This window comes from Delphinus delphis, chromosome 16 (assembly GCF_949987515.2).
Source record: "Delphinus delphis chromosome 16, mDelDel1.2, whole genome shotgun sequence".
NCBI classification, from domain to species: Eukaryota; Metazoa; Chordata; class Mammalia; order Artiodactyla; family Delphinidae; genus Delphinus; species Delphinus delphis.
The window spans coordinates 58,098,565-59,211,751 of NC_082698.1; the positions used below are offsets into that span (position 1 = coordinate 58,098,565).

Sequence of the window (1,113,187 nt, forward strand, 5' to 3'; positions counted from 1 at the left end):
TACACACACACACACACACACACACACACACACATATATATATAGAGAGAGAGAGAGAGAGAGAGAGAGAGATACTTGAAACCACTCTCTCTACTCCCACAACTGTTTTAGCTACCCACTTCTGGAGTTTGTGACCTATTATTCTGCTCCATGTGGCTCACTTCAGCGGCTGATGTGACTTGGCATATCTACTGGTTGGGACTGATATCTTCCATTTTCTTTCCATTGCAATGCCACACATCGAATGATAACCTTTAGTAAATAGTCTATAATGGCTCCTGTTTTGTTTCCTGAATCACAACTGATGACCTAAAATAACAACTCCAAGTTCAATTTATTTGTAGTTTGTAGTATCTCAACCTATGGCAGAGAGATTAGTGTTCACCAAGTATTACCTATCCTCCCCTATTTTCATAGCCTTCTTTTCAGTTAGGTTAGATCATGTGGCTAGTTTCAGCCAATGGACTATTAGCAGAAGTGGTATGTACTACTTCTGGGTCAAGGAAGTTAAGAACCAGGGTGGTTGTTCTCCATTCTCTCTTTCTCTGCAGAAGCATCTCAGAAGCCATGTGTTTACAGATGAGACGCCATTGTACAATTCGGCAGAGCCATTATCAGCCTGGACCCCTGAGTGAATGAATGGAGCAGATTCCCCCAATCCCACAATTGGTTTGAATGTGTAACAGGAGAAATAAATTTTGTTGTGTTAAGCCGAAGAGATGTGTGTTGAAATTTGTCTACTACAGCAGGTAGTAGAGTTGGAGAACCTAAATTAATATATTCCCTAAATGCAGTACTTTACAAATACCTTTTTAAAATCTCAGTAACTGTGTCCTTGAGGTAAAAGCACTTCCCTCCTAATTATCCTTTTCTCCAAGCACCCCAGCTGACTGCCCATTGGCCGTGGTATATCAGATATATCACATTATGTTGGACTTCCCCCAGAATGCTTTAGTAAAACTGTTGGTGAGATGAAGAGAATTAAAAAGTGGATTAGTTTCTTCATTAAATAAAAGCTGTGGGGCTTCCCTGGTGGCGCAGTGGTTGAGAGTCCGCCTGCCGATGCAGGGGACACAGGTTCGTGCCCTGGTCCGGGAAGATCCCACATGCCGCAGAACGGCTGGGCCTGTGAGCCATGGCCGCTGAGCCTGCGCGTCCGGAACCTGTGCTCCGCAACGCGAGAGGCCACAACAGTGAGAGGCCCGCGTACTGCAAAAAAAAAAAAAAAACAAACCAAAAAAGCTGTGAAAGCCTGGGGCGGTAGTGTCATTCTCAGGCTAGAATCTACTGTGTTTCTGAACACAGTAGAAGTAAGTTGGAATCACCTTAGTGATTAGCTTTTTGGCTTCCAAATAATTAACTTTGTCACCACTGTAAGTTGAGTTTGTTGAAACTCAAAAATGGAAAAATGTCTGCTTCTTAAGGGAAAGAAATTCTGCCCCAGTCCATTCAGTGCCCTTTTTGCAGCTTCTCGGCCTACTCTTGGAGCTCTAAGAAATGACAAACGACCTAGGAGCTGATTTGCAAGGTGGCTAGGAGAAGTGCATTTTGTTCCTGTCAATTAAAGGAGTAGGGGACTCAATCGTTGGGCATGGTGTTGTGTAATTCTGTGGCTCTACTCAAAACCTCTTAGGATAAACAGTGGGGGAATAAGGGATGTTGAAGTGGACTGCGGGAGCATGTTGGCTGAGCATGGCTTTTGAGTGCTTGGCCTAACAATATTATTAATAATAGCTACCACTTATGGAGTACTTACAGGGCTAAGTGATTTCCCTGAATTGGCTCATTTGACCCTCACAAAAATCCTTTTTAAATACTGCTATTATCCCCCATTTTACAGACAAGGAAACTGTGGCCCTGAGGTATTGAGTGGTTGGCAGGAGGTCAGAATTCCCTTTCCGTGCCTGTCAGTGAGGTCTGAACTCAAAGCCCAGGGCTACAGCCACTGCCCCATGAGGGTGGTCCCGCGGGGCTGTTCAGGAGTCCAGGCAGGTACTGAGCAACCTGCCCTCCTCACACTGCCCACATGGCGCCCTCCCGCAAACCAGAAGCTACACTGCGGCACCCATGACCTCACCCAGGCACCGACGCCGGAGGCTCTTGGCCAGAGAGGAGGCTGGCTCCACCAAGGAAGGGAAGGCGCGAAGGCAGGAGGCTCGGAAGGCAAAGCGGCCTCTGAGGCAGAAGCAAAGATTCCTGGCACTCGACGGAACGGAGAAAGAGAAGGTGCTGCTGGCAGTGACAAAGAAGAACCGCCCAGGCCAGGCCTCAGGGAGGCCAGAGGCCCGACCACTTCCAGGCCGTGAGGACTCCGGAACAACCACTTTTCGGCGTGCCAAAGCCTCTCATTTAATTCCGACAAGAGTTTTTTTAGAGAGAGGAGGAAGGAGCGACGCCGCGAGCGAGGACACGAAGCTTCCGCAGACGAGTGCTGGGGCGGAGGCTCCTGGGCGCAAAGTCGCGCCCGCCGCGGCCTCACTTGGCAGCCACCGGGCGATGTTCTGTGCCTTTGTCATTCAGCGTCCCACGGTGCCAGCTAAGTCACTCAGCTGTCACCGGCAGGCCCAGAGTCGCAGGACTCAAAATAACTCCAGTGAGACCTCCCGGAGGCGGAAGGCCCCTTCTCGGCGCGAAGGAGCATCAGGGGCATCTCTGCAAGTTGCTAAATTAGCCCGGCTGCTGTTCCGTTTTTAATTTTTTGTGTGAATTCAAGACTAGGCCGCGGATGTCTTGGCAGCGTGTGAATGAGTCCCTTTCTGAAAGAATTCACCCTGCTGAAGGGCCGCTGTCAGGCGCACCAAACTTGCAGCGAGCAGCAGGCGCTGATAGGAGCCCTCCCTGTGCCCGGTGCCTCGGCCTCCCTTCCCCGCCGGGCTGCCTCGGGGAGCCCCACGCCCTGCGCCACCACCTCCCCGGGAAGGGCCAGCCCGGCAGGACCTGGGCCTGGCGTGGCCTCTGTGCCTCCGCCATCGGGGAGCCCGCGCCCAGCATTTTTCTTCCGGCTGGACATGACCCCAGTGGCCTGCACAGAAGGAAGAAAGGAAATCAGGCAGAAGGTTCTGGAAACTGGCAGGTTCCCACCTGGAGGAGCTCTGTCTGTGCTGAAAATGTGCCTGCCTCTGGGGGGTGCCAGCCAGAGCGTCATCACCAGCCTGACATCAGCCATCATGCAGAAGGAAAGATCCATTTCAGTGAGGATGACCCCAGACATTTATTGCTCTAGCAGAAAGCAATAAATACGTAGCTGGGACATTGTAGTGTGGGTTTTTTTAAGCATCACATCCAACTCCTTGCTGCCACCTTTCTCAATCTGAATGTGCCCGATTTCTCCCACGGAGGTCCCATAAACCTCCTGGATTTGGACCTCCCGTGTAAAGCCAAGGACACAGGAGCTGGAACACCAGCTTGCCTCGGCTGCCACTTTTGCCCACATGAGCCAGTGTTTTGACTGAGACTAGATAAGAATTGACATGATACATTTTAAAGAAAGTTTGATATATTTTAAATAATACATAGTCCAACATGAACAGTTAAAAAAAGAGGAAAAGTACAAATAGCTAATAAACCTATGAAAAATGTTCACAACTACTAGTTATTGAAGACATGTGAGGGGCTTCCTTGAGTGGCTCAGTGGTTAAGAATCCGCCTGCCAATGCAGGGGACACGGGTTTGATCCCTGGTCCGGGAAGATCCCACATGCCGCGGAGCAGCTGAGCCCGTGCACCACAACTACTGAAGCCCGTGCGCCTAGAGCCTGTGCTCCGCAACAAGAGAAGCCACCGCAGTGAGAAGCCCCGCGCACTGCAATGAAGAGTAGCCCCCGCTCGCCACAACTAGAGAAAGCTCGCGCACAGCAACAAAGACCCAATGCAGCCAAAAATAAACAAATAAATAAATTTATATTAAAAAAAAAGACATGTGAGACCCTATTTTTCTTCCCTTCTGTAGCAAAATGAAAATATGGAATCCCCCCACATTGGCCTGGGTGTGGCAAGCTTAGCACTCTCTCTGGGACCGTAAACTGATGCGAAGTTTCTGGAAAGTAATTTGACAACGTTTATCAAGAGCCTTAAAAATGCCCCACGCAGTTGAGCGGACTCTAAAGCTGGGGCGTGGGAGTCAAGCAGATGTGAGTCCTGATCCTCACCATTCCAGTTGTGTACCCCAGGACAAGTCACTTGGCCTCCTTTAAGCCCCTTTCCTCAAGGATGAGAAAAATGGGATGCTTCTCCCTACCTCACAGGGCTGTTGTGAGGATGAAAGGAAAAAATACAGGCTGCTTAACAAACAGGGATGGTAGCTGTAGTGGTTGTTATCATAAATTCTCTTTGAGGCAGTAATCTGGACTGTCCTAAAGAAATAATCTGAAATGTAGGCAAAGATTCATGCACAAAAGATGTCTATCCAGCATTACCTATAATCATAAAAACATGGAAACACCGCACCCAGCATTAGGGGAAAAGTTAAGAAAGTTATGGTACAGCCACGTGGTTTTAGATATAAACTCGATTGATAGTATAACAGGGAAGAGCCAAATCCGATTACATGTTGGACCTGTTTCTTTTACTTTAACCTTTGCTTTCAGCTTCTTTTGTTCACTAAAAGGATACTGTCTATACATAATGGCCTGCCTTGGGGAACTCTGCCCCTCTGCCTGAATGTTAAACCAAAGTGCCTTTGTTCAGGGAAATATCCGGACCCTGTTCCACCTGTGGATGGCTACAGAAAGAAGAAATTAACACATCCCCTCCCCAAGGCTGCCCATTCCAGGTGATATTTGCAAAACTTATGACCTTTTTACTTTACTTCCTCATCTCCTCCCCTTCTCTGTGCTATGAAAGAAACTGGCATCCAAACCCCAATAAGATGGTTTTTCAGAGACACTAGTCTGCCATCTTCTCGGTCTGCCGGCTTTCCAAATAAAGTCGTATTCCTTGCCTCCACACCTCGTCTCCAATTTATTGGCCTGTCGTGAGGGGAGCAGAGTGAGCTTGGACTTGGTAACAATAGCATATGATAATGCACGGTTCTGTACCTTGCTTTTTTCACTTAACAGTGTAACATTTCGCAAGATACATGCGTCTGCAAGATAAGTGCCTAACATTGGAATTGTTGGGTCAAAGATGTGCATTTAAAAATTTGCAGCTATGGCCAACTTGCCCCACAGAGGTTGTTCCAGTGCACACTCTGACAGAAATATCAGAGGGCTTGTTTCTGCAGCTCTCCACAACAACATTATCAACCTTCGTTTTTGGCCAAGGTGAAAGTGGTATCCTGTAGAAATTTCAATTTGCATTTCTCTTATTATGAGTGAGGTTGAACACCTTTTCATATGTTTAACAGCCATTTGTGTTTCCTTTTCATTGAATTGTCTGCTTTGGCCTCAGTTTCTATTGAGTAATAGGCCTTTTTTTTTTTTTTTTTGCATTCATTTAGCTCTTCAGTTGACACATATGCAAATCCTTTTCCTTTCGTTTATCACTTATCTTTTAATTTTTTTGTGGCTTTTGTCATTCAGCTTTAAAATAAAAAAACATATTGTCAAGGTTCTAGGTAATTGCTCTTTCTCTGCTTTGACACAGTGTATTGTCCTAACACATTGACGCTTCTCCCTCTTTCTGAGCTCCTTGAGGGCAGGGACCCTGACCACTTGAACCTCTGGCAGGCACCCAAAAGATACCTGGTTAGTGACTGTAGTTCCACTTAGTGAGTGAGTGCCAAGAACCCATGCCTCCTAGGTAAATCTGCATAGTACACAAGGGAAAAATATTCTCCTGACCTATCAGCTTCTTCCATGAAACAGTCATGGTCAACTTGTAATGAAAATGTAGTGAATTTTCAAAATATTATCCCAGCCTCAGAGGAGTAGCCTCAACGTTCAAGGTCACACTGAGAGTTGACAAGTCCACCCACAGCCTCCCACCTGGCCCAGTCCCACCCAGTCTAGCCCCAAGCAGGACAGACTCTCCCAGCCTGCGGGGGACTCACTGTGCTCTGGCTCCCTGCTGAGCGAGCTGGTGGGCAAATCTCCATCCGCAGGGCCTGGGGCAGCTTCAGAAGACCCACAACTTATCTTCTCAGGGACCTACAAGGAAAAGCAAAGTTCCTTTCCACCAGAAAAGAACAGGGTGGCCCAGATTGTGTTATGCAAATGATTAACTCCAATCTATGGAAACTTCAGAGCATTCCTGGCCTCACGGGGAAGGAACAAGAAAATGCAAGTTTAAAAAAAAGGAAAAGGAAGAGAGTACAGACAACTTTCAGCCTTTGGCAGAAGTGGGCCAGGTTAGGAATTGCTGCCAGGGTCTCACATACTGCTTGCTGTTCAGGGGCAAAATTGGGCAGAGGTACAAAGATAAACCTTGTCCCCAAAGCTGATTTCATTTTGGAGCTCAGCCATTGGTATCGTTTCTTTTCTAACAGCTGCACTCCATGAACAAGGGACATCAGAGGGCTGTGTTAGGGCATCCAATTCTGCTTTACTCGAATGGTTAGCCCCTTCTTCCCAGAAAGCATGATGGACCCAGTCTAAACAATAACCCTCCCATACCAGAGACATCTTCAGAGATGTCTCTCTAAAGACAGAGAAATTTCTTTATATCTTTACATATCTTAAAGGCTTTTTAATTTTTATTTATTGTTTTGGCCACTCTGCGTGGCTTGCAGAATCTTAATCCCCGGAGCCCTAACCACTGGACGGCCAGGCAATTCCCAAGGCTTTTTTATTTTTCACTTCTTATTTTGAAAAAAAGTCAAATTTACAGAAAAGTTGCAAAAACAATTCCGTGAACTCCCAACGCTCCTCATCTATTTTCACCAGTTGTTCTTATTATTGCTACATTTGCTTTATCACTATCTATACAATATATACTATTATTATCTTTTTAATGAACTATTTGAGAGCAAATAGTAGACTTTTACCCCTAAATATTTTCATCTTTGCTGCTAACAGTAAAGACATCCTTTTAAATAATCACAGTACAGTTATTAAATTCAGAAAATTTAACATTGTTAAATTACTGTTATCTAATCTGGAGTTCATATTCAAATTTTACTAATTGCCCCAATAAAGCCCTCAATAGCTCTTTCTTTCCCAGACAAGGATCCATTCTTGGTTGCATTTAGTTGTTTTGTCTTCTTAATTTCTTGTAATCTGGAAGAGTTCCTCAACCTAGTCTTTTTTTTTTTTACTGTAAACTATTTTTCTTTTTCTTTTTATTTATTTATTTATTTATTTTTAACATCTTTAATCAACCTAGTCTTTATGATCTTGATGTTTTCAAAGATTACCGGCCAGTTGTTTTGTAGAATTTCCTTCAGTTTGGGTTTGTCTGATGTTTCTCTAAGATTAGATTCAGGTTATACATTTTTGATAAAAATATTTTTAATTGCTCATGATTCTTGTATATTACAACCAAGTTATCAGATGAGTTGCATTTTGAAACAAGTTTTTTTTCATTATAGTTCATATTCACTTGCAGCTGACTGTCTAAAACATTATTTTCTGTGTTCTTGCACTATCTCCTTTTGGTAATCTTTAAACATGGTAAAAATTTTTTTTTTTTTGCATTTAGTGTTTATCCCTTTGAACACAGATCAGGGAGTCTCCCTTGCTGACTCATTCTCTTTTTGTCAGTTCTATTTTTTGTATCTGTTTATAATATTGGATATTGACAGGTTATTTTGAAATAGAAGTTGTTCCAAATCTCTCTTATTCTCCTTTGTATCTCTGGATCTAGCAACAATACCTGGTACCACTCAGGAAACGTCTGGGAAATGTTGGTTGACAAAGTGGATGAATTTAGTGGCTACACACTGAATTTTCTGAATTCAGGTCCTATGCAAAAAATAGTTTTGGTTGCTATTAATTATTTTACACATTGAGAAATATAGAAATTCAGGTATTACAGTTTTACAAAAGTGTCTTCTACTAATGATTTAAGTGTCTCAATCTTAAGATGAGCCCAAAGTCCATCTCTGGCTGAAACCCTGCTTGAGCCCTGGTGCATTTGAAGGGGGAAGGCTGAGGGGAAGGAGTTGGTGGTCTGAAGTCAGGCTTTTCTGGAGAAAGTCTCCTCCCAGAAATAAAGGCAGAGGCAGGCTGTGGGCTTTCAGGCTCTACTCAAGGACACCAAGTCTGAATGCAGAGAACTGGACCTCGTCACTCTTTGGTTCGAACCTTCTAACTTGTAGTATAGTCCAGCTATATCAACCTGAAGCTCAACACACCTGCCATCTAGAACCTGCCCACCTCTCTAGGCTCAGGCTCTCTCTCCCCCTTTTTCCTCTGCCAGTAACGCGCCTTCTCCATCCACCCCCTCCCAGGACTTTTTTTTTTTTGCGGTACGCGGGCCTCTCACTGTTGTGGCCTCTCCCGCTGAGGAGCACAGGCTCCGGATGTGCAGGCCCAGCGGCCACAGCTCACGGGCCCAGCCGCTCCACGGCATGTGGGATCCTCCCGGACCGGGGCACGAACCCACGTCCCCCACATCGGCAGGCGGACTCTCAACCACTGCGCCACCAGAGAAGCCCCCCCTCCCAGGAATTTTGATACTTGGTTAATAGAAGGAAAGAGGCTTAAACTCAGAATTTTAAAAATTTAAATCAAAATGAAATTGTTTAAATTTATTAGCTTGGCAAAGATGAGAAAGATTAATTATATGCAAGAATATGGCAAAATAAGTACTGTTATACACTTTTCATACATTTTACAGCATCTGTTTAAACTTAAGATGCCTTCATCTGAGGACCAAGCAATTCCACTTCTGGGACTCTTTCCTATAGAAATACTTACACAAGTGCAGAAACATGTAAAAGCATGTTCACTGTAACCTTTTTGTAATGATGAAAAGATGGAAACTGCTCTCTCAACTGTCCATCTATAGGGGCTGGTTAAATATTGGGTTGGCCAAAAATTTCATTTGGGTTTTTCCCTAAGATGTTACAGAAACAAACTTTTTTGGCCAACCTGATAGAATATGGCACAGCATATAGTATAATACAATCTGGCTGTTAAAAAGAACAAGGTGGATCTGATCTCGGGTGGCCTCAGCCTGCAGCAGCTTGAAGCAGGGTTTCAGTTCCCGGCCAGTGATAGAGGTCGGGTCGCAGTGATGAGAGCACCAAATCCTAGCCACTAGACCAGTGGTCAGTGACAAGGCCCTGGCCCTATGGCTTTGCTGAAAAAGAATTCCCACAGTAGTGAAACAAATAAAGTATTTATTAAGAGAAAAAAAGAGTACAATACGTGTGGATAGACACACGGATGGGCTCAGAGAGACAGTGTCGCCCCCTAGTGGCAGTCTGAATCACTTTTATGGGGCATTTCTTCTGGGTTTCCTTTGGTCAGTCATTTTGATTTGCCTGGTTCAAAGTCGGTATTTGGTATAGCTCAGGATTTTCCCATGTGTGCGCGTGCATCTCTTAGCCAAGATGGATTCTACCAAAGAGGCCTATGGGTAAGTGAGCATTAGCTGGAATCACTTCCCTTTTGACCTCCAAGGAGCCTTTCTGCACATGTGTAGTCGGAGAGGTCTTCTGACTTTGAGAATGAGGAATATGTGGTCTCTTATCTTCTATCTGGGCAGGGCCCAGCCGCCTCTCTTAATTGTCCTGTTATTCCAGTCTTGGAGTATCTGTCCACAAGGAACGAACTCAAACCATTTGTCCTGGGGGCCCATCTGTCTCCTGCCTCAGATCTACATGATCTAATATGGAACCTGTCCAAGATATATTATTAAAATGGAAAAACAATCTGCAAACCAGATTAAATATGGTTATTAATATTGTGAAAAATATTAACTAGTTTATATGTTAATATATTTACAGCAAAAAAAATCTGAAAAACACCTACACTAAACTATGAACAATGATTATTATCTGAGGAATGTGGGATTATGGGAGGCTTTCACATTCTTTGTTCTGTACATTTGTGATGTTTGACATTTTTATAAGAAATATTATTTGAAAATCAGGGAAGAAAACAAAGAATTAAAAAGCCCATGAATCAAAAAAATGGTAGTGTCTGGGGTCAGGGAGTCGTTGGGGTACAGATGCAGCAAGACTGACCATATGTTGACAAACGCTGAAGCTACGGGATGGGTCTACAGGGGATCCTTTGTACTCTCTACTTTTGCATATGTTAGAATATTCCATAATAAAAAGTAAAAGAAAAAAAAACACCCCAAATCCTAGGATAGGTAGGGTAAGAGGAAGCACCACCTGCTTGTCAGTTGGGAAAGGATGGAGTTCCATGGAGTCCTCTAAATATCTAAAGTTAGATTTTAGTAGGTAGAGAATGAGGCTCATTATTGATTTTGTTAAAGTATGAAAACTGATTTTAGAAAGATTACTTTGTATAATTTGGGTTGGAGCAGAGAAGGATTAGAGGTGAGGAGACAGACTAGAAACCACTTTGCTACAGGCCAGTAGCAGTAAGGTAGAAAGGAAGGATCAGTTAGAGGTGCGATGGAGGCCTCACGGAAAAGTCATGGTGACTGTTGAGGAGTGGGGAAGTGAGAGAGGAGTCCTGGGTAACATCTCAGTCCCTCTTGAGAGCCCCTGGGAGGCTGGTGGGGCCAACAGACGCAGACAGAGATCAGTTTCTTGAGCGCCAGCTTCTATCTGCTTCCCAGTCAGGGAAACCTCCCAACCTCAGCAAGGGCCTTTTAGCCGGCTCTTCCCTGGCTCAAGTGTGGCTGGAATAACTGGCCTTGAACTTGACTCCACTTTTTCCTCTCCATTCCTCCCAACACTACTTTCCATATCTTGTAGGGTTCCCTAATGGGCTACAGGAGTTAGCAGGAGGATTTGTTTTCTAATGTTCGTTTATTCATCCACTATCTAAGTAGTTACAACAAGCCCAGGCGCTGTTTGAGTACACACGATAATGAATAGAATGGACAAGGCATTGTCTCCTGGTGCCTACGGTCCATTCTTCTACCATCATATAAGTAGTTTATTTTCTCTTTTAAAAATTTATTGTTATTATTATTGTGGTAAAATACATATAACAAAATTTACCATCCTAACCACTTTTGAGTGTACTGTTCTGTGGCATTAATTACATTCATATCTTGCAAGATTGAAACTCTATACCTATTAAATAATACCTTCCTATTTCACCCTGCTCCCCAGGTCCTGGCAACCACCATTCTATTTTCCATCTTGATAAATTTGATTATGAAGTTACCTCATATAAGTGGAATTATACAGTATTTGTCTTTTTAAAATTTTTTAATTTAATTTTTTATTGAAGTATAGCTGATTTACAATGTTGTATTTGTCTTTTTGTGTCTGGTTTACTTCACTTAGCATACTGTCCTCAAGGTTCATCCATCTTGTAGCCTGTGTCAGAACTTCCCTCCTTTTAAAGGATGAATTAACATTCCATTGTAGGGATATATTATATTTTCTTGAGTTGCTTCTATTTTTTGGCTATAGTGATAATGCTGCTATGAATATGGATATACAACTATTTCTTTAAGTCCCCAGAAGTGGAATTGCTGGATCAAATGGTAATTCTATTTTTTAATTTTTTGAGGAACTGCCATACTGTTTTCCATAGCGACTACACCATTCTCACCAACAGTGCACCACAAGGGTTCCAATTTCTCCACATTCTCACCAATGCTTCTCATGTTGTTTGCAATTTATTTGTTAGTTTTTACAGTAGCCACCTCAATTGTTATGATGTGGTAGGATGGGTTTTAAAATATAAGAATTTTTGGGACTTCCCTGGTGGTGCAGTGGTTAAGAATCCACCTGCCAATGCGGGGGACACAGGTTGGAGCCCTGGTCCAGGAAGATCCCACATGCTGTGGAGCAACTAAGCCCGTGGGCCACAACTACCGAGCCTGTGCTCTAGAGCCCGCAAGCCACAACTACTGAGCCCACGCACCGCAACTTCTGAAGCCTGCATGCCTAGAGCCCATGCTCCACAACAAGAGAAGCCACCTCAATGAGAAGCCCATGCACCGCAACAAAGAACAGCCCCCACTTGACACAACTAGAGAAAACCTGTGCACGGCAACAAAGACTCAATGCAGCCAAAAATAAATAAAATATAAAAAATTTTTACAACTAATATTGTTGAAGAATATGATTTTCAATTCAAAAGGTTATTTTCCTCTCGTATTAAGCCACTCAATCAGAGACAGAAAGCTTTGAGAAGGCTGTAGCACCTTCTTTCCAGGTGTCTCATTCCACTATTCTGAAAGCAACACACGTGGAGGGTTTAATTCACTCCATATAGGGCTGTCCTTTAGCTTAGTTTCCCCATTTAGACAATGGGAATAATAATAATATCTACCTCATGGGGTTATTATGAAGATGCAATGAGTTAATTAACATAAAGCACTTAGAACAGGGCCTTACATATTGTAAGCTCTGTACGAACACCTATTAAATAAAATAATAAAAATAGTTGTCCAGTTTTGTGGCTTCTTTGGAGGTGCTGACAAAATGTAAGAATTGTCTATTACACTGGAAAGAAACATGAACTGATCAAACTTTACTGAAGGCCTGTATGTCCAGGATTGTTCTAGGCACTGGGAGGGGAAATAGGAGATGCCCCAGGACTGCCCAGGATCTGTGGCTGCCTAGTGAGAAGAGCTTCTGAACTTCAAGTTTCAGCTTCTCCAGAATTAAAAACACAATTGCTCAGTTTGCCTACCACATTCTGGGCACTGTCCTGGGCATTTTATATGCCATTTCTAATTTTTCCAACAGCCCCGTAAAGTAGGGATTATTAATACCAGTTTACAGATGATGAAATTAAGGCTCTGAGGGGTTAAGTGACTTGCCCAAGATGGGGAGCATGGGCAGAGATGAGTCTAGGAGGGAGGCAGAGCCAGCTCACCCCAGAACTTGAGACCTTCAGGGTTAATGAACATCCATCATTTACTGAGCCCTGCCACATGCCAGGCCCGGGCCAAGTCTTCATACATTGGACTCACCATTCATGGAAGAATTCTTCCAGGAAGGGACTTTTGCAAAGAGGAACCGGAGGCAGAGTGAGGCTAAGTCGTCAGCTAGCAAAAAGTGGGTTCATTTCAAAGTCTCCAGACACCTGGAAGGGTGGCTAAGCACTACCAAGGAGTTTAAAAGGATTCTGCATCAAAATCACCTGAACTGCATATCAAAAATTCAGATTCCTGGGCCCCATCCCAGGCTTATTAAATAAAAATCTGGCTAGGATTTGGAAGTTTCAATAAAGCTTTCCCTGCAGCCTGGAAATAAGGAGAATACAACTGCCCACAGAGAGTTAAACCATGAAATCAGCATTAAAGAATCCAGGCAAGATATGCAAAGTCACCTCTAAAGGGACAGATCAGTCTTCCCCTTCCCTCTTAACACTAACCAGATTGATTGTATTAACAAATATAAAGGAATAATGAATAGGAGAAAATGTTATGACCTTGGCATAGAGAAACACTTCTTATACAAGACACAAAAATCTCAAGCCTTAAAAGAAAAGGATTCAAATATTCAACCGTATAAAAATTAAAAACTTCTGTACAACAAAAGATGTCATAAAAAAAAAAGTAAAGACAAACCAGAGAAGGGGAGAATATATTTGCATTACATATAATCAACAACAGATTGTGTATAATCAACAAAAGATTAGTATCTAGAATATATTAAAAAACTTTAAAAAATCAATTTAAAAAGAGGGAGAAATACTTCTGTAGAATAGTGATCAAAGGACATGAACAGGCAATTAGAAGAAAAGCCTAAACCACAAATAAACATGTGAAAAGGTGTTCAACTATCAGGGATGGGGAAATGCAAATTAAAACCACAAAGAGATATTTCAAGAGCTGGCTAGGCTGTGCAGCAACTGAAACCTCTATATACACTGGTGCCAGTGTAAAATGGGACATGCTCTTTTCAGAGCAATCTGGCAATAGCTCATAATATTTAAGAAGCAAATACCCCACAATCTAGTAATTTCCCTCCTAGAAAAATTCTCCCACATGTGCTCTAAGGTACAAATTTTAAAATGTCTACTGTGACATTTTGTATAATAAAAAAGGAGGCAATTGAAATGTTCAATGTTAATCTAAAACAAGAAAATAGCCAGTTATTTTTTTTACCAGCAAAATGGGTTTATTCAGGAGCAGCAAAGAATTGCAATTCAGAACCTGCAACTATGGGGAACCACATGCAAGTCCAATAAAGCAAAGGAAAGGAAACTCTTTTATAGAGGAGAAAGAGAAGTTGGGAGGGGCTGTTAAAAACAAAACGTTTACTGGAGGAAACAAGAAGTTTGAGGTAGAGTGGCTTTTCATTGGCTGAGTTGTGACAGTCTCTCATTGGCTGAGTTGTTGCCAGGCAAGAAGAAAATCTTTCTTCATCATGCCAGCAGTAGTAGAGTAGTGTCACTTCCTCCTGGAGATGAAAGGTCCATCTCTTCCTGTTGGGATGTGTGTTGACTTGAGTGGTACATGTGTGAGAGCTCCCCTTCCTGACCTCCCAACTGGATAAGTACCCAGGTGGTTAATATGGTAAGCCTATTTTTTTACTTTTTGAGGAAACTCCATACTGTTTTCTATAGTGGCTGCACCAATTTACATTCCCACCAATAGTGCACAAGAGTTCCCTTTTCTCCACATCCTTGCCAACACATCTTTTTTTCTTGTCTTTTTGGCAATAGTCATTCTAACAGGTATGAGATGATATCTCATTAGGTTTTGATTTGCATTTTCCTGATGATTAGGGATGTTGAACATATTCTCCTATTGGCCATCTCTATGTCTTCTTTGGAAAAATGTCTCTTCAGATCCTCTTCCCATTTAAAACATTAGATTGTTTGTTTTTTTGCTATTGAGTTGTATGAGTTCTTCATATATTTTGGATATTAACCCCTTATCAGATACATGATTTGCAAATATTTTCCTCCATTTAGTAGGTTGCCTTTTCATTTCACTGGTGGTTTCCTTTGCTGTTCAGAAGCTTTTTATTTTGATGTGGTCTCACTTGTTGATTTTTGCTTTTGTTGCTTTTGCTTTTAGTGTCAAGTCCAAAAAAAAATCAGCACCAAGACAATGTCAAGGAGCTTATTGCCTGTTTTCCTCTAGTAGTTTTATGGTTTCTGGTCTTATATTCAAGCCTTTAATACATTTTGAGATAATTTTTGTGCATGGTGTAATAAGACAGTGGTCTGGTTTCATTCTTTTCATGTGGCTGTCTGGTTTTCATTTCTTGAAAGAGACTGTCCTTTCCCCATTGTATATTCTTGGCTCCTTTCTTGTAAATTAATTGACCATAATATGTATGTGTTTATTTCTGGGCTATTATGTTACATTGATCTATGTGGGTTTTTTTAAAACGCCAATACCATACTGTTTTGTTTGCTATAGCTTTGAACATGGTTTGAAATCAGGGAGTGTGATACCTCCAGCTTTGTTCTTCTTTCTCAAGGTTGTTCTGGCCTTTTGGGGTCTTATGTGGCTCCATACACATTTTAGAATTGTTTGTGCTGGCTCTGTGAAAAATGCCATTGGAATTTTGATACGGATTGTATTGAATCTGTAGATTGCTTTGGTAGTACAGATAATTTAACAATACTAATTGGGCTTCCCTGGTGGTGCAGAGGTTAAGAATCTGCCTGCCAATGCAGGGGACATGGGTTCAAGCCCTGGTCCAGGAAGATCCCACATGCTGCAGAACAACTAAGCCTGTGTGCCACAACTACTGAAGCCCATGCACCTAGAGCCCATGCTCTGCAACAAGAGAAGCCACCACAATGAGAAGCCTGTGCACGGCAACAAAGAGTAGCCCCTGCTCACCGAAACTAGAGAAAGCTCGCACACAGCAACGAAGACCCAACATAGCCAAAAATAAGTAAAATAAAATAAATAAATAAATAAACTAATTGTTTCAGCCCATGACTATGGAATGTCGTTTCCATTTATTTGTGTCTTCTTCAATTCCTTTCATCAATGTCTTATAGTTTATAGCTTACAGGTCTTTCATCTCCTTATATTTTTTCCTAGGTATTTTATTCTTTTTGATGCAATTGTAAATGGGATTGTTTTCTTAATTTCTCTTTCTGATTGCTCATTATTAGTGAACAGAAACACAACAGATTTCTGTAGTTTTTATTTTGTAATTTTTGGTCTTACCATGTGGCTTGCAGGATCTTAGTTCCCTGACCAGGCATCGAACCCGGCACCCCAGCAGTGGAAGTGTGGAGTCCTAACCACTGGACTGCCAGGGAATTCCCTTTTTTTTTTTTTTTTGCCACACCTTGCGCCATGTGGGATGGTATCTTAGTTCCCCGACCAAGGATTGAACCTGTGCCCCCTGCAATGGAAGCACAGAGTCTTAATCACTGGACCACTAGGGAACCCCTTTAAATTTAAATAAATAAATATATAGATTTTGATCCTCTTAATTATTGTTGAATTTGGCTTGCTGGTACTTTGCTGAGAATTTTTCCATTTATATTCATCAGAGATGTTGGCCTGTAATCTTCCTTTCTTGTAACTTTGGTTTTGGTATTTTTCTCATTTCTTAAGGTAAAAGGTTAGGTTATTAATTTGAGATCTTTCTTCTTTTTAATATAGTACTTAAGGCCATACACTTCCTCCTAAGCACTGTTTTAGTTGCATTCCATAAGTTTTGGTATGCTGGGTTTTCATTTTATTCATCTCAAAGTACTTTGTAATTTCCCCTGTGACTTTTTTGACCCACTGGTTGTTTAAGAGTGTATTGTATGTTTTCCACACATTTGTGAATTTCCTAAATTTCCTTCTGTTATAGATTTGTACTTACATTTCATTGTGATCAGAGGCATATTTGTATGATTTCAATCCTTTTAAATTTATTGAAAAAAAATTTTATGGCCTAACGTATGATCTAATACTGGAAAATATTCCATGTGCACTTGAGAAGAAAGTGTATTCTGCTATTGTTAGCGTATTTTATAGATATCTGTAAGTTGATTTATAGTGTTGTTCAATTCTTCTTTTTCCTTGTTGATTTTCTACCTAGTTATTCTTTCCATTATTGAAAATAGGATATTAAAGCCTTCAAGTATTATGATTGAGTTGTCTATTTCTCCTTTCAGTTATGACTATTTTTGCTCCATGAATTTTGGGGCTCTGATTTTTTATATATATATATATATATATATATATATATATATATATATATATATATATATATATATATATATAAATAAACCTATGTTTATAATTATTATGTCTTCTTTATATATTGGTCATGTTATACTTATATCATCTCCTTCTTTGTCTTTAGTAACAATTTTTAGTATAAAGTCCACTTTGTCTTACATTTATATGGACATTTCAGCTCTCTTTTGCTTACTGTTTTCATGGTATGTCTTTTTCCATCTCTTTCTTTCAACCTATCTGTGTCTTTGAATCTAAAATGTACCTGTTGTAGACAGTATATAGTTGTTGTTTTACCCTTTCTGAAAATCTTGGCCTATTAATTGGAATGTCTAGTCCATCTACATTGAATTACTGATAAGGTAAGATTTATACCTGTCATTTTGCTATTTGTTGGCTATATGTCTTTTTTTTCTTTTTCCTTGTGCCTACAGGTACATTATAATATTTTTTTAAATTTTTGTATTTTATTTTATTTATATTTTTATACAACAGGTTCTTATTAGTCATCAATTTTATACAAATCAGTGTATACACGTCAATCCCAATTGCCCAATTCATAACACGCCCTCCACCCCCCCACCACTTTTCTCCCTTGGTGTCCATACATTTGTTCTCTACATCTGTGTCTCAATTTCTGCCCTGCAAACAAGTTCATCTGTACCATTTTTCTAGGTTTCACATATATGCGTTAATATATATTTGTTTTTCTCTTTCTGACTTACTTCACTCTGTGTGACAGTCTCTAGATCCATCCACATCTCTACAAATGACCCAATTTCGTTCCTTTTTATGATTGAGTAATATTCCATTGTATATATGTACCACATCCTCTTTATCCATTCATCTGTCAATGGGCATTTAGGTTGCTTCCATGACCTGGCTATTGTAAATAGTGCTGCAATGAACATTGGGGTGTATGTGTCTTATTGAAATATGGTTTTGTCTGGGTATATGTCTGGTAGTGTGATTGCTGGATCATATGGTAATTTAATTTTAGTTTTTTTTTTTTTTTTGCGGTACGCAGGCCTCTCACTGTTGTGGCCTCTCCCATTGCAGAGCACAGGCTCTGGATGCGCAGGCTCAGTGGCCATGGATCATGGGCCCAGCTGCTCTGCGGCATGTGGGATCTTCCCAGACCGGGGCATGAACCTGTGTCCCCTGCATTGGCAGGTGGACTCCCAACCACTGCGCCACCAGGGAAGCCCTATTTTTAGTTTTTTAAGGAACCTCCACACTGTTCTCCATAGCGGCTGTATCAATTTACATTCCCACCAACAGTGCAAGAGGGTTCCCTTTTCTCCACACCCTCTCCAGCATTTGTTGTTTGTAGATTTTCTGATGACGCCCATTCTAACTGGTGTGAGGTACTACCTCATTGTAGTTTTCATTTGCATTTCTCTAATAATTAGTGATGTTGAGCAGCTTTTCATGTGCTTCTTGGCTATCTGTATGTCTTCTTTGGAAAAATGTCTATTTAGGTCTTTGGCCCATTTTTGGATTGGGTTGTTTGTTTTTTTAATATTGAGCTGCATGAGCTGTTTATATATTTTGGAGATTATTCCTTTGTCCATTGATTTGTTTGCGAATATTTTCTCCCATTCTGAGAGTTGTCTTTTCGTCTTGTTTATGGTTTCCTTTGCTATGCAAAAGCTTTGAAGTTTCATTAGGTCCCGTTTGTTTATTTTTGTTTTTATTTCCATCAATCTAGGAGGTGGGAAAAAAAAGATCTTGCTGTGATTTATGTCAAAGAGTGTTCTTCCTATGTTTTCCTCTAAGAGTTTTATAGTGTCTGGTCTTACATTTAGGTCTCTAATCCATTTTGAGTTTATTTTTGTGTATGGTGTTAGGGAGTGTTCTAATTTCATTCTTTTATATGTACCTGTCCAGATTTCCCAGCACCACTTATTGAAGAGACTCTCTTTTCTCCATTGTATGTCCTTGCCTCCTTTGCCACAGATTAGTTGACCATAGGTGCGTGGGTTTATCTTTGGGCTTTCTATCTTGTTCCATTGATCTATTTCTGTGTTTGTGCCAGTACCATATTGTTTTGATTACTGTAGCTTTGCAATATAGTCTGATGTCAGGGACTCTGATTCCTCCAGATCCTTTTCTTTCCCGCAAGACTGCTTTGGCTATTTGGGGTCTTTTGTGTCTCCATACAAATTTTAAGACTTTTTGTTCTAGTTCTGTAAAAAATGCCTTTGGTAATTTGAAAGTGATTGCATTGAATCTGTAGATTGCTTTGGGTAGTGTAGTCATTTTCACAATATTGATTCTTCCAATCCAAGAACATCGTATATCTCTCCATCTGTTGGTATCATCTTTAATTTCTTTCATCAGTGTCTTATAGTTTTCTGCATACAGGTCTTTTGTCTCCCTAGGTGAGTTTATTCCTAGGTATTTTATTCTTTTTGTTGCAATGGTAAATGGGGATGTTTACTTAATTTTTCCTTCAGATTTTTCATCATTAGTGTACAGGAATGCAAGAGATTTCTGTGCAAAAAAAAAAAAAGAGATTTCTGTGCATAAATTTTGTATCCTGCAACTTTACCAAATTCATTGATTAGCTCTAGTAGTTTTCTGGTGGCATCTTTAGGATTCTCTATGTATAGTATCATGTCATCTGAAAACAGTGACAGTTTTACTTCTTCTTTTCCAATTTGTATTCCGTTTATTTCTTTTTCTTCTCTGACTGCTGCAGCTAAAACATCCAAAACTATGTTGAATAACAGTGGTGAGAGTGGACATCCTTGTCTTATTCCTGATCCTAGAGGAAATGTTTTCAGTTTTTCACCATTGAGAATGATGTTTGCTGTGGGTTTCTCGTATATGGCCTTTATTATGTTGAGGTAGGTTCCCTCTATCCCCATTTTCTGGAGAGTCTTTATCATAAATGGGTGTTGAATTTTGTCAAAAGGTTTTTCTGCATCTATTGAGATGATCATATGGTTTTTATTCTTCAATTTGTTAATATGGTGTATCACATTGATTGATTTGCATATATTAAAGAATACTTGCATCCCTGGGATAAATCCCACTTAATCATGGTGTATGATCCTTTCAGTGTATTGTTGGATTCTGTTTGCTAGTATTTTGTTGAGGATTTTTGCATCTATATTCATCAGTGACATTGGTCTGTAATTTTCATTTTTTGTAGTATCTTTGTCTGGTTTTGGTATCAGGGTGATGGTGGCCTCACAGAATGAGTTTGGGAGTGTTTCTTCCTCTGCAATTTTTTGGAAGAGTTTGAGAAGGATGGGTGTTAGCTCTTCTCTAGATGTTTCATAGAATTCACCTGTGAAGCCATCTGGTCCTGGACTTTTGTTTGTTGGAAGATTTTTAATCACAGTTTCAATTTCATTACTTGTGATCGGTCTGTTTATATTTTCTGTTTCTTCCTGGTTCAGTCTTGAAAGGTTATACCTCTCTAAGAATTTGTCCATTTCTTCCAGGTTGTCTATTTTATTGGCATAGAGTTGCTTGTAGTAGTCTCTTAGGATGCTTTGCATTTCTGCCGTGTCTGTTGTAACTTTTCCTTTTTCATTTCTAATTGTATTGATTTGAGTCCTCTCCCTCTTTTTCTTGATGAGTCAGGCTAATGGTTTATCAATTTTTTTAATCTTCTCAAAGAACCAACTTTTAGTTTTATTGATCTTTGCTATTGTTTTCTTTGTTTCTATTTCATTTAATTCTGCTCTGATCTTTATGATTTCTTTCCTTCTGCTAACTTTGGGTTTTGTTTGTTCTTCTTTCTCTAGTTCCTTTAGGTGTAGGTTAGATTGTTTATTTGAGATTTTTCTTGTTTCTTGAGGTAGGCTTGTATAGCTATAAACTTCCCTCTTAGAACTGCTTTTGCTGCATCCCATAGGTTTTGGATTGTCGTGTTTTCATTGTCATTTGTCTCTAGGTATTTTTTGATTTTCTCTTTGATTTCTTCAGTGATCTCTTGGTTATTTAGTAACGTATTGTTTAGCCTCCATGTGTTTATGTTTTTCACGTTTTTCTCCTGGTAATTCATTTCTAATCTCATAGCTCTGTGGTCAGAAAAGATGCTTGGTATGATTTCAATATTCTTAAATTTACTGAGGCTTGATTTGTGACCCAAGATGTGATCTCTCCTGGAGAATGTTCTGTACGCACTTGAAAAGAAAGTGTAATCTGCTGTTTTTGGATGGAATGTCCTATAAATATCAATTAAATCTATCTGGTCTATTGTGTCATTTAAAGCTTCTGTTTCCTTATTTATTTTCATGTCGGTTGATCTGTCCATTGGTGTAAGTGAGGTGTTAAAGTCCTCCACTCTTATTGTGTTACTGTCGATTTTCTCTTTTATAGCTGTTAGCAGTTGCCTTATGTATTGAGGTGCTCCTATGTTGGGTGCATATATATTTATAATCGTTATATCTTCTTCTTGGATTGATCCCTTGATCATTATGTAGTGTCCTTCCTTGTCTCTTGTAACATTCTTTATTTTAAAGTCTATTTTATCTGATATGAGTATTGCTATTCCAACTTTCTTTTGATTTCCATTTGCATGGAATATCTTTTTCCATCCCCTCTCTTTCAGTCTGTATGTGTCCCTAGGTCTGAAGTGGGTCTCTTGTAAACAGCATATATATGGGTCTTATTTTTGTATCCACTCAGCAAGCCTTTGTCTTTTGGTTGGAGCTTTTAATCCATTCACGTTTAAGGTAATTATCGATATGTATGGTCCTATGACCATTTTCTTAATTGTTTTCAGTTTGTTTTTGTAGGTCCTTTTCTTCTCTTGTGTTTCCCAGTTAGAGAAGTTCCTTTAGCATTTGTTGTAGAGCAGGTTTGGTGGTGCCGAATTCTCTTACCTTTTGCTTGTCTGTAAAGTTTTTGATTTCTCTATCGAATCTGAATGAGATCCTTGCTGGGTAGAGTAATCTTGGTTGTAGGTTATTCCCTTTCATCACTTTAAATATATCATGCCACTCCCTTCTGGCTTGTGGAGTTTCTGCTGAGGAATCAGCTGTTAACCTTATGGGAGTTCCCTTGTATGTTACTTGTTGTTTTTCCCTTGCTGGTTTCAATAATTTTTCTTTGTCTTTAATTTTTGCCAATTTGATTACTATGTGTCTCGGCGTGTTTCTCCTTGGGTTTATCCTGTATGGGACTCGCTACGCTTCCTGGACTTGGGTGGCTCTTTCCTTCCCATGTTAGGGAAGTTTTTGACTATAATCTCTTCAAATATTTTCTCTGGTCCTTTCTCTCTCTCTTCTCCTTCTGGGACGCCTGTAATGCAAATGTTGTTACGTTTAATGTTGTCCCAGACATCTCTTAGGCTGTCTTCATTTCTTTTCATTCTTTTTTCTTTATTCTATTCCGCAGCAGTGAATTACACCATTCTGTCTTCCAGGTCACTTATCTGTTCTTCTGCCTCTGTTATTCTGCTATTGATTCCTTCTAGTGTAGTTTTCATTTCAGTTATTGTATTGTTCATCTCTGTTTGTTTGTTCTTTAATTCTTCTAGGTCTTTGTTAAACATTTCTTGCATCTTCTCGATCTTTGTCTCCATTCTTTTTCCGAAGTCCTGGATCATCTTCACTATCATTATTCTGAATTCTTTTTCTGGAAGGTTGCCTATTTCCACTTCTTTTAGTTGTTTTTCTGGGGTTTTATCTTGTTCCTTCATCTGGTACATAGCCCTCTGCCTTTTCATCTTGTCTACCTTTCTGTGAATGTGGTTTTTGTTCCACAGGCTGCAGGATTCTAGTTCTTCTTGCTTCTGCTGTCTGCCCTCTGGTGGATGAGGCTATCTAAGAGGCTTGAGCAAGTTTACTGATGGGAGGGACTGGTGGTGGGTAGAGCTGGCTGTTGCTCTGGTGGGCAGAGCTCAGTAAAACTTTAATCCACTTGTCTGCTGATGGGTGGGGCTGGGTTCCCTCCCTGTTGGTTGTTTGGCCTCAGGTGACCCAACACTGGAGCCTACCTGGGCTCTTTGCTGGAGCTAATGGTGGACTCTGGGAGGGCTCATGCCAAGGAGTACTTCCCAGAATTTCTGCCACCAGTTTCCTTGCCCTCATGGTGAGACACAGCCACCCCACACCTCTGCAGGAGACCCTCCAACACTAGCAGTAGGTCTGGTTCAGTCTCCTATGGGGTTACTGCTCCTTCCCCTGGGTCCTGATGCGCACACTTCTTTGTGTGTGCCCTCCAAGAGTGGAGTCTCTGTTTTCCCCAGTCCTGTAAAAGTCCTGCAATGAAATCCCAGTAGCCTTCAAAGTCTGATTCTCTAGGAATCACTCCTCCTGTTGCTGGACCCCCAGGTTGGGAAGCCTGACATGGGACTCAGAACCTTCACTCCAGGGTGGACTTCTGTGGTATAAGTGTTCTTCAGTTTGTGAGTCACCCACCCAGCAGTTATGGGATTTGATTTTATTGTGATTGCACCCCTCCTACCATCTCATTGTGGCTTCTCCTTTCTCTTTGTATGTGGGGTATCTTTTCTGGTGAATTCCAGTGTCTTCCTGTCAATGACTGTTCAGCAGTTAGTTGTGATTCTGGTGCTCTCACAAGAGGGAGATAGAGCACGTCCTACTCTGCCATCTTCTCTATTTGATGATACTTTTTAAAAAAATTTTATTTTATTTATATTTTTATACAGCACGTTCTTATTAGTTATCCATTTTATACATATTAGTGTATATATGTCAATCCCAATCTCCCAATTCAAAACACCACCGACCCCCCTGCCACTTCCCCCCCTTGGTGTCCATACGTTTGTTCTCTACATCTGTGTCTCAATTTCTGCCCTGAAAACCAGTTCATCTGTACCATTTTTCTAGGTTCCACATATATGCATTAATATACGACATTTGTTTTTCTCTTTTTGACTTACTTCACTCTGTGTGACAGTCTCTAGGTCCATCCACATCTCTATAATGACCCAATTTTGTTCCTTTTTATGGCTGAGTAATATTCCATTTTATATATGTACCGCTTCTTCTTTATCCATTCGTCTGTCAATGGGCATTTAGGTTGCTTCCATGACCTGGCTATTGTAAATAGTGCTGCAATGAACATTGAGGTGCATGTGTCTTTTTGAATTATGGTTTTCTCTGGGTATATGCCCAGTAGTGGGATTGCTGGGTCACATGGTAATTCTATTTCTAGTTTTTTAAGGAACCTCCATACTGTTCTCCATAGTGGCTGTATCAATTTACATTCCCACCAACAGTGCAAGAGGGTCCTCTTTTCTCCACACCCTCTCCAGCATTTGTTGTTTGTAGGTTTTCTGATGATGCCCATTCTAACTGGTGTGAGGTAATACCTCATTGTAGTTTTGATTTGCATTTCTCTAATAATTAGTGATGTTGAGCAGCTTTTCATGTGCTTCTTAGCCATCTGTAGGTCTTCTTTGGAGAAATGTCTATTGAGGTCTTCTGCCCATTTTTGGATTGGGTTGCTTTTTTAATATTGAGCTGCATGAGCTGTTTATATATTTTGGAGATTAATCCTTTGTCTGTTGATTCATTTGCAAATATTTTCTCCCATTCTGAGGGTTGTCTTTTCATCCTGTTTGTAGTTTCCTTTGCTTTGCAAAAGCTTTTGAGTTTCATTACGTCCCATTTGTTTATTTTTGTTTTTATTTCCATTACTCTAGGAGGTGGATCAAAAAAGATCTTGCTGTGATTTACGTCAAAGAGTGTTCTTCCTATGTTTTCCTCTTAGAGTTTTATAGTGTCTGGTCTTACATTTAGGTCTCTAATTGTGGATATAAATCTTTACATGTGTCACTTGATCTTTTCTTCAGAAGAAAATTCTAGATACCATATTTCCAGGTCATGTTTTTAAGGTTTTTATCTGCCTCTGCAGTATATGAAGTCCTTGCTTCCCAGTAGTTATACTATCATTATTTAAATCATTGCCAATCTGGGATGAAAAAAAAGATAACTTATGTTGATCTGCATTTCCATGTTAGTTAGTGAGGGAAACTTTCTTTTTTTCATTTGTATTCTACTTTTGTGAATTGCCTTTTGTTCATTTTTTTCTACTGGGATATATGTCTTTTTCCTTCTGCTTTGCAAGAGTGTTTTTAAAGTTAAGGATATTAAGCGTTTGTCTACATGTCATACTGCCAACATTTTTTTTTAACCCAATGGTTTGTTTGTATTTATTTATTACAAATTTAATTATTTATTTTTGGCTGCATTGAGTCTTTGTTGCTGCATGCGGGCTTTCTCTAGTTGTGGCAAGTGGGGGCTACTCTTCGTTGCGGTGCACAGGCTTCTCATTGCGGTGGCTTCTCTTGTTGCAGAGCATGGGCTCTGGGCGTGTGGGCTTCAGTAGTTTTGGCATGTGGGCTCAGTAGTTGTGGCTCATGGGCTCTAGAGCGCCCGCTCAGTAGTTGTGGCGCACAGGCTTAGGTGCTCCGAGGCATGTGGGATCTTCCCAGACCAGGGATCGAACCTGGGTCCCCTGCACTGGCAGGCAGATTCTTAACCACTGTGCCACCAGGGAAGCCCTCTTCTCTTGTTTTCTTTTTCTTTTCTTTTTTGTGGTAAGAATACTTAAGATCTACCCTCTTAGAAATTTCAAGTATAAAATACAGTATTGTTAACTACAGTCACATTGTTTTACCTGTATTTATCTTCTTTTATGTACCTTGGTAAAATCTACCTCTTTCTTTCAGGTAGATCTTCACACATTTTAAGTTTATTTATTTATTCTATTATTATTATTTTTTAAGTTATAATTTTCTTTGGCTGCATTGGGTCTTCGTTGCTGCATGCGGGCTTTCTCTAGTTGCAGCGAGCAGGGGCTACTCTTCATTGCACTACGTGGGCTTCTCATTGTGGTGGCTTCTCTTGCTGTGGTGCATGGGCTCTAGGCATGCGGGCTTCAGTAGTTGTGGCATGCGGGCTCAGTAGTTGCAGCTCGCGGGCTCTAGAGCGCAGGCTCAGTAGTTGTGATGCACGGGCTAAGTTACTCCACAGCATGTGGGAACTTCCCAGACCAGGGCTCAAACCTGTGTCCCCTGCATTGGCTGGCGGATTCTTAACCACTGTGCCACCAGGGAAGCCCTAAGTTTATTTATTTATTTATTTATTTTTTCTAAGTTTATTTTTAAACTTTACATTAAGTACTCATTTCTGGTGATATATATACACGTACATACATATACACACACAAATATATATACACACGTATATACAGGCATACCTTGGAAATACTGTACATTTAGTTCCAGACCACTGCAATAAAGTCACAATAAAGTGACTCACACGAACTATTTTGTTTTTTCCAGTGCATATAAAAGTTATGTTTACATCATACTATAGTCTATTAAGTGTACAATAGCATCATATATAAAAAATGTACATACCTTAATTAAAAACCTTATTGTTAAAAAATGCTAAATCATCTGATCCTTGATCATCTGATCCTTTTGGCTGGTGGAGGGTCTTGCCTTGATGCTGATGGCTGCTGATTAATGAGGGTGGTGGTTGCTCAAGGTTGGGGTGACTGTGGCAATTTCTTAAAATAAGACAGAAATGAAGTCTGCCACATCAATGGACTCTTCCTTTCATGAATAATTTTTCTATAGCATGTGATGCTGTTTTATAGCATTTTACCCACAGCAGAATTTCTTTCAAAATTGGAGTCAATCCTCTCAAACCCTGCTGCTGCTTTATCAAATAAGTTTATGTAATATTCTAAATCCTTTATTGTCACTTCAAGTTTTATCCATTGAAGTTTTATCATGAGGTTGCAGCCATTCAGTCACATCTTTAGGCTCTACTTCTAATTCTAGTTCTCTTACTATTTCCATCTGCAGTTACTTCCTTTACTGAAGTCTTGAACCCTTCAAAGTCATCCATAAGGGTTGGAACCAACTTCTTTGAAACTCCTGTTAATGCTAATATTTTGACCTCTTCGCATGAACTATGAATGTTCTTAATGTTATCTGAAATGGTGAATCCTTTTCAGGGTTTTCAATTGAATTTGCCCAGATCCATCAGAGGAATCACAATCTATGGCACCTATAGCCTTACAAAATGTATTTCTTAAATAATAAGACTTGAAAGTCAAAATTACCCTGTGATCCAAGGACTGCAAAATGGATGTTGTGTTAGCAGTCATGAAAACAACACTAATCTCTTTGTACATCTCCATTAGAGCTCTTGGGTGACCAGGTGCATTGTCAGTGAGCAGCAATACTGTGAAAGGAATCTTTTTTTTTCTGAGAAGTAGGTCTCAACAGTGGACTTAAAATATTCAGTAAACCATGTTGTATACAGATGTGCTGTCATCCAGGCTTTGTTTTCCACTTACAGAGCACAGGTAGAGTAGACTTAGCATCATTCCTCAAGGGCCCTAGGATTTTCAGAACGGTAAATGAGAATTGGCTTCAACTTAAAGACACCAGCTGCATTAGCTCGTAAGAAGACAGTCAGCCTGTCCTTTGAAGTTTGAAGCCAAGCATTGCTTTCTCCTCTCTAGCTATGAAAGTCCTAGATGGCATTTTCTTCCAATAGAAGGCTGTTTCACCTATATGGAAAATCTGGTGTAGCCACCTTCATGAATTGTCTTAGTTATATCTTCTGGCTAACTTGCTGCAGCTTCTACATCAGCACTTGCTGCTTCACCTTGCACTTCTATGTGATGGAGACAGCTTCTTTCCTCAAACCTCATGAACCAACCTCTCCTAACTTCAAACTTCTCTTCTGCAGCTTCTTCATCTCTCTCAGCCTCCAGAGAATTGAAGAGAGTTAGAGTCTCACTCTGGATTGGGCTTTGGCTTAAGAGAATGTTGTGTCTGGTTTGATCTTCTATGCAGACTCCTAAAACGTTCTCCATATCAGCAAGAGGCTGTTTTTCTTTCTTATCATTTGTGTGTTTTCTGGAGTAGCACTTTTAATTTCCTTCAAGAACTTTTCCTCTGCATTCACAACTTGGCTGTTTGGCTCAAGAGGCCTAGCTTTCAGCCTGTCTCAGCTTTCGACATGCCTTCCTCACTAAGCGTAATCATTTCTACCTTTGATTTAAAGTGAGAGACATATGACTCTTCCCTTCGCTTGAACAGTTAAGAGGCCATTGTAGAGTTAGTACTGGCCTAATTTCAATACTGTTGTGTCTCAGGGAATAGGGAGGCCCAAGGAGAGGGAGAGAGATGGGGGAACAGACAATTGGTGGAGCAGTCAGAACACACACAACATTTATTAATGAAGTTCAGCATCATACATGGGTGTGGTTTGTAGCACCCCTAAACAATTACAATAGTAATATTAAAGATCACTGATAACAGATCACTGTAACAAACTTAATAATAATGAAAAATTTTGAGATATTGCAAGAATCACCAAAACGTGGCACAGAGACACAAAGTGAGCAAATGCTGTTAGAAAAATGGCGTCGACAGACTTGCTTGACACAGGGTTGCCATAAACCTTCAATTTGTAAAAAAAATACCATATCTGCAAAGCACAATAAATCAAAGTGCAATAAAACAAGGCATACTTGTATACATTTTTATGTACTTATATAAAATTGCTGTAATTGTTACTTTAATGGGAGCTTCTTCTCACTTTATTTTCCAATGGATTATTGACAGTGAATATTCATTTAGTCATTCAGCAAATACTTATTGTCCACTGTGTGCCAGGCACTGTGCTAAACGGCAGGACTATGCTAGTACAAAATAGACATCATCTGTATATAGTATTTATAAATTGTAAAGTTTTGATTACCCTTGCATTTCTGGGCCAAGCCCTGCTTGGTAATGGAATGTTATTATTTTAATATATTGTACTAGTGGATTAGATTTGATAGTATTCCGCTTTGGATGTATGTTTATAAATTCCATATAAGTTGCTTAAGTGAGACTAGTCTGATTTGGATTGCATGTATGTGTGCATGTGTGTATGTTAGCTTCAAAATAAACTGAAAACCTTGCCATTATTTCTATAGTTTATATAGCACTGGAATTAAGTGTTTCATCCTTATTCCTTGACAATCACATTAAATCATAAAGTTCAAACTAGAAGACTAAAACTGAGAAAAGGCCCTGGGTTTCTTGAATCTCACACCTTTGAAAGAATTTATGGAATTGGGACAGAATAGAGATTTGAAAACAATAAGCCAGATGACAAGAAATGTGTTTCTTCATGCAGTGGAGCAACTAAGTCCGTGTGCCACAGCTACTGAGCCTGCGCTCTAGAGCCTGCGAGCCACAACTACTGAAGCCCATGCACCTAGAGCCTGTGCTCCACAACAAGAGAAGCCACTGCACTGAGAAGCCTGCGCACCACAACAAAGAGTAGCCCCCGCTCGCCGCAACTAGAGAAAGCCTGCACGCAGCAACAAAGACCCAACACAGCCAAAAAAGAATAAGTAAATAAAATAAATTTAAAAAAAGAAAAAGAAAAGAAAAGAACTCATTAAAAGAAAAGTACTATAGGAAAAAAAAATGTGTTTCTTGTTTTGGTCCTGTCCCCTCATGGGAGAACAGTGGCCTTGTATGTTCACTTCCTGAAAGGACTGGCTTTTTTTCCAGGGAGGACACCAAGTATGCCCTCATCTTAGAGCTGTTCATACTCTCGGCCAGTACAAGACTGGACTAATGCTTTGCGGCAGGTGTGACCGACTGGCTTTGTATGAGTTAAGTAGAAAACTCCAGTAATGACAAGCTGGGGGCAAAAAGCAGTAGTACCATTGTTGTTACTTTCTCAAAGAATCCCCCGACATCAGATATAAATAAGGGTCCCACTTCTTGTCTTCATTCTATGAGTCCTTCTGAATTTGTACAATGGTAGCTAAACCTATCAGGCCAGTTCCATGCCTGCTGCAGAGCTCAATATCACAGCCAACCCGTGAGCCCCAAACCCTGGTTCTGTGATACAACATAATCCTTCTCATAATGTTTTTATTTATATCTCTGAATGTGTCTTCCAATTTTTAAATTTAAGCACCTTCCCCCTTACCTTCCCTAAGAACTTTTTAAGCACATGGGGCTCCTAAACCCCCTTCCGATAGCTCTTGTATTAGTTTTCTATTGCTGTGTAACAAATTGCCAAAACATAAAACAACACCCATTTATTATCTCACTGTTCTGTAGTCAGAAGTCTGGTGGGGGGACTTCCCTGGTGGCGCAGTGGTTAAGAATCCACCTGCCAATGCAGGGGACATGGGTTCGAGCCCTGGTCTGGGAAGATCCCACATGCCGCGGAGCAAATAAGCCCGTGCGCCACAACTACTGAGCCTGTGCTCTAGAGCCCGTGAGCCACAACTACTGGGCCCGTGTGCCACAACTACTGAAGCCTGCACGCCTAGAGCCTGTGCTCTGCAACAAGAGAAGCCACCGCAATGAGAAGCCCATGCACTGCAACGAAGAGTAGCCCCCACTTGCTGCAACTAGAGAAAGCCCGCGCGCAGCAACTAAGACCCAATGCAGCCAAAAATAAATAAATAAATAAATAAATAAATAAATAAATAAATAAATAAATAAATAGGGCTTCCCTGGTGGCGCAGTGGTTGAGATTCCGCCTGCCCATGCAGGGGACATGGGTTCGCGCCCCGGTCCGGGAAGATCCCACATGCCACGAAGCGGCTGGGCCCGTGAGCCATGGCCGCTGAGCCTGCGCGTCTGGAGCCTGTGCTCCGCAACGGGAGAGGCCACGACAGTGAGAGGCCCGCGTACTGGAAAAAAATTAAAAAAAAAAAAAATTATTAAAATAAATATAAATAAATACATAAATTTATTTAAAAAAAATGTCTGGTGGGCTTGGCAAGGTACTCACCTTCAGATCTCAAAATGTCAAAATCAAGAAGTGAGCAGGGCTTTATTCCTTTCTGGAGACTCTGGGAAAGAATCCACTTATACGTTCACCTTTGCTGTTAGTGAAATACAGTTCCTTGTGGTTGTATGGCTGAGGGCTAGTTTCCTGTCTGGCTGTCAGCCTGGAGCCCCTCTCAGCTCCTTAAATTTTCCTTGTTACATTGCTTCTACATCTTCAAAGCCAGCAATGATGCACTGAGTCCTCATGCTTCGAGTCTGTCTCACTTCTCTTTCTGCCTCAGCTCTCCTGCCTCCTACTGGAGAAAGTTCTCTGTTTGTAAAGGCTCATGTGATTAGACTGGGCTCACCAGATCAAATAGAATAATCTCTATTTTAAAGTTTACAACTTTAATTACATCGGCAATGTCCCTTTTGACATGTTACATAATATGCTCATAGGTTTTAGGAATTAGGGCTTAGACATCTTTGTGTGTGGGACCATTATGTTTATCAAAGCTTTCATCTCTATTTTCTATGTGGGATATTTTAGAATCATCATTTCCTTTGAAGAAGAAGTGGAAGACAGTTCCACCCCTTTGGAAAAAATAAACTACCAGCCACCATCATGCCCCAAACTCACACAGACATCATGCTTTTAGCTTATGACCTATAAAGTTGTTTGATTCTGGCATCAAACTTAGTAAAATTCGTTTGGTGGATTTAGGATTTGATATAGCCGAATACTGACACACCATTAGGTGGCACTTGATTAGAAAACTTGCTTCTGTCTGAGTTTTTCCAAGGTAGCAATCTGCAAGATGGAAAGGAAACCCTGATGTAGATGCGGGGTGGGGGGTGGGGGGTGCGGGTAGAGTTGGGGAAAGCATCCTTAGCGATTACAGAAAAATCCTTAAAAACTATCCAAAACTTGAATGTAATTTGTATATTCAAGCCGATTTTAGAGAATTTAATTATTGCTTAGCAAATGTAAATGGAGTATTTAAAATCTTTTACACATGATAGTTTTAAAAAATCCTGGGGTCAAAAAATTACCTCTAATATATTTTTATTGCCTGCAGCATTTGTCCTATGTTAACAATGAGCAAATATTTGTAGAACACTTAACATATGCAGGGAAGGCGCATAATGAGCACCACTATGTCCTCCTATTTACCTTTGGCCCATATTTTGCACCAAGCTGTGTTTCTCTGAAACAGCACTGTCCAACAGAAATAGAATGCCAGCCATATATGTAATTTTTCACAGTTTTTTTGAGATATAATTTACATACCATAAAGTTCACATGTTAAAGCATATGATTCAATGTTTTTTTAGTATATTTATAGAGTTGTGCAATCATGTAATCTAATTTTAGAAGTTTTCATCATCCCCAACAGAAAACTTGTACCCATAAGCAGTCACTTCCCATTCTCCCCTACACTTAGGCCTAGTCCACTGCTCATCTACTTTCAATCTCTATAGAATTTCCTATTCTGGACTTTCTGTATCAATGGGGTCATATAATATGTGGTGTTCTGTGATGGCTCTTTCACTTAGCATAAATATTTTGAGGTTCATTCATGTCGTAGCATCTATCAGTATTTGATTCCTTTTTATGGCCGAATAATATTCCATTGTATGGATATAGCATATTTGTTTATCCATTGATCAGTTGATGGACATCTGAGTTGCTTCTGATTTTTGGCTATTTTGAATAATGCTGCTCTGGAGCATTCTTTGTGTGGAACGTGTTTTTATTTCTTTTGGACAGTTATGTAGAAGTGAAATTGCTGGGTTAGACGATAACTTCACGTTTAGCTTTTTTTTTTTTTTTTTTTTTTGCGGTACGCGGGTCTCTCACTGTTGTGGCCTCTCCCGTTGCAGAGCACAGGCTCTGGACGCACAGGCTCAGCGGCCACGGCTCACGGGCCCAGCCGCTCTGTGGCATGTGGGATCTTCCCGGACTGGGGCACGAACCCATGTTCCCTGCATCGGCAGGCGGACTCTCAACCACTGCGCCACCAGGGAAGCTCCACGTTTAGCTTTTTGAGCAACTGCCTGACTGTCAAAAATGGCTGTACCATTTTATAGTATCAACATATATGTAATTTAAAAAATAGCTTTATTGGGGTATAACTGATTTACAATGAAATGTACCTATGTACCTATATGAAGTATTTAATTTGATAAGTTTTGACATATATATATACCTGTAAAGCCATAACAACAATCAATATAATGATCATATCCATCACTACAAAATTTCCCTCATGCCTTTTTGAAATCCATTCTTCCCATCCCTCCCCACTCCATTACCCTATTATTCCCAAGCAAACACTGATCTGATTTCTGTCACTATGGTTTAGTTTGCATTTTATAGAATTTTACATAAATGGAATCACACAACATGTACTCCTTTTTGTCTGGCTTTTTTCAGTGAGCATACTTATTTTAAGATTCATCCATGTTGAATAGATCAATAATTTATTTATTTTTGTTGACGAGTAGTACTTATAGATATATATAAATTTGTTCATTCATTCACCTATTGATGGATATTTGGGTTGTTTCTAGTTTAGGGCTATTACAAATAAAGCTGCTATGAACATTCATGTACAAGTCTTTATATGGACATACTCTTGCATTTTGGCAGGGTAAATATCTGAATGGAGAGTCTGGATTATGTGGTAGGTATATATCCTACATTTTACGAAACTTCTAAACTCCTTTCCAAAGTGGTTGCACCATTTTTTTGCAGTATGCGGGCCTCTCACCGCTGCGGCCTCTCCCGTTGCGGAGCACAGGCTCCGGACGCGCAGGCTCAGCGGCCATGGCTCACGGGCCAAGCCGCTCCAGGGCATGTGGGATCTTCCTGGACCGGGGCACGAACCCGTGTCCCCCGCATTGGCAGGCGGACTCTCAACCACTGCACCACCAGGGAAGCCCTGATTGCACCATTTTATATTCCAACCAGCTGTGTATGAGAGTCCCAGTTCCTCCACATCTTCACGTATACTTGATATGGTCAGTTTTAAAAATTCTGTTGATTCTAGGGGCTTCCCTGGTGGCGCAGTGGTTAAGAATCCGCCTGCCAACGCAGGGAACATGGGTCCGAGCCCTGGTCCGGGAAGATCCCACATGCCACAGAGCAACTAAGCCCGTGTGCCACAACTACTGAGCTTGTGCTCTAGAGGCCGTGAACCACAACTACTCAGCCTGTGTGCCACAACTACTGAAGTCCGTGCATCTAGGGCCTGTGGTCTGCAACAAGAGAAGGCACCACAATGAGAAGCCTGTGCACCGCAACAAAGAGTAGCTCCCGCTTGCGGCAACTAGAGAAAGCCTGCGTGCAGCAACGAAGACCCAACACAGCCAAAAATAAATAAATTAAAAAAAAAAATTCTATTGATTCTAATAGGTGTAAAGAGGTATCTATTTCTGATTTTAATTTGCATTCTCTTAATTACCAGTGATGCTGAGCATCTTTTCATGTGCTTATTTGATGAAGTGCGTGTTCAGATATTTCTCTATTTATAAAAATGGCTTTTTTATTGAGCATAACAAAGAGCTTGTTATATATTCTTGGTGCAAGTCCTTTATCAGATATGTGTTTTGAAAATATATTTTTCCATTCTGGGGCTTATCTTTTCATTCTCTTAACAGTGTCCTTTGAAGAGCAGAGCTTTTTAATTTTTTTTTTAATATTTTGGCTGTGCAGCTTGTGGGATTTCAGTTCTCTAACCAGGGATCGTATATGGGCTATGGCAGTGACAGCATCAAATCTTAACCACTAGGCCACCAGGGAACTCCCAGAACTTTTAATTTTGATAAAGTCCAAATTATTGATTTTCCTTTTGGGGATTATGCTTATGGTGTCGTACCTAAATTTTTTTCTTTGTATAATTGACCACAACGATTTTCTCCTGTTTCTTTTGTAGAAGTTTCATAGTTTTAGGCTTTATATATAGGTAAATGGCAAATTTTGAGATAATTTTTGTGTACGAGATATGTAAGATATAGATTGTGAGATATGGATTGAAGGTTTTTTAATTTTTCTTTTTTGGTTTGTTTGTTTGGTTTTTTGGCATAGGACTATCTATGGTGCTACTTATTCCAGCCGCATTTGTTGAAAAAACCTATTCTTTCTCCACCAAATTGCTTTTGGACTTTTAACAAAAGTCTGTTGCCATAGAAATAAAATTTCAGAAATAAACATGTACAATTATCATCATTTGCTTTTTGACAAGGGTTACAAGATAATTTACTATTTGTTGAGAGAATAATCTTCTCAACAAATAGTGCTGCAACAACTGGATATTCATATATAAAGAATGAAGGTGAAGCCCCTACCTCACACCATACACAGAAATTAACTCAAAATAACTCATAGACCTAAATGTAAGAGCTAAAACTAAAAAAAGCTTATAAGAAAATGAAAAGTAAATATTTGTGACCTTGGGTTAGGCAATAATTTCTTAGGTATGACACCAAAAGCACAAGTGACAAAAGAAAAAAATAGATAAATTGGGCTACATCAAAATTAGAATCTTCTGGGAATTTCCTGGCAGTCCAGTGGTTAGGACTCCAAGTTTCCACTGCAGGGGCCACGGGGTTTGACCCCTGGTTGAGGAACTAAGATCTGGCAAGCCATGCAACTTGGCCCCCCAAAAAATCAAAATTAGAATCTTCTGTGCTACAAATAATGCCAACAAGAAAGTGAAAAGACAACCTACAGAATGGAAGAAAAAATGTGCAGATCATATTTCTGAAAAGGAATTCCACCCAGAATATACAAAAAAAATTAACAACTTAATAACAAGACATAAGCCAATTAAAAAATGGGCTAAAGGGCTTCCCTGGTAGCATAGTGGTTAAGAATCTGCCTGCCAATGCAGGGGACACGGGTTCAAGCCCTAGTCTGGGAAGATCCTACATGCTGCAGAGCAATTAAGCCCGTGCGCCACAACTACTGAGCCTGTGCTCTAGACCCCACGAGCCACAACTACTGAAGCCCGCATGCCACAACTGCTGAAGTCCATGAGCCTAGAGCCCGTGCTCTGCAACGACAAGCCACCACAATGAGAAGCCTGTGCACCACAACAACGAATAGCCCCTGCTCGCCCCAACTAGAGAAAACCCCTACTCAGAAACGAAGACCCAATGCAGCCATAAATAAATTAATTAATTAAAAAAATGAGCTAATGATTTGAAAATATATTCATCTAAAGAAGATTTATAAATGGTTGATAACACATGAAAAGATGCTCAACATCATTAATCATTAGGGAAATGTAAGTCAAAACCACAATGAGATACCACTTCACACCTACTAGGATGGCTATAATAATAAAAACAATACTGAAAAACAACAATAACCAGAAAATTAAAAATGTTGATGAGAATGTGGAGAGATTGGAAATCTTGCACATTGCTGCTGGGAATGTAAAATAGCTAAGCCACTGTGGAAAACAGTTTGGGGGTTTCTCAAAAAATTAAAAATACAATTACCAGATGATCCTGTAATTCTACTCCTAGGTATATATCCAAAGCAATTGAAAACAGGAACTCAAACACATTCTTATATGATAATAATTACTGTAGCATTATTCACAATATCCAAAAGGTAGAAAGAATTCAAGTGTTCATCAAGAGGTGAATGGGTAAACAAGAGGTGGTATAGACATATAGTGGAATAGTATTTAGCCATAAAAAGGAACGATAGCTAATATGTGCCATACCATGGATAAATTTTGAAAACATTATGCTAAGTGAAATAAACCAGAGATAAAAAGGCAAAAAATGTATGATTTCACTTGTATAAAATATCTAAAATGGGCAAATTAATTGCAGGAGAAAGTATATTAGAGGTTGCCAGGGGCTGGGAGCAAGGGGAATGGGATTTTATTGCCTAATGGGTACAGAGTTTCTGACTGGGGTCATGGAAAAGTTTTGGAAATAGATAGTGGTAATGGTTGCAAAACATTGTGAATGTAATTAATGCCACTAAATTGCATACTTAAAAGGGCATATTTTATGTTATATATATTTTACCACAATTAAAAAAAAGATATACCACTTCACTTTTATTACAACGGGTATAATAAAGACAAGCAATAACAAGTGTTGGCAGGATATGGAGAAACTGGAACCTTAATATAACGCTGGTGGGAATGTAAAAGTTTTTGGCTGTTTTGGGAAACAGTTTTGCAGGTCCTTTAAAAAGTGAAATATGTTCAATAATTACACCCCCTACATATAGATCCAAGAGAAATGAAAACATATGTACACAAAAATTTGTACACAAATGTCCATGGCAGCACTATTCATAGTAGCCAAAAAGTAGGAACAACCTGGTGTCCATCAACTGATGAATGAATAAAGAAAATGTGATATATCCTCATGATACAATATTATTCAGCAATCATAAAGAATGGAGTACTGATGCATGGTATAATATAGATGGACCTTGAAAAAATTATGCAAAGTGAAAGAAGACAGCCACAGAAGATCAAATATTATATGATTCTGTTTATGCCAAATGTCCAGAATAAGCAAACCTGGAGAGACGAAAGCAGATTAGTGGTTGCTTAGGGTTAAGGGGAAGGTAGCAGGGGAAATGGGGAGTGATTGCTAAGAAGTAGAGGGTTTCTTTTTCAGTGGACAAAAATGTTCCATAGATGGGAATTCCCTGGTGGTCCAATGGTTAGGACTCTGCACTACCACTGCAGGGGGCACGGGTTCAGTCCCTGGTCAGGGAACTAAGATCCTGCATGCTGTGCTGTGTGGCCAAAACAAAACAAAAAACAAAAAAAATTTCCATAGATAGCGGGGATCACTGCATAACCCTGTGAACTTACTAAAAAACAATGAACTGTACACTTTAAATGGGTGAAGAGTATGGCTTGTAAATTATATTTATAAAGCTGTTAAAGAATCACTGGTCCGTATCCATATGGTTCTATTTCTGGACTCTGCTCCATTTATCTGTCAATCTTTATGCCAATGCCACCCTGTCTTGATTACTGTGGCTTTAGAATACGTCTTGAATCAGGTAAAGTAAACCCTTTGACTTTGCTCTTCTTTTTCAAAGTTGTTTTGCCTATTCTAAGTCCTGTGTGTTTCCATACAAATTTTAGAATCAGCTTGTCAGTTTGCATAAAAAAGAGTACTGGATTTTTTATTGTGATTGAATAGCTTCTATAGGTCAACTTGGGGACAACTGATATCTTAACAGTGTTTTCTTCAAGCCATGAAGGTCTATCATTTATTTTTATTTAGGTCTTCTTTAATTTCTCTCAGCAGTGTTTTCTAGTTTCCAGTGTAAAGGACTTTCACATATTTTGTCAGATTTATCCCCAAGTATTTCACATATTTTATGTTTTAGTAAGTGACATTTTATTAATTTAAAATTCTCATTTTCACTGTTAGAATACAGAAATGCAATTTTTATATATTAATCTTGTATCCTTCAACTTCGCTAAACCCACTTATTAGTTTCAGTTGCTTTTTTTCTAATTCCATTGGATTTCTACATAGGCAATTGTATTGTCTGCAAATAGACAGTTTTACTTCTCCAACCTGGCTGCTTTCTTTTTTTCTTGCCTGACACCAGAGTGGCCAGTACCTCTAATATAATATTGAACAGAAATGGGGAGAGCATATATCCTTATCTTGTTCCTGATCTTAGGGGGAAACTATTCAGTTTTTCACCATTAAATGTGACGCTAACTTAGGGTTTCTGTAGATTCTCTTTTTCATGTTGAGGAAGTTCCTTTCTATTCCAAGTCTAATGAGAAGTCTGTTTGTTTGTTTGTTTTTAAATTTATTTCATTTATTTATTTTTGGCTGCGTTGGGTCTTCATTGCTGTGTGCGGGCTTTCTCTGGTTGCAGTGAGCGGGGGCTACTCTTTGTTGCGGTACGTGGGCTTCTCATTGCGGTGGCTTCTCTTGTTGCGAAGTATGGGCTGCAGGCACGTGGGATTCAGTAGTTGTGGCATGCGGGCTCAGTAGTTGTGGCTCACGGGCTCTAGAGCACAGGCTCAGTAGCTGTGGCACACGGGCTTCGCTGCTCCACGGCATGTGGGATCTTCCTGGACCAGGGCACGAACCCGTGTGCCCTGCATTGGCAGGCGGATTCTTAACCACTGTACCACCAGGAAAGTCCCCCAAGCTGCTTCAAGCTTTTGATTACTGTCCAGAGTTCTGAAAAAGTTGATTCTGACAGTTTTTGCCAGTTTTTAGGTGCACTTTTAGCGCAGAAGAATTTAGGTGTTCCTTACTCTGTTATTTTCACTGATGTCTCTCATCTAAGTTCTTAAAATCTGGTTTGCTTGCAACCCTACTCTTCCAATCAGTAGTCACATAATGCTAGTAGCTACCATGTTGGACAGTGCAGGTGTATAAGAAAATTTCTAAGCAGAGTTATTTAAAGGAATATAAATGAAAAATGAGGTCTTGGGGACTTCCCTGGTGGTCCAGTGGGTAAGACTCCATGCTCCCAAATTAGGCGCCCGGGTTTGATCCCTGGTCAGGGAACTAGATCCCACATGCATGCCGCAACTAAAAGCGTTCACATGTAGCAACTAAAAGTCCGCATGCCACAACTAAAAAGATCACACATGCCACAACAAAGATCCCGTGTGCTGCAAGTAAGTCCCAGTGCAGCCAAAATAAATAAATAAATTTTAAAAATATTTTTTAAAGAAAGAAAAATGAGGTCTTTAGTTGCTTTCTTATACCTTGCCATGAAATGATTTTCGTGGCAAGGTGAGGACACTATGAACCATAGATTGCAAATAATAATAGCTACCACTTCTTAAGCACTTTACTTAATGCCAGATAACATTTAAAGACTTACATGTATTAACACTTTTATTCTTTATAACAACCTAATGGAATAGGTATTATTGTACTTTAACAACACAGAAAGCAAAACATCAAGAAGTTAAGCAACTTACCCAAAGTCTCACAGCTAAAAACTGGTAGACCCAGGATTCAAACCTTGAAAGTCTGTTTTAAAGCTCATGCTGTTAACCACCGCTCCATGCTACTTAGTAGACCTTAAAGGAGGAATTCAGAGAAAAATTATTTTGGCCAAGGGAGGACAGGGTGGGGAGGAAACAGTACTATACAGAATATTAAAAAAAAAAAAAAAGTCTAAAATACATTTACAAGAAAACAAACTCACATTTTTATTGAGGGCTATATACCTGCACCTAGCACTTTACTTGATACTTAGTAAGCAGTCAGTGAATATCTGTTGAATAACTAACTACTGCATATTTATACATTGTGCTAGGTCTTTACAAATGTCTCACTCCAAGTCATTTTAAAGAAGAGACACTGAAGCTCGGAATGGTGGAATCATTTTCCCCCTCACTTGCTAGGCAGTGCAGGGATTAGACTAGAGCGCAGTCCTCAAATTCCAGGTCTCCTACACTTTAGTTTTTTCTGAGTTCAAAAAGGATCAAAGTTACAAAGGATAAAAACTTACACCAGATTACACGATCACGTTTCATTTATGTGCATGTAGATAATGTGACTGGGGAGGGGGAGAGAAGATGGTCCAACTGTGGCAACCTGGGTACTCTTTTCTCTTGCTTGCTTAGGGGACAGACTTCTAAGAATGGAGCTACATAGATAGGCAGGAAGAGTTCCAGTATGGAGAATGTGAGCAGAAGTATAACCACATAGTAACAATTATAGTTGTTCTAGCAGCTAAAATCCTTGGTGACCCTGCCATCTCTAAGTAACTCACTGAGGAGATCTGGAGAAGTGAGAAAAGCCTTCCCTGAGCAAACATTTATTGAGCATGCACTATGTGGCAGTGGATAGTTCTGCTTTAGAAGAAGACATAGACACCAATAAAAATTATGATACATTATGATTGTATAAACTACAATAAAAATATGCAATGTACTTTGAGAGAAAAAAGGTTGGAGCAGCAACTAATTGCCTGAGAGGTTTAGAGAAAACTTTTTAAAGGATTTGACTTTTGAACTGGATCTTTAAACTTGAGTAGTTACAGTATGAAAAGAGGAATCCAGATGGAGGCATGAGTGTAGTTATAAGGTACGTTTGGGCTGCAGTGAAGGGTTATGAAGAGGGATGGCAGTAGGAAGGCTGTTACAGTGGTTAAGGGGTGGATGGTCAAGGAATTTAAACAGACCAGGGAATATGACTGTGTGTCTTCTTTAGCAAGGCATGCCCCATGGTGAGGGAGGATGACTAATGAAGGGGAAGAACTAGAGTTGGGCAAATTAGTTAGACATGATAAAGGTCTAAATTACACCTGAGAGAATGAGGAGGTGAGGAAGAGATTTAGGAGAGGTAGAACTGACAGAACTTGGTGATCAATTAGATAAATGGGTGAGGAAGGGAAAAGTCGGGAAGAATTACTTCTATTAATGAAGATAGAACAAGTAGGAAGAATCGACTGGGCTGGGGAGTTCAAGAGAAGTTGAGTTCTGTTTTGATAATCAACTTGTCTGCAGAATATCCCAAGGGGTTGACCCGTAGGTTTTGAGCCTAAAGCTTGAGAGGAGATCAGGGTTAGAAACAGAGATTTGGGAGTAATTAGATGATAGGTGAATTTGTGGCAGTCAAATTGGACACCTAGGAGGAGCTGGTAGAGTGACAAAAAGCTTGTGGGGGTGGAGGCTCCTTGACACTGAAGAAAAGGACAGAGGTGTTCCTAAAGCAGGCTAAAAAGAGGCTGTAAAAGAGGCAATATAATGAGGAAAAAGTGGTTTTCTGAAAGTCAAGGGAATAAGAGGTCTCAAGAGAGTGTGGTTCTCCAAGTCAGATGCTGAGAGAAGATGAGATAGGATAAGGATTGAAAACTGGCCATTAGATTTGACAATTAGGAATTTTCTGATGATCAGGAGAAGGGATGCTTCAGAGAAGGCAGAAGCAGTTTGCAGTGGGTTTAGGAGTCTGGATGGGAAGAGGTCTGGTTGGTGTTTGCAGAGGTGAATATTCCAATTGCCAGGTGGGTTAGGGGATGAGGAGAGGGTGTTCCATACTCAGAAGAGGAGACTGGAGGTTGTGGTAGCCCCAAGAAACCCTGCAGCAGCCCAGGACTGGCTAATTTTGTCATGGAATTCATGCAAAAATTACTTTGAAGTAAATTTATATGTGGTTTTGTATCATGTGGTCTTTTATCTTCTTCATGAGATGCTGCCATCAATCAAATTGAAAAGGTTTTCAATAGCCAAGACATGGAAACAATCCAAGTGCCCCATCTGTGTATTCCATACACAATGGAATATTACTCGGCCATAAAAAAGAATGAAATATTGCCATTTGTAGCAACATGGATGGACCTAGAGAATGTTATACTTAGTGAAATAAATGAGACAGAGAAAGATGAATACTATGCGATATCACTTATATGTGGAATCTAAAAAATAATACAAATGAAATCTATATACAAAACAGAAACAGACTCACAGACACAAAGCAAATTTATGGTTATCTAAGGGGAAATGTAGGGGAGGGAAAATTAGGAATATGGGATTAACAGATACCAACTACGTAAAACAGATAAGCAACAAAGATTTACTGTATAGCACTGGGAATTATATTCGATATCTTGTAATAACCTAAAAAGGAAAATAATCTAAAAAAATAAAACTGACTCACTTTGCTGTACACCTGAAACTAATATAATATTGTAAATCAGCTATACTTCAATTTAAAAATTTTATTAGGTTTTCCTACTTAAGTACTTTATATTCTTCAAACATTAGGACAGATTTCAACCATACAGAAATATTGAAAATTATACAACAAACATCCAACTATTTACTACCTATATTACCACATATATTTACTACCTAGATTCTACAATTAACATTTTGTTGTATTTGCCTTATCACTTATCTACCCATCTTACCATCCCTCTTTCCATTCATCTTATTATTTGATGCACTTCATTGCAAGTTAAAGACATCAATACACTTCATAATCTATCAGTATGCATATCATTAACTAGACTTCAACATTAGCTTAGTTTGTGTGTGTGTGAGATTTAAAAATCATGCAACTTAAGTGGGACATTCTCTGAGTTTTGGCAAATGCATATACCTGTGTAACCCCTATGATGACATCACCATTAGCTTAGAAAGTCCTCTCATTTCCCTTCGCAGTCAGTTTCCCTTCCCTCCTCTCCCACAAAGCAGCACTTGTTCTGGTCTTTCTCACTGTAGGTTGGTTTTACCTGTTCTAGAACTTCACATACTGGGAATCTTACAGTATGCACTCTTTCGTATTTGGCTTCTTTCACCCAGTTAAAGTGTTTTTGAGATTGATTCATGTTGTATTAGCAGTAATTTCCTTCTCTTGCTGAGTATTATTCCATCGTTTGAATATACCACACTTTATATCTTTTCTCCTGCTGTTGGACAACTACCCAGTTTCTAGCTTTTGGCAACAACGAATAAAAAGACTATAAATATTCGAATTCAAGTCTTTATGTGGACATATGCTTTCACTTCTCTTGCATAAATACCAGGAGTGGAATGGCTGGAGCCAAAGAATAGGTGTGTTTAACTTTATAAGAAACTTCCATGCCTTTTCCCAAAGTGGTTGTTCCATTTTACACTCCAACTGGCAATGCTGCTTCACATCCTCTCCAACATTTGGTGTTGTCACTTAAATTTTAGTCATTCTAATGCAGTATCTCACTGAGGTTTTAATGTTCATTTCTCTCATGACTAATGATGTTGAATACTTTATCATGTGCTTATTGGCTATTCATATATTTTATTTTGTCTTTTCATTACTGAATTAGAGTTTTTTTGTTTTTGTTTTTTTTGCGGTACGCGGGCCTCTCACTGCTGTGGCCTCTCCCGTCGCGGAGCACAGGCCCTGGACGCGCAGGCTCAGCGGCCATGGCTCACGGCCCCAGCCGCTCCGCGGCATGTGGGATCCTCCCGGACCGGGGCACGAACCCGTGTCCCCTGCATCGGCAGGCGGACTCTCAACCACTGCGCTACCAGGGAAGCCCTGAATTAGAGTTTTTAATATATTCTGGATATAAGTTCTTTTTTAGACATTATATGTGTTGCAACTATTTTATCCTGGCCTGTGGCTTGTTTATTCATATTCTTAATGGTGTTTTTTAAAAAAAATTTAATCAATTAATTTAAACATCTTTATTGGAGTATAATTGCTTTACAATGTTGTGTTAGTTTCTGCTGTATAACAAAGTGAATCAGCTATATGTATACATATATCCCCATATCTCCTCCCTCTTGCGTCTCCCTCCCACCCTCCCTCTTAATGCTGTCTTCATGAACAAATAGTTAAAATTTTTTTGGAATTCGATTTATCAATATTTTTTCTTTCGTGGTTAGCGCTTTCAAAGTCCTCTCTAAGAAACTTCTGCCTACCCCCAAGATGTTAAAATAGTCTCCTGTTTTCTTCTAGGAGCATAATCATTTTCGCTTTTATGTTATGGCCGTGATCCATCTTTATTTTTTATGTATGGTATAAGGTAAGGGGCCAAAGGTTCATTTTTCCCCATAAAGATATCAAGTTGTACATGAATGGACCTAGAGATTGTCATACTGAGTGAAGTCAAACAGAGAAAGACAAATATCATGATATCGTGTATATGTGGAATCTAAGAAAAAGGGTACAAATGAACTTATCTACAAAACAGAAATAGTTACAGTTGTAGAAAACGAATTTATGGTTTCTAGGGGGTAAAGGGGTAGGGATAAAATGGGAGATTGGGATTGACATATAAACATTACTATATATAAAATAGATAACTAATAAGGACCTATCGTATAACACAGGGAACTCTACTCAATACTCTATAATGGCCTATATGGGAAAAGAATCTAAAAAAGAGTGTGGATGTATGTATGTGTATAACTGATTCACTTTGCTGTACACCTGAAACTAACATAACATTGTAAATCAACTATACTCCAATAAAAAGTAAAAATAAAATCAAGTTGTAATAGCATTGTCTATTGAAAAGATTTTCCTTTTCCCATTGGGTTGCTTTGGTGTTTTTGTAAAATATCAAACTACTTCACATTTAAATTTATTGTACTATTTAGAAAATGTTTTTACTCTCATATTCTCTTAACACTGTCTCACTGGGGGTGGATATATTTTCCTCCTTTTGAGTTGAGAAAACCAAGGCTCAGGGCAGTTCAAGAACTTGACCAAGGGGACACAAAGCGAAGGACGTGCACATAGAACTATTACTGAATCATAAAGAAATTGTTTACATTTTAAACCTACTTTATCCAGTGGAAATATTATTAAATGGACACTTTTTCTGAAGGTAATGGAGTAACAGAAATAAGTGCATATTTTTATATTTCAGCACTGGTGGTATTATCAGACTGCAAGCCAAACATATACTTTCTCTGTAGGCTTGTGTATGTCTAAGACAATCTATATTATGCATCTCTTTCTGAAAGGGTAAAGAATTACAATACTTGCTTTGCAAAATGGGTAAGAATAATAGTTTTTAGCCAAGGGTGCTTGGACTTTATTTAAGATAAAGAATGTATTTCTCTCACCCTGATCTAAAAAGAAAGTTACTCTTCTCTGATTCGAGGAAATAAAGCAGTACATAAAGGTACATATCATGTAGATATAAAAACTAGGAAGAAACTCAATAGTCACTCTTGCTCTTTTTCTTTCTCTCCTACTCTGCTATACTAATACTTGGGCATCCAGCCTGTCTCCAAATGTTTGGTACCACCTTCTTTTCCACCTCATGGAAGCAGTTTTCAAGCAAAATTGATCACTCGCTGAGACTAGGCCAACTTCAATGTTCTAACTCTCCAGACCACCTAGGCTCACCCTTGAAGTATCAGTCTCCTGTGCCCACCTGATTTACCCAACTGTAACACACAAATGAATGGCCTCAGTCTTTGTGGCTCACTCCTCTGGTAAGAACCCTCTTTTCCCACATTCAGAGAGGCAACCTTGTTAAAACCACTAGTACATATTTTAGGGATGTCATAACCAAAGCATCTACATTTTGTGAATTACACAGAATAAGAGGGTTACACAACTATTTGAAGGGAACCTGAGGTCAGAATCCATGTCTTTTTTTAAAAAATATAAATTTATTTATTTATTTTTTGCTGCATTGCATTGGGTCTTCTTTGCTGTGCGTGGGCTTTCTCTAACTGTGGTGAGCGGGGGCTACTCTTCGTTGTGGTGTGCGGGCTCCTCATTGCAGTGGCTTCTCTTGTTGAGGAACACGGGCTCTAGGTGCACAGGCTTCAGTAGCTGTGGCTTGCGGGATCTAGAGTGCAGGCTCAGTACTTGTGGCACACGGGCTTAGTTCCTCCATGGCATGTGGGATCTTCCTGGACCAGGGCTCAAACCTATGTCCCCTGCATTGTCAGGCAGATTCTTAACCACTGCACCACCAGGGAAGCCCAGAATCCATGTCTTCTTGACAACTTCATTATTCTTCCCCCATCCTATATGTCTTCCCTCAACTATCTGTTAAACCAGGATGAGATAAAGTGGAACTAGGTTAACTACTCTTCATTCCAAGATGGAAAAACTTAGGTCAGAGAGGAGATTGCCTAACAACCAATTAAAGGCAGTTTTCCTGAGACCCAGTCAGCTAGGCTAGCCATTATTTTCCCTTTGTCTTTTACCAAAACTAAAAAAGTATGCCATAAACCCAAGAACAAAATACACAACCTAATGACTTTTTTTAACACAAGAAAAGTTATGTGGGACTTCCCTGGTGGTGCAGTGGTTAAGAATCCGCCTGCCAATGCAGGGGACATGCGTTCGAGCCCTGGTCTGGGAAGATCCCACATGCCGCGGAGCAACTAAGCCCGTGCGCCACAACTACTAAGCCTGTGTTCTAGAGCCTGCGAGCCACACCTACTGTGCCTGTGCGCCACAACTACTGAAGCCCGCACGCCTAGAGCCCGTGCTTTGCAACAAGAAAAGCCACTGCAATGAAGAAGCCCATGTGCCACAAAGAAGAGTAGCCCCCGCTCGCCGCAACCAGAGAAAGCCTGCACAAAGCAATGAAGACCCAACACAGTCAAAAAAAAAAAAAAAAAGTTACATGATCTGTGTGCATGTTAATTACTACCAGTAGGCATACTTTAGAACCTGCTATAAATAGCGACTGTCATAAAAGTTTAGCTGGTGAGTGGCACTTGATCAATAGCCTTGGGGTAAGGGATTTTCTTATCAAAAAAAGAATAAGAAAGGTTTATTAGTGTCTCACCTACTGATCTAAGAGAAAGATATTCTGCAGTAGTTTTAATATGATACTCTAGCACTTAAACTAATTGTCCTTGAGAGTCAAAGTTGGAGGACTCAGACTTCCTGATTTCAAAACTCAAAGCTCCAGTAATCAAGACAGTCTGGATTGGCATAAGGATAACATACAGACATATAGACCAATGGAACAGAGTCCAGAAATAAAACCTTACATTTATGGTCAATTAATTTTTGACAAGCATACCAAGACAATTCAGTAGTGGATAAAAGTCTTTTTAATAAGGTACAGGGAGGACTTCCCTGGTGGTCCAGTGTTTAAGACTGAGCTTCCACTGCAGGGGGCACGGGTTCGATCCCTGGTCAGGGAACTAAGATCCCACATGCCACAAGGGGTGGCCAAAAAAAGTAAATTAAAAAAAAGAAAAAAAAAAAAGGTACAGGGACAACTGGATAGCCACAAGTAAAATAATTTAGACCTCCCAACTCAAATATATACGAAAATAAACTTGAAATGGATCAAACAGTTAAATGTAGGAGCAAAATCCATAAAACTCTTAAAAGAGAATATAGATGTAATTCTTCATGACCTTGGATTAGGCAATGGCTTCTTAGATATGAAGCTGAAAGTACAATTGACCAAAAAGAAAAAAAAGAAAAGAAAAAAGATAAACTGGATTTCATACAAATTAAAAACATCTGGGGAATTCCCTGAAGGTCTAGTTGTTAGGAATCCAAGCTTTGACTGCCCAGGATGTGGGTTCCATTCCTGGTTGGGGAACTAAGATCCCACAAGTTGTGCAGCATGGCCAAAACAAAAACAAAAACAAACAAAAATATCTGTGCTTCAAAGGATACCTGCAAGAAAGTGGAAACACAACCCACAGAATGGAAGAAAATATTTGTAAATCATATGACTAAAACTTATACCCAGAATATATAAAGAATGCTTACAACTCAACAACAAAAGGACAAACCACTCAATTAAAAAATGGGCAAGCAATCTGAATAGACATGTCTCCAAAGAAAAAAGTACAAATGGTCAATCAATAAACATAATATCATTAGTAAACAGGAAAATGCAAATTAAAACCACAATGAAGGGCTTCCCTGGTGGCGCAATGGTTAAGAATCCGCCTGCCAATGCAGGGGACACGGGTTTGAGCCCTGGTCTGGGAAGATCCCACATGCGGCAGAGCAACTAAGCCCATGCGCCACAACTACTGAGCCTGCGCTCTAGAGCCTACGAGCCACAACTACTGAAACCGGCGCACCTAGAGCCTGTGCTCCGCAACGGGAGAAGCCACTGCAATGAGAAGCCTGCGCACCGCAATGAAGAGTGACCCCCGCTCGCCGCAACTAGAGAAAGCCTGTGCACAACAACGAAGACCCAACGCAGCCAAAAATAAATAAATAAAATAAATATATTTAAAACCACAATGAGATAGCACTTCATACCCTCCAAGATGGCTATAATCAAACAGAGAGTATCAAATGTTGGCAAGGGTGTGAAAAAATTGAAACCCTCAAACCATGTTAGTGAGAAGGCAAGATGATGTAGTCCCTTTGGAAAAAAGTTTGGCAGTTTCTCAAAACGTTAAGCGTACGGTTACCATGTGATCCAGCAATTCTACTCCTATGTATATACCTAAAAGAACTGAAAACATACATCCACATAAAAAACCTGTATGTGATTGTTAATAGAAGCATGACTCATAATAGCCCAAAAGTGTTAACAACTGAAATGTACATCATGAATGGATAAACAAAATATGGTATATCTAAAGAAATATTATTTGACAATAAAAAGAAGTACTGAAAATGTCCTAGGGTGGGCAAACTTTGAAAACATGCTAAGTGAAAGAAGCAAGACACAAAAGAACACATGACTCCATTTTTATGAATATCAAGAATAGGCAAATCTATAGAGTCAGAAAATAGTTTAGCGGTTACCAGAGAATGGGGAGAATTGGGTTTCCTTTTGGGGTGATGCAAGTGTTCTTGATTTAGATATTGGTGACAGCTGCACAGCTTTGTGAATATACTAAAGCCCACTGTATTGTATACTTTAAAATGAAAAATTTTATGGTATATGAATTATATCTCAACAATGATAAAGATAAACAAGCATAGGAGACCTAAAAGTTTACTTAAACACAAACAAAACAAAAACCTGAATGCTTTGAATTCAGTTTATAACTATCTTTTTTTTTCTTCAACAATAATCATAATGATAACAACAGTAGGTACTTATTAGACTTGTAACAAGCAGTTTATACTTAGTATTCTCTCTCAAATTATCTCAATGACGTTGTACAGGGGTTATGATCCCATTTTACAGAAAGGAAGTTGAAGTTCAAAGAGGCTGAGTAATTTGCCCAAGGTCATATCAAGGTAATTAAGTCTGACTCCAGAGGTTCTTTTTTTTTTAGAGATTTTTTTTTTTTTTTGGCCGCATTGCACAGCATGTGGGATCTTAGTTCCCCGACCAGGGATTGAACCCGTGCCCCCTGCAGTGGAAGCACGGAGTTCTAACCACTGGACTGCCAGGGAATTTCCTGGAGGTTCTATTACACCATTTTGTCTTCCTTAAAACAGTGGCTTGGGACTTCCCTGGTGGCGCAGTGGTTGAGAGTCTGCCTGCCAATGCAGGGGACACGGGTTCGTGCCCCAGTCCGGGAAGATCCCACATGCTGTGGAGCGGCTGGGCCCGTGAGCCATGGCCGCTGAGCCTGCGCGTCTGGAGCCTGTGCTCTGCAATGGGAGAGGCCACAACAGTGAGAGGCCCAAGTACCGCAAAAACAAAAACAAAACAAAACAAAAAAACAGTGGCTTACTGGTCTCTAATACTAAGTTATTTTTCAATGTGTTATGTTGTTCTTTCTGTCTCCATCAACAAAACAGACATTATTTCAGGACCCAGGATTAAACAATGATCTTTCTTCCTTAGTTTGCAGAGCACAGGGCAAAGACAGAAAAAAAGTCCCATATGACAAGTTTTTATTTGTATCAAATTACAGAGTACCATAAGTAAATATAAGATTATGACTTGAATATTGTAATATAGCTTATAATTTGGCAAATTATTTAATTATCCAAAGTTTATTACATGTTTGAGTACACACTGAAGAAATTACTTGGCATAACTTGGCAAGATAAATATTTCTGTACCTTATTTAACCATTTATCATGTATATATGTGGTACATATATGAACATATGTGTGTATATATGTGTACACACACTTCTGAATTAAATATACTTGTATAAAAGCTAAAGATTTATATACTGATATTATCTTTAATTCCTTTAAAAAATCTATCATATTAAATTGCGTCTGCATTCAAAGCAGAAATGTAAAAAAATGATCACTTTACTAAGTACACATGAATTTACAAAGTAATAAAAATGAAACAAAATTTCTATTGAGATGTTATATTCCTGTTTAATTGACATTTAAGTGGCACTATCAAACTATGGAAATAAACCTCCGATTTTAGGTTGCTGAGAGAATAAAGATTCTAGTGTGTACTACTGTACCCTCTAAATTAAGATGAACATTATTATAGTAGGAAAGGTAGCATTTAATTTTCTTCTTTATTAATATGGGAATTCTCAGGAAGCCATCAGGGCAGCGTCTGTACTCCTGGGCTGCGGTTTCCTGCTTTTTCATCAGTGGAAGTCTGGCTTCTCAGGAAAGGTGCAGCCAGTCCGCCTAATTATGACACTTGCTGCATAGTGGCCAGCACGGATGCATTCAGTCAGGGGCTTGTCAGAGACCAGCTGAGACAGAAAACCTGGAACACAGACAAAAGGGAAATACATGAGTATTGTGTAACAGCATCAGAAATGTCATATGGGTCAGAACGAAAAATGGTCTACATACCTATGCCTTTTTTCAGTCTTGAAAGTGAAGTGTCAAACCTCTAGGGTTAGAGAGTTCTTTCCTAATATTTCTTTTAAAGAAAGAGCTCTTTTAAAGAGCTCAAGTCGGGATGTGACAACTCACCACCAAGTCAACCTAGTCTTTCTAAGCCTAAACTATCATGCTTTCCTTGATAAGGAGACTTTAACTCTGAGATTAAAAGGTTATAAGTAAGAAATACTGGCCAAATAATATTATATTGGGTCTTTACAGCTGAGAAATTATTAGTTATGCCTCTGCCTATCTCTCTGGATTCCTTCTGTATTGATGTTATTCCTAGAAAATTGCTATTTGGCAAAAATATCTGGATATCTCTCCAAGAACAAATTTGAGAGTTGAAAAGTTATGAATGACCTTATATCTCTTTCACTCCCAGAAGTAACAGCGAAATAATTTCTATAGTCAAGCACCATGGACGGGCTTGACATTAAAATAAATATGGTAAGGTAGGAAACAGGCCTTCTGCTTCTGACCAACATGAAATAAAAGGAACCAGATTTACCCTTTTTCCTGAAACAACTTTTTTATTTATTTATTTTTTTGCAGTACCCGGGTCTCTCACTGTTGTGGCCTCTCCCGTTGCGGAGCACAGGCTCCGGACGCACAGGCTCAGCAGCCATGGCTCACGGACCCAGCCACTCCGCGGCATGTGGGATCTTCCCAGACCGGGGCACGAACCCGTGTCCCCTGCATCGGCAGGCAGACTCTCAACCACTGCGCCACCAGGGAAGCCCAGAAACAACTTTAAAATAAAAACAAAGCACATGCAACAAAGTTTTTCAAATATTGTACATCAGCCACAAAAGATCCATGAAAGAAGGGAAACAAATGAGGTAAACTGCAAAAGTTACCAGGCCACAACACATGGAAGGACAGCCTAGGCAGAGCCTGACAGCTTCACTGACTTGAGAAGATGGAATTGGGAGTCAAAGTAGGATAAAATTAAACATCTACACAGACTGATCAGGAAAAAAAGAGGGGAGCTATAAATTGCCTATATTGGTAATAAGAGACATGACATCACTATAGCATCTACACATGCTAAAAGGATAATAAGGAAACATTAACAACTTTATGCCACTAGATCTGACCAGTTAAACTGGACAAACTTCTGGAGAGAGACACAAACTATCAGAGCTCACTCAGGAAGAAATAGATAACCTGAAGAGCCTTCTAGCTATTAAATATTTGATTTTATAATTAAAAAGCACATTAAAAGCACAAAAATAAAGAAAATTCCAGGTTCAGATGGTGTCACTGGTTGAGTTCTACCAAATATTTAAGGAAGAAAAATAATGTCAATGCTATACAAACTATTCAGAAAACTGAAAAGGAGAGAATACTTCACAACTCATTATTTGAGGCCAGCATTACTGATACCAAAATCAGAAAAGATGCAAATATTTTACAAATCCAATCCAGTAGTATATTTTTAAAAAGATAATAAATCATAATCAGCCAGCATTTATCCCAGAAATACAAGGTTGATTTAACATTCAAAAACCAATCAATGTAATCTACCACACTAAGTAAGAAAACCATAAGATCATCTTCACAGATGCCGAAAAAGCATCTGACAAAATCCAAGATCAGTTTCTAAAAAAAAACTTTCAGCAAACTAGGAATAGAAGGGAACTTCCTCAACCTCATAAAGGGCACTGGTGAAAAACTTGCATTTGATATTATTCTTAATGGTGGATGATGGAATGTTTTTCCCTTAGAATTGAGAACAAGGAAAGAAAGTTTGTTCTTAAACATTGTACTGGACACCCTAGCCAGTGCAATATGGCAAACAGAAGAAAGAAGAAAAAGCATCAAGACTGAAAATGAAGTAAAACTGTCTTCATTTGCAGATGGCATGACTGTCTATGTCTACGGTTCTCAACAATGCCAAATGTTCTCTGGGGGGCAAAACTGCCAATGTCTGGAGACGTTCTTGGTTGTCAAACCTGCAGCAGAGGGTGCTACTGGCAACTAGTGGGTAGAGCCCAGGGATGCTGTTAAATATCCTATGATGTCAATAATGCCGAGACTGATAAATCCTGGTCTATGTAGAAAATCCTATGGAATCTAGAAAAAAGTTACTAGAGCTACTAAGTGAGTTTAGTAAAACTGCAGGATACAAAATCACTATGCAAAAATCAATTGGATTTCTGTACTAGTAATGTGTATATATAGCAATTGTATATGCCAGCAAAATTGATATTAAAAATACTATTCACCATACCATCAAATATGTGAAATACCTAGGGCTAAATATGACAAAAGGTAAGACATTTATTTACACTGCAAATGACAAAACAGTGCTGAGAAAACAAAACAACAATGCTGAGAGAAATTTTAAAAAGCTAAGTAAATGAATAGATATAAAGTGTGCAGAGATCAGAAGATTCAATATTGTTATCAGCTCTACTGATTCAATGTAATATCAACCAAAATTCTAGCAGACTTTTCTAACAGAAACTGACAAGCTGATTCTACAATTTATGTGGAAATGCAAAGAACTTAGACTAATCAAAACACAACTTTGAAAAGAAGACTACTTGATTAAAAAACTTATTACAGAACTACAATAATTGAGACATTATGGCATAAAGATAGACAAATCAATGCAACTGAATAGACGGTCCAGAAATAAACCTACTTCTATATGGTCGATTGATTTTTACAAAGGTATTAAGTAATTCAATGAAGAAAGGGTAATCTTTTAAACAAATGTTCTTAGAAGAGCTGGATGGCCATATGTGGAAAAAAAACAAAAACAAAAGCCCCCACTTCTACTCTTCCTCACATCAACCACAAAAATTAACTTGAAATGAAACATAGGTCTAAATGTAAGAGCTAAAACCATAAAACTCTGAGAAGAAAACTTAGGAGGAAATCTTAGTGATTTTGGACTTGCCAAAGATCTCTTAAGACATAAAAAGTATAAACTTTTCTTTTTTTTTTTGCGGTACGTGGGCCTCTCACTGTTGTGGCCTCTCCCGTTGCGGAGCACAGGCTCCAGACACGCAGGCTCAGCAGCCATGGCTCCCGGGCCCAGCCGCTCCGTGGCATGTGGGATCTTCCCCGACCGGGGCATGAACCCATGCCCCGGTAGGCGGACTCTCAACCACTGCACCACCAGGGAAGCCCAAAAGTATAAACTTTTATGAGAGAAAAAATAATTTTGACTTTGCCAAATTAAACATTTTTATACTTCAATAACAAGAAACAACCCAATAAAAAATGGGCAACGGTGTTGAACAAACACTTTAGCAAAGATAAACAGATATCAAATAAGCACATGAAAAGATGTTCAACATCATTATTCATTAGAGAAACGCAAATTAAAGCCACCATTAGATACCACTGCCCACCCGCCAGAATGGCTAAAATTAAAAAGACTGACAAACCAAGTGTTGACAAGGGTACAGATCAACTGAAACTCTCATATACTGATTGTGAGACTATAAAATGATAAGCCCCCTTTTGAAAACCATTTATCTGCATCTTAAAAAGTTAAACATACACCTACTATATGACTCAGTTTTTCTATTTCTAGGTATTTAACCCAAGGTAAAGGAAAGCATTTTTCCATACCACGATTTGTAAATGAATGTTCAGAGCATCTTTACTTGGAATAGCCCGAAACTGGAAAACAATCCAAGTAGCATGGAAGCAGTAGATATGTCCATGGTGATGGTTTCATAGGTGTATACATCATTCAACATTTGTAAAACTGTACACTTTAAACATGTGCAGTTTACTGTATGTCAATTATACTGCAATAAAACTATATAAAAAATTGTTGTAGTTATAAATAAGATAGTCAAGAACAGAAGAATCTGGGGCTACTTCCCTCTTAGGAAAACCCGAGCTGCTGTAGCAGTATTCAAATACTCAGAAGAACAGATGATAATGAGAAACTGCTCCGTAGCCAGACTTTTAGGCCCTCCCATAGCCCCTGGGCAGCTGGGGGGTGAAGGTTAATTTAAAAGCTGTGGTGTAGTGACCTGTAGAGAGCATTATAAGAGATTTATGTTCTTTCTCTTCTACCATTCTGACCACACAGGCTTCTCCCTGTCAGATTTGGGGAATGCTCTGTATCCAATAAAATAAATAAGTACGCCCAACCAAAGAATAATTAATTTGGTTAATGGAGTGATGTATTTTGAAGACGTTTGCTTAGAAAGTGAAATCACTCTCTCAAGAGGTTTAGTAAGAGTATTTTATCAATGGGTTTTCAGGTAACAGTCAAAGGTCGATATTAACTTTCAGCCAAACTGTGAGACTAAACTGCTCAGCCCACACAGTGAATGGAACAGATGCCAAATTTAGTCAGATCAGCTTACAATGGAAACACGTCTATCAGAAGACTTACAAGGAACATCTGTTTTCCTCATTCCTCCTGGTATGTTTGAGAGAAAAGAAAGCTTATGTTTATGAAATATTTTTGTGAAGCCTAAATAGCAGCATCCTCTTTCTAAGAGAAGAGCAAGCTGATGATTGAAGTCCCCTGAAGAGACATTTTCTTTGACAAGTGGAAAACCTGGATGCAGAAAAAAGCTAAGACCTTTGCCCCAGGTGAATATCGATTCTTTAATAATCTATTTTAAAAAACGAACTGAGATGAACTACAGAAGTTATACAATCAATTTTAAGTGGAACCTTCATAAAGTAGCTGTTGTGAATCTTCAAAAGTTGTATAAAATAGTTTAAATAAAGAGAGCTTATATTAAAGCTCCCTTATATTATATTATATTAAAGAATCATAGGAAATCCTTTTATAATAGGAATTAAACATTCCCAAGATACATTTTTTATTGTGTAAAATATACATAATCTAAAAATTACCATTTTGACCATTTTTAAGTGTACAATTCATGGCATTAAGTACATTTTGCAATGTTGTGTAACCATCACCTCTATCGATTTCCAGAACTTTTTCATCCCTCCAACAGAAACTATACTCATTAAACACTCCATTCCCCCTACTCCTGGCCTCTGGTAACTGCTATTCTTCCTGTTTCTATGAATTTGCCTACTCTGGGTACTTCACGTCAGTAGGATCATGCAATATGTGGCCTTTTGTGTCTGGCTTATTTCACTTAGCATAATGTTTTGCAATATAATTTTTTAAGTTTAGATTTTAATTATTAGCTGGTCTAAAATGTACTTTTAAAAAACTGTATTTGGAAATAACTTCAAATTCAGAGAAAACTTGTAGGAATAAAAACAATGCAAATAGTACCCACATATCCTTTACCTGGATGCACTTATTGTCAACATTTTGTTCCTTCTGTGCACATGCTCTCTTTTTGTACAATTTTCCCCCTAACTATTTGAGAGGAAGTTGCATCTGTCATCTCCCTTTACCTTTAAATATATCTATGTGTCTTCCCTGAGAATAAGGCTATTCTCTTACATAACCATAGTCACCAACTTCAGTAACGCTGTTAGAATACTGTTATCTAATCGACTGTCCGTATTCCAGTTTTGTCAATGACCCAATAATGTCCTTTATAGCATTTTTCTTCCTTCTAGGATAGAATTTAGTCTAGGATTTGTCATATTTTTAGTCTCCTTTATCTTGAACATTTCCTCAGTCTTTCTTTGACTTTTGTGAGAAGGACATTTACAAAGAATACAGTCTTCCGCTACTCTGTATTTAATAGAGTGATTCTCATTTTGGTTTGTTTGGTATTTCCTCATGATTAATTCAGACTATGCGTTCCTGGCCAGAATACTAGAAAAATTATGTTATTCTTCTCAGGGTATCACACATTTAAGAGCATATTATGTCTGGCTGCTGTTCATTGGTGACAATTTTGATCACCTGATCAAGGTGTTGTCCTATTTCCCTTGCATCTAACAGGGAGCCTGTTGGTAGACAGTTTAATACCATGCAAATATGCTACTCCCCATCAAAAATCCCAATCCCTTCTCCCAGATTTAGTATTCACTCATGATTATTAACAGAAGCAACTTAAACTGTGATGATTTTCTAACTCCAGCACTCCTTTCACATTTACCAGTCAGCTTCTGGCATTTTACTATATGCAAGAGCTTACCTTTTCTCCCATTTATTATTTTTAATCTATTTATTTATCAATAAGGAGCACAGACTTTTTTGTTTGTTTGTTTTTGTTCGTTTGTTTTTTTGCGGTACGCGGGCCTCTTACTGTTGTGGCCTCTCCCGTTGCGGAGCACAGGCTCCAGACGTGCAGGCTCAGCGGCCATAGCTCATGGGCCCAGCCGCTCCGCGGCATGTGGGATCCTCCTGGACCGGGGCACGAACCCGCATCCCCCGCATCGGCAGGCAGAGTCTCAACCACTGTGCCACCAGCGAAGCCCAGACTTTTGTTTTTTAATCAATGGTTTATAATTCATGACAGCCTTTAATTTGGTGCTCAAAATGCCCCACTTTTTGCCAGTAGGAGCACCTTCAAGTTGGCTCAGGTGTCCTTGGACCTGCCCTCACACTATTTTTGAGCACTTCCTTACTTTCTGGCATTATGTTCTGGGCTCTTAAACCCACCCTATCCCAGCCCTGGAATCAGCCATTTTTCCAAGGATACCTATTTCCTATCAGGGTGGAATAGTATTAGAGATCAAAGTGTGGGTGGTAAGTGCATTCTTTGCTTTTGGACTCTGTCAGTGAATTGAGCTAGGAAGTATGCATGTACACACATGCACAGATATACATACTTACACACATAAATGTGTACATATGTATATACATATATACACAGAACTATTTTAGAAATTGAGTTGACACCAATATTTCCAATTCCAGTCCATCCCCACAGAGTTCTTTCTTACCTTCCCCCCTTCCATTATCATGATTTTGTACTTTCTTCTATAGTGAAAACCCTAGCTCCCAACAATATCAACACATTTATTTATTGGCTCAGTTTTTTTTTTTTTTTTAGTTTTTTTTTAATTGGAGTATAAGTTGATCCACAATTGGCTCAGTTTTGAAATAACTCTTAAAACAGCTTCAAAATTGCTTCACCACTTTATTCTACGAAAACCCAAATTTACTAAAAAGAGTTTGGAATTGGTTTGCTGTTCTCCAATGTACTCCAATACTGTGTTCAGTCTGCTCTTTAGATTGGTTCTCTTTTTTACTCCACTTTAGAATGGTTCACTTTACTTAAGACTGAAAAAAATGTTGGGCAGTTTGCTTTCAGTTTCCGTTCCCTACTTTCATCCTTGTTAATTTAATGTGTCTTTAAAAATATGTAGACTATTAACATGTTTCCAAGTAAAAACTCTAAAAAAGGTATACTCAGAGAAGTGTCACTTTCTTTTACACTGTGCCCCTCTGTGCCCGTCCCCAATGTATGTATCCAATTTCACTGTTTTCTGGTTTGTCTTCCTGTGTTTATTTTTGTAAAGGTAAGCGGATATATGTGCATTTTCTTATTTCCTCTTCTTTCTTACACAAAAGGAGGGTAGCATAGAATACATGCCCTTTTGCACTTTGCTTTTTTCACTTAAAACACCACCTGGAAATCACTGCATATTTATACATAGAGATTCTCCTCATTCTTTTTTACAGCTGCATAGCACCATATTGTATGGATATACCATAGTTTATTCACTCCATCTCCTATGTGTGAATGTTCACATAGTTTCTAATGCTTTGAAATTATAAATAATTCTGTAATGAATAACATTTTGCATACATATTTTTGTGTTGTTGGGTGTGTGTGTGTTATCTTTGGGATAAATTTCTACAAGTAGAATTTTCTGGGTTGAAGGGTAAATATATAAGCAGTTTTGTTAGATATTTCCAAATTCCCCCTCCTTGGGGTTGAACTGTTTTGCATTTCCACTAGTCATGTTTGAGGGTGTCTGCTTCCCCACAGCCTCAATAAGAGAGTATACTGCCAAGCTTCTGAATTTTTGCCAATCTGATGGGTTAGAAACAATATCTCAATGTAACTTTAATTTGCATTTTTCTTACTATGGGTGAGGCTGAACATCTTTTTATATGTGTAAAGAACAAATCTCTTTCTGTGAGTTGTTTATTCTGATCTTTTGCTTATTTTTCTATAGAATTTTTGGTCTCCTCTGCCCCCCCCCCCACCAATTTTTAAAAGTTCTCTGCATTTTTAGAATATTATTCCAATAAAGTATTTTTTAGGTAGGAAAAATACAAATAATGACAATATGCTATTAATATATACAAATTCTGTGCCAGTAAGTAAACAAAGTGCTTATTCATATTTCATTCACTGAATGTGGTGAATTATAAAAAGTGTGGTTGGCAGACACTATAGCAGATAAATACGGCTTGCAGATAAATTTAAAAAAGAATTTTGCACTCTTTTACTAAAGATTTTGGGCCTAACAAGAAGTCAAGAAGTAAAATCTTAAATAACTGACTTGGCATGTGTACTCAATATGAAAAAGCACCTTAGAAGCTCCTTTTTAGGGGCCATTAGCTTACGGTCCTTGTCAGTACATCATGCTGAAAATGAAGGGTAAGGCTCTGCATATATGCCTTTCAGCACAGCCATGAGAAGAGGAACAGGAGGCATAACACTGGAGAACAAGAAATATCAGTAGTTTTCCAAATCAAGAACTCATATACTGAGGCGATTGTTGTTACCTTTTTACTTTGGTTCATTCTCTCTGTGACCTCTAACTCCCCTCTGATCCTTTTACAGATAGGCTTATCCCAGGGCCTCTCAGACTTTCCCCAAATTTAGGCCAAGTCACGGACCTTAGGTCTCCAGCTGTTGAGGCACAGGGTAGGTGAAGGCTTCAATGACACTGAATTTGGTTCCTAGGGCTAGTATCAGCTGGCTTTGAATCCTAGAACAATCACAGACCCAGAGCTCTCAGAATAAACCTCTGTCCATTAACAACTGGTACAGCTTATTACCTTCTGGTAAATTTCATTTGGAATTTTCTTTTACTGATGTTAAAGAGAGTGATCCGCACATATGGTCACCTTATCTTTGATAAAGGAGGCAAGAATATACAATGGAGAAAAGACAGCCTCTTCAGTAAGTGGTGCTGGGAAAACTGGACAGCTACAGGTAAAAGAATGAAATTAGAACACTCCCTAACACCATACACAAAAATAAACTCAAAATGGATTAAAGACCTAAATGTAAGGCCAGACACTATCAAACTCTTAGAGGAAAACATAGGCAGAACACTCTATGACATAAATCACAGCAAGATCCTATTTGACCCACCTCCTAGAGAAATGGAAATAAAAACAAAAATAAACAAATGGGACCTAATGAAACTTAAAAGCTTTTGCACAGCAAAGGAAACCATAAACAAGACGAAAAGACAACTCTCAGAATGGGAGAAATTATTTGCTAATGAAGCAACTGACAAAGGATTAATCTCCAAAATATACAAGCAGCTCATGCAGCTCAGTATCAAAAAAACATACAACCCAATCCGAAAATGTGCAGAAGACCTAAATAGACATTTCTCCAAAGAAGATATACAGGTTGCCAACAAACACATGAAAGGATGCTCAACATCACTAATCATTAGAGAAATACAAATCCAAACTACAGTGAGGTATCACCTCACACCAGTCAGAATGGCCATCATCAAAAAATCTACAAACAATAAATGCTGGAGAAGGTGTGGAGAAAAGGGAACCCTCTTGCACTGTTGGTGGGAATGTAAATTGATACGGCCACTATGGAGAACAGCATGGAGGTTCCTTAAAAAATTAAAAATAGAACTACCATATGGCCCAGCAATCCTACTACTAGGCATATACCCTGAGAAAACCATAATTCAAGAAGAGTCATGTACCACAATGTTCACTGCAGCTCTATTTACAATAGCCAGGACATCTAAGTGGCCATCGACAGATGAATGGATAAAGAAGATGTGGCACATATATACAATGGAATATTACTCAGCCAGAAAAAGAAATTAAATTGAGTTATTTGTAGCGAGGTGGATGGACCTAGAGTCTGTCATACAGAGTGAAGTAAGTCAGAAAGAGAAAAATGAATACTGTATGCTAACATATATATATGCAATCTACAAAAAAAAAAAATTGGTTCTGAAGAACCTAAGGGCAGGACAGGAATAAAGATGCCGATGTAGAGAATGGACTTGAGGACACGGGGAGGGGGAAGGGTAAGCTGGGATGAAATGAGAGAGTAGCACTGACATACATACACTACCAAATGTAAAACAGACAGCTAGTGGGAAGCAGCTGCATCCCACAGGGAGATCAGTTTGGTGCTTTGTGACCACCTAGAGGGGTGGGAGAGGGATGGGGGGAGGGAGGGGATATGGGGATATATGTGTACATACAGCTGATTCACTCTGTTATACAGCAGAAACTAACACAACATTGTAAAGCAATTATACTCCAATAAAGATGTTAAAAAAATAATAAAGAGAGTGATCAATTTTAGTATAACTGAATCCAGTGTTGGAGACGAGGTCTGAGACATAATTTAAACTGGGCTGAGGTGCTAAGCTAGTTTTTTCCTCAAAGCACATAGAGGTGGGATGGCTGGTGCGGGCAAAAGGCAATGTGATTTCCTAACTCCCATGTTGCTTCTGTAGAAAAGATATAACATTTAGAATTTTCCTAGTGTCATTTACAGAGAACTGAGAAATATCATCAGTAGGTATGAAAGCCTTAATGAAGACACTTAAGAGCTAGGGATATTTTAAAAGGAAATGAACAAAGTCTTCAGATCATTTTTTTCTTTTCCATATAGTTCCTCCACTAATAGTTTTCATGGTGGCTGGAACTAAAAACCCAGTAGACTCCATTACTGTTCATTCAACATTCACAGTAAAAAGGATGAGTTAGCTTTTCTGATTATCATCAAATATGGTTACACGGTTTATGTTTTAAAAAACTCCAACAATTTGAAGAGAGGACTAGTTAAATCCAGGCAATGGAATAACAGAAAGCAGTTAACTAGATAGAATGAGTTAGATCTTCATGTGCTGCTAAGAAACAACCTCCAAGATATGAGTAAATGAAAAATCAAGAGATTGAACAGTAAGCCCAGTATACTTTCATTCGATGAAAACTGGGAATATGTATTCATATACAAACTTGCACAAGCACAGGATATTTCTGGGTGGATTCAACAGAAACTAGCAACCAAAGCTACCTCATGGAGGGAAATTAGTGGACTGGGGTAGGAGCAATGTTTACTTTTCATTATATATAAATACACTACTTCTATGATATATATATGTATCTACTTTTTGTGCTGTTGTATCTTCTACTGCTTACAGGTGTTAATTCTGCAATAAAAAGTAGATTAGAAACATTTTCCCATACTTTTAAATATTCTTAGAGACCATGCATTTTAAATATGGATGTAGCATAATTTACTTAATCCTATTTTTGGATAGTTTTTTTCCAATTTTGTTTTCTACCATAATTAACACTGTAGTGAATATTTTTATAACATTTTAATAACATTTATCATTGTGCACATTTAAAAATTTTAATTTCCTTAGGATAAATTTCTTTAAGGGTAATTAATTTTAAGGCTTTATATCCACATTGCCAAACTCCTTTTCAAAATAATCTTATTAATGTATATACCCAACAGCAGTCTTGCTATAAAAGAATTCTGTTTGATAATTTGAAAAGTGAAAGGCAGAATCTTGTTTTAACTTACAGTTATTTGTATATTAGGGAGGTTGAAAACTTTTTTTGTTTGTATGCCTACTGACCATTTGCATTTCTTGTTTTTATGAACTGTCTGATGACAGCTTTTACCTATTTTCCTATTGGGGTATTTCTCTTCTTTTACTGATTTGTAAGAGATATTCTCCCAGTTTGTCTACTACATACGTTGTGAATACTTCCCGTCATTTGCCTTTTATTTCTATTGTTACATCAATATATTTATCTTTTCTTTAATATTTTTTCCACTGAATTTAGGCTGAGAAAGGTCTTCCATACCATGAGGTCAAATAAATATTACCTTATATTTTCTTTTAGTTCACTTATGCTCATTTAACTTTTTTACACCATCTAGATATTGAGTATGATAATTGGGATGTGATCAACCTCCATTTTTCCCAAAGAGTTATATTTTTGTTCCACTACCATATCTTAAGCAATCCTCCCTGTTCCTATCATTTTTAAACATTTTATTTTGAAATAATTTTAGATTTAAAAAAGAGTTGCGAAGATAGTACAGAGTACTCCTGTACTCATCCTGACTTTATTAAATTCCTACATGTGTTTTCTTCCATTTTTGCTCTTTGGTCAAATCGCTGCAATGCATTTTAGAAACATGTTTATTAAAAACAGTAAAAAAGCAAAATTCTTATGTGTCTGAAAAATTATTATCATTTCCAGATTTCAGAGACGATTTTTATTTTCTGTTTATTTCCTAAATATTCTATAATAAGCAATATTACTTTTATAATCAGAAAAAAAGCCAATAAACATTATTTTAAAGAATAACATGAAGACATTTAGCTATTCAGATAAAAGATTAAGAACAACGCATTCAAGAATTTCAGCTAAGTGATATTTTATTCTGACAGTTTTCCACTCATGCTTTTAGAGTTTATTAATAATTGTAGCCACTTGGGAACAGAGCTTTCTGCAAAGTAAATCAGTATAAGCATCAGTGTTAAGTACAATGAAATTGGTCACTCTTAGAAAGATTCCTCAAAACTAAAGATCTTCACTACTTTCTGTACTCTTAGGCTTAGGGAAACACAGGCAGTGTTAGAGGAGGCATCTTAAGAGAGTTTTTGAGGGAACCTTAGCACAATCTTTCTTCCCCACATGAAGCCTTTATCTTTAGAAGGCACATGCCAAATAAACCAGTCTGCATCATTTGAAATGGAAATTCAAGGACCAATGTTTCCTTAGCAGAGATTCTGGGAGAATTCCTCACAGAATTAAGCAGAAAGGATCACTCTACTTGGACAGCATGGTCATTATGTGATATCAATAAAACAAGCTTTTTGGTAAAAATGGTGAGGTCACTGGCCATAGGACACTGGCCTTAGCATCTCAGAACACTGTAACTGATGAAGCTGGGAAACAAAAGGCACACACACAAACTGAAGATATTGGTAAAATGAGGTGGGTGGAAGAAAGGTTTTTCCATTTTGGCCTTTTTTGTTTTTTAAATTAATAGACTATTTTTCAGAGAAGTTTTAGGTTTATAGAAAAATTGAACAGAAAGTACAGGGTTCCTGTATACCCTCTCATCTTCTCATCCCTCAGTTTCCCCTATCATCAACATCTTGCATTTGTTTGGTACCTTGCTACAATTAATGAGCCAATAATGATTCACGAAAGTCCATGGTTTATGTTAGGGTTCACTCGGTGTCATTCATTCTATTTGATTTGAAACTGTATAATGATTTGTTATGCACCATTACAACACCACACAGAATAGCTTTACTGTTCAAAAAACTCCTGTACTCTACCTATTCATCCCTCTCACCCCCCCCTCAGCCCTTGACAATCACTGATATTTTTACTGTCTTCATAGTTTTCCCTTTTCAGAATGTCATATAGTTGGATTTGTACAATTTGTAGGCCTTTCAAATTGGATTCTTTCATTTAGCATGCTGTTTGAGTTTCCTCTGTGTCTTTTCATGGCTTGATAGCTTGTTGCTTTTTATGACTGAATAATATTGTATGGATATACCACAGTTTGTTTATCCAGTCACCTATTGAAGGATATCCTGGCTGTTTCTAAGTTTTGTCAATTAAGAAAAGAGTGCTATAAACATTTGTGTGCAGGTTTTTATGTGGACATAAGTCTTCAACTCATTTGGGCAACCAAGGAGCATGACTGCTGGATCATATGGTAAAACTGTGTTTTGTAAGAAACTGCTGAACTCTTTTCCAAAGTGGCTGTACCACTTTGCATTCCTATCAGCAATGAATGAAGAGTTCCTGGAGTTGCACATATTCACCCTATAGGCCACACATACGAACTCAAGATGCTGCTTAAACGATATGGGTGAAAGAATGTTTTTTCCATTAAAAAAACAATTCTTTCTGTAAAAATTTTTTTTTAATTTTTAAATTTCTATTTTTTAACATCTTTATTGGAGTGTAATTGCTTTACAATGGTGTGTTAGTTTCTGCTTTATAACAAAGTGAATCAGTTATACATATACATATATCCCCATATCTCCTCCCTCTTGCATCTCCCTCCCACTCTCCCTATCCCACCCCTTTAGGTGGTCACAAAGCACCCAACTGATCTCCCTGTGCTATACAGCTGCTTCCCACTAGCTATCTGGTTTACATTTGGTAGTGTATATATGTCCATGACCACTCTCTCACTTCGTCCCAGCTTACCCTTCCCCCTCCCTGTGTCCTAAAGTCCATTCTTACATCTGCGTCTTTATTCCTGTCCTGCCCCAAGGTTCATCATAACCATTTTTAAAAATTTTTAGATTCCATATATATGTATTAGCATACGGTATTTGTTTTTCTCTTTCTGACTTACTTCACTCTGTATGACAGACTCTAGGTCCATCCACCTCACTACAAATGACTCAATTTCATTTCTTTTTATGGCTGAGTAATATTCCCTTGTACATATGTGCCACATCTTCTTTATCCATTCATCTGTTGATGGACACTTAGGTTGCTTCCATGTCCTGGCTATTGTAAATAGAGCTGCAATGAACACTGTGGTACATGACTCTTTTTGAATTATGGTTTTCTCAGGGTATATGCCCAGTAGTGGGATTGCTGGGTCGTATGGTAGTTCTATTTTTAGTTTTTTAAGGAACCTCCATACTGTTCTCCATAGTGGCTGTATCAATTTACATTCCCACCAACAGTGCAAGAGGGTTCCCTTTTCTCCACACCCTCTCCAGCATTTATTGTTTGTAGATTTTTTGATGATGGCCATTGTGATCGGTGTGAGGTGATATCTCACTGTAGTTTGGATTTGCATTTCTCTAATGATTAGTGATGTTGAGCATCCTTTCATGTGTTTGTTGGCAATCTGTATATCTTCTTTGGAGAAATGTCTATTTAGGTCTTCTGCACATTTTCGGATTGGGTTGTATGTTTTTTTGATACTGAGCTGCATGAGCTGCTTGTATATTTTGGAGATTAATCCTTTGTCAGTTGCTTCGTTAGCAAATATTTTCTCCCATTCTGAGAGTTGTCTTTTCGTCTTGTTTATGGTTTCCTTTGCTGTGCAAAAGCTTTTAAGTTTCATTAGGTCCCATTTGTTTATTTTTGTTTTTATTTCCATTTCTCTAGGAGGTGGGTCAAATAGGATCTTGCTGTGATTTATGTCATAGAGTGTTCTGCCTATGTTTTCCTCTAAGAGTTTGATAGTGTCTGGCCTTACATTTAGGTCTTTAATCCATTTTGAGTTTATTTTTGTGTATGGTGTTAGGGAGTGTTCTAATTTCATTCTTTTACCTGTAGCTGTGCAGTTTTCCCAGCACCACTTATTCAAGAGGATTTCTTTTCTCCACTGTATATTCTTGCCTCCTTTATCAAAGATAAGGTGACCATATGTGCATGGGTTTATCTCTAGGCTTTCTATCCTGTTCCATTGATCTATATTTGTGTTAAAAAAAATTCCTAATACTTAAAAGTAAAAACCGCTCAAAACATAAAAGTATACGCCTTATATCCCATACTCACTTATCTATTTCATTGCTTGGTGAACCTACTATATTTTATGTTTGTTGTCTTCAGAAAGCTACATGATTCACTTCAGACACTTTTGGTAATCTTCACGGTTTTGGTTCAGATCCTTGAGGACTGGGTCAATGATCTAATGAACCATTTGCATTCCAGATTGCTATAATACTATGCTTTCCCTACTGTCTTCATCCCTCATCCCACCCCAACTTATTCATTTAATTTATCAATGTTCTTTATACAAGAGTAATATCGAACTACACACTGTACAGTAGTGACAAGTTAATTACATAGTTATTAAGAGATAATGTGGGAGTAGTAACATAAGTTATCATGTAATTACCTTTGTTCTCAGAGGCATTACCATGTAATTAAAGCAAACCTGATATAATATTTTACAGTAACTAAGAGTGCTGAATTCTATATTCTCCCTGTCCTTTTCCCTGTAAAAAATTTGCTGTCATTTCTGGATCAATCTGATTTTTCAGTTCTTTGTTCATTCTCCACCTTTCTTAGATATCTACACTTTAGTGATGATTTTATGGGCTGTCTTAGACTGGTCTGCTATACCTTCTAAACCAATGGTTACCAGATATATGCTGCCACACGGCACATGAGACAGTAAGTTTAAAGGCGGTACTTTTTTTTTTTTAAAAGGAATTTTGCCTTTATTTGTTTGTTTGTTTATGGCTGTGTTGGCTCTTCGTTTCTGGTGAGGGCTTTCTCTAGTTGCTACAAGTAGGGGCCACTCCTCATCGCGGTGCACGGGCCTCTCACTATCACGGCCTCTCTTGTTGCGGAGCACAGGCTCCAGACGCGCAGGTTCAGTAATTGTGGCTCACGGGGCTGTTGTGGTGCGCGGGCTTCTCATCGTGGTGACTTCTCTTGTTGTGGAGCACAGGCTCTAGGTGCGCGGGCTTCAGTAGTTGTGACACGCAGGCTCATTAGTTGTGGCTCAAGGTCCTGGAGCGCAGGCTCAGTAGTTGTGGCACATGGGCTTAGGTGCTCCGTGGCATGTGGGATCTTCCCAGACCAGGCCTCGAACCCGTGTCCCCTGCATTGGCAGGCAGATTCTCAACCACTGTGCCACCAGGGAAGCCCTGTACGTTTTTTTTAAAGCCTGTATTATTATTATTATTACCTGTGCCTACTTTAAGAGACAGAATAAGATATAAATTAAAATGCTGACTAATCTGAATCCTCAATTTACTAGACTTATGTCACTACCACTATGACACTTGTATACATATACAAATTTGTATAAGAAGCAAATGAAAATAAAGTAAAAACCTAGAACGCTATCAAAAGTATTTTGATTTATTCAATTAACCAACATTTATTGAATGCCTACCATCACTAGGTACTGTGCTAGACACCAAAGGATTCAAAGATGGATAAAACATAGTGTTAATCCTTGAGGATTTTATAGTTTTAGGAGAAAAAGCCACATAAATACTTTAAAAATAATCCTGGCAGAAGTGTGGAGCATGAATTTACTAGGAAAGAGACTGGTGGCAGAGAGATCACATAGGAGTCTACTGGAATATTCTAGAAGCATTTCTCAAAGTGTGGTCCCTGCACTAGCAGCTTTAGTGTGACCTAAGCCCCACCCTAGACCTATCGAATCAGAAACTCTGAGGATAGGACCCAGCAATTTATCTTTTAACAAGTCCTCTAGGTGATTCTGATGCATGCTCAAGTTTGAGAACCATTGTTCTAGAGTGACAGATAATAAGGATAGGATGGGGAATAAATAGTGATTTGATGTGGGTGCTGATGAAATTTAAAAAATTAAGAACAATTCTGTGGCTTAAAGCTTAGGAAACTATGTGGAAAATGAAACATGGTGTATGTCCCAGGCTCAGTTCATGTCACGTGCTCTTCACCAGAGTCTCACTGCTTTTCCTGTGAAGGAGCTACATTTTACCCCACTCCCAGTAAGAAACAGCAGTAAAGATTCTAGGTAGGACATGACAAGGGTGCTGTTATTTGAGGCACTGGACATTCCACTGGGCAAATCGAATCTAGAGATCTACTGGATAACTTCAACACGTTCTATGAAATCTTGCCAGGAGCCTCTGACCTGTATGCTATTGTCTATTAACAACAGGACCTGATGTTCAGGATTATGATCTTGAGAATCAGTTTTCATATTCATACTACAGGTATTAAGGGAAATAGATATTAAATGCTGCCTGCTTCCTTTCCTAACACGTGTTCTCTCCACATCTACCTCCATTTTAAATAACGATAAAGAAAAGGTAGCTGTGATCGGTCTGTCACTGGATTATTCACATATACATTCTAGCATAGTTTAATGTTAAGTCAAGGTGACCTGATACGAAAGTATGGCCTAACTTGCTATTTCCTGACTCACTCCCTTTCTGACAAAATCCCTCAATAACCAAGTTCTTAGATATACTGACTAGAATGGTTTCTATCTCATGGTAGGAGGTAAGTTTGTCTGTAGCTATGCATGTGATTAATTGACTTATTCATTCATACAATGAAAATTTACTATCTACTCTATGCCAGGCACTGTGGTGGGTCCTGAGGATACATTGGAGAATAAGACACATAGTGCCCCTGCTCTCTTGAAGCTTATATTTTAATGGGGGAGATTTTTAAAGAAGTAATAAGTTAGTAATTAAGATAATAAAAAAGTAAATAAGATAATTCCAGAGAATGTTAAGTCCTATTAAGGAAAATGACTGTGTGTAGCAGTACAGAATAGTGAAGGGACCCATGTTAGATAGGATGGGTAGAGAACACTTCTAAGTTTAGACTGAGGATGGGGAAGACATAGCCATGTAGAGTACGGAAGAGCATATTAGGCAAAGGGAACTCCACGTGCAAAGTGTCTAAGGCCTTAAAGAAGACCAGCATAGCCACTGCACGCAAGCAAAGATGAAAGTGGCGTGAAATACAGATTCAGAGATAGCAGATCATATAGATTCTTTTAGGCCACTATAGGAGTTTAGACTTTTAGTCTAAGTGCAACTAGAAGCCACTGAAGGGTTGTAAACCGGGGAGTGAAATAATTTGATTTCTCCTTCAAGTGAGTACTTTGGCTACTCTGTAGGAAAATGGAATAGAAAGCAAAAAAGACTGAAAGTATGGAGCTCAGTTAGGAAGCTACTGTAGTAAGTAAAAAACAGGCCTAAGTTAAAGTGGCAGAAAAGAAAAAGCAGAAAAATGGATGGATTTGAGATAAGATATGAGATATATCCTTAAAATTGAGTCAAAAGAACTCACTGAAGGTTTGGACAGAAGGAAAGGAAGGTATTAAGAATGATTCCTAGGTTTCCAGCTTAAGATATAAGCTGTTTGATGTTCCCTGTATTGTGTGATAGATGGATCATACTGTAGGGAACATTTTCAGAACTCTAAGTATGAGAAAAAGGGCAAAGACAAATGATGCAAACATACATGTGTACAGAGCCCACCCATCCATTACCCTTTTAAGAAAAACTGCCTCACCTCCAGCATTGTTGAGGGGGTCAGCTGATGTATTTGGAGCATGTAAATCAACCCTTACTGCTAACTGGACCAAGGCCAGGGCATCTGACCCCAGATGTTCTTCCAGTATCCTATTTATGAATGGCACAAAAAGTGAATTGAGCTAACCTACTGTTCTCTTTCAGGAGCCAGAATGGAAAGCAAAGAAGGACCAGAAAGACCAGGAAGGAAGAAGCAGACATGCAATGCAGCTGAGTGACATTAATGTGTAAGCAATGGAGTGAAGATCCATGAATATCTGCTGTTGAGGTCTCTAGAACTGATGGAATCTAGAACCATCATCTGGCTCCACGCTCAGTAAAAACCTGTCCAGTTTTGGTTCTTGCTTGAGATTCCTTTTATGACAGGTAACACATATGAAACCTTACTATGTGTCAGGTACTGTTCCTTTATAAACATTATTTCATTCAGCTTTTACTGTAACCCAAATGAGATAGGTATTTTATCCTCATTTTTATAGATGAGAAAACTGAGGCTCAGAGATGTCAAATAACTTGTCCATAATCACACAATGCCAGAACAAGGACTCAAATCCATGTCTTTTGACCCATTGTCTTAAGCACTGTGTTATAATGTCTCCCTTAATGCTTATGTGCTTCCTTAAAAAAAATTCCTTATTCTGAGCCAGATGAAATGGGTTTCTGTTCCTTTGACCAAAGGAATCAGATGAAATAGTGCCTTAAAGCCAAAGTATGGCTGCCCTACTAGATCCTGCACCCCTGCCCCTGCTTCCATGACAATGAGCTCCCTCACATAGTTGTCATTCTTAAGAAAACTGAATAGAACAAAATAAAGTACTGTATTGTGGGGATTTTGAAATGCACATATATAACACAGAATGATACATTATAATCATAAATCTATATTGTTTCTTTTTCCTCTGTCTTTGAATACTTCAATATAGAATAGAGATCGAAATACACTGTGAAAAACCAATTTCTTCCTCTACCTTCTGAAAAATTAAAAGAAGGAGCTCTGGTTGTGTCCACTTAGGTAACAAAATTTTACAACCTGCTACTCCAAGGCTTAAAGGCTTAACTCAGGGTAGAATTTGGCTTATAACTATGTAGCATTTCAAAGGTAAAGAAAACTCCCCATCACTTTTCACTGTCCTTTCTGATAGAGTCTGTTACTCCTAGGCTTTTGAATTGTTCATCCCTCATCATTTTTATGAGTTATTTAGGCAAGCTGGGGCAGTAGTGCAAGAAAGCATGAGTTTACTGTAAGGCACTGAATAAATGATTGTAGATATGGGAAGAAGACTAATTTTAAATATAATGGTAAAAGTTATTTTTATTAAATTTTCAGTTTTGTGTTCATCATCCTAGGTGATGTATTTCAACTGTGGTGTTTTTCTAGTCATTTGCAAGACAGCAGGTAGAGTGTTTATATGAATACCTTTCATCAAATTTAATACCTAATACAGTTTCTCTAGAAGGTAAGCAACTTCTCAATCTGACCTGTGTCTTTTCCACAGTTGTGCAATCAACTTTTACCTTTAAGATGATGACTAACTTACAGCGGGCTAGAATATTTTAGATTCTTCTCTAATGAAGGAAGGTATTAAGAAAACAGGGGTGGCATTGACAGTTTTATGTGTCTAGGTCATTTAGGTTAAACATTTAAACCTAAATGTTTAATAAAGATGCTAACTGGGTATTTTTTCCTTTATAAGATGTGTTTTAAATATTTTATAATTGCTTTATCACTTCCTTAAAATTGAGTTTTCAGAAAAACCGTGTACTTCTGCTGATATGAGTATAGATCACTGTCTCTTTACATTGTGTTCTAGTGTTAGCCTAATTACTAGAATGAGAAAAAGTCTGAAAAACCTTTAGCCATTAAATTCATATATTTAACAAGTTACAACCTTGAAATCTTGCTCTACCTGAAAGTGCCATTAAAAGTGCTTGACTATTATTACTAGAGAAAATTTTTAATAAAAGCTAATTAAGCTATGAAACTCCCAAATGGTTAACTGATTTTAGGGGCTAAATTTCTGGTACTTCTAATTATCCTCTGATGGCTTTACTTAGTGTTTCACAACCATGACAGACGACAATGAAAAACCGCAGTGAAATTCATCCACCCTGACACTGTGCTAAGCACCAGCTTCTCCCTCTCCCAGTAAAATCAATACTCTGTTTGAGTAAACACGTTTACAGCTTTATTAGGATGTCTTGCTTGTTCTGTAACAGCTACTTGAAGCTGTGGTAACAAATCGACTCAACTCAGTTAAACCTAGAGAGCTGGGTAAGAGGCCCATCGATAAGGCTGTTATAAAAATAAACTGCAGGAGATCAGAAAGCTGGAGCAAACAGTCTGGTAAATGTCAATATTTTCCCTTACAGAGGATGACAAAAACAGTGAGATTATGTGGAAAGTCTTTTTTTCCCCCTTAAAAATGTCTCTTGTTTCAACTGGATAAAGCATTTCTACTTTTTGTGTACAACTCTTCTGAATGAAATTTTTGCTTCTTAATGCCCATGTGCATCTGGAACAGGAAGCTGATGTAAATACTTGGTATTTCTCCTACCATTTCAGATTCTTTATTTTCCTTTGTATAAAGAGGCTTATTTTGGTCTTCACTGACTTTATAAAATGACCTTATTCAAGTTATCTGGAATAACCTTGGTGGCTTAGTCTTACCTTCTTTTTATTAATGAAACAAAATTTCTGTCATCCACATTTGGGAGGTCATTTCAACACAGTGTTCACTCTTGCTATAATACTGGTGAGACCTGATGTTGTACCTTCCAAATTAGGCCTTTCAAATTAATGCATTTAACAAGAGCAAACAGTGTTAGCAGCTATAGTCAGGCTACTTAACCTCCTGACGAGTGGTAGTACATAAAAATGTCTGCTACCTATTAGGAGCAAGCTTCCACAGTGGCTACAGCTCTACCAAACAAGAACTCACATACCCTCTTTTAGATGTTTACAGGTTGCTCAAAGAACTAACATATGGCAGGAAATTCCCACTTCAGTTTGGCTGGCTTAGACTACCCAGATGTGACAAAGTAATGGTTTCCCCCTGCTGAAAAAGGCTCAGATGTAAACTTTTTTTCCTTTCATCTTTTATGTAGTTTAGTTAGTAAAATTTTATTTTGTTTTGACTTCATATTGACTACCAACTAGTCATGAACTTAAGTAACAACTTGTGACTCATATGTTAGAAAACACAGATTTTTCTGGAAAAAGGAAATCAACAAACATTAAATTTTGAAATAACTTAAAAAGCTACTGTGCCCATCAGGGTAAGGTCTGACCTAGCAGGTATTTGCATAATGAAAACCAAAGCCTAAATGGTGTCAGATGGTGTAGTGACTGACATGCACAGGAAGTCAATTCAGAGCAAAGGTTCCTTCACGACAGCTAAGCACAATACATCCTCCCACACAAAGTGAGCAACTGGGTATAATATATAGGCAGTGGTCAGCGCTATAACAGTGAGGATAACTTATCTGCTCTTCCTGGTGTATGAAAATGGAAACTTGTCAAATTGTATTAACGTGGCGTGGGATATTGCATTTGAATTAAAAAAAAAAAAAATCCCAAACCAAAAAAACCTTTCTGTGCCCCTAATTCAGGAAAGAAGCTCCTGAAGAGTACTAAGCAGTATGTTTTACTTGTATGGATAAGGTGCCCTTGCACCCCAACCCCTTTCAAAATACTGCTTTAAAGATCATTCCTAGGGGCTTCCCTGGTGGCGCAGTGGTTGAGAGTCCGCCTGCCGATGTGGGGGACACAGGTTCGTGCCCCCGCGGAGCGGCTGGGACCGTGAGCCATGGCCGCTGAGCCTGCGCGTCCGGAGCCTGTGCTCCGCAACGGGAGAGGCCACAACAGTGAGAGGCCCGTGTACCGCAGGAAAAAAAAAAAAAGATCATTCCTCCTTATGGAACAAAAATGTTAGAATCTGAATTTTAAACCTAATGTGTGATCTCTTGATGTGGTTCCCAAAATAAAAGTTTAGCATATGCTTCTGTTTATTGTTAAAGTTAAACATCTTGGATACCCACATACCAAAACAACTATATCAAAGGCTTCTATCCATTTGGGGTATCAACTCTTGACCTATGTATTTCCAAAAGGCCTATATAACAGACTACTTAACTGACAATTTTCATTTGGGTTATGAACACATGTAATCACTGGATCATGAATTAATGAGCCATGAGATCTGGCTTCTAGTATTGCATATTTACAATTAACTCCCTTTCCTCATCCATCAAATGGGGGCTTTTTAATAGACCATCTTAGGTTTTCATACCTAACATCAATTCATTCAAGAGAGCTGCTTTTTATGAGCAACCAGATAAAATGCGGATAGGGTCAAATGGGGATTTGTTTAATCTCATTTCATTCTGATTCAGATAAAACCTCATTTGAACATAGTTTCACTATTGAAAGTTTGAAAACCTGAAAACCAGAAACGTGATTTTAAAAAATACTCCCTTTCAGCATTAACATTTTAAGCAATATAATTAAAAACAAAAAGACTTACCAGGACAAAGTCATAGCTGCTGGAGTGTTAGAATAAGGAGATGACAGTAAGCTTATTTATACCCTAATTCATAAGCAAGATAACTAATTTTGTTACTATTTAACTCAATTCAAAAACCTGTATTTGATCAACTGACAATTTCTCACAGCAGGGTGGTTCTAAAATTCAAAGAGCACTTGATGACAGAAACTGGTTTTAATTTTCCGTTTATTTCATGGGATAGAAATAAAACATACATATCTTAATTTTATAAAATGTCAATGTAAACTGGATAATTAAATGAAAAATAAATTAAGATCTTGTGTTCATACCCCAGGTTTGGGAACTCATATCTGAAGTGAGAATAGCTGTAAATTTAGTAATCGCATTGATAATTTTTGTTTTATTCAGACCCCTGTTTATAGTAAATAGCCATATAACATCAGAGGTTACACTTCATACAAATTTTCATACAGTTTGGGAAGTTGTTTGTAATAACTTATGCACCATTGGTTAAGACTTCTGCTAGGTCACAAGGTTGGCCAGGCTATGCATCAGTACTACCGACATGTGATTTCATTTATTTTGATTATATTAATTACAAAACCAATAAAGGCACATTGTAACAAATTCAAACATCTATGAGACAAGATTTTAAATTGAATACACTCAGCTTTACGAAAACTTACTCTATTGCTCCTACCTTTTTTTCATTTTGCTACTGACTGATGAAATCTCTGCTAAGTCATAGATTGGCCCCAGTCTACAGACTAGTGTTTAGAAAAAGCACTTAGGCTATTTTTCCTCACTTGGAGGGGAAGACAAGAGGATACTAATGGAATGGAGTATAACAAAATGATCAGAGGTAAGAACTTGGGGGTCAAACTTTGAGTTTGAATCCTGGTTTTCACTGTGACCTTGGGCAAATTACTTAATCTCTTGAACCTCTGAGACCAGAGGAACTGTCCAGTTGAGCCTAGGCCCAGCTGCCAATTCACAGATTTGTGGAGTTAAATAAATGGTTGTTGTTTTAGGTCACTAAGTTTTGAGGGTGGTGTGTTATGCAGCAAAACCTAACTGATACAATTTTACCTACCTTATCTGACAGATAAGGTAGGTAAAATTGACCAAATCCATGTAAGAGCAGCTTGGACTGCTATTGGATTCAAGTGAGTTCCATTTGACTCACAAATATCATAGGCCAGGAAACTGATATACATATATTTGTCATATCACAATTCTAACAAAATTAACTTCAGATATTTTGCTTGTGACATTTCTTCTGGCCCTCTGCTACTAAATGAAATCTTATAAATACCAACATTGTTTTCTTAGAATAAGCATTTCTTAATAATCATCAAATATAGGAGATGTAAGGTTCATATTTAAGTTTCAGGGTCTGATAGCCTCCATGGCTCAGACTGTCTCTGGATTATCCAAATCTCCAGAAGACAAAGTCCTTTGAATTCCATTATCTATTTACAATTGCTTCTAGATGGAGGCCATCCAGGATACAAGATCTTTGAGGGAACATTACTATTTGTGAAAAATTCCAGACTTTATCCTAAAATCATCCTGTATCCCATGTCAATGAAAGTTATTTCTCATTTCTGTCATGGCTCGAGGATCATCTTTACCTCTTTAGACCCACAAAGGCTTAAATAATCTTAGGCAAGACTCCTGAAATTTGGTCCTGGTCCAACGTCAACTTATCAAAATCTCTGGATGTGAAACATCAGAGTAGCATGTCATGAAGCATCCTAAGACTGTGCAAGGTGTGAATCTCTCTTCCCTTTCCCCCTATGTGAACTTGAGCTGCTGTCTCTGGTGTATTTCAAATTCTTAATGACCAAGTCAATCCCATACCTCATTTGATGGTTTTAAGGGAAACTGTTTAAGAAATCAAACACCAAAGATGTCCTGCTAGAGGTAAAAGACAGGGAAAGGGATCGCTGTTGCTGTGGGATGGGGTAGGAGTGTGCAGCAATCATCTTGGTTACCATCCACAAGTAAATCTTCTGCATACAGTGGGTCATATGAAGGTTTCATTTTTGGGTGAAGAAGTGTGAGAAATGATATATTCAACACTCACCAAGTTATTTTCTAGTCCTCTGAGTTGACAGCAAAGGAAGGGGTTGGTGCAGAAAAAAAAATCAGAAGAATTCTACACCACTTCTTTGTACAGCACAATGAAGCAGCAGTTAAGAAGAACGGGAGAGTAAGTTACAAATGTTTGGGAATAAAAAGCAAGGTGAGAATAGAAAATGTAAACATAACTTAGAGATTCCCTATGCTTCTCTGAAGTATAGACAGGTGCTACTTGAAAAGGAAGTAATATCCTTGCTCTGGTAACTTAAATCTTTTTTTTTAAACAAAAAGTCTTTTCTGAACATGAATTAGAAAGTGAAATTAATGCTCCTTTTTATTAGATGGGAAATAGGATAATTATTTATACTGTGATTGCTAAGTGGCTTTAAAAGTTATTTTCATATTGTAGGTAATATCGTTTAGGATAATACATTTTCCCTGATAAAGCTGTCATGAGAAATTTGAAAATAAAAGTATTAAAGGCAGCACAGTTACTTTACTATCATTCAAATAAACTATTCTAAGCTATATATGGCTCTTAACATTTAATGAAGCTTTTTTAAACCTAAGAATGTTGGTCCTTGGGTAAGGTCTCTAGTCTTTTTTCTGAGAGTTAGATGTACGTGCCTGGGTATAATCTGTCAAAGGTGTACTCACTTTTAGTCTAAAGATGATTTGTAGGTCTAGTTCATATTCCTATAGCTGCCATAAAACATACAACTAAATCATGTTAGATTAACACAGGCTGGTATTGACAGCCCACTGGGAACATATTGATTAGGTCCCCTTTCATGTTATTTGTTATGATTTTTCTTCTCAGTTTCATTTACTGGGAAGACACAGGGGAAGAGATTTCACAGGGAACAATGACAGTGCCTGTCACAAAATGTTCTCAATGTTTCCATTTGTTACTATGGCAGTGACAAAGAGGGTTCCAAATGAAAAGGCAGACCTGCTGTGACAAAGCACAGCAGGACAACAGGAAGAAATTTTCAACTGACCTGGGAAATTAGGAAATCATACTTAGAGATTATAGAATTGTCTCCATTTCCAAGGGTACAATCGTGGCGCTTTGGCTTTTGAGGGAGAATGTGAAAAGGGTAGTTCCATCAGGGCTGGCTAGTGACAAGTAAAGGGCAGACATTAGAAAGTGTTTAAGATCTCCAAATAGAACAAGGAGGTATACTTGTGGAGGCTAGAGGAATTTGTCACTGTTACCAAACCCTCAAGATGGAACTATGAATTTAATTTATGTTCCTTTGGGGTACTCATTTTAAAATTATACATGAAAATCTATGATGTAGTCATGTATCTCTTATGTGGCTAATGAGAACGCATGGCACTCTGGTATTGGGATATGTAATATCAGCACACGGTAGGTGAAGTCATGGTTTATCTAAGAACTTGAAATTGGGACTGGAATATAGTTATGCAAAGTCACAAAAGAAAGAGGTGCTTGTAAGCCAGCAAAACTTGAAAGTAATAGGAGGAATATATTAAGCACCTAAAGATAAAATGTGTCAATCAGAAAGGAGACACATTAATCAGGCAATCAAGCAAAGAAAAAGAAACTACATAGTAAATGCAAAAGTTGCCATCATTGCCTCTCCATTCATGATCAAGGTAGAGGAGTATACTTCAAAAGATAGAGTATTTCCAATCCTACTAGAAAGCCTTCCCCTGGTGTAGAGATGGGAGTAGGGGATTTTAGCCAATGGATTTTTGAGTATTTCCAACTAACCAGAACATCTCTATTGTAAGATGGATGTATCAGCCTAGTGCTATTAAACAGTTGATTCATATAACTCCCTGTATTCAGATTCCATGCTGACCAAGCGAGTTTATGATCTGGCTTTCTGTATCTCTGTAGTGCAATCAATTCTACTGCTTAGCAGAAACTCCTGGTTCAAACTCACCTGGGATTAAGTCCTTCGATTCTCTTCCCTTTCACTTTCTTTTCTGCAACAATCTTACCCCAGAGTCCTAAGAATCCTATTGTGTAACAAAACCTCCTGTTCAATAAATGAAGTCATCTATTCAGTCAATAGGAACATTCTCTCTGGCAAAACCAGCTTTTGTTAGTAAGGCGGGTCTGTGGTTCTGAGTCCTAATGATGAGATTTCCCTAAAAGTTTAGAGAAGCAGTACAGTTCAGACTGCCTGGGTCTGAATCCTGGCTCTGCTACTTTCTAGCTACGAGAATTTGGGAAAGTTATCTAACCCCTCTGTGTCTCAGTTTTCTCATCAGTAAAATGGGGTTAAAAATAACCTACTTCAAGGAGCTTTTATGAACATTAAACGAGTTAATATATGTAAAGTGCCTAAGATATCAATTGGCTAGTAGGTGCTGCGTAAATGTTATCTATGCTATTACTATATAGCTTGATGTACATAGACAGAATGTGCTGAACATGCCAGCATAAGTATTCCTTGTTAAAATGACATTAGAGTATTCATCTCACTGCATGACTCAGTCTTTCAGGATCTGAATATCCTGGGAACCGATGAGAGTAGGGTTAAAACGAGAAAAATGGCTACTTAATTGAGGTTTTACCAGTAAAGTTCTGCCTAGTTTCAGCTTGACTTCCACTTTCTCTATACTGATTTCAACAGTGCGTAGTGAAATCCAGGGTATGATGAAAGTGAATAAAGTGAGGAGGCTGCCAACATATTACAAAAGGGGTTGGCAAACCATAGCCTGAGAGCCAAATCCAGCCCATTCTCTGTTTTTGTACAGCTGGAGAGCGAAGAAAGGTTTTTACATTTTTAGAGTACTGCAAAAAACCAAAGACAAAACAAAAAGCAAGCAAGAAAACAAGAAGAATATGCAGTATACGGCTTGCAAAGCCTAACGTATTCACTGTCTGGTCCTTTAGGAAAAAAGGTTCGCAGATCGCTGTTCCACACTCTTTCCTTTTTACTTACCTCACTGTACCCCAAGAATAAGTATATAAATGAGTCTGGGTAACCAGAGTGAGATAAGAAAGAGGCCGAAAATCCTGTAACAAAGAGTCCAAGGGCTTTGATGATATAGTTCATTTATCACTCTAACTGTAATACAAATGGCTAGCCACCTGTTCCTATTTTAGTATCCTAAGAATGACTTCCCTCTTCCTCAAAAAGTCTATATATTCCTACCTCGTAGTGGAAGCATTATAGGTAGTTAGGGGTCTATAAAGGAATCTGTTGTTGCAAGGCCAGGAAGCCCCAGGCCTCAGGCCCAGGAGCAGTGCCTAATTAGGTCACCATCGTATCTATGACAGCCTCAGGATGTACCCAACTAAATAGCAAAGAAAGAGAATACTTACTGTTTTAAGTATTTTAAAGTGCTTAAATAACACACACACACATTATAAATTTAAAAGTTTCTGTACTAGATTCCTAGTTTAACCAATTTCTAAACAGGAAATCAATAGTGTCTCCTTAATGTATTACAGAATTTGGCCCAATTCTGCATAAGGTATTTTTAGGCTACATGGGTTTACAGCTCTGAAGCGGTATGGAATAGGAAAAACAGCTGCAAAATAATCAGTGATGAAGCCTTTCAGAGCAAAGGAATAAAAGATACGTGCGTGACAGTAAAGTAGAACATTATTTGTTGTATGTACTCTTTCCAAAAAAAGATGGCATGGGGCATGCTACCAGTCTAATGGTAAACAGCTCATTTAAGACTAGGCATGAAAAGTTTCAAAGAAGGAAACATGAAAAATTTATGCTAGTGAACATTAAAAGAATATAAATATTTTAAGTAACATTAAGTTCAAACCATTATACAACCTTAAATAAGTTTCCCATAATTCAACTTATCTTCCAAGGAAAGGAAGACAAGGGTCAGCTCCATTCGCCTTTTCTTCCTTGTCTCGCTTGATGTTATGAGAAATAAAGGTCAGGAGGGACTCTTCTGGGCTATCACTCAGGAGTCTAAAGCTTTCTAGAGATCTTAACCTAGCTTAACTACACTTGGCTAGAAGGAGTTCAGACATATGAAAAGAACTTTTGAATCCGATTTTAGATCAATCTAAGTTATCAAGCCAAAACTCTTCCAATTGTCTTGATCTTATTTTTGACTACTCACTCCAAAAATGATTTAGTTTTTATAAACTGTACCAGTTCTTATTGAACCTTAATGAGATAAAAATTTAACCCTTCCTGGTACAATAAACATCCAACTATTGTGTTAGAAACAGATGTTTTAACTAAAGGATATAATCCAAAGACATCATCCTTAGCTATTAGCGTACTATTAATATTCACAATGTGTTTTAAAGAACAACAATTTGTTAACATTTAAGCCTGAAGGGCTATGAATATACTATGTACTGTCTTGATGCAGCTTGTTTATGCAATATTCTGACAGACACAATTAATCTTGTGAAAATGACTGGGATATAGCGTAACAGTAAATTATCTTTAAGCCCAAAATACATATTTTCCTGTAGTAATATACCCTCATAACACAATGATAGTAGCATATGGAAAAAACATCAGGAATTAATTATTTAAAAGTAGAAATTAAAAGTTACTATATTCATAAATCTTGGCTATGTGGCAGAGACAGGGTTAAAGGAAATGTTTAACTTGTAAGTAAGTATGAAATAAATGAGTCCGTACCTCCAACAAATGCATCTCCAGCTCCATTGGTATCAACAATTTCTTTCTGGTCTTGATCCAAGACAGCAAAAGCGGTGACTTCACTTTCTGCAATTAGAGCCAAAGAAAGGCAGACTGACTTCTCTTTGTAAACACTCAATATACAAACTCACCCAGGAAAGCTTGAAGCTCCTACATCAGCCAAAGAGAGAGACAGAACATGAAGCCCATATTCTGTACATGAGCACTTGGGAACCAAGGTGAAAAGCCATCTGTAAGCAATGCTTTTTGGTATTTTCAGCACACAGATGTTGTATGTGTTTTGTTAACAGTTATACTTAGGTAGTTCACATTTTTGAGGAACAACTGTAAATGGTAGCAGTACCTTTTTGGACAGTAAAAATACTTGAACAGAAACTATGAGCTAAAGGAAGTATTAAGTACTAGATCATGGATCTCTAATAAAGCATCAAGCCTGGCTACATTCCTGGCAATGAAATCTTGGATATAGTTAAAGAGCTGTAAATTTAAAAACTACAAATAATGAGTCTTGAGTGTTCCTCTATAGAAAATCACAATGGCACAAAAAAAATATAACTACTATTCTGAATAATACTTGATGCCAATGTCAAGGATTACTGATATTAGTTGGCTTATTACGGATAACTTAATCTGGTTACTTTTTACAACGGAGTCACTATTTCCTCCAAACTATCAGTCAAATAACAAAAGGGAAAGCTACCACTGAATGCATGGGCAGAACAAAATGGACAGTGCAATGAGCTCTTCTCTTACAGCAGTCTGGACTTGGTTCTTTTGACTACAGAGTAACCTAATACACTACTTTAAACTTGGCACATGACAGTGGAATGGCATTACAGTAGTCTCCGTTATCCAGTTTTGCTTTTTGCAGTTTCAGTTACCCGCGGTCAGCTAAAGTCTGAAAATATTATGTGGAAAACTCCAGAAATAAACAATTCATACGTTTTAAGTTCCACACCATTCTGAATACCGTCCCAATCCATACTGCCCTGGATATGAATCATCCCTACGTATGCCGCCTGTAAGTCACTCAAGTAGCCGCCTTGGTTATCAGATTGACTGTCACTGTACTGCAGTGCTTGTGTTCAAGTAACCTTTATTTTACTTACTAATGGTCCCAAAGCACAAGAGTAGTGATGCTGGAGATTTGGATATGCCAAAGAGAGGCCATAAAGTGCTTCCTTTAAGTGAAAAGGTGCAAGTTCCTGACTTAATGAGGAAAGAAAAAAATATTATATGTTGAGGTTGCTAAGATAGATCTACAGTAAGAACGAAGCTTCTATCTGTGAAATTGTGAAGAAGGAAAAAGAAATTTGTGTTAGATTTGATGTTGCACCTTAAACTGCAAAAGTTATGGCCAGAGTACGTGACAAGTGCTTAACTAAGATGGAAAAGGCATTAAGTTTTGGGGTGGAGGACATGAACAGAAGATTTATTCCTATTGATGGCAACGTGCTGCGCCAGAAAACACTGAGCCTATAGGAACACTTCAGCCAGGGATCCCCTGAAACAAGTGACAGCCAAGCCATTTACTGTGAGTAAAGGATGGTTACAGATTCAGTAAAAGATCTGGACTGAAAAATATAAAAATTATTGGAGAGGCTGTGTCTGCTGATGAAGAAGCTACTGCCACATTTCTGGCAGTGCTGAAGGAGTTGATTAAGGAGATAGCATACCATCCAAAGCAAGTCTTCAGTGGTGATGAAACTGGGCTCTTCTGGAAGAAGATGTCCAATAGAAGCTACATTCATAAAAGTGCAAAGGAGGCACCAGGGCATAAAACATGGAAGGACAGATGAACGTTGGTACTATGTGGCAACACTGCAGGGCATATGATAAAGCCAGGCGTAGTGTTCAGGGTGAAGAACCCATGTGCTCTCAAAAACAAACCCAAAAATTATCAGAAAGCATGGGTGACAGTTATCTCATTTATGGGATGCTTCCACCAATGCTTCATCCCAGAAGTGAAAAAATATTTGGAAGAAGAAAGGGTGGAATTTGAAGTTCTATTAGTAACAGATAACGTACCTGGTCATCCTGAATTGTTACAAACGTGAAAATGTTGAGGTTGGAATTTTATCTCCAAATACAACTTCACTGCTTCACCCCTTTTACAAGGACATCATTCAGTTTGTCCAGGTCACATACACCCACCCTGTATTTGATCATATTTGATCAGCAATTGATGCAGACTCTAATCTGGACACAATGCAGTGCTAGAAATCATTCATTATTACTGACACAATAACATTCATCAAAGCTGCAGTGGATGAATTAAAACCAGAAATTGTAAAGGCCTGCAGTCATGAATTATTTTAAAGGCTTCCTGGGGATCAGTGGAGAAGTTAGGAAAATCATTCACACAGTAAGAAGGATTTGCCAACATGCTTGATGAAGAAGAACACATCAATGACCATGGAGAAATGTTAACAAATGAGAAAGTGGAAGAACTTCTTGAGTCATTTACAGAGGAAGAGAAAGATGATGAAGAAGAAAGTGGAGTAGAACCAGCAACTCGGACACTACCAAAATTTGCTGAAGTGTTTCAAATTGCACAGACTTTAAAGGACAAAATTAGGGAATAAGATCCTTGGATGGAATGCAGCATTAAAGTCACCCTTATAATCACTGAAGGATTCAACCTCTGTAGCAAAACACTGATGAGTTAAAAAGAGACAACTTCCAATTACAATGTTCTTCCAAAAGGTTTCAGTGAAACAAATAAACAAACACAAACGAAAACCCTTCAGCTATTGAGGATGCCCAACCATGGACATCATCTGCTGCTGATATCCAGCCATCGACATCATCATGGCTTGATGATTCTCCTTCTGACGTTATCATCAGAAGGTCAATGTTAGCCTAATGATACATCACAATATCTGTGTCATTCACCTCACCTCATTTCATCACACAGGCATTGTATCATATCCTATCATCATCATAAGGGTGAGTACAGTACAATAAGATAATTTGAGAGAGAGAGACCACATTCACAAATTTTTTTTTTTTTTGGCCATGCCGCGTGGTATGCAGGTTCTTATTTCCCCAACCAGGGATGGAAACCTGGTCCCCTGCGGTGGAAGCGTGGAGTCCTAACCACTGGACCGCCAGGCAATTCCCATCACATAATTTTTATTACAGTATATTATTGTAATTGTTATATTTTATTATTATTCATTGTTGTTAATCTCTTACTATGCCTAATTTATAAATTAAACTTTATCATAGGTATGTATGTACAGAAGAAAAACAACATAGTATATATAGGGTCTGGTACTATCCACAGTGTCAGGAACCCAATGGGGGTTTTGGAACGAACCCCTGCAGGTAAGGGAGACTACCGTATCTGTGATGAAATTTGGCCTAGAGGACATTTGTAAAAGACTGAATAGTGCTTTTCATTGGTGTCTGGAACTTCTGAAACTACAAATTTGCATCCTTTATGGGGACAAATGTGGCCAAAGCGCTATAAACTTCAATCTCATCTAAGATCAAGAAGGAGAGAAAAGGAAATCTTGGAAATTTTAAGGTCTTAATAAAGAACCTAAGACTCTCAAAAAGCATGTTCTGTTTGCCTTTTGCTACCTGCTACTAATGGATACTTTCAACAAGAGATAAACAAAGTGATGATAATGAAAAAAAGATCCTCCTGGAAAGATTGATATTCAAGAAGAGGACTCATTCACTTAGTGATGTCTTTTGACTGTAGATGCTAAGAAGATTCCATATTAGAAGTACCTGTTTAAACTCTTTAAGTACTACCTTTCCACACTTTGTAACACCAGACCTACATGAAGTTGACAAGATTTTGATTAATTGGAAGTTAAGGCATAAACATCCAGGATTAAATTTTCTAGGGAGTATGCAGTACAGACTGCTATGCAGGCCAAAAAAAAAAAAAAAAAGATATAAGCAGACTTTATTAGAAATAATTAGGAAAGGAAAGGGCTACAGTCTGGTTTAGGGAAAGGTCTGTACCATAAATATTTATAAAGAAATATGATTTTATTACTTCCAAGTACAAGTCATACTATAAAGGGAATTAACAACTATAAACTAAGAACAAACAGGCATTAAACAAGTAAAATGAGCTAAGTTAATGACACCATTACCATTTATAATAAGGTTATATTATGTAATAATATAACACATCTATAAAACATTTTAGGTAATATAAGAATTAATTCCTGGATTACAGATTAAAATAATCACATATAAATGATAAGTAAGCTGCAATTAGATATAATTCCTTGAGTTCTTTGTTTAAGAAAGTTATTGACTTTTGATTGGATAAATCTTTATTTATGAATAAAACCTAATTCACAATGGAAGAGTTTATCTGAATTTTGTTCTTAAGAATCATGACTTTTTGTTTAAATTAGCAAAAATTCTAAATGAATGCAGCTTTACTACACTTTTTTCTGGATATATGTGTAGATCCTTGAAATCCTTTACCCTTAGGTGTCATATGAAGTTCAATTTCCTGAAACATAAAGTAGAAATATTTTCCACTTTTTGTACTTATTAATTCAAATAAGTATATAAGAATATTAAGAATGTAAAAAGAGCTGTCATAAATTGGTACACAGTCCAGGCTCTATTATCTTTTGCATCTAGAGAGCTATATTATGAGAACTTCTTTCAAAATAATAACGCTGAAAATTTGCAAGATCTTGAATGGTGTTCCAAATCATTGAAAAGGGATTAAACAAAGTTCAATAATATTCAAGTTCACTTATATTTTTGGTACATTCTTATTTTGAAATACAATGATCTAAGCTGGTTTACAGAGTTATTAAAAAAACTCCCACAAAGTAAGTAAATGGTATTCACCAGCATGACCCATTCCATAGCCTTCTAGTCAATTTATTGTATGAACATACAAAGTACCTAACTAAATCTTAAGACACACTTATAGGCATGGGCATTATTCAGCCAATGAGGCCCAAGACACTCACATCACTGTTACTGGGATCTTGTTTTCTTGGGTGTGAAATGGGACTGGAGTAGCTGTGGGAACAAGTAGCAAAAATAGCTTTTTGCCTTAGTTATAGAAAAATGACACTTAGTTCTGATCAAGTACTTCTACTCAAGAGCTTAAGATAAGTAAGTGCCATTGTCTCTTCCCAAATTCTTTATAAAGTGAGAAGGAAAAGGATTGGGAATAATTATTATTCCTATTTTCCAGACTTCTACAACAGCACAAAATCATGAGTTTCCCCAAGCAGACAGGAAACAAACACTAACAATTCAGCTGATAACAGATTTGCTTAGTGTCATTTATTGGATAAGACCCTCACGGCATCTTCACTCAGAACAATGAAATTTAATGTACTTAAAGTACAAAATAATAAAAATCAAACAGTCTCTGGACAGTTTATACAAACAGGTAATTCACTCTTCACTCTACTGTGACATAAGCCTTACTACCCAGTCTCTTAAGAGGCCAGTCTGGCTAGAATCAACTATAATGTTAAGTCGTTTATAGTAGAGATGGTTAGTTCATACAAATGCCACAATATCTAACTGAAAAATAATAATAAAAAATCCACTCATTCAATGCCAAACAATTAGACTAAATGTTCCGGTAGCTTTACTGCTACCAAATTAACTATATATTTTAGTACTGTATACACACACAGAGTCAAGATAATTAATATCCTTAGGAAATTCTGTTCAAGGTATATTAAAGTGCCATGTGTTGTCACTGTCTTACTGATGTCACCTCTAAATTGTAGTGAAGATATAACTGAAGAAGATACAAAGCAGGATGAGAAGCAGATAGCCAAGTGTTTTTCAGCCTCAAGGTAGACTGTAGTCACCACCTCTACCACTGCCTCTGATGAGCATTACCAGCCATGGAAAAAAACAGAAAACTGATGGCAAAAACTTCACCAGAAAGTGACAAGTAGGACCGTTTAAAAGCCAGAACTCCTGGGCTTCCCTGGTGGCGCAGTGGTTGAGAGTCCGCCTGCCAATGCAGGGGACACGGGTTCGTGCCCCGGTCCGGGAAGATCCCACATGCCGCGGAGTGGCTGGGCCCGTGAGCCATGGCCGCTGAGCCTGCGCGTCCAGAGCCTGTGCTCCGCAATGGGAGAGGCCACAACAGTGAGAAGTCCGCGTATCACAAAAAAAAAAACCCCAGAACTCCTAAGATTCTGAAAAGTGGCTCCTGCACCTTGATCTCTTATAATGAGGTATTTCCAGGGTATTAATGTTTTTGTTTGCTTCTTTTTTCTTTTTTTAATTTATTTATTTTTGGCTGCATTGGGTCTTTGTTGCTGTGTGTGGGCTTTCTCTAGTTGTGGCGAGCGGGGGCTACTCTTCATTGCGGTGCACAAGCTTCTCATTGAAGTGGCTTCTCTTGTTGCAGAGCACGGGGTCCAGGCGCGCGGGCTCAGGAGTTGTGGCTCGCAGGCTCTAGAGCGCAGGCTCAGTCGTTGTGGTGCACGGGCTTAGTTGCTCCGCAGCATGAGGGATCTTCCTGGAACAGGGCTTGAACCCATATCCCCCGCATTGGCAGGCGGATTCTTAACCACTGAGCTACCAGGGAAGCCCTGCTTGTTTTTTATTAACCTTTTTTTGGGGGGATAATTTTAAACAAGCAGAAAAGTTTAAAGAAAAATACAGAGAATTCCCATATAACGTTTATCCAGATTTACCAGTTTTTCATTTTGCCATAATTTATCAGTCCTCCTGTATATACATACATATTTATTCTTTCAAGCCATTTGAGCTTAAGTTGCATATATCATGTCCTTTACTCCTTAATAATTTATTTAATTTGGTGTATTTCCTAAGAACAAACATATTCGTTTAGGTAACCATCGTATAGTTGACAAATTTAAAAACTTAATATTGTTATTTCATCTAATCTATACTCCATATTCCAATTTTGTTAATTGTCCTAATGTCTTTTATAGCAATTTTTTTCATCCAGTACAGGATGCAGTCCAGAACCACATACTGCTTTTAGTTGTGCTTGTTTTTTAAAAAAATTTAACCTTTTAACTTTTACTACAGGTAATGCATAACTATAGTCCCCAAATATAAATATGTGAAAATATATGGTACAACCACCCTTCTCTTATCTCTCCCATTCATTCAGTTTCTAGTCCCACTATTTTTCAATCTGGTTATTACTGCTATTGCTTTCCTGTATATCCTTTCACAATTTCTCTATGCACATATAAGCAAAACATTCTTACTTTTCTCCTTTTTATTTTAAACAACAAAAAAAATATCATACTATATGCATGCTGTTCTGGACGATGTTTTTTCATTTGGAGATCTTTTTATATTGGTAAACAGAGAATGTCATTGTTTTTCATGACTGTGTAATAGTCCACTGTATGGACATACTATAATTTACTTAAGTAGTCCTTTATTGATTAACTTTTAGGTTGTTTTCAATCTTCTGTTATCACAAACAATGTTTCAAAGCACTAATGCTTTTATTTTAAGTAGACTCTAAATTTAATTATTTTACTTAATAGCCAAGTTAAGAATATCATTCCTACTTTATACTGGGAACTGACACAAGGAAATTAAGTTGTTATGCAAACAGCATGAAATATGCCTGTGTCACAGAATAGGGAAAAAAAAGAGAATCCAGGAAATGCTTTTTCTTTTCATTGGATACACATATCAGGATATGAGCAAAGACACCCTGCTCAGACTGCCCTAATAAACAGGATAATGAAACAGATGACAAATTCTGCTAATAATAGAGATTTATAGAACAATCCTAATTAACAAGGACTTTTGGGGGAAATGAAGAGCTCTGGGTTAATTTAATTTTCTGGTTAACTAAAGAAAAAGCAGAAAGTCTTTTTAGTTGGAAATCTTTCTAAATGTACTAATATAATAACATACCATGACATCCTTGCTTTAATTAGTTTATTGAATTCAATGAAAATTTTCTTTGATAATAGAGAATCCTACAGCACATGTTAATGTCATTATTCTGAACATCAGTTCTTATTGTAGTTCCAAAAGTATAAGTGCTTTCATGAAAGGCAGAATAAATGGAATGATGGCAAGTAAACCGGATTAGGACTCAAAAGACCCACAGTTTGAGTCTGGTTTTTGTTCAGCTACTTTATTCAACAAATACTTATTAAGAGCTTATCATGTGTCAGGACCTCTGTCAGGGAAGGAGAATACAGATGTGAATAGGACAAACAAAAACCCTGCTCTCACAGGATCTACATTCTAGTGAGGATAGATAATATATAACTAATACAAAAATGAAGAAGATAATTTGAGATAACAATAAATGCCATGAAGGAAATAAAACAGATGATAAATTATGACTGGGGAGGAGGGTTAATTTAGATGGGTGTTACTTCCTCACTGAGGAGGTGATGTTTGAATTGAGACTTCAATAGCAAGAAGGAGCCAGCCATGTGAAGATCCAGGGGTGGAATATTCAAGTGCAGAGGACCTGGGCTAGCAACAAGCTTTGTGAGCTAGGCCTGTTCAAGGTTAAGAAGGCCACTGTAACTAGAGTACAGTGAGTATGTGGAGATCAAATTTGTGTGTGTGTGTGTGGGTGGGGTGTCGGGGGGAAGAGCTGGTAGAATTTCATTCTATTTAATAAAAAGGGAAACCACTGGACGGTTTCAAAGAGAGGAGTGACACGATCCCATTTTCAAAAGAGATTGTTCTGGCAGCCTTATAGAGAATGGACTGAATGGTGGGAGTTGGGAACGGAGTCTAAGATGCTACTTACCAAGAGACCTTATGCAAGTCACAGTGTAACTTAAACTCTATTTTGCTGCTCAGAAAATGATGATAATTCTTGCTTTAGCTATTTTCAGTGACTATTATATGGATTAAGCATAAATATTAATAAAAGCACCCTGTCAAATATAAAGCCCTATACAATTCTATAAGGTGTTTTTAGGAGCTTATTATCTTTTTTAAAATTTAATTTAATTTAATTTATTTTATTTTTGGCTGCACTGGGTCTTTGCTGCTGCACGCAGGCTTTCTCTAGTTGCAGTGAGCGGGGGCTACTCTTTGTTGCGGGTGCGGGCTTCTCATTGTGATGGCTTCTCTTGTTGCAGAGCACAGGCCCTATGCGTGCGGGCTTCAGTAGTTGCAGCACACGGGCTCAGCAGTTGTGGCTCGTGGGCTCTAGAGTGCAGGCTCAGTAGTTGTGGCACACAGGCTTAGTTGCTCCGTGGCATGTGGGATCTTCCCGGACCAGGGCTCAAACCTGTGTCCCCTGCACTGGCAGGCGGATTCTTAACCATTGCTCCACCAGGGAAGCCCAGGAGCTTATTATCTTCAATCAGGCAATAAGTACTTGTTGAACACTCACTATGAGCTCTTAATTTTCTGCTAGATCCTTTGGAAGCAGATAAAGGAGAATTATTAAGACATGGTCTGTCTTCTCAAGGAACTTAAGAATCTAGTTGGAAAGAGAAATCTAGCATATGTGGAAGAATTTGTGAAATATTAACAATGTAATATTTATAGCTGCAACAGGAGCTCAAAGGAGGAAAGGAACAATGTGAGTTTAATTAACTGGTGATGGTTTCATGGAGAAGATTGAACTTAAAGCTGGGTTTTGATGTGGATAGTGAAAAGGAGAGGAAAAGAAAGATATATATCCCAGGAGGCATAGAGAAAGAAGGATGTTTAAATGTCAGGTAAGGCCAGAAATAACGCAAGATGGGTGGGGTCCAGCCATCTCTAGGAAGGCCTTGAAAGCCCGACAAATGTTTGGACTTGATACATGAGGCAAATGGGATGCAACTGCAGTTTCTGAGCAAAAAGCGATATTCAAATACTTACTATGAGCCAGGTACTGCACCAAGTGCTCTATATACTTTATCTCATGTATTCTCACTGCAATCACATTAGTTAGGTGTTATTGACCTGATTATATAAATGAAGACATTGAAGCTCACGGAGGCTGTCAACTACCCAGGGTCCCAAAGCAAAGTAGGACTTTGGGACAAAAAGAATGAGAGAGAAGTAAAATATAATTCCAAAGCTGCCATTTGAGCAATGTTGCCACCATTTTTTCCAGAAAAAAGGTGATAATGGAAAAAAACAGATTTTGATTGAACAGTATGTAACAGTTTACTGACATTTAAATTCCCCTTTTAAGCCCTGTACTGATAACTAAATTTGACTAAATTAAGTAAATTAATACTCCATAAAGAACAGAGGCAGTATAACATTGTGCTTAAGAATATGAACAAGACTCTTGGGTTCATATTCCCGATTACTAGTAAATTCCGATTTACTAGCTCATAACCAAGTTAAACTCTCTATGCCTCAATTTGTCATGTGTAAGATGGGGGCAAAAATTGTAATTATCTCATAGAGTTTTTGCAAACATTAAGTCAGTTAATACATGTAAAGCACGTAGGACAAAGGTTGGCACGTAGTAAGCATTTAATGAATAAATGGACAAGAATATTATTAATCTTAAAATAAGACTTCTGGGTATAGGCGACCAGGTCTTACTTAAAACTGCTCCTTCTGAAGGCATGTTTTTTTTTTTTTTAATAAATTAATTAATTTATTTATTTTTGGTTGCGTTGGGTCTTTGTTGCTGTGCGTGGGCTTTCTCTAGTTGTGGTGAGCGGGGGCTACTCTTTGTTTCAGTGTGTGGGTTTCTCATTGTGGTGGCTTCTCTTGTTGTGGAGCATAGGCTCTAGGTGTGCGGGCTTCAGTATTTGTGGCCATGCAGGTTCAGTAGTTGTGGCTCGCAGGCTCTAGAGCACAGGCTCAGTAGTTGTGGCACACGGGCTTAGGTGCTCCGCGGCATGTGGGATCTTCCTGGACCAGGGCTCGAACCCATGTCTCCCGCATTGGCTGGCGGATTCTTAACCACTATGCCACCAGGGAAGCCCGTTTTTTAAAAAATTAATTAATTTTATTTAGTTATTTTTGGCTACGTTGAGTCTTCATTGTTGCATGCTGGCTTTCTCTAGTTGCGGCGAGCGGGAGCTACTCGTTGCGGTACGCAGGCTTCTCATTGAGGTGGCTTCTCTTGTGGAGCACGGGCTCTAGGTGCGCAAGCTTCAGTAGTTGCAGCATGCGGGCTCAGTAGTTGTGGCTCGCAGGTTCTAGAGCGCAGGCTCAGTAGTTGTGGCACACAGGCTTAGTTACTCTGCAGCAAAGCAGGATCTTCCTGGACCAGGGCTCAAACCCGTGTCCCCTGAACTGGCAGGCAGATTCTTATCCACTGTGCCACCAGGGAAGTCCCAACAATAAAGATTTTTAAAATGGATATGCATGTACAAAGTTGTTCTCTATTATTAAAGATTAAGCTATTGATGCCACTACTTCTAATCATGGGCTCTCTATTGGTAAGATTTCTGTTTGAATTGTTGATGGTGGCAATGGCAAATGTTATTTAGTTTACAAATGAAAAATTGCATCAGATATGAGAGGACCAATGGCTCCTTTTTTCTCATTATGGATTAGAAGTCTTAGAGCAAGAAAGCATTGCTGAAATATCACTGGTGTTTAGTGCAATCTGGTTTGCAGGGATGATAATGCCTCAAGGTAATGTCATAGGTATATGAGGAAAGAAAAAAAAATTTTAAACAGTCTATACTATACAATAAGATTAAAGTTCCCCAAAGTATGGAGTCATTTCAGAGGGACCCCTGACAAACACTGATAAAAGTTATGAGTACTATTTATTGTCTAGTAAACTAAACTGGATTAACAGATCAGTTGACTACTTGGAGTACAGTGATAAACACTAGTAAACAACCATTTTATCCAATTTAAACAGGATGCTTTTCTTTATTGAGTCATTTGCCAATCTCCCTTGCACTTAAAAGTAGATTAAAAGGTGTAAATGTATGGTTAATTACCTGTTTAAAAAAACCGCTCAATTACTCTCTCCCTCTCTCTCTCTCTCTCTCTCTCTCTATATATATATATATATATATATTTTTTTTTTTTTGTGGTACATGGGCCTCTCACTGTTGTGGCCTCTCCCATTGCGGAGCACATGCTCCGGACGCACAGGCTCAGCGGCCATGGCTCCCGGGCCCAGCCGCTCCGCGGCATGTGGGATCTTCCCGGACCGGGGCATGAACCTGTGTCCCCTGCATCGGCAGGCGGACTCTCAACCACTGCGCCACCAGGGAAGCCCCATCAATTACAATATTTTACATTGCTTTTAAAGCTTGGTTGTACTCCTCACTGTTCTTTATGAACAGAATTTGCAGCATCAGATTTTTGAAAAGTTGCAGGAATAGTTTAAGGATCACACTCATATCCATCAGTAGATTAAGAAGAATGGCACAACCCTATTAAAAAATGATGAAGATCCTGTTTCCAAATGGGCTGGTGTTTGTCATCCAATACTGTGCCAATTACTGTTAATTCCTCTCAGAACTGGTCCTACTAATAATCCCTAGTTGGTGCTTCCATTCCCCTCTCCAAAGTATCATTCTAAATGTCTACTACTCTTCTGAATCCACCAAATTACTGTTACCACGAGGGGATAGAACAGAAGCCATTATGTGTCAAATCTTTATACTTTACTAGTTATGTTGAACTAGCAAATAGTTATTCAAACGATATAAAAATCAGTATCTTTGTTTCTGAGATTGGAAGAAGATGAGAGATAATTCAATTTAAGAACACCACAGGGCTTCCCGGGTGGCGCAGTGGTTGAGAGTCCGCCTGCCGATGCAGGGGACACGGGTTTGTGCCCCGGTCCAGGAGGATCCCACGTGCCGCAGAGCGGCTGGGCCCGTGAGCCATGGCCACTGACCCTGCGTGTCCGGAGCAATTGGAGAGGCCACAACAGTGAGAGGCCCGTGTACTGCAAAAAAAAAAAAAAAAAAAAAAAAAAAAGAACACCACAAGTACAGCTTCAGAGGATACTATTTATACTCTAGTCCATGTAAATGGTACCTGCTAGACTTGGCCTGTTCATAGTCCACAATACTATTAATACTTCCTCAGATGACCCAGAGACAAGATACAAACTGGTCAGGCATAGATGTCAGTGCAGCAAGGCTGGTGTCATTAATTGTATAGCGTGTGAACTCCTGACATTGTTTACATCTGGACAGAAGAAACTTGGGCCTTGTTATTAAAAAAAAAATCTCGTTTTAATGTACTGACAAATTGCACTCGTATCCCCAAAGAAATAAAAGAAGCAACGACGGCCTCACAGGCCAGATATCAATTTGCTCATCTATTTTAATATCTTATTTTAGATCATGTAAGTAAATGTTCTATGTGAGCAACATAAGCGTCAGCAATTACCTTCTATTTTACTATAGTGGCTGCTGATAAGGAAAGGGAAAAACCCTCACGTTCTGGTTAGCACATTCTGAAAGCTTAGAATTTGAGTGTCTGCGGGTAAGGTTCACAATTTCTGATAGTAATGGCAACACCCTAAATACTTTAAGAGTGAAGGGAACATATACTGGATCATACAGGTGCCTTCTACTCCTTACATTCAGGTACCTTGGTTTTAAAGGTTGGAGATAGAAACGTCTTTTACACCTTTAGGGAAAGTCATGGGCACAAGCTTTCACATTCTTTACAGCATAAATGCAGCTAAGAAATAACATTTTATCTAGCATATTCCAAGACTAGGAAGTCACTGGAGACATCATATAAAGCTTCTTTCTTGATTATATGTTTACACATTTAGTGGGAAGAAATGGAGATAATTATTGAAACCTAGCAGAAAGCCCATTATATTAGGTATGCAGTAAATACTTGGTGATTGACAGTAGAATTTAAAAGACTTCTAAGCTAGCAAACAGGTATATTTTCTGACAAACTAATTTTTATATACTATTTTAACAAAACAGAGAAAACTTCTGTATTCCTCAAATATTTTCTTAGTGGGTAAGACAATTAACATTTTCAATATATAACAATCTAATTTGAACTGAAACCAAATTGGCTTCAACAACATACAAAACCTCTGCTTCTATATTGCTCCTTTCCCCCTTTATGTTGTTATAAATTATATCTTTATGCAGGTATGTCCATTAACATATATTTATAATTATTGTTTAATGTATTTGTCTTTTAAATCATCTATGAAATAAAAGAGGAGTTAGAAATAAAAAATACAAGAACACTGGCTATTACAATTACCTATGTAGTTACCTTTACTGGCATTATTTCTTTATATGGCTTTGAGTTACTGTCCAGCATCCTTTTCAGCCTGAAGGATTTCTTATAGGGCAGGTCTACCAGTAATGAACTCCTTTAGCTTTTGTTTAATGGGAAATGTCTTAATTTCTCCCTCATTTCTGATGAACTGATTTATCAGACATAAAGCTTCTTTATATTCAAGCCGTTTTTTCAGATGGTGAATTACAAATCTAATTACCAAAAAAGCTAACTCACCAAGTAGATTCTCCACGATTCACCATGCATTTTAATTTACTGAAGGTCCAAGAACATAAAATTGTAGTGTGGGTGGGCAAAGATCAATGTTGAGTTCAAGCTAGGAAAGCTTTTCAGAAACTGGTTGCTGATTGTACTTTGATAATTAAATATACAAACCTATGATCCTTTTACGCTCACCTAATTAGTATCAAATGAGTTTACTTAATTATAGTTGTAAATTAAATGCATAGGGTTTGCCTCATCTCAAATAATTACATGTGCATTGTAATGTGAATTATGGAACATTAATTCGCAGTTTATCGATTACTCCCTAAACAGAGACTGGGACTCATTAGGACAAAGTTATTATCATAGCAGTTTTGATAAACAGCTCCTAGAAAAGGCTCCTGAATAATGTTTGCCTATAAGTTCTTTAAAGGAAAGGTGTGCATGTGTCATAATTGGTACTGCCCATTTATGCAAAGCCCCAGCCTAGAAAAATGTTTTTCCTGAGGTATTTAAGTGAGAGGCACATATATATATATATATATGCATGTATGTATGTATGTATACAAAATATCCACTCTTATTCTGCAGAGCTAGAACTTTTTCAAGTTTACAGTAGAGGCTGTAATTACTTTTTAAAAAGTCTTTAGGCATAATGTTAAGTAATTACAGGTCAAACAATTACCTCCAACAAACCAGTTCTTGGTATCCCTCAGATGGAGGCAATGATAGATCAACTATCACGTTAAGAAAGCTTCTGCTATGTTCACTACACTCAGAACCAGCAAAAAAGGGGACAGAAACACTACATCTTCCTCTAATCTGTGGGTACCTTACTATAGTAGATTTTTTTTCTTCCTTATGTGATCTTAAAAAAAAAATCTGAGAAGGGAAGAAAAATTTGCTGCTAGAAAATGAATGGAGAATTATTAAAGGTATAAATACAGACTAATCAGGGGGAGAAAATATTCTAAATACTGAAATGTTTCAAACACAATTTCATGAACAGGCCTCAGGTTCTCCTTAAATACAAAATAAACTTAAGTAAAAATATGAGATTTTCATGTTTAAAAGACACAAACTTTTCAGACCAGCCCCTTGCCTCATCTACTTTAAATGCATCCCTTCTTTTTTACATTTTCCTACTCCTGTTTTATTATGAGACAACTCCCACTGACCACACCAATAACTGTTACTGAACTTATATTATTTCCTCTCATTATTCTTGGCTATTTTGCACTGTGTGCCAAAAGAAACTCTGCTTCCACAGAGCCTGAAGAACGCACTTGGCCGCTTGCTGCAAACACTAACATTTTGCTGGTTAGGAGTAGTGATGTTATCTGGCTTCAAAGAGCAATAAAGGCAAAGACTGAACAGATACATCAAGGCTTTCCTCTGCATTTACAATTTCTAACTTTGGCCACCATAGTTTTTTTTCAGTATACTTGTGGTTTTCTGCCATTTTCTCCCTTTAAGCATAGAAACTGAGGGGAAGACCCCAGCATAACAATTCTGTTTTAATTCAGCCCAATTTTGGCCTAAAGCAAACATCTAATTACTCGTGATTAATTCTAAAGCACATAACCTACTTTCATGTTCAATGGGTCTATGTTTGAATCTAACTAGTGGCTTCCCCTCATTTTTCACTGCCTTTCAGTCTTTTCTCTGTGTTAACTTAATCCCCAAAGTGACTGAGGAATCATAAACTGCCATTCTCTTACTGCACAAAATATCTGTATCATGCAACTCACATTTCAAAGGACTTATATTATTAGTCTTGAATCGTGTGTTCAAATTCAGATTAAATTCAGACCTCTCTGTAATAAATGACAAGATGCATGAGGGTTGCCTATGTAATCTAGGCAACCATAATTATACAATTATTGATGAAGTTCCTGTTGATAAACAATGCAAACATTAGGAAATACTATTTTGCAATTAAATGGTGAAGAAAGCTGTTTATTGCCTTCCATTCTATCCTCTGTTAATAAGATTGAAGTTGCAGATGTTCTTATATGCTGCATTGATGTTAAATGGTGCATGATGCTCTAGGTGGTTCCCATAACCTTGCTTTGTCTACTATGAACTGACTCAATTGATATGATAATAGAGAAAAGAGCTGGGCTGAACTGGCACCATTTGCATAACCTTGAAATTTGTGATTATTGGACAGCCAACTGCTCCTAAAAGTTCTTGTTCAGTTGTCACTGACAACAATGCGTCAGACAAATAATATTTTGGAATTAACCACTCAGGTGGGGGCATCAGTGATTGAAGCTTTTATCCCATCAAACAAGGTACTCATCAATGCATTTCTAAAGCTAACAAAAGGGAATTTCATGATTTTATTTGGGATCAATTACTATTAGACTTAATACAAAGAGAGGAGACATCATTCAGGGGGTCACAAAACAGTGGCAGCACTTAACAGCTTTTTGACACAGGAATTATATTTCATAAAACCTGTATTTTCATCTCACTGTTAAATAAATATTATATTTTAGAATAAGGAATAATAAAATCTTTAATGTTGCTCAATATTGTACTTTGCTCATTAAAAAAATTATATGAGATCCCATACAAATATAGTAGGAATTGCTCTGATGCATGAAAATAAAAGAACATGCTAAAGAACCTCAAACAATGAAGAAAATCCCAATACATTCCAAAAACATTTTGAACAGTAATAGGAGAACAACTAGAAAAACACCATAACTGTAAGGGAGAACTGAGAATCTCTGAATTTAGAATTTATGAGCATATATGATGAATGAAAAAATAAGAGATAGTAAATGTATCTTTGGTGGGTGGACAATGAAACAATTAGAAGAGAGAAGAAGTGCAAATAAATGAGAAGAATGTAATTTAAGGTTTTTAAAAACATGTTAAAATAAAAATCTTAGAAAAGCTAGTATAAAAAATTTAGTGCTAATGAAGGTGTAATACAAAACAGAAAACAACTGGGCTGCGAGTAATACCTAGAGGTCAATATTAAAGATTTAACTCCCCAAAGAGCAAATTCCTTTATCACTAGTGGGATAAGAGATGGGATAAAGGAATTTAGAGAAATACCAGATGAAAGAAACTGTGCATACACGGAATTAATGTTTTAAAGAAGGGCAATTTGAGTGATTTTTAAAACAAACCCAATTCTTTACCTTAATTCAAGGTTTAAGCAATAGTTTGTTTTGACTTTTTTGTTTTTAGTGGTTTAAATCCTAAATTATAATGAGACCATTAGTTTTATTTCAAGAAGACTAGAATATAAACCTGTGAAGTAAAATGGGGACGCAGGTACACTGTATCCACTGCTCCTCTTTACTGGGTTCATTCCCTCGGGAGAACTATATTCCGTTAATAAGGACTGTACTTCCTACCTGATTATTATCAGGTTTGGCCACATGACTTGCTTCAGCTAATGATATGTGAGAGGAAGTGATACAAGAGATATAAGAACTACTGTGTAGTTCTTTCATTAAGTCTTTACCCCTCGAATACAACTAGCATGCTCCTGATTAGGGCTGCCCTTCAGTGTTGGTCCTAGAAAGAAGAAAACATGGAGTAGGGCCTCACGTACAGTGAAGAAAAAGAATGCAAGAGAAAAAAATATCTATTACTGAATGTCATTAAGACTTTGAGGGTTATTTGTTAGGCTGCTGCCTTAGCCTAACCTGGGTAATAAACCCAGGTAATATAGAAAAAGGGTAGCATTGCAATCATTAATCTTAACAAAATTCAAAATTATGAGATGAAAGCTATAGAATAACTGCTTATTTGAATTTGATAATACCTCCAGTTTGTCTGAACCGAAATGCAGTATCAGACCAAACATTCAATATGTGCTCTTAAAGAGCTCCTGGATAAATGTGGTACAGATGGTAAAATGTGTCTATGAGGATGCCCTTTCAGGGTTATGCCTGCTCCCTAACAGCTTCCTAAGCAACCCAGAAAGATAGAGAAATATTAATATGAATTTAAGTAGGTTCTAGGGGCTTTGATAACAGTAGACTAAGTAATTCGTACCAACCATCTCATCAAGAACAATTAGAACGTCTAGACAAAATGTATCTTTAAAAAATGTGCTTGGGCTTCCCTGGTGGCACAGTGGTTGAGAGTCCGCCTGCCGATGCAGGGGACACAGGTTCGTGCCCTGGTCCGGGAAGATCCCACATGCCGCGGAGCGGCTGGGCCCGTGAGCCATGGCCGCTGAGCCTGCGCATCCGGAGCCTGTGCTCCGCAACGGGAGAGGCCACAACAGTGAGAGGCCCGCGTACCGCAAAAAAAACCCAAAACCAAAACAAAACAAAAAATGTGCTTGAAGGTAGTGATGGCCTAACAAAAGAATGAAGAATTACCAGGGTAGGACATAAGGGATGAGAGAGACCAGGGAGGTGAGTCTGATGTTTGATATTGCTGGGAGGACAAAATTTGGAATCTAGAGCCTGTCAAGAGAGATGGCTCTGGTAAAACCTCTTCTTCTTAAGTTTGGAACCCAAAGGATGGCAGCTAGGCTTAAGGATATACAGGGGGTAGATAAGCCTAGGCAATGAACTGTGGCTTGGCTTCCAATCATTCTAAGTTCCTGAACTTAGATCAAGATGATTCTAGTATGCTGGTGTTCCTGTGGCTGCCAAAAGAAAACATGAATCATCCTATGCCTCAAATTATTTCTACAAAGAATTTTCCAAATACAATGTCTCACACACAATAAAAAATAGTAATATATGGAGGCAAGCAAGAAATTAAAACCAGCAGAAATCATACAACAGAAAGTACCCTGAAGTGGTTCCAAATATTGAACTTATGAAACAGCAACTCTGAAATAACTATACTTACTGATCATGAGTTAAAAACTAAGCTGAGAATTTTAGTAGAGGACTATAAACTATAAAAAATAGAAACTGAAATCAAGAATTTGATAAGTTTAAATGGAAACTGAAAATAAGAATTCAATGAATATGTTTAATAGAGAATTAGATGCAGCTTAGAAAAGAATTAGTGAACTGGAAGATAGGTCAGAAGAAAGCATCCAGAAAGAGACATGGTGAAGATGGATAAGAAGGATTCTACATAGTTTCTGAAAGTGAAATTAGGACCAATGAAGAGAAGTTATAAGAAGGTAAATATCTGTTCAACAGAAGGAAAAACTTTCTAACAATTTAGGGTTTATAAAACCAAAATGAATAATCTGCTAGGCAGTGAATGTTTTAGAGAGGATTCTTGAATTGAGTTGGGAATGAGATAAGATGATCCTTATGCCCTTTTTAAGACATTAGGACTTTATAAGAATTCAGAGAGCTAACAGGGAGAAAATTTAAACTGAACTGTCTCATGAGAAAACGTCTGGAAAAGTATAGTATAATCCTATATATGTAAAATTATATACTGTGGGTATGCAAGCACTCAGTAGAAAGATGTCTGGAAGGATAAGCACTAAATTGTTAACATCTGTTCTCTGAATAGGGGAATTTCAGTGGATATTTTACGTATGGGAATATGTTGAGGGTGTTATCAGTAACCATGAGATGAGAGCATTGCAACTAAGGGTATTACATTAGGGTAGGAGTTCTCACACTTTTTGGTTCTAAGACCCCTGAAATACTTTTAAAGATTCAGGACCCCAAATTGCCTTTCTTTATGTGAGTTATATTTATATTTACTGTATTAGAAATTTAAAAAGAGAACTGAAAAATATTTACTAATAGACCTATTACATTTTAACATATTTTTATAAAAATAATAATATATTCAAAACAAAAATATTATTGAAAAAAGTGGCATTTGCATTTTTGCTAATCTCGTTAACGTCTGGTTTAATAAAAGACAGCAGGATTTTCATATCTGCTTTAGTAATCAATCTGTTGCTATGTTACATATTATGCATGCTCTGGGAAACTTCACTGAAATTGAGTCATAAAGGCAAACAATGTCTTAGTATTATTGTGAAATAGTTTTGATTTCATGGAAGAGACGCTTTGGAGAATCTTGGAGACCTCCAATTGGTCCACACTTTGAAAACTGCTGCATTAAAGTAGCGGCTATAGTTGTCCCCACGCTGGGATGGTAGAACTGCTCACTCTGGACAAGCTGTAACTGAAAGAATATGTCAGTTCTGCTCTGTTTAGTGGGATAGGCCAGTAAGGAGTTAATGCTCTAAAGCTTAGAAAGTAAAAGATCCCAAAAAGTGCTTAGATGAAAGCAAGCTGGCTAACAAGAATGTTTTAGACTTCCCTAGGCAGGTAAAGTGTCACTGTGCTGATTCCTTTATGTAATAATAGGCCTGAATTAATTAACCCAAACTACGATTGCTTTGTTGTTATAGCAAACAAAGTAAAGTTTGCTATAAATGTTCTAGACAAAGGACACTGGATGAGGCCTGAAGTGGGAGAACTAACAAAGGTCTCCAAAGTGATGACAGTCTGATCTCCATATTACAATCCTGGTAACTTAAGACCAAGACATAAGCCCAACCCAAGACAGATGGAGACCTGAAGCCTGCCTAGCATGGCAGTTGCCCTTTTCTGGAAACACACACACACACACACACACACACACACACACACACACACACACGGTCTGAAGCCCACACTACCATGAAAGGCATGATTTAGCCTATTTTATAAGAAACAAAATTAACAGGCCATTGAACTTCTCTCCTACTAGGCTCACAGTTTTGGAGACTTGAAAGAATCTAGTCACAAGTGTTGCAGACACCATTTCTTCCTTAATTGGGAATGACAGGATTCCTCTATTGCAGAGAATTTACTATAATAGTTTGGTGACAGGGTATTTTTATCCTTCTCTCCATGCTGCTAAACCCTGACTTTGAAATATCAGTTTATTTTATTTAATTAATGTATTTTTTGGCAACACTGTGAGGCTTACAGGATCTCAGTTCCCAACCAGGGATTGAACCCAGGCCACTACAGTGAAAGCCCGGAATCCTAACCACTAGGCCACCAGGGAATTCCCTGAAATATCATTTTATGTTTGACTAACCTTTAAAAGTAAAAAGTCTGAGAGAATGGTCCCTCTGAAATAAGATTTATATCATATCCCCCTAAGAATTCTTTTAATACCTCCATTACATTAATATCTAGACCAGAGGTTGTCCTACGGCTTATGGGCCAAATCTAGCTAGCCGCCTATTTTTGTAAATAAAGTTTTACTGGAACACAGCCAGACCTATTTGGTTACGTATTCTTACATATGGCTGCTTTCATACTAGAGGCAGAGCTGAACAGCTACGACTGAGATCGTATGTCCTGCAAAGCTGAAAATATTTACTATTTGGCCCTTTGCAGAAAGATTGCTGACTCCGGATCTAGACACATAGACCATTAGAACACTCTGGACATAAAGACCATCAGAACTGAAAGATACAGTAGAGATTTTCTAGTCAGCCCTTTCATTTTATAGTTGAATAAAATGAAGCCCAGGGTATCAAAAAAGCAGTACACTGAGCACACAGAAGACAGGTGGAAGCTTCCTAGTACATGGGATTCCCTCTTTGCTATTTTCTAGCCTACTCGTTCCACACTAGGAATGCTCTGCCTAAATCAAGAGTCCTGCCGAGTCTCTTAAAAGCCACATATGGTCTTGGCACAGAAATTGTTTTCTTAACACCTGGGTAACCAGGCTGTGTAGGTCCCAGGAGTACAGCAGTGCCCTTAGCCTCAGCTCTAGCCAACCCCTGAGGAGTTAGATCTGAGAGAGAGCCACTTTCAAGGCCCTGCCTCATTAGTCCCTGCTGCCACCAATCTAACTCAGAGAAAATTGATCCTTCCCCCATGCCTGCTGCACCAAGGCCAGTCTCGGGGAAAGAGGTTTTGTTCATAGAGGATTTGTTAATTAAGTCATTACTGTACTAATGAAACCCCAGAGCTTCAGCCACTAGTAGTCTATATTACTTTAGTGTAGCTAAATTTGTACACTTAATTAAAAGGCGTGTGTTCTTTTAAAAACAACTGATAATTTAAAAAATATATAAAATAAGATATGGAAAACACACAGTATTTATCATCTTACCCCCCACCCTAATCACTCTTGCTGTTTTGATTGTAGTGGCAGGCAAATTTATATTCTGATTTTTGCATACTATAGAAAAGTCCTCAAATTTTAAGTAATGAAGTTTCACAAAATGAACGAACGCTTTGCATTGGTTCATTTTTTATCTAACACAATACATAAGGATAATCTCAAATTGCTGCATTATTTTTAATGGTAGTATCCAGTAAGTAACATACTTTATCTGTCCCATAAAGGTTTCTTTTAATTTCTACTATGATACATAAAAACAACATAAATATCTTCACATATAGATGTTCCTATTTTGATTATTTAAATTCCAAGAATTGAAATTACTGTATTAAAGGATATGAATACGTTCACCTGTTTATGCTTTAGCAATATTATACAGGCATCTGACTGAACACATTCCAAGCATCAAATAACGATTCTTTTAAAAGATCCTCTTATATCACATATCCTAATTCGATCTTTTATCCAAGTCCTTATGTCTTCTAGCAAATCTGTGTTCTACCTATAGAATTAACCTTTAAAAATTAGAGTTCACATTGGTCTCAACCACAGCCAGGATGACACTGTCAGAAAGCCATTAATAGTCTGATTTATTTTTAAAGCTCATTATTAAAAGTGTACAAAGGTAAAGAAAAGTATTACTAAAAATATTTATTATGATCTGGGGCACCTGAGACATTGATCTTTCTGCATCTCTCACAAGGAAAAAATACTCAAACTAAGGTGGTACTGATATATTGTAAAATCTGCTTAAAAGCCAATTTAACATCTTTAACATTCAATCCACAGTCACCAATTCTCAAAGAAAAAAAAAAAATCATCCAGAATCAGCACAGATTCACAAATACACATACACAAATCTATATAAGTGTATTACTCTTAAGACTCTGGTTAAAAATCACTACACTCAATTCATTATAACTCAGGTAACCTAGATTTGTTCAAATTGTGTATATACATTTAAAAATGGCTAGATCTTTTTTATATGAATAATGGTGCAGGACCCAAAATATTTTATCTGACTATTCTAAGATTAAATTTATTTCTTTTAATAACAGCTATACTGAGGCATGATTTGAGACAGGCTGGGACTTGAGTCCTGGGACCCTTTACTGGAGTGTGTGTACCTGGACAAATGTCTCCCAGAGCAAAAGAATACAAAGAAACTACAAGGGACTAAAAATAACTGCACAAATGTGCAGTTGGGGCAAATTATGAACAAGATACAAAAAGGCAAAGCCCCAACTGCTACTTCTGAGGTGCCAGAGAAAAAGCAGCATACTGTACATGATCCCTGCACACAGCATCACCAAGGGGGTGGGCAGACCACCTAAGCCACCCCTCAGGCCCCACCCACCAACCTGCCCCTACTCTCACTCTATTTAAGGGACCAACTCACCCCCACATAGGGGAGTGAGCAAGGCAACTTGTTTTCATTCCCTTGTGCTGCAGTATGACTACCAATAAAGCCTTGCTTGAATTTCTCGTCTGGCCTCTTATCAATTTCTATTGATTAAAAAGTCCAAGACTTAGGTAGGTAACAGACTGACACACAACAAACTGCATATACTTAAAGTGTGTAACTTAAGTTTGTAGGATGTATACACCCATGGAGCCATCACCACAGTCAAGATAATGAACATATCCATTACTTCCAAAAATTCCCTTGTGTTTTTCTTAGTAAGCTCCTACCTTTTTCCTGCCCCCTAGTTCTCAGACAACCACTCATATGGATCTATAGTGTCAAAGTTTGATTTAGATTTCTAACCAATTACTTTGTAATAATTCAGGTAATAATGCCTGTAGTCAGTGGGTTGTGTCTCAAAAAATGGATATGTAATTTGAACAACAGAGGTTACTTCTAGGAAAATTTCTGAGCTACAGATTCATTGGACCAACAGCAGCTTCAATCATCAGCTAAGTGCCAGTCTTCTGTGGAGACTGCCAGCCTTGTCATACATTAACACATAATTATACATCTAGCATTAGCTGATAATTGGTGGTTCTTGAAACAACAGTATTTTAAAACAAATGAAAGAGGAATTAATTTGATAATTTAAAACCAAACCTTTGGAACATTCCTAACAGTTCTGTTTCTTATTCAGTTAACCTATTTCTTTTCTTCTGAGTTAAGAAAAATTCAGGTGAATTTTCTTTTATTTTACAGATTGTAATTTTGAAGAAAACTGTGCCAATGGTTAAGAATCAATTCTAGGTTGTTGACTGGCTTTAATAACCTATGATGAGCATACGATATTAAGAACTTCACTGATGAAACACATTTAGTGTTCAAACATACATTAAAAAATACCCTCTGGGTATTCCAGGGTCCACTCAGATGAAAAATATCTATAGATTATATAATTCTTAACACTGAGTTCCCATTTATTTGTATTATCGATACCATTTTTCTAGTCACTTAAATTTAAAACCTTAGGGTAATTTTTGCTTACTTATGTTGTCACTAATTTCTATTAAACCTTCTTTCATGACACCTTTTGCCTTTAGCGATGTGATCCTTCTTTATCTTTCTAGCTTCTTGTACCTATGCTTAGCTTCCATACACAGACATACTGAACCATGTCCTCAATGCCATGATGCTCTACTCTTCTTTGCCTGGCAAACTTCAAATACTCATCTAACATTTAATCTTACATAAAGCACTTCTTAGACTTTTCCATACAATTAGTTGCTCCCTCTTCTTGGGTCCTTAACACGTTATACACTCATCTACTTAAAAAAAATATATTTATTTATTTGGCTATGCCGGGTCTTAGGTGCAGTACTCGGGATCTTCGTTGCTGTGTGCAGGATCTTCGTTGCGGCATGTGGGATCTTTAGTTGTGGCATGCAAACTCTTAGTTGCGGCATGTGGGGTCTAGTTCCCTGACCAGGGATTGAACCCGGGCCCCCTGCATTGGGAACATGGAGTCGTAGCCACCGGACCAACAGAGAAGTCCCAACATTCATCCATTAAAACTTTTATTACAACAAACTGTGATTAGTTCTCTACACCTGTATTTCATATATTGTGAGTTCCTTATCCAGTGCCTGGAACACAGTAGGTTCTCAATCCCTGTATATGGAACAAATAAATTCTATTACTTTCTTTCCCATTAACTTTCCATCATTCTAGTTCAAATTCTTACTGGTGCACCTCTAAATTGCTGCTCCCAAATAAGTCTGCATAATTATAACCTCTCCCTTCTCCAGTTGATTTTATACACTAGCATGAAATTATATCTACTAAACTACTGTTCTGATCACATTATTCCTCTGCTCAAAACCCTTTAATAGCTTCTCACATCCTTTCTAATCAGACCCATTCAAATCTAACTAACATAAACTTAAGGTTTTTTTTTTATCTTCTATTAATTTTCCTTACAAAAACTTTACACTAGTCAGATAAAAAGTACTTGTATTCTCTGGAATATTCTGTAGTCTCTATTTTTGCTACATTATTCTTTAACATTATTTCTCTACTGTTTGCACCCCATTTGAAAGTAAACTTTTTACTGAGGTATAACACATACATAAAAAGGGTTTGAACTATAAGCCTCACCCTGAACATACTGATTCTAAGACTAAATGGAAAGAGAGAGAGGGTTCTAGTTATCCCTAATGAATCCAGCCTGCAGCCAACACACTAGCTGAATGTAGTCATTCAAGTGACTACTGTCACGACCAGTAGAAGAACTGCCCACCTGAGCATAGCCTTGATTGCAGAATCATGAGAAAATAAAACTGCTTTTCTTTCAAGCTACTAATTTGTGGGGTGGCATGTTATGTGGAAACATTCCCTTCCTGCAATTAATAATTCCCTCTTAAGGTAACCTGACTTCTATCTTCTTCTTCTATATATGGATTCACATAGTATGTAGTCTTTTGTTTACATAAAAATGACTTTATTCCACCTTCATCCTTGAAGAAAAATTCTGGGTTGGCAGGTTTTTTTGAGCTCTTGAAAAATGTTCCACTCTCTTTGACCTTCAGTGCTTTTGATGAGAAATCTTCAGTTATTCATATAATGTCTCCCTTGTATGTAATGTGCTATTTTGCTCTGGCAGCTTTTAATATCTTCTCTTTACCTTTTGTTTTCAGTAGTTTAATTATAATATGTTTAGCTGTGGTTTTCTTGGTATTTATTCTGTTTGTGGTACACATTGAGCTTCCCAAATTCATAATTTCATGTCTTTGATCAGAATTAGGAAACTTTCTGCCATTATTTCATCAAATATTTCTCCTGCCCCATTCTCTCTCGCCCTTCCTTCTGGGACTCCAATTACACATACATTAGGCCCTCTGATATTGTCCCACAGGTTACAGAAGCTCTATTCATTCTGTTTCAATCTTTTTTCTCTCTGTTCCCCAGACTTGATAATTTCTATAGATCTAGATTGAAGGTTGCTAGCTCTTTTATCATCTCTAACCTGCTCAAAGAGCAGCTAGTGAATTTTTCATTTCAGAAGTTGCATTTTCAGTTCTAGAATTTCTATTTTTTTAAGTTTCTATATCTCTGCAGATTTTCGAATTGTTCATTCATATAAGCATATTTTACTTTACATCTTGGAGTACACAGTTAAAACATTTCCTTTAAATCTCTTGTCTGGGGGCTTCCCTGGTGGCACAGTGGTTAAGAATCCACCTGCTAATGCAGGGGACATGGGTTTGAGCCCTGGTCCAGGAAGATCCCACATGCCGCCAAGCAACTAAGCCCATGCACCACAACTACTGAGCCTGCACTCTAGAGCCTGTGAGCCACAACTACTGAGCCCACACACCACAACTACTGAAGCCCGTGCGCCTAGAGCCCGTGCTCTGCAACAAGAGAAGCCACTGCAATGACAGAAGCCAGCGCACCACAACAAAGAGTAGCCACCACTAGTCAAAACTAGAGAAGGCCCGTGCGCAGCATTGAAGACCCAACGTAGCCAAAACAAATAAACAAAGAAAAAACAAAAAAACCTCTTGTCTGCTAATTCTATTGATATATCAGGGTTATTTCAGAGCTGGTCTCCACTGATTGCTTTGTTCTTCATATGCATGATTCTTTTTTTTTTTGGCCATACCATGCGGCATGCAGGATCTTAGTTCCCCGACCAGGGATTGAACCTGTGTCCCCTACAATGGAAGCGCAGAGCCTTAACCACTGGACCACCAGGGAAGTCCCAGTATGCATGTTTCTTTTTAAATCTTGTAATTTTAGATTATATCCTGAATATTGTGAACGAGATGTTGTGGAACAGTGGTTGGCAACCTACAACCAGAGGGCCAGTCATTTGCTTTTGTAAATAAACTTTTAGTGGAATGCACCCATGTCCATTTGTTTATGTATTGCCTATGGATGGTTTTGCATTACAATGGCATAGGTGAGTAGTTGCAACTGAGACCACAAGGCATGCAATTCTAAAATATTTACTCTTGCACCCTTTAGAAAAAAGTTGGCTGACCTCTGTTGTAGAGACTAGTCAATTGTGTACCTGTGAAGAGAATTAATTTTTTAAAAAGTAGGCAGTTAAACTTGACTAGACTCAAATTCTGAACTCCTGGCCCCAGCAATAGACAACAACAGAAATCGTCATTCAGTTCTGTTAGCCTTAGCTGGGCTGCTAGAAAACTACTTTGTATATGTGTAATTCAGGGATCATACAGAGATTTGGGCAGGGTCTTTATGCAGAGTTTCAGGCTCATTTTCTATGGTTCTCTCCTTTCAGAAATTTCTTTTCCTGAAAGAAAAATTCCTTTCAGGAATTGCTCACTTTCTACCTGATGTGGTCACCCCAAACTCTTTCTCTGCTCTTAAAGTCTATAAGACTACATGTCTTCTCTTTCAGTTTCTGCCTGATTTTCACTGTTTTCTAGTATCTCCCAGTATTTGCTTTTCTAATATTTTGCCCAGAGTTATAATTGCTACCTGAGAAAGGACTGGTTTGATAGGAGTTATTCCTACTCTGCCTAAGATGGAAGTCAGTATCCACTGTTTTGGGTCTGACTATAATGAGTAAGACCTCTGTAAAGTAATATGGAGCAACTTCCAGGTTATATTACTCAGTGAAAAAAGCAAAGTGCAAAGGAGTATTAATAATGTGCCACCTTTCAAATAAAAAGAAGGGGAAAAAAGAAAACACTGATGTATCTGTTCCTTTGGGCATAAAGAAACATAAGAATGAAATGTCCATCAACTGGTGAATGGATAAATAAAATGTGGTAAATTCATATACAAGTGGGTTGAATAGTGTCCCCCCAAAATTCACATTCACCTGGAACCTCAGACTGTAACCTTATCTGGAAATAAGGTGTTTGCAGATATAATTAATTAAAATGAGGTCATACTAGATTAGAGTACGTCCAAAATGCAATAACTGGTGTCCTTATAATAAGAGATGAGGACATAGATACATACAAGAAGTCCATGTGAAGACAGAGGCAGAGACTGGAGTGACTCAGCTACAAGCCAAGAAATGTTAGCAATGCTGAGGATTGATTGCCAGGAGCCACCTGCAGCTAGGAAGAGGCAAGAAAGGATTTTTCCCTACAGTCTTAAGTGGGAACATGGTCCCGCTAATATCTTTATTGCTCTATATGCTGATATATGGAGACTGCTATGCTTCAGAACTGTGAGAGAATAAATTTCTGTTGTTTTAAGTCATCCAGTTTGTGGTAATTTGTTATGGCAGCCCTAGGAAACTAATATGTCATAGCAATAAAAAAGAATGAAGTACTGACAGATGCTATAACATGGATGAACCTTGAAAATATTACACTAAATGAAAGAGGACCGATACAAAAGAGAGCATATTGTGTGAAAATATTATATATTGAAAACTAAATTTATTTGAAGATTTACGGAAAAATATACACGAATATATTGTGTATATCTTTCTATGTTAATAAAAACACTTTTATGACTAAGTCAATTTCTGCCATATGGATATATTAATAAATTCAAAAAACAAAAGGCATATATAGAGAGGTTAGTAGTTGCCTAGGGCTGGGAGAGGTTGGAGGAACTGAGGTAAAACGGTATCTTTTGGGGTGATGAAAACGTTCTAAAATTGATTGTAGTGATGGTTGCACAACTCTGTAAATATACCCGCAAAACTGAATTACACATTTTAAATGAGTAAACTGTATGTTATATGAATTCTATCTCATAAAGCTATTAGGAAAAAAAAGATGAAATACAGGAAGAATAAGTCAGAAACTAGTGAGTTCGGTTGCCTACAAGAGGTGGGTGGAAAAAGTATGAAAGAGAGGGAAAATGGGAACGCAGAAGAAGGAATGAGTGGAGAGTGACACTTCACTGAGTATGTATGTAGTCATGGTAACTTTTCATATACCATAAAAATGTTAACATTAACCAGGATGTGGGGGGAACTCTGTGGTGTTGGATTGGAGTAGGCAGGCAACATCAGTATGAACTCATATTTTACAAATCCATACACACAGATATAGAAATAGATATAGATAGATGTGTTTATACATTCATATATTTCCTAATCTCACCCACAGAAGTCTATAAATAAAGACAATCCAGTAGAAATGAGAATGGCCAGTGCCAATAAAAGGATCCAAGGCTTTATAGAGAAATGGCTGATTCCATGGGTAGGGCAGGGTAAGTACAAGATGATCTTGGAACATATTGTGTCAGAACATAAGGAAATAAAGACGATAGGAGCATGTCAAAAGGGCACAAGAGTCAACCTGAAGGTACTTCCAATGGCCAAATCTAGGACTATCCGAGCAACAAAAAATGACAGTAATGAATGTGCATCCATAGAACAAAATAAATCTCTGTAAGTCCTGCTGATATAAATAAGTAAATGAATCAACAAATAAATGGGGAGAAGAGTATGCTCTTTCTGATGACAGAATTCCAATTAATAAAGCATGAGGAATAATAAAAACAGAAAATCACTATCTGGCTGACACCACAGTAATAATTATTATTGATCAATCAATGGATGTTAAAACTTGAAGGCAAAAGTATATTGAGAGGGGGGGAAAAAGATGAAAGACACAATATCAAAGTGTCTCCCCACAAAATATTTTCTTCATTAAGAAGGGAAAAACACTAATTTATAATGGAGAAACGTGAGAGGTACCACCTTAACCAAGTGATCAAAGTTAATGTCATCACCAAAGAGGCAAATTGATATCGTATGCCTCCTGATATGATGCACTGAGAAAAGCAAGATATTATTTGTGATGTATTCTTGACCAAAAAGGCCTAACCTGAATTTTATCTTGAGGAAACATTAGTCAAACCCAAATTGAGAGACATTCTACAAAATAACTGGGCAGTACTTTTTTAAGAGTGTCAAAGTTACGAAAGACAAAGAAAAAAACTGAAAAACTATGCCAAACTGTAAGAGAATAAGAGGAAATGACTAATGACTAATGCAATGTGGCATCTTGGATTGTATCTTAGGCCAGAAAAAAGAACATCAGTAATAACTGGCAACATATAAATAAGGTCTGTAGCTTTATTAATAGTATATTAATATTAATTTCCTGGTTTTGATAATTGTACTTTGATTATATAAAATGTTAATGTTTAGGAAAGCTGGGTGAAGGATATATGGAAAATCTCTACTATTTTTACAACTTTGCTGCTGCAAAATGAGAAGTTTAAAAAAATTAAAAAATTAAGACCAATGCTGTTACAAACATCCTTGTGTGTAAATCTCTGTTGTATATGCTAAATTATTCCATAGAATTAATTCCTGTAAGTAAAGTTACTGAGTCAAAGTTATGCATTTTTTTTAAGGTCTGTGATATGTATTTTCAAGCTGTCTTCCAGGAAAGCTGTACAAGATTTCTCCCACCAGCAGTGGGTCACAATTATTTTTCAAATTTCTAAGATGTACCAGATGATCTCTAAGATCGTTTCTAGTTCTTATTTGCATCAAAATCTTACTGATATTCCACAAACTAGTTTACATGTCCCTTTTAGAATATATCATTTCCCTGATCACTAGAGTAAAGTGAATTCATGCTTGCATTATTTCTACAGCACATTTTTGGATAAAATTCACATAATTTTTTCTTATTCTGTTTTCTAGTGTATATCTCACCTGCCTTACTTAAGTACAAGCTCTGAAGTGAGGGCCGTACACCTTTGTTTCCAATATTACCCCAGCACAGTAGGTTACACATAGCAGTCTTCAATTTAGCATTGTAGTAGTTAAAACAAGTTGCAACTTGCTTTCTGCCATGACATGTTCAGATACCTTATCTGTTGACATTTTAAGTCCTGATTTCACTTGCATGAGCTCCTTCTTCATTTTGCCCTGCTTATATCTTTCCTAGTTCTTTATAGTTCAGGCTGCACTTGCAGAGTTGGGCACCAACTCTAAGCTAATCCTAATAAGGGCAGGATACTTACCAAGAGTAGGGCATGGAATAACTTTAGACATTCAGATGTAAGCTGTGGTGGCCCAACTGTGACCACAAAGCTTTGTTCTATCTTAATAAGTTGTATTCTGTACCAGTCAATCTTGGGAACTGGACTGAGCTTCAGTCTGGATTCCCTATCCTTAGCCCTGAGTAGTATCCTTCCTAACAGTCTAGTCTCCATCTTCTAAAACTAGACTCCTTTCACTCCAAGGTGTTTGCTAGGCATTTTAGTGCTTGCCGGCTCCTGGCAACCTTTCTTTTTATAAGACCAATACAGCTCCTTTTATATAAAAATAGACTTCTCTGAATGACACTGATTTCCTCCTGAGAAAGAGCTTTTTCCATTTTCCCACTACCACTGCTAGCTCACATAGTATCTTGGTGTGTTTATACCAGAATTCCTCAGGTTGTTGTACTCCTGTGGAGACTGTACTTAAGCTGACTTGACACCAGATTTGTTACCAACCCCTGTAACCAGGACATCCTATCTCAACATCTGCCTCATCTGGGTTAAGTTTTTTTTTTTTTTTTTTTTTTGCGGTACGTGGGCCTCTCACTGTTGTGGCCTCTCCTGTTGCGGAGCACAGGCTCTGGACGCGCAGGCTCAGCGGCCATGGCTCACGGGCCCAGCCGCTCCGCATGTGGGATCTTCCTGGACCAGGACACGAACCCGCGTCCCCTGCATCGGCAGGCGGACTCTCAACCACTGCGCCACCAGGGAAGCCCACATTATACATCTTATAAACGTAGACTCTTTAGCGATGACATAGTCCTACAGCTCTACATTTTAGATGACTCTACCATTCAGTTCTTAAAACCCTTAAACCAGGAATATCTCCTGGAAATGGAGACATTTCTCAAATGCTAGCTGCTGCTTCCATGTGGGTTTAAAAATGGGATGAATATATTTTATCTTATTTTAAACACTATTTTGAACTTCTGTACCCAACTTCCAATAATTATTATCAGAATTTCCATTATTTTATTAACAGCTACAGTATCTCCTAATTTAGTATCAACTGCAAATTTTATTAATGGGTTACTTAAATTTTCCCCTTAATTTAACGGAAAAAAATGCTTAATAAAAACCAGGCCAGCAGCAATTCTATTTGAAAGCACTTTAGTATAAACTTTCTCCATGACTGAATTCATTAGCCTTTTGCATTAGTCTCTGTTTATCATCTTTAAACCAAACCAATCTTCATTAATTTTCTAAGGCGCTTTCCCTAGTGCTTTCACCACAGTTTATACATAGCTCCTTTTCTCTACAATTTTTCTAACCCTATCAAATTTGTCTCACTCTAACCTCATGGGATTGTTCATCACTAATACTTTTTAGAGGGATTATTGCAGCTTTTATTCTTTGGCATTTAATAAAAAGAAAAACTTCACCTTTAGTATTTGTTGATCCCTCTGAAAAAGAGTTTTATAAACAAGTGTAGTATAGTTCCTTTCTTTTATTGACCACAAAATGTTTCTCAACCCAAATGATCTCGTCCTTCTCAGTATGTACTTGAAGCACTTTACTGTGCAGCACAGCATTCAAAGGCCTATTACAACTTACCATTTCATGCTCACCCACACCCCTCTCCCCTATATGTGACTTTCTTTGTGATACATCATACCCTTTCAGGCTTCTTTGCCTTTCGATCTTATTATTCCGTTAACTTACATTCTTTTGTAATCTCAACTTGCCAAAATTGTAAGTATTCTTCAAAGCCTAATTCAAACATCACTTCCTTTGTGAAACTTTCCCCAACTTCTTCTTCCTTCTGTTATCCTATATAAATTAGTTCATAAAAATTGTATACCACTTCTCATACTGTATTAGTGGGTTATGTCTCTCCTAGATTTTAAGAAAAGGAGTTTTTGTCTTACATAACTACAATTTTCGACATATAGAAGGCACTCAATAAAACCACACTGACTTGAATTCATTCGTACTGTTACTTTATGTTTTTTTTTTTTTTTGCGGTACGCAGGCCCCTCACCGTTGTGGCCTCTCCCGTTGCGGAGCACAGGCTCCAGACACGCAGGCTCAGCGGCCATGGCTCACGGGCCCAGCCGCTCCGCAGCATGTGGGATCTTCCCGGACCGGGGCACGAACCCGCGTCCCCTGCATCGGCAGGCGGACTCCCAACCACCGCGCCACCAGGGAAGCCCTACTTTATGTTTTATCTATTGGTGTCTTGCTTCTCCAACTTGTCCTGCCTGCACTTATAGATTCGCAGGCTTAAGTTCTATATTATCTGGCATATTCTTAGCACATGATCAAAAATCTGTGAGTTGGAAGAAATGTTAGAAATTAACACAGTTCAAAATGTCAACCAATGCAATAATTCATTTTACTAAATACCTTTGTTTAAATATCTATAATGACTCCCATGACCACATAGACTGGTTTGCCCACGATAGTCCTATTACAATTAATAGCAACCTCTTTCACTTCCAAAAGTATCTACGTTTTGATGACAAGTTGTATGGTTACCATAATAATGAATAACTGCCTATTTCCTCACAAGTACTGGACAGCTGAACAGCCCTAATTATTGTACTTTTTGAATTCTGAACCATGTGAATGTATTGCTTATTCAAAAAACATTTTAAAAAATTTCCCCTTTGTTATAGGTGAGTATGGGTGGAATTCTAGGACTAAAGGAAATCATTAAGAGTATATGCTAAATTTATTACGATGAGTAAATTAAATAGACGGCTAAGTGTGAAATAATTAATTTGACAAAAGAACTAGGCCATTTTCTTGAGACTTGATTGTTTATTGAGCCAGAAAAGCTCTAGACATAAGAACTTAAAATAGTTTAGTAGAGGCAGAGAAAATCTAAATAAACGTTATGGACCAAGATTAAACAAAGGGGGAAGTCCTCAGGAATGCTGGCTTCTACAGGGCTACTTAAAAAATGAATAAATCAAAAATGATGTGAGCTTCTAAAGAAGTTTAATTGGGATAAACTGTCTTTATCCTAATAAAAGGAATAAGGCAATATTTAAGTCTTCATTTAAGTAGCTTTTCATATTCAATGTGCAAACAATTTATTCCTTTTAACTAAGGAAAATTTTAGCTGTTCAATTATCTGAATCATACTTATCTGCTACACCTCCAAAGATTTTTATCTGAACCAAAAACTTGCATGCAGTGATTCAGCCAAAATAAAATTTTGCCACCAAGTTGTAATGCTCTGAAAAATGAATTTTGGTGTCTAACTGAATTTCAGAAAAATCACTCACTGGATACAAACAATAATTATTCTGAAAAATATTTGGTAATATACCTCTTAGATAAATATCCATTTGTATATTTTTAAGAGCTTTCAATTATAGAAATTGATTATATGGAGTTTTAAAACATGATGGATACATTCTCTAAGAACCATTAAAGCTAATGTCTGTCTGTCTATCTAACTATAAATGTGTAGGTAAACACAGCTATCATCTAGATACCCATTCACATATACAAGATGAATTTATGATATGTATACCCACCTCTTCATCATAATGTTTTCCAGCTCTTATGATATTCTACTTAAACAGAAGTCTTAGAATTGGAGATTATTTGGAAGAAGTTCTAAAAACACAGTTAACCAAGTATGGACTAGATCATACATGGATGCTTTCTTCGATCAAGGGGCCCCTGGATGTATTCCTACAAGAAGATTTATCCTACTAAAGTCTATTGGTATTGATCTTATGGTTAAATGTGTAATGGGGAAGTAGACAGTGATCCTTTAAATATACGTTCTGAGGTACACTGTAAGCCAGGGGTTTTCCAATCTTGATGCTATTTATATTTTGGATCAGATGATTCTTTGTTGTGAGTGACTGTCCTGTGCATTATAGGATGTGTAGTGTCATCTCTGGCCTCTATCCATTAGATGCTAGTGGAATTCCCCCACCCTCCACCACCTATCCCATTGTGACAACCAAAAGTGAGGAGAAAAACTGTTCCTAGTTGAGAACCACTGCTGTAAACAAATGAGGCAGCATGGTATAGAACAGATTAGACTAGACTGAGATTCAAGAGGCTGGGTTCTAATCCAGCTGTTTTTGTCTCTACCTAATCTGGCAGTTCTCAAAGTGAATTATGGAGGGTAGTATTGCTAAATCAGCTAACAACCTTATATAACAAATAGCTAAGCCCACTTAACTTTCCAGGACCATATATTTTTCTATTTTATAATAAAAAATATTGACTAAGGACTTTAATTTAGGCTCTAATGCTACTGCTTGTAATAAACCAACTCCTACACCATAAACAGCTAGAAAAGTTGCAAAAATTAAAAAAAAAAATTTAAAACAATAAATGAAGCCAAGACTTGATGGGACAAGATCTCTGAGAAAAGAGAACCTTAAAGACCTAGGCTAACGTGCTAAAAGTTGACCTGCAAATTCTTGGTGCTGGGTGAGAGGTTGAGAATCTAGGCAATTGGCTCTTGCTAAGAGGTAGCAAAGCCAACAGAGCTTTTGGCAGTCTCCAGGGCTGGTGAGACAAAAACTGGAGTTTCAGGCTGCCAAGGCAATCAGAATTGAAGTGGCGTGATCCTGAAGGGGAACACAGTGGAGTAAGCCTTATTCTCAGGGGTTTTCTCCTTTGAGGTGTTTGCCAAATTTGTAAGGCAGCAGGACAAAAGGCCAAGATACTAAGCAGAAGACCTCTAAAAGGCAGAGTAATTTTTTGGCAGTTATATGGTGCAAAGAGAACCTACCAATGAGTAGGGACCCTAGTAAATATGCCAGGATTTCAGGTGAGAGTTCAGGAGAGAGACAGCATTTCAGGAGTGGGAAAAAAAATACAGAAGTAGATTGAATCTTATAAAACCTGCAACAAAACCTTGAGCTAGTTCAGTTTTTGATCTAGGTTTACTCTAGCTGCCTTCTACAGGAAAACAGTATCACCAACAGAAATGCTATAATTTATTAGGAACAAAAGAAACAGACCAACAGATGACTGAGACATTATAGTTTCTGGACATGCAATTTACTATTACAGTGATTAATATGTTTGAAAAATTAATGAGAAGGTAGAGGATTACACTATAAAACTGGGATCAATAAAAAAGAATCAAATAATTTAGAAAAAGAAGAATGTGATTACTGAAATAAGGAACTCAACAGATGGGACAAAGTGAAAAAGAGAGGATTAGTGAACTAAATGCTAGGTCACCGCAAAACACACAAGCTGAAGCTAAAAAAATACAAAAAATAATACAAAAAATACAAAAAAAATAAAAAGTACAAAAAAGGCATAAAAGATATATGGGACACAATAAAAAAGGCCTAAGATATGTGTAATTGGTCTCCAATTGGAAAATCAGGGATGCAGTATCTAAAGAGATAATTACTGAGAATTTTCCAAAACTGTTAATAGTCATCAACTATAGATTCAAGGAACACTAAAACCCCCAGCAGGATAAATACAAGGAACACCAAAACCAAATACAAAGTTAAAGTCAAAGAGAAATTCCAAAAAGCAGTCAGAGAAAATGGAAATATTATATAAACCTCTTATTCAAAGAATAAGACTAAAATATTATAAAGATGTCAATTCTCTCCAATTGAAATGCAGATTCAATATAATCTCAATAAAAATTCTATTAAGGATTTGGAAAAAAAAACAAACAAACTCTGGGGGTGGTGACAAGAAGTTGATTCTGGAATTTACCTAGAAATGCAAAGGGCCAAGAAGAACCAGGACGATCCTGAAGAACAAAATTAGAAAGCTCACATTACCAGATAAAAAGGCTGATTATAAACAGAAACTGACAGTGTAAACTGGTACAAGAATAAAGAGAACAATGGAATAAAGTCTCGAAAAAGGGACACAGATATAAGGTCACTTGAAATGTGACAAAGGTACCAATTCAGTGCAGTTAGGAAAAGGATGTTCCTTTTAATAAATGATGATGGGTCAACTGGTTACTCATATGCACAAAATAAATGAATCATGCCCTCTAGTCCACACCGTATATAAAAACTGATTCTAATTCTAGATGGACTGTGGATCTAGATATAAAAATAAATAAATAAAAATTATAGAAAAAGAGAATAGGAAAATATCTTCATAAGCTTGGCATATGCAAAGATTTTCTTCAAAGAACATGAAAAGTTATTACCCACAGGAGAAAACATTATAAATTGGACTATATTAAAATTAAAGGCTTTTGTAACAAGACTTGCATGCTGACTGTAAGAAGAATTATAATCAATAAGACAATCTAATAAGAGCAAAAGACTTCAGGGTTTCCCTGGTGGCGCAGTGGTTAAGAATCCACCTGCCAGTGCAGGGGACACGGGTTTGAGCCCTGGTCTGGGAAGATCCCACATGCCCAGCTAAGCCCCTGCACCACAACTACCAAGCCTGCGCCCTAGAGCCCACAAGCCACAACTACTGAGACCGCGTGCCACAACTACTGAAGCCTATGCACAGACCGTGCTCGGCAACAACAGAAGCCATTGCAATGAGAAGTCCGCATACGGCAACGAAGAGTAGCCCTGGCTCACTGCAACTAGAGAAAGTCGTTCAGGCAGCAATGAAGACCCAACGCAGCCAAAAAAAAAAAAAAAAAAGACTTCAACAAAAGAAGATATACAAATGTTAAGAAGCAGGTGAAAAGGTGTCCCACCTCATTACAATAGGAAAATTCCAGTTAAAAGCACAATGAGATACTAGTACATACTCACCAGAATGACAAAACTAAAAAGGTGGATAGCAGCAAACGCTGGTGAAGTTGTGGGGGGGAAAAGCCATTCTATATGCTACTGGTGGGAGTATAAACTGGTACCATCACTTTGGAAAACTGGAACTGAAAAACGGAACCCTTCTGAATTATAACTATGGTGGTGGTTACATAAATGTATGCATTTGTCAAAACACAGAGAACCTGACACCATAAAGAGTGAATTTTAATTATTAAAAAAACCAACACAGATATGAAAGGAAACCAAAATGGAATACAAACTCTAACAAATGAATATAACTGCATTACAAATAAATAATGTAACCACATGAAGTGGACAGAATAAAAGAACTAACAAAGTTACTTTTGGATAACAGTATTTTGACTAGATACTGTAGGGCCAAAGACAAAAAGGACTATAATCTAACACTGTACATTAAGGAAATATGTTTCATACAAGGGTATGGGTAAGCAATTCAAAACTACTTTAAGACAGAGCAAATAGTAAATGTATCTTACATAATGAAAACCAGAACTTCAATGTCAGAGGAAGTTATAAATAAGGAAAGGGAGAAGGCTAGAATGAACTCTCCTGTTGGACTGGAATCAAAGGTATCAGTTTGAACTCATGGAATTTAAATATATAAATGGACAGATAGATATAGGAATAAATATAGATAGGTATAGATTCATGAGTTGTTATACATACATATATTGCCAATCTGTTTGTAAGAGGGCCTAGAAGCAATGATTCTCAAGTAGCAATGAACATATCTAGCACCCAGATCTGGGTTTCTAAATACCATTTGCTAATAAAAGGAACTGGGGTTATTTGAAGAAGTAGTCGATTCTTGGACCGAGGTAGGTAAATACAAGAGCCTAGAGCATCTTATGTTGTCAAAAGTAAGGTACTGCTTAAAAAATTATGGGGACAGATCAAGATAAAAAGTCTATATACTGGGTGATTCTATTTTAAAAAGAAGCACAACAAATTGTTAGCAGCAGAAGCCAAAATAATAAGTACATTTGGTGGGGGGTAATGATTAGGAGGGGAGCACAAGAGGTGGCTTCTAAAGTGCTAGAAGTGTTCTATTACTTGATCTGGTGGTAGTTGGCACAGGTGTGTTGACATAGTGAAAATCTGTACCAATTTTGTATCCATACTATATTTCAAAATAAACCATACAAAATATTCTATATTTTGATTATGGTGGTTACACGTTATTTGGTAAAATATATCTGCATTTTACTATATGTAATCTATACCTCAATAAATCTGAATAAGGGTCCTTCCAAAAATAAATGCTATAATAAGGCTAACATTTGCCTAGTGTAGGCTGTCTCCCATTTTGCTTTCTAGCTTTGATAGAAAGGTGGGAGTTGAAAGAAGTCTCATTTCTTGACAGGCATGAGATCACTAAACCACACATACCATGCCCCAAAGATATTACTTTGTCAGGAATGTGACAGTTCCATATATGTCCTTCTAAATTATGTTCGACCTCTTGGATAATTAAAGGACTTTGTCTTTTATGGTTACAAAAATCTAAAAATGGAACATGAGTTAATAACTTACTTGTTTATATTCATAGTTACGAAATATTGATATATATTCTGTAAAACCTCATCTGGTAAGAACTTTTTTCTATGAATGCCATACATAGACACTCTGAAAGAATGCTACTTAATTTGTTCCATCCACGCCATTACCAACCTATGCCAACAAGAACATGATTTAAAATTGGTTTGGCTGCAGTAGAGATAACATTTTCAAAGTGATTTATAATAATATTTTGTAGCAGTAGGAGTTGTGATGATGTGCTGACATTATTCTTCCAGCTGCTGAGATTGTTTTCCTTCAGAGTTTGCATTTTCTTTTGCACACCTTCTGTGCATTATGCCTACCAGAATTGCAAATCACACTGATCTTTTCTTAGAGAGTAATGGACAGCACTGAGTGTTTTCAAAGAACATGACAATTTAACTAGCAAATGGGGTGACAAGTTTAAGGACTCAAGAACATGAAGGCAAGAAACTTCAATAACCCTATTTACCCCATAATGAAATGACAAAGGACACTACAATGTGACTACCTCAAATTACAAGCATGCCAGACGCAGGAGACAATTTAAAGTAGTATGTAGGGCTTCCCTGGTGGCGCAGTGGTTAAGAATCCCCCTGCCAATGCAGGGGACATGGGTTCAAGCCCTGGTCTGGGAAGATCCCACATGCCGCAGAGTATCTAAGTCCGTGTGCCACAACTACTGAGCCTGCGCTCTAGAGCCCCCAAGCCACAACTACTGAGCTTGCATGCCACAACTACTGAAGCTCGTGCACCTAGAGCCCATGCTCTGCAACAAGAGAAACCACTGCAATGAGAAGCCCCTGCACTGCAATGAAGAGTAGCCCCCGCTCACCACAACTAGAGAAAGCCCACGTGCAGCAACAAAGACCCAATGCAGTCAAAAATAAATAAATAAAATAAATAAAAAATAAAAAAAAATAAAGTAGTATGTAGATTGCTTGTTATTGTGGATGGGTCCTCGTTACTTTGTGATTTATTGAGAAAGAGAAGCATTCAAAAAGGCCTGACTTATTGAAGTACTAGATGCTTAGCTGCTAAAAGGTTTTGTTTCCATTATCCCATAGGATCATAGAACTTGCAGCAACATTATTAAATCACCTAATCCAATGGTTCTCAACGTGAGAGATGGAGCATAGACAGCACTGCTATATCACCTCAGGGAGCTTTTTCAACAAATACACAATCCTACACTCCCCTCCCCTCAGACTCTATCACCCCCATTCTTAGACATCTTCTTGAGGATGTATATTCTAACTCCTCACAGGGATGTATCAGGTTGAGGGGAAGGTGTTTTTATGAAGGAAGGGCTCTATTTACCAAAAGCCCATTAGGTGATTCTAATATAACAGCACCAGTCTTCCAGGTGAAAACCTCTGAGCTAGTCTGTTTTTTCTGTCTGAGCAAAATTACAATTCAAACAGCCCAGAAAGCACTCTGAAATTATTCAGAAAAGTCTACAGTTTATTCTTCAGTGGACCTATTTTATTGTCTCGTAACAGCCACTGTGTAAAATGCATTATTTTCAATTTAGAACAAAAGTCCTATTGCTTCCTCCAATTTTTAGTGATAAATTTAGTACGGAAACTTGGAGAAATTTAAACTTCCTATAAGGACATATATATGTATATGTATATATATTTACACATATGTATGTAGAAAATCTGTATTTTTTTCACTACAGTCCTTATCATAGTAAGATGTTAATATATGAAGACCTTATTAGCAGCTGCTTTCCAGTAGGTAATCTGTAGTATTAGTTTTTCTAAAGTTTATAGAGACAGAAACGATTTCCCTAACCTGACTCCCATTCCTCTAACAGGTTAGTCAACATTAAAAGGATCAAAATGGATAGAATCATCTTTTCCTTCCTGCCCTTCATCCCTAGTCTCTTACTCATTACTTTCCAGTCCCCCTCAGGTCCCCTCACCCCGCCAAAAGCTCAGAACTCAATTATCCTGTAAGCAAGGAACCAGTGATGTGACAAAACCTCTGGGCTGGTATGTGACAAAACCTCTGGGCTGCAAGGATAGAGGATGGATACCCAAATGAAATAGAGGTGACCAAAAAAAATAGGGTAAGTGGAAAAGGCTTTAGATTCACAAGCAATTCATAGGAGAGAAATTCAAAGAATTACATTTATAAAATAAGAGAAAGTAGTTTACAGACTCTGTATCTCAAAAGGAGAAAGGTCTCTAGAATTAAATACCAAGGAAACTAATTTTGTTACATTATTGCTAAATGTCACAAACTTAGCAGTGATCATTTAAAAGTACTCTACAGAGTGAGGTTTAAGGAACTAAAACACTAATTCCTAATTAGTGTTTTAATAAGTGTGGTAGCACTGCCTTGTGCCGTTCTGGAATGTCACTTATGGTAAATTAAGGGACACATTCCTTCCCCATCTTCCATTAGTATTTTATGCTAGGAGGTGGGAAAAAGCTGATCCATATTCAAGAGGAAAGGAGGAAAAACAATAACAAATTGGCATCTCTTCTGTGAATTGCCCCACAGGCCAAGCATTTTTATGTTCTTAATCATTATTAAATGACTTAACATGACACCCAGAGCCTGGCGAATGATTGCATCCTGACATGAGAACGAATTACAAATGAAATGAAAGATCAAGCCGTATTAGAGGATTGCCTCTGGGAAATGAAAATCTTTAATTCTCTTTTATTATTGACATTTATTTGGCTGCCATGAATAACAACATAGCAAAGAGATTCAGCTATGCTTGTGCATTGAATAGCTTATCCCAGGGCTCAAAACTGCATTAACATTTATCATGTTTGCTTTTGTAGCTGACACCGCTGAACAGATTCTCTATCCATCTTGTATTTATCATGCATTGCAGATATAGTGCATCCTCTAATTTAAGTTCATTTTCATATAGTAGGAACAGCAAAGATTAGCCAGCGTCTTTCCGCAAATAAATTCCTGCTGGTAAGCATCCCTAAGAATGGTTTAATAGATTTAATAAAGAACAAAATGAGTTGACAAGGAAATTCAGTCACAGGAAGGGGAAGCTAATTTTAAAGGTTTCAATTTTGGGAAAATTGTGCAAATTCACAATGAGGAAGACACTTGTACAATATGTAGATCTGGAATATATAAAGCCTTAAAATAAATGTCTCCATAAAGAGCAACAAATTGCATTTTATGAATCTGAAAGCAGTATAACAGTTCCTATAAGAAATCTGCATGTTTTTCACTTTTCCAAACAGTGTTTATTGCTAAGACAGGAACAGGCCACATACCATAGGAAGACGGCAATCCAGATAGTTATTATCAATGAAGGGATATCTTTTCATGACTTATTTCTTTTCTTTCTTGTACAAATTAACAACAACGTGGCTTTTCCTGTCACAACAATTAAAGATTATATACTACCTGGTGCCTTTGCTCACATGATCCTCTTTGACTGGACTGCCCTCCTTTTTTTTTTTTTCGCGGTACGCGGGCCTCTCACTGTTGTGGCCTCTCCCATTGCAGAGCACAGGCTCCGGACGCGCAGGCTCAGCGGCCATGGCTCACGGGCCCAGCCGCTCCGCGGCATGTGGGATCTTCCTGGACCGGGGCACGAACCCACGTCCCCCGCATTGGCAGGCAGACTCCCAACCACTGCGCCACCAGGGAAGCCCTGCCCTCTTTTCTTTAAATCCTTCCTAAAATTCAAGGCTTAGCAAGGATATCAATGAGTCTTGGGAAAAACCACTTAATATCTCTGAATTTTGTCTGAAAAATTACTTTTTACATTTCTTTCTGTTTTATATACTTTTAATTTTGGAGAATTTTAAACATATATAGAAGTGGAAGTAATAGCATAATGACCATCCCTCCATATATCCATGACATGGCTTCCACAATTATTTACTCATGACAAATCTCATTTCATCTATAACCCCACTTCACTATTTACCACTCACTGAATTATTTTGAAACATAATTTTTAAAGTAAATTTCTCAATCTTGCTTTTGACAATTCTAAAATAAGAAAGTTGAAATAAATTAACTGTAGGGTTCCTTCTCCCCACAATTTGACAATAATTTCTTTTTTCACCCATTTCAGGCTTATATATTTAATACAATAAAAAATTTACTCCATATTCACTATAACTTCTTTCTTCAAGCTTTACTGATCTCCTTCTTTGAGTCAATACAACCCATATACTCTGTACCAATAATTAAGAAATATAATTATACTTTGTCGTATTCATACTTCGATGTGTACCAATTTTATGTTCCAGTTAGATATTTAAGTCTATCTTAAATTTCAGTGTTCAGCAGAGTACTGAACAAACATAAAGGTAATAATTGCTACTGTTTATAATAATTATGAATTAACTTGGTTTTAATCCTAAGGGTTCAGAGAGTATTTAAAGTTTTGTATTTTGGCTTTAATAGTAGGCAGCATCATATTGACAATATTACTCATTTTAATCAATAAATGTTTACTAGATGAAATTCCTATTCTATTATTAAAATTATATATATATATATATATATATATATTTATTTTGGCTGCACTGGGTCTTAGTTGAGGTACATGGGATCTTTACTGCAGCATGCAGGATGTTTTTTTTTTTTTTAGTTGCGGCATGTGAACTCTTAGTTGCGGCATGCATGCGGGATATAGTTCCCCGAACAGGGATCGAACCTGGGCCCCCTGCATTGGGAACACGGAGTCTTACCCACTGGACCACCAGGGAAGTTCCCTCTATTCTATTTATGCGAGAGCTATAAAATAGATGGCCGAGTAAAAACAAAAGTGAGGTTTTGTTCTTGAAGTTTAAAACTAAGTAAGTAACTTTGTTTTTTTGGCGGTACGTAGGCCTCTCACAGTTGTGGCCTCTCCCGTTGCGGAGCACAGGGTCCAGACACGCAGGCTCAGCAGCCATGGCTCACGGGCCCAGCCGCTCCGCGGCATGTGGGATCTTCCCGGACCAGGGCACAAACCTGTGTCCCCTGCATCGGCAGGCGGACTCTCAATCACTGAGCCACCAGGGAAGCTCTAAGGAAATAACTTATTTCTGAATTCTGTTGCTTATAATCAGATAAATTTATTTTATTCAAGCACAGGTATTTGGTAAGTAAAATGTCTTTTTTTTTTCAAGAAAGACATTTTTAGACTGACAATATCTCCAAAATATCAAAGTAAATAAACTAAATCAATGTGGATTTACTCAACTGAATTTTAATAAATTAAGTTCTTGAAAATGAAATCTTTTCTACTGAGAGAAGATAGGTGTATTTGTTAAACAAAAACAATAAAAGGTATATTTTCACAGAAATATAACAAACAGTCCTAAAATTTGTAGGGAACCACAAAATACCCCGAATAGCCAAAACAATCTTGAGAAACAGAATAAGGCTGGAGGCATCACACTTCCTGATTTCAGACGATATTACAAAGATAGAGTAGTCAAAACAGAATAGTACTGCAGCATAAAAACAAACACATACATCAATGGAACAAAACAGAGAGCCCAGAAATAAACCCACACACGTATGGTCAATTAATTTATGACAAAATAGCCAGGAGTATACAATGGGGAAAGGATAGTCTCTTCAACAGATGGCGTTGGAAAAACCAGACGGCCATATGCAAAAGAAAGAAACTGAACCACTATCTTACAACATACATAAGCATCACCTCAAAATGGATGAAAGACTTGAAGGTAAGACTTGAAACCAAAAAACTCTTAGAAGGAAACAAAGGGGATAAGTCCTTGACATTGATCAACAATGATTTTTTTGGCTTGCACACCAAAAGCAAAGGCCAAAAAAGCAATAATAAACAAGTGGGAGTTCAAACTAAAAAACTTCTGTACAGCAAAGGAAACCATCAATAAAATGAAAAGGCAACCAATGGAATGGGAGAAAATATTTCCAAGTCATGTACCTGATAAGGGGTAAACATCCAAAATATATAAAGAACCCATACAACTCAATAGCAAAAAACCAAATAATCCAGTTAAAAAATGGGTAGAGGGGCTTCCCTGGTGGCGCAGTGGTTGAGAGTCCACCTGCCAATGCAGGGGACACGGGTTCGTGCCCCGGTCCGGGAAGATCCCACATGCCGCGGAGCGGCTGGGCCCGTGAACCATGGCCACTGAGCCTGCGCATCCGGAGCCTGTGCTCCACAACAGGAGAAGCCACAACAGTGAGAGGCCTGCGTACAGCAAAAAAAAAAAAAAAAGGGTAGAGGATCTGAATAGACATTTTTTCAAAAGAGGACAACAGATGGCCAACAGGTACATAAAAAGGTGTTGACCATAACTAATCATCAGGAAAATACAAATCAAAACCACACCGAGGTATCACCTCATACCTGTTAGAATGGTTGTCATCATAAAGACAGGAAATAAATGTTGGTAAGGACATGGAGAAAAGGGTACCCTTGTGCACTGTTGGTGGGAATGTAAATTGATGGAGCTGCTATGAAAAACAGTATGGAGGCTCCTCAGAATATTGTAAGTAGAACTACCATATGATACAGCAATTCTACTTCTGAGCAATTAGCCAAAGGAAACAAAAACACTAACCCAAAGAGATATCTGCACCCCTATGTTCGTTGCAGTATTATTTACAATAGTCAAGACATGGAAACAAACTAAGTGTCCACTGATAGACACTCAGGATGGACAGACTTCAGAATGGATAAAGAAAATGTGGTACACACACACACACACACACACACAAACACACACAAACACACACGCTGAAATGTTATTCAGCCATAAAAAAGGAAATGCTGCCATTTGAAACAATATGGATGAACATTCAGGGCACTATGCTAAGCAAAATAAGTCCGACATGGAAAGACAAACACTGTATGATATCTCTTATATGAAGAATTAAAAAAACCCCAACAAAACCAAAGTCATAGATACAGAGAACAGATTGGTGGATGCCAGAGGTGGGAATGGGGGTGGAGATGAGATGGGGTAAAAGACATGAAGGTGGTAAAAAAAAAAAAAAAAACTACATTGCTTTGAATAAATTAAAATAGAAAAAATATAGAATTTTGTTAGAATGATTAATCTCCATAATACTGGGTTTCTCCCACAGTTTCCACATGTACCTGTAGCCAGTATGGTGTCATCTCTCCCTTGAGTGAAAATCACGATTCGCTGCCTCTCTGAGTTCACCTTTGGAAGAGCCTGTGTCTTTTTGGCTATTTCTTTAATGTCGTCAGTCTATTAATAGAAAGAAGGAAAAAAATTCTCATAACCAATACAATAAACTAAAATTTTATTAGTAGATAAAGGATTTATCTTCTCATGTTCAAAGTAAGAAAGACCTGAAAATGTATTAAGAGTTATTATTTAAAAATTTTAACCACATACAGAAGTAAATAGAATAACAATCTTCAAGGAACCCACCATCAAGATGCAACAGTTTTAAATTTATGATGATGCTTATTTCATTTATATACCTTTATCCACCTGCCTTTCATATTATTCTGAAGCAAATCTCAGATACTAGTGTCACATGTAAATGCTTTAGTATGTATTTCTGAAAGGTAATGACTCAAACATAACCATATAACTATTATCATATTTTTAAAAATTAACATTTCTTTGATATCAACAAAAACACAGTTTTCAAATTTCCAATTAATGAGATTGTAAAAAGAGTAATATTAAATTATTTTAGAGGTTTACAGAGCATAATTATGCTGATTCTGGAAATAATGGTTACTATAATGCCAAATTTTTCAAAGAACTAAAATAAGAGAAAGAACTACTTTATTTATTTATTTTTTTCGGTACGCGGGCCTCTCACTGTTGTGGCCTCTCCCGTTGCGGAGCACAGGCTCCGGGCGCACAGGCTCAGCGGCCATGGCTCACGGGCCCAGCCGCTCAGCGGCATGTGGGATCTTCCCGGACCGGGTCACGAACTCGTGTCCCCTGCATCGTCAGGCGGACTCTCAGCCACTGCGCCACCAGGGAAGCCCAAGAACTACTTTTTTTAAAGATAAAGTTTTAAAAATTACAAATTAATTCTAGAAACCTTCATGCTATTTTGCATATCACATAGGCTGCGAAGTTTTACATCATAAATGTCTGTCTTGAAATCTAACTCTTGAGCTATGGGTTAGATATTCAGAATCATGTTTTCAACAATTTTAGATAACTTAAAAACCCATGTCTGAATTTAGTGGGCCTGTAAAATTGCCCATGGTTTGGGGTTTGTTGGTAGTTTACTCTATCACTGTGTAAAGTTTCAAACAGTTATGGAGAAATACCAGTGGGGAAATACCAGTGGGGAAATATATCTAAGAAATACCAGTGGGGAAATATATCTAAGAAAATAATTTAATTAGGATACAGGACAGAAGAATTTAGGTAAGTAAGGCAGACAAGTCACACTGGTTACAGACAACATCAGAAACCATGATTTTTTAAAAGTATGATGGTCATCAGTGAAATATTTGTATGCTGTTTATTCACAAAATACTTAAGAAATTCTGTATGATATATGAACCTAAGCTTCTCCTATACCTAACATCATGATTCCAGAGGACTGTTGTTTCTGAAAAGAATAGCCACTTGTGATTGGATAATGCTGCTGACCTTTCAAACAGGCTGACTATTCCACTTCTGGTTGCTTATTTTAGAAGAGAACTAAGCCTGAACTCTGATAACATGAGAAGAAATTCCCTCAGTTTGAGGGGAAAGACTATTAGAAATGACTGACGACAGTTGAAAGGACCCCACAAAATGCATGTCTTTTTTCTGTTTGTTTGTTTGTTTTTTAAATTTTTACTGGAGTATAGTTGATTTACAATGTTGTGTTAGTTTCAGGTGTACAGCAAAGTCAATCAGTTATATATACATACATATATCTTTTTAAAATTCTTTTCCCATATAGGCCATTACAGAGTATTGAGTAGAGTTCCCTGTGCTATACAATGGGTCCTTATTATTAGTTATTGCCAATGTCTTATGATAGTAATGTCTTCACTCTCTCAAATAAATGTATACTCTAAAAAATTACATATATTCTCTCAGTCTCCTTATCAAACACATATTTTACTGCTGTAGGATTTTTGCTTATGATTGGGTACAGTTCATCTTGAGTAAAGGTAAGAAGCAAACGCCAGAAAGATTCACTTTACCATCTTGGGGGCGGAATCTTATGCATGTACTGGATATTTTTTAAGTAGAGGTCCTTCTTTAAGGTGGTATAAGGAATAAATTAAGAGTGAGATTTGGTTGTCTTATACCAACGCTGTGAGAAGATATATTTTTTGTGGTAGTTTTGGTATCCTAATCAAAGAAATTTTTTTTATGTCAGATTAAATCTTATAAAAATGGCAATTCAAGATGGAAACAAACTTTTCAAATACAAAAGATAAATCTTTACAGAAAGGTTAAGCTATATTTTCTATTGATATTTGCATCAATATCCACCGTTCGTACAAAACCCCTTTGTCTCTCTTGGATCACTGTCAGTGTGCACCAAACCTAAATTTCTCACTATGCTTTGAAGAGTCATTGCTTTGCCCTCAACAGTTGATTCCCATCTCGTATAAAAACTTTTCTTAAAATCTCAATTTTGTCTTCCCAACAATGTATATATTTCGAGTTCTGTAGCCTCTCCTCCCCTATCCCCTGGTAGATTCTTCTCCCATATACCTGGGTTAACATATCTTAACAGAATGATGAAATTACAAGGGAGTATGACACAGCTGGATTTACTATTTGTGTGACCTCAAGGAGGTAAATATACCTCTCAGGCAGGTAAATAAACCTCCCTACAAAACTAAGACAATAATATTTGTGTTAAACGATGTTGGGAGTGAAGTATGCTAAAATCAGTGGGCAAAAGTCTGAAGAGAATCAGGATATTTGCATGGGCTCATAGTATCTCCCCCTAAGATACTTATTCATTATAAAAGGGAAAACAGAAATGGTATAGTGGAGAAAGTTGACAGACATCCCTTCACCCCAGTGATCACATTTAGCGATGCTAAAATTAGTGGGTAAAATAGGATATTTGCACAGCCTCAAAATATTGCCCCCAAGATATTTATTCACTACAGTGGGAAAACAGTAACTTCACAGAGGTTAAGTACCACCTTAACCCAGTGATCAAAGTTAACTTGGCCAACAGTAAGACACTGGGCTATCATTTACATCCCTGATGTGATGCACTGAGAAGGGTGATCTCTGTGGTATTTCTGCCCAAAATGCATGACCTCAATTTAATTATGAGAGAACATCAGACAAACCTAAATTGAGGGACATTCTACAAAACGACTGACAGGTACTCTTCAAAAGTATCAAATTCATGAACAAGGAACAAGTGACAAACTGTCTGATAGGAAGAGACTAAGACGATATGACAAATAAATGCAACCTGTAACCCTGGATTAGATTGTGGAACAGAAAAAGGAAATTAGAGGAAAAACTGGTAAAATCAGAATAAATTCTGTAGTTCAGTTACTGACCCTGTACAAATGTTAATTTCCTGACTTTGATTATTACATTCTGGTTATGTAAGATGTTAACATTAGGGGAAGCTGAGTGAAGGTATCTGGAAATTCTCTGTACTATTTTTGCAAACGTTCTAAATCTAAAATTGTTTCAAAATAAAAATGTTCTTTTGTGAGGATGAAAAAAGATAAGGTAAGTGAAAGAGCTTAATGCAATATTTAGAATATGCCAAGTACTTCATAAATATTAATTTATTTCCTCTATTTACCGTCATTTTAATACTTTCCAAAATTGTCAAAACCTAAGTTGCCTCAAAATCTCTAGAAAGGGCCCCAAGAGTTTTGAGTATTGAGAATTCAATTATGGTATCTAATAAGGGAGGACAAAGAGAAAAAAGGAAGGAGAAGTAGAAGAAAGCTCATACAATTTAGCTATGAGCCATGTATAAATAGCTATGAGCACTCTGAAGTACTCATTAAATCTTAACCACTCTAGGCAGTAGGTATTATTACTATATCCCTATTTCATAGATGTAGAAACCAAGAGCCGTGTATGTAGCTCTAAAGTACTCATTAAATCTTAACCACTCTAGGCAGTAGGCACTATTACTATATCCCCATTTTATAGATGAGGAAACTGAGTCACAGAGAGGTTAAGTAACTTCCTAAAGTCATAAGCATACTAAGAGGTGGAGTCAGGACTAGCACCCACAAAGTCTAACTCCAGGGATTATACTCTTCCATGTTATCCACAGATTATACTGCTTCTATGAATTCTGGCAATGTGCCTTCTGTTGTTGTAACCAAAAAACTAGAGCATGTTTATCCTAAATCATTTTATGCCACATTCATAAGTCATTGCTGATCCTGCATTTAAATATGAGATATATATATATATATATATATATATATATATATATATATATATATATATATATATTTTTTTTTTTTGGTGGTACGCAGGCCTCTCACTGTTGGATCTTTTTTATTAATTATTCTGGCATGTATTTTACTGTAGTGAATTTCACCTTCTGAATTTCCAGATATTTTTCATTTTCCAAGGTCACTGGAAATCTGATTTCCTCCTCCAGTACGTTAGAATGTGAGAACGAAAGAAGTGTAGTTTATATAGTAAAGAGTACCAGACTCAGAGAGCTGAGCTCTGATTCTGGCTCTATTGTCTGTTAGCTACATGACCTTGAACAACTCATGCAGCTTATTTTTTCTGTTCAACTGATATGGCAATACATGCCCTACCTACCCGAGCCACCAGGTTTGTATGAATATTAAATATATCGATGATACGTTAGAAAAGGTTTTATAAACTGTGAATCATTTCATAAATGTTCAATTATGCTTTTATTGTCACTGGTGATCACACACCTTAAATTTAGCACTGTTTTCCAAATTAAAAAATATATTCTCGGGACTTCCCTGGTGGCGCAGTGGTTAAGAATCCACCTGCCAATGCAGGGGACACGGGTTCGAGCCCTGGTCCGGGAAGATCCCACATGTCGTGGAGCTACTAAGCCCATGCGCCACAACTACTGAGCCTACGCTCTAGAGCCCACGAGCCACAACTACTGAAGCCCTCGCGCCTACAGCCCATGCTCTGCAACAAGAGAAGCCACTGCAATGAGAAGCCCGCACACCACAACGAAGAGTAGCCCCTGCTTGCTGCAACTAGACAAAGCCTGTGCGCAGCAACAAAGACCCAACACAAGCAAAACTAAAAAAAAAAACCAAAACAGAATATATTCTCTTCATTCCATTTTTAACAAGTTGATGATACAAATATTAAACAATACTGTCACAATCTACCTACTCTTATAGAATACCAATTGTGGTGTCTGCATACATTGCCTCACTTAACCACAGCGTATTCTGCTTTGTTTCCGAAATAGGAACTCCTATAATAATTACGGGGTTCATATGATGTGTCAGCTTCCATCCTGTCTCATACTACCTCCTCCTCACTCACTCCGTTCCAGTCACACTGGCCTCCTGTCAGTTCCTGGAGTACACAGTACATTATGCTCTTTTGTGTCTGTGGGCCTATGTACTCTTGTTCCCTCTGTTTCAAATTTGTTTCCCTATTGTTTGTTTGTTTTGCTTTTTTCTGTCATAGCTAGATATTTGTATTTTTCAAGTTTTCAAAGTGTTAGGCAGAAAGTCAGTGCTCAGCAAATATTTGTTGAATGAGTAAGTGATTAAATGAAGAGAATTTGAAGACTATCGTATCTCTTTCTGTTAATCTAGTGTTTTAAAACTGTTGTCATTTGGGACTCAGTCACCTAAGGAAGCAGCATTGTACTCTCTTAGCCAGCATGACCTGACTTAGTGTCTTATTTCCAGAAACTCTTGGTGATCATTCACTGCATTCTTTGTATTTGTAAGGAACACAGGAACCTTAGAAAAATCTTGGAGAATTCTTTGGGAATCAATATCTCCTGAAACTCTCTGGACTTGCTATCCAGTGCTGATCAGTGTAACTTTCTGTGATGATGTATATGTTTATATCTGCTCTGTCCAATATGGTAGTCCCTATCTACGTATGCATGCACTTCTAATGTGCCAAGAGACCGAGGAATTGAATTTTAAATTTTATTTAATTTTAATTTAAATAGCCACACGTGACTAGTAGATGCATATTGGATAGCACAATTCAATACTTCCCTCTCTCAGTGGTATAAGATGATAGAGTTGTCATTGCTCAGAGAAAGACTACAAGCCTGGAAGCCTCTGGGTAGAGTCATGGGCTGTAGGGAAAGTAGGAAAATGTTAAAAGATTGCTTTATTTCCTCTATGGTTAGAAGTATTGTATTTTAGAGATCTAAAATAAGAAAATTAAAATTTGTTGCCTGGAGTAAAACTGAATAACTGATCCAATAGAAAAGGTATAAGTTATCTTCATCATTTGGCATATACTCTATTTCACTGAGAATGAAAATATAAAAAATATTTTTTATTTAGGTTTTGGAGGTATGCCCTTCACTTTAATTTAAATCAATTTTCAATACTGCTTTAAAAAGGTTTCATAATGAAACATGTTACTAAGTACCTTATTTTTATTTAGGTTCTAAAAATACAAACCTTTAATCAGTTCAAGATAAGGTTGATTTAAAAACACTGCAGTCTGAACCGATTTTCCAAAATAACAAAAGGCCTCACGAAACTTTTTACCCAAAGAATTGTCATTTTAAATTCTTAGCAGGTCTGTCATTTAAAACAGGGCACTATGCAATTTTCCATCAACCTATATATATATATATAAATCCTCTCTCTTCTGCTTTGTGCTCTGCCCAGCTCCAGTTTTTATCTCATTCTCCAGTGCCCTCCTAAGCTACCTCTTCTTACTGAAAATTGCCCAATTCGTTTTAAAGATTAAAGATTTTTTTTTTTTTTTTTTTTTGCGTTACGCGGGCCTCTCACTGTTGTGGCCTCTCCCGTTACGGAGCACAGGCTCCGGACGCGCAGGCTCAGCGGCCATGGCTCACAGGCCTAGCCGCTCCGCGGCATGTGGGATCTTCCCGGACCGGGGCACGAACCGGTGTCCCCTGAATCGGCAGGCGAACTCTCAACCACTCTGCCACCAGGGAAGTCCAAGATTTTTTTCTTAAAGAAAGATTATCTAAAATTTGCAGAGAAGCTAACCAGAATATCATAAACAATGCTGCTGAAGATATTTCCTGATGAATAAACACTGGTTATTTTTAGAGGCATTTAGATTGGTCTCTTAGCAGACAGATCACTAGTGGCAACACTCAGTGGCTTTGGGAACTGATTGGGATTTATAACAGAAAATGAGGGTAGGACAGTGGATGTGTGGGAAGAAAAAAATGCCCACCTTTCCTTTCTTTTTTAATTTTTTCATTTCTCTCCTCTCATTCATGCCCCAAATTAAGAGGTAAAATTAAAGTTGGGAGGAATAAGACAGATTTTGTCTAGTTTGTCACACTACACTTGAGAGCACTGACACATTTCCATAGACATTAAACTGTTAAGTGATTTATTCTTGTTTGAGTCTTTAAAAATACCAAGTTTCAAACCTATGCTTTCATATCCCTATCTAATGAACTTAGGAAACTTTCATGACATTTTAAAATCATTCAGTTTCTCTAGATAGCATGCCATACATGGATTATATTTTATTAATAATACTTATTACTTCAGGGTATTCTACTCATGGCTCTTACAGATTCTGTGATGCGTATAATATTTTAGGGAACCCGTGAAGGGACACGTCAAGACACCGTGTGCTTTTAACCAATCTAACACATCATTGTCAAATCACCAACTGAGTCATCTTGCTATGTCAGGAGGTAATAAGGTATCCTACTATAATCATCATCACTTTGTTTATATGCTGTAATCATTTATGGCAGATTTATGGTAAAAAGAAACAACTCTAGAATCAATGAGTAAGAACTAACGGAAAGGTTAATATGGTGCTGGTTAGTAGAAAATAGAAAAAGTAGTTTGTTGCTAAGACTGTATTTAAACCAGGCATATACAAAGCATGTAGCTCAAGAGGGCAATAAAACTATGAATTAGTAAGGTTTAATAAACTATTAAAAATTATTATCAAGGTACTACTGAATCATGATCATTTGTTATACATAATGTTATATTTCTAAACATCTACAAAATTGGTTATTTTCTAGAACCAAAATACATTTTTAAATGTTAGCACAGAAAATAGGACACAAATTTATACTCTTCAGCCTTTTATCTTTGGAGAATTTTGATGTAACAACAGAGAGTATTCATTGTTAATACTGAAATTTCACATCAGTGAAACTTTAAAACATGGCTGAAAACATTTACGTATAGTTTCATGATCAAAACATTTGACTTTTAAATTGAATATTCCCTTCGTTACACTTAGCCTTGTATATCAATTGCCAGTTTGGGAAATGACAAAGTGAAACTTAAATTAGATAAAAATTACTTGGAAATCTTTATTCCTTCTTCTTCATGTGACTCAACCCCATATTCATGAGAATATGTTAAAACAAAAAAAGCAAACTCCCAAGAAACTATCAAAGTTGCCATTAATTGAGCATTATGAGGCAGAGTTTCATACCCTGATACAGTTTTTTTCATAAGATCTTGAGAGTAGAATACTTATACCACATGCTCACTATCTTCCTCCAAGAAAAGGGAGCCCTATGCCTGGTTGTCAAGTCCTATGACATGGATAACATACACATGTATCACTTTGTTGCTTGATAATGAATCTGTCTTTTGTACATTTAAATAACATTTCCATCACAATTTCATACAACACCTTTCTCTAAAGAGTTCAAAGTGAGCTTACTAATATATCCAGTCAATGCTCACAGCTTCTGTAGATGGTAGACAATACTGAGTATGCAAATAAGGAGAGAGTTTCTGTATGTTCCAGCTCTAGTCAGATTAAATGTTAAAAAATTACTACCATGAAACATTCCAAGTTGCTGTATAGAACACAGTATTCTATGTAATTCTAGCTAAATAAATATGATAGTCATAAAACTCACCAACTCAGTGAATTCTCTATCAATTAACCTGCGCTGAGATTAGTCAGTGTGGACTAATGATGGACTGGAAGGTAGATATTATGTAGGTAAAAACATAGTCTTGTCTATTAGCTTAATTTTGCCAACAACAACCACATGGAGTTTGGAATCTTGACAAGATAATATTTCTATTTCTATGAGGAAAACAGAATCAATTATCTGGAAAGTAAAGCAAGTATCAATAGTTTGTTTCAGAAAATGTATATGTTTTATGCTATCAAAAAAAAAGAAGAGAGAAGAAAAAAAAGAGATTCAAACAGGAAGTTTATATGAACAGTATTTAAATTAATCAGTTCCTAACAACTGTTAAGTACAACTTTTGGAAATTAATTTACATAATGATAATCTACATGTGGTAGGGTTGAAATTATTTAAATGACATTATATTTCACTATTTAGTCTTGCTCCACCACTGCTTTAGCAGTGAATCCTTATGAAATGTAATGCAACTAATGAGGTAGCTTTTTAACTGAACAAACTGACAGGCCCCATATCTGCAGAGGCAGCTTGAAACCGTGCCCAACCTCTTGGCTTCCCAAGAGGCTTTTCAAAATTCAATAAATAACATCTGTAGGCGATGTTGGGTGCAGACCTAGCAGAGTGCGTCATAACACTGTGCTGGCAGAACAAAGAAACCATGACGACTGCCAAGTTTCCATGGCAACTGCTGCGAGGCTCTGAGAGTATAATAGCACATCAATCACTGTCCAAAAGAACTTCATTATCAGCTAGAAGAAACCTTTAGGATCTGTTTAGTGTACAATTGTGGGTTAACTCACCTCAAAGCCTTGCTCTCTAGCAAAAGTGGCAGCTTCCTGAAATAAAAAAAAAGGAACAGTTAATTATAAAGTGCTAGGTAATGAAGAAATAATCCATTTTGAAACTCATTCAGTCTTCTTTTTACACAATTATCTCAATATATCCACATAGTTCAATTTTTATTCTTACACCAAAAAAAAAAAAGATTTCTTTTTACCTTGGCATGAAAAAAAAGGCAGCATAATGTCAACACACTTCAGAAGTTGAAATAAGATATAGTACATGTTTTTACTGTAGCTGTCACTGTGAGTTCAGGTGTTTTGACCCCAGCAAAGAAAATCATTTGAAACCTAAGGAAGATGCTGATGGTTATGTTTTTAATTAAAACAATACCTTACAGAAAAACGTAGAGAAAATACCTGTAGAGAAAAACGTCTGCTAAAAAATGTACAGATTCAGAAAACCCACCACTTCGTAATCCCTGATGAAATTTATTCAGGCAAGGATCATCAATGGATATTAAATTCATTAGGTGAAAGGATGACGGAGAACTGGGTATTTCATGGAATCAAAGTATCAAAGATCACATGCTGGTCATGGGGAGCAAAGTATAACTTTATAATACAAGGATCAAGCTGTCATCACTTTAACCAGCGATCGATCCTATCACTTATCATTAATAATGGCATCACCAAAAACACTGTGTCTTCTGTAATGATGCAGTATAAGGTACACAGCATCAGCTATAAAGTTTTTAACATGAATTAATAAAAATTTTATTTAATAACTTGCAGTCTACAGGAAATATAGAGGATAGGAGAACAAGTTAAATGATACACTGAGAAAGCAAATGAACAAATCCATAATGCAGGACATTATACAGGACAAGTAGCTTGGTTTCTTCAATAAGTCAATGTTATGACAAAGTGGGCAGGGGAAAAATGACCAGGAGCAATATACAGATTTTAATTGGAAACTGTTTTGAAGAAACCAGCTATAAAATACATTTTGGGACAAGTGGAGAAATTTGATTATGAAATGGGAATTAGATAATATTAAGAATTATCGATTTCATAAAGAAAATGTTCTAGATTTTTAGAGGTGCATCCTGAAGTATTCTGGGATAAAATGGCATGATATATGTAATTTATTTTAGAAAACTTAAAAAAAATAAAGTGAAGCAAAAATGGTAAAATGTTAATGACTGAATCTAGATGTATTCAGTATTACTATTTTTTTGGCCTGTTTGAAAATTTTTGTAATAAAAAGTCCCCACCCCCCATTTCTCTTTGATATAAGATGACAGGGTAACAGAAGTTGAACATCATTTAAAAAATACAGTTAAAAATTTTAAAACAATATTTTTCTGAATATTAAATATATCTTAAGGGCACAATCTGATGAACCTTATTATATACTCTAATGCCCTTATAATAGGTTATCAAATGACAAAAAACACATCTGTGTAACCAAATCCTTTCCCTTTCTTCACTCTGCTTTGCATATATATTTTCATTTAGTACTGATACAGAAAATGGAGGCAATATTACTTTTCCATTCCACTTCCCCCTTGAAAATGGAAAAAAAAAAAAAAACTGCAGACAACTGTCAAGAGCCTCTACATCTTAACTTACATTCCTCCAAAATTATCTTTGCCAAGAGATATTAATAGAAGGATGGGATGTGAGCCTGAGTAGTGAGCAGATCCAACTAAAACGACTGCTGCACCAAACCATGTAAGGCAGAAACTACACTTAATGTCTCCAGCACAAATCTGGGTACCATCTACATGTTAAGGAAAACACAGGGAAGAAAAGTATGTATGCACTTATGGTCCAATATACTAATAGCATATAAATTTAAAGAACCACTTTGAGGGTTTGAAAAGGTCGAAACAGACGATTACAGCTGAACACTGAAGTTAATAGAAAGTGATAAGCTGAAAGTACAACTCCTTAGGCTGTTGACTACAGAAGCATAAGGCTGATTGAGTTAACCTTACTTGATATAGATTTTAAAAAAATGGAATTATGATCTTGACAATTGTTGCAAGCAAGGTTAGCCTCTCTGACAATTTACTTACACTAGAATCTTGTATACCACACAGTCAATAATATTTGCTAGCCTGGATGTCAAGGAAAAGGATAAAGTTCAAAAGATATCAACGTAGAACTTTTCCAAGCTGTCCAACTCAAGAACTAACCAAGCTAATTCTTATATGGAAAAGACAACTAAGAAGCCCTGCAAGAACTACTTATTTACATGGAACTTTATCAGAGGCACAAAAGAAACCTAGAGGACTATAAGACAAAGTTAATATGAAGAATCTGTATGACTGAAGTTGCACTAAGACGTAAAAACTTAAAATTCACATACAGTAGTTAAGTTGCCTTTTTAATGTCCAGTTCTGTTCCCACAAATGTAAGAAGCTATCGACTGTGATCTGTTATGGTATAGTAGAACTGACTAATTGCAAGAAGGCACATTTATAAATGTCAGATCATTATTCTTTAAGGAAACTGGGCCCTAGGACACTTCCACATCTGTAAACTATTCCAAGCACCAACATATTTCTGACTGAGGAAGGACATGCTGAAGAAAAGTCAACTCAATTTTCTATTTTAGCGCCCCCTCACACAGGTTTGCAGAGCTGTGCCCTGTCACTGAAAAGCTAAGCACTTGTTCTATGGCTTAAAAAGATCTTATCTCCTGACTTCCTCCCACCTTCTTTTGATCTTGGGCTGGTGCCCCCAGTCACTCCATTAGAGAAGGCAGCTGGCTCACATCACTGCAGACTTTCCCACAGCTAACCTCTGATCTGAAGGTGTTTGTAGATACAATGATAGAACAACATTTATTTTTCCCTCTCAGCAAAACAACTAAAACAACACAGGGGAACAGTCTGACCCAGTAAGAATTTTAAGCAGAATTTTCGCCTTCAGATTCACTGCATGGAGAAACAGAAAGAAAAGGCATTAGGTCAGAAATCAGGGAAGAAAAAAGGGGCATAAATGGTGGGCAGAATAGTAAGACAAGTTCCAAATATCAAGGGTAATTCCAAGTGAACTGATCACACTAAATTGAAAAGGACTTTTTAGCGTGCCTTCGCAGTAAAAGTGAGAAAAGAAAACAAGCAAGTCTCCATCTGTGCTGCCCCAGGGCGCCACGTACTGAGTTTCACAAATCTAATGAAGCAGTCAAGTTAAAATCCAACCACAGAGTGAATGTGACATGTGGAGAACAGCTAGGGTTAGAATAGAGAAGCAGAGCGGTTCCTAATGCAGGTGATTATCCATGTGATAATCATTATATTTACAGGCTTTCTATTTTAGATCTGACATCAAAAATCACAAAGGAGGAGGGATTAAGGAAATAAACAACCGACACAGAGGCTTTCCTGCTCCCCTGAGAGTGCAGCACTTTCATTCATGCATGACAAGCAACAAAAGCAAAAGGCCAGGAAAGAGTATTTCTGAGAAGGCTGGATTTCACATTAACACTTCTTTCCATTTTGATAACTTTCACTATTATTCAGTTTCTCATACAGGTCACATTTTCAAAATCAGTTCCCATTGTTGTCTGTGCTATAGTACAGTATCATTTTTGGTTTACAATGAATGATACTCACATAATATATCTTTTACAACAACAAAGCCATTTTTTCCTTCCTGGAATTGAGTGTTGTGAATAAAATGACATATAATTAAAGTCTTAGACTCTCATCTACATCACACTGTTTAGGATTTGCATTAGGCTTGCTGCTTCACCAACCAGGCTAAAAGGATGAAACAACAACCAAGTATGGTTTTTTGAGTAGAGGTTTAAAAAAAGCTGAAATTCGCGGTTAATGAAAACTATGGAATACTTACATTACGAGCTATTTAGAGGGATTAGCAAACCACTACCAAAAAGCACAGTCCTCAGATTATACAGGAAAGGAAGGAAAAACTCAAGTGTGTGTCTGTGTGTATGAAAGACAACAATTTCCTTTATATTCAATTGAGAAGAAAACTGTTTTCTCTGCATTTTGTCTGATAATACCCTGACTTTATAGAGAATTATCTAATCACAAACTAAAACCATAACTAGTCCATATTGTTATTCTAATTCCAATTATTTGTTACTAGTTATATAGAAATACAAATGATTTCTGTGTATTGGCCTTATATCCTGACACTTTGCCAAATTTGCTTATTAGCTGCAGGAACTATTCTTTTGCTCCTGTAAAGAAAGATGTTCCTACTAACCATACTACAAAGTTATTTTAAGAATTTAACAAATGCCTTAAAAAGGTTACCTCTCTTTTCTCCAGGGTGATCTGAAGGGTATAAATACTAACTACCACCACTACCATAGCTCATAACCCTTGCTCTCCCACTTCCTGCTCTACACTTCAAGGCACTGAACCCAGTTAGAGCTATTATCTGCTTGCTTATGTTACCACTCTACTTTCTGATAGTGGACATAAGGGGTCTTGGGTATAGGCTGAAACTTCATGGACTGAAGCAAAAAAGGGAGAAGACCCAACTTAGGACCAAAGAAAGGTAACCTGTGACTATCCACCGAAAGCAGCCCATCCATTCAAAACAAACTATTCTGTTACCCCAATGCAAACAGGAAGCAGAAAGTTCACTGGAGTTCCCATGGTCTTCACTCAAGTCACAGGAGTCCAGGGCTTTAGGAGAAGCCAAGGGAGAACCGAGCCACCAAAACAGTTCTGCTGTTTTGTTTGTTCATCTCTCCATCCAAATAGAATCTACCCTGCAAGGATAGTTTTAGGCTAACAGATACTATTATGCTAGAGGTATATCAGTGCTACAGCTGTTGTAGACCTTACAATGGTATTAGACTTTGACATGATAATATTTGAAACAATACTGTAAATCCTAATGGTGTGGTGTACATGAGAGTCTAAGACGGAATGTTATCTATATCTGCCTTTCTCTGTATAAATCTATGTATAAAAATCTCTATCTATAAAAAAAATTCTTAAATTTGTATATACATTTAGATGTATAATGCCTTTTTCGAAGGGCTTTAAATGCAAGATAGTACTGGTCAGGAGGCAGTTACAGCCAAATGGAAAGAGTACAGGGCTTAGAATCAGAAGACCTACACTAAGGTTGCTGTTTTACAGCAGCTCATTTGATATGTAATCTTGAGCGAGTCGCTCAGTATATCGGTTTATATCAACACAACTGAGGGCAACAAAACCTACTGGATTGTTGCTAGGAATAAATAAAATATTTAATGTGAACTGTAAAATCATTTTGCCTATTGAATTCAAGATCTTGGTAAGATCTTAGGATAATTTAAACAAATGAATTTCAGAGCATCCAGAGTACATTCAATGATTTGTCCTATCTGTGGATCATATGTGTAGTAGAGAAGCGTCTGAATTGGTTGCCTACTACATTGATCCCTAACTGGTGATGTTCAAATTCTTGTAAAATTCCCTCCCCTTTGAATGCGGGCTGGACCTAGTGACTTGCTTCTAACAAATATCTGACAAAAGTGATGGGATGTCTTGTTTGTCCATCCTCTTGCTCACACGCTCTCACTCAGCTCTTGCTCTAGGGGAAATAAGCTGCCATGTTGTGAGGACCCCTATGGAGCGGCCCATGACTAACAACCAGAGAGGATCTAGGGCTTGCTAATAGCCATGTGAGTGAGCTTGGTAGTGAATACTCCCCAAGCAGAGATATGACTACAGCCCTGGCTGACATCCTGATTACAGCCTTGTAAGAGAATCTGATTCAGAGGCACCAAACTAAGCTGTGCCTGGACTCCCTATCCACATTTTAGACATGAGGAACCTAAGCCTTAGAGAGGTTAACTAACATGGCCCAATTCAGATATTTTCTCATTCAGATTATGCTAATACTTAAAAAAAGGTCACAAAAATCAAATCAAACAAGCGTGGCTAACAAATCAATTGTAGGTGAGCAAATTATGGAAAGATAATTTAGATACATACTATCTAAATGGTTTTGTATACCTGATTATGATTAACCATTTCTTAGCTGTAGCAGTGATATACCTCTAATTCATGCTGACATTTAATGATAAAGAACTACCTGCTATTTATTTTTTTCCTACAATATATTATAAAGACTTATGTTGCTTAAGCCTCTAAATATTTCTTCATGCTATCCTTCAGACTATGAATTACTTTTTCTTTATGCTATCTACAAAATCATTTATATATTTTCTCATGAAACTGCATTAATGTTATAGTACTTTTAATATTAAACTATTTCTGAAGAGGAAAAGTTTTAATTTGAAAATAAAGTAAACAAAGCTTAGAGAAAATTGTTAAAGAAAATATAAATCTGGGAAACCCCTTTTAAAATGTTTCATTTACGAAAATATCTGCACTGGTTTTTCCAAACAATATAACATACAACTTTGGGGAGATTTTCAACCTGTACTCTGACATTTATTACCATATGCTTCCTGTCTGCAGAATGCTGAACAGAAATATTATTTAACATTTACTGAGTGCCAAAATCTCTGTGGGGCAATGTATAAACTATAAAGACACGCATGGCCCCTATCCATTAGGTTTATAATAAAAATCAGATAAACATATATAAATTATACTTTCATAAACATGACTGAAAAAAAATTACTCAGACAAATTACAAGCCAAAAAAAATTAGGTTTAGTTTAGAACATACTTAACCCTTTCACAAAATGATTTGATAGACGTGTCTATTCTACTAAGGAAAGTTGTTAATTCCCACTGTTAAGCATATTTAATGGTGGTAACTAAAGGAAAACAAGTTTAGGAAAAGTGCTTCATCAAAATTTGACTGACTAGCTATTTGGGCTAACTTATAGAATAATCCAAGTTTTTCAGTTGCTGAAGAAAGAAAAAAGAGATGCTAGCATAAGAAAATCATCAGGGTAGCAGGCCTCTTATTGGGTATTTTATTTCCATTTTTAATGAGATAACATGTGCTTGGCATAAGGAAGGCACTCAACAAATGTCAATTATTTTACGTATTTCATTTGATCCTCAAGAAAATCCCATAAAATAGGTATTCTTCTCCTTTCACAGATGAAAATCTGAAGGTTCAGAGACATTAAAATATGTCCAAGACCAAAAAACAAGTAATCGTAATAGCTGGCATTTGGATCTGAGGCTTTCCAAATGGTTTGTGCTGGTCTGCTACTGATGAACTCTTTTAGCTGTTTTATGTCTGAAAAAGTCTTTATCTCGTTTTCATTTTTCAAAGATATTTTTACTGGGTATAGAATTCTAGGTTGACAATTTTTTTGTCTCAGTGCTCTAAGGTCCAGCTTGTTTTAGATGCATTCTTATCTGTTTCTCTGTACAGAATATGTCTTAAAAAAAAACCAACCTGTCTGCTTTTAAGATTTTTTTTTATCACTGATTGTATGCAATTTGATTAAATGTTCCTTGGTGTAGTTTTTTCCTTGTTTCTTTTGCAGTTTGTTGAGTTTCTTGGATTTGTGGGTTTATAGTTTTCTTCAAATTTGGAACATTTTCACTCTTTATTACTTCAAATATTGTTCTGTTTCTCCTCTCCAGGACTCCAAGTATGTATGTTAGGTCACTTGAAGTTGGCCAACCCCTGTATTATGCTATTAGTAGAATATTTATAAATTTTAAAACAGACATTTTTTTTCTTTACTGAATTACCAGTGAGGAACTGAAGGCCCTATGGAGAGCAGGCTACACAGCTTGTTAGCCTTAAGTAAAATGTATATCTTTAGGTCTTGTTTCCTTCATTCACTGGCCAAAAAAACCCCTAAAACCTAAATCACTCATATTAATAAAAAGACAGTAAAAGACAAGATAAATAACCAATTCTTACAAGTTTAGACACATGTTTACATGCGGCAATGAGAAAGGTATTACTGATCAGTGCTAAACATTAGACCAAAAACGGAAAGGAAGACCTCATGATGGGGAGAAACTGGCATTCTTACTAAGTGTCTTTTTAATAATTCTTCTCCCTCAAATATGCACCCATGTCTTTTGCATTTTCCATATTCCATGAACGAAGCTTCCTAAAGTGTCAAGGTGTAATAATCACTGCCAAATCAATCCGACCTTCTGTGGCCACTCTGATGATGCTAACGGCAGAACCTGTCATAAAAGCTCCTCTACTCTTTGAGTCTCTTGGTCTTTTGAGGGAGAAGACGAAATAAAATTGGAAATCACAGTAACATTCACAACCCAAAATATTACTGAATTAAATTAAGAAAGAAGCTTATAGGACTACACTGTGACTTATTAGCACAACAAAATATAGTAAAAAACAGAGAAGCATCTAGTTTCCTACCTCTAGTGGGGAAGGGGGGCTGGGGGCAGGAAAGGCAGTTCCTCTTCCTCCTCAGGTCAGAATTTTTAACCTATGGATATGTACATAACACATTCCATACAAGTATCACCAATAACCAGTATTATTTTCTTCCTTCTTACTAGGTGACTCACAATAATTATGCGCAGAGTGTACTGTAATACTTATGTCTTAGAAACAAGTCCAACACAGACAAACTTAGAATTTTCACAATGGTCAGTAGGAAGTAACAAAAATGGCCATGGCAGTAACAATGAATATAGGTCTCTCAAGGAAAGGAAAAAAAACAAAACCTACGCCAAAAATGAAACTACAAAGAAGTCAAAGGAAAAAAAATCTAATGTGCATGAAAAACAAATCAGCCAAATGTCAGGCTACTAAAAAAATAATCACAAAAAGATGATAGAGAACACCCAACAGAGCATGTAGCAGGCCCTCCATAAAGGATTAATTGAAAGCATAATTCACCAATCCTTCCTCTATGATAATTAGGTTTAAAAAGATACTTTTGAAATGCTAGTACTGCATTTGATTATGAAGTGGGAGCCAATCATTAGTCTACCAACTAGACTCAAGAAATGTCTATCTTTCTACCTCACAAACATCATTTGTTTTCTTTTTCTTCTTTTGGTCACATCACACAGCTTGCAGGATTAGTTCCCTGACCAGGGATCAAACCCAGGCCCCCTGTAGTGGAAGCACAGAGTCCTAACAACTGAACCGCCAGGGAATACCGCCCCCCCCCCACAGCTTTGTTCCTCACAAACCTTTTGTCAGAATCTGAGATAACACATTTTCTAATCCTAGTGCTTCCCTGTGTGTTTTGCTGTCTCTGTAACAAAGTATGAGTTTTCACTACATATTAACAAAATGCTGGGAAATGAAGGTAATTCAGCACAGAGGTAGTAATGAAGTGCTGACATTTTTTTTTTAATTTTTAAATTCAATTTTATTTACTTTTTTATACAGCAGGTTATTAGTTATCCACTTTATACATATTAGTGTATATATATCAATCCCAATCTCCCAATTCATCAGCCTCCCACGCCATCATTTCCCCCCTTGGTGTCCATACATTTGTTTTCTACATCTGTTTCTCTATTTCTGCCCTGCAAACTGGTTCATCTGTACCATTTTTCTGGGTTCCACATATGTGCGTTAATATAGGATATTTGTTTTTCTCTTTCTGACTTACTTCACTCTGTATGACAGTCTGTAGATCCATCCACATCTCTACAAATGATCCAAATTCGTTCCTTTTTATGGCTGAGTAATATTCCATTGTATATATGTACCACATCTTCTTTATCCATTTGTCTGTTGATGGGCATTTAGGTTGCTTCCATGACCTGGCTATTGTAAATAGTCCTGCCATGAACATTGGGGTGCATGTGTCTTTCTGAATTATGGTTTTCTCTGGGTATATGCCCAGTGGGGGATTGCTGGGTCATATGGTAATTCTAGTTTTAGTTTTTTAAGGAACTGCCATGCTGTTTTCCATAGTGGCTGCATCAATTTACATTCCCACCAAACAGTGCAAGAGTGTTCTCCTTTCTCCACACCCTCTCCAGCATTTGTTGTTTGTAGATTTTCTGATGATGCCCATTCTTACTGGTGTGAGGTGATACCTCATTGTAGTTTTGATTTGCATTTCTCTAATAATTACTGATGTTGAGCAGCTTTTCATGTGCTTCCTGGCCATCCGTATATCTTCCTAGGAGAAAAGTCTATTTAGGTCTTCTGCCCATTTTTGGATTGGGTTGTTGTTGTTTTTTTTTTCCAGTAGGCAGGCCTATCACTGTTGTGGACTCTCCTGTTGCGGAGCACAGGCTCCGGACGTGCAGGCTCAGTGGCCATGGCTCACGGGCCCAGCTGCTCCGCGGCATGTGGGATCTTCCCAGACCGGGGCACGAACCCGCGTCCCCTGCATCGGCAGGCGGACTCTCAACCATTGCGCCACCAGGGAAGCCCTTGTATTCCTTTTATTTCTTTTCCTTCTCTGATTGCCGTGGATAGGACTTCCAAAACTATGTTGAATAATAGTGGCGAGAGTGGACATCCTTGTCTTCTTCCTGATCTTAGAGGAAATGCCTTCAGTTTTTCACCATTGAGAATGATGTTTACTGTGGGTTTGTTGTATATGGCCTTTATTATGTGAGGTAGGTTCCCTCTATGCCCACTTTCTAGAGAGTTTTTATCATAAATGGGTGTTGAATTTTGTCAAACGCTTTTTCTGCATCTATTGAGATGATCATATGGTTTTTCTTCTTTAATTTGTTAATATGGTGTATCACATTGATTGATTTGTGTATATTGAAGAATCCTTGCATCCCTGGGATGAATTCCACTTGATCATGGTGTATGATCCTTTTAATGTGCTGTTGGATTCTGTTTGCTAGTATTTTGTTGAGGATTTTTGCATCTATATTCATCAGTGATATTGGTCTGTAATTTCTTTTTTGTAGTATCTTTTTTAGTCTGGTTTTGGTATCAGGGTGATGGTGGCCTCACAGAATGAGTTTGGGAGTGTTCCTTCCTCTGCAATTTTTTGGAAGAGTTTGAGAAGGATGGGGGTTAACTCTTCTCTAAATGTTTGATAGAATTCACCTGTGAAGACATCTGGTCCTGGACTTTTGCTTGTTGGAAGATTTTTAATCACAGTTTCAATTTCATTACTTGTGATTGGTCTCTTCATATTTTCTATTTCTTTCTGGTTCAATCTTGGAAGGTTATACCTTTCTAAGAATTTGTCCATTTCTTCCAGCTTGTCCATTTCATTGGCAGTAGTCTCTTAGGATGCTTTGTATTTCTGCGGTGTCTGTTGTAACTTCTCCTTTTTCATTTCTAATTTTATTGATTTGAGTCCTCTCCCTCTTTTTCTTGATGAGTCTGGCTAATGGTTTATCAATTTTTTTTATCTTCTCAAAGAACAAGCGTTTAGTTTTATTGATTTTTGCTATTGTTTTCTTTGTTTCTATTTCATTTAATTCTGCTCTGATCTTTATGATTTCTTTCCTTCTACTAACTTTGGGTTTCATTTGTTTTTCTTTCTCTAGTTCCTTTAGGTGTAAGTTTAGATTATTTATTTGAGATTTTTCTTGTTTCTTGAGGTAGGCTTGTATTGCTATAAACTTCCCTCTTAGAACTGCTTTTGTTGCATCCCATAGGTTTTGGATTGTGTTTTCGTTGTCATTTGTCTCTAGGTATTTTTTGATTTCCTCTTTGATTTCTTCAGTGATCTCTTGGTTATTTAGTAACATATTGTTTAGCCTCCATGTGGTTGTGTTTTTTACATTTTTTTTTCCCCTGTAACTGATTTCTAATCTCATAGCATTGTGGTCAGATAAGATGCTTGATATGATTTCAATATTCTTAAATTTACTGAGGCTTGATTTGTGACCCAAGATGTGATCTATCCTAGAGAATGTTCCATGTGCAGTTGAGAAAAAAGTGTAATTCTGCTGTTTTTGGATGGAATGTCCTATAAATATCAATTAAATCTATCTGGCCTATTGTGCCATGTAAAGTTTGTATTTTCTTATTAATTTTCTGTTGGGATGATCTGTCCATTTGTGTAAGTGAGGTGTTAAAGTCCCCCACTATTATTGTGTTACTGTCGATTTCCTCTTTTATAGCTGTTAGCAGTTGCCTTATGTTTGAGGTACTACTATGTTGGGTGCATATATATTTATAATTGTTGTATTTTCTTCTTGGATTGATCCCTTGATCATTATGTAATGTCCTTCCTTGTCTCTTGTAACCTTCTTTATTTTAAAGTCTATTTTATCTGATATGAGTATTGCTACACCAGCTTTCTTTAGAGTAATCTTGGTTGTATGTTCTTCCCTTTCATCACTTTAAATATATCATGCCACTCCCTTCTGGCTTGTAGAGTTTCTGTTGAGAAATCAGCTGTTAACCTTATGGGAGTTCCCTTGTATGTTATTTGTCGTTTTTCCCTTATTGCTTTCAATAATTTTTCTTTGTCTTTACTTTTTGTCAATTTGATTACTATGTGTCTCAGTGTGTTTCTCCTTGGGTTTATCCTGCCCGGGACTCTCTGCACTTCCTGGACTTGGGTGGCTATTTCCTTTCCCATGTTAGGGAAGTTTTTGACTATAATCTCTTCAAATATTTTCTTGGGTCCTTTCTCTCTGTTTTCTGCTTCTCGGACTCCTATCATGCGAATGTTGTCGCGTTTAATGTTGTCCCAGAGGTCTCTTGGGTTGTCTTCATTTCTTTTTATTCTTTTTTATTTATTTTGTTCTGCAGCAGTGAATTCCACCATTCTGTCTTGCAGGTCACTTATTCGTTCTTCTGCCTCAGTTATTCTGCTATTGATTCCTTCTAGTGTATTTTTCCTTTCAGTTATTGTATTGTTCATCTCTGTTAGTTCTTTTATTCTTCTAGGTGTTTGTTCTCTAATTCTTCTAGGTCTTTGTTAAACATTTCTTGCATCTTCTCAATCTCTGCCTCCATTCTTTTTCTGAGGTCCTGGATCATCTTCACTATCGTTATTCTGAATTCTTTTTCTGGAAGGTTTCCTATATCCACTTCATTTAGCTGTTTTCCTCGGGTTTTATCTTGTTCCTTCATCTGGTACATAGATGTACCTCTGCCTTTTCACCTTGTCTGTCTTTCTGTGAATGTGGTTTTTGTTCCACAGGCTGCAGGATTGTAGTTCTTCTTGCTTCTGCTGTCTGCTCTCTGGTCAGTGCCGGCATTTTTATTGTACTGCACATTATAAAGTGATTGGGCTAACAGATGGGATTTTGTTAAAAGCAATTTTGACTTATTGCACATAGTATTACAAACTGGCTTCTACCTATATCCATTTTAGAAACTTTTCCCATTGGTCACCAATCTTGGCCTTTCTTTTTGACTTTTTCAAATAGGACTTGATGACTCTTCTAGAGGGATGAAGGGTTTCTGCATAGTGTAAAATTTAGGAATAATTATTTTAAGAAATAAAACGGGTACTCGTTTCCTTCTATCCCTTCAGAGGTGTAATTTCAATCTCTCTCTAAATTTCTCTGCATCACAAATTACTGTTCATTTCCTGAGTAAATATTTTCCCTCCTTCAGGTCTTTGGTCAGTTTTCCCCACTTACTCCTGCACATTTAAGCCCTTTTGTTTGGATTTTTCCAATTCCACTGGATAATTTAATAGGTGAAAAAATGAGACTTTTTTTGATGCCTTAGGGTTTGAATTTTGCCATCCTCTCCTAGAAACACTCCTCCGTATTTTTCTGTTGCATATCATCTTTCCCTTTCTCTCTCACCTTTCTGTTGCTTATCTTCTTTCTCATTCATTACCTGCCCTATATAGTCTTATCTAGAAATTCAGCTATCAACTTTTCAATCTTTTCTCTCTTTATAGTTTTATGGGGTAATTTCCTTTATTCCTTTCGTTTGGTATCATTCTCAGATATCCTGCCTCACTTCCAGAGTCGCTTTGCACTTGACAGCTTCCAAATTCTGCCAAGTATATTTTACAAGCATAAGGCCTATAATATCTAGTCTTGTTTCCATTCTTACTGACAGAATACTAGGTCAGGCCTGTACTACCTCTTGCCTAGATTATTGCTATAGTGTTTTAATCAGTCTCTAGTACCAATCACACTCAGTTTGAATGTACCCTTACATTCCGACCATTAGATCCACCTTCCTAAATATCAACTCTGATTAGCCTTTGTTCAAAAAGCTACCTACTACTTCCTAAGAAAAGTCCCAATTCCATAGCCTGACTTTCAAAGGTCCTCCATAAAGTGCCCCTACTTTTCATTTCTAGCCTGATCTTTTACTATTCCCTTGTACATGTACCAGATGTCACTCAAACTAGAATACCTGCTATTCTCTGAACATGCCCCAGGCTTTTTTGCCTTCATGCTACCTTGCACATGTAGGCACTAAATGAATTAGAATACCCTTCAACCACCCTTGTCAAAATACTACCAGTCTCTCCAGGGTTAGTTCAGCCATCTTCTGCTTAATGGAAGCCTTCTAAAATTGTTCATGGTCTCCCCTTTCCCACCTCCAGAAGTGGCTTTCTGCACTGCAGAAGAGTTTTGCTCAATTTGTAAAGGCTTTTTTTTTTTTTTTTTTTTGCGGTACGAGGGCCTCTCACTGTTGTGGCCTCTACCATTGCGGAGCACAGGCTCCGGACACGCAGGCTTAGTGGCCATGGCTCACGGGCCCAGCCGCTCCACGGCATGTGGGATCTTCCCGGACCGGGCACGAACCCGCGTCCCCTGCATTGGCAGGCGGACTCTCAACCACTGCGCCACCAGGGAAGCCCTGTAAAGGCTTCTTTTATGGCAGTTAGGTACAGACTGGAAACATAGTTATTTGTATAGACAGCTTATCTCTCCTACTAGATTATAAACTCTTAGTGAAGAAACTCTTTTACACTTTGTATCCTCAAAACATCTAACATATTGCTCTGTCCAGAACAGATAATAAATCCTTGTTGATTTACCAAATGATAAGGACAAAACACTCACCTACATTAAGCAAAGAAGAAATAACTCTGCATTAGATCAGCAATGACTTGATTTCTTGTGCTTCATACTCTTATTTTAGGGATCTCAGTGCTCTGTATATTCTTCTATTACCTTATTTCTTCCACTGCATTATAATTTACTTACGTGGTCTATTTTCTCCCCTAGCTTATAAGTTTCATAAGAACTAAGTTTTATATCATATCTTAGAATTGTGCCTGACACACAGTATGAATTAAATACACGAGCGCTGAAATGAGTTATACTGATTTAAAAGAATCTTATTTTAAAAAGTAAAAGATTTTTCTACTCATGTGTATTGAGCTTTTCTAGAACAGGATCTAAGATTTGGCTAAAAACTTAGTAAATTGCTAGCCTCATGTGTTTCGTGAGAGTATTCACGCAGTACGTATATCGTGCCATTTCTGCAGTTCTCCTGTTTTGGGAAGTTACTATAAAGGATTTTGGCATTTGTCTCTTTTCCAAGGATCACACAAATAATCAGGGAAATAGTTTTTCCTGGAAGAATAACTGACTCTGAAATATTAAACTATATTTTCAAAGATATATACATTCTAGACATCACTGGCAGATACTGGATATTACAGGGTATAATATAGCTCAACAAAGATAAGCACCAATATTTATGATAGAAGTAGCAAGAATTGCGAAAAATCAACAAAAATAACTAAACAAAACCCACAAAACAACCCCCTACATACGGATTAAATAACGGGTAAATAGCAAGTCTCAACTCAGTTTGAGGACTTCGTAAGTTATCAACTAAGCAATTTTATGACAAGCTACTATTTTATTTTGCTGACACACATGGCAATTAGAAAATTTATAGCAGGTGGGATAGAAACACAGGTCAAATTAGCTTATAAACAGCAACAACCCATTACAGTACATTTCAAAACTTTAAAATGACACTTTTTTTTTTTAGCAAATAAATGCTAATACCTCCATTGTAATATATGTCATTTTTTCACTGCCAGTGCACATATCCTTATAGAAACCACTCCATACATGTGTAGCTCAAGACCCAATGCTAAATTTTCTTGTTTCAAAAGAAGAGATTATATAAATTGATCTTATGTGTTAAGTGTTTGAAGGACAAGATCTGAGTCAGATAGCAAATCCCTTGGAAACAAAGCTGGAGCAATGGTAACAATCCTAAAAACCTTGTTGTGAAAGGAATGATCTGAGTTACATCTCTAATTAACATGCACTACACCTCACAAACAAGGAAAGTCAATTCTTCATTAGCCAGAGTAGATTAGAGATGGTTTAGACACAACAGGGGCCTGCCTGAGACGTGCTCACCAACCCAGCAGAGTCTGGTAATTAGGCAGTATTGGATTAGCAGTAGCAGGGATGAAGGCAAGAAGCCTGGATTTAGGAGTGTGTTGCTTTATCTCCCACTTCCACTTCAAACAGAATAATTCACTGTATCACTACCATGGTTAACCCTCACCTGGACAACCAACACTTAACAATGGTTTTGTTATTATAGAGATTTTCAGTTATCAATAACTTCTCTTCCTGCTCTGCTACCTCTACATTATCCTCTGCTATTTAATAGGTGATGGCAATCTATTTCTCTTTTTTTGAAAGGATGGCAAGGGAAGTCAAGAGTCACAAAAAAGCAACACTACATTCTTGAGAAAGAAACTACATAAACTGCACATATGAAAAAATACTAACATACTCAAGTTCTATTTAAGGTTTTTCAGGAGCATCCTAAATTACTCAGTGTATTATCGGACACAGCATCTGAGAACATAGTTGCCACAGAACATAAAATAATTTTCTGTGTAATTGTGTAAGAAAAATAAGCCCTCAACATATCCAATGTATATGTATTGCTTTGTCCCCAAAGCAAAACATATACATTGGATATTCTACAGATATTGCCTAAAATGTGAAATCTGGTAACTGTAATAGGTTCAGAATAGGCATTTCATAATTGATGAATATCTCCAGCCTCAATGTAACCACCATGATAATGTTAGTCAAATACTATTGAGTGCTGGATAGGCATGGGAGTTGTTGGACTTCTCTTGGTTGTAATGACCTGGATAGATTTTTGATTATCTGTTGTAGGAATAAAGGGAGGTGGTAGCAATAACCATCGTCCAACTGCTTCAAGAATTTTAGCAACCAATGAACATGTTAGATACCATTTATTTCCATAGTTACATGGCACTGTGCTAGACTCATCTGATTAATCAAAAATAAGGAAAGAAGAATTAAGATGAAAGCAAAAATTAAAAGTCAGAGTGCAGTATGCTGTAATGGAAGTTAAAAGGAAAGAAAACGAAAAGGCGTTATGGCGGAAGCAGAATTTGATATAAATCTATCAATAAAAGGATAGGTAAAATTTTAGGTGAAGGTGTATATAAGGAAGGACAGGGAGGTATGGAAAATGAGAGGTCTGTCCTGAGACTAGCGAGCGGCCCAATAAGGGATGAATAGAGGACAGGAAAACACTAAGATTTTAAAGATAGATTTACTCTGTAATGAGTTCGGAGACTGGATTTAATTCATTTAACTATGTGGTAGGTAGACGGAGAAGGTGAGAGACATTAAGGTTTCTGAGAGGGTAGGTACCCTTATTAGGACTACATTTCAGAAAGATTAATTTATCTAGCAGCAATATACAGACTGCATGTAAAAGGGAAGACAAGTGAAGATTTTTAGATGGCAGATCAGAAAACAGGTGATAAATACAAAATATTTTAACTCAAAGAGCAAAGTACAGAAATGACAAGTTATAAGATAAACACAAAATAATGAATTTTAGGCAAACAATCTTTTCTAGGCTTTCCTTCCATGCTCCATAAAATAAAATCAAAGAATCCTGCACTTAAAATGAAGAAACTTGGATTCTAGTTCTTACTTTGCCTCTTACTTTACCTCTAGTGTGACTCTGGGCAAGACATAAACTCTCTTTCTCAGGTTCCTCATCTTGCAAATGAGAAACTTATAACACTTTCTAAAGTCCTTCTAAGTCTAAAATTCAGTGACCATAACAATGAGTTTTTGGAAGGTCTCTAACAACCACAGGAGGGTTCCTTAAGCAAGAAGTCCAGAGGCTCTATTAAGAAATGACTGGCCTAAATCAGTGAGATTTAAATATCTGTCATTTACTGCTCATACCTTTTTGTAAAAGGTAAAGTAACTTTTCAGAAGACAGTAAAAGATTCATTCCTTCTTGCTAAAAGCCAAAATTCAAGAAACCTTTTGCGTTATTCATGTATACTTAAAACAAACCCTTGCCAAGAAAAACAAACTGCAAAACATGGAGGTTGGAAAATGTGAATCACCACTGATATTAAAACCAACATTTGATAATTATGTTGCAATTTCAAACTACTGCTGAATCCCATTAGGTTTAAACATAAATTCAATAAGAATATATGATTTTATAAATGGCATTTAAATGTATTCAGAAGTAGAAACAAGAACCATCTGACAGAGAAGTGATTGTGGTTAAAACGAAAAGAAGGAGAAAATAAAGACATAAGGAGGCCAGAAGGTGAAAGAGAGGAAGGATATAGAAATAGGCTGAAAGTGAATGCAGTACAGTAATGATTCTGAGGCAAATGCTTACAAATTTATCTTCTGTACTATGCATTTTCATACTTGATAGGATTCTGAATTAATACAATAAAAGATGAGGCACCTGTCATTTAAGAAGCAGAAATTATTACAGCAGAACTTTATGCGAAGTTCTTCTTCCACATTTTTAGAAATATGGAAAATATGCACCACATGAGTGAAAAATAACAATTTGGTCTTTATTCCACATCCAATTTGGATTTTATTTAACTGTTTTCTAAAATTTTTATTCTATCTTATTTTTAATCATATTCATTTATCTGAAAAATAGAATTGCAAGTGGCGTCTTATTACACTGTTCCCCTTCCTAAGAGTTATGCTTCATTGTTGATATGACCACTTGTTTAAAAATCGTCAGTATCATAAGCAGTATCATAATCTTGAATTGTTAAAATCTTTAACTGTCTCATTCAGTTAGTTGAGATAACTCAACAAGCCTATATGAGGATCCAGTAATGTTCCTGGAGCACTATAGTACTGGAGCTAGGCTGAATTCTAAGACCCATGATTTGAACTTCCAGGCTCTAACTCCCCATTTTTGAACCTGTTTACTTTCACCTGACCTTTTAAAACCATATTTTAAATAATTTTAAAGGGCCTCACAAGGACCTTTTCTGTCCATGCTATTCATACTCAGCAATTTTCTAAGGGCCCTTGGGCACAAAATAGGGAAGGAAGAGAGTAAAAAGTCAATCTTGAAGGGTAAACAGAAAATATTCAACACAGAAAATTAGATCTAAGCTACTAAAGTCACCAGCCTTAGCTAAAACTTTCACGCTGGGGAAGGAGCAGAGCCACTGAACTTTAAGGGCTAAGGGTTGGGGATCTAGAACAAAACACACACACACACAAAAGCCTACTTCCAATACAAAATAATGTACATATAACCAAGTACATGATAGTATAATATATAAAAGTTGAGAAATAATATACCAAAATGGTGAGAAAATTCAAAGAGCTATAAAAAAATGGAATAAGGTTAGTCAGGAAAGGTTTGTTAGAGAAAAAGGATTTCTGTGTTGGACCTTGAAAGAGCATCCTGAGAAGAAAAACAAAGCAAAAGCATAAAAGTATAAAGTATTACAGAATTCTAAGAGAATCACAGGACTGGGGCACATGGGCCATCAAAGAGAATAGATGAAACACCATTAGTTTTCCTGGGCTTGAGAAGGTTTTCAGGTTTTGAAAATTAAAGGTAAAATGTAATATAGTGTTTTCTTTTTTCAAGTGGCTTTCCTCCAAATCTTGATGGGCTTGTTTAATTTAAATAGCTTTTTCTGGGAGATTTCTGAGATTCTGGCTTTTGACTCTAAGCAAAGAACTGTTAGAAGCCAAAGATGTAGAAACAGAGAGATGCTTGGGGAAGTTGATAAGTGAAATGGGTGGTTTTTCTAGAAGTAATTGTTAGGAAATTATTATACAACAGTATCCACTAAAGTAGTAGCTTTCAAGTTTTCTTGACAGCAACCACAGTAAAATACTTACTTTACTTTGCTTTTTTTTTAATTTACATCTTTATTGGAGTATAATTTCTTTACAATGGTGTGTTAGTTTCTGCTTTATAACAAAGTGAATCAGTTATACATATACATATGTTCCCATATCTCTTCCCTCTTCAGTCTCCCTCCCTCCCACCCTCCCTACCCCACCCCTCTAGGTGGTCACAAAGCACCGAGCTGATCTCCCTGTGCTATGCGGCTGCTTCCCACTAGCTAGCTATTTTACGTTTGGTAGTGTATATATGTCCATGCCACTCTCTCACTTTGTCACAGCTTACCCTTCCCCCTCCCCATATCCTCAAGTAGGTCTGCGTCTTTATTTCCATCTTACCCCTAGGTTCTTCATGACATTTCTTTGCAACATGCCATACACAGACATATGTATACATGCATTTATATAAATGTACATTCTTATATCTTTTATACTTATTTCATTCAGAATTGCTAATTTTGTCCCCTGACGTGAAACTAAGAATATCATTTACAAAGTAACATGGCCCTTTGGAACTCAGACTTAAGAAAGTTTCTTGAGGGCATTAAAAAAAAAAAAATTATTTATTTGGCTGCTCCGAGTCTTAGTTGCGGCACACGGGATCTTCGTTGCCCCGTGTGGGATCTTTTAGTTGCAGCATGTGGGATCTAGTTTCCTGACCAGGAATTGAACCTGGGCCCCCTGCACTGGGAGCTTGGAGTCTTAGCCACTGGACCACCAGGGAAGTCCCCTTTGAGGGCATTTTATACAGTGAGTAGTATATAGTAAGTGCTCAATATATTAATCCATCCTTTCACTTACCAAGCACTCACTATGTACCAGGAATTATTAGGAACTAGTAATATAGAAGAGACTATTAAGGGGGACCTAACTGAGATTTGGTGGTGTGGATGAGGAAGGAATCTCTAAAGAGAATGATATTTAAGTTGACACCTAAAGAATGAATAATAGTTAGCTGGGTGAATAATACTAAATAACGGGGTAAAAATAGGTCAAGACAGAGGTAAGAGCATGTGCAAAGAGACTGTGAGGAGAAAGAGAGTTCAATGGTTTTTAAACTGGAAATGGGCCAGCATGGCAGGAGATCAGTTTTTGGAGAGATGGTATTATGAATTCTGAATTTTCTTCGATGTGAAAAAACAGAATAAAGCCAATGCCCACGACACAACATAACCAAACAAAGAAAAAATCCAGAAACCAAATTTAATTCTGCCCTTGACCTGGTTTGTAAGGACAGTTTTAAAGTTATAGAGCATAAAATATAATGCAAGTGTACTTGACACAAAGAATGCTGATTTAATTTCTTGCCAAAGCAGGCATTTATTGAAAGCACATGTACCACACTAAAAAGGATCCTAAAATTTTATGTGCCACATTTGATAAGAGATCTAATTTATATTCTGGCATTTAGCTAGAAGCCTGGATTAGTGATGCAGCAACATAACAAGGACTTCAATTTTATAGTTATGTTATATGCACTTGGTCATTGGCAATTCCAACTAGTTCAAACCGATGCACTGATTTCAAAACAAAGGTTATGGGTCAGGAACAAGGAGACTAAGACTATGAAAACGAAACAAATTGCTAATCAGTGAAAGTGTATTTATACGCATTCCAATATACTCTAGTCCTTGAATCATCCCGAAAACAGAACCCTTCATTCTTTTTCTACCTGCTCCAATTACCCTAGTTCTTTCTCAAGTACCCTACAGACATATACTTTAAAAAAAATAGGTCTATATTCCTTTAAAAATGCCATTTGGACTTATTTATTCAAAAAGCATTTATTAAGCATCTATTATGCATCAGCCAGTGGGCCATTAAAAACAAACAAACAAAAAAACTCCCCCATGAACCATGTCCTTGTATTTCCCTAGTACTGATACTTTCCATAATTAATGCTGATGTTTCCCTGTCTCACTTTCCTACTAGACTGTCAATCCTGCTCACCACTGTATCAAGAGAAGTGTTAGGCACACAGCAGACATTTAAATCTTTTTTGAATTAATAAATGGTTTTTACAGACCTTTAGTGGTGAGGTTATGGAAATGCTCAAGAACATCAAATATAAACAATTAAGCACAGAAAAACTCACAACCAAATTTCAGTTAAACTAAGCTATAGACCATAATATCAAAGGGTAAATTCTAGGGTTCCTTTATAAAAAATTACAAGGTAAAGGTAGGAGGCAAGGCAATGGAGAAACAGTAAAACTCTGTCACTAATCCTTTTGAGATCTCTTAGAACATGTTTTTAATCCTCCAAAGAGGACAAAATTCATTCCCATAAAAGCCACCTCTACAAAGTTCGTTAAATATCCAGATTTTCAGTTGTGCACCCTAAGAAGCATATTTCTACATACCAGGATCTCTCATACATAATAACATTACAAAGTGGCAATTAGTTTAATTGAACTAAAAATGGAGTACTTTCAGTGTTCTACCTATATTCTTAGATAAACCTTGCAGAGCTTTAGGTGAAAGACTGACTCAACTAAAATATTATATCCCTAAATGAGATATTTCAAGTATTAAAAAAAAAAAATTCACAGCCTTTCTAGGCTTTAGATTTTACACCTGCAAAATGAAGGGATAGATTCAGATAGCCTCTTGAGGAGACCCTTCTATTTTATGACCAGCAACAAAGCTTATTTTCTGAGTGTGAATGGCGCTACTGTAAATGATTATTAGGGTTACCAGTTGCAGGGAAACTATTTTTTGTGAATTACAGTTGAGATAAGAATTATTGTTTAAATTATGTCTAAATGATTAAGATGGCTTTTTTTTTTTTTTGACATGTCAGCTTGGTTAGGCTGAGCTATCTTCTTCAGGTATTCAACCAAGTCCTATTCTAGCTTCTGCTGGGATGGAATTCTGCAGATGAAATCAGAGTCCCTAATCAGTTGACTTTAAGTTAATCAAAGGGAGATTATCCCAGGTGGGCCTGACTTAATTAGGTGACCCCTATAAAAGAGAGCCTAGGCCTTCCCTGAGCTGAGACTCTACCACACCTATACCCATAGGTATTTTTTTTTTCTTATATACCATTTTTTTTCTTTTTTACTTTTTTGGTTATATTGGGTCTTCGCTGTGGCACGCAGGCTTCTCTCTAGTTGCAGCACGTGGGCTTCTCTCTAGTTGTGGCGTGCAGGTGTTTTCTCTCTCTAGTTGTGGCACGCAGGCTCCAGGAAGCATGGGCTTTGTAGTTTGTGGCACATGGGCTCTCTTGTTGAGGCATGCAGGCTTAGCTGCCCCGAGGCATGTGGGATCTTAGTTCCCCGACCGGGATCGAACCTGAGTCCCCTGTATTGGAAGGTGGGTTCTTTACCACTGGACCACCAGGGAAGCCCCTACCCACAGGGCTTCAACCTGCTCCTGATCTTCCCTTCCTGAATGGACTTTGAACTCAGCCGGCCTCCAGAACTGTATAAGCCAATTCCTTGTAACAAGTCCCTATATCTGCATCTGTATGGTTCTACTGTTTCTGCTCCTTTGCTTCAACTCTGACTCATATAATGACATCATATAGTGATGCTATATAAGCTATAAACAGTGAACACCTTAAAATATTTTAACTGTTCCCATCAATTTCAATAAAATGTGTGATATGAGGAGTAGACACATGTATATTGGGCAGATGAAGTGTATATTCAGATGAAACTTTGAGGTGTGTAAAGGTTACCTTTCCCCAGATTCATACTGTTCATCCTCTCCCCTTACCTCAGATTTCTAGTATTCTCATTGTCTCTCTTCTTCCCTATCCAAAACTGAGATGAGGAAAGGATGTTAAAGTTATTCACGCTGTAGTATTAATATTTGACTATACTTAGTATGCTAAAATTTCCCAAGGTACTTTAATAAAAGTGAAAGCCTGAATACAAAGGAGTAACTGGCAAATGGTGAAATAAGCAAGAAATTAAGTATATTCTGGCATACTTAAATTCACAAACTCTTAAATGACCACTTATTCTGCCTACCTGTAAACTGGCTACTTTCAGTTTTTTTTAAAATGATTTATTCACTTTACATTCTAGAAATGATTGCAGCCAAAGCTTCCACACCGGTAACATTTCCTTAGCACGTAATACTGCTACAGAAGAAACTGATACTTTTTTTTTTTCTGTTTTATTTTGGTTTGGGGGGGAGTCTTCGTATATTATTGGGCAATTATCATTTATTTTATTATTTAACTTTTGATGTACTTATGTCATGTATTCCAAACTAGATCATGAGCTCTTTGAAGACTTACAACTCACACCTTAAAAAACAAAAAAAACAACTCACCAGTGCTTTTTCTTGTAAGAACCTAGCAATAAAACAGGCACTCAGTAAGTGTTTATTAATTTGATAATTTGCAGAATAGTGTGTAAAATGAGGATAACTGCAGTATGGCTTTTATCTAAAGGAATTTTTTTCTGTTCTGTGTGAAATGCCAGTAGTCATGCCTTTCATAATAATACCATTAACTTGGAAAGATGTTCATATATTAGCCACAAAACTAATAGTAAATATAAAGACACCGAAGAGACTAAATTAACTAAATTTCAGAAAAGGACAGATCGTTTGTTAGATGTAGCTTTTTACTTTGGCTTTACATGTTACCTTTACTTTATGACAATATTCAGAAGTAATTGTTAATAATTCTAGAGAATTTGGTCATGTTACAAGTTACTTTGCTTTACAGCAATATTCAGAAGCAGCTGCTAGCCATTCTAGAGAATTTGACCTATTGCTAGGCTAAAACATCATTGTTGCAAATATGATTATACTCCTAGACTGTACATGCAGTACTGACCTATCATATCCAGACACTTGGTATACTATAGGACTCAAATGATTAGATTCTGTAAATAAGTGAATGAAATGAGTACCTTAGGCCCAGATGAAACATACAATTTGGTATTAATAAAGGTCAGAAGCTACAAAGGACAACACTAACAAATGTGACTACAAATAAATGAAAAACTTCCACATACAAAAAGCACCAAAAATAAAGTCAAAAGACAAACTGCAAGAAATACTTACAAGTCACCTGGGATTTACTTCCCTTATAAACAAAGGGGGGGAATGGGGAGAAAAAAGTTAGTAGTAAAAAAAATGAACCATCCAAAAGCAAGATGAGCAAAGAATTTGGGAGATAACAGATGAAAATACAAATGGCTTGTCAACTTATGAACTTCAGAAATGCAAATTAAAACAATGAGATGTCACTTTAAATTGATCATTTTGGCAAACTTTAAAAACACACTTAAATTGTGAATACGAATTGGTAGAAACACTCAGGAGGGCAACTGGAAAAATTTATCAAAACTTAAAATATTTATTTCCTCAGAATTGGCAGCTCTACTTCTAGAGATTTATCCTATAGAAAAATTTACATTAAAGTACACAGACATATATATTCACTATAGCGCTATTTATAATAACAAAAAACAGAAGACACCCCAATAGCCTACAAGAGGAGAACAAACTATGGTATATTCATACAATAATATAACTATTACAAAAAGTAAGGAAGATAAGTCTGTACTAACAAGAAAAGAGGCCTATGTATTTTGTTAGGTAAAAAGCTTCAAAGCAGAATTATAGTACAATCTCATTAAAGTGAATATTTTAAATACTTTTATGACAAAAAATAATCTGGAAGGGCATACCCAAAACTAGTAACAGAGATTATCTTACTATGAGATGTGGTAGGATTATGAAAGAGTTTCCTTTATCTGGTTTTGTGAAGGCCAAATTTTTAACAATGACCACGAAAAAAGAAATAAAGTTCAAGTACAATATAACAATGACATCTTCAGTCATTTGTTCTATACTATTTGGATACAGAAGTATCTGATACTATACAATTTATGTAATACTAAGTTACATGGTTTTTAAATTACAAAGGGGATGAAAGGGCAAACACAAATATTATACACTCAACATATATCCCATCAGTAATAGCCAGTCAAATATATGCCTATTTAGCTTCTTAAATTTACTTATTTGTTTGAAGACCTACAATTCACCTCTCACAAACTTCAGTCCAGAGTATAAGGTAAAATATGAGGAAAATAAAGCACCAGATTCCTCTACTATCTACGGTATAGTTGTTTCTAGTAGTTTCAATAAAAAAACATTTAAAAATTTTAATTCATAGCTCCAGTGACAATAAGTGTAACTGTAGCTGGCAGCTCAAGTAGAAATTTATTTTTATTTTATACACGTTAGAAATAGTTAAAGAGTAGCACCATTCTCTAATCTGTCACAGTTCTTGGACTGTTTCAAACAGATATCTGATAAGATCCACAGTAACAGGGGTGTGCTTGTATTTTATTTCTGAGGTCTGACACCCTACTACCTACTCTAAAGAATGCAAGAGGCAGAAGTGAGGACCTGACAGCACCAATCACAGAAATCTGAAGTCCTTTTTTTTTTACAGATACACTGCTGTGTAACCTATGCTTAAATCTTACAGAGCAATAGTGGTCCTAAAAGGGAACTAACAGCATGTCTCCAGCTGTGCCTGGCATCCTCTTCTTCTCAAATTCTAAAACAGACTCCTATATTTTTTTTAACTTGATACATAAAAGAAGGCAGTAGGAGAAAAGCTAAGATTGGATAAGGACTGGTCAATAAGACTAAGAAAATGTTACCGTGAATGCTACATATGCCCCTCCTGCCAAATCTCCTGAGTGGTAGGGATATTCCAACAGAAGATATTTGGTTGAATACACAATAGCAGAGTCCCCGCTGGTCAAAGCTAGTGAAGCTGCTCTTTTAGCTCAGTGGCAAAGAATACACACTATATAATACAAGAGAGGTTGGAGACTTGAAATATACTCCTGCCAATTGCTTTTTACTCTGAAAGCTTTCTAAATCAATGATAAGCTATCTGCACTGAGAAGGGCATGGAATATCCTCAAGTTGTATACGCAGTCCTTATGTAGAAAATAAGCATGGCTCATATGGCATATTGCTGTTCTCTATTTTAGAACTAGCACAGGAACCATGTGATGTGTTCATTGCTATGGTAACTACATTTCAGTAGTGAACAGGAGAGCAAACGGGCATGTAAAACATGTATAAGTTGTCAATATATAAGTAATTGCTGCCCTGGAGCTGCAGTAACTTAAATTTCCTTGTTGCATGACTTATTAGAATAAAATTCTACATCTTCTTTTCAAAAAATGAGGTTTAATAAGCCTTCACTCCCTATAATGCCTCCTCCATTCAAGAAAACAAATGAATAGTGTCTTTCATCACAGGGTTTTAGTAGCTTCCTAAAGAACTACTACTACTACTACTGCTACTACTGCTACTACTGCTACTACTGCTGCTACTGCTACTACTACTACTACTACTACTACTGCTACTATTATTATTACTATTGATCTAGGCCTCTAAAAAAGTATGTGCAATGTCCCATGTGATTTAAGGATGAATGAAGTCTCAGGCTTGGTCAATAGGAAAAATGCCCTGCTTATCTTCTCTAGGGGTCTGAGTCTACTGTTAGGACCAACTAAGTCAGATTTTTAGGTTGATTATAGCGGGAGAAATCTCTGATTTGGCACCAGTGTTATTTCAATCTTCTAAGTGCTTTCTTGCCAGAGCAACCTAGAAACAGATCCTCCTAAGACTTTGATTACTTTTAGAACAGTCTCTGATTGTCCTGTATTTTAATATGCTTATAATATTCTATATTTAATTTTAAACTTTCTGTATAATACCGCTTAGGAGTATAAATCTTAACAAGTTTCTCTGCCAATTCTCTCTCCCACCTCACCCCTCCCTCCCTCTCTTTCAATCCATTATTCTGACTTATGAGACAGCTAAAGGGATCTCACATAATGACTTAAATTATGTTTTTATATAATAAACATTTTGGGGTTCTTTTATAAAGAACCATATTCTGTGGGAAATAAAACAGTACTAAATACAACAAATACTAATATCAAGATGGACTACTGAAAAAAACCATCAGAATTATGTTTATTATTCATAGTAAATAACAATGTTATAAGCTTTACCATATCCTCTATTGAAAAACTTGCTATTAACTTTGACCTGGAGGTTGTTATTTTTCTAAATTGTAATAAACTTTCTAACCTAGAAAATACAGTATCATTTTATTAGAACTCGGAGGAAACATACAGGTTAAATAAAGCAGGTTATATTTATAATCAATATACTTTATACATACAACTATCATATAGAAAGAAAAACTTGTGTACAAAAGAGTAATCCATACTTTGTGCTGTTTGAGCAATAGGAATATTTTCTTCAAGCTCATTGGTTCAGTGGCACCATATGGAACATGTTGATCTTCAGATACCAGAAAATGTCTCCAAGATACACTTCATTCTAGTGTGTTAAAACTTTCTACCCTGCAGCTGTCAGTGTAACTATATAATTCATATCCTACTATGAAAATGCAAATCATATAGCTTACAATACTTGTAGAAATAGAAGGGACTTCTAATGGTATCTGTATTTCCAAGTCATAATGTTAGAAGTGTTCCATACATGTGAAGTCACTCATGATTTTGCTGATTTAACTACTGCTACAGGTGTAGTCAAACGATGAGAAAGAGGGCAAAGGAAAAAGGACCAAAATTTTTTTCAACAATATCATATAGCAACATAAATTAATAAACTTCAGCTACATAGAGCAACACGGATGAATCTTAGAACCCTATTATTGAATGAAAAGAGCAAAACTCAGGACACTACATTCCATATTATACCATTTCTATAAAGCTAAAAGAGAAGCAAAACAAAATACTGTATAAAGATATATATACATATGTATACATACACACATATATTTCAGAAACTAAAAATGTAGAAATCAAAACAGGCATTAGCTTTGCAGGGGATGGGCAAGAGTTTTACATGAATCAAATGAGGAGAGAGGCAGACGCATCTGCTTTGTAACATATCTGTTCTGTACGTTCTTTGATACATATTAACAATTTCATAATAAGAGAAAAGAGAAAAAGGACAAGATAAGAGAAAAAGAGTACACAGATGTATAATTACCCTTTCTTGGGCAGAACATCACAGTTCACAATTTACCACAAGAAAGCATAAGAGAACAGAGTACAAGAGGCTACCACAGGAAATCACCTTGTTTTACTAAATATAAGAGCATATACAATAAGGCAAAAAACTCACCCTTCTTCATAGAGGATCTTTATTCCATTTGTTTAGATAATCTTTTTATAATCTGTCATATATAAGCATATGTAAAATAGCATTAAATAAAACTGTTTCCTTTTTTTAGAAACAGGATTTATTTTTCTTGTAAAAACTGATGAGATTTATTATGAGAGATGCTTGGTTGGCTTGCAATTGGCTGCTATTTATATAGCATTTTGTATTTTCTTATAATTGAGGTACACTTTGCAAACAACAGGATGCACAGGTCTCAAACGTTCACTCAAAACAAGGTGTAGAACATTTACATAATCCCAGAAAGGTCTCTATTGCCCTTTAACCAGTCAATTTCTATGCCTGCTTAACAAAAAGGAAACTTATTTACTGATTTTCATCATAGACAGCTTTTGCCTATTTGAATGGATTAATACAGAACACAAATATTATTTTGTGTCTGACTTCTCTGAGATTTATCCCCGTGGTTGCGAGTAACAGTAGTTGATTTCTTTTTATTGTCTAGTAATGTATTATTGTATGAGTATACCACAACTTCTTGAAAAATTATCCTTTTGATAGACACCTGTTTCCTACTATGAATGTGCACAAGTATTTTTGTGGACATATATTTTTGCTCCTCTTAGATAAATGACTTTCTGGGTAATAGGGTAGATGCGTGGGCTTCCCTGGTGGCGCAGTCGTTGAGAATCTGCCTGCCAACGCAGGGGACACGGGCTCAAGCCCTGGTCTGGGAAGACCCCACATGCCGCGGAGCAACTAGGCCCGTGTGCCACAAATACTGAGCCTGCGCGTCTGGAGCCTGTGCTCCACAACAAGAGAGGCCGTGATACTGAGAGGCCTGCGCACCGCGGCCACAACTAGAGAAAGCCCTCGCACAGAAACGAAGACCCAACACAGCTAAAAATAAATAAATAAAATACTGAATACATAACTACTTAAATAGGGTAGATGCGTGATTGAGCTTACATATACTTTTAAAAAACCTTATCAAATAGTTTTCTAAATTTGTGGTCCTACCAGCAAAGAATGGGAGCTCCAGTTGTTCCATATCCTTTCCAACACTTGGTAGTTCTTTTAATTTTAACCACTAAAGTTGGTGGGGAATGTTATCTCATTGTGTTGATTTATATTTCCCTAATGATGTATGACACTAAGCCCCTTTTCATATGCTTATTGGCCATTATATTATTTCTCTTTGTGACGTGTCCAAGTCTTTTGCCCACTTTTTGTTGTTGTTCTGTTTGTTTAATTTGTAGTATATATCTTTATATATACTATATACAAATCTTTGTCAGATACATGAATTGTAAATGTTTTCACCTAACTTGCTGTTGGCCCACTCATTATATTAATGGTGTCCTTAAAAAAAGAAAAAGTAGTTTTATTAGGGTATAAATTTACATACTATAAAAGACATGTTTTCAGTGCACAATTCAATGATTTTTTTTGTTTGTTTTTAAAAATTAATTAATTAATTAAACTTTTGGCTGTGTTGGGTCTTCGTTGCTTTGCGCAGGCTTTCTCTAGTTGTGGAGAGCGAGGGCTACTCTGTTGCAGTGCGCAGGCTTCTCATTTCAGTGGCTTCTCTTGCTGCAGAGCGCTGGCTCTAGGCACATGGGCTTCAGTAACTGTGGCACGCAGGTTCAGTAGCTGTGGCTTGTGGGCTCTAGAGCACAGGCTCAGTAGTTGTGGCGCACAGGCTTAGTTGCTCCACGGTTTGCGGGATCTCCCCGGACCAGGGATTGAACCCGTGTCCCCTGGACTGGAAGGTGGATTCTTAACCACTGCACCACCAGGGAAGTCCCTCAATTCAATGATTTTTGCAAACATCACCACAATCCAGTTTTAGAACATTTCCATCAGCCCAAAAAGATATCTCCATGCCCGTTAATAGTCAATCTCTTTCTACTCCCAGTCTACTATCTGAACTGCTTTAGACATGAAAGACATTTTGAATTAATGAGCCATTTAAAAAACGTAAGGTAATAATGTGAAGTAAAAATAAGAATTACAAAACGTTTTAAAATATCAAATAATAGCTGATAGCAGTGGCTTATGAAAACAAATTTTTATTAGGTTTATCTAACATTACCACCTAACTAAATCCTTTCTATCAATGTAAAAAATTAGTGGAAAGGGCTAAGTTATCTCACTATTTAATGAGGATAAATGTGGCATATTTCATAGTTGGCTGGGAATTAAAAAGAGTTGGGGAAAGAAAACCCAAGTTTTCTAACCATGAAAAGGACCCTAAAAGATGTGTATAATATATGCCTGAATTTATAAGCCTAAGGTATGTACATTTACTAAGTAAAAGGCATAAAATCAAAACAAATAAGGATTCAAAATGTTTTCTGGCTTTAGTTAAATGTAGGATTCTCTACTTTTCATATTTCTTATATCGGGAAAAAAATCATGCATGACCATATTTCCTTTCACTAGTTTTCCCCGCTGAACTTCTCACGATTCTTAAGTCCACTTTGTATTTTACCTTTTCACTTTCATAATGATGTCTTTTGATGAAAAGAATTCCTTAATTTTAATGATTCTAATTTATTTTTCTTTACTGTTAGCATTTTGTGTCCTTCATAAGACATTTTTACCTACTCAAGACCATGATGATATTTTCCTGAGTTCTTTCGGAAGCTTTATTGTTTTATATTTACGTACAATCCATACAGAACCGATTTTTGGTGTAAGGTAGGGATCAAAGTTAATTTTGTTTCACATGAACATTCAAGTGACCCCCAGCACCATCCCTTGCTCTCTATTCCCCAGGGGCACCTCTGTTGTAAATTAGGTGACGGTACATGTGTGGGTCTATTTCTATCCTTTATCTATTAGCTTATCCTTAAGTCAATCCCACACTGTCTTAATTACTCTTGTTATATAGGATTGTCTTAATATAAAAAAAATTTACCTAAAATCACTACCTGTGTAACAGGAACTAACAGTCTTGTAGGTCTATTATACTTCAAAAACAAACATACAGACAAACTCATAGAAAAAGAGACCAGATTTACATTTACAGAGGCAGGGGGTGGGGTGGGTGGGGAGAGAGGGGAAATTGGATGAAGGAAGTCAAAACGTACTATAAACTTCCAGTTATAGGATAAATAAGTACTAGGGATGTAATAATAAATATGAATACAACATGATAAATATAATGAATACTGCTGTATGTCATACACAAAAGTTGTTAAGAGAGTAATTCCCGGGCTTCCCTGGTGGCGCAGTGGTTGAGAGTCCACCTGCCGATGCAGGGGACGCAGGTTTGTGCCCCGGTCCGGGAGGGTCCCACATGCCGCAGAGCGGCTGGGTCTGTGGGCCATGGCCGCTGAGCCTGCGCGTCCGGAGCCTGTGCTCCGCAATGGGAGAGGCCACAATGGTGAGAGGCCCGCGTACGGCAAAAAAAAAAACACAAAAAAACAAAAAGAGAGTAATTCCTAAGAGTTCTCATGGTAAAATTTTTTTTCTATTTTTTTTTAATTGGAGTATAAATGCTTTACAATGTTGTGTTAGTTTCTGCTGTACAGTGAAGTGAATCAGCTATATGTATACCTATATCCCTTCCCTCTTGGACCTCCGTCTCAATCCCCCCAACCCACCTATCTAGGTCGTCACAGAGCACCGAGCTGAGCTTCCTGTGCTTATACCGTGTTCCTGCTAGCTATCTATTTTATGCATGGTAGTGTTTATATGACAATCCTAATCTCCCAGTTTGTGACATATTCACTAAACTTATTGTGATAATCATTTCATGATATATATAAGTCAAATCATCATGCTGTACACCTTAAACTTACATAATGCTGTATGTCAATTATATCTCAGTAAACTGTAAGAAAAAATGTTTACTTAATAAGTAATGCAATTATATTTGAATATAGCACATTATAAACTAAGGTTCAAATGAATATTAATAAAAAGATGCAAATTAATTAAAAAGACTAAGATTGTTATTAGTGTTTTCCAAATCAACCCACATTTACTCTATTCCTATTCCAATCTATTAAACACAATGTAGCCATGTCAAAGCACAGATCTAATAATGTTAGATCTGCCTAAAAACCTCTAATATCTTCCTATTGTTGCAAGGGGGACAAAATCCGGGGAGGGAGCAATTATGAGTCTTTTGAAATAATCCAGGAAGTGATAATACCATCTTGAACTAGGAGGAAGATAGTAGACGTGGTATGAAGTAGTCAGATTTTCAATATATATTGAAGGTAGATTCAAAAGCAACTATTTTGATTAATGTGACAATGGTTATCAAAGCTCCTCTGACTGCAAATCCCTGGATAGATGCTCTGACCTAAAATTGCCACTCAAGGTCTACAAACTAACAATGACAACTAGACATCATAACCTTCTTCAAGACGTTCAAAGAATCCAGAAATAGTCTAAATCCTAATGTACACGGCATATCTACAGCTATCAGAAGCTCCATTATAACTTCAATGAATCAACATATAAATAATTTATACCTATTGATATTATACACATGAAACTATATGGGATAAAAGTAAATCTAAATACTTTTTTGCCTATCCTAATCTCTCCTTTCTCAAAGAATATTCAATCTACTATGTAAAGGAAATCACCCACATAAAAAGATAAACAAGTGTGACAGCCCAAAGAGAATTCTATAAACTCAGGGGGAAAATTAATGAATGAAGGAAAACTTCATAGAAGAAATTGTATCTATCCCTCAAGACATAACATAACTCCATGTTGAACCTGGTCAGGTTTTTAAGACTAGATCCTTATTTTATATAATTTCAGAACAAAGTACCTTCCCCTCATAATAGTTGTTTGTGTTGATACTTACAAATTAAGAAGTACCTTAAGTAAATAATGTCTGTCACTCCCATTTGACTGTAAAATCCATAAGGGTAGGGACCATATCTGTTATTATTCACCTAAGTATCCCTAATGTGAATGAGACACAAAGTTTTTATCCTTATGGAGCATACTCCATTCTTACATTCAGTGGCTTTCTGAAGCCATTCCTTTTGTGTAAAACATCTTCTTTACTTCCTTCCATCACCTCTACCATGAAGGTTTCCTGAACACTCTATCTTCTGGTATGGCTGCCAGATAAAATACTAGATGCCCCATTAAACGTGAATTTCATATATGCAATTAATAATGTTTTAGTGTAATTATGCCTCAAATATTGTGAATCCCATCTGAAATTCAAATTTAAATGGAAATCCTGTATCTCTCTATGCTGAATCTGGCAACCTCATTATCTGGTATTTTTCCCCCTTTCCAAATTTCCATTTTAATTATATTCAGAATCATAGAGATTAACATTAAATTGTTGTCTTCTGCAGGATTTTTGTTTTGTTGCTCCATGTTGTAAGCACTTAACAAATACTTGATAGATGAATTCAGAAATCAAAATTACACTGAATATTTATTTACAAAGACGTTCTTCCGAACTGTATTTGAATACTGAAAAAATCAGAAACATTAAAAACGTTCAACAATACAAGACTAATAAAAATAAATGATATTATACAGCAACTCCAAATGATACTTGAAGGAACAATTAATGACGTTGGAAAATGACAAAAATATAATGCTAAGTAGAAAAGGAGAAATAAAATTATACTAATGGAAATAATTTCAATTTGTTAAAACTTGGCATATATCAAAAGTTGGCTATATTCTTTGAAAATGCCAATGTCATGACAGAGAAAGACCAAGGAACTGTTCCAGGCTAAAGGAAACCAAAGAGATATGACAAATAAAGGTCATATCTCTTTGGTTTCCTTCATTGGATCTTGAAGTAGAAAAACAAAATTACTAGAAAGGACATTCCTGGAAGACAAGAAAAATTTGAATATATACTGTGTATCATATGCAGAAAGAGAGAATGCTTAAAGCATATGGTAGAAATTAATTTGTACTCTTCTTACAACTCTTCTCTAATTTGAAAATCATTTCAAAATAAAAAGTTTAAATATATGTATGGAAAAAAAACACTGGAAGGAAACACAAAAATGTTTTAGAATAATTAATGCTGGATGATATAATGAATATTGATTTTAATTTTTTTCTTTGCATGTTTCTATATTTTTCATTCTCTAAAATGAGCATGTATTATTATTATAGTTGAAAAATTGTTAAAAATCACTTAAAGGTACTTTGATGAAATATATAATTTTGACTTGTGAATTTGTCATATTTATAAATTTCCAGAATAAAAATTTATTATTAACATTATATTAAAGATGATTATAAAATAAATTAGAAGACTGAATACATCCTCAATTACTGTCTTAAGAATGAGGGGGTCTCAAAAGGTATCAAATCATCTGGAAGTTTGTCCATCTTCTTTTCCACTTCTATTTCTACTCTTCTCTCTACTATCCAGGATGTTCTCTTTTCTCACAACACAGGTAATTTTTAAAGGCTCTACCTTGAAATTGATCTAGGCATGAGCAATCTTTCTAGAAACATTCCCTGTACTCATGTTACCTACTATACAAAGAGATAAAGGGAATCTGGTAACTAAATCAGTGACATCTTGGAGTGTTTTTCTGATTGCTTAGAATAAAAGAAAAAGAAACAAAATCCAGAACTCAGTATAAATCTAACTGAGAGTAGCTAGACAAATAGAGATAAAAGTATTTCTAGAAAAAGCCTAACTTTTCCCATGCTTTTGCCACACAGTAATTAATGCATTAAAATCACAATTTAAGGGCTTCCCTGGTGGCACAGTGGCTGAGAGTGTGCCTGCCCATGCAGGGGACACGGGTTTGTGCCCCAGTCCGGGAAGATCCCACATGCCGCGGAGCGGCTGGGCCCGTGAGCCATGGCCGCTGAGCCCGCGCGTCCGGAGCCTGTGCTCCGCAACGGGAGAGGCCACAACAGTGAGAGGCCCGCGTACAGCAAACAACAACAACAACAAAATCACAATTTAAAAGACCCCTCCTAAATCCTCCCCTTTCCTAAATATTCCACTTCTTCCATTTGTTATTTGAAACACAGTACCAAGTACCGTTCAGTTGTGACAACACTGCTTGGTAGGTTTGTATCTTTTCACCCATTTTGTAGCTGATCTAAACGTCCTGAGCAACAAACAAAAGCTCTACTAATTCATTTTGTGGTATTCCTTGTGGTGCATTTTGGGGTTCAGCATATCAAGAAATGTAAACTCTCAGTTTAGCATAACAAATATGAAATTTGATTATGAAAGAGTAAACTGAATTTGCCTCCTAACCAGAATTTCCCTCCTGGAAGAGGCAAAAACTGAAGAGGTAATTTTTATTTTATTTTATTTATTTTATTTTATTTATTTATTTATAGCAGTCATGCTGCTTTATTTTTATTTCCTTTCTTTTTTTTTTATACAGCAGGTTCTTATTAGTCATCCATTTTATACACATCAGTATATACATGTCAATCACAATCTCCCAATTCATACCCCCACCCCCACCTGCTGCTGCTTTGCCCCGTTGGTGTCCATACGTTTGTTCTCTACATCAGTGTCTCAATTCCTGCCCTGCAAACTGGTTCATCTGTACCATTTTTCTAGGTTCCACATATATGCATTAATATATGATACTTGTTTTTCTCTTTCTGACTTACTTCACTCTGTATGACAGTCTCTAGATCCATCCACGTCTCTAAAAATGACCCAATTTTGTCCCTTTTTATGGCTGAGTAATATTCCATTGTATATATGTACCACATCTTCTTTATTCATTTGTCTGTCGATGGGCATTTAGATTGCTTCCATGACCTGGCTTTGTAAACAGTGCTGCCATAAACATTGTGGTGCATGTGACTTTTTGAATTATGGTTTTCTCTGGGTGTATGCCCAGTAGTGGGATTGCTGGGTCATACGGTGATTCTATTTTTAGTTTTTTTTTAGTTTTTTTTTTTTGCAGTATGCGGGCCTCTCACTGTTGTGGCCCCTCCCGTGGCAGAACACAGGCTCCTGACGCGCAGGCTCAGCAGCCATGGCTCATGGGCCTAGCCGCTCCACAGCATGTGGGATCTTCCCAGACCAGGGCACAAAACCTGTGTCCCCTGCATCGGCAGGCGGACTGTCAACCACTGTGCCACGAGGGAACCCCTATTTTTAGTTTTTTAAGGAACCTCCACACTGTTCTCCATAGTGGCTGTATCAATTTACATTCCCACCAACAGTGCAAGAGGGTTCCCTTTTCAACACCCTCTCCAGAATTTGTTGTTGGCAGATTTTCTGATGATGCCCATTCTAAGTGGTGTCAGGTGATACCTCATTGTAGTTTTGATTTGCATTTCTCTAATAATTAATGATGTTGAGCAGCTTTTCATGTGCTTCTTGGCCATGTGTATGTCTTATTTGGAGAAATGTCTATTTAGGTCTTCTGCCCATTTTTGGATAGGGTTATTTGTGTTTTTAATATTGAGCTGCATGAGCTGTTTATATATTTTGGAGATTAATCCTTTGTCCGTTGATTCATTTGCAAATATTTTCTCCCATGCTGAAGGTTGTCTTTTCGTCTTGTTTATGGTTTCCTTTGCTGTGCAAAAGCTTTGAAGTTTCATTAGGTCCCATTTGTTTGTTTTTGTTTTTATTTCCATTACTCTAGGAGGTGGATCAAAAAAGATCTTACTGTGATTTATGTCAAAGAGTGTTCTTCCTATGTTTTCCTCTAAGAGTTTTATAGTGTCTGGTCTTACATTTAGGTCTCTAATCCATTTTGAGTTTATTTTTGTGTATGGTGTTAGGGAGTGTTCTAATTTCATTGTTTTATATGTAGCTGTCCAGTTTTCCCAGCACCAGTTATTGAAGAGACTGTCTTTTCTCCATTGTATATCCTTGCCTCATTTGTCATAGATTAGTTGACCATAGCGGCGTGGGTTTATCCCCAGGCTTTCTATCTTGTTCCATTGAACTATATTTCTGTTTCTGTGCCAGTAACACATTATCTTGATTACTGTAGTAATCAGGTATAGTCTGAAGTCAGGGAGTCTGATTCCTCCAGCTCTATATTTTTCCCTCAAGACCACTTTGGCTATTCAGGGTCTTTTGTGTCTCCATACAAATTTTAAGATTTTTTGTTCTAGTTCTGTAAAAAATGCCTTTGGAAATTTGATAGGGATTGTGTTGAATCTGTAGATTGCTTTGGGTAGTATAGTCATTTTCACAATATTGATTCTTCCAATCCAAGAACATGGTATATCTCTCCATCTGTTGGTATCATCTTTAACTTCTTTCATCAGTGTCTTATACTTTTCTGAATAAAGATCTCTGATCTCAAAAGGTAGGTTTATTCCTAAGCATTTTATTCTTTTTGTTGCAGTGGAAAATGGGAGTGTTTCCTTAATTTCTCTTTCAGACGTTTCATCATTAGTGTATAGGAATGCAAGAGATTTCTGTGCATTAATTTTGCATCCTGCAACTTTACCAAATTCATTGATTAGCTCTAGTAGTTTTCTGGTGGCATCTTTAGGATTCTCTATGTATAGTATCATGTCATCTGAAACCAGTGAAAGTTTTACTTCTTTTCCAATTTGTATTCCTTTTATTTCTTTTTCTTCTCTGATTGACGTGGATAGGACTTCCAAAGCTATGTTGAATAATAGTGATGAGAGTGGGCATCCTTGTGTTGTTCCTGACCTTAGAGGAAATGCTTTCAGTTTTTCACCATTGAGAATAATGTTTGCTGTGGATTTGTCGTATATGGCCTTTGTTATGTTGAGGTAGGTTCCCTCTATGCCCACTTTCTAGAGAGTTTTTATCATAAATCGGTGTTGAATTTTGTCAAAAGCTTTTTCTGCATCTATTGAGATGATCATATTGTTTTTCTCCTTTAATTTGTTAATATATTGTATCACATTGATTGATTTGCATATACTGAAGAATCCTTGCATCCCTGGGATAAATCCTGTTTGATCATGGTGCATGATCCTTTCAGTGTGTTGTTGGATTCTGTTTGCTAGTATTTTGTTGAGGATTTTTGCATCTATATTCATCAGTGATATTGGTCTGTAATTTTCTTTTTTTGTAGTATCTTTGTCTGGTTTTGGTATCAGGGTGATGGTGGCCTCATAGAATGAGTTTGGGAGTGTTCCTTCCTCTGCAATTTTTTGGAAGAGTTTGAGAAGGATGGGGGTTAACTCTTCTCTAAATGTTTCATAGAATTCACCTGTGAAGCCGTGTGGTCCTGGACTTTTGTTTGTTGGAAGATTTTTAATCAGAGTTTCAATTTCATTACTTGTGATTGGTCTCTTCATATTTTCTGTTTCTTTCTGGTTCAGTCTTGGAAGGTTATACCTTTCTAAGAATTTGTCCATTTCTTCCAGCTTGTCCATTTTATTGGCAAAGAGTTCCCTGTAGTAGTCTCTTAGGATGCTTTGTATCTCTGTGGTGTCAGCTGTAACTTCTTTTTCATTTCTAATTTTATTGATTTGAGTCCTCTCCCTTTTTTTCTTGATGAGTCTGGTTAATGGTTTATGAATTTTGTTTAACTTCTCAAAGAACCAGCTGTTAGTTTTATTGATCTTTGCTATTGTTTTCTTTGTTTCTATTTCATTTATTTCTGCTCTAATCTTTATGATTTCTCTCCTTCTGCTAACTTTGGGTTTTGTTTGTTCTTCTTTCTCTAGTTCCTTTAGGTGTAAGGTTAGATTGTTTATTTAAGATTTTTCTTGTTTCTTGAGGTAGGCTTGTATAGCTATAAAATTCCCTCTTAGAACTGCTTTTGCTGCATCCCATAGGTTTTGGATTGTCATGTTTTCATTGTCATTTTCTCTAGGTATTTTTTGATTTCCTCTTTGATTTCTTCAGTGATCTCTTGGTTATTTAGTAACGTATTTTTTAGCTTCCATATGGTTGTGCTTTTTACATTTTTTTTCCCTGTAACTGATTTCTAATATCATAGCATTGTGGTCAGAAAAGGTGGTTGATATGATTCAATTTCCTTAAATTTACTGAGGCTTGATTTGTGACCCAAGATGTGATTGCTCCTGGAGAATGTTCCGTGTGCACTTGAGAAGAAAGTGTAATCTGTTGTTTTTGGATGGAATGTCCTATAAATATCAATTAAATCTATCTGGTCTACTGTGTCATTTAAAGCTTTTGTTTCCTTAGTAATTTTCTGTTTGGATGGCTGTCCATTGGTTTAAGTGGGGTGTTAAAATCCCCCACTACTATTGTGTTACTGTCGATTTCCTCTTTTATAGCTGTTAGCAGTTGCCTTATGTTTGAGGTGCTCCTATGTTGGGTGCATATATATTTATAATTGTTATATTTTCTTCTTGGATCGATCCCTTGATCATTATGTAATGTCCTTCTTCGTCTCTTGTAACATTCTTTATTTTAAAGTCTATTTTATCTTAGTATTGCTACTCCAGCTTCTTTTGATTTCCGTTTGCATGGAATATCTTTTTCTATCCCCTCACTTTCAGTCTGTATGTGTCCCTAGGTCTGAAGTGGGTCTCTTGTAGACAGCATATATATGGGTCTTGTTTTTGTATCCATTCAGTGAGCCTGTGTCTTTTGGCTGGAGCATTTAATCCATTCACGTTTAAGGTAATTATTGATATGTATGTTCCTATGACCATTTTCTTAATTGTTTTGGGTTTGGTTTTGTAGGTCCTTTTCTTCTCTTGTGTTTCCCACTTAGAGAAGTTCCTTTAGCATTTGTTGTAGAGCTGGTTTGGTGGTGCTGAATTCTCTTAGCTTTTGCTTGTCTGTAAAGCTTTTGATTTCTCCATCAAATCTGAATAAGATCCTTGCTGGGTAGAGTAATCTTGGTTTTAGGTTCCATCCTTTCATCACTTTAAATATGTCATGCCACTCCCTTCTGGCTTGTAGAGTTTCTGTTGAGAAATCAGCTGTTAACCTATGGGAGTTCCCTTGTATGGTATTTGCCATTTTTTTCATTGCTGCTTTCAATAATTCTTCTTTGTCTTTCCTTTTTGTCAATTTGATTATTATCTGTCTCAGCATGTTTCTCCTTGGGTTTATCCTGCCTGGGGCTCTCTGCACTTCCTGGAGTTGGGTGGGGATTTCCCTTCCCATGTTAGGGAAGTTTTCGACTATAATCTCTTCAAATATTTTCTCCAGTCCTTTCTCTCTCTCTTCTTCTCAAACCACTATAATGTGAATGTTGTTGCATTTAATGTTGTTCCAGAGGTCTCTTAGGCTGTCTTCATTTCTTTTCATTCTTTTTTCTTTATTCTGTTCTGCAGCAGTGAATTCCACCATTCTGTCTTCCAGGTCACTTATCCGTTCTTCTGCCTCAGTTATTCTGCTACTGATTTCCTCTAGTGTAGTTTTCATTTCAGCTATTGTATTGTTCATGTGTTTGTTGTTCTTTAATTCTTCTAGATCTTTGTTAAACATTTCTTGCATCTTCTCGATCTTTGCTTCTATTCTTTTTCCGAGGTCCTGGATCATGTTTACTATCATTATTCTGAATTCTTTTTTGGAAGTTTGCCTATCTCCACTTCATTTAGCTGTTTTTCTCAGATTTTAATCTTGTTCCTTCATCTGGTACATAGCCCTCTGCCTTTTCATCTTGTCTATCACTCTGTGAATGTGGTTTTTGTTCCACAGGCTGCAGGATTGTAGTTCATCTTGCTTCTGCTTGAAGAGGTCATTTTTAAATTAATACCATGCTGAGAGAAAAACATGTGTTTCCCCATGTTGTAAAAAATTAATTTTGTACAAACTATGAACCCTAGTTGGCTTGATGCTGTAATAAAAGAACTCTATTTGTGAAATTAAGAATTCTAACTTAAAAAAAAAAATTCTAACTTAATATGAATAATTAGTAGTAACATGAATAAATTAGTACTAATATCCACTCTATTAACTAATGTTTCCGTGCTTAATATTTAGTTTTATTCAGGTCAGTTACTAAAAACACACATCACCTCTCAAAATGTATTATTCATTATATAATGTTCAAAAGGAATAGTAATTTAACATTATAACAACAGTCATGGGGACAGCATACCTATTTGGCTTAAAAATATCTAACATCAATCCTATGAGCATTCATATTTTAGAAAGAACATTAGCACACCCTTCCTCGGAAAAGGAATTGACAATAGGAGGAATCAATCATCTCTTGACTATAGGAAAAGATGATAGGTTTAAATCTTCTGTTTTCTAGATAGCAAAATGTGAAAAGAGGGAGCTGAAGTTTCAGTTCCCTAGTCTCCCTTCTCTACAGTATGGATTGAGACCAGAGAGTAAGAGGGCTGACAAAATACTTTTGGTGGAAACCAGGGTCCCCTGGGCTTGTGAAATTAGTACAGGGTTACCACAAAATTGAGGCTCTTAAAACGATTCACATGAACTGGGACCTCTAAGCCAGACCTGAACTCCATACGTGAAAACACATTGCAGATTCTTATTTTGAAGAAAGTTGAGAGGAAAAAGATGGTGATAAGTGAGTGACTGTGTAACAGCAGTGTTAACATTCTAAAAAGATTTTAGAATACAGATATAGAACACAGTGCCTGATATAGAATATGCTCTCAATAAATCGTGGTCAAACTGAAGGATAATATTATATTACCTAAAAATATTTTAAATGTGTTACATACAGTCTAAAATAGTTACAAAGTTTAGTTTGGTGGATTCAGATTTAAGATCAAATTTTAAATCCTAAATCTTTCTAAGATCAAAAGTGGTGATTAAGCAGGACAATCATATTTAAAAAGACAACTATTCTCTGTAATTTGCAAAGGTTCAATCTCCCAGCAAAGGAAAAAACTCATTCATTCATTTATTGAATGTTTAATAAATACATATTATTTATTAGGCAGTAGGACTATAATACTGAATGGAAGTCTGCTGTGAAGGAACACATTAGTGTAAGAGAAAATACATTAACAAGTAATTACTAAACAATGTAAGTATTAAGAAAAAAGTCTTATAATTACACACAAAATATCAAAAAATCAAATTTAAAAAATGACTAAGTGAATGAGGGGGGGAAGGGGAGGAGAAGGAGAGGAGGTGAGGGAAGTAATATATGAACTGAGATATAATGGATAAGTAGAAGATAGCCAGACAGAGTTGGAGAGGGGTAAGGATAAAGACAGAAGGATTAGAATATGAAAAGACATGAAGGCAAAAATAAATATGGTGCATTCTGGAAAACATGAGTAGTTAGGTAGTGCAGGAGAAAGAGGGATTTGTAGGAGAAATAATAGGATAAAAATACACTGGATAAAAATATAGGATCAGGGGCTTCCCTGGTGGCGCAGTGGTTGAGAGTCCGCCTGCCGATGCAGGGGACACGGGTTCGTTCCCTGGTCTGGGAGGATCCCACATGCCACGGAGCGGCTGGGCCCGTAAGCCATGGCCGCTGAGCCTGCACATCCATAGCCGGTGCTCCACAACAGGAGAGGCCACAACAGTGAGAGGCCCATGTACCGCAAAAAAAAAAAAATATATATATATATATATATATATGATCAGAAAATAAAACTATATGATGAGGATTCATCCATATTCATTGAATGATTTTAGACAAACAAGCAAAAATGAGATGGAAGTCTTTACAGTCTATACCTTAAAAAATGATCACTTTTTAAATTTTTTAGATTATTTTTCCTGTGCTAAAATGAATTGGCTAATAGGTGCTGAATCATGTTATAGTCTTAATTCAGTTTAATTCTTGCAGCAATCAAGTTTTTGAAAGAAGGCTAGAATTTGACACTTCTAATGAATTCTATTTGTTGGCAGTGCCTTAAGAATAGTTAATATCTAAACATTAAAATAACCCCATTAGAAAAAAATTCACATATACTGCTGTTGGGAATGAAAACATTCACATATACTGCTGCTGTACCTTTCTTGGAGAGGAATTTGGCAGTATCTAACAAAACTACACATGCACTTATTCTGTGACCCAACAATCCCACTTCTAGGAAGTTACTCTGAAGAAATACCTCTAACAACATAAAACCATGCATGCACAAGGTTATTTATTGAAAGATTGTTTTTAACTGCAAAACACTGTAAATAACCTACATGTCCATAACCAGAGGGTGATTGAATAAACTATGGTACATTCACATAGTTGGGTAAATACAGCTATGAAAAAGATGAGAAAGATCTCTATGAGCTTTTATGGAATGACTTCTAAGATATATTTAAGCAAAACAAACAAACAAACATTTCTAAGATATATTTAAGCAAAACAAACAAAAAACCCAAAAAACAAAAAGTAAGTGCAAAGAGAACCTACAGTGTGCTATATTTCATGTAACAAAGAAGGAGATATGAAAAAATATACATTCTGCTGGTAATCTGTGCTAAGAGAAATATAGGAATGTGAGTCAGAATACCTACAGGGTGGGTGGGAAGAAACAAAGGAAGAAAGAAGCAGAGAGAGAAGAGGTCCTGGGACACTTTTGAGGAAATTTTGTTGTATAGTTCTTATGTTTAGAACCATGTAAATATGTCATATGCTTAAAAAAAAACTGTACACAAATACTGAATTCTAGTTCATAAATATGTTTTTCTCAGCAAGTATTAGCTATCTATTATTGCATGACAAATTACTCCAAAACTTAGTGAGTTAAAACAACAAACATTTATTATCTCATAGTTTCTACAGATCAGGAATCTAGGCATGGTTTTGCTAGGTGCCTCTTAATCAAGGTCTTTCACAAGGCTGCTAACAAAGTATAGGCCAGGGCTGCAGTCATCTTATGTTTGATTAAGGGAACATTTGCTTCCAAGTTCATTTATGCTCATTCATGTAACTCTCAGGTCCTCATTGGCTACTGATTTGGGGACATCAGTTCTTGACATATGAGTCTCTCTTTAGGGTAACTCAAAGCACGGCAGCTTGCTTTCCCAAGAGTGAAGGCTCCAGGGACTTCCCTGGTGGTCCAGTGGTTAAGACTTCACCTTCCAATGCAAGGGGTGTGGGTTTGATCCCTGGTCAGGGAGCTAAGATCCCACATGCCTCGGGGCCAAAAAACCAAAACATAAAACAGAAGCAACACTGTAACAAATTCAATAAAGACTTTAAAAATGGTCCACAATCAAAAAATCTTAAAAAAAAAAAAAAAGAATGGGGGCTTCAAGAGAAAGTGAGCAAGACGGGGAAAATGAGACAGAAGTCATAGAACTTTTGTAATCTAGTTTTGGAAATGACATGTCATCAATTTTGCCATATTCTATTTGTTATAAGTTACTAGCTCCAGCCCCACAGTCAAAAAGAGAACACTACATGAGGTCATAAATACCAGTAGAAAGGGATCAAAGGGGAATATTTTATAGGATGTCTATCATAGTCCGTCTTCTAGCCCCTAATTCATGTCCCTCCCGCATACAAAATACACTCAACCTTCTCCTAAGGGTGGTTTTGCAATTCTGAAATTATAGGTACTTTAGATTTGAGCAAATGAGTCATTAAATTGCAGATAATGAAAGCCAGGTCTTACTGCCAAGGAAAGGAAATATGAATAAGGAAAGAAGGAAGTTTAGATTTAACCTTGTGATGCTGGATTGCAATCTGAGTTTTCCTTTCAGCCTCATGATTTTTAATACAAATATAGCTAGTTAGGTAGGTAGGTAGGTAGGTAGACAGACAAATAAAAAAGTGTGCATGTGTGTGTGTGTATATATATATATATATATATATACACACACACACACACATATTTCTTAGTTCTGTTTGCTGAGAGGGCCCAGAAGATACCCAGTAGCACTGAGCACACCTAGTTCCCAGCTCTTGGTTTCTAAGTACAATTTCCAATACACCAGTCTTCAAGGAACCAGAACTCTACGAAGAAACAGATGATTCCAGGGCTGAGACAGGCAAAAATACAATATGAACTTGGAACAACTTGTGGTGCCAGAAAGTAAAGAAGTGCTAAAAAATTAATCAGGGCGTATCAAAAGAACAGAGGAGCCAAGATGAGGGAGCTCCTAATGGCCAAAACTGAGATAAATGGAGAAACAAGTAATGATTTTAAAAGGATTATAGCCCATAGAATAAATATCCATAAAGTATACTGATATAAACAAATAAATTAATAAGTGGACAGGGAGCATTTCTTCCTTACACAGAATTCCAGTTAATAAATGTAAGAGGGACTTGCCTGGTGGTCCGGTGGTTAAGAATCCATCTTGCAATGCAGGGGACGCCGGTTCGATCCCTGGTTGGGGAACTAAGATCCCACGTGCTGTGGGGCAACTAAGCCCACACACCACAACTACTGAGCCCAGCACCACAACTAGAGAGCCCACGTGCTGCAACTACAAAGCCCACACACTCTGGAGCCCAAGCACCACAACTAGAGAGAAGTCTGTGCACTGCAACGAAGAGGCCGTGTGCCACAACTAAGACGCAATGCAGCCAAAAAATAAGAAAATAATAATAAAAAATAAATATTTTTTAAAATGTAGAAGAAATGATGGGAATAGAAAAATCACCATTTGGTAAACACGCAGTAAGTGCTGGAGGCAAGAATTATCAATGAAGGCTAAAAGTAGTGGGTGAAAGTACATTGAAAACACAAAATATGTACATAATCTCTTGTAAATATTTCCCAAGATAATTATTAATTAAATTAAAAGGGAAAAATGGTAACTTTAAAGTGCGTACACTGGATCAACATCTTCTTAACCAAGTGATCAATGTCAATATCATCAGTAATGAGACAAGCTGATATCTTGATATAATGTATGAAAAAAGACAACAGCATTTTGAGGTATTCTTGTCAAAAAGAATTATGAAAACATATCAGTTAATCCTACATCGAAGGACCTTCCATACAATACAAAATAACTGACCTGTACTTTTCAAAAGTGTAATAGTCATAAAAGACAAATAAATACTAAGAAATTGCTCCAGATTAAAGAAACTAAGGAAACATGGTAAGTAAATGATAACTGAGACCCTGGATTGGATCTGGATCAGAAAAAGGAGGTTAGGAGCATTCCAAATGTGGACATTTACATAACTATTTTAGAATCATCTAAGCTAGGAATACTGTTGATAAAATACTATTAACTAATCTATAAAACCTATTTAAAATTTGCCAATTATCCTCCTAATGTCAAAGAAGAAAGGCACAAAAAAATTCAAGCTGAGTCAAAAAACGGATTTTCTAAATATAGTCCTGGTATCCTTCTTCTGTCATATAAATTTAGTTTGTATTTACAAGCATAAGTCAATTTCATTATAATTTTAGTAATAAGAAAATTTAAAAATTCATTAAATAGGAAGTTTAAATATTAACTCATTACCTTTATATCATGGCATACTAGACAAATAATACTAAAATAGTCACAAATTTATAGTACAGTATCTAAAACATTCAAATAAAAAGAGTAATTGAAATACTGAATAACACAGAAAGACATCTGCATAAAATATGATTATCTCCATAGCAATTCAAACCATTTCAAATTACAGGGTTTTTTTTTTTTTTTTAAACCAATGATGAGTTTGGGAATGATTTGAAAACCTTTCATCTTTAGAGGCAATGTAGCTTGGTAAGGGGAGGGAGATGAAGGGAGTAAGAAAAGAAGGGTATGTTGGTGGGGACTGAAAGAAAGGAAAGAGAAAAGGAGAGAGTGAAGTAGAAAGGAAGGAAGAGACACACAAAGCTTATAGTTAAATAGGCTTTGGCTCTTTCCAAATCCTTCTCACAGCACATCTTTACAACATGCCACTGACATTAGAAGACTCCCTTGTGCTACAGTGAATCTCATTTTTTTTTTTTTTCCAGGTGAGTAAAATATATCAGAAAGACCCAAAGGAGAAAGTTGAATCCAGGAGATAAGCAGCAATCTTACAATGCCACAGCCCTATCTTAATTGAAATTTCATTATCCTTAGCAGAAAATACATCAGAATTTTATATGAGCACCATAAGTTTTAATTTTTTTGAAGGGGTTACGTATCTTCTCTGAAACATCATTTCCTACTTTCCTGGACTGATCTTATAACACCCTTAGATTTTTATCTGTATCATAGGCTCCTCTCACTTTGTTTGCTTATAGTAAAGAGAGAGGAATGGAAAGATCTATAAGAAGAGTCTCAGGAAGGTGACTCCCATCTTATCCTTGGAAGAAACTAGTCACTTTTGTATAATTACAAGGGTAGAATTACCATTTTAGGGATAGCCCTATTCCCCACATTCATGTTGGAAACACCTTGATATGAGGAAAGAAAAGACCATCTCTTCTACTGTCAGAATATGGATCTGGTGACAGCCTGCCTCTCTGAAAATGTTTGGAAATCATGTATCCTAAGGAATTAGATTTAGCAAAAAGATGTAACAATTCAAAAAGGAATTCCCTGAGGATAAAATGTACAGACTTGAGAGAGAAAGGAAGTTTTTCCCATAATTAAAAATAATACCTTTATAAAGAACAGTAAGTCTCCTAACTAAAGAGAGACTATCTGAATGAAGATGTATGCATTCATAGCACTTATTATATTTGGTGCACATAATTTAAAGATTTACACAGATTTTCATAGTGAAACAGCAAATTACATCTTTGTATAGACACTGACAGACTATTTCAGATAAGACAGAGTTTACCAAAGGTTATTTACAATTAAAGCACTATTGCTGTTTTCCAATTATTAATTTTTGTTATTTTAAAAAGAATCAATGGCTATTAGAAAGATTAAGGATTTAAGAGTGTAAACAATAAATATCAATAAATGTCCCCCTCCTCTCCCAGCAAACTATATAAAAGAAGAAAAAGTTAACCTAATCCATCTGCTTTAGTAAAAAGATGATCAGGGTTTACTTATAAGGAGACACAGCCATTACTCAGGTTTAGAAAACATGGATTCAAGTAATTAAAGCCAATTATACGTTTCTTTCAGAATGTCCCGATGCATCATGTAGCTTTCCTGTTTTTGGCTATACATCACTATACCAATATGATTTAAGAGCTACTCAGCCACAACAGAAACAACAACAACAAAATTGCAGAATTTTGTATATTGCTTTGTAATTCATTCATTGATAAGGTAGATATTTTTTTAAAAAGTTAAATCATCGCTTAGTAAAGAGACAGTAATTTCAATTTTCCTAGTCTGCACTAGAGGTTTTTAACATACTGAATCCTCTGTAGGATCAATAGGTTTAAAATGGATTTCCCTGCAAGAAAATGTACAATGTGGGAATAATGCCAGCAGAAGGAGGGATGAAACAGATTATAAACATAATCTTTATAAACAGAAATCATCTGTGAGATTCAAACACTAGGTCTATGTGGGAGAGTTTTATCTAAAATGTAGCATTCTTAATATGTATGAAATAAATAAACTGAATTCTTCTGCCCAATTTTCAAGCTGTATTTTACTGTTTAAACTTAATCTTAAAAGCGCATTGTACCGGTAATGTGACGTTTCACTGTGGAATTAAGTGGTAACTCTTGACAAAGCAGTTATTATCATGAGATAATTGACCTTGTTTGAGAGTTAAGTATCCTGAAGCAAAGTTGAGTGTACTTAATCCTGGCAGGTTAATTATCTAGTCGTTATGGAGCCTTGAAAAGTATTACTCTTAAGAACCATTTGCAAGATGACACTATTCAAAAAAAGTTCTTAATAAAAATGAAAAACAAGAATAATCAAGTTCTTTAGTCATGTACTGCTAGATTATGACTACAAAGCAGACTGCATTAGCAGGCATCAATGAATATAATTACCTGCATGTAGAATGTCCTTTTTTAAGCTGAGTCCAGGTAACAAATGGTTGTCTAGGTAACAAATGGTTGTCGCAGAAGGGAAACGCTTTAAACTTTGAAGATGTCAGAAAGAAATTAAAAATACAATGTAACATTTAAATAATTTATATATTATGGTAGTTTCAAAACTACCTTAACAAGGACAACCAATAAATTCAGATGTGTAGTTTAAAATCATAAAATGCAATTTAACTGGTTACCAAGAATTTTTAATTGAGCCAACATGAAAATTTATCACTATGCGTTTCTGAATCTCAGTTAAAAGCAAGTCACACAAATCAAAATCAGAATGAGATGCTATATTACACCCCTTAGGATGGTTATTGCCAAAAAAAATGGAAAATAGCAAGTGTTAGCAAGGATGTAGAGAAATAGGAACCCTTGTGCATTGCTGGTGGGAATTGTAAAATGGTGCAGCTGCTGTGGAAAACAATTTGGTGGTTCCTCAAAAAGTTAAAAAGAGGATTATTACCATATGATCCAGCAATTCCACTTCTACATACCCAAAAAACCTGAAAGCAGGAACTTGAACAGATACTTGTATACCAGCAGCAGCAGCATTATTAACAAAAGTCAAAGGTAAAAACAAACTGAATATCCATCAATGGATGAATGGATATACAAAGGGGAAACTCTGATACATGCTACAACATGGATGAACCTTGAAAACATTATCTTCAGTGAAATAAGCCAGACAAACAACTATTGTGTGATGCTACTTTTTGAGGTACATAGAATAGGCAAATTCATAGAGAAAGCCAGTAAAATAGTGGTTATCAGGCACTGGGGGGAAAGGGAAATTAGCAGTTATTGTTGAATGGGTACAAAGCTACTGTTCTGGAAAGAAAAAAGTTCTGTGAATAGACAGTGGTGATGGTTGCACAACATTGTCAGTGTACTTAAAGCCGATGAATTATACACTCAAAAATAGTAAATTTTGTTATATATTTTTTACTGTGATAAAAGAAAGAAAAAAAGTAAATTACATCAGTTAATAATTTATACTTTGTTTTTATCATATTAATGGAGTATCGGTATTCCTGTGAATACTTCTATTTTGTTTCAGAATGAGCTCAACCAAATATTTTCAGATATTCCTTAGAGAAGAATACCCTTTTCCCTGGGCAAATCAAACAGAGAAAAGAAACAGTAGGGGTGAAAGAAGAGAAAAAAAAATCTAGCTTGTAAGGCATTACAGTTGAGCCTGTTAACAATGAAAAGAATAACTATCGGGCTTCCCTGGTGGCGCAGTGGTTAAGAATCTGTCTGCTAATGCAGGGGACAGGGGTTCGAGCCCTGGTCTGGGAAGATCCCACATGCCGCGGAGCGACTAGGCCCGTGAGCCACAACTACTGAGCCTGCGCCTCTGGAGCTTGTGCTCCGCAACAAGAGAGGCCGCGATAGTGAGAGGCCCGCGCGCCACGATGAAGAGTGGCCCCCGCTTGCCACAACCAGAGAAAGCCCTCGCACTGAAATGAAGACCCAACACAGCAAAAATAAATAAATAAATTACTAAACTCCTACCCCCAACAACTAAACAAAAAAAAAAAAGCTGGATATTAAAAAAAAAAAAAGAATAACTATCTAAAATTAATGTTTGGGATTATATTATTCTAGATTTCAGAACAAGGACTTGCTGATTTATAGTAAAATTGGTCAGTGTTACTGACTATTAGAACATCTGAGAAAAATGAATCCACAGTTTTTGTAAAAAACATTTTTAGGCTCTAACAAAAAATTTAAAAGATCTTCTAGTATTTCTACACAAATCCTTCACTTTACGTATAAGGAAATGGAAGGAACAGTAGTTAGCTAATAAATCAGCAAATTGATTAAATTTTAAAAATTTAATTTAAAAATTCTATAAACATTTTATTAATATATATTGATGTATCATTTGCTAATATTTAAAGTAGGGTCAAGACTTTTAATGTGTGTATGCTGACTGATATTCTAGAGCCTTTCTTATAGAATCAGATCCATAATTCATGGTTTATGAATTTCACTTTTAGTTTCTTTAAAGGAGAGTCAAAACTTGAAGACTTCTATGGAGTACTCCTGAGTGCAGCTATTTATAGGTTCTTCTTCCTTTAATCTTTAAAACTATTCATGCCCACACCTAATTCAAGAACAACTTTTTAAAGCAATTTGTCTTTACTGAGTTTTGTACCCAAACTTAATTCATTAAACTAATTCTCACTCTATTTGCACTCTATTCTATTTTATCAGATTATATAATCATTAAAAGCAAATTTGTAGGAAGAGAAGTTGGTCTATCAGAGAACAGCCTAATAGCATAATAGTTTTTCCTTATTCACTTGGAACTATTTATTATGTTTTATCAAGGGAATGGAGAGTACATGTTATTCAAGCAAGTTAGTTAAGTGAAACTTAAGAGAGGAATAATATCAATACTGCTAAGAACACCTTCAACACTACCTAACAAAAACTCAGCACAGTTGACCTTTGAACACCACCAGTTTGAACTGCACGTGTCCACTTATATGCAGATTTTTTTCAACAGTAAATACTACGGAACTACAGGATCTGCCGTTGGTTGGAACCTCAGGTGCAGTGGAACCATGAGTACAGGGAGCCGACTATAAATTATATGCAGAATTTTTATCGCCTTTAGAGGTGGCAACCCAACCCCCTGTGGTTTTCACAGGTCAGCAGTACTTTCTATGGACCACCAGGGAAGTCCCTCACGTTTTCATTTAACATTGGTTCTTTAGAGCTTTTTATATGAACAACTCTAATTTTCCCCATTTTTAAACTTATGTAAATGGAATCACACAGTATGTATTCTTTCAAAAAAGCTTTATATGGTATAATTCACATATAATGATCTGCACAAATTAAAGTATCTAATTAGATAAGTTTTGACACATGCATAAAGTCCTGAAACTACAGCCACAATCAAGATAAGGAACACATTCATTACGTCCAAAAGTTTTGTTATGCCCATTTGTGATCACTGCCTCACAGCACAACTCCTTCCCAGGCAACCATGAATCTGCTTTCTGTCACTACAGTTTGAATTCTCTAGAATTTAATTTAAATGGAGTTACACAGAATGTACTTTTTGTCTGGCAGCTCATCTTTCACTCAGTATAAATCTTCTGACATTCATCCATGTTGGTGCATGTATAAATACTTCATTTCTTTTATGGACTAGTATTCTTGCGTATAGATATACCACAGTTTGCTTATCCCGTCACCAGTTGATGGACACTGAGTTGCTTCTAGACTTTGGATATTACAAATAAGAGTTCCTACAAGCATTTGTGTATGTGTTTATATGTACATATACTTTCATTTCTCTTGCGGGGGGACAACTAGGTCATATGGTGGGTTATATATAACTTTGTAAGAAACTGGAAAACTATTTTTCAAAGTAGTTGTACCATTTTGCATTCTCACCAGCAGTGTATGACAGTTCTATCAGCTTGTGCAAATATCTTGTATAGTCATACTTTTTAATGTTGGACACCTGAATAGTTGTTGCATGTTGTATGGGCTGAAGTTTTGCTTTTTTGGATATGGATATTCAATTGCTATAGCATAATTTGTTAAAAAGACTATTATTTACAGAATTGCTACTGAAATTTTGTTAAAGAATCAACAGTTGGTCTATTTCTGTACTATCTCCTCTGTTCCATGGATCTATTTGCCTATCTTTAGGGCACTGCCACACTGTATTGACTACTGTAGCTTTATAAGTCCTGACACCATGTAGTATAGGTCCTCTGATTTTTTTTTCAAAGTTGGTTTGACTATTTTAGTCCAGTGTTTTTCCATATTAATTTTAGAATATGCTTGTTGACTTCTAGAAAATGAACAAACAAAAAACCTGTTGGAATTTTAAATTAAATTATGTTGAATCCAAAGACCAATGTGAGACCTGACATCTTCACAATAGAGTTAAAATCCATGCACATGCCCTCTCTCTCTACTTAGTTCTTTAATTATTCTCAACAATGTTTTACAGTGTTCAGTATACAGGTTTTGTATATCTTTTATCAGATTTATCCCAAAGTATGTTATATCTTTTTATAGTAATGGAAATAGTAATTTTAAATGTCAATTTCTGCGTGTTTGCTGCTACTATATAGAAATGCAACTGGTTTTTGTGTGTTTATCTTGTATCCCACAACTTTGCTAAACTCATTTTTATTTGTAATAGCTCTTTGTAGATTTCAAAAGATTTTTCTACAAAGATGATCACGGTGTTAGTAACAGAGACAGTTTTTCTTCTTCCTTTCTAATCTTGATGATTTTCATACCTTATTAGTACTGACTAAAACCTCCAGTACAATGCTGAATAAAAGTGGAAAGAGTGAACATCCTTGCTTTGTCCCTGATCTTAGAGGAAAGCATTCAGCTTTTAATCATTAAGTATGATATTAGCTGTACATTTTTTGTGGATGTCCTGTATTGGGTTGAAGAAGTTCCATTCTATTCTTAGTACTCTGAGGGCTTTTTATCAGGAATGGATGTTGGATTCTGACATAGGTTCTTTTCTGTGTCTATTAAGATGGTGATGTTTTTTATTTTTACAAAGGTGAATTATATTGATTGGTAAACCAACCCTACAGTCCTGGTCATGATGAATTATCCTATTACTGGATTGAATTTGCTAAAATCACGGGGGGAAAATGTCAAAATCCAACATCCATTCCAGATAAAAAGCCCTCAGATTACTAAGAATAGAAGGGAATTTCTTTAACCCAATACAAGGCACTGTATGCATATTGGGATAATATTGTTAGGAGGGACAAAAGGAGCCTCACTCTAGACTAATTTTGCACCAGTGGTGCTCTAAGTACTCTGAAGCTCATGAATTATGAGGTTCTCTACTCTAGCTAGTAGAATAAGAATGGTTACAGGCTCTCTGTGCACTCTGAAGATTATTTGCTAGTATCTTCTCAGGTGGTTCTTTGCCCAGCCTTCATTAGTTTCCTCACAGCTGATCAAGTACTCAGCTGAAAGACTTGGGTGGGACTCTGCAAATCTCCTGTGTTCTCTCTCTATGCAGCTCTTTCCTTTCGGGTACTATGAATTGCAAACTCCAGCTGGCTAGCTGTTAGATTTCCTGAACTTCCAGCTCCATCTCTTCAATTCAAAGAGACTGCCAAGCTCTACGTGGGTTCTCCTCTGTGCAATGGCCTAGAAATTCTCTTCAAGTGGTAAGTTGGGTTAATCATAGGGCTCATCTCATTTATTTCTTGTCTCACAAGGATCACTGTCCTTCATTATCTGTGAAGAGATAGCCTTGGTGGACAAGTTCTTCTTCTTTTTTTAAAGTATACTTTATGAGGTTATCAGAAAAGCTTTAAAACATCATTAGTAGTACACAATCCTATGAAAAGGAAAGTGGCACTAGGTAGAAAATAAGAGTCAAGTGTGTTTGGTTTTAGCTAAGTGCTGACATTTTGAGAATTTATATTAAGTACAGTAGATTTGTTTGTTTTTTTCTTTTTTTTTTTTCTTTTGAGGGAGAAAGAGGGGGAGAAGGACAAAGCAATCCTGTATGTATTCCCTGAGAAATATATTTCACACTTCATTGCAATTTAGAAATGAAATGTCCCTTGTTTTCCTAGAGAACCGAAGATAGTTTATTATTACTTGAGTATTCAAGGAGAACAATGAAATATGAGATTAAAGAGATAAAGCTCATAATAACATATTTGTTTTATAATCAAATATGGTATCATTTTATTTATCCTCATTAAATTTCATCACTTAATTGGTATTTCCAAACTATTAAAATTGTTTAAAGTCTCATTTTGACATTCAATTTACTTGGTATCTATTAACGTGTTGCATTATTTACATTCTGTGCGTTTGCCTTATCTACAAATACAGCTTTATCTGAATCACTGATAGTTTACTTGAGCAAACACTGAAGCATATCACTAGAAATCTATTAATTTATCGGAGGACTTTTTGAGACTGGTTCAGTAAACTATCAAATATATCTAATTGCCCTGTATCCAATATTTATTATTCTATAATCCATATTATGACAAATCATCTCAAATATACTATACATCTACTGTTTATTGGTCTGCCATAATAGGTACTACATATCTGTTGAATTCATATGAATAGCAATCGTACAAAAAAAGTAAAAAGTTATCCTGACATGACTTGTAACCAGGTAGTAGCTTGTAATTTTACTACTTCCTCTTCTAGGTAGGGAAAAATAATTTCTTTAATAATCTATACAGTACTAACTTCTAGTCAAACTTTACCAATTTGTAGAATCAATCAATTTTTTAAATTGTGGTAAAATATACATAAAGTAAAATTTTACCACTTTAACAATTTTAAGTGTTAAATTCACTGACATTAAATATATTCACAATGTTGTGCAATCATCACCACTATCCATTTCCAGAACTTTTTTTCATCCCAAATAGAAGCTTTGTACTCATTAACTAACTCCCAACTCCCCTTTTCCCCCAGTGCCTAGTAACCACTATTCTGCTGTCCTTCTTTATGAGTTTTTCTATTCCAGATACTTCATTTCAGAGGAATCCTTATAGGAAAACCCAATAGGTGTCTGCTTGTATCTGCCTTATTTCACTTAACATAATGTTTTCAAGATTCATTCATATTGTACCATGTAACAGAATTCATTCCTTTTAAAGGCTGAATAATATTCCATTGTATGTATATACCAGATTTTATTTATCTATTCATCTGTTGAAGAACATTTGGTTTGTTTCCAACTTGTGGCTATTGTGAATAATGCTGCTAAACATTGGTGTAAAAGCATTTGAATCCCTGCTTTGAAGGTTTTTTGGTTATACCTAGAAGTGGAATTGCTGGATCATATGGTAATAATTCTCTTTTTAACTTTATGAACAACCACCAAATTGTTTTCCACAGCAGCTGCACCATTTTACATTCCCAGCAGCTATGCACAAGAGTTCCCATTTCTCCACATCCTTTCCAGTACTTGTTATTTATCATTTTTTAATTTTGAAAACAGCCATCCTACTGGGTGTCAAGTAATATCTTACTTTGGTTTCATAAGCATTTCTCTAATGATTACTGATGGTGAGCATCTTTTCACATGCTTATTGGCCCTTTGTATTGATATATCTTCCTTGAAGAAATATTTATTTAAGTCCTTTTACCATTTTTAGATTAGGTTGTTTTCTTCTTGTTGAGATGTATTTGAGTTGTTAAGATATATATTCTGGATACTAATCCCTGAACCGATATATTATTTGCAAATATTTTCTACCATCCATGGGTTGTCTTTTCACTTTCCTGATAGTGTCCTTTGATGCACAAAAGTTTTTAATTTTGATGAAGTCCAATTACTTTTTCTGTTGACTGTACTTTTGGAGTTTTTTTAAACAATGAAGACCATTTTGATATCATCAGCATTTTCTGCAAACCTAATTATTCTTGGGCCTCTATTCTTTTCTATTCTTCAATGTCTCTGCCAAACTTTTAGCATTGTTCCCTGGTTCTATAAATGCTTTCCATCTTTTTTACATATGTTTTACAAATGTGAGCTCTCATTAAAGAGTTTTCTGTGTGCTCTCCAATGTTTTTTATTTTTGTTAAGGCTCCTCCTCATTTTCTTTTTAATTAAGGTTATTTGAGGTTGATGTTAAGGGCTAAGGATGAGGGCAAGGGTTGACTGATAAATGTGATGAAAATGTTTTTTATCCTGCTTGTGGTCACAGTCACATGACAGGTATGCATTTGCAAAAGCTCACAGAAATGTATAAGAAGAGTGAATTTTACTACATGTAAATTATAAACCTGAATAACCGGGCTTCCCTGGTGGTGCAGTTGTTAAGAATCTGCCTGCCAATGCAGGGGACATGGGTTCAAGCCCTGGTCTGGCAAGATCCCACATGCTACGGAGCAACTAAGCCCATGTACCACAACTACTGAGCCTGCGCTCTAGAGCCCGTGCTCCGCAACAAGAGAAGCCACAGCAGTGAGAAGCCCGCGCACTGCAAGGAAGAGTAGCCCCCGTTTGCCATGACTAGAGAAAGCCCACACACAGCAATGAAGGCCCAATGCAGCCAAAAATAAACAGATAAAATAAAAAAAAAAAAAAAAAAAAAAAACCTGAATAACCTAATCCTTTAAAAGACTAATTTTTTACTGTGTAAGAAATTAGTATATTCTGAAGGAAATACTAAAAATACTGAGTTAGAGTGGTCCAAACTGAGGCAGTTTTACTTAATTCTCAAGTACACAGTTTTTATTTATATATTTCTAAACATATACACAAAGAGAAACCAAACAAACCAGGTACTTTAAAAAAAAAATTACTCACCGTCTCATTTCCAAAGAGTATGTCAACATAAGGCATAACTTTCATCAATGATTCCTTGTAGAACTGACTAATAAATGGTGCAGACAGATTCAAAGTGAAAATTCTGTTGTTTTCAGAAGCATGGTGAGCCACTTTTAAAACTGACTCTGGGGAAACTGTGAGAAAAAAACCCTGGATAAAGAAAAAAAGGAAGGGAAATTAGAAATGCTATCTCCACATAGTCACTCTCAGTGAGAATAAAAGAAACCTATACAAAATACAAAAGCCTATATAATGTAAACCTTAAAAATACAATTATAAAATGCCAGGCAGAAAAAAGAATTTGATGAGGAGAAAAGTTCATCACATGAGTACTATATGCTTGATATATGCCATTACATTAGAGAATAAGACATTATTTATTTCATATTAGATTTGTATATTCAATACTGAAAGAATTCTAGGAATCTACATAAGAAAAAATATTTGAAAGGTCTCATTCAGGACAATAATTACTTTTAAATCAGACAAATAGTAATGAAGGCAGATTAGATCCTTACAGCTTCTTACAAACAGTTTGGATTCTTATTGTCAGGAAAGCTATATTTAAAAATACTATTTATCTGTATCTTAAACATTAGTAAGTCTTTTAAAATATATATTTACGCTTTCTAGATGCAATAAAGTATAAGCAAAAACATGGATGCTTATATGGAAATCTGGTTTGGATGATGCGCAAGGAAATGAAGGAGTACACAAAGGGCAAAAGAAGATAAAAGTTTGGAAGCCCAGCTGAGGTAAGAACACGAAGGGCCTTGAGTGGCAGTTCAGGAGTCTATTAGGTGGAGTGGGGATGAATGAAGGGTAATGAAGTTTTCCTTGAAAGAAAGGAGTAACAAGCTTAATAGGAGAATTCAAGGGAACGTTACTCTGGACAGCAACAGTCAATAAAAGCCTGCTTTCGGCTTTGTAAAAGGAAATCATACTGGGAGTATTACATACTGGACTTAGCAATTGTTTAAGATGTGGGAGACAAAGAAAAAAGAGTCAAAAGATTACTAAGATTTTAAATCTGGTTCTACTATTAATAGAAATAGAAAAATCCAGGAATTCCCTGGTGGCCCAGTGGTTAGGACTCTGCGCTTCCAATGCAGGGGGCACAGGTTTGATCCCTGGTCAGGGAACTAAGATGCCACATGCTGCGTGGCACGGCCAAAAAACAAAAAAACAAAGAAAAAAAATAGAAAAATACAGAACAAGACCTGGCTTAGACGTCAAAGAGAGTGTTTAGTTGTGGTCATACTACATTTGAGGTGTTAAGGGACTTCCAAATATATCAGAAAGCTGGACTCAGGAGAAAGGCCATGGAAGAAGGTGATGGTAAAAGAGGAGTTGTAATTACCAAGAAAGAAAGGTAGAAAAAGAAGAGGGCAAAGGACAGAATAGAGGAGAACCAAAATCAGGGGACAGAGGAAAGGAAAAAAGTAGAGTACAAGAGGAAGGCACACAAGAAGAACAGAAGCCATGACAGAGAAACCCAACAAGGGAAACTTTAAGAAGATACTTAAAGGCACCGAAGCTATCAATGGGTAGAGAGGAAAGGACTGAGCCAAAGTCACAGGATTTGATGGTTAGGAGAAAGTACTTAAGGTATGAAGGTAAAAACAGATAGTTGTTTAAAAAGGAATGGTGAGAAAGTAAGGGTAAAGATAAATTATTTGGGGAGTTTTATCAGTGAATAATAATAGAATCATCTAAAATTCACTGAGCCATTCTTACAATCCAGGCACTATACTAAAAGCTCTATGTATATCAACTTGGTTATCATTTTTTCCTTACATAAACCTATGAGGTGGATACTGTTATTATTCTCTTTTTATGAATAAAGAAGGCAAGACAGGAAAATTAAGAAAGGTTTCCCAGATCCTAGAGCTTATGTGTGATGGAGTTTGAATTCAAGTGACTCCAGAGATAATTACCCTAGTTTTAGTAGATAACAGAGAAAAAAAGAGCAAAAAGATAATTTTAGTGGCAGAAGGGGAGTAGGAGAGTTGTTTTTAAGAACAGGGAAAGTTTAAGCATTTCTGCTCTTCAATGAAGGATCTACTGGAGAAACAGAAGAATGAAGAAGCAAGAGAGGGAGGATAATTAGAGCAAGGAACCAGAGGAAGTAGGGAAATGGGAACGAGAAGAGAAGAGCTACCTTATGTTAGAAATAACCATCAAAGTGTAAAGGAAACTTCTTTTAAAAGTTACAAAAAAGCTATTGAAATATTCACTTATAACTGAGGGACTAACCACTTTTATCTTGCAAACTCAAAGAGTTTAAAGAGAAACAAGATTATTTTTCTATTATTTTCAAACTTCAAAATGAATATTAAAAGAACACTAAAAAATTAATTTTCTGGCAGGAGTCATGTGTACTGGGATCCCCCTTTGAAGGGTTTCTTGCGCTTACAAATTCTGAAATATTAAGAGAATTTTATACTATAATTGTCTTTTACTAAAGTACTGCTAATGAAATTCTAATAAAAACATTTTCCTATCACAGTAACATAATATTTTCTCATCATTTAAAAATTCTAAGCCATTAATTCTTTACCAATATTCAATTGTTCTAAAAGGAAACATGTCTTAGTCTTAGGTAACATCATTTAATGTTTTCATCTTACTTTCTAAACCAAATACCATGTCACTTGCAAACTATGAGCATCCAAGCTGCTTTGCTATTTATGTCACTTGGAGAATTAAAATGAACAGTTTCTATAGCATCTTGTCTCCATAGTAATATGTATGTACTTGCTTTTTAGTCTTTCATTTAATGAGGAGAGTTTAAAGCTCCCCCCTCCCCCTGTTTCTCCCCAAACTGTTTCAGCATGAAATAAAAACCTCCCAGAGCTAGCATTCTGCCAGCTGTGGATTAACCACAGACAGCCATAGAATGGTTTACATAAATAGTAACCTGGTCAAATAATTAGGCTTCTCACCAACTTCAGACTGAAAATTTGATCTGTGCTAAAATACATCTGATTGTAATTTAAGGTACAGAACAGTATGCCCCAGAGTCTAAATCTGGCCTCATTCCAAATGTGTATGTTGTATGTGTATTTTACTTTAAAATGCAACACAAGAGAATTGTGATGTGGACAGTAGAACTTCCATTTTCTTAATTTTACAAAGAATACACAAAAAACCATCAGCTTTTAACTGAGGCAAATTCACAATTTAAATTAATTCCATTTTTGAATGGTTTCTTGTTTTTCTTTAAGTAAATATTTAGTATTTAAACAATTTAGGATTTGTGCTTAGAGTGCACAGACTTAAAATCGATGCCAACCATAATTTTTCTTTCTAGATTTATATCCTTTGCTAGGCCACATGTTCCAGACCATCGTATCACCAAAACAAAACTGTTATAAAAAAATTTTTTTTCAAGTAACAGGTTTGTAATAAAAACAGGCCAATAATTTATAGAGCTGTAGTTTAGAAAAATACTCTATATAATCAACAAAAATCTTGTAATTTTCAAAATAGGGATTTCAGTAGATACAAGAGTTAGCGCTGCTACTCTTTGGCCCTAGGACCAACGAAAAGCAAAGTAGATTCTAACACTTAGAGACTGGATAATATTAATCAGAATTAAGGGTGAAGTGAGATAATTTTATCCATTAAAATGGAAACTGAAACAGAAAAAAAGGGCAGGAATAGGAGGAAAGGGGAAAGACCAAGACAGAGCCAAAGAACCATTTTTATCAGAGCCAGACTTAAAGCCTGGAAATCTCAAGTATGTAGATTTCTCATTCAGCCACACTGAGGATTTCTCAGGGTAGTTTAAACATGGGGGAATGTAAGTAATTGAAATATTTAAAATACTAAAAGAAAAGACAAGAAACCGTTCATTTCAAATCACATCAAAGACAAAATACCAAAAAAACCAAAAAAACAAAAAAACAAAATACCCAGGAATAAACTTAACCAAGGAGGTAAAAGACCTACACTCTGAAAACTATAAAACACTGATGAAGGAAACTGAAGATAATACAAAAAAAATGGAAAGGTAGTCTGTGCTCATGGGTTAGAATAATTAAAATCGTCAAAATGTCCATACTACCCAAAGCAATCTACAGATTCATTGCAATCTCTGTCAAACAACCCAAGGCATTTTCCACAGAACTAGAACAAATAATCCTAAAATTTATATGGAACTACAAAAGACCCCAAATTGCCAAAGCAATCTTGAGAAAGAAGAAGAGAGCAGGAGGAATCATGAGCCCTGTCTTCAGACTATACTACAAAGCTACAGTCATCAAAACAGTATGGTACCGGCACAGAAACAGACACATAGATCAATGGAACAGAATACAGGGCCCAGAAAGAAACCCATGCACTTATGGTTAATTAACCTATGACAAAGGAGGCAAGAATATACAGTGGAGAAAAGACAGTCTCTTCAATGAGTGGTGCTGGGAAAACTGGACAGCTACATGTAAAAGAATGAAATTAGAACAGACTCTAACACTGTATACAAAAATAAACTCAAAATAGATTAACCTAAATGTAAGACTGGATACCAAAAAACTACTAGAGAAAAACAAAGGCAGAATACTCTTTGACATAAATCACTGCAATATTTTTTGGATTTGTCTCCTAAAGCAAAGGAAATAAAAGCAGAAGTAAACAAATGGGAATTAACTAAACTTAAAAGCTTTAATACAGCAAAGGAAACCACTGACAAAATGGAAAGACAACCTACTGAATGGAAAAAGTTTGCAAATGAGATTACTGATACGGCGTTAATATCCAAAATGTTATATAAAGACCTCATACAGCTCAATATCAAAAAAATAAGCAATCCAATTTAAAATATGGGCAGAAGATGTGAATAGACATTTTTCTAAAGAAGATATGCAGATCTACAGGCACATGAAAAGATGCTCAATACTGCAAATTATTAGAGAAATGCAAATCAAAACCACAATGAGATATCACCTCACATCTGTCAATATGGCTATCATCAAAAAGTCTACAAAGAACCAATATTGGCAACGATGTGGAGGGAAGGAAGACTTGTATACTGTTGGTGGAAATGTAAATTAGTACAGCCACTATGGAAAACAGTATGGAGGTTTCTCAAAAATCTAAAAATACAATTACCATATGATCCTACAATTCCAGAGCTGGACATATATCTGAAGAAAACAAAAACACTAATTCGAAAAGATAAATGCACCCCAATGTTCACAGCAGCATTATTTACAATAGCTAAGATATGAAAGCAACCTAAGTGTCCATCAACTGATGAATGGATAAAGATTACTCAGCCATAAAAAGGAATGAAATTCTGCCATTTGCAACAATGTGGACAGACCAAGTGAGAGTTATACTTAGTGAAATAAGTCAGACAAAGAAAGACAAATATTCTATGTTATCACTTATATGTGGAATCTAAAAAATAAAATGAATGTAATAACAAAACAGAAACAGACTTGCAGATATAAAAACACAACAGTGATTACTGGTGGGGAAATGGAAGGGGGGAGGGGCAAGACAGGGATATGGGATTAAGAGATACAATCTACTATGTATAAAATATATAGAGGGCTTCCCTGGTGGCACAGTGGTTGAGAGTCCGCCTGCCGATGCAGGGGAAACGGGTTCGTGCCCCTGTCCGGGAAGATCCCACATGCCGCGGAGCGGCTGGGCCCGTGAGCCATGGCCGCTGAGCCTGCGCGTCCAGAGCCTGTGCTCCGCAAGGAAGAGGCCACAACAGTGAGAGTCCCGCGTACCGCCAAAAAAACAAATACAAAAACAAAAAACAAACATAAGTAATTTATTGGGCTTCCCTGGTGGCGCAGTGGTTGAAAGTCCGCCTGCCGATGCAGGGGACACGGGTTCGTGCCGCAGTCTGGGAAGATCCCACATGCCGCGGAGCGGCTGGGCCTGTGAGCCATGGCCGCTGAGCCTGCGCGTCCAGAGCCTGTGCTCTGCAACGGGAAAGGCCACAGCAGTGAGAGGTCAGCCTACCGTTTAAAAAAAAAAAAAATATATATATATATATATATATATATATATATACACACATATATATATATAGATGTATACAGGCAAGTACATATTGTACATCACAGGGAAATACTGCCATTGTTTTGTAATAACTTTAAACGAAGCATAATCTATTAAAATATATAATCACTATGTCATACACCTGAAACTAATGTAATATTGTAAATCAACTATACTTCAATTAAAAAAATAAAATACATAAAATATAAAAAAAAGAAACGTGGTAGTAACTTGCTTATGAAGAAAGGTTGGTGAAATTAATATATTAATACCGCTGATGGGAGTGAAACTGACACTTGTTCCAGAAAATAAGTTGAAAATACACACGAGGAGCTATAAACAAATTCATATTCTTTGACCCAATAATTCTACTTCTGAGAGTCTACCTTAAGGAAATAATCCAAAATATGGAAAATATTCATTTAGGAACATATCAGTATACTATTTATCTGACTGAAAACCTAGGAACAATATATTCAATAATAGAGGAATAAATAGTCAAGTAAGAACTGGCATATATACCCGTTCTAAATCTGGCTACTGATCATTTATTTTTTAAAAAAATATTTATTATTTATAAATTCTTTATTTATAGCTCTACATTTATTGGGTGTTTCCTTATGCCAGGCACTGTGGTAAACACTTTACAGCCTATCTTTCTTTTCACATATCTATGGTCTTTAAGAGGTGGGAGCTATTGTTTGTTTCTTTTTTTTTGTCTGTGCCACGTGGCATGTGGAATCTTAGTTTCCCAACCAGGGATTAAACCCACACCCCCCACAATGGAAGTGCAGAGTCTTCACCACTGGACCGCCAGGGAAGTCCCTGGCTATTGATCATTTAAAATGTGGCTAGTGCAACTGAAGACCTGAATTTCAAATTTTATTTAATTGTAATTTAAATGTAAAAAGCCACATGTAGCCAATGAGCGCATGGAATGTGGTTAGTGTGACTGTGGAACTGAATTTTAATTTAATTTAATTGAAAAAAAATTCAAAATGGAAGGAATGTAAAATATTTTTCTGCTAAACACAATTTTATTGTTTTGGTAGGCTACATTTCATTTTGACTGTTGACAATTTAGTGACTGAGCTGTGTTATAAATGTAAAACAGACACCAATTTCAAAGACAGTATAAAAAAAGAATGTTAAAATATCATTAATTTTATATGATTACATGTTGAAATGAGAATTATTTTAGATATCTGAAGTTAAATAAAATATATTAACATTAACTTTAGCTGTTTCTTTTTACTTTTTTAATGTTGCTACTAGAAAATTTAAAATTGTTTATGTGGCTTGTTTTATATTTCCATTGGATAGTGCTATTCTAGAGAATACTTTGAAAATAATAAAAGTGATGATTATGAAAATAAGTGGCAAAGTGGAAAATGTTTATAATACACAAATGTTAAATGAAACGTAAGATATACAAGTAGTAAGCACAAAATATGGTTATAAACTATATTATATCAATAGGAAAAGAAAACTGGAAGAGAATATACCAAAAGCAAAAATGGTTAAATTTCAGTAGAAAAATTATGGATAATTTTAATATTTTTATTTTTCAAATTTCAGTGAAGTGGTTTGATTACTCTCTGATAAAAATTATTTAAAAGATAAAAATATTTTGTTCACTTGAATTAAATCTTTGTTCAAAGAAAAGATGTTTATAAATAGTAAGAAGTTTAGTTCAAAAAACAAGAGTAAGAACAGATCAAGAGCTGGGAGTAAGTCTATTATTTCTTCAAGTAGACAGACAGCTTAAAAAGGAACAAACTAAATATGAAGTGACTTTAGTAAATATAAACCACTATTCATAGAAGCAAAAGAGAAAATAAATAAGAATGTATAGTAACAGAAAAATATTAGGACAACTAGAGAACCCCACTAAACCTCGACTATAACTGATGAGAGATGGCTGAGAGTACCAGATGGTGTATCTCAAGATGTACCACAGTTGTCTATTCTAAAGAACATAATTAGTATGTTTTCCATGCCATAGTAATACTAGTCAAGACAATGGGTTGAGAGAAAGAATAAATTAGAAGCCAAAAATAACAAATACAAAAACCATATAGCAAGTTTTCTTCCCTTTAATGAGTCGTACATGTTTTGCAAAACTCTTATAGAGTATAAAATCTATTTCCTTGTAGGAGTGTGAGGATCAAATACGATTTATTTTTTTTTTTTGGCTGCGTTGGGTCTTTGTTGCCGTGCGTGGGCTTTCTCTACTTGCGGTGAGCATGGGCTACTCTTTGTTGAGGTTTGTGGGCTTCTCATTGTGGTGGCTTCTCTTGTTGCAGACATGGGCTCTAGGCATGCGGGCTTCAGCAGTTGTGGCTCACGGGCTCTAGAGCGCAGGCTCAGCAGTTGTGGCACATGGGCTTAATTGCTCCGTGGCATGCAGGATCTTCCCAGACCAGGGCTTGAACCTGTGTCTCCTGCACTGGCAGGCGATTTTTAACCACTGTGCCACAAGGGAAGCCCCAAATGTGAATTATTATAAAACATACTTCCTATTTGCTTGTAAGGAAAATGACTTTGACAAACATTAAGATAATGTATAAATTGTTTACTATTACAATGTTATGATATGCACTACTTCATAGTAATGACAGCAAAAGAATCACTACAAGAAGAAAGCCAGAACAAATATACTAGTGATGCTGTAATGCTTATGTTACCACTGACTGAATATAATGCATCAGTGGAAGAGGATAATTCACCTAGATCTTCCTGCCTGTGTGGCTCCTTTTGGAAGCATCAATGAAATCACCTATTCCACATATATTTTAATCTTTTTCAGGATTAAAAAACCTGCAATCTTACCTATACCATGAACATAGATGTCAGCTTTTCTTCCATCCGAAATAAACACCTCAAAAAGCATGTAATAGGAGGCAGCAAGACATAGTAGAAAGAAGATGGGTTTTAGGGGGACATACATGAGGATATATTTATCACAGCTTTGCTGAAAGTAAAAGGGAGTGTGAGGCATTCTGGGAGTCTATTTCTAGGGGAAGGATACAGAAAATGTGGTGAATGCACACTATTATATAAAGATTTAAAGTAATATATTAGAAACATATACATCATATTGTATATAGTTCATCCTTTTATATGTTCTGTATAATGTACACACATGTGCGCAATACCTAAAACATCATGATACACTTTTCAAGGATGCAGGACACATATCAAACACATTGGAGTACCCATGGTGGGGAGGAGAATAGGATTAGGGATCAGGAATGATAGGAAAAACTAAAATAATAAGAGGAGCCATACCTAAGCCATATAATAATAATCCGTCAGGATCTGAGATGGATTCACTCAATTCTCAGCACCACAGAGTTTAAACAAACTAGTATACTTATTTTTAACAGTTTTGCCAGTCTTGGTACTTACTAGATACATGACTTGTGCTATGTAACTTCCCTACGTCTCATTGTTCTCATCTAAAAAATGGGAATAGTAATGGCTATTAAGGTTGGTGTGAAAATTAAATGAATGCTTAATACAATGCCTGGTACGTAGCATGCACTCCATACATATTAACATTGTATTAACATTACTTCTGTAGTAATATCAAGAGCATTAGAACGTTTTGTTTTTCCATTAATGTTGAGTTCTATGTTATAGCTCTTAGTTCTAATGCTTATCAAAATTATGATTTTTAACTTGAATATAGAGCTTGGTATTTCCTTTGAAATACAAATACATAAAACAAGATCCATCATTCCCTTTCCAAAAGCTCTCCCTGCCTTCTCTCTCTCCTTGATTTAATCATCCTATATCCTGCTGACAGATTAATCACCCTAATCACTCTTATTTTACTAGTAAATTAAATCCAAATGCCTCACACCCCAGCATTCAAAGCTCTCCACAATAGTACTCCAATGTACAGAGCACACCAGCTGTAACCTCTATTACTCTACAATGTACGTCCTTGCTTCAGTCATACAGAATGATTTGCTTCCCCCCAAATAAATCTTCTGAGTCTTTATGTTGTTTCTTCTATCTGAAATATCCACTACCTCCACCTGTTGGAATTTCACCCCTCCAACAAGGTCCACTTAAAATCGAACTTTCATCCCACAAAGTCTTACTGCATTCCCACTAACACATGTATTCGTTCTTCTTTGAACTTCCGTAATATGTATTATGAAATAAATAACCAAGGGTATTTATTTTATTAATATAAGCAACTTGCATTTGTCTTACCTCCCAAACTTCATTGTAACCTTAAGGGCAAGAGTAGTTTTTATTTTTATGTTTGCCACAGCACAAAGAACAGTGTACAGTGTACAGATAATTTAAAAATATCTGATTAAATTCTTACTGAGATTCTACATAAATTCCCATGTAACTGAAATGCTATTTTGTTTTTTGTTATTTTTCTTTTCTTTTTTAATTTTTATTGGAGTATAGTTGATTTACAATGTTTTGTTAGTTTCAGGTGTACGGTAAAGTGAATCAGTTATACATGTATATATATCCACTTTAGATTCTTTTCCCATATAGGTCATTACAGAGTATTGAGTAGAGTTCCCTGTGCTATACAGTAGGTCCTTATTAGTTATCTATCTTATATATAGTAGTGTGTATATGTCAATCCCAATCTCTCAATTTATCCCTCCCCCCTTCCCCCCCAGTAACCCCATGTTTGTTTTCTACATCTGTGACTCCATGAAATGCTATTTTTGGGGGGGAAAAAAAAAGGACTGCTGCATTTTCACATGTTAAAGGAAGAGTATATTTATTTTAGACTTGGACAACTCTCTAGCTCAAAGAATCTGAACTTTCTCAGTTCACAGCACCCTTAGTGAATAAGTAACTTTTACATGGTGCCCTAAGAAATACCTAACAGTTCTATTTTTTGTAACAGTCAGGTCTGAGCAACTTAGTAAGTACTGATAATCTTAACAACTTAATACCTGGTTTGAAAAAATAATGTATATAAACTGAAAAAAAATTTTTTTTACTTCATTCAAAAACCACCACAACACTTACTAATGGGATATGGTGCTGATGATGGGCACTGCACGACTCTTCAAGCCTTGGATTCTAACTGAATAGTGCAACCCTCATTTCCTGTTCTGCACTGATTTTCAGGATTTTTTTTTTTTTTAATCACAGCAACCATTCCCAAAGATAGGACATCATCCCAAAGGAATGCATCACAATCTGATATTGAAGATATGCATTACCCTGATATACAAAATACCCTATGGAACTCTTGTGAGTTTGTTTCAGGACCGTAGGGTGTCTCAGTGTACAGTCTGGGAACTGTGGCTCTAGTTGAAGAAAATACCGTGATAAGCATTTTTATTTGAGAGAGTTAAAGCCCTTCTTGGGCATGATTCATCGTATTTAGAAAATGTCAGTAATTGACTCTGCATGAGACAACAGAAGTAAATCGGAGTATAAGGGTGGCACTCTGGAGAGCAGAGGTAAGAGGATTTTATGAAGAGATGGACCCCAATTAGATGATAGCAATGGGTACCCTGAAGGTAAAATATGGCCAATGAAAAACCGCCTTTGGCTGGGATGCCCTAACAACTTTGGTAATGCTGATACCTAGTAAACAATTTTAATTTGTTTCTTATCCTATATAATGTTATAATCTTTCTCCATTAACTTAAACCTTCCATAAAAATTAGTTCTTCACTTCCCAAAATATGTACAAACAATTTTCTGTTCTGCTCAATGAAGTTTGAATCTAAGAATTATTAACTCTTTGTCCCCAAATCAAATGTCCTATCAATTACACCTTTAGAAATTCTTACAACTATACTCTTTCCCATTAATATGTATACAACATTAGTATTAATCTTCCATTAATACAACCCTCATTTGCCTTGTAAACATTACTGCAAGAGTTTCCTGTTTTGGCAAAGTTCCTTTGCTGAAAAACCTTAAATGGCTCATTTCCTAAACAATACATCTCAAATTTCTGACATGGCATCAAAAACCCTGTAATTATGACAGTAATCTATCTTGTCTACATTTTCTCTGATGATCCACCTTCAAGAAACTTTTACACTGACCACACAGAGCTTCTAGCTACCTTAAGCAAAAATTCTATATTTCCCTATATCCTCTGCTTTGCTGGCAATATTTATTCACTCTGTAGAATTTGTTCTTCACCTTCCACTTGGACAACAAAAGCAAAGATTGCCAAATGTTTTCTGTTAAAGGCCCAATAGTAGGTATTTTAGATTTGTGGGTCATATGATCTCTACTGCAACCACCCAACTCTGCTGTTTTAGTACTAAAGTGGGTATATACAATACATATAAGCATAAGCATGACTGTGTTCCAATAAAACTTTATTCACAAGAACAGACAGTGAGCCAAATCTGGCCCAGGTGACATATTCTGCCGACCCATGAACTGAAGGAAAAGAAGGAAATACATACTACCAAGTAAAAATACCACTCAGATAAAAGGAATATTGAAGAGAAAAATTAATAGGAAATCCAATATAGTATGATAATGACAGTTAGCTTCCTCAAAAGAATAAAGGGCACGAAGAAACTGAATGTCAAAGTGGGCTTAGAGAGGAGAAAACAATATACAGTTGATCCTTGAGCAACAAGAGTTTTAACAGCACAGATCAACTTATACGTGGATTCTTTCCCAATAAATACATGTGAAAGTACTGCATGATTCCCAGTTGGTTGAATCCATGGATACATATGCATGCATGTGGAGGGTCGACCGTAAAGTGATATGCAGGGTATATTTTTTAATTTTTATTGGAGTATAGTTGATTATATGCAGGTTTTTGACTACATGGGTTGGCACCACTAAACTCCCACATTGCTCAAGGGTAAACTGTAATTATATTTCCCAATGTCCTCCCCTGAAATGAGAACACAGACTATTTTGAGGCTAGCACTAAATCAACACAAGTTACTTACACTTGAGTAGAAGACTCAATCTCCAAGGGATACAAGTTATCTTGTTTTCGTAGTTGCTGCTCTCTATCTCCACCCCTCAACCCCACTCAATGCTTCTCCCTAGGTGCCTCTGAAGATAACTGTTGAAAACAGACCCTCTATCTGCCATAAGCTAGGCAGAAACACTTATATAATTTTTATACCCTGAGCGTTCTTCTCTGTTGGAGAAACAAAAATTGTCAAGTGGTAGAAAGCTAACCAATTGTTTGAAGACTTTTTTTTTTTTTGTGGCCACCCCACATGGCATGTGACATCTTACTTCCCTGACTAGGGCTTGAACCCACATCCCCTGCATTGGAAACACTGAGTCTTAACCACTGGACGACCAGGGAAGTCCCTTTGAAGACTTTTTTGAACTTTCAGAAATGAATCATAATCATGGTAGAACCAAAGGGTTCACAAACCAGACAACTGTGGACTAGAATTAAAATATATGCCTTCTTTGATGTATTGCAGAGAATCCTCTTTTAACTCAAGCTCTGGCCTGCTTTCTGGCAAATTATTGAAACAAACACCTGCTGTTCCTGCATTTTTAATAAGTGGCACAAATGAAGCTATGTTTCTTTGTTGTTATTTTTATGTATAAGTGACAACTGGAGTAGTATTTCCCCTAAAATATCTAAAATAGTAGCAGATAATAGAGCAGCATGTCATAGCTTAAAAAAAAAGTGACTGGACTAGAAATTCAAGATTTCAAATGCTGGACTAGGTTTTGGACAAGCTACCTTGAAATACTTGAGTGATATATTTAATCTTGATGAACTTCAGTTTCTTCATGACAGGAGAATGGGTGGATCATCTTGAGAAGCCCGTCCATCTCAAAAATTCTGGAATTCAGTTAGGTTTTAAATTAACTGATATTTTTTTCCCAATTGAGGTGAAATTTACATAAAACAAAACTAATCATTTTAAGGTGAACAATTTCATGTGGTCATATTCATAATGTTGTACAACCATCACCTCTATCTAGTTCAAAAGCATTTTCATCACCCTCAAAAAGAAACCCCAAAGCTATTAAGTTACTCCACATTGTCCCTAGCTCCTGGCAACTACCAATCTGTTTTCTGTTTCTGTGGATTTACCCATTCTGGATATTTCAAATAAATGGAATCATACATTATGTGATCTTTTATGCCTGGCTTCTTTCACTTAGCATAACATTTCTGAAGTTCATTCATATTGTAGTACATAGTAGATTTATTCCTTTTTATGGTCGAATAATATTGCATTGCATGGATATACCACAGTGTGTTTATCTATCTGGCTATGGACATTTTTTTTTGTTTCCATATCTGATTTTTTCCCTGTGGATTAAAGTTAATACAATTGTACATTCATGCTGTAGTGGTAACAACTTCCACATTATTTGTTTGACTGCTTTTCTCAGTTGACTCTTTCATAATACAAACACAAAGGCACAATCCAAAGAACACTTACCTTTATAATAGTTTTAAACAAATGTGAAGAACAAATTTTAAGTATTAAACAAGATATCTGAATATGGATCAACTTGAATATATTTTCATTAAAGAAAATATTTCTGCTTTTCAACACTGTCTCATTTTGATGATTTTTAAAATAATTTTGGAAGCAATAAATAACATAAAAAACATGTACATATTGAAGTTGTACTTTAAAAAAGATCTGGGGGCTTCCCTGGTGGCACAGTGGTTGAGAGTCCACCTGCCGATGCAGGGGACATGGGTTCCTGCCCTGGTCCGGGAAGATCCCACATGCCGCGGAGCGGCTGGGCCTGTGAGCCATGGCCGCTGAGCCTGCACGTCTGGAGCCTGTGCTCTGCAGTGGGAGAGGCCACAACAGTGAAAGGCCCGCATACCGCAAAAAAAAAAAAAAAAAAAAAAAAAAAAAATCGGAAGGGACATTCTGAGGGACGGTGTCCCTTTTATCCAGAAATTGACAACTTTTAGTGAGCCACAAATGCAACTTATAACTTGTGATTCATGTAACTAATTAACTGAGGATTTACTGAAAAATTAAAAAACATAAAATTCTATCTAAGATGGGAAAGTTTATGAAATACATAAACCAGGCTCTGAAAGAGAAGGAATAGAGAACACAAGTGATCTGTAAGAAACTACAGTGAGATGGTTGTTCTTTTGGGTCATATTTTATCTTGAAGTGATCTTTTAGTTGTTACTTAATGTAATGCAAAGTAGTGATTTCTCTCCCTTACTACTGGACAGAGTTGTTTTAAATCTGAGCTCAAAAATGGAGAAAATGCAACTATGCAAAAATAAACAATTGCTTATTTATTTCTATAAAAGTATTACTTTATAAATGGAAAATGACTAAGCTGAAAGCTATTGCTTTATCATTCTGAGTGGTCAGTGTTTCTGTTTTTGATAAAAGCCAAATTTCAAACCATTTTCTGTGACATAGAAAAGAGCTAAACTGTCAGTAAATGCACTTATATTGACTCTGACATTTTCTTCTTAGGTGCTTCCAGCATGTCGAAAGGAGAGGATTGCTTTTAGACTTGAATAATTTCTTTATTGCTGAAGCCAACCCTGATTGCTGCCAGATTAGTATCTATCCACTCATAACAGTAGCACAAGAAGTCAAAAAGGTATAGATAGCCCTTACTGCTAGATACGAAAGCTTCAGGACATTAGAAGCTTTGGATGTTAATTATCTTATTTTACAGATATCATATATCACTTATACATTACTTGTCTTCTGGCTGTTATTGTTACATGATTTGATATAATTTTTAAAATAAGAAAACTGACTAAAATGCATATTTAACACTGATATAGGACAGCAGTTCTCAAAGTGTAATTCTCAAATCAGCAGCTTCAGTATCACCTGGAACTTCCTAAAAATGCAAATTCTTGGTCCTCCCCCAGACCTACTGAAAGAGAAAGTGTGGGAGGGACACAGCAAACTGTTTTCACAAGCCCTCTAGGTGATTTTGATGAATGCTGAAGTATGAAAACCACTGATTTAGAATAATGAAATGCCTACTCATTACCCTATAGACTTTTATTCCATCACAGAGCAACTCAAAATCTTTATGAAAATGGCAAAAAGGGGGGGGGGCGCCACAAAATATAAAACTTGGCTGTAGTGAAGGAAAGAGTTCTGTTTCTCTGTTCCAAGAGGTAGCGCTGATATTATCTAGATTAAAAAAAAATCAGAATTAGTTTCCCTACAGCTATGGCATTGGCCTGAACACATCCTGCTATTCTGATTTATATATTGGGCATCTGAGTATGAAAACAGGGTTCTGCAGTTAAAAATATTTGATCTATAAACCCATTCTGCAGATATGGAAATTAGAGCCCAGAGAGGTTGCTCTATTTGCCGAAGGTCATACAACTAATGATGTGAGGAGGTAGTTGCACTCCAGTCTACTGACTTGTATGTCTGCTTACTTGTTTATACACTACACAATTCATGTTCCACAATTAATGAGGCAACTTTGAAAAAAAAGGATGAGGGAAAATATAACTCAGAACAGGTTAAGACTCGGTGGGAATGGACCTAGAGACCGTCATACAGAGTGAAGTAAGTCAGAAAGAGAAAAACAAATACCATATGCTAACACATATATATGGAATCTAAAAAAAAAAAAAAAAAACGGTTCTGAAGAACCTAGGGGCAGGACAGGAATAAAGATGCAGATGTAGAGAACGGACTTGAAGACATGGGGAGGGGGAAGGGTAAGTTGGGACGAAGTGAGAGAGTGGCATGGACATATATACACTTCCAAATGTAAAATCGATAGCTAGTGGGAAGCAGCCGCACAGCACAGGGAGAGCTCGGTGCTTAGTCTTTCATTGAAGAATGCACTGATAAATAGACTGAACTTGCTACTGAGGAGTTGTTGAGGACAGCATAGTCTCCTGTATTAATCCGTGTTCAATGTTAAACACCACATGAGAATATTTTAGAAAGTGGCTATTAAAAAGAATGCTTAAACTATAAAATAACTACAAGTAAAAGGAGAAAAATCACCAAATTCCACTGCAAGATTTTCTTATATTCATGCCCCACCACCATTCCACCATGAGGCCTTGTGGAGGGCAAAGTTAGTTTGAGAGAAAATGTTGGGTAAGGAGAAGAAAGCTGGTAACTGGTCCTCAGGTCAATCTAAAACCACTGTCAGAAAGATGATGTCCACCCTAAATATGAAAATATTTAATAGGTAACCAGGTAGATCAGAAGAGGAATTTAAAAGCACAAAAATTTGAAGGGGCACTCTATGAAATGCATACTTTCTAAGGGAGAAAATAGGCAAAAAAGAAGCCCCTTTGGCAATTGAGTCATGAAGAGAATAAGAATCAAAAGGGGCAAAATTTAGGGTTTTGAAAGAGAGCACAAAGCAGTAGAACTCACAATCCCTAATCCCTTCACAAAACAAACCCACTGAAAACAACTCCTGCCCCCCAACCCCCAAACAAATCCACTAATAAATCTGCACTTTGATATACTGATGGAAGAGGACACTATTATACCAGGAGTTATTTAAAGCACCATAATAACACACACACTCTCTCTCTCTGAATAAGAGAGAGAGTAACAGATAGCTAGCAAACATCAGAAGTGAAAATCAACACATTTCAACTAAGGAAAATTCCACAAAGGAAAACCAACCATGAAACAAAAGAAAATAACAATTTAGTACCACAAACGGAATTAAGTATACTCAAGCAAGCATCTGAAGATATGAAAACTTACCATAATTCTGAAATTCAAAAACTTAAGAACAGAAATAAACAAAAAAAGACTGAATTGAACTCAAGAATGAAAAAGGAAGACAAAGGTTTCTCAAGAAAGAATAAATGAAAATGAAAATGTAATAACGGACACCAAAAAAAAAAAAAAAAAGACAGGAAAGTAAAAGAGAATGAAAATGAAATAATAAGGAAGTAAAAAGAGACAGAGGAAAATAATGGAAAAGGAAGACAGAAAAAGGGGAATAACATTCATATTGTTTGAGTCCCTAAAAAAATAATACAAGTGGACAGAATTAATATTTAAACTATAGTCCCAGAAAACTTTTGAAAAATAAGAAACGACCTGATTCTAGACATTGAAAGAGCCCATTGGATACCTGGGAAAATTAATAAACAACAATGAGCAACCTAGAGATATATCAGAGTAAAACCATTAGATTTCAAGAATAAAGACAAAATTTTCCAAACATCCAGTCAAGTAACTCAAAGGCAAGATAATCAGAGTGGTATGAGACTTTTCAAAACTAACATGTAAAGCAAGGCAACACTAAAACAGCAAATTTTTAAAATCTCAATGAAATAAAGAGTCAATCAAGGATTTTTATATCCAGCTAAGCTGTCCCTTAAATATATTAAGACTACAGAAAAACTGTTTCAACACACAGAATTCAGGGAATTCTGTACCCACGAGTCTTTCTGAAAAATTGTTTAGAGGAAGAGTTTTAAAATGGGGGTGAACATTAAAAATATGTACATGTACATCTATAACTAAAACAAAAACAGGAATAAATATTAAAGACTAAAGTACACATTTTATATGTTGGGAGAAAGTAGAAATAATGTAACTAAAAAAGGGAAGAAAAGAGAGAGAAGGAAACAGAATAAACTCAACACAGGTGATAGATGAGAGTTACAGGATACCAATAAAACCAGATAAACCAGACAGTAACAGGTTAAATAAGAGGACTTGGAAAAGAACATTAGAAAATGTGTAAGTATAACAGTAACCACTAAAACCAAAATATAAATAAACTCAATAAATACACACAAAACATTTAATTTTTAATTTACAAACAAAGTTTTGTTTTTTTTCATAGGCAAACTTAATAAGTGAACTGAGTAATAACATTCAAAAAAGTCATTTCTTCTCTCTAGGCAGGACTACACATACTCAATGAGCAACAAACACCACTGTTTCTGGCAAATAGTAGGTGATTCATAAATGTATATCGAAATGAGATAGATCATTGTTTTTGGCAAATATTAATATTTTATTTTATTAAACTGTTCTTTTTTAAAAATTTATTTATTTTATTTATTTTTTGCTGTGTTGGGTCTTTGTTTCTGCGTGAGGGCTTTCTCTAGTTGCGGCGAGCAGGGGCCACTCCTCATTGAAGTGCGCGGGCCACTCACTGTTGTGCCCTCTCCTGTTCCGGAGCACGGGCTCCAGACACGCATGCTCAGTAGTTATGGCTCACGGGCCCAGCTGCTCCGCGGCATGTGGGATCTTCCCGGACCGGGGCACGAACCCATGTCCCCTGCATTGGCAGGCGGACTCTCAACCACTGCGCCACCAGGGAAGCCCCTGGAGTTGGTTTTAAGACAGTATTTCTGATGCCAGAGTATAGACATTTCCTACAGTCTCTTGTCAAAAATTACCTCAAGGGGCTTTCCTGATTTCCTCCATTATCTCTGAAGGACAATGGAGAGAAGGTACGCTAGGAAAGAACTGGAAAGGCTTCAAGTTCAGGAACTCCAAGCATAAAGGAAGATAGGATTCAGGATGAAGTGCTATGCTGAAATCAGGCCAAGGTGAAGGTGGTTATGTGAAAATCTATATACTAAATTGTCAGCCCTTCAGACACTTTTCCTGGCTAGCATTCAGGCTCAGGTTCACCCAAACAGAAAACTGGAGGATCCAATCTACACTGGAGAAACTAAATAGCCCTGGAAAGACACAAATTACCTCTCCCATGAAAAAGCTGTCTTTTATTCCAATACTCTAAGAAGGTCAAAACGTCCCATCTTGTGCAAAGTCTAATGAGGTATTTAATGCATCACTACTAAATATAAATGGACAACCAAGATTATCAGATACTTGAGAAGAGTCTCCAACAAAAAGTGAAGATATAAAAAGGGAATCCCAATGAACAGAAAAAATGGGGGAAAAAAATCAAGAGAAAAAGAATGAGAATAGTAAAGGGTCATTCCAGGAAGTCAAATTTCTATCACAAATTGCAAAAAGAAAGAATAGAAAAGTTGTAGGAAGGAAATTTTAAAAGAAATTACATTTTAAAATTCACCAGAAAAAAAAAATTCACCAGAACTTTCTTATTGTCTAGATTTATAGGAACCAGTAAGTTAACACAATGAATTAAAAGAGACCTATGCCATTACTACTTATCAGGAAATTTTAGAAAACCAGAGATAAAGATAGATTATAGATGCTTTTAGAGAAAAATCAGATCACAAACAATAGCTTAGGAAACAAATGAACTGAGACTTCTCAAAAACAACATTTGAGGTTAGAATACAATAGAGCAATTATTTCAACATTCAAAATGAAATATTCTTTCTAGAATTCCATATGCAGCCAAACTATTAATCTAGAGTGACAGTAAATGGTAGAGATTGAAATATTAGGTCTCCAAGTATTTATCTCCCTTGTATTTTTCTCAGAAAGTTAACAGAGAATATGTGCCTTTCAAACAAGAATTTAATTAGGGAAGAACTCACGGGATTCTAGAAACTAAGGATTCAACACAGATCAGATATGAAAGGAATTTCAGGATGATAGTGAAGGAAAAGTAAAAGCTTGAAGCAGAGAAATGAAGGGCCTCAGAAGCAAGTTCTTCAGGAAAAAAAGAAAAAAGAAAGTAAAAAATTACTACTACCTTCTTTAAAATATGAAATATATAGTGTAAAAAGGAAAGAGGTCAAGTATTTTAAAGCCAATCTTTGAATGTAAAAATGTTTATAAAGGCAAGATGGCAAAATCTTAGTAATTGTTGAACCTTAGTAATGGGTAGATGTGGATTCATTATAGAACTTTTGCAATTTTGTGTGTATCTTTGAAAACTTTTGTAATAAAATGAAAATTTAAGGAAATGGAATGCACCAAATGAAATGACATTTTATTTACTTAACAAACACTCATCAAGTATCTTCTGTCTACCAGGCACTGTGAAAAAACACGCTGTATGATCTTTATCTCAGATTAGAACTATCAAGACTTTTATAAATAGCTTAAGTAGTAAAGAAATGTTTCTTCCTTATGCTCATTTTAAGCTGACACAGTAATATTTAACTGATAAAAGCTTACTATTAGAATCCTATGGGGTCATTATTTTGGTGATTCAATGTGTCATATTTTTGAAATAAAAGAAGACATTACATTCCATAGAAGTATACAATTCCTGTAAGTAACAAGTAAAAATTAAAATAGCCACAGATCTACAGGTGCAAATCTGATTGAATATCTGATATCTCAGTGTGTACAATACTACTTCTATCCTAGGAAGCTATCTGTGAGTTAACAGAGAAAAATCAACAGAATTCTCAAGCTAGGGGAAGCTTTGAGGATCATCTTGTTCAACCCTACCAGCAGAAAACTAAGACAAAGATGAACCGAGTGACATGCTCAAGGATAAAACAAAAACAAAAAACTTTGTTATTAGGTAGAGATGAATGGTATTGAAATCTTTGGACTTTTGGATTTCAATTAGGAGATCTAGGCTGAGACACTGGATCAAAGATGTTTTTCCTCTTATTTACTGGCGCTATGAAAATAATTTTAACTATTAGGCTCTGAAGCTTTGTTCTAATTTTGGCAACGTATTCTGGAGATCACATACTGCATAGGGATATAATATCTCCGGTACCATCTAGATATAAAGAGAGAATGTAAAAAGACAAAAAGACTGCATTTTCAACTGCAATTTTCTTCTATATAATTTGTGGCTTTGGTAAATCTCTGACAATATTTTGTGGGTTAACATAGTTCTATACTATCATTAATTACATAACATATACCATATGTTGAACTTATTCAAAGTTACTATGTAAGTATCTTTTCAGAAACACATTGATAAAATCAGTATTGCAATGCATGCATAAAGATTTTATTTTGTCAACCATTTTTATCTAATTTGGAAAATCTTTTCTAATACATTAAAAATGCTTATTTTCTTCCTTATTGAAATATTTTCCAAATATAGATGCTATGAATATGAAAAGAAGGAATAAAGGGAAGGATTTCTTAAGTATAGAGATTATGATTGGAAAAATGATTCATTTTCAGAATAATTGGTTAAATGCTCTAACATGTTCAAAAATATAGGCTAAAATATTATAATAATAAGATAACATTAATGTGGGCCATTTGTGATCCAAGAAACTTATAAAAACTCAAATCATTTTATATGATTTTTAAAGAATCTCTTAGAAGAGCATTTCAAACCCCAGTATATTATTCCTATTTACACAAGACTTTTTCCTTCCTGAACTTTGGTGGTCTCAGTAAGTTATATATATAAGGTGTGTATTAGGTCTAAAAAAGTAGAATCTGTGAATTCCATTTTGACAAGAGTAAAATGGAAATAGGTTTAATTCTGTGAGTCAGCATTTAGTAGTTATGCACAGAACTTAGGTTGAGCCATCATACTGTGATCCAATTGGAGAATAATCAGAAAAGTATCCTATCCTGTTCTGATTCTGGCACAATAATAGCAGCATTTTCAGGACTAGATGTATCCCTGTTTCAAAGTATGACTTAGGAAACAGAATGCTATCAAAAATGGGATGCTTACAGAAAATGAAGTCTTAAAATCAGAATTTAATTCAAATCTAAACATTCTGAAGATTATTTTCATATACATTTACACACACACACACACACACACACTCTCTAATCCACTGGATGTACTACATGTATCTGTACCCTTCCCCAACTCATTATCCCAGCTGGCAATGTCTCCTTTCAGCATTTCTCTAATCTTTATCCAAAATTCATGAACTTCCTTTACTGATGCTAATTCACTGAATTTCTCTGAGTAGTATTCTTTTGACACAAACTCTCTGCTAAGTATATCCTTACCTATTTCTTCAGCTGAAAGCTACGTTTTATATTGTAGAACTTAGTATCTGATTGAAAACATGACTAAGCATATGAGCAGTGTTCTATATGAACTTTCTACATGAACTTCTAATATAAAACGTATGATTACCTTGTTTTTGAGTCAAACTACTACACTGTGAACTCCTCAGTGGCAGTCCAGTCTTATAGTCTTACCCTTTCTTAGCAAAGATCCAGGTTTATAACAACAGCAGCAGCAGCAGCAACTCTACTTTTTAAAACACTTATAAGTGCTCCAAATATATTAACTCATTTAATTATTACTAAAACTCTAGGAGATAGGTACTATACTTACCCTATTTGATATTTGAGGAGACTAAGGCACAGATGCCACTGACATCAGAAGACTCCCCTGTGCTACAGTGAATCAGGGAATAAACCTGGACAGTTATAGAGATTAGCCACTTTACCACAGCACCTAAATGTTCAATAGTATCTGCTGAACAAAGCTAAACACTGAATCCCAGTTAGATAAATTAAATGCCTTTAATGTTTTAAAAGGCCAGTTTTCATTAGCATTTAGATGTGAAATGAAAAACATTTTTTGGATTCCTCTATTTCCAGTATCGGAAATTTGGAAAATTATTTTTAAAAAGTTACCAAGAGGGAAAAATCTTTGCCACATAAACATGATTTCTAAAACTATAACTCATAAATGTTACAAAAGTATATTTAGTGTATTAATTTATTATTATTATTGCTACCATAGTTGAAAATGTATTTTTTACCTTGTAGGTTATTCTTCAACTTTTGGTTTGGAAAAATTAACAAACTTACAGAAAAAGTTGAGAGAACAGTGCAATGAACACTCTTAGAGCATCTGTATTTACCAACTGCAACATGTTTGACACACGGCTTTTTTTTCATCCCTGAACTGCTGGCAAATAAGTTCCAAACATCATGACCCTTAAGTCCTTTAGTATTTATCTCCTTAAAGACCAAAGACATTTTCCTATATAAACACAAAATATAACAGTGATACAATAATATTATCTAACATGCAGTCCACAGCTAACATTTTTCAACCATCTCAAAAATGTTCTTTGCAGCAAGTTCCTTTCTTCCACTGAAAAATTTTTGATGCAGGTTCAATCAAGAATCAACTATTGCATTTGCTTGTCAAGTCTCTTCAGTGTCCCTTATTCTGAAAGACTCTTCAGTGTCCCTTAGTCTGAAAGACTCCTTCTACCCTCTCCCCTGTGTCTTTCACGAGAGTGGCATGTTTGAGATTCTAGGCCATTGTCTTATGGAATGTTCCAGTCAAAACTAGTCTGATACTTCAGTGTTTTAGGCAACGTACAAGGTGATGTTTTGTACTTCTCACTGCATGCCTTGGGAAACACATTAAGTTATTATTAAAGATGTTATAATGAATCACGTGGTTAGGATAACTCCCTAATCTTTATATAAGGTTCCCTTTCTAACTGATTATATTTAATGACTAAAACTCCTGGTTGGTTAAAAATATATGATTTTTAGATAAGCCAAAAAATATGTTGACTGTGAAAGATAATTTTCTGTTAGAGCTTCAATATACTCTTTCAACTGTTCTACTATTTCTTGCAATTTTCTCTTTGGAACTTCCCTTACTTCCATTATTTCTAAAATATGTAAGAGTTATTAACCCTAATTTTGACATTTAGAAATATAAAAATTTAAAAATCTTTTCCTTTATGTTTTTTGTATCTTCCTCAAGAAGTGACTCCTCTATAAAACTCTAAGAGGAAAACATAGGCAGAACACTCTATGACATAAATCACAGCAGGATCCTTTTTGACCCACCTCCTAGAGAAATTGAAATAAAAATAAAAATAAACAAATGGGACCTAATGAAACTTCAAAGCTTTTGCACAGCAAAGGAAACCATAAACAAGAGGAAAAGACAACCCTCAGAATGGGAGAAAATATTTGCAAATGAAGCAACTGACAAAGGATTAATCTCCAAAATTTACAAGCAGCTCATGCAGCTCAATATCAAAAAAACAAACCACCCAATCCCAAAATGGGCAGAAGACCTAAATAGACATTTCTCCAAAGAAGAAATACAGATTGCCAACAAACACATGAAAGGATGCTCAACATCACTAATCATTAGAGAATTGCAAATCAAAACTACAATGAGGTGTCACCTCACACAGGTCACAATGGCCATCATCAAAAAATCTACAAACAATAAATGCTGGAGAGGGTGTGGAGAAAAGGGAACCCTCCTGCACTGTTGGTGGGAATGTAAACTGATACAGCCACTATGGAGAACAGTATGGAGGTTCCTTAAAAAATTAAAAATAGAACTACCATATGACCCAGCAATCCCACTACTGGGCATATACCCTGAGAAAACCATAATTCAAAAAGAGTCATGTACCACAATGTTCATTGCAGCTCTATTTACAATAGCCAGGACATGGAAGCAACCTAAGTGTCCATCAACAGATGAATGGATAAAGATGTGGCACATATATACAATGGAATATTACTCAGTCATAAAAAGAAACGAAATTGGGTTACTTGTAGTGAGGTGGATGGACCTAGAGTCTGTCATACAGAGTGAAGTAAGTCAGAAAGAGAAAAACAAATACCGTATGCTAAGACATAAATATGGAATCTTTAAAACAACAACAACAAAAACTGGTTCTGAAGAACCCAGGGGCAGCACAGGAATAAAGACGCAGATGTAGAGAGGGGCTTGAGGACACAGGGAGGGGGAAGTGTAAGTTGGGACGAAGTGAGAGACTGGCATGGACATATATACACTACCAAATGCAAAATATATAGCTAGTGGGAAGCAGCAGCATAGCACAGGGAGATCAGCTCCGTGCTTTGTGACCACCTAGAGGGGTGGGAGGGAGATGCAAGAGGGAGGAGATATGGGGATATATGTATATGTATAGCTGATTCATTTTGTTATAAAGCAGAAACTAACACACCATTGTAAAGCAGTTATACTCCATAAAGATGTTAAATAAAAAAAGTCATTCTTTATCCACAAAGTCATAAAGATAGTCTTCAATGTTACCTTCTAGAAGCTCTGCTGTTTTAACTTAAATATTTAGATTGACAATCCACTTGAAGTTGTTTTCTGTGTTTGTTGTAGAAACAGGAATTCAGTTTCTTTTTTTATGAAAAAATAATTATCCCAGCAACAGTTATTGAGTATCAACCATTTCCTCACCAAGCTGCAATGCCAGCTCTATCATAAATCGAGTTACTATGTATGAGGGGGTCTATCTCTGTCCTCTCTATCCTATTCCAATATTCTGCCTCTGTGCCAATACACAACAGTTTGGGTATATGGTAGGCTATGTCACACCTCCCCTCACTGTCTTTCTTCAGGAGTATCTTTATTTTTTTGGCTTTTGCTATTCCATAAAACTTACGGTAAAGTTCCCCAAAACATTTTAATTTTCATGGTAATGGCATTGACTCTATGGCTCACTGTAGGAAGAACTGACCTTTTTAATGACATTAAAATTTTCAGTTTATGAATGGTATAAGACTGAGGTATTTGATATTAGACTTAAAATTTTAATGGCCAAAAGTAAGAGTACTTCCATAATAGCTGAAAGTGATTAAAAAACTATGGCAAATTTTCCCTAGATATCATCAAGGCTTAACAGAAAAGAAATCTGACATAAAGTGCTTGAGGAGAGTGGTAAGAATACAAGTTAGAAACATAAAACAGTAGAACAGAAAAATAGTTAAAAATGTATTTCGAGGGCTTCCCTGGTGGCGCAGTGGTTGGGAGTCCGCCTGCCGATGCAGGGGACGCGGGTTCGTGCCCCGGTCCGGGAGGATCCCACGTGCCGCGGAGCGGCTAGGCCCATGGGCCATGGCCGCTGGGCCTGCGCGTCCGGAGCCTGTGCTCCGCAGTGGGAGGGGGCACGGCAGTGAGAGGTCCACGTACCGCAAAAAAAAAAAAAAAATGTATTTCGAGATAACAGCATTCCCCTTACACTAAACTTCTATTCATATTCTCTCAATAGGCTACAGTAACAACAAGCAATGCAAATAAAATACATGACCATGTCTTCAGTATTACCAGGACACAGAATAAACAGTAATAGAACTTAACTTTACTGGTGTACCTGTAAAGTAGTTGAAAAATTGCTAAACTGTACCTTTGATAAACAAATTAATCAATGAAAGTACAGTGTATATATGCACAGTTCTTTATGTCTTTAGCCTTATAGTATCTAAAAAAAGTACTGTTTGTCACCTTATTTAAGTTAGCTCCTTTCTTCCCTAGTAAAGGTACAGTAACTTAAAAAAAAATCCTTTGGTGAACCAGCAAAAACATCAAGCTACCTAGAGAATTGGAATATGGGACAGAATGTTTGATTTCATTAATTCAACAAATTTTTATTAGATAGAAACTAAGTAGTGAACACTAACAGAGGTTCTTGGAATTCAGCAGTGAACAAATCATACCAAATCCCTTTATTATTGATGTTTTCATTCTATTGGATGGAGACAGACAACAAATAAACCAAGAAATACATAACACCAGACAGTAGAAAAATGAAACTGGGTAAAGGAAAAGAGTTATCCACGAAGAGAGAAGAAATATATGTGAGTGTGCAGACTCTTCAAAGCATCATCTAAAGCTGCAAGATAATGAAGCAATGACCATTCCCTCCTCAAGGAAAGAAACTCCTTAAAGAATTTTATTTCTGATTAAATTACCAGGTAAGTATAAATGAAATGACAAAATTTTTGAACATAAAAGAACTAGGGGAATATAGCGTCTAGTGACTTTCTGAAGAAATCACTGAGAATAAACTTTAGCAAACTAGAGATGACCTGACTACTATTATGAAAAGCCTGGCAATGAATGTTGATTCTTTTTAACTGTTAAGAATAAAACCAAAAATTTTGGGTGGATGAGTGGTTATGGTTATAGATCAGAATGTAAATGTTATAAAACCTGCTGCATGCATGCTCTATCTTCCTCTCAGTAATTGAGAGAACAGTGAGAAACAATGATATTAACTAAGATTTCCTCTTCTTTCAAAGTCAGGGGTCAAGGAGACTGGGAACAGCTGATAAACCATGTAATTGTAGTCTAACTATACTTAAAAATACAAAGGAGAAAGAAAAAAAAACATTGTGTAAGAAAAGAGAATGTGGAATTTCTAAGAAGCAACAGTTAACATACAAAAAAAATATTTTATATGAAGTTACAGATCACAAGGGAATCATTAGAATAAAAATACAAGCCTTAAAACTTTATGGAAAACACATACAAACAAACCAAACCAGGGTGGAAATACGGGGGTTAGGGAGAAGGAAAAGAGACCATGTGAAAGGTAAAAACAAAAAAAACCTCATGAACAGAAAGCATAATATAAAATTACAGAACTCATCCCCAATATAGCTGCTTTAGCTATATATTTTACATAATAAACATGACTGATTCACACAAGAGTGAATCTTAAATGCATTTTGCTAAGTGAAGAAGCCAAATCCAACACGCTATATATTTTATGATTCCATTTAAGTGACATTCTAGAAAATACCAAACTATAGAGAAAGAAAAACAGATTAATGCTTTCCAGGAGTTGAATGGGGGAAGGGATTATTTATAAAGGAGCCATACTTTTAAATTTTTAGGGTGATAGATTTGTTCTGTCTCTATTCTGAACAGAATAGAGAACCCACAAACAAACTCATGTATATGGTCAAATGATTTTTGACAAAGGTGCCAAGTCTACACAACAGGGAAAGGATGGTCTCTTCAATAAATGGCAATGGAAAAACTGGATAGACACATGCAAAAGAACAAAGTTGGACTTTTACCTTAAACCGTACATAAAGTAACTCAAAATGGACTGAAGACCTAAATATAAGACCTGAAACTACAAAACTATTATGGGAAAACATGGGGGAAAGCTTCATGACATTGAATTTGGTAATGATTTCTTGCACATGACACAAAAAGCACAGACAACAAAAGCAAAAATAGACAAATGGGACTACATCAAACTTCAAATCTTATATCTAATAAGGGATTATTATCCAGAATATATAATGAACTCCTATAACTCAACAAACAAAAAACAATCCAATTGTAAAATGAGCAAAAGACTTGAATAGACATTTCTCCAAAGAAGATATTCAAGTGGCCAATAAGCACCTGAAAAGATGTTCAACATTGCTAATGATCAGGAAAATGCAAGTCAAAATCATAATGAAGTATCACCTCACATCTGTTAGAATAACTACTATGAAAAAAGAAGAAAAGAAATAACAAGTGTCAATGAGGATGTGGAGAAATTGGAACACTTGTATGCTGTTGGTGGGAATGTGAAATGGTAGCCACTATGAAAAAACAGTATGAAGGCTACTCAAAGAAATAAAAATAGAATTACCAAATGAGCCATCAATCCCATTTCGGATTATAAATCCAAAAGAACTAAAAGCAAGATTTTGAAGATATATTTGCACACCAATGTCAATGAAGCATTATTCACAATAGCCAAGAGGTGGAACCAATCTAAATGTCCATCAAGAGATAAATGGATAAAATGTGGTATAAAAATGTGATATATATGTACAGTGGAATATTATTCAGCCTTAAAAAAGAATGAAGTCTTGTCATATGCTACAGCATGGGGAAACCTTGAGGACATTATGCTAAGTGAAATAAGCCAGTGACAAAAAAAAAAAAATACAGATGATTCCACTCATACCAGGTATCTGAAACAGTCAAACTCTTAGAAACAGAAAGTAGAATGGTAGTTGCCAGGGGCTGGGGGAAGAACAGAGGTTGTTGTTTAATGGATATAGAGTTTTAGTCTTGAAAGATGAAAAAGTTCTAGAGATCTGTTTCACAACAATGTGCTTATAGTTAACACTACAGCACTGTACATGAAAAAATGGATAAGGAGATAAATTTTATGTTAGGTGTTTTTGAATACACACACACACAAAACAAAAAACTAGATAAATACACACACCTTATTTGGATTATGATTTGAACAAAACAATTGTAGAATGAAAATTATTTTTACTGAGATGATATGAAAATTTTAATATGGACCAGATATTTGAATACACTAGGGGTTACTGTTCATGTTGATAACATATGAATGTGGGTAATGGGAATACAGGAGTTCATTATGCTACTTTATTTTTGTGTATGATTTCAATTTTTCCATAATAAAATGTTCAAATAATTATAGATTTCTAGAGCTGAAAGAAACTTTAAAGATAACCTTATTCACCTTTCAATTTTATGAGAAATGTAGGCCTGGAAAGTTTATTAAACTTGCACATAATATAGTGACAAAACTATGATTAATACTTAAATACTACTTAATACTACAATACTTAAAATTGTTCCATTAACAATTAGCACTAGAAACTGAAATGACAGTATGTCATACTTTTTCAAAGGATCCCTAAACATGACTTGTGAAAGTCTGGAGAACATAAGTTTATTAAAACTGTAAAAGTAAAGGACCTTTGGTTCATTTTTCTTTGAGTTCCTCACCTCAATAACAGTCCGAAGACGTCCCTAGTGGGTGGCTTCATAAATAAGAATGGCAATAAGTCAGTTAAGGCACAGCCTTTGTCTTCAGAACGTGAGAGGCTCTTTTTAAGAGGCGTAAGTGTACATATACCTGCTTTCCTGAGGACCTTTTAATCCCACTAGCTACAACACCACCCTTCTCCCTCTCCCCAGTCAGAATCACTGACCACTTGGGACCCTTGAATAGAAACAGTACTGAAGGGAAAAGGGAACTTGAGAAGAGAAGCATAGTTCTGCTTTAACAGCGTAATAAAATACAAAAAGTTAAGAGGAGGAAATTGCCTGTATAGTGCAGTGAGAACTAATGAGGAAATGTGGTATAAAGGAAAAAAGATAGGGTACCTGGGTTTAAGAACCAGCTGTCAGTGTCATAAGATGTGACCTCTATCTAGCTGCAAAAAGAAGATACCTTATTTAATAGAAATCATTTGAGACTGCAAACTCAACCATCACACAAAAATAACTTTTTATATAAATTGTGATTCCAGGGTACTATAAGATCAGCTGATGTTTAAAAAAATGAATAATGAAAATTAATACTGTCCTTAAAAAGGTGTTTACCATGAAAACTGCAAATAGAGAAAAACATAAAATAGAAAGTGAAAAGCTGTCCATAATCCCACTTCCTAGAGATAAAAAGGAATAGTTTTACTAGTAATTCTCAACTACTGTTAAAAAAAAAGATTTAATATATTATTCTATAATTTTTTACTGTAATGCAGCACTGAATGTAATGTGTCAAAAGATTTTATTTTATTCCTTTGGAGTCTAAGTATCAATGACTGGCAGTCTGGACTGTGGAATCAAAGACACAAGGAAAGCCCTGGAGATACAAATAATCCATAATTTTAGGTTAATATTTGTTGTGGCTTTGTGTACTATCAACTCAAGATAGAGGCGTCCAGACGGGTAGTTCAATGTTTTTCACTGTACCAAGTCTAAAGTACGCTAGTAACTCACATTTTCTTTCATACAGACTTACAACAGTGTTATAGTGATAGAAGGTTATTCAAAAGGTAAAGGGACCAGTAAAAACATCTATGAATTTTATTTTAATGCTAAAAGATGCCACTGTCCTTTCTTTGAGGTCATTTACCTTCACTGAAATAGTATAATAGATAAAATAATTCTTTTAAAAGGAGGATGGTAATTCTATTGCTGGATCAATAACCTATACTAACAAAAGGGAAAACCTTCACTCCTATCTTTTCCTTCTACATTTACCAAAAATATCTAAAATCATTCATTTAAAAAATATACAAACACACTAACACAATCATATATATTCACTTATCGTCTTACTCCTCTTGGGATTTTAAACAACTAGTTTCTTTATCTACATTTGTTAAATTGGACAGAGGATTTTATTTACTGCATGTAAATACTACTAAATCACCAAATGTCTCATGTAACAGATATTAAATGAAGACATGACATTTCAGCTAATGAAGCAAAGCCATTTATCTTGAAATTCTCTTGCTACAGAAAGAGGAACCTTTAAACATGGCCTTAAGTTTGCAAAAATCAGCAACTTTAATCTATCCACTTTCTTTTGACCTTTACACTCAACCTCAGAAAAATGTTCAGCAACATAAATTCGATCTCTAAAGGCTGCTGCAGATCTCATTTTCTGCTGTTTTTCCATTAGGTATTTATGGGACTTGCTAGTGTTACAAGGGACTAGTAAAACGCCAAAGTAATCCTGCAGTTCCTGTGTATGAATTCAGCTTTTCCCTTAGAGATGATAACTTTTTTTCCCCTTGCCCAGGCCTTTTCAGAATCAAATATAAAACTAAGACTATAGGTGTAATGTGCTTTTTTAAGAGGTAGGATGGGTGAGTTAGGACAGGGCAGGGGGAAAGAACATTAACTAGGTTTAGCAGTTCAACTATTGAAACAAAATTTTTTAAGCCATTAAGGTAACTTGTTACACATTTGTACTAATTGAAATCACAGCATGATTACACAAGATAGAAAATGAATCCAACGAATTCTGAAGTTTGAAGACCTCAGCTGTGTGCATGCCTTCTCTTAACTGCACAGGAAACCAGCTGCTTCCATTTATGAACTGTATTGAACAAATGTGCTCCAGTATACCCATGACATAATGTGTAACACTATACTTTCAAACAAGTTTGCCAAGAAGGGGGAGGGTGTACAAATATGTTAGTAAGACAAAAGACATTATATATACTTGTTCTTTTTTTTAATGTTAGTAAGGAAAGAAAAGAACTTCAAGCTGTGTTTCTACTAATGTGCCTCAAATTCCATTACAAAATAGAAATAATAGAATCAACGAACTTAAATAGACCAGTTTCCTCATCATAAACAGAAGTTTATCAAAGTCTAAGTCTAAACCAAGTCTGAGACAAAAAGAAATATTAAATGACTTATCACTCATTCACTGTGGACAAGGGACTGTATCAGCCATAGGACACTGGGCTATGAGACTAAAACTTTCCATAGTTTATATAAAACTGGACCAAATTTTCCCCATTTCCCCCACCTCGGTTAATGGATGTTCCAACTTTTACTTCTTTCTTTCTCTTATACCTTACTTCCAATCCAACAGCAAATTCTATTACGTCTACCTGCAAACTATATTCAGAACCGGGTCACTTCTCACCACTTCCACTGCCAATATCCAAGTTCAAGCCACCATATCTCTTCCCTGCATTACTGCAATGCCCTTCAAATTTATCTCCTGTCTTCCATCTTTGCCCCATTCAGTTTCTGGTCCATAGAGCAGCCAGAATATCCTGACTTATATTTTAGTGTAGGGTTATGTTGTTCCTCCACACAAAACCCTCTAAAGACTTTTTATTTCATTGAGAGTAAAAAAAAAAATAAAGTTTTTACTATGGTGTGTAAAGTCATATTCAATATGTCTCTCAACTCTTTCCCTCTATAACTACATCTCCTACTACTCTGCCCATTTCTTACTCCACTCCAGCCAGATTTGCCTCCTTGTTGTTCCTGAAATATGCTACGCTCCCCCTGCACAGTCTTTTTTTAAAAATAAATTTATTTATTTAATTTATTTATTTTTGGCTGCGCTGGGTCTTCGTTGCTGTGCGTGGGCTTTCTCCAGTTGTGGTGAGCGGGGGCTACTCTTCGTTGCGGTACGCAGGCTTCTCATTGCGGTGGCTTCTGTTGTTGTGGAGCACCGGCTCTAGGCGCGCGGGCTTCAGTAGTTGTGGCTCACCAGCTCTAGAGCGCAGGCTCAGTAGTTGTGGCGCATAGGCTTACTTGCTCCGCAGCATGTGGGATCTTCCCAGACCAGGGCTCTAACCCGTGTCTCCTGCGTTGGCAGGTGGATTCTTAACCACTGTGCCACCAGGGAAGGCCCAAAGAGTCTTTATACTTGCTATCTATTCCCTGCGTCTTGATTGTTTTTCTCCCTAAGATGTGCATTAACTTATTCAATTTTTATTTAAATGTTACCCTCTTGAATGAGACTTTCTCTAATGGGACTATTTGAAAGTACAATTCCTCTCTCCAGACCCCAGGACCCCTTTGCACTCCTTTTCCATTTTATTTTCCTCCATAGTTCTTATTATCATCTAATACATTATATATTTTGGTTGAAGTCTTTATACACTACAACATAAGCTCCTTGGGGGCAGCGATTTTTACTGGTTTTGGTCACTACTATATTTTTAGCACCTATAAAAATGCCAGGTACATAGTAAGCGTGTAACAGGAATGAATTAAACATATAAAACAATGTTTAAATTTAAGTACATTTCTAAAGGTAAGGTATCTTTTGAACTTATTTCATGTACCTCCTGAATAAAAATGATTAAAAGTTCATGAAATATTCTCTCAAAGTATGATGGAAACAAATATAAAGTAAAACTCTAAAATAATATCATTCCATGAATTGTTTGTTTACAGATTCTTATTTACATAGAGTTAAGAAAACACTTAAATACTATTCTTAAAAAGATGAAAATTTCTAGAAACTAGAACACAAAGGACACAGGAAAAGGTGTCACATATAAAATATATCCTAGGTATATTCCTGAAAATTTTCTTACTGGTCACTGTTAGCACAAATGCCTTATATGTATAACTTTGGAAGCACACAAGGAACACACGTATACAGGAATCTTTGGGTGTCTATAAGAATATACCGATTCAGAGTAATCATAAAAGTAATAGCACTTTCTAACTCAGTAAACACCGCTTTAATAAGTTTTGCTTATGATTTTTCTCTTATAATATATTTAGGATCTTATATGTTGGCAATTAACAATCTAAAAACATTTCCTTGAGTTTTATAAGTATTTTCTTTACACTTTGCCTAATTCCTTGGGGATTAAGGTGTTTGAGAAGAATGTAAAAAAGATAAGATCGGGGCTTCCCTGGTGGCGCAGTGGTTGAGAGTCCGCCTGCCGATGCAGGGGACACGGGTTCGTGCCCCGGTCCGGGAGGATCCCACATGCCGCGGAGTGGCTGGGCCCATAAGCCATGGCCGCTGAGCCTGCGCGTCCGGAGCCTATGCTCCGCAACGGGAGAGGCCACAACAGTGAGAGGCCCGCATACCGCAAAAAAACAAAGATAAGATCATGACTAAGGGTTAGTGGTAAAGAAGAAAACAGAATAAACCTTTAATGTCATAAGCTGCACAAGAGAGATTTGCTTTTAGTTTTCTAATAACCATGGGAAAAAGGAAAAATACATTGAAACAATTGAAAATGTACAAAGACCGGCAAACTGTAAACAATATAGAGGTTCTCTGTTTTAAAACTGAGAAGATAAAATAATCACATTAGGTAGAAATTTCTCAAGAATTTCTCAGAAACATGTAGTTTTCCATGTTTATTGATGAAATCTGAGTCATTGCTTTCTTGGAATTCCAGAAGACAGTTTGAAACCATCACAAATCCTTAAATCTATGAATTATGCAGAAGTTAACTAAAAATTCTGTTTTTATCCTAAATTTTGTATGAGAGTCATCCTTCTTTAATGTGCATCTCTAAACTTAAAGCTAATCAGTTTTTAACCCTACCATAATCTACTCTTCTCATTGAAAGGTAATTTTTCAGAAAGAATCCAAATTCTCATCATTTCAGAAGGGCAACTGCTATTTGATAAGCCGTAGGGAACAACAAAATATGTCACACTGGATGCTAGATAGTTGACTAGACTCATTCACCACCTAAAATCATGGCAGAGGTGAGCCAAACTGTGAAAGCTAAATTTGTGAATGGTAAGAACTATCTTGTTCTTTCATTTTGAAGTGGATGACCCACTCAACCATGACTAAACTGTAAGATTTCTACCTGATAGCCAAAACAAAAATTACCTGGATTTTTGAAATTAGATATGAAACACACATTATTTAATAAATTACTTTCTGAAACTTCAGTAGTTAATTTTAGGAGAAAATGCAGTCTCTCCATATTTTTAAAAAACTTTTTTCCTATACTTTTTTCTCTGTAGATTGACTTACAGAATTTTAGAAAAGTTCTTCAAATGTACTCTTAAAGAGGTTTTATTTCTCCTGGGAGTGCCATGATAAGACTGTTTTCTTACTATGCTGTATAACTTCTCATTTTTCCAAACTGTTAAAATTTTAGTCATGTTTCCTATAATACATCAATGATGTAGATAGACTTTATCTAATTTAAAAAATATATTAATAATACCATATTATACAAAGCAATGTCCTAAATTTGCTGGTGCTTAGGACTTGGAGTTCTGGTATAAAGACAAAACAAACAAACAAAAAAGACATACAGCAAAGAGATTAGATTCTTCTCAAACCCTGTAAAGCATTTGTATAAGATTTAAAACAGATATATACTCTTAAAGTCAAGAATTTTCAAATGCAACAGTTAATCCACATAATAATTCAACAACCAAGATAGGTTCAAAGTTCTAACAGATACCATATGCAACCTGTAGTAAAGCCTGAGTTAAGATATTTTCAAGCAACAGGATAATTTCATTTTCCATTTTAAGTACTCATTTATTTTTAGTTAACAGGCTATGATATAGAACAAGAAAATGCTGTAATTATTGTATAATAAAACTCTAGTACAGATAAGATATTTTACTATTAGTCAGGAAGCTAAGATTTGGGGAACAATATTGCAAAAATATTTTTTACATTTACTACAGAAGATAATGCATAATGAATTTACCATTAATTGTAAAAACTCATGAAGTCTAGTAGCTGTTAAAATAAATCTAGCTAAGAAAGTAGATGAAACAGCAGGTTATATTTAGCCTAGAAAATGTATGAGTTCCAAATCACCTTCCATTATGTTGAATACTGCTATATGTAAAGCTCTATGTCATTCATAAAGGGGATATATATTTGCAAGATGTTATGCTACTGCAACAGGAATTACCAAAAGAATTAATACTCAGATAGGGACGGATCAGAGATGTATCTAAAATTGTTCATATTTTAAATTGGAAGGAAACAATTAAATGAAGTGCAAATAGTACTGTCAGGATATTTTTCCTTTCCAAAATAAAGAATGAAAGTCTTTGTTCTGACAATCGTTAACAATAGAGGGCTACATAAGCCATCCAGACTAGGAAGGTGAGAAAAGTTTTAAAATGGAATCAATGTACAGATAAAATCAGATGTTAGCTGAGTAAAACAAGAAGTATATTTATTGTTTTTTGCTAGCAGTTTTTGAGACAAAGAAACAAGTGTCTGGCAGCTGAACCAAGAGAAGTTGGGAACTTAAATGGCATTATTAAAAGGAAATATCATTTTCTATTTCTGGTTTCTCAAGTTTAGAGTTGGTTTACTCTAAGGACTTATTCTAAGTATTCCTTACCTTAATCACAGAAGATGTTCTGTAAGTTTAAAGACATAAAACTGGCAACCCCCATCAGCAGTTTTTCAATATTACAGTAGCGTCTTTTATTAGAATCTCAGTACTCCTAATTCATTCATCTGCTTGACAGAACTTCCCAGCTAACAGTCCACTGTGATGACATAATTTCTGACAAAGGTATTTTCAATAAAATGAAGACCACCAGGACTAATCATTACAGTTTTACTTTAAATATTTTCTTAAGCTATTTGTAATTCATGGAATAAAAGGAACATTTCAAGCATCGACATACATACACTACCGAATGTAAAATAGTTGGCTGGTGGGAAGCAGCAGCATAGCACAGGGAGATGAGCTCGGTGCTTTGCAATGACCTAGAGGGGTGGGATAGGGAGGATAGGAGGGAGGCTCAAGAGGGAAGGGATATGGGGATATATGTATGCATATGGCTGATTCGCTTTGTTGTGCAGGAGAAACTAACACAGTATTGTGAAGCAATTATACTCCAATAAAGATTTAAAAAAACAAGACAAAACAAAAGGAACACTTCACTAGAACATCCACATCATATCATGTTACCCTGGAGGGACAACTTGACAGAGGAAAAGATGCGAACAAACAAAAACTTTGCAGATTTCATGTTTGCTAGGGACAATTTTGCTTATACTACAGTTGTTTGCACAGTGTCTAAATTGTACATGCCTATTTGATAAGGCAAATAGGATAATCTGGCACTGAGATGGAACCAATTACACTGAATATAAAATCAGAACTGAAGTTTTAGGAAAAACTAAGCATCCCTGAATAGAAATCTCTTCATTATTTGAATTATACAAAAAAACTAATGGGGTTAATGAACATCTAAAAAACTACAACCTTTTTACATCCATGCAACTTTATTGTAAGAAAATAGCAACAATACTACACATGTGTGTGAGGTAAGAAATAAAAATCAAACCAACAGGACTTCCTTGGTGGCGCAGTGGTTAAGAATCTGCCTGCCAATGCAGGGAACATGGGTTCGAGCCCTGGTCCGGGAAGATCCCACATGCCGCGGAGCAACTAAGCCCGTGTGCCACAACTACTGAGCCTGCACTCTAGAGCCCATGCACCACAACTACTGAGCCTGCAAGCCACAAATACTGAGCCCATGTGCTACAACTACTGAGCCCATGCGCTACAACTACTGAGCCCGCACGCCACAACTACTGAAGCCCGTGTGCCTAGAGTCTGTGCTCTGCAACAAGAGCAGCTGCCGCAATGAGAAGCCTGTGCACAGCAATGAAGACTCAATGCAGCCATAAATAAATAAATAAATAAATATCAAACCAACAAATTAGATATACTAATAACTGAGATTTCACAACTGCAGAATAACAGACTCATAAGCACAACAAATGAAATAAGCTCCCCATCCATAAAACCAAAATGAGTTTGTGTGTGTGTGTGTTATGTTAGTATCACACAGCTTATGTCAAAAGGGCCTTTTGGTACACAGGTATCACAAGGCTTTTTTTGTCTGTTTGTTTGTTTTCCATTAAAAAAAACCCTGCTTTATCTTTGTTAAGCGTGGGAGAATAATGTTCAAAGAGCACTCAATAGCAGGTGTTCTTTCACAGTATTTTCCCCTTGGGGTAGAGGAACAGTTAGGTAGCCAGAGAAACAGCTTCCAAATCCAAATCTCTTTCTAATTTAAAATTTCAAAATAAAACAGGCTATCTTCCATTTCTTAAAGTGAGAGCAATTAACGGGAGAAATAGTCTTAGAGGGAAGCTAAAAACAAGAAGTGATCATGAGGTTGGGGATGGGGTGGGAACATATTTAGGTATTTTTTCTTTATTAAATCATTGTAAGAGAAGAAAGAACCAATAAAGGTTGGTATGGCAATTAAGCAAGGAGAAAAAAAAAATCTGCCTTATTTTAGCAGTGAAAATGTTTGACTCTTGACTATGGAGAGCTTATTTTTTTTGTACTAGTATTTTCCAAAGAGTGTCCTGCTGAACTCGCTTTGTGTTTTGACTTGACTATGGAGAGCTTGACTATGGAGAGCTTATTTTTTTTGTACTAGTATTTTCGAAATAGTGTCCTGCTGAACTCTAGTGTCCCTTGATATGTAAAAAGATGTTCTGTGAAAAAAGGGTTTTGTTCCACAGTAAAGAAATCTGTTCAATTTTTGCCTATCCTTAAATTTTTCCAGCAATTTGGAAATGAAACTGTTTTCTCATGGAATATAATTTAGGAAAAACTGCTTTTCATCATATGTTAAGGTAGGGTATATACATGTATGTTAAAAAAAATCTTTTAATCAAGTTTTGCTTTATCATTTCTTGATCCTTCTCATGTTAAATATTAACTAATCTAAAGAATTCTGTGGTTAGGGAAGAACCACCAGGTGGTCTGTGCGCTGGTCCCAAAGGTAGGGTAGATGAGTATTTCAGAAAGCAGTATGAAAAAGAAGTTGTTTGTTTTGGGAGCTGAGACAAGTGGGAGCTAGTAGTACAGGTGTGGTAAATGGAACAGCCTACACCAATCTGGATCTACAGGACCTTACTAGAAAGTATGGCACAAAAAATTTCCAAAGTCATACCTTCAGAATACATCAGAGATATCTGTGATCAGTCTGATTTTGTGATGCTAGTTATAAAACTAAGCTTAAATAAATGGATTTTGTAATCTAAAAATAAAATAAAATAAAAAGTTTTGAGAAAAGACTAAAAAAAAACATTTCTAAAGCCAAGCTGAATGATGGTATACAGCTTTCCTCTGGAATAGGTCTCAGAGTACTCACTCCTGAATGACAGAAAACAGTAGAAACTTCAAACTGGGATGTGGTGGGAACATGAGGAATCTGAGGGATAAATCATAAGTTAAAAATTCTTGGTCATCATTTTAAAAAATCATGAGAATTCTGCATTAAAATGTTTTCATACAACATTTAAGAAATCATTTACTCCCAATTTTACATCCAAGAAGATGTGATAAAATCCTGATATTTTTCAAGTCAGTTTGAAAGGCAGGGGCTTAAGTTGATCAAGAGAATAGTTATTAAATAAACAATCTGTTTGTTTTGCTAGGAAAATAATGATCTGGGCCAGTGTTTCAAATATCAGTCTATCATTCAACAAATATTTACTGATTATGTGCTAACCACTATTTTAAGGGCCACAAAATATTGCCACCCTTCTCATCACAAAGGTTTCTTGTTCCTCAAAAACATCAAGCATGCTGTATTCTCTGTTCTATCTGCCTGGAACATTCAGATACATACATGATTTTCTCCTCAAAAAATTTTTGTCTCTGCCAAAAATCCTTTCCTTAAAGAGATCTTCTAAGAATACCATGTTTAAAAGAGAACATTCATAATCCTGCCTGTCAAATGCTAATCAATTTCCCTGATTTATTCTTTTATAAAGTACTTATTGCCACATGACTTCCATAAAGTACTACTACCACCTGAATATATATACTATATAATTGTTGTGCCCTACCCCCTTCCCCTGCCTCTCTAGAATGAAATATTCCTGGGAGCAAAAATTTCTGTTCCTGAAGTATATACATGGTACCTAGCATACAGTATGGACTCATTTAATACCTGTTGTTGAAAGCGTGAATGTTGTTGATAGGATAACAAGAGTATATTAAATGAAACTGACCAAGTCAGGAAGTGATGACTGAGACGAAATCTGATAGAACTGTAGAGTTAACTAGGTAATGGAAGGTGAGAATATGAGAGAGTTGTTTCAGCAGAGAGGAATAAAACCTGAAAGAAGTCCAGTGTGGCTGGAGCTCAGAGAACACTGTCTGAAGACAGGCAAGAGAGGCAGGTAGAAATCAGTCAAGGAAAGGCCTTGTTTGGAAGTCAAAAAGATTTTTAAATTATATTCTCCCTTAAAGATTTGCTTACAGGAAGAGGCAGATGATAGTTTTATGCATCTTAAAGGCAGGCCATTGCAATGCAAGATAATAACAATCACTTCCGAAATATTCATTTAATTTAGATGAAGCAATATTTTTGAAAAAGAAAGTTAAATATTTCCTATGCTACATGAATGAAATTCACTTGTGAATCATGCAGTCAAACCTGAAGCTTCTGATCATATTGTTCAAATTAACAAATCACTTTACTTTTTGTATAAAAAAGATGTCAACTCTCTGAGGTGCTCCTGATCAGCCAAGGAATAGACAGATGCTATTTCCTCACTATAACTCAACCATAAGTCCAAGAGTTAACTATATTTTCTAAATTGTGGGCTTCCTTTGTACACAGTTTGACTCCAGTGAAGTATAATGAACTCTTTTTATTATACCAAATAAGCTACTTGTCAAATGTTATTTTTTTTTTATGTATAGATTTTCTTTCTATTGGGATTCAACTTATCTCTTTTGGTATACCCTTAATTTTGGAATAAACCTGCATAAAATTTTTTTAAAGACGTTTTATTTATTCATTTAATTATTCTGGCCGTGCTGCGTGGCATTCAGGGATCTTAGTTCCCCGACCAGGGACTGAACCCTGTGCCCCCTGCATTGGAAGCTCAGAGTCCTTATCACTGGACCATCCGGGAATTCCCCTAAAGCTGTATAAAATTTAACATAGAGTCTGGCAAATAATAAAAATATCTTCAGAGCAAACATTTGCTGAGTATTTCTTGTGGGCCACACCATGTTTTAACAACCTACATATATTATCTCAATTTATCTGTATAAGATACGTATTATTTTGGAGATGAAGAACATGAGGTTCAGAAGTTAATTTGCCCAAGCTCACACAGCTAGTTAAGTAGTGACACTTGGATTTATACCCTGATAGTTTAACTCCAAGGCATACCTTCTCAACCAATACAATGCATTATTGCTTTAATATAGCAGGAAGTTCCTATTAAGTATTTGCTATTATTTTTACACATATTTTCAAATAAAAAGTGTAAAACACCAAGAATATTTCTATAAATTAAAACTTTTCCAAGTTACCTCAGACGCACTCTAGTTTTGGTTTCTTTACGATAATGAAGTATACTAATGAAACAAACTGAGTCAAGTACTGTAAATTTACAAACACCAAGAAAACAACTCTTAATAAACAATTTTTTTAATGGGAAAAGAATAGAGAAATGGTAGCAATGATTCCCAGTACGTACAAATGAAGCCAAAAGATTTTAATTTAATCAATGCTATAGCATTCCTAAAGACTTAGGTGGTCTTCAACATTTCTTACTTCTGATGTGGTAAAGAAGGGTCCATTCACTGCAAAAGTTAAGGAACCAAAAATACGGACATCTGCTAGCTATAAGAAAATGTTAAGGTATTAATATAGCTCTAATTTAGAAAGCATACTGCCTCAAAAGCTTGAAATATATATATACACATGTGCTTTTTTAAAAGCACTTACTAAATAATTTTTAGATCCAATTCCTGTTATTGTTCTCCAGATTCATTATGGCTTCTATTATGAACATCCATAAGCTTAAAATAAACAAGTCTTATAAAACAAAACAAAAAATTTCATTAGTCCTTTAAAAACTGTGTTAATTAAAATATTAAATTACTGAATTACAAGTTTATAAGTTGTTACTTTTTATGAAATCAATCAATGAAAGGGTTGTTTCAAACCTTTTTTCTAGAGTTTTATAGGTTGGAAAAGGGAGAGAAATAAGAAGGAAAGGAAATAATCATAAAATGATGAAGTAATTTTTAAAAGCAAAATCACTGAAAGGCCACTAATAACTTCAAGTGAAATGCCATATAAAAGCTTTTAATTGCCTTAAATTTGTGAAAAACTACCCAGGAGATCAACAAATTCACATCAATGAACTGCATTATACTAATAAGAGACCCCTGGCCTCTAGCCAGAGAGAACAAACAAAATGAACCATTCTCACATGGCTGCAAATTATCCAAAAGGAAGAGAAAGAGACAAAGTAACATGTTTGCATGGTGGGAAAAAGATCAAATATTGATCAGTCCAAGCTGAGGTAATTAGAACCATAGTCAAGGAGATGGGGTGCAGGTTCTTAGTCCTACAGAAATGCATCTTAAATGTTGAATGAATTAAGCTATTCACTAGTTGGACTTATGCTAAAAAAAATTTCAATGAAACATCTGGCTGGTACCAGGTGTTTATGCTTTAAAAAGTTAATAAATTCTTGAACCTGTAAGAAATCATCTCGTTTGTATGATTTTCAGAAAGATTTATAAAATTTGCTTGATTTTTAGTTAAACATATCTCTGTTACCATAAAACTAATCACTTGTCCATATGATAAACCATGGTTTGCACAAAAGTAAAATAATTGCAAAATGAAGACAATTTAAAAATTAGTATATCTGATTAAGTATTTAAATACATCTATAAAGTACAAAGCTTATATAAGTTTTTCTAAATTTTATTATAGTAAAATCTAGATACTTATCACTCTCATTGCTGTAAACTTTAGAGGTTATAGTAACCTAAAAAAAAATTGGGAAAAATTCTTAAGTCTGCAGCAAGAAGCAAACCAAATTTGTCCATTACTTGTTCAAAATGAATTTTTTCATTTAAGAGCTATTCTAATTATAACCACTAAGTGTATGTGGTAGTTAAAATTAAATGTCTATATTAAAAACTTGTGGCCAGTCATAAGATAAACTAGAATTAACATGAAAATGTTCAACCAGAATCAACTGGCCATGAAAGAGTGCTGTTGAAAACAACTGAAAACAGTTCTTATTATTACTGTTCTACAGCAAAATGAAGCTCTCATTTATAAATTTCCTGAAATATATCCAAAGGATTTTATTTCTATAACTATTTATAAATTCATGGTTTTATAGTGTTGAAATAAAAATAAAGGTTACATGCCTAACCTCATTTCTTCCTACCACATTCAAGTGTGTTGATCAATTAATTACAGACTGACTTCAAAAATTGTTTAAGTAACAGCAAATCATTAACAGCTAAAAAGAAAGCAGCACCACAAAGCTTTATACCATAAATTCAGTACTTTAAAAGCTGTCAGTAAGTAGAATGAATGCCGGGACTTCCCTGGTGGCACGGTGGTTAAGAATCCGCCTCTTAATGCAGGGGACACAGGTTCGAGCTGTGGTCTGGGAAGATCCCACATGCCGCGGAGCAAATAAGCCCGTGCAGCACAACTACTGAGCCTGCGTTCTCGAGCCCGGGAGCCACAACTACTGAGGCCCCATGCCACAACTAGTGAAGCCCACGCGCGCCACAACTACTGAAACCCACACGCCTAGAGCCTGTGCTCCGCAACGAGAAGCCACCACAATGAGAAGCCTGCTCACTGCAACGAAGAGTAGCCCCCGCTCGCTGCAACTAGAGAAAGTTTGCGTGGAGCAACCAAGACCCAATGCAGCCAAAAATAAATAAATAAAATAAATAAATTTAAGAAAAAAGTAGAATGAATGCCTAGCTCCACATTTTAGCTAATGACATAATCCAAATGCAGATAAAATTATAGCTTAATATGAAAATTTTAAATTCATTTATCTGAAATATATCTTTCATATTTTCTTGTCAACCAAGTCTATTTTCTTAGTTGCAAATTTACTAAAATAACTATTATTTGTTCAAGGTAAGGTGTATCTTTCTTTTAATTATGTATGATTATACATAGCTTAATTTTTGTGCAACACATCATGTCTGTACTCTGAATAATTAATTATAGCTGGTCCACCACTAACAAGCAAAACAGTCAAATGAGATGTTTAATCAATGGTTCCGATTAAGTACTTTCAAGTTCCTTTCCCCAAAATACCAAATACAGAAAAAAGCAAATAATCACTAAAATAATCATTATTTTTATATTAAGAGTTATTCTTTTAAAGAATACCATGTTTAGTTTTCTTTTTACTTTCACTCTTTCTGGCATTTTACTCCTTCATTTTAGGGTAGTTCTGTTCCATCATTTACTTCTTTGTAAAAAGCAAATGAATTACATCCATTTCTGTCAAATTCTTGATACCAGTGAAGCTCTGACAGATGGAATGAAATACTCAGTCACTTTAGTAGCTTTGCTATATATTAGCCCTCCCACTCTCACCTTTTTTTCTGAATTGCTGAAAAAAGTGGATCAGGTCATCTGTTGAAAATGAACTGCAAATCTAGATGTCGCCTCAGAAAAACAGGTTTCATTTCTAAATTTTTAGTCATATTTCAAGGAATAGAAATCATAGTCATCTTTCATCATTAGCATTTTTCACTGTATCTATAATCATGTGATAAAAGCTACCAGTACTTGCCAAGAAAGCCCAGTTAGCGAATTGTTCCACGGGAACACTGCTTTTACTGTCTCTCTGGGGAAAGGTGGAAAAGTAAATACACTGCTTTGCATTTTGTTACCTAGTTTGCAGACAACTTTACTGGCTAAAATAAACAATAAAGCAATGTCTCTCTTTCTAGTAATAAAATCACTAAACAGCCATCAGAGTAAGATATTCTTTGCTCCCTCCTGCTCCCCACAAGGAAATCTCTATAATATCCAATTGATTAGATATTATAAAATCAGGAAATTGAAAAAATCATTAAGTAAATGGAACCAATATTTTACTTTTTTCACAAGATCCCAGGAAAAAATTAATTTAACTACAAAAATATAAGCAGTAGAGCCATAATTCTTAAAAATTTTTAAAGCACAAAAAAGGAAAAAAAACGTCCAGTTGTTTTTCCTCTGATATTTTTGACACTTAGAAGTGGGAACACAGTGGGAAATAAGACAATTTCTGTGTATTAACAGATGACTGACCTACAAATGAAATAGGAAGGTAAAAAGATAATTAAAAAGATAATTAATCTTTAAACCATTTAGGGGAGTTTCCCGGTTGCCTAGTGGTTAGGATTCTGGGTTTTCACTGCCATGGCCTGGGTCAGGGAACTGAGGTCCCGCAAGCCACACTGTGTGGCCAAAAAACAAAAACAAAACAAAACAAAAAAAACCCTTTAAACCATTTATCTAATAAACCTTTAATCCAAACAAATATTTATACTCAGTAGGAGAAAACTACAGCACCTTTTGGGACTCCCCTGGTGGTCCAGTGGTTAAGACTCCGCGCTCCCAAAGCAGGGGCCCCGTGTTAAATCCCTGGTCAGGGAATTAGATCAGCAAGTCAGCAACTAAGAGCCTGCATGCGGCAACTAAAGAAACCCACATGCTGCAACTAAGACTCAGTGCAGCCAAATAAATGAATAAATATATAGTATAACTACTAAGTTAACAGTCATCACAAACATAATAAGAGATGTTTAATAGAAATTATTACTGGAAGGGTAGAAGATGTGAAATGCTTTCAGTAAAGCAATAAAAAAGACAAAAACAAGAACCCAAAGCTTCCTCAATGAAAATCAATTGAGAAACTTTGAGATGAGATGCTTTGAAAATCAATTGAGAAACTTTGAGATGAGATGCTTTGAGACTAACCATACATACTTTTGGCTTATAAAATCAATGTAAAAGTTTGTTTAAAATCATTGTAATCTTTAAAATAGAGAAAATATAGTTGATGAAACAGGAATAGTTGAAGACCTTTCTTCATTTCATTCACTGTACATATTTGGGAACCACTAGCATTAAGGGTTAAATACAAGTGTACAATTATCTAACCTCTCACTAGTACTCTTCCAGATTACATTCTTATACCACATTCCTTCTTCAAAAGATGTTATGGTTCCCAAATGCTCATACTATAGAGTTTATATTTTCAACCATGGGATATAAGGTCCTCCCAACTTTTGTATTTCCTACTGTCATCTACTTTTCTACCACCACCTCCTACCATTCTTCACCATGCAACCTATCTTAGTATTTCACAATCTGTTCTACAGAAGAGGTTAATAAGCTGTCTTTGAAAAAAGGCTTGAGTGGCAAATAGATTTTAAGAGCTGCATATCAAGCTCCCTCTTGCAAATTCAAAATGAACATTAGCATATTAAGGGGAGGGGGAAGGTTGGAAGGATTTCTGAGAAAGTAACTTACACAATGGTCACACAATTAGTGGCAGGCTACCCTCCCCACCCCAATTTCAAGTAATTAGAACGAGTAAGGAGAAAAATTATCCGTCTTAAATCAGTATAAAAGAAAAGTTAAAGCCCTTTAAATACCTACCATCCATTTTATCGTTCACCTGGCAGAACCTATTCCAAAATTACTGGGTTTTGGCTAACCTACTATTTACATGTAATAAAAAACATATTTATGCTGTATGCTTCAATTAATTCAAAATCACTATTGAGATAACAAATCAAAACACCATATATATTCATTTATGTATTTATATTTAAACAGCTCTTTTTTTAAAAAGGTAGAAGTTTTAAAAATGATAGTTCAATGAGTGAACTGTAATTCCTTCAAGAGAGGAGAGCAGTTATAACTCTTTCATTTATCCTTGACATTTTCCATTACCCTTTCTTAGAATTCTCAGTAAACAATTACTTGCACTCACTCTATGATTTAGGCAAAGCTCAACAGCCACTTCCTCTAAATAAGGAAACCAAGGTTAAGAGAGGTTAAATGCCTCAGAGCAGATCAGTGGTAAGACTAGCTATATAACTGTGGGGTTCTCAGGAAATAATTTACTCTTTCCTTCAAGCAGGTGTAAACATATGAGGGGCATGTGATATTACAGACATTCTAAGTAGCTTCTTTTACATTTCAACCACTTTCATTCACTCAAAGGCACTTAAAAATATGGCATAATAGTGGAGAAATACATAAAAGAATGAATACAGAAAGCATGTTATAAACAAATATAGGAATTATTATTAATACTATCAGCAGCACTTTATTCTTTATTAAAGAAATATAATTACCACTTAGTTACAAACTGGAAAATTCTTCATTCTGAGGAATGAAGAATAAGAAACATGAGGTGTTAGTACTGAAATTAAATGTAGATACATTAATGATATTCACACTTGTTATTAACATGTTAATCACTAAGTACTCAAGATTTGTCAAGGGGCAGCTGATTTTAACAGAAGGTCTTTTCAACAGAGGCTGTGCATTACATCTGCAATTTTCATGTCAGAATAGGGAGAGAAAAAACTTTTTTGGAAAAACTTCTGGGCAAGTGTGTAAAAACTAAATGTGCATGCAAAGAACTAATTCTTTAGAAAAATACCGAACAATCTATTTACACCCACTGTTTACATTTGTTTTTCTAAGTTAGTGATTATGACTTAAAAAAAATTAGTTCTATCAGGATATTTATTCTCAATGTCTTATTACTTCTTTTCTAACCCATATTTTTAATCTTCTGTGTGTATGTGCCACTATAATCAGATGTTATGAAAATTATTATACTGTCATAGGAAATGGATTTTGTGATTTCTGGTGGGAAATAAAGCAGTCAGAGAAATGAACCATTACCCGAAAAAAAATGTATTTTTTTATGAAAAGTAATGGATCAAGATATTAATGACCACCACCCCTGAACTCACTGCTGGATGCTGAAGAAAAAGGATCAAAACCCCTTAACTCTGAATTTAAAAAGGAATAGCTTCTTTAAAAGACCAAATCATCTTTTTACCACATTATAAATTGTTGATACTACTATAGTCATAGAAGAGATGTTGCCAGAGGGAGAAGCTGCCTTAGAGTACATTCCTACCATCCCTTGCTACTTTTCCATGTCTACTCATTTCACTTCAAAAGACTCCAGAAAGAAAGAAGCCTTTCATTTTAACAGGCAAGGCTAGAGAACAAATTAGAGATGTTTACTCTATAGAGGTTCATATCAGTTATATGACTGGGATCAAACAGAAGACCAGTGAGTCTATTTAACTCCGAAATATGTGTTCCTCACAAAACAAATATTTCCCATTAAAAGTGCAAAACCTTGGGGCCAGGATTTATCCTTAGGAGAGACTTTTCTTCCTCCTCTTTCACTGCCTCCTACCTAATTAATGCTTTAATTTAGCTGTATTAAGCATTAAGCATTTATGAAATAGTGTGGGGAACTAACCAGCATCTGCACAGGGGGATAATTTCTGTGGGGAAATGCATTTTAAGCTCCAAACAACTAAACCACAAATAAACTTTGGGCATGTTGCTCATGTGTTCACAGTGGATGGCAAATGAATGATGAAGTGCCAAAGGGATCATCATATTAATAGGTAGGTCAGCTAAATATACCTGAGATGGAGAGGCAAGTGACAGATGATCTATAAAATTCTGATATCAATTCTTCCTCACTGGATCACCGACATTTGAGTTTCATTCTAAATACTATCATGTATTTAACCAATAGGGACTACAGTGGAATGAGTAAATTACCACCACCACGGTTTTGATGAAAATAGTAAATAAAACAACAGTAATAATACTTTTACATTATACATTTCTCCAAGGTGTCCCTCACTAACTCTATGCCTTTAATACTACAAATAAATATACTTCTAAGTACTAATCGCTTAGATGCTTTGTTCTTAGGTGTGCCAAGTGGTCTAAGTAGTCTAAACATTCTGCAACATTATGTTTATTATTATTTTTAATCCCAGCTTTATTGAGCTCTACTTCACACACCATACAATGCACACATTTAAAGTACACAATTCAGTGGTTTCAGTATATTCACAGAGCTGTGCAATCATCACCATGATCAATTTTAGAATGCTTCCATAACCCCAAAAAGAAAGTCTGTACCCATTAGTAGTCATTCCCCATCCCCCACACCCCACCAGGCAACTTCCAACCTAACTTCTGTCTCCACCAATTAACTATTCTGGAATTTTCACATAAGTGGGATTATGCATTTGTGGCACTTTGTAAATGGCTTCTTTCACTGAACATAATATTTTCAAAGTTTATTCATGTTGTAGCATGTGTCAGTACTTGATCCTCTTCATTGCTGAATAATATTCCAGTATATAAATCCATAGATTATAATACATTTTATGTATTCATTCTTCAGTTGATGGACCTTTGAGTTGTTTCTAATTTTGGCTATTATGAATAATGCTATTATGAACATTTGTGTACAAATTTTTATGTAGACAAAAGCTTTCATTTCTTTTGGGTATATAGCCGGAGTGGAATTGCTGGGTCATATGGTAACACTATGTTTAGCCTCTTGAGAAACTGGCACATTCCCACCAGCAGTTCATGAGTTCCACTTTCTCCACATCCTTGTCAACACTTGTTATTATCTGTCTTTATGTTTTTGTTTTTTTGGCCATGCCATGCAGCTTGTGGGATCTTAGTTCCCTGACAAGGGATCGAACCTGGGCCCTCGGAAATGAAAGCGTGGAGCCCTAACCACTGAACTTCCAGGGAATTCCCCTATTTGTCTTCTTTTTTTTTTTTTTGGCCACACCGTTCTGCATGTGAGATCTTAGTTCCCCGCCAGGGATCGAACCCGCACCCCCTGCAGTGGAAGCACGAAGTCTTAAACACTGGACCACCAGGTAAGTCCCATCTGTCTTTTTGATTACAGCAATCTTAGTGAGTGTGAAATTGAATCTCATTGTGGTTTTGGTTTACATTTCTCTGATGCCTAATGATGTTGAACATTTTTTCATGTGTTTATTAAAACCTCTACTTTGGGTATATGTGTATGTATGTGTTTTCAGAAAGTGGATGTAAGGTCTTGAGTTTGTAGAGCTATAGATTAGTACAGAGGTGATAGAATTACAGTTAACTTGTTACTTTTGACAGCTTAGCTGAGGAAACCCTCACATACGCTAAGTAAGCACTCATCACTCTAATTTATATTGCAATAGATCTTATCCTTCCTAGAAGATGGGTAGTTTAATAAAGACAGCACCCATGTTTTCTACTCCTTTGTACCTGGTCCCATTACTTAATAGAATACACACAGTAGGCAGACTCAATGAATGATGTTTAAATTAACAAATTTAACATGTGTTCTCATATTAACTTCACAAATACCTCTAAGATATAATGGACTGATAGTATTCAAATTCCATGTGAAAAATGATGATCACAGACAATTATGCTTTGAATTACTGAGACCAAAACAAAACTCCAAATTTCCTAATCCCAAGTTTACTGCTCAGTATGTCTTTGATTAGGCCAGAGATTTTTCTGGTTCAGATGATCTAGGTTTTAAAATATTCATTTCAGTAACAAAGCAATGTTTTTATTTTGGTTTATGAGATGAATAGGTAGTTCACTTATTTTAAACAAAATGAACATAAAACTAGGTACCATCTCATTAGGATATGGTAAAGCTTAATTAATTTTCTCATTAACTGTGAAATAAGTGATGAGTAGAATCTTTGTTCCTATCAAGTATAAGAGGCAGAATTGTGGAATGACTGTTTACTTCCATGAACCTATAATGAGGGCCTGAGTTCCAATCCCAAATCTACCACTTAGTAGTTGGGTGATCTTGGGCAAACTATTTAACCTGTCATAACTTCAGTTTCTGTATTTCTCAAATAGATAAAAGAAGTTAACTCAGAGGGCTATCAAGGGGAATAAGTAAGCTATTATCATTCAAGGAAACGTTGTATGTCCAATATGGAATCAATTTTGAAACAAAAAAATTCTTTAACCTATACCAAGCTACTAGGATTAATCCAAACGTCTTAGCTTGGTGGGGAACTAGGTGACAGAGATGGGAAAAAGATGAACTTGTACTCTTTTTTTTTTTTTTGGCAGTACGCGGGCCTCTCACTGTTGTGGCCTCTCCCGTTGCGGAGCACAGGCTCCGGACGCGCAGGCTCAGCGGCCATGGCTCACGGGCCAAGCTGCTCCGCGGCATGTGGGATCTTCCTGGACCAGGGCACGAACTCGTGTCCCCTGCATCGGCAGGCGGACTCTCAACCACTGCGCCACCAGGGAAGCCCTCTTGTACTTTTTGAATTACGTACTATTTGCATGTTTTATATACTCAAAGTAAGTCAATAAAAACATAAACAAATAACTTTAATTACCTGACTATTAAATGGGATATACTGTTATGAGAAAAATACTTATAAGTTGACAGAAGAGTTTATAGGATCTAATAACATGAGCTACTAATATCAAACATAAATGCTTAGAAGAAATTATGCATGTCTATATACTGAAATTAGTCATATGGATTTGTAAGAAAAAGTTGTGAATATTTCAAATTGGGACATTAATTTGAACACTAAGTAACAAAAAATGGTTTAGCAGGTTTAACATTTAATTTTATGTGATGCCCTTAATATATTTGCTTGATTTATTGTATATTATATGCTTTATAAACATGAGAACCATATTTGCTGAATTAAGTAAACATTTTCAATATGAAGGAGAACTTTCTTTTGGAAGCCAAGACAGATTATAATCCATTAATATATCTTTCAACAAAAAGGATGAAATCTTCCACTGGTTAGGCTGATAAACTCTTTCGTGTCAAAACTAAGCCCCTTTATCATGATAACCCAGAATAATGGTCAGCTGCTCTAGGCATTTTATCTACTTTACAGATGAAAAATCAGCTCTACTTTCATGGAATTAGATTAATGCCATAACAGGAAATACTTCTGGGCCTGAACTTGCTTCATGCCTTCAAAGCTGCCTGTAAATTTAAAGTACTTCCTGAACTCAAAAGATAAGACAGGGGAAAGAAAAAGAAAAAGAAAAACAGTACAGTGACCCTTTTACTGAAGGAAAATATTGCTTCCTGAAAAAGCTGTTGAAAGCTACTTGCTAAGGGCATTATGCTCTAGAAAGCCTAGGGCAAGTCTGTTTTAGTTGAACATGGGGATTCTGGTCATATATCAGACAGTTGCTATAAATCTGTTCTTTCTATAATCCTTTTTGATAAACTTTCTTTAAGTCATCTTGGTGAAAGCTAAAGTAATAACTTTCTCAGTTTTTAGTAAATTCAAAATTGCTCACTACTTTACATATAACATTTTATAAAGGATTACAGTTTAACACATTTGGAAACATGCTGACCCCAAGCTCTAGAATTAAATTTTGGTTCAGAACATGTACCAAAGGCAGCAAATCCATCTGACACCGAATTGGGCCGTCTAACCTAACAACAAGAACAAAAAATAGGAGGCATTCTGTAGAACACATAAAAGAATTCTTTAAAAGGTGATCATGATAGAAAGACAAGAATTTTTATTCAGAAGACATATACTTAGGGAGAAAAGCATACTGGTCATAGGTATGCATTTGAATAGGCCCACATGAAACTGAAGACAAATCAATAATATAAATGATTACATGATCTAAAAAAGAAGGGAGAAAGGAGGGAATGGACCCACTATAAAACAACAAAGAAAATCAAGAGAAATACAGTATCTCTCTCTCTCTCTCTTTCTCTCTTTCTCTCAATACCTGGCTGCCAACAATGTGGTTAGCACTGTGCAGTATATAAAAAGAAAAATAAGATTCTACAAATGCATACTGAACATTCATTAAATACTAAGCACTATGCTAGTTGCTAGAGGTAGTGTGGTTAAGACAGGCAAGACTTTCTTTACCTTCTCATCTAGTTAGCATCTTAGGAGGAATCAAGACAAGATAATTACCAATTGAGATAACTCAATAAAGGTAACAAACATGATTATAGGGAGGTGGGGAGTATGTTGGAGATGTATAATAACAGGAGCAAGAAAAAGCAGGAGAAGCAATTTTAGACAGGTGAATTCTAGGAAGAAGGAATAAGAGTGAAGAACTTTAAGAGGAAAAGAGCTTAGATGTTTAAGAAACAGTCAATGAGGGAGGAATGGAATAAAACAGTATGACTGGTAAGAGAAAGCCATAAGACATGTAGGGTCTTATATATCATTGGATGAAGTTTGGACGTGATTCTATAAGCAACTGGCAGCCATGTAAGGAATTTAAATACCAAAGTGTCTTATGCTGATTTGCATTTTTAAAAGATCATTCCTATTATTCTGTGGAGAATGGTTTGGAAAGAGTTAACAGGAAAAAGTAAGGAGACCAGTTATTGCAGTAGGCCTAGAGTAAAATACTGATGTCTTATAATAGAAAGGTAATTGCAGATAAAATAAAAAAAGCCAGGGTTTCCCTGGTGGCGCAGTGGTTGAGAGTCCGCCTGCCGATGCAGGGGACACGGATTCGTGCCCTGGTCTGGGAAGATCCCACATGCCGCGAAGCGGCTGGGTCCGTGAGCCATGGCCGCTGAGCCTGTGCGGCGTCCGGAGCCTGTGCTCCACAACGGGAGAGGCCACAGCAGTGAGAGGCCCAACTATCGCAAAATAAATAAATAAAAATAGCTGGATTCCCGATAAACTTTAAAGATAGATACTTCCTGAAAGAAAGGGAATAATCAAGGATGACTCTTAGGGTTTGGCCAGAGAGCCTTGAGCAAAACCCTACAGTGATACCATGTACAGAGATGTATTATCAATAGATGCGAGGGAGAAACAAGAACAGTGTACTTCAAGACTTCTGTTTGCATATAATCAAGTAACCAGTGGGAGATTAGAAAAGAGATATGCACTAAAAAATACATTTGGAAATCATCACTCTACGAATGGTATTTATAGCCATGAGTGTGGCTAAGATTAAGTGAAGATAATATATGAATAAATGAGAAAATTTCAGAATGTGTCAAACTTTTAAATATATTGGCCCAATTTTTTTCTTTTTACTGATTAAACATCACTTTCATTTCTAACATTGCTAATGTGCTTTCTTTTTTCACTTAATATTATCAGATAATTAATATTATCTACTTTGATTACACTTTTTATAAAAGCCAGGTTTTAGATTTATCTAATTTTCTATTTCATTACTTTCTGTACTTATGTTTATCACATCCCTTCCTTTATTTTTTTCTTTTCCTTAGTGGATGTTTTAAGATCGTCTATATGCAAAATCATATTATCTGCGAGTATAATGTCTTAGTCCATTCAGACTGCTATAACAAAAATACCATAGACTGAGTGGCTTGTAAAAAACAGAAATTTATTTCTCATATTTCTGGAGTCTGGGAAGACCAATATCAAGTGTTTGGTGAGGGCCTGTTTCCTGTTTCATAGATGGCCATCTTTTTGTTGTATCCTTACATGGCAGAAGGGGCAAGGGATCCCTCTGGGGCCTCTTTATTAAGTGCACTAGTAACACTCATGAGGGTTCTGTCCTCAAGACCCAATCACTTCTCAAAAACCACACCTCCAGATACTATACCATTGGGGACTATATTATTAACATTCAACACATGAATTTTGAAGGGACACAAATAACCTATAGCAGATAGCTTTACTTTCTGTTCTAGATGTCCTTTATTTTTCCTCCTTAATTGCTTTGACTAGAACTGCTAGTACAATGTAGAACAGAAATTTGCTTAGCCCTAGATCAAGAAGATTGTCAACCACTTGTTTTCTAAAAGTTTTACAGTTTACATTTTATATTTAAGTCTGTGACCCATTGTTTTTTTTTTTTTTTTGCGGTATGCGGGCCTCTCACTGTTGTGGCCTCTCCCATTGCGGAGCACAGGCTCCGGATGCGCAGGCTCAGCAGCCATGGCTCACGGGCCCAGCCACTCCGCAGCATGTGGGATCTTCCCAGACCGGGGCACGAACCCGTGTCCCCTGCATCGGCAGGCGGACTCTCAACCACTGCGCCACCAGGGAAGCCCTGTGACCCATTTTGATTTGATTTTTGTATAAGGTATGAGGATTTCTGTATAAGGCTCATTGTTTGGCCTAAGAATGTCCTATTCCTTTCGCAATGTTTTGAAAAGACTCTCCTTCCTCCAATGAATTGATTTTGTACTTTTGTCAAAAATCAGTTGAACATATTTATATGGGTCTTTTAATAATTTTTAACTATAATTTTTGTGATTTTCTCATTGGTTGTCCCAAGGCTTACAATATACATCTTAACTACATCTACATCAGATTCATATTAACTTAATTCTAGTAAGATATAGAAACTTTATTTCTATACAGCTCTATTCCCTCCCCCCTCTTGTGTTATTATTATTACATATTAAACCTATATGTATGTGACAAACCCAGCAATACATTTTTATATGTATTACTTTATATAATTTTATGTCTCTTAGAGAAGAAAGGAGAGCAAGTATGTATTTATGGCATTTGTTATATTATCCTTCTTATTTACCATTTTGGTTTTCTTCATTTCTTCCTGTGGATTTAGGTTACCATCTGGTATCATTTTCTTACTTCAATACTGCTTTGTTGCCATTCACCCCCTCTGTGCTGTTATCGTCATATATATTACATTCTGATATGTTATAGGGCTAACAATACATTACATACATATTGTATGCATTTACTTTTAAATGAGTTAAGAGAAAAAAAGAAGTATGCAATTACATTGTCTTTTATAATAATTACTTACATAATACCTTTATTGGTGCTCTTTGTTCTAGTGTGTATAAATTTAAATTACTGTCTGTTGTCACTTTCACCTTGAAGAACTTTCTTTAGTATTTCTTGTAAGGCAGATAGAGCTGCTAGTAACAAATGCTCTTGGATTTGCTTATCTAGGGAAGTTTTTATTTTGCCTTTATTTCTGAGGTATTTCTGCTGGACAGAAGATTATTTGTTGATAATTTTTTTCTTTCAGCACTTTAAATATGTCATCTCGCTGCATTCTGGTCTCCATTGACTCTGATGAACAGCCAGCTTAAAATCTTATTGGTGCTCCCTTTTATGTGATTTTTTTTTTTCCTTGCTGCTTTCACAATTTCCTTTTTGTGATTGTTTTTCAACATTCTGACTATTGTGTGTCTTTACATTTATCTACTCTTTGCATTTATCCTACTTGGCATTCAGTGAGACTCTAAGACGTGTTGATTAATGGTTTTCAATAAATTTAAGAAGTTTTCAGCCATTATTTCTTCAAATATTTTTTTTGTTCTTACTTACAGACATGATAGTAGTTATTAGTATAGAACTAGGCATCAAAATATTTCCATTCTTTAACCATGTGATCATGGATAAGGCACTTAAATTTTTTTTTCCTCAATTTCCTTCCATGAAAAAGGGAATGAATTATACCAATTATACTCCACCTAACTCACTGGATTCCTGTAAGGACCAAAATAAACATCTAATAAAAACAACACACAAAATATTAAGTGTAACTTTTCCCCCAACAATAAAGTCTTCATCTATATGCCTTTCATCTCATTCCATTTATTACTTATCACTCTTCCACACTGCATCAACAGACTTCTATCATATCTTCTTCAGACAATATGCAAGCTCAGATCTCTTATGTCTTTAAACAAACCTTTCTTCTCATCCAACACCCTTTAACTCTGTGGAATCTGTCCACTATCACCATCTCTTTGGTGTAGTACGTCTCAAAGTCTCTGTGGTGAAAGACAAGTTGGGTTTTTTAACCCACTGCAGCACGAACCCATATATAGCACTACTGTACGTGACTCGTTTAGAGACTGTACTACAGGAAACTCACCACAATGTTTCCCAACATTTGAAGTTGTCCATTCCCTATTCAATGAGGAATTGAATTGACATTGAGCAACATAAACTTGCTAAAAAGTTTCTAAATAATTACTCTTGATTTCTGTATTTAATTCACTGCAGACTGGGATAAAATGTTTCCCAAACTACACTCTGCTCTAGTGATTTTGTTATTTTAAACTGTCACCAGTGGTATAATCAAAGTCTGTAAGTTGGTTTACTCAGTGATGAACTCTTATCTTTCAGAACCATTTTTCTCTGCCTTCTTAGTTTTAATTTCTTCATTCACCAATTAGGAAGCACTTTTCAAAGTACTGCTTTTGGTATTCTTCTTCTACATTCCTTTTCTTGATAATCTCAATACTCTAGAAGCTTTACCAAATCCATCATTATGGCTGACTCCCATAGCTGCACCTTTAGCTCCAACTCACTTCTCAAGAACTAGAGTTGCATCTAGATTACTTATGGGTATCTCATTGGTATTTCTAATTCAACATGTCCTAAATCAAACTTACTGTGTATCTAGAAAATCATTTCTCCCTCTGGATTTACTAATGCAGCCACGATTCTCTCAAGTCATTCAAGAGGGTAATCTCTCACTTGTTTTAGTCTACCACACACATTCTTTTCCAAAGGCTTTTATATTATCTCCTGCTTTCTTACTGGTATCTTATTTAAGGTTCTTATACTCTCTTGACCTGACCTCCACTAAAGTAACACTTTGCTAATTAACGTCCTTGTAACCAATGTCTCTCACTCCAGGTCAGGTTAATGTAGCCAGCAAAGTTTTGATCCAAATACTTCGCTATCTACTCAAAAACTTTCAATACTATTTCACTGGTTTAGCACACTGTGATATAGCACCAATTTCAAATTTTACCACTAACTTATACAAATCATTCTGACAAGTCAACAATTCCCTTAACATACCTAGCAAGTGTAAACATCAGTAAATAGTTAATGAATGAATAACTAACTTAAATGATTAAAATATCTGGATTCAAAATAACTTTGAAAATTAAAAAAACACTCTCTATACTGTTTATGATTATATGCTTTTATATTACTATTCTTCTTTTACTAAAACCACTCCATAACCAACGCTATTTTCCCATGTCTAGTAACACTGCTGCTGGTTTTACTCTTGGATGAACCACATTCTACCCTCCTGCTGTTACTGAGAGATGCATTAAAGCAGGTCACGTGGTTTTTTCCTCATGTCAACAAATGATGGCTCAATTAGGCAGATAAGTATCTACAGCCCTCAGCAGAATCTTCAGTCCATTCTCAGCAGTTTAGAAAAGCACTCTGGTTAGCATTAGAGCTAAGGAAAGGAACACTTGTAATTCTTTAAGCATTCAATTAAATTTTTAAATTCAAGCCTGGCTATTGAATGTTTCCAAACACAAACAGGGTGCAAGTAGACTTTCATCATGAATGAGTACTCTAAAATCTGTGTGTATGTAAATTTCTTAATGAAATGAGATGACATTTCCGATACACTGTTGGCAGTATAAACAATTATGGATGATACAATTTGCTAATTTTCTCATCAACAGAATAATTCTTTGTCGGGTTGCTTATAATGGGCAGTATTTGCTTCCACTGAACCAAAGGACTTCCAACTAAATGATACATGGAGCTATTGCTGAGTTACCTTGTAAAGCCTTACACTTAATGAAAGGAAACCTCAGAAATGCAGAGTACAAAAGAGAATCAGGGCAGAAAAGTTCCCAGAGTATTTAAATACTTAAATATTTAGTACTGGATTTATTTACTCTTCTCTAAAAATGCCACCTACCTAATTAGATTTTTCACACCCTAAAAAATTATAAATACTAAAAGGAGTTTGGTTAAGGATGATACATTACCAGCTCCAGAAGTGGTAGAATTACTGCAAAGTATCTATATATACTCAAAATACATAGCAGTTTGGAGCCACTTAAAAGCAAATAAATGTACCATAGAACAGATCAATATAATAACAGATATCGTATATCACAATCTTGAGACATGGAGAAAAACAATTATATTCATAGAATTGATAAATAAAACCATGAATTTATACAGCTATATCTTTATCTGAAAGAAAAAATCTAGAGAAGGTCTCACTCAATATTTCGTTTGTTTGTTAAGATTCACTGCTGTCCTTGACAATTCTGGATAAATGATATATCACTAAACAAAGTTTCAATAATACTAATTGCAATACTAAATTTATCCAAATGAAAAAAAAGTCTAGTCATTTTATCACTGTTGCCAGTACAATGATGCAGTGTGAGACATCCCTCAATAACATGCAAAAAAGAAATATTCATACTGCCTTTTAGTCAACCATAAAACAACAAAGTAGGATGAGATAGGCAATATGGTCTATCTAAATATATGAACAGATCTAGAGAAAGACTATGTTGAAGTTAGGAGTTATGTTAGTGTTGATAGGTTATGAAAGAAAGGTAAAGGCAAATGTTAATACTACCTATTAAGAGCTCAGGAACTGAGGTCAATGAACTTTAATTTTTTAGGTCACTATTGATGAGATAAATGTGTCACATTCATGTGCTACTGAAGATGAATTTATTGAAGTCTCCTTCCTCTGACTCTACGTCATCAGAGACAAAATATTAACTTCCAATGCAAACTTATCCATGGTTAGAGAATGTGCTGATTAAGCAAACACAAATATCTGGGCAATGTGATAATTACATTTCCTATTGTAAACGAATAAGGTGATCTATTGGTTTTCACATATCACTTTGAACTTGGTAAACTGAATCATCCCCGTCACCTCTCTTTCTCTTATCCAACAATCAGCCTACCAAAAATATATCCAGGGCTTCCCTGGTGGCGCAGTGGTTGGGAGTCCGCCTGCCGATGCAGGGGACGCGGGTTCGTGCCCCGGTCTGGGAGGGTCCACTGTGCCGCGGAGCGGCTGGGCCCGTGAACCATGGCCTCTGAGCCTGTGTGTCTGGAGCCTCTGCTCCGCAACGGGAGAGGCCACAGCAGTGAGAGGCCCGCGTATCACACACACACACACACACACACACACACACACACACACACACACACACACACACACACACACACACACACACACACACACACACACACACACACACACACACACACACACACACACACACACACACACACACACACACACACACACACACACACACACACACACACACACACACACACACACACACCCAGGACTTCCCTGGTGGTGCAGCAGTTAAGAATCCGCCTGCTAATAATGCACAGGACACAGGTTCGAGCCCTGGTCTGGGAAGATCCCACATGCCACGGAGCAATTAAGCCCATGTGCCACAACTACTGAGCCTGCACTCTAGAGCCTGCGAGCCACAACTACTGAGTCCACGTGCCACAACTACTGAAGCCTGCGTGCCTAGAGCCCGTGATCCGCAACAAGAGAAGCCACCGCAATGAGAAACCCGAGCACCGCAAAGAAGAGTAGCCCCCTCTTGCCACAACTAGAGAAAGCCCGTGCGCAGCAACGAAGACCCAACGCAGCCAAAAAAAATATATATATATACACATATAAATTTATATAAAAAAATATATATATATCCCGAATCTGACCCATCTTAAACATCTCCACCACTAGTGTAAGCCACCATCATGTATTTGCAAGTACTATTGTAACAGCCTCCTAATTGTTCTCCCTGGCATAAGTACCATCTATTTTCTTTCAAGGAGCTACCGTGATTTAAAAATGTAATACAGAATATGCCACTCCTTTACTCAAACTCTTCAATAGTTGCCTGACTCACTTTGGAAAAATTTAAAACCTTATGTATCTTAGAGATCTAACTCACAGCTGCCTTTCAGAGCTCATCTCCTTCCATTCTCCTTGCAGTGTGTCTCACTGTCCTCCTTTGCTGTGTTGCAAATACTAAAGGCATATTCCCACGTCAAGGCCTCTGCACTGCTTCTGCCTGCTTGAAATGTGCTTTCCTCAGAGAGCTACATGGCATTTTCCCTTAATTCCTCAGGCTTCTTTTCAATGTCACCTTACCAGCAAGTCATTCTCTATTCAATTCATCGAGAGATGGTAAAATGGGATGGATATAGCTTAAAAGCAGCTCAGAAAAATAAAAACAAATATAAACTAATGTTTATAACAACTTGTTTGTAATAGTCCCAAACTAGAAACAACCTACAGGTCCCTCAATGAGTGAACAAACAAATTGTGGCACTTCCATACCATGGAATACTACTTATTAATAGAAGAGAATGAACTACTGATACATGCAAGAATCTGGATGATTCTCCACAGGATTATGCTGAGTGAAAAAAGCCAATCTCAAAAGTGAAATACTGTATGATTCCATTTATACATTTTTGAAATGACAGAATTATAGAGAAAAGACTAATGGTTGCCCGGGTTAAGGGGTGGGACAGAAGGTAAGCGGGTGTAGCTATAAAGGGGCAACATAAGTGCTAGGTACTGAATGTCTGTGTCCCCCCCAAATTCGTATGTTGAAGCCCTAATTCCCAGTGTGATGTTTTTGAGGTGAGGCCTTTCAAGGTTATTAGATCATGAGGGTGGAAGCCTCATGAATAGGATTAGTGCCTTTATAAGAACAGACAAGAGAGACAGTCCTTTCTCTCCACCATGTAAGGCTACAGCAAGAAGGTGGCCACCTGCAAGTCAGGAAAAAGGTCTTCATCAGAACTCAACCATGCTATGCTGTCACCCTGATCTTGGACTTCCCAGTCTCCAGAATTGTGAGAAATAAATTCCTATTGTTTAAGCCACTCAGTCTGTGGCATTTTAATATAGTAGCCTGAACTAAGACAATTAGAGATTCTTTTTTTTATTGCATTATTATTTTAACATCTTTATTGGAGTATAATTGCTTTACAATGGTTAGTTTCTGCTTTATAACAAAGTGAATCAGTTATACATATACATATGTTCCCATATCTCTTCCCTCTTCCATCTCCCTCCCTCCCACCCTCCCTATCCCACCCCTCTAGGTGGTCACAAAGCACCAAGCTGATCTCCCTGTGCTATGCAGCTGCTTCCCACTAGCTAGCTATTTTACGTTTGGTAGTGAATATATGTCCATGCCACTCTCTCACTTTGTCACAGCTTACCTTTCCCCCTCCCCATATCCTCAAGTCCATTCTCTAGTAGGTCTGTGTCTTTATACCCATCTTGCCCCTAGGTTCTCATGACCATTTTTTTTTTTAAGATTCTATATATATGTGTTAGCATACGGTATTTGTTTTTCTCTTTCTCACTTACTTCACTCTGTATAACAGACTCTAGGTCCATCCACCTCACTACAAATAACTCAATTTTGTTTCTTTTTATGGCTGAGTAATATTCCATTGTATATATGTGCCACATCTTCTTTATCCATTCATCTGTTGATGGACACTTAGGTTGTTTCCATGTCCTGGCTATTGTAAATAGAGCTGCAATGAACATTGTGGTACATGACTCTTTTTGAATTATGGTTTTCTCAGGGTATATGCCCAGTAGTGGGATTGCTGGGTCGTATGGTAGTTCTACTTTTAGTTTTTTAAGGAACCTCCATACTGTTCTCCATAGTGGCTGTATCAATTTACATTCCCACCAACGGTGCAAGAGGGTTCCCTTTTCTCCACACCCTCTCCAGCATTTACTGTTTGTAGATTTTTTGATGATGGCCATTCTGACCGGTGTGATATGATATCTCATTGTAGTTTTTGTTGTTGTTGTTGTTTTGTTTTTTTTTGCGGTACGCGGGCCTCTCATTGTTGTGGCCTCTCCTGTTGCGGAGCACGGACGCGCAGTCTCAGCAGCCATGGTTCACGAGCCCAGCTGCTCTGCAGTATGTGGGATCTTCCCGGACTGGGGCACGAACCCGCGTCCCCTGCGTCGGCAGGCGGACTCTCAACCACTGCGCCACCAAGGAAGCCCCCTCATTGTAGTTTTGATTTGCATTTCTCTAATGATTAATGATGTTGAGCATTCTTAATGAGAGATTCTTGTGATGGATATGTTTAGTATCTGAATTATATCACTGTCATTACGATGTTTGTGAAATTGTATTATAGTTTTATAAGAGATTAACTTTGGGAAACTGTGTAAAGGGTATATGAGATCTCTCTGTATTACTTCTTACGATGACGTGAATCTTCAGTGATTTCAAAATAAAAGTTTTATTTAAAAAAAGGGCTTGGGGCTTCCCTGGTGGCGCAGTGGTTGACATTCCGCCTGCCGATGCAGGGGACGCGGGTTCGAGCCCCGGTCCAGGAGGATCCCACATGCCGCGGAGCCTCTGGGCCCGTGAGCCATGGCCGCTGAGCCTGCGCGTCCGGAGCCTGTGCTCTGCAGCGGGAGAGGCCACAACAGTGAGAGGCCTGCGTACCGCAAAAAAAAAAAAAAAAAAAAGGGCTTGGACACAGGAGCCTACACGTTGTGTTCAAATCCTGGGTTAGCCACTTACTAGCTGTGAGACCTGGAGCAAGTTAATTAACATCTCCATGCTTCTGTTTCTTCAACTATTAAATGGAGGAGATAACAGTATCTGTACTCATAAGGTTATCTGAGGTAAATTAATGTATGTAAAGATCTTAGAACGGTATGTGGCACAGAGTAAGTGCTACACAAATATGATCTATTATTAACAATTCTTCAGAGAATATTTTCTGTTATATTGTCTATTATAAATACAATCCTTATTCTCAACTATGTTCTAAATGCCTAAAACACTGTCTAGCACATGATAAGCACTTGAACTAATGAATGCTCCTGAGAAATGTATTTGCTTCTAGTGCACTGATACATTCACTCTTCTGAATCTCCAAGTTTGAGAATATCACCTGTCAAATTTTGTTTTTATATTTGTATAACTGATTATGGATGACCACAAAAATTTTCCTCTGTATCAGAGAGTTTCTCCTTCTTCCCTTCTCATGAAAACTTTCTTGGCTTAAAATCCATTCATATTATATCCAACTTGATTGAAAGAGCTGATGGGTATATTTTTAATCTCTTTCTTCTCTGTATCTACTACAGATATGAATTGTGGTTAATAAGGCCACTTGTCTTAAGAATTTGCAGGTTTCTTCAAATAATTCTAACAATCTCTTTTATGCATATAAAAATTGATCAGAATTAATGGAAAGAATTGAGCTATTTTGTTTCAAGTTACAGTACACGCATATATTAACTATATAGCCAGGCTTCTGTATCTGTGGAAGCAGAAACACCTTGATATGGAGGGCTGATTGTACCACACCATTTTATATGAGATTTTAGCATCCAAGGATTTTGGTATCCTTGGTGGGGGGACATGGCTCCTGAACTGATTCCCCACAGATACTGGGAGACGACTGTGTAATTATATATTAACTCTAAACTATATATATAATATATATTAACTATACATATAACCACATATTAAACTGCTATCATGTTAAATCTCAAGGTGATTCTAGGTAACATAATTTAATGCTGTAAGAAGCATAAAGTCACTGTAATAAGACATTTCACAATTACACCAAAATCAGTTTCCTAATTGAATAGTTTGAATAATATTCACTTAGAAGGTTGGCTAAGTGTCATTTGGGACTCTCCACTATCTGAGTCCACTTTAAAATGTTTTTCTCCTCAATTTCTCCTCTTTTACTAAAGAATAATTTATCTAAATTTTTGATTGGAAATAATTTCAAATGCAAAAAAGTTCCAAAAATAAAAATTGTACAGGAACACCCATATACATGTGCCTTTCACCCAGATTCCCCTGTTAACATTTTTACCTCATTTGCCTTATGTATTTGCACTTGCTATTATTCCTTCTCGATTTGAGTGTATTTTTCTAATATGTCCTTGTGATTAAATTGAGATTATGCATTCTAAGCCAGAATACTGCATAGGTTATGTTGTGTCCTCCTCAGAGAACCTCATTTGTAGGCACACAATGGCCATCCGACCCTCACTGGTGATCATAATTTTGATCACTAGGGCTTCACATATCCAATGCATTACTGCTATTTCTTTTTGCCCCTACAACTAATAAACATTCTTTGGGGAGCCATTTTAAGACCATGCAAACATCCTGCTCCTCATCAACCCGTCCTCTTAGATGTTGTATCTACTGATGATTTTTGCCTGATCTAATCTTTACCCAAAAATAATATCAGGTTTGTTTTCATTTTTGTTTTTCTCCAACTCCACCACACCTTTCACATTTGCCATTCAACTTTCAGCATTCTACTGTTGGCAAGATGCCTTCCTTTTCCTTATTTCCTTCCTTTTTCTTCCTCCATTCCACCTATGATTGGCATAATCTCATAAAACTTTTTCTCCCAGTGGTTTATAATTCATTACTGTATTTAATTATATTGATGCTCAAACTGTCCCAGATTTCGCCAATGGAATACCTTCAAGCTATCTCCTATATAATTAAGATAAACCCTCCATCATTGTTTTGAGCACTTCCTTTGTGACATTACAAGATGTTCACCTTGTATGTACTTGGCCCTAGACCTGGAACCTGCCATTTCAACATGGAGTCCTGGTTCCTTTTAGTGGTGCTGTGGGTTGAATTGTGTCCCACAAAAAAGATATGTTTAAGGCCTAACTGCTGGTATTACTTGTGATTGCAGGCTTACTTGGAAATAGAGTTTTTGCAGACATACCAAGATGAGATCACACTGTGTGGGCCCTAATCCAATGACTGATGTCCTTATTAGAAGAGGGAAATCTGGACATGGACACATGGAAAATGCATGTGACAATGGAGGCAGAGACTAGAGTTATGTTGCCACAGGCCAAGGAACTTCAAGAATTGCAGGCAACCACTAGAAGTTAGGAGAGAGGCATGGGACAGATTCCCTCTTTGTCTCTCCAAGATCAAGAATTAACCAACCCTGTCAACACCTTGATTTCGAATGTCTGGACTCCTGAACTATGAGAGAATAAATTTCTGTTGTTTTAAGTTTCTGGTAATTTGTTACAGCAGCCCTAGGAAACTAATAGAGTGGGAAATAGTGCTAGCTGTGTCATTACTACTTGAGCGACTTTGCTCTTTTGCCCATTTGGCAAGAGAGCTAGGAAATAAACGCATATATATTCACATAAAAACACACACATATACAAGTACACACACACATAAATCACTTATACACAGGAATGTGTATATTTACACAGATACCTCTAATCCAATCCATTCTCACAGCATTCTTTTCTGTCTTCTCTCATTCTATATTTGTGTGTCCATTTTTCCACAGTGATAACGCAGGATCCAAACAATATTAAGTCAATTACTCATTTGCTCAAAATAGTTTCAGCATTAGTTTGCCCATACCACCAAAATAAACAAACCTTAATAAAAAAAGTTCAGGATTTGTATGCAATACTCTTCTCCTCTCCCACTCTGCCCCAAATTGAGGACATGTAATCCAATATTGTGCTCATAAATTACTTGGCTGAGTCCTCCCTTCTTTCTTCTTTATCCTTCGGTATACAGTATTCATTTGACTTTTGATAAACAATTAAGTTCATCTGTTTTAGTATGCTTACAATTTTACATCCCCTGTCCTACCGATGTCATTCATTTTCCTTTAACCTTTGAATAGGCAGGGTATTAACATGCTATCAAAATTTGAAACTATACCAAAAAAATAAACTCCAGGAAGTGTCATGCTCACCCACATCTCTTCCATCACTCTTTCTGTCACATATAGGTTACTGATTTTATTGTTTTCTACTTTACCCTTCCTGCATATATGCATGTTTTATTTTCCCTTTTTCTTACACAAAAGGTAACACTATATATGTTCTTTTGTGCTTTCTTTTTGTGTCATATTTCCTGGAAATCAATCCACATCTGCTTATCAAAAAGCTGCATAGTACTCTATAGTGTGTATGTACCATAGTTTACTCAACAAATCTCCTATGATTGGTCATTTATATAGATTCTAATATTTTTAAATTATAAATGCTGCAATAAAAAACCTTAGCAAATTATTTTAATATGCCATAAGGATTGGATTCCTGGATTAAACTAATTCCTATCTGTGCAGATGTTTTTCTTTACTCTCATGTGTAATGGGGTGTGGGGGTCTTGTGGAGGAATATTTAATGACGAGCAAACATTCATTAAATATTAAGAAACAAAAATCATATTATGAAACAGTAGATACAGTATGATGTAAATTATATAAAAACTCAAAGGGACAAATGTATGCACAAAAAATAAATGTGTGATGGGATTATGGGGGATTTTAATATTCTTCTCTATACTTTTTACATGTCTCAAGTTTAATGTAATCATCATGTATTATGTTTATAATAGCAAAATAAAAAATAAATTATATTGTTAGAAGGAGAAGTTCTATTTTTGGTAGTCAAGCCGACTCAGTTACCATAACATAGCCCTTTTGCTGAAAACAACAACAAATGATGAGTTAACAAAAAAAAGAATCTTTTTTTGTTTTGAAATGCATTGCTAGGTTAACATAGAATACTCAGAAAGCTAAAACAAAGTAAAAATGGAAATTCAGGGAGATAAGCAAATACTCAAATGTCTTTCATTCTGGGGACATGCCAAATCCCGTGAATTGAGCTTTAGGTTTCACAGCCATGTACAGAGCTGCCAGTAGTGTGCTGAAAACGGCTTGTGAAAGCAAACCATACATATCTTTTCCAAATTCATGTTCAATGACTTCACACTGGTAGCTTGAAATCAGCCGTAATATAAAATTAGAAAATATTAAATATCAGGACTTTTTTTTTCCTCTAGAGAGCAAGTTTCAAAGTATTTACCAGCACACTACTAAGCCCAAGGTTTAGGAGAGAAATCCTAGGTATATCAAAGATAGGGAGTCTATAGAGATCTCCACATAAAGCTGGAACTCTGAAGAGCTGCACACTTAGTGTAAGAGTGAAATAGAAGTATGCCTTTCCTAAGGAAAGAATCACAAGGAAATTCTCGTTTCAAACTTGATGCTAGGTGGAGGTAAAAATATCTTCCCTGAAAATTTAACCACAAGCCCACCCTCATGAAAGTTTATGGGTCTACAACTCATGTTACCTATGCAGCCCACAAAACTTTAAGCCTAAAATTTATCTGAATGCATTCCCAGGCCACCAGTATCCCCAGGCTTTTGGCAGATTCCCACGCAAATCCTCTCTCAGGAAACTTATCTTCATCTCAGCCTCAAAATTACTACAAATAATGAATATCAGCTCACGAACAAAACGTAAGGGAGCCTGAATAAGAGCCAGCAGAACCAACAGACAACAAAATCAGAACTGCAAAAGTTTTAACTATTAAGCTAGGCACAAAATAGAAAATAAGATTAATGTATGTAAAGAAATGAAAGGATTAGAAACAGAAGGAGTCAGAGTTTATCAAAATGATGAAACAAGAAACACATTTGAAAGAAATGAAAGTGAAAAATAAAGTAATGGATATTAAAACTCAATGGACAGGCATAAAAGAATATTAGACACTACTGAAGACACAATTAGAAACATCAGAATATAAATCTGAAGAAATTATCCAGAAAGTAGCAAAGAAGACAAATTATGTTAAAAGGTTAAGGGATGTGATAGAATGATTAGGGATACATATGTGGTTAATCTATAAAGAAAAACATGGGAATAATATTCATAAAATTCAAGATAATGGTTACATTGAGGGTGGAAAGAGACATGGAATCATAAGGATCACATAGAGATTCAAAGATACTGGTAGGGCTTCCCTGGTGGCGCAGTGGTTGAGAGTCCGCCTGCCGAGGCAGGGGACACGGGTTCATGCCCCGGTCTGGGAGGATCCCACATGCCGCGGAGCGGCTGGGCCCGTAAGCCATGGCCGCTGAGCCTGTGCTCCACAACGGGAGAGGCCACAGCAGTGAGAGGCCCGCGTACCACACACACACACAAAAAAGATACTGGTAATGTTCTGTTTCCTAAGACGGGTGGTGGGTACACAGGTTTTTAAATTATTTATGTAGTTTTGGCTGCATTGGGTCTTAGTTGCTGCCCACAGGCTTTCTCTAGCTGTGGAGAGCGGGGACTACTCTTTGTTGCCATGTGCGGGCTTCTCACTGTGGTGGCCTCTCTTGTTGCGGAGCTCAGGCTCTAGGCGCGCAGGCTTTAGTAGTTGTGGCACATGGGCTCAGTAGTTGTGGCTCACGGGCTCTAGAGCACAGGCTCAGTAGTTGTGGCACATGGCCTTAGTTGCTCCGCAGCATGTGGGATCTTCCCAGACCAGGGCTCGAACCTGTGTCCCCTGCATTGGCAGGTGGATTCTAAACCAGCGCGCCAACAGGGAAGTTCCCAGGTTTTAAATTTTTAAATGAAGTTTTATTTGGGAATAATTTTATATTTATAGAAAAACTCCAAACATAATAAAGAGAGTTTGCATATGCCCTTCATTCAGTTTCCCCTAATGTTAACATCTTCCATTACCATGGCACATTTGTCCAAACTAAGTAATCAACTTTGGTGTATTACTATTAACTAAAGTCCAGACCTAATTCATATTTCACCAGTTTTTACACTAATGTCCTTTTTTGTTCTGGTTCCAATCCAGGAAACCACTTTGTACTTAGTTGTCATATCTCTTTAGTCTCCTCTTATCAGTGACAAGTTCGTAGTCTTTCCTTATTTTTTATAACCTTCAGAGTTCTGAGGAGTAGTGTTTGGTATTTTGTAGAATTTCCATCAGTTTGGATTTGTCTGATGCTCTCATGATTAGATCAGGGTTATGGGTTTCATGGAAGAATACAAGATACTACAAGTTCATTTTCCCTGTCCTAGGATCAGCCATTTCTCCAAGGAACCCTGGATCCTTTTAGTGGAGAATAGTATTTTCAAACCCAGATATAGGTGCTGAGTGTGTCTGTTGCTATTGAGGTATCACTGCTTCTAAGCCTTCTCAGTTGACAGAGCTAGGAAATACATGTATGTACACTAGCCCATGTGTACACATGTACCTGTAATTATTTCTCCATCTACTCATTTATACATATTAAGCTGAACATAAATTCATACTATTATCTCCAACTCTAACTCAGTACCACAGGGTTTATTTTAGCCTTCCCCCCTGGCTTATCTTGTTTATCTGTAACATCCCTCTCTGACAGTGAGAAACCTGAATCCCACCATCCATCATTTATTTAGATATTTATCCAACTCCAGTATATATGCAAAGTGGGCTCAGAGTTATTAAAACTCATACTCCTATAAGAAACAAATCTGCCCAGTAGAATACAGTGTTTCTATAGTGTTCCTCTGTATTTAACTTAACATTTTCCAGTCAAGACACCATTTTCCAAAGTTACTTAGGTCAGCTCCTTTTTTCTACACCCCTTCAGTGAGGTGATGTCATATATTTGTAACACAGGTTGATTCATTTGTCAAAGTCCGCACTAATCCTAGGATTCCCAACATTAAAAGCATTTGCAGGTTAACTCCTTGTGATGTACAGTTCTATGGGCTTTAACAAATGCGCAGGATCACGTACCTACCACTATAGTACCACACAAGACCAGTTCTATCATCCAAAAAATTAACCTGTGTCTTCTTTGTAGTTAATGATTTTCTTTCCCTATCACTTGTCATTTTAACATCTCAATGATTAAAAATCAGAGTATAAAAATTAAAAGTCATGATTCTTCACAAAATAAAACCTAAAACTGTGAGGAGAGTCAATGCTTAAAAGTTATGGTTGAGTGCTTATAATCTATCACTTCAGAGTTCTAGACTGGAGAAAAGACATGTGAGAGTATGAGATCAACTTTACATTGTTCATGGTTGGGAGTTGGGTTCTAGTCCCAAGCACCTATTTTATACATTTAGAAAATATTCTCCAAGGAAGGACCCTGTAAGCTTTGCTGACACAAATGTTTAGGATTGAATTGTAAATGGTTTACTAGAAACATTTTAAAAAACAAAAACAAACCCACAACTACAGTGTAGGGACAATAAACTAGAAAATTATCTTACAGACTACTCAATTTGGTATATCAATTATGTGACTATTTAATCTTAGTAGATACACTGACAGCTACCCAATATCATAGATCTGAAGAATTCAATTTCAGAAGGATAGCTCAAGTAGATTGACAGTTTAAAAAATATAATAAAAATCTTCAGCTTGCTTATTTGCACCCTCTCTTAAAAGAAAAAAAAAATGAGGTTTGGAAATTTCCATTTTACTTACATTTAAGTAGTCTGTTAAATCAGTACAGATTTCACATACAATTTGAGAATCATGTCCCCAAAGGCAGTATCATCTGGAGATATGGTTAACTATATGGGTCTAAGCAGCACAATCCACTTACTGGCAGTATTATCATCAGTTAAAGACTTTAAGTTTAGCTTTCTCCCCCTGGTGGTAGTATCTGTGTTAACGTTTTAAATAATATTTGGCCTCTTCTAAAGGAAGCACTTGTCTCCTATAGTTCCTCTTTTTTTTTTTTTCCCCAAAATGCAATTACAACCATTGTATCATTGTAAATTACATGCTGGGGTTATCTCAGTAGGTATCTGTCAAATGTAAAACTTACAGAAGGTTTTCAATGTAATAACGATGTTTTATCATTTTAATTACAAACTCTTTAAAAAACTTCCTAAACTGTACCAATTGGGGTGGTCTAAATTAACAGTATCTTAGCAGCCCAAGGGTAGTAAAAATAGATTGAACTACCAAATTTCATCATACTTATAGCAGCTGTCTTCCTGCCTCTAGGAAGCTAAGTATTTAACAAAGCAGACAGCTTGGCATTGGCATCTGATTAGCGCTGTGTGTATTGTCAGATAGAATGTGCTTGGCTCTTTTGTTCCAGGGTTTGATTAAAAATCTGGAGAGCAGTGGCATCATGTAACTTTATTCTTAAGGCTTCTGAAAGGTAAATAAACTGTGATGCTTCATCCGGTACTGTACATGAAAGACTGATCAATGATTTTCTGGTAATATATTTTATCAAACCATAGAAAATTTAAATAAAGGAATTCTTTTCTTTTTGATACATATACCAAAGATTTATTGAAGCAGGCAGATCTTAAAATCTTTTTAATTAAATATTTTATATATTAAAAACAGTTTCACAATAGGTTGCTTTGAAGCATATTGAGTCCTATAATTAAAATACTGTTGGTGGGGAGGAAGAATGGTCATTTTAGAGCACATAAGTACAAGATTCTATTCCTAAAATTATCAACAGTATAGATGAAGATTCACAAAAAATTTTCAAATGCATATGAACATCTTATTGAAAAATAACACTTTCTTGTAAGAATAATACTGTTTTGATGCAGATGCCCAAACATTAAACTATAAAAGGGTGACTCTCATTACCTCCTCCCCACAAATTTCTTCGAAAATTAATTACAAATGATTGTGCTTACTGGCAGAGTTCAAAATCAGTAGAGTCCATGCAAACAGTCTACTTCAATGAGAAGTACATTCTTTTACTCTATCAAATCCATCGGAGGTAATCAGACTAGATGTTTTATTCAACAGGGCTGAAGAAAATTGTTCTACAATAGGTTAATTCAAAATGGCAGCATAGAAAATGCATCTGTCAGTGGGGATCAAATTACAGGGCAAGCTCCTCTCAATGCTTAGAAAAACAAGTCTGCAGTTCTACAGATTATGTGCCTGTGTGTGTTTAAAGGGGTGGGAAAGGAGCTAAATATCTGAGCTAACCTCCAATTAAAGTCAATCATAAAAACAGCCAATTTAATGAGTGCGGATTTCTTTGGGTAATTATAACACCAACCACTTTTTTCTCTTTTAAATCTGTAATTCTGCCTTCTTGTTATTGCTTGCTTTGTCATTAATCGCCTCAGGACCTTGATTTCCTAGCAACAGACTGCCACCAAACATTTGGCTCCTGTTCAACATTTCCTTTGTGAAAAATGGCACTGCTGTTGCCGCCTGGGCTGCTGCAGCTAGACTGGCTGTGTAAGTGCTCTAATAATGTATTCTACTGAAAAAAAAAAATCACATGATATGGGGTGCGATGACTGAGCTCAGTTAATTACTGAGCTGGGAAGTTTATCTACAATCTAAAAGCTGTTGAGGAGTAGGGGGATATAAGGATTAAAAAGGTGCTCCTTCCATTATCAATAATTTGCAGGTGAGAATTTACAAAGAAATATTTTATTCTTGAGTTGACAGGTTTCTGTTTAAGTTTATTTAGGAAAGGGTACAAAAGGCCAATGTCCCTCAAATGTTGCTTGACAAATTCTTTCTCCACAAAATAACCCCAAACACACAAAAGAATCACAGAACAGTTTGCTGCAATTTTAAAAAGGAAATTAACCTAGGTATCTGTCAGCTGTTTCTTTTCTACTTAAGGCAAAAATCATGTGTATATGTAAATATACTATGAGATGACAGAATGAGGTTTTCATTCACAATATGAACACTAGACACAATGAAAATAGATTAAGTTATTGTTTTGATATATTGTACACCTAAATAACTATTTTATAACTCAAGACAAGAGAAAAAAGACGCTTATCATTATTTTTGAAATGATTCAATTGGGATTGAAAGAAACCGAACCTCATAATTGGAAACCCAGTGATAAGGTAGACATTTTGTCATATTTTTTTACTTGGTAGATTTATCAAGATTCTCCATTCCTTAGAAATACTACCACTTCCAGTAATGATAGTTACGGAAATTAACATGGCATGTCAGAGATGGTTCGCTGAAAGCTTGCTTTAGTTCTCAGAAATATGGCTTTATAAGATTGGCATGTTTCAGGATTGCTGTCAGGGTATGATAATTTAACATACCCAAGGGTACACTAAGTATTATGGAAGCATCTGTGAAACTAATAAGTCAGTGGACATTCCGATTCTTACCAATGTCTACATACTATATTAAAAAAACTTTCCACGAAGTATAGTCCCAATTTGGCTCATCTGAGGAAGTAAAAATGCTACAGTCTACCTGAAAACATCACAATGACCACCCTGACAGACTGAAATAAAAATGACTTTAGGGAATATTTACAAAGAAGCACTAGCATTATTAGGTCTTTGGTTATACTCAGGTAATGAAAACATACAGATATTTTTAAAAGAGAGCAAATGGTTCAAAGATATTTGAATAATTTTATAGAATTCTGCTCTTCTATCACTGGCACTAAATACATCATTTCACCACTAAGTCTGATTCTCCACTTTAACATATTTTTACAAAAAACAATTCTTGAGTGATATAAGGAAACAAGTATAGAGGCACAACTAGAAAAGTTTTAGAAATCCAGAATGGACATTTTCTAATATGGAACTATAACTGGATTATGTATCATTTAATTCACTATTTACTATAACAGAGGTTCTTGAACTGGGCTCCATTAATTAGCAGAAAGGCTTTTTGAATCTATGAACTACCAAAAATTATATTAAAATTTTATGAGTAAATAAATTTTTCTGGAATGGTTCAAAACTCAGAAAAGATTAAAATCTACTACACTAAGCACATCAATCTACCTCAGAAACGCTAGTCAACATTCTTAAGCAAAATAATATTTTTAAGATTCAATTTAGTTTATTATAGCTGTCAAATGTTAACCTTAAAGGAGCTACATATCTGTAAAAATAATTATTTTTGTAGGATGAGTACAGAATATATGGTGCTTTTTTATTTTATATATGTGCATCTTTCTGAAAAGATTGAACCAAAATATTTTTGGTGGGTTACTATACATTTTATATTTTATTTGATTGTGACAGTTTATGTCATGTCCCTTAAACTTAACAACAATAGTAAAGTTGGTCTTAAATTGTTTATAGAATGAAGAAAGAAATAATACTTTGAAAAATGAATACACAAAATGACTAGTCAGGACAGCAGAGTTAAACAGGGGTGGGAGGTTACACAAAATTTATGTTTGGGCTAAGGGTATTATAGGGAAAGATGGGAGAGAGTTACAGGGAAAAGCGTTCAAGCGTTTATCAAAATTTAAAGAAAAACTTGTGTCAGCAATCTGTATAGAGTACAAGAGGAATGCAATTTGGAAAAGCAGCAATCTATCTTTCAGAATATCTTCAACTATTTAGGATTTGCTAATGTTTCTAATTGTATCAGGACAATGTCAGTGAAAAAGTTAACATGAATATGTCCAAGTGGTAGAGAAAACACATGACAGACACAAGAGGTTAGAGTCAAATGAGCCCTGTTATATAGCTGAGAAACCTGTATTGGTCTGAAGCTGGATAACAGCAAATATGGATTTAATATGCCTGAGTAAGTACTGGAAAGGAAGAAAACTGTTTTCTCATTTTTCATCCCACTTTACCAAATATAATTTTAAAATCTTCATCTACAACATGTCATTCAGCCAAATCAGAAAAAAAAAAATTAAGTGACATTTTAAAGAACTGACCCCAAAACATGGTAACATTGTATCTAGAACAAATAAATGAGAACAAAAGCTCAGAAGACACTCTTTAGAGTACCTGCAAAAGAGAAAGAGGTAATAGGAAGAAAACAAAAAAGACTTATTATGACTTCCACTACATATGTCAAAGAACAAAGATATAAATTCATTATTTGTCTAATTAGGAACAATTATATAATTTATAGCCATAATACCTGAATATCACTGAAACCATTATGAGATGTGGATACAAGATTGAATGCAGGGACCATGGAGAATAACTGCTAATTGGTACAAAGTTTCTTTTTGTGGTGATGTTAAAGTTCTAAAATTATATTACAGTGATGGCTGCAGAACTCCGTGAATATACTAACGATCACTGAATTGTATGCTTTAAACCAGTGAACTTTACAGTATATAAATATCTCAATAAAGCTGCTATAAAGAGATTAAATCCAATTTAATTTATCTAGAAGAATAGAGACAACAGAACATATGGGTTAAATCATATTAAGCTATAAAGATTGTATACAGTAAAATATGTCAGAAAACAGATATACTTCTACAGATACTAGACTATGTCCAATTTATATACAATTTCAAAGATGTGACAACTAGCACATAAAAATGTATACTGTCATCACAATGTCTATAAATTTTCCCTCTCAAAGATGTTTATTAAAGAGATTTAGTAAACATTTTCTCAAGCAATTGCTGAGTGGTCTGAAATACATAAATAAAGTAAACTGAAGTGTAAATATTTCAGTAGATGGTTTGTTAATTCATTTGAGGCTCTATATAAGAACCTACTGCCTTAATAACTAATTGCTATACATACGTTTATTTTCTTACCTTCTAAGGCAATTAGCACGTAGTGTGGTTTCCAACCTCACATAAAATTCCAAGACTGCATTATAATGTCACAAATCCAAAACACAAAAACTTCCAATCTTTATCTTTAGAGCCCAAAACTTCTTTAATCAACACTATCTTACTTTTCTAAGTAAACAGATTATCTGTTTAGCTGAAAATAACCTTACTTTAATATTTCATAGATTCCCTCCTCCTAGTAGAGTTTTATTTTTGACAACTGCTAAAAGTAAGACTTAAGAAAAATTATAGGAATATAGGAGTAAACTGCTCTACTTGGAGAAAATATTTATCTATAAAAATTCAAAGTATTAGTCTAAAAAATCATACTGTTAAGAGTTTAACTTGCCAGAAAAAAATTCTAGACAAACTGAAAATAAGTACAAATAGAATTTCTAAAAATCACATTCTTGTTTGAAAAATTTTCTAGTATGAATCAAAGATTGTCTCTAATAAGGAAGAAGTAAGAACAGTAACCATTTGTGTAACTCACTGGACATCAATAACATAAGGAAAAATTTTTTTAAGTTAAAAATTAAACTCTAATACTAATGCTTAAGAAGCAATACAACTATCAGTCTTTTTCTTTGTCTCTATATTATATCCAAGCTAAAGGATAGACATTTTTACCACATAGTTTTGGGCTTTACTTGAAGGGGTATCAAATTGGTACATAAAACTCTAAATTCCTGCAAGACAAAGATTCATATATATACAACAACCCCCTTATCTGTGGGGAATACGTTCCAAGAACGCCAGTGTATACCTGCAACTGCCAACAGTACTGAACCCTTTATATACTACGTTTTTTTTCATCAGCACTATTCTTGCACTTTGCGGCCATTATGAAGTAAGATAAGGGTTGTTTGAACACAAGCACTGTGATACTGCAACAACTGATCTGATAACTGAGACAGCTACTAAGTGACTAAAGGGCAGGTAGTGTACAGTGTGGGGACGCTGGACAAAGGACAGAGCAGGATGGCACAAGATTTCATCAGCCTACTCAGAATGGTGCACAATTTAAACTTATAAAATGTTTATTGCTGGAATTTTCCATTTACTATTTTCAGGTTGAAGTTGATCATGGGTAACTGAAAGCACAAAAAGTAGAACGGTGGATAAGGGTTGGAAGGAGGGGCGGGGGTTGGGTGTACTACTATACTAAATGTCAGGAATTATATACAAACATGTAATGCTCCAGATAGAAGGGAAAAAAACACATTTTTCTTATTTTATTTTTTGAATTTATAAATGTAATAGTTAATGTCACCTATAAGGATATTTTAAAAAATTTTTAAAAAGGCTTAGAAATTCACAATTATTCCCTAATGAAGTCAGTGAAGCAATCCAGAATAGTATAGTCAAAAACCTGAAATAAAAAAATGCAGAAATAAAGCCAAATGATGATCTCTGATTTGACCAATACAATGGGAGTTCCAATACATAAGCGTTCAAAAACTGCATTTAGAACACTGATAAAATGAAAAGTCAGAGGTAGTTCAACCATCCAACTCCTTAACTAATAATCTCAGAAGACTATTATGAAGATTAATAAATTCCAAAAATGCCTTGAATTCATTTATAGCTAAATGCTTTATAAAGAACTGTGACCTATGAAGTCATTATCATTCACAATTAAATAGCTTAAACTTAAAAAAAATCCATTTGTTTACTTATTTTGCCAAAGTACATTCATTATAATAGTACAGCGTTCACAAGATGATATTACAAAGGCTTTTTCTATGGTGTAATAAGGTTTTATGGCAATGAGTTTAAGTAACTGTCCATAAGTGAGCAAAACTTTTCTATTTTCACCTATCCAGATTTTTTTTGGGGGGGGGAGTAGTACAAATCTCATACATATATATTAAATTAATAGGTATCTTTCATTTCCTTGTACATTACTCTAATTTCTATTAGGTCACCATTACAAGACAAATTCATTCCCTTTCATTAGAACCTTTCTCAAATTTTTTCATGACAATGTTAGAATACTAGATGATACAATTTTGAACATAATCAAATGTCTTTTAAAATTCCTAATCATGTTATACTGTAGAATATTTTTTAGTAAATGCTATCAAAAGAAAACCAAATCCTAAAAAAACAGCAATTATATTATTTCATTATACATTCATTCTAATTTGTTATTCAATGTTCACTGAAAAACTTCTAATATGAAAATTCCAAATGATCTCATAGACTAGATTTCTTATAATTTATCAACTCATTTTAATGAATTTAGTTATTGCTTTCACATTACTGACAAAGATATTTAATTGTGAGTCTAAGTAACAGTTCTACAAAGATAAATTATTACTCATGTAGTCATTAAGAATTTTAGTAGAAAACCCAACCAGGACAAACAAAGTGAGAGATGTAAGACCTAAATAGTTGTTATTGATTACTGCTTGTCCTTTACATGCAAAAACTCCTATTTCTTACCAAATATGGGAACTCTATTCCTTTCCTCCAAGGTTGTACACTTCTCCAAACCATGTTTCCTCCAATTATCCATGATCATACCTCCCGTTATTCCAGAAGCAACTATTAGTAACATTTAAAACTTTACCCTCACAAAAACTGTATTAACCAAAATGGTAAGATTGTAGACTGAAAAGAGATAAAAGCAGTCAGATGGAGTTATAAATTAAAGACAGGGTAAAAGAAGATCTGTAATAAGCCACTGGAACTGGAAAAATCACAGAAAGAAGGAAATATGCATAGGAGTCAAAGGAAAATTCAAACTACTGGTCCCATATTCTCAAACAATTATTGACAAACTATGATTCACTATTCTTCCATTATAATGCTTAATTTTGAATTAGTAAAAAAGAACACACATTGGGTGACAGTTTATGCAAAGTAAGTCACATGGCACTGGAAGCTTTTGTTAACTTATTTCTTAAATATCTGTTTGATCTCTAAAGTTAAAATTTCTCCCTATGTAAGCCCAAACTTGCAAGCTGATTAGTGTTTTACCATGTATTTAAAACTTGGAACCTTTTTCTCATTAAAAACTCTTTAGAAATAATGCATAAATTTCTGTGCAAAATCCCACTGTACTCACAATGTAGTCCAAAACACTATTAAGGACTGACTGATAATATTAGAAAAATTACTATACATGGATGAAAAGTTATCTACTAGCTAAGAGCTTTTAAATTTATTTTTAAATGATAAAGTGACAGCTAGATAATTTTATAGAATCTAGAACAGTAATTTAGGGAGTTTCTTAGGTTGAATCAACCTTAAGACTGTTCAAATTCAAAGAAAAAGTCAGGCAATCTGGCAGAAATAGTCATCTAAAAAAAAGGAAAAACAAAACCAAACAGGAAATTTCTAATTCCAACCAAGACGAAAAGAATGAGGAATGGATTTAAACAACTTACACAACTATAAAATTGGACAAAACATAGGAAATATCAATTTTGAGAAATTGGACAGTAATCAAATAAGGGACAAGATAAGGTGATCCCTACAATTATTCAAACTTAATTCCTAGAGAGAATTTCCAGATTGCAGTCAGGGCAGAGAGAACCTAAACAGAGTTCAGTAGTCTCCATTCAGGAAAGCCAAGGTAGCTAGCACGTGCAAGGGCAGCATACTGGAAAGGAGAGAGCCATTTGAAGAAAGAGGTACAAAATGAGAACTCAGGATCTGCAGGGCTTTCCCAAGTCTTTAGCATATGTGCATTAGGAAACAACCCAATGCCATGGCAAGAACCAGAAAAAAACACATATGATAGAATTTGCAGACAAGGGCATTGAAACAGGTGTTACAACTATATCCCATAACTTTAGAAATGGCAGACAGCAACACAAGTATGTAAAGCAGACAGAGCAGGAGTAAAAAAAAAAGGCCCAAATGTTTAAACACTGAAAATATAAAAATAAAATGAAAATAACTACAAATATCAAGAGGCAGGATGAAATTAGAGTGCTAATTTTCTCACTTTTCACAGCACATTAATATTGCTTAAAAAAGAAAATATATGGTTTAGAAATTTAATGGCTCCAATTTCCTCATCTTTTTCATAAACCTTTCCTAAATATCATAGTCTTAGAGGGCTAGTGTAAGAAATATTTCATATAAGAGAATAAACAGACATATGCCAATCTGATTATAAAGGTAAAGAGCAACTAAGATTTACGTTTTCAACATGTAATTAGCTATTGGCATAACCAGTAATCCCTAAAAACCTACTAACAAAGAATTCAGTTTAAACATGGAAAAACTGAGTTTATATGCTGTAAGTGGGACACCTGCTATGAAGGTAAAAAAGATGTCAACACTTCATTTAAACCGAAAGAGAATACTGGTATATGCATATTCCATTTCGACTTTTTATTAGGAAAGTTTTTGCTGTGAATTGCAGATTCAATGCATTATGTGACAGAGAAAATGAGGAAGGTTTTGAATTTTCTTAACGCTTGTGACCATTATTAATTCATGGAACAGTGAGAAGAAGAGTTGAGTATGTAGATCTAGTTTATTTTATGTAATGCAGATAGACATCTTACTTATGGAAATGTGTTAGATATATTGAGCTGCTTCTTCAGATCAAGAACCTTTTGTATAAGGAGCTCCCACAATTTCAAGTTGTTGAACCTCTGAAGTTTATGATGATGATGTAAGACGAGTGCTGACACTACAGAACCTGAAAGTGTAGAGAAGCCAACCTGATTTCTTGAAATAAGTAAAGACATACATATCTACTCTATCTAAATTTGCAGTTTTCTTATTAAGACTAGACTGCATGCTCTGAGCTGAAAGGGAATTAAAGATTTAAAAGAAATGCTGAAAGTCTGTGGAAATAATTTTACATTTCAGAAGAAATTTCACAGATTTTGATGAATAAGAAGTATGTTCTTAGTTGTTAGCAGAATAAATATTTGTTGAATGTTCACCAACAATATACAGCATCTACAGCATCCCAGGTATCCAATATGAGTCTACTATTTTCAGAACTATTTAAAAATAGCCAAACTCTGAACAAACTATAGATTTACCTGGCAATGTGAAAGAGCATTCTTTTATGAAACAGCTGAAACAGAAACTAAGAGCTAACAGCTACAATCAGATATATCAACTGGAATACATTTTGATACTTGTTTCTGGCTGAATATACAAGTCTCAGAAGTAGTTCAATTTTATTAATTTGAACAAAACTGATCACTCTACACTTTATACAAAACTGTACCTGAATAGTTGGTAACATGACCTTCCTCTATATAATCCTCTCAATGTAAGCATTTACTTGACAGTTATAAAGGGGTAGGATTTGCTATACAGAGGAATCAATAACCTTGTAAAGCCTACAGCAGTGCACGTAAACATGCTGTAGGAGACATTAACACTAGACTGAAAGAAATAATTATATTTTCAATAAACATGTTCCTACTGGATAATCAATTTTTTATGCATCTTACCAGCTGTTTCACAGCTCAGGTAGTAAATGGCAGCAGCTGTTATATCAAAACCGTATATGCAAATGAAGTACTTTCAATTTTTCATAGGTATCTACTTAGTATTTGTGATGAGCCACATTTAACTCATATTAAATAAAAACAAGGTATTCATAGGGTGATTAATTCAGGAGAATTTTTAGTACAGTCTTATTTTAGAAATGAATTCTTAACCAATTATTTTTTATGCCAGAAGGCTTAATAATTCAAATTACATGCTGCCCATATTCTGATATTTAAAAGATTTGTCATGATCAATGTTTCTAAAATATTAACTTAAAAGGTGTCATGATAATTACTATGGAATAAATAGTAATTAAGTTTTTTCATCAAATAAGCTCAAACTGTTTGCAGTGAATATTGATATTGCTAATAATATTTCCACACACAATGCATGGCATCATTCACAACAAGTAGCCTAAAAATACAAATTTCCAGAATTACTTCAAAGACCTTAAGATTTAATACAGAATTTGATACTTGGTTTAAAAACATCTATGTATAATGTATCTAAAAAGAGGTATATTTGAAGATAAGTAATACAGATCACGCTACCACAGAATGATCATATTTCTGTTCTGTATTTGTAATAGTGAACCTAGCATATGCTTTGAGATGGGTAAAGAATTTACAGGATAATCAGAGACAATTATTTTTAAATGTACCTCAGCTAACAACTATAATTTATAGTGTAAATATGTATCAGAAATTTGAATTAGGCAAATACTTACTGCTATATAATAAACTCTTGCTTTGTCTACCAATATCCAGTTTTTCTCCATATCAAGATGTTTTTCCTTTTTATAACAATTGGCAGCAGCAAGATTAGCTACAAGGGATCTAAAACAACAATAACAAAAAGTAAGTAAGTTTTACATATAGTCAAACTTGTCATATAACTATACAGTTAACTAAAAACATTTTTGTAAAATTTGTTTTAATTTTATTCTTAATTCTTCAAACTGCTGTATACTGATTTTAATAAATGTAAATAAAGTTACTTTTTTTTTTTTTTTTTTTTTTGCGGTACGCGGGCCTCTCACTGTTGTGGCCTCTCCTGTTGCGGAGCACAGGCTCCGGACGCGCAGGCTGAGCAGCCATGGCTCACGGGCTCAGCTGCTCCGCGGCATGTGGGATCCTCCTGGACCAGGGCACGAACCCGTGTCCCCTGACTCGGCAGGTGACTCTCAACCACTGCGCCACCAGGGAAGCCCATAAAGTTACTTTTGTTCTGAAAACTTTTCAAGATTTCTCTGTTGCCTTTGAGATAAACAAGGACATTAATCCTTGCTCTAAATATCATCTGGTATTTTGAGAAACTGGCATTTAAGCTTCCTTTTGATACTAAAATAATAAAATTATCTACTTTCTACATTTTTAATAGTTCAAAATGCAGTTAAGAAATAGCTACTATGTAGTTACACACAAAAAAATATATATGCAACTAAAAACTTCAGTTTTCAAATATCAACATATTATCCACTGATATTTAATCTAATGCTTTAAAAGCGAGGTATGGGATTAATTTTACAAAACACACATATAAATGTAGACCATATTTACTATGAGGGATTAATTTTATTAATACACTACATTTTACATTACATTACATAAAACCATTACATTTTATGGGCTAGAATAAATTAATATTAGTTTTCATAGTTGAAAACTCCCTGCACTGTTCCAGTTTTGTAGCTGAAAATCTAGGCAGAATATTACATTTAAAATCTTGTTCCAAGTGCCACACAGAGCTTTTTATTATTGTCCAACAATTAAACTTAATACAATAATTATTTATGTTACAGACAAAGAAATAAAAACACTTTTCCCCCTCCTTCTGACCCACAAATTAAAAAAAAAAAACTTGCCAATTTTTCAAATTTTTTTTAGTTAACAGTTGTGGTTAAAAACATCCCACAAATACATCATCTCATCACTTAAGATTTTGGTAATATGGTTAGATTCTCTTTTGAAAAAAATAAATCAATTCTCTTCCAAAACATATTTGTACTCACTCATATGCCATCAGACTAGCTGAAGGATACATTCTGTTTATGCTCAACTAAATTAATGCAAATAAGAGTGATATTCATCAATACATGTATATGCAAAATAACTATATTACAAATTTAAGGATAATTAATTTATAAAAAATATTTTAGTAATCATGACTCTTGCAAAATGTTGACAAAAAAATGGTTACTAAATAAAAGCAAATACTTCTGGTATGAGCTACTAAACTCTATTTTGATAAAAAAAAATACTACTCATGATAGGAAACTAAATAGTTCCTCCAAAAGAAAATACAGGTATTCTTACTATCCAAGTGTATCTATCTGGTTCAGAGTTTGTGGAGAATAAGAACCTGGATTAAGAAGAATATTCCCTTAACCAGAGTTTGGGACACTGGAAGTTAGTGTTCCTAGCTCTATTTAAAACAATCTATCCAAATCTATTAGGTTCCACAATTTGCATAATGAATTAGACAGCGAGGGTTTCCCTCAGTTTCTGACTTCCAATAGCACCTAATTAATACTGATCACCATAACCATTATATGAGTATATAAATTAAGCTGTTGATGGAAGACCTAATATTATCATACCTGTTCTTTAAAATAACAACTTAACATACAAAAACAATTTAGCAATTTTACTGTAGCCGGAGTGGTATCAGAGGCAAAAGTTGACACATTTCTCACTAATGGGAAAACTCTGCACCTGCCTATTAAAGTTGGTTTTTAGAAAAACTGAAAAGGGGAAAGGTCTAAATAAGTATATCTCAATGTTTGAACTGATGGTTTTATTTATTAAAACCTTAAAATCATAAATTTCTCCTACACCCAAAAAATAAAGTTACAGGAAAGTTTGAAAATGGCTTTGGTACCCTAATTGTTTTTGAAAGTTATATTTTAGTTATTTAATGACTACTGCCCAGAATAGTGTCAGGTCTTTAACATACATTTGAGAGGTCAAAGAGTGAGCAAAAACATATGAGGTAAAAAGGAGGAATGGAGCAAGGGGAGGAGAGATAAGGGAGGAAATAAGGAAAAGAAGACAAAGAGACAAATAAGAAAGAAGGGGAAGAAAGGGACATAGGAAATGGTGGAGGACAGACAATATTTTTAGCTATAAGGGATGTAAAGTATCTAGTGAGTCACCATTTTAAAAGAGACCATCTTTGGTGATTCTAACAATATAATAACTAGGAAAATTATTTTTTTTCCTTTCCAAAGGAGAAAAAAGCCCATGCTGATAAGCAGTATGCTAATAATGATGTTAGCAAAGCATGAATGTACTGAAGATATACCTACACGTAGCTGCAAAAGGCACCAAAAAAAGCAATGCATGGAAAGTTCTGAGAGACACAGTTCAAGTTCACACAAAGAAAAACTTTCTGATAAGTGAAGTTGTATAGAAATGTAAAAGATTGTTTTTTGAGTGGTGCATTACCCATGACGGAAGTTGTTTAGTATGGGCAGATGACTGTTCGCCAGAAATGCTTTAGATGACCTAATTTATATGAGGCTGGATATAATGTAATATTTTATATATTTAAAAAATATATATGTGTATATATGTATTTTAATATTCCAATCTCAGGATATGTTGAAAAGAACATTCAGTTCGGCAAGAACCTAGCTACAAAACACTGAATAAAATGCGCTCCTTTTCTGACCCTAATTATAAAAAGTAGAGGCTGGACTTGATAATCTCAAAATTTTCATTTCATTACGCTTCATGAAGATAACAACAGGTTCAAGAAAGGTAAAAAAAAACTTTTTAAGGAAAAATGATACTAGGAAGAAGAGTTTATTAAACATTAAAATAAATTACAAACATGAGGTCTAAATTCCAAACTCAGATTTGAATTCAGATTTTACCAGTGGTTAAACAGTCAATTAGTACAGTGCTTCCCTTGAAATAACACTGACCTGTTGCCACCAGTGATGCACGCAGCACAAGTTCCTGTTGGCTGCTCATTCTGTTCATAGTAATGAGCATCCACATGGGCTTCGGCAGCTTTTTTCTTCAGGATCTCCCCAAATTTATCTATCCCGATGCATCCAAAAAATGTTGCTGCTTTGTGTGGCTGCTGAATCATCCACTGAAAAAGAGAAACATAAATAATTTTAATGGGTCAGAAAAATGGTACACATAGTTCAGTATTCTGCCAAGGATGGTGGCATAAAAGCGTTGCTTTGTTAGCAGCTGTGGCTGTTAGGAATGGAATTTCAATCCTGTATCACCACTTATGATAACAAACTTGATATAACAACCACATAAAATCTTATTATACTTCCTTCAGGGAAAGAAAGAGAACACAGTGGTTAAGAACTCAAAGTCATACAGACCTTAGGTCAATACTGGCTTGATACAGAAAAATAATACTGAGTCCAGTAGAAGTAGTGAAGCATTGTCATTAAAAGCCCAGAATCTATATTGAATACTGTGTGGGTTCAAATCTTGCCTCTGCCACTAATTAGCTGCGCAAGTAAGACCATGTCACTTAACATTTCTAGGCCTCATTATCCTCATATGTAAATGAGGAAAAAAATTATAAATACACCTTATAAAGCTGCTGGGGATTAAATTAGGTAATTTAAGTTAATGTATATGCATTATGGTACCAGGCACAAAGTAGATGATGTATATTAGCTGTGGCTGTCATTAATATTGTACTTCATCTATATATATGTGTGTGTGTATATATACACATATATATATGCTAAACTTACGTTCACGTCTAATAAGTTGTTTTAAAAACAAGTTATTGGACTTCTCCAGTGGCTCAGTGGTTAAGAATCCACCTGCCAATGCAGGGTACACGGGTTCAAGCCCTGGTCTGGGAAGATCCCACATGCTGTGGAGCAACCAAGCCCAAGTGCCACATTACTAAGCCTGTGTTCTACAGGATGCGAGCCACAACTACTGAGCCCACGCTCTACAACTACAGAAGTCCGCGCGCCTACAGCCCATGCTCCACAACAAGAGAAGCCACCGCAATGAGAAGTCCACGCACTGCAACAAAGAGTAGCCCTCGCTCGCTGAAACTAGAGAAAGCCCTTGCACAGCAATGAAGACCCAACGCAGCCAAAACTAACCAACTAACTAAACAAACAACTTATTCAGAAATAAACAGTATTAAAAATTCTAATTCATTAGTCTCATAAAACTTTAATTTCTTTGCTATAAATTAATCACTGTATTTATTTTAAAATGCATACTTTTCATTCATATGTTATCTTTTATAATTAGGCTCAAATTCCTGAGCTTTCTAATACTTGTATTAGTTATTGTAAACAGCATCTATTTTTTTCTAAGACTTTTCAGCAAAATACTCAATATGCAAAGTCAAAAGATATCAAAATCTTACATTACTTCCAAATATCTGGAGTATAAAAGAAATGCATGTATGCTTAGTGCTAAAGGGATGAGGAAGTAAAAAAAGGTAACAAAGAGAAATCTGTAAGATAAAGATACAGTAACTGATGATCTAGTAGTCCAATTCTACTTCTAGGGATTTATTCTGAAGATACATGTCCACAAATATAAAACAACATATACAGAAGTATTCTTTGAGACATTATTTGTAATGGCAAAATGTTGGAAACAAAATGTCCATGCACAGAAGACTGGTGGAATAAAATATGATAAATCCATTCAATGGAATACAACACAATTTAAAAAAGAACAAGAAAAGCCGTTTGAAATACAACAAATAAATGCAACATGTAATCATTATAGATGCTGGACTGAGAATAAAATCAAACAGCTATAAAAGACTATTAGAATAATCACTGAGATTGGAATATCTATAATATATCAGTAAACAGGATTGTATAAATTCTAAATTTCTCAAATAGAGGGTAAATACTTCAAAATCGTTCAGGGGAAAAATATACATATTTATTTACATAAAGAAAGAGAAAGCAAATGTTGAAATGCTAAAAACTGGTAGATCCAATGGCATTTTTCACAGAACTAGAACATAAAATTTCACAATTTGTACAGAAACACAAAAGACCCCGAACAGCCAAAGCAATCTTGAGAAAGAAAAACGGAACTGGAGGAATCAGGCTCCCTGACTTCAGACTATACTACAAAGATACAGTAATCAAGACAATATGGTACTGGCACAAAAAGAGCAATATAGATCAATGGAACAGGATAGAAGGCCCAGAGATAAACCCATGCACATATGGTCACCTTATCTTTGATAAAGGAGGCAAGAGTATAAAATGGAGAAAAGACAGCCTCTTCAAAGTGGTGCTGGGAAAACGGGACAGCTATATGTAAAAGAATGAAATTAGAACACTCCCTAACACCATACACAAAAATAAACTCAAAATGGATTAAAGACCTGAATGTAAGGCCAGACACTGTAAAACTCTTATAGAAAACATAGGCAGAACACTCTATGACATAAATCACAGCAAGATCCTTTTTGACCCACCTCCTAGAGAAATGGAAATGAAAACAAAAATAAACAAACGGGACCTAATGAAACTTAAAAGCTTTTGCACAGCAAAGGAAACCATAAACAAGATGAAAAGACAACCCTCAGAATGGGAGAAAACATTTGCAAATGAAGCAACTGACAAAGGATTAATCTCCAAAATTTACAAGCAGCTCATGCAGTTCAATATCAAAAAAACAAACCACCCAATCCATAAATGGGCAGAAGACCTAAATAGACATTTCTCCAAAGAAGATATACAGATTGCCAACAAACACATGAAAGGATGCTCAATATCACTAACCATCAGAGAAATGCAAATCAAAACTACAATGAGGTATCACCTCACACCAGTCAGAATGGCCATCATCAAAAAATCTACAAACAATAAATGCTGGAGAGGGTGTGGAGAAAAGGGAACCCTCTTGCACTGTTGGTGGGAATGTAAACTGATTCAGCCACTATGGAGAACAGTATGGAGGTTCCTTAAAAAACTAAAAGTAGAACTACCATACGACCCAGCAATCCCACTACTGGGCATATACCATGAGAAAATCGTAATTCAAAAAGAGTCATGTACCACTATGTCCACTGCAGCTCTATTTACAATAGCCAGGACATGGAAGCAACCTAAGTGTCCATCATCGGACGAATGGATAAATAAGATGTGGCACATATATACAATGGAATATTACTCAACCATAAAAAGAAACGAAATTGAGTTATTTGTAGTAAGGTGGATGGACCTAGAGTCTGTCATACAGAGTGAAGTAAGTCAGAAAGAGAAAAACAAATACCGTATGCTAACACATATATATGGAATCTTTAAACAACAACAAAAAATGGTTCTGAAGAACCCAGGGGCAGGACAGGAATAAAAACGCAGACGTAGAGAACGGACTTGAGGACACGGGGAGGGGGAAGTGTAAGCTGGGATGAAGTGACAGTGGCATGGACATATGTATACTACCAAATGTAAAATAGATAGCTAGTGGGAAGCAGCTGCATAGCACCGGGAGATCAGCTCAGTGCTTTGTGACCACCTAGAGGGGTGGGATAGGGAGGATGGGAGGGAGACGCAAGAGGGAGGATATATGGGGATATATGATATGTATAGCTGATTCACTTTGTTATAAAGCAGAAACTAACACACCATTGTAAAGCAATTATACTACAATAAAAATGTTAAAAAATAAAAAAAATAAAATAAAATGAAAATTGGTACATCTATGACAGGTATACAGAAGTTCCTTTAACTATTTTTTATACTTCTATGTAAGTTAGAAAATTTTCAAAATTAAAAGATGGGTTAAAGATATTGTAATGAAATCAAACATTCCATTTAAAAATAACAATAATTTAAAATTAGCTTATTCAGTCTTTAATATTATCAATTTTTTAAAATCAGTCCATCACATGAAGCAGTTAATATCTTAAAATGCATCAATATCCATACCTAATAGATTTTAAATCCTTTAAACCATGCTTAGGTAAATAATACATTTAACAGCAGAAAATACCTGTATGTTGTTCTATAATTTACTTTTATTCATGTAGAAGCATGGTTAAATTATGAACCATGTCTGTTTTAGGTAGTAAAATAAAAAAAGGCAAAGTCAACAGCAAATTTTACTATGATTTTTTAAATAACTTAAAATGCCATCAAAATAAAAGGAAACATCAGTGAAAGTGAAGTTATTATAATGTAACTCAGCCTAACTATAATCAAAGTTCACATATTCAAACTAGTGTGAAAAAAAGGGCTATATCAACTCACTATTGGGCTTAAATATGACTTCCAACCCTTCCATAAGCAGGATTTAAATGAATTGAAATGTTTCCTTTACAAATCGCTACTACTTGAACCTGCAAAACAAAAAATTGGACAAATAATAGAACTATTCAGCAGGTTGTTATAATTCCACTATTGAGTATTTCATCACAGGAAACTGGTTAACATTCTGGAAATATCTGATTATCAGCATACTAACAAAATGACACCTTTACTCTTGATCAGTGATTTCCACTCAAAAGTTAGTCAATCTAAAATGAAAGTTTAGTAAGCCAAAGCAGACACACAAAAGAAATAGAAGCATTGTTCACTGTTCAAAGTACTCAGTAATCTAGCTGAATAAATCAAGATGTTATAATCAAGAAAGTTGAAAAAGATTAAAAATACAAATTTTTAAAAAGTTTATAATTTGTTTTTTAATTTTTTTAAATTTTATTTTATTATTATTTTTTATACAGCAGGTTCTTATTAGTTATCTATTTTATACATATTAGTGTATATATATCAATCCAATCGCCCAATTCATCCCCCCCCCGCCACTTTCCCCTCTTGGGGTCCATACCTTTGTTCTCTACATCTGTGTCAGTACTTCTGCCCTGCAAACCAGCTCATCTGTACCATCTTTCTAGGTTCCACATATATGCGTTAATATACAACATTTGTTTTTCTCTTTCTGACTTACTTCACCCTGTATTACAGTCTAGAGATCCATCCACGTCTCTACAAATGACCCAATTTCATTCTTTTTTAGGGCTGAGTAATATGCCATTGCATATACATACCACATCTTCTTTATCCATTTGTCTGTTGATGGGCATTTAGGTTGCTTCTGTGACTTGGCTATTATAAAGAGTGCTACCATGAACACTGGGGAGCATGTCTTTTTGAATTATGGCTTTCTCTGGGTATATGCCCAGGTGAATTACCATATGCCCATAGTAGGGTCATATGGTAATTCTATTTTTAGTTTTTTAAGAAACCTCCATACTGTCCTCCATAGGGGCTGTATCAATTCATATTCCCACCAATAGTGCAAGAGGGTTCCCTTTTTTTAAAAAAATCTTTATTGGAGTATAATTGCTTTACAATGTTGTGTTAGTTTCTGCTTTTTCACAAAGTGAATCAGCTATACATATACATATATCCCCATATCTCCTCCCTCTTGCATCTCCCTCACACCCTCCCTATCCCACCCCTCTAGGTGGTCACAAAGCACCGAGCTGATCTCCCTGTGCTATGTGGCTGCTTCCCACTAGCTAGCTATTTTACATTTGGTAGTGTATATATGTCCATGCCACTCTCTTACTTCGTAACAGGGTTCCCTTTTCTCCACACCCTCTCCAGCATTTGTTGTTTGTAGATTTTCTGATGATGCCCATTCTGATCAGTGTGAGGTGATACCTCATGTAGTTTTTTTTTGTTGTTTTTTTGTTTGTTTGTTTTGCGGTATGCGGGCCTCTCACTGTTGTGGTCTCTCCCGTTGCGGAGCACAGGCCCCGGATGCGCAGGCTCAGCGGCCATGGCTCACAGGCCCAGCTGCTCCGCGGCGTGTGGGATCTTCCTGGACCGGTGCACAAATCCGTGTCCCCTGCATCAGCAGGTGGACTCTCAAGCAGTGTGCCACCAGGGAAGCCCCCTCATGTAGTTTTGATTTGCATTTCTCTAAGTAATGTTGAGCAGCTTTCATGTGCTTCTTGGCCATCTGTATGTCTTCTTTGGAGAAATGTCTATTTAGGTCTTTTGCCCATTTTTGGATTGGGTTGTTTCTTTTAATACTGAGCTGCATGAGCTGTTTATGTATTTTGGATATTAAACCTTTGTCCATTGACTCATTTGCAAATATTTTCTCCTATTCTGAGGGTTGTCTTCTTGTCTTGTTTATAGTTTCCTTTGCTGCGCAAAAGCTTTTAAGTTTCATTAGGTCCCATTTATTTTTTTTTCCATTTTTCTAGGAGGTGGGTCAAAAAGGATCTTGCTGTGATTTATGTCAAAGAGTGGTCTTCCTATGTTTTCCTTGAAGAGTTTTATAGTGTCTGGTCTTACATTTAGGTCTTTAATCCATTTTGAGTTTATTTTTGTGTATGGTGTTAGGGAGTGTTCTAATTTCATTCTTTTACATATAGCTGTCCAGTTTTCCCAGCACCACTTATTGAAGAGACTGGCTTTTCTCCATTGTATATCCTTGCCTCCTTTGTTATAGATTAGTTGATCATAGGTGCGTGGGTTTATCTATGGGCTTTCTATCCTGTTCCAGTGAACTATACTTCTGTTTTTGTGCCATTACCATACTATCTTGTTTACTGTAACTTTGTAGTACAGTCTGAAGTCAGGGAGTCTGATTCCTCCAGCTCCATTTTTTTCCCTCAAGATTGCTTTGGCTACTCGGAGTCTTTTGTGTCTCTATACAAATTTTAAGGTTTATTGTTCTAGTTCTGTAAAAAATGTCATTGGTTAATTTGATAGGGATTGTGTTGAATCTGTAGATTGGGTAGTATAGTCATTGTCACAATATTGATTTTTCCAATCCAAGAACATAGTGTATCTCTCCATCTGTTTGTGTTAACTTTGATTTCTTTCATCAGTGTCTTACAGCTTTCTGAGTATACGCAATCAGAGAAGAAAAAGAAATAGAGGAATACAAATTGGAAAAGAAGAAGTAAAACTGTCACTGTTTGCAGATGACATGATACTATACAGAGATATTCCTAAAGATGCCACCAGAAAACTACTAGAGCTAATCAATGAATTTGGTAAAGTTACAGGATACAAAATTAATGCACAGAAATCTCTTGCATTCCTGTACACTAACAAGGAAAGATCAGAAAGAGAAATTAAGGGAACAATCCCATTCACCACTGCAACAAAAAGAATAAAATACCTAGGAATAAACCTTCCTAAGGAGGTATAACTAATTTAAATTCTGTTAAAACTTTAGTACACCACTAACTTTGTCTCAAACACAATGTGACCAACACTTGACCAATCTGTTTCCTACCCTTCTGACATGCAATCAGTAAACATTTAATACATGTATGCTAGAGAATAAAATGATGAAAATGACCGTGTCCCTAATATGAAATCAAAATCATTACATTGTCAGATTCTCTAGAAAAGAGATTTAACTTTGTTCATAACCTGAATATGCTGCCTTTTTTTGGGTAAAACAAACTGCCCAACTTTTCTTTGTTTATATAAGGACAGAACATCCTTAAACACCTATCTTTAACTTCCAGTCTAGCCCTGAGGGAGTAGCAGGGTCCAGAACTACCCCTGTGTTCTGAATAACTAAAAAGAAAAGCAAAAGGGAACAACTAAAGAATTTTCAGACATTGGCCAACAGGCAGAACTGGACTGTAATCTCTGATAGAGAAGACAGAAGGTGAGCCCTGACATCATGCAGACTCTCTGCCAGGAGGCCATTTCCAGACTGTGATGCAGGGAGGAAGAAGCCAAACAGAGCCTGGCATTCTCACTGAATTAAGCAGAGAGAGATAAGTGTTCAAGGAGTCAGGAAACTTGAAATGGCAAAAAAGAGTTTCAGAGAGGAATGAGCTGAAATCCATATAGAGTAACTCTTAAGGCTTTTGCTGGGGACCGATCTGTGCATACTTAAGGAATATAAGAGATCACAAAGGAGCTTATATAAATGCTCCAGGATTAAAGAGTCAGTTTATCAAGGTCTCAGGATTCAAGAAAAAAATATAATGTGATTCTATATACTACCAAGGAACAGCTGAAAATTAAAATTAAGAAAACAGTGTCATCTACAATAACATCAAAAAATAAAACATATTGGGAAAAATTTAAGAAAACACGCGCAAGACCTATGCACAGAACACTATATACGTTTGCTGCGGGGGAAAAGAAAACCCACCTATATAAATGGAGAGCCTATGTGCACGAACTGGAAAACTCAACATTCTTTTTTTTTGGTTTTTTTTGGGGGGCCGTCCTACGCGGTTTGCAAGATCTCAGTTCCCCAACCAGAGACTGAACCTGGGCCCTCAGCAGTGAAAGCGCACAGTCCTAACCGCTGGACTGCCAGGGAATTCCCAAAATTTTAATATTCTTAAAACAGCAATTCTCCCCTAATAGATTCATAGAGTCATTGCAAACCCCAGTCAAAATCTCAATAGGATTTTTGAGGATATCAAAAAGCTGATTCTATCAACAGTAAAAGGAGAAGTAACTAGAATAGCCAAAGGTTAGGAGGTATGTCAGTGTGACAGAAACCAACATTGCTAAATTCCAATTTCTTCAAATATAAAATGTGTATAATATAACCTGTGATCTTGTAAGGATGCTTAAGAATTAGAAACAGACTTATCAAGACATGCACTCTAGTTCAGTAAATGATACCTAATAATATAGCTGTTTCACTTTTACACAGAGGATGAGAGGGCTCTCATTATACTGTAAGTAACTACACCTAACTAGAGAACCAGAAAGCCATTACTGTTAACTTTAAATAAATAAATGAATTAGTTGAATTCAATTTTAACAGCAACAGTAAAGCTACAATGGTATCAGAAAACACCCAGGAGGGAGATTAATTGCAGCTGGGGGGATCAGAAAAGGCTTCCAGAGATGGGTGACATTATCGAGTAGTCTTTGAATGATAGGTATAATTTTTTAAAATGGCTATGAACTGGAAAGAAAGTAGAAGCATAGAGCACATGCCTCCTTTACTGTGTTAGGAATTTTATCATGGTGTCTCTAAGGCAAAAGGAATTCTATTTATTAAGTAGTTAGTTCTAAACAACTTAAGTATTTATTTCCTAACAATTTAGTACTTGTCTAGCACTGCAAAATTCTCAAACCTTGGAATCAGGCTGGTCACCACCACCCTCATTTCCTGTCTCACATTAATTTCTGAGCAGTGCTTATTTTTATTAGTCACAGAAACCCAGTTTTACAAAGTATATGATATCACCAAAAGGAATGTAGCAACCTAATTTTAAAATGAAAATATCCAAAGTTAGTGGTTTGTGCTGTACCTGATAGATGTCACTGTTTCCCTAGAAAATTTAAAATATCCTGAGAAACCGAAGTGGGTCTGCAGCGAAGAGGCCTTAGCACACAGTTTGAGAAATAAAAGAAGTATAGTGTTAACAAAAATAATAAGAGAAATAAAGGAAAATAAATATTTGTCAGTTAGGAGTATGACAGAGAACTATGTGTGAGGGAAGAGACTAATGGAGAAAAGATGTATGCCAGATCATTAAATGCCACTTAAAGAAGTTTAGGTGGCATTCTGTAGATAGAAGGGTGCACAGGAGGGTTTTTGAGCAAAGAAGTTAGGTGATAAGAGATGATACCTCATTAAGGTAAGAAACCAGGAGGAGAAAATTTACAACTGAATTTAAACAGGGGCTGAAAAAATGAGCTTCACATTTTGAGCTTCACATCAAGAGTCTTTAACAACATATGGAAAGATTTCTATTAATATTAACTTCACCTTCCAGATGAATTTCCACTTTGTCACCTAAATGCAATATTTAGGACAATATAAATGACAATGATGCTCAAGAACCAGCCACTTCTAAAATAATGCTATGTACTTTAATTCAATCCATAACAGAATAACAAATAATGACACCTAGTTACTAAAATAATTGCAAGATAAGCCTAAGAAATTTTATACAAGAAAACCCAATGAGGCATTTCAAGAAAACTGTAAAGCACAACTAAAAGAAATTAAATGTCAAAACTGGGAAATAACAGGAACAAGCAGACTGCAAAGGGTGATGAGGAAATCAAAACTGAAGTAGTTGGTTAGGACAACAGCATATATCACAAAGCTTAAAGGATTGATTCTCTCAGATGACGACTAAGCTTTGGTACCAAGCGAGTCAGGGTGAAACAGAAAATTTTCATAAATATTATTAAGAATCCATTCTCCCTCAGTAACTAGTAACGTTAGCCTCCTTTCCTGCCAAAACTGCTCCACTTTCACCTGCTGGCATGCATCCTATTAGTAAAATTGATTCCCAATAATTCTACTATTAGCCCAGCAATAGTTTTTTAGTTATTTTTGTTGTTAAATACCTGTTAACATCTATTGCTCAGAAGAGATTTTGGGAAACTTTGGCCTACTAGAAAAAAAAAAACTTCAGACTCAGATATATGTAAGTTCATCTAGTCATGGGATGATAAATTATATACTCTAAGAGAAATTATATTTCTTGCAGAATTATTGTGAGTCTTGAATAAGATAATGCAAGCAAAGTGCCTAAAGTAGTGCCTATTAAAGAGTGCTGCTGCTGCTGATAATAACAGGGCACTGAGATATGATAAAAATAAATTTTAGTGTAACGTTATTTAACTCATTCCATAAATATTTTTTGATCACTTACCATCTGTTGGACATTATTGTAGTAAATAACAGATAAAGAAACACTTCTCTATCTCTTTTGTAGGCTTGTTTTCTTCTCCCCATTCTTGAGTGTTCCCCAGCCTGGATTCTCTTCACACCCTATCTATTTAGATAGATAGATAGGTAACAAGAGCGAGAGAGACAGAGAGAGAGAGAATGAGAATGTTATTGCAGCACATGGGAGTAGCAAGTACATTAGACTTTGGAGAGTGACCAAAGATGATCTCCTAAGGGAAATATGAGAACCTGTCTCCAAACTGAAATTTGTAGGACTTAAGGGACATGGTGGGTGTTGGGTGGGATAGTTAATTTTCCGTGGAAGAAGAATGACAAAGAGGCTCAGAAGCAAAAAAGAGAGTACTGGAATTAAAGAACTAAAAATAAATTCAGTATTTCAAAAAGGATTTTGATACCTTATGAATGCAATGAGTGAACATAAATAAGGTGTTAGAATCAAAGTGCTTATAATCTCTTCTTTCAATTTGTATTCTAAAGACATGATATTTTCTAAAGCACACGATAAATGCAAACTGGATACAGTCCACATGGAGATATCATTAATAATATAACCATTAGTCCAGGTTAAAGGTTCAGCAGAAGACCTGGCATAAGGTTGGCACAGAATAAATTTTAACTATTCTTATAATTACTACTATTGTAATTATTATATGAGTAGCAATAACACTATTATTTCTAAGACAAATTGTTAAATATTTAGAATACTAGGAAGGAGTTTGAATTTTATTTTCTAAGGAGATTTGTAGCCTGTACAAGGTCTGTGGGCCCCAATCAGGGCAAGGTATATGTGAGAGGAAGCAGGGAATCCATTAACCCCCTGAAATGTAAGGAAATTTTTATGTATTTTTCAGAGAAGAGGATTCACGAATTTGATCAGATTCCTAAAAGGAATTAGGCCACTCACACGAGAGAAGAAGGAGGGGGGAGGAGGAATGGTATAGGGAGAATACAGCTATAGCTAGGGTGGACACCTTTTTCTTTCTAATAGGAGTGTACCAAATTAACCAAGAAAACCATTGATCCAAAGCTATTTATCTAAATTAGAAAATACTGTATGTTATGTTTTTTAAACAACTTATATTACCTGAAATTGTTACTCAATTTCTTTGGCTATCAAAAATAAGTAGCCTAGGGCTTCCGTGGTGGCGCAGTGGTTGAGATTCCGCCTGCCGATGCAGCGGACACGGGTTCGTGCCCCGGTCCAGGAGGATCCCACATGCCGCGGAGCGGCTGGGCCCGTGAGCCACGGCCGCTAAGCCTGCGCGTCCGGAGCCTGTGCTCCGCAACGGGAGAGGCTACAGCAGTGAGAGGCCTGCGTACCGCAAAAAAAAATAAAAAAATAAAACTAAAAAATAAGTAGCCTAGATTTATTTCCAAAAGTATCCAAAATTAGGTGATAAAAAATAACCCAGCACCTGAATATGGTGCCACAACAGGCTTCAGATTTTTATTCAATCTGCCTTTCAACAGAAGCCTTTAAGCAACAAGATTTCTACCCAATGGATAATATATATTCTATTTCTAATTCTCCCAAGATTTTAAAAATCATGCCTATCTTTTCTTTAAGTTTCTTGCTATGCACAATGAAGTCTCTCTTTTAGGTTGGAATAAAGATATCTCATAAGGAGAAATGAGATCTGTAATTAAAAAAAAAAAACCCCGCCAGAAAGTGTCTGTAGAAACAGAATTTAATATAGCATTTCCACGACATTAATTGAAATTGTTAAATTCCCTTACATAGTGAAATGATGTTGTAAATATATATGGCAAAATGCTGAGGGGGTGTAGGACACACTACTTCAAATTATGGCATACTGGCTAAAGGAATCTGAGAAAATGGCATAAGTAGAAAGGTCCCTCTGACCATCACTCTCCTTCTCTCCTGATATAGGTCATAAAACCCTCACATGAGAGGTGCCTTCACAGTATCTGCAGGAAAAGAGCACACTTATCTCCAAAGACAAAGGGATGCACAGAAGAATCCTAACAAAAAGACCTTGCTAAGTTTTCCCCAGTTAACACTTGCTTCATACTCTCTGACCTATGTCATATTTCTGTAAGATTTCCCTTTCCTCATCGAACCTAGCTACTCAGGTCAAACTGTTTCTTTGGGTCTTCATTTCCTTATGAAGGCTCCCATGTCACATAAAACTTATACTAAATAAATTTGTATTTTTTATCAGTTTAATTTTCAAACCCAGCCAGGACCCTAAGAGGGTCAAGGAACATTTTTCCTTCCCTACAATCCTCAAGAAACTTCAAAGTAAAGGAGATGGTAGCAACGGCTGCTCTAGTTTAAAGGACATTTTATTTACCTGTATAACTACCATAATTCAAAAATAATTTCTAAAATCATTTTCATTTTCCCCATATAGTCTAAATACTTCCTTCCCCCTGACAACTTAAGAAAAACTGCATTAAAAACCAAATATAAGGGGCTTCCCTGGTGGTGCAGTGGTTAAGAATCCTCCTGCCAATGCAGAGGACACGGGTTCAAGCCCTGGTCCGGGAAGATCCCACATGCCGCGGAGCAACTAAGCCCCTGCGCCACAGCTACTGAGCCTGCGCTCTAGGGCCCACGAGCCACAACTACTGAAGCCCGTGAACCTAGAGCCCGTGCTCCGCAACTAGAGAAGCCACCGCAATGAGAAGCCTGCGCACAACTAAGAGTAGCCCCCGCTAGCCACAACTAGAGAAAGCCTGCGCGCAGCAACGAAGACCCAATGCAGACAAAAATAAATAAAGTTATAAAACAAAACCAAATATAAACCAAAAGTTCAGCTAAAAAACACTATAATTAACCAAAGATGAGTTAGAAACAAAAACATAATTAAGAGCTAAATTAGTGAGTACTTACTTTGAGTACTTCAATTTGCTAATTCTTTACCTACTACCTTATCTCAGCTAATCTGAACCACCAAACACAATGCAGATACTTACTATTCCAATTTCACAGATGAGGAAAGTATGTCAGTGGCATGCTCAAGTCTGTATGATTTTAGAAGGTATACTCCCAATCACTAGTCTAGATATAGGCAAGAAAGGGAAGTAAAGAAAATCTTACTGGAAAGAGTGTCATCAGTTCTCAGAAATACAGCTGGCCTCGAAAAGAGTAACCATGTGACCTTGAATAAGTAGCTTAATCTCTCTAGCTATCATTGTTCTCAAGTGTGAAAGTCAGGAAATTACGGTGATTTTCTAAGAGATCCATCATTTCAAGCTACGAAAAAACAGAAGAATGTACGGTATATGAAATAAGAAAAAAAAAATCACCACAGAAGCTTACTGGGACCAATTAAAACTGGGACAGAGAGGTGAGCAGAGTAAGAAACCTTTACAGAAAAACCCACAGTGGGTTTTTAGAGGTAAAAATGTCACTCAGATGCATTTGCCCAGAAACTCTACAAAATCCAGAGAAAAACATGCCAACTAATAACCAAAGAGCAAGAGAAGAATTGAGAAAAATCCTTCTCCTTTACTATTTCTAGCATACACCTTATAAAAAGAAAAATCCCTCAAGGCAGTAAACATCTGCCCATCAACACTTATCAGAAGCAACATCAAAAGCATAAGGCAAAGGTCAAGTCAAAGTTTATTGACAATGATGAACTATGACAGCTTCTATTAAATTACCTCTTCCTTCAAGGTGTATGTGATCAAAGAAGCAAAGATATTTTCACTCAGTCACATAACAAGCTATTTGTTGAGATTGAAACATCTGGTCAATACCTCCTAACACTGCAATTTCATGCACAGTTAGCATCAGGGCACATTTCTTCTCCTCTTCTTACAGGGTCCATAAGGGTGGCACATATGGCTGATCATTTCATTCAAAAAGGATTCAATTCAAGGCATTACACACAATCGTCTGTGTTTTATGGTGTTTTAAGTCTACCTTCCATCGTTTCCCATCATCATTGCTCACTGCTGTTCTCTTCAACTATAAAAGCCTGCAAATATGACAGAGCACTTAAAGCTTAACAGCTTTCCTCCACTGGAGTTAGATAGCATTTAAGGCAAAGGAATCTATAAAGCGGCAGGTCATTTTCTATTGTCAAAAACTCCCAATACAGTAAACTATTTACCATTTAAGCAAAGATCTAGTACAGATTAAAAAAGTAATTTTTAATGTCAAATCAAATGCTTAACTTTCTGCATGACAGATCTATGAAAGTATATTCTTTTGGTATAATTTTAAGTCATAATAAATGACTTTAAAACAATATTATAGGAACATTTAAAAATTAATTTTAATAGGGGATTTCAGATTTTTTTTTTAACTTGACAAAGAGCAATTCTATACTAAGAGAATAGGGATGCTATAATTTTATCAGTCCCCTATGCTGAAAATTTTCCACTTGAAATACATGCATTTGTTGTCATGGTAACAGGGGCCTTTCTTAAACACTTACAGTAGTAAACCTGAACTCACACCATAGATTTCTTTTTTTTCCCTTCCTTCCTTTAGGATAATAGCTTCAACGGAAAAAAGGGGTGGGGGTAGGGGACATCTTTAAAGCTGCTACTTCACATTTCCTTTGACACATCTCCGTGACAGGTAGTATAACTATATGACTATAGTTACCTTCTGAAATATAAGGATTTGCCTACATGTTAATAACTAAATGAAATTCAAGGAAGAAATTTTCTTCTAGTGATAAAGAATCATGTATGACCATCTTACAATTAGCAATATGCGATGGCTGATTAAGGAAGGAGTATCAAAATAACAAGACTGAATTAAAATCTAAGTTAGGTGTAATGTCCAGGGCTGCTACACTGGCATATAAAGTAAACATTTTGTTTGCTCATTTGTTCATTAATATAGTCAGTCAATCCAATCTAAAGCTATTTATTGAATAAGTCTATGAGCCAGACACCTGGCTAGCACTGAAACACAAAGTTGAACAAGTTAGACATGGTCTCTGCTTCATGGAGATCCCAAACAAACAAACAAATGCAAAGCAAACACAACAAAAACATTAAACAGAGAAACAAAATAATTGCAAGAAATGCCATGAAGGAAAAAAAACAAATGGCTGAAAAGGACAATGGGGTGGAAGACAGATGCAAGGAAATAATCTACTTTAAATAGGTCTAAGAAACTAAGTTGAGACATAAAATATGCAAATAAGCTAAACAGGCAAAAAATAAGCTTGGAGGTTGGGGACTCTTCCAAACAGAAAGAGAAGCAAGTGCAAAACTTCTAAGGCATGGAAGAGGTTGGCATATATTCAAAAACTGAAGAAAAAAAAATTTTTTTATAGTAGCTAAGTTTTGACAAATACATAGGTTCCAGATCATGTACACCTTACTGACTATGGTAAGGAGAATAAATTTTATACAGGGTGCAACAGAATGCCACTGAAGGGTTTTAAATAACAAAGCTAAATCATCAAATTTAAATGAGGATCAATTCTGCTATTGTATATAAAAGGATTTTTATACTGTACATAAACAGAGGCAACAAAGAGATCAGTTAGGAGGGTGTTTCTCACATCCCACATCCAGTCCTTTGGGAAAGTTTATTGGCTCTATCCTTATAATATTTCCAGATTTTAACTATTTTTTTTCCAAACACTTTTTGTTAATTCCACTGCTACCACCCATCCAAGTTACCATAATCTCTTGCCTGGATTATTGCAATAGCTTCCTGATCTCCTTGCCTCCTTTCTTGACATTTTCCTTTTAAAACGTAAATCAGCAGATGTCATTCATTTGCTCAAAACCCTGCAATGCTCTCCAGATCACTCAATGAGAAGCAAAACTCCTTGCATTAGTCTGTGAGGCCCTACAGGTTCAAGCCACTCTTCTTTACCTCCTGCTGCCTCTCTAACCTCATCTTCTGCTACTCTTCATATCCTGCTCCAACCACAATGAACTCCATGCAGGATTTTGAAACATGCCAAGCATGTTCTCCCTTAGCAACTACTGACATCTCTACTAGACTGGACTTCCCCAGTAAGCCAGAAAGCTATTGCCTCATCTCGAAAGTCTTTACTCAAATCGCAACAAAACTGTTCCACGCACTCTATTTAATATTGTAAAATGCTCTTTTTGTTCCAACATTCCCAATACCGTACTCTTCTACTTTTTATTATTTTGCTTATGTAAAATTTAATAAACAGAAACCTCAATTACTTTACTTTGACCTCTCAGTTCCTTCAATGGACTCTTCCTTTACTATAGTCCCCCCAACTTCTTTTTCACCTCTTTTAAGAGTCCTTCCCTCCTTCATGTGCAGAGACTTGCACAAGGCTTGTCATGGTTGCAGATGCCCAATTGCAATTCTTTGTTGATCCTGCATAAACCCATTTTTGCTAAAGAAATATTTTTTAGGTCAACACTTACATATGACATTATTTGTATTTCTCCCTCCCACTAAAATATGAGCTACATGAAGGTAGGAATTTTTATTTGTTTTCTCATCAATGTATCCCCAGCAACTGACACACAATAGATACCCAATAGGTATTTGATTAATAGTATCTTATTAGCGGATCAGTAGATACCAAAAATTTTATTTTGATGATATCACTGCATATTCCTAAAATAACATTTATTTATTATACAACAAGAATAAAAGTAAAACAAGAATAAGATAATACTTCAATAAATACTAGCTATTAATATTATTGGAGGTTGCATGTTAACACTGCTATTATTTTAACACTGTCATAGACAGTATAATTATATCGTAAAATTAAGTAAAGCACTAAAAAGGTTGAAAGGTGAAAATATAATGTCACAATCTGAAAAAGAAAAGGACATTAAACACACACACACACACACACACACACACACACACACACACACACACTCAGGGAATTCCCTGGTGGTCCCGTGGTTAGGACTGCACTTTAACTGCCGAGGGCGCTGTTCAATCCTTGGTCGGGGAGCTGAGATCCCGCAAGCCACACAGTGTGGTCAAAAACAAAAACAAAAAAACCCATAAACAAACAAACAAACACAATTTATTTTCTGCATATTATGGGAAATAACTCACTAATCTCCCTTTTACAGATGAAGAAACTGAGTCAAATAAGCTCCCTAGGACTTAAATCTAGACACTGTACCAACAAGGCCCACGTCTTAACCACTTTTCTGTAATGGTCACCGAAGAGGATCCACAAAAAATTATTAGAAATAGTAAAGAAAGTTTGGTAATATGTTCAGTTACTAAAACATGTGCTTTAAAAACTTCCTCAAATACTAATAGTAACTTATTAGGAAAAAAATAAAGAGATGTAATGTACAACATGATGACTGTAGTTATGACTGCTATATGATATACATGAAAGTTGATAAGAGAGTAGATTCTAAGAGTTCTTATCACAGGAGAATTTTTTGTTTTTCCCATTTCTTTTTACTGCGCTTATCTGACATGGTGGATGTTAATGAAGCTCACTGCAGTAATCATTTCACAAAATATGTAAGTCAAACTTTTATGCTGTACACCTGAAACTCAAACAGTGTTGTATGTCAATTATATCCAATAAAACTGGAAAAAATGTTAAAACAAACAAATCAAAAAAGGTACAAATGCTACATATAATGGCAGCAAGAAGAAACCAAACTTGAACCCACTGCTTAATCTGAGATTGCTAAAAGTGGAAAACCAGACATGATGGTTTCCAAAGGAGATATAGTAAAATGATAGAATAGCACTTTTAAAAGATTCTTGCCTAAAGAAACAAATCTGTATCTAACTAAACCTCTAGCACTAACTACAAGCAAACATTAAATATGAAGCAATAGACCAAATCCAGAAAGTGAGACAGTCTACAGTAGAAATAACCCATTTGCTCTTAAAGAAAAAAAAGTCACTGACTCTTTAACAAGAAGAAAGCAAGATAACAGCTAACTAGATATAAGGTATAAACGCACTGTTTAAATTCTTGTTTAGATTCTGATTCAAATAAAACTATCACAAATGGATTTTTAACAATTATGAAAATTTGAATTCTGAATTGGGTATTAAATAACATTAAGAAATTAACATTTTAAGGTAATAGTATGGTGTTACTGGGTTTTTTAAAGTGTCATTCTTGGAAAGGCAAACTGAAGGATTTATAGATAAATGACAAGATACCTAGAATTTGCTTCACAGGAGAAATATAAAACAAGTTTGGCAAAATACTGATAATTATTGAAGCTAGATAATGGGTACATGGAGGTCATTATACTATTCTCTATCCTTCTATGTAGGTCTGAAATTTCCTATAATAAAATGCTAAAAATATAAATATATATACAAAATGGGAAATTAAAATGAAAATATTAATGTAAGACAAAAAGACATTTACCCTTAAAAATTTATTATAAAAATGTTATTTCGCCCCAATGAACCCTATAAACAATAATGTGATATTCTGAAAATATTAATATGGTCCTTAAATTCACCTGAGCGGATAATAGGAAAGTACATAATGATGGGGGTAGGGGAGGCTTTACTACCAGGTATTAAAATGTATGATTTGGCAACTGTAATTGAAACTATTTGGTAGTGACATCAAAAGAAATCAATGGAAAAAGAAAAAAAGAGTTCAAACACAGATTCGTGTACTGATGGCAACACAGTATAGGATACAGATGACATTTTGCTAAGTTGGGGAAAAAGGGAGTTATTCAATACAGTGAGCCAGGTTAACTACACAGCCTTTGGTGTGTGGCAGGGGGAAGGGGTATGATTCTTTCCGCTAATAATTTTATTCTACTTTTTTTTTTTTTGGCCCTGCCGCGCAGCTTGCTAATTCTCAGTTCCCCGACTAGGTAAACTCTGGCCCCCAGCAGTCGAAGAGTGGAGTCCTAACCACTGGACCGCCAGGGAATTCCCTCTCCTCATATTTTAACCAAAAAATGTAAAAAAGAAAACCAGAAAGGTAGAAAATTCAGCTACTTCAAAAATAACTTTAGACAAAGAAAGATTTCCTTAACCATGGCATGAACGCCAAATACTATAAAGAAAAATACTGATAGCTGTGACTAGATTTAAACTTAAGATCATTACACAGGAGAAGAGAAGGGTAAGGGGTGGGGAGAGGTCAGTATTCTTAAGGTACAAAGCACTCTCAAAAATCAGTAAGAAAAAAATGTGCAAGGCTGTCACAAGGATGGTGGTCCTTGACAGAGTGATGCCCATATACCTAGGCAATAATACATATATTCCTTTAATGTAAGTAAAGAATACAAGCATTTTAAATACCAAGAGGCTGTACACAGTAAGAATCAGCAACATTGTAAAAACAAGAAAACTTCACTGGCTTTCAAATCTGCATTAAGGACACCACTGCTGATGCTACTTCCTGTTCAGAGGGAGGATGCCATACGTCTTTCAAGAAGCTACCCTTGCCATCCTCGTCATACTGCTGAAGTGCTTATGCAATTCTGGCCCCTCCTGATTGACTCTAATAAGAGATTTTAGCTTTCAGCCTGTCTATCCACCGAGTGTAAGTAAGTGGTAACGACTGTATCATAGTCCCAAGTGCAGATCTGTGAGGCCACGTGAATCAAAGGATAATCTCTCAGGCATATCCATATCTCTGACAAGCCTACGCTTTAGCCCACCTGTATCTACCCTTACAATGAAATAGTCAATAGCAATCAACAATAAATATGTGTATTTTTTGCACAGTAACATCAGATAATTACACAGTAGCATCAAATAATTAAAATGTATAGTGTTTTTTAGGGAAAAGATTTACATTCAGAGATTGCAAGGAGAATCTTATTAGCAGCTCAGTTATACCATCAACAAAATAAAAATGTTACTGGGCACCCACCATGGAATTATACACTTATTAATCCAATAAACTTCTATCAAGCCCTTATTATATCTAAAGTACTCTGTGAAGAAATCTCAATCTCAAATTAAGACCTTGAAGAGTTAACATTCTAGTGGAGGAAGCAGTATGGAAACAAAATACAATGAGCAAGGGATTTCCCTGTTGGCGCAGCAGTTAAGAACCTGCCTGCCAATGCAGGGGACATGGGTTTGATCCCGGGTCCGGGAAACCACGGAGCAACTAAGCCTGTGCGCCCCAAACACTGAGCCTGCGTTCTAGAGCTCTCGAGCCACAACTACTGAGCCCACATGCCACAACTACTGAAGCCCGCACGCCTAGAGCCCGTGCTCCGCAACAAGAGAAGCCAACGCAATGAGAAGCCCGCGCAACGCAATGAAGAGTAACCCCCGCTCGCCACAACTAGAGAAAGCCTGCAACAAAGACCCAACACAGCCAAAAAAATTAATTAATTAATTAAAATAAATAATGATACCAATTTATGAAACATACAGCATGGGGAATATATTCAATAACGATATAATATCTCTGTATGGTGACAAACGGTAACTAGACTTATCATGGTGATCATTTTGTAATGTATAGAATCATTATATTGAGCACCATGAACTAACATAGTATCGCAGGTCAATTATACTTCAAACTCACAGAAAAAGATATCAGAATTGTGATTACTAGAGGCAGGAGGTAAGGGGGGGGAGGAATTGGATGAAGGCAGTCAAAGGTACAAACTTGCAGTTATAAGATAAGTACTAGGAATGTAATGTACAACATGATTAGTATAATTAACACTGCTGTATGTTATGTATAAAAGTTAAGAAAATAAATCCTAAGAGTTCACATCACAAGGAAACAATCTTTTTGTATCTGTATGAGATGACTGATGTTCACTAAAAATATTGTAGTAATCATTTCATGATGTATGTAAGTCTAAATACTATGCTGTACACCTTAAACTTGCACAGTGCTGTATGTCAATTACATCTCAATAAAACTGTAAGGAAAAAATATTTTTTTAAAGATACTAATTTAAGAATTTTTTGAAGCAGCAAAAATCATTGATTTTTATTAAACAGTGAGCTTTAAATACACATCTTTTTAATAATCTGTGTAACAAATTGGAAAGTATGAATGAAGTAAAATGGTTTCCTGAGGAAAAACACTTATGCTGTTGAGTTTCTATTGTACATGAACCAACTGCTTTCTTTATGGAAAACTATTTTTGTTTGAAATAATGATTGACAGACAAATGATAGTTATTCAGACTTGAGTATTTGGCAGATATTTTCTTAAAAATGAAAAAAAGTTAAGCCTGTCATTTAAAAAATAACTGTCAGGATTTATTGCTAATAATAAAATTTGAGCTTTCAACTGATAATTATAATTGTGTAAATCACATATTCACCACTGTGAGATTCCCAATACATAAAAGACTCTTTTCTTGAAATTGGTAGTGATATCGACAAATGAGACATTTTACATTTGGAAGATCTGCATAATTTAATGAACAAAAACTTTGCAAACGACCAATGCACCATAGTAAAAGTCATGTGTGGGCAGAATTTCTATCCAAAGAGTTAAAGAGACGGATATATATTTTTTAACATGACAGCTTTGTTGAGATAAAGTGCACATACATACAATTCATACTTAAAGTGAACAATTCAATAGCATTTAGTATATTCACAGAGCTGTGCAAAGATCACATCAATTTTAGAACATTTCAATACCCCAAAAAGAATCCCTCATCACTTAGCCATCATACCCCCAAACCCCCATTCCCACAAACCCCAGGAAACAACTACTGTATTTTCTGTCACCATAAATATGCATACTGAGGACATTTCACAGAAATAGAATCGTAAAATATGTGGACTTTTGTGAGTGTTTTTTTTCACTTACCACAATGTTGTCAAGATTCATCCATATTGTGGCATGAATCAGTATTTCATTCCTACTTATTGCCAATATTCTGTGGTATAGATACTTCACATCTTGTTTATTCATTCCTCAGTTGATGGACACTTGTTTTTTTTCCACTTTGCTATTATGAATAATACTGCTATGAATACTCATGTACAACTTTTAATGTAAAGATATGTTTTCATCTCTCTTGGGTATATACCTAGAATTGTTGAGTCATATGGTAACTCTATCTTTAGTCTTTTGAGGAATTGCCAGACTATATACCAAAGCAGCTGCACTATTTTATAATCACACCAGCTCAGTTTCTCAACATCCTCACCAAAATTTCTGTATATGGTGTGAGGTACAGGTACAACTTCATTCTACTGTATGTAGACATCTAGTTTTCACAGCATCATTTGTTAAAAAGGCCATTCTTTCTCTACTGGATTGTCTTGATATTCTTGTCAGAAATCAATTAACCATAAATGGATGAATTTATTTCTGTACCCTCAAATCTATGACAACTAAATCTGACAAAGGTACAAAAGTAATTCACTGGAGAAAAAACAGCTTTTTCAACAAATGGTGCTAGATTTATTGGATAGTCATATACAAAAATTTCCATTCGTTCCTCATACCATAAACAAAAATACTTCTGAATGGATCATAGATCCAAATACAAAACCTAAAACTATAAAACTTCCAGAAGAAAATCGGAGAAAATCTCTGTGAGCTTAAAGTTAACTTTTGTCTTACCAATAGATTTTTAAATATACAGATTTAATATAAAATTGGCATTCAATAAGTGCTAGTGGCATTATAATTTTTTTATCATTAGAAAATTAGCACTCCATATACAAATATATCATGACTGTAATTTTCTCCTATTGCTAAATGTTTAGACTGTCTTCAGTTTACTTTATTATAAACACTGTCTAAATATATTTACATATTACTTATACACATATCTATTACTATAGGATATCTAAACTAGGAATTACTGAGTCAAAGATTATGTACATATAAAATTTGTAATAATACTGCCAAACTGCTCTACAATAAGGTGTACCTTGTTTTCATGCCCATACAGAAGGGTATAAAAGTGTCCTTTGCTGTTATTTATTTATTTTTGATTATTATTTTTGGTTGTGTTGGGTCTTCGTTGCTGCGTGCGGGCTTTCTCTAGCTGTGGAAAGCGGGGGCACTCTTCATTGTGGTGCACGGGCTTCTCATGGCGGTGGCTTCTCTTGCTGTGGAGCACCGGCTCTAGGCTTGTAGCCTTCAGTAGTTGTGGCATGTGGGCTTCAGTAGTTGTGGCACTTGGGCTCAGCAGCTATGGCTCGCAGGCTCTAGAGTGCAGGCTCAGTAGTTGTGGCGCACGGGCTTTGTTGCTCCATGGCATGTAGGTTCTTCCCGGACCAGGGCTCAAACCAGTGTCCCCTGCATTGGCAGGCAGATTCTTAACCACTGTGCCGCCAGAGAAGTCCCCTGTCCTCTGATTTTATATCTCTCTACACTGAATTCTAATCAGTTTATTCTCAACAAAGTAATATGCAAATATGGTGACTTTTAACTTGCATTTTTTATTGTTAGTTAGGTTGAGGAGCTTTTCATTTACTTACTAGCAATTCATATTTTTTCTTATATGAACTGAATTACTCATCATATGCTTTGTTTACTTTTTCTTTTTAAAGATAGAGTTTATTTATTTATTTATGGCTGCATAGGGTCTTCGTTGCTGCACGCGGGCTTTCTCTAGTTGCGGTGAGCGGGGGGGGGGGCTACTCTTCGTTGCAGTGCGTGGCCTTCTCATTGCAGTGGCTTCTCTTGCTGCAGAGCACGGGCTCTAGGCGTGTGGGCTTCAGTGGTTGTGGCACGTGGTCTAAGCAGTTGTCGCTCGCGGGCTTAGTTGCTCCGCAGCATGTGGGATCTTCCTGGACCAGGGCTCGAAAGCATGTCCCCTGCATTGGCAGGAGGATTCTTAGCCACTGCATCACCAGGGAAGCCCCTGTTTACTTTTTCAGTTGGGTTTTTCTTTTCTTAATGCTACCAAGATCCCAAGAATCAGTTCACAAGTTAGGGACATTAACTCTTTACCTGATACATCTTACAAATATTTTCTTTCATTTCATCTTTGTTTATGATTTTTTTTACCTACTTTTGTTTTTGTATTTTTATGTACTTCAATCTTTATGACTTATAGATTAGAAACAACAGTAAGAAATTGACAAAGGAAGATAAGCCAGTAAAGGTAAAGAGACAGGATAACTGAAAGAGTTAGTAAGAACAAAGAAAGACTGCTATCTGTCCTGAAAGCTAAGGGAAGAAAGAAAGTTTTAAAATTGAGGAAGTAATCATCAAATGAAATAACCTCAAGTGGGTCAATTAGGATTCAGATTTTTAAATGGTCTTTGGGTTTGGCAATTATACTATTAGTGACTTTTGCCAAAAAAAAAAAATGTTTCCAAAGAGAGATAAGGTTGAGATCCCACACTGCAGATAGTGAATAAAGAATGAGTGGGAAGTAAAGCAGTAGTGAAAATGAATGTAAACTACTCTGTCTAGACATCTGGCAATGAAGGGAAGGGGGAAAGGATAACAATTTGCAGTTCTAGAGAATGAGAAAGAAAATGGAATAGAATTGAACAAACAGAAAGGAAATGAGAGTTGGAGTAGAAAGTGAAATTATTGTAGATGCAGACATGTGTGAGTCCCTTAGAATGCCTAGAAAATGCTTACATATAGAGAGACTCAATGAAGGAGTATAAAATATGACCAAATTTTGGATAACCAAAAAATATACATGCTTTAGGAAACTTAGTTTTTATATTAGTTTTTAATATATAAGTTTTATGTAAAGCAGTATACTAATATGATGATTACATGGTGACATGATTTCCCAAGAAGAACATATAATTCTACTTTGTTTAATTTCTATAGAATCAGATAAAAACTTTCAGATAAGGGCTTGGCAAGTTGCTGAGCAGCAGCTATTAAAATTTGTAAATGTCATTAAAAATGGAATCTTTAACTTCTCAAGGCATTTAATAATATTTTAATACATATATAACCCTAGAAATAATAACTTAAAATATTATATTGTATAATATAAGAAAAAAGTTTAGTCAAGTTACTATCTAAACTATATTACCAGGAATAATTGTCAATAAATCATTTCCAACCCCAATAAAGATGTTAAAAAAAATTAAATCATTTCCATAATAGAAGCAAAAGTAAAAAGTATTAAAATTGCTAATTAATGGTAAAGCTTATATCTAAATAGAGTCAGAATAAAGACTTTACTAAATGTATTCAGCTACTAAATGTACACTGAAAATGATATTTTTATTTAATAAGCTAACACTGAGAAGAAATTAGGTGAGGATTACATATTTCAAAATTTTTCTGTAAATCTAAAATTATTCCAAATAAGAAGTCTACCCTCCTACACTGTTGGTGGGAATGTAAACTGGTACAGCCACTATGGAGAATAGTATGGAGGTTCCTTAAAAAACTAAAAACAGAGCTACCATGTGATCCAGCAATCCTACTCCTGGGCATATATCTGAAGAAAACCATGGTTCAAAAGGATTCATGCACCCCAATGTTCATTGCAGTGCTGTTCACAATAGCCAAGACATGGAAGCAACCTAAATGTCCATCAACAGATGAACGGATAAAGAAGATGTGGTACACATATACAATGGAATAGTACTCAGCCATTAAAAAGAATGAAATAATGCCATCTGCAGCAACATGGATGGACCTGGAGATTATCGTACGAATTGAAGTAAGTCAGACATAGAAAGACAGATATCATTGATATCACTTACATGCGGAATCTAAAAAAAAAATGATATAAACGAACTTATTTACAAAACAAACAGACTCACAGACTTAGAGAACAAACTATGGTTACCGGGGGAATGAGTCAGGGGGAGGAATAGATTGGGAGTCTGGGAGTGACATGTACACACTGTCTATATTTAAAATAGATAACCAACAAGGACCTACTGTATAGCACAGGGAACTCTGCTCCATATTCTGTAATAACCTAAATGAGAAAACAATTTGAAAAAGAAAAGATATATGTATATATATAACTGAATCACTTTTCAGTATACCTGAAACTAACACTGTAAATCAACTATAGTTCAATATAAAATAAAATTTTAATAAGTTTATTTTAAAAAACTAAAAATAAAGTAATAGTTTTTTTATTTTTTAACATTTTACTTTGAAATATTTTATACTTATAGAAAAGTTGCAGAAATAATACAGAGAATTCTCATATACCTTTCACATGTTATATTAACATGTTTATAATAAAATTAACACATTATATAACAATAATAAAATTATCAAAATCATGAAATTGCTTTCATGTTTTGAAGTGTTTGCTCTTCATATCATAAAAATCTCCTCTGTGTCATGAAATAACATTTTTTTTGCAAAATTTCTTTGACATGGTTTGTTGATATTCAACTCAAGTGATAAATAAAAGGATACATTTCCATTTGCAAGCAGAGTAAAAAAAGAGTAGTGTTTGCACATATCGATTGCAGTGGACCCTTGAACAACACGGGTTTGAACTGCACAGGTCCACTTATACACAGATTTTTTCCCGTAATAAATACTACGGTACTATACAATCCATGGTTGGTGCACATTGGGGATACGGAGGGTAGACTATAAGGTTATAGGTGGAGAGTCGGCACCCCTAACACCTGCAATGTTCAAGGGTCAACTGTATATTTTTCAACTGTCTAGAATGTATTCCTATTTTGGAAGTCAGTATCCTCCAAGTGGATAGATAACAAAGTATTTACTTAAATTATATAAGATTTTAATATTAACCTTCAAAAGAATTTTTAGAAAGAAAAGCTACCATTTCAAAAAATGTTACAGGAAGAACTAAGTGCGTGTTTGGAGGCCAGGAATTTGAAATAGGACCCACCCATAAAATAGTACTATGATTTTCATCTAATAATTTCAATACCCAAGGAGTAAGAGTGGTAGATGATAAGTTAGACTGACCTAGAACTGCTGGCTAGGCACTGTGAAATGAAAGGACACAAAAATTGAGAGAATTTGTTTACATAAGTTTGAGAGAATATTAAGTGCACTCAAATGCACTAAGTGCAGTGAAATGGCAGATTTGGGGGCAGTGACACTTAGAGGTGCAAGGGTTAGGAGAATTCTATGTCATCACAGAATATGAGATTTTTAGATTTCAGATTTTAGATTTTAGATTTCTTACAGATTTTTAGAACTGTAAGGGATGACAGTGTACAGCATGTAGACATGATAGAGAATGATTTAAAAAGAACCATGTTCAACAAACTCTGAAAATGGATGATGGCTGGGTTCATAACAGTTAAATTATCCCTTACATACTTGTTGGGAAATTCTAGATAGATACCTTTACAAGCCACAATAAAATTCCCTTAAAGATCTTTAGACTTCAAAAATATAAAAAGAAATAATTAAAATGTGCATTTTCCCTACTTTTGTTGGACCAATAATATACAATTTTAAAAAAATGACTGCCAAAAGAGGGAAATGTTAAATTGTCTTGAAAAGGGATATTAGATCAAGATCACCATTTCACAACATTATATTCTTTGTTTTTCAAATAATGTCTAGTATTATTAACTTGAACTGAAAGTATTTATTCATAAAAAAGTTTCATTTCTTCAAAAAGGTAAGATAAGTGATTTGAAAGTTCAAGAAACATATTCTAAACCAATGTTATAAAGAAATACTAAGCATTCAATAAATGCATACTGACTCAGAATAGAAGGATCTGAAACATATGTACAAAATAATGCTGGGATTGAATATCGTCATTGTTCTGAGCAGAGCAAGAAAAAACAATAACTGACAGTATAAGTGACGTGAAAATATGAATGGAATTTTTACTAAAATAAACAATACTGATTATCATAAATGTCCCATTTATTAGATAAGTTAAGGATTTAAATAAGAGTAACAAATGATCATAGGGGCACTCAATAATTAAAAATAGAGTATAAAACAGACAACTATTACTTCAAGGATTATAACTCTTCATTTAGTTAACTTTTAACAACTACAAACACTTTCCCAGGAGTCAACTGATATCAAAAGTTACCAATTAACAGACACCAAAAAGCCTATTATTCAGAGAAACTGCTACTTGGAAAAGTAGACAAAAAATAGAATGTTTCTGTTCCCGAATAATTCATTGCCCATTTCTCAGAAATAACTGGTACATGGTGAAAACTCCCTGATAGCTAAGACATATACCTTATTAAAAGATGTAATTTTTAAAAGCCACAAACAAAAAGAAGGATGTAATTAGTCTCCAGAAATTACGTGCAATGACAGAGAACAGACATTCAAATTAAGTTTGTAAAGTAAATCCTTTAGATAAAGCAGAAAAATGTTACATTTACAAACTTTTCATTTGGAAAGTAGTAGATGTCAGATTTATTACATCTTTGAAAAATTTGGAGGTAACATAAAAGATATTAAGGGATATAAGAATTCTCTCTTGCAAAACCTAATCTCTTTCATGCATTTATCATTCTGGCTAAGCCTTTCAGTTTTTCCTGAACATAAGTCAAAATAAATATATGATCTTTCAAAATCTGTATGTTAGAAATCTAATCTAAAACACTTCAGAAAGTTGAGGCTAATTGACTATCTTTGGGGTGGGGGGTGAAGAAAACTTCAGATTATAATTTTTCCTTTCCAAATCCAAAAGTTACAATTGCTAATATATATATATTTCATTGTGAATTTATTTTTCATCACAATCTATTGTTTGAAAAGGAAACACCATGATTAAAAACATACTAGACAATCAGTATAGGTACGCCCAAACCAACAGTTTAACACATCTCCATGATAACAAATTGCAATTTATTATTTTCAAATTACCTCAAAATTACTCTATACAATCTTCAAAAATATTAATCAAAGATTCTTAATAATAAGTAATTCTTAAATATCCTCTACACTAAACACACATATCTCAAACTCACCTCTAACCCTAATCTGTTAAACCAATTGTATACCAGAAGAAACTGGAAAACAGTCAAAAAGGTTCAAAAGATGTTGCTCACTCAAATTTTGGAATGCTGACCCAAAACATTATGGTTAACAAGAAAACAAATTGGTCAAGGCTACGAATACTCAAGCTGGTTGTGCTTTGCAAAGAAATAATGTTGACTGGTATCCAACATTCTATACTACACTCATAACTTTTGTTCAGTGATGTTTAGTCATTTTTTAGAGATCTTGTGATTAAAAATTGAGTTGACTTTAGTCAACTCACTTAGTGTTATGTTGATACAAATTCCTTTACTTTTTTGCATTGTTTGTTAAGTCATTTCACAGAGGTTTAAATGATACAAATTTATTTATATGAATATTAGGTATAAAATTGTGTAGGTTCTGACCTATGTATATATACAGGTCTTGTACATATTTTGAAAGATTTGTCCCCAAGTATTTTGTATTATGGACATTATGGTAAACATTGCTTTTACTAAATTTCAAATTTGTTGTTGCTAATAGAGAAAAATGCACCCGATTTTAAAATGTTGATCTTGAATCCTATAAGCGTGCTAAACCTCAATTATCAGTTCTAGTATCTTTTTGTAGATTCTATAGGATATGAACAGAAATGATCGTATCACTGACAAACGATGAAAGATTTACTTCAGCTTTTCTAATCTAGATGCTTTTCTTTTTATTGACTAATGGCTCTAGCTAGAACCTGCAGTACAGTTTTGAACAGAAGTGGTGAAGGTGGACATCCTAGTCTTCTTCCTAATCTTAACAGGGAAGCATTTAGTCTTTCAACAATAAGTACAGTGTTACCACTGGTTCTTCATGGATTTTAAGAGAAATGGATGTTGGATTTTGTCAACTATTTTTTCTGCATCTATAAGACATGATCATATGGTTTTCCCATGATCATTATTTCAGGTGAGAGGGTAAATTCAGTACTTGTTACTCCATCTTGTTAGAAAGAGGGAGCCCCAAATTCCTTTAGTTGTGAATAATGAAAAAGATAAGTGCATTCACTGAATCAAAGTAAGTATGCAAATATACAGCTAATATTTGCTAAAGACCCACTTATAACTCTTTAACTGTTAATGAATTAACAGGTCCTTAGATAAAATGGCTAATGTCAGTAGGAACAGTTACCAATATCCCATAGCAAAATATGGTACATGTATTATATTCCAACATACTGTATGATGAGTGGTAATAACATTTCAAATAGAAATTTGAAGTAGACCAGTGAATTCTGGTAGAGGTAGAAAGTGTAAATATGAAGCCCACTTATGTCAAAAGCATTTATCATGATTATGTCAGAAGCATTTGATGTGTGATATTAAGAGATGAATGATGTATAGCCTCATTTATATAAATGTTCACAGAAAAATAAAGAAATATTAAGTTAAAAAAAAGACTTCAAAAGGTCAACTAGATAAGCCTCACTGGCTCTAACCAATTACAGTTAATTCTTGTTATTCAAGGTACTTATGTTGTACAAAGTTATTATGAACACTGGATTCATGAATACTGAACCACTGTTCCAACCAATATCAATACATAACTTCGTTTTACGTGTGTTTCGGTTTAGACATATATTTATACTTATATAAATATATCTATATATAATCATAACTGCACGTAAAATATTTATCTGTATATATGCACAAATTTATATTTGGCTCATTAACATTGATTTCGTGGTCAACAGCACTATAACTCATGTCTGAAAAAAGTGTACCTAACAGTATTTTCTCTATAAGGCACATCACAGCCTTCTAGATCCTAGAAACAATAGAGAGCATTCCAGCACTATGACTGGGGCTGATGTTAAGCAACAAAATCATCAACAAAAAGAAATGCAGGGCTTCCCTGGTGGCGCAATGGTTGAGAGTCCGCCTGCCAATGCAGGGGACGCGGGTTCGTGCCCCGGTCCGGGAGGGTCCCACATGCCGCGGAGCGGCTGGGCCCGTGAGCCATGGCCGCTGAGCCTGCGCGTCTGGAGCCTGTGCTCCGCAACGGGAAAGGCCACAACAGTGAGAGGCCCGCGTACCGGGAAAAAAAAAAAAAAGCACTAAACACACCTCGAAGAAGATACTGAAACAAAAAGGCAAAGTGTCACCTTGTTTGACTTCACACAGTATTGTGCACATCAGTGACTACAGATGTGCCCCTTGTACTAATTTTGCATCTACAAATAAATTTTTACTGCATAGGTGAAGCCACAAAAATGGAATCTACAAATAACGAGGATCAATTGTATATATAGTGGGCCTTTACCAACATTTTAAATCAGTGGTTTGTAACCAATTATAAAATCTTGGATTCATTTGAGAATATGATACAAGTATTGTATTTTCCTTTTAAAAATCACATTAAAAATTATAATTTCAGTGGATTTATGGACTTCCTATAGGTCCATAAACACACCTCCACTACAACTGACAATCCATAAACCACAGTTTCTAAAATGCCAGCTTTAGAGGCTCTAGGAAAAGAATTTTTAAAGCACCCCTTGATAACCATTTTAGATTACAACTACTACTTAACTCTTCATATTCACAAAACACTCACTGCTGTCCCTACCATCAGCTTACATTTTCTGAATGGAAGTGCAATAGTGGGGTTTACCAATTAGATAAAATATATAGTATCATAGACATTTAAACAAATTTCTGGCTTTCATGCTTTCCAGAACAAATTTTTCTTGCAGAATTATTATTTTTAAAAAATCTACAGAACATATGTAGAAAAACAGTACAGATATTAATTTAGAGAGCTCTTCTTGCTCTTAAAATGCTCTAATTCTGGTAATATGAACACATAAACTATGAGGTTTCACAGCACATTAATATTAACATCAGCTTTATAATTTATTTGCCATATGAAATATCTAAAAATTGTTGATTGTAATCCATTATCCCTTTAGCGCCCCCCCTCAAAAGTATGACTGCCAAAAACACCTTTATATCTGATTTACAATTGACACATTAATCTGGTAAACGTTTCTGAAGTACTAACAAGAAAGCAAGTAATATTTTTTTAAAAAGAGGAAAACGTGAACAATAGAGAAATATCACCAATTACTTGAGCATTAACCAATGACTGCTAGTTAATCGACAAGGGAAATTACACCCTTCATATAACTGTTCATTAGGGTATGAAGAACTGCTAAGTGGAAATGTTCTATATTAAAACTATCAAAAGGTACTGGAGGGTTTCCCTGGTGGCACAGTGGTTGAGAGTCCGCCTGCCGATGCAGGGGACATGGGTTTGTGCCCCGGTCTGGGAAGATCCCACATGCCGTGGAGCGGCTGAGTCCGTAAGCCATGGCCGCTGAGACTGCGCTCCGCAACGGGAGAGGCCACAACAGTGAGAGGCCCACGTACCGCAAAAAGAAAAAAAAAAGGTACTGGATATTTTAGTACTAAGATTAAAAAATAATTTGCTGCATTTTAAGTACAGAGAGTCCAGACACGCTGATAATGTTCCAATAGTTATTAAAAATGAGACTGTAATAATAAAGAACGTCAAAGAGCAAAATGTAACTCTTCTTTGATAATCATTAAGTCTAGAAATATGTTGGATCTGATCATTTAAAAGGTATTTCTGAGTTAAAAACAAAACACAAACAAATCTAATAAAAAATGGTTAAATAAGCTGAATACACATTACCCCAAAGAAAATATACAAATGGCCAACGAGTGCATAAAAAGATGTTCAATATGATTAGTCATTAAGGGAAATAAAAACATGATGATGAAATACCACTTCATAACCATAAGGTTGTTCATAATTTAAAAAAAAGGAAAAAAGAAATGGTGGGGGGGATAGTGTTGGCAAGAATGTGTACAAATTGGAACGCTCATACATTGCTGGTGAAAACGTATACTACGGCTGCCACTGTGGAAACAGTTTGGTGGTTCCTTGAAAAGTTAAATGCAAATTTACCATATGATCCAGCATTTACATTCCTAGGTATATAATCATACGAATCAAAAAGAGGCATTTAAACGATCTAAACAACCCAAATGTCCATCGACTAATAGGTAACAGAATATATCCATACGATGGAGAATTATTCAGCTACAGAAAGGAATGAAGTGCTAATACATATGACAACCTCGATGAACCTCAAAAATAGTATAAGTCAAAGAAGCCAAATAGAAAAAGTCATATAAAGCAATGATTGCATTTACGTGAAACACTCAGAATTGGTAAATGCATAGTGAAAGATAACCTACCAGTGGCTGTCAGGGGCTGGCAGGAAGGGAGAAAGGGGAATGACTGCTTTCATTCTGGGGTTTCCATTTAGAGAGATAAAAACACATCTTGGAACTAGATGTGGGTATGACTGTACAACACTGTGAATGCAGTAAATTCTACTGAATTGCAGTTTAAGTGATTTGTTTTATGTTATATGAATTTTTACCTCAGTAAAAAAAAGAACATAAAAAAGAAAGATAAGACTCTTTATCCTAACTATTAATGTTACCCACTGAAGCATTCTGAAGGAGTAACATGACAAAATTTGTCTTTTAGTAGGGTTTTCAGCAGCTCCATTAGAAAACAAATTGGTGGAGAGCCACATTGGCTGAAAACAGAGGCAAATCATTCTATAACCTGGAAGAGAAGAGAACAAACTAGGGTAAGGGAGGAAGGAGTGTCAGAGAAAGATAGTGGGGAACAGTGATACCTGGGGAGAGACTTTTTAAGACTGCCAGGCAGATAAAGGAGAGGAAATCACAAAGAGGGCCTGTGACACTCCAGCTTAGTGACAGAATATATCAGAAAAAGAGTTGGAATTCATTTGCTAACAGGCTATGAGACACCTTCAAGATGGCGGAGGAGTAAGGCGTGGAGATCACCTTCCTCCCCACAAATACATCAGAAATACATCTACATGTGGAACAGCTCCTACAGAACACCTACTGAATGCTGGCAGAAGACCTCAGACTTCCCAAAATACATATATATTTTTTTCCTTTTTCTCTTTTTGTGAGTATGTATGTGTATGCTTCTTTGTGTGATTTTGTCTGTATAGCTTCGCTTTTACCATTTGTCCCAGGATTCTGTCTGTCCATTTTTTTTCTTTTATTACTTTTTAACTTTTTTATTTTTAATAATTTTTTAATTTTTAATTTTAATAAATTTATTTTCTTTTTTCTCACTTTTCTTCTGAGCCGTGTGGCTGACAGACTCTTGGTGCTCCAGCCAGGTGTCAGGCCTGTGCCTCTAAAGGGGGGACAGCCAAGTTCAGGACATTGGTCCACCAGAGACCTCCCGGCTCCATATAATATCAAACAGCCAAAGCTCTCCCAGAGATCTCCATCTCAACGCTCAGATCCAGCTCCACTCAATTACCAGCAAGCTACAGTGCTGGACACCCTATGCCAAACAACTAGCAGGTCTGGAACACAACCCCACCCATTAGCAGAGAGGCTGCCTAAAATCAAAACACACCACAGGATGCAGTCCTGCCCACCAGAAAGACAAGCTCCAGCCTCATCCACCAGAACACAGGCACCATTCCCCTCCACATGGAAACCTACACAACCCACTGAACCAACCTTAGCCACTGGAGGCAGATACCAAAAACAATGGGTACTACAAACCTGCAGTCGGAGAAAAGGAGACCCCAAACACGGTAGGTTAAGCAAAATGAGAAGACAGAGAAACACACAGCAGATGAAGGAGCAAAGTAAAAACCCACCAGACCAAACAAATGAAGAGGAAATAGGCAGTCTACCTGAAAAAGAATTCAGAGTAATGATAGTAAAGATGATCCAAAATTTTGGAAATAGAATGGAGAAAATACAAGAAACGTTTAAACAAGGACCTAGAAGAACTAAAGAGCAAACAATGATGAACAACAAAATAAATGAAATAAAAAATTCTCTAGAAGGGATCAATAGCACAATAACTAAGGCACAAGAACGGATAAGTGACCTGGAAGATAAAAATAGTGGAAATAACTACCGCAGAGCAGAATAAAGAAAAAAGAATGAAAAGAATTGAGGACAGTCTCAGAGACCTCTGGGATAACATTAAATGCACCTACATTCGAATTATAGGGGTCCCAGAAGAAGAAGAGAAAAAGAAAGGGACTGAGAAAATATTTGAAGAGATTATAGTTGAAAACTTCCCTAATATGGGAAAGGAAATAGTCAATCAACTCCAGGAAGCACAGAGAGTCCCGTACAGGATAAATCCAAGGAGAAACATGCCAAGACACATATTAATCAAACTATCAAAAATTAAATACAAAGAAAAAATATTAAAAGCAGCAAGGAAAAACAACAAATAACATACAAGGGAATCCCCATAAGATGAAGAGCTGATCTTTCAGCAGAAACTCTGCAAGCCAGAAGGGAGTGGCAGGACATATTTAAAGTGATGAAAGGGAAAAACCTACAACCAAGATTACTCTACCCAGCAAGGATCTCATTCAGATTAGATAGAGAAATTAAAACCCTTACAGACAAGCAAAAGCTAAGAGAATTCAGCACCACCAAACCAGCTTTACAACAAATGCTAAAGGAACTTCTCTAGGCAGGAAACACAGAGAAGGAAAAGACCTACAATAACAAACCCAAAACAATTAAGAAAATGGTCATAGGAACATACATATTGATAACTACCTTAAATGCAAATGGATTAAATGCTCCCACCAAAAGACAGAGACTGGCTGAATGGATACAAAAACAAGACCCGTATATATGCTGTCGATAAGAGACCCACTTCATGCCTAGGGACACATACAGACTGAAAATGAGGGGAGGGAAGTAACAACTGACACTGCAGAAATACAAAGGATCATGAGAGATTAGTACAAGCAACTATATGCCTATAAAATGAACAACCTGGAAGAAATGGACAAATTCTTAGAAAAGCACAACTTTCTGAGACTGAACCAGGGAGAAATAGAAAATATAAACAGACCAATCACAAGCACTGAAATTGAGACAGTGATTAAAAATCTTCCAACAAACAAAAGCCCAGGACCAGATGGCTTCACAGGTGAATTCTATCAAACATCTAGAGAAGAGCTAACACCTATCCTTCTCAAACTCTTCCAAAATATAGCAGAGGAAAGAACACTCCCAAACTCATTCTACGAGGCCACCATCACCCTGATACCAAAACCAGACAAACATGTCACAAAGAAAGAAAACTACAGGCCAATATCACTGATGAACACAGATGCAAAAATCCTCAACAAAATACTAGCAAACAGAATCCAACAAAACATTATATGGATCATACACCATGATCAAGTGGGGTTTATCCCAGGAATGCAAGGATTCTTCAATATATGCAAATCAATGTGATAAACCATATTAAAAAACTGAAGGAGAAAAATCATATGATTAGCACAATGGATGCAGAAAAAGCTTTCAACAAAATTCAACACCCATTTTTGATAAAAACCCTCCAGAAAGTAGGCACAGAGGGAACTTACCTCAACATAATAAAGGCCATATATGATAAACCCCCAGCCAAGATTGTTCTCAGTGGTGAAAAACTGAAACCATTTCCTCTAAGATCAGGAACAAGAAAAGGTTGCCCACTCTCACCCCTCTTATTCAACATAGTTTTGGAAGTCTTAGCTACAGCAATCAGAGAAGAAAAAGAAATAAAAGGAATCCAAATCAGAAAGGAAGAAGTAAAGCTGTCACTGTTTGCAGATGACATGATACTACACATAGAGAATACTAAAGATGCTACGAGAAAACTACTAGAGCTAATCAATGAATTTGGTAAAGTAGGAGGATACAAAATTAATGTACAGAAATGTCTTGCATTCCTATCCACTAATGATGAAAAATCTGAAAGAGAAATTAAAGAAACACTCCCATTTGCCACTGCAACAAAAAGAATACCTAGAATAAACCTACCTAAGGAGACAAAAGACCTGTATGCAGAAAAGTATAAGACACTGAAGAAAGAAATGGAAGATGATACAAACAGATGGAGAGATAGACCATGTTGTTGGACTGGAAGAATAAACACTGTGAAAATGACTATACTACCCAAAGCAATCTACAGATTCAATGGAATCCCTATCAAACTACCAATGGCATTTTTCATAGAACTAGAACAAAAAATTTCACAATTTGTATGGAAACACAAAAGACCCCGAATAGCCAAAGCAATCTTGAGAAAGAAAAACAGGGCAGGAGGAATCAGGCTTCTGGACTTCAGACTATACTACAAAGCTACAGTAATCAAGACAGTATAGTACTCCACAAAAATAGAAATATAGATCAATGGAACAGGATAGAAAGCCCAGAGATATACTCACGCACATATGGTCACCTTATTTTTGATAAAGGAGGCAAGAACATACAATGGAGAAAAGACAGCCTCTTCAATAAGTGGTGCTGGGAAAACTGGACAGCTACAGGTAAAAGCATGAAATTAGAACACTCCCTAACACCATACACAAAAATAAACTCAAAATGGATTAAAGACCTAAATGTAAGGCCAGACACTATAAAATTCTTAGAGGAAAACATAGGCAGAACACTCTATGACATAAATCTCATCAAGATCCTTTTTGACCCACCTCCTAGAGAAATGGAAATAAAACCAAAAATAAACAAATGGGACCTAATGAAACTTAAAAAGTTTTTGCACGGCAAAGGTAAACATAAACAAGATGAAAAGACAACCCTCAGAATGGGAGAAGATATTTGCAAATGAAGCAACTGACAAAGGAATAATCTCCAAAATTTACAAGCAGCTCATGCAGCTCAATATCAAAAAAACAAACAACCCAATTAAAAATAGGCAGAAGACCTAAATAGACATTTCTCCAAAGAAGAAATACAGATTGCCAACAAACACATGAAAGGATGCTCAACATCACTAATCATTAGAGAAATGCAAATCAAAACTACAATGAGGTATCACCTCACACCAGTCAGAATGGCCATCATCAAAAAATCTACAAACAATAAATGCTGGAGAGGGTGTGGAGAAAAGGGAATCCCCCTGCACTGTTGGTGGGAATGTAAATTGATACGGTCACTATGGAGAACAGTATGGAGGTTCCTTAAAAAACTAAAAACAGAACTATCATACGACCCAGCAATCCCACTACTGGGCATATACCCTGAGAAAACCATAATTCAAAAAGAGTCATGTACCAAAATGTTCACTGCAGCTCTATTTACAATAGCCAGGACATGGAAGCAACCTAAGTGTCCATCGACAGATGAATGGATAAAGATGTGGCACATATATACAATGGAATATTACTCAGCCACAGAAAGAAACGAAATTGAGTTATTTGTAGTGAGGTGGATGGACCTAGAGTCTGTCATACAGAGTGAAGTCATAAAGAGAAAAACAAATACCATATGCTAACACATATATATGGAATCTAAAAAAAAAAAAAAGGTTCTGAAGAAGCTAGGGGCAGGACAGGAATAAAGACGCAGATGTAGAGAAGGGACTTGAGGACACAGGGAGTGGGAAGGGTAAGCTGGGGTGAAGTGAGAGAGTGGCATGGACATATATACACTACCAAATGTAAAATAGATAGCTAGTGGGAAGCAGCCACATAGCACAGGGAGATCAGCTCAGTGCTTTGTGACCACCTAGAAGGGTGGGAAAGGAAGGGGGAAGGGAGACACAAGAGGGAGGGGATATGGGTATATATGTATATGTACAGCTGATTCACTTTGTTATACAAAGAAACTAACACAACACTGTAAAGCAATTATACTCCAGTAAAGATGTTAAAAAAAAAAAGAGAGAGAGGCTATGAGAACCCAAGAGAAAATGTGGAGTAAAGATTTAAAGGAGACGGAAAGAAACGCTGTAGGAGTTAAAACAATAGGAAGATCCAGCTATGGAAACGATTGAGGAATCAGAAAAGGAAGAAAGTCTGAAGAAGAGGTATCTCAGAAGCTAAGCCAGAGAGGAAAAAAGTTTCAAACTGGTGGTAGGGTCAACAGTGATAAATGCCATAGATGAGTCACATGAGATGAGAACTAAATAGTGTTCAGTGGATTTGACAACGTGGCTCCTACTACCTACATTTCAGAGCAGTGGTAAGAGCAATTAAGAGATACAGAAGTGTAGACTACATTTTCAAGAAATGCAACTGAAAAGGAAAGAGGACACATAAGGCAGATGTTGGAGAGAGATTTTCTTATTTTATACTGGGATGGGAGAGAATTAAAGCACATTTTCAACAAAGCTGTGAAGGTCAAGGAGGGTATAAGATTTGAAGGTAGACTCAAAAATGAGAAGAAAAGCACAAATAAGGGATGTCAGAAATAAAATGAAAGAAGGGGAATAACTAATTCTCACATATTAGGTAGAAACAATAAAGTAAAGGTATGGATGTAATTAAGTGTGACTGCACAAGACACTGAAAACACTTCTTGAAGCCAAAATGGTTGCTTGGTTGAGAAGTTGGGAAGTTGTCTCCTGATAGAGGGATAGGAGACTGGGTAGATGTGGGGATAGGAATAGTTATTAACATAAATTCTAGAGAAAATAAGACAGAAAGCTAACTAAAAGCAAAATAAAGAATTGAAAAGAAGATTCACGTACTACACTGCTTGTGGGAATGTTAACTGGTGCGGCCACTATGGAGAACATCATGGAGTTTCCTTAAAAAACTAAAAACAGAGTTACCATATGATCATACAATCCCACTCCGGGGCATATATCCGCAGAAAACTCTAATTTGAATATCCCAATGTTCATAGCAGCATTATTTACAATAGCCAAGATATGAAAGCAACCTAAATGTCCATCAACAGATGAATGGATGTGGTATATGTATACAACAGAATATTACTCAGACATAAAAAAGAATGAAATAATGCCATTTGCAGCAATATGGATGAACCTAGAGATTATCATATTAAGTGAAGTAAGTCAGATAAAGACAAATATCATATGGTGTTATTTATTTGTGGAATTTTAAAAAACGATAAAAATGAACTTATTTACAAAACAGAAACAGACTCACAAACATAGAAAATAAGCTTATGGTTACCAAAGGGGATAAATTAGGAGCTTGGGATTAACATATATACGCTACTATATAGAAAACAGGTAAACAACAAGGACCTACTGTATAGCACAGAGTACTACACTCAGTATCTTGTAATAACCTATAATGGAAAAGAAGCTAAAAAAGAATGAACATATAGAGTATCCATATATATAATACATATATACATAAATTGAATCACTTTGCTGTACGCTTGAAACTAACACAACACTGTAAATTAATGATACAGCCATTAAAGAAAGAAAGAAAGAAAAGAAAAGAAAAGAAAAAAGAGAATAGAAAAGAAGGTTCAGGGCCCAACTTAGTCTGGAAAACTGAGTTACTTTGCGTATGTACAAACAGCATGGTTTTATGCAAGTCTCTACCCGTCACTTATTCTGCTATCACCCTGATTTCTCTGGCAAGATATGCAATTTCAAATAACTATGATTCAGAATACCACAAATAATTAGACAATATTTACAAATTACATTTGTTGCTTAAATTTTTTTTTCATAATTAACCACATTAGACAGTTCCTCCTGTACTTCAGAAAATGTGGCTATATTGAATGGATCTGTACAGATAGATAAAAGTATTTGTTGATGAGAGCTTAGTTAAAACAAAAACACCTTTGCCCTCCCCCTGCAGCCAAACATAGGATAAAGAATTCCTCACTCTGAGGAAGCAAGCATTAGTCTCTTTCTTATCTCCTACTATAAACTATATATAATGTGAAATTTATATTCTACATATACATTGTGAAAGGGTTTTTAATATAAAACCATATTCATATAGAAGTAATCCGTATGCTTTTGTGTAAACTATTTTCTAGATTCTCAAAATAGAATGAGCTATATTCTTCTGGCCACAAACTTAATCTAGATATAGATATAGATATAGATATAGATATAGATATAGATATCCTACAATGAAATTTGAAATAAATGGCCCATAGGTTTGTATTAGACCCAGATAATGTTAAATTAACTATTTTAACACATCACGCTTCATTTGAGAAGCCTATGCTAATGCTAAATTAAAGGCTTTCTCTTAAATGTTCTATAAGGATAACATATTACAAATTACTCCTCAAAACACAGGATTAATACCTAGAATATCACATAGGAGGGTCACTTAAAATCAATTATTTGTGGATATTACCTCATGGTACTTCCATAACAAGTATAAAGATATATTCTAATTTTTTTTTTTTTGGCTTCACAGCATGCAGGATCTTAGTCTCCGACCAGGGACTGAATCCGTGCCACATGCAGTGGAGTCACAGAATCCTAACCACTGACCTCCAGGGAATTCCTTAAAGATTTTACATCTGTCACAATCATGACAAAATTTTAGTTTTAAAACTTTTATCATAAATAAGTGGTGAATTAAGTCCAGTTTTTTACTTTGCATTACAATCTTAGCTACTGAAAAAAATACTAAATTAAAAAATTCTAGAAGTACTTTTATTCTGTGGGGATTAGATTCTTTTAACAAACTATTTTTATTCAAGGTCATTACACTTTTATTTTTCAATATGTTCTGAAATGTATGTACATGTATAGGAAACTTTATTCTTATAAAAATAATTTCACCCCTATATTACAGGCTCAGCCTATCACTTTTTTAGTTTAACATATGGGGATGAGGAGAAAAACATTCACACTGCTCATGAGTCATAGATCAAAAATATGCAAATGTGATATAAAATATTTATTTTGTCTGCTTACACCAAACTCTAGTCATTAGCACCATATTTTCTAGTTATATTATCCACCTACGTAAGGTATAGGTTCAAATTGCAGTTCTGCTACTTACTAAGCATGAGGCCCTGCACTTCTTCTATAAACAAGTGTTAATTCAAAAACCATCAAGGGTCTGCTATTTAACTGTACTTACATGCTAACAAAGTAGCCAGCCAGTGTTTGCCTATCTGTGTCTTTCTCACCTTTTGTATATCCAGGAACATGTGCGTGCGCGCACGCGCGCGCACACACACGAACATGCACACACACACAAACAAACAGAAAGACATGAGACCTCTGGATCAGAGACAAAGACAATTTATTACTCATGGCAAAAACAGCAGCAAGAGCAATATCTTAGTGCTGCTTCCCTGAGCACCAATCCTCATAGGGCAATGCAGTGAGGGCTGGATGTTACTAGTGCCAGCAAAGAGCATCTCAGGAGAGTAATCCCAAAATTTAGAAACTGATTTTCACCGGGTTTCTGCTCCAGAAAGAAAGATTATTCATTTCTCTAGACAGTCCCTGACTTATGATGGTTTGACTTATGATTTTTTGCCTTTATGATGGTGTGAAAGCTATACACATTCATTAGCAACTGTATTTTGTATTCTGAATTTGATTTTTCCCAGGCTAGCTATATGGTGTATGATACTCTCTCCTGATACTGGGCAACTGCAGCTCCCAATCAGGCACCCAGTCACAAGGGTAAACAACAGATACACTTACAACCATTCTGAACCCACACAAACATTGTTTTTCACTTTTAGTACAGTATTCAATAATTTACATGAGGCATTCAACACTTTATTATAAAATAGGCTTTGCGTTACATAATTGTGCATAACTGCAGGCTGATGTTTTAAGGTAGCCTAGGTTAAGCTATAATGTTCAGTGGGTTAGGTGTATTAAACGTATTTTCAACTTACTATGGGTTTACTGGGATGTAACCCCATTGTAAATCGAGGAAGATTTGTTTACACAAAGCTCCTATGGAGATGGAAAGCTGAGGTCTTTTATATTTAATTCCTTGGGATGTCTCCAAGGAGGGACATGGTACTAGTTTTACTATCCAGGAATTTATACTTATACAAACATGGGAACTGTAAATGCCTTTGCTTAGAAGACACAGAATGTGCAGGAATATGAGAAATCCATGAATTATCTCCCAACATTCAGCCATCTGCAAATGGGGGTAATAGATATAGTAAAGTTACACTGAAGTATTAAAAGGTTTAGAAGTAAGGTGCCTAATAGTGTCTAGCATATGGAATAATTAACTATTTGAGACAGGAGGAGTTGCACTAGGCTTGCTAGAGATGCAAAGAACAAGAGTGCTCTTGATTCACTTGGTACAAAAGGAAAAAATGGAAAAAAACCCACAATGTATAACAAGATACAAACCATCCTATGAAGTGTGTATCCCATGAAATAACCTAAGAACTTCTCCTATACAAACAAGATGAGAAAGATTCCTCCATTTATATTAATCAACCTCTTTTATAGTAACTTTCAAGCTATAGTCTGTGATGTGCTAGAGGATGTTAACTGTAATTTTTCACAACCATCATTTTTACATGTAACAGAATACAATAAAAATCAAAATGTACTGCAAGGTACCAAAGGTAAGAACTATTCAGTCATATATACACACATAGGCATCCTTGGAAGTAATGTAAACTGCATTTCTTAGTGCGGATTGACAAACATATGCATTTAGTAATATCGTAAGATTAATAAGTAGCACTATACCCAAGAATTGGGAATTTATAAATAGTACCTAATGTTTACCAACAAATACATGCTTAAGAAAATAAAACTGAGGAAATCTATTCTAAATATAATGAAAATTAGAAAAGATATGAATCAACTGTCCAAATTTCAACTGAAGATAAAAACAACTGACTAAATTATAAAAGAAAAAAATGAGACAGTGCTGAGTTAGAAGGGCTAAATATCTTAATGAAAAAGTTGGGCAATGCTAAAAATCCTTCTAAGGACAATATACCCTTTTTGTTCCACTACTGAAAATTCTATGTAGCAAAAAAGAATCTGGCACATATGAAAAGAATTACATAACACCATCATGTGAGATTTAATCCCAGGAATGCAAGGTTGGCTTAACATCCCAAAATCAATTAATATAATAATCATATCAATAGCACAGAAAACAAAACTCACATGATTATGACAACAGATGCAGAAAAAGCATCTGGCAAAATCGAACACTGTTTCAAGTTAAACAGACTCAGCAAACTAGTAATAGAAGGGAACTTCCTGCATATAATAAAGGGCATTTAAGAAAAACCCACAGTGGGCTTCCCTGGTGGCGCAGTGGTAGAGAGTCCGCCTGCCGATGCAGGGGACACGGGTTCGTGCCTCAGTCCGGGAAGATCCCACATGCAGCGGAGCGGCTGGGCCCATGAACCATGGCCGCTGAGCCTGCGCGTCCGGAGCCTGTGCTCCGCAGCGGGCCGGCCGCAACAGCGAGAAGCCCGCGTACGGCAAAAACAAAAAAACAAAAGAAAACCCCACAGTAAACAACATAGTGAATGACAGGATACCTTTGCCCTCACACGAGGAACAACACAAGGATGTCTACTCTCACCACTTCTCTTCAACATTATACTAGAGGCCTAGAGGTGTTAGTCAAAGCAATTAAGCAAAATAAATGAGTAAATAAATAAATACATGTCTTCCAAATCGGAAAGGAAGAAGTAAAACTCTATTTGTAGATGACATATTTAGTACATAGAAAACGCTGAAGAATTCACTGAAAAATATTAGAACTGATAAATGAGTTCAGAAAGGTACAGGAAACAAGATCAATATTTAAGTAATGAATTGTGTCTCTATACACTTGCAATGAACAGTCCAAAAATGAAATTAAGAAAACAATTCAACTTACAATAACATCAAAAAGAAAAAATATTTGGAAATACCAAATATTTCCTTTAACGTGCAAAACTTATACTCTGAAAATTCAAAACACTGTTGAAAGAATTTAAAGATCTAAATAAATGGAAAAACACCCCATGTTATGAATCAGAAGACTTCACACTGTTAATACGGTCATTAATACCTATATTGATCCTAATTAGAGTCCAAGCTGTATTTTTTGTAGAAATGAACAAGCTGATTCCAAAATTCATGTGGAATAGGGATGGGGGAGGACCAGGGAGTGATAACTAAAGAGTATGGGGTTTCTTTTTGAGGTGATGAAAATGTACTAAAATTGACACTGGTGGTAGCTACACATACATATGAATATACTAAAAACAATGGAATTGTACCCTTTAAATGATGAAATGTATGGTATGTGGATTATATTGCAACAAAACTATTTTTTAAAGTAGAATGAGAACAAAGGTTTAAAAAGTTAAAGGACAGTTTAAAGGTACCAAGGAGCAGTAACATTTATGCTAAGTACATGTTTTACTGTTCTTTAAGTCTTCAAAAATTTGAAAATACACATATAGCAACAATTAAGCACAAACCTGAGCACACTGGTCTTGCACTGCATATTTCTGTACTAAGGACGTTCATAAATAAACAACTGTCAAACAATTTTCAATAAAATGACAGCCAAATAAATAAATATACAAAACTCCAAGAATAGTTACTTGTATTATGCAAGCAACTGCATGACATGGGGAACTATTAGGAGAGCTAACACATGGTGGATTTTGCAATAAGTAAGTCCAAACACATATAAAACTCTGAAAAGGGCATAAATAGACAGCAAAACAAATGGACAAACAAACAAAACCAGAGACAGCAAGAAGCAAAAGTAATAATTTCAAAAATTATTTCAATGTGTAAAATACATTATGGCAAGTATAAGAAATTTTGGCAAAAGCATAGTAAAAATTAAAATGATTTTTGACATTACTTTGAAAAGAAAGTAAGACAGACATTATTACTTTGAATATACTTGTGCTAGTATACTACCAAAGAGAAGGGAAAAAACGGTAAGTAGAAAACTGTAACTTTGGATGTCTCAAAGGCTATAGCACAAGAAAATGAGGACAAATGTTCATCAACCAGGTCATCATAAAATTTCTCTCATTCTAAATTTCTGACATAAAGGATAATGGTAAATGTCTAATGAATAGAGTTAATTACTAAGATATTTTTTATGGAAGAAGGTTGACAATTTTTTTAAGAAGTATTTGAAAGACAGCGTTCAATATTCTACAGATCATACTAATCCTGGTATAATTATATTTTGCAAATGGACAATTAAATATTGATTAAATAAATTGCTCCTATAAAAATTTGCCACTCATTTTAATTTTTCAAAATTATGTACTTATTTAAAATTGGTAATACACAGCATGTTATAAAAATGATTAAAACATTAAGAAAGCACATTGAGTGGAAAAAAATTCTCCCACAAATAGCAATTCCTTAGTTTTCCTCCACTGGTTGCCAGTTTTATATATATATTCTTCCTGAATTTCCATTTCTATTTGAGTTTATTTCTTGACTCTATTTTGATTCCCCGATGTTAATCCATGTACCTAGATTATATATATACATTGAAACTATATATCCTAGATTTTCCAGAACAGTCCATATTTCTATTCACTTTATCAAAGCAAATGGGACATATGCCCTCATTTTCATAAAAGATCTATCTGCTTACAGTTTTGAATAGTAACTTTCAGAGCTCCCAAACTAGGAACCAGAATACATCTTCTGAAACCTGGTTTAAAAAATATTTTAAGGGACTTCCCTGGTGGTCCAGTGGCTAAGACTGTGTGCTCCCAATGCAGGGGGCCTGTGTTAGATCCCTGATCAGGGAACTATATTCCACATGACTCAACTAAAGATTCCGCATGCCGCAACGAAGATTCCATGTCCCACAACTAAGACCTGGTGCAGCTAGCTATATATAATATATATATATAATATTTATTTAAATATTTAAATAAACAAATTTAAATGAATAAATATTTTAAAAATATATTTTAAGAATGAAAAATTACTAGGTGAAGAAATGAAAACTGTCATACTTCTCAAACTGTCAAAAAAATATATGGGAATATAGGGAAACAACCAAGTTTTTCTCATATAATACAAACAATGCAAAATTCAGATACATAATGAAACATTGAAAACATTTCCTTAGATTATTAACCAGTATTTTATACCGTTTCTTTCCCTCATACCAAAAAAAACCCTACTTTTTCTGGTCAATAGATCTGAATCCTAAAATTACACTTAATAAATATAAATTTTTATATATATATATTTTTAACAAACCAAAGACAATTTATAGTAATAGAATGTTAATATCAGCTCTAATAGTTTAAATTTCCTCATATGTAGGTGAAAAATGGCTCTTCAAAATGGAAGGGAATTTCACCAACTGGTTTAAAAATAACAGTGAAATAAAAAGCAGAAGAGACAAGACTACTTACTGTTGACCTCTGGGCTTCCTTCAATATAAAAGTATTATAAAGTGAAGAGTAAGTGATATAATAAAGGAACCTCACTTTAATAAATCATTTTTTTAGGAAAAGGAAGTCTGCAAAATCTGAGAAAGCAATTTATCTTCAGGTGAATAAGACAAACAGCAATTGATCTTGTACCCAGGGAGTGATTCTTCTTCTACCAGTTACAAATACATCTCTGTTAAGCATCACTAGAATAGGTTGGCTGGTCTCCTGTTTTAAATAATTGATTCACACATTTAAGATTTAGGGTGTATTCTGATATTTTATGCCAAATGCCACCGTCTCAGTAGGCTGATTAACTTGCCCATTATCTGGTCACTTTGTACATCTGTAAAATGAATCCAACTTGGTATAGAAGCATACCTGAGTAGCACCAAAGACAGATTTTGGGGAAAAGAGGAGTGTCAGAAGTAAGACCTCCACGAGAAAGTCACATTTAAGCTGAGACATATGAAATGGGCACAAACTGGTCAAATGAAGGAAAAGAATGTTACAGGAAGAGAAAATTACATGTTTATATTAATGAGATGGGTCACCACCAAAAGTTTCGATTTATAGCCTAAAATTCTGAAGACATCATGAGTGTTGTCTAATATAGTCTATAAAGGAGTTCATTTAAAAAATAAAACTATTCTAATTATATTTGCAATTTTGAAATTCTGTGAAAAGGTTAAAAAAGTAACACCCAAGGGACAAATAGTTTACAAAATTAATTTTCATACAATTAGGTTCATAGTCTTTTAATCCCTAACTTTTAAAACAAATTTTAAGTACATATCATGAGATTATTCTGTCATGAAGAAATAATCAGCTTAAATATAAGATGAAAAGAGTGTCGATAAATAGAACATACTGAATGACCAAATACTAATTTTAGATTCACAAGAAGTTGCAAAAATAATATAGAAGGCTCCCACATTACCTTCTCCCAGCTTCCCCTAAAGATAACGTATTACATAACCATAGTCCATTTTCAAATCCAAGAACTTGACATTGGTACAATACTAAACTGAAGACCCCATTCAGATTTCACTAGTTTTTACATGCACTCTCATTTCTGTATGTGTACAGTTTATGAGATCTTATACGCTGTATGCGTTTGTGCAACCACTACAACAATTAAGATATAGAACTCTTCCATCACCACCAAGAAAGTCCCTTGTGCAACTTCTTTACATTCACACTATCTACCTTTCACCTTCATCCTTAACCTCTGACAACCACTGTAATGTTTTCTAAGACTGTAATTTTTTTTCATTTCAAGAACATTATACAATTGGAATCATACAGAATGTAAATATGTGCGATTGGCTTTTTTCACTCAGTGTAACCCCCTTGAAATCCATGCAAGTTGTCTGTAGCAATATTTTATTCCTTTTTAAAGCTGAGTAGTACTCCACTGTACAGGTGTATCACAGTTTGTTTATCCATTCACTTGCTGAAGGTTATTCGTATTGTTTCCACTTCGGGGCAATAACAAATAAAGTGCTATGACTATATGTGTAGCAAGTTTTTGCGTGAACGTAAGTTTTCATTTCTCTATGACAAATGGTCAGGAATCTGACTGATGAGTCATGAAAATGTATGTTCAATTTTCTAAGAAATGCCAAGCTGTTTCCAGAGTGGCTGTGCCATTTTACATTCCCACCAGCAATGTATGAGAGATCCAGTCATTCTGCATTCTCATCAGCACTTGTTACTGTTATCATTTAAAAATTTTAGCTAATTATCACATTTTCTAAATTTGCACTCTTCTGATGGCTAAAGATATTGAAAACGTTTTATATGCTTATTTACCATCTTATGTATCCTCTTTTATCATTTAACATTTTAACATTACCTGAAAAGGGAATATACAATATTTCCAAGTGTGTAGTTAATTCGCTCTTTTACATAGTATGACAAGGATAAATATATAAAAAGTTAATGAAGCTTTATGAATAAAAAGTGGAGACAGACACATAAGTACAGAAAATATAATCTAATTTATTTAGAAAATATCATTATACGGATCATTTGATTAAAGCTATTTATTATGATAACCCAGAAAAGGGACTTAAAAGTCATAGGGCACGCATCAGATGCTGTCAGTGCCCTTCCCATATCCTTTGGACCTAACAATTTCCCCTGGTTCCAGGCTTCCAAAAGCTAGAAGCTTCCTCTCTGTGCCAGAGGCATTTTCTCCTGAACTGGTGAAAGCTGCTGTGCCCACCTGGGCACTAGGCAGGTGCACAGACTTCCAAATTGCACTCCACAGCCAATAACAGGAAATATACTTGCATTTCCAGTGAGTTAATTCTGAAATCGATTTCAACACTGATTTTTCTCAAAATTTCCCCACAGGATAAAGCCCCAGTAACTTATCGTGGTAGTTCGATTAATGACTTTTTATTAGCTGCTTTGTGTTCCCTGAATCACCTCCTGCCACCCTTGCCAAAGTTACCTACATCTTCCAAATTGGCTATTTGTTTTAAAATCCTTGTTCTAGGTTCTCCTGCTGGGAAAACCTATAAAAATTAAACCACCCACAAAAAACAAAGTAAGTCTCATTAAAAATAAAAACATTTAAAAAAAGTAGTGACAAAAAAGCAGTGACAATAAGATGTATAAATTTTCCTTTATCTATTTAATTTTTCTACTTATTACTATTAAATAAAGTCACTATTACAAAACTCTTCAACTGTAAGTTAACAGCGCTTTGCATATTGAAACAATTTCTAATATGTACATTAAATCAAAATTCAATAGTGAAAATTTATAGACGCTTATGACTACAAATGTAAGAAATTTTCAACCTCTGAAATGTAATAATTTCAACTTCTAGATTCAATGTAACATGATTATAGAGACCACAGAAAACAAACATATCAAGGGTTATTAGAAAGCTGCAGTAATCAGGGCAGCATATTGGAGACAGGATAGACATATAGATCAATGGAACAGAACACACAGTACAGAAAAACAACCATATAATTGATTTTTGAAAAAGGTACAAAGGCAATTAAAGTGATTTAAAAAGACTTCAGGAAAGGGTATTGGCTGGAACAAGTGGATACCCATATGCCAAAGTGGGGATTAAAAAAAGAACACTTCTTATCTCATCCTACAAACACAAAAATTAACGCAAAATGGAACACAGACCTAAATGTAAAAACTAAAACTATAAAATTTCTAGAAGAAAATATAGAAGAATATCTTTCTGATCCTCAATTAGGCAAAGAGTATCACATAAAAGCATTATCTGTAAAAAACAGACTGATACATTCGTAAAAACTTCAGCTCATTGAAAGTTACTGTTAAGAAAATTAACAGACAAGAATATAATGGGAGAAAATACTTGCAAATCATATATCTGACAAGAGACATATTCAGAAAATATAAACAAATCTCAAAACTCAATAATAAAATGAACAACACGATTTTTAAAAAAGATCTGAACGCTGCTCTGAAGAAGATACACAGATAGTAAAAAAAACATAAAAATATATTCAACATCATTAGGAAGTGTAAATTAAAACAATGAGATACTACTTTACCTCTGTTACAGCGAATAAATAACAAAAGCTAACAATACCAAGTGCTGGCAAAAATGTGAAGCCAATAAAACTGTTCATACACTGCTGGTGGGAATGTAAAATGATACAGCCACTTAGGCATTTCCTTATGAAGCATGTGATCCAGCAATCTTACTTCTAGTGGAATGAAAATGTATGTCTGTATAAAGAAACTTATACAGAAATGTTTATAGCAGAGTTACTAGTAATCACCAAAACTGGAAACAATCTAAATATTCCTCCATTGGGTATGGATATACAAGTTGCAGTACATCAACATGACGGAACACTACTCAGCCATAAAAGAAACAAATTACGGATACTCAACAAAAGGGATGACAATCTCTGATGCACTTATGCCAACTAAACGAAACAAGATTCAAAAGCTATGCACTATATGATTCTATTTATGTGTGTCAGGAACTCAAGTGAGTTGGAGAGAGGCGAGCTGCCAGGTTTCAGAGTAGTCGATTAAGACAATAAACCAGGGAATTCCCTGGTGGTCCAGTTGTGCTTTCACTGTGCTTTCACTCTGTGCTTTCACTGCTCAGGGTGAGGTTCAATCCCTGGTCGGGGAACTAAGATCCCACAAGCCTCATGACAAAACAAACAAACAAAAAAGACAAGCCAAAGTGAAAGTAATAATTAAGTCTTTCATCACTTACTGTGATACTGTAAGAAAGACGGTAAATCGGAGAAAGTGTCCACTTTCCCCCAAGGACCAGTACACTGGTCAAGGATCAGGTGAATCTGCACAGATGCGGGAGCTGTTTCACTGCCAAGGGAGCCCCCAAAAAAGGGTTCTGAAGTTTTAAGACCCTGGGTCTGGGGTAAGATGGAAGGGAGAGAGCTAGGTGTAGAATAGTATTGAGTTCTAAGTCACAGTACAGAAAGGTGTCTCCAAAGTTCTTTGTCAATTCCCTAATAAAAAAGTCTTGACAGAAGCATCTAAGCCAGGCCTCAACAAAAGCCCCAGATAAAGGGGCCTCCAAATTAAGGTGCTTGGTCTAGGAATACTGACATGTGTAAGAGCATAGCTGGCCAGGTGGGATGAGTCCTTGACTGCAACTCCCTTCAGAGACAGTAATTCATTGGCTTTACACCAAGTCTGGTGGGGGCAAGGCAGCTTTCCCACATAAACCCCACCAAGTAAAACCTTTGTAGATCCCTACGATTGGCCTGAAAAATCACACACAGGTTTTTGGCCAGGAGCTAGATTCATCAATATGAAACACTGGAAAAGGCAAAACTGTAGAAACAGAAAACTATGATATGGAATTTGATTCTACCTTGTTTTAAAAGCTAACAACAACAACAAAAAGTTCTGATGCTGATTCACAGACAAGGGCAGAAGACACGAGACCCCTGGATGAAAGGCAAAAGATTATATTTTACTCAAGTCAAGGCACATGAACATGGGCATATTTGCACCAGTTCCCCTTGCCCCAAGTCCTATGCAGGTAACAGGATGGTTCAGATAGATGCTATGCATGCACTCACTGGGTTTGCACTGGCAGGTGAGGAACATAAAGCTTAGGGAATCTACCAATTTTATAGCAAACAGTAACTAAGTCTGCTCTTTGTCTGGGGAGAGACAGTTACCTCATGTTTTAAGTCCACCAGCTATATAAATAATACTGAGAAATGTCCTAGGAAAGAGAGCAGTCAGAGCCTTACAGTCTTGGCACACCAAGCAAGGAGGTCTGTCTCTGCCAACAAAAACAGAGCAGTGATCGCTAGGAGCTGCGGTGGGGGAAAGGCTGACTACAAAAGAGCACAGGGGAAGTTTTAGGGTGCTGGAACTAAAACATATCTTGCTCCTGGTAGTGGCTACATGACTGTGTGCTTACGTCAGAACTTATACAACTGTACATTAAAAAGGTCAATTTTATTATGTACATTACACCTAAAAATTTTTTTATGCAAAACAATACTGGGGGAAAAAACGTAAATCTTTTAAAAAAGAAAAGGAAACGATACCTAGGACTTTGTGGAAACATCCCCAGTGGCCTTTTCTCCATATGTCTTCTTTCGACTGCCAACTACTTAACAATGTTTCCAGCTTTCATTTAAAGTTAATAAATTAAACACTTTTAGATATATTTAAATCACCTATTCAGATTTATTAAATCAGAACTCACAGTTTCTAAATTTCTTGGTTTTTACAACAATTTTTGAGAAAGAAAATAGCTAAAATTTGTAAAATAAATTCAAAATATAGTTCACTGTTGCCTTTCAGCTTTCTAAATTAAGATATCCAAAATACAATAACATTTAGCAAGCTTCCCTTCACCCTCCCTACCACCAATATTAACTGACAAACAATAAATTTTCAAAATCATTAAATTACCATTGTTCATGTTTCTCCTATTGACCAGTGATCTAAACATTCATTCTAGTTAAGAAGGTTTTTAATAGAATGTAACATCTGTTTTATGTTACATGGGAGACAGCAAAATTCTTCCTCTCTGACTGGATTATTAATGGTCGTGCCTTCTACGGAGTTATTCTCTTCATCCGCATCCCCATACTAGCTCTCTAAAGTGCAACATAGCCCCTGATGTAATACATTTTCCTGCTAACTGTACAATACTGTAGACACCATAACTTTAATGTGACATGCTGGTATTTCTTTTTTAAACCACAAATGCATTTCTTATTCTTGATCACAAATTTAAATTTCCTGTATATTCCCAGCCCACCAGGCATTTTTTGTTTAAAACTGCTGAATAAAAATAGATGAATTCAATTTTTTGACTTGTCATCTCATTTTTTATAGACCTCTCTCCAACTCTTAGAATGGAAAAGTGAAAAGATATTTCTTTTTATCCTTTTACTATTAAATCAACTTAACTTAAGCTTAAAACACTGCAAACTACTTCTACTCCTTAAGAGTGATATGTCTAGGACACACATAAAATTATTTAAAATAATATGTTTGCATTAAATTCAAGACAAATACCTTTAATAAAGGCATTCTTCAAGTGTTCATCTCTATAATTATTTTAACATGAATATCTTTCTGCTTTTATTTTTAAAAAGTCCTCAAATTTGACATATATTCCTCATTTTATTTCTGAGGTTTACATCAAGATTTGAGACCATCTTAACATTTCACTGATTAAAACGAAAATAAAATAATATGCCAAATGGAGTTATTGTTGTATTTCCACTACCTTCAGTTTTTCTTGTACAATATTTTGTCCTTTATGAATGAATTCTGACAAAATTGAGATAAACCACATAACTACTAATGATTCTCAATTAGTTCTTCAGTTGATTTCCCTTGCCTAATTCTAAGAAAACTACATATGGTTTAAACCACTGGTATTTTTTGCTTTCTGCCAATACACAAACCATCCTTTTTTTGTGTTGAAAACACTCCCATGAATAGTTATAATAGTCTCCAAAGAGACCAGATGGTAATAAACACTAGAGCAGATTTGGAAGCTAACCATAAATTTACCTTTTCATAGTCTCACCATCATAATATAGCTCTTTGTGCTTATACCATTAAAAAAAAAATAGTGGTGATAGAAACAATATGAGTATACTTTGCACTTAAATAAAAGGATACACAGTAATGTTAAGGTCTTTCATAACTACATATACCTCCCTCATTTCATATTGTTATGATCAACAATTTTTAAGAGAGCATCAGCTTGATAGAGCATGACATTACTAATGACATTATATAGTAACTTTTTACATTAGCAAAATTACTATTAAAGTAAAACTCAAGAAATATGATCCAGCTAAAGGCAACAAACGATTTCAAAGTTAAAGAAATAGAAATATAGGCTAATGTTACACAGAATTACCACTGATTTTTATTTTGTTTTTCTTCTGGGATATTAAATTATTCTGGCTTTCCTACTTCAATTGAAGTAGAATGACTTAAATAATCATTTATCAATATATTTATTTTAGAGTATCATATTTCTGAGAAATAAAAATAAAGAATGGTTTTCAAAACTAGAAGCATGATACGAAACTTTCAAAACACATTGTGGTGTATAAGATTGAAATTCAGGCATTTCCCTGCATCTGTAAAAAACAAAAGTTAGCCCAAGAATTAGCTTATTTTTGTACTTTTTGATGTAAGCTACAATAGTAAATTATATTAACTATATTTTCTGTATGCATTGTAATATAGCTATCTATAATGTTTCTGGTATTAAATTATTCTTACAGCTCAAAGCAATGAATATATAAAGTCACATGGCAATGGAAGGATAGAGACAGAAAACAAATAGAAATAAAAATAAGAGAAAAGAAAAAGTATGCTTAAATAAAAACAGGAAATATGAAAGGCGGGTGGTGGGGGAGAGATTGCAGAAAACCAGAATAAAAACAATGTCTGTCCAAAAGGTATTTATCTTTTTGTTTGCTACTGTAAATGAGGTTTATAGTTTGTTTATCCCATCTATTAATTTAAGCACCTAAATTTTAAATCCACCTAATTTATTAATTCTTTGTTTACAACAGTATTCACTTCATTCTATTGGGGTTTTCCACAACAGACTCAACAAAGGTAGTGTTAATTTTATTTCCCTATTTTATCTATAAAATATGATACTGGCATTGGAGTTGAGAGAGACAGATTCTATTAAGAAAACATATATCTATTTTCTTTAATGGAAGTTGTTTTAGCATCTCCATAGAAGATCCTATTTCTCTTTTGTTTTATTGCTATGAGAACAAATTACAGATTTTGTAACACTGAACCATCCTTGCATTCCCAGAATTAACTTTTCAACTTGGTCACTGACAATTATTAATGTGGTACTAAATTTATTTCCAAATATTGTATTTGGGCTTTTTTTCACAACAGTCAAAAATAGTATTAATCTATACTTTTAGTTTTATGCTTGCTTATTTTTCTTTCTGCTATCCTTGTTGGGTTATAGTATCAATGGGAGACCAGCTTGAAAGAAAAGAATCTAGAAGGGTTTTTTTCCTCCTATGCTGCTCAATGGTTTAATTATCTTAGAATAATCTGATGTTCACAAGTCTGGTGTATTTGCCAAGTGAAGTCACCTAGGATTTTTACTCTTGTGGAGAGGAGGCTCTTTGATAATCTGCTCTATTTCTTATATGAGCATTACACCACACAGATTTTTCTCTTTTTAGAATGAATTTTGGTAATTTATTTCTCTCAGAAAATAGTTCACTCCATCCAAGTAATTCACGTCATCCAGAGAAATGTAAATGTAAACTTTCAATGAGATCTTACTTTTTACACAGCATATTGATAAAGAAGACCCTGATTATATTCTGAATTGGTAAGGATGTATTAAAATAAATATATGCATTCAGTTCTGATAGAAATAAAAATTGGTAAAATGTTTATGTGGACAAATTTGACAATTTGTATAAAAATTTACCATGCTTATGCTCTTTCAGCCAGCAATTCTTATTTCTAGGACTAAATTATAAGCATACACAGATGGAAGGGACTTCCCTGGTGGTCCAGTGGCTAAGACTCCATGCTCCTAATGCAGGGGGCCCAGGTTCAATCCCTGGTCAGGGAACTAGATCCCACATGCTGCAACTAAGAGTTTGCATGCTGCAACTAAAGATCCTGCATGCCACAACTAAGACCTGGAGCAGCCAAATAAATAAATATTAAAAAACAAAAACAAAAAAACCTATTCAGATGTAACCTTCTATGTGACTCCCACATAGGAAAAAAAAAGATATACAGATGGAAAATAACATGCATATTAAGGTACTCCTAAAGTATCTTTGTAAACCATCTAAATGTTAAACAGTAAGAGATTCATTAAACGAATTATAATACTGGGACTTCCCTCGTGGTGCAGTGGTTAAGAATCCGCCTGCCAATGCAGGCGGCATGGATTCAAGCTCTGGTCCGGGAAAATCCCACATGCCGTGGAGCAACTAAGCCCGTGTGCCATAACTACTGAGCCTGCGCTCTACAGCCTATGAGCCACAACTACTGAGCCCGCATGCCACAACTACTGAAGCCCACGCACCTAGAGCCCATGCTCCACAACAAGAGAAGCCACCGCAATGTGAAGCCTGCGCACCGCAACAAAGGGTAGCCCTTGCTCACCACAACTAGAGAAAACCCACACACAGCAACGAAGACCCAATGCGGCCAAAAATAAATAAATACATTTATTTATTAAAAAAAATTATAATACTATCATAGAATGGACCATTATAGCCATTAAAAAGAATCAGCCATATCTATTTCATACTGGTATGGAACAATCTCCAAGATATACTATTAAGAAAAAAAAATGAAAATACAAAACTGTGTATACAGTATAACATATGCAGAAAATACACATTAATAGATATGCACATAGCTGTAAAGAAATAAAATATTTCTTGAAGAACACAAGAAACTCGTTACAGGAATCACATCTAACTATGTAAACTGGGTGAGCAGAGTATGGGCACAGGAGGAAAATCTACTTTTCCCTACATACTCTTGACCTTTTAAAATTTTGGACTTTGTGCCTCTTAGTTATTTGTTGCTGCCAAACACAGTGAGTTAAAATAAGAAACATAACTTTATATAGCTTTTTTTATGGGTCAGGAATTTGGGAGTGTTTTAGCAAAGGAGTTGTGTCTCAGGGTATCTCATTAGGTTATGGTGATTGGGGCTGGCTCCTGCACATGGCTAGCATGTTGGTGCTCATTGGTGGTAAAAAACTTTAGTTCGTTGTCATGAGGGCCTCTCCGTAGGATGACTGAGCGTCCTCATGACACAGCAGTTGACTTTCTTTTTATGGGCATCCAAAAGAAAACAATGTGGAAGCAACAATACCTAGCCTCAGAAACAGCCCATCATCAATGCCACACATCAATGCACATCATCAATGCCACACACAACTCTAACACATTCTAATTTGTTAAAAGCAAGTTACTAAGTCTGGGCATATTCAACAACAGGGAAATTAGGCTCTACCTTTTAAATGAAAGAATGTCAAAGAACTTGAGAGAGATACTTTAAAAACCAAAACATGCATATTGCATTTTGGTAAATACAAATAGAGTAACATTAGAAAATTAAATTAAAAGATGCATTTAGTTCTGTGGAAGACAAACTTTTTTTTTTTGGCTGCATCACACGGCTTTGTGGGATCTTAGTTCCGCAACCAGGCATTGAACCCAGGACCTCAGCAGTGAAAGCACCGAGTCCTAACGACTGGACCACCAGGGAATTCCCAACAAACTTTTATCATTAACCAAAAGGATGAGAGAGAGTACTGAGAGATTTAACTTTTATGAAATGACAACACTTCAATCCCTACATTTCTATGTAACATCCCACCCATAACACTATACTTCTGAGAAGTCACAGTAAGCTGAGCAGCAATTTGATAAATGTATAACTAAAGGACTATTTTGAAAATGGCTCTCAACAGTGCAATATATCAATGAGTACCACCTATTCATATAAATATGTTGTGAAAACACTGAGAAATTAAATCACATAATCTTTAATGATGATGATGATACTGAAGTTTAATAACATCCATGATAACGATTTCATGTGCCAGCACCTTACCTAGTAGTACATACTCTTCCATTTTTTATTTTACATTTCACCCTCACAACCCCAAGTGTACAGTGTGCATTTTACAGTGTACAAATGAGCAAACGGAGGCACAGGAAGCTATAGGAAAACTGCCCAACGTCATCTACAATGAGAAGTTTGTCATGTATTCTAAATATATGGTTCCCAGAACTAAGCACCACATTCAAGAAATATACTGTTCTTTGCCCATTTTCCTTCATTTGGAATAATCTTTTTACATTATTTTCCCTAAGATTGTGGTTTGGTGGCTCTGTAAAACTACATGACACAAACTGAATTTACTTAAAAAAAACAAAGGAAACTGTTTTCTCCCCAAGTTCTCTAATTGTAGAACTATGTAAACACACACTGACTCACATACAACTGGAAAATAAAAAAGAGGTTACTGTCATTTTTTCTTTCTTTACATTTCAATTTTCTAAAATGTGTTCTAAGTTTAACAATTAAAACCTTTTAAAAAATGTTAAGAAACCCTACAAATAAGGGGGTATAAGGGGGAAGTATCAACCTGCCACAACTTCCTACATGAAAGGTTTGATTACACATAGAAGAGCCCAAAGGCTGAGCTTGCTACTTCCACCTACTATACAGTCACTCCAAAAGTACAAGCCCTATCAAGTCAGCTTTGCACATGTCCCCAGCAATGTACATTACTTGTAGTCTCTGATGCTATAAAATTAACCTTCATCCCACAGGGGCCTAAAGGAGATGATTAAGAATTGATAGTCCCTGCTTTAAAAAAAATGCAACACTGACTACGTTATTACTGACTACAATCTTTCACATTTAGTATAATTTTCCTCAGGGTAGGATTAAATCTATAAGTTTGGGGAAGGGAAAATGACCTACTCTAAATAATTTAAAGTACTGCTCTATATACTTAGACTTTCACTATTTCAGACAAATGACACATTTATATGAATGCTTCACAGAGATATTACTTTTTAGTTCTCCAGTATTTTTAGATAAATCACATGGTTCAAATATTACTTTCCTATGTGAGTTGTATTAGTCTACCTGATGAACATTTCATTCAATTTTTAATACAAGAGAAGGTGACGGGAATTCCCTGGTGGCGCAGTGGTTAAGCATCCGCCTGCTAATGCAGAGGACACAGGTTCGAGCCCTGATCAGGGAAGATCCCACATGCTGTGGAGCAACTAAGCCCGTGTGCCACAACTACTGAGGCTGCGCTCTAGAACCCCCAAGCCACAAGTACTCAGCCCGTGTGCCACAACTACTGAAGCCCGTGCGCCTAGAGCCCATGCTCCGCAACGAAAAGCCACCGCAATGAGAAACCTGCGCGCCACAACTAGAGAAAGCCTGTGCAAAGCAACAAAGACCCAACGCAGCCAAAAATAAATTTATTTAAAAAAAAAGAGAGAGAAGGTGACAACTGTTACATAAAGCACAAATCCCTAGTGGTCCATAAATATGAATAATTACTATTCTGAACATAACTGAAAGTAATCTGATCTATCTAATGAAACATATTATTTAATTATTATATTTGCATAAATTGTATGCTATCTTCATAAAGGACTATAACTGGTATTGCTTTCATAAAATCAAACCTCTCCCTTCGCCCAAGGGCCCCCTTCCCGATCAGACAGCGGGCAAGATGTCTGGGTGTGCACCGTCCTCAAACCCACAAGCAAGCAGATCCTCTGCGCCTCTCAGGACTCCGGTCCACGCCATGGTGGATTCTGAGCGCCTCTCGGCCCCGGCTGCTGGGCCGCCTGCTCCAACTTCTCACGCCCCCGACAGGGAATTCTCCTGTTTGCTGAAATTATATTGTGCCTGGTGATTCTGATCTGCTTCGGTGCCTCGACATCAGGATACTCCTCCTTGTCGGTGACAGAGATGTTCTTTGCTGCTCTCTTTGTCGTCTACATGTGTGACCTGCACACCAAGATACAGATCATCAACTGGCCTTGGAGTGATTTCTTCTGAACCCTCGTAGCGGTCATCCTCCATCTGATCACCTCCATTGTTGTGCTTGGTGAGAGAGGAAACCACTCCAAAATCATTGCAGGGGTACTGGGCCTAATTCCTACATTACTCTTTGGCTATGATGCCTACATTACCTTCCCCTTGCGGCAGCAAAGACATACAGCAGCCCCTACTGACCCTGCAGATGGCCCAATGTAGGTGAACTCCCTTCATTTCTCTCAGCAACCTGCAAATAACACCGCCATCGAAATAATTCCTCCCAGCCCACAACTGAGGTAAAAGTGCCTTTATCGAGAAAATTTGTCTTCCAGCCTGCCAATCAACTCCTCTGGGTATGGCCACCTTTATGGGTGTGCCTAGGTTCCCCTTCCTTCTGCAGTATCCAAACGGAGACACCAGTTCTGCCTGGACAATACCCCCACCTAAGCCACAAAATGACGGAAGAGGGTGCCTCAGATTTCAAGACTCCAGGCCCCAGGTTGTAACCCATTCCAAACAACCTCCTCAGTGTCCATGTGTGTGGGGGGGGAGGGGGGAAGGGGGCTCTGTGGAGGAATAAATAAATAATAAGCAGATTATTAGGGGGAAAAAAAAAATCAAACCTCTCTAAGTTTCTTATTCTGCCAGATCTCAAATTTTTAAATCCTCAAAATTTTCAGTTTTCTGTTACATGTTGTTAAATCACTTCTAAATACACAAACAGTAAACGGCAAAGTTCTTCAATTTAACTAGACACCACATGCAATCAACCTGCTACGCCTACCAAGAACAGAGCTTCTCAATGGTCAGCTAACTTCCACCTATCCATCCAATCTTCTTCTCCCTTATTTGAAAAGCTCACTGCATAGCCGTTAATTTTCATGTAGAGACTTTGTGAAAGAAGGAAATTATAGCTGTCATGATGGGATGGACCACAATTACTACCAAGTAAGGTCTATGAAAATGAGGCCAGGCATTGTATCACTGCATACTGGATTCTAAACGCTTTACATGGGAGGGATCCAGGTAGGACAGTAGAATGAGATAAGGTTCCTTAGGTCAATTCTTCATTTTACCTCACAAACTCTGTGTATACATGCATACATATCTATCTTTACATACACATAGTTTAATTTCAAAAAGAGAAAATATACCTCATCCTATTTACCTTGCACTTATTTCAAATTTCATTAACAGAAGATCAGGCCTTTCATTTCCTAATAATACAAATATTAAACAGGTATATACTTAAATAACTTTATAAATCAATGTGAATACATGCTCCTGAAAATGCCAAAGATGGAATAAGAATATTGACTGGTACAGAAATAAACTTAGAAAATAGGAAGTTACTGGCTCTTAATGGATGGCAACAATGCCTCTGAGGGGGAAAACAAAAGACAAGAAGTGGGGAATGGGGGTTCTCAGTATTTGGTCACCTATACGCAGCAATGTACAGGATAGAGTAACAGGATAGTACCTAGGAAGCCAGCTTTTGGCTCACTTTCTTACAGTTAAAGATGACTAGCAGGCAAATTAGTAGAACCTGGAAAGTAATATCACAGATTCTCAACTTGACAATTCATTATTATAGATTCCAGAAGTTGATAGTGAACTACAATATGCAGACTATATCTATGAAGAATGAAGAGCAATTTCATAAGATTTAAGACAGATGCCTGATTCATTTACAAATTCAAAATTTTTATCAATAAGCTGCTATATTCAAGAGCCTATTCATAAAGTACTGCTACAATAAAAACTGTCTGAAACATTTTCTTTTACATAATTTGAATTTCTTCCAGTGGAATCAAGAACATTTTGCAATAATACTCAACTTAAAATTTAAAAAAAAAAACATTATTTTCCTATATGCTTTGTCTTGGATATTATCAACTAAATTCAGGGCTTAATGGGGAACCTTAAATGATTATCAAATGCTTTAAAATTCCTTATTTATATAGCTCAAAATGTATTGTTAAGCAAAATTCAAACCTTTGATTTAAGCTTCAGAAGTTAGCTAAATTGTTCATTGTTCCAAGTAACAATCACAATGTTATTTTATTCAGTATGGTGAATATCTTATGAGAGCATGTACTGAAAAGAATGTAAACATCTTGAATACCAACTTATAAAAGGGTATTCATTAGGGTCCCACATTTTACTTTATCATATCTATTATTTATGTGACAAATTACCACTGTATTACATTACACGTGTGAGTCCTTCAAATCAGAGACAGTTACATAACTAACTGTATATGTAAGCACAGATTTTTAGGACACTATTGAAATGACTGCTTTTACAGAATAAATATAAACTTTTACAACTCCATGAAATAACACACCAAAAATCAAACCCAACTAAAATAATAGTTTAACAGCACAGCTAAGCTTTTTTGATCATTAACTATGTGCCATGAACCTTCCTAGGTAATTTATGTGTATTATCACATTTAATTCTCTTAATAAACTACAAGGTTATAGTGTTTTATCATCTCATTTTACTTGTGAAGAAACTACTGCTCAAAGAGTTGACGGCCACTCAGAGAAGAACCAGGTCTAGAATCCAGATCTTTGCCTCCAATGGTAATACTCTTCATTATAAACTTTGTTTATATCGCTGTCAAAATATACCAACGCATGACATTAAAAGAAAAAATTCAATAATTAGATTAAAATAAATACCTATGCTTGTACAGAAATTATGCTTTTGCCCTGTCAAAAAACTAAATAAAATTAATACAAACCAGAGAATCGAGCAGTAAAGAAAAATACAACTTTCTCATATAGGGTTGTATCTATTAATCACTTCAATCACTCAAAATATGTTCACTGAAAGTCTTCCAAGTCACAGAGATTATTGGAGATGTTGAGGACACACAGCAGGGAACAAAACAAAGTGCCTGCCCTCATGATGCTTATATTTTAATGAATACAAAACTAATAAAAGGAAAAATATTAAAATAATAAATTATAGCAATAGGCTAAAAAGGGAAAACAATTATGTTACCAACTCAACAACTATTCTTAATAAAATCTGTGAAAATACAAGGATTAGAATTATTCTTCCCTATCATGAAGCATATACCTTTGAGCTATTTCATGAGTTTGTAAATTGTATATTACTTATAGCAATAATTACTGCCTATAAAAAAAAATCAGAAAATAAAATCTGCCCTGTAGAGACACAAATGAAATCCACCACCCCACCAAAGTCAGTTTTGTAATATTTGTAAATTGATTTCATGGACCACACATACCTCCAGTCTTTGAATTCCCCTTTAAATAAATTGCAATATCTTACCTGTACACTAATTAGAGTTAAATAAAATTGTTGACGTGTTCATTGCATATTTGAGAGTCCCATTTTCCCTTTTAAGAATGTTAGCCTATAAAAGTACTATCATTATTCCCATTTTACAGAAGAGGAAACTGAAACTTGAAAAGGTTAGGTGATTTGGGACTGCCCTGGTAGTGCAGTGGTTAAGAATCCGCCTGCCAATTCAGGGGACAGGGGTTTGACCCCTGGTCCGGGAAGATCCCACATGTCGCAGAGCAACTAACCCGTGCGCCACAACTACTGAGGCTGTGTGCCACAACTACTGAGCACATGCACCACAACTACCAAAGCCCGCACGCTCTAGGGCCCACGTGCCGCAACTACTGATCCCGCATGCTGCAACTACTGAAGCCCACGTGCCTAGAGCCTGTGCTCTGCAACAGGAGAAGCCACTGCAATGAGAAGCACACCACAACGAAGAGCAGCCCTGGCTCGTCGCAACTAGAGAAAGCCTGAGCTTAGCAACGTAGACCCAACGTAGCCAAAAATAAATTTTAAAAAATAAATAAAACAAATAAAATATAAATAATAAATAAATAAAACATATTATATTAAAAAAAAGGTTAGGTGACTTGCCCAAGTTTGTACTTGCCCAGCTTTGCTTATTGCACAGCACATTCCCTAAGCCACTACGCTGTGCTAAGCTAAAATTTATACTATTTTGTTTTTTACTTTCTCAAGTATCTTGTTGCCAAAAGTACCAAAGAAAACAGAAATACTCTAGAAAAGCTTGTCTTTAAAAACATGGCAGTTGACAGTACCACTATTTAATTTAAATGGCAAACACCATATTCATTGCCCAACCAACCAAACAAATGAGACATTTTTCTCTCCCAGAAAAGATCTGACTTTATTTTTCAGTTCAAATAAATATATTAATTAACAAGACATTTATTTTTAAAAGTTCCTGAAACCTAATTACAAAATAGAATGAAAAGGAATGGAATCCAGGCAAGAATTTTATCCCCTGAATGAAAGGAGATCCTGCAACTTGTGGTTTTCCTTACTGAAGCACTTGTTGCTTTGCTCTTAGGCAGGAGAGATACAATCTCAAACTGTACCCATGTTTAATGTCATACTGCAAGACAATGTACCACATTAAGGTTCATAAGTGTAAAAGGTATGCTTTCTTTCATAAAGTGGATAGTTTATGATGTGTAGGTGTAGATTTATACTAAACAACCTCAGAGCACACCTTAACTACTGAGACAAAACTAAAAGCATGTTTTACTAACAGTGGCAAAAGAATCCCTTAACACAAGACATAAAATAAGGCTTAAAGGACAAAAAGCAGAAAGAAAAGATGACGGAAAGAGAAAAGAGGAGGGGGAGATAGAAAGGAAGAGAGAAAATATAGGTTTTGCTTTACATTGAATCTGATTTAACATAGAAGGATGTCACAAACACATTAAAAATATCCTTCAGGAAAACAAAACACTACTTTCTTCACCTTAGTTTAGCTACTAAAATCTCTCACAGTCTTATTCAACAAAGAAAAAGATTACCAAAGAAGGGAGGTGTTAATTCATACTTAAATTTTTCAATTGCAAGGAGAAATTCACAATTTTAATAGTCAATTTTACTTTGTAAGACCTAAGTTATTTAAAATTATTCATTAATCTTAAAATTGGCACTAAAAGGAACCTCCTTTTTAGTGACATAAAGGTTTGACAAGACTCTGTGTTGTATCACCCACCGTCTGCCACATCCTGCTCTGATATTTATAAATGTAGTTGTGCTATTGACAGTTCTGCAACTGCTCCAGGTGTAAGGCATTAGAAGGGAGAATTCTCTTTGATCACTCCAATGTCGTTTCTTCTCTTTAGATCTAAGCAGTCTGCACTGTTCCCAGATTCCGAGATATATCTACTAAAATGCCTTTTAATCTCTATATAGTTTTTTCAGGTGAAATAGGTCATAAAAAGAGATAATCAGAATAATATTTATTCATACAGGAAAGCCACATAGATTAACTATTTTTTTTAAAAAAAAAGGTCTACAAAAGAAAATATGAGGCTCTCAATTTTAATTTCTAAATACTATGACTTAATTGGAAATGCTACATGGTTCTTAAAATATCAACTTTACAATTCTGCGTTGAACATGTTTCTATTCATTCAAACATAATTGTATAAACTTTATAAAAAATGTTTTTAGGTATTCAATATACAAAGAGTTTGGGAAAACTTTAAAACACAATTCTGAAAACTGGTTCATTACTTGATGTTTGTAGGAAAAAAACAATTAAAGCACCTCTCCCCCCTCCATACACCCCAGCAGCTATCCTGTATAAAACATAAAAATACTGGCACAAGACAGTTTTCTCAAAATTCCATTAAAAACAAAACAAAAGCTTGCTTAAAATTTCACTAGAAGTTAAACATAGAGGCTTATCTAACTGTGAGAAGGGTGACAAAAAGAAAGATTGAAAAGTCAATAATGAGAGAACCAGTGAGGAATTAGAAGTAAGGATATAAGAATTCAAGTGACCAAGAGAAACGTTTAATACTTATGTGAAGAAAAGAATCAAATCTATTACTGATGGATTTATATAAATGATTAAGGAAGAAAATTTGTAATTAGGAACATATTTTACTTCCTGAAGAAAAATGGAGGAGAGAGGGCTATTTGGCAAGGAACATATACACATTTAGTAGTTTTTAATAAATGATTTCAATTACAGCAAAGAATGAATACTATTTTATCCCTAAGATCTTTGCTTTAAATGAGAAAAATATACTTTATTTAGAAAAAAATGGCAGTTACTAAAGTAATAAGAAAATGTTTACTTTTTATTATTGAATAGCAAATCATAAAAATCCATATAGCCTCAACACTTTGGGGGAGGAGAGGAAGAAGAAATAATTGATTCCAACGATGATCTACTTATACTTCAGGTAACAAAGACTGAGAAGGCACTTAAAATATTTGATTAGCTGCCCAGAACATATGCAAAAATGACTAATTTTTAACAGGTATAGAACATTAGAAAGATCAGTAAATCAATTTGCAGGAAACTTAATAGTGAACTTATATAACTTAAAACAATATAGGAATACCACAGGGAGCTGGTCATGAGGCTTCTGAAAAATACGAGTCAGAAAAAAGCAGTATTGTATATATGTGCCATATCTTCTTTACCCATTCATCTGTTGATGGACACTTAGGTTGCTTCCATGTCCTGGCTATTGTAAACAGAGCTGCAATGAACATTTTGGTACATGACTCTTTACGAATTATGGTTTTCTCAGGGTATACGCCCAGTAGTGGGATTGCTGGGTTGTATGGTAGTTCTATTTTTAGTTTTTTAAGGAACCTTCACACTGTTCTCCATAGTGGCTGAACAGAGTGAAGTAAGTCAGAAAGAGAAAAACAAATACTGTATGCTAACACATATATATGGAATCTAAAAATAAAAAAGGTCATGAAGAACCTAGGGGCAAAATGGGAATAAAGACACAGACCTACTGGAGAATGGACTTGAGGATACGGGGAGGGGGAAGGGTAGGCTGTGACAAAGTGAGAGAGTGGCATGGACATATATACACTACCAAACGTAAAATAGCTAGCTAGTGGGAAGCAGCTGCATAGCACAGGGAGATCAGCTCGGTGCTTTGTGACCACCTAGAGGGGTGGGATAGGGAGGGTGGGAGGGAGGGAGACACAAGAGGGAAGAGATATGGGGACATATGTGTATGTATAGCTGATTCACTTTGTTATAAAGCAGAAACTAACACACCATTGTAAAGCAATTATACTCCAATAAAGACATTAAAAAGAAACTTGATGTGCCTTTAAAATGGCCAAGTAGTGCCTGAAGAAGAAAATTAATGAAGAATTCTAAGGCAAAAAAAAAAAAAGCCAGTATTACCACACTTTTGGTCTGCAACTCCTCTTTTATTCCTAGAGGATTTAAAAGGTAAAATGAATTATACAATAATTATAAATCTGTGTTAACGAGCACACAATGTATAAAGATATAATCAGGAACAACAACAATATAAAGGTGGAGGATGGAGATATAAAGGGGCACAGTGTTTATGCCACTGAAACGCAGTTGGTACTATTCAAACTAGGTTGTTATAAATTTAGAATGTTAATTGTAATCCCCAAATTAACCAAGAAAATAACTAAAACACATACAAAAAAGTAAATAAGATGGGAATCAAAATGGTATACTACCAAAAATTTAAAAATATAAACAAATGAGTACTTGTCATGGACTAACTGTGTCCTCCCAAAACTCATATGTTGAAGCCCTAACCTCCAAGATTTCAGAATGCAACTATATTTGGAGATTGGGGCTTTAAAGGAGTCATTAAGTTAAAATGAGGCATTTATGTTAGGCCCTAATCCAATCTAACTGGTGTCTTTATAAGAATTAATAGGAACATACACAGAGACACGAAGTGTATGCACAGAAGAACAAATATTTGAAGAAGCAGCAAGAGAAGAAGGGACCCTGAAGAAACCATAGTAGCCAACACCTTGATCTTAGACTTCTAAGCTTCCTTGATCTGTGAGAAAATTAGTTTCTCTTGTTTAAGCCACCCAGTCCATGGTTATTATTTCAGTGCTTAACTGAAATTATATACTATTCTGTATTATTTCCTTTTCTGTTACATAAGTGCTATTATTTAAATGAAACAATATGAATAATTAACAAGTGGCAATTAGTAATAATTAAAAGAAGGACTAACTAAACAGTGTATGTATGGGAAAACATAACAATCATTTCTTTTGTTTAAATAAATATAGCAACTTATTTTAACTTTTTAAAACTCTTTTTACATATTTAAATTTCTACAGGCCATATTGTATGTTCTTAACGTACATAAATATAAGATTTTTAAAAAGAAGAGTAAGTACAGTTGGATTAAACAGATGTTACCAAAATTTAGAAAAAAATAACAATGACGTGTTCCTTTTTGTCCCATGAAATAAAAGAATATTTTAACTCTGTGTGTTTCCTTTCCAATAATACTTCTTTGAACTGATTAAAACCATAGGATACCTTCTTTAATGTGTGGTAAAACTGAATATAGTTAAAAGTAAATTTCACTTTGACTTATGGTTCTGCTGTTATCTCCACATTCTTGGTGTCAGTCCAACATGATGACATCAAGCTAAACATTCTTTCAACAAAAGCATTTGAGCATGGAATACTTAGGATTTTATTTACTAGCAATAGCAGGCATTTAGATATACAAGAATTAGTTTCTAGCTCTACAAAATATTCATCTACCTTGAATCTATCTAAATTCTTGTTCTGGTATTCCAACTGCTTATTCAATCATGTCCTTTGCATTTACAGATTCATTACATATACTATCCATGCCTAAAATGAACATTATTTCAAAATACTCCAAACCACAATGGTGATTGCAATTTCTGTTATCAAAGTTGGAGTCCAAGTAACTTACAGTTTTAGTAAAGACATTGAGAAAGCCCTATTTAAGTTGGCTGCCCTTCTATAGTAAACTTTCCCCCCTCTTGAGATATAAAGCAGTCATATTACACAAAAATGAATCATTTGTTTGTTGTATGAGTTTTTCCTAGCCTCCTTATGGCCTCTTCAAATATCATCAAACACTTTTGGAGAAATGGCATATAAATTTTTGTTTTACTGTAATCTTTCTCTGCATTCTCATCTTCAATGTATTGCCACATTAGATAACGACATTCTTCTTGTCTCACATTCTAAAAATATTATAGTGCAGGACATATTTTCTAGGTCCAGCAACAATTATAGCCATCTTTTAGGCACATGTCCAAGGAGGCTATCTCCTTCCATTTTTTTTAAGTCAAAAATCACATTAAGTGCATCTGTACTTTTTTAAAAAACTGAAAAGTGACCAAAAATGTTCACTATGAAAGCATCAATATCATAGGTAAGCATATCACATCCCTTTTTTTTTAGCAGTGTTGTACACAAGGTGTACAGGATATTTAGAAGATAAAATATTTTCATTAATAAGTTTATACTGAATAGAATTTGTCAAAATTTAAATTTGCACTGTCTGTCAAATATGTAGATGAGAAAAGTCTAGAAATTATATTTGGACATGATATCAACAATACTGCTTTATGTTGCTTGTGGTTTCATTAAAATCTTCAAAAACATGCTTTAACAAATTAAATTATCTAAGAGCTAATGGGAACATTTTCTTGTTGACATAATTTGTCACATCACTTGATATATCAAAGTATGATTGTTGGTAAGATCTGACAGAATGAGCTCTACATTGTCAATGTTAACCTTTACTCTTCATATGACTTCCAGTTCTTCTTTTATAGAGGTGATGATTTTTGCCAAGTAACATTCTCTTTCAATGTTTCAGCATATTTTTCCATAGCTACAATGAGAGTTATTGTTGTTAAACTACCGAACAAGGAAAAATCGATCTAAACCTGGTGTGATATGGGGAAATTATCTTAAAGCCCTGGTAGACTCCAAGTAAGCAAACTATCCCAGAGGACACAGAACGGAAAGGGCCTACCAACCAAATTAAGATGCTTAACACAGATGTATCCATTTAAAACACACAAGAAGCAAGGGAGAGAGTTGGAGTAAGTTAACACACAGGGTGCAAACAAGTATAAGGACCACACTGCCTGAATGTTCAAACATCATCTGCTTTTCACCTCATCTGCCTTCCCTGATGATGATGGTATCATTATGAGAACAGGGCCACAGTTTGAGCAAGGGGGCCTACAGACAGGAGTCCCTGGGAGATATTAAAAATCAGGAACACTTTGGAAAAGAGCCTGAACAGTCATGGCTTTATTTGCTTTTCCTGGGTTATATGCATGTGGGGGTTAGAATGATAACATAGTAAGTTTCACTAATGAGTGATCTTTGGAGAAGTGAGCCTAGTGGTATATGATCATAATATGGTCTTTCCATCTCTTTCTGTGTATCAGTAATACTCTTGTTTGTTACAACACAGGTTTTCTTTATTCTGTCTTTAGCAGTCTTACAGGTAACAAACTTACTTGCTATTTATATTTAACAAATTGTATCAACTTTGCCTGTTTCCCAAGCTACTTGTTTATTTACTATCTATACTTAAAATATCCTATGAGTTTTGCCTCAGTCTTAAAACCTACCAGGTTACTATCTATGAATTTCATCTACCTTGTTATTATTCTTGTCTTTACAGAAGAACTGAACTATTTTCAAAATACCTGTAACAAAAAACACGTATTACAGGTGGCATATGCTAACGAAAAACATATAGAATTAAATGATTTATGGGGACTTCCCTGGCGGTCCAACAGTTAAGAGTTTGCCTTCCAATGCAGGGGGTGCAGGTTCAATCCCTGGTCTGGGAGCTAGGATCCCACATGCCTTGCACCCAATAAACCAAAACATAAAACAGAAGCAATATTGTAACAAATTCAGTAACAACTTTAAAAATGGTCCACATCAAAAAATTTTAAAAATCGTAAAAAAAATGGTTTATGAATACTTTGATGATGACTGAATTCTTACTCTTATTCTTGGCCCTAATTTTAGATCTACAGTTCACAGCACCTAGCATACATTCAGTTAGTGTAGCCACACTGAACTGGTATTTGTTGTGCAGTATTTGCTTTTTCAGTAACCTAGAGTGATAGAGAAAATGGAAGACTGTAATCCAGTTGTTCTCAGAGGTGAAGGAGAACATAAATGAATAAGAAAAGAAGACAAAACCCCAAAATCAACCAATCAAGTGCATTAACAGAAAACAAAAACCAGAACCTTCCCGGATGGGCTGTCCCTGGATAGACTTCTTAAACAGCGTAAAGCTCAACCTCGTTCATTCACCACAATAGATTCAAGCAAGATTATATCAAGATTGTTCACTTAAGGCTCTAAATATTTTATCACATTTTACTTAAAATTTAGATGACATAGCTTATGTTACCAGCTACTACCTAGCACAATGACTAGCACATAGCAGATGCCCAACAAATATCTGCTTTATGTACAAAGGAATCAGTTCTTCCTATTAATGACTGCCAAGGAAAATCTGAAGAATTCTCCTTCTAAAGAAAAGTACTTCTAAAGGAATGTTTTTCAAAACTCTGTGGTTACCCGAGTCATAAATTATAACTGGGCAATTATGTAGTTGAATCATCAATCAGATGTAAAAGAAAAGCCCTCTCAAAATAGTAGGGGAACTAAAAACCCAAACAAGATGTTCAACTGAAGACTAGATTGAAATAAGTATTTTTATGTGAATAAGAGCCAAAAAGCTGGTTGTTCTGTCCATGAATGGGTAAATTTACATTCTGTTAAGATGAAGAAAATTCAGAAAAATGGGGGGGGAAAAAGCCCTTTCCAAACTTTCCAAACTTTCTTTTGAAAAGTAGGATAGGGACTTCCCTAGTGGTGCAGTGGTTAAGAGTTTGCCTGCCAATGCAGGGGCCACGAGTTCGAGCCCTGGTCGGGGAAGATCCCACATGCCAAGGAGCAACTAAGCCCGTGCGCCACAACTGCTGAGCCGGCACTCTAGAGCCCGCAAGCCACAATTGCTGAGCCCACGTGCCACAACTACTGAAGCCCGTATGCCTAGACCCCGTGCTCTGCAACAAGAGAAGCCACTGCAATGAGAAGCCTGCACACTGCAATGAAGAGTAGCCCCCGCTCACCGCAACTAGAGAAAGCCCGTGCACTGGCACTGGAGAAAGCCTGTGCGCAGCAACAAAGACCAACACCGCCAAAAAAAATTAATAAATAAATTAATTAAAACAAAAAGAAGCATAATTTTTTAAAACATTCATTATCTCATAAATCCTTACAACTTCCACCTGCAATAAGCATTAACCTCCATTTACAGGTGAAAGGCCCATAAAAGTTGCTCATGCTTTCATAGCCAATAAAGTGACAAAGCTTGAACTCAAACCCAGTTCTAATGGACTCCCATGGCCCCAAGAGCAAGCCCATGCTTTTGACTTGTTATGTCGCCTCACTGATTATTGAATAAACAAATGAAATTTGTAACTTGAATCAAGTTGATATCACTCCCTTTTGAAGCATTCCTAGAATCTATTTTCGATTTATTTTTTAAATGTAGTAAAACAGGTATATACAAAATTTACCTTTTTAATCATTTTAAAGCATACAGTACATTTGCATTGTTGTACAACGATCACAACTATTTATCTCTACAACTCTTTTCATCTTGTAAAACTGAAACGCTATTCCCATTAAGCAGTAACTCTTCATTTCCCCCTCCCACAACTCCTGGCAACCACCATTCTACTTCCCATCTCTATGAATTTGACTAACCTAGGTACCTCATATAACTGGAATCATCATCATTAGTCCTTCTGTGACTGGGTTATTTCACTTAGTATATATGCTCAAGATTCACCCATATTGTAGTATGTGGTAGAATTTCCTTATTTTTTAAGGTTGAAAAATATACCATTGTGTGCATATATCACATTTTGTTTATCCATTCATTCACTGAAGGACATTTGGGTTGCTTCCACATTTTAGCTATTGTGAATATAATGCTGCTATGAACATGGGTTTACATGTATGTCTTCCACACCCTGCTTTCAATTCTTTTGGGTATATAACTTGTCTTAGTCCGCCCAGGCTGCCATAACAAAATATTATAGACTGCATGGCTTGAACAACAAAAAAAATTTTTTTGGAGGCTGGAAAATCCAAGACTAAGATACAGTTGATTTGGTTCCTGGAGAACCGAACGCTCCCCCTACTACCCCACCTCCACATGAAGACATAGTGAGAAGGCAGCCATCTACAAGCCAGGAAGGAGGCCTCACGAGAAACCAAACCTGACAGCACCTTCATCTTAGATGGCATCAGCCTCCAAAACTGTAATAAAATAAATTTCTGTTGTTGAAGCTAACCAGTCAGTGGTATTTTGTTACGGCAGCCTGAGAAAACTAATACAGAAGTAAACTGTCTTCTTTCCATTAACCTGAGCTCACAAAGTGACCACCGGAATGTTAAACAAACAAACAAACAAAATCAGCTGACAAATACAAAGACCTCATCTCCTCAGGCCACTACACACAATATTTTACAACCTACAATATTTTAATACTATGATTAAATTTGAGCTTTGGAAGTATGCAGGATAATTATACAGTGTAAGTCTAAATCTAATAAAAGTTAGTTTAAAAAACCAGAAATTGTTCAACCTTTGTTTGTCAATTTTCCACTTCTCTGGCCCATAATTACAATTCAAAGGGAAAGCATTAATCAATAAAAAAATCAAAATGACCTGAGTCCATCAGAGTTGACCTTTGACTGCAGTTAGTGGGATTTTGAGCTAGTTTACAAATCGTAGAGGCAAGAACCAGAAGTTTGTAAAGCTTTTTCATGTCCTTCATAATTGGAACTTTAAATAGAACACTAACGCTCCCACTTAAAATTAGGTCACGCTGGTAACTTGTAGAGTATACGTCAAAATGAGTTTATCCAATTACCCTCTGGAAGACGTATATAGATATAGACACAGATACATAAATTTATACATACATACATACAACTATGTAGATATATAGGTATATATGTATTTATATATACAAGAAAACTTATAGTATCTTGTTGTAAGAATTCCATTCTAAGTATTATATGAAATGCAGAAGGCATAAAGTTTAACTATATTTAAAAAAACTAAGAACTTTGGAAAAGTAAAAGACATGATAAGCAGAGTTAAAGTACAAATGACAAATAAGGAATATTTCGAATTTATAGAATAAAAAAGAATACTATCTATAAAATATGCAGAATTTCTACAAATCAATAACATGAAATATAAAATAATAATCAAAGGATTCCACAGGAAATTAAGAAGAAATGAATAATAAACATTCAAAACCAACAGAAATATTCTATAGCAACAAATATAGATTGGAATTATTATGCACAATGACCAAAAGTCTAGAATCATTCTGAATCCATTTCTTTATCACCTTTAAAATAATTAACCAACCTGGGCCACTTTAATTGAATTCTGGGTAGAGCCACCAGCATGATATTCAACTTTGAATTTTTTTACAAGTTCATCAAACCTAAAAGGAAATCACAGTAGAAAAAAGTAAGTTAGCATTTGTCAGTTGTCACAATGCAAATTTTTCTGATTAGAAGTTCGTTAAATCACATTTAGTGAAACTTTTTGAACTACATAATTATGTTGAATAAATGAATTAAAATGTTGTATAAAAAACAACTTTGCTAAATTTCCATACTTAAGAAATTTTTTCCACAAGTGTACAACTATAAGAATTTAAAATATATAGGCTGACCATAATTAGCCATTAAACTAAACAGAAGATAAAAATAACTTTATAAATTATTATTTATAAGCAATGCATATCTTCCTATATTAAGTACTGAACTCTAAAATCCTTACAAATGTATATTCTAATAAGTTCTAAAAGTTTTAGATATCATAAAGGCTATTACTTTATAACTTAAAGAATTGGGAAATTACGTTGGGTTGTATGATTCTAGGAAAGTTGCTTAGTGACACAATTTCTGTATCTGCCAAATATAGGGACAGAGAGAGATGAACTAAACCTTTGATACGTCATTACTTTGGCATCTGATAAAAGCTAGAGAACTTCTCTTCAGGAAAATACATATACTAACTATACATAAAACTTTTCATACAAGATGATCCATATAAACCCCTAAATTACACGTACCCAGACAACGGGCTATGGATATTGATTCTAATAAGTCTCAAACTACATAGCATTTTAATAATCCAGATCATAAGTCAATATTCCCTACTACATGTCTCTAACATGTTAGATGCTGTCGGAGATAACCAAAGGGCATACGTATAGACTTTAATTTCAAAGGATTTACGACCTTGGAGGGAACAAAAGGATGAATACACATGAAAAAGAAAAATTTTAAATACCAAGTTATCAACCAACAAAATGTATGCAACGTAGACAGCAAGTGCTACAGAAGATCAGTCAAAGAAGAGAGAGATTGGGATGTGAATAGAGTATTCAAAAAAGATGCCACTCTTGGAAAGTATTTTCAAAACTTTAAATTTTTAAGTATGGAAGTAGATCTTTTTACTCAAATTAAACATTTCACAGAACTTCAAAATATAAAAAGAGATAAATACAGAAATGGTTACATTAGGAGTAGGAAAAACACAGTTATTATACCCACTTCCGTACTTCCAATTGCCTTCAGATCCCATCTATAAAACCCTAAGATGCCAATAAACACAATTAGCAAACCTGCCAAAATGTTAACAGCAGTATTTGTATACCACTAATAATATTCACCTAATACTAACAGGAGAGAAAACAAAGTACACAGTCCCAGATGCAGATAGGTGGCTAGTTGCGGTAGTTTAGGAAATGTTCTCTTCTAATTACTTTCTGAACTATGTAACAACTAAGAGTGATATGAGAGATTGGAGGAGAGAGGAAGAATGAATAGACAAAGTAAACATACAGTGATCAACTGCCATGTTCGTTTGAGGCCATTCCACTTTCAAAAGCCAATTTCTCCAAAAAGATATGTCCCCCCAGAACCTGTGAATGTAATCTTATTTGAAAAAAGGGTCTTTGCAGACATAATTACCCAGGTGAACCCTAAATCCAATGCCAGGTCTTCTTACAACGGACAAAAGAGAAGACAGAGAGGAGAAGACCAGGTGAAGATGGAGACAGAGATTGGAGTGATATGGCCATATGCCAAGGAAGCCAAGGAATGCCAACACCCACCAAAAGCTGAAAGAGGCAAGGAAGGATTCTCCCCTAGGCTGGTCACAAGGAGTGCAACCATGCTATCACCTTGATTTCAGACTTCTGCCTCCCAAGAATACTGAGAGAATAAATTTCTGATGTAGGCCACCCAGTTTGTTGTTGCTACAGCAACACCATCCTTTCTCACTTTCTCAAGAACTTTCCTTAAGTTATAGTCTTCTGCATTCCATCATCATTAATTTCTTCCAATGACTAAGAATCAAATAACTATAATATTTCGGGAAGAACTAGATGGGCCTAAATTTATTATAGCTACTAAAATTACAGTAAACCAACTATATACTCTATCATTTACTTAGTTTTTGTTATCAAATTCTACCAGCACCATCCAACAGAACTTTCTGACTCCTTTGGGAATGTTCTGTATCTGTGCGTCCAGTTTGACAGCCACTAGCCACACGTGGCCATTGAACGCTTGAAAGGTGGCTAGCGTGACTGACGAGTTTTATTTTAAATAAAATTTTAAATTTTATTTAACTTTATTAACTTAAATTTGAGTATCTATAACCTCAAGGCTAGCCGCTACCTTACTGGACCAATATGTTTCTAGACTATTACGGTTTAAAAAGAACACTAGCGGGCTTCCCTGGCGGCGCAGTGGCTGAGAGTCTGCCTGCCGATGCAGGGGACGCAGGTTCGTGCCCAGGTCCGGGAAGATCCCACATGCCGCGAAGTGGCTGGGCCCGTGAGCCACGGCCGCTGAGCCTGCGCGTCCGGAGCCTGTGCTCCGCAGCGGGAGAGGCCACAACAGTGAGAGGCCCACGTACCACAAAAAATAAAAAATAAATAAAAAGAACACTAGCTTTGCAAGACGGTCTAGAGAAAAAGGATTATGTGATCAAATAAGCGTAGGAAATGTGTGTACTCTATTTCCATCTTGAATTTTCATAGTGCATATCAGCATATTAAAGGCATTGAGATATCTGAAACAAAGAAACCTGTTTGACTATTATTCAGTTTTTCTAAAACTTACAGGATTTCAGAACCCTCTGACGTTTTAGGGTGAGGTTCCACAGCTAACATTTACATAATATTTATTATGTGTGCCAAAAGTTATTGTTTTAAACATTTTATCCAAATCATCATTTTTTAAAATGCTCACAACTTTATGAGGTGGGTACTATTAGCTCCTGTATTTTTCAATTTTTTTTTCAATAAATACCTGCATACTTCAGTATAACACAATCCACAGTTAGTTGAATCCATGGATGTAAAACCATGGACACTGAAGGCAGACTGTAAAAGTTATGTGAAGCTCTTCCACTGCGAGTTGTTCAGGCAGGATAGAAGGGGAAGAAGGGTGTCAACACACCAATCCCCCATCCCTCTGTGGAAAAACTCGGGAACAGTTATCTCTGCCTCAAAAATAAAGGAATTGATAAATGACTCACCCAAGGGCAGGATGCTAAAGCAGTTTGGATAAAGTCAGGACTCAAACTCTAGTTCTTTTGATTCCACATACTGTGATCTCTAACCAAACACAAACTTTTCCCCACACTTAAAGACCTGTAAACTATATTTATTGAAAAAAAAATCCACGTATTAAGTGGATCCAACACAGTTCAACCTATGTTGTTCAAGGGTCAACTGTAAACATGATCAATTTTAAAAGTAAAAGGGATAAACAGAATGCCTTTATTTAACAAACAAGGAAAGTGAGGCATAAAGTATTTGAGCAGACTGTCCAACAAAGGTCACATACAACTCACTGGTTAGTCAAATTCAGAACTGCAATCTCAGAATTACTTGTTAATTACAAACACATAGAAATCAGTGTATTTCTCCTCATTCCAGTCAACTAAGAGTTTTCTACAGAAACCAAAATTTTGCTTATTAATATTATATCTAAAATTAGTTCAAGGGGTATAAAAATTATAGAACCTCACATTTCAAGATGGAAGAGGAAGCATATGCTTGCTTCCCCTTCCAAATCTGACTGAATGTCAAAAAGTATGTTTTTTATATATGAAAATGAACAAAAGTATAACAGCACCACAAATCAAGGAAAGATGCCATGCACAGACAACGAATTTGAGAAATAACAAATTCTAATTTAACAGAAAGCTAATGTAACAGAATTGACAAAGCAGTGACAGGAGACATAACAGCAAGAGCAATTTCTTTAAATACTGTATTTGGTACACGAGGGTAGCTGCCCAACCACTCCTACCTTACCCACAAGAGTCAGATCTGTTTAAATGCTCTAATCTGTCATGAAAGAGTCCTCTTTTATCTAACAACTGTGTAGATTCCTCGCCTGCCTTTTTCTTTTTTTTTGATAACAGCTTTATTGAGATATAATTCACATATCATACAATTCAACCATATGAAGCCTACAATCTGATCATTTAAAATATACTTATACTTCTGTAACCATCATCACTATCAATTTTAGAATATTTTCATTAACTCAAAAAGAAATTCCATACCCTTTAGCTATCAAAACCCAATCTTACATCATCTTCCCCCAACCTAAACAAACACTAATTTACTTTCTATCTTCTGTATTTCTACTTATTCTGGACATTTTACATAAATGGAATAATATATATGTGTATGGCATTGTTGACTGGATTCTTTCACTTAGCATAATGTTATCATGATTCATATATGCTACGCATATATAAGTACTTTATTCCTCTTTATTGCTGAATAACATTCCATTATAGATATACCATATTTTGTTTATCCCTTCATCCAACAATGGACACTTGGGTTGCTTTCATCTTTTGGCTATTGGGAATAATGCTGCTAGGAACATTCATGTACAAGGTTTTGTGCAGATATGACATTTTCATTTCTGTTAGGTATATACGTAGGAGTAGAACTACTGGGTCAAATGGTAACCCTAAGTCTAACTTTTTGAGGAGCTCTCACACTGTTTTTCACTTTCTGCCTAGTTTTTTCTCAGAGACAATTCGGGGAAACCTACCTGTCTAGTTATTTGACAAAAGAACAATTAGAGAATAACAGAGTTGCTATAAATTAACTTTACCACCATTGAATTTTTTAAATTAATAGTTGAATCAATGACCTAAGCAATTAAAATGGACACAGATTTTAAAAAGATGAAGAGAACAAAACTCAAATTAAGAAAAATACCCAGAAATTGGATCAAAAATGTAAGAGATGAAAAGTATGAAAGAAAACTTAAAAGGAACAGAGAATGAATTAGATGGTCCAAGATCCATTTAACATGAATGACGGAAAAGGAGAACAGAGATAATAAAGGGTAAGAAAGAAACACTAGGAAAAAAAGAAGTCGTCAAAAGAGAAAAAATATATATATATAAAATACTCAGATATCTCTAAACACCAAGCAATTATACTTGGAAGTAGGGACTGGAATCCATACTTGGACATACCTTGTTAAATTTCAGAACTCTCATATTAAGAGAAACCCTTAAAAGCTTCTGGGGTGAAAAATAACACACTACATAAAAAGGAATAAGAATCAGAATAACATCAGACTTAATACAGGAAGCTAAAAGACAAAGAACTACTATATTCTATGCTGGTGTATAAATCAGAAAGAAACATAAGGGGGAATCCCCTGATGGTCCAAGGGTTATGACTTGGTGCTTTCACTGCTGAGGGCCCGGGTTCAATCTCTGGTCGGGGAACTAAGAAACTAAGATCCCACAAGCCCTGCAGCACGGCCAGGAAAGAAAGAAAGAAAGGAAAGGAGAAAGGGAGGAAGAAAAAAAATTGCATGGGGTTTAAAAAAAAAAGGAAAAAGTGACAACTGTGTATGACTTTGGAAAAGTGTAAGTATTTTGAAAGAAATTTAAATGAGGGTCTATTATATTTTTTTCATGTAAAATTCTCCCTTACATAGTCCAAATTTTAATAACAAAGGATTGTATTTTCTCTTCTAAGAGTTGATTCAATCACACTACTTTGTTCTACAGAGAAAAATATCTACTTAGTTATTCAGTAATGATGTTTTGTTTGGTTTTCAACTTTTGAATCTATGCAGAGATAAAATATGTAACATTTAATTATACTTATAAAACAGATTGTAAAAACATCATCTATAACACTGACATTTTGAAGATGGAAGAATGGAGAGATGAAAAGTTTTCTTATTCTCATTCCTTCATTTGAAAAGAGTCCACAAGTATCTCGTGTTAATGACCAACTTTTTAAAAAGAGGCTTTAAGTAAACTGTTTAAAGTCATAAAGTCACGGGACTCCCCTGGTGGTGCAGTGGTTAAGAATCCGCCTGCCAATGCAGGGGACACGGGTTTGATCCCTGGTCTGGGAAGAGCCCACATGCCGCAGAGCAAGTAAGCCCATGCACCACAACTACTGAGCCCGTGTGCCACAACTACTGAAGCTCGTGCACATAGAGTCTGTGCTCTGCAACAAGAGAAACCAGCGCAATGAGAAGCCTGCACACCGCAAGAAAGAGTAGCCCCCACTTGACACAACTAGAGAAAGCCCGTGTGCAATGAAGACCCAACGGAACCAAAAATAATTTATTTATTTATTTGAAATAAATAAATAAAATAAAATTTCCATCCTGTTGCAAAGAAGTCTCTTGACTTTCCCTAAGCTTTAAAATAAATAAATAAATAAACAAATAAATAAATAAGTCAGTAGAAAAATTAAAATATCTAAAATAACATAAGTAAGACAATGAGGCAGGAAAAAGGAGAAAAAACAGTGTATGTGCACTATATTCTTCAGCTTTCAGATGAGTCAATAGATAAGTAACTGTTAATTCAAAAAATGGGGCATAACTACATTATTTATATTTATAACAGTAAACTATTAAAAACAAACTGTTGGACTTCCCTGGTGGCACAGTGGTTAAGAATCCGCCTGCCAATTCAGGGGACACTGGTTTGAGCCCTGCTCCGGGAAGATCCCACATGCCGCGAAGCAACTAAGCCCGCGAGCCACAACTACTGAGCCCCCACGCCTAGAGCCCGTGTTCCGCAACAAGAGAAGCCACTGCAATGAGAAGCCTGCACACCCCAATGAAGAGTAGCCCCTGCTCGCTGCAACTAGAGAAAGCCCACACGCAGCAACGAAGACCCAAACACAGCCAAAAATAAATTAATTGATTTTTTTTAATTTAAAAAAAAAAAACTGTTAGTGTTTGCCCCTGTATGGAGTGGAGAAGAAGGGAAGGTTTTTTTAAATTGTTTCTTCATTTTTAGCTCTGTTTTATTTTTTATAAATTTCTTAAAGGTACCTGAAATAAATATACAATTTTAAAACAGTATTTTGAAATTCAGCGCTTGTGTAACTACCATGACCATCACCACTACCAAAGACTGACAGACAGACAAATAGACAGACAACTATATGTGTGTGTGTGTGTGTATAGAGAGAGAGAGAGAGAGAGAAGGAGGGGGGGGCTCTTTATTCTGACTCATTGATCTATATGCCTACCCCTGCAAAAATTCCATTTCTGTTTAGATATTATTGTTTTATCAGTCTTAATGGAAGGACAAGTGCTCTCTTCATGTTCTTCATGAGTGCTTTGACTATTCTTGGCCCTCTTGGACCTCCACATAAATGCACAACTAGATGTCCATTTCCAAAAAATAACTTGTCAGAATTTTGACTAGGATTGCAATTTTATATATATACACACACACACACAAACACACCACACACACGCGCACACACACACACACAAGGAAAAGTGATATCTTTCCAATATTAAATTGTCCACTTGTAGCCGACATGGGGCACAACTAAGATCCATGAAGCAAGCCCCCGCCCCCAACAACTATCCAATCCATGATTACGGTATATACCACAGTATAGTTATTTAGGTCTTTAACATCTATTAGTTTCATAATTTGTGCCATAAATCCTGCTCATCTCTTATAGTCACGACTTCATACTTCCTATGTTTTAACAGTACTGTAAATGATATTTGTTTAAACCTAATTTTTATTTGTTGCTGGTATTTAGAAATATAGTCTTTACATCAATTTTTTTATCCAATCAAGTTGCCAACATCTCTAATTAACAGCAATGATTCTTCTGTTTTTGCCACACATATATAGTCATAATTTGTGAATAAGGAAAAAAATGTTTTCTCCTCTTTTTCCTGCCTTAGTGCACACACTAGAACCTCCAGCATAATATGCACAGAGAATAAATAGCAGTGAGAATCAATGGGCAAATTAGTCTTATTCCAAATTTTGGCCTAATAAATCCTGATGAATTCTGATGAATGATAGGGTAAGTCCATTCCAGAAAACTGGAAGTCTTAGAGAAAAATGCTTAATTTTTCACTTCGATTTATTTTTACTGTGTGTATGCATTGCTTCTACTAAAGAGTTAAATATTTTTAAATGTTGTAGACTTATACTACTGATAGATATTCATATATTTCAATTTAGAAATATTAAGTAACCAAAACATATGCACAATATAATCCAAGAAAAGTGCAATATATATATAGGTATACTGCAAACAAAATTATCCAATACACATGTGTAGTAAAAAGGACCTGGAAGACTACAACCAAGGTGTTAACAGTGGTTCACTCCAAAGTACAAGCAATTATGGATCTTATATACATTTGTTTTGATTGTATAATAAGCATATAAATTGTTTTCTAATAAAAACATTTTAAAATCTACTTCATCTTACGATGGAAGAAAAGAGCAACTTTCCATACAATTATATAAATAGAACTACATACAGAACAAAACACAGAGCAGAGAAGTAAGTGTTTCTGAATGAAAGAGGCCGGGAAAGTTTAACATTTGAACAATAATTTGACAAATAAGAGAGAAAAAATATTCAACGGTAGGGGTAAAACGAAAACATATTCAGAAAATAAGTTACAGGTAATGTAGGTAAAATAGTAAAAACAGACAAAACTCTCTGTACTAGGCTAATCAATTTAGACATTCTTCAGTAGGCAACTAGGAATTTTTAATATCTGTTTCCTAATAGTGTGAAAGGCAGATTTTTTTTTTTTTTTAATGATGACAGCACTCTTCTGAGGACAGGGTAGAATAAAAAGAGGCAGATCGCCAACCTTTGGAAAAGTTCATACCTAAGATCAGATGCTGAGTTTAGGGGCTACCGGGAAGTGATCAAGCTAAGGAATCATTTCTGAAGTTTAAGACATCAGATAAATAACTGGAGGTGAAAGATACGGCAGAGGGAAAACAATTCTGAGACTTCTACTTCGGATTATCAGTTGGATGGAGTTAGGAAATACAGGAGAGAAGAAAAATCATATTAAAAAAAAGGGAACTCCTAAGTAGTTGATTATCAAACCCAGAAAATTTTCTGTTCACAGAACTAACTGCATTGAGGAAAAATTTATTTTCTTTAATCTCTTGCATGGATTCGGCACATTTTCTCTACACACTTTTCTAGTTGATACAAAATCTCTGGTTTGTGTATGAATGGTCCACATTATCTGTGTCAAAACCATCAGTGTACACAGTGGAAAATGCTAGGAAAAGATGAAGGACTGTGTATATTTAATGAAAGAACAAAAAAGTTCAGGCTAAAACATTAATAAGTCTCAAAACCATGATTACAGCTTTGCAGGGATATAATCAATTATATAAAAACCTTATTTTCTAAGTTGTTTAGTGATGACAGAGTTTATGATATCTTTATAATTTGCAGGGAACTTCTATATATTTCCAGTACGTGATTTTTTCTATAGGGAGAGATGCGTGGCAATTTTAGTACTTTATAGATACATTCTTACTTTCTCCATTTGGTTGAGCTTCTCTGTCGGAATGGAGTTGGCATATCAAACACCTCAATCAAAAAACACAACTGGGACTTCCTTGTTGGCACAGTGGTTAAGAATCCACCTGCCAATGCACGGGACACAGGTTCGTTCCCTGGTCCAGGAAAATCCCACATGCCGTGGAGCAACTAAGCCCATGCGCCACAACTAATGAGCCTGCACTCTAGAGCCCACGTGCTGCAACTACTTAAGCCCGTGTGCCTAGAGCCTGTGCTCTGCAACAAGAGAAGCCATCACAAGGAGAAGCCCATGCACCGCAACGAAGAAGAGCCCCCGCTCGCCGCAACTAGAGAAAACCCGTGTTCAGAAATTAAGACCCAGTGCAGCCAAAAACAAACAAACAAAAACACAATTGAAAGAGCAGTAGCTGATACATTTTCCTACCAGCAATCTGGTAGGATTTATGAAGCTCAAATTAATAAAGTATGCAGCTTTTATGATGCTAAAAAATTCCAGAGCAACGTTACTTAAATCAAATGCCAGAGAAAACTGGATTCAGTGCTTATCAAACTTCTGCATGAGAGTTTGCAGCTGACAAAAGCAAACAAAGAATAAGAACAACAAATTTGATAACAAAAATATTTAAAGCATTTCTAAATAAAAGCAAAATCAAACAAATTAAAAACTAGAAATATAAAGGATAAAACCTGTTTAACAAATATGAAAAATGGTTATCTTTACCCAAAAGATTTTTAAAATATTTTAATTATCATTTTATATATTTTAACATTTACTTTTAATGAATTTATTGATTCAATATTTTTAAAATACCATTTTAATATTCTCATATGAGAAAAAGAAACTATTATGGCTCATATAAATGGAAAAATGAACAGTAAACAAAAGAAAAATGATAAATGTTGAAAAAGAATCAGCTTCGTTCACTAGTAATCAAAAACATGTAAACAGATTTCTGCACATTAAATTGGTTGAGTATAAACTATTAATACTCAGCATTACTAGAGATGTGAAAAAGCTGATATAACCATACAGTGTCAGTGACAGAACTCTTTTGGAAGGTAATTTAGCAATACATATCAAGAATCACAAAAATTTTTATATACTATTATCATAAAAATCCATTTCTAGGACTCTACTCTAAGGAAGTAATCCAAATCATAAATAATGCTATATGCAAGAGCTGAACATATTACCATAAGATATAATAAAGTTTAAAACAAAATATTCAAAAATAGTGGAATGATTAAATTATAATGATTATCATTGGACAGAATATAATATAGTTCATATAATTGTTTATATGCTGTACTATTCTAGGAAGGAATTCTGGCAGCTTATGATGATACAATTAAAATAGAGTGACTGAATAAACAAATGTATGAAAATGACATTGAAACTATAGGTAGCAAATTAAGATAAAGTCGAAAGAACACAAAATGTAAGAAATGAACATTTGTAGTTTATGAAAATCAAAATATAATAAGGGATGTTCTTATATTTACTGTTCAAAGAGATTATCAGAATATAAAAAGGTATTCAACATGTTCAGTATTTTTCGTTAGAATTTAACAAAAATGAACAGAAGAACCGCATTAACAGCCCCTCAGCATTTTAGACATAAGCCTTTTCCTTTTCGATATTTTCTACAATCTGATCATGTATTTATATTCATTTTAAAATGGAAGTATTTTTATTAAAGAAAACTTTTAAATAAAAATGAATGTCACTGGAATGTAGTTCAGAATTTCTTGGAAGACTAACCTTATGGAAAAAGCAGAAAGCAATATACCATATACTTATAAAGAATTTTTAATACTTGTGCTGATAGTATATAGGAGAATTTAAATTCTAAGTAATGCTTTCCACTCTCATATCACATATTATTAAATACTTTATAAACAATTGATAATTCTTGACAATAATATGAAAGCTATCTATATATGTTTTGTTTCTGAGAAGAAAAGTAAAATACAAGAGAGTGGAGAAGATTTCAAACACTAATGTGGTAGGGAAAGCAATGACTAAATACTAGTCTTTTAATCCTAGTTTAGTATTAGACCATACCTCAGAATGGTAGTATGCACAGAAAAAGTATCATATGAAAATGATCGAACATGAAAATTTAAAGTCTATTAAACGATAGCACACAATATCAAAAAGACAACCCAATCAAAAAATGGGTGGAAGACCTAAATAGACATTTCTCCAAAGAAGACATACAGATGGCCAACAAACACATGAAAAGATGCTCATCATATTAGAGAAATGCAAATCAAAACAGTGAGGTATCACCTCACACAAGTCAGCATGGCCATCATCGAAAAATCTACAACAATAAATGCTGGAGAGGGTGGAGAAAAGGGAACCCTTTTGCACTGTTGGTGGAAATGTAAATTGATACAGCCACTATGGAGAACAGTATGGAGGGTCCTTAAAAAACTAAAAATAGAACTACCATATGACCCAGCAATCCCACTCCCAGGCATATACTCGAGAAAACCACAATTCAAAAAGACACATGCACCCCAATATTCATTGCAGCACTATTTACAATAGCCAGGACATGGAAACAACCTAAATGTCCATCAACAGAGGAATGGATAAAGAAGATGTGGTACATATACAAAATAGAATATTACTCAGCCATTAAAAGGAATGAAATTGGGTCATTTGCAGAGATGTGGATGGACCTAGAGACTGTCATACAGAGTAAAATAAGTCAGAAAGAGAAAAATAAATATCATATGTTAACGCATATATGTGGAATCTAGAAAAATGGTATAGATGATCTTATTTGCAAAGCAGAAATAAAGACAGACGTAGAAAACAAACGTATGGATACCAAGGGGGGGTGGGGTGAGATGAAATGGGATATTAGGATTGACACATATACAGTATTGATACTATGTATAATAAAGAGATAACTAATGAGAACATAACTGTATAGCACAGGGAACTCTACTCAATGCTCTGTAGTGACCTAAACGCAAAGGAAAACCAGAAAAAGAGGGTATATATGTATATGTATAGCTGATTCAAGTTGCTGTGCAGAAGAAACTAATAGGACATTGTTAAGCAGCTAAGCTCCAAAACAAAATTTTTTAAAAGAATGTGTGTGTGTGTGTGTGTGTGTGTGTGTGTGTGTGTGTGTGTATATATATATATGTATAACTCAGTCACTTTGCTATACGGTAGAAATTAACACAACATTGTAAATCAACTATACTTCAATAAAATAAACTGAAAAAAAGATAGCACAGACTTCTGATAAAGATAATAATAATACTGATGATCATAAGCATGCTACTCGCAGCAGCAAGAGCTTCTAATTGTGGAACAGCTGGGCAGTGACTAAATGACCAAAGTAAACATAGGCAAGCTAATATAATCCATCCTTAGCTAACATAATCCATCCTTTAGCATAAAAGCCATTCTGGCATTTAAGTCAAGCCACAAGTATTAATGGAAATAAATGCAGGGTAGTATATACTACAAAGAGATTCACCTTTTCAAAAACAGGAATTATTATACTAACTACAACATGGTCAGATAGGTTATGGGAAAGTCAATAACTGAAAAATTTAATGGAAGAGAATTATGATGCTATACTGAAGACAGCATCTACATTTTGCTGCTTGTTAACATAGTGTACTGTTTGTTTCATAAAATTTCCAACTAGTTTCTACTTTACAGAGTTAGAGTGAGGAACAAATAGTGAATGATTTTTCAATGAGTTGTAAGAAGTAAACACAAGCAGAGTCTAACATAATATATCCAATGGGATATATTATGTTCTGCTCAGAAAATTTAGCACTCAAGAATAAAGAATACCCGCCACACACAAGTAAAGAAAATCAGGAGTGTGAAGAGTAAGGAGAACAGTACTTATTGGAAGATGATACTATAACAATGCATATTCACTATACCTTAGAAAAACAATCACAGTACTCTTAATTCCATTGACTGTGACCCACACATAAGGATATGAATGAAAAACTAAGTCTTATTCCTGTAATCTGAGGATCAAACATCATCTAGTTCAATTTGTAAGATCTAAAGAAACTTTTAGAATGTAGGGCATTTTTAATTCGTATCATCGCTCGGTTTTTAGGTTAAGAAATTTCTTCCAAATATACCTCTTTTTTAACTCTAAATAAATTACCCAATCAATGATGTAAACTGGTATGACAAATGCCAAAGATATAAATGTGAGAATTTTAAAAGAAAACTTTAGAAATATAAACTTTTTATTCTCTAACATTCCTAAAAAAAGTGACTTACCAAGCAATGATATTTTTCATATTATATAATATTAATTCCTGACATGTCTGACAACCTATGCTCAGTCTGAATATGTCATAGTGAACCTAGCAACTAAGGGTGCTAAAGCAGTGTTCATAATTCATAATGACTTAAACAGTACTGACCTACCATTTCAAAAATATACCTACTGTTATAAAAATACTTTGCAACATTTATTATAAATATTAACTTTGAGAAGTATATACTATCCAGAATACATAAAGAACTCTCAAAATTCAATAATGAGAAAACAATCCAATAAAAAATTGGGCAAAAGATTAATAGAAACATTTCCAAAGAAAGGACACAGACAGCAAATAAGCATAGATTCTAACATCACAGTCATTAGGGAAATCCAAATTAAAACCATAAGGAGATACAACTATTAGAATGGCTTTAAAAAAAATAACAATACTAAGTGCTGACAAGGGTGCAACATAACTGAAACTCACACTGCTGACAGAAATGAAAAATGGCTACAGTCTCTTCAGAAAACAATTCGGCAATTTCTAAAAAAAGTTAAACATATACTTACCAGCTGACTCAAGTACGTGACTGTTTATAACAGTCCTATTTATAATCATCAAACTCTTGAAATAACCCAAACGTCCATCAGTTAGTGAATGGATAAACTAACTGTGGTACATCCACACATTCAAGAACATGGGTGGATCTCAAAAGTATCATGCCATGTGAAAGAAGCCAGACATAAAAGGGCTACAAACAATATGATCCCATCTATTTGACATTCTGGATAAGGCAAGGCTATAGGGACAGAAATCAGAGTAGTGATTGTCAGGAACTGAAATCAGAGAGGAGAAATTGACTACAAAGAAGTATGAGTTTGGAGGACAACAGAAATGTCCTAATTTGGTGACAGTTACACAACGGTATACATTTGTTAAAACTCATAGAATATTACATATAAAAACAGTGAGTTTTACTCTATGTCAAGTATATCTCAATATACCTCAATAAACCTGACTTATTAAAAAAAAAAAAAGTATTTCCCTGGTGGCGCACTGGTTAAGAATCCGCCTGCCGGGCTTCCCTGGTGGTGCAGTGGTTGAGAGTCCGCCTGCCGATGCAAGGGACACGGGTTCGTGCCCCGGTCCGGGAAGATCCCACATGCCACGGAGTGGCTAGGCCCGTGAGCCATGGACACTGAGCCTGCGCGTCCAGAGCCTGTGCTCCGCAACGGGAGAGGCCACAACAGTGAGAGGCCCGCGTACCGCAAAAAAAAAAAAAAAAAAAAAAAAGGAATCCGCCTGCCAATGCAGGGAACACAGGTTCAAGCCCTGCTCCAGGAAGATCCCACATGCCATGGAGCAACTAAGCCTGTGCACCACAACGACTGAGCCTGCGCTCTAGAGCCCACAAGCTACAACTACTGAGCCCACGTGCTGCAACTACTGAAACCTGCATGCCTAGAGCAAGTGCTCCGCAACAAGAGAAGCCACTGCAATGAGAAGCCCACGTACCGCAACAAAAAGTAGCCCCCGCTCGCCACAACTAGAGAAAGCCCACTCACAGCAACAAAGACCCAACGCAGCCATAAATAAACAAACAAATAAATAAATAAAATTTAAAACTAAATAATAATTACAAAAAGAACATACTATCTAGGGGGGCACCAAAGGAAATTGCCCAAAACTCTCTCTCTTCAACAATGAGATCCCTTGCTCTAAGGATCAGGACAGGGTCCAGTGGCTTTCCCAGGCAAGCCACTTAAAGTGCAAAAAGAGAAATCTAACTGGAATGGATTGGGGATGACGCACTGACTGGTGAGAGGGCCTGTCTGATCCTACTCCATGTTTAAAACACAGGTCTGGAACGTTGGACTTTTTCTTTTCAGGAATGATTGGGTCTGTTCTTGAACTACATTCTCTACATCTCTCCCTTCTCTTTCATAGGCTCTTAAGGCCCTCCACCCTCCACCCCTGCTCTCCAGAGGTAAAGATGTACAGGAGTAAGTAAGAGCTTGCTCTATTGCAACACGATGTTTCTTCCAATACTTATAAGAAATCTGAGTTCTTAGTATGATCTGTCTCCTAGCAATTCTGAAGTGCAGGTTACGTGTGATTCTATTTGTGTACCTTGTTTTAAGAAGAATGAGTAAATTCACCTTCCTTATCCTCTAAGCCCAGTTAAATGATTTTTGATGAATTTCTCACAATTAGTAAGTGGTAGACTCAGGACTAGGAGATCCATCCAAAAATTAAGGAAAAATTAAAATCATGTAAAATAAAAATAAGAGTATTTAGAATAAAACACCTTGTGGCCCAAAACTAAATGAATTACTTTTTAATAAAAAGGCAGCTGGGGGCTTGTTTTTAAGATGCATCCAGAAAATCATTCTAAAAAGCTAGAAAAATAAAAGGAAGAATGATAAGGAAAAAAAAATAATGGGAGAGAAGAAATCAAAGAAAAGAAATAGCTCCTTAAATTTTAATGTGTAATTTTTCTAGTTAACTGATATTAAACAAATGAGAAAGATTTCATGATTCTACCCTAATGTAGGACCAATCATCCTTAAGCAAAAGAAAAATAAAAGTTCTTATAAGTAAAATATAAGAAAGAATATCAATAGGAAAGTGTCCATAAAACCATCATTTATAGCTTCTAGTTCTATCTTAGGGCAATTGCTTCCCACTTTCACAGTAACTACAGCCTCTTTTACCCCAGTCTTGGAGGGAAAAAAGAGAGAGAGAGCTCATCGTACATCATAAGATAAAGGAGATCTCACATTGTGCTAACATCATGGCACAGAAACCAAACATCAACGATTTTGAAAACTTCATAAAGAAGACATATTAGGGATAAGACACAAGTAAAATCTTTAGAGTAAAACTCAAAAAATTTAACTTCCTTAAGAAAGCATTCATAACTGCCAAGTAGGGTTTTTGATGAAGCTCTTTCCTAAACTTCTCATCTAAACAAATAATAAATGAAAAAACATCAGTAATTCTAAACAGGTTATACTTATTAAGACCAAATGTTAATAGAATAACACAGGGGGAAAAAATCCATAGGCAAATAGAAAGATTCAAAGCTTTGAAATCTTTTACCACAAATGTTTAGTGAGGTTCAAAAAAATTCACTTAAATGTCAGTTTGATAAAAGCCAAAAGAACATTTCCCACATGTGTTTATATTTAAGCATATTTTTAAAAGATGGAAAAAGTAACAGTCATTCAAAACCAGGGTTAAGCTATTAGTTCATAAGGATTGTAATTTAAAGGTATTTCTCCAACCTCTAATTTTATTTTCTTTGATAAGAAAGCAGTTTTAAGCATGTGTTGCTTAGATAAGTCCTTATTCAATTCTAAAATGTTTTAGTTTTTAATTATTCCCATTTATAACTCTGAAGATGAAGTTTTTGCACATGAAATAATCAAATATACTGTTGAAAAGTACTTTGTACATAAGTATAGATGATTAAGATAAAATGAATTATTCCTAAATTCAGATGTACAGCATATGTATTAAGTTCCTACTCATTATAAAAACACACAACAAAATTTCACTAAACCAAAGTATAATTTTCATTAAACAGTAAAACTGTTTGATATTTACTATTAAACTATACAAGAAACAGCCACATATAAGGAAAAGAGAAATACTGTAAGACAGTGTTTCTCAAAATGAGATGAATAGTCTCTTGATAAACCTAGAATGTCATCCATATGTCCACAGGAAGTTCCAAAACACAAATTATACTTTTTCCCTCCTTTACTGCTTTGGTTTTGGCTGTTATTTCTATCACAGAATACATGGTTTATAATGGGCCTTAGTTACTCTGATTGAAAAATTCTATAAACACATGTAACAGATATGGATAGTATTCAAGCAATAATTAATCATTTTTCTCTACACAACTAAAAAAATATCACTCATGGGCTTCCCTGGTGGCGCAGTGGTTGAGAGTCCGCCTGCCAATGCAGGGGACACGGGTTCGTGCCCCAGTCCAGGAAGATCCCACATGTCGTGGAGAGGCTGGGCCCGTGAGCCATGGCCGCTGGGCCAGCGCGTCCAGAGCCTGTGCTCTGTAACAGGAGAGGCCACAACAGTGAGAGGCCCGCGTTCCGCAAAAAAAAAAAGAAAATATATCACTCATCAGAAACACTCAAACATTTAAATCTTTTATCCAAACATAATATATAGAACTTTTGATTCTGAGTACCATATAGTGGGTCATAAGCAGCACTCCTACTGACAACAACTAGAAAAGTCATGCAAATTATAAATCATTACAGGTAGAAAAGATCTATGGAAGCAACGAGCACCAAATGAATAAATTTCCAGGGAGGTCAGAACTGTTCAAAAGGTAGGCCAGCCCTGGTAGCTGTCTGCCTGACCTGTCCAAATTTGTACTCAGCAGCATGAGGCTAGAAAGACTAAATTTGACATTTCAGGGACCTCAAACACACAGCTGGTTTGTCCCATAACACATCTGCTGAATTCTGAAAATCAAATGTAAGCTAAGAGGGTTAACCCAAATCACCTAAAAACCAGAAAGTTTGCCCAGTTTGGCAGTGCTTACAAAACAAAGGCCAAGAGCAAAGGAACTAAAAACATGATAGGCAGGAAATGAAATCCCTAGGAAGAGTGGAGAATAAAAACTAAGACACTCTTCTGCTGGGGACTGGGAGAGGACATGTATCTATCCTGGTTATATCTAGAAGCTTAAAATTCAGACTTTGGGTTTAGCAGAACAATGGTATGGAGGTGGAGGGCCAGGGGGTTAAAAAAAAAGTTGGAATTTTAGTTATTACATAGTACTAAAGTGATAAAATTGGAAACTGAGTGTCTAAAACAAAATGTCATATGGTTACCAAAGGGGAAAGGAGGTGGAGGGATAAATTAGAAGGTTGGGATTATTATATACACACTATTATTAATAAAATAGATAACTAACAAAGATATACTGTATAGCACAGGGAACTATACTCAATATTTTTTAATAACCTATGAGGGAAAAGAACCTGTAAAAGAATATATGTATTAGTGAATCACTGTCCTGTACTGGTGAAACTAACCCGACATTGTAAATCAACTACACTTCAGTTTTTAAAAAGCAAATTTTATAATGTCAGTCTCCCACTTGAGCTATTTGCCAAATTTTGAAGGTGTGCTGTACAGAAGGATGAAGAATTAAGCTAGAAACCTCTGAAGGCAGCTCTGGTGGACTGTTTCACACAGCTGATGTGACAAAGAACCCAGTGGTCTAAACTAAGAGTCCTAGAGAGTCAAGCTCTAGAAACAGAGGCAAACAGTGTAGACTGAATCTATCAAAACCAAAAATCAACTTTGACCTAGCTTTAATCCTTAACTTTATTAAAGTGATCAGCTCTCCTGTCACTCCACATCAGCCTTGTATACAAAAGGGTGAACACTCTGGTAGAATATACAATCTGAAGGATCAACAGTTCTTATATAAAGTGTCTGGCAAACAATAACAACTGATAGTTATGGAAAGAGGCAAAATAATTTGATTAAAAACTAAAAATAAAACAAAACTAGAAAACGTTTTCAAAATGATTTAGATACTGGAAGTAAAGAAAAGAATGCATAAACTAGATGAAAAAATGGAGAATTTCAACAGAGGATTAAAATTATAAAAAAGAGTAAACATCTAGAACTGAATAATTTGATATATGAGTTTAAGAATTTATTGAGTAAGTTTAAACCTAGAATATTCTCTCTATATCTTCCTATTACTTAGCCCCAGACAAGTCTCAGTCATGGAAGTTTGTGGCAGAACTGGGAAAATAAAGCCCCGGCTCTCTGGCTAGAGGACCAAGAGAGAACTCCAGGGAACCAAAACTACTAAAACTCTTGAAATATCTGGAAAAAAAGAAAGACTCAGCAAAGAAATACAAGATGTAAAGAAGACCAAATAAAAATTAAATAAGTGAAAATTTAAAACTCACTAGATGGACTGAAAAGCAAAATGGAGAAGACAGAATTAAAACTCAGTATACTTGAAGACAGATCAATAAAAATGTTACAGTCTGAACAACAGAGAGAAAAATGATTTTTTTTAACATGAACAAATACTCAGATACCTATGAAATAATACTAATAGATCTAACATTTATGTTACCAGAGAGTGTCAGGAGAAGAGAAAAAATGCAGTGCAGAAAAAAGTTTTGAAGAAATAACATCTTATTATTAAAACTTCCCAAATTTGATTAAAGACACACTCTTACAGGCTTAAGAAGCTCAAAAAACCCAAATATTACAAAGCCAAAGAAATCCATGCCCAGACAAATGAGAAGAACCCAGAGGGTGGAACTAGGTGGAATATCAGTATTTAAGAGGAAAAGGAGGAAGGAAGGAAGGAAGGAAAGGAGGGAGGGAGGTAGGGAGGAGGGGAGGGGAGGGGAGGGGAGGGAGGGACGAAGGAAGGTCCATCCAGCATAGTCAAATTCCTTACTAAGGACATATAAGACAAATTTGATACCGATATGGTCAAAATATGATTTTACACTGCAAGGCATCAGGACAGGCAGTGTTCCTCAAACAAAGGCTCTGGTATAGACAGACCTTGCTTTAACTTCATGTTCATCTAGTAGTCTGACATGGGGCAAGTAATTTATTTTTTAAGACTAGGTTTCCTCATTCATAAAACATGGTATTAAAGACCCTATCTGTTTTTCCATTCCACAATATTTAAGCATAGTGCCTGACATGCCACATACACACCAAAAAAAAAGTTTGATAAATAAATGGATGGATGAACTCTGGAAGGATTAAATGAGAGTCTTCTTGCTACTGCTGCTGGTGGTGTTGGATTTTTAAGGTACATATTACCAACCTGTATACATTTTAAGGAAATTAAGTTTTTCTTGAATATTTTTTAAAAGAACCCAATATTGACATTGATTGTGATTTTGCCTATGTCCCAGATACCTACTAGACACGAGGTGAGCTATGAAGGCAAAAGAACTCAAAAAAAAAAAAAAAAAAAAGAATGTAGAACATTGTTATTAGAGAGAAATTTAACTATAAGACATAAACCTTAGGTTAACACTTAGATATGATGTTACCTGGTGAGAAAAAAATCAGATTATTTCTAAACAACTGAAATCAGATAAGATGCTCCTACTTGCTTCCTTTACAACAGGCTCAAGAAGAGAAAAGCCCCTGTGTTTGTAGTGCAATATTTCACTCTTTCATTTATTAACTCTTTATTATCTTTCTTTCAATTAGTATGAATCATTACCACTCTGTTGTGAGTATTATGCCAGTGCCTTGAACATAGTAAGCACTCAATAAATGTTACCAACTATTTTTATAACTATGGAGGAATAATTTAGTTGCTGATTTTTCAAAGAATTTGCAATTTGGCTGCCCTCTAAAAAAAGAACTAAATGACTGACATCTTTAAAAGTTTAAATTTAAACCTCCCAACATTTCGGAAAAACACTTGAAGCAAAACATCCTCAATCTCTACTAAGTAATGAAGAATAAAATCTATTGCATGACCCGTTAAACAACTGACCAAATGTCACAGCTATAAAAAACCAAAAACGAATCACATAACAAAGTTGATTCAAAAGCACATGCAACACACAATATTATTTTTTACATTATTGTTAATGCAATTCCCATTTTGATATTACATTTTAAAAGAAGGATTCTGAAAATTTATCAGTATAGAAGTTTTATTTTATGCATGTCTTTGCAGCAAAAGACACTAAAATCAGTATGAAAAGTGTTTAGAGACTGAGGAGATGTTTTCTTTCATCTTCTGAATACTACCAACAGAGATCCCAATAAAGAAAACCACAAGTTTGCTGGAGTTTAAAACATCTGGGGAATAGCTTAAGATATTCATTCTTAAGAGTTCCATGTTAAAGAACAGCCTGAAGGGTAGATGATAAATCTGCTCTAAAAGTGGAAGTGTGTTTTTAATCCCATTGAATATAAACAGACTTAAAAAAAGAAAAAAGGAACTATAATTCAGAAGTAAAGTACCAAAAGACAAAAATGCTCCATAAAAGAAAACTTGAAAAACAAACACTAGGGCTCAATATATAGGACTTAATTACAAAATAATCATGAGAATATAATGATTTTAAAAGGATCAGCAACCAGAAGGTAACCGTCAATAATCCTTTGTAATTGCTAACTGAACAATACTGGGTGATGACTTCAAATTACAAATATTCTTGTCAAAGATGTAAACTCTCAAGAGATAGCAATAAGCTCTCAGAAAGCTACTGTAAGGAAAAAATGGATTAATTTATATTAAAAATCTGAAGATGTATTGTTCTTTTGAATCAAGATATGAATGTAAATGTTTGTTTCATAAAAGATTATTTACCAATATATATATTATAGAATGTATCAAGGCATGTTATATGAGATCCTAAAACTCTTATTTCTCACAGAATTTAAAATAAAACTGCCCATGAAGCTTAGTAATTTGCAGGAGGTATTCATACTCTTTTTTTTTTACTTAATCTATTTTTGGCTGCGTCTGGGTCTTCGTTGCTGCGTGCGGGCTTTCTCTAATTGTGGCGAGTGGGGGCTACTCTTCATTGCAGTGCGCAGGCTTCTAACTGCGGTGGCTTCTCTTGTTGCAGAGCATGGGCTCTAGGCATGTGGGCTTCAGCAGTTGCGGTTCACGGGCTCTAGAGCACAGGCTCAGTAGTTGTGGCACACGGGCTTGGTTGCTCCGTGGCATGTGGGATCTTCCCGGACCAGGGCTCAAACCCATGCCCCCTGCATTGGCAGACAGATTCCTAACCACTGCACTACCAGGGAAGTCCCCATACTGTTTTTTAAAACAACCGCCAGCATTAGACTCAGCATAATGTGGAATAAAAATCCTTTTCAGTATATACTGGATTTCAGAAGTAAAAAACTTTGAACAATGGTCATCAGTCAATTTGGAAGCAAAAGCAAACAAAAAAAGGTAAAGAAGGCAAAGCTGTGAATTCCAAAGTTAGACAGCTACTACAGAAGAGTGTTTGTTGCAAGAAACCCTATAGGATATACTCTACTGACATAATTAACGAGTGAATCTTGTTTCCAACACTTCAGAGATTTAAATTACATTACATAGACAACAAACTTTTCCAAATTTGAACATTTTTAGTATTTTCTAAATGCAAGAACTCTAAAATGAGAATAAAAGACAATCAATTCAATGCATAACTGGTTTCTAATTAGACATACTATTATTCCTTCAGGGGGAGAGTGGGTTCAGAAAAGTTTCTCTGTAAAAAGTCAGGTAATAAATATTTTGGGCTTTGTGGATAAAGAGAAAAACAAATGATAACAGTATTATTTAGCTAGTTATAAAATAAGAGAAAAGAATTTCCAAAAAATTTTTGGTAATTCAGGTCTACTATTAGTAGTAGAATTAATTCTTTTGTGAGGAATAACATTTCATTTAATGGGTGTTCAAAGTTACTGCTCGCTATCCTCAAAAATGACTGCAAATGTTCACCTACTAACACTGATCTATAATGAGATTTTACATATTTCAACTTTGAACGTCTTTTCACACAGATATACTGCCAAATACTGATATCAATCCACAAGCACATGATTTTAATTGAGTATATTCATCACTTAGAAGGCATTTACAGAATTCTATTACAGAGGTCTCTTGATATTTGCCTTTTAGCATGTCACTATATTTTAGATCAATCACTTCTAACTCAAGGTTAGGTAGAGGCTCCTCAACTGCATGGTTGGAAGATTCCGAAATAAGGAAGTTTCTTTGCACTTCCATCAAGGTCTGAAAAATACTGTTGGAACTGTAGTTTCAGCCTGGAAAATATATCTGCTACAAATGTGTGTGTGAATGGAGATATCACTCTTTGCTTTGGCTTCTGACAGAATGTGACGTATACAGATTGATACTACTTGTAATTCAAACTACCTCAGTCGCTGTCAAATGACTACCATGGTATAAGTTTCACATATAAGAGCTGGTTTGCCTCATAATTAAGAAACACTATCAATTATATCGGTAAGAAACAATATAAAGACTGAAGCAAAAGGTAATGTTCAAGCCATTCAGTGTTCCGTAAGAGTAGTAAAACGAGCGTGTTCATGTCTAGAAAAATTTGAATCTTGACCATGAGGTCAAAAAATTGTAATTATCAAACTTACGGGGGTAGGCCATGTGAAATAGCTCAAATTTCTGACAAAAACTGGAACTCTCTCTTCATGAAATCAAATGAAGTTCACTATTTATATTACTGGTTCAATAATAAATGACAGACACAAATGTTTTCCACAATTTTGTAATCATAATAATACAATGAATAAGCATAGGCTTTAAAAACTTTACATTTTCACAAACTTTGTAAATTTGTCCAAATAACTTTTTCTCTGTTCCACAATTATTTTTACCGCCATCATTTGTAACACATCTTAATATTCTACTTCAGACTATACTGAAATAATGTTGTCAACTTCTTTGAAAATAATCTTGCCTGCAGTTGTTCTACAAACACTTATCATGGAGGCTAATTAATTCTTCAGTCATTTGAAACTTAGCATTACCTCTTTGAATACACAACTGAACACTCTCAGTAAACATCTATTGACTCATCAAGAGTCAGGAAAACCAGTCAAAATCATTATCCTCTTCTTTAATTGACTACTGATGTTGCTACCAATGTCCTAGATCCTTAAAGCAATTATTGTTGCCAAAAGGCTAATAGTCTTCAACAAATTTATTTTTTCTGAACACATTTCTTTGGCTACTACAAAAAAACACAGTTTAATTAGCTCACTATTGGTAAGTGGCTCTCTTCGCTTGGCTAACAAATGAGCCATTCCTCACCTTACTTTGACTGCCAACTCATTTTCACCATTTTTGTACTTGTGGAAAAAATCTGCTATGATGAAATATTTTAAATTTTCTAACTTTTATGAGAGTTGCTTTCCTGTGTTTGGAATGTAAGTACTTAGCCTGGTAATGGCAATGTATATTATATTCTTTTAATAGAGCATAATAAACACAATGTTTTACCATCTAGTTTAATAAAATAATCCACAGTCCATGCTCCCTTAAAGCCATAAGATTCAAAGCCCCCTTTTCTCTCCTTTTCTTGTTTTGATGTAATGGGATATGCAACAGTAATGAAAAATAAAGTGTATGGCACAGCAATATGCGTGACACCTAAAACACTACTGAATCACAACTGCATCACTGAGATGTGCAGTGTGTCAGGCAGCAGTGTGAATGAAGCAATCAATGAGAATACCACGTCAAATCTCTACTGCAACTACTCAACTCAGCCACAGTGGTGGGAAAGCAGCCACAGACAATACATAAATGAATGTTTATGATATCTTTTAATAAACTTTAATTATGGACACTGAAATTTGTACTTCATATAACTTTCACGTCATAAAATATTATTCTTTTTCCCCCCAGTCATTAAAAAATATAAAAACCATTCTTAGCTTATAGACCATACAAAACCAGGTGATGGCACAGATTTGTCCCACAGGCTTTACCAATCCCTGCTTTACAGAAATCACTTAATCACTTGGGCTCAGTTCACTCTTCTGAAACATGAAAATAAAATAATGACTGTTGTATCTATCTACCACAGGGGGCTAAATATGTGACCAGGTTCTGAAACTATAAAATAAATGAGTGTCTGAGTGTCAACTAATTCTATTTTGCATTCACAAAATATTGGCTGTACAGCATTCAATGTATTATGTCAGGCAGTGCAGAGCACATAATGAGCATATAACATGGTCCATATCTTCTATTTTCATTGAGTTTATAAGTGAGAAAATACAACATAACTAAAAGAAATGCTGAATAGCCTGTATGAAATACAAGATGAAGTCAATTCAATTCCATAAACATAAAACAAACATTTAGCCTTTACCTTGCACTGACACTAACTGGCACTTCAGAAATTCACTATGCACACATCAGACACTTCACCCATAAACTCTTTGAACAAGATACATTTTTCAGCAACCAATCTTTCCTAGAGCTTGTTCCGTAACAACCAGCACCTACAGTCTACCTCTTTTCAGTGGCTTCATAGCTTTCCACTGCATAGCTACATAAACATATAGGTGTTTTCTAAGCTTTTTTTTTTTTTGCTTTTACAGTTAATAAGAGAACCAACATCCTTATGCATACATAAAATTCACAGATCAAAGGGCTTTTAAAATTTTGATAAATAATATAAATTGTGCCTTCAAAGAGGTTGTGGCAGTTTATATCCCCACCATATTATGCAAGTGCCTATTCTCTATATCCTTGCCAATATATAAGAATTATCAGAATTTTGAATTCCTCTTATGAGAGAGGATGAACATCCTTTCATATGCTTAAGTGCCATTAATATTAACTTTTGTATCCATCATCTATCTGTTCATAGACATTGCTCATTTTTAATATGTAACTGTTGCTCTTTTCATATTGACTTCTAGAAGCTCTTTACATATTAAAGAAGTAGGACCTGGACTCTGATTTAATTGGCAACTATTTTAATCAGTTTGTAAATTGTCTTCTGACTTCATGCAAACTTTTTGCCATGTATAAAAAAAATGTATTTTTTTATGGTCAAGTGTCTATTCCAGAAGGTAAGAAAAAAAGAACTGCAAACTGAACCCAAAGGAAGTAGAAAAAGAAAATAACAAAGATCTGAATAAGTAGAAACAGAAAACAAGCATGCTCTGTAGGGGAACAACAAAGCCAAAGTTGGTCTTTGAAAAGGTTTATAAAATTGATAAACCCTTAGGAGTAACAAATAACCAGTAGCAGAAATGCAAAAGGGTACATCTTCATAGATTATATACAAATTAAGAGAATCACAGGAAGATATGATGAACAAGGGTATGCCAACACATTTTAATATTTAGACAAAATGTACTAATACTTATAAATACAAATCTTACCAAAAGTAGTATAAGAATAAATAGAAAAATATAAAAAGTCCTTTACCTATTATTATTATTATTATTATTTTTTAAAGAAGATGTTGGGGGTAGGAGTTTATTAATTAACTTATTTTTTTTTTGCTGTGTTGGGTCTTCGTTTCTGTGCGAGGGCTTTCTCTAGTTGTGGCAAGCGGGGGCCACTCTTCATCGCAGTGCGCGGGCCTCTCACTATCGCGGCCTCTTTTGTTGCGGAGCACAGGCTCCAGACGCGCAGGCTCAGTAGTTGTGGCTCACGGGCCTAGATGCTCCACGGCATGTGGGATCCTCCCAGACCAGGGCTCGAACCCGTGTCCCCTGCATTAGCAGGCAGATTCTCACAACCACTGCACCACCAGGGAAGCCCCCTTTACCTATTTTTAATGGAATATTCCCACAAAGAAAACTCCAGGTCGAGATAGCATTATCACTAAATTCTACACAACATTTTAGAATGAAGTAACACCAACGATAGTCAAAATCAGAGTAAAAACAGAGAAGAACACCAAAAGGAGTACACAGATTAAAATGAAGAATATTTATTTACAAAAAGATACCTTTAAAAGAGTGAAAAGGCAAGTCTCAAAGTCACAGAAGGCATGTGCCAACCAAAAGGGGCCATAACCTGAATATATAGACATTTCCTATGAATCAATCAAATATTATTAAACACCCAAGGGAAAACTGGAAAGAACTTAAACATGCAATGCACAGAAAAGTATATACAAACAGTAAATAAACAAAAAAGAAAATGCTTAACTTCAACAGTGATTATGGTCAAGGAAATACAATTAAACAGTAATGAGCCATCACAACCCACCCAACAGTATGGCTAAAACAAAAGTTTAAAGACTGAAAACACCAGTGGGAAAACTAGAATTCTCAGTCCTGATGATGGGAATACAAAACTCTGGAAATCTTTTTGATGATATCTAGTAAAATTCATGACAAGCATACTCAGTGACCCAGTACTTCCAACGCTACATATAATTCCAATAGAAATGTGTGCACATGAACACCAAAAGATACATACAATAATGTTCATCACTAGCATTATTTCAAATAGAGCCATACTAGAAACAACCCAAACATCCATCAACAGTAGAATACAAAAGTAAACTAAGATGGATTTTTACAGTGGAATAGGACATAGAAAAGACAATGAATAAAGCACTACTACCAAAAATGATGTGGATAAATCACACAAAGATGAGCCAGAGAAGCAAGAGACAAAAAATACATACTATATGATTCCATTTATTTAAAGTTCAAAAACAGCAAAACTACTCTCCGGTGTTTAAGTCAGGATAGTGGATACCTTTGGGGAAGAAAGAGGGGGACCAGGGGTGCTTCTGGGCTGCTGGCCAAGTTCTATCTCTAGAACTGGATGGCAGTTAAACAGTATGTTTACTCTGCGGTAATTCTTTCAGGTGTACACTTATGATTTGTACCCTTTTCTATGTGTGTTATACTTCAATTCATAAAAAGTTAATAAAAGAATGAATCTTGAGTTTGGAAAATGTACTTTTAGCATCTATGAAAATAATCATATAAAATGTCTCTAAAAACATACTAATATAGTGCATTAGTTTGATTCAATAAAAAGATTATAACCACAGTAAATTAAATGGGGGAATTTTAACACAAAGGATTAACTATGATAAAAGAGTAACTATAAGATACAAGAAAGCTCCATATGGTACTGTAGGGCTGACTGAAAAATGCCTAAGGAAGGAAAAACGTGTAAAGGATCACACTTCACTTCAGAAGGTGTAGTTCAGCCACCAGATAGCAGGGATCATTGGTTTAGCTGGTCTGGAGTTGATGAGTGAACAATAGTAACCTCTGGGAAGCAGCTGGGGACAGCATGGTAAATGCTATTCATAGATTCACTAATTCTGAATGATCATTTCATTTTAGAATAAACCCCACTGGTACTACTCTCTTGATATTTAGTTGTACTCTGTTTATGTTGCCGTTAATTTATCATTTATGGTTCTTTGTATATAGAAAAGTATAAAAAATACTTTTTATGTATCAATTCTATAATCCTCCACCAAGTAAATGTTGTTTCTAATTATTTGTCAGTTCACTTTTTTTGAGTTTTACAAAAACACAGTCATTTCACCTGCAAATAATATTTCCTTTCTTTACCATTTCTATACCTTATTTTTTATCAGACCATCATGATCTAACTTTTGTTTTTAAAAACAACACATCTGCTGTGCCAAGAACATAATGAAGGTGGGAAGGATGGAAAAAGAGAGACTAACAGAGACTACTATAACAACCTAAGCAAAGAATGATGGTGGCACAAAGCAAGGGACAGATGTCTGTAGTGGTGTTGATGGTTAAGAAGTGACTACAGACCAGAGGGCAGACAGCGAAAACAAGAAGAACTACAATTCTACAGCCTGTGGAAGGAAAACCACATTCACATAAAGGTAGAAAAAGTGAAAAGGCAGAAAAACAACTAAATGGAGTGGAGATAGGCAATCTTCCAGAAAAAGAATTGAGAATACCGATAGTGAAGATGAATTAAGACCTCAGAAAAACAATGGAGCCAAAGATCAAGAAGATGCAAGACATGTTTAACAAAGACGTAGAAAAATGAAAGAACACACACCTAGAAGAATTAAAGAACAAACAGATGAACAATACAATAACTGAAATGAAAAATACACTAGAAGGAATTAATAACAGAATAACTGAGGCAGAAAAACGGATGAGTGACCTGGAAGACAGAATGGTGGAATTCACTGCCATGCAACAGAATACAGAAAAAAGAATGAAAAGAAATGAAGACAGCCTAAGAGACCTCTGGAACAACATTAAACGCAACAACATTCGCATTATAGGGGTCCCAAAAGGAGAAGAGAGACAGAAAGGACCGGAGAAAATATCTGAAGAGATTGTAGTCGAAAACTTCCCTAACATGGGAAAGGAAATAGCCACCCAAGGCCAGGAAGCACAGAGAGTTCCAGGCAGGATAAATCCAAAAAGAAACACGCCAAGACACACAGTAATCAAACTGACAAAAAGTAAAGACAAAGAGAAATTACTGAAAGCAACAAGTGAAAAAAGACAAATAACATACAAAGGAACTCCCATAAGGTTAATAGCTGATTTCTCAGCAGAAACTCTACAAGCCAGAAAGGAGTGGCATGATACATTTAAAGTGATGAAAGGGAAGAAACTACAACGAAGATTACTCTACCCAGCAAGAATCTCATTCAGGTTTGACAGAGAACTCAAAAGCTTTACAGACAAGCAAAAGCTAAGAGAACTCAGCACCACCAAAACAGCGCTAAAACAAATGCTAAAGGAACTTCTCTAAGTGGGAAACACAAGAGAAGAAAAGGACTTCCACAAACAACCCATAACAATTAAGAAAATAGTAAAAGGAACATAAATATCCATAATTAACTTAAACGTGAACGGATTAAATCCTCCAACCAAAAGACACAGGCTCACTGAATGGATACAGAAACAAGACCCATATATATTCTGTCTAGAAGAGACCCACTTCAGACCTAGGGACATATAAAGACTGAAAGTCAGAAGATGGAAAAAGATATTCCATGCAAATGGAAATCAAAAGAAAGCTGGACTAGCAATACTCATATCAGATAAAATAGACTTTAAAATAAAAAGTGTTACAAAAGGCAAGGAACAACACTACATAATGATCAAGAAGACATAATAGTTATGTCCTCAAGAAGATATAACAATTATAAATATATATGCTCCCAACATAGGAGCACATCAATACATAAGGAAACTGCTAACAGCTATAAAAGAGGAAATCGACAGTAACACAATAAGAGTGGGGGAATTTAACACCTCACTTACACCAAAGGACAGATCATCCAGACAGAAAATTAATAAGGAAACACAAGCTTTAAATGACACAACAGACCAGATAGATTTAATTGATATTTATAGGACATTCCATGCAAAAACAGATTACACTTTCTTCTCAAGAGCACATGGAACAGTCTCCAAGATAGATCACATCTTGAGTCACAAACCAAGCCTTGCTAAATTTAAGAAAACTGAAATCATATCAAGCATCTTTTCTGATAACAATGCTATAAGATTAGAAATCAATAACAGGAGAAAAAACACAACCACATGGAGGCTAAACAACATGTTACAAAATAACCAAGACATCGCTAAAGAAATCAAAGAGGAAATCAGAAAATACCTAGAGACAAATTACAACAAAAACACAATGATCCAAAACCTATGGGATGCAGCAAAAGCAGTTCTAAGAGGAAAGTTCATAGCAATACAATCCTATCTCAAGAAACAACAAACATATCAAATAAACAATCTAAACTTACACCTAAAGGAACTAGAGAAAGAAGTACAAACAAAACTCAAAGTCAGTAGAAGAAAAGAAATCATAAAGATCAGAGCAGAAATAAATGAAATAGAAACAAAGAAAATAACAGCAAATATCAAGAAAACTAAAAGCTGGTTCTTTGAGAAGAAAAAATTGATAAACCTTTAGGCAGACTCATCAAGAAAAAGAGGGAGAGAACTCGTATCAATAAAATTAGAAATGAAAAAGGAGAAGTTACCAAGGACACTACAGAAACACAAAGCATCCTACGATACTACTACAAGCAACTCTATGCCAATAAAATGGACAACCATGAAGAAATGGACAAACTCTTAGAAAGGTATAACCTTCCAAGACTGAACCAGAAAGAAATAGAAAATATGAACAGACCAATCACAAGTAATAAAATTGAAACTGTGATTAAAAATCTTCCAGCAAACAAAAGTCCAGGACCAGATGGCTTCACAGGTGAATTCTATCAAACATTTAGAGAAGAGCTAACACCCATCCTTCTCAAACTCTTCCAAGAAATTGCAGAGGAAGGAACACTCCCAAACTCATTCTATGAGGCCACCATCACCCTGATACCAAAACCAGACAAAGATACTACAAAAAAAAGGAAATTACAGACCAATATCACTGATGAATATAGATGCAAAAATCCTCAACAAAATACTAGCAAACAGAATCCAACAACACATTAAAAAGATCATACACCATGATCAAGTGGGATTTATCCCAGGGATGCAAGGATTCTTCAATATATGCAAATCAATCAATGTGATACACCATATTAATAGACTGAAGAAGAAAAACCATATGATCATCTCACTGGATGCAGAAAAAGCTTCTGACAAAATTCAACAGCCATTTATGATAAAAACTCTCCAGAAAGTGGGCACAGAGGGAACCTACCTCAACATAATAAAGGCCATATATGAGAAACCCACAACAAACATCATTCTCAATGGTGAAAAACTGAAAGCATTTTATCTAAGGGCAGGAACAAGACAAGAATGTCCACTCTAGCCACTATCAATTCAACATAGTTTTGGAAGTCCTATCCACGTCAATCAGAGAAGAAAAAGAAATAAAAGGAATACAATTTGGAAAAGAAGAAGTAAAACTGTCACTGTTTGCAGATGACATGACACTATACATAGAGAATCCTAAAGATGCCAACAGAAAACTACTGGAGCTAATCAATGAATTTGGTAAAGTTGCAGGATACAAAATTAATGCACAGAAATCTCTTGCATTCCTATACACTAACAAGGAAGACCAGAAAGAGAAATCAAGGCAACAATCCCATTCACCAATGCAACAAAAAGAATAAAATACCTAGGAATAAACCTACCTAAGGAGGTAAAAGAACTGAACACAGAAAAGTATAAGACACTGAAGAAAGAAAACAAGGATGACACCAACAGATGGAGAGATATACCACATTCTTGGATTGGAAGAATCAATATTGTGAAAATGACTATACTACCCAAAGCAGTCTACAGATCCAATGCAATCCTTAACCAATTACCAGTGGCATTTTTTACAGAACTGGAACAGAAAAATCTTAAAATTTGTAAGGAGACACAAAAGACCCCAAATAGCCAAAGCAGTCTTGAGGGAAACAAACGGAGCTGAAGGAATCAGACTCGTTGACTTCAGACTATACTACAAAGCTACAGTAATCAAGACAATATGGTACTGGCACAAAAACAGAAATATACATCAGTGGAACAGGATAGAAAGTGCAGAGATAAACCCACACACCTGTGGTCAACTAATCTATGACAAAGGAGACAAGGATATACAAAGGAGAAAAGCCAGTCTCTTTAGTAAGTGGTACTGGGAAAACTGGACAGCTACGTGTAAAAGAATGAAATTAGAACACTCCCTAACACCATACACAAAAATAAACTCAAAATGGATTAGAGATGTAAATGTAAGACCGGACACCATAAAACTCCTAGAGGAAAACACAGGAAGAACACTCTTTGACCTAAATCACAGCAAGATCTTTTTTGATCCACCTCCTAGAGTAATAGAAATAAAAACAAACATAAACAAATGGGACCTAATGAAACTTAAAACCTTTTGCAAAGCAAAGCGAACTATAAACAAGATGAAAAGACAACCCTCAGAATGGGAGAAAATATTTGCAAACAAATCGACACAGGATTAATCTCCAAAATATATAAACAGCTCATGCAGCTCAATATTAAAAAAAACAAACAACCCAATCAAAAAATGGGCAGAAGACCTAAATAGACATTTCTCCAAAGAAGACATACAGATAGTCAAGAAGCACATGAAAAGCTGGTGAACATCACTAATTATTAGAGAAATGGGAATCAAAACTACAATGAAGTATCACCTCACGCCAGTTAGAATGGGCATCATAAGACAAACTACAAACAACAAATGCTGGAGAGGGTGTGGCCAAAAGGGAACCCTCTTGCACTGTTGGTGGGAATGTAAATTGATACAGCCATTATGGAGAACAGTGTGGAGGTTCCTTAAAAAACTAAAAATAGAATTACCATATGACCCAGCAATCCCACTACCGGGCATATACCCAGAGAAAACCATAATTCAGAAAGACACAAACACCCCAATGTTCACTGCAGCACTATTTACAATAGCCAGGCTATGGAAGCAACCTAAATGCCCATCGACAGACAAATGGATAAAGAAGATGTGGTACATATGTACAACGAATTATTACTCAGCCATAAAAAGGAATGAAATTGGGTCATTTGTAGAGACATGGATGGATGTAGAGACTGTCATACAGAACGCACGTATGTGGAACCTGGAAAAATGGTACAGATGAACCAGTTTGCAGGGCAGAAATAGAGAAACAGATATAGAGAACAAACATATGGACACCAATGGGGGAAAGTGGCAGGGGGATGGTGGTGGTGGTGGGATGAATTGGGAGATTGGGAATGACATATATACACTAATATGTATAAAACAGATAACTAATAAGAACCTGCTGTATAAAAAAATAATTAAATTTAAATTTAAAAAAACTGACTAGACTCAGAATATATTTTAAAGTCGTCCAGGAGAATTTGTGAAGGATTGTATATGCACTATCAGAGAAAGAGAAGAATCGAGAATAACGCTAAGGTTTTTTAGCCTGAACAACTTGAAGGATAAAGTTGTCATGAAGTGAAAAAAAGAAGGCTGCAGGTGGAACAGATTTTGGCGAAAGATTAGGAGTTCAGTTTGGGATATGTTGAGTTTAGGATATCAAAAATACAAGCACGTTCATTAAATAAATGCTGAAAGAACAAACCAATTAGAAAATCTCTCAAACATGACTGATTCTCCAATATTCCAAAACTGCTATGATTAAGGACAGAATTATGTCATAGGACACTCTACTTCACTGCAAAGAAATGATCCATGAGATCCACCAAAAAGGATAGAGTTGTCACAGCAGGTGCCATCTTTCTATGGCAGAAACCGTCCTATATCTGGACTGCCATGTGCAGGGTGAACCAAAACGCAGGCTTTACTACAGCAGAACCAAAAGACCCAAATTCCCCTCCAGTATATTCCATATGATCTTTGTAAATGAAAAGAATGAGTAAAGGACCGGTATCCTTGGTATAGCAGATAACACTAGGCTCAAAATAGTCATAGATAGATAGATAGATAGATAGATAGATAGATAGATAGATAGATGGATGGATGGATGCGTGGTAAATAAATACATTTGAGAAACGGGGAAAAAACCTCACAGTTCATGGTGCTACTGATGTAGTCATTCTGTGCCCAAGGGAAGACCTGGAAAGTTTACTTCAAAAAGACATCTCGTATTAAAAATTTGAACTCTGGGCTTCCCTGGTGGCGCAGTGGTTGAGAGTCCACCTGCCGATGCAGGGGACACGGGTTCGTGCCCCGGTCCGGGAAGATCCCACATGCCGCGGAGCGGCTGGGCCCGTGAGCCATGGCCGCTGAGACTGCATGTCCAGAGCCTGTGCTCTGCAACGGGAGAGGCCACAACAGTGAGAGGCCCATGTACCACAAAAAAAAAAAAAAAAATTTTGAACTCTAAGATCTTAAAACTTCCTGTTTTTCAATATGATATATTTTCTTTATCCCATTGCACAGATGAGAAAACTAAAGTATGCAAATATTGTGACATATATAACATAAAGGTAACCAAAATTAGAATCAGTATCTCCCACATCCTTTGCTACTCTCTCAAAGAACTGCTAATATTACAAAGCTGTCATATATGAAGAAACGAAGAAAACTATAAAAATTTAGCACATTTTCAAAATTCCAATGACCTTTTTTTCAGAAATAAAAGACACACCTTAAAATCCATATGAGATCTCAAGGGACCCCAAATAGCCAAAAAAATCTTGAAAAGAACAAAGATGGAGGACTCGTTTCCTGATTTCAAAACTTCCTACAAAGATACAATAATCAAACAGTGTGAACCGGCATAAAGACAGAGATATAGACCAGTGGAATACAATAAAGAATCCAGAAATAAACTCTTGCATATATGGTCAAATGATTTTTGACAAGGGTGCCAAGAGCATTTAATGAAAGAACAGTCTTTTCAACAAATTGTGCTAGGGAAACTGGATATCTACATACAACAGAATGCAGTTGGACTACCTAACACTACATATAAAATTAACTCATAATGGATCAAAGACCTAAGTTTAAGATCTAAAACTATGAACTCTTAGAAGAAAACACAAGCAAAGGATTCATGACTTTGGATTTGGCAATGATTTCTTGGGTATGACACCAAAAGAACAGGCAACAACAACAAAAAATAGACAAATTAGACTTCATGAAAAGTAAAACCTTTTAAAAAAAAAAAAAAGTAAAACCTTTTGTACATCAAAAAATAATATCAACGGAGTGGGACTTCCCTGGTGGCACAGTGGTTGATAATCCACCTGCCAATGCAGGGGACACAGGTTCGATCCCTGGTCAGGGAAGATTCCACATGCTGGGGAGCAACTAAGCCCATGCGACACAACTACTGAGCCTTTGCTCTAGAGCCCACGTGCCACAACTACTGAAGCCCACACGTCCTAGAGGTCACGAACCACAACTACTGAGCCCACGTGCCACAAATACTGAAGCCCACGCGCCTAGCGCCCGTGCTCCACAACAAGAGAAGCCACCAAAATGAGAAGGCCGCGCACTGCAACGGAGAGTAGCTCCCACTCCCCACAACTAGAGAAAGCTCACGTGTAGAAACAAAGACCCAACACAGCCAAAAGTTAAATTAAATTAAAAAACAAAAAAAAGATAATATCCACAGAGTAAAAAAGAAAACCCACAGAATGGGAGAAAATATTTATAAGTCATATATTTGATAAAGGATTTTGATTCAGAATTTATGGAGAACTCCTAAAATGCAACAAGAAACAACCAAACAGCCTGATTCAAAACAGGCAAAGGACCTGAATAAAACATTTTCAAAAAACATATTATAGAAATGGCCAATAAGCACAGGAAAAGATGTTCAACATCACTAATCATTAGATAAGTGCAAATCGAAATTATAATGATACTACCTCACACCTATTAGGATGGCTACTATCAAAAAATCAGAAAACAGTAAGTGTTCCACAAGAACAGGGAGAATTTGGAGCACTTTTACACTGTTGGTGGGAATGTAAAATGGTATAGCCACTGTGGAAAACAGTATGATTCCACAAAAAATTTAAAGTACAATTACAATATGATTCAGCAACTTCACTTCTGGGTATATACCCAAAACAACTGATATCAAAGAGATACTTGGACATCCATATTCATAGCAGCATTATTTACTGAATAGCTAAAACATGGAAACAACTTAAATGTCCATCAAAAGATGAATGGATAAGCAGAATGTGGTATATAAAGACAATGGAATATTATTCAGGCTTAAAAAGGAAGGAAATTCTGACACATACTACAGCATGGATGAATTTCAAGAATATTATGCTGAGTGAAATAAGACAGTCAGAAAAAGACATACACTGTATAATTCCATTTCTATGAGGTACTTAGAGTAATCAAAACCATAGAGACAGAAAGCAGAATGGTGGTTGCCAGGGCCTGGGGAAAGGGAAAAAGAGGAGTTATTTAATGGGCATAGAGATTCAGTTTTACAAGTTGAAAAGAGTTATGAGATGGATGGTGGTGATGACTGCACAACATTATGACTGTATTCAATACCACTGTACACTTAAAAATGGTTAAGATGGCAAATTTTATATGTATTTTACCACAATTTTTTTAATTGGGGAAAAATTTGGCAGATATAATATAAAAATATTTTTTAAACATTCAGTACTTCTATCATCACAATACTTTCCCCAATTACTGAAATTATTCAGATTTGACCACTGCAGTATATCCTGTATATCAAAGAATTTCATAGACCTAAGCTGGCTTCCTACTTGTCTGTAACTGATAACAATCCAGAAGGTGCTTTGGTTAAAAAAAAAAAAAAAAGCTTTCTTTTTGTTATATGTGACAAAAAGGATTATATCGGGATTATGTTTTGTTTGTTTTTATCAGCTGAAGAAAATAATGAGCAAAATGCTTCTATATCCTTTAGCTTATATCTTACATATGGGCATTAAAATGTATTACAAAAGTTTCCATTTTAAGTTTGTTATTTGGTAGAATATCTCCCACAGCATTTAACTTATTATTATTTGCTACAGACTCTTCCTAAAAGCAAGAGGTCACCCATTTTCTCCAGATGACTCATTAACTAAAGGCAAAGTAGAATGAAGTGTTCCAACTTGAAATACCAACAACTAAATATAATCTCTTCTACAACATTAGAAAATTCAGCACCTCTCCTTAGTCTGTAAGAGCAATCTTAAAGGGTCACCTTAACAAAACACATTTAGCACATTAGTTGATCAGCAAGAAGAAAAACCTGGAACAATGCAAAGCTTTTTTTTTTAAAGCATTCAGCAAAAAATGGAAAAACACTGCAAATTACAAAAAAAACATGAATCTTTTTCCTCATTCTTTAAGTAAAACACTTACCTCTTTCATAAAAGCATTTTAACACCTCAGAATATGAATACTGGTGTCACAAATACTAAAATTTATTAGCTGGTCCCTAGTGTAAATTGAAAGGCTTTTTCAGCCATTAAACAAATGAGACTCCAGTCATGGTTATTTCACTTGAAATTACTCTTCTGAGGAAGAACAATGAAATACACCATAAATCTTACAAAAATATTAAACCAAATTATTTTTTCTGGGTATTTACCTTGCATATAAAATAAAAATGTAAGGACTTCCCTGGTGGTGCAGTGGTTAAGAATCGGCTTGACAGTGCAGGGGACACGGGTTCAAGCCCTGGTCTGGGAAGATCCCACATGCCGAGGAGCAACAAAGCCCGTGCACCACAACTACTGAGCCTGCACTCTAGAGCCCGCGAGCCACACCTACTGAAGCCCGTGCGCCTAAAGCCTGTGCTCCACAACAGGAGAAGCCACCACAGTGAGAATCCCGTACACTGCAATGAAGAGTAGCCCCCAGTCACCACAGCTAAAGAAAGCCCGCACGTAGCAATGAAGACCCAACGCAGCCATACATACATACATACATAAATTTTTTAAATAAAATAAAATAAAAATGTAGGGACTTTCCTGGTGGTCCAGTGGGTAAGACTCTGCGCTCCCAATGCAGGGGGCCCGGGTTCGATCCCTGGTCGGGGAACTAGATTCCACATGCATGCCACAACTAAGACTCTGCATGCCGCAACCAAGAAGTCTAAATGCCACAACAAAAATATCCCGCATGTCGCAAATAAAGATCCCGCGTGCCGCAATGTAGATCCCACGTGCCGCAACTAAGACCTGGTGCAGCCAAAACACCTAACTAAATGATAAGTAAATATAAATTTTTTAATTTTAAAAAAGTAAAATAAAATAAAAATGTAAAAAATAGCATCTGAAATTACTAATCAACAGTACTGACAGCTTTTCAAATAAGCAAGAAGGAAAGCCAACAGAAGACCATAACACACACACACAGTAAGTCAAAGTAAAAACACAGAAGTCTGACAAACTGAACATAACTCTCAGAGACAAAGGAAAGAACTAAGGCCCAACCTGTACACATACTTTTTGTCTGTATGCAGTTTTAGTGACTAGTTGCTAAGTTCCTTTTTTAGACTAAGCTAGTGCTAGTTAAGTTTACTGTCACATGTACCCAAAAATCTTAATAGAATGTAAAAATACTATTTTAAGAAAGAGTAAACTACCAATTGTCCATATATTTATAGAAATGCATCAATTTTCAGGTATATGATGACATACATACTTTCCATCTTCTCTCTTTTTTCCACAAAGGAGAACTTTATTTCCTTTATTTTAGGGGAAGGGGACAGTTTTTTTTTTTTAAGCATCAAAATAAGATTCACTAAAGGATACAACTTCAGAGCCAAATTATGAAAAGCGCCAATGTAAGAAAGTAAATTGACATTAACTTTCCTGAAGTACTCATCTTTCAAAACTGTAGTCCCACTTTTTTTCTTCCAGTTTTACTGAGATATAATTGACAAACAGCACTGTATAAATTTAAGGTGTACAGCATAACAATTTGACTTACATACATCATGAAATGATTATCACAGTAAGTGAGTGACTATCCATCATCTCATATAGATACCAAATAAAAAGAAAAAATATATTTTTCCATGTGATGAAAACTCTTAGGATTTACTCTCTTAACAACTTTTGGGTATTAACATATGCGAAATTAATGTATTAATTATATTAATCATGTTATACATTACATCCCTAGTACTTACTTATCTTTTTTTTTTTGCGGTATGAGGGCCTCTCACTGTTGTGGCCTCTCCCGTTGCGGAGCACAGGCTCCGGACGCGCAGACTCAGTGGCCGTGGCTCACGGGCCCAGCCGCTCCACGGCATGTGGGATCTTCCCGGATCGGGGCACGAACCCATGTCCCCTGCATCGGCAGGCGGACCCCCAACCACTGCGCCACCAGGGAAGCCCCAGTACTTACTTATCTTATAACTGGAAGTTTATACTTTTTGACTACCTTCATCCAATTCCCCCTCCCTAACACCCTCCTCCCACCTCCACCTCCAGTAATAACGAATCTGATCTCTTTTACTATAACTTCGTTCATTTGTTTTTTACAGTACAATTGACCTACAACACTATGTTAGTTCCTGATACACAACATAGTGATTCAACAGTTCTATACACTACAAAATGATCATCACAGTCTAGTTACCACCTTACACAATACAAAGATATTATATTATTATTGGCTACATTCCCCACACTCTACATTTCATCCCCATGACTCATTTATTTTGTAACTGCAAGTTTGTAGTACCATTTTTAAAAGAAAAATTAGTTGGAAGAGAATACAAAATGGTAACAGAAGTACTTTATTCATGGTGGAATTACTGATGATCTTTATATTTTTTGTTGTATTTTTATGTATTTTCCAAATTCTCAACAATCAGAAAGAAACGTTACTTTTTAATTAAGAGTATATTTTACGTAATTTTAACCTTCATCGTGGTTCAACAGACATCCTTACTTAGGCTTAATCTTCACATAACTTTGAGAAGTGTTTATTTAGTTCAATTCAACAAATGTTTATCAAACACCGACTATGTGTAAAGCAGAGTGTCATAAAAAAAAGTGATATGCTATCAATTTACTTTCTTACATTGGCGCTTTTCAAAAAACTTGGCTCTGAAGTTGTCTCTTGCAGCGATAGTTCATGGAAGAAGCCACGGACCTCAGTGAATATATATGTATTTAGAGTGTGTGTGCGTGTGTGTGTGTGTGTATGTGTGTATGTGTGAGGCATGTTTGAGTTGCAATAAAGTTTAATCCAGGGCTTCCCTGGTGGCGCAGTGATTGAGAGTCCACCTGCCGATGCAGGGGACACGGGTTCGTGCCCTGGTCCGGGAAGATCCCACATGCCGTGGAGCGGCTAGGCCCGTGAGCCATGGCCGCTGAACCTGCGCATCCGGAGCCTGTGCTCCGCAACGGGAGAGGCCACAACAGTGAGAGGCCCGTGTACCGCAAAAAAAAAAAAAAAAAAAAAAAGTTTAATCCAGGCATTATGCCACAACCTTATGGCTCAATTCAACAATGACGTGTAAACTGCTTCATTCTGATATTTTCATTTCCTACCTATTGACATAATTTTCAAAGTACTCACCGTCCCCCAGTCTGAATGTTATGCTTGGAGATCCTAGTCTCTGCACTAAGGTAAAAAAGAGAGGAGAAAATTTTCTCCTCTTTTCCTGCCTTAGTCAGTTGCAATAGAGGCTTATAAAACATTACTTGTTTTTCGTATAAATAATCTCTCAAATAATTTAAGGCCAACTAATTTCCATGGATATTAAAAGAAAAGTGAAGTAACCCTGTTACCCATTTTAGATCATATTTTCTACTGTATTAGTTACAAAGGTTCCACTCCAGAGGTATCTAAAGAGATAACTTTAATGCAGCTCATCTTCACTGCAATATTTTAATAGTATATAAATTCTGGCAAAAAACAATGAGACTTTCAGGTAAATCCCTTTATAGTGAAGTTTTAAAAGTTTCCTTCTACATATTATGGTCACTTTTTTTCTTTTTCTTTTTTAAACCACAATAGTGACTTACATGACCTCCAGTAAGTTAGTTTTCAGTACTGGAGAAAATGAAAACTGGAAGTTCCTAAGCTGCTTAAACTCAAGAATTTCAATTAGATGGGCAAGTCCTAGAACTTCTATTGTGCCCCACACACACCCCTACCCAACCCAGGAACCTCAGTATAACTGGGCCCTAAGTATTTTATTTAGTTAAGGCTTGATAAATGAAAAGGTCTTAATGGCCACAGCTGTCCAGATGTTTAAGAACACACTCCAATAAAAATTGAGAGACAATTTAGGAAGCAGCTTCCACAAATATTTATTCAGAGCCTATTAATGCCATCTACATTATGTACTATATAATATTAATATGCTTTATCTCAGATTGACACAACCACTCTCCCACACTGAATATAACCTGAGAAATCATTCCTCTCACTCACTTTTTTTTGTTTGTTTTTGCAGTACGCAGGCCTCTCCCGTTGCGGAGCACAGGCTCTGGACGCACAGGCTCAGCGGCCATGGCTCACAGGCCTAGCCGCTCCGCGGCATGTGGGATCTTCCCGGACCGGGGCACGAACCCGCATCCCCTGCATCGGCAGGCGGACTCTCAACCACTGCGCCACCAGGGAAGCCCTCACTCACTTTTTATACCAAGTCTTTTGATTTCAGCTCCCAAATGGCCTTTAAATTCCACCTCTTTCCACTTCAACCTCACTGCCACATTTCAGGGCCTCCATATTTCTTATTTGGGGTATTCCAACAGTCTAAGATGTCTTCATGATTGCAGAAAGGCCTTCGTCTAATCCATTCTCCACACTGTTTAATCAATTAACTCTCCTATTTAAAATCATTCCCATCACTTACTCAAAACAAATCTAAACGTTTTAGCAGGATTCACACACACACACACACACACACACACACACACACACACACACACACAAAACAGGCTGCATTTTATATATATATAAAATGCAGCCTGGTTTAACATCTTTTATCTACTGAAGTCATTCTTGGCTCCCCAACTCATGCACTATGCTTCAGTCATACTGAGGTGTTCCCATAAAATGCTTTCTCAAGTCTCTGCATGTCTTTTGCAAAGGCTGTTCACAGTATAACCATGCTACACACATACCTTCTTACCTATCACTTTCTTTGTCTAACTTCATACTTGTCTTTAAAGACTCAGCTTAAGACACCATCTTCTCTGTGAAGCCAACCTTAACTGTTAATCTTCTAATCCTAGACTAGATATCCCTCCTTGATGCTTTCATAGGTACCTTTTCAAGTATTTATCATAACATTAATCACTTATTACTTAGAATTCACTGAGACTCAGTTTGCTCATCTGTAGAGCAACTAACAGTATCTACACTGAAGGACTATTACAAAGACAAGTTCAGGAAGTACCTGTTAAAGTTCCACTAAATGACAGATGTACTGTGACATTAATTTTTTTTTAAAGACAAATGCCTTAGCATTCATCTTCCTTACTCCAGCAGCTAATCCAGTACGTGGCAAAAAATAAGTGGCTGTACATTTGTAAAATGAATTAAATCCATGTTTCAGTGAATTCCCTGACAGTCCAGTGGTTAGGACTTGTCACTTTCACTGCCAGAGCCTGGGGTCAATCCCTGGTCCCCCCCCCCCAAAAAAATCCATGTTTCAGAAAGACAACTTTTGTAGCACTACAGATGATGCAATTAAGGAAGTCCTGCAACAGACATTTCAGAAAGAAGAGAATCACTCTTACGATGTTTTCAAAACCAAATACATACCCCACAGAGACCTAGAGGATTTGGCACCTCAATTGAGAATTACTACTGAAGGGAGACTCTTTTAATTTAGGGAGGAAAGGGTTAGATAGAGATCTAATCCCTTATGTATTGTTGGGAGAGAAAAAGTGGAAAGAGAGAACCACTGGAGAAATAAAACCAGAGAGGAGAGGGCTACAGTGCTTAATCCAAGAGATAATATGGGCAGTAAACATGAAAGTTGCAAACAGAGGTGAGATTTGCGATCCATTTCAGATGGTAATAACACATGGTGAATAACCTACTTATGAAGGCTTACGGAGAAGGATCAAAGATGGCTGAAAATGTCTACTATGACAAAATAAGTTAATTGTGATTAGAAGTCAAAAAGTAAGGCACACAAATTGACCCAGGTTTAGAAATTGGCTTGGTCAAAGGGGAGAGAGAATTGAAGATAATGGTAAGATGTAGTTGAAATAACTGACCATGCCACTCAGGCTAGATAAAGAGAATAAGGTGAAAATAGTCAGGAACTAATAAGGAAAATACAGAATCTTTTTTGTTAAAGCAGTTCTGGGCATGGAGTAAGTTCAGAATGTGAAAAGAAGGTTGCTCAAGTGGAATGAACAAAATGGTAATTATAATAGAGGAGTTTAAGGAAGTGTGATGACTGGGACTGGAAATGTCATCCACATGGGAACTAAGAAGACAGCAGAAAAGAGAATATTTGTAAAACAGGTACCAAAGTTTTCAAAGAATGAAGGAGCCTAAATGGGTGACACATATCAGAGCCCCAAAAGCTTCCCAACCACCTTTCCTAGTAAGACCTAGTGTTTGCCTTATTTGCTCAAAAACGTTAACTAAAGCTTCTTTCTGCTTCCTCTAACCTATCACTGCCTTCCAGAAGTCCCTGTTTTTTGATATTTTTTTCAATAAATACGTGACAGTCTGTCATAACCAGAAGAGCACATTCCACATCAGGTGACTTTCACATATTGTAAAACAAAAATTACAGCAAAAAAAAAAAAAAAAAAAAAAAAAATTCTGATTTTACACTGAACAATGCTCATTTAATAATCTTATACTAGAAGGTATCAATGAACAATTATTCATTCTACAGGTTTTATTAACAGAATGACTTAAATGAAAACAAGAAAAAACTTCACGTGTGTATTTGATACAACTGTGAACACTTCTGTAAAACTACATGTTCTCTAAGAAACTTCAGCTATTCTTATTACCACCATACTATATCAATGGTTATTCTTACTACTATGTACAGCTTTAAAAGCAACAAAACAATTTCTTATTAAGGTGGTTAAATCCAACAAAGGAATAGAACTAAACCTTACAACCCTTAAAAGCTTAAGGGAATTATTAAGATTTATGGCTGTTCATAATATTTTAGTACATTTTAAATGATCCAACTACAGTGTCTTTTCATAAGTACACTGGTATCACCATGCAATTCTAATCCATATGCTTAAACCTCTTTCACAGTTTACAGGAAGAAAGGAGTTTTGATTCACAAACAATGCCCTGTAGTCAAATACACTCATGAGGTATTAATTTACAACTTCATCTGTGATCAGTTAAACTGCATGTGAAATCTTAAACATCCTTAAAAAGCTCACCACAAATAGTTCAATAAGAGATTTTTTGGTAACATTACTATAACAAAAAACATGTAAGATTAAATTCTATTGCAAAATAAAACCAAATGACACTTGCTTTTAAGGATAAGTCACTAACAAGACAATCTTTTAAACCGTCACCTTTTGCATTTAAATATTAATTAAAAATGTAACATCAGGGACTTCCCTGGTGGCGCAGTGGTTAAGAATCTGCCTGCCAATGCAGGGGACATGGGTTCGATCCGTGGTCCGGGAAGGTCCCACATGTTGCGGAGCAACTAAGCCCGTGCACCACGACTACTGAGCCTGCGCTCTAGAGCCCATGTGCCACAACTACTGAAGCCCGCACGCTTAGAGCCTGTGCTCCGCAACAAGAGAAGCCTACTGCAATGAGAAGCCCACGCACTGCAATGAAGAGTAGCCCCCACTCACCACAACTAGAGAAAGCCTGTGTACAGCAATGAAGACCCAATGTAGCCAAAATTAATTAATTAAATTTTTTTTTTAAAGAAAAAATGTAACATCAGTATGAAAAACATATGATCCCAAAGCTTTGGCAAGGCAAGTCACCAAAAAAAAAAAAAAAAAAAAAGAAAGCAACCAATTTCATGTAGAAAATGTACATATTTCAAGAAATAAGATGTTTCTTTAATCAGTCCTAGGAGTCAGATTTATTAAAACGTCAGGTCAACCTGAGCCACACCACAACAAAAGAATAAAATTACCAGTTTTACCAAACAACTAAAATGTCAAAGCCACACAAGTTATGGGCAAAGACAATAGGAATGAAAGAATACAATATAAATTCCCAATTCCCAATTCAGCTTATTTGGCTGCGGGGGTGGGGTGGGGGGGGGTGTGGTGCGCCATGAACCTCTCAGAAACCTGCAGGGTTTTGTTTTGTTTTGTTTTGCAGTACGCGGGCCTCTCACTGTTGTGGCCTCTCCCGTTGCGGAGCACAGGCTCCAGACGCACAGGCTCAGGGGCCATGGCTCACGGGCCCAGCTGCTCCGCAGCATGTGGGATCCTCCCAGACCGGGGCACGAACCCGCGTCCCATGCATCGGCAGGCGGACTCTCAACCACTGAGCCACCAGGGAAGCCCAGCTTGCAGTTTTAAGCTTTAACATTTATGTAATTTGAACTTTAGAATGTTTATTTACTAAGGATTCTTTTTTTTAACTAGCTACAAGTAATGGTTATTCTGATTATTTTTTAAAGACAATTAGAGGAGTTATCATCTCACATAAAAAGCACCAGAACTAGAGCAGCTCCAGGATTAGTTTGACTCAACATCATCATCATTGACCTAGGTTGTTTCTATGTGTTCTCTGTGCCATCCTTAGTGTGATGATTTTTGTCCTTTAATGGCCCGAGATAGCGGCAATAGTTACAGTTATCACTTTACCTAATGTCCAAAGATCAGGAGGGAGACGGTCCCTTCCTTATGCATTACATTAAAAAAAAGAAAAAAAAAAAGTGAAGAAAAACTTTCCCAATAAATTTCTTCAAGTGTCATTGGCCACTCGTTACTAAGTCAATCAAAAGGAATGAAATAACAATGATTAGCTTATGGGACTTCCCTGGAGGCGCAGTGGTTAAGAATCCGCATTCCGCGGGCTTCCCTGGTGGCGCAGTGGTGGAGAGTCCGCCTGCCAATGCAGGAGACATGGGTTCGAGCCTTGGTCCGGGAAGATCCCATATGCCGCGGAGCAACTAAGCCCGTGTGCCACAACTGCTGAGCCTCCGCTCTAGAGTCCGTGAGCCACAACTACTGAGCTCATACGCCTAGAGCCTGTGCTCCGCAGCGGGAGAGGCCACCGCAATGAGAGGCCCACGCACCGCAACGGGGAGTGGCTCCCGCTCGCCGCAACTAGAGAAAGCCCACGCATAACAACGAAGAGCCAACACAGCCAAAAAAAAAATAAAATAAATAAGTTTAAGAATCCACATTCCAATGCAGGGAACACGGGTTGATCCCTGGTCAAGGAACAGATCCCATATGCATTCTGCAACTAAGAGTTTGCATGCCACAACTAAGGGGCACTCCTGCTGCAACTAACAACCGCACAACCAAAATAAATAATAAAATTTTAAAAATTAAAAAAATAAAAACAATGATTGGCTTAGACTAATTCAGATTCAGTCCCTGAAGGTAAAGAAAAACCTAGCTTCCCATAAAGCACATGGGCATCTGATAAGTGATAAAAACTAAGTATCAAAGCAACTGTATAAAAAGTAAAGCATCAAATTAACACTATTTTCATACACTGCATATAATATTATTTCCTTCATTATTTCCTTATTTCCTTTACATACTTCAAATGAACATTATATATAACAATATGGAAAACCCTCTTTGTAACTCTTAAAATCTCAATTCTGATTAATTGAATATCTCACTAGAAAACTATAATGGAAAAAAAAAAAAAGGTTCTGAAGCACCCAGGGGCAGAACAGGTATAAAGATGCAGATGTAGAGAATGGACTTGAGGACACCAGGAGGGGGAAGGGTAAGCTGGGACGAAGTGAGAGAGTGGCATGGACATATATACATTACCAAATGTAAAACAGATAGCTACTGGGAAGCAGCTGCATAGTACAGGGAGATCAGCTCGGTGCTTTGTGACCACCTAGAGGGGTTGGATAGGGAGGATGGGAGGGAGATGCAAGAGGGAGGAGATATGGGGATATCTGTCTATATATAGATGATTCACTTTGTTATAAAGCAGAAAGTAACACACCATTGTAAAGCAATTATACTCCAATAAAGATGTTAAAAAAACAAACTATAATGCAATAATTTTCCATCTAAATTAAAAGAGACAAAATAAGATAAAAGCAATAATGTGTCATACTTTCAGGAAATAAAAAAGGAACTGAATACTTGCATAAACTTCTGATTCCTCCTGAACCCCACTAAAACTATTCTCAAGGACAAAAATTACAGAAAAGGAAACAATGGTGACAAAAATTTGGACACTAGAAAACAGAGTGGGGGGGGGTAGTGATTCACTTAACAGACCCAAGGAAGTTAAATCAAACAACAGAGGAAAAAGGCAGAAGGAAACTGGGAGTAATCAAATTTACACTGCCATACTCCCAAAGGCACCACACTAGGTAGCACTGGGAATTTCTAGGAATGGGAGTGAAGGTAGGGCATAAAGGTTTGCTTAAGATCCCTCACTGCACTCTGCACATCAGGGAACATGCCCTCTTTCTCAGCCATGCAGAAGACTAGAGGCCCATTTTCTAAAACAGACAGGAGAGTGCTGGAAACATACTGAAAACACAAGGATTAACCAAAAGTTGATATACTAAACTTTTAGACCTCCAATTTTCTTCTTCTTGGCTCCAGAAGGCAGGAAGTTGGAAAAGGAACCTTCCTATAATCAACCTAGTCTAAGAAATGATCTAATGACATCAACATGGAATTCTGCTACAAAACAGCACAGCAGGTCATTTAACAGTGACCAACTCCGACCCATGCACAGTTATTGTCTTTCAATTTCCCACTCTTAAAAATAAAGAGGTGAATATTTCAAGACATCTGAAACTCTCCACTGTGAAAGACAAAAGCCAAAACAAACAAAAAATTTAAATAACAACTTGGAGGAAAGGGAGACCTACATTAGAAAAAAACCTTGATAAGTAACCTATCTTATCATTAAAATCCTCAGAGATAAGATATTGCATCTATGAGACAAGAACAGATGCTACTAAAAGAAAAGTATCAGAATAAATAAGAACACTTTGAAATCAAACATATGACAGTAAAAATCAAAATTTCTCAAAAAGTAAACAAAATTAGAAGAGAAAATTTAGAGGACCAATCCAAGATGTCCAATATCCAAATAACTGGAGTCCCCAACCAAAAAGAGAATAGAGAAAATAGGAATAAATCATATAAATGATTCAAGAACATTTCTCGGAACTCCAGGACATGATCCACATCAAAAGAATCCACCACCAATGTGTCCACCACCAATGTGTCCAGCAAAATGGATGAAAAGAGACTCATACAAAGACATTATCAGGACAAAGAGCCTAAAGGCTTTCTGCAGAAAAAAAAAAAACAAGTGTTTTGAACAAAGGATAAAGAATCGGAATGGCATCGGATTTCATCACAGCAACACTGAAAACTAGAAGATAATGGAGCATTGCCTTGAAAACACAAAGGCAATTTTGGCAAAATATACACTTACTGAGATGTAGAATAGCTTTGCACCAAAAATGCTCGCTTCGAGTAAGCTGGTTTTACAATAGCCAGTACTCCAAGAAAGCAGTAAGAGCACTCAAATCTCGGCAACTCTAAATATTTCAATTCCATGCAGAGAACAAGAAAAGTGGAGCTGTGGTTTAATGTAGGATGCTCCCAAGTCTATTAGAAACTTCTGACTAGAACTTCTAATGTTCATGGAACACTCTGTTCCTCCTACTGGAAATCATGCAACATTAAGGATAATGAAAACAGCACCTTATTTTCAGTAAAAGTAGGAGACAAATACTACTGCAAATTAATAAGAAAAAGATGGAGTAATCAATGATGGTATGGAACAACTAAAATTACACACTGTAAGCTGTCAAAAGCAACTGCCATGCAGTAGGAAGGAAAGCACAAAGTGTGGCAAGGCAGTTCACTGGTGGAAATTCCCTGAAACGAGTTTGTGAAAATATACTTTTTGAAGGTGGGAGGGGTACCATGAAACGCATAACACACCACTAATTTACTAAGTTAGAAATAAAACAAGAAAGTCTATTATCACCATTTACCATCATACTAGAATACTAGCCAACACCATTAAACAAAATGAAGGAAATTGGAGGTATAAATATTGGGATATGTTGGAATATGTTGTTGCATAGTTTAAAATAATTGCATAGCTAAAAAAAATTCAAAAAGAATTAACAGAAAACTTACGAACAATAAGAGAATGTGGTGGGACTTCCCTGGTGGTCCAGTGGTAAAGAATCCACCTTCCAGTGCAGGGGACACGGGTTTGATCCCTGGCCGGGGAGCTAGGATCCCACATTCCGCAGGGCAACTAAGCCCACGCACCACAGCTACTGAGCCTGTGCTCTACAGCCCACGAGCCACAACTATTGAAGGCCTCGCACCACAACTACTGAAGCCCGTGCGCCTACAGCCCATGCTCTGCAACAAGAGAAGCCACCGCAATGAGAAGCCAGCACACCGCAACGAAGAGTAGCCCCCGCTTGCCGCCAACTAAAAAGAAAGGCCACGAAGACCCAATGCAGCCAAAAATAAAGAAAGAAATTTATTTAAAAAAAGCATAAGGACATCTAACTTTCTAATGTAAAAAGAGGAAAAGGATATACTGGTCAAATGTTAATGAAAAGAAATAAGTTTAACTATAACTATTATCAGATAAACTTTACAATAAAGATATCAATTAGGATAGAAAGGGTCACTATATAATGATTTTTTAAAAGCTCAGTTTACAAGGAAGAATAGTAATTCTAAAAGTATATGGCACCTAATAAAATGGTCAACTATATTAAACAAAAATAAAAGAATCTGAAAAAGAAATCTGCAAATCTAGCATCACAGTAGATTTCTATACACCTCTTTCCATTATTGATCAGTCAAGCATATAAACAAATACACACACACACACACACACACACACACATACACGCATATGCGAGAAATAATAAGACCACGGGCTTCCCTGGTGGCGCAGTGGTTGAGATTCCGCCTGCCGATGCAGGGGACACGGGTTCATGCCCCGGTCTGGGAGGATCCCACATGCCGCGAAGCGGCTGCGCCCGTGAGCCATGGCCGCAGAGCCTGTGCGTCCGGAGCCTGTGCTCCACAATGGGAGAGGCCACAACAGTGAGAGGCCCGCGTATCACAAAAAAAAAAAAAAAAAAAAGAAATAATAAGACCATGAGTGGATCATATAATGATATATGGAATTTTTCATCCAACAATTAGGGAATGTATATCCTTATCAAGTATACATAAAACATTACAAAAGTAATTGTATACTGGGACATAAGACAAATTACAAAAATTTCTAAGATCAAATATCCCATGTAACTTGTTCTGTAACTACAATTTGGAATTAAATTAAAAAACAAATAGATAACTTCTTTAAAGCCCATTTTTCAAAATTTAAAAGATTCCCAATTAAAGAGTCAAAAAGAAATTGTTAAGGGAAATTTAAAATACTTAGAAATGAATGATAATTACAACACTGTCTCTCAAAATGTAGATGATACCACACTAAAGGTGTACTGAGAAAAATGTATAGCCTGAATTGCAAATCTTAGAAAAGGAAAAAAAAATAAATCTGTAAATGTGTAAGCCAAGTGTTCACTGATATTAGAAAAGGAACAACAGATAAGCCAAAGAAAGTAAAAAGAAGGAAATAAGAGCACAAATCAAGGAAACAGAAAGCAAAGGTACAACAGAGATCAACTTAGAAAACACACACATGTATAACTACAGAAACAACAGAGATTCAACAGATACAAGTCTGTGGTCAACAGCAAGCAAGCAAATGGGACCTCAGTCCTACAACTCCAAGTAACTAAACTCAGCAAACAACTTGAATGAGCGTGGAAGAATTCACCCCTAGAGACCCCAGAAAGGAATGTTGTCCTGCCAACATTTTGATTTCAGTCTGATGAAACCTGAAGCAGAGAACCAGTTCAGTGAGATACACTGCACCTACTTCTGACTTATAGAGCTATGAAATAATAAATGAGTGTTGTTTTAAGCTGCTAAATTAGTGGCAATTTGTATAGCAGCAACGGAAAACTAATATACCATCCTTGCTTGACAGTTAATTGCTGCTCCCTAGGGTTTACTATTCCGGGATCCCATCTTCTCCCTTGCTACTAAAGAGTCCAGTTTTGTAAAGGCATCTTCTACCATCAGCCTCCATCTACAGTAAACAGCCACTTGAGGCTTCTCAATGATGCTGGTGCCCCCTCATTATTGCATTTCCTTGTGCATTATTGATAAACAGAGTGTTTTTCCAGTCTCATAAAGTAGGTCCATTCTAGCATGCTCACTTCTCTGAGCCTGTTGATCCCTTGCCCCACTGTCTGCCATGCAGCTCTCACACATCTACTTCAATTAACATGGGACATCACTTTTCCCAAGCTTCCAAGAGCCACTACAGCAGCATATTAGAACCAGCTAAAATGGCTTTTGCCAGGGTGCTTATATTGCTACGTCACTGGAGAATGCTCCCCTCTTAACAGAGCTCTGGCTTACATGTTAACCAAAATCAGAGGTTCACAATATTTAGTTTGACACTGAATCCAAAAAAATCAAAAGCCTTTCCTCCTTAATTCCTTGATAAAAAAGACCTGTAGTTTTCAATCTAGCTTTAAGAATAGCATGAAAGCTGTAGACCCTCTCAGAATGATACACACACACACAAATTTGCATAAATTTTATTAAAGATTCAAGGACAACAATGATGCCCATACATCTCCCTGTTGCAACCAAGATTCTCTAAAATCAGACACTGAAAATAGTTTGGGGTAAAAGATGTTTACTAGGGATCACTCCTGTGAAAGGAAGGGGATGGGGGGAGGGGGAGAAGCAGGATTGCAGAGAGATAGAGAAGTCAAATTACAATACAGACCTCACAAAGCCTCAGGAAACCTGACAGGGATCTCTGGAGGTAATTATTTGTCAGAGTTGTCTCAGGTATGAACAAAAGGGCTGGGTCTTTATACCTCTGCCTTGCTCAGTTGCATGATGAGAGGTGCCCTGGGAAAGGCAGGACCTTAGGCAAGGAGGCTGTCTCTACCAGAAGCTAACCTTGAAGGAGCTGACAGCTGAAGCCTTTCTGATTACCTTCTTCTAAACATCTGGGCTGTAATTCTTCCTTGAAGAAGGATCTGGGCTGCATAGCTCCATGTCTACCATGCTTCCACTTAGGAACCCATTTCATCCATTCTGAAAATCCTCTCCTTCTTCCACTTTACTCCCTTCTCCTCTTTTCTACTTCTAATTATACTCCTGTGCTTGCTTAAGGCAAAAGCCCAAGCAGAGAAGCTCTGAACTGTAAAGACCTCACAAGAGGTACACCACAGACTGTGGGCAAACTGAAGTTGCATATGGGTAGAAGGAGCAACAGGAGGCCCTACTGATCTAAGTTTATTTGTAAATTGTTAGCTAAGCCTGTAAATGAAATAAGTAATTACATAAGAATAGTTGACAAAATGATCTAACAGGAAACTTCTGAAAGTAGAAAACTTTTCCACTAAACCCAACTAGAATTAAACACAGGATGGCTTATAATTTATCCATCACAACAAGGAACAGTAAAATATCACTATTTGGAGGCTATAAAATTAAGCATTTATAAAACTATCTTTTAATTATAATGAGAATTAGAAAATAAGGCATTTTTAAATGATTTCATCTTATAACACTTAAATATAACCTTCTTTCTTACAACAATATTTAAGGTCCTACTGTGTGCCAGCCACTCCTAGAAGCAGAATATATATAGAAGTCAATTGGCAGAGCTCCTACCTTCAAGGAGCTTATACTCGAGACACATAATAAACAAGGAAACAAAGTCACTTCAGATATCCGTAAGTGCTATGAGAAGTGTCATTTAAACTGAGAACTGAAGGAAGCCCAAAAAAACCAAAAGGAAGAGTATTCCAGAAAAAGGAAACATATGCAAAGGTCCCAATGTAGGAATCAGCAGCTGTTCAAGAAACAAAACAAAGATCAGCATCACTGAAGCATTGTGAGCAAGAGTGCTCTTAAGTGAGTTAAGAGTTATACTCAAAGTGTCTGTCAGGATCAACCATTCTTCCTCCTACTTAATCTGCTGTTTATTGTTAAACAATTATGTAAATACTTGAGACTGAAAGCTGATAAGCCAGCACTTTCAGATCTTGCCAGATCTCACATCTCTTGCAAGAAAAATTAATTTTACATGTAACATTAAGTAATGCAAACTATATTAGCGACACTTCCCTTTTATGCAAATATCTACATGTATTTTGACTGAGTTAAAGACAGTAAACAAATCACCTACTCTACATAAGTATATTCTGCATAATTAAGGTTTCCCTACATGTTAAATCTCCACAAATAATTTAGTATCAATGGATTTACAGTATAGTTGAGTTCTACTCAGGAAAAGCAAGTATTTATTTGCTGGACATAACAAAGGGAAGTTTAAGCTAATATGACAGTGCCAAGTAGCTTTGTCATACCAAATAATTAGTTTTGATAAACACTATTAAGAAAGAAAAACAAACGATATACTTAAAAGAAAATTGCCTTAAAACATACCTGATAAAAGTGTAAAACAGAAATACTTTTAATCTCTAAGCATGAAAACATAAATGTTAAATTGTTTAACCAGTAGTGTTAAGAGCTAAAATTTCCAACATTAGAAATGACAATTACTGCAAGATATTAACCAAGGTCTGTTTTGTCTCCATGCCTCAGCTGAACAACTGCCAGTTTGGAGGTATTAAAATCCCCCACAACTTGATATTGGGGTGAATCTATGTTATACTAAGAAAAGATCTCAATACAGAAGCCCGTATATGTTAAGTAGGTTAAATCCCATTTGTTTCTTAATCAAACATGTCCAGCTCCTATATAGAGCCCTGTCAAACAGAAGAATACATTGTTATCCTCTATTCCTAACTTGCTGGTACATGTACTCTAATTTGGCCTCTTTCTCCAAAATATTCCAGTTTTGTTCACAGTAAAAATTGGTCATGACATAATTTCTCTCTTCTTGATGATTTCTGCACAAGTGTCATACGAAACTTTTTAGCAGCTATGGTATCCACAATTACTGCCTCGCCACTTACTTGGGTATCACATAAATTTAAAGGACCTTAACCCTAAAGGACTATCCCTGGCTGTGACAAATCTGATTAGCAGCACTCACAAACTCTGTTGGACTTCAAATTCTCTAACTCTTAGTCTTTTAACATAAAATCAATAGACATCTAATATTAACTCCCAAACTTTACTGTAAACTAAAAAGAATTTCTACCAATGCCTCATAGTGATTATTTTAAATTGTATAGGCTAGCAGATCTCACAAGTGTGGTCCATGGACCACAGGAGTCCCTACAATTCTTTCAGAGAATCCACAGGTTAAGATTATTTTCCTTTTATAACTTATTCTTGCATGATTATATAGCAAAGTTTTGCAGAGGCTACATAAGTGATGACATCACTCGGGTGGCTAATGGAATGAATGTTTATGTATTTGTGTTCCATTTTGTTTTGAGAAGATTTTAAGGTAATACAGCTAGGATGTCAATACGTGCATTTTCAAAGATTAACTAATAAATTTGTTCTTGCTACTTCTATAAGGTGCTCTTACTATACCTGCTATAATCTCGGTGTGAGGCCATTATTTCATCCGTATACTTAAATCAAAACAATATATTGAAAGAGACTGAATGTAGAAGATGAAAATCCACCTGCTTCTATTATGACATATTATTATGTCAGACATTAAAAACATTAGCAAAAATGTAAAACAAAAAAGAGTAAAACAATACCAATCTTTTTATACTATTTTCTGTTTGGAAAATATAATCATTTTTCACAAAATATGTCACTTATGTTAACGTATAATGGGTTTATTACAGCTATCTTTAAATGTATTAATAAGTAATTTAAATGTCTTCATGTTAGTTTCTGATATGGTAAATATCAAGAGATATAACCAAGAAGCAAGAGCTCTCTGGGGCACAGGCACACTACTTTTCACATATTTAATCACTGGCTTTGTCTTCAAAATAATTCCTGTTGTTGCACAAACTAATTTTTCACCTTCCTTTTTTTTTAAATTTATTTATTTTATTTATTTATTTTTGCCTGCATTGGGTCTTCGTTACTGTGCGCGGGCTTTCTCTTGTTGCGGACAGCGGGGGCTACTCTTCGTTGCAGAGTGCGGGCTTCTCATTGTGCTGGCTTCTCTTGTTGCAGAGCATGGGCTCTAAGCATGCAGGATTCAGTAGTTGTGGCATGTGGGCTCAGTAGTTGTGGCTCACGGACTCTAGAGCGCAGGCTCAGTGGTTGTGGCACACAGGCTCAGTAGTTGTGGTGCACAGGCTTAGCTGCTCTGCAGCATGTGGGATCTTCCCAGACCAGGGCTCAAACCCATGTCCCCTGCATTGGCAGGCGGATTCTTAACCCCTGCGCCACCAAGGAAGCCCTCACCATTTTCAATTAAAAAAATTTTCTCTACTTATAATTACCATCAGATTGATACCTCTCTCCTTATTAGCACTTCATATTTTTACTGCTTTTATATATACTTAGTACAGTGTTTTAAAAAATAAACTGCAATTAAGACACGAACAAATAATAAACACAATAACCAACAATAAAATGATGGGCCACATCAGTTTACAACATCCTTTGATCTGATGTGGCTTTATTTTTCGTTACAAAATTTTATATACTGAAATATTTATATATTTGACATTGATATTTGTCACTTCTGAATAAAAGATTTCAGTATAACAGTTTATTGCTAACCACATTTACCACTATGTTATACTATAAAGAAAATAATTAGTTCTGTGCCATCACTATCAAGAGTTTTATGTGTATTGCTAGTTATTAGAAATGTAGGTTACCAAATATCTAATGTTCAAATACTTCAAAAACCATTAGAGGTTCTTTTCTTGAGACTACACACCAGTTAACCTAAATGGATTATAAAAGCCATACAGTTGGTGAAAAAATATTATGATAAATATAAGCAATATTTTCTAATAAAGATTAATGGTAGTTGAAAATTAGTGTTACGTTTAAAATACATTTCTGAATACTGCACACAGCAATGAGGCACCTTAATTAAAAAGACAAGTTTAAACCATAATCATTCATCTTTCTCTCTCGCTGCGAACTTCCTTCTATTCTTCAAACACATGAAACAGTTTATGTTATTTCCCCAAACAATGAAAACATTTATCATAATTTCACTATATTTATTGCTGTCTTTAAAGATAATTAATATTTCCCAACATAGATTAATCACAAAAATCTTCATGAGCTAAATCTGCACATTCAATACAAATATAAAAATACACGTAAGTAGGGGCTTCCCTGGTGGCGCAGTGGTTAAGAATCCGCCTGCCAACGCAGGGGACACGGGTTCGAGACCCGGTCCAGGAAGATCCCACATGCCGCAGAGCAACTAAGCCCGTGTGCCACACACGCCACAACTACTGAGCCTGCACTCTAGAGCCCGTGAGCCACAACTACTGAGCCCACGTGCGACAACTACTGAAGCCTGCAGGCCTAGAGCCCATCTCTGCAACGAAAGAAGCCATCACAACGAGAAGCCTGCACACCGCCACAAAGAGTAGCCCCCGCTCACTAGAGAAAGCCTGCACGCAGCAACAAAGACCCAACGCAGCTAAAAATAAATAAATAAATTTATATATATAAAAAAAATACAGGTAAGTCATGAATAGGATGGCATCTATCAACTATCATTTTAATCACTGAAAGTGGTAATCAATAAATTACATTAAGAATTCAGAAATTTATCATTACAAGTTACTACACTTATAGTATTTACTGATTATAGACTAATATGAGACACACATTAAGTGTTGATTAAACCCAAAAGTGTCTGGCTAATAGCCATGCTTAGAGGTAAACAAACATTTCTGGAATATCTAATATATTCCAGGCACTCGGCTAGGTATGAGGAAATGAGGAAATGGATTCTGAGAAGTTGCACAACTAATAAATAGCAGAAATGGGATTAAAGTAAAAACAAACTCTAGCAAAATAAAATCAAAGGAATGAAAACAGTTTTAAAGACAACCTTCTTAATGAAATGACTGTCATTTTACAACCATTCTTTATTCCCATAACAAGGTTCAAATTTGCTTTTGAGAAACCATCCCTCCAACACTCTTAATTCCTAAATTTCCAAGAGTGCTAATTCTATCTCCAATCACAGGAGCAGATATGTAGCCCAAGCCAAGCCAAACAGACTTAACATGATCTAAAGCTACAACTTTTCTTGGAGCCATTAGATGCAAAAACATGAGAAGGATATAAACCTGTAGCTGCTGAAAGCTACCCTACCTCCAGGAGATGAGAGCCTATTCGCAAAAGGAGCCAATACCAAGAGAAACACAGCTAACAGTTGAAGAGGGTCCAAAAATGTTATTTAAACCACTGGGTCAAGCTTCACCTGAAATCAGCAAAGCCATATGATCTTTTAAATTACATGACCCAATAAATTTCCATTTGCTTAAGCCAGTCTGAATTGGGGGTTTCTGTCACTTGTTCAATGCATGTTTCAATAAAAACTTAGTGGTGTAAATCACCAACAGAAATCAAATAATGCATTTAATTATTCTCAATCTGGAATCTTAAAAGAAATTAACAGGAATCAACAAACTATTTTCAGTATTTCAAAAAGTTTAATGGAGTTGTACACCAATCCGAGATAAGGTCACTAAACCTTATTAAAACACCACATTCCTTCTGACTCATCTCAATATGAAAACCTGTTGTTTTACCATGAATTCTAAATAGAAGTACATTTTTATATATAATCTTTAATTTAAAATTAGAAACAAATGATTGTCCACCAAATAAACTATTTAAAAAGTAACAAACTGCTTTAAAACAAAATTTTTCAAAATGATCACTGGAGGAGAAAATATCAAGAACTATCATATTACTTTGAAATATACTCAATAAAACAATTCACACTTTAACATACAAGCAATTCCTGACTAACCTTTTAATTTGTGACTGCCTTTCTATCTTTCTACCCTGAGGCTATTCAGCCTCCAGAGAGATCAAATAAGCAGTCTAGACTAATGGCACCACCTAGTGTCCTGCACTGGTCACCATCTGAGACTCACTGTCTTCTACTTCCCTTTGCAGCTAAAGCAAAGGCTAGTCTCCTATTGTTGTTCTGTATTTAATAACTATTCCAAAGTCCATTGCTTTATTATTCATATGTACATACATGTTATCCTAAGCCTCCCCTCATCCTTCTCTCAATAATTGCCCAGTTACTTTAGGAACAACTGTTTAGAATGCCCATTACCTTTGCCAGGCACTTGGTGTTTAATGTAGGTCATCATCACAAGTACTCTGTAAAGTCACTACTCTGAGTATCCCATTCACATGCCCAAGATCACAAATCACTGGACAGACAGTAAGACTCCAAAACCCATTTGCTTAATTACTACTCCTAAGACCCATGTTGCTTTTTGTTAATTCTCCTTTTCATACTATGACCAAACCACAAACTCCATTTATAAAACTGGTAACAAGTGATTCATCTGTGTATCAGAAGAAAACAAAAGGCACTAAAAGTGAAAATTAGATTTTAAAAAATTTAATCTACCACTTTAAAGTCTAGAAGTTCTGAGTTTCAAAATGTTATCCTTTATTTTCCCAATCCTCAAAAATTAAGCCAAGCTTTCCTCAAATACCATCACAAGTTTTTGTTCACTTCTGTTGGTTATACTAATATCATTTTCTAATATTTTGTATTATGAATTATAATCCTCCATCTTAACATCAGTTAAATCAACTCTGGGATCTGGAGGAGTTAGACTTAACCACTATTGTTCTTTTAAGAAAATTAAAATGAAATATTGGTATAGGGATAAGTGGACAAATGAAACAGATTAAAACCCAGAAACAGACTCACACATATTTATAAACTCAATATATGACAGTGGACTGTTCAAAAAATTATGCCAGAATAAATGGTTATACATATACAAAGAAATTCAGTCTCAAACTCTACCTTACACCATACACGAAAATTATATTCAAATGGATGAAAGATCAAACTCTGTAGAGCATATATCGAAAATTCTTTGACCTGGAGGTAGGAAGGAATTTCTTAAACAAAGCATAAGAACATAAAGCATAAAAGAAAAAGACTGGTAAATTTAGTTACATCAAATTATAAAACTTACATGAAACAAAAGATACCACAAAGACAAGTCACACACAGGGCACAGACAGATATATGTAACAAATACAATCAAAGAATGAGCATCCATAAAATACAAAAATATAAAAATTAGTAATTTTAAATATTACAGCAGAAAAAAGAAAGTGAGCAAAGGACACTAAGAGGCAATCACAAAACAGGAATCTTTAGGCAAATATACATGCAGGAAAATATGCTCAACCTCACCAGACATTTTTAAAGTGCATGTGAAAACCACAATGAGACACACTTCACACCTATCAAAATAAAAATAAATTAAAATTTCTATTGAGAGCGATTCTTCGCACGACAGTTGAGAAAGGGAATGCTCAGATGCTGTTGGCAAGAACAATTCAGCATTATGTAGTAAAGTGCAAGATGTGCACAACCAACAATTTTACACACAGGTATAAATCTGTGGCAGCACTGTCCTACAGAGCTTTCTGGAAAAATGGAAATATTCTGTATCTACAATACCCAGTACATTAGCTGCTAGCTACATATGGCTTCTGAGCACTTGAAATGCGTCTAGTGAAACTGAGGAACTTAATTTTATTAAATTTTAATTAATTTAAATTTAAATATCCACATGTAACTAGTAGCTACTGTAGTGGACAGTACAGTCCTAGAGAATCATTCACATACGCATACATAAGTAAATATAAGAACCTTAAATGCAGCAAAGTTTCTAAAACTGAAAAACTTTTAAAGTCCTCAACCAGAGTATAAATTGTGACACATTCATACAGTACTATATAGAAAATAAATATTTTATAACATATATATTCATAAAATATACTATACAACATACAAATAATATTTTAACATATATAAATCTCAAAATATAATACTGCACCAAAAAAACCCATGAAGGACAGACACAGTAAAATAGTATTTACATAATGTTTTAGAACCTTCAAATCAACCCCTGATATTGTTTATGAATACATATATATTCACTTTAAGCATTAAGAAATGTATTACAACAAAAAACATGTAAAACAGCTAAAAATACCAGTGACCTGGGATAAGAGGGAGAAAGGGATTGCAGACTGGTATATACAAAGTCCTAACTGTATCTGTATCTGTTTTGTTCCCCCTCGCTGCCACACTCAAACCGTCAACAAACATAGCACAGTGTTATGATATTGGGTACATGGGTGCATGTTTCAGTATTGTTAAATTCTTCTATACACTAAAAATATTTCATAAGGAAAATCTAAAAGCAAGAAAATCCATGTTACCAACTGTAGAACACAACCACATGACAGTCTGAGAGTTCCTGTTTAATTTCTTCCCATCTCATTCAGCTTACTAACATTCATCACTAAACACAATGAAATCAAATTTGTGAAGGCCTAAAACACCCAACTGTATTTTCACGATGAAGCGTAGCCTGTTACTAAAAATCTTCTCTATGTCCTAGCTAAAGCACTAAAAAGGCAAGGTTTCTCTTTTTCTTATGACTTTTTGACTTCTTATTCAATTCCCTGTGTAGTATTTGCAGAAATCAAGTATTTCAGCATGAAAACAAAACAAAACAAAAAACTTTGTTACATAAGAATTACCCTTGGAATAATTCATAGATTCATAAACCAGGCCATTTAGCCATTAGGTCAACTATAAGCTATGTTTTGAATAACACTTAATCTACTTTGTTGAATGCCTTATTAAATGTTTTATGTTTGGCAACAATTGAGAAACTCATAAGGATCACATATTAGGTCTTTCTACCAAGACACTGTGCTCTCTCCTAGCTTTAAAAATCAAAACCTAAGAAATGTATTTATGAAAATACAAACAAGCAAATATGGCATTCCACTTTAAAGCAAGTCTGTGTCCGATTCAAGTTTTCCTGAATTATTCAATCCTTCTATTGTCAAGAAGCACAAACTACATGTTTTATCAATTAGACTCCTACCAATCCCTAGGACTGTATGTTCCATGAGATCAAGTATAGTGTTACTGTAAGTGACTGAATGAATAAATGAATAATCAATGAATGAAACTATCTATGATCAGTATCAAATGTGTTCCATGTTGGTTTGTTATGCTTCATGACTTGGTAGGACAAAATAATACGAAAAACTGAAAATAAACATGTTTGAAAAAGTAATTCTACGTGTTGGAGCTTCACACCAGAATATGACTAGGAGAATCTCAAAACTTCTCCTTCTCACTGCCTTCTGCCCCCCACCCCTCCACCTCTCAGAGGAAGCACTGATAAACAGGGTGAAAGCCCAATCCCGATTTTAAGGTTAAAATCTCGTGTTTTACAGCCAGGTCTTCTGTCAGTGCTCCATTTTGCTGGTACATTTAAACTTGGGAACAATCCCTCTGTCTGAAAAATGACAAAGCCAGAAGAAAGGCTTGGAATGGATGGTTTAGGCCAGCAACTCTCACCCTAAAGGAAAAGAGATCTTTTCCTTGCCCCATTAACACTTAAATAGATTCTCTCATGATGTTTCCCCCTATTAGAATGCTAATACCAATAACAGGTTATAAATATAGAAGAAAATGGCCCAAAAGGTCTGCCTGCAGACTGAGTACAATTGGCAAAATATATAATTATAAATGGCCAATAAAACAAAAATGTTCTCAACCTCAGCAACAATCAGGGGAAAGAAAGCTTATTAGAATTGATAAATGTCATATTTTCACCTGTCACATTGGCAGCATGTGTAAATAAACACCATTATACTCTATCATAAGTGATACAACTTTTACAAAAGACAATTTGGCATCTCTCAAGAGTTAGAACGTGTATCCTTTTAAGTTATATCTTATTTAAAAACTGACACAATTGTGTAAAAATACATGCAAGAAGATAATAAATGTACTTTTGGTAATGAAAAACTAAAAAAACCCAGTGTTCATTAATAGAAAACTGGTTAATAAAGATAATTTACAGTTCTACAGAGAAAAAACAGAGAAAATGGTAGAGAGGAAATTACCAAAAATGTTTAACAAAAATGGCAGGAAGGAGACCTCCCTGGTGGTCCAGTGGTTGACAATCTGCCTTTCAATACGGGGGTGTGGGTTCAATCCCTGGGTGGGTAACTAAAATCCCACATGCTATGCAGCACAGCCAAAAAAAAAAAAAAAAAAGGCAGGAAGGACATTAAAGTTTTTGGATAGTAAGGGCCCATCAAATGCTCCTAAGAAAAATCACATAAAGATATTTCAGAATACCAGAGGGAAAGAAAAGATTCTATCAAAATGTTTCCTAAGAGAAAAAGCAGGTCATGTATAGAAGCTCACAGGCAACACTAGCTACTAATGAAGCAAGGCCTTCAAATTTCTGAGGAAAAATTGCTTTCAACCTACAATTCCATACCTAGTTGAAATACCAATCTAATGTAGAGAAAGAATGAAGACATTTAAGACTTCCAAGTCCTCAAAAAAAATTTTTCCCACACATTCTTTCTTTAGGAATCTTCAAAAGATATGCTTCAGTAAAATGAGGGAATAAACTAATAAGAGAGAAAACAACCAAAAAAGCAAATTATCCAACAAAAGAAAGTCAGAGGATCAGGATCAGGGCTGTGGAAACTGGGAAAAAAAGATTGAAGCAAAACATCAGGTTGAGGGAGAGAAAGCTCTAGAGGAAAAAAAAAAACTGAGCTTTTAGAACTACACTTAAACACAAAAAATTGAGCAGTGCCTAAGAGATCTGTTGAAACAAAGGGAAAAACTAGCAAATAAGTCCATAGGAAACTAAGCAAATGAATAAGCAAGGCAATAAACCATACAGGAGGTGGAAAGGACACAAACATTTGCTTAAGTTAATGGATGTAATATAGTGCATTAGTTATTCAGTGCTTACAAGGTCATAATAATGTAAATATTAACTACAGAGTATTCACAGATTTAACCAAAATTATTGTATTTTTTTTCTTTTTTTTTTTTTTCTTTTTTTGCGGTATGCGGGCCTCTCATTGCTGTGGCCTCTCCTGTCGTGGAGCACAGGCTCCAGACGCACAGGCTCAGCGGCCATACCTCACAGGCCCAGCCACTCCGTGGCATGTGGGATCTTCCTGGACCAGGGCACGAACCCGTGTCCCCTGCATCAGCAGGCGGACTCTCATCCACTGCGCCACCAGGGAAGCCCTATATATATTTTTTAAACTGGAGGAGTAGGTGCATAATATGATCCAAATCACAAACTGCCATTAAAAGTTCAATAGATTACATTTAAAATTGGTTAATCAAGAAAAGCAGAATAACCATATTATCTAGAAATAAAGTGGTATAATAAGGAAGAAATTAATAGCATTAAAAGCAGTCGCTTGTAGAAAACTGAGGGGAAGGTAGGAAACTGCTATATTTCATTGTAAACCTTTTGGCACTAATCAGTTTTTTACCTATACACAAGAATTATTTTTTTTTTAAGGGTATCCAGTTTTCTTTTTTTAAAAAAATTAATTAATTTTATTTATTTATTTTTTGGCTGCATTGGGTCTTCATTGCTGTGAGCAGGCTTTCTCTAGTTGTGGCGAGCGGGGGCTACTCTTTGTTGCTGTGCCCAGGCTTCTCATTGCGGTGGCTTCTCTTGTTGCGGAGCACGGGGTCTAGGCAAGCGGGCTTCAGCAGTTGTGGCACACGGGCTCAGTAGTTGTGGCTCAACGGGCTCTAGAGTTCAGGCTCAGTAGTTGTGGCGCACAGACTTAGTTGCTCCGTGGCATGTGGGATCTTCCCAGACCAGGGTTCGAACCCGTGTTCCCTGCATTGGCAGGAGGATTCTTAACCACTGTGCCACCAGGGAAGGCCAAGAATTATTTTAATACAAAAACATTCTTAATATTGATATTATCAACTTTGATAATGTTAAAATTAAAAGAAGCTGAGAGAAAGAAAGCAGGGAACAGCTAATAAAACATGAAATGTAACATTCCTATTATTATTTCAAATACAAAGTAAACAATTTAAGAACTGAAACTGATCAAAACTAGGAAAGGCAGAGATTGTACGAGACAAAGATTCATCTAATCACAGAAGAACACAGAAGAGCAGAAATATCAAGAAATAATATACAGTCTCTACTATAGGTAGAGATAACCACAACAAACACTCAAAACAGACTGAGTTAAAAGTAGCTGCCTTTGGGGGAGTGAGAAGAGGAAATGTGGGGTAGGATTTCTCTTGTTTTTCATTATAAGACCATCTGTTCTATCTGAGTTCTAACCATGTGCATATATTAACTTGGAGTTTTTTTTAAAGTGGCCCTGAGATATAATAGATCAAAGGCCCATGGGGTTCCCTTAAACTTGTTACCAAAAATAACTTTTTCAAAAGAGTGGAATGCATTTAACACAGTCTTCACAAACTAGAAAACCCCCATCTATAATATTCTTACAAAGAATTTATTGGGAAGAAAGCTGGGCAGGGCAAGGAGTATTCCTAATAATAGGAACATGCAGAGAATAAATGAGTAATGAAATTTAATCTTAATCATTTAATTCAATGAGCAGTTAACTGAGAAAAGTTATTACACTGAGTTCATAACTCATTCCTAAGACTTCTGAGGCACACTTAAGTCACCACCTCAATAAGAATAAAACCATAACAAAAGATCACTTTGCTAAAGACTTAAGTTAGTTATATTTAATCACCTTATTTCTTTAACATAATTCTGGAAAAAATACACTTTAGCACATGCTTACATGTTCAAAACCAACTACTAATAAATATTCTGTATGGGCCATGACAAGGAGAAGGTTGAAAAGCAATGAATTAAGGTATACTCATATATTATTTATATATATAATATACATATAAGATACAGAGATAAAACTATGCTATAGAAATTAAGTTGGTAACAAAAATTTTAAGGGTAGAATACAAAACTACTATATTATTAATATCTAAAGATATTATACAATCGCTCTCGCAGCCCACAGCACTCAACAATGAACATAAATCGCAGCTGCATGCTTTCATTTTTAAAGTGATGAACCTCTTAGTTTAGCAGAATCGATATGTGAATTACTTGACATTATGATCCTTCACTTTCTCCCAGCTAAATAAAATACTTCACAAATTTTGATTACTTCGGGCTTCCCTGGTGGTGCAGTGGTTAAGAATCTGCCTGCCAATGCAGGGGACACAGGTTCCAGCCCTGGTCCGGGAAGATCCCACATGCTGCGGAGCAACTAAACCCGCGAGCCACAACTACTGAGCCCGTGTGCCACAACTACTGAAGCCCATGTGCCTAGAGCCCATGCTCCGCAAAAAGATAAGCCACTGCAATGAGAAGCCCATGCACCGCAACAAAGAGTAGCCCCCACGCGCAGCAACGAAGACCCAAAACAGCCAATAAATAAATTTAAAAAAAAATTTTTTTTTACTTCTAAATCTGTTGTATTAAGTCTGAAACCGATTAATGATGTGCCGTACCCTAAGTAGAATTAAATTAGTGTATAATTGATTAGTGTATAATTGAAGCAGTTGTAGATTTACCAACTTTAATTAAAATGGCTTATTACAGATAATTTACACTATAATATAAGAAAATAAAATCAAGAAGTTCATCAAAACCTTAAATTAAGATCGGAGATACAATATCATAGATTTGAAAGGGGTATATGCTAATACCAAGTACTTTGAAAGTAAAGCATTTTACCCCAAGTTCTATAAAAGGAAAAAATTGATTATTAACCTTTTAGCCTAGATTTTTCAAGTAATTACACTATTTATGGTAATCTACTATAATAGGTGATGGTAACCTATGTGGGTTAATGAAAGCAAACCAATAATATTTTGTCTACCTACTACCTTAAATTACACTAAAAAAACCCCATATTAAACTATTTAAGTATTTCTCGTAACTCCTTTAAAAGGTATTCAAACAGAAAAATCTCATCTTTACCTAAAAATAAACGAAAACTAATTTACCAACAAAGAAGCAAGTAAGGAGAAAGAGTATCTCAGCAACAAAACACAAAAGTAGTAGTTCTCTCAATACCCTTGTGGGTGACTACAGCCCAGAAAGTTCCACACATAAACTGCTAACTCCTCTGAGTTTAAAGCCATGGTAATTAGATTCATTATCTTACATGCTAATGTCATAGAGATAATAAGTTTGCAGTGAATAATTCATATACTACCAGCTCTCACTGTGATGCTCATTACTAGTATTTTATTTACAGTACAAGTTACATTGCATTTTTTTTCTATAGTTTAAATGTATTGCCTAGATAAGCAGAAATCATTTAGTGTGGAAATCTAATTTACTATCAGTAAATGGTAACAATCCTAAGCATATATTGGTTTGTACATTTTGTAGTAAAATTGTTACTCATTATTTATTATTAGGATAATAACCAAAATATCACAAAAGTATCTTATATAAAGATTAAGTTACCTATATCTATATAGATGATTAAACTAATGATACTGGATAATGATGATTATCCAAAATGCTTACATGATGTCAATGAAGTGTAAACTGCTTTAGTAACTCCTATATTTTCAAATAAATATTAATACCACCACACTCCTTATTTTAAAATGTACCTATAGATTACTTTGGAACTCTGAATATCAAAGTACATACGAACCCCTTAAGTTCCTGATTACGTAAATACTTACTGGAAAATAATTATCGAGTGTAAAAATTAATTCAGTGACTTATAAAATTGCAGTTGTCTCCAATTTTTACCCAGTTTTGTAATAGATTTATATCACATTTACTGTATTTATCTTAAAAATTAAAGATAAGGTCATTTTAATCTCTTTCAAAATGACTTTTCTTATAGATACTTGCAATAACTCATAGTCTACATATATTATGAAAACTTTTACATTACAACATACATGAATTATTGTAGTTTAAATATCTCTAAATCAGATAGGAAAATTTTCTCTACATATTTTTATATTACAATGATTCCTTCTAAAATATTTTTATTTATAAGCTAAGACTTTTAATATACAGGTTGCATCAATGAAGAGAGGTCAGGCTAGGTTCAGGTAACATTTATCAGGTAAAAACTGCAAAATCTCAGTGGCTTAAGATGATAAGGTCCTTTTCTCACTTACACTAGATGGTCATGGGTCTTCCTAAAGGCTCCACTCCATGTCTTTTCATCTCACTACCCAAGATGATGCAGCAATCACCATCTCAAACTCTGCCAGTCATCAGGATAGATGGAAAGAGAGCTCTGGACAGAACTGCACTGGTAATTAACTGCTCCAGCCCAGAAAAACACATTTCTGCTCGTAACTCATTAGTCCAATTATCTGAGAAAGATAAACCTTGAAAAGGTTTAAATCTTTAAAATTTCAGAAAAAAATTTTTTTTTCTTAAAGACATCTAACTCACTAAGTAGTTTATAAAGTTAGGTTAGATAATGTTCATGGTGTCTGAAGACAAAGAGAATTCCAAATTCCTTTTTGCATTAATTTACTATCAAATCGTAAAAATCAGTTCCTGCCCAAACTGCCAAAAGTATAACCAGGATAATATCAAGCACCCTTTCAAAGCTGCAAATTTGAATACATCAGGCTTCCCTGGTGGTGCAGTGATTAAGACCCTGCCTGCCAATGCAGGGGACACGGGTTTGAGCCCTGGTCCAGGAAGATCCCACATGCTGTGGAGCAACTAAGCCCATGTGCCACAACTACTGAGCCTGCGCTCTAGAGCCCACAAGCCACAACTACTGAGCCCGTGTGCCACAACTACTGAAGCCCACACACCTAGAGCCCGTGCTCCACAAAAAGAGAAGCCACCGCAATGAGAAGCCCGCTCACTGCAACTAAAGAAAGCCCACGCGCAGGAACGAAGACCCAACACAGCCAAAAATAAATAAATTATTTTTTTAAAAATTTGAACACATCACCTGCTTACAATACTCTAATTTTCTTAGCATCACCCTCTATGAACTGAACCCTGCCCACTTTTCTGTCATCTCAGAATATTCAATACAAGTTACAAAATGCTCCAGGGAGACACAACTAATAAAAATGCTGCATTCAGGCTTCCCTACCTTTTCACATGCTGTCTATGTCAGAAGGCTATCTCTTCCACCTCCACTTGATGAAAAATCTTACTCTTCTTTCAACTAAGCCTAAGTCCTTCTCCACTGTGAAGCTTTGCCTGTCTGATAACAACACCCACAGAGTTTTGTACTCCCTTAAACACTAATTCCACATCTGCACTGTGACTGTTCATTGGCTACCCACTAGACTAGGAGCTCCTCAAAAAGGAGACACTGCCTTATTTACCTCTGAATCCCTTGCACTTGATATTAGGTGACTAATAAAACAAATAAATGTCTAGAAAAATAACTAACATTCTATAGTGCCAAATGAATGGTCTTAAAGATGTTTTGTTTTGATAAATGAAGAATAACTGTCCTGACAGTTCATGGAGATATAACTGCAAAAGTTAAGTTTGCTCAATTAGTTCCTTTTAGTACCAAATGCTAGTCAGTTTGTTAGTGGCAATTCTGATAAAAATTAACCTAAAGTTATGTGACATTCAGTTCATTTTCCTTCATTTATTCCCCACTTTTATTTGTTCAACTAAGGTCTATTAAATGCCAAGAGAGAGCTGTGAGAGGATCTAGGGATGGCATTAATATAGTGAAAATGTTGTAATCAATATACATACCAGGCGAAAATAGGTTGTTCAATATTTTGCTCACTGATGCCTCATCTAATTTTTTGATAGTTCATTTTTATCATCACTATAATGAGGGTTAATATCGTACAGTGTAATTTAATATTAACAAAATTCACTATAGCTATGAAAAAGTTGGGAACAATTATTATCCATCAGCCACAGAAGTATCAACCATGTTTTGCTTAAAAATCTTTTTTGAAGTATATTCTATAATAACTTTTTTCAAGTTCACAACAATTTTAACATTAAACATCTTAAACAAAAATACACTGACCCTGGGACTTCCCTGGTGGCTCAGTGGTTAAGAAACCACCTGCCAATGCAGGGGACACGGGTTTGAGACCAGGTCCAGGAAGATCCCACATGCCGCGGAGTAACTAAGCCCGTGAGCCACAACTACTGAGCCCGCACGCCACAACTACTGCAGCCCGTGCACCTAGAGCTCATGCTCCGCAGTAAGAGAAGCCACCGCAATGCACTGCAACGAAGAGTAGCCCACGCTTGCCGCACCTAGAGAAAGTCCGCACTCAGCAACAAAGACCCAACGCAGCCAAAACAATTAATTAATAAAAAAGTACACTGACATTAAAATAGACTGTTTTATTTTTAGAAGAAAAAATGAAGTAAAAAATAAAGTGGCATAGTCAAATTCAGTTGCTGGATCCAGAAGGGTAAATACTGAAAGTACTGTACAAAAAAAATCAATAAATTAATAAAAATGGTAAACCCAAGAGTATAATGATATTTTATAAACAAAAGATTAAACTCTTTAAAAGTAAAGATACTTGGAAAAATAGCATGCTCTGCATTCCTGAAATAGTTTCAGAGAAAGAAAAAAGACAGTTAAGACCAATTCTTAGTCATTCTTATTATCATCATTTAGTTGCCTAACTTACGGCAAAAGAAAATGACTCATACAGCCGCTGAACATTTTTTTACTTTTAGAATTATACAGGCAAAAAATGTATTTTTTTGAAAGAGCTGATAAATTAACAGCTATATATTTTCGTGATGATATACCACTAAACTACATAAAATCTGTACTACTGCAAAATATTAAGAAACAGTGTTTACTTCTCAGTTTTAGTCTGGCATAAATTTCATGACCCAACTTGATAAGAATTCGTTCAATATATCTCAGATACATGTGGGAAGATCATTTAATGTAAGATTTTTGTACTGTAGCAATTTTAACCTCTCATACAACTGGCTTAAATATATTTATTGAATTATAAAGTGCAGTGTTAGCAAGAGACAGGAGGCTCTTGAAAGAGAAGAGGCTGGAGTGGTGCAGGTGGAGATACAAAGAGGTATGTGAACTTGGGTGTTTTGAAAGAAGAACAAATATACAAAACATGCTGTTGGACTGCAGGTGGGGAATGAGAGAGAGGGTGGTGCCATGGATAGCTTCCAGTTTTCTGCTGTGGAATTATCTATTAAAGTGAGGCAGACGGTGGGAGAAACAGGTTTGGACATGTTAACTTTCAGATGACTGGGTTTATTAAAAAGGTAGCATTCAGAGGTGGCTCAGCCCTCTGATGTGATAAAGTCCAAAGCAAACAAGAGAACAATTCATCCAATTGCTTTGGCAACACTTAACAGCTTTATTAACGGTTAGTTCCTTATTTATAGAATGGAACCTAAAAGAGTCACGTATACGTTTTTCAGTTGTACTTGGTTTCATTTTATGGGTGATAATATACGCTAGAGAAGCATTTGGTAGTCTGGGGTTTCATAAAGATAACGGGTATAACCCTCATGAATATCAAAGGTCTACTACAGATATACTAGACAATATATTTAGGACCAATTACTAGAATAATTTCCAATAAAACTTTACGGAAAATGTAAAAAAAAATTTTTAAATAAAGTGCACTGCTGATCAATTAAACTAAAAATAATTTACAGGAATTATAAGTGATGGAGCAGCAAATCTGTCTGGAAAAGAGCAGAGTTATTCTTAAAAATTACGAGGCTACTAAAACAAAGAATTGGTTGGAATCACAGTTTTATGTAGTAGTAAAGCTTTAGCAAAGAAATTCCATCAAATCTCATGGGTAAAATGTAATAAAAGCTGTTAATGTAATGAAAGGAGGCAAACTGAATAGCTAATTTTCTAAAATATTTTGTTCAGAGATTGGAACTAACCATACCCACTTAGAATTACATTTGAAGTGCATTTATTGGTTGTTGAGAAAGAAAATACTAAGCAGAGGGGATGGTATGAAATGCAGGAATAAGATACCTTTTTTTTTTTTAATTCAAGTGAAAAAAAATCTTTTCTTGGAAATATTACTGAAAACATGGGGGACAAAATAGGCATATTGGATTATTTTCAACACTCTTAAAGAAATAAATGTCAAACTGTAGGGAACAAGTAATGATATATTTTAATAAAACAGACATAGCCAAAGACACCAAAAGACAGTGTTCCCTAGCTTACTGAAGAGAACATTAATGAAGACAGGTTTGAACTAAATAGTTGTATTGTAAATTCTTACTTCTCTGTGTAAAACGTTTCCTGATTAATTTCTGAATGAGAAATTTGAAACTTTAAAGAAAAACGTTTGGATAATAGATCCAAATGGATCTATCTGGATCTATTAAAAACATTTGGATAATAAACCTTGAATCACTCATTAAATTTGATACCCGAACAGAATGAATTATTTTAGATTAGTACCAAAAAGAAATTTCTAAGTAGAAAGAGCATATTACCACTGACAACAACCTACTAGAATGAATAAGGATTTCAAACTAGTAGTGTACCAACTAAACATACTACACTGTTTTTCTATGCAGTGAATTGAAATGAATTTATGAATAGGCAAGAATATCGATACTAAAAATTTCCAAAATTGTATAAATATTTCCAAAACAAAATATTTCTAAACATTCATTTCTTTATTGCTCGTTCTGGAGATTTTTAAATCGTATTTGTCATTCTTTTTTTTTTTGCGGTACGCGGGCCTCTCAGTGTTGTGGCCTCTCCCGTTGCGGAGCACAGGCTCCAGACGCGCAGGCTCAGCGGCCATGGCTCATGGGCCCAGCTGCTCCGCAGCATGTGGGATCTTCCCGGACTGGGGCACGAACCTGTGTCCCCTGCATTGGCAGGTGGACTCTCAACCACTGCGCCACCAGGGAAGCCCCTGTCATTAACTTTTTATATTTTATTATATTTAGTAACAGTAAGCAGTAAGTTAGTTCCAATTGTAGGGGTGTGTGTGTGCATGCATGCACTGAAATGTAAAATGTGTTTCTTGCTCCAAGTTGCAGTTCACAGTATTTTGATAAGCACTACCCTAAATAAAACTCTTGCATATGTACAACAGGAGTTACATATAAGAATGTCCACAGAATTACTGTTCATAATCACACAACTGGAAATGACATAAATGTCCATCAACCAGTGAATAGAAAAATAAAGTGATATATGTTCATGCAATGGAATACGAGTTACTCAGCAATGAAAATCAATGAACTTCAGCTATATGTACTAACAACGATAAATAAGAGAAACACAAAAATGTATTAATTTTACAGTTTCAAAACAAGCAAAACTAAAGAACATACTGCTAAGGAATATACATTGATAATAAAACTACACAGAAAGGGAACTGTAAAAACAAACCCCGCCCTCAAAAAAAACCCTATATTCTGGAGAATGGTTACCTCTGTGGGGGATTTGAGAGAGTACGACCCACAGGGAGCACACAGGCAGTCTCAAAGCTATTAAAAACATTTTACTTCTTAAACTGGATGATGGGTCCATGACAGTTTCATTAGTATGCTTCACAACATTATACATATTCTTTTTGTGTGAGTGCTTTGTTATTTTTATAGTTATGCACCATACAATGTTATTACAATATTATTGACTATATTCCCTCTGCTGTACATTACATCCCTATGACTCACTTACTTTATAACTGGTAGTATGTACCTCTTGATCCTCTTCAGCTATTTCACTCAACCCCTCACCCCCCTCCACTTTTGGCAACCACTAGTTTATTCTCTGTATCTGTGAGCCTGTTTCTGTTTTGTTATATTTATTCATTTGTTTTGTGTTTTAGATCCCACATATAAGTGAAAGCACATAGTATTTGTCTTTCTCTGCCTGACTTACACCTATTATTTTGTTTATATCAAATACTTTTAAGGAAGATGTTCGAAAAATATATACCAAGTTATTGGCATTGGTTGTCTCATGGATAAGCAATTATGGGGAACTTTTTCTTTCTATATATTTATGAATCATCTTGATCTTTCACAAGGAACATGCAATATGCTTGTATCTGTAACCAAAGAAAAATGAATTTTTCTAATTTTTCAACTGTAATTTAAAATAATTAAAAAATAAGAAATAGAATGAGAGTTTACTGCATTCACACTCTCCAGAGAAAGCTGTTAATAGTTTGGTTATACTAGTATTTTTCAAATGTACAACAAAACTTTTATGTACATGTTCAGTACAAATGCATTTAAATAGATTTTATAAAATTATATAACTTACGTGGTACAAAAGTGACCAAAAGGCCCATATATTTTAAGAAAATTATACTTTAAGGTATTTAAAATTATAGTAGTTCTTTATATATTTAGACATACAGAGACAGTGAGAAAGCATATACAGGTGAGTACACCACATTAAAAAAATTTTTTTTCATGTAAATGTTTTACTATTTCCAGTAGAGATGAAATAATTCAAACACAGTTTCTATGTTCAAATAATAAACAATTTTTAGGAAGCAACAAACTGAAAACAGCTTAAATATAATGCAAAAAAGCAATAACATGCTATGGGAATGCAGGAGAGGTTAGCACGATGGAGGGAGGAAGACAGGGGAAAGGCTTTCAGGTAACCTTTTAAGGAATTCTGAATTTTCAAGAATAAACAGAAATTAGCCTTGTGGGGAGAACTTCCAGGCAGAGAATTATATATAAGCAGTGAAGTCAGGGCACAATCAAGAAACTGCAAATAGGGACTTCCCTGGTGGGGCAGAGGTTAAGAATCCACCTGCCAATGCAGGGGACACAGGTTTGAGCCCTGGTCCGGGAAGACCCCACATGCCGCGGAGCAACTAAGTCCATGCACTACAATTACTGAGCCTGAGCACTACAGCATGCGAGCCACAACTACTGAGCCCGCATGCCACAACTACTGAAGCCCGCATGCCTAGAGCCTGTGCTCCACAACAAGAGAAGCCACCTCAATGAGAAGCCTGCACACCGCAACAAAGAGTAGCCCCCCCTCGCCACAACTAGAGAAAGCCCGCTCACAGCAACAAAGACCCCACGCAGCCAAAAACATAAACAAATAAAAATAAATAAATCTATTAAAAAAGTATTAAAAAAAAAAAAAAGAAACTGCAAATAGTGTACCTGAGGCTAACCAGAAAATGAAAGCCTGAATAAATAAGAGGCTAAGGAAGAAACTAGATAGAGGTTTTCAAGTCATTTGAAAGACTGTCCTGTTCATCTTGAATCATTGATCCTACCCCAACAAAGTTAATCATTCCTTCCTCAAAGCTGGCTTGGTATCATATACAAACTCCTTTATTATTTCCTTTAGCATACTATATGATTATCTTACTGTTGTTTGTTTAAATTAAATTCACTCACAGTTCTCTGATTATATTATCATAATTATCGCTACTTTTGCTCCTAATCTACCCTATTCAGAAATCACCTTCTCCTTAGCTGCCTTCCCCAAGAGAAGCCACTATTTGATGCCTACTACTACTACATCTTCAATTTTACAAGCTGCTTCTTCACTCATTATAAACTCCAGGAGGTCAGGGACTGGGTCTTTTTACAGACTACTCTAACAACAGGACCAGGCACAAGACTTAACATCTCTTGAAGTAACAGTCACCATGAAGTGAACCTGAAAATGGAAGCCAGCACAGAGAAAATGGAGCTTGGGCTCCTGATAACTGTACAGCTATTACACCAACCTGGACTAGCTAACCTCTAGATATCTTTTACATGAAAGAAAAATGAAGTTCTATCTTGTTTATGTCACTGTGATTTTGGAATTCCGAGTATATGCAAACTCAACCCTAACTGACATAACACGTTGTTAGCACAATTTTGTGTGCCTGACGCACAGTGAGGCCAAAAAGACTGAAACGTCAGAGTTTGGGGCAGACAAAGGTTTATTGCAAGGCCATGCAAGGAGACGAGGTGGCTCATGCCCTGAAAAGCCTCAAGCTCCCCAAAGGGTTTCGGCAAAGCATTTTTAAAGGCCAAGAGAGGGAGTATCGCAGGGTATGTGATCAGTTGTGCACAATTCTCTGATTGGCTGATGGTGAGGCAGCAGGGTGATGTCGCAGGGGTTAACATTATCAATCCTTAGGCTCCAGGAGGCCTGAGGCTATGTGCTCACGATCATCAAGTAGTTCTTCCATTTTTTTTTGGGGGGGGGGGTGTCGGTTCACATCTGCAAAACAGCTCAGGAAATTTGCATCAAATATTATTATCTAGGTACTTTAGAGAGGAGCTAAGTAAAGCAGAGGATTTGGGGGAAGGCCTGTCCTGGGAAGGCCCCATAGTGTCCTGCTCTGTTACAGTATGAACTGGTGATTAACATTCTCCTGAAAATGAAACACATAATAGAACAAAAAATAACAAGTTCCATCTCTTATGAATGAGGTTGAACATCTTCTCATATGTGAGTTGTCCGTTCAGGTTTTTTGTTTTGGTGCTGCAAACCACCAAGTCCTAAATTGTGTTCAGTATTTTGGCACATAATTTTAGAATCTGTCTTTCTGGAGGTATTCTCCTCCAATTTCAACTAGGTACTGCAATTCAATTCTGACACCAACCACCCAGAGTTAGTGCAGACCCCACAAGTTAAAGGACACTGTTCACAGCAGGATTTCCTCTCATAAGATGCCACGCACACTCCTGACTGACAGCCTACAAATTTAGGGGTTTCCGTTACCCTCTCAGGTTGAATAATTCACAAAAAGACTCACACAACTCAGGAAAGCACTATACTTACAGTTTTCCTAAATGAAGAGACATATAAGATAAGGTCTGGAAGGATCCCAAACAGGGAGCTTCAATGCCCTCTCCCCCAGTGGAATCAGGGCTGGACACATTCCTGGCACCTACTTTGTTTACTAACAAGGAAATCCCACTGAGCTTCAATGCCCAGAGTTGGGATTTCATGTACAGTGAATGATTAAATCACTGGCCACATGACTGAACACAATCTACAAGCCCCCTTCCCAGAGGTGGGGTGGTTCAAAGTCCCAACCCTGGAATCACATGGCCTGGTCTTCCCGGGGGACCAGCATATCCCCCACCTGAAGCTATCTAGGGGCCCACCCTGCATCACCTCATTAGCATGACAGTGATAGTACAGAGATCCAAGCAGCTCATGAATAACAAAGACACTTCCATCACTTGGGAAATTCCAAGGGTTTTAGTTGCTCAGTACCAGGAACCCAGGACCCAGCAATTAAAAACCAAACAAATTCTTTATTATACAAGAGAGAGTGATTCTGTCTGTTCTTCAATAGCTGGCACAAAGTAGAGGCCTTCTTTCCACTCATCAAATCTCTCCCATTCCAATTCCTGAAGAATATTAGTGAAGAAAGTATCTCCTTAAACTATTCCTTTTTACATCTTAGTCAAGGGCATAGTTTAGTGGTTGAGATAAAGTCTAAGATGGCTAAAACAATCTGTCACTTTAAAGCAGCTACAAATGACTGCTTTTTTTTTTTTAAGAAAGCAAAACAATGGAGACTGTCATTCATTTACCAAATATTTATTATATTTTTACCATGAACAAGATAATATGCTGTGTATTTTGGGATAACAATAAAGAATCAGACTCTAGCTTTATACTTAAAAACATAAGACATGATCAAAATAAGATAATTACGTCATAAGATCAAAAAAAAAAAAAAGAAAATATCATCAAGGCTGCCACAGCCATGTACCGGAAATAATCTGACAAAATGTTAAGGGAAACTATTATCATTCAAACCCACCATAGCTATTAAAACCCCCCAATTCTCTGTGTTCATTTCAAACTTTTTACCTCTATCTTATTCTGCCGTAATAATGAAATATGGGACTCGCTTAACTGTCATTTGACTTGGCTATTTCAACACTTCTACGAAAGAAATCTTAGCTTTTGTTTCCTATGAGGAATAGATCCAGGTTTTGTGGGCCAGAATCTTTTACAACTTGGGGAATTCTCTTTAAGGAAAAGAATACAAAATTTGGTATGAAGTAAACATTTAATTAGAATGTAAAAATAAATTACAACAAATTACAAACTTTAAAAAGCTGGCAGAGGCCACAAACATCATAAATTTCAGAAAGAATGGCATATTCTTATCAACTACCTGACCAACCTCTCTAATGATCATATTTCCTACATTTCTGGTTGCATATTCTATTGCCTCTTCATATAACATCTATTGCCTCTTCAAAAAACAATTTTGTAATATCAAGAGAATAGAAAGAGAATTCTTTCTGCTAGCGCATTTGATCAATGATTACAATTAATAATTTAGGAAAGCTTATATCAGTTTTACAACTTACTACAGATAAGGTCATGTGCATTGTTAGAAATGTTGGATTTAGGAAAACCCCTATCAAAGTTTCTTTCATATATTTCAATCTTTCTAAGATTTGGAAATTTTTTCCAGACTAGCTTCTGACTCCATATACTTAAATCATGTTTCCCTTCCTTAGCCTAGATACTTCTGGTACCAGACACAAAGAACGTACTCATTACTCTAAGACCCTTGGCCCTGCATCTATGTATCAGTGGAAAATAAGAATATTCCTATAAGTCACACCTATGCCAGAATGGCTAGTAATAACTATACACAGAAAAAACTGCAAACCACATACTCCATATAAATATGTCCGCTACTAAACTCCCCCTTAACTAGATCCCAAAAGTGCCTCTGGCCACTCTAATGCCATTCCAATGAGGGTACTAGATAGAGGGAAAGTCAAAGTGAAAAGAGACAACAGTTTTAACTGGTTAAAATATCTAACACTTGCAAATTTTACAAAAAAAAGAACAAAAACCAAACAAAAACTATGCAAATACATTGCTTGGGATCCTCTCAGGGCCTTGGAAAGGCCTGTGTAAGTGAGAAACCCTGAAACTTAAGCTAACTGACTATAAAGTAAATCCGACTCTATTCTCTACGCTAATTTGAAGACCTATTTTCTATTCCTTTTAACTACAGAAACTGTCAAGAAAAGCAGCCTTATTTCCTCAATGACACTTTCCTACTTTAACCTATAATATCTATTTTCTAGAACATAATCATCTCTAGGTTCTACCCCATTTAAATTAGGCACACTGACACTAAAAACTATTATTCCTGTTTTAATTGTACCTTAATAGTAATACAAGCCTTATAATGTTTTCTATTGTACTTCAGATCAAGGGTAAATAGTTTAGACTCCAATTGGGTTTCCTTCAGTGGTACTTACGAAAAAAAAAAGAAAAAATCCAATTCAAAATGGCCTAGTAAATTTCCTTATTTATTTCGCATAGCATAAGAAATTTCCTCGAATTTCACGTAAGACTTAGTAGTCCTGAGGCAGAGTAGCTTTAAGGTTGGGTAATCTAGCAGCTCAACAAAATCATTAAGGATCCAGGTTCTCTCCAACTTTTCACTCTGCCATGCAGTGGGGTTTTTTTGTTTTTGTTTTTATTTTGCGGTACGCAGGCCTCTCACTGTTGTGGCCTCTCCCGCTTAGGAGCACAGGCTCCGGACGCGCAGGCTCAGCGGCCATGGCTCACGGGCCCAGCAGCTCCGCGGCATGTGGGACCTTCCCGGACCAGGGCACGAACCCATGTCCCCTGCATTGGCAGGCGGACTCTCAACCACTGCGCTCAACTAGCCCTCAAATGGTTACAAAATAACCCCCACAATTCCAAGTACCCACAGAGATGGATAACATCCAGAAATATGTGGGGGAAAAAACTTTCCCAGAAGCCCCTCATCAAACCTCCCCTCCCTCATTTCTCACTGGCCAGATATGAGTCACATGCCCACATCTTAACTAATTAGTAGCGCAAAAAAATGGGACAACCATGACTGGCCTAGACTGATAAGGATTTTACTCAAGTCACACAGTAGAGGGGTAAACACACACACACACACACACACACACACACACACACACACACACACGAACGAAAGATCTGCCTCAAGGACAACACCAGTAATGAATGGCTGCTGGGTAAGCTTTTTATTAAGTAAATTGGAGAGCTAATCTTGACACTAGTTACAGATTTTAGCTATGGCATATACTGGATTATAGGGCATGGCTAGATAATGTCTTTAGATCTATTACAGCTCTCATGTTCTAAAAGACAGGCAATTAGCATACTGGTTAAGAGCCTGGATTTTAAAGTTAGACTAACCTGGGTTTGAATACCCATCCTGCCACTTATTTCCTGTTCTCTCTTCTGAAAATTCAGAGAGTAGTAATATTTAATTAAACAGGATTATGAACATAAAATGCTTAGCATTTCAGCTAAGCTTCATAGGAAGCACTCAATTTTAACTCACTCCATAAATTTTAACTAATATTATTAGTCTATAACATACATAATTATTGTGATTTCTGCACCACTAATTTAGAACTTGTGATAAGTAAAACATTGCTTATTTCCAAACCATAAAGATTACTGATCCCACCTCCCATAGTTTATAAATAACAACTGAGAATTGCTCAACTGAGAATTTAAGAGATTCAATGACATACCTAACAGCTAGCTATCTCTCTCCTAATTCTTCTCCTTTCTCTATAATAGGCATTTCATCCACTTAACAACTTAAATACCTTACAGCATTCCTTTTAGGTTCACTCCTCCAAACTCAACATTACAAAACTCAATTTATTAGTTCCCCCAAATCAAGTTGCTTTTACTCTCAAATTTAATAGGATCATCATTTATCTATACAGATGCCAAAGACAAAAATTCAAAACCTTCCTGGATGTCCTTCCTCCTCATCAGTCACTAAATCCTGTCAATTCAACCTCTGAATTGTATTTCAAATTCATTCCCTATGTTCTGAAGTCATTACTACTACCCTGCAAGAGATCCTCAGTATCTCATTCATATCTATTACGAAGAGTTTTTAAACTAGTACACCCGCCTCCAGCCTCAACTTCTCTCCACTTCATCCTGTATTCTATCAATTATCTTTGTAAAATGCAGACTAAGCAGGTTTGCCTGCTTTAAAGCCTTCACAGGTCCCACATACCTCTCAACTTTACCCAAAAACTGAGCCTAGTATATAAGACCTCTCTCATAATTTGGCTCCAACCTACATGTGTAGCTAGCTTCTTCTCTTACCTCTCCTTCCATAGCATACCTAGTGTTAAAACCAAACTAAACAATACCTCATCACTCTCTACATACACCTCACTCATTCATGCTTCTGTGTATGCATGTAGATCCCTCTATCTGGGGCATAGGGGTGCAAACTAAAGAATGTCACTTGCCATCTGGTTCTAAAGAACGAAGCCACAGGAGTTCCCTGGTGGCACAGTGGCTAAGAATCAGCCTGCCAGGCGTGTCTCCCCACAACTAGGGCACCTGCCAGACACTGGTGGGGGACCTCGACACCCAAGGAGACAAGAGGAACGCCCAAGCGACCGGGGAGGATGTGGGGGGAGTGAGGGGGGAGAACTGGTGGAGGACAGACAGGACTGGCACCACTGAGGGGTGGCTGAGAAGGGGGAGGGGTTCCTACACCTGGAGGAACCCTGAGGGCTCAGAGGATCGGGGGGAGCATGCCTAGCACTTCCCCTGCCCAGTCGGGCCCGGGAAGCCTGTGGGACTCCCAGCTCTGTCCTCCGAGGCCCCGTCTGGGCCATGTTGGTTGTAGGGGCACAGGAGGGAGGCAGAGGGTAGTGGGGGGAGAAGAGGAGAGGCGGACGGAGGGGGGCGCTCCAGGATCGGAGGATCAGGGGAGGCACAGAGGGTGTCTGGGAAACCTCCTGGGCTCCCGGGCCTAGTCCTCTGTTCTCCGGGGCACCCTCCGGACTCGTGGGTCCTAGGGGCATGGGAGGGAGGGAGGAGGGGGAAGAAGAGGAGAGGCGGATGGTGGGGGGTGGACCCTCCAGGACCGGAGGATCAGGGGAGATGCTGCGGGTGTTTCCCCCGCCCACTCGGGCCCCAGGAAGCCTGCTGGGCTTCCAGGACTGGTGCCCTGCCTTCTGGGGGCCCCCTCCGGCCACATGGGTCCTAGAGGCATGGGTTGGGGGAGGGGCCCTATGGGATTGGAGGATGTGGGAACGCACCTAGTGTTTACCCCACCCACTTGGGCCCATTGAGCCTGCTGGGGTCCTGGACCTGGTCCCCAGCCCTCCAGGCCACAGGCACTCCTGGGCCCCTATGGCTTCCTAAGCCCTACCTCCCACCTCCCACCCCCACTCCCAGGGCCTTTTCCAGCCCTGTGGGTCCTAAGCATAGGCCCCATCCAACACCTAAATCCCACCCCTACCTACACCCCGCCCCCTACAGACAAGGCCTTTTCTGGCTTCTATTTTTCCCCCCTCCTCTTTTTTTACTATTGTGGTTGTTTTACCTTCGAGTTGTTGTTTCATCTATATTTTAATTTTATTCTTTTTAAGATATCAGTTAGTTTTCTAATCTTATTTTATTTTTTACTCTATGTTGTTGTTCTTCTCTGTTTTTTCTTTTTTCTTTTTTTGCTGCCCCACGTAGCTTGCGGGATCTTGCTTCACCAGCCGGGGGGGGTCAGGCCAGAGCTCCTGCAGTGAGAGCTCCGAGTCTGAACCACCAGACTAACAGAGAACCTCAGACACCAGGGAATATTCACCGGAGTGAGGTCTCCTGGAGGTCCTCATCTCAGCACCAAGACCCAGCTCTACCCAACAACCTACAAACTCCAGTGCTGGAAGTCTCAGGCCAAACAACCAGTAACACAGGAACACAATCCCACCCATCAAAAAACAAAAAATGAGATGACAAAAAAATATGTCACAGACGAAGGAGCAAGGTAAAAAGCTACAAGACCACATAAACGAAGAGGAAATAGGCAACTCACCTGAAAAAGAATTCAGAGTAACGACAGTAAAGATGATCCAGAATCTCAGAATAGAGGAACGGATTGAGAAAATACAAGAAATGTTTAACAAAGATCTAGAAGAACTAAAGAAGAGAGATGAACAACACAATATTGAAATGAAAAATACACTAGAAGGAACCAATAACAGAATAACTGAGGCAGAAGAACGAATAAGTGAGCTGCAAGACAGAATGATGGAAATAACTGCCAAAGAGGAAAATAAAGATCAAAAGAGTGAAAGGAATTGAAGACAATCTCAGAGACCTCTGGGACAACACTAAAGGCACCAACATTCGAATTACAGGGCTTACAGAGAAGAAGAGAAAAAGAAAGGTCTGAGAAAATATCTGAAGAGATTATAGTGGAAAACTTCCCTAACACAGGAAAGGAAATAGTCACCCAAGTCCAGGAAGCGCAGAGTCCCATACAGTATAAACCCTAGGAGAAACACACCAAGACACATATTAATCAAACTAACAAAAATTAAATTCAAAGAAAAAATATTAAAAGCAGCAAGGGAAAAGCAAAACATAACATACAAAGGGATCCCCATAAGGTTATCAGCTGACTTTTCATCAGAAACTCTGCAGGCCAGAAGGGAGTGGCAAGATATACTTAAAAGTGATGAAAGAGAAAAACCTACAAACAAGATTACTCTACCCAGCAAGGATCTCATTCAGATTCTACAAAGAAATCAAAAGCTTTACAGACGAGCAAAACCTAAGAGAATTCAGCACCACCAAACCAGCTTTAAAACAAATGCTAAGGGAACATCTCTAGGGAGAAAACAAGAGAAGAAAAAGACCCACAAGAACAAACCCAAAACAATTAAGAAAATGGTAAAAGGAACATACATATCAATAATAACCTTCAATGTAAATGGATTAAATGCTCCAACCAAAAGACATAGACTGGCTGAATGGATATAAAAACAAGACCCATATATATGCTGTCTACAAGAGACCCACTTCAGACCTAGGGACACATACAGACTGAAAGTGAAGGGATGGAAAAAGATATTCCATGCAAATGGAAATCAAAAGAAAGCTGGAGTAGCAATACTCGTATCAGATAAAATAGACTTTAAAATAAAAACTCTTAAAAGAGATAAGGAAGGACACTACATAATGATCAAGGGATCAATCCAAGAAGAAGACACAACAATTATAAATATTTATGAACCCAACATAGGAGCACCTGAATACAAAAGGCAAATGCTAAAAACCATAAAAGGGGAAACTGACATTAACACATTAACAGTAGGGAACTTTAACACCACACTTACACCAATGGAGAGATCATCCAAAAAGAAAATAAATAAGGTAACACAAGCTTTAAATGACACAACAGACCAGACAGATTTAACAGGAGAAACATTTATAGGACATTCCACCCTAAAGTGGCAGAACACACTTTCTTCTGAAGTGCGCAGGGAACATTCTCCAGGATAGATCACATCTTGGGTCACAAATCAAGCCTTGAAAAATTTAATAAAACTAAGATCGTATCAAGCATCTTTTCGGACCACAACAATATGAGACTGGAAATCAATTACAGGAAAAAAACTGTAAAAAACACAAATCCATAGAGGCTAAACAGTGCACTACTAAATAAACGAGATCACTGAAGAAATCAAAGAAATAAAAAAAATACATAGAAACAAATGACAACAAAAACACAACAACCCAAAACCTATGGGACGCAGCAAAAGCAGTTCTAAGAGGGAAGTTTATAGCAATTCAATCTCACCTCGAGAAACAAGAAAAATCTCAAACAAGCTAACCTTACACCTAAAGCAACGAGAGAAAGAAGAATAAAGAAAACACAAAGTCAGTAGAAGGAAAGAAATCATAAAGATCAGAGCAGAAATAAATGAAATAGAAACGAAGAAAACAGAAAAGATCAATAAAACTAAAAGTTAGTTCGTCGAAATGACAAACAAAATTGATAAACCTTTAGCCAGACTCATCAAGAAAAAAAGGGAGAGGACACAAATCAATAAAATTAGAAATGAAAAAGGAGAAATCACAACAGACACCACAGAAATACAAAAGATTATAAGAGACTACTACAATCAACTATATGCCAATAAAATGGACAACCACGAAGAAATGGACAAATTCTTGGAAAGGTACAACTTTCCAAGATTGAACCAGGAAGAATTAGAAAATATAAACAGAACTATCACAAGTAATGAAATTGAAACCATAATTAAAAATCTTCCAACAAACAAAAGTCCAGGACCAGATGGCTTCACAGGCAAATTCTATCAAACATTTAGAGAAGAGCTAACACGGATCCTTCTCAAACTCTTCCAAAAAATTGCAGAGGGAGGAACACTCCCAAATTCGTTCTACAAAGCCATCATCACTTTGATACCAAACCCAAAGATATCACAAAAAAAGAAAATTACAGACCACTATCACTTATGAATATAGATGCAAAAATCCTCAACAAAATACTAGCAAACAGAATCCAACAACACATTAAAAGGATCATACACCATGAGCAAGTGGGATTTATCCCAGGAATGCAAGGATTCCTCAATATACACAATCAATGTGATACACCAAATTAACAAATTAAGGAATAAAAACCATACCATCATCTCAATAGATGCAGAAAAAGCTTCTGACAAAATTCAACATCCATTTATAATAAAAACTCTCTAGAAAGTGGGCATAGAGGGAAACTACCTCAACATAATAAAGGCCATATATGACAAACCCACAGCAAACATCACTCTCAATGGTGAAAAAGTGAAAGCATTTCCTCTAAGAGCAAGAACAAGACAAGATGTCCACTCTAGCCACTATCAATCCAACATACCTTGGAAGTCCTAGCCACGGCAATCAGAGAAAAAAAAGAAAAGGAATACAATTTGGAAAAGAAGAAGTAAAACTGTCACTGTTTGCAGACACATGATACTATATGTAGAAAATCCTAAAGATGCCACCAGAAAACTACTAGAACTAACCAATTTATTTGTTAAGGTTGCAGGAAACAAAATTAATGCACAGAAATCTCTGGTATTCCTATACACTAACAACGGAAGACCAGAAAGAGAAATTAAGGAAACAATCCCATTTACCATATCAATGAAAAGAATAAAATACCTAGGAATAAACCTACCTAAGGAGGCAAAAGACTTATACTCAGAAAACTATAAAACACTGATGAAATAAATCAAAGATGACATAAACAGATGAAGAAATACACCATGCTCTTGGATTAGAAGAATCAATATTGTGAAAATGACTATACTACCCAAAGCAATCTACGGATTCAATGCAATCCCTATCAAACTACAAATGGCATTCTTCACAGAATTAGAACAAAAAATTTTACAATTTGTATGGAAACACAAGAGACTTATTTGGTGGCATAGTGGTTAAGAATCCGCCTGCCAATGCAGAGGACACAGGCTGAATCCCTGGTCCGGGAACATCCCACATGCCGGGGAACAACTAAGCCCATGCGCCACAACTACTGAGCCTGCATGCCACAACTACTGAAGCCTGCACACCTAGAGCCCGTGATCCGCAACAAGAGAAGCCACTGCAATGAGAAGTCCACACACCGCAATGAAGAGTAGCCCCTGTTAGCTGCAAGTACAGAAAGCCCATGTGCAGCAATGAAGACTCAACACAGCCAAAAATAAATAAATAAAATAAATATGTATGGCAACACAAAAGACCCTGAATAGCCAAAGCAATCTTGAGAAAGAAAAATGGAGCTGGAGGAATTAGGCTCCCTGACTTCACACTATACTACAAAGCTACAGTAATCAAGACAGTATGGTACTGGCACAAAACCAGAAATATAGATCAATGGTACAGGATAGAAAGCCCAGAGATAAACCCATGCCCATACTGTCACCTAATTTATGACAAAGGAGGCAAGAACATACAATGGAGAAAAGACAGCCTCTTCAATAAGTGGTACTGGGAAAACTGGACAGCTACATGTAAAAGAAATTAGAACACAACCTAACACAATACACAAAAATTAACTCCAAATGGATTAAAGACTTAAATATAAGACCGGACACTACAAAACTCTTAGAGAAAAACATAGGAAAAACACGCTTTGACATAAACCACAGCAAGATCTTTTCTGATCCACCTCCTAGAGTAATGAAAATAAAAACAAAAATAAACAAATGGGACCTAATTAAACTTAAAAGCTTTTGCACAGCAAAGGAAACCATAAACAAGATGAAAAGACAACCCTCAGAATGGGAGAAAATATTTTCAAATGAAGCAACAGACAAAGGATTAATCTCCAAAATATACAAACAGCTCATGGAGCTCAATATCAAAAAAAAAAAAACACCAAATAAAAAGTGGGCAGAAGACCTAAATACATATTTCACTGAAGAAGATCTACAGATGGCCAAGAGGCACATGAAAAGATGCTCAACATCACTAACTATTAGAGAAATGCAAATCAAAACTACAACATGGGGTTTCCCTGGTGGTGCAGGGGTTGAGAGTCCGCCTGCTGATGCAGGGGACACGGGTTCGTGCCCTGGTCCGGGAAGATCCCACATGCACGGAGCGGCTGGGCCCGTGAGCCATGGCTGCTGAGCCTGCGCATCCGGAGCCTGTGCTCCGCAACGGGAGAGGCCACAACAGTGAGAGGCCCGTGTATCGCAAAAAAAAAAAAAAAAAACTACAACATGGTATCACCTCATATCGGTCAGAATGGTCATCATCAAAAAATCTACAGGACTTCCCTGGTGGTGCAGCTGTTGAGAGTCCACCTGCCGACACAGGGGATACGGGTTCATGCCCCGGTCCGGGAAGATCCCACATGCCGCGAAGTGGCTAGGCCCGTGAGCCATGGCCGCTGAGCCTGTGCATCCGGAGCCTGTGCTCCAAGACGGGAGAGGCCACAACAGTGAGAGGCCCGCATACCGCAAAAAAAAAAAAAAAAAGAAAAAAAAAAAGAAAAATATGCTGGAGAGGGCATGGAGAAAAGGGAACCTTGCTTCTGCACTGCTGGTGGGAATGTAAATTGATACAGCTACTATGGAGAACAGTACGGAGGCTCCTTAAAAAACTAAAAATAGAACTACCATATGATCCAGCAATCCCACTACTGGGCATATACCCTGAGAAAACCATAATTCAAAAGGACATGTGTACCTCAATGTTCATTGCACCACTATTTACAATAGCCAGGACATGGAAACAAGCTAAATGTCCAACAACAGATGAATGGATAAAGAAGATGTGATACATATATACAATGGAATATTACTCATCCATGAAAAGGAACGAAATTGGGTCATTTGCAGAGATGTGGAGGGACCTAGAGTCAGTCTCTCATACAGAGTGAAGTAAGCCAGAAAGAGAAAAACAAATTATCATATATTAACACATATACGTGGAATCTAGAAAAATGGTACAGATGAACCTAAATAGGGCAGGAATAGAGACGCAGACGTAGAGAACAGACATGTGGACACAGGGGAAGGAGAGGGTGGGACGAATTGGGAGATTAGGTTTGACATAAATACACTACCATGTGTAAAATACACAGCTAGTGGGTACCTGCTGTATAGCACAGGGAGCTCAGCTCAGTGCTCTGTGATGACCTAGATGGGTGGGAGGGAGGTCCAAAAGGGAGAGGATATAGGTATACATATAGCTGATTCACTTCATTGTACAGCAGAAACTAACACAACATTGTAAAGCAATTTTACTCCAATTAAAAGAAAAAAATAAAAAGAATACGCCTGCCAGTGCAGGGGACATGGGTTCAATCCCTGGTCTGGGAAGACCCCACATGCCACGAAGCAACTAAGCCTGTGTGCCAACTACTGAGCCTGTAGCCTCTAGAGCCCGCGTGCCACAACTACTGAATCCTGTGTGCCCTAGAGCCTGTGCACCACAACTACTGAGCCCACGCGCCACAACTACTGAAGCCCGCACGCTCTAGGGCCCACATGCCGCAACTACTGAGCATGTGTGCTGCAACTACTGAAGCCCACGTGCCTAGAGCCCGTGCTCCGCAAAGAGAAGCCACCACAATGAGAAGCCCACGCACTACAACGCAGAGTAGCCCCCACTCGCCGCAACTAGAGAAAGCCTGCACATAGCAACAAAGACCCAACGCAGCCAAAAATAAAATATAATTTTAAAAAAAAGGAGAGAGAGAATAAAGTCACTAGCCACTGTAGTCCCAGAACTTTAACACACCATGAAAGGATTTCATGGTGGAGATCAGGAATGAGGTACTCTGTGTGCTGAGAAAAACTGGCAGAACAGACCTTCAGTTGGTTAGATATTTTCAGTAGAAAATTTTATGAATCCAATTTCTTGCATATTCTCATACCTAGAAAAGCACTTAAATCATTAATGAAGACATCTGCTCCTTGTGACTAGAAGCAACCTTCTTGTGACCAGCAGCAACCTTCTGCTTAGATGTGTGCTTGGTTGCACATACCCCCTTGACCAAATCACATATGTAATGACCTCCCCCACTACCTCTTCGAAGCAGCTCCTCAGAGCTGAGAGGCTGTCTCCCGTGCTATACTCCTCAGTAAGTCCCAAATAAAACTGAACTCATTGCCCTCACACTGTGGGATGTTTTTTGTTATTGTTGTTCAGTCGACAAGGGTAACTCCTCCTTTGTACACACAGATTCCTCTGTTCCCAAATAATTTCTACTCATCCTTCAAGGCCTAGCTCAAATATCAGCTTTTTGAGATAGGTTCTTGTGTCCCTCATAGCTAGAGGAATGTACTACTCTTGTAGGATTTTATACATAATTCAATCACAGAAGTTATCACTAGCTATTGCCTGTCTATAATCTTGAAGACACCGAACTTGTTCAGGGCAGAATTATATCTTACTAATTTTCACATTTCGGGTATATATAATAAACACTTAATAAAAAGCATTAACTGGATGAAGAGGTAAATAGTAGCTGAATAAGAACTCAAATCAGGGACTTCCCCGGTGGCACAGTGGTTAAGAATCCGCCTGCCAATGCAGGGAACACGGATTTGAGCCCTGGTCCAGGAAGATCCCACATTCCGTGGAGCAACTAAGCCTGTGTGCCACAACTACTGAGCCTGCACTCTAGAGCCCACGAGCCACAACTACTGAAGCCAGCGCGCCTAGAGCCTGTAGAAGCCACCACAATGAGAAGCCCGCGGGCCACAACTAGAGAAAGCTTGCACGCAGCAATGAAGACCTAACGCAGCCAACAATAAATAAATAAAATCATAAAAAAGAAAAAGAAAAAAAGAACTCAAATCATTAGACTCCAAGTTCTCTGCTTTTGTACTTTATGTTTTACTAGAAATATTTATTGAATAAGAAATTTAATACTCAAATATGTCTTCCCCATTAGACTATAAACACTATGAGTGAAGGAAAATTACTGTCTGATACTGTATCCAATGTCTAAAGTAGGCTTCACACATTGTAGGAGATTAATAAATGTTAATGAAATGAATAAATACATGAATTAATAAATTTTTTAAAACCTCAACATACTTGAAGAATGGGTATATTACTTAATTTGTCTAATGACAAGTTGACCAAGAAGTCCTTTCATTAAGTTCTGGTAGAATTTCTTAACTATTTAAATATCACATACAATTTATTTACATTGTATAACAGAGGGCAAGATTCCACAGTGCGACAAATCTTATTTTGAAGAGGCTGTAATCTACCTATCAATCAAAATCTATTGCTCCAACTTGGCTCATTTCCCCCATTCATTTCCTACCTGAACCCTGTAATAATTTAATTTAACTCCTATGCCAGGCCTTCAATAAAAGTCTGATGAAAAATGAATCACGGTGTGTGTGTGTGTGTGTGTGTGTGTGTGTGTGTGTGTGTGTGTGTGTGTGTGTGTGTTTACGTGTACAATAAGACATTATAAGATCTCAAATTATTTTTGGAAGTATTAAGAATATACATGATATACAGAGAAAGATACATGCATAGACACAAAAACACAGACACCCACTCACAAATGAAAATAAAGCCAAATATTTTGCTATAATCCATTTACTTCTAGGAATAGTATGAACATGTCTTTTCATCTAGTATGCCAAGAAAAAAACAGTTAAAAATATTAGTCTAGATCCTCCCCTGATCCATACTGTTAAATTAATGTTTTAATGCAGTCATCATTCGATTATATTATAAAGGAGCCTACAACTCGTAAAACCAACAAAAACTGAAAGAATTTCACAAAAATATTAGTTACAGAATAGTTTACTTTGTTGGAATACTTGGAAAAGAACCAGACAGGAAAAGAGTAGTAACAAAAGGCAGAAAATATTTGTAATCAATGAGCAAATACTAAAATAAATCTCAAAATATCATCAATTCAATGTACATGTTCAAAATGGCTTTCATCTTCCTTTCTAATGTTTATCATTCCTTTCACTTCTAAATTTCTGCTACCAATCCATCATCTCTTCAAATGGCTTGCAATAAAAGGAACAAAGAAAACACACACTCCTTCTAGGAGAATCGATTATACTGCTCATGCCAAGACCACAGATCCATAAAGTTTATTGACTAGTTAATATAAAAGTAGAATATATCTGCTAAACCAATTACCTTTTTAAAAGAAACTCTTATCATTAAAACAAGTTATTTTCAACAAGTATACCAAAACAGATAATAGAAAGAATCTTATGAAAGGTCATCTAACCCAATTAACCAGAACTCCTTTATTCATTTGCCAACATTCCTACCAGGGAATCTGGTCTGCAATTTAACCCCTCCTGACACAGGGAAATTATTACCAATACAAGTTGATTCTATTTTTGTATTTCTTTACTTCTAGAGACTTTCCCTTTATCGAGCTAAAATGATTCAGTCTGTGTCACCCACCCATTGTTTCTTCTATCCTTGAGGTTTCACATATAAATCAATAAATCTAATCTTATTTCCGCATAAAGAAATTCCTTCAAATGAAGATGGCTAATATATGGATCTCCTGATTCTGTCTCTTCAAGCTCAAACTATCCAGGTTTTCAACCTATCTTCATGATGTGGCTTTAAATTCCTTCATCAATTTCAAAAAATGGAGAATGTTTTAGAATTCAATCCTCCAAGCATGAAATTCAACATGAGAAATAATGCATATCCACCAGAATAGCAATGTAGAATTATTATACTATTAATTTTTGAAACCTAAGAATAGGACACTTCATTCTTCTATGAGTGGACTGCCATAAATGTCAAGGGAAGCCTGTAACCAATGTTTTATTGTGGATGAATGGGAAGAAAACAAGTAAAGAGTAGTAAAAGAGTCTCTAAAACACAAGAGGCTACCTCTTTGCCCTCAACTTTATTTTTTTTTGACACTAAGGCTACACATTTTCATCTATCAATTCACTTTCCTTGCTAGGAAGTTCATACTTTATAGCAAGGTTATACTAGAAATTTTATGTGTTATAAAACTTTTTTATTGTAGCTGAAAAATCAGGTCAATATTCCCAATTTATTCATACACTTAATAAAGTCAGTTAAAATATCAAACTAAAAAACAGTTTAAGGAACTCAGAATTGGTATTAGGTTGGAAAATACCTAAATATCAAAACAGCTAATAACATAAATCAAAGCAGTCAGAAGTCAGTGATACAAGTATCAGCTAAGCCAAAAACTGGCTCAGTATACTTGATTAAACCACTTCACCTCTCTGGGCCACTGAGGACCCTCATCTGTGAAATGAAGATAAAGAATTAGGATCAGAAGTTCTTATATGCTTTGATCTCAGGACCTCTTTATACTTTAAAAAAAAGTATTGAATACTTCAAAGAGCTTTTATATCTATCCCTGGTTACCATATTAGAAATTAAAACATGTTTTAAAATGTTTACTAATTTATTATTTTTAATAATAGAAGCATTAAATGTCAAACAAGTAACATTTTATGGAAAAAGAAAAAAAAAATTTCCAAACTAAAAAATTTAGTGCCAAGGGTTACATTGTTTTATAATTTTTGCAACTCTCTTTAATGTCTGGCTTAATAGAAGACAGCTACATTCTCATATGCTTACGCATTCAATCAATATCGCATGTCATGTAACCTCTGGAAAACTACTTACATTCATGATAGAGTGAGTATGAAAAAGCAAACAATGTCTTACTATCATTTTGAAAATAGCTCTGCCTTCGTGGACCCCCTTGAAAAGGCCTTAGGAATCCCCCCAAGAGGCCCTCAACCAACTACTGGACAAGACCATCTCCAATTCTCAAGATCCACATGAAACTAGACTGATGACAAAATTTTTTATTTTTAAGAAAACTGAAAATACACTTATCTTCACCAGGATAGAATGCATCACTAGTACGATTTTAAGAGATTTCAGTGAGATGGTCCTTTTAAACCAACTATAAAAAGTCATATAAGAAAAGATGTTTAAGATTAAAAATAATAGAACATAGTATACTCTGTTACTATGGAAATTAGTACAAGGAGGAAAAGCTATCTAAATAACTTCCTTTGTATTATAATACTACTACTAATAGTATGCATGAAAAAATTAACTTTTTTGTAATAAATATACACAGATCATCTACTATATATAAAGCACTGTGCTAAGCGGAGTAAGGGAAACAAAGCAGAAAGAACTTGATACTCTTGCAAGAGAGGTCTGAGGTATACTCAAAAACTATAACCCAAAGTTTTTTTAAAATGCTATAAAACAAGTTAAGATAAAGCAATATGGTGGTTCACAATCTTCAGATTGTTATGAGAATGTCAACAACGTTAATATAGTTATGATTAAACTATTCATTCACAAAGTCTAGAAATACAAGAAAATCTACTATCTGTATTTCCTAGCCTATAGAGTTAAGTTCCATTCACTGAATCCAAAGTTGAAGGGGTTCAGAACAAGCCTGCCCAAAATGTGACACTTTGGCATTTGGATTACTTTGAACTGAAGACAACCAAGGCCCAAAAGACTCAGGAAGACCTTTTTACCTCTCCCTTAAGTACCTAAAAAATTTTGCATAAGGGGCCTGGCTCAGAGAGAGAGCTACCAGAGATTAACAGTTTATCTGAAAGACCTATCCCTATGGCAGCTAATTACCAAACATCTGCTCTTCTTACTGTTCTGTGAATTACCCTCCTCCCCTTTAAAGCCCCAGTCCCCTATCCCATTCCTTAGCTCAGGAAGGCCTCAACTGCCAGACTTGCCCTTGGGTTTCATATTTTTATGGGGCTCCCATACCTATGTAATTAAATTTGTTTTTCTCCTGTTAATCTGTCTTTCGTCAACTGAATTAGCAGACCAGCCAAAATAGCCAAGAAGAGTAGAGGAAAAAAATCTTCCTCCCCTACAAAGTAACACACATACCTTTCCAGGGGAAAAATTCAAATGTAAGATATAAAAGCAAGTTTAATCTCTAATTTCACACATGCAAATAAAATCATTGTTGCTATTATCAGCAATGACTTTGGCAAATACTTATAACAGCACCTACACACCTTTATGCTTCAGTCTCATGGCCAGATGCAAATACAGAGTGATAATAAGACCAGAAAAAGTTAAGTATATTAAAATCCTAGAAACACTGGCTGAATCTTTCATACATCACTGAAAAGTATATTAGCTAGCCAATTAAACTATAATGGATAGTCAATCATTCAATTGCAGCATCTAAATGACTAGTGTGCCGCGTGGTTGCCTTCTTCCTAATATACAAATTAATTTAGAAGAGCTATTTTTCCTTTGTAAAAATAATGAATTCAAGCCTAATCTTCTCTCCTTGATCTGGGATATATTCAAGAACATAAAGAATAATCAAAATGTTTTCTTATTTGTAAATAACTATGTAACTCCGCTGGACAGTAATACTGTTTACTTCAAAATAAAAAGAAAACTGAAATATAAATTTTGGTAATACCTCCTTTTAGAAATAATTACATTTTTTATGATTATGGAATTATGACAGTTGATAGCATTTGCATTATGTAAACCTTAAGAAGAGTATCTACTTAATATTTTTACACTAAATAAAAAGTTCTCAGCCATGTTAATTCTAGCAATGGTCTCTGCCTTTATTAAGATAAACATATTAGTATAACATATATGTAAATTTATTCTATATTCTGTAAGCTTATAATACTTGAATACTTCTCTCCATTGAACTCCTCTATCCCCAAAATACTATGTCCCCCAAAATATTAGGAGATATTCCATACACTTTTTAGAAGTTCTATATTCATCTTTTTTTTTTCACAGACAAAACAGGCGAAATAGCACCATCTGGTGGGTATCACCTTAGTTTTAAAATAAATTTCTGCATTTACATTATTAATACTATTTTGGAAAACCTGCACAACAATAGGGACTCATTTAAAGTACTACAAATGAATAATAAAAAATGGCTTGACTAGCAAGCAAAAGTGTACTTGAAAACTGAATCAAGGTTGCAGCATTATTTTGTTTTTTAATTACTAAGAAGTTAACCATTATTCTAAGGTCATTCGGGATAAAATCTCCTCAGAACCTTGTGGTCTTAGTTTAAAAAAAAGAAAAGAAATGTCAATTTTTAATACAAAAAATAATTTTTATTTTTGAAATAATACATCTACACTACTCAATGAAGAGGATGAAATGTGAACATAATCTTCAGGAAAGACAGTGTTCTCTGTTGTTTGTGTTTATATCAGGGCTGATTTTTTAAAAAAATAGGTGTGTCCAAATCAACTAAAATTAGTTAAGGCTGATCTCAAGGTTGATTAACAATAAAATCTTTCTGAATACTAACTGTGCTGGATAATGGTGAAAACATAAATTAGGTCATAATTTTATGAGCTAACAGTAACAACTATGAAAAGGAATATAAACAAACTAAAGGCAAAAATCAGGACACTAATTACAGGCTTTTAAAGGTGAAATGGAGAATGAGAGCATGATCAAAATACTAAAAAGCCCAAAAGAGGGTAGCATATTTCTTGATGTACTATCTAAAATGATTTTTTTAATTACATATTATATTTTTTCAATAACTATTGGTGAACCACACACTACATTACACAAAGTTAGGCACTATGTATACAATGGAAAGGAAAGACAAATACACAAAGAGGTAAACCCATTCTCTCCTGGAGCTTACAATGTAGCTATCTTTCTCTCCACTTCCTGAGCACCTTGCAGATGGAGCAATTCATCTCCCTTTTAATTATGCTGCTGTTTCCTAATGTAAAGGAATTGAACATTTCAATTTATACAGCTTTCATATTAAAAATACACTGACCATTATTTTACTTCAACACAAAAGACTTAAAGCAAAGTTCATCTCTGCTCCTTGCACTAAAATGACAAGAAGCTTACAAAAACAACATTTTTGGTGAAAAATGTCCATAAGATGATGAAGTCTTTAGAGTAACAAATATTGATGGCTGAACCAGCACACCAGACAAAAGCTAAAACCAAAGACTGAGGAGGAAGAAGGGAAAGAAGAAATAAGAAGCAAGTCAATTTATTTGCAGAATCACCAAATGACTCAATTTCTGGAGAAAGGGATATGCATTCATATTAAAAAGGAAACAGATTAAATAAAAGTCTGCACATTGAATGGCAAAATAAACTTCTCTCTCTCTCTCTCTCTCTCTCTCTCTCTCTCTCTCTCTCTCACACACACACACACACACACACACACACACCCCTCCACACACCCATCCCTCCTCCTCTCTTCCTTTCCATTTCCCTATCTCTTCCTTTCCACCTTCCCCCTTCCCCACTTTCTTTCTCATCCTTATTTGACAACAAATAAGGTGGAACGATGAAGTCAGCATGGGAATAAAATTATGCTCTAGAAATGTTCTGATAATTAACTCTATTTTTAAAAGGATTAAATTATGGACCAATTTTTTTTTATATTTTCCTAGAACATTCAATACAAAGAAATCAGAATCATTTTATGTTGTCTAAAAATCCTTCTATAAATAAAAATTAAAAGTACCATCATTTTGAACATCATGCTTTAAAAACTAATACCATTTTCCTAAAATTCCTAAAGCATCATTTTCTTAAACTTTAACTTCCGGGACTTCCTTGGCGGTCCAGGGGTTAAGACTCTGAGCTCCCACTGCAGGGGGCATGGGTTCCATCCTTAGTCAGGGAACTCAGATCTCACAGGCTGTACACCATGCAGCCAAAAAAAAAAAAATTAACTTCCAATTCAACTAATACTTATTCCTTAACCCACAGGCATTTAATTTGATTCTACAGCATTTAATAAGCAGACCTCTGTATGACACACAAGCAGAACTGGATATGAAATAGTCACAGGTCTCAAATTCAGTCTAATATGGACAACAGACAAGTTTTAGTACAATAACAAAAGCAAATTTATTAGGGGTGAAGAAGGAGCTTTTTGGCAGAAGCAGTTGAATTTTGAAGTTATCAGGCAGATAAGATTGGGAAAGGGTAGAACTGTACATTCAAAGACCCAGATACAAAAACAAGCAATCAGATCTTAAGGGAGCTTAAGGAAGAAAGCTGTTGGCTAGGGATAGCGATAATGGGGGAAAGCCAGTTTCAGATCATCAACTGCTTCCAAGTCATGCATAATAACTTGAAATTCATCCAGTAGGCAATGGAGAACTATTAATGTGTTTTAACAACATGGTCAAGTGATGGGACAAACTAGTGTCTTAGAAAGGTGGACAATCAATAGGACAGAAACAAAAGTGCAACCATGTGAAGTAAAGAATGTGAATGTGAAGTAAAGAGAACAGGTGAGAATAGAGGCAGGGTGGTTATATAAGGTGCTACTGTAACATTCTGGGCAAGAATTATGAAAAGAAGAATACATAGAGTTGGAGACTTTTTTTAAGATTTATTTGTTTATTTTATTTATTTTTGGCTGTGTCAGGTCTTAGTTGCAGCATGCGGGATCTTTGTTGACGCACGCGGGATCTTTCATTGCAGCACGTGGACTTCTCTCTAGTTGTAGCTTGTGGGTTTTCTCTTCTCTAGTTGTGGCGGGCAGGCTCCAGGGCGCGTGGGCTCTGTAGTTGTAATGTGTGGGTTCCAGAGCGCATGGGCTCTGCAGTTTGCAGCACGTGGGCTCTCTAGCTGAGGTGCAGGAGCTCCATCGTTGTGGTGCGCGGGCTGAGTTGCCCCGCGGCATGTGGGATCCTAGCTCCCTGACCAGGGATCAAACCCGTGTCCCCCACACTGCAAGGCAGACCCTTCACCACTGAACCACCAGGGAAGTCCGAGTTGGAGACATTTAAAGCATGTTATTTATTCATTAAAAATGTATTGAGGGACGGGGGAATTCCCTGGTGGCGCAGTGGTTAAGAATCCGTCTGCCAATGAAGGGAACACAGGTTTGATCCCTGGTCCAGGAAGATCCCACATGCCATGGAGCAACTAAGCCCATGCGCCACAACTACTGAGTCCACGCGCCACAACTACTGAAGCCCGCGTGCCCTAGGGCCCACGCACCGCAACTACTGAGCCCATGTACTGCAACTACTGAAACCCACGTGCCTAGAGTCCATGCTCTGCAACAAGAGAAGCCACCACGGTGAGAAGCCCACGCGCCACAAGGAAGAGTAGCCCCAGCTCGCCACAACTAGAGAAAGCCTGAACACAGCAACAAAGACCCAACACAGCCAAAAATAAATTAAAAATAAATAAATAGGGCTTCCCTGGTGGCGCAGTGGTTGAGAGTCCGCCTGCCGACGCAGGGGACACGGGTTCATGCCCCGGTCTGGGAGGATCCCACATGTTGCGGAGCGGCTGGGCCCGTGAGCCATGGCCCCTGAGCCTGTGCGTCCGGAGCCTGTGCTCCGCAACGACAAAGGCCACAACAGTGAGAGGCCTGCGTACCGCCAAAAAAAAAAAAAAAAAAGAATGAGATCACTAGGCAATTTAAACTAACTCCTGACTTATGCTCTCCTGAATGCACACCATGCCTTGCCTAACCTGTTGATTCTTTTCCAAGATTAAAAGAAGTAAGAATGAAGTATTTAGTAGTTAAAGAATGACTAGCTCTCTACCTCCAACAGACCCCATTAGCAATCCTGCAGGCAGATCACTCGGGTAAGATAACATCTGAAGAGTCAGCCAGCCTGCCCACAATGGAGAATGATGCAGAACCCAACCTCCTGCCTTGATGATTCAGAGATTCTTCCCCCACTTTTCCCCTTAAAAACTGTCATGGCTGAGCAGAATCTTTGGAGTTGGTCTCAGGACACGAGTCCACCTTCTCCTCTGATTAAAGCAATTTCCCTTTCTACTGACACCTGCCTCTCGAATTATTGGCTTTTGAGTGGCAAGTAGCTGAACCTGAGTTCAGTAACAAAAATATTCAGGCATAAATTAAGCATTAAGTAATACCCTATGAATACTTTGTATATGGGAAATGGATTCACTTTAAGCTGATAAAACACAATTTTTACCACCAAAAATTCTGCATGTAAAATGGCCATAAGCAGAGAATCTTAGAACCATAACAACCTAAGGCCAAAAAAAAAAAGAAATGCTGAGGATTGAAATCCAGCATTTCTTTGATTGTCTTTGTTGAATTCAATTTGAAAATAAATGAATCTTTCTAGCACGCAGAAATTTTGTTTGTCTCCTTTCTGCAAGACCCTCTCCCCCCAAAAAATTCCCTTAATGACCATTTTCTCATCCAATTTAACAATGAAAAAACTCTTTAAAAAAGATCATTTCAAATATGATATATGGCAACCAGTTACACTTCCAAAAAAGTTTTTTTTCAAATCTTCCATTGGATTTTTTCTACCTCCTCTGGTCTTACCCAACACAGACCCTACAGATGTAGAAATCACAAGTGTCTCTGGCCTTCACAAACAAAAAGACATTAAAGTAGTAGGAATATTTGGGGAAGATGGTTTCCCTTTGTATATGCTACTAAAATTTAGTATATATAAAGTAAGACACTTTTATAAAGGTAACATCTTCACAAGAAAAAACACTTGGAAGTGATTAGAATATAAAGTAAAATTTTATAAGAAAAATTTTAAATCTATTCTAGATAATGCTCAATCACTTTGCAAAATGATTGAAAAAGCCAAGTTGCAATCTTAATGAAGTTCTACAGAGGGAGCTAGCATCACAAGGAATAAATTTATAATACACAGAACTTCAAGAAGAAGACCTATTTGGTTGGAAATATTGGATTTCTAGTCATCAACATAAGCTCAGATTATCCTCTAAGGTTTTACACCTTAGCCATCAGCCAACCCCAAAAAACCACAGTATTACCTACAAACTATGGTATTTTTCTAGTAAATCATATTAAAACTAATGAAATATAACATCCACCATAAATAGTTTGTGAAGTAAATGTGTTTTAAATAATATCATTCTTCTAAAGAATTTTTTAGAATATTCTTTTTCCTAAGTCACTGAACTTAAGCAAAGTAAAAAGCAATAAAAAAGATCTGAAATCAAATTGGAACCTACCTTTCCTACTATAAGAAAAGTAATAGAGTCTCTCCAAGCCTTAGTTTCCTGTAAAATGGGAATGATTATAATACCTACCTCATAGGGTTGCTGTGAGGATTAAATTAGAGCATAAAAGTACTTAAAGTAATGTCCTCTTTCCTTGCTCTTAAGTGTTATTCAATTTTTCAATACTTTCCAAAAAGAAAACATTAATTATAGTTAGTAGAGAAAATACTAATTATATATAGTTAGTAGTTTTCAAGAACTAGATTAGCTGCTAACAGATACTAAAGTTCCCCAAAACTCCTAAATTCATATCATTCCCAAATAGTCTGACTCAATCCTTAAGGGAATATAGACCATGTTGGCATAACCCTTACATTGTTTTTCAGGTAGATATCTGTCATAGCTGCACTCTCAAAATATTCTTGTCTGTTGTAGACCAAGAAGAAAAAAGAATTCAACACAGCAATTTCTACTCTATTCAACCCATGTTGACCTGAATAAATTCACCCTATTGATACCACATAGTAAAATACTGTCAAGTAAATTATTTGTAGCAAAAGATCAATGAACTACACTTGGACTGAAAAGGTCTGGATGAAGTTTCAGGAACCACCTTACCCTTCCCCACTAAAAAAATCAAAGAAGTAGAAAGCAAAAAAGACCACCACCATTTTTTTCTGAACAATTTTATGCCTGAAACTCAAAAACTATATTCAGAGGGATTACGGAATAGACTAAAAGAGAAGTAGCTAATTAAAGAAACTATTTGCTTAATGGATAATAATGAAAGAGCAAAGCACTAATCTAAACCCACAGTGATATGCGACAGACAGCTAAGCTTCTCTAAGAGCCGAAGCCAGTTAAACAGTGTTTTTATAAGCATCATCATACTCAAAACAACCTACATCACAACTAACCTTTATGATTCCTTGTAGATCAAAACTTTCTCACATATATAATTTCATCTAATCCTCATTAAACCTAACAAGATAAAATGAAATTATCACTGTTTTACAAATGACGATGTTGTATTCAAGAGATTAAGTGATTAACCCAAGTATGGTAGTTTTATACTGTGTCAACTAAAAACTACAATCCCCAGAATTTCCTTCCCTATGTGGTTTTAGGTTGGGATTAGCCACAAGAGAAATTTGTGTACAATTTGGGAGGTACAAGTGAAGCAGCGGCCCTTTCACACCAAGGGTAGTTACTGGCTAGAGGTAGTGAAGACAGAAAGGTATGGGAGGAATTCCAATTTATCCTTATGTATCCCCACTCTACCTCCAGCTCACCTTTCCAACCAGGCCTAAGCCCATCACCAAATGCTCCACTGAAAACTCACAGAAGTGGTAGCTTCAAAAAGCCAACAATCCACCAACTCTCCTCACAGTTTACTCCAGCAGCTATACATTCCTAGCTGCTTCTTGAAAGCTCCAATTCATTAATCCACACACCAGGACTGGTTAGTGACTTTTCTCTAATCCTTTCTGGACCTCTACTTCCCTAGTTTTTCTTGCAATAAGTAAGGTTTAATCCCTATAATAGGTTTCTTATTTCTCATTACTCATAGCAGAATTGCATCTTACCTGATATACCAAGGATACAATCTGTGGCAAAACATACATAAACTCAGTTTCTTCTAGTGCTGAATCCAGAGCACCATACATTTCTTCAAAAACAGAAGGTGGCAATTTAGGATTAATCCTTTGAGGCTTTTAAGGTTTTACCACTAATAACATACATTTTTCATTCATCTATCATATATGCATGAATATATGACAAAGTTTAATACTAAAATTATTTCTTGTAATGAGTACTTCTTTATGTCAGAGTTAATAATTTTCTTTTAAACAATATTTAAGCAAACCTTTCGAAAGTTTCATAATCCAGTTATAACAACAGATAACAAGAAACTATGAAATCCTAGAATTCTAAAGTGAGAGCACAGTCAAAAGTTCACCAAAGGGGTGAACTCTGCTCACAGATTAGTTTAGAACCATTAATAGTTGCCTGGAATGAATTCAATCAATGCTAGTTTGAGATTCTTACAGAAGTCACCTGATGATATTAGTATAAAAAAACAAAGAGCAAAGAATTTGAACACACATTTAGTACTTATTCCTGGAGGCACAGCTTCATAAGCACAAATGGTGAATGTTATTGTAGAGCTTTTTAAAGATCAATTTAAAAAGCAATACAGTAAACAGCTACTGTACAAAGATCATGACTATATATTAAAAACTCAATTACAAAAATATTTCACAAACAACAAGAAGAACAAAAATGTTTCCCATGTAAGAGGCATCTGTATCTTAGGATAAAATGTCCAATGAAAGGATCATACGTGGAATCAAACAACTTCGATCAAAGAAGATTGCTGTGTTCTAGAGAAAAAGATTCTTCTACTGGTAACAAAGATTATGAAAATTCTGAATGTTCAAACAAATGAGAAGTAAAAAAGAAAAAAGAATTTTAAAATTATTTCACATAATATGTGGTTGTGAAACTTCTCTAAAAGCTTTTAGAGTCAACTTGGCCAAAAAGCTTTGTATTATACCATCTCCTTGGAAGAATGAGAAGTGCCTTGCATTTGGAATTCAGGTATACATAGTATACCTGACTCTCCTCAACTCACTGAATGAGTCTGAGGTGGTTTCTAAAGCATAATATAATACTGTAAAATTAATCAGCCATTGAGAGCCTTGATATAGCCATTGGGTTCATTATAATCAGTTAGTACTGGGACTTGCACTGAATATCGATCCTTTTTATTTAAAAAAATTATTGTATTTTTAGGGAGCTGCTTGGTGTGATACAAAAAGCATTTAAATGGGCATCACAAGACTTGAATTCTGGTCCAGCGCTGTCATTAAAGAGCAGTATAACCTATAGTAAGTCACTTTATCATGTGGATCTCACCCATTCATCATAAAATATGAATAATTAGTTCTAGGGTTCATTTCTAGAATCTTAAATTCTATAATTTAAAATATGTAAAAGAAAGTGGGCCCTGAGAAAGGGATCATAAAAATGTTCATGGTATTTAAAATACTGCAGCTTTTATGAATATTGAAATCATATTAACCACTTAACCTTGTTGCTGGTCCTAGATGTTCTTTATTTCAATTTTAACTTTTCACTTCCCAGGCATTTTTGTTCTCTTTGGCATTTGCCATGAACAAAATCTATCAGCTTTATAGGCAATCAGTTCTAACACTACTCTTACAAGACAATCTTGATATTTTCAAAGAATTACTAAGCCACACCATCAATAATAATGAATTTAAGAGCATATCAGATGTTACTGATTGTCTCTAAGGGCTCTGAACATGTTCTGAAACATGCCACTTAAATACTTAAAAATCTCCCCTGCTGGTTTAGAAATTGGCATTGTTCTCTAAGAAATTATAATATTTTTACACTGAACCAAAGATTAAGGTCTAAGAGTGTCCTTTCCAATACTCCTGCTTCATACCTCTTACATAATTCATTTATTTTCTTCCATTTCATCATAATCCTAAACCAATAAAAACTTATATATACATATTCCAAGATAAAACTTTTAAATTCAAGGGGTAATTCTAACAAAATAATTCAATTTTGACATAAAAAAATAGTCAATAAGGAGAATTCATTCAGTAACAAAAGGGAAAACATACTTCATATCTAGAACAGCATAGGGCTTCCCTGGTGGCGCAGTAGTTAAGAATCCGCCTGCCAATGCAGGGGACACGGGTTCGAGCCCTGGTCGGGGAAGACCCCACATGCCGCCGAGCAACTAAACCCATGTGCCACAACTACTGAGCCCACATGCCACAACTACTGAAGCCCATGCACCTAGAGCCCATGCTCCACAACAAGAGAAGCCACCGCAGTGAGAAGCCCACACACCACAACGAAGAGTAGCCCCCACTGGCCGCAACTAGAAAAAAGCCCGTGTGCAGTAATGAAGACCCAATGCAGCCATAAATAAATAAATAAATAAATAAATAAATAAAACACATAAAAGTACAAAGAAAAAAATTAAAATTCACCCATTATCAATCACCCACAGATCTACTATTCTACTACAATTCTCTTTTATGATATCTACAAGCAATCTTTTTCACCTACTTAAATCATCACGATATTAAATATTTTCCTAAAAACATTTTAATAACTGCATAGAAAGAGAAAAAAAAATACCGTATGCTAACACATATATATGGAATCTAAAAAAAAAAGGTTATGAAGAATCTAGGGGCACTACGGGAATAAAGACGCAGACCTACTAGAGAATGGACTTGAGGACATGGGGAGGGGGAAGGGTAAGCTGGGACACAGTGAGAGAGTGGCATGGACATATATACGTTACCAAATGTAAAATCGATAGCTAGTGGGAAGCAGCCGCATAGCACAGGGAGATCAGCTCGGTGCTTTGTGACCACCTAGAAAGGTGGGATAGGGAGAGTAGGAGGGAGGGAGATGCAAGAGGGAAGAGATATGGGGATATATGTATATGTATAGCTGTTTCACTTTGTTATAAAGCAGAAACTAACACACCATTGTAAAGCAAATATACTCCAATAAAGATGTTAAATAAAATAAAATAAAATAAATAACTGCATACTATTCCACAGAGTTAATTTAGTTAATTGCACTAGAAAAAGAGAATAGCTCATTTAAGATTAATCCAATAGTGTGGCACTTGCTTTTTAAGAGAATTGAAAATTTTGTGTTTTCTATAAAATGTGTATATATTAAGTATGCACATAGGTCATTTGGCTCCTAATAAGATTTAGACTCCTTTCCAACATCTTTTTTTAATTGAAATAAAGTAAGTAAAGCAAAGAGTAACCTAGAAAAGATGTGATTTTTTAGTGCTAAATAGTGACAAAAGAAAAGGTCTAACCTGAAAATCTGCTTCAATCAATAAAATGTATTTTTCCTGTCATAACGCCATACAATTTTTTTTCCAGAGCACTTCCATTAGATTAAAAATTTGAGCTATTAATCTATCATCACACTACACGCCTTGAAGAGTTTCTCTAAGAATTATGACAGATTTGAGCTAAATACCTCTCTCTCTTTTCCAGTCTGTGGTATGGCCTAATGATATTCATTTTTAACCATAGCTGGCAAAGATTAGGGACATCACTAATTTTCCTACACAGCTAAATATGTAGTTATGGTAGAAAAATAATAACTCCAATATACTTTTAGTGATAAATGCTAACTTATAAAATAATTACTATGTAATATATTCAAAGAGGAATAAAATCTGCAAGGACAATGACAAGAAAAAGTATATAACAATCAAATCCAGAAGATATTCCAAGTGGCTTAACATAAAAGAAAGAAAATTCTGGAAAAGTACATATTATTTACACTCAGCTAGTATGTTTTATACCAGATACTGTTAACAAGACAGGACTGCCCTACCAAAGGTCTGCTACGGAATATCCAGAAGACATATCAGGCACTGTGAGAAAAAAAAAATCATCTATCCAAATTTAACACATTCTAGGTGAAAATATAATTTGAAACCCTCAATCTTTTGCTTCGAAATTCATAGTCATAAAGCAAGGCTGGTATTAAAATTCATGTGGCCTAAAGACAAGCAAAACTTCTTCACTGAGAACTACAAAGCACTGCTGAGAGAAATTAAAAGACAGACTAAATACTGTTAAGATGTCAATTCTCTCTCAAATAGATTCAACATCCCCATGATAATCCCAAAAGGTTTTTCTGAGGAAACTGATACACTGATTCTAAAATATATGGCAATGTAAAGGATCTAGTACATCCAAAGCAATCTTGTAAATGAAGAACAAAGTGGGAGGACTTACAGCACCTGACTTCAATACTTACTATACTGTGTGACTAGCATAAAGAGTGACAAGTAAATCAAGGGAACAGGATAAACCCATATTTCGACAGTCATTTTATTTTCAACAAAGGCAACAAAACAATTCAGTGGACAAATAAAGTCTATTCAGCAAATAGTGCTGAAATAACTAGATATCCACATAGATAAAGGAGAATGAACATTGGAATCTACCTCACATCATATACAAATATTAATGCATAATAGATCATAGACCTAAACAAAACAGCTCAAATCATACAGTGTTTAAAGAAAAATATAAATAAGAGTATCTTCATAAATTGAGGGCAAAGGTTTTTTAGATGATCAAAGTAATAATCATAAAGGTAAAAAGTGATAAATTAGACTAAAAATTTAAAACTTGCTTATCAAAAGGCACTATTAAGAAAAAATGGTAAGCCTGGGATTGGAGGAAAAAATTGTAAAACATACATCTGACATTGACTGGTATCCAGAATATATAAAGAATTCCAACAAGTCATCAATAAAAGGAGAAAACAATCTAATTTTTTTCATCAGCAAAAGATGTGAACAGACTCTTCACCAAAGAAAATATACATGGCCAATAAGCTAATGAAAAAGTACTCAATATCATTAGTCATCAAGGAAATGCAAATTAAACCAGTCTGAGATACCACTACATATCCACCAGAATAGCTAAAATTAGCAAGACCAACAAATACCAAATGTTGATGAGGATGTAGAGCAACTAGAACTCTCATATATTGCTGGTAGGAATGTAAAACGGTACCACTTTAAAAGAAAATCTAGTAATTCCTCATACAACCAAATATACTATTACCCTAGTGACTCAGCAGCAAATCTATTCCTGAGTAATTATCCATGAGAAATAAAAACATGTTCACAAAGACTTATACAAAAATATTAACAGCAACTTTATTCATAGTATCCAGATGAAAGGAAACAGCCTAGACGTCCACCAATAAGAAAACAGATAAATCATGGAATGTTAATCAGCAATAAAAAAATTAACTAATACATGAAAGAATCTAAAAAATATTATACTGAGTGAAATAAGTATTATATAAAACGTAACGTACATATGATTCCATTAATAAGAAATTCCAGAACAGGAAAAACTTAATCTATAGTAGAAAAAAAAACATAATAAGGGTTACCTCTCGGAGGGTAGGAGCAGAGAGTGACTACGAAGAGGCATAAGGGAATTTCTTGATAGAGAACTGGGTTATGAACATTTATGCACTTTTCAAAACTCAGCAAATGTACACTTAAGATTTGTGCATTTCACTGTATGAAAATATTTACAGGTAAAGGCAAAAAATTCTAAACTACTGAATTCTAGGTGATGGTATGCATGTTGAAATATTTATGGGGAAACATACTGATGTCTGCAATTTACTTTTGAAATGCACTCAAAAAGCAGATGAAGTAATGGATAGACAAAAGAATGGATAAGGTGAAAAAGAGAGTAAAATGTTAATGATAAAATCTAGGTGGCGAATATATGGGTAATTATATACTATACATTTAAAATTTTTCATAATAAAATCTAAGGAAAAAATTAGTCTATCCATGAGAGTGAACTATATCACAGACAGCTAAAGAAACTATAAATGAATTAACACATTCATATGGGTTACATATTAAATAATATGAAAATATTCACACTATTGCAGTTTTCTGGTATTTTTAATATTGGTCATAGTCTCCGAGGGCCAAAGGAACCTCTAGGTTGACTACCTAATTCCCAAAACAAAAAAGTTCTGTTACCAAACCTATAAGTAAGCAACCAACCAATGGTACAGTTATAATCACCTACCCTCACTGACTAGGCAGTAAAGAAAGAAATTATATAAAATTCCTTAACAATAAATTTGAGAACCGACGATGGAGATTATAATCAAATGAAGACAAATATAAAAATACTGATGAAAGGCTAGCATAACAATGGGATATATCAACTCTAGGAACTCTTAAATCCTTTTCTTACACATTGAGCCTACCATTTTACGATTAACATTTACTATAATCTCTTCTATAAGACAGAAGAAAGAAAATAATTTGGAAAGATTCAGGACAGTGTTTGTAAATAGAACCTTAAAAAGTACTCAGAAAAATCATTACTTAACCTTGAGAAGAAAATAATAGTCTTGAAGCACTCAATCTACAGAAAAAGTTATTCTCCATAACTTGAGTACAAATGAAGATTACATTTAAACTAAACCATGAGGGACTTGAGTTAGATATTAAAATATCTTTAACATAAGAGAGTGTCAAACATTAAGGAAACTCCCAAGGAAGTTTGTAAAATTCACCCATGTATTTATAAAAAGGATAGATAGAACGTTGACTATCATCAATAATAAGCGCAGTCCGTACAACACTGTAAATCAACTATACTTCAATTAAAAAATAATAATAATAAGTGAGGTCCAACCTGTAGACGTAGTTAGCCTCAAATTCCTCAAACTTAATTCTACATTATTATTTGACATTAGGTGTTTCAATAATAATTACAATTATCAGAACTTTCTTACTGCACAATGGAGAAAAAAAGTAGCCTACTAGAAAACAGAAGCATATACTTTATTTTAGCTTCCCTCTTTGGACAAACCTATGATATTGAAAAGAGATGAAATTTTTTTTTTAAGATTTTTTTTTTGACGTGGACCATTATTTTTTAAGTCCTTAATGAATTTGTTACAATACTGCTTTTGTTTTTTATGTTTTCGTTTTTTAGCCCTGAGGCAAGTGGGATCTTAGCTCCCTGACCAAGGATCGAACCCACACCCCCTGCGTTGGAAGGCGAAGTCTTAACCAATGGACCGCCAGGGAAGTCCCTGAGATGAATTTTTAAAACTCCCAAGTCTGTAATTTTTAACTAAAAACCTCACAGTTCCTGTGAGGTAGTAATCTTTTTAGATACTACCACAGGGCAGAAAAATAGCAACAGAGATATCCCAGAATCATGTATACAGCTAACCTACCCGAAAGATAGGATCCTACAAACATTAAAATTTTTTAAAGGAACAAAATTTTATTTATATTTAAAGTGTTTTACCTTGTGCTAAACAGAGTTAGGCATTTACTTTTTCATAAGACAACAAACAAAATCATATTTCTCCACCTTAAGCAAAGGGTGGAAGTCAACTGAGCAAGAGCCAAAATTAACAATGACAATTTAACATTTTATCTGGGGAAAGAAGATGAAACGACCTATTTCCGAATATGCCCTTAGTCTAGAGGATGGGATACAATACTCCATATTCTAATGTGTGCATAGGAACAATTATTTCCTGTGTTAACCTTATGTAGTATAAATTATCCTAATCATACTAGGATTAAGGTCATAATATTGATTACATCTTTATATTTTATACCACACAGAGTTTTAAAAATCAGATTGTTTACATGTATCTACTCCACAGACAGAGTAAATTATGTACAACCTAGGGTTTAATGCACTTACAGTTCCTTGTGTTTCTCTTCAGCCAAGATTTGGTCATTCAGTTTAAGAGAATACCTGTTAACACAGAAACAAAAATATACTGGTCATATAAACATACGTTTGCCTCATGGACATCTGACTGTGATATCAACATACAGCCAGTTGACCCCTATCAAATAAACACTACTACACTGTTAACAGGTCTCTATCTTAATTGATAAAACATTTAAAACTGCCTAAGTTCTTTTTTTTTTAGTATTTATTTATTTATTTAGGATGCACCGGGTCTTAGTTGAGGCACGTGGGACCTTCATTGCAGCATGCAGTATCTTTTAGTTGCAGCATGCAGACTTCTTAGTTGCGGCATGCATGTGGGATCTAGTTCCCTGACTAAGGATCGAACCCAGGCCCCCTGCATTGGGAACATGGATACCCACTGCACCACCAGGGAAGTCCCCCAAAGTGCCTAAGTTCTTTGATGGTCTATTAGTCACTTCCACAGACACCACCTCAAGAACTAAAGGGAGATGAACTTGATCATGCTTTAAAAATATGAATTATCGGGCTTCCCTGGTGGCACAGTGGTTGAGAGTCTGCCTGCCGATGCAGGGGACACAGGTTCGTGCCCCGGTCCGGGAAGATCCCACATGCCGCAGAGCGGCTGGGCCCGTGAGCCATGGCCGCTGAGCCTGCGCGTCCGGAGCCTGTGCTCCGCAATGGGAGAGGCCACAACAGTGAGAGGCCCACGTAATGCAAAAAAAAAAAAAAAAAATGTGAGTTATCTTCAATATTCTTCTGCAGTGAATCATCTGTTACTTTCACGCAGCAGTTCAAAATTCAAGAGACTACTAAAATGTTAAGTATTTAATAGTTCACAAAACAATATGAAGTTATTCTTTTATTAAATACATAGCAAACATCTATGTGTACCAAACTATGTACTAGGTAGTGAGACATATGAGGAAAAGTAAGTTTTGGAGTTCTTGACTAAACCATTTACTAGCTTAATGACCACAGCCAATTCTTTCACCTCTTTAAGTCTAAGTTTCCCTGGCTATAAAATAGAGGCTACCATAAATATTAGAACAGGGATCTTCCAATATCATATATTTATACTACTGAAGGTAAATAGACTCTCTGAGGGGTACACTGAAATAGATAAACAACAATGGACAGGTCTTCAATTTCCACTTGTATTCATTCCTTTCCTAAAACTAATCTGCCTGACAATGGATCAGAGGTCTAAACGGAGAGGTCATCCAAATTCTCCTCACTTGACTCCCCTTCCACAAGTCTTTACTCACTTTATAAAAAGAATGGCATACCTCTTGTCCATCCTGAATGAAACCAAACTGCATTGCCTAGATATAAAAATCTCTTAAGTATTAAACAAGGAATGATTCATAATATTTTGTCTGCAAAGCCTTCTTTAACTTAAATTACTACAAACTGACTACAGGGCTTCCTGTTCTATAATTACTGTAAAGAATGAAGATAGAAATTAAAAATGAGTAATTGTGATAGGATGTTCTATTTTCAGATATATTATAGAATGGGGCAGAAGTTGGTTACAATTTTCATTTTAAAAGTTCATCATTTCTAGCCTATGTTCATCATCAAAGATTACGTTACCTTTCAGGGAGAGTTCTGTGAAGCAAAGCTCAGAGAGTTTCTAAAAAGAACAAGAAAGACAGTTCTTCCAAGCAACACACTTTTTTTTTTTTTTTGCGGTACTTGGGCCTCTCACTGTTGTGGCCTCTCCCGTTGCGGAGCACAGGCTCCGGACGCACAGGCTCAGTGGCCATGGCTCACGGGCCCAGCTGCTCTGAAGCATGTGGGATCTTCCCGGACCGGGGCACGAACCCGCGTCCCCTGCATCGGCAGGGGGACTCTCAACCACTGCGCCACCAGGGAAGTCCCAAGCAACACACTTTTAAAACAAGTCTCCTTCCATTTATCTACCAAGGATTAAATATCAAACATGGCTGTCACAGGAACACAAATCAAATCATTTATTTGAACTGAAAAATAAAGTCAGACTTCTTAGATCATGAAAGTCAATCTGATTGTTTTGACAATGAAAGAACAGTTTTGCCAGCAAGGTTCCAAGGCAGACAATGGCTTTAAACTGAATAAATGGCTTTGGTTAAAACATGTTTAAGGCAAAAAAAAAAAAAAACTTTAAGTCATCTGATAAAAACATCTTATCAAAAAAATATCCTTTTGACATAGGTATACTGAAGTTAACAATATTTAGCTTTTCTCAATAGCTCCTGAACAATGCCTATAAGTAAAACGCTAATAGATATAATTACTACCTAATATAATTATATTAAGAAGACTTAATAAAGCCTTTTTTGGTATACATCCCAGAACTGCATGTCTCTAATGACTCTAATGATCCTGGCAAGTCAGGTGGTTTCTAGTCTTTGCTTTCAACGAAACTGAAGAAGGACTTAATCAAATTACCAGCTGACAGATAAACAAAAATAATTTTGATGATAAATCATTTGATGACAGAAGAGTTCAAATAACTGGGTGACAACTACTGAAACAAAACTGTGCATTACCATTCAATTAATTATGTAAACAAATTGCTCAGGATTTACACCTCTTGAAGAAAAAAGGGGGAAATAAAATTGATGCTGACCATTGTCTTACTGCAGCATTGAGTATTATTTATCTACAAAAGGTTGAATTAATTGAAAAACATTGAAGATCAGCTTCACCCATCTCATTCAAACATGCATTTCCAATAACTTATTTTCTTGTTTAATAATGATTTAACATTTTAATACATTTATGTTGTTTTACTAACTATATGCTAATTACAATTTAAAATCTAGGAAATTTCTTTTAAACTTGACTTCACATATATATATGTTGCAGAGACATACAATAGGGTGATCAATATGCACGAAAGGCTTTCATGCATAAAAATATATTGCCTTCATAATGTATGCATAGTATAGTACATGCAAAACATAATCCATGCATAAAAATACACCACATAAGGATAAAATCTGGTGGGGAAAAGTGTGATAGAGATACGAATTTAAACAGAGAAAGGAATATAAATTTTTTAAATGTTTAAAAAGAGCCTGTTTGTGTCTTTTTATAAATGAATCATGGTAGGTATCAAACCACAATAGTATTTAGCATGCACTAAGAGTGATTTATCAGTTTTATTTAACATTACAATATAAAAATCATAAATATTAACTTAATGAGTGAGGAAGTACTTGTTCATCAAAACATTTTTATGGGGCTTCCCTGGTGGCGCAGTGGTTGAGAGTCCGCCTGACGATGCAGGCGACATGGGTTCGTGCCCCGGTCTGGGAAGATCCCACATGCCGCGGAGCGGCTGGGCCCGTGAGCCATGGCCGCTGAGCCTGCACGTCTGGAGCCTGTGTTCCGCAACGGGAGAGGCCACAACAGTGAGAGGCCCGCGTACCGCAAAAAAAAAAAAAAAAAAAAAAAAATTTTTATGGAAGCTAAAAAGTTTCAACCCGTGGATTTGATGATATCTATGTCTTGGCAAAGTGCTTGGTACATATAAAATAGGAACTCAATGTTACTTTCCTTCTTTCTCTAGCTGGTTAGTAAAAGAGAAAGAACAAACATTTCTTGCCCTTAAGGACCTCACAATTCAGTAGACAAACCAGAATAAAAGTAACTGCTCATAGTGTGATAAGTATTACAATAAAGTTAAGTATAATGTATAATGTTTATTATAATAAAGAAAAGAGGTAGTAATAAGTCTCCTTCATAAGAGAGTCAAAAAACGGACAGCTTTTATCTGTTGCCCAACATTCTCTTCCTCTCCTATTTCATCTCTTCTTTGCTCCTTCCCCATGAACAACCTTCCCTTTTAAAGTCTGAGGACAAGAATTTGAAGGCAATAGTGAAGGTGGCCCGTAAAAAAGATCCATAGTATAGGCAAGAAGCAGACTAGGATAGCCTAATTGTTATCAAATCACCCAAAGGGAAATTCTACTCGCCAGATTCACAGAGTACATCTTCAGGTCCTCAACAATAAATCTGCAAGATCCATTTTGCACTATCCTCCAGGCAAATTAGTTCTCTAACCCCAAACTTCAAAATGTTCAGTCTTCCCATAGTATTTCTGTCTCTGATCTGATTTTCCCCTGCCCCAAACCAGGGAATTTTCCATCAGATCTCAATAACCTTTACATTTCTTCATCTTTGCTGCTTTTTATCAATTTTATCTTGCTTATCTCTTCCTTGACTCTTGCACCCTTCTTCTTAAGAACCTGACCTATACATATACTACCCAGAATCAGCCAGACTGCTAGGTTTGAGGACACAGTTATATACTAAAAGGACTGCCTCAAATTTATTTCGGAAGTAGGCAAGATATAAATTAGAATTATAAATGTAAAAGTAAATACACCATCAGGTCCATAATTCTTACTAATGAAATGGAGCTATTTCTCACTGAAACATTTAATGTTAATGTTTGTTTGTTAAATGTCTGTTTAAATGTGGGGCTATAATTATATGTAGTTCTTATTTTCATTTAATGTATGCTGTTCTGCCAACCTAACTGCTGTTGGCAGAAAAAAAAGATACACAGCCTTTTGAATCTATTACATTTAACTTATTCTCTGAGTATTCAGTTTTAAATTAATAAACGTCAAAAGGAAAATTCAACTTAGTAGGAAGTAGAAAGTAGAGCGCTATACTTCAACTTTCTATTACGTCTTTTCCAGAATAATACAAAGCACAGACTATTTTTTAGTTGGGTTTTGTTTCCTAAAAACATGATTAAACAGATGTTCTGCTTTTATATCCATTTCTTGATTCAAACATGAACATAGTCCCTAAAAAAGCCAGAGACAGCAAAATGGTATAGTGGTATTTCTCAACCTTTTTTCTACCTGAATTTACCAGAAGGAAAAGAAATACACAACAATCAGCAGAAAATGAGGAAGCAGGAGAGAGCACAGGGAAGGGCCCTCTTTACCCTGCCTCTAGTCTCCACAAAGAGAGCCTCTGAGTCAATGAAACTACATTAGATTGAAAGTCAAAGACCTGTGTCGTTGTCCTGATTCTGCCATTAAGTAGACAAGCCATTTAATTTCTCTAAAGAGGATAAAACTACCTATGTGACAGGGTTGCTATGTGGATCAAAAAAGATAATACTTCAGGGGGCTTCCCTGGTGGCGGTGCAGTGGTTAAGAATCTGCCTGCCAATGCAGGGGACACGGGTTCGATCCCTGGTCTGGGAAGATCCCACATGCCGTGGAGCAACTAAGCCCATGTGCCACAACTAATGAGCCCGTGTGCCACAACTACTGAAGCCTGCACCCCTAGAGCCTGTGCTCCGCAACAAGAGAAGCCACTCCAATGAGAAGCCCACGCACCGCAAGGAAGAGTAGCCCCCACTCGCCACAACTAGAGAAAGTCCCCGGGCAAAAAGACCCAACACAGCCAAAGATAAATAAAATAAACAAATTTTTAAAAAACAAAAAAAAAGATAATACTTGAAAAGGGCCCAGCACATTATTTAACAGATATAAAGGCTCACCCCTCCCCCCTTTCTTGGAATGCCTCCACCTCTACCAAATGAATAATTAAATTAGCTCAAAAGTAGATTGGTGGGGGGGGGGGAGTTGTTAAAGTATTTCACTTGTTTTGAAACAACTGCACAACTACAGATTTCCATTAAGGAAACATCAGACAGTTGTATACAAGGATGTCAACTAGAGCATAATTTATGGAAAAGTAAAACTGTAAACTATTACACCATCCAAAACGTACCCAACTGCATCAGTAAATTACAGTTCAACCATGGGGAAATGGTTCAATATTGTATTTTTTAAAAAAAAGGAGAGGGATTTCCCTAGTGGTCCAGTGGGTAAGTCTCCGTGCTCCCAGGGCAGGGGGCCCAGGTTTGATCCCTGGTCGGGAAACTAGATCCTGCACACATGCTGCAACTAAGAGTTTGCATGCCGCAAGTAAGAAGTCCGCATGCCACAAATGAAAAAAAAAAAAAATCCTGGAACTTCCCTGGTGGCACAGTGGTTAAGAATCCACCTGCCAATGCAGGGGACATGGGCTCAATTCCTGGTCCGGGAAGATCCCACATGCCACAGAGCAACTAAGCCTGTGCGTCACAACTACTGAGCCTGCGTGCCACAGCTACTGAAGCCCGCAGCCTAGAGCCCGTGCTCCGCAGCAAGAGAAGCCACTGCAATGAGAAGCCCGCGCACCGATGAAGAGTAGCCTCCACTCACTGAAACTAGAGAAAGCCCATGAGCAGCAACGAAGACCCAACGCAGCCAAAAATAAGTAAATAAAATAAACAAATTTATAAAAAAAAAAATCCCGCATGCCACAACTAAGACCCAGCGCGGCCAGAATGAATGAATAAATGAATGAATGAATACTTTTTTTTAAAAAAAAAGAAAAAGCTTGCAATATACTCCCAAAAAGAATTGGAAACATATATATCAAAATATTATATATCATTGCATATGATTTTTATTTTTTTCTTTGTGTTTTTAAAATGTACATAATAAGGATATTATTTTGAAATTAGAAAAACTATATTAAAAACAATTACATACAACACTTTAGAATGTGGTTATGATACTCATCCGGATACAGTTTCCACTTAAACTTTTCAACCAATGAACTTGTAAGCCTCCAAAGATTACATGAAAACTTTTCTTGTACAAAAAAATTTAAATAAATTTAATTTAAATACTTTATTATATAAATATTGACAGCAACAGGTGACAAGTAAGTAGGAAGAAGGGAAGTGGGAAGGGAGGGAGAAGGAGGGGTAGAAGGGACACAGGAGGAGGGGAGAGGAGAAGGAGGAGAAATACTTCCCTCAATCCTGTCTGAGCTATTTAAGGAAGACACTCTTGAAGCAAAGAAAGAATAAAATCCAATAATGGCATTCCTACCATGGGCAATGGGAAAATGGTATTATTATTTAGGTTTATAATTAAGTATCAGAACACATAAATAAAATGTATTAATACATTATAGATAACTATTGAGATATGCCAGAACAACAGTAGTATACAACTAACAGTAATAAAACAAAGTTTGGGCCTTTTGTAAGAAACTGAAACAGACACTATTTATTCAGATGTGTTCTTTCCCTGAAGATTAGCATAACTTAGAATTTCAGGCTCAGAAAGGTCCTTGAAGAGACTGTGAAGTCCAGAACAGCCCAGTCATAAACGAAATGCCCTACCAATGTCACAGATAGTAATGTCAAGCTAAGACTTGCTATATAGCAGGATGATAATAAAATATTCCATAAATACTTGCAACTAAGATTGCCCTGTGAGAATTAAATGAGTAAAATTCTAGAAATCTACAAATATTACCATATAAACCAAAGAACCCTAATGGTTCCTGTTAAGTTTTATAAAGTTGACAGAATCAATCATACAGATAGTGTGGATATAGTGAGATTTTAAACAACGTAACATGTTTAAATGGCTCTTGCAATTGTAAAATAAAAGTTGATTCAAACATATTAGAGGGACTTCCCTGGTGGTCCAGTGGGTAAGACTCCACACTCCCAATGCAGGGGCCCTGGTCTGATTCCTGAACTAGATCCTGCATGCATGCTACAACTAAAAGGTTGCATGGTGCAACTAAGAAGTTCACATGCCACTAAAGATCCCACATGCCGCAACGAAGATCCCGCATGGTGCAACTAAGACCCAGTGCAGCCAAAATAAATAAATATTTTTTTATAAAAACATATTTGAGGGAATTCCCTGGCAGTCCAGTGGTTAGGACTCTGCTTTCACTGCCCGGGGGCCAGGTTCAATCCGTGGTCAGGGAACTAAGATCCTGCAAGATGCGCGATGCAGCCAAAAAAAAAAGCAAATTAAAAAAAAAAAAAAAAAACATATTAGAAAGCACAGAGAACTATATTCAATATCCTGCGATAAACCATAATGGAAAAGAATATTAAAAAAGGAAGGTATATATATGTATAACTGAATCACTTTACTGTACAACAGTAATTAACACATTATAAATCAACTATACTTCAATTTAAAAAAATACAAAAAAAACAGAAAGGAAGAAAAAGGAGATCAAAAGTGTTAATCCACTAATCTTTCAGCTTTCACTAAAGCTGAAATTTAAGAGGCTTATAAAGAAACAGATTAAGAGTAAACCATGGTGGGCTTCCCTCATGGCACACTGGTTAAGAATCCGCCTGCCAATGCAGGGGACGTGGGTTCAAGCCCTGGTCTGGGAGGATCCCACATGCCGCGGAGCAACTAGGCCAGTGTGCCACAACTACTGAGCCTGTGCTCTAGAGCCTGCGAGCCACAATTACTGAAGCCTGTGCACCTAGAGCCCATGCTCCGCAACAAGAGACGCCACCGCAATGAGAAGCCCGCGCAATGAAGAGTAAACCCCGCTCACCGCAACTAAAGAACGCCCTCGGGCAGCAACAAAGACCCAAGGCAGCCAAAAATTAATTAACTAATTAATTAATTTTTTTAAGAGAGTAAACCATGGGGTTTGAATGCAAATAACAGCAGTAAGTTACAAGGTTTATGAAAATAATATTTTAAATTCTCATTAAAAAACTAGATGAGGGGGCTTCCCTGGTGGCGCAGTGGTTGAGAGTCCGCCTGCCGATGCGGGGGACATGGGTTCGTGCCCCAGTCCGGGAAGATCCCACATGCCGCGGAGTGGCTAGGCCCGTGAGCCATGGCCGCTGAGCCTGCGCGTCTGGAGCCTGTGCTCCGCAACGGGAGAGATCACAACAGTGAGAGGACCGCATACCGCAAAAAAAAAAAAAAACAACTAGATGAGGATTAAAACTCAATTAGAGAAAGCTGGAGGAAATAATAATTAAGCTAGATTTAAATCTAAACACATAGAACTATACTCTTTGTATTTTAAAAAAATCATTGATAATTATTCATAACAACCAGCCACATATTTTCATTAAAGGAAATTTTTTAAATTTGGTACTTGTAAGATGTCACCACTTGGCTCTTGGGCCACATGAACAAAACTAGCCCACGTTGTATCACACTTCCTATATATTTCTAAGTATATTTTAGTCTGGATTCTGTCCCTACATGTCACTCCACTGTGATTTACTTAGCTGAGGTCACCACTGACATCCTATTGTCAAGGCCAGTGGACTCCTGTAGGCTTTATGTTACCAATCTGTTACATCTGATATTATTAACCACTCTGTCATACAAAGTCACTATTCTTTGTGAGACCTTATCTTAGTTCTCCTGCTACAAGCTCACCATTTCTTCTCCATCTCCTACCATACTTCTTCATCTACCCATCCATTAAATGTTCTATCTTCCACCCCACTTCTCCTTTTACTTTATGCCCTTCCTCTAGAAAGGCTTATCTATTGGTTGCTTTAAACACTACCTATTTAATAATGGTGGCAGCAGTGGTGGTGATAACGATGATGATGATAATGGTAAAAATAGCTAACATTTATTGAATGGCATTATGTCAAATTACAATTAAATATAATGTTTATTACATGTCTCTCCCACCATGAATCCTCTACCCACCAGAAACATAAATCAAACTCTCTCCTAAATATGCCCACCTAGATATCACACATTCATCTCATGCATGAACAAAACAACTCAATCTCTCCATCCCCTCTAACATGTCCTCCCCCTCCCATACTCCCTAACTCAGTTATAAATAACAACATCTAGTCATTTACCAAAACTAAACATTGGAATGTCATCCCTGACTCCTTTGCCCTTTTCATTAAATCAATCATCAAGTCTTACCTTTATAACACTGAAGTATTATTGAACTTTCTCCCGACCATTCTCTCCTAACTGTAATGATTAGGTCACCATCTCTCAACACGTCTATCACTACAGCCTCCTCTAATTTATCTCCTCAAATTCTCTGACCTACTGCAGACACAGTGATTTACAGCATTCTAAACGTGAATCTGACCATGTCATCCGCCTGCTTATTAACCCCCCTCAAGTTGTCTCCACTGTCTGTAACAGAGATGTGAGACATTCCAAGCTGTCTAGTAGCCAATAATATTAGCTAGCACATGGCAAATACATAAATTATCTCATTCAATCCTCACATTATAATACTCCTATTTTAATATTCCTACTATAATATTCCTATTTTATTCACAAGGAAACTGAGCTTCCACAGATTAAGAAATATAACCAAAGTCACACAACTACAAGTCACTCCAGAGCACAATCTTAACCTGTATTCTATAATGCCACAGTATATGAATCAATTTCTTTCTACATTTGTCTCCTCAATTACACTACTAGCTGCTTAAAGGCAAGAAACTTATTTAACACTGTAGTCCCAGTATTTGGCAAAATGCTGAACACAAAGCAGGTGCTCCAAAAAATGTATACTGAGCTCAAATGAACTGTTAAAAATGAATCCATGCTTAGGTAAGCCTTAAGAATACCATTTTCCTCAATATTTCCTCAAAAGTCAGGTCTGGAGGTACTTCCCTGGTGGTCCAGTGGCTAAGACTCTGTGCTCCCAATGCAGAGGGCCTGCGTTCGATCCCTGGTTTGGGAACTAGATCCCACATGTCTCCACTAAAGATCCCATATGCCGCAACTAATGACCCAGTGCAGCCAAATAAATAAATAAATATTAAAAAAGAAAAAAGACAGACAGACCAAGGTTGTTTAAAAAAAAAAATCAGGTCTGAAAATCAGAGAAGCCACGAGGAATACCGTCTTACAATATCTGGGGCAAAATGAAATCTTTATAAATGAGTCTATGTTCATTTAGCATCCATAATTTAGGTCTTATTTGAAGAAGCTCCAGAACAACTCAAAACCAATTACTTAATATGAAATAATATAAAGATTCAGAGTTTATTTCAAATTCAAATTTCAATACCAGTTTATTTCAAATTCTAAGAATCTGGAATTCATTAAACAAAAATCAAAATAGCCGAAGATCATCTTTCTTTTAAAGAAGGGCAAAGGTAACTAAGCTAAAGGAAATATTCAAAATTCAGTAGCCTTTCCAAATACCACGAACAATCTTAAAAAGTTGTTGAAAAAAAATTCTACTCACAATAGCAACAACTATATTTTAAAAATACCTAGAATAAACCTAACAAAAATGTACACTTATGAAGAAAACTAAATTTTGCAATAAGACCTAAGCTACAGTGTCTAATACTATAACCACTAATCACATTACTATTTGAATTTAAATTAATTAAAATAAAATAAAATTTTAAAATTCAATACATCAGTGGTCAGACTTCCCTGGCGGTCCAGTGGTTATGACTCTGTGCTTCCACTGCAGGGGGCACGGGTTTGATACCTGGTCGGGGAACTAAGATCCCACAGGCCTTGCGGCACAGCCCAAAAAAAAAAACACATCAGTTGCACTAACCACACTTCAAACATTCAAAGCTAAATGTGACTACTGGTTACCATATTGGAAAACACAGATATACAACATTTCCAGCATTGCAGAAAGTACTAGTGGACTGCTGCTTCAGAGACAGTAAGTTACCCCAGATTTCATTTTTACTTTTAATCTCTTCTACATGGTTTGAATTTTTTCCAAGAATCATTTATTTTTATAATTTTTGAAGCTAACAAATTTAGCAATGACCACTCCATAAGATATGTAAGTCTAAAAAAATCAAAACTATTCATTTTGCAACCCTGTATCTAATGTACTTAGAGCCTATGTGTTATTGAAATATATAAAAGAATACATAAACTAAATGGAGAAATACATGTATAGATAGAAAAACTCATATGTTAAAGATCTCATTTTTCCCAAATTCATCTATAAAGGTAATGTAATTCCAAACAAAATCCCAGAAACAATTTTTGTAGAACCTGACAAGCTATTCTAAAATCTGTGGACAAAAGAAAAGAGCCAAGAACAGCTAAGAAAATTCCTGAATAAAAACGAAGTGTAGGGACTTGCCCATCAGACATCAAGACTTAGTGTAAAGCTTTAGTAACAAAATAAAAATAGGGCTATATTAGTTCAAGGACAGACAGACTAGCAGGGAAAAAAAAAAAAAAGTTAAGAAGCCAGAGACCAAACTATAGATAAATAAAAATTGTCATTGCAGATCAGTGGGTAGAAGTTGGCCTATTCATAATATAGTAATATAATAGCTGATTCCCTAAAAGGAAAACCTTTTTAAAAACTGGATCCCAATACACATACATGTCTATCCTGTTGCGAGTTCTGGTCCTAAGTTTGTCTTTATTTGCCTATCACCTTGAAGATTTTGATGGTGGGAGGATGGTAATTCATATTATGGTTCCTCTCTCCTTCTCTCTCTCTCTCTCTCTCTCTCTCTAAATCTCTGTCTGTTCTCGTTTTTCTCTGCAAATGTTAACAGAGACAAATTTTGTAACATGTTTTTCATTCTCTCTTCTTTTTTCTACATGTTCTGAGTGTAGCAAACTCCTGTTATGACCAACATTAGAAGTTTAGTTTATATGAAGACAAATAATTTTACTGAATCTTGAAACATTATTATTCAGTCCCAAACAAAAAGGTGTTGTAAGTTGAGGAGTATTCAGGATTATTGTGACCAGCAATTATTTGCTTTATTTTAAAAATAGAATCAAAGAGTTCTCCTCTTTACATCTGTAAAATAATAAAATATTTTGGTGCAAAAAACAAAAAACAAAAAACAAAAAAAACTGGATCCCTACCTCACGTCATATACAAAAATCAGTTCAGGATCAATTAAGGACCTAAATACACAAAGCATAATGTTATAACTTGTAGAAGAAAATACTGCAGAATAGCTATACAGAGACAACTACAAAAGTGTCAGAGCATCTCACAATTAGTTTTAAACAAAACAATGATAGCTTTTAACTGTATATAAGGAGTCTCACTTGACACTCCAAATATTGTTTCACCTTCACACCTAATATACATCATTTATCAAAGTAATTCATCTTAACTTATACAAATAATTCATCTGTAAATTTTTGGCATTGAATAATCAACATTGAAATTTATGATCAACTTTACTTTGAGTATTTTTGGAGTAAACATTAAGTAGTATCTTTCATGTATGCTTACATTAATCAAGATTTACCTAAGGTTCATATCATTATATTATTAAGGATTTATGTCTGTGAGAGAAACACATTTCCTGAACTACTCTAGCTTCCCTTCTTAAAACTGAGTATTTTTATTTCTAATGATGACTTTTATTTCCTGATTACCATTTCATTAATTCTCTCATTCCTCTTACTTCTGTGGTATTTATATGGTGTCAGGAAAAATTAAGGCAAATCTGTCTTACATATTTGTTTTCCATCCCTATTAATACATTCCTTTCCTTTATTCCCCATAATTACACCAATACTCATCTGGAAGTATTTATATGTTCCATATTTCCTCCTCCCCTCACACCCACTGTGTCTCTTCAATATGCTGGAAAAGATTATTCTCAATAGCCTACTTCCTACCACACGTGTCCTACTTATTTTCAGTTGTAATATTTTGGCAAATTGGATACACCCAAACTAACTTAATTCTGCTTTTCTCAGATCCTAATTTTTTCTTATTCAAGGGAAAAACCAGCTTTACAATCTTCAAATAAAGACTAGGATACTCTAGAAGAAATTTAATTTTTGAATATCAAATAATTATCTAGTTGATATTTCTGAATCATGGCAATGCTTGCTCCATTCTGGAAACAGGTCAATTGTAGACAACATACCATCCTCCCAACATAAGAAGTGCACTGTTTTGAAAGTTCAGTCAAAAAGAGAATTGTTGAGTCTTTCAATCTCTCACAAAGAAATTATTAATCTACTCTGATGCACTAATTAAAACTAAATGTTAACAATTTTTGGAGCAAACTACACACATTTTTCTCATCTACACTATATCTATACTAAAAGGAAAATAGAATTTCATTAAGTTTATGAGCCTTTATGTATCTACTTAATTTACACTCAAAAAATCTGGATATATAATTGAGTTTTTCACTTTCAAATTAATACTTCCATAGTAAGATAGTAGAAAATAAAGAATACAGGTTTTACAATTAAAACAAGCATGTATTTCAAATTACTGCACAATGACTGATACACTTTTTGGTCATGAACAAATGACTTAAGCTCTGTTATTCTTTACGAGGATAACTACCTTATAAAGTTGTCATGAGTACTAAACTAATACCATATAAAAACGTACCTAATACATGTTGAATAATGCTTTATTGTCAGATAATAATTGTTAAAAATTATTATACTCTTGTTTTTTCTCCTTACTCTTGAAACTTTTTCAGATGGATTCTCCATGGCCCTTCTTTAGATTCAACCCTTTGTTGTATACCAGTCCTGTGTGCAAAGACCATTAGAATATGATGGTTCTTGTTCTTTAAAAAACTGCTCTGAAAAGCTTGACAAACATAGCATGTGAAAAATATATCTTCACAAAAATGTATGTGAAGAAAATATCAATTCTCTCATTAACTTTTTTTTTTTTTTTTTTTTTTGCGGTACGCAGGCCTCTCACTGTTGTGGCCTCTCCCGTTGCGGAGCACAGGCTCCGGACGCGCAGGCTCAGCGGCCATGGCTGACTTCCCAGACCGGGGCACGAACCCGTCCGTGTCCCCTGCATCGGCAGGCGGACTCTCAACCACTGCGCCACCAGGGAAGCCCTCTCATTAACTTTTAACATTGAACACTTAAAACTCCACTTCAAAAAAAGCCTTTCATAAAAAAATGTTTTTCAGCCAAACGCTATTCACCAAGTGCCTAACATGTATCCAGCACCATGCCAAGGGTCATGTAAGAAAAAAGCATAGTGCAGTTCCTTTGCACCAAGAGCTTACTGTATATAGAAAAGATTTAGTAAGATACTTTCCTTAATTGCCTCTCTCCCCAGCAATGTTTATAAACACTGCATGCAACGCTTATACTAAATTGTTAACCTAGGACAAAAAAATATATATATTGAGCTTCCTCTCAAGTAAGAAATTAGAAAGCAGAAGAGAGTAACGTGAGTCAAGAAAGTCAAAGGAAATTGTAAATTAAAGGGAAAAAACCCTCTCTTTTATTCAAAACACTGCTTGTTTGGCAAATCATAAGTTAAGATCATCACATAAATATACAAATTGTTAAACAGTTAAAACAAAAGATGAAACCAGTAATCAACAAAAGATATGAACTAAAGGAAAGTGAGAAAATCATTTTTATTTATCCAGAGACTGCTCTGACATAGAAACCAGGCTTACCCATTTTGAATCCCCAAAATCTGGCATGTAGTTATTAATTCTTAGTTTGTACAATAGGTTCAAACTGTTAATAATTTAATCATCTGTTTAAAAAATAAAGGTAATTAGTGTAGCATGGTAGAAAAAGAAACAAATAGGGTCAGGAGATACAGATTCCATCTCAGGCTTGCAATGCTAACTGTAATCAAGGGCAAAACATCTAACTTTGCTGAGCCTGTTCCGCTGTTGTAAAATGAATAAAGAAGACTAAATTATCTCCAAATTCCAATTTGTCTCAAAAATCCTATGAGTCCATGGTTATACATTTCCTGCTATAGTACATATAATAATAGTGAAATACACACACTCACACCCCTTGGACTTCCACTTATGTATGGCAGAAAGATTATCTACTCTTCCTTCCAAGACTGTTAAAATGATAATAAAGGCACAAAAAAAGGCAAACACCTACAGGAGCAAAAAGAATACTAATGTTAAAAAAAAAAAGAATACTAATGTAATTAACCATTAATGGTCAAAAGGTTTCCACAAATTTTCAGAAAAAGGAAAGCAGATGAGGAACTCAGCAGCACTAAAGAAACTAAAATCTCATTTGCAATTGAAAGAGACTACTTATGATAAGCAAGCTTAGTCCACCTGCAGAAACCCTAAATCTCAGAGGTTACAGATAAGGCCTGGAGCTACAAGTAAGGGAATGGACTACCATCTCACCATCACAATTTACAATTCCTAAAATAAATTAGAGATAAATTAGAGGTTTATTCCCTCAAGAAACCAAAGAGAAGTATCTCAGAACTAAGGAACAACAGGCAAACCAGGGGGAATAGGGAGAGACAGGTGAAACTGCCTACTTAATTATGGTATCTCTAGCCCCCTTTCCCTGGCCAACTCAGAATAAAGCAGCCAAGCTTAAACCTTCAGAAAGGAAAATGGAAGACTTTTCTGTAAAGAAACTGAACAGACTCTTTAGACTTTCAGAATAGGTTTTTAGCATAACCAAGCCACAATAAAGTCCCATCAGTCAACAAGCCCAAAATAGGTTTTTAGCATAACCAAGCCACAATAAAGTCCCATCAGTCAACAAGCCCAACCTGATAGGCACAGAGTAAAGGGACGAAGTAGGTAATTAAATAAATTAATCCTACCAGAGGATTGTAAGTTAAAAAAAAAAAGTATGGGACACCCCTATAAGTTATTGATCACTCAAGAAAGCAGGTTTGCTTAACCACAAAACCAAGCTGGCTTGCTTAGCAACAAAACCATGCAACAGAAGTATGAGACATGCCCCCAAACAATAAAACAATGGTGGCATGAGACCCACATCCTGCCCAGTGAGCTCAGTAAGTTAATGACCCCTTGGACATGCTCTCTGTACACATAAAAAACAATAATTTATAAAAACGTGACACTTCAAAGTGAAAGACCCTCATTGTACTGAGACATGGAATAATTTTTCCATAGTGCCATGACAGTCCCGGTTTGACCACGTAGGGACAAGAAAACTCCCCTGCCCGACACAGAGGAGGAACTGATGATGGAAGTGTGATGTCTACTCAAGAATGAGGAAGAAGGTGGTCTTCTCCCCCTCCCACTTTTCCTTTGATTATAAAACTGTAGCCCACTAAGTTCTTGGGGCGCAGCACCTTCTCATCTGCCCACTTGTAAGCCTCACAAGCGGCCTACTCTAATAACTCACTTCTTATCTATCACTTTGCCTCTCACTGAATTCTTTCTGCGCTGAGACATAAGGAACCGGAGCGCCTCAGAGCCCCGTGAAACGCCACCTAGTGGTTTCAAACCCACATATACCAACCTGCCAATAAGGTTTTGAATGTGGGGTATGCGTGTGTGTGTGTGTGTGTGTGTGTGTGTGTGTGTTTGAAAAAAAATTTTTTGGCTTTATTTATTAGTGTTCTTTGGCTATGTAACAAATTCACCCAAAACTTAGAAGGTTAAAACAACAGTCTTTATCCCATACAGTTTCTGAGGGTCAGGAATCCAGGAGTAGCTTAGCTGAGTTTTTCTGGCTCAAGGTCTCTCACGTGGTTGTAGTCAAGCTGTCAGCCAGAGCTGCAATCATCTCAGGGCTCAACAGAGAATGGAGAAGCCACTTCTCAGCTCACTTACATGGTTGTTGGCAAGTCTCAGTTCCTCAATAGCTATAGGCCTGAGGCCTCTACCTCCAGTCATGTGAGCCTCTCACAAGGTGTCTGAATGTCCGAGAGAGAGAAAGAAGAGAGCAGCCACAATGGAAGACACTGTCTTTTACAACATAATCTCCGAAGTAGGATACCATCACTTCTGCCCTATTACACAGATCAGCCATGGTGCAATGTGGGAGGGAACTACTCACGAGAATGCCAGGAAGAGGGGATCATCAGGAGCCATCTTGGAGGCTGACGATCACAGCCTGCCTTCTGGCCCCCAAGGATCCCTGCCTCCTGTTTTTCAAATCCATGTGTAGTGCCTTCCCACATTATACCAGGTTTGGTTTGTATGACCAATAACAAGCATATGGCAAAAATGATGACATGTTATTTCCAAGAATAGGTTATAAAAAAGACTGCAGGGCTTCCCTGGTGGCACAGTGGTTGAGAGTCCGCCTGCCGATGCAGGGGACACGGGTTCGTGCCCCAGTCCGGGAGGATCCCAAATGCCGCGGAGCGGCTGGGCCCGTGAGCCACGGCCACTGAGCCTGCGCGTCCGGAGCCTGTGCTCCACAACGGGAGAGGCCACAACAGTGAGAGGCCCGCGTACCGCAAAAAAAAAAAAAAAAGACTGCAGCTTCCATCTAGGGAAAATTACACTATTACTCTCTCTCAAGTCACTCGCAATAGGGCAAACAGCTGCCATGTTTTTAGGACACTCTGAGATTTATGAAGTGAGGGACTGAGGCCCTCACTCCAACAGCACTTCAGAAACTGAGGCCAGCCAACAGATCAATGAGCTTGGAAGCCACAGTTGAGCCTTGAAATGATTGCCACCCTGGCCAACAGACTGACTACAACTTCATCAGAGACCCTAAGCCAGAACCACCCAGCGATGCCACACTCTCAAATTCCTGACCCTCAGAAACCGTGTGAAAGACTAAATGTTTGTTACTTTAAGCAGCCAAGTTTTGTGGTTATGTATTACATAGCAATAGATAACTATTATTACATAGCAACAGATAACTTCATTAAAGCTTTAAGAAAAAAAAAAACTCATAAAAGCAATTAAGGATTGTTACAAAAATATTAAATTGTATAGAATTTTGAAATAAAAGTACCCACCTTAGCCAACCCACCCTCCCATGACTGCTGGAGTTTAGAACATATCCTTCCAGACTTTTTCTTATTCCTTTGCAAATAAACAGAATAAGTTTTAATGTCTTACCCTTAAATAAGAACAGACAGCCAAAGATCACCTAATATTGGAGGAAAGGCTCCACCATGAAGGAGAAAGGCCACAATAAACAACCAGAAAAGAACAATCCACAGGGAACAAAGATAAAGCAGGAAAGAAAAGACATTCAAAAACCAAACAGAACCAACTCTAATACACTTAGACAGACAAGGGGGAAAAATGCATCCATAACACAAGAACAAAATGTTACATAATGATAATTTACTAATACCAAGGTCAAAAAAAAAATTCTAAAAGCTTGCATAGAGAAAAAACTGGTAATATAAAGAGTTCTATTAGATGCTGGAAGACAATGGCACATGCCTTCAAAATTCTCAAAGAAAACTCTATACTAACCAATCAGTAAGACGTGAGGGGAAAAAAATGTTAAAGATCATCAGACATATACAAAGATTCAAAAAATTACCATATGCTTATGCACTCTTTCTCTGATGGATATGCTATACACACACACACACACAGAAAACCAATAAAGAAGACATGAGATAAAGGAAGACTGCTGTTTAAAAGGAAAAGAAAAGAAAAAAAAGACAAGTCTAGCAACACAACCAGTTCAGTTTGGAGCACAAAGATGGAGAACTGAAGAAGGGAGGTCACCAGAGGAAAAGAGGTTGATAGACTTACTGATTTTGAGGAGAACGGGTAGCGGGGAGAGTGCTTATTAGGCACATTACAGACTTAATAGAGTGGCTATTGAAAATTTGAATAAGTGTATAGAAAATAGTGCAAATGAACACAAGATACACTGAAAGAAAAAAAGTTTTATAAGTAATCAAAGACTACAATTCTGTTCACAATGATTACTGATCTGGTTTTTAAATTTTTATTTATTTTATTAATTATTTTTTTATTGGCGTAGAGTTGATTTACAATGTTGTGTCATTTTCCACTGTACAGCAAAGTGAGTCAGTTATACATATATATATATATATATATATATATATATATATATCCACTCTTTTTCAGATTCTATTACAATATAGGTCATTACAGAGTACTGAGTTCCCTGTGCTATACAGTAGGTTCTTACTAGTTATCTATTTTATATATAGTAGTGTATATATGTCAATCCCAATCTCCCAATTTATCCCTCCACCCATCCCTTTCCCCCTTGGTAACCGTAGTTTGCTTTCTACATCTGTGACTCAATTTCTGTTTTGTAAATAGGTTCATTTGTACCATTTTTTATATTTGTTTTAATGTAATATAACAAAATGGGGAAGATGAAGAAGAGGAAATGGTGTGAGTGAAACAGAGCTAAATCCTTAGGTATCGTAACAGAGACTATATATAATATCGAAATAGCTAGAGAGATAGACCTCAGAAAGCCCTAAGCTTAGGACGGCTAGGTGGATGGGTATTTATGAGACATTAACCGCCAATTCACCTATTCTCCCAGTAAGCATTCAGGAATGCAGAGGCTTTCTGACAAGTAACTAGAACCTGGTTAACAAGGACAAAAGTAATCAGAGACCCTCCAACAATTAAAAAAAAAAAATCAAGAGAGTGTATAAATGCTGAGAGAATTGCAAAAGCAAAGTTCTCAGAAGGTCAGAGGGAATCCTCTCCACCATCACCCAGTAACAAGATTTGGTCATCTATTCTCCCAGTGACTTGAAGACCAAGTGTGCCCCTCCACACAGTGCTATTGTATCCTCTATTCTGGAATCCTTCCTAATGGAATCATGTTCTTGTATCCTTTCCTAACATTAAAGGAACTTTTGTCCGTTGCCTCTCCAATCAATCACCCTTATGAAAAATCACACAAATACTAGCATATTATTTAGAAATAGGCAGATACCAGGAAAAAACAGCTAATAGAATTTAAAATCTTCTGGAAAAACAGCACTTATGCAGAATGGGGTAAAAGCAAGGGGAAAGATGGAAGATGCAGCAAAGAACTGATTTTTTCCTTAAAAACCTTCAGCACTAGCTTACTTTTTAACTAGTACTAGTTTTACAATAATTATTTTTTTAACTGAAAAGGCCAAGTACTTTTTAAAAAAAAATCAGAATCACAAAAACAGATACTTTATAAGAATTTTAACAGTTAATTCATTTTTATAGTGTAAGATACTAGTAAGTATATATTTAATTCATTTGTTATAGTACCTAGCAAATTATTCCTGGATAATTTATTTTTACACCATGCAAATATAAAACACTCATCTAAACATGGTCTAAAACATAAGTTAAACACAGTCTGTTGAAATGATGAGGAACACTTTCAAGTGTATTTTGGAAGAAATGGTCAGGAATATAAGAAAGAGAATGCTCTACTTTTTAATGATTAGAGTTCAAAAATGTGCCTTTTATCTCCAAGTACTGATTTCAAAAGTCAGTTTTACTGATTAAAACCCTCCTAAAATAAAAAAAATAAGACTTCAGCTGGCCATTTGGGATCAGCTGCTAGAGAAACAAAGAAGCTATTTGAGTTCCCAATAGTGTCAGCACACAGCTGCCACATCATAATCACTCTGATCATATTTGCATGAACCTTTAAAAACATAGTGTACAGTGAAAAAAAAGCTAATTTCCTAAGACTACACAGAGTATTATCCCATAAACACAAACATATACAATATCTCTCTGGGTTATACATAGATGTCCGGGGCATGTTCATCAAAACAGTTTAACACTGGTTACACGTCATAAAATTTCAAGATTTTTTACTTCCTCTTTGTACTTTTATATGCTATTAGAATTTTTTTTAAACAGTGACAATCAATTAGTTGATCTCCTGGGCAAAACATCTCACACTAAGCAAACAAAGGAGTTCTAACTTTAAACGCATAAATTCATGTCAATTGATTCTATTTTGTTCTATTTATAAAGTTTTCCTGACATGTAACTGACATACATCTTAAATATTTAAAGTATACAATTTGGTAAGTTTTGATACATGTATATGCTCATGAAATCATTATACAATCAAGGTAATGAACACACTCCTAAAAGCTCGGTCCTGTCTCTCTGTAATCTCTCCTTCCTGCCCTCCACCACACCCTGGCATATGCACAGGAAACCAATGATCTGCTTTCTGTCACTATAAATTGAATTCCCTATAATCTCAATATAAATGGAATGATACAGTATGTATTCTTTTTTGTCAGGCTTCTTTCAATGAACACAATTATTCTGAGTTTCATCCAAACAATACTCTATTCCTTTTTTATTTCTGACTAGAATTCTAATGTATGGGTAAACAATCTGTTTAATGATTCACCTGTTGATAGACATTTAGATAACTTTCAGGTTCTAGCTATTAAAAACAAAAATCACCATAACATTAGTGAACACATCTTTGTACGGACACATGTTTTCACTTCTCTTGGGTAAATATCTAAGAATGAAATGGTTGGATCAAATAGACGTGTGTTTAACTTTTTAAACTGAAATTCAGTGCAGCACTTTAACTCCCCATGAGAAGAAAGCTGTAGTTCCTCCATTATCTAGCCAACATTTGGTATGCTTTGTTTTAAAATTTTAGCCATTCTAACAAATGTGTGGTAGTACTTCACTGTATCTTTAATTTACATTTCCCTAATAATGAAAGAGACTGAGTACCTTTCCATGTGGTTATTTGCCATCCATATATCTTTGGTGAATGTTCAAATGCCTTGCCCATTTTTTTATTGGGTTGTTTCTTTTCTGATTGAGTTTTGAGAGTTCATTATGTATTCTGACTGGTAGTCCTTTATCAGACATACGCTTTGCAAAGATTTTCTCCAAACCTGTGGTTTGTCCTTTAATTCTTATAACAGTGTCTTTCCAATAGTAAAAATTTTCATTTTGAAAAGGTCCAGCTTATCAATTCTTCTTTTATAGAACATACTTCTGGTGTTCTACATTTAAGAAATTCTGGTTTAAACCACAGTCACAAAGATTTTCTCCCATATTATCATCTAGAAGTGTTATACTTTTAGGCTTGACGTTTAGTTCTATCAGTTAATTTTGTATATGGTAGAAAATACAGATCTAAGTTCATTTTTATGCATGTTGATAACCAATTGTTCAAGCACTATTTGTTGAAAAGACAATCCTTTCTCCACTGAACTGCCTTGCACCTTTGTCAAAAATCAGTCGTCCAGGGACTTGCCTAGTGGCACAGTGGTTAAGAATCCGCCTGCCAAAGCGGGACACGGGTTCAAGCCCTGGTCCAGGAAGATCCCACATGCCACTGAGCAACTAAGCCCTTGCGCCACAACTAATGAGCCTGCGCTCTAGAGCCTGCAAGCCACAACTACTGAAGCCCGTGCTCCGCAACAAGAAGCCACGGCAATAAGAAGCCCATGCACCGCAACGAAGAGTAGCCCCCGTTCGCTGTGACTAGAGAAAGCCCGTGTGCAGCAACGAAGACACAACCTAGCCAAAAATTAATTAATTACAAAAAAATCAGTCGTCCATTTCTGCGTGGGTCTATTTCTGGACTTTCTATTCTATGCCATCAAACTTTACATTGATATCACTGTTTTGATTACTGTAGCTTTATAATAATTCTAGAAATCAGGTAGTAGCTTTTTTTGTAGATTCCATCAGTTATTCTACATAAATGATCATGCCTTTTGGAAATAAAAACAGTTTATTCCTTTCTTTGCAACCTGGATGTCTTTTACTTCTTCCTGCCTGATTGTCCTGAACAGAATCTTCAGGACCACTGTATACATTTTGAAGTGGTGAGAGTGGACATCCTTGAATTGTTTCTGATCTGAGGGGAAAGCATGCAGACTTTCACCATTAGGAATTATGTTATTAGTAGGCTTTTCCCTAACCCAAATTTTATGAGGTTAAAGGAGTTCCCTTCTATTCTAAGAACGCTATAAGAAACTTTATCAGGAATAGATAGTAGTTTTGGCAAATGGTTTTTCTATCTATTGAGATGACAATGTGATTTTTCTTTCTTTAGTTTGTTAATAGAGTTAAGTGCTCTAATTACATTCCAAACGTTACACCTACTCTACATTCTTAGTATACTATTTAATTCTGAAAAAAGGGATAAATACAGTGATACTAGTATTAAGTATGTTTAAGTGAGTTTCAATCTTCACTACCACTTTGTATTCAAAGTTGGTAAGACAATTATAGATAGCTAACAGAATGAAAACATATCAATCTTTATTAAAATAAAAAATGTAGTTAAACAGAAGTTAGAAAGTAGAAAGTTAAAAGTTAGACTAGAAGTTAGAGTCAGGAGTTAAAGTAGAAGGTTAACAGAACTTAAAAGGAGCGAAGTAGCAGACGGAAGAATAGAGGCACTTCTAATTCTATATAATGAGAAGTCTAAGGATTCTATTGAAAGTTGATACAAGAAAATATTTTAATGTGTGTATATTATATCATTTAAAAGTACAAGGCAATCAGAAGTAAAACCATTAACATAATTGTATGCAGGAGTGTTTCTGATTAGCAAAGTATATTTTAAAAATTTGTATCTGAATTTCTTAGGATAAGACACATTCTCCAGTTTGTCCTTGGCGCCTCAACCTATTTCCTATTATATTACAATAGGGCAAATTTACACATTTATAAATTCTTGCCTGATCCTTTGACACTCGAATTTATACAGATGAAGAGTTATAAAGATAATCTCCAAGACATTAAAAAACAGAATTTGTTAAAAATGGTTATCCCCCAAAATCAGTTGTATTTCTATGTATTAGCAATGAACAATCCAAAAATGAAATTAAGAAAACAATTCCATTTACAGTAGCATCAAAAATAATGAAATACTTAGAATTAAATTTAACCAAGGAAATGCGAGACTTCTAAACTTAAAACTACTAAACACTGTTGAAACAACTTAAAGAAAGACATCTCCTGTTCATGAATCGGAACACTTAATATTGTTAAAATGGCAATGCTTCTAAAACTGATCTACAGATTCAGTGCAATCCCATTCCAAATTCCAACTGCCTTTTTTACAGTAATGGACAAGTTGATCCTAAAAGTAACAAGGAATTGCAAGGGACACTGAATAGCCAAAACAACCTTGAAAGACAACAACAAAGTTGGAGGGCTCACACTTCCTGACTTCAAAACTTACTACAAACCTACAGTAATCAAATCAGTGTGGTACTGGAATAAGGACAAGCATACAGACTTATGGAATAGAACCGAGAAGCCAGAAATTAACCCAAACACCTATGGTCAACGGATTTTTAAGAGGGCCAAGACCACTCAATGGGGAAAAGAAAACTCTCTTCAACAAATGGTGCAGGGACAACTAAATTTCCACATGCAAAAAAAATGAAGTGAACCCTTAACACACAACTGATACAAAAATTAACTCAAAATGGATCAAAGCTCTAAATTTAAGAGCTAAAACTAAAACTCCTAGAAGAAAACATAGGCATAAATCATTGTGACCTTAGATTTAGCAACAGATTTTCAGATATGACAGCAAAAGCACAGCAACAAAAGAAAAAATAAACTGGACTTCATCAAAATTTAAAACTTACACATTAAAGGATACTCTCAAGAAAGTCAAAATAACCCACAGAATAGGAGAAAGTGTTTGCAAATCATAAACCTATTAAGGGTCTAGTATTAAGAATATATAGGGTTTCCCTGGTGGCGCAGTGGTTGAGAATCTGCCTGCCAATGCAGGGGACATGGGTTCATGCCCCGGTCCGGGAAGATCCCACATGCTACGGAGCGGCTGGGCCCGTGAGCCATGGCCGCTAAGCCTGCGCATCCGGAGCCTGTGCTCCGCAGCAGGAGAGGCCACAACAGTGAGAGGCCTGCGTACCGCAAAAAAAAAAAAAAAAAAAAAAGAATATATAAAGAATTCTTACAACCACAACAAAAAACAAATTAAAAAATGGGTGAAGAACTTCAATACACATTTTTCCAAAGATATACAAATGGCCAATAAGCACATGAAAAGATGCTCAGCATCATTAATAATTAGAAAAATGTAAATCAAAACCACAATATTACTTTACACCCACTAGGATGGCTATAATTTTATTTTTTCTCCTTTTTTTTTTTTCTGGCCATGCCACGCAGCATGTGGGATCTTAGTTCCCCAACCAGGGATCGAACCCATGACCCCTGCAATGAAAGCACAGAGTCTTAACCACTGGACCACCAGGGAAGTCCCAGGATGGCTATAATTTTAAAAAGGGAAAAAAGACCACGTTTTGGTAAGGATATGCTTCTTTAAAAAGCTAAACACAGAATTACCATCTGACTTAGCAATTCCACTCCAATACATATACCCAAAAGAAATGAAAATATATACCCATGCAAAAACTTGTACATGAACGTTCACAACATCCTTCTTCATAATAGCTAAAAACCGAAACAATCCAAGTGCCCATCAACCGATGGCTCCACCAACTGATGAATGCATAAACGAACTGTGGTATATACAAACAATGGAATATTATTCTGCCTTAAAAGGAATGAAGTACCGATACATGCTACAACATGGATTAGAGAGGGCAGGAAGAATATGTAGGACACCATGTATCCATTCAAACATCCATCCACCATTCAAACACCATGTATCTCCACTATTGCCCCCTAATAATAAGTTTTGATGACACATGGAAGAGCACTGAAAAACATCATGTTAAGTAAAATAAGCCAGACACAAAAGGCCACATATTGTATGTCTCCACTTATATGAAATAAAATATCCAGAACAGGCAAATCCATGGAGACAGAAAACACACTGGTAGCTCCCAGGAGATTGGGGAGAGGTGGGGAGGGCAGGTGGGAATACTGAAATGACCACTTAAATGGCTATGTGTTTCTTTTGGGGGTGATGAAATGTCCTGGAGTTAGATAGTGGTGACGGTTGTACAACACTGCAAATGTCCTAGCAGTCATTGAATCATACACTCTAAAATAGTTAAAATTATCATTTAATTTTAAGTAAATTTTACCTCAATAATATTTTTTTAAAAGTGGTTGTCCCTGGGCATAGAACTTGGGGTGTTCAAGGGGAAGGGGATCTTAATTTCTCATTATTAAATATTTTTTAGTACTTTTTTTTCCTTGCACCAAATCATCACAGACAGATAAATAAACAAAATGATTTCTCAGCTAAATTAACAACAAAAGTTATTATTAGGGGGAAACAGTGGAGATTCACGGTGTCTGAATTAAGTCCTACATATTCTTCTTGCCCTCTCTAATCCTATTCCTTCTCCCATGTCATGGTACCACTATAGATTTAGTTCACTGACAGTAATTTTAAAATGTGGAAATTAAATCATTAGGTTATTCACATACTTCTTCCTTGCAAAGAATAAAAAAATAAATTTCAAGTGAAAGTAGCAACAGGAATGAACAAATGTACCTAAGTTTTCCCAGGGAAAACTGCGGTCAATTACTCAATAAATAATAATGGTGCACTTGCTATTATCAGATTTAAATTTCCTGAATTTTCCTCCAATTGAAGATGTTAAACAGTAAATTCAATTCTAAAATTTTCAGTTTTTCTTTAGATGTAAGTTTCACATAGTACATATGAAGAGCTTAATACTTACTTATCAAGGAAATCCTTATCCACCACAGCAGTGATGTCAAGAAGAGGATTTCCCATTCCAAAGAGAATATTTTCACTAAAAAAAAACACAAAATACAAGTTAGAAATACTTGTGAAAGTAAGGTGATGTGTAAAACGCACAAATATAAAAATAAATATCTTCACTTTACCTTGGAAATAAACTTAACATACTAGTTTATTAAACCTCTGATTTGCCTATTACATGTAGGACGACATTTTAGAGGAAGCACAAAGCCATTTAGAAAAGAGAATGACTTTTAAATTGGATGAAATAAAACATAACAAAAGAAGAAACCAGATCATGTGATTTTTTTCCACAATATTTAACAGCTAATGACTAAAGCTAATTAAATTCAATTTTTTTAAGGTCTATCACAATAAAGTTTTATACTCAACAAACATGATAGATATTTAACTCTCTAGATAGTAAAATACTGATCTAATCAAAGTTTATTAGGGAGCATACAGCAAGTCCTGGAGGAATCCAGGCAACAGCCTTACCCTTCAAAAACTGAATGACTGGGGTGGGACCTTCACAATGGGTATCATAGATAGTGTAATTTTCAATTACATTTAACAGACTTTGAGGGAGTCTGTTTTCCATAACTGATTACAATATGGCTCAAAACTGAGGGAAAGATAGAATTCCACCACAACTGATACCAACTGACAGCAAGAAATGGACCAGAGGCCATAGCTGGGTCAGCCTCAATGAGAGCCATTCTTCTAGTTTATGCAATAAAATTTGCCTCTGTGCAATTTCCCATTGGTATCTAGTTTGCTCAAGCTCTCTTCCAGTTGCCTCCATACCAGTTACCCTCCTCACCATTTGGAGGTTATCAGTAATATCAATAGGACTGATACCCAAAAGTTTCTTTAGGAGAACGAGGTATAGCCTACAATTATAGTGTAAAATGATTTAGAAGACTGAATTACAGTCTCTTATTAAAATCACAGATTGGGCAACTATGGCTGAATATGCAATTAGGAGAAATTTGTCCCTTTTTCTATTTAAAGAAAAATGATGGGGGAGGCATAAAAGACAAGGCATTTATTTATTCACACGGGCATCTGTAATCAAAATAAAAGTCTAATATAAAAAGAAAATAAGTGCTTAGAAAATGAAGGATCAACAGGCAGATACAGTAAAACGTGACCATCATTTCATTAGGGACTTCTCTGCCTGATTTCTGTATTATTAGTCAAACAATAAAAACTCTTAGAACTTGTTTATTTTTCTTTAAAAAAGCACAGGGGAGCTGCTTGGTTGTTTCTTTTTATTCACGCTTTTTAAGTGTTCAGTTCAATATATACAGTAATGTAACCACCACCAAAATCAAAATATGAAACATTTCCATCATCACAAAAAAATATCCTCCTGTCCCCATGTCAGTCTCTCCACCCCCAACTGGTCCCCTCTAGGTTTTTTGGTTTTTTTGGTTTTTTTTTTTTTTTGCGGTACGTGGGCCTCTCACTGTTGTGGCCTCTCCCGTTGCGGAGCACAGGCTCCAGATGTGCAGGCCCAGCAGCCATGGCTCACGGGCCTAGCCGCTCCGCGGCATGTAGGATCCTCCAGACCAGGGCACGAACCCGTGTCCCCTGCATCGGCAGGCGGACTCTCAACGACTGCGCCACCAGGGAAGCCCCCCTCTTGGTTTTAAGGAATGTAACTGTGATACTTCTTTTTAAGAAGTCAGTCCTTTGCACATCTCCTGCATTCTCAAAATAGTTCATAACACTCTATTTGAAAATTTATTAAAAATAATATTACCAAATTAATTCAACCTCTCTGGGCCTATGGTTTCTACAAAGAATTATGGGGGAAAATGAGCACACTGAATCACAATAACCATGTTTAAACTCATTCCTAAACTTATTTGTCCAACAAAACCTTTGCTTATGGAGAAGAATATGTAAAATGTGATTCAGAGCTCCGCGTGTAAAGGACAAAAGAGGAAGAACTTATACACTGACTACTGTTCCTCACTGCAAGAAGTACACAGCATGTGTACTTGATGAGAGATGCTGTCAAGTTGGAATTGTCCGGAGCCTGTGTGGAACCTGTTGCAGCAACAGTGGCTAAGGTAAGAGGTGGGGACAATAAAATTTAAAACAGCAGATAAAAGGTGTCTTCAAACAGTAAGTTAAGTAAAAACTATACAATTATTTCCAAAAGCAAATAAGTTTAAACTACTCACGTCGTTTTCCTCTCCATCAGTGTACGTAAATGAGAAACTATTATATGATTTCATTCTAGTATGACAAATTAACTTTGTTAAAAACACTAATTCTTCAAAATGGCTAGTTTCCTAAATACAAACTAGTGTCCACGCCAGTAAATACTGTATCACCCTTCTTAAACAATGAAGATACTATTTAAGTAAGCATTTACTTTGAACTTGTCCTATTAGATGTGAACAAGATGGGGGCTGGTCTGTGGCCAAAAACTATGACTAACCCATACTAGGATTATTGTTTTGTTCCAAATGTTAGCAATGTCTTTTTCCTGGAATGGATGCTAGGATGAAAGATTCTGAATGACTTTTTCTTTCTTTCTTTTTTTTTTTTGGTCAGTAATTTTGAAGTGTCTCATAATTCAGGCTCCATCCAACATAAACCTATACTATAATTATTATTTTGTTAGACAACCTACAAATACTACACACTGACGTAGATATTACGTAAAAGATCCTGAGAAAACTTTGTCTTGTTTATTGATATATTGATATTGATTAGCCCTCTGGTCAGCAAAAATATTTACTTACATCTGGTGCCAGAATAAACACTATTGATGAGTGTCCTTAACTGTTACAGCAATCATCCCCTTTTTAAATTCAGAAAACTCAACTGTATATGTGATTCCTCTCTCTCCATCAATAAGCACCATTCTTAGTAGTAACTGCATCTTCCTGGTTTGTTCCAACAGTTCATCTACCAGGAACCCCACAACACCCGACTGGCGCTGCCTTTAACTAGGTCCTCTACAGACCTTGCCTAAATTCCTACACTGCTGCTATTTTTTTAGCCACAATAAATCCTGTACAATATCACCGAATTATATTATTTAAACAAATAATGATATTTTTCCACTTAAAAGTTATTCCCCTTACAACTATGTAGAGGATAAAATACAAAACATAAAGGACATTGAGTCTAGCTGGAACCTACAATATTTCATCAAATCTGAGATGCCATGAATCATAAGATTCCAACTTCCCATGGAGATTGCAAGGCATAAATGCATCTGAGAGATGTTAAAATGTGAAGAAATGTGCATTATTACAATCACTGAAATACAGTGCCTCTCTAACTTTATCTCTCACCATTCTAACACATACAATCCATTTTCCAATCATAATACCTCACTGTGCCCTGAAAAAGACTGACTGTAAGGTCCTTCCCCTATACTTCTGTGCCTAGCAAACACCCATTCACCTTTTTAAAATTTCTCGTATGCCAGCTCTCTTAGAAAATCTTTTCTGCCCAACTCGTACCTAAGGATTCCCATGTAAAAGTGTACAGGCTGTCCCCTGGACAACTCCAAAGGGTGCAGTTCACAATGTGAATGATAGCTCCTATAAACTAAGGCACTGCTGCCCACCTCCTAGTTTTACTCATTCCTCCTCCCTAGATTCTGTTAAGTTCCTTGATGAACTTTTAATCAATTTTAAGGGTTGCTTTGTACTTTATCTCAATCAATTTATCTCAACATAAAAGGTAAAGTTGTTTTTTTTTTTTTAACCTTAATTAATTTGTATTCTCAATAGCTGGCATATGATAATCACAAGGGCCTTGAGGGATTTTTCGATTCCAGGTTCTAACTTCTATCAACAGACTGCTGCTTATCTCAGGCTCCCATAGATCAGGACTGGGTCTAGAGTAAGGTTAAATTTTAAAGGTACTTATTACGTCAAAGGTCAAATAATAGAACACTAATTCAAAATAGGTTGTAATAGAGTTCCCTGATGGCCTAGTGGCGAGGATTCCAGGCCTTCACTGCCGTGGCCCGGGTTCAATCCCTGGTCAGGGAACTGAGATCCCACAAGCTGCACAGCATGGCCAAAAAGAAAGCAACAACAACAACAACAACAAAATAGGTTGTGGTAAGTTAAAAATGAATATTGCACTTCCTAATGCAATCACCAAATGACAACACAACAAGGTATAGCTAAAAAACCCAATAGACAACATAAAATGAAAAATTAAAATATAGTCAATTTAGAAAAAAAAAGCAGGAAAGACATAATAACACATAGGATAAATGGAAAACAAAAGATGGTATACTTAAACCCAACCATATTAGTAGTCACACTAAATGTAAATGGATAAACACTGCAATTGAAAAATAAAGACTCACACTGGATTAAAAAAAAACGCCATTTACTATAGATACACTTTAAATATAAAGACAGAGAGAATTTAAAAACAAAAAGCTTGGATAAAAAGACATACCATGCAAATACTAATCATAAAAAACCTACACAGGCTATATTAATATCAAACAAGGCAGACATCACCAGATATAAAATGATTTCATAAAAATAAGCAGGTCAGGGCTTCCCTGGTAGCGCAGTGGTTGAGAGTCGGCCTGCCGATGCTGGGGACACGGGTTCTTGCCCCGGTCTGGGAAGATCCCACATGCCACGGAGTGGCTGGGCCCGTGAGCCATGGCCGCTGAGCCTGCGCGTCCAGAGCCTGTGCTCCACAGCGGGAGAGGCCACAACAGTGAGAGGCAAAAAAAAAAAAAAAAAAAAAGCAGGTCAATTCACCAAGAAACAAAATAAATGCCTTCAAAATACTTAAAAAAAAAACCTGAGAGAAACACAAGAAATAGACAAATTCACAGTCTTAGTGAATTGTAACACCCCTCTTTTAGTAGTTAGTAAAACAGACAACACAAAAATAAGTTAGGGAATCACACTACTGGATATTTATCCTAGAGAAATGAAAACTTAAGTTTACACAGAAATGTGTACACAAATGTTCATAACAGCTTTACTGGTAACAGTAAACAATTGGAAACAACCCAAATGTCCTTCAATAGGTAACTAGGTAAAGAAACTGTGGTACACCCATACAATGGACTAATATTCAGCATTAAAAAGGAATGAACTATGATACAACTTGGATGGATCTCAAAGGCACTATAGTGAGTGAAAATAAAAGCCTTATCTATGTGTTACCTACTGTAAAATTCTATTTATATACCACTCTCAAAATGACAAAATTACATTGACTGAGAACGGATCAAGAGTTGCCAACTGTTAAGGCTGGGGGGGAGGGTGTGACCATATAGGGATAACACAAAGGAGTTTCTTTGTGGTGACAGAATAGTTTAATACCCTAATTGTGTTAATCTGGAATCTGGACATGATAAAATTTCGAGGAACTACACACCACCACCATGTCAATAAAAGGCAGTGTATGCAAAGACTGGTGACATTCTAATAACATCTATAGTCAACTTAATAGTACTATACCAACATCAATTTCCTGGTTTTGCTAAGATACTGTGGTTTTATAAGTTTTATCATTGGGGGAAGTTGGGTGAAGAGTGCATAGGAACTCTCTGTACTCTTTTTGCAACTTCTTGCGAGTCTTTCAAAATCAAAAAAAAAAAAAAAAAAACCTTGTAAAGTATTTTAAAAGAAAGAAAAAGTAAGAATATTTTTAAATGTTTAAGAAACAATTAGGGTGATAACATCAGGAATGGCAGAATAAAGGCCTCCAAAAATCCTCTCTTCCGTAAAAGCAACAAGAACACTAGCAAAAAAAGTCAAAATCAACACTTTCAGAACTCCACATATTAACCAAAGGCTTGCAACACCTGAGGAGGATTTATTCAAGGGGAAAAAAAAGGCTGAATCTCAGTAAAAACAGCAAGCTTTGTGGCATTTTAACTTGCCCTATTCCCATCCCCCCTAACCAGCTCCAAGGCAGCCTTAAAAGCAACAGCCCCAAAACACAGTGGAAACCAGGGGCCTACCAGCCACTGGATGAGCTGGAACAGAACTGGAGCTCTTTCAAAGCCCCATTTTCAGAAAAGTGCTATTATTTGAGCTTACTGGCAGTTACCCGAAAAACTCCTACTCCAAGATTTCTCATTATTTGACCTGACTCAGAGTTTCCCCAGTACTAACAGCCTTTTCCCGCGGGGCATTTGTCAAAAACAATTGGCTGCAATTGTTTAACACCCCAGCCATCTGAAGCAGTTGGGACAAACAAGCAGCTAACCAAAAAAACTTAAAAGGAAAAGTGGGGCATGAGATATCCATAAGGGGTTTTGAAAAGTTCTGAATATTCCTGAGAATCTAGGAGACCATGTATTATACATGTGCCCTGGCCTGTGGGCATGCTCAAGAAAGACCTGAAAAGGTACTAAGCAATCATCTCTGAGCATGAGGCTCTGCACAAGCAGGAAATAGAGGCTATGGCATCATTGTAAGCCTGGCTGGGCACTGAAGGTATGCCTCATCAAGCACATACAGCCTCTCGGCAGATACTGCTAGACAAAAACAAGTATTGGCAAGAACGCAGAAAAATTGGAATCCACATTGCTGGTGGAGACATAAAATGATGCTGCCAGCTTGACAAAAAAGTCTGGCAATTCTTCAAAAAAATAAACATAAAGTTACCATATGACCCAGCAATTCCACTCCTAAGTATATACTCAGGAGAAATTAAAACATGTGACAGGGCTTCCCTGGTGGCACAGTGGTTGAGAGTCCGCCTGCCAATGCAGAGTACACGGATTCGTGCCCCGGTCCGGGAAGATGCCGCGGAGCGGCTGGGCCCGTGAGCCATGGCCGCTGAGCCTGCGCATCCAGAGCCTGTGCTCCGCAACGGGAGAGGCCACAACAGTGAGAGGCCCGCGTACCGCAAAAAAAAAAAAAAAACATGTGACATCACAAAAACTTGGACATGAATGTTTATAGCAGCATTATTCATAACAGCCAAAAAGTGGAAATAAAAATATCCATCAACTGATGGATAAACAGAATGTGGTCTATACATACAATGGAATATTATTCAGCCATAACAAGGAATGAAATACTGATACATGTAACAACATAGATGAACTTTGAAAACATTGTACTCAGTGAAGGAAGCCAGGCACAAAAGCCCAAATATATGATTCCACTTATGAAATGTCCAGAATATGGCAAATTCAAAGAGACAATGTAGATTAGTGGTTACCAGGGGATGGGCAGGGGAAATGGAGAGTAACTACTAACAGGTATGAGGCTTCATTTGGGGATGATGGAAAAGTTCTGAAATTAGATAGTAGTGATGGAGGTAAAACCCTGTGAATATCCTAAAAACCACTGAGCTGTACAGTTTTAAATGGTACATTTTATGGCATGTGAATTATATCACAATTTAATAATTAATAATAATTAGTTAATAATTAAGTAAATAAAACAATGAAACTAATTGGTATTTATAGAACAATACACCCAACAACTGCAATATTCATTTACTAAATAAACGATGTGTAAAACAACTACACTGAAAGCCTCAAAATATTGCTGAGTGAAATTAAAGACTTTAAAAACACATGTAGGGCTTCCCTGGTGGCGCAATGGTTAAGAATCCACCTGCCAACACAGGGAGCACAGGTTCAAGCCCTGGTCCAGGAAGATCCCACATGCCGCAAAGCAGCTAAGCCCGTGCACCACAACTACTTAGTTAAAAAAGTACTGAGAGGGGAACATTTTATATATGAAATGCACATGTTAGAAAACAAGAAAGGTTTAAAATCAATGGTCTAAACTTCTAACTCAAAACAAAATGGAAAAAGAGTAAATTAAATCCCAAAGAGCAGAAGAAAATAAAAATATGACAGCAAAAATAAACAAATAGATTAAATAAATGAATGAATGAATGAAATAGAAAACTATTACCAAAATAGAAGTTCAACAAAACCCAAATCTGGGCTTTTGAAAAGATTAATACATTTGATAAACCCCTAACAAGACTGATCCCAAAAAGTTAAAAAAAAAAAAAAGGCATGGGAGGAGTACTAATACCAGGAATGAAAAAGGGGACATAAAACAGTTCCTACAGGCAGTAATAGTATACTATGAACATCTTTTTAACAATCCAACAATTCTGAATAAATTTCTTTAAAAATGCAGCTTACCAAAACTGACACAGGAAAAAATGTTAAATCTGAATACTCATTTATCATTTCTTTAATAAGAAATCAAAATTTGTAATTTAAAACCTTTCACCCCTTCATCCAAAAAATATTCCAGGCCCAGTTGGCTTCACTGCTAAATTCTATCAAAAATTTAAAGAAACAGCACCAAGCTTACAAAGCTACAATAATTAAGAAAGTGCGGTATTGGTGTAACAATATACAAATAGGTCAACAGATGAGAACAGTGAGTCCAGGAAAAGTCCTACATCTATCTAATCTATTGACTGAAAATCCTTTTGAGGAAACCCTTACACCATAGCAAAAAATCAGCTTAAGATGGATCTTAGACCTAAATGTGAAGGTTGAAACTACAAGGCTTCCAGAAGAAAACATAAGAAGAAGGAAAGATTTCTAAGAACCCAAAAGGTAATAAACAAAATAAATCAATGAATTCAATTTCAAATTTTAAAACTTCTGCTCCCAAAAGACACTGTTACGAAAATGAAAAGACATGTCTTTTTTGCTTATTTGCTACATAGGAAGGTATGTATGTTTGTTTGTAATATCTAACAAATAACTTATATCTGAAGTATCGAAAGAATTACAAATCAGCAACAAAAAGACAACTTATATTTACAAATATGGGTAAGACCTGAACTGGCAGTTCTAAAGAAAAGATAAGCAAATGGTCTATAATCACATTATTAACAATCAATGAACTAAAACTACAATGAAATGTAACTACACATCCATCAGAATGGCTAAAATCAAAAATGCCAAACACTGTCAAGAAAGTGGATTAACTGGAACTCTTATAACACTGAATGTTTAAAGTATTTTGTTTTCTATTTTAGAAAACAGTTTGGTGGTTTCTGAAGTTAAACATACATCTACCCTAGAACACAGCAATTCCACACCTGGGCATTTACCCACGTCCACACGAATGTTCATGGCAGCTTCATTTACAATAATCAAACCCTGAAAACAAGCCAAAGTCCATCAACAGAATTGTTGCTATATCCATATAATGGAATCTTACTCAGCAGTGAAAAGGAACAAACTATTAACACACACATCAAAATGGATGAATATCAACATTGTTACTGAACAACAGTAATCAGATAAAATAATCAGACACAAATAGTACTTACCGTATGATTCCATTTATATGAAGTTATAAAATATACAAAACTAATCTCTACTAATAGAAGCCAGAAAATGGTTGCCTGGATGGTTCAGGGAATGAGACTGACTGAAAAGAGGCAGAAGGGACTTCCCTGGTGGTCCAGTGGGTAAGACTCCGGGTTCCCAATGCAGGGGGCCCGGGTTCAATCCCTGGTCAGGGAACTAGATCCCACATGCATGCTGGCAACTAAGAAGTCGGCATGCTGCAACTAAGAAGCCCACATGCAGCAACTAAGACCGGGTGCAGCCAAAATAAATAAATACATATTTTTAAAAAAAGAAGAGACAGGAAAGAACTTTCTAGGAGATGAACATGTCTTGTAAGTTGGTCTGGGTGGTGTTTTACACAAATACTTTTTTTTTCCCCAAAATACAGTGAACTTAGGATCTGTGATTTTACTATATATGAATTATACTGTTGGTATTTTTTTTTTTAAGTAAACAAACTAGGAAAATATTTGTGTCCCTTAGGCTATGTAAGGCCAGTCCTTCCATTTAAGCCTGTGCATACTGGCATGCCTTCTTGCAAACTCAAGGAAATAATCTCTTCCCTCTGTCCAGCATCATCTGTTTTTTCACTTTCTACTGGATCATTCTTTTCAGCATACAAATATGCTGAAACTCCTGCCCCTCCCTCCCAGAAAACCTCAAAGACACATATATGTCCAACTATTATTTCCCTGCTCCCCATTACAGTAAGAACACTTCTAAAAGATTGTGCTATTAAATAGCAAGGTTCCCTAAACAAGATAAAATCATTAATTTAAAATTCAACTTTCAGGAGCACATGTGAGACATACTAATGACTAACACATAGCAATTTGCAGCTTATAAAGCATTTTTATGTATGTTATTGCCTTTAAATCCTCACAATAACTCTGTAGTGTAGGTATTGCTATTATCTGTTTAAGAGAAACAAAAGGTTCAGCAAAGTTCTATAATCTGCCAAAGGTCAGACAACAAATAAATGATACCTAACTTCAAATCATGTGCTTTCTTGTTCAATATACTACTCTGAGACAGTAAGAACTCTAAACACAATAAAAATGTCCGACCAATGAAAAATATCCAAATCTAGCCAAAATAAGCTAATATTCCATCATCTTATGGTCGTATTTCAAGTAACATTTCAACAACCAAAATCTACTACAACAAAATTATTATAGTGTGTAAGTAGGTGACTAGATAATTTATTATCCAAATGGGATACTTTTGAGAATAAAGGAAGAGCTATTAATAATTATGCCAGGATAAAAGGCATGATCCAGGACTGTCTTGGACAAACTGGGACATATGGTCATCCTATTTATAAGCCAGCTATGCTATGTGAAAATAAGAATTCAGACTTACGTTTTATTACAGTATTTTTTTAAATAACGTTTTAAAACCGAGTAGGTACGAAGAGGTAAATAGGCGTGATTGTTAACCAATGTTACAGGACAGGGTTAACATTTAAACAGTCTAGACATTTTGGTTCCATTTCATCTTTGACAGTTCTGCTTAATATAGCAATACTGTGGCTGGAAAGATTTGGAATTAGAAAACCTTGTATGTTTTTTCAAACAAAGATGACCTATTTATAAATAAGTATTAACAGCTGACATTGCAGTTCTCCAAAGGAAGGATTCCTGCTTTAGTTCTTCAAAATATTTCATAAATGAAACAATTTCATTTTTCATTTTATTTTAAAAATTCATTAGCCTCACTAAGAAGTCTCATGGCATAAAAAAGTTTGTACAGTAATATGAAATTTATAATTCTTAAGACACAAGTCCTGAAAATGAGTTTGAAAATTCTGTTTAAAGGCTCTAAAGAAACCAAATCAACAAAACAAGGCAGTTTCAGTCTTAGCCAGAATTTAGTCTCGATATGAATGTTCTCCATCTGAGTGGCTTGGCAGATCCTACTGGATGTACCTCAAAGTCTTGAGTGTTAGGAGAAAAATACCCTAGGACCCCACCCACAGCCCACATAAATTTCCCAATGTAGGCTTAACCCACAGAAGTGGTTACAGAATTATCATGTAGGGCAGTCATGTCAAGTCCCAGAATAGTCTTAAACCAAACCTGACCTGTCTGGGAAAGCCAAAGAATTGGGTTCCTCAGCTCTACAGCGAACACTCTCCCTGTCTCCCTACCTCATTTTCCCAGTCTTCCCTGGCACAAACTCAAGCTGTAAGCAATGCCCAAAACCAGATGAGACATTCAGGTCAGGAAGGCAATATTCATAGGAGTATTTTGAAATACTGTTGGCTCAGTGAAAAGTGCATAATGTAGGAGTTAGGAGACCTAAATTCTCTCTTAAGCTCTATCATTGCCAAACTAGGATATATCACTTCACTTTGGGCCTCAAGGTCCAGTATAGAGAAAGAAAAAGAGGAAAATGGTGACTTCCCTGGTGGTGCAGCGGTTAAGAATCCACCTGCTAATGCAAGGGACAAGGGTTCGATCCCTGGTCGGGGAAGATCCCACACGCCGCCGAGCAACTAAGCCCGTGCGCCACAACTACTGAGCCTGTGCTCTAGAGCCCGCGAGCCACAACTACTGAGCCCGTGTGCCCCAACTACTGAAGCCCACGTACATAGAGCCCGTGTTCTGCAACAAGAGAAGCTACTGCACCACAACAATGAATAGTCCCCGCTCGCCACAACTAGAGAAAAGCCCACGCACAGCAACTAAGAGCCAACGCAGCCAAAAATAAATAAAATTTAAAAAAAAAATTAAGAGGAAAAAAAAAAGAGTAAAATGCTCTCTAAGATTCTCTTCTAGTCCTGACATTCTACATTTTCCTATGTCTCCTGAATTTTAACTCAAGGGTCAACTTTCCTGTTGGGGCAATTAAAAATGTTTTATCATTTCTCACATGAAGACAAGCTGGAATCTGATATACGTAATCTGATAATCGGTTTTACAGGCTGTAAACTCTTCATTAGTAATGGTGTAGTAGAGTAGAATACAAATAATAGTAAAAGTCAAAGAGACAGTCGAATTCTCCAGCCAAACTTATTCAAAGATTAAAAATTTTTTTTTAATTCTTTTGATTTAAATCATATTTAGGAATTCCTAATAGCTGAATGCTACACCGGAAAGGGCACTGAACTAGGTATCTAGAGAGCTGGGTTCTACTTCAAGATATGCAACTACTTGTGTGAACCTTAACAAATCATAGTATCTCTTGGCTTCAGTTTCTTCAACTGTAAAATGAGGGAATTAGGTCAGTTCACTTCCTGTTTAAAAAATCTAAGATTTAAACATTTATTTTCAGACGACACCATTCTCTAAGGGGACCAAATTGCTTTCAACAAGAAGAGAATACTCCATTTATAAAACATCTTAAAATATAAGAACACTTTCATATCTAACCAGCAACGCTGTGGAATACATATTTGTTTCACCATCACTGAGTATTTCATTAAACAAATGTCCAGAGAAGGAAAAAAGAGAAAAAGAAGATCAGTAACTCAGAAAAATACCCTCAATTAGAACCTAGGTGTGTTGACCACTGGCCCTTACTGGTTTCCAATCCTATTGATGTATTCTGTGGTAGTCATTGCGAGGAGTCACATATTACTATATTTAGCAGCAATTATTTTAAGTGTGGTATAAAAAACAACAATGGACACGAAGTCAGATTTTGATAGCTTGGTGACCTTGATCATTCTCCTCACCAGTGTTAAAAGCAAGTAAGCAGTACCCATCCTTTCGGCTACCATTAAACTGGGTACAAAATGGGTATATGCCTAACATCATAAACCTGAAAACTAAAGGTATGACAAAACTGCATTAAATGCAGTCCTCACTGGGAACCAGCTGGTATCTGTAGGATTACCAAACCATTTTAAAACTGTCACCACATATATAGAGTTGCTTCAACTTCAGTAGTCTCCCTGCCTACTCCTAAACCTAAGTTATTAAGTTCCTTGGAGGACTACAGGAAAGCAAGAGAGTTACTATAGCTGTCTCTCAGAATACTCTAAAATTTTTGTTCACAGAAGCAGCTTTTTCAGGAAATTTAAGTAGTATGTTGTTTTTATAAAGGTATCATGCAGAGCACTGTATAATGGATATTTGGATTCAGTTCCTAACTCTGCCACTAACTGATTTTGCACAAGGCACTCAAGTCTTCTTGGTCTCAGTTTCCTCAGGTATAAATGTGGTAGCTGGGTTTAGATAATATCTAAAAATCTTTTTTTGAGTCATGTCACTATAGTTGAAGTCTATGTAAAATGTAGACTAACATCTGAAGAAACAAGGATAAATGTAACTATTAGTAGTTATCTATCCTTCCACAAGTCAAATAAGGCTGGTATTAACCTTTAAATTTTAATACAACCACCATTCTACCCCTACCTTAAAAAATACATCCTACTGTCACTGGCCGAGCGGCAGAAGCTTTATATTTGGGTTTTTCTCCACTGAAGAGTAGCCAGGAATATGATGATGGATTAATATCCAGTCCACATAAGAAGTGTCCCTTAACATAGACAGTATTTGACCCACACTCCTAATTAGTAGCCGGCTACAATGATGGGAGTTGGGAGTGGGGAGAGGGAGCAGTGACTAGGTTTAACAGCATAATCCTAATTCATCGTAAAATACTGTTAGCATTAAAATATAGACTTATATGTCCCAATACAATTTATTGTGAAATCTTTCCATGTTGATCTCCACATTTCAGTACCCCAATTCCTCCTTCTGCATAATGAGGTAAATACTCTTTGTGTTAATATAGAATTACGCAATTTAACAGAAACTGCATCCCAGTTCAGCACGGTTACGTCTTACTTTAACTTCCCTGAGGGTCAGGTTCTCGAGTCATTTCTTAAACACTGTGTAGTCAAATTCACCACTGAGAAACCATTAAATCACCACGATTTAGGCTGCTGGAAGCTCATAAACCAAAATTTAACTAATTTTATTCTCTTCACATTTGTGCTGGGGCCTCCCTTTCTCTGGGACAATGAAGGCCAAGGTCTACTTTAAAAGAGGCAGTTCAGAACACTGAGTAAATAAGGCAATTTACCTCTTTTTATAAATAGTTTCATCAGCATAAGGTAAACATTCAGTCAGTGCTACCCGCAGACATTGGACAGGGCCATTATCCTGTCGCCATTACCAAAAAAGAACCTTCCAAACTCTGGAAGAGCAATTGAAGGAAGCCTCTCTTTTATTGCTCTCATTGTATACCTACCACCTCATGAAACCCACATTGCGTGTGACTCTCAGATAAAAGTAGGTAAACAGATGGTACCTGGGGAACCAGAGTACTAATTCCAGTCATAAGCAAACATTTTTGGGACACACAATTTCACAACTTGGGGGCAATCTACCTGCATCAAACGGCCAACTTTGCAGGTCTGCACTGGGCCACCAACGAAGTTGTCAGAGGGCATGACACGCGGGCATGGACACGCCCTGTGCACGTCACACTTCCCCAGGCCTCGGGCTATCCCGGGGGAGGGAAAATAGCTACATTTTCACGAGAAACCCACTACGCTCACCTGCAAGCTTCAAACCCTGTAATCTGGGTAAGGGTCACCTCAGCGGTGCGGCTGCTCGCAGGGCTCCGCCATGTGCCTCAGCCCCCAAAACTTCTGAGGAAGGCAGAAATGAATGTGCAGAGAGAGCCTCCAACATGAAGAGTGAAAAGTGCAGAGAGAGCCTCCAACATGAGGGGGACCGGTGGCATTGGGAGGCTCCACAACACCCAAGACAAGGGGCGACAGTTCTCCGGCAGCCAGGAGGCTAATGCCCAGCAAGCGCGCAGTTTAAGCTGCCGCTCTGTCTCATTACCTGATGGCCGTCATGGCTTCACCTTCTTGCCCCACGCAACAGCGTTCGCGTCCGATGCTCTGCGTCCGCACGGGCGGCAGCAGCAGGTACCACAGCCACTGCTCCTGGGCTCAGGCACTCAGCGACGGGGAGCGCGTCCTCACATACCCGGCGCGCGGGCGGCCCCCGCTGAGCCGGCCGCACGCGCTGATTGGCCGAGCCCGGAAGGGGCGGGCGCTCCGCCCCGGGCCCGCGGCCCGAGACTAGCCCAGGCCGCCTCGGGCAACTGCAAGCCGCCCGCGCGTCTCGTGCCGGCGCGCGGGCTAGCGGGCTGGCTAGCGGGCGCGGTGGCCATCTTGAGTCCTGGTAACAGAGTTCCCCCCCACACACTCCTGGCTTACGGGGCACGAGGATGGGTGCCCGCCTCAAAAATGGCCGCTCCGAAAGGCAACCGGCTTATCAGTCACATGGCCCTGTCTACCTCGGCCAGCCCAGGTCGCCTTAACAGGACTTGGGACAGGGACGGAGTCAGGGCAGTCTTTGGGGATGGGGTTTAACAGCCTGAAAAACCATCTGCAGAAAAGCAGCAGCCGCCTGGGAAACCTCAGTCCGGGTAGAATCGATCGCGTGGCAACAGCAGCACATGTCGTAATTCGAACTCGCAGCCTTTAAGAGTCAAATGCTGAGTCTTGTGGTCCCCAAACGTTTTTGAACTTCAGAAACACTTAAAACAAGTTACTTAATACAGAAGTGTCCATGGTCTCACTATAAACCTGTGACTCAGAACCTAGAAAGGTGAGGCCCATACATTGGTATTTTTAGCAAGTTCCCGGGTGATCCAGGTACACGTGTAAAGTTTTAAAACCTCTGGGCCAAACTAGCCCACTCAGACTATCCTACTTGACATACTAATTGTCAGACTTCCTCACTTTTCTGAAAAGTACGAAGCGCTCTGAAGTAAGCATCTAATGCCATAGGGAAAAAATTGGAAGAACCCTAACTCTTGGAGCTAGCCTTACAATTTAGTGGGGGTTAAAGGATTTAAGAAACTGATTCTGAACCACTAATAAAAGGTAAAAGGCTTTCCTTGTGCAGCGGTTAAGAATCCGCCTGCCAATGCAGGGGACACGGTTCGATGTGTCAAGACCCAACACAGCCAAACATACATAAATAAATAAAAAGACAGGTAAATCAATTCCAACTGCAGGAAGGGTAGAATGGAGGATAATCAGTAAACGCTTTATGACCTAAATAGCTTTTTTTAATTCCCTCTTTATGCTCTGTGCAAATATTTATATAAACAGACCACAACCTCCAGTGGCATTCATTTACTAACCATCTGGATGGTGATCAAGTCCATAAGTGTGAAATCACTTACGTTAGAAACACAGTCCAAGGCTTCCCTGGTGGCCCAGTGGTTAAGAATTCACCTGCCACTGCAGGACACATGGGTTCAAGCCCCCATGGGGGAAGATCTAACATGCTGCAGAGCAGCTAAACCCGTGAGCCACAACTACTGGGCCTGTGTTCTAGAGCCCGCGAGCCGCAACTACTGGGCCAGCGTGCCACAACTACTGAAGCCCGCGCACCTAGAGCCACGCTCTGCAACAAAAGAAGCTACCACAATGGGAAGCCCCGTGCACCACAACAAAGAGTAGCCCCGCTCGCGGCAACTAGAGAAAGCCCGCACACCAACGAAGACCCAACGAGCCAAAAATAAATAAATAATAAAGTAAATAAATTTAAAAAAAAAAACACGATCCAACATGTGATACTGAATTCTGCATACTGTGACTGAAGGAACTGAATTTTTATTTAATTTTAATTAGCTTAAATTTTAAAACCAAAAGGTAAAATATTTTTCCATTAAACACAATTTTGTTTTCATTGCACTACATTTCACCTTTTAACTGCGAAAAATTTAGCATCCAAACTGAGACACTGTAAATATAAAATGCATACTGAATTTTTCAAGACTTAGTACAAAAAAAATACAGAATATCTCAGTAATAAATTTTGTACTGATTACATGTTGAAATAATACTTAGCTACGCTGGGTTAAATAAAATATATTAAGATTAATTTAAACTGTTTCTTTTTACTTTTTTAATGTGGCTACTAGAAATTTTTTAATTTTATGTCTTGCATTATATTTCTACTTGACAGTGCTGTTCTACTAAGTTAGCCTTGCTTTTTTCTTACCTATCATTGCCCCATGACAGAATAATTATGCTCACTAAATGAAATTAGTAAAGACCAATTTATACAAATCCCTCATTCCTCACTAACCATCTGAAACATCAAGTATTCCAAAGGATTTCAAGTTTCCTTTGAAAATGCTTTTTTTTTTTAGCATTTTTCTCTTTAGTTTGGAAAATCCTATCTAGAATGAAGCCATGTACTATAAATTTGATGTGTTCAGTCCATGAGTAAAGGCTATTAAAAACAGAGCTATACTTGGCTGATTGGGACTTTGACCAAATGTCCACAAGCAGAAGTAGTCATTTGTTCCTCTGGATTAAACAAGATCTGAATCAAAGCAGCCGCAGAATAGCAATTTGAAGCAGGGGAGACACTGACTAATTCAACAGTTTGCCTCCTCCTCTCATGGAAAATGTTAATAGATAACCCACATGAACTAAAGTAACACCAGGAATAATCCTTAGAACAAATTTCAAAACCTCCATGTAACTTTTAATATGGGATGGAGTATGGTGCTTTTCAAACTTTAATATACATACACATCACTTGAGTGATCTTGTTAAAATAAAGGTTTGATTCAGCAAGTCTCTATGGTCAAGATTTTGCATTCCTTTATGTTCCCAGATTTTGCCAATTGCTTCTGGTCCGTGGGCCATGCTAAGTAGCAAGGTTGTAAAGGGAAGTAGCAAGATTGTAAAGGTAGCAAGACAGAAGTGACTTGGAACCCCTGCTTGACTTCCTACATGACCTTGGGCTGGTTCTTAACCTATGTGTCCCTCGGTTTACACATTACATGCTTTTCAGGGCAATGGGAAGATTAAAACTTAATTCTAGTAAAGTCTAATAGAGTCCTCAGCACATGACATGATTATTACTTCGTTGTTACCACATTTCTTAAAATTACATCTCTGGGAAGCATGATATGAAAGCTAACATGCACTCGGCCTTGTGAAAAATAAATGAACTTTCACACATGCCTAACATAACTTTGTTGACTCCTATTTTTGATTTTTAACAAAAAACTAATTGTGGTACCAAAACAGCTAGATTTGAAACTTTGCTTTTTAACAAATACAGTATATTCTATGACATTAAGGGACGATAAAAGCCTGCAATACTCAAATATTCAATCAAATTAAAGCCATATCACATTCAAAGATTTTTTAAAGGCTACTTATTTTTGAGTAGTGACACTTTGCATCTAACAATCAAAACTTTGGTTTTTTTACTCATAATCAGTCAACACAACTTTCAAAAAGTGTATTACTTAAAATGTACTTAGGTAACAGTTCATTTCAGCAGGTACAGATACAGAAATGCTATTTCAGTAAACAGGGCTCATGTGTGATTGTTCTTTCAGAGTCAATCAGGTAGAGATAAAAGACATGTTTTTCCAAATAAAGGCAGCAGCTTTTTTAATTCACAGCACGTTCCTTTCCTCAGCCTTTCATGCTTTTTTTCTCCTCCACCCAATTTTTCTCAAACACACACACACACACACACACACACACACACACACACACACACACACACACACACACACACACAAAGTTAGCTACCGAGTAACCACTAAAAGACTCTTTCAATCAATTTTTTAAGCAATTTATTTCAACCCTATTCTTCATTTTAGGGAAAAGCAGTCATTTGAATTATTAACCTTCATTAATTTTCTTCTAATTCAAATAGTTGAATCAAGATCAGTGGGTCAGAACAGTTTGCTCTTGGAAAGATAGATAAGTAAATATTCTATCTACTTTATCTAATCATGTGGTTAGTCTGCCACTAAAAGCACCTAGATAGCTAACGCCAAATAGTTAAATAAATATGTTTACGGATAGCACAACAAATATGTAGACTAACCTTTTCAACAAATGCTTCCAAACCCAAAATAATAGCAAAGTTCTCTTCAAACACAACCAGTTTGTTAAGCGTGCAATAAAACAAGTATTTTCATATATTAGTACATTTCTAGAAAGCTTTGTGGCAACGTGTCACCAATTCCACTTTATAGGCAACTATAATAGATAAAATAGAACATGAACAAAGATGTGTATACCTAGTTATTCCTTTCACATTAATAGCAAAAATGTATTATATCCCTAAATAAGGAAAAATAGAATAATGGTTAAATAAATTATAGAAGAATGTTATGAAGCTACTATAAAATGTTTTCATAGACTTTTTAAGGACAGAGGAAAATGCTCATGATATAATCTTAAGTGAAAAAAGCAAAACAATCCAACAAAAAGAATGTAGAGTATAATCTTGAGTATGTTAAAAAATATATATATGCCGTATATACACAGAAAAAAACTGGAAAGAAACATACCAAAATGTTATTACTGGATTCTCTGGAAAGTAGAATTATGTGTCGTTTTGACTTTATATTGATCTGCTTTATAAATTTTCTACTACATGTTGGTTTTATTAGCATAAAATTTTTGTATTATTAAATTTTAATGGTCTTTCTGAAATGATTTAAAAATACAAAACTTATTCCTGCTTTTTTAAAACCTGTGTCTTTTTAGATCACAACCATCAAAACTACCCTTATTTTTAGAGGAACTAGGCTTACTTTACAAATGTCTCATCTTTTCATGTGTAAAGATTCTTTAATACAGGAATAACAAAAATAAAATGTCTATGATTTTCTTGTTTAATTTTAAATCTTAACTTGACAAAAATTAAAAGCATAAGTACCACTTTTAGAGCTTTGCACAGCCTTTAAGAAGCCAGCTGTCACAAGATTGAATGTGGAATATCTTCCCTGCATGTTACTTAAAAATACATCTCCTCATTTCATATGAATGAAAATACTGGGACTTTCCTGGTGGCACAGTGGTTAAGACTCCCAATGCAGGGGGCCAGGGTTCAAGCCCTGGTCGGGGAATTAGATGTCACATGCATGCCACAGCTAAGAGTTCACATGCTGCAACTGGGGAGTCCACTGCCACAACTAAGATCCGGTGCAACAAAATAAATATTTAAAAAAAGAAAAGAAAATACTGATAAAATAAGATTTTAAAGCAATCTATACCATATTCCAAAAAGAGAAATTTCTTAAGACTTGTCTCCCTAAAATAATTAGTGCCACAGAGTAAAGTTCAGGAGCCGGAGAATAAAGAGATGGGAATTCTAATCCTAGGCCTACCAAAAATATGTATGTCCTTTGACCGTCAGTTTCCTTATCTGAAACACCAGGTAGTTTGTTACAGGTGACATCTCAGGTCCGTTTCAGTTCTTAATGGACAGTGGAAGAAAAAAACTGTCCACTTGTGATAATACAAATTGGGTTGCTTTTTTTAAGAGTTGATCAGTTTTAATGAAAATAAAACACTCGCAATTTTACTTAGTTTTCATTATGGACAAAGTTATTCAAAGAAACATTGCTAAATGTATCACCCAAAAAAATATTAAAAGAGGTTCACTATTTTTATTTCCTTTTAATTATTATCGATAGATTCTCATGTCACATTTCACTTTAACGTGACATATTCAAACAATATAATCTTTAAATGGAACCTGACAATTTATTTCCCAGGAGAATTTGAAGAATATAATAACATTTGATTGACTGAACTTTACTTACTAAGAATTCTTAGCAAAACTCCCTCCCAAGAACACCTACACAGTGCTTCTATATTTTCAGTGAACTACAAATCTTTAAAAGTCAAAGAAAATTTCCAATCTAAAAGTATAGGACAGGGACTTCCCTGGTGGTGCAGTGGTTAAGAATCCACCTGCCAATGCAGGGGAAATGGGTTCGAGCCCTGGTCGGGGAAGATCCCACATGCTGCGGAGCAACTAAGCCTATGTGCCACAACTACTGAGCCTGTGCTCTAGAGCCCGCGTGCCACAACTACTGAAGCCCGCGTGCCTAGAGCCCGTGTTCCGCAACAAGAGAAGCCACTGCAGTGAGAAGCCCATGCACTGCAACGAAGAATAGCCCCCACTCGCGGCAACTAGAGGAAGCTGGCATGCAGCAACGAAGACCCAATGCAACCAAAAAAATAAATAAATAAATAAATAATTGATTCTTTAAAAAATAAAATAAAAAAATAGAAGTATGGGACAACAGTGCTTCCCAATTATTTATGCTGCCAAGAATATATTTTGAAACTATATAATTGAATATATCACTATCATTTCACAAAAGGGCATTTTAACATAAAAATGTAAAAAGGACATCACAGAATAAACAGCGCTACCCGAAGTATTGCTGGTAACCTTATGAAATATATTTTCTATATAAAAGATTTTTCTTGTTTTTATTTTACCATAAATCCGGTACTTCACAAAAAAGCTTTTAGGAATCAATCACTTGGGAATTCCCTAGCAGTCCAGTGGTTAGGACTCCACGCTTTGACTGCTGAGGGCACGGATTCAGTCCCTGGTCGGGGAACTAAGATTCCACAAGCTGCCGTGCAGCCAAAAGAAAAAAAAAAAAGGAATCAATCACTCATTAACTCAACAAATATTTATTGAGATCTTCTCTACTACTCAATACACTGGAGATTCAGCAATGACCAAGAACATGTACTGCCCTTATAGAACTGATATTCTAGTGAGGAGATATAGATAAATAATCAAATAAACAAGAACATTAAATGATCATTAAGTGCTATGCAGAGAATTAAGCCCAGCGGATAACACAGAGAAAGGCTCCTTTAGAGTGGGTAGTCAGGGAAGATCTCCAGTAGAAAACTGAATGACAAGGAAGAGCAAGGTGGGGGAAGGGTTTCCAGACAGACAGACAGCACTCAAATAACTGGAAGCCCAGTGTGAAAAAAAGGAGAGGGACAAAAGGTTGTGGTTAGAGAAAGAAGCAGAACGTCTTAGTTTTGATGAGCCTAAGAAGTTTAGACTTTGTTATAAGCAAGACAGGAAGCCACTGTAATTAAGTTTTAAACAGAGGAATGACGTGATCTGATTTTGTCTTAAAAGATCAACCTGGTTATAGTGTAGAGAATGGATCAAAGGAGCATGAAAGCAGAAAGACTAAATTAAAAGCCTATTACAGTAATAAAGATGACAAATAATTGTGGTTTGAACAATGAAGATAGTGGTGGACATAGAAAGAAGTAAATGGACATTTTGGAGGTATTGGGTTGGCCAAAAGGTTCTTTCGGTTTTTTCCATAAGATGGCTCTAGTAGCCCTTAGTTGTCTTTAACTTCATTCGAAACAATTTTGTTAGATTGTATTGTGACAGCTGTCATATCAGAGTGCATTAAAAAAAAAAAGTATCAAAATTGGTGAATTTTTGTGTAGCCATTTTAATATTGAAGTTGGAAGAAAGAAAGCAACATTTTCAGCATATTATGCTTTATTATTTCAAGAAAGGTAAAAATGCAACTGAAAGATTTGTGCAGTGTATGGAGAAGGTACTGTGACTGATCGAATGTGTCAAAAGTGGTTTGCGAAGTTTCGTGCTGGAGATTTCTCGTGGACGATGCTCCACGGTTGGGTAGAACAGCTGAAGTTGATAGCGATCAAATCAAGACGTTAATTGAGAACCATCGACATTATACCACACAGGAGATAGCTGACATACTCAAAATATCCAAATCAAGTGTTGAAAATCATTTGCACCAGCTTGGTTATGTTAATCGCTTTGATGTTTGGGTTCTACATAAGTTAAGCAAAAAAAACCTTCTTGACCGTATTTCCACATGCGATTCTCTACCTAAACATAACAAAAACATTCCGTTTTTAAAACAAATTGGGACAGGTGATGAAAAGTGGATACTGTACAATAATGTGGAATGGAAGCGATCACGGGGCAAGCGAAATGAAGCACCACCAACCACACCAAAGGCCGGTCTTCATCAAAAGAAGGCGATGTGTATATGGTGGGATTGGAAGGGAGTCCTCTATTATATGCTCCTTCTGGAAAACCAAGCGATTAATTTCAACAAGTACCACCCACAATTAGACCAACTGAAAGCAGCACTCAACGAAAATGGTCTGGAATTAGTCAACAGAAAACACATAATCTTCCATCAGGATAACACAAGACCACATGTTTCTTTGATGACCAGGCAAAAACCATAACAGCTTGGCTGGGAAGTTCTGATTCATCTGCCGTATTCACCAGACATTGCACCTTCAGATTTCCATCTATTTCGGTCTTTACAAAATTCTTAATGGAAAAAATTTCAATTCCCTGGAAGACTGTAAAAGGTACCTGGAACGGTTTTTTGCTCAAAAAGATAAAAAGTTTTGGGAAGATGGCATTATGAAGTTGCATGAAATATGGCAGAAGGTAGTGGAACAAAATGGGGAATACATTGTTCAATAAAGTTCTTGGTGAAAATGGAAAGTGTGTCTTTTTTTACTTAAAAACCGAAGGAACTTTTTGGCCAATCCAATAGAATGACAGGAATATGGGGGACTAAGGAAAATAAAGGAGTCAAGAGTAACTCCTAGATTTTAGACTAAATTAGGTAACTTTGGACTAAATTGAGTAAATGGCGCTGCTGTTACTGAGATAAAAGGGAAAGACAAGAAAGAAGTTCAAAGGACAAGTTCCAGGGGAGGTCGGGGATAGAGATAAAGACTTGGGAAACAGATTTTTCTTTCTAGTCTTCCTTACTCTGTAGTGCCTACTGTTTTCTATTAATAGACTAAAAATAGTTGTCCAGAATTGTATATGCAGTTTCATTTGAACAACATCCTAAGAGGGCAACCATTCTACCTTAGCAGTCACCTGCCAGCAGCCACTAAATATGTATATAATTAAAATAACATGTAAAACTTAATGAGTGTTTAATATGTGCCAGACACCATGCTATATATGTTTCAAGTACTACCTTATTTGAATTTACAAAAACCTTATCAGAAGATTTTTTATTATCACCATTTTACATTTGAAGAAATTGAAGCTCAAAGAGGTTAAATAATTTGCTGAAAGTCACACGTTACAGAACAGAAATCCAAACTCTGGTAGCCTGACTCCAGAACTGGGGCTAATTAACACTGTACAGTGTTACCAAAGTAAACCCAAGACAGACTGACATAAGTCTGAGACTTTTATAAACACCCAAATTTCAGAACACCACACTATGACTTCCACCCGTAAGATGTAGTAGTCCGATAACAGCTTTCTTACTAGCCGGAGCATCATATGAAATACTTTCAGAAATTGCTTCCTTTATTTCCATATGTGCTTATTCATAGATTAAATCTGAGCAGCCAATGAATCTGCCGTTTTTGTCTTTAATTTAGCCAAGACTCCTAATTGCCACCAAGAATCATTTCTTAGACCTCTTCATTTTTAAAAATTTCAACCACAATTTCATTTCTGTCAAAATCACAAGACTGATTGTTGACAAAGAAAAACATCTTTTTTACTCTGCAAGAATTTAGGGGCACACAATTAATAGCAAGTGGTTAAATTTACTATAAAACTAAGTAAATCTCCCACCCCAGCCATTCACTTTGTGCAAATCAAATTTAGGCTTTAGTAAAATTACAAATTATTTCTTATCAAGATCTTTCAAGACTCATAAATTGAAACCACAAATGTCCACAAAAGGTTCCACTGTAAAAAAAAAATAATTTTTTTTAACTTATATTAGTCCTTGGGTATATCCTCTAACCCCTAGTGCCTATCATGTTCTACTATATAAGAGTAAAAATAAATGTAGTCTCAAATTAAACATGCAGTTTTATCCAAAGAGAGTCCTAAGAAATAGAAATTTCTAATGGGTTGCTTTAGAAATGATGGAACTGGTTTATAAAGTTTTCTTTTATTCAATGTTTTTTTTTCTCTCTAACAGAGTATCCTAATAATAGGAACCAGCAATTTCATAGTCTCCACTGATGAGGACTGACCTAGATTTGAAGGTCCTATCTTCCACCCTACTACATGGGCAGAGGGCCACCTTCTCTCACAGTCTGTGGGACAGGACACAGACTGGCACTGGCTCTCATCTGCCTAAAGACTGACCTGAAATTGGATTTCAGGGTGCAGAGAAAAATAGTGAAATATTTAGAGTGAAACCCCTCCTTGTGGAAATAGGGTAGACTGCTTTTCTGCAATAACTAGATATTTAAAATTGAAAGACTTGGAAGTTTATACAGTGGTGATGGTGGTGGAGGTGGTAGTGATAGTAGTCTCAGTGTTACTGGGAAACCTGGGATGGAGAGAAGTGCAAAGAGCCCACCAAAACTGTTGTATTGGGAAAAATGTAATCTTTGAAGTGTCTTTCCTTATGCAGCACAACAGTCAAGTAGAATTAAAATTATATATATAAATATAGTATATATACCATAGCATTCCTTGGAGTGCTTTCAATGGAGATCACTTGACCCAGTGGTTACTTAATGTGATCATGTAATCTCAAGTTAAAGGGGAAGGATCATTAGCTTTTGGGGTGGGTCATCGTGCAGATTTTCTAATGATTCATTACATATATGAGAGAATCAGGTACGGGAAACGTTAAGAACAAATTTTTTTTATTGCCTCAATAGTTATATAAGTTCATCAAGAAATGCAGTGTGGGGCTTCCCTGGTGGCGCAGTGGTTGAGAGTCCGCCTGCCGATGCAGGGACACAGGTTCGTGCCCCGGTCCGGGAAGATCCCACATGCCGCAGAGCGGCTAAGCCCGTGAGCCATGGCCGCTGAGCCTGCGCGTCCGGAGCCTGTGCTCCGCAACGGGGAGAGGCCACAACAGTGAGAGGCCGCGTACCGCAAAAAAAAAAAAAAAAAGAAATGCAATGTGATGGGACTACCAATATCAGGGTTTGATATATGTTCACATACACAAAGTATGTACATAGGTATGTATGTATATATAATATTATTCCAAAAATTGATATTTTGGTGTAACTAAGCATCTATAACTTATAAACCATTTATCCTCATATGCCTGTTTATAAGTTTAAAATACACATAAGTTCTCCCATTTCATTTGGGGGTGGGTTTAAATAGTTATTTTTAAATACTGGCATCTAAACCCACAGAATTTCATTCTAAAGCTCTTACCATTTTTCACATTCTCCTCCTTAATTACTTTGAAGGAAATCTTGACCACCATCATGTCTTCCTCGGTGGGAAAAAAAGAGCCTGGGGTGGAGGAGCATTTAAGATGAATGTGGTTTATCTGAAAAACAGGACATTTTTCTGCAGACAGAGGCAAAGAAGAATGACTCTGCAGCATAACTGGTCAAACAACCAGCCCAACCCATTCCCCAAAAGCCAGGGGTTACACCCAAACACTGCTTCAACATCTGGGATTCTAAATAGCCAAGGGTATGAGAAGATAAATCCTTTTGCTTATATCTTAAGAAAGTGCTATTAATATTCCAAATATGGGCAGATATTCTGACATGGACATTTCCACAAATCCCTACAGCTCTGTCACAGGGAACAGTCCTCTTCTGGAAACCACTCTGTCACCTAAAGATACAGTACACCACAAAACCTGCATTTTACAAGAATTAATGCTTTCTTTTGAGGTATGATTGACATATAACATTATATTAGCTTCAGATGTAAGACGTAATGATTCAGTATTTGTATATATTGCAAAATGATCATCACAGTAAGTCTAGTTAACATCCATAACCATAAATAGTTACAAAGATTTTTCCTTGTGATAACAACTTGTAGGTTTTTAACAGAAACGTTTAATAGTTTTGTTTTCTTTACTGAGGGGTAGAATGGGGGTTGGTGGGAGCAGATTTCTCACTTTTTCAGATTTCAACAAAAACATAACAGCTTCAGGCTTCCCTGGTGGCACAGTGGTTAAGAATCCGCCTGCCAATGCAGGGGACACGGGTTCGAGCCCTGGTCTGGGAAGATTCCACATGCTGCGGAGCAACTAAGCCCGTGCGCCACAACTACTGAAGCCCACGCGCCATGCTCCGCAATAAGAGAAGCCACTGCAATGAGAAGCCCGCGCACCGCAACGAGGGCCCAACGCAGCCAAAAAAAAAAAAAAAAACATAACAGCTTCAGACTGCCTGTATGTGAAGGGAAGAAGTAATTAAATCCAAATGTAATCTTCAGGCATTGTAAGAAGGCAATTCTTACTCAATGTCAAATAGAGTTTTTAGGTAGTGTTAGGTAGCAAACTTATCTTAAGACTCCACAGAAATTTTTAGACCTTAAATTATTTCTACAAAACCTAAAACTCACAGTTCCATGGAAAAATACTACACATATTTAAATTAAACTCTGCACTTTGAAATCAAAAATTGACACATTTTCCAATGTTAGGGGTACCTGTGGCAGGGTGCAGGGGAGTAGACTATTGAAATTAATCATCTTTCAAAGGGCAATAACAGAATTAAAAGGTTGGATAAATTCAGTCACGGTTTTCAAAATTATTTTACAATAATTGTGGCAGATTAAAAATGGCCACAGTTTCTTGGAGACAAGAGTCTATGTCCCCTCCCCTTAAATCTGGGCTAAACTATGACTCCTTTGACCAGATTCCAGGCTAGCCTTAAAGGACTGCCAGCTCCTGCCTTGGTCTCTGAGCTGCCATCTAAGAGGTCCAACTACCAGGTTGAGGAAACCACATGGAGAGGCCCTCAAGCCACACAGAGAAAGAGAGGAACCCAGCTAAGCCAAGATTGCCAGCCACCACTACCAAAACACCAGGCAAATGAGTAAAGACAACTTGTACCCTCCACACCAGACCTGTTATCGGCTAAATACCTCCAAGTGATCCTAGTCAATAGCACATGGAGCAGAAGAATCAACCAGCTACTCCTGACCCACAAAACCATGAACTCTAGTAAAATGGCTGTTCTTTTAAGCCACTAAATTTTAGGACAGAAAACCAAACTCATTGTGAAAAATATATTTTGCATTGCAACTAATACTCCATAAATATACATAATGGAAACGTTTCACAAAGCAATACTTACCCTTACCATATTCAATGCATTGACCTTTCCTATTTTCCTTTTATAAAATACCACTTTTTCTATACCCAAATTGATTCATGATCTAGTTTGAAAAGCATTTTAATCTGTACGACTCATTTCACACAAATCTAGACAGAAACCTTAATAGGACCCAGGTGTTCTGATTCCTAATACAAAGCTCTTTTTCCTTGCCCCACACTAACAGCCCACAGGTTCATAATAAGAAGCTTCTCACAAACTCACATACACACCTCAGAGCTGAGTGAAAAGTTGAAAAGCAGAGATGTCTGATGTTGGAAGTTATGTAGAAATCAGAAATAGCTAAGAGGAATGAGCCTTTTCCTTTTTTATCACTTCCCTTTACTTCCCCCCTTCTTTTCACAGATCTGTATTTTCCTATCCCTACTTCCTTTTTCCTCTGGTTATCAAGCATTATAAAACTGAGGTTTTTAAATATTAGTTGAACTTAATGAAATGTTATAGTCATATTCTTAAAAGTAGGCTAACTGAACATTTTATCATTTCTTTAAAACTGTTGCTTTTTTTTTTTTGGTATGAGGTCCAAGACTAATTGTAGCTGTAGGTCATTTTTAATGAAACAGAATTCTCATCACTGCCATCTCAGATCTGGTAGAACATTTTCATAACATCTGAATTAATAATATTAAAAGATTAACAGCTTTTTAGCAGATTACTAGTAATTGTTTTATATATAACACAGGAGTATTTTCTGAAGCAAAGGGCTTGCTTTTTTTTTTGATCACACAAATCACTGTTGATTCCTGTTCTATTGTTTATACAATACCTGAATATTTGAGCTAATCACTAAAAATAAATCAGATTCAGGTTTGAATCCTATCTCTGCCACTTATTGTATAATCTTGAGCATATTAAACTCTGTGAACAGTAATGGTTATCCCATATAATTATAATAATTAATAATGCTAAGTCATAAGATTCAAATTATCAATATCAGGGAAAATTGCAAAATCTCTAAAGTAAATAAAAACTTACCACAAATTGTTCTTTTAACTGAAACATTTTAACTCTTAAACATATGCAAAATTGGTTTGCCCAAGGCTTTTAGCGGAAAACACAACCTGCTCAAAACTGAAGCTCAATGAGTTAATCCATTACAAAGCATACAATTAAGTATATCCCACGAGGGGATATTTATTCTTGGTGGTGGTGGGGGAGGGGGTACCTACATGTGTGAATAAGAGAACTTGAAAGACAAAAATCTAAACAAGGTTACTAAACACTAAACACATCACCACAGAATTTCTTTAAATAGTGTGCTTATCTGGCACATACAGAATTCACTTTGACACGTTCTCAATTTGTGTCTTCATAGTGTAATACAAACAGCAAGAAACGTGAATCAGATGTCCTGAGTGTAGAGTGAGAGCTTAGTACTTAGGGATGCTTAACTTCTCTGGGTCTATTTCCTCAGATGAAGGCAGTTACCTGGTGGCCTTGTGAGGACCTCTAAGAAAAGGTAAAAGTGCTTGACATATTCTTTAATACGTTGTTTGTTTGTTTTTAACATTTATTTATTTATTTGGCTGTGCCAGGTCTTAGTTGTAGCATGTGGGATATAGTTCCCTGACCAAGGATCGAACCCAGGCCCCCTGCATTCGGAGCATGGAGTCCTAACTACTGGACCACCAGGGAAGTCCTAAATATGTTATTTTTATCTTTAAAAAAAAAATTAAACTTCATTTCTTGTTCTAGAAAGTAAGACAATGACAAGTTATGACTTCGGATCAAATTTCACCTCAGATACTTACTAGCTGTTACCTGACTGACATTTAACTTCACTGGGCTTCAATTCTCTCAACACAACCATGTAAATATCAGACTTTGATTTTAAGTACCTCCTCAGGCACCAACAATCTCAAGAGTCTAAAACATGTTCAGAGTTTTCAAAAATCACATGAAATTGTAAATTACCGTTTCAAAGCCACATCTGGCTAATACTGAGATTTGCTGTTGTTTTCACACTTCAGCACCATTTGTTGGAAACTTCAGCTACAGAAGATCCTACCTCAGGATTTGCACACCTAGCCATCTCCTCCCATTCCTGCTCCCACCAGCATTCCCAAGCAGTCTTTGGAAATACCAAAGTAGCTTCTAAAAGGGAAAGGCTAGGAAAGCCTGCTTTAACCTGTTTTATGGGTATAAAGAAGAAATATCTTGACCAACAAGAAATCATTTACATTTAAAGAGCTCTGAATCTGACTTGATAGCTACAGGATACTAACAAGTTTTCTAAGGAATGTAGTTTATTCAAGCTTCACATAGAAGTGAGATCGAAGGTCTCGTGTGTGCGTGTGTGTGTGTGTGTGTGTGTGTGTGTTTTCCATTAGTGAAAAAATGTACTCCTTTCCCTTATTTGTGCTGAATCTAGGGGAGGAATGCTACACAAATAGGGGAAGAGGGGTACTAACGAAGGGATTCCTGTCTAATGCAGGAGGCTGGGCAAAGATAACTTAACATTGCTCCCATTTCTAAGGATTTGTGAGTGTAAGTCTAGAAATTTATATATTTCTCTACAGAGCATCTTTACAATATTCAAACTGAGGGATGAATATACCCAAAGAAGTCAAACCTACCATGTAGAGAGGAAGCTAACCCCCACACCTTCAAAAAAAAAAAAAAAAAACTTTTCAAGCTATTTTTTACTAAAATACTACTTTTTAATACTAAACATTTAGTACTACTTAATTTAATAATATAACTATGTTTTATTATAATATTTCAAATCTAAACAATCCAGCTCTGTACATTTGGATAAGCAAGTGCTATGTAAAACAAACAAGATAAAGTAGAATTGTCAGTATACTTGAATGGGATCAACATGCTATCCCATGCTAAAATGTAATATAATCAGTTCATCTTGAGTATGTGAGAACAGAGACATAACCAAGGGTGTAAATCTGCATCACTTCTACAGCTTAACAGCTCTAATCTTCACCAAAACTAAGAACTAAAAATGATAGCTACGGTCTCAGCTCTGCATAGGAAAAACAATTTCTAAAAAACTCTATTTTAGGAGGAACCCAAGACTTCCTCAGTCATGCCTATAAAACAAGAAAATGTTCAAATCTCTAATGTGGTTAACTTCAAAGGCAACACATTTGAACTGTTTGGTTTTTTTAAGATAATTTTCTTGTTTTTCAATTTGTTTACTCAAAAACTTAACATGGCTTTCCAGACTTCAGCTCAAGGGCTCAAAGAGTAAAACTATTTTGCTACATCAAGCTTAAAGGAATTTGAGAACCCTAAGACATCTGAATTTGATTCTTTTGCTATATTTTGTTTTCCAGTGACCCCTCTTGGATGAGTCAACAGACAAATTTCTTAAAAAGACCATTTTGCGGTATTACCTGTTGGTTACATAGTACACTGTTACACAGTACGCTATGAAATTAAGAACAATGTTGCTAACCTTCAGTGCTTTTGGAGTTCTAATTAAAATGCAAATAAGCTCACTAATTAAGGACCTGCTAACCCATAGGGAAAAGACTGATCATTCTGATAAGTCACTGCGTTCTTCTTTGCAAATTCATTTTCAGAAAATTTATTTCTCCACCAAATAAGCAATTCTACTACATTTTTTTTAAGAAAGAAAACACTGACCACACGGCCTTAATAAAATGTTACTATTTATATAGGAGTAATATATTTATTCTGAGGGAATTTTCCCCATGGACAAATGCACGAAATGATTATTATAGTCAAGGCTCACTATAGTCACCAGAAAGAACAGAAATGTAATCTAGGAGTGCATCTCTTGGCCTCTGTCTTCTAGTATTGGATTTATTTCACACACAAGAGCACTCCATGTAACAATAAAAAAGAAAGGTCCAAGAACCATGAAATGTTTTCAGGTAAGAGATCTATCAACTCTTATGAATAGATAAGAATTTACAGCCAAAACATGAATCCATTTTGTGCCACTGAGTACTACAAACATAACCTTAAAACATCTTTAGAGTTTAAGAATTAATTCACTGAATAAAAATTTAGAGCCTATGTTGCAATGAAGTAATTAGTTACAAGGCATTAAGAGTGATTCAACAAGTTTCCCTACTTCAAGTAGCACTAGACGAGATAAAACATGCACACACTGTGCACTGCAATAATGCAAAGTATAAAGTACAACCAACCAGTGAAGGAGCTGTTTCCAGGCTTGGTGATTAGGAAAGTTTTATAGGGAAGATAAACTTTGGCTGGACCTTGAGGAATGATGTTTTCATAAATATATTCTATATATGCTATAATGAACTTTTCTCTTGCTAAGAGAATGATACCACCTCACCTCCTACACCCTACAAAGTGCTGGTGGAGCTGTTGATTAGAGCGTCCTCCTCAACATCCATGCACTCCCCCACATATATAAACACCATTGGTGTGCATGCAAGCACGCACACTTGCACACAGGAAAATGGCTGAGAGTATATCCAAGGCTGGCCAAAATCCCCACCTCTGATACACTAATTGATTCAATGGTGGGTATGTAACCCAGGCAGGACTAATCAGAGTATTCTCAAAACTGATACATAGATGTGGAAAGTCTCTGCCTTTGGGCTCATGAGATTTTGGGCTTAGGGATGAAAAATGCCATCTTTCTTGTTACATTAAGATGGGCTGTGTGAGAAATGAATTCAATACCAGACGACAATAGAGGGAAGAGATGCACTCCTAGAATGAGTCATATCTGGCTAGACTTCCTGCTCTTTTAGTCAACTGAGTCTCTTAGAAACTTAATGGTTCTACTAGGGATACACCAAAGTCCAGCCTCAGCCTCTAGAAGGCAAAAAGCCAAGTAACCACTTCAATATCATTTCTGATAACCTCTAATTTTGTGAGTGATCAGTAATCACATAAGCTACCTTCATACCTATAATCCTGTATTTGCAGCTAACATAGCAAAATAGCGGGGCTTATTAGTAACTAAATGTGGTTTGCTGACAAAATTGTGAGATCCTGTTAATACAGTAACCAAACTGTGTCTTGAGAAGGTAGGAGTTTCTTATATAATTGCTGTACATATTTTCTTATTCTATTCTACAGAAGATGCTGAAATCAGCATGTATGCAATGAAAGCCAAAATGCAAATGGAAACTCAGATGTTCTTACATTGAAAGCGAATTATTGTTTCCTAGATGAATACATTTTTAAAGAAATCATATGAGGGCACAAGTACAAACAAAAACATAAGAAATAAAACATGTAAGTGAGGGCAACAACTTTAAATCTGCTTTGGAAAATATGCAAAAAGTATCGTCTTCAAGCAGTATGTGAAATTTCAGTTCATGAGACCACTTCAGTGAAATGAGCCTTCCAAATCTTGAAGTCCAAAAATTGAAGAGTAACTGACTAATACCTTAGTATTTTTAGTATTTTTAGTAATTAGTATTAATTACCTTAGTCAGTTACTATTTGAAAGAAAGAAAAGCCTAATAACTCAGTTACATAACCAGCACCAGTATTATGGTAGAACTAGCCAAACAAGACCTTTGAAATAAGCATCTATTTAGTATCATCAACATGTAGAATGGGGACTGCAGGAAAATTTTAGCAAGTGATTCTGATGAGAAATTGTTGTTCCTGCACAATAGCAAGCTTTTAAAAACTGAATATTTAAATTTTTAGAAAGGCTCTCAATCCTATTATTGAATCCTTGGGGCAAGATATGTTCTGAGGCCAGAATTTTATGGGATTTAGAAATTTGTCAATTTTAGGAAGGTAATGCACTGTATGTACTATATATTTTATAAACTGCCCAGGAAGGTTTCACTCAGCATGCCATCAACAAACACATATTTCTACAGCAAAACATACACATTTGTGTCAGACAAATAAATACTACAGGGGGCCTCAAACCTGTTCAAGTTCTGCTGCCAAATTAATTCATCTCAAACTTTTTTTTTTAATTTCCAGTTTTCAGAGCTTTTAGGATTTCAGAAATACAGATGAAAAGATTACAACCTATAATAAAATCATAACACTTGTTTTACAAAGTTTCAGATTTACTTAGTATCCCAGAGGTCCATTCTGTAATGATGATATTTAGACACTTGGCCAAAGTATGTATTTAATGCACATCAAGTTCCTCCAGCTTCAAATCAAGAGTCCTAATATATATGTTCAGTGTAGAAAAGTTGGAAAATACAAAAAAAAAGAAAGAAAGAAAGAAAATAAAATAACCCACAATCCGAATGTAAATTGGTGCAGCCACTATGGAGAACAGTATGGAGGTTCCTCCAAAAACTAAAAAGAGAGTTACCATATGATCCAGCAATTCCACTCCTGGGCATATACCCAGAGAAAACTATAATTTGAAAAGATACATGCACACCCATGATCATAGCAGCACCATTTACAACAGCCAAGCCATGGAAACGACCTAAATGTTCATTGAGAGATGAACAGATAAAAGATGTGAGATACACACACACACACACACACACACACACACAAAATGGAATATTACTCAGCCATAAAAAAGAATGAAATAATGCCATTTTCAGGTACATGGATGGACCCAGAGATTATCATACTAAGTGAAGTAAGTCAGAAAGAGAAACACAAATACTGTGTGATATCACTTATATGCACCTGGAATATCCTCTCAACCTGAGGACTTTGATCTTTCTTAAATTCTGGAAAATTCTCAGCCATCATCTCTTCTAACAAGGCCTCTCCACCATTCACATTCTTTCCTCTTTTTGGAACTCCCAGTTAGATGTTAGTTGGTGCCTCTCAATATATGTATGTGTTTATTTATATATATATATATATATATATATATATATATAAAATATTCTCTTGAGTTTTCTTGATTTCTCTGTGCTACATCTGGGTGAATTACTCAGTACTATCTTCCAACTCACTAATTTCTGCTTTAAATACGTTTGGACCAGAGTTTAACCAACTTTTAAAAATTTAATTTTTCACCATTTTTTCTTTTATATAGCCATTTACTTCACATTTACCTACTGTTTATTTATAACATGCTTTTTTTATAACTATTACTTCTTTTATCTTTTTAAACATATTTAAAATACTTAAAAGTCATTTTGAAATTGCTCTATTAGATTTTAAGTGAGTTTATCTCCTAGTGGTTTTGTTATTTTCTAAGTAATAGTCTTCCTCATCTGTGTGCAGGCTCAGACTTTCCCTTCCTTTTTCGAATGGTTCTGAGGTAAGCCACCCCTCTTCCAGAGCCCATGACCTACAAGTTCGGTGCTCTTGTACCAGGTAATAGTGGAGAAATTACAGTTCCCAACTCTGAGCCATGTGGCAGCTCAGCCACTTCTGTGTCACCACTTCAGAGCCACAGCTTTTTAAAGCAACAGCCAGGAGTAGAGGCTTTCAGCCTTCTTTTCATCCAGCCCCAGCCCAGCTCCAAGTTTCATCCAGGGTATCTGACTCCAGTTCCCCTGCACAAAGTTATTTCCACTTGCTCCTGAACCCAGGATCTAAATGCATGTTTGCTTTCCATTTCAGTCCCTGGAGATGGTTATCTTGTTCTTGAGTACACCTATATCTTCTCTTTTTCTTTTTAAATTTGTAATTGCGTGTTTGGAGCAGGGTAGGGAGCTAAAAGCAGGATAAAGAGCACCGTAATAACAACAGCTAACTTTTACTGAAGACATACTATATGCCAATTTTATATTTACTTTTTCATGAAATCCTCTCAACAATCTTTTGAGGTAGGTATTTTTATTATACCCATTTCAAAGATGAGAAAACAGAGGCATGGGGCCAGTAAACAATCTTTCCAAGATTACCAGCTAATAAGGACCAAGAGTCAACCAAAGGTCTTAACCACTGCTCTACTGGCTTCCATCCTGACCAGAACACTCTTCAGAATTTTAATTCTCTTATTTTTTTCCCCACTTAACTCTGATCATTTTGCATACAGGCAGGATTTTAATCGATGGAAGGGAAGTAGAGCCATATTCCTGGTAGAAAGTAGCATATTGGCTTAATGTTTATTTAGTGTTATTCAGTCTAGGCCTATACCTAAAACCAGAAACATAGTTTCAATGCCTGTCTTTTTACCAAAAGCCCTTCTCACTTTCCCTGGGCTCCAGGCATTTCATGTTTACCTCTAGATACCCAGGACAATCCATGCAGGCTTTCCTCTGACTCTGCCTTTTCACCACCCTCTCTCTGCCCTAGTATATAATGTCTGGGAAAGGACCTTATTAAGGGATTCATACAAAGTACCTCAGGAGACTTCTGTTTTTCATTTTCCTTCAAAACCAAAGTTTTAATCTTAAAGGATTAAACTTATAAATATAAGTGAACAACATGCAATATCACCCGAAAAGAGCCAAACTCAATTTTAGGCTTCATTGTTAAAAACATAAGGTCTAGAAAAGTAAAGATTATCAGTCCCACTCTATGCTGCGCTGATAATTTATCCAACAAACATTAACTGAATAGTTCCTAAGGACCAGGCACTGAGCAATACTCTATGGACGCACAATTGATCATCCTTTCTCTTTTCTAGTATGCATACATTTTTCTCATTTAATCCTCACAACAGGCCACTCCAGGAACAGTACGCTCAGTTTATAAAAATCATCTTCTGGAGAATTTCCTGAAACAGAAAAAAAAAAAAAGGTGTTTTAAAGAGATTGGACGTTGGGAACAGACTTGAGGACACAGGGAAAGGGGAGGCTGGGACGTACAGAGTAGCACTGACATATATACACTACCAAATGTAAAATGGATGGCTGGTGGGAAGCTGCTGCATAGCACAGGGAGATCAGCTAGGTGCTCTGTGACCACCTAGAGGGGTGGGATAGGGAGGGTGGGAGGGAGGCTCAAGAGGGAAGGGATATGGGGATATGTGTGTACATATAGCTGGTTCACTTTGTTGTATGGCAAAAACTAACACAACAATTTTACTCCAATAAATACGTATTTTTTAAAAAAATAAATAAAGACCAAAAAAAAAAAAATGAAGAGGTTACTAAAACTGTTGCTTGGTCATCTAAAATACTTACAGACTTTTATTCCTAGGTTTAATACACAATTTTAAAACACAGGGTCCTAGTGAGAGGTAAAAGACAGAAGGAAAGACTAAAAGGAGTCCATGGAAGTGAAATGGTTAAGAAGCAATAATTTGAGAAAAGCTCAACATTTGCTGATTGGAGAAGTGCAGTTTGTTTCCTTTTTAATAGAGATTAAAATTATATATAATTTATATATATATAAATTATATAAAATTAGAAGTCATGATCCAGAACAATGTGTAATTGCTAAAACATCAGAGAGGGTTACAATGTGGGCTCTTCAGATTCAACCCTTCCTAACATCGACTTCAGAGCTTATGAATATTTGCTATGATGAATAAGTAGAGCTACTCCTGAAGATTAGGCAGAACTTGAACCTGTAGGTGGAGAGACTGGTTAAGAAGCCAACACCAAGTCTAAGCAAAATAAAGTTTCAACTTGAGTTGTGGCAGCAGGGATGGAAAACAAAAGGAATTTATCAGACATAACTGAAGAAGAAAAGACCAACTTTGATAACCATACGCAGAGGGAAAATGAATCAAGTATCTAGGTTCCAAACTTTGGAGTAAGAGAAGTTAGTGGTGCCGTTAACAGATGTAGGGACCATGGAAGAAGGTGCAGATTTAGGACAGCAGATGGATTTAGTTCGATATATATGACTTTGAAGTGTCAGCAAGACACTCAGAAGGAGATATTCAGCAGACAGTTAAAATTAGGGTCTGAGAGCTGAAGGTAGAGGTAGAAAGATCACAAAAGTGAAAGTGTTCAGTACAAAGCCTGGACCCTCCTACACCTTCTGCTTCAGTCAGACCAAACAAATGTAGAGGTAGAAAGATCAGACAAGAGGTAGAAAGATCACACAAGTGAAAGTGTTCAGTACCCCAACAGAGGCAGCTCTCTGCCATTTCTACCTCCAAACAAACTTTTCTATAAGCCAGACACCCTACTTCACATCTGGTTAGCATCGTCTTTCAGTATGTCATCTTTCGGTATGCTCAGTTATCATTTTCCCAAACCCTACTCATTTTCCACCAAGAGGATGGTACCTGGGTCTTAGCTCTCTCACTCCATGTACCTAATTTTTAGCACCATGCCTAAAATAGCAGGCATTTGAAATACTGACTAAAAGAATAGGCTTGGCATGTGCTCAACAAGCCTTGGAAGGAACTCTATCCTCTTTAGAGGTGACCGCTGAAGAAATTAACTTGGATGATATTTCCAAAGGAGAGAAAAGAAAGTTAAGTGGTCCCAAATACACGTAATCATCATGGAACATTTTTATCTAGGGAGCAGTTCCCAAAAATGCTTCTTGATGTCTTTCAGGCCTAAATACATCATCTGTAACACAAGGATCATTATTCCTACTTCACATGTTGATGGGAAGATTAAATGAGATAGCATAAATAAAGCACCTAGTATAACGTATGGCACTCAATTAATGTTCCTCAACCCAATGTGAAAATATGACAGAGCTAGCTTATTTCTTTGCAACTTCAGTAACTGCTATACCCTAAAAAGCCTAGAAAAATAATGGATATTTGAGAAAGGAAAGCTAGACTTGTCAGATGCTCTCCATGAAGCCGTTTTTTCCAGCCTCACACTATTGTCACTTTTGTGTGGATAATTCTTTGGTTTAGGGGGATTCCTGTGCATTGTAGGATGTTTAGCAGCATCCTTGAATTCCACCCACTTGGTGCCATTAGCCCTCCCGGCCAAATATGTCTCCAGACATTGCCAAATGTCCCTTGGGGGGGCAATACTTCCCCTGCTTGAGAACTACTACCCTAAAACTAACTGAAATTCTCACAAAGCCCTAAATCCTTTTCTTGACATCTACAAATTTATATCATAAATTTATTTGTTCCCTAGGAACTGATTCTACACATTAAATCATGCTTAGACTTTATAAGCCGTTCTCTTAAAAGTTAACCAAAACTGTTAGCTAGCCCCTTAACTGTCAAGCAAGTCATCACAGATAATGCATGAAGTCTAACCACTCAGTGTATTACCACACTGAGACCCTTAAAGCCAAACTAATATAATGAAAGTAGGAATAGCCAATCCCAAAAGGTCTTCGCACAAAATGAAGAGATTTATCCCAGTACTCAGGTGTCTAATCCTGACTTCATGTCTACAGGTGGTACTAACTACATATTTTATAAAATGAGTTTTAGTTGCCTAAGGACTTTTACAAGTTTTACGTAGACACTAATAACATGTAAAATAACATTACACCTGTTTAAGAATTATTATGTATCATATACCCATATATTGCAACAACGTAAAAAGCTATGTACACTAACCACAGAACAAAACAAAAAACAGACAGGAAAGTAGAGAAACAAAAGCTGAGTGAACAGTTCACTAGGGCTTTTGGACAAACTGTGTGAGGTTAATAAAGTTGACCTTGATCAAGTTACTTAACCTCTCTATACCTGTTTCCTCCTTGCTAAAATGTATATAATTATAGTGTCTACCTTGTAGTGTTGTGGGATTGAATGAGTTAAAAAAGGTAAAATGCTGAAACAATACACATTAAACATTATTATTTATCGTTATTTTTAAGGCTGCATAGGCGAAGAGAAGCGTATCTTGGGTGGTTGTATACAAGTAGGCACAGTAAAGTCAAACAACAATGAACATGCACCCAGATGCTCTATGTTCAAACTTCAGTTCCTTAACTAATTGTTTCATTTGGGCTTCCATTTTCTCATCTGTAAAATAGGAAAGCACTTTGAAAACAGATTACCATATGACAAAATCTAAGGGTTGTATGTTTAGTAGGATAGCAGGGGAAAGTTGCAGCTGTCTTCCAATTTGGTAGAGGAAACTTTGTGAAGAAGGTACTTTTTAAGGAAATACTCTAATAATGGGCCAACCAGGGAAAGCACATGCCTTGAACCCAGGTAGGTCTGATTCAAAAGCCTTTGCTTTAGTCTACAGTTTGAAAGCTTAAAACGAAAAAGGAACATCCTGAGTCGTTTAAAAAAAAAGTTTATTTTCTTCATATAAGGTAGGCACACTAACCCTTTGACCCTTTGAAAGTAATAGGAATACATTAAAGGCACTGGCAGGGATTTGGTCACCATCCATTCAAAACAGCGTTAACACACCACCAAACCGCTAAGTGATCTTTTCTTTTCAATTATGAAAGATTCGTTCTTTCAGAGGTAAGGAAGGGTAATGCTAGAAAAAATGAGATTTGCCTTGTATGATCAGGAGTGTCCCAACAGTTTTAAATCAGTTTGATGTCTATTTTTAGATACAAAAATCTTTGCCTTCCAAGGAACATTTCAAAATCATCAAGGAATACGCATACTGCACCTTATACTTATTAGGAAGTAATATTTTAACCAATAACTTTTTGTAAGTAAAAGTTGCAACATCAAATCATATGTGAAACAAAAGTTAGGTGCAGAACTATCTCCACCGCTGCCAAAAGTGCAAAGAAAAAAAGAAAAATCAAGCTTTCCTAACCGTTCAGGCAAATGCCACCTCCGCAAAGCCTCGGAGGGGGAGTCTTGGTCCCCGGTAGAGGATCTCCAAAGATAACACCATTCGGTTCGATGTACGTACGAAAAGGAAGGTCAAGGCGCCCTTCCGCGACCTTTACGAAAACTCCCAAGAATTCTGTCTTTGCCCCAGGGTAGAGCTGTCGCTGGGCATTCTCCTCGACATCCCGCCGGGAAGAGGAGGTCGCCGCAAGTGACTCGGATCAGGTCGGGTCCGGTCCTCACTGGTCGCACCAGCTCAGCTCGAGCGGGCTCCCACGTGGCGCCCGCAGCCTGCCCAAAGACGGCGCTGCACCCCCGGCCGGCGTTCTGATTGGCCAAGGGCGGCCGAGCGTCTCCGGAGCCGGCGGTGACTCGGCCAAACTGGGCGGGCGCCGGGCAAAGGGTCGCAGCCAGGAGGGCAGCTACCCGAGCAACCGGTCCCGTGTGTTGGCCCCATGCCGGCGGTGCGGATACCACCCGGCGCCTCGGTCGCGCAACCCCATGTGGTCCCGGGTTAGCAGCAGGCACAGTCACCCTCTACCCTGTGTCAGGTAGCGCTCACCTCAACACTCGAGGCGCCTCCACCTTCAGCTTTTTGGGCTTCGGTTCCTCCTCAGCCGCTGCCATTTTCGCGCTCCCACCTCACTTAAGCTCCAGAGCTCGCCCCACCCCTTCGGCTCTCGAAGGCCCCGCCCCCTCTCCCATCACCTCCTCCTTATCTCGAAACCCCGCCCCTCTCGGCTCCTCTCAGTTCGTGCCTCTCCCAGGCACAGCTATTTGGCTCTACCTCTCGGCCTCACCCATTGGCTAGTTCACAGCTCCTCCTAACCCCGCCCTCCCGATTGTAGGGACACCCTGACTGGTTTAGACTGCGGATGAGCGCCTAAGTCCAGAAGATGTGAAAGCTCCCGTTTCTCTAGACTCTGGATGATCTAGTAGATTATATCCTAAAATTCAAAAGACGTCTTTCTCCTCATTCAATGTCTTCTCACTCATTTACTCTTTCCAGTACTGTTGGTTACTTTGAAGCTGTTAGTCAGGCAATCTATCCGGCATCCCAACTCCGGGGTCCTCACGATCTTCTCAGCTGCCTCGGCCTCCGTCAGGAGAGGACCCCGCGTCGAATCACTGACTGGCGCAGGAGTCGGGGTGAGTGTGAGGGGCTGGGGGTCTGCGGACAGGGTGGCATCACGGAAAGTGGGACGTAGGCTGAATAGCTCGGGCTCCCGACTGCAGTCTGGGGTGCGGGAGCGTCTCTGGTGCTGTGGACCGGGGCCGCGCCTCTCTCCCGGCCTTCCGGTCTTTCTTGCCAGCTGGGCCGGAAGGGAAAGGTGCACCTGCAGCCCAGTGTTCTCAGGCCCTCAGGCTCAAGAGGTTCAGGCTCATTGGGGTCCCTCACCGTGCTCTGACGCGGGAAAAAGGTCTTGTCACCCACGGAGAGCTAAAGTACCGACGACTTGGACCTCAGCCCCAGGCTTCTGCTGTGGAGGACAAAATCCTTAAGTGTCCTGAGCGGACGTCCTGTTAGAGGGTGGCGCCTGGATGAGCCTGGGGTAATGCGGTGAGGACAGTGTTGCAGTTCTTCAGAAACGAGTTGATAGGACTGTAAACTGAAGAGGTGACAGTGAGTATGGAAAAGTGATAAACGATGTGCTTGGTTGGATTTGGTGGATTTGGATTGAACCCGAAGCTGAAGCTTGATTAAGAACTTGATACCTCTATAAAACTAGGAGTCCTCACATGAGAAGGAGGAATTTTGTGGAGCTTGGAATATATCGAGTTTGAAACAGTAGTTTAGGTGGAGATGAAAGAAAAGTTTATTTGAAAAAAAAAGCCTGATAAGTAAGCCAGAAAGAAACTTTGCAGGGGAGAACCAAGACAGATTAAGTTCGTATAATTTGGTAAGAAGTATTTGTTTTGTTTTGGGGAAACTTATCAGTGACATGAAATGCTGCAGGGATCAAAGGAGGAAGTTGAAGTCTGAGAATAGGTTGTTGGATTTGATGATTAGGAAGTCATTGGATCATTTGAGAGAACTGCTCTAATAGAGTCCGTTATTGAGAGGAGAAACTGCAAGTGTAGACTAATGCTTCTTCGTTTGGAGCATGAAGTGAAAGATGGTTGGCAAGGTCCATAAAAGGTTTGGGGTTTGTTTGTTTTGTGTGGGAGCAGAAAGCAAGTAACTAATGTATAAGATTAAACATTCAAGAAACAGGAGATAAGACCTGGGAAGAGAGGAAAGGGGATGGGATCAAAATTACAAGTGGAAAAATTAGTGTTAGAAAGAACGGAGGACACTTTCATTTGAGATCATAGGAAAAGTGGAGGATTGAAATGAATGAAAAATTACGTGAATCTTAACATACCTTTAGTAGGAATGCTCTCTTGGCAATAAGATTAGCTTTTCTTACTGAATCTTAGGATTTTACAATGTTTTTAAACAGTCAACATAATAGACTATTGGAGTTCCCTGCAGACTAGATATTTTTAAGTAGCTCAATAATATTTCAGTTCATACATAATGAGTGACATTTGTAGAGAAGAGGAATTCACTCTCTCTCAACAAATGACCTTCTCTCCTATTACGCAGAGAAAATAGAAGCCATCATCTTCTTGCAACCAAATGTACAAATCTGCTTCCCTTCTGTTTAAAGAGGAAAAAGTGTCCCTTCTCCTTGGGAAGGCAAATCCTTTCACCTAGTTTCCCAGTGCCATCCTCTCCTGACTTCTCAGGGTCTTTTTTTTTTTTTTTTTTTTTGGTTAAGTTACTTCTTCTCTCCAATTCATCAGCCTTTCCCCTTCTACTCACATTTTTCCTTCAGCATTTAAAAATATTCTTCCTTAACTTTATGAACTAATCCCATTTATTTTCTTGTCTTTTCCTCTCCTTCATAGCTATAGTTCTTGAATGTATCATTTACTCTCATCTCTGTTTTTCCAACTTCTTGCTATTTATTTCTCAGCACACTGCAGTATATTTTGTTTCCACCATTCCACTGAGCTACCACTGAAACTGCCCTTACTAAGATCACCAAATGGGGCTTCCCTGGTGGCGCAGTGGTTGAGAGTCCGCCTGCCGATGCAGGGGACACGGGTTCATGCCCCGGTCTGGGAAGATCCCACATGCCGCGGAGCGGCTGGGCCTGTGAGCCATGGCCGCTGGGCCTGCGCGTCTGGAGCCTCTGCTCTGCAACAGGAGAGGCCACAACAATGACAGGCCTGAAAAGATCACCAAATGGCCTCTATGTGTTAAACTGTACGTTCTCATCAGGCTGAAAATTTGCTTCCTTTGAGGCAAAAAAAAAAATCATACTTTTATGTATAAAGCACGGGTATTTATGGTACATAAAGAGGTGTACAGAAATATTCCATGGTATTAAAATTTTATGGAAGAGGGGTGTGAGTGAACGGGAATCTGAAAAGGCACCTTAGGATACAATAATGAAAGTTGAGAAACACTGTAAAATAACAGATATTTTCAGTTTTCCTTGTAGCTTTACCTCTTTGTGCCATTTAAAATGTTTACCACTCCTTTTTTCTGGAAACACACTAATATACTCTAGTTACTAGACTCCCCCCCCCCCCCCCACTTTTTTTTCTCATCCCTCTTCGGCCACATCTTCTCAGTCTTTTTCCAGGTCCACTTTCTTGACCCACATGCTACTCAGATTATGAAGTTACTTCCATAGGTTCTTTTCTACTATACACATTCTCTCTTTGTAGTTTTAGTCTCCTTATAGTTATATTTTGCATTAATAAAAAATCATGGAGCTTCCCTGGTAGCACAGTGGTTGAGAGTCCGCCTGCCGATTCAGGGGACACGGGTTCGTGCCCCGGTCCGGGAAGATCCCACATACCGCGGAGCAACTGGGCCCGTGAGCCATGGCCGCTGAGCCTGCGCGTCCGGAGCCTGTGCTCCGCAACGGGAGCGGCCACAACAGTAAGAGGCCCGCGTACCGCAAAAAAAAAAAAAAAAAAAAAATCATGATTACAGTACTCACAAATCTATCTCCAGTTTGGCTTCTCTCTGAAGCACCAGACCTATATATACAATGGTCTTCTGAATATATCCATTGGGGTCAGATATATCCAGAATTGGGTCAGATTGTATAGGACCAGGGCTGAATCCCTTGTTTTCCCTCTCGTCTCCACTGCCTGTTCCCCACCCCCCAAACTTTTCTCAACCCTAAATGTTTCTCTTTTCATTTTACTCCATCCCTATTATCAACACTCTAGTCTAGACCACACATAACTCATCTCTCAACTAGTGTCACAATATTCAGTTGCCCAATTATCCAGTTTCCACAGTGCGATCTTAAAACTGTAAATTGGGTTGCATGAATCCCCTGCATAAAACCATAAAAAATGATTTTACATTGCACTGATAATAAAGTGAACCAATCTCTGCTTATCTTCTCCATTCTCATCTCATCACTTCCATCCTCCTTCTGAAGTTGCTAAATTTGTACTGCATTTCTTTGTCTTATGTTCTTTCTCACCTTGAAGCCTTGTGGATTTTTATAGCGTACTGTATTTCCCCTATCATCTTACTGTATTAAATTGTTTGCCTTCTTTGCTGAACTCTAAATGCTGTGAGTTCAGGGACTCTTATTTTGTTCTCCTTGTATCCCCATTGCTTAATATATAAAACATTCAAAACTGTTGAATGAACAGGATCAAGATATTGGTTAAAAATCAGAATAGCTAGATTATTTTCTGGTTTCATTCTCTCACCTTAGATACAGGCCCTTCTATACCTCCATTCTGTTATATATAGAAGGAATACATTTTCTTTTTTAGACACTCTTCCAAGGATATTTTGACTATTGTAATTGCACTGCTTGTGAATCATCAGGGTGAGTGTGTTCAACATTCAGTAAAGAGGGTTTATGAAGTGTTTAAGCTGCAGTCAAAGCTCTGATGGAACTGCCTCTGAACACAGTTTCTTAAGTGGCTTTAAAATAAGCTTGGAGAATTCTGTTTTCTGACTCAGAAGTCACTAGGAACAAAAAGATAGTTGTGGTGGTAGCTTTCCCAGAAAGTTTATTAAAATAATGAAATAAATAACTGCAGCTACTCAAAGGATAAGTAGCTAAAGAAACAAGCAAATTTACACTGCTGCATGTGGTATTTGTTTTTTGCATTAAGTCCTTGGTCTTAATATGGATAGAAGAAATAAGCTTTTTTTTCCTATAATAGAAGGTTAAGATGGGTTTTGAAGCTAAGCACTGTTGAAAGCTACAAGTGCTGTGCTTTCCTCTCAGCACTGAGGACAACAGCAATAAATCCAGATGGCAGTTTAACTTACTCTATTCTTCTGAGACCTGAACTACTGCCAATGAAAACAACTTTGGTGGAAACTTTTCCTGGAAAGAATTTTTCACCAGCTTAAGAGGATGTGTAGGAATCTGGCCGCTCAAGTAAAGAAACTACAAAGTCACTTGCTTCAAGAATAAGCAGCTTTTTTAGGGTATATTGTGGCAATGGAGTACCACAGATCCATGTGAACTACATTTTCTTTAGGATGAATAGTTTAAGAAGATAACCTATGTCAGCTCTCTTAAATATAATTTCTGGTCTAAATAATTTATTAGAATACATTTTGGCTTCTAACTAAACAAGAGGCATATCCTTCAACTCTTCCTCTTAAATTATAAGCTCAAACAGCACATTTGCTGCCCAGTCCAATATGATAACAGCTAGCTCCATGTAGTTATTTAAATTTAAATTAATTAAAATTAAAACTTCAGTACCTCAGTTGCATTAGCCATATTTCAGGTGCTCACATGTGACTGGTGGCTGCTGTATCGGACAGCACAGATAGAGGACATGTCCATTATTGCAGTAAATTGTACTGACACTGATGCAATAGAGTGTGTTCCTGATAATTAGTTTCTAGGAGCTCAAGATTCAACTGGATCTGGGTTTGAATCCTAGCTCTGATACTTATTGTATCATCTTAGATAATTGACTTATCATTTCCAAGACTTTATTGTCTTATCTGTAAAATGGGGATAAAAACAGTATTTATAGCATTGAGTTGTGAGGATTAAATAAGATAATATAAAAAAAAAGATAATATAAGAAAAGTGCCTAGGATAGTGTCTGGCCCACAGTAAGTACTCAATTTTAGATACTATTAATTCATTTATCTTTAATGAATAAAATACTTTGAATGAAGCTGAAAATTAATTATTGTGAAGGATGCCATATTCCTTAGGGGGCTCACCTGAAGTGCTCAAATCTGGGTCTCATTGAGTTGATTCCAATGTTCCACTTTAAATCGTACTTTATATTTCAGATGAAAATTTCATTCCACAAAAGGCATCACAATGCAAATTAGTTGCAGATCTTATTGCTGGGTACTCCTGTTCTATTTTTTTAAAGTGTATCAGAGAACAGAGGTTAAAAGTCAGTAGGTTCTCTATATTCCAGTGGCACCATTTTAACACTCAAATAGAAACTGACACAAAGCAAACCTATTAAACAAAGCATCTGACTAGATAAAGTGGAAAGATTTAGGAGGTTCCAGATATTAATCCGGAAAAATTTAGTAGGTCCAAAGCCTGAGGTATCAGCGTTTATTGCTGCCAACCCAGGTTGATAACTTGGCTAAATAGAGATGCCTTTGAACAAAGAAACATTTTCTTTTTCTACTAAACTGGAACCCTAAACTATCAATATTAACAGCATCCATACTTTATTAATACAATAATTGCTAAAGCACATCTTAGTAGTTAGTATTATTTACTTAATAACTATTGAACATTCACCAAATGGGAAGAGGAAATCATCACCAAATAGTCTTTAAATGTCAACTGCTTTCATTAAGTAAATGACTTCCTATAAAAAACTGGTCAGGTTGATGTCATTGTTTTCTGTGTCAATAGAATTGAATGAAATCATTCTGGAAACTCTTCCTTTCCTATTTGGAATTTATCTTCATGCATAGAAATTATTATATTCATAGATTTTATATTCTTTCTCCTTAGGCTACATTTATCATTCACTACTGTAATTTTGAATGAATGGACCACTAAACACCTGATACTGATGTTATCTATATAAAGGTAGATATTTGTCCACTGTCTCCCATATTACAAGGACAATAAACTTTTTATTTGAAGCATAACTAACACTCAGAAAAGTATACAAGCCATAACATAAAGCCCAATGAATTATCACAAAATGAACACAACTTGTAACCATCATCTAGATCAAGAAATAAAACATTACCGGCACCTTAGGAGACCAACCCTGTTCCTGTCTCAGTCATCACCCCCACTCTCCTTCCCAAAAGAAACCATTTGATTTCTCAAACTATAGATTAGCTTTGTCTGTTCTAGAACTTCATATAAATAGAATCATACTGTATGTATCCTTTTGTGTCTGGCTTTGTTTGTTCAATATTGTGTTTGTAAGATTCGTCCGTATTTGTTTCATGTAGCAATAGTTTATTCATTTTCATTGCTGTGTATTTCCCTTTAATAATACACTAGTTTATTTTCCCATTGTACTATTAATAAATAATAATAGTTTTCACTATTACAGTATATTTTTATACATGTTTTTTGTGCATATTTGTACGCATTTCTGTTAATCCACCTGGGAGTGGATTTGTGTGTTACAAAGTATTAAAGAATACTTTTTATTAATTGAAAAAATAATTATATTAAAACTAAGCATTTTTTAGACTGAAAACTACTAAACTGCAGTTTTCTAAAAATGTGAAGTTTAGTAGTTTTCAGTATATTCACAAATCTCTAATTCCAGAAGATTATTTTTATTTTTTTATAAATTTATTTATTTTATTTATTTATTTTTGGCTGCGTTGGGTCTTTGTTGCTGCACGTGGGCTTCTCTAGTTGCAGCAAGCGGGGGCTACTTTTCGTTGCAGTGCACGGGCTTCTCATTGCAGTGGCTTCTCGTTGCAGGACACGGGCTCTAGGCACGTCGGCTTCAGTAGTTGTGGCTCGTGGGCCCTAGATCACAGGCTCAGGAGTTGTGGCTCACGGGCTTAGCTGCACCACAGCATGTGGGATCCTCCCAGAACAGGGCTCGAACCCATGTCCCCTGCATTGGCAGGCAGATTCTTAACCACTGCACCACCAGGGAAGTCCCTCTAATTCCAGAAGATTTTTATCACCTCAAAAAGAAATACAAAAACCAGTAACTCCCCATTCTTCCCCCTCTACCCAGCCCCTGGCAACCACTAATCTACTTTCTGTCTCTGTGCATTGGCCTGAATTCTAGACATTTCATACAAATGGAATCATACAATATGTGATCTTTTGTATCTGGTTTCTTTCACTTAGCATAATGTTTTAAAGGTTCATCCTGTTGTAGCATGTGCTGGTACTTCATTTCTTTTTATGGCTGAATAACATTTCATTTTGGATATCTGTTATTTATCCATTCATTGGTTGATGAATCCATTCATCAGTTGATAGACATTTGGATTGTTTTCACTTTTTGACTATTATAAATAATGTTGCTAAGAACATTCGTGTACAAGTTTTTGTATGGACATAGGTTTCCAGTTCTCTTGGGTGTATACCTAGGAGTAGAATTGTTGGGTCATTTGGTAACTCAGTCTTTAACTTTTTGAAGAACTCAAAACTGTTTTCCGCACAGCTGCACTGTTTTACATTCCTACCAGCAATGTATGAGGGTTCCAGTTTCTCCACAAACTTGTCTACCCTTGTTATTGTCTGCCTTTTTATTTGATTATATCTAGCCTAGAGAATATGAAATGTTGTCTCATTGTGATTTTAGTTCATATTTTGAAAAGATAGTGAGCTCTAGTGCTTATCAGCCATTTGTATGTATATCTTCTTTGGAGAAATGTCTTTTAAAATGCTTTGCACATTTTTTATTGGGTTATTTGTCTTTTATTATTGAGTTGTAAGAGTTCTTTATATATTCTGGATATTAGTCCCTTGTAAGATGTATGGTTTGCAGTTATTTTCTCATTCTGAAGGTTGTCTTTTTACTTTCTTGATAATGCCTTTTGAAGCACAGAAGTTTTAATGCTGATGTAAGTCTGGGTTATCTGTTTTTTTCCTTTGTTCCTTGTGCTTTTGATGTCATATCTTAAAAATGTTTTCTAATCCAGGGTCATGAAGATTTATGCATATATTTTTTCGAAGAGTTTTATTGTTTTAGCTCTTATATTTAGGTCTTTGATACATTTTGTATTAATTTTTGTATATGGTGTGAGATAGCAGTCCAACTTCTTTATTATGCATGTGGAAATCCAGTTGTCCCAGCACCATTTGTTGAAAAGACTATCCTCTCCCCTACTGAATGGTCTTAGCACTCTTGTCAAAAATCAGTTGACCGTATACGTAAGGGTTAACTTAAGAACCTTCAATTCTATTCCATTGATCTCTATGATTCTCTTTGTGCCAGCACCTCACTGTACCTTACATCGAGTTCTGAAATCAGGAAGTGTGAGTCCTCCAAATTTGTTCTTCTTTTTCAAGATTGTTTTGGCTATTCTTGGTCTCTTTCATTTCCATATGAATTTCAGGATCAGCCTCTCAGTTTCCATTAAAAAAAAAGGCAGCTGGTGTAATAGGGATTGCATTGAATCTGTAGATCAATTTGGGGAGTCATGTCATCTTAACAGTATTAAGTTTTCCAATCCGTAAGCATGAAAGGTCTTCCCATTTTTTTAGGTCTTTTAAATTTCTTTCGATGTTCTATAATATTCAATGTACAGGTCTTACAATTCTTTTGTTAAATTTGATCCTAAATGTTTTGATCTGTTTGATGCTTTTGAATTGCTTTCTCAATTTCATTTTCAGATTATTCATTGCTAATATATAGAAATACAGTTGATATTTTATATTAATTTTATATTCTGCAACCTTGCTTAACTCATTTATTACTCTAGTAATTAGTGTGTGCGTGTGTATGTGTAATCTTTAGAATTTTCTACATACAAGATAATATCATCTGGAAATTGAGATCGTTTTGCTTCTTTCTTTCCAATGTGGAAGACTTCTGTTTCATTTTCTTGCTTAATTGCCCTGGCTGGAACCTCCAGTACCATGTTGAATAGAAGTGGTGAAAATGGACATCATTGTTTGTTCGTTTTGTTAAGTGGAAAGCTTTTGGTCTTTAAGTATTAAATGTTAACTATGGGATTTTCTTTTTTTTTAAATTAATTTATTTACTTATTTATTTATTTTTGGCTGCGTTGGGTCTTCATTGCTGTGCACAGGCTTTCTCTAGTTGCGGAGAGCATGGGCTATTCTTCGTTGCGGAGCACGGGCTTCTCATTGTGGTGACTTCTCTTGTTATGGAGCGTAGGTTCTAGAGCGCAGGCTCAGTAGTTGTGGCGCACGGGCTCAGTAGTTTTGGCACATGGGCTCTAGAGCGCAGGCTCAGTAGTTGTGGCGCAAGGCTTAGTTGCTCCGCAGCATGTGGGATCTTCCCGGACCATGGCTCGAACACATGTCCCCTGCATTAGCAGGAGGATTCTTAACCACTGCGCCACCAGGGAAGTCCCTAGCTATGGGATTTTCATAGATGCTCTCTATCAGGTTGAGGAAGTTTCTTTCAATTCCTAGTTTAAATATTTTTAATTACAAAAGGTTGTTGGATTTTGTCAAATTATTTTTCTGCGCCTTTTGAAATGATTATATTTTTTGTCTTTTATTTTATGAATATTGTATATTGTGTTGATTGATTTTCATATGTTGAACCAACCTTGCATTCTTGAATAAATCCCACTTGGTCAGGGTTATAATCTTTTTTATATGTTGCTGGATTCAGTTTGCTAGTATTTTGTTGAGGATTTTTATACCTATAGTCTTAACTGATATTGGTCTGTAGTTTCTTGTATTGCCTTTGTCTGGTTTTGGTGTCCAGATAATACAAGGATGCTTTTTTGATATATACTAAATTTAAACGTTTTTCCTCCCCCAGAAAATGATCCACAGTCTATTTCTCATAAACTGTTCCGGTGACATATTTCTAGAGAAGCACTGGAAGAGTGTTGTGAGCCAGTCTGTCTGTGATTATTTCTTTGAAGCTCAAGAGAAAGCAGCTGATGTTGAAAATGTACCACCTGTTATTTCAACACCTCACCACTACCTCATCAGTATCTATCGGGATAAGCTCTTCTTTGTCTCTGTCATACAGACTGAAGTGCCACCTCTCTTTGTAATTGAGTTCCTACATCGAGTTGCTGATACTTTTCAGGTTGGTTATTCATCAGATACTTTGAATTTGAATTATCCAAGTTATATTATGATTATATTCTTTAAATACCCAGTTTTTGATGTGTAGTCTGTCTCTCTGTCTCTCCCTCTTCTTTTCAACTAAGCATAAGTTCATAAACATAAACCTTTTTAGTAGGGCATACAGTAGTACACATGGTGCTCCAGTTACTGTTTTAGAAGAACAAAACAATCTCATGGTAATGGAAGCTGTATTTTTTTTTATGTATTATAAATTATGTCATCAGGAAATAATAGTGCCCTCCACATACAGTTCTCCGAATAGTACCACGATTTTGACTGGTTATGAAATCTTCCAATACTTACACTTTATTTTTTTCTTGTCTTGCTGAATATACCAATAATTTTAAACTGATCTTTGTTTTTTGGAGTACCTAATCAAGGCAAATGAATTTTATAGTTCACATTCTGTTTTAACATTTCAGTGTACTTTCTGGCATAATATGTAATAGGAATTCAATTCAATTTAAAAATATTAAGGAAATATTGAGAAATAGTATATAGAACTATGGAGGGTTTTTTCCCTCTGTTTTACATATTTTCAACATCTTAAACAATGAATTATGCTACTGTAAGCTTACCCTTTAGAACAAAAAGTATTTAGCAAGCCTGTCTTCATGTCTTCCATTGTGTAATGTTATGTACATTTTGTTAGGACTACTTTGGTGAGTGTTCGGAGGCTGCAATTAAGGATAATGTGGTCATAGTATATGAGCTCTTGGAAGAAATGTTAGACAATGGATTTCCACTGGCTACTGAATCTAACATTTTGAAAGAATTGATTAAACCACCAACAATTCTGCGTTCTGTCGTCAACTCTATTACAGGTAAGATGAAACACACTCTGTTAGGAACTGAGCCATTAAAACTTCATAAACAATTCATTTTTGCTTATGATCTGGCAGATTATTAAGGTAGTCCATTTTGGCCAGAATTATAGTTAGTGATAATGTTAAAATGGATATATATTTCTTTTCATGAAAAAAGACTATATCTTAAATGATACAGAACTTTTGGTTATTACTCTTCTGTTATTTTGCTACAAGACTACAAAAATATTATTACTATTGTTTAACAGGAACTAGTAAGACTGAATAAATTATCCCAGTTAATCATAAAGAAGCCAATGTAGTGACAGCTGTTAACTATTGTGGTAATCATTTTGTAATATATACATAAATCATGATGTTGTATACCTTAAACTAATACAATGTTATATGTCAATTATATCTCAGTAAAGCTGGAAAAAAAATAAAATTAAAATATAGCATTATAAATCTGGCATTATGCTGCATACCCCACAATTACTAGAGTATAGAAAATTTAAGACTGCACCACAGAGTACATGCCATCTCCTCCAAGTCTTTATTTTGTACATATAGAAGATATATTAAAAAGAGAAAATTAGTCTATTTGTGAGATTTCGTGCATTGTGGGCCTTGTATTTGTGTTACAAACTTCTAATTTTGGTTTAATTCTTGAGTATAGCTAGAAATTAGGTACATCCAGAGGACGATATACTTTTGAAAGTATCAAAGTCTTCTAGAGAAAGATTTCTGTGAAATGTTAATATGCCACTTCAGCTATACTGTCCACCATTGCAAACCCCTTTCCAAGTGCACTGACCTAAAAAATGGGGTAAGAGAGGCCTATAAGAAAGTGATCATTCCTTTATTCATCCTCTGGGCAAGACTGAGTGTCAGGAGAAATTTAAGGAAAGATAGGGAAGGGTAAGCTGTGACAAAGCGAGAGAGAGGCATGGACATATATACACTACCAAATGTAAGGTAGATAGCTAGTGGGAAGCAGCTGCATAGCACAGGGAGATCAGCTCGGTGCTTTATGAGCACCTGGAGGGGTGGGATAGGGAGGGGGAGGGAGGGAGATGCAAGAGGGAAGAGATATGGGAACATACGTATATGTATAACTGATTCACTTTGTTATAAAGCAGAAACTAACACACCATTGTAAAGCAATTATACTGCAATAAAGATGTTAAAAAATAATAATAAATAAATAAAAGACATCAACTAACCGCCAAAAAAAAAAAAAGATGGGGTGTCTTTGCTCCTAAAACGTAAACTCTGGATGAGAAACTGAAAAAAAAACAATTAAAACACATAAATAACAATATAAGATTTTGAAAAGCAATTCCATACTTTATAGATGGTGTAGTGACACTGGAGGGTACACATGGTGTAATATTAAATGGGAAAAAAAAAACAAAACAGGGAGTTCCCTGGCAGTCCAGTGGTTAGGACTTCTTGCTTTCACTGCTGGAGCCCAGGTTCAGTCCCTGGTCAGGGAACTAAGATTGCACAAGCTGTGCAGCGTGGCCAAAAAAGAAAAAAAAAAGCACACAACCATAAAAAGTTACTCTTAATTATACATAAATATTCCCACAAAAAATGTTCTAAAGTTTATAATACCATCTCCAGCTAAGGAACTACATATTATCTTTATTTTTGCATTATACTTTCTGATTTCCAAAATGAACATGTATTTTATAGTCAGAAAAAAATTAGTGAAATATAAAATTTTTTAAATTTGATATTTTTTTAAATATTTATTTATTTTATTTTTATTTATTTAGCTGCTCCGGATCTTAGTTGCAGCACACGGGATCTTTAGTTGCGGCATGTGGACTCTTAGTTGCAGCATGCGTGCAGGATCTAGTTCCCTGACCAGGGATCAAGCTCAGGCCCCCTGAACTGGGAGCGCTGAGTCTTAACCACTGGACCACCAGGGAAGTCCCATAACATGGATTGTTAAGGCAATACATTATAAAGATCAAGAGAGTGGTTCAGTGGATAAAGTAATCTCTCCTGAACTGTAGTGGGTGGCCCTAGGACAGGGTCCTGGAGAATCAATAGAATTTAGGAAGAGAGGGAGGAATAAGAACATTCTTCATAGATGGAACTGTATGAGAAAAAACACACAGTGAAAAATCTTGAATTGTATTAACCTGTTTAACAGAAGTAGAGCTGTTTTTCAGTTGAGTAGTGAGATAAAATTAAAAAGTTAAGTTGAGGAAGTCCTGGAATGGTAGTCTAAATATTTAGCTTTAATCATAAAGCCAGTGGGGAAACATTTAAAGTGTTTGAACAGAAAGATTAAAGTAGTGTTTTTAGAAAATTCTGGAAGGCAACAGGATTGGAGACAGGAACACCAACCATAATTACACTACAAAGTTGTATGTGTACTTTGACTGCAACTACAATCGAACACGGGTTTGAACTGCCCAAGTCCACTTAAAGTCAGATATTTTTCAGTAAATACATATTATAGTACTACACAAGCCGCAGTTGGTTGAATCTGTTGATGCAGAACCATGTGTACAGAACACCAACTGTAAAATTATACATGGATTTTCAACTGCACAGGGATCAGCACCCCTAAACCCTGTGTTGTTCAAGGGTCAAGTGTGTATTTATTATTTTTAATAAATTTTTATTTATTTATTTTATTTATTTATTTAGGCTGCGTTGGGTCTTCGTTGTGCGTGGGCTTTCTGTAGTTGCGACGAGCAGGCTCTCATTAACGGTGGCTTCTCTTGTTGCGGAGCACGGGCTCTAGGCACACAGGCATGCGGTGGCATGAGGGCTTCAGTAGTTGTGGTGCACGGGCTTAGTTGCTCCTAGGCATGTGGGATCTTCCCAGACCAGGGATCGAACCCGTGTCCGCTGCATTGGCAGGCAGATTCTTAACTACTGCGCCACCAGGGAAGTCCCAAGGGCCAATTGTATATTTTAAAGTGAAATCTGAAAAAAGCAAAATTATCAAAATAGAAAAAAATAATAAATGCAACCTGTTTTGAAGGAAATGTTTAAAGAAATGTACCAAAATGTTAATGGTAGGTGTATTTTGGTGATAGGAAGATAGATTTTTTTTAGCTACTTTTCTGAACTTTTCACATGTTGTTGTTATTGTTAAGCATGTACTACTTTTGAGTTGGAAAAGTAAATTAACCAGAATGTTAAATATGTCACAGCTCAAGGGTATATGTTTTGGACAACCAGACTTATTTTCAGACATATGTCAGTTTACCAGGAAATTAGCCAGATTTTGAACATTAGCCATATTGCATGTGGGTGTGCCATATGGGTGTGCTGACCTTAAAATGGGAAACGGCCAGAGTATGTTCTTCAGCCAGTTAACTCTGCTTGGCGGCATCTCATGTATAATTTAAGCTGAATACCAAATGGCCTACTTATCACTCTGTATTCTCGGTGCAGACATTTTATCAGCAGAGGGTTTTGAAACAACCAGCCTCTTTTTTCCTCAGTGGTAGCAGGATGAGATTCTGTTGTTGAGCCACTGGAATTAGGTTAGGTTACTGTTAACACACAGGAAGCAAAAGATAAGTAAATGAATTTAACCTGGTTTGGCAGATAGACACAGGACCACATGGCCTATTTCTGTCTTCTAGAAATTTGATCACATTGGTATGGATATGTCTCTGACAGTTCTGTAAACCATCCACAACTTCAGTGGAGAAATACCCAAACACTAAAGAAGCAGCTAAAGTACTTGAGTTTTTTTTTCTGTTAAGAGCTTTTCTGATGAGCATCTTATGTGTTAGCTTTGCTTTCTGTTTTTCCGGTTTCTAGGCAGTAGTAATGTTGGGGACACACTCCCCACTGGGCAGCTGTCCAACATCCCATGGCGCCGAGCAGGGGTAAAGTACACAAACAATGAAGCCTATTTTGATGTCGTTGAAGAAATAGATGCAATTATAGATAAATCAGGTAATTGTGTGCATATTATCTTATCAGGGAAAAAACAGTTCAGCTGACATAAGCTGAATAGAAAACCGAAATCCCTTGGCAGTATGCATTTCAGTGGAAAAGCATTCATTTTCAAATCTGTTTATTTTGTCCAGAGGTTACATATTATTTTCATAACCTCTAGTTGAGAAATGCCAAACCTTTGTAAATCAGATCTAATGCCACCTTACTTTAAGCCAGTTATTACCCTATATTCATTTCCATCTTGCCATTTATTCAGTTTAATATTTGTTGTATATCTACTATGCACCATACTTTTTGCTACCAGTTTATCTGCAGTCCTTCTAGTAAAGACCCCAGACTAAAGAGCAGTACTGTATTAGAACCATAACGTTTTATTAAAAACATCTAGTCCAACCCTCACATTTTATACAAGGCGAAACTGAGGCTTAGAAGAGTTAAGTAATCTGTTCAAGGTCACACAGCTAGTTGGTGTGTGAATATGAGTTACTGTGAATTATAGACACTGTCTCTACAGTGAGTGCCCTTTTTATTATAAAATTCCATTGTATGGAATAATAGCTGTACTATTAAAGAATAATGGCTCTTATTTCTTAAAAGTTAACAGCTAGCTTAGTCCATTTCATTAGAAGCTTGGCTAATTTTATTTTAAATATTTTAACTTTGATTTATTGTTGAAGTATTTTAAATAAAATTAGCCAAGTTTCTAATGAAATGGACTAAGCTAGCTGTTAACTTTTAAGAAATAGGAGCCATTACAAACAATAAATGCTGGAGAGGGTGTGGAGAAAAGGGAACCCTCTTAACACTGTTGGTGGGAATGTAAATTGATACAGCCAGTATGGAAAACAGTATGGAGGTTCCTTAAAATACTAAAACTAGAACTACCATACGACCCAGCAATCCCACTACTGGGCATATACCCTGAGAAAACCATAATTCAAAAAGAGTCATGTACCACAATGTTCATTGCAGCACTATTTACAATAGCCAGGACATGGAAGCAACCTAAGTGTCCATCGACAGACGAATGGATAAAGAAGATGTGTGGTACATATATACAATGGAATATTACTCGGCCATAAAAAGGAATGAAATTGAACTATTTGTAGTGAGGTGGATGGACCTAGAGTCTGTCATACAGAGTGAAGTAAGTCAGAAAGAGAAAAACAAATACCATATGCTAACACATATATGGAATCTAAAAAAAAAAAAATGGTCATTAAAATATTTTAATTTTGAAAACAAAAACACTAATTTGAAAAGATACATGCACCCCAGTGTTCATAGCATTATTTACAATTGCCAAGATATGGAATCAACCTAAGTGTTTATCAACAGATGAATGGATAAAGAAGATGTATACACAGTGGAATACTACTCAGCCATAAAAAAGAAAGAAATTTTGCTATTTGCAGCAATACGGATGGACTTGGAGGTCATTATGCTAAGTGAAATAAGCCAGATAAAGAAAAATACTGTACGATATCACTTATGTATGGAATCTAAAAAAATACAACAAACTATTGAATTTAACAGAAAAGAAGACTCACAGATATAGAGAACAAATTAGTGGTTACCATTGTGGGGTGGGGTGGGAGAATGGGAGATACAAACTGTTGGATGTAAGAGAAGCTCAAGAATGTATTGTACAATGCAGGGAATATAGCTAATGTTTTATAATAACTAAATGAAAAGTAACCTTTAAAAATTGAATAATTTTTTTTTAATTTTAAAAATCACTGGAAAAAAATATTTTAACTTCATATCCAGCAGTCTTACAAAGTAGACGCTATAAAGATAGGGACAGGTTTGATTTTCCCTAGAATTATCATATTCTAACCAGAGATAGGTATAGGCCATGGCACTCAGTAAAGAAGCTATCTGAACTAGTGTAATGGGTCCTCTGTCCACTAACCTTTTAATAGATGTGCAAAGCTTCAGTATGTCTGACACCCAGGAGATATGTCCATTACTTCAGATACAGTGATAGCTCTAGTAAAGATGCAGATTCCAGTGATGTTATCACCTTTATTTCTTTCTTTAGGATCTACAGTCTTTGCAGAAATTCAGGGGGTAATTGATGCTTGCATTAAGCTATCTGGAATGCCTGACCTTTCCCTTTCTTTCATGGTAAGTTTTCTCCTGTTTTGTAGCTCCTTGCAAGCCTAATACATGTGAAGTACTAAATGAAATGATAAATACTGAGACATGTTTGTTTTAGATTGCAAAGGATTATCTAAGAAATATTCCTAACACAGCTTCCAAAGACAGCAGCTTACATGATGAGCATTGCCTTTATGGAAAGGCTGAGGAGGGGTCTTTGCCTCTGAGTATGCTAGAAGTAGCTTAAATGGCTGGCTGGCATCTGCAAATGTGCGGTGCTACTTTTCCTGAATTATTACATGCTTTGTTGATATGAAAGGGCATTGATCTTTTGCATCATTTTAGATACAGCATGATACACTACTAAGAACCATAAAGAGAACTGAGCTCTGATGCTATCTCTGCCTCTAACTTGTCCTGACCCTGAGCTCTTTGAACCTCAGTTTTTTCATCTATGAAATGGAAATGATACCACTCACATTTTCTACCTCATGGTTATTGAAATTCAAATAAAATAATGTATATAAAATACTTGCAGACTTTAAAGCATTGTGAAACTAAAGTTGTGTTGATGTGATCATAACAAACTCTTACATGACTGCTATATCTTGATGAAGCATATAATTTCTCATAGTATCTGAATTAGAGTTACAATATTCATTATACTTTATAAATATGGTTGTCTTCTGTTTCCCTGGCAGAACCCGAGGCTTCTAGATGATGTCAGCTTCCACCCCTGCATCCGGTTCAAGCGTTGGGAATCTGAAAGGGTTTTGTCATTTATTCCTCCAGATGGAAACTTCCGACTCATATCATATCGTGTCAGCTCACAAAAGTATGTTGATGCATCAATCAGAATCTCCTGTCAAATATCAGTGTACTGCATAGAACTCACTTTTCCCTGTTTCATTCTGACAAGTTGGGTACTTGAATTCATCATTGCTCCCTTTAGCCACTGCTCACCAGGAGACCCAGAAAGAACTGGTGAAAATGTGTGTCTAACATAATCAGTATACTTTGAATCTTAAGAGTACAGAGTAGTAGTAAATTAGACTGTAGTAAAAATATATATCTGAGAGCAAGCATTTTGGACCATGCATAACCTGGGCAAAACCGTAAACCCATACCATAATTTTACTGTGGTCTGTGGACGTCATGGCTGATAGAAGGAGACAGACTTACCTGTAGCTCTCCAGGACATTCTTCAACTAACTGGCTTGAAGTTACTCTTCTCTGCAGTGAAGTTTAAATGAATGATTTAGCATCGTGAGTTGTAGCTGGTTTGTCCCTTGAAAATATCAGAAAGTATTTTGGGTAACATCAGAACAGGACTTAAAAGCAGAGGAATTGTTTCTTGGCCCTTACCACATAAAAACTGATTTATTTAGTTTGTATAATTTTAAATTATCTTTCTATGGGATCTTATTTCATTTCTTTAAACTAGGGCTGTTTGCCCCAATTGCTTATACTATAATTAAGCTTCAGATTTCTATCTTGATTTGTATACTTACTGCTCAGAAATTGTATAATTCCTAGCGGAGTGTTTCCAGAACACTGTGCTATACTCAACCTGCTCTGGTACACATACTCAATCTGCAGTTCTGGGGGTATAGGATACTCTGGACTGAGGTTTTCAGGCCACCTCTGGAACTCACACTATTAATTGTATGTTTTTGTGGTTGTGTCTTTCTTTCTCTTTTTAGTCTAGTGGCAATACCAGTGTATGTGAAACATAGCATCAGTTTTAAGGAGAACAGTTCTTGTGGTAGATTTGATATTACAATTGGACCAAAGCAAAATATGGGGAAAACTATTGAAGGAATCACAGTGACAGTTCACATGCCAAAGGTTGTGTTGAATATGAACCTGACACCAACACAAGGCAGCTATACTTTTGATCCAGTTACCAAGGTACAGCCACCTAAAATCAAGAGTGAGCAAGTGTTTCTGCAATCTTTATTTTGTGCTTTGGGGATGTGGGGGGACAGAGGAAAGGGTCTAATGTCTTGGTTAAAATTGAAGTTCCTAACAAAACCTGGAATGCATACTGTGCTGTGCTTCTGCCACTGCCTGAAGAGGGAATCCTGCATCTGCTGCTGAGTCGACAAACAGAAGTGAGACTCATTCTTTCTTCCTTCAGAGTCTGCCTTTACCTATCCATTGATAATCCAGAGATTCACTCACTCTTCAATGAGGAAGATGTCTCATAGAAGCCTGTGATATAAATTTTGTCTTCCTTTAACAAACAAGGAAACTAAAGCTCTGAGGTCAAGTGACTTGCTCAAGGTCACACAGCTAGTTAGAGGCAAGGTTGGGATTCGAACCTAAGGCTATCTGGTAAACTTTTTAAAAAGAGAAAAGCATTATGTGGATATAATGATCTATTAATTGTTAATAGATATTATAATCTATTAATTGCTAAATTTTCTGTAGAAATTAAGACCTTTCTCTTCCTTTCTAATTTAAAAGCATTGTTTCATACTCTTCCACAGAGGATGTTGGCTAGGAAAGCTGCCTTCTCACCCTACATATATTATTTGCCTCTAGCAGAAGGATTTCAGAGAAATTGTAAAAGATGATTTTTCTCTCTGCTTCCTGCTTGGGTAAAAAATGATTCTTTTCTTCAGTAGAGTCATTGAGCTACCTGGTAAATGCAAAGGGTTTTCTTTTTTTTTTTTTTTTTTTTTTTTTTTAGTAAAATCATTGAATGTTAAAGATCATCTAATCCAATACTGAGGATTTGAAGAATCTCCCCAGAGACCACACAGGGATGAGAAGTGAAGGGGGAGCTCCAGATCCCTGGCCCTTCACCCCAGCTTCAAACATAATAGCTTCAATTTCTCATCTGTTACTGAGCTTCCTCACTAAAGATTTCATTTGAACAAAGGGTTCCATCACTAAAAGTTTAAAAACACCAATTTAGGCCCATCTTCTTATTTTATGGAGAAATAAACTTAGGCCCAGAGATAAACAGTAAAGGTGGTATAGTGGAAAGAACATTTGATACCAGAGAGCTGTAGGTTCAAATCCCAGCCTTGCCTCTAACTAGCCATGTGACCTTGAGCAAGTCATTTGACCTCAGAGCTTTAGTTTCCTCATTTGTTAAGACAAAATTTACATTACAGGTGTCTATGAGACAGCATATGAATAGTGCTAAGCACAGTGCTAAATCCAAAAGTAGATGCTTAACAAACATTGATTCTCTACCCTCACTCTCCATTCAGAGTCACAGAACTAATTAGTGATAAAACTCAGTGGAAATCCCAGGTCTGTTTCCAAGACACTGTGCTTTATTTTGTACAGAAGTTTATGGTGCCTTTGCACCTTGTCTTTGAACATATGTCTTTAATAAATAGTTCAGAATGTTTTTGTTTTTTATGTCTTTTTAAGGTACTAACGTGGGATGTGGGAAAAATCACTCCACAAAAGCTCCCCAGTCTTAAAGGACTGGTAAATTTACAATCTGGAGCACCCAAGCCAGAAGAGAATCCAAGCCTCAACATACAGTTCAAGATCCAGCAGCTTGCCATTTCAGGTAAGGAGAAATTTGACTTGTGTTTAAGGGTAATTGAGTTTTGCTGAGGTCAGCTACTAGGATCTTAGAAGGGTTACTGACATTCCGTCTCTACAAAGAGCAACAGCTCCAGTATGCCTTTCACTTTGTGCTATGGGTACAGTGATTTTGGAGAGCACCTTATTTCACACAGCTTCCCTTCACCCCTACCCTCATTCAAGCACAAAGAAAGGAGTCATTCATACTCACAGAAAGTAGAATTATCCTTAAAAGACACTGCTTGTCCACATGGGAATCTGAACTAAAACCATATTTCCATAGTGCTATAATCTGTGAATGGTAGAAGACACATTGCTTCCAAATGGTGACAAGCACACTGGTTAATGTCACATTTACTGTGTAGTAAACTCTATTTGCTAAGCAAATATTGTATTGGTTGGTGTGACCAGGATAGTAATTTATTCCTTTCCTTACCTATTCTTTTTGACACAGGCTTAAAAGTAAACCGCTTGGACATGTATGGGGAGAAATATAAGCCATTTAAAGGAGTCAAATATGTCACGAAAGCTGGAAAGTTCCAAGTGAGGACATGAGAAGAGGCCAGAATTCCTCAAGATATGTTTGTTTTCCAAGTGTCATTACAGTTTATTACCATTAGGTACCAATTGGATGGGAATACATATTCTAGTTAAAGCATTTGTGTCGAGCCACACACCGCTAACAGAGTTGCTTAGTAATCAATGTAGGGTTCTTAAGTAGCTTTAAGCTAAGGAAACTTCTGAATGACTTAGCTTATTTGTATCTTGTCACCTAGGATGATTTTAGAGGTGATTTCCTCCATAGGGAGACACCAGCTGGAGGCTGCATATTTTAACAGTCAAGGCAAAAGTCTACAGTGATAACCTCTCTCCTAAAACAAGTGAGCTGGTCTCAGCAGGAGCTATCTTAGTCTGTAATGTCATGTATCAAGTGCAGCCAAATGTCACACTTGATCTTAGCCATCCCAAATCTTCTGTCCCAACAGAGGAAAAATTCCTCCCACCCCAAGAAGTTTACAGAAAACTGCCTCTTCAAGTGTTTGCCTTATTCAGCTTTTCACTTATGCCATTAAGCAAGCACTGTAGCAAAAGCCACTCCACATGGCCCTGGCAGGGAGCACTGCTGCTCCATGCTCCATTCTCACTGTACTTGGTATTGTATTTTTTATAAATAAGATTTTTATGTAAAGCTCAGATTTTGATTTATAGGGATTGCTTGCTGCAGTAAGTACCATCTCAGTTTTGTGCCACTTGGTTCAGCTGTTAGCACAGTAAAAATGATTTGTATCAAAGGGGTGAATGCTTTAAGGTAATAAAAGGAACACTACTTCTGCTTTTAGGAAGTTATTGCAAGCACAAGCATTTGAGATTTTAAGCAAATTAATGTAGTAAAAGAGAAACTTAAGTGAACCTTTGCCATCTTCATGTTTTATAAAGCTTATCCAACACCACTTAAAACCAGTTAGCCTAAAGGCCTCATGCCCTAGTTCAGCTAAAGGAAGAAAATGTGCCTGCCTCACTGTTGTCAATCTTTTTTTTTTTTTTTTCTTAAATCTTTTATCTCTGTTGTTGTTCTTAAGGGTTTCAACTTGTCTACACTCCTTGTCTTCAGGGGAACTCCCTTTTCATATTGTGTGCTTCCCAAGGCTATAGTCAATAGATTCCTTCCTGAAACTATTGTTGTAACTGTCACTGGAGTACTTAAATGTCTCTACTGTACTGACAAAGTACATTATAATGAGGCAGAAACAAAATCCTCAGTAACATTGATAAACCTGTATTGATCTTCATGGTTGGCAAGTCAGTCCACAGTTGTTATCATTTAACTTGATTGACTTAGAAGTCCTTGCCCAGTTATTTTGCTTCATTAGACATGAAGAATGGAGAAAGTTAAGGTGTAAGTTCTTGCTCTTGCTATTAGTTTTCTTTGTGACTCCATTCTTTTCATTGTCAACTTATCCCTTACCCTTATCATGCTAATCGTAGCCCTTACACTCATCCCATTCTGCTGTCAGGGCTAGTGGTTGGTGCTGGTACAGGGAGCCTACTGTACAGCAGCATTCTTACCTTTGCCTGCCTAGGGCACCCAGCCTGCCTTTCATCTAATAGGAAAGGTTACTTTTTGCAACTTAGTAATTTCTAGGGTAACCAATATCAGCTTGGCAGCTAAAATTAAGATGTTGCCAAATATTTATTCCCTTTGCCTAAGATTGGTTACCCAGTTCAAATGCTTTTCATTTTAATGTCTTCCTCTTCAAAGTTCATACCTCAAAAGAGCAATCAATACATTTGCTTTTCTTTCTGCAGAATCCCTAATCTCAATCATCCATATATGGACTAATTTTCTTTCTGTGCTATCTTCTCATATACAAGCAGATTGTATTCCAAGAGTCCCTTCTTCTAGCAATTTCTGCTAAAACTTCCAAGTAGACTGTTTCCTTTTACAATTAAATTATTGTATTTATTAATTTGATTGAATCCAGTAAGTCCTTTCTCTAGCTCTGGCTACACTGTCAATAAAAAGATGAAAGCAACAAGTTGATTTTTTAGCTTGACTGTTAATTCAGCATTCTCAGCTGGGCATGCCACAGTGTTAGGGCAGGCTGAACACGGTCACATTTTACTCTGCCTCATCACACAAGGTGTGAGGGTTGTTGCAGAGCACTTCCAAGTGCTCCTCTCTTGACCTCAGCCTTATATATTTTCTCTAACCATCACCCTTTTAGCCACAGACTGAATAATAAGTGATCAAAGCTACTCTCCGTACCACCACGTACTAATAACAAAGATCCATGAATTCTTAGTAGTAGTGAAATATTTTCAAGCATAGAATTCCAGATAATTCCAGGATAGCCTCATTTTCTAAATTCTTAAAGGAGTATAACCCAAAAGCTCATTTTCTGCATAAAGGAGTCACCATCATTTTATTCAAAGGGACTTCATGTGATGGGTTCATTCCTTAAGTGCTGCTATAGAAGAACCTTGGAAAATACTGGTCCTGGTGTCCTTAGAGTCATCTGACTTGAGAAAAACTATAATGCAGCAGGAAGGCAGCACCAGTGAGCATATGGTAAATAGAAAAAATGAGACCGTGAATACTGTTTTCAGATATTACTGAGCTAATTCAGTACCTCTGGACAGTTCCCTTTAACTCAGACAGCTGGAATCTGCCTCCCTAGTCAGCAACTTTTCTATGTTAAAGCAGTGATAAATGTAGTCAGCGGTACTATCCCCCTTTAGTGATATTTACCACTTTCATATATAGAAAATAAGGCAAAAATACTGATGTCCCAGCTCTACTTCAAGAACCTGTTCCTCCTCTTAGAGCTTCCTCAAGCAAGAAGAGGAATATGTGCCCGAAAGCTAGCTCTGCCTCATAACTCTGGTGGATCCCTGACAACCCTGTTGTTCTGTATTGGGCTTTAGAATATTAAATATCAACCTGCAATATTCCTGCACATGTAATAGCTTTAGCTTAGGGGATAGTGATGGCTTCCACATACAGCCAGAATCTTCTAAGGTGGACTGCTTCAACCAGGGGATGATCTGTATCATCTGGCTGCTTTCCTCTGTTAACCTTTTGTCACTTCTGCTCCTTCTAGTTTATAATCCCCAATGTTGTCCTTTATTACAAAGGTCTTGTTAAGTAAATATATTACCACTGGTTTCTTCTTCTTCCAGTACAATATTTGGATTAAATAAAAACCTTTAGTTTCCACATTTTGAGGATTAGCTTCACTGGCTATTCTTCAAAACAAAGGAGAGACCTGATCTAAAAGCTCTTGCTGAAATAACTTACCCATCATTTAAAGCATTATTTATATAAATGTACTTTATTGTTTTAAACAGAAGAGGCAGAAAATATTTGCATATAACAAATCCTAGCTTATAAATGTAATTTTTTAGTGATGTCTAATCAGCATTCAGGGATTTTTTTTTTTTTTTTTAATTTGCTTCACTGTGTCTTGAGCACTGATATTAGAGAAAAGCACATTGGCATAAAGTGTAAACCAGTGTCTCAAAACACTGGAAGAACTTGGAGAGCAAACATGATTTTTCTTACTTCCTCTAAGTAGTCTTTAGTAAAACAAAAGGTGATCTTTGGCATAGATTCATGCTTTAAAGGCATTAATATTGCATTTGTATCAGGTAAGCAACTATACAAGGATGCTGAGGGCCTTGAAAATAATCATCAGTTAAAAGAAAACAGAGGAAGCCTGAGTGTACAGTACCAACTTAAGACAAGTTTTACACATTCGATGTTAGGGTCTAACACACACTGGAGGTGGGGAGGACATTCAGGCAAGGGTTCTTACTCCTTTACTCATCCAGTTCTGGCTTTGGGAAGAAGTATAGTTTCATGTGCTGGGGAATGCTTAGACAGCAGTGGTAAGTACAAGAAAGGAAAAATTGCCTTCTCTCACTTTGCTAATAGGAAACTTACTATGGTGATAATTAAATATTATACCCATTACTCTTTTGAACAACTGTACTTAAGGAGGGAGGGTAGGATGCAAGGGGCTTGGCTGTTGTTGGCTGAGGGAGGTAGGAATCACTGAGGACTGTTTCCCATCGATTCATCCCCAGCAGTGCCAGAATTCCAGTCTGCAAGTACCACCTCCCTTAGGTAGGCAGTGTCCTTCAGACAGGACTGCCTTTCCATTAGACACTCCTGGGGACAAGCACCAATTCTTAGGACTGGATTTCAAAAGGATAAAAATGATCTTTCAAAATTATAGAACAAACATATATCTTTAAAACCTTGTTTAGGAAGGGTGTGGGAAGAATACAAAAGCCAGGACAGGAGACATCATTTGGTTAAAAATTAAATGCAGCATTTCAGCTCAGAAAGAACAATAAGAGCTAAGAATGAATGATAAGGCCTCAGCATAGATCTCTGCAGGCAGTGACAAAGCGTGGAGTGCCTGGGAGTGGCCCTGCTGGGAGGATGGGCAGGGCCACGCCCCGGCCACTCTGCCTCTCCAGTGGCAGAGAGCACCAGGACACACAGTGTGTTCTTGGGATGGCTACCTTGGCAGGCCGAGGCAGGATATGGGACGGAAGGTTTCCCTAGCACAGACATTGCTCTGGAAAGAGGTAAAGACAGAATCACATGATTTGGTGATTTCCTCCTGACAAAGTGAAATTTGGTTTTGTACTGTGGGAAACTAGAAGGATTAAATTGGGGAAGGGCAGGAAGTGAATCCAGGCCCCACATGCTGGGGCTCCCCAGAGGCCACCTTCCCCTGCAACAGTGAAGGTCACTCCTGAAAAGGACCAAGGTAGCACAGCCAGGGAAGGCAGGCAGGGTCAGCAGCAACATGGAAAGCCCCAAAAATTTTGGAGGCACAGTGATTTCCTTAACTGATTTGCCTGGGCCCTGGGTCTTGGGAGCCTGGCGGAAAGAATGGGGAGACGGGGGCAGAAAGGGAACTGTCCTTTAGGGAACAAGCGCAGAACAGGATGTCTGGCTAGTGTTCACTCTTGGATTCTGAGTTTATGTGAAGTCCATGGGCTAGAAACCCCGTCTGCCTATTGGGACAGAGTGTGCACAAGTAAAGCCGTGGTCGAGAATACAGGCTTTATAAGGAGACACATTTCAAAGTGTCCATGACAAGAGTATAAATGTTTTCTAATGTGAAGAGGCCCCATTCCTTTCTGTTATGTCAGGCCAAGATGTGGCTTTCAACCCCCCAGTAATCTTGGGTGGCTCCTGGGACTCCGATCATTTTCATTCTGTTCAGCAGGGGCTTCTGTGTTAGCCAGGTTCAACCAGGTGTCTACTGGTACCAGGGAGTCTTTCTAACCCAGCGCAGTGTAAATCCAGCATCTGTTCGAATTTTGATTGAAGCTGCTTCTGCTTCTCGAACAGTCTCCTTCACAGACTGCATGAGGTTCTGGGCATTGTGAACCAGCATCTCTGTGGCCTGTAAGGAAAGAGGAGCTCTCCATTACTCACAGTCGCTGATGGAGCCCTGCCTCTGAAACAGGCTTAAGCCAGGAATGCAATGCAGTTTACCCTACCTGTACCTGGCATCCCTTGTATTTGTCACATCACTGGTGGTTTATAGCTGGATCACCAAAAAGAACCCAAAACTGGACCATCACTGATTTTATACTGTACCCTTAGGTGGCTTCTAGTGTATACTCCTTTCCTGGTGTTCAAACAAGCCCCTACCTCGGGCTTCTGCAGTCCCCTCTACCTAGAATGCTCTTCCCCCAGGTATCCCATGGCTCACCTCTCACCTCCTTCAGATCCTTGCCCATTTGTCACCTTGCTGAGGCTTTTCCTGCTCACCTTATTTTAAATCACAAACCACCTTCCCAACTCCCAGCATGCCTCATCCTCCAATTCTTTCTTCACTTTTCTCTACAGAACTTACCATCACTAATTGATGTACTGTGTGTTTTACCTAGGTTGTTTATCTGATGTTTTATCTAAAATTTAAGTTCCATGAGGGCAGCAATTTTGGTCAATTTTGTTCTCTGCTGTACCCTAGTGTTACGTCAGTGCCTGTCACGAGGCATTTCATAAACATTTAATTAACACATGAAAAACTAACCAAGTAAACCAACCACCTTATAAATCCATGAAAATCTAAATAAGTAAATCTTGTAAACATACAAAATACAGGACTGAGATCACACTAGTAACTAACTTATCAATCCATTAACTCAGTAATTTTTTTTTTAATTCTTAAATATTTTTGAGCTGTAGACCCTTTGAGGGTTTAATGAAGGCTGTGGATTCTCCCCAGAAAAAATTGCTCACGTGCACAAAATTTGTACATGCAATTTCAGAGGGTTCATGGGCTCTGAGAGGCATAACTATGGACTAGAATTCCCAATCAGTTAATCTTTTCGCTTGGTCAACAAAGAGGCTGAGGCCCAGCGTGATTCGGAGACTTGCCAGCCCAACTCACACAACAGTCAGGATGAGCCTCAAAACTTCTGACTTGCAATCCTGTGTTTCTTCCATTCTACCACACTGTTTCTTTCTTTTTTTTTAACTGGAATATTTAATGGAACATAGTAGATACTCCCAAGATACATTTTTGTTGGCTAATTGATTAAATGATAAGGTCGGAAACTCTGAGTCTTACCCTTTCTTCCCTGTTTTTTCTATTTCCTTTTCTTGGGGCAGGAGAGATCATATGACAGGAAATAGCCTAGTGCCCAAACCCTGCCTAGAACACATGGAAGTTAAAGGTTAAAATCCAGTTCCCATGGTTTGGGAGAAGAGAGGGTTATGGTGAGAGCTGTTGAATTAAACCATGGTAGTTAAGGTAGCACTACTGACACCAAGAGAAATAGCCTCCCTGTTCCTCTAAAGTGCTCCTAACCTCTATCTCCTGGCCCGGACAAGGAGAGGGATTGTGTGTATTTTGTTAACTCCCCTACATAGTATGTAATACAGTGCCACATACATATCCCATTGCATGATGAGCCTTGTCTGAGCAGTTCAACAAAAGATGTGCTACCTTCCATAAGAAGAAATTGTTAAGTCTGGCTCATAGCAGAGACTACTAGAGAAGAAATGAGAGGAAGAGGTGCTCAAATGAGGGCTTTCTGAGAAGACCTGAGCCACGTTCCCAGCAGGCAGGGAGAGAAAAAACTGTGACTGCCGAGATACATACAAGAAACACTTAAGCAAACACTCCCACCATCTTTATTTCATTCTCTGTCAAAGAAACCAAAAGAGAAGCACCTCGTTTGAGATGTCACTTCAGCCTCAGCACAGGCCTAACCACCTCATGCCCCTGAAAAGCCTACACTATTCATCCTCCCTGAGGTACTTATCACCCAGAGAACAAGGAAGCAGAAATTCTCCAGCCAGAAGGATAGAGTGAGCAGGACTGAACAGGCATTGGAGGCCTCGAGAGAGCCAAACCTATTCCAGGGAGGAAAAGAACCAAGTAGAGAGTCCTAACTGCTGCTGATTCACTCCCAAGGCCTCAATTTCTCAGCTGTAAAATGACAAGAGTTGCACAAGAGCTTTTTACTTCCCTTTCCAAATTTCTGATGATCTCTCCAACATAGATGCCCTTCTGAGAGAACTGAAGACTCCATCCTACATACTGAATACCCATTTCACAGTTAAAATTTCCTCAAGGCTGAACTGAATTGCTATCAAGTGGAATAGAAGCTGCTGGTGAGAAATCAGAAGCACATACCTGCTCAGACTCCTCGTCGCTTATGTTGGTCCGGCCCAGCATGGTGGCCTTCACCGTGGACAGGATTTTGAGCTGGGTGCTTATGGTTGGGATTCGCTCACATACCTAAAAAGAAAATTTAATTTAGTATGTTTCTTTATTTTTCTTATCCACAAGCTCCCTGAGGATGAGACTTAATTCACCTCTGTATTCTCAGTGGCTGGCATGCAGAAAGCATTCAGTAAATCAGCAGCAGGATTCCAATTGTTTTACCCCTAGGATCAGTATAGTCCTTCTGTCCAGACATGGAAGCATTAAAATTCTTTCATTTGATTCAGAAATAAACTTGCCTGTATCTGTCTTTCCCAAATACACGTGTATTTCCCCTTTCTGCTATTTCTTCCCATTCTAAAGTACCTCCTCCTTGCTCACCCAGTTTTCTCTCTCCTGCTTTTCACCCTACCCCCTGCCCCTCCCCCCCCCCGCCACACACACACTTTTCCTGAGTACCTGTAAGAGGTTGGTTCTAATCCGCTTATCTGTGCACTGCTTGGCAACCTCCTTGGCCAACCGAGTCACCTCATCTGAGGCCTTGGCTATGTCCTTGGCACACTGAATCAGTGCCCGCTTGGTACCGCTGCCCCCTCTGACCAGCCGAGACATCTCAGCCATCAGCAGAGCCATGCGCTTGGCTGCTGCAATGATGTCATTGCCCTAGAGAGAAGCAAGATACAGTGTGAGCTCAGCCCATACTCTGGCCAAGTTAGGGAAGGAAGTAGAAGCACAGAGAAGAGAGGAGGGAGCCTGCTGCTCTAGCAGCCCTTTGGGGGGGTGAGAAGAAGGTATACAGACTATTCTTGAGTGATATAGATACAGCACAGGAGAAATAAACGGAAGAGTGAGCCAGGGTACTCACCCCAGTACTCAGTGAGAGACAGAGAGAGAGAGAGAGAGAGAGAGATCACCGGACCAAAAAAGGAAGACTTGGATATTAATCTGAAAGGGCAACATGTGAGCCCCAGGCATAGCACTAAACAAGCATTTCAGCATTTCCAGGTTAATCATGTCAATAAATTGGGAATGGGCCCAAGAAGTTGGTTAAACAGGCATTTTCCTTTCTGTGGGGGGAAAGCAGTACAGCTGGCCTGAAGGGAAAAATACAGATGAGCCTTTCCAGATGCTGAAATCATCCTCTTTATCCTTACCCTTGTTACAAACAGCAGCCAATGATTGTCGCTGCTGAACTAGAATTTAAACCAAGTAACTATCAGCCTTGGTGAAAAAAAATTTTTTCTGACCTAAGTCTGCTCCTGCCCTCCCTCTACTGCCTCTTATTTGTACTCTCAGCCTAAAGGAACATATTATTTTAATTTTTCACATTTTAAAAGGCCAAGAATCAATTCTTCAGTCCTCTCAGCTAAGTGGCTTCAATTAAAGAAACCTTCACAGTTAAGAAGATGCCGGGGGAGGCGTTGGGAAAATAAAAATCGTGAGTCAAGCCGTAAATGTAACCCTCACTCCAACTAACAGCAGTTTATCTTACACTGGGCATTTTGGTTCATTAAAACCCTCATGGGTCATAATAAGGAAATGTACAAGTAATTTACTTTATGCCTTCAAAAGGCTGATATTTTGGCTGATAACAACCAAAAATAACAAATGCAATGTTCAAAACTACCTAAAAGGCCAGGCTCTACACATTTTTCCCCTCATGCTTTACAATTTCTAGACAATGCAGTGAGACATACACAAACCATGCCACTGCAGGGTGCTCTGTGAGAAACCTCCACAGGCACCGTGACGTGGCTGATCTTTTACGGTGGAGGGTGTATAACATCTTGGGCAGCAATTGAGGCCAGAGAGAACACAGGCATGGGAAGAACTCATGAGAATAGGGGTATGTTAGACAAGGCTGGCTGGGCCCACCTCTTCCAGTGCAGACCTGGGATCATTCCAGGATTTCATGACCTTGGTTAGAGGACAGTGTAGTGCCAGGGTTAGTTATTTATTACCCATCGCTCTTCAAACCCTTTCTTCTTGCAACATGCCACCTTCAAAGGGAAAAAAGTGATTGCCCCCATCCCCCACTCCCTAAGGCCAAAGCTCCATTGGTTCCTGTCCTGCAGACTTGAGCGCTATCTGATCCCAACTCACACCCCCTCTCCCACTGAAACCCCTGAACAAGCCAGTCAGTGAAGCCCCCTTCCCCGTGGGCTCCCATGAAGGGAGCATCTGCCCCACAGCATCTGCCCCACAGCCAAGTGCAGGACAGCAAGCAGCCCTCCCCAGAAACACTCCTCACGCTGATCAACTCTGCCTGAGCCAACAGTGAGAGGTCAGCGGCGGGGGGCATAGGTGGGGGACAGGCAAAGTCCAGTGATCAGGCCAGATGACCTCTTAATGGTCTACAATGAAAGTCACTGAGAGGCATCCACGGCTTCCCAAGGAGTTTAAGGTTCCAATATGGGCCACAAGGTCAGTAAGAAAAGGAATCCTTTCAAAAAGTGACCCCATCTCTAACTCCCAAACATAAATGCAATCCAGTTAATCTGGCATTAGCAGACCTATCAAACTTGTGAAGCCAGTCCTAACAACAAGGTGCAGACAGACAGATGCCCGCCCGGCTCAGACTCACAGGACCCGCACAGATCATGAGTGATGCAATGTGTCAAGGCTGCACATGGCCAGATGCATATGGAGCAGCCCCAGCTGGGGGCGCTAATCAGTACCTTACTAGACCACTTGGTAGCTTCCCGATGCAATGACTGAGCCGCTGCCAGAATGGGCTGGTTGACCGGCTGACTGGATGGCATTAACAGCAGCTCAGGTTCGTAATCGTCTTCCATGTCAGGGGGGACAGGGGACCCAACAGCGTCAGCCGCATCTGCCTCAGCTACAGCACTTATACCCACCTTAGCGGCTGGGTTACCCGGCTTTGTCGATGGCAGGAAGGGTGAGAAACAGGGACAGTGTTAGTAAGAGCAGTAGGGCTTGGGCAACTGAGCTTCAGCCGGTTTAGTAACCAAAGTTTGCCTAGGATGGGAAAGAAAATGGATACTCTCCAGGAGTCAGTTGAACCAAGCTCCACAGAAGGGGGAATTCTCAGCCTCCGGCACCGGCCTTGTTCACAGTAAAGGAAAGACGCTTACGCCAGTAGCAAACGGTTTCCAGAGAACTATTTATACAAAGAAAGAAAGTGGCATTCCTTTTGTATACACTTACTACCAAAGAGTAATTCTCAGGTCAGAACATTTTTGAGAAGCCAAACAATAGTAACTTATTAACTTTAAAAGGAATCCAGAGGGAAAATGTAAGTGGAACCACACAAGTTGCTTTGAACAGAACAATGTGAACAACTGCTGGCTCATATGAACGCTGTTCTACAGCTTCCAGGAAACAGAAAGTGTCTTGGGTCAGCTCTGCAGCTGCCAGACACAGATTATTTCCTTCAGGGGTTAAAACTTCCAGAATTGAAAATGATAAATTTGAGGCAACAGATATCAAACCAGGAAAGAGGCAAGAAAAACACAATGGTGAGTGAAGAGGACTTATCAAATACCCCACAATCACCCAGCTAGAAGGAGCCTCAAGAAGACATCTCATCCAGCAACCACCTTAGGGAAAACCCACACTTCAGAGCAGCTCTCCCTAAGGTCTACAGAGACAACACTTCACAATTTCACATTGCATCCATAACTAGCTGACTAAGAAAGCTGTTCTTCGGGTACACCCTGAATCTCTCCAGTTGCACTTACCCCAAACTCAATTTATTGATATTTCACAGATAAGATAACACATGGACTTGTCAACTGACCAAAGCAGAGTTCAGAGGAGCTCAAAACTGGTGTCCATGAGAAAACAGGACCCGTGATGGGGGAGAGAATTAATTTAATACCAGGGATGGGCATTCTGAAAGGCCAGGAAGGAAGCAAGAGAGATCAGATGCTGAAAATAGGCTAAGGGGGAAAGAGAATGAAAGGAATTGCCCCAATGAAGCCGAACCACTTATATAAAGAATGGCAAACACAGGTTCTTTATATCAAACATCTCTAACCAAGAGGAAGTAAGAGTTTGTGTGGAATTTTATTTGAGGTTGCTACAACTCCTGAAAGTCTTAATCCGCACAGGAAGCCTGCCTCCAAACACTGACTATTAAGTTGGAGGATTCAGGGCCAACAAGGGGTTTGGGTACCTTCTAAATCCTTTCACCTAAACTGTCTCAACCAGGACTCAACTCACCCCCATTCCTTAGAGGAGAGGCCAGCCCACTTCTGCTGGGGTTCAGAGTCCCGAAGTACAAAGCAGACCGACAGATACACAAACACATACCACCATCCGTCCTCCCTAAACACATGGTTCAAATAGCTCCTGACTTCACACAGCTCAAAGTCAGCAATCCCCAGATGCTCCAAACCTCCAGAGACAGTCAGACCTACGGATTTTTGGCAACAAATGGCAGAGTGGGATAAACATGTAGGCTAATGCTGTCTGCCCCTTAAGTTTTATGTTTGTCTTTAAATTCATGTATATTTTGTGTTCCACTGCACAATGTATCTGTTATTTTTTTTAAGTTCAAAAGTACATTTATTTAAAATGTGGGCAAGATATCAATATAAAAGAAAAGAGTGTAAGAAATAAAGATTTGAAATGTTTTGTACTTTTATTTTTAACATCCATAACTTAGAGTGTATCTGGGTTTATAAAGAAATTTAAATTTTCCTTAGGGAATTCCCTGGCGGTCCAGTGGTTAGGACTCGGCACTTTCAATGCCGGGTGCCCAGGTGCAATCCCTGGTCAGGGAACTAAAATCCCGCAAGCTGCGTGGCACGGCCAAACAAACAAATAAATATGTTCTTTAAAATCTTTGAGTAGGGCTTCCCTGGTGGTGCAGTGGTTGAGAGTCTGCCTGCCGATGCGGGGGACGCGGGTTCGTGCCCCGGTCCGGGAGGGTCCCGCATACCGCGGAGCGGCTAGGCCCGTGAGCCATGGCCGCTGAGCCTGCGCGTCCGGAGCCTGTGCTCCGCAGCGGGAGAGGCCACAGCAGTGAGAGGCCCGCGTACCGCAAAAAAAAAAAAAAAAATCTTTGAGTAAAACCAACCTTCACTATCACCCCCACCCCACTCCCCATGTGCACTGGGACTCTGCTAATGGTCCCAGGGGTGTGCATGCCCCAGCTAGAGAGAGATGATTATAAGTGATTCCACGGGTCAGGTCCAACACCAGCAAGGTCACCATTCCTTCTTGGAACCTGGGCTCACAGCTAACAGTGCAGAAAAATACAGAGTTAAAAAACCAAGGTAGGGCTTCCCTGGTGGCGCAGTGGTTGAGCGTCTGCCTGCCGATGCAGGGGACACGGGTTCGTGCCCTGGTCCGGGAAGATCCCACATGCCGCGGAGCGGCTGGGCCCGTGAGCCATGGCCGCTGAGCCTGCGCGTCCGGAGCCTGTGCTCCGCAATGGGAGAGGCCACAGCAGTGAGAGGCCTGCGTACCGGAAAAAAACAACCAACCAAACAAACCAAGGTCAAATTCCCAACCTGAAAAAAACCAAGATCAGCTGCATGTGCAGGAGGTCCCTGGGGAACTACATTCAATACAAGAGCTTGAGGTGGCTGAAGGTGTGAAATGAACAAAGTCCAATAGATGTTGGGAATAAAGATGTAGGTTCATGGTAGAAACAGTTTAGAACTGACTTCGAACCACCTTCCACTGCAGGGTTAACAATAATATTTAGCTCTTGTCTAGAAAAGCTACCACTCACTTTTCATCATTCATGAGGCATGACTGCTGCAGCATCCAAATTTTCACCAACCATGTTAATATTTACACTTCCAGATTGTTTAGTAGGAGTTAGCCTGGAGCTGTCTTGAGTTGAGGGGTAAGATGATTCTGAGAAAGGGAAAAAAAGCACATGGCTTCTAAGACACCAATCTACCTGCTTCTATGAGAAAAGAGAAGGAAAATGCAAATATTTCATGTAGCTATAGCAGAGCCTACAGAAGACTGTGCCATGTTTGCAGTGTGGATAATTAGCACGAGAGCATCTAAAAACATTCAGTGACCCCAAGAAAGAAGAGCAATTTCTAAGAGACCAAATGTCCAGCATCAGGGCAGCTGACACTCTAGAGGACAGAAGGAAAAGAACTTTCATCTCTAACTAAGGTATCCTAGCTCTCACTTTAGCTGCTAGAAGGAGAAACCATCAAGTACCAGAAACATCTCACTAAACCACAAGAAAGAAGAGGATTGTGCTATTGGCAATAACAGGAACCAAAGCAGAGAGAGGGTGATTTTCCAAATAGACTTCCTGGGCTGTGTACATGGCTCTTCATCCTTTCTCAGCAAGAAGAGCTTCATTACTTACCTTACTGGACCATTTGCGAGCTTCATCATGGAGCTGCCTGGCAGCCATCATCATTGGCTGGTTAATCACCTCCCCAGCTTTCTGCTCAGGGAACTCTTCATCCTTCTCCTCTGGTGGTGGGGGCCTGGGAGGAGGGACCTCACCCTCAGGCAGAGGTGGTTTGGGAGGAGCAAGCTCATCTGTCAGCTAAGAAAGAATTACCAGGTTGTAAGTAAAGCTCTAGGAACTACTCCCCACCAGAATTCTTTCCTTTCCTTTAAAAAGCATCCCCAAAAAAGCCACCCACATTCACTCCATTTAAGACCATCCACACTGATCATAAGGACCACCTGTTTCAATCTCAACAGAAGCATATTTTCTTCTTTTTTTCTCCACAAAAAGTTAGCACCTACTGTTTTGGACATATCCCAGGGAGGCACGCACAGCCCTACTGGGCCAAGGATCCTCAAACGAGATCTAAGTTCTGGTCCTGACTCTGTTGACGGGCAGCTGCATAAGCAACAACTTCTCCCCTGGGCCTTGGGTTTCTCAAAGGGTTTATCAGTGAGGAATATCTAGACCAAATGACCTCTAAGTTCTTGATTCCAAATGTCAGGACTCTATTGATCACATAAGAATCCATGCCCCAGAATAGCCCTCCCTAGCCACCCACCAACAGCCCAGTTGAAAAGAATCAAGTCAAATCAAAAAAGAAGCGTTGAAGGCTAGGGAAGCACTGTTCATTAGCTATGGGCACAGTGACCCAATTTTGTCCTCAACAAACTTAGAAACTTAAATATGGACAAGTAAATTTGGGATATTAAATATGGGAAAGTATATCAGGGACAGTAAATCAAATTATTGCCTTGATAAGCTATTCCCAAGGACAAGCTATTTCCAATACTGTCAGAGAAAATGTCTAAAAATAATGACTATTTCTGATTCTAGGATTTGTATCTGCAAGCTATTGCTCAGCTTTCCTCCCCCTAAACCATTTACCTATGGAAGAAAAAATTCATGGTACTTTCTGGGGCATCAAAAGATTTAAAATTATAGTTAGGGAAAAATTAACTTTTTTAAAAAAAAAAGGATTTTATTACTTTTGCTACTAAAAAAAGTCAAATGAAGGAAAGAAGAATGTACACAAGTCTAACCACCTCAGGTTTGTCATCATCAACTGGGAACACATAAATTCTCACCACAAACTGTGCAGATTATTTTCCCACTCCTCACTAACTTGCCCCACTAACTAACTCATCACTCATCACATCCACACTTACCACAGCCAGCTCCTCTGCTCCAGTCACTTCCCATTAGAGCAGGCCAACACCAAAGACCCCCACTTACCCAGCACACGCCATGCATAAGCACTCGGTTAATACCCCGCCAGATTCAAGAATGAAAGTCGAGTTGTGCCTCTGACTGAGCTTCAAGTAAAAGTTAAACAAAGCTACCTAGTGACCGAGGCTCCAGAACAGCCTACCTCTCTCTTGCTACAGTCCCGACACCCTGCTGCTCAATTCTCCCAAACTCTCTGAATCTACTTACTCGGAGCTGTTCAAGGTCTGGCGGAGGAGGCGGGAAGTCAGGCTCCTGAGGTTGGAAGGCTTCTCTGACCTTGGCCACTGCTCCCAGGATCCGGTATCCCGAGTCCAGGAAGCTCTTTTGCAGGCCTAAACACAGACACCCTCACTTTCAGTTGGGTAGGTCAGTGCCCTGGAGCACTGTCTGTCCAGCAGAAGAACTGGTTTCCAGTAACAAAAGCTGGATATGAAGCTGCCAGTAAGCAGCACAGGCAGTGACTGAAGGGGAAGGGAGGTAAGAGCCAGGCAGATGCCCTGAGGCCTGCAAAGAGTCAAAAGTGGCACAAACCAGCTGATCCCTGTAGTGCTCAGGGCGCCTTCTTGCCTGTACAGCTAACAAGTACTCAGCACATTGCCGGGCCAGGAACACTTTGGGCTCAGGTGGTGCTCATCACCTCTCATGATAAAGCAGTCGAGAGATAAGCCTGCCCCACTCAGAACAGGGGAGATGTCAAGTTTCAGATGGGGCACACATTCCCTGGAGTACTTCTCACCTTTCTCCCTACTCCTTTCTCCACTTGGCATTCAGCATATTAACCCCTACATTGAGCTGCTGCTACTGTGTCCAGTCACCCAGAATTAAAGGAATCTACTCAAACTATTAGAAACTCCAGTTAGGAAACTGAGCACATCTTCAGTGATGGTGGGTTGAGAAAACCAGAAAGATTTTACCTGGGCTAGGGACGAACAGGGCAGCCCCTCCTTCCCATTCTCTCACACTGAGTGGATTCTACTCATAGAAGAGGCTAGAAACACTAGAGGCTCACAGGAGGAAGGAATTCAGATGTTTCCAGCCAAAAAGGAGTGGTTACATCTTTAGCAGTAATGAAAATATGATCAAAATTCAGCTAAAGAAAACACAAACTCTTTGGTGTAGGATCAAGATCAAGACCTAGGAGACCCACAGGTTAACTTAGGCTTTCCAGATTTGACAGAAATAATGAATGTTGTCCAGAGAAAAAGCATTTTAAGAAAAGCAGAAGGTATGCCAGTTATATAAGCTAAATGGTTGATAAATTGGTTATTATGCATCTTTTGAGAAATTTCCAAAATAATGACTAAACAGGACCAGGAGTTATTTAATCAGACATTAAGAAAGCACAGAGAGACTTCCCTGGTGGTGCAGTGGTTAAGAATCCGCCTGCGGACACAGGTTCAATCCCTGGTCCGGGAAGATCCCACATGTCACGGAGCAACTAAGCCCGTGCGCCACAACTACTGAGCCTGTGCTCTAGAGCCCACAAGCCACAACTACTGAGCCCGCGAGCCACAACTAGTGAAGCCCGCGTGCCTAGAGCCCATACTCCACAACAACAGAAGCCACAGCAATGTGAAGCCCACATACCGCGATGAAGAGTAGCCCCCGGTCGCCGCAACTAGAGAAAGCCCACACACAGCAAGGAAGACCCAACGCAGCCAGAAACAAATAAAAAATAAAATTAAAAAAAAAAAGCACAGGGAAGTTGGTCCAGAGAAACTAACTTACAATAACCCTGCCAATATTGCAGAAAATATTCTGTCCAACATATTTTGAACAGAGAAAGCTTAATATACTATCCTCAAACTAAGTATCTGTAGTTTTTGCTCCCAGGTTGTGTCATGGTTGTGGGGTGCATCTTCTCTCCCCACCCTGTCAGCTTCCTGAATTAACCTCTCAGCTGAGGTGAACCACACCATGCATTGCTTACCAGGGTCAGAAATGTTTCCTGCCACAGCCTTTGCATCCACCACCATTGGGGAGATGGTTTTGCTCAATTCGTCAGAGGCGGCTTTCACGGCCTCTCGGAACTTGGGATCCTCAGAGTTCTCCACCTCCCTCTTAGCAACCAGCAGGATCCGGTTGGCCCGACGAGCAATGCTGGTTGCCCCAGCGACCAGCATCTGAGGCTGAATATTGGCCATGGCGACTTTACACTTGTCCAGGTCTTTTTTAATTGCTTCTTCGGAAGCATCCAACAGAGATTTGGTGTCAATGGCTTCGTCCACCAGCCCTGTCCGGAGAACAGAAATGGAATTTAGTTTCTATTTTAGAAGAACAGAGACTCCAAAACCCTGTTGTCCACTCAAATTTCTCACGTGAAAGTACAACACCCATAATTCTCACCTTCAGCTCAAAACCCTTCTTACACAATCAAAAGTTTCCAGGTGATCACCATTGTAAAAAAAAAAAAGTGAGAATGTAGCCCAGGAGGCCATACAGACTCACAGCATTTATACCAACCGTGGTCACCAGCCTTCTTGTATCTACCACAGACAACCAGAAACGCTTTGACATCAGGAGGAAACAAGGATTGCGTCTGAAACCTTCACCGCATCAGCACCACATTATCTGTTAACAGTATTTTCTCCCTTCCCGTCTCACTCCCCAGCCATCTGTTGCTTATTGGCAGCTTGCAGTGCCCAAGATGAGCCACGCAGAGGATACCAATAACCCTAACAGCCTGTTTCTTGTTTCTGTTACCTCTCTTCAGACACCTCAGGAGCTCCACTTTCATCTCTGGCTGCTATGGACCCCTGTCCCAGCAGGTTCTGCAGGGAAGCCGAAGAGCCTACATTCCTCATCTCTTCCTCTCCCATCCCTCCCTCCAAAGAGAATGGAGAAGATTCAGAGGTGCCACCTCTATCGCACAGACACAGGTTTGTCAGTTGTTGGTTTCTCCTTTTTTTAAAAAAAAAACTACGTAGTTGATAAGTTGGAGGAAACTCTGAGACAAGTTGTATTAAATGGTAGCTATTGTGGTTCCTTGAAATGTGAACCTGCTGAAAATGACAGGGACACTTACTGTATCCACAAACACCGCCTCTCAGCCTCTGAAACCAAACTCTGGCTCAGACAGAGAAAAGACACTATTCAGAGAAGATAGGAGCTGTAACAATAAACATCACACCGGGAGGGCCACATTAAAATCAAAGAGACTCAAAGAGTCTCTCTTCGGACAAAGTTGCAAGGCTTGAATGAGAAGCCGCTGCTGCTCAGCGGCCTTAATCAGGGCCAAGTACACTGTCGAGCACATGACGGTCCCTTTATCCAATTACAGCTGAGTAACATAACTGGTCCTGTTTGAGTTTCTCAGTCTCATGGATCAGACAGGAAGAATTTTGCACATAACTCTACCTGTCATTTTTTCAACATTATCGATCCACTGGTTCTTCATGGTCTCAAAATGTTCATAAGCAGCTTGATTTCCGGGATTCCTAAGTAAGATGCGAGCCGCTGAGACGACCTGGCAATGACAAAACAACCTTTAAACACCACTCAAATATAAACCTTCAGCAAAGCTTCCCCCTCTTTACCTACAGGTGGCACTATAAGGCCAAAAATCGGTGAGTCTCTTTTCAGACCAAGCACTTTAGTTTTGGTCTCATAAACAGCTCCCCAGAATGGGCCCTCACAAAAGATTTTACAGTTACAGCCTGATTTTAAGAAGGTAATAAAGTGACAAAGTAAACGGGTGTTTGCTTGATACTTCTGAACATATACAAAACGGACAGATACTTAAGCCTCATCTTAAAAAGCACCATTAAGAATGATACTAAAGATTACTTAAAACAGATTTATAAATATTTATTAAAAATAACTGTCGGACTTTCCTGGTGGCGCAGTGGTTAAGAATCCACCTGCCAATGCAGGGGACACGGGTTTGATCTCAGGTCTGGGAAGATCCTACATGCCGCAGGGCAACTAAGCCCATGTGCCACAACTACAGAGCCTGCCCTCTAGAGCCCGCGAGCCACAACTACTGAGCCCACGTGCCACAACTACTGAGCCCACGTGCCACAACTACTGAGCCCACGTGCCACAACTACTGAAACCCGCACACCTAGAGCCCGTGCTCCGCAACAAGAGAAGCCACCGCAACGAGAAGCCCATGCACCGCAACGAAGAGTAGCCCCCACTCACCACAACTAGAGAAAGCCCGCGCGCAGCAACGAAGACCCAATGCAGCCAATAAATAAATAAATAAATAAATAAATAAATAAATGTTCCTTTAAATAATAATAACTGTCTACAGTTAACAAAGTGCTTTCACATCCACTGTCTTACTAAATCCTCACAACAAGCCTGTGAGAGTGAAAGGACAGTAATCTCTCCACTTCACAGCTGCAAAAACCAAGACGCAGAAAATTTAAGTGACTTGCTCAAGAGCTCCCAGCTAGTCAGTTGCAGCACTTGGGGAAGGAACTAACATTTACTGAGTATTTGATAAGTTATAGGCTGCACAAGCATCTTCTTAATCCTCAGAACAATCCACTAGGAAGGAATTATCTCCATTTTACACAAGGAAACTCAAAGTGACAGAGGATTCGAATCCAGATCTGTCTACAAAGTCCTTGCTCTTTCCATAGTTAGTGCCTTAAGCCTAGTGCTCTGTTCCTGTTTTTTCAGAAATCTCAGTTTTATAGAGAAATCCTATGTTTTATGTTCTATGTTTTATGGAAATTTTTAAGGAAAGTTAGACATGTTCATATTTTATGGACATTTTTTTTAAAAAGCTAGACAAGTATGATTTTTCAAGAGAATCTAACTTGTTAACATGCCACATTGGCAAAAGTTGAACAATTAAGAGACAAGCTTATTTCCCCTGTCTCTGCCTACAAGCTCCCCACCAAATCTAGTATCATAGATTTCTAAAGCCCAGACAGTTCCTAATGTACCACAGGCACTCAAGAAATATCTGCTGAATAAATGAATGAAAAGATAATGAATTTTCTGTAATTTTAATGGAAGAAAACAATGCACAAACATCACACTAAACGATGTTGAAGAGATCTTTTAAGAACATCTATCATGTACTAGAACTTTAATTCCTGTCCAAGTTGTTTTCTTTTGTTCCCACTCTTCCAATATTCTGTTTACAGTACATTAGCTACATCTTGGTTATATAATTAAATAAAAAAGAAAAATTATGGCCACATCTAAAATTTTTAAAATACCATCAAAGAGATGTGGGGAAAGGCATAAGCTCTAAAATCAAAATAAACTAACCTCCCAAGATTATTGAATTTTTCCCTAATTATGCATGGGAGGGGGGTGCTTTACTAGTTTTTTCTACTTTCAAAACTAATCATGATCACTGTAAAAAAATTCAAACAATATAAAAATGATTTAGACATTAAGGGTATGTGTGGATTCTTTCATGATATTTTATAGTAAGTGTTCAAAAATGTATAGAAACTGTTCTGTAACTAACCTTCTTTACTCAATATGGTGTGTACTGACATGATGAAGGGGGAGTGAAACCCACCTGGGGTGTGAGTTCTCGGGCTGTCTTCACTGAGGCCTGAATGCCTTCCACCGTTGATTTATTAGCAGTTCCAACAGCAGCCGCCTTCTCTGCTGTGGCTCCAAGCCTTCCTGAATGGTTTTCAAAGTTAGCTGCCCTCTCATCAAATACCTTGAGGAACAAACAAAGACATTAAGAAAATTTATTGCAATAAAATGGGTCAGGCAGCCTAAGAAAAAGTCTCTCTTTAAGCAGAGGCAGCAACTGCTTCAGCAAAGACTTTACAAGTTAATAAGACAACAGTCACATCGAGTCTTGGCCTTGCCGTAGCTCCTCAGAGGTTTGGCCATAAGCATCACATGCATCCAGGCAAGTGCACACACACCGTTGAATTTCAGCGCAGTCAATGCTTACCAGGTGCAAACAGGACGTACAGTGCTGTGCAGTCTGCAATAAGGAGTTCACAGAATCCAAAGACTTAAATAATCCCTGTTCACAAAAGGCTTATCCCCTAGTTTGAAGAGTATAGAAAAACCTACTCCAGGTTCCAGTGCAGGTGGCTGGATGCATTAAAGGCCAAGAATATCCAGAGTCCTAACCAGAGCTCCAGCCTCCTCAGGGCAGCTTCCCTCACATATCCCATTACCATTAATGTTGTAAAAGCTCTGCCCCTGACCTCCATGGGAAAAATGATAGCTGGTGCTCACACCCACGCCTGACACAAGGGTAAGGATGGCTGACTTCCATCACCCCAAATGCAAAACCATCTACTGAATTGTTCATTCAGTTCACATATTGTTAAAAAGTTAACTTCTTCTTCGACATGGATATTATGCAAGGTCACATACCACGAAGGGGACAATTTAACTTAGACACGAAAGTTCTTCTGTCATTTGTTTGGATCACATTATTAGAATTGATGCTTGAGGCAAGGTATATCCAACAGCCCTGGGTGAGCTTTATATTATACACAGAGCACATTAGGAAATGCCTGGCAGAATCTACCCTCTTCTTTGCCTCCTCCTGGAGGTCTACCTGCCCCTACTTGGAGACAAGTTCTGGCTCCCAGCAGACAATCTCTGAAGGTCTCCTGGTCCAACAGCAGGCTCCAGTCTCATTGCCAGGGTTCTATGTTTATGCACGCAAGTCTCTTCCCCATTCTGACCTCTTGTTTGGATTCAGCCAGCTGGGTTCTTGCCATTTAATGCTCAGGATCTCTTCCTAAATCTCTAGCCCCCTGGTCCTCTTCTCCTGGCCTCAGTCCTTGTTTCTCTCCTTGGCTGGTCTCCCACTCAATCTATAAGGCTTTGCCAACTTTGGTTCACCATCTCAACCCCAGTCTATGTCTGCTGCTCCCTCTGATTTACCCAACTGCTTAGCTTGCTTTTCTTGTCACTCAACCAAACTGTACTGAGCACCTACTATGTGCCAGGCCCTGGAACAGGTGCTGAAGATACAAAGATGAATAAGACATAATTTCTGCATCTCAAGGATCTCACATCCTAGCAGGGTTAAAAAGGCCCATAAACAGATACCTACAATAGTTGTGTGCTATGTGCAATAATAAAACTAAGCATTGATACTAGGGAGGAAAAAGTAAGGCACTTAGACTATCCAGGAAGTGAAGGATACTAGAATAAAGGATAAACAGAAATTAGCCAAAAGAGATAAGGGGACAATAATTAGGTAGAGAGACAGAAAGAACAAAGACATGGAGAAAAGAAAGGACAGAGTACGCAGGAAACTATAAGCAATGAGGTATTGCTGGGGCATGAACTGAGAGGTGGGGTTTGTGGGAAACAGGGTAGAGGGAGTATTAGAAGCCAGATCACAGAGCTCTGGCTTTCTCCTATGTGAAAAGGAAGGGCCACTGAAAGGTTAAGCAGGAAAATATCAGGGTCAGATCTGTATTTTTATTTTATTCGTGCCCTAGTGATGGATTCAAAGACCAGTCTCAGCTGTGTAGTTATAAAGGCAGCAGGGAACAAGGATCAGAACTAGAGCCGTGGCAACATGAATAAAAATTAGAGAGAATTCAAGATGTATTTGTGAGATCAAATTAGCTTGTCTTACTTTATAGATGTGGGAAGATGAAGGGAAGAGTCAGTGGCGACTCACAAATTTCCAGCTGGAAGAAAACAGGAGGACAACACATGCTGAGGTACCCATGCAGCATCTAGGTAGAGATTACCAGCAGACAGTTTTGTCTGCTCATCAGACACTCAGATGTCCGGAATGAAAACACAGCACATCACCCCAGCCTAAGGGGACCATGAGCTGAACTGACCAGCAACCTAGGCTAGAGAAAGAAAATGGGGGTCATTAGCAAATAAGAATAACATAAACGTCTGCTCACCAGTTCTACATTGTCTTGGGTGCCTGACCCAACCCTTTCTCCTTCACTACCAATACTATAGAGGATGGAAAACCAAATACTTGCTTTCCTAGATTCCTTTGCAGTGAGGTAGCCATGTGACAGCATTCTAGCCAATGAGACATACACAAAAGTCTCCTGGAGGATTTCTGGGTGAGCGTTTACTTTCATTTATTCAGCACCAAGGATGTGTCAGACATTGTTCTAAGAAATGGGAATAAAGTAATGACAAAACAAAATCCCTGCCCACATGGAGCTTTCATGCTAACGTGAGGAAAACGAGGTAAATATGTAAGTGTTGATAAACACGAAGGAGAAATGTAGGATATGGAGATTAGGGAATTTCTTGGGATGGGCTTGGGGTGGGGTTGCGATCTTAGGTGGTGACCCCAAAGTGACATTTCAGTAGAGAGCTGAGGAAAGTGAGCGAACAATACCTGCAGTTATCTGTGGGAGGACCAGAGAGAACAACAGCAAGGGCCCCAAGGTTAGAACATACAAACATAAACAAGGAATATTGGGAATACAACGCAAGAAGATCAATGCAGAGACAGGAGCATGAGGGGGAAGAGAGGCACCACACAAGGTCAGACAAGTAGATGGCGGACCAGATGCAGTGGTGTGACGAAGCTGCTGGTATCAACTCACACAAGCTCATAAGAGCCAAATGTGCCCATCTCTTCCCGACTCTGCTTACAGTGACTTCACATTGAAACAGCCATCATGGGAATATTTACATCATGGAAATTAACAAACATTACAAATCAGGGCCTTCTTGTTTTTGTTTTTGTTTTGTTTTGTTTTTTCCTGTGTCTACCAGCACATCACTGGCCTTACTGTTCATTGTAAGGACTCTGGCTTCACTCTGGGACAGGGAGGAGTAATCTGAAGGGTTTGAGTAAAAGAATGACATCAAATGATTTAAAAGAATTGCCCTGACTTCTGTCTGGAGAATAAAGTGTCCTAAGGGGACACTAAAAGGAAGGTTATAACTAGAGGGACAGTTATTCTAGTTGTGACTGGAATGCCCCCACTGCTCATTTCTTACTGCCTTGAACATAATGCCTAGGGCTGCATCAGCATCTCACATCATGAGGAAAAGATCAAGAAAATCAGAGAGATACCAGCTTTCATGGCATCAAGCTGCTGAACCAATGCCAAGGCTACCTAGCTCCATGTTTCTTGTTATGTGATGAAAATAAAACCCACTTGTTTTCATCTCTGACAGTCAGGTCTTCTACTGCTTGCAAGTGAAGACATGTCCTAAAGACATTCCTAAGCAACATACCTGGTGACTGAAAGAAGAAGTGGCAAGGCCTTTCTTCCCTCTTCTACCTTTCCACCCTTCATCCACAATTTCCCAACCACTCCTGACATACACTGCAGTCACATTTTACCTTTACACACACACATACACATACATATACATATACATATACACATACACATACATATACATATACACATGGCTGGCCAACAGAAGAAATGGAAGACCTCAGATACCCACCTCTTCCCTATTGGGTGCATCAGGAGGGGCAGTGGCTGCCACTGCCAACAGCTTGATGGGAGTTGTAGTATCACTGAAAACATCTGACACCTCCTGAGTCATGGCCTCCTGCATCCGGGCTTTCAGATCCTTTAAAACATTGTTTAAAAATTAAAATTTCCAGAAATATCCAAAAAGCACATCTGCCATTGTCCTTCCTTCACTGACACATTCATTCATTTGGTGTTTCATTCAACTTTATCAGCTATGAGTATCAACTGTGTACAAAGCACTGAGCTAGCATGAAACAGGTGTAAGAAGTGAATCCTGCCCACATGACCCACATTTCCCTAGACTGTTCCACCCAAACAAGAAATCTTACTTCCTTTCTTGATGGCCCCTAAGAATAATACTAAGAATCATGGGGTTGAGCCCAAAGAAGACCATGAGATGAGACAGAGCTCCTCAACAATCCCAGTGCTGGAGGGGCCTGACATAATTACAGTAACTGTAAGGACTGTTTGGTGGATGCAGTGCCAAATTTCTAAGCAACTTCTTATATTTAGATGAAAGAAATCAATAATGGAATTTTTCTGGATATTTCAAATAAGCTTCTAGAAAAACTTGATAACCAATATATGAATCCATTTTTTATTTTAACATGGGTCAAAAGCAGAAGATTCTCAGAAGTCATGAAAAAACTCCTTTTCATAATTATCACACTTTGTCCAATCTAAGTTTTATTCTAGATTAATACTCGAAGAAGGATCAATCACCCCCACTGTTTCTCAAGGTGGGTAGCATGCACTGGCTGGTGGTATCTGAAATGAATATAGGTGTTACACAGACAAATGTTTTTATTTTAATAATTGTGTGTTTCTTTTATAGAATATTAGAAAAAATATAACTAACTCAAACTCCTGATTTCAGGATTTTTATAAACTTTTCTTTTAAATAAAGTTTAAAAAAGGAGTCCATTTTAAGAAAAATACTGACTAAATAAAAAAGTATAGGTGATACATGGTAGAGCAAATATGAAAGAGCCCTTGATTGAGTGAAGCTTGAGAAACACAATTTTAATTGCTATCACACACTAGTAAGCTTTTCCTTAATAAGCTCTGGATTTCCTTATATTCTTTTTTTAAAAATTTTATTTATTTATTTAATTTTTGGCTGCATTGGGTCTTCATTGCTGTGCACAGGCTTTCTCTAGTCGTGGCGAGCAGGGGCTACTCTTCATTGCGGTGTGCAGGCTTCTCGTTGCAGTGGCTTCTTTTCTTGCGGAGCTTGGGCTCTAGGCGTGTGGGCTTCAGTAGTGGCACGCGGGCTCAGTAGTTGCGGCTCACAGGCTCTAGAGCACAGGCTCAGTAGTTATGGAGTGCGGGCTTAGTTGCTCTGCAGCATGTGGGATCTTCCTGGACCAGGGCTCAAACCCGTGTCCCCTGCATTGGCAGGCGGTTTCTTAACCACTGCGCCACCAGGGAAGCCCCTCCTTATATTCTTGATCACACCTTTTTCACTTTCCCTAGACTCAAGAAATTATATTTTTTAAAAACTCTCCCTCCTAATTTTTGAATAATAGTAAGCATAAGAAATGTAATGAGCCTGTGCTCCACAACAAGAGAAGCCACCACAATGAGAAGCCCGTGCACCGCAACGAAGAGTAGCCCCCACTCGATGCAACTAGAGAAAGCCTGAGTGCAACAATGAAGACACAATGCAGCCAAAAATAAATAAATAAAAATAAAAAAATAGGCAATGGGGAGTTTTCCCCATTAGTCTTAAAAAAAAAAAAAAAAAAGAATCCGCCTGTCAATGCAGCGGACATGGGTTTGAGCCCTGGTCCAGGAAGAACCCACATGCTGCAGAGCAGCTAAGCCCATGCGCCACAACTACTGAGCCTGAGCTCTAGAGCCCGTGAGCCACAACTACTGAGCTCGCGTGCCACAACTACTGAAGCCTGTGCACCACAACTACTGAAGCCCGTGCACCTAGAGCCCAAGCTCCGCAACAAGAGAAGCTACCGCAATGAGAAGCCCGCACACTGCAATGAAGAGCAGCCCCCGCTTGCCACAACTCGAGAAAGCCCGTGCACAACAACAAAGACCCAACGCAGCCAAAAATTAAATAAATAAATTTATTTCTAAAAAAAAGAAAGAAAGAAATGTAATGATATGTGCTCCCAAGTTCTACCTTTAAAGAGTCTTGGAGCTGAGATGCAAGGGCTCTCGCCTGAGGACTCTCCCCTTCCCCTCTGGCAGCCAGGTCAGCCAGCTGGGCCGTCAGCTGGTCCACTCGGTCACACTTTGCAAGAAGATCTTGGCGATAAGGCCCCATCATGACATTTGCCAGACGATGACCTTCGGCCACAAGCCCTCGGATGGCAGCCTGACCTGCACCAAGAGGAAAACACTGAAACTCACATAGACCAGGAGAAGCCAACCACTGTGCCATTCTGGTAAGGATTTCTTTTCTTAATAATACATTTAGTGGGGTTAGTGGGGTTTTTTCCCCTATCAAGACAAAAAACTGGGGAAATATAAAAAACGTAAAAAAATATAAACTACCCATAATCCCATCACTTGGAGACTGATATATTTGACCATTTCCTTCCAGTCTTTTTGAATGCATTGCATGCTCCTATACATACATACATTTCTCTTTTATAAAACCGGGATCATACTATACATTAACTTTTACTCCTTGCTTCTTTTTATTTAACGTGAGCATTTTTCTACATCATTAAATATTATTCAAAAATCATGATCTAACTCTATGCAACATTTTATCATATGAACCATAACTGTTAATATTATTAAATATTTACACTATTTACATATTCTCATATGTAACTCCTTAGAAACATCTCTAATTATTTTTAGAATAAATTCCTGTAAGTCAAATAGCTGAGTCAATGGGTATGAACTTTTTTAAAGCTCTTGACATATAATTCCAAATTGCCACTCAGAAAATTTGTACCAATTTATTCCTCCACCAGTAAACTATATGTCTGCCTGATTCCCCCACACTGGGAATCACCAATTAAAAATTTTATCTTTTTCCAATGAATACAGCAAATGAAATAAATAGATCTTTCAGCTTGCTATCATAATACAACCTAAATTCTTATAGATCCATTCCTAAAATCTCTCAAAAATCAAAATTTTAGGTTAGCAACTCTACAGGTGATTGTGTGATACAGGAGCCCTCACAACTGAAAACAACCTTGGTAGTTAAGTGTCTTTTACTTATTTTCAAAAATTATATTTAACTGTGAACTTAACTAAGGACTGTAATAACAGAAATACAACAGAATGAAAGTATACATAGACTGGAAATAATCAGCTCAAAGTTTCAGCTGCAACCTGAGGAATTTTCTATTTGCCTGCAGCAAAATCATTTATTTATTAATACTTCTTGATTAAATCACAGGAAATTTATTGGCTACATTTGGAGATGGAGTCACACTGTGGAATGACTTACTCACCAGTGGCTAAAGAACCCCTTCTGTACCTAATTACAGATGATACAGGATCTCTATCAACAACTTGCTTATCTTCACTGTAATAAGTTTAATGAGGATTAATAAGTGCAGTGATGATCTTACCAACTCCCCGGTCATCCACTGTGGGATTATCAATCCACCGCTGTGCCTGCTCAATCTTGCCCTCAAGGTGGACAGCTGCTTTGGCAGGTCTGCTGTTGGCCACTGCCTTGTTGGTTTTGGTCTGCAAGTTCTGTAGGGCCGTGGCCACCTGTTTGGCCAATGCTCGGGCCTCTGGGGAATCTCCTTTTCCCCTGCAGAAAAAAAATAGCCATCCTGTCACACAAAGACACTCTTTACATTGAGATGACTTAATTGCTAATACAACTGCTAATGAGATGACAAACTGCTAATGATTATTATTAACTTGGTTTGAAAGGAGAGGGATTTATCTATTTGACCCTTAAATCAGAAATTAATAATATAAATTCTGATTGTTTTTCCTCGTTAAGACAGTTAAATATGTTGTAGTTAAATATGAGTTTGGTCAGTCTGGCTCAACCAAGCTCAACCATTTGGTAAGCTGAGCTCGATCAGTCATCACTAGGTTAGGTGGCCCCTGAGCCTGCCATCTCAAATCTGACTCATTTTATATCTCAAGTCCACTAGGTCATAGAAAAGTAAACTTCAGGATAATCACATCTGGCTCACCGATAAAAATGCAAATCTTAGTCTACCTGACAGAATGACTAATTTAGATACTATCTTAAAAGTTCCTTTATGATTCTAAACTTTCATACTTTCTCCATTATAAAGCTGGACAAAGAAGATAATTACTATGGTTCTGATCATAGCTACTCCTGCTGCCTGGAAGTTTTAGATAGACAGATAGATAGATGGATAGATAGATAGATTGATTGATTGATAGATAATAGGAATAAGTAATGATGGCATGTGACCAAACTTGGTCTGCTGTTATCACTATTATCATTAATTCTCTCTTCATCATTAAGAAACATTAATGAGTGCCTGCTATGTATATGGACCTGTGTTAGGATCCTGAGAACATAGTTTCCTCCTCTGAGTATTTTTAAATCTAGTAAAAATGTAAAGACTATATTAATTAGCCAATATTAATGAACAGAGACCAAAATTTGTAGACATATATTACTTTACAATTGTCCAATTATACATTTTCCCACCTACATAATTTTATATTTGGGGTATAAAATAGTGACCCCCCAAATGACTGAGCTTGATATAGAATCAAACTTGAGCTATTACTTAAGCTGCTCTCTATCACCACAACCTCCTGCCTAAAGTATACCCACCCTGCTCCCACTCATTCCTATTTCAAGGTCTGAGGCAGAAGTCTGCTTTCTTAGCTAACGTTGGTCTCTTACCCAATATAAGATTTGAAAGGACTCTAAAGTACCTCTGTGGAAAAAGGTTAGGCACTCTCCTGTGGAAGAATAGGGAGTGAAATACACAAGTTAAATGAAAAGTCGAATCTCACAAGATACTTGACTATGGTTATTCCTGGAGAAGTGACTGGAGGACTGAGGTGGGAGAGAAGCAACTCTTACTTTTGCCATTGTACACTTTTTTAATGTTCTTTTTAGCATATGATGAAGTTTTTTTTTTTTAAGACAGAAAAATATCTTTCAAAAGGAGAAAGTGACACTTCTTTTCTATACAATCAAAGTAGATGCTATGAAAGCCTTATCTGTCTCACCGATTTAAAAAAAAAAAAAAATCCCCTTAAGAGAAGAACCTGCAGTGAGGATGTTATATTTAAGGATCTTTTATAATTGCTACATAAGAAGTAACACTGCTGGTCAAGGAAGAACTATCTTCTTATGCCTCCCCATCCCACCCCAACACACACACACACACACACACACACACACACACACACAAAGCTTTTCATAGCTAGCCACAAAAGTTATTTTCCTCATATGCCTGGGAAACAGACAAGTCACAAACATGGTGTAGTAGTACGTCCTAGCTTAGAAATTTTAAAAAATGGATCTCAGGGATTTCCCTGGTGGTCCAGTGGCTAAGACTCTGTGCTCCCAATGCAGGGGGTCTGGGTTCAATCCCTGGTCAAGGAACTAGATCCTTCATGCCGCAACTAAGAGTTCACATGCTGCAGCTAAACATCCCGCATGCCGCAACGAAGACCCGGCACAGCCAAATAAATAAATTAATTAATTAATTAATTTTAAAAATAGATCTCTTAAAAATATTTTTTTAAAAAATAGTTCTTAGTATCCTAAAATTATTAATTTAAAAATATCTGCCCTCACCACGTCACAAAGAATCAATAAGAAGACAATGGAAGAGTATCATATGTGCATTTAACTTATAAATTTCAACTATATATGTGATTAGGGGGAAAAAGAGAGAGAGTAAAGGACAATTTAATTGATTAAATACATACTGTCTTCGTAGATCTGCTAGTTTAGAAGTCAGAGCAGATATTTCTCCAAGAGAACGTAGAATGTCATCTCTCTCTTTAGGATCATCACACAATTCTGCTATCTTCCGAGCTTCAGCCAAAGCCCCTCGAATCTGTTCTTCTCCTTCTGGTCCACCATTTGGATCTGCAAGCCAATTCTACACACAAAGAAATAGAAAAGAAGCACACTGTGATCTACTCATGAACCAATTTTACTAAACTTAACAAGGCCATCAGAAATATTTCAAAAGTAATCATAAGGGCTTCCCTGGTGGCGCAGTGGTTGAGAGTCCGCCTGCCAATGCAGGGGACACGGGTTCGTGCCCTGGTCCGGGAGGATCCCACATGCCGCAGAGCGGCTAGGCCCGTGAGCCATGGCTGCTGAGCCTGCACATCCGGAGCCTGTGCTCCGCAACGGGAGAGGCCACAACAGTGAGAGGCCCGCGTACCACCAAAAAAAAAAAAAAAAAAAGTAACCATAAGGCATACCAGCAATTGTTTCTATAATGCTGATCCTTATTATTTTACACCAGTTCTTACTCAGGCAAAACCAAATCAATCCTTCAGCTATTTATTTATAGAGATATTAATATTTGCACGTGCGGCATGCAGGATCCTAGTTCCCAGACCAAGGATCGAATCCATGCCCCCTGCAGTGGAAGCTCGGAGTCTTAACCACTGGACCTCCAGGGAAGTCCCCCTTCATCTTTTTAAAAATGATTTTTTTCTTTCTCATTAGGATAAAATATCTTCATGAGCTTTAGCTTTGAATTAATCACACCTTATTAATTCTTCAGTTTCTTAAACATTTATGTTTCTTCATGAAATGCTTGAAAATCATTTTATAGTAGAGTAATATCAGAAAGCTTTAACCCTTTTACATTGCTATGACCAAACACAGTTGTGAATTCTGAGATGAATAACAGGTTTAACATACTGTAATCTCCATCAGGAGCTAGGGGAATGGTACTCAGAATGCTTACTTTTAACTAACTGAAGAATTCAAAATTAAGATCTCTATTTCAAAATATGGATAAACATTAGCCTTAAGCCTGTGGTGGTAGGGGACGTGTTAACATTGGCAACTAGTGTTGTATCAGTTATCACTTAGAAACACCCATTATCCACCCATAGAAAGTTAGGGGGAGAGGGATACAGGATATTTATGGAACATTTCTCTTTCTCCTTTATTTCCCACCCTTGCTAAAAATCATCATCGCTACCTGAGCAGCATCAATCTTCTTCGCAATGCTCTGCTTTGAGTTGGTCATGGCTTCCAGCTTGCGGGCTGCATTTTCCACTTTTGCTGTGAGCACATCCAGACCCTGAGACACCTGCTGGGCTTTCTGCATGGCCACCGGTGAGGCTCCTTGTCCTCTGCTCAAACAGATAGATGCTGCTGTTGTACTCTCTCAAATTCTTAATGGCAAAATATTACTAAAAGCACAGTATATGTTCTTTTACTAACATGTTTGTCCTTTTCCTTTTCTACTAAATCTGCGATAACACAAGGAAACACAGAGAGAGACAAAGCAAAACACCCAAACCATCTAATTTCTCCTTTGCTCTTAAAAATAATACACAGTAGCTTCAAGGAACTGCATAACCACTTTAAAGACCAGACTTGCACATTTTGATAATGATTTTCCTCTTGGTGGTGATTACATAATCAAACCTAATCTTCAGGGGGGAAATGTGCTTGTGATCTTATTGCTATGGAAGGTTTTGTTACCATAGTACGTATGCTTTAGAAATAAACAGCCCATTAGATTATCTTATTTATGGGCAAGTATACATTGAAAATGTTTCAGGAGGCAGCACACATAATGCTACTGAAAGCACACCACACTGGGACCAAGTAGATGTCTGTTCAAATCCTGGCTCCTGCTACCTGAGGAACCTTGGGTACAATGTTTAACTTCCTTGGGCTTCAGTTTTCTAACTTAGAAAATGAGGGGTAGGTAGGTAATAATACTGGCCCTGCTTATCAAACAGAGTGGCATCAAGCAAAAAGAAATACTTGAAAATACTTTGGCAATAAAGCAATACACATATGTGACTATTGTTATTACAGAGTTGTCATTATCATAACCTAATGGTAATCTTAAATATCTACCTTCCACTCCTATGCAAACTATAAGTATCAAAACCAGATAGTACTGAGGGAAAAGGGCACACAAGGACAAGAAACCATTATTTCTCATCATGTTCCTAAAGAACTAATTTCACTATTTTCCTCTCTCAGAAGTGGTATGCTGCTACTACAAAAAAATGATGTGAGTTAGTAGAAATTTGTTTTCCCTTTGTTAGAGACTTCCCAGGTCATAGCAAAGTAAGATTTGCCATCTTTTTATACTCATATTTTTGAATCCACCCAGCCTGGTAAACTCAATGATAGGGGTGGCAACTTTATCATTTGGTTGAATGGAATGGCTGATCATCATAACCTGAGTTTCTGATTTTAGGATAGACTACAAAACATCTTTGCTTCCCTTAATAATAGTATGGGTGTGTCATTCATCTACCTATCCTCTTTTTAAATTTATATGTTTTTCATGTATACCAATATTTGAGGTAGTGAACTCAATAATATTTACTGCCAGGTATATATATATATACTTTTTACTTGTACTTGACACCTCCCTTTTACATGGCAGAGGAGTCTAAGACTTTTGGAAATATACTTTTTATGTTTTAATTTGCTTTTTTCCTTCAAATCTACTAATTCATTATGAGGAACGTTGTTTGTATAAGAGTCCAACTGTGAAAAAGTAAAAATATTTATGGGTTGCATAATTTTTCATTCAAAATAAAAAGTTTGAGTACCATGGAGGGGAAAATATATACTTACAACCCTAGAAACTCTAGGTGACTGAATAGAAGAATACCAAAGAGGAAATTGTTACTGAGTTTCAGCCACTAAGCTGTTAGAAAGCTAGGCATATTTAAGAAAGGATAACAAGGAGACAGCTTTGTAATCTTTCATTGTGAAAGGCTATCGCAGACTCCAGTGTGAAGCAGGCCCATTGAGGCTCCTCACTGTTCCAACCTTTTCTCTTTACAGATTTATGGTCGGTCCTGTACAGCAACTACCTCGTTCTCTTGCTCAGATTCATCTTTCTCTAAATACATACAACTGTGTATTTGAGAATTCCAACTGAAAACTGTCTACCACACTGTGAAAAGGCTGCAGACAAAAGAGCCAGCAGTGAGAAATTAGAAGAGCCAAGAATCTTGTCAAACTGCATTGGCATTTCTCCAGATGGGAACAGAACTTCTTTTTTGTCCTTTCTGTAAAGTTCTTGGCATGCTCATGGCAGAGGAGACTGCTTCACAGCAAGAGAAAAGGCCCACTGCACTCAATGAGATCACATTTATTTATGCTGTTCCTTCTTCCCTTTAAGGTAAAGGCTCTTAACCTGAAGCCCGTGGAGCTTCCAGGGCTACAGTGAATCCATGAACCTCTGGAAATTACATATAGTATTGTATGGGCATGTTTATATGTAACTTTTTAGGTAGAGATTAATGGCTTTCATCAAATTATGAAAATGACCTTGGTCCAAGAAAGGTCAGGAACCACTCCTTTAAGAACTATATTCTTGGGCTTCCCTGGTGGCGCAGTGGTTGGGAGTCCGCCTGCCGATGCAGGGGACATGGGTTCGTGCCCCGGTCTCGGAGGATCCCACATGCTGTGGAGCGGCTGTGCCCATGAGCCATGGCCGCTGGGCCTGCGCGTCGGGAGCCTGTGCTCCACAGTGGGAGAGGCCACAACAGTGAGAGGCCCGCGTACTGCAAAAAAAAAACTATATTCTTAAGTCCATTATGTTAATACATTTGAGGCTAGGTGTAATGGTGTGCAACACGTCAAGGTGTGTTCCTGAAGCCTTAGTTTGTAGGGAGACCTTATACTGTATTCCAATTATCTCAAGACGTTTCATGACAATCTTGAAGCAAAATTAAATTTCATTTATACTAGTGTGTCATCATACCTCAGTTTTTCACAATGTCCGTACTATAAAATTCCATAAAGATGAGAATCTTTTAGAACTTCATTAACTATATGTATGAGTTCCAAACAAACCTATATTATACTGAGTTTTCTTAATAGCAAACTATACATATTTAATTTGGGGGAATGGAGGTGGATCCTAAAAGCCAAGACTTGAGGTGGGTAAGAGATAGGTAAAAGAATTATAAAACCAAATGAATAATGATGAAATAGAAACTCAAAAGAGCCTAGAAATGACCAACGTAGAGGATAATCTATTTAACTGATTTTTAAAATGACATGTGAAATAATTCCAACGTTTTCACTCTTTATGTTTTTTTTCTATCCAGCCTTCATAAAAGATATCTATGCACCTTATTTTTCATAAGCTTATGGCTAGAAACTAAAAAAACAGATTTCAACTTTACGATAAGGCATCTACATATTTTAAAAGTTCAACAAAAGGAAAATTCACTCCAATCTCAAAAGAATTAGTAGAATATAATATCTACGTTATCTATTAGCCAAAGAGAATTCAGTAAAATTCACAGAAACTTGCTTTCTGAATCACTCCATCAGGAGCGAGATCCCAACTGTTACCACTACTGCTCTGGTGAGAGCAGAGGAACTTTACCTGGCTCGGAGGTCAGCCACTTGATCAGTCATCTGCCCTAGCATTTTGCAGGTTCCCAGGATCTCCCTGCGTTCTTTGCCTGCACAGAGTTCACCAACTTTTCCAGCTTCATCTAAGATCTGCCTGATGGCCTGTTCACCAGCATCACCTAAAACAAAGAGATTTTCAAGGGAGTTCCCTGGTGGCCTAGTGGTTAGGATTCCAGGCTTTCACTACCACGGCCTGGGTTCGATCCCTGGTCGGGGAATTGAGATTCCTCAAGCCAGGTGGCGCAGCCAAAAAAAAAAAAAGAGAGAGAGAGAGAGAGAGAGAGCTGTTCAATATCTACATTGTTGATCCATTAATTATTTAGAAAGGTTGCTTTACAAGTCATTTCATTCATGAAGGAATGGATGATTTTAAATGACAAGTGAATAGAAGGCAATACATCTGATAGCTAACAGCCAAGCACTGCCCTTACAACCATAGGCTGAGGTTTTAACCACAGAGACTGCTCAAAAAGATCCTTGCAACCATACCCATCTGGAGATAATAAGCAGTTTGTGGTAAGCATGTGAATGATGAAAGTAGGCTCTAACAATTCAATAGTACTCAACGCCTCTAAACTCCATTAGGCTTTTCACATTCATTCAAATATTAATCTAAAACTGAATAAATATTAGATTAGAAAATCCATAATGCCTAGCTCAATAACCTATTTGGGTCTTATCTTTATACAAGTCAACTTTGCTTCCCAATTCTTGTTAGCATCATCATTTCATCTGCTTAATTAAGTACTCTGTTGACGTAAATGGAAATCTGCCCAACGGGAACTAGAAAAGGAGAGCTTTCATTCAAAATAATTACCTTTCTGATTCAGGGAAGGGGTGAACCAATAATTTGGCAAAGAATGCCCAGTTCACTTTGCTTTATTCCTCTGTGATGAGAGGTAGACTATGCCCTTCATCCTTTTAAGGACCAGTAATACTTCAATTAGTCAAAACTATCAGAGAATGGAGTATGCCCCTAAATGTTGCAGTATTTATCTCAGGATTATGAGATTACAAAATGATTTTTCTCTTTTCTTTGTCTTTTGTTTGCCTGGTTTTTAGCTTTTTGCTGTTATCTATCAGAAAAGTAGAACCAGAGGGTTACCTGGGGAGGCACTGGGGTCACGGAGCCAACCTTTAGCCTGGTTCAGTTTGGAGTCTATGGAGGCCAACGCTCTCTTCATGGCTTCAGTGTCCTTTTGAAGAAAAATACCACAAGTATTTTCTTTGCAAAAACTAAGATACCATGATACAAAGTAAGACAGAGAAGTTACACCATTAACATACAATAGCTACGGTAGTCCTACAACAGCCTTAAAAGTATTCTCATCACACCATAACGCTTATTTCTGTCAAAATGCAGCATCTTGCATGCAAATCTTCAGTTAATTCTGTTTCCTAGTCTCCCTATTGCTAAACTGTGAAAACTGGTAAAACTGCTCAAGCCAAAAGATGTTCAATGTCTTCAGCTGGAAAAAGTCCTCTTGTCACATGCCTCATTATCAGCCTTTCCACTAGTCAACAATCATCTACTGCAGCCCTGCCAAAGCTCTCCCCGCTTCAGGAAAGCCTCATTAGCATGTGGCACCACAAACCACAGTTCTTCTACATCTTGTTTTGAAATATACACACACTGCTTGATGTTTCACTATGTTTAATCTGAAAAACCTGGAATTACTGGCTGGAAGAAAGCTGAAAATTTTAATCTAGCAATTCAGTTTTAATTCCACAAGTAAACCACCAAATGTAATACAAGAAAGAAGTGTCTTTCGGGCCTTCCCTGCCACTCCTCATCCTTAGTTCCCTTACCGTCCCTAATCTGGAAGAAGAGGCAGGATAAAATAAGTGGGTCTCAATTTATTGTTTAAAATCAGGATTCATAATGACTTGCATAAAACTAGCATAAAATCTCCCAGGATATAGCATGAGAAGTCCAAACAACAGACTAATCACTTTTAAAATATACATATGTTTTAATAAAGTTTTTTAAGTAAATAGATATACAGAAAACAATATAACAAATATGCATGTACCCATCCTCACAACTGACAGACTGGCCATCTCTTAAGTCTATTTAACACCTTAAAAGACAGCCTCTCTCCCTTTTGCTTAGGGAACTGGATCTTACAGAGCCCATCCATCAAAGCACAGAGTTAACCTCTGAAACTCTAGGCAACGCCTTAAATCCCTACCTTTTTTCAATTTCCAGTCCGGCAAACCGGGGTTCTTCAAGGTGTGGTGCCACCAGTTTTCCACATGGGGTCACTAGGAGCATCCCCACTTCCAATTCAAACAAAACCCAGCAGCAGCACCAATAAGCGTTGGGAGCACTCATAATTAGGCTTAAGGTCAGCAGCCTGACACCAGCTTTTCCAAAGTACCTATTCAAATTACAGGACTCTCAGCTTTGGACTCCCTCTTTCCCCATCTAAACAGATACAGATTTGGCTATCTAAGGCTCTAAATAACAAATTCTCAGCCATGGCAACTGAAAAGAAGTGAACTAAATTACTGAAAAAATGGAAATAAAATATTTTTATTATCAAGTTATATGAAATTATGATAGCTATCTATCAATAAAAGGCAGTCATAAGAGGATCTATTTCAAAATCCATCTGTCATTAGTGCTGTAAGTAGACAAGTGGCATTTTTTAAGTGCTTTGATTCTCAAATGGTTTAAATATTTGCTCTTCCTTCATCTAGTTCAAATTAATCTGTACAGCAAACCTTGTCTTCAAAAGTCAACTTTAGCTTAATTCCAAATTAGCAAGGCCCAAATCAATATCTTTTTAAAGAGAGTCGCAGGCAACACCCAACCTCAGAGAGTCGGATAGCCTTTAAGGTCTAATACCAGTTATAGGACTTTGTCTAGATACAGATTTTTAAAAAAATTCATGATCTCTCACCTAGGAAGTATTGTGCACATTCTGAAGAAGAGGAATTATAGCCATGGAAAAATACTTAATTTAAAATCTATTAATAACCATTTCTCTAATACACTTATATTTTCAGTGAAAAAAAACAATAGATACTTATATCATTTCAGAAATCTCAATTCAAGGGGAAACAAAGATCAGAAATTTTTCAGTGTCTATTCTAGCATTAAAGGCTACCAGTTAGGAAACTAATCTTAATTGAGCACTTCCTACATGTTAGGTTCTATTTTAGGCATTTTTTCCTTCATTGCTTCATTGAACTTCAATTTTTAATGTAATTTAATTTTATAAATTAAGGGGCTCAGTCATAGAAACACAGTTTGATCTCAAACCTCATTATTTTCTATTAGATGAAATTCAAGAATTTTTTTCTTTTACCAAAGAGAGTTGCTAAAGATTCCACTAACCTTTTACAGTAGTCAGCAAATCTTTTGCCTTGCCAATTCTGGCTTGGTTAATACTGCCCAGAAAATTAGCTCTATAAATCAAATTCATAATCCTCACTAACCTAAATAACTGCTTTTATTCTCCACTGCCCCAAAATGATTTGAAACACGATAGAAAAACTAGTTTTGCTCTATTCAGTATCCTCAAAAGTCACTGCTTTTTTCTCCCTAATAAAGCGTGATCACCATGCTTCAAGGAAAGAATCTGATTCTCAGGATGTGACTAATTTAGTCCTGAGTATGAGATGTGAGAATATCAAGAATTTAACATTAAGAGATGCTCATTTTCTCCTAAAAATAATCAATGGCAAATTTGCAATGAAGCTGCATTTTTACACTGGGAATTTCAATTAGTTACCAAAGTTTTTAAGAGCATGAATTTTAGACAATTTTGGAGATTTAAAACAGTCACTGAGAGGGCCACCTTAAATTCTTTCTGGAATAGAGCAAATTGTAAAGAATCATTTAAACACAATACATTTTAATGTCATATCTATTAAAAGCAAAAATGTCTGTGGGAACAAATATTTTGGTCTCTTAAGAATTTCTTTTGAAGGGCAGTGTTTGTTATGGAATTGACAGAATTCTGACATAAGCAACAAAAGAAGTATACTAACATCGGCTATAATATAAACAAATTCAATGAACAACTAGGACTAAGAAGCAATTTTGAGATATATTTATAAAGGGTAAAAATAATCATAACTCTGGGGTCAACTACACTATGTACCATAAAGCTTTTTGTTAAACCTTGTTATGTAGGTCTAAGTACTCAGAATACACTCTGGGTATGAAATAGAAGAGAAAAAAACTGTACCCTCAATAAGTACTGTTCTCTGTAAAATCTCAAATTTGGGAACAAGAAAAGTCTCCACCAATCTCTTCTCTGTTTTTGTTGTTGTTCTTTTTTTTAAAGAGTGAATATAAAAAAGACCAGATCTAGTCATGTAGCTTTGGGGACAGCTGTCAGGGATCTGATACCCTCCTGCTCTGGTCCCTTTTACTGTAAAACTCTGATGAGTTCAGGTTTTAAATGAGAAAAACCATAGTGCCTTGGCACTCTGCCACCTATACCAGAAGTCAGAAGGACAACCTAAAAGACTCCTTTTTACATGCTTTTCCAGGACCTGAAACACTTCTGAAATTTAATATAAAGTTAGACCTAAAGAACACTGAATAATACCAAGAACCACTGAGTTCCTGCCACAGACGATCAAGAGGAACTGTGGTAGGGAAAGCGAGCTTCTCCGTTCCCAGGCTCTTGAAAATTTTTAATTTGGGACTAAGGACCCCCTCTCATTCACTGCCCAAGCTACTCTCCCTTTTCCACTAACACCTCCCAACCCCACCCTTCTCACTCCAGCCCATTCCTGACCACATTTCTACCCTCAAGTCCGTGTTTTAAACAAAGATGTTTTTGGAAAGATAAATTGGGCCGTAGAACAAAATCTTATAAACTACATTTAACCTTGGAGAGAAAGTCATCTAGCCCTGAGCCTTCAGGCAAGCTACCCTCCCAGGCATCAGTTCCTCATCTCCAAGAATACCTTCTCAGTGCTTCCGTGCCACCTATGCACACACAATCAGTTATACCAACTAAAAGATCACTTGGATCAGAAGGGAAATGTCAATTCCTGTACCATGTTGGGCTTTTCTCCTTTGGCTGGGGGGGAGGATGAAATATTATATATACCTAAATTAACTATTTATCTCAAACTCCAAAAGATAAATCCTTTGTTGTATTAGCTGCATACTAGAATACTAAAACTAATACTGCATAATAGAATACTAAAAGACTCATAAAAAGCTCATATATAACCTTATTTTTTTCAAAACTGAAATAAAAATCAACCCTTAAATCCTCAATGGTCTGCAGTAAGGGCAAGTTATTATAGGATTGCATGTTCTAACCAGTATTTCCTTCTTTGGTAGACTAGAGTAATCTGTGCAAGACATCTGAGTCACTCACTACATTTACCCACCACCAACCTAGGCCCACCGTGGGAGGAGACACACCACAGGGACGAATTCTGAATAATAGTATCTAATGACTCAAGTTGCAGTTACAGGAACACCTACATAGGGTTCAAAAATTCTTAGCAATGAAATGCTTTTTAAATTTTTTTCACTTCCTCTTTATTCTCAGCATGCGTCAAGATACAAGTAATATAAATACCAAAAAAAAAGAGATTAAATATAGATTGCTAAATTTACAAAGGGTAAAATTAGAACTGTGTTTAAACCCCAAATTCTTTTGTCTCATAATGTATTCCCAGGAAAAATGCTAAAATAGTTTTTAATAATCATTATGATTGTTGATTAAGGAGGGGAAATTTTTTATTTTCAAAATAAAGTGAAGTGTTTAAAGTCAAAGTACTTATAAATTTGTAAATCTGCCATTTGAATGTAGGTATAAAACGTAAAATAATCAGCTATTGCATTGCCTCTTTAAAATCTTAACTTATTCGGCAAGACGTACTTTTACCAAGAATTTTTTCCACTTACTTTCTTCCCCCACTTTTCTAGAGGAACCATCACTTTCCAGGAGAAAACTGCACCAGTGGGGAAGCATGAAACAAGTATGGTAAGACAAAGTTAATTCTTTATTGGTAGGGGTGAGAGGAGGTAAAAGATATCGTATGTATTAAACAGAATGGGAACCCAGGGGTCACAGACAGACACAAGGTCTGATTAATTCACTGCTTACAGTTGAGCAATGAAAGATGCATAATGCTACTAAACTGAAAAATAACCAAACCCTAGTTACCAATTTCCATTTTCAGGGTAAAATTTTTTCTAAATATTCTTGCAACTAATAAAAACAATTACTCTTAGGGGGTAAGGGAGGTAGAGTGGATAGGGATGGGGATGAGAGTGAGCTGTGTCACACATATCCTTTTATAGCATTTTTTCAATATTTATTTATTTATTTGTTTGTTTATTTATTTGGTTGTGCCAGGTCTTAGTTGTGGCTCGCCGGCTCCTTAGTTGTGGCATGTGAACTCTTAGTTGCAGCATGCACATGAGATCTAGTTCCCTGACCAGGGATTGAACCAGGGCCTCCTGCATTGGGAGCACAGAGTCTTAACCACTGCGCCACCAGGGAAGTCCCTTTATAGCATTTTGATATTTGAATCAGGTAAATGTAAAACAAAAGCAAAATGAAGTTAAAAAATAAACATTTCTTGCTCATTCTGATGTCATTATGTACTTAAGCTTCTTTTAGCTGAACTAATTTTATTTCCTTTCATTCTGATAGTTTTACAGCATCCTAACAGTCTGGTTCCTTCCAGATCAGCATAAAACTGAGAGAGCTATTAGACTGTACACAGTGGAGACCAGGTTTATATTTCCCTTGTATATGCCCCCAAATGCCTAATCTTCCTCCTGAAAAACTCAACTGACCACGGTTTTGGTTTTGGTTTTGGTTTTGGTTTTGGTTTTTAAAGAAGCAGCTCTCGGCACTTGCACAAAATAAAGCTCAGTCACACTTAGTTACTAATTGATGGACTTTTCCCTTCCAAAAATAGAGAAACATTAAGGTTGCAAGGCCCGCTTTTCTTTTTACTATTTCTCATCTGCTAGAAGCAAAGAGAAGAGAATAAGGAAAGAGATTAGATTAGAGGAACATGAGATCATGGAGAACAACAGCTGATTCACAGCTTAGATAGCAGAACATGCAGTGAGCCAGGTACTGAAGTTAGGAAAAACTTTAGGTACACCTGACTTTTTTCCTTTTGATTTTTAATGCTAGGATTATTGTGAAGGACAGGTGCCCCATCTAGACTCTCTAGCCTACCCATTTTCATTATGGCTTAAAACCTCAATGATGCATCTCCAAAAGTCAAATTCCAGAGCCTGCAAAGGAAACTGGTAGGAGAGGCAAATACGAGATAGCAACAGCTGGAAGTTTCCTTTCCTAAGAGCAAGGTCCACTGGTAACTTAGGGGTCACCCAGCTACCTGGGGAAATCTGCCCCTCAAGTGAAGTCAGTGGGAACGACCAGACCAAAACAGTTCCCAGGAGACTGCTCAAAGAGAGGAAAGCACCCACCAAATATAGAAAGCCTGACATCCCATAGTAATGTCTTTCCTTTTGCTTTCCCCAAAGAAACAGCTCCACATGAGCCAAACAGTCTGCCCAGCACAGCCCCAGAGTCCCGTATTAAGTCAAATTCTGACGCATATTCAAGCACAGTGTTACACACCGGCACACGGAATGAGGCACGGCACACAGCACAAGAAAACCTCACAGACATGCTTTTTCTCTTTTTAAGCAAAAAAGAAACTAGAGGGCAAGAGAAAGCTTACCTTCTAAACGTGAGAAAAAGAATAAAACAAACAAGAGAACAAAAAAAAAGATGCATAAAGAAGTCATAACAGGGAAGTGAAAGTTATCAAATATGCAAAAGCAAAATTAAGTAAAATATCAAAGACGTTACATGATTTTACAATATGGATTTAAAATACAGTCTTAGAACTTGTTCGAGAACTTCATGCCTCTGAAAACAAATCCATAGTTAAGACAATCTGACTAATTTCTCCTCCACTCTTAGTTTAACTTTCTGGTCAACAAAGAGAGACTGTTGATTTTAGCCCCAGCTTCGACCTTACCTTATAGGTGTCCTGGAGGACAAACAGAGCCCTACTGGGCACCCAGTGGAAATCATACTACAATATCCCCTCTGTAGTCTGCCACCAGCCTGCTGGGTGGCCCTGGAGATAGCATTTGGGTCCACACGGTGGGGGAAGCTGGATCCTGGAGACAATGTGTTCCCCCCACTGCCTGCATCTTGGGCTCCTACAAGGGAAGTGTAAACCCAAGTGTCTCTGTTCCCAATCACTAGACAAGAAGCAGACCAGAGCAGCAGCACCTCAAACCACCGCTGCTGGGCTCTAGGCGGAATCCACCAACCCTTCTGGAATTCAAGAGGAAATTCTAGACCAAGGGTAAAGGGACCCCTCAAACTAACTGACAAACGTGAAAACTAATATTTCAGTTAAGCTCTCTTTAAGGAAAACAGAATGATGAAGGGACACACCTAGAAATGTCAAGAGTTTCCTTTGTAGATTTCTCTGGGTCAAAAATTGGTTAAGAAAAGTTTTCCATAAAATTCAGTCATAGGCATATTCTGTATCTTACTTAGTCACCTAGCAACAACCACCCACATGAAAGGCAGGGCTCCCACCCAGGGGAGTATACACAACACCAGAATTCCTCCACCAGCCCAATCCATGAGACTCCAGCTTGAAGGAAAAGCTACATTCTAGCTTTCAACCAACATTCACCCTGCATACCTATTTGTTTGTTCTACCTCAGAGCAAAGGAAAAGTGCAAAAGCAGGAAGTAACCCATAACCCTTTATTTTACAAAAGTAAAGAAGAAAATACTTTCATAATATCTAAGTAGTCCTATGCTACACACAATTACAAGAAAAAATGTGAGACAATCACATCCCCAGGAAGGGAAAATTGGGGATTTTGCTTATTTCTCCCCCAATAACACTTACCTTGCTGGCCCAGGCATCTTCGTCCCAAGAAGTGAGTTGTAATACACGAATGATCTCATTAATTTCAGCGCTCATCTTTTCTACAGTAAAATTACGATTTTTCAAAGCTTCTTCAATTCCTTGGTTTTTTGAGTTTTTAGTTGTTACAAAAATCTTCATAGCTGTAAAAATAAACAAAAGATCAGAAACTAAGCCTGGAATTTAATCTTGCTGTATTACAATATTCACACAAGATGTTCCACACTGTGAATATGTTTTGGGCTTCTAAGGTCTTAAAAAAGAATATGAAAACAAACACTGCAAGTCTGCCATTAAAGTTCCAGTATCAGCAACCTTCACTGTTAAGAAAGCTCAAGGTACAAAACTTCACCACATCATGATCAGAAAACTAATTTAACATGCATATACTGAAGATCCACAGTCACAAAATATCCACTATCCTTCTAAATGAATTATCATCCCAGCCCTAACACTGGCCCCATCAAACACAAACCTAATGTGACGAGATAAAAACAGTCAGTAAAACTGTAACCAAAGAATGCCGCTTGACCCAATCCTAGTGGAAGATCCCAAAGTGTTGAGTTTATCTTCCATGATTTATCTTAACATATAGCAGGGACTATCTAACCCCTAAAAGTGAAGAAGAAAATAATAACGAAACACTAGAGAAGAGAATATCTTCTTATAAACTAACTAAAATTATAAAAACAAAGATTAATCAATGCTTTACTGAGTTACCCAGATTAGAAAGATTCTTCCCAACAACCTTTCTGCCATATGGAACAGTTGGTCTCAAAAACATAGTTTTGAGAAGATTATAAGGCGCTATTTACAAATTTTTGTTTTCTAGTTCATGTAAGGGCTTTCTGAACTCTTACACTCACATCTCCTATTTTAGCTACTACTTGAAATTACAAAGCAGGGAGGCAGTAGCTGGCGATTACAGTGACATGCCTTATAAAATTCTGAAAATAAAGCTGCCCTCTGAGACTTAAACCAACTAACCCACAACTTGACAAAGATAATTTACATAAACCATGAGATGTCTGGTACATACTAGACACTCAATAAGTGCAACTCCCTTTTGCTAGTTGAGAGAGCAGCCACCATGTTTGCATTTCTGGGCTCTGCCCAATGGGAACGTGGTCCTAGTTGGTGTACACCACCTGCTCTTCAACGTAGAGAAGAGTTAAATATCTTCTAGGAAAGGGCTGTGGGTTCACTTCCTTACTATACAGTGCTCTATAATATCCATTCCAGCTCCTAATTGTTTTTTCTGAGTACAAATAAAGGTGTCAAAATCCATACATCCAAAACTAGAGTTTCTAGAGGAGAAAAGGGCCTGTTAGAACTTCAAGAGAACAGTATGAGGCAACAGGAGAGCAATTTCAAACAAAGAGCACGAGAAGGAGAGCATGAGAGAAGATAAATACTGGTTCTTAGCTAATCAGCTGCATTTTTACTCAGGCTGAAAGACATGCAACTAAACAGCAAAAGAAAATAAACACCAGAGTTTAGAACATGTTAACATGTTTTTTTTCTGTAAGATAAAGTACAGACAGAAAATACCTGAAATGAGAACTGGCAGCAACTCTTTCACAGTGTTCATTGAGTTCACCAACATCACTCGGTGCTCCTGGTGAGTCAGTTCCTGCTGCCTCTCATCAATCATCTTGGCCATCTTAGTCATTCCTGGGCACAGGGAATAAATTGTGCAGAGTGAGCCGTGAAACAATCCAGAGCCTGGCTTTCTGAGCCTAAATCCATTATGAATTACTGTGAAAGTCCAAACTGACTGTCCACTTATTTAAACAACAGATACTATCACTGAACTCTAGCATTTATGATATAGAATTTTTCAGGACAGTTCTAAATTAATGCAACTTTATTCTTCTCATTAAAAGCAATTTATTAAATCCTAAATGTGACATAATTTTCACACATTTGACATAAATACATTCACAAATATTTTTTAAATGTTGCAATTAGTAAATATACATTTGAAAAAAAATTCACAAGTGGGGGGAAAAATACTTTGCCTGGCTACCATACCAGCTTTCATGCCATGTACCTGGCCACTGAACCTATGTGTATAAGAATCTCATGTGAGCCTAGTACAGGCACACCTCAAAGATACTGCGGATTCAGTTCCAGACCACTGCAATAAAGTGAATATCATAATAAAACGAGTCACAGGCATGTTCTGGTTTCCCAGTGCATATAAAAGTTATGTCTACACTATACTGTAGTCTATTAAGTATGAAATAGCACTATGTCTAAAAAAACAATGTACATACCTTAATTTAAAAATACTTTATGCTAAAAAATGCCAACTATCATCTAAGCCTTCAATGAATCATAATCTTTTCAGTGGTAACATCAAAGATCAGTGATCACAGATCACCATAACAATATAATAATGAAAAAAATTTGAAATATTGTGAGAATTACCAAAATGGGGCACAGAGACATGAAGTGAACAAATGCTATTGGAAAAATGGCACCAATAGACTTGCTTGAGACAGGGTTGCCACAAACCTTCAATTTGTAAGAACGCAGTTATGTGTGAAGCACAAGAAAGTGAAGCAAGGTGTGCCTGGGCTAAGAAACTAGCGGCTGAAAAAAATCTTAAGAATTACAATAATGTGTTTTGTTTTCATCTTTAAATTTTTCTGTACTTTCCAACTTATCCAAAATAAGGATGTATCACTTTTATAATTAGAAACAAATAAAAATAATTACGGGAGCTTCCCTGGTGGCACAGTGGTTAAGAATCTGCCTGCCAATGCAGAGGACATGGGCTCGATCCCTGGTCTGGGAAGATCCCACATGTCACGATCAACAAAGTCCATGTGTCACAACTACTGAGACTGCGCTCTGGAGCTCGTGTGCCACAACTACTGAAGCCCACGCCCCTAGAGCCCGAGCTCCGCAACAAGAGAAACCACTGCAGTGAGAAGCCTGCCCACCGCAACAAAGAGTAGCCCCGCTCGCCGCAACTAAGAGCTCACGCACAGCAATGCAGCCAAAAATAAATACATACAATAAATTTTAAAAATAATAATAATAATTATGGTGATGACAGCATTTGAAAGCATCTGGTGTTTTGGAGTTAGCATGCTAGCACTTTTTGCTACTTTGGTTATTATTCAAGGGTACTATGTGATTCTCTAACACTTTGGTTTTCCAACTGCTCTTAGAACTTCTTAAGCAGGTTCACAGATCGTCAAGGGGCACCCAGAGGGAGATGGAAAGGGTGGGGCTGCCTCTGCTTCATCCAGAGTAGCTCCATTTCTGTCTTTTATATGTTGGGATTCTGCAAAGATTTATTTTTTCATTATTTCATTAGATTTTTTTATTGAAGTATAGCTCATTTACAATATTAGTTTCAGGTATACAGCATAGTGATTCAGTATTTTACAGATTATACTCCATTAAAAGTTATTACAAGGTAATGGCTGTAATTCCCTGCTATACAATATATCCTTGTTGCTTGTCTATTTTATTTTTTAATTTGAGTATAGTTGCTTTACACTGCTGTGTCAGTTTCTGCATATATCCCCTCTTTTTTGGATTTTCTTCCCATTTAGGTCACCAGAGAGCACTGAGTTCCCTGTGCCATACAGTAGGTTCTCATTAGTTATCTACTTTATACATAGTAGTAATATATATGTCAATCCCAATCTCCCAATTCATCTGCATAAGATTTCATTTGAAGAAATAAAATTTCTTCACAGTGCTAGGAGAAAGTTTAAAGGGTACTGCTCTAAAGCCATTTCCCAGCAATTTTCAATGACAGCTCAGAGAAATTCTAAACTGCCTTAAGTTTACAGGATGACTGCACTGAAACCTCAAGGAAATACATTTTATGTAAGACAAAAGAATTTTATAAGATAATATGTGATTCTTAATACTAACAAATTAAACATCTGATATGTCTTGTCATTGGTCTAATTCATACTTTAAGGAGCCTCAAGTTCATGTTATATGTCTATAACACCAAAAGCTGGTATCTGTTCATGTATTTTGAATACTGAATTCTCAGATGACTACACAATCAGAGATTTAGCCACAGAAGTTCTTCTCTCCTTCTAGGTCTGATTATATTATGCAGGCTTGGGCAACGGCATGAATCCACAATAGTAGGCAGGCTAATTAGCAAGCTAAGAGGTCACACAGAGCTACAGGCCAGCTGGCAGACAGTGAAGGAATGCTGTATAATGTGGAATGAAGAGGTCAGGATTCAGGGTGGCCTTAAGCACTGCAGTAATAGGAAATTATTTCCTACATTCTCCAGCAACATTTGCAATGTCTAGTTTAGTTCATTAGACAGGGCCAGGATCTGTAGAAAGCAGATTCAGCTTTCAGAGACAATGATATCTCTTCAGTAGAAGCACAGAGTCAGCTCCATCAACAGAGTAGAGACAACTAAAAGTTCAATGCATCATTACCTATCTTCCACAAAAAAAGTAGGGAGGAGTACCCCTTTCCTCTTGATCAAACATGGACAATCCATAAAAAATTCTGCTATAAAAGTAGGATATGACTAACCTGGTCCAAGATTCTTTGTGTAAGTGACCAAATCTTCCATAGTTTCCACCACCTCTGCCACTGTAAGATATTCCAAAATTCCTTTGCAAACTCTAATAATTTTACGAACCTGAAAATATATTTCATAGTATTCAGTCAATTGAGTAAACGATAAGTAAAAAACACAGTCATTCAGATGTGTAGCTAGTCAACATTTTGTCATCCTTAACAATCCTCAATCCTCCATTATTATCTTTTAAGGCTGGGCTTTTTGTCTGGAAGAGGTCTGCATGGGCCTCAGGTTGTCTACCTCAGCCTCGTCGAAGGTGAGGAGCAGGTCTGATGTGCCGGAGAGGATGCCCCTTGATCCATCAATTAGATAATCTCGAGCAGGCACTGAGTAAGGGTCTGACTGAAGCATCTGGGCTGCCTGGACAAGCTTGGTGCAAGCATTCTCCACCCTGTGGGGAGGAACATGGAGTTAACTCACTGGCAGAACCAAGCAGAAGAATATCACATGCAAATGCAAAGAATGTAAATGGACATAAATTCACATTTTTTTCCTATATGGAAAATAGCCAAGACCAATTTATAATAGAACCTAACTTTCCAGCTTTTAAAATTTACATTAAGGGCAGCACATTCTTTCATTCACTGCACTAAGCCCTTGTTCTTCATTATTTCCTGGCAACAAAAAATAATGAGAAAAAGTTTTGGACCTTTTACTTTAGGTTGCTGTATCTCTGTAACTCCTTTGTTTCCTTCCTATTCACCCTACATACACTGCCATTAAAAGACACTTACACAAAGAACTGATATCCCTGACAACAGTTTCAGATTCAACATCGGAAATAAAATACCAAAGCACTGTGTTAAGCGAAATTTAATAATCAGACAAACCAAAGAAATAGGAGGAAACACAAAGCAAAAGTATGAGGTAATGCATAAATTTTTCTTTCATCTAGCCAAATGGATTTGTTTGACAAACTGGACAGTTTGAAAACAACCCTATAAAACTATGCTGTTAATTAAAATGTCACTGGCATTAATAACTGAATCAGTTAGTAATAGTTTAATATAATATAGTTTAATAACACAGATGACCCGATCAGCCAAAGGTGTCTTTTTTTCGGGGGGGGGGGTCATTTAAAAAAGGAACCCGAAATGCATAAAGCAAGTATTCTCCTTGACCCTCTTGTACTACTAAAATGTATTCATTCATTCAATTATTCTTCTGTACAGAGTTGAAAAGGACCTAACAGATCATTTCCTCACATTCAGTAAATCCATTATGTTATCACTGAGTAACTTACATGCAACAAATTACTTTAAGTTAAAATATTTAGCCAAAATTACACATTCTTATTTGGAAACACAGAAAATGTCCCATGCAAATAAAAGCCCACTTCACAGCAAGTTATATCAAATGAAATAATATAAAAACTCAACAAGTATAACACAGTCTTGTTAAAAAATAGAATTAAACCAACATACTAATTTCAACTACATAAAAAGCATTGGGCTATGGACACTATAGGTATGTATATAAAGATGCAAAAAACACTATTCTAACTCTCAAGAAGCATACTTTGGTAATTCACAAACTTCAGAGCAATAAGGCAGCACATAATAAATATCAGCAAAGAGCAAGAGCTCACTGGCGTGGCTTTTGATCAGTCTTAGACGACTGGTTATTTTCTGTTCCTTTTAAATTTTTAAATTAAAATTAAAATTTAATTTGAAATTACATAACATATATATATATATATATATATATATATATATATACCCATACATATGACAAAATCATATACACATATATAAAACCCTGAGGCATACAGTGAAAATTTTTCTTCCCTCCACTATCTCCTAGGCATTCAAATTCCATCTACTTGCAGCCAATGTTATGTGTTTCCTCTGTATTCTTCAAAATAAAGACACTTTATGCACAAACAAAAACATAGGCTTCCACCATTTTTACACGAATAGGATCATACTATGCATACTCTCTGCATTCTGATTTTTTCACTTAATTTAACTTGGTGATGTTCTAGTAGAAGTACCCAAAGAGCCTCCTCATTGTTTTATACAGCTACATAACTAGTCCCTAATTTATTAGCATGCTGCAATGAATCACCTTGAATAAACATTTTTTTTTTTTGGCCGTGCTGCATAGTTTGTGGGATCTTAGTTTCCCGACCAGGGATTGAACCCGGGCCCCGGCAGTGAAAGCCCCCAAGTCCTAACCACTGGACCACCAGGGAATTCCCAATAAATATCTTTTTTTTTTTTTTTTTTTTTGGTACGCGGGTCTCTCACTGTTGTGGCCTCTCCCGTTGCGGAGCACAGGCTCCGGACGCGCAGGCTCAGCGGCCATGGCTCACGGGCCCAGCCGCTCCGCGGCATGTGGGATCCTCCCGGACCGGGGCACGAACCCATGTCCCCTGCATCGGCAGGCGGACTCCCAACCACAGAGCCACCAGGGAAGCCCAATAAATATCATTTTTAAATGTGTATATCTGTAGGATACTATCTAGAAATGGAACTGCTGAGTCATAGGTATGGACATTAATAATTTTGACAAACGTTGCCATATTGCCATCCACAGAAGTTATCAATTTACACTCCCACCACAGTGGATGACACAGTGGATCTGTTTCCTCACAGATTCAACAACTCAATGTATAATCAGACTTATGTATCTTTACCAATATGATAGACCAAAATTGATTTCGATATAGTTTGAGGTGAAAGTTATATAGTATACAATTAGTAATTTTAAAGGGTATAATTTTCTGTGTGCTTGAAAAGAATGAGTTTGCTCTAATTTTTAGGTGAAATATTTCACATATTCCATCAGCTCAAGCTTGTTAATTGTGCTGTTCAAATCTTCTATATCCTTGCTGATTCTTTTGGTCTGTTTTATCTATCAATTACTGAGTGATAAAATCTTGCACCATAACAACAGATTTGTCCATATCCCCTTGCAGCTGTTTTTGTTTTTTATATATTGAGGCTAACTTATTAGGTACATATAAATTTACAATTATTATATCCTTCTTGTAATCTGAACCTATTTATCATGATGTGATACCTCTTTATATCTCCAATAATGTTTGTTGCTGATATTAATATTGTAAACCAGCTTTCTTTGACTATTTTATTTGACTGGTATATAACTTTCTAACTCTCAGTATCCTTATATTTTAGATGTGTCTTTATAACTACATATATACATGTAAGTACACAGTTTTAATCCAGGTTAGCAACTTTTAACTTAATAACTTAGCTCATTTAAATTTATTATTATTGATATATTGGGGGGGCGGATTGAGAGTCTTTTTCTATATTTTTCTATTCCCTTTACTATTTTATAGGTCATATACTTTATGTTTTATTACTTTTGTGGTTCATTAAATAGTTTAGCATGCATACTTGGCATGGTAACAATCTAAAATGAGTCAATAAGGACTTCGTTGGTGGCACAGTGGTTAAGACCCTGCCTGCCAATGCAGGGGACACGGGTTTGAGCCCTGGTCTGGGAAGATCCCACATGCCGTGGAGCAACTAAGCCCATGCACCATGACTACTGAGCCTACGCTCTAGAGTTCGCGTGCCACAACTACTGAATCCCACACACCTAGAGCCTGTGCTCCACAACAAGAGAAGCCACCACAATGAGAAGCCCACACGCCGCAACTAGAGAAAGCCCATGCACAGCAACAAAGACCCAACGCAGCCAAAAATAAATTAACTTTAAAAATAAATAAATAAAATGAGTCAATAATTGTACTTCCTCCCCAAACAACAGAATGATCTTAACATACTTAATTCCCAATCACCCCTTTCCTGACCTTTATGCTATTGTTTTCAAGTTTTGTTTCATGTTTATGTTATTGTTTTCAGGTACAAAATGCTGTATCTTTTTTTTTTTTTTTTGCGGTACGCGGGCCTCTCACTGTTGTGGCCTCTCCCGTTGCGGAGCACAGGCTCCAGACGCGCAGGCTCAGTGGCCATGGCTCACGGGCCCAGCCGCTCCGTAGCATGTGGGATCTTCCCGGACCGGGGCACAAACCCACGTCCCCTGCATCGGCAGGCGGACTCCCAACCACTGCGCCACCAGGGAAGCCCTGTATCTTTTACTTTCAACTTTTAAATCTTGTTAGGCATTACATTATTGTATAAGTCAAAGTTTGTTTATATTTACCAACAAACTGTCCAATATGTTGGCTAATCATTCCCTCTTGTATCTCAGGCATTATACCTGGAATCATCTGACTATTGTCTGAAGGACATTCTTTAGCACTTCCTCTAGTAAGTCTGCTGGTGACAAAATGTATCCATTTTGGTTTGTTTGAAAATGCCTACTTTGTCCTCATCCTTCAAAGATTACTTCAGTAGTACAGAATTCTGGTTGACAATTATTTTATCAGCACATTGAAGGTATTACCTCACTATAATTTGACAACAGAACCAGAAAGACATGTAACAGAAGCAGAGGTTGGAGTGATGTGGGCTATAAGCCAAGGAATTCAGACAGCTTCTAGTGGCTGGAAAAGGCAAAGAAATGGATCCATTCCTAGAATCTCCAGAAGGAACACAACTCTGCTAACTCATTCTGGGCTTCAGACCTCCAGAATTGTAAGATAAAACATTTATATTGTGTTTGTTACAAGAGTAATATGACACTGGCATCCAACTGAAATTTACCAGGCATACAAAAAGGCATGAAAATACCACCCATAACAAAGAGGAAAAAACAATCATTCAAAACCAACCCAGAAATGACACAGAGGACAGAATTAGTAGACAAGAACATTAAAATAGTTCCTATAACTGTACTCTATGTGTTCAAAAGCTAAAGGAAAGACTGAGTAGATAAATGAAAGATATAAAAAATATGGAAATAGAACAACTAGAGATACAAAAATACACTGGATAGATTACTAACAGATAAGATACTGCATGAAGAAGATTATTGAAACTGAAGTGCTAGCAATGAAAATTACCTAAAATGGGAGAAAACAAAACTTAAAAGAAAATGAACAGAGCATCAGTGAGCTGTGGCACAGCTCCAAGCAGCCTAATATGTGTGCAATTGAAGTCCCCAAAGGACAGAAAAGGGGACAGAAAAAAATATTTGAAGAAATAATGGCCACAATTTTTATAAACTTAATTAAAACTTAATTAAACTTAATTAAAGCCCCAAGTCCAAAAAGCTCAATAAAACCCAAGCACAAAAAATACCAAGGGAATTACAACAAGGTACATCATAATGAAGGTACTTAAAACCAATAATGAAGAGAAAATATTAAAAGCAGCCAGAGAAAAATGAGACACTTTATATTACAGAGGAACAAAGATAAGAGTAACAACAGACTTCTCACTGGAAACAATGCAACCCAGAGAACAGTAGAGCAAAGTACTGAAGAACTTTGAGTAGACCCAAAGAAAATATTTCAAAAATTAGGGCAAAATAAAGACTTTTTCAGTATGTAAGAGTTAAAAGAATTCATCACCCAGCAGATCTGAGCTATGAGAAAGTTTAAAGGAAGTCCTTCAGGAAGAAAGAAAATTATACCAGATAGAAGTTTGGATTTACAGAAACAAATGAAGAGCACAAAATGGTAAATATGTGCATCAATATATAAACACATTTTTTCTTATTGTTTAAATCTTTAAAAGATAACTGACTGACTAAAAGCAAGAACTTTTTTAAAACACAAAGTTAATAAAAAGTAAATCTGATTCTGCTGACTAGTTAGACAATGAGAACTGGTTTTGCGAAGGACTGTGGCAGATGTTTTCCACAAATTAAATGAGCTAAATTTACAGAGAAACATATTTAAGATGTGTATATAACACACAACAGGGCAGAAAACACATGCTTTGCAACTAAACTTATGATTTAAAAATATTTAAATGAAAACTTTAAAATATCCAAGGTATTCAAAAATATTCAAGTGTTTCGAAAGTCTTTTAGGGATGTCAGCCACTTATTAAAGAGCACTGGCCTCATGCTTCAAGATATTTTTTTACAGCCATTCCCTCTAGCTGAAACCTCTCTCTCTCTCTCTCTCTCTCTCTCTCTCTCTCTCTCTCTCTCTCTCTCTCTCTCTCTCTCTCCCCTCTTTTGCTTGACTAACCCCTACTCATTCTTTTAGGTACCATTTTTAAATGACTGTTCCTTCATGAAACCATCCTATAAGTCTATAAGTACCTTTCTTATGTGCTCCCATGAAACATAAACCCTCCCAGTTTTGTTTTTGCTATCTCCCACAAGAATGTAAGTTCAGCAAGGTCAAGGACCCTATATATCCTATATTCACAGAGTAGAATCCCTGACACATAATAAATGCTCAATAAACATTTATTGAATGAATGAATGGATTTCCACCAAGTACAGGAGATCATGAAACCATCTGGCCATAGAAATCATTAACTTTAAAAGGTCACAAACTTAATTTTATTTCCAGGTAACATGAACCTTGATGAAATTATAGCAAACAAACATAAGCACCACAGAATGCAACTACACCTATTTGAAAGGATACAGTTACTGCACAAGTGTTTCAAATTTGGAAAAAGCAAAAAATAAATGAAAGGAATAACCATCATGGAGAAAGGAAAGAAGAAAAAAAAAAGATGAAATGGAACAGCTTTACAGGAATCAATTTGATTCTCCACTAATGGTTCCCTTGTGTGGTAAAATGATAGGGCCAAAACAGACACTACACCCTTTCCTTTTACCTACAATGAGACATCTGATCTGTACATTAAAATTTAATGGCATTCATAAAGCCAAACAAATCCCACCATGACTAACCAGTAGGCAGAAACAGGAAAGAGTCTGTCTTGTCTGTGGAAAATGAGATTTTATTTAAACATTCAAGCTGCCTGACTTCTTAAAGAGATCTTCTACTTTTTAATACAAATCTGCATTTTTAAAAAGCATTTTAGAGGATGACAGTAGGGATAAGGTCCATTTCCTAAATAATTATAGATCTTGACTATATACTAATAATATTGATTTAGCTACTTTAAATCAATCAACTAGCACATTTTAAGGCTTCTCTCTGCCTCTGAGTCTTCAACCTAAATTAATAGGAAGCTCTTATGCTTTAGATCAATGGACCAATGACAGCCTCACAGGACCCACTCATAACCCTCTAATCCATTCTTCACAGAATTACTACATGATATAAACCCACACAATTTAAGAGATGGAAAGGTTCCAAACTACTCAGTTCCATGTGATTTCAATTATCACTAATCAAGACGCTTTAACTTATGCTGAATTTTTTATTTAAGAAAAATAAAAGGATAACAGATCTAGAGATTATAAAGATTCACTGCCACAAGACATTTTTAAAGGTTCTTCTAGACTGCATCCAGAAGTGAGAATCTTAAATTCCTTTAGTTTAATTTTTTCATAAATTTGTTCATTTAACATACTGAAGACCTACTACTTGCTACACAAGTCCTAGAACTAGATTTGCAGGGGGTGGGGGTGGGCACACTGTGCGGCTTGCGGGATCTCTTAGTTCCCCAACCAGGGATTGAACCCAGGCCCACAGCAGTGAAAGTGCCGAGTCCTAACCACTGGACCACCAGGGAACTCCCTAGACTTTTTTTAAGTCCCTACTTTTAAGGGGTTACCACCTTGGTAGGACAAGACATACATATAAACAAATACAAATTAGTATTTAAAAGTATGCCCAGCACATGCTGAGGGGACACAAAAGTGGAAGTAGTCATTTTTACCTAAGAGATTAGGACAGTTGTGATAGAGAAGGTGAAGACAACACTGCTTCTGCCCTCAGAAGTTCAGTACTACTTATAATGATGATTCTCCTCACAGCATCTCTGAGTTGTTTTTCCAATGGAATAACATTCTCTCCGCTCCCCCCACCTCTCTCCTCCCTCTCTCTCTCTCTCTCTCACACACACACACACACACACACACACACACACACACGAACACATGCATGCACACACACAGTCAAGAGTCCTTTCTGTGAACAATAACATGTATTTGCAATAGACCTGGTTTGACTAGGGAGGGCAGTTCACTATCACAAAGGACAGGTAACTTCCTCACCCTGAAGCCAAACAATCTCAGTCGGCTTCTGTCAAAATCAGTTATCATGGGCTTCCCTAGTGGCGCAGTGGTTGAGAGTCCGCCTGCCGATACAGGGGACGCGGGTTCGTGCCCTGGTCCGGGAGGATCCCACATGCCATGGAGCGGCTGGGCCCGTGAGCCATGGCCGCTGGGCCTGCACGTCCGGAGCCTGTGCTCCGCAACGGGAGAGGCCACAACAGTGAGAGGCCCGCGTACCGCAAAAAAAAAAAAAATCAGTTATCATATCCCAGCTCACTGATTTAGATGAGGAAGGGAGAGAGACAGCTTTGGACAAAATAATACAGGCAGACCTTGGAGATACTGAGGGTTTGGTTCCAGCCCACAGAAATAAAGCAAATATCACAATAAAGTGAGACACAGAAATGTTTTGTGTGCATATAAACACATATAAAAGTTATGTCTACACTCCACTGTAGTCTATAAATGTTATGCATATAAAAGTTATGTTTACACTCTACTGTAAATATATAAAAGTTATGTTTACACTCCACTGTAGTCTATTAAGAATGCAATAGCATTATGCCTAAGGAAAACAATGTATATACCTTAATTTTAAAATACTTTATTGCTAAAAAATGCTAACCATCATCTGACAGTGTATGGTTCCTACAAACCTTCAATTTGTGAAAAATGCAGTATCTGCAAAGCACAATAAAGTTAAGTGCAATGAAACAAGGTATGCCTCCTTAAAGGAGAGAGTCTGATGGGCCTATTTAGACATATACTGCTGTATAACTTTAAATCAAAAAGCTCTCTAAAACATTCAACAAGTTAAACTTTCACCCCACCCCCAAAAAACATGTTGGGGGGTGGGGTGGAAACTACCCCATACCAAATTCACTGTTTTAATAAAACCTGACCTTAGACAGTATAGCCATTTAGATTATAAACACTATCACAAAAAATGCATTCTGCTTACTAAAGACTGCAGTGCTATGGAGCAGAACACTTGAAAATCTGACATCATGGAAGTCAGATTACCCTGGAGCACATCCAAGGAAGCAGGTGTTTACATCTTGGGACCTGTCCTTTCAAGAGAGAGAGCTGGTCAGACCACAAGCATATCCAATCACAAAAAGCACAGACAACACTTGGTAGATAGGAAGGAAACAGGTGGGAGGAAGAAAGAACACAGTCAGCTGGTGGGTGAGGCTTTCCGCCACTGTGGCCATGGCACCCAGCATGTCCATTTCCAACCAGGCTGGCCCTGGCATAATTATCTGGCAGGCAAAATCGACTGGCCGGGCTATTCCTGCTGTCTTCTTAACCCATGTTGAGACTCTCCTTCCCTTCCCAACTGGGCAGGGTCTCTGAGAGATCAAGAAAGGCCCAGATTACTTCCAAGTTTGAGAAGCCCATCATATTTAAAAATGAAGAAATGCCAAAACAAGGTCATAAACATGGTGGTATATTTAAGTCGTTACATTGAATAATTTTAATTGCACGATAAACATCTTCTTTTAAGAATCCCTCTCTTCCTCTATGACTACACGTATACCATTTGAAGAAAATACTGAAGTCCAGGCCCTTCATAAATATAAGGCCTGGGTGAGAGGCCAGGGGTTGGGGGTAAGGGGCAGGCCCTCAAACACTCTGCTTTCCCACATTTAGAACCTAACTGCAGATCAGTAAAAATAACTGCTGATGACTCAAAGATTCTCCCTTCGCTATGTATTCAAGCATTTAAACTGTTAACCTGAAGAATGAGCTCTAATGAAATTCCAGGTATTAGCAAGTGATAATGCTGTCTTTCTAGTATCCCTCAAATAGGACGTATGGCCTCTAGTTGTATACCTCTATACAACTCATTCCATCCTCGTATCTTTTTGTGCATATACATATGATTTTAAAACTGATAATAATATATGTAAAGATTTCAAAAGACTCAGGGAGATGTGTGAAAATAAAGTATTCTTTTATATACTAGCCATTTGGCACTAATCTTACTTTAAAATAGCAAAAAGCAGAGTCATTCCGTGGCTTCCCAGTACCAGCCAATACGCTTTGCTCCTGGCACTGCCATTTTGAGAAAGGTCAAGGAGTCTTGGCCATTAGTCATTCAGAAACCTGAGTGAAGGCTACAAGCAGTTAGTTTTTAGGAGGAAGTTAGGAACACTGAGTACAATGACAAACTTTAGTCTAGTTCAAGTAGCAAGTGCCCAGCACCAACTCACCCCTGTGTATACTGTGTGGTAACACTATAACATCCTGTTCCAACCCTGTGCTCCTAGATTTAAAGATCCTACAGGCCTCATCCACAAATTATTCCTTTCCCTGACCTAACTCAGTGACAGTACCAGACACTGCATGTGTACACCCAAAACTAAACTTAAAAACCACAATGAGTCATACTGAAAACATTCAAAACCCTTTAACGGCAACACCACACTCTTTTTGCTAGAACATGTACATTGAGATAACAAAGCTAAAACACACATAAACATCAAAGGCTCACTAAATTCTTTTATTTCAGATGAGATTAGGAGGGTATGTAGCCAGTTTCAACTTCCCTTCAAACAAAACAGGATTCTGCCAGAGCCCAGAGATAACTGAAAGGGAAGCAGCATGTCGGGGATGGGAAGGTTCGAAGTGTCACTGCTGCCCAAGGTACATCCTCCTAAAGTCTTGCTGGCAGCTTATGAGTCACAACCTTTGAATCCTATAAAGCCTGAATGACTAGTCCTAGTCTTTCTCCCCACCTTCTTTCACCCCTTGTTCAAATCTAGCATCTGTGAAGGGAGAAGAGATTCTGATCCTGCAAGGTTCAATCAAGAACTCTGCTACCTACAGGTCTATCAGCTCCTCTGGTCCTTCCTCCAACTCATGCTGTGGTTACAGCAGAAACAGATAAACATATAAGCAAGTGCGTCTTACAGATACTAGTAGTTTTCAAATGTATGTTGATGCTGTCGTGATGAATAAAATAAAAATCTATTTTAAAACATTACAAATTCATTGTGACTTTTATTCTTATACATTCTTAATCAACTAATAATAAAGAGTCTCACCATTATTATTTGAAGTTCCTTATGCTGAAAAAAGTTGATAATCACTGTTCTACAGCAGAATGTAATGAATGAGCTAGAGGTGTAAATACCTAAACACAAAGTGAAGTGGAATAGACACACAATGAGAGAATATTTTTACTTATGAGGAAAACTGACAAAAACTAGGATGTGGTTTAAAAAAAAAAAGAACAAAATCTGGAGATAAAAGTCAACAGTAGGCTAAACAGCAGTCAACAATCATCCTAAAAAAAGATAATAAAAAAATAATTAACAGAATTTAGGATCCAAGAGAATCATAAGCTTGTAACCACTTATAATATTGCTTTGAAATATATAAAGTTAAAACTGACAATTATGAGGAAAACTGACAAATCTACAATTATTATAGATTTCAACAGACCTCAATCATAAACAGTTTATGATTTATAGCAAGACTATAGAAGTCTGATCAATAATACTTATATGTTGACCTAATTGATAAAAAGAGAACCCTATACCCAAGCAGAAGAGAATACACTTTCTTTTTAAGCACACACAGTAGTACACTTACCAACACTGACCACTTATTATGTCACAGAATAATTTCGAAGAATTGATCACATACCAACCAAGACTTCTGGGCACAAAGCAATTAAATTAGAAATATAACAATTAAAAGATATAAGCATACCGCATTTTATTGCACTTCACTTCACTGCACTTAGCAGATACTGTGTTTTTTACAAATTAGAAGGTTTGTGGCCCCTGTGTTGAGCAAGACTACAGGCATCGTTTTCCCAACATCATTTGCTCACTTCATGTCTCTGTGTCACATTTTGGTAATTCTCACAATATTTCAAAATATTTCATTGTTATGATATTTGTCATGGTGATCTGTGATGTTATTACTGTGATTGTTTTGGCATTTTTTAGCAATAAAATATTTTTAAATTAAGGTATGTACATTGTTTTTTTAGACACATGCTATTGCACACTTAACAGACTACAGTGTAGTATAAAAAACTTTTATATGCACTTGGAAACCAAAAAATTCATGTGACTTGTTTTATTGCGAATATTATGGTAATCTGGAACTGAACACACAACATCTCTGAAATATGCCTGTAGTAGAAAGAATCTTTAAATGTACTACTAAATAATGTACATGGGTAAGAGGAATTCACAACAAAATTACAAAATATTTAGGGCTGAACAACTATTAAAGTACCTACACAGCTGTTTCTAAACTTGTAATCAGAGCAAAATTGAGAGCCCAAAATATTATATTTATTTAAAAACAAGAAATACTAAAAGATAGAAATATTGAAAATAAGATATTCAAATAATAAACCTAACAAAATAAATAATGAACCTAAGAACAGAATTTAATGAAATAGATCTTTGGGGAAAAAACTAATAAAACATAAATCTCCCATAAGAGTGATAAGAAAAAAAAAAGGTAGAAATAGATAATACTGAACAAAAAAGGTTAGAGGAAATGCATAATTTCTTAGAAAAGTATCAGATTATCAGAGTTGACTCAAAATGAATTTAAAACCTGAATTAGATAATAAAAGGAATCTGAAAGAGTAATCAAATTTCTTCCTCTAAAGGACACCAGACCCAAGAAAGTTTTAGATACAAGTTTTGCCCAACTTTCAAGGACAGACAATCCTTTTCTTATATAAAATGTTTCAAAGACTAGAAATCTTATTTTATGAAACTAAAATAACCTTGATAACAGAATAAGAAACAAAATAAGAAAATTATAGATCAAGACCCCTCATGAACAAAGAAGCAAAATCTTTTTAAAATATTAAAGTAGAATTTAGCATTGTATATTCTTTTCTAAATCACTACTACATAGGGTTTATCTTAGAAATGCATAGATGGGGGAACTCGATGCTTTGACTGCTGGGGCCCGGGGTTCGATCCCTGGTAGGGGAACTAAGATCCTGCAAGCTGTGTAATGTGGCTGAAAAAAAAAAAAGAAAGAAAGAAATGCATAGACGGTTCACCATCAGAACAGTTGATACTTATGGAGTAGACCAGAGACCATCTTATAGAGGAAAGGATAAAAACTGCATGATTATCTCAACAGATACAGAAAAAGTATTAAATGAAAACAAGCAATCAGATTTTTTTTAACAAGGTCTTACTACAGGAGACAATAAATGAGAGGAAATTTTTCTATGAAAAAGCTTAAAAAGTAACTGAGTTTATTTTGAGAAAATGACTGAGAAAAAAAGATTGAGAAGCTCAAGAAGAAAGCTAATTTTCACCAAATATCTTTTTTTTTCAGGTACTTTCACATACATTATCTCACTCATTTAAGCCTCACAATAACTATTACATTATGAGAAGAGATTCTTACAAGGAAGGGTGAGAAAGAGTCTTAGCATACTGGATTGAGTACAAGCCTGGTGTCAGATAGTTTAGGGTTTGACTCTTACCTCTGCCGTTTATGTACTAGGTAACTTTCAACAAGTTACTGTGAGCTTCTGACTCTCAGCTTCCTCAACTGCAAGACGAGGTGCATTAAAAAACACAGTATAGGGCTTCCCTGGTGGCGCAGTGGTTGAGAGTCCGCCTGCCGATGCAGGGGACACAGGTTCGTGCCCCGGTCCGGGAAGATCCCACATGCCGCGGAGCGGCTGGGCCTGTGAGCCATGGCCGCTGAGCCTGCGTGTCCGGAGCCTGTGCTCCACAACGGGAGAGGCCACAACAGTGAGAGGCCCTAGTACCACACACACACACACACACACACACACACACAAACCACAGTATAAAGTACCCAGCTCATAAAAGGTACTCAAGAAATAGAGCTATTTTTACAAGGCTCTTTTGCTTCTATTAAGGAAAGAACAAGAAAGATTTTAAATAGAGGTAAGAAAAAAAAACTTAAACCTTGAGAACTTCTTAATTTGAGATTGGACCTATATAGTCAAGGTAATCATTAAGGGAATACTAGTGTCTAATTACTTTGAGTGTTTCTGTTTGTATTTGCAGGGTAGGGTTGGGGCAGCCAACGGCCTCAATTCATCTATAAAATAAAGCAGTTGGATTAAATAATCTCTATGATTCTTTTTAACTTTAAAATATTATGACTTTAACTTCTTTATAGCTTAAGGAGGTGTAAGACACTGCAGTACATCACAAATTACATACATAAAATTCCTTCTTTGGAAATACTCAGGAAAACTGTAAATCGTTATCCTCTACGAGTGGTATAAAGTTAGTAGTGCCTGGAAAGAGAGTGGTGGACCACCTGACTTCTTGGAAGTCAGATTATGGAAAGAACATGGACTTGGAAGCCACGAGACCACCAACAGGAAACATGTTCTGCCACTTACATGCTGAGAAAACTTGGGTGAGTTAAAGTTTGTCAAACCTCAGTTTTCTTATCCGTAAGATGAATGTATTAATACCTTGAAGTTGATGTTCTCAGAATTACATGAGAAAATAAAAATATGTAAGTACCTCTCCCAATAATACATACTCAATAAATGTGAGTTCCCTCGGCCCCTTGAGTTCCCTTCAATCATGTGACTGATCACTCTGTTGACAATGGAAACCAAAGTATTACATGTTTAAAGTATTATTTGCTTACTTCTTAATCATGAAGTGTATACAAATTAAAATAAGGGTTAAATCCCTGCCAAGTTGTTTAGAACTCTTCCACAAGTTAATAAAATACCCAGAGTTCATTATTGAAAAGACTCAAAACTTAAATCACTTTTGCTTGAGAAAGTCTGTGAAAAATAGTAGTACTCAACTATGTTTAATGTGGCAAGTTCAAAGGTGAACTATTTAAAGTTTGAGTGCTTGCTCTAGGTCAAAAATGCAACAAGTCAGCTGACAGATGTGAATGATTATCTCATAGTTACTTGGTCATCTATGTTAAGTAACAAAAATCTTCTCTTAAAGTAGCAATGGAAGGATCACTAAAAACTCAAAGTTTAAAAAACAAAAATTAGGGCTTCCCTGGTGGCGCAGTGGTTGAGAGTCCGCCTGCCGATGCAGGGGACACGGGTTCGTGTCCTGGTCCGGGAAGATCCCACATGCCGCAGAGCAGCTGGGCCCGTGAGCGATGGCCGCTGAGCCTACGCGTCCGGAGCCTGTGCTCCGCAACGGGAGAGGCCACAACAGTGAGAGGCCCGTGTACCGCAAAAATAAATAAATAAATAAAAATAAAAAACTAAAAAACAAAAATTAGAATCACACATTAGCCCCAGAGAAGCACAGTGCATTGAGTGGTATGCTCAAAGAATTAATATTTTATTTATTTATTTATTTATTTTTGGCTGTGCTGGGTCTTCGTTTCTGTGCGAGGGCTTTCTCTAGTTGTGGCAAGCGGGGGCCACTCTTCATCGTGGTGCGCGGGCCTCTCACTATCGCGGCCTCTCTTGTTGCGGAGCACAGGCTCCAGACACGCAGGCTCAGTAGTTGTGGCTCATGGGTCTAGTTGCTCCGCGGCATGTGGGATCTTCCCAGACCAGGGCTCGAACCCATGTTCCCTGCATTAGCAGGCAGATTCTCAACCACTGCGCCACCAGGGAAGCCCAAAAATTAATACTTTAAAAAGATATTCTGGGCCTTCCCTGGTGGCGTAGTGGTTGAGAGTCCGCCTGCCGATGCAGGGGACACAGGTTCGTGCCCCGGTCTGGGAAGAGTCCACATGCCGCGGAGCGGCTGGGCCCGTGAGCCATGGCCGCTGAGCCTGCGCGTCCGGAGCCTGTGCTCCGCAACGGGAGAGGGCACAACAGTGAAAGACCTGTGTACCGCAAAAAAAAAAAAAAAAAAAAAAAAGATATTCTGGCCACTTTCACCAAAAAGAGTGTTTGAAAATTCAAATTTCCTCACAAATTATTCTGATTGTTCAAGATCAAAAGCAAAGAAAAAAGCTAAATATGAGGGCTTATGATCTAAAAACATGACACTACTACTTTAAGTCAAAAGAAATCTAAATTAAGTGTAAGCATGTTTAAATCCTTTTCAAATTTCTTCTTTGTACATGAGTATCAGTCAAGGTAAAATTGTACAAATACAGACCATAATTGTGCTTAACTAATAAAGTTTAAGGGTTAAAACATGGCAATTTCCTAGGAAATATGATTAATGGCAATTATGTAGATTGCCACTACATACACCCTTTCACAAAGTATTTTAGGAACATTCTTTTATTTGATAGGCTTAGACATTACAATATGTTTCAAAAATAGTCCAAACTGGTGAATCAATCCAAGTTTTGATGATTTCAAGCAGACTGTTCAGAGCAGCGCTGAGACAGAGTGGCGACACTTCACAGTTCTAAAATGAAACTATTTGCCTGCCAACAGACAAAGCGCTTTATGCCCTTTTTAAGGAGTTCATACCACGGAGACCACCTCACAAGTGACACCTTTTGATATATTCAGATACTAAACACCCCTGGATACGGGCCAAGCACTGCCTTCCTTATCCATTTCTGCTCCATTGCAGAAATAAGAATGAAATTCCACCGTATACTGCAACAGCAGTTTTTCCGAGGCTAAGAAAATAGTTTGCCACAAACATTTTTTACCTATTAAGAAATCAGCTTGAAGCAAATCCCTGCTGACAGGAAATGAATCTGGTCAGTTTGACACACAGCTTACTCTCCTTCACTAGCACCTATTATTCATCCTGTATTGGCTATGACTCTTCCTGAAAAACCACCTTCATCTTGTCATTTGAGTTACTGCTCAAGAAGTGCAAAGCTTCCCTACCACCCAATTCCAAATTCCTCTGCCTGGCTTTCAAGGGCTTCATCATCTGACCCAACTACCTAAGCTTATTTCCTACCACCCCCACCATGACTGTTTCTCTCCTCAAAGCCCCCATGACTGACTCATGCTGCTCATTCCACCTGGAGTATTTTCCTTTCTTCCCACACCTGCCCCCACTTCCAGTACTTTCCTTTTTCCCTACATCTGTCCTCCCAAGTCCAACTTCCTAAATGAGCCTCTTTCTACTATTCCTACCTACAATGGTAGCACTCCTTCTCTCCTATTATAAAGTCAGTCTGTTTTACAGCTCTTCAATTTGAAATTTCTTAAAGCACTTTCTTAAAAATCTCTCTGTAGCAGCAGTTCACCTTAGTGCCTCCATGATACACAGAAGAATAAAACTCTCAATATATGACCTATCCCTTTGGGTGTACCTGCAATTATGCACAATTTCCAGCCGCAACAGCGATATTTCCACTAATTTCTCCTGCACTAAAGAAAGCATAATAAAAAGCCAGTGAATATATTATATTTCAATAAAAGTTAAAAGGAAAAAAACAAAACCTAGTGAGTGGGAATGAGAGGAATGTTATTATATATGTGATCTTGAATATGCTCAATTTACTTTTTTTAAATAAAGCATTTGCAAACTTTGGCACTTTATTACTATTAATAAATAACTTGTAATACATCTTACAAGTGATCATTCATAATAAGGACAATTAAAAACTGCTATTCTATGTAGCACTTAGCATGCTAGACACATAGAAAGCAATCAATAAATATTCTATTAACCAATTAGTGTGTCTAGCCCATTAATAAATCGCACATAACTATTACAGCTGCTGCAGCTGCCTGATGATAATGATTGATGACAATGATGCAAAGTACAAACACAAAGAACAGTAGCTGAATCTCCTGCTGACAGTCTCTAAAGGACCAAATGACTTCTTATAGGGTGAGTCTAACCACTATTTTAACAGTACAGCATGACCGTGGCACTCCTGAAGTCTACAAAGATCACAGCAGTTTCTGTGGCAATCATCACGCAACCCTACACCTCTTGTGCAACACTGTGGCTATTAATGCAATCTGGTAAAATTAGTAAATTGTAAACTCTATTTGCCAGTAAAGTCAGGGATCAGATAACTTTTGCTCCACCCAAGAGAAAGCCTTCCTGTGACAATGCAAATCTTGTTCTATATTAAAATGGCCCTCACTTTTACAGTAAGGAATTGCCCAAGCATTGGAGTCCCTCATCAACAGTTACAACCCAAATGTATGATCTTTAACTGATATTAAACCATTCTCCAACATTCCAACATGCCCTTAATTGCCAGTCACACAAATAGACTATGATTTGATTTTGAGAGCCCCCCCAAATCCTGAAAATGTCAAAAATTCTGAAAATGACATAGCCTTCCCTGAAAAATCTCTAAATCTACATCAGATTGCTTATGTATAAATCCATCTAGAGATCAACAGTCTTCTGTTTTCTCTAGCCCTGACATTCTAACATTCTAGGAGTAGAGATTGATCCAAGAATAAATTTTTAAACTTATTTTTTAGCGTTGTCAAAGCAGACACTATTTAGAAGTCCTTGTCAAAGTAGAGACAGCAGAAGCATCAGTCTGTCATGCCCTGGAAACTTCCAAACATCAACCAAACAGCCCAAAAGAATGTACTACTCAACAGTTCCAAGGATGTCATTAATTGCTTCCATCTGTTTCCCTCTCTGTCCCTTCCCCAACCTAGTAAAGTTATTTTTTGCTTCATTTTGCATTCTAAAGAAAAGCATAAAGAGCCCTCATGTTTTAAACTGCGGAATACTTATTCGTCCCCCAAATTTGTTTGATAATAACAGCCATATTGTTTTTGTACTCCAGGCTATTTTCAGGTAACATTTCAGAGTGTGGCATATTAAGTCGTGTACTTTTTAAACACTGCTCAGTAAATATTTCAGTTGGTCATAACACAATGTTTTTCCCTGACTCCTCAAGGCGACCAGGGTTCTCCCTGAATGGCATGATAAAGGTTAAAACCTCTGAATGGTTTCATATCCATTAATGATCCTTACCTAAATCAGTGGTTTCATTAAACATTGCATAATCATGACTTTCTAATTCTGTCATTTATTCCACTTTTATTGGTTAGAATTTCCCCCATCAACTAGAGCTATTAGGTTACTGTGAAATAAAGTATGCCCAAGAGAGAAAGGATAGTTACAATTTTTTTTTTCTTATGATGAGAACTTTTAAGATCTACTCTCAGCAGGGCTTCCCTGGTGGCACAGTGGTTGAGAGTCCGCCTGCCGATGCAGGGGACGCAGCTTCGTGCCCCGGTCCGGGAAGATCCCACATGCCTCGGAGCGGCTAGGCCTGTGAGCCATGGCCACTGACCCTGCGCGTCTGGAGCCTGTGCTCCGCAACGGGAGAGGCCACAGCAGTGAGAGGTCCGTGTACTGCAAAAAAGATCTACTCTCAGCAACTTTCAAATATATAATACAGTATTATTAACTATATTCACCATGCTGTACATTATATCTTCATGACTTATTTATAACTGCAAATTTATACTTTTTGACTCCCTTCCCCATCTTGCACACCCCCCCACCTCCCCACCTCTGGCAACCACCCACCTGTTCTCTGTACTTATGAATTCATTTTTTTAAATATTCTACATATAAATCATATAGTATTTGTCTTTCTCTGACTTATTTCACTTAGCATAATGCCCTCAGGGTCCATCCATGTTGTTACAAACAGCAGGATTTCCTTCTTTTCTATGGCTGAATAATATATTATATATATATCACACCTTTATCAATTCACCCATTGATGGACACTTAGGTTGTTTCCATATCTTGACTATTGTAAATAATGCTGCAATCAACATGGGGTGCAGATATTTTTTTCAAGATAAGTGATTTTATTTCCTTAAGATAAATACCCAGGGATTTCCCTCATGGTGCAGTGGTTAAGAATCCACCTGCCAATGCAGGGGACACAGGTTTCAGCCCTGGTTCAGGAGGATCCCACACGCCACAGAGCAACTAAGCCTGTGCACCACAACCACTGAGCCTGCACTCTAGAGCCCGCAAGCCACAACTATGGAGCCCAAGGGCCACAAATACTGAAGCCCCCGCACCTAGAGCCCATGCTCCGCAACAAGAGAAGCCACTGCAATAAGCCCACGCACCGCAACAAAGAGTAGCCCCCGCTTGCTGCACCTAGAGAAAACCCACGCACAGCAACAAAGACCCAACACAGCCAAAAATAAAAATAAATAAATAAAATTTAAAAATTAAAATAAATAAATACCCAGAAGTGGAATTGCTGGATCATGTGATATATCTATTTTTAATTTTTTGAGGAACCTCTGGAAAGATAGGACAAATGCCTCTTTTCTTTAAATTTCCCATTACCAGAGTAAGGGGCTGGTGTCCTAGTTACCACCAAGGGTGATCAATGAGGTTTTGTTTTGTTTTAAAGTTACCCACTTTTCTGAAAATATCATCACAACTAGGGTACTCCTTAATTTTTCTAAGTCCCCAAGGAAGCCTGTGAGAGAGCATATAGCATATTTCAAAGGTATATTTCTGGGAATAAGCAGAAATGAGTTTCCTGAAGAAATTCATTTACCAGTCAAATGATATTCATAGGCTTGAATGTGAAGGGTTAAAAGGAACTTTTTATAGGGTCATCAAGTCCAACTTCCCCGATATTTTTTTTTTAACATCTTTATTGGAGTATAATTGCTTTACAATGGTGTGTTAGTTTCTGCTTTATACCAAAGTGAATCAGCTATACATATACATACTTCCCTGATATTGAATCTCCCTATACACTATCTCCCCATGCTCTGTACCTTCCAGGGGGTGAGGGGCAAATGGGTACAAGCTAGAGCTGTGTTTTTAATGTACAGTAAATGCAAGTTTAATTACACTATGTTTACCTGACAGCATAGGACTCTTAATATTACCATGCTGATGAAATGGCACATAAATAAAGTAGGCTCATACTGGTTAGAGCTGGAAGAAACCCAGGATGCCACCAAGTCCAAAGAGGGCAAGTTTAAAAAGAGACTCCCACAAAACAGACTCTGCAAAAAACAGATGCTTCTGGTACCTTACTTCCTGACACATGAACATTTTGCAGAATTAACAGAAACAGTTCTGTAGAAGCACCCACTAAAGTAAGTTAGAAATAAGAAGATACCAATATGGGTGAAATTCTCATCTGTTCAATGAAAATAATAGACCATAAGGAGGATAAAAATAAAGGAACACTTTTTGCTTTATTTTAAATTGTGATATATAACATACATACAGAAAATTGCACAAAACATATATATAATATAATGAGTGATTATAAAACAACCACTCATGTAACTGAACAGTTAAATCAAGAAATAGAACATTATTACCACTTTAGAAGCCCCTGCATGCCTCTCCCTGAGTAGAGCCCTCTTCCTTCCTCCCGGAGTACCACTATGCAGACTTCTGTGTTCATTATTTCCTTATTCGTCTTTATCTTTTTACCTTATAAATAGGCATCCCTAAACAACAGTTTATTTGTTTTTGAACTTTAAATAAATGGAACCTACCTACATATCTATATCTCTATCATTCACTTCCCTTAATTATTTTTCAGATTCATTCATTCTTTTTTAATTCATAAAATTAACCATTTTAAAATGAAATATTCTCATTCCTTTTTATTACTGATTAATATTCCAATTGATGACTATACCATGATCATTTTTATCCATTCTACTGTAGATAGACCAGTGGTATCATCATGAACAATGTTGATATCAGTATTTTTGTATACGGATCCTAGTGTACATGGGCATAAGTTTCTTTAGGGAACATACCGGGAGGCAGAGAAATTGCCTATTTTCCACTTTACTAATGCCCAACTCTTTCCCAACGTGGCTGCACCAATTTACATTCCCAGCAGCAGTGTCCCAATTGCTCCACATCCACACCAACAACTGATATTATCAGACTTCTTAATTTAGGAGCTTATAATAGAACAATTTGCAGTTCTCTGATGACTACTGAGATAGAGCACCTTCTCACAGGTTTACTGGCCATTTGGATTTCCTTTTTTGAAGTGCCTATTCAAATTCTTTGCCCTTGTTTTTTAAAACTGAATAGACATCTCTTTCTTATTGATTTGTAGAGGTTCTACTTTTTTTTTTTTGTCTTATGCATCAGGCTTTACTTTTACTTAGGACGTGACTGCCATAAAAAACAAAGTCATTAATCAAAGACAACATAATCAAGAACCTGAGAAGCTTTAACTAATCAAAAGTTAGTATCTCTGCTTACTTTACATAGGATAGGCCAAAATGTCCAGCAATTATTTGTAGGAGTATTAAGTGATATGTAAATATAACTTAAATTTAAAACGCTACTGAAATATGTGACAAAACACTTTTTTTTTTTAAGTTTGTATCCACTGTTATCTCCAAGCAAAGGTATTTAGTACACAATCCAGACTCATGCATGCTAAGGTCAGAATGTTTCTGAATCCTTTCCATTCTGAAAAACGAAATTCAGAAGTCACAGTTTGATTAAAAATTATGTCAAAAATGCCTAACACCAATGAATAAAATCAACAGTAGGAAATTTGACTGCTGAAAAATGAAAAATTAAAATTTCAACTGTAAACAGAGCTTTATATTTAAAAAAAAAAATTGCTCCTACAGTATTTTTCCTTTCCTAACAAGAGGATTATTCTGCTTAGCAATAGAAGAATGTTTTAATTACTTACTTAATAAATGCTGGTGGCATATCTCTCTTCAAAATCTGATCCTCAGTGGTTTGAACAGTCTCTTTTCCAACCTACAGGGAAAAACGATTCACAATTCAAATTTAAATTCTCAGACTTTTAAAACTATTATTTAAACATATTTGAAACACATACATTACACATTATCATTGAAAATGATAGACTTGAAGAAAATTTCTGGATTTTTTGAAATTATCAAGATTGCTCCCACATATGTTTCCATAATACACTTGGATAACAATATAGAGTGCAAACATAATGTATTAACCCTGTTCCAGAGTAATTAATTTGAAGGCATCATTGAGCACAGTGAGAAAAAAAAAATTCATCATTGAGAATATATATGTTTGTGTGTATTTATGTTTAATGACAAACTGCTACGTCTCTGAAAGAGTACATGGAGTACATTAAGTACATGAATCCAGTTAGGTAAGCTAAAAATGTCTATTCAGAAAAAAACTAACATTACTGGAACTGGAAAAATATGTGAAACAATAACTCTGAAACTAGAAACCAAACATATGAAAGTACACAACTTAACTAGTAATCAACATGATGTTTTCCCTAATCATAGAGCATCTTAAAAAGAAATAATATATAATGCTAAATGTTGCAATGGAATAGTTTTACACCCTGCTGGTAGCAATGTAAACTGGTATATTCTCTTTGGAAAATCATTTGCTAGTATGTGTTAACAGACAAAAACGTCCTATCTAGGAATTCCACTTATGAGAATACACCCTATAAGCAATAATACCAAGTGTGGTAATCACAATATTTACAAAAATATTCACTATCATGTTAGTTAAAAAAGCAAAAACATTTTCAAAATAACTTACCAACAATGAGGAACAGTTAAGTAAATTAAGATATATCTTTAGACTTAGTACTACCATTAAAGGGCCATTAAAACAATGGTTATAAAGACTCAGCACTATGGGAAAATGTTTATGACATTATACTTCGTTTAAAAGGAGAAATTAAAAATAATAAATACACTATGATTACAACAAACCCAAAACTCATTATGTACAAGGCAAAATACTGAAAGAATATAAAACAAAATGTGTTTATTAATGCTTGCAAAATTTTGAGTGAATTTGTATCTGTATTTCCTGTTTTCTAATTTTCTGAAATGTGTATATATAATTTTTGTAATTTAAAATGTAACATTAAAATGTTACTCTTGGTTACTTAAGTGTAATTATTTCCTACCTAAAAATTTTATTAATTATCTATCATTTTATATAAATCTTCCCCAAAAGTAATGGCAAAAAATTTTAAAAACATATCAAAATACTGCCACACTAACCGGATTGTGTGCATGTGCACATGTATTTATTATACCACAAATGGTATACATACTCACTTTCTTTAAAATCATTCCTATGTAGGGCTTGGATGTCAATTTTTCTTTAACTATATCATATATTACAAAGCACTCTAAAAGAAGCAAACCTTAATATAAGGAATAGTGAAATTCACCCTTTTATCAATATAAAGCTATTTAGGAATATTAAATCATAAATATAAACCACATTTTAATGCAGAAATCTGTGAAATTTTTAAAACCCAGAATGGAAAGTATCGCAATCCTATTATTTAACCGTTTAACTTTTATTGAGTTTAAAGAAGAAAAACGAGTTTAAAAAATTCCTAAATGCACAGTAAAGCAGCTTAAGCAAATAACACAATAAACTATTCTCAGGGAATACCAGTCAGGCATGAGTTAATAAATACAAGTTTTTTCTCTCAAGTTAATAGCTCAGAAAAAAGCAAGACACATATACCACTGTGTAATAGCCAGTGCTTTTGTAGACAATGGACTGTCTGTATCATAATAAAACCCTTTCAAATCAGCAGCTGGTTCTCTAGAGTTTCTCAGATCAAAACATGACAGAATATTTCCAGATGTATTGTTCACCATAGTTTCTAACAAAAATCAGCCATTCAAAAAGCTGTGGGCCATGACTTCATGAAGGAAAAGATGAAGTGCAGCAACAGTCACTCGTTCATACTAAGCATAAAGGGTCTACAAGGATATTCACACTTAGAGCAACGGCAATTCCTTTTATTTTACACACCACGTGTACATATATAGAGAGAGCCAAAGAGAGACAGGGGTAGAGAGAAAGAGAGAGAGAGTGTGCAAGCCAGGCGAGTGGGGAAGAGTTCCCCTTATATCTCCTTTAGAAAGTATTCAGTTATTCAGTGTTATTAAACATTTATTGAATGCAACTACATGTGCCAGTCACTGTTCCAGGTACTTTAGACAGAACGGGAGTAAAAATAAGTTTCCTTCCCTCATGGAAGTTATATTCCAGTGGGAGTAGACAGAGAGAGAGCACACAAGTAAATAAATAAATAAATAAACAAAATCATTCCAGGTAATAGTATAGATGATGCTATAAAGAGTATGGGGTAGGAGTAGAGGGGGCCTACTTTAAAAAGTGTGGACAGGGCTTCTTCCCTGGTGGCGCAATGGTTAAGAATCCACTTGTCAGTGCAGGGGACACGGGTTTCAGCCCTGGTCCGGGAAGATCCCACATGCCGTGGAGCAACTAAGCCCGTGCGCCACAACTACTGAGCCTGCGCTCTAGAGCCCATGAGCCACAACTACTGAGCCCATGTGCCACAACTACTGAAGCCCGTACGCCTAGAGCCCATGCTCCGCAACAAGAGAAGCCACCACAATGAGAAGCCCACCCACTGCAACAAAGAGTAGCCCCCGCTCGCCACAACTAGAAAAAGCCTGTTGCACAGCAACGAAGACGCAATGTAGCCAAAGATAAAAATAAATTAAATAATTTTTTAAAAAACTCAATAGTGATAAAACAAACAATCCAATTAAAAAAAAAAAAAAAAAACAGTGGACAAAGAAGTAACATTGGAGCTGAGATTCTGAAGCTGAAAAGGAACTACTCATGCAAGAGCTGAGAAAGAACAATCAAGAGGGAGAAGCAAGAAAAAGGCCCAAAGGCAGGAAAGTTTGGGTGTACTAAAAGAGCCTTAAGGAGGCCAGAGTGGCTGAAGCTCAGTGAGGGGGGTAGGTGTGGTGATGAGGTTGGGTAAGAAGGCAATGGTCATATCACAAAAGAGCCTTTTAGGCCAAGTTAAGGTGTTTGGAATCTTTCCTAAGTACAACAGGAAGCAGGAGTGCTAAACAAGAGACTGACATGATGTTTTTTTTTTTAAAGGACATTTTGCCTGTTAAAAGGAGAAGTGATCTTAGCAAGCAAGGAGAAGCAGAGTGACCAGTTAGGAAGCTACTGTAGTTGTCCAGGGCAATGATGGTAGTGACTTAAAATAAGACACAAAAGTGGACATGGAGAATTAGTTCTTTTGGAGGAAGAGCTAATGGGACTTGCTCTTGAAATGGGTGAAGTAGGGGTTGGGGAGTGGACTGACAGAAAGAAAAATTTAAAATAACACGTAGGTCAATTAAGTAAAATGTCTTCAAAAGCAGCAATGCTAAAAGGCTGATGTATAGCAAAGATTTAACATGAAAGGATAAAACAATCATGAGTAAACCAGGCAAAACCACTGAAACAGTTTTTCAATAGCAACTATTCTGACCCCAGTAGAGGTAATTACTAAAGAATGAATTCTATTTAACTATTTTAGGTCTCTTTGGTAAAGGTAGGGGGTTGGTGAGGAAACAGAAATAGACAATAAAAACATACTCAAGGGCTACTTTTTTTTTTTTTTTTTTTCGGTACGCGGGCCTCTCACTGTTGTGGCCTCTCCCGTTGCAGAGCACAGCCTCCAGATGCGCAGGCTCAGCGGCCATGGCTCATGGGCCCAGCTGCTCCGCGGCATGTGGGATCTTCCCGGACCGGGGCACGAACACGTGTCCCCTGCATCGGCAGGCGGACTCTCAACCACTGCGCCACCAGGGAAGCCCAAGGGCTACTTATTTTAAAACTATTTTTAAGTATTTAAGTGATGTGAACTAAATCTGATTTATTATTCTAAGCTGCATTCATAACTGCAGTGATAGTATCCACAGTCACTTTGATCTTCAATACACTCAGCCTATAATTAGGTTACACACAATGAATGGTCCTGTTTTTAAGGCATAACACATAAAACGTGACTATGTAGAATGAATGCCATTTTTACTCGGAGAATTGATTTTGGGCAATGCTGTCCAACAGAACTTTCTGTTATGATGGAAATGTTCTATTTAATTTGTGCTATCCAGTACAGTAGCCATTAGCCACTTGTGGCTACTAAGCACTTGAAATATGGCTAGTGCAACTGAAGAACTGAATTATTACTTTTATTTAATTTTAATCTTTTTTATTAACACTATTTTTTAAACAGCCATTTTAGGTTTACAGCAAAATTGAGAAGATACAGAGATTTCCCCATATACTCCCTGCCCCCATACCAATAGCCTCCCCCATTATCAATGCCCCCCACCAGAGTGGTACATTTGTTACAACTGATGAACCTACCATTGACACATCATAATCACCCCCAAATTCATAGTTTACATTACATTCCACTCTTGGTGTTGCACATTCTATGGGTTTGGACACATGTATGACAGGTATCCATGATCATGGTATGACACAGGGTTTTGCCCTAAAAATCCTGTGCTGTGCCTATTCATCCCTCCATCCCAAACCTCTGAAAACCACTGATCTTTTTACTGTCTCCATAGTTTTGCCTTTTCCTGAACGTCATATAGTTAGAATCATACAGTATATAGCCTTTTCAGGTTGTCTTCTTTCATTTAATTTGAATTTAAATTCCACACGTGCTACAATACTGGACAGCTGAGGTCTATGGGACTTGCACTGTCTCCTAAAACTGGTCTTCCTGCCTCCAAACTCCTTCTTCTAATTCACTCTTCACATGGCTGCTAGATTAACCTTGATTTTTACCTTTGCTACGTGGTGTCTTCAGAGAAGAAGGGAGCTGGGCCTAGAGAGACAGCAGTTGCCACATGGAGGAGAGAGGGATCAGACAGCCCAAGCACAAAGAAGAGCACAGACCAAGCCTCAAATGTGTTTGAGCACACGGTTGACTAGACAAAAAAAACAGGCTGGTGTGCCTTCAGCAAAGGAAATGAGGCTAGAAAGGAAAGCTGGAGTCAGCCTGGGAAGGGCTTTGTGTGCCAAGGGAAGGCAGAGAGGATTATGTAACTTAACCTGCCCATTTATTCAAAGGCTGTCATCCTTTGTTCTAGATCTAGATCTTTTCAATTCAGTTCTATCGCTGTATCAAGTATCAAGTCAAGAACTTCCAAAGAAGCCAGTTTCTAAGGATATGCAGGACCAGAAAGGCATCTTCTATGTGTAAACAGCTGGCAAAACCTATTGAGGAGAGCTGGACCAGGAGATGACAGGAAATGCGCTTTCCTTTGCTCTCCCCACACTATCAAAACAAAAAGTTTCTACAGCAGCCATCTTTTCCAAATAAAAAGAGTAGAGCAATTCAGAAAGGGATTCACAAAATGCTCTTTGTTAACTAGCAGGAATCTTCACGGCTTGTGGAAAAACATTATTCCTGGAGGTCAACCTTAGTATGGGGAAGCATATGATTTCCTAGTACAGGCCACAACTTTGCAAACAAGTGGGAAGTGATCAACTTGACAAATGCTTCTCGAACCTGTGCATTACCAGGTCATCAAAATTCCTGGCTAGTTAAGCCAAATGTTTTTGCTACCTACATGTTAAGAGCACATGTATGGGAATTTGGTGACTTGATTTCTAGTTCCAGCTTAGCTAATAAACGGCTATGTAACCTCAAATAAATCATTTGATTACTCAATTATTTCTTCTATACTACATGATCTCATTGGGGGTCTTCTTACTCATCTACTGTGTGTTGGCCAAACTCCCTTTTAGCTCTCTGATGAAGAAAACTTACTTTTAAATTTATATTTTCTACCTTAAGTCCTCATTTTCTACCTCAAATTCTTTTGCAGAACAAGGTATAAAATGATTAATAAATACAAAATTTAAAAGCTCTCACTTCCTACACATTTTATCTGTATGTTTTATGAGTATGAGATTAAACTAAAGTTGATGCCTGATTTTTTTAACCTTAAAATAAGTCTTATTCCCTCTGGAAAAAAAGACCTATATGTTAAAGGGCTTAAAAAAAAAAAAAACGCAGAGAAAAGAATGACAAATAGGTCTTAGTTATAGTCTTAAGTTCTCAGCAGCTTTTCCAGGTCAGCATTTAACAACAACCCTTTCAAAGTAATCTAACTTTACAGTAAATACATTTTATTGCTTCCAAACTTTATTCCATTGCTGAAACTCAGATTTGTTGGTTCTATTCACTGCTAAAATTATATCTTTTATTTTCTTCTTCAGAGAATTGCTTCTAACTCCTGAGGCCCAATTCCATTCAATTCAATAAACAGGCAGTAAGTGCCAACTATGTGTCCGCTAGGTGGTGGGAAGAGAATGAGAGAAGAAATAAAGCATCCTTAGACATACAACTGAAATAATGGTAGTGAATGAGTAAAAGGCCTGGGGGCATTTTTAGGGGGCTTTGCAGGAAGATGTTTCTTTTGAAGAGCTCTTACTTTGTTCCGTAGTTAATTTAAGTATCTTTTGTTCACTACATGACTTTAGTTCAAAATTCTATGTGAGAGGCCTTTTGTCTTCTGCTGTTGTTATTACTCCTTTTATCACAATCTACTCGATTTGGTTCAGTAATTCAGTAGAGAGACTTGGTTTCTTTCCAGCAAAAAAAAAAAAAGCTTGGCTGGTTCAAGTCACTACCCAGACTAAAAAATATGTTAATGTAGGTGTCTCCCTTAGCTAGACTAGGTATAAGAAAACAAGAAGACAAAACACAGTAGGGAGGACTTGTCTTAGCGATTTGTACAGTATAAGTGGTAACTATAGAGCATTATGTTAAAAAGGTGGCAGGGAGATGGTAATCAACAGAAGTTGCTAATGTATTTAGACAAGAAGATACAAATGATGAAAATGTAAGCCTAACTTAAAATTACAGTAGGCCAAGCCAAGCTATGAGATCAACTGACTGACCAACTGATTATGACCAGACAAGGGAGTGTGCATCCATCTGTCTATTAGTTTGGCTCAAATCAGTGTTTCTTACGGCATAAGTATCAATCTATTATACTGAACAGCCATTCTGATAGGCAGCTGTGTCCAGTACCACATGTGGGTCATACAAGGAAAATAATAATGTATGTGACCCAACATCAGCAACACTTTTGGTTGTTTTCCTGCAGTGCTTGGTGATGGACTTGTGATCTATCCACCCCCTCACTGGTACCTTTTGTATCATTCACAGAGGGCACACCAGAGCCAAGTGTTTAAAAAAGCCATATATACCAGAAAAACCAGGACTCTCTAAGCTACTCTGATTTCCAACTCACTCATTCATTTAATCAAGCACTTATTGAGAACTTCCCATGTGGTAGGCACTATGTACAACACTGTGTGTGATGGGAATACAAAAAATAAGTGAGACTCAGGCCTCGCCCTTCACAGACAGGACAAATGCTTAAACAAATCATTGTAACACAGGGTAATGCTCTAACAAGAGTTATATCCAAGTTTCACAGAGGAAAAGAAACTCTAGGAAGGCTGATAAGAGTTCTCCAGGAATAATGGGACTTGGGGAAAAAACGAGAGGTTTCCAATAGTGGAGAAGCATATGTGAAAGTATGGCCAGTTCAGGGAACACAGACCCACCTGGCTGGAACACAGGGTATTGGGTGGAGAAGAGGTATAGAGAATAGGAAGTTGAAGAAGCAGAAAGATGCCACATCAGGGAGGGCCCTGTGTGCAGCGTGCTTAGACTTTACTCTCTAAGCAGTGGGAAATTATTTCATGGTTCTAAGCAAAAGACATTCTTAGGTTTACATTTCAACAAGATAAACTCAGCAGCAAGAATGGAACAGAGGGAAGAAAACTAGGAATACAAGTTCACTTGTTAGTTCATTTATTCAATCAAATATTTATATAACACACCAGTGCTAAGTATTAAGACAGTGATGAAAAAAATACACATGGCCCCTGACTTCGTGGAGCTTAGAGTCTTAGTGAAAGATGAACTAAAGCAGCAGCAGTATGGATGGATATGAGGGTAGATGTAAGAAATCCATCTACATGACACTCAGTCCACATAGAGGGTAATGGAGACACCCAGACTCCTGATGCAAGTGACTTGGTAATACATGCAATGGAGAAAGAAAGCCAGCTCTGAGAAAGAAACTAATCAGAAGGTATGGGATGTTCAGATGGAGATAAGGAAATGTTAGAGGAGGAATCATAGAGACGGTTCCTCCGTTTACTTGCCTGGGCTGAAGAATAGATTGCGGCTGGTGGAAGAACCAGCGGATGAAAAGAGCCGAGAAGGGAATGTCTGAGAGCGGGGTAGGGGGAATGGTAGAACTGTGTGTCATGAAAGCCAAAGGAATACAGTTTCAAGAAAGTGAAAAACAGTGTCAACTGCTAGAGAGAGGTTAATGGTTTCTAGTATATTCACAGAGTTATACAACCATCACCACAATCAATTTTTGAACTCTTTCATCACCCCAAAAAGAAACTCATTAGCAGCCACCCCCTTCATTTATCCCCAGCCTTTCCCCACCTCCATCCAGCCTTATGCAACCACTAATCTACTTTGTCTCTATAGATTTGTCTATTCTAGATATTTGATGTAAATGAAATCATACAATATGTGGTCTTTAATGAATGGTTTCTTTCATGTTGTAGCATGCATCAGTACTTCATTGCCTTTTATTGCCAAATAATATGCCATTGTATGGTTATGCCACATTTTGTTTATCATTCATCAGCTGATGGACATCTGGATTATTTCCACTTTTTAGCTATTTTGAATAATGCTACTATGAACATTAGTGTAAATGTTGTTGTGTAGACATATGTTTTCATTTCTCTTGAGCATATACCTAGATGTAGAATTGCTAGATCATATGGTAACTCTATGTTTAACCACTTGACAAATAGCTACACTGTTTTCCAAAGAGGCTGTACCATTTAACATTCCCACAGGCAATGTACGAGGGTTCAAATTTCTCCACATCCTTGGCAATACTTGTTTTTATCTGCCTTTCTTATTACTATAACGATTCTAGTGCAGTGGTGTCTCACTGTGGTTTTGATTTGCATGTTCCTAATGGCTAATCATGTTGAATATCTTTATATGCGCTTATTGACTATATGTATATCCTCTTTGGAAAAATGTCTATTTAAACTCTTAACTCAGGGGAATTCCCTGGCGGTCCAGTGGTTAGGACTCTGCGCTTTCACTGCCAAGGGAGGGGAACTAAGATCCCACAAGCCAAGCGGTGCAGCCAATAAATAAATAAACCATTTACTCATATTTTAATTAAGTGATGTGTCTTTTGCAAATACTTTCTCCAAGTCTGTGAGTTGTCTTTTTGTTTTCTTGATAGTGCCTTTTGCAACACAAAAGTTTTTAATTTTGATGAAGTTCAATTTATCTATTTTTTTCTTTTGTTGCTTGTGCTTTTGATACAGTATCTTAGGTTTTGCCTAACCAAGGTCACGAAGATTTATTCCTTTGTTTTTTAAAAATTCTATAATTTTAGCTCTTACATTTAGGTCCATGATCTATTTGGTGTTAATTTTTGTGTATGGTGTAAGGAAAGGGCTATTATTTTGTTTAAATAGGAGAAAATTAAGCATGTTGATAGGGTGAAAGAAGAGAGGCAGGAAACAAGACCCTGATTATGAAGCAAGGTCTCTGAAGAGGCAGGGGTAGAATGTGAAGAGTAGGTAGAGATCAGTCTTTACCAGAAAGAAAGCCACCTCTTCCTCAAGAGACAAAGGGGGTAGTGGGAGAAATAAGTGGAGATACGGAGATAACTGTAACTGTAGAGTCTATGGGCTATATGCTCTTCTTAGGAATTTACAAGGCATATTAGTATATTTAAGGATCTAAGATAACCTTCAGACAAGAAATCAGTTTAATTTTGTTTAATCCATTATTTTCCAAATTCATTTGACCAAGAATTGTTTCTTTTCTAACACCTACTAACCTATGGCGGAATTAGAATTTGTAGGATATACTTAGGGAAATGGTGATCTAGGCCAGGAAAGCCACTCTTAGAAAATCCTTATCCAGCTCCTCTCTAAATATTTTCTAAAAGTACTCCTCTTGTGAGAACTATGAGAAAGACTGAGAAGTATTTATGTCAGGAATGACAAAATGGGAGTGTATGGGTCAAGTGCAACCCACAGACCTATTTTGTTTGACCTGCTCAGTGTTCTTTTTAAATGGGAAATTTCACATTGAAAGAAATAGAGATTTCCAGATTTTATTGACTATCAGGAAGATCTGGTAACACTAGGCCCTGTTTCCATTTGGCAACAATAAGATGAAGATAGCAGTTTTCTTCAATCAGGGCCTGCATTTTTCAATTTACCACAGTCCCTACCACTCCCTGGTGCCCTATAACCCACCTGATTCACTCATTACCTATTTGACCCTGCAGGTATTTGAGTTTGTGCCACCTGATTTAGCAAAAAGATTCCGTTCTTAATTAGCACAGTACAGGAGGCAAGCTCTGCAATATCATGAGTGTCATGTAAAATTTTACTTATGCCTCAGCTATTTCACTAATAATGAAACATCCCACTCTCTCCCCAATATATAGCCACATCAAAAAAAAAAAAGACTGGAAGGAATTACAACATGGAGACTAGACCTTCAGATGATTTTTATTTTCTTCTTAATCCTTCTCCAACTTTCCAGATTTTTTAAAAACTGAGTATGCAATGCCTTCATAATCAGAAAAATATGTGCTAAATTTCTAAAATGTACTAACAACATTCTTGGTACACAACAATCTATAAAGTGAGACACCACCAGTGCCTAAAAGCTTCAAATTTTGACCAACTGCCAAAAACTTAAATGTGCATCAATAAGAACACAATCAAATGGGTTAAAGAGCAGGTGAACTACATGGTTGGCAAGTTCTAATGTCAAGCAAGCTCATTTGATGCAACATACTTTCCTTACAACTAGTGTTAAGCTGCCTTGGCAGCAGCTGCTTATTCTAACACAACAGGAGATTGAGTGTATCAATGAAGGCTAGATTAATGTTAGCAGAGAAGCCCTGCTCACCAGATCCCTATTTATGAAGATACTGTGGGCAGGCTTCCAATTTGCAAATACTTTATTCTCTCTCTCAACTCAGGATTCTTCTGTAGACACAACCACAAACACTTGTGCTCTGGGTGGCCACCAATTTAACAAGCAAGCAAATCATCAGCACAGGAAACTTCTCCCCATCACCCACTTTCTCCCACAATCAACTCAGAAAGATCTTCCATTCTTATTTTCATTATTTCTTCAACATACCTATAAACTAATCCTCTATGGCTCTATTAAGGTGACTAGCTGGGCTCCCAAAGGCCATTAAACAAAAATCATGGATTAAAAACTTAAAAAAAGAAAGCTAAATATTGCTAAGAGAAATTAGGTCAACTCTACCATCTGTCCTGTCTCATACATGATTATAAGGAAACAATGCATATGAATGTGTTTGTACACTATTAAGGTGTTATCAAATGCAGGATGTCTCTGTGCTATATAAATGTTTAGTCCCTTAAGTATCCCAGAGGTCCCATCAGCATCAAGAGTCTGTTATCTTCCTCACTGCCCTCTAACCAAATCTGCTTTTCTCAAACATTCCACAGAACTTAAAATACACTCTTATTTTTCTTGTTTTTCTACTTTAATGGCTAGACGCACTTTCTTTTAGCAAATGCATTTTTTTCTTAACAGATTTAGTTCACAAATGTGAAGGATTTCTATTACATTGCAGCTTTTGCAGATAAGCCTGGGTATATAACATATCGTTTGTTATACACACTGTCCCTATGGAAAAATAACTCCAAACTAATTTGTCAATGAATTTTGAAACATCACCCATTTTTATGTTTGGAAAACTGAGACGGAGGGCCCATCCTGGAAGGTAACATAGAGTGGTGGGAAAAGAACTGGGGCTTTGGAATGAATCTTACCTTGCTCTGTTATTACTAGTTCTGTGTCCTGGGGCAAGCAACAATCTCTTTAAGCCTCAGTCTCCTTATCAGTAAAATGGAAAAAGTAAAATGTCTCTCATGGCTAAGGGATATAGTAATACACATGTAAATCACCTAATACATACGCATCTTCCACGGCCTGAAAGATAACAGTGCTAAATAAACATTAGTCGTGTTTTCTTTCCCTCTGCCATTGCGGTACTCATTTGTGACTTCCATTTTATCCTTAAAAAGAAAAAAAAAATTTTTTTAATTGGGCACATGCTATAAGTCAGGAGCCCCCTTATTACCTCATTAAATCCTTTTAACAACTCTATGAGGGAGGTACCACTACTATCTCATTTTACAGATGAAGAACAGAGGCACAGAGAGGTTAATTGATTTGCCTAAAATCACTCAGATAGTGGTGTTGACTTCAGCATATCCATGCTCTAATCCTAAGCCATTATACTGTTTTTCAAAAACGAGGAAAACAAATTTAATGATGGCTAAAGTTTTCTGCTGTAATACTGCATGATTTTACAATTCTTTGGAACTTTCAGATGGCAAGAAGGATAAGAAAACTTCAAGCTCACAACCAGGCAAATATAAAAACTTCAAGCTCACAATGGGCAAATATAAACCATCAAGATGCAGTTTAAACTACTGATGTCCAATTGTTTGATTTTCCTTCCCAGAAGCTGGAAGGTTTCCACAACAACATGGGTCAGGCTCACTAGGGGTTCAGCTGCTTAAGCTCCTTAACTGTTATTTGCTTAGAGATGATCAACTGAGTCAACCTGGCTGCAGTTAGCTTTCAAAATTGAACCAGGACTAACAATGCAACCTTTTTTTTTTTAATAGGTGTGGTCAAAACTTGAAATAGTAACCCAATGGCAAAAGTAAGTATTGTTACTACTGTTGGGAACCATCCTGCTTGTTAATTGGAGATTATTCAGAGTCACTTTTTCAGTATAGTAATTGAATTTGGCTCGAGGCTATAATAGACACTCTGACCCATTAAATTAGGGTCATAAGTAAAATTACTCCATTTCTTAGCCCAAGCTACAAACACACTTCTTACAAGCAGCCAGAACTGGAAATTCAATATTTTGTAATATCAATGTGTCAAATGGTTAAGGCTGCCAATTATAATGCTCATAGGAAAAACTCCTGTTTTACGGTACCTAGAAAATCCCCAAAGTTTTACCTTTAGGCTTTTCTTCTTAATGTTTTTACTTTTTCTTCTCAACAACTACAAATATAATTTAGTGTGACTACATATGCGCTGAACACAGACTTAATTCTAAACATGCTGAAAAGTGAAATAAGAGAACAGCTACAGCACATCCAGACCAAACTGGCTAAGATGTACAGACAGAAAAAAGCTATCAACCATCCCCAGCAATACTAGTCATGTTTGTGCCTTTTGCAGATTGCATTTCATCACCATTCTTCTATAACATTAACAAATTAGACATACCCTCTGTCTAACCAACAGAAAGACTTTTACAGGAATATTAAAGTTGATTTCCTTTTGTTTCACTTGCTTCCTAATACAAACTATCAATGATGCAGCCTAGATGTTCAACAGTTGCCACAGACAACTAAACCTTTAGTAAGTTCTGGCTCTACCATCTTAGATAACTTATTCCCAGTTGGGCAAAAGGAAGAAATAGAATTAGAACTGAGAGAATTACAGCATAATAAGAGTCCATCATCATTTTTTTAATTTGGGGGGGTGGCTTTGTTTTGTTGTTGTTATTGTTTTAAGGAAAGTAAAGACAATGGTGGCAATGCACCTAAACACTAAATTACATTCCTTTTATCTTCAGTTCTTACTAAATATCAAGTTCACTCCTAATGGTTCATCACAGAACAATACAAGTCTATATTTAGTTCATAGATGGAAACCATCCCAAACTGAGAGTTTATATGGAAGTTATAACAGCAGAGAATCCCTGGAGATTGACAGAGAATGTGGAAGGATTTCATTGTTGAATTTGTGCGAATTCCTACCTTAGCAGGTAGTTTCTATAAGCCTAGCAATCAACAAATATACTAAAGGCTTAAATAATCATCACAAAATTAGGTAATCCTCCTTAGGACAAATCCAAGTTCTCTCTCCAGGGTGTATATACTTCATCAATTGCTAGGTGGACATGGTGTAAGTAAACTCCCTACGAATTCTTCTATATAGCTGATCCCATCAAAAAATATTACTCAGTGGTGTTATAGTCTTTCTCTTTCTTTTTTAATAGAAGATAAGTAAACCAGAGATCTTGAAGGTGTCTCTGGTATCCTTACATTTTTAGATTGGTTCATTCTTTAAATTATGTCCTAAGAATTCTGTGTGTAAGGCAATGTGCAGGTGATACTTCCTCAGGTGACATAAAGATGCACAGTTGGGAAGTTTATGGCCTGGAATAGCATCAGAACTACATAAATGACTCTGGTGAGTGCTAATGGGGAGATAGAACTTAGCACTACGGGGGGCATGTGGACAGAGAGCTCAAACAGTTGCTGAGATAAGGGCAGTTTTCAGTATTTGAGCTGAGCCTTAAGGCATAGATAAAATTTCTGGAGGGAAGAAGGCATCTTAGATGGAAGGAAATGCAGCATGTACATAGAGGCAGAGATGAGACAACCTGGAGTTTGTTCGTGAAAGAGCCAGCAGTCCTACTGGGCTAGTACAGGCTTCATGGGAAGGGCAATATGGTGGAGTAGGACCAGCAATGAATTCTGATTTTGGCTTTTCCACTGCCGAAGGTACCTGCCTTAGACATACTGTTGATTACATCTGAGAATACATTTTCTCATTTTTAAAACGAGAGAGTTGGATCAGAAGATCTCTGAGATCTTATTTCCAACTTTATAACTCTATGACTCTAGGTTGAGGGTTGGCAATTTTTTCCATAAAGGGCCAGAGAGTAAATATTTTGGGCTTTGTGGGTCATATGGTCTCTGCCACAACTTCTCAACACTACTGTAGTGTGAAAGTCACAGAAAATATGTAAATGAATGGGCATGGCTGTGTTCCAATACAGCTTTATTTATGGATATTAAAAATTTAATTTTATATAATTTCATGTGCAGCAAAACATTATTCTTCTCTTGACTTTTTTCAAATACTTGAAAATGTAAACACTATTCTTAGCTCCTGGGCAGTACAAAATTTGGCCCACAGGCTATAGGCTGGTTTCTCCACTCCACAGAGAAATAAGAACAGAAAGGGCTAGCGTGTGATAGCCCTCAAGAGCTAGAATAAGATCGACGATATTGTACTATAATTATACAATGTGATAAATATCACAACAGCAATCATATTGCAATACATAAATGTATCAAAGAAATATTGTATACCTTGAATTTTAACAATATTATAGCAAGATTCAATTTTTAAAAAGAGCTAGAAAAAGGAATTTAATTTAGAAAACAATGGGAGGAGGTGCCAATTTCTGGGAAGAAAATGTTGAGATCAGAGTTGTATTAGCAGCTTTACGTGGCAATAATGGATGGGAATGAGAGATTAGTAGATAACTATCAAGAACTGAAAATATTAAAGCCTAATCTAGGCTGGTAGCTTTGAGAAAGGAGAAAAAAAAAAGATATGGAAGAATCAACAAAATACTACTTGAAAAAAAGATGAGGAAAAAGTTTATTTCACGAACGTAATAAAAGAGGTCAATTTCCAGACAAGAAGGGGGGAAAATACGATTTTTTTTTTTTTGCAGTACGCGGGCCTTTCACTGTTGTGGCCTCTCCCGTTGGGAGCACAGTCTCCGGACACGCAGGCTCAGCGGCCATGGCTCACGGGCCCAGCCGCTCCGCGGCATGTGGGATCTTCCCGGACCGAGGCACGAACCCGTGTACCCTGCGTCTGCAGGCGGACTCTCAACCACTGCGCCACCAGGGAAGCCCGAAAAGATGATTTTTGCATTGCCATTCCTCAGCCTTCAGTAGAGTATATGACTGCAGCAGACTGAGGAATTTGCCTTTTTGTGGAAGCTTTCAAACAAACAGCCTACGTTGGAATTTCCAATTCCAAGATAAGAGTTCTTGAGTATACATCAGGTAAAATGTAGCCTTCATGTTTTGGTTTTAGAGATGCAATAGAGATGGCAGTTTTAGAGATGGTGTTTATTTATTTATGGCTCCTTTTACTCCAGAGAATTTTCAGCAGCCTTCACAAATTAGGAAAGAGTATTCATCCAGTGTACCTAGATATATCATTGCTTTGAGAATTTTAAAATCACCCTGCTGACTGTGACTCAGAATTTATATCTATCTTTCCTTGTTCTGACAGAGGAAAAAATTGCACTGCTGCAAATACAACCAATTCAACATTCACGTATCTATCAAGTGTGAGTAATCCAACTCGATGGAAGTACTACATGCTTTCTAGAACTCAAATTTGGAAGCTGAGTGGGGCTGGAGGAAGAAGGGGTGCAAACAGACATGCACATAGTAGCTCTAACTCATGGTAGAGTTTGATAGGAAACATAGTCAAGCCTCATGGAAACACAGCAAAAGAAGACATTAATTTCAACTAAGCAGCCTGGACAGAGCTTCATAGAGAAAGTGACATCAACACTAGGCCCATTTTAACATGAGAGGAAGAATAATTCCAGGCAGTGAGAATAGTGCAAATAATAACAATAAAAAGACGTGGGAAAACACTGGACTTATTTTTTTACCTCAAAAGTGGTACATGTTTATTGTTAGGAGACAAACATGAATTATGGTAAGAAAAACAAAAAATTTTAACCTGAAACCCCACCACTCAATCCCACCACATTTTAGTATATGCTCTTTCACATATAAAATAATACAAAATGGGATCATTCTAAACATATCCGCCTCCTGTTTTTTGCATAACATCAGCATGGATATCTTTCCATGCCAGCTCAGAATATACATTGGAACGATTAAAAACCACTGGCATACCTGAGTTCAAGGGTAAGTATAGCCCTTCCCTTACAGACTTTCCTTTGAGCTCCCAATTTCAATTTGATCTTTTCTTTGTCTTTTTCCAAGATTTTTCTTGCATCCACATGAGAACAAAAAGGTATGGGTATAACTTGTGTCAATAAAATCGTTGTTGACTTCTTTTAAATTTGATAAGGACTCTAGGTTTTCTGTCCTGCATTTCAAAGTGATCTCATTTGTATAATTAAAATACTTAAGCTCTGGTCCTGCCACTTACCAGCTCAAGGCTCTATGAGCCTTAGTTACCCCACCTGTAAAATGGGAGTAATAACCACATAGTATAAATAAAATAATTGAGGATAAATAAAATAATTTGTTTTACTGATGTATTTTTGACATTGAGAATACTATGAATCCAAATGTAAATTAAGTAATAAAGAGGCTGTCTCTAGAATTTGGCCCCTCTTTATCTGCCTTCTTCCCACTGCTTGAGGCAACCTTTACCATCTTAGATGGATAGTTCTCCAGCTCCTGTGTCTCACTTGCCAATCTATCTCCTCGCCACTACCAGGGATATCTTACCAAAACCCAAAGCTATCCACGTTATACCTCAGCTTAAAATCCCTCCATTGCCTGACATCCAGTGCTTAGAATGTTCCCCTTCTAGAAATTATCTTATAAATGTATTTGCACATGCATAAAATGACATATCTATGTCATTCATTGCCACACTGTCTGAATTAATAAAAGATCATAAGTAACGTAAGGTCCTTCCACAAGGGTCTAGTTAAATAAATTGTTACAACCACCAATGGATTATATTATGTAACTATCAAAAGAAGAGAAAGCTTGTATATAATAAGCTACATGGATATATTGTAATACAGCACAGGGAATATAGCCAATATTTTATAATAACTATAAATGGACTCTAACCTTTAAAAATTGTGAATCACTCTATTGTACACCTATAACATAATATTGTACGTCAACTATACTTCAATTTTTAAAAAAAGAAGATGGGACTTCCCTGGTGGTCCAGTGGTTAGAACTCTGCACTTCCACTGCAGGGGACGCAGGTTTGATCCCTGGTCAGGGAACTAAGATCCCACATGCCATGCAGCACAGCCAAAAATTTTTTTTGCGGTACGCAGGCGTCTCACTGTTGTGGCTTCTCCCGTTGCGGAGCACAGGCTCCGGATGTACAGGCTCAGTGGCCATGGCTCACGGGCCCAGCCACTCCGCGGCATGTGGGATCCTCCCGGACCGGGGCACGAACCCGCGTCCCCTGCATCAGCAGACGGACTGTCAACCACTGCGCCACCAGGGAAGCCCTATTCCTCTTTTATACAAAAGATGACCTGTTATACTGTCGTGTTCCTTGATTTTTTTTCCCTTAACATATTTGGGAGAACATTTCTTATCAGTTTGTATAGAGCTTTCTCTTCTTTTTTATTTTATTTTTATTTATTTTTAATTTTTGGCTGTGCTGCATGGCATGTGGGATCTTAGTTCCCTGACCAGGGATCAAACCTGCGTCCCCTGCAGTGAATTAAAAATAAATAAAAATAAAATAAAAAAGAAGAGAAAGCTCTATACAAACTGATAAGAAATGTTCTCCCAAATATGTTAAGGGAAAAAAAAATCAAGGAACACGACAGTATAACAGGTCATCTTTTGTATAAAAGAGGAATAGGGCTTTCCTGGTGGCGCAGTGGTTGACAGTCCGTCTGCTGATGCAGGGGACGCGGGTTCGTGCCCCGGTCCGGGAGGATCCCACATGCCGCGGAGTGGCTGGGCCCGTGAGCCATGGCCGCTGAGCCTGTACATCCAGAGCCTGTGCTCCGCAACGGGAGAAGCCACAACAGTGAGAGGCCTGCGTACCGCAAAAAAAAAAAGGAATACATATTGCCTAAATATGCATAACTATCTCTAGAAACACACCCAAGACATTTGGTTTCCTTTGTCCATTAGTTTCCTATGAGGAGGGAAACCAGGTGGCTGGAGTTCAAGGGTGAGAGGGAGACTATTCACTATATACCTTGCTGTACCTTTTAAATTTTGAACCAGATAAATTTTTCACTATTCAAAAACTGAAGGTTTTGTTTGTTTGTTTAGTGATTAATATGGCATGTAAGTCCCTTTACAAACTAGCACAATCTACCTTAATAGTGTCATCACTAAAGCTTCCCCACTCCCTACTGTACATTCACACCCTTCAATCATTTCATTCTCTCTGATCAGAAGGCTTTCCAGTTTTTCTCCGGCTGGCAAAGTCCCTCATGCTTCAAACACTGCCTCTCTAAGACAGAATGAACTCCCCCTCCTATCTTCCCAACTTATTCTTCAAAAGGGCCTTTGGACTTTGATTACACATTTGCTCCCTGGCATTAGAAGCTGGGTTCACAGTCCTCCATGAGTCCATCAGAAGCTTATATCCCTTCAGGCACAGAGTCCAGACCTCAGCAGGCATTAAAAGTATGATGAAATGGCAACATTACTCACCTTAGCCAAAAGCTGGGAGCAACCCAAGTGTCTATCAACAGATGAATGGATAAGCAAAATGTGATATACACATACAATGGAATATTATTCAGCCTTAAAAAGGAAGGAAATTCTGACACATGCTACAACATGGATGAAATCTGAAGACATTATGCTAAGTGAAACACGCCACTCACAAAAGAACAATACTGTATGATTCTACTTATATAAGGTACCTAGAGAAGTCAAATTAATAGGGATGGACAATGGAATAGCAGTTGCCAAGGACCCAAACGAGGGAGAAATAGGGAGTTAGGGTTTAATGCGTACAGAGTTTCAAATGGAGAAAATACAAGGTTCTTGAGATGGTGGTGATGGCTATACAAAAATGTGAATATACTTAATGCCACAGAACCGTATACTTAAAAAAAGTTAATACAGTAAATTTTATGTTACATATATTTTACTGCAATAAAAAACTTTAAAAAATGAAAGAATCAGCAACTTCTACAATCTCAAGACAGTAATGTTATCCTGGCATTTCATCAGATTTTAAAAGTGCCTTTCTAGGGACTTCCCTGGTGGTGCAGTGGTTAAGAATCCGCCTACCAATGCAGGGAACACGGGTTCGAGCCCTGGTCCAGGAAGATCCCACATGCCGCAGAGCAGCTAAGCCTGTGCGCCACAACTACTGAGCCTGTGCTCTAGAGCCTGCGAGCCACAACTATTGAGCCCATGTGCCACAACTACTGAAGCCTGTGCGCCTAGAGCCTGTGCTCTGCAACAAGAGAAGCCACCGAATGAGAAGCCCACACACCGCAACGAAGAGTAGCCCCCGCTTGCCACAACTAGAGAAAGCCCACGCGCGGCAATGAAGACCCAATGCAGCCAAAAATAAATAAATAAGTTTACTAAAAAAAAAAGTGCCTTTCTACTTTCATCCTAGTATTAAGCTCTTGTAGTTCCTTACACTCCAAGATGTTTTTCATTAAATAAGAAAAAAAAAGAGAGAATAAAAGCAATCTTTTTTTTAAAAGAATGATAAAAGAGCAAGAGACTACAATACTGACAAGATTTTGAAAAAGATACGATTCTAGAAGTAAAAAATACTGCCATTTAAATTAAAAACTCAGTGTCTGAATTAATTAGACCAAGGTGTATGAGAATTAGCAAATTGGAAGACCTGAAAAAATAACCATATGGAAAATATAAACTGTTCAGATACAGAGGATAGAGAAAGTCCAATATTTTTCTAATTACACTTCCAAAGGGTAAGAATAAAATGAAGGAAGAGGCGAAAATTCCAAGAGATAATGGCTAAGAATTTTCTACGACTGATAAAAGAAATCAGCCCTCAAAATCAGGGAGCCCAAAAAATCCCAAGAAAGATAAATAATATCTTAAAAGCCCCAGTGAGAAAAAAATCATTATTTAGAGGAAAATAACAATTAGACTGATGGCAGATTTGAATGCAGAAAACACTGGAGTAATATTTTCAAAATGCTGGGAAAAAATTACTATTAGCCCAATTTTGTATATCCAATGAAATTATCTTTCAGAAAAGATGGCAAAATAAAAGATATTTTCAGACAAATGAAACTTAGAGTGTGTACTGCCCAAAGACCCACCTAAAGATATTAGTGTAGGACAGACTTCAGGAAGAAGGGAGGTCTGTTCATCGTTTCTCTTATATCTCAAAAAAAGTGGTAAACATATAGGTAAATGGGGAAAAAAGCAACTGTATAATACAATAGTATCTAATTTGTGGGGCAAAAAAAAATCAAGAGAGAAACAAAATCTCAGACAACCATATATAAGGGGACAGTGGAATTACAAGTATTTTACCATTTTATTCAAGTAGAAAGTAAAGATGCCAATTAATTTAAGACTTTGAAGTTAAATATGCATGTTAAAAATTTTCCAGAAAACCACTGAAAGACTAGAAATAACAGGTATACCTTCCAAATTAGTCGTTAAGGTCCCCTGACCTTTACATTCAACTCTATTACTCCTATATCAATAGGACATCTGAAAGAGATTCTATCCTTCCTTTCAGGCTAGAGATACTAACCTCTTCCAGTATCCAGCATATTATGTAGTCATTAAATATTTGTTAAATTAATTTGGCTGTTCCAGAACAAGATGAATTCTATTTCACAAATGCATTGTACTTTTTAACTCTACCTGGAAGGGCCAATTCCATTTACTTTAGTGACCACCCCTTCAGTTTTTTCTTTTTTAGAAAATAGGACAATGAATGTTTGGGATAAATCCCAAATCCTAAGTCCCAATTTTTGCTTCTAAACTGGGGTGGAAGAGGGGAGAGATACAATTTTACTCTCACTATTGCTCCAAACAAAGGAGATATCAATCATAAACTCAGATGTCTGAATTTTTCATGGGAAACTGGCAATCAAAGGCTTAGGCACCTAAACTGTGAATATTTTCCCCACAGTTGATAAAACTGTATATTCACAACATATGGAATTCTACTGAAAGCTTTCACTGGCATTTTGCCTTGTTGAGTAAAAGTTAGAAGTTATACTTAGACATTAAAAAAAAAAAATCAACACTGCTTTTTCATTAGACTAACATTTAAAATATGACTTAAAAACCATGGAAAAATATATTAATATATCTAACACTCACTGAAATCTTTAACTATGTGTCAGGCATAGTTCTAAACATTTTTACAAACTCATTAATCTTCACAATAATACACTCCAAGTCAGATACTATGATTAGCTTTGTTTTACAGATGAGGACTATGAGAACCAGAAATTAAATACTTTCTCCAATGTTACATACTTTGCAGGTGTCAGTCAGTGGTAGGATTTAAACCTCAGCAGTTCAGCTCTAGAGCCTTTACACTTAACCATTACACTATAGGTAATTTATCTTATATCTATATCTAAAGTCTGACTTTGGTATTTGCTGACTCATACCAGATGCACTTTGCCAAATTTGGCTATTCTGTTCATTTGCAAAGCATCAAAACTAATAGAGAATCCCAAACCCATGTTCTGTATTTCTTTAAACTTAAATATCCTGCGTAATCCTATGTTGGGCAGGATTATCCCCATCTGCACTCCAGGACTCTATCCCTGGAATTTATTCATTCAGGAAACATGAATTGGATGATCCTACTGCATGCAATACCCTGTGCTAAGCAATGATTTACTGCTGCTTTCCTAATCGCAGTTAAATTTCATCAAGATTCACCCACAGCATGATATACATTTTTCCAAAGAAGCATAAAACATTTTGGGGTACGGAAGCAGCAAACGGTCTTCCCACTTGTTTGTTCAACAACTATTCCTCAAGACTCTACTATGTGCCAAGCACTTTGATGGGTGCTGAAAATCAGGGGCAAACACGGCAGAGCCAATATTTGCCCCGGGGGCTCTAGTGGGGGAAAGATGTTCAAGAAGTGATAATCACACAAATAATCACTTACAACTGTGAAAAGCACAGTAAGGAAAAAAATAATCAAGAAGAGGGCAGCTGAAGCTGATGCTCAGTGGTCTTTTCCTAACTAGGGGGCCCACCACCTGCTTATTCTGCTGCTGGCCCACTCACATTTTCTCCATGGCTCCAAGGAATCAAAACTGTAGTTACAGTACTAGCGTACAACCCTTTAAAGTAAATAATTTAAATTCTGCAACAATTTCATGGATGGAGAAGATGTAGATAAGCTAAATCTTTTATAAGATCATAAATTTCATCTGTATTTTAACAACCTGAGGCCACAGACCATGTCTTATATACCCTACTATTATTCAGAACACCAGGCAATGTGCACAGCTAGAGTCATAACTAATTTTGGTGGTTTGGGGGGAAAAGCCACAGAATAAGAAATTTAAGTGTTACTAGAGATTTACTAGCACATTTATATATTCTTATCTACTTTAATTAAATGAATAAAAACATGTTGTCCACCTTACAGATAAAAGATGAGCCAGTTCTCCAGGGATGGGGTGGGGACAGAAAGAAGGCTGGAAATATAGAGAAGCTAGATAAGTTGAAAGCTGGCCCCTCAACTTTCAACTCTAAGAACAAATATACCATTTTTCTTTCTTCACAGAAAGCCTACTTGTGGGAATAAGTTAAGCTTATTTCAAAAACAAGGAATGACTTTGGCTTGGATTGTGGCCAACTGCAATGAAATTCAGCCACTTTCCCCTTAAAAGTCATCCAACTGGAAATCTTATCAGTGGGAAATTCTCTAAGGGCCAAAGACTCTATTTTCTGCAACTTAACGATATTTGTAAAACATTTTTAGTTCTAAGGTTCACTACCTCTCATCCTCTATACATACACACATCGCACACTCATACCCATCCAATGAGCTGCCTTCTCATAGAAGTGACGGAATTTTTTGCAATCTAAAGTTCCAATATGTAACCAACACAATATAATATTTATGAACCTTTGTTTCTTTTTGTGATTATGCAGGCATCTGCATATAGCAACATTTGAGCGCAGAAGAAGAGTCACCAAGCCATCCAATGGAGGCAAGAGATAGTGAGCTATCTTCATCATGAATGAGCCTAGAATGACCAGCAGGTATAGAGAGTATCAAGGCACAACACACTTATCAAAGGAATACCATGAGCAAGAGACTGGGATAAGCACGGCACCAGGAATATCAAGAAGAATATAACCCAGTCCTTGTCCTCCAGAAACAAACAGTCTTAAAGGGAGACACCCTAGGGGAGTAAGGAAGGAGGGGAGAAAAAAAACAAACCCACAATCAACTCAATCATCCAAAGACTGATGACCCAGCATACAAGGACACAAGACCTACAAAGCCTTACCAAGGGACTGGAAGGAAGGCGAGGAATCCCCAACTGCCTATGTCTAATTATACAAGTCCTCTTTTATCCATTACTCTATCATACTCTATCCCTTTGTCTGCACATAATACACATACTTAAATAGATTTAATCAATGTAAAGACCCCATATCTTTAATAAGGATGTTGAGATTAGAAGTTCTTTCAAGATCTAGCCCATTATTTTGAACTTATTTCATTCCACACTTACTGAAAGAGCAGTTAGCTAAGTACAGCATGGCTCCCTAAACAGCACATGACAGAGAAAGTCATGGGTTGTTGTAACTGACTGGGTTTCCTCACTTTTCTTTGCAAATTCTTGAGCAGGAAAGTGAATTAAATGGTTTGCAGGGGGAAGGGTGTTAATGGTGAAAAGGGATAAGAGCTGGTGCATCTATATATAGTTAAGTTTGTATTTATATCTAGGGAAACAAATTGGTTTGGAGTAGAGAGAAAAGACAAAAAGACAAATCAAGTTCAAACAGACTGTAAAAGGCTGAGAAACACTGGAGACGACTGTGACTAAAGATAGATTTTTTAAAATTTCAACGATAAAAATGTAATGCTTTTGTAACAAGAGAAATTCTGTTCTTTCTGAAAGACTATACAAAGCTCAGCATGACAAAAATGATTATTAATAGTATACATATTTTTAGTGTTAAAGATAAAACATTAACGATGATAAAAATACAAATGAACAAAAATCCCCTACTTATATATTTATTTCAGCTTCCTTCCCTAACAAACCTTTTTGCAGATTGTTAAGAAGAAACAGGTAAGATAGCGTTCCTCTCATAATCATTCCAAATGGAAACTGAACAAATACGAAAATGACAGAAAAAAACAGAGAAGCAGGAGCCTAGATAACTCAAAACTTACGTTATCCAAACTAAACTGTCTATGTGGCCCAATATACCCAAATGCATACTGTTAAGAATTCTACAGGTCCAACGTACGAGGAACAGAACGACCGATGAAAGCCTGCAATGGGAGGTCCTTCCTCCCATATACCAACTTTTGTCTCTGGGTGTTTCAGAGTCTTATTACAGATTTGAACTTTACTCCTTAAATTTCACTCTGAAGTATTTATACTACATAGCACTGAAGGCTGTTGGAGCTTAAAAAAGCCAAGGCTGAAATTTGTTTTCTTCTTTTAGTCCTGTCTATATGGGAAGGTTTAAGAGCAGACTGGCCTGAAAGCAACATAAACTAATAGAATGGCCCTTTTTCAGCAACAGTCCAGAGCACAGAGCATTATGCTAGAGAGAAACCTTGCTGGGATACCAGCTAATCTCTGATGTTCGCCCTTTAAGGACTGCTACTTCTTTTGATACTGCTCTAAAGCTGGTTTATTATGTAAAAAGTATACCCCAGTGTCATGACCATGACATAAGGTTCAATGAAAAGTTTGGGCCTGGATCAGCCAAAAAACAAAAAAGCAGCAGATCAACTTTCTGATATCTTTTGTCTCCTGCCATATGGTTCAAGGAAATAAAGATCTCTTAATGAGGAATTCATGACTCAGTATGATACTACACTGTAACCAGCAGAGTTCCAAATAATATATCAACACCTGGTCTAAATTGTTATGTTTTAAAAAGACAAAAAGAATGCAAAATCCCAATGCTACTTTCAGATAGGAGGCAACATATTCTCACATTATGAATTTAGTAAGTGGCCTGCATAGTTGAAATGATTCTGAAACAGAGAACCACAACTCAAAATAGCCTGAACACTTTCGTTATCTCAAACAATGGGCAGTTAGCCATTCATTCCTCCCTCCTAGTATATATTCTACTTGTTTCAGACAAGGCCCATTATAAATTCAAAGAGACTGTTCAAATTCAGCTATACCGGATGTCTGAAAGCTGGGGATGGAAAATTGTCACTGCACAAAAATTCCTATTACAATATTTTGTGCACAAAAAAATGAATGATGGGCTTCCCTGGTGGCGCAGTGGTTAAGAATCCACCTGCCAATGCAGGGGACACGGGTTTGAGCCCTGGTCTGGGAAGATCCCAAATACTGTAGAGCAACTAAGCCCGTGCGCCACAACTACTGAGCCTGTGAGCCACAGCTACTGAGCCCACATGCCACAACTACTGAAGCCCGTGCACCTAGAGCCCGTGCTCTGCAACAACAGAAGCCACCGCAATGAGAAGCCTGAGCACCTAAACGAAGAGTAGCCCCTGCTCACGCAACTAGAGAAAGCCCACCCGCAGCAACGAAGACCCGATGCAGCCAAAAATAAATAAAAATAAATAAATTTATTTTTTAAATGAATGCCATATATATATATACACACACACACACATATATATATAGTTAGTTCATTAAAAAAAAAAAAGTTATATTGCACACCTATGACCAGCCTGACATTGAAAGGAGCAAACACAACAGACATGGCCTCTGCCACTGAGAAACGTACAACCCAATGAAGACAAACACTGACCAAGTATGATGACTGTCACAAGAGAAAAAAATACATGCTATGATGGACTTTAGACTGTGGATAATTAAGATATTCCCATCCTACCCTCTTTCTAGGTGTGCCAGTAAAAGACCAGGAAGTTGTCAGAAAGCTTTTAAAATAACGACCCTCTCAGCTGTGATACATACAAAACATAAGTATTTTATATATACATATACACATACACACACATATATATGTGACCGGTAATTAAGTATATAAAATAACCAGACTCCTTTTTTAACCAATATACCAGAAATATTAAAATCCAAATAAGTCCCATCTCCATAAAAACAGTTGTCTTAATGCTACCCTTACTCCGGACTATAGCAGAAGGAGTCAACTTATGATACTGTGGTTGATACCACAAAACTTTTACTCTAACTTTTATTTTGTCCATAAAATATAAAATAACTTTTATTTTGTCCATTGTTATACCAGTGCTATTTACAAAACAGCTTTAGAAAAGCCCAACTTTCCACTGTGTCAATATATATAAACAAATATTTAAATTGGGGCTCCATTAAAATTATAAACATAGTTGTAGAAACATACAATCTCCAAAACTCTTCCATTCTCTCGATCATGAGTAAATGCTAAGTCCTATTTGTATATCTCTTTTGATCTAGAGACAAAGTGTTTCAAATGAAACTTCACGATTCCCCAAAGAATCCACAAACCTACTATAAATACTATTTAAATACAGAAATCCTAGAAACCTACTTTAAATACTATTTAGTTCTCATAGACTTCAAGCTAAGCAGCCATAAATACTAGAAAAGCCTTTACGTGTTTGGCAGACATACTTTTGTGTTACCTGTATCTAGTCTTTTTTTTTAACGCTGCAAAATTGAATGTCACTGTGAAACAGAACACTACCTTCACATCATTTTTTTAATATAGGCCCTTCACACAGGCCATGCCAAAACCAACCTTTAAACAGATAATCTTGCCAAGCCCAGGACAAATGGAAACTCTTTGACTAACAACATTCTCATTGCTTCTGATTCAAGCTAGAAAACTTCCAGTGATATTTAACAACTTTGTTCTAAGTGGACACAGAATGGTGGAGTGAAAAGAGCAGAGTGTCCAGAGTAAGTGAAACAGAGCTCAAGTCCAAGCTCCCCCACTAATTAGCTGTGCCACTGTGGGCAGGTTACTTAACTTCCCTGATCTACAGTATCTTCATCTGTAAAATTCAGACCATAGCAATACCTACCTTAAAGGACAGCTATGAGATTATACATATGAAAGCATTTTATAAACGATAAAGAATTATACATTCTTATTATTTACCGTATTAATTTTTTCCTTAATATAGGAATTTATATGTTCATTTTAAAAATTGGAAAATACAGAATATGAAGAAGAAGAAAATCACCCACAGGCCTGTCACCCCAACACTGTTATTTATTTTAACTGAAATAAATCCAACATCAACCAAAAGAAATTAAAGTAGGAATAATTTCAGATGTTAATATAGATAATTTATAAAAGACAAAATTGATTTCTTTTTAAGAGCAGAACAGTCTTTCCCAACTATCAGTTTAAAGACAATGCTGCTATTTGTCCCAGAGCTGGTCCCAACAGGGTATGATATATGGGTGAGGCTCATAAAAGTAGAGGCCAGAAAAACGTCCGAAATAAATATTTCATGAGTCCCAGGAGTAGTTACAACACATGCCCTCAGATGCTACAATGGAGAAAGCAAAGTGTATGAACCCCCATTAATAAAACTGGCACGACTATATGGTCACAAAGACTGTCAGATTTCTATGGGCCACTTCAATGGGAAAAAAGAAAAATTTATATACCATGCTACAAGACAGTCTAAGACTTCTGAATTTTTCACACTGCTGACTGAATCCCATCCTTGGAACCTGTACCTCTCCTCTATTTTTCCCTTCCCATCCATCTTTCTCCTAGGCCCCCTCCTTGTTTTGTTACTGCATTAGAATCATTCTCTGTGTTTAAAATGGCCTTATTTTATACAATGGAATATTATTCAGCAACAAAAAGGAATGAATTTCTGACACATACTACACCACAGATGAACCTTGAAAACATTATGCTAAGTGAAAAGTCCTACACAAAAGGCCACATTATTTTCTGATTCCATTTTTATATGAAATGTCCAGAAAGGGCAAATCCACAAAGACAGAAAGCAGAATGGTGGTTGCCTAGGGCTGGGGTGCTGGGGGATGGGAGAGAATCAGTGACTGTAATGGGTATGAAGTTTCTTTTTGAGGGAACAAAACTGTCCTAAAATTAGACTGTAGTGATGTTGTGCAATTCTGTAAATATACTAAAAAAAAAAAAAAAACACACTGAATTGAGTGTTTAAATGAGTGAATTGTATGGTATGTGAATTATATATCAACAAAGCTGTTTTTAAAAAAATGGCCTTGGGCTTCCCTGGTGGCGCAGTGGTTGAGAGTCCGCCTGCAGATGCAGGGGACACGGGTTCGTGCCCTGGTCCGGGAAGATCCCACGTGCCGCGGAGCGGCTGGGCCCGTGAGCCATGGCCGCTGAGCCTGCGCGTCCAGAGCCTGTTCTCCGCAACAGGAGAGGCCACAGCAGTGAGAGGTCCACATACCGCAAAAAAATAAAAATAATAAAAATTTAAAAATGGTCTTAGTTGAAAAAAGGACATGTAAATAATCCCATCCTACCCTCTCCCTAAGGGTGGAGTAAAAGTGATGACTCAATTGTGATGATATATATATATATATAAAGTGACCAGGCTACTTTTGTTTAACAAATACACATGAAAAATTACAAATCTAAATGAGTCTTGCTTAATGATTTCCTAAGTCAAAACTTGGTCCTCAGATTCTCAATAATTCGATGCCTTTGTTTAGGTATTCTTTCCACTTGTAATGCCTTTATTACCATGTCTTTAAAAGTTCCAATCCCGGGCTTCCCTGGTGGCGCAGTGGTTGAGAGTCCGCCTGCCGATGCAGGGGACACGGGTTCGTGCCCCGGTCCGGGAGGATCCCACATGCCGCGGAGCAGCTGGGCCCGTGAGCCATGGCCGCTGAGCCTGCGCGTCCGGAGCCTGTGCTCCGCAACAGGAGAGGCCAGAACAGTGAGAGGCCCGCGTACCCAAAAAAAAAAAAAAAAAAAGTTCCAATCCCACCTTCTTTAAGGCCAACTCAGAGGTTATCTCCTCCATGAAGCCTTCCCCATGCTCTCAAGAAGAGCAACCTTACCTTCCTCTGAACTTCCATGATACTTCACTTCCTCCGGGCCACTTAGGACCTTCAATCCAGTATTACACGTATTCTGCCCAATATCATACTTATTGCTTTGATGTTAGAAGGAATGTGTCCCAATAAATACCTACCTCATAAGTGGATGACTACAGCTTAACAATTCAGAATTTCATCATCACCTGGTAAATTTTAATTTTGGAAATATCCAAAAGTCACTTTAGACTCAAGAATGGTATATAAAGTAGTAGGGTTAAAAAATGCCGACTTCAGACAAAATTTTCTTGACCAAAATAAAACAAATTAATTTGACATATATATGTAAATAATCTGTAAGAAATTCCCAAAGAGTAGCACTGGAATAAGGATATAGCCTCCCAAGGTAACTGAAAGAAACCTGAATTGTATAAATTCCAGAATATTTGTTCAAAAATCAGATTCGTTAATTTATAATAGCACCGTGTGTTTTTTTCCTGAGAGTTCTATTATCAAGCTCTACTAATTCTTCTTCTACTGTATTTGTAATATGGTTCTAATTCCTGCTCCATTTTCCCTGCCACACCCAAAGTCCAGGCCCTCATTTTCGTCATGACCAACCAATTTTAAAAGTCTCCTAATTTATCTTCCTTCCCATAGTTCCTTCTTTCCTTCAACAATATCAAGCCATCCCATGGGCCACTGTTGAGGGTAGGAACTGAGAAGCACATACGAGGCCTGTTCTCCAGACACAATCTAGTTGGGAACTTGATACATGTACACGATTCATTACAATATTCAGCAGCATATACACAGGGCCACAACTGACACCCAGGATTCCAAGCAATGGGTAGGTCCTCGGGCCTCCCCAGAACACAATCTATACAGTCTCCCTCACACACTGTCCTCATCCTATCCCTTCCATTCTCTTTGTTCATCTTATTGGCCTTCTGTTAAAGTGCCCATATGGCATGCACCAATTTCATCTCCAGTTTCTCTCCAACTTGCCTCCTGAGCTAAGCAAGACAATCTACTTGCTGTAATCTGGAAGTCACTTATTCACAAGTACCTTTGTTCATGATTAACTACTTATCAACACAACCCTCCCCACTTTCTCTCTGCTAACTCCTATGTACCACCAATCTCAAGTCCCTTCTTTTGTAATGTATTGGGAAGTTTGCAATTATATGTAATTTTGTTTTCAGTTTATCAATGGCCTCATTTTTTTGGTATTTGTCTCACAGTATCTATTAGTGTTTCCTAACTAAGGGACTATATGAAAGTCACCTATGGAGCTTCTCAAAAACACAAAGGCCTTGACCTGACCCCCTAAAGAGCTCCTCAGTAAGTCTGGTGTGGGAGCTGGACATCTTTATTTCTAAAAAGCCCCACTGGTGATTCTGATACACATCTCAACCTAAGAACCACTGATTTATTAAAATGCTCCCTATATAGCAGACATTCAGTTCTTATTAATTCATGCATTGAAGCTCATAAATAACTTTTTTCTAAATAGCCTAACCAGATATCAGCCCCTAGACTATACACTAGCTCTGCTCCAAGTGCAACATGTGGTTTTAAGATTTCATTTCCTGAAGTACTCCTTGGAGGGACACTATTACCTTGTCTCTTTACATTGTTTCCTATTTGTTGAGTAATGGAGGCCTGGAATGCAGCCATGTTAGACAACACTACATAAGAATGTACTCCGGAGTCTTAGATTAAAATTAGTTATAAAAAGAACAAGAACAGTGTAGAAGTAGACATTTTGAATGAATTCAGTATTCTTCCTGAATACAGTCTAACTAAATGTACACAGAAGGCAGATGGGGAATTTGGTCAGTAGCATTCTCCTAGTACCAGTCTCCTGAACTGGTCCCCTGAAGACTGAGGAAGACTTTGAGCAGCTAAAGTGTGCTAAAGTGCTCTAAACAGATACGGAACCCAAGCCCCACCCAGACCCACAGTTGCCTACCAGCCTCCTAACTACCCTGGCACACACTAGTTACACAGCTCAGTGGGGAAGCCGTATAAAATTTTTCCAAATTTGTTCCCCACAGGCAGCAGCAGTCTGAGTCACCCACCCAGGGTGGGAAAGAAAAGTGTGATATTAGCCAGCAGAGTGTTAGGAGACTGGTCACAGCACCTCTTTTCCCCTTTCAGAAGTGGACTCCGCCTCCTCCAGGAATCACCTCAGTTATTAGTCACAGCTGTGGGCTACAGGGGTCTGCAGAGCCACTTCGCCATCTAGGAAAGTTGTGGCTCGGGGAGGAGACGCCCCGCTCTTTTCTCCGGCAGGGGCCGCAGATCCCAGATTCCACAGGCCTCTCCATCTTGCTTCCTGCCAGGAGGAGGGGCCGATGAAGAGGGCCCCCGAGTCTGGAAAGGCCCCAGTGGGAGGAAGCCGTTTGACAGCAGGTAAAGCCAGGTGGAAATCTCCACGGGAGTTGGAGGGGGAGGGGGGGATGAAAGGCAACAGGGTTAAGCGAAAGGGGAAAAGGGATTCGTAGTCATAAATTACTGCATAAAGATATCACCCGGTGTTTGTGAGTGCCAGAGGTGTGAGCAGAGGTAGAATGCCCGGGAAAGGAGGAGACAGGGACGAGTGGCCACTAAAACAAGTGGACAGAAGGGCCGGACGCGGGGAGCTCTGAGGAGGGCTCAGAGGTGGGTGAGGCGGGTTTCAAGGTAAGGGGCAGAAGTATTAGAAAGGAGAACGTGGCTCAAATAAGAATCCCTGGAAGGCAAGTCAGGGAATCATCAGAGGAGCCCGCCAGCCCAGAGGCCAGACTGAAGAGGCCTAAAAAGGAGCTAAAAGCAAGGCTGTCAACGGGAGGGGCGACAGCCTGCTGAGGGAAAGGGGCTATCAGACATCCTAACGCCTGTCATTTATTGAGCGCTTACTATGGGTCATAAGCTGCGCTAGCCACTTTATAAATACCACCTCGCTGAATCTTCACAACAAACCCGCAAGGCAGGCATTATTATGATTGCCCCCATTTTATAGGTGAGGAAACTGAAACCCAGAGAGGCTCGGGGGCTTGCTCAAGGTCACAACGCGGGGGCGTCAGGATTCAAACCCGAGGCGGTCTGGCTCCCGAGCCCACCGGCAAAGCCACAGGCAGCGCAGGGGAGCCGCAAGGCAAGCCGGAACCCCAGGGACGTGTCCCGCCCCCGTTCCCCATCCCAGGCCCAGCGCGCTCACCCGAACGAGGTTACTGACGGCCGCCTGCACGGCGGCCACAGGCGCGGTGAGGTCAGGGATGGCTTTGCCGTCCACCTCGCCTTCCTCGTGCATGATCACCAGGTGCGAGATCTGCTGCGCGACCGGCTCCAGAATGCTCTCAATCGTGCGCGTATGAAACACCGGCATCGCGGCGGCGAGCGGGGCGGCGAACCGCGGGCTACAGAGATCTGAGAACGGCGGGGCCGGGAATCCGCAGAGAGACGGACTCTGAGCGGCGACTACGGAGTCCGGGCTTCCCTCGGCGTAACCAGTCTCGCGAGCGCCCCGCCCCCTCTCGTCGCCGCGCCCAATGGCAACGCCGCTCAGACTCGGACCTCCACTCCTATTGGTCCCTCTTGGAGATGCTCCGCCCACGCAACCGCGCCGCCAAGGCCCCGCCCCGCCCCCATTCCCAAGGGAGGGGCCTGGGATTGGGGCTGAGCCGCGGGGTTTGCGACCGGATTCCCGAGCCCTAACGCCGGGCGCTCCTTATAAGGGCATGGTGGGAGCGGAGCGTGCGGCTGGAGTCGGGGCCCCGCCCCCCGGGGCCGCCTCCAGTGTTGGCTCTGCAGAGCTCCGCCCCTCTGCAGAATCACCTCAGCGGGGTGGGGTCGCCTTACCTCAGACGGCGCTGGAGTCTGAAGAGACCAGGGAGCTGTAAGTCTTCACCCTGCTCCCCAACTTTTCCCTTCACACGACGCCCTCAAAATACACTTTCCATTTCCTCTCAGTAATACATTCAAACACAGAAGTGCACAGAGAAAGCATAAGCGTCCCATTCATTCACACACACGCTCCACCCACTCCCGAGCTCAGAGATACTCACAGTTTAAAGTTTGGTGTTCAGGCTTCTAGACCTTTATCTACTCATTATCTTGTACATATATATTTTCTAAGTAAATGGGATTAAGCATTTTCCTGGAACTTGATATTTTTTCCCCTTAATTAAAATCCCCTGGTTGTCTCACTCCTGGTAAATATAGGTCCAGGTCTACCTCATTCTTTTTAATGGCTGCATGGTACGCCATTGCCTGAAATCTAACAGTTTCCTAGTTATGGACATTTAGGTTGGTTTCTGATTTTTGCTTTTTTTTTTTTTTTTTGCGGTACGCGGGCCTCTCACCGTTGTGGCCTCTCCCGTTGCGGAGCAGAGGCTCCAGACGCGCAGGCCCAGTGGCCATGGCTCACGGGCCTAGCCGCTCCGCGGCATGTGGGATCTTCCCGGGCCGGGGCACGAACCCGTGTCCCCTGCATCGGCAGGCGGGCTCTCAACCACTGTGCCACCAGGGAAGCCCCTATTCAACAATTCTGCATGAACATCATTGTACTTGCTTCTGTATTGTACACATGTGTATTTATCGAGGACCTAGAAATGAAGTGAAAATGCAAAACTATGTACATTTTACATTTTGATAGATTAGACCAAATTGCCTATTCCTCTCACAGCATGCTTTGTAGATGACATCTTCTAAATGTCTTCCTCACCTCAAAATCTCTTTTGCCTAAGCTTCCCCATTCCAAGAGGAAACAGTTTCGCTGATACCTCCAAGCTGAAGATGCTCAAGTCAAATGCAAATATTTCTCAAGCACCCATGTTTTGCAAGAGACTAAACTAGTGTCGGTTGCCCTGTGCAATTCTTGAAATTATTTTTGCCTAGTGGTATATATCCCCTGTTTCTACTACGTGTGTTACCAAGTCCTGTACTTTTCCTTCGCATAAATACCTCCACTTTTTTGTTACTGCTTTCATGTCCTTAGAGGCAATGGATTTCTTCCTCTGTTTTAAGCTAACGTTTATTTGGTACTTTCTAAATTCTAAGAAACTTTAAATTTGGTACTTTGTAATTTCTAAGATCACACATAGAACGAGCTACTCAATTTGTGGGACCCAGTGCAAAATAAAAATGTGGCTCAAAAAGCAGAAAAAAAGTGCTGTTAAAGATACTAAAATGTAAAGCTTACTCCTTTTTTGGGTTCTCTCTCTCAACCTGTCAGAGTATTTTTTATTTGCTATCTAATGTCACACTCCTGGGTAGGGAGATACCTTTGGGATAAATACAGATCCCCCCACAGGAAATTGGGGGCCCATGCAACCCACTGGCTGCCTGAAGCCCCCTCCTGCTAGCCGCTGGACTGGCATACTATTCCCAGCAAGGGACAGGAGGCCAAACCAGGCATCTCTCCTTACCACAGGCCTGCCTCCCCAACCCACAGCAAATGGGTGGCCTCCAAAGGTATTACAACCTCCACACTGAGATTCTCTCGATAACTGGACAAAGGAAGACAAGAGACTCACCTCCACCAAGTCAAGCGCAAAAAAATGCAGTGGCATTGATACCTTGGGTTGAGAATGACCACCTCCTTGCCTAACCCCTAGATACTATCGGTGGCACACACAGAGCCCTGCCCAAGGTAGAGTAGAGGGTAAAAGTGGTCACTGGACAAGGGCAGGGGAGGCTGGGTGAGGTCAGGGGGCCAGAGATTGGGAGAGCAAGCAAGCTAAAAACCCATCCAACAGAGGTGGTAGAAGGGAGGACCATGTAGAAGCTGAGGTTCCAAGCCCCCAGTGCCTGTTCCAATTGTCCCATTGAACTTCTCTTCTAAAATACAAATTCAAAGATAAAATTATTAAGAATACAGACAATGATTGCAGAGCATTTGACCCCAAATGTGAAGTTCTGAGTGCAGGGCCCTGTGTAACTACATTGATTGTACACCCATGAACCTGACCCTAGTTACATAGCTGGTAACACAGGTCTGACCATGACTGCCTTAATTACTAAACAACTCCCTAGGAACTTCCATTCCTTATGGAGTTTCTTATCAAATCTATTAAAATTTTTCTCTAGTCCTACCATAGCTACCAAAGCTTTTTTCTCTGTTCACTATTTCACATTAGTAATAATAATATTGGGGTGATGGAACCGTATACGATTTGTTTTCTATAATCCTCACGCTGCCTCCACTTTGCTGATTGTATACTTATGTGCAATTTAACACGTTCTTCTGTCCTGTGAATTTCCTGCAAGTTGGCAGCGAGATTCAGAGGCTGGATCATGTAGTTGTCAACTGTAACATATCATCCCTGCCTACAATCTTGTAATCCAGGCTCCTCCTGACTGGCCATGTTAACCTCCCTAAGATACCATATTGCATATCCAGTCCATGTGTTCCCCTCCATCCACATCCATATCCACTTCTGTCCCCTTCCTCCCCCACAATTCACATGCACCCTCTAAAATCTTCCACGGCACCTGTTAACACATTTTAATGCATTTTAACGTCAATACCTCCACAGACTGGGCTCAGACCAACATTACTGCCTTCTGCTTTCCCATCCAGACCCACAGTCAGGTGGGTTACACAATGCAAAGAGCACAAACTCGGAAGTCATCCAGAGCTCAAGCCGTAATCCCAGCTTCACAACTTGATTGGGATAGAACTCTGGTGAGTGGCTTTTCTTCTCTCTGCCTGAATTTCTTTCTTTGTAAAAGTGAAATGATACCACCCTCATAGAGCTGATATATGGATTGGTGAATGAATTTGTGTAAACACCAAGGAGACCTCAGTAAAAGGAAGCTATTATTATTATTGGAGCAGTCACAAACAGACATATTCTAATATCCAAAAATCTGTGGTGGAGTTTCACTTTTGAGTTTTGCCTGCATTTCTTTCCCACCTAGAAAGTTCTCTCTGTTTGTCTATGTCTTATCTACTCTGGTAGGTAAAATTCTAAGATGTGCCCCTAGATTTACGGCCCCTGGTATAATCCCCAGGACTACGACTATAATAGATTTTACTCCCATGATTAGATGACGTTATATAGTACAATTGAATTTAAGATAGGGAGGTTATCGAGGCAGGCCTCGCCTAATCGCATTAGCCCCCTTAAAGCAGAGAATTTTCTCCAGCTGGTCACAGAAGAGGAAATTAAAAATTAGAAGCACAAGAAGGATTTGACAAGCTATTGCTGGATTAAAGATGCAAGAGGCCACATATCAAGGAATGCAGGCAGCTTCTAGGAGCTAAGCCTAGCCCTGGCTGACAGACAGCAGGAAAACATGGACCTCATTAGAAGAACGATCTTGGTAACAGATTTGCCCCAAAGCTTCCAGATGAGAGCTCAGTCCAGTTGGCACCTTGATTACAGCCTTGTGATACTGAGCAGAGAATCCAGCCACACCACACAAGACTTTGGACATATACAATTTTGAGATAATAAATGGGCATTGTGGGCTTCCCTGGTGGCACAGTGGTTAAGAATCCGCCTGCCAATTCAGGGGACATGGGTTCGAGCCCTGGTCTGGGAAGATCCCACATGCCACGGAGCAACTAAGCCTGTGTGCCACAACTACTGAGTCTGCGCTCTAGAGCCCACAAGCCACAACTACTGAAGCCTGCGCGACTAAAGCCCGTGCTCTGCAACAAGAGAAGCCACCACAACGAGAAGCCTGAGCACCACAACAAAGAGTAGCCCCCACTCACCACAGCTAGAGAAAGCCCACGCGCAGCAACGAAGACCCAACGCAGCCAAAAATAAATAAATAAATTGATATAAAAAATAAAAACATAAATGGGCGTTGTGAGGTAATTTGTTACATAGCAATAGAATAACTAATGCACCTATCTTCAAAGCCCACTTCTAGTTCTTTCTCTATGACTTCCCACTGCAAAGCCCTGGCATGAGCTCTTTATACAATCCTTTTTGCTTCGTAGCACTTATCACAGTTTTCCGTTTATTAGATGACCATTTTATATTTCTCTCACATCTCTCTATGACAGAGACTGATAGATGTCCCCAATACCTGTTCTGCTCTTCCTCTATAATAACAGAACCCCAGATTTATAGCTGGGCACTTAGCCACACGGTTTCAAATTGACACTTGGCAAGTTACAAAGCTTCGGTTTTCTCATCTCTAAAATGGGGATAATAATGTTTTCAATCTTATTGAATACAAAGGATTAGCACATAATAAGCACCCAAAAAATGTTACCAGAGAGAGAGAGGTCAATTCATAACCTGCACTAGACTAAGAACCATCACGAAAGTAAGTCAAAAATAATGTGGTGAAGATCATGTGATCAAGTTCCAAGCAAGAGGAGCTCACCATGGGCCTGAGGGTAAGAAAGAGTTTATGGGATGGTGGAATTAAATCTGGCCTCAAAGGAAGAATAATGTTTGGTTAGGCAGGCAAGACAGCTGGCCGACATTCCAGAATGAGCAAGACCTGGAGGGAAGCATGTTCGGGAGAGTGATTAAATTAGTCAGACGGAAGTGAATGTTCATACAACTCAAAGATGAAGATGAGGGCTTCCCTGGTGGCGCAGTGGTTGAGAGTCCGCCTGCAGATACAGGGGACACGGGTTCGTGCCCCGGTCCAGGAAGATCCCACATGCCGCGGAGCATGTGGGATCACGGGCTGGGCCCGTGAGCCACGGCCGCTGAGCCTGCGCGTCCGGAGCCTGTGCTCCGCAACGGGAGAGGCCACAGCGGTGAGAGGCCCGCGTACCGCAAAAAAAAAAAAAAAAAAAGATGAAAAGGTAAATTTCCACAAGATTATAACCTACAGAGGTTAAGGACTATGTGACATTTGCTCATGGTCGTGGCTAACTCAACGTTACTTTTTGCCGTGTTAATTAGTCTGAAGGCCACTAATGATAGGGAACATTGTAAGATATGTAAAAATTTAGCATTTTCCAGTTAGAGGAAACTGGGGAAGAGTTTTCTATGCTGGCAGTTATTTTACACAGTGCCAATGACATGGGAAACTTTAGATTCTTTTAAGTCCGTAGCAATTCTCTGAGGTAGGTAGAAAACAAGAAGTACAGTTCTCTTTTATTACACAGCCTGGGAAATTGAGACATAGTAGCAACTGTCAGTGTGAGTACAATTTGTGGAAATTTTAGTCAAGGATAGAGATTCTTCTATATTTAGTTGGGACGCTCAGTTTCGCTCCGTGTTTGTGTTCTCCTCCTGGTGAGGTTTTGGACTGCTGTATGTCGGTCATGTGTCTAAGGATTTACTTACACCTACTCAGTACACTCCAGTGCACTTTACGCCCCCACGTGGGTCAATCTACAACTTATACACACTGCATCCCCCCATCTCACCACAGCTGTACCTTCTCTCTCTAGAACACGTCACCAGTCCTTTCCCCACGCTGTCCCCACATAAGAACCACACAGTGGCTCAATCAGTAGTTCTTCCTTTCCTTCCCCAAATGCTGCATGCACACCCCACCCCACCCTCCACCCCCACCCAAAACCACAACCACTTCCGCCATCATTTTGAAAACAATGTGGTTCTTTTTCTTTTTTTTACCCCTAGCTTTAATAAGGTATAATTCGCAAATAAAGACTATTTATTTATTTATATAAAATATATGGTATCATATATGTATATATACATTTATAGTGTACAATGTGGTGTTTTGATATACAGACACATTGTGAAATGATCACTACAATCAAGCTAATTAACACATCCATCATCGCGTATAGCTACCATTTTTCATGTATGTTGAAAATACTTAAGATCTACTCAGAAAATTTCAAGTATACAATACATTAACAATACATTAACAGTATACAGTATTATTAACTATAGTCACCAGGCTGTATATTAGGTCTCCAAAACTTACTCATCTTATAACTGAAAGTTTGTACACTTTGATCAACATCTCCCCGTTTCTCCCACTCCGTCCACCCCATCCCATAGTAACCACCCTTCTGCTCTTTGTTTCTACGAGTTTGACTTTTTTAGATATTACATGTAAGTGAGAGCATGCAGTATTTATCTTTCTGTGTCTGGCTTATTTCACTTAGCATACTGTCTTCCAGTTTCATCCATTTTGTTGCAAATGGCAGAATTTCCTTCTTTTTTAATGCTGAATAATGTTCCACTGTATACATATACCACATTTTCTTTATCATTGCGTGGACACATAGGTTCTTTCCATGTCTTGGCTATTGTGAATAATGCTGCAGTGAACGTGGGAGTGCAGATATCTTTTCAAGAGTTTGATTTTGTTTCCTTTGGATATATACCCAGAAGTAGAATTGCATTTTCTAAAGAAGACATCCAAAAAGGTGCTCACTATCAATAATCAACAGGGAACTGCAAATCAAAACCACACAGATATCACCTCATATCTGTTAGAATGGCTCCTATCAAAAAGTCAGAAAATAACAAGTGTTGGTGAGGATGTGGAGAAAAGTGAATCCTTATACACTTTGGGGAATGTAAATTGGTACAGCCATTATGGAAATCAGTATGGAGCGTCCTCAAAAATTAAAAATAGAACTACCATATGATCCTGCTCTTTCTTGACCAAGCTTTTAAAAATGCAATGTGAATTTAAATCATTTTCAACTTTACACCTTTTTCCAGTTTTCTCACTTTTTTATTGCACTTCAACCTTATTCATTGTGTGACAAAGCTACAAATAATGGTATTAAATATTATGGAGAATTTCAGCTTCCAAAGATAACTACTAATAACATTTTAATATATTCCCTTTTAGCCTTTTTTTCTGTTCATATATATTTTTATGTGTATGTTCAATTTTTTCTCATACAATTTTTTTCTGAGATAATTTACATACTATAAAATTCACCCTTTTAAAATATAGTGTTCAATTTTTATTCCTACTATTTTCACCTTAACATTATTATATCAAGAACATATGCCCATGACATTGAATATTCTTCAAACCTTGATTTTTACAGTCGGTTTATAGACATATTACATTTAAAGTGTGCAAGAACCATAATTTATTTAAACAACTTTCTAGTTTTGGACATTTAGGTTGTCTCCAACTTTTTATTATTGTAAATAGTGCTTTGAAAAATAGCCTTGAGTTTTTATTTTTATATGCATTGAATTGTTGCTTTAACACCTTTACTACTTATGAGTCGAACAAACACCATTGGTTACCTACTCAGTAGGCATTCTCTCCTTCATCCTTAGCTTGTAGAATCTAATACTTTGGAGAAGTATAGTAGTTATCTATTGCTGCATGTAAATTACTCCAAAACAATAATCTTTTATTCTCTCATGTTTTCTGTGGTTCAGGAATTTGGAAGTAACTTGGCTGGGAAGTTCTAGCTCAGAGTCTCTTATGAGGCTGCAGTCAGATAGTAGCTACAGCTGGGGTCATCTGAAAAGCTTCTTCAATCATATGTCTGATACCTGGGCTAGGAAGACTCAAAGATCATGGGGGCTTAAGTGATGGAGCCCTTCAAGCATCTCTTTCTATTTCTATGTGGTCCCTCCCATGGGCTCTCAAGCATGATGACTTCAGGGTAGCCAGACTTCTTTACAGGACTCAGAATTTCAAAGGCACATCTCCCAAGAGATCAAGAGCTGTGCAGAAGCTGTATTGCCTTTTCTAACCTAGCCTTGAAAGTCACAAATATCACTTCTCACCTGAATCATACATGAGTCCTCCCAGATTCCAGGAAGGGAACATAGACCCACTTCTTGATGGAGAAGTATCAATTCACATTTAAGGAGAACATTTGAAAAGTGTTATCTGTCAAAGGAGGCAAATATGCTGAGAGAAGGTGGGCCCCTCCCCAAACCTAAGGGATGAACGATGCTTTCTCTGAACCAAGTATGATAATCCCACTCTTTGTTGTTGGTATAAAAGATACCACTAGTTGTCCACCCAAAATGTATTTCCCCTTCCTCCTATCAGAACTCAGCTAACTATACTAAATTACCCAGGCTTTCTTGCAGCTAGAATAGCCAAGGGATCAATTCTTCCCAATGAAACCAAACTCAGAGATCTAAAACTTTGGCTTTTCTGAGATAGATACTTGCCCCTTTCTGATGCACAAGAACACAGCTCCAGGGGGTAGTCCTTGCTGGACATGAGTCAATCAATACAGTCTCTCCACTTGCTCATAGTGATTGGTTCAAAAGTAAGCAGTTGACAAAAAGAATAAAATACCTAGGAATAAACCTACCTAGCGAGACAAAAGACCTGTATGCAGAAAACTATAAGACACTGAGGAAAGAAATCAAAGACAATACAAACAGATGGAAAGGTATACCATATTCTTGGATTGGAAGAATCAACATTGTGAAAATGACTGTACTACCCAAAGCAATCTACAGATTCAATGCAATCCCTATCAAAATGCCAATGGCATTTTTCACAGAACTAGAACAAGAAATTTTACAGTTTGTATGGAAACACAAAAGACCCCGAATAGCCAAAGCAATCCTGAGAAAGAAAAACAGAGCTGGAGGAATCAGGCTACATGACTTCAAACTATACTATAAAGTTACAGTAATCAAGACAGTATGGTACTGGCACAAAAAGAAATATAAATCAATGGAACAGGATACAAAGCCCAGAGGTAAACCCACGCACATATGGTCAACTTATCTTTGACAAAGGAGGCAAGAATATACAATGGAGAAAAGACAGCTTCTTCAATAAGTGGTGCTGGGAAAACTGGACAGCTACATATAAAAGAATGAAATTAGAACACTTCCTAACACCATACACAAAAATAAACTCAAAATGGATTAAAGACCTAAAGGTAAGGCCAGACACTATAAAATTCTTAGAGGAAAACATAGGCAGAACACTCTATGACATAAGTCACAGCAAGATCCTTTTTGACTCACCTCCTAGAGAAATGGAAATGAAAACAAAAATAGACAAATGGGACCTAATGTAACTTAAAAGCTTTTGCACAGCAAAGGAAACCATAAATGAGATGAAAAGACAACCCTCAGAATGGGAGAAAATATTTGCAAATGAAGCAACAGACAAAGGATTAATCTCCAAAATATACAAGCAGCCCTTGCAGCTCAATATCAAAAAATCAAACAACCCAATCCAAAAATGGGCCCAAAACCTAAACAGACGTTTCTCCAAAGAAGACATACAGATTGCCAATAAACGCATGAACCGATGCTCAACATCACTAATCATTAGAGAAATGCAAATCAAAACCACAATGAGGTATCACTTCACTGGTCAGAATGGCCATCATCAAAAATTCTAGAAACAATAAATGCTGGAGAGGCTGTGGAGAAAAGGGAACCATCCTGCACTGTTGGTGGGAATGTAAATTGATACAGCCACTATGGAGAACAGTATGGAGGTTCCTTAAAAAACTAAAAATAGAACTACCATATGACCCAGCAATCCCACTACTGGGCATATACCCTGAGAAAACCATAATTCAAAGAGATACATGTACCGCAATGTTCATTGCAGCACTATTTACAGTAGCCAGGACATGGAAGCAACCTAAATGCCCATGACTGATGAATGGATAAAGAAGATGTGGCACATATATGTAATGGAATATTACTCATTCATTAAAAGGAACAAAATTAAGTTATTTGTAATGAGGTGGATGGACCTAGAGTCTGTCATACGGAGTGAAGTCAGTCAGAAAGAGAAAAACAAATACTATATGCTAACGCATATGTATAGAATCCACAAAAACGGTACTGATGAACCTAGTGTCAAGGCAGGAATAAAAACGCAGATGTAGAGAACAGACTTGAGGACACAGTGGGGGAAGGGTAAGCTGGGACGAAGTGAGAGAGTGGCATGGACATACGTATATTACCAAATGTAAAATGGATGGCTAGTGGGAAGCTGATGCATAGCACAGGGAGATCAACTTGATGCTTTGTGACGACCTAGAGGGGTGGGATAGGGAGGGTTGGAGGGAGGCTCAAGAGGGAGGGGATATGGGGATATATATATACTTATAGCTAATTCACTTTGTTATATAGCAGAAACTAACACACCATTTTAAAGCAATTATACTCCAATAAAGACGTTAAAAAAAAAAGTAAGCAATTAATCCAATTTGTTCCAATATGAGAAAGAGTGACTCCCAGGTATAGGAGCTACCAGAGACATGCTTTCTTTTCCCTCAAGGTATGGTGTAAAAATGGAAGCATATGCAGCCATTTCACTTCCATGATGGGAGAGTCTGGAGCTCTGAGGAACACCATAAAGAGCTTGAATATGAAGGCAACACTGTGGAAAAAGAAAAAGAGAAAGAGAGAAATATGTCCTCAGTGAAATTTTTATTTTGGACTCAATTCTCACCTGATGCCAGTCTAACCTGAGGATTTTTCAGTTACTGAGTATATTGATCAAGGTTCTCCTGAGAAACAGAACCAATAGGAACCAAAGAGATTTATTGTAAGGAATTGGCTCATTATGGAGGAGGACAAGTCCCATGATCTGCAGGGTGAATTGGCAATCTGGAGACCCAGGAGAGTGATTTAGTTCTAGTCCAAGTCTGAAGGCCTGAGAACCAGGAGAGCCAGTGGTATAATTCCTGTCAAGGGCTAGCTGGCTCAAGACCCAGGAAAAGCTCATGTTACAGTTCTAGTCCAAAGGCAGGGAAAAAGGCCTTGTCCCAGTTGGAAGGCGGGCAGGAAAGAATTCTCTGTTCCCTGGGCGGTGTTCACCCTTTTTGTTCTATCCAGGCCTTCAATTGATTGGATGAGACCCACTCACATTAGGGAAGGCAATCTGCTTGACTCAGTCTACCAATTTAAATGTTAATCTCATCCAAAAACACCCTCACAGAAACACCCAGGAAAATGACCAAATATCTGGGCACCTCATGGCCCAGTCTAGATGGCACAAAATTAACCAGCACACTGAGCAAATTAATCTTGTGATTTAAGTCAGTTTGATTTGGGTTTTTTTTTTTTTGGCCACACCACATGAAATGCAGGATCTTAGTTCCCCCACCAGGGATCAAACCTGCACACCTTGCAGTGGAAGCTCAGAGTCTTAACCACTGGACCACCAGGGAACTTCCTGATTTGATTTTCTTTCACTTGCAACCAAAAGAGGCTAACTTGATACAGGGCACCTATTGTGTGCTAGACTGTGCCAGGTGCACAAAAGTGGTGACGAAGACAGAGCTTACAGTCTAGCAGCGTGTGTAGGAAGGTCATTGCTTTAAAAAAAAAAATGTTATTAAAGCATAATACATTCAGGTAACTGCAGCCTGGTTGACATCTTGACTACAATCTCATGAGAGACCCCGAATCAGAACCACCCAGATAAGCTGTTCCCAAATCCCTGACCCAGAGAAATTTATGTGAGATAATAAATGGTTTTTTTTGTTTTATGCCATTAAGATTTTGGGTAATTTGATACACAGGAATAGATATCTAATACACCCTTCCCCCAGAAGTATTCACTAATCTGATTTCTTTCGTCATCGTAGATTAGTGTTGCCTGTTCTTGATATTTATACAAATATACAAAGAGTACACAGTATGTACTCTTTTGTGCCTGGCTTCTTCCACTCATTATTATAGCTGTGAGGTTCATCCAGATGCGTACATCCTGCAGTATTCTGTTCTTTTGTTGTTGTATGGTATTTCGTTTCATGAATATACCAAAATTTAGCCTTTCTGCTATTGGTGGACATTTGATTTTTCTCCCAAATTTTGGCTATATATGAATAAAACTTCTATGAACACTCATATATGTCTTTTTTTTTTTTTTTTTTTTTTTTATTGCTGTATGCGGGCCTCTCACTGTTGTGGCCTCTCCCATTCCGGAGCACAGACTCCGGACGCGCAGGTTCAGCGGCCATGGCTCACGGGCCCAGCCGCTCCGCGGCATGTAGGATCTTCCCAGACTGGGGTACGAACCCGTGTCCCCTGCATTGGCAGGCGGACTCTCAACCACTGCGCCACCAGGAAAGCCCCATATATGTCTTTTGGTTGGAGAGATACACTCATTTTTCTTAGAAGGCATTTTTTTTTAAAGGTAAACTCCCTTATTATTTTTTTAATAAATTTTATTCATTTTATTTTATTTTTTGGCTACATTGGGTCTTCATTGCTGCACCCGGGCTTCCTCTAGTTGCAGCCAACAGGGACTACTCTTCATTGCGGTGTGCAGGCTTCTCACTTTGGTGGCTTCTCTTGTTACAGAGCACGGGCTTTAGGCACACAGGCTTCAGTAGTTGTAGCACACGGGCTCAGTAGTTATGGCTTTTGGGCTCTAGAGCGCAGGCTCAGTAGTCGTAGTGCATGGGCTTAGTTGCTCCGCGGCATGCGGGATCTTCCCAGACCATGGCTCGAACCCGTCTCCCCTGCATTCTTAACCACTGCACCACCAGGGAAATCCAGAAGCTCAGTAGGTCTGTAATGGGGCCAAAGTATCTGTATTGTTAATAAGATCCCTTGGTGATCCCGACACAATCAGTCCCAGCTCTGGCATTTGGTAAACACTAACCTAGGAAGCTACCTGCTCCATCTGTAAGAACAGTACTTGCTACAGTGTGGATTTCTATGTGTCTATAAAGAAAACTTTCTTGGCTGGTATAGGAATGCTATGATCTTCAGAAACTCACTTAAGAGAAAGCCTGAAATCTATAAATTTGGTAAAATGTTCACACATTTTACGTACTTCCTGTCATTGCTTCCACGTACTTCCTGTCATTGCCTTTGTTCTTGCATCTTTTCTAAGTAGCCTTTGGTCAAAGCAGAAGGAAAGTTGAAGAAACTTGATGAGGGCTTTAAAATTTAAAACCAGGGACTTTCCTGGTGGCGCAGTGTTTAAGAATCTGCCTGCCAATGCAGGGGACATGGGTTTGAGCCCTGGTCCGGGAAGATCCCATATGCCACGGAGCAACTAAGCCCATGCACCACAACTGCTGAGCCCATGTGCTACAACTACTGAAGCCCTCATGCCTAAAGCCCATGCTGCACAACAAGAGAAGCCCAAATAAGGAGAAGCCTGCACACCGCAATGAAGGTAGCCCCGCTCTCCACAACTAGAGAAAGTCCACGTGCAGCAACAAAGACCCAACGCAGCCAAAAATGAATATAAATAAATAAATACAAAAAAATAAAATTAAAACCCAATTCATTTCTCACAGACTTTGCATCTTAACTTTAGATGCCACTGTCTCTTCAAGTCCAAAGGTAACTTAACAATTTGTATGGATATTGCTGAGCAGAGGAATCTGGAAAGAGCAGTAAGTTCAAAAGCTATAGGAAGAAAAAACAAAAAAGTATTTTATCATGTGGTTTGGAACTAAAGAAAAGAATCTCATCAGCTTAAGCAAATTATAGTTATTAGCCCAAGAAACTGAGACATAGAGAGACCAAAGGTAGAAAAATCTGGATTGGATTCCACCTCTTACCCTCTGGGAGCTATAACATTTAACACTCAGTATGTTTCTCCTATCCTCCTCCTAATGTACATACCCTTTTGCTTTGGAGAATTCCTCTCCTACTTCATATGACCTGGTGGGGCTCTTAATTACAGTTTTCCCTTTTCTCTAACCTTTTCCCCTCACGATTACTAAAGTAGAGTGACTATACCCAAGACTGGCCAATCATAATATCCCACTTCTTTGGTAATAGTCAACCATTCAAGAAAGGACACACAACCCTAGCAGAGCCAATCTAAACCCTTCCCTGAAATTGACTTATGGATATTGTGAGAGACAGAGAGAAATTCTCTATTGGACATACTAAACTTGAAAGATGTGAAACTGGAGTTGTTGAAGACAATTTCCCCAGAGTCCTATCTAGAGTAGAAAAAAATGAGGCCAAACCACAGAGAGAAGCAAGGCACAAAGACAGGGAAAGAAGAAAACCTTGTCCCATTGTTTGAGCCCCTGAATCCAGTTATGCTTAAAGCCAGAGCCTGCCCTGAACCACTCAAATGTAAGAACCAATAAATGTCCTTTGGCTTTAGCTAAGTTAAGTTAGGATTACCTCATCAGCAGTCAGAAGAGCCCTGGTTAACACACATTGCTATTCCGCAGTCTTGTCTGTGTCCCTAGCCTGAGAAAAGGGAAGAAACTATATACTAAATGGTTTGCACCAGCTTGAGAAGGTAAAGGTATTCAGATCACCCAAACAGGAGAGGTATTTCTTCCCTTTTCCTACCACCCCCAATACACACCCTACAGCATCAGGCACACATTTAATATTTTTATTTGAGGACTCAGTTTGAGAACGGCACAGGATTATACTTTGGAGTATTGTGAATAATTACTATCTTTTCTAAGAGAACTCTTGTTTTCTTTCCAATATGTGACCTATACAAGCCTTGCTTTTTATAAAGAGGTTTTATTTTTATTTTGAAACGTTTTCTAAGAATACTTATAATCAGCATGTTTTAGAGCCCCCTGATTTGGTAATTTTTTTTTTTTTTTTTTGGGTACGCGGGCCTCTCACTGTTGTGGCCCCTCCCGTTACGGAGCACAGGCTCCAGACGCGCAGGCTCAGCAGCCATGGCTCACAGGCCCAGCTGCTCCGTGGCATGTGGGATCTTCCCAGACCGGGGCACAAACCCGTGTCCCCTGCATCGGCAGGCGGACTCTCAACCACTGCGCCACCAGGGAAGCCCTGATTTGGTAATTTTTTAATGGAAGTCAATGTGAGAATGTAAGCCACTTAGCAAAATTCCTAAAATGCAATTCATTCTCCTAAGCAAAGGAGACTTGCATTACTCTTTATGTACTCAGAAGTGATTTCTCCAGAAATCAGAGTGGATTCGTAGATAATTGACCCTGGAGCATGGCATTTTATAGAATGACAGAGAATCTTGGAAAGGAGGTGGAAAATAACTAGAATTAATTATAGGCCTGTTGTGAAGCGCTCATTTTACCTAGGTAGTCCAAATGCTTGGGTTTCATCAGCCTAAGTTTACAAATTTCAGCCATGTGTCCATTAATACTAAAACAAATACTTAATACTCATTCCTCCGAATACCAAAAAGTCACCTTTTCAATATGACCTGGTGAGAAGGGCTAGCTCTTGGGGGTCAGGAATAGATCTGTAGGATTCTGCTACTTTGACCTCCTCACCTTGTGGTCTCTCTCAGGGACCCTGATGAGACCATCAAGGCAGGGGACACCTCTGCCCCAGTTCTCCCCACGGGTATCCATGGTCTGGCACCAGGAAAGGGGTGTTGCTCTGCTCTTAGCTACCTCTCCCACACATGGCAGTTCTTAGGAGTCAAATGCACTTAAACAAACAAACCCAAAAAAGACATGTGTTGCATAGATAGAAGAATATCTCACAGAATCAAAGTTAGGAGGTGCAGCCTAGCCTCATCAGTGACAGAACAAAAGGGATTATGGAGTGGTCGAGTACAATGGCAGATATCTATCTATATCTGTATCTTCTCAGGGCTCCTGCTTCATTCTCCTCCCTCTGTACTAACTCTCTTTCCTTTTTCATCCACAGTATGAAAATGACTGCCTCAGCTCTCTTGGTTCCCTCCCCATTTTCTCTCACAGACATCTTCATTAGTGCATTTCTTACACATTTAATACCATCTTGATTCTGCTTCTCAGAGGACCTGGACTAACACATCCAGCATCAGTACATTCTGGATTATTGTGTCTTAAAAACTACTGTGTGACATGGAGAAGACAGCCATCTCAAGCCAAGGACAAGCCTCGGGAGAAAGCAAGCCTGCCAACAACTTGATCTTGGACTCATGGCCTCCAGAACCAGGAGAAAATAAATTTCTGTTGTTTGAGCCACTCAAAAAAACCCAAAAAACAAAAAAACTACTGTGTGAAGGTCAGCAATTGCCAACAGCTGTCACTGTGTACAGTTTCTCCTCCAACATGAGATGAAGTTCATGCCTGCAGTCCCTCCTACAGTTCTCAGGGTTCCCTCATAAAAAACAACTGGAAAAAATTACACTATTCTCCAAGAGTGAGCAATAATTTACAGGCAAAGGGCAGCCTAAATTCATGGAGGAAAAGAGAGGTTCCCCTTCAAGGTAGCTAAAAGATACACTCAATTTACATTATCAAACACATAATTTCTTTATGGAAAACCGCTATATTTGAGTTCTGTCACTGTATTCAGTCTTTCTCCAAAGAACAATTGGTGGATAGTTTGTGTACATTTGCATAATTTAAAAACAAAGTGGCTACTCTTCCAGAAAAGAGGGCAGTGGATTCTCAATGTGTATCCAAGTCTTCACTTCTTATCAGGAAGGAACTGCTTGTAAATCTTAAGTTACTGTTTTTATTCTACTTTACAAATTTCAAAATCCAGTCTCTATCAAGATAATCACTGCACATATATGGTCTCATTTAATCCTAAAAATAATTATGTCTTTCATTCATCTCCATTTTAGAGAAGAGGAAACTACATTTCAGAGAAATTAGGAAATTTACCTAAGATTGCTCCACTAAGTCTTAGAGAAAGAAATTAAACCCAGCTCCTTCTAGCTCACAATCTCATGTCTTTCCACTATTTTCAGAGATGCTATTAAAAATCTTATGTGGATTCACAGAAAGATAGACAAGATGAAAAGGCAGAGGGCTATGTACCAGATGAAGGAACAAGATAAAACCCCAGAAAAACAACTAAATGAAGTGGAGGTAGGCAACCTTCCAGAAAAAGTATTCAGAATAATGATAGTGAAGATGATCCAGGACCTTGGGAAAAGAACGGAGGCAAAGATTGAGAAGATGCAAGAAATGTTTAACAAAGACCTACAAGAATTAAAGAACAAACAAACAAAGATGAAAAATACAATAACTGAAAAGAAAACTACACTAGAAGGAATCAATAGCAGAATAACTGAGGCAGAAGAACAGATAAGTGACCTGGAAGACAGAATGGTGTAATTCACTGCTGCGTAACACAATAAAGAAAAAAGAATGAAAAGAAATGAAGACAACCTAAGAGACATCTGGGACAACATTAAATGCAACAGCATTCACATTATAGGGGTCCCAGAAGGAGAAGAGAGAGAGAAAGGACCAGAGAAAAAATTTCAAGAGATTATAGTCGAAAACTTCCCTAACATGGGAAAGGAAATAGCCACCCAAGTCCAAGAAGCGCAGAAAGTCCCATACAGGATAAACCCAAGGAGAAACACACCGAGACACACAGTAAACAAATTGGCAAAAATTAAAGACAAAGAAAAATTATTAATAGCAGCAAGGGAAAAACGACAACATACAAGGGAACTCCCATAAGGTTAACAGGTCATCTCTCAGCAGAAACTCTACAAACCAGAAGGGAGTGATGTGATATACATAAAGTGATGAAAGGGAAGAACCTACAACCAAGATTACTCTACCCGGCAAGGATCTCATTCAGATTCGATGGAGAAATCAAAAGTTTTACAGACAAGCAAAAGCTAAGAGAATTTAGCACCACCAAAACAGCTCTACAACAAATGCTAAAGGAACTTCTCTAAGTGGGAAACACAAGAGAAGAAAAGGACCTACAAAAACAAACCCAAAACAATTAAGAAAATAGTAATAGTGACATATATATTGATAATTACCCTAAATGTGAATGGATTAAATGCTCCAACCAAAAGACACAGGCTTGCTGAATGGATACAAAAACAAGACCCATATATATGCTGTCTACAAGAGACCCACTTCAGACCTAGGGACACATAAAAACTGAAAGTGAGGGGATGGAAAAAGATATTCCATGCAAATGGAAATCAAAAGAAAGCTGGAGCAGCAATACTCATATCAGATAAAATAGACTTTAAGGGCTTCCCTGGTGGCACAGTGGTTGAGAGTCCACCTGCCGTTGCAGGGGACACAGGTTCGTGCCCCGGTCCAGGAAGATCCCACATGTCGCGGAGCGGCTGGGCCCGTAAGCCATGGCCATTGAGCCTGCACGTGCATCCGGAGCCTGTGCTCCGCAACGGGAGAGACCACAACAGTGAGAGGCCCGTTTACCACAAAAAAAAAAAAAAAATAGACTTTAAAATAAAGAATGTTACAAGAGACAATGAAGGACACTACATAATGATCAGAGAGGATCAATCCAAGAAGAAGACATAACAATTATAAATATATATGCACCCAACATAAGAGCACCTCAATACATAAGGCAACTGCTAACAGCTATAAAAGAGGAAATCGACAGTAACACAGTAAGAGTGGGGGACTTTAACACCTCACTTACACCAATGGACAGATCATCCAAAATGAAAATAAATAAGGAAACACAAGCTTTAAATGACACAGTAGTCCAGATAGATTTAATTGATATTTATAGGACATTCCATCCAAAAACAGCAGATTACACTTTCTTCTCAAGTGCACTCGGAACATTCTCCAGGATAGATCACATCTTGGGTCACAAATCAAGCCTCAGTAAATTTCAGAAAATTGAAATCATATCAAGCATCTTTTCTGACCACAACACTACGAGATTAGAAATCAATTACAGGGAAAAAAATGTAAAAAACACAAACACATGGAGGCTAAACAGTACATTACTAAATAACCAAGAGATCACTCAAGAAATCAAAGAGGAAATAAAAAAAAACCTAGAGACAAATGACAATGAAAACACGACAATCCAAAACCTATGGGATGCAGCAAAAGCAGTTCTAAGAGGAAAGTTTATAGCTATACAAGCCTACCTCAAGAAACAAGAAAAATCTCAAATAAACAATTTAATCTTACACCTAAAGAAACTAGAGAAAGAAGAACAAACAAAGCCCAAAGTTAGCAGAAGGAAAGAAATCATAAAGATCAGAGCAGAAATAAATGAAATAGAAACTAAGAGAACAATAGCAAAGATCAATAAAACTAAAAGCTGGTTCTTTGAGAAGGTAAACAAAATTGATAAACCATTAGCCAGACTCATCCAAAAAAGAGGGAGAGGACTCAAATCAATAAAGTTAGGAATTAAAAAGGAGAAGTTACAACAGACACCTCAGAAATACAAAGTATCCTAGGAGACTACTACAAGCAACTGTATGCCAATAAAATGGACAACCTGGAAGAAATGGACAAATTCTTACAAAGGTGTAACCTTCCAAGACTGAACCAGGAAGAAATAGAAAATATGAGCAGACGAATCACAAGCAACAAAATTGAAACTGTGTTTAAAAATCTTCCAACAAACAAAAGTCCAGGACCCGATGGCTTCACAGGTGAATTCTATCAAACATTTAGAGAAGAGCTAACACCCATCCTTCTCAACCTCTTCCAAGAAATTGCAGAGGAAGGAACACTCCCAAACTCATTCTGTGAGGCCATCATCACCCTGATACTAAAACCAAAGATACTACAAAAAAAGAAAATTACAGACCAATATCACTGATGAATATAGATGCAAAAATCCTCAACAAAATACTAGCAAACAGAATCCAACACACATTAAAAGGATCATACACCATGACCAAGTGGGATTTATCCCAGGGATGCAAGGATTCTTCAATATACACAAATCAATCAATGCGATACACCATATTAACAAATTGAAGAATAAAAACCATATGATCATCTCAATAGATGCAGAAAAACTTTTGACAAAATTCAACACCCATTTATGATAAAAACTCTCCAGAAAGTAGGCATTGAGGGAACCTACCTCAACATAATAAAGGCCATATATGACAAACCCACAGCAAACATCATTCTCAATGGTGAAAAACTGAAAGCATTTCAGTTTCAGTTAAGATCAGGAACAAGACAAGGATGTCCACTCTTGCCACTGTTCAGTTAAGATCAGGAACGAGACAAGGATGTCCACTCTTGCCACTATTATTCAACATAGTTTCAGAAGTCCTAGCCACAGCAATCATAGAAGAAAAAGAAATAAAAAAATACAAATTGGAAAAGAAGAAGTAAAACTGTCACTGTTTGCAGATGACATGACAATATACATAGAGAATCCTAAAGATTCCACTAGAAAACTACTAGAGCTAATCAATGAATTTGGTAAAGTAGCAGGATACAAAATTAATGCACAGAAATCTCTTGCATTCCTATACACTAATGATGAAGAATCTGAAAGAGAAATTAAGGAAACACTCCCATTTACCACTGCAACAAAAAGAATAAAATACCTAGGAATAAACCTACCTAGCGAGACAAAAGACCTGTATGCAGAAAACTATGAGACACTGATGAAAGAAATTAAAGGTGATACAAACAGATGGAGAGAGATATACCACGTTCTTGGATTGGAAGAATCAACATTGTGAAAATGACTATACTACCCAAAGCAATCTACAGATTCAGTGCAATCCCTATCAAATTACCAATGGCCTTTTTTACAGAACTAGAACAAAAAATCTTAAAATTTGTATGGAGACACAAAAGACCCTGAATAGCCAAAGCAGTCTTGAGAGAAAAAAACGGAGCTGAAGGAATCAGACTCCCTGACTTCAGACTATACTATAAAGCTACAGTAATCAAGACAATATGGTACTGGCACAAAAACAGAAACATAGATCAATGGAACAAGACAGAAAGCCCAGAGATAAATCCACGCACCTATGGTCAACTAATCTATGACAAAGGAGGCAAGGGTATACAATGGAGAAAAGACAGTCTCTTCAATAAGTGGTGCTTGGAAAACTGGACAGAGAATGAAAGAATGAAAGAATGAAATTAGAACATTCCCTAACACCATACATAAAAATAAACTCAAAATGGATTAGAGACCTAAATGTAAGACTGGACACTATAAAACTCTTAGAGGAAAACATAGGAAGAACACTCTTCGACATAAATCACGGCAAGATCTTTTTTGATCTACCTCCTAGAGTAATGGAAATAAAAACAAAAATAAACAGATGGGACCTAATGAAACTTCAAAGCTTTTGCACAGCAAAGGAAACGATAACAAGACAAAAAGACAACCCTCAAAATGGGAGAAAATATTTACAAACGCATCAACCGACAAAGGATTAATCTCCAAAATGTATAAACAGCTCATGCAGCTCAATATTAAAAAAACAGACAACCCAGTCCAAAAATGGGCAGAAGACCTAAATAGACATTTCTCCAAAGAAGACATACAGATGGCCAAGAAGCACATGAAAAGCTGCTCAACATCACTAGTTATTAGAGAAATGCAAATCAAAACTACAATGAGGTATCACCTCACACCAGTTAGAATGGGCATCATCAGAAAATCTACAAACAACAAATGCTGGAGACGGTGTGGAGAAAAGGGAACCCTCTTGCACTGTTGGTGGGAATGTAAATTGATACAGCCACTATGGAGAACAGTATGGAGGTTCCTTAAAAAACTAAAAATAGAATTACCATATGATCCAGCAATCCCACTACTGGGCATATACCCGGAGAAAAGCATAATTCAAAAAGACACATGCACCCCAATGTTCATTGCAGCACTATTTACAATAGCCAGGTCATGGAAGCAACCTAAATGCCCATCGACAGATGAATGGATAAAGAAGATGTGGTACATATATACAATGGAATATTACTCAGTCATAAAAAGGAATGAAATTGGGTCATTTGTAGAGATGTGGATGGATCTAGAGCCTGTCATACAGAGTGAAGTAAGTCAGAAAGAGAAGAACAAATATCGTATATTAACACACATACGTGGAACCTAGAAAAATGGTACAGATGAACTGGTTTGCAGGGCAGAAATTGAGACACAGATATAGAAAACAAATGTATGGACACCAAGGGGGGAAAGCAGCAGGGGGCGTGAGATGTGTGTGATGAATTGGGCTATTGGGATTGATATGTATATACTGATGTGTATAAAATGGATGACTAATAAGAACCTGCTGTATAAAAAAAAAAAAAAAAAGAAAGAAAGGCATGGGCTTTCCTGGTGGCGCAGTGGTTAAGAATCTGCCTGCCAATGCAGGGGACACGGGTTCAAGCCCTGCTCAGGGAAGATCCCCCATGCCGCAGAGCAACTAAGCCCATGCGCCACAACTACTGAGCCTGCGCTCTAGAGCCCACGAGCCACAACTACTGAGCCCACTCGCCACATCTACTGAAGCCCAAGCACTCTAGAGCCTGTGCTGCGCAGCAAGAGAAGCCTGCGCACCGTAATGAAGAGTAGCCCCGCTCACTGCAACTAGAGAAAGCCTGCACGCAGCAACAAAGAGCCAACACAGCCAAAAATAATAAATAAATAAAAATAAATAAATTTTTTTTAAAAAGGAAAAAAAATCTTGTTTGGGGGATTCCGTGTCAGTCCAGTGGTTAGGACTCCACCCTCTCACTGCTGAGGGCCGGGGTTCCATCCCTGGTTGGGGAACTAAATCCCACAAGCCGTGCGGTGCAGCCAAAAAAAAGAAGAAAACAGAAACAAAGGAAACAAAATCTTATTTGCTAAAATCTTTCTTAATGATAATATATGGAGATTTAAGCAAACTTAATTGTCCTTTTTGTTATTTAAGAAAATGAATGGTCTCTGAACTGCATGGTCAAAATAGTTGAATATATATAAATGTTTGCTATATATTGCTTAAGTTTCTGACACATTGAGGAAAAAAAGCCTTTTTTCTTCCTCTTCCCCTTCATTGGGGCCAACCTTTCCACTGGTACCCAGTAAGGAGGTTGGCATGTCTGGGGTTAAGCAAATAAATGAATACAGATTTCTCACTGTGAAAAGAATTACAACTATGGAAACTGAGAAGTGTAGAATATACCTTGGAGTGTTGCATGGGAATTGGAGATGCCAGTATCGTGGTCTGATTAGACAGATAGGCAGACAAATATAGTTTTGTGTGTATGTGTGTGTGTGTGTGTGTTTTGTTTGTTTACTGAGAGGGTCTAGAAGCAATGGCATTCCAATAACAATGAGCATATTTAGATCTTGGTTTCTAGGTACCATTATCCACTAAAAAGAACCAGGACTCTTAATTAAATGGCTGACTCCAGGACTGGAGCAGGGAAAGCACAAGGTGTGTTAGTAACATTTTATGACACCGGAAAGTAAAGAAGTGCTTGAAGAATGATGGGGACATGTTTATAAGTAACCAGCTTGAAGGGGCTCTCACTGGCCAAGTCTGGGACAATTTAAGTATCAAAAAAAAAAAAAGATAACAGATTGTAGCCCTGTGAGTAAAAGAGAAATCATGAGTTCCTATGTAATTAAGTAATTAATCATGATATTAATTAATTACTTAATTAGGGAGAAAGGAAAACCCTATCCTATCTAATAAATCTAGAAGGAATGATAGGATTAGAAAATCCCCATTTGGTGATCATCTGAGTAATAATTTATTCAGGTTAGAATCATTAATGGATGCTAAAACTGGGGAAATTTTGATGAGAAACAAGATAGTCACATGATCTCAAAGATTTTTGCCACAAAATAATTATTCATTACTTTATAGTGGAAAACCTGGCAGATACTATCTTAACTAAGTGATGACAGTTAACATGCCCAGTAATGGAACAATGACATCACGTGCCTCCTCATACGATGCCCAGAGACTAGCACAGCCTCACTTTTGTGACATTCCTGCCAAAAAAAATAAATTATAAACATCAGGCAAACCCCCATAATTGAGGAACATTCTCAAAACAATTAGCTTGGGTTCTTCAAAGCTATTAAGATCATGAAAGATAACTGAGAAGCTATTCCAGATTGAAGAAGACTAAAGAAACATGACAACTAAAGGCAACATGAGACCCTAGATTGGATCCTGGACCTGTAAGGGACACTGTTGAGACATTAGGTGATATTTAAATTGGGTCTGTAGATTAGATGATATTATTGGATTGATGTTAATTTCCTGATTTTGATTGTTGTACTGTATCCTTACACTCAAGGTACACAAATTGAGATGTTAAAGGGTAATGGCACATCGTGTCTACAACTTATTCCCAAATTATTCAGAAATAATAAGTAGGGAACCAGGGTGAATATTTGGAAGATCTGTGTACTATTGTGGAACTTTTTTTGTTGTTTTGGTAAATTTGAAATTATTTCCAAATAAAAAGTTTTTAAAATGAAAAACTATGGCAGCTTATTCCCCAAATAGCTCTAACAACAGCAAAGCCCACAAACACCTGTGGAGGTTTAGGGAAAGCAAAACAAAAATTTTCACTTCAGTTATTTATGGCTGCATAATAAACCACTCCAAAATTCAGTGGCTTCAGTATATTAACCTGTCATGATTCTGTGGATTGATTGGCCTCAGCTGGGCAGTTCTGCTCCATGAGATGTCAGATGGGGCTGCAGTTATTTGGGGGATGCATGAGGCTGGAACATCCAAGACAGCACATTCACATGTCTGGAGCCTTGGTGAGGACGGTTGGAAGGCTGGACTCAGATGGGCTGCTGGGATGGTTGGGCCTCTTTCTCCGTTCAGTCTCAGGGTCTCTCCCTTTATACATGGCTTTTCTAAGTCACTTCTCCACGTGATCTCTCCAGAGGGTAGCCAGACTTCTTACATGGCATTTCAAGACTCTTTTCAAAAGTGCAAAAGCAGAAATTGCCACGTATTCTTAAGGCTTAGGTCTAGAACTAGTCATCACTTTAACTGTGCTCTATTGGTTAAAACAAAACAAAAAATTGGGGAAATAGTCAAACATATTAAAAGTACATGTGCTTTCATGTACCCATCACCTAGCTTTAAATTTTTGTATGACATTTTAAATCAAATTTAAATTATTAGTAGTTTAAAAAAAATGAGTTACAGGGTCAATCCAGATTCTATGTGGGAGGGGACTACACAAAAGCATGAATAGCAGGAGGTGTATCAGGGGCCATCTTTGGGGCTTAGCTGCCACAGCATCACAGCTAATTTACCAGTCTCCTTGCCAAAAATGTGTTATATTTCAAAATCATGTTAAATAAGTATGTAGTCTTTTAAAAGCCAAATGTGAACTAAAGCAATATAAAGCTGAGACATGCTCTAGATTTTTGTACAAGCTACCTCTTCTTCCTTCTATGTGACTAGTATGTAAGTTGTGGTTGTTTCTTGTGGTTTTTAAAATTTTGCTTTGTCTTCTCATTATAACCTTGTCATATCTGAACAGCAAGCTACCTTGATTTATGACGGTATTCTATTTTTTTTTTAAGATTTTTTTTGATGTGGACCATTTTTAAAGTCTTTATTGAATTTGTTACAGTACTGCTTCTGTTTTATGTTTTGGTTTTTTGGCCCCAAGTCATGTGGGATCTTAATGCCCTGACCGGGGATCAAACCCGCACCACCCACATTGGAAGGTGACATCTTAACCACTGGACCACCAGGGAAGTCCTTATGAAGGTATTCTTTTTTTTTTTTTTTGCGGTACGCGGGCCTCTCACCGTTGTGGCCTCTCCCGCTGTGGAGCACAGGCTCCGGGCGCGCAGGCTTAGCGGCCATGGCTCACGGGCCCAGCCGCTCCGCGGCATGTGGGATCTTCCCAGACCGGGGCACGAACCCACATCCCCTGCATCGGCAGGCGGACTCTCAAACACTGCGCCACCAGGGAAGCCCCAATGAAGGTATCCTTGATTACATTTTTATTTATTCTTTAGGTTTCAAGGACAGGTTGAAATAACCAAATGGATTTTGATTATTACATTCACTATCATGAATGAAGTTTTAGCAGCTTTATCGAAATATAATTTAAATACTATAAAATTCATACATTTAAAATATACAGTTCAGTGGTTTTTATTATGTTTACAGAGTTATGTAACCATCACCACAAGCAGTTTTAGAATATTTTCATCGCCCCCAAAAGAAACCTGCTACCTGTTTTTAGTAACTCCCCATTTACCCACTCCCAGGTTAGTAGGTACCACTAATCTACTTTCTGTCTCTATTGATTTACCCGTTCTGGACAATTTATATAAATGGAATCATACAATATGTGGTCCTTTATGACTCGTTTCTTTCAATTAGCATAATGTTTTCAAGTTTTATCCCTGTTGTAGCATGTATCAGTACTTCATTCTTTTTATTGATGAATAATATTCCACTATGTGGGTACACCACATTTTGTATATCAATCAGCAGTTCATGGGCATTTGAATTGTTTCCACTTTGGGGCTATTATGAATAATGCCACTATGAACATTTATGTACACATTTTTGTGTGAATGTGGGTTTTCATTTTGGGGTGTTGGTATCTGGGCCTATGAATTTTTTTTAAATAAATTTATTTATTTATTTTTGGCTGCATTGGGTCTTCGTTGCTGGGCGCCGGCTTTCTCTAGTTGCCACAAGCAGCAGCTACTCTTCATTGTAGTGAGTGGGCTTCTCATTGCGGTGGCTACTCTTGTTGCAGAGCATGGGCTCTAGGTGCGTGGGCTTCAGTAGTTGTGGCACACGGGCTTAGTTGCTCCACGGCATGTGGGATCTTCCCGGACCAGGGCTCGAACCCGTGTCCCCTGCATTGGCAGGTGGATTCTTAACCACTGCGGCACCAGGGAAGTCCTGGGCCTGTGAATATTTTGATGTATTTTATAATACATTATTTTTATATATTTAATTAATTTTATACGATTAATTATATATAATTAATTGTATTTAATTACATTTATATGTTTAATTCGTTTTATATATTGTATAATATGCCTGGATCCATTGATTTTTTTTATGAGAAAGCTAATGGTTATTTTCCAGTTATTAAACTTCATCTTTCTAATATACAGTGAACTGCAAATAATAATTTGGAGGAAGAGGATTGGAGAAGTTGATAAGAACTTCACTCAAAGTATAAAGGAACTTAGCTTAGCTATTGAAGTATAATTGCCTGGTTTAAGATCCTGATTCTACCACTTGCAAGATGTGTGACCTTAGGCAAGTTACTTAACCTCTCTGAGCTTCAGTTTCTTTGTCGCAAAATGGAGGAAAATATAATAATAATAACTACCTCATAAGAGCACTGTGAGGATTAAAGTAGGTACCTCTAAACCTAGTGCTGGGCACAATGTAAATATATATTCATTGTTAGTAATTTTTATTAATTACTTATATACTGCCACAGTTTTACATTTTTATTATGACCATGCATTGCATTTGAAAATTTAAAAGCAATTTTAAAATGTGTGAAGTCAACCTTAATATTGCTTGTTTACTAATTTAAATACACTCATATTACCAAATCATGTTTCAAGCTGGAAAATAGAGATTTGATCCAGCTTCCTTTGTGTCTGCATTTTAGATTCACTAAGGATATGGAGACTAATGGCTTAAGGTCTGAACTGTGCTTTAGTTATTCTTTTCCATTTTACAAATCAAAGAGGGAGAATTTCCTGGGCAAAATAATAAAAATTCATGAAGCTGTGGTGCCATTTTTACCAAAACTGATCCTGAAACAAATACTAATAATATTAAATTTCCTAGTCTGCAAAGAATTGCCTTTATTATTCCATCAATCACTTGGATCTTTGAAGCAAAGCAGTTCTAACTACTTTTACTGACCCCTAAGGCTTTTTCGTTTTAGTGCAAAAGAACTCTTTTAATAATCTAGCATCTTGCCAAAGATCCTGTCTCAACTCCCTATAGCTGATTTGAGCATCCCATTTCAATTCATTGCCTGTGGAGCTAGTAATCATATGATTTCTCTAGTGACTCCAATCTTAAATAATAATATCCATCTAATAAGGTTTGTTCCATTTATAGGGCTTAAAGAGAAATTAGATTTTTAAGAAAAAACAGCAGCAATACTAGAAATAACTATTAAAATGTATTCTAGAAGCCATTTTCTGGCCTATTTTCTACTGTTTTATTCATGTTTCTGGTCAGAAGAACAGGAGTACAGAATGAAGAGCTTATGAGGTCCACACCCTGGTTCCTCCCACCACTCATGCTTGGACTCATAAGTTACCACTCACTAGGATCTCCAAACAAGACACCAGGACCATTTTCAAGACCTTAGGAGACCTGTAGCCTTTTAACCAACCAACCTGTAAGTACCTACAAGGTAACAAGTACTGTTCTCAAGGCTATCTTTATGCGTGTGTGTATTACAGCTTTACTGAGATATAGTTTATATACTATGCAATTCACCCACTTAAAGTGTACAGTCAGTTTTTTACTATATTCACAGAGTTGTACAGCCATCACCACAATCAATTTTAGAACATTTTCATCACCCCAAGTAGAAACCCCATACCAATTAACAATACTCCCCTTTTCGTCCCAGCTCTAGGCAACTGCTAATCTATTTTCTGTCTCTATGAACTTACCTATTCTGTAAATTTCATATAAATGGCATCATATAATATGTGGCCTTTTGCGTCAGACTTCTTCCACTTAGCATAATGCTTTAGAGGCCCATCCATTATGTTGTACCATATATCAGTACTTCATTTCCTTTTAAGGCTGAATAATATTCCATTGTATAGGTATACCACATTTTGTTTATCCATTCATCAGTTGATGGACATTTGGGTTGTTTCTACTTAGCTACTGTGAATAATGCTGCTGTGAACATTCATGTGAAAGTTTTTGTGTGAACATGTTTTCTTTTTTTATTTCTAAGATTTTTTTTTGATGTGGACCATTTTTTTCTCAACATCTTTATTGGAGTATAATTGCTTTACAATGGTGTGTTAGTTTCTGCTTTATAACATAGTGAATCAGCTATACATTTACATATATCCCCATATCTCCTCCCTCTTGCGTCTTCCTCCCACCCTCCCTATCCCACCCCTCTAGGGGGTCACAAAGCACTGAGTTGATCTCCCTGTGCTATGCAACGGCTTCCCACTAGCTATCTATTTTACACTTGGTAGTATATATAAGTCCATGCCACTCTCTTACTTCGTCCCAGCTTATCCTTCCCCCTCCCCATGTCCTCAAGTCCATTCTCTACGTCTGCGTCTTTATTCCTGTCCTGCCCCTAAGTTCTTCATAATCTTTTTTTTTTTTTAGCTTCCGTATATATGTGTTAGCATACAGTATTTGTTTTTCTCTTTCTGACTTACTTCGCTCTGTATGACAGACTCTTGGTCCATCCACCTCACTACAAATAGCTCAATTTTGTTTCTTTTTATGGCTGAGTAATATTCCATTGTATATATGTGCCATATCTTCTTTATCCATTCATCGTTCAATGGACACTTAGGTTGCTTCCATGTCCTGGCTCTTGTAAATAGAGCTGCAATGAACATTGTGGTACATGACTCTTTTTGAATTATGGTTTTCTCAGGGTATATGCCCAGTAGTGGGATTGCTGTGTCATATGGTAGTTCTATTTGTAGTTTTTAAGGACCCTCCATACTGTTTTCCATAGTGGCTGTATCAATTTACATTCCCACCAACATTTCTCCACACCCTCTCCAGCATTTATTGTTTGTAGATTTTTTGATGATGGCCATTGTGACCGGTGTGAGGTGATACCTCATTGTAGTTTTGATTTGCATTTCTCTAATTATTAGTGATGTTGAGCATCCTTTCATGTGTTTGTTGGCAATCTGTATATCTTCTTTGGAGAAATGTCTATTTAGGTCTTCTGCCCATTTATGGATTAGGTGGTTTGTTTTTTTGATATTGAGCTGCATGAGCTGCTTGTAAATTTTGGAGATTAATCCTTTGTCTGTTGCTTCATTTACAAATATTTTCTTCCATTCTGAGTGTTGTCTTTTCATCTCTTTTATGGTTTTCTTTGCTGTGCAAAAGGCTTTAAGTTTCATTAGGTCCCATTTGTTTATTTTTGTTTTCATTTCTCCATTTCTTTAATATTTCTCTAGGAGGTGGGTCAAAAAGGATCTTGCTGTGATTTATGTCATAGAGTTTTCTGCCTATGTTTTCCTGTAAGAGTTTTATAGTGTCTGCCCTTACACTTAGGTCTTTAATCCATTTTGAGTTTATTTTTGTGTATGGTGTTAGGAAGTGTTCTAATTTCATTCTTTTACATGTAGCTGTCCAGTTTTCCCAGCACCACTTATTGAAGAGGCTGTCTTTTCTCCATTGAATGTTTTTGCCTCCTTTGTCATAAATTAGGTGACCATATGTGCATGGGATTATCTCTGGGCTTTCTATCCTGAACCACTGGTCTATATTTCTGTGTTTGTGCCAGTACCATACTGTCTTGGTTACTGTAGCTTTGTAGTATAGTCTGAAGTCTGGGAGCCTGATTCCTCCAGCTCTGTTTTCTTTCTCAAGATTGCTTTGACTATTCGAGGTCTTTTGTGTTTCCATACAAATGATGTGGGCCATTTTTTAAAGTCTTTTTATTGAACTCATTACAATAGTGTTTCTGTTTTATGTTTTGTGTTTTTGTGGCCCTGAGGCATGTGGGATCTCAGCTCCCTGACCAGGGATCGAACCCGCACCCCCTGCATTGGAATGCAAAGTCTTAACCACTGGACCGCCAGGGAAGTCCCAAACATATGTTTTCATTTCTCTTGGGTATATACCTAGTAGTGGAATTACTGGGTCATATGGTAACTCTGTGTTTAACCTTTTGAGAAACTGCCAAACTGTTTTCCAAAGTGGCTGTACCATTTTACATCAAGGCTATCTTAAGGTCTACTTGGTCTGGGGTTAATTGTTCCATTTGGGTATGGACTTGGAAACAGGCCTTTGCTGTTCAGGTAAGAAACTTCTGTCAAAGATTTTCACCTTTTTTAAAGTTAAAAAAATAAAATGATTAGCATTCCTCTGTTTAGAAAGAAAAAGAATGAACCTATTTATCAAGTTTCCAGAATACTATAGACTCTTATGGAGCACTTGCTTCTTCTCACCCTAAGAAGCTGAGTAGGCTTTAAGGGCAGGTGGACAAGGCATCGTGGTATAAATTAAGGGGCATTACAAAATAAAATGTCCCCAGTATCGCAAGGAAATTCTTTGTCTCATTTACAATATAACAACATTCCTGGTTACGGAAGTCAGACGTTCATATGGGCTAATAAATTTTTTTCATTTATTTTTTTTAATATATGGTTTTAGTGAAATTCAGTATTTACATACATTCTTTTTTTTTGGCCGCTTGCGTGACAAGTGGGATCTTGGTTCCCTGACCAGGGATCAAACCCGTGCCCCTTGCAGTGGAAGCACAGAGCCCTGACCACTGGACTGCCAGGGAAGTCCCATGGGCTAATAAATTTTTATTGTAGTCACTCACACCTTAGCACAAATTACTTTAATAATCACATTTTCCTCCTAACCCCTGGTTAAATACAGCTGACTCAAACTAAGGTGTTCTGATAGTAGAGGAGGTACTAAAGAAAGGAAGGAAAAGGACAGTTGATTCTTGAACAACAAGGTTTGAACTTCACGGGTGCACTTATCCACAAATATTTTTTCAGTGGTAAAAACTGCAGTACTATAACATCCGTGATTTGTTGAATACATGGATGGGAAAGTGTGGATACGAACTACATATACAGAGGGCTGACTATACCAAGATTTTTTTTTTTTTTTTTTTTGCGGTACGTGGGCCTCTCACTGTTGTGGCCTCTCTCGTTGCGGAGCACAGGCTCCGGATGTGCAGACTCAGCGGCCATGGCTCACGGGCCCAGCCGCTCTGCAGCATGTGGGATCTTCCTGGACCGGGGCACGAACCCGTGTCCCCTGCATCGGCAGGCGGAGTCTCAACCACTGCGCCACCAGGGAAGTCCCTATACCCAGATTTTTTACTGTGCTGAGGGTCAATGCCCCTAACCTCTGAGTTGTTGAAGGGTCAACTGTAATTTTAGAACCTAAAAAGGGGAATTTAGAACGTGCTATACACATTACATTTATTAGATTACTCCTCATAACAACTCCATAAGATAAGCACTATTATTTTTAGTTTAAAAGAAAGGAAAAAGTTTCAAAAAGTTAAGTAATTTACTGAAGGTCACAAAGGTTCTATGTAAGGAGGTAGGATTTTAATTCGAATCTATTTGATTCCAAAGAATCGGAGCATCCTCCTTCTGTTCTGAGTAGAGAGCAGACACTAGTGGGACTCTGGGGCTGGGAAGGAGGGAGTGGGGAGAGCAGGGCTGTGCTGTGCAAAACCAAACTTTGCCTTCTCTACAAACTTTTCTCGTGCCCCTGGTTACCACAACCACTTGCTGGCAGCACCCCCGACCCCCAATGGTTCTGCTGTGCAGTAGTGCTAATGAGTCCCTAAATGCTTCCCGCTTAGTGGAGCTACCGTATATGACTAAGTTAAGACTCCAGCAACTACTGCTGCCTGGGCCACACACACTCCAGCAAAACTTCCTTATTTGGAAAAGTCTTTTCCATCCTCTTTGGGCAGAAAGAATACAATCTCACATTTAAGAAAAACAAAATGCTTTGACCTGAATCAGAAGGGGCACTCAAAACACTAAAACACAGAGATATGCCAAAAAGATCAAGTATATTTCTGAATGCTTTCTCAGGTGGAAGGTGGGGGGCAGGGAATGAGATTACTTCATCAGAGAGTAAAAGAACAGTCACACATCCCTTTTTCTTTAACTCCAGATGCTTTTCTAGTTAGCAATAAGCTTTAAATCTCAGTTATATGAAATTGAGCACACTTTTTACTGGAGTTAAGAAAAAATACCTTTTGAAATTGTTGATTTTTGCCGGCAGAAGACTATACCTTTTCGGATATGGTTTAGCATTGCTTCTCACACCCTGAATAGAGGTTATATTTGAAAAGGCAGGGTAGATATATGCAGATATGGGCCAGTGAGGTCAGCCTGAGTGTTGGCTCCTGTCATCCCAAGAAACTGCCCGGGAGCAGTTTGGTAGAAAAATGAAAAGAGGAGACTTAAGTCTCAACTCTGCCACTAACTTGCTGGGTGAACTTGGGCAGCTTAATTAACTTCTCTGAGTAGACCTCAGTTTGCTCTTTTCTGAAGAGGGGTTGGACTAAATGACTTCCAACAGCCTTTCCAGAATTGACTTTCTATTTATGGTTTCCATGATTGAGGAGAGGGCTTGTCTAGGCTAAAATATGCTATAAAAACCATGGGTTTCTGATGTTCTCTAGACCCACCCCTCGTTTCCTAACTTCCCTCTTGGTACCCCTACCCTCTCAGCCCTTCTGGAGTTCAGGGCCTTAGTGCTGCTTTCTGGCTTCCTGGAGGAACCTCCTAAAGGGCCCATTGGTAAGCAAAGTATAATAAACTGGATATTATCCCCAGTGCTTATCAAGTCTTATCTGTCCCATGTTCCATTCCCCCAGAGTCTGCTTTCAACCACCTGGCCCTTGGTGATGATGGATCAAATCAGATAAAATAACCTCCCTTGATATTTACTGACAGGTAGCCCCACTCACAAAAATACCTTTAAAATAATCAGAATATACACCTCAGAGGTCCTATTATCTGCATTATTTATTTATGTGGAAGGAGAGTGTTGATGTGGGGTCATCCTGTGCCCCTCAAATTACATGAAGGTTGGATTCCTTTTCTGATCAGTGACACTTGGGGAAGTTGTCTTATCTTGGCAGGAATATTGTAAACTCAAGTTGGAGATTTTGTTTTTCTGTGCATTAATCTGCAACTAATGCCAGTGAACATTATCCTTGTTTAATTACATTCAATAACCAACTGACACAACTTCCCCTGGGAAGAAGCTTATCCAACTCTGACTCATGCTTTACAGCATGTTGGATTTGAGGAAATGGATAATATACGCCCCGCTGGCTTTGGAATTTTAAACAGAAACCCACATGCCGCCAAGTCTCCGGCTTACTCCCAAATATGGGAGAATGTGTGCCCCAGCCACAGTTGCAAGAGGCATGCTCAGTGTGACAAAAGGCAAACCCACGGTGTGTGCTGAGCTCCAGACCAGACGTGGAAGGCCAGAGCCAGCATCCACTTAACAGAAACAGAAAACCTTAGGAAAGGGGAGAGAGGCTGCCACCCCTAAGGAATGTCCCTTGTATAGAGTTATCTTGATGATGTCATGGCAGTGAATTTCTTATTAAAATTAAAATGAATCCTGAGCTTCAGGAACAAACGAGGAGCATCTTCAAGAGGCTAACCTTTTAGGGCAGTGCTTACAGACACAGCCTGTCAGAACAGGAGATGAAATCATACCAGCCTTGTGCTGAGCTGGCCAGGTCACCCTGGACCCAGATCATGAAAAGAAACCCTCTGGTGGCCGGTGTGCCCCAGGATTCTCTGAGAATCAGAGATGTTGCCAGGGTAGAACTAATTGGGGCAATTGCTCTTATGTCTGAGCTGAGAGTGCAGGGGGCAGTATCCCAGAGCAGGAAGAGATGGCTCCTCAGCTGGAAGCCAGAAAAAAGAGGCTCACAGTCCCCTTCAACCACGCCCCCATCTCCATGTCTGAGCCTGCCCTCCGTCTGCCCAGACACCACTGAATCTGCCCAGACACCACTAAGTCTCCACGTGCCCTCTTACAATCTTACAAACTCTCTTCCCCTAACAGCTATCCTTATTCTTCTTTTCTTTAAAAACAAAAACAAAAAACAAAAAAAAAACTTTACTGTTTTTATTTTAAAAATATGTGTTTGTTGAAAACAAATCGAACAGTATAGAAATATAACAATAACAGTTCCCATTTATGGAGTGTTTTCTCTGCATAAGACACAGTATTAAAGCACTTAATGTGCATCATTTCATTCACACTTCATAATATCCCTATGAAGCAGGTTTATTTTCATTCCCTTTTACAGATAAGAAGATTAAAGTTCATACAGGTGAAGTAAATTGCCCAAAGTCACGCAGCTAGTACACAGCAAGGCTGAGATTTGAACACAAGTGTTTGCTCTCTGAAGGCCGTGTGCTTAAGTATTACATACGCTACCTTAAAAAGTACAAAGAAGAGAGAGGTATCAACTCCACACCAGGACTCAAAGGTAACCTCTGCTATTGTCCTTCCAGACTTCTCTTTACATACATGTGTGTGGTGTTCATTTTAACCTGATTTTAGTAGAATAAAGTCTGGGGTTGGTTAGGCTTCTAGGAAGAGGGATAATGAGTGACCCACAGTAATTGATCCAGATTTCTCTTCCCCTTAAAAAGCTCTAGGTCAGGGAACGTTGGCTGAGTCCCAGGCCCTCTGCTGGTGTCCGAGAGGCTCAGATGTCTTCCTGGGAGTGTCATGCCAAGCACACAGTAAGCACTCAATTAATTCTCTCCAGTGGTACTGTAAGGGACAGATTTTTCTGGGATCCTTGGCCTCTGCTCCAGTGTAGGTATTTAGGAGCTGTGAGTGCCTTTCCTCTCCAAATGGTGCTGGTGCCAGTGTTGGAGCCAAATAAAAAACCAGCTGCCCCAGTGAGCCTAGAAGTGCAGACATGTCATCACTGTGGACAGCAAAATGAATGCTACCACTGCTGTCCTGGGACTGCCATTTAAAGCCCTTGCTGAACTTGTAATCCCAATCTTTCTCATGACTGCTTAATGAAGCAGGAAGCTTTGGGGACAGAGGTAGTCACAGCTGAGGCTGAATGTGTGTTGTGGGACTAGAGGGAACAGAGTGGGACCTGGATTCAGTAGCATTTCTAGAACTTACAGTCACTCCTGTCATCTGGTCCAGCCTGGCTTCAGGGGGTTGGAGAGTCACCCGTAGCCAACAAAAGGACTGACTTCAGGGGGCAGTGACGTTTCCCTGTTTGGTCACAAGACCTTAGCTTAGCAAGCAGAGCAAATGCTTGTCACAATAAGAACTCAGGAAACCTATCTTTCCTTCCCACCTCCCGCTAACAAGTACCTCCCCTGCTACACACACAACCACACACATTCCCTTTAAAAAATTATAAAGTGGTGAATTTTATGTTGCAGAAATTTTACCACAATTTTTTTAAAGGTACCAACCCAAATTAAATATTCTATTTTCTCTCCTTATTCCTGTGTCTGCATATTCGTCAGGTTCTTTTTTTCCCCAAGCAGTGTAATATACATTGTGGAATTTGATCCTCTCAACTTGTGATATAATAAGAGTAGTTATCCTTAGTTCCCTAAACCAGGGATTACTAATTTTTTAAACTTTTTGTGGAAGTATAACATATATACAGAAATGTGCACACATCATAAATATACAGCTCTATAAATTTTCAAAAGGCAAACATTGCTATGTATCCAAAACCTAAATGAAGAAACAGAACATCACTAGCACCTCAGAAGCCCTCTTTTGACCCCATTGTAGCTACTAATCACTGAAAGGAAATCCCTATTCATAGATTAAAGGCATAGATTAATTTTTCCTGTTTTTGAACTTGACATAAATGGAATTATAACTATGTATTCTTTTGTGTTTGATTTCTTCCACCTAATGTTATATTTGTGATATTCACCCTTATTGTTGTATGTAGTTATCTCATTGTTGGATAGTGGATTATGTGAATTCACCGTGGATTATTTATCTATTCTATTGTTGGTGGACATTTGAATTGCTCCTCATTTTTAGCTATTACAAATAGTGCCGCTGTGAATATTCTTATACGTGTCTTTTGTTGAACATATGTATTTCTAGAAATGTGATTGCTAACCATAGGGTACACATATGTTCAACTACGGCAGATATTGCCAAGCAGTTTTCCAAAGTAGTTGTACCAATTTACACTCCCATGAGAAATGAATGAGAGTTCCAGTTGCTCATATTCTCACTAACACTTAGTGTTGTCTGTCATTTTCATTTTGGCCATTTTGGTGGGTGTGTAAGGATATCCTATCGTGCTTTTCATTTGCATTTTCCTGCTTGTTAGTGAATTGAGTACCTTTTCATATATTTATTAGACATTTGAATATTTTAGGGACTCTTTAAAGTTTTATTTCTTGGTTATTAAAGTAATACAGCTAATTGAAGAAGGTTTGGCAAATATAGAAAGGAATCATGGTAGATTTGTACTATGTCAACTTAGCTAAATGTTCGAACTATGTTTTTCAGAATTGCTTTCCTTGTCTGGTTCTGGGCTAGGGTTGCCCACAAGAACATTTGCACAATGTCTGGAGAGAAGAAGCAAAACACCCATGTTTATGCTCAGGTGTAGAATCAGGCACTGTTGTAACTCACACACATTGTCTCAGTTCTGCTGGCTCACCTTGTTGGCCCTGGGATTAGCAGTTAGGCCCACAACTCCTTTGGTTCCCACCAAATCTCATCCTTCAGACTTTTCAACTCCTGGGCCAAATGTATGTTTAGCTCCATGACAAAGGACCCAGTAAGAGACTAACACATCTTCCAATTCACCCTGTGGGCACCACATTTTTTTTTGCAAGTTCCAGTTTGACTTTGTTCTCCCATACTTCATGTCTAGCTACTCTTCCTGACCACCTGCCCCCCTGACTTCAGGCCCAGCACCAGAAGCATACACAACAGTCACATACAAGCTGTTTAACCAGCTCCCACAATTGCAAAATATCAAATCTTTATAATAAACTTCTTTTTTTTATAAATTTATTTTATTTATTGATTGATTTATTTTTTTTTTTGGCTGTGTTGGGTCTTTGTTGCCGCATGCAGGCTTTCTCTAGTTGCAGTGAGTGGGGGCTACTCTTCGTTGCGGTGCACGGGCTCCTCATTGCGGTGGCTTCTCTTGTTGCGGAGCACGGGCTCTAGGCGTGCAGGCTTCAATAGATGTGGCACATGGGCTCAGTAGTTGTGGCTCACGGACTCTAGAGTGCAGGCTCAGTAGTTGTGGCGCACGGGCTTAGTTGCTCCACGGCATGTGAGATCTTCCCAGACCAGGGCTCGAACCCATGTCCCATGCATTGACAGATGGATTCTTAACAACTGCACCGCCGGGGAAGTCTCTGGTTTTCTTCTTAATGCCTGTATCAGTCAGTGTTTAATCAGAGAAGCAGAACTACTAGGAATGGTGCAAAAAGCCTAAAGGCCTTCCCCTCCCCACCAAACACAGCTCCCCAGATGTCAGAGATGTAGTCCTTTGATTTAAGCATTACTATCTCAAGGTCTCTTTTAAAATATAAGCACTCCTGAGAGAGGTAACACCTGAAATCCTTAACTCTTCAGAATGAATGATCCCTCAGATGCAGTGATAAGTGAGTCGGTATCATAAAAGCTTTGGTTGAGAACAGGCTGGTCAGGGGGCAGCCAGGGGGATGAGAAGCCAAAGGCAAACTTTGCCTCATTTGCAATTTGTCCCAGAGCCTCCTGGGCTCTGAGTTTTACAAGGACAAGATTCAACAGGGCTTTCCTGCTCAAGTCTGAAGCTTGGCATCGGCTCTGCTCCTTACTGGAGGGCGGACTCACCAGGAGGACAGATTTACTTCCCTGAGAAGAACAGAACCAGAGAGAAGCAACTGGAGATGGAGAGCATTTCAGAAACTAGTGGTGATGAGAAGAAACTGGTGACACCCTCCCTCCCAGCCAGTTCTGCCTGGCTGGTTTCTTAAAGAGGAACAAAAAGGGGATATTGTGGTAAATCTTTCTTGTTTTGTTTTATTTTTCTGTTCCAACGGCTAGAGATACTGTTGGCCTCTTTCCCCTTTTGCTCCTGTCAGCACCCTCCCAAACAAAGGGGACAGTTACCCCACAGGTTGGCTACTGAGCTGGGACCTCCAGGCTGGCAGGGAGGCCACAGCCCAAAGCATAGGAGTGCCCAGGGGTAACATTATCCTGCCAGAGCTAAACAAGGAACCAAGTGTTTAGAATAACTTCAAGAAAGTCGTAGGCGTTTCCTCTGTCAGGGAAACAAGAAACCACAGTGAGATAATGGATAGCTATATTCAGGTCACAGATTATCAGCTGCCACTGCTGCTTCCTGTTCAGAACTCAATGAAACTTCTTTCTAGTCACTGGAGCTTCATGGATAATGCAAGCGTGACAACATTTAGTGCTGTGCGGCTTGGGAGCACTGCCTGGGGATCTGACACAACCCAGTGATGAATTATTTTTGGTGGGGGTGAGGCTTCAGGGACCTGTTCTTGGTGGGGTAAGTGGTGGATGAGAAGCAACAGTGAGAATAACTTTTGCCAAACTCAGTTTTTTTTTTTTCAGGCTCTTGGACTAAGAGAGTTTTGTGCATTATCTCATTCGACTCTTAAAATTACCTGAGGCAAAAAAGTGTTGGCAAGGATGTAAAATTAGACCCCTTGTACATTGTTCGTGGGAATGCAAAATGGTGCAGCCACTATGGAAAGCAGTGTGGAGGTTCCTCAAAAATTAAAAATAGAACTACCACATGATCTAGCAATCCCACTCCTGGGTATCTATCCAAAAGAATTGAAATCAGAATCTCAAAGAGATATTAGCACTGCCATGTTCACTGCAGCACTGTTCACAATAGTCAAGATGTGGAAACAATCTAAACGTCCGTTAAAGGATGAATGGATAAAGAATATGTGGTACATATATACAATGGAATATTATTCAGCCTTAAAAAAGAAGGAAATCCTGGGTTTCCCTGGTGGCGCAGTGGTTGAGAGTCCGCCTGCCAATGCAGGGGACACGGGTTCGTGCCCCGGTCCAGGAAGATCCCACATGCCGCAGAGCGGCTAGGCCTGTGAGCCATGGCCGCTGAGCCTGCGTGTCTGGAGCCTGTGCTCCGCAACGGGAGAGGCCACACAGTGAGAGGCCCGCATACTGCAAAAAAATAAAAAAGGAAAAAAAAAAAGAAGGAAATCCTAAAAACATTTGACAACATGGTGGAGTCTTGAGGACATTATACTAAGTGAAATAAGTCAGTTACAGAAGGACAAATACTCTATGATTCTACTTATATAAGGAATTTAAATAGTGAAACTCATAGAAGCAGAAAGCAGAACAGTGCTTGCCAGAGGCAGGCTGTAGGGGAAAATGAAGAGCTGCTAATCAATAGGTTTAAGGCTTCAGTAATGCAAAATGAATAAGTTCTAGATCTGCTGTATAGCATCATGACTATAATTAACAGTATTGTACTACACACTTAAAAATCTCTGAAGAGAGTAGATCTCATGTTAAGTGTTCTTACCAAAATAAAATAAAAATAAAAATTTAATTTAAGAACTACCCTGTGAGAGGGATACTGTTATCCCCATTTTATGGATGAGACAAGGGAATCATAAATGTTAAGTAACTTGCCCAGAAGCCACAGTAGTAGAACTAGGAACTAGAATCGAGACTTCTCGGGGCTTCCCTGGTGGTGCAGTGGTTGAGAATCTTCCTGCTAATGCAGGGGACACGGGTTCGAGCCCTGGTCTGGGAAGATCCCACATGCCGCGGAGCAACTGAGCCCGTGAACCACAACTACTGAGCCTGCGCGTCTGGAGCCTGTGCTCCACAAAAAGAGAGGCCGCGATAGTGAGAGGCCTGTGCATTGCAATGAAGAGTGGCCCACGCTTGCCACAATTAGAGAAAGCCCTCCCACAGAAATGAAGACCCAAAACAGCAAAAATTAATTAATTAATTAATTAATTTTAAAAAAGTCTCCATTCTTTATTAAAAAAAAAAAAAGACTGACTTCTCTGCCTCTCCCTCTCCCTCTGTCTCTCACAGTACTGTATTGCACTGTCCCTTACATATACTTAATATACATATACCCATGTGGCCACCACCCAGATCAAAATCAGAGCACTTCCATTCCTTTATGCCCCTTTCCAGCAAATACCCACTCCCTCTAACTTCCAAGGTAACCAATATTCTGACCAAATTCTTGATCCCTATTCTTGAACTTCATATGAATGGAATCATACTCTTGTTTCTGGCTTCTTTTGCTCAATACAGTACGTCTAAGATCTATCCACATTGTTGTATGTATCAGGAGTTTGTTCCTTTTTATTGCTGAATAGTATATGATTTTATGAATATACCACCTAATTTATTTATCCATTCTCCTGTTGATAAATATTTAGGTTGTTTCCAGTTTTAGGTCATTTTGAATAATACTATCATGAACATTTTTCTTAGGTAGGAATATATTTAACATTATTAAATACTGCCAAATCATTTAGTTTCTCCATGTCCTTGTCAACACATGGAATTGTCAGTCTTTTCATTTTAACCATTAGAGTGAGTGTGAGAAATACCTCTTTCTGATTTCAGAGCCTGTGCAGCATCATCAAGCTCTGGATCTGAGCAACTGCTACATCCATGGGTCTCTGGCTTGGGTGGGAACAAGTGGCCTAAGTACCACTTACATGCTGGCAGCAAGAATGGAACGTGGCTCCCCAGGACAGCTGGTTTCCAGGAAGCTGCCTCCTCCATCATTTCTGAGGGGTATCCACCAACTTCAAGATTGAGTGTACATATGTCATTTTCTAGGAAAAGCTCTCTTAGAGAAAGCTCTCCTGTGGCTTCTGGTACAAGGGTGTGCCAAGTGTGTGGCCAGTGTGGTCAGAGCCTACTGTGATGTTGGCCTGTTCTTCTTTGCTAACAACTTGGAGTGGTTCAAGCCAGAACATCAGAACGCTCTCAAGGATAGGGCCTGGCCCAGGAAGCACTGTAGCCTGAAGCATAAAAACCCTAGAACTATGTTGCAGCTTGGCCTCCTCTTGTAATGTGGACTTGGGCAAGTCATTTAGCCTTTCTGTGACTCAGTTTATTCAATTATTAAATGGGCAGCTATATAGCTGCTCTATAGCTCACACAAGGTTCTTCAGAGGCTTCTTACTCTTCCTAGGGTGTCTTTCTCCAGCCCATCTTCTTCCCATGTCCCCTGTGTCTCCACCACACTGACCAATTTAATGTTCATGAGCAGGATAGCCTCTTTCACTCCTCTAGATTTTTTTTTTAATTAATTAATTTATTTATTTTTGGTTGTGTTGGGTCTTCGTTTCTGTGCAAGGGCTTTCTCTAGTTGTGGCAAGCAGGGGCCACTCTTCATCGCGGTGTGCGGGCCTCTCACTACCGTGGCCTCTCCTGTTGCGGAGCACAGGCTCCAGATGCGCAGACTCAGTTGTGGCTCATGGGCCCAGTTGCTCCGCGGCATGTGGGATCTTCCCAGACCAGGGCTCGAACCCATGTCCCCTGCATTAGCAGGCAGATTCTCAACCACTGCGCCACCAGGGAAGCCCACTCCTCTAGATTTTTATAAAAGGTGTTTTCATACAAGGTATTCTCTTCCTGTGGAATACCCTTCCTCACCTTGTCCAAATGGCAACCACCTCCTCATTCTTTAAGACTGAGCATAAGCACCATTTCCTCTGCGAAACGCTCCCTGGTCATTCTTTGACTCTCCTGGCAGATGGAGACCCCCATAACACTTAGTGTTATACATCTTCTCACATCGCACTGTTTTCTTGTGAGTCTTCTCCACTAGACCATGAGCTACTTAAGAAGAAAATCCTCTGGGGAATTCCCAGGAGGTCCAGTGGGTTGGGACTCGGCACTCTCACTGTGGAGGGCCCAGGTTTGATCCCTGGTCAGGGAACTAAAATCCCACAAATCATGCAGTGTGGCCGAAAAAAAAAAAAAAAAATAAGGCAAAGGATTTGAATAGACATTTCTCTAAAGGAGTCATACAAATGGTCAATAAGCACATGAAAAGATGATCAGCCTCATTAGTTATTAGGGAAGTGCAAATCAAAACTAAAAAGTTAGGTGCCACTTACTAGAATGGCTAAATTAAAAAAAATTCTTTTTTACTTTAAAAAGTGAAGAAAAACTTCTAGCACTGTGTCAGGCTGATAGCGGTTGCTCAGTAAATATTTACTGGATGAATGAATAAATCTTGAATGAAAAGGAAGTACGGAAATAGTAAAAAAAAAAAAAAAAAGGAAATTAACCCTTTATTATTATATATATAAAAGAAATATATACATATTGCAAAATATTCAAGCAATAGAAATAAATGTTTCCCTTAATCCACCCCATACTCAGGGATAGCTCTATAAGCAGTTTGCTCTGAGACCTTTTTCTATACATATACAAATTTTTTCTCAGATTTTCTGAGCCTGTTTTTTACTTATTATATTATAAACACCCGTTAGTAATTTAAAAAAATTTTAGTTTATTTTATTTATTTATTTTTGCCTGCGTTGGGTCTTCATTGCTTCGCGTGGACTTTCTCTAGTTGTGGCGAGCAGCGGCTACTCTTTTTGGCTGTGCGTGGGCTTCTCATTGCAGTAGCTTCTCTTGTTGCAGAGCATGGGCTCTAGGCATGCGAGCTTCAGTAGTTGTAGCACGCGGGCTCAATAGTTGTGACTCGGGCTCTAGAACACAGGCTCCGTAGTTGTGGCACACAGGCTTAGTTGCTCCGCGGCATGTGGGATCTTCCCAGACCAGGGCTTGAACCCATGTCCCCTGCATTGGCAGGCAGATTCTTAACTACTGTGCCACCAGAGAAGTCCCTTTTAGTAATTTTTTAAAAAAGTACTATTCAAACAGAAGTTGAAAGAACAAGTCTCAGACTTGGTAAATAGGTCAGGGAGAGGAACCTAAAGAGTGAGTTTTCTTTTCCGTTCACCCCTCTGAAAAATCCTAAAAAGTCCCTTGTTCATCCATTCCTTTATTCATTTTAATTACAAAACTCACATCTGTGCACTGTAATAAATTCAGACAATACAGAAATGTATAAATAAAAACATAAACGTCTTCCATATATGTAAGTATATATGTGTGTGTACAATTTTAAAAAAGAAAAAGAAGGCTGTACTATTTGTGTTCTGTAACTTGCTTTTTTCACCTAGTAGCTCATGGACATCTTTCTACATCAGTAAATATATATCTACCCCGTCCTTTTTGATGCTTGCATAGTATTCCATTAAATGATACACCATGATTTAGATGTTTTCTACCTTCGGCTAATGCAATATATCTGTTCCATAAACACTTACTGAGCACCAATAGGAAAGATTAAATAACAGTGTGGACCTTGCAATGACAGGTTTATCCCAGGATGCTGTGGGAGCCCAGAGGGGACACACAGACTGGGACGCCTGTATTTGACAGCAGCACCTGCAGTAACAAGAGTGGAACTTGAAAGCATGACTCGAAAAGGCCAGCTGCCCAGCACTCTTCCTCCCACACAGGTCTTGCATTTCATTGGCTGGAACAAGGCAGGATCCAGGACCCCCAGAGAGAGCTTCTGGAACGTGAGCTGAATGGAACAAGTATGATTTGCTTTAGATGAACAGATTGGTTTTACAGAAACAGGAAATTTCTCTCATACTTTAAGTCCTAAAATAGAATAAATATGCTGGGATGCACAGGGATTTGGGGAATTTGGTTTACTTTGTGAAGTACATTTTTGAAGTGTATTTTGAATCTGGCAATCTCAACGTGAGCTGTTACACACTTCTCAAAAAGACTCGTATTGAAAATCAAGGCATGGCCACAATCAAGGAATGTTCACACAGTAATAGAGTGGAGGGAAGAAAACACCTCTAAGCATTGCTGGTCTCAAAGGTACAGGAAATGGAACCCTTCCTGCTCTGTTAGGGAGACTGTAAATCAGGCAGCCTAGAGGACCAAGCACGGCCTGGCCCAGCCTTCCTCCTTAGCCTCGCTTCTGGATTATTTCCCTGACACTGGCCCTCATGTTCCTCCAACTCAGCACACTGTCCACCTCAGGGCCTCCAAACAGGCCTTCCCTTTGTCTGGAAGGCCCCTTATCTCCCATTTATCTCCCGGACCCCCACTCTTCCTATTCTTATTCATCCTTGAATTCTCAGCCTGATGGAGGCTGTCTCTGAACCCCCAGTATAAATTAGGTTCCTCTGTCTACATTCTCCAACAAACTTTTCTTTTCTTTCAGAGAAGTTACAATTGCAATAATATTGGTTTGTGTGATTATTTGTTTAGTGATAACGTCCTCTACTAGGAACTCTGTCTGTTTTATTCATAGCTGAATTCCTAGGGTCTCATAAATGTCTGATGCAAAATAGTACCCAATAAATATTTGTTGAATGAACAAATGCCTTTACAGGGCGATTTCTTTCAAAATTGTAAATGTGTGACTCAATAGTCCCACGGAAAGAATCTCTCCCACAGAAATAGCATGACTGCCCAAGATACAGGTGCAAGTATGTGCATAGATGCATTTGTATTAGCAGAGGCTTAGAAAATGCCTACATTATGGTACATCATTCAATGGAATACTATGTAACCATTCAAAGGAATGAGAAATATATACATTTACTGATATGAAAAATTTCAAGGGAGAAATGAATCAGTGGAGCACAGAGGATATTTAGGGCAGTGAAATTACGCTGTATGATATGAAAATGGTGAATATATGTCACTATACATTTGTCAAAACCCATAGAATGTACAACACCAAGAGTGAACCCTAATGTCAACTATGGACTTTGGGTGATTGCGATGTGTCAGCACAGGTTCATCAATTGTAACAAATATACCGCTCTGGTGGGGGATGTTGATACTGGAGTAGGGAGTATATGGGAAATCTCTGTACCTTCCACTCAATTTTATTGTAAATTTAAAACTTTTCTTTAAAAAAGTCTATTTTTGAAAACGTGCTTGAGCCATATATGGGGGATTTCTACTTTTTTACTTACACATTCATATTTTCTAAATTTGTTAGAGGGCACATCTATTAATTACTTTTGTAATTAAGAAATACTAAAGATCAAAAGAGAAAGGAAGATAAAAACCTTCCACAAAGTAGGCATAGAGGGAACTTACCTCAACATAATAAAGGCCATATATGACAAACCCACAGCCAACATCATTCTCAATGGTGAAAAACTGAAAGCATTTCCACTAAGATCAGGAAGAAGACAAGGTTGCCCACTATTACCACTATTATTCAACACAGTTTTGGAAGTTTTAGCCATAGCAATCAGAGAAGAAAAAAAAATAAAAGGAATCCAATCAGAAAAGATGAAGTAAAACTGTCACTGTTTGCAGATGACATGATACTATACATAGAGAATCCTAAAGATGGTACCAGAAAACTACTTGAGCTAATCAATGAATTTGGTAAAGTAGCAGGATACAAAATTAATGCACAGAAATCTCTTACATTCCTATACACTAACGACGAAACATCTGAAAGAGAAATTAAGGAAACAATCCCATTTACCACTGCAACTAAAAGAATAAAATACCTAGGAATAAACCTACATAAGGAGACAAAAGACCTGTATGCAGAAAACTATAAGACACTGAGGAAAGAAAATAAAGATGATACAAACAGATGGAGAGATATACCATGTTTTTGGATTGGAAGAATCAACGCTGTGAAAATGACTATACTACCCAAAGCAATCTACAGATTCAATGCAATCCCTATCAAATTACCAATGGCATTTTTCACAGAACTAAAACAAAAAATTTCACAATTTGTATGGAAATACAGAAGACCCCGAATAGCCAAAGCAATCCTGAGAAAGAAAAACAGAGCTGGAGGAATCAGGCTACATGACTTCAGACTATACTATAAAGATACAGTAATCAAGACAGTATGGTACTGGCACAAAAAGAGAAATATAGATCAATGGAACAGGATACAAAGCCCAGAGGTAAACCCATACACATATGGTCAACTTATCTTTGACAAAGGAGGCAAGAATATACAATGGAGAAAAGACAGCTTCTTCAATAAGTGGTGCTGGGAAAACTGGACAGCTACATGTAAAAGAATGAAATTAGAACACTTCCTAACACCATACACAAAAATAAACTCAAAATGGATTAAAGACCTAAATGTAAGGCCAGACATTATAAAACTCTTAGAGAAAAACATAGGCAGAACACTCTATGTCCTTTTTGACCCACCTCCTAGAGAAATGGAAATAAAACCGAAAATAAACAAATGGGACCTAATGTAACTTAAAAACTTTTGCACAGCAAAGGAAACCATAAACAAGATGAAAAGACGACCCTCAGAATGGCAGGAAATATTTGCAAACGAATCAGTGGACAAAGGATTAATCTCCAAAATATACACGCAGCTCATGCAGCTCAATATCAAAAAAACAAACAACCCACTCCAAAAATGGGCAGAAGACCTAAATAGACATTTCTCCAAATAAGATATACAGATTGCCAACAAACACATGAAAGGATGCTCAACACCACTAATCATTAGAGAAATGCAAATCAAAACTACAATGAGGTACCACCTCACACTGGTCACAATGGCCATCATCAAAAAATCTAGAAACAATAAATTCTGGAGAGGGTGTGGAGAAAAGGGAACGCTCTTACACTGTTGGTGGGAATGTAAATTGATACAGCCACTATGGAGAACAGTATGGAGGTTCCTCAAAAAACTAAAAATAGAACTACCATATGACCCAGCAATCCCGCTACTGGGCATATACCCTGAGAAAACCATAATTCAAAAAGAGTCATGGGGCTTCCCTGGTGGCACAGTGGTTGAGAGTCCACCTGCTGATGCAGGGGACACGAGTTCGTGCCCTGGTCCGGGAAGAACCCACATGCCGTGGAGCGGCTGGGTCTGTGAGCCATGGCCGCTGAGTCTGCGCGTCCGGAGCCTGTGCTCCACAACGGGAGAAGCCACAACAGTGAGAGGCCCACACACCACCAAAAAAAAAAAAAAAAAGGAGTCATGTACCACAATGTTCATTGCAGCTCTATTTACAAGAGCCAGGACATGGAAGTAACCTAAGTGTCCATCGACAGATGAATGGATAAAGAAGATGTGGCACATATATACAATGGAATATTACTCAGCCATAAAAAGAAACAAAATTGAGTTATTTGTAGCAAGGTGGATGGACCTAGAGACTGTCAAACAGAGTGAAGTAAGTCAGAAAGAGAAAAACAAATACCATATGCTAACACATATATATGGAATCATAAAAAAAAAAAAAGAAAGGTTCTGAATAATCTAGGGGGAGGACAGGAATAAAGACGCAGACATAGAAAATGGACTTGAGGACATGGGGAGGGGGAAGGGTAAGCTGGGACGAAGTAAGAGAGTGGCATGGATATATATATATATATATATATATATATATACACTACCAAATGTAAAATAGATAGCTAGTTGGAAGCAGCCACATAGCACAAGGAGATCAGCTCTGTGCTTTGTGTCCACCTGGAGGGGTGGGATAGGGAGGGTGGGAGGAAGACGCAAGAGGGAGGAGATATGGGGATGTATGTATATGTATAGCTGATTAACTTTGTTATACAGCAGAAACTAACACACCATTGCAAAGCAATTATACTCCAATAAAGATGTTAAAAACAAAGAGAGAGAAAGGAGGAATAAACACTATCAGTCTATACATACAGTCCACACTCTGCATCCCACACATGCCCAGTAACGGGCAGAATGTGAACATGCTCATAGCTCTCTGACCACCAATAAGAGTATCAGTGCTTCTCCCTGAACACCCACAGGACCACGCATTTTCACCGATGACCTCGCAGAGGGAGAGGAAGGCTGCTCATCTGCAGATTTGCTCAAACCTGGCCCTGGGAGAAATGGAGCCTGGGACCCAGTGGGGGTTGGAATCTGTGCAAGACATCCAGGGAAGTTTCTGTGCCTGGCACCCTGTTCTTTCAGGCAGACCCAGATGAGGTATTTTTCTCATAATTATAACATTTACACATTTTTATTTTAAAATATTCAGACAATACAAAAAACTATAAAGAAAAGAATCAATAACCTATAGCATCCACATCCTAGTTATAATATGACCTAGAGTTAATAACATATTGGTGTAAATTCTCCCGAACTTTAAAATTCACACCTTTATAAACACATATATATGCACATATATATGTGCATATAAACACATATGTATGCATACATCTTAGATATAATATATACCTGATTGATATATTTACTTATTTCCATTTCATTTTAAATGCCTTTGGACTGGAGCTTTTACCTTTTAAAAAATTTTATTTTGAAATAATTTTAGATTCACAGAAAATTTGCAAAGAGAGAGTTCCTGTCTGAACTTCACTCACCTTGCCCTAATATTAACACCTTACATACACCTAAGAATGATCCACTTGTCAAAACTAAGAAATTGGGCTTCCCTGGTGGCGCAGTGGTTGAGAGTCTGTCTGCCGATGCAGAAGACACGGGTTCGTGCCCCGGTCCGGGAAGATCCTACATGCTGCGGAGCGGCTGGGCCCATGAGCCGTGGCCGGTGAGCCTGCGTGTCTGGAGCCTGTGCTCTGCAACGGGAGAGGCCACAACAGTGAGAGGCCCGCGTACCACCAAAAAAAAAAAATCTAAAACAAAACTAAGAAATTAACATTAGTACTGTACTATAAACGTAAATTCAGACATTGTTCAGATTTTTGTGTACTTATGTCCTTTTTCTGGTCCAGGTTACCACATTGCATTGAGACAAATAAGTTTTTACAAATTTCACCTGCTTCTTAAATTGCTCCCTTTCTTTCCCCACATGTAGCACTAACTTGGGGTCAGAGTGCCTTCCTTCATTTTTCTATCACCTTGCTTTCAGGCCAATCATTTGCTTTCCTTATGTGCTTCTCCAAAGACTGCCTTTAAGGACCCCATAGATATGAGGTCTCCATGAAGATTCCTTTAGTCAAACAAATCCTGCTCACTGCCCCGTCTCTGCATAGACTGATTCCAGGAGCCAGAGGTTTGCCCATCAGGAGACATCTCACCCAGGACAGGACTGGATCCACTGTGTTCTGGCTTCCCTCAGTGTGCATCTTCCCTATACTTTCCACTGTAATTTCACTCCATGACTTCCCTGGGCATGTCACCTGCGGGCCTAACACTTTACCTGCTTTCTCATTCATACAATCCCTGCGTCACCTTAAAATGCCTCCAAGATGCCTGAAGCATTTTGTGATGATCTTTGTGGTCCTTCCTTTGAAATGTCTATCCAAACTTTATATAGCCACCAACTCTTCAAATCATTAGGGGAAGCTCCAGATGCCCTTATTTTTTATTTTTATTTTTTGCGGTACGCGGGCCTCTCACTGTTGTGGCCTCTCCCGTTGCGGAGCACAGGCTCCAGATGCGCAGGCTCAGCGGCCATGGCTCACAGGCCCAGCCGCTCCACGGCATGTGGGATCTTCCCGGACCGGGGCACGAACCCGTGTCCCCTGCATCGGCAGGCGGACTCTCGACCACTGCACCACCAGGGAAGCCCAAGATGCCCTTATTTTTGACCATCTGTATGAAAAAAAATTTTTTTAATAATTTTTTTTTTTTTTTTTTTTTGGCTGCGTTGGGTCTTCGTTGCTGTGCATGGGCTTTCTCTAGTTGTAGCGAGCGGGGACTACTCTTCACTGTGGTGCACGGGCTTCTCATTGCAGTGGCTTCTCTTGTTGTGGAGCACCAGCTCTAGGCACGTGGGTTTCAGTAGTTGTGGCATGCGGACTCAGTAGTTGTGGTGCACAGGCTTAGTTGCTCTGCAGCATGTGGGATCTTCCCAGACCAGCGATCGAACCTGTGTCCCCTGCTTTGGCAGGCGGATTCTTAACCAGTGCCCCACCAGGGAAATCCCTGTATGAAGATTTTTGACAGCAATTTATTTTATGTCTCTGGCACAGAGAGTTGGACAAATCTCTTCAGTTGATGGTACATCATTTTGTCATTAGTAGATAGGTGCCCTCTCCTATTTTTTTCCCATTCATTCCCCTAACCATCTATTTTTCTCCCCACCCTATAAAGGGCACTCACTATAATATGTGTAATGTATGTCCACAGGTATATTGGTATTCCCAAAAGATACATAGTGCTCTTTTATGGATAGATGTGACTTCAGTCTACGTAAATGTTATTGTACCATAGATCTTATTGTATTTCTTCTTTACATGACACATGTTTTTAAGATTGATGTGTGGCTTTAAGTACCTCTGGTTCATTGTGTCTGGTGGCTACACAGTACTTCCAAGCATGCATCCACACATTTCACTGCTCCATTTCTCCAGGGATGACACCCAGGTTTGCCTCCACACACAATCTGCTGACAAATATACTTGTTTATGTTCCATTATAGGCCTGTTTGAGAGTTTTGGGCGAGCAATATACCCAAGAGTGGGATCATTGGCTCTTTGGGTATAACATATTTAATTCATGAAATAGAGTCAGATGGCTTCTAGAATTGTTCTACAAGTTTATACTCCCACCAGCAATGGTTCCGTTTTCTCCACATCCTTGCCAACACTTGGTAAGTGATATATGACTTGTCTAACTTTTGCCAATCTAATGATGCAAAGTGATATCATGTTTTAATTTGCATCGCTCAGAATGCTTCTAAGGTTAAGCATATCTTTACAAACTTGCCAGCTCTTCTGATTTCCCTTCTATGATTTCCTAATTTATCCATTGCTCACTTTTCCATTGGATTTCTGGTCTTTTTTCTTGTTGATCTTTGGGAGTTTCCTGTACATTGAAGGTAGTAATCCTGAGTCTGAGCAAATCTGATTCCTAGATACAGACTGCTCCAGAAATAGGTTTTTTCAATTACTATAAATATGGTTTTCCTCTTTACTATCCATTGATAAAGCCAACCACCGTTTTGTGGTTGAGCCACCATCTCCGTTCTGTGAAATCCACAACTGTGACAAAGCCCTGTACCATCAAGCAGCCCGGGCTGACCCGGGCATATGAGTAGAGGAACGGCATGATTTCAGAAACCCTGGGTAATATACAAAGCAAGAGAAACAGGCAGAACTGGGAGAGGCTGCTACCACTAGTGACTTAAGACCCAAAGTTCACACATAAGTGTTCTTAGTCCATATGAAACTCAGCTGCTTTTTCTACAGTTTAAAGTTTCCATCTGCAATGTTGAATGAGAAACAGAGTGAAGGGGGAAAGCAAGCTGTTGGGGTATAAACGGCTTTACTCATGATGACGACAACCTCTGTGTGTTTGAAGTGAGCCTTTGCCAGACCTAAAAGGCTCTATTTTCTCAATAACCTGATACCAGCTTCTGTCACTAGCCACGGCAGCTGCACTAAGCTGTGAGCTCCCGTGTGTTATTTTTATCCCCAATACTCACTGGGACCCACTTGGTCACCATTATGTTCAAAGAAGGGTTTGGGGGCCTGAACGCTACCATCTACCTCACAGGGATAAATGTCACATGCACAAGAAGAAGGATTTTCATTAACTGGCTGGGTAAGGCTCCCACTTGTCCTCAGAACAAGGTCCCTTAGTAAAAGCTGGGTCACAGAACTCAGCTGTGGCCAGGAGGCCTCAGCAAGTCTTCCTGGTCTCTCTCTCTAAATCGGAGGGGTCATGACCAGCTGTATGGAGGAGGATGGCTGCCCTTCTCAGAGAGGCCAGGCCCTTTGGTGGTCACTATATGGAGAAATAAGTCAGAAGAGAAGAAATTGAGTCATGAATCCCCACCCAGCAATAGAATATTTCTCTTCCTGGGTGCAGCCATCTTGCCTTCGGATCTGGACTGGCCTCCCATCCTCAGCACCACTATCAGAAGTTTGTTAAACCGGAGCATGGCATAAACAGCCTTGAGGTCGTCAGATGTTATCTTCTTTGAGTCCCTTCTGATACCAAGGCCCTCACACTGCCCATTAGGCAATTCCACCCAGCTTCCCAGCCAGAGTTCTGAACGCCACCTGATCCTTGGTCGCCTTTCACCCCTAACCCAGCAGAGGCCGCTAGAGTGATGCAGATGAAGCCAGAGTTGGCCAGAGCAGTGAAAGGAGGTCCCAGAGGCTGGCAGAATACCCTGTCCTCTACAAGCTCTGAGTCCAACCACCCAGCTGGGACAAGCACTCTGAGCCTCCTGCTTGGAGTTCCCTTTATCCTTCTCAGATGTGAAGATAGGGCCAGACTATTTCCATTTTATTATTTTTTAAAATATGTTTACTACCATATTTTTTGGCTCCTGATGTTTTTTAATTGCCAAAAAATAGTTACTAAATTGTGGTCTATTTCAAATATTTATACTTAGTAAATTAAAGCTTGTGACCCCCCCATACACACATACATACACACATGTAATGCAGCATAATGGTGCAATTCACAAGCCATATGAAAATAATAATAGTTTATAGCACACTACAGCTGGTGATCTGGTAATGGGACAAGTTTGGGATGCATGTTTTCTGCTAATCCCAGTGAGTGAGGCTGAGTGTAGCTCTTTGATGGATATAAAACCCTACACATTTAAGGTCTGTATTTGAGGCCCTTCATAAACGTGAGGCCCTAGCTAAATGGCCACTGGTCCACTGTCCCCTCTCCACCCTCACCATCCATGGACCAGGCTACAGTGAAATATGACACTAAGTGCAGAGTGGATAAGAGGAAGGTGGAGAAGGTTCAAGAGTTACTGGTCCCCCTCTTCCAGCTCCCAACCTGTCACCTCAGTGGAGAAATGCTCTCCGCTGGCCGGAGGAACATAGCTGGATGGCGAGGGGAAAGCTTCTCTGTACCTGGCTGTTCTCTGTACAAGCCTCCATTCCAGAGTTTCCACTCTGGTTCATTATTCCCTCCCCTTAGGCCCCAGACCCTTTTCCTGTGTTTGTGTTGTTTTTGTCAAAGCAGGAAGTCTTCCTGGAAATATTCCAGAAATCCAGCATCCTCCTCCTAACCCAGGGGACACTGGCTTCATGTGCGCCCCACAACCACACCTCAACTCTGGGCTAGAACAATGATGCCAGAACAACAGGAAGCCATCTTCCCAGGGACCCAGCATCTTGCCCTCAGAGTGAACATCAGCACTGGGCCTGCCTCTCTCCCTCAGCAACACTCAGAGCAACTCCTTGCAGTAGAAAACAATAATCAGGGAGGGAAAAATGTGAAGTTTTTTAAAGCAATTTGAAAAATGTGGAAGAGTGCTAGGAGGAAAACACTAGCCCATGTTTCCACAGTGCTGCTCTTCCTCATGCCCCTTTTTTCCACCCAGGACCTGAAGGCTGAGCACCATGACTACCCAACCAGATCTGCTGTGTCTGGTGGGTGCTCAGTCTTTCAACCTCCACCTCCTTGTTCAGCTATCAGAATCCACATCTCATCTAGTTGTCACCAGAGATGATGAGGCTAATGTGAGTGCCAGGCGAGGCCACAGTGTGTTCCCTCCCATGGGAAAGTTGTTTTGCAGACCAATAGCTCAGGTGTCAAGAGTCTGGGGATGCTATTCCTACTGGATGCTCCTGGAAAAGGGGGGTTCTGTGGCCAAAATATATTTGGTGGGGCTTCATACACAGGTTCACAATCCTTTATCCACAATGTTGAAGTCCAAAAAGTCCTGAAAACCAAAAGTTTTTTCATAACTCAGGGACAGAACCTGACCTAAATTGATCTGTAAGTTTTCAGATTCTTTATTTAACTTACTTAGTGTGACTATCCAGAAGTTTTTCTGCAGAAATATGTGATTACAGGGCCTGTCCCACTCTGCTGGGGATGCTATGGGATAAATAGCATATTCATCACATTACCTTATTGAAATCTGAAAAATTCTGAATTCCAAATACATCTCATCCCAAGGGTTTGGGGTAATGGATTGTGAACTGTATAAGTGCCCTTATTGGACCTTTATTCTGAACATAATATTTCAAGGGCTCTGAGAAGCCTTGTTGTAGACAAGAAACTAAGTCCACAGAGCATTCCCCAAACTTATTTGGCTACAAAAATCTTTGTTCCACTTAGTATCTACCTCCTGGAATTTCCACGTGGACACTTTGGGAAACACAGGATGTTTAGAAGAATTTAACTGTCTAAGAATGGACTCTCAGATGTAGGAAAAGGTGGATCTTCCTGAGCACTCTTAGATCCTAGGCCCTAGGGACAACTTTTCCTCACTCTCAGGGCTAAGACAGTGGGCAAGATGAAAAGCTATAATAGGGAAGACAGAGGCAAGACTTTGATGACTCATGTAGGCCTGGAACAGGGACAAGGTCTGCTGGAAAGCCCAATTAGGACAGACACATCTGTTGAGAGTCAAACTGCAGAGCCAGACAAGAACCAGGAGGGAAACAGTTAAGAGTTCAGGTAAAGATTGGAAACCGAGAGATAAGCAGGATCTAAGGCAGGGGTCCCCAACCACCTGTCCTTGGCCTGTTAAGAACCAAACCGGGCCGCACAGCAGGAGGTGAGGTGAGGGAGAGCGAGCCAGCGAAGTTCATCTGCCGCTCCCCATCACTCTCCATCGCTAGCATTACCGCCTGAACCATCGCTTGCATTACTGCCAGAACAATACCCCTACCCCTGGTCCGTGGAAAAATTTTCTTCCATGAAACAGGCCCCTGGTGCCAAAAAGGCTGGGGACCGCTGATCTAAAGCACTCAGGAGTACAAGTACCGAACATGAAACATCCTCGAAACTAAAGCAGTGTTTTGCCTCATCCTCTGAGTTTTTACATGCTTCCTATAAAGACCCACTTTATAGGAGTCTGGAGTTTACAGGTAGAAAGACAAGGGAGGGCTCTGTGTTAAATCAGTGAATAGGCAGGTAACCCACCTAATATCCTCTCTTGACCCAGGTGGAAGGGATACTTGTGAGAATAGCATATTCAGGCAATAAGGTTTGCAATATTCTTCTTGTGTCTCTGGTCTCTTGGCTGCTGCTTGTTATCATTTGTTGAAATTATGCATTGACCAAAAACGTTGGGCTCCAATACCATGTGTCAGCAGCATCAGAGCTGGGAGCCCTGGCCTATCAGAATAGGGTTCTATTCTGATCTATTCAGAATAGGTGAGGAGGCGGTCATCTTGGCTAGTATCCCTTAACAGTCCTGGGTCTATCAGGTGGCAGGAAACTCTTCAGAGTTAGCTCTGGGTAACTCTAGGATAATTCATCATTGGTTTTCTCTAAACTCTTTTTTTGTTGTTGTTGTCTTTTAAGCAGAGGTCTTATTAGAAGCCCAAATGATTTAAATTTATTTATTTATTTATTTATTTATTTATGGCTGTGTTGGGTCTTCGTTTCTGTGCGAGGGCCTTCACCAGTTGTGGCAAGTGGGGGCCACTCTTCATCGCAGTGCACGGGGCCTCTCACTATCGCGGCCTCTCTCGTTGCGGAGCACAGGCTCCAGACTCTCAGGCTCAGTAATTGTGGCTCACGGGCCCAGTTGCTCCTCAGCAAGTGGGATCTTCCCAGACCAGGGCTTGAACCGGTGTCCCCTGCATTGGCAGGCAGATTCTCAACCACTGCGCCACCAGGGAAGCCTCTCTCTGAACTCTTAAAACTGGTGCTTGGGAGCGGCAGGAGCATACTGGGAAAAGGATGTGTCCGATCCATCCAGGACTTTGTTGCCACTGACCCCTGTCTCTTGCTGCTGTAAATACAGTATACACAAGTCCTTAAAAAAATAGTTTTTTCTAAAACTCTCACACTCACCCTCTGGCTACCTCCTTATGTCTGCCCCTTACAATTCATTCTCTGTCTCAGGATTTCTCAACCTTGGCACTATTGACATTTGGGACCAGATAATTCTTTGCTGTGTGTGACTGTCTTTTGTAGGATGTTAGTTACCCACTAGATGCCAGTAGCATCCCCCTAGCTGTAACAGCCAAAAATGTTTCCAGACACTGCCAGATGTCTCCTGAGGGGCAAAATCACTCCCTGTTGAGAACCACTGCTCTATCTGAATGAGGAAGTAGCACTGCAGACTGAGTGAGTGCCTCGGAGAGACCCCAGCTTTGCCCTGGGCTAGCTGTGTGCTAAGACATCTATAGTATTTCCTGTGTGACCCTGTAATATTTCCCACTGAATTTAACCTCTCTAAGCCTCAGTTTCCTCACTCATAAAATAGAAAAAAAATAATAGTAAATATCTCAGGCTTTCTGGGAGGATTAAATGAAGAAACTTACGTAAAGAGATTATAGTGCTTGGCATAAAAGAGCATTCCAATACCTGTGGGTTATTATTAACCCCTGTCCCTAGGTGCTCCACACCTGCCTTCAAAGTGACCACTAACTTATCTTAAACTTGTTTATAAAACACTTCATAATCTGACCTTACCTCTTTAACTTCATTTCTGCAACACTTCCTCCAAACTCAACACTCCAGAGCTATCGAGTGCTTGCAATTCCAGGGAAGCAACCAAGATTTTTTTATGGCCCTTGCACTCTTTGTACTTGTTGTGATGTTCCATATGCCTGGTTCTCTCTTCTCCTATGTACCCTTTGAGTCTCAGCATGGACAGCACCAGGTCCAGGAAGGCTTCCTCTCCCCGAGTCTGGCCAGAGGAGCCTTCTTTGCACCTTCCCCATCATCACGCTTCTGACATTGCGTGGTCCTGGTTCTCTGTCTCAGTCACTCTCCCGACGGGGATCTCTGTGAAGCAAGGGATGCTGCATTGCTCTCTGCAGAGTCTCCAGTACCTAGTACAGTGCCTGATGTCCAACAGGATGCCACAGTGCTTGTCCAGTCAATGACTAACACTGTGAATTACTTTAGCACTAATATGGAAAAGGTTTCTCTTTTTCTCTTCTTTCTTGGGTAACGATGTATTATTCTTTCTGTTTGAATAGGGAGTACTTGCAAATGGAACAAAATTTAAAAGTTATCAGGGGGCTTCCCTGGTGGCGCAGTGGTTGAGAGTCCGCCTGCCGATGCAGGGGACACGGGTTCGTGCCCCGGTCCGGGAAGATCCCACATACCGCGGAGCGGCTGGGCCCATGAGCCACGGCCGCTGGGCCTGCATGTCCGGAGCCTGTGCTCCGCAACAGGAGAGGCCACAACAATGAGAGGCCCGTGTACCGCAAAAAAAAAAAAAAAAGTTATCAAAGAAGGGTAAGAGAGAAAAGTAAGGCTCCCTTTCCTGTCCTCCAACCACCCACTTTCCCTTCCTAGAGACAACTACAGTACCATGCAACCTTCCAGAGATGTCCAACTATGCATTTTAAACAGAGTCTTTGTAATTTAGCACTGTCAGGACTCCAGCCTGGGCAATAGGCAAGAGTCCTCCTGATTCCCCAAATCCCACTTTCCATACTCAAGAAAATTCTCTCATTGGGTGCAGGAAACAAACTTTAGACTCTCCTCAAAGGCAGCAAGGTAGAAGTTGGGAAAATCTGGTAGATCCCAGCATGCCCACCACCCTCAAATCTCCTAAACTGTACAAACACACACACACACACACACACACACACACACACACACACACACACATAACACACAGTAAAAGCAGAAGTGTGGGGATGCTCTAGGGGACCTTCCCTGGTACAGTCACCTGCAAAGCCCCACCCTCTCCCTTACTATCTTGAGAAATCTGAGTGAGAGGGAGGGCCAGGCCCAGCTTCAGGCTTCCTCCTCTCTCCCCAATAAGAGGAAGCAAAGTTCAATGCTTAGTCACTTCCCACTGGGTTGGGCTTTACCTGGGGGTCTGAGTCACACACAGGTGCCAGGGAGGGAAAGGTGCTGCCCAACATGACACAACTGCCTGCCCAGGAAGGAGATTAGCCGTTGGGGGTTGCAGGGACCACTACAAGTCTGATTGTGGATGCTAAGAACCCCTGCTCTTTGAGGGACTTTGGAGTCCCAGGCCAGGGGCAAGGCCTTAGGATAGAGAATCAAGAATCTGTGGCTTCTTTGCCTGTCTGTGTTCCAGGCACTTGGTGGGCCCTCAGTAAATGTTATTTCCCTCCTCCTCTCTCTGAGTAGAGGAGAGAGTCCAGGGCCTGAGGAACACCAATAAACATGTGACTGACCAAACATTTCAGCCACGCCAGGGGCTTCCTGGAGCCAGCCAGACATGACCAACCCAACCCTGGGAGAAGCTGGACTGCAGACTGGGGACCTTCACCTCTGCTTGACTTTCACTGTTCCTGAAGCAAGTGTTTCCACTCCCATTAAGCTGTGCTAACTATAGTAGGCAAATAGTGGCCTCCCAAAGATGTCAACATCCTAATCCCTGGGACTTATGAATATGTTACCTTATATGGCAAAGGAGACTTTGCAGATATGATTAAGTTAAGGATCTTGAGATGGGGAGATTGTCCTGAATTATCCAGGTGGACCCAATATAATCACAAGGGTCCTTTAGACGGAAACAGAAGGACCAGAGTGAGAGGAAGGGAGGTAATGAAGGAAGCAGAGGTCAGAGTGCTACGGGACCATGAGCCAAGGAATGTGGGCAGCCTTTACAAGCTGGAAAAGGCAAGGAAAGAGATTCCACCTAGACCCTCCAGTCCTGCTGATTCATTTTGGACTTTTGACCTCTAGAACTGTAAGATAATACATTTGTATTATTCTAAGCTACTATATTTGTGGTCCTTTGTTATAGCAGAAATTGGAAACTAATGTAGATTTTTGGTACCAAGAGTAGGGCACTGATGTAACAAATACCCTAAAAACTAACTGGCTTTGGAATTGGGCAGTAGGCAGTGAATGGAAGAATTTTTAGAAGCATGATAGAAAAAGCCTAGGTTGTCTTGAACAGCCTGTTAGTAGAACTATGGATGTTAAAAACTCTACTGGTGAGGGATAAGAAGAAAGTGAAGAGCACAGTAGAGAAAACATATTGTTTTAGATAATATGTAAATCATAAACAGAATATTTGTAAAAATATGGACATTGAAGGTACAGCTGGTGAAGGCCTGGAAGTGAGGAATATTTTATTGGAAACTGAAGAGGGGGTTGTCTTTGTTATATAGTGGCAGAAACTTAGCTGAATTGTATCCTATAGTTTTATGGAAAGCAGAACTTGTGAGGAATGAACTTGGGTATTTAGCTTAGGAGATTTCCAAGCAAAGTGTTGAAGGTGAAATCTGATTTATGTTTGATCTTTATAGTAAAATGTGAGAGGAAAGAAGTAAACTGAGGGAAGAACTCTGAATAAAAAGGAACCAGGACTTAGTGGTCTGGGAGATTCTCACCCTATCCAGATTGGAAAAGACGTTATAATTAGCAGATTCACTCTCAGGAAACAATACTCTAGAGAGAAAGTCAAAGTTGTGACTGGACGACCTTCTGCTAATACAAAAAGTCAGAGCATTTATTACTACAAAATGCTCTTACAATGGATTGGGCATGTTACTCATGGATCCCCACAACCATCTCAGCAGAATCCAGAGATAGAGATGGGATCATCCAAGAAAAATCTGTGGAGAAGACTTTTATCTAATGGAGTGAATGCCTATGACATATGTGAGAGACCCGCAAGGTTCGTAAGAATTTTATATCAGTAGAAACACTTTGGACTGAAAGTGACAGAGAAAACAAAATGAAAGAAGATTATCAGACTCTCAACATTCCACAGGCAGGAAACAGGGTGATAAAAGTTCTTGCTGCAAACATAAGTTACCATTCAAGTAAAAGGAAAAATGACTCTGAGAGAGGAGGGGCAACCCCAGAGGACAGAGCCTTGAGCCACAGAGGATTATTCTCAGTCCTTGAAACCTAAAGGAGTTTGCCCAGCAGTATTTTGACATTTCTTGGGACCAGTGACTTCTTTTTTCCTTCCATTTTCTCCCTTTTTGAATGAGAATGTCTATAACTATTATCCTATGCCTATTCCTAGAAGCAGATAACTTGTTTCTTGAGTTTCACAGGTTCACAGATGGAGAGAACATGGGTCTTAGGATGGATTATATCCAGTGCCTCACTCATACCTTATTTAAGAATATTTAGATGATGAAAGTTGGGGCTTTTGAGGTGATGAGATTTTAGGCTTTGAGTTCATGCTCTAATGGGTCGAGATTTGGGAGGATGTTGGAATGGGGGTGAGTGTATTTTGTATATGTGATGATTGTGAATCTTTGGGGGCCAGAGAGCGGACTGTTGTGGGCCAAATAATGACCCTCAAGAATATCCACATCCTAATCCCTGGAATCTATGACTATGTTAGCTTACATGAAAAAAGGGACTTTGCAGATGTGATTAAGTTATGATCTTGAGATGGGGAGATTATTCTAGATTATCTGGGTAGGACCGACATAATCACAATCTATAAGGGGATCTTTATAAGAGGGAAACAGGAGAGTCAGAGTGAGAGAGGGAGATGTGATGCCAGAAGCAAAGGTCAGAGTGATGTGGAGTCATGAGCTAAGGAATGTGGGTAGCCTCTAGAAGCTAGAAAAGGCAAGGAAATAGATTCTGCTCCCCTAGAATCTCCAGAAGGAATTCAGCCCTGCTGACCCATTTTGGATTTCTGACCTCCAGAATTGTAAAATAATGACTTTATGTTATTTTAAGTCACTAAATTTGTGGTAATGTGTTACAGCAGCAGTAGAAAACTAATACACTAACCCTTTTCCTACACCAAGCTCCACACCACTCAAGCCAACCTACTCCCCCTCCCACCTGAGGCCCTTCCCACCTTTCTATCTCCTCCCTATTTCCAACTTGACATTTCTAACCTCCCCCACAGGATTCCACCAATTGTTTCTTTGGCACTCCTTCGCTTTCTCTTATTTCCTGATTCTTCCCAGATCTGCATCATCCTTTAACCTGATGGTTCTTAACCCTAACGATACATTAAAATCACTTGGGTGGGGGTGGGAGGGACGACTTGTACAAAATATTGAAGCCCCATCCCAGACCAATTAAATCAGACTCTCTGGAGGTGGGGTTCAGATATCAGGTCACTGTTAAAGCTCCCCAGGTGATTCTAACATGCATCCATCATTGAGAAGGCCTGCTGACCTGTTGCTCCGGGGTTATCAAACTTTCACATGCATAAGAATCACCTGGAGAACTCTGAATGTGGCTGCCAGGTCCTCAGGTCCAGAGATTTGGGGTCAATACATCTGATACTCAGATCCTGCTTTTCTAACAAGCTCCCCAGAAGTGCAGATGCAGGTGGCATTTGTAACTTTGAGAGACATTTCCACAGCCTTCTGTCTGCTCCCTCCCCAGGAGACTCAGCTAACTGATAAAATGAATTCCTTAGATCAGTGATTCTCAATCTTTGATGAGTACCAGAATCACCTAGGGAGTTTGCTAAAAATACAGTTGCCCAGATACCAATCCAGTTTTGTTTAACAAGGTTATGGTTAACAAGCTCCCCAGGTGGTTCGTGTGCATACTGAAGTCTGAGAATCAATGCATTAGATGGGTGGTTCTCAAACTTGAGTATGTAAAAGAATCACCTGGAGGTCTTGTTAAAACACAGATTGCTGGGCCCCACCTCTAGAGTTGCTGATTCAGTAGGTTTGAGTGGGACCTGATAATTTTGCACTTCTAACATGTGCTAGGTGATCTGAAGTTGCTGATTTAAGGACCATACCTGGAGAGCCACTGCTTTAGATGGATGTTCTAAGCAAAATGTTTATCCCACCCCGTGCCTCTGTCCATCCTTCCTCCTCATTCTCTCAGCCATGAAGTAGTCCAGCTAAGGAGAGAGAAAGGGCCGAGGTAAGTGCCTGAGGGAGTCTTGATGTGATGGGGCTACAAGAAGGGGCTGTCAGAGCAGGACTTCTAGTAAGCTCACCATTGGGGCATCTGGCAGAATTCTAATAGCCAGGGATGGTGGCCAAATTCCAGTGGAGAATAAAAGTGATCTGATCGATAGCTGTTAACTCCATATATATATATATATATATATATATATATATATATATATATATATATATATATATATCCAGCTCCCCTGGGGCTCAAAAGCTTAGAGTTCCCCAGGCAGAGCCTCTCAGCCTGTGATGGAAAGAGGTATACAGGTGTAGTGAGCAGTAAGAGAAAATCTGAGGCAGGGGCTGACCCATGTCACCAGGCTAATCAGAGGGAAATCCCAACTGGAGCTAGAGTCCTGTTCACCCATGGCACTGACACCAGCTCTGGAAAGAGAGAGCTAAAGAGACTGCAGAGCGAGGATGAGAAGAGCCAGGGGAGAAAGGAAAGTCATTCCGTTTCCTTTATATTCAGAGGGAGTGAGAAAGTAAAGGCAATTGGCAGACCACAGAAAAGGGGGATGGAGGGATTGGGTTGAAAACACTATCAGCCGGAGTTCTTACAAAATCGACTTCACCTTCACACCCTGCATGCAGAACTTGGTTATGTGCCAAGTGTGTATGATCTTCCCGAACACCAGAAGTCATGTCTCAGTTCTAGGAAGCCATAAGGCAAACAGCTAGATACAGCGTCTGCTAATCCCCTTATACATACCACAGACCCATCCACCAGTTCACTGACAGTGCATCAGTGCGCTGACAGTGCACTGGGAGGTCTTGGAGAAATTCCTTAAGTCAGAACCCCAGTCACAGGGCTGAACAGACCTGGGATGTTTAGGAAACAAGCGTCAACCCCCACAGGTTTGGATGACATCACCACTTGGTGACTATGGTGATGAGGATTTTTCCAGTTGAGTGGACAGAGTCACATAGGCCATCAGCAGGTCTAGCTTGCCCTGTAGATACTGATCCTCAAAATTGCACCAGTAGGGACTTCCCTGATGGCGCAGTGGTTGAGACTCCGCCTGCCAACGCAGGGGACATGGGTTTGAGCCCTGGTCCGGGAAGATCCCACATGCTGTGGAGCGACTGAGCCCACATGCCACAACTACTGAGCCAAAAATAAATAAATAAGAATAACGAATTTAAAAAAAAAAAATTGCACCAGTAGTAACTCTAGTTCGGTCAACTACCTACTAGATATGGCTTTAGGGAAATCACTTACACTGAAACCTCAGTTTCTCACCTGTAAAATTATGCAGTATCTTACTTATCCAAAGACAGGAGGCTAAACCAAATGATACGTCCTTCTCCTCCTTTCACCCCATCCAGGCTCCAAGTCTATCCTATCCCCCCCAAATCTCCCATATCTGTACCCTCCCCTCCCACATCCCTGCCACTGCCCTGGTTCAGACACTCTTCAGCTCCTACCTGGCTAATTGTACTAGTCTCTGAGCTGGTTTTCCCTGCCCATAGTCTCATCTAGGCCAAAGGATCTTCTTTTACTCAAATCTTTCACACTGCTGTCACATGCTCCAAACTTTCTAATGACTCCCCATAACAATAAAATCCAAAGTCCTTCATGTGGCAGGCAGGGTCCTCTAGGCCCTCAGGTTTCAGCTCTCGGCAATTCCTCCAGCTAAATTGCCTCTCTAACATTGGCCCTGTATAGCCCATCCCCTTGAACTACATGCAGTTCCTTGAGGGCTCCATGCATTCTCCTTCCTCTTTACCTTTGCACATACTGTTTCCTGTACTCAGATTGTCATTTGTCCCTTCCATATTTGCCCTTTGAAACTCCACTGTTAGCCCTCCATGCCCATCTCACACATCTTCCTCATAGCTATGCTCTCACTGTAGTCTGTTCACTTGCTTGTCTGTCCCTCACTTTACCTTTAGCCCATTGAAGCTGAGACTCTACACCCAGTACACATCATCATCTCTACACCCAGTACACAGCACAGTGCCAGGCCCATGACCAACTCTCGATAAATGTTTGTTAAATGAATGAGTGAAATGAGTGAAGAATAAACCAATGAATCAGTGAATATCTTGAGTCCTCTCTCAGCCCCCAAACCTCACCAAACTGGCTGTAACGCCCTTCTTTTAGAAGTCCTTTTAAAAAATGTAAACTCTTTGGGCTGGTAGCATATTAAAGTTAATGAGTTATTTTAGACCTTAACTAGGTGGTCAGGCAGAACAAGGGCACCAAAAAAAAAAAAAAAATGCCTGAGGAAAAGAGGTATAAGGGCAATGGTAGGGAGGGCACCAGAGAGAAATTTCACCCCCATTTCCTTTTAAATGCAAATAATACTGTCTCATATGTACATATAGATTACAAGTAACTTTCACATACTTTATGATGCCTCAATCCAGAAAGGTAGGTTGCATGGGTGTTATTTACTACATTGTAAATAATCTCTCTCTTGGAGAGATTTGCAATACCACAGGAAATGGCTATGACAAAATATGACAAAAGCAAAGGACAAGATACAAAATTATGTATAGAGTGTGAACACAGCTATGTAAAAAAGAAGCAGAGAAAAATGGAAACATCAGAATACATTCATTCAGTAAACATTTATTAAATATCTGCCATATTCTAGACATCATGCTTGATGCTGGGGATTTAGTGATGATCAAAACACAGTCAGGACTTCCCTGGTGGCGCAGTGGTTAAGAATCTCCCTGCCACTGCATGGGACACAGGTTCGATCCCTGGTCCAGGAAGATCCCACATGCTGCAGAGCAACTAAGCCCGTGCACCACAAACTACTGAGCCTGCGCTCTAGGGCCTGCGAGCCACAACTACTGAAGCCAGCGCGCCTAGAGCCCATGCTCTGCAGCAAGAGAAGCCAAAGAGAAGCCACCGCAAGCCTGTGCACCACAATGAAGAGTAGCCCCCACTCGCCACAGCTAGAGAAAGCTGGAGCGCAGCAACAAAGACCCAATGCAGCCTAAAATAAATAACTAATTTAAAAAACAAAAAAACCCCACACACTGTCCCTCATGGAAGTTACATTTTGGTGGGGAAAAGCAAACGTTAATCAAATAGTGATGCAGCAGAAGTAAAATTGCAATAGTGACAAGTGCATCAGAGAGGTGATACATAGTGTAATGAGACTGTAGACAAAATAGTGAGACCTTCTACAGATAGCGGCAACCCAGGAAAGACTTCCTTGGCAAAGAGATCTCTGAAGCATGAGGAAGAACTTAAACAGTCAAAGAAAGTCCCACGCAGAAGGAACATGACTAACAAGGGCCCTGTGGTGAGAGAGGAACTGATGAGTAAGAGAATGGCTGAATAGGGCAAGCCTGGGAGAGGCTGGTGCCAGATGGAGCTAAAGAGGAGGTAGGAGCTGGACCCTGCCCAAGCTAGCCAGCCAGGAGCAGTGGGAGTTATTAAGAGAGATAGTCAATGGGGGAGGCCAGTTGGGAAGCTATTGTGGTGGTCTAGGCAAGAGTTGATGGTGGGATGGGCTCAGCTAATGGTGGTGGTGAAAATGGTGAGACATGGATGACCTCAAGAACTCTTAAGCAGGGCTTCCCTGGTGGCGCAGTGGTTAAGAATCCTCCTGCCAATGCAGGGGACACGGGTTCGAGCCCTAATCCGGGAAGGTCCCACCTGCCGCGGAGCAACTAGGCCCGTGAGCCACAACTGCTGAAGCCCATGCACCTGGAGCCCATGCTCCACAACAGAAAAGGCCACCACGATGAGAGGCTGCACACCGCTGTGAGGAATGACCCCCGCTTGCCGCAACTAGAGAAAAGCCCATGCGCAGCAACGAAGACCCAACGGGGCCAAAAATAAATAAATAAATAAAATAAATTTAAAGAACTCTTAGGCAAATTGCCAGGATTTGGAGATGGATGGGATGGTAGGGGGTGCGTGGTGAAAGGAGAGAAGCATCTGGATGACTTTTAGGTTTCTGGATGTGAATGGAAGTGGTGCCGTCACCCAAGACAGAGTGTAATGGATGAAGCCCATCGGGTTGGGACCTGAAGACAGGGCTGGTTTGGGGCAGGTTGAGTTTGAAGTGCCCTATATGTGAAAACCAAAAGAGGACGTCAAGTAGACAATGGAAAGTAAGGGTTTGGATCTCAGAGGAGAGGTCTGGCTGGAGATAATCATTGTAAATCAACTGTTGATTGATGGTCATTTAAACCTGGGTGTGAATAAGACTGTGTGGGAGAGAGTTTAGAGTGGGAAGAGGAGCTGGTCTATGGTCTGGTCTTGGGGAACCCAATATTCAGGGCCAAGTAGAGGAGGTTGAGATGGCAAAGGAGACCCAAGAAGCTAGAGATGTTAGCAATGGCTGGGTGGGTGGAGGGAGGATGAATTGGGAGATTGGGCTTGACATATATACACTACTACATATAAAATAGGTAACAAATGAGAGCCTACTGTATAGTACAGGGAACTCTACTCAGTACTGTGTGGTGAACTAAATGGGAAGGACATCTAAAAAAGAGTGGATATATGTATACATATAACTGATTCACTTTGCTGCACAGCAGAAACTAACACAACCTTGTAAAGTAACTATACTCCAATAAAAAATTTTTAAAAATGGCGGTAGAATGCTATGGAAGCATTTTACTTTTATAGTTACTTTTACAATTGGGTGGAAATTTTTAGTTCAGAGAAAAAAACCTTTTTATGCCTCCGTGACCTTAATTAACCTTCTAGATTTACTGCCTGAGGGCAAGAAGTGATATTCAAAATATTTAACTAGCAGGATGTCTGAGTACCAACAGGTGGAAGGCAGCTGGAGGAGGGAAGGAATCTCAGAGGCCCCTGCTAGGGGCCCTCTGCCAGGCATTAACCCTGTGGTTGCTGGATTATGAAGAACTGGAAAGAGGCTGGGTGGCAGGGGACCATGTCAGGGGTGGGGTGTGTGTGGATCTTGGGACATCAGTGTTTTAGAGATTGAGAAGTACTGGCACCTGCTACTAAGTATCAGCCCTGCCTAAGGGTCCTCACCTGCTGGATCCCAGCAGCTCCTTACTGCCACCCCTACTCCATGCTTGCTCACTGCCCCTCCCAACTCTTTTCTCTACCACAGCAGTTTATTCATCACTTCTTGAGAACACCTTGATTTTCTTTTCATGCCTTCATTATCTTCCCTATCCCTGGAATGCCTTTCTCCTCCTTGTTTGGCAAATTTCTTTGCATCTTTGCAGGCCCAGGTAAAATATCACCTCCTCTGGGAAGTCTCCCTTTATTTGCCAAGGCAGAATTACTTACTTCCTCATCATTGTTCCACACATTTATACATACTTTTATTATAGCAAAAATTTTACAATTTTTATCACATTAAATTGTGGTCATCGTTCTGTCTCCTTTGCAAAGTTGTGAGCTCCTTGAGGACTAGCACTATGTCCTATTCATTCCTGTATCCCCAGCATCTAAAACAGTGCCTGGTGTCAAGGTCCTTAAAAAAATTTTTCTTTTAAGGTTGTTGAATGACTCCCAATGGGACTGCAAGGTCGGAATGGGGCCTAGACTATCTTTTCTCCCAATTTGCTACTTAAAACTCAGCATTAGTACTAATACATGCTGCAACATGGATGAAACTGGAAAACATGGTAGGGAGAGAAGTCAGTCACAAAAGACTAGGTGTTATATGATTCTATTTATATGAAATGTCCAGAATAGGCAAACTCATAGAGACAGAAAGTAGATTAGGGGCTGAGGGGGTTGGGGAGAAAATCGGAGTGATTACTAATAGGTATGGGGTTTCTTTTTTTTAAATTTTATTGGATTATAGTTGATTTACAATGTTGTGTTAGTTTCAGGTGTACAGCAAAGTGATTCAATTATACATATACATATATTCATTCTTTTTCCAATTCTTTTCTCATATAGGTTATCACAGAATATTGTGTAGAGTTCCCTGTGCTATACAGTAGGTCCTTGTTGGTTATCTTTTTTATATATAGTAGTGTGTGTATGTCAATCCCAAGCTCCTGATTTATCCCTCTTACACGGTATGGGGTTTATTTTTTAGTTGGTGAAAATGTTCTAGAATTGATTGTGGTGATAGTTGCACAACTCTGTGAATATACTAAAAAATCATTGAGTTGCACACTTTAAATGGGTGAATTGTATGGTATGTGATTTAGTATACCTCAGTAGTACTGTTATTTAAAGAACACCTCAGCAAACTCCTCTCACTGTGATTCAAAGGGCGGGCTCAAATGTCAGCAGCTGGGGAGGAAGGTGGACAAACAGGGATGAGGGTGGAGGGGTGTATTCAGGGGTGGTGTTGTTGTGCAGGGTTGGCTTGGGAAAGGCAGAGCATGAGTGGAAATCAAGTTGAGTCCTGATAATAGCATGAGCCACAGACTATTTCAGAAGGAGGGGTTCTGGTGAAAACAAAAGCCACTTCAATGAAATCAGGTTTCAACCAAAAAGGCTGAGGTTTGCTTGAGAAGGGTAAAGTTTTACTTTGAAACTGGTGGCTGAGTGTGATTTGCTCACTTGGCCTGGGAATCTCTTAAGAGGAAAGAATTATAATCTAGGCCAGGGTTGAAATTCGGATACACTTAGCCTCCCTGCACCCAGCATCCCTGAAGTAGGGAGCTTGAAAAGAGGGCTGCTAACCTTCCCTCAGGTTGGGCCCTGCTGAGAGTGCCGGGCCTGTGCACTCTGGAGCCAGCACTCTGCTACTTACCAGCCACATTGCCTTGGGCAAGTCACCTAATCTCTCTGTATCTCCATTTTCTCTGCTGTTAAATGGGGCTAAGGATGGCACCTTCCCCATAGGATTGTTATAAGGATTAAACCAGATAATAGGTGAAGAACTTAGTACAATGTCCAGAACTTAGGGAGCACTAGAAAAAGGCAGTCCCTAAAGTGAGTGACAGGGTTGTATCTGGAGCCTTGAAACTGGTTGCTGGAGAAGTGGCTGATTCCTGCTACCCCGGAGTGAGGTCTGTGACCGGGAAGAGGTAGCAGCCTCTTCCCAGGCTGGGGAAATGTGATTTTAGAAAATCACATTTTCCCAGGCTGGGGGTCGGTCAGGTGGCTGGGAAATGGTCTGAAGATTGTTAGCAGTGCATTGCTCAACCCACCAGTAGGGCTCATACTTCCTGTTTTCAGTGTCTGTGAGCCCTGATGCTGGCGCTGTTCATGTTGGAACAAGATCTTTCTTGGCCCCTGCGGGGTATGCAGAGGCTGAGCAGCAACTCAGCCTGGGCTGGGCTCCTTAGCTTCACATCTTTGCCTTTTCTCTCCTAGCAGGTTTCATCTTCCACAAAATACACCTATGCAATCCTGGGGTAAAGAGGGGAAGGGGTTCCCATTCAATTCTACGAGAATTTACAGAGTTTTGTAATAGTAGCCACTGTTTCTGTGCCTTTACTAGGTGCCAGGATTATGGCTAAGAGATTTATGAACGCATGAATCCTTATAACAATCCTGGGAGGTAGATATCTCTTTTATACAGATGAGGAAACTGAGACACAAAAGGTTAAGAGTTTTTCCCAAGTCATACAGCTAGTATTTTAGAGTCAGGAATCTAGTCCAGGCCACCTGACTCCAAAATCCATGCTCTGAACATCATACTGAATGAAACATGCTAGATTATGGGGATTAAAAGCTGAATACTCTGGGTCCTTGCCCTCCAGGGGTCCATTGTCTAGGGATCCTCTGAACAGGAAGCCCAGGAGACCTTGTGCCCCCAAACCCCACTCAGAAATCTAACTGTTCATGCAGAGAACATACGCTGCCCACGTCTTGAATTTTTGGGCCCTTCACATAATCTGGCCAATTGTCACCAATGTATCTCAATCAGGGCTGCATATCAGAAACACCTAGGGAATTTTTCTAAAATCACGAGCCCTGGCACCAGCCCTGACCTGAATCACAATCTCTGTGGGTAGAGCATAAACATATATATATATATATTTTTTTTAAGTTCACAGGTGACTTGGTTAAGAAACATGGCCAGAACTCACTAGCATAGCTTGGAAATTCCAAAATTTTGGCATCCAACTGTAACTCCTGAACTGCCTTCTACATCCAGTTCTTAAGAAGCTGATGTTTGGTTCAAAATATATGTACATGCCCATTAGGATATCACCCAGCTTTAGATTCTGAGCTCCCTGATATGAGGGATAGCAAAGGCTGGTCATGAGCTTCATTAACACACACTGAGGAAACTCAGCACCAGCCCCATGCACAGATGATGGGAAATTATGTCTTCTGTTTCCTGAATGCCACAGACTCAAGCTGGGCTGGGTTTGGGATCAGCAATTTTCACTCATGCACATGTCCCCCTTGGTTGAAGTCAGCCCAAGGATTGTTGGGGTCAGAGTGAAGAGTATATGGTAGGATCACCGTGTAAAGTTGTACAAGATGTGCACTGCACAGAGGCATGAGGCTGGGGAGGGAACTAGGAGTTGACAAAGCCTGCACACCATTTACCAAGCTGTGGACTTCTGGCTTGGGGCACATTTTTGTACCTTATGTGCTATGGAGGGTCTGTTCCACAAGTCTCCTAGCTTCTCCTCCCAAAGCCCCATTAAGTCCAGATATCGCCCCACAGGAAACTCTGGGGTGCATTCCACCATTGTCATTTTCTACTTTTTATCATCCCAACTCCCTCCCATACAAGCATGAGGGAAGAGCCAAAATTTTCAGAAAAATCACATTTGATCAACCATACTTATTCAAAATTACAAAAATAGATATAAATAAAAATACCAGAATATAATTATTAAATATTCAGTGTACAGGAATGGTCCTCACCTCACTCAGTGAGGATTGGATGAACTCGGCGGGAAGGTCAGAAGGGATAACTGGCCAAGAATGGACATCTATGTGAAAGTGAGACTGGAAATTTAGTGCTGGTCACAGTGTGTGCCCCAGAATGGTACATTTATACATATCATCACCTGGGAGACCCAAGAGGCCCCACAACCTCTCCAAACAGGCCATTCTGTGTGATGTCACAGTCCATACAATTTGGGGAAGTATCTAGACTTGCAGTCAGACACAGAACACCAGCTCTTACACTGACACAGCCTGTGCACAAGTGTGCCAACATACACACACGTATATAACATTTCCTGATACATTCATGGAATGTCAGAGCCCTTCCCTCAAGTCATTTAGTGTCCTTACTCTCCAAACCACTGTTCCTGCATTGGCCAAGCTCTCTCAAGAGACCTCAGTTCTGTTACACTTCCTAATTGGGAAATTATTCATTTCCCAACAGTGGGCCTCATGAATGGCCCACTGCCAGGGAGCTGGCTCTCCTTCCACCTATGCACAGGAGATACCATTTTTAACTCCAGGAAGCTTTAGTCCAGAAAACGACAATACCATTCTGGCTCAGGACCACCCTTCCATCCTGGCCAGGGGAGATCTGGGCGTCCAGCACCCAGACGTGTATCTGAGGGTGAAGCTACTGTCACTCACCCTGATGGGCAGCACAAGCAAAACCACCTCTGCAGAGCTCATCTTCCTCAGTCTCTTCGTTACATATAGCTGTGCAGATGGCCCTACTGCAAAAATGACGGTCACTGTGGGAGTGGGTGGTACCCGTCTCTTCCCTTGGTTCTCTGGGGGCCCTCAGAGGGCTAGGCCATTCTCTCCCCCAATGTGAGTGTGGATCCAGGGCAGGAAGCTTGAGACCCTTGTGTAGACGCCTGGCTTTTCCTTCATGGCACATTCACGGCCCCAGCTCACAATCCCAGTCAGAGTCATGCGGCCTTGGGTGAAGCAGACCAGCGGCCCCCCTGAGTCTCCCTGTTAAGCCAAGGACACAAAAGGTGAGCCCTGGGAGAAGTGAGAAGGGGGCCATCTGATCCTACGACCCAATCATGCCCGAGAGAAAAGGGAGAGTTTCCTAGAGTCAAAGTCCTTGGTGACTCCCCATTTCCTACCACACCAAGTTTAAAAATCCCCTGCTTGGCTTTCGAAGTCCTGTTATCTACAGTTTTACCTACATTTTCAGACCCTACTTCTCCTTCCCATCCCAAAATATGCCGTGCTCATTCTCATTTTTGTATCTTGCAACTGAAATGCTCTCTTTTATTTCCTCTGCCTCCTCAAATTCCTATTGAGTCACATTCTCTCTGAAGTGCCCCCCTCAGTGACCATCTAGTTGGTTCTCACCTCCCTCTCCTAAACAGCTGATCATTTATAATTCACACCACACTCTGAGCACTGAATTGTGTTATTTTCTGTTGTTTTCTCTTTCTTAGGGTCTTAGTCCCCCTCCCTCCCTGAGTCTGAAGTGCCTACCATAGAGCCAGCCTCTTGACAAATGTTTGGTAAATACATAAGGACTGGTTTAAACCTTCTAAGACCTGAACCCCTGGTCCTGGCTTCTTGGGATTTTGACTGGAGAGAGGCTCCCCAAAGCTGGTAGGGACAGGCCCAGGAGCCCAGGGAGATCTAGGGGTGATGGAGAAAGATGCTTGGAACTCTCACCTGGCAGGAATCTGTTTCCCACTGTGGGTCAGCCGCACACAGCATTTTGCTGGTGACTTCAGTGCCATAGTAGTGGGGCTGCTGACACTCCTCGTGGGAAACCAGCTTCACAGTAGTCATTTTCAGCTGCTCTGGATAGATATAGTCAGCTAGATGGAGGAAACGGGGGAATGTACATTAAAATGTGTCTGTTGGGACTCTCTACCAGGGAGGTCCAAAAAGTGTCCCTACCAGGGAAAGCCCTTATTTTTTTCCACCCACATCTAAGTCTTTACCCCACCTATAGTCCCTCATCCCTCACCCATTTAACTTTATGGCTCATCATTCCCTAAACAATGCTCCCCACTCCATCCCTGGACCCATCTGCTGCCTCCACAGTGCTCCCATCTCTACATCCACAGTCCTCTCTTGATCAAGCTGAGCTCACTTCCAGGTTACAACACTCCCTCAGGACCCTCTCAGCCAGACCCAAATGTCACTTACAGGGATTCTCTTTTCCAAAGCCAGTAACCTCACAGCTTGTGCCAAAACGGGCATCCCCATTCGCTGGGGGCAGGCAGATGACCTGTATGGACCGGGATGGCTGTGCACACTGGCCTGTGCTGGAACGGATCTTCAGCAAGGCTGGGGGAGCATGAAGGGGTCAGAGGGGAAAGATCACCACCTAGTCAGGTGGTCACTATCTCTCCCCTCCAAACCCTGAGGGAATGGCTGTCTATCCCTATGTCAGAATCAGAGGTCATCCTGGGAGGTCTGCTGGTAGCTTGTCACCTGAAACAAGTCTCCCCTGTCCCATGCTTCAAGGGCTTTGTTCCAGCTGCTGACAAAGCCTTGGACAGCCAGGGCAACTGCATACAGCTGTATGAGTTTTTTTCCTGCAAAAAACAGCTCATAAAGCCCTGGCTGAGGTAGCTGGGCTGAAATCCCGCCCAATAATCTCTCCAAGTTCTATATCCTGGGACAGACAGAGGCTCCATCCAACAATGGAAGGGGCATCCCAGCCCAAGCTATATGCCATCAGGGCCATTGCCACCCAGAAGAGGATACCTGTTTGGAAATTCAGGGACTCTACAGAGGAGCACCAGGCCCCTCACGTTTTCCACTCTGAACCCTTCCCCACCACTCCTTTGTTGTGTAAAGCAGGGTCTTCAAGTTCCCCTACAACCCCAACTTCACACGTGGGTCTCTTCTCAGACCCCCATTCCCACAGCTATCATCATCACGGCAGATGAGGGTTTTCCACTCACCAATATCATTGTGGTGAGCAAGGGTGTCAGCACTGTAGTCCTTATGTAAGATGAGCTTTTGCACCTCAAACTGCATCTCGCCAGGCGTGATGGAGTTAAGCTTTGACCGACCCAGGTAGACAATGTAGTCCTCCTTCCTTTGGTATTCACTGTGGGAGGGGAGATCAGTCAGTCTGATCTTGTGAGATCCTGTCACTTCCCCCTCCCCACCACAGCGACCTCAGAGCATCACTTGTCCCCAAGGCCATGGGCCATATAGAGAGAAGCCAAGGGGGTAGAAATAAGGGGAATCTTTTGCTGGGAAGGAGGAAGGGATTTGTTTGGGGTAGGGCAGGAGGGTCAGGGAGAAGAGACAGAGGGACATACATGAAGCAGTGTGTGGCGCTGACCACCCAGCAGGGATTGATGAGGCTGCCACCGCACACGTAGGTAACAGAGCCTGCACGGTGCCTCCTATAGATGGCTGCAAACCAAGGCTGGTTCTCGATGGTGGTGAATTCTCCCCCAACAATCTTAAAGCGGGGCCTCAGAGCCTTCTGGCCACACTGTAACTTTTCTGGAGGAGAAAGAAAGTGATATCTTGGGGAGGGAGGAAGGATAAAGTGTCCTTCTCCTGGTCCTCTGACCTCCCAGTTTTTCAGGGCCAGGCAGGCCTCTCTCCTGCAGGCCTCCCTCCTCATCCCTCCTATGATGGAATAAGGGAAGAAATGAGTTTGTCCCCTTCCACCCACCATCATAAACAGGCCAGTGACACTCACCAGAAGAGCAGCTGTGCACCATGCACTCCTGGACAACCTGCATTAGGCCAACATGCACATAGCACCAGGGTCTCCTCTGATTGTCTGGGTTCCTGGCAACACAGAGGGGAGAAGGGTGCCATTCCAACCCAGAATGCCTTTTCTGTGTCCTCCCCTCCAGGGAAGACTCAACCAGAGGCCTTGATTTTCTCATGCTATGGCCAGCACTTGGCAAGCAGAAAAGATGGTAACGAGGGTTTCTGTGAGGCCATAAGGAGGGTCCTTGCTGCCCCCACCTCACCTGCAGTAATTGTGTTTCCCCAGTCCCAGCTGAAGGGCATCAGGTCTGTGGGCATGGTACGTTTTCAGAAGGATGGTGGGAGAGTTCCAGGCCAGGCAGGGCCGGCCGCTGGTGTCAGTGTTGGCCTTCCCTCGGTAAGAGTGACCATTCCCCTGATAGCAGGTTTTCGATGTATCTATGGGAGGATGTGAGGATGAGAATATTAGAAAGAGAAGGAAGTTCAGACAGGCATTTTAGAGATCCTGTCAGGCCTCACATGATTTCAGTGAGGCAGAAGATACTAGAAAGGGTCTCCTTCCATCCCCACCTCACATTTGTGCAGCCTCAGCTTCATGACATAGTGTGTGTTCATGTTTGACTGTGAATCACATGAGGATAAAGATGCCCCCCACTCTACCTCCTAATTCCTGCCTGCTCTTGCATCCCACCCATGTCTCCCTGCCCCCAAGTCTCTGGTGCCCCCTCCTCCCCAGTTGGAGTCAGGATCCCCATACCTATCTCACAGTGTTCCCCTTGGAATTTCTTTGGGCAGTCGCATCGTTGAATGTTGGAGAAGTACTTGTAGGACACACATTTTCCTCCATTCAGACAGCCACACTTCGCTGGAGAGCACAAAGATTGGGGGGTAAGCAAGGAGCATAGGTGGAGGCAAAGGGGGAGCCAGCAGGGACAGGGAGGGGCTGCCTCCTGAGGCTTTTCCAAGATATCTGTGCAACCAGATATTGTGCAAGGGGTGGATACTCACAGGCACCAGACACTTGATGAAGTTCATGGCTGCCCTGGAAGAGATGCAGGCGGGGGGAGAGATTGAAAGGAAAAGTTCACCAAAGGACCCATGTTCCTGGGACCCCAGGGTGAGGATAAACTGGCCCCAATCCCCAAACTCAGCCTTCCCTCCAGCTCCCTCTCTCCTTACCCTGTTCATGTCTAACTATCCCTCAAATGGAAGATCATCAGCTTCTAGCAGGGAGAAATGAATTGACTCAAGCAAGCTTCACAAATCAGATACCAGCAGGTTGGGGCAGTCCCTGTGGCTTCTTCCTCCCTTGCCGGAAAGTGCAAGCTCCCTTGGTTCTCAAGGCCCCAATGCCACACCTGTCCTATTTCCCGGGGAGGGTTTGGCCCTGCTGTTGATGGAATTCGGAGGACTCCAGCTTCCTATGCAGCCCCTTCCTTCCCCAGCGCTTTACAGGGGTCTTGCAAGCCCCTTCCTCCCGCCGCCAAGAGTCAAAAGCAGGGAAGCCAACTCACCTCGGAATCTCTCACGACCAGGGCGCAGAGGAGCAGGCATGCCAGCAGGAGTCTCATGGTGGCGAGGCTGGGGCTCTAGACAGCGGCTCTACAAGGGAAGGAGAAGTCAGGGGAAGAAGCGGAGGAGCGCGCTAAGGCGGACCGGGTGGGTTACTGCAGTTCAGGGCTGGAGCCCCTAAGTCCCCTGCGGGAAGAGCCCGCGGTGACCAGGCTCCCCAGGCCCGGCCGTCTATCCTCTCTGGAGGCTCAGAGGTCGTGGCGCAGCCTGCACTGGTCCCCGCAGGGGAACACATGGGCACGGAGCGCGGTGACTCAGCGTGCAGCCGCAGCCGAGCCGGGGCAGCGAGTAAGGAGAAGTAAAGCCGGCAAGAGCTGGGTCGCCCGCATCCACCCTGCGCTCTTAGGGAGGTCCACACTCACCCGCACCTATGGCCGGAGGGGCGCAGGGCCGGAATAGCGGGGACTAGTGGACACTCTGATGCTCGGGCGGGCTTTAGGGCTCCAGTCTCCGCACTGTGCTGCTAGCGGGCAGTGCTGGCTCTATATTACGACTCGCCCTAGCCCTGGCCCCGCCCCAGCCCGGTATCGCCCCGTCCACTCCCTTCCCTCCCCTTCCCTGAGGACCCGCCGCGACTTGGACCCCGCAGGCTTCCACAACCTAAACTGTGAGAGGCAGCGCTGTCCCCACTGGAGGGGACGAACCAGGTCTGAACTGAGGTATGGAGAGACATCTAAATTCTCCGCCCCCTCCTCCCATTCACCTGGCCTGGGCCCCGCCCCCGTGCAGCACCCCCCCATCCCCCCGATTTGCCAAAAGGAAAGGCGCTAGGGAGACACTCTCCTCCAGCTCTGATGCCTCTTCCCAGATCCCCTAAAGCTCTTCTCCACCCTCGGCCCCCAGCTGCCTAGGACACTGATTCGGACCCTTGGGCTTAGAGGCATAGTCTGCAGGTTGTACAGCTGTGAAGTCTCTTTCTCAATGTGAAAATACACGTCGCTGAAACACACAAAAAAACGTGTTCACAGGGACTGCCTCCAAGTAGTATGCCAGCTCCCCGAAAATCAACACAACCAGTGGATAAGACAAAGCTTAGTTTATTGCTTACTGCGGTAAGGTAGTTTGGTAGTGGCAGGGGAGGGGGTCCGATTTTATTGAGAATTTGCAGTTTGGTATAAGGCAGGTCTTTGAAAGTGAGGGCCTGATAAGGATTGGATAAGAGTCGTGATATGATATTGTAGGATTGTGAGAACAAAGTCTTAGGGCACAAACTGTTGATGCTTTCTATTGAAGTGTTCATAGGTTTTTCAGGAAGTTCCTAAAATGAACTATTCATTTATTTGCCTGGGCCATAGTATTGTCACTTAATAAAGACAATGGAATAGTAAAGCCTTATTAATGTAGAAAGTTCTATTTTCATCTCTGAAGAGAGAAATTTGGGAACTGGAGGACAAGAATGAGATTTAGTTTTCACTGTATAGCCTTTTACAGTGTTTAAATTTTTGAAAACACATCCTTGTATCACCCGTTCCAAAAGGATAATTACAGATTTTTAAATGCACGTGTATTTAGTATTCTACTTCATCATAGAGCCTTGTTTCTAATAAGATAAAATATTTGCTCATCAAATAGATTGGCTTCCAGAAAGACAAACCATGTGTAAAGGACTCCACCTATGCTTCCTGCTTGAGGGTGAGCACACACAGTTGTGTACACACGCACAAGTCCATGCACACACACATATCTCTCAGGCAGAGCTGAAGAACTACAGCAGGGACTCTGAAGTTCAGTCACCCCCATCCGTTTCCCCTAGTGTTGGGAGCCAGGGCTTGGGGTCACTTGAATCCACCCTGCAGGACTGTCTCCCTCAATGGAAGGAGAGGAGGTTGAATCCCTGTAACCCACTAAGGGGCCCAAGGCTTGTCCCTCTCCCTGCCTAGGCCTACAGCGTTTTGCTGCCTGGCAAACCTGGACCTTGGGTCTGGGTCCACTTGAGAGGGGCAGGAAGAGAGCAGAGAAAGTGCCAGGAGGGCAGGAAGAAGGAAAGCCTCTTTGCTCTGCCCCAACCAGAGGTCTCAGGATGCCAGCCTCTGCCTGGGGAAAGTACACGTTAACCATCCAGCTTAGGAGGCAGGTGACCCATCATCCTCCGGGGAGAGAGTTTTTCTGTGCCCAGCTCTGAGCTGCCAAGCCTCCCAGGGGATGGACTGAGTTAGAGGTGCTAGAGGCTTTGGAACCAGCCAGGCTACTTCCTGTAGAAGACTGTGATATGTTTTGTTTGGAGTTAGAACACATTAATTGTAAATAAACATTATCAAAATGTAAACAGAGTTACAACCTGAGGACTTACCCGGAAACTCTTAGGTTAGTTATCAGGAAATTCCCCGCTGACTTGTGATTCACTGAGCTTCCCCGGCAGCTCTCATGACTCCATATTACTTGGCTGGAGGCTGTCATGCTGATTCTGAGAGCAGGATGACCTCATTTCCTCCCGGACAAAGAGACTTGGAGACCGTTATGCAGCATGACACCCCTCTTCCCCCTCCTTCCTCTTGTGGGTTCTTCACCTGGTTGAACAATCCTAGAGCCTCTGTGAAGAGAGAATATCCTTTCCACTCTGTGATCTTTGGCGCTCTCTGAAATCTGTGTCCGTCTTTTGGTGCACAGTCTGTGCTATCTTTCCATTCTTTTAGGGCAGAGACTACATCTTAAATATCTTTCTCCCCCTCAGCACCTGGTGCATGCCATGTTCACCTAGGTGCTTTATTATGAATGAATCTGTGAACAAGTGAGTAGAGAGCGCTTTGGGGCTCCCTGGAAGTTTCCCTTCTCCTTGTCTTTTTTTTATCCTTGCCATAAAAAAATAGTACTGACATCATTTCTGTCTTTTGCTAAAAAGCACCTTGATACAAACCATTCCTCTTTAAACTCACAACCGCCTTACGTAGCTGGGAATAGTTATTTCCATTTCACAGATGAGGAAAATGAGGTGGAGAGAAGATACATAGTTGATAAGTGGCAAAGCCAGCGCTAGAACCCTGGTTTTCTGATCCTTGTTCCTGTGCTCCATACCTCACTGCTTCCAAAGAGAGGGATTCAGAACAGAAGGCTGTGAAGAGAAGGGCCAGATGCTGTAAGATGTTCCAGCTCAGGGGAGCCTTCTTGCTGGCTTTGGAGACCTCCTTCCAGAAACATGCCTAGGACTATGAGCTCTGAGCTCCTGGGAGACCCTGGCTATAATATGAGTTAGTTGCTTGCCTAAGTTCCAGAAACTAACTTGGTGGTCTAGTCTATCTGAAGTTTCTGTCAAGTGTGAGAGAATAAGGAACTGAATACATGTGGTTTCATTCTGTTCCTGAGTCTCAGAGTAAAACCACCAGCCTCCTGCCTCCACATCTCAGTGGTCCAGATCTCCCATGTTAGACGTGGCAACAGAGACTAATGCAGAGGCCCCATTTCCTGGAGCGGCTCATAAAAAAGCAGGCAGATGCCAGGTGTGCCAGGAGGACCAGGATGTCAAACTTGGCCCTGAGACTGTGTCCAGGAAACAGGACCACTGAAGGGCTATTTTCTGACTAGCAGGACCCAAAGGGAAGTTCATGTCGAGTCACAAGATGTTTTCCTGGGTTGCTATACCAAGAATGTTCAGTTTGGTACTGTGTAGAGAGTGCAGTGTCTAGCCACAGGTCAGCCACATCCAAGTCTAATGACCTCAGGCAAGATGCTTAATTCTCTTGGTCTTGGTTCCCCATCTACAAAAAGAGGCAACGCCTGCCCTGCCCCTGCCTCACTTTGCAGATTGAATGAGATCATATTTGTGTGTGAAATCATTCATTCATCCCTTTATTCACTCACCAAGGATTTATCATGGGCCTAACATGTGTCAGGCACAGTTCTAGATGCTAGAGACACACGGATGAACTTTGTAAACTGTAATTCCTACCTTGAATGCCTGCCTTGCCTTCCTGTCTATGACTGTCCTGGCCCAGAAGTCCAGGCCATTCCTGGGAGTCCATCCCAGGATTCCAGTCAAGTGGGGATGCTGTGTCCTTAACCAACAGTTCCCAGCAACTGACCAGCTGTGTGCACTGCTCACCCCCACATCCCTGACTCCCACTCTCTCCTCCTCTCCAGTTGTTCGTGGCCTGAAGCTCTTCTTTCTCACCTACTCATGGGGGCCACAGACTTCTCTGCAGTCCTGGGAAGGAGGCGGTGAATGCTGGTCATGTAGTTTCCTTGGGTCTGAGGACTCCTTCTCTCTGCATGTTTAATGCTGAGGGAAAGGATACTGTCTCACAGCAGGCACTGCAAGCCACATTTGGGGCCTGTAACATGATAGGGGAGGTGTTGGAGCTGCTAGGCCCCCAGCGGCCTTTGGCAAGAGTAGGGCGGGGGAAGCCACATAATTGCTTCCTTACTCATGGAAAGCAAAGAGTACAGGGGCTGCACCCTGAGGTTATACTCTTTCGTCAGTGAACAGAGGGGCCAAGTTGGACCCTCCAGCTTCAGCCTATGACCCCTACCCTTTCTCATCGTTTCTGCCTCATCATCTCTGGCCCAGTTCCTAGCCCCACCCAAGCCAGTGAGCTCAGACCTCTGCATGAGTAGAGCCTTGGCCAGATTTTCCTTTGTCCCTAATCTAAACCTGGTTACTCCCTAAATCAGGAACTTACTACCTCAAAGAATGTTGGTCGTGGCTTTCCAGACCTTCTGGATTCTGAGGCCCCCACCAGAACCAAAGCTAGGCCCTGGTCCTAGAACTTCTGCTTAGAGCCCAGGCTACCATGCTGGATGGCAATGGCTGCTTAACCAGAAGCCAAAGGGGATACCCAGGAAAAAAGGGCTGGAATGGGAAACCAGAAACTGGTGGTTTTGCTAAAAACTGCCAAAAAGTCAATGATATTAAAGGAAATATGTTCAGCCAGGAGCTCGTATACTCAAAAATATTGTTCAGAAGAAAACCAACATAACATCCACAGCCTGCATGATGTATAATTTCATGGGCTCATGACTCTCCCGAGCTGGATTCTATATGCTTCTCTGCCTTTAACACAAGCGCAAGCACTTCCCTTTCCATTACACAGAGAGGAAAACAGAGGGCTGATGAAGGGATGTGAATCATCTGCGTTCATTCACTGAAAATGATGAGATTGAGAATTCACTGATTCTAAGGAACCTGGTGACACATTTCCCCCCTCCCCCTCCTATTCTGAATCCTCTCTCCTCCCATCCTGACCACCCTCAATTCCCAGCCTCAGTCTCTTTGTCTTCCTACCCACCTGCAGAAGGTGCTTCTTTTCTCCAAGCAGTGATTGATAACAGTGTGATGAGGCAGCCAAGTCCTGGGGAGAGGTCAGTCTCCTTTTAGAAGGTACTAGAGGATGAAATGTATGGAAGTCTATGAGAAGAGGGAGCAGGGGCATGGCAGGGAGCCCCTTATATAGGTGTGTATGCAGAGTGAAGAGAGGGAATAGTATGTGGATAATCTAACCAGGAGGCTCCTGTTTACTCTGAGAGCAGAGATGGGGGGGAATATGACAGAAACTAAAGAAGAAGTCTCTTCTCTCTAAGGGAATATTATAATCTATCCCTTGTTGAAGATAGATTATAATGGCCAACTTTTATTTGCCTACATTCATTTTATTTTTCAATCTTAACAACATTTAAGGAAGGTACTATTAATATCACCATTTTATGGATGAGAAAACTGAGGCTCCCAGAATTTAAGCAGTTTATCCAAGGTCATGCTGTAGGTATATGGTAGGGTTGGGACTCACACGTAGAGTTGGTTGATTCCAGGGGTTGCAGAACTACCTCTGAGGCAATATCACATTCAGTCAGGAAGGTAGGGGTGCTGGTCCTTATACCTAATAGGGAATCTCCCTATTCTAACCCATGGTGCTATCCCAGAGTGTCCCCAGCTGTCCAAGTCATGTCTGGGTTGATTCCTGTCTATTCGCAGCTCAAGCCAGACTTTGATTAAAATGTTCCTCCTTTTGCTTAGTAAAGCCAGCCACAGTTGTATCTGCGGGGTCTTGTCAGAGAAGTGATCACTGGGTTTTCTGCCTGTGCTTATATGTCTGTGTAGATCTCTGGAAACATCAATTGTCAGTTTTCCCTTTTTCAAAGCCGTTATTCAGCCATATTTGTATGACGGGGATACCTAGGGGTTTTCTGTGGGGAAATAACAATAGCATCTCTATATTGAACATGCATTTTATTTAGCAGGCATTTGGTAACCATTCTGTGTGCATTCTCTCATTTAATCCTCAGTGAGGGAGATGTAATATCAACCCCACTTAATGGATAAGGAACTGAAGCCCTCAGAGGTTAAGGATACACAGCCAAGCCAATATCAATGGTGTTGTCCCTTTACCCTTTCCTGAGGAAAAAAAAAAGTTACCCTGTTATGTAGGTGCCCGGGAATCTGTAATAATATTCACTAATGTTATGTTTTCCAACCTTGTCTGATGATAAGAATCACCTGTCTTAAAGGTTTAAAGAATACAGAATCTCAGGTTACTTCCTTCTCTGATTCATTAAGTCTGGGAGGGGGCCCAGGAATCTGATTCTTAATATACGTCCCATAGGATTCTTACCACCAAACAAGTTTGGAGAAAATGCCAGCCAATGCATACCTAGGGAGCATTAGTTTATTTTTTCACCTAGGAATGCCCAACTAAATCACGAATTTTCTATTGACTAGGGTTTCCACTTTAACCCCATCCTTTGAGGTGGGGGCCAGAGGAGAACGCAGAGGTGGGAATGGTTCATGGCAGGAAGGCTGACTTTTGGGTAGAGTTTCGCAGAGATGAATCAAGGAGGGGATGTACACCTGAGAGCCTTGTGCCAACCCAGCCACCCTGAGGTGATTTTTCTAAAGAATCTGTTCTCAGAAAGTTAATTTCTTCAGCACCTCTGTACTTGTTCTTTTTTCAGATACTAATGATAGTTTCATTTAAAAGATGCCAAATGGATGGCTAATGGAGGGACTTTTCCATGTAGAAGCTAAAAGAACGTGGGGAATTAGAGTAACCCTCAAAGTCATGGCAGTGGATAAGAAATTGACTCCCCAAGACTTTAGGAAAATTGGGAGAACCTGAGTAAAAATGAGAACAAAGCAGAACTGAGAATACTTGTACTTACTGGTACTTTTCTATCTGTGATATTTCCTCACATTTCCTGTGCTGGCCCAACTTCTGAGCTCTCAGGGTCAGTTTGTTTGTTTTCCCCTAGGCTCTTCTGATTCCACCTGAATAGAACTGGGATTCCAGAGCATTGTCCCTTTGCAGGAGTGTGGGAACTATGCCCATCACCAGTGGACCCAGCAGCTGTGGGATGACCACAGCGTTTGCATTTGTAGTCAGGAAGGAAGTAACAGTGTCATTCTCCCTATGCAGACCCTCTGCTCCATTGCATAGTGTCCTAAAGACTTATTCAGTCTGTATCGTGGCAGTCAGCCTATTCTATTCGTAAAGAAAATTCGACCCCAAGTTCTAAAAATAAAAGAACTGAGCTCAACTCAGACTGTTCATTTCATTAAATGAACTAAAAATTACTTTCAAATACCTAAGGTGTGCCAAGGACTATGCTAGTCTCTGAGGGCACACAGAACAGACATGATCCCCACCCTGAAGAAGTTTAAAATCTTGTAAAGAAGAAAAAATGAATACACATGAAATGATTAAAAAGCCACTAGGTAAGATGGCTACTATAAAAAAAAAAAGCCAGAAAATAACAAGTGTTGGCAAAGGATATAGAGAAATTAAAACTCTTGTGCACTGCTGGTGGGATTGTAAGATGTTGCAAACCACAATGAAAAATGGTGTGGCAGTTCCTCAAAAAATCAAATCTAGGACTATCAAATAGCCCCTCAATCCCTTGAGGATCCCTTCTGGGTATATATTGAAAAGAACTTAACCAGAGTCTCGAAGAAATATTTGTACACTCATGTCATAGCAGCACTACTCACAATAGCCAAGAAGTGGAAGCAGCCCAAGTGTCCACTGACAGATGAAGAGATAAGCAAAGGTGGTGTATACATTCAATGGAGTATTATTCAGTCTTCATTTTTTATTTTTTTAAAGCATCTCCTTATTTCTTTTTTTTAAAATAAATTTATTTATTTTTGGCTGCGTTGGGTCTTGGTTGCTGCGTGCAGGCTTTTTCTAGTTGCAGCAAGCGGGGGCTACTCTTCATTTCAGTGCGCGGGCTTCTCATTGCAGTGGCTTCTCTTATCGCGGAGCACGGGCTCTAGGCGCGCAGGCTTCAGTAGTTGTGGCGCACAGGTTTGGTTGCTCCACAGCATGTGGGATCTTCCCAGACCAGCAGGCGGATTCTTAACCACTGCGCCACCAGGGAAGCCCTATTCAGTCTTTAAAAGGAAGGAAATCTTGTCACTTGTTGTATAACATCAATGAACCTTGAGGACATTATGCTAATTGAAATAAGCCAGTCACAAAAATCATATATGGATATATATGATTCCACACATATCTATAGATACAGAGGTATCCAAGGTAGTCAAATTTGAAGAGATAAAGAATGGTGGTTACCAGGGGCTGGTGAGAGGGAGAATTGGGGAGCTGTTGTTTAATAGCTATAAAGCTTCAGTATTTTGTTTGTTTTGGTTTGGTTTTTTTTAGATTTAATTTTATTTATGTTTGGCTGTGTTGGTTCTTCATTGCTGCGTGTGGGCTTTCTCTAGTTGTGGCGAGCAGGGGCTACTCTTCGTTGCAATGCACGGGCTTCTAATTACAGTGGCTTCGCTTGTTGCAGAGCATGGGCTCTAGGGGCGCGGGCTTCAGTAATTGTGGCACGCAGGCTCTAGAGCTCAGGCTCAGTAGTTGTGGTACACAGGCTTAGTTGCTTCTCAGCATGTGGGGCCCTCCCAGACCAGGGATCGAACCCGTGTCCCCTGCATTGGCAAGTAGATTCTTATCCACTGCACCACCAGGGAAGTTCTGTTTGTTTTTAATTGAAATATAGCGATGTACAATGTTATGTTAGTTTCAGGTATACCACATAGTGATCTAACATTTAAATATCCTATGAAATGATCACCATAATAATCTAGTAACCATCTGTCCACATACAAAGTTATTACAATATTATTGACCATACTCCTTATTCTGTATATTTCAATTCTGTGACTTATTTATTTTATAACAGGAAATTCGAACACCTTAATTCTCTTCACCTATTTCGCTCAACCCCCCCACACCCTTTTCCCCTCTGGCAGCCACCCATTTGTTCTCTGTATCTGTGAGTCTGCTTTCATTTTGTTTTACTTATTTGTTTGTTTTGTTTTTTAGATTCCACATATAAGTTAAATAATTTGGTGTTTCTCTTTCTCTGACTTATTTCACTTAGCATGATACCCTCTAGATCCATCCATGTTATTGCAAATGGCAAGATTTTTTGACTGAGTAATATTTCATTGTATAAGTACACCACGTCTTCTTTATCCATTCATCTATTGATGGACAATTAGGTTGCTTCCATATCTTGGCTATTGCAAATAATGCTGCAATGAACATAAGGGTGCAAATATTTTTTTGAATTAGTGTTTTTGTTTTCTTCAGGTAAATATCCAGAAGTAAAATTCCTGGATTATACAGTAGTTCCAATTTTTATTTATTTATTTTTAAAATTTATTTAATTTATTTATGTTTGTCTGCGTTGGGTCTTCATTGCTGCGTGCGGGCTTTCTCTAGTTGCGGCGAGTGGGGGCCACTCTTCTTTCTGGTGCGTGGGCTTCTCATTGCAGTGGCTTCTCCTGCTGTGGAGCATGGGCTGTATAGTACACACTCAGTAGTTGTGGTGCATGGGCTTAGTTGCTCCGTGGCATGTGGGATCTTCCCGGACCAGGGCTCGAACCCGTGTCCCCGGCACTGGCAGGAGGATTCTTAACCACTGCACCACCAGGAAAGCCCAATTTTTATTTTTTTGAGGAACATCATACTCTTTTCCATAATGGCTAACCAGTTTACAGTCCTACAAACAATGCATGAGGGTTCCCTTTTTTCCACATCCTCGCCAACACCTGTTATTTGTTGTCTTCTTGTTAATAGTCATTCTGATGGGTATCAGATGGCATCTCATTGTGGTTTTGATTTTTAGTGATGATTGATGATCACTAAGCATCACTTGATGATTAGTGATGTGCATCTTTTCATGTGTCTGTTGACCACCTGCCTGTCGTCTTTGAAAAAATGTCTATTTAGGTCCTTTGCCCATTTTTTAATCAAACTTTTTTTTTTAATACTGAGTTGTATGAGTTCTTTATATATCTTGGATATTAACTCTTTATCAAATATATCATTTGAAAATATCTCCTCCCATTCAGTAGGCTGATTTTTCATTTTTTTGGATGGTTTCCTTCACTGTACAAAACTTTTTAGTTTGACGTACTCCCATTTGTTAGTTTTGCTTTTGTCTTTCTTGTCTGAGGAGACAGATCCAAAAAACTATTGTTAAGACGGATGTTGAAGAGTGTACTGCCTAGGACTTCCCTGGTGGCAGAGTGGTTAAGAATCTGCCTGCCAATTCAGGGGACACGGGTTCGAGCCCTAGTCCGGGAAGATCCCACATGCCGCAGAGCAACTAAGCCTGTGCACCACAATGACTGAGCCTGAGCTCTAGAGCCTGCGAGCCACAACTACTGAGGCCACACCCCACAACTATTGAAGCCGACGTGCCTAGAGCCCGTGCTCCACAACAAGAGAAGCCACTGCAATGAGAAACCCACGCACCATAACGAAAAGTAGCCCCCAGTCGCCGCAACTAGAGAAAGCCCCCACGCAGCAATGAAGACCCAATGCAGACAAACATAAATAAATAAATTTATTTTTTTAAAAAGTGTGCTGCCTATATTTTCCTCTAGAAGTTTTATAGTTTCAAGTCTTGCATTTAAATCTTTAATCCATTTTGAGAATATTTTTGTATATGGTTTTAGAAAATGGTCCAGTTTCATTCTTTTGCACGTAGCTGTCCAATTTTCCCAGCACCATTTATTGAAGTGGCTGTATATTCTTGCCCCCTTTGTTGTAGATTAATTGGCCATATAAGAATAAGTTTATTTCTGGGCTGTCTATTCCATTGATCTATGTGTCTGTTTTTGTGCCAGTGTCATACTATTTGTTTGTTTGTTTGTTTGTTTGTTTTGTGGTACGTGGGCCTCTCACTGTTGTGGCCTCTCTCATTGCGGAGCACAGGCTCCAGACGCGCAGGCTCAGCGGCCATGGCTCACGGGCCTAGCCACTCCGCAGCATGTGGGATCTTCCCGGACTGGGGCACGAACCTGTGTTCCCTGCATCAGCAAGCAGACTCTCAACCACTGTGCCACCAGGGAAGCCCTATACTGTTTTGATTACTGTAGCTTTGTAGTGTAGTTTGAAATCAGGGACTGTGATATCACCAGCTTTGTTCTTCTTTCTTAAGATTGCCTTGGCCAATTGGGGTCTTTGGTGTTTCCATACAAATTTTAGGATTGATTGTTCTAGTTTGGTGAAAAATGTTTTTGGTATTTTGGTAAGGATTGCATTGAATCTGTTGATTGCCTTGGGTAGTATGGACATTTTAACAGTATTAATTCTTCCAGTCAGTGAGCATGGTATATCATTCCATTTGTTTGTGTCATCTTCAATTTCTTTCATCCATGTCTCATGGTTTTCAGAGTACAGGTCTTTCACCTCTTGGTTAGATTTGTTTCTACGTATTTTATTCTTTTTGATGCAATTGCAAATGGCATTGTTTTCTTAATTTATCTTTCTAATAGTTTGTTATTAGTGTCTAGAAGTGCAACAGATTTCTGTACATTAATTTTGTATCCTGCAACTTTACTAAATTCATTTCTTAGTTCTAATAGCTTTTTGGTGGAGTCTTTAGGGTTTTCTATAAATCGCATCATGTCATCTGCAAATAGTGACAGTTTTACTTCTTCATTTCCAATTTGGATGCCTCTTATTTCTTTTTCTTGTCTGACTGCTGTGGCTACGACTTACAATACTATGTTGACTAAAAGTGATGAGAATAAGCATTCTTGTCTTATTCCTTATCTTAGAGGAAATGCTTTCAGCATTTTACCATTGAGTGTGAATGTTGGCTGTGGTTCTGTCATATATGGCCTTTATTATGTTGAGGTATATTCCCTCTATACTAACTTTTTCGAGAGTTTTTATCATGAATGGATGTTGAATTTTGTCAAAAGCTTTTTCTGTATCTACTGAGATGTTTATATGATTTTGATTCTTCATTTTGTTAATATGGTGTAACACATTGTTTGATTTATGGATATTGAACCATACTTGCACACCTGGCATAAATCCCAAACGATCATGGGGTATGATCCTTTTAATGTATTGTTGAATTCAGTTTGTTAATATTTTGTTAAGAATTTTTGCATATGTGTTAGTTAGTGATATTGACCTGCAATTTTCTTTTTTGTGTGGTGTCTTTGCCTGGTTTTGGTATCAGGATGATGCTGGTCTCATAGAATGAGTTTAGAACCATGCTTTTCCTTTCAATTTTTTAGAATAGTTTGAGAAAGATGGGTGTTAACTGTTCTGTAAATGTTTGGTAGAATTCACCTGAGAAGCTCTCTGGTCCTGGACTTTTATTTGTTAGGAGTTTTTTGATTACTGATTCAATATTATTACTGGTAATCAGTCTGCTCATATTTTCTATTTCTTCCTGATTCAGTCTTGGGAGATTGTATGTTTCTAGGAATTTATCCATTTCTTCTAGGTTGTCCAATTTTTTGGCATATAATTGTTCATAGTAATCTCTTATGATCCTTTGTATTTCTGGATGTCAATTGTAACTTCTCCTCTTTCATTTCTGATTTTATTTATTTGGGCCCTCTCTGTCTTAGAGCTTTAGTTTTGCAAGATGAAGAGGTTCTGGAGATCTGTTGCACAACAAAGTGAATATACTTAACACTACTGAACTGTACACTTAAAAAGAATTAAGACGGTAAACTCTAGGTTATGTGGTTTTTTTACCACAATTAAAAAAAAAAAACCTGTTAACATTAAACATTCTGAACACTGACCATAAATGCAGTAAAAACTTAGAGAACAAAGGCACTGAAATTAGAGATTTCCTGGACCTGAACAAATCTTAAAAGATGGGTCAGGGCTTCCCTGGAGGTGCAGTGGTTGGGGATCCACCTGCCAATGCAGGGGGCACGGGTTCAAGCCCTGGTCTGGGAGGATCCCACATGCCGCGGAGCAACTAAGCCCGTGTGCCACAACTACTGAGCCCACGTGCCACAACTACTGAGCCCACGCGCCTAGAGCCCGTGCTCCGCAACAAGAGAAGCCACCGCAATGAGAAGCCCGTGCACCTCAAGGAAGAGTAGCCCCCACTCACTGCAACTAGAGGAAAGCCCACACGCAGCAACGAAGACCCAACGCAACCAAAAAAATAAATTAAATTAAATTAAAAAAAAAAAGACGGGTCATATTAGGATTGGTAGAGAGCAGGAAAAAAGAAGTTCTAAGCAAGAGTCATGGAAAAAGACAGGAGCTTGAATAAACATGGTACATATTGTGGAGAGTAAACTGTATGTGTTTAACTGTGTGTGTGTGTATACGCATGTGTACATAAGCTGTGAGAAATCTTGCCCAATTGAGGAGCGCTTACATTGAAGAGTAGTGAGAACCAAGTACAGATAGGCAGGGTAAAGTCAGATTATAAAAGGTCTTAAAAGCCAGATAGAAGTCTGTACTTGATACCACAGACTCTAGAAAGGCACTGTAAGTTCTTGAACAAGGATGTATACAAGATTTTTAGTAAAGCTGAAAATTCCCACCAGTCTCAATCAAGATAAATGAAGCAAAGAGATTAACTTGGATTTTGTCAGGGCTTGGGCTGGAAGGAATGGGGAAATGATAAACCTGCAGGGTTGGGTGAAGAGTGGGAGTGAGAACTGAAATAAGAGGATACCAGAGGGGAAGTGAGACTACAAGTAAGAAACTTGGACTTGGACTCGTACAGCTGTCTTTGTTCCTATTGGTTAGGAGCTTCTGTTTTTCCAAACTTGGAGAGTCATATGTCTTGCTTTAGAAAGAGCTTTAGAAAGTTCCTTTAAAGGGCTGTACCACGAAATCCATATTTGAAGGCCAAAACAATAGTTTCATGGATTGGAGTGAGAAGACTGAAGGCAGAGAGTCCCACTTTCCAATCCCAGAGGCACCTGTCAAGTACAAAGGCCATATCCCCAAGCATGAGCTGAGAGCTTCCTCCTGAGGAAGGGGGTGACTGCCCATGGAGGGCTGTGGTTTCAGAGTCGGAGAATGGAGCTCCATTCCCAGCTTAGTCGCTGACTCCACCTTTGCACCCTCTGTAGGCCTATGTTTTCTCTTTTGTGGAATGCAGAAGGATGTTCTTTCCACCTGCTTTTATGGAAGAAAGAAGCGGCTGAAAGAAAAAGAATTTATATCAGGCAGCTTTAAGCAAAGGGGTGAGGCCTGGGCTGACGCAAAGCCCAGGATGTATGAGGACACGGGGGCCAGGTTTGACACACCATGTCCTTGACATCAGAAGTCTATGGAGAGGACGTTAGTATTAAACAATATAAACAAATGTTGCCCCAGAGAGTCTGGGTTCTGGGAATATGAACAGGGAATCATGACCAAAATTCCAGGTCTCCAAGTTCCCCTCAAGGAGTCATGAGGCTCATGAGGAGGTGAATCACCACACCCAGAATTTGTCTTGAAGACCTAAACCACCAAATATGAGCCTCAGCAAAGGAAGGGGCTCAGGGAAGTCTTGATTCAGATAGCTTGGGGGCGGGGGAGATATAAGCTGTTCCCTTAGGTCCTGGTAAGACCAAGAAATATTTTTGCTCGAGGCGCTGGATGTTTTTGTAGTTCTTGAGGTCAGTGGCAGGTCAAAGTCATAAAGTCGGTCCCACGGAGCCAGCACAGTTGTCTCTCGTCTGGAAGACCACATGGAAAAAAGAGCTCAGATGATTGTGGGACCTAAAGAAATTGAAGTTGTATTCTTCCTGAAGTCTGTGTTACTTCTCAGTCCAACTCTCCATGAGCAAAAGGCAGAGAGATGGGCAGCAGCTTGTCAGAGCCTGGAAGAGAGGTCAAACGGCACAGGGACAAAGAAGTGTGTTGGCTGGAAATACCAATTCTGAGAGCCAGGCAGGCTCATGGGGTCCCCAGGGAGCAGAACAGACCTTGGGAATCTGGAACACTTGGACCTGTGGAGTGCTATGTTCAAAAGGGATCTCACATACCACTTCACATCCATTAGGATGGCTTTTATCAAAAAAGTGGAAAACGACACGTGTTGGTGAGGATGAAGAGAAATTAGAACCCTTGCGCATTGCTGGTAGGAATGTAAAATGGTGCAGCCACTGTGGAAAACCGTTTGGCAGGTCCTCAAAAAGTTAAACATAGAACTACCATATGATCGAGCAATTCTACTCCTAGTTATATTACCCAAAAAAATTGAAAGCAGGGACTGAAACAAATACTTGTACATCCGTGTTCGTAGTGGCATTATTCACTGTAGCCAAAAGGTGAAGCAACACAGCTGTCCATTGACAGATGAAGGAATGAACCAAATGTAGCATAGGCATACAATGGAATATTTTCAACCTTAAAAATGAATGAAATTCTGGCACATGCTACAGTATGGATGAACCTTGACAACACTGTTTAGTGAAATAAGCCAGACACAAAAGGCTACATATTGTATGACTCTACTTATATGAGGTACCTAGAATAGGCAAATTCATACAGATAGAAAGTAGAGTAGAGGTTACCAGGGGTTATGGGGAATTATTGTTTAATGGATACAGAGTTTCTGTTCGGAATGATGAAAAAGTTCTGGAAATGAACAGTGGTGATGGTTGCACGACAAAGTGAATGTACTTAATGCCACTGAACTGGACACTTAAAAACGGTTAACACGTCCGTTCTCTACGTGTGTCTCTATATAGCTGATTCACTTCATTGTACAACAGAAACTAACACAACATTGTAAAGCAGTTATACTTCAATTTAAAAAATGGTTAAAATGGTAAATTTTATATTATAATATGTGTATTTTACAAAAATATAATTGCAAAAAAGGGGAGCCCCGTGACATAGGGATTGACAAGGCACTGAGAATAAGACTCAGAGAAACAGGACATGAAAAGGTGGCAGCACAGATATTCAGAGTCTTGAGCTGAGATGGGGATAGGGACTGGGACAGAGACAAGGAAACCTGTCCATGAAGGAAATGGGTTAAGTGTGGGAGTCCGAGATGAAAGACAGAGAAGTTGACCAAAATGGAGCCCTGTTAGGGGGTAGAGCTGAGTATGGAGAAAGAAATGGGGATTGGTAGGTCTGATTTTTTTTTCTTTTTTTTTCAATTTTCATTTTTTAATTTATTTTAGCATCTTTATTGAAGTATAATTGCTTTACAACGGTGTGTTAGTTTCTGCTGTATAACAAAGTGAATCTGATTTTTAAAATGAGTCTTAAGTCTGGATCTTTCTTTGGCAGGCATGTGGGTTTCCACATTTAACCCCCACAGAGCTTGCGGTGGTTGCTTCTGGGACCTTCATCCACTCTGCAGGGGTCAGCTGGCAGTTGCCCTCTGAGGCTTCCTGTCTCTTTATAGAGCTGACAGACACCACAGTGAGTCATTCCTACCAAGGCCTGACTCATTTTTGACCCAGTTTTGGTGATCAAACACAATACTCTGGAATTTGGCACTACAGCTCAAAAGGTATGGTGGGAACATGGTTGCAGGACCCAGGCTCCTAGCTGCTCCCTGCTGCCATCCCATTTCTTGGTAAAGGTTGAAGTGAACTGCATTTAAAAAAATATATTTGTTTATTTATTTATTTGGCTGTGCCGGATGTTAGTTGTCGCACACGGGATCTTCACTGCCGAGTAAGGGATATTCCTTGCAGCATGAGGGCTCTTTTTAGTTGCAGCATGTGGGCTCTTAGTTGCGGCATGTGGGATCTAGTTCTCTGACCAGGGATTGAACCTGGGTCCCCTGCAAAGGGAGCATAGAGTCTTACCCACTGGACCACCAGGGAAGCCCCTGAACTGCATTTAAGGTCACAAAGACTTGGGTTCAAATTCTGTCTTGCCTCTTACCAGCTGTGTGGCCTTGAGCAAGTTACTTAACCTCCAGAAGCCATGGTTTCCTCACTTGTAAAATGGGGCCACAGAGCTCCATAGCCTTCTGGTGGGTACTGAGTAAGATAATATATGAAGAGCTTTTTAGCACTTTGCTTATCACAGAGAAATTGTCCAGTAAGTTAATGTAATTATAATTATCAGCACTACTATTAAAACCCTGAGGTCTTTGATTATCTAGGATCAATTTGCCACAAAGGCAATGGAGACCTGTATGTGGAGCTTCAGTAACCCAGACACCTGCAGCCCTAGATTTAGAACAGGAAGACCTGAATTTCATCTGGGTTCCCTGATTTACTAGCTGTGTGACCTTGGGCATTTTTCAGAGTCTCAGTTTTCTCATTTGTAAAATAGGGATGATTACATAGAGTTGTAAATATGAAATTAAATAATATGTGTAAAAGCTCTAGGTAAAAACCAAAAGAGCACAGATGTATAATATTATGATAAACTCAGGATCAGAAGCAAGGATGTGTCTGGGCCAAGATTAGGGTGAAGATGGGAATCAAGGTCAAGACTGGCACCAGGGATGTAAAAACAACTGTGATCAAGATCACGGTTGGAACTGGGTCAAAGCAAAGTTTTGGGCTGGGGTAGGGAAGGAGTCATGAGCAGGGTCACAGTAGGGGGTTAGGTGGAATTTTTGATTTGGGTTAGGAATCCATGTCGGATGGTGTGCATAGTCTGAGCCCTAAGGGCTATAGCAGTGCTGTGCAGTGACTCAGAGGTGGCTGCACTGTCTGGGGATAAGGCTCTAATCCAGAGATCTTGGTTTGGGGGAAAATAGAATGTGAGATTTACTGTAGAAGTGTAGGCCTTTAGGGAGACAGTTCAATTGCAGTAGTTCAGGCACCTCATTACCTTCGTCATTCTCCTCCCAAGCTGGCAGGTAGCTACATCACATTAAGTATCAGCCTATCTCCAGGTGCATCTTGCACAGCACTGGTCCTCACAGTTCTGATCATCTCTCCTCCATCATCCATCCACCTATCACCCATCATCCATCATCCATCCATCAGGGAAGCCCGAGAGGTTTTTAAGAAAGAGTTGGGGTACTTCCCTGTTGGCACAGTGGATAAGAATCCACCTGCCAATGCAGGGAACACAGGTTTGAGCCCTGGTTCGGGAAGGTCCCACATGCCAAGGAGCAACTAAGCCCGTGTGCTACAACTACTGAAGCCCACGCGCCTAGAGCCTGTGCCCTGCAACAAGAGAAGCCACCGCAATGAGAAGCCCGCTCACCCCAACGTAGAGTGGCCCCCGCTCCCCACAGCTAGAGAAAGCCCGTGCGCAGCAACGAAGACCCAACGCAGCCAAAAAAAAAAAAAGAAAGAAAGAATTGGATGAGAAAGTTCCAAGGGTGGAAACCCATGCCGGGTGGCAGTGACTTCTTAAAATACAGGGAATTAGAGAAGGGCTCAGCAATGCTGCGGTTGCTGGAATGGCAGCTCCTACCCACGGCTCCCTGCTGCATGCTTCCTTATTTGAATGAGCCGTGGCAGCCACCACTCCCACCAGGGTAAATCACAGGGAGGCCCCATGGGAAGTTTCAGAGCTGAGGCAGACCCAGCAGTCGCCTACACCAAACTGGTTCTGCAGCAAGACTGACAAGCCAGAACCTGCTAGCTGCAGGGTCCTCAGAATCAGACTCTCCTCGTTCCCAGTAAGCAGCCCTCCCCAGAGCCATGAGACAGCTGCTGTTTTGCATGATCTTAGCCCAGCTAACCTGGCCTCTTGGTGCAAGGAGAGGTCCCAAGAGTGTGGGTGTGAGGAGCTGGTGGGGGAAGCCGAGAGCCCCCTCCCTTGGCACCTCTAGGCAAGCCAGCTTTCTGGGTAGTCATCCAATTCAGGCACCCAAAGTGCTGACTGGAGGCACTGTCATCCTGGTGCTGCATAGAGGAAGACAAGCCAGACCCTGGAGGGTAGAGGGCTGCACCTGGCTGAGATGCCCAGACAGGCCCATGGGTGACAGGCAGCATATTATGCCCAAGCCATCTTCAGCAGTGTTTGCAGAGCCTGTGCTATTTTAAGTTCCTTTGTCATCACTGCAAGCAAACTGGACAGAGGGAGTCTGATTAGAAGGGAAAGAACCAGTTTAACAGAGCTAGGGGTGCGGGGGCTGCTTCCCTGAGTTGGCATCCCAGCCCCAGGCATAAGAGCTCCATGCTTCTGAGGCCCAGGACTGGGTTAGGATTCAGCACTGGCCTCAGAGTAACTTGTCTGACAAAAGAGGCAAAGAGGAAGACTCTGAGGTTCAGGGGTCAGTGTCTATAATTCCCATCATAGGAATAAACATGACAATAAAAATACCTTATTATATAAGTGCTTCATAGTATATGTTACCTTCATAGACATGATCTCATTTGACCCTTACTGCAGTCCTATGAGGCAGGCAGGTATGATTTGTCCCACCTTAAATATAAGGAATCTAAGATTTACCAAAGCAAGTGACTTGCCCAAGGTCATAGTCTCAGGAAAGTGACAATGGCAGGGCCTGAATCAGTTGCAGAAGGGGGTTTGGGAACCTAGACTGGCACATCTACAGGTCTTCGTAGGAAGAGGGGAGTTCAGAGAGAGAAGGGGAGCCTTGGCCTTCTGTTGGTAGCCCCAGGAAATGTGGGCCTTAGTGGACCAGTGGCTGAGGAATAGACCCACCCCAGACTCTGTGGATGGTCTGGCACTACAGGGTGGTCACAACAGGCATCAGGGCAGCTTTGTCTTTTCTCTTAGCTGGTGGGTGTAAAGGGTTTTTCTCTTCCCCTTATGCCGCCCCCTGAATCAGCTGTCTGGCATCGCCCTGGCATGTCTTGGGCCCCACGCCCAGGCAGTGAGGAGGCACTGGCAGATTGCTCGGGGAAGGCTGCTGTCTTAACTCAAGCCGATTCGCAGTTAAGACCCCCTTTCCAGACGACAGCCCAATAATGGCCACATAGGGAGCTGCAACTTGTAGTCATAGGGTGAGTCTCCCTCACCCCTTGGACTTCCTGGCACAGGTGGCATTGGGAACATGCCTTTAGCTGTGGGCTGCAGCCCAGGATGGGATGCAGGGACCAAATACATTTTATAGACTGGCTGCGCCAGGCTCCTAACCAGATCCCTGCTTGGGTTTCTGGTCACATCCAAATAGCTAGGGAGGGTGTTGCTTTTGGACAGAAAAGGGGAAAAGAGAGCCAAGACTCCAGCCTGAAGCTGCCTCAGCTGTTTCTGGGGCTCTGACTCAGAAGCTGCTTCTCAGGAATGTTGAGCACATGGGCCTCTGAGCCCTTGTTCAGGCACAGTGGAATGAACAGCTGGGGCGTGGGGGGGTGTTTCACCCTTCTCCCTCTTCTCTGAGGATGCCTTGTCCAGAGAAACCTCCCATGGGCCAGAGGGCTCAGCCTGGAAGGCCCTGGTCACTTCGTCCAGGAAGGAAACCTCCCCCGACCAGCTCAGCCCCCAGGGATCGACCAATGACTGTCTGCAGCTACCAATTTGCATTTATCAAAATGCTGCATTGCGTGGGTGTCTACCTCTACCCCTCTCTCTAGTTATCTCCTCAGCTCTGTTGTAACTTCCTTAAACTCCTGCTTCTGGGTAAAATAATGTGCCCTGAATATACTACTCATCTGATAAATATACTAATTGACTGATAACCTGAGGACAAGGAAGAAAGAAAAGAAAGAAGTAAAGAGAAAGCAGTGAGAAAGCCAGCAGTCTGGGTCGTATCCCAAAATATGGGGAATCTACTTCCCTTCCCAAGCAAAGCTCTCCTTGGAGAAAGGAAAGCAGAAAAGCTGTAGTGAGGTGGCCTGGCACTTCCTTGCCCCCAGACACCCTCAGATCTGCCAGGAGCCACTGGGAATCCTTCCACCTTGAGAGAGGAGGGGGCCCTGCAGTGATTCTCCAAATGTGGGCAAAGGTTCTTTCTCTGCTTCTTGCCTTTATTTAATTTCTTTAGAGCAAGAGATACCACATGGGATGATCCACAGTGAAATGAGACCCAAAGAAAACTAATCCTGGAACAGAAATCATGTCAGCAGCTTATTTTAGGTTTTAGGTTTAATTGTCTGCATATCTCCTTAGATCATAAGAGCTGGGAGGGCAGGAACAGAGTCCATCTTGTTCACCGAGCTAGTCCCAGAGTCTGGCACACTACATGGTACACAGCAGGCTCCATGGTAATCAATAGGGTGCTCCATACACAGTCCTTGATTTGCCTAATTCAGGGGCATCTGGAAATTACTGGTACTCTTCTTCTATCTAGCTGCCATCAGCAACTTCTGTTCTGGAGCTAACTCATTCCAGGTGTGGGAATCTGATGATCTATTGGAAGAAAGTGAAGCCAGGGTCACTGATAGGCCATCTCTAGAGGCTTGGGTTTTAGGACAGACTTGGTGTTGGAAATGACTCCTGGGGTGGGGTCGGCTGAGTAATCCACAGCCTTGTTGGCTCTCTAAAACTGGGCCTACTGCGGCCTCTAGTGGACAAGCAAAATCACTGCCCTTTCTGGGTGGAGGTCCAGCTTCCCCACCTCTTTGTCCCCAGGATTTCCAGGTTCTCCATCCTTGGACCCAGGGTCAAGAGCATACAAGATGGCACCACTAGCAAATTAATGGACCATATCAGAACCATAGACCAGCCATGCAACAGACCAATTCATTAAAAAACACCCATTATGTACAGTACAGAGCACCCTGATAAAAGCATGAGGAGAGAGGAGAGGGAGATAAAAGAAAAAGACAAGGGTTCTGCCCTTAAGAAACCTATGATCTAACTACGAAGGCAAAACTAAAGTTTTTTAAAAGCAAACATAGAGCCTGTCATCAGGTGCCAAACATTTCAAGAGCTGAGTGCAGAGGATCAGTGCAAACTCTCTTGCCTAACTTTTCTCATCTGTAAAATGGGGATAATAAAATTCACCTTGCAGGGTTATATGAAGATTAAAATAAGGTGATGGGGAAGAGAAAATATGACACTATTGTCGTTATTCAAGTAAATTCATCATAAAACATTTAGAAAGCACATTTAAAGAAAAATGTTCACAGTAATACCACTATCAGAGATAAGTACTATTAATCTAATGATGTGCATTCTTAAGCACGTTGAGCATGTCTGCAGAAGCAGGGGCATTCTGGGAGCGGTACGAAATCACAAGATAACATAGAATTACAGAGGGTCTAGAAAGTTATACATGAGCATTCATACTTAATTCTTTTTTTTTTAATATTTGTGGCTTCTTTTTTTTTTTTTGGCTGCCTTAGGTCTTCGTTTCTGTGCACGGGCTTTCTCTAGTAGCGGCGAGCAGGGGCTACTCTTCATTGCAGAGCGCGGGCTTCTCATTGTGGCAGCTTCTCTTGTTGCGGAGCACGGGCTCTAGGCGCCCAGGCTTCAGTACTTGCAGCACGCAGGCTCAGTAGTTGCGGCATGCGAGCCCTAGAACACATGGGCTTCAGTAGTTGCAGCTCACAGGCTCAGTAGTTGTGGCTCGCAGGCTCTAGAGCACAGGCTCAGTAGTTGTGGCACACGGGCTTAGTTGCTCTGCGACATGTAGGATCTTCCCAGACCAGAGATCAAACCCATGTCCCCTGCATTGGCAGACAGATTCTTAACCACTGCACCACCAGGGAAGTCCCATACTTAATTCTGAAGGAAACAAGAACATTTCAGCAAAGATGTGACCTACTTAAAATGATATTATTTCCTGCAGATCTCTGCATATATGTTGGGCTTAGCAGAGGGACCTTCCCCGACCACCCTGCATTAAATAGCACCTCCAACCCCTTTCCCTGCTTTAACTTTCCTCATAGCACTTAGCACTCACTGATGTATTAAATATTTGTTTGTTTATAGTGTGTCCCTTTCACTAGAAGTAGGCTTCCTGAGGGCAGGGACAGCATGTATTTCATCTACTGCTCCACCCCCAGCACTGAGACAGTGCCCTAAAAAGAGTAGGTGTTTAATATTTCATGAAAGGAAGGAAGGAAGGGAGAGAGGGAGGGAGGGAGGAAAGGGGAAAGAAAGAAAAAAAGAAAGAAGAAAGAAAGGAAGAGAAATATAAAATTTGGTAAAGTAGCTGGTAAAGTTAGGTCGGCTACTGCAGTAACTCTGGAGGGTGAGGTAGACCTAGTTTAGGATGGTGGGAGGGAAATGGAAAAGAAGAAATGGATACAAAGAAATTTAAAGGGAAAAATTTACTGGTGTCAGTTCCTGATGATACACAGGATGATAATAATAAAAACTACCATTTATATAGCATCAGACATTGAGCCATTCACCAACACGTATTCTTATTAAATTATTATAACAACCCCACAGCAAAGTTATGACATCTTTATTTTCCCGATGAGGAACACAGAGCTCAGAGAGTTTGAGTAACTTGCCCAATGTCACGTAACTAGTAAGTGGCAGAATTCAAACTCAGCTCTGCCCCCTAAGCCAGGTGAGGGATGAGTCAAAGTTGACTCCAAGATTCTGAACGTAGGTCATTAGCAAGATAGTCAAATCACTGTAGAGCTGAAAAAAACTGAAGAAACCTGGTCAAGGGTAGCAATGGAATAATTATTATCATTAATATCGGGTTGGCCAAAAAGTTCGTTTGGGCTTTCTCTAGTTGCGATGAGTGGGGGCTACTCTTTGTTGTGGTGCACGGGCTTCACATTGTGAAGGCTTCTCTTTGTTTTGGAGCATGGGCTCTAGGCGTGCGGACTTCAGTAGTTGTGACTCGCGGGCTCTAGAGTACAGGCTCAGTAGTTGTGGCACATAGGCTTAGTTGCTCTGCGGCATGCGGGATCTTCCCGGACCAGGGCTCGAACCTGTGTCCCCTGCATTGACAGGCAGATTCTTAACCACTGTGCCACCAGGGAAGCTCCCCCCACCCCCCGTTTCTTGTTACAGAAAACGTTTTAGTCTCCTAGGCCTTCCCCAAGTTCCAAAAAGCAGACTCAAGTAGTTAATGATTAGAATAATCACAGGACTCCTGGTTCCTTCTAAAGGTATATAGATAACAATCTGATGCATATCTCTGAGTTGTTCTGTAGAAACTAAGATGCCCCCATCCCGACCCAGGTAGAGGATGGTGACTATATTCTGACCACAAGCACTAGAACCCAGACTGGTTGGAACCAGGAGGTTGATGATTGAGATTCCCAAAACATCATCACCTACCAATTAGAAGAAAGTCCTTGAGCTGATCATGCACCCTGCAACCCTCACCCCTAATGTTGCATTTAAAAACCCTTCCCTGAAAGCCATAGAGGAGTTCAGGTCTTTTGAGCACAAGTTGTCTGATCTCCTTGCTTGGCACCCTGAAATAAATGCTGTACTATCCTTCACCACAACTCAGTGTCAGTAAATTGGCTTTGTAACAAGCAGAGCAACAAACAACTTTGGCTATTTCTGCAAGAATCCCTCTGCACACCACCCCCAGAGCCCCTAGAGTGCTGAGAGTTCATCCTGTGCCCATCTCCACCACCCTTCTTTATGGTATCCAAGGAACAGCATCATTTCTGGCTTCAGGCCCAGATTTATGTCTGCCCTTGATCAAGGTATCTTCTCACATTGAGCTGGGGTTTCCAGTCTTGTGCCTCTGTGAGGACAGAGGCAGCCTGCCCTTGTGGTTATACCAGGACAATGGGGTTTATTAGGGCTCTAGGTCCTATCCTCCTCCTGCTTCCCCACTTGCCCACTCTGCTCCCACCACATCAGCATTCTTTCCACCCCTCAGATATTTTTATCTCAGGTCGTTGCTGCTCTTCCTTCTCTGAGGAATGCTCTTGTCCCAGATCTTCAAATGACCACCTCTTTACCATCATTTAGGTCTCCCTTAAAAGTCACTTTGTGAGGGTAGCCAGGTCTGAGAACTTCAGCTAAAGTGGTTCTCTATTCCCTCCCCATTCCTCACTCTCTGCCTCATTGCTTATTTTATTTTCTCTGTAGAACTTACTCCAGTCTAAAATGACCTATTTCTAGTTTCATCACCTGCCTACAAGAATGTAAGTTCTCCAAGGGCAGGAATTTTGTCATATTGTTGTCTTCTATTTCCCAAGTGACTGAAACAGAGGAGGTGCTTAATAAAATGAAGAAATGAATGAATGGATGAGTGTCCCCTCTGAGCTAGTCCCTGGATTCAGGACTAGGGCACTGGGATAAATGTGAGTTGGGTTTAAGATTCCAATCTAGATCCTATTGGTGGTATGAGCACAATCGAATTGAACCCCCATGCCATTTACTCCCCCACATCTCTTTCTATTCATTTCCCTTCAATCACATTATCCCAGCTCTACCACAGAGTAGCTATTTGCCCTTAGACAAGCTGCTTTACCTTTCTAAACTTAGTTTCCTCTTCCGTAGATGGGGCTGATGGCTCCTACACACACAGGGTGGTGATGAGAGTTAAATGAAATTGCTTATGTTGAGTGCTTAGTGCCTGCACCCTGCGTGTAGCAAGCTCTCCCTAAATGTTAGCTACAATTGTGATTTTTATTATCTTCTCTGCCTTTCCTGTCTCTCCCTCTAAGCACCCTGTGCACCTCAGGTCTGCCCACCAGGGGGCCCCACATGCTGCTGTTCATGCCCAGGCCATACCCACTGGTGCAGGACATGCACCTCACCTCAGCTCCTCCCTTTTACCTCTGATGACAGCTCTGTCACCTCTCCACCAGTGCTCCCTCTTCATCCCAAATAACTCAACCCCTTGCCCCAATACTTCATGCATTCCACAAATACCTACTGAGCACCTACTATATGCCAGGCTTTGTGTTAGATGTTGAGGATACAAGAAAGAAAGATCTGGTACCCTCTGTCTTCAAGGGGCACACAGTCTATAGGGGAATGGTGGAGGGGTCGAGAGGCCAAGGGAGCCCTGACCTGGATTTTCAGGGTCAGAAGGCAGGAATCAGTCTGCCCTTCAGAACCAGCCCTCTAGCTGCAAAATGGAAGGGAGTTCCTCCCTGCCAGCCCCTCAGCCCCTCACTCCAATCATTTTGGCTTCTCACAACTCACCTGAAACTCATTCCTACAACACACCTGAAATTCTGAGCTCAGCTCATTCCCTGCATCTCAGACCCTATTACAAACACCTCGTTTCCTCACACCAAATGCTTTAGTTCTCACTCCAAATATTCTCAGCCTGTCACCCCAAAATCTCATCCCCTATGCCCAGTAGGAGTTGAGCCCCTCACTTAAAATACCTCAGCTTCTCTTTTAAGAAATACCGCAGTCATTGATTTAATTCGTGGTTCTTAACCCTTTTTTCAAGCTCTTAGACACAGGAGGCATGGGAAAACACTCCTACCAAAGACAATGGCTTGGTTGGGAGTAGTTCTCTTTGGCGATGGGGCATATCAGCTTTTTTGTGCGTGGTTGTGATTTGAAGCGTCATCCAGGGGAGAGAGGGGCATCCCTTAACCCCTCCTAGTTTGGGGATTGCTTATGTAAATGTTTTCATTTGTTTTTCTCATTGTTTCTTTTCCCCATTATCGTATCTTCTCACTAGTTTCAAATGCCTCACAACAAAAACTTTTCTCAGAGTCCTTGGAGAAAGGCCATTGACCTCATCACCCCTAATTCTCCAAAACTAGTCATAGAATCCTAGAGTTGTAGGGGACCTCAGAAGCCACTTATCCAGTGGGTTTCAAACTTCTTTCAGGGAATTTTTTTAGCCAGGGACTCTTTTTTTTCAACAAAATCTTATGTGGAACCCCAGTATATTAAGCAGTTGCTGGGGCTTGACCATGTAACCCATAGGGTTCTGTGGATTTAAAGTATGGATTTAAAAACCCCTTGCAGTACAAGACTGAATTCTTTTCAAATTTATTTTACAACATCCCATAACAAGCAGGTACTTATTCTTTGTTTCCAAGAGTGTCATCCCTCTTGCATTTAAATACCTCACTTTTATGCCCATCAACAAAGGATTGGTTTAAGAACATGTGGTATATATATATATAATGCAATATTAATCAGTCTTAAAAAAGAATGAAATATTGCCATTTGCAGAAACATGGATGGACCTAGAGATTATCATACTAGGTGAAGCAAGTCAGACAAAGACAAATATCATACGATATCACTTATATGGGGAATCTAAAAAATAATACAAATGAATTTATTGACAAAACAGAAACAGACTCACAGACATAGAAAACAAACTTATGGTTACCAAAGGGGAAAAGGAGGGGGGAAGGGGTAAATTAGGAGTATGGGCTTAACAGATACAAACTATGATACATAAAATAGATAAGCAACAAGGATTTACTGCATAGCACAGGGAACTATATTCAATATCTTGTAATAACCTATAATGGAAAATAATCTGAAAATATATACAAATATATAACTGAATCACTTTGCTGTACACCTGAAACTAACATAATATTGTGTCAACTATACTTCAATAAAAAGAAAGCCTCGCTTTCAACTGCCCCATTTTCCTCAACTCTGAAGAGTAAGTAACTTTATACTCTAAAATTGCATTCCAAAATTAGGGAGGGAAGCTTCTCTCGTTCAAGGAGAAGTCCCATGGTGTAATTTTCAGAGACTCCAAAGAGAAAGATCAGCAGAATGACAGAGGGTCCGCCTAGTGGGGCTCCTCTGGTGATTATCAGGAAATCCATTTCCTGTGTAAATCCCTGTTCCCCTCTCTGTGGGCATGGCCTGAGTACTGGCGCTTACCAGGGGACCGGCTGCAATGGAACATAGCCACTCTTGGACCCCATGAGGTTGCCATACCACTGCGGCCACGTCAGAGAGGCTGTTGAGGGTAGTGAGGGAGGGAGGGAGAAATGAGGTAGTAGAACCCTCACCCTCTGCCGGGAACAGGTCAGGTTTGTCGTCTTGTTTTTCTGTTTTCCCTTGGGATACCCTAGGGGCCTCCGTGGCAGCCCTGGCCTGTGCTTGTTCTGACGTCTCTCCATCTTCTCACTCCACCTTACATTAATGAATATAAAGTTTCAGCATCTGGAGGTCGGGAACCAAGTTGCCTTGAGAGCTCAGGAATGGCACACTGATGATTAATATGCAAGCCTTATTACTAGAGTGCAGGCTAGCCATCACTTCTGCTTTTAAGGTGGATGATTTACTGTCATCCACGTGTATACAATCTCATTGCCCTGCCCCACCCTGGGACTTGGAACCAGGCTCTTACCCCGGTGCTTCGAGATAGGAAGTGGCCTTACTCCCCAGCGCCTTACTTCCTGTTGCCCTGAGGAGGGGTGGGGCATGATATTCTGTCACCTCAACCCTTCCCTCTGCCCTCTGCCCTCCTTCCAGGCAATCTATTAATGCTTTTCCTCTCCTATTCCCTTAATCACCCCCACTGGGCAGTCTGGTTCTCAAACCAGCTCCAAGGGCTGTTGGTTAAGGAAAGGAGAGGAGCCCTCCCTGGGAGCTTTGCTCCACCCACCCCCTCAGGGAGGTGGTCTGGGAGGCTGGGACGCCTCTCAGCCTCTCAGCTGCCTTCTCCGGGCGAGCCAGCCTGCTGACAATGGAGGCCCAACTCCCAGTGGGCGTCCTGCTGTAATCAAGACTGAGCTGCAGCAGTTGGCTGAGCTCCGCCCTGCCCAGTAGGGGCTGGCCTCTGACTTGGGGTACAGCTGCCCGGGCAGGTCAGGAACCTGCCCGGCCTGTTTCTCCTCTGCCGAGACAGTTGTGAGCCTCCGTCCTACCATCCTCTGACATTGGCGACAGGAGCCAGGGCCCCAAGGAGTCCCTTCATTCCACAAATATTTACTAAGTGTCTGGGGCTGAGTAAAGAGTGGTGAACAAAACAGGCAGAAGCCCTGCCCTGTTACAATTTAGTGGGAAGGTAAATATTAAACAGATAGCTAACACTCTTCTACTTAGGTACCAGGTACTGTTCTAAGTACTTTACGTGATTTAGTCCATTTAATACTCAAAACTCTGTGAGGTAGTTAGTTACTATTACTCTTCCCAGTTTTCAGATAAGGTAACTGAAGCACAAACTAAGTGACTTGCCAGATGCCACACAGCTGGTCAGTGAGTTGCCCAGAAATCCAAGTCAGGCAGTCTGACCCCGAACTCACTCTTAAGACAGCCATGCTCTTGCTCTACTTCCTCTCATACCAGTAAACATATCATTACACAATGTGATGAGTGCCATAAAATCAAATAAAGGCTGCCTGCAAGAAAATGGGGCTATTTTTTTCTTCCTTCCACTTGCTCTTCTAGCCCACACCGCACAAAGCCTTTTCTAAATGGTTCCCATTTCATCCCTTTCTTAGCTGGCCGGAGAGAGAACATTCTCTCATCTCTAAGGTTGGAGTGCAGGAAGGCAGAGTTCCACCTGCACCCTTCGCCCTGGCCTGGTCTCCCTGAACAAACCGTGCCTGAAGGGTTTTATCTAATAATGGCCCTGATGCTTACACAGTCTAGACTGTCAGCTTCCCGAGGGAAGGCTGCTGAGAGCTGGCTCTGCAGACTGGGGGCGTCTCCCGAGTGTGCAGTGTGACACGGGCTTTTTGACCTTGGCCCTCTCTCCACATCGTGTGCGCCGGACTCGAGTGTGGAGCTTCACCAGAAAACTCGGTGGTCCAGACCCCTACACACTCCCAACACACACACACACACACACTCGCACGCACGTTCTGAGCACTTGTAGGGTCCGCCCTGAGACAAGCCCACAGGTCGCGAACCTTTCAGCTCCCTCCGGGCGGCCCAGGGCTGAGACCACCCCCCACCTCCCCTTCGCTCTCCCGCGCGCTGGACCCAGCCCAGGCGGCTCCCTTGGGCGGGGCGGGGCCGGCGGCGGGAGGCCCCTCCCCGGGGGCGGGCCGGGGGCCGGGCGGGGGGGGGTGCTGGCGGGGCTGGGGGCGGGGCGGGCGGGCGGCGCGGGGGTGTCCCTCCCTCCCTCGCTCTCCCCGGTAAAGTCTCGCGGTGCTGCCGGGCTCAGCCCCGTCTCCTCCTCTTGCTCCCTCGGCCGGTCGGCGGTGACTGTGCACCGACGTCGGCGCGGGCTGCACCGCCGCGTCCGCCCGCCCGCCAGCATGGCCACCACCGCCACCTGCACCCGCTTCACCGACGACTACCAGCTCTTCGAGGAGCTCGGCAAGTACGGCTCGCCTGCCGCCCGCCGGGGCCCCCCCACCCTGCCCCAGCCGCCCGGGCGCTATGCGGCTCCTCGCCCCGCCCCCCGGCCCTGCACCAGCCGCTGCAGCGCCCCCTCGGCCCGCCCCACCCCCAGCCTTTCCCGCCAGCCGCCTCCGGGGGCCCCGTCGCCCCCAGCTCCCTGCCCCGCAGCGCCCTCCGAGCCCTGCAGCAGCTGCCCGGGCTGCTGGACCCCGCGCTGCCGCCGGGACTGCAGCCCCTGGAGCGCTCCTGGGCGCCCCCAGCCCCGCCCCTCCTGCAGCCTTCAGGCGCCCCCATCCCGACCCCACCTGCTCGCTGCCCCCTTCCCACTCAGTTCAGGAGCTCATTCAGCATCCCGTCCTATGTCCCACGCGCCTGGCACTCAGGACCCTCCCCGGCCCTGCAGCTCCAACCCCGCTGCGGTGCCCGGGTGTGGGGGGATGTTTGGTACCCGGCCCCGCCCCCGGCTAGTGCAGCTTCCAGGAACCCAGCCCCACTGCTGGGCAGTGCTGCAGCACCCCCGTCCCCTCCCCCCATCCCTGCAGCGGTCCCGAGAGTCGCGCGCCGCAGCCGCAGCATCCCCCTCCCCTCCGCACTGAGCAGGCCGCTGCAGCAGCCCCAGCCCCCCCACCCCCACCCGCGGCGGCGAGCCCGGCCACTGCAGCCCCCGCCCTGCCCGCCCCCCTAGATGTTTCCAGAGCTGGAGTGTAGAAGCTCCCGTGGGGGACTGGGCGGGGGGGGGGGGGCGCAGACGTAGAGGGAAATATCATGGGGAAGGGGAGCTGTTGATGTCTGAGACCCACAACTGGATCCTCTCTTTCCCTGCTGTCAGTTGAGCCAGGATGCAGTGGGATGAAGCCGGGCGAGGGGGATTTGAGCCTCACTTTCCCCACCTTCCCCCATGGTTGAGGGAGATTTCTCTCTCAGAGGATTATACCCTCTTTCTAATCTCTCCTCCTACCCACAACTATTCCTGCTGAGAAGAGGGCAGGGTCTCTTGCCTTCTCCGGGTCCTCTAGGCCGGGACTGCAGGGCTGTCTGTGAGATGCAGCAGGTGTGTGTTTTAAGCATCTGCCACCAGCTTGATGCACAGCCTGAGGTTAGGGCTGTTGCTTCGCCCAGAACTAGATGTGGGTGTGGGAGTAGGGTGGTCCTCCACCCACATCTGTTGAGTGTCCTGCAGAGGCCACATCCTTCTGCCCCATGTTGGATGGTGATGGGTGCTACGCTGGTGTGTGTGTGTGATTTTGACTAAAGATCTAGTGCTGGGAGCATCACTGTCCTCAGACCTGAAGTGTGTTTGCTCCGTTTCCCAGTTCTTTCCCCCTTCTCCCTCCAGGGGTGCTTTCTCTGTGGTCCGCAGGTGTGTGAAGAAAACCTCCACGCAGGAGTATGCAGCAAAAATCATCAATACCAAGAAATTATCTGCCCGGGGTGAGTATTCCTCATCTTGGTCTCTCCCAAGGGTGCCTCCAAGGGCTATGGATTCTTCTGAAGATGCTCCAGGAGTTGGGGATTGTGCGTTTTAGCACTTGGAGAAGCGTTGGAATTTCAGGGTGGGTGGACTTTGAAACCAGGCAAGGAATTGTATGGGGAACAGGTAGAAAAGAATGAAGATGTAAGCGTTGTAGGTTGCTGCTGGGAGGAGTAGTCTGTGAAGGCTCAAAGGAGTTTGGTTTTTATGGAGGTGGAGGATATGGGGAGTGGTGGGTGGCTAGCTCTTCATTTGGGTCATTTGGAGTCTGTGTTTGGGGCAGTGGTAACCACTCCAGGGCTGTCCGAATCCCTGTGCCCCAGTGGGGACTTAAGATGAAAATGCAGTAAGTGAACAGCTCTGACAAATCCAGCCTCCCCCTGCCCAGCAGGCGGCAGAACAGACTCCCAAGGGAAGGGAATCTGTAAACATCAGGGGAGGCTGCTACTGTCGAGGGCTTCTCAGGAACAAATCCTGCCAGATGAACTTGATTGCTTTTTTGATCAAATTACAAAGTTGGTGGTGCAGCAACAGCAGATGCAGTCTGTCCTGGGTGGAGGCTGATGCCTCATGGTCTGGAAATCTCAATGGCCTGGTTGGAGTGGAAGCAGCTTGGCCTCGGGATCTGAGAATTGTGAAGGCCCAGGCCTGAGGGCCTAACTTGTGAGATCCTTCCAAGTACCTGAGGCCAGGAGGGTCAGGCCCTGTCTCTCACACCTTGAACCTACACTCCCTGCACCTTGTATTGGGTGCTTGCCAAACTCACCTCATCTGATAGGTATAGACCCAACAATGTGTGAAGTGCTCTGTGAACAGGTGTGGTGACTATGGAGGTATGTAGATGGGTCAGGTCATCGAGAGCTGCAGGGTGTAGCACCAAGACAAAGGTTATGAGACTTATAGAAAGGAATTAAGACTAGTCAATAGGATGCGATAAATATATTAGGAGCCAGGACAGATGCCCTGGAGAAGATGTGGGCCATGGCCAGTAATGACCTGGGCGTCTCTGGGGTAAGAGATGTAATAGATGTCCCTAAGCATTGGAGAAGCTATAAAATGACATTGGGCTTCTATCATGTCAGTTATTCTGGGACCTGTTTAGCAGGGCTGTGTCTGCCTCCTGGCTGGAAGGGCCTCTCCATCCTCACAAGCAGGGATTGTCTTGCTGTCTCCCTCCCAGCCCCTGTCTCTTGCTGTTCCTCTACATTGGCTATTAAGTTGACTTATTTGTTTGTTTTCTTTCTCTCTGGGTACCTTGAGTTGGAGGCGATGGTTGCCATAGAGATATGTGGGCAGTCAGATGCCCTCCTTCCATGGGGAGGCGGGACAGTGTGGTGGGCTGGACTCTTTGGCAGACATCCTCTGGCCAAGGATGCAGGGCGCAGGCAGGGATGACGGTTTGAGAATGGATACCTCCCCGTGCCCACACAGCATAGCCCTGGTGCATCAGAAATGGGGCTGGTGTCTGGTGTCTCCAGTTAATGATGCAGTGCTTTGCTTTCCTCATCGCACCACTGTCCTCTGACCCAGGGATGAGGGAGGGAGGGAGAGAGAGAGACAGCTGGGAGCTGAACTCTGGGATGAGGATAGCTGTTGTGGTGACTTTGTGGAGCTGCCTGCCTTGGGCCATCATTTTCTACTCCTTCCCTACCCATCTGAACTTCCCTAACCGATGTGATCATGTCCCTTTCCAGTCCTCACCTTTTTTCAACTGTGTCCCGTCTTTCCCAGCTGATATCTTTCTTTCCCTGCCCAAGTGGGATGAGGTTTCATTTCTCTTTGATTTTTTTTCTCCCCAAGAAGATTCTTGTGTAAGATCATATGCTTTAGGCAGCAACTCCCCCTCTCTCGAGATGGTTATGCCAAAACTGGGGCTCTGCTGCGTGGCCTGTGTGCCAGGTTAACTCTGGGACAGAGGTCTGGTCCTGGTTGATAGGCACAGATGCCAACAAGAGAGTTCAGGAATATGTAAGTGCCCGTACTGTTTGGAGGTTGAGAGTGGGAGGGTGTTGTCTTGGAGATGGAGGGAGCCATCCAGGGGCTGTGCTGTAGGTGTGGACGTGGGGGGTGTGAGCTCCTGGGGAGGGTTGGGCCAGTGCCCACTAGGCTGGTGCCCATGGGGTTAGGGAGTGAAGGCCGTGGCTTCCCTGAAGCCTCTCAGTTTACGCTGTATATTTTATAAAGGTGCAGTGGCTGGGGCTGGGTTTCACTCGTCGCTGTCTGTCTGTCTGGGGCTCCACAGGTGTTGGATTTCTGTGTCTGGGAATGTGGTGGGCCCACCAGGGTCATCCATGAGGGTCTGAAGGAGCTTGCTGTGTTTGCTGAGTCTCTCTGCCTGTTATCTTTCTTGTTTGTGATCCTCTGTGCTGCCGAGTGAAAAAGAGCGTATCGGGCTGGTTCTCCTTGGCATCCATGGTAAGGTGGCCCAGGAGGCATGGGGAGAGATCACCTGGTCTTCTGGGGGGTCAGCTCTGGATGGGAATCCTTCTTTTGCTTTGTTGTTTCTTGTCATGGTGGCCTCGGGGGCCCACGGTGGTGGCTGTGCGACAAGACCAGGGATCCCTTGGGCATGAGTTCACGTGGCTGAGCCTTGAGCGCTGTTGTTGTCTGCGGGCCTGTCTACGTAGAGTCACTTGAAGTCACATAACGTCACTCCATTTGCTTTGGAACAGCAGTAGGTGTAGAGTTGGGGCTCTTAAGGGAGCCGGTGGTTCCAAGCTTAGCTCTCAGCTAGGCTGCAGGAGGCATTTAAAATAGGCTTGGATGCAGAGCTAGTGGGCCAGGTGATGGCAATGATAAGTCGTTATTTTAAGATTTAAGAGCACCCCCTCCCCCAGAAGCCTGAGCCCTTATGTCTTTTTTTATTTTTAAATCTTCATATTCTCTTCTTATCTTTATTCATATGCATATAGATTTTCACCTCATGGAGCATAACATTTTATATCCCACTCTCTTGCTTATATCCAAAGCATTTCCCATATTGCTACAGTTGAAGGGCAAATGGTCCTTTCTTTTCTCTACATAGTTCAGGATTTATCTTTGGAGCAGTTCACGTCATAAGAAACTTCTCTATTTGGACCATTTATCTGAATTCCAATTGCTTTCACTATGATGGGATACTTAGCCTTACTAAGAGGTGCTGTTGGTAACAATATTATGAAATCTGTTACAGCACTTGCTTTGCTTATTTATTTATTTAATCTGTATACCCCATGTGAAGAAATTTCTGTTGAAGCTAAATGCAAGCAAAAGCTTTCCCCTTCCCCAGGACCTGGGAGGGTAACGGTAAGGAACCATATCTGTTTCTTTCACTTTGGTGTGGGCGGGGCCGGATACATATTGATACAGCAAAGTGCCTGATACATATTGAGCCTCCTATACTTGTTGAGTGAATGGACTGTGTAACCAGCCTGGTTGCCTTTTGGCTTTGGCGCTCAGGAAACTCATAGCCAAGTTGCTGGATCCCTTGTACCCTGGTGCTGGCTTGGGTTCCCCCTTTCTCATCCATGGAGCCAGGCTGTAGGCCTGACACAGCTGTAGGGGAGGACAGATGAGGTTAAAGACCTGTACTTGGAGAATAAAGCAGGTGGGAGATATAGGAAGACAGTGCAGCTTATCATCTTCCTTCCGTGTCATAAACAGCCTTATAGGGCAATGTTGGGACTTCCTCTAAGCAGCAATTTTCAATTTTAGTGTTCAAGAGGATCACCTTGAAGACTGGCTAAAAATGCACATTCCTGGGCTCTATCCACAGAGATTCTGCTTCAGGAGGTCTAGGGTGTAGCCTCAGAATCTACATTTTTAACAAGTGCCTTAGTGAATTTCATGCAGGTAGACCCTGAGCCACACTTTTAAGAAATGCTGTCTAAAATCAGCGACAGCTGTGACAGTTGCTGTTGCCATGATCTCTGAGATTTCCCAGACACACCTTAGCCCAGCCTTCTCCAGGTGGTGTCTTGGCCGGTATGTGGCCATCTGTGTACATGGGCTGTTCTGTGATTAGAGGCCTGCTTCTGAGCCCCCAGATTGGGGTGTCAGTTCATGTCCAAGGCTGTGGCAAGCTGAGTGGCTGGAGTTGTCGCATGTTGGCCACCAGAAGGGCAAAGACTGTCCCTTTCTGGGTCCAGCTGGCCCTGAGGAGTGAAATAGGATCCCCCTGGGTGGTGCCAGCTAAAAGTCTCCACCCCCTTAGTGGTTGGCCTGAGTAGCCTCCATGACATTTGTGTCCCCTGTGGTATCTCCAAGTGAGACTTTCCTGTTAAGGATGAAGAGAGAGGAGGGTGATACAGCAATGAGGGAGGGGCAGAAGAAAGAGAAATCTATGCAGCACGGGAACGCTGGGACTCTGGGACTTTAGGAAGCATTTAAGAAGATTAGATATTAGATCCAAAACCGTGCTTTCCTCCTGAGGATAAAACAGACCAATTTCTGTTGACAGAGAAATGGGCAACTTGTATATAAGTGAAGGAGCTCCTCTGACCCTTCTCCCTGGGTAGATGAGGAAGCAGCCTGGAGGCCCCTTCTTTGTGCTAAGGGCCAGTTTCATCACACAGTCATGCTTTGAGCTGTGTGACTTAGCTCGCACAACACTGGCCTGCCTCCCTGCCCTCCCACCCCTTCCCAGAGTGACTTGGGGTGCTGGCATCATAGGGTGGAGATGGAGGTTGGAAGGTGGCCCCATCCAAGGTGGCAGTAGGGGAAGCCCTGCTGCTTGCTTCTTCCTGCTGCTTGCTCTGGTCCCTTGTTAGGAGCTGTGCTCCAAGCTTTGAGGCTGTGCTGAAACCCTAGAGGTGAGTGGCTGACCCCATTCTCTGCTGAGGCTGGAGACAGGGAAGGGGAGGAGTGGGTGTGACAGGCTTCTGCCCCATCTCTGTGCTCGCTGCTCTCTGGACAGCCTTGGCGGGCTGACATGGGCCTGATCCCATGGGTGCCAAAAGGGTGGTGACAGGAAGAAATGGGCACTTTGCACCTTCTGAGTGCCTCTCGGCAGAGGCCCTTTGTCTTCTGCCCCTGGCCAGCCAGATCTGTCCCACAGCCAGTGGAGAAACCAAGACACAAAAGATTGGTTTGTTTTGAGATGTAGGCATGCCAGTGATTTTGCCAGTGCTCAGATCCCAGCATCCTTAAGCAGTATGGACTTCACTTACCCTTTGACTCTTCCCTTTAAAACACATATTCTGGATATTTAGTTCCTGTGATAAATCCTGATATATCACCCCCGTACCTCTCCATCTAGGCCCAGAGCTCTAAGCCCAGTGGAGCAAATCCCTCCTTTCGGCTGGCTAGGTCTTGCTGTCATCTGTAACCACCTCTGTGGGTAGAGACCGCTTTATGATGGGGATATTTCCAGCCACTTCCCCCCAACACCACCTATACTTCCTGGGCTCTATCAGCAGCAGCAGCTTCCCATCTGCTCCCCTCTTTTCTCCTCCCTCTCTTTCCCCTCCCCCTGCTTGCTGCTGCCCTGGGAGGAGCTATTTTTAGGGGCTGCTTCCTGGGATGTTTTACTTGGGGCTGGTTACCATGAAGGAAATGTCACCAAAACAGTGGGCAAAGGCTGCAGGCACCCAGAGCCCTGCCAGGGGCATGGAGAACTCGGCAGCTGACCCTGTTCTGGCCCTTGAGAGTGTCCAGAGGCAGAGCTTTGCCTTCTTGGGGCTTGCTAGTGACCCCATGGGGATTTTCCCTGTCCAAGCTGGCTTGGGAGACTTTCACTATGGGGCACTTCTCGGTGCCTCCCTCCTTTTCCTCCTCAGTTAAAGCTTCTCTTGTCTTAAGATTCAGAGACCAAAGTAGGGCTCAGGTCTTTGTGTCACCCAGTTAAAACTGCTCAAGTTAGGACTGAAGGGAAGGGGGGGACACCAGGTTAAAGGACAGAGCCCCGGGGGTTCACGTGGGCACATTTCAGGCTCCGTCTCACTGTATTCACAGCCCTCAGCTAGTTGCCGGGTGTATGGGTGTGAAGGAATTAGAAGCTGTGGCCCCTGCTCTTACATGATACACAGACTTTGCTGTTAACTGGGGACTTTGCACCTTTAGAGTGAGATTCACAGAGGAATGGATGTGGCATCACAATGTCAGGGTAAGGTCAGTGAGACTGTGGCTTGGGATGCCCACTAGTCAGTGCCCAAGGCCAGGGACTGTTTATAAGCAGCTGCGGAATGTGGATTATGACACCAAATCCCTATGCTGCCCTTGTTTATACTCCTCGGAGCGATATCTACGGGGGGCCTGGAGGGGGGCACTTGGAAGAGCAACAAGAGGAGAGACCCACATTGAGCATCTGAACTCGATAGGCTCTGGGAAGCTTTTCCTAACCCATGTTGGGGCCACAGGCACAGAACTTTGAAATACCCTTTGAAAAGTCAAGGGTGTCATTGAGGTTGGAACCTGGGGAGAGTCCCCATAGCCAGAGCAGGGCTCTGTGTCCTTTCCCACTTACAGTGGGTTGTATGTTTAGGTGGCAGTAGGATCTTAGTTGAAGCTGGTGCTGGCATTCATGGTTTTAGAGAAATGTCACTAAATCAGCCAGCGTGTCTCTGCAGGGCTGTGGAGAATCTGGACGACCCTCCCTGGGCCCCGATCCTGTTGGGGAAGGAAAGTGAATTTGGAGTGGGCATCTCCCCTGGGGTCCTAAGGGAGAGGTGTTTCTAGGGCTCTGCCCCACCTTTGCCACGCACCATCTCCTCACTGTCTGCTTCCTCTTTTCTGCATCTGGTCACTCCTTGCTGCCCTTCTTGTCAAGGGTATTCGGCCTTTGTGGTGCCCTGAACCAAGTCTTGAAGCGCTTGGGCAGAAAGCGGGAGACGTGAGGCCTCCAGGGATCCTTGTGTCCCAGGGCCTGGCTCTGCCCTGGGTGGGCTATTAGGAAAGCCTGAAGCGGGATCTTGATAACGGCCGCTTCTGCTTTCTGCGCCTGTTGCCACCTCTGCTCTTGAGGGGAAATCCTTGCAGAGGGCTATGGTTGGAGCTGGGCTGAAGGCCGGCAGGGGTGGGTCTCTCCATGGCAGTAGCTCACAGGCAGGCAGGAAGTGGCCCTGTGCAAAAGCGGGAAGTGGCCGTTGTCAAACAGGAAGGGGGGGCTGGGCTGTGTGAGGGGGTGGGGATGAGCCCAGTTGAAAGGTGGGTGGGAAGAGGGTCAGCCTTGGAAGGTCTGGGCTGTTCCCTAGGAACGGCAAACTCAGTGGTCACTGGAAGGAGGGGGCGTCTCAAGGGAGAAGGCTGCCTTTGTGACAAGAGCACTGGCTGATGTTTAATCACCTTGGGATGCCAAGCCAGGACTGGACCTACCACTGTGGACCAGGCCAGTTCAGTGGCCTTACCCCTTTTGGGGCTGGGGATGCGAGTTTACAGGACAGACCTTTCATCTGGAAAAGATGCTCTGCAAACCTTACTTGTTCCTCAAACACCACTGCTGCTGGGGTGGAGCCCTTTGCTTTTTCCCAGACATGGAGCAGCCCTGGAGGGGACAACAGGACCGGAAGTGAGGGGGGAAAGGGACAAGAGACGACAGCTGGAGAGGTGGGGTGCTGGCTGGCTGTGCGAGGAGTAAGGAGTCAGGGAGAGCGTGGTAAGCAGAAACCATACGGCTCATTGAGCAGAGCTTCGGGATGGCAGGGCGCCACAGCCAGCAAGGCTGAGGCCGAGGAAGACCAGGGATCCCACGGGCAGCAGCATTTCCTGGGCTGTCCTCTGTCTGATGAGCCCCTGTTGTTAACCTTCCCCTGTCGGCTCTAGACACAGGTGGGCCACCCCCAAACAGGAGGCTGTGATGGAGCCAGGTCGGAGGGCTCAGTTGCTGTGCTGTGGACCCCATGACTGCCCAGGCTGAGGGAGAGTGGGCCTGACTCTCGTGTCTCTGGTGATGGCCATGGGCACAAGCCCAGCCTGGGAGGTCTCGTCTGTCTTATCACTGGGCCTTTGGAAAGGAGGCTCTCCCTGTGTGCCAGGCACTGTGCTCAGTGTTTACCCAAATACATCATTTAATCCATGAATATCGCTGCCTCCATTTTAGAAGTGAGGAAACTTTTTCCCAAGCTGTGTGCCTGGCTCACTCTCTCACCTCACCTCCTTCGGGTTCTAATCAAACGTCACCTCCTTGCTGAGGTGTTCCCTGACCACCTATTTTAAGTGTCCACTCTCCCACTTCCCTGCTTTATTTTTCTCCATCGCACTTACCACGACATCTAACATACCATCCGGTTGTTCCTGTCTGTCCCTTCCCCTCAGCTCCTCCAGGATATCAGCTTGATGAGGGTGGGGATTGTTATCTCTTTTGTTCACTGCCATATCCCCAGCCTCTGGAGCAGTGCCTGTCACATAGTAGGCCTCAGTAAATATTTTCTGAGTGAATGAATGAGGCTCAGATGGGTTTAATAACTCACCCAACATGGCGGCCCTGAGACTCAGTCTGGGGCTCTCTGACTCCAAAGCTGATGTGTTAATGGCCAGACTCCATGACTAAGGACCCGAGGTTCAGAGGAGACACAGGCCTTGGGCAGAACATGGGGCTCAGCTCCTTGGAGTTAGGGTCGAACTAGGTGACTATCTAGGACCCTCTGGACCCTGGGCAGCTCCTTCAAGGAGCTGGAAGTGTGACTCTGTGTCTCTTCCCTTCTTACTCTGAGTCACTGATAATACGGGTGCCAGAGCACCCGTATTTTTAGTGCTGTTGCTGTTGTGGAACTGTAACTATTAGCCAGTAAGAGTCTTAAGGGAGGAGATGAACATTAATCTTCTGGGCCTTCTCCTCAGCTGCCACCTCCGCATCGCAAGATACTGTTCTCCCGCACTTGCCCGGGCAGCCAAGCCCGAGAGTTGTGGGTTGGAGGGTGTGAGGTGAGTGGTCAGAGAGAGGGCTGGTAGGTCTTCAGCTTTAGGGTGACTAGCTTGGTACTGCCATCCCACGTCCAGGGATGGAAGGAAGGTGGGGTTGCCCTGACATCCTCTGGCCAGATCTGGAAGATCTGGAAGAAGCAAGGCCCCCTGCAGGGGGGGAAGGGGGACTAGGCAGGGCTAGTGTTGCTTCCTCAACTGCCTACCTTCTGAAGGTCCCTGGCCCTGAGGGATCCCAGGCAATGTGGGGTTACCTGGAGTTCTCCTGGCTGCATCCTGGTCAGTGGTCATACTGAACTCGAGGATGGGAAGGAAGGCCTGACCCAGATCTTTGGACAGCTGGGATGGATTAGCTGGGCAGCAGGAACTAATCTCTGCCTGTCCCCACGTCCTTCTTCCACAAAGCAGAGCTGTCCCTAGAGGGAAAGTTTAGGACAAAGCTGAGGGTGGTTGGTGAAACAGTAAATGTGAATTCCTTCTCATCTATAATCCGTACATTATCTCAGGCAGGCCTGGGCTTGAAATCACAGTTCTATCCCTTTCCTGCTGTAGGATCTCAGGCAAGTTATTTAACTTCTCTGGGCCTGTTTTATCATCTGTGGAATGGGATAATCAATGCACCTGCCTGGTAAGATGGTTGTGAGGGTCATGGGAGGCTGTACAGAGGCTCCTTGCTATTTAGGTAGAGGTGGATGGGCAGAAGCCCCTACCAAGGGAGGTGGGAATTGTTGGCAGCAATGGATGGGAAGGTACCTGCCTGGACCTGGGGAAGTTGAGGTGAACCGGACTATGCCCCCCAAAGCCTGGAGTCTTTACTTAATACTCTCACTTTTCTTTATCTTGTCATCACATCATAGCAATGAGAAAGAGGGCTCTAGGCTCAGACCACCTGTATCCACTGCCTGTCTGTGGGACCTTGGCCAGGTTACTTGAACCTTTTAAGCCTCAGTTTCCTCCTTTACAGTGTAGTGGAAGTAATCAGATCCTCCACTTCACGGGGTTTCTGTGAGGATGAAATAAGATACTCCGTGCCTCTGCGTGGCATATAGTAAATGCTTCATAAATAATAGTTTTTACTACTACTGTCAATGTTATTGACAAACCATTATTAAGCCTCTGATATGGAAGGAACTCCAGGAAGCATCACGCAGAGAGGACCCACCCTTTGAAAAGCTTGTGACCAAAAGATTTAATGTGTGATTTAATGTGTGATGTGAGAATTATAAGAGGTGCTGTGGGAGATGGGGGTGGGTCATGGGGAGAGAAGTCACAGACTACCATGAGGAACAGGGAAGACTCTGTGAAGCAGGTGACTTTGGCAGGATTCCAGCAAGTAGAGCTGGGGGGTAGGGTGGGCAGGGCTTCTAGGCCACCTTGCTTTGAGTAGTAGCAGCCTCTCTTTCTACTTCCTGGAGCTCTGCCTTCCCGGGGAAGGAACTGACCAAACACAGCTTGCTTAGATTTGTGGGCTCTTGGATTCTGGTCATTTCACCAAAGCAGAGTAACCCCAGAGCCTGCGTGCCAAGAGGTCAGAGCTCCCAGCAGTGGACAGCCAAGAGGATCCTGGGGAGAAGCAGGATTTCTGCAAAACAGGCATCATAATACTAGCAACCTCATAGCATTGTTATGAGACTAAATTAAAATATGTATCTGCCTGGTGTAGAAGTAAGCTCTCAATAAATGTTAGCTAGTATTATTATTATTTTCACATCATCGCCATCTTCATTGTCAGCATCATTATGTTGCAGGGTTGCCATGAAGACTGTATTAGAGAATATATGCAGCACTCCTAGCGCAATATCTGGTCTTGTAGTAGGTGTTCAATAAAACTTAGCCATTATTATTAGTATTTCCAACAAGGAAGAGATTCTGGACACACTGGCCCAGTGAAATCCCTGCTGTGGTGGAAAGAGCACTACAGTTTTAGTTAAAGACCTGGCTTCATATCCTGGCTCTGCCACTCACTAACTTGGGAAGCTTTCCTAAGGCACTTCATCAGGAAAAGGTTGTCATTAATACCTGTCTCCAGAATTGCCGTGACGTGATGTATTAATTCAGCAAATTGTAAAAAGGGCATAGTTGGTGCCTAAGAATTGAAAGCATATGAATAGCCAGGCGGCCACAAATAGAGTGGGTGTTTGATGGCTTTTGTTTTCTCTCTTCTGCTCTTAGATCACCAGAAACTAGAACGTGAGGCCCGGATATGCCGACTTTTGAAGCATCCAAACATTGGTAAGTGCCCTTACATAGGGTATTTCTTGGGCATTTTGTGGAAGTTGGAGAGAACAGAAATCCACTGTTTTTGTGTAGGGAACCACTTCTGTCCCTGGGCCTTTGCCTGGTGTCTTTTTTTGCCCAAGCAGGATAGCAGCCATGTATTGCTCAGAATTCTGGGGTGTTCTAGTTCAGAGACCTGAGTGTCTCCATCCCTGTGGTGCCATCTCAGGGCTGGGAGTGAGGTATCAGAATATGTTTCAGACTCGCTTTCTTCCCCTCTCCTTCCGTCTTTGGGCTGAGGTCCAGGTCCTCGGCGTGTGAGGCTCTGGGCTAGTAGCCTGCCAGCATCCCTCACCAGGGGCCTTCCATGGCCATCATAAAAGGGTCCGGATTTTGTTTCTGGACTTGAAAAAGTTTTGTTCCTGTTGCGGTGTCGTGCACACTCTGGGGGTTTCCATGGTGCTCCCGTTTGTATTCCCCGGAGCCGGGAAAGCAAGCTGCCCACCCGCCTGGCTTCTCTGGAGATGGGATGGCAGGAGCCACTTGGATGGTGAAGGAGAAAAATAAGAGGATTTCTCCCTGCTCCCACCCTGACACGGGGGACAGGAGCACATTGTTGGTTGTTGTAAAGCCGAGGAGGTTTGCCTGCCACAACCCACTCCGGCTCCGTTTTACATTGTTCAGCTGAAGTAGTCTTTGCCAAAAACGCTGGCCCCAATTCGGTGCTTCTTGCAGAGGGAACAGAAACTGGGCTGGCTGCAGTGTCTGAGCAGAAGCCCCGGGCTTGACTTGAGGCAGAGCAGGGAGCATCTCCTAGGTTTTCCCTGAAAGCTGTGATCATCACAAAGGACAACACGTTTTCCGCGCTCCTCAGGCACGGCCTCAATATCGGGGCTCCCACAGTGCCCTGGAGGCCTCCCACTCCGCTGGGTTGGCAGCTGGGGCTGTAAGGCGACTTGCCGAAGCTCGATGCTTCCTCCAGAGCTACTCAGCCTCCAGCTTCCCAGATCTCGGGCTGGAATGCTCACCGGGAGCTCTTAACGTAGGAGAGTGAGGTCGTACTCCAGCCCAAGGGGAGAGGAGCTGTGAGGTAACCAGAACTGCAACCATGCAGGGCTTTATAGATGGCAATCAGCAGCTTGGATTACACCCGAAGCAGATTGGCATAGCTGGTGCTCAGCTCTGCCTGGTGCAGTCTTCCACAGAGCCAGAACTTCTCAGCCCACAAGTCCTGGGTTTGGAACTACCGGAGCTCTCTGAAGTTAGACCCTCACCTGCAAACAGGACGGTGGGGACCAAAGTGTTGCCTTAGGTAGAAGAGAAATGATGAGAGGAGCAGCTAAAACAGCAGGCACAAACTCAGGCGTGTTTTGTTTGGCCGGCTCAGTGGTTTAAAAATATTTTTATTGTTTGCCAGTATTTTAAAACGAGATTTCACACTTTGAAAAAAATTCTATTTCCCAATCTTTCAAATCAGAAGGTTTGGCTCTGCTGAGCCCACATCCATTATGTGGCCGGAATCAGCTGGGGCTGGGCAGTGGCTGCCCCTTCAGCCCGCTGGCCACTGTTTTTGCTGTTCTCTCACATTTGTACTGCCTACCTGGTCCCTCTAGGCTTTGTGAGCTTGTGACCTCTGACCTAGCAGTTGCAGAGCAGGAGGAAAAAAGAACGTGGGTGACTAAAGCCATCCATGAGCACAGAAGCATTTTGGTGTTCCAGTCCCGGGTCTCAGGGTCTGCGGACGGCAACTTCCTTTCCTTATGTCCCAGGTGACCAACTCGTAGAGCAATGATGAATTGTCCTCCTGGAGGGAGGAGAACAAGGGGTGGGGTAGATGATGCAGGAGGCAGAACCATGTCTGCATTACCTGTGACACGGGCATGGTTGACCACAGCAGGGTTAGGGTAGGATGAAGACAGTCGAGAATCAACCGGCAAGTACAAAACTGGGATTCTAGCTGAATAATGCCCGAGCCTTCTTTTTATGTTTTCTTTTAAATTAGATATATACTTTTTGACCTTTTAGACTTTACTTGGTTTGGTAGCCCCCCACCCCTGCTGTTTTTTCTTTTTAACCACCTGCCCCCAGCTCAGAATTAAGGCAGATGGAGTGACCATGTACCCCAGCCATCTGCTTTGTTCGGGAGGGAGCAGGACCCAGGGAAGGCCAGGCAAGGCACACTCCCTTTGTCAGCGTCTGATCTCCTAGAACTGTGCTTCCGTTTCACGACTGCTCCCAGATCCTGGGCGTGTTGGTCTGAGGCCCTATTTTGGGGTCAAGAGCAGGGGGAGGGAAGGGTGAGTCAGGACCGTGTCCTGGCAGAGCGGGCTAGCCAGGCTATCTGGTGTCCAGTGGGAACCAGGACTCCTGGAGATGTGGGGGAGCTGCAGGTCCAGGAGGCGGGGTTGCCATGGAGTCTGACCTGGCTTGTGGCAGAAGAGGAGGCAGTTTGGTCCCCTTAATTCAGTATTCATCTCCTCTCTCCACTGCTCCATCCTTCAGAGCTGTGGCCCTTTTGGCTCTAGCCTCTAACTCTGTCCCTCAGGGATACAAGTGGACCAGCCCAAGAGTGGTGCAGAACTGAGGAAGCTGAGAGCAGAGAGCATATGGTCCACCTCTGGTTATTGTCAGACCCTTAGGCACTTGAATTCAGAAGGGTATTTGGTACAAGGAGCCAGGCACCCCCAGTTTTTTTCCCTGATAGGTATTCTGCCCCAGGAGTTGAAAGCCTGTTGGAAGAGCGAACCCTAACGTAAACCATGGACTCTGGGCGATAATGATATGTCAGTGTAGGCTCATCAGCTGTAGCAAATGCACCGCTCCGGTGGGGATGTTGATGTTGGGGGACGCTGTGCGTGTGTGGGGACAGGGGGTAGGTGGGAGCTCTCTGTACTTTACTCTCAGTTTTGCTATGAACCCAAAATCGCTCTAAAAGGTAAAGTCTGTTTTTTTTTTGAAGCCTGTTGGTTCTGAGGCATCCTGCAGGACCTGAAACAGCCCTGGGAGAGTGGCCGGAGGCATGGAGTTGAGAGGAGGAAACGGCAGTAGTGCTAATCATCTAAAGTCTGAGTGAAGTGTCTTCTACCTGTGCTCTGCTTGCTCTCTGCTCTAAATTCCTCTAATGAATAGACTCTGTCTTCCTTCGTGCTGAGCTGCCCCAGCAGTTTCATCACAGTCTAGCATTGTGGTTTAGAGCAGCACTTCTCAAACTTTCATGTGCTCGTGAATCACTTAGGGATTGTGTTAAAATTCAGATTCTGATTCAGTAGGTCTGGGGTGGACCTGAGCTTCCTTACATCTCCTGCTGATGCTCACGCTGCTTATCCATGGACTGCACGTGGAGAAGCAAAGGTCTGTGGCTTTAGAGTCAAGTCCTCTAGGTTTGAATCTGGGATTTGCTGGTTAGCTGTGACCTCGGCACATGGTTTCACCCCCCTGTGCCTCCGTTTTGTCACCTGTGCCTCTACGTGGAGTTGTTTTGAAAAGGTTCAGTAAGCAAAGGAGGCCTAGGAAATAAATGGAAATGATGAAAATGGAGATTCCAGCTCCCAGAGGTGACCCCTCCTAGACTCCCAGACCCAAATCAGTTCGCAAGTTATTCAAGCCTGGCTGCGTTTTACCTTGGGCCCAGGGTCCATACAGCTAATAGTAAGTGTAGCAAAAGCGGTTGTAAAGAAAGAGAAGGAAACATTGGATCATAACTGAGCAGCTCCCAAATCCCTGCCCACCCGCTTCTGGAGGACAGCGTTCATCCCTCACCAGCCCATGGGATGACAGGACCTCCTTCCCACTGTGTTATTTCCATGGATATGAACAGTGATACTTTGTCAGTGCTTTTTTGACCAAAGTTTGTTAGTTAAAATGTGGCATACTGTTGGTGGCTTTTAAAGAATTGGAAACAGCCACAAAATTTGGGTTGTGGCTTTGTCAGTACTTGAAGGTATGAGACATCGAGGGGTTTTTTTGGCCTGTTCTTCCTTCCACAGTTTGTAAAGAACAATAATTAGGTTTATCACTGTAATGCAGTAACTGCTTCATACTCCTTTTCCAGATCTTCCTGTCTAGAGTTGGTCTGGTCCTCCTAGGCCTTCGTACCCTCTCATGACTGTGGAATGGCCTGGGTGTTGGATTGTTTTTTTCCCCATGCATCCATAGCATCCTTTACTTCTCCCTGACAGCCCTCAGCACAGTACCGCTTGGTTACGCATTTATGCAAGTGCTTCTTTAAAGCCCGTCTTCCCTGATCCCCCAGAGGCTGCGCGGTGGCAGAGCTGGGTTTCCCTTGTTCACAGCTGTGTCCGTGGCATGTACAGTCACGCCTGCTTCAGGGAGGTGCTGAATGGACACTGCTGAGTGAATCAGAATGGCCAGGGCTAGTGGGGACAGGTTGGAGCTCCTTTGCCTAAGAGGATGGAGAAAGTGACTCCCTGGCAGGCAGTTCCACAAAATCAGGGATCTTGCTGTCAGTTTGCCTTGTCCTCAAGTCTCAGCTCTGCCTCTCAGTATAACTTTGGGTGAGTTTCTTTTGGAGCCACCGTTTCCTGTCCTGTTAGACGGGGGTGATAGAAGTACCTACCCGACAGAGCTAACGCAAGGGTTCAGTCAAATAACATGTGTAAAAGCACTTGGCACAATGCCGAGCACATTGAAACAGCTCAGCTACGAGTTAGGTATTGTAATTTGGATCATTAATATCAAGAATCTGCTAGGTTGGCAGTTAGAGTGGTGCATTCAAGTTTCTTGTCTTGTTCTCAGTCCTGTGTTAATTTTCTTTACAAATGGAAACAAAAAGATAGCAGTCTTGCTCAGCGATGGAGCCTTCCACACCTGTCCCTCCTTGTCTTGGTGGTTGCCATGCTCTGAGACACACATCAAAGCCATTCTCTGGGTTGGGTGGCCTGGGAGGATTAGTCTTCCTTTGCTGCTCTGCTCTTCTGATTCCCCTCCCAGCTTCCTCCCACCTGGGCTCCGTGTGTGGCCTTTCTGGAGAAGGGCAAGTTCCAGTGACTCCCTGTCTGGGCAGAGGCATGGGTGCCTGCCCTTTTTGCCCTGTTCTCAGCCCTGCTGTGCTGGGTTCGGGGGGTGGGTCTGGGGGCAGGGATCCTAGGGAGGCAGGGCCAGGCGGCAGGACTCCCCGGGGAGTGGCTGTTAGCATCGTACCTGCTGCCCTGTCAGTGCATCGTCCTGCTGCTGTTGGTCACCTCCCTAATGAAGCTGGTCTTCAGCTTCTGGGACAGCTGATTTCCAGGGGATTATTTGTATTACACACTTTAATGCTTTTTAGTAGCAAATTTTTAATTAAATGGAAAGTCCTCTTGGAAGCAAGGGAGCAGCAGCTGCAGCAGGACTCAGCATGAGACACCAACTCCTGCCAGAGACCCACAAGCGAGGAGGGAGGGTGGCAGGGCTTTGGGGGAGCTCGCTTGAGCGTGCCTGGCTCAGTTAGGGTGGAAGGGAGGCAGGGGTTTGGCTATGGCTCCTTCCTTATGTCCCCCACAGGCCTAGAGAAGTATGAGCTTATGTGCCCGAGCATAGGAGAGAATCATTTGAGGAGGAGGGGTTTTAGAAGTACCACTGCCTTTGATCCCATTGGTAAATTGCAGAAACACTGAGTTCTGGGGGAATTTTGGGGTGAGTAACCAGATCAGATCTAATAAGGTTGGCAATATTAAGTATAAACAATTGTCAGGCCCTGGTTCTAGCCCTGGCAGGCCCGAGTCCTCATTTGTCAAGTGAGGAAAACCACGGGGCTCTAGTGATGGCTGAGTGCCTGTATTTTACATTCGGCTGATCTTGCTTTGGTGGGAAGGGTACGTAGGAAAGTGCCTCAGCCCTGATGAAACGCTCTCACACTGGAAACGGTAGTTGTCATTTGAGCTGGTTGGGGCCGGACATGGAAGAGACACTGTGATTTCTTTGTATCCAAGAACTTCACTGGTTGGTTTGGTGTCAGGCCATTCTTGAAGTGCTCTGCAGGGTGCTCCTGGAACTGCTGAGGGATGGAGTGAAGGTCAAACAGAAGAAGCCCTTTGGAACATAGGCTCCCCATCAAGAGAGTGCAGGTGAGGGAAGGGACAGGAGCAGCTAGGATGGTTGGCCAAAACAAAGTTGTGTTTGCAGTAGAATGATGCTCGGGTTGGCATTTAACCCCGAGGTGGCTTTGTGGGCACAGGCTTGAAGAGGAGACCTCAGAAGACATTAGGTTGAGCTTTTGCCCACGAGCTCTGGAGGTGGGGAGTAGGAAGGGATTCTGCTCGCCAGCCTTTTCTTGCAGGCTTCACTGCAGCTCCATGCAGTAGCCTCTCGGAGCCGTCTTTGATGCTGTTGTAGGCACATTCGTGAGTGGTTTCTCTCCGGGCTCCATTGCTTTGTTGCCGGGGTGTGTGGGCTACTCCACATTTCTTATAGGAAACAGTGATATGGACCAGTCTTTGGAGTCAGAAAGAGCTGGGTTCACATTTGGACCCACTACATCTTTGGCCTTTGGCAAGATACTGTATGTCCCTGAGCGTCCAGTGTCCTCATCTGTGGAATGGGAGTAATACTTATCTCGGGGTGGTCATCAGGAATAATAAACTCTTTGAAGGCCAGTACTGTGTCCTTCCTAAATCCCGCCATCTACCACAGGGTCCAACACCCAGTAGTCACTCAGTAAATGCTTGTAGCGTAAGTAATGTACGCAAAGAGCCTAATACAAGGCCTGGCACGTAGTGAGCACTTAATAAATGGTTATTGTTGTCGTCGCCTGAATCTGTGTGTTGCCTCCCGTGCTCACCATCCGTCATCCTCCCTCCACGCGCCTCCCTGCTGGGCTCTGCCTTTCCCACTTCTTCCCCTCCCTCTAATTCTTCTGTTCCCATCTACTCCAGGCTCTCAGGCTCTCCCATCTTGTCCTTCTCTGTCCCCCTGCAGTCTGTGTCTCTCGGTGCTGCTCGCTTTGCGTTGCACCCTCACGTGTCATATCCCAGGACTACCTTCTCTGGGACCAGCCCCCTCTGGGAAGAAGGTTCTTGCTTTTCTCCGTCCTATCTTACTTCTTAGCCACAAAGCTTCTGTCTCTCGCCTACACTGTGGGCAGTCTGAGGTGGCGACCAGAGCGCTGGACCTGGGGTCTGGTCGTCTCTGCTTTGTGGCCATGTTGCCTTGGACCGGGGCTGCTGGGCGTCTGCCCATTCTCAGGAGAGAGCCTGTGGGGCTGACAGGACGGGGCAGGGCTGGGGTGGCCAAGGAGGAGAGGAGTAGGATTTCCAGGTTTTCTCTCTGTTAATCTCTGTCCCCATCTCCTCTCTTGCAGTACGCCTCCATGACAGTATTTCTGAAGAAGGGTTTCACTACCTCGTGTTTGACCTGTAAGTGCCGCTTTCTGAGGGTGTGGGGGCCTTTCCCTCCAGCCGGCTCAAGAGGAAGGCTTGGAAAAAAGGCCTAAACTGGGTCTTCAGCCTCTGCCGAGGGTCCCCCTCCTTTGCCCATGGAGAGGGGTTTGATTTTGAACTTCCTCTGGTAATGGGCAGGTTGCCGAGGGTCTCCTTGCTCACTCCGTATCTCCCCCGGGCTCTGAACCCCGGGATGGCATTGCTCTTGCATTTCTGTTCAGCAGCACACCTTGTGCAGATGCTTTTTTCTTGTTTCTTGGTGTGTTGTCCTTAGTGGAGAAATAGAACATAGGTCTTTGCATGACCTTAAAAATTCTGGGAAATTGAAGGTACCTTTTATTAGTCATAAACTAGGCTCCCATTGGTCTCTCCTCCACTTTGGTTACGGTTTAATTTCTTAAAAGTGGCTCTTCACCTCCTAGAAATGCCTCTTTGGTATTTTCCGGGTTGGGTCTCTGTGTCCTTGGTCTCATTATTCTTCAACTTCAGTGGTAGGTCTGTCATTCTTGGGCAGCTTTATCTTCGTATTCAGATTGGTCTCAAATAAAGCTATGACTGTTTGAGTAGGTTGATTATTTTCTCTTAGATGCCTGTATATTCATCTTTACCAGAGTATTAGCTAATCTATAGGTTACAGAAACAGAAATGTGCAGGGGGAAGGGAGGGCCCATGTTGTCCCAAGGAGAAGCTCCATGTCATTGAAGGACTGGCGTGCTCTGGGCTCTCAGACAAAATGCATGTAGAGCTGACACTTCTCTAAAGCTGTTGTACAGTGTGACCTGTTACCTGTTGGATGCTGGGGTTGGACACCTGACCTGCCTCCTCTGACCCTCTTTGTTGGTTGCAGTGTTACCGGTGGGGAGCTGTTTGAAGACATTGTGGCCAGAGAATACTACAGTGAAGCTGATGCCAGGTGAGATGAGGGCCCTGGGGGCCAGGCGTCCTGCCTGTTTGAATCGTCTTTGGGGGAGATCAGAAGAGCTCTTACCTGGACAAGGATTCTGTAGAGCTGGACTCAGGCTACATTCCGTGGGTATTGTTAGGAGTTAATAATTCAGCACTCCCAGATCAGTTTTTTTGCAAAGCTCTTACATATCTCCTTTACGCCGTCACACCAGAAATACCTTTTCTTTGCACCACCGCCTACTCACAAGGGCCCAAGGACCCTCCCTATCCCTGCTTCTTTCTTTTGACAAATCCTGCTGCATAACGAGGCATCCTGGGGATGATCCAGAGATGGAGAAAACATGGTTTGTGTCCCAAAGGAGTGTAAATGTCTGGGTTAATAATCCAACCGGGGAACCTTCCTGAGAGATTTCAGCCTGAATCACCTTGTGTCTTGACCACCATCACCAGCCCCCATGTGGGGCTCCGCAGGCTAGAGGACCATTCCTAGGCCATACCCTTCAGCCCCCAGCCCTCCAGGAAGCCCTGGCAGCTCCTCCGTGTGACACAGCAGAATTCCTCCCACACCGCAGCTCTGGGGCGCTTGTTTGGCCTGCCTTTCCTTCCTCGGCTCCTCCCCCGCCCTGAGTTTTCTCTCGGGTGATGTCCTTACAACCTGATTTTGATCATCCTGCCTGCAGCTTCTCAGGCATATGTGGCAGCTCTGGCTGCCTCTGGAGGGTGGGGGAGCACAGCTTCCTCACAGATTTCTCAACCCTGAGAGGCCATTGTTTGCTGATCAACCTCAGATGCTTCAGCCTCAGGAAAAATTCTCAAGTGGGAGATGAATTCCAGTGCCAGCAGGGGAGGACCAGGCTCTGGGCGGGAGGAGGCAGTGATAGCTCAGGGAGCCTGGCGGGGAGGAGGGGGGGCCGGGGCGGGTGACTGTACCAGTGGGCTTGGCCTGGCTCTGCTGGGACAGTTCGCACTTTTGCCATTTTTGGCCAGAAGGCTCTCCCTGCTAGCTTGGCTCTGTTCTAATTATATATTTCTGTGGAGACGCGCCTCTTCAGCTCAGTCTTAAAGTCTCTTTGGCCTACTCTTGGGCTGTGTCCTATAGGGAGGCCTGAGCCTCCGCCTCCAGGAGCCCAGCAAGACCCTTTGGCTCTTGTGGAAGCCCCAGCATCAGCTTTTAAAGGAAGGAAAAATAAGTCCAGGTCACCAGCTCAGCAGACACTTGGTAGTACCTGCTCCATTCTCTAGGCCAGGGTTCCTCAGCCTCGGCGCTACTGACATTTGGGCCAGATAATTTTTTGTCCTTAGGGCCCCTCCTGTGCATTGTAGGTTTAGAACCATCTACCTGCTAGATGCCAGTAGCACTGTCCCTCTCAGTTGTGACAACCAGCAATGTCTCCAGGCATTGCCAGATGTCCTCTGGGGGCCGTAATCATCCCCCAGTTTTCACCAGTGCTCTAGACTGCCAGTACACCCCACCAGGAGTTTGACTGTAAGTGTGGCAGGATGGTTTGGAAGGTGGATTCACGAATCAGCAGCTGAATGTGACTCTAGGTTAGTTTGTCTTTTTCTATGAAAAATCATGATCAGAAATGCTCCTCAGGTGCCTGTTTGGAACCCTCTTTAGTACCTTGTTTCTTGATGGTGCCTGTGTACTTGTTTTATCTCCCCTACTAGATGATAAACTTCAGGGCAGGCACTGGGTCATCTTTACAGCTGATGTGGTACCAAGCACAGTGCCTGTAGGTGCTCGATAAACGTTTAAATGAAAGAATGAGTGTACCCACCCCCGAAACGACTTAAGCTAATAAGTTGGACTATCCTTCCTGAGTTGCTACCACAAGCCTCTTCTCCAAGAACAGAGTTACCATAGCGGGGAAGAGAAACAAGGAAGGAGTTGGATGGTCTCTCTTTCTCAGGAGTCTGAGATGTCCCCCAGTTTCTTGGAAACCAATTGAATATGTTGGGCCTTTACAGTCTAAGGAGGCATGGTGGACCCTGTTCTAGTCTGTCCTCTGCCATTATCTAGCAGGAGAGCCTGGAAAAACCACTTAATCTGCTTGGGCCTCAGTTTCCTCTTCTATAAAGTAGGTTTAACAGATGATGTCCTAAGTCCAAGGTTCTAGCTCCTCATTGAGTGATTCTCTGTTAATCCCTGACCCAGAGATAAGTGCTTTTGTCCACAGCGTGTGGTCATGGATGGTTTAACCCTGAACTGACCTTTCTTCTGCTTTTGCAGCCACTGTATACATCAGATTCTGGAGAGTGTTAACCATATCCACCAGCATGACATTGTCCACCGGGACCTGAAGGTACTACCCAGGTTCCCCCTTTGCCTCTTGCTTGTGAAGCATTGGCGCCACCTGGTGCCAGATAGTAGTACTGCGAGGCCCAAACTAGGCTCCGTCTGGGCTGCGGGTGGGTGCCTCACGAGGTTCTCTGTCTTCCTTACACAGCCTGAGAACCTCCTGCTGGCAAGTAAATGCAAGGGTGCCGCAGTCAAGCTGGCTGATTTTGGCCTAGCCATCGAAGTACAGGGAGAGCAACAGGCTTGGTTTGGTAAGAGTGACCCTGTCTTCCTGGAATGCAGCCCCCGCCCTTCCTCCTCTTCCTGATCTGCCTTCCTCTTTCATAACTAGAAGCCAGACCCTTAATGGCCCTGGGCTCCTCAGGGACTGGAGGAGGGGAGGGTGCAGAACTCCCCCTGGCCCTCCATGACTCAGTACAGTGAGACTTGCTGCTGTTAGCACTGTGTTCTTGCTGCTCTGGGGAGGATGGGAATTCCTGGTAGACACATGGACTTACCCTCTGATTTAGATTCCGGGCACTACAAGAAGCCCAGCCCGTCATCTCTTGCTGCCCGTGTGCTGAGAGCTTATGTAGCAAATGCAACAGGAGTAAGAAGGGACTTGGGGGAAATTGCTAATGTGGGTTTAATGAAAGAGAAAGTGGGTTCAGTGTGCCTCCGCTGTCTCTTCCACTACAGGTTTTGCTGGCACCCCAGGTTACTTGTCCCCTGAGGTCTTGAGGAAAGATCCCTATGGAAAACCTGTGGATATCTGGGCCTGCGGTAAGCCCATTCCACACACTCAGCTTTTTGGTGTTAAGGGCCCTCGACTTCCAGCGATGGCAAGAAAGAGGCATTGCTCTTCCTTGTGGGTCCCACAGGCGTCTGGTATATGTGAGCTCACGGTGTTTCTCTAGTGTCCCCGGGATGGCTGTTTCCATCACACCCTTCTCCCCAAGTATTTCCTAGATGACGTTGCATCCTTCTTGAAGAGGGATTTGCCCATGCCTTAGCAGGTGGGTTGTGCCTAAAGAAATCCTGGACGCGGCTTGGTGACGTGGGGAGTGAAGCATAGTGGCACAGCATTATTGGCTGCCATTCACTTCTCCTTCTGGTATGGCCTTGACTTTCTGGGTGGCTCTGAGCCCTGTGTGGCTTTTCTTGGTTCCTCAGCAAAGCAGGTGACTGACCCCAGTGACCTGTGTCCTGTCTTGTAGGGGTCATCCTGTACATCCTCCTGGTGGGCTACCCTCCCTTCTGGGATGAGGATCAGCACAAGCTGTACCAGCAGATCAAGGCTGGAGCCTATGATGTAAGGACCTGTTTGTTCCTGCCCCTCAGGCTCTGACCAGGGGAAGGGGCGTGTTGAGTGTGTCACAGGGTACAGGGAGTGTCAGGGACTTTGAAGACCCAGGGATGCGCATGGCATATAGGCCTCAGTTCTTGACACCACCTGTCCCAGGGAGCAGCTTTTTTGCACAGCCATTTTTGGTAGCTGTAAAGTCACGCAGTCCACTGAAGCCCTTTGGTCTGTTATTTGCAAAGAATGGTGTGGCTGTGTGGTGTGCTGCATGACATAGGGATGAGAAGTCTGGTGGCTCTCCCACTGCAGTGGGGCCTTCGGCACAGCGCTGAACACCTGATTCCTCCTAGTAGAGAGATGGAGTTGAACCAGAAGATGTCAGAGTCTCCCGGTCTGATATTCTGGCATTCTAACCATGATTGTTCTGTTTTCCTTTCCTGGTCTTTAAGTTGACCCTGATCCTGGGATACCCCAGGGCTTTCCCACACCCTGCTGGGCAGCTTTAGGTAACACAGAGTACCCCAATTATAGGGGGTATGAGGCTCACAGATTTCATACCCCTCCTCCTCTTGTTCCCACTCCTTAGTTCCCATCACCAGAGTGGGACACGGTGACTCCTGAAGCCAAGAACTTGATCAACCAGATGCTGACCATAAACCCTGCAAAGCGTATCACAGCTGACCAGGCTCTCAAGCATCCATGGGTCTGTGTAAGTGTCTTCCACCGAGATCAAGGAGATCAGGGATATCAGCTTTCAATGTGCCCATAGCACTGTCTTTACCCTCCTTCTTATGAATAGAGAATAATCATTTTGGGCCCTGAGCTAAGACCCAGCAGAGGGGAGGGGGCACTGGATGGGGCCCAGGGCCAGCAAATGTCATCAGGAGGAGTTGGGGAGGCGATTGGGACTAACTGGCCTCTGTCTCTCCCCCACTCACTTGTCAGGTGTGGTTTAGCTTTGATCTTGAATGAGGGCTTAGGTTGACCCTTGCAGACTCTAGTTGATGAGAGAAAGCAGCTGGCAGAACTCAAAGTGAATTGCCATGCCTAGAGTGCCTATTCGGATCTCAGCTCTTAGACGACTCTAATGGAAATGTGACCAAGACCCAGCAAATGAACAGAAGGGGCCTCTGAGCCATGAAAAAGAGCCTCCTGAAGTTCAGTCATAAATCTCGCCCTAGGAGAAGCCCCCGGGGCTATCATTGTGGGTCAGCATATTCTGTTTTCGTGTACAATTCTATCAGGCTGAAACATCTTTTTTCAAACAAGAGGGTCTGCCTCTTGTTAGGCCTCCTGACAGCTACGATGCATTTATGTATTTGTTCTTTCCCGTGTTTACTGAATGCCTCTTTGATGCTGGTCCCTGTGTGGGTGCTGTAGATACAGAGATGAATAAGGCATGGTGCCTTCCCTCACACATCTCAAAGATTATCTGGGGAGACAGGCACTCAAGCAGGCAACCACTCTGCAATGTGACAAGTACGTAAAAGAAGCTAATGAGTATGTAGGAGCTCCTGCCGTCTCTGGTGGGCAGTGGGATTGCTAAAGGCATGGAGGAGGTGGGCTCTGTCCTGGTTCTTGGCAGATGACTGGGAGTTCCCCAGGATGATAACCTGCAGACAGATGTTCGCAAGGGCCAAGGTGAGAGGCCATGGGGAAATTGTGGTGAGTTCAAGGAATATTGAGTAGTTTGGTTGTAGATGAACGTAGGACTATAGGAATACAAGAGACTGAAGCCAAAAAGATTCCAGGACATACAGGTTTCTGCCTAAGGAGTTTGGATTTTACTCTGAAAGCACAGGGAACCATTTAAGGGTTTTAAAGAGGGAATGAAGTATGCAGTTAATTAAGAAAGATCAGTTTGGAAGCTGTGTAGAAAATGGAATTGAAGAGGAAAGAGGCAGGGGCAGAGAGCTCAGGAAGCTGTCGTGACTGTCTAAGCAAGTCCAGATGAGGTCTCGGCTAAGGGTAATAGTAGGAGAGTGGGCGGTATGGCAAGGAGTGGACACATCTGAGAGATGTTTGGGACATAGAATGAAAAGGATTTAGTGACCAGCTGGATTTGGGAGGTGAAGGAGAGAGTGGGATCTATGAGGACTGCCAGGTTTTGAATTGGTAACTGAGTGGAGGGTTGTACCATTCACTGACCCAGAGGAAACCCAGAGGATGAACCTGTTTGTGAGAAAAGATGATGATTTTAGTTTCCTACATGTTAAGTGTGGTGTTTGAGGACCTCTGGCTGGAGATATCCAGTGGGTAGTTAGAAATATGGAAACGAAGTTAAAAATTGGAAATATAGGTTGTAGTCATTTTGGTGGTGTTGGGGCTATAGAAATAGATGGGATTGTTTCTATGCTGATTGAATTCCTTTTTCTGTTTTTTTGGAGGGTTATTTTTTGGCTGTGTTGGGTCTTCGTTGCTTCGCGCGGGCTTTCTCTAGTTGCGGCGAACGGGGGCTACTCTTTGTTGCAGTGCGCGGGCTTCTCATTGCAGTGGCCTCTCTTGTTGTGGAGCACGGGCTCTAGGCGCGTGGGCTCAGTAGTTGTAGCACGCGGGCTCTAGAGCGCAGGCTCAGTAGTTGTGGCGCACGGGCTTAGTTGCTCAGCGGCATGTGGGATCTTCCCGGACCAGGGCTTGAACCAGTATCCCCTGCATTGGCAGGTGGATTCTTAACCACTGCGCCACAAGGAAAGCCCCTGATTGAATTCTTACTGTGGGCTGTTGTAAGAGAAGAGATGGCCACCAGCATTTAGCGCCAGGGAGAGTTGGAGGAGCCGGCAAAGGAGACTGAGAATGAGAATTTCCATGGGAGAAGGAGGATCAGGAGATCCTAAGAAACAGGAGGTCTCAGGAAGGGAGGTTCTGTAATTAGATGCTTCAGAGAGTCCATGATAAAGACAGAAGAGAGCCTGTTGGCTCTGACCAATTAGAAGCATTGTTTCATTATTTCACTGATAGAGGCAGTGGAGGGAGAGAGACTGAAGCCTGTTTACAGTGAGGTGAGGAGGGAATGAGGGTGAAGAAAGAAAGACATGGTACTAGTTAGAGAAGATGGATGAGTCAGGGGAGTTTTTAAAATCTTGCGCTTGACTGTATTGTGTAGACTACAGAGAAGAATATAATCCAGAATATAAGGGGTTAAAAATATTGGCTAACTGAGGAACCAGTGTTTGGATAGCACAATGAGAGAGGGACTCCTGAGCCCAGGTCAAGGGGTCAGCACATGAGGGATGATGCTTCTGAGACCTGGGATTAGGTTGCAGGGGTGTGAAAATCAGCTTGTGGTTAGAAGGCTGAAGTTGAAGTTCTTGCTTGATGATCTCTCATTTCACTTTGTGGAGAAGTTTACACTTTGGAGGAGGAGGTGAAATATGAGATCTGGGGAAGGTAGATAAGGTTGGGAGAGTTGCTTCGGGAACTAGGAAAGGGAGCGGCCAGAGGGGAAGGAAGGCAGGATGGCCCTGTGGGGGTGTGGGCACCAGGCTGCATGTTGTAGGATTTATTTTTTTAGCAGGCTGGCCAAGGTAACAACAGCAGAGTGAGGGGATGAGCCACTTAAAATGGGTACTCAAGAACTGCAGAAACATTATGTTCTGGGGTCGTGTTTGTGGACCCCACCCTCCATCCTCTTATATATCTCAGCAGACCCTGAGAACATCTCTGTATTAGGATATGTAATCATTGATGCTTGTATTGCTGACCCTGTGTCATCAGGGAAATGTAAATCATGTTCAGGGGACTCTGTTTAAGGAGGAAGTTAGCAGTGATACATTGAAGAAAAATTCCTATCCAAAACGGTGAAAAGAATTAATGCTTCAAGGTAAAGATCCTTAGCTTCTCAGATCACAGCTTCATTTAAGACCTTGTTGGCGAGTGGGATGGTTGTTGAGAGGAACTCTTAGAAGGAATGAATGTTCTCTCTGGAGAGCAGGAACCCTTTCTGTTCTCTCACTGCCCAGAATCTGGAGCCCAGTAGGTGCTCACTAAATAGTTGCTGAAGGAATAACTGCATGAGGATCACAACACACAAAATACTCTCCCGTTCCATAGCCTCCATCTCCCAAGGAAGATTAGAATGCTCTCTTGGGCACCTTCATCCAGCATCAATTACCGGTGGTGTTTTCATGTCCAGATTATTGTCCTTACATAACCTTGATTTTTGGGTAGTGCTTTTATTGTAAAAGCATTTTCACATCTATGACCTCATCTTATCTTCAGAGCAACTCTGGGGCGGCTGAGCACATGGCCACCGGTGCTGGGACTATGGTGAGGGGCCTAGGATCCGGTGGGGGGCTCACAGGCCTGTCTATTTGGCTTCCAGCAACGGTCCACAGTGGCATCTATGATGCATCGTCAAGAGACCGTGGAGTGCCTACGCAAGTTCAATGCCCGGAGAAAACTGAAGGTGAGTCTAGCCTTCCGGGCCGGGCTGCCAGCATCCTGAAATCATACCTTTCAGCAGTGCACCCCCTGCCCCATCACAGAAGGAAGCTCCCCTCCTGGCTGGAGCTGAGCTATGAAGGTTGTACTCATTGGGAGCCCCTAGCCAGCAGCTGCCCTCTGCCTGAGAACAGACTGTGCTTTTCTAGAGCCTGATGGAATTCACAGGACCCTCTTCTTTCCCCAGGGTGCCATCCTCACGACCATGCTTGTCTCCAGGAACTTTTCAGGTATGTTTTCAGCTGTGCACTTTAACTCTACGAGGTGAGTGGGTCAGAATGGGCTGTTGCCATATATCATGCCATCCTGACACTGGGTGTCTCAGGCAACACCTTGACCAAGATGATGAGGATCCTGTTTGGAGGGGCTGCTGCAGCTGAGTTTTGTAACCTGAAATTCTGGGGGGCTTTACTTGACTTCAGGTTTATGAACTGTATTCCCTAGAACCTCCCAAGGAGTAGTCTGCCCAGTCTTCCATTTACCTTGTCCCTGGGTATTCTTACTTAATTCTCTGAAGACTTTCAGCACTTTAAGATTTTAGCCAGTCTCAAGGGCATTGGAGGATGTGCTGGGAAAAAGAAGGAGATGAGATGTAGTGAATCTTCCCAGACACCACCATTAATTGGCTGACTGGGACGATCACTACATCGTTGTGTCCAAGTGGAGATGACTGATAGAAATTATTCCAGATGTTTAAACCTTTTACAGGGACTGTGCTTAAAATATTCTCTTTTGTACCAACTGTAAAAGTGAAGAAATAGAGACCAGCAGGATGGAGGGAAAGGAATTTGCTTAATGTTGCGTGAGGAATTGGGAGAGTTGGGACCAGTAATTTGTAAATCACACTTGACATTTCTTTTTAAGATGCAAGACATTCCACCTTCCCCCTCCCCCCACCCTCATCATTGTTTGCCCTCACTTGGGAAGCACAGTGGCTTTTCTGTGAGGAAAAGATTAATGACGGGACTTAAGACAGAAAGGTTTCTTCCCAGTTTGCCTTTTCCCCTGATCTTCCCTCCCCCTAACCCCCAGCCCCACTGTTTTGGTTCAAGACCCCCTTCTCATTCTCATAACCAGACTCCCTCCCTTGCTTTCCTTCTACACAGCCATGGGGGTGGGGGGGTTGTGTGTGGGGGAGGCTCAGGTAGGCAGCTACCTGGGCAGAGATTGCTCCCTTGAGCTTGAGTCCACGGGCTTGGCTGTACTGGTTCCCGGTAACCTCCAGCCCTGGCTCTGGGGCTTCATGAGCTCTAGCCCGAGTGAGAGCCACAGGGCCCTGGAGGGTCAGGACTGGAGAGTAAGCTGGGAGAGTGTCCCCCTCAGGCCCATCCCCTGTGACCCTAGTTGGGGCTCGATCTTGTGTTCTGGATTCACCTCACAAATGGGGACAGGAGGGCACAGTGGGCCACCTCCTGCAGAGGTGGAGCTGTTGTCCCACATCAGGCCTCTGGTCCTCTAATTACTTGCACCTTCTACTTTCTGGGTTTAAGAAAGCCTTTCTAGAGGACGCTCAAGGGCAGGTATGTGCCGACCCTAGAATGAGGTGATCTCTTCTCTCTCTGAGTGGAAGAGATGTGAAACAGGCTGCTAGGAAATCAATAGCATGTGCCCCATCCTGTGACCTCCGGCCTCCCCATCAGCCTCTCCTCATCCATTTCATGAAATTGGTGTCCTGGTTTCAGGAACTCAGTCTCTCTGTTACAACACAGCACCTTCACTGATCCCTAAAGAGCCTCCTGTCCTTGCTGCCCAGACTTTGTCTGGCCGTGGCACTCACTTTGCCCTGGCGCAGGAGGCAGAAAAACAAACAAACAAAAAGGAATGCTGCAAGCACTCCAGGATGACCTTGTCTGCCCTGACTCTGGGACAGGTGGAAGACAGAGCCAGTCTCCAGAAGCTTCTGTAGGAAGAGGTGTCTAGAAGTATAATCAAGAAGGAAGGGCACTTGTGTGCTTCTTTAGGAACAAGTGAGGCTATTTTCTGAGTTGATCCCAAATAGAAGGTTCAGCTTATCCCTGGATTCTAGCAGGTTGGCTTGTGGTGCAATCGGGGCTTCTAGAATGTATTGCTTAAGCGGCCTTTGTTTACTTTTCTGGGCGCTCATTTTTGGGGCACCTACACCTTTGGAACTCTGAAATGCAGCCTCTCCTGGCCACCTGTCTTGAAGAGGGAAAGTGACGGGTGTCTCTGAGGAGTTGGGGGCCGTGGAACATCAGTGAACTGGCTGCACAAGGGCCACGGACCCTCCCTGGGCCCCGAGTGCCAGTCTCTCTACTGTTTGGAATGCGGCCGGAGGAAAGGGCTGCCCTCCGAAAATGTCCTCCTTTAGGTCCCCTGGGGAGGAAGGTTTGCAGATGAGGCTCAGTTTCCTGACAGCCTTAAGCTAGGGCTGGACTGCCTCGGAAGGGACACGGCCCCTTGCCAAGTTAGGCTTTGACCTGCAGACCCTCACCCGAGGTGGTCGTGGGACAGGTGGAGCCGCGGGATCCCCCACGCCCTGTCCGAGCCCGGTTCTCTCAGGTTCCCAGACTGCTGCAGGGCTGGCTGCACCTGCTCACCAGCCTGCCCCCGGCACCTCTGCTCCCCCAGCTCGGCCGGCTTGGCCACGCCGCCCGGACCCTGCCGTGCACAGCGGCAGCGGGTTCCTGTGCCTCGCGCTGGGGCATGCTCGCTGCTGACTGGCCCCCGTGGCTTTGCGGCAGCTCTGTGCACTCAGAGACTGTATCCCCTCAGTTGGCAGGCAGAGCTCCGCCCCCGCCTCGCCTGCCGCGAGCGCCGCCGGCCTGGCCGGGCAAGGTACGTGGCATGAGTCCTCCCCGACCGCCTGCCTCGGCTCCCTGCCACCCCACCAGGAGGGCCAGCATGCCAGGCCCGCTCACCAGGGAGGCGAGTCCCATGCTTGCGGGCTGAGATGGGCATGCCGGACGGACCACCTAACTTGGCATCTGCGAGCGCATCGGTGTTACGGAGCCCCCTAACCAGCCGTGCATGCTGGGCGCTTGCCAACTCTCAGGAGGCAATAGCCTGGGACGTGGAGCTGGGCAGCAGGAGGCTTTCCTCCCGATGCCACCCGCCCGAGAGCCTGGCCCGCCTGTGAGGGCTGCGGCCAAGGTGGCCCGAGACAGCCCTGGCGTGGCCCAGAGCTGAGCTGCCCACAGCGGAAGACTAGGCTTCAGCGGCACTGGTGGGCGGCCCCAAAGGGGAAGCCACGCCCTTCACAATTGTGAAGTCTGGCATTTGCCGGCCTCGGGGTCTGAAATGCCGTAGAGTACAGAAGCTGTGCAGATAGCCGCTCCTGAGTTTGGATCCTAGCCCTGCCACACCCTGAGCAAGTCACATCAGCTCTCCCAACCTTAGTTTCCTCATCTCTCCAATGGGGCTAAGAAATAACATGGTGACGATTAAGATCATGTATGTCTAAGGCCCTCAACCCTGCCTGTATGAGAAAACTTGTTAAGAAAGAAATCCTGATGCTGAGACCCCACCCCAGACAAATAAAATCAGAATCTCTAGGGCATGGGATAGGCATAAGCATTTTTCTCTAACTCCCAAGTGATTCTAATGGGCTGTCAGAGTAGAGAAGTTTGACGTACGTAAAGCACTTAACACCATCGGTGGTCAGGCATAGTAGTAAACACATTTTAAAAATAAGTTTCAAATCACCCCAGCATAAACTGGAGATAGGACCAAAGGCCATTTTTGGAGGTCAGAATTCTTGTGATGCAAGGACCCTTATTCTCACTGGAGACCCAGCTTCGGTAGGAAAGGCTACCTGAAGGGAAGAATGGCAGCAATAGTGACAGTAGTTAACACCTGCTGAGTTCTTGCTATGTGCCAGGCACTCTGCTTAGTGCTTTTCATGCCATTATCCCATTTTATAGATAAAGAAACTGAGGTTCAGAGAGGTTAAGGAACTCACACAGCTAGCAAGCAGTAGAACCAAGATGCAAACCCATCGAAGTCTAGGTGGATCAGACAGTTGGACTGATTCAATCTCCCTGGAGTCTCCCATCCACTGTCTGCTACTTTCCTGTGACCTTTGTGGCGAACAGGCGTCACCAGCCTTCCTATGTGGAGCTCACCAGCCTTGAGCATCACCCTGTGCCTGGCTGGAATCTGTTTAATACCTCATTATTCTACCCAGTCCTTTCTGCTCAGTGGGTCCAGAGAGTAGACTGAGGAAAGGGTGGCAGTGAGGACATGCCCAGTCAAGGCTTCAACCCCCTGGCAAAACCTTCCTGTAGGTGGTCCTAGTCTCTGTGTCTGTGTCTGTCTGTCCTCACGTCTGGTCTCCTTCATGAACTGTGACACTCTTGTTTCTTGAGAACACTCAGTTGATGTCTTGCATCCTTGCAGCTTGGCTGTCCTGAGAATCTCCATGGCATCTAGGGACAGAGCCCTCACCTTTCACCCTGGCACTCTGCTTCCAGGCCTAGGTGGAAGCTGTTGAAGGCAGAGTTCCCAATGGCCCAGGCAGCCCCAGTACTGAATGTGGTTTCTCCTCCTGAATGCGGAGTGTCCTTGTTTCTGCTGAGCCCTCTTCCATGGCAGAGGAGATCCTGGGGTGCCACCCTGAGGGTCTGACGCTGCTTGAGATGCCCTTCTTGCTTTGGGGCATCAGGAAGGGCCTCTTCTAGGGGGTTCAGGAGACTCCTGGCCCCCTTGTCAAACACATCAGTCTCTTGCGGATCCAGCTGCCAGACTTCAGGATGGGAAGAGGGTACAATACAGGAGACTTGATTTTTCTCTTTGTTTTCACAGCTGCCAAAAGCCTATTGAACAAGAAGTCGGACGGCGGTGTCAAGGTAGGTGTCTCCACTCCTCCAGCCCAAGGTCTGGCCTTTCTCTTCCAATAGTCACTCCCGAGGGACTCCTTGGCACTTTGTTCCCCCTTTCCCCAAGAACCTTCCTATCCTTGCTTTTCTGCTTTAAACCAGAAACCTCTGTGCTCAGAACAGCAGGTTCCACTGGCCTGAGAGGGCAGAGGGATACGTGCTTCACCTGACCCTAGCTTGATTGGAAAGACTCAGGGGAGGTGATCCAAACTATAGTTTACTAGAGCTGAATCCTGAACGTGACTTCCAGACACAGGTTTCATCTCCAGGGCTTGACTCTCTGGGTTTTTTAGGTCACTGGTTAACCTTTTTTTCTTTTTAAAGCACACACCGATTTAATCAAATGAAAGCAAAGTTTGCCTGGTTGACTCAGGGTACAGGACTTGGCACCTGAAGCCACTATCCTTTTGTTCTTTTTTCTTATCTCCAAAGCACTTCCAGAACCCAGCTCAGATACCATTGAGTGAAAGCGTCAAACTTTCTTGAGGCATAGGCGCCTTAGATACAGGCCAGGGACATGGTACCTCACAGCTCGTTTTCATTTGGTGAGGGAACTTTTCCTGGGGGATGAGGGCAAGACAGGGGCCCATAGGGACCAACAAGAAGCCTTAGTGGGGGTGCTGCTTGGCCAAGGAAGAGGGGTCCTCACACAGCCAAGGTGTTCTTAGAGGCTTTGGGGGCAGAAAGGGCCCTGGGGCTGGGGCATTGGATAGGAGTTCATGCTATCTTGAAGCCTGCCAATTTACACCACGGAGAATTTCAAACCATTATTAAGCAAACCTTTAAGTTCCAGCAAAAGTTTAAATTAGACCTTTCCCCAGGATCTTACGTCCCCAGCTGAGATATGCCTGTGTGCCCCTTTCCCTTCCCCCATCCCTTCCTCTTTTTCTCATTGTCTGCATGCCTGCTTCCATGTACTTCTGCCCTAAGGAGGGGAGCTTGGGCTCCACGCACACTTGCTGACATGGAGCTGGGGTTGACTGGCAGCCCCTCAGTTACAGGGGTGTGAGCTCGATGGTGCAGCCAGGTTAGGAAAAGGTGGCTAGTTAGAGAGTTTGCATATATTTTTCTGGAGGAGAAGCTAGAGTCAATCTTTACAAAGTATTAAGTACCTGTCAGAGGCTCAGTGCTACATTCATTTCTAAAGGCACACAAGAGGTATAAGAGGAGATGCAGGTTTCATCCAGCCTCAAGAATTGCAGGGTCAATTAAAAAGGAAAGTGAACAGATCTGAGATCAGCTAAGCCCTGAATGGTATATGGTACTGGACCCTACATGGGATGGTTCAGTCCAAGAAGCTTCTGGGGAAGAGACTTATTGGAGAAAGCTAATAGGAGGTAGGAAGATTGGAACCAAGTCAGTGATTGCCTCTAGAGAATGGGATTGGAGGTGAAGGCAGGGTGGGGAGACACACATTTTGTTTTTTACTTTGTACACATGTGTTTTCTTTAAGATGAGAATGTATTTTCTGTAACTTAAAAACAACAAAAAATATTTTTATGGGTTCTATCATACATATTGATGTTCTCTGCCCAACTGGAACATGGGGTGTTTGGTAGAGGGATATAAAAAATACAGCTGGATTGGTCTGGTTGAGCAGAGGAATGGGAGGTTTGTGTGTTAGACCACAGAAAACACCATAGACCACTGAGCAGGGAAGGTTAGGAGTGATGTTTTCGAAAGACTTGGCTAAGCGTGTAAGGGTGAATAGAAGAGGGTAGGAACAGCTGAAAGGCTGCAGGGAGCGCATATTCTTTCTCATGGGACACAGGACACCCAGGTATCAACTAGGATTTATTATAGTCTGGGTGTAGGGTGAAGAAGATGAGAAATAGAAAGGGTTAATATTCAAAATGACCACCAGAGGAGCACAGACCAACCACTTGGAATAGGTGCTGCCTGTAGGTCATTGGTCCAGCTCTACCCATGGGTGCTGGGCACCCATTAGCTCTGATGAGAGGTATGGCAAAGGAAGTTCCCATTAGATACGGGAGATTTAAAAAGGGTCCATCAAAGGTAATGGCAAAGTGTCTTGAATATTGAAAGAAATGGTGGTATCTTTGCTAGAAATGTGAGTAGTCGTGAAGGAATGTTTTGGTGAGAAGAGAAGTTTTGTTTTGACCACACTGAGACTGAGAGACAAGTGAAGATCTGGGCAGAGAGGTCTTCAAAGGTGCTGGGAGATACCTGGTGTAGCCCAGGGAGGTGTGCAGAGGGACACTCACGTGAGTGAATCTCGTGTCCACTGAGGGAGGTACCTGCCAGGCAGGCGCTGGAGGAGCAGAGGGACGAGCACCTGAGCCAGAACAGCAAATTTTCCCAAAGGAGATGGCCGAGGAACTGAGTTTGAAGGACTAGTTGGATTTTGCCAAGTTAAGGAGGGGAGCAGAGAGGAGAGGACATTCCAGGCAAAGGGAATACACAAGTTTGAAACAGCACGATGATTCTGGGAACTCCATTAGCTTTTGTATGACGGAAGCAGAGAGTGATTGCACAAAACAGGACCTGAAATGAAGCAGTGACAGCTGAGATGGTGAGAGGACGGGTTAAAGGTGTCATTAAGGAGTAGGTTTCTGGCAGAACTTTGTAGATACTGGCCTCAGGCACAGCCACGTAAGACTTGCCTAAAGAGCTAGTTAAAATACACAGATTCCAGAGTCCAGCCTGGAATTCAGATTCAGGAAGCCTTGGGTGGGAGGCAGAATCTGAATTTTAATAACACTCCCATTCCTCCATATGAATCCAAAGCACACAAATGTTGAAGAGTCCAGGAAAGGCAGAATTTCAGGGTTATCTGTTACTAAGGAGCTGGAAGAAGAGGAATTAGCAAAGGAAATGGAGAAAGAGGTGGAGGAAGAACAGAGGTGTGCAACAATGCCAGCCCTTACAGGAATGCTGAGAAGGATACAGGCTAGGCAACCAGAATCGGTAGTTAAATTGCTTTAAATGAGAACATATGCGGGGAACCTAGCCCAGGTTCTGACCCTGATTAGGTACTCCGTAAATGAGTTTTATGCTTGAGAAAAGACTGAATATAGAGGTGGGAACAGAAGCTAAGATGCAAGAGTTTAAGAAGGGCATGACCAACCAAAATTCAAAGGCCAACAAGAGACAGGTTGGAGAAAATATTCATAGCAGATGTGATAGGATGAGTTAATATTTTTATACAAAAGAGCTTTCTCTAATAAATAAGAATACCCCCTAAAATCCAGCAGATAAATGGTCAAAGAAGATGAACTGACAATCTGAAAAGAGGAAGTAGAATGAGTTAACAAATGTGGATGTTTAGCCTCACTGGTATCAGAGAGAGGCAGGTGGAAACGAGGTGCCATCTCTTGACTCTTAAGTTCATGATGGTGGTGAAAGTCGGAATGACCCCTCCTAAAGCAGCCTGTGTGTCAAAATACACAAAGATGTTCCTGTTTTACCTTTTAGTTCTACTTCTGGGAATTTGTCCTAAAGGAATCCCTCAAAATATGGAAAAACTGAAAGCAGAAAGATGTTCAACATGACATTACTTATAACCATGAGAAGATGGGAAACATCAAAAGCCCAAAGGATAATGACTAAATAATTATGGGAAATCTAATCGACCATTACAAAGTTATTAATTTTTATGACTATATAATGACAGAAATGTTTCAAGTGGAAAAAGTGGGATATAAAGCAGTACATACAGTACTGTCTAAATTTTGTTTAAAAAAAAGTACTGGGCTTCCCTGGTGGCGCAGTGGTTGAGAGTCCGCCTGCCTATGCAGGGGACGCGGGTTCGTGCCGCTGTCCAGGAAGATCCCACATGCCACGGAGCGGCTGGGCCCGTGAGCCATGGCCACTGAGCCTGCGCGTCCAGAGCCTGTGCTCCGCAACGGGAGAGGCCACAGCAGTGAGAGGCCCGCGTACCGCAAAAAAAAAAAAAAAAAAAAGTACTTCTAGATTATATTCAGTGTATGATATGTGAATAGAAAAAGAACTGGGAGAAAACCCACTGAAGTGTTAATAGTAACTTCACTGGGTGATGGGAATTTGGGAAACTTTTATTTCATACATTTTTCTGTATTTTCTACATTTTTCACCTAGACCATGTATTACTTTGATAATCAGAATAAAAATTAAGATACTATTTATTTTTTAAGTAAGACATTAAAAGAAAGTAAGGCATAAACTTGTATAGAGCTTACAACGATATGTTTAAATTGCATACACAAAAGACTGGTAACAGTGATAGGATTATGGGTGTTTTTTTCCCCTCTTTTCTCTTTTCCAAATTGCTTGTAATGTGGCTGCAGTCCTTTTATAATCAGGAACAAGTATATAATAATGAACAGCGTGGTTGGATGAAAGTACTGCAAAAGGGGAAGGAAGGAAAAGACAAGGCAAGGTATGCGGGGTTTTGCTTTTCTGGGCCTTCTTGAAAGTCAAGGTGATAACCTGTGTTATGAGGGAGGCCTGTGAGGCCTCTCAGAAGATCCTGATCTGTCACATCCTGGATCTTTCTTTTAGACCCCATCCTCCTTTCCCAGCCCACCACACCCCCTCCCCAGTTTCTGCTGCTTAAAGTCCATAGGGAGATTTCTTTCTTGCTGTTCAGAAGCTTTCACAGATGCTCGGATATTAGCATTGGTTTGAGCAGTGAGTCTACCTTGTGCAGTTGAATTTGGGGACTTCAGGTTCTGGCTAGGTTTCTTTGAAGGTAGATACCAGTGACCCAGGGTCTATGGAGGAGTGAGAGCCACTTAAGAGGACAAGACTTGAGGGGCCCCTAATTGAGGACAACTTGTGCATTCCACTAGTCCCAGGCCAGAATGACCATCCAATCTTAAAAGAAAGAGCGAGGAAGCAAAGAAAAGGAGAGAGAAATAAGGAAAAGAAGGAAGAAAGGAAAGAAGGAAGGGAGGGAGGAAGGGAGGAAAAAGAAAAGGAAGAGAGAGATGCTATTATTTTCCTTAAGTACCGTTTGAATATTTGTTTAAGTGTGGAAAGGAGGCTTGAACCTTTTTCTGGTTTAAAATTTTTAATATTTAATTTTTAAACATAAGTGAAGTATGGTTGTTTAAAATGATCTGGTAATTAAACAGTGCTGCAGGCTGCCAGAGGAGGAGGCCAGCTATGCATGGCTGAGGGCAAAACCCTAAAGGGATGGAGAAAGAAATTGAAAGAAGCCTGCTCACCTGGTAGAAACTAACCCATGAGTAGAAAGGATTATCTCAAGTTTTCATGCAGGGCAGTTTAAGTAAGAGAGGCAGCTGGGAGCGAGTTGGGAACTTACTCCCCATTAGTTGAAGCAGACAGCAGAAAGTACCCTGCCTAAGGCAAGGTCTGGGTGAAAGCAACCTGCATGGCCTTTTGACTCCAAGACTGGCCCTGGTCTGTGCCCCTGCAGAGTTTTCAGTGCTGTAATTCCAGGCAAATTAGAAGCCTGTACTCTACTTCAGCCTGGGGAAAAACTAGAGTCAACAAACCCAGTTGAACTTGGCAAACATTTGTTGATCGTATGCTGACTTTTAGACATTTTGCTAGGAACCATGGAGATTACCAAGACAAATAAGATAGGACCTTCCTTCAAAGTGTTACCACTCTGGTTGGATAAAGGGAGAAGTATATATATGAATGTAAAGCAACTCCCTGTTTTTGGATAATTTGGAAGTAAAATCTCATATGTGGGTATATATGAAAGGCTAGGACTTCCCTGGTGGCACAGTGGTTAAGAATCCGCCTGCCAATGCAGGGGACACGGGTTCGAGCCCTGGTCCAGGAAGATCCCACATGCCACGGAGCAACTAAGCCCGTGCGCCACAACTACTGAGCCTGCGCTCTAGAGCCCGTGAGCCACAACTACTGAGCCCGCGTGCCACAACTACTGAAGTCCGCACACCTAGAGCCCGTGCTCCTCAGCAACAGAAGCCACCACAATGAGAAGCCCGCGCCGCAACAAAAAGCAGCCCCCGCTCGACGCACCTAGAGAAAGCCCGCGCATAGCAACAGAGGCCCAACACAGCCAAAAATAAATAAATAAATTTATTTTTTTTAAAAAAAGGCTAAAGCAAGAGGCCTTATTATATTTAGGCTTTCTTTTTCTTTAGACCTATTTCTAAATTGTGGACCATTCTTTTAAATACTTGTAGTCCCCTTCTTTTGAATAGAATACATTCTCAAAAATGTCTTCTCAAGTAGAGTGTCAGCTTCTTGAGGGCAGGAACATTTATCTGTGTTCAGTATGCCTAGAATAGCCCTCAGTAAGCATTTGTTGGCTATCGTTAGATGAATATGCGAGTAAAGACACACAGACATGTTCCTAGGGGACTTCTATCTCCCAGCGAGCTAATGATAAAATCCTCAATTACCTATCACCTTTTAGACACAGTCTTCCAAGATATATTTTCAGTGTTCCGTGTGGTCTTTATTTTTCTGCTCTTGTTTCATGTCTGAACATAAAGCGTTTGAGCTTCTAATTGAGACTAAGGCATCCCTGCTTTCAGCATTCCCCGTGGTTTACATCTTTGTGTCCATAAGATCACTGCACTTTTAATCACCAGCACGCCTGCTTTTCCATTGCCCCCTAATTACAAAATGCAATAAAACATTGAAATCTTACAAATGAGCATGGCCATACCAACAAAGAAATGAATGCCAAAATTTAATATTTGTCAGATGATTTTCAAAAGTTCAACATCTTTCTCTGAAAAGGAGTTTTGGGAGTCCAGTGAAAAAAAGTCTAGGTTCAGAAGTCAAATGTTGTTAAAGCTCAGGATGACCTAGAGTAGCTTTTGCTCTTTACCTGATAGCTGCTCACTCGAATTTCAGGCAGACCTAGTAATGAAAGAAAATAAATAATCCTGTAGGTGAGCTAGATAAGCCCAAACCTATAAATTTGCAGCAAAATGTTACTTACTCTCATAGACTTGTGATTTAATCTCCTTTTAAGAGGTTTCTCTGAGCAAATCTGAGACACCTCAGAATATCCTCAATCTGTGTTTATGAACCTGACAGCAGAGGAGTTCTTCCTCTCCCAGGGTCTGGAGGGGTGTGTGTGCCTGTCTGTCTAGATGCTGTTTTAACCCTTCTGGTGCTGGACTCCAGGTCTCCTCCTTCTGCTCTTTTCTCCTGAGGCAGAGCCCATGCTGGTGCACTAACCTGCAGCGTCTCTGTGCTTCTCTTCTTACCTCCTCTTTCCCCTTCTCTTTCCCTTTTGCTGTGGTGTGTCCAGAAAAGGAAGTCGAGTTCCAGCGTGCACCTAATGGTGAGCCTTGCCTGCCCACCCATCCGCCCGCTCCATGCTGCCTGCGCCCGCCTGCCAGCCACGCAAACCCATTCTGCCATGTGCGTGTGCTTCACTCATCCTCACTGCATGTCTGTGCTGTGCGGGCAGGTGTGGCCTGTCCTGCCAGGCGGGAGCCATTGCCCGAGGTGGCCCAGCGGCCTAAGAAACGGGCACTGGAATGTGTGGTATGGCATTCCCTGCTGCAGCACTTGGACTGCCCCCAGCAGCCCAGGGCAGGATGTGAAGCTGGTAGGGATTCGGGGCCAGGTGGCAAGCACAAGGGGAGACCCTCACTCACGGTCGCTCAGGAGGAGAGACCCTGCTCACCGGGCACAAGCAGCCGTTTCCTACAGACCGGCAGCCAGCGGACTTCTGTGTGGTGTGCGGAGGAGCCGGTTGTAGGCTCTCGGCTCTGAGCCTCACTCTCCTGGCCTTTTCCCCTGTGCAAGTGCCCATTAGCACGCTGTGTCCGGTGTTTCGTCCTTCCCACCCTGCCCGCAGGAGCAACAGCCGAAAGGCTGCAGAGAGCGCATACTCTTTCTCATGGGACACAGGACACCCAGGGGAACACAGCAGCCTGAATCCTTATGAAACCATCTATTAAAGCCAGAGGTGGGGCCACCTGGGTGACATCCCAGCCCTCTGCAGATATGGCAGTTTTTACGGACACCCTGCCGTCCTTGCCCCCTGCCAGGGTCTTTGTGTCAGCTGGGCTTTGCAAATAGGATAGCTTTGTCCAATCAGCCCCAAACAGGTCCATATCAGCAGCTGAGCTAGGAGGGGTCTGCTCTTTTCTGGGGGGATATGGAAGAGAGCAGAGTTCATGTGAAATTAGATCCACATCCTTTCTACTCCTGGGGCCCCCCTTCTCCAGCCTGCAGAGTTCAGCGGAGTCTGATAGCACTTAGGTACCTGGCTTGAGGTTCCATGCCTAGCCCTGGGTTTGGGGACATCTCAACCATTGATAGCAAGTTACGGCTTCAGGTCTGGTCCAAGGGTCCATAAAAGAGGCCTCCAGGCAAGAAGAAGTAGGACAGTCTGGATGGCTTTCTGTATGTGTTCTAGGAGAGAAGAAGCACATCCTAGCTGCCAGTGTGCCCTCATTTGCGCCCTGCACAGAGATGGTAGCTGTACATTTGTCTCTCTGCTTGTTGAAGAATTTGCAGGCATCAGGCTGCTCCTCAGTGGCCACCGACTCCACAGGCACTCCCAGTGAGACTGAGTGTATTGGTTAGGGGATTGTAAGAGGCAGAGAGCATCAATAGGACTCCCTGCCCTGGAGATCGGCCTCCTTCCTTCCTCGTTATCCTCCCCCCACCCTCCCTTGCTGTGCCACTCAGTGTAATATTTTGAAAGGCAAGGAGATATCCCAGTGGTCTGCTGTTGGGAATGTTGGCATGCTGGGCAACCTACTCTTTCCTGGGGACTGGGTTCTGGATTCACCTGCTACTCCTTAGAGCTCTGCCCTCATTCCCAGCTGACCAGGTCGAAGATTGATCAGGCAGAAAGGCCAACAGCACAGCCCTGTCTCTACTCCCTAGGGTCAGTGGATGCATTTTGTATCCAAATTCCGCCCCTTTCCTCTCTGGACACCATCTCCTAGGCCAGGTTTTCTTCCTCTCCTTGTTCCTCTTCTTTTCAGATCAGGCTTCAGTCTGGTGTTGTAAGGGGAAGGATATGCAGGTGGCAGGTTGAAAGGGCAGCAGGGGACTGCCCACAGTTAGGGGACCCAGAGTTTCTGAATTTTGCTCTGCTTTCTTATAAACCACACTCCTTTCCCCCTATAAAGTGAGAAGATCCTGAATTTCTTTGGGTGTGAAGTATAATTGTTCAGTGACATGGCATCAGCAAAGATTTCTGGAGAGATGCTTTAAAACAAGTCTTCGAGCTCATCCCACCTCGAGGATGCCTCCTGGGCTAGGTCTCTGGGTCCCTCCAAATAATCTCTGATCATCTCTCCAACCGTTGCTCCCATCCCGTAGTGTTATGGAGGCCACCTCAGGCCTAGCTCCTCCGGGCCAGGCCGGCGGTGCAAGGGAGGTCTGGGAGTCAGGCGGCTTTGGTGACTCTAGAGGAACTAAACCATCTGTTTTCTTGTCTCAGCCACAGAGCAACAACAAAAACAGTCTCGTAAGCCCAGCCCAAGAGCCCGCGCCCTTGCAGACGGCCATGGTACCTCCTGACTACCGCTTCTCCGCCCCTGCCCCTGGCTGCCTCCCCTCCTTCCCGCTTCCTCCCAGGCCTCCTTGGCCCTTTTCCTTTCTCATCCCTATAGAGCAGGCTGCTTTGCGCACTGCCCCATAGGCCCCTTCCCCCTCACTGTCGTGCTTGGCCGTGTTCCTTCCTGCATGGCAGAACTGCTGCTCCTGCTTCTTTGCTCTTGGCGGGGGGAGAGTGATCAGGGCTCTCAGCTAAGCCTCCCAGCCCCAGGCTGGGCCCTCAGTGGGTCTGCTGCAGGGGCCGGGAAGGTGAGTTGCTTATAAAAGGAGAGGGTAGGAGCTTTCTTGGGATCTGTACATCAGTTCTTGGAGGCCTCCTTGTAAAATCTGCCTCAGCCTCTCCTTTGCAAAGCAATGAATAGGAAGGGGGGCTGGGGTCCTCCACCTCTGGATGGTGCTGAGGTGTCTGGGTTCCTGGAGAGCCCCCATGCTGTCCGAGTTCTGTCGGGGCTCAGCCAGGGGCACTGTGTGCTCTCAGAGCTCCCTCTGCTGGTGACTAACTAGAGTTAGCAGGGGGTATCTGGGAGAGAGGGAGGGGGAATTGTGCTGCCCCTCCTACTTCCTGTGGCCTCTGGAGCTGCCTGCTGTGGGGCTGTAGGGACAGGAACTCTGGGAGAGGCACAGGGTGGGTGAAGCAGGCGGCTCTCTGGGCTCAGCTTGCTGAGGGCCATCCTGGGTCTTTCTGGGAGACCTTAGTCCACTCTCCCAGCATCCCTGCCTCCTGCACTCCCCTTGATGAACACTGTTGTCAGGGCCCAGCCTGTTCCCTCAAGCCTACAGCTCCTCCAGTGTACTTGTCCCGTGGGAGAAAGGACACTCAGATTCAGCAGGGTTCGGGAACAGGGGCCCTTGTCCTCCGTTTCCCCAGTACCTGCTTCCATTAAGTGCCAGGCCTCTCCTCCTTACCAGCCAGTGCTGTCCCCTAAATCTGGGGCTTCCAGCTGCCTGGGACCCAGTTGAGCCAGGATATTTTGTCTTGTGAGCATGGCTGGCGAGCGGACCTCAGTGGTCATCATAGGGTCAATGTACGAGGGTTCTGGGGTAGGGGTGGGGTCCCTTAGGGAAGAGCTGTAGGTCTGTCCCCAGGTCAGGAGGGTAATTTTCATCTTCCCTCACAGGAGCCACAAACCACTGTGGTCCACAACGCTACAGATGGGATCAAGGTAAGTGGCTCCTGAACCAGTCTCCTGCTTTCCAGGTCAGCAGGAAACAGGTGGGCTGGGTCACAGGGTTTAAGCGTCCTGCAGATGGCAGCCTACAGGCTGCACCTCAAGGCCAAGGTATTTGCAGAGTCTAGGCTGGGGGTAGCACATGCCTGTTTATCACTCTGTTGCCAGGGAGGGCATCATACCTTAGTGATGCTGAGCTCAGGCTCTAGAGCCAGACAGGCCTGAGTTTGCATCCTGGCCCTGGACCCCTGGACCAGTCACTCTCCCAGGCTGCACCTCAGTTTCCTTATCTGTAAAATGGGGATAATAAAAGTAGAATCTTCTTCCATGTGAAGTTTAAATGAGAGTAAACATTAGCTAGAAAAACAGAGGCAGTCAGACCCTAGAGCAGTCATTCCCCATTGCCTCACTCCTTTATGCCCTCAATAACCTTGTCTCCGTATTTTCACTACCATTAGTAAATACTTATTGAGCCCAAAACCATCCACGGCTCTGGTTTACAGAGGTGACGAGACTAAATCCCTCTCCACAGGTGTAGGGGAGGCAGATAATAAACCAAAAACCAAATAAATAAGATAAAATCCAGTAGTGATAAGTGCTATGAAGAAATGATGCAAAGTAAATAGATAATGAACAGGGCCTTTAGTTAAGTGGTCGGGGAAGGGCCTCCCTCAGGAGGTGATATTTGAGCTAAAAACTAAAAGACTGGAAGGAGACAACCAGGCAGACTCTGAGGCAGAGTGCCCTGGACAGAGGGAATGCAAGGGCAGGGGCTTGGCACATATACGGGACAGAAGAAATCAGAGCTAAGGGTGTGGTGAGCAAGGGGGAGAGTAGCAGGAGGGTGGTGAAGCTGGAGGAGCAGACAGGACCTGCTCTGTAGGACTTGATAGGAGTTTGCATTTTTTTTTCCAGCAGCAATAAGAAGCTGTTGGAGGCTCTTAGCAGGGGAGTAATGGCATCTGATTTACACTCTGGCTGTGTTATGGGCAAGAACTTTAGGGAGGAAGCAAGTGTGGAAGCAGGGAGACCAGGCAGCTATTGTGTATTTCAGGTGCCAGATGTTGGCATCTTGGGCTGAGGTTGTAGCTGTGCATTTGAGGAGAAGAGGTAAGACACGTAATTTATTTTGCAGGTAGAACTGACAGATTTGGTTTTAGATTAGATAATTGAGATATGAGGGAAAGAGAGAAAGAAAAGAATCAGCATAAAAATCAAACCTAGAAGATGACTCTAGGTTTTAGCCTGAACAACTGGATAAGTGGTACATTTACTGACTTGGGGAAGACTCAGGATGGTGTTTGGGAATCCAGAGTTTCATAGGAGTCAGATGGCAAGGGTGGAAATAGAGCCTTCTGATTTCTCCTTGCAGCTCCCGTAGGAGCACATGCTCTTGCTTTTGTTCTGCTTGGCTCCTCTGGTTTCCAAGGGCCTCATTTATAGAAACTTGTTCTTTTTGGCCTGCAGGGCTCCACAGAGAGCTGCAACACCACCACAGAAGATGAGGACCTCAAAGGTAGGTGCTAGCCCTTGGTGGGGAAGGGGCCCCGGCAGTGTCCCAGGTACCTAGGCTCCAGTGGGGCACCTGCCTTGTCTGCCCCCAGAACTGAGATTGGTGGCTCCTTATACGCCAGGAGAAAGTTTGGCATAAAAGCTACTTTCCATGGGCCAAGATATGAGGCCCTGTCTCTTGTTGCTGGGCTGGGCAAGTGGCTTCTCTTCTTTGACCCCAAGTCTAGGATAGCTAAACGAGGGCTGTTCCTGAGGCCCAGGGCTCAGAGAACTGTTCCTGTTGCTGCTGCGATATGATATCCCAGAACAGGGACATCTTGAGTCCCTGCAGAAGCAGCCTATAGATGTCATGAGCCATTAGTAGGGTGACCAGTCATCCCAATTTCCCCAGGACTGTAGTGATTTCCAGGATGTGGAACTTTTGGTTTTAAAACTAGGACAGTCCTGGACACGTCGGGGTGGGTTGATCACTCTTATCACAAAGCTTTGGTATGAGTGACGGAGTCAGAACCACATTTGGCCCTGTCCCAGTGGTCCTGTGCAGACCACCAGCTTAAGTTTGGGCCTGGCCAGAGTGTCAGGGGGTGTGGGAAGGCATGGCAGGCCAGGCTGCTGGGAATCTCTGTCCTGCTCTTTGGTTTGGCCTCCTGGAATTGCTCCCATGCCTTCAGTAAGTGACCTTAGGCCAGGTCCTCAGAAAAGTTGGAGGAACGTTACAGGACAGAGCTGAGAGAGCATGCCCAACGGCGATAAGGGAGCAACAAATCTCTGGTAATACCAAAAAAAAAAAAGGAAAAGGAAAAGAAAAAAGAAAGCATAAACATATAAGGCAGTAAAGAACAGTGCTTCCAGGGCTGCTGGGATTGAGGTCAGATCAGTTCACTTCTGACGATGCTGGCAGGGTAAGCGGCTCCTGCACTGCTGGACTCTTGACCTTGTAGCCTTGCCCCCTAGAACATCTTCCCCAGGACTTGTACAGGCTGTTCGCAGGCTCCTCTGGAAGCCACAAACCCAGGTCTGTGCCCCTTCCTGGGGCTCTCAGCTGGGAGGCCTCTGTGGCAGAGGCGGCGGCGTTGGACGTGGTCCAGCGTCCACAGCAGCCCGAGGCATCGCCTTGCCCTGGCTCTCAGTGCCACGGGCTCGGGTCCTGTCCGGCTTGCTCGCTCACCTGCCTTGTTCTGTTTGTTTTGGCTGCTCTGCCTTGCCCTGCCCTGCCCTGCCCTGGCTGGCTAGCTGCCCCGCTCCGCACTGGGAATGGCAGCTCGGTGCCTGAAGGACGGAGCTCCCGGGACAGAACAGCCCCCTCTGCAGGCATGCAGCCCCAGCCTTCTCTCTGCTCCTCAGCCAGTAAGTGTGAGGGAGGCACATTCTGGCTTCCGTCTCCCTGGCTTGTCCTGAAGCCCCTCGGGGATTCCCCCCCCAGCCCCTCCCCAGAGCTGTCAACCCAGCCCAGCTGTCCGTTTGGGCAGCCTCAGGAGCTCAGCCTCTGCTGGGTGTGGGAGCTGATTGGAGGTGCTGTTAAGACCAGGCAGGGGCCCTGAGACTGGGGCCCAAAGACATGAAGAGCGGGTGGAAGATCGTTGCAGGAGGGAAGGAGTAGAAAGCCACTGGGATGTGCAGTGGGCCTTGCCTCGGCACCGAGTGGGAAGAAAGGTGGAGTCAGAAGTCAGGTCCAGGGTAGTGGGCATGGGGTGGGGGGGTGAAATTTGCCATAGTCAAGAAACCATGTCGGGATGTGGTGCTTCTTGAGGCTAAGCGTAATATCATATTAAGAGCTTGGGGTGAGACAGGCCTGAGTTTAAATCCAGCTACACTACCTTCAAAAATGTGTGAAGTAACTTAACCTCCCAGAGCTACAGTTTACTTATCTGTAAAGTGGGGATAAAATGGCACCTACCTCATAGCATTACGAAAAATAAATGGGATAGTAGAATGTCTGGGTATGATGCTTTGCTGGGTTAATGGTAGCTTGTATTTATATTTTTAGTTGTGTTTTTGTAGAGGATGCCTTTGTCTGCTTCTTTCCCTCCTACCGTCTGTCCTTTCAGAGTTTCTAAACACGATCCTCTTCACCCATAGGGCCCCAGTCAGGTCCTGCAGATGGGTGTGGTGGGGTTGGAGAGGGTGTGTGTGTGTGTGTGTGTGTGTGTGTACGTGTGCCTACCTGCTTGCCTCTAGAAAGTGGATAGAGCTCTTTGGTTCCCCTCACCTCCTGTTTATGCACCTAGAGCTGCCCCCATGGTGGTGCTCGTGGCTGTAGAGCCCCCCTCCTGGCTGTACCATTGGCTGCTCTGCCTTCTCCCAGTGGTGCCCCTTAGCTGTGCTGTCCTAATGCTCACATTTGTCTTGCAGCCTCTCGCTCCTGTGAGGAAAGGCTTGTGGCCTGGGCCAGCCTGGGGCTCCGGTCAGGGTTAGCCCGAGCTCAGTACGAGGCCTCCCTTACCCTGGCGGTACCCTCTGCTAATAGTGGCGCTCCCTGTAGGTGAGCTGCCTAGGAGAGCAGGATGTTACCAGCAGTCCCTTGGCTTGGGATTGGGGTTGGGGGCGCTCTGAGGGCACCAACTCTGCCTGCCTGTCAGTCTGAAGCTTGTCTTGGTTTTCCTGAGGGACATGTCCTGGCTTGAGAGCTGGTATGAGATTTAGAGCCTTTCCAAGGCTTGTCCAGGGTAAACGGAACTGTCTCACTGGTGAGAGGCTCCATTTAAAAAAGAGTGTTTGTAGTTCCAAGATCCTTTATCCCAGAAAAGCCCTGTGGAGGAGATGAGCAGGGTGAAGAGAATTAAGCATCCATCCCAGGGCTCTGTTCATCCTTTGGAGACCTCATCCCTGGCTAGATTCTGCTCTCAGGCTGGCTGTCGCCCAGGGCTAAGTTCTGGACCACTAAGTGAGGGCTGGGGGTGGGGAGGTGGTAACTGAGACCTGACTGAGCCCCTTCAGGTGAGAGAAGCAAGTGGGTGGTGGAAACAGCCCTATCGGGAGATGGTTCTTTGAGAGGCTAAACCTGCTAGGGATCAGATACACAGACTGAGGGCAGAATATTCACAATGTGTCAGGCTCCTCAGCTGTTAAAGACAAGAGTGTTTTCTGCATCCTGGTTGTTGATGGAGAGGGAGGCAAAGGCCAGGGGATCATAAGGCGGGCTTTGTGCGGCGGGGGGGGGGGGGTCGTTAGCTCTATGGACAACAGAGGGGGAATGGAGAGAAAGGTGGGCTCATCTTCCTGCAAAGGGCCTTAAAGACAGAGAAGACAGGGATGTCTTTGTCAGAGAGATCACAGGGGATTCTCTGAAGGATTGGGGAGGGCTTTCTGTCACTTGGGAGATTCCCAGTCTCCCATGGGTAAATTGCTATATTTTTCCCCCCACAGTGCGAAAACAGGAGATCATTAAGATCACAGAACAACTAATTGAGGCCATCAACAATGGGGACTTTGAGGCCTACACGTGAGTAGAGACTTATTTCCTTGAGACCCAAGTCATCTCTCGAGGCCTTCCCTCCTCCCAAAAAGCAGCTGGGACCAGGGGTAAAGAGAAGGCTGGGCCTTGCACACAGTGTCTGAGTTAAACACCAGGCCCCTAGCCTGGGAGCCCTTCCAGGTAGACATCAGTGATTAAGCCCGCCTGTGGTGTCTGGGCCGTGGGCTGAAAGGGCAGAGCTAAGTGGCTTGGCAGGCAGGGCTCTAAGATCTCAGCCGTGTTGTCAGGCCCAGCCCACAGATAACCTGCTGCGGGACAGACACCACTGATGGGGAAGAGAGATGAGTAATTCTCGTACAAGACTGATGGGCTGCTTTTTTTTTCCCCCTGCAGGAAGATTTGTGATCCAGGCCTCACTTCCTTTGAGCCTGAGGCCCTCGGTAACCTCGTGGAAGGGATGGATTTCCATAAGTTTTACTTTGAGAATCGTGAGTGGGTTCGTGCTGCTGAGATACTCCTGCCTGCCCCTCACCCCCTTGCCTCTGTCCCCGCTCACCTTCTCCTCTTCCCAGTTGCCCGCTTTTCCCTTACTGGACCTGCCTGCCGCACCCTGGTCTATGTGCTTGCCCCCTTGGGCCCTGAGGATGGTCTTCAACTGGCACCTTCAAAGGGCCGCCTCCACAGCCCCGCCTGCCCCTCCATTCTGCAGCTGCCTCGTGGCAGTGCCAATGCCAGTTGCCATAATCAAGGCCACTGTATTTCTTTAAGCCTCGCCTTGTTCCAAGACGATTGGAAACCATGCGAGGTTAGGTTGAAATGATCTCAGCTCTGTGTCTGCAGGTTTCAGAATAGAGGAAATTAAAACCAGGATAAGAATGTGCAAGCAAGTAACAGGGCGCTGTTGGTGATTGTGAGATCGGAAGTTGTGGCTAGGGTCCTCCTAGCCACGAGGGAGATAGGAGTCCTGGCTGGGAGCCAGGGGGGCAGGGTATATGCCCTGGACAGTTCCTGGAAGTCCCAGAGGATAAGAAGCTGATTCATCTCCTCCTCCCATCTTTCTTTCCACTAAGACCGTCCCCCTTCTTATTTTTTTCTCATCTTTCCCACTTTATCCTGGGAAAGGATCCTGCCCTGGATTTTATTTTCTCACTATTTTCTCTACTAACTGCCATCCTCTCCATGTCTTAGCTGCAGTTATAAACCCTAGGTTATCTAGGTAATTCTGTCAGCCAGAAGCAATTCCAGAATTTATAGAAGCTCTCCAAAAGGTCTCATGTAGCCCCTAATATTTGAATTGAAGTAAAATATGAATCTCAATAAAAGCAACACAATCCATAGTGTTTGCTGATAATGGCAACCCATCTTCTCTTGGTTTTCCCCCAGAGGACCTGGGAACCCTGGGAATATCCTGAGCTTGGTGCTTTGGTGACTTTTTTTTTTTTTTTAACTTTGGATCTTTTTAAAATCAGAAATCAATTTTGAATATTTTAAGTTCTTGATTTTGCTCTATAACCCTAATTAGGGACAAGCCAACCCTTATGAAATCTAAACCCACCTATTAGGGTAGAAAGATCATCATAGGCTTTCGTTAAGATAGTCCTGAGTTCAAATGTTGTGTGATTTGGACAAATTACTTAACCTCCTTGAGCCTATTTCCTTATCTTATAAAGAAGAAAATAATATTGACCAAGGAATATGGCTCATGCGTGTAAAACCCCTCAGCACAATGTCTGATTAAAACAGTAGCTGCTATTATCATTGTTCCACACCTTTCTCTTCCTTTTGAATAATCAAGACTAATCTGATGGGGTTTCCCAGCCTCTGGAAGGTGTATGGGGACTTGGAGACTCACAGAATGGTTACTGGAGAGAGGGTGAGACTTGGGAAGTGCAGGCTGGGAGGAAAATGCCAGTCCCCAGGCCTGACACCCTCCTACCTACCCCACCCTTCCCTGCCCCCTACAGTCCTGTCCAAGAACAGCAAGCCCATCCACACCACCATCCTGAACCCGCACGTCCACGTGATTGGAGAGGACGCGGCTTGCATCGCCTACATCCGCCTTACCCAGTACATCGATGGGCAGGGCCGGCCTCGCACCAGCCAGTCAGAGGAGACCCGGGTCTGGCACCGCCGGGATGGCAAGTGGCTCAATGTCCACTATCACTGTTCAGGGGCCCCTGCCGCACCGCTGCAGTGAGCTCAGCCACAGGTGCACCTGGTGGGGGGTTGGGGAGCGGCTGGGACAAGTGGGGTCAGAGGAGGAAGAGGTTGAGAGGTGGCATTGGGGGAGGATACATGGGCCATCCCAGAAGAGTAGTGAAGGCTGGACAGTGTGGTGGTTGTAATAAGTCATGCTCTGAAGTCAGACAGACTTGGGTCTGGCTCCTTGACTCCAAATTGGGTTACCTTGGACAGGTTACTTCCCCTCCCTAAGCCTTATTTTCCTCAGCTGTCAATAAGGAAGAAGGAGGGACCTCCCTGGCGGTCCAGTGGTTAAGACTCCGCCCTTCCACTGCAGAGGGCTCGAGTTTGATCCCTGGTTAGGGAACTAAGATTCCACATGGCTGCAGTGCAGCCCAAAAAAAAAAAAAAAAGGAGCGGTGGCTACCTCCTTTGTTGTGGTGAGGATTAAATAATATACTTGTAAGGAAAGCACTTAGTAAGCAAATGTGAGGCAGTGTTATGTTTAAATACTATCTTCTCCCCCATCCTCCACCCTCTCAGGCAGACTTGACCACGTATGTAGTGTGTTTAAGTCTCTGGAACTCCTCTGTGTGGGTATTGTCCTCTGTTCTGTTACCACGTCTGTTCTGTTTGACAGGGGCATAAGGAGATCCCAGCCGGAGGTCAAACCTTCGCAGCCAGTGGCTCTGGAGGGCCTGAGTGACAGCGGCAGTCCTGTTCGTTTGAGGTTTAAAACAATTAAATTACAAAGCGGCAGCAGCCAATGCACGCCCCTGCATGCAGCCCTCCCGCCCGCCCTTCGTGTCTGTCTCTGCTGTACCGAGGTGTTTTTTACATTTAAGAAAAGAAGATCGTTTAAAAAAAAATGGGATCCATACCGTGATGCGTTTTAAAACCACCAGTAGCCCTTGGGCTAGCAAGAAGGCAGGAGTTTGTGTGATGCCCATCCTGGCACAAGCAATGGGCTCACCTACCAGCCCTGAAGAGGTGAGCTTAGCCTCTGGCCTCCATGGACTCAGGGGACCAGGCAAGAACTCTGACAGAACTTTGGGGGCTGTGATGTGATTACAGCCCCTGAGGTGGCCTACCTGCCCCAGGTCTAGGAATGGACGTCTGCAGAATTTGTATACACGCCTAGAATGAGGCTGATGAAGAACATCATGGCCAACAGACCTACTTGGGAGAGAACGCGGAGCTCCCAGCCTGCCGTGGAGGCAGCTGAGAAACAGTGGGCTCAGGACTGAGAAGCAGGGCCCGGACATTGCTGTACTGTACCATTTAGTATAGACGGGAAGAGAATTGGTGCTGCAGAAGTGTGTCCGCTACAAAGCTGATGAGAAACCTCGTGTTAGTCTGACATGCACTCACTGACTCATCCATTTCTATAGGATGCACAATGCACGTGGGCCCTGCTATTGAGGCCCAATCCTTGCAGCTGGGAAGTGGGAGGGGTTGCCGCTTTGCTTCGTGTTTGTTTTCTTATAACTTAGCAAGGAGAGAGCCGGGCCTTGGTCTGGGCTCCCCCTGCTGCCTTTGGCAGTTCTGTTTCCGTGCTGATTTGGATCATCTTTGTCTTGCCTTTTCATGCTGGTGGTCCCTGTGCTGACCCTCATCTGGACCTGGGCCCTCTGCCAAGTGCCCCTGTGGGATGGGAAGAGTGAGGCAGCGGGATTGAGTGATGGTTGTTTCTATGCATTCAGGCTGCCCTCGGGGCTGCCTCCCTTCTTCCTCTTCCCTTGCTGCACGCCCATCTCTTTTCCTGTCTTTGAGATTGACCTGACTACTCGGGCAAGAAGAGGTATCCTCTACAAAGAGACCTCTTTACTGACCAACTGAAGTATAGACTTAACTGCTGGACAATCTGCATGGGCATCACCCTGTCTCTCACCTGCATGTACCCAAAAGAGATGTCCAGAGCCAAGGCTCCTACATTCATTGTCCCTCTCTGTGCTCAAGGAGTTCCATTCCAGGAGGGAAAAATTTATACTCTAAGCAGATAGCAGAGAAGATAATGGAGGAGCAATTGGTCATGGCCTTGGTTTCCCCCAAAACAACTGTGCAGACCTGTCTGCACTACTGGGGGATAGATGGGTGGGCCCCAGCTCCCTGGACTGCCTTAAGGAGTCACAGGAGCTGGGAGAAGAGGCAAAGCTACAGGTTTACCTTGGAGCCAGGTGAGAAGAGAGCAGACTCACAGGTGCTGGTGCTTGGATTTAGCCAGGCTCCGCTGAGCACCTCCTGCATGCCCCAGCCCCTGGGCCCTAACCCTTTTCTGCCCTGCAGCCTGCAGTACCAGCACGCAGACACCTTCACCACAGGGTTTGGTTTTGCTGGCTTGAAGACAAATGGTCTTAGAGTTCATTAAGACCCATAGCTTCATATGGCTGCTCCAGCCCCACTTCTTAGCATTCTTAATCCTCTTCTGGGGCTAATGTCAGCATCTATAGACAATAGACTATTAAAAAAAAAATCACCTTTTAAACAGGAAATGAGAAGGCATTTGATGCAGAATTTTTGCATGATGACATAGAAATAATTTAAAAATAGTGTTTGTTCTGAATGTTGGTAGACCCTTCATAGCTTTGTTACAATGAAACCTTGAAGATATTTAATAAAATAACCTTTAAACACTCCATTGTGTTACTGCTGTTGGAGGCTTATGGCCGGAGGCTTAGATTTAACAGCCTGGGTTACAAGGCTTCAGGTGGAGAAGATGTACCTTCTCCCACCCCTTTTGGGCTCATTTTAGAATAAGACTTCCTCATAAACTCATCAGCCTCCAATTAGTCCCCCAGTCTGCTGAGGCGAGTTTGGAGCGGGGGGAAAAACTCGGGCCCTTACCGGGTGAGCTCTGAGTCTCGCCCCGCCCCCGGGCCCCGCCCGCGTCCAGGACAGCCTTCCCGCCCCGCAGTGGGCCGGCCCGGCTCCCCCTCCGCCGGGCCGAGTGGAAGAGCCCACACCCTCGGCCCGCCCCGGCTCCGGGACCCTCGGCGCCGACGCTAGCCGGACCGTGCCACTGCGCGGGAAGGAGGGGGGCGCCTCTGTCGGGGCGCTCGAGCCCGCCGTCTATGAGGCTGCGGCTCGGCCGAGCGCTGCGGAACACCGTTCGGCGGCTCGGCACCTCGGCAGCGCGGCGGCCCGGCCCGGAGGCGGGGGTGACCCGAAGTGGGGCCGCGAGCGGCTGCGCGCCGCCTCCCCCCGCTGGGAGCGGTGGTTGGGCCCGGCTGCGGCAGAGCGTTCGCTCGGAGATGGCGGAGCCGCCGCGACGCAGCCCGAGGCCCCGAGAGCAGGGAAGCCGGGCAGCCCCGGGACGTGGCGGAGCCCGGGGACAGCGGGGACGCCGCCCAGTCCGCCGGGTGAGCCGCCCTTGAGGAGACCCCCCCGCTCAGAGTGTGGCCCCCAGCCACGGTCCCCGCAGTTCTCCCCTCACAGACTTCCCTCAGTGTGGCCACCGAAACCTCCCGCAGGGGCGTCCCCGGCCGCCCCTCGGGGCTGCCTGCGCTCCCCTCCCCCGTCCCTTCCGCAGGCCGCCCTGGCAGTGGCCTCATTCCCCTCGGCTCGTCCCCTCCGCACGGGGCTCCTCCTCCCCTCGGGGCTCCCCCCAGCCCGACGCCCGCCCCTATGTCCCCGCAGACTCCTCCACGCGCCCCTTGCCCCATCCCCTTTAATGCTCCACGCCCGACTCTCTCCATACCCACCTGTAAGCCCATGTTCCCACCAGCAGGGCCCTCCGTCCGCGACCCCCGTGTGCCAGCCCCCCACGCCCGTGTCGCTGCTCGGTCCCCCTCCTCCCGCGGCATCTGCACTGCCGGTCTCCCAGCGCGGGGCCCACACCCCCGCATTCCCCAGCACCCCCCTCTGTTACTCTCCTCCTGCTGCGCCCGCACCTTTAGCCCCCTCCCCGCCGCGGTCCCGCTTCAGCATTTATCCTCCCACCCCAGTATTCCCTCATCACCCCTTCCCTGAATATTGCTGCTTCTTCTAGGTTCGAAGCTAAAATGCAGTGGTTAAGACCAGGGCTGGAGCCTGACAGGCCTGACGTTGAATCCCATTTCCTCCACTGACGGAGCTGTGTGATCCTGGGCAAGTTGCTAAGTTCTCTGGACCTCAAATTAGTCATATGTAAAATGGGAATATTAGTTACCTCTTAGGGCTGGTGTGAGTATTAGATATATGGAAAGCTCTTAGAAGAATGTCTGGCAAAGTGTAAGCCCTCAGTATATGTTAACTCTTATTCTTAACCTCGTGGGTGATACACCCCCAGTATCTGCTTCCCCACAGTGACTTCTTCTCACTACTGTGTTTGCCCCAAAAAGTTTCCTCTAATTCTTAGGATTCGTCCCTTCCCATCACCATTTTGATCCTTTCCCAGCTCTCTTTTCACGCCGATTAGTTTTACCCAGGCCAAAGCAGAACTGTTCTTAAGTTGTCTCTCTCAGTTCTGAAGGACCCCATCTCTGCTTAATCACCCGGAGATGTGTATGTGTGTGTGTGGGATGTGTGGTAGAGAGAGATCTCCAGCCACTGGCCTTACTTCGAGTGACTAAAGTGGGGAGAGTGACGGTAAAGCTTCTAGAAGTAGTCTATCTACTTAAGGAAAAGAGTCTCCGGGATTAGGTCTCCTTAAAACTATTTTCTGATCCGACTGTTCTTACTCCTTCTCTATAATTGATTGTATACTACTTAAGCTCCTGTTGCTCTCTGTCATGCAGCCCCATTCAGTTCGCTCTGTTTTTGTAACAGGACTCAATCCCTCATGTCTCTCCAGGGTAGCTCAGGACCCTTCTGAGCTGTTCAGGGGTGAGGGTGTAGTACCACCTAGGCTAAGTTAGGAAAGAGAACTGGAGTGGATAGGGAGACAAACTCTGGACTCAGCTCTCTAGCTTTTCTTAGGTGCCAGTGATGTGCCCTGCTCTGGGGCTACATTGTTATCACCCCTCTTGACGCTGGCACAAGTGAAATAAAGGGGAGGGATGGGTAATTTTTCACAAGCAATGGAAAAGAGAATCCCCAGGTTCTGGATTTGGAAGGTAGTAGAATGATTAGCTAACACCATTTCTCTTCCCTCTTGAATTTCCCCACCTGACTGCAAGTTCATTAGTACTGTTAGCCTGTGGTGTTGGGTTTGATAGATGAGGAACATTAACAGACACACGAGTTTCCTCTTATCTGATATTTTGTTGGAGCACGGGACTTCTGGGGCTTTCCGTCCCTTCTTCACAGGACGAACAGAGCTCCTGCTGGCTGACCAACTGCTCTGTCACGGGTTGGGAACTCCTTTCAGAGCAGGTTCATTTTCAGCCTCCTGGGCTGTTTGGCCTCTTGTCGATGGGAAATTTGTTCCCTTCCAGACCTTGGATATACTGCTTCAATTCTGAACTTAGCTCAGGGGGGAGAATTTAGACAGTGTTCTAAGAAAGGGAACAGGCTGTGAAGCTAAAGTATGAGACTCAGATTATGTTGTTTTTCTACAGGAGCTTTTTTTTTCTGGAGAACAAACCATCCTGTGAGCAGGAGGTAAGAGAAATGGGATGAAGAGGGGAATGGATTAATGACACAGTTTCAAGGAGAGAAGTAACCCATTGATTTCTGTCTTACAGGTAGTGAGGGCAGAGATTGTGAACTTTGCTGACCTCTGATGTGAGGAGCTCAGCCAGGACCAAAGGTGGAGCCTGGCTAGATTTGCATCCTGAAGCCATGGGCCAGTGGGCCATGGTGACCTGAGACCAATGGACTCTGTCCAGTTGCCCCCTGTTGCCCCTTCTACCTCCCCTATCCTATACTAAGGGGACTTGTTTCCACCTTTTCAGGGAACTGACCCTGCAGGAATCCCTTTCCCCTCTTTTCATATCCTTCTACCCTCCCAAGAGAGCCTCAGCCTATAGAACTCCTACCTCCCATCCCCTAAGGTGGTCCCCATCCCTGCCTCACCTCCCCCGCCATGCTCAAGCTGTGGAAGGTGGTACGCCCAGCTCGGCAGCTGGAACTGCACCGCCTCATACTGCTGCTGATCGCTTTCAGTCTGGGCTCCATGGGCTTCTTGGCTTACTACGTATCCACCAGCCCCAAGGCCAAGGAACCATTGCCCCTGCCCTTGGGAGACTGCAGTAGTGGTGGGGCAGCTGGTCCTGGCCCTGTACGGCCTCCAGTCCCACCCCGGCCCCCCAGGCCGCCAGAGACAGCACGAACTGAACCCGTGGTCCTTGTGTTTGTGGAGAGCGCATACTCACAGCTGGGGCAGGAGATTGTGGCCATCTTGGAGTCCAGCCGTTTTCGTTATAGCACTGAGCTGGCACCTGGCCGAGGGGACATGCCCACACTGACTGATCATACCCGTGGCCGGTATGTCTTGGTCATCTATGAGAACCTGCTCAAGTATGTCAACCTGGATGCCTGGAGTCGGGAACTGCTAGACCGGTACTGTGTGGAGTATGGTGTGGGCATCATTGGCTTTTTCCGAGCCCATGAGCATAGCTTACTGAGTGCCCAGCTCAAGGGCTTTCCCCTTTTTCTACATTCAAACTTGGGGCTCCAGGACTACCAAGTGAATCCTTCTGCCCCACTACTGCATCTCACACGCCCCAGCCGCCTGGAGCCGGGTCCACTGCCCGGTGATGACTGGACCATCTTCCAATCCAATCATAGCACATATGAACCAGTGCTTCTTGCCAGCCTTCGACCAGCTGAGCCCCCGGTGCCAGGACCCTTGCCTCGCCGGGCCCGGCTTCCCACTGTGGTACAGGACTTGGGGCTTCACGATGGCATCCAGCGGGTACTCTTTGGCCATGGCCTCTCCTTCTGGCTTCACAAACTCGTTTTTGTCGATGCTGTTGCGTACCTCACTGGCAAGCGCCTCTGCTTGGACCTTGACCGTTACATCTTGGTAGACATCGATGACATCTTTGTGGGCAAGGAAGGAACCCGCATGAAGGTGGCTGATGTTGAGGTCAGTCTTTCTTTTTCCTGACTCATTTCTTTCCTTAGAAGCTGTTTCAAGCTCTGTCCTATCAGACTCCCTTCCTTGATTCTGAGCTTGTCATAGGTACGCTCCCTACCCTTTCTAGGCAAGAAGAATGCTACTTCTCATTTTTCTCCTTCTTAGTCTCCTGATTTCTCATGTCCCTGCTACTCTTCCCAGGCTCTGTTGACCACCCAGAACAAACTCAGGACCTTAGTCCCCAACTTCACCTTCAACTTGGGCTTCTCGGGCAAGTTCTATCATACTGGTGAGCTTATTCCCCTGCTCCTTCAGCGTATCAGTCTTAGTTTGTCTCTTCACTGTCCATCCTCCTGGGCAGACAGGTTGGAGAAAAGGGGCAAGGTTTGGGGTCAGAATGCTATGAGGAGCTAGCAGTGGGTATGAATTTAGGTTAGCATGGGCGGCTGGAGGGCAGGTTGGCAATCGGGAAAATAGTCTTAGGTGGGCAGAGGTCAGCAATGTTGTCCCAAGGATGGAAAGTGGTCAGTGTTGTTACAGAACAAAGGAGGGCACAGGGGCTGACCGGCTGTGGTCAGTGGTCAGTGTGTGGTCATAGGGACAGAGGAGGAGGATGCAGGGGACGACATGCTGCTGAAGCACCGCCAAGAGTTCTGGTGGTTCCCCCACATGTGGAGCCACATGCAGCCACACCTGTTCCACAATCGCTCCGTGCTGGCTGACCAGATGAGGCTCAACAAACAGTTTGCTCTGGTGAGACCCTTGGATCTCTTCCCCATACTTTCTCCCAAAGATGATGCTTCCTTCTCAACCTTACCCTAATGGGGTACCCTTTCCCCACCCTTTCCATTTTACTTTCTGTGGAGGCATCCCCACCCTCTTTACCCTCTACTCCCCAAACCTCACCAGGTCCTGGTGAGAGTCTCTGCCATTCCCAGGAGCATGGGATTCCCACGGATCTGGGGTATGCTGTGGCCCCCCACCACTCCGGCGTGTATCCCATCCACACACAGCTCTATGAGGCCTGGAAATCCGTGTGGGGCATCCAGGTGACCAGCACTGAGGAGTATCCCCATCTCCGCCCTGCCCGCTACCGCCGTGGCTTCATTCACAATGGCATTATGGTGAGGGACTCCCAATACGGACTTGAATCAAACTCCCACATTTGGACAGCCTCCAACCTGCATTGTCCAAGTTCATCCATATAATAAGGGGTAGAGAGATGAAAAGTCATAATGCACATAGCAAGAGCTTTGTTGCTGTAACTTCAGACTGAGTCCTCTACAAACCCAGGGAATCCTAATGCCTCAGGTCTTTTGTCCTTAATTTACTTCTCATTCTACCTTTCAAATCTCATCTGTCCCTGTTTGTTCTTTTCCCTTCAGGTGCTGCCACGGCAGACGTGTGGCCTCTTCACTCACACGATCTTCTATAATGAGTATCCCGGAGGCTCTCGCGAACTAGACCGGAGCATCCGAGGTGGAGAACTCTTTCTGACAGTGCTGCTTAATCCGGTAAGGTGCCGAGAGGAAGGGCTAGAAGATTGGACAGCCAAAGTGTTTGCATACTGAGACTTTTGCTCACCAAGCCCACTTCTGAAGTGGGGTAGGCTCTCCAAATCTGACATGCAGGCACCCCCTTTCAGATCAGCATCTTTATGACTCATCTGTCTAATTATGGAAATGATCGGCTGGGCCTGTACACCTTTGAGAGCCTGGTGCGCTTTCTCCAGTGCTGGACACGGCTGCGCCTACAGACCCTTCCTCCTGTCCCTCTCGCACGGAAGTACTTTGACCTCTTCCCTCAAGAGCGAAGCCCCCTTTGGCAGGTATAGGTGGAGCTCAGGCTGACCTAGAGATGTGATGGGGGTGGCCGTTGAGGAAAAGATTATCTGATTCTTGGCCTCACCTTCAGAATCCCTGTGATGACAAGAGGCACAAAGATATCTGGTCCAAGGAGAAAACCTGTGATCGGCTCCCCAAGTTCCTCATTGTGGGACCCCAGAAGACAGGTGAATCATCCTTAGGCAACTTCTGTTGCCTTGCCTTAAACCCAAAGAATTCTTTGGCCAAGGAACTCCCTTCTCATACCCACCCCTCATTAATCCAGTCCCTTGAGTGATTCTTAACCTGGTTATACATCAGAATCATCTGTTGAGTTTTTTTTGAAAGACCCACAAGTGATTCTGATGCACAATCAAGTCTGAGAACTACCATTTTAACCCTTCCCTGGGCCTCTCTCAGGCTTTCCTTTTCTCGCTCTAGTTTGGCCAAACGGTATTTTACCACCCAGAGTGATTATTTTCTCACCTCTTTCAAGCTGATGTTGTTGAGGTGGATTCTCTCCCACAATGGCCTGGACTTTCTCTCTCATTTAGGGACCACAGCTATTCACTTCTTCCTGAGCCTCCACCCAGCTGTGACTAGCAGTTTCCCAAGCCCCAGCACCTTTGAGGAGATTCAGTTCTTCAGCAGCCCTAATTACCACAAGGGCATTGACTGGTGAGACCTGGAATGCTTCTCAGGACACTCCCTTCCCCTAAAATACCCCATTCCAGCTTCTCCCAGCACAGATGTCCGGCCCCTTCACTCTGCAAATTCTCTGCCTCTCCTCTCTACTACTTCCTAGGTACATGGATTTCTTCCCTGTCCCTTCTAATGCCAGCACTGATTTCCTGTTTGAAAAAAGTGCCACCTACTTTGACTCAGAGGTTGTACCACGTCGGGGGGCTGCCCTCCTGCCGCGAGCCAAGATCATCACTGTGCTCACCAACCCTGCTGACAGGGCCTACTCCTGGTACCAGGTGAGCCTGAAGCTAGGCACACATCAGAACTTAAGAGAGGTGGTGACTGCTAGAGAGACAGAAAGGAATGAGGGTAGGGAAACTAAGCTAGTGCCTTGGGGAGGGGTGCCTGTGCTGTCTGTTCACTAGACTAAGAGGAAGGGCAGAACAATGCTGTCAAATCACCAATTCCTTGCCTTCCTGTTCCTTGTCCGTCAGCATCAGCGAGCACATGGAGACCCAGTTGCTCTGAACTATACCTTCTACCACGTGATTTCAGCCTCCTCCCATGCCCCTCTGGCACTTCGCTCCCTACAGGACCGTTGTCTTGTCCCTGGCTACTATTCCACCCATCTGCAACGCTGGCTGACATATTACCCCTCTGGACAGGTACAGTTCCCCGGTAGCCCACATGGGGGTCCCCTTCCCCTCCTTTTCCCTTCAGCCCAGAGGCTTCTAAGGAATACAGAGGGAACCACATCCCTGTCCCTTTAGTTGCTGATTGTGGATGGGCAAGAACTGCGTACCAACCCAGCTGCCTCAATGGAGAGCATCCAGAAGTTCCTGGGTATCACACCCTTTCTGAACTACACACGGACCCTCAGGTGGGAGAGCATGACCCAGGGGAGGATGACTCTGGGGGAAATGGGGAAGCAGGTTGACCGTGTCTGTTTGGAAGAGACATGGATTTACCCTGTCTTGCAAGGAGAGACATGTGTCCCTCTGGGCTGGGAGAGGTAGTGTACATTTATGAGGCTTGGATTTCTTTTCTGTCACCTAATGGCCTCTTCTTGTTGAGCAGGTTTGATGAAGATAAGGGATTCTGGTGCCAGGGACTTGAAGGTGGCAAGACTCGTTGTCTAGGCAAGAGCAAAGGCCGGAAGTATCCAGATATGGACACTGAGGTAAGCAAAGCCAGGGACAGGGTATCCCTTTCCACCTGTAAGATCTGATTTTGTCCACTCCTTACCATTTCTGACTTCATTTTTCTCCTGTTAGTCCCGCCTTTTCCTTACGGATTTTTTCCGGAACCATAATTTGGAGCTGTCGAAGCTGCTGAGCCGGCTTGGACAGCCAGTGCCCTCGTGGCTTCGGGAAGAACTGCAGCATTCCAGTCCGGGCTGATGTATCAGCCTCCTGTACCAGCAAAAGCCCCCTTCTTCCCTAAGGGGCAAGCCCAGAGCAGGGCCCACAAGGGGGATTAGAGTGGCCTGGCCCCTCCCCCTTCTACCTCAGTGGCCTCGAGGCCTGGGATGGCTAAGAAGGGAAGGGCATCCCTTTCCCATAGCTCTGGGGTCTAATAAAGGGGCTTCCCTTGATACCCCACAAGATGGTACTAGGCACCTTTGGCCCATGGTCTTGGATGGTGGGGGGGAAATGAGAGGGTCCAGGCAGGGTGAAGAGGAACGTATTAATCCAATGCTTTCCCTCTTTATCCCCAGCAGTGTATCTTATCTGTAGTGGCCATGGGAGGGACCCCTTACTGTGGGATCAACCTGTGGCCCGGCCTCTCTAATGTCATTCACATTGAATGGGGATGAGGTCAGATGGTGGCTCATAGAGCTGAATATGAGCCCTAGCTGTGGGCTAGAAATGAGTTTAATAAACATCCTTATTTTTGTGTTTTGTCTGCCTCACTGGAGTGGGAGAAACCTAGAATAAAAGCAAGTATCAAGATTTTCCTCTGCCCCAGTTCAAGGTTCATCCACACATGGAGGGAAAGAAGGGAAAGGCCGAGGCAGACGAGAGTAAAAAAGAAGTTTATATATTTATAAATGCCAAATAAATACCAGAGGCCACCCAATGCCCCCTCCCAGACAGGGCTGTCTCCCCCAACCCTAGGCTTCTAGGGTCTGAGACATCTTGGCCCCAAGAACAGCTGCCAGTCTGGGCTACCAGGGAACTGAGTGGGGATGATCTGTCCAGCCAAGATTCGTTCCCCCTTTGTGAGGGGTCCCCATAGCCACAGGCCTGTGTCCCTGTATAGGGCCCTAGGGGGGCCAGACTCAGGGGGAGAAGGTGGTCATCTCGAGTGAGACCCGCTGCCACAGCTCCTTGGTCTGTTTGCTGCGCTTGAGATTCTGCAGGATGTCGTTGAACTGCATCATGCCCATGGGTGTCAGGCAGAAGGCGCTGCGAGCACTGCGGATCGCGTTCACAAAGTCGTCGTAGTCGGCAGGGGTCAGGTGAATCAAGCGGTGGTGGATGTACTGGAAGACGTGGGGAGGATAAGCCACTAAGCACAGAACCAGGCCCCTCCGCCCTGGCGTGCTGGGTGATCTGTTCCCTGCCTGCCCAGGAGGTGTTCCACCCTGCTCCATACTTCCTGGGTTACCACCTGCATGTATGCCTGCTGGCAGCGCTGCACCAGTTGGTGGAAGGCCGGGGCACGCAGGTGGTTGTGGGCATGAGCGGGGCTCAGCCGCTGCAGCGTCTCCATGACGATCTCCTGCAGCACAAACGGGCTCAGCACCCCCTTGGCTGCCCCCACACAGAACTGGTGCACGTAGTTCACTCCTGGGGGGCAGGGGGAGGGGCATGAGACGGGGGTGGCCACCTCTGCCCTAGGGACCCAACTTTAATCTCTCAGCTCTGGCCTGGCAGAGAGCCTCCCTCCACCCCAGGAGCTGAGGTAGCCCCCCGCCCCTCGCGCACGCACACATACCCGACCAAGGCCTCAACTCTGAGCAAGAGCTAGGAAGGAGGTCTGGGATGGGAAGGTGGGGGGAGCAGGTGAGGGCGGACAATGGTCCTGGGGAGGGGAGGTGTTACCCAGCTTTGCTGCCAGCCCCAGCAACCATTTGACATCATCAGTGTAGGGGGGGGAGCGGGAGAAGTTGTTGGGGTGATCATTGTGTGCCCGGCGACCCAGCATCTCCAGTGCCAGCATCCCTGGGAGAAAAAGGTGGGCACGTGGTGAGGGTGTGTCCTCCACCCTCTACCTCAGCCTCGTACCTGACCCCACGGTAAACCAATTAAGAGGTATGGTGGGGGGGGTCATGGAAGAGTCTCTGGCTGCAGGTGGGGGCACAGGAAGGGCCCTCCTCTCACCGACACGGTAGGCGGCGTGCAGGTGGTGTAGGCTGTGCGGGTTGACAGGCTGACTGTGAGTCTCCTCCTCAGGTGGTGGAAAACCCCCGCTCACCAGAGGGCTGGGCTGTGTGGGCAGGGCAGGCAGTGAGGCACCCTGGATGGCCGGAAACGTGGAAGCTGGATGGACACTGCTCACTGAGGGTGGGATGAAAGCCACATGAGGAACTCAGAGCCCAGAGAGGGACAGAGAGGATTCCCTCCCCTCCTCCCCTGCCCGGTGTGCCTCCCCTCCATTCACCTGTTCCCTGTCCCCACAACTCACAGGCCACACTGGTGGGCAGTGGGAGCCCTGGCTCTGTGTGGTAGGGATGTACTGTGATGGGTGCCATGGAAGGGACGGGGAAAGACACAGCAGTGGCGGCAAGTGAGGGGGGAGTCACCGAGTAAGGGTACTGAGCCCCCAGGAATGCAGGATGCACACCCTCGAGGCGGGAAGAAAAAAAGGAAGATTCCAAATTATATTAGGATGTAGCTCTTCCCCGTTCATCCCACAGCTGGGTATCCTGCATTTCTTATCTTAGTTGGGCTGGGTCCCCCGACTCCCGCCACCTCACCAGGACTCTTGGACAGCCCTGTTATCCTCCCGGAGTACCCCACTCCAACCCCCCGTGAACTCCCAATGTGCTCCCACATGCCCAATCTCCAGTAGAACATTGCATACTCACCTGTGGGTATGCAGAGCTGGGCACAGGGAAGACGGCAGGCCGGGGCATATGAGGCATGGGGTGGGCGGGGTGAGCTGGGTGGGTGAGGTATTGAGGGCTGCAGGGCAGGTGGGGCTGTAGAGCAGTGTAGGGGTGCAGGCCAGGGGAATGACCATGCCCCAGTCCTGGACCCGGATATAAACTGGACCCCACCGAGATGACTGGCACCACTGTGGCTGCTGTCACTGCTGCTGCCGCCGCCGCCACTGTAACCGGCTCAGTCCCTGGGACCCCCCTGCCCTCAGGCAGCCCCCGCCCAGCCTCCCCAGCTGCCCTGATCCCACTGGCACTACAGCTTGTAGCCCCTTCACGGGCTGTGGATGAGCCACCTGCTGTTTGCTCATATAGCCAGAACCACTGGTGAGCAACCTCAAACAACACTTCGGGGTATACGCCCCCACCCTTAGCCGCCTCTTCCACTGCCATGCAGGCCTTCTCCAACATCAGGTTATCCTGGAAGGGAGGGGCAAAGAGGGTTGAGGGGGAAGGGCTTTACTCAGGGACAGTTCTAGATGACATTCCAATGTCTCCCTCAGAGTTGGCTGGTTCCTGGGGAGGCATCTAAGGTCAGGGCCAGTGCCCAGAGTCAGTGTCAGAGCAGTGAGTGCTTCACACAATGAACAAATACTTGTTGACCAGTCCCAGTTCCAAACTAATTTAGCTACTCCCAGCCAAGTCCCATCATCTCCCTGAGGCTTCCCCTAAGGACTCCATCCCGGTGATCATCTTGGTCCCTAGACTATAGGCCACATCTCCTTACCTATGAAATATGAATAATCTGTTCTCAGAGTTGTAAGGTAAAGGATGTAATAGATGTGAAAGCACATTACTATGTCAAGTGTCACCATGAGAGGACCAACTGGATAGTTTGTGAACTCCAGGATATGGGAATCAGGAGCTGGACCCAACCTCCCTGCCCAGATGCCCCAAAGCAGGTCCGCAATTGCCTGTAAAAATACCTGCTCCTTGCACTGCACCAGGGCCCGCTGGATCTCATTGGGGTTCAACGCATGGGCATGAGGCAGGCAGCTTAGGGCTAGTTCCGCCGCTGCCCTCACCATATTGGAGTCTCGTGCCCGTGATGCCCTGTCAGCCAGGGATGCAACCTCAGGGGGTGTCAGGTGCCCATCCCAGCATTCTACCAGTATAGTCAGGGCTGCGCTGCCAATCTCCATTGCCTGGCCTTCAGGAAAAGGAGAGAAAAGCAGAGTGGGGTTAGCACGGGCAATGGGAATGGGAATGGCATCTCTCCTATCAGGTCAGTAACTCCACAAGGATATGACTTATCATCATCGATTAATCCCCTTCCCATACCCAAATCAAGATGCTGGATTTACCTGTAATCCAGGAAACGTGGGAAGAGTAAGTACGTGAGAGCCAGTTGGGAGAAACAAAGTTGTGCAGGCCAAGGGCATAAAGCCCAATCTCGAAGGCGCAAAGGTGCAGGTTACGGTGAGGACCCTGGTGGCCCCCTGAGGAAGATGGATGTGTGAAAATGGAAGTGCTGCTGTTGCCCCCTGCCTTGATCAGCACCGTCTTCGCCAGCTCGAAGTAGAAGTGTGCAGCTGCCTCTGACGGCTGATTGGGTACATGGGGGGCATGACTCTCAGGACGGCGGCCCTTGTACCTGAAGGGGCAATGGGGTAGGGACAGGGATTGGGGTTTCTCTGAGGTGGGTGTCCAGGTAGGTTGGAAAAGACCAGGGTAAGTGAGGATGCTGACGGAGACAACAGTTGGATTACACTAGGGATGTGGCTCTCGGGGTGGGCCAGGTCAGAAGACAAGGATGTTTTTTCCCACTGACCTGCCAACTTCAACTGTCTTCGCCCGGGCCCCTCCACTGGCACTGGCCCGGCGACTTCCACTGGAGGACGAGGAGCCAAGGGAGTCTGAGGAAGAGCTGCTAATGCTGTCACTGTCCTGTCCTCGGCCCCAGGAGGTAGGGGCCCAGCCCCCTCGAAGTGGCCTCCGGCTTAAGGTTGGGGAGCTATCCGACGTTGTTTCAGGGGCACTGCTGTCAATGCTGGCCATGCCTAACCCCCCCAAGACAAGACAGTCTCAGAAGTCAGAAGCTCCAGAATTCAGACTCCAACCTTCAGGAATCTCCTTCCCTCCATGTCATCCCATGGGTTGTTACCTGTGTGCTTCTTCTTAGGCCGCCCTGGTGAGCCCCAGCCCCGTCCATTGTAGCCTCCACGGCTGCCAAGTGCCAAGCGGCTGGGGACCTTTCCCTCTGGTCTTGGGGTCAAAGCTGCCTCAGATGGGAGACCCTCACAGGGGGAATGTGGGGAACTCTCTGCGTAGGGAAGACAGGACATTGGGATGAGCCTGGGAAAGGGGGGCCCAACACAGCTCCATACCACACATCCCCCCTGCCCAGTGCCCCCACCTCACCAGGCACATTCTTCTCTGTGAAGCCCTCAGTGGGGCCTGGCCCAGCCCCTGCCACACTCCCTGGCTGAGCAGGCCCTGCAGAGCCTGAGGTCAGAGGTTGCAGGGCCCCTGGAGCAGATGGGCCCCCATGCTTTGAAGGAGACCTCTGGCTGGCTGTGGCCGGGCGGCTAGATGAGTAGAACGAACTCAGTGTCTGTGGTTTATGCGTCTGGCTCTCTCGGTCCAAGAGTTTGTCTAAGATCTGAAAGACAGAGAAGCGGTGACTGGATGCCCTTTATCTCCTGACTTCTATTACTTTTCTTTCTCCTTGAAACAGCTTAATACTTCCTCCTCAGGAAGACTTTCCCAGTTCTAACCACAGGAGAACCTGCTGGAAGACAGGGGCTGGCTTACATATCTTGGTATCCCCTATAACATTTACCACAGGACTAAGTATATTGATATTCAATATATATTGAAATAAATGAATGAATGAACGACTTTATGCCCCCAGTTTCTCTTCTTCCACCCCAAGCCCAAGCATTCCTACAAGAACCACTGGTCTCTCACGTTCTTTACGAGGTGTTCCCAAGATTCCCCCGGTATCTCCTGTAGGTAGAATAGCCCTTCCATTATACTAGAAACCCCTGAGAAAGGTGATAAAATTTGCTCTCTCTGCCTGTCGAAATCCCAGTACCTCAATCCCTTACCTTTTTGAGTTTGGCCTGGTCGTCTTTGTAAGTGATCATTAGTGCCAGGGCCAGGTCACCCTTCTCCCGACGTGTGCCTTCACATAGCAGGGGATGCTCCGCCTCACTCACTGTTGTCTTCATGCCTGTGAGAAAGAGGCACTCATGGGGTTTGTGAGTGGCCATAACTTGAAAGACAGCCAAGGGTAAACAGGCCAGGGCTCTCCAGCCACTAGCATGTGAAGTAAGGAGTTCTCCTGGTCCAACCCACCTTCCCTATGGAAGGCGCCCACTGCCTAATACATCCGGCCTAAGCTCTGGTCTGCTTTTTAAGACCTTCATAATTTGGCCTTCTCTATCACCCCAACATATCCATCACTTCAGGGAAGTTGGGCTCCCCACTCATGAAGACTTGATTGCCCCTGTGTCTTTACTCACAGTGTTTTGTCCCCCTACCTAGAACTTAACTGATCTTTTAACCCATATTCCATACTCTATCCCCTTCCTAAGGCCTTTCCCTAGAGTCCTGTTTTGCTGTCCTTATAACACCGAACATTCATAGTCCACGTTTTTGCCCTCAATTCTTCAGTCTCGTAGGCACTATGTGTCATGGCACATACACGTCATGCTGGCTTTCCCCTTACCATAGAGCCCCTTCAGAAGAGGGCTCATGTCTCACGCACTTCAAGGCCTGGGCCAGGCTTAGCTCACAGATGTGCTCAAGACACTGACAGACTCACCCAAGGCAGCAACTGCTGCTTCAAATCCCAGCTCCTCATCCCCAGGCATCTCGTTGTTCCAGTTGCGACTTGGGGGCCGGGAACCCGTGGGAGAAACCACTGGATAAAATTTGGGGTAAGTTAAGAAGACAGAAGTACCATGGGACAGAATGAAAAGGGAAGAAACCCAAGACACTCATCATTCCAGATCCTTCCATGAAGCTGCCCGATGCTTCTTACAGGCGATTCAGAGCCTTGGGGCTCTTGGTTTCTCTTTAGAGAAAGCTACCCCTGCCCCAGTTCCCCACTTTCTGTAGTGTCAGGCATCATACCTGGAGTACAGAGAACATCAAAGATGAAACTGGCCAACATGAGAGGCAAAACAGGCCGATAATCACAGAGTGTCCCCTCCCGAAGCTCCTCTGCCCGGCAGCGCACAGTACTCATCTCACTCGGACCCAGAGGAATCTTCTTGAGCAGGGTGGCCACCTCAGACTCCTGATATGCCAGCTTCACCTGAGGGCATAGGGAGGAACTAAGACCTCAATCACCCCAATGGAGATCACGGTGTGAGTCTCTGAGGAGATGGCAGTGCAAGATTCAGATAGAACTTCTGACCTCCAAGGCCTTGGTGGAAGCTGGGGGCCGCTGTAGCTCCAAGGCAAACATGCCCACTCGGAAGGCCAGGTTGTGGTGCTCTGGGCGCTCACTTAGCACTGTTAACAGGAAGGCCGCCTTGGTCAGGGTGTTGGTAGCCACCCAGGTCTGACGGCTTGTAGAAACCTTGTTCTTCTTGCCCTAAAGAGGGAAGCACAAGGAGGCAGGCAGATGAGTCTGACTCGCCTTGGTGGAGGGAGGAGACTCTAGCCTGGGGTGGGGCGTGGGAGAGGGTTATGGGTAACTGGAGAGGGAGGCGGGGTTCTCTCTCACCTTGGCAGGGGGCGGCTCTACCTTGAGGTCAGGTGGGTTGGCTAGCAAGTCCTGGGCAAGCTCCACGGTGAGGCGGGAGGCCTCACTGCTATAGCCGTGCGCATGCAAGGCCTCAGCACAGGCAAATAATATCTGGAAAGAGGACATGGGCACCAAACATGTTGCAGGACACCATACTCACTCATGCAGCAAATATCCCATGAGCACTTGCTATACACTGGGCCCTATGCTAGTCCTGGGTATACCACAGAGACTCACAGCCCATTAGAGAAACAGACACATAAACACACAAACAGGTGTGAAGCTGGCTACTACTGGGAAAGGTCCAGAGGGGAGCCGATGAGCAGGATACCTCAATGGGACTTGGGGCAGAGGGGCAGTCTCAGGGAAGACCTCCTAGAGGACATGATCTCTAAGATCTCTGAGGCCTGAAGAAGAAACAGGGGCTAACCAGGTAAGATGAGGGAAGAATATTCCAGACAGAAAGGCCAATCCGTACAAAACTATGTATGTAAGAGAGAGCATGGCAAGCTACAGGAACGGCTCAACTGAGTGTAGTATAACTGACATAGTAGCTAGATGAGGCTGGAGAAGCAGACAAAGTTCAGAACAAGTGAAGCCTCGTAGGTCATGCCAAGGACCTTCATCTTCACCCTAAGGGTAATGGGAAACCACTGAAGAGTTTTAAGCAGCAGAGTGACAAAATTATACATTCCAGGAAGATCAACATGGAGAGAAGAGAATGGACTGTAGGCAGCGAGGCCAGTTAGGAGCCTGCTGCAGGATTCTAACAGTCACACAACAGTCCTGTCACTCGCAACCAGAGGCAGGCGGTCCCTCTCCCAGCTATGGCTAAGAGACACCCTCAGAGTCCCCTCCAAGCCCCCTCACCTCCATGCGGCTCTCCTGTTCCAGTGGCTTCAGTCCTGCAAACAGGTCGTGTTCCTCCCCAGCCCCGCCCTCAGCCTTCTCTTCCTCGCCCCCAGCGCCATCCTGGGCATTCAGATAATACGCCTGGTAGTCATCCTCCTCCTCTCCAACCGCAGGGGCTGCCTCTTTGGTTTTAGGGAGCCCATTGCCACTCTCATCTGTGGAAGCGAGGTCGTCCCGGGTACAAAGCTCCCTGGGCAGTAGGCCAGGGGGGCCAGCAGAGGCTGTGGAAGGCTCAGGCCCTTCTGAGAAGTACACGCCACCATCTTCTTCGTAAGTATCTGGAGGTTCAGGAAGGAAGGTAGAAGGGCCTCGGGAGGCACCAGGGTGAGGGCAGGGTGGTGGGCTCTCCGGGAATCCACCAAATGTGCTGGCCTCTGCACCCAGGGCCAGGCTGCTATCATCCAGGCTCATCTCAGCCAGATCCGGCTCCAGGGAGCTGTCTTCACTGCTCAGCCGTCGCTTGCTCCCGCTGCCTGCTGACCCCTTGCCCCCACTGCCAGCCCCCCCCAATGCTTTGGCTTTGCCCCCACCTGGACCCATCTTATGCAGAGCCTTATCTCCCCCCTCAGCCGAGAGGCGGCGGGGACCCCGCTGCGATGAGAGGACCCCCTCACCCAATCCCTTGCGCTTGGCCCCAGGCTCCTTGGGCCGCACAGCTGGCTCGGCAGGAAGAGGGCGGGGCCGCTCCCGGGATTCTTCCAGGCCCCCAGATCGGGAGGCACCTGGCCGAGGGGGCAGGGCTCGGGCCCAGCACAGGGCCAGCTTCCTGTCAGTGGCACTGTAGGTGACACCGGGAAGGGGGTAGGCCTCTTCCCAGTTGAAGTAGCAGGCCTCCACTGCCGGCCGGAAGCCAGGGAAGAGCCGCTCCAGGGTCTTCTTGTGCTGTCCCCGCTTCACGTTCTCAATCACCTTCAGCTGCCACTGGCGCAGCTGCACACACAGCTCCCGGCGCCTGTGGGAACAAAGTGGGGGCCAGGAGGGCTTGTGGGGCCTACACTGCGCCGAGCAGGGACAGGAGGAAACGGGGAGATGGTATTCCCCAGAAGCGGGGCACAGGGAAGGACCCCAGGAAGTGCTTCTTGAGCCAGCCCCATAGACATCACTCGAATACTCAGGGATTTGGGAAAGTGGGTTATTTAGAGGAGGGATGGAAGAAAGCCTCTCAGGAAAAGAACTCATAAATCACTGGAAACCCTAATGCTCAGCACCTCCCATTTCCCTAGGACTAGAAAAATGGTACGTGTGTCTATGTACAGGAGATGAGGGCTCGGTCTGTCCAGGGCTGGCCCCATCTCCCGGCGGTGGTGAGCCTCGGGGGAGACTCACCGCTGGGGGCTGAGCGCAGGGTCCAGCACAGCCAGCCTCCACAGTGTGACCATCTCGTCACACATGCTGGCGCATGCGTGGGCCGCCACCTCTGACTGCCCGTTGCTGCGGCCTGTGTGCCCACTGGCGCTGCTGTGTGAGGCTGAGGTGCGCACGCTGTACCACCAGCCTGTTATCTGGAAACAAAGAGAACTCTGAGATGAACCTAACAACTTAGAGGAAGACAGAGGAGCCCCACGCAGTGTCCCTGTCAGCAAGAGGGGAGTGCGGTTAAGGGAGGGAGAGGATGAGCCAGCACGGGCCTCCCCAGCTCTGCGGGATTACCTGTTCGTAGGTGAGGCACTGGTCGGTGAGGATTTCCAACAAGGGGGCAGCATTGCTGTCCCTCCGCTTGAACATCTCCCGCACGATGCTAAGCAAGTTCCAGACTCCCTCTGGCTCGCGGCCCCTCAGTGGGCGCAGCAGACATGCCCATTCAGCAGCAGCCGGAGGCTCCGTGGAAGACAGATACATGGAGTTCACATCACTGTGAAAGTCGCAGAGTGGAAAATGATGACCCTAAGATGGGGCTGAATAAAGCAGGTGAAAGAGCAACAGGACTTTGACACAAAAGGGGTCAAAATACAGAGTACAGGGGAAAAAGTATGACCCAGACAAAAATTCTTAATCGCCCTCTGCCTCAGTTTCCCAATCGCTGAAAGGAAGCAAAATAACTCCTGCTCTACCTAAGGACAGACCACTCTGTGACTACATAAAATTATCATCACCCACTGATTTCACTAGTAACATGTCGTGTGCGCCAGGCAGTGTACGAGTGAGGGGGGGAGTGGGAGAGGTATGCATTACTAAAACAAAGAAACTGGCCATGGCCCGAGGGATGCGCCCCTCCCACCACAGACACAGGCATGAAGAGATCCTGTTTACCTGAACACCACAGGGGAGGGGCCACAGAACTTGTGCAGTGTCTTCTTGATGTTGTCAGTGAGTGTTGATTCATCCAAATACCAAGTACTCTGATCGGAGGCAGACGGCCCTGCTGTGGGGTCTGGGGGTGACAGGCAGTCAGTCACCTAGAGGTAGGAGCCTGGATTCACCTTTAGTAAGTGGCGCTCTGCACCCCCAAGCTTGCTTTCTTCCTGCTGCCCTTCTTTCTCACCACACTCACCCGGGGCTCCACATACTGTATTGATGGCTGTTGACTGGGAGGAGAGGAGTTCATCCAGGAGACGCTGGGCTGTGGGCAGGATCTGAGGGGGAAAGGGACACAAAGGCAGAAGTGACCCAAGGCTGATATGCAGCCCTGGACTAGTCAGAGAGGGTGTGTCAACCTCCCTCACCTGCTGAGGGAGCTCACTGATGAGGTACTGAGCAAACTTCTGCAGCTGGTCCCTCTGCAGTCGAGACAGGGACTCTGACACTGGGGCCCGCAGGCAGACTGCAGAAGCCTGAAGGGAACACCGAGAGAAATGAAACAATCTGGGAAAAGGCTTGCTGACATCGGAGCTGGGGACAGAGAGGCAGAGTAGGAGAGGAGAGGGGGCTCACATTGTGGCCAGGCATGCAGCAGAGAAGGGGGGGTGGAGCGGAGAATAGGGCCAGGATAAATTGGGAGGGCCTCACGTTGTGGATGCGGAAGAGACAGAGTGCCACGACGTGGGTGCACCATTTGGCCCCAGCCCCACAGGTGCAGCTGCAGGAAGTGACCCGGCAGCGGTCAAACATCACAGCCACGTTGTAGGCCCCTTTGGGGGGGACCATCTGAGGTGGCACCACTGTAGCACTCAGGTGGAACCCTGGGGAGAAACATAGGTATGGTCAGGGAGAGCCACGAAGACACAGGTCTCTGCCCTTGACCCTGGCCCTGCAGTTCTTCAGACAACCTGCTCCAGCTTCTTGCAGTAGTTCCTTAATTCTTAACACAGGGGGTGGGAGGAGCAGGAAGTACCAATTGGTGAGGGGCCCTTACCAATCTGCAGGGGGTCCTTCACAGCCCTCATGCGGAATAGCTGATCCCCTCGCTGGAACTCATCTGCACTGCCGTTGGCCAGGCAGGAATACAGTCTGGGAGTGAAGAAGAAGACATAGCCACAATGCAGCAAATACACTTCCACAGACCCTGTCAGAGACCACCATGCCCCGGGCACTCCCCAGTGTCATATCGTGCTGGGGAAAATCCCAGGTACTCCCTGCCCCGGCTGCCTCCTTACCACAGCCCCAAGTACGGTGCCCTTTGTTCCGTAGGAAGCCCAGCGCACGGTGTGGAACATCAGGACCCCACTCCCCACCGTCAGTCCTTTAGCCTCACCGAATATCCTCTTCATTCTCAGGGAAGCTCCAAAAAGCAATTCGGAGTTGGAGCTGCTCAGGCACCGGGGGGTAAACTTTCTCCACCACTTCAAATGGGATATGAAACGCCACCTGTTTTGCTGACAGCTCCACCAGTGGGATCACCAGTCCATCTTTGGAAACAAAGGTTGAGGTAAGGGGAAAGAGGAGGGGAAACAAAAAGGGCCATGATTACTTGGCACCGATGCCAATGCCACATCTTGATGTGCCCTCCCCCCTCCCCGCCTTCACTATGAAGGAAAGAGGACATCTGGATGAAAAACCAAGGGACCCTCCTGTGAGGATACACTAACCCTTAAGACTCCATCTGGGGAAGGGGAGCTAAGCAATCCCCAGCCTACAGCCTGCTAGAAGATACCAGGGATATCCCAGAAACTCCTAGCCAAACAGGTGTGTCCCAGGATCCTAGCAAGTAATGAGTCTCACCTGGCTTGGCATCTAATTTCCCATATACCTAGCACTTGAGATTCATATTACATTGTGTATATATCTCCCCTGGCATTCGCTTCTCTAAGTGCTTTTTTTTTACTGTCCCTTTCTTTTTTACTATCCCCTTTTTTTTTTTTTTACTATCCCTCTAAATGACTCCATGCTTCCATCTAAGGAGGGAAGATAGGCCAGAGCCCAGAAGAGTTGAGAGGGACCTCCAGAAGCAAGAGAGAGTCTGCACTTTCTTTGGCACACCTGAGCCCTGGCTTCCCACAGTGGATGCCCTGGGGTGTGGGTTGGGGGTGGAGAGGTTACCCCAAGGGAACCTGGCTGCCACTCCTGGACTCACCTGGAGTAAGATGGAGCTACCATTCAAAGTCTCCCACACTGTTTTAATCAAAAAGCAGTGAAACGCAACAGACTGCATATCTCACCAAATTGCTAGTCAGATTAAAAGACATATAGAAAATAATGGTGCTGAAAGGAACCTTTCTAAATAAAAAGTCAGTCTTCTTATTTTATAAATGAGCAACTGAAAAAGGGTAGGTTTGGCGGGGGAGGGGGGGAATGCCATGCTTTCCTAGATTTTAACCTGTTCATAAAGATACCAATATGTTGAAAATCTTCACCACCATCTTCAATTACTTCCCTCAAAGTCAGGGAGCTCTAAGCCTACCCACACATGCAAATATGAAAGAAGCAAAGAGCTCATAGAAGACCCATAGCGAAACTACCTATGATGTGCGTGTGTACAGGGCATATGTTATCTCTCCAAATGAAGGTAAATATTACCACTCCTAAACAGTGACACATGTAAATTTCCCTCTGTCCCTAAGGGGTGCTGGAAATCTCTCCAGGGCCTTTTGAAAACAGGACCTTAGAATGTCCAGAGTAGAATCACAAATTAAACCCCTCAACTGGTGAAAAAAGTCCACTTCAATGAAGCTCAAACTGTGCCTTGAAGAAGGCAAGAATGTGGTGAGTCCTGAGTCTGCGGGGCTTCTGTTATCACTCTTTTCTCCATCCTCTTTAACAAAAGCAAAATTCTTCACAGCACTCATCAGAAAGACCCAAGGATGAAAGAAACTCAAGTGAAAAGCAAGAAGAGTGTTTCACGAGACTCGAGAGTCAAGTACGCACACTCTTCCCCAGGCCCCAGATGAAGGAAATCTAAGGCTTTAGTACAGTGGTCCCAGGCTTGGCTTCTGACAGATGTTCAATATGGCCAGGAACCAAGTCTCTGATCTAAACCTATGTGACACCCCTCTCGTAGGCCAGTTCACCTCCACTTTGCTCTGGGTGGAATCCCTTCTTGGTGCAACGGGGATCAGAGATCATCACCTTGAATCAAGAAGCTCCCAATACACTTTGCAATGGGGTGACACACCTCAAGTGGTCACTTCTTCACAATCCACCCCCTACCCACATTCTTTTCTATTTTCTGGCCTGCCTCAGGCTGAACTCGGTAAGTACTCCCAAGTCAAAGAGGGAATTCTTCTCCTTTACCCCATCTCTTACGGCAAATGAACCACAGAAGATCTACTTTCTGTCTTTAATCCTATCCAACCCAGAATTTCCCAGCCATCACTCCAACACACACACACACACACACACACACACACACACACACACACACACACACACACACACACAGAGGCAGGCAGGCAGGTGTGGAGAAGGCAGCCCCAGGAAGACCGGAAAAGCGAGTCCTGAACAGCTCCCGAGCAGGGACAGCTTGGGACAGCTCCCGAGCAGGGACAGCTCTCGAGCAAGGCCGGAGCAGGGCCTGCCCGCTCCCCTCCTTCCAGCTCACCCTCACCTCGCATTCTGGTACCGCCACTGCCACCTCCGCCACCGCCGCCAGTGGGGGAATTGGGCCCCGCTGACTGTTTGCGCCATCCCCGCCAGTTCTGGCAGAGGCTCTCGGCCTCGGAAATGAAAGAACAGAGCGAATCCTCCTCAAAGCGGTCCGAATCCTCGAAAGAGAAGCGCTCTCCGTCCTCCCACTCCGCGAACATCAGCTCCATGGGGCCCGCACCCCCCGGGGCCGGGTCCCCCCCCGCGGATCCGGGGCCTGGGCCGCCGGCCGGGGGCTGTGGGGAGGCCCGGGGCCTGAGGGGCGAGCCGGGGCTGGGGGTGGCCGGGGCGCTCAGGGCGGCCGTGCCGGGCGAGGATCTCAGGCCTGGGAGAGACACGGGACGGGGCCTTGCCCAACTGCGAGGTGTGAACGGGGATCGTGGCCAGTCTCCGAGATTCAAGGCCCGGACGAAGCGCTCGGAAGCCGGGGCCTCTTGGCGGCTGCGGCGCCGCCTCCCCCATCAGCTGATCTGAACTTCCGGCCGCGCCGGCCACCACCACTTCCGCCCTCGCGCGCCCAGGAACCCGAGCCGGTACGCGCGGATATAAGGAACCTGTTTAATTGCTACATTTCCTGCTTTTTTTTCTCGAGCCCACCCCCAGATACCGTAAGAGGAAGCCAACCCCCAAAAGTATACGAAACGACTACAGATCCCAGCAATAACCCGGCGTCCATAATGTCCCGAAGAAATAAGCAGCCGCCACGCATGTCGGGAGTTGTAGGCTGTCAAGAGACAAACACAGGAACCATTGGGTGGGGTTATTGTCCTAACTCCGGATAGGCCCCGGGGCCGCATCACCTTCTGGGAATTGTAGTTCAGAAGCCTGCATTCCAGAAGACTTTTTAATGGGGTTTAATTGGCGAAGCAACAGGAAAAGAAGGCGTTTGATTTCAGGAGATAGTTGCACTGTTTGTCAGTGGGGCCTTTGAGTCCAGGGGTTCCTAGCCTTTTTCTGTGCCATGGGCCGTTTAACAGCCTGGTGAAGCCCCTAGACCCCCTTCTCAGATTGTTTATAAGTAAACAAAAGAATTACAAAGGAAACCTTTTATGTTGAAATACAATTATCAAAATATTAATAAAACAAATTTGTAACATAGTAGTTCTTTATTTATACTTTAAATAAGATCCAGCATCAAGTGTAATAACTACCATAATATTGAAGTGATGAATTTAAATATTGAGATACTGTGATTTCACATAGGTATTGCTAGTAATACTGTGGTTTGTTTCCCACCGCCCTAATTGAAATGCTCAATTTAAGTTGTGGTTAAAGATAAAATTTTTTTCTCATCCATATTCACAGACCTCTTACTGGGAGTCTATTGACTGTAGGTTAAGAACTTCCAAGGCTAGTACAAAATGCCTAAGCACTGAGCTTCTTCCTAACAGCTTGCAGAACCAGGCAACTGCCCAGTGCTCCACCAATGGGGTATGTGGACTATAGAAAGAGGTAACTGTGGGGGGGTCAAGGAGGCACGGCCCCTTCTTTATCTTAATAATTATCCCACTGGAGCTTTAAAACCCCCAATGATCCCTTTGTACATTTAAAGGGATGTATGTGCTGTAAAGTACATAGAAAAGGTTAACTCAGTTATGCCTGGAAGGGCAGAGTATACATAAAATGCTATACAACTGTTCTAATATCAGGAGGTCACAAAAGTAAATGCTTTCAGCAGCTAGGCGGATAACTTAATGAGAGAAGTGAACAGGTGATACACAAAGAAGATAATTGCCAATTAAGTCTCAGTCTCATCATTTGGGAGAGTCCTGTGGCCAGATCCCTGGAGAATGGAGACAAACGATAATCAGCTCTACTTGATTAATCTTTATTTCCATGTGGGAATAAGAAACTACAATTGCCAGATCTTTTGATTTTTTTAAGAAAAGCTAAAAAGTGGGCTTTTTATGACATTTTTCCTATTTTTGAATGTGGCCAGCTAATTTAAAAACAAAATTTTAACTGTGTGGGCCAAATAAAATTCATCTGCAGTACCTTTGGGTCATCAGTTTGTGAACTTCTGATTATTCCCGCAGCACCCTGCAGGGGTTATGCACAAAATAGGTAGTCGCTAAATACTTACAGATGATGGCAAAAAACTCTGCATATAGACAGACTCCAACATCCTTAATGCATCCAAAGGCAAGGGCATTAAATGGTATACAGGACTTCAAATGCAGGACAAGACAAAGGTTTTTGTCCTGCACCTGGTGCAAATTAGGGAGCAAAGACCTTCCAGAGTGTAGGGGAGGACACAAGGTTCAACTATGGTGGGAGTACCTAATCCACAACAAAAGGCCAAGTTCTCTTCAGAGGATTTTATTTCAACATAAAGCATAATTTCCACCCACATAATGATTCCAAAGGGTGAAAGAAAGTGTTTTGCCTCCTACTCTTCAAAGACAGCATGGCAGTGCAAACATCTCTAAAATGCCTCTGCATAGTTCTCAGAAGCTATAGTCCAGTCATTGAAAATGCTTCTCCATTTTCAGCTGACATGAGGTTTGTTAGGAAACCTATTTAACAACTTATTCAATTTCTTGGGGGGTAAACTCCCCAACTCTCCCAGGTCCTCCTGGATTGATCTCACTTTTCGGGCTGCCTGAAAACACAGAACAAAAATTAAAATGATAGCTCCAAAGTTGGCCCTGACCTAAGCTAATAGTTCTCACAACACCCCAAATCACACTAAGGTATTAACCAGCCTGGAGATCGGTGTCATCTTCCCAGTCCCCTTTCATCAAAAGAACTTGGGACCCAAGAATGACTGTATGGTCTGAAGCTACCATGCCAGCTGGCAATTAAGTCTAGGCTGGAAACCAAACAACCTGTCCTTTACTATCTTTAGTTCTACTTCAGACAATAATGTCTATTTGAACAGCAATTTAAACTTTACAAAGTGGTTTTCCCATTCATCTCTTCACTTGACACTCACAAAATTCTGTAAGGTGGATACTAATATTAACCTCATTTTGCACCAAGTAAAGCTAAAACCAGTGAAACAAATCGCTCAAGATCACAATGCCTTCAAAACGGTAACCTTCCCCACTTTGGCGTGACTCAGGTAGCTTCCAAAAACTTCCTCGCCCTTTTAGAATGAGAGGGACTTTCTTATCTCCTAGCAAGAGACAGTAAGAATCATTACTGTATGCCCCCCATTTTCCTCCCAAAAGGGCACCCCAGGAGTCTCCTGTCACCTCAGCCCTCGAAGCACAATCGAAGAAGTCCTGGATCTCTTTTTTGCACGCTTCGTCGCGGAATTCATTCTGCTTCCAGCAAGCCATCATTACTGACATCTCCGTGATACAAGTCGCCTCTGGAGAAGCAGAACGCGGGGACCCTCAGTCACAAGGAGACCCTTACCTTCCGGCCCTCCCACCCAGCAGCCCTCTGCACTCCTCCGACTTCCGCTCTGGGGCCTCCACGGCTCCGACTGCTCACCGCCCTTCTCCCGGCGCCGTTCCCCGACACGGTTAGCTAGGATGAGGGGCTTGTTAGGCTTCAGTATGGGCTTCCGCGGGTTTCCAAACCTTGCTAACCGACCCCGGAGGCTGGGCGTCGCCATTGCTCACCGAGCTCCCGGCAGGCTCTGCGGCGCCGTGCGTGACCCTGCGTGACCCCTACGAGCTCGACGAGACTCGGCGACAACCTCTCCCACCCCCCACCCCCCCGCTCCCGCCCCAGCATGCACCTCTTTCTTTTCTTGGCGGGGTTGCCTTGATGCCGGGGTCGGATCACGGCTGGTGCAGACCCGTGTGCAGGTTAGGAGGAGAGTCTTTGGGACTCTTTTGTGAATCTACGCTGACTCTTGTAGGCTCCGGGCTCTGAAGTCTTGGGGCAGTACTGGGCCGGGAACACTCAGGAAAGAGGCCTGATAAATGGACTCTAGTTTCTGGTGGTAAAGTCTGGATTAGAGGGTGATTGACACAGGCAAGGGCAGAGAGAATGGGAGCGAATCAAAATATAAGTTTAAGATGCTACGTTGGGAATGATTTTATTTTAATAAACCTTTAAGAACTGTTGGTTTTGATTACCTTTAGAGCCACTCCGAAGCCGCGAAGAAAAATAGGCTCATTTACTCTTAACAGCTGCTGCTGCTTAGATATCGTTTGTTCATTTGTAGTGATCTCACTGGATTGGGTGAGGTTTAAGCACTTTCTCGCATTCATCGTTTTAGTTAATCCTCTCGCCAATCCTCTGAAGGTACTTAGCAGTACCATTCCTATTTATACACTTGGCCCTTCAATTATGATGCCTAGCTTTAATCAGACTTGGTTCTAAGTTACTTTTTTCCCCCCGCCCCCTCCTCCCCACCAAGTGACTTTTAGCTGTTTACAAAACTCAATCCAAAGATGAACCACTCATTCTCAAGGCATTTACACATGAGCTCCAAGAAGTGTCTCTGGTAATGGAAGCATAACTTGGACAAGCTTGTAGTTCATAAGGTGACTACTATGGAGACGCAATATTTAGTGTGTGCTAATCACTTATCACAGATGTTTGGAATCTTCCCATTTATCTCTGCATGACTGGTTCTTTTTCTTCTGTTGAGTCCCAGTTCATGTCAGAGAGGACTTCCCTGACTTCCATCCAAACCACCATCAACCTGTTTTATTTTCTTCAGAGTACCTATCATAGTCTGGATTATCTTGTTCATTTATTGTTTGTTTACAGCCTTACCCCCCAACACCCATTTAAAATGTAAGCATCATGAGAGAAGGGACCTTGTCTATCTTGTTCAGTGGTGTATCCCCAAGGCCTAGAGTAGTGCCAATAAATACTTGTTAAATGAACAAATGTTTGAAATATTTTTGCAAGTCTCCAGCTTTACCATCTTCACCCCAGAAATAAAACCAAGCAGAAGACAATGTTTAAAAAGAAGCCATTTATTATACAAAATTAAACCTGTGATAATCGAAGAAGCAACTCGGGAATAATAAAGGCATCAGCCCCATGCTCCACCCCCACTGCAGCAACACAAATAAAGCTAATTCCTATCAGAACTTCTACCACCAATAACCCCAAGTCTGCTACTGTATACAGAGCAGGCTGGGCCCCAAACCAGAGAAAATTCACATTGCTTGCTTTCTCCACAGAGAAAGTGAAGCCTTTAGTTAGATAGCCATGTGGCTATTCCTGGTTCTGCTTTCCCTTGTAGAAATGTAGCACCTGGTTTTGAATACTTTTATGGTAAGAGGAATAAAGGAGAAAGTCTGGGAAGCACTGACCACAAAGCAGGCATGAGTCTCCAGCCACAATCATTCATAAAAAACTGGCCTACTTTGTACATAAAAGTGCTAAGGTAATGCCAGTGTGAACTGTTGTAATTAGACAGGAGAGGTAGGGATGATTCTACACCTTGCATAACCATCACCTACCCTTTTCATTGCACATAATGAAATTTGAGTCCTAACCTTATTTTGCACTTGGGTAATAATGTATTTTGCACTATATAAACTAGCATCTGCATTTAAATAGATTGCAAGCTTAGAAATCAGAGTCCTGAATTTGACTTCTTTTGTAAGAGTCCTTACTATATCAAATTTTAACATAATTATTTTCGAAGGTCTGTCTTTCTCTCTTATTCTTTTCTGCAAAAGTCCAAACAGAAAACTTTCCATGCTGTTATAAAGGGCATTTTTTATTAAATAAAATGAAAAAAGGGGAGTTCCCCAGTGGTTGGGACTCTGTGCTTTCACTGCCAAGGGCCCGGGTTCAGTCCCCGGTCCGGGAACTGAGGTCCCACAAGCCATGCGGCACAGCCAAAAAAAAAAAAGGAAAAGAAAAAAGAACCACCCTGGCAGTGAAACCCAGCCTAAATTATAGCTTTGCTTGGCCACATCTTTAGGACCCTAGTTGTTGAAGCATCTCATATATAAACAATATATGAGCACCCCATATATATAAATGTTTATTGCGAGGTCTGTTGCAGAATTTCCATTTTGCAGTATATTATATAGTTTCACGTCAGCCAAAAATGGTAAATTCTCTGTAAATCTTCACCCCATTCCAAGCAGGTGCCATTATTTTTTTAAATAAACACTTGATGTTAGCTTTGATCTAGCTCTAAAGAGCTAGATTTCCTAAATTTAAAAACAAGCTGGTGGGCTTCTCTGGTGGCACAGTGGTTAAGAATCTGCCTGCCAATGCAGGGCACACAGGTTCGATCCCTGGCCCTGGGAAGATCCCACATGCCGCGGAGCAGCTAAGCCCGTGCGCCACAACTACTGAGCCTGCGCTCTAGAGCCCCCGTGCCACAACTACAACTACTGAAGCCGAGCCCATGCTCTGCAACAAGAGAAGCCACCCCAATAAGAAGCCACCACAATGAGAAGCCCGCTCGTCACAACAAAGAGTAGCCCCCGCTCGCTGCAACTGGAGAAAGCCTGCGCACAGCAACGAAGAAACAACACAGCCAAAAATAAAAACAAATATGGGCTTCCCTGGTGGCGCAGTGGTTGAGAGTCCGCCTGCCAATGCAGGCGACACGGGTTCGTGCCCCGGTCCGGGAAGATCCCACGTGCCGCGGAGCAGTTGGGCCTGTGAGCCATGGCCGCTGAGCCTGCGCGTCTGGAGCCTGTGCTCCGCAAAGGGAGAGGCCACAACAGTGAGAGGCCCGCATACCGCAAAAAAAATAAAATAAAATAAAAACAAATAAATTAATTAATTATTTAAAAAGCTGGTATATCACACAGAACAGTTTAGCAGTCTGCTCAAAATATTAAAAACGCTCAACATCATTAATCATTAGAGAAATGCAAATCAAAACTACAATGAGATATCATCTCGCACCAGTCAGGATGGCCATCATCAAAAAATCTAGAAACAATAAATGCTGGAGAGGGTGTGGAGAAAAGGGAACACTCTTGCACTGCTGGTGGGAATGTGAATTGGTACAGCCACTATGGAGAACAGTATGGAGGTTCCTTAAAAAACTACAAATAGAACTACCATATGACCCAGCAATCTCACTACTGGGCACATACCCTGAGAAAACCATAATTCAAAAAGAGTCATGTACCAAAATGTTCATTGCAGCTCTATTTACAATAGCCCGGAGATGGAAACAACCTAAGTGTCCATCATCGTCGGATGGATGGATAAAGAAGATGTGGCACATATATACAATGGAATATTACTCGGCCATAAAAAGAAACGAAATTGAGCTATTTGTTATGAGGTGGATAGACCTAGAGTCTGTCATACAGAGTGAAGTAAGTCAGAAAGAGAAAGACAAATACCGTATGCGAACACATATATATGGAATTTAAGAAAAAAATGTCATGAAGAACCTAGGGATAAGACAGGAATAAAGACACAGACCTACTAGAGAATGGACTTGAGGATATGGGGAGGGGGAAGGGTAAGCTGTGACAAAGGGAGAGAGAGGCATGGACATATATACACTACCAAACGTAAGGTAGATAGCTAGCTAGTGGGAAGCAGCCACATTGCACAGGGAGATCAGCTCGGTGGTGTGTGACCGCCTGGAGGGGTGGGATAGGGAGGGTGGGAGGGAGGGAGACACAAGAGGGAAGAGATATGGGAACGTGTATATGTATGGCTGATTCACTTTGTTATGGAGCAGAAACTAACACACCATTGTAAAACAATTATACTCCAATAAAGATGTAAAAAAAAAATTAAAACCCAACAAAACCTTATAGAAGGACAAGATTCTATTATACATAGTCTGTACTGAAGTCATAAGCATCATCTTCCTCTTCAGTCTTTACAACTATATATATATATATATGTTTGTAAATTAATGTGTGCATATATACATACATACACACACACTAATTAAACCAGACATATTGATAAGCTATGGAACTTCTCTAGTGATAACTCATTAATACAATATTACAACCAGGGTAGTTCTAAGATCCAAGGTATTCTTTCTTGTTCCACTGCCCCAGAAAAAGCAAATGGTCTCCCTGTCCATTAAGCTGTATGTTTAAACCACAGCAATAGAAGGGTCTGGCTACCTCCCTAAATCTGACTAACAACTTTTTATTTAGCCAGCCACTTGTGATGGCTTAAATGTCTTGCTTCGCTTCTCATGCCCTTGAGCTTAGGTGGGTGGGCTCCATCAAAATGTAGTCTCAGTAAGTACTATAAAGTTGTGCGTTGTAACAGTAATAGAGCGAATGAAGTTGGAATATTTATCCCACTTAAAGTGAAAAGTGCCACAGAATATGAAAGAATTACTAGAGCTATATTGCTGGGCTGTTTTTTTCTGCCATAATTTTCATGAGTTTTGGGGGGAAATGGACTTTTGTAGCATATAAAAATAATAGAAGAGTTCGTTAGGCAGACAGAAGAGATCAAGGACTTATAAAAATCTGCACTTAGATCCACATTGGCCTATTTCAACATTTCAAAATCATAGCTTTTTCTGCTGTCATTTCCAGCCTGAGTCTCCATCTCTAATCTAAAATAGAGCAGGACAATTCATTAAATTGGCATGACATTTATTAGCCACTGAATCTTTCTACTCATGAGTGGAGAAGGAATTTCAGATATGCCCTAGATAAGAAGCAAGCCAGCAGTAAGAAAAGCTGTCAAATCTACAGGCAGTTTAATGCTGGGGAAAATGAATGTGGGAATGGTGGCAAGGCTACTCCGTCTCCATCAGAAATTGTGGAAAACCAGGAAAGAAAAAGCCATTCAAAATGAAAAGGTTGACATGAAAAGCAAAGTAAATGATATAAAAAATACAACTCCAGAGAGCCAGAATACAACCCACCAGGAGTTTTGCTTCACCACCAACATAACAGTTTATAAAGCAAGAGATGAGGAAAGGAGACTGGGAAAGGTACCGAATAATGAATGGTTTGAGGAATAGCACAGTAGTTTTCTAAAGATGCTAAACCTGGCCCATCTTACCTCATTCACAGCCAAGTACTAACGTGTTGTCCCAATCATGACTGAGAGGATGATATGGCTAGAGAAATAAGCAGTTCTTTAAAATTTTTGTTGATCAGCACCTTTAATCAAATGGGTGTTTCAGGCTTCTGGTTCCCACTAAACCAAGAACTGGATGCCCCCATCTCTCCTTGAGGAGAGGCCCTATTACCATAGGCTGAGACCCTGGCTACACATCTTTAGAATAAAATATCAGTAGATATAACTTATTCTTTGAACTCATGGTAAGACAGTGCTCATTAAGAACTTGCGTAGCAGATACCCTTCATGTCCCACGGTAGAATAAGGACTTCCATCTCCTTAGCTCTATCAAGTTAAGGACTCTTGCAAGAGTAATTAGAGATTTTGGTTCCTTTTCATGAAGATCTCAGTTAGGTAATCCCAAAATTTCCTCTGCAGTGTCTCATTGTTGTGGATCATGGCAGTGAGAGCTTCCCCCTGGTCCAGGCCTTGCCAGTAATCTTGCAGCCACATCTCCTTCCAGCTGAAACATCAAAATGGGAGTTGGATTACGGAACCTCAGCACAGCTGTGAGTCCTACCTTTCTCTGAATGGCCAAAGAAATCTTAAGCAGATACAGTGGTTTATGGCTAGGACAAGGGATCCGCTTTGAGGGAAGGAAATGTGAAGTAAACCCAGTACTAGTCCAAGTGACAGGCAGTAAGCCACAAACACAAATTTATCACACAACACCCCCCCTCCCCCAATGAGTTAAATTTCCTGACTTGCCTGCTCTTGGTCCCTAAATGTGGAGGGAATTAAGAGGCAGGCAGGACAGGGGCCAAACTATGGACACAGTAATCTCCCTAAGAAAAGAAAGGGGGCATATTTAGATGGTTACCTTTTATGTTACACCTATTTCAATAATCAAAATGAAAGTGCAATAGTATCCAGTGTCTTGATGAGACAGAACCTGAATGTTTCTCTTTTTTTAATGTGTTACACTTTTCCTCTGATAAATCATAATATTATGTTCAGCACAAACTAGATACAAATTACTTGATGTAAATTACTGGATACAAATTACCTCCACTCCCAGGAACAAACTGTGCCAGCCCTCTGCTGCCATCCACTGTCCAAGGTGATCTCTGCAGGACATTCTAGCAGCCTCTCTTTCTCACGGCTAATAATCTTTTATCACCCCTCCCCCAACAGGTGTGGTTTGCTGCAAGTGGCTTCAACATTTTCCCACCCCACCTCCCATGCTGACCTTGTTTCCCAATGTCACCACCTTCTGCCACCTACTGCAGTAGCCCCCTCACTTCCCTTCCAATCCACACTGCCTACCATTGTTAATCATCCTTTGAAAGCATCCCTTCTACTCTGTCTAGGACAAACATAATTTATCATCCAAATCACGGTAATTTTAAGAATGAAAGGAGGTGCTGTTAATAGTTACACCAGGTTAACAGGTATAAACCCTGATTGTTGCAGACAAACCTCCCTCAGAATACTCTCTTCTGTTTCTCTCATCCCCAGCCCCACCATGCTGCAGGTGCTCCATAAATAGCTGAGTTGATTTTCAGGACAGTCCAGCTCCAGAGCCTAGTATTCAGAATATGTACAACCTGGCCCAGCTTTGTCTCTCCCCCATTGCTTCCCTGAACGGGCCCTCTGCTCTAGTTGAAGCTTTTTTTGAACTACTGCAAACATTGTTTACAAAAGCTGATTTTTGTATGTTGTTGCCCTGAATGATATCTCACCTTTTACTGAGCTTTCGCAGTTTGTCTTATCCCCACAACTAGACTCTTGATACCTTAAAGGCAGAGTGATCCCATGTCATAATTTCCTTATACAACATCCCCTCAGCACCTAGTGCTAATTTATTGCCTGCAGGAAGCAAGTCAGTAAATCATTTGATTTGACAGCCACAGGGGACCCCAGCTACCCTTACCTGTCGTTCTCAGGAATCTCTTCCACACTGCCAAAGCCAGGTGTGGGCACTGGGCAGTCCATGTGTGAGGGCTGGGCAATATGAGGCTCAGGGACAGGGATGTCCCCAGGAGAGGCTGCATGGGCCTTCTCGGCATCCAGCCGAGCCAGTTCGTGGTCACAGACGAAACACTCGAAGCCGTTAAGGTAGTTAGGCAGTAAAGGATCATTCACTCCCCACTCCCGCTGCTTCAGACTATCCAGAAGGAACTGGTTGGTGATGCCCCCAGGTTGCTTGTATGCCAGGTATTTCATATATTCCTCATCATTTTTGTCCAGAAAGTCAATAAACTCTGCCAGCTTCTGCGGCGACTCAAAGTCGTCAATGAGGATGATGGAGTGATTGTTGGGCACCCAGTCCCTCACAGAGGGAGAGCCGCGGTACACAGGCACAGCACCGAGGTGCATGGGGCGCCACAGTTTTTCCGTCATGTAGTCGTCACAGATGGCATTTTCGAGGGCCAAATGAAACTTATAGCGGGACAAGAAGGCCAAGAGTTCTGGATCCTCAGTGGTGGCTGTGGCTGTGTCCTGTAGCCGCGGCGTGGGCAGCTCCCGATTCTTCAGGCATTTCCCATATGAGTCCACCTGAGTGGGGTACAGCACGCCGTCAAGAGGGTATGGGCAGCGTATATATGGACATATATACACTACCAAATGTAAAATAGATAGCTAGTGGGAAGCAGTCGCCTAGCACAGGGAGATCAGCTTGGTGATTTGTGACCAGCTAGAGGGGTGGGATAGGGAGGGTGGGAGGGAGGGAGACTTAAGAGATATACGGGGATATACGTATATGTATAACTGATTCACTTTGTTATAAAGCAGAAACTAACACACCATTGTAAAGCAACTATACTCCAATAAAAATGTTAAAAAAAAAAAAAAGATATGGCACGTCGGCCTGGACACCAGGGGTCGCGGCCTCAGCCCGGCGCGCCACCCTCCCCTTCCCGCCCCCCCTCACCCACCGGGATGTAGCGCATGAGCTCGCGCACGTAGCGGTCCCGGTCCGCAGGCACGTCGCAGTGGGACTGCAGATAGAGCAGCGGCGCGTAGCCCCGGCGGCGCCAGTCCGCGCGTTCCGGGAGCGGAGGCGCCGCGCGGCGCAGATAGGCGGTCCCGGGCAGCCACTGCAGCGGCAGCGGGTAGTCCGAGTGACGACTGAAGGTGGCGGTAAGATTGAAGAGGCGGATGCCCGGACTGTGGCTCAGCAAGAAGTTGTTGAGGGGCGACTCCTCGTGCAGGAGCGCCCAGCTCTGGTGCGCCAAGCGCGGCAGCGGCGCTTCGGACGCGCGGAAGTCGGTGCCGTAGAAGAGCAGTGCGCGCGTCCGCGAGTCTCCCCGCACCCGTCGGTCCCGGGAGGCCACGCACGCGCCGCGCGCGCACTCGATGCGCTCCGAGTCGCCCGGGAAGTGAGGGAACAGACCTGGGCTCCACCATAGCAGCACCGGCAGGTCCACCGCCTCCCCCCTCCCCGGCCGCGGGGTCCCTGGACCGCGCGCCACCCCCACTGCGCCCAGCGCGGAGGGAGGCCGGAAAACTGCGCCGTCCCACGGCTCCGCCCACTCCACCTCCCCGCCGGTCTCCCCCTCCGCCACGGGCCTTGAGCCGCTGGCCGCACAGACACTAAGCACTCCCAGGGCAGCAAGCACAGCCCCCGTGCGGCCGGCCCCCATGTCTACTCTGACAGCCGAAGCCCCTCAGCAACAGGCCCCACCTCGCGGTGAGTCGCGACGGGACGAGGTCCTACGCCACAGGGGCACATGGCGCATGCGCAGCTCAGTGGCCACCTCAGCCGGCCACTTCGCGGGAGCCGCTAATCCTGGCAGGAAGTACTGCAAGGAAAGTGATACGTCACAGATAAAACGGAGGCTGCTGGTTACATCTTAATTTAGTTTATTTCTTTACAAATTAAAGATGCATTGAAAAATAAACCAACGAAGAGAAATGAGAGGTCCAGAGCAGGGGCGTCCCGGGCTGGGAGCAGGCAAGCCTGGCCACCATCAAGCCTAGCCCTTGTCCTGCCCCAGCTAGGTGGGGTTGGAAGATAACTGTCAGCCACTCTGTCAGTACGAAAGCCTGAGTGGTGTCCTAGCAGGAGAGACTAGACACCTCTGCCTCTCTCCCCAACAGCCTCCAGCTTGGAGAGCAGTGCTTCCAGCGGGAGCTCAGAGTGGGATGCGGGCTGGCTCTGTGAGGTATTGCAGGTCGATGGCCAGGCTCCCTACAGAACCATCCAGTGTTGGGGCCTCTCCCGCTGGAAAGGAGGCTGATACCGTTACCAGGTCTTAATATACTTTGCAACTCTGTTCCCAGGCTCATTCATTTCTGATTACGTGCCTCTATTCACCAAGTGATCACCAATCATTTCAGGAGAGAGAAAGATCAGTGGAAGCAGAGCAAGAAAGCTAATCAACCACCCTCAGTCACTCTGAGTTGGCTGTTGACTTCCAGGCCCAAGAAGACTGACCACTTTTCTCTCTACCATCTATGGTCTATACCCCAGCTCTTGTGCACCTGTAAGTATGTTTATCCCTAATATAGGAAGTTGTTGATGACAATGAGCTGACTTCGCAGCCCCTTCCCCTGTAATACCCTGGGATCCTCACTCCTTCCTGTCTGCCCTTCTCTTCTTGGAGGCTGGTCCAAAGGGACACATAATATTATCAGGGTCTGGGTGGCTCCAAATCCCCCAACACCAAATCATATACAGTGAACTGAGAAACTACATTCATTACGACAGGATTAGCAGGAAAATGGTAAAGTGAGGGGACAGGGGCACCTTCCAACAGCAGGACATGACAGAGTGGTAGGATACTTGAGCCCAGAAAGAAGGTGTCTCCTTATACCTCCCCCTCCCCCCAAAGAGACTGAGGTCAGCTTATATGACTTATAATATATGGAACTGTCCCAATTTCTCTGCTGTCCTGGGGTACTTTCTGGAAGCTGGCCTGGACCCTATGCTGTTTACCACATGCTCTAGCTCAGTAGCTGCCGAATCTCCTTGTGCATATGACAGAGAAAGTCCACATAGGATGCTCCGCCGCTCAGGCTCTTGTCTTCCACCAGGAAGTGTTTGAACAGTGTCTCCAGCTTGTCCTCTTGTTTCACCACAATAAGCTATGGCCAGAACACAGGGTCATGAGGCAGGGCTAAAGGGAATTAAACATGCCCTAAAATCCCATTATCTAGTCACTTACTCCCCATCCCCCTTCCCAGTGAGGACTTGACAAGGTAAGAAATCCAGGTCCGGATCAGTGTTACCTTCATGTACCGTGATCTCTGTGCCCTCAAACTGTCAATGAGGCCTTGCACCTTCTTGGACAGTAGATTATCCAGAACTGGCAGAACACTCTGGAACACAAAATTCATTTATCCTTATGGTAAGGTATGCTGAATCCAGAAGTGAAGATGGGACAGCACAGATTTATGCATTATCTGAAATATGGAAGCCTGTGAAGAATGACAGCACCCTCCCTCTCTAAGTGTACCCTGCTATTTAAGGGAATGAACACACTTTTCTTGGCTCCTAACTCATATCACAGAGTCTACTTCCACACCCACATTCTCCTTGACTCCCTGCCCTCACCAAGCCACTGGTGATCTGACTGAAGGAGGAGACACCGAAGAGGCTCTGGACAACACCCTGTTGGACACTTGCTCCCACCCAGAGGAAGAGGTTGAGCCCATTCTCCAGCAAATATATATCCCCGTTGCTTAGACGCTCTTCAGATGCTCGAACTGCTGGTGGTTCAGTGGTATTCTCAATGGGAGACTTTGTCTAGACAAAAGGAAGGGGGCAAACGGTTACCAAGGACCATAAGACTCATTTGCCCACCCACACCCCCATCCTCCACCCCCATACACACGAAATTTCAGAAAGCTAAGCACCTGAGTAACTCTCAGTATGAAAATATTACATCAGATAAGATAGGTAAAAAATTCATGAGTGTCAGACACAGATAATATTAATCCTTCCCTTCGTCCTCCTATGATGTCCCTTTCTCACTACAATGTCTCACACTCCAGCACTCAGTCGCACCAACGGTAGGAGCCGAGGATAGAAGAAGACATTGGTCTCAGCCACATCCATGGAGGTAACCAGCTGTCGGACGTAGGCCCGGTCATCAGTAGTGACTTCAGCTCCAGGCTGCAGGACATCACTCTTCAATACACAGTTCAGGTAAACTGGGAGTAGCTTCATGCACTCAGGAAGGATCAACTAAGGGGGTTATCAAAACAAAGTCAATAATCATGAGAAATCCCTCCCAATGCAAAAATGTATCCCAACAACTCCTCCACCAATATGCTTGCCCTACCTGTCCTGCAGAGGAAGGGCTGGCACAGTTCTTTCTGTAACAGGCCAAGATTTGGGCACACTGAGTGATAAGAGTGTCACGAACAGTCTTCACAGGGCTGCTCAGGACCCCCCGGTATGCTGGATGGGAAAGGGAGACAGCACAGTCAATGGTCAGCCACTCCATCACATGCGCCTTCCCACCATCACACCCACTCAGGAATGCTGAATTGTTGACCATCCTGGACCTTTCTCTTAGCCCCAATCCCACCCTGCCCTGCCTCTGCCCTCACCAAACTTGGCCATGTAGTTGATGAGCGTGTCAGTCTCACAGTTTCGATACAGATCAGCCAGCTGAGTGCAGCAGTTGAGGGCCAGGTTGTGGATGCGGAGCCGTCGCTGCCCTGCACAGCTGGTGTAGAGCAGGGCACACTAGGGGAAGGGAGAAAGGGGGAATTCACACCCCTCCCTCAGCATAGCCCTTGGAAAACTGCCTCTGCTATATTCTTAAACTAGAAGACAGACATGAGCCATCCCTTCTCCAGCCTCTTCTAGTCTTCTCTACCCATCCCTCACCCCCTTCCCTACAGCCTGTTTATATCCAGTGATATGACTGCGGACACTTCTTCCCCAACCCCTGCCTCCTGTCCCCTACCTGCATGAGGGCTCCATTCTCTTCATTGAGCCGATCGTCATGCTTGAACTCCACAGTCACCGTCTTGTCCCCATCCAGCCCAGCCAGCTCCACATCTGTTGTGTTGTTCATGTAGAAAGCCCCAAAGAAATCTACAGCACGGATACCTGAGGCCACATGGACAGGGCTAAAGGTATGACAGGTGCCTCCCTCCAGACTGAGCCCCCCCCACCTGCTCTTCTCCAACTAGGACTGACCAGTGCTTGTCCGGACCCGCATCACAGCATCAAAGCCAACGACCTTCTGTACATCCCGACGCAGGTCACTCAGGAACCGTTCCTGGTCATTTTCCACCTGCATCCCCCCAGGCTCAGAGTCACATCACTGACTACATATAAACAATCTCCCTGCACCCCCTCCACTCTACAAGCCTGCAGAATCATAATGACAGTAACAGTGAAGATAATGATGTTGATGATAATGATAGCTTTTAAGCACTTATTACATATTACATGCCAGGTATCCCATTAAGTGCCTTACATATAATTACTTAATCCTGATGATAAATCCTAATTAATAACTATAAAAATCCCATTTTGTAGATGAAGAAACAAAGGAGAGAATAATTAAGTAATTTATCCTAGGTCACACAGCTGGTAAATAGTAGGGCCAGAATATTAACCCGGGACTGATTCCAAGCCCCGTGCTCCTGACTGCCACACTCTCTTCTGTACACTGTGCAGTCTTCTCCTCCAACGCTATTCCTATTAATGAGTCAGCAGCTAAGGGGCCACTCCACATGCAGGCAGGCATTCCCAGTCCTGCTTCCACCTGCCACCCAGAGTCCCATGCCGTACCTGAAAGCAAGCGTATTTATAGACAGAGCCACCAGTGAGCTGGGGTACAACAGAGAGCGTGGCCACATCCACATACTGGTTAGGGAAGAGGAAGAGGTCTACGCAGCAGCCTTGGGCCACACACTCTTTGGCCAGGGTCTGATAGGCACCTGTCTGAGGCTGGAACAGAGTCTGGGGAAGAACAGGAAAAAAATGTTCAAAGATCCCAGTTCCACCCTGCCTGAGAACTGTATATGCTGTATATGTAATATGGGATATTCAAGGACACGTAAGACTTCAGATGTACCTCTCAGTTTGTAATAGTAACAGAACAGTCTCTTAAAAAAAAAAAAAAAGTCTACCAAGGGCTTTGGGATGGGGTAGAGGTGTGGGAGCAGTGGAGAAGGTTGGCAGTCACGGATGTGACATGTGAAAGGGCAGAGGATCCAGTCCCAGTCTCCCTCAAGAAAGTTAAGAGTACTGCATTGTGAATAGACAGCATGTTCCTCTGTAATAGAAAGTCCTCCCCGCAGCTCCCAATCCCACACCTTCTCCTTGTCTGTGTTGATCAACTTCCTGTCGTCTCTGTTCTTCAGTTTCCCTGGGGCCTCTGCAATGGGCAGGGAGGTGTGGAACAGAAAGAGCTTCCCTGCACACTCAGCAGCCTAGAAAAGAAGAGAGATCTACTTGTCCATTCTTTCCTTTATTCATCCATTATTCATTCATCCCTTCCCTCGTCATTTACTCAGTGCCAACTATGTCAGACAAGCTGACTCACTGCACAGCCATCAATCACTGAAGATACAGGGGTTGTATCCTAGGGGGTAAGATGGTCAGAAGACAGTGTTGCAGAGGTGGCTGCCAGGGACTCGAGCCTTACCTTCAGAGCCTCCATCCCAGCCTGGATAACTGGGGCAAATACTGTCTCTGTCTCCCTTGTGTCTGCAAACATTTCTGGAATCTGATCCAATAAGCTGAAGAGATAGGTGATAGGAGGCAATCAAAATTGCTATCCAAATTTCAAATCCCTCAATTCCCTGAAGAGTCATCTGGCCCCCAGACTCTGAGAACTCCTGAGGCACAGCCTCTGTACATCTGCTGAACGCTCTGCTCAACTCTCTGGCCTTCTGTGGTTGTATCCACCCCACCCCTGCTTTACCCCCACAGTCTAACTCCTACCTGGTGATGACTGCTTGAGACTCATTGACATTGACCAGGAAGCCATCCAGCAGTGGCACAAACATGTCACCCACATCAGATACAACCATCATTTGTGGCTGGGCCAATGAGCTCTTCACATTGTAGAAGTGGAGCACCTTATTATAGGTGACAAAGCCAACGCGGATTGCTGACTCTTCTGCCCCGCCCTCCCTGTAGAAGGTGACATTGTTACCCACGGTTGCCAACTTCTCCACCACCCAACTTCATGACATCAGGATCCACGATGTGCTGAGTTAACCCAGCCACCCACCCCTAAGTCCCCTCCCCAGGCATCATTATCCAAAGGAAGCACCTCGGCTCCTAACTCTCACCTAGGCAGGAAGTCTAACAATGACTTGAGCTCCTCACAGAGGAGCCTAACAAGACCACTCCTGATGGCATTGTAGGAGACGTCAATCATGAAGATGAAGGCAGGAGGGCTGGGGAACTTATTGTTCTGCAAAGGAAGGAAATGTTGGTGGCGGGGGTGGGAGAGGGGTATTAGTAAGCAGGTCAGTTGACTAGAGAGAAGTCAACACCAAAGGGGACAATGACGGGGTGAGGGAAATGACCACAGCAAGTCTTAGCTGTCTCATTGTCCACCCACTGCTGCTCCCCACGCTACCTTCCCTCACCTTGCAGTAATCTACAGTGGCCAAGAATTCATAAGAACCCAGGGACAGCTCAGGACGGTCATAAGCATCCACACGTTTGCCGGTATGATCCAGATGTTGAAAATACTGGGGGGGAACTGTGGGGAGTAGGGCAGAGTGTTACTCAAAGGTCCACGCTCAATCTTAGTTGGGTCCTGGCTGAGCTCACTCTATTGCCCCACATCCCCACAGGCGCCTTATTTCCCCAACTCCTGAACCAACGGACCCTCATCTATCTAACTAGAAAGAGAACAATGAAGATGCAATCCAGATCCCCCCCAACCCCAGCCTCTGTGAACATACCATCGTTGATACAGCTGCAAAAGCAGCACTGGAAGCGCCTCCCTCCCTCAACGAACTGCATGAAAGGGCACATGTATGCTTTGCAGCGATTGCAGCGCAAAGGGCCAGATTCCCCGTGGTCGACAACATACGGTGAAGCCTAAAGAGCAAAGGGGAGGGGCTCAGACATAGAGGGAAGCTACAGCAGGGAGCTATATGTGGCAACAGATGAGGAGGAACAACCTGGAGGGAGAAGGGCATGGCTCAGATAGTCTGCCTGGGGAGGGAGCAGAGAGAAGGGGAACGAGGACAAATGTCAAATGTCTCTAAGGAATGTCCCTAAGAGTCTAAATTCTATAGTCCCCTCTCCTTACTCCTCATCTCTAGAATTTCACTTCTTCTGGAAAGAGAAGAGCAACTGTGGAACTGGCCCAAACAAGCCAGGGGCTGACATGGATGTATGAGGAGAAAACCAGAGATTACCCAGGATTCGCATTTCTGGCCCAATCTTCAATCCCCTTCACTCCTGCTCTAGGATCTTGACTCCTACCTCCTTTCCCAACAAAGTATCTATGACATTTGTCCTCTCCAATCCCTGGATTTCTGTGAGCCTACTGACGCCCAGGCAGATGTCACCCTACAGATAAGAGACCAGCAGCCAAGTGTCCAACCATCCCCACTGAGACCCAGGAAAAAAGAAAGAGAAAAACACAGAACAAGACAGAGAAACAGGATGTAAAGTGAGCCGTGAGTATCCAGTTACAGAGAAATCCACCCCAAGTTCATTAAGCTAGGCATGAATATGAGGGTATCCTACCAAGGCCTGGCAGAGCAGCTGCCAAGCTCTCTCTCTTTCAATGCTGATTCCAGGGATTGGGGTGACAGATCATGGCCCAAACCAGGTAAGAAGGACTACTGGATCTTAATCTACCTTTTTCCTTAATATGCTGTCCTAACATCTCGACTTACCTGGGATGACAGGACAGCATACAAGAAAAAACAGAATGATGTGCTTCTAATCATCTGGAGATGACCATGCTATGAGACGTTCCTGCAACCAGCTGTCTTCTCCCCTACAAGTTGGCCTTGACTCTTTCCATAATGTGTTTCCCCTGTGGACTCTGCTCCCATCCAGCAATTTCTTGGGCTTTTACTCTCATCCCTACCACCCCTTCAGGCATGGGCCCTGTGATAGAAAGCTATTGAAGATATTCACCCCTCCCACCCAACCAAGACTTCTTCCATTGTGACTGCCAGAATCACATCTAGGAAGAAGTCTCACTCCCCAATCCCCCTCCCTTCCTCCCTTTCATTATACTCTAGTCCCTTCCCTGACTCACCTCTTCTGGGGGCAGCCTTGCCAGCGGCTTGATGACAGCTGCTAGGGGCACCTGAGCCTGCTTAGCCATGTCAGATGTGCAAGGGATATTATAGGATGTGCATCGGATGTATCGGGGACTTGCATTCCCTGAAGCGGAGGGAGAAAAGCTGAGTCAGATCACAGAATCACTCCAGACACTGGCTCTCCATTGCCAATCCACCCCATCATCCCAACAAATGCGAGAGCTGATGGTGCCTTTTTCCCCCTAGAGACCAATGAGGGACTGGTCTCTGATTAAAGACTGACAAAGCCCCATCCATAAGCTGATAATGCTGGAGAAAAAGTCCCCGCAGGGAGTAATTAATGCCCTTCTCACCTTGGTCTTTCACGAGGAAGTTGGTGGTGACTAAGGGTGGCACCTGGCCCCGCACTCCAGTAACAAATGGCTCTGAACCCCGGTTGTTCCTGTCATCCTCAATAACCTGAATCTGTAGGGAAGAGGTGAAATGAATGAAGTGACAGATGAAAAGGGAGTAGCAGGTCGCAGAGAGCCAGGAGAAAGAAACACTGGAGCTGCAGCACAGAAACTAATAATTTGCCAAGGAACACGCCTCATGCACCAGGCCTGCTCTCCTTTAGGAGATCATATAAAATGCTGTAATACCAATCTTCCACTCCACAGTCAGCAGCAACATGCTGGACAGGCAACATTGAGAAAGGGCTTCTTTATGAATCGCCCTGATCCCAATAAATGGTGATCACCCTGTTATAATACCTACTCCAGGAAAGCTCCAGCTCTTATCACAAGCCTTCAAACGTGATCAGATTCCACTTCCCTCCCCCATCAAGCCTCTGCCTCCCCTTCTCTTCCCAAGACACATTCTGAATCAGAGCAGGGGAACAGACAACGGTAAACATGTAAAAATGAAATCTACCTGGAATGACTCTACACTCAATGAAAGTAGAAGGGACAGGGTGAGGAGAGGATTACACAGCAGGAAATGATCAGGTAAGGTGAGGAAGTAGATGCTGCCTTATTTTCAGGTAAGCATCAGTGTGTAAATATGGAAGAAGAGGATATTATAGCCCAATCCTCAGTCCCCCACATTTTGACAGACCCAGCAAAGGAAAAAAAAAGATTTTGCAAAGCTGGTGATCAGACCTTCATGCAGGCTGATAACCTTTGGTCAGTTACTTCAAGATGGGTTTGGTAAAACCAGAAAAAGTAAAGGGAGAATAAGACTCTGTATCCCATAGCAGAAAGAGTTGAAGCTTAGAAATATATCAGAGTCAAACAGACTCTCCAGATGAGAAAGTGGCCCACACTTTCCCAAACCAGCTGACCCCTCCCCGTAAGAAATGAGCTTCCCAAATTTGTACATTAGTAGCCACCTACCCACATGTTTCTCTACAATAAGCAGTAGACAAATCAAACCCAAAAGGGAAAGATCTACTGTTCAGTTTTGTCCTGTTCCATCCTATGTCACACGCAGGCTCCTGGAGGAGCCAGCAGGACTAAAACCAAAGCTTAATATGCCATCTGACCCCACCCTTCGATCCTGACCTTCTACCATCCCATACTTAAAGGCACTGCTAACAGCTTGCTACTTCTTCATTATATGGTGACTCGAGGCATGCACATCCTTCTAGCTTGTAAAAGCAAGGGTCTAGAAGGACTAAGGGAAGAGGATGCGGAGGGATGGACATGGTGGATGAGGTGAAGATGAGGTCACAGGCATGCATGGGTGACATTAACACAGGGATGACACACACACACCCACCCCCTGCACTTACTGGACTAGGAATGGCATCAGGGTCTATTCTGTGTCTGGTTTTCTGCTGAGGAGGCAGCTCATTGAGTTGCTTTTAGTGTTTTAATAATAAAGGCAGCAGGGGAATACAGGGAGGGAGACAAAAGAACAAGAAGCAGATGTTACTTCTCTCAGCCCTGATGAGTTAGACATGAACAGCTAACTCATGGAGTTAGCTCATACTAACTCCATGGAGCCCAGCTCATACTGCTGAAATCAGGCCCCCCCAGATCAGAAATTCCAAATGTTTCTGGGCCAAAAAAGAGCCTTTAATGGCTCAGGCTATGATGTAGAAAGATAAGGAAGGGGGCAAATAGGAGGCAAGAGGGGTTATACAGAGGGGCTGAATGGGAGAAATTTTAAGAAGGAAGAAGAGGGATGTTCCCTCCAAAAGGCCAAGCCTCCCATGTAAGAACTATTCTTAATGCTGAAGGAAGCCTCACATCCAACCAGACTCTCCTTCTTACTAAAGGAGGGAGAAGGAAAGAGGGACTGCTTAATCCTCTAGAGTCCCCCTTTGCCAACTGGGTCCCTCACCATGATAGTTCCCCAAAGGAAGAGGGAAGAGAACAGAATGGAATATGACAATGGCTAAGCATGGTGAGGTAATTGACATAGCAAATGTTGCAGACAGAACTATAAAGTGGCCTCCACTTGGGAATACAGTACCAGCCTCTATTCTGTGTATGATGAGGAAGGCCTGAGTATTCTGATGGCTCTAAGGGTGAGATTCACCCTCTTCCTGGGAGAAGCAACTTCCCCACATCGCCCTTGAAATTGTAGATCACTATTCCCCATCCACACAGCAGCAGGCTAACAAACAAAAGTATTGGAGGCTTCCTCCTAAAACACTGTCCAAATAAGGGCAGAGAGAATCCAGAGAGGCTTTCCTTTTCTTACCACCTAACACCAGAGAATTTCCACCAGCTCTACCCGTTAAGAAGACTGCTATCCTACTAGATCTAAGAGGACAAGACCTGGACCCACCCACTACTCCACAGAAGAGCAGAGGTTACCGTGCTCTGTCCAGCAGCGGCAGAATGCAGCACTCAACCCAGAGCTCTACTGATACTGCTGATCACTCCTGGTTTCCCTTCCTTTCCTGCCCAGCTATGAAGTAAAAGTGCCCCCAGAAGATTTCTGGGACTTCAAGTTCTAGTTAAAGAGTCAAAAATTACATCTAGATTCTACACCTACAAGATGATGAACGAAAAGGAAAATCAGAAAAGCCTAGGCAAACATCTCTTCTAGGTTGACTCACTTATCTGGCAGCCACAAGCACCTTCCCCAGGACCACATAAGTATCTACTTACAGGGCTCGGGATGGCATCAGGGTCCAGGCGCTTAGGAGGCAATGGTTGAGGAGGCCCAGGCTGACTTCCAAAAGTGGCTGCTCCTGGGTAGGGACTTCCATAATTGGACTGAGGGCCCCGGGTTGGTCCAAAGGAACCTAAGTGACAAGGACACAAGGTTGATGAACAAATTATTCCTTCTCTATCTCTTCTTAAGGCCTCACGGAAATTACTAGACTCCTATAAATGTAGAATTGAGAGGTACAGTAGTGACCATTCAGAGAAAGCCCACACTACCTGAACTAAGAGAAAAAAAAATCTTATAAACCCCAGATCCTAGTAATAATACCCTGAAGCTGTCTATCTAGTTCACCACTTAGCAAACAATACTAAAAGCAAATAAAAACAACAACAAAAACACGTGAATTGCTAAAGCATTTGGCTCCTAGGTAGACCTTGGGAAAAACTCACCATTTTGTTGCAGCTGATAGCCTGGCTGCTGGGAGGAGTGCATAGGTGGTAGTGGTGGTCCTGGGGGCCCAGTCATTTGGGTGCCAGGGGGCAGAGCTTGAGGAGCAGGTGAGGACACGTGGTTGGGCTGGCTCACTGGGGGCCCCCCAAAACTCTGTCCAGGCAAGGGAGGACCAGTCATCGAAGGCATCCGAGGACCCCCTGAAGCTGGGGGTGTGAAGCTGGAGGCCTGTAGTGGGACAGATCGCTGGGGAGGCTGGGTCCCAGGATGACCCTGGGCCTGGCCAAGGGGAGGAGCTTGGCCCTGAGGATAGGAGCCATACAGACCAGAGTTAGGGAAACTTCCTGAGGCTGAGGCCAGCGATGTTGGTGGGCCTGAGAAGTAGAAGAAGTAGAGTCAGAACCCCAGTCATTCTGCCTCCTTGTTCAGTAAATCACTTTCCTTTCCACATGAGGGGCAGGAATGACTTCTCCCATCTGCTGGGGCTCAGAAGCACAAGAAATAAAAGGGATTCAGGTATAGCCCCAGAGTCTGATGCTTCTAAAAAGAAGGGGACAGTATTCCTGTGGTCACAGCTACTCACCATAGCCTAGCCCTGAAGGTGGAGAGGCTGGGGCCACAGTACCACTGATCTGCATTCCGGCCAGCTGAGCCGTCACCTGTGCACTTGTTGGGGGAGGGCCATAGGGCTGAAGCACAGCTGGCTGGCTGACCACAGGGGCCAATATGGCTGACCCAAATGGCTGATACCCAGGGAGCCTGCGAAGAGAAGGAAGGCAGAGGTTTCTAGTGGGCTGAGATACCCTTCAAAGTTGGCAGGAGCTCCACATCATATAGGAAACTATATTGTTTTACAGCATCTTATTCTCATCTGGGCTCTTATATGGCTTCACATTTTTATATATGTGTGAATAAATTACATTCCTCATGATCTACACTGTGATTATTCATGGCAAACCTTGTTTTCCATTAGGTTCACTCCAAAAACATGTGTTGAACACCCTCAGATCAGAGTATTATTTACTCTGCTAGTTAGATTATCACCTCCTCTGCCTTAATCCTTTGTTGACAAACCACCTCAGTTCTGTAATCTGAAGCACTGAAGGAGTCGAAGGGAAGGTGCACAGAAGCATTAACACAACAGGAGCTTAATAATGTGGGCTCAAACAAATGCAGTTTGATTGTTTAACTTTTAAACCAAAGTATCACTTAATCCTGGGAAAGATGTTAGAAATATCCTTAAGATTAGAAGAGCAGGTCAGCTAAGTCTGGCATTCTATGCTAAGCAGAAAGATGATGCTAACTCTACCAGAGTTAAGGACTAGACAAACAGGACATAAACCAGGTAGCCTTCTAGCTGGGTCTATCTAGCAAAGCCTCGTTACTTGGATAACTGTCTTGAATACTCCTATGGTATCAGATGGCATATTAAAATATAAATTCAAAATCATTCCAATATCATTGTATACCAACTAGCAATTGCAACAGTGTTTTACAGTAATGTTACTGCAGAAATCTATAACATAGATTATTATACATAACAAGCTCTTTCTGGGATTTCAACAATGAATCAAATTCTTCACAACGATAGCCTGTTAAACTGAAATTCTGATTTATCCTTCCTGCTTATTTTGTCTCTACTAAATAACTAGAACTTTATTATGTTTGGTCAGCTTCTAATAGTTCTGCAGTTTCACACTTTTCATTTGTTCATTTAACTAGTATTTTCTGGGCAATACGCTAGTGAAACTTACCTCCCTAAGCTCTTTGTTGGGCTTTGCATTTTTTGTCTTCCATAGCAACAAACATACTGTTAGCCCCATGGCAGATGCTCATAAATCTTTGTCAAAATAATTATATTCCATGGTACTACTCTATTAACATGGATAATACTCTCCACTACCCAGTAGTATTCTATCACATACCATAGTAACAATAAACCAACACCTTATCTGTACATGGCTTTATAATTTACAAAGCATCTCTAAGTGCTTTATTTAATTCTCACAGCAAATTAATGAGGGAAACAGAGCAGATAGAAAACTAAGACACTAAGGGTATAAGTAGCAGACTATTCTAGAACTAGAACCCAGACCCAATTCTTAGTCCAATATATCAATACTTTACTTTTTAATTGTGAAATATAACATAAATAGAAAAAAATACATAAAACATATACGTACTGCTGAATAATACAAAAACCCATGTAACCGAAAAGCAATTCAAGAAATAGAATACACCAAAGGCCCAGTGTGCCTCTCCTCCATCACAGCCCTCTCCTTTCTCCCAAAGATAACTACTTTCCCAACTTCTTGATAATTGTTCCCTTATCTTTAAAACAATATAATTCACCTATGTCAGGTTTTTAAACTTTTGTAAACAGAATCACATCGTGCATACTCTGAGTTTGCTTCTTTTGTTCAACGATGTTTATGAATTCATCTATGCTGTTGCATTTAGCATTCTCTTTCATCACTAAATATTATTCCACTAAATAAATATGCCATGATTTACTTAAGCATTTTACTACAGATGGATATTGGGGGTTTTCCAATTTTTGGATATTATCAATAATGTTGCTATATTCAATCATATATTCAACTTGTTTATACACACGAGTTTTTTCTAAGGCATATAGCTATGAGTGAAATTACTGGTTTATATGATATGCATATCTTTAATTTTAACAGATAATTCCAAGTTATTTTCCCATAGTAGTTGTACTAATTTGCATCTGACCACCAGTGGATGAGAGTTCCTGATACTCCACATGCTCAGCAATAATTAGTACTGTCAGACTTTTTAATTTTGCCAATCTGATGGATACACAGGAGTATCTTGTTGTGTGTTTTTTTAAATAAATTGATTAATTAATTTATTTATTCATTTTTGGCTGTGTTGGGTCTTCGTTGCTGCGCGTGGGCTTTCTCTAGTTGCAGCAAGCGGGGACTACGCTTCGTTGCGGTGCCCGGGCATCCCATTGCGGCGGTTTCTCTTGTTGCAGAGCACGGGTTCTAGGCGCAGGCTTCAGTAGTTGTGGCTCGTGGGCTCTAGAGCGCAGGCTCAGTAGTTGTGGCGCACAGGCTTAGTTGCTCTGCCCTTAAACTTAAGCCTGCAGGTTCTCAAGATAATAATTTCTACCCTCTCCACAGGCAGCCAGTCTGAAAATCACTGAAAACTGAAAACCACTCTGATTTTCAGTTCCCACTTTGTCTCTGGCACTTGAGGATTTCACTTTCTTTCTTTTAAGCTTGATTATGTATTTGAAAAAAAAGAATTGTTTCTATTTCCTCTCCCCTTTCTAGATGTTTGTGGCAGAAGGGTTTTAGGTTACATTAATGTACTTACCAGCTGAAATTCTTTCACCTGCCTTCATATCTCCACTGAAACTACATCTGTCAATGATGTCGAACCTTGCCAAACCCAACAGTCAATTCTTCGTCTACATCTCACCCTTCAGCAGCAAATGACACAGCTGATTATTCTCTTGACTTCCTAAAATACTCTCTTCACCTAGTTTCAGGATGCTACTCTGTCATGGCTAATCTCCTACCTCACTACTGCTCTTTCTCAGTGTGTTTGTTTGTTTGTTTGTTTTATTTGGCTGTGCCAGGTCTTCAGTTGTGGCATATGGGATCTTTAGTTGCAGCATGAGGGCTCTTAGTTCCCTGACCAGGGATCGAACCCAGGCTCCTGCATTGGGAGCATGGAGTCTTAACCGCTGGACCACCAGGGAAGTCCCTCATTGTGTTTTTGTTTGCTTGTTTGTTTTGTGGTACGTGGGCCTCTCACTGTTGGGGCCTCTCCCGCCGCGGAGCACAGGCTCCGGACGCACAGGCTCAGCGGCCATGGCTCACGGGCCCAGCTGCTCCGTGGCATGTGGGATCCTCCCAGACCGGGGCACGAACCCACGTCCCCTGCATCGGCAGGCGGACTCTCAACCACTGCGCCACCAGGGAAGCCCCTTCATTGTGTTTTGATAGCTCCTCCTCTGACTGCCTTTTTTTTTTTTAAATAAATTTATTTATTCATTTATTTCTTTTTGGCTGCGTTGGGTCTTCATTGCTGTACGTGGGCGAGCAGGGGCTACTCTTCATGGCAGGCTTCTCATTGTAGTGGCTTCTCTTTGTTGCGGAGCACGGACTCTAGGAGCACGTGCTTCAGTAGTTGCGGCACCTGGGATCAGTAGTTGTGGCTTGGAGGTTCTAGAGCGCAGGCTCAGTAGTTGTGGCACACGGGCTTAGACGCTCTGCAACATGTGGGATCTTCCGGGACCAGGGCTCGAACCTGTGTCCCCTGCATTGGCAGGCAGATTCTTAACCACTGCACCACCAGGGAAGTACCTCTGACTGCCTTTTACATGTCAGTAAGCTCCAAGGTTCAGTCCTCATCTCTACTATTTACTCTCAATGCTCACTTTCTAAGTGATTTCATTTAGTCCCATGGCTTTAAATAATGTCTCTATACTGAAGACTCCCAAATTTGTATCTCCAGTCCTGACATTATTCCTTAGCTGCAGATCCATATACAACTGCCTATTCAGCACCTCTACTTGGTAGCTGGTAGCTTTCTTAAACCTATAATGTACAAAATAAAACCCTTCATTTCACTCCCCAAATCTGCTCCTTCTCAAATATTCTTCATCCCAGTAAATAGCACTATTTACCAAATTGCTTAAGTCAACAGGTTAAAAGACATCCAGAATTCCTCTTTCTCTCTTAACTCACATCTAATCCTACCGACTCTACCTTCAAAATATATCCCAAATCTGACTGCTTCTTACCACCTCTACCACTACCATCCTAAACCAAGCCAAGATCATCCCTTACCTGAACTACCGGCAATAACCTCCTCATAGGATTCCCTACTTCTACTCTTGAATTCAGCAAAGTGACCTCTTTTTTAAAATAAATATATTTGTTTTACTTATTAGAGAATGAGGAGAGCACAAGCAAAATTTTTAAAAAGTAATGTTTTTACTAATCACATTTGTGATAGTATTAGTATTGTTATACTGAGATTGTTGTGTATAATAAGGGATAAAATAAATGAGAAACTGCGGGATATTCCAATATTCAAATTCCATCATCCCCACAGTCTTGAGAATCAAGACTCCTGGTATGGAAGAAAAGAGATACAGATATAATGAAGAGGTTAAGTAAAGGTTCTGTAGTCTTGAATTTGAACTGAAAGTACGTATTTAAACTAATGAGGTATTGTAACTTTAATATATATAGGTATGTATTTCTTAGCTACGTCCACTGAAGAGGCCTAGGAAGTGACCAATCAGGCAGCAATGAACATTCCTAGTGCCCAGGTTATAGTCACAAAATAACATTTCTCACCAAAAAAATAAAGGATTTCTTGGAAAACTGGGTAATTCCTGGTCTAGAATATAAATGTACAAGATAAGCGTGAAACATCTCATTAGACCTAAAGATTACTAGGGTCATGTCAAAAGGACTCAGGAATCAACTTGAAGAGGCTCACATTGGTCAAAGACAGGACACTTTATACTCCAATAATGATGATAGTTGTAGTAATTTGAAACTCATCAAATATGTTTAAAACTATAAATTCATAATGATATTAAAAATAAGAGTTGGTCACCTTGTACATAACTGAGAACCAACTCATTTCCCTATAAACTAGGAAATAAAGGTAAAGAGTCAAGCATTTATTCTACATGAATTGCACAACCTGTAACCAAATAACAGATGACAAGAACTGTCTAAAATGGTATTCAAACAAATAAATGAGGAAAACAAAAGAATTAGAGTATCACCATTTTGTAAACCCAGTGAATTAACATACATATGAATCAACAACTAGTAACATCATAAAAAGAGAGACATCAAGATACTATGTGTGGGGCTTCCCTGGTGGCGCAGTGGTTGTGAGTCCGCCTGCCAATGCAGGGGACGTGGGTTCGTGCCCCGGTCCAGGAAGATCCCACATGCCGCGGAGCAGCTGGGCCTGTGAGCCATGGCCGCTGAGCCTCTGCATCCGGAGCCTGTGCTCCGCAATGGGAGAGGCCACAACAGTGAGAGGCCCACGTACCGCAAAAAAAAAAAAAAAAAGATACTATGTGCCAGGCTTCCTTGGTGGCACAGTGGTTAAGAATCCGCCTGCCAATGCAGGGGACATGGGTTCGAGCCCTGGTCCGGGAAGATCCCACATGCCGCGGAGCAACTAAGCCTGTGCGCCAAAACTACTGAGCTTGCGCTCTAGAGCCCGTGAGCTACAACTACTGAAGCCCGCGCACCTTGAGCCCGTGCTCCACCACAAGAGAAGCCACCGCAGTGAGAAGCCCGCGCACTGCAACAAAGAGCAGCCCCCTCTCGCCGCAACTAGAGAAGGCCCGTGCACAGCAATGAAGACCCAATGCAGCTAAAAATAAATAAATAAAATAAAATAAATAAATTTATATATAAAAAAAGATATTATGTGCCTTCAAAATCTTGCTCCATCCTATCCACAGGGATCAAATCTGGATCCAGTCTTTGGATTCAGCTGCCAATTTGCAGGAAATACAAAGGAAAAAGGAAAATACTGAACTGCAACATGAATATACAACCCAGATAATCCAGGCTGTGGGAAACTCTTCAGGTCAATTAGCTTGGAGTCCTCAACAGATAAACAGTAAGAAAAAGAAAGAGATAAAAAGGGAACCTATGGACTTAAAAGACACATCAAGTTGTTTTTTCTTAATAGGTAAAACTAAACTGTGGTGTCTAGGGATGTACCTTTGGATGTAAACTATTTTAAAAAAACACAAGAAAGTGGCTACTATAAAAGTTAGGATAGGGCTTCCTTGGTGGCACAATGGTTGAGAGTCCGCCTGCCAACGCAGGGGACATGGGTTTGTGCCCCAGTCCGGGAAGATCCCACATGCCGCAGAGCAGCTAAGCCCGTGAGCTATGGCTACTGAGACTGCGTGTCCGGAGCCTGTGCTCCGCAACGGGAGAGGCCACAACAGTGAGAGGCCTGCATACCGCAAAAAAAAAAAAGAAAAAAAAGTTAGGATAGGGAAGGGAATTCCCTGGTGGTCCAGTAGTTAGGGCTCCGCACTTCCACTGCAGGGGGCATGCGTTCGAATCCTGGCTGGGGAACCAGGATCCCGCATGGCCAAAAAAAAAAAAAGTTAGGATAATGGTTACCTATGGGGGGAGGGAGAGAGCGATGATTGAACTGGAACACATGGAAGGGGTTTTAGGGGTGCGTGGCAGAGTTCTATTTCTTGATCTGGATTGTAATCACTTTATGAAAATTTACCAAGCCATACCTTTGTTTTGTATGGTTTTTGTGTATGTGTTTTACATTACAATGAAAAGATCCATCACATAAGCGAACAAACAAATAAATGGGGAACATGTTACTCTCCAGCTTAAAACTCTCCAACGGCTTCCCACTGCAACTAAAATCAAATTTAAACTTCTAACTATGGCTTAGAAAGCATTACATGATATGGTTCCTGCCTATGTACCTACTTTATCTCCTCCACTCTCCACTCTGCTCTAGACACACTGGCATTCTTGCTCTTCTTCACATCAACCAAATTAATTTCTCTACCAGGGCCTTTGCACCATTGTTCCGTCTATCTAAGACACTCATCCCCCAGATCTCTGGGTACCTCCCTTCATCATTTCACTGTGGTTTCAAACATCACTTCAGAGAGGCTTTCCTTGACCAATGTATTTAAAACGGCTTCCTACCTCCTCACTACTCATTCTCAATATCCTTATTCTGTTTTATTTCTTTTTTTTTTTTTTTTTTTGCGGTACGCGGGCCTCTCACTGTTGTAGCCTCTCCTGTTGCGGAACACAGGCTCCAGACATGCAGGCTCAGCGGCCATGGCTCACGGGCCCAGCCGCTCCGCGGCATGTGGGATCTTCCCGGATCGGGGCACGAACCCACGTCCCCTGCATCGGCAGGCGGACTCTCAACCACTGCGCCACCAGGGAAGCCCTGTTTAATTTCTTATTTACATTTGACTACTTGTTATCTTCTGTGTACTCCATGAGACTATAAGCTCACGAGGGCAGAGACTTGATCTGTTTGATAATGCTTTATCTCCAAACTCTAGAACAACATCTGACACATAGTAGTACAAAATAAATATTTTTAAGTGGATGAATGAACTAATGAATTCCCTATACTGCTTCTCAGAGTTTTCCAACACAGAGGGTTAGGGAGAGTTTCCTAGCCTCTTTCTCTGGGCTTACATTCAATGTTAAAAATGTATGTTCTGGACACCTAATAAAAATGTCACTAAGTGACTCTTCCACTACCACATACCCTATGCGTAGTTATACTTTATTCTTTGTTTACCAAAAAACAAACAGCATTCCAACAGAGATGACTGCCCTCCTTTAATGGACTTCCATGCAAAGACAGGGGTTTACTGAGTCATGCACCACCAAAGTTTTCATCATTTACGTAGTTTTCCTTTGAGTATCTTTCCTTTCATAACTGGTCACACCCAAACTTAACCAATAAGTCCTACTAAGTGCCTGATCTAAAGGAAAAGGGGAAGTCAGAAGAGACATAAATAATCCTGAGGTTCTTTTCTCCTGTTTTTCCCGTAGGGTAAGCTCAGAAGGACCATAACAATGATTATAGATATGTCTAGTCAAGGAAAAAACCCAAGTTCACAAAAATAGAAAGAATATGAAAAAAACCCAGGTACTTAGATGGGTCAATAATCCATAGGGTGGACATCAGCAGCACCTGTAACTTGCAAAAATGAGAACAAAATACAAAAAGATGAAGGGAAGAGGAAAAGGGATGTAAGAGAAAAGCAAAGAAAAAAAAAAAGAAAAGAAAAGTAAACAGGCCCTCACACATTCCTAATTCTTCCAGTCTCATCAGACCAATTTTAGGTTGAGCCAAATACGTACCTCTGAATGGACTTGAGGACACGGCGAGGAGGAAGGGTAAGCTGGGACGAAGTGAGAGAGTGGCATGGACATATATACACTACCAAATGTAAAATAGATAGCTAGTGGGAAGCAGCCGCATAGCACAGGGAGATCAGCTTGGTGCTTTGTGACCACCTAGAGGGATGGGATAGGGAAGGTGGGAGGGAGAGGCAAGAGGGAGGAGATAATGGGGATATATGTATATGTATAGCTGATTCACTTTGTTGTACAGCAGAAACTAACACACCACTGTAAAGCAATTATACTCCAATAAAGATGTTAAAAAAAAAAACAAATACGTACCTCTGCATCTGAACAGTGGAGCTTGGCCCATTCTGTACATCTCCTTGTCCAAACTGGCCATATGCAGTCTGGCCACAAGGGCCCTGTGCTGTCGAGGCTGGAGGTGCCCCTGAAGAAGGTGGGGCTCTTGAAACACCTGAGGGTAAAGAAGAGAAACTAAGCAATTGGGAAATAACTTTCTCCTCCACCCTGAGCAAGGAATGCAAAGCAAGAATCAATAAGCTCAGACCTTTACTGCAATATCACAAGCATAATACCATAGCTTGGTAATGAAAAGGACACCATCAACATGCAACTCCAGCTACAGGAGATTCTGAACATGGATGCCCAGCCAGAGAGCCTCTACTCTCCTAGACAGGTATACTACAGGTCAAGCTGTAGCCAGAGCCACAAAAATGTAGGGCCTTCCTATGATCACCATACACTCTCACTCAATCCAGGACAGTCTAACGTTCTTACCCTAGACAAAACGTCAACTCTTTTAAGGAAAAGATCTGGGGCTTCCCTGGTGGCACAGTGGTTAAGAATCCGCCTGCCAATGCAGGGGACACAGGTTCGAGCCCTGATCCAGGATGATCCCACATGCTGTGGAGCAACTAAGCCCGTGAGCCACAACTACTGAGCCTGTGCTCTAGAGCTGTCAAGCCACAACTACTGAAGCCCGTGCGCCTAGAGCCCGTGCTCTGCAACAAAAGAAGCCACCGCAATGAGAAGCCCGCGCACTGCAATGAAGAGTAGCCCCTGCTCACCTCAACTAGAGAAAGCCTGAGTGCAGCAACAAAGACCCAACACAGCCAAAAATAAATAAATAAATAAACAATTTTTTTTTAAAAAAGGAAAGGATCCCACTCCAGAACTCAGAAACTTAGAGCATACTTGAGAAAGGTGGCACAGAAGGTGACCAAGTAACATTCTAAACTAGGTTGTAAAGAAAGGCACCTCTTAGAAAGACTATTCAGGACATCCCTGGTGGTCCAGTGGGTAAGACTCTGTGCTCCCAATGCAGGGGGCCTGGGTTTGATCCCTGTTCGGGGAACTAGATCCCACATGCCTGCCGGAACTAAGAGTCCGCAAGCCACAACTAAACATGCCACAATGAAGATCCTGCATGCCGCAACTAAGACACGGCGCAGCCAAAATAAATAAATAAATATTAGGAAGACTATTCTGCCAACCTCTTCTTCATATATTCTACTTATCCTACGCATCTTCTTTTCAGCCATTTCTAAGTGTTGGCACTCCCAATAGCACATGGCTCAGGAAAGTATTCCCACGGGTTGGAGAATTTGTTCCTGCCCAACTGTTCAGTCAGGACAGGTCACCTGCCCTCCAATTACTGCTGTCACTAGGTCATCACAAAAGCTGTACTCCATCCTTTCTGCTCATCAGAGCTGCCATCAAAGCTACTTCTACTCCCCCCAAGCATCCTTCCCACATGAGATGCAGGAAGAAAGCAATTAGTTACTTGGCATATCACTTTGGAAATATTGCTGACCCCTGTTCAAACTATTGTTTTTTTGTTTTTCTTTTGCTCTGCCCCCAGTAGAGATTAGACACTATAGAACCTGCCTGCAGGAATATGATTAATCTGAACCTGCTCACTAGCCATCAAAGAACCAGATATGTTTTCCTCTCAATAACAGAGCTTCCTCTTGGGGCAATGCCAAACTCCATCTTGATAAGCCAGGACTTGATAGATCAGAGGTGGACTCTGTCCAGCCAAAGTCCCATCCCAGAGTAAGGCTCTCCAAAGCCCTGAGACCTAATCTCACCACTTCGCAATTTTTTTTTCCAAAGTCATAATTTAAATGGTCATAACTTCAATCATTTCCCAAATCTTACCTATGCCTCCTTGGTGCCTTCTTTTTCCCATATCCCTTTATGGAATTTACTGTTTTAAAAAGCATAAAGCATTTGGTATACCTAAGTCCTTAGCTAGCCTAACCAAAGATCAATTGTCAACCATTTTCTAAAAAACCCCTATGAATAATATAATCTGTAGATTACCAGCTGCTCTTCATGAAAAAGTAACATAAAAGCCAAACACTGATCCTAAGGCAGCACCAGATTGGTTTCCTCTTATTTCCCTGATATTAGACAATATCTAAGAAGCCAAAGAAACTCAAACAAAGGAAAAGGAATGATATCAGCAGAAAGATATGAGAGGCACCAAAAATCAGGCACACAAACATCACACTTTTCATCCATGAACTAGTTCCCCAAGTCCCAGAGTCATTTATAGATAGAACTGAGTCCGATGAGAGGCATTATCAATATACATGAGAAACAAGTGATTTCAGAGAGACTTTAGGTCAACAGAAATAATTAATCCTAGTCACAGGCTCTGAACGAGCTGCGACCACAACCCTTCCATCCAGCTGTGAACAATGCAGCCAGGTGAGGCTGCACAGGGTGACACCCAAAGGAAGTGAACTGCCATTGAACCTGGAAGATGTGCTCCCACTAGATGTCTTAAGGCAGAGACACAGTCACCTTATAAAAAAACAGGGAAAGGTGGGAATTCCCTGGCAGTCCAGTGGTTAGGACTCGGCACTTTCACTGCTGTGGGCCTGGTTTCGATCCCTGGTCAGGGTGTTAAGATCCTACAAGCTGCGTGATGCGGCCAAAAGGGAAAAAAAAAACAGGGAAGGGCAGACTGCCCACAGGACTCTCAGTGACCAAGAGCCAGATTCATGTTCCTCCATCCCAGTCACCACAACCTTTTAGGCAGCTTAGGTAGGGCAATACAACCCAACCTGAAGACTACTAATTCCCCTCCTCAGCTCAAAGGAAGCTTGGAAACATACCTGGGGGAGGGGTTTGCTGATAGCCTGGTACTGGGCCATTGTAGGCTCCATAGGAAGTGGGGGCGGTTGTGGGCCCTGGTTGCCCACCATAGCTGGATTGATGATGCCCTAGGTAGACAGGCTGGGGCTGCCCAAACGGCGGCACAGGTGGAGCTGACTGGTTAACGTTCATTATGAGAGCATCCCCGACTTGGTCTCACCTATTAGATGAGAGAGAAGAGAGAAATTAGTCAAAATCAGTTTTCTAAAGAGAGAGCACTATTCACAGTAGGAAGTAGAAATAGAAAAGGACTGACCTTATCAGGCAGTGATCAGCCTAATCATTCTCACACTACTACAGGATCTTTGTAATTTTCTTCCCCAGACAGCAGACAGACTGCCTCCTCAGAGTAAGGATTTTGTTACTCTGAACCCTATGCTTTGTCACTGCCAAGAGGGTATAAATTTCAACCTCAGATAGGCCCATTGGAATGGAGCAGCAGCCTCCATTCCCCAGTGGTATGATTTCTAGTGTCTAGTCATACAAGAAGTCCTGCCACTGATAAACTATTGTGATATTACAGGTAAATGAAACAATGCTCCCACTTTCCATTCATTCACTCTAGCATCCATTCATTCCACAAAATTGAATACCCTCTAGTGTGCTAGTCATTTTTAATCACCCAGACTACATGTCTAAAACAGATTGGCTAAATTCCCTCCCCCTCAAAAGACAAATTTTAGAGTAACCGGTTAGAAAAATGACATTCTTTGGCTAAACTGCAGTAAATCAAGTGTTACACCATCCCCAGTCTTCCCACCAAAAAAGTGTATGGACCTTAGAACTGAAGTATTAAAATCACTAAATGTAAAGGACAGCTCAAAACTCTAGCAAGGTATCAGATTAGAACTGAGTGCAGGCCTGGCACAAAAACTTCTCACAATAACCTAGGGAAACAGTTCAAAGATCAGTGGCAAAGTTAGATTTCATGGAAAAAGATCATTCACCTTATCCTTCTAGCAGAGGGGACTATAAGTATTCCAAATCCCAATGCACTTCTCCAACACTCCTGTTTCTGCTCTTATATGCTTGTAATGAATCTAGGCCACCACCAAAATTATTACAATCTTGCCCAGCAACAAAGGAATAAATTGGAGAGCCTTTCCAAGGTCCTTCCAAGAACAGGACTATCTGATCACATCTACTCTTCATAGCCTGATCATTCCAACTCTCCTATAGACAGAAGGGACCCAGGAAGCATAAGAGCTCACAGCTACTGCAATGGAACAATGGGCCTCTCCCCTTTGCTAGGTAGGGCCATCTTGACTACAGAAAAGCTGAGCTGCTCTTGGACTAGAACTCTTTAAATTCAAAGCCATCTCAGGAGCTGTTCTTCCAAATCCTAAACCTCACACAGGTCACTACATTAAGCTTGACAGATGTCCTCCTCCTCTTATTTTTCTAAAGTCAGTGTGGGGGTGGGGATGGTAGGAAAGGAGCTTCTTCTCGAGGAAATAATCCCCTCAAACACACCCAAGAGTTTGGAGTCAGGCTCAAGTTTCAACTCCACTCTGGGTGGACAGTCGAGGGTGACAACCCAGGAGGCGGGGCAAGCTTCCTAGAACTCTGAAAGTAGTCGAGCTGTGGAGGCTGGGAGCGCTGGGGATCAAGACCGAGAAGCCAAGCCAGCTTCTCGGGCCGCGATGAGAGAGACTTCCACTGAGTAGGAGATCGAGCGTCTTGCGCCCTTCAACAGGCTCAGGGCAGGAAGCGGGAGCCGGAATCTGGGCCGGGAGAAGAGAAGGGAGGGTCTAGGACTGATTCTGGATTGTGGATGCATGAAGTGAGGGTCTCTCCCCGGGCCCCGCCCCCGGGCCCCTCCCTTCCTTCTCAGACAGGACCCCGATCTGGCCAGTGATACCCCGGCCTCTCCTCTGCTTTCCTACCCACCAACCTCCCGAAGCCACTCCTCACCCGGCTCCAGATCCAGGTTCGACTTCGTTCCTAACGTCAAGGCTCCCAGGCTCCACTTCCGGTTCCGAGGGGGCCGGCGCGTCGCCCCCGGAAGTTCCACCCCCACGCTCCAAGGCCACTCCTTCTGCCACGTCGGCAGTAAGTACGCGCCGAGGAACCCGGATGCCGCACATGCGCTACTTTCCCCTCTCGTCATGGCCGCCCCCTAGGGGCTCCGCAGTTTTTTATGCATTTCCGTTTTTGTTTTTGTTTTTGTTTTGCACAGATGTCCTGGTAACCTTATGGTCCCACTAGCTGAGATGTGATTGAACTATGTTTAGTAACTCTCCTTCCTATGACATATTAGAAACCTCTGATTTAGAGTCCTGTAGCGATTTCCTGCTGACCCCTGGCCCCATTGATTTCCGTCTTGGAGGTTCTCACCCATGACCTTTGCCGGTCTTGAGATTTGCGGAGCGGGACGTACAATTTTTTTTAAATATAATTATTCTGATGTAATATATCTTTTTAAATTTTATTTATTTTGGCTGACCCATGGGGCTTGCAGGATCTTAGTTCCCTGACCAGGGATCCAACCCATGCACCGGGCAGTGGAAGTGCAGAGCCCTAACCATTGGACCACCAGGGAATTCCCTTAGAACCCTGTAACGTTAAAGGGCACTAATTCTGCTTTCTGGGGTCATGTGTTCAAGTTCTGGCTCTACAGTTCCCTAGCTAGGGCAACTTAATCTCGGCCTCAGTTTCTTTCATTTGTAAAATGAAGAGAATATGAATGCCCTTCTAAAAACTTGTTGAGAGTATGGGATTAGGCCACAAAGATTGCCTGACACCGTAGTAAGTGCTCAGTAAAGGTCACTCGTTATTAGTTAACCGTTTTTATAGAGCGCCTTGGTTTAGATGCAGAGCACTGCCACAGCCTGATAATCTCTACTCTTAGAATGCCCCCAGCCTTTTGGAAGAGCTACAGTTCCTGGAGTAATTATTATTACACCATTTAATAATAACAATATTGTAGCTAATATTTGTAGGAGTTTTTAAAATATACATAACCTCATTTAATCCTTTCAATAATCCTTTCATTTAATAATTATTTTTTAAGCATTGTTGTGTTGCGAGCCATGTTCTTGGGTCCAGGAATACAGTAGTGAACAAACAAAAGTTCTTCATCAATTTAACTAAGGTTTTGTAATTACATACACGTATGATAAAGCTATAAAAAAAACAAAGTGGGAAGTCCCAGGCAGTCTAGCGGTTAGGACTCCACGCTTTCACTGCCGGAGGGCTTGGTTTCTGTCCCTGTCTGGCAACTAAGATCCTGCAAGCAGCCTGGCCTGGGGCCAAAAAAACAAGAAACAAACAAAAAAGCCCCAAAGTAACAAAATTCAGGCTGTTGGTTACCTCTGGGGAGGGAAAGAGGAAAGTATAATTGGGAGGAACATAATGGAGCATCAATAATATTAATAGTGTTCTATTTCTTAATATTCACATGGATATTTACATTATTGTTATTTTCAAATAGTTCATATGTATTATGTACAATTCATTTCAAAATAAAAGTTTTTTTTTTTTTAATAAGGAAGAAAAGAAATGGGGAAAAAGCACTGGTGTAAAGGAAGCATTTAAAGGGAAAAAAACATTAAGTGAAGAATTTTATGACCAATGTGGGGAAAAGTTCTTGCTCTCATATTGTGCACAGTAAATTTTAGTTATTCTGAGGCACAAAGTGGTTCATTCATTGAAAAACTTGCACTTCTAGTCGTTGCTGGAATCTTTTATTAGGCATTGAGCACGTTTTAGTGAACAGGCAGATTTTTCCTGTCCTCAGGAGTTTATAGTAGAGGTCAGTGTTTCTCAAACTGTGATCCTGGGATCAACAGTATCAGTTTCACCTGTGAAACCTGTTACAAATTGCAGACCCACCCTAGGCATATTGAATCAGAAATTCTGCAGGTGCGGCCCAGCAAGCTATGGCCCTCTAGACAATTCCATTGCACACTGAAGATTGAGACCCACTAGTCTAGATTAGTAATTTGCGAAATTCAGCTAACATTTGTTGAGCAATTGCCATAAACTGGGGTCTCTGCGAAGTATTTTCGCATAATTTATCCCATTTAACACGTCAGCATAGGAAAGTAGGTATCCTCTGTCTTGCTTAATGTTGCACTCCTAATAAGTAGTAGAGTTTAAATTCATAGTTTCTTGAGAATAGAGGCTGATACGTTGCATTTTATTGGTTTCTGTATTCCCACTCTGGTTCTCAATCTTGGCTGCACATTAGAATCACCTGCAGTGCTTTTTAAACTGGCCATAGCAAAATAAATAAATAAAAATAAATAAAATGGCCATACCAGCTATTAGGCCAATAAAATTAGAATCCCTAAGGCTGAGGGGCCTGAGAGAGGGGGGGGGTGGGGAGAGAGTGTGTGTGTGTGTGTGTGTGTGTGTGTGTGTGTGTGTGTATAAAGTATTTGTATAATGTATAATATATAAATTCATGTAATATGTAAAATGTCATTACACATCATCTAATCATATACACAGTCCTATTTTAGGGAGCCAGTAGCTTTAAAAGTTTTCCAGGTGATTCCAACATGCACTTAATTGATTCCAATATGCAGGGTTAATTGAAAGCCACTGGTATAGCACAATGGCTTACATGTAGCTAGCACTCAATAAATGTTTGAATAGTGAATGAATGGATATTTAGATACTCTTTTCACTGATGAGGTCAAGTAACTGCCCAAGGTCATACAGCTAATAAATGATAGAACAAGAATCCAAGTCCAGTTCTGACTCTAAATTCCAAGTGCTTTCTATGACTACATCAAACATCAAGGCAAACAGCATTTAGCATGCTATCAGAGCAGCTATTCCAGGGACCTCTGTAGCCTTCAATAATTACAGCACCATAATATTATGTTTTTTAAAAGAAAGAGATCTCTTAACATAGGGCACATTCATATAATGGAAACCTAAAAATAAGCTTTGGAGGAGAGCAGTTGGGATTAGTCCATGACCCTATCAGGGAAGGCACAGTCCCTGAAAGGATGTACATTAGTTATAGAGCCCACAGAGCTAGTACTCTGAGTCCTGAGTAAAAAGCCCATGCAGGAGAATGGGAGACAGGGGAGGGCAGAAGTTTTCACTATAATTAGCTCTGGGAGTAATACAGCTTGGGGAGGGAGGGGAGTACAGCCGGTAACTATTTTGAGCACAGCTTCGATTGACAGGACATGTGTGCTGGACTGTACTGATCTCAGGGCCAAGTTGCCTGCCTGTGGTGTGTGGGGTGGGGTGGAAGGCCTAGGGCAGCAGAAGCAGGACAGCCAGACAGGCCGGACGGGGTACCAGCACCTCGACTTCTCTCCCTGGGACACTGTCCAAACTCCGAAGGCCATAGGCCAAGCTGAGAGATGGGTGCTGAGGAGGAGGTGCTGGTCACACTGTCTGGGGGAGCCCCCTGGGGCTTCCGACTTCAGGGGGGGGCCGAGCAGAGGAAACCTTTACAGGTATCCAAGGTAAGGGAGCCTATATTGAGGTTTCAGGGAAAGGGGAACCCAAGGGAACTTGGGAAGAGTCATGTGGTGGCCTGTGGGGGGAGAAGTGGGAGGCTGTGAAGAAGTGGAGTGGGGGTGGGTAGATGGTCGAGGAAGCATGCTCAGATCTGACGGGGGGAGCAGTGTCTGAGCACAGCCTTCTTGTGGGGGGCTATTAGAAAAGGGAATTCCTGGTTTCTGGGAGCAGAGAAAAAGGAAGACTGTGCCTCAATTTCATAGAAGCAGAGGTCCAGGGCTGGCAACAGAGGCTCAGGGCTGGCCATCCAGTCTTTGCTCTCCTGGGTCTGTGCCTCTACTCCAAACTCCAGGAACGTAGGGAAGGTTGTCATTTCTCTCTAACTAAATTGGTATGTGATGATCTGAGGTTCTCACGCAGCCCAGCCCAGCCCAGCCCTGCCCTGCCCCTGCCCCAGCCTTCAGTCCTCCTCTTTCGCTATGCCAGATCCCTTCTCTCACTAGGCAAGACTTTTTTTAAGGCTAGGAGGGTTATGGCAAGATATGATCTGTCAGATGAAGTTGTTACCATTTTGGTTTCATAGCACAGGTTTAATTTTCTCAACTATAAAATGTAGGTAATGATAGTACCTACTCCATAGGTGCTAACTTCTAAGGATTAAATTCAATAAAACACGTAGAGTGCTTGGCACTGTGCCTAACATTTAGTAAGCACTAAATGTATCGCCACTATTACTATTATTACTTTAACATATGTACATGTGTGTGCACACCCGGCACACCTATACATACACAATCGCAATCCCTCAGAATCTGCTGGACTCCCTCCAATCTGGAGTACTGTTCTAAAATCTTGACTGTGTAGATAATGGTGCCTAGGACTCCAAGGACTAGAAGAGAACTGTTGGCTAGTATAGATATTTCCTCTGGAGGAAAATCCTGACGGGATAACCACCATTTCTACAATAGAACGTCCCGTCCCCCCTTGCAGTTTTCCCCGTCTTTTTCATTCAGTGATTACCCTACCTCCCTTTAAAGAATGTGTTATTCTCTCAAATCTGTACCTTCTTCCGTCTAGATTGACCCCCCTTAACTGTCACCCCTTGTCCCTCCCCATCCTTTCTTACCCTGTAAAGTAAAATTCCATCCACACACTGGTCCCTCCTGTCCTAACTCCTTTCATTCTATTCCCCCCTTGGAGCCCTCCCTCACCTACAGTCTCTCCTCCAACACCTTCTCAGATCCGAAGACGGAGCCAGGCTGGCAGAGCAGGACTCCGGGAAAGGGATCAGCTTTTGGCCGTCAATGGGGTTTCCTGCACCAGCCTCTCTCATGCCAGAGCCATGAGCCTCATCGATGACTCAGGGAATCAGCTTGTCCTCACCGTCAGGCGGTATGGACCCCTCCCACCCCAGCCTACACCCATCCCCCTAGTCCAGGGCTTCCATTGCCTGTCTCAGCTCTATGTCTCACTAGCCTGACTTCAGCTACTGACAAGTACCCATTTCTGCTTGTGTATCTGTGCTGGAGTATAGATGTTTGTGTATGCCTCCCAAAGCACTTGAATGTGGGTGCGTGGGCCTATTTAGGCCCTTTGCCTGTCTATTTATCGTCACATCTCTCTTTAAACCCACTTCCAGTCAAAGCCTGCCAAGCAGATTTGCCTACCAGTTCATTTTCAGATCTCCACTCTTCCCAGCCCATCCATTTCACCTACATGCCAGTCCCCTCTCTCCCCTTACATCCTTCTCCCATCTCCTCCAGATCTCTCTAGCTCTCAGTCATCCAGCTCATTTCTCAAGTTCTGTCATCTTTTCCATCCAGGGTAGAGGACGAGGGGCCTGTGCGATCTCCATCCCCTGGTGAGCTTCAGGCACTGTCACCCTTGTCTCTGCTGAGTCCTGAGCCCCCTGGTGCTCCAGTTCCCCAGCCTCTCCTGCCTGGGAGCCTCCTCTCTCCCCCTGACAGTGAGGCTTACTATGGAGAGACAGACAGTGATGCTGATGGCCCAGCCACCCAGGAAAAGACCCGCCGACCCCGCCGCCGAGGCCCAACAAGGCCCACCCCTCCAGGAGCCCCACCTGACGAGGTCTACCTGTCTGACAGCCCCGCAGAGCCAGCACCTGGTGTCCTTGGCCCTCCCAGCCAGGATGACAGCCGCGTGAGCTCCCCATCTTGGGAGGACGGGACAACCCTTCAGCCACCCCCGGCTGAGGCCCTGCTGTTGCCCCATGGCCCCCTCCGGCCTGGCCCTCATCTCATCCCTATGGTGGGGCCTGTTCCCCACCCAGTGGCAGAAGATCTGACTACCACCTATACTCAGAAGGCCAAACAAGCCAGTGAGTGCCTGAACTCCTTTTCCTTAGTCAGGATCCTTCAATCTGAGCCCTAAATCTAACACTCCATAACCATACATTCCACCTACCTTATGCTTCCCTTGGATACAGTCCTGGGGACAGGTGGAGAAGAGTAATGGATAGGAGGGGAAAATAATTATTCTCACGATCCCCATTAGTTTTGCTGTTTGAACTAGCGTGACAAAAAAGTACAGGGGGCTCAACCCAACCCAGGAACAGGATAAGTAGGGAAGTTGGAAAGGGACATGAATTGATGAAGGGTTTGCTTGTCGTTGCTATGATTTTGCTAGGTGTCAGACGGGGTGAGGGCAGAGTGCAGACATGGGTCAGGGGAGTATTTGGAAGCAGGACAGGGATACAGGGACTCTTCAGTGTTAATTGAAGGCATAGCATCAGAGCTACCTTTGACATTGCTAGTTCCATTAGGATTCCTGGGGACTGGGAGGCTATGGAATAGTCATGAGATCTCTAGGAAGTGGTGGTGGGAGGGATCTTTGGCTTCTTATCTTAGGCGAGAATGTAGGCCCTAAGATGCGGAGCACAGGCTCCAGACGCGCAGGCTCGGCGGCCATGGCTCACGGGCCCAGCCGCTCCGCGGCATGTGGGATCTTCCTAGACCGGGGCATGAACCCCTGTCCCCTGCATCACCACTGCACCACCAGGGAAGCCCTCTTTACTATTTTTGATGTGAGCTACAGAACAAAGTCTAAGAGTGAACTTTCTCCCTGTCCTATGCCTCCCATACCCCTCCTCTAGAGACCTTTCTTGTCACCTTGGAAATCTCAGGGTTACCCCTCTAGTTCTCATCTCTCGTTCCTCCCCTCCACTATTCTGATTCCTGATCCATAGAATTTTGTGCCTCTAAGTCTGGAATAGAGGCTAAGGACGTGACATTTTACCATCAGACATCCCTGAGAGTGTCCCATGTCCCACAAAGAAATTCCAGATGCACACCCACGATCTCATGCTTATCTCCAATTCTCATTTTAGCACCCTCTCCCTTCCCCATCATGCTGGGTGAGACTGTAGTTAGTGAGTGGCTCAGGGATATTTTTAGCCAAGCAGACCTCATTGTCCAGTGTGGTGGGGTAGGGGGAAGGGTAGGCAGGTGCCCATGTCCATCATACCAGGGCTTGTGGGGCAGCCCAGAGAAGGGAGGGGGGCCAGGCTCCAAAAATAGCACAGTGAGCTCATTCAGCTACCAGCTCTGGGGATAAGACAAAGGGGCTTTAAAAGGCGTGGGGGGTGCCTCAAACTGGTTCTGCTCCAGCCAACACTGCCTTTCTCGGCATGGAGACTTTTGAGCCCATCAGCCAAGAGCCTCTCAGCCAAGCCAGTTGCGACAAAGCCCCAAGCCCAGTTCCTGAGCTCCAGGACCCGTTCTATGCAGGTACTACCCTCCCACAGCCAAGAGAGTTCTGGAATCTAGAATGGAGGGGACTACGTCAACAGTTTGGGAAGGGAGGTCTTTGGGAAAGGTCTTACTCCCTTACCCCCTCCTCCTTTTTTCCTTCCTCTTCCTTCTTTTCTTAAGAGTTTCACTGCCCTTTTCTCAGAATGGGCTGATGCTATGGTCACATGTCAAAGGGGTTTGTGACCACATGAGCTATGGAAAACTCATGGAGAGAGGGTGTATGTGTGAGAGAGAAGTGTGAGTAATCTATGAATACATGAAAGCACGTATGTGGGAGTCCATGGGAGAAGATATGAGTGAACAAGAAAGTGTCTGGATACATGTGCAGCTAGTGTCAAGAAAGCTTTGATAGTAATAATTACTCACAGTGGGGCTTAGGTTAAATGCTAAATTTACCTACATTATCTCACTTAAACCTCATAGCAACCCTATGAGGTAGACATTATGTTATCATCCTTCTTTACAGATGAGGAAACTGAACTTCAGTGAGATGAAGTAACTCTCCCAAGAACCAAAAATCTGAACTAAACTATGACTCCAGTGCCTATCTCTAGTCCACAGTACTATTGTGTGCTATGAACGTTGGAACGGGTGGAATGAGAGCCCTAATCAGAAGGGAGCTTTGATATCTTGAGTGGAAAGTAGATGGAATTTCAAGAATTTTTCAGGAGGAACTGGGGATCATGGATCGGAGAGTATCTGTGTCCGAGTCAGGGTCCTAGCAGCAGGGCAGCGTTCCCATTTCCTGGCTCCACCTCCCAGGCCCCACGTGGCACGGGAAACCCTGTCCTGGCTCCCCTTAGCACACAGTGCTTGCGTGCCTGCCTGGTAGTGTCTACCTGAGCTCTCTACCCAGAAGGCTTGGAAAATAGGGGGCAGCTCTGTCAAAGAAGCCCACCCCACTCCCACCCTCAGCTTGGGGGAAAGGAGACTGTATCAACCGGTGACTTTGAGATATCCTAAAGATCTGGAAGCTTTCCTTGGAGAGCAGCACTCTGGCTTTTCCTGCATCTCAGATCTGAAGCCATCCCTGCCTGTGAGTAGCAGGGGTTTGAGGCACAGAGGAGCACCTTGGATTTAGAAGGCACTTAAATTTTGTCCCAACTGTTAGTGACAGTGTCTCTGCTAGGGGAATTCTGGGAAGAAGGGCCACCTTGAGTATGCATGTATGTTTTTGTGTGGACACGTGTATTTATACATGTGTATATGAACTAGGATGTATATAAGCTAGAGTATATGGGGATGTGAGAGAAAAGTACAGATGAGAAAATATGCCCATAGCCACCTCTCCCTAGAGCCATATCCTTGTTGAAGTGATGTGTGGTGGGAGTTATTTCTATGAATGTATATGACGTGGATCACACGATGATAGTGGAATTATGAATGAAGATCCTCATTGCTAAGGATCCTTTGTGTCCTTATTATAGGGTAAGGGGTAGGAAGAGGGGATAAGTCCCAAACTTTCTGAGAAGTCCCCCAACAGGGTCTCTTTGGTGGGAGAAAAGTGCCCCTTCTTATTTTTTCTTACCGTGGGACCTGCTTCATGTCCTTGCCTGCCATGGGAAGTAAACCCCCTTCTACCCCAGCCTCACATTGCCAGCCAGGAATGGAGGGAAGCAGGGGAGGCATGCGTGTGGTGTGGGTAAGAGCAATCTCCTGAAAGACAGGAGGGAAGAGAGGATAGGAGGAGAGCTGTGGTCAGAGTGGTGTCAGGGCAGCCAACTACCCTCTGCCTTCTCTTCACTGTCCTTGGTTTCACCTTTCACCTCCACTCTGGCCCCAAGTTAGAGGACTTTGCCAAAGGCAGGAGAGACCTTGTGGGTCAGGCCAGTGAGAAGACCAGAGGTGGGAGGCCTGAGGGAGCTGGCTGGTGGGGGGAGGGGGTGGGGGGCGGGTGAGAGCCTTGGGGAACAGAAGATGCTCCCTGACCATTCCCTCCTCCTCTCCCCAGAACTGCAAAGGGCAGAGAGCCTCCAAGAGAGAAGTGTGAAGGAGGCCAAGACCAAATGCCGGACGATTGCATCCCTGCTAACCGCAGCCCCCAACCCCCACTCGAAGGGGGTATTGATGTTTAAGAAACGTCGGCAGAGAGCCAAGAAGTACACCCTAGTGAGCTTTGGGGCTGCCGCGGGGACAGGCGCTGGGGAGGAGGACGGCGTCCCTCCAACTAGTGAGTCTGAGCTGGACGAAGAGGCCTTCTCCGACGCCCGCAGCCTCACCAACCAGTCCGACTGGGACAGCCCCTACCTGGACATGGAGCTGGCCAGGCCGAGCTCAGGCGCAGCAGAGGGCCAGGGCCCGGGGCTGGGAGGGCAGCTGAGTGAGGCCTCTGGGCGAGGGGCCCAACTCTTTGAACAGCAGCGCCAGCGCGCAGACTCCAGCACTCAGGAGCCGGCCGGGGATGGTCCAGCCGCCACGCTCAACGGGCAGGGCCTGCAGTCACCACCTCGGGCACAAAGCGCTCCGCCAGAGGCGGCTGTGCTCCCATCCAGCCCTTCGCCGGCCCCTGCAGCCAGCCCCAGACCTTTCCTCCCTAGCAGTGGAGCCTCTACCCCAGCTCCAAGCATCTTTAACCGGTCAGCCAGGCCGTTTACTCCGGGCTTACAAGGGCAGCGGCCAGGTACCACCTCGGTTATTTTCCGGCCCCTGGCTCCCAAAAGGGCAAATGAGAGCCTGGGAGGCCTCAGCGCCGTCCCACCGCCTTTCCTGTCCTCTCCGCAGGGGACCACTCCTCTGCCCAGCTTCTCTTCAGGGGTTCCCAGCCACGTGTCAACCCCCGGTTCCACCAGCACCCCACGCTCCTCCGGCCCCGTGACGGCCACCAGCTCCCTATACATCCCAGCCCCCAATCGTCCTGTTACGCCAGGCGGAGCCCCAGAGCCCCCCGCCCCCGCTAGCGGAGCTGCCATGACCTCCACCGCTTCTATCTTCCTATCGGCGCCTCTGCGACCTGCTGCACGCCCAGAGGCCCCCGCCCCTGGCCCCGCAGCCCCTGAGCCCTCCAGCGCTCGAGAGAAGCGCATCTCCGTGCCAGCTGCTCGCACCGGCATCCTCCAGGAGGCCCGGCGTCGGGGGACCCGAAAGCAGATGTTCCGGCCGGGAAATGAGGAGACGAAGAACTCGCCCAACCCGGAGCTGCTATCGTTGGTGCAGAACCTGGATGAAAAACCCCGGGCTGGGGGTGCGGAATCTTGTCCAGAGGAGGATGCCCTGAGCCTCGGGGCTGAAGCCTGCAACTTCATGCAGCCACCGGGGGGCAGGAGTTACAAGACTTTGCCTCACGTGACAGCTAAAACCCCGCCTCCAATGGCTCCCAAGACCCCACCCCCTACGACTCCTAAGACTCCACCCCCAGTGGCTCCCAAGCCCCCTTCTCGAGGGTTCCTCGATGGGTTAGTGAATGGGGCGGCCCCTTCAGCTGGAATCCCTGAACCACCAAGGCTTCAAGGCAGGGGTGGGGAGCTGTTTGCCAAGCGTCAGAGCCGAGCGGACAGGTATGTGGTGGAAGCACCTGGTCCTGGCCTTGGCCCTCGGCCCAGAAGCCCTTCTCCTACCCCCTCCCTGCCCCCTTCCTGGAAATATTCACCCAATATCCGTGCCCCACCTCCAATTGCTTACAACCCACTGCTCTCACCGTTTTTCCCCCAAGCTGCCCGAACTCTCCCTAGTAAGATCCAATCCCAAGGGCCTCGGGCAGCCCCCAAGCAGGGCATTAAGGCTTTGGATTTCATGCGGCACCAGCCCTACCAACTTAAAAGTGCCATGTTCTGTTTTGATGAGGTTCCCCCGACTCCTGGACCCACCTCCTCAGTGCCTCCCAAAACTGCCCGAGTCCAGGAGATCCGCCGATTTTCGACTCCAGCGCCCCAGCCCACTGCAGAGCCCCTGGCACCCACTGTGCTTGCCCCCCGAGCAGCCACTACATTGGATGAGCCCATCTGGAGGGCAGAGCTGGCCTCAGCCCCTGTCCTTAGCCCAGCCCCTCCTCCAGAGTCTCCCAGGGGTCTTGGGACCTCCCCCAGCTCCTGTGGCTTCCAGGTAGCCAGGCCCCGGTTCTCAGCTACTAGAACAGGATGGCAGGCTCATGTGTGGAGGCCTGGGGCGGGCCACCACTGAACAGGACACAGCTCCCAGGACCAAGGGGAGGTGGAACAGCTAGTTCCTAAAGTTGCTTCTACCCAACCCGCCCGCCCCCGCTCCCACCACCCCTCCTTTGCAGGCTAAATTCCCTCCTGCCAGAGAAAGTTTTGGAGTTGGTGTCCCATCTCCCAGCTTCCTCCTGACTCCTAACCTCGCTGCTGCTTTCCAACCTATAATACTATCTTTGCTTTGGTGTCTGTGCTTCTCTTTGTAGCTCCTTGCCTGGATCTCTGTCTTTAACTCTGTCTCTTCACCTACACTCCTCCACTAGTCTCCATTTCTCTACATTTGTGCTTTTTTCTGTGGGCTTTGTTTTAACAGTCAATGAGAAAGACAGAGAAGTTACCACTGAGACCTCAGGCAAGAAGCTCACCACCAGACAGGCAGCAAAGGGACTGAACTGACCCCTATTTGCACGAAATCATTTGCTGCTCCTCACTCTTCTTTCCCAAGCTTGTCTGGCATTTTCCTAGGTGTGTGTGTGCAAGTGTGTGCGTGCACACAGATGTGCTCTTCTGTCTGAGGCAAGAGTAAGAGGAGCCGTCTAAATAAAGACCCAATCTGGGTCTTACCCTTGCACTAATGAAAGAAGAGTCAGTTATCCTCACATAGAATGTCTGGTGGGGAGAAAGAGACTCATTAGAGTTAAAGATCATCATCTGTAGCAGGTGTAGAGCATCTGGTGAAATTCATAGAGTATGAGGAGACCCGAAGGACCAGGGCAGTTTGTATGGGTTGAGTTATACCAGCTAGACCAGGAGTAGAACTAAGAATTCTGTTCCTTGGGATTTCAGAAAGTTAGCAACTGGAGAGGCCCATGCTGAGCAACAAAGCATCCAAGAAGTGAAAAGAAAGAAAGAAAATGTCCTCTGAGAATGAACAAATCATTGGCTTCATTGTCTCATGAACTTAAGACAGAAAGGAGAAAAGAACCATGATGTGGAAAGTGAGGTAGAAACCAGGAGCAGAACAGAAATGAATGAAATTGATCGAGCCTCAGAGAGAAGCATGGTGAGGGAGACTACAGTGTTGGTAGAGAGTAAAATTGGATAATAAGAAACCAATCATGTACACAAAAGGGGAATTGGGGAGAAATTTGAGGGAGAAGAATGTATTTGTTAGAGTGAAGGGGGATGATGGTGGAGGGATGTGAGAGTGTGTGCTGAGTGTTGAAAGACAGGTATCTGTGCTACCTCCTTTGAATCTGTCCCTCTGTCTTCTGCAGCTTGTCATAACTACCTGAGAAAGGGCAGGGAAACACCCAGAGCCAAAACCTCTTTTTAGTTCTACCCCATCCCTCAAACCCTAGTTCTTATTTCTTTCCAGCTTAGGTCCTGATCTCTGATCCTAGAGGGATATGGGCTCCCCTCTCACCATGACCACCACCAGTCACGCTTGCTGCTTGATCTGGAAATTGATAATTTCCTTTGCATATTGAGTGTGAGTCACAGTACTTTGGTTTGTGCACAAGAATAAACTTATGCTCCATATCTTCTGTTGTTGTCATCTCTTCTAGTTTTATACCTAAATCCTGGTCTCCCCTTCATCTTCTCTAATTCATACCCCTGATCTCCTGATTCCTGATCTCTTTCTCAGTTCCTACCCTCCTATTTTTTACTGTTTTGCCCTTCACCCCCTGGTCTTTTGCTCTTCTCTACCAATTCTGTCCTAATCCAGTGTAGCCACCTCCATCACTCCCCCAGTTCTCTCTCTCCAGATTCTCCCCTTCTCCATCCCCTGCTCCATACTTCTCAGATGAGGCCTCAGCTTACAGAACCTAGACAATTTGGAAAGGCCCTGCTTTCCCAACACCCTGGAGGAAATGAAGGGAAAGCAATGGCTGAAGTTGAAGGTGGGGTGAGAGAGGGAAGAAGGAGAGAGAGGGTGGATCAGCGTGGATTGAGACTAATAAAAAAGAGAAGGCACTGAAAGGCGGCTAGAATTAGACTTCTGAGAAGAGGAAGTTCTGTTGCCCCAGTTTTACCAGCAGGGGGCAGATTTTTGCCAATAACCAGGCCCTTGACCCTGATTCTCCCAAATATGCAGCCTCTCAGAATTTCAAAGGAAGGGCTCAGAGAGCCTAGGCTAAATATTCTGTCTTCATTCACTAGGTAGTTTTAGGTACTCAATCATAAGAGACCAAAATTTTGGTTAGTTTTTGAGGGGAGGATGGTAATGATGACGAAATCACCTTTTGCTATTTATGTTTTTTCATCTAATTGCTTCTTTGGGTTAGGAGAGAATGGAGAAAAAGGACAAAAGATGAGGAATCTGGAGGCTAAACTGGTCTGGGCAGAGGCCAAGTAGAGGGGAGCAGGGCGAACTTTCAGCCCCTAACCTGAACCTATAAAGCTCAGGATGGGAAAAGGACATGGTCAGGAAGAGTGGGTAGCTCACAGAGGGACAGAAAGGTATTCTGGGGACTACAAAAGCCACTTCCTAAGGCAGCCACAACAGGGTGGTGGATACAGCAGAGGTACAGCAGCTGGTTACAAAACCTGAGCAGAAGATGGAGAAGGATCCAGGATGTTCACGCAGCTACCGAGGAAGGTGCCGGGCAAATGACAGGTTTCCCTGGAGGGGGCTCTCAAGCTTGTGCCCTTTCCCAGAGGCTTCTCTAGACCAGTGTGAATGGGACAGTCCAGATCCTATGGGGTGTGTGCTCCCTTTGAAGAAAATCCCAAGTAGGAGCCTCAGAGAGTAAAGCCCTGGCAGGTCAGAAGCCTACGTGTACCCCTTCAGGTAGAAGTGACATCTGGGACTTCCCTGGTGGCGGCCTCAGTGGTTAAGAATCTGCCTGTCAATGCAGGGGACACGGGTTCGATCCCTGGTCCTGGAAGATCCCACACACCACGGAGCAGCTAAGCCCGTGCACCACAACTACTGAGCCTGTGCTCTAGGCCCACGAGCCATAACCACTGAAGCCTGCGCACCTAGAGCCTGTGCTCCGCAGCAAGAGAAGCCACCGCAATGAGAAGCCCGCGCACCACAACAAAAAGTAGCCCCCACTCGCCGCAACTAAAGCCCGCGTGCAGCAACGAAGACCCAATGCAGCCAAAAATAAATAAATTAATTAATAAATTTAAAAAAAAAAGTGACATCTATCTGGCAGAGCAGGCTAAACTGAGCACCCGAACAGCAAATGGGGATGAAAAGGCAGAAACTGGTCAAGTCTTCTCCCACATCATCCCTGATAGCCTAACTACTGGATTTGGTTAATTTGGTCCCTTATCCTGCCAAAATCTGGCCCTCCCAAAGGAAAGACCAGCCTATCCAGGAACTTTCAAAGGGCAGTTCCATTGTGAACAGAAATTCCTTCCCAAAACATAGCATCTTAAACCCTCCCACCCCCAAAATTCACCCACATGTCCCTCCAGCTCCAGCCTGGATTGTCTCCGAATGGCTCTCCAGACACATTCTCCTGGTTCTCACTTTCCCACTCCGAATTCTTATTCACCACTTGCTGCCTGCTTCCTCTCTCCCTCTCAGTTTTCACTTTCTCCCTGAGTGCTTCTTTGGATCTCAGCCTCGAGGTGCCAAAGAAGAGGAGTCCCTGGGTAGACTGATCCTTGGCTCAGACAGCTTAGTGAGAGAATTCCAAAGGACTTTCCTCCCCTTCCTGAGCCTCTGGGCAAGGAGGATGGGATCTTGGTTCCAGGGTCTCAGTACCCCTGTGCCATTTGAGCTGCTTGCGCTCATCGTCTCTATTAATAACCACCCTCCCTCCCCCACTGCCAGTGCTGCCCCCACGCCTGCCCAGCTCGGGTTCTCTAGTCACAGCAGCACAGTCCTCCAAAGCTGCTGGACCCCAGGGAGAGCTGACCACCGCTTGAGCAGCCGGTAAGTCTCCAGCTTTATAGTCAGAGGGGCTGGAGCCCACTCTGCTGACTGCTGTGTCTGTGTCTGTAATAGTGACCCTTGATCCTGGGGGGAGCTCCTCCCTCCTCCATCTGTACTCAGTTCCCAGTTGTCCAGTTCAGGGGAGCCACAGAGAGTTGGAAGGAGAAGGGCCCAAGAGGGTGGGGGGATTGGAGATTTTGGGGTGGCACTGGAGGAATGAGAAGGGGGTCTGAGAGGCTGGATGGAAAACAAGAACCTAGTTGGGGCTGAGAGAGGTATGGGGAGAATCTATTTAGCAGTTCCTGGACTCTGGCCTCAGCAGACCCCACTAAGCTAGTAGAATCGCAGATGTGCTGTGAGACAGGACTCAGCAGAAGACATTTCGCTGAGTGCCAACTTCTGTTAAGGAGGGGCTGGAATCTGTATCTTTTCCCAGCTTGTCCCCCTCCACTGCCAGATCCTATGATTATGTTCCTGTCCTCCCTGAATTCCCCACTGCTATGATATTGCTGAATTGACATGCATCAAGATTGACCTCCCTCTCCACTCCAGGTCTGGGGGGTGGGGAGTGACTGAAACTGAGTGGGAGCACTGCTGTCACCTCCCAGGCCATGATCCAGCTGGCCCGGTGGAGGGGCAATAACCTCTCCATCCTATGGAGAATGTTTCTGGCTGGATCTCCTCAACCCTGGCAGAACATTTTTTCTGCTCCACCCCCCCCAACCCCACTCTGGGGCTTGGGGAAGACTGAGAGGCCAGAGTTTGCAATGATAATCCCAGTCTGGGAGCCCCGTACAAATAAAAGCTTCAAGTCATGCCAAACCAATGAAACCTGGGTGCATTACCTGACCTGTAAGTAATGTGTTTGTTTTACCCCCAGGCCCTCCTAACACATATTGTGTTCCTAAGACCGGCAACAGCTCTATGTAAAACAGCTGAAAAGAGGTTGGTAGAAGGCAGGGGCAAGGGGTGCCTCTATACTTTCTGCCCTGCTTCCCAAGAAGAGAAGCCCTAAAGCAATGGTTTTTCACCTTTTAGAGAAATATGTACTTCTTTTAAAAAATCTAATGAAATTTTGCTCCCTGAAGTCCTTAAGCAGTGCCTTACTGTAGACACTCACCGCAGTCCCTGTCCATCCTTCACCTCCTCCTTCCCACCCTATCCAGGCTCCATCCACCTCCACAATGCCACTCTCAGGGACCCCTGCCCCCAACAAGAAGCGGAAATCCAGCAAGCTGATCATGGAACTCACTGGAGGTATGGCATGTTTGCACCTACCTAGTGTGGGACTTCTTATTGAGAGTATCTCTGGCCCATGAGCCCCAGAAGTATCATAAGGTTATATGTGTCTTAAGGCGAAGAGATAAGGAGAGACAAGAGGAATTTGGGGTGGGGGTGAGGTTTGCAGGGGTGGGGGGAAGGGGGGAAAGGAAGAAAGAATTCAACACTGACTACTCACCCTTCCACCCTTTTCACCTTGTAATCTGAGACAATAACACCCATGCCATGTTACCCAGCACAGGTCCAAGACAACAGGACCCACAGGTCAGTGAGGTATGTTTGAGAAGAAAATATGTATGATGGAGACTGGCACAGAGTAAGGTCTCAATAAATGGTTAATTTCCTTACTTCTTTCCCCAGAGCTAAGGAGCCTCGTATAGGCACTTAAAATGGAAAATTGCTCAGGCATTTTTCCTGGGGGTGGTAGGAGTACAGCATGTGAAGAGCTCTCCCAATCAATACCTAGAAGCCGTTTGCAGCCAGTTTACTGAGGGGAAGAGAAGGCAAAGGAGTTAAGATAGGAGTATATATTTAGAGGTGGCTTTGGGCTTTCCCCCGTGCTACAGTTTCCCCAATGACCTCCATCTATAATGTTTCTTTACTCTTTTGCCCTGTACCCCATACCTTTTACCCCATTCACCGTCTTCACCCCATTCTAGTATCCCCACTGTCTCACTCTGCACCCCATTTCCCATACATTCTCTCCAACTCCAAACCCAGGAAATCAAAATCCCTCATAAACTAGATAGAATTTGATCAGACATCACAGACAGCATCTGCTTCCCTCAGTGATCTCTGCTGGGACACACACACTTAATTAGTTGTGGATGGCAGCTTCATTTGGAGCTAGAAAACCCTACTTTCCTCTTTCCCTTGCCTCTGCCTCCCCACCTCCCTGAAAGGTGGACAGGAGAGCTCAGGCCTGAACCTGGGCAAGAAGATCAGCGTCCCAAGGGATGTGATGTTGGAGGAGCTGTCGCTACTCACTAACCGGGGCTCCAAGATGTTCAAACTGCGGCAGATGCGGGTGGAGAAATTTATCTATGAAAACCACCCTGATGTCTTCTCTGACAGCTCAATGGTGAGTTCAGAACTTTACTACTCTGAAAGCCTCGTGCCTCTTTTGACAGCTTCTTGGTAGGCCCCGCCCAAGTCTCTAAAATATGACCAACCTCCCCTCCCAGCTAATTTATAAGCTCATTAACCCCCCAGATACAGCGAGCCCCCAATAGCTCCAGGGTGAATTACAGCCCACCTCTGAAACTAAATCTGTATCTTAGAGCTGGTGAGGCAGGGTGGGGAGCCCACACCTTCAACGAGAAAACTCCTTCCCAGTATGGTTAAGTATTAAAGATAGGATTACCAGATAAAACACAGGATGCCCAGCCCTATATTTTAAAGTTGAGATACACACTAAATAAGCTACTGAGGATATATTGTAGGCACAGTAAATAAAGCCCATATTTCATAATACCTTTAAATGGAGTATGGTCTATAAGAATATTGCATCACTATGTTGTATACATGAAACTAATATAATATTGTAAAGCAATGCTACTTCAATTAAAAAAATAAAGTTGAGATATACACAGATAATTTTTTAGTAAAGTATGTCCCATGCAATATTTGGGACATAAGTTTTTTTTTTTTTAATTGAAGACACTTAGGGAATTCCCTGGTGGTCCAGTGGTCCGGTGCTCTCACTGCCAGGGGCCTGGGTTCGATCCCTGGTTGGGGAACTAAGATCCTGCAAGCCACGCAGCATGGCAAAAAAAAAAAAAAAAAAAAAAATTGAAGACACTTAGTTAAATTTGAATTTCAGATACACAATAATTTTTTAATATAAGTATGTCCCATGAAATATTTGGGACATGAAAATTAAATTAAAAAATACAGGACACCGAGTTAAATTTGAATTTCAGGTACATGATGAATACTCTCATATCTAAATATGTCCCATGCAATACTTAGGCATATTTATACTTAAGAAGTATTATTGTGTATCTGAAATTCAAATTTAACTGGTGTCCTGTGATTTTTTCTTTTTGCAAAATCTGGCAACCGTAGAAAGAGGTAAGTGAATTTTTATAACCATCTCTTCTTGAGCCATTCTTTTATCTAAAGGGTCAGTGTAAGGACCACAGATGTGGGGACCGAAACCATGCTTTAAGGTCCTACGTCTCCTAGTCAGGATCATTCTCCGAAGAGAAGTAGAGATTGGAGAGGGACCAGGCACAAGATATTTCAGCTGAGAAGGAGGGGATCGTTTCCATTTCCTTTCTTCCCCCTCCACCTTTCCTGGGCAGCCAGGGGAGAGTGAAAATAGATGCCTACATGGGGCCAGGGGCAGGAGTATCTGCCATTTGCCCGTATGTAGGAGCAGAATAAAAATGCTGAGCCGGTCATATCTAACTTTAGGAGGCCAAAAGCCCTCCCCCATGCCTGTGTCTGGTTACACTGGGTGGAGCATGGGGGTGTGTTCGGTGGGTGGCCAGGAGAGCCTCCTGAAGGAGTTGGCAGGGTTATTTTTAGGCTTTGGGGATGGATCCAGTGTTGCCCTTTGGGCTTCCCTTCCCCCTACCCACTACAGTTTCACTGTCAGGAAGTCCTGGTCCAACAGGCACCAAGAGGAGAAAGGGAGAGGAAGAGGAAGAGAGAGAAGAGACTTTTATCTGTTAGACAAGATGCAGGGGAGGAGCAGAGATCTCTGTAGTTCTTTAACTTGAGGCTGGGTTCTCCATGCCAGCCCCAATCTCTCAAACCTAAGTTGAGCAGAACTCTTGGTCCTCTTTGCCTTGGTAAGGAGGGAAAGGGGATTTTGGAGAATGAGTTGCCCCCATCCTAGATGTAATTCGAACTGAGCCATAGGGGTTGTATCCCTTAAGGAGAGTTTAATTTCTCTCAGTCAGGCTATCTGCTAACCATCTATTGAAGGGGGGAGTCTCAGATGATTCAGTGTCTTCTGGTTGTCCATTGTCTCTGATCACCTCCTACTTGCTATGGTATTCCCCATACCCATTGCTAACCTTCCCCTTACTTTGTCCTTTCTTTTCAGGATCACTTCCAGAAGTTCCTTCCCACAGTTGGGGGACAGCTGGGTACAGCTGGCCAGGGATTCTCCTACAGCAAGGGCAGCGGTGGAGGCCAGGCAGGGGGAAGTGGCTCTGCCGGACAGTATGGCTCTGACGAGCATCACCATCATCAGGGCCCTGGGTCTGGATATCGGGGTACAGATGGTCCTGGGGGCCAGACTGGCCAAGGAGGAGCTGCTGGCACTGCAGGGGTTGGCGAGACAGGACTAGGCAAGTATCCTCACCCAAGAATAAGGTGTCTGGTCTCTAAAGCAGAGAAATACCCAGGAATGAGGCCTAGACTGGGTGTAGGAAGCAGGAGAGGCCTGTTGAGATAGCCTGATGGACTTTCTGGGTCCATAAGGATACAGAGACGTGTCTATTCCACCCAGAAGCCTTGTCTCTCAGTCACCTTTCTAGCCTTTCAGTTTGTATCACAAATCCGACTCCAGGCTGTCATTATTTCACAAACCTTCTACAATTACCAAGATGTTTTACCTTTGGTCCCTGGCCCCAGCAACTTCTCTAGTGCAGGGCTCTGAGACTAACTTCCATTGGCTACTAACTGCTATTATTTGACTTATTATTATTTCTCTCCCATGGCTGCCAGACGACCAGGCAGGTGGAGAAGGAAAACATATCACTGTGTTCAAGACCTATATTTCCCCATGGGAGAGAGCCATGGGGGTTGACTCCCAGCAAAAAGTGGAACTTGGCATCAACCTGCTGGCCCACGGGGCCAAAGCTGATCTCCCTCAGTATAAGTCCTTCAACAGGTAAGGAGGATGTGGAAGGAACCTGATGCATTCCAGTGTATGGCAACATGCCCTTAGTTGGAATGGAGACTGGTTCAAATGTTTCAGGGGGATGAGGAGGCATGGGAGGAATTTGGGGGCCACAATTGAAGGCTTTTGGTCTTTTCACTCTAGCTCAGAGAAACAGCATGGTATGATGAAGGAAAAATTTGCTAGGAGGCAGGATCTGAATTTTAGTTCATAGTTATGTTCATAGCTGTTCATAGCGGTGTGGGAAAGTCACCCTACTTCTGAGCCTTGGTTGCCTTGACTGTGGTTGCCTTGACTGTGAAATGGGAATAATATATTACACACTTAAAGGCTTCTTGAGGCTCCCTTCATTCAAGGTTACAATTCCATTACTGTCCTTGTAGTATAACTCTATTTTTCTTTTCTTTTCTTTTTTTAATTGAAGTATAGTTGACTTACAACATTATATTAGTTTCAGGTGTACAACATAGTGATTCAGAATTTTTATAGATTATGCACCACAGCAAGTTATTATGCTATTGAAGATTCTATTTCTTTATACCCTACTTTAGTAAGGTTCAAGTATCTATCCTTTTGGAACTGGGCTTCTCTAGACTGTGTGAAAACGGGACAGGGAAGCCCTAGAGAAGTGCTTTTGCATTTGGTCCTAAGGTGCCTGGATTTTCCAGGAAATGTTAATTCCTCTCATCCAGGGCACGCACTATCCACTGAAGGTGGGGTAGGGGTTTTAGGGGGGTCATTATAATTTAAGGTGACCTCAGACCCTTGAGTCTATAGTGTTTGGGGTAAAATTCTCTGAAAATGTGACTGGTTTGGCTTACAACTATCCATGAGACTCTCTATCTAGTACACACTAGACTACTTTTCTCATTTTTAGCTTTGGGGAAACAAGCAAACCAGAAGGGGGAATGGAGTACTTAGGGAGAAGAAGAATAAGGAGTGCAGAAGCAATCTGCAACTAGAATTCACAGACTTCCCTATCCTCAAAACAGTGTAACATCCCACTGACAAAACTCTTTCTTTTGTTCTGGCTTTTAATTAAATAATGTGTCCCCTTTTCAGGACAGCAATGCCTTATGGTGGATATGAGAAGGCCTCCAAACGCATGACCTTCCAGATGCCCAAGTTTGACCTGGGGCCCTTGCTGAGTGAACCCCTAGTCCTCTACAACCAGAACCTCTCCAACAGGCCTTCTTTCAATCGAACCCCTATTCCCTGGCTGAGCTCCGGGGAGCCTGTAGACTACAACGTGGATATTGGCATCCCCTTGGATGGAGAAACAGAGGAGCTGTGAGGTGTTTTTACCTCTACTTTGTATCAAGTTTCCCCTCTCTGGTTCCATTTTGGAGAGGGAATGCTGAGCAGGATACCCCCACTGAAAATCCAGTATCCTTGTGGGAATGGAGGGAAAAAGAAAGGAGAGATCTGCCCTTCCATCCTTCACTCCAAGTCCCCACTCCAAGCATCTTTTCTTACCAACTCAGAGCTCCCCTTCCACTTGCTCTGTATGGAACCTTCTCTTATGGAATTTTCTCTGCCTTCGGTAACAGTTAATAAACTTCAAGGAAATGAACTCATTCTTCCTCTGATATTTGAGGGCAGACGAAAACTGAGGCTAACAATGCACAGAGACTAATTAAAGTAAAATACCATACATCCATTATTCGGACTTCAAGACTGACCTGATTACTTACACACCCACACCCACATCCGCACCTGCCAAAGCACATTCATAGGTGTATACAAAGACATACTTATTGAATAGTACATAAGACAAATAATCATGGACAAACACATGTGCTGGCCCATATGTGGGCAAAGCTAAGCAGCAATTGTGTGCTGTGTTTAGGAAATAGGCGTTGGTTACCCTGGCGTTAGCTCTCTTTAAGAAGCTGATTAGAAACTGGGATAATCAGGATTACCCAATTTTTACAGAATGAGAGCATGCCATAAAGTTTCCAGATGACACGAAAGTGAGCTTAGGAATATATGTCAAAGGTTACAGGTTCCCAAAAGGATGAAATAGAATAGGGAGCCATGTTGGAATCCAGAAGGAAGTGGGAGAAACCATCTGCAGTTATAGTATGCCTGGCTCATCTGTGAACACATCAAGAAAAGATCTAAGGGTCATAGGGGCACTGCAGTTGTGTCCAGAAAGCACTATGATTGGGAAGAAACCATGAGAATCCAATAGGAATGAGTAACAATACTCTTTTTATTAACTTCAAGCATGGGGTTTCTTTAGAGTCCCGGACTTACTCTTATGTCCCACAAAGTCAGAGTTTGATGCATATCTGGAAAAATAACTTTTGAGGAGAGCTGGCTGAATTCAGCTAACTCCATGAGCCATTAATGATTATATTAGGTTCCTAGACTGCCTGGACTGATTCAATTTTCATGGAACTTGGGTCATATGACATTTACCCTGGTCACCTTCCTTTATGACATAAATAAATTTCAGGGAATTCATACTTCCTCTAAACTAGTACACAAAACTCTACTTCTATGTGCATTTTTCTAAGAAGAGTTGTCATAGTTTGGCTTCCCCCACAAACAGACCCTGAAACAAAGATTTGGATGCAAGTAGTAAATTTGGGAGGTGGTCCCAGAATCCAAGCAGTGTAAGGGAATAAGAAGAAGGCCAAAAAGGTGCTTCCAGCAACTGGGGCTGAATCTCACTAGAGACTCTCTGAGAAAAATGTTATTCAAAGTGTGGTCCATGCACTGGCAGCAACATTTTCTCCTGGGAGCTTGGTTAAAAGTGCAAATTCAAGGGAATTCCCTGGCAGTCCAGTGGTTAGGACTTGGCGCCCTCACCGTCAGGGACCCAGTTCGATCCCTGGTCGGGGGAACTAAGATCCTGCAAACAGCGCAGCAAGGCCAAAAAAATTTTTGCAAATTCAAGAATTTGTGTCTTATTAATCTTTCCAGGTGATTCTTAAGTGTTAGTAAAGTTTGAGAAACACTATAGTAAAACATACTTCAGAATTGCCTCACTGAGGCAATTCTACTACTATTCCAGTAGTAACTGGAATATTGAGCTACCAAATCCCATCTCTCATTGGTTACGGATTGCCAAGGGGAATGTTAACTCTGCTGGCACTTCCAGGCAAGGAGATAACTCAGGTGTTTAAGGTAGGAAGCTATGGCTTGTACAGGATTTGTCTACCAAAGCTGTAGTGAACTCTAGGATAGGCTGAGGGAATATGGGCAGGGCACAGACAGGATGTGGATAAGATTTCATAGCTTTTATGAGATTCTCATGTTTAAAAGTCTGTGAGCCCGGGCTTCCCCGGTGGCACGGTGGTTAAGACTCCACCTGCCAATGCAGGGGACACGGGTTCGAGCCCTGGTCCAGGAAGGTCCCACATGCAGCAGAGCAACTAAGCCTGTGCGCCACAACTACTGAGCCCACGCGCCACAACCACTGAAGCCCAAGCACCTAGAACCCGTGCTCCACAAGAGAAACCACCATAATGAGAAGCCCACCGACCGCAACGGAGTGTAGACCCCACTCACTGCAACTAGAGAAAGCCCACGTGCAGCAATGAAAACTCAACACAACCAAAAATAAATTAATAAAAATCGAAAAAAAAAAAAGTCTGTGAGCCCTCCCCAAAAGTTAAGGACTATATTCCTTCAACAAATGTTTATTGAGTGCCCACTATACACTAGGTACTATAAATCAGGCATCAGATGTACAAAAGTAAATAACAACATTCATGTGACAAAGAGATTTCCCAGCTATAAAATAATTATTAAATGCCTACCCTTAAAGTTGGGGTAAAAAAAGTTCAGGGTCTAATAGTCAACAGCTCTGAAAACCTAGCAACTTAATTTTTCCTACCTCAGAATATCTGAAATCTTGTAAATATATACCCATCATTTATCTACTGATGGGCACTTTGGTTGCTTCTACATCTTGGCTACTGTAAATAATGCTGTAAGGAACACAGTGGTGCATATCATATATCTTTTCTAGTTAACATTTTTTTTTTTCTTCAGATACTCAGGATTGGAATTGCTGGATCATACGTAAATTCTATTTTTAATTTTTTGAGGAATCTCCATAGTGTTTTCCATAATGGCTGCAGGAAAACTCTTTTTATATAGAAGCTTGTGAAACCATGCACTTCAGATTGGGACTTGAACACGCGTGCCAGAACCCCACCAAAGCCCACAGTCTTCCAAATGAGATCACACACCTGGTTTCAGGACTTAATGAAGCTCAGGTTCTTGATGTCTCATCGCAGAAAGAATTCAGTGAGAGACAAAGTGATAGGTAAGAAGTGGATTTATTTAGAGAGAAACACTCTTCAGACAGAGTGTGGGCCATCTCAGAAGGTAAGAAAGGCCGCCAGGGTATGGGGTTGTTAGTTTTTACAGGGGTGGGTAATTTCATAGGCTAATGAGTGGGAGAAGTATTCCAGCTATTTCGGGAAGGGGTGGGGATTTCCAGGAATTGGGCCACCATCCACTTTTTGACAGTGGGCACCGCCACTGTCATGGTGCCTTTGGGTGTGTCATTTAACTTGCTGATGTGTTACAGTGAGCGTATACTGAGGCTCAAGGTCTAGTGGAAGTTGACTTCTCTGCCATCTTGGACCCATTTGGTTCTAATCAGTTTATGTCCCGTCCTTAGGCTGTGTCATTCTTTCAAAGGTTGTGCCCTGCCCCCTTTCCTCCTGTTTCACTTGCACTCTTCAGTGGGCACAAGTCCCCACTACCACCTATTGTTTTACATCAGATCTCTTTTATTGTTACCCACCTAGACTCTGCAGCCGTTTGAGTTAGCAACTTCAAGGTTTTCTTTTACATAAACCACCTGCCCATAATACTATGCCCCTAAAGTCATCCAGATAATGCATTCCCTGGTATAGGGTCTAGAGCTTTGCTGTCTAATGCTGCAGTCACTAGCCACATGTGGCTATTAAGCTCTTAAAATTTGCCTAGGCTAAATTAAGATGCTCTGTAAAAATAAACAATGGATTTTGAAGACTCAGTATGAAAAAAGAATGTAAAATATATCATTAATAATTTCAAAATGTTAAAAAAATTGCTGTACACTAGAAACTAACACATTATAAATCAACTATACCCCCAATAAAAATTTTTAAAAATTTCAAAATATTATGTTGAAATATTTTGAATACGTTGGGTTAAGTGAATAACTAAATTTTATTTTTCTTACTTTTTAAAAAAATGTGGCTTCTACAAATTTTAAATTGCATGATGTCCCTCACAGTATGTTTCTACCGGACAGCACTGGTCTAGACTATGAGAGGTATTCAGGGGATTGGAGAGAAGAAACTGAATTCTCCATTTATTATTTTTATTCCCTTATTTGTTCTCCTCTGTTTTACTCTCACTGAACAACGTTCTTTATATAGCTGTTGCAGTAAGGGGTACCCCTTCCAGGGCCTGAGGGTGGGCTGCTGTCTAACACTCAGAAATGAATTGTCCGAGGAGACACACGTGCTGACAAAGCAAGAGACTGTTAGGAAGAGGTGCCCAGGCAGATAGCAGCAGGGTAAGGGAACCCAGGAGAACTGCTCTGCCACGTGGCTTGCAGCCTTGAGTTTTATGGGAATGTGGTTACTTTCCGGGTTGTCTCTGGCCAATCATTCTGACTCAGGGTCCTTCCTGGTGGTGCGCGCACTGCTCAGACAAAACAGATTCCAGTGAGGATTCTGGGATGTTGGTAGGACATATGGACTGGTGTCTCCTCTCTCATTTTGACCTTTCCTGAATTCTACCGGTTGGTGGTAGCTTGTTAGTTCCTCGTTCCTTACCAGGACCTCCTGTTGTAAGATGACTCATGCAAGTGGCTACTATCTTGCCTGGCCAGGGTGGGCAGCTTCAGTCAGTGTGTCCCCTAACATGTCTGTCGTCTGTTCCAGATCCTACTCAGTCTGCATTTACAGCTTTCTGAGGGCAGAGAGAAAGCCCTTACAACTAAGTGTTGAGAGAGTCACCAAGTAAGGATGTGCCCACAGGGTGGCAAGCAACAACTGCAAAGTTCAAATCACAAACCAATGCGGCCCCCTTCCACATTCAAGGCCAAACATCTGTAATAATGTTCGACTAAAAACAACAACAACAAAACACTTTGATTTCCTAGTTTCGTTGGGCAAATTGATGGGGGCGGGGCACGAGTGTATAAACGTAAATATTTCTGTTAAGTCAAACACCATTCACAAACCAAAGTAGGGGAAGAACGAATCAAAGTTTCCTGAAGGAAGGTTAAGGAGGAGATGGAAAGGTCAATTTCTGGCTTGCTCCCTCCATCTCTACTCTGCATGCATAAGGAAAATGCCAGGAAGACTGAACTTCAGCCAAGGCGACACTGCTTTAAGTTTGAGGCACTGGGAAAAGACAGCCCCATACCTCAAGTTATTCCAGTGTAGGGTTCGTCATACTAACTTACCCCATCCCAGACCGTCCTGCGTCCTGCCTACAATACTTATCCGACTCTCCTGCCAGTTCCATATCCTTCTCCGCCCTCGCCCACCTCCAGACTTTTCCAGGCCACCCCTTAAGCGCCTTGCGGCCGCCATTTTACACAATACTATCGCGAGATATACTTAGCCGTCTCGACCCTGACTCATTTACTTTCTTGCGAGAGACTCTTCCCGGCCGTTCTCGCCGTAGCTGAGGAAAGTGTCGCGAGAGCTGGTTGCCTTGGCTCCCTGTAGCTATAGCAGCCGCGGCGGTTAATGATGCGGCGGCAGAAGCGGTGAGTGCGACACTCAGGGGGGCGGGGCCGGAGGTAACAGGGTGCTGGGGGGTGTGTGTGGTAGCGCTTGGGGAGGGGGGTGGGGAAGGTCGGGTCGCGGGAGAAATGGGCTCGAGTGTGACGTGTGGGGTAGGACCCGGGTCCAGTAGCTATAGGGACAGGGCGCGTGTCTGCACTAGGGCACGCTGTGAGGGTTGAAGCTGGTGGGAGGTCCAGGGGGAGGGACCGGGGTGTAGAAGGGTTCAAGGGGCAGGGCCCGGACTGTAAAAAGGGTGTTCGTGTTGGGAGCAAGATGGTTATGGGGACTCAGAATTGGGTAAAGTAAGTGGGAAGAAATGGGGTACAGCGAGGAGGAGGGTACGTTGAATAGGAGCCTAGAGGTTGGGCCCGGTTTGCTTTGCCCTGGCGGAGATGGGGGGTGCGGTGTCAGACCTTCGCAGTTTCCTGGGGTCCGCCTGAGGCTGGTCGGGGACTGCGCGCTAGGACCTGGGTCCTATAGGACATGGCGGGAATGGTGGCGTCCCGGAACCCCCCACGGACTCTGAGATGTGAAAGGAGGGTCCTGGTGAAATAGTATTAGTTGGAAAGGTTCTTTCGGTAGTGGTGAGTGGGATAATGAATGATGCTGCTCTGAAATAAAGTGTGGGGTGGGGGCGGGAGAGAGAAATTCTTGAGAAAAAAAACCTAAGATGTGCGTATCGAGTTGGAAGAAGGGGGTGTGCGCTAAGTTGACGTTTCTTTCCAGTTTCATTCAAGTGTAGAATTCCTTTACGGTGTACTTATGAAATTATATATGCGGTGTAAAATCAGTTTAGATCATACAGTGAAAGAATGTACAGTACGACATTTAAATCCTCCACGAATGTAATTTAAAAACTAAGAAAAGTGTTTCTACTGCAGCAGCACAAGGCTGAACACTAAGGATAGTTTTAGTTACTTGAATATAAAAACCTAGTGTTCCGAAAGTGTGTCTTTTCAGGTTGTTTGCCTTTTAAGAAATGGATGCAGTTTTATTTTTAGGAGACAGAAAGAGTTTTGAATATCCGTCAGTCTGGAAATAAAAGGAGTCTTCCGGGAGTTAAAAATCACTGAGAGGCAAAACATTTACTCTCTGAGTCTCAAGGACTGTTTTCTAGAGACAGGTTTGGATCACTATGCTGTTAACTCTTATTTCTAGTGAAAACAGTGGCATCAATTCAGGCATAAAAAATAATTTGTTCATTTCAATATACAGATACAAGCTTTCTGATAATTATTTCTCACTATCTTTTGTAGGTATAAATTTGCAAAGGCATAACCTCTCTTTTTATTTATTTATTTTTTTTGAGAATTAACGTTTTATTTGACGGACTTGCTGAGGACTTAAGCCTGGAAGACAGCCTCTCAGATGACTCTGAGGGACTGCTCTGAAGATGTAAGGGAGGAGCCAGGATATATAGGAGTTTTTGCAAGAAACCAGGTAGTAGGAACATCAAAAGATCATTGTTAATTAAAGAAAAACAGGGACTTTCCTGGTGGTCCAGTGGTTAAGACTCCAGGCTTCCATTGCAGGAGGTGTGGGTTCCATCCTTGATAACCTCTCTTTTGATTATGTAACTGGCTTTCTCCATGCTGAGGTTCACAAATTCATTAATTAGAATAGTGGATTTTAATCCTTCTAGAGCTAGCCTTGATGTGGTTAGTTATTGAACCTATTCATTTGATATATGTTAGACTAAAACTTTTAATTTGTAATGTTAGTAGCTAACCTTTAAAGTCGAAATGCTTTTCTGAGGCAAGATAAAGCTTTATGTGGTTGAGTCCAAAAGATTTCTCCATGAATCCATTAAGGAGCTTTACTGAGTTCCTATTATGTGTAGCGTACTGTGTAAGGCACTGCAGGGGGGAAAAAAGATTAATTCATTCATTTATCCCTTCAACAAACGTTTATTGAGACCTATTTTGTGTCTGATTACTAAGTCTCCAGGATACAAATATAAGTAAGCCTTGCTTTTTGCCTTGGAATTGCTCAGAGCCTAGGAAGGGAGAGAAATAGAGTAACAAATCATTACATTGTAGTAAACACAATATATATGTGAACACAGGCTTATGAAACAAGGTTCTGGCCCTGAGGAGTTTACATAATAGTTGACAAGATTAAAATGGAAGAAATTATTTATAAAAATATTAAGCAAATTCTAAACTATGCTGCATCAATAAAACACATTACGTTTTTCAGAAGAGATAAAATTAGAATGGAAGCTTGAGGAGAAAATTCACAGATCAGTTCATAATTTAATAGTGTTTTTAAAGTACTCTTAAATATCACTGAACATTCTTTTTTTTTTAAAATTTATTTATTTTTGGCTGCGTTGGGTCTTCGTTGCTGCGCGCGGGCTTTCTCTAGTTGCAGTGAGCGGGGGCTTCTCATTGTGGTGGCTTCTCTTGTTGCGGAGCACGGGCTCTAGGCACATGGGCTTCAGTAGTTGTGGCTCGCGGGCTCTAGAGCGTAGGCTCAGTAGTTTTGGCGCATGGGATTAGTTGCTCCGCGGCATGTGGGATCTTCCCGGACCAGGGCTCGAACCCGTGTCCCCTGCATTGGCAGGCGGATTCTTAACCACTGCGCCACCAGGGAAGCCCCTGAACATTCTTAAGTCAATAATAATGATAATAATAAGCATAAATGCTAACATTCATTGATTGATTATTAATGTCCTAGGCACATTATTTCATTTTATTTATTTATCCCCCCACACCCCCAATTATCTCATTTTATCTTCACAGCACTCTGCTAGTCAGCTGGTACTAATACTTCAATTTTAAACATAAGAAAACTGAAGCTTAAAAAATTAAGGAAGTTGCAGAAGATCATAGAGCTAGTAAATGGCAGATTAGGGACTGGAGTTGGAAATATATGCGACTGGTAATCTAAGCAAGATTCCTTTCTTTTGCAGTAAGGGGGCCTTGGAATGGGTGTAGGGGGCCAGTCATTGAACGTGGAATTGGTCAGAAGATCAGAATTCAATCTCTGTGTCTCTTTATTCATAGAGTTTTCTCCCTCAAATATTGACACTACATATGAGGAACTAATTTGAATATTAGCATGATGCTGAATATGAGGTTTGTATTGTACAGAGAATTGAGTACATTACCATATTCATATTGTATATGATTGTATTGGGAGCTATGCTTGGGAAAATAGTTATAATAAGCAATTGTTAACATCTCTAAACTTCCAGAAAGTGATCATTTTAACAGTGGAAATGGTTATCTATATTCATATACAGGGCAAATGTTATTACAGCAGACTAAGGGATTTAGGTAAAAATTTTTGTACACTACATTTTTAAAAATTTTTATTTCTTTGTATATTTACTTTCAGGTTTTTAAAACTCTATATTCCAAAGTCCAAAATCTGATTTTCTGGTTGAAATTCAAATTTTATATCTTCCTTTTATATTGAGGAAACAGAACTTTTAAATGACTTGCCCAAAGTCATTTAATGCAGTGTCCCAGATATTCTTAAGAATTACATGCAGATTTGACAGTGAGTCAGTGATTTTTTTTCATTGAGTTGACTTTCTGCATCAGTCCCTCGTCAGTATAGATTTTAGCTGGAATAGCACGGGGGTGTGAATGAGATTCCAATGTTTTCTAACATCTTTTAACTAAGTGGGCTGTGTGCCCATATTTTAATGTGAGTTATTTTTGAGGCATTGAGACATTTTTCCAAGAAAGGTTTAGAGCAAGAGAGTGAGATGATAGGAAGAGCCTTCAGTGGTGAGAACGGGAACTTCTCCAGAAGGGTTGAAAACTGAAAGCAGTTGATGATGTGTAAAGAGAATAATGGTCTAAAAGCTTTCTGTAACTCCACCCACCACAGGAGAGCCTGGAGACTTTTTCTTCTACTTTGATACACACAGCCTCTGGAAAGATTCCGTCCACTGGGAGAAAGTATTACTTTCTCAGCATTTATATTAGCAATAGTACATAGACATTGAACAAACCAAAAACAATTTATATGGTAGCTGAAAAGTGATATCTCATTTTGGATTTCCATCTCTTTGGTTACCTGTGAAGTTGAACATTTTCCCGTATTTATTATTTTTTATTAGGCAAAGAATAGAATAAGCAGTTTCAAAGAGAGAAATATAAACAGCCAATAAAGAAATAAAAAACAGACTGACAGGCATAGAAAACAAACTTATGGTTACCAAAAGGGGAGGGAGGGGAAGTTTGGGATTAACAGATACACAGTACTATATATAAAATATTATTATTATTATTATTTTGGCTGCGTTGGGTCTTCATTGCTGTGTGCGGGCTTTCTCTAGTTGCGGTGAGTGGGGGCTACTCTTTGTTGCAGTGTGCAGACTTCTCATTGCGGTGGCTTCTCTTTGTTATGGAGCACAGGCTCTAGGCGCATGGGCTTCAGTAGTTGTGGCATGTGGGCTCAGTAGTTGTGGCTCATGGGCTGTAGAGCGCAGGCTCAGTAGTTGTGGCACACGGGCTTAGTTGTTCCTTGGCATGTGGGATCTTCCCAGACCAGGGATCAAACCCGTGTCGCCTGCATTGGCAGGTGGATTTTTTTTTTAATACTTTTTTTTCTTTTTCATTTATTTTATTTATTTATTTTTGTCTGCGTTGGGTCTTTGTTGCTGCTCACGGGATTTCTCTAGTTGCGGCGAGCGGGGGCCACTTCTCGTTGTGGTGCGCGGGCCTCTCCTTGCAGTGGCCTCTCTTGTTGCAGAGCATGGGGTCCAGGCATGCAGGATTCCGTAGTTGTGGCTCACGGGCTCCAGAGTGCAGGCTCAGAAGTTGTGGCACACGGGCTTAGTTGCTCTGAAGCATGTGGGATCTTCCCGGGCCAGGGCTCTAACCCGTGTCCCCTGCATTGGCAGGCGGACTCTCAACCACTGCACCACCAGGGAAGTCCCCATACATAAAATAGATAACCAACAAGGACCTACTGTATAGCACAGGAAACTATATTCAATATCTTGGAATAACCTATAATGGAAAAGAATCTAAAAAACAATTTGTTCTATCTATCTGTCTACCTATTTATCTATCTATCTCTGAATCACTTTGCTGTATATCTGAAACTAGCACAACGTTGTAAAATAGCTACTTCAATTAAAAAATGAAAGAAAGAAAAAGATGCTCAAACTCACATAATCTGGAAACTGCAAATTAAAACAATATTTTTTGTTGACTTCTCTGTCTTTTTTATTATTTAAAATATTTTTAATTTTTTAAATTAATTAATTTATTTGTTTTTATTTTTGGCTGCGTTGGGTCTTCGTTGCTGCGCGTGGGCTTTCTCTAGTTGTGGCGAGCAGGGGCTACTCTTCATTGCAGTGTACAGCCTTCTCATTGTCGTGGCTTCTCTTGTTGCAGAGCACGGGCTCTAGGCATGTGGGCTTCAGTAGTTGTGACACATGGGCTCAGTAGTTGTGGCACACGGGCTTCGTTGCTCCGTGACGTGTGGGATCTTCCTGGGCCAGGGGTCGAACCCGTGTCGCCTGCGTTGGCAGGCGGATTCTTAGCCACTGCACCACCAGGGAAGCCCCTGTCTTTAAAAACATTTAAAAATCTTACGAATGTTTAAATTGTATACTTAATTTGAAGAAAGAGAAAAAAGTACATTCTTTAAAAAAATAATTCTTTACGTAGAGGCTAAGAAGCAAAGGTTCCTCTTCTAGAACTATCCTGTTTGGTGAATTTTCTTCTAGTTCTTTTTCCTGCAATATATGCAATTTCTATATCTATTTATATCTTTTTTAAGTCCGTGGATTGATAATTTTTTTTCCTGTAGTTCTTTTTTTTTTAAAAACCTAGCAATATGCTTTTGAGATCTCATCCTGTCAGTACACACTTTTTAACAGCTGATTGTATTTCAGTTTGAATGTCTGTAATTTATTTAATTGTTTCTTTATCTATGGACATTTAAGTTTTCTCAGATTTTTGCAGTTATCAGCAACACTGAAATGAACATCCTTTATTCTTGTCTCTTGTGCAAATGTCCTAGAATAACTCTAGAGTAGGTGCCTAGAATTGTTGTTTAAAAGGTATACATGTTTCTAATTTTGAAAGATACAGCCAATTTGCCCTACAATCTGTGTACCATTCTTTATTCCATCAGCAGTTGATGAAATTGCCTCTGATACTTGATATCAATCTTGTACAGTTTTACTAATATAATGGGTAAATTTTAATTTATAGTTTCCAGATTGCTTGTGAGTTTGTGCATCTTTTTGTTTCTTTATTGGCTGTTTACATTTCTTTCTGTGAAATTTCTTATTCTGTTCTTTGCATATTTTTTAACTGGGTTGTTTTCTTTTTTCTAAAAATTTATTTATTTTTGGCTGCGTTGGGTCTTTGTTGCTGCGCGCGGGCTTTCTCTAGTTGCGGCGAGCGGGGGCTACTTTTCATTACGGTGCGCGGGCTTCTCATTGCGGTGGCTTCTCTTGTTGCAGAGCATGGACTGTAGGTATGTGGGCTTCAGTAGTGTGGCACGCGGGCTCAGTAGTTGTAGCTCGCGGGCTCTAGAGTGCAGGCTCAGCAGTTGTGGCGCATGAGCTTCGTTGCTCCGCGGCACGTGGGATCTTCCTGGACCAGGGCTCAAATGCGTGTCCCTTGCGTTGGCAGGCGGATTCTTAACCACTGTGCCACCAGGAAAGCCCCACCCAGGCTTTTTGGTTTGGTTTGGTTTGGTTTTCTGTGGCCGCACCAAGAGGCTAGCAGGATCTAATTTCCCAACCAGGGATCGAACCTGGGCCCTGGCAGTGAGAGTGCAGAGTCCTAACCAGGGAATTCCCAATACCACCCAGTTTTAATTATTGCTGAAGGTCAGGTCCCCCTCAGTCTTAGAATATATATAAGAACAGATTTTTTTTGGGCTTCCCTGGTGGCGCAGTGGTTGAGAGTCCGCCTGCTGATGCAGGGGATACGGGTTCGTGCCCCGGTCCGGGAAGATCCCACATGCCGTGAAGCGGCTGGGCCCGTGAGCCATGGCCGCTGAGCCTGGGCATCCGGAGCCTGTGCTGCGCAACGGGAGAGGCCACAACAGTGAGAGGCCCGCGTACCGCAAAAAAAACCAAAAAACAGATTTTTTTTTTTTTCTTTCAGAAACAGTCTTTCAGGTTTTGTTACAAACAAAGATTCTGTTGGAAATGTAATTGGGATTGATTGCAACAAATAAATTAGTTTATGGGTGAATTTGTACACCCATGAATTTACAATGTTGAGACTTTCCATTTAGAAACAGTGTATTCTCTTTATTTAGGTTTAAAAAAAATCCTTTAGAAAAGTTTATAGTTCTCTTGATAGTGGTCTTGCACATGTCTACTTTTCTAGTTATTTTATGGTTATTTAAAGTTGATATGGCAATTGGGATCTTCTACTCATGACATATAAAAACTTGGTTATTGCTGGCATATAGGAAAGCTATTGATACTTCTGTGTTGATCTTGAATTGGATAACATAGTAAATCTTTTTTAAAAATGATTTAAATGGTTTTTCATTTGATTCTTTTGGATTTTCAAGATAGTTATCTTTTTCAGCTCTTCATGTCTTTGCCAATTTTCATTTTGGTGTATGCAGTTTTTTTCTTATTTTGACATGTTTTATAGCTCTTTATGGTAAAAATATTAATCATTTATTATATAGCTTGCAATGTTTTTTAGTTTGCTCTTTGTTTTTATGGGAAACCTTTTTTTTTTTTTTTTGCGGTACGCAGGCCTCTCACCGTCCATTGCGGAGCACAGGCTCCGGACACACAGGCTCAGCGGCCACGGCTCACGGGCCCAGCCACTCCATGGCATGTGGGATCCTCCCGGACCGGGGCACGAACCCATGTCCCCTGCATCGGCAGGCAGACTCTCAACCACTGCGCCACCAGGGAAGCCCTATGGAAACCTTTTGACCATCAATGGGTAAAACACTAGAATGGGCTACTGCAATAGTTCGAAGTTATCTTGACAATAGGAAAATTCTAAGAGGGTTAGAATTATTCAAACCAAGTCTGGTGAATAAAACTGTGAATTAAAAATAGAGGAAAAGGGGTTTCCCTGGTGGTGCAGTGGTTAAGGATCCGCCTGCCAATGCAGGGGACATGGATTCGAGCCCTGGTCCGCGAAGATCCCACATGCCGCGGAGCAACTAAGCCTGTGTGCCACAACTACTGAGCCCGTGTGCCACAACTGCTGAAGCCTGTGCACCTAGGGCCCGTGCTCCCAACAAGAGAAGCCACCACAATGAGAAGGCCGTGCACCACAGCGAAGAGTAGCCCCTGCTCGCCACAACTAGAGAAAGCCCGTGTACAGCAGCGAAGACCCAACACAGCCAAAAACAAAATAAAATAAAATAAATTAATAAAAAAAAAAAATAGAGGAAAAAAGGTCACTTCTGGGTTCAAGTGGGATTTGATTAGAAAAGTCAGAAACTCTTTTAATCTTGTGTATAGTGATGTGTCATCTGAGTTAAAGTAGTTGAATTTAAATTTGGGGAGACAATAGCTGAATAAAATTGATCAGGTTGAAAATACACAATAGAATATATAAATAATAATCATGTCTGATATTTAATCATACATATGGAAGAAGCTGGTTTTTCTGATTACTGTTATGCCTGGGGAAAAAGGATAACTCTTTAGCAGCAATGTTCCTTCACAGCTCACTTCTGAAGGGAAATCCTGACATGTGGACATTCCTGAGTTTAGCATTGAGGGGGTAGTTGGCATAGCAGAAAGAATGTGGGCTTTGGAACCAAACAAACCTTGGTTCCCATTCCAGTTGTTCACTTATTAGAACTGTGATCTTTAGCTCATTGTCATAGCCTCCTCTGTAAAATAGTATGCTTAAAAAATGGTCTATCACATCAAATAACATCATCTACTGCTCAAAATTGATACTGCTGTGCAGCTTCATTACATGGTGCAAATATTTGTTCAATGAAAAACATACTATGACTGAGGAGGTCTGAATTCATATGTTTGCTGCTGAACCATCAGTAACACCAGTCAGATTAGGGGTTAGGAGAACCAAGAACCTAGGGTTAGTACCATGTAGGTTAGGTACCAAGCACCTAGAAGCATGTTAGAAATGCAGAATTAGAATCTGCATTTTAACAAGATCCCCAGGTGATTCATATACACCTTAAAGTCTGAGAAGCAGTGATCTAATGTGCAGTATCTAAAGGAAGGTGGTAACTCCAACTCAAAGCAGTAGGGGTTGAGATGGTAGGAGCTATAGAAGATTAGGCAGGTAGTCACTCTGTGGTTCCAGATGATTCATTTATTCACGTAGGACCCTCTCACCAAGCTGGGGGATACAAGGAACATCTTCTAGAAGACAGGGCTAGCATGATCCTGGTTGGGTGTCTGGTCACTAGCCAAGGGGTTTGGCATTAGAGCAATAGCTTTAGTCTCTGCAGGAATCTAGGCTATCTGTGCTGTTCAATATGGAAGCCACTAGACACATGTGGCTATTAAAATTAAATAAAAATTCAGTTCCTCAGTCATACCAGCCACATTTCAAGTACACAGTAGTCACATGTGTCTACTGTATTGAACAGTGCAGTGCAGATATTGAGCATTTCCATTAGTGCAGAAAGTTCTGTTGGATAGCACTTGAGAGGAATAGGCAGAGCTACCAAGGTAGGGTGGGTATTTGCCTTAAAGGCTGTGTCAAAATGGCCAAGTATAGAAGGCAGAGAAAAATCCATGAATTGCTGGTCACACACATAACTCCCCATCCCGTTCCAGAACCTTTCCATTGCTGATAGCTGCTGATAAATTCCCTGTCCTGTTAAGGCCTGGGTGTGCCTGCAAGTGAAAGCATCAACTAAAAGGTAAGAGAGGGCAGAAGCTGACAAGGAAAATTTTCCTGACAAGGAAAATGTTCTGGAGAAATTGCTGAACATTGGGAAGAGTAGGAATGGCTGGGTATGGAGTTAGGAAAATCACATGAAGTACTAAAAGAGATAATTTAGCTGCTAGTAAAACACCATTGTTCCTAGAAGAAATAATACTGAAAATAAATTCTAATGTCCACGTTAATGCCGAACCAGTCACCAACTTGATCACATCTTCACTAAAGTTTTTTTTTTTTTTTTTTTTTGGGTGTATGCGGGCCTCTCACTGTTGTGGCCCCTCCCGTTGCGGAGCACAGGCTCCGGACGCGCAGGCTCAGCGGCCATAGCTCACGGGCCCAGCCGCTCCGCGGCACGTGGGATCCTCCCGGACCGGGGCACAAACCCGCGCCCCCTGCATCGGCAGGCAGACTCCCAACCACTGCGCCACCAGGGAAGCCCTTCACTAAAGTTTTTAAGTTGGTCTATCAATGTTAAAAATATGAACATTTTTTTAATGTTTAATGAGAATTAATGGGTAAGTAGAATTCAGTTTGAGGTTCAGTTTTCAGTCTTTCCTCCCAGAGAATACATCTGTAGAAAAGGCTATCCAAATTCTATCTGTTTTTTTTTTGGGGACAGTGCCATATAGTAAATTTGTGAATTCCTGTACTTCTCTTTCTTTATTGATGGTTTATATCAGACACATACATGGATGTAGGATTGTTGTATGTATAAAAATGTTTTAAATTTTCTGTTACTCTTTCAGAGTTTTCCTTATTTCAGTTTGGCTATGTAGGCAAGTGGCTTTGGCCACACTGCGCAGCATGAGGAACTTCCCCAGCAGGGATCAAACCTGCGCCCCCTGCAGTGAAAGCACGGAATCTTAACCACTGGACCACCAGGGAAGTCCAAACCAGTGGCTTTTAAGAAAAACCTATTACATTTGTTTTGCAAATAGAAAATATAGTCCTTTCATTGTTGGTATGCAACTAATGAAGTTTCTGAAATTGACATTTCAGTATTTTAACACTTTCCCTTAACAGTACCTTCCTGTACCACATTGAAAGGAAGAAACATGTTCCAAAAAGCACATTTTTCAAATAACATTTCTTTTTTTTTTTTTTTTTGGCTGCACTGCAGGTCTTGCGGGATCTTACTTCCCCCACCAGGGATTGAACCCAGGCCCCGGCAGTGAAAGCGCTGAGTCCTAACCACTGAAACGCCAGGGAATTCCCTCAAATAACATTTGAGTTTTTAAATGAAAACAGAAGCTGAGGATAAGACTGTATTGGACTCTTGCAAAATATATTTTTGTCAGTCTTATTCTGACCTGTGTATAGATTCATTTTTTCCTAAGACATGAAAAGTAGGCTTTTAATATAAAGCTGGTGGTAAGTCAGTGACTTCCCAGAAGAAAAAAATGTTCATTTTCTCCTGAGAAGAAAATTTGGATAAATACTTTTTAGTTAATACATTAGTTTCATAGTAGGTTTGTAGAAAAATTCACTTACTATAGAAACAGAGCTTTCTCTTTGTATGTCATTGTCTCATTTCTGACCTGGGCTCAGCTCTTGTTTCCCTGTGCAGATCCACTTCCTTTGGTGGTGCATCCTGTCCTGGGTGTTGGCCCCAGTCAAAGCTGTATGGTGCCAAAAAAAAAAACAAGTTCCTTGATCCTTTTTTGCTATTTCAGCCTCTTATTTATCTTTACTTGTGGTCTTTGAAGACCAGAAAGGTGTTTGTGAACAATTGAGAATTACATCATGGGTGTTCCTACAGTGTTGGGGAACACCAGAGAGAGGCAATATCATTTTAATCTTGGGTTTTTCCCCTTCTTCGGGCCCACCAGGTCTAAGGAAACTTCTAGTTATTTAACAGAATTGAAATAAGAAATTTTGTAATTACAAAGGTAGGTTTTAGACACCTCAGAGTTACAGAGTATTTATTGATATTGAGAATACACGTTTAAATTATTCATGCTTTATCAGTCAACACCAATGTTTAAATCACAAATTGCCACATAGCAAGTTATTTTGGGTAGGAAATCTGTATGAACCAAACTCTGGTAATGATTTTAATTGGGCAAAGTATAGAAGTCTGATTTAGAGGTGTCTTTTCCTATGCCTCCTCTAAAAATTCATGAAAAGAAACAACTCCCTTTAAAAATTGTACTTGTTCTTATTTCACAATGACTTTCATCCTTTTTATGCCTTATTTCAATAGATAGTTACTAAGCATCTGCTTTTTTTAATGTATAAAGCGAATTTAAAAAAAATTAATTTTATTTTTGGCTGTGTTGGGTCTTCATTGCTGTGCGCAGGCTTTCTCTAGTTGCGGCGAGCGGGGGCTACTCTTCGTTGCAGTGTGCGGGCTTCTCATTGCAGTGGCTTCTCTTGTTGTGGAGCATGGGCTCTAGGTGCATGAGCTTCAATAGTTGTGGCACGCGGGCTCAGTAGCTGTGGCTTGCAGGCTCTAGAGTGCAGGCTCAGTAGTTGTGGTGCATGGGCTTAGTTTCTCCGCGGCATGTGGGATCTTCCCAGACCAGGGCTCGAACCCGTGTCCCCTGCATTGGCAGGCGGATTCTTAACTACTGTGACACGAGGGAAGTCCCTGGTTTTTAAAAAAAATTATTTATTGTATTTTTGGCTGCGTTGGGTCTTTGTTGCTGCGTGCAGGCTTTTCTCTGGTTGAGGCGAGCGGGGGCTACTCTTTGTTGCGGTGCGCGGGATTCTCATTGTGGTGGCTTCTTTTGTTGTGGAGCATGGGCTCTAGGTGTGAAGCCTTCAGTAGTTGCAGCATGAGGGCTCAGTAGTTGTGGCTTGCAGGCTCTAGAGTACAGGCTCAGTAGTTGTGGCGCACGGACTTAGTGTTCTGCAGCATGTGGGATCTTCCTGGACCAGGGATTGAACCCGTGTCCCCTGCATTGACAGGCGGATTCTTAACTATTGCATCACCAGGGAAGCCCTAAGTATCTGCTTTTAAAATAAGTTTTATTAAGGTATAATTCACATATCATACAATTCACCTATTTAACGTGTATAGTTCAAAAGTTACTATATGTGCAGAGTTGTGCAACTGTCACTTCAATCAATTTTATTACATTTTATCAGTCCAGAAGGAAACTATATATCCATAAGCAGTCATTCTCCATCCCAACCCCTCCCTCCCTTGGCAGCTACTAATTTATTTCTCTCTGTATAGATTTACCTATTCTGGACATTTCATATAAATGGAATCATAAAATACCAATATGTGGTCTTTTGTGACTGACTTCTTTCATTCAGCATAGTATTTTCAAGGTTCATCCATGTTGTGGCATGTATCAATGTTTTATTCTTTTTATGGCCCCCAAAAATATTCCATATTCCATTATATGAATAAAGCACATTCTTTTTTTCTGTTCATCAGTTGAGGCATTTGGGTTCTTTCTGCTTTTTAGCTATTACGAATGAGATAAATGAGGTGCTTAGCCCACAAAATAAGGATACTAAGGGTTGTGCAAGTGCAACATTTAAGGAGGCAGTCACTTACTCTCAGGGTTGTGCAAGTGCAGGGTTACTTGATTGACCTTGAGAGTGAGTGCCTTCTTAAATTTTGTACCTGGGAGCCTCCAGTGTCCCCCCATAGTCTTGGCAGTGGATTGGCTTTCCTTGAGCTTCACTGAATATCAACCACCTAAAAACACTGAGTAAGAAGGTATGCTTTACTCTTTGTCACTCTCCTGTTCAGTAGCGTTCAGTGATCTGCCATTGACTATCAAAGACTAACCTGTGATTTGTGATTCTAGTTTTATTTCTAGTTAGACTTCCACTGTTTTATTTCAGCCAGTGTAAACTACTTTCTATTCCCTAACAAGTCAAAAGCTTTTCTATTATCCTGAGTTTGCCCAGTGCCATTTTTCACCTGGAACTGATACATTGAACAGAACCTATTTGTGGTGGCATTGATGAGGGTGAACCACTATTTGAGCTTATGAAACTAATCTTGTTCAGATTCTAGTTCCCAAGTATTAGACATAATCTCCTTCCTCTCTAGATCACAGGTATTTTTCAGGAAACTAGTTAGGAACTTTCTGACTAGATTTCTTACTCAGAATGCAGAAAGATGTGTGTCCCTAGTCAGGACAGATTCCATAGTTATGGTTTAAATTTTTCTCTTTTTTTTGTTTTGGCCACGCAGTGCAGCATGTGGGTTCTTAGTTCCTTGACAAGGGATTGAACCTGTACCCCCTTAACCACTGGACCACCAGGGAAGTCCCCAAATTGTTATTTTTCCTACATTTCCTACAGTATCCTCAAATTGCTTTGCTTAGTTCTTGCTGAGCAGTGCCCAAGGGGATTACTAACGTTATGCAACTGATTTGTTTGTGCCAATCTCTGTGCCAATAAAGCCATGCAAATTTGAGGCCATTAAAAGTAAAATCAAGTCATAGTAATGCATGTACATTATTTAAAAGTGAAATGATACTTTAAGGCTTATAAGGAAAAACATCTTTCTTCTGCTCTACTCTTCCTTACCGACTCCTGATTCTTGTTCTTCAGAGCACTTTTTTTTTTTTTTTTTGCAGTACACGGGCGTCTCACTGTTGTGGCCTCTCCCGTTGTGGAGCACAGGCTCCGGACGCGCAGGCTCAGCGGCCATGGCTCACGGGCCCAGCCGCTCCGCGGCATGTGGGATCTTCCCGGACCGGGGCACGAACCCGTGTCCCCTGCATCGGCAGGCGGACTCTCAACCACTGCGCCACCAGGGAAGCCCCAGAGCACTTTTAAATGTTGTCTTTTTTTTCTTTTTTGTATTTACCTTCATATATATTTCTAAATAGTATGCTTAAACTGCTATTTCCTACCTCCACCCCCATACACACACACTTTGTCTCCCAATGTAAGTATAACATTTTTTTTTTTTTTTTTTTTTTTGCAGTACGCGGGCCTCTCACTGTTGTGGCTTCTCCTCTTGCGGAGCAGAGGCTCCGCAGGCTCAGCGGCCATGGCTCACGGGCCCAGCCGCTCCACGGCATGTGGGATCTTCCCGGACCGGGGCACGAACCCGTTTCCCCTGCATCGGCAGGCGGACTCTCTACCACTGCGCCACCAGGGAAGCCCACTTTTACTTTTTTTTTTTTTTTTTTTTTTTTTTGGTTAAATTAGTTGTGGTAAGCAGAATAATAGCCCTCTCGAATATATCTGTGTCCTTATCCTCAGAACCTGTATGTTCCCTCATGGCAAAAAGGAATTAAGGTTGCTAATCAGCTGATTTTAAAATAGGGAGATTATCCTGTATTATCCAGATGGGTTCAATGTAATTAAAAGGATTGTTAAAAGTGGAAGAGGGAGGCAGAAGAGATGCTATGTGAGAAGGACTCAATCTCTGTTGCTGGTTTTGAATATGGAGGAAAGAGGACCGTAAGCAGAGGCATGCAGGCATCCCTTAAGCATCTAGAAAAGTCAAGGAAAGATTCTGCAATAGAACCAGAAGAGAACAGTAGCCTTACTACCACCATGATTATAGCCCAGTGAGAGTGTGTTGGACTTTTAACCTCAGAAGTGTAAGATAAAAAATTTGTGCGTTTTTTTTAAAAAATTAATTTTGGCTGCGTTGGGTCTTCGTTGCTGTGCGCGGGCTTTCTCTAGTTGCAGCGAGCGGGGCTACTCTTCGTTGCAGTGTTCAGGCTTCTCATTGCGGTGGCTCCTCTTGTTGCGGAGCACGGGCTCAGTAGTTGTGGCTTGTGGGCTCTAGAGCGCAGGCTCAGTAGTTGTGGTGCACGGGCTTAGTTGCTCCACAGCATGTGGTATCTTCCTGGACCAGGGCTCGAACCCATGTCCCCTGCATTGGCAGGCGGATTCTTAACCACTGTGCCACCAGGGAAGACCTCCATGTAAATTTTAGAATAAGCTTGTTTAGGTCTAAAGAAGGCCTTTCTGGGATTTTTATAGGAATTGCATTAAACTTATAGATTAATTTGGGGAGAATTGACATTTTTATCACGTTGAGTCTTCCAATCAATGAACAAGCTTGTTTATTTATGTCATCTTTGATTTCTTTCATCAAACTTTTAGCATACAGACCCTGTACATGTTTTTGGAAAGTGTATATACTTAAGTATTTAGTTTTTTTTACAGTGATTGTAAATGGTAATGTGTTTTTTATTTTGTTTTCTGCATGTCTGTTGTTAGTACAGTTGACCCTCCAACAGTACAGGTTCGAACTATGCAGGTACACTTATAAATGGATTTGTAAAAATAAATGCATACTGTAGTACTACATAATCCTCTGTTGGTTGAATCCGAGGTTATGGAACTGCCCATACTGGAGGGTGACTGTAAAGTTATAAGTGGATTTTCCTCTTGCTTAGGGGGTTCTGCACCCTGACCCCTGTGTTGTTCAAGGGTCAACTGTATATAGAAATGCAATTGGAACTTCCCTGGTGGTGCAGTGGTTAAGAACCCGCCTTCCAATGCAGGGGATGCGGGTTTGATACCTGGTCAGGGAACTAAGATCCTACATGCCGTGGGGTAACTAAGCCCAGGCAACACAACTAGAGAAGCCCACGCCCCGCAGCGAAGACCCAGCGCAGCCAAAAAAAAAAGAAAAAAGAAATGCATTTGATTTTTTTGGTGTTAATCTTATATCCTGTGGCCTTGTTATTACTTCTAGGAGTGTTTTTGTAGATTCCTTGGGATTTACTATGTAGACATTATGTCATTTGCAAATAGAGTTTTATTTCTCCCTTTCCAATCTGTATGCCTTTTATTTCTCTTTCTTACCTATTACAGTGCCTAGAACTTCTAATATTATGTTGATTAAGAGTAGTGAGAGCAGACATCCTTGCTTTGTTCCCAACCTTAGGGGGAAAGTATTTAGTATTTCACCTTTAAGTGTGATGTTAGCTGTAGGTTTTTGTTTTTGTTTTTTTGTTTTTTGGCTGTGCTGGGTCTTTTGTTTTGGTTCGTGGGTTCTTCTTTGTTGCAGTGCACGGGCTTCTCTAGTTGTGGCATGCAGGCTCCAGAGTGTGCGGGCTCAGTAGTTGTGGCTTGTGGGCTTAGTTGCCCTGTGGCATGTGGGATGTTAGTTCCCCAACCAGGGATTAAACCTGCGTCCCCTGCATTGGAAGGTGGATTCTTAACCACTGGACCACCAGGGAAGGCCCCTGTAGGTTTTTGTGTAGATGCTTTTTTATCAAGTTATAAGCACATATTTTAAAAATTTCAGGTGAAATCATATTTCTTCTGCAGTGCTTCTCCAGATTCTCCCAAGCTAATATTTACCCTCCATGTTTCAACAGCATTCTGCTTATATTACTGTTACTGAACTCTTTCTTAATTGTTTTCTGGTTGATTTGTGTTCATCCATCCCTCCTTCAGACACATACACCCTCTAAGCTATGAGGGCAGATGCTGTTTTACTAATTTTCATATCACTAGTTTAGAACAGTGTGCCTGGCACCATTGAATTGTTTGATTGAGTGAGGGAGTGAATGAATGAGTAATTGAACAAGAGAATAAAAAACTCTCTCTCACAGGGCTTAAGATAGTTTTTAGTGATAAGGGTATGAACTTTGGAGCCAGACAGCATTCAAATCTCAGCCCTTCAATTTAATACTACTGTGCAAAGTTGGTCAAATTATGAAATATTTCTGAACCTTAGCTCTCTTATCTGTGAAATTAGTATAATAATAACCTACTTGAACAAATTAAGTGAAATAATAAATGTTAATTCTCAGTGCAGTAGCTATCATGTTGTAGGCACTCAAATTTTAGTTTTCTTTCCTTTTTTTCTTCATTGAACTGTATTTAATGATAGTGATTATAAAATCACTTTGTGAACCGCAGAAAGTTATTTCAAATACTGTTCATGTTTGTGTTAAAAACAGTCAAACTGGTCTTCCCTGGTGGCGCAGTGGTTGAGAGTCCGCCTGTCGATGTAGGGGACGCGGGTTCGTGCCCCAGTCTGGGAAGATCCCACATGCCGCAGAGCGGCTGGGCCCGTGAGCCATGGCCGCTGAGCCTGCGCGTCCAGAGCCTGTGCTCCGCAAAGGGAGAGGCCACAACAGTGAGAGGCCCGCGTACCGCCAAAAACAACAACAAAAAAAACAACAACAAAAAACAGTCAAACTAATTTTGATTATGTTGGTTTAAGGGGAAAAAATAGGGACATGAGAAAATGGAGAAAGTTTGAATAACTTTTGTTGAGCAATATAATGTGCCAGCCACTATGCTCAACACTTTACATATAGTAATCCATTTAATCTTTACAATAACCTATGAAGCACATACTTCCTCTGAAGGATTATTTCTTAGTTTTTTAATTGTAGTTTCCTTACTTCCACCCTTTCTAAATAAGCCTCAGGAATGGGGCTAATACACTTTAATGCAGATTTCAAACTTTGTATAGAATATGAAGAAGAATAATTATTTTATTTCTAAGCTTTCATTTTAGTATTTGGGGACTGTGTACTTTAGGTTAAGTCTTTGTTTTTTCAGCAAACCTTAGTGGTGATATTTATAGGCATTGCAGGTTTGGTTCCAGACCACCACAATAAAGAGAATACTGCAATAAAGTGACTCACCTGAATTTTTATATCCCACTGCATATAAAAATTATATTTATACTGTAGTCTACTAAGTGTGCAATAGCATTATGTCTAAAAAATGTACTTTTTTTTTTCCACGCTCCGAGGGCTGCAGGATCTTAGTTCCCTGACCAGGGATTGAGCCCGGGGCCGCAGCAGTGAAAACGCCAAGTCCTAACCACTGGACCGTGAGGGAACTCCCAAAAATGTACATATCTTAATTAAAAAATACTTTATTGTTAGAAAATGGTAACCATCATCTGAGCCTGTAATGATTTGTAATCTTTTTGCTGGTAGAGAGTCTTACCTCAGTGTTTATGGCTGCTGACTGATCAGGGTGACAGTTGCTGAAGCTTAGGGTGGTGGTGATGGTTTCTTAAAATAAGAAAACAATGAAGTTTGCCACATCAATTGACTCTTCCTTTTATGAATGACTTCTCTGTACTATGCAGTGCTGTTTGATAGCATTTTACCCACAGTAGAATTTCTTTCAAAATTGTTGTCAATCCTCTCAAACCCTGCCACTGCTTTATCAACTAAGTTTATGCAATATTCTAAATCCTTTCTTGTCATTTCAGCAATCTTCACAGCATGTTCACCAGGAGTAGATTCCACCTCAAGAGACCACTTTCTTTGCTCCTCCATAAGGAGTAACTCCATATCTGTTCAAGTTTTATCACGAACCCCTCAAAGTCATCTATGAAGGTTGGGAATAAACCTCTTCCAAACTCCTGCTGATATTGAAATTTGACCTCTTCCCATGAAGCACAAATATTCTTTTTTTTTTTTTTTGGCCACGCTACGTGGCTTGTGGGGTTTTCGTTCTCCAACTAGGGATCGAACCCGGGCCCTTGGCAGTGAGAGCATGGAGTCCTAACCACTGGACCGCCAGGGATTTACCCACAAATATTCTTAACAGCATCTAGAATGATGAGTCCTTTCCAGAAGGTTTTCAATTGACTTTGCCCAGATCCATCAGAGGAATTACTATCTATTGCAGCTATAGCCTTACGAAATGTATTTCTTAAATAATAATGAAGCTGCACACCCAGATAGGGACTTGAACCCACTGTCTTTTAATTGTGATCACACACTTGGTCTCAGGACTTAATGAAGCTCAGGTTCTTTTTCTTTTTTTTTTAATAAATTTATTTATTATTTTTATTTATTTATTTTTGGCTATGTTGGGTCTTCGTTGCTGCGCGTGGGCTTTCTCTAGTTGCGGCGAGCAGGGGCTACTCTTCGTTGCAGTGCGCGGGCTTCTCATTGCAGTGGCTACTCTCGTTGTGGAGCACGGGCTCTAGGCACGTGGGCTTCAGTAGTTGCATCACGTGGGCTCAGTAGTTGTGGCTCACGGGCTCTAGAGCACAGGGTCAGTAGTTGTGGCGCACGGGCTTAGTTGCTCCGTGGCATGTGGGATCTTCCCGGACCAGGGATTGAACCCTTGTCCGCTGCATTGGCAGGCGGATTCTCAACCACTGCGCCACCAGGGAAGCCCCGAAGCTCAGGTTCTTTATGTCTCATCACAGAAAGAATTCCGTGAGAGACAAAGTGATAGATAAGGAGTGGATTTATTTAGAGATACACATTCCACAGACAGAATGTGCTCCATCTCAAAAGATGAGAATGGTTTTGGGAGAAACACACTCCACAGACAGAGTGTGGGCCATCTCAGAAGGCAAGAGGCCCTGAAATATGGGGTGGTTAGTTTTTATGGGCTGAATAATTTCATAGGCTAACGAGTGGGAGGATTATTCCAACTATTTTGGAGAAGGGGTGGAGAGTTCCAGGAATTGGACCACTGCCCACTTTTTGACCTTTTATGGTTAGCCTCCAAACTCATGGCACCAATGACACTGTAGGTGTGGCACTTAGATGCTAGTGTATTATAGTGAGCATATAATGAGGCTCAAGGTGCACTGGCAGTCGAATCTTCTGCTGTCTTGGATGTAGTTGATTCTAACCAGTTTATGTCATATCCTCAAGGGCTATGTCCTTTTTTTTTTTTTGGCCGCGCCCTGTGGCGTGTGGGATATAGTGCCCTGACCAGGGATCGAATCCACGCCCCCTGCGTTGGAAGCGTGGAGTCTTGACCACTAGACTGCCAGGGCAGTCCCTATGTCATTCTTTTAGAGGTTGTTCCCTGCCCCCTTCCCTTCTATTTCAATAAGACCTGAAAGTCAGTATTACTCGTTGATCCATGAGCTGCAGAATGGATGCTGTGTTAGCAAGCATGAAAACAACATTAATCTGGTTGTACATCTCCATCAGGACTCTTGGGTGACCAGGTACATTGTCAGTGAACAGCAATATTTTGAGAGGAATCTTTTTTTCTTATCTCAACAGTGGACTTAAAATATTCAGTAAACCATGTTGTAAACAGATGTGCTGTCATCCAGGCTTTGTTGTTCTGTTTGCAGAGTAGACTTAGCATAATTCTTTTTTTTTTTAAATATTTATTTATTAATTTGGCTGTGCCAGGTCTTAGTTGCAACATGCGGGATCTTTGTTGCAGCATGCAGGCTCTTTAGTTGTGGCGTGTGGGATCCAGTTCCCCAACCAGGGATCAAACCCGGGCCCCCTGCATTGGGAGCACAGAGTCTTGACCACTGGACCACCAGGGAAGTCCTGACTTAGCATAATTCTTAAGGGCTCTAGGATTTTCAAAATGGTAAATGAGCATTGGTTTTAACCTAAACTTGAAACTGTGCACCTCAGATTGGGACTTGAACCCACGTGCTGGGACTTGAACCCAGCCTAAACCCAGATTGGGACTTGAACCCATGAGTCTGGGACTTGAACCTGGCCAAAACACTGATTGGGACTTGAACCCACGGTCCTTTAATTAGAATCTCTCACCTGGTGTCTGGACTTACTGAGGCTCAGGTTCTTTGTGTCTCAGTGCAGAAGGAATTCAGGGAGAGGCAAAGTAATAGGCAAGAAGTAGATTTATTAATAAAGGACGCTTGTGAGAGATGCAAGTGGTCAGGCAAGGAGGCTCTGCCCCAAGGATTAAGTGGGCTACAATTTTATAATAAAAGGAGAGTAGGGGAGGGGAAAAGACAGCCTTCTTCAAGTAGACCTCAGGCTTACATCACTAGCTCCTCCTTCGTATTGGGCAGGGCAGTGTCTGACCGTATGGGTCAAACTAGGACTGTCATTGCGCTTATTCAAATCAGTAGAAGGGTGGTAACATTTTTCTTTCACCTAATGACCTGGGACATATCTCCTGCTTTTATTTATCACTTTATAGTTAAGCAAGGCTGCTGTGTTCCACGACATTCTGATAGCTTTCTTGAGCGATCATTAACTTACAGTGGTCTCCCAAAGTTTCCTAGGTTTCCCTCTCTATAATCCCATACTGGGACTTCTACAACTACCTGTATAACTATCCTATCCTATCCCTATCAAAGTCACCAGTTGCATTGAAACCGAGCAGGACCTTGTGGGGCCTTCCTGGGTACAAAAGCCCCTCTGTGTCCCCTGTTTCTTGTTTGTAGAGAAACGTTTTAGTCTCCTAGGCCTTCCTTGAGTTCCACAGAGTAGACTCAAGCAGTTAGTAATTAGAGAAGTGAGGGAATGCAGAAGCAAAGGAAAAGCAGTCAAGCAAGAAAAGTAATGATAGCTTAAACAATAGTTCAGCTATAAAACAGAATCACGGGCTTTGCTGGTGGCTCAGTGGTTAAGAATCCGCCTGCCAATGCAGGGGACACGGGTTTGAGCCCTGGTCCAGGAAGATCCCACATGCCATGGAGCAACTAAACCCATGTGCCACAGCTACGGAGCCAGTGCTCTAGAGCGCACGAGCCACAACTACTGAAGCCCGCATGTCTAGAGTCCGTGCTCCACAACAAGAGGAGCCACTGCAATGAGAAGCCCGCACACCTCAGCAAAGAGTAGACCCTGCTCACCACAACTAGAGAAAGCCCGTGCAGCAACAAAGACCCAACTTAGCCATAAATAAATAAATAAATAAAAACAGAATCACAGGACTCCTAGTTCCTCCTCAAGTGATATACATAACAATCTGATGCATATCTTTGAGTTGTTCTGCAGAAAATAAAACCACCACCCAGGTGGAGGTGACTGCATGCTGACCACAAGTGCTAGACCCCAGACTGGTTAGAACCAGAAAGTTGATGATTAAAATTTCCAAAATGTCATCCTGTTATCTCATCTTCAACCAACCAGAAGAAAGTCCATGAGCTGATCTTGGCACCCTGCAACCCTCACCCCTAATGTTGCCTTTAAAAACCCTTCCCTGAAAGCCAACAGGGAATTCAGGTCTTTTGAGCATGAGTTACCTGTTTGCCTTGCTTGGCACCCTGCAATAAATGCTGTACTTTCCTTCACCACAACTTAGTGTCAGTAGATTGGCTTTCCTGCCTATTGGACAAGTGGACCTGAGTTCAGTTTGGTAATAGCATTAGCCCCTAACAAGAGAGTCAGCCTGTCCTTTGAAGATTTGAAGCCAAACTTTGACTTCTCTCTAGCTATGAAAGTCCTAGATGTCATTTTCTTCTAATAGAAGGCTATTTTGTCTACATTGAAAATCTGTTGTTTAGTGTAGCCACCTTTATTAATTGTCTTAGCCACATCTTCTGGATAACTTGCTGCAACTTCTACATCAGCACTTGCTACTTCACCTTGCACTTTTATGTTACGGAAGTGACTTCTTTCCTTAAACCTCATGAACCAACCTCTGATAGCTTCAAACTTTTCTTCTGCAGCTTCCCTACTCCTCTTAGCCTTCATAGAATTGAGTAGAGTTTGGGCCTTGCTCTGGAGCAGGCTTTGGCTTAAGAGAATGTTGTGGCTGGTTTGATCTTCTACCCAGACCACTTAAACTTTCTCTATATCATCAGTAAGGCTGTTTCACTTTCTTATCATTTGTGTGTTCACTGGAGTAGCACTTTTAATTTCTTTCAAGAACTTTTCCTTTGCATTCACCACTTGGCTAACTGTTTCATGCATAAGGCATAGCTTTTGGCTTATCTCGGCTCTTGACATGCCTTCCTCACTAAGCTTAATCATTTCTAGCTTCTGATTTAAAGCGAGAGACATGTGACTCTTCCTTTCACTTGAACACTTAGAGGCCAGTGTAGGGTTATTAATTGGCCTAATTTCAATATTGTTGTGTCTCAGAGGATAGGGAAGCCCTTGAAGAGGGAAAGAGAAGGGGGGACAGCTGGTTGGTGGAGTGGTAAGAAGAAAGCAACATTTATCAAATTTGCCGTATTATATGGGCATGGTTTGTGGTGCCCCAAAATAATTACAATAGTAACATCAAAGATCACTGATCACAGACCACCATAACAAATATAATAATAATGAAAAAGTGAAGCACAATAAAGTGAGGTGTGTTTGTACTTTCGACTTCCTTCTATAGGTGTACATTAGCTACCCCCAATATATTAGGTTCTTCAGTTTTATGAAATTGATCAGAGCAATAAATTCATTTATTGCCTATGGCACATCAGTTTTTTCCAACAAATATCACAGTAAAGCTTGAATTGATTTTTGTTTTTTTCTTCGGCCGCACAGCATGTGGGATCTTAGTTCCCCCACCAGGGATCAAGCCGGTGTCCCCTGTAGTGGAAGTGCACAGTCCCAACCACTGGACCAGCAGGGCAGTCCCAAGCTTGAATTGATTTTTGAAAGAAGAGAAAAGCACCAGACTGTTTGAACTAGGATTTAAAATATTTCTCACTCAGTAATTTATATTTAGCAGGTTTAGACCTATTTTGATTAGTTCTCTCTCTTTTTTTTTAACTGTGGTAAAATACACAATGTAGAATTTACCACCTTAACCTTTTATAAGTGTACAATTCAGTGTATTAAACATATTCACATTGTTGTGCAACCAATCTCCAGAACTCTTCTCATCTTGCAAAATTGAAACTCAACACCCATTAAACAACTCCCCATTCCTCCCTCCCTGTAGTGCTTGGCAACCACAATTCTATTTTCTGTTTCTGAATTTGACTCTTCTAAGTACTTAATATAGATGGAATCATAGAGTATTTGTCCTTTTGTGCATGGCTTATTTCACTTAGCATAAGGTTCATATATGTTGTAGCATGTGTCAGAATTTCCTTCCTTTTTAAGGCTGAATAATATTCCATTGTATGTGTATGTTACATTTTGCTTACCCGTTCACTTGCATTTCTTCCATCTTTTGGCTATTGTGGATAATGCTGCTATGAACCTGCTTTCAGTTCTTTTTTTTCCCCCAGTCTTATTGAGATATAATTGACATACAGCACTGTATAAGTTTACGTTGTACAGCATAGTGATTTGATTTAAATACATCATGAAATTATTATCACAGTAAGTTTAGTGAACATCCATTATCTCATGTAGATACAAAATTAAAGAAATGGAAAAAAATTTTTTTCCTTGTGATGAGAACTCTTAGGATTTACTCTCTTAACAACTTTCATATATAACATACAGCAGTGTTCATTATATTTATCATGTTGTACATTACATCCCTAGTACTTATTTATCTTATAGCTGGAAGTTTGTACCTTTTGATTGCCTTCATCTAATTCTCCCTCCTCCCCCTCCCCACCTTGGTAACCACAAATTTGATCTCTTTTTCTATGAATTTGTTTGTTTGTTTTTGAAGTACAATTGACCTACAACACTATGTTAGTTCCTGTTACACAGCATAGCGGTTCGATATTTCTATATATTTCAAAATGATCACCATGCTAAGTCTAGTTATGATATGTCACCAAAGATATTACATAGATATTGAATATATTCCCCAGACTGTACATTTCATACCCATACTCATTTATTTTGCAACTGGAAGTATGTACCTCTTAATTTCCTTCACCTATTTCTTTTCTCCCCCCAGCCACCATTCCCTCTGGAAACCACTTATTTGTTCTCTGTATCTATAATTCTGTTTTGTTTTGTTTACTCATTTGTTTTGTTTTTTAGATCCCACATATAAGTGAAATCATTCTTCTTTTGATCTTTTGCACTGTAATTTGATGACTAGTGCTCTGTTTGGATTCCTTTCTCTTTTTTTGTGTGTGGTTTTATTATAGATTTTTGGCTTGTGGTTACCATGGGGTTCATATTTTTTAATATCTTTTAAAAACATTTTATTTATTTATTTATTTTATTTTTCTGCATTGGGTCTTTGTTGCTGCGTGTAGGCTTTCTCTAGTTGCAGCAGGTGGAGGCTACTCTTCATTGTGGTACGCAGGCTTTTCATTTCGGTGGCTTCTCTTGTTGTGGAGCACGGGCTCTGGGCACGTGGGCTTCAGTAGTTGTGGCACAGGGGCTCAGTCATTGTGGCTTGTGGGTTCTGGAGCGCAGGCTCAGTAGTTGTGGCACACGGGCTTGGTTGCTCTGTGGCATGTGGGATCCTCCCAGAGCAGGGCTCGAACCTGTGCCCCCTGCATTGGCAGGCGGATTCTTAACCACTGTGCCACCAGGGAAGTCCCTACCATGACGTTTATATATAGCTATATATCTATATGTATGTGATTATTTTAAGTTACTGATCTCTTAAATTCAGATGCATTTTGACAGCCCTGCATTTTTACTCCCCCCTGACTCCCCACGCATGTTTGCTGGTTTTGACATCATATGCTACATCTGTGTGTATCCCTTAACTACTTATTGTGAATACAGATGATTTTAGTACTTTTGTCTTTTTACTCTTCTACTAGCTTTACATGTGGTTGGTTTACTACCTTTACCAATGAGATTTTTCTTTTTGTAGTTTTTATATTTCTAGTTGTGGACTTTTTTTTATTTTACTTAGAGAAGTCTGCTGAACATTTCTGTAAAGTTGGTTTGGTGGTGCTGAACTCTTTTAGCTAGCTTTTTCTTGTCTGTAAACTTTAGATTTCTCTATCAAATCTGAATGAAAGCCTTGAAAGGTAGAGTATTCTTGGTTGTAGGTTTTTCCTTTTCATCACTTTAAATATATTGTGCCACTCTCTCTAGCCTGCAGAGTTTCTGCTGAAAAGACAGCTGATAGCCTTATGGGAGTTCATCTGTAACTTGTTGCTTTTACATTGCTGCTTTTAGTATTCTGTCTTTATCTTTAATTTTTGCCACTTTGATTACAATGTGTCTGTGTGTTGTCCTCTTTGGATTGATCCTCTTGAGACTCTCTGTGCTCCCTGGACCTGGATGTCTGTTTTCTTTTCCAGGTTAGGGAAGTTTTCAGGTATTATATCTCGAAATATGTTCTCTGTCCTTTTCTTTCTCCTTTCCTTCTGGGACCCCTACAGTGTGAATGTTAGAATGCTTGATGTTGTCTGAGAGGTCTTTTAAGCTGTCCTCATTTGTTTTTTCTTTTTTCTGTTCAGCTTCAGTGATTTTCACTACTCTGTCTTCCAGCTTGCTGATCCATCCCTCTGTATCATCTAATCTACTGTTGATTCCTTCTAGTGTATTTTTTATTTTATTTATTGTATTCTTCAACTCCATTTGGTTCTTCTTTATATTCTCTAACTCTTTGTTAAAAACTTCTGACTTCTGACTCTTTTCATCCAATCTTCTCCTGAGTTCTTTGAACATTTTTTTTTTCTTTGAACATTTTTACAATCATTACCTTGAACTCTTTATTGGGTAGATTGCTTATCTCCACTCACTTAGTTCTTCTGGAGATTTATCTTGTCCCTTCATTTGGAACATATTCTTCTGTCACCTCATTTTGCCTAATTTGCTGTTTTTATTTCTATATATTTGGTAGATTGGTTATGTTTCCTGATCTTGGAGAAGTGGCCTTTTGTAAGAGACATCCTATGCATCCCAGTAGTGCACTTCCCTCTGGTCACCAGAGCTATGTGCGTGGGTCCTTCTGTTGTGGTGGGTTGACTACTATGGGTGGTCTGGTAGGTGTGGCTGGCCCCCTCTCTGGTTGGTTGCCATGTCCTGACTTGTGCAGAGGCTACTGGCTGCTGGTGTATGGGGCCAGGTCATGAGGAGGCTGGCTCTGGGGCTCCAGGGGTCCTGGGGCTAGTGCTGGCACACTGATGGGCAGAGCCATGTTCCAGGGTGGGTGGTTGTGGGGCTGGGGGTCCTGGATCTAGTGTTGGCCTGCCTATGGGTAGGGCTAGTTCCTGACAGAGCTGGCTGTGGGGTCTGGGGTGTCCCAAGCTGGTATTGGCCCACTGGTGAGTGGGGCTGGATCCTGAGGCAGCCAGCTGAGGGGTCCAAGGTGTCGCAGAGCTGTTGTCAGCTTGCTAGTGGGTAGGGCCAGGGCCCAGGGGCGTGGGGGTGGGCAGGTTCCTGATATGGTTGACTCTGGGGTCCTGGGTATCTTGAAGGTGGTATCAGCCTACTGGTATTGGATTCCTCTGCTGGTGCCTGCCCACTGGTGGGAGAGGCTGGTCCTGAGGCTAGTGCTGGCCCACTGGTGGGTGAGGCTGTGTCCCAGTGTCTCTGGCCAGTCTACTGGTAGGTGGGGCTGTGTTCCTGCTTGGCTAGCTGCTGGACTGAAGTGTCCCAGTACTGGTGCTGAGAGGCTGGTAGGTGGGGCTGGGTCTCGGCATTAATAAGCTAAAGGGTGGATTCCAAATTGGCGCTTGCCAGTACCAATGTCCGCATGGTAGAATGAGCTCCCCAAAATGGCTGCTGCCAGTGTCTTTGTCCCCAGGATGAGCTCCAGTTGTCTCCTGCCTCTCCAGGAGGCTCTCCAAGATCAGCAGGGGGTTCTGACCCAGGCTCTTTTCAAATTACTTCTTCTGTGCTGAGTCCTGGAGTGTGTGAGATTTTGTGTGTACCCTTTGAAAGTGGAGTCTCTATTTCCCACAGCCCTCTGCCTCTCCTGAAAGTAAGCCCCACTGGCCTTCAAAGCCAAATGTGGGGCTTGTTGTCCCGGTGCAAGACCCAGGCCTGGAGAGCTGGTTGTGGGCCTTGGACTCCTTGTTCCTTGAGAAGAACCTCTTCAACTGTAGTTGTCCTCCCACCTGTGGTTTGCCTACCTGGGGATATGGGTTTTGACTATACCATGTCACCACCCCTCCTACCCAACTTTTTGTGGTTCCTTCTTTATTTCTTTAGTTGTAGAAGATCTTTTCTCCTGGTCTTCCAGTTTTTCTCATCAGTATTTCCTCTGTAAATAGTTGTTATTTTGGTGTGCCCGTGGGAGGAGGTGAGTTCAGGATCTTCCTACCTCACCATCTTGGCCAGTCCTCTCAGTTCTTTTGGATATATACCCATAAGTGGAATTGCTGGATCGTATGATAATTCTGTCTTTAATTTTTTTGAGGAATTGCCTTACCATTTTCTATGGTGGCTGTACCATTTTACATTCCCACTAGGAGTTCCAGTTTCTTCACATCCTCATTCACAGCTGCTATTTTCTGTTTTTTTTTCTTTGATAGTATCCATCCTAATGGGTGTTTTCAATTTTCATTTTGGTTTTGATTTGCATTTCCCTAAAGACTCGTGATGTTGAGCATCTTTTCATATGCTTATCGGCCATCTGTATATCTTCTTTGGAGAAACGTCTATTGTCCTTTGTGCACTTTTCAATCACTTGTTGTTAACTTCTAGGAGTTCTTTATATATTCTAGATATTAACTCCATATCAGATAAATGATTTGCAAATATTTTCTCCGATTCTGTGGGTTGTCTTTTCACTCTGTTGACTGTGTCTTTTGATGCTCAGAAGTTCTCTGTTTAAAAATTTTTATTATTTATTATTTAAGACATTTAAGAAGAATAATACAATAAGGAACCTTGTGTCTACTATCCAGCAAATTAAATATTACTAAATAAGTTGAAGCCTCCTTGTTTTCTCCTTCTTGATCACAAGTCCCTTGCCATCTCTCAAAGGTAACCACTAATGAATTTGATGTTATTCCAACTAGTTTATATTCCTAACTCAGCCTGTTAGTGTATTAGAAGCTTACCATGACAGAGGTAAAAATACTGCAAAGGTCCTGTGGAAGGCTGAGATGCGAAGGGCTATTTATTAGATTTTTTTTTTTAAGTTGAAAGCCCAGTCCAGCACCGTCAGACAGTTTTATATAACAGGTGCACAGAAATATTTGTTGAATGACTATTTGGTACCCAGGTACTTTTTAAAAAAAAAATTTATTTTAGGGCTTCCCTGGTGGCGCAGTGGTTGAGAGTCCGCCTGCCGATGCAGGGGACACGGGTTCGTGCTCCGGTCCGGGAAGATCCCACATGCCGTGGAGCGGCTGGGCCCGTGAGCCATGGCCGCCGAGCCTGCGCGTCCAGAGCCTGTGCTCCGCAACGGGAGAGGCCACAACAGTGAGAGGCCCGTGTACTGCAAAAAAAAAAAAATTATTTTATTATTTACTTTAGGCTGCGTTGGGTCTTTGTTGCTGTGAACGGGCTTTCTCTAGTTGCGGTGAGTGGGGGCTCATCTTTGTTGCGGTGCGCTGGCTTCTCATTGCAGTGGCTTCTCTTGTTGCGGAACACGGGCTCAGTTGGTCCGCGGCATGTGGGATCTTCCCGGACCAGGGCTTGAACCCATGTTCCCTGCATTGGCAGGCAGATTCTTAACCAGTGCACCACCAGGGAAGCCCAGTATCCAGATACTTTTGATTGAAGACAATTAAAGTACCAATATTACATCACTTTGAAGTGAATTCTACGTATCTTTTGAGTTAGTATTATTATGTGTTTTACCAATAAATGGACAGCTATGGCAGAGTAAATGTTTTCTTAGAAGTAATGAAACTGAGGGGCAAACTTGGGTTTGGAGCATTTAGCTGTAAATGCATATAGTGCATTTAGCTGCCTCTGTTAATTGAGACTTGTAGACAAGACAAGCAGAATAAGAGAATGGAGAAGTATTACATTCCTGGTTTAAGAAAATGAGTTGTAAGTTCTGAAAAGGGTGATTCGTCAGGTCTGACTCTGGGCAAGGACCTGTTGAAACAAATAGTGTGATGTTCACAGGGTAGAAGTGAAGAACCTGACCTCCATTATAAGCTGAAAATGAAATCCTTCTCTAGTGAGGCCATACTGGGAGCAGCAGCAGCTGCTACTGCTATGCTGCCGCCTGAATTTGGTGGCTATGTGAGGTGGCCAGAGCAGGAAATGATTCCGTGGCAGTAGGCATGTATAGAGAAGGACTTGTTCTGGCTCTGTCCAAGTGGTTACACAGGTTGTGGGTGTCACTTTAAACATACAAAGACCTGCTGGCTGGAGGAGGAGCAACTTCCTGAGGATCAGGTGCACATCTGAAGGGATGAGCTCATCCTTCTAACCAGACCTGCTCTAGATGCTGAGTGAATGTTTTCCTAATTGCAAGTCCTGCAGCTGGGAGAAGCAGGAAATGGTTGAAGCTTCAGGCACTTTGTGAGTAGCAAATAAACAGAAGCAATTTTGGGACTCTTTTGAAATGTGTGGTTGTGAATATCAAGTTGAAGGTGACACATGTGCACATTCATTTTTTTCTCTAAGTTGAGGTTTGCAGTAAAGTGTGTCGATGGTTGAGGAAAGCTTTGGTGGTTTTAACTTTATTCTAGTGATTCGTTTTGAGGTGACTTAATAGTTTATTTCCTATACTGTCTTGTTTTATTTTGCTTCTTTGGGAAACAAAAATCCTGGGGGTTCCTTTTTAATTTCCAGGGATCTCTATGGCTTTTTTAAAGCTTTAGTTAATGGGACTTAGCAGCTTTTTAAGTCCCCTGTGCTGGCTTTCAGAGCCCTATGCATGATTGTATTTTGTTTTAATTTACCTAAACTATTCACTTTAAGTAAGCTTCTTTAAAATTAAGTTGGCTTAAAAAAGAAATATCAATTATTAATTATTTTTTAGTAAACTTTTTTCTTTTGAGATACTTCTCAAAATTCACACAGAAATAGAGGTCTGATATACTCTTTACCCAGTTTCATCCAGTGGTAATATCTTGTAAAACTGTAGTGCCAAATCACAACCAGCATATTGACATTGATACAGTGAGGGTACAGAATATTTTCATCACCACAGGATACATCATATTACCCTTTTACAGCTATACCCACTTCCTTTGCATCTACCCACTCCTTAACCCCTGTCAACCACTAACTGAAAAATCAGTTTTTAAGCAAGAAGCTTTGTGTGCTGTCTTAAGTAGTTTTGTGTTAGAGATCTACATGACCTTATGAAAAGAGCCCTAGGCTGCAATAGGAGATTTTGGTTCATTGTAGCTCTTTGACCTTGGGTAAATAATTTAAATTTCTCTGTTCTTCGGTTTCCCTATTGTAAAATAGGATAATGGTATATTAATTTCTATTTAACCTATTTATAGGATTTTTGAGAAATTCTAAAGTTCTTTAAAAAATAAGCACTCTATAGATTATTACTAGCAGCAAGGACAATAGTTTTCAAACTAGGAAGTATATAGCAAATTGTAAACTACAAACTATCCCAGATGGCAAGAATGATCATTTTAAAGTGAATTTAAATTTTAAGGCTCAGTTGAATTTCAGAGTACTGAATTAACTGACTGATGATCTCAGAGTCACTGTTGTTAATCTTTGAGAAATCATAAAAACCAGAGAGAGACAAATGTCCTGATATCCAAAAAGAGGAAAGTAGTTGGAAAAGTGCAGACCTGTAAAATTAATGTTAAATACAGAAAAATTAAATTATAAGTGATCAAACAGATGATATGGAGTATTAACCCAAAAGATTTAGTATAGGCTGATTTATCATAACAAATTTCTTCTATTTCTATTCTTAAATTCTATTACTTCTATTTAGAATTACAAGGTTAATAGATCAAGAGATTGTTCTTGTTACAGTCATAATCCCACAGTTTCCCAGTCTTTCTTTCTTTTTTTTTTAAATTAAGGATACTTTAATTAATTAATTAATTTTTATTTTTGGCTGAGTTGGGTCTTCCTTTCTGGGCAAGGGCTTTCTCTAGTTGCGGCAAGTGGGGGCCACTCTTCATCGCGGTGCGCGGGCCTCTCACTTTCGTGGCCTCTCGTTGCGGAGCACAGGCTCCAGACGCGCAGGCTCAGTAGTTGTGGCTCACGGGCCTAGTTGTTCCGTGGCATGTGGGATCTTCCCAGACCAGGGCTCGAGCCCATGTCCCCTGCATTAGCAGGCAGACTCTCGACCACTGCGCCACCAGGGATGTCCCAGTCTTTCTTTTTTTAACAGCTTTATTGAGATATAATGCACATACCATATAATTCACCCATTTAAAGTATACAATTCAATGGCTTTTGGTTTATTGCATTTTTTTTTTTTAAAGTAGATGTACCATTACATTCTCCTAGAATTGTACAAGGGCTCCAGTTGTCAGGGTTTTTTTGTTTTTGTTTTTTTAATTAATTAATTTATTTTTGCTGTGTTGGGTCTTAGTTTCTGTGGGAGGACTTTCTCTAATTGTGGCAAGCAGGGGCCACTCTTCATCGTGATATTAATGTTTTTTAATGTTTAAATTAATGCAATTTATTTAAACATCTTTATTGGAGTATAATTGTGTTACAATGTTGTGTTAGTTTCTGCTGTATAACAAAGTGAATCAACTATATGTATACATATATCTCCATATCCCCTCCCTCTTGCGTCTCCCTCCCACCCTCCCTATCCAACCCCTCTAGGTGGTCACAAAGCACCGAGCTCACTGTGCTATGCAGCTGCTTCCCACTAGCTATCTATTTTACATTTGCTAGTGTATATATGTCCATGCCACTCTCTCACTTCGTCCCAGCTTACCCTCTCCCGCTCCCGTGTCCTCAATTACATTCTCTACGTCTGTGTCCTTATTCCTGTCCTGCCCCTAGGTTCATCAGAACCATTTTTTTTTTTAGATTCCATATATATACGTATTAGCATACGGTATTTGTTTTTCTCTTTCTGGCTTACTTCACTCTGTATGACAGACTCTAGGTCTGTCCACCTCACTACAAATAACTCAATTTCGTTTCTTTTTATGGCTGAGTAATATTCCATTGTATATATGGGCCACATCTTCTTTATCCATTCATCTGTTCATGGACACTAAGGTTGCTTCCATGTCCTGGCTATTGTAAATAGTGCTGCAGTGAACATTGTGGTACATGATTCTTTTTGAATTATGGTTTTCTCAGGGTATATGCCCAGTAGTGGGATTGCTGGGTCATATGGTAGTTCTGTTTTTAGTTTTTAAGAAAAAAACTGTTCCATACTGTTCTCCATAGTGACTGTATCAAGTTATGTTCCCACCAACAATGCAAGAGGTTTCTTTTTTCTCCACACCCTGTCCAGCATTTATTGTTTGTAGATTTTTTGATGATGGCCTGTGTGCGGTGATACCTCATTATAGTTGTTTTTTTAAAAATTAATTTAATTTATTTATTTTTGTCCGTGTTGGGTCTTCGTTGCTGCGTGCAGGCTTTCTCTAGTTGCGGAGAGCGGGGACTGCTCTTTCGTTGCGGTGTGCGGGCTTTTCATTGTGGTGTCTTCTCTTGTTGTGGAGCATGGGCTCTAGACACGTGAGCTTCAGTAGTTATGGCACACAGGCTCAGTAGTTGTGGCTCACGGGCTCTAGAGCGCAAGCTCAGTAGTTGTGGTGCATGGTCTTAGTTGCTCCACGGCATGTGAAATCTTCCTGGACCGGGGCTCAAACCCATGTCCCCTGAATTGGTAAACGGATTCTTAACCACTGCGCCACCAGGGAAGTCCACCTCATTGTTGTTTTTTTGTTTGTTTGTTTGTTTTTGTTTTTGTTTTTGCTGTACGCGGGCCTCTCATTGTTGTGGCTTCTCCCGTTGCGGAGCACAGGCTCCGGACGCGCAGGCTCAGCAGCCATGGCTCACGAGCCTAGCCGCTCCGTGGCATGTGGGATCTTCCCGGAGCCTAGCCGCTCCGCGGCATGAACCCATGTCCCCTGCATCGGCAGGCGGACTCTCAACCACTGCGCCACCAGGGAAGCCCCTCATTGTAGTTTTGATTTGCATTTCTCTAATGATTAGTGATGTTGAGCATCCTTTCATGTGTTTGTTGGCAATCTGTATATCTTCTTTGGAGAAATGTCTATTTAGGTCTTCTGCCCATTTTTGGATTGGGTTGTTTGTTTTTTTAATATTGAGCTGCGTGAGCTGCTTGTATATTTTGGAGATTAATCCTTTGTCAGTTGCTTCGTTTGCAAATATTTTCTCCCATTCTGAGGGTTGTCTTTTCTTTCTCCCAGTCTTTCATGATACATTTATAGCTGTTATATAGTAAAATATGGTTTGGTTGATTGACTAAATGAATGTGTTGAAGATTGAATAATTGTATCCACTTAGACTCTTGATTTCACCAGGAAAAGCCTCTGGTGGATTTTCTTTGGACCTTGGATAGAGTAAAACAATTTTATTTTTATTTATTTATTTTTGGCTGCGTTGGGTATTCATTGCTGCACGTGGGCTTTTCTCTAGTTGGGGTGAGCGGGGGCTTCTCTTCATTGCGGTGAGCAGACTTCTCGTTGCGGTGGCTTCTCTTGTTGCGGAGCATGGGGCTCTAGGCGCATGGGCTTCAGTAGTTGTGACACATGGGCTCAGTAGTTGTGGTGCATGGGCTTAATTCCTCCGCAGCATGTGGGACCTTCCCGGACCAGGGCTCGAACCCATGTCCCCTGCATTGGTAGGCAGATTCTTAACCACTGCGCCACCAGGAAAGTCCCATTAAAACATTTTTAAAACAAGTTAATCAGAGATGTAAGTATTGCAAAGATGCAGGAGTAGTTAATTTGACAGATGATAAATAAAGCCTTAAAAATTACGTCCATAGGGTGAAATCATGGGCTCAAACTGAAATTATACTTAGCAGGAGTAAGTCCTTGAATATTAAATTCAAAACTTCAAATGCACAATAACAGGATGAGGAAGAGCTGGTTGGGCAGCAGTTCATGTGAAAAATATCTGGGAATTTTGGTTAATCACAAATGTAGCAGCAACTGCCTGTGCAATGTGGCTGCTAAAAACACCTTCAGCTATATTATGTTTATCCAGGTCATAAAAGTTTTGGTTCCAATATATTTTTGTGCTAGGTTGGAAATACATTTTGCATATTGGTTTAAATGGACACTGATAAAGTTGAGAGCATTCTAAGGAAGGGAGACTGGACCAAAAATGGTCTGAAAACCATTTATGTAGGAAATTGTTGGGATTTGAGGAGGGGAGTATTGAGAAATTTTAAAATAATTTTAAACATTTATTTAAATTTTATGCAATTTAAAATGGAAACATGGGTATTTGTTATATAATTTTTCTTTCTCTCTTAGAAATAAAACAACAGAGATAAAACCAAAGCCCCTTCCCTCTACCTCCCTACAAGGAACTTTATCTTATTTTTATCAAAGTAATACATGTGCATAGTTTTAAAAATGTGGGTCTTCTCTGGTGGCACAGTGGTTAAGAATCCGCCTGCCAGAGCAGGGGACACAGGTTTGAGCCCTGGTCCAGGAGGATCCCACATTCCGCGGAGCAACTAAGCCCATGCACCACAACTACTGAGCCAGTGCTCTAGAGCCCGTGAGCCACAACTACGGAAGCCGGCGTGCCTAGAGCCCGTGCTCCTCAGCAAGATAAGCCACCGCAATGAGAAGCCCGCGCACCGCAATGAGGAGTGCCCCCCCGCATCGCTGCAGCTGGAGAAAGTCTGCGTGTGGCAGCGAAGACCCGGCGCAGCCAAAAATAAAATAAATAAAAATAAATAAAATTTAAAATGTGAATAGTTTATATGTGTAGAAGGAAAAATAACAGTTATCCCCCCCCACAGAGGCAACTATAATCAAGTGTCTTAAATATTTCTAATAATATAATCATATCAATTGCTTTTAAAAACTGTTAAATGTATATAAAGTGTTCAATATAAAGAATATGAAGTGTTGGCGCTTTTAAATACATATATGTGTTCTCCGGTATATTTTCACCATAGTTATGTGATTTGGGGTCGTTATTTATTATTTATATTATACCAATATTGAACCTGAGCTACATCATGTGCAATGATGATAATTCTTTTTTTTGTTTGTTTTGTTTTGAAAAATTTCATCTTATTTATTTTTAAAACCAAACCACTAGGAAAATATATCACCGTCTTGAAACAGCAAACAGACAGGCTATATTATCAAGTAATAAGTTGCTAAAAACACAACAAGGTCCTTAATAAAACGATAAGGTGCCAGAACTGGGGCAAGAACAACCCATGTCGCAAAAGTGGTATTTGGTAACGGGGGCGGGGGGCTGTGTCCCATTTTTTGCTCTAAAAGAGTCACAGCTTGCCCCTGAGTTGCTTACTTTTTCTCCTTTGACCTTCATGTTGCCAAGGGTTTGTTTCAACAGAGCTTTGTTATTACAGGGGGCAAAGTAAGCAATACTGGGTTTAGGCTTTCATTCTATTTTGTTTTATGAAAACCAGATTTTTCCAAAGCCAGTACTTCATAACTCTCTTAATTAAGCAGCTAACAATTCATCTTTCGCTGTTCATTCCTGAATACTAGCATATAGCACAATCAAAATTCCATTTCCCTTCAAGGGTGAGTGTCACTGCAAGATTGTCTTGTGATTCGGCTGGCTCTGCTGCAGACAGCCTCAGGGCTCATCATGGCTGCCAGTTAGAGGGAAAGTTTGCTTCCCCTACTAGTGTGATAGCGCTTCTTATATTTTTACAGGGTCTCCAGGCTGAAAGATGTCATGTGTGAGAATTTTAAGAAATGCGCATCCACATTTTGACGGCCAGAAATGAATACCTGCAAGGACCCTTTCAAAGTTTTTATCCAAACTACCTCCCCCAACTCTACATCTTAAAGTAACTTCATGCCCTTGTATATAAAACAAAACCAAGCAAAACAGATCCCCAGAAGCCCCCTTCTAAATTAGTGACCTCATGGATTTTGTTTTATTTCCAGTTTGTGGAAAATGTTGTAGTGATCCTTCTGGTAAACAGCTCATAGTATCTGTGCCAGGATAAGCACTTGCCACATGAAATTCAGGCTCACAAAAACTCTCCTGTGCTATCTTGTGCTATCTCTGACCCAAATTTTAGCACCAATTTTTTTCACTTTCTAGGATTCAAACACAAGGGAACCAGTGTCCAGAGGCAAGTGACATAGGCCTTAAACTTGCAGCCATCCTTAATTTCCTCATTCATAAACTTTCCTTAGAAAACTCAAATCCCCATTCCTCTTTTTAAACAGATTCCTGCCTTCAGCCCCAATGGCCAATAGCAGACATCTATTTCCCAATGGACGAGAGACACTCCTTCATCTTCTTGGTCATGGTTGGGGTGAGGTTCATGTGGTCATCCACACACTTGTTCACGCAACTCTCCAGCTGCTGCTTCACCTGAAGCTCTTTACTCCCTGCATCTATTGAATCTTTGGCTTTGTCGTTGCAATGCATAGTGCACCGGGCCAGACCATCCTGGAACTTCTCCAGCTCGCTGGTCACCAGGGCCTGGGCTTGAGCCAGAGGTGCATGGCAGCACGCAATGCACTGGTGCACTTGCTGCATGGACGCCTGGCTGTCCTCACAACAGACGGCGATGCAGTGGGACATGAGGCCCTGCGTCTTTCCCAGATGTTCTGTCTCTCCAGACTCTTCACCATAGAGTCTACCGCCTCCTGCACCAGGAGCTGCTGCAGCTCTGCCATGGCGACCTGGCGCTGCTCCCTGCTGGCCGGCACCCACATGGACTCCCGCTCAGGAGCCCGCTGCCTCGCTGCTTCCTGGGTCACTGTGGCCCGCCCTTTCCAGATAATTCTTTTCTTATACAATTTTTCATTTTCCTAAGCATAATTGCCTTGCTTTTTTCATTTGCTCGGTTTTTAAAGTTCTAATCATTATTAAATCATTCCCAGACTCTTAGCTAGGACCTAAAACTCTGCTCCATTCATTCAAATGCAGTAGATAAGTTATCAGTCCTTTTTTTCACCCTTAGAGATCTACCTTGTATATTCCATTTTTAAAATGATACATAGCATTAAATCTTAAGACTGTATCACATTGTATTTATTCATTCCCCTTTGATGAACATTTAACTTGTTTTCAGTTTTCCTCTAATTAAGGAAGATACATGTGTGAGAATTTTTCTAGGCTATGATGAGAAGTGAAATTACTAGTGTATTATTCATCTATTGCTGCATAACAAATTACCTCAAAATTTTGCAACTTAAAGCAGCAAATATTTGTTATCTGTGTTTCTGTGAGTTAGGAATCAGAGTGTGTCTCTCATAGGCTGTAATCAAGTTATTTATTTATTTATTTATTTATTTGGCTGCTTTGGGTCTTCATTGCTGTGTGTGGGCTTTCTCTAGTTGCGGAGAGCAGGGTCTACTCTTTGTTGTGGTGGGCCGGCTTCTCATTGTGGTGGCTTCTCTTGTTGCAGAGCATGGGGTTTAGGTGTGTGGGCTTCAGTAGTTGTGGCTTGCGGTCTCTAGAGCACGGACTTAGTAGTTGTGGTGCATGGGCTTAGTTGCTCCGTGGCATGTGGGATCTTCTGGGACCAGGGATCGAACCTGTGTCCCCTGCATTGGCAGGTGGATTCTTAACCACTGCACCGCCAGGGAAGTCCTTGTAAACAAGTTTTTAACAGGAGCTTTGATTTCATCTGAGGACTCAACTGGGGGAGGATCAGCTTCCAAGTTCTGCCTCTCCTGTGGCATGATTCCGCTTCTCACGGGTTAACTGACGGAGGACCTTAGTTCCTTTCTAGCTTGTTGGCTGAGGCATCCTTCAATTCCTTGCCTTGTGGGACTCTCCATACAACATGGCAGCTGGCTTCCATGACAGTGAAGAAGATGGAAGCCAGAGTCTAATCTAATCTTGCAAATGACATCCCATCACGTTTGCTATATTTTGTTAGAAGCAAGTCAGCAGATCCAGTGCATACTTAAAAGAGTGGGGATTACATGAGGGGATGAATAAAGTTGTGAACTGCTCCGAGTCTTGGTTGTACTAGAGTATTTAGCCTGGAAAGGGCGACTAAGGGAACACATGAGTTTTGTCTTATATAATTTGAAAGGCATATGTAAAGAGGAAATAGTAGATCTCCTCTGTTTTTGATCAGAGATTGAACTAAGAGCAGTGGGTGGAAATTAAAATGTATGGCCTTATAAGATGATGTGATTTCTGTTCTTGAACATAGTCTGTTAGGGGCTGGGTGACCTCTTGTAAAAAAGATTACAAAAAATTTTCTTGCATTAGATTAGAAACTTTAAGTTCTCCAAAGATTATTTCTACTCTAAAATTTTATAATTATAAATGAGTGAGTTTCAAACTGTTAGTATTTGAGTCGTCTGTTAATCACTAATCAGGGAGAAGTGTATAGGCTTACATGTGTATTTGCACATACGAGGTTTCATTTAGAAGATCCAGGTTAAAAAGTTAAGAGGAGAGCTATAAATTTACACTTTAATTATTTAAAATCACTGTTCTTTTCCTGCTTTTTTTTTTTTCTCGTGGTACGTGGGCCTCTCACTGTTGTGGCCTCTCCCGTTGCGGAGCACAGGCTCCGGACGTGTAGGCTCAGCGGCCATGGCTCACGGGCCCAGCCACTCTGCGGCATGTGGGATCCTCGCGGACCGGGGCACGAACCCGTGTCCCCTTCATCGTCAGGCGGACTCTCAACCACTGCGCCACCAGGGAAGCCCTCTTTTCCTGTTTTTATATTCCTTTGGCTACCATAGAATGTTTACTACTATAATTCTTATTTTAAAATATTAGCAGCAACTCAGTTTTTTCTTCTAACAAAAAATATTTTCATTGTAAAAGAAAAAATAGAAAATACAAATAAGGAAAAAATAAGAATACTTTATAATCTTCCCACCCAAAGATTATATTAACAATAACTATGTTAACCTCATGGTATAATGGTATATAATCTCTCTGACCTTTTAATTTAATTTTACATGTACAAATACGCACAGATTTATTATTTGTGCTAATATGTTCTATAGCATCACAGCAAACACTGAATTAATGAATACTGAATCATTGCTCCTAGGGGAAATACAGGATTAGGTTCCTATGAGTCTCTGGTCCCATTTTTGTTAACTAATCAACATGTAACCTTGTTTTATGTGTGTTTTTTTAAAGGCACATTATTTAATATATATTATTGATTCACTAACATTGAACTCATGGTGAATAGCACTGTGACTTATGCCTGAATGAACCTTATCTAACACACATATTTTCTCCAGAAGGCACATCACAGCCTTCTTGCACTTAGAAACAATAGACTTCAGTACTACACTTGGGGGTTATTTTAAACAGTGAAATCACCAACCAAAAGCACAAAAATGTGAAAAATGTTGTACTAAATAAACCACTAAAAGGACACTAGTTAGTAGTATGAGAGCTGAAACAGAAGGCTGAGTATTGCCTTCAGGCTTTGACCTAGTTGGGAATGTGCACCTCAGGCAACTCAAAATTTTCACCATTCTGTGCATTCACATGTCCATGAGTGATCACAGAAGTGTTGCAAATATTGATTTTGAGGTTACAAATTATTTTAGTGAGTAGGAAAATTGGCATATGAGGAATCCATGTAATGAGAATTGACTCTGCGCGTGTATAGTAGCTTTTGTTTTCCATTTTGCTTGATTTTATAAAAATGAAATATTTTTGAAAATACTGTTATAATCTGCTCTTTTCACCTAACACCCTAATCATTTATTCATTCAGCAAGTTATTTATGGCATGCCCACTATGTGTCCACATAGTGTACTAGACTCTGGAGATACAGTAGCAAATAAGATAAAGAAAGCCCTTGCCTTATGGAGCTTACATTCTAATGGGGAAGGTAGATAATGAGTAATGTCTGGTAGTGATAAGTACAATTAAAAAAACTAAGGCAGGGTAAGGAGATAGGGTGGCAGTTGGTAATTTTATTTTATTATATTAATTAAAAATTTTGTTTTTCTTTTTTTAGAAGTTTATTTTTTGGCTGCATTGGGTCTTCATTGCTGTGTGTGGGCTTTCTCTCGTTGCGGTGTGTGGGCTTCTCATTGCGGTAGCTTCTCTTGTTGAGGAGCATAGGCTGTAGGTGTGTGGGCTTCAGTAGTTGTGGCGCATGGGCTCAGTAGTTGTGGCACATGGGCTTAGTTGCTCTAAGGCATGTGGGATCTTCCCGGACCAGGGATCGAACCCTTGTTCCCTGCATTGGCAGGCAGATTCTTAACCACTGCGCCACCAGGGAAGTCCCTATTATCTTAATTTAATATACTTTTTTTAGGTAAACAAATATTGACTTTATTCGCAATTGGCCATTTTTAAAAAAAATTTATTTATTTTACTTATTTTATTTTTGGCTGCGTTGGGTCTTCATTGCTGTGCACGGGCTCATTGCTGTGGCTTCTCTTGTTGCAGAGCATGGGCTCTAGGTGCACAGGCTTCAGTAGTGGTGGCTCACAGGTTCTAGAGCACAGGCTCAGTAGTTGTGGTGTTCAGTAGTTGCTCTGCGGCATGTGAGATCTTCTCGGTCCAGGGCTCGAACCTGTGTCCCTTGCATTGGCAGGCGAATTCTTAACCATTGAGCCACCAGGGAAGCCCTGGCCATTTTAATTAATTAATTTTTATTGAAGTATAGTTGATTTACAATGTTGTGTTAGTTTCTGTTGTACAGCAAAATGATTCAGTTTTATATATATCTATATATTTTTTCTTTTTCAGATTCTTTTCTATTATAGGTTATTATAAGATATTGAATATAGTTCCCTGTGCTATACAGTAGGACCCTGTTCTTTATCTATTTTATATATCGTGGTGTATAGCTATTAATCCCAACCTCCTAATTTATCCCTCCCCTACTCCTTTCCCCTAAGTTTGTTTTCTAGGCAGTTGCCAATTTTATTTATTTTTTAAATTTTTTGTTAAAAATTTTTATTTTTTTTTTACGAAAAGACAACCTACAAAATGGGGGAAAATATTTATAAATGATACAACAGACAAGGGCTTAATTTCCACAATATACAAAGAGCTCCTACAGCTCAACAATAAAAAAAACAAATAACTCAACTGAAAAATGTGCAGAAGACCTTAATAGACATTTCTCCAAAGAATACATATAGATGGCCAGTAGGCACATGAAAAGATGCTCAACATCACTAATTATTAGAGAAATGCAATTCAAAACTACAATGAGGTACCACCTCACACTGGCCAGCCTTAAAATGTCTACAAATAACAAATGCTAGAGAGGGTGTGGAACTCTCCTACATTGTTGGTGGGAATGTAAGTTGGTGCAGCCACTATGGAAAACAGTATGGAGGTTCCTCAGAAAACTAAAAATAGAATTACCATATGATCTAGCAATCCCACTCCTGGGCATATATCCAGAGAAAGCTATAATTCAAAAAGTTACATGCAGGGCTTCCCTGGTGGCGCAGTGGTTGAGAGTCCGCCTGCTGATGCAGGGGACACGGGTTCGTGCCCCGGTCCAGGAAGATCCCACATGCCGCAGAGTGGCTGGGCCCGTGAGCCATGGCCGCTGAGCCTGCGCATACGGAGCCTGTGCTCCGCAACGGGAGAGGCCACAACAGTGAGAGGCCCGCGTACTGCAAAACAAAAAAAAAAGTTACATGCAACCCTATGTTCATAGCAGCACTATTCACAGTAGCCAGGACATGGAAACAACTGAAATGTCCATTGACAGTTGAATGGATAAAGAAGATATGGTACATATACACAATGCAATACTGCTCAGCCATAAAAAAGACCGAAATAATGCCATTTGCAGCAACATGGATGGAACTAGAGGTTATCATACTAAGTGAAGCAAGTCAGAAAGAGAAAGACAAATACCATATGATATCACTTATATGTGGAATCTAAAATATGGCAAAATGAACCTATCTATAAAACAGAAATAGACTTATAGAGAACAGACTTATGGTTGCCAAAGGGAAGCGGGAGGGAGAGGGATGGACTGGGAGTATGGGGTTGGTAGGTGCAAACTATTACATTTAGAATGGATAAACAAGGTCCTACTGTATAGCACAGGGAACTATATTCAATATCCTGGGATAAACCATAATGGAAAAGAATATGAAAAAGAATATATATATGTATATATAAAAAATGGAGTCACTTTGCTGTACACCAGAAACTAACACAACATTGTAAATCAACTATACTTCAAAAAAAACATTTTTTTTTTTTGGCTGCACTGCGCAGCATGCGGGATCTTAGTTCCCCAACCAGGGATTGAACCCATGCCCCCTGCAGTGAAAGCGTGGAGTCCTAACCACTGAACCACCAGGGAATTCCCCAGGAATACATTTCTTTAAATTGGTATGGACTCATAGATATTTATCTTATTCTTTAGCCTATAACCCAATATTACTTTCTTTTTCTTCTCAAATTGTTTCAGATTTGGCCATTGGGCACTCCTTTGGTTGTCTCCTGTGTCCCTTTGATATACCTCTATCAATTTAAGATATTTGTTGTGTTTTGTTTTTAGCATTTCCTTACTTTTTGACATTATAAGATGCTCCAGGCTCATCTCATGTATTTCCTGTCCCAGGCCTAGAATTAGCCATTTCTCCAAGGAACCTTGGATTCCTTTATTGGAGAATAGTATTTGAAACTAAGATGTCAGGTCTAGGTGTGCTTGTTGCAACTGGTGTGTCATTGATTCTAAACATTCTCAGCTGACAGCAAGTAAATATATGCGTGTATACATATACACATCTGTAAATATTTCTAGATGTAACCATCTTTATTTATTTATTTTTAAAAAGTGTTTTATTTTTTGGCCACGCCATGCAGCATGTGGGATCTTAGTTCCCTGACCGGGGGTCGAACCCACACCCCCTGCATTGGAAGCGCAGAGTCTTAACCACTGGACTGCCAGGGAGGTCCCCCATCTGTATCTTTATTAAGCTAAACACAAGTTTATACTCCAACTCTAATCTGTTACCACATGGATAATTTTAGCCTTTTCCTCTGTCTTATCTGTAACTTCCCATTCCAAACGTGAGAAACCTTCCACTATCTCCCATTCATTTACTTAATTGTTCAATTCCAGTATACATGTATAGTGTTTTTCAGAATTGTTAACTTGTACACCTGTGGGAAGCATCTGTACTAGCTAGAATGGCAGTGGTAACATTCAGTTTCTTTGCCGTTAGTGTTAAAAACTCCAGTCATTTCCATAGTTGCTTAGGTCAGTACCTTTATCCACTACCCCCTTCAGTGAGGTTGTTTATACATTTGTATGTTTTTATTATGGAAAATTTCAAACATATACAAATGTAAGGAGAAGAGTGTGTTGAACTCATCTGTACCCATCACCAGCTTCATGAACTATTAAATACATGGTAAGTTGTGTTTCATCTATCCTTCCCCCACTCCTCCTTAGTCAACCCATAATTATTTTGAAGTAAATTTCTTACATATTATTTCATCTGTAAATATTCCCAAATGAGACTTACCATAATTTAACCAATCTCCTATTGACAGACATTTAGTTTTTACTTATTACAAACAGTGCAACTGTAATATCTTTCTACATTATCTTTGCAAACTGCAGGGTAAATTTCTGGAAATTGAATTGCTGAAACAAAGGGTATAAGCATTTTTTTTTTTTTTTTTTTTTTTTTGCGGTACGCGGGCCTCTCACTGTTGTGGCCTCTCGCGTTGCGGAGCACAGGGTCTGGACGCCCAGGCTCAGCGACCATGGCTCACGGGCCTAGCCGCTCCAGGGCATGTGGGATCTTCCCGCACTGGGGCATCAACCCGTGTCCCCTGCATGGGCAGGCGGACTCTCAACCACTGCGCCACCAGGGAAGCCCCGGTATAAGCATTTTAAATTGAGAAATACCACCAAATTAATTTTATTTCTACCAGGAGTGAATGAGAATTTACCCCTCCCCTCACCCTCACCTGCTCTGGTTTCACCAAACTTTTAAATACTTGGCATTCTGAGATACAAAAGGTGATAGTACTTTTCTTTTACATTTCTTTAATATGAATGAGATAGGACATTTTCCTTATCTTTATTGGTCATCTATTTTTTCTCTCTGTGAACTGGACATTTAAATTCTTTGTTTAAGGAAAGAAAATAAAGTGGCACAAAGGACCAGTTCCTTTCCCAAACCATTAATACCATGCTGTCATGTCTCCCTTTTCCCGTGTTCCCAGTTCAGATCACCAACTCGGGAGTGGTGTTTAAGTCTCTTTAATGAAGGTAAATACTTGCCCATCTTTTCCCCCTATCCTTTTGTCCCCCTTTTCACTCACCAAAGGTTCATTAGTTCTCTGCTTTCTTTGCACCTTGAGCACAGTCAGATTGTTTTTCCAACAGACGGTTTTAAGTCAGCTTCTGAGAGTACTCTGGGGAAATTTGCCCAAAAAGCAACAGGAAGGATTTCTACAGACATGTAGGGAAATGTTTGTAATTGTTTAGCAAAGGGTGTGCCCAGCAAGTGTCGTTTCAGGCTGCCTTGTTCTGTCTTTCCACCCAAACGTAACACTTGTACTCTGACTTTTGCTGCTGTGACATGTTGGTGTCATTTTCAGCCTTATTTTTGTCACAGTGAATTATCTGTGTCCATTCACTTTGGACATACATGTAATCAGTACTGTTGACTTCTTGATTAGAGAAATGGTGATTGCATTCTGTCCTGAACTAAATGATAATGTCAGACAGTAAGAATGCCCTGACAGCCTGATTTTCTTGCTTATGTATTCTTTAAAAACAGCTATTCAAAATCTCATACACACATAAGTTGTTTGCCAAGCATTTGAAGCCATCTAGTTTTACCAGGTGACAGCTGCTGTTGTTTATGGGAACCTAATTTAAACCACAGACATGGAACAGTGTCCTTGTTTTGCAAAGAGGAAAACTGTGATTTTTTAAAATAATAGCTTTATTGAGATATAATTCACATACCACACAATTCATCCATTTAAAGTTTTACAATTCAGTAGTTTTTAATATCTTTACAGAGTTGAACAACCATCACCACAATTAATTTTAGAATATTTTTATCACCTCCAAAATTAATGGTATATCTATTAGCAGTCACTTTCTATTTCTTTCACACCTCCTCTCAGTCCTAGGCAACCATTAATCTACTTTCTATCTCTGTAATTTGCCTATTCTGGATATTTCATATAATTGGAATCGTACAATAGGTGGTCCTTGTGACTGGCCTTTTTCACTTAGCATGATATTTTCAAGGTTTATTCATGTTGTAGCATGTATTAGTACTTCATTCTTATAATGACAGAATACTGTTCTATGGTATGAATATATCACATTTTATTTATCAATTTATCAGTTGATATACATTTGGGTTGTTTCCACTTTTTGGCTATTATGAATAATGCTGCTATGAACATTCATGTACAAGTTTTTTTTTTTTTTTGCTGTACACGGGCCTCTCACTGTTGTGGCCTCTCCCGTTGTGGAGCACAGGCTCCGGACGCACAGGCTCAGCAGCCATGGCTCACGGGCCCAGCCGCTCCGCGGCATGTGGGATCTTCCCGGGCCAGGACACGAACCCGCGTCCCCTGCATCGGCAGGCGGACTCTCAACCACTGCGCCACCAGGGAAGCCCCATGTACAAGTTTTTAAGTGAACATATGTTTTAATTTCTCTTGGAGATTATCTCTCTACCTACCCACCTACCTACCTAACCTACCTACCTACCTATCTATCTCTAGGAATAGAATTGCTGGGTCATATGGCAACTCTATGTTTAATCTTTTGAGGATCTACCAGGCTGTTTTTTACAGTGGCTGTACCATTTTACATTTCCAACAGCAGTGCAGGAAGATTCAGATTTCTTTCCACTCTTGTTAACCCTTATTATTTTAGCCATTTTGGTGTGAAGAGGTGGTTTTGATTTTCATTTCTTTGTTTAATTTAACCATGTTTTTTAAAAATTATTAATTATTAACAAGCTAATAAAAAGCAGTTTATTTTTTAGAACAGTTATAGATTTATAGAAAAATTGAGCAAATAGTGTTACCAAATTCAGATTCTGCTGCTCGCTCACTGCTCAAAAGCTGATACTTGACAGACATGTTGGTTGGAAAGGAAAGGTTACTTTATTCAGGAGGCTGGCAATCTGGGGAGATGGCAGACCTGTGCCTAAAAACCAACTCTGACGATTCTGCTTAACCATGAAAGTGTTCTATTTATTTATTTATTTGTTTGTTTGTTTATTTATGGCTGCATTGGGTCTTCGTTGCTGCACGTGGGCTTTCTCTAGTTGTGACGAGCAGGGGCTACTCTTCGTTGCGGTGCGCAGGCTTCTCCTTGCGGTGGCTTCTCTTGTTGCTGAGCACGGGCTTTAGGCGCGTGGGTTTCAGTAGTTGTGGTGCACAGGCTTAGTTGCTCTGCGGCATGTGGGATCTTCCTGGACCAGGGCTCGAACCTGTATCTCCTGCATTGGCAGGTGGATTCTTAACCACTGTGCCACCAGGGAAGCCCCATGAAAGTGTTTTAAGGGAGAATCATTTGGGGAGGAGGTCAGTCTTCCTTAGTTTGTGTGCAGGCTTTCTTCTGATTGGTTGGTAGTGAAGTAACAGGGTGGTGTTCCAAGAATCTTGTGCACAGCCTGAAGTTACCCTCCTCTACCTAGGGTGGGGGCCTTATTTCCTACAGAAGCCCTCAAAGGTATTATTATGTATATTCCTTGAGGAGGAACCAGGACCCTGCTTTTATTGCTGCACTGTTTCTTTCTTTTTTTAAAATATTTTTTTATTTATTTGGCTGCATCGGGTCTTAGTTGCGGCATGCGGGATCTTTCATTGCAGCGCACGGGCTTCTCTCTAGCTGTGGCCCTGACCAGGGATTGAACCCACATCCCATACATCGGAAGGCGGATTCTTAACCACTGGATCACCCGGGATGTCCCTGCACTGTTGTTTCTTAACTGCTCCTCCTTTGTTTCTGCATTCACTCCCTTCCCTGATAAGCAACTGTTTGAATCTGCCCTTTGGAACTCAGGGAAAGTCAAGGTGGCTGAATGAAGCCTGTTTCCTACAAACAGGAAACAGGGGACATGGAAAGGATTTATACCCAGGTGGGCCTCACAGGGTCCCGCTTCCTTTCAGTAGTAGAGAGTTACCCTATTGTGTCTCTCCACAGTTTCCCCTATTAGTAACATCTTACACTAGTGTGGCACATTTGTTGCAGTTAATAAACCAATATTGAAACATTATTAACCAAAGCCCATAGTTTGTTAAGATGTCTTCATTTTTTTTTTTTTTTTTTTTTTTTTTTTGGGTATGCGGGCCTCTCACTGTTGTGGCCTCTCCCGTTGCAGCGGATGCGCTGGCTCAGCGGCCATGGCTCTCGGGCCTAGCTGCTCCGCCGCATGTGGGATCTTCCCGGACCGGGGCACGAACCCGTGTCCCCTGCATCGGCAGGCAGACTCTCAACCACTGCGCCACCAGGGAAGCCCCAGTTTTTAAAAAAAATATCTTTATTGCTTTACAGTGTTGTGTTAGTTTCTGCTGTATAACAAAGTGAATCAGCTATATGCATACGTATATCCCCATATCCCCTCCGACTTGTGTCTCCCTCCCCACCCTCTTTATTCCACCCCTCTAGGTGGTCACAAAGCACCGAGCTGATCTCCCTTTGCCACGTAGCTGCTTCCCACTAGCTATTTTACATTTGGTAGTGTATATATGTCAATGCTACTCTCTCACTTCATCCCAGCTTAGTTATTTTTCTGTTTAAGTCCACATCTAAAATTCCACATTGCATTACTTATCACCACTCCTTTTGGTTATAATGGTTTTGCAAACTTTGATTATTTTTGATGACCTGGACAGTTTGGACTACTACTGGTCAAGTATTTTGTGGGATGCCCCTCCATTGGAATTCATCTGATACTTTTCTCATGATTAGACTGGGGTTATGGGTTTTTGGGTGGAAGATCCAGATATATAGTATCATTCTCATCACATCATATCAAGGGTAAATGTTGTCAACATGATTTATCATTGTTGATATTGACCTTGATCACCTGCCTGAGGCACTGGCTGTCAGGTTTCTTCACTGTAAAGTCACTCCTCTTGACTATTTCCATACTGTATTGTTGAGCAGCTTTTCATGTGCTTATTCATTTGTGTATCTTCTTTGGAGAAATGTCTATTCAGAACTTTTTTTAAATTGAGGTTTTAAGAAATACCCATTTTTAAATTGGATTGCTTTTATTATTCAGTTGTAAGTATTCTTCATCTATTCTAGATACAAGTCTCTTATCAGAAATGTAATTTGCAAATATTTTCTCCCATTTTTTTGGTTATCTTATTACTTAAAAAAATTTTTTTTTAATTAACTTATTTTAGGCTGCATTGGGTCTTTGTTGCTGCGTGTGGGCTTTCTCTAGTTGTGGCAAGCGGGGGCTATTCTTCGTTGTGGTGCATGGGCTTTTCATTGCGGTGGCTTGCCTTGTTGTGGAGCACGGCTCTAGGCGCAGGCTTCAGTAGTTGTGGCACACGGGCTCAGTAGTTGTGGCTTGCAGGCTCTAGAGCGCAGGCTCAGTAGTTGTGGTGCATGGGCTTAGTTGCTCCGTGGCATGTGGGATCTTCCCGGAGCAGGGCTCGAACCTGTGTCCCCTGCATTGGCAGGCGAATTCTTAACCACCGTGCTACCAGGGAAGCCCCATCTTATTACTTTCTTGATGGTGTCCATTAAAACATAAAAGTTTTAATTGTTATGACGTCAAATTTATCTATTTTTCCTTTTGCTGCTTGTGTCATATCTAAGAGGACTTTGCCTAACCCAAAATCATGAAGTTGTATGCTTAAACTTTCTTCTAAAAGTTTTAATAGTTTTAGCTCATTTATTTAGATATCTGACCCATTTTTATTTATTTATTTAAAATTATTTATTTATTTATTTTCGCTGTGCTGGGTCTTATTTGCTGCATGTGGGATCTTCGTTGTGGCCTGTTTAATTGTGGTACGCCAGATCTTTAGTTGCGGCATGGGGGCTTCTTAGTTGTGGTATGCAAACTCTTAGTTGTGGCATGCATGCAGGATCTAGTTTCCCGCCTGACCAGGGATCGAACCTGGGCCCCCTGCATCGGAAGCATGGAGTCTTACCTACTGGACCACCAGGGAAGTCCCTGATCCGTTTTTAGTTAATTTTTTTTCATATGGTATGAGATAGGAGTCCAGCTGCATTTTTTTGCATATGGATATCCAGTTCCCTTGTAAGCAGATAGGGTTGGGGTTCCCCAGAGAAAGAGAACCAGGCATGGCTTTCTTGATATAAGAGTAGCCATTTTTGGCCTAAGCCATTTTATGATCTAAGCCTGGTCACAGTGCTAGTCCTTGAACAAGTCTCAGTAATTAGTGATCTTAAGGGAACAAAAGAATGCAAAAATAAGCAGACCAGTTGTCAGACAAGAGAAGTAACAATAGCAAAGATAATGTATCAGTTGTAAAGACTCCCAGTTCTGTTTCAGTGGTAAAGATTAGCATGAAGTGCTCAACCACCAGAAAAGCTGGAACTTGAGGGATGATTATGTTGACCTTTTCTGACCCTTGTGACTTCAGTCAACTAAAGCTTGGACTCTGTCATTGGCCCAAGTCCCTTCATGAATATGCATGTACTCTTAGCTTAAAACTTTCCCAATTTTGCTATTTGGGGAGACACTGCTTTGGGAAAGATCCTTGGTGTTCTCCTTACTTGCTGCAAGTAATAAATCCTTCCTTCTCCCAGTCTTTGGCTTGGTTGTGTCTTTTGGCTGGACATGCATCAAGAGGCGAACCCAATTTTTGGGTAACAGCCTCAACGCTATTTTTTTTAAAAATATTTATTTATTTAATTTATTTATTTGGTTGTGCTGGGTCTTGGTTGAGGCAGGCAGGCTCCTTAGTTGTGGCTCGCCGGCTCCTTAGTTGCAGCAGGTAGACTCCTTAATTGTGGCAGGTGGGCTCCTTAGTTGTGACGTGCAAACTCTTAGTTGCGGCATGCATGTGGGATCTAGTTCCCTGACCAGGGATCGAACGTGGAGTGTTATCCACTTCGCCACCAGGGAAGTCCCCAGTACTGTTTGTTAAAGAGACTGTTCTTTCCCCCTTGAATTGTCCTGGCATGATGGTGTGACTTTGTTTTTTTAAAGGATTTAAAAAAAATTTTTATTTATTTATTTTTGGCTGCATTGGGTCTTCGTTGCTGTGTGTGGGCTTTCTCTAGTTGCAGCAAGTGGGGGCCACTCTTTGTTGCAGCGCACGGGCTTCTCATTGTGGTGGCTTTTCTTGTTGCGGAGCACGGGCTCTAGGCATGTGGGCTTCAATAGTTGTGGCATGCGGGCTCAACAGTTTTGACTCACGGGCTCTAGAGTGCAGGCTCAGTAGTTGTGGTGCACAGGCTCAGTTGCTCTGCGGCATGTGAGATTTTCCCTGACCAGGGCTTGAATCTGTGTCCCCTGCTTTGGCAGGCAGATTCCTAACCACTGTGCCAATGATGGTGTGGTTATTAAGGTTCAGTTGAACATGGGGAAAAATTTAGCACGTGTGTGTGTGTGTGTATATATATATATATATATATATATATATATATATATATATATATATATATTTTGGCCGCACCACGTGGCTTGCAGTATCTTAGTTCCCTGACCAGGGACTGAACCCAGGCCCTGGCAGTGGAAGCATGGAGTCCTATCCACTGGACCACCAGGGAATTTCCCCTAGCATGTATATCTTAATACATTATTAGTAACTCTACCCCAAATCAGTTATAAAATGCTGAAATGTGGTAGAAATCTCAGAGGCTTTCACTACAGCTAGAGAAGACCAGAGACGATTTAGGATAAATATTGCCCAAAATGTAAATTACTCTGCTGACAGCATAGCACAACTGTAGACTCAATTTGGTTCTTGTGAAACCTCTTAAGGAGAGTTTTTGCCTTTAGAATCTTCTGAGTTAACACGCATAATTATTTCAGTGACATAGCAAGGTGTTATCAGAACTGGGAGCAAATTGCTCTTCATTTTATTCACAATTTTAGTTTGTGGCCATCCTGAAATTTTGGCACAGTCACCACTGTCCTTTAGTCCTCTCATTATGTGCCTGCCCTAAATCTTCACAGATTTGGAGTAAGAGCACTAGAAGAAAGAGCTCTAGAAGTTGCGCTCTGGTGCCGAATTGAATCTTGGAGACAGAGTTTTGGGTGAAGTAGAAAAGAATAGCCTTATTGCTTTGTCAGGCAAAGGGGGACACAGAAGACTTGTGCCCTGAAAAACTGTGTGTCCCAATGTGGGGGAATTTGGTGAGGATTTTTTTTTTTTTTTTTGACCATGCCACATAGCTTGTGGGATCTTAGTTCCCTGACCAGGGGTTGAACCTGGGCCCTCAGCAATGAAAGCAAAGAGTCCTAACCACTGAATCGCCAGGGAATTCCTGATGAGGAGTTTTACAGCAGTGGTTCAAGGGTGGGGTTGCTGATAAGGATCAGGGTGTGTGAAGGGCCTGCACTCCTTTAATCTGGCCCCAGGTGGTTTCCTGATGAGCTTCTGGAGGTTATTAAACTGTGCCCTTCTATGGAATAAAGAATGCTAATATCTTCCATTTGTTGGGGATTTTAGTTCTGTAAAAGAGCTCAAAGATATCATTATGAGTATCCCTTGAGGACCCTGCCCCAAGGCTACACTGTTGTTTGTTGGCTGCTCCTCCCTTGTCTCTGCATCCCCTCCCTTCCCTGATTAGCAACTGTTTGAAAGGCTTCCAGGCCCAAGAGCCCCACAGAGTCCTGCTAGGTTTCACTAGCATTTAGGTGATTCTGTGGTGCTTGAGAGATATTTGACATCCTTACTCCTCTCTAGAAGCTTTCAGTCTCTTTGAAGAAATTTTAAACCATTGTTCTAGAGATATGTTGGCTATATTCATAATGACATAGTGCTATTTCAAATAATTTTTAGGATAATGCAAGATGTAATTAAATATATGAATTTAAATGATAATGATATTATGACATTAGAAACTCAAATAAGTGGCCCCTGACTGCCTTTCCTCTTTTTTCAGAGTCCATTTGTGTGAGAAATACACAGAACTGTTTTTGGATGGTTTGTTGCTTAGGTCTGTGGTTAACAGCCAGAGTTTATCCGAAGTATGTCCTTAGGATCATAATTGTTTGGTTTTTTTTTTCTTCTCTCTTCCTTTTTTGCATTATACCTCTTCTTAGTAATGGGTACTTGAGTAAAATAATCAGCTATTCAAGGTACATATGCTATTTACTGACACTAAATAAATCTCAGAATATAAACTAGATACAAATTAGGTATATAGTTTTTATTGTTTTCTATGGACTTTCCAGTATATTCTTCTTTACAATCTAGAGTCAAAGGCTAGAATATTTTCTCTTGGGTTCCTTGTTAACTAAGATCAAGTCCATATTTTATTTTCATTTTCCAAACTCCAGTTTAAGCTTTTTTTTCCCCCATGTGAACACATAGCCAGGAGTCAAATGCTACTGTTCCATGGGCTTCCACTTGATATAAAGCAGTCTTTACTCTGCCCCTCCCCACCTCATTCCTCCATAATTTATTTAAAAGTCTCCAAATTTCCTCACTGCTCCCTAGAGTGCTAGAATCAAGACACTTTTATTTTCCAATCTGGCTCCTACTCTGGAGCCACTCAACTCCTTCCTTTCCGCAAATATCAGCATTATCATTAGCATCTCAGAAATAAAACCCAACAAAAATGATTTTTGGGGTTACTCCAGGAGGGAGTCACCTTGGTTTTTCTTAGAGAAATTCTGTTTCTCTTTTATGGCTCTAAGAGAAGCAAAATATTCTCTTATTAAATTGAACATTCTGCTGTACCCTACCCCTCTGGATAGTGGATGTGACCAAGTGGGAGTTTTCGGCCTATGTTCTTCCATATCACCCCCCCACGTACCCCACCCACCCACACAAGGATTTCTCTTGATTGTTTTATTCAAGTCTTAGAAGTAGTTTCTCCCTGCTAAAATTTTTTATATTTTTTCAGAGGTCTTTGTCTGTATAGTCAAAGGTGGACTCTTATGGTGTAACATTTCCTGCAAAGTACTTGAAAAATAGGACAAGTTTTGTTGAAGCACAGTTTTACAAAGTACTGTTGTTATTGAACCGAACTTGAGTTCACATGCTTGGAGCCTAGGAAAGCCAATCTGCTGATACCAGGTTGTGATGAAGGAAAGCACAGCATTTACTGCAGGGTGCCAAGCAAAGAGAACAGTCAGTTGTGCTCAAAAGACCTGAACTCCCCAGTGACTTTCAGGGAAGCTTTATTTGTCTAAAGTTTTTTTGATGTGGACCATTTTTAAAGTCTTTATTGAATTTGTTACAATATTGCTTCTATTTTATGTTTTGGTTTTTTGGCTACGAGGCACGTGGGATCTTAGCTCCCTGACCAGGGATCGAACCCGCACCCCCGGCATTGGAAGGTGAAGTCTTAACCGCTGGACGGCCAGGGAAGTCCCAGGGAAGGGTTTTTTAAAGGCAACATTATGGGTGAGGGTTGCAGGGTGCCTGATCAACTCATGGACATTCTTCTGATTGGTTGATGGTGAGGTAACAGGGTAATGTTCCTGGAATCTCAGTCATCAATCTTCTGGTTCCAGATAGTCTGGGGTCTAGTGCTTGTGGTTAGATGTAGTCACCATTCTCTACCTGGGAGGTCGGTGTGTGTGTGTGTGTGTGTGTGTGTGTGTGTGTGTGTGTGTGTGTGTGTGTCTTAGTTTCTGCAGAACAGCTCGAAGATATGCATCAGATTGTTATCAGTATCCCTTCAGGAGGAACCAGGAGTCCTGTGACTAATCTAATCATTGATTGCATGAGGCTGCTCTTTGGAACTCATGGAAGGCCTAGGAGACTAAAGCCTTTTTTCTACAACCAAGAAACTGAGACACGGAGCGGCTTTTGTACCTGGGAAGGCTCTGCAGGCTCCTGCTCAGCTTCACTGTTGTAACCAGTGTCATCCAACTTCAGGATCCCTGAACATTTAAAAATGACATCTAAACCCATATATGTTATTCTCCCTCTTTGTTTGGGAACCCTTGACTGAAACTCCCCACCTTGGCTGGGGAGGCAGGATGATAACTGCTTGCCTGCATTGTCTCACGGTAGGAGGTCCTGAAGAAGAACATGGTTCTGCCGTGGAAAACTAACCGGGAGAATTTGGGAGGAGCTGAAAGGAGGGAGGACACGCCAGTCCATAGTATGTCTTGTAAAACTAACCTGGAAAAATTTGGGAGGGGCCAGAAGGAGGAGGGAGGAGACAATGTGTCCTGGCAACCTCCCATAAACCTTCACGATGAAATCCATCTTAGCTGAGACATGCCTGTGCCACCAGGAAGGACCCTGAGTCAGACCGAATATGGGCCAAGCAAGATGATTGGCCACCTGGAAACTGATCCCCTTACCATAAAACCTGAGACTGTGAACCACGGGGCAGAGGAGTTCTCCTAGGTTCCCTTACCCTGTTGCTCTCTGCTCGGGCGCCCCTTCCCAGTAAAGTCTTTTGCTTTTGTCAGTATGTGTGTCTCCTCGGATTCATTTCCGAGTGTTAGACAAGAGCCCACTCTCGAGCCCTGGAAGTGGTCCCCCTTCTTGCAACATCTTGACCTAGCAATCATGCCCACAAAAACACTCCTATAAGCAATTTGGCACTCATCTAGCACAAAGCTGTAGTTACTCAATTTATTTTGGGTTGAGATGCCTAGTGGTTGACACAGGGTTCTCTTTATATGAGACAGAATCTCCTATGCAGTCTTGAAAAGGAAATAAGAAATGTCCAAAAATAACTTATACAAGGCAGAATGTGAGTATGTAGGAGAGTTTTGCATGAAGTATTTTCTGAGGGGCTTCAAAAGAGATTACAGTTCATAAGGTAAGATTTCCTTGTGGATCGCCTCCCTTGCCTGGCTGAGATGAGAAGTCATGTTACCTAGTTGCATTGTAACCAGGGTTGCCCCAGTATTCTTAGTTTTATTTGATTAGTTCCACAAGGAGTATATAACCATCTCTTAAGGACTTGATTGGAGAGCTTGACCTTGATATTTGTACACTCTTTTTTTGTATTTAGCACTGATCGTAGAAATCCTGTGTTTCACATTTTGAAATGACACTAACATCTCCACCACCCCCTCCACCAAGCACTAGGAGACCTGAATTAGAATGCTAATGGTTAGCAAAAGAAAAGCAATAGTTTCTTTCTTTCTTTCTTTCTTTTTTTTTAATTTGGGCACTTCCCTTCTTGTGAAAGGACTACTTTAGACTAGTATATTGTTAAAATGTAAGAGCTTAATTAGTTTTGGGTAGTGCCTGCTTTTGTTTAATTTTGCCAATAAATCTTAATTAAATCTTTAAAAAAATCAACCCATACATTTTCTCTCAACCTATAGAAATACAACAGAACTTCCTATTTGGCAAGGATTCTGCTGATGAGTTTTTTCATCAGTATGCTTATAAAACAACTCCTTTCAATAAAGCTGTTTTATAACAGGGAGTAGTACATAGAAGGGTGTGCATTGGTCCTCTGGGGCCTTTGTGCCCTGCCTGCAAATGTGAGTTCTGGGTGGAATGATCACATGTTTGGGGGTAGGACTCTGCCTGCTGTTTGTTCTTGGTGATATAATTTGGCCTCTTCCCTGAGAGAAGGGGGGAGATTTTTCACTGTCCTCGCCTTTCAGGTTGGGAATCTTTGAGAGTCCAAGCTTTTAAAAATTGATTCCTGAATCCAACCTCTCAGTTTACACATTAATTTTCTTTAAGAGTGTGTCTTGTTTAAGATAGTTGGAAGAGTTTTGCGTCTTAAAATGATTTAATTCAATTTAAGTCTAGACAGTCTTGGAATTATGAATTAAGGATTCAAACACGACACTGTTTTGGTTTTCTCAAAAGCACTACGAAAGTGTCTTCAAGTGCTCCTTTTGACTTCGTGCAAAGGACTTTTTTTAGTGCTGGCCCTCCATTTGAAAGCAGCTGCCACTCCGCAAACCTTATTGTTATACTGCTGACCTCTGTCATCAGGAATGCTCCGGGAGGAAACAGACTCCTAAATGTTTTTCTTAAGCCTTTATGAAGTTTGTGGTGTGTCCTTTCAAGTTACTTTTGGTTAGTTTGTTAAGTTTACTTTGTGTTTCGTTGGAAGCTCCATGTTTTTAGCTTTATCATGAATTGTCAGTGCTGAGTTCCTGGTAGGTGGTAAAAAGAATTGCCCTTTCCCTGTTACTCTGTTCTGCGGGAAGCCTTTGTGGTTTAAATTCACAGTTTCCCATTGTTGCTAGCTTCAGTTGTCTCCTCCCAACGTACCCTTCCCTCCCCAGAACTCTAGCTCTTCCCTTGCCCCTCCCCATTCCTGTATCACTGGTCCCACAAATGCCCTTGTGATTTCTGGTGGCCTTTTGCTGGAGGTTTGAGTGTGCTCTCTGGTAAGTACGTGCTTATGGTAAAACTGGGTGGGTGGAGGGATGTAGGGAACTGGTCAGTCTTTGTGAAGTGTTGCTTTTAACGGGCAAAGTTTAAACCTTGAAAGTGAGGTTAACTTCTTAACTTTCAGAAGGCTTCTTTAATGCTGACTGTTGTTTCTGTGCTTCCCTCCTCTTATTCAATTATTAAGGCTTTGGAACTTTGATTTTTATTATTGGTTTAAAAACCCATTCTCATAGATTTTCTTGAGCTCATAGAATTAAAGGCAAGGGTTGTGAGTTTAGTATTTTAAATTTCCTTCAGATAGAAGGTTATTTGTGATTTCTTTATACTTATTTTCAGTATTAACATACTGATAAAAGAAATAATGAAGAAGAGGTCTTATTTTGTGGCTAAGCTGGAAAGTAGCATTTATTTCCAGAATTGGAATGATTCTTTTTTCTTCTCAGCAAATGTTGGCAAAATTCACTAAAATTTTGGCAATATATTGTCAATTCTGGGAAATGGTTTGCTGACTACTGAGGATAACAGATGGTTCTGGGAATTACTTTTGGGAAGTTAGATTTGTTCATTAGCACCTTCTCTCTTGAGATGTGAGGTCTATAATCCTCTTGAAAGTAAAATATTTAATATTCGGTGTTCAACTTAAGTCAAATATCACTTTCATAATGGGCTTTCTATTTCCTTGGATTATACGTTTTGATCTTCAACTAAGAAACAGTGTGTGTGTGTGTGTGTGTGTGTGTGTGTGTGTGTATGTGTTGACATTGAATGGATGATATTCTGGTATTTCAAGCAGTTATAAAGTTATAAGCCTTGGGTTCTTCAGAAGTACTGCTAATTAAAAGTCATTTTTATGGTAGATGATGTGAGGGAAAACTTGTTTGTGGTATTTCATTGCGGTTCAATTGAATCACTTATTCAAGTGATAGGTGCACTTGTATAATAATGAATTCCTGAGCTCTACTACCATGTGGCAAGTGCTAGTTTCTATGCTAAGTGCTTTGCATTTACTTCTAATTCCCAATATGACCTTGTCAGATAGGTAGTATTATCCCTTTGGGAAACAGTCATGCATAGGTAGAACATGGGTTTTTCTTTTTTTGGAAAATGAGGGAAATAATCCCTACTTGGTAGATTAATTGTGAGAATTAAAGGACGTACCGTGTGTCTGGTGCCTAGCATAAAGTTGGTGTTCACTAAGTGGTGGCTACTGTTATTATAATTTTACAGCTGAAAGAGCTGGGGGGTAAGTACTTTGCTTAAGGTCTCTCAGTTGTCAGAAGTAGAGGTGGGATTCGAACTGGCTCAAAACCAGGAGTCTGGCAGCATGATTTTGTTTGAGTATTAGAAGGCTTTTAGAGTAGATTTCAGTGGATCCCTGCCCATCCCTCCCCTCCTGCCCCCAGAGAGGAGGGGTTCTTGATACATGCCTTTCTTTCCTTCGTATCCTCTGTCACCTTCCCAGTCATGTGCTTGGTCTCTCACACTGGAGTTGCTTGTGCCATTCAGTGCCAGTGTTCTCCTAGCAGAAACGAGTCAAGCCAGTGCAGTCAGTGGCTTTTGATAGAGCCATCATGCTTTCATTATTGTTTGTGCTGAAATAATTTGGGCAGTGGTATGTTTATTTTTTTTTAATTTTTTAAATTGTAAGCTCCTTTTTTTTTAAGTGGTATGTTTATAATGATTAATAAATACTGCATGGTTGCAATTGAACATTTAAGTTGAAAAACAATCTTAAGGTTTAAAAAATTAGGAAAAAACTCTCTAGTTCTAAGTTACTGAACTAGAGGATAAGGCAACTTTATGGAACTCATAGTTATCATTTTGCTATCCTGGGGCCTAATGTATTCACTATTGACTTTTTTCCCTTTATCTACCACAGTTACTAGTTTGGCGCTACTAACAGTATGTTTGTTTTACATTTATTTATTTATTTATTTATTTATTTAAGTTTTGGCTGTGTTGGGTCTTCGTTTCTGTGCGAGGGCTTTCTCTAGTTGCGGCGAGCGGGGACCACTCTTCATCGCGGTGAGCGGGCCTCTCACTGTCACGGCCTCTCTTGTGGCGGAGCACAGGCTCCAGACGGGCTGGCTCAGTAGTTGTGGCTCACGGGCCCAGTTGCTCCGCGGCATGTGGGATCTTCTCAGACCAGGGCTCGAACCTGTGTCTCCTGCATTGGCAGGCAGATTCTCAACCACTGCGCCACCAGGGAAGCCTTACTAGCAGCATGTTTGAGGAAGAATGTTGTGTTTATTCTACTGGCTATTAGGTAGAGTATCTTTCTTCCATAGACCTTTGGGAAACAGAAGGTATGATTTAGGTATGATATGATTTAGGCAGGAGATTCAGGGAAGAAATAAAGAGATGACTGGTTATACTTATAACTGAGTTATCTCTAAATTGAAAAATGTATTTCAAAAAACTTAGTTCTTCATTTATTCTTTTATTTAACAAGTGTTGAACATCTGCTGAGTGTAAGGCAATGTCACTTTCTGCTTTTTATTCTAATAAAGTACTCGGGTGTTGGTTAAGAACTGATTAACAAAATGTTCCTGGGAGGGAGAGATTAAATCCCAATTGGTAGGGGACAGTATTTAGAAAATCTTTTGGGAAATGAATTAAATATAAATGACTACTCCTTCCTAATAGGGTGTGACTATCATTAGTCTTTATTACTATAAATTGCCAGCAGGGTGGCTTCTTCAGACAGGTTTGCTGAGTGGAGTGGATTATTAGTATTAGGAAATACTGGGAAGATGGGGCTGGGGGAAGGGTAATACAGATGACCCTTGAACAACAGGGACTGGAATTGCATGGGTCCACTTATATGCAGGTTTTCTTCAATAAATATACATATTCCTTATTGAGCAAAATGCCGGGTGTATACATAGAACAACTCATTTTTTTGTGTTTTCAGTGTAAGTATTTTGTCACTGAAGTTTTTTGAGCTAAATAGTAATTGATCAGAGATTGCTTTTGGCACCATTTTATAGGTAGGATTAGAAGGGGGAGAATAGTTTGGAAGTTACCACAGTAGTCGAGGTGAATTGTATTGAAAATGCATTATTTTTAGAATACATTTTCCCTCATTTTGATGTGGCTTTTGGTTTGTGCTATCTATTATAGTTTAATCTCATAGAATTTTTACAGTAAGTGTGTGTGTGGGAGGGGGGCGGTGTGTGTAAGAGAGAAAGGGAGAAGGAAAGAGAGAGGATGGGTATAGGGGATGCAGTTATCATAATCACAGCTACTATTTATGGAGCTCCTATTTTGTACCTGGCCCTAAGTGTTATAATTTTGTTGCAATACTCTCAAGAAATCACATTTATTACATGTAGTAAATGACCTGAAAGTGATGTAGCAGGATTGGAATTTAGATTCATTTTATCCTGCTTCTTCAAAATTATCATCAAAACATTTATGTCTCATTTGCTAGATACTGGGCTAATTATATATATATATATATATAAAATATATATACACATATATGTATGTATACACACACACTATTTCATTTAACTCTTGTAAGAGTTGTATGAGAGACATATATATATTTTTAAATTCCATTTTACTGATGAGGTACCTGAGACTTCAATAATTGATTCAATAAGTTGGTCAAGATAACACAGTTGTTAGGTGGTAGAGTCCAAACCTGTTCTACCATGTGAACTCTAGGTCCCTAAGTTTTATTTCTATTTATTTATTTATTTATTTTTAAAATTTATTTATTTAATTTATTTATATTTGGCTATGTTGTGTCTTTGTTGCTGGGCATGGGCTTTCTCTAGTTGTGGTGTGCGGAGGCTACTCTTCATTGTGGTGCACGGGCTTCTCATTGTGGTGGCTTCTCTTGTTGCAGAGCGTGGCCTCTAGGCCCGTGGACTTCAGTAGTTGTGGCTCACAGGCTCAGTGGTTGTGGCTCGTGGGCTCTAGAGCATAGGCTCAGTAGTTGTGGCACATGGACTTAGTTGTTCCACGGCCTGTGGGATCTTCCCGGACCAGGGCTTGAACCCATTTCCCCTGCATTGGCAGGCGGATTTTTAACCACTGCACCACCAGGGAAGCCCGGTCCCTAAGTTTTATAAATCACATTGTGTTCCCTGGGAATGGTGCCTCCTGGATCTCCACTATGATCATGGTGTTTCCTGAGGTTATATAATGTGGTTGGCCCTGCAAAGCCTGCACTTTAAACCACTATGTTCTTTCTACTATCATGCTGCCTCCCTTGGAAGTCAGTAGATTATCTATATAGCTCTGGATCTTTATAAGGAGGGGCTAAGTAGCCTGCAAATGTCATTTCTTTTTATTTATTTTTAAAATTAATTTATTAATTTATTTTTGGCTGTGCTGGGTCTTAGTTGCAGCATGTGGACTTCTTAATTATGGCATGTGGACTCTTGATTGTGGCATGTGGGCTCTTAGCTGTGGCATGCAGACTTCTTAGTTGTGGCATGCATGCGGGATCTAGTTCCCCCACCAGGGATCGAACTGGACCCCCCTGCATTGGGAGCACGGAGTGTTACTCACTGGACTACCAGAGAAGTCCCCAAATGTCATTTCTTAGTCGTTACATTTGTCACTTAATAGTAAAGTGAAACATGTCTTGTTTTTTTTTCCAGCTGCTTTTGGACAAATTTATTGTAAATGACAGTTTTCTAAGCTCTTACAAAAAGAAAAAATATAAGGCTTTCTGTCCTTTATCAGCATACAGTTTTTCTTGTTGTACATGATGTAATAATTTGAAGCTGCCAAAGTCCAACCCTCAGGAAATTGTTTGAGTTGAGTAACTGTATTCACTGGGGAGTTTGTGATAACCAGCCCATAAATCAACAAATAACGTGGACTTTTTTATGGTTGTAGATGCTATCTCTTTTTATTTTTAAGCTTGAATCAGAGCAAATATTGATTGAGTTGATACAGTCTTCATTAGAAAAAACCATCTGTGATATCTCAAGCTAGATATGGAGATTTGGAGGACTCTTATTTAAGGAGAGTCAGAGTTTATCAGAATGTTGGAATTGGCTGTTCTAGGTACTTATCCCTTCAAACGAGAAGTTTTCTCTTTAAATTAAACTTTCAGTGATTCAGTGCCTATTATATTCAACTTCTGTGTGGAATAAAAAGATACACTTAAGGAATATGTGAGGTACTCCATGTACACAAATAACTGTAATATGGGGGAGGATGGGAATGCTTATCTTGGAGTGGAGGATGAGTGAGGGGCACTTAATAGGTGCTCAGTGAAATGTCTGATGAATAAATGAGTAGATGTAGCTGGAAAATGGTGGTAAGGTCTAATGATTCTCAAACTTTGTGTAGGTGCCAGACATATTTAATTCAGTCTTATAAATTAGTAGTTAATTTTACTAGTGGACTATGTGAATGTAAAAATATGCAATAAAAAAAGCACAATCATGGACTTCCCTGGTGGCTCAGTGGTTAAGAATCCGCCTGCCAATGCAGGAGACGTGGGTTTGAGCCCTGGTCTGGGAAGATCGCACATCCTGTGGAGAAATTAAGCCCGTGCGTTACAACTACTGAGCCCACATGCCACAACTACTAAGCCCGTGCGCCTAGAGCCCGTGCTCCGCAACCAGAGAAGCCACTGCAATGAGAGGCCTGAGCACCGCAATGAAGAGTAGCCCCTGCTCGCCACAACTAGAGAAAGCCCGCACGCAACAACAAAGATCCAGCACAGCCAAAAATAAATAAATTAATTTAAAAAAAAAGAAAGCACAATCATGAACATGAGTCAATAAGAAAAAAAACCTGTCAAAATAGGTCCTGTTGACTGCTTTGGGTTTGTTTTTGTTTTTGTTTTGTAGAAAAGAATAGTTTTATTGCTTTGCCAGGCAAAGGGGGACACAGCGGGTTCCTGCCCCCAAAAAACTGTCCCTGCTTTTTTTTTTTTTTAAAGTTTACTCTTTGTTCATGTTTTTGCCTTGTAAGCAGTGGAATAAGTGGACAAGAAAAAATTATGGGAGAGAAACTTGTGAAAACTCCATCCATTAATTTCTCCCCTTGTGAATTATAAAAATACCATTTTTCTCTAGCCAAAAGAATACCCATCTCTGGAAGCCATTGAAAAGGTGAGTGTCATGGTATTTTAGGAGTCCTCTGGTAGTCACATATATAGGAATGGAGACCTGTCAAAGAGTCAGAATGTGGTCCAGTAGTCCAGAGGGGAGAGGATCTGGACCTCAGCAGCAGCAGCAATGAAAACAGAATGAAAGGAAATAGAAATCCACATCTGGCCCCCTGTTTCTAAATAGGAAGTAGTTACCAATTATTAAACGGCTTTCTCAATGGTTGGTTACCTCTGGTCCAGAGTCCTTTCATTCTGTTTTTAGGGAAAATGAGTTTAAATTCCAATTTTAGTTTTACTTTAATTAAGGAAACTATAAATTAAAGATAATTCATCTATGAATTATAGATAATTTAGAAAATAGAGAAAAGAGGAAAAAAAATAATTCATTACCCTAACAAGACCCCTGCTATTTTACATTTACTTATCCTTGATCTTGTAGATTTAAAAACTTTTCTAATAGTTCATTCTAGGTAAATCAAGCTCTGAGAAACAGGTTTCTGAACTAATAACCCATTAACTGCTAAACTTTGATGTTAAACATGATAACCCCAGACATTTCACACAAGCCTTCATTGGACTCTAAATTTCCCATGATCACAAACTATTAGTCCACTTACCTTTATAAGTATAGATGTTAATCCTCCAATTGCCTCTATTCCGCATTGGGCCCAAGCTTTCATCTCCCTCAATGAATTATTTGCACATTTAAAAAGTTTTTTATTTGAACCAATTTTGGACTTACAGAAAAGTTGCAAAAATAGTACAGTTTTTATATAGCCCTAACCCAGCTTCCTCTAATCTTATCATCTTATATAAGCATAGTATAATGATCAGAAGCAGGAAATTAGCATTGGTTCAATACTGTTACATAAAGACGGTCAAACTTCAAGTTTCTTCACCATTGTTCTTTATTGAGGATCCTGTCTAGGATCTCACATTGCATTTTAGACTTTTCTCCTCCTTAGTCTCCGAGGTTCTGTAAAAGTTTCTCAGTCTTTCTTTGTCTTTTATAACTTTGACATTTTTGGAGGGTATTAGTCAGTTATTTTGTCAAATATTCCTCAATTTGGATTTGTCTGATTTTTTTTTTTTCCCTCATGATTGAACTGAGATTATATGGTTTAGGCAAGAACGTCAAGAAATGTGTTCTCAGTGCATTATTACCATGGGATTCATGATGTCAATATGTATTATTGCTCGTGATGTTTGACTTGATCACTTGGTTAAGGGGGTTTCTGCCTCATTTCTCTACAGTAAAGTTACTATCTTTCCCTTTGTGGTTAATAAATGTCTTGGTGGAGATACTTTGATACTATCATTTGCATGAATGTCATGGAATTCTCTACGTATAGAATTAGTAGTATTACTTAGAGACCTCATTGAACTTCATTTAATGATTATGAAATGAATTCCCTTAAGGGAGCTATCCCTTTCTGAGATACCTGCACCTTACTCCTGGTTTCATCAAAGGACCTTCAGGTTCTGCAGGAATAAATCCTTTCTAGTCAGTATTGGTCTCAGTTACACTCATATCCCATTCATAAAGAAGTCTCCAATGCTAATGCTAATAAGCTATAGATCTCTGAACCTCCTTTACCCCACTGTCTCTTAGGGTGACAGGCTCTTCCTGTGGCCCAGTGTCCTTCCAGGCCTCATCTCTCTTTATGGTTAAGCCAGTTTCATTTTGCAAACAGTTGAATGACTACTTAGGGTTTTTTCAGACACAGAGGCTAAGAGAAGCTGACTTTGTTGGTGAGGAATATAGTAGTAGATAATTAGGGCGGCTACGTCTATAGCCTGGTTTAATACTTTGGCCTGAGAAAAATGGCAGCACATTATGATGCATTGTGTATACTCGTTGTGAAGTAATCATTCTCTGTATTTCATTAATATAGAGAAATGTTTTTTTCTAGAGGTCTTCATTTTCTAGAGGTCTTCATTTTCTAGAGCTGTACCTCTAATACTGGCGGTCTTGAGCCATGATCTTTTAAATTTAGCCCTGCCATTTCTACTCTGTCAACTGTGTGTGGATCCCTAGTAGAATTATTACAGTCAGCCCAAGAATGAAAAATTCAAAGAGTACAATTTAGATCTATTTAGTGCTAACTAAATTTATATAACGCATAATGTATTAGATGGCTTTGATTAGTAAAATACATATTTATTACTATTACCGAATTTAAAGTAGATTTTTTTTTTTTTTTTGTGGTACGGGGGCCTCTCACTGTTGTGGCCTCTCCCATTGCGGAGCAACAGGCTCCGGACGCGCAGGCTCAGCGGCCATGGCTCATGGGCCCAGCCGCTCCGCAGCATGTGGGATCTTCCCGGACCGGGGCACGAACCCGCGTCCCCTGCATCAGCAGGCGGACTCTCAACCACTGCGCCACCAGGGAAGCCCTAAAGTAGATTTTTGAATCATATATTTTCTCAAGTAACGTATACTATAAAAGCTCAGTTTCTGTAATATGATTCAGAGTCTGTGGGACCTGGAGCTTACATAATTCAGAGGGCCCACTTTAAGGGAAACAGTTTTTTTAAAAGAGAAAAGTAGATATTGGGCTTGAAGGCCTGTGCAAGAGAGGGGCCCTTAATCTTCATGGTTTCTTCTTCTTTTTTTTTTTCTTAATTCTACCCCACCTTGCCCTTGCCTTTCAGTGTTGTCTGCACATATGGTGCCTCTCCCTTCCCAAGGAATTGCTTTTACTAATATCATTTCCTGTCACAATTCATGGTTTTTTCTTAAGCTTGCCTCTGGATGTGGGGGTCTGCAGAAAGGTTGGGACCCACTGTTTTCTGTCATTTCACACATGGGAAAGGTTTTTTAGCCTGCTCACAGGAAGTTAGTGTGTTCAGATTGGGAACAATGTGGGACATACAATTTAGTAACTCTACTACATAAAGAAATAGGTAATAGGTGATAAGATGACATGCTTCTTTCCCAATTCTGGCTTCTAAGCTTCCTAGTTTACCTGATGTTAGAGACAACAAGGTAATGCAGGCTGTTTTGACTTAGTAAAGCCCAGGAGCTAGGTCGTAATGATGATTAAATAAGTATAAAGTAGATTAAAGATTAAATAAATATAAGTATTTATGTTCACATTTTTTATTTCTTCATGATTCAGACTTGGTAGGTTGTATATTTCTATATTTTAATTTATTTCTTCTAGATTATTCAGTTTGTTGGCTTCTGACCTCCATCCATTCTCTATTCTCAGATGGGATGGAGGGGAACAGGGAGAGGGGAAGGACCCTAGAAACAATGGTCTGATAGAAACATTAATTTCCCTTACAATTATAGAAAATTTATATAGGAATTCAGAAATGGGGGAGATCCCTTCAGGCTTGGGGTAGTCAAGGAGTGTTTTACAAAGGTTTTTACAAAGAGGCTGGGTTACCTATAGAGGGGAAGTAGGTTACTGAGCATCCCAAGTAGGTAAAACTATTAATAAGATCACAGAAATGGGAAAAATGTTTGGGTAAAAGTTTTTTTGTTTTCTTTTTATAAATTTATTTATTTTTGGCTGCATTGGGTCTTTGTTGCTGTGCGCGGGTTTTCTCTAGTTGCAGCGAGCGGGGGCTACTCTTCGTTGTGGTGCACGGGCTTCTCGTTGTGGTGGCTTCTCGTTGCGGAGCACACGCTCTAGGCGCACAGGCTTCAGTAGTTGTGGTGCACGGGCTTAGTTGCTCCACGGCATGTGGGATCTTCCCGGACCAGGGCTCAAACCCGTGCCCCCTGCATTGGCAGGTGGATTCTTAACCAACCACTGTGCCACCAGGGAAGCCCTGGGTGGAGAAGTTTTATGTAGTGGGATAAAAAGAGATAAATATAAAATATAAATTAAGGTCAGATTATGTTATTAAGAATCAGACTGAGAAGTTTGGACATTATTCTTCAGGAGGGACCTGGGAAAGGTTTTTGTTTTTTTAATTGACACTTTAAAATATGCTTTAAAAAGTGTTTTTTAGAATCTTTGGTAGTCTATATAAAATTAGAAAAATTTATATTAAAATACCACAATCTTTTTGGTATAGAGTTCTGAGTTTTGCTAAATGCATAGAGGTAGTATAGTATAACTACCAGCACAATCAAGACACGTTAACAGGGCTTCCCTGGTGGCGCAGTGGTTGAGAGTCCACCTGCCGATGCGGGGGACGCGGGTTCGTGCCCCCGTCCGGGAGGATCCCACGTGCCGCGGAGCGGCTGCAGCCGCTGAGCCTGTGCGTCCGGAGCCTGTGCTCCGCAACGGGATAGGCCGTAACAGTGGGAAGCCTGCGTACCGCAAAAAAAAAAAAAAAAAAAGAGATACGTTAACAGTTTCATCAGCCTGGTACTGCCCCTTTGCAATCAACCCCTACTGTCACCCACAACTTCTGGAAACACGGGTCTATTTTGACTTTTAATTTTGACTTTTCCAAGATGTCATAAAAGTGAAATCATATAGTATATAGCCTTTTGAGTCTCATCATAGTACATTTGAGATTCATCCATATTTTTGTATATGTCAGTATTCTTTCCTTTTTATTGTTGAGTTTAATGTATGTATGTACCACTTACTAGTTGAAGAACATTTGGGTTGTTTCCAGTTTTTGGTGATTATGTGTAAAGCCACTATAAACACTTGTGTAAAGGTTTTTATGTGGCATAAGCTTTCATTTCTTTTGGGTAAAATACCTAGGAATGGGATTGCTAGGTCAGATGGTAAAAGTATATTTAACATTATATGTAATTGCCAACAGTGTCATTTTGCATTTCTATCAACAATTTAGGAGACTTCCAGTCGCTCTGATACTTCCTCATTAGCCTTTGTTATTGTCAGGTTTTAAATATTTTTGTTTTTGTTTTTAGCTACTTTAGTAGGCATGTAGTGTGGTTTTAATTCCATTTCCCTAAAGACTAATAATATTGAATATCTTCTTATATGTTTATTTGCTATCTGTGTATTTTTTTAAATTTATTTATTTTTGGCTGTGTTAGGTCTTTGTTGCTGTGCACGGGCTTTCTCTAGTTGCAGCGAGCGTGGGCTACTCTTTGTTGTGATGCGCGGGCTTCTCATTGGGGTGGCTCTCTTGTGTAGCACAGGCTCTTGGTGCGTGGGTTTCACGCACCAAGAGTGGGTGGCTCGTGGGGTCAGTAGTTGTGGCTCGCAGGCTCTAGAGCACAGGCTTGGTAGTTGTGGCGCACGGGCTTAGTTGCTCCATGGCACGTGGGATCTTCCTGGATCAGGGCACGAACCTGTGCACCCTGCATTGGCAGGCGGATTCTCAACCACTGTGCCACCAGGGAAGTCCTGTGTATTTTCTTTTTTTTTTTTTTTTGCGGTAATTGGGCCTCTCACTGTTGTGACCCCTCCCGTTGCGGAGCACAGGCTCCGGACGCGCAGGCTCAGGGGCCATGGCTCACCGGCCCAGCCTCTCCGCGGCATGTGGGATCTTCCCGGACTGGGACACGAACCTGTGTCCCCTGCATCGGCAGGCGGACTCTCAACCACTGAGCCACTAGGGAAGCCCGCTTTGCCTGGTTTTGAGTCCGTATTTGGTATATATCAGGGTCCTCCCATGTGTGCGCACACATCTCTTAGCCAAGATGGATTCTAGTGAAGAGACCTATAGGTAGGTTGACATCTCTTGCTATGAGGTGATGCCCCCTCCCTTTTGACCTCCAAAGAGCCTTTCTGTGCATGTATAGTCAGGAAGGTCTTCTTGACCTCAAGAAAGAGAAATATGTTGTCTCTATCTTTATCTGGGCAGTGCTCAGCTCTTCTCTCGTGCCTGCTATTTTGGAGTATCTGTCCACAGGGGACAACTCCAGCTGCCCAGCCTGGGGCCCATCTATCTCCTGCCTCAATGCCATTAGTAAAATAAATAAATAAATAAATTTTAAAAAATGGGGGATAAAGAGGAGGGACTGTTTTGGGGGGGAAGGCGGTGACTTCAGATTTGGACATGTTAAACTTGTTTTGAAAGTGGGACAGTGTGCACATAGTTGGTAATTTGGTTTCAGAGTTCATAAGATTTGTGATTTATCAAACCAGAAGTTATGGTTGAAGTTCTGATGGAAAAGGGGATGAGAACACTCATGGAAAGTACTCTAGACAAGACCAAGAAGGTCTAATTTTAACTTTAGGGAATGTTTAGGTTTTTTTTTTTTTTTTTTGGCTGTGTTGGGTTTCATTGGTGCACGCAGGCTTTCTCTAGTTGTGGCGTTGCAGAGCATGGCCTTCTCATTGCAGTGGCTTCTCTCGTCACAGAGCAAGGGCTCTAGGCACGCAGGCTTCAGTAGTTGCAGCACATTGGCTCAGTAGTTGTGGCTCACGGGCTTAGTTGCTCCACGGCATGTAGGCTCTTCCCAGACCAGGGCTTGAACCTGTGTCCCCTGCATTGGCAGGCAGATTCTTAACCACTGCACCACCAGGAAAGTCCCGGAATGCTTACTTTTAAGAAAGCAACAAAAGAGAGAGAAAATGGACTGTCAGAGCAGTAGGAGAACCAGTGTTTGTCATTCTCTCATTTTTGTCATTCTTTTATTTTCTTATTAATTCACCCTATGAATTCACGATTGTGTTACATCAGGCAGCCAGTGTTAGGTGCTGCAGAAAAGTTAAGAAGAATGAGGCATATGGAAAAAGCCAGTGGGTTTTGAAATTAGATTTCTTTAGAAGACAAATGTTCCATGAAGTAGAATTGTGATGGTGGAATAAAGGAACAGTACCATGTTCTGAAGACATTAATGATGAGCAAGGAGAAGCAGCAGTTGTAAATTATTTTACAGAGACTTTTAGCAGTGAAAGGTTGAAAAAAATTTAGGACAATAGGCGTAAGGATTTAATAAGTTCAAGGTGGTCTTTGCTGTTACTGGGTTTTTAAAGAATATAGGATATCTATGTGGTTATCTTTAAAGGGAAAAGAGCTCATGAGAAGGGAATGTTTGGATGGTAATAATAACAATAATTTATATAGCAGTTACTATATGCCAGACATTGATATCCTCATAATAAGCGAGAAGATACTATGGATATAGTTTGTAATTATTGACACGTGGAGTGTACCAAGGAATTGAGGTAATTGCCTGCTGATTTATCAGTTCAAGTATAGATTCTTCAGTAAATTATAAGTAAACTGCTATATAGAATAACAGAACCAGAAATGTGGGCAAATTTTCTGGAAACTGTTGGGATATCTCAGTGTTGTACAGTTTGACTTCCTATTGTTTGGGTTACTTTTGACTTTAATCACTAGTGATGGGGCTACTGTTCCTTCCTTAGAAACTGAGATACTCTTCATGGCTTTTCCATTTGAATCATTGATCAGTTGAACATGGTCAGTGTTTGTAGACCTTCTAAAATGTTACCCTATTCCTTGTAATAGACTCAGTTGTTTACCTTTTTATGTTAAACTTTTTATTTTATTTTTTTAAACTTTGTATTTTTTAAATAATTGTAAAATTCAAATGTTTCTTCAAGCACATAGCTAAATCATACTGACATGTACCTTGTTCTATGTGAGGCCTATTGTTCTTTTTATATAATTAGAAGACTTATTCCTGCTGGCTTACAACTTTCTAGTATCCTGAGGTCCCCAAACAGAAATTTACTTTTCAGTTTTTAGGCTCAGCAATTCACTCATTCAGTGAACTCATTATTAATTCTTTGTTTTGAAAACTTGCTTTCACATACCTAGCACGTTAAATCTTAGTCACTGTGTGAAATACGTATTGTGCCACCGTTCCATAGACCCAGAAAACAAAGTTCAGGACACCTAAGTTATTTGGGATTACATAAAGTAGTAAAAATGTAGAATTTGAACCCATGTTTTTCCAACTCCAGGTCTAGTCCTAGTCCTCTTAATAATATCACAATTACTCTACATCACTTGCTCCTGACAACAGCTTGAACTTACACTGTGTTTCGACCTCTCCTTGTCATAGAAATAGGATTCAAGCTTTATTTCCTTTTAATTTTTCCTCATATCTATACATTTTTGTATTTTTCTTTTTCTTTCTTTTATTTTCAGTTTGGGATTGCCAATATCATCTGGCATGGTTATTATCTACCAGCTTAATGATTTTAGTCATGATTTTGCATTGAGTTACTAATACTTCATACAGTACAAGCTAATTCTTACGTAATTTTAAGTTCTTGTATTATTTGCAGATATCAATTCCTTTTCAACTTAAAAAATAATTTAAAACTTACAAACAAGTTGCAAGAAATGGAACAAAGAATTTTCATATACCCTTGAGCCAGATTTATTTATTGTTAACATTTTGCTATATTTGCTTTACTATTTTCTCTCTCCTTCTCTCTCCATATATACATAAGTATACATGCATACACACAAATTTTTTTTTTTTCCTGAACCATTTCAGAGTAGGTTACAGACATTATGCTCTTTTACCCCTAAAATACTCTGGTATTGCCTAGGAAGTTCTTTTTCTTTTTAAAAATAGGTTGTTAGAGCCATGTTGGTAGAACTCTTTATTTTCTCATGTATCTTTAGTAGATGGACTATATTGTTTGGTGCTAGACCTGTAATTTAAGTGAAATATTTTGTCATCAGTATTTCTTGGACCATTTGTTATTACCACTCTTGGCTTTGTTCTTTTTGGCTCTCACCTCTGGTTTCTGACACACCTAGCTCAAGTGTGAGAGCTTTTTGCCTTACCCTACATAATGCTGCCATTCAGAGCCTGAGAATCTTTTTTTCTGCTACTGCCTTTTTTCCCTTTGCTCCCTGAACTCAGGGGTGTGTATCATAGGGCAGGCTGAGTTTCAGTGAGCTCCTAATGTGGATACTGGAAACCCCACCTGCCTGCCAAGTCCTTTTGGCTTTGAGCAAAGTGGAGGGTTGGTATTTGTCATTCTTTTGCAGCAGTTGAGCTGAAGGAATGCTGCATGGCTTGTTGGAAGTTGCTTAGTGGCCTCGAGTGGGGTGTGTATGGGGTGTGTGTAGAGGGTTGAGGGTCATGTAGTCTGTGTAGGAGACATGGGGTCCTGCCTGGTGCTATATGCTAATCATCAGGCAGTGTTTATTGAGTGCCTGCTTATGACTAGACTAGCACTGTGTTAGGAGCTTTTGGAATAGTATAATAAAATATATAATTAAGTCACAGTAAGTAGTCAAACAATTCTAGCTCTGACACCAGCTTTGATTTGGGCAAGTTAATGTCTTTAAGCCTCCCTTTACTCTTCTGTGAAACGGAACTATTAATACCTACATGATAGGGCTGTTATGAAGATAAAATAAAGAATATCGGTATTGTTTAGCACATGTCTGACACTAGTTAGTATTTCATTTCATACAGTCATAGTCAGGATATATGGCTGACACCATATAAAACAAATAGAGATTAATAAAAACAAATACAGAATAATATGACACTATAATGTATAATCTAATACTTTAACTGTGACCTGTAGATTATAAATAGTCTGGGAATTTAGAGAAGGGAAAGAACAGTCTGTGCAACCGTTTAATGTTCCTGTGCCTCAGCTTTTCCACTGAACACACTATGGATAGTGCTAGGTGAACCAAGAATGATTAAGATGTTATAGCATTTTTGCTTTTTTAGGTCATCCATACGATGGTGGGAAGGAAGGGAGAAGCTTGGGAAACTGTTAGAAACCAAATTTAATATTTAACATTCTTAATTTTTTCCTTCTGTGGACCTGGCAGCCTTACAGGAAAACTTAAAGGTGAATATTAGAAGCATTTCCTTCCAAGGAAATTTTCCCTTGTTGCCTCACTGGCATTTTAATTAGTTGAAAATTAATGTTGGTCAATGGATGGCCTCTGATTGTGAATGCCTTGGATATAATCTGAGGATTAAGTGATTTGTAACCCAAATTATCTCTCTGATCCTCTGGCAAAAAATGTAACATACAAACAAACAGGTCAGAAGAAGATTTAGTTCTTTTGGACTGGATGTTAAGGACATATGGTTTACTCACCATGAGGGTTTCTCTGGGATGGGACATCTTTACTCAGAGCCTAGACTGATGACATGACCCTCCCACCTTTAAATAGGCTTTTATAGCCATGAGCATTTAAAATACCTTGAAAAATTTCTGTACTCACAACATCCAAAACAAACTGTTTCAATTTCTAGTTTGGTGTGTGTTTACTTGGTAACTTTTTTCTTAGCCTGATTTTGGAAAGTTTGCATTCAGTTCTTATTTTTGTCCAGGTCAACTTTCTTCTCCTCCTAGAAAATTTGGGGGGAGGCTCCTATGAGACTAAAGCTGCGCACACCTTTTTCTTCCCACCTCTTTGGTTTGAGTGTTTCTCCTTTTTGTTGTTGTTAGGATTTCTTTGCAGGGGTGGGGTGGTGAGCATTGTTTGTCTCGGTTTCAAGTTTTAGTGAGAGGTGAGGCAACGCTGATCTTGGCAGAAGCGCACAAAGCTAGTAGAGTCATTAAATGACGCAAGCTTTTGATTGTTTTTTTTTTCTTTCTTTAAAGCTCTCTGGCACAGCTGGCTAGTCTAGTCACAGAGGAAAAGAGAAGAGACTTTCTGAAGTTCTGGATGGAATACTAGAAAATGTTGGGGGCATATTAAAAAACAGCAGCAGAACAACAACAACAGAAACTCCATTTATTTCAGACAAGCTTCTTAGCTTTGTGGAATCTATGTCAGTTGCTTAGAACTTGGGTTTTTACTTCAGAGGATGATGGGACGAGGCAATAGAAGGCGAGGAGGGTTGCGTTGGATTCTTGCTTATCCGTCTGCCTCTCCTTCCAGTTGGAAAATTCTTCAATCCACAAGAAGCATTATAAACAAGCCTAAAGAACACATCCTACCCTGATCCTGGATTCTGTTGGAGTTGAGGAGTACAGCCACTTCACCAGGGTTTTATGGAGGCAGTTCAAGAAAAATCAAAGGAAGGATTTCTCTGTTTGAATTCATCCTGTGCCATGTTACATTTTGGGCATTGCTTGGAGCAAGTAGAGGACAGCTCTGTCATGTGGATCTAAGGATACCTGAGTTTCTTGAGCTGCATATATGATGTTTGAAATGTTGTCAATTTAAAATCTTTCAACATAAATTTGTTAAAAATTCTGGATTCTCTTTATATTAAGGACTTCAGCAGACAGAAACTCCCTCCCCAAAAGATACAAAACTTCCTCTGTGTTTTCAGGCTAAATGTGAACAATAATGTCTTGGAAGAGAAATTATTTTTCAGGGGGCCGTGGTAGTGTCCAAGGGATGTTTGCTCCTCGAAGCTCAACCTCCATAGCCCCCAGCAAAGGCCTCAGCAATGAGCCAGGACAAAACAGCTGCTTCCTCAACAGTGCCTTGCAGGTAAGGGTAATTTCTTTCTTTTTGGTGAACTTTGACTTTCACTTGCTGATGCTGTATTTCTGATTACTCTTTTAAATCTAATACTTGATAGTCTCTGTTTGAGGTCAGCAGCCTAAGATCATTTTTTAAGTTAATCTCTGTGATCGTAGGCAAGTCACTTTATCTCTTTGAGTCTCAATTACCTCATTTGTAAAAGAGGAGAGTAATAATGATAGTAGAAATAATAACTGTAACTACTACTACTTAGCTGTCTAAAGGGAGGTACATGGACTAGATGATCTTACTGCTTGTTTATTGACTTTTTTCCTGAACAGTCTCTACTGTTTCCTTTTTTTCCATTTCCATTTTCCATCACCCTAGTTGCTTTCCTCTAGTATAGAAAGCAAAATTCTTTCCACAAGTGAAAGATTCTCAGGTATGTTATTCTTTTTTACTTTTTATTGATGTATAATATACATACAGGAAAATGCATGTATCATAATTATACAATTCAGCTTTCAAAACTGATCACAACCATGTAAACAGCACCCAGATTAACAAAGAGCTGATTTCCAGCTTCCAGAAGACTCCCTTGTGCTCTCTTCCAGTCACTAACCACTCCCCAAGGGTGAACACTATTGAAGGGTAACCACCAACCATAGATTAGTTTTGCCTGTTTTTGAACTTAATTTAAATGAATCAGGTATATTATTCTTGTCTCATAATATTCAGGCTCTTAGCACACATTCTGATCGGGGTCCAGTCTTTGTCTACTTCTTCATCTCCTTCCTCTGAGCTCTCCTGCAGTGTCTGGTCAGATATGCTTGCACAGAGCTGGTAGAAAATAAATTCCTCTAAGGTGATTATCTACTCTAAATTTTCCCTTTTTGTCTTGCTTGCCACTTTAGGTGTCTCAGAATCCCAAAGCTTCCTGTCTGTCTGCCTGCCCTGCCCAATCAGGGCCATAGCGTGTTCGGTTCATCCCCCTTGGTCTAACTTTCAAGTGATTGCTTTCCCCTTTTTTCTCCTCTTCACAGTAAAAGTAAATGAAATTTGCCACCCAAGATAATTATGCTTGGGTAAAATATTAGCTTTACACCTCAGATGTATGAGAAAATAAGTTGTTATGAGAGAAAAAAAGACAAGACAATTGGGAACATATGTATATGTATAACTGATTCACTTCGTTATAAAGCAGAAACTAACACACCATTGTAAAGCAATTATACCCCCCCCCCCAAAAAAAGACAAGACAACATATTTGATATAAAAAGCACTGGACTTAGGAGACCTGGGTTCTAGTTTTAGCCTTTCTTTAGACTAGCCTTGTGACCTTGTACAGGTAATAGTATTTTAATTTCCTCATTTGTAGTACAAGGATCTTGTCAAGCTTATTTATTTATTTACTTATTTATTTTGTATTATGGATCTTCATGTACACATCAACCAGGCTCAACAATGATTAATATTTACCAGTCTTAGTTCATTCACTGGCCCCCTTTTTTCGCTGAATTATTTTAAGCTACTCCCAAGCATTATGTGATCTTTAAATACTTCAGTGTATTTCTCTAGTACATAAGGACATGAAAAAACCCATAATCTTAAAGACTTTATCACACCTAAAAAGTTTAGCTAAAATTATTAATATTATCTAATACCCAGTCCATGTTTAGTCTTCTCAGTAGTATTAAAAATGTCTTTAAAAAAAAATTGAGGTAAAGTTGATGTACAATATTATATAGGTTACAGGTGTACAACATAGAGATTCACAATTTTTAAAGGTTATACTCCATTTATAGTTATTATAAAATATTGACTGTATTCCCTGTGTTGTATGGTATATCCTTGTAGCTTACTTATTTTATACAGAATAATTTGTACCTCTTAATCTCCTACCCCTATCTTGCCCCCCACCTTCCCTCTCCTCACTGGTAGCCACTAGATTGTTCTCTATATCTGTGAGTCTGTTTCTTTTTTGTTGTATTCACTAGTTTATTTTATTGTTTAGATTCCACATATAAGTGATATCATACAGTATTTGTCTTTCTCTCTCTGATTTATTTCACTTAGCATAATAACCTCCAAGTCCATCCATGTTGCAAATGACAAAGTTTCATTGTCAAGATTATTTATGTAATGAAACTTCCATACTCTGTTTTCAAATTTTTATTTGAAAACATTAAAAAATTCTATGCTGTCAAGAGTCAAAAATTCTATGCTGTCAAACTAAAGAAAGAGTGTAAGTACCTTCACTAATTACTACCACAAATTGTATGCAGTTGCAGCAGGGGCGGGGGGTGGGTGTGGGTGTTTGGTTAGGCTATTTTCCCCCCACGTATTAGCTTTTTGAGTCACTTTGCATAAACTAATAATACTTTTGTAATTTAGAGGAAGGTAAAAAAAGGTGTTGATATAGATGTGTGTGTGTTTAGCTCCTATCAGGCCATAGTCCTGTTTTTATAATTCTGTTTTTTTCTATATGTTCTATTTTTATTGTCAGTCTAAGCAATAATATTTACAAATTTCTGTTCTAATTTCCAGTGCCATATAGAACATATAACTTACACACACATACCTATTTTTATATTTATACTTGGAAGACTTTGATAGTTTTGGAGTGCCTGTTATAATCATGTTACAAGCTGAAAGTAATTGTTTCAATGAGCTAATATTCTAACTTTTGGTATGAAAGCTGTGTTCACCACAGATGTATTGAACCCATTACATTTATTATAAAAAGGCGTTGCTTATTTGGAAGTGTAACGTGTTTCAAAGAACTTTTGGAAATATATATCTATAGACACCAAAGTATGAAGAAGCCTCGGAGGTGTGCTATAATCTGGTGCTCCAAAAGTAGTGCCTTTTCATATATGGTGCTATTTAAATGTTTTCCAGATAAGAGGAGCTTCCTAAGGCATTTATGCTATATATTACACCATTTCTCTTTCAACTGAACTCATAGTTTACTCAGATTTCGTGAGTTTTTTTATGAAGTGTCTTTTTGTATTCCAGGATCCCATCCAGGATACTACATTTACATTTACTTGTCCTGTCTCCTTAGGCGCCTCTTGGCTGTGACAGTTTCACACAATTTCCTTGTTTTTGATGATTTTGACAATTTTGAAGGGTACTAGTCAAGTATTTTGTAGGATGTCCCACTATTGCAGTTTGTCTGATATGCTTCTCATGATTAGATTGGCGTTATGGGTTTTTGAGAGGAATACCATAGAAGTAAAATGTTGTTCTCATCACATTGTATCAAGGTTACAAACTATGAACAGATTTTCTTTTTAACATCTTTATTGGAGTATAATTGCTTTACAATGTGTGTTAGTTTCTGCTGTATAACAGAGTGAATCAGTTATATGCATACGTATATCCCCATATCCCCTCCCTCTTGCGTCTGCCTCCCACCCTCCTTATCCCGCCCGTCTAGGTGGTCGCAAAGCACCAAGCTAATCTCCCTGTGCTAGGCAGATGCTTCCCACTAGCTATCTATTTTACATTTGGTAGTCTATATATGTCAGTGTTACTCTCACTTCATCCCAGCTTACCCTTCCCCATCCATGTGTCCTCAAGTCCATTCTCTATGTCTGTGTCTTTATTCCTGTCCTGCCCCTAGGTTCGTCGGAACCAATTTTTTTAATAGATTCCATATATATGTGTTAGCATACAGTATTTGTTTTTCTCTTTCTGACTTATTTCACTCTGTATGACAGACTCTAGGTCCATCCACCTCTCTACAAATAACTCAATTTTGTTTCTTTTCATGGCTGAGTAATATTCCATTGTATATATGTGACACATCTTCTTTATCCATTCATCTGTCGATGGACACTTAGGTTACTTCCATGTCCTGGCTATTGTAAATAGTGGTGCACTGAACATTGTGTTACATGACTCTTTTTAAATTATGGTTTTCAGGGTATATGCCCAGTAGTGGGATTGCTGAGTCATATGGTAGTTCTATTTTTAGTTTTTTAAGGAACCTTCATAGCGTTCTCCATAGTGGCTATATCAATTTACGTTCCCACCAACAGTGCAAGAGGGCTTCCTTTTCTCCTCACCCCCTCCAGCATTTATTGTTTGCAGATTTTTTGATGATGGCCATTCTGACGATACCTCATTGCAGTTTTGATTTGCATTTCTCTAATGATTAGTGATGTTGAGCATCTTTTCATGTGTTTGTTGGCAATCTGTATATCTTATTTGGAGAAATGTCTATTTAGGTCTTCTGCCCATTTTTGGATTGGGTTGTTTGTTTTTTTGATATTGAGCTGCATGAGCTGCTTGTATATTTTGGAGATTAAACCTTTGTCGGTTGCTTCGTTTGCAAATATTTTCTCCCATTCTGAGGGTTGTCTTTTCTTCTTTTTTATGGTTTCCTTTGCTGTGCAAAAGCTTTTAAGTTTCATTAGGTCCCATTTGTTTATTTTTGTTTCTATTTCCGTTTCTCTAGGAGGTGAGTCAAAAAGGATCTTGCTGTGATTTATGTCATAGAATGTTCTGCATATGTTTTCCTCTAAGAGTTTGATAGTGTCTGGCCTTACATTTAGGTCTTTAATCCATTTTGAGTTTATTTTTGTGTTTGGTTTAAGGGAGTGTTCTAATTTCATTCTTCTACATGTAGCTGTCCAGTTTTCCCAGCACCACTTATTGAAGAGGCTGTCTTTTCTCCATTGTATATTCTTGCCTCCTTTATCAAAGATAAGGTGACCATATGTGCATGGGTTTATCTCTGGGCTTTCTATCCTGTTCCATTGATCTATATTTCTGTTTCTGTGCCAGTACCATACTGTCTTGATTACTGTAGCTTTGTAGCATAGTCTGAAGTTCAGAAGCCTGATTCCTCCAGCTCTGTTTTTCTTTCTCAAGATTGCTTTGTCTATTCAGGGTCTTTTGTGTTTCCATACAAATTGTGCAATTTTTTGTTCTAGTTCTGTGGAAAATACCATTGGTAGTTTGATAGGGATTGCATCGAATCTGTAGATTGCTTTGGGTAGTATAGTCATTTTCACTGTGTTGATTCTTCCAATCCAAGAACATGGTATATCTCTCCATCTGTTTGTATCATCTTTAATTTCTTTCATCAGTGTCTTATAGTTTTCTGCATACAGGTCTTTTGCCTCCTTAGGTAGGTTTATTCCTAGGTATTTTATTCTTTTTGTTGCAATGGTAAATGGGAGTGTTTCCTTAATTTCTCTTTCAGATTTTTCATCATTAGTGTATAGGAATGCAAGTGACTTCAGTGCATTAATTTTGTATCCTGCTACTCTACCAAATTCATTGATTAGCTCTAATAGTTTTCTGGTAGCATCTTTAGGATTCTCTATGTATAGTATCATGTCATCTGCAAACAGCTTAGTGACAGCTTACGTCTTCTTTTCCCATTTGGATTCCTTTTATTTCTTTTTCTTCTCTAATTGCTGTGGCTAAAACTTCCAAAACTATGTTGAATAATACTGGTGAGAGTGGGCAACCTTGTCTTGTTCCTGATCTTAGAAGAAATGGTTTTAGTTTTTCACCATTGAGAACGATGTTGGTTGTGGGTTTGTCATATATGGCCTTTATTATGTTGAGGTAAGTTCTCTCTATGCCTACTTTCTGGAGAGTTTTTATCATAAATCGGTGTTGAATTTTGTCAAAAGCTTTTTCTGCATCTACAGAGATGATCATATGGTTTTTCTCCTTCAATTTGTTAATATGGTGTATCACATTGATTGATTTGCATATATTGAAGAATCCTTGCATTCCTGGGATAAACCCCACTGGATCATGGTGTATGATCCTTTTAATATGCTGTTGGATTCTGTTTGTCAGTATTTTGTTGAGGCTTTTTGCATCTATGTTCATCAGAGATACTGGCCTGTAGTTTTCTTTTTTAGTGACATCTTTGTCTGGTTTTGGTATCAGGGTGATGGTGGCCTCATAGAATGAGTTTGGGAATGTTCCTCCCTCTGCTATATTTTGGAAGAGTTTGAGAAGTATAGGTGAATGTTTGATAGAATTCGCCTGTGAAGCCATCTGGACGTGGGTTTTTGTTTGTTGGACGATTTTTAATTACCGTTTCAATTTCAGTGCTTGTGATAGGTCTGTTTATATTTTCTATTTCTTCCTGGGTCAGTCTCAGAAGGTTATGCTTTTCTAAGAATTTGTCCATTTCTTCTGGGTTGTCCATTTTATTGTCATATAGTTGTTTGTAGTAATCTCTCATGATCTTTTGTATTTCTGCAGTGTCAGTTGTTGCTTCTCCTTTTTCATTTCTAATTCTGTTGGTTTGAGTCTTCTCCCTTTTTTTCTTGATGAGTCTGGCTAATGGTTTATTAATTTTGTTTATCTTCTCAAAGAACCAGCTTTTAGTTTTATTGATCTTTACTATTGCTTCCTTCATTTCTTTTTCATTTATTTCTGATCTGATCTTTATGATTTCTTTCCTTCTGCTAACTTTGGGGTTTTTTTGTTCCTCTTTCTCTAATTGCTTTAGGTATAAGCTTAGGTTGTTTATTTGAGATTTTTCTTTTTTCTTGAGGTAGGATTGTATTGCTATAAACTTCCCCTTTAGAACTGCTTTTGCTACATCCCATAGCTTTTGGGTTGTCGTGTTTTCATTGTCACTTGTTTCTAGGTATTTTTTGATTTCCTCTTTGATTTCTTCAGTGATCTCTTGGTTATTTAGTAGCATATTGTTTAGCCTCCATGTGTTTGTGTTTTTTAGTTTTTTTCCTGTAATTGATATCTAGTCTTGTAGCGTTGTGGTTGAAAAAGATACTTGATACAATTTCAATTTTCTTAAATTTTTCTAGGCTGGATTTGTGACCCAAGATATGGTCTATCCTGGAGAATGTTCCATGAGCACTTGAGAAGAAAGTGTATTCTGTTGTTTTTGGATGGAATGTTCTATAAATATCAATTAAGTTCATCTTGTTTAATGTGTCATTTAAAGCTTGTGTTTCCTTATTTATTTTCATTTTGGATCATCTGTCCATTGGTGAAAGTGGGGTGTTAAGGTCCCCTAGTATTGTGTTACTGTCGATTTCCCCTTTTATGGCTGTTAGCATTTGCCTTTTGTATTGAGGTGCTGCTATGTTGGGTGCATAAATATTTACAATTGTTATATCTTCTTCTTGGATTGATCCCTTGATCATTATGTAGTGTCCTTCTTTGTCTCTTGTAAGTCTTTATTTTGAAGTCTATTTTGTCTCATGAGAATTGCTACTCCAGCTTTCTTTTGATTTCAATTTGCATGGATTATCTTTTTCCATCCCCTCACTTTCAGTCTGTATGTGTACCTAGGTCTGAAGTGGGTCTCTTGTAGACAGCATATATACGGGTCTTGTTTTTGTATCCATTCAGCCCTTCTATGTCTTTTGGTTTCGGCATTTAATCCATTTACATTTAAGGTAATTATCAGTATGTATGTTCCTATTACCATTTTCTTAACCGTTTTGTGTTTGTTTTTGTAGGCCTTTTCCTTCTCTCGTGTTTCCTGCCTAGAGAAGTTCCTTTAGCATTTGTTGTAACGCTGGTTTGGTGGTGCTGAATTCTCTTGCTTTTGCTTATCTGTAAAGGTTTTAATTTCTCCATCAAATCTGAATGAGATCCTTGCTGGGTAGAATAATATTGGTTGTAGGTTTTTCCCTTTCATCAGTTTAAACGTGTCCTGCCACTCCCTTCTGGCTTGCAGAGTTTCTGCTAAAAGATCAGATGTTAAACTTATGGGGATTCCCTTGTATGTTATTTGTTGTTTTTCCCTTGCTGCTTTTAATATTTTTTCTTTGTATTTAATTTTTGACAGTTTGATTAATATGTGTCTCTGCGTGTTTCTCTTTGGGTTTATTCTATATGGTACTCTTTGTGCTTCCTGGACTTGATTGACTATTTCCTTTCCCATGTTAGGGAAGTTTTCAACTATAATCTTTTCAAATATTTTCTCAGACCCTTTCTTTTTCTCTTCTTCTTCTGGGACCCCTATAATTCAAATGTTGGTGCATTTAATGTTGTCCCAGAGATGTCTGAGACTGTCCTCAATTCTTTTCATTCTTGTTTCTTTATTCTACTCCCTGGCAGTTATTTTCACCATTTTATCTTCCAGGTCACTTATCCGTACTTCTGCCTCAGTTATTCTGCTATTGATTCCTTCTAGAGTAATTTAATTTCAGTCATTGTGTTTTTCATCACTGTTTGTTTGCTCTTTAGTTCTTCTAGATACTTGTTAAATGTTTCTTATATTTTCTTCATCCTGTTTCCAAGATTTTGGATTATCTTTACTATCATTACTCTGAATCCTTTTTCAGGTAGGTTGCCTATTTCATCTTCATTTATTTGGTCTTGTAAGTTTTTACCTTGCTCCATTGTTTGTAACATATATTTTTGTCCTTTGATTTTTTTTTTTGATGGGTGGCGCTGTGTTCCTGTCTTACTGGTTGTTTGGCCTGAGACATCCAGCACTGGAGTTTGCAGGCAGTTGGATTAGAGCTGGGTCTTGGTGCTGTGATTAGGACCTCCAGGAGGCCTCACTCTGATTAATATTCACTGGGGTCTGAGGTTCTCTGTTAGTCCAGCGGTTTGGACTCGGAGCTCCCATCACAGGAAGTCGGGCCTGACCTGTCACCGGCCTGGGAACCAAGATCCTGCAAGCTTCGAGGTGTGGTAAAAAAAAGAAAAAGAAAAGGAAGGAAAGAAAGAAAGGAGCAGTAGAATATCAAAGTGTAAAAAACAAAATTAAATTAGAAAGATAAAAAATGTTAGGAAAAATAAAACTATAATTTAAACAACTGCAACAAGGTAAAATAAAACCACAACAGAAAAAAGAAGAAAAAAAAGGGGTGGGGTGAACAAGCCAAAAGGAGAGAATAATAACAAAGTATAAAGAATATAGTAAAATTAGAAAAAGTAAAAGATTTATTAGGAAAATAAAAATATAAAAGCATCAACAACAGTGAATCAACAAGGTGAAACAACCCCAATCTGAAAGAGGAAAAAAGAAAGAAAGGAAAAAAAGAAAAGCCTTGGCTATGGGGGCGGAGTTTAGGTGGTGGTGGAACTTAGCAGGGGTGGAGTTTAGGGTGGGGCAGGATATAGGTGAGTTGGGGAGTGACATTTGGGTGTGGGGCAGGGCCTAGGCTCCAGAACCCACTCAGCCGTAAAAGGCCTTGGGGGTGGGGCCTCGATGGGGCAGTGTTTAAACATGGGGCGGGGCCTCTGCTTAGGACCTGCACGGGAAGGAGAGAGGCTGCACGTGGAAAGGAGGGCCTCTGAAGTGTGGAGTTCTGGAGTTTGGAGGTAGGGCCCTTAGTGAGGGTGTATGGGTGGGGTTTAGGCCCAGCGTGTTGGAAGGTGTCTCTGAGTGTAGAGGTGGGACCTTTGGTGGGGGTGTGGGGGCGGGGCTTGGGTTCTGCACGGCAGGAGGGAGGCTCTGAGGGCAGAGGATTAGGCCCGGGAGCCCAATAGACCCCCTGGTGCATAAGTGGACAGAGAAGGTGCTGGCCTGGTTCCCTTCCGTTCCTTTGTGCCCCTCCCCCATTGTCTCCCTCAGGGTCCCCTCTGCTGCTGATGGACCCCTAACCATGGGTGGGCCCTGCTGGGTGTACCAACTCCTCCCCTCCCTCAGCCACCACTCAGGGTTGCCAGTCCCAGAGGTCCAGCCTTTACTTTTGCTCCCCCTTCCCTCCCTCCCACTCCTGCAGGCCCGTGCGGCTGTAGGGGGCCTCAGTGGGCAGAGGATCAGGCCTGGCATCTCAGCAGGCTCCCGGGGGCCCAAGTGGGTAGGAGAAACCTGGCCACGATCCCTGTTGATCCTCTGCCCTCCCAATGCTCACCCAGTTTCCCCCTTCAGGCATGGGATCCCTTCCCCCAGCCGCCCCTCAGGGATGCCAGTCCCCTCCCTTCTCCACTTCTCTTCCCCCTTCACTCCCCCCAATGCCCCACATCCTACCTGGTTGCTGGGGGTTCCTCCTGTCCCCTTAGGTGTCCGTGGTCCCCCACCGGTGCCTGGTAGGTACCCTAGTTGTGCAGAGACGTGAATTCCGCGTCCTCTTAGTATGCCATCTTGACTCTGCCCCCTATGAACCGATTTATTACTGTTGATATCACCATTATTTTTTTTATTCTGTTGACTTAAGGAGGTCACACCTCTCTCAGAAAGGTCCAAAAATTGAGAAATCTAACAGAGACAAAATTCCACACTACCATTCAAGCTTCTAAATAAGTTTTAAAATATTCATGGTTTTCCTGTGTGGACCATTGAAATAAATCCTTATTCCGCAGTTTTTAACCCATAACTTCCCTCTTTAGGATCACATTTGATGTATCTAGTATCATATTTTCTCTGTGTGACCTACTTTATGTTCGAATTAGTGTGTTTTCCAGAATATGGTCACCTATCCCTCTGGTTGGATACCTCACCGTTTTTGGCCTTTTTTTTAATACACTAGAATGAGCTTTTCTCTTGGGAGTAACAATGTCTATTGTCTACCTATGTTTGCTTGACTTCTTGAATTTGAAATTAAATGGGGTTTTTTCGTAGAGTAATGAAGTATTTTCCCTTTTCATCAGGTTTTATGGCACTTGGACATCTTCAGACGTAGCTTTAGGCAGCTTACAACTCACAAATGCATGGGAGATTCCTGCATCTTTTGTGCTCTCAAGGTAAATACTTCAAATTTGTTTCTTCTCACTGTCATTAGGTTAATGATCAATATTAAGGTGGTTTGGTTATTCAGGTTGATGCTAAAGAATTTGTTACTGCATTATTTGCATGTGGTTTAGTACAAAGGATAAGTATGATTAGTTTTGCTTGTTTCAAAGAACTACTACTTGGTTTAGGTATTCTGTTTCTCTGAACCTTTTGCCCTTACAACTCTATTTAATGTGATTGGATACTATTCAAACTTGCTTAGACTTTGAGTATTTATCCGAAAAGCTAACACTAAATTTTCGTTTTGAAAGAATAAACAACCGTTTTTCATGGAATTAACTATTGTCTATTAAAGCTAAATTTAGCAACAAACTCTTTCTATTAAGAAAAGCCAGGGGGCTTCCCTGGAGGCACAGTGGTTGAGGGTCTGCCTGCCAGTGCAGGAGACATGAGTTCGAGCCCTGGTCTGGGAAGATCTTACATGCCACAGAGTGGCTAAATCCGTGTGCCACAACTACTGAGACTACGCTCTAGAGCCCCCGAGCCACAACTACTGAGCCCGTGTGCCACAACTACTGAAGCCTGTGCTCCTAGATCCTGTGATCCGCAACAAGAGAAGCCACCGCAATGAGAAGCCTGCGCACCGCAATGAACAGTAGCCTCCGCTCGCCATAACTAGAGAAAACCCGCGTGCAGCAACGAAGACCCAACACAGCCAAAAATAAAAAGAAAAAAATTTATTAAAAAAAGAAAATCCAGGGCTTCCTTGGTGGTGCAGTGGTTGACAATCCGCCTGTCGATGCAGGGGACACGGGTTCGTGCCCTGGTCCGGGAGGATCCCACATGCTGCGGAACGGCTGTGCCCGTGAGCCATGGCCACTGAGCCTACGCGTCCGGAGCCTGTGCTCTGCAACGGGAGAGGCCACAGCAGTGACAGGCCCGCGTACCACCAAAAACAAACAACAACAACAACAACAACAACAAAAAGAAAATCCAGTACTAAAATTTTCCCATTTTCCCATTCCCTAATATTTCCTATTATCACATGTAATAATCAATAGGTTCTTTATATCAGTTGTGTACCCCATTATCTGACTCCGAGTTTTCCATTTCTGAATAAAATGAAACTGAGGATTCATTTAGAGACAAATAAAATGCCCTAATGTGAGAGAGTTCTCTTTAGGTAAGTTGCTAAAGAGAAAGAACTAGGATGTGGAAGGGCCCATTCTCTATTACTTTTCCAACACTTATCCTTGCTGTTTTCTTGGTCCTGATATACAATGGGTTATTTATGGTTGGATGAGTATGCCTAAGTTCTGAGTAAGCTTCTAGAGTCATTTTTCAGTCTGATGAAGTCTGAATTCTTGGTTTGTCACAGGGATGCTTGGTTGTGATCATTATTAATTTAGTTGCTTTTATACCTGAGAGCAGGAATTGTGACCAAAAAATCCAGGAGAATTTCACAGTTAAATTTGCAACAACTGACTCAAAACAGTTTTTTGACCAACATCAGTTTGAAGTTTTAGTCCATGGTAGGCAGATATTTCTGGAAAGAGATAACTGAGTCTTCTGAACTTTTTGCCACTAGGGTCACAAATATCTTTTTTTTTCCCACCCTTTGTTTGGAACCATTATAACTTTTAGCAAAATATAGAATATAAATTATTGGTTAATAATTAAAAAAGAGTCATGTACCACAATGTTCATTGCAGCTCTATTTACAGTAGCCAGGACATGGAAGCAACCTAAGTGTCCATCAACAGATGAATGGATAAAGAAGATGTGGCACATATATACAATGGAATATTACTCAGCCATAAAAAGAAACGAAATTGGGCTTCCCTGGTGGCACAGTGGTTGAGAGTCTGCCTGCCAATGCAGGGACACGGGTTCGTGCCCTGGTCTGGGAAGATCCGACATGCCGCGGAGTGGCTAGGCCAGTGAGCCATGGCCACTGAGCCTGTGTGTCGGAGCCTGTGCTCCGTAACGGGAGAGGCCACAACAGTGAGAGGCCCGCGTACCGCAAAAAAAAAAAAAAGAAACGAAATTGAGTTATTTGTAGTGAGGTGTTTGGACCTAGACTCTGTCACACAGAGTGAAGTAAGTCAGAAAGAGAAAAGCAAATACTGTATGCTAACACATATATATGGAATCTAAAAAAAAAACATAGTTCTGAAGAACCTAGGGGCAGGGCGGGAATAAAGACGCAGATGTAGAGAATGGACTTGAGGACATGGGGAAGGGGAAGGGTAAACTGGGACGAAGTGAGAGAGTAGCATGGACATGTATACACTACCAAATGTAAAATAGATAGCTAGTAGATAGCTAGTGGGAAGCAGCCGCATAGCACAGGGAGATCAGCTCAGTGCTTTGTGACCACCTAGAGGGGTGGGATGGGGGGATGGGAGGGAGACGCAAGATGGAGGGTATATGGGGATATATGTCTATATATAGCTGATTCACTGTGTTATACAGCAGGAACTAACACAACATTGTAAAGCAATTATACTCCAATAAAGATGTTTTAAAAAATTATTGGTTAATTGGGGAGTTTAAATATGAAATTTTAATAAAACCAGATATTTTACAGTTGTAACATTTCTGACTATGCCCATTCAGACAGAAGTCCATCCAAAAGAGCATTCGGCTTGATTTTTCTGAAAGGTACATTGGCATTAAGTATCTAACTTTAGATAAACAAGAAACATAGTGGTCCTTTGGTCAGCAAGTCCAAGGGGAGTCTGGTTCATGGCATTAAAACCAAAAAAACAAGGCAAGTTACTTGCTAGAGATCTGAATACTGGAGAAATCCCTGGTAGAACAATCTCTTGAAACTGGAAACTCCTATCTGTAACAAGAAGGGATGACGGAAATTACATGACCCTCTGACATGCCTTTGATTAGTCAGGACTGTGCCATATTCTTCACTGACCCAGATGGGACTCTGGAGAATCGGCTGTCATAATCTTGCTATGTTTCATTTTCCACAGGGACAAATTGTTACTTTAATATAAATCAATATAATTATATAAGTCAGAAAGATAAAGGAAACCAATCACCAGACCTTATGGGACACCTTCTGAAATAGCCAGTTACAGAAAGGAAGTTGTTTTTCAAGCTAAAGGGGCTGAGGTTGTATCTTGGGAGTTTTTCAGAGAAGCAGTTGCTTATGATGGATAGGTAAATGGGCTTAGTGGATCAAAGGCTGTGTTTTGGGTCTTTTTATAAGCTGAGGATGTGTTGAAATTCTGATGCTTTCCTCATCACATCATTGCCTGATCTATCCATTAGATTTCTTTTCCTTCACTGCCTCTTTTGCTGTATTGGAAGATTAAAAATTTGATTTTTTTTTTCCCTAAAGTGCTTTTCAATCTCTCAGTGCTAAATAAATGTTAAATAATTAGGCTCTAATTTGCACATACTTTGTTTTAGATGGCATTGTTTGCATTCTTTTAATTATTGTGCACTTAATTTGAAAATTATACTCTTAGACTTTCCAATAAACGTGCTTAGATAACTCTTTATTTGTATAGACAAAAAGGAAATTAGATCCCTACTTCATGTTATACCAAAAGTAAGAATTTCAGATGAATTAAGGAGGAAAATGTGAAAGACAATATACTTCATTTTAGAAGAAACTATGAGAGAATATCATGGCCTAAGAGATAGAGAGGATTTAATAAATAAGACATGAAAAATGCAAAGTTAAAAAACTTGATACGTTTTACTATAGAAAATTCAAGAACTTCTGTTCATCAGAAGACTCCATAAAGACAATAAATATACAAGGCTACAAATTGGGAGAAAATATCTGCAATATATATAATCAACAGAGGACTGGTATCCAACATAGAACTCCAGAGAAGAATTCTCATGAAGAATAAGTAAATAATAAAATGAGTCAACAGGAAAATGGACAAAACACATAAACAGGCATTTCTCGGAATGGGAAACCCAATTGATATTTAAGCATATGAAATAGGCTTACCCTCTTTAGTAATGTAAGAAATGTAGATTAAACCATACCCTTCAGATTAGTAGAAATTTAAAAGTCAGATAAAATTGTTACCTACAAGGTAGAATAATGAGAATTTACATAAATTTTTGGTTGGAATATAAATTGATACCACTATTTAGGAAACCAGTTTGTCATTACGTTTGTCAAATAAAATTGAAGTAGCAGGTACCCTACTACTCAGTAATTCTACTCCTGGATATTCATTGTAAGAAACTTCCTTGTACATACATACCAGAAGATATGTTTGGGGATGTTTAAGGTAGCATTTTTTTTGTGATTACAGAAAAATGAAACAACCCATTCCAACTCTAATATAATCGATTAAAAAATTATGGTTTATTCCTAGAGTAGTAGGTTATTTCACTTCTATATAGTTGTGAAAATGGATAGCCTGCAGCTACATGTATCATTTTGAGTTAATCACACAAGCATTATAGACAGCCATCAACTTACGATGGTCTGACTTAACGATTTTTTGACTTTATGATGATGTGAAAGCGATATGCATTCAGTAGAAACCTTACTTTGCATTTTGATCTTTTCTTGGGCTAGTGATATATATGGTATGATACTTTCTTGTGATGCTAGGCAGCTGTAGCACGCCTCAGCTCCCAGTCAGCCACACAATCATGACGTTAAACAACCGATACACTTATAACCATTCTGTACCCATACAAACGTTCTGGTTTTAACTTTCCGTACGGTATTCAATAAATTCGATCAGATATTCAACACTTTATAATGAAGTAGGCTTTGTATTAGATGATTTTGCCCAACTGTAGGCTAATGTAAATGTTCTGAGCAAGTTTAAGGTAGGCTAGGCTAGGCTATGATGTTCAGAAGATAAGTTAGGCATGTTTTCAATTTACAGTGGGTTTATTGGGATGTAACCCCATCATAAATCAAGGAAGATTTGTATATTGAATGAAAAAAGCAAGTCACAGAAGACTGCTAAACTATGATTCCATTTATATACAAATCCAAAACAGGCAGAATAAATAACATATTGTTCCGGGATACATACATATGATAAAATTGTAGAGAAAAAAGGAATGATTTTCACAAAATTCAGGATAATGGTTACCTCTGGAAGGTGGAATGGGTAGGATATAATCATTTGTGGATACTCAAACTCAATTTTTCCATTCTTAAATTGTGTGGCAGGCACATGGGCATTTATTTATTATTCTTTGGCTGTGTATACACATCATGTTTGTTCTTTATTTGAATGATGATTTTTATTATAAATATAGAAAAATACTGCAATCATTCTGGAAAGTATACTAAAGTGTAAAGAGGAAAACTGAAAATAGCCTGAATTCCACCACAGGAATTATCATTTCTCTTTATGCCTCTTCTCTGGTCTATAATATTTCTAGTAATAGGTCTTTTTGCCCACCGTTTTAGTAAAAAGAGTACTTCTTTTTTTCAGGCCCTTAATTGCCTTTCCATCTCTAGTATCTTCCTATTTCATTTGTTCTAACCTAAGACTACCCTGGAGTGCTATTTTGAAGTTACTACCTTCTTATAATCTTGAAGTGGCTCCCAGTTGTCTCTTAAATCACTTAGAAAAGCAGGATTATGGACATTTAAAAAACTAATTTCACACTTCCTTTTCCCTTCCTCTCCTTCCCCAGGCACTCCATTTCATCTATGATAGCAGATGGTATACTTACTATGCCTGCCTCTTAGACATTGCATTGCAGACAGATGTCATTCACTTTGCCTGCATCCCTTGGGACCCAAAATAATAACAAAAATAATAACAATAAACAGAACAATAACACATCCCTTTTAAGCCAAACCACATCTGCCTTTCAGAAATTTATCTTCTTCATGAAGTTTTAAAAATACTATATCTACATCCGTAATTGATTTTAACAGTGTTTAGCATGGCTGAATGGGTTTTTGGGAAGGTGGCCCAGCTTTTCTTCTCTTTTGGTGTTCCTCACAGTGCCTGGACCATAATATAAACACAACTTTTCTGGGTTCATATAGTCTTTTAGTACTTCTTGGTATTTTAGTTATGGAGTTTAGGGTATTGCCTTTTCCTTTTCTTTTTCTTTCTGTCTTTTATATTCTCTCTCACTCTTGTCCTGTTTAATAGAGATTTTCATATTGTGACTTTTGGTCTCATACTTTTTTTACTAAGTCTACTAATCTAGGCCTTCATGCCTCATTTAGTAAGGGAAGGGAGAGATGTGGGGGAGGGGAGGAGGGAGGCAGGAAGGGGGGTTGATGGTGGGAAAGATCTGCTGACGTAAGAAGTCAAAGTCTGGGATTCTGTCTGCAGAGCAGTTATCTGGTATCCTGCCGTTAAGTTACATGTTAACTTTGTGGTGTCCCAGTGTGGGTGTATTCTATATATTTTTTTCTCTATGGGTGTAATTATATATATTTTTCTCTGCCTCCTATTTAAAAAGGAGGAATATTTGATGAGGCTAATAAGAATTCTTTTTTGCTGATACTTCATGACCTGTTTGCATTCTTTAATGCTGTTTGATTTGTAAAATTCTTATTTCTTAGATTTTTTTTAAAACAAGAGATTCCAAACTTCCTGAATTTGAAGTACTCTGCAAAACTTGCCAGTTCTTTATAAAGTCAGAATTATTTATGTTAGAGCATAATTGCTTATCTCTAGAACCTACTATTAAGTACAAAAAGAAACACAAACATGTTCCTTGATGAGTCAGAAGCTAGCTAACTTTCCCTTAATCTGATGTTTGGATGAAGGATTTGCCCTTCCAAGTCTGGCTGAAAGATATGTGTCCGTGCTCTCTCTGCAGTTGTTTACTTAAAATGCATTTACTACTGGCCTTATGTGAATACCTTTTGGATCATGTCTTCTTCAATATTTTTGTTTTTTTCTTCTGCTCTATGAACGTCTGCCAGTAGTCCTGTGCCTAGTGATCTTCATTGGTACCATAGTATATGTTGCATCCAGTACTTTTTGGTGGTTTGTACACAATGTTTATGATAATCCATTTCTTTTGGTCCTGTAAAATATACTGTTTTTTTTTTTTTCTGTGTTACTTGACACTAAGTCCCTAAAGTAATTACAGTCTCAAAATCTTGCATGCAAATTATTAATGAAGAATTTGTGTTAGTTTGTCTTTCTGCTTACTTTGAACCGCAATGCATTTCAACTCTGACTTAGCAAATAGAAGAGATTTGTGGGGGACTTCCCTGGTGGCGCAGTGGTTAAGAGTCTGCCTGCCAATGCAGGGGACACCGGTTTGGGCCCTGGTCCGGGAGGATCCCACATGCCGCGGAGCATCTGGGCCCGTGCACCACAACTATTGAAGCCCGCGTGCCTAGAGCCCATGCTCTGCAGCAGGAGAGGCCACCGCAGTGAGAGGCCCGTACACCGCAATGGAGAGTGGCCCCTGCTCACCGTGCAACTAGAGAAAGCCCTTGCGCAGCAGCGAAGACCTAGCACAGCCAAAAATAAATAAATGAAAACATAAATTTATAAAAAAAAAAGAGAAATTTGTGTGCTAATTACCCTGTCCCTTCTAAAATACCAAATTTATTCCCACCTAGTATTACTGAAAGATTTTTCCTGACCTAAACTGTTGTCATGCCTATAGCCCAGAGCTCTGATTTATTATTCATATTGAGTCTGCTCTTACACCCTGGCCCCCAGGGTATGACTTGACTTTGGTATTGGTTTATTTATTTATCTCTGTCCAGAGGAGGAAATCCGTCCTCTGTACTTAGTATGCCACAAAGATTTTGTTCTCCTTCCAGGGATTGTACTAGAGGCTTTACAGTGCCAGGATGTAGGACAGAGTGTTTTTTGTTATAGGCAAAGAAGAATGCTGCATTGATTGATTAAATCCAACAAACCTTCTCAATTAGTGATTTTCTTTAAAGGATGTCAGTATAAGGAATAAAAGCCAGGGAATGGTGGTGGTGATGGAGGTAGGTAGGTAGGAAATAGGTTTTTGTATATAGGGGTCCTGGAATGTAAGTCTGTACCTGTAGAACAGTAAGACTGTTGTGAAGGGGCAGGAAAGTCTGTGTTCTGCTGATAGCTCACTTGTTAATTGAGGGGAAATTTGAGAGTTCAGGGAACAAATCTCTCGATATTTTTTTATTGTGTACCATGTAGCTATTCCTTTACTGGGGACTGAAGCATAAACATATCGAGTAAAGTGGTATAAGGAATTAGTCTGGTCATTTTTTTGTAGACTGTAGGAATGGAAGGTTCTTCATTGTCCTATAGTCATGGCCACTATCAGAGGAGTAAACCCATTATCCTAGACTGGCTATTTATTTAAGCCAGGAAATTAGATTTCTAGTATGTTACCTGGAAATTTTAGCTAGTAATAAATAGCCCTCACATAAGGAAGGTATGTCCTTATGTCTAATGCACCTATCCATTTGAATTGAACTTCCTTCCTGTTATGCTTATCTATGTGATATGAACATATTTGTGTGGTCTTTTGGTTAACCTTTCTTTTTTTTTTTTTTTGTGGTACGCGGGCCTCTCACTGTTGTGGCCTCTCCCGTTGAGGAGCACAGGCTCTGGAGACGCAGACTCAGCGGCCATGGCTCATGGGCCCAACCGCTCCGCGGCATGTGGGATCTTCCCAGACCGGGGCACGAACCCGTGTCCCCTGCATCGGCAGGCGGACTCTCAACCACTGCGCCACCAGGGAAGCCCTGGTTAACCTTTCTTAAAGTTGTATTAGGTTGTACCTAAATATTCTTCTTTTTTTAAAATTAATTTATTTTATTTTTGGCTGCCATGAGTCTTTGCTGCTGTGTGCGGGCTTTCTCTAGTTGCAGCAAGTTGGGGCTACTCTTCGTTGCGGTGCGCGGGCTTCTCATTGCGGTGGCTTCTTTTGCTGCGGAGCACGGGCTCTAGGCGTGCAGGCTTCAGTAGTTATGGCTCGCGGGCTCTAGAGTGCAGACTCAGTAGTTGTGGCACCCAGGCTTAGTTGCTCTGCATCAGGTGGAATCTTCCTGGACCAGGGCTTGAACCCTTGTCCCCTGCATTGGCAGGCAGATTCTTAACCACTGCGCCACCAGGGAAGCCCTGTACCTAAATATTCTTGACTAATTTAGTCATTGACATAACTTGGATAGTATAAAACTCAGGCTCTTATCCTTTTAAAAATTCTGGAGTTCAGAATTTTACATGGTATTTCAAATAGAGGGGTATGACTATAAGGAAAAATATAGCAGATCATCATGATTCTTTCCAGAGTTTATGGCAGAACCTGAAACTTATACAATCTCAAAATCTTTGTTCATGTCCAGACGGGTCCCCCTTTTTATTTCCCCTGTGGGGTAAGTGGCTTTGATATTGATTCTTAAAATTTGATTTGAATACTGTTGGTCATCTTTAAGGTCCTACATTTCTGATCTTGGCAAAAATTCCAGAATGACTGTTACATTTTTATAAATCTCAATATTAGTTTATGATTTCCCACTAAAAGCAATACTATTCCCTGGTGAATTTGGCCTGTCTCTGTCTGTCCACTGTCTTGAGGTCTTGTTGTTTCTATCTGTGTCTCTGCCTTTGTGTATGTGGGTGTCATTTTTGCATAGGTAGCAGGAATGCGTGTGAAAGGTAAGTTTATGATGGTCTTTTGCTTCACCACTGTAAGTCCAAGGTATTGGGTTATAAATTGAATGCAAATAAAGCCCTAAACTCATGGGGAGATATGGTATTGGTAACTGAATTTGATTTAAACGGACTGATATAGGATATGTGGGTAATTTTCTAATAAGGAAGTCTAGAAGGTAGCTATTTTAAGACATAAGGTTAAAGAATCTCAAGAGAGAAACTGGCCAGCTGTTCTCTGCTTTCTCTTCCTGGAGCAAGAATTTCTGTTAAACTGACTGCATACCTTTTTCTGAGTGTGGTAGTGGTATTATGGTTAAGTGTTTTTTTTCAGTTTTATTGCGGTATAATTCACAAATAAAAATTATGAGATTTAAGGCACACAACTTGATGTTTTGATATATACGTATATTGTGAAATGATCACTACAACAAGCTAATTAACATAGCCATCACTTTACATAGGTACCTTTCCTTTTGTTTTTACTGCGTAAATGTCACTTCAGAATTGTCACTGAATTGTCACTAAAGTTGTTATATTTAACAACTTTAATTTGAAGAACACATATTTGGTCAGCTCATAGACTACAAACCTTGGGAGTTGCAGCTCACACTTGTCAGGGGAGATGTAATCACTGATTCTGTTATATCACAAAAAAATCACTGAACACTAGAGAAAGGGTTTATTATATGGTTATGTTTTAAACAAAAAGGGTTCTTATTTTTTAGAGGCATATCCTGACATATTTACAGATGAATAATGTCTGGCATTTGTTTCAAAATGATCTGGGAGGAGGGTGGGTGGTATATATGAAATGAGTTTGGCCACAGGTTAGTAATGGTTGAGGTTGGATGATAGGTACATGGGAATTTATTGTGCTATTTTGTCTACCCTTGTATGTTTGAACTTTTTTTTTTTTTTTTTGCGGTACGCGGGCCTCTCACTGCTGTGGCCTCTCCCGTTGCGGAGCACAGGCTCCGGATGTGCAGGCTCAGCGGCCATGGCTCACGGGCCCAGCCGCTCCGCGGCATGTGGGATCCTCCTGGACCGGGGCACAAACCCGCGTCCCCTGCATCGGCAGGCGGACTCTCAACCACTGCGCCACCAGGGAAGCCCTGTTTGAACTTTTTGGCAATAAAATGTTAAAAATCCAGTGTTACTGGTTTGGATGCCAAAATGGTAAACATTTCAATATTCTTTCCCCTCTTGAAAGAAAACGTTCAACATTCTTTTGAACATACAAATCTAGGGTGAAAGTTCTATTTTCCAGCAGTCAGTGACTCTCAAGGAGTAGCTCCTTTATTTTCCTTTCAAAGGGTTGTGTTTACAAACAGACTCGATTGGCCACATCTAGGTTTATGGTTTATTTAGGTCTATGATTTACAGGAGGTGTGGAAAAAAAGGGATAGTTATGAAAGCCAAAATGATAGATTTGGGAAGCTTAGATCAAGAAGAGAAACTCTAAGAATTGAGTTAGTAGTAGTGTATAACATGTGTCACGCCTTTGTAGAAGGTGTTGCTGGACACCTCTCAGGGATGAGCTGAACTGCTGACTGGGGCACTTTTCAAAGACCTTGGGCCCATAAAGCATCAAATTTAGTGACAGCCCTTTTTCTTGACCTGTATCTTCTCTACTCATGACTTCTTTTTGATGCAAAGATAGGAAATTCTGAGAGAGAAATAGACAGCTGTTCCCTCCTTAAAGACAAAGTCTGTGTTTTAGGGGGAAAAAAAGGAAAAACTTAAGCAACAGCTGCATTTGTAGATGACAAAGCACAAAGACTTTCTGTCTTTATGGCACTTTTATCTTATTTACATGGTTCTTACTAATCCAAATAATTATATGCTCCTGTGGGTAGAATTGTTTGCTACTTGATCCAAGAGAGATGGATGGGGAAGCACCTGCTTTTAGTCATTAGTCTTGTTGCTTTTGCACTGCATCCAAGAAAATAGTTAACAAACAAAAAGTAATTTGCCTTTTCCTGAGAGTGAAAAGGAAGACCTCTTTGGTTTCACTCTGTGAAGAACGGCAGAGAGAAACCTCAAAGGTGGGTTTTTTCTTTATTGAAGTGAAACCATCAGGGACCCCACAGGGGAAAATGATTCCTGGGTTTTGGTTCTTCCTGCCCTTTCTCCCTCTCTGCCATAGAACTCAGCAATTGGAAGAATACCAGTTTTTGTTCCTTATTGGTGCTACCACCTGTTCTTATTGCTGAACTAAATGTTCTTGGCTTTCTTTGGTGTGAACAGGATCTCCCTCTGGGAAAGGTGGGAGGAGGGTGAAAAAGGGAACAGGAGGAGGCCCATTCCTGCCTTGTGCTCATGTGAGAGGGACACACAGGGGTTAGTGTGCTGCCCTAACAGAGGGGCTTTGTGCTACAGCTTCTTCCAGAGCTGCAGCTCACAGATGCATGCTGGGCAGGCTCAGGCTGCGTCATCCCTGATACACTTGCTTCTTCCTAACAGTGGCAGAGCAATACCGGTAACAATAATTAAAATATTGAATAAGAAAATAAAGAAGATGCAGGCAGAGGCTATTCTGAATACATTCAGATACTCAGTGTGTGTGGAGAAAGCTGTTCGTAATTAAGAGGTTAAAAAAAGAGTAGCATGGAGATGATGCCACTGAACACAAGAGCCAGATCTGTTGTTGCATATCCACTATGGGCGCAGTCAGAGCTCTGACTTTAAGTCTTTCTTTTTCTGTGCTAAAACCCTTGTTATCTAGGTCATGGGAAATCTGCCTCTCTTGAATACAAGCAGCAGAATAGAGAAGAATTTCTTCCTTTGTACCTAGACCTTAGAGACTGGGTAGGTAGCTCAAGGTAGAAGCCTTTCTGACTCTCAAGGCCCTTCTTCATACATCAGTAGCAGGCAGTAACCTAAAATGAATCCCAAATAGAATGATTATAATAACAGTTAACACTTAGATAGCACTTTGATACGGTCAGACTTTAGTCTAAGATATAAGTAGAAAGATAGATAACTTATTTAATCCTCAAATAATCCTAGGAGGTAAATACTATTATTAATTCTCTTTTAGAAGAGGAAACTGAAGCATAGAGAAGTTAGGTAACTTGTCCAAGGTCATATAGATGGTAAGTAACAGGGCTGGGATTTTGAACCCAAATACTATGGTTCCAGAGTCCATACTCTTAACTATTACTCTATGCCATCTCTCAGTGGATCTCTGTCCTTTCTCAAACAGGGTCATCTGAACCACAGAACACAGAAAGTATTTTGAGTGACTATTTTCTTAATTCTCTCTAGGATGGTAACATAACTAGTACTATGCATAGGAGAGAAGTTAATTCATTAGGAACTGTTGCTTTAGAGTATTAATTCTTGAGGAAACCCAGTTGAGAGAGACTAAAGGGGCTGCAGTTTGCATTTGTTGTGTTTGTACAGAACTATCCTGAAACTAATTTTCCATTGGTTTGTCTTGGAACCGGTTTGAGACTCTGAACAAAGGACCAAACCTCATCCATCCCTTGCTCTAGAGGTAGAGCCTTTGTCAGCATTAATGTCTTACCATTAACAGTTGAGAAGAGTGGCAGGTTAGGATATGATAGTGGTCACTAAGTTTTGCAAAGCTGAGGTGACTTCCCTTCAGCATATCATTAATTGTTCAGATTACCTTATGTAGAAGCAGCCACTACTTCTTTTCCTACCTTCCTTTTCCTTTTTTCTTCACATTTCCCCAAGTTTCAAAATCCCATTGGTCACTTGGCAGATATCCAGTTGCCCTCTAGGAGTGTTTAACTGTGGACCCAGACCTTTACTTTTGGTCTAGTTTAAGGAGTCACTGATAGACATTCTTCCACTTCCAGCAACAAATTATGGAAGGTCTTGCTCTGTCTTTACCTGATCTTATAATAGACTTGTTAAAACTTTCTAGGTCACTCCAAAATAAAGTAATTATAATAGATTTCCCCCCAGCCCCATGCTTATTAAGTAATACTAAATATGTTTTTCTGGTGCTGCCTCCTCCACATCATATGGAATTGTTTGTAGGGAAATAATAGCAGAGTTCATAGTAAATTGTTCTCAAGTTGCTATAGAGATAGATGTTCAGTGTGTATGAGGTGGAATGATGCTAGTAAGAGAACAGAGGTCTCTTGAAATTAGCAGAACAAGGTTTAGTCCCATTTTGCTTGAACCAGTTGTGTTACCTTAAGAAAAATTTTCACCTTTTCTAGGTGATTCTTTATGTGCTTATAAAAGAGAAGGGAGGGCTTCCCTGGTGGCGCAGTGGTTGAGAGTCCACCTGCCGATGCAGGCGACACGGGTTCGTGCCCCGGTCCGGGAAGATCCCACATGCCGCGGAGCGGCTGGGCCCGTGAGCCGTGGCGGCTGAAACTGCACGTCCGGAGCCTGTGCTCCGCAACGGGAGAGGCCACAACAGTGAGAGGCCCGCATACCGCAAAAAAAAAAAAAAAGAGAGAGAGAGAAGGGAGTTAATATTTTCCCTTAATAAGATCTAACCATATAAAATCATTCATTCAAAACTAGTTGTTGATGGCCTACATGCCATTACTATTATAGATGCTGGGAGTGTAGCAAGGAATTAAAGGGCAAAAATTTCTGTCTTCATATTCTAGAGAGTACAGTTAGACAATAAATAAGTAATATACATGGTATGACTGCTGGTAAAAGTGCCAAAGGGAAAAATAAAACAAGGGTGGGAAGTTTAGAAAGAGTGGGTGGAGCTTGCAATTTTAAATAAAATGATCCAGAAATACTATATTGAGAAGGTAATATTTGGGTAAAAATCTGAAGGGAATGAGTGACTGAGCTACTGCAAGTAAAATGTCAAGTAAAATGAGGACCAATAATTAGCCATTCTAGGTTGGTGGGACCTCCTATTCTTAGCTCACATAGGTAGGTTTATAAAAGTGATCTAATTTCTGGTCTCGTTAGTAAGTCTGAAAGTAACCCTGGAATTTTTTTATATGAATAAATTACTAATGAGGATTTCAAGCTGGTGACATTCTTTGGCATGTTGACATGTAACTAATTGTTGGGTGAGTTGTTTATCTGGTGGTTTAGTGTGGATCTGGGCTATGTGATGTCAAGGAGCACATTCTAAAATCTCTGTGCAGAGGATCCAATACCACTTGAGAAGGACACCTCAAAGCAGGTGCCACTTGTTGCCACTCTTTGTTTCCATTCTCTGGATATCATATTCATCATTGTTTCAGATATAGGTAAAGATGGAGAAGGTAGATACATTTAGTTACAGCAAAATAAAAAACTGCTGCACTTGAAAGATACCAGAAGACTAGAAGAAGGTATTTTCTGCAAGTAATACTCATAGAAGACCCAGAAAAACTAAATGTAGTTAGAAAGACTAAAATTAACCAGTCTGACTGTATTAATTGCTGATAAGGATATGGGGAAATTTATTTATATTCATGCACTGGTAGAAGTTTAAGCTGGCATAGCCTCTTTACAATAGCAAAAAATTGGAGACTGTTAAAATATCTGTCAATAAAGAAATGGATAAATAGATGTGATATAGTAACATGATATAATACTATACAAATGGATAAATAGATGTGATGTAGTAACATGATATAATACTATACAGCAGGGGAAAAGGATGAAATATATGGCTAACCTCAAAAAGAATGCTGAATTTTTTAAAAAAGTAAAATTCAGTGTGATACTTTTTACATGAAAGACACATACACACAAGCATACTATGTATTATTGAGGGTTATATACATACACACACACATATATACACACATACAAATATATGTAGAAGTATTATAAACAGAAGATTGTGCAACAAACTCATAGTGAGTGGCTGGTCTTAAAGGGGACTTTAGCTTTATCTGTAGATTGGAAGTAAACATGATAGAATGTTTATTTCTTAGTGTTAGACACGTAGGTATTTGTTATATTATTCTTTTTACTTTTGGGTAATTTTATAGTAGCTAAACAATTTAAAAGAAGGGGCCAAGTTTCATACGATGAGCCCCCAGAGAATAATTTACCAATTCAGTGACATATAATTTATCTTTATTTATTGTAGACCATCTACCTCTTTCTATATCAGAGGAAATCAGAGGTAACTGCATTGCATTAATTCATGACAACGGTCTCTCCTAATGAGTCCTTGATGGTGTCACACTCAGATGGAAGAGCAAGGATCCTTATTAGCACATATCATGCCCTTTATTATGAGTCTCGTTTTTTTTTACTTTTTTGTAACTAACTGCAAGCATATCAATACATTCAAAGTACATTTGGCTCCATAGCTGTAAGCATGGAGATCCTAGCATGACAGACTGGGATGCCTCGAAGCTCAGTAACAGCATTGTGCTTTTCCCCTTGTCTAACCTCTTCCCTACAGGGAATCTTTAACCAGTTTCAGTGCAGTACTGAAAAAGTGCTTCCATCTGACACTCTCCGCAGTGCTCTGGCAAAGACTTTTCAGGATGAACAGCGTTTCCAGCTGGGAATTATGGACGATGCTGCGGAGTGCTTTGTAAGTGCTGGCCTCTGGCCCTCTTTGATATGGGGTGAGACTGTGGATGGTCTCCATCAGGGACTGGCTACTTTACTGTGCTCCTGGTCTCTACAGTTATAACTAGGAATTTCCCTAGTTTCTATAAGTTGTTTCTGCTAATAAAGTATGAATTGCCTAGTGGGTTTATTCTTTTTCCTTCAGGCTTAGGGTAGTTTTGTGCTTGCCATCGCACAGAACAGTAGCTCTCACCTTCAGAGGAGACAAGGCCCATTCAAATACAAATTTCTGGGCTCAACTCCCTTGAGTTTCTGTTTCAGTATGTCTGGAATGGGTCCCAAGAATATCTCTTAACAAGTTCCTAGGTGATGCTAACACTGATGCTGCTGGTCTGGGGACCACAGTTTGAGAGCTCCTGCATAGTAAAGATAATTAAACAGAGAATAGCTGAGTCCTTAGCACAAGTGTGATGTGCTATGTAGATGGCTACTTTGCTCCCAGTGACTTTTAGTAGAGGACCCTCACTCTTCTCAACTCTGGGTTCTATTCATCAACCTTCAAAAGACTCTATGCAACCATTAAACAATCTGAGTGATATACATCCTATTATAGGGTAAAATATAGGCCAAAATCAGAGGTGCCCCTGAGAAACTGGATCACTGATTTATTGCTGGTAGGAATGAACAATGGTATAGCCACTCTGGAAAACACTTTGGCAGTTTCTTAAAAAACTAAACTTGCAAACTACCATATGATTCAGCAGTTAGATTCCTGTACGTGAATCCCAGAGAGATGAAAACATATGTTCATACAAAAACCTGTACATGAATGTTCAGAGAAGCTTTATTTGTGATAGCCCCAAAGTAAAAAAGCCCAGATGCTTTTAATGGGTAGATGGTGAAACAAACTGGGGTACTTCTATATCAGGGAATACTGTGCAGCAATAAAAAGGAATGAACTGTTGATTTATGTAACAAGTTGAATGATCTAAAGGGAGTAATGATGAGTGAAAAACGCAGTATCACTAGGTTATATACTATATGATCTCATTTATTTAACATTCTTGAAATAATAAAATTATAGAGATGGGACAACATGTTAGTGGTTGCTAAGGGTTAGGTTTGGAATTGAGTGGGTAAAGTGTTAAAGGAATAGCAGAAGGGAGCTTTGTGGTGATGAAAGAGTTTTATATCTTAATTGTGGGAGTGTTTACATGACTATACATGTGATAAAATTGCATGGAGCTACACATACTCACGAATGAATGTATGTAAAACTGGTGAAATCTGAATAAACTCTGTGGATTTTATTGATGTCCATTTGCTGGTTTGGATTGTATTATAGTTAAGTAACATGTCACCTGTGGAGGAAACTGGGTGAAGGGTACATGGACCTCCTGTATAATTTTTTTGAAACTTTCTGTGAATTTATAATTATTTCAAATTAAAAATTAAAAAAAAAAATCAGAGGTATTCCTCCCTTCAAGGAGGATTGCTGTTTCTCTGAGTAAACTGCCAACAAATTTGTACTTTTGTTTGTTAAATATTGTCTACGTACTGCTTTTTGTCCTTCCCTATTAGGAAAACCTCCTGATGAGGATTCACTTCCACATTGCTGATGAAACCAAAGAGGACATATGCACTGCCCAACACTGCATCTCCCACCAGAAATTTGCAATGACGTTGTTTGAGCAGGTGAACCTTATTTCTATTCCCATCACTTCTTAGACCTTTTCTTCAAGAACACTTTATCCTAGGATGTAGGATGTCAAATGGGTGCCAAAACAGTTAATGACTGTGGCTGCTGGTTTTGCTTTTTTCTCCCTGGGCTTAGTGTGTATGTACTAGCTGTGGCGCCACTTCTGATCCGCTGCCTTTCATCCAGATGGTGCATTATATCTCCACTACTTCCCTTTGGTGAGTCTTATAGGGTTCTCTGTTTGTATACTTAGGCAGTCCTTCAGTTGACTGGGTTTTAACTGAAGGTACCCAAATAGCTTGTATCCTTATTGCTGAGTATTTGCTGTATTGTAGGAACTCAGAACAGTAATTTAAAAATAACCTTGTTTTCCTTCTTTCCTCTCCCATCTGTCCCCTTTTCTTAGTCTCAGGTTCTGGCCAGCAGAGTGGGAGGAGGAATGGGGATTCTATGAGCTTTGGATTTAGGGACAGGCAGGCACACTTACTCTGTGGGATACTGAGGCTGGTCAGGATGAGGGGCTTTGGCATAGTGGGCAGAGGAAGAAAGTCAAACATGTGAGTTAGGAATTTGCATGAATGATTTAGCTATAACCCTGTACAACTCCCAACATCATCCCCCTTCAATTCCCCATCTCGAAGCAATCAGGCTATTTGTATGCTGGAAAGACGAGAAAAACCCTCACCAAGCATGTTTGGTGAGCTGCTGCAGAATGCCAGCACCATGGGGGATCTGCGGAACTGCCCGGTGAGTTAAGTGAGGGGTGGGGTTCAGAGTGGGGAGGGAAACACTGAGATTAGTGGAATTGAGGCAGAGTCGGTGGGCAACATTTCTCACTAGCATTATATATGTATTTCAGAGCAACTGTGGAGAGAGGATTCGGATTCGCCGTGTGTTGATGAACGCTCCACAGATTATCACAATTGGGCTGGTATGGGACTCGGACCACTCAGACTTGGCAGAGGATGTCATTCACAGCCTGGGCACCTGCCTTAAGCTGGGTGACGTGAGTGTTAGTTACCTTTATCTCTTACTTGGAGTTCTTCTAACTTACTATTGCTCAAGGGCAGTGAACTCTGAACACAAAGGTATATCCTAAATGACAAATATTAAAGGGTTTTGAAAAAATATATTGTGTGTATCTGTACACTCAAAAACAAGGCTTTTGGGAAGATATGGGATGATCTTGGCCTTGAAAGACAGAATGGGCAGAGCTTAGCTACTGTTAAAAATCAAGTAATTCATAGAGTTATCATATGCTCTACTTATCATTAGTTAATACCAGTGTAGAATAGGGAAGTGTATTCAACCATAGGAGGTAGTAAGGTCAAAGAAGTGAGCAGTCCTGACTAGTTCTGCTATGGGAGAAGAAGGTAGAAGTTGATGACATGAGTCCTAGAATATTAAATTCATGGTAGGAACCAACATCTGCTGAGAAGGTAATGAAGTGGCTTGGAAGAGAATTCTAGTGGAAACAGACTTCAGACACGGGCTGTTTACCTTATCAGCGGCGTACCCTAGTATAGGTACAGCCAGAGTTTTCCTTCAGTCAGAAAGTCTGTGTTTTTCTTTCTGCTGGTTTCCCTCTGGGATGGTCCTGTGACTAAGGAGATCCCTTGTTGTTTTTTAATGTCATTAAGCCATGGTTGAGAATACTGGGATCTTACTTTAGGTCTCCTTGCCAAGGAGTCTCTGACATAGTAGGCTATGCACAATAAAAGATCATTTTTCTAAATTTCTATAGCCTACATATTCTGTTCTATTCTAGCTTTATTTTTATGATTGATTTTTCAACCAAACAGATTCCTCAAGGCAAGAGTCCTTGCCTTCAAATATTTTGTATGTCTCTTAACACCTAGGACAGTGCTAGATATCTAGGAATTGAAATGTTGGTAACCAGTATGGTGGGATTGCTCCCCCTAAGGGCTTTCTTACCTTCTACTTAGTGTCTCAACAGGAAATTTATATTTGTGGCACCAGCTGATAAATAACCTTTGAAACTTGAGAATGTTTTGTTTTTATGTTTTTTTAACATTCCTGGCTCATATTAGAATAGGCCCCAGCAAGAAAATATTATTAAAAGGTATGAAGAGGACTTCCCTGGTGGCACAGTGGTTAAGAATCCGCCTGCCAATGCAGGGGACACGGGTTCGGTCCCTGGTCCAGGAAGATCCCACATGCTGCGGAGTAACTAAGCCCGTGCGCCACAACTACTGAGCCTGCACTCTGGAGCCTGCATGCCACAACTACTGAAGCTCACGCGCCTAGAGCTCATGCTCCACAAGAGAAGCCACCGCAATGAGAAACCCACACACTGCAACGAAGAGTAGCCCCCGCTTGCTGCAATTTGAATGAATGAATGAATGAATAAATAAATAAAATAAAAGTTATGAAGAAACATCACCACATTACCAGTTTGGCCACTATCTCTCTGACATTTCGCTAAAATTTTGCCTTTTTAGGTTCATTTCTGATGATTAATATGGATTAGCAAAAGGAGAAGCAAGTCAGTACCTTAATTAAGAAATGATGGAGTCTGCTGAGAGATGATGTGAGAGGGCTGAGTATGTGACTGTTCTTTCCTTTCTCCTCTTTCCCCACAGCTGTTTTTCAGAGTAACAGATGACCGGGCCAAGCAGTCTGAACTGTACTTAGTAGGAATGATCTGTTACTACGGCAAACATTATTCTACATTCTTTTTTCAAACAAAGATCCGCAAATGGATGTATTTTGATGATGCTCACGTCAAGGAGGTAGGAATATTCAAGTCCTTCTTGACGTGTTTGGTGAATGGAACAAAAAACTGTGGACAGTTACTTGTCTTCAGTGTTTCATTTTCATAATTTTAATGTCTGTCTGCCTATCTATTGAATTTATGAGAGTGTCAGTCTTGTCTTCCCCAACAGACCAAGTTCCTTGAGGACAGGATCAATTTATCTTCTGTTATTTTCTCGGAATCACCTCACCAGCATTCAGAACCATTCTGAATTTATAGTTGAAAGGGCTTTTCAAAAAATGTGTTAATTCGTTGATTTGAGCGAGAACAATCTAATGCCTCAAATTAGGTTATAAGCTTAGCACAGAGTTCAGAATTCCAAATCTTGTAATTAACAGTGGGTCATACTTTGTCCCAGGGCTGCTGTAAATTATTCTCTGATTGTTATCTCCCTGAAGTACTCTATCACGGATTAACGTATTTTGGGGATAGTGTAGAGAAAATAAGGCTATAATGATATTTAAAGCTGGAAATTTGGTACTATCTAAACCACAGAGTGTGTGGCTGAAGTAGTTTAGGTGATCTGTGTGAGTTAGGAAGCCTTTTGTGATAAGATTAGCAGCTAGGAGACTGCTGACTATAATCTACACCAACCCATGGGCCTTATGTAGTGTCCTCTACAAATAGTAAAGTCTTTGTTAATTCCCTGATTCTCTTCTCCATCTCTTTTTTACTGTTGTAATCTTGGGCAACTTATGTAAATTCTTTGAGCTTTAGGTTTTTCATTTGAAAAATAATACCTGCCTTATAAAATATTAAATCGGATTTGTATGTAAAAAGTATATAAATGTTTCAGTTAAAATGATAATTCAGTTATAAATTTACTGAACGTCTATTATGAAATAAACACTGTGCCAGTGGTCTGACTCCAAGAACACACCATCTAAGAATGTGACTGGATCAAACTTAAAAGAGAGTGAGTTTGGGGATTTGATTGGATTGTTGTTTCCATGGCTCTTCTGCCACTTTTTTCCACTGCCATGGCAGCGCTGAATCCAGCACAAAGCTAAGGCTGAGAGGTTCAGCTGTATATTCTAAGCAGTTTGACATTTTATGTCCTGCCTTGTGTGAACTCTGAGACGGAATGTCACTTATTTTTAGGCAGTCTGTGAGAGGGTTTCTGTCTGCTCTTTAGCTTCGTGAAGGTGATTTTAATATTTAGGAGAGAATTATAGAAATGCAAATTTCAAGCAAGGGCTTTTATTTGATGTCTGTGAAAAGAAATTGATCACCAAGTCAACTGAAGTCCCCTCACATAGCATATTCAGCTTTGAGAACTTTTATTCATAATTGAATTGATGTTTCACAGGAATAAAAGTAATTTTATTCATCATTCCTATCTCTTATAGGGTTTTAGTGCTTTCTAAAAGGATTTCATTAAAAAAGACTTAACAAAAAATTCATTGGGGGCTTCCCTGGTGGTGCAGTGGTTGAGAGTCCGCCTGCTGATGCAGGCGACACGGGTTCGTGCCCCGGTCCGGGAAGATCCCACATGCTGCGGAGTGGCTAGGCCCGTGAGCCATGGCCGCTGAGCTTGCACGTCCGGAGCCTGTGCTCCGCAACGGGAGAGGCTACAACAGTGAGAGGCCCGCGTACCGCAAAAAAAAAAAAAAAAAATTAATTGGGACTTCCCTGAAGGTCCAGTGGTTAAGACTCCACACTTCCACTGCAGAGGATGTGGGTTTGATCCCTGGTTGGGGAACTAAGATCCTACATGCCACATGGCGCAGCCAAAAATTAAAAAAAAAAAAAAATTCATTAAGTTTAGGTCCAAGATCTCTTTTGTTGTTTCTTTACCCAGTTCTTGTCTTTTCATCTCTTTTATTTTCTTTAGAAAAATAGAGTAGAAACGTATGTGTTGAATTATGGATATGAAGTATAATTTTCATGCTTTTCCTGGTTGTTTCTGGTTCAGATTGGGCCCAAATGGAAGGATGTGGTGACCAAATGCATCAAGGGACATTATCAGCCTTTGCTGCTGCTTTATGCAGACCCCCAGGGTACCCCAGTGTCCACCCAGGACCTGCCCCCCCAAGTTGAATTCCAGTCGTACAGCGGGACATGCTACGATAGTGAAGATTCAGGTGAGCAGCCTAGCTCTTTACTTCTCCCTCCCCACTCCAATGTGATGACTGGACAGTAGGGTCTCACAGTCATGAGCCTAGCACTTAACCTAGCTTGGAGAAAGAGGATTCATCAGAAATAAGAAAGAAGTGCCAACTCATGCTGAAGCCCAAGTTGTGTCAGGCTTTGTTTCCTTCAGTGTTTAGGAATATATTGTCTAGATCACCTGGCCCCGTTTCAAAAATGAGAATGAAATTATGTTCATTTCTCAAAATGAGACGGAAATTATGTTCAAATTATGTTCAATTATGTTCATTTAGAAGGAACTTATGAGGTATTAAGTTTGTGAGGGAAACCTCACTATTTAACCTTCTAATATTGCTAAGATGACTCATTCTTACTAGCAATTTAACAGTGACTTGAGTTGTTAAGACCCAGAAAATGATATGAGTTACTACAAAGCTCGTCATTTTATTTGGGATGAGAGATTTTTGTTTTAAAATGCCAAGTCTGGTAGCAATATTCCTTAGCTTATGAATCAGCTGTTCACTTCTAATTCAGTTATTTGGAACTTAAATCATGTTTTCCTGTAGAAACAGTTGCAGCTTTATTACTAAAGTTTCAGGCTATCCCTCAGAAACTCATCCTGTAATAGAAATACAACCCTAATGGTTTTGGCTTGATTCCTAAAAGGAGGAAAAAGTAATGTTCTTTTCCTCTTCTGGATCTAAGGCTGGCTGGCCCTGAGTATAATGAAAGAGAAGATACTTATCCTTGGAATCTTTTCCCCTCCCTTTTGTACCTCCGTCCTGTTTGGTATGTTCTTCCCACCCTTGTGCCCCACCCAGACCTGCTCTGCTGCTTCTCCCTTCAGTCAAACACCCATTTACACTGTTGTGCTTATCTCAGCTAGGTGTTCAGAGGAAAGTAGTCTAATTGAACTAATTCACACCAAAGTATAAATAACTGCCCCATAATGTCTCATAGATATTAAAAATGCTTTTAAATTTTTAAAAGTGACTTTTCTGGCAGTATAGGAGAAAAATTATGGGATAGGGAAACAAGGGATAGGGAAACAACAGGTTATGTGTGCCAGGTTGGCCTGGGACTTGCCATCTAAGTAGATCTTACTTTTCACAACTTTTTCCTTTCTTCTACTTTTCCCCCTGTAGGTTTTCTAAAAGCCCCACAGTTTTTCACAATGGCAGGCAAAGGGAGGGCTTCAGCAAGGTAGGGGCAGGAGTGGGAGGAATTGTGTGTCTGGGTTATCTGAAGTTGGGTGTTGGGAAGAACGGCTCTGGTATATCCTTCTCACCCTTCCATTTAGGAAGTTCTTACCTTGTGAACCTTTGTTGCCATCCAGCTCTTCGCCCCCTCTCTATCACTGTCCTCTCTTTCCTCACCTTTGCATGTCTCCTCCTTCCCTCAGGGAGGGAGCCCTCCATCTCAAGTGATACTCGAACAGATTCCTCAACGGAGAGCTATCCCTACAAACACTCCCACCATGAGTCTGTGGTCAGTCACTTCTCTTCTGATTCTCAGGGAACAGTCATCTATAATGTGGAGAACGATTCCACGTCTCAGAGCAGTCGGGACACAGGTAGGGACTTATACAGTGGACCCTGCTTGCCTGATTCAGTTCTGCATAGAGGGTCTCCCAAGAAAAAGAAACTGGGGCAAGTCAGAAATGTTTGTCATGCAAAGGGGGAAATGCACAGAACTTGGGTAATTGAGAAGGATGAAAGAAAGCAACTCACTTCTGAATGAATGATGATGTTCCCGTCAACAGCAGCCTATCAGTAAGGACAATTGTAATGTGATTATTTATTCTGAAATCTTTTTCTGAAGGCTTTTTTCCTGCTGTGCTCTTGATCCCTGTCATTCTCATAGTGCCCCATTAAACCTTGTGGTCTTGCACCTCATTTCCTTCTCATGCCAGGCTTTGTTTCAAAGCCCTGAAGGGTTTTGAGAGAAGGGGCATATTTATGGATGGGGAAACCTGCTCATCACCTTGCTGGGCTTCCTGAAGGACAGAGAAATAAAAGGATGGAAAGCTAGCCTGTTTGTTATTGTGAGTTCCATGCAGAGAACATTCTTGAATTGTTCTGTTAATCTACAGAAGATTGTGCCTGTGTTAGTGGAAGAAATCATTACAGGGCACAAAAGTAAGAACAGTAAGTGACTGACTGCTGAGATGAAAAGTTCATCACCTAAGGCATAGGACAGTGCCCATACTCTTAGAGACTTGGGAATTAGTGATCCCATGGCTTCAGATTGGTGGTTTACATCCTGTGCATGCCCTTTAAAAAAAAAGAGAGAGAATTTCAAACATATTCAAAAGCATACAGAATAGTATACAGCCCCTTCATGTACCCATCACCTAGTTTCAATAATTATAACTCATGGTCAGTTTAGTTTTATCTGTACCTCTGCCCACTTCCCCTACTCATGGATTATTTTGAAGCAAATCCCAGACATTATATCACCTTTTCCATAAATATTTTAGTATATATCTCTAAAAGAATCATTTTTAAAATTAATAACTTCTTAACCAATGAGCATTCAAATATCCTATTATCTCATAAATGTCATATTTTTTAATGGTTGGTTTGTTTTTGACTCAGAATCCAAATGAAGGCTACACATTGTGATGGGTTAATAAGTCTTTTACATTTCCTTTAATCTGTAGGTTTTGCCTCTGTTTCTTCCTTTCTATTTATTGTTGAAGAACTAGGTAGTTTGTGCTGTAGTTTTCCCACATTTTAAGTTTTGCTGATTGTGTCTGTATGGTAAACTGTAGCGTGTTTCTCTCTCCTCTATATTTTTTATGAATTGGTAGTTGGATCTAGTGGTTTGGTTGGATTCATATTGGATTTCTTTTGATGACTATTGCATAGGTGACTACTGCAAAGTGTGATTTTTTTAGATTGTATTTCTGAAACTGTGAAACAGGGAGAAACCAAGTCACAGGATAAATAAGGAGAGTCAGGCTTATTTTAAGGGTTTGTGAATGGCTGGGGGTGGAGGAGCATGCCCATTGGATTTTACATTTGTGGATTTCGTTGTTCCAACTGATAAGTCTTTCTTATGGGCCCAGAGATAGCAAATGATTAGATAAAAGCAATAAGAGATTGCGTTGGTAATTGAAAATATGTAGCCATATCATTGCATATCATACCTGAATATGTACAAGGATTTTCATAACTAACATATGGAAGCAAATTTCTGTTAGCTCTCAGATGTTTGAGAACCCTAGGGGATTTCCTATAAGCCTATATTCCAATTTAATTCAGTTGCTTAATTCACCTTTGGCTTCCAGCAGCTTAGATGATTATATCCTTTAGAATCTGACCTTTGCTGTTGTCAGATCACACTTATACATTCACATACTGTGGGCGTGAAGTATGGCAAGTTACATAAAAGAGCCCAGATCTCCTGGGTTTCCCAGTGATTAGTATTGAGGAGCTATGAAGTGTAATCTCTGGGCGAAGTCAAGTTTGGTAAAGCATGGGTTATGGCTGGGAATGAGAATTATTCAAAGTTCAGATGTCCTTTGGAATGATTCACATTTAAGGAATGTTTAGAACTGGGTCTTAAAGCCATATACGATCAGAGCTCTTGTGGGCAAAGGCTGGGGCACCTAGGATAATACCAGATGTAATAAAAATTAAACTTCACTCGGTATGTGTTGCTACCATGATATTCTTATATAATCTTTAAAACTTTTGCCTTTTAAAAACTACCAAGTAATGTGTCCTTCTGGGTCACTGGGAAGGATTATGAGTGGGATCGAGATTGGTAATTGCTCAAGAGACATTGTAAATTTGGAAGTTCCCACTAAATACTTGAGCTTTTTTGCCTTTATCTATTGAGAGATTCCTGCTACACTTAAATCACATAGTCTTGGCCTCTACAGCTTCCGATCCACTAAGTTTGTGGGACTGCCATGAATCCCAAAGGGAGAGTAGGTTCTCTAAAGGATGGAGGTCAGTCTCAGATACCAGCTTACCCCCATTTCCTTGTTTTTTTCAGGACACCTGACTGATAGTGAATGTAATCAGAAACTCCCATCCAAGAAAGGGTCACTGATAGAGCGCAAGAGGAGCTCTGGCCGGGTCAGGAGGAAAGGCGATGAGCTTCAGGCCTCAGGGTACCACAGTGAAGGCAAGCCCCCCTGCATAGTTTCTCTTTCTTTACTCACTCTGTCACACTCACACTCCAACTGTGGCTTCTCCTGTCTGCTCAAAGGCCTTTCATTCTTTTTTGACTCTGGGGTCTGGGTGCCCGTGATGACTTTAAACATTTACAGTTGTTTCATCCTTTGTGTTTTTAGGAGAAACACTGAAAGAGAAGCAGGCTCCTAGGAATGCCTCCAAATCATCCAGCAGCACCAACAGGCTAAGGGATTTTAAAGAGACAGTCAGCAATATTATCCATAACAGACCATCCCTGGTTTCTCAGACCAACCTAGGATCTCCCTGTGGGGGCAGGGGAGGAGACCAGACTGACAAAAAACCTCCTCGGAACCTGCCTTTACACTCTCGTGACTGGGAAGTAGAGAGTACCAGCAGTGAGTCAAAATCCAGTTCTTCTAGCAAGTATCGTCCAACATGGAGACCCAAACGGGAGTCTCTCAATATTGACAGTATCTTTAGTAAGGAAAAAAGGAAGCACGCTGGCTATACGCAGCTTAGCCCCTTTTCTGAGGATTCAGGTAAGGAGATAATTAGGGAAGAATTGAGCTTTTGAATAAAGTTGATTTTTGTATTTTTAAAAAAACCTGGGTTTTCTGGTAGACTTGGCAAGGTGCATTTTTACCTTGAAGGGTAAAAATTTTACCCTCATGGGTCGCCTTTTGGGGATATGAGTTCAGTGAATGAGTAGCTAGAGGGAAGGGTTAGTTATATCTTGATTTGAGGCAGATGCTAAATCTACCTCCTTTTCCATACTTGTTCTTTCATTGAGATAGCTAAAGAATTTACACCAGACGAATTAAGCAAGCCACCTGCTTACGACATTAAGACTGGCGGACCAAGACCCCAGTACAAGATCTGGGGCCCATTACGGCCAGGCTGTCACCTTTTAGAGCAGCACCCTCGCCTAATCCAGCGAATGGAATCTGGCTATGAGAGCAGTGAGAGGAACAGCAGCAGCCCTGTCAGCCTGGATGCAGCCCTGCCTGAGAGCTCGAATGTCTGCAGGTATTGTTTGACCTTTGAATAGCTACATTGTCCCTTGCAGAAATGTGAGCCAGCAAGAGGCTTTTAAACTCAGACAAGTGAAGAGATGGACTTTATTACCATCTTGTGGGCAAGCAAAATGTGCTCGATCAACTTTCTATGGCAACAGTACCCTCTGCTGGGAGAAGCAGCAAAGACATTTGAGAAAGGAGAGGCAACTTTTAAAGTATTATATATAAAATAATTGTTTAGTAAATAACTTTTTTTTTTTTTTTTTGCGGTACGCGGGCCTGTCACTGTTGTGGCCTCTCCCGTTGCGGAGCACAGGCTCCGGACGCGCAGGCTCAGCGGCCATGGCTCACGGGCCCAGCCACTCCGCGGCATGTGGGATCTTCCCGGACCGGGGCACGAACCCGCGTCCCCTGCATTGGCAGGCGGACTCCCAACCACTGCGCCACCAGGGAAGCCCAGTAAATAACTTTTATTGAAAGAATGAGTTAGTGAACCAAAACTTACATAGTTATACAATCAGAGAGAAAACCCAATTTTTATTTATTCTTGCCTTTTATATTAGGCTTTTTTATTTAAGATCACTGGGGATTCTGTGTCTTACGAAGCCAGTGATATTCATAATTCCATAAGATAATGATGACAGTTTAATAGTGGTCATTGCACCCTGTCCATAGGGCCTATTTGCTTTATAACTTTCAGATCTCCATATATTGTTTTTACTGAGTTGCCTCAGAGACAAGTTTCCTAACAGTATATAGCTTTGAAAGGAGTGATATCTTCTGTAAGAGTGATAACTGTATCCTCATACTTTCCCACTGCTCTTCCCTGACATCAGACCCTGTTTAGTTTTACACATGAGAAGATGCTACAAAAGCATAAGAAAGAGGAAGCCAATCCATATGAGAGCATTTGTTTATTAATTCATTAAATAAGTTTTGTGCCAGACACTGCTAGATGTACAAAATGTGAATGAGGTGAGATAAGATGGGGGAACAAGTGGGTATTTCAATTTTCAGAAGTAGTTTTGCAGGTATTTTAATTATATTAGTTCGATGTTTGGGGTTTTTGTTGTAGTTTTGGAGGGAATTTAGTCCTAGGAATGTTGCTAGTTATCAGCCTTCTGATGCTTTCACTAGACTGGTTTCTGTTTTGAAGGGATACAAGTGCTAAGAGATCAGCTGGGTTGGCCCCTTCCTGGCGTCACATCCCAAAGTCTCACAGTAGTAGCATCCTGGAGGCAGACTCCACAGTATCCAGGAGTGGCTGGACAAAGAATCAGCCCCTCTCAGGTAAGCGCAAGGACGTTGGATTTGGAGAATTGGATTTTACTGCCAGTTCTATTTGGGAAACAGCCTAACCTGAGCACATTTGAAATTAGAGGACAATTGTACTTTGTTCCATCAGAATGTAAATGTGAAGACGTTTGATCTGCTCCATCTCTGGATTTATCTTTTTTGTTGTTGTTGTTCTCTATCATGGCTTGCCTGCTTGCTCCTTTCCACCTTGGAGAGAGCCCTGGAGGGAGCAAGAAGGAACAGAAATATGGTGAACAGTATCAGTAGCACCTGCTTTCTTCAGAAGAATAACTCCTAGGGCTTTCCTTGGTATAGAGGCATTCTTGTGGGAACGGATTTTTTATTGTTTAGTATTATGAATTGAGATAACAAAGGGGACATGTAGGCTATGGGCAAAACTGGGAAATAAGCAGGTCAGAACTCCCCTTGCCCCTGCCTCTATATCCTGTCTAGTATCCCTGCTTTGTTTTTCCTTCTTGAATGTGCCTGTCCCTCCTTCTCAAAACAAGCTTTAAAGGAATGATCTAACTCTTTTACACTAGATGTATGTGACTGAGAATAGTTTAAAGTATGCTTTCTCTAAGAGAAACTAGCATTTTAACAAGTCAAAGCCTGAAGATAAAGGGATATTGGAATTTCAGGTATGAGACACCAAGCATAGACATTTGAGGTAGTCATAGGTTTTATATCCTTTTTACATTCTTCTCACAGCACACATATATACTTACAGTGCGTATTCAAATAAGTAAAATAAATCCTTTACTTACTCACAGCTGAAAATTGAGGTGGTAACTATGTAGTCTCCCGAACATGGAGACTTTTTGTGATGCTTGAAGGAAGGTGGTGAGTATTCAGTATTGTTTAGTTGGCTGAGGAGTTCTGGGGTCCATTCGTCTAACTTAGAAATCAACCTTCTCTGAAAGATGTGTTTCATCCCTTTTTTTTCTGGTATGTTAGATCAGTTGGGAGTAGGGTGTGTGGGCAGAAACCTAACTATGGTCTGGTTTAATGAGCTTCTGAATATAGATATGTGGCCAGCTCACTAGGGAGACGAGGACAGAATATTATGTGCCAACCTGTAGAGATGACACCAGGAACATTACTAGTCTGACCACCAGTTCTCTTAATGGCCACTGAAAGTTCTTAAAGGTGGCTGGAAGGGTGATATGCAGCAGAAATAAAAAGGCATGAACACTTTTAGGTGTGAGTGCCATAGATTGCTAACATCTGGCAGAGCAGAACAATGCCTGTAGAAGCAGATATCTCTGAAATCCTGGGCTAGAGTAGGTTATAGTGAGAAATCCATGGAAGAGATTCATTCTTCCTAATGAAATTATAGGTTTGGTTTATTTCCCACATTTTAATTTATCTCATATTGACTAACATTGCTTTGAGAAACTTGTGCTCTTCCATGAGCCTGTTCCCCCTTCTCTTTCCTTCGACAGCCAATAGTTTTTCAGCACACTAAAGACTGAGTCTCATGATTTCACTGATAGCCCTAATTCTAGATTAGCTGGATAGAATTCACCAACTGGATTCCTCAACTGGTAAAAGATATTTGGCAAGGAGTTAGAATAAATTCCTCACACACCATACACCCCACCATCCTCTTTGTATAGTTAACCCTATTTTTTTTATCTGGTGACACTGACCACCCTTTTACAAAATTACAGAAGTAAATGTTAGCCCAACAATTCAGTAACTTGCCCATTGCCTCTTCAAACTGAAGGAACCACTGTTATCATTATGGCATGTATCTTCCTACATCTCTTTCTGTGCTTTCTATTCTATGTACAAGTACATAGATAAGTTTTTTTATTTATACATCTTTATTGGGGTATAATTGCTTCACAATGCTGTGTTAGTTTCTGTTGTGCAACAAAGTGAATCAGCCATATGCATACATATATTCCCATATCCCCTCCCTTTTGAGCCTCCCTCCCACCCTCCCTATCCTACCTCTCTAGGTCATCGCAAATCACCGAGCTGATTTCCCTGTGCTATGCTGCTGCTTCCCACTAGCTATCTATTTTACATTTGGTAGTGTATATATGTCCATGCCACTCTCTCACTTTGTCCCAGCTTACCCTTCCCCCTCCCTATATCCTCAAGTCCATTCTGTAGTAGGTCTGCATCTTTATTCCTGTCCTGCTACTAGGTTCATCAGTACCATTTTTTTAGATTCCATATACATGCGTTCGCATATGGTATTTGTTATTCTCTTTCTGACTTACTTCACTCTGTATGACAAACTCTAGGTCCATCCACCTCGCTACAAATAATTCAATTTCGTTTCTTTCTATGGCAGAGTAATATTCCATTGTATATATGTGTCACATCTTCTTTATCCATTCATCTGTCAATGGACATTTAGGTTGCTTCCATATCCTGACTGTAGTAAATAGTGCTGCAGTGAACTTTGTGGTACATGTCTCTTTTTGAATTATGGTTTTCTCAGGGTATATGCCCAGTAGTGGGATTGCTGGGTCATATGATAGTTCTATTTTTAGTTTTTTTAAGGAACCTCCATACTGTTCTCCATAGTGGCTGTATCAATTTGCATTTCCACCAACAGTGCAGGAGGGTTCCCTTTTCACCACACCCTCCTCTCCAGCTTTATTGTTTCTCTCTCTCTCTCTCCCTCTCTCTCTCTCTCTCTCTCTCTCTCTCTATATATATATATATATTATTTTTTTTTTTGCGGTATGCAGGCCTCTCACTGTTGTGGCCTCTCCCGTTGCGGAGCACAGGCTCCGGACGCGCAGGCTCAGCGGCCATGGCTCACGGGCCCAGCCGCTCTGCGGCATGTGGGATCTTCCCAGACCGGGGCACGAACCCATGTCCCCTGCTTCGGCAGGCGGACTCTCAACCACTGCGCCACCAGGGAAGCCCTCTATATTTTTTGATAATGGCCATTCTGACTGGTATGAGGTGATATCTCATTGTAGTTTTGATTTGCATTTCTCTAATAATTAGTGATGTTGAGCATCTTTTCATGTGCCTCTCAGCCATCTGTATGTCTCCTTTGGTGAAATGTCTGTTTAGGTCTTCTGCACATTTTTAATTGGGTTGTTTGTTTTTTTGATATTGAGCTCCATGAGCTGTTTGTATATTTTGGAGATTAGTCCTTTGTCAGTTGCTTTGTTTGCAAATATTTTCTCCCATTCTGAGGGTTGACTTTTCATCTTGTTTATGGTTTCCTTTGCTGTGCAAAAGCTTTTAAGTTTCATTAGGTCCCATTTGTTTATTTTTGTTTTTAGTTTCATTACTCTAGGAGGTCGGTCAAAAAAGATCTTGCTGTGGTTCATGTCAAAGAGTGTTTTTCCTGTGTTTTCCTGTAAGAGTTTTATAGTGTCTGGTCTTACATTTAGGTCTTTAATCCATTTGGAGTTTATTTTTGTGTATGGTGTTAGGTAGTGTTCTAATTCCATTCGTTTACATGTAGCTGTCCAGTTTTCCCAGCACCACTTATTGAAGAGGCTGTCTTTTCTTCATTGTATTTTCTTGCCTCCTTTGTCATAAATTAGGTGACCACATGTGCATGGGTTTATCTCTGGGCTTTGTATCCTGTTCCATTGATCTGTATTTCTGTTTTTGTGCCAGTACCATACCATCTTGATTACTGTAGCTTTGTAGAATAGTTTGAAGTCAAGGAGCCTGATTCCTCCAGCTCCATTTTTCTTTCTCAAGATTGCTGTATCTATTCAGGGTCTTTTGTGTTTCCATACAAATTGTGCAATTTTTTGTTCTAGTTCTGTGAAAAATGCCATTGGTAGTTTGATAGAGATTGCATTGAATCTGTAGATTGCTTTGGGTAGTATAGTCATTTTCATTATGTTGATTCTTCCAATCCAAGAACATGGTGTATTTCTCCATCTGTTTATGTCATCTTTGATTTCTTTCATCAGTGTTTTATAGTTTTCTGCATACAGGTCTTTTGCCTCCTTAGGTAGGTTTATACCTAGTTATTTTATTGTTTTTGTTGCAATGGTAAATGGGATTGTTTCCTTAATTTCTCTTTCTGATTTTTCGTTGTTAGTGTATAGGAATGCCAGAGATTTCTGTGCATTAATTTTGTATCCTGCAACCTTACCAAATTCATTGATTAGTTCTAGTAGTTTTCCGGTGGCATCTTTAGGGTTTTCTATGTATAGTATCATGTCATCTGCAAACAGTGACAGTTTTACTTCTTCTTTTCCAATTTGTATTCCTTTTATTTCTTTTTCTTCTCTGATTGCTGTGGCTAGGACTTCCAAAACTATGTTGAATAAGAGTGGCAAGAGTGGACATCCTTGTCTTGTTTCTGACCTTAGTGGAAATGAGTATGATGTTTGCTGTGGGTTTGTCATATATGGCCTTTATTATGTTGAGGTAGTTTCCCTCTATGCCCATTTTCTGGGGAGTTTTTATCATAAATGGGTGTTGAATTTTGTAAAAAGCTTTTTCTGCATCTATTGAGATGATCATATGGTTTTTATTCCTTAATTTGTTAATATGGTGTATCACATTGAATGATTTGCGTATATTGAAGAATCCTTGCATTCCTGGGATAAATTCCACTTGATCATGGTTGATGATCATTTTAATATGTTGTTGGATTCTGTTTGCTAGTATTTTGTTCAGTATTTTTGCATCTATGTTCATCAGTGATATTGGTCTATAATTTTCTTTTATTGTGATATCTTTTTCTGGTTTTGGTATCAGGGTGATGGTGGCTTTGTAGAATGAATTTGGGAGTGTTCCTCCCTCTGCAGTTGTTTGGAAGAGTTTGAGAAGGATGGGTATTAGCTCTTCTCTAAATGTTTGATAGAATTCACCTGTGAAGACATCTGGTCCTGGACTTTTGTTTGTTGGAAGATTTTTAATTACAGTTTCAATTTCATTACTTGTGATAGGTCTGTTTATATTTTCTAATTCTTCTTGGTTCAGTCTGGAAAATTGTACCTTTCCAAGAATTTGTCCATTTCTTCATGGTTGTCCATTTTATTGGCATATAGTTGTTTGTAGTAGTCTCTTATAATCCTTTGTATTTCTGTGGTGTCAAGTTGTGATTTCTCCTTTTTCATTTCTGATTTTATTGATCTGCATCCTCTCCCTTTTTTCTTGATGAGTCTGGCTAATGGTTTATCAATTTTATCTTCTCAAAGAACCAACTTTTAGTTTTATTGATCTTTGCTATTGTTTTCTTCATCTCTATTTCATTTATTTCTTCTCTGATCTTTATGATTTCCTTCCTTCTACTGACTTTGGGTTTTCTTTGTTCTTCTTTCTCTAGTTGCTTTAGGTGTAGGGTTAGATTGTTTATTTGAGATTTTTCTTGTTTCGTGAGGTGAGATTGAATTGCTGTAAACTTCCCTCTTATAACTGCTTTTGCTGTATCCCATAGGTTTTGGGTTATTGTGTTTTCATTGTCATTTGTTTCTATGTATTTTTAATTTCTTCTTTGATTCTTCAGTGATCTCTTGGTTATTTAGTAGCACACTGTTTAACCTCCATGTGTTTGTGTTTTTTACAGTTTTTTTCTGTAATTGATTTCCAATCTCATAGCATTGTGGTCAAAAAAGATGCTTGGTACGATTTCAGTTTTCTTAAATTTTCCGAGGCTTGATTTGTGACCCAAGATGTGACCTATCCTGGAGAATGTTCAGTGTGCACTTGAGAAGAAAGTGTATTCTTCCACTTTCAGGTGGAATCTTCTATAAATATCAATTAAATCTATCTGGTCTATTGTGTCATTTAAAGCTTGTGTTTCCTTATTTATTTTCTGTTTGGATGATCTGTCCATTGGTGTAAGTGGGGTGTTAAAGTCCCCTACTATTATTGTGTTACTGTCCATTTCCCCATTCATGGTTGTTAGCATTTGCCTTTTGTATTGAGGTGCTCCTATGTTGGGTGCATAAACATTTATAATTGTTATATCTTCTTCTTGGATTGATCCCTTGATCATTATGTAGTGTCCTTCCTTATCTCTTGTAACAGTCTTTCTTTTAAAGTCTATTTTATCTGATACAAGTATTGCTACTCTAGCTTTCTTTTGATTTCCATTTGCATGGAATATCTTTTTCCATCCCTTCACTTTTAGTCTGTATGTGTCCCTGAGTCTGAAGTGGGTCTCTTGTAGACAGCTCATAATGGGTCTTGTTTTTGTATCCATTCATCCAGTCTGTGTCTTTTGGTGGGGGCATTTAATCCATTTACATTGAAGGTTATTATCGATATGTATGTTCCTATTACCATTTTCTTAATTGTTTTGAGTTTGTTTTATGGATCTTTTTCTTCTCTTGTGTTTCCTGCCTAGAGAAGTTTCCTTTAGCATTTGTTGTAAAGCTGGTTTGGTGGTGCTGAATTCTCTTGGCTTTTGGTTGTCTGAAAAGCTTTTGATTTCTCCCTTGAATCTGAATGAGATCCTTGCTGGGTAATCTTGGTTGTAAGTTATTCTCTTTTATCACTTTAAGTATATCCTGCCACTCCCTTCTGGCCTGCAGAGTTTCTGCTGAAAAATCAGCTGAAAAATCCCTTATGGGGATTCCTTTGTATGTTATTTTTTGCTTTTCCCTTTCTGTTTTTAATATTTTTTCTTTGCATTTAATTTTTGTTAGTTTGATTAATATGTGTCTTGGTGTGGTTCTCCTAGGGTTTATCTTGTATGTGACTCTCTGCAGTTCCTGGACTTCAGTGACTATTTCCTTTCCCATGTTAGGGAAGTTTTCCAGTATAATCTCTTCAAAAATATTTTCTCAGACCCTTCTTTTTCTCTTTTTCTTCTGGGACCCCTACAATTCGAATGTTGGTACATTAAGTGTTGCGCCAGATGTCTCTGAGATTGTCTTCAATTCTTTTCATTCTTTTTCCTTTATTCTGCTCCTCAGCAGTTATTTCCACCATTCTGTCTTCCAGCTCACTTACTCGTTCTTCTGCCTCAGTTATTCTGTTATTGATTCCTTCTAGCGTATTTTTCATTTCACTTATTGTGTTGTTCACCTCTGTTTGTTTGTTCTTTAGTTCTTCTAGGTCTTTGTTAAATATTTCTTGTATTTTCTCAATCTGTACCTCCATTCTATTTCTGAGATTCTGGATCACTTTACTATCATTACTCTGAATTTTTTTTCAGATAGATTGCCTATTTCCTCTTCATTTATTTGGTCTTGTAGGTTTTTACCTTGCTCCTTCATCTATGACATATTTTTTTGCTGGCTAATTTTTTTTTTTTTATGAGTGGGATTGTGTTTCTGTCTTACTGGTTTTTTGGCCTGAGGCTTCCAGCACTGGAGTTTGTGGGCTCTTGGGTAGATCTGGGTCTTGGTGCTGAGATGAGGACCTCTGGGAGACCTCACTCCGATGAATATTCTCTGGGGTCTGAGGTTCTCTGTTAGTCCAGTGGTTCGGATTTGGAGTTTCCACCACAGGAGCTTGGGCCCAGCCCCCGGTTTGTGAACCATGATGCCGCAAACCGTGTGGGGTGGCAAAAAATAAAACAGAACAATAACAAAGAGTAAAAATAAAATTAGATTAGGAAACTAACAGATATGTTAGAAATAAAATGAAAATAAAAATATAGATGAAACAACAACCAGAAGGTAAAACAGAACCACAATAGTAAAAAAGAGGAGGGGAAAAAAGAAAAAAAAAGGCAGAAAAGGCCTTGGCTGTGGGGGCAGGGCTTAGGCAGGGGTGGGGTTTAGGTGGTGGGCGAGGCCTGTGCTTAGGACGCACAGGGCTGGAAAAGGCCATCGGGGGGGTGGGGCTTAGGCTCAACATAACAGTAGGGGTCCAGGCGTGCCTCTGGTTTTGGTGGGTGGGGGACCCAGCCTGGGAGCCAGCAGGCTTCCCAGCCCAAGTGGGCAGGGCACACTCCCTCTGTGACTCTCCTGTTCCTCCGTCCTGGAGGGCCCCTCCATCCCGCCTGCCTCTTCTGTTCTCCTCCAGCCTCCCTCATATGCCCCCAGAACCAGTGTAGTAGAAGGGGCCTTTTGAGGGTGTAGGACCGGGCCTGAGAGCTGGGCAAGTTTCCCGGGCCAATTGGGCAGGGGAAACACCAGGCATGCTCCCCCTGATCTGAGCCCCCGAGGCTCCCTCCAGACACGGGAACCCCTCCCTGCTCCCAGCCACCCCTTGGGGGCACAGGTCCTGTCCTGCCTCCACTTCTCCTCCCCCCTTAGTCCCCCAATGTCCTACCGGGTCGCTTGGGGGTTCCTCCTGTCTCCCTGGGCATCGAGGTCCCCCACCAGCATCTGGCAGCTGCCCTAGTTGTCCATAGGTAAGTTTATTACTAGCATTTAAAAATAAATAAAAGGGTGTCATACTATAGATACTATTCTGTCACTTGATTTTTCACTTAATATATCATGGACATCCTTTTAGATCTGTTTGGGTCCATCTGTGAACACTGAAAAAATTAAATTTTTACTACTATCAATATTTTCCAAACTCATTAAAAAGGTGGTGGAAATTAAGAGGGAGAAATTGACTTGTTTGAAGCTTCCTGGTGAGTCACTGGTAGCACATGGTAGAGAATGCTGTCTAGTAGTTAAAAGCACAGATTATGAATTTAACCTATTTGACTTTAATTCAGCTTTACCGTTTGCCATTTTTGTTACCTTGGGTAAGTTATTTATCATCTTTGTGACTCAGTTTCTTCATTCTTAAAATGTGGGCAATAATAGTATCTACCTCACATATTATTGTGAGAATTAAATAACATATGTAAAAGTGCTTACAGCTATGCCTGTCACGTAGTAAATACTCAACAAATGTTAGTTGTCATGATGTTATTGTTGTTATAATGCACCCAATAAATATTATTATTATTCATGGCCTAGGTATCATCCTGAATCTGAAATGGAAAGCACTATGCAGATATGAACTCCAGACTGAAGCCAAGAGTTCCAAAGGAAAAGCAGTGCTGTGGCCATAAATACAGCAAGTGCTTAGTCTTGGTTATGGAAATGTGGCGACTTCTCTTCTCCCTTGCTTTTATTCCAGGTGGGGAGATATCTTCCAAAACTGAACTGGATGAATTGCAGGAAGAGGTGGCCAGAAGGGCCCAGGAACAGGAACTTCAAAGGAAACGAGAGAAGGAATTAGAGGCAGCTAAAGGGTTTAACCCTCATCCCAGCCGCTTCATGGACTTAGATGAACTGCAGAATCAGGGTAATTGTTGTGAGCATTAGGTTGTGGGTGATGGGGACAGAGAAAGCTGGGAGGAAAAAAGTATTCAAGCTCATAAATTCTGTCTTCTCTTTAGCCAAGTTATATTTTATCTTAATTCAGCCATTTCAGTGAGAGCTAGTTAAAGTAGGAGGTGACAGGCCTATTGGTTAGAGACAGGCACTGATTTGGGGCCCATTTATTAAAAGCTTGTAGATTGAAGATAGTATATTGTTCATGAAAAATATTTCTGATGAACAGCTATATAAGATGTAAATTAAACTACTCACAATTCAGAAACAGCAGAAAAAGGCAGTGAGTGAGCCACACTGACAGTGAGGGGAATTCTTCTCGCTCAGCAGAAATATGCCCTTGAGATTTCCTACCTGGAGCTTCAGGGAAGTGGATCTACCAAACAGGTTCTAAGAACACAGAGCCTGATTTCCTTTTGATCCTCTGATGATTCATATCCCAATCTCACATGATTTTCATGGACTTTATTTCAGCTTCTCCAGCTGCCCCACATTAGTTACTTTTTCTCCCTTCAATTGCTTTAGGACATCACTTTGTACCAGCAGAGACTAGCCTTCAAAATAAGAGTTCAAAAAGGCTGAGATATCTATTTTAAATAGGCCCTGAAACCTATATCTGTGTTTTTCTATGAAATGAGTTTATTATTCAGAACCTCCAGATGCAACAAATTGTGCTAAAGTAGTGTAAAGAATAGGAGCCGATGCTGTTTTGGGTGGCTGCTTTCTTTTGATCACTTCTTTCTTCTTATCAACACTTAGGAAAACTTCCTGGGCTTATTTGGGGGCTACTTTTCTCTTCTAATCCTACTGTCTTTTGATTCAAGGCAGTTGTTGCTTTATACTTTCCAAGGCATTGTTTTTTGTCTCCAAATTAGTTTACCATTCCTAGTTTTTTCTTCCTTTTTGTCCTTAAGCTATATCACATTGGTGTCTCAGGTTCATATTGCTTCTGAAAGAGGGGTCTTGTCATCTTCCTCCCTTGCCTTTCTCCCCGCTCTGTCAGTTGGGTAGTACCTTAGAGTTGAGAGTGGATCCCTCTGGCTGTATTTCATTGTCAGTTCTCCATACACTTTGGTTTAGAGCAAGGAATGGAGTGCTAAGATTCTAGAGGATAAGAATTAAAATTTAGTACAATCATTGACCAACTATATAGTTTGCCTATATCTCTGTAGAGAACTTTTTTTGTTTTAATTGCTCTAGCCACCACCTCTGATTATAAAGGTTGTATAGATTCAATTGATTTCAGATATAGTGAGAAAACTTCAGGCCTGAGTACCCCCTACCCCAGGGACCATACCTCTAGCAGTGGAGTAGAACCCAAATGTCAAGATCTTCAGAACCAACTTGTTACTTCTACTTCCTTCTCATTGTTCTCCGAAGCTATTGGTGAATTAGGGAGTGAATGTTAGGGGTATGGAAGAGCTTTTCTTACCATGTACAGCTGGAGGTTAATGGAGGATAGGTGCATTATGGGAGAAATGATTTTTTTTTCCTGTGAGCTTGTGAAAACTCACCATTAATCCCATTGTAGGGGAACTTGGGTTACAGGTTACTACTAATTTATGGTTATGAGTGAGTAAAAGGCAAGGGGATATATAAACTTGAGAATTCTTTTACAAAAGTTGCCCTTACAGTACTTTCTTGCTTTTCATGTGGCGCTGTCCCTAGACTGTCCTGCACCTGCTTTGGCACACATTCACTTTCAGGGGAGGAAGCAACATCTTATGCTCACTGCAAGGGAAGGTGACTTTTTTACAGTAGGTTTGGTGAGCAAGGGCATGATAGAAGTAAATACTTAGCAGTGCTGATGAAAGGTATGTGTGTGCAAACCAAGAACAAGGGCATTTCCACTGGCCTGGTAGATACATTGAAGTTAGGAACCGTAGAACACCTGTGCCCAAGAGGGGTATTGATTTTCCAGGTGCAGGTGGTACAAAGAAAACTATGAATTATGTAGGAAAGAAGTGTTACAGATGGCTTTTCACAGAGTACTGAAGCCACTTTTGCCTTAACACAGCAGTGGAGGTCTTGGTGGAGATCTGGGGCGTTGAACACAGGTTGCCAAGATGTATCTTGTTGCACTGTAGAGAAGCACGTCAGTTCCAGGCATAAGAACCCACCCTTCTATTATAGACAGTACTTTGTTCTTTCCTTGAGGGCCTCCCTTAGAGGTCTTGGAGTTGGAATATGTGGTGGACAATGACATGCCCCTCTTTCATGGCTTTGGTAAAGTCTCAGCTAAGGCAAAAATGGATGTCCTACGTGTTTCAGAGAATTCTTAATAGTAATGGTCAGTTGAGTAAGGGTGGACCAGAGGCTCAGCAGCAATGATCTATGTGCACTGAAGGGAAAAAACAGCACATAGGAAAAGTTGGAACAGATTGTTATGAAAATGAAAAGTGCTGGCCCTTTCAGGGAGGAGTGACGGCTTTGAGAGGTCCCTACAAGAGGCAGATTCAGTGTTTGAAGAGTCGCTGCATCTGGAACAGAAGGGAGACTGTGCTGCCGCTTTGGCTCTCTGTAACGAAGCTATCTGTAAGTAACTTTAACCGCTATGGCTATGGCACTTTTCACTAACTTCACAATAGGTATTATTAGTGTCGTCACTCAGATAGGATAAAAACAGCTTTTAAGTCTCCTCACTGTCACTCCCCCAAACTGAGGCACTTCAGCTATCTTTTGCCCTTCAGATTTCTAAATGTGCTAGGCGTTGTCACTGTGGCCTATGGATATTTACTGGGAAAACCTCAGCAGAAGTCTACAAATGAACCATCCAGCCAGACCTACCTTCTAATCCCAAAATAAAGTTAGATTTCAGATGTGAGGTTAGTCTGCTCTTTCTCTAGTTACTGACTAGTGAGGTGGAGCTTAGGGCAGGAAGAAATGAATAAATTGACTGTGACTTCCCAGGCCTGTGACTTTGTATTGCATATTTGATTTTTTATGTTTCTCCCCTGCCTTCCTGTTATGCTGCACCATAAGGTTACAGCAAGGGACTAAGGCTTAGAATTTGTATCTGGTTCTTTAATGTGACCCACAAGAAACTGTGTTCTATAAAGACAGATGCAGGTTTGGATCTTATTTCTGCTGTTGGCCATCAGGAAGGGGGAGATGGGAGCAGAGAATGGAGACCAGAGTCGGACAGGTCAGTTGCAAAGGACAATGAGAGTGGCAACGTCTAAGATGGAAGCACCAGTTTATCTTCCTGACTCATTTTAGTTTAGCTTTTTGTTTGTTTTTTAAATTTGAATTAACCTGTTTGGCCTCCATGGCTTCCATGAATGTTCCTTATAGCCAGAGGCAGCTCTGTGCCCTGGACAACATATGCATGGTCCACGCCTTGTATTCCTGCTGCATATTTTGAGTTTTACTGCATATCTTTGCTCATTTTTGGTTGAATTTTATTCTTTTTATTTTTGTTTGTATTTTTGTGTTCTGTTTCTGCTATATTTTCTTTTGCATTTTAGCTAAACTAAGACTTGCCCTGCATGGTGCCAGCTCTAGCACGCACAGCAGAGCCCTAGTCGATAAGAAGCTGCAAATCACTATTCGAAAAGCACGGAGCCTGCAGGATCGCATGCAGCAGCAGCAACCATCTCAGCCGCCGTCGCAGCCCTCAGCCTGCCTCCCCTCACAGAGGGGAGCCCTCCCTCAGCCAACAAGGTAGTGCCTGGGAACCATTGTAGTTTATGGACGCCAGGGGAGGAAGTGACCATGGGTGCTCCATAGCCAGCTCTCATTGTCTTGGCGACTCCAGGGGAGAGAGAAGAGTCCTCTGAAAAGATTTCTTCTCTCAGGTCAGACATACAATGAAAAGCTCATCCCACTGCTGGTCCTTTTCTTAATAGTTCCTAGAAAGATGCAGAGAGTATAGCATAATAAATAGACCACTTGTCTATATTTCCTGTGGGTGAGTTTGTCTCTGGACTTGTGTAATAACATGACTATTAAATTTGTACATATTATGGTCTTAGACATGGCAATCTGAATTACATTTCACTTTGCAGTAGAAACCGTGTGATTTATTTTGGGATTTCAGTGCTTCCTGTCCCTCAAGGAAGTAGAGAAAGCAGTCTTCCTTGCTCTGATTGATCCGTTGAGAGGAGACACAAAGATTCCCTTTGTTTTGCTTCCCTATGGTCAGGAGTAGGAAAAAAGTCCCCATGGCCATTGGTGTAGTTTCCCCATTTTAGCCCTTGAAATTGGCTGTTACTGAGAATAGATAGATTTAAGTAAGAATTAATTTTGGCTGTTAACAAGCCTGAGTAGTTTTCAGAATATAAACATTATAAAAGAAGCTAACATTTTTTGAATATTTGCTCAGGCACTAAGCTAAACTCTTTTATGTTTTATTTTATCTAATTCTCACAATAACCTTAGGAGACAGGGATTACTATTTAGCAATGGTTTATAAATAAGAAAACTCAGGCTCAGAGAGGATGAGATAAGTAAGGTACCCAGGATTACTCAGCTAGTAAGTGGTAGAAGCATGGAATTTAAATCCAGGTCTGTTTGACTCCATTAGGCTTTCCTTATAAGTAATATCATATTCTTCAAAATGTTGTAAGGGTGATTGAATGACTATGCCCACAAAAGTTTATAGTGTATTATCATTCAAATTTAATGCTCATAGCTAGGATCTTCTTCTTTCTTCTTTTCTCCTATTGTTTACCGCATTCGCTGAATGCTAATTTGAGAATCTGATCAGAGATGTGTTTTGATTATAAGCAATTTAGGCAGCTAAACTCTTTTCAGAAAACTTCTGCCATTAGATGTGTGTGAGTGATTGAGGTTTTATCTAAGTGCTTCTAGCCCTGAGTTCTTTAGGTCAGAAATACAAAACAATTAGTAAGAAATCTAACTGCAGTTAATCCCTACTTCCACTCCCAAATCTCAAGAGAGTCACAGCACATTACTTTGGGGAAATATCTCAGTAAACAAATACAACCAAATCCAGATTATAAAAATACATTTGAGGGCTTCCCTGGTGGCGCAGTGGTTGAGAGTCCGCCTGCCGGTGCAGGGGACATGGGTTTGTGCCCCGGTCCGGGAAGATCCCACATGCCGTGGAGCGGCTGGGCCCGTGAGCCATGGCCGCTGAGCCTGCACGTCCGGAGCCTCTGCTTCGCAACGGGAGAGGCCACAACAGTGAGAGGCCCGCGTACTAAAAAAAGAAAAAAAAAAAAAAATTTGAAATGGTTGATTTTTATATTAATCCCAGGAGCCCAAATCATCCTGTACTCTGTAAATGTGGCCTTCTGGTTCTTTTGGCTGATCTGCCTCTCAGGACCCTAGGGATGAGTGATTTCTAGGCTTTGCTTACCTTCTATTGTCATTTGCATATGGCATGAGCAATTTTTGTTTTTGAATTTGTAAGTAGAATATGATTGGAATGGGACTTTACAGGGAATGAAGAATATTAGCAAGAGCTTTATTTACTATTACTGTGGGCAACTTTGATGAGGGTATTTAATAAAGAGAATTAATATTACCTGTTACTTAGGTGTGAGCCGACTATGTGCCTTCTCTTGTGAACCTCTGATCTGTTGACTCTACTTATGCTTGTCTTTCCATTTATTTTCACCATTACCTCTGTGAGTAGCTAGAAATGGAAACCAAATGAACAGTTATTTTTGTAAGTGATCTTGTCAATTAAGACAGCTTATGACTGGCTCTCTCTGTTTATTTCAGTGAACAGCCTATCCCGCTCCAAGTATTGTTAAGCCAGGAGGCCCAACTGGAACCCTACATGAATACAGAGTTTGGGGCCAGTTCTTTCACCTACTCATCCGCTTCCTGCCATGAGTCACACTCGCCATTATTCCCAGAGTCATCTGCCCTGTCTGCTCCACAGCACAATTCCTCTGGTGGGTCTGCCTCGAACCTTCTTACTTCTGTTGAGGTGGACAGCATTGACCCCTCTGTGTTCCACAGGCAGGGCTTACATAAAACACCAGGGAGAACTGAGAAGAATTCTCATCATGGTTGGGAACCAGAGGGTGAGCTGCAAAGCTACAGGGGGGACAACAGCAGCTGCACAAGGTTCCCCCAACAAGGAGGAAGAGGCACTGATCAAGAACAGCTATTTCAAGAAAAGAGGGATCCTGCTGACTCATCCCAGGTGATGCCTTGGCTATACCCAACTGGAACAACCACCTCTGAGAGAGGAGATGCACACAGTCTAGGCTGTGGTCCTTCAAGTTCATCAGCTCAGCCCAGCCTTTCTCTGTACAGGGCCTGCCACTCCATAATGCCTGCTCCTTCCTCTTCTGTGCTTCACTCTCCTAATACCTTACAGAAAACTAACCAATGCCTCCAAACCCAAAGCCTCAAAACTTCATTGACTTCAAAAGTGGACGGAGGCAGCGAGGAGCCCTATAGGCCAGAGTTTCCTACCGCAAAGGGGCTTGTCCGCTCTCTGGCAGAGCAGTTCCAGAGGATGCAGGGCACCTCCACAAGGGTTGGTACAGGTTCCCAGGATAGAAGTTTGCCCAACAGTCTAAGGAAGGACTCTTCCCTTTCTGACTCAAAGCCTCCATTCCCACAGGGTCAAGGGAAAGGTCATTGGCCTTGGGCAAAACAACAACCCTCTGTGGATGGTAGGAACAGACTGCCTTCCTGGGGAGAGGCTGCTGATCATCCTTCTCTTGCCATGAACTCTGGGCTGCCTAATGGTGAAACTTCTAGGGGAGGACAGTCCAGGTTGGCAGAGTCAGGTATTTACCATGGGAAACCGTCTCAAGTGAGAGATGCTAGGCCTAAGGAGCTGGGCAGCAGTGTCAACTTGGGAACTTCCTTGCCTTTGGATTCCTGGTTGAATGTTACAAGGCTTTGTGATTCTCAGCTTGGGGTCCCTGGGCCAGGAATGAAGTCCTCCCCTCCTGATTCCCATACCTGTGTAACTTATCCAGAAAGAAACCACATCCTTTTGCATCCACATTGGAACCAAGACACAGAGCAGGAGACCTCAGAATTGGAGTCTCTCTACCAGGCCAGTCTTCAGGTTTCTCAATCTGGCTCTTCTGGATGGGGGCAGCAGGAAGTGGCCTGGAACCCACTGAGCCAAACAGGTAAGAATGCAACCAGGGGCAGGGGGTGTGGGGGGCATCGAAAAGCTGAAGGCAGGAAGATAAGATCAGAAGGGGGATGGTGTTCTATGTAAATAATATCCTCAGCTTAGGAGGCAGCAGTAGAACTTCTGACTTTATTCATAAAGACTTCATGACAAGGGCTAGACATTTTTCTGGCTAGAGTGGAGAATGGGGGCAGAATCATCACTCACAAGCTAGTTCCCTCCTTCTAAAGAGACCAGTGAGTATTTGCCCAGGGCTGCTGAGTATGAATGCTAAGGAGTGGTTCCTAGGCCTTTGAGAGTGACTTAGCATGAGGTATGGGAGGCTGGGAGGAAAAGTCATTCTTCTATGGCTTAGGAACAAGCTCCAACTTGCAATGAGGATGTTCACGTTGAGCCAAGTCTCCAGTGTGGCATATCCAGATCGTACTGAACCAGCAATATCAAGACCTTCCCTGATCCGTTCAGGAACTACCAGGTTTAGAATTTTCAAGGTGGTATGCTTGTAGGGTACCTGTTCACCGACTCTTTGTGAGATTATGTTGTGTGAAGAGTGAAGTCTAATGTTAAATGCACAGCACAGAATTAGTTCTGTAAACTGAAGACATGAAGGATATTTATAACTTAAGATTGATGTACTTAAGAACTCCAAAGCCTGAAGTATTGTTCTGTCTCCATCATTAACTGTCAGTAAAAATTTGGACAAGTCATTTAATATCCAAGTTTTTACTTATAAGATGAGAGAATTGGTTCAATGATTTTATTTTATTTTATTATTATTATTTTTAAAATTTATTTATTTATTTATTGTTTTTGGCTGCATTGGGTTTTCGTTGCTGCGCGTGGGCTTTTCTCTGATTGTGGAGAACGGGGCTACTCTTTGTTGCGGTGCGCAAGCTTCTCATTGCGGTAGCTTCTCCTGTTGTGGAGCACGGGCTCTAGGCGCGTGGGCTTCAGTATTTGGGGCATGTGGGCTCAGTAGATGTGGCTCGCGGGCTCTAGAGCGCAGGCTCAGTAGTTGTGGTGCAATGGCCCAGCTGCTCCGCGGCATGTGGCATCTTCCTGGACCAGGGCTCTTCCCAGACCGTGTCCTCTGCATTGGCAGGCAGATTCTCAACCACTGTGCCACCAGGGAAGCCCCAATGATTTTATTTTTTAAAGATACCTTCCAACTCTTTAAATGATATGTATGATTCTGTAAAATTAAACTCAGAAATTTATCTTCAGTTTAGGTGGTATAGTTCTTTGCATGCAGGCAACCAATATTTAATTATAACCAAACAAGTGGTTATTGAAAATCTGCTATATTCCCAGGAGCATCAGAGTGGGGGATATCATATAAATATAAGATTTAATATTAAGATATGTTTTTTAGCATCTCCACTCTAGTGTAAACTTTGCAATAACATTTATTAAGTGCTCCTTAGGTATTAATACATAGGACAGGGCAGTATGGGAAGATTACAAAGAATGAGGAAAAGTTGGAGTTTGCCTCAATTAGCTTCCTCTCTAATATAAGGGAGAAAGAATATACGAATGTCAAGTATTTTAAGAATCATAAACACATATAAAAATATATTGCAATTAAAACTGAACTAACCAATTGAATGTCAAACATTATATTACAAACAAAACAAAACAAACCTTATGTTACCCCAGATAGCAACATTTTTTATTGTAGATGGTTTTGAAAATATATAAAATAACAAAAATCATTGATAACCCTGGCAGTAGTTTCATGAGTTTACTTCTGGCTTTGGGCTGCCGCCCCCCACCTCTGGTTGACATACTTTTTTTTTTTCCAAATTTCCCCTAGTTTACTTTTTTTTTCTAATTAATTTTTATTGGAGTATAGTTGCTTTACAATGTTGTATTAGTTTCTACTGTACAGCAAAATTAATCAGCCATACATATACATATATCCCCTCCCTTCCGGACTTCCCTCCCATTCAGGTCATCACAGTGCACTAAGTAGAATTCCCTGTGTTATACAATATGTTCTCATTAGTTATCTATTTTATACATAGTATCAATAGTGTCGTGACATACTTTTTTTTAAATTGAAGTATAGTTGATTTACAAAGTTGTGTTAGTTTCAGGTGTACAGCAAAGTGATTTAGTTCATATATATATGTGTATATATATATATATATATATGTGTGTGTGTGTATATATATATATATATATATATATTCTTTTTCAGATTTTTTCCATTATAGGTATTACAAAATATTGAATATAGTTCCCTGTGCCATGCAGAAGGTCCTTGTTGTTTATCTATTTTATATATAGTAGTGTGTATATGTTAATCCCAAACACCCATTTTATCCCTCCCCCTCTTTCCCCTTTGGTAACCATAAGTTTGTTTTCTACGTCTGTGAGTCTGTAGTATTTCTGTTTTGTAAATAAGTTCATTTGTGTCATTTTTTTAGATTCCACGTATAAGTGATATCGTATTATATTTGTCTTTCTCTGACTTACTTCACTTAATATAATAATCTCCATCTATGTTGCTTCTGGTTTTGTTTTTTATGCATATATACTATATATTTATTTGTTTTGTTTTTACAAAAAGCTGGATTATAATATATGTATATAGTTTAGTCCCATGATTTCTTACATTATATCCATAAGCATTTTCCCTTTGGAAAAAACTACTTTTAATGACTATAATATGCTGCATATAAATACACCATAATATATTCAACCATTCTACTGTGGTTGAATATTTAGGTTACTTAAAATTTTTTGATAATACAGCATTGTGATGAATATCCTTATACTTAAGAGTTTGGCCACATTTCTGATAAACTCCTTAGGATAAACTTTTTGAAGGGTAATAACTAGTTGAAGGTTATAAACTTTAAAAAATCTCTTGATACATACTGGCAAACTCAGGAAGATTATACTTCTGGTTTTTTTTGTTTGTTTGTTTGTTTTTTGCGGTAAGCGGGCCTCTCACTGTTGTGGCCCCTCCCATTGCGGAGCACAGGCTCCGGACGCGCAGGCTCAGCGGCCTTGGCTCACCGGCCCAGCCTCTCCGCGGCATGGGGGATCTTCCCGGACTGGGGCACGAACCCGTGTCCCTTGCATCGGCAGGCGGACTCTTAACCACTGCACCACCAGGGAAGCCCTATACTTCTGAAAACAGTATGAAAGCGTACCTAGCAACCATTAATTTTTACTTAATAGTGAACAAAAACTAATTTAAAAAATCCGGTTAATGAATCAGTCCTCAAAACAACTTGTGAAACCAAACTAGGTTTTATTTTGGTTAGAGTCTCTTTTTTATTTTTATTTTATTTTTATTTTTTTTAGAGTCTCTTTTTTAAATTGAGTCTTTCAGAACTGACGTGGCAGAATAAAGAAGAGATCAGTGGAATAAATCAAGAAGTGGACGATGAAGGAAAATGCCAGTTAGGATCCATATATGACAGAATATATCTTTAGGGGAGTCTTGCTTTATCTTATTGTAAAGCATTTATTAAGCACCAAATTACTTTTTTTCTCCAATTTTATTGATATAGTTGACAAATAACACTGTATAAGTTTAAGGTCTACAGTGTGATGGTTTGATACATGTATATATTGCAAAATGATTACCACAGCAAAGTTAATTAACACAGCCATCACCATACCTAATTACAATATCTTTCTTTCTTTTTTTTTGTGGTGAGAACATTTAAGATTTACTGTCTTGGGGCTTCCCTGGTGGCGCAGTGGTTGGGAGTCCGCCTGCCGATGCAGGGGACACGGGTTCGTGCCCCGGTCCGGGAAGATCCCACATGCCGCGGAGCGGCTGGGCCCGTGAGCCATGGCCGCTGAGCCTGCGCGTCCGGAGCCTGTGCTCCGCAACAGGAGAGGCCACAACAGTGAGAGGCCCGTGTACCGCAAAAATAAATAAATAAATAAATAAATAAATAATAAAAAAAAAGATTTACTGTCTTAGCAACTTTCAGGTATATAGTAATACAATATTGTTAACCATAGTCACCATGCTATACATTAGATCCTCAGAACTTATTCATCTTATAAGTGGAAATGATGTGTACCCTTTGATCAGCATCTCTATATTCCCCCCACCCCCTGGCTCCTGGCAGCTACCATTCCATTCTCTGTTTCTATGAGTTTGGCTTTTTTAAAGATTCCACATATAAGTGTGATCATATAGTATTTGTCTTTCTCTGTATGACTTATTGCTTTAAAAAAAAGAAAGCTTTATTGATATATAATTTATGTACTGGACAATTCACCTATTTAAAGTGTACAATTTAGTGGTTTTTTAGGATATTGACAGAGTTGTCCATCCATTACCACAATCAGTTAAAGTATTTTTTCATCACCCCCAAAAGAAATCCTGTACCCATTAGTATTCACTCCCCAGTAAACCTCTAATCTATTTTCTGCCTATAGATGACCTATTTTGGACATTTCATATAAATAGAATCATATAGAATGTGATATTTTGCAACCAGATTAGTTTTGACATGACTATAGTTCCTAAAGGGTTATGTGAACACTGCCCTTGACCTATATTCTAAATTTCATAGTAGTTTGAAGTTGCTCACACATCATCTTAAAAATTAAAAATAATGTTTTGTTATGGATAACTTCAAATATTTTCTAAAGTAAAGAGTAAATGCTATAATCACCCCCTTGTTCTTATCACTAACTTCCAAGATGATTATCAATTATCAGCCGATGGCTGATTTTGATTTAGGGACCCCTCCCCCGCCCCTGCCACTTTCCCTCCCCACTGGATTATTTTAAAGCAAATCCCAGACATTATATCATTTCCTCCATAAATAGTTTGGAATGTATCTCTAAGAAATAAAGACTCTTTTAAAACGCAGAACTATAATATTATTATACCTAAAAAATTAGCAATAATTTCTTAATATAATACAGTAACTAGCCAGTATTCAATTTTTTTCAATTGTCCCACAGGTGTCTTTTCACAGTTGGTTTATTTCGAATCAGAATCCAAACAAGATCCACACATTGCATTTTGTTGATGTGTCTCAAGGCTTCTTTTAAGCCTGTAAGATTCCTGTCTCTTTTTTCCCCTTGCCATTTATTTGTTGAAGAAATTTGGTCATTTGTCTTCCACGTTTTAGATTATATTCTAGGAGAGGTTTTTTTGTTGTCATTTTGTTTTTAAAACATGTTCTCCTAAGACCCTCTTTTTCCCTATAACTTGGTACTTAGGGCTAGAAGGTTTGATTCTTGATTAAAATCAGGTTTACTTTTTAAAAATAAGAATATTTCATAGGTAGTACTTAGACTTCTTATATCATATCAAGAAGTACATAATGTCTGGTAGTCTTTCTTCTTGTTACTATTGATCAGTGAGTAGATGTCACCTTAATTCTATCAAATCAAGAAGTCCCCTCAACAGTACTCCTTACAGAAGGCCACCTCCACCTCTGTTTAAGTATCTTTAAAGGAATCAGTGTCTACTCTCTTCAGGAGGTTCCAATGGCTACCTTATTGTCTAGGTAGGAATCACACTTGACTTGATTAGAGGAGCACCAAATTCTAACCATTACAGCTGTAATTCTTAAATCTGGCTGTCCATCATAGTCACCTGAAGAATGGGTTTTTTTAAAAAAGGAAGAAAAATTTTATTATTATTATTTTTAAAATAAATTTATTTATTTTTGGCTGCGTTGGGTCTTCGTTGCTGTGCGCGGGCTTTCTCTAGTTGCAGCGAGCAGGGGCTATTCTTTGTTGCAGTGCGCGGGCTTCTCATTGCGATGACTTCTCTTGTTGCAGAGCATAGGCTCTAGGCACATGGGCTTCAGTAGTTGTGGCACGTAGGCTCAGTAGTTGTGGCTCACGGGCTCTAGAGCACAGGCTCAGTAGTTGTGGTGCAAGGGCTTAGTTGTTCCGTGGCATGTGGGATCTTCCTGGACCAGGGCTCGAACCTGTGTCCCCTGCATTGGCAGGCAGATTCTTAACCACTGCACTACCAGGGAAGCCCAGAATAATTTTATATAAATGGGATCATAGCACACATGATTGTTGTTGTTTTATATTTATTTATTTATTTTATTTTATTTTATTTTTGACTGCGTCGGGTCTTAGTTGTGGCATGCAGGATCTTCCGTTGCGGTATATGTGCCCCTTGCTGCGCTGGGCAGGCTTCTCTGTAGCTGTGGTGCACGGGCTCCAGAGCGTGCAGGCTCCAGAGCACGTGGGCTCAGTAGTTGTGGCACATGGGCTCTCTAGTTGTGGCCTGCATGCTCAGTAGTTACGGGGCATGGGCTTACTTGCCCCATGGCATGTGGGATCTTAGTCCCTGACCAGGGATCGAACCCATGTACCCTTCATTGTAAGGCAGATTCTTAACCACTAGACAGCCAGGGAAGTTCCTATGTTGTTTTTACTACAGACAATTTTTGTTTCTCTCTCCTTCCCTCAAATCAATCCCTACCATTTATCCCCCACCACCTTCTCAGACAGTAGTCTAATGTGCATATTTCTGTATTTCTCTGTTCATATAATCCTATATAGACCTACATATATAGTGTTTTTTTTTGTTTGGGGATAATATTACAGATTTTTTTCCTTTAACTCAACAATACTTGATGAAAATTCCTCTAAGTCATCTAGTTTAACTCAATTCATTCTTTTTAGTGGCTGGACAATATTTGATATTGAGGATACTGTAATGTATTTAGCCATTCTGCTATAGATGGGCATTACTTTATTTCTAGTTCTTGGCCACTACAAACAAGGCCGCAATAAACAGATAGTTTTGCTTCTTATTCCCAGGAGTAGAACTATTGGTTAAGAGGATAAATATATTTTCAGTCTTAATGGTTATCTCTAGATTGCTTTTTAGGAAAACTATAACATTTCACATTTCTTCCAACAATGTTTGAGGATATTCTCCCACACTTTTTGTGGAAACCTTTTAAAAATAAATATTCCCAGGCTCCAGCCAGAAAGATTCTGATTCAGTAGGTCTGCAGAGAGGTACACAAAGCTGTATTTTTTAAAAGTTCTAGATGAATCTGAGGTAGTATTGGAACCACTGCATTTAAGCACAAGGAAATATTGAAAATAACTGGCCTTCTTGCTTAGTATATCAGCAATATCAGAATCAAAATAACAAATCAAGACATGAATTGGCAATAGACATATATATCAAATGTAGGTCAAGGATGTGTGCATTTTCAGAATGGAAGGCTTAAGTAGTTGTATTGGGGTGAGCGCCTTGGGAGTCACATATCCAGTTTGGAACAGCTCATCTCTTAATAGTCTCGCAAGATTTTGAGGAAGAGATAAACATTTAGAATTTGTTTAGAATTTAAGTGAAGAAAAGAGAGAAGCTGGAGCTTCCCTGCTGGCGCAGTGCTTGGGAGTCCGCCTGCCGATGCAGGGAACACGGGTTCGTGCCCCGGTCCGGGAAGATCCCACATGCCGCGGAGCGGCTAGGCCCGTGAGCCATGGCCACTGAACCTGCGTGTCCGGAGCCTGTGCTCCGCAACGGGAGAGGCCACAACAGTGAGAGGCCCGTGTACAGGAAAAAAAAAAAAAGAGAGAAGCTAATGGGGGAAGTAAAAGAGCACTGCACATACAAAATGTTGCTGAAGAGCTCCTGCTCATAGTATATAACTGGAAGTGTAAGTGCAGAGACTTGAGTTTTAATCCTGGTTAAACTACTTACTACTTGTCAAATCCTGGAACTCATTTTCCTACTTTGTAAAATGAGTCGGTTTAATATGTGATTACTATGATAATTTTCAATTCCTAACCAGACTGGAGATAATAGTTCCTTTGTCATCACAGACACTCTAGAGAATCACTATATCAGATAATTTCCTCTGTATGTATTATAAGTCTTGGGCCCAAGGCTGACAGAAGCAAAGCTGATTATATTTACTATTCAGCTATCTGTCCACAGAGCCCTTTCTCAACAAGGTTCTTCAAGGCCTGTGTTCTGAGATCCTTATGGTCTTATAGGAAGCTATCCATATTCTGAAACTCCTGTTTCTACATTCCAGGAGCCCATCCTCCAGTGGATTCAGAGATGCATATTTGTTATTTAATGAAACAAGAATTCCTGAGTTTTGTGCTGCCAGGCTGAGTTTAGACTCCAGGAGAAGAGATGGCTTCAACCTGTATTTATGTTTTCCTCCTCAGGCTCTACAGATGGTGTAGGAAGGAGGTTGCGCTCAGCCCCTGGCCTTGATCTCTCAAAGACCCCAACAGCAGAAATAGAGCACAGTCTCCATGAAGCCAATACAGTGTCTACTTCTCAGGTAGCCACCTCAGGTGCTAAAGTTTTGGGCATGGGGTGATGTGTTGGGAAAGAATTATGGAGAGAGATGAGTGGTAGGGTTGGTGGTAAAGCAGCGGCATGGTAATGTGGGGCTGTTGGAAGAGAAGAAGGTCTATGATTGGGCTTCTTCTTTTTCTTTTTTTTAACATCTTTATTGGAGTATAATTGCTTTACAATGTTGTGTTAGTTTCTGCTGTATAACAGTGAATCAGCTATACATATACCTATATCCCCATATCCCCTCCCTCTTGCATCTCCCTCCCACCCTCCCTATCCCACCCCTCTAGGTGGTCACAAAGCACTGAGCTGATCTCCCTGTGCTATGCGGCTGCTTCCCACTAGCTATCTATTTTACATTTGGTAGTGTACATATGTCAATGCTACTCTCTCACTTCGTCCCAGATTGGGCTTCTTTTGAGTGAGAGGAGATTGCCACATGGCCACTACCTTTTAAATACGTCTAATTCAGATATCTACTAGTGAGTCTTACCCTATTCTCTCCCATATCCCTCGGGACAGGGTCTGTGGGAAAACCACATGTCTGGTGTTCTGTGTCTGCCTGTGTGTGTCTGTGTGTTTGAAGGCTGCACCTGGCCGAGGCCCCAGCAGGGAGTGTGGGGAGGATGATCAGTATGGTGCAGAGAACTTTCGGCGCATCTCACGCAGTCTCAGTGGCACCGTTGTCTCAGAGAGGGAGGACGTCCCAGTCTCTTCCCACAGTTTTGTAAGTAGAATCAGGGTCTATCTATTCAGAGCATCCTCTTTCTCTTGCTAGGTAAAAATATACTGCAGGTGAAGGGGCAGGAGAAGCTGAAAGTTGTAATCTGGGGGAAAGCCATAGGCACTCAGCAAAAATGAGGACACATAGTCATTATTTTCTTGACACACATTTACTTGGAGCCTAGAAGAATGTCCCTTCTCTGTAGCAGTTCTGGAAGGTGTATTATAGGCTTCCCCAGGATGAGAAGAGTACTAGCAGCCTCAAGAGGAGTCTTGGAGAAGCCACTGCTGCTGACTGGGTTAGAACCCACTGTACTAATCAAAGGAAGAAGATAAGAGATGGGTTGGAGTATTGTTTTGCCTTTTCTTCCCCATCCTAGTACATGACTGAGTAGGGTCCAGTGTGCTTTCAAGCTGAAATGAAGCATGTACATTAGCAAGAGAAGGAAAATGATTTAAAATCCTCATCCTTGGGGCTTTTCATATGGCATTAATGCAGTAGTCTATATGTGAAAGGGACAGGGACACCCAAGTCAGCAGAGATCAGCTAATTCAAATAGTTTCAGTGGTTGGGTTTCTAAAACGTGCCTTTTGAGAATTTCACACACTTGCCCAAAGCAAGTTGAATTTTTATTTCAGTAGGGGTCAGGATACAAAGCACCAGTATATTGAAGCATGCTCACCAGGTCAGTTTGATAAATACTAAAAAACAGGTCTTAAATATGTGATATAAAAATGTACAAAAAGAAAACTGTCTCTTCCACCACTTCTTCAGATCCAACTTCTTTCCCTAGAGGTAGTCATTTTTTCCAGTTTATTGCTCATAAGTTTCTAAAGAGCTTTGAACAGTTGGCCATTCTTTTTGGAAAAGGTGGCCTTTTCTTCCCAATATTTGTTCTCATATACCTTTAACGGCGAATTGTTATTTTCCTAGGAGAGTTGGCTTCCTTTGTCCTGACTTCTGTATCATTCATTTATTCATTGATTCGTTCTTTTTTTTATTTTTTTGATGTGGACCATTTTTTTAAAGTCTTTATTGAATTTGTTACAAAATTGCTTCTGTTTTATGTTCTGGTTTTTTGGTCACGAAGCCTGTGGGATCTTAGCTCCCTGCCAGGGATCGAACCCACAACCCCTGCATTGGAAGCCGAAGTCTTAACCACTGGACTGCCAGGGAAGTCCCGATTCATTCTTTTAAACAAATGCTTTTTGAGCTTATGTTCTAGGTGTTGTGCCAGATGCTGGGGAAGTGGTGGTGAGTGAGCTAGATACAGTCCCTGCTCTCATGACTTTACAGTCTACTGGGGGAGACAGATAAATAAACAATTGTAATATAATATGATAGGATTTAATGCTATGGAAGCATAATAGAGGGGACATCTAAACCAGGCTTGAAGAATCAGGGAAGTCTTCCTACAGGAAGTAAAAAGAATGTAGCAGATAAAGGGACCTGAAGCAGACATTAACTGAGTTAAAAGAAGCTCATTGGTATGGCATGATTAGAGTCTGGTGAGGGAAGGATGGAGAGTATTGACAAGTGGGACTGGAAACACTATAAACAAGGGTCATATCATGAACCACAGTAAGGAGTTCAGGAGGATAGAAGTGGACATACTGGAGAGCCAATTAGGAAGTAAAAATTAATGTGTTTGGTACCTGCTTGCCTGGATATGGAGAAAGGAGAATCAAGGATAATATCTAGGAGTTGTAGGTTGATAATGATAATATTGAGGGAGGAGAAGCAGGAATATATTTGGGGGGAGAGATATCTGCAATTTTGGATATATTAAGCTTGAGTGGAGACAGGTATCTGGTAGGCCTTTGGTTGTGAGACATATAAACTTGAAATTGAGATTCGAGAATCATAGCCACTAAAAAGAGGAAAAGAGTATTACAAAAAGAGGCGAGGAACCAGGACATATCCCTGAAGAGTATCAGATTTGAGGTGGTTCTTCTGAAGAACCCGAAAAGGAGACTTGGTAAAAGAGACCAGAGAGATAGAAAGGAAACCAGTGAAAGTGGTGTCTCTTTCTTCTATGGCTGTGTCACATGCCGAGAGGACTAGCACCTGGTCCTTATGCTATATGGTAAATGCCTACCATGTGCCATGCTGTTGTTAGGTGCTATGAGAACACACTGATGGAACAACACAAAATATCTTACAATCTAGTAAAGGAAATAAGATATACTGGAATATAGATTATTTTATTTAATATATTATTTATTAAGTGCCTGTAATGTTCCAGGAGCTGTTCAAGGTGCTGGGGATACTGGAGTGAAAATAAGTGTATTCTACTAGGAGAGAAAGACAATAAACAAGTAAACCCCAGACAATGTGTGATAAAGAAGAATAAAGCAAAGGAAGAGGATAAGGAGTAAAGAGGTAATAGTGGTTATTCTCAGGGCTATTTTTGATAGAGTAGTGAGGGAAATCAGCTCTAAGAAAGTAACATTTGATCAGAGACCTCAGTGACATGAAGGTGTAAGCCACGGGAAGAACATTCCCGGTAACAGAAACGCAGAGTGTAAAGGCCCTGAGGTGGAATGAGCTTGGTGTGTCTGAGGAATGTTAAGAAGGTTAGAGTGTAAAAGGCACAGGAATGGTAGGAGATAAAGTGAGAAAGATCAGCATTGCCATATCACATAGGCACTTGCAGGCCACACTAAGGAGGTAGTGGGCTGGAGATAGGAAGACTAAATTGGAGGCTGCTGCAGTGGTCCAATTGAGTTTAAATATAAAACCTATAGGTAGAGGGCTTCCCTGGTGGCGCAGTGGTTGAGAGTCCACCTGCCGATGCAGGGGACACGGGTTCATGCCCCGGTCCGGGAAGATCCCACATGGCGCTAAGTGGCTGGGCCCGTGAGCCATGGCCGCTGAGCCTGCGAGTCCGGAGCCTGTGCTCCACAACGGGAGAGGACACAACAGTGAGAGGCCCGCGTACTGCAAAAAAAAAAACAAACCTATAGGTAGAAATGACATTACATGGCATAGGTAACTAATGGAATTGTGGAAGAAAAGTGCAAAATCAAGGGCAATGTCAACATTTCAGTCTAGGTGACAAGAAAATACGGTACCAGGAGGAGGAGTTTGGAAGAATGTTGGTTCAATTTTGGACATATTAGTGTTTCATATGTTAAAGGGGATATTTCAGAGATTTTGCCACAGAAGTGAATGTTGAATGGAGCATAGAGCAGGTCATAAGCATCAATGGGTACAAACTTGACAGGCAGCACCAAAGTGGAGACTGTAGAGTGTAGCAGTAATGGGAGAGATGGAATAGAGAGTTTTTGATTGTACATTTAGGGAGATATATATTAGTTCCCAATATTTAGAGAGAGTGTAGAATTTTCTTTTTCAATCTCTCAGGCTTTCTGAATTTCTCTCATTTCTTCTCTATTTTTAATTTCTTAATTTTTAAATATGTATTTTTTAGAGGCTTTTGTTACTTTTTTTTTTTTTTGGCCATGCTGAGCAGCTTGTGGAATCTTCGTTCCCTGACCAGGGATTGAACCTGTGCCCTTAGCAATGAAAGCACATAGTCCTGGACCGCCAGGGAATTCCCCACTTCTCTATTTTTAAATTTCTATCACAATCTCTCTAATTCTATTATTAGCATTAAGGAGTTTGCTAAAGACCTTGATGTTAGGTTTGGGAAGGTGAGGGTTATGAGGAAGATAGATTAAGGGAAGAGAATCTGTAGTTTGGTGTCTCCAGTTCATAGTGGTCAGGATGTTTCCTAGAGGGGCTGATAGGGAGAGTGACAAGTAAATTGGGTCCCTCTCTAGATTAAGGAATGCTTGTACTCTAGTTCCTTCCATCTCCCCCTGCTTTCCTCACTGTTTACCCAACCATATCCTGCTCTGTGTTAATCCTCATCTCTATGTTTTTTTGTCTTGTCTCATTATAAGGATTCATCAAACGCGAGGAAAAAGCCTTTGGAAACCGGGCACCGTTGTTCCAGCTCCTCTTCCCTCCCTGTCATCCATGACCCTCCTGTGTTTCTCCTTGGTCCCCAACTCTACCCATCCCAACCACAGTTCCTGTCCCCAGATGTCTTGATGCCCAGCGTGGCAGGGGAGCCCCATAGACCCCCAGGTAACTCTCCCCACAATCTACTATTATGTGCTGGAATGTGGTACATTTCCAGGGACTTGGAAGAATCAAATCAGTACACCTGTTGGGGGGTGGGGGAAGAGGGGTCACAGGTGGGGTTGTAAAGGGATATGAATGACTGCTTTAAAGATGAATTATGATTGAATCATTTCTTGGGCAACATGGTCTAGACCAGAGCTCCCAGAATCTAACTACCCATGAAAATGAATTGCTTCAGTCATGATAGGATATGCTTTTAAGTGACCAAGGGGAGTTAATACCTAGTCTTTAAGATCCCCCAAAACAGGAAGTGTCATCTCTATCAGCTAGTTTCCTCTCCTTCTATCCCGAGTCTCAGTTGAGCGATGGTCTAGGACAGCGGTCCCCAACCTTTTTGGCACCAGGGACCAGTTTCGTGGAAGACAATTTTTCCACAGATGGGAGGGGCAGGGGGGATGGTTTGGGGATGATTCAAGCGCATTACATTTATTGTGCATTTTACTTCTATTACTATTACATTGTAATATATAATGAAATAATTATACAACTCGCCATAATGCTGACAGGAGGCAGAGCTCCAGCGGTAATGCGAGTGATGGGGAGTGGCTGTAAATACTGATGAAGCTTCGCTTGCTCCCCTGCTGCTCACCTCCTGCTGTGTGGCCTGGTTCCTAACAGGCCATGGACAGATAGCAGACCGTGGCTCCGGGGTTGGGGACCCCTGATCTAGGAGGACGAGGTGTGAATGGGAGACTTGGAAAGACCCTTGGAATATCCATGCCATGTATAGAGACCCAGACAATCCTGGGGAAGGTGGACAGTATCCTTTTGGCTTTGACCCTCCACAGCTAGATTTGTTCCTTTTCCTCCTTATGGGCTGAATCTACAGTTTAAGGCAGTGATTCTCAACGGGAAAGGGGAGGTGCTACTGGCATATAGTGGGTAGAAGGGCCAGGGATGCTGCTAAACATCCAGCAATGCACAAGCAGTTTCCTTGCACACCCCATCCCACCCCCAAAACAAAGAACTGTCAGCCCAAAATATCAGTAGTGCCGAGGTTGAGAAACCTGTCTGTGGATATGTAAATCCCCAGGGCAAGGGATGGTTGTCATTCTTAGAACAGAAGATAGAGTAGTATTGTTGATATTTGTGTCCAAATTTTAGGGAGCTTTGGATACGCAGGCCTTCTGGACAAATGGACTTCATATTACTCAGTGGAACAGCCAGGTAGCCAGCCTCCTTTGACAGTTATTAGGGGTATCTGATTAGTCAGGCAGCATTTATTGCAACTTGTTCTGCACCAAATGCTACAGTGAATACAGGGAAGAATGAAGGCAGCTCTCTGCTCTCAAAGAGCTCAGAGTTTCAATAGTCAGATATACATATGTGTAAGTATAGTACAGGTGTTGATGGAATTTTAAAATAAAGAATGAAAAATATTGTTTAGAAGTGATTTTTTGAAAATTAGTTATTTTGTTTCTTTTAAGTAAAGGGGAATCAATGTATAGAAAAGGCATTTCACATTATGTATGTGGGAGTGGTGCAAACAAAAGCAGAGATCTTGGAGAATGAGCAAGAATGTAAGCAGACACAGCTTAACTTCAGTGAAGGTACCATGTTCAGAAAAACTGAGTGATGTTTTGGAGTGGTGGCTCTTAAGGAGTAAAGTTGTCACAGTGAGAACATACATTTGCAATATTAGAGAGCCATTTGTGTGTGACTGTGTGTGTGTGTGTGTGTGTGTGTGTGTGTGTGTGTCTTTTGGAGGAAGGATTATAGTGCAGTGAGACAGAAGTATGGCAACATCCAGGAGACTGTTTCATTTGCACAGGTTGGAGGTAAGAGACTTGATTTTAATGTTTATTAAGAATTTTAAAAAATGAAATTAAAAGCAAAACTAGGTTCCTTCTTTCCCTTATGTGTATGTTCTTGGAGAGGTGGGGAGTTGGAAGGAACAGCCAGAAATGGTCTTCTGGAAAGGAGAATGGTTTTACTGAAGATGCTCAATCGTTGGGTTTCTTTTCTCTTCCCAGGAACTTCGAGGAGTGTCCAGCAGTTTCTGGCTATGTGTGACAGGGGTGAAACTTCCGAAGCGGTCAAGCACACAGGAAGGACTTTGAACTACCGGAGTCTCCCCCATCGAACCAGAACAGATGCCTCCTGGGGAGCATGGTCAGAGACCAACCAGCATATTGGCGCCAGATTCCTGACTACTCCAGGGTGCAAGCCTCAGCTAACTCACACTGCCACACTACCAGAGAGACACCAGGGCCTTCAGGTTCCTCATGCTCAGTCCTGGGAGGATCTTTTCCATTCACCCTCCCACCTTCCCATTGTTTACCCTGTGTCTCTGCCGTCAAGCAGTCTTCGTGTACCCCTGAGGTCAGCTTGGAATTCAGGTCCTGTTCCAGGGTTTCGAGCCCCTGGTCCTCGAAGAGTAGATATGCCCCCAGATGATGATTGGAGGCAAAGCAGTTATACCCTGCAATCTGGGCACAGGAGGACAGGGAGAGAGGAGTTTCTGTTTTTGTTCTAGCAGATGCCCCTGGAAGAGAGCAGATCAGGGCTAGAGCCATGCAGCACAGCAGGTGGTAAAGGTCACCCCTTTCCTCTCCTGGAGCCACAGCTTTCTCTGCAGAGTTGGTACCCTGCATCCCTGCTGGGGCTGTGCTAGTCTCATCTCAGCATAGAGTTGGCACCTTCTCCTAGGGGTACCAGGAACCGCTAAAGAGACCTGGCTCTTTGAGAGGGAATATTTGAAATTCCAATTTCCATTCACCTAGCAAAAGGAAGCAGCTGCTGTTTAGGGCTTTATTTGACCCACCTTAAAGATGAATCCATATTACTCTGGACACTAGCCATTCCTTAGGATCTTAGGGTCACCGTTTTATTCCTGAATACTCTATGCCCCCACCTCCACCTGAGCCCTCGTATTCTGTTCCTTATTATATTACCAACTTCTTTGTTTTATCCACCTGTCCCTATTACCTGACCTTCTGTCTTCCCAATCCCCCATCCTTGGAGGGACATGTAGCCCTGTAGTCTTGGTCTTGACCACAACATTCAGGCTAACCCACCTGCCCAGATTGTCCCTCTGCCTTCAAACTTTTGGCCTAGAATGCGAGGCTGCCAACATAACAATTGCTCTTCTGAACAGAAGGAGTCAGGCACACTAACATACCCTCCTGTCCTCAGCAGCAGAGCCATTACTGCCACTCGCTCAGTCGCCGTTGTAAACCCTGAGAGTCAGCTGAACTATTTTAGGGCCAAACATACTGTTTTTGTAAAGTATTTTTCATTAATAAATCTATAAGATAGTTCTATTTAATTCCTTGTCACTTAATTGTCTATTTAATCCCTTTTGTATGCTCTTGCTCTTTTGTATTGGGGTGGGGAAGCCTGGAGAAGCAAGAAATACCAATTCCCAGTGGCCTGGGGCTCTGTATATGGCTTTTGACTGAGTGAAAGTGAGCAGCCAAAGAGGAATTGAAGGATAGTTGAAAGGTATATATTCAGGGTAGGAGTCAATGTGTCCTAATATGGAGTGACTTTCCTTGTTATTATTGCCACTAGTATATTTTCTATCCCTTTCCTGCCAAGAGGCACTCAACACATTACACACTTTCTCCTTCCCTCCTTAGGGAGATTTTCTGGGGATTCAAACTCCTCTTACAAACTCACTCCTGATCTAGGTACTCTTGGTGCCCTCCCTCTACAAGTTTGTGATGCGCCTCGTATCCTTTCCTTGCTCTCTTCCCATGGCTGCCCCTCCCCTTCCCCTGTGGAATTATTGCACTTCCATGCCAGAAAGATCCATTTTCACCCCTGCCTCACTCCCAAATTCACCTCCCTCTAAAAAATATTTTGTGAGTTCCCTTTGCAAAGAATACCCATTGGGCATTTCTCTTCTGTTTTACCCCAGCTCTCACGATCACTTAGATTGACGAAATGAAGAGGTAGAGAGGTGCTCTTTGAGACCTTTGAACAACTGCTTATCTAATTATCTCCATCTATTTTGAACACATTCTGAGCACATGTAGTATTGAGCAGGAGGATGCGCAGGCATTTCTCACCCTATGCTACTTGAATCCTATGCCATCAAGATATATAGATCTTAGTGGATATGCTGGTCTCTGTTCATGATCCAGTACATTTCCTGGTGTCATACACACTTCTAATAATTATTGATTGAACAGTCAGTTCTTTTTTTTTTAAATTAATTTATTTTTGGCTGCACTGGGTCTTTGCTGCGCATGGGCTTACTCTAGTTGTGGCGAGCGGGGGCTACTCTTCGTTGTGGTGCACGGGCTTCTCATTGCGGTGGCTTCTCTTGTTGCGGAGCACAGGCTCTAGGTGTGTGGGCTTCAGTAGTTGTGGCTCTCGGGCTCAGTAGTTGCGGCATGCAGGCTCTAGAGCACAGGCTCAGTAGTTGTGGCGCACAGGCTTAATTGCTCCACAGCACGTGGGATCTTCCCAGACCAGGGCTCGAACCCGTGTCCCCTGCATTAGCAGGCAGATAGATTCTTAACAATTGTGCCAGCAGGGAAGTCCCGAACAGTCAGTTCTTGTCCCACTACTCCGTTCCCCATGAATGTCCGTCTCTATAAAGTTTCCATAGAAAACCTGGGCCCACATTTCTGTATATGCAGAGAAATATCCTGTGAGGTATTTCTTATGAGGAACTAATTTCCAGTTCCCTACTTACTCCTCTGCCTTCGGAATCTCTGTTTTCTGAATGAATCAAGAGGGAGGCTGTGTCCTTTTCAGGTGAATTCTGTACTCTTTGAACGTCTCTTGGTGTCATCCCTTTCTTTCCTCTTACGTGTTTTGATTCTTAACCCTTGGAGCCTAGTCTGCTCTACCTGCATTGTTACTCTGTGCCTCCAGACTCTTGACAGTTCCAGGCTCTAAACACAAGGGTCAGTCAGGTTCTCTCTCAGACTCCATTCTGAACTGTTGCTTTGCTCTAGAATCTAGAATGCTTCCTCTATTTCTCCTTTCAGTTACCAACCAAAGTACCCGGATTCGGTAGTCAAATTGTTATATATTTTTTCTCTATTAGTAGGAGATTCTTAGGTTTGATCGTCACCCCATCTTACTGGGAGCTCCATAAAAGCTGGTGTCGTTTTCCCTAGCACTCATTCACCGCAGCAACTAGATGCAGACAGCCATCTCTTCTCACTCTTTTGTTTCTGCCTGCCCAGAATTTTCACCTGATCCCTTGGCTCGTCCCGTTTCTCTCCTAGCCTCAGTAATTTTGCCCAAGTCCCTAGAGCCTGCTCCGCCCCCGCCCCCGCACGCGCGGTGCATGCCGGTCTTAGCCCCTCTGTAGGGAAAGAGGGTCCGCCATGTTCCCCGGCGGCGCCGCCGCTTGGCTCTGGTAGCCGCCGCCCCCGCCCCCAACCCCGCCCGGCCCAGCGCCTAGCCGAGCCCCGGGCCCAGCATGGCCGCCCCGGAGCCGGCCCGGGCTGCACCGCCCCCACCCCCGCCCCCGCCGCCCCCTCCCGGGGCTGACCGAGTCGTCAAAGGTGAGAGGTGGACGAAGCCCTGAGGGCCTGGCCTGAGGAGGTAGCTGTGTGAGGGCGGGCGGGAGACCGTCCCCTCCGGAGCGGGCCCGGAAGGGCGGGCGAATGACTGGCTGCCTCCCTTGGGGAGTGGCCCCTGGGCGGGCCCCTGCTGGGCTGGGCTGAGTCGGTGGCGGCGGCTCCGCGGTCTCTCGCTTGCCTTCTGGCCGTGGCGGGGGTTTCGCCCTGGGGGGTCTCCTAGCCGAAGGGGTGAGGCTACTAGTCGCAGAGCCCCTTTCTTTTCCTGCCCGGTCTGTCAAAAGCGGCCCAAAGGCCGCGATTAGCTTCCTGCACCGCGACAGCTGCACGCCTGGCTTGCCTGGGCGGACCGAGGGGCTCGGAGACCTTCAGCCACGCGGCGCCGGGCGATGAGCAGTCAGAAATCACCTCGGCTTTGGCCCACGTCTGCTCCCCAATGACAGCCGTCTGCCCTATTCGCGCCTAGTTAGCGCCAGCCGCAGGGGTTCGGCCCTCAGGTGTCACCCCGCGCGGAAATTGGGGGAACTGTATGGGATCGGACAAGGGTGAAGGGACGAGCCAGAATTTGGGGGCCCCGGCTTTAAGTGCAGAATAGATGGAAAAAAGACAGCATAAAAGAGAAAAAAGCTTCAGGGATAGGAAGAAGCATTTACGTAGAAAACCGTCAACACTTTTTGGTCAAAGGCCAAGAGGGGTTAGCCCTCCTTTGCAGGCAGACACCCACACACTCCCCCTAGAAGAAAAAATTAAATATTTCTCAGCTGGTGCAGAATTTATGGTTGTTTAACGACCACAGGTCAGCAGATTAATTTAAAATAGAGAAATTGAGGGCTAATTGAGAGTTGCTTAAGATTTCCACGCTTTCTGGGAGAGCCCATCAACTTGAAGCACTGCTGCGGAGGTGAAAAACATAATTTGAAATGATTTTTCTTTATCCTGTAGCTTGGTCAGTAAATTGAAATCATTTTAGAATAAAGGTTTCCTTATTGTATCACATTTATTTTTGAAAGATAGATACTTTTGTTTTATTTATTTAATTCAGCTTCTTAAGTATACTGGCACAATGTAAACACTGTTAGCCCAGTTTTGGAAATCTGACTAGACATGTTTCCATTAAAATATTTAAAAACAAGAAAAACTTTTTCCTTTGTGTTTTTTTAATTTTAATTTGTCAATTCGAGTCTCCTTTAATAATAATAACACTAATTTGTATCTAGGCTATGTAGATAATTTAAAAAACTTAATAGTATATCTTTTCAGGCCAGTTATTGGAATGAACTTAAAAAAGAGTTTATGGAATCCTTGTCCTGAGAAATCTTTTAAAAAAGAGAAAGAAAAATGATTGGTAGTTCAGGCATTCATCCTATTGTGAAATCCTGAAGTTCTGTGGGGGTGGGAATAGGAGACATGGGCTGCCTGTTAATTTGCTGACAGTATACTTGTGCTGTCTGTTAATTTCCCTGGGTACTTTTCACCCTACTATTAGATGGGACAACCAGTCACATTGCTGAACAGTGAGTTTATGCTCTCCTTATGCTTGTGAATCTTCTTGTTTCTTGTCAAATATGTGGTAATATTTCCCTTGTACTGCTTTAATACAGTAAAAATAAGATTCCAGACATAAGGCATATTCCTTAGGGGTGAGTTTTGAATGCAAGACACAGTCATGTTTGCAGTTTATTGGTATGAAATAAAAGTCACTTGATTTAGGTAAATAGGAGTTTGTTGGTAAGAAAATTATAGTTTAGTAGAGCTCATGGATATAAGATCTCATGTGCTTTGTAGTATATTCTTCAAGACAATTTTCTTCATGGAATTTGTTAGCTAGTTGGAATGACTGATATGGATCACATGCTTTAGATATAGTGTGCAACAGACTGGTTTGTGCTGCTCATGGAGTCTCTGGCTTCCTTGGAAGTTACTGGGAAACTTACCTTTCGTATACAAATCTCCTTTTAGATTTCATCTTCAAGCTTTTCTTGTCTTTCTCAGTCAATAATTGTACTCTCATGTTGCATTTGATGACAAAGAACACCAGTTTCCTGAAGATATATGACCACAGTGCTAGTTCAACTTAGGTTTAACTTGTTAAAAATCCAGATTTCTTTTAAGTCCAGTATGTGCTAGTTTTGCATCAGTACCATTTCATAGTAGTAATGTTATGGAGACCATCGTTGACGTTGAATACAAGTAGTCTTTTTACTCCCTGAAACTTTTCCTTGTTGTCTCTAAATTTTATACTCTTACACTTCTAGTCAGGAGGCCTATATTTTATGGTCACATAGGTTTTGAAGGGGAAATAGGTCTTTCTGTATTTAATATCAAATGCCTGAAATTCACATCATGTGAAGTTTGAGATCTTGGGATACTATAGGTGATTCATGTATAAATTATTCACTGAAATTATTAGTGGTAATTCCATATCACTGATTATGGGTGATTAGGTTTCCTGGTTAGTTAAAGAAGTTCAGTTCTGAGCCTGCTCCAGCTGCTGGCTCTGGTCAAATTCTGTTGGAAAGTTGGTGTAGCCCAAGTGGTTTAGGTGAGATAGTATGCCCTCTTGACAATTTTCTGTTAAGCATTTTTCTATCTTTAGCTAAGATAGGAAGTTGAAAATAAGAAAATAGAAACAAACTAGGAAAAACAGCTGATTGTTTTGGCGTGAATGCCTTATTGACACATCAGCAAAATTGGTGTGTGTAATTTAAGCATAAAACCCTGAATTTATGTATATTGCTCTCCCTCCTCGCCCGGAAATTTGCTTGACCTGAATTGTTCAGGTACTTCCTTTTCTTTCCAGATACTTTTAAAATGTACTTTTTGCCGTATAGATCAGGTCCCAGATTTGTAAAACTAGATTATCCCTTGAGATTATTAAATCTATTACTCCTGATACAAAAATTCACCTTTATCACTTAGAATGCATTGTCTATATTGTGTATATGTTCATTTTAGCACCCACAATGTGACTCTCTTTTGCATTCAACATGTTTTCTTTATTTCATAGGTTATATTATCCTTATCTCTTAAATTATCAGACTTTCAGATTGAACCAAAATGCTAAAGAGTGTGTATTGTAGGTTTTTTAGCTATTATATATCTGATGGGCAGCCTTATGATTCATTTAGGTTCTCTTGCCAGCTGCCCTGCTTATAAATCTGAGGCTAACATGTTTTCCAGTACTTTAGCTTTATTAGGATTGCTTATTTTCATTACAGATTTTTAGATGACCCACAAAGGTCTCGGGGTCACATAGCTACTTCAATGTTTTTTACTAGTTCTATTTCATTATATTTTAAAGCAACTTGCATTTTAATTTTTGTTTACAAAAGCTATTTTGTGGACTTACCTATCTAAAAAATATAACTCTTGAAAATGATTTTTCTTTTTCTTTCCACCTTTGTTAAACTGTTCAGCATACTAAAATAAATCTTCAGTACCATGTGTCCTATAGAAAGCAAAGGAACAGAGAATATTGTGTGTGTGTGTGTGTGTGTGTGTGTGTGTGTGTGTGAGAGAGAGAGAGAGAGAGAGAGAGAGGGAGAGAGAGGGAGAGAGAAAGGGAGAGAGAGAGAGAGAGAGAGAGGGAGAGAAACAAGGAAAGAGAACACTGGCAACAGGTCATCTTAGAAGGAAAATGCCAAGGAGGAAAGCTGTTCAGTAGTGAGGCAAAAGTTTTAGGTTCGGAGCTATTGAATGAATTGGCAAGAGTTGTAAGGAAAAGTTTGGTGAAAGAATTTTGATTTATTAGATGAGGTGTATTTTAGTGCCAATCATATGACTTCATTTCATTATAAAAATGTTTATTTATACACAGAGATGAAATAAGCTAAAGCTAATTGGCATCCTTGTATGGTATGTAAAATTTATTTTGGAAATTCAGAGTAATCAAATAGCAAATATTTATTTAATGCCTGCTGTATAGCTAAAAACTGTAGGGAAACAACAGAAGTGTGAAAGATAAACTACAGTCTTGGTCCTTGGGGAAATAAGTACTCATAAAAAGTTAATCATTTATGTCATAAGGCTGGGTGTGATTAATAATTGCCAGATAAGTGGCAGACCCAGCAAGCTGAGTTCAAAGAAGGTAGTGATGATTCTGGACTGGAGTGGTCTAGCAAGGGTTTGTATAGGAGGAAAGAGGTCTTGAAGAATGGGTAAGATTCAAATAAGCAAAAGATTGGGACCATTTATTTGTGCAACATTTATCGAGTATGTGCTTTGTACCAGACATAATACTAGGCATTAGGGATACAGAATTGAAATAAGTAAGATAGATTCTCTTGGAGGCAGTCTGGTGGGGGAGACATTATTGCAAATAAATAATATAATGAATTAGATACAAAGTGCTGTTGGAGCTGTAAAAAAGGAATTAACTGTCTTAACTGGAGGGAAACTTTACTGAAAGGATTATGTTTTGAGCGGAGCCTTAAAGGATGAGTAGAATTTCTTCAGATATAAGGTAGGGCTGGGATAGAGAAAATATTTTCTGGTAGAGAAAACAGCAGCAGAAAGGCATGGAGTTTGAAAAAAGCATGAAATATGTGACAGTATTGTGTGAAGTTCTTGGCAAGCAGGAGATGAAGTTGGAAAGGATTTTTTGTACACCAAGTTGAGGATCTGAAACTTAAGCTAAGCAGTATAGCCTCTGGATAATTAAGAATACTGGATGATTAAGCCTCTGGAGTCAGACTGCCTGGGTTTGAACCTAGTTCTACTTTAACCTTTTCACTGAGGACAAGATACTTAATATCACCAACCCTCAATTTTCTCATCTGCAAAATAGAGTTAATAATATGGGATTTTTGAAGGATTAATAGAGACAATTCATGTAAAATTTGTACCGCAGTGCCTGGCCTGACACATGGTAAGTACTCAACTAATGATAGCCATCACCATTATTATTATTGAAGGTTTTAAAGTAAAGGAATGACCCAGTATTTTGGTTTTTGAAAGCTAACGTGATATTGTGTAGAATGAAATATTATAATGGGAGAGGCTTAAATCAGGATGTCAGAAGATTAATGGAGTAGTCCAAGTGCAGAATGACCACAGTATGAATTAAGAGAAGGAGAAAAACCAGATATGACACAAATTCTGAGTAATATTAGAAAGTAGATATATTGGATCAATGACTGGGTGTGGGAATGAAACAGGTGGAAGAGCAAACCTTTTTGAGAAAACAGTAATCAGACTAATTTTGCTTTAGTGATTGTTTGAGCATTGGTAGTGGAAAGCAGAAGAGATTGGAGTGACATGGAAGATACTGGGAATGGTTAAGAAAGACTTTGAAAATAAGTTTCAGGCTGTTGTTCCCTTTATTCTTTAGTCCTTAAGAAACCACCCCAAATTTTGGGGTAGATTTATCTACCTATGCTTTGTACAAAAAAGGGGAGGGAAAGTAGAGATTTTAGTTAGAGTTTTCTCGTACACAAAGTAATAAGAACTTGAACTAACATTGCAGCAATGGAGGTGTTAAAAAAAAAAAAGAGAATTTGAAGAATCAGTAGGACTTGGAGTCCAGAAAGAGAACAATGACACCAAAATTTTAAGTCAGAGTAACAGAGCATGATGATACCATAACAAAAATAAGCCAGGAAGGGGAACCAGTTTTTGAGGGAAGGTTATTGTGTTCAGAGAACCACCACACATTAAAAGGAATCCAAGGGATACCTGGAAATTTTGAAGACAGTGTTGTAGGATCTGCTGAAATCTTTCTTTAGAGCATGCTTCTACCTGTGGCATCTGAAGGGGTTATACGGTTCTTGGTGAAGAGGAGAGTTTTGATGACTCTTTTAGTCAGAAGAGCATTGTCATTGTGTTGGTATAAGACAGGTAGTACTGGAGTAGCATTCTGAAGAACTCAGCTTCAATCATGGCTCTACCCCTTACTAGTTGAAACACCTTGAGAGAGCCATTAACTTATCTGAACGTGTTATCCTATTTGTGCAATTGAGATAAAACTTGCCCTACTGAACTCACAGGATGTCTCTGAGAATCATAGCGTTATGTATGTGAAAGCAGTTTGTAAACTGTAAATAAAGCACTATAAATATATTGTCATTGCTACATAAATTAGTGTAAGATAAGTAATTTAGAAACTGTAACTAATGTATCATTAATTCAGTAGACATTAGTATACATGTTCAAATCACTAGGTATGTAGAGATGAAAGACAGCTCCCTCGCCTTCAAGGAGCTCATAAACTTGAGGGGGAGACAAGATACTTACAGTACAATTGATAAGTGCCATGATGTAGGTGTGCATCAAATGCTTTGCTATGGGACCACAAGGAGGGGGCACCATTAACCTAGCCTGGGAACAGGAAACGTTTTCAAGAATTGGAACACTGAAATGAGGTTTAAGGACAAGGAGAAGTTAGGCAAAAGGTGGGACTAGTGTACCCCCAAATAATAGGGCGTGCAAAGTACAGAGATTTTTTTTAAGTGATGTAACTTTAAAAATGAAGATTAAATATCTGAAGTATAGGATGTGTCTGGAATGTGAGTTAGTGGCAAAAGATGAGGGTTGGAAATGTAGGGAAGGGTCAGATTACAAGGGATCTCATATGGTATGTTAAGAGACATAATTTGGATTTTATATGATGAAGCCAGTCTTGAAACAGGAGGATGTTGAGATTTGAATTTTAAAAAGTATTCTGAGTTATTGTGAAGCATGGGCAAAATTGAAAAGATTTTAGTAATTTTAGAAAAAAAAAAAGTCCTTATTCAGTGTCCCAGGACCAAAGAGACAAAACCAGATCAGAGAATTATTTAGGACCTATTGACCATGTTAGGGCAAGGAAGAAAAAGACTTCTAGGATAATTTCCAGATGAGTAGCTATATTGGTGATAGTTTAGAGGACATTAAGTTTTGGACATATTAAGTTTAAGATACTTATGGAACATCCAAATGAAGATATTTGATAGTTTAATAAGGATTTGGAGTTTAGTTAGGGGCAGGGTCTGGACTGAATAATATATTTGGGAGTCCACAAAATATAGATTTTAGTTGAAGCCATAGTTATGAATGAGAGGAGTGTGATATGAGGGCCAAGGACAGAATCCTAGGTCACACTGTCCTAGGACCAGAAAAAGGACTAGAAGTTCATGAAATAGGCTGATCAGGTATGACCAGAGAATTAAGAGAAAAACCAGGTGAGTGAGTTCAAGAACCCAAGAGAGGAGAGAGATATAAGGTGAAGGAATAGAGCAGAAGCCAGATAAATGTGGATTGAGGAAAGTAGACAAAAAAGTGATAAAATGAAGCTATACCCTGTAGATTACTCTTTCAAGAAGCTTAGTTGTAAAATAAGGGATATATATGGTAAAAACAGGGATGAGAAGTAAGGGAGAATTACTTGTTGGGGTTGTTTTTAAGATCATAGAGACTTTAGTACAGTCTCCCCTCGGTATCTGTGGGTATTTGGTTCCAGGATACCCCTCCCCATTCCAAAATCTGTGGATGCTCAAGTCCTTTATGTAAAATGTTTTAGTATTTGCATATAACCTACCTATATCCTCACATTTACTTTAAATCATCTCTAAATTACTTATAATACCTAATACAATGTAAATGCCATGTGAATAGTTGCCAGAGAGGCAAATGCAAGTTTTGCTTTTTGGAACTTTCTGGAACTTTATTTTTTAAATATTTTCTATCCGTGGTTGGTTGAATCTGCATAGGAAAGCCTGTGGTTGTGGAGGGCTGGCTGTATGTTTATCTGCTCAAAGGGAAGAACCAATGGAGAGTCAGAGGCAGAAGAAACAGAATAGGGGCATGGGTGGGTGGGAAGGGTGAACTGAAGTGAAGAGGTTGGGATAGTGGGATTCAGAGCACAGTAGAATGTTTAGTATTGGATGGATGGAATACCTCTTCCTTGATAGGAAGAAATGTAAAGTGGATACTGGCATAGATGTGGATGGAGAGGGACAGAAAAGTGACATTTGGTCTGAAGGTCTCAATTTTCTCTGAAAAAGATTCAAGTTGACTACTGAGTAAGAGAGAAATTAAGTGTAGGGTTCAAGGAAGAGGTGATCATTTGAAATCTCCACTGAGGAGAATGGGAGAGAGCACAGACTAGAACGTTGAATAGATTGATGGCAAGTGCTAGTGACCAACTAAGTTGGAGACCATGAATTTGTAGTAGCACTGAGCTGTTTTGATGATTTTTTTTTTTTGCGGTACGCAGGCCTCTCACTGTTGTGGCCTCTCCCGTTGCAGAGCACAGGCTCTGGACACGCAGGCTCAGTGGCCATGGCTCACGGGCCCAGCCGCTCCGCAGCATGTGGGATCTTCCCGGACCGGGGCAGGAACCCGTGTTCCCTGCATCAGCAGGCGGACTCTCAACCACTGCGCCACCAGGGAAGCCCTGTTTTGATGATTTTATACTTAGCATCCAAGTTTAGAAACTTAACTCATCCAAGAATCGGAGTTTTGTAAGTAGGGTAAAAGGACAAAAGGACTTTAAACAATTCAGGATGTTGTTTAAAAAGTGGGTGGGTGATGGAATAGCTTCAGAATTGCAGCAAGCAAAGGTATCCAGAAGGGGGTTGATTAGGAGAGGCTGTCCACGTTCTTGATATAATTGGAGAACAGATGAAGAAAAGGGAGTGAATCTGAAAGGATTAGAGATTTTGATCATGGAGTAAGAGGTTAGAATTCAGGATTTCAGAGCTGGAGCAGAAATTATGGCTAAGGCTAGGGGAGTTGAAGTAGAATGGAGCTCCAACCTCTCAGTTCTTGGGTTTACATAGGTCATCCACATGGACATTGATGATGGTGGTGCTTAGAGTGGAGAAAGCTTTCGAACCAGGAAACTGAGTTTCATGTGAGAGATGACCAGAAATTTAGTAGATGGCTGGAACAAGAATAAACTAGCCAGAAGTCATGAACCTCAAACGAGGAAGCATTTTCTTCTTCATGGGAGTGATGATGTTGGAAGTGGTAGTGGGGAGCTGAAAGAAGACTGTAGCCTTTTCTGCTCAAATAGTGGAGTGTGGAAAAATGAGCATCGTCAACTTTGGAAAAAGTGTTTCAGAAGTGTTGTCCTTCAGGAGGACTAAGATTTAATTAAGCTAGAGAGATGAAGACAGCATTCTGTGAAGAGCTAAAATGTGTGTGTGTGCGTGCCCACGGATGTGCACACAGGAAAGAAGGGTGAATTTTTAAAAAATTTTTTATAATGGGAATTCTGCGGGCCTCAATGAAGAGGATTGGGAGGGAGGAGAACAGCCTGAGGATGGTATGGTGTGAACAAAAGAAACACAGAGAAAAAAATCAGGAGGAACTTTATTTTGGACAGTTGCCAGTAATGGCAATGGTGAGCAGCACAGACATCTGAATGATACTTTGGAGTAGTTTTTAGGTGGCACAGGCTGCACCCCAGTTGGTGTTGGAGGCCTCACGGGGCTAATAGTCTGCAGCCTTTGCTTAGAGTTGGGCAACAGGATTAGTTAAGTCCCAGGATTTCTTACCATTAGTAGAAAAAATAAGATCTCTGCTCTTCCCCCATCCTTGATCAGTCTGTGTCCCTGGTTTATTTTTTCAACTTCCTACATTAAATTTTTTGAGGCCTTGTCTATCAGCCACCATATATTAAATCTGAATTAAAATAGCTTGTGAAGGTTATTGATTACTATACAGATATGACCTTCATGCCAAAATTTGTGTTAAAGGAAATTTTTCAACAGAACAGTTTGGTTAAAGTGAATATTACCAAATCAAGTTTTCTAGTGTTGGAAACTTGGTGATTTTATGATTTTATAGCTCTTTAGGTTGTTCAAGCTAATCCTCCATTTTACCCATTTCAGTTATTGACCATTCACATTATATTTACATACATTTTATGTACTGGTTTTTCCCTATCTCAAACATAGAAGAGTTGGAAAAATACTCTGAAAATAAGGAGAAAAAAATATATAGGATGAAAACCCTAGAAAAACAGGAATAGTTGGCTGAAGATGAATTAGAAATGTAAAAAACCATTTAGGGCTTCCCTGGTGGCGCAGTGGTTGAGAGTCCGCCTGCTGATGCAGGGAACACGGGTTCCTGCCCCGGTCCGGGAAGATCCCACATGCCGCGGAGCGGCTGGGCCTGTGAGCCATGGCCACTGAGCCTGCGTGTCCAGAGCCTGTGCTCTGCAACGGGAGAGGCCACAACAGTGAGAGGCCCGCGTACCGCAAAAAAAACCCAATCATTTAAAACCTGAACTTAAATGGAAATGCTTTAAAGTACCTTAGGAGTTGATGGTAGTAGTTGAGAATATTAATTTTTGATGAAAAAAATTTAACCCTCTATTGACCAACAGGGTCAGTAATTAATTTCCTATTAGGCCAAATTCTATTTGGTTAGTTTTCTTTTGCTTAGTTAGATCACCTGCTATGGCTCCTTTCTCCAGCTGCCAAAGAGCACAATGCCTTTGCCTCTTATTTTCTTATTTACTGACATATTAAAACATTCTTTTGAAACTCTCTATTCTCCACTATCAGTGTTGTGTTGTTAGAACAACAGTTTTTCGTCTACTTTTACCTATGGTGGCATTTCTTCACCGCTCAGCCTGTACCCATTCCTTAAAAAGTATACCAACTGGTGCTGAAATTTAAAAGTATGCCTTGAATTGAAAAAGAAGTAGAAAACATAGGTCTGGAGGCAGTTTATACTTTTTTTCCCCAGATGAATAAAAACATTCCGACTCTTGGTTAAAGAGGAGCAATAATAGCTCAGTGTGACTTGCAGTGGGGCATTCGCAATGTGCATGAAAACATGCAGTACCACAGGCGACTGGCTGAGTGGGGCAGAGAGAGATTGTCTCCCAGATCGGTTTTTAGGAAGTTCTGTATTTTGAACAGAATTCACCTGTTAGTTGACTTATGTTGTTGATTATTAGGAAGTATGCATAATCTAGAATGCAACATTTTAAACAGTATCTTTTTTCCTAAGTAGAGGAAAAATTCTCTTGGCCTGATGAGAAAAATATGACCCCATCTTGATCTCAGAAATTTGTATTTAAGAGATATTTAAACTTTTCATTTTCATGATGTCCCAGAAGTAACTTTTATTTAGTAATTGTTAAATTTTGTAGGTTTTTTTTTTTTTTTTGCGGTACGCGGGCCTCTCCCGTTGCGGAGCACAGGCTCCAGACACGCAGGCTCCGGACGCGCAGGCTCAGCAGCCATGGCTCACGGGCCTAGCCGCTCCACGGCATGTGGGATCTTCCCGGACCGGGGCATGAACCCGTGTCCCCTGCATGGGCAGGCGGACTCTCAACCTAAATTTTGTAGTTTTTAAACAATTGGTTTACTGTTAGGGGCAAATTTGGTTATAGCATATAGTATGATGGTTTGTTTAATCTTTGGTTGGAGAAGAACGTACGTTAAGAAAGGTTTTTATTTTTTTGGAATCTGACATACTATATTTGGGGGAACAAAATGTATTTTAATGTCTTATTCTAGATGCAGTAAAAAGTAATGGGAATAGATGTGTTCTAAAGAAGGGGGGGAAATGCAAGTTCAAGTTTTGTTTTACTAAGTATCAAAAAAGATGAAAGCAACAGGGATTGATGATTTCAAAGTCTTTTAGAAATGGTTGATATCCCTCTGCCTTAGTTCTTATCTCACTTATAAGAACTGAGTTCTTCCTAACTTTTTTTCCTCCTATGAGAATGTGGTTATTTACTCTTCTTAGGTAATTGATGTAATTCTAACCCAGCCCCCTGCTTTTAGTTTTTTTTAAGTTGTACTGTGAAGAAACAGTTTGTCCTATACTTTTCCAGTCTTCTGCATAATAATTGATGATCCCAGTGATGGCCCTGAAACATCAAGAAAATAGTATGTACTGTATGCCCAAATATAAAGTGACTTTTTTCTTTAAAAATTTTATTTCAGAAAAGAGAGATCTGCCTTACATTTGAGTCTATAGGTAGACTAAATTCTTACTATAAATTTCTCTCTTGCTTTCTTTTTTTTAAAAAAAAAATATATATATATATATATTTATTTATTTATTTATTTATTTGGCCGAGTTGGGTCTTTGTTGCTGGGCACCGGCTTTCTCTAGTTGCAGAGAGTGGGGGCTACTCTTTTGTTACGGTGCGTGGGCTTCTTGTTGCGGAGCACGGGCTCTAGGCGTGCGGGCTTCAGTAGCTGTTGCTCGCAGGCTCTAGAGCGCAGGCTCAGTAGTTGTGGCTCACAGGCTTAGCTGCTCTGGGGCATGTGGGATCTTCCTGGACCAGGGCTCGAACCCGTGTCCCCTTCATTGGCAGGGAGATTCTTAACCACTGCGCCACTAGGGAAGCCCTCTTGCTTGCTTTGTTTTGAAAAGCAAAGTACTGTTTGGTAAAGGGCCTAAAACTACTTCAATCCAAGCTGATTTTGAATGCATAAAGATGTCATTTGTTGGATTCAGTAAAGAAGGAATAAAAAATTTTAACAGATATGTAGTAACTTTTCCTAGGTATATGACCTCAAAATTGTGGTAGATACCATTGAAAATGGACCTTCACGTTTTCCATTCCATTTAACAAATATCAGTTTAAATTCAGTATTTTAAATCTCATTTCATTTGAACAGGAGCAAAGTATTTTCAATTATAGTGAAGACAAAAATCATTGTACTATTTTTTGTTGAAAATTCCCAGTATATGAAGAAGATAATAATGTTTAAAGACAATAATGTTTAAAGAGAATGGTAATACAGTCATGAGAAATGAATCACAGGCGTGAGAGAAAAATATTGATTTTAACATTATAAGTAAGAATAAGTGACTGGATTATTCAATGACAATGGATTTAGAGCTTTAGGTTGAAATCAGTTTGTCTTTTGTTTTTTCATCTGGCGTTTCTTAATGATTAAATTCTTACGAATAGAAAGAAGCAAATATCAGTTTAAAACAATACAGTTGGTAATTACTTGTGGAAATCGTAAATATATGCTACAGGAGTAAAAAGGCCAACTCTTTCAGTAGTTAGACAAATGGAAATTGTGGCTTAGGATAAATTTGCAGTGATAGCATTGAATATGTATTTAAAAAGTGCTGTATCTCAAACAACTTAAATGGGAGTGAGGATGATTTGCTTTTGAAAAGTATGTTAGATGACTCAAAAAATGAATCCAGTGATAAGGAATACACTGATGTCAAAAATTTGTGTAAAGATTTTGAATGAAAGTATTTTATGAAACATGAAGGTAAGAGAAAAAGCAGTATTTCAAAATTATCGTGATTTATTAATGTTATTTCAAGTCTATATGTGCATCTGAATTAATTTAAATTCCATCAATAAGCATTTGGCTGTTTTAATCTATATCCCTAGAAGTTTCTATTCAAGTTGGCTAGCAGGCATTGTTTTATGTATTTTTAATAGGAAGTTGGTAGATCACCTTATATTTGGGATTTCTTTCTATTCATGCCTATGTGGTATTAAGTTATATTTATTGTACTTCATTTAAGATGAAGAATGTATGTTTTGAGAATTCTACCAAAAAATGTTTTTGCTTAAAGAAAAAAGCTTTAGTTATCCTGAAAGAACTTTTAATTTTGTGAGACAGTTTATTTCTCTAATAATTCTTCTGTTATTATATATAGATTATTAATAAGGCAGTATAGTTTGATTACTCTTTTTTTAAAAAAAGCTTTTAAAAAAATTAATACCCCATCCAGTAAATGAAGAAGCAAAACTTCAGCTTTTCAGTTTTTACTCTTATTTACCTAGATCCATTGATTAGTTTTTATGTTAATATATTAATAGTGATTTATTTTTTATTAATTAAAAAAAATTGCAGCTGTCCCTTTCCCCCCAACGCATCGCTTGACATCTGAAGAAGTTTTTGATATGGATGGGATACCCAGGGTTGATGTTTTGAAGAACCACTTAGTAAAAGAAGGTCGGGTAGATGAAGAAATTGCACTTAGAATTATCAATGAGGGTGCTGCCATTCTTCGGAGAGAGAAAACCATGATAGAAGTAGAGGCTCCAATTACAGGTACACTTATTTATGTTTTGGATATTATTTTTTTTACTGCACCATTATTTACTTACCTAAATATAAAGCTGTTTCTTCTTCATTCATATTGTATACTAAATTAATATTACATGGACATTATCTTGAATTTCCAGATTATTTTCTTTTTAAAGTTTTTGCCTGTTTTCAATGAATAAACATGATCCTAAATAATCTGAGTGCAGAAGTTAGTCTAGTATGCTTTTGTGAAGGTTTCATTAGTTGTGTTGGCCATCACTGAATTTGATTCAACAAATACTTATTTACTTTGTTTTCAGTCATTAGGGGCAAATACCTCAATGCTGTATCAGATACCAAAAGTGATCATTTACAGGTCAACAGAAAGTATGGAGTTAGAATGGAGATTTTACTGCCACCATTATAATTTTGTCATCCTAAGGCATGCATGCTTGGCTTCCTAAAGAGGAGCTTTATGAAGTTAGATGAAAATTTTGTCACTGACTACAAATTTCATTACTTTTGTTATATCTCGTTCTAGATCTTGAGCACATGAACACTTGTATACACATCATCCCTATCATGACTCCTCATAGATTACTTCCTTCTTAGACCTTTCTTGATATAATTTTACACTATCTCTTATGTAAAATAAATTAGAATTTAAGTAAAATTTGTTATTTCAGAGTTTTTTTTTCATATCTAATAATCTTCTTGTTTCAGTGTGTGGTGACATCCATGGCCAATTTTTTGATCTGATGAAACTTTTTGAAGTAGGAGGATCACCTGCTAATACACGATACCTTTTTCTTGGTGATTATGTGGACAGAGGTTATTTTAGTATAGAGGTAATAATCATATACTGTCATTTGATTTGCTTTTAAGTGTTATCATAGATGATTTCCATTAATTCCTAATAAAATAAGTTCCTTAAATTACCTGTATTGGGTTCTTTTTAATACCTCTGCATATTCTAAAGTTTTTAGTAAAGCTACTATTTATTCCTCTTCTGTCTTTCAAACTATTCTTTTAATTTTCTTTGTGCCACTCTTAATGTAATTATAATTGCCATTTTTCCCAGTGGAAATTGTAAGCAAACTAAGGGGTCTTTATTGCCCTGTTATCTAGTGGCCCTAAGGAGCTAATGCTGTTTATCTCTCTTGCCCTTAAAGGCATTCACCCATGCAAAAAAAGATTAATTGTATTTTTTCCGATTAAATAAAATATATTACAGTGCGTTTATTGCTCAAACTCTAGTACTTCTATCCCTCCTTCCATAGCAATTAAAACCCAAATATATCATATAGAATCTTTATGCATTCTGAAAGTATTTGTTTTAAAAAACTTGAGACATTAAAGTGACCTGTTGATTATCACTTAGCAGTAGATGGTTCTTTTTGCTCCTTTTACTTTTCTAATTATATAAATTAAAATAAGATATAAATATAGAACAATTTGTATTTTCTAATATATGCATCTCTTTCTTTCCTTTTTTGAAATGAAAATGGAACCCTATTATAAGGTTCTGTAACTTCCTTTTTTCATAAATCCCTATGCTGTGATGTCATTCCAGGTAAATAATTATAAATTTATAGCATCATTTTTAATAGCTGCATTGTATTCCATTGACTAAACAAGTCACAGTCAATTTAATCAACTTATTATTAGGCATATAAGGTGTTCCCAGTTTTTTGCCATTATAGGTGATGCTTCTGTGAGCCATATTAGTTATACATCTTTATATACTTTATATATATATATTTATACATCTTTATATACTTGCCCAATTATTTCTACAGGACAGATTCTTACAGGTAAAATTGTTGGGTAGAAGCTCTACAAATAGATAGGTGTGTTAGCATTAATGTGTTTCAAGCATATTCTAAGCACTTAATACACATTGATTAATCTTTACAACAAAGTTATGAGGTAAGTACTATTATTTTATCCATTTTATAGAGGAGTCTGAGGCTTGGAGAGGTTAAATAACTTGCCCATGGTCATATTGTTAGTAAATGGTGGAGCTAGGCAGTTTGACTCTAAGCCTGTGCTCTTAACCATCTCCCCCACTAGATACTGAAGCTTTACCTGGTGAATTTCCATGCCGATTACTGTTGTTTAATTCTCCTCCAGTGTTTTCAACCTCCTTTCTGAGGTATGCTAGGATCCTTAGTGGGGAAGAGAGCTCAGGGCTCTGTCCACCCAAATTCCCTTGGGAATTTTATTATCCTTAGTTGTTCCCCTTTCCATTCATAGTTTCATCATCAGCCTCCTCAAACTTCCCTGGAGCCTTCAAGAAAACTAGAAAATTGCCCTCCTTAATATAAAGATTGGGGGCTTTTTTTTTAAAATTCTATTCTGATTGGGGGCTTTGACAAAAACAATAAAATAAAAAATTTTAGGAAGATTACTTGGTACCTGAGCATGTTGGTATGTATGTCTTTGTATTAGAGGGTTTAGTAGCTGACTGTTAATATATTTTATTGTTATAAAAGGAAAATAATAAAGAATCAGAATAAGGAAAAAGGACAGGTGTTTAATAAGTATTTCCCCAGTTTAATTATTTTTTTCTTGTGAGTAAAATGAAGATGTGAATAGTTACACATTTCATATACCTTAACTTGTTTAAAATAAAGTTTGTGGGAATTCCCTGGTAGTCCAGTGGTTAGGACTCTGTGATTTCACTGCCAAGGGCCCGGGCTCTATCCCTGGTTAGGGAAATAAGATTCCGTAAGCAGCACGGCCAAAAAAATAAATAAATGAAGTTTGTTTTTTCTTTTTGTATATGATTATGTAAACCAAGCTTATTTACATATGAAATAGTCTTTCCTTTTTTTTTTAACCAAATAAGTAAAATGTGAGTCTGTTTCTTTTTTTATTTTTTTAAATTTTATTTTTTTAACATCTTTATTGGAGTATATTACAACGGTGTGTTAGTTTCTGCTTTATAACAAAGTGAATCAGCTATACTTAGACATATAACCCCATATCTCCTCCCTCTTGCGTCTCCCTCCCACCCTCCCTATCTCACCCCTCTAGGTGGTCACAAAGCACTGAGCTCCTTGTGCTATGCAGCTGCTTCCCACTAGCTAGCTATTCTACATTTGGTAGTATATATAAGTCCATGCCACTCTCTCACTTCGTCCCAGCTTACCCTTCCCCCTCCCTGTGTTCTTAAGTCCATTCTCTATGTCTGCATCTTTATTCCTGTCTCTAGGTTCCTTTATTCCTGCCTCTAGGTTCTTCAGAAACATTTTTTTTTTTTTAGATTCCATATATATGGGTTAGCATACGGTATTTGTTTTTCTCTTTCTGACTTACTTCACTGTGTATGACAGACTCTGGGTCCATCCACCTCACTACAAATAACTCAATTTTGTTTCTTTTTATGGCTGAGTAATATTCCATTGTATATATGTGCCATATCTTCTTTATCCATTCATCTGTTGGTGGACACTTAGGTTGCTTCCATGTCCTTTCTATTGTAAACAGAGCTGCAGTGAACATTGTGGTGCATGACTCTTTTTGAATTATGGTTTTCTCAGGGTATATGCCCAGTAGTGGGATTGAGTCTGTTTCTTATGTTAGGTGTATTTAGGGAAAAATAGTTGCTGTACTGTTTTAATATTCTTTTTATTAAGAAATTGAATTATCTTTGAATCATTTCACATAATAAGCACCTACATTATATAAGGCAACATTCATAACCAACAATGTAAACATAAAGCATGGTTATTCTCTTCATTAGGCAGCATGGCATAATGTTTAAGATCAGAGGATCAGAATCCTATCTCCATTACTTAGAGGTTTTGTGATTTCGGACAAGTTACTTAAGCTCTTTGCTTCAGTTTCCTCATTTGTAAATAGAGATAATATTATATACTTCGTAGGGTTGTTTGAGGAATAAAGGAGGGGAATTAATTATATAGTGCTTGGCACATTATAAGTACTCAATAAATGTTAGCTGCTATTATTTTTGACATTGTTATTGTTTTATTTATTGGTATACCTAAGGAGGAGCCCAATCTGCTAATTGTTTTTACAGCAAACAATTTGTAAATCTAAAGTAATTAAATTATTTGACTCATTCATTCAACAGATATTTATTGCTCTTCTACTATTTGCTAGGTGCTTTTCTAAGAGTGGAGAATCAGAAGTGAATAAGATGACAAAGTCTCTAATTTCATGGAGCTTATGTTTTAGTAAGGGACAAAGAGAAAAAGATAATAAAAAGATAATGAAGAGTGATAGAGATTGTAAGGGTAATAGGGTTAGAAGAAAAGAAGCAAAGATCAAACAGCTTAGTTAAACAAAAATATAAGATTAATTCACTGGAAACATTTTCTTTTGTAGTGTGTCTTATATTTATGGGTCCTGAAGATTCTATACCCAAGCACATTATTTCTTCTGAGAGGCAACCATGAATGCAGACACCTTACTGAATATTTTACCTTTAAGCAGGAATGTGAGTACTGCCATGAGAAATATTTTCACTTCCTCAGTATTCTTTTGGAGTGATGTCGGTAGTAAGAGTTTGACGATTTTTACAGTGCAACATGTAAGAACAGATTTTGTGTCCGAATGTGTCAAGCTTTGAGGAAGATTGTCTAGTGATCTCTAGTGTTTAATTTTATTCAGATGTTTTCATTTCAGTATTTCCTATTAAGTTTGATTTTTACATATGTACCTAGGAACAGTTTTGAGCTCTGTATGTAGTTTTAACGTTAGAATTATTTTTTCTAACAGGATGAATATAAACCAAAAGAAAAGAAATGTTGCGTTGGAGATTTCTCTCCATCAATATTGAGGCGTTCCCATGAAAATTCTTAGCAGATTAATCATCATTGCAGATTGTTTTACTTATTTTTTAATTATGCAGATTGTTTTAAACACACTATTAATGAATGGAAGGTCATAACCTACAAAGTTTACCCCATTTCTCTCTTAAATTATTATGGCTGTGGTAATCTAATAGCTATAAGCAACCATATGGTATGGAGCAGTGTTTGACCTTTTTTCACACCTCATAGCTGTGTACTTGTTAATATTCATGGCTGTATTAAGTCTTAGAGTTAAGATTTAAAATTAGAAATAACTTCAGAATTATTGAGGCTCAAAACATGATTCAATAAAGATCGATATAGTGATGGATAATGGCAGAGGTGGCAAGCTCATATAACTTCAAGGATCAGGTGGGTAACCTAAAGAATATAAGATGAGACCTGGGAAGTGCATGCTTGACCTAAAAGCAATCAAATTAAAATTTTTATTAAACCACAGTGTTGGAAAACAGATCTGTCAGCAGACTATCAGTTTATAACCTCTGCTTGCTGGATATAGATTTTCTCATATTTGAATGTTACAATATTAAAAAGTGAAGTAGGAACTAAGTTCTTTTTTTCCCTTAGATAAGGAACAAGCGGTCCGCCAAAATCCCACCCAAAACATAAAATATCCAGGAATTTAAAAGTATAAAGGAGCAAGAGAATGTGTATGATATCTACTTAAAAGTAGATGAGAGTTTAGTTTGGTAGAGTCTTTCTTGTGTTATATTGGCTTCTTGCTTCACTGCCCATTTTAAGTGTTCATTGTAGGCTAAAGGAAAGCCTCTGCTCCTGCAACATATGAATAAAATCTTTTTTTTAATTGGATGGACCTTGAGTTTTGTTGTGGTGATATAGTAGTCTTGCCTATAACAACAAAGTAGTCACTGACTTTTAGAATAAAATAAAGTATTAACACTGTTTTAACTTTTAGTTCTAATTTTGCCTTTCTTGGCCTATAAAGGTGAAGAGTTTAACTATTTTTAGAGATTTGACTTATTTATTTTTAGTAACATTTTATGACTATCTGCTGCATACACAAAATAAATTTAGAGAGAGCACATATTTTGTCTTCGCAAGATCAATAACATTGCTTATCCTTCTTGATTCAATGGGGCAAGATGCTGGCCTTTTTAAAAAAATTTTTTTTACGCAGTAAAATTTACTCTTTGTGGTGTTCTGAGTTTTGACAAATGAATAGAGCTGCCTACCACTACAGTCATGATACAGAAAAGTTTTATTGTCCCTTAAATTTCTCCTTGCTGCCTTTTTAAACTCACCCCTTTACCCAGTCGGAACCCCTGGCTGCCACTTGGCTGTTTCCCGTATCTTTAATTTTCTTACCTTGGTTTTAATAGTCGTGTGTATACACACACACATGTTTTCAAAATGATCAACAAGTTATGCAGTTTTCAATTATTGAATTTTTTTCTTTTTCTAGGTAAAATTAAATATTCAGAAAGAGTCTATGAAGCTTGTATGGAAGCTTTTGATAGCCTGCCTCTTGCTGCACTTTTAAACCAACAATTTCTTTGTGTTCATGGTGGACTTTCACCAGAAATACACACACTGGATGATATTAGGAGAGTGAGTATATATTTTAGTTCTAAGAGTTGATTCCTATTTATAGTATTTTGTTGGATAGAGACTAGAAGCTTCAAACCTCTCTTCACTGCCAAGATTAGGTAATGGTAAAAATTAATATACTGATATTTTATGGAAATATCTTCTAACCATTCAGAACAATGTAGTATGGACAATATTTAAAGTTGGTACCACTTTCCTATGTCCATTCCATTCTCACTTTTTGACAAGTTATTTCTGTTCTTTATTTCTTTTCTTCTTTCACAGTTAGATAGATTCAAAGAGCCACCTGCATTTGGACCAATGTGTGACTTGCTATGGTCTGATCCTTCTGAAGATTTTGGAAATGAAAAATCACAGGAACATTTTAGTCACAATACAGTTCGAGGATGTTCTTATTTTTATAAGTAAGGAAAAAAATCCAAGTTTAATCACATTGTAGTTGTTAAAATAGCATATGCTTCATATAGAAAGTCATTATTTTACTTAATTTACTCTTTTTCCCCACAGCTATCCAGCAGTGTGTGAATTTTTGCAAAACAATAATTTGTTATCGATTATTAGAGCTCATGAAGCTCAAGATGCAGGGTAAGAATTCTGTTTCCCTGCCCCAAATTAACACCTTATATACAAATCAAACTTAGTAACCATGATTGATGCTTTACGATGCATATTAAGCTATTTGTTTTGCAGCTATAGAATGTACAGAAAAAGTCAAACTACAGGGTTCCCTTCATTAATAACAATTTTTTCGGCACCTAATTACTTAGATGTCTACAATAATAAAGGTAAGATGTTGTTGATAAAAAAATTGTTAAACAACTTAATATATAAATTGACTTTTTTTTGAAAATATAATAGAAAAGGGGTATTGTTTGAAACTGTAACTATCCAAATCTTATTATAAAAAAGTATAAGATATAAGGGAGGGGAGAGGGCAAGAAATAAAAATCCAAAATGTGAAACTTAAGTCATATGTAACCAGTCCACAACTTGTCATTCACAAAAGCTGCCTTGTGAAAGAATGTTCTGAGGTAACTACGTCAAGCAAAAATAAACATGATTTTCTCAAACTCCCCTTTCTTAAATCTTCCCCCTTATAGTCAAGAGAATGTTTTCTTGTTTGCATAAAGCTGCTGTTGCTGCTTTGACCATTTCATGTATTTGTACCGCATAGTTGTTTATCATGTCTCTTGTTTTATGTTCACTGATCTAGGTTTGCTTTCCCTTTCTTATTCCCTACTTTTATCTCTACTGCCCCATGATGATTTGTAGTTGAGGCTTTGATTAAGTCAATCTGACCTCCTTTCTGGGATACATTCTTCCCTTTCCTTTCTTTTTACTGATCTTTCTTCCTTTTTTCTTACGTCTTTTTTTTTTTTTTTCGGTACGTGGGCCTCTCACTTTTGTGGCCTCTCCCGTTGCGGAGCGCAGGCTCAGCGGCTGTGGCTCACGGGCCCAGCCGCTCCGCGGCATGTGGGATACTCCCGGACCAGGGCACGAACCCATGTCCCCTGCATCGGCAGGCGGACTCTCAACCACTGCGCCACCAGGGAAGCCCTTTCTTACGTCTTTTTAATTTCCCTTCTTTCTGGTGGTTCCTGTTCCCCCTTCTTCCCTCCAAATTTGCTCTGTCTGTAATAACTGGGTTTACTTTAACTTTGAACACAGTTTATTGAGAGATAATACCAAAGGATCTTAATCTAGTTAAGTGTGTGCTAGGGACACTGAAGATGAGCTTGAGTATGTTTACGTAGTTCACATTTTCAGAAGAGGAAATTAAGAAGCCAGCTTCTATTCTGTCTTGACATGTCTGGAATTCAGTTGACTATGCCATAGTTTCCAGGGTCACACTGGAGTGGTTGTACCAGGAGGAAAGAACAGAAGGTTAAAGACTTTTAAAAGTACGTTTAGAGAAATAATGAGGTCGTTGCTAAATATGGGTTGTGGTGTGAGTTCAAAAGAGGAGTGGAATAAGAGTTTTTGGAAGAGTATAGATCATAGTTAAAAGATTAAAACATTTGCCAGAGATCAGACAGTAGCAAGCTGTATAATAACTTGAATACAGAGTATGCTACAAGAACTCCATACTGTATTAATTACCAAAACAACCATACCATTGACATTAACTGAGTTGGTAATCTTTAGAAGCTAGTATCATTGTAGCCTCCAAGGATTATGCCAGTGCTAAAATAGTCTTTTAAATTATATTTTGGTTTATAAATTTTGACGCTTCTATAAAGATACCTAATGAAGCATGGCTTCATTTTTGAAGAGGAACATATCTAAGTTTGGATGCCATCCTCAGAATTGATTTGTTACATTTAACTTTCTACCTGTAACCTCCCCTTGTCAGTGTGCTCTGTTGATTACTGACTTACTGGTTGTCCTTCGTCAGTTTAACTCAGGAGGTTAAGGGATCACTTTTCTTAGTACTCAGAAAAGAAACTCAAACCATTGAATCTGTCTTGTCAGAATCAAATGTCTCTTGGTAGTTCTGATTCTGTACATAGTGTTAATGACTTGAGTGCTTACATGGTATGGGATATGTTTGTAATGTTTCATTCCATCTGTAAGGCAATTTTCTAGATTCTTTCTCTCTCTCTCTCTTTTTTTTTTTGTTGTTTTTTTTTTTTTTTTGTTTTTGCGGCACCCGGGCCTCTCACTGTTGTGGCCTCTTCTGTGTTGCGGAGCACAGGCTCCGGACACGCAGGCTCAGTGGCCATGGCTCACGGGCCCAGCCGCTCTGCGGCATGTGGGATCCTCCCGGACCGGGGCACGAACCCTTGTCCCCTGCATCGGCAGGCGGACTCTCAACCACTGCGCCGCCAGGGAAGCCCTCTCTCTCTTTTTTAAAGCCGAATGCTTTGTATCAGCCCTTAATTTCTGAGGCTAAATTTAAATATGTTTATTTCATGGGAATTTCATAAGGGAAACAAACATATTACTTTTGACTCTATATGAGCTAGAATCCCAAATCTTGGAATTTAACATCTACATTTCAGTGCTTTACGTTAAAATGAAAAAAGAAAAGTAATCACATAATTATTATAGTATCTACAAAGCATTTTATACTTTTATGTACTTTCATGTGAAATACATTCTCTGACCTTAAACTTCTGAGGTAGGCAGGGTGAACATATTAGTCTTATTTTATAAATGAGAAACAGATTAGTTAATTTGCTAACTATTGCACAGCTAGTATATGCTGTAGCTTAGATTAGAATCTAGCCCATCTAGTCCAGTGTCCCATAAAATAATATAACTAGTGACTGAAATCTATGTCAGATTAATTTAAGGTATTGTTTATATCAACTTATGAAACATTAAAAAGATACCTGAAATTGAGAAGAGTATGTTACCTGTATAATATTTTCTCTTTCGGTATTTTAATGGAATTTTTTTCTATATGAAGTAAAATATTTTTTGTAGTAGTTTCATTTGATTTCTTATAATACATGAAATAAGTACATTCCTACATTCATAAATAAAATGTTCCAAATTTTTTTCTTTTCTGTTTTTTTTTTTTCTTGCTTTATTTCCATTTAGCTGTCCTTTTCAGGTTGCTTGCAACTAAAAACATCCTCTTAAATTCTTCCAACTTGTATGAAATTTTAAACCTAGAAAATTGCTCATTGTCATTCTGTGTTTCCTCTAAAAACTGAGTTTTCACAATTTTGGATTTAGTAAAAGTGCATGTTTATCATTGGATTATAAAGTAAAATAAACATTCGAGAAAGACTGGGAATTTCATTAATAATGACAAGTGAAGATCTGAGTATGCTCTACATAAGAGTGTGTTAAAAGCAAAAGTGTGTTACTACTAAAAATTTCTACCTCTCGCTACTAGCCCTCATTCTACTCACCCCTTGATTCCCCACCCCCTTAAAAAGATATTTTTCTGCTTATATGTGTTTTTAGACTTTTAGAGCTAAAGGCAAATTGTTACATTGACATTCAGACTTATCTTGCAGCTGCTGTATTAAAGTATGAAAATAATGTGATGAATATTCGACAATTTAACTGTTCTCCACATCCTTACTGGTTGCCCAATTTTATGGATGTCTTCACATGGTCTTTACCATTTGTTGGAGAAAAAGGTATGATTTTTATTTAAAAAAATTGTTTTATTACTGTTATATTTGCTCCAGTGTACTATTGCAGGCATATACTACTTGCTAAAGGAAGCTGAAGGCTAATTTCACTGTGGCTACAGCTCTACTTGTGTCAGTGGGTGTGGATATGAGAGCCTCAAAGATATTTTAGTTAGCTGTTTACAGCCCCCATCTGAGGGTGTCTGGAGGACTGGGAGAAGACTTATAAATAGCCTGATGTTGTCTTCAGCTGTTGGGTTTTCTTTCTTTTTTTCTTTAGCTTAAATATTTTATGAAGGAATAGAGGAATAGCTTTGCTTTGGAATGGACACTTTTACATATTTTAACACCACTTTTGGGGATGTCATGGCAATTCATGGGAGAATTTAATTGCCCTCATTTGAGGCAATATTAGTCATTTTGTAGCAGTTCTGTACTCTCAAAAATGATAAAGAGAAATTCAGATTCTGACCTGATATTTCTTCTCTTATATAAAAAAATATGTATACAATTTTAGTGGTAATGCTTTTCTGATAATTTAGAGATTCCTATTACTATGTATTTAATAGGCTTTTTTAAAAAAATAAATGCTATTTAAGAGATTTTGTTTTTGTATTTTATTCTAGTTCTTTAGAGTTCCTAAGATTTCCTTACCTTATCACATTCTTCTTTTTCCATTTTAGTGTTAATTTTCCCACAAAGCAATACCTCAGTTTCCATACGTGGAATATAAGAATATTAGAGTACAGACATGATTGTAAAACATTTTGTTCTATATCCCTCTCTATTTTTTCTCACCTCTTCTGTGTTACAAAATGTTCCTTTCTGTCTGAGATATGTTACTTCTGCCAAGGCAATTTTTCGTTCTGCATTTCAGAGTTAATACTTAAACTGTGTATGTTAAACAGTTTTTTTGCAGATTGCCTTTGGTCTTTGTCAGTTATTCCGTAGGTCAACATTAATATGGGGATAGAATTACCCACTTTAGCATTTGAGAAGGGGGCCAGTAAAGGGCTTAGGTGCAAGGGATGCATTACACTTATAACCTTCTATCTTTGGTATATGAGAAATAGTTCAATGATAGCATCATCAGGCTAAAGGAAATTTAAGAATTCATCTTGCTCATTCTCCTGCCTCCAGGCTAGACTGCAACACAAATATTTTAATGAAGAATGAGTGGGGTGGGGGGTGGGGAGAGCAGGGAAGATAAGGTAGGAGGAGAATGGATATTTCTAATTTGATTTTCTTATGCCTCCACAAAAAAGGAAATATTTCATTATATCTAATCTAAATGTTTATGCTATGAGTATTCAAACAAGGAGAGAGAAGATAATAGGTTTTCTCAACGAGTGCACCTATCAAAAACCAGGACATCATAGAATTTTAGATCTCATAGTATACTTAACAATCATGTAGTCTAACTCCTTTTGAGAAATTTAATCTAGTTTCTGTGGCTCTCTCATAAGTGAAGAACAGTGGAATTCAGTGATCCTACATTTGAAGTCTGCTACTAAGTGATCGTCTGTTCTTTTTTGCCACTCTAAATCATCTTAGCTATTGTGAGGACGTATTCAAACCCTTTGACCATTTTTGTTGTTTTTCTGTGGATCTTCTCTAAATTATTCATATCTTTCTAAAACTGGGAATCTCAGATTTGAACATTATATGCAAATAGAATCCTAACCAATGTTGAGCACAGTAAGAAAATTTTCTCAAACTCTTTGCCTAGTTTTCCATTTTAATACATGTTAGCTGTTTAAATAGCCTAACTACTTCTTCATTCTAATGAAAATGTTCTTTTGGTGTGAAAAGCAGCAAATGGCACTTCATTTGATTCCGCATCGAAAAAGCCAGTTTGGCTCTGATCTAGTCCCTGGGAAGCAACTAAACTAACTAAGCCAGAGGCTTCCTTGGAGGCTGGTTTAATCCCAAAGTTAGATGAAAGTAGTGTTTTTTAGCCTTTTGGGGGCTTTTTATTTTGTTTTTAAAAAATGTTATGTTGTAAAATTTCCAGCACGATACAAAGGTAGAGCGAATAATATGATGAATTCCTATGTACTAATTACTCAGCTTCGACAGTTATCAAATCATGGCCAATACTGTGTCATTTATATCGCCATCCACTACTTCCCATGCCACACCTCAATTATTTTGAATCAAATCTCAGCTGTTATTTTTTGTATCTATAAATATTTTAGAATGAATCTCAAAGATAAGGACTCTTAAAAAAATTAAAGTACACAAATACATTTATTAATTTCTTAATACAAAACCCTTTTGAGAATCTCGTGAAAGTTACAGACTTTTCCTCCAGAAAATTTCATGTACGAAATATATGTACCATCTGTACGTATGTAACATTTTGAGGATGTTTACAGATCTGAAGTGGATTGGTAACCCCACTCAGGCTTATTGGCCCCAATTTAAGAACCTCTGTTTCAGAGAGTCCAGCATAGTGTGATCTTCTGTAGAAGGTCATACATGTAGGATTTGTTCATTTGCTAGATTTTTTTGGAAAGTCTGTTTTATTCAAGGTACTAAGGATACACAAATACAAGTAAGATATTGGGTCTCTGCAGATTAATAGGGGACTAAAGATACATAAGTAATGATAAAATGTAATATGGTAAGTGCTCCAAGACAAGCATAGTTTTATAGGAATTAACAAGAGAGAGGAGATTATATCTGTCAGAGGGATTAAAGTAGCATTTGAACTGGGGCTTAAAGAATGGTGGAATTGTGCTGGTAGATCTGGGCAAGAGAATTCTAGGTGAGAGAACTTCCCAATCCTGAGTCTGAAAGGAAGAAAGCATAACGTCACTGACAAATGTTGAGGGGTTCAATTAGATTAGCAAGTAAGATGTATGAAGGACAGTAGTAGAAAAAGAATGAAAAGTTAAGTCAGGGTTAGATCAGGAGGATCTTGATCACTTAAACAGAGAATCTGGAACTTTGATAAATGGTGAGAAGCAACTGCAACAGAATATAATCATGATAGTCATTTAGAAAAATTACTCTGGTGAAGTGAACTGCAAGGAAGACTAGAGATTGGGAGACCTGTTGTGAAGCTTCATCGGGAGTCAAAATGGAAACATAATGAAACCCTGTTAGCATTAGGAATGGAGAGCATGGGAGAACTGCAAGAACTGTAAAAGAATCAGTGAGACTTAACAAGATTGCATGTTTAAGAGGAGGGAATGGTTGAAAATGGCTTGGATGTGTTGAGTCTGGTAATGATAGTGCTATTAACACACTCTGATGAAACTTCTGTTATTCTAGCAACCGCTTACTTCAGTTATAGCTTCTCTTCATCTTCATTGGGATTGCTAGGCCTTTGAACGTGTTGTTTTCTTTTTTAGTCAGATCCCCCCTTGCCTCTCTTTCTTCTTAACACACCTCCAAACTCCTTTCTCTCGTTTTTCTACTTTGTTCTATAAATGTTAGCCCCAGTAAAGTCTAACTATCCATTTTTTCCATTCTTACAGTCAACATATAAAGCACTGTTGGAGATATTTATACAGCCTTATGATTTGGTACCACCCTTTGATTTCTAGCATTAGCTAGGCTCTCAGTAGTACCCAAACATCCTTTATATCACTAGTCTGCTTCCTCACTCATTTCCGTTAGGATATATTCTAAAATTTTATCTTTTTTACTTAAACATTTTCTTTTTCTAGCCACTTCCGTTACTCTCAGAGAGAACACGTACCATTAATGGGAGCTTTCTGTACTGACTGTTCCCCTGCTTTATAAATTGCAGTCTTTTTTTTTTTGTCCATGCCACACCGCTTGCAGGGATCTTAGTTCCCCAACCAGGGATTGAACCCGGACCCTTGACAGTGAAAGTGTGGAGTCCTAACCAATGGACTACCAGGGAATTCCCAATAAACTGCACTCATCTTGAATTCTTATCCTGCTGAAGATGTGACCCTTCTATCCAGGGCTAGCCTTTCTAACTTGTCCTTATATTTCATTACCCTTCTGCTTTTTCAGGAAAGTTACTGTATTATTTACATCTTCTATATCTTCAAACTCTCTCTTCTAAGCTCTTTTGTAAATTGTTCAAATCTATATGATCTTTAAATAAAAAATAAATAACATTTCCTTTTTCTGATATCTTTCATTGACTACTACTGTGCTATGATTCTCTTGCCTTTCCTTCACAGCTAAGCTTCTAGATGGAAAGCACTACACACTTAAAAGCTACTATTTAGTATCCATAAATGACTCTGGTAACTTTCAGGATAAACCTTAGCCTGTCACATGTGGACCTTCCCTACTTTCTCTTCAGCCTCACTTTTTGTCTTTTTCTTTCACGTTCTCTATGTTCCAGGTATGAAACAGCCCAGCCAACTTCCTTAATGTACTATATGCTGTTTAAATTTCATGCCTTCTTACTTTTTCTTTATTTTTTCATAACAGCTTTAGTGAGGTATAATTCAAATACCATACACTTAACCTATTTACACTGTGTAATTCAGTGGTTTTTAGTATATTCAGAGATGTGCATCTGTCACCACAATCAGTTTTGAAACATTTTCACCATCCTCCCAAAGAAACCTTGTGTCCATTAGCATTCACTCCCCAGTTCCCCCCACATCTTCTTTCCAGCCCTGTGCAACCACTAATCTACTCACTATTTCCATAGATTTTCCTATTCTGGGTATTTCATGTAAATGGAATCATGCAATATGTAGTCTTTTGTGACTGGCTTCTTTCCATAATGTTTTCAAGGTTTATCCATGTTGTAGCATGAATCAGTACTTTATTCCTTTTTATGATCAAATAATATTCTATTGTGTGGATATACATTTTATTTATCCGTTCATCAGCTCATGGACATTTGGTTGTTTCCACTTTTTGACTACTATGAATAATGCTGCGATGAACATTCCTGTACAATATGGTTTCATTTTTCTTAGGTATGTAACTGGGAGTAAGCATTGCTGGGTCATATAACTCTATGTTTAACCTTTTGAGGATCTGTCAAACTGTTTTCCAAAGGAGCTATACCATTTTACAATCCTACCAGCAGTGTATAATGTTTCCAGTTTTTCCATATCCTCGCCAACACTTGTTATTATGTATCTTTTTTTATTATAGCCATCATATTGGATATGAAATTGTATCTCATTTCCCTAATGAATAATGATGTTGAGTATATTTTTATGTGCTTATTCGACATTTGCGTATCTTATTTGAAGAAATGTTTATTTCTAAATGGATTCATTTTTAAAAGGATTATTTGTCTTTTTACTATTGAGTTGTAAGAGTTATTTGTATATTATAGAGGCAAGTCCCTTATCAGATATACGATTTGCAAATGTTTTCTCCTGTTCTGTGACATTATCTTTTCACTTTCTTGGTTCCTATGTTTTCTTCTAAAAACTTTATAGTTTTAGCTCTTACTTTTAGGTCTTTGATCCTTTTTGACTTAATGTGTGTGTGTGTGTGTGTGTGTGTGTGTGTGTGTGTGTGTGTGTGTGGTGTGAAGTGGGGGTCCAACTTCATTCTTTTGTATGTGGATATCCAGTTGTCCTAGCACCATTTGTTGAAAAGACTATTCTTTCCCCAGTGAATTGTTTTGGCACCCTTGTTGAAAATCAGTTGACCTTAAATGTGAGGTTTCATTTCTGGACTCAATTTTATTCCACTGATCTATATGACTTCTTCATAGTTTTTCTAACTTCTGTTTAGAGTGCTTTATCTACCCTCTCCACCTGGCAAATTGCTACTTCATGATTCCTCTACCAAAAGCCTTCTTTTCTTTTTTTTAAATAAATTTATTTATTTATTTTTGGCTGTGTTGGGTCTTCATTGCTACACGTGGGCTTTCTCTGGTTGCAGTGAGCGAGGGCTACTCTTCGTTGCGGTGTGCGGGCTTCTCATTGTGGTGGTTTCTCTTGTTGCACAGCACGGGCTCTAGGTGCGTGAGCTTCAGTAGTCATGGCATGCGGGCTCAGTAGTTGTGGCTTGCAGGCTCTAGAGTGCAGGCTCAGTAGTTGTGGCACACAGGCTTAATTGCTCTGTGACATGTGGGATCTTCCTGGACCAGGGATCAAAATTGTGTCCCCTGCATTGGCAGGCGGATTCTTAACCGCTGCTCCACCAGGGAAGTCCCAAAAGCCTTCTTTTCTTCAGCAGATCTTGTGCATAACTCTGCGTACTTTCAGCATAGTGCTCATCACTTTTTTGTGATATAATATGTATATATATAACTATTTATCCTTAGTAGTTAGTAAGCTTTTACAGGGTAGAGACTGGACCTTTTATATCTGAATCCCAGAACTTGAGCACAGTGCCTGACATGTGGTGTGCTATTAATATACTATAGGGGAAATAATAGGGGCAGTATTGAATTTTGTTTGAATGTGTCCATTTCAAGGTGCCATCAGGACATCCAGGGGCTAATATTCAATAGGCGTTTTTATGATTAATTGAAATTTGCTTATACCTTTAATTTTTTTATTTACTCATTTGTCAAATATTTACTGTATGCCTCTCATGTGCCTGGCATAGTACCAGGCTCTGGGGATGCAGTAGTAAACAGAACAGCACCCTGCACTCATGAAGCTTTCATTTTAGTAGGGGAAACAGACAATATACAAATAGTCTGAGACAGTTGGCAGTAAAACCGGCAGGGAAATCTAGAGATTGAAGGAGAGGTCGAGACTGGCAATAAAGAGTTTGGAATCATCTTCAAAAGGTGGTAGTTGAAAATATATAATAATGGATGGAATCACCAAGAGATTGAACATATAAAAACAACAGGACTGCAGAGAGAATCTTGAGAATGTCCAAATTTGTGGGAAAAATAGTCTGAAAGGTAGAAAAAACAGAAGAGTAGAATCCTGGAAACCAAGGGAAAAGAGAAGGCAAAAAAATATATAGAACGGTGAAGGAGAATTAAACCTAAAAAAGAACCATGGGTTCCAGTTGTTAGATAGTCATTAGTAGTCTTAGGAATTAAGTTTCAGGGGAATTGCTGGAGCCAGTTTTTAAAAGATTGAATCCTGAAACTTTTTGAAACAGTGGAACTGTGCCATGGTTTTCTCTTACTCCTTTTTTTTTTTTTTTTTATTTTAAATATGTATTTATTTACTTGGCCGTGCCGGGTCTTAGTTGCAGCATGCGGGATCTAGTTCCCTGACTGGGGATCGAACCCAGGCCCCCTGCATTGGGAGCACGGAGTCTTAACCGCTGGACCACCAAGGAGGTCCCTTTCTTACTCCTTAATGCTGTATCCATAAATGAAGAATTTAAATGTATGTATTTAGATGTTATTCATCCCTGTTCTTAGCCCTGTGGGGGCTTCATTTTTTTTTTTTTTTCCTGAGAGACCTGAAAACTTATTCCATAAAGAATCTCTCAGGCTCGTTAGCCACTTAATTTCTTTCATTTTAAAAGCCCTCATAGCTTTTAATTCCATCATTTCTGCTATCAGAATATGTTCGTCTTCTTGGATCATTTGTATAAATAGTTGCCCTGTATACATATAGATAGTTGAATATGATAAACTAATGTGTAACTTTTTTTTTTAATAGTGACAGAAATGTTGGTAAATGTTCTGAGTATTTGCTCTGATGATGAACTTATGACTGAAGGAGAAGACCAGTTTGATGGTATGACTATTCATTTTACTGTTTTTTATTGTGAAATAGAATCTTGTAACTGCCCAGCTTTAATATACTCTTGTAAAATATAGTCATTGCTCTCAAATGGCTATGCTATTTGATAAGTGACAAGTCAGTTTTTCAGATATTATTTATTTTAAGATTTTAAAATCATTTTAGTAATTTTTGTTTTCTGTTGGTATGGGGAAGAAAATGAATTTAGGGAAAGGGGAAATCTGGAAGAAAGAACAGAAGGAAAGGAAAATTGAAGTGCTAATAGAATGTGGTTCTTCATGAATATGGACACTACTTAGAGAAGGGAGGATAAAAATGCTTTTTTTTCCTTGGTACTGTATTCTTAGTGCATCAGAAACATACCTGAATACCCAATGCCGTTGTCACTTCTTCCTTTGAAAACTCAAAGTAAGCTGTTCTCAATTTATGAGTGGTTATGTTCTAAGAGACCACTTGTTAGTTTAGTTTAAAATTCAACAAGCATTTTTTCCATACAAAGTTATACATGGTTGTTAGTTCTTATGTAAGCCAACCAGCCTATGTACCTAATGCACATTTATAGTATAAACTAATACAATAGAAACAAAATTACTTTTATTTTTATGTTCTGAAGTTTTTATTTAGAACTTAAATTTAAATATTTATATTAATTAACTGAATGAACAAAAACATAAACAGTTTGTAAGCTGAAAACTCTTTATTCCCTTCCATATGCCCCTCACATCTTTGTTGCAGCATACTTTTCATAGTTTTAATTCGCATATAAATGTTTCCATGTATTAAACATGGTCTACATATTGGTAAAATTCGATACCTACATATTTCTAAGTATATCAATATACCATAATCTTTGTAGTTAGTATTATATTGTTTGGCATTTGGGTTGCTTTAAATTATCTTTATTATGAATAGCATTCAATAAACATTCATACAATAGTTTTAATTTTCCTTCTTGGAATAAATTTCTTGAAGAGAATTACAGAGTTAAAGAGAATGAAGAGTTTTAGCTTCATTATTTTAGCTATGAACTGCCAGATTACTTTGCATAAAAATTGGACCAATATGAAGTGTTTCTAGCAATGAATCTATAGACCTGTATTTCTTCACAGGCCCACCTAATTGGGTTTTGGTTGTTTTTACTTATTTTGCTTGGTGGCTATAAATTACAGTTGGTTTAATTTACATTTCTTTGAATTCTCATGATGCTAAGGGAGAAATTACTATCTGCTTTCCCAACTATGTAAACTGTCCCTATCAAGTGACCATTTAACAAGTAAAATCTGAGTAAAAACTGTTTAGAAATTTCTCTACTTACCAACAGGTTTGATTCTTAACCACAATTTTAAGTCCATTTGTTGAAAGCACAAAGTGACTATATACAAGTGTCTGCTAGTGCCATCTGTTGGTGGCAGGCAGGGATGTGCTTTTACTCTGGTTTATAGTTTTGTTCATTGAAATAAATTATATCAGTTCTTTTTTTGTTTGGATAATAAGATTCAATGAATAATATTAATTTTTCCTTATTTTAATTCTCTATGATATTTTGTAGACGCTTTTAGTTCTAACATATTTCATCATATCTGTCTTTTCCATAAAATTTTTAAATAGTTTTAACTAAATATTTATTTTCCATGTTCTGCAATCACTGTTGTAAGACTAGTTCTGGGTTCAGATTCTAGTTCCTCATAATGGCTATGTGACCTCGGGCAAGTTACTTAACCTTTCTGAGCCTCAGTTTTTTTATCTTCAAAATGAAGATAATAGTTCCTACTTCATAATGTTATAGGTACTGATGTAATGATCAATAATATAATGAAATCATTTTTGTACATGTTCCACTAATTTTTTCAATAGAGTTTTCTGTTAATTTGTCAAATTCTGTGAACTATCTAGTAGGAGTTTTAATTGGTGTTACATTAAATCTATATCTGAATCTAGGAAGTTTTTAAAAAATAATATTTAATTTTCTAAACTAAGATCAAAATCTCTTGCTCTATATAATTAGTTCATTTACTATAATTACTCCTTTTAATATATTTAATATATAATTATTTAAAATTATATAGTTTTTCTTTGGGAAAAATCTGTTATTACCAAGTTAAATTAATATTTCAGTGTTTTATGTTCTTATTACTATTGCAACTGGTATCTCTCTTATATTTTCTGACTGTATAAAGGAATTATATGTTTGTGGGTTTATCTTATGTTCAACAAGTTGGATCAGCAGAATTACTTCCTACGGTAATTTTTGTTTTCCTTCACTTTAAAAAATATGTCATTTGCATAAGGCTGATATTGTTTATTTTCTACATTTTTACCTTTTATTTCTTTTTCTTCAAAAATTTTGTATTTGGGCTTCCCTGGTGACGCAGTGGTCGAGAGTCCGCCTGCTGATGCAGGGGACACGGGTTCGTGCCCCGGTCCAGGAAGATCCCACATGCCGCGGAGCGGCTGGGCCCGTGAGCCATGGCTGCTGAGCCTGAGCGTCCGGAGCCTGTGCTCCGCAACAGGAGAGGCCACAACGTGAGAGAGGCCCGCATACCGAAAAAAAAAAAAATTGTATCAGTATTGTTAATAGTGTTAAATAGAAGTAGTGATAGGTGATGCTTTAGTCCTCTTTCCATAGTAAAAAGGGAAAAAAGTTTCCTTGTTAAGTCTAATATAGTACTTGGTTTAGATACTGATGATTTATAAGAAGATAGATACTGAATCATTTTTGGGAATTCAACCAGAAGTAAATATAAAATTTTATTATATTCCTTCTAATGAGATTTTATGTATCTTATCAACATTTTTCCTATTAATGATAAATTATGCTTATTTATCAACTTGTTATATCATTCTTACACTCCAGAGATGAATCAAATTTGATCATTAAAGAGGCACTGTAGTTTAGTGAAAAGGATCAGTGGTTCAGGTGTCTTGGTGCTACCATTATACTAGCTGTGTAATCTTGGGAAAGTCACCCAACTTCTCAAAATCTTCTCTTCCATAGATTGAGGGAATAGAGAGGATGAAAATTCTTTCCCACTCTTTAAGTAATTTAAAAAATTATGACAATGTTTCTACGGGAAAATACACTGAGTTCCATCTTTGAATACTAGAAATAGATCTCCCTTCACTGCCAACATGGCAGGTGCAATTACTCCACATTTATTCACCCTTACACTACCAAGTATTAAGAGCAGGGACGCCAAGAAATTTTTTTTTTTTTTTTTTGCGGCACGCGGACCTCTCACTGTTGTGGCCTCTCCCGTTGCGGAGCACAGGCTCCGGACGCGCAGGCTCAGTGGCCATGGCTCATGGGCCCAGCCTCTCCGCGGCATGTGGGATCTTCCTGGACCGGGGCATGAACCCATGTCCCCTGCATCAGCAGACGGACTCTCGACCACTGCGCCACCAGGGAAGCCCAAGAAAATTTTTTGAATATGGGTATGGGAGTTTGCATCAAGGAATGAGAGTGGCTTGGGGGAGAAAGAACCTTGAGGAATGGAGGAAAGGGGAGGAGTTTAGGATAGATACTAGGATGGGATAGGGAAAAGAGCTACTAGAACTACATTTGTTTCCCTTTCTTACACATATTCCCTTATTTCTTCCCCTTAACCCTGTCTTTTCTTCTTTCCTTTGAGCATGATAGCATACCTTCTCTCCTCTCCTTCCCCTTTTCCTACTCAGCAGTGGAACCATGTTATGGACTGGGCCTGGGAAGAAATCTGACTTAGAAAGAAAACTTGTTGGGTTGGGGATTGCTGTGGAGACACAATAAGGGTTTAGCTTTTCTGTGGGGGAAGGGAAAGAACAGGATTGGACATTTCCCACTGGGAGGAAGGAAAGAGTAGATTTTGCATATTGAAGGCTGAAATTGGCTAAAGGAATAAGACTCTCTTTCTTCTTAAGTGATGGCCTTTGGTATTCTGTATTGTTTAATGTACATGTGGGTTTATTTTTAAAGGCAAAAATTTGCATAAACATATTGCATGTGTAAATGCACATAGTGTTCCTTTTAGAGGTGTTATGTAATCATTAAAGGGAATTTCTGAACACTGATTTCTATGATATTTAGAATGCATACTGTTTCTTTCAGTTATTTATCTTTTGTCTTGAGTTTGGTAAAGGAAATACATAATCCATATGTGTTATAGTTTTACTAAACTAAAACTTTGCATTTCCTATAATGGAATCATGTATCTCAGCATTAGAATGGAAAGCTCAAATGAGACATCTCTGCTGCCTACTCTAAGAGCTATTACTTGCTTTGAAACAATCTGTTGCTATTTGTGCAAAAAGATGTCCCTAAAACTCCCAGATTGGACTGGGAACAGACAGCACATACTGTTGATCCTGAGTATGTGCAAAAGTTCCACAATTCTGATTCAAGAAATTGTGTGCTCTTGTTATTATGGAGTGTGGGAGGCTTAGCCTTTCCTTTATTGGGAGTGGGTAAGGTTTTCCACTGAGGTAGTTTATAAAGTTACCTACATTTCTCTGTGTATGCTACAGATTTTGCAGATGTTGGTGTCCTTGAAGAACCACATGAGTTTGTATCTCATTTGTGTCATTACCTTTCACTTAACATACTTCCATGGGTGACACATTTCCTTAAGGGTATTAATATAAATGTGCGATTGTTGTTAGCACAGTCTTTTATCAGTCTTATGTGTTTTCACGTGTTTTTTTCTGTCCCTAATTTGTCTACTTTCATCAAATATTATAGTCATTCTGTCCATAATTTCTTCTGAACACATATCTTTTAAGAAATCTTTCCTTTAGAGCTCTACCCAGTGGCATCCCTCCTTTATTTGCCAGATCTTACAGTACTACATTTTTCAAATTTCAAATATGAGGACCTTCATTTTTCTCCCTTTCTTTCTACATTCATTCTTCAGTACCACTGCCAAGTTAAATCTCTATCTTTTTATTTGTCTCAACCACCTTTTCTCCATCATTCACTTCCTTTTTTCTGGACTCTCCATCTGAAGAACGGCTCATATATGGCAATAAAAAAGGTACAGACCAGACAGAGTAACATTGTTTTGAAATATGACTTCATAAGTTATTCTCATGTCCATGTAAGTTTGTGTATTCATTAAGTATACTTATGCAGAGTCCTCTTGGGCCTTGTGCAAATTTAGTTTAAGTTTTATCTAAGTTAGAATTTGATGTTTTTAGAAGTCATATTCCAAGATATCTGTCTTTCTGTGCATGGAAATATTTTTCCCTCTTTTTCATTCCTCTTGTTTTAAAATTTCATTCTTTTGCTTATTTGTAATGTTTTGTACTTTTCCCTGCATGACTAGGGGTGTTTGATTGTCTGTCTGATTCCCCAAAGTAATTTTACTGTGGACATTTACTTTAATATTATGCATGATGTGTTTGTAGACTGATTTAAAATCCTGATTTGTAAAGTGTTTTTATATTCCAGTGAATTTTTAATTTGAAATCAGTATAGTTTACATATCATTCAGTTTTATAGATATATAAATTAAGGCTGAAAATGTGAATGTATCTCATTACAGCCATCCTCCCCCATCTCTGTACTCCTCTCCCCCAGTCTGGCTATTTCAAAAATTCTGTCAATTTTAAAACAAAATATATTAATTTATTTGAAGAGAATCAGACTTACCCTATGTCCTTGGACAAGACACTTAGTAAAGTTAGTTTCTTTGTCTATAAAATGAGGAAATTGAACTTTGCAGTATCTCTAATGTCTTCAGATTCCAATATTCTATGATTTTGAGATTTTAAGTAATTTTTTTGGCGTCTTAGAAATACCTGTGTAGTACCATGGACCTACACAGTTTTGGATTTGTAAAAGCTATAGCTTCAGCACTCATAATATTACACTTAGAGCATCATAAACATGGTTGTGGAGCCTATTTTCTCTAAAATATGTCTTTTGTTTTCATCTTTGAAATTGGATCTCTTTTTCTGTTTCCTTGCAGTAAGGTCCAGTCATCATCTTAGTTTTTAATTATATGTATTTGTGGACTGCTTGAATTTTAAATAAGATGCTCTAGCCCAAAAGACTTTTGGTTGTTCAGACCTCTGTGTACCTAAGGCCCCTTTTGGTCTAGTGTCTTTAGCCTTTCCTTAACCTTCTCCTCAACCACGGTGCTTCCATATGTTTGTTTTCATCATGTTGAAGCACAGTTCTAAGGAACCACACTCTTGGGTCCAGAGTGATTCTAGTTGCTGTATATGAGATAACAGGACTGAGATTGTTGTTGTTCTTTCTGGAGGCCAAGGGAAGGAAGATAACAACCTCTGAGTCTTTATTCAGGCAAAGATTCAGTTATTTTGATATATTCTCTTCTGTATCAGTGATAGGCAGTGCAGCTAACCATTTCGAGATGAAGCATTAGTGATTCTTTAGCCATGTTTTTTGGGGAGTCTTTTCTCATTGCTCACTCTCCTTGTGTCATACTCACGTAGGGATGTAAAAGCTTGTATATATTTGCATGACCTTAGAGGACACTTAGTCCATGAGGTTGAGATGTACATTGTTGAAATGCTGCTATGGTCCCTCGTTCTGGGTCACCTGCCCAGTAGTCGCTTCATATCACTGTTTTCAGACCAACTTTGAGCAAGGAAGCTTCTTTTGTCATAGTATGATGGGATATTTCCAGCCTGCATGTCAAAGGCTTTTATGATAATCAAACAGAAGTCTAAAGGTTATGACCAGTTCTATTCTGTTAGTCTGCATGCCATAGGCTCTCATGAGAATTAAACAATGACTGTAGAATTGTTACCATTTTTTTGTCCTCTGGCTTGTGATACAGGTTGGACTCTAGTTTCTTTCCCATTGCTGTTTTACTGGTTAGTCAGTAGTGTGAGAGTGATAAAGTTGGCTGATTACTTTTCAGTTGTATCTGTGTCAGATCCCAGTATTAGATCAGTGCTGAGCTAAACATTGAAAGAGAAGCTTTTTGGCATGAGTTCATCTAGTTTCTTCCATGTGAGCTGGTGGCGAGGGGCTTGGTGTTGGTTCAGATGAGAGTGAAGCAGGCTAATAGAATGGTACAAGTATGGATGCCCTAAACTTGAGTCTTTCTTTCTATTTATTCCATTGAAAGTAGGTTCAGCTGCAGCCCGGAAAGAAATCATAAGAAACAAAATTCGAGCAATTGGCAAGATGGCAAGGGTCTTCTCTGTTCTCAGGTAATGATATATTTTCCCAATGATTTGTTTTACAGAAATCACTTTTATTATACTTTATTATAAGCGGTGTCCTGTTTGATATCTAAAAGCAATATAGTAGCATTCTTTCTATAAAGAAGTTGTATACTTACATGTTGAAGAGGGGAACACAGGTCCCTTTGAAACTAGTATTTTTGACCCTTGTGATTATTATTGTTCACCTTTGGCATCTCTTGTCCTTCTGTGATGAAAGTATTAGATCTACACCTTAAAATTAGAGCATAATAAGGAGGAGGGGGCACATTTTAGAGTGTTCCTGATGAACTTGCTCATCTATAAAGGAAGTCCTTTTTGCTGGAGTCACAAATTGTCTTCCTGGGGTTAATTCAGGAAGACCAGGTTTAAGGGTGCACATGAATGGGTTAGTCCTTAAAAATTTGTTTGCAAAACTGCTTATATCAGACATGAAATACCATATTTTATCAATATTATGATACCCATTGGTGATGAATCTCACCACATATTTAATAAATCTTTTCAGGAAGAACAATATATGTCTCAGTTGTACGGCATACCCTCATATCTGAAACATTTAGAACGTGGAAAAATGTATATCTTGGAATTGAGGAAAATATGGTAATAGCAATGAATGTCATAAGTTACATACATGGCCTGCATCTGGGCCCCATCTCCTCTTTTAACCTAAGTACTTGTTGGAAGTCTCTGATCTTTGTTATATCTCTCTGCTATAGGGAGGAGAGTGAAAGTGTGCTGACACTCAAGGGCCTGACTCCCACAGGGATGTTGCCTAGTGGAGTGTTAGCTGGAGGACGGCAGACCCTGCAAAGTGGTAATGATGTTATGCAACTTGCTGTGCCTCACATGGACTGGGGCACACCTCACTCTTTTGCTAACAATACACATAATGCATGCAGGGAATTCTTTCTGCTTTTTAGTTCTTGTCTCAGCAGCTGATACAAGCAGAATACTATATGATAGGTAGTGTCTGATTAATAACCTGACCAGGCCAGAAAATGATAAAATGGGTATTCCTTTCAATTGAAAATAATGATCGGTCTCTCAGCTTTTCATGAAATGATATGGGAATAACTCATATCATAATGTCTGAAATTATTTATTCGTTTGTCTAATGCACCATTTTCTTTTTAAAGCTTCAGTTTCAGAATGTGAATCAAGGATATCCATATTACTTAAATGGAAATGTAATTCCAAGTTTCTTATTTTTTTATCTTTCTAATTTATGTAATTGTATTAGACTGTGCTTACATTTTCAGATGTTAATTTTAGAATTAACAATCTGCTTGAGCCCCAGAACATTACTTATGCACTTCACTTGCCAAAACATTTGTGCAAGGTTTTGTACCCTGGTAAATGATGCCAAAGTTTGTTTTCTGTGGTGTTTGTCAAATGTTCTATGTATAATTGACTGTCTGTAACACGCTGTTTCCTTCCTCTGCAGATGTAGCTGCTTTCCTAAATCTGTCTGTCTCTCTTTAGGTTAGCTGTATGTCTGTAAAAGTATGTTAAGTTAAATTACTCTATCAGACACTTGTCTGTCTTGATGTAGAAGCAACTTTGTAGCACCTTGTTTTGAGGTTTGCTGCATTGTTGCTGTACTTTGTGCATTCTCAACATGAATGTAACGTTAGATATTAAGTCATTGTTATAAGGGGTGGAATTTAAATCCTGTAAGTCAAAATTGAAAGGGTGTTATTAAGTGTGCCTTTATTTTGCATGAAAATAAAAAGAATTATACGTAAAGCATTCCTGTAATCTGGCTCATTGAATATTTTATATTTAAAAAAAATCTTAAGTTTTTTTGGAGTAAGTATTTGTGTAAATACTGGGTTAACTTTTTGAAAGCCCATTACAGATTAAATAGAAGAAAGTGATGTGAATGTTATAGACTATACCCAATAACTGAAAGTCTAGATTTCTTTCCCTTGTGGTTGGAAAGCAGAAAATGTGATATGTAAAGCCTTAATTTATGTTTTATTGTAGTCACTTTTGACAGCCCTCCAAGGGTCATTGTTGTATTAAAACAGGAAGCAACAGATCTGATGTCTTCTCAGTCATGTTTGGTGTTGTAATTAGTCAAATTTTTAAGGCAAAAAAATAGGAAATTTTAATTTTAAATTTTGAATAAATTTAAATTAGATTGACTTTTCACAATTTCATTTCACTCGGTCTCATAATAAATGCTTAAATAAATAAAAAGAATTTTTCTGTAGATAAATAATTTCTACTTGTAGCCTATACATGTTCTATTTATATGTTATTGTGTTGTCTGCTACCACTACTGGTATATGTGAGATATATAAGTATGTTTTGAAATTATATCTTCAAATTTTCATTTTGAATGAGGTTTCTTTTATTGATTTAAAAAAAATCTGCTCTGATTTTCTTTATATTTCTTGCCCTTCATTTTTCTTATTATCTTGTAAACATTAGGAAAATGAGCAAAAAATAATTTCATTAAAACAAATTAAGAAGACCTTAAACATTCAATAAAACTAGCAAGAATGTTAATAGAAAAGGATGAATTTTAATAACTTGAAAAATGCCATATCCTTCCTCCTGTTTGTTCAGAAAAGGAAAAGAAAACCTAAAGGGTCTCACACTTAAGTAAATCTAAACTACGGTCATCTCTCAGTTATCCTTGGATATTTTGTTACTTTTATGTTGTATCCACAGCGAACCTTTCTTTCAGATTTTGCAATTAGTGCCTGCTAATTACATGCTTTGTTGAGAGCTCAGCACATCTATTTATTCTTAATTTGCATGCAGCCTGAAGCTCAGTCTTCCAACTTTGAAATCACCCCCAACTGCAGGGAAGGATTGAAAGACAGCTTTACTGAAGGGACTGTCTATTCCCGGCGTAGAGTGAGTTACTGGATGGCGCTGAGCTTAAGGGGTCCGATTTGGGAAACTAGATAGCTCCCTAGCTCTGCCAGCAATGGATCTCGATCGTGTGGTTTACATTTGGTTGAAGTGATTTCTCTATCATAAGACAAACCCATTTTGAAACAAATAACAAAACTCATACAGAAGTATGATCACCCATGTGATTTTTAAAAATTTATGTAACATTTAAAATTTTAGTAGACATGACCCCTGACGTGAATACCTGAGAGCTAAGTATTGCAAAAAGAAAGTTATAAAATTCTAAGACCTCCGTCCTATTGTCAGAAAATAGAAATTGTCTCATCAATAACTTTACAGTTAATTTATGATATTTCTCAAGTGTTTTTACAAACTGCATAACTCTGTTGGAGTAGGATTTGATAATCATATTTTATGTGCATTTTCTTCTTGGAAGTTTGATTGGGAGCTAGCCGTTATAATGCTACCTTCATGAGGACCTAGATGAGAAAATATGTGGCCATCTATATTATAGTAAGGTCAATTCCTCTTGATCACTTATCCTGTGTAGTATTGAGGAACACAGTTTGAAACAGCATTACACTCAAACTTAGTAAGGTCATGTCAAGATGCCCCATAAAACTGAAAAAAATTGAGGAAAAATAGTGCTTTTCAGATAGAATTTTGCAATTATCAGATCTCTTTCTTTCCAGCTTAATATGTAAGCTTCAAATGATCTTCTTTGAATTCTAAGCATTCAAACTTAACATGGTATGCAATTTTGAGTGTGATGTACATTTTGTGTCCTAAAAAGCATTTAGGAGCATTTAGAGGCCTTGGGAAAGAGCAGAGAATATAAATTGACCTAGAAAATGCATATAAAATTAAAAGCCCCCAAAAGTGTATTGTCATTTTCATAATTTGAAAAAAATTTTTATAGACTTTAAAACTATCGACATACTAAAATAGATACTAATTCTTACAGTGATAATCAGTTTTTTATTTTTAATTTATTACTATATATAAAATACAAATTATGAAATATCTCATATAAAATCACTTCTGTTACCACAAGCTCTTTAAAACATAGATTCTGATAGGCATTTTATTTTTCCCTATTTAATTTCTAAATTATAAAGAAAATAGTCCATGTTTTGAAGAATAGGAATTCCAGGGCTGATCCAGTAGAGGTGGGTCATTTATCCCAGTTTTCTGTCTGGACAAATTCCAAGAGTATTTTCCAAGTGTACAGGGCTAGATTTTTTAAATGGTGATTTAAATAAGTACAGTGGGTATACAATAAGTATATCTGCTTTAATTTGTAATATGATTTAACAGTTGAGAAAAATTAATTCTTCCTTTATTCAGTGTTTATGCTCCTTTTTTGGGGGTCCCCACTTTACTATCTGATTGAGATTACAAACATCTAATTTAGCCTTCTTTAATTCCTTAGATTCATCAGTGTCCTTTCACATTAATAACTGCTTTGGATAAATTTTATTATTTCTAAATCATGTGTACTGCTAAAAGTTCATTTTAGGAATAATTATTCTAATTGGCCTTATCATTGAAGAAGCAAAGTAGAAGGGATGGAACATTATCAGTAGTATGAATTTGTGCACTTTGGGTAAAGTAAGAATTGAGACTTGGCAGTATTATCAGGCAATAATGTCCTCTGCAATCTTTGGTCCTGGTCCTCAGTGTGAGTGCTTTATACAGTTTGAACCCAGAAATGAACCAAAAGAATCTTTGACTACAAAAATATGTATGACTAAATATGTTGCAATTCTCTAAATGGGCCAGAGACAAGCTATACCAAGAATGTATTTCTCATTTATATGACCTATATGTATGTCCATATCATGAAATGAACAGGATTTATTGCCTGTAAGACCTCAGTTCTATCTCTTGATTCCTCTCTAGTTGGTAGATGGGCTTGAAAACATGCTCAGTAGCCTTCTTATTGTCACTTGAGGCTGTTAGTAACTGAGGTAGATTTGAGTTCGTGATACACTGAACATAAATGGATTTTTATATATGTTACATGTTGATATCTTTAGATATCTTTAGATATTTGGAACACCAGTTATAATAGAAAGGACGTTTCTAGTAGATAAGAGGAGTCCTTTTAGATTACCCACAGAGGACAGCACTATGGAACTGTTCTAATTAGAGTAATTCACCAAGTTTACTGACCATAAATTTCATTGTAGCCATACCAACTTTTGCAGCTTATGCTTTGCCCTATGAATTAGAAGTGACAGGAAAAGCATTGCTGACCCCTTCTAGTTTATATCTTAGGGGACCAACTGGTGATAAGTTAGACATGAAAGAAAAGAATCTCATTCTGTTTGCTCTACTGCAATTCTACCATCATAATTTCACTCTAGAGAATTTCCTTGTGATTGTGATGGATGTGACATAATAAACATGTTGGAAAATTCTAACGTCATCAAAATACTGAATTCAAGATGGGTAATTAATACTAGTGTGCATTTGCATGGATGCTGAGGTGTCTGTGTTTACAATAGGTCTATGTGTTCTGTGCTCTGAGCGATGGTGTCTTAGTGCTGTGTGTAAACTGTGCTGTGTCAGGAATTGGGGGATTGGATGGGGCTCTCTAATACGGGTACTATATATGTTAAATTGTAAATGATAATGTAGTATGGGGTACTGTTATATTTTAAGTAATCATTGCCTTTTCTGCTGTACGATATGACCCTTCTCATCTCTCTCATTCATTTTGCATGCCTCTGCTCACTTCTGTACAGCCACAGTTGAGGCTATTGAGGCTGAAAAAGGTACGATCAGAGTCCTTGCACTGGGCAGAGATCTGTGGTGTGTGGGTGGGCATCAGTGAATGTCCTGTGGGTGTGTCTTACTTCTAGCTTGCACAGTCCAAGATGAATCAGACTCACTGACTCATCAAGTTTAACAGTCATATCTTTTTCTTCTTCTTCTTTTTAAATCAAAAGGACTGAGTTCCATAGTGACAATTTGGTTTTTTCCCTTTTCTAGTATAGTAATGCGACCAGCATTTAATGTTCCAGAATTCTTTAGAGTACAGCATGTTATGGTATAATATTATAGCATTTACAGTTGCAAATAAAGATCTGTTCCATATTTTGCATGATTCTGTGCTACTCAGATTTTTAAATTCTGAAGTGCAATCCTCTCTAGATGTAGGTTTGGTATACTCATGATATAAAAATGACATACTCATTTTCAGTAATTCACCTGAGAGTGCAGAGTTGTCACTGTGATTTTGTGCTGCAGTCTGGGCTAGTGTTTGCTGATAATATTACATCGCGTATATCATGTATTGGGTTGGTATTCCACGTTGCTGAAAGCTTTGCTGCCCCAACCCCTTACTTGGTTCACATGCACAGACTCTGAGTCCCAGGGATTGCATATTAAAGCAACCAAATTATAACCAATAGTATGGAAATTTTTTTAATGTACATTTTAATAATAGAGGATACATCACTCCAGATGAAGTGAATGAGAAACCATAACTATTGGAGGAGGATTGCCGTTTATTTTGATTTGGGTTTCCAAAGAACAGGCAGTGAATGGCCAGTGAATTAAGGAAAACATCTCCTAAAATATGGAACTATAAATACGTTTTACAATCTGCCAAACACAGATCTAACTCCTGGAGGCATTTCCTACCTTTTTCATTTCATATTGGTGGTAATGGGGCGATAATACCTTGACCTCCAAGGTAGTTCTGATCTGCTAAATTTTAACTTTCTTTTCTTCTCCCACGCTCTTGGTACAGATTTGTATGTTGAGGATTAACCTTGTTTAGCCTCCTCACTTGCCCCTACTCTTGTTGCTGCCTTACTGTGATAGTCACTGGTGATCTTAGGGCCTGAGGTAGGAGATAATTGATGTAGTAGAAGTCAGGTTGAGACCCTGAGACCATTGCCTGGAGGTCTTGGGGGCAGGGGAGGATTATTTTTGTGTGTGTGTTTTTTTTAAGGCTATGTAACACTTGTCGTCTATGAAGCTGTCATGTTTATATTTAGGTTTAAACATTTCACATTTTTAAGGGGAAATCTAGAATGGGGATAGGCTTCAGTTAAAGTAAGATTTAAATGTTGCTATGTACAACTAGTTTCTTTCTTCTTAAAAATCATTAATTATGTTTTTGAAATCTCAGAAATGTTTTTCAATTACTGACGTATCAAATTTGCATTTTGTTAAGCAATACGAGGATTCTCTCCACCACATAGAATCTGCAGTTTTGAAGAGGCAAAGGGTTTGGATAGGATCAATGAGAGAATGCCACCCCGGAAAGATGCTGTACAGCAAGATGGTTTCAATTCTCTGAACACCGCACATGCCACTGAGAACCACGGGACTGGCAACCATGGTGCCCAGTGACCCACGGCTTCCCAGGGACTCTCACAGCTCGGGCCCCAAATGGACAGATCACCCGAGGAGCTGGAGGGGTCGGTCAAGCTGACTGTAAATGTCACAGTCCCTCTGGAGAAACCATTGTGCTTTTGAGACCCCAGCCCCCTTCCTGGATGGAGGCTTGAGGGCCCTGGGACATGTTGTGCTATCTGATAAGATTGGGTCATCGCTGCCAAGGTGGAGAGCAGTGAGCAAGGGGCTTGGGGCAATTTCCAGTGGAGGGCAACTACACCTCCATTTATGCTTGTGGTTCACACATTTAAGTTTACAAATGAGATTTCTTTTTCCCCTCAGTAGAATTAGATTTTGTTTTTCAACCATAACTTCAAATACAATCCTAAGAGATAATGTGGACTTTTTTTTCCCCCATGAAATGTCTTTAAAGGATGAGTTAGCATGGTCTTAAAATACATTTCCGAGGTTACTAAGCTGTGTTTTGAATTATGGGCAAAATGCTGAGAAACCCAGTTGGCATTTATACAAAATGCTGACCTCAGGTCTGTAGTTCCTAAATGTGGCTAATTCTGTAATATAGTCTTGGTATTTTTCAATTATGAATGCATAACCTATTTCTAGGCAGACTCTCTTACTTGTACACAAATCCAAAAACTAATTTAGAATCTTTCTTGCCCAGATCTTTTGAGATTTACACCCCAGAGATTTAAGAAGAAAATCTCTAAATTTCAGAATTATGAAGAATTACAGAATTACTCATTTAAGGTACTTTAAAAGAAGTTTGTACATTGTCAAAGTAAATTTTAATTCAAATCATGTCTGTAAAACTTGACGTATTTTGTGTATGCATGTTTTCATTTTGCAAATATTTAATATATAGACCTATGATGTACAGGTACGACATGTATAGGTTACCTAGATGTTATGAGAAATTTTAGTTTACTGTGAGTACTCAAGTTGCTTAAATAGCCACCAGGGTGATTTACTGCTGGCTTCCTATCATTTTATGTTTTGATGCAAAGGAAATTTTAAAATGTTCTGGAAGTGTTTTTGATTAAGCAGTGCAGCATAGAAGCAACAGTTCTGTTCAGTCATTCAGATGTTAGTGGAAGCATAAAAGTCAAGATTGCATGTTGAACATTTTCTTTTGATAGTTACAGAACTGCTTGGTTAGACTAAATGGAACCATGTGCTAATTTTTCACAATTACTGACCTGTATTGATTGCCACAGTAGTTTGGTATTTCCCTTTACTTTGGTGGCCTGCTTCCCTCATGCCCTGGAATACAACTCAGAGCTCCAGGCAGCGGAACCATCTATTGTTTGTTTGCCAGAAAGTGCACCCTGTATGGTCTCCTTTCTAAGTTGGAAATATTATGCATGTGCAGGACTATTTGAGTATTTTATAAACAGTAGCACACAATAAATTCCATGCATGGGCCGCTGCTCCTATCTCTGTGTTGGGTTTTATTTGGAAGATGTAGTCTGATTTGACCTCATGCAAATCAGAAAATCCTGTTAGTAGAATTGGGATATTCAGAGAAAATTATCTAATGGGTAGTTCATGGTAATATGATGAATTAAATTCTTGTCTTCATAAATTTTTCCTTTTTTTTTACTTTGCTTATACTTGTTTTACATGAGCATTAGTAACTGAGCACTCTGGGTGCCTATTATAGGCCTAAATCTGTTATTTAAAATCAGTGTTTCACTTAACTTTTAACTGAAAGAAAATGTTATTGTCTAGAATTTTGTTACAGTAGTATTTCAAATTTATTAAGTTTTAACAATAAGAAAAGAATAATACTGCATTTTCGTTCTTTGTCACAATCAAAATAAGTATAGAATTTTGCAAATTGAGCGAAATTTGCATATTGTTCAACATTTTATAATAATATAATTGTATAGCAACTTTAATTACATTTTTCAACAATAATTATAATGATACACATTATAAAGCATTAATTTAGGGACTTCCCTGGTGGTCCAGTGGTTAAGACTTTGCCTTCCAATGCATAGGGTGTGGGTTCGATCCCTGGTCAGGGAGTTAAGATCCCACATGCCTCGCGGCCCAAAAAATAACCAAAACATAAAACAGAAGCAATACTGTAACAAATTCAATAAAGACTTAAAAAAAAAAGCATTAATTTAACTTGAAGTATATATACATGCCTAATTCAAGGTAGCAAGCAGAACTCCAATTGTTGATCATTACAGCTTCTGCTTGCTGTAATATTAACTTGCATCCCAGTCCATGAGCTGCCTTTACAGTTATTATGTACTGTATACCTTAAATATTCTCTTGATGTTATTGGTCTGTGAAAACTATGCATCTCTAAATTAAGAGCTTAACTAATATATCAGGTAGCAGGAACTTCTTTAGTTCCTTAGGTCCATTACTAGGGTTATATAGTGTTTATGGGAATCATGGGTAAACATAAAATATCATTAGCAAATCAGAAGAATTAGGGTTAATGGCAAAAATTAAGAAGAAAATAAGAGGAAGGAATGGAACTCAGAAAAAGTGGTATACATGAAGAGTGGTAGAATATCACCCAGTGCCTCATAGATCCCTTCCTACTTTTTTTTTTTTGTAATTTATTTTACTTACTTTTTGGCTGAGTTGGGTCTTTGTTGCTGTGCACGGGCTTTCTCTAGTTGCAGAGAGCGGGGGCTTCTCGTTGCGGTGTGCGGGCTTCTCATTGCGGTGGCTTCTCTTCTTGCGGAGCATGGGCTCTAGGCTCGCGGGCTCTAGAGCACAGGCTCAGTAGCTGTGGCTCACAGGCTTAGTTACTCCGCAGCATGTGGGATCTTCCCAGACCAGGGCTTGAACCTGTGTCCCCTGCATTGGCAGGAGGATTCTTCACCACTGCGCCACCAGGGAAGCCCCCTTTGTACTTGTTGAATAGGAAGCTCTTTCTAGTCTGTCTTCTAACTAGTTTCACAACGAACCATAGAAGTACTTTTAAAGGTTTTTTTTTTTAATGTAACTCATGATGAATGCAAATTGTGAAAAGTTCAGATCTTTCTAAATTGTAAATTTAAATGTCTACCAGAACAGTAGTAATGATGGTGAAATGTAAACTATTCAATGTCAGTTTTTTTCTATATATCATCTCCCTTTATATTCAAAGATGACACTTCTGAGTTAGAAAAGACAATCTGAGTTCTTTTACCTTTTGCAGTTCAGCCATTAACAAACCTCAAAACCTTTCAATTTTCTGCCAGTTAAACTTGAAATTGGCCTGAAACCTTTGCTTAAAATGAATTACCCCTATTTTATTCAGGATTTTTGCCTGTTGCAACTGATTTTCCTTTGTCCACAGCTATTCTACATAATGTTATGTAATGTTTTTTTTGCATCCTTAACACTTTTCTTCCACCTTCCCTGCTTGTAGTTTGTGCTTTCTACATTTTGGGGTTCCTTTGGAATCCATTCTCTGCATCTGTTCATGCATAGATTTATTTGCCACGGTCCAGGACCTTATTGCAAGTGGTTCTGTTCCCCAATTTGCTGATGTTCACAGAGGCAGGTAAGTGACATAGCTAGGCCCACATATAAGCAGCGTCAGGTCGTAGAGTCATATAGGACCACTGCACTAACAACTCTGATAGGTTCTGGAGCTTGATAGCTCTAAGTGAAAAGGAGCTAGAAATGTGGAATTAAATTCCCTGGATCAGCATCCATTACAGGAAGGAATGAGATGTTTGAGTTCTTTTCTATTTTCTCTTCCTAGAAATAGTGTGTGTTTTTGGTCTTGCTTACTTTAATATTCCAGAAAATTTTATTCCTCTTTTAAAATAAACAGGTGGAATGCCCCTGATGACATTCACTCAGAAAGTGCCTTGCTCTCCTTTCAGGGAAATTGAATTTTACAAATTAATTCTGGACGTTTCCCCTCCAATTGATTTCTTTCTGTACCATTAAATGACTATTTGTATTCTCCTTTTCTGGGTATCATATTTGTACTTAAACCTACATTGGTCACTGTTGAGTTGTGTTTGAGCAGTGTTTGTTACGTTAAAAAGGACTTGGGGCTTGGGAGAACTCATCCTGTGTCTAGATTGACATCTAGAACTCTAGGGGTTCCTGTTCCTCTGGGCTAGTGTTTACCTTTTCCAATCAAATACTGACTTCTGAACTAATCCCAAGGGCTTTTTCCTGACGCTGTGGACTGGGAGCAGAAATGCTGCCTTAGTAAGAGAGGTCCAGGAAGCAGTAAGCTTCATCTTTCCTCAGCCTGCCTGGCCTTTGGTGAGTTTGGGAGTGTTGACAGAGTTCTGAGCCTTCCTGGCAGAGAAGGAAGGTCAGAAAGAGAGAAGTCCAAGGGCAGGGGGCCAGGTCCTTATTTGCCTCGTTAGGGAGAATTCAGTGTTGTCTGTCTGGTTGGCAGGGCATACCTTATCACAGAGACTCAGCATTTCAGCAGTTTGCAAAGGAAAGTGATATGAAGGGACAGCTGCAAATCAGCCACAACGTAGATCTGAGGAGATCAAGCATTTACTTCACTTGGAAGAAAGAGAGAAGGAAGGAAGCTGAGGGCTTAGCAGGGTAAGTTACTTTTCCATCAACTCCTTTGCTTGCTTAGTTTATAGTTGAGTAAAGTATTTATCACTCCAGGGAGTGTTAATCACTGATAAAGCAGCTGAATGTTGTCCTAATAGCAATGTTTCTAATGTGTTTCTCCTTTTCTTTTTCTCTTTCCTAACCCCTTTTGAGGATCCCCAATGATGAGCTTCACTCACCCTTCTCTTCCCTACTCCCTAAAGACATTTTTTGTTTGCTGGTGAACTTGAGAAAATTAGATGGGCCTCACTGGTCTGGAGATGGTGAGAAGATGACTATGATTTAGGTGAAATTTGAGGCTGTTGGTGGTAAGGAGGGGTGAATATGGGAGACCTAGGTGTGGGGATAAGCTAGCTAATGTTTTAGAGAATTTAGAGATGAAGGATAAGAGTTTTTGTAGGCCATCCAGTTCATGTCTCCTCTGCAGTCCTTGGTGTTGGTGTTCTCTCTCTTATATACTGGGAATAAATTAGACCGCAAGTCACTGCCTTTGTTTCTCTCAGGTCAACTCCCCACCCCCAAACTTGGAGGATACTAGGCCTCATTGCAGGAAAGTTAGAACTAGGGGGGCTGGGTACACAAACTCAGACATGAGCCTGATGATATATACAGATGCAAATGCAAAGACCTGGCTCCTCATTCCCACCTTCTTACCTTCCTGCCAGAAAATTATCCATTTGTATCAGGAACCCACTGTAGACACAGAGGAAAATATGGCATCAGGGATTTCACCAACTTCATGCCTCGCCAAGCTGTGTGATCGATCCCTTGACTTCCAGCCAGTTCATCCAGTCTTCCAGTGGACTTAATCTTCCATTGGAGGAAGATCGCTCATTGGAAAGGTGGATAAGTACCTTTCTGGTCTTAATTGGCTTCCATTGCAGAATAAAGGCCTTTGGTTGAATATCAGGAAGATATTTATTATTACTTCTGGAATTTAAGACTATTGATTTATCTCAAAGATACTTTTCCTCCATACCTGTAAAGAAAAGATGAGTCCATTCTTTCAAGGTTTAAGAAGGTGGTGTCTTGCCAGAGGGGGCTGGGTAGATACAGCATATGAGTACTTATTCTAGAATTGCAGTGGTTCTGGGAATGTGATGAGAATGTTTGGTGATTAAAAGTGGAGGAAAGGGCTTCCCTGGTGGCACAGTGGTTAAGAATCCACCTGCCAATGCAGGAGACACAGGTTTGAGCCCTGGTTCGGGAAGATCCCACATGATGCAGAGCAGCTAAGCCCGTGTGTCACGGCTACTGAGGCTGCACTGTAGTGCCCTCAAGCCACAACTACTGACGCCTGCATGCCTAGATCCCGTGCTCCACAACAAGAGAAGCCACCGCAATGGGAAGCCTGCGCACCGCAACGAAGAGTAGCCCCCGCTTCCTGCAACTAGAGAAAGCCTGTGCGCAACAACAAAGACCCAATGCAGCCAAAAATAAATAAATTTTTTAAAAAAAAAGTGGAGGGAAGAGCCAGGTCAGTTTTTGGAAATGGTGTCCTAAGGTTTGAAGGCAATTCCATCTGCCCTTTAGGAAAGAGAGATAACCCTTAAATCCTAAAATAATGTACTATCTTTAGGTCTAATTTCTTCTTTATTGGTGGGAATGTAGAAGATACGATACGCAGATGAACTTAGTTATCTCTGTTTTGTGGACTCTGAAACTGGCCGTTCATCTGTGGGATGAGGGGGGAGAACAGGGGTGGAATGAAAGGACGAGGAGAAAGAAACTACAAAGGAAAATCAAATTAGTTCCTCCATTAACCTGAGGACCGTGGTTTGCAAGAGCCATGTTGTAAGATAATGGATATTAGCTGGATGATTTGGGGAGGGTTTTTGTTTGATTGTTCTGCCACCTACATCTCAGCTGAATGATGATTCTGGAGTTTTTTCCTAACAGATCTAGTTCAGAAGGATTAAATGTCAGACCATTTTTGTAACAAAACACAATTCTTGATTTGAACTTTTACCTCATTCACAATAAAAAACAACCACTGTCAGCATTATCCTCTTCATTTCCCTGTCCCTGAAGGCAGTTTATCTGGGGAATAAAACAATTTTTTAGCTTCAAAATCTCTATAGATACCTTTCTTCTTTTTTAAATTGAGGTGAAATTCACATAACATAAAATTAATCCTTTTAAAGTGAGCAATTAAATGACATTGAGTACATTCACATTGTTGTGCACCCACTACCTCTATCTAGTTCTAAAACGTTTTCATCACCCCCCCCAAAAAGCCTATAACCATTAATCGGTTACTCCTCATTCCCCCTTCCACCCAGCCCTTGGCAACCACGGATCTGCTTTGTCTCTGAATTTACCTATTCTTGATATTTCATATAAATGCAATCATATAATGTGTCGTTTTGTGTCTGGCTTCTTTAATTTAGCATAATGTTTTTGAGGTTCATCCACATTGTACCATGTATCAGTACATTTCTTTTTATGGCTGAATTTATATATATATACATATATATATATACACACACATATATATGTGTATATATGTGTGTGTGTGTGTGTGTGTGT

At 39.6% G+C, this 1,113,187-nt stretch overlaps 14 protein-coding genes, 1 non-coding gene and 2 pseudogenes across 47 annotated transcripts; 9 read left to right on the forward strand and 8 right to left on the reverse strand.

Annotated features, from left to right (window-relative positions):
- Window positions 1-37,570: 37,570 nt before the first annotated feature.
- On the forward strand, window positions 37,571-37,643 carry TRNAG-ACC (transfer RNA glycine (anticodon ACC)). The gene has a single exon. It is a non-coding gene; the product is annotated as a tRNA-Gly (tRNA).
- An 11,616-nt stretch (window positions 37,644-49,259) lies between these two features.
- ADK (adenosine kinase) lies at window positions 49,260-535,674 on the reverse strand. Of its 4 annotated transcripts, none has more exons than XM_060034754.1 (12): window positions 535,567-535,661; window positions 531,012-531,092; window positions 494,272-494,346; window positions 467,137-467,190; window positions 357,589-357,667; window positions 282,525-282,697; window positions 279,324-279,432; window positions 196,329-196,499; window positions 138,226-138,261; window positions 128,526-128,640; window positions 81,353-81,439; window positions 49,260-50,911 (listed from the first exon to the last, which is right to left on the reverse strand). In XM_060034754.1, the coding sequence occupies exons 2-12, from the start codon at window positions 531,020-531,022 to the stop codon at window positions 50,787-50,789; spliced, it is 1,035 nt and encodes a 344-aa protein (XP_059890737.1). In that variant the 5' UTR covers window positions 531,023-531,092; window positions 535,567-535,661; the 3' UTR covers window positions 49,260-50,786. The 4 variants fall into 4 exon arrangements, with proteins under 4 accessions (XP_059890737.1, XP_059890736.1, XP_059890734.1 ...); XM_060034753.1 differs by lacking the exon at window positions 535,567-535,661 and adding an exon at window positions 534,988-535,494; XM_060034751.1 differs by lacking the exon at window positions 531,012-531,092 and having other exon boundaries at window positions 535,567-535,674.
- LOC132439914 (proteolipid protein 2 pseudogene) lies at window positions 339,930-346,980 on the forward strand (annotated as a pseudogene).
- Window positions 535,675-535,872: 198 nt separating the features above from the next.
- Window positions 535,873-557,247, forward strand: AP3M1 (adaptor related protein complex 3 subunit mu 1). Its single transcript, XM_060034759.1, has 9 exons — window positions 535,873-536,153; window positions 545,940-546,215; window positions 546,909-547,080; window positions 550,864-551,001; window positions 553,049-553,134; window positions 553,809-553,942; window positions 554,811-555,018; window positions 556,498-556,642; window positions 557,114-557,247. The coding sequence occupies exons 2-9, from the start codon at window positions 545,943-545,945 to the stop codon at window positions 557,212-557,214; spliced, it is 1,257 nt and encodes a 418-aa protein (XP_059890742.1). The 5' UTR covers window positions 535,873-536,153; window positions 545,940-545,942; the 3' UTR covers window positions 557,215-557,247.
- A 3,228-nt stretch (window positions 557,248-560,475) lies between these two features.
- Window positions 560,476-661,886, reverse strand: VCL (vinculin). Of its 2 annotated transcripts, XM_060034758.1 has the most exons (22): window positions 661,641-661,886; window positions 628,495-628,565; window positions 606,148-606,298; window positions 605,859-605,967; window positions 602,877-602,999; window positions 601,308-601,468; window positions 593,522-593,612; window positions 592,388-592,535; window positions 588,989-589,142; window positions 587,748-587,923; window positions 585,428-585,618; window positions 584,014-584,213; window positions 581,842-581,970; window positions 577,982-578,131; window positions 575,851-575,959; window positions 574,424-574,726; window positions 572,701-572,825; window positions 571,174-571,359; window positions 567,542-567,745; window positions 565,323-565,526; window positions 564,834-564,938; window positions 560,476-562,586 (listed from the first exon to the last, which is right to left on the reverse strand). In XM_060034758.1, exons 1-22 carry the CDS (start codon window positions 661,806-661,808, stop codon window positions 562,440-562,442), a joined length of 3,405 nt encoding a protein of 1,134 aa, XP_059890741.1. In that variant the 5' UTR covers window positions 661,809-661,886; the 3' UTR covers window positions 560,476-562,439. The 2 variants fall into 2 exon arrangements, with proteins under 2 accessions (XP_059890741.1, XP_059890740.1); XM_060034757.1 differs by lacking the exon at window positions 567,542-567,745.
- Window positions 661,887-730,129: 68,243 nt separating this feature from the next.
- PLAU (plasminogen activator, urokinase) lies at window positions 730,130-738,863 on the reverse strand. 2 transcript variants are annotated; one of them, XM_060033726.1, is made up of 11 exons: window positions 738,788-738,863; window positions 738,368-738,455; window positions 737,862-737,895; window positions 737,611-737,718; window positions 737,117-737,291; window positions 736,837-736,928; window positions 736,445-736,634; window positions 736,079-736,227; window positions 735,315-735,455; window positions 734,832-734,980; window positions 730,130-734,144 (listed from the first exon to the last, which is right to left on the reverse strand). In XM_060033726.1, the coding sequence occupies exons 2-11, from the start codon at window positions 738,422-738,424 to the stop codon at window positions 733,968-733,970; spliced, it is 1,272 nt and encodes a 423-aa protein (XP_059889709.1). In that variant the 5' UTR covers window positions 738,425-738,455; window positions 738,788-738,863; the 3' UTR covers window positions 730,130-733,967. The 2 variants fall into 2 exon arrangements, with proteins under 2 accessions (XP_059889709.1, XP_059889710.1); XM_060033727.1 differs by lacking the exon at window positions 738,788-738,863 and adding an exon at window positions 738,033-738,076 and having other exon boundaries at window positions 738,368-738,433.
- Window positions 738,864-768,387: 29,524 nt separating this feature from the next.
- On the forward strand, window positions 768,388-822,640 carry CAMK2G (calcium/calmodulin dependent protein kinase II gamma). 17 transcript variants are annotated; one of them, XM_060034760.1, is made up of 23 exons: window positions 768,388-768,569; window positions 769,926-770,020; window positions 781,068-781,127; window positions 788,407-788,461; window positions 789,333-789,398; window positions 791,625-791,697; window positions 791,842-791,944; window positions 792,372-792,455; window positions 792,890-792,984; window positions 793,562-793,684; window positions 797,297-797,380; window positions 797,603-797,645; window positions 800,149-800,211; window positions 802,177-802,220; window positions 809,455-809,487; window positions 811,612-811,680; window positions 812,846-812,890; window positions 814,364-814,412; window positions 815,642-815,755; window positions 817,775-817,850; window positions 818,217-818,311; window positions 819,788-820,032; window positions 820,645-822,640. In XM_060034760.1, exons 1-22 carry the CDS (start codon window positions 768,505-768,507, stop codon window positions 820,018-820,020), a joined length of 1,767 nt encoding a protein of 588 aa, XP_059890743.1. In that variant the 5' UTR covers window positions 768,388-768,504; the 3' UTR covers window positions 820,021-820,032; window positions 820,645-822,640. The 17 variants fall into 17 exon arrangements, with proteins under 17 accessions (XP_059890743.1, XP_059890749.1, XP_059890746.1 ...); XM_060034766.1 differs by lacking the exon at window positions 815,642-815,755; XM_060034763.1 differs by lacking the exon at window positions 811,612-811,680.
- Window positions 822,641-825,414: 2,774 nt separating this feature from the next.
- NDST2 (N-deacetylase and N-sulfotransferase 2) lies at window positions 825,415-831,454 on the forward strand. Its single transcript, XM_060034783.1, has 14 exons — window positions 825,415-825,524; window positions 825,608-826,953; window positions 827,146-827,233; window positions 827,543-827,697; window positions 827,883-828,068; window positions 828,330-828,458; window positions 828,590-828,772; window positions 828,859-828,955; window positions 829,322-829,445; window positions 829,573-829,747; window positions 829,946-830,116; window positions 830,222-830,331; window positions 830,529-830,631; window positions 830,726-831,454. The coding sequence occupies exons 2-14, from the start codon at window positions 825,949-825,951 to the stop codon at window positions 830,849-830,851; spliced, it is 2,652 nt and encodes an 883-aa protein (XP_059890766.1). The 5' UTR covers window positions 825,415-825,524; window positions 825,608-825,948; the 3' UTR covers window positions 830,852-831,454.
- Window positions 831,455-831,470: 16 nt separating this feature from the next.
- Window positions 831,471-845,582, reverse strand: ZSWIM8 (zinc finger SWIM-type containing 8). Of its 4 annotated transcripts, none has more exons than XM_060034781.1 (26): window positions 845,088-845,582; window positions 842,799-842,952; window positions 842,460-842,554; window positions 842,114-842,286; window positions 841,831-841,938; window positions 841,659-841,740; window positions 841,418-841,538; window positions 840,818-841,019; window positions 840,494-840,669; window positions 839,126-840,119; window positions 838,235-838,366; window positions 837,923-838,102; window positions 837,637-837,820; window positions 837,326-837,424; window positions 836,607-836,731; window positions 835,918-836,158; window positions 835,661-835,819; window positions 835,328-835,556; window positions 834,861-835,150; window positions 834,483-834,706; window positions 833,485-833,976; window positions 833,058-833,241; window positions 832,778-832,954; window positions 832,499-832,618; window positions 832,065-832,175; window positions 831,471-831,936 (listed from the first exon to the last, which is right to left on the reverse strand). In XM_060034781.1, exons 1-26 carry the CDS (start codon window positions 845,293-845,295, stop codon window positions 831,488-831,490), a joined length of 5,709 nt encoding a protein of 1,902 aa, XP_059890764.1. In that variant the 5' UTR covers window positions 845,296-845,582; the 3' UTR covers window positions 831,471-831,487. The 4 variants fall into 4 exon arrangements, with proteins under 4 accessions (XP_059890764.1, XP_059890762.1, XP_059890765.1 ...); XM_060034779.1 differs by having other exon boundaries at window positions 833,082-833,241; window positions 845,088-845,405; XM_060034782.1 differs by having other exon boundaries at window positions 831,597-831,936; window positions 832,065-832,243; window positions 833,082-833,241; window positions 845,088-845,581.
- A 1,846-nt stretch (window positions 845,583-847,428) lies between these two features.
- CHCHD1 (coiled-coil-helix-coiled-coil-helix domain containing 1) lies at window positions 847,429-848,716 on the reverse strand. The gene is made up of 3 exons (XM_060033728.1): window positions 848,567-848,716; window positions 848,323-848,441; window positions 847,429-847,727 (listed from the first exon to the last, which is right to left on the reverse strand). The coding sequence occupies exons 1-3, from the start codon at window positions 848,688-848,690 to the stop codon at window positions 847,614-847,616; spliced, it is 357 nt and encodes a 118-aa protein (XP_059889711.1). The 5' UTR covers window positions 848,691-848,716; the 3' UTR covers window positions 847,429-847,613.
- Window positions 848,717-852,802: 4,086 nt separating this feature from the next.
- On the reverse strand, window positions 852,803-857,679 carry FUT11 (fucosyltransferase 11). The gene is made up of 3 exons (XM_060033729.1): window positions 856,954-857,679; window positions 855,948-856,573; window positions 852,803-854,537 (listed from the first exon to the last, which is right to left on the reverse strand). The coding sequence occupies exons 1-3, from the start codon at window positions 857,659-857,661 to the stop codon at window positions 854,390-854,392; spliced, it is 1,482 nt and encodes a 493-aa protein (XP_059889712.1). The 5' UTR covers window positions 857,662-857,679; the 3' UTR covers window positions 852,803-854,389.
- Window positions 857,680-857,873: 194 nt separating this feature from the next.
- On the reverse strand, window positions 857,874-882,855 carry SEC24C (SEC24 homolog C, COPII coat complex component). 3 transcript variants are annotated; one of them, XM_060034785.1, is made up of 24 exons: window positions 882,769-882,855; window positions 880,815-881,014; window positions 878,008-878,143; window positions 869,367-869,542; window positions 868,783-869,157; window positions 868,333-868,469; window positions 867,003-867,071; window positions 865,585-865,696; window positions 865,228-865,355; window positions 863,909-864,047; window positions 863,588-863,703; window positions 863,285-863,409; window positions 862,932-863,123; window positions 862,633-862,726; window positions 862,301-862,417; window positions 861,774-861,944; window positions 861,174-861,270; window positions 860,938-861,083; window positions 860,576-860,714; window positions 860,305-860,423; window positions 860,028-860,207; window positions 859,575-859,766; window positions 859,250-859,339; window positions 857,874-859,105 (listed from the first exon to the last, which is right to left on the reverse strand). In XM_060034785.1, the coding sequence occupies exons 2-24, from the start codon at window positions 880,984-880,986 to the stop codon at window positions 858,965-858,967; spliced, it is 3,363 nt and encodes a 1,120-aa protein (XP_059890768.1). In that variant the 5' UTR covers window positions 880,987-881,014; window positions 882,769-882,855; the 3' UTR covers window positions 857,874-858,964. The 3 variants fall into 3 exon arrangements, with proteins under 3 accessions (XP_059890768.1, XP_059890769.1, XP_059890770.1); XM_060034786.1 differs by lacking the exon at window positions 882,769-882,855 and adding an exon at window positions 882,328-882,744; XM_060034787.1 differs by lacking the exon at window positions 867,003-867,071.
- A 3,326-nt stretch (window positions 882,856-886,181) lies between these two features.
- Window positions 886,182-898,940, forward strand: SYNPO2L (synaptopodin 2 like). Its single transcript, XM_060033730.1, has 5 exons — window positions 886,182-886,286; window positions 887,522-887,673; window positions 888,105-888,619; window positions 892,003-893,545; window positions 898,912-898,940. The coding sequence occupies exons 1-5, from the start codon at window positions 886,182-886,184 to the stop codon at window positions 898,919-898,921; spliced, it is 2,325 nt and encodes a 774-aa protein (XP_059889713.1). The 3' UTR covers window positions 898,922-898,940.
- Window positions 897,941-904,813, forward strand: MYOZ1 (myozenin 1). 2 transcript variants are annotated; one of them, XM_060033731.1, is made up of 6 exons: window positions 897,941-898,031; window positions 899,198-899,288; window positions 900,215-900,393; window positions 902,368-902,614; window positions 902,994-903,159; window positions 904,231-904,813. In XM_060033731.1, the coding sequence occupies exons 2-6, from the start codon at window positions 899,216-899,218 to the stop codon at window positions 904,460-904,462; spliced, it is 897 nt and encodes a 298-aa protein (XP_059889714.1). In that variant the 5' UTR covers window positions 897,941-898,031; window positions 899,198-899,215; the 3' UTR covers window positions 904,463-904,813. The 2 variants fall into 2 exon arrangements, with proteins under 2 accessions (XP_059889714.1, XP_059889717.1); XM_060033734.1 differs by lacking the exon at window positions 897,941-898,031 and adding an exon at window positions 898,918-898,976.
- A 42,647-nt stretch (window positions 904,814-947,460) lies between these two features.
- LOC132439925 (protein FAM136A pseudogene) lies at window positions 947,461-947,879 on the reverse strand (annotated as a pseudogene).
- On the forward strand, window positions 947,497-1,057,414 carry USP54 (ubiquitin specific peptidase 54). 2 transcript variants are annotated; one of them, XM_060034788.1, is made up of 24 exons: window positions 947,497-947,512; window positions 984,166-985,006; window positions 995,540-995,632; window positions 1,011,576-1,011,710; window positions 1,013,270-1,013,383; window positions 1,013,523-1,013,605; window positions 1,014,029-1,014,134; window positions 1,014,247-1,014,393; window positions 1,015,991-1,016,140; window positions 1,018,079-1,018,247; window positions 1,019,657-1,019,827; window positions 1,022,260-1,022,391; window positions 1,022,561-1,022,941; window positions 1,023,197-1,023,428; window positions 1,024,575-1,024,708; window positions 1,033,697-1,033,864; window positions 1,036,309-1,036,428; window positions 1,037,361-1,037,556; window positions 1,039,585-1,040,353; window positions 1,040,441-1,040,963; window positions 1,049,117-1,049,235; window positions 1,049,839-1,049,979; window positions 1,053,885-1,054,071; window positions 1,056,102-1,057,414. In XM_060034788.1, exons 2-24 carry the CDS (start codon window positions 984,860-984,862, stop codon window positions 1,056,602-1,056,604), a joined length of 4,920 nt encoding a protein of 1,639 aa, XP_059890771.1. In that variant the 5' UTR covers window positions 947,497-947,512; window positions 984,166-984,859; the 3' UTR covers window positions 1,056,605-1,057,414. The 2 variants fall into 2 exon arrangements, with proteins under 2 accessions (XP_059890771.1, XP_059890772.1); XM_060034789.1 differs by lacking the exons at window positions 947,497-947,512; window positions 984,166-985,006 and adding an exon at window positions 994,210-994,267 and having other exon boundaries at window positions 1,039,585-1,040,963.
- A 1,967-nt stretch (window positions 1,057,415-1,059,381) lies between these two features.
- Window positions 1,059,382-1,107,543, forward strand: PPP3CB (protein phosphatase 3 catalytic subunit beta). 5 transcript variants are annotated; one of them, XM_060034790.1, is made up of 15 exons: window positions 1,059,383-1,059,596; window positions 1,073,390-1,073,590; window positions 1,074,290-1,074,414; window positions 1,077,920-1,078,031; window positions 1,079,831-1,079,976; window positions 1,080,241-1,080,380; window positions 1,080,484-1,080,561; window positions 1,080,667-1,080,761; window positions 1,083,948-1,084,073; window positions 1,091,612-1,091,689; window positions 1,096,675-1,096,701; window positions 1,098,769-1,098,853; window positions 1,099,585-1,099,682; window positions 1,104,487-1,104,516; window positions 1,105,926-1,107,543. In XM_060034790.1, exons 1-15 carry the CDS (start codon window positions 1,059,512-1,059,514, stop codon window positions 1,106,102-1,106,104), a joined length of 1,605 nt encoding a protein of 534 aa, XP_059890773.1. In that variant the 5' UTR covers window positions 1,059,383-1,059,511; the 3' UTR covers window positions 1,106,105-1,107,543. The 5 variants fall into 5 exon arrangements, with proteins under 5 accessions (XP_059890777.1, XP_059890773.1, XP_059890778.1 ...); XM_060034791.1 differs by lacking the exon at window positions 1,096,675-1,096,701 and having other exon boundaries at window positions 1,059,386-1,059,596; XM_060034792.1 differs by lacking the exon at window positions 1,096,675-1,096,701 and having other exon boundaries at window positions 1,059,388-1,059,596; window positions 1,098,772-1,098,853.
- Window positions 1,107,544-1,113,187: the final 5,644 nt, after the last annotated feature.

Coding starts and splice junctions, on each gene's coding strand:
- PPP3CB (XM_060034790.1), top strand. CDS start 1,059,512: ATGGCCGCCCCGGAGCCGGCCCGGGCTGCACCGCCCCCACCCCCGCCC. Junction 1,091,690..1,096,674: donor AGGAGAAGACCAGTTTGATG/GTATGACTATTC, acceptor CTCCATCTGAAG/AACGGCTCATATATGGCAAT. Junction 1,099,683..1,104,486: donor ACGGCAGACCCTGCAAAGTG/GTAATGATGTTA, acceptor ACTTCTGTACAG/CCACAGTTGAGGCTATTGAG.
- VCL (XM_060034758.1), bottom strand. CDS start 661,808: ATGCCGGTGTTTCATACGCGCACGATTGAGAGCATTCTGGAGCCGGTC. Junction 592,536..593,521: donor TGACCCCAGTGCCTCCCCAG/GTAACCCTCTGG, acceptor TCTTTGTTTTAG/GTGATGCTGGTGAACAGGCC. Junction 572,826..574,423: donor AGGAAACATTTCTGACCCTG/GTAAGCAATGCA, acceptor GTCTGTGTTTAG/GCCTGCAAAAGAGCTTCCTG.
- USP54 (XM_060034788.1), top strand. CDS start 984,860: ATGTCTTGGAAGAGAAATTATTTTTCAGGGGGCCGTGGTAGTGTCCAA. Junction 1,036,429..1,037,360: donor TCTCTGTAACGAAGCTATCT/GTAAGTAACTTT, acceptor TTTGCATTTTAG/CTAAACTAAGACTTGCCCTG. Junction 1,049,980..1,053,884: donor CAGTCTCTTCCCACAGTTTT/GTAAGTAGAATC, acceptor TCTCATTATAAG/GATTCATCAAACGCGAGGAA.
- ZSWIM8 (XM_060034781.1), bottom strand. CDS start 845,295: ATGGAGCTGATGTTCGCGGAGTGGGAGGACGGAGAGCGCTTCTCTTTC. Junction 841,539..841,658: donor TACAGTATGTGGAGCCCCGG/GTGAGTGTGGTG, acceptor TGTCACCCCCAG/ACCCCACAGCAGGGCCGTCT. Junction 832,955..833,057: donor GTTGTGGGGACAGGGAACAG/GTGAATGGAGGG, acceptor TCCCACCCTCAG/TGAGCAGTGTCCATCCAGCT.
- PLAU (XM_060033726.1), bottom strand. CDS start 738,424: ATGAGACTCCTGCTGGCATGCCTGCTCCTCTGCGCCCTGGTCGTGAGA. Junction 737,896..738,367: donor TGGTCGTGAGAGATTCCGAG/GTGAGTTGGCTT, acceptor CATCTCTTCCAG/GGCAGCCATGAACTTCATCA. Junction 737,292..737,610: donor AGGGGAACACTGTGAGATAG/GTATGGGGATCC, acceptor ATCCTCCCATAG/ATACATCGAAAACCTGCTAT.
- CAMK2G (XM_060034760.1), top strand. CDS start 768,505: ATGGCCACCACCGCCACCTGCACCCGCTTCACCGACGACTACCAGCTC. Junction 792,456..792,889: donor TGTGGATATCTGGGCCTGCG/GTAAGCCCATTC, acceptor CCTGTCTTGTAG/GGGTCATCCTGTACATCCTC. Junction 797,381..797,602: donor ATGCCCGGAGAAAACTGAAG/GTGAGTCTAGCC, acceptor TTCTTTCCCCAG/GGTGCCATCCTCACGACCAT.
- NDST2 (XM_060034783.1), top strand. CDS start 825,949: ATGCTCAAGCTGTGGAAGGTGGTACGCCCAGCTCGGCAGCTGGAACTG. Junction 828,459..828,589: donor TGACAGTGCTGCTTAATCCG/GTAAGGTGCCGA, acceptor ACCCCCTTTCAG/ATCAGCATCTTTATGACTCA. Junction 830,117..830,221: donor CATATTACCCCTCTGGACAG/GTACAGTTCCCC, acceptor CTGTCCCTTTAG/TTGCTGATTGTGGATGGGCA.
- SEC24C (XM_060034785.1), bottom strand. CDS start 880,986: ATGAACGTTAACCAGTCAGCTCCACCTGTGCCGCCGTTTGGGCAGCCC. Junction 869,543..878,007: donor TCCACTGTTCAGATGCAGAG/GTACGTATTTGT, acceptor TTCTCTTCGCAG/GCTCCCTGGGTATCAGCCAT. Junction 861,945..862,300: donor TCAACACAGACAAGGAGAAG/GTGTGGGATTGG, acceptor GTTCTTCCCCAG/ACTCTGTTCCAGCCTCAGAC.
- ADK (XM_060034751.1), bottom strand. CDS start 535,631: ATGGCAGCGGCTGAGGAGGAACCGAAGCCCAAAAAGCTGAAGGTGGAG. Junction 282,698..357,588: donor ATTCAATTAAAGTGGCCCAG/GTTGGTTAATTA, acceptor TCTCTTTTTCAG/TGGATGATTCAGCAGCCACA. Junction 279,433..282,524: donor TGCATCACTGGTGGCAACAG/GTCAGTGTTATT, acceptor TTGTTGTTTTAG/ATCCCTTGTAGCTAATCTTG.
- FUT11 (XM_060033729.1), bottom strand. CDS start 857,661: ATGGGGGCCGGCCGCACGGGGGCTGTGCTTGCTGCCCTGGGAGTGCTT. Junction 856,574..856,953: donor AGCTCATGCGCTACATCCCG/GTGGGTGAGGGG, acceptor TACCCCACTCAG/GTGGACTCATATGGGAAATG. Junction 854,538..855,947: donor GAGATTCCTGAGAACGACAG/GTAAGGGTAGCT, acceptor TTGATGTTTCAG/CTGGAAGGAGATGTGGCTGC.
- SYNPO2L (XM_060033730.1), top strand. CDS start 886,182: ATGGGTGCTGAGGAGGAGGTGCTGGTCACACTGTCTGGGGGAGCCCCC. Junction 886,287..887,521: donor AACCTTTACAGGTATCCAAG/GTAAGGGAGCCT, acceptor ACACCTTCTCAG/ATCCGAAGACGGAGCCAGGC. Junction 888,620..892,002: donor TCAGAAGGCCAAACAAGCCA/GTGAGTGCCTGA, acceptor TCCTCTCCCCAG/AACTGCAAAGGGCAGAGAGC.
- MYOZ1 (XM_060033731.1), top strand. CDS start 899,216: ATGCCACTCTCAGGGACCCCTGCCCCCAACAAGAAGCGGAAATCCAGC. Junction 902,615..902,993: donor GGTTGGCGAGACAGGACTAG/GCAAGTATCCTC, acceptor CATGGCTGCCAG/ACGACCAGGCAGGTGGAGAA. Junction 903,160..904,230: donor CAGTATAAGTCCTTCAACAG/GTAAGGAGGATG, acceptor TCCCCTTTTCAG/GACAGCAATGCCTTATGGTG.
- CHCHD1 (XM_060033728.1), bottom strand. CDS start 848,690: ATGGCGACGCCCAGCCTCCGGGGTCGGTTAGCAAGGTTTGGAAACCCG. Junction 848,442..848,566: donor ACGGCGCCGGGAGAAGGGCG/GTGAGCAGTCGG, acceptor CTGCTTCTCCAG/AGGCGACTTGTATCACGGAG. Junction 847,728..848,322: donor ATTGTGCTTCGAGGGCTGAG/GTGACAGGAGAC, acceptor CTGTGTTTTCAG/GCAGCCCGAAAAGTGAGATC.
- AP3M1 (XM_060034759.1), top strand. CDS start 545,943: ATGATCCACAGTCTATTTCTCATAAACTGTTCCGGTGACATATTTCTA. Junction 551,002..553,048: donor TGCAATTATAGATAAATCAG/GTAATTGTGTGC, acceptor TTCTTTCTTTAG/GATCTACAGTCTTTGCAGAA. Junction 556,643..557,113: donor CCAGCAGCTTGCCATTTCAG/GTAAGGAGAAAT, acceptor TTTTTGACACAG/GCTTAAAAGTAAACCGCTTG.